The 1,140,781-nt window shown below is 38.8% G+C and overlaps 2 protein-coding genes, 1 long non-coding RNA gene and 1 pseudogene across 11 annotated transcripts; 1 reads left to right on the top strand and 3 right to left on the bottom strand.

The window, feature by feature from the left end:
• Positions 1-1,033: 1,033 nt before the first annotated feature.
• Positions 1,034-47,218, bottom strand: LOC140520763 (uncharacterized). Of its 2 annotated transcripts, XR_011972632.1 has the most exons (4): positions 46,671-47,218; positions 24,176-24,799; positions 8,107-8,369; positions 1,034-4,113 (listed from the first exon to the last, which is right to left on the bottom strand). It is a non-coding gene; the product is annotated as an uncharacterized lncRNA (long non-coding RNA). The 2 variants fall into 2 exon arrangements; XR_011972633.1 differs by lacking the exons at positions 1,034-4,113; positions 8,107-8,369; positions 24,176-24,799 and adding exons at positions 35,211-35,433; positions 44,796-44,911.
• A 78,125-nt stretch (positions 47,219-125,343) lies between these two features.
• On the bottom strand, positions 125,344-126,054 carry LOC140527934 (ATP synthase F(0) complex subunit C2, mitochondrial pseudogene; annotated as a pseudogene).
• A 194,966-nt stretch (positions 126,055-321,020) lies between these two features.
• On the bottom strand, positions 321,021-938,622 carry PSD3 (pleckstrin and Sec7 domain containing 3). Of its 8 annotated transcripts, none has more exons than XM_072634977.1 (16): positions 937,792-938,622; positions 759,783-759,891; positions 708,172-709,315; positions 694,545-694,934; positions 604,832-605,029; positions 604,663-604,743; positions 600,834-600,946; positions 598,624-598,682; positions 581,382-581,471; positions 439,892-439,935; positions 422,155-422,345; positions 390,827-390,897; positions 363,634-363,791; positions 360,822-360,966; positions 345,732-345,875; positions 321,021-321,336 (listed from the first exon to the last, which is right to left on the bottom strand). In XM_072634977.1, exons 1-16 carry the CDS (start codon positions 938,605-938,607, stop codon positions 321,121-321,123), a joined length of 3,969 nt encoding a protein of 1,322 aa, XP_072491078.1. In that variant the 5' UTR covers positions 938,608-938,622; the 3' UTR covers positions 321,021-321,120. The 8 variants fall into 8 exon arrangements, with proteins under 8 accessions (XP_072491078.1, XP_072491079.1, XP_072491080.1 ...); XM_072634978.1 differs by lacking the exon at positions 937,792-938,622 and adding an exon at positions 827,741-828,196; XM_072634979.1 differs by lacking the exon at positions 937,792-938,622 and adding an exon at positions 827,533-828,155.
• Positions 938,623-1,087,797: 149,175 nt separating this feature from the next.
• LOC140520765 (plasma membrane calcium-transporting ATPase 1-like) lies at positions 1,087,798-1,091,506 on the top strand. Its single transcript, XM_072634985.1, has one exon. The coding sequence runs from the start codon at positions 1,087,948-1,087,950 to the stop codon at positions 1,091,236-1,091,238; it is 3,291 nt and encodes a 1,096-aa protein (XP_072491086.1). The 5' UTR covers positions 1,087,798-1,087,947; the 3' UTR covers positions 1,091,239-1,091,506.
• Positions 1,091,507-1,140,781: the final 49,275 nt, after the last annotated feature.

The raw sequence follows: 1,140,781 nt of genomic DNA on the forward strand, positions 1-1,140,781 counted from the left end.
AAACTACTGTTTTTAAGTTGCCAGGAACTACTATTTATTATAAAGGGACTTTAACACTATATTTCTTTTAAATAATAACTTACCTTGATATAATTCTGAATTACTTTCCCTTGTTCAGACATTTTTCAGTCATGTCTGACTCATAGGGACCCCATTTGGAGTATTCTTGTCAAAGGGACTGGAATGGCATGCCATTTCCTTCCCCAGCTCATTTTACAGATGAGGAAACTGAAGCAAACAAGGTGAAGTGACTTGCCCAGGTTCACACAGCTAGTAAGTGTCTAAGGCCAGATTTGAACTCAGGAAGAGGAGTCTTCCTGACTCGAGTCTTGGCACTCTATCCTCTGCAGCTCTAAATCTCACTACTTATATCCTTTCAAAGTCTCATCTAATTTGATTAAATTATCTTATTTTCAAAATGACAGTCAGCTGATAAGTAAGTCATCATCATACCAAATAAACTTTAGGTCTTATTGAGTCAGAATTGAGGAGGTAAGTGAAATGGGTAGGCCTCTGGAATCAGGGGACCTGTGTTCCAATCTTTATTCTTGTGTTTAGGACTTGTGTGACCTCAGGCAATCTACCGTGCCTTCAATTTCCTCACATACTAAAAAGATGAAGTTAGACTTCGTGATCTCTGAGATCTCTTCTAGCTTTACATTCATGGTCTTATGATTCTAACTTCCTGAACCACTAATTAAGCAACATGAATGCTAGTGTAGGTACCCAAAAATGCCATTATAACGCTGTGTAACACCATGGTCTACACAGTTGCCTCATGCCAATACCATCATTTCTTGTTGCAGTTGGGAGAAATGGTATACAGAGAGATAACATTTCTTGACCTTATAACCAAGAAATTAAGATGCAATGAGGAATGATTCCAAGGGAGAAAAATAGAGCTGGGTGAACTCTACTTATTTCATCTCTTTCTTGTCTCTTTCCAACTTCCTTTCCTACCTGAAAGGAACAGAGAGGATTTTTTTCCCCAAGTTAAGACTGACCTTGCACCTTGGCCAGTTCTGTGGTTTAATTTGAGAGATCTAGAAAGTCCCACCATTTACTCCTTCAACAAAGACTTTTTTAACCTATGCCCTAAATTCCACAAATAATCATTCCTTTGAAGAAAGCACTGCTCACTTCCTACAGTTGTTTTAACATGCAAATATCCTAGCAAAATAAATCACTAAACTGAAATATGAATTGGTTTATCTAAGGTTTTTCTCTTAAGTGAAGTAATAGAAAAATGTGGGGTCCCTTCATACACACAATAGGAGAAGAGTAATGAATGAGCTGAAGGAGAAGGGGTGCTGGAAAAGGGAGAAAGCCAAACATGGGAAGGCCACATAACTCAGGGACTAAGGTTCCAAGGGCAAACGTAGTCAATTGCACAATTTGGTTTCTTTTCAAAATTAGAAACACCAATATTGATGGATTTGGGAGAGAACGTGGCAAAGAATTAGAGGAGGGTCCACCACACCTCTGCCCTGGGGAAAGGACCATTGGGAAGGCTCACTGGTCTATAGGGAATAATCACTGATTACTTAATAGAACAAACTGCCCCTCTCTTGACAATGATGAAAAAGTTATGTAAGACTAGGATCAGCCTTATAAAGCGTGGTGTAGTGAGTAGAGAAAGCAGTAGATTTGGAGTCTGGAGTCCTAGCTTCAAATTTGGCCTAAAACACTGAGACAAATGAAAACCCCAAGAGAAAGAGTTTCTGGGTAATTAACACTGAATTTATTAATTAGGCTAGCTGGCAATCAATAAATTGATGGTCAGTGGTTTCTCTCAGTAACCAAAGATGCCAAGGGAGACTCTTAAATTGCTTCTGAAAGGGTACCCCTTTGACAAGTGAAAATCAACTTACTGGTGGACAGTTAATGAGGAGTTGGCCTAAAAGTCTTCAGCTCCACCTGCTGAGAACTGATTTGATCATGAGACTCAGCAGCCCCAACGCAACTGGGCTGAGGAAGCCATTTCTACCTGGACCTTTTCAGCTAGTTTTTGCCTTCATGAGCTGGATTGTCCTACTCTCCAATGGAGGGTATCAAGGACAGGGGGGTTCTTTCCCCAGGTAAAGGCTCACACAGACTGGACTCTGCTCATACTCTAAATAGAAATTATGTCTCCCAGTTGGGTAGGTCCTGCCCAAAGTTAATAAGCATGTGCCTTGGGGGCTCAACCATGCCTTTCAGAGGTTTACTGACTTTTTCAAGAGTTAAGTTTTAACAGAAACAAAAGGAGAAGGGTGGATGACAAATTAGTAATTAGTTATTAATATAATAGTATAATATTGATTTTTCTCAACAGTTATTATTGTGGCTCCAGAGACCTCACTTAACCTTTCTCAGTCTCAGTTTCATCATCTTTACAATGGGAATATTAATTTACCATAGATCTCAGAAGACTGTGAGGAAAACACTTTGTTAATTTTAAAGTCCTTTAGACATGTGAATGATTAATGCAGCAAAGAAACATTTGCAGAGGTATATCTTCTGTGTAATAAACTCCATAAGCCTGACATATCCTATCACTAAGGGGAATTTAATTGTAATAAGTACTTTGCTCAAATTAAGTTCCATCTATAGAGGAATATAGGAAGGAATCAAGCAAGGAAGGAAGGATACCTTGCCCAGGCTGGAAGTTATAGTGGCCACTCATGGAGCGGTGCCAGTATTGATGAGCACAGAGGTCGTACCCTATTCCAGTAAGACAGCTGGGTGGCATGGTAGACAGAGTGCCAGGCCTGGAGTCAGGAAGATTCATTTTCCTGAGTTCAAATCTGACCTCAAACACTTACTAGCTGTGTGACCCTGAGCAAGTCACTCAACCCTGTTTGCCTCAGTTTGCTCATCTGTAAAATGAGCTGGAGAAGGAAATGGCAACCCACTCCAGTATCTCTCTGCCAAGAAAACCCCAAATGGGGCAACAAAGATGATTCACAGAAATGAATGAACAATATGGATTGTTTCACCCCTTTTTAGGCAGGCTGGTAATCCCCCACTCCCAGAGGCTCACCATACTAGTGGAGATACTGGATTGACATTAGCCCTACTTCGACTCACAACTTCTGAACTCAATGATCCTCAAGTACTAACTAGCCCTACTGCACCTCAGAACTCTGGAACTCAAGCAACCTACCTCCCTAGGTAGCAGTAGCAGGGATTATAGGCATTTTGCCACCATGTCTGGCTTAACTAATCATTCTTGATGACTAAGTAATAAGCTCTGCTGTTTCTGCACTACTAAAAGCTTTAATTTAGAAAGATCATCCACTGCATCTTGTCATCTTGACCATTGTCTTGCCATTGGACTTCCATGACTCTGGAGGACAGAGTGAGGCTGATGACTTTGTGCAGCTCTGCCTCACTTAAATCTGATTCACCCACAAGTCAAGATGTCATCCTCATGATGTCATTGGTCCTCTTTGAGAAGGAAGAACCAGCAACAACAATGAAGCACTGCAAGGGTCTCTAACTTTTGTGCCTTAGAACACAGTCCTAGTCACTCTACCCAGCTATTGACCTGAAGATGGATCTGGGATCTGTGTCTGAGAACCAGTCTAGTTATGTTCAGATAAAGTCAGCATCAGTTGGTTTCAGGGTGATAAATTTTTCAACTGTGGCAAATCTTGAAAGCCATACCAGATTAAACTATTAGCTCTTGGAGAACAGGAATTGGTTTTTGCCTTTCTTTTTATTCCCAGGGCTCGGTCCAGTGCCCATCATACAGAAGCCACTTAATAAATGCTTGTTGACTTACCTTGCCTTGCCTCATTCTGACAGTGCTAAGGTCGTTCAAAATCTTTTAGAAATAAGTCCCTTCTATACAGAGATACTATGTGGGAGACAGGGCAAATTGTTATCACTGTTTGAGAGATAAAGAAGTTAGTGCTTAAATCATTTGCTCGAGCACACTAAGACTAAGTATCCAAGCCAGAGTTTTGATTTCAGTTATTTTCTGTCCCCAAGGTCCAATGATTTTTATGTTAGACAACATTGTCCCCTACTAGATCAAGAGGACTCAGTGAAATTAACTGTTCTTTTTTGACTCGTCTTCATGGATGCAGCCCATCTTTTTTATATCCTCAGTGGTGGTAGATCTTCATCCTTGAAACATACAAAATATTTTTGAAAACGGACAAATGTTACTTAGATCAAAGCCTGGTAAGTAAAATTGGTGATAGAGTTCTATAAAACTTTTTTGATAATTAAAAACTGTATTTGAGTGGAAAGCATTGAGGCTGTTTCTCTTGGATTACTCTGAAGGTAATTTTTAAAGAGGAATTAGTGCCAAAATGCTTTAAGCGGAAGGAATAAGCATATCACTTCCCAAAGTGGTGACCTAGAGCACTGTGGTCAAGCTCAAATAGAAATACATCCTTTGGAAAATATTGACTTAGAAAACCACAAATGAACATTTTCAAATACTTGAAAACAGCTATTGTTTCCCAGTCCCACCCAAGTCTCTTATTTCTTAGGCTAAATATGAATTGAATGATCAAATGAATGAATTAATGAACCTAGAGCTATACAAAGAGACAGCAGTTTACTATTCTTCTTCTATTGTGCTTTCCTCAATATTTATTTTAACAATTTCACCTGCATAAACATGGTGGAAAATAGAGGGAGAAGAAGCCCATCATTTTCCCTGGTCCTGTTTGGTCCCATTCCCTAGGTATGACTGAGTACTAAATATAGGGCAAATGACATCATGAAAGCATGAGCCCACAAATGAAGTGAAGCTACTGTAGCTACCTTTGCATCCTCTCTAGATCTTTTCTGCTACCTACTCCCTAAGGCAAAAGAACAAATTGATTTCTCCTTAATCTTTTGTTTTAATCAGTGCTAGAGTATGCTCCAACAGGATCTTCCCTTTTTTGACATGTCCTTCTCAATATTTATGTTTTCAACTGGATCTAACAATTCTCATAGATTATATAGCATCTCTAAATGGTTAATATTAAAGAATGGTGAAGTCACTGCATGTAGTTTTCCCTTTGGAGAACTATAGTTCTGATGAACCTGTGCAAGAGTCCCCAGCATGGTGACATCCCACCCCCACAACTATAAAAGTCACATAGAAGAAGAAAAGTGAAAAGCTAAAAGGAGAAGCTGGAGAAACTGGTTACCACGGCTGCATTTGTGGTCTGGATCAGGAAATCTTCTAGCATGACTGAAGAATAGCACACAGCTGTTGGTGAGCCTTAGTTCTTGCCTTATTTAGCTGAGTAATCAGTACTGGACAAGGAACCAGCATATGGAGTGGTCACTGTTTCTTTAGTCATCTAAGCCTGTGGAAAATCTCATACTCACTACCTATACAGGCACACTCAGTGAGTAACTGAAACTGCTTCCTCTTTCTCTATTGGAAGATAGACATTTTGTTGGATTTTCTTCCTTTTTGTAATAAGAAACTAACAAAGAATGAAATGATTAGACTCTCAACTTTCCAAGTCTGGGGGGTTAAAAGAGACAAGATTTTCTTGGGGTGATAGTTGTTAGGCATGTTGCTATTGCTACTGCAATCTCAGTACTTGTTTTAAGATAATAGACAAGAGCTGAATTGGGTTCAAAAACCTGGTTCTAATCCTAGCCCCACCAGTTATCACCAGTGTCAGTCATGTCAACTGTTGATGTGCATACATCCTTTGTTTTCTAAGAAAATCTGACTTTCGAGTGACTTGAATTTAAGTGAGGCAGAGGTGCACAACGTCATCAGCCTCACTTTCTCTTCCAGTTTTCCAAGTCCAGTGGGAAGACATAAACCTTCTCTGGACATGAGTGTTCTTAGTTGTAACATGAGGGGGTTGGAAAATATGATCTCTAAATTCCCTTTCTGCTCTCCATTTATGATCCTGTAATCCTATGAGCCTATTTTTAAATATAATATGATGCTTAAGTGATTTCTTAACTACTAGATGTAAACAATAGAAAGAAGGTTGCTAAGTGAGTGGGCAACCAAATAAACCAATTCAAGTATATGGTATCTGGAGAATAACAGTGATGGCAGGTGCTGGGTAAAGGAGGGTAAATGATACATTCTTACTATGGTGTTTTTCCACATCCTAGGTATGAGGACCTGTTATATCTGTTTATCATGGAGCGATTGTACAAGGGAGGTACTGTAGCTACCTCTCTAGACCTTTACCGCTGTCCAGTAGTAAAGCAAAAGAACAAATTGATTTTGCCCAGGATTGTGTTTTGTGGTGAGAGTGACCCTCAATATGGCACTTTTTCAAAGTGGGATGTCATGTGCCTTGAATACTTCATGAGATTTTGTGAGAAGCAGTAGGACAAGTACACTTTGAGAAATTAAAAATATCCTACAATTTAAAACAAATTAAAAGCGTTTCAGTTCTTGAGAGTTCTATGTAGGGAAGCCGAGTTGCATTGCTAACATAGATCAATATTTGCTAATGTGCTTTCTGCCAGGATTCCTTCAAACCCTGGGTTTTGTGATTAGAATTCTGCTTGCTCCTTGCTCAGCAAAATAAAGACAGATGAATCAGTGCATTTAAATTGAACCTGACTTTGGGTAAAATAGTTTGGAATGCCTTATGGCTCTGTCCTACTACCCTCCCTGAAATCACTTCTCAACTTCTCTCAAGAGAGCTAGACTGGTAAGCTTTTGACAAAGGCAAATGATTCCTCTTCCTATTTAGGAATAACTCAGACATATGGTATCACGGATAGTGGGACAGCCTTGCAGTCAAGAAGACTTCAGTTCAAATCCCATCTCTGCCATATACTTCCTGCCTGATCTAGGCAAGTGTCAACGTTTCAGAGCCCAGGGAACTCACAAAGATGTTCAGTTAGAGATGAAAATTTTTCCTGGCAGAGGACATTTCCTCCTCAGGAATTACAATAATAATAATACTGTTTATATAGCATATACAATGTGCCAGGCACTGTGCTAAGTGCTTTATGAATATCGTTTCATTTGATCCTCACAAGAACCCTGGGAAGTTGGTGCTATCATTATTCCCATTTTCCATTTGAGGAAACTGAGGCAAACAGAGGTTAACTGACTGGCTCAGGGTCACACAGCTAGTAAGTGTCCTAGATCTTATTTGAATTTAAGAGTTCCTGACTCCAGGTCCTCTGCTGGTTAGAGATGGTACATTTTAACCTACTCATTATGTAGAAGAGGGCACTAAGGCTGTTCCAAAAGGGTCATATGACTGGTTAGGGTCAAAACTGATACTAGAACCCAGGACTCTTGACTCCTAGTCCACCACTCTTCCCATTCTACTTTTCTGACTCCTGAAGAATTCTTAGGACCTTTTGCTCAGAGCCAAACTGGTCTTTTCATCTTTATCTCTGTCCCTGTCTCTCTCTCTCTCTTTTTCTGTGTCTCTTTCTCTGTCTCTTTCTCCATATGAGAGATACATAGATAGATATGTAGATATATTTACCTATATGCATATCTATATGTATGTGTATGTGCTTGTGTATATACATACACACACATACATATATATGTATGTATGTATATGTGTGTGTATATATATATGTATATATATATGCCTATTTTCTATACCTATTTTGCTCTCACCTGAACTCTACAGATCCTTGTTTCTTCTCCTGGCCTGCCACATTGCCACTTTGAGAAACCTCTGCTCAAGTGCCCTCCTGTCTTTACTGATGGCTCCCACCCTAGGGAATTAGCCATATTTCATGTCACTCTCACCTAGACACTCTACACTCATCCTTCTTGCCTGCCATATTGTCCTCCACATGGGTGTCCTTCCCTTTGTCGCCTCCATTTTCTAGCATCCTTATCTGTCATATCTTCCCTCATAAGAACTCAAGCTCCTTGCAGGTAGGAACTGCCTTACCTGCTTGTATTTATATTCCTTGCACAATGCCTGGTATGTAGTAAGCACTTAAAAAATGCTCTATTTATCTCTCCATCCACCCATCTCTCCACTTATCCACTACCATCTACCATTCATCCATCAAACCTCATCTTACCTCCCTTTCGTGGCCAGACTCACTTCTCAATACTTTTCAAACTAATGAACTCACCACTCAGCTTCTCTCTCAGGGTATCAAAAATTTCTTGATGGCTCAATCCAATGGATTTTTCCACATACTCACCCTTTGATATTACCGTAGTATTTAGCACTTTCCACCATTCCACCTTCTTCCTAAACATTTTCTTCTTCTTCATTTTCTATGATATAGTTCTTATTTCTACTTCTCCTGCAGCTTCTCAGTGTCCTTTTCAAGATCATCATCCTTCTCCTAAGCTTAGTAGCCCCCTACTGTCCTGGCTCTGCTCTGGGCCTCTTCTCTCTCCTGTGCAAGTATGTCTCCTTTAGTAAGAGGAAGTTTGTTCTGTTTGGCTCCAGAGGGAAAATCTAGGAAAAATTGGTAGAAATTGCAAAGATGTAAATTTGGACAATGTCAGGAGAAGCTTTCTAATCATTAGAGATGTCCAAAAGTGGAATAGGCTGTCCCTGAGAGGTGTGAGCTCCCTCTCATTGGTGGGTTTCATGCAGAGGTTGATTCCCCACTTGTCAGATATGGCATAGAGTAGATTCATTTTCAGGTATAGGTTGGAAATGATGGCCCCAGAGACCTCTTACAACTGCACAATTTTGTCATTCTGTAACGGGAGCATAGGAGAGAGACTGAAAAATTATCCAATCTGTTCTCATAGGTTCAATTATCATCTCTATGAAGATGACACCCTAAGCTATGTCTCCATCTACAAAATGTTAACTGCCTAATAGACAAGTACATCTCAAGCTCAACATTTCAAAAAGAGAACTGATTATTTTCTCTCCATTCTCCAAACTTCCATATTTGTGGTGGGAGGTTGGTTGGTTGGTTGGCTGTTGCCCTTCATTCATGAAGAAGACCAAATGATATCCCTCTGTTGGAGTCAAGTGTCAGTGTGTACAACTGTAACTGATCAGATCAATATGAGCTTGGAATTCTCTACCACAGGTAGGGCATAATAGTTCATGTGAACATTTGAGGTGGATTCTCTAAATTAGTGCATCCTCTGTTTCCTTTGAGCTGAGAATCTTGATGGAGGTGACTCGAGCTGAGCCTTGAAGGGAGCTAGAGATTCTCAGCAGTGGCATGAAGGAGAGAATGCATTCCAGGCATGAGGAGCAGCTTGTCTAAGGCACAGAGACAGGAAGATGGAATATGCTTTACAGAGAATAGTAAGCACTTGAAGCCTGATGTAATTGGACTACTTTCCATTTCCTATTACTCCCCTTAACACACTAAATACTCCAGCTATTTTTTGAATTCGCTTTATATCACTTGGCAAATCACTTAATATCACTGTGCCTCAGTTTTCTTTTCTTCAAAATTTAGAGGCTTTTCTCAATTACTTTTAAAAAGTCCTTTTAGTTCTAGCTCTATGACCCTATGATCATCCTGGCTGCCTTTCCTCTGGATGCTCTACAGGTTATCATTTAAGGTTTTCAATGTCTTTCCTAAACTTTATGGTACTAAACGCAATATACCAGATGAGGTTTGATTAAGACAGAGTGTAGTCGGTCTATCATCTCTCTTCTTTTGGAGGCTATGTCTCTCCTAAGAAGCCTAAGGTTGCATTAGAGTTGTCTGCTTTTCTAGCCTTGGCAGAAATGTGTTTGTATTAATGTAGAATTAAGGACATTTAGGATTAGGAAGTATGAAGAATGAGTTTCCCCTGTGGCTTATATGGAGAGTTGAACCACACCTACCAAAGGGGAACTGGACAGCTACTATAGTCTCCCTTCCCTTGGAACAGTGCAAAAATTGCAGGTTTACCCAATAACCAAATGCATGATAGTGTGTGATATCGACTCCTCAGAGGGAAGATCATATGGTCATTGTAACCCCCACAATGACAAACTATTATACAACCCTTAGCCCCTGAGCAGTGAATCAGGCAGTAGATCCTGCCAGAAAATGCTAAGCAAGGCAAGGCTTTTCCAAACAAAAGGTTAGGGTGTCTGGGCCAGGAGACGTGGGTGTGTCTTGTTCTTGAGCAATTCTGTTCTTGGCTGCCTTATCCTCAAGATATTGCAAAATGACTGTTCATGAGCTAGAGCTCTTTGTCACCTTTACTTAGAGAGGCAAGCTGTAATGTGATGAAAGGAACATTGGCCCTGGAGTCAGTAAGACCTGGCTTTGAATTTTACCTACGTGACTGACTGTCTATGAGTATAGGCAAGTCACTTAACCTCTAAGTTATAGCTTCCACATCCCTAAAATGGGAACAGTCATCCCTACATTACCTAATTCACTTGGCTGTTGTGAGAAACAAATGTGAAATGTACAAAAAACACTTGGAAAACTTTAAAGCAATTTCTCCTCCTCCTCTTACTCCTCCTCCTCCTTCTCCTCCTCCTCCTCCTTCTTCCTCTTCCTCTTATTTCAGAGGTAGAGTATTCCTGATAAGGGAACTTCCTTGATCAAGTACGTGGATGGGCACATTCTTTGTAACCTGTAGCCTTAATTCTCCAGGTTTCTCTAAAAGGTTAAGTGGTCCACCCAGGGTCACACAGTCTGTCTGTACCAGAGAGGGGACAGTTGTTCATGACCTAGGGAAAGCTCTCTTTCCATCATGCCATTCTGCCTCTCTTTTTATTCACTAAATTAACCATTAGGTCCTTAATAAGGACTATGGAGTTCTCATGGTGCTAGATGTTAGGAGGCAGAGAAAAATGGAAACAATTGTTCTTGCCTTCAAGAAGCTCATAGTAGAGTTAGAAACATAAGGTTCATATATTAAATAACAGCAAATAATGTAGGGTCGCATATTTACTTTGGAAATCAAATAAAATGAAGGAATGTATACACCCACAAACATATACATATACACATACATACATATATGTCTGTACACACACATACCTGTATTTGTTGTTATGTATATATGTGTATGGGGCAGTAGATAGACTGTCAGGCCTGGAGTCAAGAAGACTTCTCTTCCTGAGTTCACATCTGGCCTCAGGACAATTACTAGTTGTGTGACCTTGGACATGACATTTAGCCCTGTTTGCCTCAGTTTCTCATCTACAAAAGGAGTTGGAAAAGGAAATGGCAAACCATTTCAATATCTTTGCCAAGAAAACCTAAATAGGGTCACAAAAAGTAGGACATGACAACAATATATGTATGTATGTGTATATGTGTATGCCGTAGGTATATATAGGTATGTGTGTATAAATACATACCTCTAGATACATATATGTGTGTATATATCATTGTCATTAGACCTTGCAGCCCTTTCTTTTTAATAGCCTCAAGGGAAGCAAATCATTGTCTTTTTAAGGATTAATTTGATTTTTGGAAATAGCCAAAAGTCATTTGGACAAAAGCCTATTGAATTAGATGAGTAACAAAGCTGGGAATCCTACTTTGGACAAAAATGGGTTGTAACAAAGTAACAACTCTGTTTTTGGCATGTGAACTTAAAAACTTGTTCCAAAGTTTATTTCCAAAGAGGTGTTAGCTCTATCAGAGGCCTCAGGACAATTTAGGTCACTGGCCAGCATAATAAAGCAATGGTGTTGATGGGAATAGAACACATTTGAATCTCTGTGTCCTGGTATGTTTGGGTTTTATTTTCTAGAGGAAGAGTTACAGCCTCATTGACATCAACTCCTGGAACAGTCTCCTAAATATTAAGTATATGCTTTTTTTAAAAGATTAGATTGGATTGAATTGAATTTATTAAGCACCTATCCTACGCAAAGAATGGTACCAGGTAAGGGGGAAGAGATAAGGATAATTAAGGCAAGGTCCAAAGTTTTTATTTTATTTTATTACCAAGTGATAAATTATGTGATTGAGACTAAAGGTCCTACAGGAGTTCAGAGCAGACAAGAAGAGCTGGAGAAGCAAGGCTTCATGGAGGAGATGGGGTGGGAAGGACGGCCTACAATTTCAAGGAAACATTAGAGAGATTGAAAAGAATGTTATGCCAGGTACGGGGGACAGCCTGGCATTCAAATAGTTGCTCTCAGTTGACAATGATAAGGATATTTTATATCATGCAAAGGTATGTAGTTCAATTCTATGACCAGGGAGACTATGACCCTATCTCTGGCTTTAGCTTAAGGGTTATTGATCAAGGATACAGGAATTTGTTTTTTTTAATTGATAACTATTTCAATCTAATTAGTTTCCTTTGCAATTTTATGCATTTTGCTTTATGCATTTAGAGGTATTTTTCTGAGAAGGGATCCATCATCTTCAGGAGCCTGCCAAAAGGGTCCATGATACAAAAAATATTAAGAACCCTTAGTCTAGGCACTTTACATTCCTTTCCTTGTGGCATCTCTTGGCCAGGGTCATGGAAATATTATGTGCCTTAGTTATAACACTAACAGTGGAGAAAAAGATGTCCTTTGATTGACTCCATTTGTAACAGTAGAGAAAAGAATGCCCTTTGCTTGCCTCCATTTATAAGTATTCTTCTCCTACAGAGGCAATGTGTTGGCACCAGAGGCAGGAGAAACCCTGAGTTCAAATCCCAGCTCAAATATTTAATGGCTGTGACCATGGACAGGTCATCAACCTCTCTGTTGGTAAAGGCTAACATTATAAGGCTGATGGGAGGATGGTGCTTTATCAACTTCATATCATTATCTGTCCTCATTATCGATGTCTCCCCCTTGTAGTTTTCCATAATTCCATCTCTTTTTCTCCATGGTGGTACTTGGAAAATCAAACTCAGTAGTCTGAGATTGTGTTCAGATGGTAATTAAGGTTCTCAAGATTAAAAGGAGAGAGTGAGTTTCACTGAAGACTCTCATTTATAAATCTATGAACCTAGAATTTATCAAATGAGAACATTAGAATTGATGACCTCTAGGGTCCCTTTCATACCCTACAAGTCCCTCCTAAAAGACATCTAGGGACAGGAAACTCAGTATTTTACCCAACAACCTCTTCCATTTGTAAACAGTTTTAATTATTAAGAATTTTTCGGGGGTGGAGCCAAGATGGCGGAGTAGAAAGACACACATACACATAGCTCCGAACCCACAGCCCATAGAACATCTGTAAAAAAGAACTCCCGGTGAATTCTGGAGCAGCAGAGGCCACAGAACAACAGAGAGGACGAGATTTCTGTTCAAGAGAGCCCTGAAAACCTCTCACAAAAGGTCCGTCGCGCCCTGGACTGGGAGCCAAGCCCAGCTCTGCCTTGCCCGCAGCACCGAGAGGAGCAGATCTGAGCAGGCTTCAGGGACAGAATCTCCAGCAGCCACACGGGTCCCTCCACCCACAGGTGACAGGGGTCAGTAAGAGGGTCTCTTTGGCAGGTCGAGAGGGGAGTGGGGTGCCTCCATAACTCAGGCCCCCTCTGGAGGCAGCAGCAGAGGCAGGAGCAGACCAGGGCTCCCCAAGCAGGCAGGAGCCCCAATCCATTGTTGAAGGTCTCTGCATAAACCCCCTGAGGGAACTGAGCCCGTGAGGCAGCCCTGCCCCCACCTGAGCACCTGAACTTAATCTCACATTGAAAAGCAGCCCTGCCCCCTCCCAAATCCCTGAGGCTGGGAAACAACATTTGAATCTCAGACCCCAAGCACTGGCTGGGAGGATCTGGAGGCCAAGTGGGTGTGAAGAGAATATTCAGAAGTCAAGTCACTGGCTGGGAAAATGCCCAGAAAAGGGAAAAGAAATAAGACTATAGAAGGTTACTTTCTTGGTGAACAGGCATTTCCTCCCTTCCTTTCTGATGAGGAAGAACAATGCTTACCATCAGGGAAACACACAGAAGTCAAGGCTTCTGTATCCCAGCCCACTCAATGGGCTCAGGCCATGGAAGAGCTCAAAAAGGATTTTGAAAATCAAGTTAGAGAGGTAGAGGAAAAGCTGGGAAGAGAAATGAGAGACATGCAGTCAAAGAATGAACAGCAGGTCAGCACCCTGCTAAAGGAGACCCAAAAAAATGCTGAAGAAAATAACACCTTGAAAAATAGGCTAACTCAATTGGCAAAAGAGGTTCAAAAAGCCAATGAGGAGAAGAATGCTTTCAAAAGCAGAATTAGCCAAATGGAAAAGGAGGTTCAAAAGCTCACTGAAGAAAATAGTTCTTTCAAAATTAGAATGGAACAGATGGAGGCTAAGGACTTTATGAGAAACCAAGAAATCACAAAACAAAACCAAAAGAGTGAAAAAATGGAAGATAATGTGAAATATCTCATTGGAAAAACAACTGACCTGGAAAATAGATCTAGGAGAGACAATTTTAAAATTATGGGACTACCTGAAAGCCTTGATCAAAAAAAGAGCCTAGACATCATCTTTCATGAAATTATCAAGGAAAACTGCCCTGAGATTCTAGAACCAGAGGGCAAAATAAATATTGAAAGAATCCACCAACCACCTCCTGAAAGAGATCCAAAAAGAGACACTCCTAGGAACACTGTGGCCAAATTCCAGAGTTCCCTGGTCAAGGAGAAAATATTTCAAGCAGCTAGAAAGAAACAATTCAAGTATTGTGGAAATACAATCAGGATAACACAAGATCTAGCAGCTTCTGCATTAAGGGATCGAAGGGCATGGAATAGGATATTCCAGAAGTCAAAGGAACTAGGACTAAAACCAAGAATCACCTACCCAGCAAAACTGAGTATAATACTTCAGGGGAAAAATGGGTCTTTCAATGAAATAGAGGACTTTCAAGCATTCTTGATGAAAAGACCAAGCTGAAAAGAAAATTTGACTTTCAAACACAGGAATGAAGAGAAGCATGAAAAGGTGAACAGCAAAGAGAAGTCATAAGAGACTTACTAAAGTTGAACTGTTTACATTCCTACATGGAAAGACAATATTTGTAACTCTTGAAACTTTTCAGTATCTGGGTACTGGCTGGGATTACACACACACACATTCACACGCACATGCACACACACATAGAGACAGAGTGCACAGAGGGAACTGAAGAGGATGGGCTCATATCTTAAAAAAATGAAATCAAGCAGTGAGAGAGAAATATATTGGGAGGAGAAAGGGAGAAATGGAATGGGGCAAATCATCTCTCATAAAAGAGGCAAGCAAAAGACTTATCAGTGGAGGGATAAAGAGGGGAGGTGAGAGAAAAACATGAAGCTTACTCTCATCACATTCCACTAAAGGAAGGAACAAAATGCACACTCATTTTGGTATGAAAACCTATCTTACAATACAGGAAACTGGGGGAGAAGGGGATAAGCAGGGTGGGGGGGATGATGGAAGGGAGGGCAATGGGAGGAGGGAGCAATTTGAGGTCAACACTCATGGTGAGGGACAGGATCAAAAGAGAGAATAGAAGTAATGGGGGACAGGATAGGATTGAGGGAAATATAGTTAGTCTTATACAACACGACTGTTATGGAAGTCACTTGCAAAACTACACAGATTTGGCCTATATTGAATTGCCTGCCTTCCAAAGGGAAGGGGTGGGGAGGGAGGGAGGTAAAGAAGTTGGAACTCAAAGTTTTAGGAACAGCTGTCGAGTACTGTTCTTGCCATTAGGAGATAAGAAATACAGGTAAAGGGGTATAGAAAGTTATCTGGCCCTACAGGACAAAAGAGAAGATGGAGACAAGGGCAGAGAGGGATGATAGAAGAGAGAGCAGATTGGTGATAGGGGCAATTAAAATGCTTGATGTTTGGGGGGGGAGGGGACAAAAGAGGAGAAAATTTGGAACCCAAAATTTTGTTAAAATGAATGTTAAAAGTTAAATTAAAAACAATTTTTAAAAAAAGAATTTTTCCTTATCTTGAGCTAAAATTTGCTTCCTTTCTAATTCTACCTCTCTCCTTATTGCATTATTTTTATATTATTTATATATTATACATATTGTATTTTTATATATAGTTGAAGGGAGAATCAATGACTGTATACAGTCTTTCCAAAAAAGTACTTATTTGCTTTTAATATAGAACAATTCATTAGAACTAAATATTTCCATGTGCCCAGATTGTCTCTCAGTTGGCCCATATGCAGGATAACCAGAATGGCCAAGTTTGGAAAATCATGAAGTCCATCAGAATCCTAAGACTTTAAGGAAGAATTTGAACAGCATGATTATTTTATTTAGACAGATCATTAAAAGTCCTAGGACTGAACCATCTGTATTTTACAATGAACTCTGAACTTAAGAATTAGTGGTCTGGCATGATATAAGGTCTACTTGCCCACTCTAGTCACTGGACGTAGTCTCAACTCACCAGTAACTTAGGCTCACTACCCTCTGCCCTCTTACCCAAACCTTTCTCCCTAGCGTCTCTTGTAGTTACAACATTACATTTGGGAAAGCACTTCATACAATTGACATATTTGTCATTATCATAGTTTCAGTGGCCCTTGTATACTGAGGGAGTCTGAGCATACAGAGCCAGTCACTATCAGATAGAAATCAAGATTTTTATATTTCCAGTTGTTGTGAAGACCTAAAATCCTCACTCATTTTTCTTTTGTTTAGTCATTTTTCAGTTGTGCTTGACTCTTTGTGACCCCATTTGGGGTTTTCTTGGCAAAACTACTAGAGTGGTTTGCCATTTCCTTCTCCAGATCATTTTACAGATAAGAAAACTGAGGCAAACAGGTTTAGGTAACTTACACAGGGTCACACAACTAGTAAGTGTCTAAGGCTGGATTTGAACTCAGGAAGATGAGTTTTCCTAACTCTAGGCCTCATACTTTATCCGTTGTACCACCTAGCTGCACCCACTTTAGCTAGCATCAAGTGAGAATAGCATTGCTGATGTATTATTTGACCTCTTAGAGATGAAGACATTAGCCCTTGAGTGTACTACATCAGTTCTGGGTTCCAAATTTGATGAAGAACATTGACAAACTGGGGTGTATTCAGTGGAATAGTAACAAGATGTTAAAAGGATCAGAAACCATGCCATATGGGGAACCTTTGGAAAACATGAGGTGTTTAACCTGGAGAAGATGGAGAAGTGGAATGGGCAGAAGATAGGATCACTGTATTCAAATGTCTGAAGAACTGTCTTGTGGTTACAGAATTTAGCCATCTACTTCACCCCAGAGAGCAGAACTAGGAATGTTGTAAGAAAGACAGGCAGATTTTAGCTTGACACAAGGAAAGTCTTTCTAACTATTAGAGTTTTCCCAAAGTGGGATGGGCTACTTTGAGGCAGAGCATTACTGGAACCAGCTTGACAAAAATCTATTCTTTAATTTTCAGTGAGTATTTACACCCTGGAAATGAACAAACTCTAAAAATCAGGGCTTGATTTATTTTTTTGTTGATTATTTATGCTTATGAATGTGATGGAGAAAATATTAATAATGTTGATTAAACTTAAAAGTGTGTCTTATGTACATTTTTTCAGAGTTGATTGCTACCAGCAAATCCCTACTTGGAAGAGTAGTGATTTATCTTGTTACTGAAGGTTTGTAAGTAGAAGCTAAGGAAATCAATTTTTAGGGATGTTATAGAGGGAATTTCTGTTGAGGTATGAATTGTACTCAGAGTCTTCTTGGGTTTCTTTCAACTCCAATGCTCTAATTCTGGAAGTTTAAAACATTCCTACTAATGACATATCTATATCCTCTGAAGGTAGATTTGATTTTTGGAAACAGCCAAAAGACACTTGGAGCCAATACCCATGAATCAGATTAGTGTTCAATCTGTGGAATACAGTTTTAGGGTAAAAAGTGATAATGATTCTATATTGTGCCCATCTTTGAGAACCTCCTTAGAGAAAATTCATAAAGGTTTTGCGACATGGCAGCTTCTCAATAGTAAGTGTTTCAGCCCCTCAAGGCAACTACTCTAAAAAACAGTAGCAATTTGGAAGTATGAGCCCCGGGATGCTCAGAAATTGCCAACCAGTCTCATGACTTCATAGTGACTCCTGTGGCTTTGTAGTCCTTATAGCACTTAGCACAATGTAATGTGCCTATTAGCCCACCAAAATGTCTTTGTTGACTGGATGAATTTAACTAGATGTAGATACATGATGATTAGCATTTCCTATAGGAGGATAAGGTGAGTTAAGAAGATAAGCAAAGAACAGCCATGAATACTGTCATCTGATCTTATCTATGGTCATAAGATCATAGACGGAGAGCTGAAAGGATTTCAAAGATCATGCAGTACAGATGAGGAAACAGGCCCAGAGAGGTTAAATGACCAACCCAAAGTCATACAGGTAGTAAGTGTTCAAAGATGAGATATGAACTTAGGGTGCTCTGACTCCAGATCCACGTGTTTTGTTTTTTTTTTGAGTCATATGAATCTTTCTCCACCATCATTCAGAGGCATGAGAGGACAAATGTGGGTTCACCAGGATGTTCCCATAATAAGAGAAGTGAAGCAGCAAGAATGAGAAAGAATAGGAGGAAAGGGAGACATACAAAGTGACAGAGAAGATGCTGGCATCTGTTGATGAGATTTGGTATTGACTCTGCCAAGTAGGATGAGACCTATAGAACAATGGCCTCGATGTCAGGGGTAGGCCAGACAGACAGGGGGCATTAAATCAGACAGGGAACTGATGACATCTTAGGAAAACAAGGGATACTTTGACCATAATGACTGATTTAGGTTATTGAGTGGTATTCAGTGAGAAGAGAATTTGGCAGCAGTCCTAGCAAGTAGTAGAGCAAGAGAAAGCAACGGGGGAAGTGTTAATATGGATTGACTATAAAATCCTTATTGATAATACAGCTTTAATGTCATCAGTTATTATTGCTGACATTCCTATAAAGCTTAAACATATCAATAGTAAATATGGTAAGGTTATTTGGAAGTTAGTGATTAAAAACTCACTGTGGAGGGAATATTCCACACCACAGAGTGTTTTCTCATATATTTCGGTGAAGTGATGGACTATTGCTGTAGAACTATATATACATTCTACTATATAGACAATATCTTAATCTTTTTCTTACTTAATTATGTATATTATTCAGTAGATGGAGTATAGGACTTGAAATCAGGAAGACCCAAGTTCAATTTCTGCCTCAGACACTTACTAGCTGTGACTATAAGCAAGTCACCTAATCTCTCTGTGCCTTACTTTCCTTAACTACAAAATGAGGATAATGATAATGTCTACCAAGGACTCATGATGGAAAATGCAATCCATATCCAGAGAAAGAATGGATGGAGTCTGAATGCAGATCAAAGCATACTATTTATACTTTTTCTGTGTATTTTTTCTTTTGTCTGTTTTTTTCTTTTGCAACATGACTAATATGAAAACACATTTCACATGATTGCACATATATAACCTATATCAAATTGCTTACTGTATTGGGGGGGGGGGGGTGATGACAGGGAAAAAATTTGGAACTCAAAATTTTTTTTAAATTAATGTTAAAAATTGTCTTTACATGTTACTGGGAAAGAAAAAATACTATTTTAAAAATAATAGTATCAACTTCATAGGATTATTCTATGGATCAAATGAGTTTATACATATAAAGAGCTTTGTACACTTCTAAGTGTGATATGAATGTCATCATTATCATTATGCTTGTCAAGAGATGATTGTTTATTTGGGAAAAGTGAAAGAGGAGTTGGTGGTCAATGACAGATAGGAAAAAGTGCATCAATAAAACGTTTTGTTGTTTTTATCTTTTGTTTCTGTTTTGCCTTTGTTTGGGGAGCCAGTTGGGGTTAAGTGACTTGCCCAGGGTCACAGAAAGTGCCTGAGGCCAGATTTAGATGCAGATCCTGCTGACTCTATGGTGGTGCTCTCTCCTCAGCACCACCTAGCAGCCTCCAATAAAATACTTTTAAAGTTTTTTTTTTAATTCCCTAAGTGGAGAACTGATAAAACCAGAGGGCAGTTTGCTTCCACTTCAATGTTGGTGACATTTCTGCTGAGGAATGGTGTTATATTCAAGGACCATCTAGCTAAAGCTAAAAAAAAAAGTTAAAACATTTCAAAACCAGTGTGTTCATTCCTATTTGTTAACATTTTAATTACTGGGATAGAAAATGTCCTATTTGCTATCCCAGGCTATTACATACTCCTACTCTTCTGACTTAAAGATACTGTTTAAGGAGATGGCAAAAGTTATTTTTTGAAAGATGTTGAGTAAATAGCACTTCAGCCTTCTTGTTTTTACAAATGTAACTCCAGCTCCTGATTTCAAGTTTCCAAATTTGGTTGTTCTACACAATTAAACAACTTCTCACCTTCATTTTGTATTGAACACTCACAATTATACCTAATCTTTATGAGTAATGATGACCTTATTAAGCCCTTAAGGTCATTCTCATTTTCGATTATCCCTAGCGGCCAATGGGAGCAAGCGAACGACAAAATGGAAGTGAGCAAATTTTGCTTTTGACACATCTCATCTTCAGCATGCTCTCCTCCAACTGGAGCACCCTGCCCATCTCCTCCTCCTTGCTCATTCCCTTTCCTAACTACAAATACAGTCATATAATTCCCCATTACTACCTCCCCAAGAATATTTGCTTTTAAGCAGGAAAAGGAACCCAAAGAAATGACTCCCTAATAATGATTTGAGATGCTATAGGGGAGAGGGGAGCTAGGAGGAGCCTTTCTGTCACCCCTCAAGTCATACCACATGAGTGACTTCCTCTTCCTCCTCCACATATTCAAAAAGCCAGCCAGGTGCTAATAGTGATGCTTGTTGTCTCTATACACTCTTTCCTTCTCATCCTTTCCTTTGACTTCAAAGCAACTGCCTCCATGGATGACTCCCAAATCTCTCTCACCAGTCCTGACCATCATCATTAAATTGACTTAATGTATTTTCTGAGCTCCATACTTATATCATCATCTACAGGGTCAAAACCTGAGGTTTTTATCTCCCCCACTAACTTGACTATTCCTTGTGACTTGGCTCTTTCTGTCGGTGGCATCACCATTCGTCTGATCTTCCATTTTCAAAACTTTCATATTATATTTAATTCTTCCCTCTTCTTCACCTCTTAAATTCAAATAACTGTGGATTGCATCTAGAGAACATATCTCCCACCCACTTTCTTCCTTCCTACTCCCACTATCTTAAACACCATCATTAACACCTTCCTGGATGACAGAAAGAAGAAAAAAGATATGATGATGATGATTTGGAGTTAGAGGTCCTGAGTTCAAATCCTGACTTTCTCCCTTCTGTCTTTGTAACTTTAGTCTAGTTACTTTGACTCTCTGGGCTTTAGCTCTTTATCTATAAAATAAAACGTCCCTTCCGATCTAAATATTTCCTCCTATTGGCAGCTAAGTGGTATAGTGACTAGAGCACTGGTTTCTGGAGCCAAAAATACCTTGAGTTCAAATCTATCCTTAGACACTTATTAACTGTGTGACCCTGGGCAAGTCATTTAATCTATCTCAGCCTCAGTTTCCTAATATGTAAAATTGGAATACTGATAGTAACTACCTCATAGAGGTGGGGTAAGGATCAAAGGAGATAGCATATATAGAGTGCTTTGTAAACCTTAAAGCAGCCTATATAAGTGCTAGGTCTTATTATAGTGTGTACCAAGTAAAATGTTTCTTAATTGCTTTGTGTTAGAATTATCTATTAATATTCTTCAGAAAGTTTAAACACTTTTTAAAAAAATATTTTTTTCCAGATAAACAAAAACTTTGGGGTTTTTTTCCATGCTTTTGATGGCTATAAATAGAATAAAGTTCAAATACTCTTAGCATAGTGGTTCTTAACCCCTTTGTGCGTTACGGAGTCCTTTAGAAGTGTGGTTAAAGCCTATAGACTCCTTCATAGAATCACATTGTTAAATGCCAAAAATAAAATACATGGGATTACAAAGGATATCAATTATACTGAAAAAATAGTTATCAAAATATTTTTTTAAAATCATTCTTCAAGTATCCTTGATATGGTTGATATGCTGTCTCTCTGTCTCTGTCTCTCTCTGTCTCTGTCTCTGTCTCTGTCTCTGTCTCTGTCTCTCTCTGTCTGTCTCTGTCTCTGTCTCTCTCTGTCTCTCTCTGTCTCTCTGTCTCTGTCTCTCTCTCTCTCTCTCTCTCTCTCTCTCTCTCTCTCTCTCTCTCTCTCTCTCTCTCTCTCTCTCCGTGTCTTTCTGTCTCCGTCTCTGTCCCTACACACACATAGTGAGAGAGACAGACAGACAGACAGAGAGTGAGAGATTCTTATAGCTAAAGAATATCACCCTTTTCTGGCAGGCTTTCTGGCATTGATTTCCTTTGACCTATACGTCAGGGCTTCCCAGTTTGGAAGGACCTGTCAGAGATTGCTTTGAAGGCATACCTTTTAGGAACTGATAGTTCCTGAGTACCTGTAGACAAAAAAAATATGAACCTTTCAAGGCAACAGATTTGACAAATTATCAAGTAAAATAAAACATACAATACGTGAAAAATAGGAAAGGAAGCCAGAAACATACACACACACACAGTCAAAATAAATTCCTCCTCTCTGGATTATTACATTGTACATTCACTATAGAAGTATGCTAGAGGACAATGAACATCATGTTGAGCTGTCCTCGTTCCCAACTAGCTAGGTGAACTTGGACAGGTCACTTACCCAGTTTCCTAATCTGAAAGAAGATTCTATAGTTACTTCTAAGCACACTGCACTTCCCCCAACCATAAGGGATCAGAAAGGAGGGTTAGATCCCCAGGGTATTGGGTACCCTGACACTGGGAGTACCAGAGTTGTAGGAGATAAATTCATACCACAGAAAATGCTGCAAAGATCAGAAGACACGTGTACAACTAAAGGCATCATTTTCACCATGGCACACTCCAGGGAAAAAAAAACCCTCCTCCTCATTCATCATCATCTCTCTCTCTGAGCACAGAACCTCCATTTATCCCCACCAGGTCTCACTGTGCTTTCTCTTGGAAGGCAATACAATTCATCTTTGCTGGCTTCAAGCTGTTCCATGTCCCACATTGTAAAACTGAGATTTTGCTTGGAGTTCATGCTGTGTTTTTGAAAACTGCTTAGGTACCCACATGCTCCCCACTCTTCCCCCAAAGTAGAGCCCTATCCTCTAAGCCAAGGTTTTTTCCAAGTTTTTGAAGTCAAAAAACATTGGCCGAAATGTAATTAAGTATTGAATTTGTACTGTTTGCTTTTTGGCATCTCCTTAAGTTCAATTAAATATTTATTAAGCATCTGTTCTGTGCAAAGCAGTGTATTAGGTACTAGGAATTTAAGATCAATTATGACATAGAACCTGCCCTCAAGGAACTTAAATCCTAGGAAATGAGATTTAAGAACTCCAAGGGATCTCATGATGATCACCACAGATCATCTATTTCAACTCTGACATTTTATAAAAGTCCTGAGAAGGGATGGGATGGGAGTTGTCTAAGTTACATACTTAGCGTGGGGAAGGGCTAGAATTGAACCTATGTCTCTTCATTCCCACCTCAGGCTTCTTATTTGTCTATCACATTCTTTTTTGGCTTCCTAATGAATGTAATTCATACCTCAAAGCTGCATCTATGTGTTTCTTTGAATGGACTTCAAACTGGAAGACTTCTAAAAATCATGTTCATTGACTCAAGCTACAATCCATGAATTTCCCTAGGAAATTTCCCTAGCTAAATTTGACTAGTTTCTAGGTCACCACTACAAAAAAGAAAGAAAGAAAGAAAGAAAGAAAGAAAGAAAGAAAGAAAGAAAGAAAGAGAGAGAGAGAGAGAGAGAGAGAGAGAGAGAAAGAAAGAAAGAAAGAAAGAAAGAAAGAAAGAAAGAAAGAAAGAAAGAAAGAAAGAAAGAAAGAAAGAAAGAAAGAAAGGAAGGAAGGAAGGAAGGAAGGAAGGAAGGAAGGAAGGAAGGAAGGAAGGAAGGAAGGAAGGAAGGAAGGAGGGAAGGAGGGAGGAAAGGAAGGAAGGAAGGAAGGAAGGAAGGAAGGAAGGAAGGAAGGAAGGAAGGAAGGAAAGAGAAAGAAAGAAAGAAGGAAAGGAAGGAAGGAAGGAAGGAAAGAGAAAAAAAGAAAGAAGGAAAGAAGGAAAGGAAGAAAGGAAGGAAGGAAGGAAAGAAGGAAAGGAAGAAAGGAAGGAAGGAAGGAAGAAAGGAAGGAAGGAAGGAAGGAAGGAAGGAAGGAAGGAAGGAAGGAAGGAAGGAAGGAAGGAAGGAAGGAAGAAAAGGACACTCAGTTTTCCTTCAAGCCCTCAAGCATAGAACAGGCTTTATATCACTCAACAGAATATGTAGATTCACACATAAGCTTATAAAGTCAAAATGACTCTCCTTCCCTACCTATTTGGCCTCTACTTGTACTATTGATTGACCTGTACAGTCTCTTAATACTGCCCAAGGACTGAAGCTTGTCTTGAAGAGGAAAACATTCAAGTTTTCTTGATATCCAAGTAACACAATAAGCCTGACTTTCTCATCAAACCTGATCAGTCCTTCAGACGTAGAGTACCATCTTGTTTGAGTTCTCTCCACTAAAGGGAGAAGAAGTTATGGTCAAAAAAGGAGCCTGCTTTCTTCTTCTGGATCTGCATACTCCATACAGCTCATGGTATGAAGGGAAAGCCAAATTTGAGTTTCCTTTTGTACACCATGGCTCTGTCTCTGGTTGCTTTTTTGCTTGGTCACTACTTGGTCCATAAACAAGGCACTGTCAAAAAGAATTCCTCTTCTGTGTCCAGAACACTTAGTCCCAGAATCCTTGTACTTATCCTGCATTTTCTCTGGACAAAGCTTTCTTCTACTCATTCCTGTAGCTTCTGGCTTGGCTGAGAATTTCTTGCTTCTCCATGTAAAAAAAAGAGGTGGGAGGGTGGGGTCGAGCCAAGTTATTGGGAAGGTCTTTTCCAGCTTTGAATTCTATCAATTGTTTCTTCTAATTTCCTTTTAGAGACCAGGGAACAATACCTGTCAAAGTAATATATAAAATAAGAATAAATAAGAACCAAGTGAAAGTCTGAGGGACTTTCCTGAAATAGTAATAAATTTATATGGTACCTTGCTGTTCACAGACTCTGGGCATGGAGTCCTTTAATCTTCATAGTAGGCCTTTGAGGTATATAGTGAAGAAAGACTTTGAAACCTAAACACTCAGTGGTTTCACTGGTATGAGGATCCCCTCCCACAGATACCATTACCATAGTAAAGCATGGTTTAAAAAAATCACCAAATGGTGAGCTAACATTTTGTCAATGAGTCTTTCTTGATTTAATTTAAGTAGCCTAGTCCTCAAACAGGCACACAGTTTGTTACTAAATTTGTGTTGAAAACCCTTTGAGCTTGACAGGACCTGGTGGAGCTTGCATTTTTCTGGCATAGACTTTGAGAGGTCTAAGATCATTTCTGCACACAATGTGGTGTTGGAGTAAGACGTTAGTGGAGAGGAAGAGGAGGAAAAGGAAGGAATGTTTACCAGTCCCATTGACAAATGAGGAAATTGAGGGACAGAGAATTGATTTGCCTGTTTTCTGCACTAAGTGACAGAGTTGGTACTCAAACCTACATTTTTTTAACTTAAAATCCAAGATGTTTTCCATCCCATGTTTCCTTCTTTTATGAATAAAGTGCAGAGATGTTATAGATGACTGTTTCAGCTGTGCAGAAGACTTCTTTGCTTTCTTCCTAGCTCTCTCTAGTGCTCTGTATAGGTGAAATTATCTCTACAGCTGACTTCTGAAGATGTGAAGAGTTATATTACTAGTATTCTGGCGTTATTTCTAATATTCTGGCACAAATATCCCTAATATTCTGATTTTTTTTCTTCCTTCTTAAGCATATTCTGATTATGTACAAGAGCATGGTTTTTCTTTTCTTTTCTTTCCCATGGAACACAATCTGATTTCATAATGGAAATTAATAAGAAAAATAGAATCCAAAGTACACTTTAACAGTCTCTATTCTGTTAAGAGATGTTTTTATTAATGGATGGCAGATCCTGACTAAAATCTTAAAAGAAGTAATAGATGTGAAGAGATGGAAGAAATTTTAGTAATTATCTAATTGAACCTTTTAACCTTAGAGATAAAGAAGATTCTCAATCACATGACCAACTTGAAAAGGCATTTCATTTAATCTGCTTCTGCTTTCTATTTTTTCCATTGACTCATTCATTATGAATTTCTTTATTTTTACTTTTTAAATGTTTTTAATGCTTTTTCTACTCCCACTATGACTTCCCAATAAATATCCTTCTACAGATCCTTTTAACAAAGAAAAGTATGCACACAAAACTGAGTAACATGACAACTATGTCTAAAAGCATAAGCAATATTCTATAGCCATAGTTAATAACCTCTCTGAAGAGAGGATAATGTGGTAGTATTGTTTCCACGGAAACAATATTGATCAATATATTTAATTTGAACATTATACATTTTTAAGTACATATTATGTGACAAGGACTACATGGAGCACAAAAGATATAGAAAATATAAACCTGGCCTGAGAGGAGCTAATAGTACATTCTCTTTGGCGAAATGTGACATGGATATGTACAAGAACTGGGGAGTAAGACAAAGTAAGATATAATCATTGTGTCCTATTGTACTGCCTCTAAACACTACTAGACCAAGGAAAAAATCTCCTTGACTGGATCAGTGAATAAAAGACAGATAAGGAAGGCTTGAGAGAGAAGTTAATTTGCAACCTGGTTTTTGAAGAAGGAAGGAAGGAAGGAAGGAAGGAAGGAAGGAAGGGAGAGAAGGAGGATGAATATTCTAGGATATCAGAGCAGGTATGAGCAAACTCAAGAAAAAGATAATGAGAAGCCAAGATGGCAGAGTAGAAAGAAGCATATACTCTAGCTCTCCCCCCACAGACCATAAAATACCTATAAAGAATAACTCTCAACAAATTCTAGAGCAGCAGAAGTCACAGAAAAATGGAGTGGAAGAGACTTCCAGCCCAAGGTAACCTGGAAGGCCAAAGGGAAAAGTCTGTTGTGCCAGAAGCAGAGCAGAGCCCAGCCCAGCCTTGACACACTGTGCAGGGAGGAAAACTGGAGCAGATCCCAGGGGCAGAATCCCCAGCAGCAGCAGAGGTGATTCACAGATCCCTCAACCCACAGGAGCCAAAAGTCAGTGAGAGGGTGTTTTCAGCTGGCCGAGAAGGGAGCAGGGTCCCCTGTCCCCCCCCCCACCCCCCCCATAGCTCCAGCCCCAGGCAACAGTGGCAGAGGCCTCAGCGGGCAGCAGCTGACATCCATTGTTGGAGGCCTCCTTGTAAAGCCCCTGGGGGAATTGAATGGCTGATCTGAACCTCAACCCTGAGAGCTGGCATGGCGGAACTGGAGGTGAGGCTGTTGTAGAGAGGAAATTCTACCATTCACAGATTCTGGGCACAAAAGTTCCTGGTTGCTCCCAGATCAGTGTGCAGGCTTGATTGTGCCATCTTGGAGGCACTGAGTTCTTATAGGTCCCCAGAGTATACCCTACTCTTCACAAAGAACCCAAAAGTCAAGTAACTGGTTGGGAAAGTGCCCAAAAAAGGGAAAAAAATAAGACCATAGAGGGTTATTTTCTTGGTGAACAGGTATCTTCTCCCATCCTTTTGGATGAGGAAGACAATGTTTACCACCAGCGAAAGACATAGGCTTCTGTATCCCAAACATCCAAAATAAACATTCAATGGTGTCAGTCCATGGAAGACCTCAAAAAGGATTTTGAAAATCAAGTAAGAGAGGTGAAGGAAAAGTTGGGAAGAGAAATGAGAGAGATGCAAGAAAATCATGAAAAACAAGCCAACAGCTTGCTAAAGGAGATTCAAGGAAATGCTAAAGAAAATAACACCTTGAAAAATAGGCTAGCTCAATTGGCAAAAGAGGTTCAAAAAGTCAATGAGGAGAAGAATGCTTTCAAAAGCAGAATTAACCTAATGGAAAAGGAGGTTCAAAAGCTCACTGAAGAAAATAGTTCTTTCAAAATCAGAATGGAACAGTTGGAGGCTAATGACTTGATGAGAAACCAAGAAATCACAAAACAAAACCAAAAGAATGAAAAAATGGAAGATAATGTGAAATACTTCATTGGAAAAACAACTGACCTGGAAAATAGATCCAGGAGAGACAATTTAAAAATTATGGGACTACCTGAAAACCATGATCAAAAAAAGAGCCTAGACATCATCTTTCATGAAATTTTCAAGGAAAGCTGCCCTGATATTTGACTTTCAAACACAGGAATGAAGAGAAGCATGAAAAGTAAACAGGAAAGAAATCATAAGGGACTTACTGAAGTTGAACTGTTAACATTCCTACATGGAAAGATAATATTTGTAACTCTTGAAACTTTTCTCAGTATCTGGGTAGTTGGTGGGATTACACACACACACACACACACACACACACACACACACACACACATGCACCCACATACACACTACATATATGTATATATATATATATATATATATATATATATATATATATATAGAGAGAGAGAGAGAGAGAGAGAGAGAGAGAGAGAGAGAGCACAGGGTGAGTTGAATAGGAAGGGATCATATCTAAAAAAATAAAATTAAGGGGTGAGAGAGGAATATATTGGGAGGAGAAAGGAAGAAATGGAATGGGGCAAATTATCTCTCATAAAAGAGTCAAGAAAAAACCTTTTCAATGGAGGGAAAAAGGAGGAGGTGAGAGGGAAAAAGTGAAGCTTACTCTCATCACATTTGGCTCAAGGAAGGAATAACATGGACACTCAATTTGGTATGAAAACCTATCTTACAACACAGGAAAGTAGGGGAGAAGGGCATAAGCAGAGTGGGGGAGGATGATGGAAGGGAGGGCAAATGGGAGGAGGGAGCAATTATAAGTAAACACTTTTGGGGAGAGACAAGGTCAAAAGAGAGAATAGAAGAAGTGAGGGGTAGGATAGGATGGAGGGAAATACAGTTAGTCTTACACATGACTTATGGAAGTCATTTGCAAAACTACACATAAATAGCATATATTATTGCTTACCTTCTCAGTGGGGATGGGTGGGGAGGGAGGAAGAAAAAGAAGTTGGAACTCAAAAGTTTTAGGAACAACTGTTGAGTATTGTTCTTGCATACAACTGGGAAATAAGAAATACAGGTAATGGAGTATAGAAATTTATCTTGCCCTACAGGACAAAAGAAAAGATGGGGATAAGGGAAGGGAGGGATGTTAGAAGGGAGGGCAGATTGATGGAAGGGGTAATCAGAATGCTTGGTGTCTTGAAGGGGGAGGGGAGAGATGGGGAGAAAATTTAGAACTCAAAATTTTGTGGAAATGAAGGTTGAAAACTTAAAATAAATAAATTTTAAAAAAAGATAATCAACAAGTTGCATCAAAGGATGGGCACAAGTAACAGTAAGCACCCTGAAATATATGGGGCAAGGAGCTGCTATCACAGGTTCTTAGATCTGCATTTATAAAAGGAAAAGCAACTTTTGAAGGGTTAACAAAAAACATATATACATATACATATATATATAATATATATCATTCACTTAGTTTGGGAAATCAACAGACAGCACTTTCAAACTGTCTTACATAAGCAATATATATACCACAAATCAACAGACAGGTCCAACTATCTGACCATAGTTGCTAGAGAGGGAAGCACCAATATCTGGGTTTTCAAAGCCAAGGGTCTCCTTAGCAGTTTCCCAGAGTCTCATCTGGCACAAAAATGTCTTCCAAAAACTAAGCCCCCAAATAAAATCTGACCCTCAGAGTATTTATACCTTTTTTAGAGCCAGAGAACATTCCAACCCTTGAGAACCAATGTCTCATCAACAAAGGTCTTCCTACAAATCCTCCCTAATCAAACTCCCCTTATGGGCAGACCCATTAATGGGTGGGAAAAATCTTTAATCACATTAACAATACAAATACATATACTGTTTCTAGTTAAAGAAACTGTTGTTTCTATACTTTACTCCTAGTAAAGACTCTTGGTTGATAAAGGCAAGATTCAATCAGAAGTACTTGATTATACTAAACCAAAAACAGCAAAATATCCTACTTTTCTGGCCCTTACAGCATATCATCTTAGAGTTCCAATAGATTAGATGGTAAAAACTGAGTATTGGTGGATGTTGAGCCCATATTTAGGAAAATTAGGAAAATTAGGAAAATTCACTTTCATAGAGTTCAGAGGAAAGCTATGTAAGATCAAATACTCAAATTCTATAGGGGAAGTTGACTCCCTAGGATGGGATGTTTCCAGGAACAAAATTCTGACCACGCAAACACCAATGATTATGATATGGAAGAATAGGGAGGGATGTCTAAAAAGATCAATGTGTCCACACAGAAAATTAAACAATAGGCTTGTATTTTTAAAAGACATTTATGGGAAATAGAGAAAGGACAGGTGATAAGAATGAATACCAAAGAGTGGAATAGTCTGAAATGATAAATATCAGACTGAGTTGATGTTGATTGTAGAATAGAAAGCTGTATTTTGTAAATTGTAAAACAGAGGCTGTATTTTTTATATTTATTTTTCCCAACTACATGTAAAGACAGTTTTTAATATTCAGTTTTTAGGATTTTGAGTTCATCATTTTCTCCCTCCTTCCCTCCCCTCCCTTTTATAATGGAAATTATATAGGTTTTATATGTACAATCATGTAAAACATATTTGCATATTAGTCATGTTGTAAAAGAAAAAGCAGCCCGAAAGAGAAAAAAATGGGAAAAAGTGAAAAATAGTATGCTTTGATCTCTATTCAGACTCCATCAGATTTTTCTTAGGATGTGGATAGCATTTTTCATGACGGGATTGTCTGAGATCATTGTATTGCTGAGAAGAGCTAAGTCATTCACAGTTAGTCATCATACAATGTTGCAATTATTGTGTATAATGTTCTCCTAGTTTTTGCTCATCTCACTTTGCATTAGTGCATGTAAGTCTTTCCAGGATTTTCTGAAATCAGCCTGCTTGTCATTTCCTATAGCTCAATAGTATTCCATTGCATTTATTTACCACAATTTGCTTAGACATTCCCCAATTGATGGCCATTCTCTTAATTTTCAATTCAATATCACCACAAAAAGAGCCACTATAAATACTTTTTCACAAATAAGTCTTTTCCTTTTTTTTTTTTTATTTCTTTGAAATACAGACCACCAATGGATATACACAGTTTTGAAACCCTTTGGGCATAGTTACAAATTACTTTCCAGAATGATTGGATCAGTTCATAACTCTACCAACAGTGGATCAGTGTCTCAATTTTCCCACATCCCCTCCAACATTTATCATTTTCCTTTTCTATCATATTAGCCAATCTGATAGGTGTGAAGTGCTACCTCAGAGTTATTTTAACGTACATTTCTCTAATCGGTAGCCATTCAGAGTATTTCTATGACTACAAATAGCTTTGATTTCTTTATCTGAAAATTGTTCATGTCCTTTAACCATTTATCAATTGGGGAATGACTTGTATTCTCATAAATTTGACTCAGCTCTATACATATTTGAGAAATGAGACTGTTGCCAGAGATGCTTGCTTTAAAAATTGTTTCCTGGCTTTTTGCTTTCCTTCTAATCTTGGTTGCATTGGTTTTGTTTGTGGAAATAGTTTTTTAATTCAATATAATCAAAATTATCCATTTTACTTCTGATAGTGCTCTCTATCTCTTGCTTAGTCATAAATTGTCCTTTTCTCCATAGATCTGACAGACAAATTATTCTTTGCTTTCTTAATTTGTTTATGATATCACCCTTTACGTCTAAATCATGCATGCATTTTGACCTTATTCTAGAAATTGTAACCTATACCTAGCTTCTGTCATACTGTTTTCTGGTTATCCCAGCACTTCCTGTCAAATAGTGTATTCTTGTCCCAAAAGCTGGAATGTTTGGGTTAATCAAATATTAGTTCACTATGGTAATTCACTGTATATGTTCTGCTGATCCACTGTTCTATTTCCTAGCCAGTACTAGATGGTTTTGATGATTATTGCTTTATAATTTTGAGTGCAAGATCTGGTACAGGTAGGCTATCTTCCTTCACATTTGTTTTTGTTAATTTCTTTGATACTCTTGACATTTGATTTTTCCAGATGAATTTTGTCATTATTTTTTCTAACTCTATAAAATAATTTTTGGTAGTTTGACTCGTATGGCACTGAATAAGTAAATTAGTTTAGGTAGAATTGTCATCTTTATCATATTTTCTCAATCGACCAATGAGCAATTAATATTTTTCCAGTTTTTCCAGTTTTTCCTGTTTTAAAAATGCTTTGTTGGAGATAAAAAACAAAATCAAAGTAAGAATTGAATCACTACTCAAGATGGATGGGGCAAGGATAATGGGCAATGGGAAGAAGTAGAACTATTCAACTCTTACTGTTTTCTATTGTCTGCTGAAAAGAACAATCTTCAAAGTGGGAAATACAAGCAAAAAAAATTGAGAGCATTGAAACCCTTTCCAAAAAAAGATTGACCTGGATTGAAACCCAAGGTTAGTGAGTAGATAGTAAGAGATTATTCAAAAAAGTTCAGATTACCAGAGTTGTATGAAAACTTTCCTCCTAATTTCATCTCCTGAATACAGAAATAATTTATGGATATAATCGCTAAGCACATGATTTCTGAAAAAGCATAGAGGATGGGAGAGGCTCTATAGCCCTGCTGGATGATGAATGACCCAATTTTCAAAAATATTCTTAAAACTATAGGTTTATGAGCTTGACTGGAATTGCTGGCAAAATTAATATAAGGTGGCTTGTGAGTATACAGGGAAATGGGTAACTACCTCTTACAAACCTAAATTCAAAGGAAAAATAAAGTAATTTTGGTTTTGGACAGAATCATTAGACAGATAAATGAGGAAAATACCATTGAAATAGCATACCTGATTTTCAGCAAAGCCTTTGGCAAAATTTCTCACTACATCCTTGTTTGCAATATGAAAAGATATAGTACAAACAGACAGAACTGGTTAAATGCAGCCCTAAACAATGGAGCCACTAGATGCTGCTGTAGATAGCACTTGGCCTAGAGTCAGGAAGACCTGAGTTCAAATCCCAGCTTAGATACTTACTAGATGTGTTACTCTGGGCAAGTCACTTGAACTGTTTGCCTCAGTTTCCTTAATTGTAAAATGGGAAAAGTAATAGAAGTGTTCTGAGTATCAAATGATATATTAGTAAAGATCCTAGCATAGTGCCTGACACATAAGAAGCACTATAGAAATGCATGATTCTGTCCTAGGCTAAAATGAAGGGCCAAATATGATAAGATTAAACTTAATTGGAAAAAAATCAGGAAGTTATATGATGAAAAACAAACTATACAGAAGTTTAAAAAGACCAACTATAGACGTGTAGGCACAGGGAAGCATAGCTGAACAATAGTTCAAGTGAAAAATGATCTGGAGTTTTTAGACACCTGCAAATTTAATAGGAATCAATAGTGTGATATGGCTTCCAAAAAAAACTAATATGGACTTGGGCTTGAATCGATAGCAGCTCCTGGCTTGACTACATTTCAGGACCTGACATGTGATAGGGAAAAGGAGTGGGTCCTGGTAGATGCTCGTCCTCTAACAGGACATTGACAAGCTGTTTCCCTAAACCTTGTTTCCCTAAAGGAGGGAAACAAGACTAAGTGTTTGAAGTTGGAATCATGTCACAAGATTGAAGTTACTATGAAAGTTTAGTTTGGAGAGGAGATTACTTAGGGTAATGTATTCTTGTCTTAAGTGTTTTGAAAAGCTCTGTTTTGGGAAAGTTATTTGACTTGTTCTGTCCAGTCCTACAGGGCAAAACTAGGAGTATTAAATTGATATTCTAGAGAGAAATATTCTGGCTAGGCACAAAGAAAACTCCTAGACTATGAGAATTATCCTACAAAGGAAATGGCTGCCTTCAAAGGCACTGACTCCCTTCACCAGAAATGTCCAAATAAAGGGTAGATGACCAAATGTCAGGCTTGTTGGAAAAGAGATTCTAATTGGACTTGATAATCTCTGAGGTCGATTTCAACTCTAGGTTTCCAATAAATCATGGGGATTCAAGAAAGGATCAGTGTGTCCTCCACAGGTTTCCTATGATATTCCCCCAAAATAAGTGCTTGCAGAACTAAAGTACACCACCCGCACTCCATTACTCATTCCAGACACATCTAACAGGCTGTCTGGCATCACCCTGCACAGTCAGTCTGAAGGATCCTTTTCTTCCATCATGTAGCTAAAGGGCTCAGGCTACAAAAAGGATTAAACTCTTCTCTACTTAAATGTACTAATGAATGAGAGCAAATCGGTTCCCTATTTCAGAATCCATTCCAAACCAAACCTGAGTCAATCCCCAGGTTTCTTGGAAACAAAAATGCAAAATGTTATGTGAAATCTCTTTACAGGAGGTATGCAAATTATCTCCTGTACCTGTATATGGGAAGCAAAGTGATATTTTTAAATGTACCCTCAAAATAACATTCCTGACTAAATCTTGACTAGTCAAAATGAAAAGTCTTAGACTAGTAGGGATAAACAGGGGCAAGGTTGGCATGCTGCCACCTGCCTCTTCTGTGACACCTTTCTTCTTGCTTTTGGGTCCGAGTGTTCAAGACCCAAAAATGAGATGAAATAATGAATGATGAAATTTCAGGAACTGGGACAAATAGAAGATATTTGGGACAAAGGGCCTGCTTGTTCTCAAGTCATATTGCACTACTTCTAATGTCAGGACCAACAGAGGCAAAATGATAAGACTGAACTTTCATTCCTCTGCTTCCCTTTGGGCAGGGCACTTTTCCTTTGAGCACAGATGTTCCCTTCCCACCATGTTCAAGAGCACTGAGCCATAGGATTGGGACCCAGGAAGGACCTTAGAAATTAACAGAGAAGGATATAGATACAAGGTAATGTGTAAAGTGATAAGGATATAAAAACAAAATTAATAGGTCCTACCTTTAAGGAGTATAAGGTGAGAAAGCATGTACCTATATAGGTATATGGAAAATAAATGTATAGGAATTTGTGGCAGGAGGCATTGGTAACTGATGAGTTCAGAAAAGTCCCTAGGAAGGAGGCAGCATTTGAGCCAAGAAAAGCTATAGTAAAGAGACGGGGTGGGTGTGGGATACTAATGTGTTCCCAGGTTGGGAAACTGACTTAAAAAGGATATCATCCAAATACCATCCATGTCAAAAATAACTTTGGGAGACTCGCCTATACATGTGATTCTCTTTGATCAAAACAAGCTTAGTACTAATGCAAAGTCAAATTTATATAAGTGTAATTTTGTTTATATATACATTTTATAATATATATTAAATTAATATAGAAGTATTTTAACTCGTTTTAAGATTTATAAAGGACTTTATTCACACAGTGATGTAGCTAGGATCATCTCCAGTTTACAGGAGAGGAAACAAAGGGTCACAGAGGTTCAGAAACTTGCCCAGAATCACATAGCTAATGCAAATGTTGTAGCAGGGATTTCAGCCTCACTCTCTTGACTCCAATGTAAGTGCTGCTTCCATGTCACAATGGATCCTCCAACCTATTGGGATTCTCTGTACTTGGACCTTGGAAGAGAGTCCCTGGTCTGGGGGAGGATGAATACCCTGTGGGGGAATTACAAGGAATCTGTTAGCTCCAGGTTGTGCTGGACTTAAGACTTTGTATTCATCTTGTATGGTCTGTACGTAATTTTATATGCAGAAACTGTCTCTCCTGAAAGATCATTAGATCCTTGAAGATAAGGACTGTTTCATTTTTCTCTTTATATTCCTGGTGTGTTAGTATAATTCTTGGTAGATAGATGAATGACAGACAGACAGCAAGACAGACAGATAGATAGATAGGTATATGGATATAGACAGAGGTAAAGAATAAATGATAGAGGTAATGAATAGATAGACAGTTGATAGAGGTAAAGAATAGATGATAGAGGTAAACAACAGAGAGATGATAGAGGTAAAGAACAGATAGATAGATAGATGGATGATAGATGGATAGATAGATAAATATAAAGGATAGAAAAATGATTGATAGATGATAATGGTAAAGAATAGATGAATGGATGCTAGATTGGGTAGATAGGTAGATGGACAGACAGACAGACAGATATAGATAGATACATAGATAGATAGATAGATAGATAGATAGATAGATAGATAGATAGATAGATAGATAATTAAGTGCTTATTATGTGCCAAGCACTGTGCTAAACACTAGGGATACAAAAACAAGAAAAATAAAGGCTAGGGGGAGAAGGCATTCCAATAAAGGCTAAGTAGCTGGTGTAGAGGTAGAGCAAAAACAATGATCAGGAAATGAGGTGACACATAGCAAAAGTTCAATGAGTAATTATTGACTGAGTAACTTGTTGCCCCACATGGCATCCATGACTAAACCCAAAGGAAGATCAGTGGTTTCTGATTTGGGAGTCATCTGACTGAGCCCATTCTCCCCAAATTCTAAGGCTTTAGGGGAAATATAACTTTACTAAATTTGGAAGAAGCAGTGTGGCAAAGTGGAAAGAACAGTAGGCTAAAACTACGCTAAGACTATGAGCAAGTCACTTAAAATATAAGTTTTAAAATTAAAGTATTAATCCTTTATACTATCCACCTCCCAGGATTATTGGTAGTCTTTGTAACTTTGCACCAGTTGCCCCCTCTGCCCCACCCCACGTGCTCCCTCCTCATCTTTGTCTTTCAGTATCCTTCAATCACTCATAGTAAGCATCACCTTCTGCATGAGGCCTTTCTTGATTCCATTATGGATTTCTACCCTGCAAAACTGCCTTGTCTCTATTTTGTATGACTATCTTTGTACATATTGTCTCTCCTGATTAGATTATATAACCTCCTTGAGCTCAGGGACTGTTTTGGTCTTGTCTTTGTATTTCTAATGCCTGGAACATTGTAGGAATTTAATAAGTGTTTGTGGATTGATCAACCTTAAGTGAGTTATTGTTGTTAAATTTGTAAGTATATTCACTTGCACAGTATACAATCAAATTGTAAAGCTAGAAGAGTATTTTGAATAATTAACTCTTCAATTAATTCAAAATGAGAAGAGACTAAATGACCTCTAACATCTTTTCCTCTCTACACAAACAAGTAAATGTCCTTTGATGTTCCTATAGAGACACTGTCTCATCACTGGATACTTGGGTCTCTCTCTGGATATAGACAAAGAAAAAAAACACTTAAAAAACTTAAGTTTTAACTTAACTTTAACTTAAAAAGTTAGGCTGCCAAGGTGGAGTCAAACATTAACTTTAAAGCCAATGGAAAATGAGGAGATTGTGAAGAATTGTTTTTGCTGGACAGGACGTTAAGGCTTGGGACATTATATTTTTTTAAAATTAAAAGATCTGAGGAACCTCCCTCTTCTTTCCATCTGCTAATACCAAAAGGTAAACCAAGTCAATCAATACAGCGTTTGAACATCTATATGTTACATTTCTTGGTTAAAAAAACAAAAAATTCACGCTCCAAAGGAGCTTACAATCTGCAGAGATTTCCTTTGATACTCCTGAGGAAAACATCAATTGTGGTCACTTGGATCAGGTTTTCTGGCTATAAGCAAAAAACAAACATTTCAGGTTCAAAAAATTTTTGATATTTAGAAAGAAGAGGTGAAGGCAAGTCTTTGCCTTCCATCCTTCTTTGTCTTTCAGCATCCTTCAAGACTCAAAGTAGGCATCACCTTCTGCGCCTTTATATAGTCACTGTGGAATATCGCCAAGCCTTTATTAAGCATCTACTGTTTGCCTGGCACTGTGTTTAATACTGGGCATACAAAAACAAACAAGATGTCCTCTGTCCTCACATAGCTTACACTCTATTGGGTATACAATATGTACACAAAGCAGTAAATACAAAGTAAACTGAACTCTCACTTGATCCAGAATCCTCAAGCTCGGATTTACATGGTCTGTGTTCAATCCTAGGGGCTTCTACCAAGAAATAGAACTCTCGTACTCTCTGGCTCATTATTGCCCCTATACAAAGTTAACTCTGAAAAATTCTCAGACCATTGGCCTAGGTCTCCACAGAGGTGGGACCTAGATTTATGTCCCCAGGTAAGCTCTCAACGAAACAACGCATGCATAGAATATAGGATGTAGATTTATTCCATCACCTAGAGAATGCCTAAAAAGGAAAAGACTCAGAGGAACTCATAAACAAATACAAAATAAGTACATAAAAAGGACCCACAATAACCCATAAACTATCAATATAATTTTCATTTTTTGCTTTGTACTGCTTTCCACAGGGCACCTAGGTAATGCTGTAGAAAGAGCTCCAGGTCTAAAGTCAGGAAAACTTATCTTCCTGAGTTCAAATCTGGCCTCATTTGTTGTATGACCCTGGGAAAATCACTCAACACTGTTTGCCTCAGTTTCCTCATCTGAAAAATGAGCTGGTGAAGGAAATGGCAAGCCACTCTAGTTCTTTTGCTGAGAAAACTCCAAATGGGTCATGAAGAGTTAGATATGACTGAAAAATAACTGAACCCCATTTTCCACCTGGGTCTTGACGTCTCCCACCATCAGAACCACCATATGGTTTGTACTCTCCTAAAAAGGAAACCCACTTGTACCACCAGAAAGAACAAGACAACAGTATTGGGGTTTTATGTATGTACAACACTAGTGGTATGAATGGACGGTCTGTGCCCTGATGGCTGTGATTCCTAATAGCTCTCTCACCTTACAAATAAGATTTCCATTGAAGGTAATATTTTCCAACATCATTATATTTGTAAAAATTAGGTTAAAGTTAGTCTAAGTAGGGATTTTGCTTTAATGCAAAACTTCTTAGTAAGAGGAGAGGAAAAGAGAGACCCCATGTGAACTCCAAGTACCAGATTATTGCCTGAAAAGAACTTTTAAGTAGCTAAAAATAGCTGGATAATGTCAAATTGCAATCTGAACTTAAATCCTTGTCATGAGGTATCTGGACACATAGTTAAAGATTTTGAAACAAAAACATTGTATGTTGAAAGCACTCAAGATTAGGAAACATAATTTAGCGCCCTGACAGTAAAGAGCTAAATGCCTCTAACTGGCTAATTTCTAGACGAATATACTTGCTCTTCATTTAGAATTATGTCAGAGTCCTATGCTTGATAGAAATTGCTTAAGAAGGAAGAGCTAAATTACATTAAGTTAAATTAATATCAGTTCTAACAAAGGTCGTTAAAGATGCTGAAATCAGAGACAAAACACAAAATCAGTTGGGTTTGTTGGACAAAACATTACAGGCCTCACAAAACAAATGTAAAGTTTGTTCCCTGTCTTCATGGCACTTACAGTCTAGATGAGGAAATAAAATATATAAAGCAATCGCCTACGAAATAAGATAGCACATAACTAAAGAAACAGACAATAAGCACTTTATCAGTTAAGGAGATCACTGTAGGGTCAAGGAAGAAGTGACTCATGTAGCAGGTGGATCTTAAAGGATTGACTGGACTTGGTCAGAAGGAAAAGAGGGCATTTCAAGTGAGGACTGTATGAACAAAGCCATAAAGGCAGGAGAGCACAAAACAAGACATTCCTATCTAGAACTGAGAATTCATGTGGGAGAAGAGTGGGTTATAACCCTGGAAAGGTGGAAGACCATCCTCAAATGCCAGAAGGACAACTTTGGACAATAAGAAATGCCATTTTGAAAATAGAGAAGGGACATGACAACAATATTGCTTTAGGAAATTAACTCAGTCACCAAACGACTGAGTGGAGGAAGAGGAGATTGAAGGAGAACCAGTGGTTGGTGATTGAAATAGTGGAGGCATGTGGTTATAAATGCCCAAGTAGTCAGTTTTACCTTTATTATAATGAACATAGGAGTTGACGTTAACTATGGACCTTCATGCTGCAGGTTATAAGGGGTGTTCAGGAAGAAGAGTACCTCTGGTGTGAGGGCTTGCTGAGACTTTTTCAGGGTTGCCCATCTATCTTTAGTGTCTATGTGATTCACTCATCTCTTACCTGTGGCTCCAAGTAGCTATAGCCACACTCCAGTAAAACCATCTCAGTAGATGGGTTAAACCAGATTAAGGGTAACCAACAAGCCTCAAAACCATCAGTGAGTTAGGGAGACATCTACCCTAAGCATGTGAAGACTTCCCCCGAAGAATGAGTGGATGAGAACAATTTGTTCTAATGACTATGAAGGCAGCTGAAGCAGGAGCTGTAGAATGCTTAGAGCTGGGTCAGCCATCGAAGATACCAAGGTCACCCACTTCATCCTGGGCCATCATCAGTCATCCTGAATTTTCCCCTGGTCCCAGACTCAGATGACTTAGGGAAGAAGAGTGAGGCTGATGACTTTGCACAACTCTGCCTCACTTACATCCAATTCACTCAGAAGTCAAGGCATCATCTATAATGTCATTGATCTACAGGACAAACAAACTTGCTGCAGAGTCAGGTAAATGTAATGCTGTTTGCTTCACCCTCAAATGTGGTGTCATGTCTAGATGTGAGTAGCAATAAATCATGAATTTGTCAGGCAAGGGTCAAGATCAGGATTCTGGGGAGTCCAGCAAAATCCAAACGGTCAAGGAGCTATTGGAAGTCAGAACTGACAGTGTGTTGTGTTTAGGAAGTTAAGCAAGTTTAAAAGGTCAAGACAGAGAATGGTTAAGTGCCCAACAGGCCAGGGAGGTCCATTCAGAATTGCAGTGTAGTAAAAAGACAAAGTGAACTCCATTTGCCTTTTATACTTTCTAAAGACAATACAGATGGTTGGTTCTTGTCCCTTGTTCTCGAAGGGGACCAAAACGACATCACCATGATAAAGTCAAGTTTCAATGTGTCGGACTGTGACTGATCAGATTAATACGAGCTCAGAATGCTCTACTGCAATTTGAGCACAGATAGTCCATGTGAACATTTGGGGTGGATGCTCTAAATTTGTGCATCCTACATTTTCTCTGAGCTGTTTCAATTCTGCTTTGCTCATAGAGCACAGCACCTTTTCTGATATGGGCACCCCATACTGAGTGGTACTGTGCCAGTGTCTCCCATGTCGCACAATCAAATCCAAAGTTCTTGAGAGAGACCTTGAGAGTGTTCTTGTATCACTTCTTCTGACTACCATCTGATTGCCTGCCCCAAACAAGTTCTCCATAAAAGTGTTTTGGGCAAGCATACATTTTGCATTCAAACAAAGTGGCCAGCCCATCAGAGTTGAGCTCTCTGAAGCATAGTTTGAATGCCTGGCAGTTTAGTTCAAGCAAGGACCTCAGTGTCTGGTACCTTATCCTGCCAAGTGATCTTCAGAAGCTTCCTAACACAGTCCAAATGGAAGCGATTCAGTTTCCTGGCATGGCGCTGGTAGACTATCCATGTTTCACAGGCATACAACAATGAAGTCAGCACAACAGCTCTGTAGTCCTTCAGTTTGGTAGTCTGTCTAATACCTCTTCTCTCCCATATTTTTCTTCGGAGCCTCCCAACGATAAGGGTCCAGAACTGAGGTTGGGCTGTATTTTATTCCATAACATGGTACTAAGCTGGGCACTTCTGACAAAGTCTATCTGCTTAACACTAATAATTTCGCAGTGATTCCATACAGCTGTGAATCATAGGACAGACACCATGATCTCTGAAAATAACAACAAAAAAATCACAGGCAGCACAGAAAGAAATGGAATGATATATAGTGAGCCTGGTAGGCTGTAATCTAGACCCAATGAGGAGCTACATGTTTAAAATTTCATAAAAGATGTATGTTTGGAAAAGGATATGGGTCAGGCATGCATCAACAATGAGTTGATATGAAATAAATGAAAGGTCCAAGTGCTTCTTTGGCACCACTGAGATGCTGAAGAATCAGAGTAAGAGGGTCAGCATATTGGATGGGTCCTCTGGGAAGGATTAATGGAGAGATGTGGAGAATAGAACAGAGTAGGGTGTCAAAGGGCCACAATCTACCACGATGAAAAGAATATCCATAGCAGTAGAACTACAGATTCATCCAAATAAATAATTATGATTAGTATTGGGATCATAGATGAGTATCTGCAGCCAGAAGGAGAGTAAAGACTCTGCAGACATGCCTTGCCCTGATAGGTACAATGGCATTGGTGCTAGAAATCTTGGGGTAATCCCACAGGAGATATTCTATAGATTTTTATGGGTATTCTTCTGAGGCAGATAAAAGGCTCAGTGGAAAGAGTGCTGACCTTGGAGTCAGGAAGATCTGAGTTCAAATCCAGCCTCAGATACTTACTAGCTGTGTGAGTCTGGGCAAGTCATTTAATCTCGGTTTGCCTTAATCCAGTAGAGAAAGAAACAACAAACCACCCCAGTAACTTTGTCAAGGAAAACCCCATGGCCAGTACTAGCATGCTATGGTTTACATGGTCCCAAATAGTAAGACGCAATGGAGCAAAAACAAAATGAATATTCTATATAATTCTATATAGGTACAGAATTAAAAAATAATATGTCACTTCAAAGAAACGAAAAGTTTATAAGAGCATTGGGTTAGAATTGGAAAGTAGCTTGGAAATCAGGTCATTTTACAGCAGAAGAAACTGAGGACAGGAGAGGGAAGTAAGAGATTTGCTCTCAGTGACATAAGTAGTCACTTTCTTTTTTATCAGTTCCCAAGAATCGTTCCCAATGTGAATCTTTTCTTCCTTACCTTCCCATTGTGCCTTGCCTGACCCTGGGTCCTCCCTATCTGGAATGTAATCCTTTCTGGCCTTCACTTCAAATCTTCCTTCAAGCAAGGCTTGGGTGCCATCTTCTACGTGCTGGTGCTCCCTGATCCTCCCACACCCTGGTTCATAGTGTCTGCTTTCTCTAGAAATAGATCTTCTTCTATTTGCATATAATTAGGATTTACTTAATTGCGTGCATATAGCATTCTTTCCAAGCTCAGTAAAATGTAAGGTTCTTGAGGTCAGGGACCATTTCTGGTTTTGGGGTCTTTAAATCCTCAATGGCCCAACTCAATGATTTGGATGTATTAGGTACTTGAAAAATGCCTATTGAATGGACATTTCTTGAATTGCATCTGCAAAGTCAATGCTGTTTTTTTCTTTTTTCCACAAGTCTTAGTGAAAAAATCTAGTAGGGAAAGAGGAAATGGAATAAGGATTTATAAAATGCCCATTATGTACCAGGCAAATATTATCTCTTTTGACCCTCACAACAGCCTGGGAGGCAGATGCTGTTATTAACCCCATTTGATACTTGAGGAAACTGAGGCAGAGAGCAGTTAAGTGACTTGCCCAGAGTCACACAGCTAGGCAACGTCTGAAGTCGGATTTGAACTCAGGTCTTCTTGACTCTTGTCCCACCTCTAGCTGCAATCTAGCTGCCCTAGGCTAAAGAGACCTAGCAGAAGAACAATGAGAGGAAGAATAGAGATGATAAGTATGTTCAGGATAATAGGTCTCTAAAAAAATCTCCCTTCCAGACACAGAGGCAAGCAGTACGTTCTTCCTAGGGAGGCAACAGAATATAGAGGATATTGTTTTGCACTTGGAGTCAGAAAGATCCAGGCTCATGTCCTGCAGAAGACACCTACTACTGGCTTCCTTCAAGTCTCCGCTAAAATCTCACCTTCTATTAGAAGCCTTTCCCTGCCCGCCCTCTCCCCACACCATGGTACTGTCTTCCCTCTGTCCTCATGTCTAATTTACCCCTCACATACCAGATTTGCATGTTGTCCCCTGTCCTCCTCCCCACCTTAGACTGTGAACTTCTTGAGGGCTTTCTTTGTACCCCCATATGGTGCCTGACACCGAGTAGGGGCTTACTAAGTCCCGAACCTCTCTGAACTTTTGTTTCCTCTTCTACAAACAGGAAATAACAATAACAGCTGCTCCATTGTTGTGAAGATCAAAGGAAATCACCAATGTAAAGCTCTTTGCAAACATTCAAGTACTATTTAAATGTTAAATATTATTATTATTAATAATAATAAAGTAGATGGGAGATGAAAATGATGAGGATAGTAATCCCCAAATGGATTTAATTTTTTCATGTAGTCTCAGTTAGCATTATTTAGTTTAGCAAGAGCATAAAAATTTAATCCTTCTGTCAAGTCAATAAATTTATTGATAGGATGGTGAAAGTGATCATTTCATTGAACCCTGTCCATATCCATATTTCTGCGTTTCATTCCAGGAGTCATATTTTAGAAAAGATATCAGCAAACTAAAGCCTGACTACAGGAGGGTGACCAGGAGAGACTACTTTGTATCCCACACAGTGTCTAGTGAACTAAGGATCATAGGGTTAGACCGAGAAACAGCATCATATGAGTCTTTTAGTCCAATATCCCCATTTTACAGTTGAGAAAACTGAGGCCCAGAGAGATGAAACATCTTTCTTAAGGTCACATATATAATCAATAGCAAAAGCCAAGATTCATAGGCAGCTAGTGGCTCAGTAGATAGAGCACTGGGGTTAGGAAGACCTGAATTCAAACATAGCCTCGGATACCTCCTAGCTGCGTGGCCCTGGTTAAGTGACTCTGGGCAAGTCACTTAACCACCTGACAAAATAGAACCACTGGATTCTAGAGAAGGAAATGACAAACAACTCTGGCATCTTTGACAAGAAAACCTCAGATGGGTTCATGAAGAGTTGGAAACAGCTGAACAACATAACAAGGTTCAAGCCATTTCTTTTGTCTGCCCTGTGCCATTCAGGAATTAGAGCTCGAAGCGACTGTATTAAGTATTTAATAAATATCTGTTGCCTTCTTACTATGTGTCAGGCATCGTTCTAAGAGTTTTTCATATATTACCTCATTTTCACAACCCTCCTGGCAGTTAGGTGTTATCATTATCCCCAGGAAACTGAGGTAAACAGAAGTGAAGTGGCTTGCCAGGGTCACACAGTCAGCAAGTGTCTGAGCCTAGATTTGAACTTGGGTCTTTCTCACTGCAGGCCCAGTCTTCTACCTACCATGCCACCCAGTTGCCTCCATGTCATACTTACCTAATGAGTGATAACAATTTCAGCTACAGGAGCTTAGCAAAGAGAAAGCTCACCAGGAGCCCATTATGGTGAAGTCAGGAAAAGCTTTGTGGAGGAGGTGGGACTCGTGTTGAGGCCTGAAGAAATGATAGGGCTTAGATGAGTCAGAATGGAGTGGGGAGAGGCAAGGACAAGGAACATTTCAAGGAGGGGGTAAATGAGCAAATCTTTTCCTTGTCTATTTGATTTAGTGAACAGATTAGCCCTGCCAAAGTGGACCAAGATTGCAAAGGTAGGTTGGGAGCTGATTATGTAGAATTTCCATCATTTTGTAGCTGACATAAAATGAAACACAGACTCCAATGGGCTTCAGACTTGGGATTTTTCAGATTTAACATAATTTTGCTGGAGGGAAACGGGGACAGGGTAAAGTCATGGATGATTAAAATCACAACAGATACTTTAGAATCCACATTTATTTGGCTTAGACCACAGGTTCCCTACCCTTGATGGGTCTGATAAGGCTAAAGCCCTTCTTTCTCCCTCTCCCCAAGTGTGGTGCTTGGTGCATGTTTCTTAAATTGCCAGCCTTCAAAATATGTTCCAGCTCTGCAGTCAATTTGGCAGAAGTGAGCTGCCCAACTCAGGGCTTGTCCTTGTTCAGACTTGTAGGGATTGCACATTGTATTTAGAAATTGTATTTCATAACCTAGGTAACTCTAACTTGATATGCTGAGTCCTAACTTGATATGTATTCTTTCGTCATTGTCGTTTTACCATGAAATTCAGAGGAAAGTGGCTAATTATGTATCAGCATTTGGTGGTGCCAGCAGAATCCTAGTGTCTGCTTTCCTGGGGTCAGTGACAGACTTCAGCTGCTTTCAGCTCCCTGAGAGGCTCAACTTAGAAGTAACCTCGTAAAAGAGGCCTTTCCTGAACACGCACCAAATCCTGACCTCTAGACCTACTTCTCTGTGCTCTCTCCCACCCAAATGACTTTTTTGCATACATAAAAGGCAAGTGACTCACAGTCTAATGGGATGGGGGGAGGGAGAGAGAGATTACGTGTAAGTAATTATGTTCAAATGTGGTCTATATGGGACAAATTGGACATTATCACAAAAGGAATACATTAAGGGGGATTACGGAGGCTTCTAACAGAAAGGGATTTTAGCTGAGATTTAAAAGACATTGGTAGCAAGTGTTTGCTAGAAGATTTGAACCCAGGTTTAATATCAGAGAAAAATTTTGGATAATCAAAGCAATTCTATCCATTGTCACACTAGGTGGAACAGTAATAGCACAAGACATGGTCAGGAGTAGAGGCAGTCAGGAAGTGGAATTGAGAAATACTCTAAGTTATTAACTAAATCCAGAAAACAACTAAGTCAGGGAGGGGTAGACCGCAATGTGGTTCTAAGCAGGTAAAAGATATGGGGAGCACAGGATGAAAAGACCTGGACTTAGAATCCTGGGAACTTCCATAGAGCCTCAGGGACTTAAGCTTAGGATAGAAACAAGATATCTGAGTTAAGAGATAGTGGAGAATGAAGGAGGGAAAAGTCAGTCAATTTTTACAGTTTCTTTTTATCAGGTTCTTTGAATCTCATGCACCTTTGGTCTTATCAGAATATAGGCCCTAGAACTATTCTTAGTTAAGTATAGCCTGGGAAAAATCCTTTATGGCCCTTTCAATTAAATGACTGGCATTCTTTCCTCTGTACTCTGCCCCAAGCCCACATACACACACACACACATACACACACACACACAGAGTCTTGCTCTAATATGTTTATTCACTTTAAACATCAAGAACAACCTTGAAAGAAAAAAACTGAAAGGTCATTAGCCTGAGAAGCATATATATATATGAAAGCAGAAAGAAAACCAACTTACTTTTTCTTTGGCAACTTGGAGTCCAAGGTGAAGGCAATAGAGAGAGGGAAGGGAGATTGCAGAAAGGACGCCGGCCTTGGACTTCTAATACTGGGTCCTAGACCTGGTTCTGCTACTCATTAACTACCTATGTGACCTTAGAAGAATCTTGTCCTCTGGTGACTAGTTTTTCAATCTGAACAAGGAGGATGTTGAGTAATGTGATTTCTATGGTTCCTTCCAGCTCTTAAAGTTTATTAATGTGCTCATGGACTATTGACATTAACTCCTTCCTCTTCTCTTCCCGTCCCACCCCTAAGTCACAACAGTTGGGAAAGAATGTGTGTGTATGTGTGTGGGAAGGATGCCCAAAGAATAGGTGGCAGCAGTCACTTTCATGACTCTGGCTATCCCAAGGAGGTGATTCTAGATCCTTACGCCCTAAGCTTTTCTAAAAAGTCACAGTGTAGAGAGGATCACCCACATTTATGGGATCTTGCATATTCTTAAAACAGTGCTGTATTTCTTTGGCAGGCCCATGAAGGAATGAGAAGGATGCATTCTGTTGCCTAGCAACCAATCCTTCCACAGCAGAATGCCTTCTTCCCTCTTTAGAAGGAGGGTAGAATGTTTAATTTTGCAATTGGCAGTTGGATTTGAATTCCCTAAAGGTTGCCATGATGAATTAAGGTCTGTGAAATGCTTTTCCATGTAAATTTCCTACCCAATCTTTTCTTTGGTGGCCCAGAGATCTCACTGAATAATTTTCGCCCAATACTTTCTGTTCAAAAACTCCTCCCCACATATTATTCACTTTTCCCACCCCCATCTGCACTCCACATATGCACATACACAAGGGAAACTACTGTTTATTAAAAACTCCCTATAGTTATCACATCACAAAACCACATCACAGGGGCTAAGGGCATGGTGCCTCCAAAATCTGCATAAAAATTTTTTAGCCTTCCTTTTTGTTCCAGAGAAGAAGTCTGAAATTTTTTTCTTTTATGGGATACTTATAATACATTATTGTAAAATTTGAGTTTATATCTTGTAATACTATGCATATATATTTTATACATTTCTGAGTTTCTAAACTTCTTCTGTGCTATCTGCTAGCCTTTGTGTGTCATCTGTGGCTTTCACAAAACTCCCCCTAAATTCCTGTTCAATTTCTTATGCCAATCCACAATATATCAAAACCACGATGGGTTGAGATGTGGAAGGGATAACTGTATTCCTTGACAGAAAATTGCAACAGGTCCAGGAGGGAAAGACTCTAATAATTTACCAAAGAACAGACTCCTGTCTACTCATTGAAGCAAAGACCACCAGATATGAGAGTTATGATGTGAAGTTGTGAGACCAAGAAAACATTTGGCTGTATTACTTTCACCAGGAAGATCAGGTTCACAAGTAAATTGGGAAGGTCAATTATGATTTCAAGGGATCTGGAGAATTAGCCTTGCTTCCCCAAAATAGAGAATCATAGAATTTTAGAGTTGAAAGGCTACTAAAGGTCATGTAAACCAAACCTCTCATGGATAGCCCTCTACAACATCCCCAACCAGTAGCTATTCAACTTCCTTGGAAGATCTCCCTTGAGGGTAAGCTACCTCCTGAGATAACCACCTGTGGATCGTTTTCATTGTTACATCTAGCCTAAAGAAGCTTTTCCAAAAATTCTGTCCCTTGTTGCTCCCAGTTCTACTTCCTGGACCCAGCTAGAATCAGTTTAATCTCTCTTCCACATCAAAACGCCTCAAATATTTGAAGAGAGCCATGATGTTCCCCTAAGTCTCCAAATTTTCCAATAAGGGGTCAAACCTTCATTCTACAATCTGAGACATTATATAAAATCAAAGTCCCCTAAACATTGGTTTAAAGTCACATACCTATAAACAAAGTCAAGCATTAGATTCTTTCTAACAGGAGAGCTAACTGGGGGGGACGTAGCAACTGGGAAAAACAAAAATTACAGTTACTATTATTATAATTATAGTGGCCCTGGTATGGTAGGGAATGGGGTAAAAAATTCTAGATTGAAAGACTGAGAAAGGTGGGGATGAAGGAAACAATCTTTAGAATAGGCAACAAAATCTATTTCATCTAGAATTAAAACAAGTTGAAAATTCAAGTTGTCTGAACTGGTTTGAGGATTTTGCTTTCACTCCTCAGTAGATAGTTTTTAATGAAAAGGAACAAATGACAGGGAAAGAAGTTGCTGCCAGGGGGTTGTTGGGGAAAAAGTGAGTGAAGGTGTCTGATATGTGTCTGAACATTTGCAGGGCTATAAGATAAATGAGAATGATCCAACACACAAAGCCTCCTACAGTATTCAGGAAAGGTTAAGAATAATAACAAAAATATCTAGCATTTATATAATGCCTACTATTTGCCAGGTATTATGCTAAGTACTTTTGACCCAACCTAGATACTGTTATAATCCCCATTTTACACCGAGGCACAGTTTAAGTGACTTGCCCAAGGTCACACAACTAATAAGTGTCTGAGGTTGAATTTGAACTTAGCTCTTTCTTATCCAAAGCTCAGTGCTCTATCACTGCGCTACCTACCTAAATGAAATGGGCCTAGCACAGGTTGAATGTTAAATGTACTTAACTGAATAATTAACATAATGCTAGCTGTACTTAATTCAATGTACTTAATAGATGATCTGGTTATGGTGTGGATGGAAACTTGGTCAGTCAAATATATCATTGCTGTAGAATAGGAAGGAAAAAACTGGAGTCAAAAGACTGGATTTGAGTCTTGGCTCTGACATGTACTGCCTGTGTGACCATCAGCAGGTCATTGACTGCTCCAAGTCTCCTTTCCCTCCTATGTAAAATGACATTGTTAGTATCTACTTCCCAGGGAGGATCAAATGAGAAAATGTATAGAAATCTCTTCAAGAACTTTAGATGACTTAAACTTCATTTCAAGTTTTAGTTTTAAACTTAATATATTAAGTAATATATAAATGTTATTATTACTATTATATAGGCAAGTTATTGTTATTATACCACCAATCAGAATGGTTCATTGCCCAAACACTGTGAACAAGTGGGAGATTACTGTTATATACACATTTGGGACTATGAGTAGTGGGAAAAGGGCTAGATTTGGAATCAGAGGCCTTGGGTCTAAACCCTGGTTCTGCTAGGTCACCTGTGTGATCTTGGGCAAATCTCTAAATGTCTCTAGGTCATAATTTCCTCCTCTGCCAAATGAAGGTATTGAACTCAATGACCCCTGGTGTCTTGGCTAGTTCTAAATATATTATCCCAGAATGAGGTGGAGGGAGGAAGGGTTGGATTAAATGACATAAACTCCCTTTCAGCTCTAAATTGATGATCTTATATAGATCTAGATAGATCTAGATATAGATCTATATAGATAGATATACATAGATATAGATATACACACGACGAAATAATATCAATTGCTAAGAAGTAAAAATGGCAGTCAGTCATTTCCACAGTTCTTCTCAGTCTCCAGAATTCTTGGATGCAATAGTTTCCTTCACAGAAATATTGTCTTTTTCAAAATAAAGGTTAAAAAACTTTTCCCAAAGCATTTTTTTAAAAATCCATTTTCTTTAAGTAGTAGAGAGTAACTGCCACCTAGTGACCTGTTGCCTAGCAATCTCACTGCTCACTGTCTCTGTGAGGCAACCAACGCTTCCTTCCCTTCCTTGGTATTTTGGTATTTACATTTTTTTTTTCTGAAAAGCCTGCTTCTTAACTTTCTGCCTTTTCCTCCTCAAAGTCTGTCAGTTGAATGAACAGTTTAATTAACCAACATGGCTTTTTAAATGAACAAAGGCAGCTTTTCAGCCCCCAAATGGAGGTTTGGGGGCTGCAAAGTTAGAGCTGGAGGACAAGCAACCAGCTCTACGTGGAAGCTAGAAAGGGTGCAATAATACGTTATTTGCTCCAGTAGTAGAGAGAGAGAGGAGAAAAAAATAAGAACACAAGCCATGGTTTCTGACAGAACTCAGGATCTGATTTGGAAGAGGAAAAGATGCCCAGAAGCAGAAATGAAATCTGGCCACACAGCAGGGCCAGGTCAGCGTCTTTTGGCAGCAAGTAGGGAACACTACGCTATCACCAGCCAGGAGCCCTGGAAGGAAGGAGGAGGGAATGATTGCCAAACGTTTCTACAGGTGATAAGACCAAAGAAAAGCTTAATTGCTACTAATCAGAGTTAAATGCCTTTAGGAGACTTTCACAGACAAGCTCCCCGGTACTGACTTAGCCTATTGGGAAAAATGCAAATCGTCACTGATGGGAAATAAATCACTTCATCAGCAGCCATAAAGGCATTGTGAACAGCTTCCAGCCCACCTGAGTATGCACAGATGCAGAAACAGAAAATGGCTTCTGCGTGGTCCATTATTACCCCAAATTCATCTTGCATTTAAAAAGACAGATGGGCTTTTTATTGTTCACTATCAGGAAGGAGGACCATGTGATGTAGGGAGGATACCAGATTAGAAATCTGGAGCCCTGGAATATTTGAGATAGCAGGGTATTGTCCGGAGAAAAGGAGGGGAAAGTCTAGAAAAAGCTAGAAGAGCCCACGGAAGAAAAAGGCTCCTGTAGGTCCCACATAAGCAGACTTCCCCATTTCCAGCAAATTGCTAGAGCAGTTACCCCCAAGAGTTGGCCACTTGAGGCAAAGAGACCTGATAATCTTAACTCTATCAACTATGGAAGGCGAGAGGAAATTTTCCAGTGACCTACCCAGGTTGCACTGGAATTTGTCATTGCTAAGTATTTGTGGACTTAGATTGGTCTTCCTGCTAAAAGAAAAAGTAAAAGAATGAGAGGGATAATTTTCTTCTCTCTAGCTTATGAGTGAATTAAAAGTTCCTCGAAAAAACGAATTCCTCAATTGATGGGGACTGTTCTGTGCCCCAGAGAAAGATTAAGATGCTGAAAGGATTGAAGACCAAACCAAAAGGGGATCATGGAATAGAACTGATGACATTTAGCCTAGAGAAGAGAATACTTAATAAGAGTGGGACATGATAAATATTGACAAGTTTTTGAAATCTGAAGGGCTATTATTTGGAAATGAAATTGAACTTGTTATGCTTGGTCTGACATCAGAACTAATAATAACACAAGGGGCAAAGATACAGATTTTTAACTTGATATGAATGAAATCCCCCCAAATTATGAGTTGTCCAAAAGTTGAAGAACTGAGTTTACCATCACTATAGTTCTTCAGATAGAGGATGGATGACAATTTGCTGGGGGTTCTATAGGTGAAGGTTGGACTAGATTTAAAAAAACAGCAGTCCATCTTCTGCAAATCTATAGTTTCTCCTTTTTTCTTTAAACTAACTTAGAAAAATTCTAAGCAGGCCTCAAGTGTCAAATACCCTTTGGTGGTGTCTGAGAAACATAGAGACACCTGACAAGATTTAAATGATCACCAAATAATTATGAAGAATAAATTGGCATTGATGAATGTTGTACTGTCTAATCTGTTCAAGTTATTATCATCATGATAAAATAAGATTATTGAATTTTTTTGTAGCTTTTTAAGGTTTTATAAAAGGAAGCATAGCACAGTGAACAGAGGAGTGGCCTTGGAATTAATTTAAATTGGGTCCAAGTCTGTCTCTGACACATACTGGCTATGTAGCTGTAGGCAAGTCATTTCAACTCAGAGTCCTTGTCAGCTCTCTTAAGATTCTAAATTTCAAGATACTTACTGATCTGCATGCCTAGAAGTAGTTTTCCTTATCAAGAGTTCCCTGTCTAGGTGTCCCTTTCCCCTTCCCCCAAAAAGAAAAAGGTTAACAAGATTTATAAACCACCTCCTTATACCACTAGTCCAATAAGATAGTTATTGCAATTACCATTATGCCCATTTTTTTTCCACTGAGGACAACTGAGCCATCAAACTGTGACCCTTTGACCCAGCAAAACCACTTCTGGGCCTGTATCCCAAAAAAGAGAAAGGACCTACATATACAAAAATATTTATAGCAGCTTTTTTTGTGGTGGCAAAGCATTGAAAACTGAGGAAATTGGAAATTATATGAATATAATATAATGTATTACTCCTGTGCTATAAGAAATGACAAGCAGGGTGATTTCAGAAAAACCTGGAAAAACTTACATGGACTGATGCAAAGTGAAGTGAGCAGAACCAGGAGAATATTATACCACTGAGCAATGACCAACATGAATAACTTAGCTATTCTCAGCAATACGATGATCCAAGATAATTCCAAATATCCAAGATAACTCATGATGAAAATCTATATCCACATCCAGAAAAAAAAAAAGAACTGATGGAGTATGAATGCAGATTAAAGCATGCTATTTTCACTTGGTTTGTGTGTGCATTTTTTTTCTTTTGGTCTTTTTCTGCTCTTATAACATGACTAACATAGAAATATGTTTTACATGATTGCACATATATAATCTACATCAAATTGCTTACCATTTTGGGGGAAAGGGAGGAAGGGAAGAGGAAAATTTGGAACTGAAAACTTTTTTAAATGGATGTTAAAAATTGCCTTTACATATAATTGGGGGAAAATGCTTTTTTATAAAAAAGGACAACTATACTCTTACTGCTTTGATCTGAAATTTCTTTTATGTGGGGAACTTTCCATATGGAAACTCTCCTCAACGGATGCAATTCAACAACTAATTTATAATTGATAGTCTCAGAGAGTTGCCTAAGAAGTTAAATGACTTGCCCAGGGCCATAGAGCCAGTACAAATCAAAAATGGAATGTAAATCCAGGTTTTCCTGAATCAAAAGCCAGACCACCCCTCTCCAGTATATTTCCTTAGAAAAACAAATTAAATAGGAGTAAAATCCTCTCTGTTACTCAGAAAAATAATGGAAAAGTTTCTTTTGGAATCAGCTGAGTTGGAAGTGGGGTGTAAAAAGATGGAATTTAACACCTTAATTCGTCTAATTCTGTAGAAAATAATAAAGGAATTTAGAGGGAAGTTGTTCATAAGGAAAACAAAACAACCAGAGAAAGTCTAATTCTTCCTCCTCTGAGGGATGATCTCAAGCAGATGTCGCTTTCAAAACCATGAAAGGGAAAAAAGAACCATGATGTTTCTCATCTTGTGTGAATATTTATTTGGAATGTGAAGAAAGAAAACATAGAACTTCAAAAGGATCTTCATAGATCCATGGGCCATGGGCGGTAGCTTCTAGTGGAAGACTCCTGGAGAACATTGTACTGGGTTGCAATAACTTGGTGAGTCACTAGATGTCAGTAAATGAAGCTGAGAACAGGTGGGTTATTTACCCATCTGAGAAAAGGAAGAAATCTCAATCTGACTCCTTATCCTATTTCCAGTGATGGCTGATTCAAACACCATCATTTTCCTCAAGCTCCCAACTCTACCCCTGCCCTCTTTCCCAAGTTTTAGATTACTGAGAAGACTGAGGCCATGAGAGAGTCCAGATTCTTGCCTCATCTGTACTTCCAAATCTTCTCCCCTTGGGTCTTAGGGAACAAAGGGACTCTCCTTCTAGCCAAGGCTAAATGATTTGTACATTTGTACTTAAATTATTGAACACCTACTATGCACAAATTTCTGTGTTATCATTCATTCCCAGTCTCTCTCTCTTTTTTTCTTCTAGCTCTTTCCTTTCTGCCTGCAAATAGACTCATCTCCTCTATCCTAAACAAGACCTTACCTTGCTCTTGCTACCCTGATTCCTTTCCTGGGCTGTGGGCTGTCATTCCCTAAAATGGTCCTCATTTTTCTCTCTCTCTATCTGCCTTTCTCTGCCTCTAGGCCTAGGAACACCTCTTCCAGTTTGTTGGAGGACAGAGAAATGGGAGGAGGGTTGATCTAAAAAGGTGACCTAGACCTCTTCCTCTCAAGCTCCTTCCAGTAAAAGCTAATTTTCTCTGAATACCCCACATTTCCTTATGACTTCTGCAAACCTGGCTACTCCTTTTCTCACACCCCCCGAAACAGAAGATTAGAAGTAAAAGTTATACTCCTCACTCCCTATTGCTATTTTCAGACCTTCTATTCATCCCCATAATTCAGCAGCTACCTCTCCTCCTTTAAAGCTCCTTCTTTCCCATCCACATCCCTCTTGCTGTCATTCATGAACTTGCAGGCCACCATCTCTCTGCCCCAATATGCTTAGTCCCTGGCTCATAGTCTTTTTTTCCCACCCTATCACCCTTTTGAATCATCTAGATTCTCATGTCCTTATCTTCCTTAATTCTCTTGAACTCAGTCTATGTTCCACCTGGATCACAATCAGGAATGGTTATACCTTAGACACTTCCCACTCCTGCCCAAATGGAGTTGATTTAAGGTGATTATAGCTCTGTATCATCCTATCTCTCCCCTGCCCCTAATGGACAAATTTCCAAAAACGAGAGGTCTGTATTCACTATTCGCTTTCTCATTATCAACTCTTTTCTCAGCCCCCTGTAATCTAGCTCCTGTTGCCACCCATGAAATTGTTTTCTCAAAGGCAGAGAGAAATGAGATGAGGACCCAAGGGCTTATTGATTCCACACATTCCCAGATGTGCAGGGGTTTGTTACCATAGATTGGTGCATCTATAAATATGCCCCAATTCTTAACCAAATACTTTGTTAAATAATACATGGCAGCAGCACTGAGAACAGAAAAGAGGATCTCTATGCAGGAGATACAGCATTAGAAATGACAGGACCTGGTAGCTCCTCTAATCTAACTCTTTTGTGGTTTAGATGAGTAAAACTGAAGCCCACGTAAGTTAAGTGACTTGCCCAGAGTCAACAACGTAGTAAATAGAGAAGAGGAAGGGTTAGAGAATAAGCATTGACACCGTTATTGGTTTAGTCATTTTTCATCATGTCTACTTCTTCCTGACTACTTTGAGGTTTTCATGGCAGAGATCCTGGAATGGTTTGCCATTTCCTTCTCCCGTTCATTTTATAAGTGAGGAAACTAAGGCAAACAGAGGTTAAGTGACTTGCCCAGGGTCACACAGCTAGGAAATATCTGAGGCCACATTTGAACTCAGGTGCTCCTGACTCCAGGCCCAGCACTCTATCACCACCTAGTTACCCAAGCATTTACATAGCACCCACTGTATGCCAAGCACTATGCTAAGCACTTTACAAATATTGTCTCATTTAACCCCTCACAACAACCCTGTGAGGTAGATGCTATTATTATTCCCATTTTACAGTTAAGGAAACTGAGGCAAACAGAAGTTAAGTGCCTTGCATAGAGTCACACAGCTAGTCAGTGTCCAAGGCTGGATTTGAACCTGGCCCTTCCTGATTCTAGGCTCAGACCTTTATCTAATGTGCCACCTACCTGACTAGCAGAATCAAGATTTGAACTCGTCTTCTGGTTCTAATGGTGATATATTTTCCACCACACTACCACGCCAAGTATGAAAAATTACCTCAGATTTTCCAACAGAGAAGCCCTGATGGATGAATGGTAGTTCCATTAATAAAATTAGTAAAATCAGAAGGAGGAACAGATTTGAGAGGTGGTATAAATAAGTGCAATTTTGGATGCCTTAACTCAGAGGTATTAGTGCATAGAGCCTGTTCAAGATTTAGGACCTGGGGCTCAGCGAAAGGAAAGATTGGACGTAAAGATTTCTAAGTCACTCAAGAAATGAAAATGTGGGAGTTTAAGATCACCAAGTGTATAAAAAAGAAGCAAAGAGTTTAGAGCAACGAACTTTAGGGAATGTCCACTTTAAGGCATCTGGAGGATGGAAGAAAGGAGATACTGAAGAGATAACATGAGAGGGAGAGGTAACCAGGAGAATCAGGAGCATGTGGCATCTGGGAGCCAAGTGAAAAGAGATTATCCAAGAGGAGACAAGGATGATCAGCAGTGTCAAATGTTGCAGAAAAATCCAAGAGGGTGTAAAAGCAAGCATCCAACATACGCAGGAGAGCCTGCTACCACAGGTTCTTAGATCTGCCTTTCTGAAAGGTAAGCAACTTGAATCACTCTAATCAAGGACATATATCATTCACTTAGTTCAGGGGAAAAAGTCGGAACACTGAACTAAAGAGAAAATACAGACCAACAGACAGGGCTTCCAACTGTCTGACAGTAAGCAATGCATACATCATAAATCAACAGACAAATAACTCTTTGACTATATACACATAGTTATCAGAGAGAGAGAAGCACCAACATCTGGGTTTTCAAAGCCCAGGGCTCCTTTGTGGTTGCCCAGAACCTCATCTGGCCAAACAAACACTTCCAAAGAGTAAGCCCCAAAGTAAAGCCTCACCTCAGAGTATACGTGTGTTCATCCTTCATTGCTGAAGAGGACCATGCCATTAGAGAAATAATGAAATGACTTGCACTTGACTTTGTTTTGAGTGAGGGAGGGCTGTGCAGGTCACCAGCCTTACTTCTGCTCCAGAGACATCTGAATCCAGTGACCAGATATTCATCAGGATGACTAGAGATGACCCAGGATGAGGCAGTTGGGGTTAAGTGATTTGCTCAAGGTCATACAGCTAATGAGTGTTAAGTATCTGAGGTGAGATTTGAACTCAGGTCCTCCTGACTTCTGCACTGATGCTCTTATCTACTGTACTACCTAGCTGCCCCAAAGCTGCCTTCAGAGTATTTATATATTTTTCAGAACCAGAGGGCATTACAACCCTTGAGAACCAGGACCTCATTAACAAAAAGTATGGGCCTTCCTACAAATCTCTGCTAATCAAACTTCCCTCAATGAACAGGCCCAGTAATGGGTGAGGGAGATCTTTAATCTCATTAGCTTTACATTACAGAGGGCAAGGAATGTGAACAAATCCGTGAGTTTGGTTGTGAGAAGGTCATTGGTGATCTCTGGGAGAGAAGTTACATTAGAGTGGTAACGATCAGTCACATTCCAAAGAGATGTGTGGATAAGGAAATGGAAAACAGTTTATACATTTCAAGAACCTTTCTTTTCTCTAAAGAGGAGATCATAGGATCATAGATTTAGGGCTGGAAGGGACCAGGTCATCAAGCTCAGACCTTCTTGTTCTATAGAGGAGGAAAGTGGGGCACAGAGAGTTCAAGGGATTTATCAAAGGTCAGAGGTAAGTTATAGAGAGAAGACTTGAATTCAGGGCTTCCTGACTCTCAATTCAGGTGGGCTCCCCACTATAATAGGCTACCTCCTATGACGGGTAAAGGAAACGAAAGAAAAGAGTCATGAAAAAGTCTTATGAGGATTGGAAAGACTCAACTTTGTTTATAAGCATACGGGAAGGATCCTATTCAGAGGGAGAGATGAAAATACATGAGAAAGAAGAGATGACTGCATTGTCTTGGAGAAAGTAGTAAGGGATAGGGACAATTACATTTTATACAGTGATTTAAGGATGGGACCACCTACATCAATATATCTTTCCCCCTGCCTCTCAGAGAGCCATCCCTTATAATGAAGAAGAAAAAAAAAAAAGGAAAAAATTGTTCAATAAAACTAACCAATATTTTTTTTTTAATCCAACATTATATGTAGAGAAGTAGGCACCACCTTCTAAAAGGAATATTGACAAAATAAGGAGCCTCCAGAGGAACACAACTAGGATAATTAAGGCCATGGTAACCATGGAGAAATGGTTAAATGTAATGGAGTTATTTAACCTGGAAAAAAATAAGACTTTGTTGGGGGTAGGGAAGAAGCAAACGTGGTCATGATCTTTAAATATCTGAAGGGCTGTTATATGACTAGAAGCCCTCTGCTTTAAAATCATGAATTTCATTTAAACCTACACATTGTTAAAAAGGAGAGAAAAAAGCAGATGGAATTTGTCAGTTGTGTTTGAAGAGAGATCCTGACCCCAACTCACCTACTCTGAATGACGAATAATATGACAGCTTCTCTGGGGTGATGTAAGCTCTAAAAGAAATGCCAAGCTGAATGGCTCCCCACTCCCACAGCATTCAGGGAAAGTAGGAGCTACATATACCCTCAGGGGGATTCTTTTGGTAAGTAAATAGCAACGCCTAATCCTCCCTCCCATGAGCACCAGGTAACAATGATCACAGACAGATGTGGTAGGCCTGGTAGTCACACAGGTCCATCAGTCATCCATTCCCTGCTCTGACCAGCCAGTAAGCTAAGCAGCAAGCTTTTGAGATGAGAATCAGGGATCATAGATTCAGACCTAGGAGAGACCTTAGAAGTCATATAGTTCTAACTCATTTTACATATGAAAAATCAGAAATCTAGAGAAATTAAGGGACTTGCCCAAGGTCACCTAGCAGAGCTATGTGATTGCCAACAGCTGGGATTTCAATGAGTGTCCTCTAGAGGCAACTGGTGGCTCACTGGGTAGAGCACTGAGTCTGGGGTCAGGGAGACCTGAATTAAAAGCCAGTCTCAGTTGCTAGTTGCATTACTTACTAGTTGCATTACTCTGGACAAGTAATTTAACCATTACCTGCCTCAGTTTCCTCAACTGTAATTATAATAGCACCTTATCTCCCAGTATTGTTACAAGAATCCAGTGAGATAATATCTAGAAAGTACTTAGCAGTGCCTGGTACATAGTAGACCCTATATAAATACTTATCTCCTTCCTTTCTTCCTTCCTTCCTTCCTTCTTTCTTTCTTTCCCTCTTTCCTTCCTTTCTTCCTTTTTTCCTTCCTTCCTTCTATCCTTCCTTTCTCCCTTTCTTCTTCCCTCTAATTCCAAGCCCAGTTCTCTTTCCAGTACCACCACTCTGAAAGTGTCTTTCCTTCCACAGGTCACAGTCTTACTCAGTATAAGGAAAACTGCCCAAGGCATTCCCCAATCAAAAATGACAAGGTGGATTCCAGGGCTCCTGGGGGTTCCTGTGGTACCCTTCCCAGCAAGCTCACCTCTCACATAGTACATGAACAAGAGGAATTGTGATATAGTAGAAGGAACTCCTGAACTTAGTCCAGAAAGATCATCTTTATAACAGGCTTTGCAAATCTTCAAGTGCTACATAAAGTTAGCTATTATTATTATTTCACTAAGTACAATTTCTAAAAAGTATGTATATATGTAAATACAGACACAACACACACACATGTATAAAATTTAACAAGGTAATTCAGGTTGTGGCTCTAAGATCAGCTGTGTGGCATAGTGAATAGAGCACTGGGCCTAGAGTCAGGAAGACCTGAGTTCAAATCCAGCCTCAGACACACCCTAGCTGGGCAAGTCATTTAACCTGTTTGCCTCAGTTTCCTCATTTGTAAGTGACCTGGAGTAGGAAATGGCAAACAGCTCCAGAAAACCCCAAATGGGGTCATGGAGAGTTGGACATGATAGAATAACAACAATAAAACTCCTATATTGATTTTACCTTCTGCATTTTTGTTTTATTATGTACATTTAAAAATGTTTCCTTGATGTTTTTCTGCATCTCTACCACTACCTAGTAACCTTTCAGCCTTGCTCCCCAGGTATAGGGTTTTCCTTGAAACAAATATGTGTAGTCTAGTAAAACGAAGCAACCCAGTCACCATGTCTGAGAATGTGGGTCTCGTGCTACATCTCTAGTCTGTTAGCTCTCCGTCAAGACCTATATGCTTCAGGAAGAGGAAATTTAAGGTATAAAGTCCAGTCACCAGGAGACAGGTTCAAATGACTCCCTGAAATTTCACTTGACATCGTTCTTCAGTCTCTTCTGACTCATCTAGGGTAGCTTTCCCAAAACACTAGCGTGGCTCTAGGTCCATGTGAGACAGGTCCTTGTGCTGTGACTTCCTCTGGCCATCCTTGCTCCATCACTCTCGCTTCCTGGGCAGTCTGAGGCCAAAGCCATGTCTCTGGTCCACAAGAAAACAAAGCTCTTTCTTCCTGGGCCCCAGCCTTCTGTCTTTGGCTTAAAATTAAAAATTGCTCTCTTCAGAACTACCAGAATCCCAACTTCTCAGAACCCCTGGACTCTGCCCATGACACTTCCTTGAATCAACCTCTCCTTTCTTCTGAACTTATTGTCAGTCCCCTGCTTATTTCCTCCACTGCCCACTGTTACTCTAACTGTCTTGCTTTCCAAGTTTTCTCTTCTTTTTCCAACTTCTCAGAAACTTTCCAAGCTTAAAGCTACATAGACTAATGCTCCCACTCAGGGAAGCACCTAACCTGGCTATGATCTCTTTGCAGCCAGACATTAGCAAACCTGTTAAGATTTGTAAAGCTTGGTTACAACTCATTAATATCAGGTCCAGTGGAGTTATTCTCCCATTCATATGACTTTTTAAAATTTTTATTTACTTTATTTTTAATTTATGAAATAAAGCAAGTATTTCCACAGCAGTAGAATATTTTAAAAAGGTGATTGCCCATGAAATTGCTATTCCTTTTAAATATATAACAAAGTTATCATGTAAATTTATTTTTTTCCCTTTTATTCTTTCCTTGCCCTGCCCTTGACATGACTACTATTAGATGCAAATCTGTATATGTGTGTGACACAAAGTCATTCTTAAAACAATATTGCTCTTACTGTATACAGCATTTTCTGTGTTCTGCCTATTTTGCTCTTCATTTTTTTTGTGCAAATCTTTCCAGGTTTTCCTAAAATCAACATTATAGGATCATAGCATTTGGAGCTCAGTAAGATCACAGATTTAGAGTGGAAATCTTAGAAATCTGAAATCCTTTGAAATATCAATCCTCATCTAATCCCTCCCTCATTTTACAGATGGAGAAACTGAGGCCCAGAGTAGTTGAGAGACTTGCCAAGATCTCACAGCAAGCTAGGGGCAGAGGCAACATTTGAAAGCATGTTCTCTGACTTCATATCCAACACTTTTTTCCACAGTACTCTGCTGTCTCCTACTGAAGACAGATAGAGAAAAAGTCCTAGATGTAGCCAAGGGTAAAGGAAGTTATTTCCTACACCCTTTTAGAGTCAGGAGGTTAGAATGGAGGTGAAAAAATTGAAATGATTGCACATGTAAAATGTAGTTCAGAGGTATTTTGTACCTTAAAACCATGGCTTTCCAATGGTGTTGGTATAAAAATCATAATAATAACAAACCATCATAACATCACTAGCATCTACACAGCACTTCAAGGTTGCAAAGGACTTTATGAATAGTACTATTATTATCCCCATTTCAAAGATGAGGAGAATGAGCCTTCAGAGATTAAAAGTCCTGCCCAAGGCAGGATTTGAACTCAGGTCTTCCTGATACCACACCCAGTGCTTTATCCACTGTGCCACCCAACTGCCCTGGAATAGTGGAAAGGGAAATGCATTTAGAAACAGAGGATTTAGGGTTCAAATGGGGAAGGAAAGGAGAAAGAAACAAGCATTTATCTAGCATCTACTACATGCCAGACATGCACAGATGGTTGGTGGTTGTCCTTTGTTCTTGAAGAAGACCAAAATGACATCATTACAGAGTGCCAGTCCTGGAGTCAGAAAGACTCATTTTCCTGAGTTCAAATCTGACCTCAGACACTTAGTAGCTGTGTGACCCTGGCCAAGTCACTTTACTCAGTTTGTCTCAGTTTCCTCATTTGGAAAATGAGCTGGAGAAGGAAATGGCAAGTCGCTCCAGTATGTTCACCAAGAAAACTCCAAATGGGGTCACAAAGAGTCAGACATGACTGGAAAACAAGAACAATGATGATTGCCCTGGAGCTGAATGAGAGAATTACACGAAAAGCACTTTGTAAACTGCAAAGCACCAAGAAAGCTGAGCCATTAACGTTGGTGGTTCCATTTGTGATGTGAAATGCCTATGATCTTGTTTTTGACGTGGATGAGGTTCCTCAATGGTGTCTCGTCAAATGTAATCCCATTCTCCCCAGGAATTCCCATGGTTTTTATTTGTTTATTTATGGTTTGTGTTTGTTTATTTGTGCGGTAGAGTAGGTGGTTCAGCATTGGTAACAAAACAAATGACTCTCCAGCTTCTGAGTCAAAGTGAGCCTTTGCATGAGTATCTAAAGCCCTGAATAATCCACCCATATGGGTTAAAAACCAACACTAGACTGGAAATGTGATCTTATTCCATGATACAGAAAATCCTGTTCAGTGATGGGGACTGAGGCCACAAATATCAGGCTGGTATATAGCATATGGGGCCAAAAAATAATCAAGACCTAATTATATGTAGTGTTCCACACCCATAACTCAGAAACCTCTGCACCATGGAAGTTCACTCAGCCCCTGAATCTCACAAGGGAAGTACCATCTGCCTCTGCATCATCTTCCTCTGATTGACTAGTTCCTTCCAGAACTTCCATTTTAAGGAGATCACCCTGGATCATCTTGTCTTAATTCCTCTCCAGGATGCAGAGCTGTTTTCCAGACTTTCTCTTCCACCGGTATGAACCTTCCTATACCATCATCTTTTCATCTTCCTTTTATGCCTTATCAAATGTAAATTCCTTGAGGGCAGGGTGATCTTTTTCTCTGTGTTTATATCATCAGCATTTAGCACAATGCCTGAAATATACTATTAAGTGCTTAATAAGTGTTTGTTGACTTGGCCTTATGGTAATGGGGATGGGTGTATAGGTACTTCTCTTTCCCAAGAGTTCCCATTACTTTAACTCCAAAATTGCCATAGGGGATGGCAGTACCCTTGTCTACCAGGACTATAATAGGGATCAACATCCATGACTTTAACCTAATTTCCTTGTTGGCAAAACACAGAGTTTGTGTTAGATAGCCTCATAGATAAATATCCATCTCTGATTTTATGCCTTTGACTCCTCTGCAAATATAGATATGTTAGGACTAGGCTGAAAGCCACACTTCAACAAAATTTCTGTAGAACTTCACTGGTGCATCCAGGAATGATCCAGTTCCAAAAAATATAAGGACTGACACAAGATTGATTTTGAGATTATGCATTCGTATCAGCCTAATTTCTGTCCTCCAAACTAGGTATTCTATATAGTAATGGTAATAAGAATAAAAATAATAATAGTTAACATTTATATATTGCTTACTATGTGCCAGGCATTGGGTTAAGCAGTTTACATTTATTATCTCATTTGATCCTCATAGCAATCCTGGAAGATAGGTTCTAATATGATCATCACCATTTTACAGATGGGGAAACTGAGGCAAATAGGGTAAGTGACTTGCCCAGGGTCATACAACTAGTAAATGCTGAGGCAGATTTGAATTCAGGTCTTCCTGATTCCAGGCCCAGTTTTTTTTAATCCACTGTACCATCTAGAGGTAACTGTCTTCCATGTCTTTGACCAGGCTGTCCCCTGTGTCTGGAATATTGTTCTGTCTTCTTTCTACTTTTTCAAATTCCTAGCGTCCTTTTAAAATTCAGATCAGATACCTCCTGATCCTTTCATTTATTCCCCCAAACAAAAATTGCTTTGTATTTATAGGATCATAGTTTGAAAGAAAGGATCTTTTTCCCCAAAAATTTATTAATTTGTTTTCAGTTTTCAACCATCACTTCCCTAAATTCCAAATTTTCTCCCCCTCCCTCCCAAGACAACGTACAATCTTATATGGATTCTACACATACATTCCTATTAAATATATCTTCACATTAGTCATGTTGCATAGAAGAATTAAAACAAATAGAAGAAACCATGGGAAAAAAAACAAAACATAACAGGAGAAAATAGTCTGCTTCATTCTGTGTTCTGACTCCACAGTTCTTTCTCTGGATGTGGGTGGCATTTTGCATCATGAGTCCTTTGGAAATGTTTTAGGTCCTTGCATTGCTGTGAAGAGCTAAGTCTATCAAAAACAGTCCTCTCACTGAAAGAAAGGCTCTTTAAAAGCTATAGAATTCAGTCTCCCAACCTTACACCTAAGGGAACAGAAGCCCTGAGGTTTAATTACTTTCCCAGAGTCACAGAGGTGTTATGTGTCTGAAGTGGAATTAGAACACAGATCTTCCAGGCTGCAAGACCAGTTCTCTGTCCACTACAACAGTGGAAGCAAACAAATAGTAATAGATCCCAGCTGGTTGCACATTGAGTCAGAAAACCACAAATCAACATTATCTATGTCATTCTATTTTTATTTATTTTGTGAAACATTTCCCAGTTAGTTTTTAATCTGTTTTTTGTGACCTATGGACTGAGAGTCTGACACCTCTGCACAATACTGTCTCTCATTTATTTACTTTCTATATACTTTTGTATTTATTTATCTCTGTATAGGTTGTATTCCCAGCCACCTACCCAGCCTTCCACGTGAGTCCTTTGAGGGCAGAGTTTATTTCATCTGTGTCTTTGTGTCCCCAGGACCTAGAAGACCGCCTTGTATACTTTGAATTTACTGTGATTTCTTCTCTATAGTCAGGACCTTCTACCAATACAGGTCGGGACATTGCCTGCAATTTATGGTCTTAGTTGTCTGCGGCATTGAGAGGTTAAGGAACCTGTCCAGGGTCACGCAGCCAGAACAGGTCAAAGGCAGGAGTTGAAAACTGGCCTTCCTGACTTCAAAGTCAGCTCTTCATCTGGGATGCCTCTTGTACTGCTTGGCACATAGCGGATGCTTAATAAGTATCCGCTGAATTGATTAGATCGAAGGAGCTAAAGCTGATTAAGGATGGTGGCAGCAATGAAGCCTGGGAATGAAGTCAGGACTTATCTTCCTGGGCTCAGATCTGGCTCCAGACACTTACTGGGCAAGTCACTTAACCCACTTTGCCTCAGTTTCCTCATCTGTAAAAGTGAGCTGGAGAAGATCATGGCAAACAATTCCAGTATCTCTGCCAAGAAAAATCTCAAATGTCATCACAAAGAATTGCACACAATTGAACAATAACAACAAATGATGAAGGAATGTTGAAAAAGTCCCTAAATTCCATTAATGGAAGACATATTATTGAGACTCACCAGTGGAGAATACACACCGAGAAAAGCAAACATTTCCTTCAGAGATTAGACATTCTTGTTGTCTGTTATCCAAGGTACTCTTTTCTTAAATTTGAAGTGCCTGGGGAAATGAATTCTAGAATTATAGAGGAAGCAAATTAGTTGAACACTAAAGAATACTGTGTACAATCCATAGTCAAACCTGGTAGTTTTTATTCTTCTTTAAGCTTTATAGTATTTTTCTAATGATACAATCTCTATCCCTTTGATGGTGCTGGAGAAATACCAGCAAAGTCTTACCATACAAATGTTTTTTAGATTTCAAAATGGTTCCATTGTCTCCAATTTTTATATTTCAAAAGCTTTCCCAAAACAATACAATAATAATTTTGCCATTTTATTTTACATTAGGTATGTTTCTAGTAGATTTTTTTTTCTGACTACTTCCTATAACTGACTAAACTGATGTGGATTTCTTTCAATTTCACAAAAGGGTGATTTTTGATCTTGTCTGTTTTAATGTTTTCCTCATTTTTTCACATCTATCGTTTGTCTGAGCACACAACCTGTTGAAAGTCTAAGGAAGCATCCAATGTGGTGTAAGGAGTAGAAAATGTACTTATGTCTGTTTTATTGATTATGAAATCAAGATTCTACTGCTAAACAGTATAATTGTTCTAGAAAGCAAGTTAGAATTATGCTAATAAAATGGCTAAATTGTAACTACTCTTTAACTTAGAACTCTCACTACCAGGAACATACTCCCAGAAAGTCATTGACAAAAAGAGAGGTCACATATATACCAAAAATGTATAACAGTACTTTTTGTGGTAGCAAAGAACTAAAAACAAAACTAATGGCCAAGAACTAGGGGATGACTAAACAAATTGTGGCATATGATATAATGGCTTATCATTGTGTTGTAAGAAATGATGATTATAAAGAATACAGAGAAGTATGGAAAGATTTAGATGAACTAATGCCAAGTGAAGTTAAGACAGCCAAGAAAACAGCATACACAATGATTATAAAAACATAAATGGAAAGGACAAGAATCACTAAATAAATGAAAATCAATGATAAAAAAACTGAAAGAACATGTTTATCCCTAGAGAAGAGATATGAGAAGAAAATTCCTCCAACTCCTTTGCAGTGATGGGGGCAGATAAATGGAAGAGGACCCATAAACGTGAAACAGCATATATAGTATCAGGTTTTCAGAGTGTACCAAGAAATAAGAGTAGATCATAGTAGAATTTAACCTTCATCCGGGTGAGGACTCTTTTTTTCCCCTTTTATATCAATATGTAGCATGTAGGAGGCACTGAATAAATGTTTACTGAATTAAAATACCACTTTTTGAAGCACTGTGGTTGATCTGACCTCCTTTATAGATGGGAATGTGTATGAGTCTGAAATTTACATCTATCCATCAATCAACACTCATTAAAAGTCCTACTATGTGCCAGAAATTGTGCTAAGTGGTAAGGATTCAAAAAAAAAGATAATCACTGACTCAAGGAGTTTTCAGTCTAATTTACTTGTGAACAAGTAGAACAAGACATCTCAATTTAAATCAATCTGAATCCTTTATTTTCCTCAATCTCCTTTCAATGAGTGTTACAAATCCCAGTTCTAAAGAGTGCCCCAGCCTCAACTCAGCCCAGGGGTAGTGATAAGGTTGCATCTGAGGCCTGCCTAATCTGGAATCTAACATATGTCCACTATGGAGATCAGCTTCTGGGGCCTGTCAATAATACATGAGGTGGTGGTGGTGGTGGTGGTGGCAGTGATTGTGGTGGCGGTGGTAGTGGTGGCGGTGATTATGGTGGCGGTGGTAGTGGTGGCGGTGATTGTGGTGGCGGTGGTAGTGGTGGCGGTGGTAGTGGTGGTGGTGGCACTGGTTGAGTTGATTTCAGTGGTGTCAGACTCTTCATGGCCCTGTTTGGGGTTTTCTTGGCAAAGATATTGAAATGGTTTGGCCTTTGCTTCTCCAGCTCATTTTACAGATGAGAAAACTGTGGAAAACAGAGTTAAGTGACTTGTTCAGTGTCACACAGCTACTAAGTGTCTGAGGCCAGAGGTGAATTCAGGAAGATGAGTCTTCCTGACTCCAGACCGGGCACTCTATTCACTGAGCCACCTAGCTGTCCCAGGCCAAATGTACATTAGTCCATGCAGTGAACCAGGAGTCAAGTTGATTCATAATTGGTCCATCCTCTACAGGGTCAGAGAGGAAGGTATGGCCTTAGATATACTAGAGAATCTAGGCAGGAAGGAAGCTACAGAAGGAAACGATGTCATAGAAGAATTTAGGTTAAATCAGAGTTCAGTCTTACAGAATCAGGTCCACCTGAAGGAGAAAAATAAAGAAAAAGATCAAAGTGTAGGGATTCCTAAGTACAGCAGCCCCTGTTATCTGCAAGAGATGGTCTTAGTCACACTTCTCCATTCCAGATGATGGACCTATAGCTACTTTTATAAATCAAAGTGTACATTATTCTTGGTCAGAGAGCACTTGATTATAGGATCATGGGATTGCTACTTAAAGGGACCTTCAGGATTACCTAGTCTAACTTCTCCATGAAACACTTAAGGAAAATGATGGAATGAGACAGGTCATGGCAGGTCCAAGATTATACTTGTAGTAAGTAGCAGACCTGAACCCAGGTTCTCTCCCTCCAAATCCAACTCTATTTCCACTCTATGATGAATGTTGCCTGTATTCTCCCAGGACTTTTTTGAGTTTCCATCATAATATAAACACATATGAGGAATGTTAGAAAGAAATATAGTGTTTATTCCTTTAGAGCAATGAAAGTTGCCATGAACAGAGCTGTAATGGGATCAGTATAAAGCTTTACCTTCCCATGGGTTTTTCTTCTTCTCACAATCCGCCTCTTATAATAGAGCTGACCTCCCTCACTCTTCTTTTCCATCTTCTTCAACATGGACACTTGGGGATTCCTGCTTATTAAAAATTTCCAACAAGTATTACAGAGCAGCGAAAGACAGCGAAGAAGGCCTTGACTAAATGGTGCCCAAACACAGCTTAGTGACATGAATACAGTCAGTCTCACAACATATGTAAAATTTAGATGTCTTTTATAGAGAAATTCTCTGCTAAGTAGGCATAATTTTTCAACTAAGTTTCTTAAATATTTGAAAAGTAAATCCAGTATTTGACATTGCACTTTATTCAACAAATTCAATTATGTGTATTCAATTCAACAAATTCAAGTGTGTGTGTGTGTGTGTGTGTGTGTGTGTGTGTATCTACTACTATAGCACCCACTTCCCAGGGGATCAAAATGCTCTTAGCACGGTACCTGGCACATAGTAAGCGCTAAGTAAATGCTAGCTATTATTATTTCTATACTAGAAAAAAATAATAAAATTTACTTAGAATAAACAGAGGCTTTGAATCTCAAGAGAAATAACTGGGGGAAGGGGAGTAGGAATGAAGAGATTAATAGTATTTCCAAACTCCTACCTATATTGTGAAGCAGTAATGACCCAAACTATTCAGTACTGGTTTAAAATAGAGAAGCGAATCAGTGGCACCTACAAAATGTTCCAGAATCAGAAATAATTGAATTCAATAGCCTAGTAGCCTCTTTCAGAAGGATTCCATATTTGTAAAAAAAAACAAAAACAAAAACAAAAACCAAACAAACAATGAAAACATTTAGAAATATTGAGAAATGGTTTTGCAAAAAAAATTATAACAATAGTAATTATTGTTTTTTGTCAGCATCTTACCTAATTTATAACAATAAATTCTAAATGGATAAACATCCAAATTATAAAAGGTTACATAAAAATCTGTGGAAAATGGAAGGAGATGCCTTTTACAACTATAGCTAAGAGAGAATTCTTGACCAAATAAGTAATGATGATGGTCATAAAATAGAAAATAGACAACTTTGATGACCTGAAATTGAAATTTTTGCCTAAATAAATCAATACAGCTAGAATAAGGGAAATTATCTGTTGTGAAAAAAATTGCATCAATTATTTCTGATAAAGGTCTGGTATCCAAGATACAGAGAGAATTAATAGAAACAAATAAGACTAACACCTATTCCCCAATATATCAGTAGCCAAAGAGTACAAACACAAAATCCCCAGAATTGCCAACTACTAACAACCAGAGGCAAGATTGCTCCAACTCATTAACAATAAAAGAAAATCAAGCTAAAACAAGTGAGGTTGAACCACACTCCCAGCAAATTGGCAAAATGAGAAAAGATGGAAATAATCAATGTTGGAGGAACTGTGGGGAAACACTAAAGATAGTCAGGTGGTACAATGGACGGAACCCTGGATCTGGAGTAAGCAAGAGGAATTCAAATAGAGACTCAGGAACTATGTGGCCAGAGGTGAGTCATTTAATGTCTTTTTACCTCATTTTCATCATTTGAAAAAGGGAATAGTAGTGCCTACTTTGCCTATAATGACTCTGTGAGGGTAAAATGAGTTAAAATTTGGAAAGTCTCAAAACCTAAAATTTGCAAAACCTTAAAATACTATGTAAATTCTACCTAGCTAGCTAGCTATGTAGGTAGTAGTACAAGTAGTATGATAGACACACTAATACTAATTATAATAATGTTGATAGAGATGTGAATTAATCCAACTATTCTAGAAAACAATTTGGAAGCATACAAGAAAAGTGACTAAAACCATTTCTTCTCATTGACCCAGAGATTCCACTACTGGGTTTATTCTCTGATGAATTCAAAGACACAAATAAAAGTCCCATGCATAACATATTATTCATAAAGTTTATTTGGTGGAAACAAACAACTGAAAACAAATTGGGGGTCCATTATTTAGTGAATGGCTAAACAAATTGTAGCAATGAAATACTATTATATCATAAATGATGAATGTTGGCAGCTAGAGAGCATCATGGTGCACAGAGTGCCAGACCTGAAGTCAGGAAGTTATCTTTTCTTTTCATTGAGAGGTGAGGGATTATAGATATGAAGTGTTACATAGGTTGTCAATTGCAGTCAATGTGGTGGTTGATCTTGCTTAAATCTCTCCCCTTTCTTCCAAAGGAAATGATATCAATATATGTGTGTATTTTTTTTAAAAAAGCAAAAATTAAGGCATATAAAAACTCTTCCACAACCTCAAATTTTTCAGTCAATGTTCCATCTACCTCCTTATTAACTAAAACCTTTCTGTCCAAGATATGACCTCTCCCAACCTTCTCCTTCACTTCCACTTTCCCTGACTTCCCCCATTAAATGGTAATGTCCTCAAGAGTATTCATGGCTTTATTTGTATTTGTATCCCCAGCACTTGGCACAGGTGTTTAATAAATGGTTTTTGACTGACCAGTGCCTCTAAACTGTTGATTACCTCCAATTTATCCTGTATATACCTTGCTTATACATAGTTATTTTCACATTATCTCCCTCATTAGATTGTGACCTCATTGAGAGTATATTCTCACCATTCTGACAGGGCTTTGGCGCATAGCAGGCACTTACTAAATGCTTGTTGACCTGGCAGACCCAAATATTTTGGTATAGCCATAAATCAAACTTAACAGGAGATCAGGAGAGAAAGGATAGCATTCAAGAAGGAATAACCACAAGCATAACAGACTTTCTTATCCTTAAAGAGTGATGATAAAATGGGGGGGAAAAGGCAAAGAACTAGGATTCAAGGAGGTATCCATCAATTGGGGGATTCCTAAAGAATTTATGGCATATGAATGTAATATAACATTATTGCACTGTAAGAAATCATGAAAGAAACTATTTCAGAGAATAGTATGACCTGATGCAGAGTGAAGCAAACAGAACCATATAAATCATTTATATGAAAAGGGAAAGAATAAGCATTTATTTTGCACCTACCACGGGCCAGGCATGATGCTAAACACTTTGCAAACAGTATCTCACTTGATTCCCACAACAATGCTGGGAAGTAGCTCTTGTTATTATCCCCACTTCACAATTTAGGATACCGAGGCAAAAAGAGGTTAAGTGACTTGCCCAATATTACATAGTCAGTAAGTGTGTTTGACAATATTTGAACTGGTCTTCCTGACTCCAGGACCATCCTGCTGTCCCTGGAGAGCTTAGCACAGCACCTGGAATACTACAGGCATTTAACTAATATTTATTGATTACTAATTACTGACTACCGCACCACCTAGATGCCATCTAAGAAAGGACAACAATATTGTAAAGAAAAACAGCTCGGGAAAAACTTAAGAATTCTGATCAAAGCAATAATCACCCATATATCCAGCCAGATGACCTATTATGAAACGTTACCACACACCTCTTAACAGAGAGATAATACATTCAGGGTGCAGAAAGAGACACACATTTATGGATGTGATCATTGTGTGAATTTCTTTGTTTATTGGTTGCCAAAAAAAAAAAAAGAGCCATCAAAATAATTTTTGTATTTCTTTAATTTACAGAAGAGAACTGAAAAAAAATCAGAGAAAAACAAGTTAGAAAGACAATTTTGAAAGTAATGAGTGGAATTTATTATATACTTTAACCAGTACAAAATGTAAATTAATAGTTTCAAATTAAATACTCTTTTGTGTCCTGCTGTGTATATGGAAATAGTCTATTTTTGGCATTTGAGTTCAAAATGCAAAAAGAAATTAACGATGCCCTGTGTCTCTACTTCCTCACTCCCTGCTATTTTCCCAAGGCCTTGGCAATGAGTCTCCTACCCTCAGTCCTCTACTGAAACTGCTCTTTCAAAGGTCACCAGTGACATCCTAGCCACTAAATTCAATGGTCTTTTTTAAGTAATCATCATTTCAGTTTTTGAGTGTTGCCCAACCTCTTCTATTTTATATTTTATCTTTCTTTGACTCGAAAGACATTGCCCTCTCCTGATCCTTTTTAGTTCTCTTTAACTGCTTCTTTCAGGATATAATAGAGGAAAAGACTTAAAAGACAGGTTCACATCCTTTCTTAAACACTCTTCTGACCCTAGTCAAGTCACTTGATAATTCTGATTCTTTCATTTAATCTCTCTGGGTCTCATTTTCATCATCTGTAAAGTGAGGAGGTCAGACTCCACGGCCTCTAATGTCCCTTCCAACTCCACACTTTGAATCCTACGATCTTAATTGCTTTTTTTCACTTTAATGTGGATGTTTCTCAAGGATCTGTCCTTCTCTCTCAACATTCTCTCCTTGGTGATTTCATTCTTAGGATTTATAATCTAACAATATAGTATGGTATTCCAACTCCTCTTAAATATAGTATCTTCCCTGTTATTTATTTCCTATTTATTTTGTATATAACTTGCTTGCCATCTCCCCAGTAGACTATAAGCTCCTCCAGGTGGGAGATTATCATTTAGCCTTCATTATATCTCCAGTGCTTAGCACAATATCTAGCACATAATAAGTACTTAATATATGTTTCTTGATTGAGTGACTGGCATAAATAATTCTTGCACAAGAAAAAAAATATTTCCCTTAAGGTTTGCAAGATGTTTTTCATACATTATTTTATTTAGGATCCTCACAACATCCCTTTAAGGTGGGTACTAGAGGTATTAGCTGTGATTTAAAAGTTAAGCTGTTAAAAGATAGAGAGCTAAAGTGTACCCATAGTCACACAACTATTATATCATTGGCAAGATTCAAATCTGGGCCTCCTGTGAGTGCACTTCTTTTCACGTATCATGCCTCCGATCAATTATCTCTAAGGTTCCTTCTAGTTCTATTGTAAATCTTATCTCATTTTCAGTTCTGATCAGGAATCAGAAAAGACTTCAGGAAGGAGATTGAGTTACACCTTGAAGGAAGAGAAGGATTTTAACAGCCACAGACTGGGGTTTCAGGGAGAGAGAAGTGGAGTCCATTCCAGTTAAAAAGGACAAGTTTAGGGGACAATGTTTGCCTGGAATCTCAGACTAAAAAAGGAATCTTGGAATCACCTAGGTCAATCTGTACCTGGCCAATAATCACCTCAACAACATCCCCAGTCAATGGACATCCAGCCTTTGCTTAAAGACTCTACCTCCCTCTAGTGGAAGGGACCTTACTAACTTCTAAGGCTGCTCATGCCACTTTGGGATATCTCTAATAGTTTGGAATCTTTTTTCTTATATTGAATCTAAATCTGCCATTGCAATTTTCATTCTTTATTCTATTAACCAAACCTAGTTCCTCTTCCATATTACAGCCCTCCAAATACTTGAAGATAGCTATCAAGCTCTCTTCTTGCCTACAAAGTTTAAGACAAAAAGAATGGTGGTTTTGACTTTACTCATTGCATCAAACCAGGCTCTTAATCCCTTTGTTCTTATAGGAAATTTGATCAAGAAGCAATAATGCATATGGAAAAAAGTTATATCAGTTCATAGACAATAAGGCATCAAAGAGGGAATTTCATGCTGGTGTAACAATCCTCTGGGGATTCTTCCCCAGCTAACACTTGAATGTATAGGTTGGGACTCAAAATGCAGCTGCTACTTCAGGTTCTAAGGGTAATCCTTTCTGTCCATATTCTTAACCTAGTGGGTCTATGCTCCTAAAGCCATAGGTCATGAGCTCCCACTGCTATGCTTACTATTAACAGTCAGTAAGTAGACATAATTAGTCTTAGAAAATGCCTTTATTCAGATAGCACATATTTTTCATAAATACACATGGAATTTATGGGTAGGCACAAATCTAAAATAAATGGTAATGAGGCACAGATGTAGGATATAAACATGGCAAAAACAACTCAGAACTCTTGATAGTTCAGGACCTGGAAATCTTTCTCTCTTTTTAGAATCTCCACATAGCTCCCCTTGAATGCAGTGTCTCTTCAGGGTCAGTATCTCACCTGGGCTGTCAGTTTGTTTCTTTCCTTAGTTTAACTTTCAATGATCCAAAGTCCTGCTCATTGAAATTGCTTCCTCCCTTAAGTTACTGTCTCTCTGTCTCCATGACTTACTAGAGTCTTACTATGTCTCTGCCCCTAGCTGGATGCAGTCTCCTATTGGTCCAAGAGCTCCCTTTTAAAGCAACATGACTGATATTACTAGGGGGAAGAGAGAGAAATAATTCCCTTCCCAGGGAACTCTTCCATAGGCAACTTCTGGCTGAAAATGTCTCTAGCTCTTGAACTCTTAACTACTGGACAATTCCTCTGGGCAAGTCACTGCTAGACTCTAAGTCCAGTTGGGAGGAAAGAAGGAGAAGAAAGACATACCCTGCTTTCCACAACAAGCAGCTCACTCTACCACTGCTCACAGCTTTGCTGCTTGCAGTCCTTTGGGTTTAGCTACTTAAAACCCCCAGAGGTATAGTTAATTTGTTTTCTCTGCTAATTACAGTTCTTTTTCTTTTCTTTCTTGGATCAGTCATAGATATAGCCAAAACTCATAAAGAGATCAGGGCATAATCTTGTTTACACATGAAAATCTCATCATAGGTGACTACGTCAAGTGAGGGGGAGGGTGGGGAATGGGAATCACATTCCACTTTTCTTAAATGAGTTGACAGTCAATAATCCAATGATAATAAATAATACTGAAAACTGGTAGGAATCTTAAAATCATCCAGCTCACCTCTCTCATTTTACATTACAGAAAATGAGGCCCAGAGAACTATAGTGGTTTTCCCAAAGTCACACAATGGCAGTTATGAACTTAGAACCAGGTTCTCCTGAGTCCTACTAAAATAACGGAGGGTATTAAAATAATTAAGATGATGATAACAATGAAGTTAACATGAGGACAAAGCTAGTGAATGGAAGCTGTGAGGGTTATAATCTTTTTTTATGGTCTTCCTTATTCAGGGCACATTAAACAAATGTAATAAATTTTTAACCTACAAGGGACCAGATTTGCATTTCCTGTACTTTGGGGGGAATATGTACCATTCAAGAGTGGAAAGGAAAATATAATTTGAAGCTAGAAAAAAAATGGGACTGGATTCAGAAATAGCATTCTCACAGAAACTAAACAATGGGGAAATTTTTAATAATTTTACCAAAAAAAAAAAAAAACAAACCACTTTAAGTCTTGGGAAATTTTCCATGGATCTTAATGAATTTCCATGATACCCTTAGATATGACATGAAAAGTTTAAATATCCCTGCCTGTGTTCTATGAAAATAAATCTTTCACTGCTACCTCTGATATACAGGGTATTCCATTTTTCTGTAAGATCAAGTTCTGTCTAGAACAATTTTCTCCATGAAAAATTAAGTCAGCTCTTCACAGCAATACAGGGACCTAAAACATTTCCAAAGGACTCATGATGCAAAATGTCATGCACATCCAGAAAAAGAACTAAAGAGTCACAACACAGAATGAAACAGACTATTTTCTGTTTTGTTTTATTTTGGTTTGGTTTTTCTCATGGTTTCTCCCATTCATTTTAATTCTTCTGTGCAACATGACTAATGTGAAAATGTATTTAATAAGAATATATGTGTAGAATTCACATAAGATTGCATCCCCTCTTGAGAGGGAATAGAAGGGGAGAAAATTCAAAACTTATGGAAGTGATTGTTGAAAACTGAAAACAAATAAATTAATTTTAAAAAAGAATCATCAGCTTCCATGAAAAAAAAAAAGAAAAAAGAAAGTAGTATAAATAACTACAGTAAATAGTGACATCATATCCTGCTAAATTTCATAGCTCACTGGCTATCAAGGCTACTAGCAAGTCCTCAAACAAACCCAAGTTTCAGAATCCTTGCTGTGGCCATAGTAAAGGCTTTAGGGAAAGAAAAAGAAGTTTTCGACAATGTGAATCACAGTGACCTATAAGAATTAGCTTTCATGCAAGTTTTGATCGCCTCTTTGTCTTTCCTGTTTGACTCCATTACAGATGATGGAGGGATGGGATTTGGGATCAATGTAACTCAGCCAAGAGGCTGAGAGTAGACGTTGTTGAGGTCCAACTCTCATTCCAAGTCACCAGTTCACCAGTGGTTCCACTAGCCCAACATCAATCCTGCAGATCCTCAAAACCAAGTATACATTATTAGATCTCAGCAAGGAAACATGTTCTTCCAGACATGGAAAACAAAATGCACTTACCTTGGACCCTCCTCTTCAGGAAACTCATCATCCTGTGAGATTACATCAGCTTTGGTGCTGATTCCTCACCAGTAGCCTCAGTGCCACCGCCCAGCCCTCAAATTTGAGGACTGGAGGGTGGAACAAAGAACCTTTCCCAAAACTCCATTTAAAGAGGGGTCCAAGACCACACATCTTTTCACTTCCCATCCACTTTCATTCCTTGGGTTGCACTAGACTCTGGAACCCATCTTTTTCTTTCATACCTGTGTCCCTAGTGCTTAGTACAGTGTCTGATACATCTTCGACACTTAACAAATAATCACTGACTGACTTTGTTGTGGTTTCATGATGTGTTGTGGTGGAATCATCTCAAAGAATTCAGAGTCAGACCATCTCTAATCCAAGTATAGTGATTTATTGAGACTGATACCTCTCATGAAGCAGGCTAAGTTCTGAGAGGAACCAGAAACTTCAGAGAAAGAATGATAGATTTTTGTAGGGTAAAGGTATAATTACATAACAGAAATTATAAATATTAAAAAGGCAGGAGAAGTTTGTTAAGGGATTAGGTAATAGGGGAGGGGTCATGGCCACAGAGGAACTGTGCATGCAATTACCCACAACGCATACAGAAAAACCAATTTGGGGAGGTATGTATGTATGATAACGATATTATAATAAGCCTCTTTAAGTCATAATTTCACCTAAAGAACAGTTTTTGCTATTACTGTGTGTAAGCATAACTTAATGTTAAGGTTAGTGGGGGGGGAAGAGTTAAAGATCTTCCCCACCCATCAATAGATCTCAGACACCTTTTGTTACTTTCTAATGAGGCACAGGGTCACAAGGATCATGCCCTCCAGCCCTAAAAAAAAGTATATATACCCTGAGGTGTCTATTTTTTGGAAGAAGGTTTGTGTGCCAGATGAGACTCTGGGCAGCCGTTTTGAGAAGCCCCCTGACTTTGAAAACCCAGATGTTGGTGCTTCTCTCTCTGGCAATGATATATGTATTGTCTATGGTCAGACAGTTGGAAGTCCTGTCTGTTGGTCTTTTGGTTTGTAATTTCTGCTTGTAATTTCTGTTTGTATTTTCTCTGAAGTTCAGGATGTTGACTTTTTCCCCTGAACTAAGTGAATGATGTATGTACTTTCTTAAAGTAGGTTGTTGACCCCTCAAAAGCTGCTTTGCTTTTAGAACAGCAGATCTAAGAACCTGTATATCAGGCCCTCCTGTGTATGCCAGGGTCCTTGCTGATACATTGTGCAGGTGCCTATTTAGGGAAAGTTCCTTCTATTGTTTTGGGGTCCACATCCTGCTTGGGCATCCTGGTGGTGCTACTTTCTGATTGGCTGAATATTATGGTCCTGTCTGAAACTAGATGGATGTACTTGGTGATTGATTACATGGACACACCTGATGTTTCTGTGGGAAATATGAGAAATGGGTCTCAGGGCAGTGGCTAGGTAGAGGCAGTGGCTGGGATCCCATCACATGGACATGCCTGCTGTTTCTGTAAGAAGTATGAGTTTATGGACACACCTGTTGCTCTAGTGAGCAGTGAGACATATATGAAGAAGTTAGGATATTGAGTGTGGGGGGTGGGGTGAGTGGCTAGGTAGGGGTGATGGGCCTGCTGTTCAGAGGGGCCTATAAGGAAGTTAGAATATTGGGACTGGGGGCAGTTTTATTAGCATTCCATCAACTTGACCAATGACAAAATCCCTGACCAGAAGCAGATTCAACACCAAGAATAAAGTGCCAGCTCACTTATCAGTGCAGGAACCAAAATTCTCAACTGGCCATTTTCTATAAGAAAAGAAAAATAAAACATCCCTACAAACAGGGTTCACACTCAATGTAAAGAAACTCTCAATCGTGTTAAGGAAGTCTTACGCACAGTAACAACTAACAAAGGGTGGAGCTCCCTGGCTCCCTTGAGTCTCAAGAGCAGTTTCTGCCTACTGGCTTCTAGTGTCAATGAAAACATCCCCCCAGTTGCAGTAAGGATTGGAAGTGGCAAAAATGTGTGGGGCTTGAGAGGTCTTTCTAAAGCACTTAGGACCTCATGTGTTTCAGCACCATGGTCAGCAATACTATAGGCTCCTTTGCCACAGCATTTAAAAACTAGAGATTATCTCCATGTCTATATGGAGCATCAAAGAACTTTAGTAAAAGATCCCATGTAGTGTGGTTGAACAATTATATTGCAATTTACTCTTATCTCTCCCAACTAGATTGAAGGCCAGAACCATGATGTATTAATCTTTTTATTAACTGAAAATTTCAATCAATCAACTTCTATTAAGCACCCACTAAGTGCTGGGCATATAAAAGGATGTAAAAGACTATTTTTTCCCTCAAACAACTTACAATCTAATGGTGGAGACAACATGAAAATAAATATGTACAGAGCAAGCTATGTGCAGAACAAATAGGAGATAATTAACAGTGAGGAGGCACTAGAATGAAGAAGTATTGGGGAAAGGCTTCTTGTAGAAAATAAGATTTTAGTTGGGACTTAAAGGAAGCCAGGGATGTCAGTAGTCAGAGCAGAGGAGGGAGAATATTCCAGGCATGGGGGGCAGTCAGAGAAAACGTCTGGATCTGAGAGATGGGAGTGTCTTGTTTGTGAAACAACCAAGTCACTTAACATCTCAATGCTCTAGTTCAATGGTATCAAACTTGAAAAGAATTGGAAGCCACTAAACTGTACACATGGATTCCTGTGAGCTGTGTATTGTCTTAGTTTTAAAATATAATATTATCGACCTCTTATTGTAATTTTATTCTGTTAAATATTCCCAGTCACATTTTAATCTGGTTTGGGCTGCACTTGGGAATGTTGTGGGCTGTGTTTGACCCCTTGATGCTGACAACTGTCTAAGACTACATTTGCAGAGAAAATCTTGACCTCCATTGGTAGAGGGAGTTTACTCACCTCAAGATTCTCTATTCCAATGAAATCACTGTTCCTGTCCCTATCACTATGTTATCCTTGCCTTTCCCCAACTAGATTGTAAGCTTTCTGAAGCCAGGGTCCATGTCTTATAAATATTTTTATGAACTTAAAATGCCTTGTGGAGTATCTTTGATGCAGATTTAACACTATCTTTCCCACATCTTGATCAGTACAGGGCACATAGTCAATCTGAATATATTCTTGATGGTAAACTATGCAATAATCTATTTCAAGCTGTCAGAAACCCACTGTGAATAAGAGAGAGAGGGAGAGCTATGCTATCAACTGGTCTTATTTTCAATGTGAGGGCTGAGTCCAATTATCCCAATTCTGTGCAATGGGCATCTCAACCCTGCTTGTGGCAATTCTCATGATTCCTTGAACACCCGACTTCTCCTTCCCTCCCCCCAGTGGGGAGATTGTAAAGATCTTAGAAAATAGATCATTGGTTTTTATGGAAACACCCATGTTAGACACAAACAGGATCTACAAGAAAATGATATCTCTTCCATTCACTATGTGAGCCACATGTTGCTTTAGTTCTATACTCAGGATGTTCATGGTTGGCCTATGATTGAAATTTTAAAATTCAGAAAAAGACAGGAGTCAATAGAAGACAAGAGGACACTTTGCTGAGAGGCTCATACATTTCCCTATCTATGTCCCTCTCAAGGGAAAGGTGAGAATTTTTACAAGATGAATAAAAATACATTTTGCATAGTATGAAAGCTAGTGGCAATTGTGACTCACCTCCAGCCAGAATATGTGAAGGCTTGTCAATCACTAGTTTCCAGAGGATACAAATCTGGTCTCTCCCACAGGCCTGAGAAGCACCAGTACAAATCCTAGAAGAATGACAAAATTGAAATATCCTGACTGCTGAAAGCAATCCCATAAAATCTGTAGCAAAGTCAACCCCCAAGGAAAATTTTGTAGTGGGTGAAGTTTAAGTCCCTATCTTACTAACCCCAGTACCTTCAGGTGTTCTCTGGATGTCCAGAGCTTTCTGCTGAAGTGTTCACCTGGGCCTACTTTCCCTAGGTAATGCGTAATGCCTTTGCTTTTGCCTCCTATTCTAGCAATCCTTTTCCAACTAAAACTGAACTGGTCCTTGCCCTATTCTCTGTTGTTGTTCTCATTGATGTCCATTCATTCTCAGTAGTTTCCAACTCTTTGTGACCCCATTTGGGGTTTGCTTGGCAGAGATACTGGAGTGGCTTCTCATTTCCTTTTCCAGCTCATTTTGCAGTTGGAGTGAAGCAAAGAGAGTTAAACGACTTGCCCAAGGTCACATGGGTAGTAAGTGTGTGAGTCTCGATTTGAACTCAAGAAAATGAGTCTTCCTAACTTCAGGCTTGGTACTCTCTCCATTGCCCTACCCAGCTGCCTGATAAAATATTTGACTGGCTTACAAGTAAACTAGTTCATTGTAAGGTGTTAGTGACTGACCATGGCTGGATTTTTAAAAATTTCCTTTAAGCAGGAACTTTCAATTCTTTGACTTTTCATAGGAATTTTAAACCCCATAGTGAGATATCTCAGATCCTTCCAGATAATTTCATTTCATTAACTAATCTAAAAATCATAATCATAGTAGATCATTTTCATGTAACTTTGTGATCATAAAGGACTTTGTATGTATTATTTATTTTCAGATTTATAATGGCCCTGTGCAGTACAGGGATTATCTACATTTCATCTCCATTATTATCTACATTTTACAGTAGCAAAAATCAGTTCAGACATGATCTACCCACAATCACATAGTTACAGCTGGCTAACCAAAGTTCAAAAGCAAAACTTTTAACCCATAGCTAGTGGTCATTCCAATGTGCCATGTATTCCCCATTAGAACTTATGCTCCTTGTGAATAGGCACCATTTCATTCTTTGTACTTGTATCCCTAGCACCCAATACAATATCTGGCACATAGTTGGTGCCTGATAAATGCTTGATGATTGATTACTTGATACTCTCAACATAAATTAAGTACATGGAAGCTCAGCTTAACAACAATACCTATAGACTAATGTGAATACTTTCATTATTAGAAATGGTTTTGAATATTTTCTAGGGCTGTGGTGAGAGAAGAAAAGATTTCAGTTGAATAAGAAAGTGGAACAGATAGCATGAGGTCCTCCTGACTGCAGGTAAGAATAACAATGGTGGCCTATCTCTGCTCCACCCAAGCATAAGTCACTAGAACTGTCAGTACTAAACGTAAAACTTATAGTTGGAGATTGCCCATTTACTGTCCAACATAAAGATTATAGGATATAAACTGGTTAGAATCAGTAACACCTTATGTCTGTGTAAGGGTGGAGGTAGATTAAATCATTCAATCCCTCAAGCCCACTTAGCCCTGATCAGGTGAGAATACCTCCATTGAGTCAATCAATAAAGCAGAGCCATGAACAAGACTTCATACCTCTATTCATTCATTCAATCAAAGGCTTTGTACTAGGTTTGGAGTCAGTTTAGAAGTCTTTGAAATCCACTGAATGAATTGGAGTGCTGCTGCACAGGTAGACTTTTTAAATTGCTTGAGGGGACATGAGCACGCCCTGTGGATTTTGCATAAAATATAAATCCAATTCAGAACCCAAGGATTCGAACATATCCCAGCAAAAAACAGCCATTCCAGCCAGGCTCCTGAGAAGTAATTCCTTGAAGGAGAGAAAAACCTCAGTCTCACCTTGGGTTTCTGTCTCCCCTCATCTCTGCCTTGACCAGAAAGGAGGACATGGTGAACTTTGGAAAGTCAGAGGACTTTGGATTTCCCATTGGTATCTTAGTTTTAGTTGCATTTCCAGAACATCTGACACAGTTCCCGTAAAAGTAACCAAGAACAAACTAGACACACCTAGAAAAAGACAGACTCAAGACTCAACAGAATACAGAGCCCTGAAGAAAAACTATAACATTTCTAAGGGGAACTTCCTGAGTATCCCATGGAGGCGTGGGGGGTGGGAGAGAGAGGTTTGGGGATGCGGGGGGAGGAGAAGGACTTTCAACAACCAGGCCTTGAGAGGTAAAGTATTTTATCGAAATTACATAGAGTCAAGATTTCCCCCCTGGGTCTTCTGACTCTGAATTCAGTCCACTAAGTTGCACTACCTTAAAAAGCATTTGTCCAAAACAGGAAGATGATAAAGCATGGAGAAGATGTGGGATAGTTGGAACACTAATTCATTATTGGTGGAGCTGTGAGCTAATCCAACCATTCTGGAGAGCAATCTGGAACCATGCCCAAAAGGCTATGAAAATGTGCATACCCTTTGACCCAGCAACACCACTTCTAGGGTTGTATCCCAAAGAGATCATAAAAATGGGAAAAGGACTCATACACAAATATTTATAGCAGCCCTTTTCGTGGTGGCCAAGAACTGGAAATCAAGGGAATTCCATCAATTGGGGAATGACTGAACAAGTTGTGGTATATGAATATAATGGAATGCTATTGTGCTATAAGAAATGACAAACAGTCGGACTTCAGAAAAACCTGGAAATACTTAAATGAACTGATGCTTAGTAAAATGAGCAGAATCAGAAAAACATTATGTGCAGTAACAGTCATAGATGTCAGGACTATTTCTGACAGACTTAGCCCTTCACAGCAATGCAAGGACCTAAAATATTTCCAAAGGATTCTTGATGCAAATGCCTTCCACATCCAGAGAAAGAACTATGGAATTGGAACACAGAATGAAGCAGACTGTTTTCTCTTGTGTTATGTCTTGTTTTGTTTTGTTTTTTTCTCATGGTTTCTCCCATTCATTTTAATATTTCTGTGCAACATAATTAATGTGAAAATGTGTTTAATAAGAATGTATGTGAAAAATCCATAGAAGATTCCATGCCATCTTAGGGAGGAGGGAGGGAGGGAGGGGGAGAAAATTTAAAACATATGGAAGTGATTGTTGAAAACTGAAAATAAATTAATAAAAATAAATTATTTGTCCAACCTCCATCAGATTGGTGTAGTAGAGAGGGGGCTAAATTCAGAATCAGAAAGTCCTGAATTCAAATTCTGCTTCTGATTCCTACTAGTATTTAACCTTTCTAAGTCTCAGATACCTCATCTATTAATATTCATATAGTTCATAACAATAGCTAGCACTTATAGAATGCTTTGCATATCTTAGCTCATTTGATCCTTACAACAACCCTATGAGAGAGGTGCTATAATCCCCATTATTGGATTATTGGTATTCCCATTATAATTCATATCATTATTATATATTATAATATATAATAGTATTATCATGTTATATATATATTATAATTCCCATTATAATTCTCATTATTAGAGGTAAGGAAACAGACACAGAGCTAGTGTGTGAGATGTCAGTTCTTCCTGACACCATGTCCTGTGTCTCTATCCATTGCACCACCTTTTGTTGTTCAGTCCTTTCTGTTATGTCTGATTTTTCACGGCCCCATATGGAGTCTTCTTGGCAAAGATACCAGCATGGTTTTCCTTCTCCAGCTCATTATACAGATGGGGAAACTGAGGCAAATAGGGTTAAATGTTTTGCCCAGGGTCACACAGCTAGTAAGTGTCTGAGGTTGGAATTGAACTCAGGTCTTCCTGACTCCAGGCCCAGAAGTCTATCCCCTATGCCACCTAGATGCCTCTAATAATTATAATGTTAGCTTTACAGGGTGGTTGTGATGTTGAAATGAGATTATGTATGCAAAGTTCTTTGAAAAACTTTAAAGTGCTATACCAAGATCAGTTATTGTGGAGGTGGTGGTGATGATGATGATGATGGAAACAGAGGTCAGAGATGAAGGAAGCAAAGAGACTGAAGTCAGGAATCTGGCTAAGTCAGGTAAACACTAACACAGCAGTTCAGAAAACAATTTCAGATTGGGAAAGAACGTAATTGTTTCCCCACTGACCACCACAACCAAATTACACCAACATTTTTATATGATTGAAAATGTTTAATCCTGAAGAATAACCTTTTTCTTGTTGCAAGGATTGCAGAAATCCATCAGGCAAATAAAAGCCACCCCCAGCCCTCCTACAAGCACACAAAAAGTAGCAGAAGGGTGGGGGGGTCAGCTGATTGTTCCATGCTCTAGGGTGACTCAGTCCAGAACAGCCAGGCAGCCCAGGGGACCTTGCCACGTGCTTAGCTCTACAGACTTAAAAAAAAAAATCGCCTGCTGGTGAGTGCCCCATTTGAGTTCTTAATCAAAAGCAAGAAAATAGAAGTGGAAAATCCCCAGGTCACTCTGCCCATTTACAAGAGACCAATCAGAATTATTTCCTATTTCATCAACAGGCTGCCAGGTTATGTTCTGGAACTTGGCTGCTTTTGCCTTTTTTCTTCCCCAACTAGCCACCCCCACTGTTCTTAGTCACATTTCCTCATGCAAGATTCAAAGTAATTCCTCTTCTCTACTCCAATCAAACCATTGTATTCACCATCCCTAGAACATGCCGTTCCCTTGCCAGACTCTGTTTTCATTGTTGCCCTGCCTGGAATGTCCCGTCTGCTTCTTTCCACTTCTCAAAATTTGGTCCAGTCTTCAAAGATCAACTAAATTCCACCACTTCCCTAAAGACTTTCCAAGGTTCCTGATGCTCAATTCCAACCCCCATACTAGAAACGATCCCTCTCCTCTTTGACTCCCTAATGATAAAAGAATAGTTTCTTACAGAGTTGTGAGAAAAATACTCTGTAATCTTTAAAGCATGATAGTAATAGTCAGCATTTATGTAGAGCTTTGAAAAGTTTGAAAAGTCTGTTATGAATATGATCTAATTTGAGCTGAAGAGTAGCCCTGAGAGGTAGGTGTTGCTACTAACTACATTTTACAGAAGAGAAAAGTAAGATAGATAGAGAGTGAGTAACTTACCTAGGATCACAAAACTAGTCTGATGTCAGACTTGAATTCAGATTCATGGTGCCCACTAACTGCCTCTAGAAATACAAATTATTACTGTTTTATAGCAAAGAGTTCTCTTTCATATTCTGGCTCTGGGGTCTTTTGCTACTTTTTCTAAAATCAATATACAGAATTTGGAGTAGTTAATCTTGCAAATAGCCTAAATCTTGGGGAGTACAACCCTCTTTTCTCACCAAACATGCAAAATACAAGGTCAAAAGAAAAATTAATTGATTAATTTATTATTATTAATAATAATAAATTAAATAAATAATAATAAAGAAATTAATTAATTAAAAGAAATTAAAAGCCAAATAAATAACTAGAGAGAAAAATTATACAATAAAACCATTCTCTCCCAACTCCAGACATATGCAGATAGGTACAACCCCTTATAGGCTCCAGAAATCTAATCTTTCCTTAATTCCTACTACTCCAAATTTTAGTATATTGGAAGAGGGGCCTAGTATCCTCAAAACTCAGCCCAGTGCTCAAAAAAAAAAAAGCTAGAGTTTAATGCACTGTCTAATGACAATCTACAGAAGTCTTTTGAGGCATAGTAGAGATTTGTGAACCTTCTTGGGTTAGGCTGTAGATCTATGAAAGTCTCTAACCTTAGATCTGAATTTGGAGACTTAGCTTCTGGGTTTGGGGACTCCATAGCTGAACTCCATTATCCCATTCATCTCTCTTCTCTGCTAACTGCCACCTCTGCTACACCTGCTTTTTAAGCATCCTAGTTCCCAAAAGCTTCCCCAAGACTCTCAAATGCCAAAAACCTTCATGATGGTGGGCTCACAATTTTTATGCTCTTGGAAAAGTGGGTGTTCCTGAGGGTGGCAATCAATTCTAATTGGTTATCAAATAATGAGAAAATGAATATTATGAGATGTGGGCACATTCTAATGAGGGTCTTGGGGGTAATGACTTGTATCATCCAAGTCTTGATCAAAGAGACAGATCTATCTTTCTATCTATCTATCTATCTATCTATCTATCTATCTATCTATCTATCTATCTAAATATGTGTGTATGTATATGTGTTTCTGTGTGTGTGTGTGTGTGTGTGTGTGTGTGTGTGTGTGTGTGTGTGTGTATCAAAGAGAGAATCCACTTTTACCCCAGACAATGAACAGCAAGATTACCCCTTTGGTTGATTTCTGGATGAGGAAAGTAGAAAAGTGGAAAAACTTTGGTCCTAATAAAATAATAAGTTATTATATACAAGAGAGAAATAATCATTTCTCTCACTAGGATGCAAAGCCAAATGAAGGACAACTCTCCAGCAAGGAAAGAGAAAATTTAGGTTCTAAGGGTGAGTCATGGAGACCTTGTTTACAATGATGGTGACTATTAGAGGGGAGCTCTACCAGTAGCAAGAGACTTCCTTAATTATTATTTCCCTAGTTTTCTCTGCTCTCTGGGTCTTTATAGACAACAATGCTTTGCCATAATCTGTCTTGATTATGGTATATATTATATCATAATCTGCCCCTGCTGTCTTTGGCATGACCTGTTTTTGATGAATTCATGCCTACCCTTTAGAATCACCACTGCCCTTTTTTAGATATATGCCAACCATCTCTTTAATTACCCATTCTACACTGTTCTCAGGAATTAAATTAAGATTCATTGACCTATAACTTGCAGACTATTCTCTTTACTTTCGTAAAAATCAAGAATCCTTCCTTCTCCAATCTTGTGATTCCTCCCTCTCATGTTTTCTATGATCTTTGAAATATCAATGTCATTCTCAGTTCTTTCAGGACCTAAGGCAAGGTAAGACAAGAAACATTTATTAAGCACTTACTAGTACTTTACTATTCCATAGTGCATTCTACTAGTATACTAAAGTGTATTATACTTTACTAATATAATTTATTTTATTAGGACCTGACTCGTAGAGTTATTGTAAGGATCGGATGAGATAATATCTGTAATGAACATGGCATGGTACCTGGAGTACAATAGGAACTTCTACATGCACACACACACACACACACACACACACACACACACACACACACACACACACACCAGGTACTCTACAAGCAGTAAGGATAAAAATATAAGAAAAAAGTCTCTACCATTAAGGGGCTTGCATTTTAATGGAGTCAGATAACACACAAAAAGGAATTGAAAATAAAAGAGGATTGTGGGGTGAGGAGAGGGGGCAAGTACTCTTGAGGGGGCATGGTTTTGAAGTACAGAAAGTCAGAAATACAGCTAGAAGAAATGAAGTTTGGCCAACATGGGCCCTTCCCAACCTAGGAGGAACTCAACATCTGGCATGATGGAGGGATATTCCATTGAGAAAAAGCTAGAGGAGATGGGTGGGATGGATGTTCCAGGGTGAGGAGGCCCCAGGTGCTAAGGAGGTTCCAGATTAACATGGAGGATGTAGTTCTTCTGTCCCAAATGACTTGAATTCATGAAGGATAGTTCAATACTTTCCTACAATTTCTTTACTAATCTTGGGTATCAGTATCTTGTTTGTCCATTTTGTTCTGTCATTTCTAATGCAAATATGTCTTATTCGGAGAAAATCAAAATCATCTAAGAACTGAGCAGCTCTACCTTCTCTTTGTATTTGTCTTCTTCCTATATACCCCAGACAAAGTCCCTATCCCATTTTTTGATTCTTTTTCCTTCCAAAACAACTTTTTTTAAAAAAAATATTCTTTTATTATTCTTAGTTTTCCTCACTAGCCTCTACTTTTTCTGAGCATTAGCATTTGTGACAACACTATTTTTACAGCAATGTGCTATGCTCTTAGGTTCATCTTCTGTTCATTTGTTTTGTTTTGTTTTCAGGTATAGACAGACTTTATTTCACCCCTATACAAATGCAAACAACATAAAAAAACACAAAGTGTATCATTTATTCTCACTAGTTGAATTCCATCTTCACCACATCAATGGTTTTAGCTTTAATCTCCTAGAATAGTTCAGTCTTGAAGTTAGTTTTATTAATTTGTAAGGGAAAAATTCACCTATATGGAATTGTTTCACCTGCTACAGAGTTCGTTCCACTCATGATAGCTAGTGTCAACCATATCATCCCCAATTTCAGAGACTAAATCTTTCATCTTTAAAGAGTTGAAAATGGGTTTAAAAGTTCCCAGGTCTAATATATATTCTTTTTTTATCATTTATTTTTAATTTAATTTAATTATATATTTATTTTAAAAATATGGTTAAAATCTAATCATGAAATATCACTGCTGCCTAGATATCCTCTCTCTCTAAAATAAAAGAAAGCCTTCAGTGGATCCCTACAGTGCTAAGGCAGGTAGCATTGGCTCAATCCAATATTCAATGAAGAGTCTTAACCAATCCATATGAACTTTACATGAGCTTCCATAAATGTAGCACAGAGCCTTGCCCATACTCTATCTCTTAAACCATCTATTATTTTTCTCTGCTTTAGCGTGGGATTTCTTTGATAATCAATTATGTAAATCATATAATCATGTGATAAAGCCATTCTTCGCACCCCATACACAACCCCTTATCATCTTCAAAAGGATTATAATCCAAATCTTTCTTGATCTAGTCTAATCTCCTTCCCACATCCCCATCATATTGATAGAGAGACATAGTCACCTTTAAACTCAAATCCCAGTGGTAAAAAGAAGCAGAAGATTCAATTCCATCTGTCTCATGGCAAAAATTTGTTGAAGTCTCTTGTGTAGGGTCTAAGGTCATTAGGATCCTCTCAGGAGTCTTTGGTTTGGGGACTTCGTGATGGTATTCCTCCATGTTTTCCTCTTCCATCTCTCATTTCAGTTATGACCTACAGCTTCCTTCCCCTTTTCTGCCTACCACTGATTCTTTCAGGCATGCTTTTTAAACTTGATCCCTCCCAAAACACTCTCCATCATGGTCCCTACCTGATGAGGCCACAACTCTATGGTTAGATATGTAGACTCTTAGCAAATGAAGTCTAGGAAACCTCTGCCAATAAACAGGGCCAATTATTATGGGATATGAAGTCTGTAGACTTTTTTCTCCAATGTGTCCACAGTGCTTATAGCATTTTTTATCATCACTCTGAGAAGAAACATGGTGTCTTGGAAAGAGTGCTGGGCCTAAAGTCAGACGGCCCAAGTCTGAATCCTGGTTTTGACTCTTACTAGCTATGAGACCATAGGCAAAACATTTCATCTCTCTGGGCCTCAGTTAAATTATATATTAAATGAAAATAATAGCATTATTTGTGCTATATAGTATAAGGGATGTTTTGGAGAAAAAACTTAAAATGCTTCAGAAATAGAGGTTATTATGGGTGTTGCCATTGGGTCTCAGTTGGTATATACAAGGTGGGGCAGGAGTATACATGTCTCCATTAGAACAAGAGTCAAAACATGAAGGTGATTTAAAAGGCAAAGGCTGGTACCAGACAGGAAAACAAGTCAGACCAGTCAGTGAGTCTGATCAATGGTCAAAGTAGTTCTTTCTGCAGGATTACAACTGCTTTATGCAGATGGGGACTTAATGCTGCTTGGGATGTATTTGCTGCCTTTGAATAAGTTGTGTGTGTGTGTGTGTGTGTGTGTGTGTGTGTGTGTGTGTGTGTGTGTGTGTGTGTGATGCCCCTCATTATTTGTTTGCTATGTGAGAGAAGCCATCCTGGAGTCTTTTCTCCAACTTCCTCCTCACCCCCAGGAATTTTAGGCCACTGTGTCTACTCACAAAATATTACTGACTGGGAGTTTAAAATAATTAAATTTTATTTAGAACTAGTGTGAAAATAGAGAATAACAGCTTTTTTGAAATCATAAGCATATCTATCCCAAAGAGAGCATAAAAATGGGAAAAGGTCCCATGTGTACAAAAATATTTATGGCAACTCTTTTTTGTGGGGGCCAAGAACTGGAAATTGAGGGAATGTCCATCAATTGGGGCGTGGCTGAACAAGTTGTGGTATATGAATGTAATGGAACACTATTGTGCTATGAGAAATGATGAACAGTTGGACTTCAGAAAAACCTGCAAAGACTTATATGAACTGATACCGAGTGAAATGAGCAGAACCAGGAGAATATTATACACAGTAAAAACCACAGTATGTGAGGACTGTTTCTGATAGACTAAGCCCTTCATAACAATGCAAGGACCTAAAATATTCCCAAGGGAACTTGAGACAAAATGCCATCCACATCCAGAGAAAGAACTATAGAACTGGAACACAGAATGATGCAGACTATTTTCTCTTGTGTTATGCTGTGTTTTGGTTTGGTTTTTCTCATGATTCTTCCCATTTGTTTTAATTCTTCACATGACTAATGTGAAAATGTGTTTAATAAGAATTTATGTGTAGAACCCATATAAGATTACATGCTGTCTTGGGGAGGGGAAGGGGGAGAAAATTTAAGACTTATGGAAGTGATTGTTGAAAACAAAGCAAATTAATAAAAGTTTTAAAAATCATAAGCATAATTAGGAGAGTGCTGCTGGACTTTGCCTCTGGGTCTGAAATGTAGAAGTTGCTGACTGTACTTATGTTCTTTATAGCAGTATAGAAGGAGCTGAGTTTAGCATCTTGTTACCAAGTATAAATAATTATAATATGAAATTACCTGAGGTTCTTCCCTAGATGAGCTCCCTAGAAGTGTTTGTTTCTCCCTAGAAGTCACTTGTTTCTTGTCCTATATACATTTCATGTCACTTGCTCCAAAACATATTTTGATATTTTGTGCTACTTTTCCTACTAGATAAGAAGATAGACAGAGAGAGAGAGAAAGAAAGAGAGAGAGAGAGAGAGAGATGGATGGATAGTAGATGGAAGAATAGATGCATGAATGATATACAGGTAGAGAGATAATAAATGGATAGAGAGATAGATTAAACTTATATAAGTCAAGAGATAGAGGTAGATAGATGAAAGATATACTATTATATAGATGGATAGATAGATAGAAGATATAAGTAGATAGATGAAAGAGATAGATACATAGGTAGGTAAATAATAGATTGATGGGTGGATAGATGAATGAATGGATGGATGGATGTCTTGTGTGTTGTGTGTGTGTGTGTGTGTTCGTCTTTCATTTTCAAAGAAGACCATGACATCAGAGAAACGATGACATGACTAGCACTTGACTATTTTGAGGGAGGAAGGGCTGTGCAAGGTCACCAGCCTCACTTTTTTCTCCTGAGCCATCTGAATCCAGTGACCAGATATTCATTAGGATGACTGGAGACAGCCCAGGATGCAATGGGAGACCTTGGCCTTTTGAGGCTAGGTCTTTTCAGGTACTTAGAGAGAGGTAACACGCATTCAGTGGATAGGCCTCTTTAAGAAGTAGTCATGGATAGATAGAGAAGTGAAAGATATGTAAATAGATAAATGAAAGAGAAAGATCATTTAGTAAGCACTTACTACGTACTGAACACTGTGCTAAGCCTTGGAGATACAAATAGAAACAAGAAAGGCAATCTCTGTCCTTAAGAAGCTTACAACACATGACAGGGAGCTCGAGAGGAGAGAAAGAAGTTAAGGTATCCATGGGAGCCATGATGATTGGCAAAGAGGAGGAAAAGAAATGTCGAAAGGTCCATATCTTTTGTTAATGAGGCACTGGTTTTCCAGGGATACGATGCCCTCTGGCTCTAAAAAGTGTATAAAGACTCTGAGGCATGGTTTTATTTTGGGGCTTACTGACTGGAAGAGTTTGGCCTGAGGAGGACACTGGGAAGCTGCTAGTGCTTGCCTCTCTGGTAACTATGGTCAGACACTTGGACCTGTCTGTTGAACTGTGATGTTTGTATTGATTACGGTCAGGCAGAGGAAGCCATGTCTGTTGATCTTTGATTCCTCTGTATTTTCTCTGAAGTTCAGAGAGCTGACTTTTTCCCCTGAACCAACTGAATGATACATGTGCTTGATTAAAGTGATTGTTAACCCCTCCAAAGTTGCCTTTCTTTCAGAGAAGCGGATCAAAGAACCTGTGATAGCAAGCCCCCCTGTGTATGTTGGGGTGCTTACGGATACACTCCGTTTGCTTCAACCAAACTGGCCTGCTTATGTTACCCTTTCCACAGTATCCCATCTCCTGCCACCATGGCTTCCTTTGCACAGTCTATCTGCTCATTCACGAAATGCTTTCCATCTCCACTTCTCTTAATAAATGACTTTTGACTAGACTTTGTTGAAGAGAGAGAGATGGGAGAGCTGGTTCAAAATGTGAATGCATTCACTTGGACCTTCTCTGTAGTCATTGGGAGCTTTATTGACCAAAAGCAGCAGGCCTGAGATTTAGCAAGGAGCTAAACAAAGGCAATGATATAGGAAAAGGACCAGACTTATAAAGGATGATTTTAGGGTTTCCTTGTGGGGGTTGGAGATCTAGGGTAAGTCTTTCAAGATAAAGAAGTCTTGCAAGATAAAGGCACAGATACAACCATGAATGTCACAAGATAAGGAAATCCCATTCCCCAGGATGAGGGGTGGGACAGGAAACTTTATGTTCCCCCCTGGATGAGGGGTGGGGACAGGGAATCTCATGGTCCAGGATAAGAGGAAGTTGTGGTAAGGGGAGACTTGAGGGCACCAAGGTCTTCACAAAGTCAATCAATATTATTTTAACTCTTAGGGTACTGTTTCTATCTACATCAACTTGACCACTAATTCTTGGGACCTCTTGCTCCCTTCGAAGTTCAATTATAGGTCACCTCATTAACAAAGTCTTTCCTGATCTCTCCACTTATTAGTGCCACTTCTACTCACTTCAAAAACTACCTTGTATTTATTTCATATGTAAGCATGTATGCATGAATCACTTAATGATATAAATGTGACTGTCAGGTGTCATGATCATGCATGATCTGAGGAGTGGCCCATCTTTGCAGAGGATCAGAGAAGAGCCCTGTAAGCACTGCCCCAGCATAGCTGGAGGTATAGGGGCAGACAAGATCCAGGATTGCATTCTCTCCTCCAGTCTCCAAGAGGGGTATTGAGTTAGAATTAGAGCTTTCTGCCACCCCTCAAATATATCTAGGTAGGGTTACAATTTCATTCAGGTGATGTCATGACTTGCAAATGAATTGGATTTAAGCGAAGCAGGGCAATAGATTTCGAATGAAACACCTCTTCCAAAATCACTCTTTAGGAAAACGGTGCACCTTACCTTGTGCTCACCAGCTTAGCTCCTTCCCACCAAATGCTGGTTACACAAAAGACCATCACCAGCATTAGTATACCTCTTTATCAAACAAAGCAACAAACAAATCAAAGAGATGATACAGATTAGAACATGTCCCCAAAAGGTATAGGAGTTTAATAAACTCTTTCATTGGGAGCTAAATAAGATCTCAGCTTAACCAGGAAATGGGGAATGATCTCACAAGGAGCAGGGGGCAGGACACTCTTAGCAGTCTTTAGAGTTACAAGCACTGAAAGTGAAGGTTCATGATGGAAGCCAGCTTCCCCATGTCTGCTGCTCCAGGGGATCCCATTAGCCATTCCATCTTACCTCCCTAGATCTTTATCCAGGTCCTTCCTAGATTATGTGGCAAACTAGTTCTCTTATACAGATACTAACAATGTGCTCAGTCACATCCTGTATTTACTTATCTACAAAGTGTGGCATTCCCCACCCAGCTCAAGTAGAATGAAAGCTTTCTGAGGGCATGGACAGGTTACCTTTTGTTTAGGTATGCCTAGTGTCTGGCACATTACTGTTGTGGTGGTAGTCATTTCAGTAGCATTCGACTCTTCGTGACCCTATTTGGGGTTTTCTTGTCAAAGATACCAGAGTGGTTTGCCATTGCCTTTCCTAACTCATTTTACAGATGAGAAAACTGAGGTAAACAGGGTTAAGTGACCTTGCTCAGGGTCACACAGCTAGTAAGTGTCTGAGGCCAGATTTGAACTTGTGAAGATGAGTCTTCCTGACTCCAAGACCAGTGCCCTATCCACTATGCCACCTAGCTGCCCCTGACACGTAGAAAACATTCAATGAATGCTTGCTGATTGATTCATTCATTCATTGAACTCATGATCCAGTGAGAATAAAAATGTGAAAAGACTGCATAAAATAGCATTTTCAACTTGATGCCCCCAACTGAACAGACCTCAAATCTCCACATATTTGTGAGAGGCAGCTTGGAACAATGGAAAATATACCAGACCTAGACTGGGGAGAGATATGTCAAAACCTGCCTCTGGCATTTACTAGTCACGTGACCATAAGGAAGTCATTTAAGTTCTCTAAACCTCAATTTTCTAAGCTGTAAAATGGGAATAGTAATACCTAGCTTGTGTCCCCCAGCTGTGGTGAGAATTAAATGAGATGATGCGTGTAAAAACATTGGTGCTACGTAAATGGTATCTACTATTGTTTGGAGTTGCTATGGCCTACTGGGTAACAAAGCAACATAGAGGACATGAAACCTTTCTGACCACAGCAATTTAAGACAAACAGAGTCAGGGATTTTCCACTGGCTGAGTTGGGCTCTGTTACATAAACATTTAGAGAATTGAATGCAGTTGTGTGTGTGTGGTGTTTTTTAATCCCAGGTCAGGGATTTAACTACAGTTTGAACGGTAGTTTAATCCTGGGATGATCCGCAGTCTCTGGTGATATTTCAGGGGTTCCTCTAATTGCTTTTTTGTGGGTGGTGCACAATAAGCCAATTAATTGTTTCTAAGCGATCTTGCTTTAGAACCATTTGTGGTCAGACACGTCAAGCTAGAAAAAACGTTGCATCCCAGTAAACAGGGCATTATGAGTCCTGGGCTTTTTATAACACCATCACTCTATACACCATGGAGTATTAGATGCTCAGTGGTGGAAGAGGCTTCATGAATAATCTTGTTCTGCCCTTTCCTTTTATAAATAGGAAAAGGGAGACCCAAAGAGAGGCTTTGCCCAATGTCACAGCAAAAGCTGGAAGGAGAAGTCAACTCAGCTCCCCATCTAATAGTTCATTTTACTATAATGCCTCTCTAAGCTCCCCATCACCACCCCACCTCACAATCTGACCCAAACCTTCTTCTCTAAATTTATTTCCCTCTTCTCCACTGGAGGTGTGCTAGAACAGGCTCTGCTGATGGTTAAATTTTCAGTGTGAACAATTATACTTTAGCTTTAAATGAGGGCTGCCTTTATTGATTTGTGGATTGTTTATACTTGAGAAAGTGATGGAGAAAATGTTAATAAAGCATATTAAATCTAAAAGTGGGTCATGGGTACATTTTTTTCCTAGACAGCTGATTGTTAAACATTTATCAGCACAAGCCTAATTCTACTCTGCAAATCCTTTACTCCAACTAAATGTCATTACCTTTGCCTAGATGCCATCTGTGCTCCTAGCCACCAAAATGTTTACTCATTCTTCAAAGTTCAATTTAACAAACATTTATTATCTATTAGAGCTAAGATATTGTGTGAGAAAGTATGTTTTTCAGTTGATTAGTTGTGCCCAACTCTTCATGACCTCATTTGGAATTTACTTGGCAAAGATACTAGAATGGTTTACCATTTCCTTCCCCAACTCATTTTACAGATAAGGAAACTGAGGCAAATGAGATTAAACAACTTACCCAAGGTCACACAGCTAGTATATGTCTGAGGTTAGATTTGAACTCAGGTCTTCCTGACTTGAGGTCTAGAGCTCTATTCCACTGCACCACCTAGCTGACTTAGCGAGGAGTGAAAAGAACACTGAATTTAGAGCCAGGGGACTTGGGGTTAGTGCCCATTTTATAGATGAGGACTCTGAGGTTCTGAGAGGATAAGGTCATTGAGTTATTGGGTTTGAAGATCTGGCTTCAATTCTAAGACCCTTTCCATTATACCACACTGCCTTCCATAGGCAATGGGGAGTCACTTGAAGGTTACAGGAGTTCTTCTCATGTTGTGGCCATATACTCAAGAAGCCATAGAAATACACATTTGGTTTTGAAATACACACTGGGTTTTATGAGCTCTGAGGCCCCTTCTGTGTGAGATCCTGCCATTCTGTTACCAGAGTAGCAGCTAAAGCATTCAGCAATTGCCTTCTCCCTTGGCAAATACTGCCTTGTATTTCAAGTCATCTTTTTATAGGTGCAGCACTTATTCATATTACTTACCATGCTTTAAAGGATGAAACTGTTCAATGGCTGGGCTCAGTACTGACATGAAGATATGATGCCTGGAAAAAGCAAGTATAAATGGACCAGTGGATGAAGTAAAATAGGTGTATTTGTTTTTGGTATTCAGTTATGTTTGACTCTATGACCCCATTTGGGGTTTTCCTGGCAAAGACACTGGAGTTTTGGCCATTTCCATATCCAGTCCATTTTGCAGATGATGAACCTGAGGTAAACAGGGTTAAGTGACTTGCCCAGGGTCACACAGTTAGTAAATGTCTGGGGCCATGTTTGAACCCAAGAAGATGAGTCTTCCTGACTCCAGGCCTAGCACGATCCACTGTATCACCTAACTGCCCCAAAAATAATATATACAAAAGATAAACAACGCAAATTCAAACTACGCTAAAATAAAGCCAAGCCCTAAAAATCCAATGACCAATATTGTACCCTTTCCCTTCCTAAGGGAAAATGAAGGGGGGAAATACATTTCTCTTCTTTCTTGAGAAGATAAAGGATTGTGGGTTTGGAATGATGTAGAATGCTCTCAAACATAGTTGCTGACAGTTGGTTTCGTTTACCTATTTTTCTTTATTCCAAGGGACAATTCACTGTATATTCGTTAGGATGGAAGAGGAGATACAAATTGAAACGGGGGCAATGTAAAACCATAAAGAATTAATAGAAGTTGTGATTCAGCGGTGCTTCCCTAATCCCAAATCCAGGGATCTGGTTTATTCCTTTACTAAGGCAAATGGATTCTTCCCTCAGTTGCCACTCCCTTTCTCCAAATAGCCCACCAAGTCCTTTATCTTTCTGATTTTCTTTTCACAATGCTTAGATCCTATTCCCATTCATCCTTGAAATCAGTCCCCAATCTGCCCTTCTCTCAGGACCCCAGAAGGGCTCCCCTACTCCTCATCTTTATTCTCCTCAACCTCTATATCCAGGAGTAAAAAAGAAGCTCCATCTTATACCAGCAACGTACTATCCTTTTTTTCTCTCTCTCACAAGGCCTGCTCCTTGAAGTGGTAGGGCAGGGGCAGGGATGGAGGGGGGAGGTTGTAGAATTTGGGGATCCAAGTTCCAGTGGGTAAATTTTGAACCTAAGTTCAATAGTCCAATGATGGTAGCCTGAGTTTTAATGGACTAATGAGGGTTTCAAATTCCAACAGACTGATCAAAGGCTAAGTCCTGACAGACCAGTTGAAGAACAGAAAAATAACTTACAAAAGCTACCTCCTATTTTGTATTGTGCCTTCCTACCCCTAACAGACTGGTAAAATCCATGCACCCCTTCTCCAAAGAATGTTTTTAAGTAATTGAAGAAAATTGCCATTTTCATTTGGAAATTAATGGAAAGTAAGTCTCAACAGGCGTTATTTTGCAGGTTTGTCCAAAGGTGTCTGGAATCCTAAAGTGCAGAAGGCTGCATTTTTCTCAGGATATTTTAGCTCACTGATGCACCTTTTCTTTTGCGATGCTTCAGAAGTTTAGATCAGATAAAGGACAGGGAAAGAAGGTGCCACTGAATTCTTCAAGTGTTAAGGAAGAGGGAAGGCAGATGGTCTTTGATGAATTAGCATTACCAGTTTAACAATGGAGAAGTGGTTGGGATATATTAAAGATATCTTATCATAAGAGCTTTGGAAATCTGGGTTAGGAATCCTGGCTCTGATACTTCCTAGCTTGTAACCATAGACAAGTCATTTACAGTTCTGAAACTCAGTTTTTTCATCTGTAAAATGTGTATGTCAATACACTACCTTCCATTATGTGGGTGTTGGGAGTAAAACAGTTTGTACATACCAAATGTCCACACAGACATATCATGGAGCTGCATCATTTCACCAATATAGGGAATTCCCAATGAAGAAAATAACTCCACTAATACAGATCACAAACTTCTTTTCCTCAGAGTACTAAAGTATCACTGAGTCTAATTACTTGCTCAAAGCCACACAACTAGTTGTCTCAAAAATGGGCTTGAATTAATATTCTCCTGACTCCAGGGCCAGCTCTCTACCTTTGACAAAGAGGCTTCATAAAGCAAACCAATCTATATTCCCTTAAAAGTGCACAGAAGCACCCCCTAGCCCCCTTAACCTGAAAAACTTTCTCTTTGTTCTCAGGAATCTTTGGAAGAATATCCATTTTGGAGCAAACTTGTAGCAGTAGAGTTTAAAAAAGAATGGTTGATATGTAGCCAGGCAACAACAAGCATTTATTAAGTGCTTACTGTGTGCACTAAGTGCTAGGTCACAAATAAAAGTGAAAAGACAGTCCCTGCCCTCCAGGAACTTAACATTCCAATGATAGAAAACAACACATTAAAAGGAATTGAAAAAAGAGGATGGGGGAGTAGAAAAAAGGTACCCAGGTAGGACATGGGAAAGAAAGTCTAGCAGGGGTGGGGAACCTGTGGCCCTCTAGTTCCTTGGGTGTGGCATTTTGACTGAGTCCAAGTTTTACAGGACAAATCCTTTTATTAAGGGGATTTGTTCTGTCAAAAGGCCACACCTGAGGACCTAGAGGGCCACATGTGGCCTTGAGGCTGCAGGTTCCCCGCCCCTATCAGGAGAGAAGCCCAGAAAAGATGAAGACGTGATTGACCTGTAAATTTTCCATTAAAATGGCAGTTCTGGGGGAAATCAGTCAGTAAAAAGAAAGGGCCCTAGGAGAGAAGAGTAGGGACCTACCTATCCAACCTTATTTTATTCTTTTCCTCAACACACATTTTATATTAGAGCCAAAATGGGAGCTAGCTGGACTATCTTCCTGTGTCTCTGGCTATCGAAATCCTTTTCAATCTTCTAGCCCTAGCACGGATACTACTTCCTCCATAAGACCTTTCCTGATCTCCCTAATTTAAGGTGATCTGTTCCTCCTCAAATTTTCTTCCAAATGCTTTGTCCATATCTCTCATTTGTCTTTATAACATTCTTACTTGTCCATAAGCATGTTTGTGGGCATGTCCTTCAATTAGCTTACAAACTCCTGAAAAGAAGGAAATGTCCTATTTTTATCTGCAATACATATCACAGTTTCTTACCTCTGGTTGATTTTTAATAAACTTTTTTTGTTATGGAATTGAATTAATTGGCTACTATTCAATGCAATTGCATTTTGATGATTTCTCTTCATCAACTTCTCTCCATACCTTTCTCACTGTGAACTCCTTTCTGATGATAGAAGAGGAAGGAACTGTGTAGTATATGGGGCCCCTGGGTCTATTAAAAAACTCAATGTCTGCTAGAGGAAGAGTACCCTTGAAGGAAGAAAAGGGCACAGAAATGGCAGAACAGAAGGAATAAAATTCCCCAGGTTCACAGGTTTGCCTTGGACAAGCCAGAGGGACAGTTTCCTAAGCTGTAAAATACGGGGATTGTACTACATGACCTTCAAGGTTCCTTTTGGTTCTGGTTCTAGTATTTCATGAAGATCCTCCATCTGTTCCAATGAAATTCAAAATGTGAACAAAATTCACTGGGTATATCATTCCCTGCTATACTGTCCATTTCCTTTTGTTTTTCTTAATATGTGTTATTTTTACATCCCTTTTATTTCCAAATATATCCCTCTCACTTCCCTCCCCAGCGAGTCATTCCCATTAAACAAAGAAATTTCAAAAAGAGAGAGAAAAGGAAATTCATCAAAACTAACACACAAAACAAGATAACAGTGTGTATAAATGTACGTATGTGTATATATATATATACCTATGTATGTGTGTGCATGCGTGCGTGCATGCGTGTGTGTGTGTGAGTGTGCAGGAGAAGGAAATGGCAAACTACTCCAGCATCCATGCCAAAAAACCATTTCTCTTTACTTCCTATAGACCAGTTTTGATCATTATAGCTACACAACACTGAGTTTAATTTACATTGGTTTTTCCATTTATATTGTACTTACTAGGTATATTGTTTTCTCTCTTTTGCTTACTTCATTTTGCTTCAGTTCATATAAGTCTATACTTCTCTGAAGTTCTTATATTCATTTCTTATAGATCAGTATTATTCCACTACATTCACAAACCATGATTTATTTAACTGTTCCCCATTTGATGAGCATCTGTTTCTTTTCTAGCTCTTTTTTTTTCTACAATAAGTAATGCTAAGAAGATTTTATTATACACAGGCCTTTCCGTCAATGACCTTCATGGGATATAGGTATGAAGTCAATGAGTGTGGTACCCTGTCCATTTCTAACAGCTGGATCCCTGGGAAAGATTATAAAGGTACCAGAAAAACCCAGAAAGTCTGTCACCTCTGTATGAACATCTTCCTGTAAATACCACTCTCATCAATTGTCTTTTCCCTGCATCATTCCCCACAAAAGAGCTTGCAGTGAAAGAGAACAAAACCTTCCAAAGTCTATGTGTCTTTTTCTCCCCCACGTCTCTGACTTTGGAGGAAGGGAGTGGGTAGCTCTGTTCCTAAAGAACAAACAAAAATGGAAAACTCAACTTCCCTTCCTTCTTGGAGCTACTAATCTTCCCAAATGAGTACAGTGAGAGTACCACCCCCTGCCACACATCCCTACTTACTACAGTCTTGTGACTATGTATTCATGTAACTATGAAATCCAACAATTAAATTCTATTACACTAGACAGAAACTCTGTACTTTGAGGTTGGTCCTTAGGACATTTCTGTCAAAGAAATAGGGTCCTACTTGATCACTCATTTCAAAAAATTTTGAGGTCCTCTGGGTCATGTGTTTTAATCATTGTGCTGCCCCACTTTGCTTTTAGTATTCTACATTCTAGTAATTGTAGAATTCTAGTGAGTAATCCTAGCTCATGCCCTTTGAATTGTGTGTACATCTCTTTATTCATCCATTTGTCCATTTACAATTAAAAATAGCTCATATTTGCCTGAATTTCATATTTTATATAGTCCATTTTTCACAACTTCATGCGGTAACTTTGCAATCCATCAGCTCTCAGAAAATACTGGGAAATGAAACCTGAAGGCTGTCCTAGTGAAGAATTTTGGTGGAGAAGTCTGGAAGACAAATGCCTGACACAATGCTTGGAACTTCAGAGCCTGTTGAATTGAATTAAATATTATTCACAAAACTTTTCACTCCCATGTGCTCTGCTTTGATGGAGCTGATCTTGTTTCTCTACTAGGGCAACAAATCTCCACTAGATATGTAGTCATCTAAATTTATTAATTAAATTAATAAAGAAGTGTGACATTAGGTAAAATGATATGGGAGGGAGCAGTCTGGTAGCCAGTAGGGTTCAGTTATGATGTATTAATGAGGTGTTTTGCAAAATTATAGCTATTGGGTAAATATGATGTAAGATATACTTATAGAGACATGGCACCCATGGTTATATTGGGACAAAATTATCTGAAAGCATTACACCTAATTGTCCCCGTAAAACATCAGACTATAGATTCAGAGCTTGAACAGAGTTTAGGAGTCATTTAATCCAACCACATAATTTTAGAGATAAGCAAAATGAGGTCTAGAGGGGCAAAGTGAGCTGTGCAAGATGACAAAGATAGTAAGACAGACAATATTTTAACAGAGGCCCCCTGTATCCAAATCCAGAGTTCCTTCTATTGTACCACACTGCCTCAAATTAGCCCCCAAAATTGCAACATTTTAGTAAATAAAATCATTGAATAAATCAACAGAAATAATTACAATAAAAATATATACCTCAAAAGAGAATTATAGAAGATGAACTATCACAGGCTGAAAGTATTGTGATTGCTCACCAAATAAGCATACGCTAACCCATATTGCATATATTTGAAGCTATGTTCATGGCAGATATGTATGTATGTATGTATGTATTGCACTTGGTGTGAGGTAGGCTGCTTGGCTGTATATGATGAATAACCTCATGTTTATATTCATAAAGCATATGGGCACTAATATAAAACTCTGTACAAAAGTGGTAGCCAGAGATGACTATGATAAGAAGAATATTATTTATGATTCAGTATTGCATAGAGGATAGAGAACCAGCCTCAGAGCCAAGAAGATCCAGATCCAACGTCTCATTTCTGATGCCTATAGGCTGTGTGAACCTGGACAAATCATTGAATTAGCTGCTCTAGGCAATTCTTGAAGACTCCAAGAGGCAGAGAAGATGTCCACCTCCACCGGTAGGAGTTTCCTTCCTAGAGAGTTCCCTATAGCAACATCACAGGTCTAGCCTTTTCCCTTAACTATTCTTTAGCAGGCTGAGTTCCTTAAACTATTACAAATATACAGAGGAGTCAGTCCTAGACTTGAATCCAACCACCCTGTGATCAGATCCTGACTTTGAAACTTACTAGTTATGTCACCTTGGATGGTCATTTCAATTCTCTAAGACTCAGTTTCCCCATCATTAAAATGGAAAGTAATACTTGTACTACCTACCTCACAGAGTTAGTGAGAGGAGGGTGCTTCATGAACATGGCAGAGCTATGGAAATAAGAGCTTCATTGTCAAGAATATGCCGTGAATTTCAGTAACAGAAAATGATGATGCAAATACTGTCTCTTCAAAGAATTTCATTATTTTTAATAAAGGAGACATTAAAACATAATTATGATTTAATTGGCATACTTTCCAAATAAGTAAATTTATAAAGTCCCCTGGACAATACCTAGATCAGGGATTCAGAAAATGTAGCTATCATAATTACAGATACGCCACACCCGAGCATAAAATCAGTTTTCTCAGAAGGCATTACAAAATTCCCCCTAAGTTGTTTAAAACAATTTTAATTAACTTTCATTGAAAAATGTGCCATTTGGGGCTTTTAGGAAGGAGGAGAATGGAGTTGTGAAATCCAACAAATAGTGAGTGATAAAGTCCCTGCTTTAAACCTTTTAGCAACTGTGCCCAGCACGACCACAACCCACAAACAAAACACTCTTGGCATTTATGCTCTGTAACTTGTTTTGTGTATTGTTACTGAACGATTGTCAGAATGTCAGAATGTTCCTTTTAAGCCCATGAGTTGAAAAGGTTATTGCATTCCTAAGTGGAATTTTATTTCATCTAGGGGCAAAATTATTTTCTGAGGAAATAAAAAGTTCAATTATGCAATGAAAATCAGTAAAAAGATAGCATTTGATGGATAAAAAAAATCATTTGTGGATATGAGACAAAAGTCTCTCATAAGAGAAAATATTTTCTATTGGTAACAGTTGGGTTAGGAGACTGAAATGGATTACCATGAAGGAAGATCATTGCTAGTCTGTATAGGTACAACTCTTAAGACATGGTTTATAGGGTTTGCTGATTTCCTGGGGCGGCGAGAGTGGGGGGAGGGTTGGGGGTGGAAGGGGCAGAGGGGTAAATACTCATATTGAAATTTATAGATGAAAAGTTAGATTTAAAAAAAATATAAAATTTCAACAAATTTTTATTAAGTGCCTATTCTGAGTAAGCCTTCTTATTGTACTAATGTACTGGGGTTACAAATATGGAAAATAACGTCCACTCTATCTTCAAGGATCTTAGAATAAGTAGGTTGAAGTCTCAGAATAACAAAGTTCAAAGGGGCTTCAGAGACCATATAGTCAATCTCATAACTGACCAAGTATCTCTTCTACAATATTACAAATAAGTGGAAATCCACTGTACAGCCTTCATTTGGAGAAGGGAGGGAGGTGAGAGAGAATGCACTATCTTTAACGGAATTACATTACTTTTGGATACTTTTCATTGTTTCTCCTTACATAAAATCAAAATCTGCTTCTTTAAAAAAAATGTTTGCCCATTCTTTCTAGGTTCTGCCAGCTGGGACTGAATAGAACAGAACCCCCTTCTGAATGACAATCCTTCAAATACCTGAAAACAATAATCATGCTCCTTTCCATCCCTGACTTGTTTTCCCCCCACCCAAATCTTCTGTTCCTTCATCCAACAGTTTTATTATAGTATCTTTAGATTATTCCACATCTCAATCACTTTTGTCTGGTGACTCTAAAGTTTGTCAATTTCCTTCTTATAATGTATCCTCCATAACCAAACAAAATATTCTAGATAGGATCTGATCCAAGGCAAAGTATAGTGGGCCAATCACATTCCTAATCCTGAATGTTATTCCTCTTAAAACACAAACTAAGACAATGTTAGCTTTTTTTATCTGCTATGTAAGTCATATTGAGCTAAAAGTCTATTGAAAACAGTCAGCCTATATCAGTGTCTAAGAACCAACAGTTAAAATTTCAGTATGAGCATTTGCTCCTGGGAAATCAGCAAACTCTACAAACCATGGCTTAAGTTATTATTTTGCTTGTTGTTTGAATGTAACTCAGATTAAACTCAAAAGTATATCATTCATTTTTGGAGAGCCTTTTGTTAAACATTTGCCAGCATACCCCCTTATTGAAACCTCTATATCTTTTTAAAATGAAATACTGTCTAGCTATATCTCCCTCATCTTAAACTTCTAAAGATGATTTTAAAAAATGTTTTAAAATATTCCCCTAATTACATGTAAAACAATTTTTAACATTTGGTTTTTTTTTAGTTTTTAGTTCTAAATTCTATCCCTCCTTCCTTTCTCTCCCCCCTCCCTGAGACAGCAAGCAATCTGATATAGGTTCTACATGTGTAATTATGTAAAACATATTAGTCATTTTGTGCAAGAAGCCTTGGAAGAAAGGAAAGAAGGAAGGAAGGAAGGAAGGAAAGAAGGAAAGAAAGAAGGAAATATTTTGCTTCAGTCCGTAATCAGACATCAGTTAAAAATGACTTTTTAAAACACAAGTATGGCTTTTCCATATATCACTAATAAATTTCCTCCATTAAATTTAGTCAAGTGTTCTAGCCTGTTGAGGTTTTTTTTAATCCTGACTCTGTAACTCATTATGTCAACCAATCCCCCTAGCTTTGTGTCATCTGCCAGTCTTACAGGTGTGAAATCAATGCCTTCATCTAAATCACTGTAAAAACTTTTCTAAAACATACACCCAAGAACAGATACTGAGGGCACTTTCCTCCAAGTTGACATTAACCCATTAGTGACCACTTTTGATGTCTGAAACAAAAATTCAACCAACTGGCATTGTATCTAGCCCAGTCTCTGTTTGGGTCACAAGGAAAATTATGAGAGGCTTTTCCCAATGCTTTGTTGGAATCCAAATAAACAATGAGTTCTGCATTCCTCTGAATTCAGTCTAGTAATACTATGAAACTGAGGTCAGTCCAATATGACCTGTTCTTGACGAAATCACACTGGTGCTTAGTGATAACTACTTCTGTTCCTAGATATACACAAACCAATAATACCTTTCAGAATTTTTCCAGGAATAGGAGTCAAAGTCACTGCCTTATAGTTGGAATTATTCATTTTCCCTTTTTTAAAAAAAAATTTGCCCTTCTGCAGTCTTACAGCGCTTGTCTCAATCTCTATGATCTTTTAAAGATCACTGACAATGATTTAGCAATCTCATTTGGTAGTTCTTTCAGGACATTGGCATGTAATTTATCTAGGTCTAGTCAAATGAACTTGTCAAGGGCAGCAAGATGCTCTTTCACTCTGGTTTTATTTGGGTTTCAACTTCCTATCCATCATTTTGTTTCTAACCTTTCTAAAGATCATTCTTCTTGGGGAGAGAAAACAGAAATAAAAGTTGAGCTGTACTTCCATCTTTCTCTCATTCCATCTCCCCTCACCCAGTGGTCATATCATTTCTTCAATCTTCCTCTTTCCCCCAATATAAAATAAAATAAAAATAAAATACAAAAATAAAATACAAAATAAAAAACCAAACCAAAACTGTTTACTGCTGCCTTTAGTACTTCTCAATAGCCTCGGGTCATTTTTGATTTTAGTGTTCTTGAAATTATTCCACCATGCCACACTTTTGCATTCATACTCTTATACCCACTCTTAGTCATTATTTTTTTGTCATATAACTTTTAAAATTCTAATGATGAGTTTACTGATGAGTTCACTCAACTTGGGCATCAAAATTTAGCCATCATCCTTTTTGCCTTTGTTGGAATTGTTTTTGCTAATATCTTCAGAATTTCCTCCCCTGTAGAATTCTAGGCATAGGTCAACATTCTCTCTATGCTTTCTCTGAAAAGGCAGGAAGGATATTTTCAGAAAAATATCAACCATATATTCAAATAACTATCATATGATGTATTAAAATAAAGGCATTAAGGAGAAAAGATTGAAAGTATGGAAGAGACTCAAGTAGAAAGGGATCACTACTATCTCTGAGATCAAAGAAGACTTCTTGGGAGAGTTTGCACCTCAGTTGTGTACTGAAGGAAAGGGAGGACAGTTAAGAGACAGAAACTTGAGGGAAATCATTGCAGATATGGAGGGAAGAGTGTACAAATAAATGGTGAAAGGAGGAGGCAGGAAAAGTTCAAGGAATAACATATATCCATATGGGAGGGATTGTAGAGTGGGTGAAAGGAAGTAAGTAATAAGGTTGATATAATATAGGAATTAGTATTTGATCCTAGTCAGCAGGGCACGACTAAAGGTTTTTGAGATGAGGAGTTCTGAGATAAAATTGGTACCCCAAGATGACTTGGCAGCCAGGAGTCACAAATCCAGCCTCAGATACTTATGTGTGACCCTGGGCACAGTCACTTAACCTATGTCTACCTCAGTGTCCTCATCTGTGAAACAGGCACAATAAAAACCTACCTTTCAAGTTTGTTGTGAGGATCCACTCAAATAATACGTATAAAGCACTTTGCAATACTTAAAGCATTATATAAACGCTAGTTATCATTATCATCATTATCCTTAATAATAATGACAGCAAAGGATGAAATGGAAAGGAGAGAGTAGAAGAAAGAGGGAGCAGGGATAATGAAGGCCCAAACTAGGGTGATGGCCATGAATATTTACGGTTAGATAAATATTCATTTTACAAAAGATTTTTACCACAGGATTCATAAAGTGAGCTCCATAAATGAATCTAGAATGGTATTTAGCTGAGGAAAAAAATTAATTGCATACTGTACATCTATCTTATCGGAATATGTTTACTATGCAAAGCATTTTACTGACATTAGCCTGGCATCCTGGGGCTTTGCTCTGGTGACCTGAATATGCATTACTCTCTATTGATTTCCTTTCTCTTAAGAATGGAGATCCAGCAGAAATGAACAGTGACTGCTAACTGATACCTGCTAACTCTTTGCTGTTGGGTCCTACAATCAGAGCCATAACTAACAGTTCTGATACTCAGGGGAAAGCTTCATAAAATACACTTCCACATGAACTTTTTAATGAGAAATTCAGCAACAAGGCTTGGGAAGGGAAGAGACCCTGGGATGTTGCAAGGTTCCTGCTGAAAATGATGCCACAGCTTGGTGGAGGAGGGAAGAGAACAGAGCAGGGCAGAGTCAGATGGGGAGTAGATTACAAAACATTCAACCACCAGGGAGAGAAAATACCAAGCAATTTGACAGCTCCTGATTTAATTAATACTTCTTGTTAACAAAGTGCCAATCATCCTTTTTATATTGCTGAAGGATTATGAGCAAAGTCAACATCTTCTAAATTATAGTGCCCTAACACAAAGCCCCATTCATTCCACCTCAGTTATAGCTCTTCTCACACCTAATTCCCCACCACTTCCTTCCTTGAAATTCTTCACAAAGGACATTTCACCTCCTCACTCTGAGAATTTTCACTGACCTTTTCCCATACCTGGAACTCTCTTTTAAATGCCTGGCATGTACATAATGGCTTATTCCCTTCCCTTTCCCCTTTCAGCACCAATTAATAAATGTCTGTTGATTGACTGACTGGCTGGCTACTATAGTTTGTTCAATGGATGTCAAGCATCTATTGAATGAACCACTTGGTCCCAGAGCCAACAGTTGACTTCCTTGAAGACTCCAAGTACGATGATAAGCTGAGAGCATAGGGCCCTTTGGGAACAGGACATAAAAGTGTGTGCCTAGGTAGATAGTTGTTACGGTTATCTATTCCTCACTCTCAGAGAAGACCAATGTCATCAGGAGGATGATGTCCTAGCTTGCAAGTGAATTGGGTTTAAGTGAGGCAGGGCTATGCAAACTCATCAACCTCACTCTCTCCTCCAGAGTCATTGAAGTCTAGTGGCAAGACACAGGTCAAGATGACTGGTGATAGCCCTAGGTGCAGGTGGAAGGTATTGAAAGGGGGGAAGAGTAAATGCCAAAGACAGGCTTTTCCTTCTTCATATCTTTGTTAAGTTCTAGCCTTGATTACATTAATATGAAAACAGAAATCCTGAGCCATTCAAGAGAAGGGAGGCTCTGCAGATCCCCTCCCAAGTAGACTTCTACCCTCCACTTGGAGACTTCTAGTAACCAGGACCTGCTAGATTATGGGATAGCTCCAATTGTTAGAAAGTATTTCTCTACAAGGAGACAAAATCCTCCTCTTCAAATTCTAACCATTCATTTTCCTTAGTTCTGCCCTCTGGATCCATGTAGGAAAATGTCACTACAAATGAAGGGATAAATTAGACCTTTTCTGGGTAAAGAAGTATGTAGAGTGGGATTGCCTTGGAACTGGTGTTGGGATCAACCTTCAGAGGAAGCTATATATACAGTAATGGCACTGTTGTTTTAAGAAGAACTTTGAGCAAAGAAGTCATTTTGCCTACTATAAATACCCAAATTAACCACAAAGGACCTATGAAGGAAGATACCATCTGCATCCAGAGAAAGAATTGAAAAATAGAAGTATGTATGGAATGATTCTACCTATTTTATACAGATATTTGTGTCTAATGGTAGCCACCTCTATGGTGGGGGGGAGGAGAAAAAGAAAAAAAATTTACACGATAACTTTACTATATATTTAAAAGCGATAGTAAGTTGTACATGATAGATTTCTGCAATCATGTGCAATCATCTTTTTATTATACTATATTACAGAAATGCTTGTTTTATTCCATAAATTAAAAATTAAATAAATAAAAATTTAAAAGAGATGAAGAGATAATCACATTATACTCTAAAAAAAAAGGGGAGTATACAGTTTTATCTCTAACTTGCCAATGTCACTGAATAGCCTATATAAAATCTTAATAGTTCTGAACTGCTCTGTCTTCTTGACCTAAACCCAGCTGCTCATACCTGCACTCGTGCTGACCTTTATCCAGTTCCCACTGAAGCCCCCATTTCTTACTTCTACTTCATCTAGAGCCACTACTCTTCTGGGTTCTGGTCCAGTGCCAATCTCAGTTCCATCCCCTGACATTATTCCATTGCCCGTGTTCTTTCTCATCCCCCTCCAAAATAAAAATAATCACGAGTTGAATTAGGGAGGACTTGTGTGCAGCTGAGGAATCCCACAACAAGCTTGTGATGAAAGTCAATGACTTGGAGATCAGAACAGCAACAGAAGCTGGTAAAAGCTGCATTAATATAGCAGAGGGCAGGATGGTGGAAGGCATCATTAAAATGGAACAGCAAACTCAAAAAAAAATTCAACTGGAAAAAGATTGAGAAGCAATGTGTCGAAACAGATGGATTTGTAAAGCAGATCAAGGAAAGAGAACCTCAGAATTATGCAAGATTTAAATAGAAAGGATAGACTAAAATTTAACATGACGTAGCTAGCTTAAGGAAACCTAGAGGTGTAGGACTGATGCCTGGCAAAATTGAATTCAAATCAAAAAGCACCGAGAGATTCTCTAAGGCTTAATGCTTCCAAAAAACTGTAACTGCCTCTGGAGCATCTTGGGCTCCTTCTTACACATACAGCCCCAGATAGCTCCCTCAGGGTCAAGGCATTTTGTGGGTTAATTTGTGGGCTAATGATCATTCAAAACCATAGTTCATAAACTCTCCCCAGTGTGTTTACTTTTATTAAGTAGTCAGAAAGTACAAAGTTCAAAACAAAATATCCCAAATCTAATAAAGGGCTAATAAGAAAAGATGATCTCTAGAGAAGTTCATAAATTCAGAAAAGGAAGAACAGGAACATGTGTGAAGGACAAGCACATAGGGATCACACCTAAGGAAACATGTGGCTGGAATAGATGCATGCTCAGAACTTGCTCCTCTGACCCTCCCAGCTATTGACAACCTCTGCTGCATCCTTCTTCCTTTCTCTGTTACCTTTTGCTAAGCATCACATCTCCATTCTCCTTCGGGCACTGCATTGTCTCTACTACGCATTGGGAGTATCTTGTTATTTCATCTGATCATTGCCTCTTTCTGGGTCTCTGAGAGCTTTGGAATTCATTTAAGTTCTCTTTGCTGTCATCTGCTGGTCATCCATTATTTAGGAGCCTTTGAGTTGCTTGATTCTTTCTGCTAACATCTCCTGGGAGTGCAAATGCTGGTCAGCCTCTCCTTTGTAAGGGAAGGACAGGTTTGCAGTCTGCAAGGCTTCAAGACATTGTCCAGGTGTTATCAGAGTGGCACCCAATGAGGCAGCCAACAAGTTAGTAGTAGCCTTCAAGAACAAGTCTATCCCCACCCCACCCCCTCAACTCTACTGTTCACTTAAAGTTCATGGTCCCAGACAATTATCTGACTTGGAGTTATCACTGGAAAATTCCTTTTAACTCCTTTCACGTCTCTGATTGCCACTGTGCAGCCTCTTAAATTATTTCAGAGACTTCACTCAACAAAACCAGAGGATCAATGTGGGAGTGAAGTGATGAGAATCTCTTTAGCCACCTAGTTGCCAAGACAAGAAACCAAAAAAGCCAGCAAGTATTTATTAAGAGTCTACTATGTGCCAGGCACTGTGCTAAGTGGTGGGGATAAAAAAAAAAGCAAAAAACAGCCCCCATTCTTAAAGAGTTCACATTCTAGTGGGGGGAACAACATGTAAATAACTTTGTACAAACAAGATATATTCCAGATAAACTGGAGATAATCACAGAGGGAAGGTACTAAGATTAACTAGGACTTAATTTGCCATGTAAATCTTGAGATGGGAATAAAAGAGTGATAGATAGATAGATAGATAGATAGATAGATAGATAGATAGATAGATAGATAGATATAGATATACAGCAAGGGTTTATTGATATTGACACAGAAAGCTATGAACTAATTAAAGTAGCAGTCATATTTATTAAAAGGATAAATATTTCCAAATAAAAAATTAATCATTATAATCATAGGAGATTTCAATATCTAACAGAATATAAATAATAAATACATACTTTGATGGGTCTGTGATCTCATTAATGAGGGTATTTCTTCCAATAGTGCTAATCTTGTGTAACTTGTCCACAATATCCTATAATATTCCACAGTGTCTACCTAACAGTCTGAGAGTCTAACAGTGAGGACCATCTAAATGCTTTGACATTGCACAAATATCAGTGGAGCATGTAAGCTATTCATTATAGTTCAGTACCCTTGCTACATGATCAGCTTAGCTTCTTTTCTGATCATGCTTCCCCCGATTATGTCCTTTATACCATTTATCCTGAACAATTCTTTGATTGAAATATGTCTTCTTGTTGACTGAAAGAACCAGAAACACTTCTATGCCTATATATAACATAGCAAGTCAGTTTGGCATCAGACATTCTACCACCAGGATAGACAAGTGATTGTTTAATTCAGTAGGACTGAAGAACTCCGAGAGAGAATTGTTCTTAGGGGAGAGGGAATAAAATTGATTCCCCTTAAACAAATAATGACTTTGTGAAAGGTCAGAAGACCTTGAGTTCCCACTGGTGTTGGTAGTACTGTTCAAAGGATCCAGCAGCAATATTCCCAGAGTGCCACTGACTTTTACAGGCATCTGCAGTAGGAATGTTTAGACACAGTAAGGACAGACTAGACACACCAAGGAAAAGCAGCTTCAGGACTCTACAAATGGAACCAACTCTCAGAGGCCAATAGAGAGTTACACATTAAGAGAAACCATATGAGGACTCTACAAAAGAATTAAAGGACTTCCAGTAACCAGGAACTATATGTTGACCATTTGTGCTCTTGTGCTCTCTGAGTTTTTGCCAACTAGATCTAGGGATCTTATATATTCAAGGGCAGAGTTTGCCTCTAATTGGGGAGGTGGGGTGGAGATTTTCATAACAACTCTACTTGTTATCTTTGCTTTTATGGAAAGCTGATTAACTTTAGATGATAACGAATTTGGAGCATGCTGGTTGGGGCTCATGTATGGCAGTACTAAATACCCCTTTCCCTTAAAGTTGTCTTTAGGACTGTCAAGTATGAAGTAGTCAGCTGTCATCTGGGGATTCAGCCTGCCCATGTAGGCAGAAATTAGGGGAGCAGCTCTAACGGAGAGCACTATGTTTAGCTGGACTGGTCAGCAGAAAGTAGACAAAATTAATTGCTAGAACTGTACACAAGACTTTTCCACTTCGGTACCAACCTTCCAGTTTGCACTCTGCTGATATAGCCTTGGAAAATTCAATTTATCTCTAAGGTCTGATAAGGTTTAGGAGTAGGACTTTAAGATAAAGAGGGAAAACCCAACCAAAGAAATACAGAAATAAGATAAATGATATATACTAGAAAGAAGTTTTGAAGAAAGTAAATTAGATGGATGTGTGGAAAGAAATTAAAGGTAACTTCAGGGAATACTCAATGTTTTTAGACAAATAAGTGGGACATTCATAGAAACTAATCAAATTTTTGACAGAAGTTAAATATTGGAAAGCAGAAATTTTAAATGTTGTATTTACAGATCATTAGGCAATAAAACCAGAAATAAAAAAATGATCGTATGATCAAGAAGCACAGGCCTACATGAAAATAAGAAAAGTGATTTACTGAATAATTCCCTGGTCAAAAAAATTATTGAAACAATAATAAATTGTCTTAAAGAAAATGACAGCAAATACAACAGATCAAAATTTCTGGTATATAGGAAAATCAATACTAAAAGATAAATTTGTAGCCCTAAATGCTTATATTAACAAGAAAAAAATAGAAATTAGCAGTCTGTATTTAAAAAAAATTAGAAAGAAATAATGCAGTTCAATAAAAGAAAGCCCAAGAAAACTATTGAGTTAATCTAGAATGGTAGATAGATTGTTGGACATTGAGCTAATAAAAGGCTTAGTTTAAATCTTGCCTCTAATACTTAGCAGCTATGTGACCCTATGTAAGTTATTGTTTATTTTCTTAATTTTAGTTTATCTGAAAAATGGGGATCTTGAAACTATATTACCTACTTCATGACATTAAATGTCAAATGATTTATAACTGTAAAGCACTGTCAACTATCATTATTCTTAAAAACCTAAGCTAATAAAACATATTAAATTTATCACAATTATTCATATTGTCAAGTAGGATTTATGTCAGATATTGAGATTGGGGGGAAGGGTGTTCAAATTTGTGGACCTGATGGGCTTTATGGGATATACGACTCCAGACTAGAATGTAGATCTGGATAGTTATGCTTTGAAATAAACCAGATATAGGCAGCTCAGTGGCATGGTGGATAAAACATTGGACCTGGAAGACCTAAATGCAAGTCTGGCCTCAGATACTTCCTGCACAACCTTGGGTAAATCATTCCATTTCTGTCTGCCTCAGTTTCCTATTCTGTAAAATAACTATACTAATAGTACCTACCTCCTAGAGTTGTTATGATTTTCAAATAAGATAATCCTTATAAAGTGCTCTGTAATCCTTAAAGGGCTATACAAATGCTGTTGGTTGTTGCTGCTGCAGCTGCTGCTCAGTCATTTCAGCTGTGTTTGATTCTTTATGACCCCTTTTGGGGTTTTCTTGGTAAAGATACTAAGTTGGTTTCAATTTCATTCTCCAGCTCATTTTACAGATAAGGAAACTGAGATCAACAGGGTTAAGTGACTTCTCCAAGGTCACACAGCTGCTAAGTGTCTGAAGCCACATTTGAACTCATAAAGGGAAGCCTTCCTGTGTACTGTATCTACTACACCACCTGGCTGCCACTTCCACCAAAAAATGTTAAGTATTATTAAAGGAAGAATGGGGTAGTACCATACTAAGAAGGCATATTTATGTTAATAAATCCAGAAACTGTTGGAGGGGGAAATAATGTGGAGGGTGTTTGGAGAGAAATCAATAGAGGGAGAAACAGAAGTAGTGCTGTCAACAAATTTAATCTGGAAGATGTTATTAAGTTCTCTGTAGAATTTATACTCTGGAACAGATGTTGATCCATAAGCTTCACTTATCTTCTTTTTTTTCCTCTTAAGCTAATCATGGGCACTGCAAGGTGTAATGACAAAGTGTCATTACTGTCTTTGGGAACACTATGAAACCAACACTGCCAACTCATTTATTTGCTTCTACAAGGAGAACATGTGAATCACTCTTCCATTTAGCTGCATATTCTTTAGTCCTTGGGTTTTATTTTTAGCAAGAAGGTCAATAATGATGAGATTCAGTTTCTCTGTCAGCAAATCAACTCATTGGTCATTCGTCAAAGATCTCACATTTGAAGTACCAACAATTAAACTCATGTTCATCAATCCTCAAGAAACCATGATTTTCAACTCTTTTATACCCTCTTGTCTTCCATGTTACCAGCATAACTGCTGAAATGGAAAGAGGTCATAGGAGATGAAATGCCATTTCACAGCAATGCGGCCAGACCCTCAGCTAGCAAAGAGTAGAGGGAACCATGTACCAAGCTCTGTACTCACTTGGACTGAGCTCAATCTTAGTAGAATTCTCCCCAAATCATATTTCTTTGCCTCTGTCTATTTTTCTATATTTCTCTGCTTATCTAGAACTGCCTCTGGACAATTCCAAATATACCTTGAATAAAACTTATGTCTATATTTCTGAAGATACACACTGATCCTAAATAAGTACCCAGTGAGAGAAAGCATTTTAACCATCATACCCTTTATTTCACCCCACAGAATATTCAGAAATATAAAAAATACTCAAAGTAACCCAAAGAACACAACTGTCTTTCCTCTTTGATAAATTACCTTATACTCCCATCTCTAACCAGAGCCCTCTGTAATCCCACAAACTCATAGTAACACTTCGAGGTTAGTTAGGATTTTTCACAGAAGGGAAACAAATGAAAGGTTGTTAAGGAGGCAGTGAGTCCCCTTTCACCCCATATATGCCCCTATCCTTATTGTACTAGTTTAAGGAATTGAATGCCTCCAAAAGAGAAATACTTGGAGGTTTCTATATAGTTAATTCCCCAACATTCAAATGAATCTCACTTCATAGATACATAAAAATATACGATGTTATGCACTTTCCAGAGGGCTTGAATTACTTTTGGAAGGGAAATGAACCTGAGTTTGTTTGACTCCAGTCAGTCCACAGCATCCCAAACCAATCATATTGTCACCAACAGGTAATACAATCTAAATTCTGAAGTTTCATTGCCATGTAAGCTCTTCAAGTGAGTCAGAGAACTCCTCTGATAAGCCTTCTATACTAACACCAAATTAAAATAACAAATAAACATGAGAATAAGATATTATATATAATAAACAATAACTCCCATCCAACTTATTTAAACAGACTGTTGACTGCGAAAGGTGAACATCGAATAAATAGAAATGGAAAGATTGGATAGCAACATTGAAAAGTTAGTTTAGCTCCATACCTCACAACATAAATCAAAAAAGTTTGATCAATTATATAAACATAAATGGAAATTGAAAATAGATTATTCTATCTTATTTTGACACGTCTAACCAAGGTAAAACAATTGCTACAATCAGAAGGCCAAAAGAGAACACTTAGCCCTAACCAAGCAACACTCAATCTCCTTACCAAGTAGGAAGATATAGCAGCAGAAGGTCACAACGATTTAAAGTATAAGCTCATTTGCAAAATTTTATGGAGACAAATGACAGATTATGAGTAGTATTGTCTCATCAAAAAAAAGTGAAACTCAAGGGAAGAGAAATTCCATAGAAAGTTTAGCCTGAGTCCTAAGTAAGCCAGATGATCCCAAGACCATTTGTAAAGGAAACTGTAAGGAGGTCAAGAAATAAATGCAAAATGGAAAAGATTTGCTAGCATTTTCACAGTGATCTATTTTCATCACTGACAACTTTGGAACAGCTAAATTTAGACTTGAACACCTCCTTTGCTGATCCACAATGTAAGAAAGTAGAAATGGCAGTTAAGACAATTAAATCAGGAAGAGAGACTATACCTGGCAGTGAACATAGAAGAGATCAGTGATGGAGGATGCATAATTTTTAAAATATTGATGGATTGATATGTGGAGAGAGAGAGAGAGAGAGACAGAGACAGAGAGGGAGAGAGGGAAAGAGGGAGAAAGAGAGAGAGAGAGAGAGAGAGAGAGAGAGAGAGAGAGAGAGAGAGAGAGAGAGAGAGAGAGAGAGAATCTCCAAAAAGAAAAGGTAGAGCACATAAAGAATGAGAAAAATGGACAGTTTGATTACCCCCTCCACCCAAAGTGACTGAATAGACAACAACGTGTACCATATTATTGTAGTACCCCTTCTGAGCTCATTTTCCCAACTTGTAATGGACTGAATTTAGATTTCCAGAGGGAAAAAGGTTACTTCTTCCCTCGGGTTTCTAGGGGGTAATCCTGAAGGATTGGGGTTTCTAGTACTGTCACTCATGAGCAACCACCCAGTATGCTGTCCAATATCCATCAACCAGTTGACATAAATTAGATTTTACAAAAGGATGCTTATTGAGAAGTTATTATAAGAACAATTATTTCGAAATAATCCTCCCAAACTCTAGGTGCACACAAGATCTCTAGGAATAATAGGTTCAAAATTAAAATACAAAGGTAGTTAGTTACTTGTGTAGGGAATATATGAGGCTGAGGATATGCCTCAAGATTCCAGACCCTCTGAGTCCTTTTCTCACTTCCAGGAAGCCCTAGCAAGATCACTTCAGGGAACTGCATTCGTGATGGACGAGTCACTCTTTTTCTCAGCGAGGCTGACTCCTTGCTGGGTGCAGGGCTCAGCTGATGGATGAATCCACTGTCAGGCCAGGTCAAACAGATTACTTGTTACTATGCTGGCTCCTTACCAGACTCAGGGGCTATTGCTAACAGCTCTGACAGGCTCTGTTAATGCATTCTCTCCACGTCTCAGTTCTTTCCCAAGCCAACAGCCCTGCATTGGTTACATTTTTCTCCTTTCCCTACCTTGACCTTTTGATGAAACAAATTCAATTCTTTGCTAAGCTCCACTCTTAAATTCCTTTCCCCATTAGAAAGACAAGTCAGGTCTTTCCAAACCCCAACACTAGATTAGTCCCACCATCCGCCTCCTCTTTGTTTCTATTCACATGTTACTGAACAAAGCTGGAGAAAATTACAAAACTGTACCTTTTGAGTCCCCAATAAAGATATTTTATCTAATCTTACCTGGGCCCTCACTGGAGAAGGTCAATACTTTTACACAGGTGTCAGCAAACCATAGCCCAAGGACCAAATCCAGCTCCTTTCTGTTTTCGTATGGCCTGTGAGCTAATGATTTTACATTTTGGGTCCACATAGGCAGCAAGTCAAAACTGACCAGTGAGCCACAATTTGCCAGCCCTTGCTTATACACCTTTCTAATTGATTTGGGAATCACATCTCTTCCACTCTCTATAGCTGTTGTTCCAAATCTTCTCATTTCTCCTCTAGGCTTCCATGGCAATCCCTACCACCACTTTCTGTTGAAGTTCTCATCTTATACTTCACTGAAAAAAAAATGAGATCATTTACCTAGAGGTCCTTCTCCCCTCCTTCTCGTTTCACATCACTCAGATATCCTGTCCTACTCTGTCCCCCTTCATTCTATTCTCGGATGAAGAGGTAGCCCTTCTCTGTGCTAAGTTAAAACTCTCTACAAGCATCCTTAATCTTATTTTATCCTGTCTTTTCTAGCCTATTGTCCCTATTAACATTGCTCCCCTCTAATCTTCCATTTCTCCCTATGTAGTGGCTCTGTGTCTTGTTCAATCATTTTTCAGTCATGTTGAAATCTTTATGACCCAGTGTAAGGCTTTCTTGGCAAAGATACTGGAGTAGTTTGCCATTTTCTTCTCCAGCTCATTTTACAGATGAGGAAACTGAGGCAAAGAGAGTTAAATGACTTGCCCAGGGCCACACAGCTAGTAAATGTCAGGCCACATTTGAATTCATGAAGATGAGTCCTAGGAATCCTTGAGTCCTCACTCTAAGCCCAGCACTCTATTTACTGTACCACCTAGCTGCCCAACTCTATCCCTACCATCTAGAAATATACTCGAACTCCTCCACCATTAAGTGACTTGATCCTATTGTCCCTCTAGTTTTGGTCCCATAACTCTCCTCTTCTCATCTAAACTCTTTGAGAAAGCTGTTCATACTAGGTACCTTCACTTCCAAACTTTCTGCAATCTGACTTCTTACCTCATTGTTTGACTGTAAGTGCCTCTCTTCAAAGTCACCATTGATCTCTTAATTACCAAATCTAATAGCCTTTACTCAAATCTCGACTTTCTTGACTTGTAATTAGAATTTGGCCCTATTGATCATTCTCTCTTCTCTAGATTTTCCCTCCCAAGCTCTCGTTATCCTCTATAACTAACTTTAAAATGTCTCAAATAGGATTTCCCACCAGCATCTCAGACTCAATATAGCCAAAACAGAAGTCATCTTTCTCCCTGAAAATTCTTTTTTCTTCCTTTAGTATCATATCCCATGCTCATATCTTCAGTGTCATCACTTATTCCTCACTCTCACCCCACATGTCTAATCCATTGCCAAATCTTATCATTGCTACTACAACATGGGATTTGCCATGTGCACAAAATACCTCTAATGCTAATTTCCAAGCAGAAGAGGGTGAGAAACCTAACTCTTGGAGAGTAGTGACTATGTGTAATTTACGTAGATATTCTGTCTGGCTCTGATCAACTGACAGTTGCAGCACCAGAACTAGGAGTGACTTCACCTTCCCCATCCCTCACTCTTAGTAACTCTCTGCTAATATTGTATAGTGAGATCAACGATGTAAGGAGAGAAGTCTTAGTGCTTTTCTCCTCCAAGACTGACTTGTGGACTGTGAACACAGACTTCAATTCTTTGTCTCTCTATTCTTTCATTTTATGTGAAGGGATTAATCTGAAGGTCCTAAGCTTGGGAGTACTGCAAGATCAGAAGAGGAAGTTCTAGGAGTCAGCTTTGTGGTAGAGGGTGATAGTTAAAAGAAGATAACTGGAAGAAAGGTTGGAGAAAACTGATTTCATTGGCCAAGAGATCCCAGAACACCTATTGTCCTTCAGCTCTATCTGAAGCTGAAAAAAGGTACTACGTTTATTAAAGGCTCTCTGCTCCTACCTCTGAATCAAGAAAATAAACCAAAGGTACCTTTGTAGCTACTGTTCCATCTTGGTAAAGGGAGCTGGGTTGATATATGAGCTCTTCTTGAGAAGAGAAAGATGAGAAGAAAAGAGAAGAGGAGAGGATTTCCCTAGTAGAAGAGTAGTAGTGAACCTCAACAATCAGGCTGTGAGCAGACTATCACTTTTGTATGGTACAGATGTTCCTGAATGGACCAATAACATTGAAGCCTGTGATACAAAGTTGTGCACATGGGCTTTCCTCCCAAATGTGTTTCCATGCCAGGTGCCTATAAATATGCTCTTCATACTGAGTCCATTGGTGAAAATTGCGACCTACTATTTATATGTGTATTGGGATTTATTTTGCCATTTAGTGTATTTGCTTTCTATCCAATATATGGATCAAATATATGATATAATATCTAATACATATGATAATATAATATCCAACTAATTTATGATAAAGCATATATTATGATAAAATAGTATTTCTTTTGTTTTATCATTAAGTAAATAGTTGCAGTATATGAGATGTTTAGGGTAAACTTGCATCTCTGGTGTGAGGACTTATTGAACCATTTCCAGGGTTGCTTGTCCACCTGATTCAACTCTCCCCTGCGGCTCTAAGAAGCCATAGGGTGAGCAATATCCACACCTCCAGTAAACTGCTTTGGCAGACAGGTTAAACCAGGTTGAGGGTAACTGACAGGCCTTAAACCCATTAGTGAGTTAGGGGGGTGACTGCTCTAAACATATGAAGACTTTCCCCGGCAGAATGGACAGATGAGAACAGTTTGCTCCCTTGATCATGCAGGTGCCTGAAGCAGGCTCTGCGGAGCACACAGATCTTGGTCAGACATCAAAGACACCAGGCTCATCCACTGCATCCAGAGTCATCACAGTCATCTTGACTTTTGTCTTGCCACCAAACTTTGATGACTCAGGAAAAAGAGAGTAAGGCTGATGACTTTATGCAACTCTGCATCACTTAAATCCAATTCACTCATGAGTCAAGACATCATCCTGTGATGTCATTGACCCACTTTGAAAATGAAGAACAAACAACAGTAAGTAAATGGTTATGCATAAGATCCAAAAGTGTCATTGTGGGTGCGTGATTATAGAGATAGAAACATGTTGGATAGGGGTTCAAGACCTGGAGTAGTAAGTAGGGGAAGTGTAGTTCCCTTCAAGAAGATGATAAAGATACTGAGAAAGTTTGAATACCACATGGTAATGGGAACTTGGACTTGCTAGTGAGAGAGTCAGTTGGAGGACTAAGACAAATCTAAAAAGAAGTGGGGATTTTCAAGTGAATTTTCGCATCTAAAAATTAACAGTTGATTCTCAGGAGCAGGTTTAGTTGACTTCAATACCCCCAAAATACTCACAAAAGAAAATAAGGAGAAAAGAAAAGAAAAATGAAATAGATTTTTAAATTCACTGGATTTGGAGTTTGCGTTCTGATCCAGGTTTTAATACATAAAATTGTGTGATTCTGATAGTCACATGACATTGTCTCAGTTTTCTCATCTGTAAAATGTGAATAAGAATACTTGTACTAAAATGGATAGTTTTATGAGTTTTATGAAAAAAGTGTCCAACAAACCTCATAATCTTATTCATATATGTTGTTTTTCATTTTTCCCCTGAAATTTCTTCTTACCTCTTGTGCCTGTCTCTACTTCTTCCCCTTACTGCAACAATTGCATCATCTATCAATATTCATAATCTTCCCTCTTGCATAATTCCCAAATCTACGAAACGACTATCAAATAAGCATCCCCTGTAGATTTGACATATGCCATCAGAAGACTTAATGGTAACTATGTTTTCAGCAGATGTGCAATTTCCTTTGAACAGAAACACACAAAGGAATCATTTTGGTATAATATGTAACATACTTTCACATTAATAGGCATTGTATCCTGAAGTTCTCACACAAAGATTAGGAATAAGTTTGTATTTGGCTTTGTTTTACTGAGTGTGTCATTTAAGAATGTGCACGGATATTTCAAACAGACAATGGTCAACACCCAATATTTAACATGGGCAGGAAGAGGGTATAATAGAGTACCTTTGGAAAGCTGCTTTTAATGACCCCAAGATTTTTCCTGAATCAAAGGTCCATTTTTTAAAACATTATTATTCTTCTGGTGACACTATATAGCTAAAAGACATGGAATAATAGCAGTTTCTGAAGAATTTAGGCTTAGGTCACCCAAAGGGCAATGGAGAGGTTCTTGTGAGCAGGATTCAGCACATAATAAATGAGGAATTGCTTAGATGAAATGATCATTGAATCATAGGACTTTTGATCTAGAACCAGAAAGGACCAAACTGGCTAACTTATCAAGGGCTCCCATTTTATTGAGACTCAGAGAGTTTAAGTGGCTCAGGCAAAGTCATGGAATCAATAAACATCAGAGACGGGATTTGAACCGAGATCCTCTGACTCCAGAATCAGTGTGCCTCACGCTGCATCATGTGGCATAAAAAACATCACTGGAAGGATATATGACTATATAAAAGATGAGCCAGTCACATAACAAAAGTGAGGTATAACTGAAGGACAGGCTGAACATCCACAACTAAGCAATGTCAAAATTTACAGAGGAAATCCCCCAGATTCCCCTCTCCAACATAAGAGTTCGCAAGAGTTGAGCAGAGTATGAAGGCATGGAGGAAGTACCCCACTGATGAAATTGGAGATTCATTGATGAACACAAATGTTACAGGCATAACCCAACTCTGACACTTTCTCATTGGTCAAGGGTCTACTTATTTACTGCAACTCAGCTTTTCCCCTTTCTTGAATTGCAGTGTGTTTGGACTTCTCTTTCCTTCAAACTTATCACATTCTGCCTTCTATTATAGACATGGAAATGTATGTCTTACTTATAGTACCACCATGAGGTGGAAGGGGAATATTTCTCTATTCCTAGAGCCTGGCACTTAATATTGTTTTTTGGTTTGTTTTGCTTTTGTCCAGATCTGGGATTTCAGTGGTATAGAATGAAGAAACTCCTTCTACCAAAAAAGACTGGCAATTATTATCCAATTTATAGTCTTAGAGGTTTGTCAGAGTCACTACAGAGGATAGAGCACTGACCAAGCAGTTGTGAGATTAAATCCTGCCCCTGGTCACATATATAAGGGCTAAATACGAATCTGCTGAACTGAATTGACTTAACCAAAATTCACCCAAATCAAACATTTATCACTGGCTGCATTGTTTTCAGTTCTAAACCTACATGCATGAAAGAGAATCCACTAACAGGGGCAATGACTAATGATGTATGGGTTTAAACCAGAGGTTCTTAACCTAGGGTCTATTAATTTTAAAAATATATATTTTGATAACTATTTCAATATAATTAATTTTCTTTATAATCCCATGTATTTTATTTGATGCATTTAAAAACATCCTGCAAAGAGAAGTATTTAGGCTTTACCAGACTGACTGCCAAAGGGGGCCATGAAACACAGACAAAAAAACAAAATTTTTAATTGATCTTTACACAGTCTTCCTTTCTTCACTATCTTAAAGAAGGAAAATAACAGGAAACACATTAGAACTAGTAATTGCTCATTTAAGTGCTAGAAAATAACAAGCAATGAAGCCATTATCATTGCTCTTAAAAAGGAGTGATTTTCTGTGTATCCAGTGGATGCAGTTTATTTAGCTTTTTTTTTTTTTTTTTTTTTTTTTTTGAGATTGGGTCTTCCTATCTTATCCAAGCTGGAAGCAAAGCTGGAAGCCCACCCACGAGTCCCTATCCTACTGTTGATAAGAATGGGACCTTTGATCCTGAGATATGAGACCTGATCAGTCTCTGACCTAGATTAGTTTGTCTTTTTGTATGCAGCTTAGTGGCTCTTGCAGCCAGGGACTCACTGCATTGATTCCAGACTTGGTATTGACACCCAATCAGCTTTAGCCATGCTGCAGCTCACAACTCCTGAGCTCAAGTGATCCATTAACCTCAGCCTCTTCTAGCTGCAAGAATTCGAGGCCACCATGCCCAGTCGTCTGGACTTTTTAAAAGCTTCTAACAAGCTTCCTTTCTACTATGTCCCTACACTAATTCTATGCCGGAGCATCAAGGTGAGCCTGGCTTTTCCCAGCACCATAGAACATAGGTAGAACATAAACAATGGTCATACTATTAAATTGGAAAGGTTTAATTGATAGGTCCAAAGATGGAATGTCTTCATTGAGTCAGCTTGTCACTAGAAGTTTGGACCCCAGATGATTGTATTTTTTTAGACATAGAAACTCATTTAACTCCGTACTAATGCAAGAAGGGGGTTGCTATTTGTACTGATGAGACTGCATACTATAAATGACCCTTGTTATAGAACTGATTACAATTTCATCAGAGATGATAAACATGTGTTGAATGGCTGGAAGTTAAAGATAGAAACCCATAGATGCTTCTCTGCAACAATTTGCCTAAGTAAACACAACACTGCAGCTTTCCAGGAACTGGCCCTAGGACTAATTGATTCAACAATTCTACAAATTTTCCTTCCATTGAGGAATTTAGCACCTACTAGGAAGTTATGACACATACACGAATAACTATAATAGAAAACAGAACACGAGAGTGACAAAGGTGTCTGGAAAATGCAGTGCCCAATAAAATATTTGGTTTGACAAATGTCACTAAGTTCTATCCAATAAAATGTAAGTTCCTTGAAGACAGGGGCTATTCATTTCATTTTTGTCTGTGTATCCTTTCAGGATATAAGTGCTTGGTCAATCTACTATTGAAGTTAATTGAATTAAATGCCTAAATAATGGAGAGAAACTTCAGAGATATCTGAAAATGTTACATGAGTGACTAGAGAAGTAGCACATGTACTTGAATGTGGATAAATATAAGATATGCCTTTAGTGAAAAATTATTCAAGAAGTATTTGAGGACCATGAGCTTTCAGCTATTTTTCTACCTGGAAAAAAAGCATCTATGTGCTATTGTATGTCAGATGTTCTTAAGTTTTTTGTGTCATGGACCCTGACAGTCTGGTGAAGGCTGAAGACTCCTTCTCAGAATGACATTCTAAAATTTATAAAATAAGATATGTAGAATCCCAAGAGAAATCAATTATAGTTATCAAAATATTTTTTAAAATTCTCAGATCTCAGGGTAAGAAATTTTTTGGTGGATGGTTTCACAAAGACATCAACCCAAAATATTCCCATAGTCAAAAAGGTTATCAAAATGATGGTCATTGTTAGGAAAGGTGTTTGAAATGAAGCAGAAACTATCTTATTCAAGGTCATACTGTGGCCCTTCTGAGACCATACATAGGTTTATACCTGAATAGGTGGAGAAGGTATATAGAGGGGCAACCAAAATAATCATGGTATTGACACCCATTCAGCTTTAGCCATGCTGCGATTCACAACTCCTGAGCTCAAGTGATCCATTAACCTCAGCCTCTCCTAGTTGCAAAGATTCCAGGCCACCATGCCCAGTCATTTGGACTTTTTAAAAGCTTTTAACAAGCTTCCTTTCTACTATATCCTAGGCTACTACCCCAGGCTGCTACTTGGGGGAAGGCATGATTTCAGTCTCTCTGCTGGCTCTGGCATGAAGATCAGGGATGTCATTAGTAATTTCCAGAGCATGGTGATTCAGAGATACTGCTCAGGGCCCTGTGCTTTGGGAGCTGCCAGTGGAAAGCAATGGAGATGACTGTCAGTGGATTTTTTTTTTCAGCTTATTAATGCAGTATTTATTTGTCTTCCCTCTGTCAAACCCTGAGCCTGTGGCTTTCCCCAGGACCACCTGGTAAGATGGAGGGGGAGGTATTCACAGGCTGCAAGAGACATGAAAGGACCAGGACAAGGAGGAACATTCAGAAACGTTGGGGGATAGAAATGGCTCCATCACATGGCGAAAAGGATGAGGAAGGCCACCATCAGGCAAAAGAGCCCCATGGCCTCAGACAAGGCAAAGCTCAGGATAGCGTAGGAAAAGAGCTGCTGCTTCAAGGAGGGGTTCCTGGCATAACCAATGATGAGACTTCCAAATACTGTCCCAATACCAGCTCCAAAGCCAGCCACCCCCACAGTGGCAGCCCCAGCTCCAATAAACTTGGCTGCTGTGTCAATGTCCCTTGAGACGGTGCTACTTCAGAATCCACATCTGGGGACAAGTGAGGTCAAGGGACCTGATGCTGCCAAAATGCTAAGGTTCTCATCTGTCCGAACCTCTGGCCGTTTTAGTACCACTGCAGATAAAGGTCTGCTCAATAGCTGAGAGCTGCTCCTCACAAAGGCAGGGGCAGAGATGAACTTGGTGCAGGCATACATTCTCAAGGGGTGAGGGGCAAAGCTGAAGAGCTGCCAGCAGAGCAGAGGAGACAGAAAGGGGGGCTGGATTTTTTTTAAAAAAGCCTCTATGCTTATATTCACATAATTAGTCCTCAAACACCCCTCTCCCTTCCCCTGCCCCTCACAGCAAAGAGACAGGGTTACCCATGCCCACTTATATATCCAGCCCACAGCGTGCCCTTTCCAGATTTATTTTCCCCTTAAAGGCACATCACGGACCTTCCCACGTTGACAACCAGGGGCACAATCATGAATGTTTATAAAAGGAGATCCAGCACAGATTGTGCTACGTTGCCTTAGAGAGTCCCACAGACTGCTCTGCAGCCCCATGGTTGCCTAGTAGCATCCTTCTGACAGTCAGTCATCCAGTGAAGCATAGAACTCTGCCTTATGCACACACACACACACACACATACACACACACAATCTGCAGGCACACACTGATTAATGCAGGAACAAATGCATTTTAACATTATTTCTTTCAATAAATCAGCCAACAAGTAATGATTTGGTGCCTAATGTGAGCTAAGTGCTAGGGAGTTTTTCTCCCTAGGAGAAAGCAGATAGATGAAGGAAGGAGCAGACAGATGAAGAGCATGCTTCTCGCTCATGAGATTCTCATAGTCTTGGTACTATGATGCCACTTACTGATCCTTCCTCTGCCACTAGGAAACTCTCCTTCTTTGGAGATCACTCAGATCCAGGGAGAGGAATTGATGGTACATAGCATCACAGATTCAGAACTAGAAAGGACCTTGAAGGCCATCTAGTTCAACCATGCTCCCATTTTATAGATGAGGAATGATAAAGGGCCTGTTCACAATCACACAGGTAGTAAGGGGCAGAGCTGAGATTTGAAACGAATCCAGGTCCTCTAACTCCAAAACCAGTATCCTTGAATTATACTTTGTGAGGAATCATTGCAGACTTTTGAACAGGGGAAGGAAATGATGAGAAGAGAATTAAGAAACATTTGTCAAGTGGCAGGGAAGCCTGGAGGCAGATGAGACAGCTAAAGTGTGATGAACAGAAGAAGTGAACAGAAACTAAACAAAATGTTGGCAGGGAGAATAAGAAAAGAGATGAATGCTGGCAAAAAAAAATTGGAAGGAAAATCAATAGGACTCAATTAAGAGACAGTGGAAGGCAATAAATATTTATATAGCTCCTACTATGTGCTAGGCATTGTGCTAAGTGATTTTTATTAATATTATTTCATTTGATCCTTACAACAATCTTGCAAAGTAGGTACTGTTATTATATTCATTTTATAGTCAAGGAACTGAAGTAAGCAGAAGTTAAGTGACTTGCCCAGGGTCACACAGCTAGTAAGTATTTAAGACCAGGTTTTAACTCAAGTCTTCTTGATTCCATATCCATCATCCTTTTCTTCTCTTTTTTAATCTAATTTTTTTAATTTGGGGAATGAAACAAGCATCTCTATAACATAGCGTAATAAAAAAAGATGATCACACATGAAGCTGAAAATCTATTATGTACAATTTGCTATTCCTTTTAAATATGTAATAAAGTTATCATGTACATTTCTTTTTTGTCTTTCCTCCTTCCCCCACCCTAAAAATGGCTACCATTCTTTTCACTGCACTACCGAGGGCATCTAGGTAACTGGACAGGAGATGAAGGTGGAAGTGTGAAAATGATATCAAGGTTTCTAATCTCAGCGACTGGGAGAAAATGGTGGTTCCCTTAACAGAGCAACAAGAACATTGGTTTGGGAAGAAAAAAGTTGACTTTTAGCTTTGATCACATTGAGTTTAAGTTGATAGCAAAGCAGTCAACATCCAAGTAAACAGAAACATGGATTTGGGGAATCGATGAATGTTTATTGAATTGAAAGCATAGGAGTAAAGCTCTAAATTTGGTAACAAATAACATGAAAGTGATAGTTGAAGTAATAAGTAAAGATGAGCTCTTCAAGGAAGAAAAGCTGAGAGTCAAAGACTGTGCTTTGGGGAATGCCCCTGCAGAAGGAGGAGAATTGTACTTGAAAAATATGGCTAGAGAATCTGGGATTTTTTAGAGACATTCTGAAGAGCCTAGTTCTGTATAGCATATGTAAATCAAAAGAGAAAGAAAGAATTTGTCTTCTGGGAAAGTGTTATCATTATCTAGAGTCACCACATAACAAGACAGTTGGATTTAATAATGGCACTTATTTCTACCTGCCCTCTCTGAATCTCTACTAGAGTTCTTGGAGAGCTTTTATCGAGTTTCTGTTCCTCATTCCTTTTCTCTGAGTGCTCCTGTTAAATTATATTCCTTTTTAGAATAATGTTACCAGTTGCCATCATGACTTTGGACAAACAACTTTTCCATGTACCAGAAGAAGCCAAAAAATCTAGAGCTATGATTTGCTTAATGAAGATATATCATCAGTTAGACTTTTTTTTATTCTTGGTTTTAACAGTCCTGAATTTCCAGTGTTAGTTATTTGGGGGTTTCTGTTTTGTTTTGGGGTTTTTTTTACATAGTTAAAATGCTAGGTTTTTTTCTTAGTCAAAATTTGAGTTCTGAGATTAGGGCAGTCTGTAATAGATGAGAAATAACCCGCACAACATGGAAACAAAACTCTCAAGGTCTTTATTTCTCCATTCAGGTGGAAGACCTGGACAATTCTTTAAAGCTGTTGTCTTCTTGTGAGTAATAATATACAAGGATTCATTTTTTAACCTGTCTGACTTTTGCTAAACTGCTCATCTTTCACATTCTATTTCTCTATAAGATGTATAGGAAGCAGATTGACTAGTACATTGACATCATACGTGATCAAACCAAGTCCAAAACAAAAAACTGGAAATCTAATACCAAAACACCATTTATAGTTGTAACCATTATTACTTATACCCATGAAGAAATATGCTCGTTGTCTACTTGAGCGTGCATTCCAATCTCTTTAACAAAAATTGCTAAACTGCATGAAAAATTTCTGATAATTTAGTGTAAATTCATAGCCCATGGTCCATGGTCTGGGTTCACATGGATTAGATCTGATCCAAGGTGCCTGACATTAAAAAGGTCAAGTTCTCTCTTGAGTTTCTTGACCTTATTTGAAATTACTCAAGGAAAATTTGTTAGTAAATACATGGTACAGTTAATACCTAAGTACTCCCCAAATATAAGTAAAAAAGCTTCCTACCTCCCACGGAAAGCATTCAAAGTACATTATGGGTCTTGAGTATGGTGTCATCCTTAATTTATCCCCACTGAAAATGCAAAAGATTCTTAGGAGCTCATGACAAAGTACAGAAAAACAGAATGCTCAGACATCCCATCAGCTCTCCCACCTCCCATGAAGGAAATTGAACTTGGTTTTGCCATCATTGTGTAATGCCTCTCTCCCACAAGGCCATACATGATCCCTTCCAGATTCATGGTATCACAGTGTAGTTGACACTCCCAACAAGAGGTAAAACATTTCTCAGCTGCTGGACCAGGAATCTCCCTCCCATTGAATCGGCACTATCAGAGTAACTCACTAAATTTAGCCTCCAAGTAGAGGAATGCCTAAGAATTATGGAAATTGTTCTCCTTTTTCCCTCTAAGCAGCATGCTGTTTCAGGAAATCCCCTTCTCCCTCTAAAAAGTTTGATTCCAGTTACATTAAAGTTGGGAAATCTTGAAATTTGAGTTAACCACAAGGCAACTTCTAAAGCTCTTGGTCCAAGTGAGTACACATATGCCTTCCTTTGCCATGTGCTTCCACAGGAAACCTCTCAAAGTCCCAGTTAATACCATCTGCTAGGCTGGAAAAGCCCACTCTTAAGATCTCTCCTTTCAGAATATGTGACTACCATTGTCATATGCTTCTATCACAAGTTATCAATTCTTGGGTTAGGGGAGAGAGGTATTCTCTCTCTTTCCTCCATTCCAGAAGAGGTGCAAGAGAAAAGACAAAGAAATCTTTGAAAACCAAGAGACCATCCAACTTACTGCTTTTATAGGCCATGGGAAAAAAACAGCTGATTTTTGATTAGCCAATCATCAGAAGGTACCCTCTCTCTCCAAATCCAATCCCTACAGTGAGCATGTTCGCCTTCCTGGGAGAGCTATCCCTTTAGGTGGCTCCAAATAAAGGATTATGATCCCATTAAATTGAAAGGGGGGGGGGGGGAACCTTCAATCTACTTAATCAGTGACTCCTCTGATCACACACACACACATGTACATACACACACACATACGCACACACCCCTCCTATTAATTAATATTAGGGAATTCAAAAGAGAAGGAAGGGATGAAGAAAAGTCTCTACAAATCAAGGAGGTTGAAGTTTGAGAAAAAGCCATTGGATTTAGCAAGATACTAGACACCTTGGAGGGAGAAGTTTCAAAGTCATATTGCAGTAAGTATGCACTGTCTCACTATCCCAGATCCAGTCCAGCTACATTAGCCTCTCAGAGTAAATGCCAAGGCTACCCCTGAGGGATTGGAGGGATCTTTTCTCCACTGTCACTGGCTCAAGCCCTAATCTGTTGTGCCACTCCCACTGTTCACTACCAGCAACTAGTACTCCAGTTCCATCTAAACACTTAACACTAATGAACTTCTAAAAAGTGACATTTACTTGTATATAGCAATGACAAAAGTATAAATATTCCTCACACATACACCTTAGCATCTCAGAGGGACACTCTTTCCTACACCAAGTGGGTCTCTGGTGAGACTGGTTTCATACTTAGAACAGTTTCTACACAGGTTTGTTCCCACCAAGTTCACATCCAAATGTCGAACAGCTACCGCATGAGTCCTTATCTCAGTTACCACTAGACTGTGTCTTAAAGAAGTCTCCTCAAGGTTACTCCTTGCTCCTCTGGGCTGCCTACAAAATTCAGCATGGCTTTAGGTAGTTCCTGGACTCATGGAGGCTCCCTCTCTTGACCTTTCAAAACTCACAAGGTCACAGTCTCCAGATTAATCTCCTTCACCTGAAACAAAAGAAAAAATGTCAAAGTAAAGACCAAGGTTCCTTCTCATAGGACTCCCTATCAGTCTCAGAAGGGACAAGATCCAAAATATCTTCCCTTATAACATTATTTCTTGCCAGACAGTCAGCAAAGAAGTCAAACCAAGAGCAGAATTTTTCAGAGAAAGTAACCAAAGAGAATCCCTAATTCTGGCTTTGCAACTAATTAAAGAGGTTTCCATTTACCACATGGTTAGCAGAGTGGAACCAGTTACAAAATAGCTATGTGTGCTCCATGGTCCCTGTACAGAATACCTATTATACATTATCACAGTTCTCTCAGAAGCAGGTTCCCTACCCCCTTCCACCTGGGGGATTTGCAACAGCTGAGCATTTTGATACACTCTATGCATGTGTCAGTCTCCATTACAGTATAGCTAGGTCCTGACTAGTGTGAATTATGAATCCTGCAAAGTAGTCACATCATTCGAATTCTTACTGCATATTTCCATTGGGCTGAAACACATGACCATGTTTTACATAATTGTAACTTTGAATAGTGTGAATTTGAGTATGAATGACCACTTCATAAGACTCATGATTCCCACTAATCAGAATCTAGACATAGCCTAGATGAAAGTCAGATTTCAAAGTCATGAAAGAACTGAGTGGAAAAAAAATGAAGGCACAGATTTAAATAATTATAAGAATGAAAAAGAGAGAAATAAGATGACACCCCAAACAGGCAGAAAGATTTTCTAAAGAGAAATCTATGTGTGTCTGAAGGGTAAGGATAAGGATCATTAGAGAGGGCAAAGTCAATGTTTATGGTCCTTCAGGACCATGGAAGACCAGGAAAGGGGAGAACTAAGGGTATAGGCAAGAGAAGGTTGAACTACATTAGGGTTTTTCCTGGAGTGCTCAGATAAAAATGAGCCTCAATTGAAGTTCTCTGTATTGTCATTCTCCTACCTTCAGTTCAAGGGCCTAAATTCTGCTCAGGAACTGGAGCGTAGTGACATGATAAGCATGTGTATTCTAGTATGACTAACATAGCTGTCAGCTTTAACCCAAAAGGCTTGAAGGCCTCATTTGGAGCTAATTGGCATAGACCATTTGCTCATTACACTAACAGCTCTAACAGCTACTATGGAGAAGATTTTCTTGCAAAGTAAACCTCTGTCACTTTTCAGTCCTATATTCAAGTGTAATACTTAAAATGAACAAACATATGCATCTCATTTAGGAAAAGATAAGTATTTCAAATGGAAAAGATCACCCTACACCGTGGCTTTTTTCAAATGGAAATTTAGAAGTGTTTCTCCCCCCATGGCCAGGGAGAAGTTGTGAAGTGGGTGTTAGAAATAATGCTGCTTTAAAATCTTGAAATAATGTTATAATCCCGAATCATCCAATGCCTGGGCAAACTGCCTCATTCACTTAATCTGCATAGCCATATTTTCTTTTATTTTTCTTCTAGATTTCAAAGAATTCCTTTGAAAATTTTCTTAACCAGATCTCAAATTAAGAGAGGTGCAAGGTCCTCATTGAAGGGATTCATCGAAGAGAATTCAATTCTATAGCCTTGCTCAATAATCATTTAGTAAGGATTCCCTATGTCTGGGCACTATATTAAACAGTATTGGGTATACAAACATAAAAGTCCCATGATTTCTCCCTGCACTAACAGAACTTAATGCCTGGTAAAAGACTATGGTATAGTCACATGAAACTCTAATGAAGACCAGAAGCTAATAAGAAATTAATAGAAGGAAACAGATCTAGTAGCGAACAATTTATGAATAAACAAGAGATAGAGAGCAAAGTTAGGTATAAAATGCATAATTCTGAATATATTAAATTAAAAAGTTGTGCAAATAAAGCAAATGACACCAAGATCAGAAGGAAAGCAGAAAAGTTGGGGGAAATTTTTATAGAGAGCTTCTCAGATTAAAGTTTCATATCTCAAATATATAAAGAACTTTGTTAAATTTATAAGAATACAAGTCATTCCGCAATTGATAATGGTCAAAGGATATGAACAATCAGGTTTCCAATGAAGAAATCAAAACAATTTATAGTCACATGAAAAAGTGCTCTAAATTATTATTGATTAGGGAAATAGAAATTAAAACCTTGAGACATTATTTTACACCTACCAGGTTGGCTAAAATGGTTGAAGGGAAAAGTGACAAATGTTAGAGGGGATGTGAAAAAATTGGGACACTAATTCATTGTGAACTGATCCAAGAAGGATTGAGGGAAAGATCACTTCCAGCTTGTAGGTAGAGATAGGGGGCAGATCATGGAAAGCTTCTCAGAAAAGAAAACATTTGAATTTAGTAAGGATGGGTAGGATTTCAAGTGTCTAAGTCACCAAATTACTTGATGAATTTATGTAAGATATTAAAATGAAAGAAATTGACAAGCCTATTAATTCCCCCCAAATCCCGGTTATTCTGATGATTTCAACCAGCTTATGCCTTCTTTCTAATATAGTTCTAGTTGAAGACCTGTGAATTTAAATTAAATCCTTTCACTTTAATTAAGAAGATATCATTATTATGACATGCTTTGAGATCCTCAAATAATATGGAATTCTAACTAAAAACTATTGCAGAAGAGAGTCTACGCAGCTGCTGATCATTGTTTCCTCCTTCCTATTTGGTGGTCTCATACTGTCTATCCTTGGCCATAGACAGCACCTTGACTTTAGGTCTGTCCTTCCTGACCCACAAGTACCTGAAACTTCAGCAATATCTGCTTCAATATCATAGAACCTCAGAGTTCAAGGGGACCACACAGAGTTCACCTAGTTCCAGTAATACCTGAACTCCCTCTGCTCCATAAAGCTCTACACCAGTGGCATCAAACTCAAATAGAAATGGAAAAGGCACTAATTCCTGTGTGTAGATTCTTGCAGCCATATGTTGACTTAATTTTAAGATATTATATTATCTTTTATTATATTTTTACTTATTTTGTTAAATATTTCCCAATAACATTTTAATCTGGTTCTGGCTGCAATGGGGAGTGTGCTAATGGGTAATATATTTGATCCCTCTCCTCTGCAACATATCCATTTTGGTAGTCAGACCCTCAGATACCTTTTAACTACCTCTAATAACTCTGTTACTTCCTAAGGCCAAATATTCCACTTTTGGATAGTTCTAAATGTTAATTTTATGAGCAGCTAGGTGGTACAGTGAATTGTGTGCCAGGACTGGAGTCAGAAAGACTCATCGTCATGAGTTCAAATCCAGTCTTGAACACTTACAAGCTGTGTGACCCTGAGAGAGTCATTTAACCCCATTTGCCTCAGTTTCCTTATCTATAAAATGAGCTGGAGAAGAGAATGGCAAATGACTCCAATACTTTGCAAGAAAACCCCAAATGGGGCCATGAAGCATCAGACACAACTAGAAGCAATCACGTAGCAATTATTCATTTTACCCTATGTCAAATCTAAATCTATTTCTCTATAACTTTCATATATTACTCCTAATTCTATCTTGCAGGGGCCAAGCACAATAATAGTCCATTAGTAACTGGCACGTATTAAGCACTTGCTATGTAACAGGAACTGTATTAGGGAAGGGGAAAAATCAGTTCCTGTTCTCAAGAAGCTCAAATTATAATGAGAGAGACAACATTCAAATAGCGATATAGATACAAGACACATAGCTATACCTATGGATGGGTAGGTGGTGCGGTGCTTAGAATGCTGGGCCTGAAGTCAGGAAGACCTGAGTTCAAATCTGGCCTCAGACACTTACAGACTATGACATTGAAATATTTTCCTAAACATAATTTTTCTTTTCTCCTGTTTGTCCTTTAAATTTCAACAGGCCTGAACTTGTACCAAGATATTAACAAAAATAGTAATAATGAATTGAGAGCTGCCTGGTGAACACTTGGAAGACCTTGTCCCCTCTTCTTTTTCCAACTTTCCTATAACTGTTGAGGGTCCCATCCTCCAAGTCATTCAGGCTTGCAAACTTGATATCACCCTCAACTCCTCATGCCTTTTTGCCATCTGCATCCTACTATATACAATCTATTGTCAAATGTTATCATTTCTACCTCACTTAAATTAACCCTGGTTTGCCTCAGTTTCCTCATCCGTAAAGTGAGTTGCAGAAGGAAATGGCAGACCACTCCAGTCTCTTTGTCAAAAAAATGTCAGATGGGGTCGCAGAGTTGCATACAGTTGAAATAACTGAACAACAACATAGATATAGACGATATGGCTCTATAAATAGCTCTTTGTTTCTATAGAGAGATGAAGATTAAATTGATGGAGATAGAAATCGATGACTATAGATGTGACAATAGATATAGATACACAGGGTAAATGGAAGGCATCTGAGAGGAAACAGGCTGGGAGTGGGAGGGGAGGTAAGGGTTAGGAAAGGCATTTCATAGAAGGTGAGATTTGAGCAGACTTGAAGGCATCCAGCTTGGGAGGTGGAAGGCCAAAGGTGAACAGAGAGGCATGACATTTCAGGATTGACTGACAGCCAGAGCATGTGGAGTCAGGAGATAGAGAGCTGTGATGTACTGCAAAGAAGCCAGTGTAGCTGAATCACAGTATATGTGGAGTAATCGACAAGAGTACTGTGAGGCTCAAGTGAGATGATAGATGTAAAGCACTTTACAAAGCTTATAGCCCTATATAAATGTGGGTTATTTTTGTTGATGCTGCTGTTGCCCTCTGATTACCAGGCCTCCAATCTGCTGATGAGTTCATTTGATGAGCCTGCATTGCTGCTGAGCTCAAACAATGTTTATCACACAATACAAGGGTATGCTGGTAAATGTTTAACAACTGGGCTCTCTAGAAAAAGAATATAGACACACACTCTGAAGTTTAATTTGCATTATTAACATTTTCTCTGTCACTTTCTTAAGTCCAGATAATCAATGAAATAATAAATCAAACCCTGATTTGTAGCTATTGCCAGTTTCTAAGGTGGTAAAGGGTCACATTGAAAATTTAATAATCTGTAATCAAAAACAGGTTAGAGCTGATTCTAGCACACCCCTGAGAGTAAAGTAAAGTAGAAGAAAACTAGAAAGGAAGGAAGGGGCTGGGGTGTAAAAGACTGTAAATGATGTTTGACTCTGATCCTATAAGTTATAGGGAGACCCTGGGGTTGAGTAGGACAGTGATATGGTCATACCTATACTTTAGAAAAATCACTTTGGAGCTGAGTGGAGGATGGTTTGGAGTGAGGAGATACTTGAGGTAGAGAGGACAACCAGAAGGCTACTGTAATAAACCAAGTGAGAAATGATGAAAGCCTGAACTAGAGCTGTGGCTATGAAAGTGGAGAGAATGAGATTTATGTAAGAGATTTTTGTTGTTCCATCATGTCCACCTCTTTGTAAGCCCATTTGGGGTTTTCTTGGCAAAGATTCTGCAGTGGTTTGCCATTTCCTTCTCTAGCTCATTTTACATATGAGGAAACTGAGACAAACTCGGGTTAAGTGAAATAGAAATGACAATATTTGACAACAGATTGCATATAGGGGGATGGGAGTAGCAAGAGGGAGTGAGGAGTCGAGGATGACACCAAGTTTGCAAGCCTGGATGACTTGGAGGATGGTTCTCTCAACAGTTATAGGAAAGTTGGAAGAAGAGGAGGGGTTAAGGTGCAAGATCCTCTAACCATTCATCAGGCAGCTCCTCATTCATTATTACTATGTCTGTTAATACTTTAGCATAAATTCAGGCAAGGTGATATTCAAAAGACAAACAGGAGAAGAGAAAGATTATGTTTAGGAGAAAATTTCAGACAAACAATATAGCAATGTCACAACTGGATATATTATTTGGGGGATGAGTAGTTAATGGTTGGGAACCACCAAAGTTGATATGAGGCTCAAATACGAAACTCCATGTGAAAGTGTTTGCAAGCTGTAGCTTACTGACAGATAAAAAGAATTTTGCTCCTAGCTTATTCTTTGAATGAATGGGGAGGGGTGGGAGAGAAGCATTTATTAAGTATTTGTTCTGTTCAAAGTGCTGTGCTAAGTACCAGGGATATAGATAGAAAAACACAACAATCCCTGCTCTCAAAGAGCCCCCATTCTAACAAAACACAGCACATATTCTTAGGTCCTTCTGAGATCTGTGACCTCATCTGGTCCGTGTGATCACTCCCTGCCTCATGTACTCTATAGCCCTACTAAAGGGTCTTCATAAGTTGCTTTGACTGGGAAAAAAATCATCAACTGCTAGCTGACAACCTGGTGATGGAGCTTAGTAGGCAGGCTCTCAGAAAACAAACACATGGAACATGTTCTGCTCCTTCTTTTGAAGTCCTTAAAGGTTGGTAGGTATAGCCAAAGCTTGTGCGGAAGTGGAATAACCTCTGAAAATCCAGGGTCTTCTTGACTCAGTAAATTTTTAACCCTACAGGACACAATACGTGATGAGACAGATTTTGAAAGGCCCTAAGTTTGTAGTGACTCTGCCTTTGGAAGTGTAGTTATAAAACATATGAATGGCTCTTGATTACGCTCCAGTTAGAAAGAAAAATTCTCTTAATAGTGAACTGGGACATTGGAATCCAAGCCCTGTACCAAGAAAATTCTCTCTCTCTCTCTTCCTCCCTCCCTTTCCCTCTCCCTCTCCTTTACCCTCTCCTTCTGCCTCCTTCCTCCCCCTCATCTCTGTGTCTCTGTCTGTGTGTGTATCTATCTGTCTCTCTATCTCTGTTTCTTTCTCTCTCCTTTCTCTCTCTCCCTTTAACCCCTCTCTCTCCCTCCTCTCTCCCCTCTCTTTCCCTTGTTTGTGGTTCTATTTTAGGAGGCAAGGAAATGCAAGGAGATTAACCATAGCTGCTTATGAGAAGTAAGATTAGATTAATCAGGCCCAGTCTTTACCAGAATGAAAGGACATTAGGAATGGATGCCAGTCACACCCATCTAAAGTTGGGCAGGGGAAGGAGGTTTGGACCACCAGTTCTTTCTATTTTTTCTCTTAGTTTTACAGTCATCTGAGTAAGTGTCCAGGATTTAAAACCAAAAAACCTTCCCTCCCACTTGTACCATTAGCTCTCTTCTCTTACGGTCTCACTTGGAGTCATCAGTTTGAGAAAGGCAACTACAGATATGACTGCCAGTGTCAGCCACACTCATGATGCTGGTCATACTATTGCTACATGTGTAAGCGAACATCCACCTGCTTTCCCTCCTCTCATCTTATTCTCTCCCACTGAGACTTCCTCAAAAACTCTCACAGGGCCCAGAAACTCCCCATGTCCAGTCTTCATGTCTCATTAGCCTCCCTTCCCAAGCTGGGAAGAAATAGAACTCCCAGAGTCTTTAGCAACGTGGGTCCCTTTGCAGGCAGGCAGACAGCCAAAGTCTTATCCAACAGTTGTTATAATCATTACAGGAAGACTTTAGTGGAGGCCTGGCACACAGTAGTCATTGAATAAATGTTGCATTTAGGGAGTTTGCATTTGAAGGGAGTTTAACTTAGTTCAAGCTGTTCTGAGATTGAGAGAAACCATTTTGTCAGGAAATGACATGTCCTAATCTCTTCGCTTCAGTCCTCTTCCCTAGAATTCCATTTCATTTGGTGCTAGGTCCATGAAGCCCTGAAACTGGAGATTAATTAGGAGCCAGTTCTTATGAAAACAGCATCTTAATTAGATAAGCATCTTTGCATCTGATTAAGCCCCCACAAAACAAACTGTTACATTGAGTGTGTCCAAAGAATTATCCCAGGAGCTACGTAGCCAGTGTAGTTTCTGCTTTCTCTATACTCTCAAATACATTTCTCAAAGATTGGTGATGATTCCATAGAGGAAATTAAGGACCCTATGATGCAGGTTACCTGCAAAAACCAGTCCTAGGCATAGGTAGAGTAGGCAAGGGCCTACATGGTCTGATACAAAGGATACCAACACCACCACACCTATTCCCAAATCTGAGAATTCCTGCCTTGAGCTCTGGAAATAATTCTGTCACATCCATCATGACAACGCTTCCCACTTTCTGGTTTAAAGTCCCTATCATTTATGGTATTTTTTAATACCAGCACTAAAGCAAGAAGGATCCTTGTACAAAAATATTTATAGTAGCTCTCTTTGTGGTGGCAAAGAATTGGAAATTGAGGGGATGTCCATCAATTGCGGAATGGCTGAACAAGTTGTGATATTTGAATGGAATGGAATACTATTGTGCTATAAGAAATAATGAGCAGACAGATTTCAGAAAAACCTGGAAAGACTTAAATGAACTGATACTGAGTGAAATGAACAGAACCAGGAGAACACTGTACACAGTAACAGCAACATTGTGACATGATCAACTTTGATAGACTTAGCTCTTCTAAGCAATACAATGATCTAAGACAGTTCTAAAAGACTCATGATGGAAAGTGCATCCAAAGAACTGTGGGGTCTGAAGGCAGATTGAAGCATATTATTTTCTCTCATTTGTTTTTTCCTTTCTTGTAGTTGTTTCCCTTTTGTTCTGATTCTTCTTTCATAACATGACTATTGTGGAAATATGTTTAATATGATTGTACATGTACATGTACATAGCCTACATCAGATTGTTTGCCATCTTGGGGAGGGGGTAGAGGAGAGAGGGAGAAAAAAAGTGGAACTCAAAATCTTTTAAAATTGAATATTGAAAACTATCTTTACATATAATTGGAATAAGTAAAATACTATTAAGTGAGGGGGAGAGGAAGAGAGATTATCTAGTCCACCTTGCTCATTTCCTAGATGGAGAAACTGAGGTTAAGTGATTTGGTCGATGTTATACATCTGGTTAATGGATAAAGCAAGATCAAAAGTGAGGTCTTCTAATTCCCCCACCTGTACACTTTCCACTATAACAGAGTTCCTCCCTGAAACAAGCAAAAACAAAGGGAGGGATATTATCTCCAGAAAGTCTGTGTTAAAATATACCTAAAACCTAGCGTTCTAAAGAGCTAACTTGAAAAAGAAGATCCTGTTATTACATTTTCAGTGTAAGAATTTGAAATCAACATATGCTACAAATCAGGGTTTAATTTATTATTTTGTCTATTGTTTCTGCAACTGGCCTACAACATTCATGAGTGATGATAGAACCAGATTAAAATGTAATTGGGAAATATGTAACAATAGTAATAAAAATGCAATAGAACATAGATAATGTTAACATGTGGATTTCTAGAAGAAAATGACAAGACCATCCCAGATGGGATGACAAAGAAGCAGATAACTCAAGAACAACAGTGTCCATATGCTGCCTACCATATACACAGGGATCCCCGTGTGTACTTCAGTGGTTCATCATTTTTATTTCAGCTTGAATCTAGTCTAGATTTAAGAAAATGGTGGAGAAATTTAAATAAAGTCAATTAAACCTAAATGTGTCGGGTGCATTTTTTTTGAGAGCCATCATTAAACATTTATCAGCATACGCCTCAGAGAAAGGGCAAGGGATTTGGCCCTCTCCCATAATTACAGGATGAATAAATTTTCTTCTTACCTAGAGAACAATTGGTATTTATGCAATTTAAAACATACAAAATACATTCTTCACAACAGTCCTATACTGTAGGTAAGTACCCAGACTGCCATTTACATTTCATAAATAAGAAGCTTAAAATGAAGAAAGATTGACTTGTCCAGGGCCACATAGAGAGTAGTCAGTAGAGCCTATCTAATACCAAGTCCAAGGTTCTTTCCACTGTTTGCCTATGTCTAATCTACTGAAAAACAAGATGAGTAGATGAGACCAGGGTTATATAAGCTGTGGACAATGGAAGGGACAAGGACCAGCAATGTTCTAGAGCTACAGAGGGAGGACTTGGGCAGCTGGGGGTGGCATGCTGAGGCACCACTGGTCCCTAAATAGGAGCTAAAGAAGCACTATAGATAATTCCCTCCCCCCTCCCCCACAGTCATGATCAGACAGCCTTGGTCTAAATCCCCAACATAGGTACATCCAGAGTCAGAAATGCAACCTTTGTGTGCTGTAGGCAAGATTTCAAATCTTCATCTTCTCTGCATTATAAAGATGTGTTCCTTATGTATTATTGTTCAACAGAGGTGACTGTCCACGTGAGTCATGACAATACCAAGCTGGTATTTATGGGTCATGGAATGGAATTTTTCTGCCATCAATAAGATGTGCATTATAAAAAAGTCAAATAACAGACAACTGTCTGCCTTTGACTCCCTGACCCTGATCCATCCAGATATTCTCTTCCTGGAAGCTGAAGAAGCCAAGTAATATTTCTCTTCTTCTAGACTTAGGAGGAGACGGTGCCTCACTGCCCACACTGATGTAATGTGATTTCAAAGACAATTCTCACCCCCACCCAGGTCATTCAATGTTCCCTAAGGAAAATAGGAATGAGATTTCTAAAACTTCCCCATCTTTCCTGTCTCCAATTCAGAGTTGGAGAAAAGAAAATGCATTTGTCACATCCAGGTATATTGCCCTGCTTTAACCTTCCCTGTTTCTAACTTTCTGTCCAGAAACCTTTTTTCTCTGCTGTTCACTAGGTTAGAGAAACCAAAACCATAAAAGCAACTCATATGTTCTTTACTGGTCAGGTTACTTCTCCTCCGAGCTTCAATTGCCTTGTTTATTAAATAGGAGTCATGATATTTGCACCATCAGGCTCACAGGATTATGGCAAGGGCTCTAGAAATGTGGAGCATTATCATTATTATTACTACTGATTATTGGCCCTTATGATGTTTCAGAAAACAAACAATTTAGCCGAGCCTGTGATAATGGTGATCCATCACTCTCTCTTGACTTTTGGCCAACACCATATTTAGTCCCCACATTCATCTCATTACAATGTCACTTTGGGGGCCTTTACAGAGGCTGTCCTGATTAGTTCAATAAAAAAAAAGATCGAAGATGCTGCTTAAAAAAATGCATGGTCAATTGTCTCAACCCCTATCAATATATAAGAATAGATTTAAACTTGATCTTTGTAAGAAAACATCTTTTTAGAAGCTGTGTTGCTTGATACATGCAAACACCTACCATACCAGTGCCACACACAAGCTAGCATGGGCAGACCCAGTTAAAAGCAAATGGCAAGCAGCAGAACTCCAGGTAAATGATTCTGAACTACTCTGGCTTTTCATGTTATCATTACTAACTTACCATTAGGATATGGTTACCTGGGTTACCAAGCTATCAGCAGAGATAGTTACCATCCCCTAGAAGTCCACATGCTTCTTTGCCTTCCTTTCTAATCAATAGTTCTTTAGCATACTTCAGCTCTCCCTGGCAGGCAGGCCTGGTCATTTTACTAGCTGCTGCTGACAGAAATTTTTCTAACACAATTCTTTTACTTAAAAAAACAGTACATTTTTTTTCTTTCTTCAATATTAGAAACTACTTTGAACACATAACAGAATAACTTTGAGACATAATGAAGAAACAATCCCCTCATAAGAATACCTCCCAAAGTATATCAACAAACTTCGACTATCTGGATTTCAATAATCCCAAATGGACCATATTTCTTTTCTATATTCTACTTAAAAGGAGAGGTGAATCACAAAAAAAGTGTTTGTTTCATAGATTTAGGGCAGGAAGAACATTCTAATTGCCCATCTACTGAGGCCAGGTCCCAATACTGTCTCTATCTATATTTTTAAGAAAACAAATGAATAAAAATAGCTAGCATTTATATAAGCATCTACTTTCTTCTCAGGCTGTATGCTAAGCACTTTATGAATACTACCTCATCTGATCCTTACAACAGCTTGGGTAAGTAGGTAGGTGCTATTATCATAAGTAACATACAGATTGGAAAACTAAGGCAACTGGAAGTTAAATAATTTGTCCAAGATCACATAGCTAGTAAATATGATGTTGGATTTGAACTCAGATCTTCCTGACTCTCAGCCCAGTACTATACACTGTACCATCTAGCTACCTGGTATTTTTAATGATAACACTGAAGCCTTGCAAGGTCCTTGATAATTAAGAAAAGAATTTTCTTTGGGTTGTCCCTGAAAAACAAGTGACTGTCGATTAAGCCTAAATTTGTCTGGTGCATTATTTTTGAGAGCCAGGGCAAGGGCAAGGGATTTGACCCACTTCCGTTAATACAAGATGAATAAATTTTCGCTCTTCAGAAGTGAGGATGGGAGTAACTATAGGAGTGGAACATTACATATGCTGTGAGACTTAGTTGATGCATCAATTAATTTTGCTGAATTGCCTTTAATCTCTATTTTTATAAAAATTCTTGGTTATAAAAGGTAGCTCGTTGAGCAGGGAAGGAGGAAAGGAGTCACTGGAAATAAGGATGATACAAACACAGAGATAAGTAAAAATTATTTTTAAAGAGTTATGTTCCACTTATTCTCTTTAGTACAGCAGGAAAATTGACTCAAATATTTTAGAATTCTTGACATCCAAGACTGAAGCAAAAAGAGCTTTCCAACTAACCTTCTTTCTGATGAATCAGAAATTCAATTGACCATTACCTGCACATTCTTAGAACATTGTAATTAATCAAACTTGCAAGATGTCAGTATTACATAAGCAGTTGTAAATTTCTTATCACGGAGGTTGGGTCTTAGAACAGTTTTGGTTAACTGTTAATTCCTGAGATATATAACCTTTTAGATTCTGAAAAAGCTGTGAAGTCCAGTATTGGGACCCCAAGTAGTCTCCAATGTCTTCTTCCTAGAGTCTGATGTTCAATAATGCTTCAACAATTTTTAATTTTATCATATAGGAATTCCCCCTCCAACCTCCATGAACACAGATCACGATGCTTTTATAACTCGGTCAAACTAGCATTTATTAAGTATCTACTACATGCCAGGCATTATACTAAGAGTAGCTGTGGTTAAAAAACCAACAACCCCTTATGGCCAAGTTGAGGATGAGTCTCTTCAAACTTATGAAGGCTGGTTGATGTTCAAACAACAGAAATGTGGTCCATAATTTGGCTTTATTTATATATAGCTCATCACTGGGACAGTTTTCAAAGCCTTTCTGAATTAGTAGAATCCTCCAAAGATTGAGCTTTCTTTATCCTCTCAGCACCCTCAGACTTACTTCAGTTGTTTCTAATACCGGATTGCAAGTGCTATCAGTACTCTGTAAATTTTGATACTGTTGGACAAATTTCTGTTTATTCTACCTTTTCTTTCTGAATTGTATCTAATTTTCTTCTCAAGAGAATGTGAGAGAATTGGAAAGCTCTTGACTTATCAAACAAACCATATCTAAAACTGCAAAAAAGGCAGGGTGGGGTGGGGAGTGCTTACAATGCTGAATAAAGAGCACCTAAGACCCTTATGCATCAAGTACAAAGGGGTCTATACTTCCCTACCTTTTTTTCTCCTGCCCTTCTCTTTACTTCTCATATTTATGCCCTGAAATTTTGATGCTATATTTTTCTTCAATATTTTTGGACCCTTTTTACCATTTGGCCAATTCTGGTTTTTGAGGAATTATTTTCTTCAGTAATTTTTGTGTCTTCTTTATCAAACTGTTACTTCTCAGAATTTTCTTGCATAGTTCTCATTTATTTTCCCAATTTTTCCTCTACCACTTTTGTTCAATTTTTTGAAAAAACTATTTTTTCTTTTAAAAATCTCTTTAGCTCTTCTAGGAATTTGTGTTGGACTTGTGTCCAATGCGAAGTTTTCTTTGAAGCTTCGCTTGTAAATGTTTGCAAGTCATTGTTTTTTCTGAGTTTGTCCTGAGCTTCCCTGACATCTAGCTTTTTATGGTCAGGTTCTTTTTTTCCCCCTTTTTTTCTGTTTGTTCATTTTTCCAGCCTATTTCTTAACTTTGTACTTGATGTTAATGTTGGATTCTACTCAACTCTGGGAGGATGACTGGCCTGAGTTTCTTTCTTTTATGTCCCTCTTTCATGGGTAAATCTGGGTAAGTTTTCAATGTTTCCAATGTGGTGTGATCTGGGGGAAAGTCTCCTTATTGCCCTCCTGGTCTCTGCTCTGCTCCTTACATAGATAGGGTCTCTGTTCCGTTGCTACCTCCAAACTCTCCTCAGAGAGAAATGATTATTCACCCATTTTTTTACAGTCTTCATTTCAAAGTTTAGTCTCTTGAAGGACATTACTGATAATGAGACTGAATTAACTTTCCTCAATCTTGGTCAGACCCCACCCAACCTCACAAGGAATTTAAGATTTGGAACACCATTGTGTTCTACTCAAATTTGAGAGGGGATAAATTTTTTTTTTTATTAGATTGCTCAAAGCTGAGGGTGGTCTGTGTGTACAGATGGTTACTTTGTCCAAAAGTGACATGATATTGCTCTCTCAGCCTCTTATTGGAGTGAGCCTATTTCTCATCGTAATATTCATTCTCTCATCAATTGTTAACCAATCAAAGTGGATTTCCACCCTTGGAAATACCCACTCTTCCAAGAGCATATAAATTGTAAGCCCACCGCCATGAAGGTGTTTGGCATTTAAGAGCACCATTGACTTCTTTTATTAATAAAAATACTAGCATTTTTAATACTAGCATTTTAATAAAACTAATTACCCAGAAACTATGTCTCTTGAACTTTTTAAGTGTCACACCTCTCCACCCTGGAACTGTGGCCTGGAACTAAGTAATGGACAACAGATCTACCAAATGGCACCCAATCTTGCACCTAGTGATAGTATGTGTCCCTGAGATCTCTTTCAGCCAAATTTTCAGTCCCCTTTTCATCTGTGGGTGCTATGTCGCTCCTTGCCACTGCAGTCCCTTTCACTAACCCATGCTACTGCCCCCATAGATATCCCTTCTGCTAGTCTTCTACTGCTGGCCAGCCTCTACCCCAGTGTCCACAGACCTCTCTTCCAAGCTTCCCAAGCTGCCTTGAGCTGAAAAAGTGACTCATTACAACTTTTTCTTCACTTTCGTACTCAAAATTCAGTCTGGCATGTTTTCTGTGGCTGTTATAGAAGAGATCTGGGGGGAACATTGGCAGTTGTGACCTCCCACTACTCTATCTTGACTTTGCCTCAGTTCGATACTTTATAAAAAAAGAAAATCCTTTTATCTGGAGAAAAGGGGCTAATCTAACCTTAAGGAATCTAGGTATGTTAAAGAGGTTTTCTTTCATGTAGGAGGTTAGACTAAACAACCACTGAGACTCCTTCCAATTCTCAAAGTCTGATTCTGTGACCTCCCCCCTTAGGGTAACGCTGAGGCCTATAATTTGGGAACCACCAATGCAGAATATGATAGAATAACCATTAATATATTTTCAAGTAAGTAATCTTCTACCTGAGTACCTATTTGCCCAAATAATAGGATAAATTTTTGTGATTTTCAAAGGATATTTTGGAATATTCTTTTCTCTGTAGTTAAGTGGCTTATTTTACTCTTCTCAAGCATTCTCATTGCAGATTAGGAATGAGAAATTTAGGCCTAGATAATGATGACTTGAGATCTAGCAGTCTAAGGGTTTCTGATCCAAGATGTTAGGGGTCATACACAAATAAGCATAGCCAAACGAGAAGTCAGACAGCCATTTTCAATCAAAGTCAACAAGCCAAGCAGCTGAAGGCAGATTCAGATAGCCTAAAAATGCCTTAGGTAGGTCATTGGTCATTAATCCAATTCAATAAACTGTATGAAGAACATTACTGGGGACTGTGGAAAATACAAAAACTGGAGGATATATGATGCCTCACCTTATGGAGTTCACATATGGGGAAGTGGCACATCCATAGAAATCTAGAGCTGGGAGGGATACTAGAGCGCCAATCCAAGCTCTCCTGTTATAAATAAGGAAACTGGGGCTCATAAAAGTCTTGTGACTTGTCCAAGTTCTAGGAACAAGTAAATGGCAGAGCAGGGACCAGAACCCATGACTCCTCATCCAATCTTCTTTCCATTGTCCTGGTAACAAGGAAGGGCAACCACAGGACACAGACAGGAGCTGAGGCAGAAAGACTTAACAAAGCCTTCAGAAAGAGCAACTGCAAGAGGTTGTTGGTAGCTTGGACCTACCTATTCACCTGCCCTGCCTTGCCAATGCATACCTTCTGGATTTAAAGGGCTCTTACTTGGCTTGAACTATGCATATTTATGTTCTATGTCGTCAACTGGGAAGCCAACCAGGCCTAGAGTCAGGAAGATCTGAGTTCAAATCTGGCCTCAGAGACTTACTAGCTGTGTCACCCTGAGCAAGTCATTTAACACTGCTTACCTCAGTTTCCTCATCTGTAGAATGAGATGGAGAAGGAAGCAGCAAACCACTGCCAGGAAAACCTGGAATGTGGTCACAAAGAGTCAGATATCACTAAAACAACTGAACAGCAAGAATGGGCAGCCAATCAACCTAAAGATAGCCTCAGGCCACCTCCTCCTTAGTGCTACCTCCCTTCAAGGTTGGGCAGTCAACCCAGACCAAAAACAGAAAATGAGAGAGGTGGTTGTTGTTTTCTTCTCCATTACAAAAGCTTAGTTGAATGTAAAATTCTTTGACATTTGGTATGATTAGGTTCAAATTCAACTGGCACCACATTTCAGATAATGGTCTGCTTGGTGGCCCCAATCTTCACAGAAGTAAATTCTGAGGTGTGATTCATAATCAGCGGGGACTTGGATAATGTCCCAAGTGGGCTCATACTCTTTACCCAGCAGTACCACAAACTCACTTTTTCCCCCTCATTTTTGGAAGCAAGGCTCCTTCACTGACACAACTTTTCTCTACGGAACAAAGAGATTCCTGTAATGACTAATTTGTCTTGAAATTATTTAGTCTAGTCTTCTTCCAAATATTGAGGTAGTGAAGGATTGAATATGTATAGATAGGATTCCTCTTCTTTGTACTCAAGGTAAATTTTTCCTTCTCCCCTTTAGGGTTTTTCATATTACCATTATCTTCCAGGGTAAAGAAAAGAAATGTTATGAGCCTAAGCCTATTAAATAGGCAAAACTATTCAACATATTTTGTTATATTTAATACTGGCTAGGCTTTCATCATGAAATTCTATTTTTTTATTCTTTTCTTTTTTTCTTTTAAGATCCTCAGGTCCCTATCCCATCTGCTTCTAAAGAAACAGGCAGGATTCATATGACTGTATTTGGCCAAGTGAAACACCAGTGGAAGAAATAAAATGCTTACATTTTCATTTGCTTTTGCAGAATTAAACTTTGTCCAGCCACCTGTTTCCAGCCCTGTGCTTCCCCATCTGCTCATACTCCAGGATTCTTACATAAAATAACCTAATTGTGAGAGGAAACTTAGTACTTCTGAAAGTGAAGGCTTGGAGAATCTGCACCAGGCTAAGTGAATTATATCTGTCCTCTGGCTAATCTTTGACTGTTGTGTACAGAAGTTCAGTTCTGTTATGTGTAAAATTGAACTAGTTATGATGTTTCATTATTATTATTTTCTTATTTTTGCTGTTTTTGAATCCTCCCACCTGCTAGTGCCCTCCCTCCTTAACTACCTTACTCTTAAAATACCTTGTATTTATTTCTATTCACTCCTTTCATATTTATTCTGTATATACCTATATATGTACCTGCTCTCTTCCTTAATAGCAAGTAAACATCTTGAGAGTAGGGATTATTTCATTCTTTGCATTCCTATCTCCAGTGCCTACCAAGGTGCCTATATAATACATACTTCTTGGGGTCATTTCTCTATTATTAACCATGTATCTCTATCCATCTGTCTGTGTGTCCATCTATCTGTATCTCTACTGTCTTCCCCATTTGATACATGCTTTTTGAAGCCATTTCTCTATTATTAATTACATACCTAAATCTATCTGAATAGATAGATACATGAATAGAAAAATATAGATATGTTTTTGGTATCTCTATCCATCTATGAATATCTATCTATGAATAAATAGACATAAATATATAGTTAACTATATTTATCTATCTATCTATGGATAGATAGGTAGCCATAGATGTGTAGTTAATCTATATTTTAAACCTGAACATGTGATATCTTTGTGTTTGGAACTCCTGGCATGGAAACTCCTTTCACTAATACAGAATAGATACATGGTTGCAACACATATAGTCTTGGAGAAGTGCCTTGAGCACAAATAGATCACTGACTTGCTCATGGTCACATAGCAATTTCACATCTGAGGCAAAATAACAGCCCTATTTCCACCTCATGAAGCTACCTCTAATGAACAATGATATTACTTTATTTCTCTACAGATTTTTACAGGCTTTAGAGGATTTTCATATTCATCTCATTAAGTTCCCACCATAATAACCCTTCATGATGAGCAGAGTATAGAGTTCTAGCAAAATGGTTAGGTGTTCTTACCTATAACAGAAAAAAAACAATTACTTGCCATTTAGGGAATGATAAACTTAGACATGAGAGGCTTTGTGGAGGAGGGGATAGAGAACTGGTCTCAGATCCAAGAAGGTGTGATTTCAAGTCTTGCCTCTTGGCTATGTGAGTCTCAGCAAAGCACGTCATTTCTCAATGATATGGGCAATTCTTGAAGACTAGATATTGCAAAGAAGGTGCCCATGTGCATTGGTAGAGGGAGTTTCCTCCTCCTGGAGTTCTTTATGCCTATGAAATCACAGTTCTAGTCCTTATCCCTTTCCACTTAGATATGCCCATGATCCTGTATCAAAAATAAATCAAGGATATTAATAGCATCTGATTTGTAAAGTTGTGAATATCTAATGAGACAATATTTGTAAAGTGCTTAGCACAGTGACTGGCACATAGGAAGTGCTATATTAATGCTTATTCCCTTCCCTCCCCTTACCACCCACAATGGTCTATTCTGGGATCCTCTTCTCTCTTTATATTCTCTCTCTTAGTCATCCCATTAACTCTCATGGGTGCAATTATCATCTATCTCTATTTAGTTCTTTTTCATATCTATCCAGCCCTAACTTTTTTCTTGTCCTCCAGTATTCCATTACCAACAACCTTTCGGACATCTTCCATGGATGTGCTATAGACATCTCAAACTCAATATATCCAAAATAGTATTCACTATACCACCCCCATAATCTCACCTCCTTTGAATTTTCCTATTACTGCAGAAGATACCACCATCCTTCCAGTCATTCAAACTCACAACCTAGGTATAACCCTTAACTCTTCACCTGAATTCACTATACATATCCCATCTGTTGCCAAATCTTGTTCGTACTTTTGCAGTATGTCTCACATATGTCCCTTTCTCTTCATTCACACAATTACCACACTAATATAAGTGCTCATTACCTAAGACTTGCAGCTTCTAGATTATCACCTTGCCTCAAGTCTCTCCCCATTCCAATCAATCCATCCATCATTCAGCTGTCAAAGTGAGCTTCCTAAAGCATGCCTGCCCATGTCCTCTGCATGCAAATTTTTAAAATTATATTTAAAATTTAACACAGTAATTTTAATGTTACTTTGCTTGTTTTGACTCCTGAATTTCTTTTCTTTCCTGTGTGTTTTTTCTTACTGATTTAGATAATATAGACAGGATAGAGAGATATGCCTGAAGCACAACATGAGTCAGACGTCACCCAGTTTCTAGTCAATAAGTCAATAAACATGAATTAAGTACCCACACTGTGCTACACAGTGTGCTAAATGCTAGGGATACAAAGAAAGTTAAAGGACAGTCCCTGGTCTCAAGGACCTCACAGTCTAAGTAAAGAGACAACATATAAACAACTGCATGCAAACAAGATATATATATATGTATATGTATATGTGTGTCTGTCTATATATGTATGTATATGTATATATGTGTGCCTATAATTATAGACACACACACACATATATAAACATACAGGATAAATTTGAAATAATCAATAGAGCAAAGGTACTAAAATTAAAGGGGACCAGGTGATAATCTTCTAAATCTATCAAATTCGCCTGTATAGTTTTGTGAATGAATTTGAAATTGATACCATTGTTGGCCTTGGCTGCCATGTGTCTTGGCATGAATAGGACTTTTTAGAATGCAGCATCTCAAATCTATTAAGAACCAGTGTTCTTGGGGTCTTCTTTGGTGAGACAAATTAAATACCTAGGGAGTGATCACTAGATAAACACAGAGATTTACTTTATAGAAAACAAGTAAATGGGGATAATGAAGTGCTTTTCTTGTTAAAGAAATTTCTTCACTCAGTACAAAAATTCAAAGTCATGAAAATTATTTCTGTTAAGTTTATCATCAATAGTAACTTTCAAGATATAAGGCATACAAACCTTTCTAAAAAGAGGCTGGAAATGGATTCATAATATCATGAGATTATTTTATTTGAAAGAAAATCTTATTGGCTTTAGGACTGGCTCTCTACCATGTATGTAGCAGAGATCTGGTTTCATACATTGTCCCCTGTTTCTATACTTCTTTGTACAAGGAAATATTCATATCTTGATGTTTGGCAAGTTCATAAACATGAAAAGAAAAATTCAAAAGAATGTATATTGTCATTGTGTATCATTTCAATGCTAACTCAGTGGAGGAAGGAAGAAAATGTTTTTTGTATTCCTGTATAATCAGTTTGATGACTACATCCTTTATCATTTCTTTGAGTGGAAATGAACTCCATGGCAAAATCTATATACTACGGAAGGATTTTCCACACTAATTTGTCCAAGAAATATTTTTATAGCAGTTCTAAATTCACAGCTCCTTAAACAAACCCACCATCCCTTGGGATAGGAAGTAGGAAAGGAGTGTGGCTGCTTTAGTCAGGGGACCTCATTCCAATGTGGAACAGGGGTCTGTGTTTATGAAAGTAGATTGCATGATAGGATAGGATTGTAGAGTCTCTCTCTTTTTGAACTTTTATCTTACATTTCCCTCTAAAGGGATAGATCATTTGGATTGAGGAAACACAAGAAAGAAGGAATCAAGAAGTGGAGCTAAGTTGGATGTTATATCAAGATGCCAGGAGAAGGTGGACAGCTGAATTGGGCAATGTCTTCTCTCCCAAGATTTTCCTTTCTCTCTTGCTACAAACTCCTGGGACTGAATTTCAGAACCATTAATGAGAAAAAAAGGAGAGTGATGACCTAGCTCCACTCTTTAGGTCAGAGATGTCCCAACTCTACTATGTGGGAAGGGGAGGTTTCTATACAGATCATCAACATAGACTATTTCTTATGGAATTTTAATTCATACCTTCTAAACCCCAGGATTCTACAAAACATAGTACAAAAAACTAGAGACTCATGAGAAAGACTTACTTAAAATATGTTATTGAGTAGAGGGATGGAAAATAGATTTTTACTAATTTTTAAAATATAAAGAAATAGGCTGTGCTACAGATATCAAATGTTTCATGCATTTTCAAGATGAGGTCACTGTATTAGTTTGACTTAACTGCTTGATTTTGTCATAAGAGAATTCTCCTTAAGTGGGAGTGATTTTTGAATATTTGAACAGAAAAGCAAAACGTTTCAATAAAATTGAGAGTGACCAAAAAAATTATTTTTCTGGTGAGACAATCAGGGCTAAGTGACTTGTCCAGGGTCACAGAGCTATCAAGTGTCAAGGGTCTGAGGCCAGATTTGAACTCAGGTCCTCCTGGCTCCAGGGCCAGTGTTCTTTCTGCTTTGCTACTTAGCTGCCCCAAACAAAATAAAATTTAATGGAATACTGTTGCCCTATCAGAAACAATGAAAAGAATGGTTTCAGAAAGATATGGAAAGACTGAACTGACAAAGACAGAAATAACATAGAGAGAAGTGAGTAGAACCAGAAGAACAATTTATAGTAAAATTTCAATATTGTATATATGAACAATTTTAAAATCAACTGAATGATCAGCCATAATTCCAAAGGACTGATACAGAAGAACATTGTCCATCTCATGAGAGAGTGATGAATTAAATTCATTTTTAGTCATGAGCAGTGTTTTACTTGATTATAGGAGTTCTGTATTTTCTTTTATGTTTCTTTTTATTTGTCTACCCATCTATTCATCCATCCATTTCTTTCCTTCTTTCTTTCTTCCTTTCGTTTCTTCCTTCCTTTCTTTTTTCAGTTTTTGGGTGCAGATGAGAGGGAGAAAAAAATAAATTCTTGATAATTTTTTAAAATAACAGTATTAAAAAAAACTATCTCTAGTCCTAAAGCCAATAATGAGGATATACCATGATTAAATCTGAATTTGTGCCTTCTGACTGAGTCTGTCATTCCCAGGTTTTCTGTTCATACAGCAAGCACAACGTATTTGTACTCTGACATGGTCTGCTGCCTTCTCTCCACCAATAGTCCTTCAGTAGTGCCAGGCAGGCACTGAAAGAGTACTTGCTGAGAAAATAGCAGTTTCTCCAGAAGATGATACATCTCTATGCCCTCTTTGAATAGCCTCTTAATTATTCAGACTGATTGCAGAGACAGTGTTTTATAATGGAATCAGTTAGAGGACCCATGGCTGAACCCTTGCTCTGCCCCTTCCCTTGGACAAATCACTTGTTGCTTGGCATCAGTTTTTTAATCTATAAAACAAGGAGATCAGACTAGATGACCTTCAAGGCCCTCTCCAGCTCTGAATCTATGATTCTGTGATTCTCTAATCATGAAAGAAAATGTGTTCAGAGCTGGAAGAATGACAGTTATAACAGTTCAGCAGCTGGGGACACAATGTTAGGCTCTCTGTTCACCATTCAGCTGTAAGCACTTCAGGCTTCATTTGGGGCTTCTGCAAAAAGATAAACCAGAGACTCTCAAACTACTCTTATTTTCTCCTGAAACATTTGGAGGGGACAGGGTTATATTTTAGTCTTTGCATCCCCAACATGAAACACAGTTCTTCCTGCACAGTAGGCACCTAATAAATGTTTGCTGAATTTAATTGATATTGACAATAATGAAGAAAACCAGATGAAATCGTCTCAACACATCATCAGAGTTTTTTGACAAATTTAGGCACCAATTCAAGTAGTCAGAGTATTAGAAATAATAATTAAAAAGATGTTAAGAGCGCTCAATTCTCAGATTCAACAAATGCCACCATGAGAATGTCACACCTCAAACTCAGATCAAGTATCTGACATTTCTCATTTGTTGAGGAAAAGCGGTAAAAAGTGCAAGGAAAGGAAAAGCTTAACTAACTCTCAAAGTATTAAGTATTTTCAATGCTGGTTGAAAACTGGGGCATATTTTAGAAGATCAGGAAATGCAGATAACAGGAGGGATCCAAAGCGTGCCTAATAGGGAACCCTGGTATAACATGGTTCATTTCATACATAGTAACAAGGAGTAGATTTGTTTTGCCTTTATCAAAATTTAATTAAATTTAAATTTAATTCAGAGAGATAGCATTTTAAGCCTTTTCTGTTGTATAGCTTTCAGTGGGAAAGTTTCCTGGATCATCTCCTTAGAGCAGCTTTTGACAAGGGACAGAATCTGAGGACATAAACAATAGTAACACTTCAAGGTCATTACATCTTATTTCCTGGCCCTGATAGTTATAAAGAAAAAAAATGTTATCATGGAACTGAGAGGGACAGAGAGCACAAAAAGAAGAAGGAGTCTGAGGGTATCAGATACCACCTTTTTCCCAGTTTGGGGGAAGATTGACCCTGATTCCACATGGTTAATTAAAGAAGACAGTCATTCTGTAGCTGTTTAGAATGCATGCACATCAGAGGGCCAAAGTCAATATGTATGCCCACTAGGCTAAAGAACAAAGTGAAAATGACCAGCCACATATTTTAACTTCTTAGAGAAAATGTGCACAAGTTCATTGCTCCAAGCCCTTTACTTCTATTGCTCTGGAGAGATTTAAATTCCAGCATTAACCCAGCATAAGGCAGCAAATCAATACTGAACACCAGCTTGATTAATTTGCCACCACTGGTCAGAGTTTGGGATTTATACTTTCAAAGCAGTTCATATGCTCTCTTTCCAACTTCCACTTGGGACAAATTGGTGGTTTATGTTCCGAGATCACAGAAGGCAAATTCAAGGGTGAGAGAGGTTAAGTAGATCTTCCAGGGCTTCATAGAGGCTGTGTCTACATGACAGCAAGCAGATATTAAAGGAAGAAATTGAACATGGGCATTGAGATATGCACATTAGTACTTTAACCAGCTCCTCCCCAAGCAGGATTTAATCAAAATATCCACTCTAAAGCCCCTAAAATATATTCAAGGAGGACATCAGGTTGGGTTATATTTGAGAAACACCATAAAGCGTTTTACTAATCCTAAATTGAACACTTGTTGCAAAAGCCTATCAAATGTTAATACTCTTCTGATGGTGCTATATGACTAAAAAGTCATGGAACACAACCATCTCCAAAGAATCAATATGGTAGACAGATAATCGAGTGGACCATGGTGGGGGGTGGCGGTGAGGGAATGCATATTATTTAATTTTTACTTTTGAGTTCCAAGTTTTTTTCATCCCTCTACCCCCTCCCCTACTCACTGAGAAAGCAAGAAATATGATACCCATTATGCATATAAAGTCATACAAAACATTTCCACTTCAGCCACATAGAGGTGAGGGAGAAGGAAGCAAGAGAAATAAATAGGGGGGGGGGGGGAAGGAAACTTCAATTTGCATTCAGAGTCCATCACTTTTCTCTCTGAAGGTAGACAGCATTTTTCATCATGAGTTCTTTGGCATTGTCATGGATCATTGTATAAACGAGTGTCGCTAAGTCATTCATAGTTGATTATTGTTACGGTATCGCTGTTATCGGTTTCCCTTGTTCTCCTAGTTCTACTCGCCTCACTTTGCACCAGTACGTGTAAGTTTTCCCAGGTTTTTCTGAAACCATCTCCATCATTTCTTACAACATAATAATATTCCATCTCAACCATATACCACAACTTGTTCAGCCATTCCCCAATTGATGGGCATCCCTTCAGTTTCTAATTCTTTGCTACCACAGAAAGACCTGCTATGAATATTTTTGTATATATGGGTCTTTTTTCTTTTCCTTAGATCTCTTTGGGGTACAGATCTAGTAGTGGTACTGCTGGGCCAGATGCATATTAGCTAAACCCTTTTACTGAAAGGAGAGCAGAAGTACAGCTAAAGACAGTTTGAAAGATTAATAAATATTCATGAATAGAGTCCCTGTCTCCAAAAGGTAGCTGACTCAGTAGCACAGTGGATAGAGTGCTAGACCTGGAGGCAGGAACATCAGAGTTCAAATATAATCTCAGATAATGACTAACCATTTGACACAGGCAAGTCACTGTATGACCCTAGTCATAAAATCAGAAAATATTTACAAAGTAAACCTCAAAATGCTAGTTATTATCATCTCATTTGATCTTCACAACAATCCTATGAGGTAAGTAAATAGACTGAGAGGTTAAGTGACTTAATTCACCCAGGGTCACATAGCTAGTCAGTATCTAAGGATGGATTTGAATTCAACGTTTCCTTGGTTTATATGTAAAACTCTTACTTACTCTCCCTGCAATATCTATGTAAGGATCATGGATCCAATGATGAATGGAAGCATTTTTTTTTAAATATTTAGTTTATAACACAAGGGGGTAAGGAAATATTCCCAATAAATACGTTAGATAAAAGCTTGAATTGGAGAATTTATAGGAAATTGATGCGAATCTATCAGAACTATAGCCAATCTCCAATACAGGAATGATTGAAGAGCCAACATGAATAATAAATAAAACCTTGGGGAAATTGCTCAACCTCATTAACTATTAAATAAATACAATTAAAGGAACCTTGACATACCACCTCATCTTCATTAAAGTAGCAAAAGTAAAGAAAAATAATAAATCTTAGTGTGGGCAAGCATTTCCATTCATACCCTGTAGAGAGAATTGAAAACTGGTACAATATCTCAGTGACTCTAGATACCTGAACTGAGGGGAAAAGGGAGAGAGTAGGAAAAGGAGAGGACCTAAGAGTCATCGGAGAAGTAGATATTTTTAATAGGAAAGAGTATTTTAAAATATCAGAAAGAAGCCTGAGACTTGGTAAATGTTGATTATTGAATTGAAAGACCAGGTTAGGGGCAGTGAGTGGAAATGGAAAAAGTCATCAATTGTGATTTAGATTAATGCATATTCTAGGTTTTTCCTTGTATGACATAGAGAGTAAAAGCGATAATAGTGAGTTTGGGAGCCCTGATTGTGTGCTTTGAGCAAGAACGAGTTTGAGAAGTAAGCTATGATGTACTTAGGGAGTAGCATGAGAAAAATAATGAAGTAAGAATGGTTCTCATGCATGGTTCTCAAAAAGTAGAAGATATTTTATCCCCTAGCTCCATCTCTCTTTAGTGGAAAATGTAGACTCATTGTCAAAGGATAGGATGTGAATTATTGTGTTTGTCCAATTATGAACCAATTCTTGATGCCTTACTGGCAAAGCCTTGGACTGGTTATTGCAGTTCGTGTCATATGACTTTGGAATACCAGAAACTGATGACGATGATGAAGACAATGATGATCGCAACTAGCATTTAGATAGTGCTTTAAGTTTTGAAAAGCCTTTTACATATATTGTCGTATTTGATTCTCACAGCAAGCCTTGGAGATAGGTGCTATCGTCCCCATTTTACAGATGAGAAAACTGGAGTACTAAGAGGTTACTTGATCAGGCTCACAAGCAGATAAGTACCTAAGGCCACTATTGAACTAAGTTCTTACTGACTCCACATCCTACATCCTTATCTATTATGCCACCCAGTTGACTCTCTAAAGAACAGAGAGGCATATTTGGATATAGTCTACAGTATTTACTCTTAGTATCAGAACAATAAAAGCCAAGAGTAATATGCAATAAAAACATTTACTGAAAGCCTGGTATGCAAACTATAGATATAATATTTAGGAACATTTTTATCCCCAAAGGATTCTGGGAAATGCATCATTTGAATGTATTCTTCTTGGTCACTTCTTCTCCCCTCCATGAGCTAACATAGGCGTCAGAACAATACCACACGGTCCCCATTCTATATTTGACTCATACTAAAATCTATCCATAGACCTCTTCTATTCCAGGTGAAGAACTCATGGGTTAATTGATAGCTGAGCTCAATGTCAGGTTCCATTTGAGATTTCTAGTGGGGTTGGAGGAAGGGAGAGGTGACTTAGGACAAGGGACTTCATGACTCAGTCTCTCTGGAGGGCAGTCAGACAATAAAACTGAGACATAAAATTGACTGAACTCAAATGGCCATACTCTTTGACCCAGAACTCACTCTATTAGTGATATAATTTGAGTATACTACTCCCTCTTCCACTATAGATCATGACTTCTGTTTTATCTTAGCAAATGGTTTTCAAGAGTTATTGCAGCCCTAAAAGGAGTTTCAGTGAATAGAACATCAGGCCTGGAGTTAGGAATACCTGAGTTCAAATCTGACCTCCAACATTTACTAATGGTGTGACTCTGGGCAAGTAGCTTAATCCTACTTACCAGAGTTTTCCCATCTGTAAAACGAGCTGGGGAAGGAAATAGCAAATCACTCCAGTAGCTTCACCAAGAAAACCCCAAATGGGGTCACAAGGATTGGACATGACTGAAAACAACTAAACAACAACAACAAATTCATCCACCTAGAGTCTCTCTAAGCATCTCTGGACATAGCCAGACTGGTCCTCAGGCAATACACACTTAAGTCTCTTACCAGACCTCCGCCCAAAACTTTTCCCATTTAGAAGGATCTGCCAGAAGTTACCCTCCACTGACCACTGACCTTTAAGAACCTTGAACCATCTTCTTGCTGTGATGAGGCATCAGAGGAAAGCTCCATTCTAGTGAAGAATGAGTAATGTGCCTTATAGAAATAATTAAAATGGGAAAAAAGACATTTTTATTGAGATGTTTATATCTATCCTGTATATAATATTGAAAAGCTATGGGCAACAATACCCAGTGTTTGGAGAATGGCTGGGATAAACCAACACTCCAGAGGCTGCATGACCATAATAAAGGACAAGTACGAGTCAACAGAAGTGTGGAAAGCAAAATCCAGAGTGGAACCCCAAATTCCAGGTACTTAATCTTAACTACACAAGTCAGTTTGTATATAGGGCTCTACACATTGCAGCAACTTAAAGGAATGTTTGTGGAATTTAATTAAATATAAAAATACAATCTTGGAATATATAATCATTAGGGTTAAAAGACATTTGTCCGTTTTTGCCAAGTTACCATCGGTGCCTATTTACATGAGACTATTGCTTAACTGTAAACAAGGTATACATGGAACCCATTTGCTTTGTCCCTAATAGGAGTTTGCTAAACCAAATCTGGAGCTTAACTCTTTACCTTCTCATATTCCTCAGATTCATAACTAGGATAAAGCTCTTTTGCCAAAGGACTTTCAAAGTAAAAGTCCTTCAACAATGGGAGCAGATGTCCTTACTTGACCCAAGGAGTAGGGGTTGGGGTAGAGTTTCATTTTCATGCAGTAGCTTCAGTACAACTGGTAGTATCCTTTAGTTGACCTCTCTGTCTATCAGTTTGAAGCTCTGAAGGAATAAAAACTATTTGATTTGTAGTCTCTGTATCCTCACTGCCTATGACAGTGTCAGGTACATAGTAGGTGCCTAATAAATGTTGATTGATATTCTTCTGTGCATAAGGAAGTTAAGCACTTATTAGCAGCTTGCCCAGAACTCTTCCCATCACATTAGTTCTTCAAAAACTCATATCCCAAAACAGGAATTGGGATTTCTAACAAGTATTGTTTAAAAATGGGTTCATGTTATGGGTCATATAGTAGGAATCATAGAACAAATTTAATTTATTAACAATACAATAAAAAATAATGAACTTGAAAAAATAAAATGCGTGTAATGATGAATAAACTGCATCATTAATCGGGGTGCAAGGGGTATACTGGAGCCCGTTCAGAGAGCTGATTGTTAAATTTTCAGCATGAGCATTTATATCCTGGAAATTAGCATCAGGACTTGATTTATTGCTTTGTTAATTATATAGATTTAAAGTGCTGGAGAAAAAGTTAATATTAGAAATCAAACTTTAAAAGTATGTAATACATTGTTTTTTCAAAAAGATAATTATTAAACATTTACCAGCACACCTCTGATATGGCTGTATTTGCATAGGCCACCACTCATGACTGGAATGTGAAGGCCTCCACTGGGATTCTTTCCCCATGAATTTCTTCCCATTAAACCTGCTCCTGGGGCACTTATTCCCTTGGTAATATATCATACTAGGGACTTCATTCTCATTTTCCATTGTATTCTTTATACTATATTCAGTCCAATGTTCTAGTCTGTTAAGATCCAATTGGATCCCTCCCAGCAATGAGGCACCTTTAAATTTAAAGAATATGTTATCTATGCCTTTGTCCAATTCGTTAATAAAACTGTTAAACAACATAGCACTAAATACAAATCCCTAGGGATCTCCCCCTGAAGATCTCATATATAGTTGTCATCAAACCTTTATAAGCATTGCCATCCAACCAGTTATGAAGCCACTGGACAGTATTATCGTCTAAGTCAATAGCGCTCCATCATCTCCACAAGAATGACGTGATATTTTATCAAATACTTTGCCAAAATCTAGATGAACAATATCAACAGCATTCCCTTCAACAACTAGCTTAGCAATCCACTGGAAAATAGAAATTATATTAGTCAGACACAACCTGTTCTCAGTAAAGTCAGGCTAGCTCCTTGAAATCGCTGCTTCCCTTTCTAGATATTTGCCAATCATTCTTTTAACAATCTTTTCTTTCTTTTTTTTTTTGGAGGCAATCAGGGTTAAGTGACTTGCCCAGGGTCACATAGCTAGTAAATATCTCAGGCTGCATTAGAACTTAGAATCTCAAGACTCTAGGGTGGGTGCTCTAACCTCTGTACCACTTAGCTGACCCTTTAATAATCTTTTCCAAAAAAAAATATTTCTCCCAAAATGAAGTCAAACTCAATGCACTATAATATAAAAACCATTCTCTTATTTTCTCCCTCCCCCACCATCTTTGTTTTTTAGACTGGTCATTTGTTTTTCTTAAATATTGTGGTATTGCTGATGTTTTCTATGATTTTTTCAATATGTCTGACAGTGTTTCAGGGATCATATCTTTCAGCTCTTGTTCATCTGAACCAAATGACTTCAATTTATCAAGGGCATCATGTGCTCTCTTATTCTCTCCTATCAACTCCCTGTTAGTCATTGATGTTTGCCGAGTACTGTAGAAAGGTCATTCACTTTCACAGAGAAAGGAGAAATAAAACAGGAATTGAGTGGCCTTCTCTGTGTTGTCAGTTATCATAATACCATCTGCTCCAAATAAAATCCCTTCTCCAATCCCTGTTTTTGAAATAATTCAGCTAAAAAACCCAAACCTCTCTATTGTCCTTAGCTTTCCCTGCCAGCTTCAGTCTATTGGACCATGACACACTCTAATATTATTTTGTTAGCTGACCTTGCCCCTACCTTCTGTGTATTTCTTTTTAAAATCAAAATTGGTTGGTAAGTTCTTTATGTATCCATATCTGTCTTTCTAAAAAAAAAAAACCTGTTTTTACTTCTCATTAGAAGTGTTTCCCTTTGTGTCTTTCGAATTTATTCTTGAATGTCTCATCCATCTCTAGGCTTCTGTTTTCTGAGCTCTGTAAAATGAGTGAGTTAAACTAAATGGTCTCTAAAGACCTTTCCAGATGTGACATTCCATGATCCCATGAGATAGTGCCTAAGAACTTCGGGGAAGAAAAGATAGTATCTTAATAAATAATAATAACAGTGCTGGAGGATAGGTCCCTGTGAGCTGGGGTAGTCAAGAGAAGGTTTCCTGGAAGAAATGATACTTGAGCTGGGCCTTGAAGAATGGTTAGACATTAGATGGAATTATGAAATTCAGATGTCACAAAGCTTAGTTTTTTCCTGTTAACCTCTTTACCTCCCTATCTCTTTTGCTGAATTTATGGGAAGGTATAAGACAGAACGGTCAACAATTCTAGAATATAAATTCCTTGAAGGCAAGGACTGTTTGTATTTTTGTCTTTATATCTCCACTCCCAGAACCATCAATTATAATGTTGTTACACAATAGATGCTTAATAAATGCTTATTAAATTGAATTGAATTGATCATTCCCTCCAACATTGTAAGCCAACTCAGTGATTGGGATGAAGATTATATCCCATCCATGTTCTCTTACCAGTGTCATTTTTGTCTAAATTCCTCACTACACCCTTCATAAAGGATCTACATTGGAGACCCTTCATTAGGTATTTTAACATCCCATGGCAACACAAGAAACACATTTCAAACATTGAAAATTTTAAAGAGATAATTCATTTAATATTATGCAGAAATTGTTATCAAACAGTAAGTGGTTAATTAGCAATAAATTAATGGTGGGAATGCCTCGAAGTAGTGTAGCATTATATAATTTTTCAAAAATACAAGACTATTCATTTGATCAAACATGTGCATCATGCAAACGTGATGTTTCATTATCCTCCTTTTATAGATGAAGTCACTAAGGATAAATAACATGTCAAAATGCATATGGCTAGAAAGTATTGGATACAGGACACTAGAACACAGATTTTCTGGTACAATTGCACATTACATTATGCATGGAACAGGTCTCACTGTGGCAGGAGGCCAGAAGAGTGGACATCGCTGATAGAAATTATTCAGGAAAGCATTCCAGAAGGAGAAAATAGCAGAGAAAGAGAACAGAAATTGGGGGAGCCTGAAGCTGTTTGTGGAGTACCTCACTGGCACTTAATCAATGGGTGTTGGATTGGATCAGATCAAGTTTTATTCTATTCAATTTCATTTTATTCAATTTGTTTCATTGAAGAGAGGAGTGGAATGGAAAATAGAGTAGTTTGTTTGGAGTTCAGTGTTGTAGTGATGGAGTTGTTGGCTTCATTCCCTTGAATACTTCCCATTTTTAGCTTATTCCTGTAAAACCCACTACTAGTAATGTAGTGATAGGGGATAAAGACGGGGTGATTCTCAAAAACATAATCGTTACAGAAGGGGATCTTCATTGAAAGCAGTAATTATCATGTGAAAGAGCCTGAGGATCCAAAATGAGGTCATGAGTTTATGAGGTCAAGAAGTGATGAGCTACATCACCAGTTCACTGCAGCAGAAATCAGATCAGAAGTGGCAGATTTGAGTCCAATCTTATATTCCCTATTAACTACATGAACGTCTGTCTGCATGTCTTTGTCTCTGTCTCCGCCTCTGTCTGTGTGACTCTCTTTTTTTCTCTTCCCACATCCCCCCTCTCAATACGAAGCTTTGACCTAAGCTGCAATCTTATTCATTCCTCCTCAGACAGCCTACTGGCTGCCTTGATCTCAGGGCTCACCACGTTGGTGCCAGACAGTATATATGCACCATACCACAGCTCAGAACACCAAAACTGAAGAGATCTACTAGCCTCAGTCTCCCCTCATAGCAGGGATTACAGTCATGCATCATCACTCCATGCAACTACTTGAATTACAAGTCATTTTACCTTTCTGAACCTCGTCACCTATAAAATGGGAATCATACTACCAATTCTGCTTACATAGAGGGCTCTTGTGAAGATGAAATGAGATAGCATGTGAAAGGAATCTACTGAAAAGCACTATCTAAATTTGAGTTATTATTACTACTGTACTCCAGAGAAAAACTACAAATACTTAAAGCCAAAATGTACTATGGAGGCAACAAGCCAAAAAAAATGATTTGGAAGATTGCTTTATAATTTCCCTTCCATAAACAGTAATAATATTGTCTAAATGAAAACTGTCGCTAGTGTATTCAACAGTGTGTAGGATGAGAAGATGTGTTGTTTACCCTAAGCACTGATAATTAAATTTATACAATTTATCAGATACAAAATACAATCATAAGGAAAATTGCTTTCGTAAAAACCCATGGAGCAAGGGGCCAGGTGCCACTCTTCCTTACTAGTAAGATGCCCCAGGTTTGGGCTACTATGAACTAGGTTCAATATTAAAGGGACTTGACCTCAAAGAAGAAGAAAATGTGTTTTTCTTAAACTTATTGGATTTGTTACATACTCATCTCAGAGCCCCAGTAAAAATATCTTACATAAAATTTACATGCATAACTAGGGCTTGCCTCAAACTTCATCAGGGATTAAGAGAGTCCCTTCTTCTGCTCATCCTTTGTTGCCAAAGAAGACCATGCCATCAGAGAAATGATGACATGACTTGCACTTGACTTTGTTTTGAGTGACGGAGGGCTGTGGTCACCAGCCTCACTTCTCCTCCAGAGCCATCTGAATCTAGTGACCAGATATTCATCAGGATGACTGGAGATGACCCAGAATGCACTGGAAGACCTTGGGCCCTTTAGGTCAAGGTCTATGCAGGTACTTACTTAGGGTGAGATTAAGAGAATCCCTCTAGAAAAATATTCAATGTGTACTCATAGAGGATCAGTTACAGGATAGTTGCTTAATTCTTCCATTGCAAGAGAAATGTTTCTACACAATAAGTGCTCACTGACAAATATTTAAAACAGAAAACAGTAACCCATCACTCCTAGGAGGTTGATACCTCAACCTTTAACACAAAACACTTCGTAGGAATGATGAACAAGTATTTCATCTTCACCTTAAATCTGTATTTGTCAACAATTCAACAAACATTCTTAAGATGTGCCAGATGCTGTGGATACAAAGAAAGGTAAAAACAGTCCTTACCCTCAAAGAGTTCATATTCTAATGGGAGAGATAACATGAAAACAGCTATGTACACAGAAGATATAGATAGGCTGCACACACACATACATATACATATATACATACATAAACATATGCGTCACATATACACATACACACACTAGTCATCCTCCATGATATCCCCAATGCTCAGCATAATGCCTGACACATAAAAGGCACTTAATAAATGTTTGTTGATATGCTTTTTCTCAAAAGTAAAAAACATACATATATACATACTTGTGTGTGTGTGTATGTGTATGTGAGACATGTGGATGGCCAGTGGAAATGCATGGAGTCTAGAGTCAGGAAAAATCAGGAAATCATGGAAACTAGTTCCTACTGGGTGAGCAGTACCAGGACACAGGAGCATCCAATTGTTTGACATCAAGTGGTGACCAAGGCTCAGAATATCCAGCTCAGGATCATTGTTTGATCATCTTTACTCAGGGAAAGGAGCAACTAGGTGTCGCAGTGGATAGAGTGCTGGACCTAGAGTTAGGAAGACTCATCTTCCTGAGGTCAAATCTGACCTCAGATACTTACTGGCTGTGTGACCCTGGGCAGGTCACTTCACCCTATGTGCCTCAGTTCCTCAACTATAAAATGAGTTGGAGAAGGAAAGAGAAACAAAGCAAAAGAGGAAGTTATCATTTTAGGAACCAATCTCCGTGTTCCCCTAGGCCAACAGGTTCACTCACTGCTATATGTAAATAGCTGCCATAGCTACTGGGTGGGAGAGGAAAGAGATGGTCCAAAAATCTATATCCTTGTGATTTAGAGTCCAGCTCTGGTGATCCATGCCTAGTCCTCCAATAGCATTGACTCAGCCTTGATTCCCATCTCACCCACGAGAAGTAGCAGACACTGATCCCATCTAACCAGATAAAAGAAAGATAGTGAGCAGGGCAGAGCTATAGACCAAAAAAGAAGACTATTTGTGTCCCAAGGGAAGAGAAATAGATAGCGCTTATGCCAAAACCAGAGAAGGATAAAACAAAGAAAGAAAACTAGAAACAAATATCATTAATGAAAATTATTGATGTGTAGCTCTCCTCCCTGACTTGCCCTCTGATCTATATAGCTGTAGCTTTAGCCAAGCATATTCACAGAGTACTTTTGCACTGAAGGTAGTAGTTGCCTTTTGAGGGAACCAACCTATGAGTGCAAATTAAAGTTTAGAAAGTAATCCCAGAGGGAATGTTGTAATCTAAGACAAAAATTACTATTATTTGCAGTGAGGAAAAAGAGGAGTAAAAGGAGGTCACCACCTTTTCCTACTATTATTTGATGCAATTCTAGAATTGGAGGTGATAATAATGTCATGAGGAAGAAATTAAAAGCATAAATATAGACAAAGAGGGAATAAAACAGTCCCTACTTTCTGATGACGTGATGGTTTGCTTTGAAAACCCAGACAATGAACAAAGACAATAGGGTCAGCAGAGTAGCAGGATACAGAAAAAAAAAAACACCCCAAGACCCTACAAACCCAATATTTTTATATTTCAGTTAAAAATCAAGAAAGAAATAACATAAAGGAGAGAGGAAAGATCCATTCAAAATTCTACAAAATGTACAAAACATCTGGGAGTCAGTTTATCAAGACACAATCAAGACTTGCATAGATAAAATTCCAAACTTTTTTTTTAAAGAAATAGGATGATAAATAATTGAAGGGATATTCATTACTCGTGGTTAAATTGTTCCAATATAATGATAAAGGATGATACTATCCAAATTAATATACAGATTTGGAGCTATATCAACCAAACTACCAAGGAGGTTTTCTAAAAACTAGACAACATAAAATGCATTTGTGGAAACAAATGGTCTATAATCTCAAGGAAGATAATTAAAGCAAGTGAGGATGATGAGGTGATATCACTTACAGACCATTTACAGACTTACAGATGATGCCATAAGGAGTATTCATCCAACTATTTGATACTAGTGGGAAAAATTAGATAAACAAGCATCAGAAGTAATTGAATCCAATAATCTGAGTTCAATAAACTCTAATGACATAGAGTTCTTGGAGAAGATCCCATATTTAACAAGAACTTCTGGGGAAACTAGAAAACACTTTGAGAGAACATCAGATTTTCAACAGCTTTTATACTATATACCACAGTAAGTTCAAAGTAGATGTGTTACCCGAATATAAAAGCTACAGGGAAAAGTGTTTACCCTTTACTCTTTACCCTTTACTCCTGTACAAGTAGTACAGGAGACTACAAAAGATAAAATAGATCATTTGGATTTCATAACCTTGAATGAACAAAATCAATCCAGTCAGAATAAGGAGAACTTTTTTTGTTTGTTTCAGGAAAAGTTTATATCAACTATCTCTGATAAGGGTTTGATATTCAAGATACAGAGAGAATTAGCATAAATATAAAAGACCAAGAGTCAAGGTAAATGTTCAAAGGACATGAACCAACTGTTGTCAAAGAGGAGTAGTAAACTATTAGGAACAATATGCAAGATTGTGCCTAATTGTTAATAAAAGAGAAAAACCATCCAAAACATCCTTGGTGTTTCACCCTAGACCTAGAAAATTGGAAAATAAGTCAAAAAATGGAAATAATCATTACTGGAGAGTCTATAAGAAGACAAGCACACTGACACATTATCCACCATTAGGATGTAAGCTGCTTGAAAATGGGAACTGTTTCATTCTTGGAATTTTTATCTTTAGTGACTAGCACATTTCTTGAAGCATATTATGCACTGAATGAGTACTTACTGATGGATTGAATCGGTCAAACTTTTCTGGAAAATAATGTGGAATAATTTTTTTTAAAGTATTATCTTCCTTGAGTCCTCACTCTCTTCTCACCACCACTTCGATATTAAGTCGGTTGCAAAGCCCCAATATTTCTCATACATGCCTGTCCTCCTCCTCTGACATCATCAACATTCTGGTAGAAGCTTTAATTACCTCATGACTAGTTTGTTGAAATAGTCTTTCGGTTGGTTCCTCTTCACTCTAGATCAGGGGTAGGGAAACTGCAGCCTCAAGGTCACATGTGTCCTTCTAGGTCCTTGAGTACTGCCTTTTGACTGAATCCAAGATTTACAGAACAAATCCTTCTATTAAGGATATTTGTTCTGTGATGTTTGGATTCAGTCAAAGGACTAAAGACCCAGAGGGCCTTGAGGCTACAGGTTCATACTCCACTCAGTTGCCAAACTGATCTTCCTAAAGCTCAAGTCTGGCAATTTTTCTTCCTTATTTAATAAACTCCAGTAGCTCCCTATTGCTTTCAGAAACAAACATAAAATCCTTTTTGGTTTTCAAAATCCTTCATAATCTTACCCCTTCCTACTTTTCTCATCTTATACCTTGCTCCTCCCATGCACTCTACAATCCAGTGATGCTGTCCCCTTTTCTGTTCCTCAAACAAGATACTCCATTTCTGAATTTCATACATTTTCACTCATTGTCCTCCATTGCCTGGAACTCTCTCCCTCCTCATCACTCCCTACTGGCATTCTGGTTTCCTTCACATCAGAGCTAAAAGCCCATCTTCTACAAGAAATTTTTGAACAAATAAGTCATTTTGGCTATTATGAATACCCAAATTAACTACAAAGGACAAATGAAGACAGATGCTATCTGCGTCCAGAGAAAGAACTGATAAATAGAAATATGGATAGAATTATGCATATGTATATATATACACACAATTGTGTCTAATGGCACCCATCTCTGGGGGAAGGAGAGGAAAGTAAAAAAAGAAAAAATAAGAAATTTACATAATAACCTTATTATATTTTAAAAGTAATAGCAAGTCATACATGCAGTTCCATATGCAACCATAATTTTTAAAAAGTTATACTGTTATGAGAATATTTGCTTTATTCCATAGATTAAAAAATAAAGATATTTTTTTAAAAAATCCTCACCTGATTCCCCTTAATGCTAATGCCTTCACCCTGAGATTATCTCCACTTTATTCTGTATATTTCTTATTATATATAGTTGTTTTCACGTTGACTCTAATTAGAACTCCCTATGAACAGGGACTGTCTTATTTTTTGATTTGTATCTCCATGGTTTAGCACGGTGTTTTGAACAAATTAAGGATTTAATAAGCACTTTAATCATTCATTCATTCATTCAACTGTGAGCAACTTGAGTCCACAGATAGTTTTTACCCTTTTTTTTATCCCCAGTGCTTAGCACAGTGCCTGACACATAAAAGGCACTTTTTTGTGCAAACATTTTTCCATGTTTGTTGATTTGCCTTGCCTTGACTCAAAAGATCCCACTGCTAAGTATGTATGCCAAGGAGGTGAGAGACAAAAAGGTCCTATATACAACAAAATATTAACAGCACATTTTGTGGTAGCAGAGAATTGTAAACAAAGTAGGCACTGATGTATTAGGGAATAACTAGAGAAATTGTTTTACATGAAATTAATGGAATATGACTGCCGTAAAAAATGATGAATATGAAGAATTCAGAGAATTAAAAGAAGCAAAGCTACTGATGCAGAATGAACCAGGAAAGGCCATATACAAATGACTATAAAAATGAAAATGGAAAGTACAACAAAAAATGAAACTGGACACAACATAGTGACCAAATTTAGCCCTAGAAAATATCTGAGAAACTACCTCATCCTCCCTTCCTTGCAGAGATTGCAGAAACTGGTGATTGTAGGTGTACAATGTTACATGTCTAGCATGTTAGGTGCTGCTGGACCCAGGAGCTGTGGCACTGTACTCACTGTCTTTCAACTAAGGGGCACTTTTCTTCTGGACAATATGTAAGCAGTCATACTGGGTTCAGTTCTGGGAGTCTGGTCTCTAATCATAGGATAAGTCTTCCTTCTCTCATTCTCTGAGTCATTATATCCCTCGCCGCAGTGAATCGGGTGAGGGATATAATCGCTTTTTATTTTAGCTGATTTTTAGGGTCTTCCCAAAAAGGGTGCATATAAAGATACAATATAAATCAGTTATGGGACATATATTTCTCTCCTGCACAGGTTTATCCAGGATTTCTACTAATATCACTCAAATGCAGAAATCTTAAGCAAATTCTCAATTAACCATAATTTCTCTCCACAATCTGGTGACTTTCTGCCTTTCCAAGCTCATCTCTTCCCAGTACTCTATACTCTAGCTAAACTTGCCTCTTTATTCCCCAAAGAACTGCCCTGAGCTCTTCTGCTTCATTCGTTTTAGTTGTCCCCTAACCCTGGAATGCCCTCCTTCCCCTCCCCTTCATCCTTGTTATACTCTTACTGTACTCTGTGTACTGAATCCTTACCTATCTTTTAATTAAAACCCAACTCCAATATCATTTCCTCATGAAGTCTCACCTCATCCCTTTGGTGGGATAGACCTCAGCTAGCATTTTGTTTTACAACTTTCTAATTCACGTAGCAAGTACACGTGTTTATTAGGATTGTTCCTGTTGGGATCTTACCTTGCTCCTAGACCAAGAACTCCTTGTGTCCAGAGACTAGGCCTTATCTAACCTTTGTATCCCTGCCAGGTTCCATCCAGCATAGGGCACTGCACACATTGATCACTTAATACGTGTTCATTGAAGGAAATATCAGGTCAAGTCAGCAAATATTCACTAAGTACTTCCTAAGCACCAGGCATTATGCTAAGTGCTGGGAATACAAAGAAAGGCAAAATTATTCCCTGCCCTCAAGGAGCTCATATTCTGATTGGAGAGATAACATACAAATAACTCTGTATATAGAAAATACTTGCAGGGTAAATTGGATTAATGTCAGGTTTTGTTTTTTTTTTTTTTTTAGTGGAAAAGGATCTTTTGTTATATATAAAGTCATTTGCTACATGTAAATATCCAAGACAGGACAATACATTGAACTTTACTGTGAATGAATTTATCAGAGCCTTTCCACCTTGATAATCATCTGGGAACAGATGGTTGATATAGAAATTAGAAGAAGAAATAGTAATCCAGATAGTTGGGCATTTTCTGGTCAAGGTATGGTGTTAGTTGGAGGGTCTCAAAGCAACCTGAGAATACTGGGTGACAGCAAATAAGTACCAGGAGGAGAAAGGGGTGACCTTAAAGAGGAAAGGGCACATCCAAGATGATTGTCACCTGCTGACTTCCTAGGTCTGCCTTGTCCTGACCCTGATTATAAATTCAGCAATGTCATGTTTTTTTCCGGATTCAAAGATCTGACCTCATAACTGAATTTGCCCTTGAAGTCAGCAGCCTACCTTCCAGTAACAGGATCATAGGCCTGACATCAAAGTAAATTTTCAAGCCATATTTGATCTGCTGAAAATGCAAATTTGATTTAAAATGTAACCTGTGCATGTTTTACATTTGAAATCAGCTCTAACACCTAAATAATTAAGAGTAAGCCAGACTGCAAATCTGTAACTGACAGCAATCAGCTTTCCTTCACCTTCTTGCCTACTAGCAGTCATGTGATAATCCAAGAGCATTCACAACAGTGATATATACATATACACAGATATATTCATATACACATACATGTATATATACTCATATGTGTATATTATAATTTTATATATGAGGTTTTTTTTATATTATCAGTGTGTGCATGTGCGTGTGTGTTCGAAATCATCTACACTCTGCTATTCCTTGTCAATAAAATGTCCTCCAGGAGGCAAATTTATGCCTTGCATCCAATTTTTCCCTATGCAGAAAGGTCAGATCTGTCATGTTCCCTCCTGTGGGCTTTGTGAGGGGGCAGCATATGGGAGAAGGAGCTGTTCAGGCCAAAGAGAAGTTGGGAGGGAGTCACACAGTGTCAGGGGATTAGGAAAAGTTTTGAAACACAGTCCCAATCTAACAAGAGAAGAGAATACTCACTAATATAATATATTATAACAACATTATATATATGATATATTTATAGTATATATAATATAATATAATATTCACTAAGCAATAAAAAAAAAAAACACGAAGAGGACAAGAGAAATAGGCAGGGGAAAGTGTTCAGAGTCCAGGAGAAACAGTCCAGACCAGGGGAATTAGACAGAGCACCCAAGAAAACATCACAGAGCAGGCAATGAAGGCCTTGGCAAACTGGTGATCTGTTTCCAGAAAGCATTAGCCTGAGGCATTGCCCATTTACTGAAGCATGGTATGGTGCAAAGAACACTGGACACAGAAACAGGAAGAATCTGGGTTCAAATTCCACCTCTGAAACTGATTAGCTAGAGAACCCTAAAGGGGGAAATCCCTTTAAATCTCTCTGATCCATCATTGGGGAATGGCTAAACAGGCTGTGGTATATGATAGTAATGGAATATTATTGTGTTATAAGAAATAACAAGCAGGATGATTTCAGAAAAACCTGGAAAGACTTACATGAACTGATGCAAAACGAAGAAAGTTGAACAACTCAAAGGACTAACGATGATGCGTACTATCTGCAGAAAAACAGATACTGTTTGAATACAGACTGAAACTTTTCACTTTGTTTTTTTCTTTTATTCAAGTATTCTTTTGCAAAATGACTAATATGGAAATGTTTTACATAATTGCACTTGTATAACCTATATGAGCTTTCTTACCATCTCAGAGAGGGGAAGGGGAGGGAGGGAAGGAGGGACAGAATTCAAACTCTAAATAAAAATCTCTCCGACCCTCGGGTTCTTCTTCATCCGTAAAATGGGGATGATAATACCTGTGGATGATGTACCCGGAGCTCCTGGTAAACCTTCAAGCCTAAACAGATGGCAGCTACTGTCATGATCACTAGGACAGCACCCCTCTCCTTGCACAGCTGAAGAGGCAAGGACCGTGGGCTTGGAAAGGACCCTCCTATTGTCTATAGAACAAGGTTCACATTTTTTGGAGCAGCCAGCTCTGCAAAGTTTCTGAAAATAATGAATTTCATGAAACTTATTAAGATTCTAGATGCATTTATCTTCATAATTTGAAAATGATGCAACCTAGCCGGATGAAAACAACCTTTTAATACCTGATAAATGAATGACCTTTTCTAGGACACTTGGTGGTTCTTTACTTTGCTTTTCATTGTAACTGTTTTCATGTGCCTTGGTCATATTTCACTGTAGCACCCAAAAATTGGTCTTTAAAGCTTAGGTAAAGAACTTTGCAGACCCATAACATACATGCTAGTTACTTAGGATCTTTGGTTGTTGTTCAGTCATGTCTGATTCTTCATGACCCCATTTGGGGTTTTCGTGGCAAAGATACTGAAGTTGTGTGCCACTCATTTTATAAATGAGAAAACTGAGACAAACAGGGTTAAGTGATCTGCCCAGGATACTAATAAGTATCTGAGTCTGGATTTGAACTCAAAAAGATGAATCTTTCTGATGCCAGGCCTGACACTATCCACTGTACTGCAATATACAAAAGATACTGGGGCACCATCAATTAGGTGTGGTAGCTCAAGGAATCTTTTTTTTTATTTTTCATACCCATTAAGGGATATATATATATATATGCCTTCTCAGCTAGATGTTCAGAGCTCTGCAAACCATGGTTTATGCTCCACTTGAGCAAACACTCAAAATGCTATCTTCATTTATCTTTTGGACGGTAGAGTTTAGTAAACAACTTTAGGAACCCAGAAATGAAGAGTTAGGGAGAATAGTATATCATCTGGACAAACTTTCTAACAAAACTTCCCTTCTATTCCACCATTACTTCCCTCTCTCTTACTATCTGACCAGCCCCTCTTTATTTCTGGTAATAAATCTTTTCTAGAACATCCTTTACACTCCTTCTTCTGTGTGATTTTTTTGCTGTTAACATGTTATAACTGGTACACATCCACCATATGCCTTTCCATTGTCCTTTGGGTGACCTTCAAATTTAATTCTTTAGGGTCATGATATTCCATGATTCATGGGAATACAGCTTCATTAGAATACTATTATTGGAAAAGAAAAAGGTGGGGGGCTTAATTTTAAAGAGAAGCAATAGATTATCCTAATAAAAGTTACAGAATAACCTCCTCATCCAAAGGGAAAGGGCAAGACACTAATACAGGGGTTCTTAACCTATTACATGTCACAGATCCTTTTGGTAGTTTAGTGAAACTTATGGACTCTTCAGAATAACATTTTTAATTGCATAAAATAAACTATGTAGAATTACAAAGGAAACCTATCATACTGAAATGAACATGTAAAATTTTCCCATCCAAGTTCAGGGACCCTGAGAAATCTATTCATGTACCTCTTAACCTCAGGTTAAGAACCTTTGCTTTAAGAAATCTCCATCAATAAAGCCAAGAGTATCTGTTCTTGATCTGAAAGGCTTCCTTCAGACATCTCCCCATATTTCTCTCCAAAGTTTTCCCCTCTTCACTGTTCTTTCAATTTTTATGATTAATCAAGGAAAATGCCTTCATTAGATGCTAATCTATCTTCTTTAACACTTAATACCCAATAATCTTGCTTTTTTTAAACTCTTGTTTTTTCTCCCAAAGAAAGTATGTTCCATGGATAGCAATATTAGCCATTCGAGGATGAGGGAGAATGGAGAATAATGATGATGCTAGGAAGAAGGAGGCCATAGTTTAATCCACATAAGGACATACAGAGAATATTTGAAGCCATAAATCCAGAGGATTTCATACCCTTAAAACCCTTAAGGAGCACCACTATTTTTGATTGGTCAAGTTTTTCCTGTTCCTTCAATCACCATTACACTGGCCACCTCTGACTCTGCCTATGCAAATGTCCACAATCCTGCCCTTTCTGGGTATATGGATAGTCCCCACCATCGGACTACAAAAAGCTTGATTGTATTTCAATGAGATGACAAGAAAGTTTCATTTCAAATGATGAGAAGCTTCAAGTCCCGGTGTCTGAAGCCTCAGAGCACTACACCCTCACCACCAAGATGTCCATTAAAAAAACCACTGTCAGCAGGAAGGGCTAATTGCTCTCCACTCAGGTCGTCTGTCACACTGCTGTCTTCTAGACACTAGGTAAATGAAATCTCTGAAATATTAATGAGAAGAAACAGCTCTATTAATAATAGAAGAAAGACACAGTGAGACCACACAAATGCAACGCAGGGAGTGCATGTGCTGCAAACTTAGGCTGCCAAAGAGGTGGCCAGTCACTCCCTGATTACTAGGAGAGAGGAAGAGAGGACAATGAGCTACAAATGAAGGAAAGAGGAAGTCATCCAGCCCAAGATGGATCAGTTTTAAGAAACGTGAATAGTAACAAAATGCATTTATGCAGCATTTTATGATTAATAAAGATCTTTACAAGCAATAGTTTGGTCAATCAGTTCATGAGCATTTATTTTTTGATAAATACTGTGTTAAGCCCTGGGTGTGCAAAGAAAAAAACATGGTCTTTGTTCTCAAAGAGCTCACAGTATGATGGCAAAGACAACATGCAAACAAAGCATACCCAAGATATAAAGAGTAGATGGAAGGTCATCTCAAAAGATGGATGGTACTAGCTGGATGAGAGATTGGGACAGGACTGGAAAAAGCTTCTGGCAGAAGGTGGAATTTGAGCCGAGTCTTAAAGATAGGTAGGGGAGTTTGGAGGTAGAGGAGAGGAGTGACAGAATTCTAGCTATTAGGTTCAACTAGCATAAAGGTAAGGAGTTGGAAAATTTAATGTCATATGTGAAGAGTAATAAGTAGGGTAATTAAACTGGATTATAGAATATATATTGTATAATTTTATATGTCTATATGTGTACATATACACATATATATGTGTGTACATATACATGCACACATATATATGTCAAGTGTAAGAAGACTGGAAAGGTAGGATGGAATCAAGTTATAAATGGCTTATAGTTCCAATGTGAGGATTTCACTTTTGATCCTGGTGATAATGGGAAGCCATTGGATTGTAGTGAACAGAGGGTGACATGCTCAGATGTGTGCTTTAGCAAAATCACTTTGGAACCTAAATGGAAGATACATTAGAGTGGGGAGATTGGAAAGGCCATTGAAATAGTCTAAGCAAGGAGTACCACAGGCCTGTCCTAAGGCAGGGGGTAGGTGAAAAGAGGGAGACAAAAACAAGAGATGTGTTGGTAGAAAGAACAAAATTTCAGAACAAATTGGAAATGAGGGTTGAGTTTAAGTGAGGAGTCAGGATGACAACAAGGTTGCAAGCCTGGATGACTGGAGGAAAGCTTTGTAAGGAAGGTAACATAAATCATATTTCTTCATTTTAGGGATGAAGAAATTGAAGTTGAAAGTTTTTGACCTAGCCTAGGTTACAAAGCTAGAAAATGTCAAAATCGGGATTCAAATTCAAATCTTTTGATTCCAAGACCAGTACATTTCCTACTACACCATATGACCTCCGATAATGAACATTGTCCTGGGTAAAAGAAGAATGGTGAGGCAATGGGGGAGGGAATGATTTGTCAGTGGGGAGAGGAGCTATGGTATGAGGCTGATAAGTATTCTAAAGGTAGAGAAGAGCTAGAAAAGTGGTAGATTTTTTCTGGAGACAAGAATTGGCAGAACCAGCCCAGGCCTACAGATGGCATTCTGCCCCTCTTCCCTTCACTGAAGGTACCTTGAGTACTTGATAACGCAACTGGCTGCCCATTACTATAGGTTGTCATGAGTATGAGGAAGAGAATCCTCCCCTGGAGAGAAGTAAGAATCTAGCCCTTAAACTAAGAAACTAGAAAAGAAGGAAGAAAAATGCAATATTCCTCTGGGAAAGACTCAGAAACTCAAATATTCAAGGGATGCCAGACATGGAAAGGACCTTAGAGATCAATGAGTGTTTTTTTAATAAGATTTTTTATTGATGTCTTTTTTAACATCACCATAATCACCTTCCTTTCCCACAGAGTCATCCCATAAAACAAATGATTTTTAAGACAAAGAAAAAGAAGGTGGAAAAGCAAACATGACTAATCAATATTAGGGCAGCGAGGTGGCGCAATGGATAGAGTTCCAGGCCCGGAGTCAGGAAGACATATTCCTGAGTCCAAATCTTGCTTCAGATATTTACTTACTGTATCACTCTGGGTGAGTCACTTAATCTTGTTTGCCTCAGTTTCCTCATTTTTAAAATGAGCTGAAGAAGGAAATGGCAAGCCACTCTAGTATCTTTGCCAAGAAAACCCCAAATGGAGTCCCAAAGAGTTGGACATGACTGAAATACCTGAACCACCACAACCACCACCAATATATTGAAAAAAAATCTGCAAATATATCCAATGTGCAATACTTGTGGATTTCCCACCTCTGCAAAGGGACAGATCAAGAATATCTTCTCACATATATTCTTCAGAGCCAGGTTGTTCTTAAAAATTTTGTGACATTTATTTTTGCATTTTTTCACGGTAATTCTTTCTATTTACATCATTGTAGTCATCGGGCATATTGTTTTCTTGGATCTGCTTACTTCAGTTTGCATCAGTTCATGTAGATCTTTCCATGCCTCTCTGTACATATCATATTTATCATTCCTTATAGCACAATAACATTCCATTACATTCATGTGCCATAATTTGTTTAGCCATTTCCCAATCAATGGGCATCTATTCTGTTTTCAACTCTTTGCTATCACAATAAATGCTTCTGTAAATATTTGGAGACTTTCTTATCAATGACCTTCTTGAGGTTTAAGATTAATAATAGAATTTGGGGTTCAAAGGGTATGAACATTTTACTCATTTTAATCACATAATTTCAAATTGCTTTCCTAAATGGTTATAGTGATTCACAGCTCCATCAACAATGCAATAGTGTGTCTATCTTCCCACAACCCTCCAACATTGACTCAGCTTAACTTTTCTCACCCTTTGTTCAATGTCAAAAGGATAGAAGAACTAAGAACATTTTCTGGTTTTAACCTGGGCCCAAGGATTTAGAGCTTGAAGGTACCATGGAGGTCATCCAGCTCAACCCCTTCACATTACAGATGAAGAAACTAAAATCTGCAAATCACCAAGGTCACATAGGTAGTGACAAAAAGATTCCAAAATCTTCAAAACCACAATGTACCATTTACTTTTCCCTACCGTTTATACCAGACTGCTAGAAGGTGAAGAAAAGGTAAAGAAATTGCCCACTCACATGTCATATAAATTTCCTCCCATTTCCACAGTTTATACTGCATCTCTAAGAATTGGAACTCATCTCTCTCTTCAGATGTAATATCCCAATCAACTTGAAGTTAGGAGACCTGTGTTCAAGCCCCAGCCCCACCATTTAGTGCAACACTTAACTCTCTTAATATCAGCTCTGAAATGGGCATCATAATACCTACATTACCAACCTCCCATCTTGAATATAAAGAGCTATAGAAAGTAAACTATTACTAATCTATTAATAGCTCTTTAATGAAATCTCAAGTGTTGGAAGTGTTAACATAAGCATTATTGTGAATCTCACCCCAAAATGCAGATAGTGTTTCCCATAGAAACCTCTAATAAGCATTTACGTTGTATCTACTGCATAGATCTCCTAAAATCTCACAGTAAAATTCAGATCTCAGTAGATATTTCTTTGCTAATGTCCTCCCTCCTCCTTCTGTCACCTTTTTATCCTTTCTCAGTAGCCTTCCCTCAAAGGCAAAGAGCCTCTACTTTCAAGCTGAAAATAATCCTCTCCATCCCCAGTCCAGAACCTTTCTCTTGTGTTCCAAAATGATCCTGCTTCTTCTGGCATCCAACAAAACTCTCAAAGATACAACCTGCTCAGACCCCTGATTATAGCTCCCTATCATAGAAAAAAAAAGTTATTTATTCCTTCATGTTAAAGCCAAGATTCTTGACCTTTTTCTGTGCCATGGATCTGGTTTATAGTCTGATGAAGCCTATTTGCCTCTTCTTAGAATAATATTCTTACATGCATAAAGTACATAGAAGTAAAAAGAAACTCAATTATGTTGAAATACAGTTGTCACTTTTTTAATTAATTAAATTAATAAAGTCTTTCTCTATAGTCCAGTCCAACTGGCCTTCTCTCTGCTTCTCACATATGACAATTACTTTCTCATCTCCTTGTCTTAACATTGGTTGACTGGCATTCCAGGACCGTGCTTCTTCACCTCCTCCTATTTTCTGGTTCCACTTAGAATCCTTCTCTAATGCCTCTTCATGGCATGGAGGTGACGTGATGTGAGGTACTCAAAGGCTATGTCAATGTAACACTGGCAAGACCTACTTGCCAAGCACAGGAGCAGTGACAGACTGTGTGCTTGTTGACCAAGGACCAACCTACGTGCAAAGGGCTGATCCACACTGGACTGACTGAAGGGTGATGAATTTTTGGCCACAGCTTCTCTCAACCATCTAAGATAAAGAGGGGTTGTGATCTCTACTGGTGGAAGGACTCCTCACCATAGCAAAATTAGAGATCTTTGAGGTACTAAAGCATCTTTTATTGTTGCTCTGTGAAATTTTCTCCTTACTCCCAGGAAAGAATGATAAGGGGCTTTGAATACATGGCATAAATTAGCTGCCTATGAGGAAATGAAGTCAAGAATATGAAAAATTAGTCATTGCAAACTAGAGCCAGAAACTTGAAAACTCACAGAGATCACTCACAAAGAGAGATATTAAGTGCAGTTAGTTAGTCAGTATGTTGATCCACATGACCATGCTTGCAATTAGTCACCTTTCTTATTATCTAAAACTGAAATGATTTGCTTTTCAAGAAACTGAGTTGCACCCCCTTAATCCCAGATTACTCTATAACTAGTATGTTTTGAGAGCTGACAATTTCATTCCATTTAATAGATAGATGGATAGATAAATGAAGTGTTTATTTGGTGTGCCAGACATTGTGCTAAGAGTAGGAAGGGAGAGATGAAGGAAGGAAGGAATGAAGGAAGGAAGGAAGGAAGGAAGGAAGGAAGGAAGGAAGGAAGGAAGGAAGGAAGGAAGGAAGGAAGGAAGAATTTCTGCCTTCAAGGAGCTTATATTCCAGTGGGGAAGACAACACATAAAAGGAATCTGGAAAGGAGGGGTCTCCATGAGGATCCAAGGTAGAAAAGTCCAGAGAGAGGAGCAGAGCTAGGGAGAAGTGAGCAAAGATGACATGGACGCTTTTTAAAATTGTGATCCTGCACAAGAATTCACCAATTAGAGAGGAATGGCAACAATGGAAGTATCTCCAAGATAAAAAGCTATTGACACATAGGAAGAGAAGTCTAGAGAATCAAGAGCAGAGCTAGGAGAGAAGATACTGGTCAAGTGTCCACTCTGTCATGTCTAGGGCACATCTTAGCCCAGTAGTATATTATGGTATATATTATTACTGTAGTATATATTAAACAAAGTAGTCTCTGTATTTAAAAGGTCTGTAATCTAGCAGGGAAGAACAGCCATTTGGGGGCATTTGAATAACACAAGCTAGAGTTGATAAGGGCAAAGAAAGTCCAAACAAAATATCCCAAAGCATACATAGGACCACTGAGCTAGAGCTGGTCAAGACTTCAGAGACCTTCTAGTCCAGGGATCTTAACCTGGGGCCTATGAACTTGTCTTTATTTTAATAACTATTTCAATATAACCTTTTTTCTTTGTCATCCTATATGCTTTACTTTAAGCACTTAAAACAAGGGGACCACAAACCTCACCAGATGGTCAGAGGGGTCCATGAACTCAAAAAAGCTTAGGAACACCTGGTTCTAGTCCCATTCCTTCACTTTACAAATGAGCAAACTGAGACCCAGGGATGATAATTGACTTGCCCAAAGTCATACAGGCAGGCAATAAGTATTGGTATAGGATTAGAACTCGTGGCCTCTGACTTCAGAGTCAGTGTTCTTTCCACTGTATAAAAATATTGAGGAAGATTCCTTGAAAGTTGAGACTGTCTCACTTTTCTTTGCATTTCCAGTGTTCGACATAGTGCTTGATTAATACTACATGCGTAATAAATGTTTATCGACGGATTGATTGATTGATCTGAGCCAGCCCTTGAAGAAAGGGCAAAGTCAAATCAAAGAAGGGACCAATGAGGTTTTTCCTGAGAGCACTTTCTCTTTGCTTGAGGTCCTACAACCATCCATTCACATGCCTTCTGGTCCTCTGAGACAGTTCTTTCAGGGTCCACATTCCCCCAGCACTACGCAGCCCTGCCTTGCTTCTGATGTGGCAGATTGTCTTCTAGGTACTTCTTTCCTTGCCCCCTACACCACCCAGCCACTGAATTCCCACCAGTGCCCAGAGGAAGAGAATATTTCAATATTTTCAGTAAAGAGGGCATACATTCCAAACATCTGGAACAATCTGTGCAAGTGAAGAAGGGGTGGAGCAGAATGAGGTCTGGGTATGGCTAGAGCAGTAGTTACAGTTTGAGGGGAATATAGAATGTGTGGATGGAGAATATGTGAAATAAGGTTAGGAAGGTCCATTGCAGCCTGACTGGGGAGGTCTTAAATTCCAGCCCAGGGTGTTTGATATTTTTCTGTCTTATTCTCAATGCAATAAAGAGCCCTGCAAAGTTTTTGAACAGGGAGTGAAGTGGTCCAACACATGCTTAAGATGAATTTGACATTTGCAGGAAAGAGGGATTGGAAGAGGAAAAAGTAGGGAGGTCTGAAAGGTAACTATTTTAATAGTTCTGGCCAAAGATGATGAGGTTCTAAACGAGGAGAGTGGAGGAGTGAGTGGAGAGAGGTGCAGAGGTAAGAGTTATTATGGAGGGAAAATGAACTTATACTCCCTGTCAGTACTATTCTTTCTATGCAAGGGATGGAAGTCATTTCTCATACCATAGTTACACATGTATATGTCATATCATTCCTATTAAACTGTAAACCCACTGAGGGCAGGCTTTGTGTTATACCACATCTTTATATCACCTTTGCCAGATGCAAGTAAATGCCTGCTGAAAAAATTACAAAGAAAGAAAAATGTGTTGACCATATCACTTATTACTCCTTTTGGTGCCCTCTCCCTACTCCCACCCCATCCAATACCAGCTGTGTGACCGGGCAAGCCATGTTAAGTCTTTGAGCCTCAGTTTCCTCATCTACAAAATGGGAACAATCTTGTCTTACCCAACCTACAGGGTTGTGATAAGGAGTAGCTTCATAAATCACCAAAAAAATATGAGAGCTATCCTGGCTTGTGAATCAGAACAATAACCAGAAACAAATGCCTTTGAAGTCCTGGCCGCCGGTTTTCTGACAGCAGAGAGTCATGCCTCATTGCTCTGTTCCTTGATTTACTTTCAGTAGCTGATAAAAAAAAAAAAGTGAACCAGACTTGGTCTAGCTAAGGCCAGGAAGGAATGCAGATGAAATGACAGGAAGTGAATATCAGATTGTACAAGACAATGTGGTATTCCATGAACTCCCCTTCTCTGCCGTGATTCTTCTCTGTCTCTTTGTCTCTCTCTTTGTCTGTCTCTCTGTCTCTCTTTCTCTGTCTCTGTCTCTTTCTGTCTCTGTCTCTATCTCTGTCTCTGTCTTTTTCTCTTCCTCTATCTCTGCCTCTCTGTCTCTGTCTGTTTCTGCCTCTCAGTCTCTTTCTCTCTGTCTCTGTCTGTCTCTATCTCTATCTCTGTCTCTACTTGTCTCTGTCTCTCTGTCTCTGTCTGTCTCTGCCTGTTTCTCAGTATCTTTCTCTCTGTCTGTCTCTATCTCTATCTCTGTCTCTGCCTGTCTCTGTCTCTCTGTCTCTGTCTGTGTGTCTCTTTTTCTGTCTGTGTCTCTTTCTCTGTCTCTGTCTCTCTCTCTCTCCCCCTCTCTCCCTCTGTCTCTGTCTCTCTTCCTCTCTTTCCATAGCTCTCTCCTTTGAAAATCACAAACACTTCCTCCATTTCAATTGTCACTTTTATGCAGACAATTCTTAAATCTGCCCCCAAGTTCATCTCTCCTTGATTTGAATCTGTCCTGCTGCATCTCTTTCCCCTCAATATCCCTCCTTCCCATCCCCAGCACCTCATTATCAGCTGACCAGAATTGAATTCATTTCCTCACCTCTCCCTAAAGTAAATCTTGCTCCTCTTCTCAACTTCCCCCTTTCGGTTGCTGGCACCACCATTCTCAAAGTTAGAACAGCTTGAAACCTTCAGGTTGTCTTTGTGGTAGTTCCGTTGATGCTCTCTCTGAAGTATATCCTGAAACCGTTCCTACCTGACCACTTTCACAGCCCATTCCCTAGTCTAGGCCCTCACTGACTGTCACAAATACCATGGTAATTATTTCCTGACAGGTCCCCCTGTGTCTTGCCTCCCCCGGATCCAATATCACAGATCATATTTCTAATACACAAGTCTAATCACATCATTCTCCTCTCAGAAACTTTCAGTTACTCCCCCTTGCCAAGCAAATGGAATAGAAACACCCCAGACTTGGTTTTCAAATTCCTTCAAAATCTGACTTGAAACTGTCTTTCTAGACCTATGTTATTCTATTTCCTTTTCTCCATTCTATGCCCTAATTAAACAGAGTGACCTGATCTTGTTCTTCCCTCTTCTGCCTCTGTGCCTGATGTTAGTGGCTTCCTTCTGTTGCCTAGCTCTCATTTATTCTGGAATATTTTGTCTGGATCATTCCACTGTCTGTCACATCCTTTCTCATGTTGTACTTACCTATGTGTTAATCATATATTCCCCACTAGATAGTAAGCCCTTTGAGGACAGGCTCTGCGTTGGGTGACATTTTTCACAACCCTTTTGTTGAGTACAGGGCACAAAGCAAGTGTTTGATGCCTGTTGAACTGAGTTGAGATAAGAGAGATTTCTCAAAAGATATTCCAAGTGTTCCAAAAGGTCAACTAGAATTTCAGGTAAAGGCATCATCAGCTTCTTACAAATGTGCTGCCTTGGAGAGTTGATCTATCTATCTCACTGAGTCTCTGAGGGACTTCATATGTGTATACATATATACACACATAAACATACATAAATAATGTGTGTTATGTATGTGTGTGTGCATGTGCATGTGTCAAATGAACTGAAGGAGCACTACCATTGCAAGAGGGAATCTGCAGATTGGATTGATACTCATCTCTCTGGTTGCTACAGTGGAAAGCGTGGGGAGTGGGGAATTACAGCACCTGGGGACTCATCCTGCCTGTAAGGAGTCAGTGAGATGGACCTGGAGTCAGGAATTCCTAAATTCAAATCTGGTTCTAGACTCTTCATAGCTGTGAGACACTGGGCAAGTCACTTAACCCTCATGTACCTCATTTTTCTCAACTTTAAAAAGGAGATGGTAGCACCTGCTTCCCAAGCGTGTTAGCATTAACAAAAGATAATATTTGTAAAATCCTTAGCATGTGCCTAACACAGTAGTAGCTTAATAAATCTTTGTTTCCTTCCTTAGTTATTTCCTTATTTAATCTTGGGCAAGCTCCTTCACTTCTCTGGGCCTCCATTTCCTCATCTAAAAAAACAAGGAGGCAAAACAAGTCCCTGAAGTCCCCCCACCAAATTTATCTATCTATATTTCCTTTTCGGAAATCAAAAAAGCCCCTGACAAAGAAATCAGGAGACATAGATTCCAGACCTGGTCTTATTTTTGCCATCTGTAAAATGGAGATGATAGAAATCTGCCTAATCAATATCATAGAATTACAGTGAGAATCAAATGTAAAAATAAGTGTACAAATATCTACAAAAATGCTGAGATTCCCAAATGTACCTAAGGTGACATTGTTGATTGATCCCCTAAGAAGCAGATATTATCTTATTTGGGAACCACCCCTAAATGGCTTCTAGAGACACTGTTTGATAGGACAAGTGGGGAACCTTGAATTTCAACCGTCTATCTTTCCTGCTATTTTTTTTTTATTTTTCAGTCTCATTTGCTAATCTTGAAATGGTCTGATTGCTCTAAATGGAGTGAGATATAGTCATAGGAAGGGCCTTTTTCCATTTGTAGCTGAGAACCTTATAAAGCACTGTAATAGACTCTTAATGAAATATAGCAGAAATGCTAGTGTGTGAGCCTCCCCCAGGCAATATTTGTTTTCTTCTAGAAAACACAAGAAGGCTCACTCCCTTGGAGTACACAGTGGGGCCCTCTGCTCCTTTGGGCTGTGATGGAAGGAGCTTTATATTCAGAGTTCCAGGAGAAGGAAGAACAAAAGACAACTGAGACCCAGACTGAGGTCCTTGCTCTGCCCCTTCCTAATTTTGCCAACTTGGATAAAAGTTCCTTCAACCCCCTGACCTTCAGTTTTCTCTCTCTACAATGAGGGCTTGGGACCATTTTGCAGATGCAGACAGTCACCAGTTGGAGCAGGAAGTAGGAGACAAGCACACACATGTTGCTTGAAGTCATGGCATGCAGTGTGTTTGAGAGTGACAGGAGAATTTGGAGAAGATCCAGGGTCTAGGGGAGAAAGCGAGAGATGAAATGGACATATGCTGGTGAGATGAAGCTGGAAAGGAAGGAAGGGAGATTGAACAAAATCATGGAGAAGGAAAAAGAAAAGAAGATGCGAAAGGATGGGTGGAGGTGGAGGGTTGGGAGCAGGAGGGAATAAAAGGAAGACTCAGAAGCAGGAACAGTATTAAAAGAAGAGAAATTGCGGGAGGAATCTGGAAGTGGGTGGAAGATACTGAAAGAAGGCTTTAAAAAAACATCAACTCGACAGAGGAAATTGCTCCTGTCTAGAAAAAGAGATACTTTTTTTTTTTTTAGGAAGAATAAGAGAATCTGATAAAAAAAGACGTCCAAGTACAAAAATAGAAAGGGAACAAATAAATAGATGCTGAAGGACAGTGAGAAAAATAAACGTTTTGGGGTTGGTTTTTTTTTTAAAGCAGAAAATGAAAAAAGTACTGGATGATAGTGAAACAAGGACCGACCTTAGGACAAGGGACCCAAGTATAACTCCTCTGCCCAATGCTTGTTAAAAACACAGCCTGGAACAGTCATTTCTCTTCCAAGAACCGTGATTGTTTTCTTCATCTTTAATTGGGAATATTAATCCTTGCATTACTGACCTCAGCTATCATAAGGGAAGTATTTATAAGCTATATAGCCCTGTAAATCTGAATTATTATTAACAGCTGAGTTTCAAAAAGAGTGCTTTCTAAGCTTCAAAGCACTTGTAAAGTACAAATAAGAAGAATTATTCTTCTTCTTAACACCTGAGTTCTCATAAGGAAAGTACATATAAGGTAAAGCACTGTATAAGAATGAACAAATATTAATATTTTCTGTTTCATAAGGACAGCGTTTTCTAAACCGTAAAGCACTATACACATATATATGATCATTGTAATTAGTATTAGTGACATTTGAGTTTCATAAGGAAAGCTTTCTTAACTGGTGAAACACTGTACAAATATGAATAATTATTACTATCTGAGTTTCATAAGGAAAGTTTTTTGTAAACAGCAAAGCATAAAACAAATAATAGTTATAATTAATGTCTGAGTTTCTCTTAGTTCCTTTCCAAAATGCAGAAAATATTTGGCCAGCAGCTTTCTTGGAGTGGGAATTTAATTTCTTCCTTTCCTTGAGGCATTAGATTATAATAATTCTACTCGCAACATTTGGCATTAATTGAAAATACACCACATTTTGGTCCTGCCCCTCCCAGATAGTTCTCCTTTGTGAAGAAAATAGAAGTCAAATGTGAGTTGAGAGGGTTCACTTGGGCTACTGTTGTTTTGCTGTTTCAAATACTTATTGGTGGTTTCAGTATCATGGTTATAAGGGGAAAATTTTTTCCATTCACTTACGTGTAGGTCTTCCCTTAAGCAGCAGTCACTAGCATTTATAAAGAGATTTAGACTTGCAGATTTTCACATTTGCTATTTGGATTCATCCTCTCAACAACCCTGGAAAGTATATGCTGTTCAGTGGTTTGCCATTTACTTCTCTGGCTCATTTTACAGATGAGGAAACTGAGGCAAACAGGGTCAAGTGACTTGCCTAGGGTCACAAAGTTAGTAAATGTCTGAGGCCAGATTTGAACTCAGGAAGAGGAGTCTTCCTGACTTCAGTCAGGCCCAGCACTCTATCCACTGCACCACCTCGCTGCCTCGGTATTATTATTATCTCCATTCTACTGATAGGGAACCTGAAGCTGAAGACAGTTGCCTCAGCTAGTAGGTGCTGGAGGTAGGATTTGAAATCTGCCATAGCGGACTCCAGGTCTAAAGAGTTTCCTAGTTTATTGTTTGAATTTGTTTTTTAAATGATTTTTAGGGAATCTAGTTTCTGCAGATCATTTCTAATTTTTTACTGGGAAGGTGAGGTATGGAAAGTCTCTTTATCTCATTAGATACACACAAATAAACACACATATGCATATTATGTACATATACATATATGTATACACACATATATACATTATGTATGTGTATATATCATATATACACATATGTGCATTCATGCACACATACCCATCTTACCTAGGTTAGAAGTGCAGAGACCTCTCACTGGTCCAGTCCCACCATGGATAATCACTGGAGCTCTGACCATTCTGTGTTGATTTCTCTTTCCTTAGGTCGCTGATGGCTCCCTACTCCCAGGAGCTCAACCATATTGGTACCAGACAGTGTGGCAACCAAGTTGACCTAGGGGATCTGCAGCTAAGGACACCTGAATTCAAAGTAATCCACCCACATCAACCTCCCTGGTAACTGTGCCGCCATACCTGGCATCTTCAAATATTTGGAGGTTCTTAAAAAAAAGGTAATTAGGCTTTTTCCCTTGGTCCCAGAGAGATGAACTAGTCATAGCAAAGGACAGAGCCTTCAATAAGGCAAATAGAGACTTGACAAAACCTGCCTCCCAATTAGAGCTATCTATAAATAGAATGAACAGCTTCAAGTCGTAACCAGTTTTCCCCTTCCTGGAGGCTTTTAAGCAAAGGTTAGCTGAGGACTTGTTGAGTGCCCTGTAGATCACATTCTCCATCTGGTACAGGTTGGACTAGATGTTCTTTAAGGTCTATTCCAACCAAGGATATGCTGGTAAATAAAAACATTTGGCTCTCAAAAAATGAATGTTTGATATACTTTTAAGTTTAATCTGCATTATTAAGGATTTCATTATTATCCCTTTCTTATGTCTAAACTATCAACACAATAATAAACCAGATGCTGATTTGTAGCATTTGCTGATTTCCAAGGTGTAAATGCTGAAGCTAAAAATTGAACAGTTGAGTTGGCTGCAGCATAACTCAGCTTGCAACTCTGAAATTTTATATTCCTGAGGTTTTCACATGTCCAAATCAGATCTTATCTTACCCTCCCAACCCATTCCTCTTCTTAACTTCAATGTTTCTATTGAGGAATCTTCTCAGAATCATCCTCAACTCTTTTTTTTCCCACTCACTGGCACCCCAGCCCCCAAATCCAACTTGTGGAATCTACCTACACAATATCTCTTACATATTTCCCCTTTCTCCCAATTCACACAACCACCACTCAAGCTCAGATCCTTACCACCTCTTACCTAGACTATTACCATAGCCTCATAACTGATCTCTCTGTCTCAGTTCTCTCCCTTTCTACTTCATTCTTCATTTCCACAAGGCCTTACATTCTAATAGTCAAAGATAATATATGCAAGGCATCAATATCTACATTAATGTATATTAAACACCATATTAACATTCACCATGTTATTATTACTCCCAGCCCTGCCACAAAGTAAGAAAGTCACTTCACTCTTCTCAGTAAACTTTAATTTCCTCATCTGTCAAATTGAATTATTAACAATTGTCCTACTTCCCACATCCAGTTGTTGTCCACATCTAATGAGATGATAGATGTGAAATCACTTTGAAAAGTATAAAGCAAATATATTCCTGTCGTCTGCTATGGTCAGCCAGTTAACATCATATAAGACCTACACAGTGTCAGATACTGTGATATGTTCTAAGGACACAAAGAAAGACAAAAATGAGTCCTTGACTTCAAGAAGTTTACAGTGTAAGGGGGAAACAACGTTCAAGAAAGTATGGACAAACAAGATACACACAGAACAAACTGGAGAAAATCAACAGAAAAAAAGAGATTGGGAAAGACCTTGCAGAAGGTGGTAACTCAGCTAATGCTTGAAGGAAACCAGGAGGGAGAGATAAGGAGTGAGAGCATTCTAGGCATGGAGGACAGTCAAGTGACAGTGCTTAGAACTGGGAGACATCTGCATTATTGGGCTCAGTTCGGAGGTTTGTATTTTATTTTTCATTCATTTATTTGTTTTCCATGACAGCATGCAGTCTTATATGGGTTCTACACATATATTCTCATTAAACATATTTTCACATTATTCATGTCACTTTGAAGAATTAAAATGAATGGGAGAAACCATGAGAAACCCCCCCTCCCCAAAAAAACAAAACATAACACAAGAGAAAATATTCTGCTTAATTCTGCATTCCAATTCCAGAGTTCTTTTTCTGGATGTGGAAGGTATTTTGCCTCAAGAGTCCATTGGGAATTTTTAGGTCTTTGCATTTCTGTGAAGGGCTAAGTCTACCGGAAAAATTCCTCTCACATTGTGGTGGTTGTTGTGTACAAAGTTCTCCTGGTTCTGCTCCTTTCACTCGGCATCAGTTCATATAGGTCCTTCCAGGCCTCTCTGAAGTCTTCTTGTTCATCATTTCTTATAGCACAATAGTATTCCGTTACATTCATATACTACAACTTGTTCAGCCATTCCTCAATTGAAGGACATCCCCTCAATTTCCAGTTCTTGGCCACCACAAACAGTGCTGCTATAAATATTTTTGTACTTGTGAACCCTTTCCCACTTTTATGATTTCTTTGGGATACAGTCCTAGAAGTGATATTGCTGGGTCAAAGGGTATGCATATTTTTGTAGCTCATTTGGGCATGGTTCCAAATGCTCTCCAGAATGGTTGTATTAGTTCACAGCTCCACCAACAGTGAATTCGTGTTCCAACTCTCCCACATCTTCTCCAACATTTATCATCTTCCTGTTTTGTCATGTTAGCCAATCTGATAGGTGCAATGTGGTACCTCAGACTCGTTTTGATTTGAATATCTCTACTCATTAGTGATTTAGAGCATTTTTTCATATGACTATAGATAGCTTTAATTTCTTCCTCTGAAAACTGCCTGTTCATATCCTTTGACCATTTATCAGTTGGGGAATGACTTATATTCTTGTAAATTTGACTCAGTTCTTGATATATTTTAGAAATAGGCCTTTATTGCAGACGCTAATTGCAAAAATTCTTTTCCAGTTTTCTGCTTCCCTCCTAATCTTGGTTGCATTGGGTTTGTTTATGCAAAAACTTTTCAATTTAATGTAATCAAAATTATCCATTTTGTACTTCATAATGTCCACTATCTCTTGTTTGGTCATAAATTTCTCCATTCTCCATAACTCTAACAAATACACTATTCCTTGCTCCCCTAATTTGCTTATAGTAACCATCTTTATACCTAGATCATGTATCCATTTGGACTTTATTCTTCTGTATGCTGTCAGGTATTGGTCTATGCCCAGTTTCCACCACATTGTTCTTCAGTTTTCCCAGTAGTTTTTGTCAAATAGCTAGTTCTTAACCCAGAAGCTGGAGTCCTTGGGTTTATCAAACAATAGATTGCTGTATTCATTGACTACTGTCTCTTGAGTACTTAGCCTATTTCACTGATCTACCCTTCTATTTCTTAACCAGTACCAAATGGTTTTGATGATTGCTGCTTTATAATACAATTTGAGATCTGGTAGGGCTAGGCCACCTTCTAGCATTTCTTTTCATTAATTCCCTTGATATTCTGGACCTTTTGCTCTTCCAGAAGAATTTTGATATTATTTTTCTAGTTTTAGAAAATATTTTTCTGGTAGTTTGATTGGTAAGGCACTTAATAAGTAAATTAATTTAGTTAGAATTGTCATTTTTATTATATTAGCTCAGCCTACCCATGAGCAGTTGATGTTTCTTTACATACTTCCATGTGACTTCATTCATGCAAAAGTATTTTGCAATTGGGTTCATATATTCCCTGGTTTTGTTTTGGCAGGTAGACTCCCAGATATTTTATAGTGTCTACTGTAGCTTTAAATGGGATTTCTCTTTCTATCTCTTCTGTTGAGCTTTGTTAGTAATATATAGAAAAGCAGATGATTTATGTGGGTTTATTTTGTAAGCTGCAACTTGGCTAAAGTTGTTTATTATTAGAAGTAGCTTTTTTTCTTGATTCTCTAGGATTCTCTGAGTATATCATCATATCATCTGCAAAGAGTGATAACTTAGTTTCTTCTTTACCTATTCTAATTCCTTCAATTTCCTTTTCTTCTCTTACTGTTAAAGTCAACGTTTCTAGTACCATATTGAATAACAGTGATGATAATGGACATCTTTGTTTCACCCCTATCTTACTGGAAATGTATCTAGCTTCTCCCCATTGCATATAATGCTTGTTGATGGTTTTAGGTAGATACTGCTTATTATTTTATGGAAAGCTCCATTTATTCCTACACTTTCCAGTGTTTTTAATAGGAATGGGTGTTGTATTTTGTTGAAAACTTTTTCTACATTTGTGGAGATAATCATATGGCTTCTGTTAGTTTTGTTGTTTATACAATCAATGATGTTGATAGTTTTCTTAATATTGAACAAGCTCTGTATTAGTGGTATAAATCCTAACTGATCATAATGTATTATTCTCATGATAAGTTGCTCTATTCTTTGTACTAAAGTTTTACTTAAAATTTTTGCATGTATATTCATTAGAGAAATTGGTCTATACTTTCCTTTTTCTTCCTGGTTTAGATATCAGAACCATATTTGTATCATAAAAAGAATTTGGTCGAACTCCTTTCCAATTTTCCCAAATAGTCTATATAGTATTGGAATTAACTATACTTAAAGGTTTATAAAATTCACTTGTAAATCCATCTGGCCCTAGACACTTTTTCCTAGGGAGTTCATTGATGGCTTCTTCAATTTCTTTTTCTGAGATGTGGTTATTTAAGTATTCAACTTTCTCTTCTGTTAATCTGGGCAATTTATATTTTTCTTAAATATTCATCCATCTCAGATTGTCAAATTTATGGGCATATAGTTGGGCAAAGCGATTTCTAATTATTGTTATAATTTCCTTCTTGTTGGTGGTGACTTCACTCTTTTCATTTTTGATATTAGTAATTTGGTTTCTTTCTTTCTTTTTTTAAATCAAATTGACCAAAGGTTTATCAATTTTACTGTTTTTTTCATAAAATCAACTCTTAGTTTTATTGATTAGTTGAATAGTTTTCTTAATTTCAATGCTATTAATCTCTCCTTTGGTTTTCAGTATTTCCAGTTTGGTATTTACTTGAGGATTTTCACTTTATTCTTTTTCAACTGCATGCCCAATTCATTGATCTCCTCTTTATTTTATTCATGTAGGCATTAAGTGATATAAAACTTCTCCCAAGAAATGCTTTTGCAGCATCTTGAAAGATTTGGTAGGTTGTCTCATTATTGTCATTTTCTTGAATGAAGTTCTTCATTGTTGTATTTTAACCCACTCATTCTTTAGGATTAGATTAGTTTCCAATTAATTTTTGGTCTATCTTTCCATGGCCTTTTATTATGTATAATTTTTATTGCATTATGATCAGAAAAGGATTCATTCACTATTTCTGCCTTTCTGCACAGGTTTGTGAGATTTTTATGCCCTAGTACACGTTCAGTTTTTGTATATGTGCCATGTACCACTGAGAAAAAGGTATATTCCTTTCTATCCCAATTCAATTTTCTCCAGAGATCTATCCTTTCTACCTTATCCAGAGTTGTATTCAATTTCTTTTTTACTTTTCCTTTTTTTATTTGTTTTCAACATTCATTTCCACAAAATTTTGAGTTTGAAATTTTCTCCCCATCTCTCCTCTCCCCCTACCCCAAAACTCTGCGCATTCTAATTACCCCTATCACCAATCAGCACTCCCTTCAAACATTCCTTCCTTCCCTTATCCCCTCTTCTCTTTTGTCCTGTAGGGCAAGATAAGTTTCTATACCCCATTACCTGTATTTCTTATTTCCCAGTTGTATGCAAAAACAATACTCAACAGTTCATCCTAAAACTTTGAGTTCCAACTTCTTTTCCTTCCTCCCTCCCCGCCCATCCCCATTGGGAAGGCAAGCCATTCAATATAGGCCATATATGTGTAGTTTTGCAAATGATTTCCATAATAGTCATGTTGTGTAAAACTAACTATATTTCCCTCCATCCTATACTGCCCCCTATTTCTTCTATTCTGTCTTCTGACCTTGTCTTTCCCCAAGAGTGCTGACTTCTAATTGCTCCCTCCTCTCATTGCCCTCCCTTCCATCATCTCCTCCACCCAACTTATCCCCTTCTCCCCCACTTTCCTGTATTGTAGGATAGATTTTCATACCAAAATGAGTGTGCATTTTATTCCCTCCTTGAGTCGAATGTGGTGAGAGTAAGCTTCACTTTTTCTCTCTCACCTCACCCTTTTCCCCCTCCATTGGAAAAGCTTTTTCTTGCCTCTTCTATGAGAGATAATTTTCCCCATTCCATTTGTCCCTTTCACCTCCCAATATATTCCTCTCTCACCCCTTAATTTTATTTTTTTAGATATGACCCCTTATTATTTAACTCACCCTGTGCTCTGTGTGTGTGTGTGTGTGTGTGTGTGTGTGTGTGATCCCACTAACTACCCAGATACTGAGAAAAGTTTCAAGAGTAACAAATATTACATTTCCATGTAGGAATATAAACAGTTCAACTTTACTAGGTCCCTTGTGATTTCTCTTTCCTGTTTACATTTTCATGCTTCTCTTGATTCTTGTGTTTGAAAGTCAAATTTTCTTTTCAGATCTGGTCTTTTCATCAGGAATGCTTGAAAGTCCTTGATTTCATTGAATGACCATTTTTTCCCCTGAAGTATTATACTCAGTTTTGTTGGATAGGTGATTCTTAGTTTTAATCCTAGTTCTTTTGACTTTTGGAATATCATATTCCAAGCCCTTTGATCTTAGTGGAGAAGCTGCTATATCTTGTGTTATCCTGATTGTATTTCCACAATACTCAAACTGGTTTTTTTTTTTTGAGCTGCTTGCAATATTTTATCCTTGACCTGGGAACTCTGGAATTTGGCTACAATATTCCTAGGAGTTTCTCTTTTTGGATCTCTTTCAGGAGGTGATTGGTGGATTCTTTCAGTATTTATTTTGCCCTCTGGTTCTAGAATATCAGGGCAGTTTTCCTTGACAATTTCATGAAAAATGATGTCTAGGCTTTTTTTTTGATCATGGCTTTCAGGTAGTCCTATAATTTTTAAATTTTCTCTCCTGGATCTATTTTCAAGGTCATTTGTTTTTCCAATGACTTATTTCACATTATCTTCCATTTTTTCATTTTTCTGGTATTGTTTTGTAATTTCTTGGTTTTTCATAAAGTCATTACCTTCCATCTGTTCCATTCTAATTTTTAAAGAACTGTTTTCTTCAGTGAGCTTTGAACCTCCTTTTCTATTTGGCTAATTCTACTTTCTAAAGCATTCTTCTCCTCATTTGCTTTTTGAACCTCTTTTGCCAATTGAGTTAGCCTCCTTTTAAAGGTGTTATTTTCTTCAACATTTTTTGAGTCTGCTTTAGCAAGCTGTTGACTCACTTTTCATGATTTTCTTGCATCACTCTCATTTCTCTTCCCAATTTTTCCTCCACCTCTCTTACTTGATTTTCAAAATCCTTTTTGATCTCTTCCATGGCCTGGGACCATTGCATATTTATGTTGGAGGTTTTGGATGCAGAAGTCTTGACTTCTATGCCTTCCCCTGGTTGTAAGCATTGTTCTTCCTCATCCAAAAGGATGGGAGAGAATACCTGTTCACCAAGAAAGTAACCTTCTATAGTCTTATTTTTTTCCCTTTTTTGGACATTTTCCCAACTAGTTACTTGACTTTTGATTCCTTTGTCAAGAGTAGGGTATACTCTGGGCACCTGTAAGTTCTCAGTTCCTCCAAGGTGGTACAATCAAGGCAGAAGGACTACTTCTCAGAGGCCTCCAACTCTGCCATGCCCCAGGATTGTGCTCAGGGCTGAGACTCAGATCAGCTGCTCACTTCCCCTAGGGGCTTTATGCTGATGTTTCCAACAATGGAGCAATGAACGCACTGCTGCCTGTCCAGGCCACTGGCACCCCAGCGACAGCTGCCTGCTGCTGCTGTTGCAGCTCCCGCCACCACCACCTGGTGCAGGGGATAGGGAAGGATCCTGATCCCTTGTCACAGAGGTGAAAAAGCCCTCTCACTCACCTTTGAAGTTTCTTTGTCACCTGTGGGTTGAGGGGCCCTGAGATCTGCTGCAGTCCTGCTCCTCCCAGGGCCACACAGTCAAGGCCAGGCTGGGCTCTGCTCTGTGACAGACCTTTCCTGTCAGTTTTCCAGGTCACCCTGGGCTGGAAATCTCCTCTACTCTGTTGTTCTATGACTTCTGCTGCTCTATAATTTGTTGACAGTCTTTCTTTACAGGTATTTTATGGGCTGTGGGAGAAGAGCTAGAGTATGTGTGTCTTTCTACTCTGCCATCTTGGCTCCGCCCCTTCTCTGGGCTTTTCAAGGTCAACAAGGGGAAAGGGAGAGCACATACAGATCACTCCACCATCTTGGCTCCTAAAAGTTCAAGTAGGTGATTTACAGACGTTTAATCTGTGGGTTGATAGTCTCAGGAGTGACTGCTGCTGTTACTGGGCATCCTGCCACTTCTCTCTCACTCATTTCCACTGAACTATCATCCTGGGATGATATGCTTGAGAATCTGCTCTGCTGCTTCTGATTCAGACTGCTTCTTGCTCCACTTTGCTATGGTAGGGTCCACACTGCTACCATCTGTGCCCTCTGCACTCACTGAGCCCCGTGCAACAGATCCTTCCCATTTATCTTCCAGGTTGTCCTGGGCTGGAAATCTGCCACACTCTCCCAGTGGATTCTGTCACTCTAAAATTTGTTCAGATTCTCTTTTTAGAGATATCTGAAGGGGTTTGTCTTAAAACTGAGATGAGTACATGCTTTCACTCCATCATCTTGGCTCCACCCCGCTGGGGTTTGTATTTTAGAAAGGTTATTGACAAACTAGAGTATATACAGTGGATGGTGACCAGTATGGTGAGAGGATTTTAAACCATACCATACCATTGTATGGTGGGTTGGAGTAAGTGGTAAAGTATAAGCTGGAGAAGAGGACTTAGAGGGAACATTGTATTTGTCATCAAGTATTTGAAAGGCTTGCATGTAGGAGATAGATTAATGTTGTCCTGCATGAAGAGAAGAAGATGAAGACAACCAGATAAAAGTAGTAAAGACACAAATTTTGGCTTATTATAAGGGGGGAAATATCTAGCAGTCAAACTTTTCCAAAAGTGAATAGACTATCTCAGGAATAATCCTCATCATTAGACATGTCGAAGCAGAGGCTGAATATCCAGAGACATTGAACAAGGACCAAATATAAGTTGAAGTAGATGGTCTCTGATGCCTCTTCTAATTCAGAGATTTCTGCAATTCTAAAATTTCCATGACCCACTCACTGGACCACTTATTTCAAGTAATTTTAGTGAAACCAAACTCTAGTATAATAGGAATTTGAATAGTCCTTTGGAGTTCTCTGTAACTGGACATGATATGGAGTCTAAAGTGCTTTGAGCTTTCAGGAGACATAATTATTACGTTCTGAAAATTAGGCTCAATTACAGGCATGTCATGAAAACCAGTATGGCATGCTGGAAGCTTTATTAGTGTATGGGAATTTTTACATGTGGGGGAAAACACAGATGCCCAGATTTTTCTCTTAATCCAGTGCCCATAATGCAGAAGGCTGGAATATATCAGCCCAAAATGAATGTGGTGAAAGGGACTCATAACACATTCCATAAATATTTCTTGCATACAATGTTAAATTTGTCTCTGATCCTTCTGAATGTCAGAGGTGACCTTTCATTTTATTCTCCTTTTTCTCTCTGAGTCCCATCTGCCCAGGAAGGCTTTTACTCAGACACCTTGAAAATGGAAATGCAAGACCAATTACTTATCTCCCTTCAGTAAACATAGCTGTCATCCCTGCTGACTCCTCTACACTGAACTTGGACTAGACTCCTTCTCAGGAAACTCTCAGGAGAGTTTCAGTACTCATCAAATTGCCAAGTAATTCTAAACTCTGCTCTCTCCAAATTAAATAGCTTTGCTTCTAAATGGCTATGTTTTATCAGTGTAAAACTCAAGAAACATGAGGCAAAACCCATAACAACAGAACAAGGAGACTGCTGAAAAGCAGCAGAGGATGGAAACAGAGACTATCCAAGGCAAAAATTTGTGGTAGATCAAGTTTGTCCTCAAATCCACCACTCCACTGCCACACTCTTACTTTCTCCACTACTTACATGCCTTTGCTTCAAAAATCAAGTAAAGAATTGTATTGGAAACAAAAATAATTAGAACATATGTGTGTGCTTGTATATTATATGTGTGAATATGTATGTATATGTATAGATGTGTATATGTGTATATGTACATATACACACATATTATACATGTGGTATATATATGCCATGCATAAATATATGGTGTATATAGAGCATATGTGTTATATGTACCACATATTTTATGTGTACATGTATGTATATAATACACATGTTTATACATATGTACCACAACCTACATGCTATATTAAAAGGAAATAATTTTATATCAGCTCTAAAAAAATAGCGTTATATTGGCTTCTGGGTCTGACACCTCCCTTTTCATATTTCCATCCTTCTTTTCTTTTCTTCAATTTCCTGTGCCCTAAGATCTCTTTATATCCTCAGGATAGTTATCCAACAAAAATTAATTCACACTATTGTGTGGGTGAATTCACAAAATCTCAGAGCTTGAAGGAACATTAGAGGTCTTCTAGTCCACCTCATAACCTGAACAAATATTCCCTTTACAACATAGTGGTAAGGTGATCATCTCACCTTTGCTTGAAGGGTGGGGAATGATTACCTCCTAATATAGTTATCCCTTTCACATTGTGGGGATTAAGTGTACAGTGCCTCCACAATCTGGAAAATCCATGTAAAATTTTTGGCCCTTCCTTCATACCAGAAAAGAAGTCTGAATTATTAATGTATTAAAAGATAAAATATTTTGATATTATATAACAATGTACATCTATTTTATGGATCTCTGTGTTTCTAAACTCTTTCTGTGTCATCTGCTGGCTTTTGACAACTTCCACAAAATTCCCCTAGAATGTCCATTTAATTTCTTATGCTGACCCACAATATATCAAAGCTGTGATGGGGAAAGTTGTGATGTGGAAGGGATAACTGAATAGCTTTTAGACATCTCTAATTGTTAGAAGTTTGTTTGTGCATTAAGCCTAAATCTACCTCTTTGGAACTTCTAACAGTGACTATGGTTCTGCCTTTCAGGGCCAAACAGAACAAGCATACACTCTCTTCCACGTGAAATTCCTTCAGATCCTTGTTGATAGCTCTCATGCCTTCCCTAGCAACTCTCCTCTTTGTTCATGACTTGCAGCTGAAAATTATATGTGTTGTCTCTCTCATTAAAATGGAGGATCCTGGAGAGAAGGGTTTATCTTGCTTTCCTATTATATCTCCAGCTCTCAAAAATATCATAATCATTTAATAAACTCATTTTCATTCATTCACTCAATCATCCTAAACATCTATTTCCCCAAATCAGTCCTTTGATGGTATGATCTCAAGGCTCTCTAACATCCTAGTTGTCCTCAGGGTACCTTCCAGCTGATCAATATCCTGCCTAAAATATGGCATCTTATTACCTCTCCAGCCCTGGGCATGATGTTTCTCAATGCAGCCAAAACAGCATTCTTCATTGCCATGTCACACTGTTGCCTCATATTAACTGTATATCCTGTCCAGATCTTTTGCATAGGAACTGTTTTTTAATATTGACTGAATCTGCGCATTTACCGTCATGATAAAGTATCTTCTTGGAATATACTTAACATCTTATCTCTCTCTAAGAGCATAAATTACATGATTAAACACATGAAGTTCTTTCTTCCCCCAAAAAACCCTTTTCTTCTTTACAGACTTCTCCTTTATCAGAGTACTGATCTCTTGCCACACAACAGGAGTGCCAAGCACTTGAAAGTATATACTAGAAAAATTGAGATAAGTATATACAGATACACACATACACTCACAGAGTACTGACTGCTTCTTTGCTGTTTGCCACGTACTAGAAGGGAAACAAAAACACACTAGAGATCATAGTAATATAGATTTAGAGCCTTAAGGAACCTTAGAGGTAATCTAGTCTCAAACTCTTCATTTTGTAGATGAAAAAACTAAAACCTGAAGAAATTAACAACTGTTCAGACCATGTGAGCTCAGCCATGATGAGCCAGCCAGCTACACTCAGATTTACCAAAAACTGCTAGCCATGGAGTGAAAATGTCTCTGAAATAATTTTGCTGACAGGGTGCAAATAAATTCTGAAGAATGAACAGGGGTGGTAGTGCCCCTAGTTTGTTAGTGCCAAAGAAAGACAAAACCTTTCTTAGCAAAATCACTGCTCCTCTTACAAAGCAGAAGTATTTGTTGTTTTATTGAGATGTGCCCAACTCTTCACGACCCTATGGACCATAGCACACCAATGTGGTATGTGGGGTTTTCTTGGCAAAGATACTAGAGCACTTTGAGTGCCTTTCTTCTTCATTAGACTAAGGCAAACAGAGATTAAATGACTTATCTAGGGGCACACAGCTAGTAATGTCTGAAGCCAGATTAGAACTTAGGTCTTCCTGACTCTAGGTCCAGTGCTCTATCCACTGAGCCACCTAGCTGCCTCCATGTTGTTCTTATTCTTCAATCATGTCTGACTCTTTGTGACCCATTTGGGGTTTTCTTGACAAAAATAATAAAGTGGTTTACCATTTCCTTCTCTAGCTCATTTTATAAATGAGGAAACTGAGGCAAACAGGGTTAAGTGACTTGCCCAGGGTCACACAGCTAGTAAATGTCTGAGGCTTGATTTGAAATGAGGTCTTCCTGACTCAAGGCTGAGCCAGCTCTCTATCCACTGCACTAGAATTTTTATACCAACCTTTATCTCTTGCCCTCAGCTACTACCTTTGCTTCCCAAGCCAACTTCAAGAGGCTTAATTGTCCAAGTAGCATTTCAGTAGCACACCCAGACTGATTATGTTGGCTGAAAAGCAAAGGAGGAGAAGAATAATAACATCAATTACCCTTGGCAACATACTTGTTATTGAAATTTAATATATTTGTAATGCAATTTGAATTTGCAAAATCCTTTACATGGGTTTCTATTAATTTTCCCATCCCAATGCCCCTGGTGGCAAGCTATTATTATCTTCTGCTTGAGTGATTGAGTAGCTAACCCAGCCAGGCAGTGAAGGACAGTCCAGAATATAACACTTGGACCTCTGGGCAATTCTTAGTCTGCTGAGCTAAATGACTTTATGAGAAAGAAGTACAGTATCTTGTACATAGTAGAACCAGAAGAAATGTTTTTGCATTTGCAGAAATGCAAACAATTTAATTTTTCAATTGTGGAATATGGGATGAAGAGTTCTAAAGTTGTCATGTTCCCAAATATCTTCCACCTCATAATGTCAGGATGCCAAAAATCCTAGTATTATAGCTCCATAATTTGCAATTTTGAAGATTCCACATCTATAAAAGCTAAAAATTCCAATACCTCAGGGAGATAATATTAATTCCCTACATAAGTCAATTGACTCATAAGATCATAAGATCATGGATTCATATTATATTCTAACCAACAAGGAGGAACATTGTCCTGAGGGTGAGAGTGATGGGAACATTGAGAGAAAGGATTTACTCTGCTTTAGAAGTTTTAATAGAAGAGAGGGAAGCTGAGAATAATCAGACATGTACAATAGATATAAAGAGAGAATCCAAATCACAAAATGTTCATAGGATTATAGACTATCATGTGGAAAAGACATTCATGTGTTCTCCTTGACCTTAGATGGCTGATACAGTAGCAGTGAGTTAAAATTTCAAAGAGGCAAATTTCCATCTGAGTCAAAGAAAATCTTTTAATAATTAGAGCTATTAAAAGTGAAACAGCCTGGCTCAGGTAATAATGGGCTCTTTGTTGGAGGTCTTCAAGCAAAGAATGATTCACAACTTGCTGAAGATGCTCTTCCTCAAATACAGACTGGGCTGGATGGCTTCTGAGGTTGTTCCCAATGTTAAAATTCTCTGATACAGTGCTTCAGCAGTGTAAGGCACTGGATCACATTTGACAGTGTGATGAGAAAAATGAGCAACAATGGTCCTACATAAAGATGGAGAAAATGGGATGATGTACAAACAGATAGAGCCCACCGTCCAGATACTCTTTCAACATGATGTCTTCTGCAGCCAATGATCTTCTGATAAGGTTTTTGAAACCAGGCACTGCATATCTTGAGGTCCAAACATGACATCCTGTTTGGAAATGAATACTGGAAGAGCTCACAATCAACACCTTCCAAGTACATGTTATCCTTTTTGCTCTACAGAGAATGACTCAGCTGGGAGAAGATAATTCTTGGATCATCACTGGTAGTGAGAAATCACTAGGCAACAACAGAGCTGTTATGTTATTTTGGAGGAGTTTCAACATAAATTCAGTAGCTGGTTAATGGAAGAAGAAGCTCTCAACGAAAAGTTCTTTTGCAGTTGGGACTGGCTTACTCATGATGTCCAGGTGAGAATATAATAGCCTAGGGATGGTGGGAGCAGAAATAGCTGCCCGCTCAAAGCTATAGGCACATTCAGCTGTTTACAGCTTAAAGCATCAGATTGTAACTATGATATTATAGTATTCAAGGTGAGGAAGAAGAAAAAAGGATCCTAGGTGTGGATAGAGGGAATGGACCATAGGAAAGCTGGAATGATTCATGAGTTGATTCAAGATGGGATATCATTTAAGAAGAGTGGCTATGTGCAAGATATGGGAGCTTGGAGCCCCAGTAGTGGCAAGGGAGACAAAAGGAAGTGTGTGTGTTTGTGTGTGTGTGTGTGTGTGTGTGTGTGTGTGTGTGTGTGTGTGTATGAGAGAGAGAGAGAGAGAGAGAGAGAGAGAGAGAGAGAGAGAGAGAGAGCTGAAGTTTGTACCCCTAGAAAATAATAACTGACGTGTAGTAGCGTGTGAGTAAGTGTACGTGACAGGGTCTCTGCCCTATTTTATATCCTGGTGCACCCTACCCCATTACAGTGATAGTAATACTGGTACACATGATGAGAAAACCTAGTTAACTTCTGTATTGTATCCAATGAGCAATTTTCTGAGCTCCTGGTAGTCTCCGCACAGGGAAACAAAGGTCCCAAGAGAGCACAAGTGGATCTAGAATTGAGTCAAATCTCATGGAGGATTAAATTAATTAAAATCAACCAACAAGTATTTATTAAGTGCCTACTATGTGTCAGTAGTGCACATTGATTCCACAAAAACAAAAATGAAAGAGTCCTTGCCTGCAAAGACCTTATTTTCAAACTAAGAGTGCTACATATACACAAAATAGAAACTCATACATACAAAGTAAACACCAAACAATATTGAGAGAAGGGAGTTAATACTGAAGGGGATGCAAGGAATGATAATAATAACAGCTAACACTTGTATAGTTCAGATTGGCAAATAAATACATACACACATATATATTTATGTACATGCATGTAACTTTATTAGTGATAGAAACAGGCCATCAGAATTGGCAACCAAATGATAGTTGCTAACTTGAGAATGCTGTTTCCACTTGGTGGTTGGAAATCAGATTACAAAGGGTTGATAAATAAGAGAGGTAAAGTCAGAGATTACAAGACAGTTTTTTCTCAGTTTTTTGACCCTAAAAGGGAAGAGAGCTGTACAATAGCTTGAAGGGATGCGAGGGTTAAGTGAAGGATTTTTAAGATGAGAGACTGAAGAATGTTTGCTGACAACAGAGGAGTAAATAGAAAATAAATAACAGTAAGTAGAGTGAATAATAAAGAGAGCCAAGAGAAAACAAAGTAAGGGATGCTCGAGGACACCATCGGCTGGAGAATACAAAAGGGGACAAAGATAAGGGCCACCTCCTCATCTGTGATTAGAGTAAAGGAGGAAAATGGGGAATGATGGCAAGGTATTTTGAGATGTAGAGTAGGAAAAAAGAGAGAGCTCATGAATGTCCTCTCTTTCTTATTAAGTTATGAGGCAAGACTCTCTGTAGAGAAAGGAATATATAGAAAGTTCAAGAACAGAGAGTTTGGAACATCTGTGGGGATGTAACAGAGACAATTAGAGAAAAGAGTGCCCTGATTGCCTTGTGGCAGTGAGGACCCACTTAAGATTAGCTAACTGAGCTAAGGAGGAAAGCAAGAAATATCCAGCCAGCTAGATTAATATTTATTTCAGTATTCTAATTCCTATGCTACAGATTACCTCCTCATCTTGTGTAATTCTTATTCCTGTTTCTCCATAAATTTTAGAGTAACTCTACTCAATATGTTGAATGTTTTCTTATTGCTCTTTTAACAGCTAATGGCTATTAAGATACTCCTCAAGACTGTTATCTGTTTACTTTCATTCCTGACACATGAGTTAACCACTCCTTTCTGTGAGCATAGAATAATGCACTTTACATTCCTCAGTCCTATGTAGTCCTCTTCCAACACCACAGTAACAATAGTGGGAAAAACAGTAGAGGCTACTAAGTAGAAACTAAGAATCACAAGTTTTAGGCAATTAACAAATATTGATTTAACTAGCAACATTCTCAGTTTGTTACCTCTGCCAAGTAGCCAACAAGTTGGCTACCACTAGATGAATAAGGCACCCTAAAAGCAGGACAGGTAAAGCATATTGTCAAATGTAAAGTAGCAGATAGGCGCCGTGATGCAGTTAGAAGAATGAGATTTGAAGCAGGGAATGGATTGTAACATCTTGGTTCTGTTATAAATCATGACGTCAGTATGTCATGTCACCTTTCTGGTCTCATTTTCTTCATCTGTCAGGTAAGAAGATTGAACTAGACAATTTCAAGATTCTTTCTGGTTCTAAATTCTATAATACTAAGCCTTGGTTCTAACACTCCCTAGCCATCCCATTCTCTATACTGTCTCTGTTTTTTATTTTTCTCATCTACAAAAAAGCATTGAGAATACTTTAGCTTAGAAACAGCAGAGCATAATAGATAGAGAAACCTGTCTTTGACATGTACTAGTTGTGGAAGGAAGGAATAAAACAGCATTAAGTGTTTACTATGTGCCCAGCACTGTGCTAATTTCTAAGGAAACAAATATTAAAAGCAAAGACAATCCCTGCCCTTAAGGAACTTGCAGGTAGTCAAGAAACAGAGGAAGAGTGACTGGAGCGCTTTGTTCCAGAAATTTTTAAAGATAGTAAATGGGACCATCGGGGAGTCGATGGACATACCTTAGCAGGAACAATGATGGAGATGATTGGATCATGGAACCACAGTGGGGGTGGGGGTTTATGCTCTAAAGGCAGCAATGTAGTTGATAAGGCTATATAGAACAGGGCCAGAGAGTAGGAAGCAAAGTGAAGCAGGGCTGAGACTTGCTTGAAATCACGGTGTAGGAGAGGAAGTCACCAATCGATATCTTAAGATCCCAGAGCAGAAGTTCCCAGGATGTAAGGGTAGAAACCTTGGGGGCAAGGGGGCTGTCTGGTAAAGCTATGGAGGATGTGGCTAAGGAGTAGGGAACGAAGTGAAACATGGGTGGGTTTGTCCTAAAATAGTGGTCTTAGAAAGGCAGTCACTTCTAAGTTGCAGAAGAGCTATTGGCCTGCTTTGGTACAGGGAATTTGCTCATCAGTACATTTAGTTTTATCTGCCTGTCCAGGCAATTATGAAGAAATGCTTAGTAAACCTTAAAAAGTTATAGAAATGGGAATTTTATTATCATCATCAACCTCTTCTAGATCTTTTGTGGTCAGTTTGAAAAGCGTCTGTTGACATTCTTTGACTTGCTATTTTGTTCATATTAGATATAACGTGATTCCAAGACCAATCAAAAGTAGTGTACAATGGTTGAAGATTCTTTTTTTCTAGAATGCAGAGAGAATAATTGAAGGTGAAAGTAGGGGGCTACCAGTTCTTATAAGCAGGGCACATGGCAAGGGTTGGGGGTGATGAACATATATCAACTCTTATGGCAGGTATTCTTATAAGTAGTAAGGGAGGGAAGGAGAGAATATAATGGTGGCAACCATCCTGTATGCTACTGAAATTTGATACCTTTTGGAGGGCACATATAGCACTTGAATTCCAGCAATATAAAAACAACTGATCTTACATTGTAGAGAGCTTCTCATTTTTAATAATTATTCTTGCTATCAGATAGGGCTTTTCTTCCCTATTTTGGCCATACCCTAGATAAAATTGTCCCAACTTCTTACAGTGACCTTCTTAACAAGGGTTATTAAGGTATACGTTTACGGGGTCAGGGTCTCTGACTCCTTAAAATGGCATATTCTGCTAGTGCCTCTTCTCCTATGGGACCTTGTTTTCTAGAGTTTCTCCATAGTTCCAAATAAAGATTATCTTTAAAAAATGACTTGAGGAAGTATTTTTATAATGTTTGTCCCATGCTGCAAAATTGCTAGATATGTGTCAGACTCCTGTGAAGGATATTTAAGCAGCTATTCCTGCTGGCTCTTTCACAAACCAGTGCATACACCTTTATTGTTAATTACCAGTGTCAATTGTTTCTTGGCAAATGCAATAAGAGCTGTTTCGCATTCATTAACAAGACCCTGGATTCTCTTAATCATCCAAGTCTGGCAGAACAAGCCTGTGAGTCACCTAGTCCAGAATTCGTAACCACCAAAGTTCTGAATTTTTAAAAAAAGACAGCCATGAATATGGAAATATAACTGCATTCATTTTTAGAGGGGACACATGTACACATCCTGACACATCACAGTTCTATCTTCTTTATCTTTTACATGTAGATTTCCCAACCACCTCCACATTCTCCCCCATCTTCAATTGTCTCAGGGGTGTCTTGAAAATCTCCAAATAGTATGAATATTCCTTCACTTAATTGAAAAAGATTGTAAAAAGCCAATAAATATAGTTAAAGGCATAACGAAAGTCATACAGTCCAACTACTTGAATTCTCAAAAACTTGACAAAGAGATTAGGAAATTGAGATCTAGCCAATTACCTATGAATGTATAAAAACAAAATACTTTAACAATCGATCACACTATTAAAACAAAGGCCATCAAGATTTCCAGCTTTTGGAAGGAACTGAAAAGTGTTATAAACTGCAAAGAAAACAGAGACCATCTTGGAATATTCCAAGCTAATCCCTATTTAATGGTAAAAACCATGTACATCCAAAATTTAAACTGATGTGGAAATTTGGTTAATTAAAAGTATACCAATGCCAACATTTACCATCTGTACATCCCCTACTGAATAACTCTAGTGGTTTCCTACTGCCTCTAAGATCAAATAAAACTTTTTGCTTATTGAAGTTCTTCACAACCCAGCCCAGCTAGTTTTCCAGTCCTGTTGAGTATTGCTACCTCCATTCTCTCTTATAAACTTAGCTAAACTAGCTTTCTCTTAGTTCCTCATTCATGATATTCCATTTCTCATCTCCATGCCTTTGTATTCATATTCCCTATGCCTGAGATGAAGTTCTTTCTTATCTGTCTTATCTATCTATCTTATATCTCTTTCTTAATATACAGTTTAGGTACCATCTTCTTCATGAGGTCTTTCCTGACTCTTCTCCCTTCTCTTCTCCCTCCACCCAAGCTACAAGAGTCCTACCTACCAAAGTACCTTGCATTTAACTATTGTGTGTGTATAATATATATGTGTGTATATACTATATATGTATTGAATAGCTTTATATTTATGAAGTATATATTTTATAAGTACTTATCTCCTCCATTAGAATGAAAACTCAATGAAATTAGAGATTATTTCTTTTTTTAATTGTATCCCCAGTGTCTACCACAGTACTTGACATATAATAGGTCCTTAATAAATACTTCTTGACATGTGGATTGTACAAGTCACTTATCCTTTCGTATCATGATGCCTTTCTGTAAAATGAAAGGGAAAAACCTCTTGAGTTCAGTGACAAACTTCACAATGTGCCAGTACTCTGTCTCCCCAAAGGACATCGCCTACTCTGCCTGTTTACTAGGCCACACTTGGTGGGAGCCAGAAAGTATGGGAAGTGTTTGTAAGCAGGTATGGGTAAACAGAATTCCCTGCAGCCCTATGGGAAAATAACACCTTTCTTTATAAATGGGGAAAAATAACAGCTGCTTAAATAACCATGTAACAAACCACTAGAGCTGACTAGCCTAGGATTATTCCCAGAGACTTCAGAGCATGGATAGTCCCAATGGGCTATATGTAGATAATAATACTGCTAACTGTAATAACTACTTGATAGCATTGGTGCGAGTATCCAAGGAGACAACATATATAAAGGATTTTGCCATCTTAAAATATAAAAGTCATTTATTGTCACTAAAAGGGATGAAAAAGGGATTTTAGATAGTGGAAGTCAGAAGAAAATGGAACCTGAGGAGCAACAGGGCTGAAATGGATGGGAATGAGAGATCAGAGTCTGGTTATCAGGGCCATTTGTTCACACTCTTTCTCCACTTGCTAAATCTTGTAGATTTATGTTGATTAACTTCAGGTCAGTGCTTCTCAAACTTTTTGGTCTCCAGACTCCTTTACCCTTGTAAAAATTATCAAGGACAGCCCTGAAGAACTGTTGTCTTTATGGATTATAGTCATTTATGTTTACTGTATTGTGAATTGACATGTCTTAGTATTATAAAAATAGCTTTGACCTCCTAGACCCTCTGAAGGAATGTCAGCTCCCCAGATGACACTTTGAGAATTATTGCTGTAGGCTATAGATTTAGACCTTTATGCAATATTTAATCAACTCTTTTAGTCGGCTCATACCTTTTATTTATTTAATTTACATAACCAAGTTGTCAGTTTTACCTTTTATGATTTCTTACATACTGTAACTAGACCCAAACCTGGAACTCCTACTAGTAAATCAAGGGCTTTCTTCCCTCTAAACCATAACATGTGCAAAAAGGAATTATGGACTTCTCTACAGTCTATAGTACTGTCAATCACCCTTTTATCCTGGATACTCTCTTATCTCTAGGTTTTATGACACTGTTTTCTCTTGGTTCTCCAATTTTTCTGTCCGCTCCTTCTTAGACTCCTTGGCTAGATCTTCATCAGTGTCATACTTAGCAATCACAGATATACACAAAGCACTTGTTCTTTGTCCTCTTCTATCTTCCTTTTACATCAGTTGTGTCAAACTCAAATAGAAACGAGGCCACTGAACTACACATAAGGATTTCTGTGGGCTACATATTGACTTAGAAAACCACATATTAACATTGTATATACCCTATTTTATTTTAATTTTGTTAAATATGTCCCAATTTAATTTTAATCTGGTTCAGGCCACACTGGAAAGCGTAGCCCGGACTTTTGCTCTATGTCTGTGGTGATAGCATTAGCTATCTCCACTATATAGAATTTCCCAAGTCTATCTATACATATATTCATACATATATGTATTATGTGTATATATGTGTCTGTGTGTTTGTACATATATCCCGAATATCTCTTCTTAATAAATCTCAGGCTTTATAAATATAAGCTAATTCATCTGAAAAATCTGGGGCTCTAAATGGACTGCAAACTCAATAAGTCAGTAGCAGGAAAGAGCAGTCAAAGAAGCTAAGTCTATTTTAAAAGTACATCAGCAACCAATCTAGAGTCCAGGGCTGGAGAAATGATAGCCCTGTTTTCCTCTTCCCTGACTTGGAGTAATGCATTAAGCATCACATTTTAAAGCAGACCTTGATAAGTTAGCAGGTATCCAAAGGAGAGTAACCAGAATGGTGATAAACTTTGAATTCATATGACATGAAGAGCAGTTGAAGGAATTGGGGATGCATCATATCTCTCCTTTCCACCTCAAATCTTCTCTTCTCTATAGTGGAAAGGAAAGATATGATATCTGTCTTAAAGTATGTGAAAGACATTGATGAATTCTCCTTGGCCCTAGAGAGTTAAAGGAGTAGCAATGGTTTGAAATTTCAAAGAGACAAATTTAAATTTGAATCAAAGAAAAATTTACAAATAACTTTAGAGCTAATAAAAATGACATGGCCTGCCTCAGGTAGCAATGAGTTCTTTGTTGGAAGTCCTCAAGCAAAGAGTGGTTCACAACTTGTTGAAGATGCCATCGATGGGATTCTTCCTCAGATACAGAGTAGGCTGGATGGTTTCCAAGGTCCTTCCAATGTTAGGATTCTCTAATGTGGTGCATCAGCAGCATAAGCCTCTGGGTTGCATTCAGTAGTGTGATACGAAGGATGAGCAAAAATGGCTCTGTGTAAAGAATGAGAACATGGGATGACATATACAAATGGAGCCTACCAGCCAGAAACTCTTTCAACATGAAGTCTTCAGCAGGCAATGGTTTTCTGATCAGGTTTTCAAAACCATACATTGTGTATCCTGAGACCCAAAAGTAACATCATGTTTGGAAATGAATACTGGAAGAACACAAAGTCAACACCATCAAAGTCCGTTTTATCCTGTTTGTTCAGCTGGTAGAAGATAATTCTTGGATCATCACTGGTAGTGACAGACCTCTAAGGAATAGATTCTAAAAGGTTGCCTCATATTGTCTCTAAAATAATTGGAGATTAGTTGAAAAAATCAAGATACAAGATACATGAATGTGATAGAATATTGTTGTGCCAAAAGAAATAATGAAAGGAATGATTTCAGAGAATCCTGAGTAGTATGGACTGATGAAAAGTGAAATGGGCAGAACCAGGAGAACACTTTATACAAGGACAAAGACATTGTAAAGAAAAACAACTTTGAAAGATTTAAAAATCTGACAAATGCAATGATCACCCTTGAATCAAGATGATCTATGATGAAGCATATCACCCACTTCCTGGCAGGGTGACAGACACATGGTGCAGAAAGAAATACACATATTTGGTCATAGCAACTGTATGGACTTATTTTTTCTGGCCATTCCTATTTCCTGCAGGTTGTTTCTTTGCTTTTATCTATCAATTTTTAATGCAGGAGAGGATATGAAAGGAAGTAAGCAATTATGTTTTTAAAAAGAGGGTCATCGAAATATTTTTTGAATGTTCGGAAGAAAACAAAGTTCAGAAATAAATATAGACAAGAACAATTTTGAAAATAATATACAGACTTTATTGGATAGTTTTTAGTTAGGACAAAATGGAGATTCATAGTTTCATACAGAATCTTCTTTTTGTGTTCTGTATGTATGAAAATGTTGTTTTGGGGGGTGTTTAAGTCCAGCATAAAACAAAAACAAAATAATGATACTAAGCAGATCTTAATCTAAATGATTTCCTACCTTTCCAGACTTATTATACATTACTATTCTCCAACCAAACTGACCTTCTTATCAGTGATCACACAGGACCCTCCATTTCTCCTCTCCATATCTTTGCATTGTCTTCTGTACATTGACTATTTTCCCTCCTCACTTTCACCTCTTAGAATACCCAGTTTTCTTCAGGGCTTCTCTTATAACTACTTCCTGCCAGAGACCCTTCCTGTTTCTCCCAATTATTAGTACCATATTTTCCCAAATTACTGGGTGACATTTGTATTTATCATGCATGTGTTTTGTTTATATTTTTTCTATGAAAACATTACCTCCTAGATAGACTGTAAACTCCTTGAGGGCAAGGACTTTTTCATTTTTTGTGCCTATCCCAGTGCCTGGCATATAATAAATAATTGCTTAACAAGTTCATTTTTGATTGAATTATTCTGATTTTTAAAAAGAGCAGCAAATTTTAAAAAATAGCAGCAAATTTCAAAAAACTCAAATTTTGAGTTAAACATTCACTTGATTTTCATTCAAATATAATAAGAGAGAATTATACTAGCCAGAATTAATTTTTAAATGTAATTTTGCTTTGCTTTTCTAGTGACCATAGAGTAAAAGGACCTTAGCATGACATGTCATTGAACCTTTTTTTGAATTCTCCATTTGGTATGATAGCCAAAGTAAGTCTTACATGAAAGTACCATTATCCATTTAACCTAATAATACCTCATAGACTATCATTCTGACAACCACTGTTATGTTTTTACTTTAGACCAATTGGATCATCAACAAGGAATACATTTTTATTATAATATCTTGTTATGAGATTTCTAGATGAAATTTGCATAATTTCCTAAATTTAAAATAAAAAATATTATTACTTAGAATGCAGATTTCAAGGGGCAGAGCTAAGATTTCAGAGAAAAGGCAGCAACTCACATGAGGTCTCCTCAAAACCCCTCCAAATATCTTAAAATAATGTCACAAAACAATTCCCGGAGCAGCAGAACCCACAAAAGGATACAGTGAAATAATTTTCCAGCCAAAGACAACTTAGAAGTTCATCAGGAAAGGTCTGTGGCACTGACTGTAGCACAGTCTAGCACAGGCTATACCAGCTCAGATCCAATCCCAGCAAACCAGGAGCAGGAGTCACTGAATCTGCAATGGCAGCAGCTACTTCCAGAATTCTCAGCCCATAGAGGGGTAGAGGGTCAAACAACTTATCAGAATGAAATTACAGGGGTTTATTTGCTATCACTGAGGCAGGACTCTGTTACTTTCTCCATATTCAGAGCTGGGTCATAGTCTTGGGTGTCAGTCCCAGGAGGAGGAGGAGCACTAGCACAACAGAGCTTGCACCACAATGAACCAGGAACCCAGATCAGAGGTCCAGGAGAGAAAAGAGTGTTTGTAGTGACTCACAGACTAGAGGACAGGTCAGAAGAATAATAAACACACCTCTTCTTAGATCATACCACCTTGGAAGAACAAAAACTTACAGGCCCCTAGAAGTATCTCTGACAATAGCTGTATAAAACCACTAAAGTTTGAGACAGTGCACCATCCACCTTGGAAGCAGAGCCCTACTTTAAAAAAGAGTTAAAAGTCAAGTAATAAGCTGGGGAAATGAGCAAACAACAGAAAAAAAATTGTGACCATAGAAAGTTACTATGGTGACAAGGAAGACGAAAACACTCACTCAGAAAACAAAATAACAAAGTCAAAGCTCCTACATCCAAAGCCTTCAAGAAAAATATGAATTATCTCAGACCACAGAACAGCTCAGAAAAGATTTTGAAAATCAAGGAAGAGAGGTAGAAGAAAAATTGGGAAGAGAAACAAAAGTGATACAAGAAAATCATGAAAAAAGAGTGTTGCAGCAAGCACCCTTGCATACCCAGGAGGCCCGATGCACACGTTCTTGGATCTGCTCTTCTAAAAGGAGAGCAACTTTTGAGTGGTCAACAATCTTCTTTATTCATATATACCATGGAGAAAATAAAAACAGAGAAATAAAGACCAACAGACAGGGCTTCTAACAATCTAACCATAAGCAATATATACATCACAGATCAGCAGACAGATCCAACTGTCTTACCATTGCATACACACATAGTAACCAGAGAGAGAGGCACAAACATTTGGTTTTCAAAGCTGGAGAGAAGAGCCAAGAGGGGAGAAGTAGAAAGACAGACCTAATCTAGCTCTACCCCCAAAGCCCATAAAATACCTGTAAAAATGACTCTAAACAAATTCTAGAGCAGCAGAAGTCACAAAACAACAGAGTGAAAGAGATTTCCAGCTCAAGACAACCTGGAAGGCCAATAGGAAAGGTCTATTGCACCGGGTTCAGAGCAGAGCACAGCCCAGCCTTCGCTGCACAGTGCAGCAGGAACAGGACCTGAGTAGGCTTCAGGGCACAGAATCCTGGGCAGCAGCTGTGGTTCTCAGATTTCTCAACCCACAAACACCAAAGACAGTTTCAAAGGCCAGTGAGAAACTTGCTCACCTGAGTGAGATGGGAACACAGTGTGGTCTGCGGGGGGTGGCAGCTGTTGCTGAGGCAGCAGTGTCCATTTTAGGAGTTTTCAGTCTAAAACCCTTGGGGGAATCAAGCAGCTGATCTAGATCTCAGCCCTGAGTTGCAGTTCTGGGGTGAGGAGGGGACTGGTGTGGTGGAGCTAATGGCAGTTATGAGGAAAGAACCCTACTCACAGATCATGGGCAGAAAAGCTTGTGGTTGCTCCCAGACCAGAGCACAGGGCAGGAGAGGAGTAATCTCCTCTCCCTTGATTGTGACACCTTGGAGGAGCTGAGAACTTACAGATCCCTAGAGTATACCCTCCATGTGACAAAGGACTCAAAACTCAAGTACCAGACTGGGAAAATGCCCAAAAAAGGGGAAAAAAATAAAACTACAGAAGATAGCTTTCTTGGTGAACAGGTATTTTCCTCCATCCTTTTGGATGAGAAGGAACAAAGGATACCATCAGAGGAAGACACAAAAGTCAAGACTTCTACATTAAAAACCTCCAAAATAAATATGCAATGGTCTCAAGACATGAAAGAGCTCAAAAAAGATTTTGAAAGTCAAATAAGAGAAGTGGAGGAAAAATGGGAAGAGAAATGAGAGCAATGCAAGAAAATCATGAAAAGCAAGCTTGCTAAAGGGAACCCAAAAAATGCTAAAGAAAATAACACCTTTAAAAATAGAGTAACCAAAATGGCAAAAGAGGTCCAAAAAACCAATGAGGAAAGAATGCTTTAAAAAGCAGAATTAACCAAATGGAAAAGAAGGTTGAAAAGCTCACTGAAGAAAATAGTTCTTTAAAAGTTAGAATGGAGCAGAAGGAAGCTAATGACTTTATGGGAAACCAAAAAATTACAAAACAAAACCAAAACAATGAAAAAATAGAAGACAATGTGAAATATCTCATTGGAAAAACAACTGACCTGGAAAATAGATTCAGGAGAGACAATTTAAAAATTATGGGGCTTCCTGAAAGCCATGATGAAAAAAAGAGATTAGACATCATCTTTCATGAAATTATCAAGGGGAAGGTGAGAGGGAAAAAGTGAAACTTACTCTGCCTATACTGAATTGCTTACCTTCTCATTGGCGATGGGTGGGGAGGGAGGAAGAGAGAGAAGTTGGAACTCAAAGTTTTAAGAACAAATATTGAGAATTGTTTTTGCATGCAACTGGAAAATAAGAAATGCAAGGTAATTGGGGTATAGAAATCTATCTTGCCCTACAAGAAAAGAGAGAAGTAAGGGAAAGGAGGGGTGTGATACAAAGGAGGGCAGACTGGGGGAAGAGGTCATAAGAATACATAGTATCTTAGGGTGGGGGGAGGGGAGAGATGGAGAGAAAATTTGCAACACAAAATCTTGTGGAAATGAATGTTGAAAACTAAAAATAAATTAACCAATTTTAAAAAAACGGGAGGGAAAGGGGACAGGAGGGGCCAAGGATACTCAGAGTCACCTGGCACAAGAACCTTCTTTCAAGCCCCAAAAAGCAAAACCTCACTTCAGAATATATATCCATTTTTCAGAGTCAGAAGGCATGACTCTCAGGAGCCAGTACCTCATTAATTAACAAAAGGTGTGGATGTTCCTACAAAACAAGACTCCTCTAATCAAGGTCTCCTTAATGGGCTCCAGTTGAGGATGATTAATGGGCAGGAAAGATCTTTACCTCTAATTAACATTACAAAGAGTCAACAGATTGGTGAAGGAGATCCAAAAAAATACTGAAGAAAATAATACCTTAAAAAGCAGAAGAAGCTACAAAAGCTCATTGAGGAAAAGTTCCTTAAAAATGTGAATAGAGCAAATAGAAACTGATGACTTTATGAGAAATTAATAAACAGCAAGATAAAAACAAAAGAATGAAAAAATAGAAGACATTGTAAACTATCTCATTGGAAAAACTACTTACCTGGAAAACATATCCAGGAAAGATAATTTAAAAGTTATTGGACTACCTGGAAGCCACAATAAAAAGCAGCCTAGACATCATCTTTCAAAAAATTATCAAGGAATACTGCCCTGATTTTCTAAACCAGAGGGTAAAACAGAAATTGAAAGAATCCAGTGATCACTTCCTGAAGGAGATCCCAAAATGAAAACTGCCAGGAAAATTATAGCCACATTGCCAAATTCCAGAACTCCCAAGTCAAGGAGAAAATATTGCAAACAGCCAGAAAGAAATAATTCAAGAATTGTGGAGGCACAGTCAGAATAATCCAAGATTCAGCAGCTTCTACATTAAAGAATCAGAGGACTGGGAGTATGACGTTCTGGAGGACAAAGGAGTTAGGATTACAACCAAGAGTCACCTCCCCAGCAAAACTGAGTATAATTCTTCAGGGAAACAATTGACATTCAATGAGATAAGGGACTTTCAAGCATTCTGGATGAAAAGATCAGAACTGAACAGAAAATTTTACTTTTAAATACAAGACTCAAGAGATGTATAAAAAAAGAAAACAGGAGATCATAAGGGACTTAAGGTTAAGCCCTTTACAAATACTTGTACCTCATAAGAACTTTTTTATTATTAGGGCAGTTAGAAGGAGTAATGTACATGGAGGTTACAGGTATGAATTGAATATGAAGGAATGATATCTAAAAAAAATAAAATTAAGGCATGAGAAAGAGGATTGTACTGGCAAAAAGGGGAAAGGAGAGGCAGAATGGGATAAATTATCTCACATAAAAAAGGAAAGAAAAAGTTTTTACAGTGGAGAATATGGGAGAGGTGAGGGAAAGTGAGTGACCTTTAATCTCACCAGAATTGTCTCTAAGAGGGAATAACATACACACTCAATTAGGTACAGAAATCTACCTTAACCTACAGGAAAGCAGGAAGAGAAGGGGATAAGAGAAGGGGAGGTAATATGAACATATTATATTATATATGAATATATAATAAAAGGGAGGGCAGATTGGTGGAGGGGGTAATTAGAAGCAAAACATTTTTGATAAGGGACAGGGTGAAAGGAAAGAGCGAATAGAATAAATGTGGGGAAAAGAATAGAGGGAAATACAGTTAGCAATAGTAACTGTTAAAAACCAGTTTTAAAGAAAGTTTCTCTGATAAAGGCTTTATTTCTCAAATATATACAGACCTGAGTCAAATTTATAAAAATAAGAGTCATTTCTCATTTGATATATGATCAAAAGATCTGAACAGTTTTCAGATGAAGTAATCAAAGCTAGCTTTAGTCATATGAAAAAAATATTCTAACTCAGTATTGATTGGAGAAATGCAAATTAAAACAACTCTGAGGCATTACCTCATAACTATTAGATTGACTAATAGGACAGAAAAGGAAAATGGCAAATATTGGAGGGGATGTGGGAAAAATGAGACATTAATGCCCTGTTGGTGGAGTTATGAACTGATTCAACCTTTCTGTAAAGCAATTTGGAACTAGGCCAAAAGGGCAATAAAACTATGCATAGCCTTTGACCTAGTAGTGCCACTACTAAGTCTATATCCCAAAAGAGATAAAAAAGAAAAGGACCTATATGTACAGAAATATTTATGATAGTTCTTTTCTGGGGGCAGAAAATTTTGTGTGTGTTCATCCTTCCTTGCCAAAGAAGACCATGCCATCAGAGAAATAATGACATGATTTTGTCTTGAGTGAGGGAGGGCTGTGCAGGTCACCATCCTCACTTCTTCTCCAGAGCCATCTGAATCCACTGACCAGATATTCATCAGGATGGCTGGAGATGACCCAGGATGAGGCAATTGGAGTTAAGTGACTTGCCCAAGGTCACACAGCTAGTGAGTGTTAAGTATCTAAGGTGAGATTTGAACTCGGGTCCTCCTGACTCCTGAACTGGTACTCTATCCACTGCACCGTCTAGCTGCCCCAAGGGGGCAGAGAATTAGAAATTGAGGGGATGAACATCGATTGGGGAATGGCTGTGATTATGATGGAATGCTATTGTGCTATAAGAAATGATAAACAGGATGCTCTTAGAAAAACCTGGAAAGGTTTACATGAGCTGATGCAAAGTGAAATGTACTGTGTACAAAGTAACAGCCATATTGTAAGATGATCAGTTGTGAATGACTTGAGTATTCTCAGCAATACAACGATCCACAACTGATGATGAAAAATGCTGTGTATCACCAGAGAAAGAACTGACGGTATCTAACTACAGTTAGAAGCACTTTCTTTATTTTTCTTGAGGGTATTTTTTTCTGTTTTTTTTCACAACATGACTAATATGGAAATATTTTGCATCACTGCACATGTATAACATATATTGAATTCCTTGCCTTCTCAATGGCGGGAGGGAGGGAGGGAAAGAATTTGGAACTCAAAGTTTTATAAATGAATGTTGAAAATTGTTTCTACATTTAACTGGGGAAAAATAAAATACTAAATAGAATGCAGACCTCAGACGCTCATTAATGTGAGCTATAATCAGAATAAAATGTGAAAAGAGCAACTGAAAATAGAAACCATCCTAAATGGCATCTCATCACGTTGTTGTACAAATGCATGTACAAAAACATCACACTATACTATGTGATAGCACACAGCTGAAGGAGGGTACAAATGTAAGATATCCTCTGATGAAATTCCCTCTCCCATTTTACACATGAACTCTTCTCCCAGGCAATTCTAGGCAAACTTGAAAAATAGGCAAAATTTACCATTTAAAAAAATTCATTGAAAAATTAATGAATAATTACTAAGTGTAAGACATATGCTAAGGTTCAGAGACTTAAACAAAATAAGTCTGCTCTCAAGAAACTTATGTTGTGGTTCCTCCCCTCCTGAGATACTTCGGAATTCCAAACTGTCTTCTCTCTGTACCTGAAATAATAAATTATTTTAAATAGGACACTATAGTTCATTTTGAACCCTATCAAATAGATGGGAATAATTTCAAAATCCTATATAATTGTCCCTTCCACATCATGGGGAGTTAAGGATGCAGTGCTCTTGCAATCTGGAAAATACATGTAAGATTTTTTAACTTCCCCATCGCACCAGAGAAGAAGTCTAATTTTGTTTCTTTTTCTTTTATGGGGTTTTTATAGCACCTTATTATAAAATTTGGATTAAGTATTTGATCTTATGTTCTGTCATCTGCTGGCCTTCATGTGTCATCTATGGCTTCCATAAAACTCTCCCAAAAATCCTCACTTAATTTCTTATGCCAACTCACAACATATTGAAATCATGATGGGGGAAGTAACAATGTGGAAGGTATATCGAGACTCAAAGAAATTATATAATTTGCCCAAGGTCATAGCTCTAGCAAGTTGCAGAAGTCAGTCTCAGACCTTGGATATTTTGGCCCCCAAGTCCTGCGTAGACTATGTGGCTTCACTCAACTTTTATTCCTTCCTAGAATGACTTGACAACAGGCCCCAGAGGACATAATGGAGGCAGTTTACCTATTCTATATATCTTAGAAGGTGGCCCAATCTGTCACTGCTCAGTTCTTGAAGTCAGTAAAGTTGCTATAAATTACAAATCAGAACTAGAAAGAAATATGCATATAACTATGTGGAAAGAGCCTGGTTCAGCTTGTTGAAGTTAAAGGATACAGTTATTTCTCTACCTTTAAAGACCTCTCCTTATGGAACAGTGGAAGGAACCTGAGCTAAGAATGAGGACCAAAAAGAGAGAGTACTAGAGCTGAGCCAGAGAAGGGAGTTGACAGAGGGAGTCCACAATGACAGCAGGCTTGGATCTCTGAGACATGAATCTCGTCTATACCCAATGATCCTCTACGGAATTCAGCTTTGGAAATGGCAGCCATGGAAAGGCAAAGGCAAAACCTCTTAGCCACACAAAGGAGGCCACAGCTGGAGAAAGTGGTAAAGCATCTTTGCTTCCTAGTCCTATGCTTCTAGAGAAAATAGGAAAGATTCCATTTAACTTCAGAAACCTAGATTTTTAGAGAGAAAAGGGGTAACAGCACCAACCATAACAACATCTGCATAGTACTTTAAAGTTTGCAAAATACTTTACAAATATTATTTTATCCTGACAACACCCCTGTAAAGTAGATACTATTATTATCCCTTTTACAGATGAGGAAACTGAGGCTGAGAGAGATGAAATGACTTGTCTAGAGTTACACAGATAGTAAGTTATCTGAGGCTTCCTGACTTCAGTTCCAGAGTAGTATCTTGCATTCATGGAATGTCTTAAAAGAGCAGAGCTTGAATGGTCCAAAGATCATCATATCATGATTTTATTTTTTTCTAAGGTATTATATGAACCCACAAAACAAAGAAAATTATAAAATGGCTCTCAGACCTGTGGGGTCCTGCTCTGCTTCTACAGAAATGATCACTAAGTAAAGGAAAGAGAGATACAAGGTGCCATTTATAAACCATTTATAAACTTTAATTTGTCTGTTGGTACTATAAATGAGAGGTCCTTGCTCATTTACTAATGAATGAACAAATTACCAGGAGAAGATGATTATGGAGATTATGATTATATCGACTTGATATATGAATAAAACCAGTGAAAAGAAAGAAATCTTCCAAATTCAATCAAAATATGCTCTGATACTTGGTGATTTCAATGCAAAAGTGGAAAGAAGGTAAGGATGAGAAGAAATATTTGGGAAAGGATGGAACAGGAAGAAAGAATAAGAAAGTTCTAGGACTTTGAGAATACACAGAAACCTCGTATTTTATTTTCCGAACACTTTCTTTAAGAAAAGAATTGGTGGATGTGGTTCATGATAAACATCAAAAAAATGAAATAGATTAAATTTTAACAAATAAACTTCTTATTAATGTGAAGATTATCCCTCAATCAGCTATTTATGGACAGTTCATCAACATATCAGAAATGCAATCAAAATTAGAAAGCAAGAGGAAAGGACAACCAAAAAAAGATTTATCATTCAACTAAAACAACTCCATTCTGAACTATTTAAATAGGCAATTGACAACCAAATGTGGGAACTGGACAACAGAAATGAAATCAACAATAAATTATAATAAATCTATTGACAGTTTAATCAAAGAAAATTAACTGTCTAACAAAGAACAAAAGAGCCCAGAAAGAGGCTTAAGGAATATTTGGTTTACTTGTCAAATGGAGATAGATGATTACCAAAAGCTTCACAAGGCTAGAATATACAGCGCTTTGTTAAATCTTACCAAAAATTATGATGGAAGATTATGAGCAGTATCATTTCTTAACATGTATCGCACCAATGGAAGATAAAGCCAGTTTTTTTAAAAAGGGTGGATAATACATTTAACTAAGTAACATCATCCCAAAGGCATAATAATGGAAGGCAGATAATAAAAAGAAGACAATGGAAAAGATGTGTAAATATTATAAGATGCAGTTTTTCTCTATCAAGCAAAAAGGAACTACCATATTTGGACCCTAATGTCAGAGCTTTTAATGTTTTCATAGGAAAGGTAGAAATGGAAATAAAAAGAACAATGGTAGGAAATGCAGTTTGTATTCTATGTCCATAAAAGAGATCCATCCTAGAGGTATCACAATTGTGAGAAGATTCATACACAAGGTATCTGAAGCATGGGAAGATACCACAGAAATGGGTGGGGGTTCAGATCTTATTAATACCAAGAAAAGGCAACTGAGAAAATATCAGTAACTGCCAAACCATATACTCATGCTCCTGCCTATACAAATTTTTTATGAGTCATCTATACAAAGACAGAGGTCATCTTCAACGAAGATACTAGTAAAGAATAATTAGGCTTTTGCAACTGATACCACGTCTTTACCATTTCATAATTAACTGAAAATAAATACACATTGACTGACTGAAAAATGGAGAGAATATAAGATCCATGGTGTTTTATTGTTTGTTAATTATTAAAAAAGCATTTGTCTGGTTGAACACATTGCAGGGTCTTTTTCAACAAGGCATCCATCTTTCATTCATCAAAATCACTGAAGATTCCTCGAAAGATACAACAACAGAAGTAACCTTGATATGGCAACATAAGTGTGATGATATAAACTGGTACAATGGATCCAAATAAGTTATAAAAATTTAGTACCTGTTAAATACCTAGCAAAACATGACCTGGTTGCTAGAGTTATATCAGGGGCCTGTTTGCTCTTTTTAATGGAATGACAGATAACAAATCACCATGCTATGAATCGAGACTTCAAAATATCCCGAAGAACTTAACCAATAAACAGTAGTGGAACTAGACTATTACCATAGACCAAAATGTTACGCACATTCTTCTGGCCATAACATTAATCCGTAAAAACTTCAGAACAACATTTTTAATACATGTTGGCACATCAAATATTCAGAATATCCAAACTATATGGAAACAAAAGCTTTCCAAATGTATAGATCTGGCTGAGAAGATAAAAATCTTCTGGAGACAAGATGAGGTACATAGCATTCCTATTATCCTGTCTGCTAATCACATTGTACCATGATTCTTTCATTGAGCCTTCACAAGACGCACTTGTATTCTAATGCTTTTATTCAACTATAAAAATCAGTCATTTTATCTATATTGTTAATAGTCCATAAAACTATACAAATCAGTTATTTTATCTATATGCTTAATAGTGTGCAGAACATTAACAATGAAAGAATAATAGTGCAATGTTAATTTGTTCTAGGATGTTTCTACATTTTATCAAATGGAATGAGAATGAGATGATGATAAAAACAGGACATCTTATCTAGCATAATTAATAACATAGGAACTGGAAATTTCAAAGTAATTAACCCACTAATGGTTATATAAATTGTGATCATAATAAAATTATTTATCATAAAATTAACCAGAAACTTTCTTTGTTTAAATTACCATTGCCTTTACCTTAATTTCCCTGAATTAAATAATGTGATTTATCAAACAACCATTGTACAACAACTCTTCCATGAGCTCTTCAAAACTAATTAGCTTCTTGATCACAGATCTGAAAAATGTCAGAAGTCCTTTTTCCCTTCTTTTCTGGGGCATCAACAGTGGTATTGAGGTTCCATCTGAGGGGATGAAAATCCAGTTTGTTCTAGGTATGAGGAGAGGCAAGGAGCTAAAGTTAAAAAAGAAAGTTAGAAAGTTAGAAAGGAACTGAAATCTCAGGAGCTATACTCATTTTTGGTATGTGTGTGAGTCATATTTTAGCAGGGTTTTTCACACTATGCCATGCTGTCATGAATCTGGCCCAAGACTGTCAGAGCATTAAGTAAATGACCCTTTCCTTGTTAAATATAGGCCTAGAAGATGGTCTTAGCTGAGTGAGTCATTCTGAGCATCAAGTATAGTCAATCTAATGGAACATGAAGTTATACTCACTTCACTCTCTCAAGAACTGGTGAGTTTAGTCCCCTCCTTGCACTAAAATGGCAGCATCACTGAGTTCCTAAAGTCATTAGCTGTCTTTAGGTCATTTAGTCATTAGGTCTTGCTGTGTAAAGAGTCAAAGTGACTTACTCATTACAGTATGAAAGGCACTAGGGGCCACACAGGCATCAGAAAGTGCACCCAAGCCAGCAGAAGTCAACCAGTTTTCAGTGCTCTTTCATGAATGCCTGCTTCTACTTTAAAACCACTTAGGCTCATAGGCTTATAGACTGCCAGAGCTATAAGCAGCCCTAGAGACCTTCTAGTCCAACCCCCCCATTCTACATCTCTGTATCTGAGCCAGTGGGAAGAAATGACTTCTCCAGGGTCACTCAGGCAATAGTAAAACAAGATATAGAGTTCAAATCTCATGACTTTCAGTTCAGTTGGTGATCTTTCCCATAGTATCACAAATACTATGAAAATACCACTAGTGACCCCCTCCCTCTCCCCTCTACCCAAATCCTGCATTATATCATTATTCCTTAACATAAGCATACAATGACTTCATAAAAGTCTCTCATTGTCAAAGGACTTTCATTGGTCCAGAAAAGTAAATGTTCTTTACTCCCAACATTGTTTGCCATCAAAACTTAACTTGCCCTGTACCACATTTCCTTATTGCTGTGTTCTCTATAGTGGTGTCATTGGGTGCTAAAGAGAAAAATCATAGGATGAAAATGTACCATGTGATTTTAGCTGGAAACTATGATGGCAATTCTCTAATCTCAACTCTTCAATTTACAGATGAGACTGCTGAAGCTCAGAGGGGAGAAGTCATTTTTCTAAGACCACATAGGTTGTAGAACTAGGAGTCATGCCAAGACTTCTGACCTCCACTACACAAAGGGTTGTTAATCCAAGATCCATGAACTTAAAAAAAATTATAACTATATTTCAATATAATTTATTTTTTATGTAATTCTATTTATTTTTTATGCATTGAAAACTTTATTCTGAGCAAGGTTCCATAGCTTTCATTAGACTTTAAAAGAACTTCACAACACAAAAAAAAAAGTTATAAACTCCTATGTTATATCAATAAATCCCAGATAATATAATGCCTCAATCTAGTTAATAGATATAAATCTTTAAGAAGGTCCTTTGTGAGTATTATTAATAATTATCAATAATAATAATGATTAATTTCAGGCAAGATGTAGAAGATATCTTTGGTCAGGAATCTTTCAGATGACAGGACATAGGTTGTCTCCACTGTCTACCACTAACCAGCTATGGGACCTTGAAAAAGGAAATTGACCTCTCTGCCTCAATTTCCTTCTCTGTTAAATGAAAAGATTGGACTAGATAATCTCTGAGCTCTCTCCAAGCTCTAAAATTCTCAGACACTATAATTCTGGATTTATGGGTCTGCTCAAACCTGACTATTAGCCCAGTGAGGGGGAAATGAAAATGAAAATGAAAGCCAGGAACAGAGAGAGAGAGAGAGAGGAGGCTATGACTTTAGCTTCTCATTTGGCTTCATAAATAAGTATTGGGTCTCAGTTAAGCCAGGGTTTTTTGCCTGCCTCAAAGAGAGGTAATAAGGAGGAGGTAGACAAGTAGTGGTAATGGCCAAAGAATTGCTGTCCTAATAATCAATCTACCCCTAAGCCATATAGGTCCAGGAAAAATTGTTAAGAAACTGACACTTCTTTGGCACCCAATGGGTCACATGTCCTTCCTCCTTAGCCTCCCACACTCACCCTCCTGTAGGTACTTTCTTGTGCTAACTGAATAACATAAAAGAAACCAAGTGCCATTTGAATATTACAGACTTGGTAGGTCTTATCACCCTTGCCAAAATTTCCACATTTTCCAAAAAGTCAGCACAACTCGTTAGGGTACAGGGCCCTGGTATATAGTGGGTAGGGTGATGGACTTGAAATCAGAAATAAAAACCTTGGGTCACAACCTGCCTCAGATACTCATTAGCTGTGTGACCCTAGAAAGTCATTTAAGTCTGTCTCAGCCTCAGTTACTCAAGTGAAAAATGAGATTAGGCTCCAATCAATGCCTTAAAGGTCCCTTCCCACTCTATTTGATCACATGGATTTTATTTTCATTTTAAAAGGGTGAACATTTACTGAATACTCAATCATAAAGGATATTATTTTAATTCTCCCAGCTAAGGAGATAAACACTTGTTTTTAACAACTGAACTTTGCTTTCCAACTTTTTTTTAACTAAACTTTGCTTCCAAAAAAAACAGAAGTGAATTTGAATAGGAAGAACATTGTCCTGAACTCAGTGACAAAGTCATTCCTCACTAAAAATGATCACTGATTTATCTTCAGCACATTCTTTGTAGCTCAAGGAGAAGGAAATGATCAGTGGTAATAAGACATTATAGTACTTGGGTTGCATATTTCAAGTGAACTCAGGCTTTCAATATCATGTATTACCTAATTCATTGTTTATTGGATAATACAAAAATCCATCTTTTAAAACTAAGAGAAGATCTCATGCCAACCATCACCTTTTCTGAGATATTAGGGTGTGCTGGGCATGCCTAGCAAACCCTGTTTTAACCCAGAACTGTTTGAGTTGAACACACTTAAAAATAAAATTCTACTAGTACACCTTTTTTCAGTGAGGAAGAAAAGGGAATGTGCCTAAAAAGAGTGATGTGAATGTACAGAGAACTCATTAATAATTTTTTGAAAAACATACACAGAGGAAGAAACTAAGAATGAATACAAAAGAGCAGGATACACCTATGAGAATAATGTCAAGAAAAATGATTTTAAGTTGTTGAAAGCTACGTTTGGAGCAAAAGAACTATGAAAAAAAAATAGGTAGAACTATTGCCTCAAGTGAATGTCATGATAACAATGAGAAAGTGGAATTACTCAAAGACCAAATGGATGAAGAGCATCTATTGCCAAGATAACAACATGTATATGGTTGGACAAACAAGAGCACATATGCATCAGTATGTAGTATCTAGGACAGACGGTGCAAATGGACAAGTAGCACCCACGTTTGAGTAATAGGACAAAGTGGGCTGAATTGCTTTGGGGAAATTGAAAACTCTTTTTATTACCTTCCAAGTTTCCTGGCAAGACATGAAATACCATTGTCTCTGAAGAAATGCAAATGAATTGCAATGCACGAGATACACTGTGGATATGAGCAGTGTATAACATATCCCCAGTGAAGAATGCTAAAGAACAGGAATAAAAATTGCCATCAAGGAATTACATGAAAGAAAGAAAAGATGGCAAGAATGATAGATGACAGATTGACAGGCAGCATGTTCCTCTGATATCTTTGTGAGATTAAAAGAGAGTGAAAAAGACCTTTAGTATGCTAGGCAGACTAGACTCACTGTGATGAATTTATGGGAGGACATGATTCAGGATGGACAGCTATGGATGGATGGCAATCTGAATTGTTGGCAGGAACTTCCAAATGAAATCACAAATCCCTTTGAATATCTGAGTTTTCTTCCAAAGAAAATGATTTTGTGACTTTAACGACTGAAACAAAAATAGCCGGAAAGAGAAGCCCAAGTGATGAGATAACCAGATGCATCTAACTGCCATCAATGTATTTGAATCACTAGACCCAGACAAACTACATCATATAATACTAAAAGAATTGTCATATATGATTGCTCAGCCACTTTCAATAATCTCTAAAAGATCCTGGGGAGTAACTGATATGCTGGAGAACTGGAAAATGGGAAATGTTGAATAGTTCAAATAAAAAGTTGAGTGTGGAATCTGCAAATTACTGACTTCTAGTAAAATTCTAGAGTACATTATTAAGGAGACAGAAGCACTGAAAAGGGGAGCCCAAGATCACTTAAGTAGTACGGCTTTATAAAGAATGGGTCATGTCAGACTAACTACACTTCTTTTTTGATGGGGTTAATAAAATTACAGGCACGATGTACACATGGTATAAGATTGGAGCAAAACATTTGACAAAGCCTTTCATGCTTTGCTTGAGAGATAGAGATAAGAGAGATAAGAGCTAGATGCTAGTATACTTAAGATTTAGAACTGATTGAATAGTTGATCCCAAATAAAAAAAAAGGACATTATCAGGGAACAACAGCTAGTAGTCAGTCTAACTCAGCTGGAACGTAAAATGCATGAAAGTGAGGCAGGTAGCAACTATATACATATATACATACGTGTGTGTGTGTGTTTCCCTTATAATGTTCATAACCCAAAATTAACTTGGAGAAAGATCTCTAGTACAGTATTCCCAGAATCTCTTCTTGGACAAATATTTTTGTCAATGATTTGGCTCAAACCAAAGACGCTATACTTTTCAAGTTTACAGATGACATAAATTATGAAAAGATAGCTAACAGATTAAGTGACAGAATCGAGATCCAGAAAGATCTTAGTGGACTAGAGTGATAGGCAAAATTGAATAAGATTAAATGAGGAAAAATGCAAAGTATACACTCAGGTTTCAAAAATTAACCTTACAAGTGGATGTAAATTCTTGTGAGAAAAGTATTTGGGTATTTCAGTGAGTTGCAAGTTAAAACTATATAAGTAAACAAGATAGTTTTATGGCAACCCAAAAAGGCTAATGTGATCCTATGTTGCACTGAAGAAATCACAGTCTAGAAGAGGAAGATTACATTCCTCCTATGCACCACCCTGATAAAGCTACATCTAAATTGCTGATTTTTGTACTATGCATTGTAGAAAAAGACAGTCAAAACTGTAGTGTCTAAAACAGAGTGACCATTATGTTTCAAGGAATGAAAAGAATTCTATAGGATATTCAGTTATAGGAATGGAGATATGCAGAAGAGAGGATTTAGAGGGCACATGATATCCCCCCTCAAATATGTGAAGAATTGTCATAAGGAAAAGGGATGCAACTTATTTTCTTAGTTCCAGAAGATAGAACTAGGATCAGTGGCTGATCATTGCATTGAAGTAGATTCAGGCTTGATTTTGGGATTGAAAGAGGTGATAACATGTACATAAAGACATTATATGAAGTCTGCAAGAAGAAACTGAACAATCACTTACCAGGTACATTACAGAGAGGACTTTTGTTCAGATACAGGTTGGACAAATCATTTCCATCTTCTATGGTTCTATGATATACGTAAAGAGTTCTAAAATAACCAGTTCTTCTCTATTTCTTCTTGGAAAATAAAAAGTAGATTAAAAAATAAGATAGTACATCAGTAAAGCAGACTAGATAAGCAAGACGTGCCTGCAGGAAATTACAAAGTTCCTTTAATGACATCAAGCTTACCAGGAAAGCAAAAGGCCCATCTTTTTAATATCAACATTCTACTAGTATTAGTGTAAGACAGCAAGTCATGAAAAATGACTGTCTCTGAAGAATTAGCAATGAAAATCTCACAGAGGGCAGTGGAGAGGCCCATGGTGAGTGCAAGTGGGTTGCAATATGGGTGTGTTCACCTTTCATTGCCGAAGAAGACCATGACATCAGAGAAATAATGACATGACTTGCACTTGACTTTGTTTTGAGTGAGGGAGGGCTGTGCAGGTCACCAGCCTCACTTATCCTCCAGAGTCATCTGAACCTAGTTACCAGATATTCATCAGGATGACTGGAGATGACCCAGGATGAGGCAATTGAGGTTAAGTGACTTGCCCAAGGTCACATAGCTAGCGAGTGTCAAGTGTCTGAGGTGAGATTTGAACTCAGGTCCTCTTGACTCTTGCACTGGTGCTCTATCCACTGCACCACCTAGCTGCCCTCGAGATGCAATATAAAATGATGATAAATGCCAAAGAAGAACCAGAGTAAAAGACATCATCAAGGAATTGTATAATAGGAAGAGAAGATGAGCTGCTCACATAGAGAAAATTAGAGATAAAGGTTAACAAGCACCATGCTTCATTTGTATCACAGGAGAAAAAAGAAAATCCTCCAGCATGTTTGGTGAACACCTTTTGGCCAATTTATGATAGGACATGGCCAAGAGTCCTTATAGGTTGGGGAAGTATGGATTGGTGGTGATCTGCATCATTGAGGGGGACGTTCAGATCTATGAGATCACAGATTCATTTGAGCAGGTCAGAGTACACAGGATAAATAAAACAAAAGGGGACAGATCAGTAACATATTGGTGGAGGAAGGGAGGTCAGCAAAAACTTCCTGCAGAAAGTGATACTTCAACTGAGTTTTGAAGGAAATAAGGGATTCTAAGAGGCAGCTGTAAGGAGATACACATTCCTAATACAGGGACAACCAGAAACGTTGTTCCCTTATCATTAGTGGTCAAAACATATGAAAAAATAATTTTCAAAAGTGAAAAACAGATGCAGATTAGAAATTACCATATGAAAAAATACCTCAAATCGGTAGTAATAAGAGAAATGCAGATTCATCAAACTGACAGATGATAAAAAAAAACAAGAAAAGTCACTATTATTGTGGTTGTAGGAAAACAGGTACACTAACTCTGTACAGATTAGACCTGTAATTTGCTCCAATGATTTCAGGAAACAGTTTGAAAATATGAAAGAGAAGTTATTAAACTCTTCATAGTCTTTGACCCAGTGATCTCAATTGTCTTACACCCTAAAGAGATCTGTGGAAAAAAGAAAAGTTCTATCTATATATTCCAAAATATTCTGAATAGCACTTTTTGTTACAGCTAAAATACGTAAACAAAATCTATGTCCCATTGATTGGGGAATACCTAGACAAATTGTAGTAAATGAATGTAATGAAGTTGTATTGAAACATGAGAGAGAAATATGGATAATTCAGAGAAACATGGTAAGATTTTCATGGACTGATACACGAAAAAGAAACCAGACCAGAAGACCAATGACTGGAAATGTAAAAGAATAAAAAATGAATGACAACAGATTTTAAAGATAATACAAATATTGGCTCCAGGTTATTAATTCTGGAAAAATTAATTTCTGTTAAGTAGTAATAGACCCAGGGTCAGAATGTATATCAGTCATGCTGTTTTGCTTAACTGTTTTGCTTTGATGGTGGGAGAGAGGAAGTGAGGAAGACCATCACAGTGGGGCTCTGTGAGATGATTGGTGTGTAAAAAAATGCATGCAGAAAGAAACTTGTATTAAAAAAAAAATAGGAGGTGAATTTCACTTGCTACAGGAAGGGGTTAGTTCTAAATGTCACAGATACCAAGGGATGCAATGGAATTGCCATGTTTTGAATCTGTTAAGAATAGCAGGATAGGATGACTTAGTGAATCTTTTAGTTAATAAAAGAAAGATGAACTAGATGACCCTTTAGGTTCCCTTCCTTCCCTAAAATGCTGAAATTCTATTTTCATTTTATCTTATTTATATAATGTTCAAGGTATATTTTCATGTCTAAAACAAAGATGCTAGACTTTCGCCTCAAAAAAACAGTTTTCAGCATATGGCATTTCTAGAGACCAAACCATTAAAAACAGCATTTTAAATTCTCAGTGGTAATAAAATTTTATTATAATTAACTTTCACTACAACAAACACTGATAGCACGATTGTAGGGCAAACATATCCTTTCTCTACAAAGGTAAAAATACTCTGATTAAACTCTTGCTGATATATGTTATTGCTACTATCCACAGCAGAGGAAAATTCAAAATCTGGTTCCTGGTTAGCTCATTTATTGTGAAGAGTGATCATTTATGTCTTGATTGCAAGTGGACCCTTCGTAAAGAAAAAATAATCCTAATAATCCAGAGATGGTATCGTGCAATTCCTCTGGGTCTCAGTTTCCTCATTTGTACAATTAGGATATTGAACTAGATGGCCTATAGAATTTACTCCAACACTAAATCTATGATCTTATAAAAATATATGAAATGCTTGTGGAAACTCACAGCTTATAATGGTTACCAGCATTCATAAATGACCATAAAAAAGGCAGTTCTCTTGTTTACTTCAAGAAAACAAACCATTAGACTTTATAATAGAAGTACCAACAGCACCTAAATTGATGAATTTGCTTGTTATTGCCCTCTTCCAGCTTGGGAATGTTTCTCTAACATTCAGGCTCTGGCCATGGCAAATAAAATTCTAAGCAGTCATAGATTTCTACAGAGGCTAGAAAAGCTCCATTAATCAGTATGCTCAAGGAGCAAGAGGAGTATGCAAGTCACATAAATGTAAACTCTAACCTACTATCAATCGTTCTTGCAGCCTGAAGATTTTTTTCTAAGAAAAGTCAATACCCAACTTTTCCTTCACTAGAACTCTTTTGGAAGGCTGGGGGGAAAGGCATATGAAAGTCATTTCCCAGACTCATTCCAGCTCAGTTCTCTGTTTTTCTCAGCTGAGTGGTGGCCATCCAGGCCTTGGGCTTTTTTTTTTTCTTTTTGTTTTGGTTTGGTGGTGGTTTTTTGTTGTTGTTGTTACTGATTCAAGTCCCATCTCCCATCAGTCTTCTAAGCAGACACATGAATACTATGTTGGCATCAAACAGGGAAAATCATTTTCGTACAATGTATACTATTTGACATCCTATCTTATGGAAAACCAGTATCAGCTCATTCAAACATGAGACTGTTGATCTTATTCAATAGATGTTAACCATCTTTAATAGTTCAAAAGAGAAATTTAACCATTGTGGGTGTTTTCTAATCCTTCAATGCCTAAGTTGTGACTGACAAAAAAAAATTTACCACTTGGTAACATTCAGTGATAAGCCTCTCTGAATTTAGTTATCAAGTAATAAACACACATACTCCATCTTGGACCTGTAGTCAAAGCCTTTGCAACTTGGAAAACCTGCCAGAGTTGGTACCCTACGGGCACAGTCATCAGGAAGCCAGGATGACAATCACACAGCAATGAGGCATTGAAGAAGGACTTTAGTGGGGGTCAGTCAGACACATGAAAATGATTCACTCATCTGTGAACCAATACAATTGCATGAGCATTTATTAAACATCTATTATGTGCAAAATACAGTTCTATGATTCAGGCATGAATGTGTACATACATACACACACAATTAAAAACAGCCACTCTCTTCAACAAATTTATATTCCTCTGTAACAATATAGTGTATAAATAGGTACGTATTTACATGATAGTTTCATGAGAGAGCATTAACCAAGAAAGGTTTCCCATATAGAAGGGAATAGAAGGCAAGTCTTGATAGAGGTCAGCAATTCTAAGAGGTAGAGAAGAGGAGTGAATGCATCTAGGCAAGGAGGTCAGTGTGCAAAGAAACAAAGGTGGAAGATAGGGTGCTGAGTTTAGGGAATATCAGCAGGCCAGTTAGGTTGTAACCTAGAGTATATGAAGTAGAATGATATGCATTAAGCCTGCAGAGGTAGATTGTTAAGGGTTTTAAATGTCATGCTAAAGAGTTCCTATTTTATCACTGAGATGCTAATGTACTTGTTAAAACAAAATTCCAGATTGTTTGAAATACAGAAAATAGTTATCATTTAGAATGTAAAAGTTTTTTTCTCTCTAAGTCCTAGCATATTAAACCAGTTTCTAGTTTGGATATCTTTCTTTCTTATGGTATATGCTCTTGGATATATGAAATCCATATATAAAAATTTATTACTCCATTTCAAGAGCCTTTGTTACCAACAGACTTTTCAGTATCCTCTGAATGAATCCTTCAATTTCCTGACTTTGCTCATCACATGGTCCTTCTTATAATGAAGAGGGAGCATAGCTGGATGGAACCACAGAAGTTACCTAGTCCAAACCCCTCATTTTACAGATGAGGAAGTTGAGGTCTAGGTAGGCTAAGAGATTTGATGCCTCAATGCCTATCTAAATCCAATCTATCTTCAAGACTTTTCTCTATTCCCACCTTCTCCATCTGTCCATCTGTGTTTGTCCTTTATTTTTGAAGAAGACTATGACATCAGAGAAATGATGACATGACTTGCAATTGACTTTGTTTTGAGTGAGGGAGGGCTGTGCAAGGTCACCAACCTCACTTTCTCCTCCTGAGCCATCTGGGTCCAGTGACCAGAGATTCATTGGGATGACTGGAGATGGCCCAGGATGCAGTGGGAGACCTTGGCCTTTTTAGGCTGACCTTTTCAGGTACTCACTTAGAGGGAGGTAGAACCTTTTAAGTGAATAGGCCTCGTTAAGAAGTAGTCAGGGAATGGGGCTTTTAATGAACAAAAAAAAAATAACTAAATGAACAGAAACTGCTACTAGTGATAATCACTCTAAGCCAGCCATTAAGTGAAGCTTGGGCAGGGACCTATTGTTGTCCAGCCCATGGACTTCAGAGTACACTGGGTTTAAGGTGTTGGCAACGAGAAGGAAGGAAGGAAGGAAGGAAGGAAGGAAGGAAGGAAGGAAGGAAGGAAGGAAGGAAGGAAGGAAGGAAGGAAGGAAGGAAGGAAGGACATCTAGCCAGTAAACCCCAAAGCCCCAAAGAAAGGAGAGAGGGAGACAGAAAGAAGAGGATGAGCTGGGCTAGCTGGGTACCCATTTAAGCAGCTCAGTCTGCTCACAGGTTGTGTTCATCCTTTGTTTTTGAAGAGGACCATGACATCAGAAAAATGATAACATGACTTTCACTTGACTTTGAGTAAAGGAATGCTGTGCAAGGTCCCCAATCTCACTTTCTCCTCCTGAGCTTGGGTCCAGTGACCAGATAGTCATCAGAATGACTGGAGATGGCCCGGGATGTGAATGACCATTGTATGATCAGTCAGAAGGGCCCAAGGAATAAACTTGACTAGTCCTTCAGAGGCTTTTAATTCCAAGCATTTCATATCACTTGAAAGAAAACTGAGGCCTAGAGAGGTGGATAGACAAGTGTAAGATCACTACCAAGCTCCTAGGATGAAAAATATCCAGGCATTCAATGACTTTAGAGTCAGACCCCCCCCCCCCCCATGTGACTGTAGGAGGAAAATGAGGACAAGGGAGCTTCAGGGGCCTGTATATGATCTCCCACAGGTTCCAAAGCATATAGTGAACAGGGCATTAAGAGCACTTTCACTAGAGGTCCCTCTATGGACTCAGCCTGAAACTGAGGCCTAGAGAGTCAAATGAACATTGTATGTGCACCCACAAGTAACCAATGACAAAAACTGACAAGTCTTTCAGAGATCTTAGAGTCTAACCCCTTTATGTTATTCCAAAGGAAACTGAGTCCTAGAAAGCTGGATAACCCAGTGTAAGATCACTAATAAGATCCAAGGATTAAAAATGTCAAGGATTTCAAGAGCTTTTGAGACAGACCCTGTAGTGAGTGTAGGAGAAACAGAGGCCTAGAGAGCTTCAGGGACCTGTATGTGATCAAGTACAATTTCCTAGACCTACAGATAAGAAAGCCTTAAGACCATTTAGACTACAAACCTCTCCCAGGTTTCTCCCTGAAACTGAGGCCTAGGGACCCAACTGACCATTGTTTGATCAAACAGAAGGATCCAAGGAATAAAGCAGACTAGTCCTTTAGAGGTCTTAGTTTCCAAGTACTTCAAGTGACTCTAAAGGAAACTGAGGCTTGGAGAGCTGCATAGACAAGTGTAAGATCACTAACAAACTTTTCCACAAAGCCTTTCTTGACCACCCTGAGCCATGATGAGTTTTCTTTCTGAGCTCCAACAACAATTTCTGTCCATACTGCTCATTTGACACTTGGCATAAACAATCTTATTATCTTTTCATATGTTTTTTGTTCCCTGTCTTCCCAAAAAGGAATAAAATATCAAAGATCATCTCTACATCTCTCAGGGCCTGAAACTGGTCCTAACACAAAGTAGGTTATTCAATAATTTTGTAGTGATTTATGACCCAGGGAAGAGAACACTAGATTTGAAGTCATAGAATTTGGTTTTGTATCCTATCTCCACTACTGATCATTTGTGTAAACCTGGGGAAAATCACTGCTTTTTGTAAGCTTCTATTTCCTCATCTATAAAATATGAAGGTTGGAAATAGACTATCCCTAAGGTCTCATCCAGTTCCAAACCCAGTCACAATCTGTGTGGCTTTGGATAAGTCATTTCATTTCACTGGGCTGTAATTTCTTCATCTATAAAATGAGGGGATTGTCCTGGATGACTTCTAAGGTCTCTTCTAACTTTAAATCTGTGATTCTATGGTTTTAATTGTTGACAAGTGTAGCACTCTCATCAGAGGATAAAAAAAAGAGGCAAAGAAAAAAACATCCTAATTATCCTCCATACACGAAGGACCCAAGTATACTTCGTGTCACTTCTCTGATTTGTCATCCTTACTCAGATGATATGGAGATTTCAGTTTCTGATACCATCACTTTCAGGGTGTAATCACCAGAGCTCCTTATAAGCACATAGGGTCACAAGGCTCAAAACTTAAACAGGTTAATTTAGGAGGGTAGGAAAACCAGTAAGGCTCATTCAAAACTCATAGAAAATAACAATATCCATCACTGATGAACCCTCACCCCAAGTGCCTTGACATTCAACCATACATCTTGGCTAAGTGTTTTCATAGCTCAGATGCACCTGAATATTAGAGTGCTCAAGTTTGCCAAGCCCTATTTTGTACTACATTTACATTACTCCAGGTCTTATATATAAGGAATGTCCCAGAAGGCCAGAGGGACCCTCTTTCATTGTATTTCACAAACAAAACTCTGTGCCTGTTGGTTCATGGTAACTTGCCGTAGTTTGCTTTCTTTCTCCCCCAGCATTCTGGCTCTCTGCTTCCTACCTATATTACCATGTTCCATCGGTTTAAGGGACTGGAACAAGAGAATCCCACTGGATCACCAATTATCTGTCAATCTGCCTGCATTCCCCATGCTCAACTGGATTAGGTTTATTCAAACTACCCAGGTCTGCTTCTTAAAACATCTCAGAGAGGGAAGATGAAAGAGCCCTGGGCTGCCTTCATCCCTAGCCCCCTCTCTACCCAGTATGAGAGAGAGATTTGCAAGCCCTAATATATAACAATTAAATAACCAAACAATAAGCACCAAAGAAGAGTACCAAAAAGAAGATGAGGTTATAAATGAAAAGAAAATGCATGAAAAGTTTAGTTATAGAACTGACACTGAGGCAACTGAAAGTCAATTACAAAACTGTGTTTTCAGCAGAGGGCTGAAGAGGCCACAAGTTAGAGAATACAAAATAGATAAGACCTGGCAAAAAAGGACCTAACAGAATTGATTGTTATCCTAATATATTTTGCTATGCAATGGTAGTCACGTGTACCCCGCCCCCCCAGACACCTTTGACCTTCTCTGGGAGTCAGAAACTGTTTCTCCTCAAATTCTAAACAATGAATGAGAAGTCCATGACCTCAGGTCCCCACTGCTCCCAACCTCCAGATTTTCATTGGTCCTTTCATTGAATAGATATCTGTACTTGCAAACTGCCTAAGGAGAAAAAATGAGTCAATTCAATCTGACAACATAGCCAGCTGTTTGGAGGGATGAAGGAATGGGGAATAGTTCAGGAAAGGAGGTAGAACTTTAAAGGCAGTCCAATAGTTAACAACCAATTACTCTTATACCTTCCAAAAAATTCAACCTTTCATTCCCCCTCCATCTTGAATCACATGAGTGGAAATGAGTTGAGATCCAGAAAGGGCTTCACTGCTCAATTCCTGCTCTTTTCCTATTAGCATCTTTCATTGCAAAGGCTGGGGAATGAATTTTTCCAGAACCCCTTTGATTGATAGGTTCTGATGTGATTAACCTCAGAAGTAACTTAACAACCAAACTCTTAAATCTCAAAACTGACTTCTTTGGCCCTTAAAATGCCATTGAGGATGTGCTAAGCTCCACTCCAAGCACACTGCTGGAATTCCTATGTCCCATGAGGTCCTGGAAAAAGCAAACTCCTAAGGTGCCAGGAGAAAATGGCAGTTGCATTTGAGCTCATCCCCAGAGAGAACTATTCACTAGCCTTAAGCAGTCCCTATGCTAAAAACAAAGCTGGTTTCCTCAAGAGAGGTTCTGCCCTTGTGTAGGAGTAGCAGCTGTTTGGTGGCAACACTAAATATGGTGAACCCAAAATAAAAATAAGCAGAGTACAATGGGTTCATTTAAGCAACAAACACTAACGAAGCAGGCCAAAAACATGGATACTGCACAGCAAAACAGAATAATAACAAAATAATAATAAATTAGAGAATGGAATTGAACTATAAATAATGTTTATAAATAGTCCCATTCCAACCTGTGTCAGATATGGTCCCTTTTCAGGAGTTTATAATCAATGACAAACAAAAATAAGAGAAAGACACAAAAGAAGGATCAAATTAGCCCCACAGCTGATCCCAGCAAAAATATCTCTTTTTACAGTCCTGAAATTCCCAGTGTGAGTACTCCTTAAGGTCTTATATTTAACTAAGTTAAGGCATTATTGCTTGGCAAAGGTAGCAAATTAACTAGCTAACATAAACAGGGAATGCCAGTATTTTCCTAGTAATGCTTTATAGCTACACATCATGGAGATCCATGACCTTGGGAAAATTAAAATGACAAATAACATAGAGGGCAATGGGAAAATACTATTACATATATGCATTGCTGTATGCACATGTATGTACATACTTTGATGAATCTTAGGAAACTAGGGGACTTGGTGTTTGGAGCATTGGATCTGGAGTCAGGAAGACCTAAATTCAAATCCAGTCACAGACACTTCCTAGCTATGTGACACAGGGGAAGTCATTTAACCTTCCTCAACCTCACTCTCTTCATCTGTAAAATGGAGATAATAAGAGCCCCTCTAAATGAGACAAAATATGTAAAATGTTTTGCAAACCTTAACGTATTGTATAAATGCCATATTTTTAATATCATTTAATGTAATTTCTCCCAGTTATGCAGATTATACCCCATCCATCCACACTTTCCCATCCTGTGAAACTCTTACTCGGGTTTTCTTTTCTACCTGTTTAGCACAAGGAATTTACCTAAGGTATAGAAAGCCTTCCTTGTGCTTTGTGTGCACAGAGAAGCACATAGGTTGTAGATTGATTACCTTTTGATCATGCAACATGACCAGATGATCTTTGCTGCCCATACATTTATCTGATGATGTATTTCTTCCTCCTGATTTTCAAAAAAGGGAAAGAGAACAGAGTCTGCAAGCTAGATACCAGTGAGCCTAACTTCTATTTCTGGGGAAATTCTAAACCAGATCATCAAAGAGCTGGTTGGTTCCATTTAGAAATGGAAACAATGATTACAAAAAACCAGCAAGAAATCTTTATCAAGAATGGGTCAGATCAGATTAACTTCACTTCTTCTAGTAAATGAGTAGAATGCTGCACATATCGTTTACCTACCTTTAGCAAAATTATTAATAAAGTTGCTCAAACTAATCTTGTGTAGAAGATGGAGAGATGTGGATTAAAAAGAACTGGTTGAAAGGTCAGACTCTAAAAGTCATTACTAATGGTTCCCTGAGTGTACCAAGAAGATTACAATAGAGGACCTCAGGGATCTGTACTTGGCTCCATATTGTTTAGAGTTTTTTTTAATGAGCCAGATAAAGACCAGCATGGTGGCATGCTTCTCATACATTTGCAGCTGCCGTACTGGATGACAGAGTCCAGGAACAGGAGGTTATGGTCCTTCTCTACTCTACTCAGACAGCTAGATGGTTTAGTGGATAGAGCACTGGGCCTGGAATCAGGAAGACCTGAATTCAAATCTAGCCTCAAATACTTCTTAGATATGTGTCCCTGGGCAAGTCACTTAACCTCTCTTTGCGTCAGTTTCCTCTTCTATAAAACTGAGATAAAAATAGCACCTACCTCCCATTGTTGTTGTGAGGATTAAATTAGACAATATTCATGAAACTCTTAGCACTTAGCACACATAGGCACTAGCACCTAGGCCCATAGTCTATAAATATAAATGGTAGCTATTATTATTACCAAGTTCAGTTCTGGATAGGATGCTAAGGTAGCACTCAATAAGAATTACTTAAAGGATGATATTCAGAAACTTTTATAGATCTTTAATACTCAGTTACAGATTACCCACTTTAGTTAAACCCTCAAAACTCTAGGAAGGAGGCAATAGTTTGCTGCTAAATGGCTCTGATCTTTGCCTCTCTCCACCGGTGAAAATAGCACTTAAGAAGCCCTTCCACTAGAGAGGGCTGTAGATTAGTTCATTTTATTTTGTAAAAGGTATATAGTAAGCATTTAATAGGTGCTTTTTCATTCATTCACACTAAGGTTCTAACCTCCCTCCTTTTTTTTTTTTTTTGGTCCCACCTATTCTCAGAAAGAGGGAGAAAATAGGATAGCTATAGATCTTGAAGGAATTATAAATTTGGGATATGAGCATTGAGAAGTGGAAAAGTTTCTCATTTGATGTTGGTGCCTTCATTTTGTTAAGTATCCCCAATTTATACTGTTCACACCTTGTTTGTACATAGCTGTTTGCATATGGTCTTCCCCCATTGGATTGTGAGCTCCTGGAGACCAGGGACCGTCTTTTGCCTTTCTTTCTATCTTCAGAATTTACCATAGTATTTGATACATAGTAGGTGCTTAATAAATGCTTGTTGACTGACTGACTGACCCAAGGTAATGTGAGAGGTGGAAAGACATGAAAACATAAAGGAAGGAATAGGCCTTCTATGTTGGATAGAAGAAGAAAGCTAAGATTGGAACTCTGGGTTCTGTGAATTAAGTCACTAATAAAACAAGGTGAATACTCCTTTATTTCAACAGTACTTAAGGCATGGTATGTGTGACATGGGAGGAGAGATTACGTTGATATGAAAAGCAAAATTAATATCACTCTTCGTATACCAGCACATTAAGCTAAACTAAATATTTGGTAAAGGACAAACAATAGTTAAAACCATCTTACATCTGCTAGTGGCAGGATTAACCACTGGTTAACCATTCCAATTCTTGGCAGTTTCTCTCTGGCAGTTTCTCTCAGAAATTTGCCTCTTCCTCAAACCCTCCCCTAAGGTTACCACTTTCTTCAGTCAAGTGAGAAATACATCTGATAAAATGGATTCATACTGAGTTGTTAGGGACTTGCAGTGTTTCCTCCCTGAGTGGAATATGTAGGATTCCTTTCACCTAGGAATTACAAGGGGTAGAGGGTCTTGACTAGCAAGACCCTCTTCTCAGAAGCAATGAATGAGGCAGGAGGCAGGATGTAAGGCAACTCCATTTATTCAACTGAGGGTCAAGGTATTTAAAGGCTGTAACCACAATCACATGCAGGCTGAGCTCATCCCATTACTTCACCATCTCATGACATTACTTCACCATCCCATGAATTACCCACGTACTTGCACCTAAAACAAGTAACAAAGCTTATCTTGCTTCTGAAGCTAGTTCCTGAGTTCCCAGACCCATTTGCAACTTTTCTGCAAAGAACGTCAGTATCCGCAGGAACATCAGGTTCCAGGGTCATAGAGAGCTTTTGCCAGGGTTTGAGTAAGCACAAGTCCCATGGGAACAGGCTTTGCCTCAGCTATGGCCTTGATCACGGGACTCACACTCCCCTTAGCCCTCTACAGGAATACACATTTTTAAAAAATTCTTGAACTGGGGACTATTTAAGGAAAAGGAACAAAGTGCTAATGGCAAGCTTCTATACTAGTTACAAGGGGAGACATTTAGGGGTGTCCACCTGTAAGTCACTCAAATCCCCAGTCCACTTATACGTCACGTCAGCTCTAAAGGATAGAAACTCAGCCTGAATGCCAAACCTTGACCTCTGAGAGACGAGAATAATCTCTTTGGCCTGTTTGCTTCCACTCAGCTTTACCCTGTGAATGTCAGAATCTGGCTCATAGCTCTCAGAGCCCCCAATTCCCTAAAAGCTTTAAAGATAATAAAAGCATTCACCATGTCATGTATTTATGAAAAGGACTAAAGAGGAGAGAACGACTCATATCTGAGTCTTTTTTAGCAGAACAATAGTTAAGACCTTTTCCTTCTGGTAAGTTTCATTTTCCTTTCCCTTAAAGTTCAGCAACAGTCTCAAAAAACTTGAAAACCATAGTACTTAATGAAGTTCTAACAACATGAGTCAAATAAAGTGTATTAGTGAAAGGATAGTGTCTACGTCTTGCTGTCCAGCCTCTGGCCTGCTCAGTCCCTCACTCCAGTGTCCTGTACACCTGGTATCACTTCTCTATCCCTGTTTTTCAACAAAGTTCTATAGTTCCCTTATTCCTGCATCAACGCTTAGTACTTCTCAGCATTCTCCCAGCAGCAGGATAACATTCTCTGTCTTTATTGTCTCTGTTCTCCTTGTACCTAGAATCTCAATCTTCCTCTAAGATCCTACTGTGTATGTGATCCTGATTTTCTTCTGTCCTACACAGAAGAAGGATTGGAACCTGCTATATTCCCTCCTACATCCCACCCACCGCTTAGAGAATTTTCATTCCTTGTTGCAAAAGCACAGTCTACAGGGATACTTGGAGAACATCTACAAAATTACAGAGCAAAATTACATGGAAAGTATCTTTTCAGGGAGGAACTATGGTATAGTGGATAAAGGGTTAGATCTGCAGGTAGGCAGACTTGGGTTTTCTAGACACAAGCAAGTCATTTAATACTTGTGACTCAGTTTCCTCATATGTAAAATAGGAATAATAATGCCTATGAAACCTATATACACGATTTGTTATGAGGTTCAAAAGAAATCATGAAAGTCAGTGGTCTCAAACTCAAACAGCAATGGGGTCACCAAACCATACGCAAGGATTCCTGCAGACAGCACACTGACTTAGAAAACCACATATCAATATTAGCTATGTTCTATTGCACTTTTTTCATTTTGTTAAATATTTCCCAAGTATATTTTCACCTGGTTTCAGGGCAATAAGGTCAGCAAACCACATGTTTGATACATCTGATCTAGATAAAGAACTTCGAAAACCTTAAAGCACTATATGTCTGCTATTAGTATTTATTAGATACATGGTTGCCAAACAAACATAAATTGTACAAAATCAAAAAATAGAGTTATACATGTTGACCTTTAACAGACTTATATTTAATAAACGCTAGAAAAGAGAGAACATTCCCAATAAGAAATAGAACAGAAAAAGGAAGATTTTTGTGAAAGTATGAATCTCCATTATATAGTTTTTTTAAAGAATTATAAAAAGTTCAATGTATTACTTAAAAAGCTGCCCTATTCGTCTTTGTTTCCTTCTGAATTTCCTTCCATTTTCTTTTACAGAGTTAAAAATGACATTTTTTCTGTGACACTATTGCTAGTTCCCTTTCACTCCCTGAAAGAATGAAAATAATATTCTTTTAGCAAATTAGCAGTCAAGTAAAACAAGTCCACACAAATGGCATACCCAAAAATTTATATCTCATTCTATACCTTGATTCTATCATTCTTCTGTCAGAAGGTGGTTCATTTGTTTGACAGCATCAGAGATCTTATTTCATGTTTACTCTACCCCATTAATGACTTTAGTTGGGTTTTAGTCATTCAACCAAATCCAAATTCACCAAACTATTCCATGACAACAGGATAATATCCTCCTCAGACACCTACCAGTTTTGTAATTCTGAGCAAGTCACTTAACCCAGCCTGTCCCAATTTCCTCACCTCCAAAATGGGGATTAATGACATAATAATAATAATAATACCCCAGAGGTATAAGAGTAATCAGTGGTATGAGGGGTAAATGAGATAATGCTACACTTGAAAACCAATTAGCAAATTGGAAATTGAGGGGATGCCCATCCATTGGGGAATGGTTGAACAAACTGTGGTAGAGTAATGTAATGGAATACTATTGTGTTTTAAGAAATGAAGAACAGGCAGATTTCAGAAAAAACCTGTAAAGATTTACATGAATTGATACAAAGTGAAGTGAGCAGAACCCGAACATTGTACTTAATAGCAGCAACATTGTGTAATGATCTACTATGAATGACTTAGTTATTCTTAGTAATACAATGATTCAAGATAACTCCAAAGAACTCATCATGGAAAATGCTATCCACATCCAGGGAAAGAACTAATGGAGTCTGAATGCAGAAGGAAATATACTATTTTCACTTTTTTTGTTCTTTTTTTCCCCTTTTGGTCTGTTTCTCCTTTCACAACATGACTAATATGGGGAAATGTTTTACATGATTGCATATATATAAACTATATTGAACTGTTTACCATTTTAGGGAAGGGGAAAACAATTTGACACTCAAAATTTTTAAAAAATGAATGTTAAAAATTGTCTTTATATGTAATTGGAAAAAATAAAATGTTGTTAAAAAGAAAAATATTTAGTATAGTGCCTGGTACATAATAGGTGCACTATAAATGCTTATTACCTCTTCATTCTTCTCCCCTCCAAGGAACAATGGAAAGATTCATGATGAGAATAAATTGGCTGAAATAATGGCCAGTGTGTAAGAAATCATACATAGGATATCATCCAGGAAATGTATAATTGTTAGTTATACAGTCGTTATGGATTTTGTGTATTGAGTCATGCATCAATAGTGAGGTCAACATGCAATCTTGCAAGATGCACTGGGACTCAAGACATGTTTAAAAGAACAAGGAAGACATGCAGTACATTGAGTAGAGCCTCCACTGAGAGAATAAAGAAAAGAATCAGGCAGGATGTGAAGGTTTGGGTGAATTGTGTTCTGTACTGATGGAAATAATATGCATACGAATGAAATAATAGAATGGCTAGTGTATTTGAAGTGTTAATATTTCTCTCTTTAATTATAGTAGACCTCTTCTTTCCTTTGTCTTACCAAATAATAATGTATCCAATGATTCTCTAGATTGCTGTCCTAGAGAAAACTTTTTCACCTGATGCAAACTAGTAAGGCTTTGGAGCCCTTCATCTGGTCTCTCAGGTACTCAGACAATAGTTTTGAAGACCTTTGTCCACTTACCAAAGCTGAGGACAAACAAAGACAGCAAGAGTACCAGTCCTCAAACTGTGCCAATCATTTTATTTTCTTTCTTGTCCAAAACTGTGATTTCACTGGACTAGGGAACTGAATTCCTAAAGTAGAAATTCCTCTACTAGTACAAATGAGCAACTTTTAGTCTAAGAAAGTTGCCATAAGTATTAAGAGGTTTAGTAAGTACCCAGACCATAGTCGTCTAGCTAGTATGTGTCACAGGCAGGCCTTGGACTCAAGTCTTTCCCACTCCAAAGTTAAGCTTGTAGCCACTATGCCACATGGCCTTTTGTTATCAACCAAGTTTCTTTAATAATAATAACAGTTCATGTTTCTAAAACTTTTCAATTCAGTAAGTCAATTCAATAAAATTATTACTTGCCTACTATGTACCAGGCACTGTGTTAAGCACTATTGAAACTAATAGGAAAAGAAGTTCCTAAATAAAAGGAAAATAAGTTCCTCAAGGAACTTACAATCTAATGGGGGAAGATGGCATACAAAAGGAAACTGGAAAGACAGTAAAGATATCAGAAGTATCCAGTACAAGGGCATCTTGTTCTGTGGAGTTCAAACCAAGAGCCATAATGGAGAGTCTACATGTTGCCCTCAACAAAGGAAAGCTTTGGGAGGAGTACTCTATCTTCCAGCCCTACAATACAAGGGATGAAAAAGATGAGAGAGTTGAGAAGGTGCCAGATTTCTAAGGCTGAGTTAAACATCATGGTGATGAGATTTCAAGTGATCAGCTTTTCCAGGGAGAGATGCAACTGAACAAATTGAGGTTTGGAAAGCACCAAGGGCTAGGTGGTATGAATATCATCCCTATTTTGCAAGTAGGGTTAATCATGTCTTCCACACAGGAGGGCTTCAAAATTCTTGAAGACAGATGAGGAACCTGAGGTTTTGAGTGATTAAATAATTTGTTTCATTTAGATTTCCTGACTCCAAGTGAAAATACCATGCTCCATACCTTATTCAGAACATGTGGAATCTACATAATGTTTGCTTGCCAAGAGATTGATATGTTCTATCTAACCCTAATTCCATGTTTTCTATAAACATTCTTCATGATAAACTAACTGGCAACTTCCTCATGCAACATTTTAAATTCGATTGGATCACATCGGTGTAGACTGGCTATTATCCAAAAACAGAACAGATGATTTTAAGCAAAGTTATATAGTAAGCAAAGGTCATATTTAGTAAGATAGTTTCCAGTTCTTTGCTTTCTCTCCTCCAACCTCCCACTTCCAGTGTTGGGCCTTCCTCAGCTTTCAATAGGGGAGCACAATAAAACTCCTGGATCTCTCACTTTTCCCATCAAAACCCAGTCTCAAATCAGAGTCAGACTGCCAAAATAAGAGTTAGAGGGATACCTAAAAGGTTGTATAACCCAGCCCAGTGCCCAGACAAGAATTCTGTACAGTACGTGATCTTCAGCAAAGGGGAATCCCCAAAGTCTGGAGCTAGTCCATTGCACTTTTCAGTGGCTCTCAGTAAGTTTTTCTGTATGTCAATCCTATATTTGTCTCTGAAACTTCTACCCATTGCTCTGAGGTCAACCAAAATAAGACTATTTCTTCTTCAATATGTCAGCCCTTCCAACACCGGAGGACAGCCATCACACTCTCCCTATGTCCTCTTTTGTCTTAAGTAAACACTTCCAGTTTCTTCGATTGATGTTCATGCATCAAGACCTCTTCACCAGTCTGAGTAATATCTGGACATTCTCCGATTTATCAATTCCTTTCTAAAATAAGGCACCCAAAATTGAGGTGGTCTAAAAGGAGCAAAGAACGACAGGATTATTGACCTTTCATTGGCACTATTTCTAATCCTTCTTAACAAATGTGATGACTAATAACAATTAGATTTCTATAAATAAATGAGGTCATGTTAGGGAGAGGAAGGTGAAAGGTATACATTTAGTAATGGTCCAATGACTTTAGTTTAAAGGATGTAGCTCTGAGAATGAAGCTTAAGATTTCAGCTAGCTAGAACCAAAACATTGTATACGGTAACAGTAACATTGTATGATAATCAACAATGATTGATTTAGCTCTTCTCAGCAATACAATGATTCAAGACAATTCCAAAAGACTCTTGATGGAAAATGCCATCAACATCCAGAGAAAGAACCATGGAGTCTGAATACAGATCAAAGCAGACTATTTTCACTTTTTTTCACAGTTCTTCCTTCACAACATGACTAATGTGGAAATGTTTTACATGACTGCACATGTATAACTTATATCAGGCCATCTTGGAGACAGGAAGAAAATTTTAGAACTCAAAATCTTTCAAAAAATGAATGTAGAAAAATTGTCTTTAGATATAATTGGAAAAAATAAAATACTATTAAATTTTTAAAAGACTAAAACAAATTTCAGCTAGCTATCAGGGAAGTATTCTTTTAGGTTTTCATGCCCTCCTTGCTACTCTGAATAAATTCCTATTTTGCCTATGTATAAGACCTGCACTGTTAGGGTTTAGGAAAGGTTTTATGGATAAATACTAAAGAGGTCCCTCTTCTTATTTTTTTGTAGACGCCTAAGTTTTGGGTTTGGTGATGGGATTTCCTACATACAAATAAACAAACGATGTTTCCAAATTAATGTTATTTGTGATATCTTTGTGTAAAAACCTTTTACCACCCTTCCCTGATTCTACAGAGTTTAATTCAATTAGACAAAAATGTTTATTAAGTACCTACTATGGGCAAAACATTGATCCAGGCTTGGGTTACAAAACTAGGAAGGACAGAGACTTCATTCTCAAGTTTACAATCTAGTTGTGGAAAGGACAAGTTCTTAGGAAGAGTAAGATTGGGGTATAGAGATCTAAGCAAAGTAGTATAAGAAAATTGGAGAAGAAAAGATCATTTTGCTAATGGGAATTAGTTGGGGAGGACAGAATGAGAGAAAGTCTAATGAGACACAGAGAAGGTAACATTTAAGTAGGTCTTGAAGGTAGGCAGAAACCAATACAGAGGGATGTTACTCAGCAGAATATGAAACAGATGGAGTCTGGGCAAGTGTCCAGTTGTTTTGATTAATGTGAACCAAGAAGTCTGAATAATTCATTGGCATTGTTATCAGTCAAACTAATCCATCAATTGTCACTTCACTTTGTGCTGTATAGACATAATTCTCTCTTGCTCTAGAGAAACTTATCCTTTGTTAGGATCTTCAAATGAGATTATTTATGCAAAGTGCTTTGCAAAGTTTATATGCTATAGACATATCAGTTATTCATTATTATTATTATTGTTGGTGGTGGTGGTGGCACCACCATTACTACCACTACTACTACTACTACTGCCGCTGCTGCTGCTCCTGCTACTACTCCTACTACTACTGCCATATATCTGTCTCCTCCTTGATTCCAGATCATTTTCAAAATTTCAGAGCACCTTCCTTGGTTGATCAATTTGGATTAAATTGAATAGACCAAAACACTGAACTGGTCTAATGCACCAACAATTCATCTCCATCACTTTTTTTTCAAACTGTAGGTCAGCTCCATATCTGTCTGATGGGGAGGTAAAGAGGGAATTGCTCTGTTTCGGCCCGCCAGTCAGCCACTGGCTTGGCCATCTGTTTGTCTGGCATATTAATCCCTGGAACTCTCCTACTCTGTGTTTTTCCAAACTCTTCCCATCCTTTGTGACTCAGTTCAAGTCCCACCTCCTCCAGTTCAGTATCATTTGTTTCCCATAGTTTAGCATTAATTATATACTTTCTCACATTCACAGAATTTCATTACTTATATCCTCGTATATGACAATCTTATCTCCTCTAACTAAATCCTATGATCCTCTGGGACTTAGATATGTCATAGTCCTCTTGCATTGCCCATACATCATGGTATACATCATGAGGCCTATCATGTGTATTCAATAAATGTTTATGATTGATTATATTTATCCCTGTCCTTCTGATACAATGCATCATCACTGTAGGAAATATATTTACTTTATATATGTTTTCTATAAACTTACATGTATATTTTGTTTCTGCCAATGGAATATATGATCCTTGACAGCAGGGACTGTTTCTTTTCTTCTTTTCATTCCCAGTGCCTGATGGATTACTTGGCAGTCTTAATAAATGCTTGTTGATTAATTAGTTGATTGATTGATATATCCTTTGACTTGTTCTTCAAGTTCCTCTTCTATTCCTAACATCACACACACACACACACACACACACACACACACACACACACACACACACCTTACTCATAGGGATCTAATTGGTTGTCAGTCATTATAACTTGTAGAAATTGATTTTCCCCAAGTTTATTAACTGTGCTCTCATTTTGTCTCTAGTGCTACAGGACCAATTGGGAAACGGGGCAATCTGAACTTACACTTTTTAGTATCCTTTTTTAATCTCCTGAAATAACTTTTCCAAGGCTAGAATTGCTACAATCCCAATTGCATGTAACAAATTTTTATTAAGACAAATACAAAAATAAAATAGAATCCCCTGACCTCAAGAAGCTTACATTCCACAATGAATATAGGGTGTATCTCTAGACCAAGTTGACCTCTTCTGACGCTGGCAAAAGATTTGATGATGTGACATCAGTTAAATAGCTTTGCCTCCTTCATGCCTAATTTCCATATCCTGGTACTATTTCTGTTTAGAGCTGCTTTCAGAGAAACTCTGCATTTGACAGACTCCTTCAATAAGGGAAAATATTTTTATCAGTGTGACTCATTTTTTGAGATTAATTTTGATCATGTAAGACCTTTTCTTTCTCATTTTTGAATCAAAACCAGAGAAGGTGACAGAGCTCCTTAGCAGATTTTAATAAAATATCACTTGCCCATACCTCCTCATCAGAATCCCTTCAGCAGCCAAAGTTCCAGTTCCTAATGCTCTCTGACATTTTCATTACAGAGAAGAATCATTCTAGAACTTCAAAAATTAACAGTCAAATGGGGAACAAGGTCAATGAAGTGTTGACTCTGAATCAAACCCAGGCCTTTCTAAGGCTCAGATAAATGACAGTGAAATCAAGAGGGTGGGATGCAAATGGATGACAAAACCTGAATCTTGGCATACCCATTAAAAAAACAGCCCCATGCTACATCAGAATGTCTCTGGTTCACTTGGCACTTAACAGCTTCCCATTGTGTTTTGTTCCATTCCTTCCTCATTCTTTGTGGGTAACCTAAAATCTAAAAACTTACATACTAAAATTTCCTTAGTATCCCCTCACAATCTTCCCAACTTAGTACTCATAAAATATAAATTATGGTTTCCCAGAGCGGGGCTACCATCTCCAAATTCAAGGGTAGCAGGTGGATCTATACTCCTAAAATTATAACTCCCAAGCTCCCATCAGTAAACTAACCTTTAATAGTCATCCATCTGATGCTATTAGCTCAAAGCAAAAGCATTTGCTTAAATGGCAATAACCACAAAACATTCTTCCAATTCCCTAGGGTGCACTCTCTCAGAAATAGATAAGGTGTCAGTAGGAACAGTAGGCATAAACTCACAGTGACTGAGGCACATACAGAAAGCACAAGAGTCAAGGCAACTCATGACTGTCATTGTAAGGCCATAATATACTTTTCCATCCTATAGTGTCCTCATGCTGCCCCCTCCCCTGATTGAAATATCTTTGCTGGACAAGTTCTTCAGCTGGAAGCCCTGGGTCAGTCCCTCTCTAAATCTTGACTCTTGACTGCCAGGATTAGTTCTCTCTTAAATCTATAGTTGGATCTCTTCTCTGTTTCCAGAGGTTATATTCTTGAGGTTACTTGAAACTATTTCCCTCTTTTAATCTTCATGTTTGACTCTGTTTCCAGCTGGATTCAATGTCTGCTATCAGTCCAAGTAGTTCTAATGCAAGGTAACATGGCTGATTAGGGATGAGGGCTGAGGAAGAAAAAGAAGGATTCTCCTCCTCAAACTTGTAATACTCTTACATAGGGGTACCAGGGTCACAGTCCACAAAGCTACTCCAAAAATCTTTCTCTCCACTTTAGGGTTTTAAAGGTCATCAAAGCAAATCTTTACTTATCCAATGGCAGGTAAGCTTCTTTTACAATTCTGAAAAACTTCTTTACATTTCATAAATTGGAAATAAGACAAAGATATGTCTTTGCACTTCCCATCAATACTTCATCAACATTGTTATCTTCTTGGTTTCTATAATGATACCAACTGATCTGGGATGGGGGAAAGCCAACTCTCTCCTACTCCATTACCATGCTAAAAAAAATCAACAAGGAAAAGCAGACAGATCTATCATGTCAGGAGAGCACAGAATAACAGGGAATAATTTGATGCAGCATTAATATCTGCAAAATACATAAAACTACTTAAATAATTAACTAATCTTAGTATCAAAAATTAATATCATAGTGCTAAAAGGCCCAAAGGAGAGCTTCCAAAACCTTGGACAGCTCCTGACAGAGGTTTTATGGAAGGATATGAACAAAATTAAATTTGATGAGTAAGCAAAAAGTGGTTTGCTATTTGCTCCAATCCAATTAATAATCACTTATTAAATGACAATTATGTACAAAGCACTACACTAGGTTCAGGGGACACAAAACAAAGACAAGAGGTGGGGAACCATGCCCTCAAGGGGCCTACATTTCTACTTAGGGAGTTTTAGTGAATAAACAGATACAAGCACATACAGAATCATATGAAGAGGAGAAAGGGAGGGTGCTAATGACTAGGGGGATCAGGAAACAGTTCTCAGCACATGTACCAGTGATTGGTCATTTGAATGAATTGAAGATTATGGATCGAGTTCAGTGTCCTAGTAGAGACTAAAGTTCAAAAGGGTCAAACTGTCAGTTAACTATCATTTATTACGCACCTACTATGTACCAAACTCCATGCTTAGTGCTGAGAACAGAAAGAAAAGCAAAAGACAGTCCCTGATTTCAAGGAGCTAACAGTGTAATGGAGGAGACCATGTGAAAATAACTATGTACAAATAAGCTACATTCAGAATGAACTGGGAGTAGTCTCAGGCCAAAGCACTAAGATCAATAAGTCCTGAGAAAGATTTCTTGGGGATAGCGGGACTTTGGCTGAGACTTGAAGGGAGCCAAGGAAGCTAGGAGGCAAAGGTATGGAGGAAGTGAGCTCCAGGTATGGGGGATGACCCAGTGCAAAGGCAAGGAGGCAGAAGACAATATGGAGCGCTCAAGCTGTATCAAGGAAGCCATTGTGATTGGATCTCAGAATACATGGAGGGTAGTAAGATCTAAGAAGTCTGAAAAGGTAGAACCCTAACCCTAAATGCAACTCTGCAACATCTTCTTTCCCTTGCAGAACATGGATAATGCAAAGCACGGGCAGCTGGAAATGGTGGGGTTAATATCTAACTCCAATACTTTTCCACTCTGTGACTTATAGGAATTGCCTCAGTTTCTTCATGGGGACAGTTTCTACAAATGAGGATAACACCTATACTATCTACCTGAAGAAAATTTCTTCACAAATCATAAAATCCTGTATACTCATGGGATCTCATTATCACAAAAAAACTTAATTTTTTAAAAAATTTCAATTTTTTTTTACATCTTGGATTCATTTTCTAAGAAAAGATGATATACATCACACTCTATCAGCCAAACTGAAGTGGGTAGGTGATGTCTGTGTGTGGTATCTATTTAGTCATTTCTATAATTATTTTTTCTTTTCTCTTTTTTGTACCATAAAAGACAAAAAGAGGGAGCTATTGGAGAAAAATGGGGTTGGAACGAATGGATTATTAAATGTGAAGTTTATTCAAAGTAGAGACCAAGCCTGCTATACTCCTCCTACCCCCTTCAATCTCTAGTATGAGATAGTAAAAATGCTATTGAACATAGAGTATTTAGGAATAACCTCTTTTCTTTCTAGTACCTGTATATTTGCAGCAGGCAGTCAATTGCTTCTGATCCATACTTTCTCCTTCTTCCTATATTCCTTCAGATAATAGAAATCTTCCCAGGTTTTTCTGAAACTGTCTCTGTCATTTCTTTTGTTTGTTTTTCTTTTTAAATTTTATTTAGTATTTAATTTTTCCTGAATCATATGTAAACATAATTTTTAACATTTATTTTAAAACTTTGAGTTTCAAATTCTCTCTTCTTCCCTCCCTAAACACCTCATTGAGAAGACAATTAATTCTATATAGGTTATACATGTGTAGTCATGCAAAACATTTCCATATCAATCATCTTGTAAAAGAAAACATTCAAGAAAAAAAGCTTAAAGAAAGTATGTTTCAATCTGTATTTGGACACACCATCAGTTCTTTCTCTGGGAATGGTTAGCATTTTCCTTCTAAGTTCTTCAGAGTTGTCTTGGATCATTTTATTGCTGAGAATAGCTAAATCATTCACAGCGATCAGCTTACAATACTGCTGCTACTTTGTACAGTATATTTCACTTTGCATCAACTCATGTAAGTCTTTCCAGGTTTTTGTGAGAGCATCCTGCTTATCATTTCTTATAGCACACTAGTATTCCATGACAATCACACAGCATAGTTCCTTCAGTCACTCTCCAGTTGATGGGCATCCTACCAATTTCTAACTGCCTGACACAAAAAAAGTGCAATTATAAATATTTTGTACATATAGGTCCTTTTCCCTTTTGTTTTTTATCTCTTTTTGGACACAGACCTGGTAGTGCCACTGCTAAGTCAAAGGACATACAGTTTTTTAGCCCCATGGGCATAGTTTCAAATTGCCCTACAGAATGGTTGAATCAGTTCACATATGCACCAACAGTGCATTAATGTCTAATTTTTCCAAATCCCCTTCAACATTTGTCATTCTCCTTTTCTATCCTATTAGTCAATCTAATAAGCATGAGGTAGTACCTCAGAAGTGTTTTAATGTGCATTCCCCCAATCAAGAGCAATTTAGAGCACCTTCTCATGTGACTATAGATAAAGCTGATTACTTCATCTGAGCACTCATATCTCTTGATCATTTATCAATTGGGCAATGGCTCCAATTTTTATAGGCTTTTCTCAGAACTTGCTTCAATTTTTTTCACAATTATGATTGCTAAATGAATTTCCCTCCATCCTATCCCCCCATGTTTATTCTATTCTCTCTCTCCTTTTACCCTGTCCCTCTTCAACTGTTTTGCTTTCTGTCTCCTCCCCAAATCTGCCCTCCCTTCTATCATCCCCCAGCTCTTCTCTTATCCCCTTCCCCTCCTACTTTCCTGTGGAGTAAGATAGATTTCTATACCCAGCTGAGTATGTATGTTATTACCTCTTTGAGCCAATTCTAATGAGAGTAAGGTTTACTCACTCCCTCTCAGCTCCCCCCTCTTCCTCTCCACTGTAAAAGTTTTTTTTTTTTTTGGTCTCTGTTATATGAGATAATTTATTCCAGTCTACCCCTCCCTTTCCCTTTCTCCCAGTGCATTTCTCTTTCTCACCCCTTAATTTTATTTTTTTTAGATGTTATCCCTTCATATTCAACCCATACCTGTACCCTTTGTCTATAGATACTCCTAACTGCCATAATAATAAGAAAGTTCTTATATGTTACAAATATCATCTTCCTATGTAGGAATGTTAACCGTTAAACATTATTAAGTCCCTTGTGATTTCTCTTTCCTGGTTATCTTTTTATGCTTCTCTTGAGTCTTGTATTTGAAAATAAAATTTTCTATTCAGCTCTGGCCTTTTAATTAAGTATTCTTGAAAGTCCTCTATTTTGTTGAATATCCATTTTCCCCTGAAGGATTGTACTCAGTTTTGTTGGGGAGGTGAGTCTTGCTTGTAATTCTAACTCCTTTGCCCTTGGGAATATCATATTCCAAGCCATTCAATACTTTAATGTAGAAGCTGCTAAATCTTGTTTTAACCTGACTGTGGCTCTACTTAAATTGCTTCTTTCTGGCTGCTTGCAATACCCTCCCCTTGACCTGGGAGCTCTGAAAGTTGGCTATAATATTCCAGACAGTTTTCATTTTGGCATCTCTTTCAGGAAGTGATTAGTGGATTCTCTCAATTTCCATTTTACCCTCTGATTCTAGAAAATCAGAGCAATACTCCTTGATAATTTCTTGAAAGATGATGTCTAGGCTCTTCTTTTGATCATGGCTTTCAGGTGGTCTAAGAATTATTAAATTGTCTTTCCTGGATCTGTTTTTCAAGTCATTCATTTTTCCAATAACATATTTCACATTGTCTTGTTTTTCTTTTCATCCTTTTGATTTAGTTTTATTGTTTCTTGATTTTTCATGAAGTCATTACCTTCCATTTACTCACTTTTAATTTTTAAGGAATTATTTTCTTCAGTGAGTTTTTGTATCTTTTTTCCCATTTGGCCATTTCTGCCTTTTAAGGAGTTTTTTTCTTCAGTGAATTTTTGTGCCTCTTTTGTCCATTTGGCCAGTTCTGCTTTTCAAGGCATTCTCCTCACTGGTTTTTTGTACCATTTTTACTATTTGGCCTAGTCTGTTTTTTAAGGTATTATTTTCTTCACTTGTGTGTCTCCTTTATCAAGCTGTTGACTCTTTGTTCATGATTTTTTTTTGCATCATTCTCATTTCTCTTCCCAATTTTTTCTGCCTCTCTTGCTTGATTTTCAAAATCCTTTCTGAGTCCTTCATAACCTGAGACTAATTTACGTTTTTCTAGGAGGTTTGGGAATAGGAGCTTTGACTTTGTTTTCTTCTTCTGAGTGTGTGTTTTTATCTTCCTTGTCACCATAGTAACTTTCTATAGTCAATATATTTATGTTGTTTGCTCATTTTCCTAGTCTATTTCTTGACTTTTAACTCTTTGTTAAAATAGGGCTCTACTTCCAAGGCACATCATCTCAAACTTTAGGGGTTTTATGCAACTGTTGTCAGAGACACTTCTAGGAGTCTGTGAGTTTTCAGTTCTTACAATGTGGTACAATTCAAGGAGAGCTACATTTACTACTCTCCTGACCTGTGCTCTGGTATGTGAGTCACCACAAGTACTCTTTTCTGCTCTGGAACTGTGAAGAGGGTCCCTGCTCCATTGTGGCTGCAAGCTTTGATGTTCTAGTGCTCCTCCTAACCCTGGGACTGCCACTCACAACTATGATCCAGATCTGAATATTGACAAAGCAACAGAGTCCTGCCTCAGTGCTAGCAAAGAGACCCCTGTGATCTCCTTCTGATTATTTGTTCAACCCCTTCATCATTTGTGGACTGAGAGCCCTGGAAGCAATTGCTGTTGGTGCTGATTCAGTGACTCCCAAGGCTTGCTCCTGGTTTGCTGGAGCTGGGGTGTGCTGGTGGGACCTGTGCTAAACTGAGCTCCACTCTCACCCAGTTGTCTTTGGCTGGAATATTATTTCACCTCTTCCTTTCATGGATTATTCCACTTCAGGAATTTTTTATGACATTATTTAAAGATTTTCAGAGAGATTTTGGGGAGAGCTCAGGTGAGTTGTTGTCTTTTCTCCACCATCTTGGTTGTACCTCATCTTCCTTCATCTTTTCTTACAGCATATCACCATCGTATACTAGAATTTGTTCAGCCATTCCTCAAGTGATGGGCATCCTCTCACTGTCCCATTCTTTGCCACCATAAAAAGATCTATACATAAATGTCTTTGTACATATAGAAGCTTTGAGGCCTTATTTTTCTAAATTTCTTCCACATATAATCTTTGACTTGATTTGCACAGGACCTCTGCAAGATAATCAGAATTTCTCCCTTTTATTATTTTTGTTATTCAATCATTTTTAGTCATGTTCAACTCTTTGTGACCCCATTTGGGGTTTTCTTGGCAAAAATAATAGAGTAGTTTGCCTTTTCCTTCTCCAACTCATTTTACAGATGATGAAACTAAGGCAAGCAGACTTAAGTGACTTGCCAACAGTTATACAGCTAGCAAGCATCTTTGAAGCCAGATTTGAACTCACAAAGATGAGTCTTCCTGATTCCAAGCCCAGCACTCTCTCCATTGCACTACTCAGCTGCCTCCACTTTTATTATAATACAACATATTTCTGAAAATTCTGTCATATAGCATATCCTTGTAAAGGAGTTTTCTATTTGAACTGGCTCAGTATCATCAGTGGAGGACATCACATGAGCAGACAAGGGTACTGAAAGGAAGAGCTTGGGATGGATTGAGCACCAGATTTGGAATCAAGAAAAACTGAGTTCAAATCCCACCATAGCAATGCAACCAAGATTAGGAGGGAAGCAGAAAACTGGGGGAAAAAATTTTGCAACTAGTGTCTGTGATAAAGGCCTCATTTCTAAAATATGTAGAGAACTGAGTCAAATGTACAAGAATACAAGTCATTCCCCAATTGATAAATGGTCAAAGGACATGAACAGGCAGTTTTCAGTGGAAGAAATTAAAGCTATCTATAGTCATGTGAAAAAATGCTCTAAATAACTATTGATTAGAGAAATGAAAATCAAAACAACTCTTAGGTACCACATCACACCTGTCAGATTAGCTAACATGACAAAACATAAAAATTACAAATGCTGGAACAGAAGTGGGAAAATTGGAACACTAATGCTTTGTTGGTGGAGTTGTGAACTGATTCAACCATTTTGGAGAGCATTTTGGAACTATGCCCAAAGGGCTATAAAAATGTGCATGACCTTGGACCCTTCAATACCACTTTTAAGGCTGTATCTCAAAGAGATCGTAAAAAATTGGAAAAGAACCCACATGTACAAAAATATTTGTAGCAGTTCTTTTTGTGGTGGCCAAGAACTAGAAATTGAGGGGATACCCATCAGTTGGGGAATGGCTGAACAAGTTGTGGTATATGAATGTAATGGAATCTATTGTGCTATGAGAAATGATGAGCAGACAGACTTCAAAAAAGCCTGGTTAGACATATATGAACTGATGCTGAGTGAAAGGAGCAGAACCAGGAGAGGTTACTCTTACTTCTGTAACTATACACAGTTACCGTCACATTATGCACTAAATAACTTTGATAGGTTTGGCTCTTCTCAGCAATGCAAGGTTCTAAGAGAACTCTAAGTCTCATTAAGGAAAATGCTATCCAGAGAAAGAATTATGGTGCCTGAATGCAGATGGAAGCAGACTATTTGCTCTCCCTTTTGTTTTGTTTTCTTTCTTCTTTCTCATGGTTCATTCCATTGGTTATAATTCTTTCTTTGCAACATGACTAATGTGAAAATGTGTTTACTGTGAATGTATATGTAGAGCTATATCAGATTGCATGCCGTCTTGGGGAGGGAGGAGGAGGAGAAGGAGGAGGAGAAAATTTGGAACTCAAAGCTTGTGGAACTGAAAGTTGCAAAATAAAAATAATAAATTTTTTAAAAAAATATCACTTTAGGCAAGACATAACTGTGACCCTGGGCAAGTTTCTTCATGTATAAAAATGAAAGGGTTGAACTTTATTAACTCTAAGATGCTTTTAAATCTATGATTCTTATTGGGCCTCAAGTTCCTTATCTACAATATGGGCATGATAATTCTTATAGTATCAGTATAGTAAGTTTGTTACAGTACTCAAAAATATAAAACTTATGTTCAAATCACTTTGGGAATGCTGTGTAGGTGCACACTATTGTTAGAAGTGAAATATAGGCATTAATTTGACAGCTTTAAATGCACAGTTAACAAAACGCACACAGCCTGTGCCCCGATTTGGCAGACAGGAAAGTCAAGGTACTGAGAAACCAACTGAAGTGCCTCTCAGGAGATATAGAGTCAAGAACTATTAGTTAAAATTCTAAAATCACAAAGTTGGAAAGGATCTCTGAGGGCATTCAGACTAATCCATACTTGACCAGGAATACTTTCCATATCCCCTCTGCTAAACGGGCATTTGACTTTTGCTTGAATACCTTCAGTGAAGAGAAACACTGCATGTCAAGAGAACCCATTCTACCCTTGGCTAACTCTAATTGTTAGGAAGCTTTCCCCAACATTCTGGAAAAAGCCCCATCTTTACAATTTGTACTTATTATTCCCACTTTTCCCTTCTGGGGCCAAATGGACAAGTCTAATTTCTTCCATGTGACATCCTTTCAAATCCTTGAAGACAGCTCTTATACCCCCATCTTCCCTTCTCCTCATAAATGCCTTCCTACTATACCAAAATGTTGTCAGACTTCTCTTGTCTCATCACAACAGACTCAGAAGGTGAGGAACTGGTTAGGCAACTCTCAGCAAGGTGTGATAGAAACAATTGGATGCTGCAATAACAAGAGGATTTTGTTTCCTAATGGACAGCAGGAACAGTTTCTTTTCTCACCTGAAAGACAGCCCCCTTCTGTGTCCTCTGTCAATTTTATAAACAAACTCAGTGGCAGTTTCTTCCAGGCATTGCAGTAAGATGTGTGGCCTCCTGAGGTTATCACCCAAACAGTATATTTGGATTTCAAATCAAGGGATCTGTAAAAACCAATTTGTCAGCCTAACAAATTCAATTCTGACTCACAAAGCCCTGCAAGGAGATTGGCATGGTTTTTTTTTTCCTCTTAAGTTCTTATTTTAAAATGTTTCATCTCTAGTCCTAAAGGAAAGGCCCTTTCCTCCCCCTCAGCAGAGAGGTTTTTAATCTTTCTGCAGGTTCACATTCGTCATTCATTATACAAGGTTTTTCATCATCTTTTCCCTTTTGGAAGTGGGTGTCTTTATCTTAGATTTAAACAATAACCGTATGTCTCCAGTGCATGACTGCTTCAGGAAATTCATTTAATGTTTCAAAACAAGTTACCAAGGCATGTGGACTTACACAATTTCCATTTTAATAGTATCATCTGTACCCAGTGTTTGGATTTAGACAGACATATACTGATGCTTGGAAGATTCAGCATTTCAGACACTGTGGGAGAGGAAAGGTTAGCTGTTTGGCCAGCAGCACTACGCATTTCCGAAAAAAAATGTGGCTTCCAGTATTGGCAATCTTGGCATTTTTCTGGAATTTAACCATCAAAGAAATCATCTGAAGACAAACCCCCTCACCTTAGATTACACAACCAAAGATAATTCAACATATGTATGCATGTATGTAGTATATACTTTTTAAAAAATACAATTTTATGTGTGTATACAGTATATATAGAAATATATAGGAATACTATAAATGTATATATGCATTTACGTGTGTATTTCAATAAACAAGGGATTATTAAGCATCCACTATGTATCCTGCGCTGAGGATATAAGTACAATGATTGAAATACAGCTCATAGAGCTCTATTGTGGGGATGGCAAGAACATCTAGGTGTATGTGAAGGGAACACTCTATACACCAAGAGAGCCATTCTACTCTGGGATAGCTCTAACTGTTAGGAAGTTTTCCCTAATATCTAGTATATTCTAGGAAGTATATCACTCATATACAGCATGTCCCAAAAGTCGTAGTGCAATTTCAGGCCATTAAAGCTAAAATGCTGCACTAAATCTTTCATAACACCTCTGTAGAGTATACTGAAAGAGAATAACTCCAAGTAGTTAAAAATTAAGATAGCTTGGAAGGGAGAACATGTGCAATTGGGAGCATCAGAGAAGGTTTCATGTAGAAGGCTGTCTTAAAAGGATAGAGGGATTCTATAAAGAGTGAAGAGGAGAGAATACATTCTAGGATGGAGGACAGGAAGTACAAAGGCATAAAGGAGATAGAGTGTTGTATATCTCTCTGGCATGCAGTAGGCTTTTAATGAATGCTGATTGAATTAAATGAAACTGACCTGAAATATTCCCTTTTATTTTCACTGTAAGGCTGGTATTCCAAGTATTATTATCTCCATTTTACAGAGGATGAAGGTGAGGTTCAGGAAATTTAAGTGACTTCCCCACAGTCACCTAGCTAGTAAGTATCCATGGTAGTATTGAGAGTCAGGTCTCTCCTGCTTCCAGTCCCAGGGCCTGATTTCATGGTACTATGCTGCCCTCCAATCAGAAGAGTCTAGGTCCACACAGGTAGAAATAGCACAATGATTTTGTACTTGTGAAATTATGAAAGATTTCTCCTCTGTTGCCAGCCTTGCCCTTGGTAGCCATTTGTAAACATTTGCTCAATTCAACTCTCTGTATTACAATGCCAATAAACTTGCTGCTGGTGCCAACTCATTGGCCAAAGTCATTCCTTAGCCAAAGTGAGATGTGATGCAAGTGAAGGTTGAAAATGATGTCTCATGCAATGAGCTGATATGATGGTGGGGTCCTGAGTTCCCTGTGACTCTCTGTGGCACTTTCCTATCTCTCTGGCCCTAACCTTGCTCAATGCCAGGGATAGAGTTTGTGGTATAGACTAGCCAAGAATCCTTCATGGTTCTGGCCAAAGAATCCCAATGCCCAGAGCTGCAGTACCTGAATCAACCAGGTGTTTGTCAGTGGTATAGACCCAGAAGACAGAGTACAGCTGTGGAAAAGAAGTAGTTAATAATTTAGCCAAAACAGAGTTTGAATGGACCAGAGAGAAGGGATGACATAGCTATGGGTTGGAAAACAGATAAGAAAGAGAAGAATACAAGAGTAGAGGCAAAAATAAGAACCATTGGCTCAGTTGGTGGATTAGCATGACAGCAACCAAGGCAGATCAAGGGAAAAAGTCAGAGAACTTACAAGAAGTTTATAAAAATGTGTTGTCAGTGAAGATCATTTTCAGGCTTTTAAATTGGGCTTGTCCAGCTTCCCTGAACTCCTAGATTGGCCAGTATTTTCTACAAAACAAGTTTGATAATCTCTTCACTCTCCCAAAGAGAGATGGAATTGGGTTGGAGCCAAGGATGGACCTATTTCTGCTCAAGATACCTAGGGAATGTGTCTTATGTTTATTCTAGAGGAAGTGAATTCTGAAGTGTCCCTTATTTTGTCTCTCTGCAATTACAGAAGTAAACAAGATAGAAGACAGAGCTCTGCAAACAGCCAGAGAATCATCTAATAATGAGGCAAGTTTGCTCTGAATCATCTTCATATCAAATGTTTAATATTCTACCCTGGGTACTTTTCCCTTAAGATAGAGGTTCTTAATCTAGGGTCAGCTGATCTCCAACAGTATCCCTGAGTAAATTTCAAGGGAGTTGGGAATTTGGATAGGAAAAAAATTACATCTTTATTTTCACTAATCTCTAAAATTTATGATTTAAAAAAACGTTATTCTGTGCCCAAATGCTAAAGTGGTCTATAACCTGAAAAAGGTTAGTAACTCCTGTCCTCAAAAGATGAGGGTGTGCCTGCTCCAGGGACCTCAAGCTCCAAAGTCACCATCAACAAACATGGAGGGTCACCCTAGAAGCTCTGGTCCAGGTGAAATATCAGCTGGGGAAGCAGTGGCAGAAATCATGTCTTTGTGCCACCCACAAATTGGCTTTGGGAGTTAGTGACATTCGTGTGGACTGGCCTTGTTAAAGCTGATGGATACACAAGGCAATTTTTCCTCAGAGGAGGAATCAAGCTGGCCAGAGGGAAACAATGTGCTAGAAACACCTGGATCTCCACAATATTTTTAAACTTACTTGAAACTTCAGCATATAAAAATAGCTAAGAGATTCCAAGTAGGAAAATAACCATTAAAAGAAAACTTTGGAAGAGTCATAGGAATCAATATATATGCCTTTCAAGTGACCCCAAAGTGCAGTTAGGTTGAGCAAAAGCACAGGTATCTCTTTTGGGGAAGTAGGTTGGTATAAATAATAAAGCATTGGACATTTATGAAGACAGATGAGAGTAATTACCATGGGAACCAACTTTAATTAAAAACAAAAATGTAAAAAATATACATATATAAATGCTCTACTCCTTTTTCTAAATCAGGACTAATGAGATCCCAGAAGCTGAAAGCTACTAATAAAAATACCTGATAATATTCTAGAAATCACTATTCTGTACCGCCCAAGGGAAATTGCAATATTTCAACAACTGATTTGTAAAATCCCAATTCAATTCTACTTTATCTCAGACGTAATGATAAATCCCTCATGATGAAAAACTCATCAATAAATAATTACTTAACAGACCTAAATGGCTTTCAGTAATTTACTAAAACAAAAATTGATACTGGTTCCAAAATGATGATGAAAATGCCATAGGAAATCTTTTGGGGGAGGATGTTAAAGGGCATGTTAAGGAGTTGTCAGCACAGTAGTATACTGAGAATTCTGAATAAATAGGACATTGGGAACCTAGGAGAAAGAGTCAAAGCTGTTACTAACTTACCTGAGGAACTTTGCAAACTTTAAAACAGTATATAAGTACTACTTATAATTATTGTGAGCAGTGATAACAATAATATAGCAGTCAGCTGTGAGGCTGGTTCATCGTGAACGCTAGCCAAGATAGGAGGGTGGGGAGAGCTGCTGAAGGATGACTTCAGTTTAACCAATAAGATAGTGCCATTTGGACAATGCCTCTCCCCTATACTAAGTTAATTATCGTAGGAAAGTTATAGATAAGCAGTACATTTGTCTACTTTCTGGGAGGCGATATGATATAGTGGAAAGAACATCTGACTCCAAGTCAGGAGATCTGTGTTCTAGTTCCAGTCCTGCCACTGACTACCTGTGCAACCTTGGGCAACTGACCTCTCAAATCTCAGTTTTTTCTTCCCTTACTCTGTTTACCACCCTATTGGCAAATCTTAGCCCAGGTCTTGGATGATACCCAAACTCTCTTCTAGCTCTAATAATTCATGGATCAATGACCATTTTTAAAAGAATTTACTTGACTAATCAGATCAGTTCAAATAGTTAAACCAATTTGTGAATGTTTAGATGCAGATAATAAGAATTATATGTCATTGAGTGAGCAAACCCTGGAAGGTTGTTCATGGGCCAAGTAAGGAACCAACAAATCTTGAGAAATAATCAAAGATGCTTGAGATCTACATACCCCAAAACTGAAAAGGTTAATGAGGAAATCAAGGCTAGAGACAAAATATCTCCTTCATGTTCATGAAGAAACACAAGGCATTAGCATCAACATATGTTCTTAGCAAGTTAACTGCTGTTGTAAAATGCAGCAAAAAACATCAAATTAAAATATTATATTCCTGATTTCACCTGGATTATAACTAATTATTCAATATTTTGAAACAATGAAGCCTTCATCCAGCTGGGCAAACCCACCTAGTATTTAAATTTCTCTTGCACATGCTAGCAAGCCTCTGTAAGGCATTCAAATATGCATTTTGAAGAGACACAGACACACAGAATTTCCTAATTTAAATAGATCTCGGTGACTATTTAGTCCACTCACACTTGAAAAATAATTCCCTCTACAACATATTCAAGTGGTTGGTTATCAGGTCTTTGCCTGAAGACCTCCAATGAGAGGAATCTTACTACCTCCAGAGGAAATCCACTTCATTTTTTGATAATTTGTATTATTAGAAAGTTTTCCTTGTATCAATTCTAAATTTTTTTCTTGGCAATTCTCACCCAGTGATCTCAATTCTACTTTCTGAAGCCAAACAGTACACGTCTTAATTGTATCATCCTGAACTTCTGGCTGTCATTGGCTAAGAGAGGACCACTGGACCAGAGGAGTTAAAATAGACTTTTTCTAAAGAAAAAAAAAGTATTCTGCTTTCTGAATCTGTAGCAACTACCTCACAAACCCTTAAAGTGAATCCTGCAGAGTTCTTTCTTGCTAAGATCTCAGTCAGTTACAGTGGTACACACAGAACGTCCTGGAGCATCAGACATGTCCCCTCCCCATACCCAGAGCTATCCCTCCACACTCCACTGGCTTGCTCTCATTCTCCTTCTTAGACTTGGCAATCATAAAGGCTAGTCTAAGTATGCCAGGGCAGAGGTTATGGCTTTTTCCTGCTTTTATCTCCCACTTCTAGGCAGCTCCAGACTTTCAAGGTCTTTGCCAACTTCAAAAGTTGGATTCAATCATGGATTCACCCTCTGATGGAACAACCAGTGGGAAATAATCACATAGTAAATGAGCTTTGCAGGAAGGTTTTTGCCAAGTATAAGCAAGAATTTGTGCCAGAGTGGTTTCTTCTCTAAGGGCAAGTGGGTGGGGTGGAAAAAAGTGAAGAAACTTCTGGGGCAAACTGAATTGTGGTTCTTTTTTAATTCATTTGCAAGCCTCTGTCAGAGAATGCCATATACTATGTCATCTTGCTGAGAATGAGCTTTCCAAATAAGGGGGGTAGGGATGTCAAGACTGAAATGCATGGATGCTATTTATGGCTTTTAATTATCTAATGCTACTTACCTCTGCAATCTTATTAGATAAACAAGAGAAACCATTTTTCCCATTTTGTTTCAGTCAATGGGGTATATATAGTATTGAGAAGAAGCCCAGAAGTTTTGAAATCTTGTCAAGAGAAAAATATTTTTGGATTAATTAGGAATTCTTTTGTGGGCATTGCTACATAATAAAATCACAAGCTAATCTTCCCTTTTAGAGGTGAAAGTAAGACATGAGAAGTACAGAAAATCTTTATGGATGAGCATCTTCTGAATTCAATTATTGTAAACACTGACTAAGTTATTAAAGAGTGGTAGCTTGGCATAGACTACTGGACTTGGAGTTAGGAAGATTTGTATTTGAATCTTATGACATCTATTAGCTGTGTAATAATGGATATAACTTATCTGAGCCTCAGGTACCTCATGCATAAAAACTGGAATACTAATAGCAACCAATACACAGGGTTGTTGTAAAACTCCATGGAGATCATGTATACAAAGTGCTTTGCACACTTATAAGTGTGCAATACAAATGTGAATTCTAGACTTGGAATTTAAATCTCATCTTTGATGCTCACTAGCAGTGGGCTAAATAATTTCAGTTCCCACAGCCTTGATTTCTTTAGCCATAAAATGGGAATAACTATATACTGTATACCACCTACTATCTATACTACACCTACCTCACAGGATTTTATGAGTATTATTAAAATAGCAAACAAAGGTAATACTAGGAACACAACGCACTATTTTGCACATAATTGTGCTATTTTGCACTATTGTAATATTATATTTTTTGTACTATAATGTATATAACTGTACTATTTTGTAGCACTAGCCATCTGTACACATATTGTCTTTGCAAACAGACTGCAACCTTTAAGACCATATTTTCTACATTTTTTATCCCTCAAAGTACATTGTGAATAGTAAGCATTCAAAATATGCATTTTAATGAATTGATTAGAAGTTATGTGGACAATAACTGAAGATTCTACTCAGATGCATGCTAAACTATAAGCAATTTTTTTCCAGCATACAGTCATATGTTTACCACTCCCCTAGTGTACACCACCCCACTACATTCTTTCTTGTCCTCTGCAGCGAATTCCATCTAGGTAGCTCCCTCTAAAACACTACAGGCACTACACTTTTCTCTTCAATCTCTTACCTAACCTTTTACATGCCAAACTATCCCCACACACAATTTCCAACTAGAACTTTCTTCTTATGATTTCCTAAGGGATGAGTCAATTTCCTGAGAGAGTGCTTGTTTTTATGAAATTCAGTAAGCTAAGAGTCTCAGAAAGACATCAGAGGATATTATTAACAATTTAAGAATCAGTGGTGATTCCTAGAGGCCCCTTTCATTCCCTGGAGGATATCTCAGCAATCCTCTATAACATTCAGATCACATGGATATCTGATTGAGGAACCAAAAGAATTTTCACAGACAAGGCCAGCAATTTGGAGGAAAAGCCCAGTAGGACTTATTTGATAGCTATTTTTATTGGACATTCTTGGAAACCCTCTGTACCCCTAAAAGAATCTCATGGTTCTTCTCAAGAGTATAGATATTTCACTCTCTGAGTTTTTCCTTACCTGGATTCCAAATTCCCTTAGCCCAAAGGAAACGCTCTTTTTCCAGACTGTGACCTGCCAAACTCATGGATTCCTAGTAGGTTTCAAAGCATGCTGTGAGCTACCCACCAACAAAGACTATTTTCATTCATCCTACCCCATAGGCTGACATTGGTCTTTGGTGAAATGAGAATTTTTATTCAAACCAAGATGTCATCCATCAATCATTTGATCAATAAGTACTCATTAAGAGTTTACTATATCCCAAGCACTGGATTCATCAACAAAAATGAAAGTCTCTTCCCTCAAGGAACTCACATTCTACCAAGGAAATACTTCTAAATGCAATTCACATGCAAATTAAATACAAAGTTAAGACAAGGTAATAAGGGGAGAGGAGACATTAACATTAACATTAATAAAGTTTTCATGAATCAGGTAGAGATTGAATGACAATGCCAGTCATGTTTCAGTTACAGCATGGTATGGTGAAATATGCCCTGGATTTAGGGTCAGGTGACCTGACTTTGAATCCTGGCTTTGACACTTAAAAGAAACTGTATTCTTTCCCAGAGTGCCCAGAAAGGATTTCCTGGTTGATTGTGCTAATCATTATGCCTTGATTAACTGACTTTATAACATGGACACTAACTGTAGCAATAAGTTCAGGAGTAGATTGGCATAATTTTACATAAAAGTTGCTTGAATGGTTTTTTTTTTGTTTTTTTTTTTAAGCTGTCTATTTCTTCTGAGTTTTCACATGAATGTGTTTGTTGGTAAGGGAAATTTCATATTCTATATTTTGTAGTCCTTACATATGCTTATCTATGTATGACCTTGAACAAATCACATCTCTCTAAGCCTCAGTTTTCTTATCTGTAAAAACAGGTACTTACCTCAGCACAAAGGTTCTTTTAAGATCTAAATATTGTTAACTTCTTCAAGGAGAATCAACTCCTCTTTTTTTGTTTTTGTCCAAATCTATGATTTCATTGATGGATAGAACTTCAGGTATGGAAACATTCTCATTTAGGGCAATTCTTTGGTAACCTATATGAAGTACAGCGTGAGAAAATTTCCTGGCTCACTGGAATATTAAGTAATTTGTCTAGGGTTAGACAGTTAGGATGTTGTCAGAGATAAAATTTGAACCCAGTTCTTCCTGAGTCCAAAGTCAGCCCTCTATACACTAGTCACTGCTATCTATCTAATGTTTTCATAACTCTCTTTAAAATTACATAAATGAATCTTTAAAAAGAAAGAAAAGAAGAAGAAAATCATATTGTCAATATCAAAAATGAAAAGGGTGAATTCACCACAAATGAAGAGGAAATTAAGAAAATAATTAGGAGCTATTTTGCCCAACCATATGCCAATAATCTTACAATCTAAGTGAAATGGACAAATATTTACAAAAATATAAATAGCCTAGATTAACAGAGGAGGAAGTAAAATAATTAAATAACTCCATTTTAGAAAAAGAAATTGCACAAGGCTTTAATGAATTCCCTAAGGAAAAAATCTCCAGGGCCAGAATGATTTGCAAGTAAATTGTACCAAAAATTTAAAGAACAATTAATTCCAATGCCATATAAACTATTTGGAAAAATAGACAAGGAAGGAGTTCTACCACATTCCTTTTATGACACAAATATGGTACTAATACCAAAACAAAGAAGCACCAAAACAAAAGAAGAAAATTATAGACCTATTTCCCAGGTGAATATTGATGCAAAAATATTAAGTAAAATATTAGCAAAGTTATTACAGCAATTTATCATGAGGGCAATACAATATGATCAGGTGGAATTTATACCAGAAATACAGGGTTGGTTCAATATTGGGAAAACTATTAGCATAATTGACCATAACAGTAAGAAAACTAATCATATGATTATCACAATCATATGATCATCTCATATCATATCATATGGTTATCTCAACAGATGCAGAAAAAACTTTCAGCAAAATAAGCACCCCTTCCTTTTAAAAAAACTAGGAAGCATAGGAATAAATGGAGCTTTCCTTAAAATGATAAGCACTATCCATCTAAAACCATCAGCAAGCATTATCTATAAATGTGATAAACTAGAAATCCTCCCAATAGGATCAGGGGTATAACAAGGATGCCAATTATCACCACTATTATTCAATATTGTACTAGAAATATTAGCTTTAGCAATAAGAAAATAAAAGGTAATTGAAGGAATTAAACTACGCAATGAGAAACAAAACTATTATTCTTTGGAGATGATATAATGGTATACTTAGAGACTTCTAGAGAATCAACCAAATAACTACTTGAAATAGTTAACAACTTTAGCAATCACAGGATATAAAACAGACCACATAAATCATCAGCATTTCCATATATTACCAACAAAGCTCAGGAAGTAGAGATAAAAAGAGAAATTCCTTTTAAAATAATGGGATGATATAAAATATTTGGGAATTTACTTGCCAAGACAAACCCAGGAATAATATGAACACAATTACAAAACACTTTTTATACAAATAAAGTCACATCTTAACAACTGGAAAAATGCCAATTGTTCATGAGCAGAACAAGCTAATGTAATAAAAACTATTTATTACATTATAGACAATACTATCTAAATTAATTTAATTATTCAGTGCCACAAAGTACCCAAAATATTATTTTATAGAGCTAGAAAAAATAACAAAATAAAATTCATTTGGAATAACAAAAAAATAATATCAAGGGAATTAATGGGAAAAAATACAAAGGAAGGTGCCCTAGCTATACTGGATCTAAAACTATATTATAATGCAACAATTAGCCAGTTGGTACTGGCTAAGAAATAAAGTGACAGACCAGTGGAAGAGGTTAGGTACCCAAGACACAGTAGGAAATGGCTACAATAATGTACTACTTAATAAACCTCAAAGACTTCAGCTTTTGGGATAACAACTCACTATTTGACAAAAACTGCTGGGAAAACTTGGAAATAGTATGGCAGAAACTAGGCATAGACCAACATCATACGCTATCTATCAAGGTAAAGTCAAAATGGATTTATGATTTAGACGTAAAGGGTGAGATACCATAAGCAAATTAGGAGAGCAAGGAATAGTCTATCCGTCAGATCTATGGAGAAGGGAAATTTTATAATCAAATGAGAGACAGGAAGCATTATGAAATGCAGAATGGATAATTTTGAATTCATTAAATTAAAAAGCTTTTGCACAAACAAAACCAATGCAAACTGAGATTAGAAGAAAAGCAGAAAGCTGGGAAACAATTTTTACAGCAAGTGTTTCAGATCAAGGCCTCATTTCTCAAATATATAGAAAATTGAGTCAAATTTATAAAAATATAAGGCATTCCTCATTTGATAAGTGATCAAAGGATACAAACAGGCAGTTTTCAGATGAAGGTATTAAAGCTATCTATAATCCTATGGAAAAAATCACTATTGATTAGAGAAATGCAAATTAAAACAACTCTGAGGTACCACCTCACACCTATCAGATTGACTAATATGACAAAAAAGGAAAATGATAAAGTTGGAGAAAATGTGGGAAAATTTGGACACTGGTGCATTATTGGTGGAGTTTTGTACTGATCCAACCATTCTGGAAAGCAATTTGGAACTCGGACCAAAGAGCAACCAAACTGTGCATACTTTTTAATCTTCAATACCACTAGTAGGTCTGTGTCCCAAAGAGATCATTAAAAAGGGAAAGGGCCTACATGTACAGAAATATCTAAATCAGCTTTTTGTGGTGGTAAAAAATTGGAATTCGATGGAATGCTCATCAACTGGGGAATGGCTGTAATATATGAATGTGATGGAATGCTACTGTTCTATAACAAATGATGAGGGGGCAGGTTTCAGAAAAGCTTGGGAAGACGTACATGAACTGATGATGCTGAATAAAGTGAGCAGAACCAGGAGAGCATTGTACACAGTAACAACAAAATTGCGTGATGATCCACTATAACCGACTTAGTTCTTCATAGCAATACAGTGATCCAAGACAATTTCAAAAGATTTCTGATGGAAAATGCTAACCACAACCAGAAAAAGAACTATGGAGTCTAAATGCAGATCAAAGCACATTATTTTCACTTTTTTGTTGTTCTTTGTGGTGTTTCCTTTTTGTTCCATTTCTTCTTTCACAGCATGACTAATGTGGAAATACGTTTACATGATTGCATATGCATAACCTATATCAGATTGGTTGTTTTCTTGGGTAGGGGGAAAGGGAAGAAGAAAAAATGTGAAATTCAAAATCTTACAAAAAATGATTGTTGAAAACTATCTTTACCTGTAATTGAAAAAATAAAATGTTATTTACAAAAAAAAAATTACAGGAATGAAAGAAATCATGCTCCCTTCTGCAAGCAGAGGGATAAAGACACAAGAACACTGCTCAAATTCAGCCAAGTACACTGAATCTCCTCCACCTCTGCATTGGTAGCTTTTGACTTCTTTTCTGACTTTTTGGACATCATGCCTCAGCTGCTGTCTGACCCTGGAGCATCTTTGCCCCATGCCAAATTCCTTCTCCCACTGGTGAATGCCTCCCAGAGTCTCCATTTTGGGGTGAGACCCAGGCTAGTCAATCTCCATCCACCTCCTAGCTCTGTGTCTCAGTTTCTGGACTTTGATCTCATGCTCTTGCATGGGGACCTTCCTTCCCTCTTCCCAGCTTTTTAACTCTCTCTTGTGAATTGCTTTCTCTCATTAGAAGGCTTCAGAAGAGGGAATATCTTTTTGCTCATGTATATTTGCTCTTCCACTGATTAGCACAGTGCCTAGAACATAGTAAGAGTCTAACAAATACTTGTTGCCACCTGGAGGAAGGGATTTGGAACTAACTTTTTTTTTTAAATGAATGTTAAAATAAATGAAGTATTTCTAAAAATATGTAAACAAATGTCTGCTGCCTTCAATACTATTCCCCGTCTCTAAGCATCAGCTCTACACCATAACCTTTCAGCTTTTTTCCTCTTGCTTCTCCAAAGTGTGGCCCATTACCTCAAAGACTCCTAAAGGTTTTATTAACTTTAATGACAAGGCATTATTTCTACCTTTTCTTCCTCCCCTCCTCCTTTAAAAGCTGATTATTTTGTAGGCCCAGCCAAAAGGAAGAAGCTCTTTTCTTGACTTCATGACACAGTGATTCTAAACCAATTTCTCTCCCTGTATAATGTCACAGTGTCCTGAGAGTGACCACAGCTGAGTCTTGATAGCGTTCATTAGAAGGAATTCGGACAGTTTCTTTCACACACTGGCATAATAAGAAATCTGAGTGAGGCACTCAAAGTGCCAGAATTGAAATAGTTCTCTTCTGGGAACCTGAAACCTGACTGCATTCCAACTGAATTATCTTCTCAATTTAATAATTTACATAACAGTAGGAGTCTAGGAGTTCTCAGAACTGTGTCCCAAGGTTTCTCCCCCCCATTTCTACCACCAGGCACAAGGATGCCGTGAAGAGAGGGAAGGGGGTTGATTTCAAGTACCAGAAACACTGATAGAAAAGAAAATTTGTTTATACTGTTTTTTGATGCATCTGGGATCACATTTATACAGGAACCTCTGCCGTCTCCACCAGGGCAGATCATAGTCCATCCATACTTTTTCATCTCCTGTGACTTTTATCCATGACCTCCCACAGATCCTCCACTGCATCTACCCAGGAAAGCCCCAGGATTTGCCTGGATACCAGGGGAATTTATATGACAAGGAACCAAATGAGGGACATGCTGATAAATGTTTAACAATAAACTTTTGGGGCAGCGGGGGGGAGGGGAGGTGCTTAACATACTTTTAAGTTTAATTTGCATTGTTAACATTTTCTCCATCAATTTCTTACATCTAAATAACCAACAAAATAATACATCAAGCCCAGATTTGTGAGGTTACTGATTTTGGAGGTGTAAATACTCACACTGAAAATTTAACAACTAGCTCTTTTAAGTTGACTCCAGCATGCATCTGAAACATAAGCAACATCCTTAAAATCAGATCTCTTTGAAATGAAAAAAAAAAATAAAGATTATATATATATTTGTGGGAAAAGAGTTTTGATCAAAAGTCACAGCAAGGTTTTAAATAAGCCAGATCTGAGGGAAAAGAATATGACATGCAGAGTATACATGCAAAAGGGAAAGACCCAAAACCCTTCAGAGATTTGGATTGACTTTCTCTGCATATGAAAAGACCAGGAATTTGATTAGGCAAGTATAAAGTTGATGTAAGGTAAATGGTGCGTGGGAGGAAGAGTTAAAGATCTTTCCCAATCATTAATAGGTCTCATGTAAAGCCCATTAAAGGAAGTTTGATAAGGGGAGATTTGTTTTGTAGGAAGGCCCATATCTTTTGTTTCTAATGAGGCACTGGGTCAGCAGAGTCATAAATCATCATGTAGAAATCTTTTCATTTTTAAGTTCATGTGCAGGTTTGGGGTATTTCTGTTTTGAGTGCATTTTTTAAATGATCTTGTTCTGAAAAGTATGTATCTACTCTGAGATCAGATTGTACTTTGGGGGCTTGGAAGAAGGTTCATGTGCCACATGAGACTCTGGGTAGCTGTTAAGGAGCTCCTCCCTCTTTGAAAATCCAGATGTTAGTGCTTTTCTCTCTAGTTACTATGTATGTAATGGTCAGACAGCTGGATTTGCCTGTTGATCTGTGATGTATGAATTGCTTATGATCAGATAGTTAGAAGCCCTGCCTGTTAGTCTTTATTTTCCTGTTTGTATTTTCCCTGTTGGTGAATGTAATTAAAGTAGATTGTTGACCCCTCAAAAGTTGCTTTTCTTTCAGAAAACAATATCTGAGAACCTGTGCAGCAGCAGGCCCTGCTATATATGCCAGGGGGCTTGCTGCTACAGCAGGTAGAAGAGAAAATGGCCTTGCCTTCTGAGCTTAGTTTGTGGCTGTGTCTTTTCTTCTTCATATACTCATCCTAGTGGGAGAATAGAAATGGATTGTGGTTTGAAAACTGGAGAACCCTAAACTCCAAAAATGTTTGATAGGTTTCAAGTTTAGCTTTCAGAGACAGAAAGTTGGGAAGTATATATGCTCATAGAGAGGCCTACAGCAGAGGAAACTAAACTTGGGCTTAGGTTGGGAGGTGGATAGTGGGGTAGAGACCAAGACTGAGAGCATTAGCTATGTGAGAGAACCTTGTTATTTATTTTAAAAGTGCCTGGGACTAAAAGTCTCTTGACCAGGGAGGTGAGATGCTCCAGCAGCCTAGATCCTGAGAGATAAGATGGGAGAATTTGAACCAAGGCTTTTTGTTTGTCCTAGGGTAGAATTTCTGTCTTTTCTAAAAGAGCTGGGTGAAAAAAATGGAAACACTCACTCTTCCCTGAGAAAGAGATAGGCAAGGATTTCAGCTAAACCAGAAGCTGTAAACAATGGAGAATACAAAATCTCCCAGAGATAACAAATCCAACCGCCATCTTGTACATGTAAAATTTATTTTCTTTAATTCAACAGTGAGACTTTACACTTATCTTCAGTACATTTCACATTATTCAATCTGGTTCACTATTGTAGTCAACTGAGATCTTTTTAGATCTTTACTATGTCATCCCACTCTCCCTCATTTCCTTCCAATTTGCAGAATTAACAAGTCATTGTCAGTGATCACCTGTCTCATTCAAGTCATTGATGAAAAATGCTAGATATCTTTGATCAATATTCCATTGAGACCCCCCTCCAAGTTGAACCAATGAAAACTATTCTTTGGGTTGGGTCATCAAACAAGTTCTGAGCTATACCATAATGAAGCTTTTATCTCTTCCTTAAGTCTATGAGGAGAGTGAGTATGTATGTGCATATGTGTGCATGTGAACAGACATCATCATCATCATCATCATCATCATCATCGTAGCTAACATTTATGGACATTTACTATGTGCCGGGCACTGAGCGAAGCACTTTATAATTCCCCATGACGACCCTGGGAGGTAGGTGCCATTATTATCTCCATTTTACAGATGAGGCAAACAGAGGTTAATGACTTTAGCAGGGTAATATAACTAGTGTTTAAGGCTAGATTTGTACTCAGATCTTGCTGACCCCAGGCCCAGCGCTCTGTACATTTTGTACATATACACTTATATGTGCCCCATGAGTATTCAGCTAACTACAGTTTCTTAAGAACTAAGAGTCTAAAAACATGTATAGCTGATAATATCAGGAGAAGAAAATGAAATCTCTTAGATTGTGTCTATATAAAGATAATTGAATCAATTGCTTTTACTAAGTTCATCAGTTCATTCAAAGTAGCTAATCTTTTCCTGAAGTGGACATAAAAATATTCATGGGTTCATTCCCTCAATGAGAGATATAAAAAGACCTTCACATTGAAGGAATTTGAATTTCTGCTAGATATGGAATCCAGTGAGAGGCTATTTGAAAATTTGTATAGAGCAGCAAAATTGGAGTCAAAAAGATGTGGGTTCATGAGGTAAAGTGAATTAAGCAGAACCAATGAGAACACTGTACATGGTAACAGCAATACTGCATAGCGATCAACTGTGAATGACTTAGCTCTTCTCAGCAATACCACGATCCAAGACAATGCCAAAGGATTCATGATGAAAAATGCTATCCATCTCCAGCGAAAGAACTGACTTTGTCTATATGTAAATTGAAACCTACTATTTTTAACTTTCTTTCTTGTTTGAGTCTTCATGTACAAAATGATTAATATGAAAATGTTTTACATAATTGCACAGGTATAACCTACATCAAATTGCTTACCATCTCAGGGCATGGGGAAGGGGGGGAGAGAGAAGTGTAGAATTTGGAACTCAAAACTTTTTTAAAAAATGTTTAAAATTATTCTAACATACAATTGGGGGAAAATAAAATATTCTTTAAAAATACATAAATAAAAGAAAACCACAGAACGAAAAAAGGTTTCTTTAAGAAGATATGAGTTCAGATCTCACCTGTGAAAGTTAAATAGTGTCAAAGTAGCCATGGGGCCATGGACAAGTCATTTGTTCTCTCTCAATCACAGACAGTGATCTAAAATTATAATCTAGCTAGGGTTTGATGTATGTCAATGGAGGAAGTTCTGACATCAGAAGATCACAGACTAAAAAATCACAAGTCCTTGGTATTCTGATATGCCCAGAGTAAGAACATGACCATTTCTGTCTTTTACAAATTGTAATAGATTATTATCACAAATATTACAAATCATAGTAAAAGGTAGGAATGCTGAATACATAATCCAAGGCAAGTTATTAAGAAAAAGGCAACGTGGTTTCTGAAAAGTAATTTTGTATTTCTAGAGATTTGTAAAGGCATAAATTTGTTTGTGGGAAAGGAAGAACCAGTGAGCATAACACGCATGAACTTCCAAAGAGTCCATGACAAGATTCCACTAAAAACTGTAGACATTCTAAGCATCCTAGGATTTGTTGGATGCTATTTCTTAGATTGGAAACTGGCTTCAGTACAAAAGACAAAGGTAAGGACAAACAGGCATTTCTCTGATTAGAGAAATGGGAACTGTAGGAGCTCTAAGGGGATCAGTCCTGGGAATCATCTCAGTGAACATTTCAGTAAAGGATGTGGAGGAGGGAGTACACAGTGAAATTTCCAGGTTTGTGGATGACACTAAGCTCTCCATGTAGTGAAACGCCAGGCTAACAGGGATAAAATATGGGAGGCTCTCACCAAGCTCTGTGAGTGGGATGAAAAGTGGCAGATGAACTTCAGTGTGGGCTAGGGTGAGGCTGAAAAGAAGCCAAACCGTACTATAAAATCATGGAATATTTGAAGCTTGAAGGGACTTTGTGAGGTGGGGAACATTTTAGTCTAGCAACTTCCTTTTACATAGGAAAAAATTGAAGCCCAGGAAAGGCAAGTAACTTACCCAGGCTCATACAGAGAATTAGTGACAGAAGCAGGAGGACTCAAATCCAGTTCTTCTCATTGCTAGGCCTTTTGGCCATTTCCACCAGGCAATGCTGAGCAAGTAGTAAAAATTCAGGATCTCCTCTGTCCCCTTGAAGACCTGAGTCTTCAAGCTCTGCATACTGTCATACTTAACAGGGAGGCATATGGACAGGAATTTTCTGTTTCTACAATAATTACAGCCCAAAGCATCTTGATCTCTTTTTTAGCAAGGGGAATCTGTAAACCATTAAAATTTCCAAGTGGAAGCTAAGACATTCCCAAAGCAACACACCCCAGCTTGTCTGATCAATCAATCAATTAATAAACACTTATTAAGCACCTACTATGTGCTAGGCACCATGCTAAATACTACAGATACAAAAAGAGGCAAAACACATCCCTGACCTCAAGGAATTTATAATCTAACAGGAGAGACAACATGTGTATACATATGTGTATGTATGTGCGTGGCAGGAAGAGAGAGAGAGAGCTAGATACAGATTACATGTGAAATAATTAAGAGAAGGAAAACAGGGAATTAAGAGAGGTTGTGGAAGGTTTCTTGTAGGAGGTGAGATTTTAATTGGGACTTAAAGGAAACCAAGAAAGTTAATAAACAGAGCAGAGGAGGGATAGCATTCCAGGTATGAGGGATAGCCAGAAAACTTGCACAGAGCTGAGTTAAGGAGTGTCTTGTTCATGGAATAGACAGGAGACCAGTGTCACTATATTGAAGAGGATGATTCAAGGAGTAAGCATGAAAAGACAGGAAAAGTAGAAGTGTCAAGGTTATAAAGAGCTTTGAATGCCAAATGGAGCATTGTGTATTTTCTCCTGGAGGTAATAGGGAGCCACTGCAGTTTACTGAGTAGTGATCAGACCTGAGCTTTAGGAAAATCACTTTAGACTTCTAGAAGCTGGATCAGAGTGGGGAGAGCCTTGAAGCAGGCAGAACCACCTGTAGCTATTGTAGTATTGCATGGTGTGAAGAAAGAGGTCCTACACTGATAAAGTATTGATTTTAAAGGAACTCTTTCCCTAAATGTCAATGCCAGAGTATGATCAAATTACAATCAAAATTCATTTTCTTCTTAACCTTGGAAAAATTGGCCTCAATCAAAAATGACAAATAGACTCATAGATTCATGGCATGTTAGAATGGAAAGAGATGTCAGAAATGTGTCTATCCCACTCTCTTCCTTTTCAGGTAAATAAACTGAGGTCCAAATAAGGGAAGGGAATTGTCCAAGGTCACATAATAATAGACTTGAGGTTAGAACCTAAATCTCTTAACTCTCAGTAAACTTACCTATTCAGCTTCACTAAACTTGCAGTAAACTTACTTAGGTAGCTAGGTGGTACAGGAAATAGAGCAGTGGGTTCAGAGTCAGACAGCCTGAGTTCAGAACCAGCCTCGGACACTTAGTAGCTATATGATCCTGGGCAAGTCACTTAACCATAATCTTCCTCAGTTTCCTCATCCATAAAATGGGGACAATAATAGCACCTACCTCCCAAACTTGTTGTGAGGATCAAATGAGATAATAATTGTAAAGCCCTTAGCACAATGCCTAGTATGTAGAAAGTGTCGTATAGATGTTAGCTATTATATTGCACAGAACAAGGGAAATGATCCCCCTGCCAAGCCTGGTCAGATCATATCTGAAGCACTGTATTCAGGTTGGAGGCCACGTTTTATAAAGATCAAGGATAAGCTGGAGCACTTTTAAAGGAGGAGAGCTAGGGAGGGGAAGGGATAGAAGAATATGATATATGAGAATCAAATGGAGTGAGTTAGTCAGCCAAAGAGAAGATTTAGGGTGGGACATGATAGCTGTTGTCAAAGCTGTTAATATAATTGTTACAGTAATGACAAAAAATTGTTCATACTGATTGTAATATGGATGGTCCCTACCTCTTAATCATCATGACCATGTCAAAATACCAATAATGCCCCTATATTCCTATTCTTAAGATATTTACTCTTCCTTAGGTTGAGCTAAACCTAAGGTCCCCACCCCCATCCTCACCCAGGGAGTTTGCCTTGTGGAGAAACCTGGCTTAAGCTGAATCTAGGCCTTTGATGTCCTTATCCCTTCTATTGGGATTCATAGCATGAAAGACAAAACAGACAGAATGAAGTGACTTTCCTTGCCTGGATTTCCAAGGATCACTGGGGTCTCATCACCAGGCTTTGCGACCTCATACTATCTTCTCCCCCTCTTCTCCTAAAACTATAAAACTTTTTCATGGTTCTCTTTGGTTGAGAAAGTCCACTGGACATCCCCCAGGGTGACAGGTCTGCTACCTGGTATATCTCAATTAAAAATGCTTAGTTCCTTAACTCATGGCTTTGATTTCAGGACTTGACACTGTCTTCAAATACTTGAATTAATGACATGACAAAGAGGGATTAGACTTATTTCATGTGACCCTAGAAGTCAGGAATAAGAAAATGAAGAGAAATAAATTTTACCTCCATATGAAGAAAAGATTTCTAATAATTAGAACTAAGCCAGAGTATAATGTGCTTGTATAGAGAGCACCATCATACCATGGTCGCTATGATCATTGACCCTTCCTCTGAGGAATGTCTAGGAGAAATGGTCAGTGGAAAAGCTGTGAATGGGAGGGAGGAGCTCCCTGTCAGTGGCTAACAATCACTTGTCAGGAATACTGTAGACTGGCTTAGGTGGCTGGCCTTTGAGGTCCCTTCCAATTCTGAAATTCTATGGCCTGCGATTTCAATCTGGGCAATTACACAGATAAGGAAACTAAGAGGCAAAAAGACCACAGAGCGCACTAATAATCCAAGTTTCATTGCTCTTTACAGTACGCCATCCCAGAACTCTGTATCAAACCCAGCAGAGGTTCTCAGTACAGGTTTGGAGAGCTTTTAAATGTCAAAAATATTCAGAACCCAAGTTCATAGCTAGTCAAGAAATAGTATATTTGACTTAACAAAAGGTATTTCTTATACCCTTTTCAACGGTAATACCTTGTACTCAGATAACAAGGAAGAAGCTGGTGGTGGGTGTAGACAAACTGCAACACATAGCTTTGGTATAGGTTTCTCCAAAAGTGGATGAGGGGAGTGAATCTCCAGATTCAAAGTAAGGGAACAAATAATGGGCATGGGACAGTCTTTAGTACACACACACACACACACACACACACACACACACACACACACACACACAGAATGAGTCATAAAGGACTTGCAAAAGTGCATAAACTAATAAACACATATTGTCAGCTACTCAGAGAATTTGTCAGTCAACCCCTTCCCCTTGAGGAAGCTCTCAGGCAACATTCTGGTGAGTTCTCACAGTCTTCTATAGACTCAAAGTACTACCCTTTGGTTTGGGCTCCCCAAAGACAGTAAACATAGTTGAAGGGGCAGCCGCACAAGAAATTCCTTTGCACTGTACTAGGAACTCACTGGCTTTACTCACCGAGTAAAATGATGACCAGTGTTATCCTGAAAGTTTGGGTAAAGTAGAGGCAACAGGCTAAATGCACACATTTTTATTATTCTTATTTCCCTTAAAGTAACAGTATGTGGATTCCACAGAACCAGAATCAAATCTGGTTAACTCCATACTTAAATACATTTTACCAGGAGAAAGGAACTCTCTTAGTTGAATGAATTGTAAATTTAGTGAGACAAGACAATTAACAAAGTAGCGTCAGTTGGAATTTATGATTCCAGGCTGTGTGAATAGCATACGTCTCTGTGACACAAGATAAAGAGAAAATCCCACCACTCTGGAGGCAGGCATCCTGTCATAAACAGGTCCTTGAAACTGCTGACACAGGAAAGGGTATATTTAACAGAGTTGGATATCTGTGTTTTCTTTACCACTAACATGGCATAACATAGTATATGTCCACAAAATATTGATATGGAAAACATCCCATTATTTAAAAAAAAAGTGTATTAGGTTAAAGGTTTCTTAAGGAATGTTAAGTCAGCCTTATCTGGCTTTTGTTGACATAGGAAGAGGCATTCTTTTCAGATAGAACAAAGAGACTATTAGCTCCAGCCTTTTCTTAATTCAAGCTCTGGCTCTTATTAAAGTCCAAAATTTATATTAAATGATTATCACCAGAAACTGGGCAAACATTTCTATTTCTCTGTTTCTCTGTCTCTCTGTCTCTCTCTGTCTCTCTCTCTCTCTCTCTCTCTCTCTCTCTCTGTCTCTCCCTCTCCCTCTCTCTCTCTCTCCCTCCCTCTCTCTCTCTCTCCCTCTCTCTCTCCATCCCTCCCTCCCTCCCTCCTTGTCTCTCCCCACCCCACTTCACCCTAAATCAGAGAATTCCCTTTTCTCTCTAGCACAGGGGTTTTTAACCTGCAATCAGGTACAGACCTAAGGACTTATGATTTTTAAAAGTATACAAAAAAAATTCATAGAATCACAAAGTAAAGCAATGATATTAAAATTCAGTTGTCAAAATATTAAAAAAAACAAGTGCACAGATCCTAGGTTTAAAAAAACACCTGCTTTGTAAAGACTTAAACCTCAACTTGAGCTGAAGTACTCTCCATCTGTTTGGTGAGTGAGCACACATCACCTTGGCGTTCCCCTAGCTTCTTCCACATCTTAGACTGGGAAATTCCACCGGCAGAGCTTCAGTTTCTGCCTTGTGCTTGGAGAATAAAGTAGAAAGGCAGAAGGTTTTCATGAGCTTGAGGTCCAAGAACTTCCCTTTCACATGACAGGCAAGTCCATGGAGCTGCTCAGTATGTGCTTCAGTCAGAAGTTACCATTAACTGTTCCTGGATATAACTAAGAGGAGAAAAGAACCTTACCCATTTTGTTACACTCCAGAAGAAAAGAGGTAAAGAAGGAGAAGGGAGAGACAGAGAAAATGACAGAGATACACACAGAGATAACCAGAGACAGGAAAAAAGAAAGACAAAGGAGAGAGAGGAGAAGAGAGAGGAGAGGAGAGGAGAGGAGAGGAGAGGAGAGGAGAGGAGAGGAGAGGAGAGGAGAGGGGAGGGGAGGGGAGGGGAGGGGAGGGGAGGAGAGGAGGGAAGGGAAGGGAAGGGAAGGGAAGGGAAGGGAAGGGAAGGGAAGGGAAGGGAAGGGAAGGGAAGGGAAGGGAAGGGAAGGGAAGGGAAGGGAAGGGAAGGGAAGGGAAGGGAAGGGAAGGGAAGGGAAGGGAAGGGAAGGGAAGGGAAGGGAAGGGAAGAGAAGGGAAGAGAAGGGAAGAGAAGGGAAGAGGAGTAGGAGGGGTGTGAGGAGAAGGGAGGTAAAATATGTAACCTAGTACTCACTTTCAGTGACCATGAGGATTAGATGTTTCCTTTGATGAGTCTCTCCTCTTGAACCTTAATCAGCCAATCATGATGGAGGTAGCCCTAGACTCTGACACCTAATCAGGGTATATACCTACATTTCTCAGGCAGTTGACCCTCACATGCCTCTGAACAAAACCCTACACCCTATAATCTCACAGAAGCTCAGAATTGTAAAATCTTTGGAGTTGGGAAGGACATCAGTGGCCATGGAGTCCAACAAACCAGAGAACTGCTGCTATAACATACCCAACAAGTGGCTATCCACCTCTGCTTGAAGACCTCCAAGGAGGGGGAATCCGCCATCCCTCAAGTCTGCCCATTCCTCTTCTGGAAAGCTCCAATAAATAGGAAGCATTTTTCCTGATATCAAGCCTAAATTGGCCTTTTTATGGCTCCTGGTTCTGTTCTCTGGGACCAAACAGAATAAATCTAATTCCTCCTCCATACAATAGCCTTTCATATACTTGAAGACAGTGATCATGTTCCCTATAAATATTCTTTTCTTTCTCTAGGCTTAACATGCCTATTTCATTTACCTAATCTGCATAGCTTATAAACTTAAGACCTTTCACCAACCTGGTTGCCTTACAGTTTATCAATGTTCTCCTTAAATCCCTGTCCCCTAATCTGAACAAAGTCCTCCAGAGGAGATAAGGTAGGGGAAGAACAGGGAGGGACCATCACCTCCTTGTTTCTGGAAGATATGCTTCCCCTAAATGAGCCCAAGTTTACATTATCTTCTCTGGCAGTCGCATAACTAAAATGAACATCTAAACACAATGACACTGAACACAGTGTTCCAGATGGAGTCTGATGAGGAGAGACTCAAGTGGGACCATTCCTGTACTGAGAAGAAAGCTTCTATGGAACCCAAGATCACACTGCTGACTTTTCCTGAGCCAATCCTCCTCCTGGGTCCTTTTGCAGAACAGCTGATGTCTACACATTCCTTCCCCATGTGATATTTGTGGGGCTGATTTTGTATACCCAAGGGCAAGACTGTACATTTAAAATTCATCCAAATGTTCAGAGATTCCTGATGACTCCCTTAAGTATAACATTGTGGAGAGGAATCTAGGTTCAGTGGAAGGGACTGTAAATAAGTCAATCTTTGCTCTGCCATTGACCAGCTGTTTGACTCTGATCCCATCACACAGCTTTTCTGTGCCTCAGTTTCTTCACCTATAAAATGAAGGAATTGGACCTTGAAAGTACAATCATGGTAACTGCTCACTACTGTGCATGGTGACATGTGCCTGGCAGCAGGAGGCTGAGGTTGACAGATCTCTTGAGTTCTGAGCTACGAATGCTAAGCTGATTGAGTGACTGGAATATCTGGAATCAATATGATGAACCCTCAGGAGAAGGGCAGATGGAACTGCCAGCTTGCCAAAGGAGGGGCAAACCAATCCAGGTCAGAAACAGAATGAATCAAAGATCCTATGCCAACCAGATAAGATCAGATATGTGACTGATCATTGTACTTCCAGCCTGGGTAAGATAGGGAGGTATAGTCTTTTAAAAAAGTAAAAAAATGTTTTCTTCATAGCAACCTTATGAAGGATGGGGCATATTATCTACATTTTACAGATTGACAAACTGAGAATAAGGGAAAATAACCCAAGAACATAGTCAATTAGTGGTCAAATCCAAACCAGAATCAAGGTATTCCAATACTTTATAAGCACTAAATGAAGGCTTGTAGAAAGAGGCAACATGGGGCAGTGAAAAGTCCATTGGCTTGGGGGTTGGACAACTTAGGTTCAAATCCAACTACTCTCATTTAGTACCTGTGTGATCCTGGAGAAATCGTTCCATTTCTCTGCACCTCAGGTTCTTCTCTGCAAACTGGAGTTGGACAAGAAGATCTCTATAGCCTCTTTCAGCTCTAAATCTATGCCCCTATGAATTGAAGTCACATCCTATAATGTTACCATGAAATCATTCTCTTCCAAAGAAAAGAAGTACTCCAATCACATTTATTCAATCCTGGGGGCTCCTGTTTATTTCAAGGGCAGACAGAATATGTGTCATGGATAACAATGTGCCATCCCCAGGCACAAGATAAAACCTCTAATTGACATACACTATCAGGAAATATGCCAGCTGCTCCAAGGAGAGAGAGATTGGGGGTCTTCGGGAGTGGGCAGAAGGCTCAGCTGAATGCATTTAGGCAGGGCAAAGAGATGTTCAAGAAGATGAATGCATCAGAAATGATTCTGCTTCGGTGAGATTAGGTCATGGACGAAACAGGGATTCAAATGAAATAAAGCTACTGCAGCCACAGACAATTCAATAACTCATTAAGTTTGCAAACATAACGACCCAGAAGCACAGAATATGAAAAAAAAAAACTTCAAATCATCCTCAGAAAATGAATCACAGACAAACTGACATTCACTGTGAGGAGCAACCAGTAGGAATGTGGATTGTCTGCCCAGAGAGTCATTTAAAAATAACGGTGCCATTTAAACAGTTCCTTTCTTTAACAGAGCTTCAGGGGTAGCATTAAATTTATCCTTACGCATTCTCATCCAGGATAGTTTTATTATCTTCTTTGTATGAGTGAAGCAGCTGAGATTCAAAGACTATTAAATAGTACTTATCTGAGGCTGAAGAATCAGACAGATATGGGGAAAGATGCAGAAAAACAGCTTTCTACTTCTCTATTTATTGCTATTATCAGCCCAAGAAGGAGTGATCGTGGGCATTGCACAATTCTACAAACATCTCTTAATTACAATAAATCCCATTTCTTACAAAATGCTTTTCTCACAACAATCCTGCAAGGTACATCATGTAAATAATATTATACCCATTTGACAGATAAAGAAACTGAAGTTCAGAGACATAGAATGACTTACCCAGGTAAGAGGGTAGAGTTTGAACTGAAGTCTAGATTTCCTGACTTCAAGTTTAATACTATCCACTAAACCATGTGATTTTTCCCATTCACCAATCCCAAAGACCCCATCCCAAGCATTAGATTCAGTGCTAGAGTTTTCAGTGATATACACAGTACAGGTCCTACTCTCTGGGAGCTTACCAATCCACTACAGAGTCGAATCTGAGTTTAAATGAGCAACTTTAAGATTAGATTTGAGTGACTACATTTATATCATTTCTACAGCAGTTCCAAACCACCTGTCTTTTTGGTGGGAGAAGTCAAAAACATTCCATATTTAGCTAGGTTCCTGGCCTTGGACAGAAAAAACAAATGGTAGATTGGTTGGGTTTTTCCTTTTCAATTGCTTGGTTGGTACTACTACGTAGATAAAATATAGACCCACAATGTCCCTAATCAACAAGCATTTATTAAGCAACTGTTATATGTCGTGCATGTGCTAGGCACTCAGGACAAAAAGACAAAAGTTAAACATCATCATTAAGAAACTTACTTACTATCGATCATATCTATATCTATACCTGCCTGTGTATCACATATACATATAAACATGCACACACACATATCCATATGAAACATATAAAACGAATATAGGGTAATTTTGGAGCATGGCACTAGCAGCTGGAGGAATCAAGAAGGATTTGCGTAAAAAGATAGACAGTTAAAATTTGAAAGAAATAAAATTAGGAAATGGAAAGAAGGAGGGGACAGCCTGGGCAAAGGTGCAGAGATGGGAGATGAGAGATGGAATGTTGTACATGAGAAATAGTAAGAAGGCCAGTTTAGCTGAATTGTAGAGTACATGAAGGGAAGTGATTAAATTAGGCTAGAAAAGTAGAAAAGATAAATTAGATCTAGATTGCAAAGAGCTTTAAATGACAAACAAAAGTCTTATTTGATCCTGGAGGTAATAGAGAGTCATGGCAGTTTATTGAGTAGTGATGACAGGAGAATTGTCAAGAAATCTTGAGAAGTGTATGTAGATTCTTCTGAACCTGAAGTCACAAAATCATTACCTACCACTCATGAATGATGTTAATTATACTCAGATTCCAGATATAATAGATATATGGAAGGGATATGTGTGTGTACATATACATATATATGTATACACATATGTATGTATGTATATATGTATGTATAAAAGATACAGAGGGATCACTTCCAGAAGGGAGGATTTCCCACAGAACACAAGTACACACATAGATCAGAGACACCTCAGGGACCACAGCTGCTTTGTTTTGCGGCATTAAGAAGTCAATGGAACTTCCATCCCTCTCCCTGAATTGTACCCTGCTGGGTCCATAGAATTACAAGAGCCTCACATACACCAGCAATGACCTTAAATAAACATGTTGCACCCAGTCCTAGCCTGGTTAGAACTACCCATGCCCTCTTCTGATGTGATAGTCACACCTGCTCCCTTTCTATTGGCAATGTTCAGCTGAATTGCTCTGACTGCTGTGCTAACATACTGCTGATTTCTATTCATGCGTTGTTTTGAAATGTATCCTCAAATAGTTCCTTAAGGCCCTCCGTTCTCTGACTCCAATCTACCTTTCCAGCCTCATTTCATGATACTCCTTTACAAAGCCCAACTTTTTAATCAAACAACACTATGAGCAATTCCTTGATCTCATCCTGCCCTCTTCCATCTCTAAACACTGGCACCTCCATACCCTGTGGCATGAATCATATTCCCTCCTCTTCAACACCTGTGGAAAACTTTCTCTTCCTTCAAGGTCCATAACACCTCCCCTGCTCAAACTTCTGTCTCTCTCCTAAAAAGTTCCTAGTGAACCTTTCCTGAAACTTCTTTTATTCCTTTATCAAGTTCTCCTTTGTTACGCTATTTGTATATATGGTGTACTTCCTCCCCCCACTCCCATTAAAATGTGAGCTCCTAGAGGGCAGGGATCATGCCATTTGTCATCCTTATGCAGTTAGTACCTTCTACATATATAAACATTTGTTGATTTAAATGATTCAAATGGTAGAAAATAATCTGAGATGAACCCCGGAGATGTGCTGCAGTGTCCATTTCCAGCCCAGCCACTGTGCTCAGCACTCAAGCATCCCAAGGGGAAGACCTGAGCTGTTCAGTCAAGGTCAATGTCAACTCATTGAGTCACAGGTCATTTTGCATTCACAGTATTGCACAGGGGACTTGTACAATGTAGAACAAAAAGTAACAGTTTAATTACTCTTGACAGAAGGATACAACCCCTTTTTTTCCAATGAGGTTAATATATTTAGTGTCTATTGCCCCCTAAACTGTGAAGTGGATAATCTTTGACTTTCAATTGTGTGTTAAGATATAGGCAGTGGAAAGAACAGAAAATTAGAACTCAGGAGACCTGGGTTTAAGGGAAGGTTCTGCCTCTTAATTAGTCATGCGACCTTGACTGAATCACTTCCCATTTCTGGCAGCTTTCTTATTTTTAAAACAAGAGGACTAGTCTCTAAAGGCCTTTCCAGATCTGAAATTTTATCATTAGGTGATTAAATGACTGTTCTAACACAATCACCCAGAAATTCCATTAATTCTAGGAATGTCAATTCTGTATTGTCAGGGTCCCATATAATATAGACATAACCCAAGGGAAAAGAGTGACTCAGAGAATGTTGTCCATGCTGTGACATAGATTCTTTAAGACAAGTCCCTTTGAAGACCCTGCCCAAGACCTTGGATACCTTGGCTGTGTTGCCTGACGCATAAGACCTCTTTCCACTGGTGAAACCCTCACAGCACAGGAGAAATGAACAGACACAAAGGAAAAAACCATTCAAGGGTTACCTTACCCGGCTCCCCGATACTACACTGTTGCCAGTTACAATGAAACTGTCAACCGGACCAGAATGAGCCTTTAACCTGTGTATGGCCAGAGTCTAACAGAGCAGGCTAGAGACAAGACAGTCAGGAATCAAACAGAAGTTTAATTTCAAAGTGAGGAAAACAGCCTATAAGAGAGGCCAAATGTATCAGAGCCCTACCCATATTTGAGGGGACCCACATTAGTGTAGGCAGATCTCAATACTTATACCTATGGCTACAGAGTGAGCTGTAGCCTTGACAATGAGGGGTAACAGCAACAGTGTGGCAAGTTTGATTCATAGCAGGGCTTCATGACCAGAAACAACTCTGGCTGAGTTCATGTGGCTGTGGCTGAGATCATCCAGAAGGTGATGAAAAGGATTGTTGTTATGCCAAGCTCAGGGCACAGACTGCTTACTAGGGCCTTACCTCTGGAAAACAGGATGTCTCCTAACACTCTAAGGTTCTGCACAGCAAGTGTGGTGAAGGCTTGAGTCCAATACCACCAATGGAAACCATTCAATTCATTGGAATTCTATAACCATTTACTAAACGCCTGTTATACCTGAGGTGCTGTGCAAGGTAGCAGGGAAAGAAAATAAAAATGAAATTGTCCCTGTCCTCAAGGAGCATTCTCCAGGGATGACATGATATAGAAACAGATAAGCCAACACAAAGTAAGAGAGAAAGAGACAGAGAGACATAGTAACTAAGGAGATCAGGAGGCATCACCTGCTGTGCTTTGAAGGAAGCTAGACGTTATAAGGGGCAGCTAGATGGATAGAGCACTAGGCCTGGAGTCAGGGAGACTCTTCTTCCTGAATTCAAATCTGGCCTCAGGCATGTACTAGCTGTGTGACCCTGGGCAAGTCACTTAACTCTGTTTGCCTTAGTTTCTGCAAATGATTCTAGTATCTCTGCCAAGAAAACCCCAAATGGGAACATACCTGAAATGGGAACGCAACTGAAAAACAATAAGCAACAATAAAGGCATTATAAGAGGCCAAGGGGAAGAACTCATTTCTCATGTTGTTGGCTGTAATTAGACCCAGCTGGATAGGCTGTTGTACTCCTTGAGGCTCTTGGTTGTAGCTGCTGCTTTCCTATCCCTACAGTTCAGCTACACTAGCTTCTTAGCTATACCTTCCTATCCATGACTACTATTAAAATGAATTTATCTTTTTTCAACATGTTGAGATCCACAACTTGCTACAAGAGAAAGATCACTACCACTGGAGCCAAAAGACCTGGGTTCAGACCCTACTTCTGACATTTCCCATGTGGGTGACCTTGGGCAACTTACTTAACCTCCACGGACTTCATATTCCTCATCCATAAAATGAAAAACTTGGCTTAGATAGCCTCTGGAGTCCCTGTTTCTGTGGTCAGCCTTTTGTGACAGGGTTGTTATGAGTTTCTGCCATTCTATTCTCATTTAAGAACTGTTGGAATAATCAAAGCTTCCTTTATAGCCTGCAATCATTTGTGAGGGACATCACACCTGTCAACATGGCCAGACAAAATCCTGACACCATGTACAAGACAAGCATCCTTGCTTTGTCTTCTTGCCATCTGAACAAGGCATTTTCTACAAGGGTCTCTTGGGAGTCTCTGTGCCATGTTCTATGTTTGGGAAAGGGAAACAACTCAGTCAGTGTGTGCTCATGCAGACAGCAGACCACAAGGAGATGATACTCACCTTCACCCCACAGGTGGATTCCCCTTGCTGAATGGCTATCAGGGGCTGACTGCTTTGCACAGTCTCATATAGACATGATCAGTAGCTGCCACTCACCTGGGGAAAATGATCTAAAAAATTCCATCCATCTGATCAAACCAACTAGACCTAACAGGGGAACACAGAAAACCCTCCACAAAGAGAGGGAAAATCCTGCCATCTCTAAAACACCACGATCACTTGTGCCTATCACAACAGAACCGTTGCCCTTTCTCTTTCATGTTAAATTCATTCAAATTGATTCTACTATCAGAGAATGATAAATATTGTCATCAGTAGCAGTTCCCCAGTACGTAACCCGAAAGGAGCATCCAATCCTTGAGGAGAAAATTCCCCATTGGGACCCACATGCCTATTCAGCTCCACACACACAAACTGACTCCTCTCTGTTGCAAGAATACCCACCCTTGCTAACAGTAATCCCTTTGAGGTCAGGTGTCATGCTATAATGAAGCCTTATGTCTCTTCTGGCAGTTCTTTTCATACTTTGCACATAGTAGATGCCTAACAAGTGGTTATACAATGGATGGATGACATTTCTGCCTCCTCACAAAGAAAAATTTGAGTTCCCAGCAATAACATTACTATGTTTGTATCCCAAAGAGGTCAAAGAAAGAAGGAAATGATTCCACATGGGTGAAAATATTTATAGCAGTTCTTTTTGAAAACTACAGGAGTGAATATCAATGGAAGAATGGCTGGATATATTATGGAATATAAATATAATAGAATACTTTTGTGTTATGAGAAATTTAAAGAGAAATTTTCAGAGAAATTTGGGAAGAATTGTATGAATTGATGTAAAATAAAGTGAGCAAGGGCAGCTAGGTGGTGCAGTGGATAGTGCACTGGGCCTGGAGTCAGGAAGACCTGAGTTCAAATCTAGCCTCAGACACTTACTAGCAAGTCACTTAACCCTGTTTCCTTCAGTTCCCTCATCTGTACAATGACCTGGAGAAGGAAATGGCAAAGCACTATAATGTCTTTGCCAAGAAAACCCCACAGTAGGGTCATGGAGAGTCAGACATGACTGAAACAACTAAACAAATAAAAAGGGAGAAAAAACCAAGAGAATAATTTATACAAAAACAATACCATTGCAAAGACAGCTGTGAAAGACTTAAGAACCTTCAACAATGCTGTGACCAATTACAGTGCCAGAGGACTCTTGATGAAATATGCTACCCACCTCCTAATAAAGAGGTGGTGGGCTCAGGGTATAGAGTGAGACCCAAATTCCCACAGTGTGGGAATTTGTTTTACTTGACTATGTATATTTGTTTTAAAAGAGGGAGGGGAGTCATCAGAGGGAGGGGAGTCATCAGAAGGAGAGACAACAGATGCTTGTTAACTTTTTTAAGTTAAAAAAAAATTATGTATTACAAAATGTTTACAAAGAAAGAATTGGGTGGATATCTATAGGAGGGGCATCTAGAGTTTTGGAAACAGAATAAACTAAGCCGAGGAAAGTCCTTGATGTCACAGACTAAATATTTTCCTTTTGTTGTGGGATCCCATGCCCCTGTCACAGGACCTGGCACAGAGTGGGTGATTAATAGCCTTGGGGCTTGGGAAGTTTCCAAGGGTATTAAAATTAATTACAATTAAAAGCAGTGGCTTTCAATTGAACATATATGATTACCATTATTATAGAGACTGGTCAAAACTCCTTGGAAACAAGAGATAAAAAGAAAAGCTAGATCCCAGCCCCACCCTATGAGCCTCCAAGGCTTCCTGCTAGGGAGGACCTCAGCACCGTGCGCAGCTGGCATTCTACTCTGGGCAACAACAAACTGGGGAAAGGAAATGAAAAAAAGAAAAAAAGATGCTGAGATGCTTTTCCTTTGAAAGGTTCCCAGGCACAAAGCCCAGAAGATGAAAAAGCTTAATTTACACCTGAGTTTTCCTTCTTTCTTCAGTGAGTCTAATATATTTGTGACCAGCTACACTGTCTTACTGTTCATCTGCCCTCACTGGGGTGGGAATGGGGTATACAGCCGGTGGGCAGGGAGGGTGTTTTCTCAAAGGTATGGAAATCAATACTCAGAAAATGTGTGAATGTATGGGAGGGGGACAGAGAGGGGGAAGAAGAGGGGGGAAAGGGGAAGAAGAGAGGGAGAGGGAGAGAGGGGGGCGATAGGGAGGGAGAGAGAAGAGAAGGAGGGAGGGAGAAAGAAGGAGGAGGAGAAGAGGGAGGAGGAAGGGATGGAAAGAAGGGGAGGGGATGGAAGAGGAGAGAAAGAGAGAGAAGGAGAGAGAAGAGAAAGAAGGGAGGGGGGAAGAAAAAAGAAGGAAGGGAGGGAAAGAGGTAGAGGAGGGGAGAGAAAGGAGAGGGGGAAGAAAGAGAGGAGGGGGAAACTGAGCCCCATTCTGACATTCGAACAGCACTTCTCTTCTTATTGATGTAAATTAACATTTCTTTCTCCTTTTACAGCACTGACACTGAAGTCAAATCAATGATTTTAATCAATTTAGGACAGAGGTCATGTTCTGTGAGGTCCCAGACTATTTCCTTTATCTTACTGCCTGGTAACACTAACCCAGAACTAGAGACTCGATTCGGGGTCTTCCAGGGCCCCAAGCCAGGCATCCTGTCCACTAGCACATTCTGGCTCTGAACTGACACTTGCACAAAGCTCGAAAGTTTGCAAAGTACTAATTCCCCTCCGTTATCTCAGGTGAGCCTCCTGATGATGCCAGAAGGCAGACAGTGCCATTACCATTCCCTTTGCTAACAAGGAAACTAAAACCTGAGGGTCACAGTGACTGTGCCTTCCCCGTGGTCACATCATTTTTGAAATGTCAGACAGCATTTGAACCCAGATCTTTTTTATTCCAAAGTCCAACATTCAATCTGCTACACCGCACCACATCTCACTGGATAAATACTTGTCCTTGTCCAGGGGCATAGCTAGAAAATGAGAGAGGCTACATTCGAATACAAGCCACCTGACTCCAGATCCAGGGCTGTTTACTCTTTAGTTTCCCATGTGCCATGAATAGCAAGAGTCAGGAAGCCTTGCCGCTTGGCAAGAAGGCAATCCAATATAGAACTTTTTTTTTTAACCAATAGGATTACCCCTTAGGAATGTTTTGGCTCCAATGTCATAACAAGCATCTTATTTCAACAAACAAGAGAAACTGAGGTCCAGAGAAGGGATGTAATTCACAGCAATCAGAGCAGCCAAGAAGGCAGCCATCAGGGCCAACACCGCAAGTCCCAACAGAGGTTATATGATATGAAGTGTTTCGAATCTTGAGAATTAGGATTGGTAGCATAGGGAAAAGGGAAATAGTTTCTTGTGAAAATATCCAGGAAATAGAAAATTTGGCACATCTCAGCTCTACCAAATTTAGAGGAGCCAACATCTTACTTGGGGTAGAGTTGGGGAAAGCAGAGCCATTGGAGGATAAAATTTGCCCTGAGAGGACAAAACAGAATCTACTCCTGTGTTTCATGAGTATCTCTCCTGAACAGCTGAGACAGATATTTTGCAAAAATGAAATACTGGCAAGAGAACTGCATTGGGAATGGGAGGGAAGATTTGTGTTTAAATTCTGATTCTATTACATACAATCTATGTGATCTTGGTCAAGTTGCATCCCTTCTCTGGATCTCAATTTTCTCTTCTGCATTTTGAAGGGATTGGACTAACTGATTTTCAAAGGTCTTTCTGGTTTTAAATTCTAACATGGTCTGACAACTGAGCATGGGGTGGAGCAGAAAGGTTCCAGGGAGATGAGATCAACAGGAATTTTCCAAGGGAGGGCTATGAAACAGAAGATGATCAGCTGGGATGCCATCAGGGAGCAGTGAAATGGGAAATCGAAATGAAGGAAATGCAGCTCTTAGCTTTGACTTTCAAAATCCATCTCTCAGGAGTTCCTGCCTACTCTTTCTCCCTGGGATGCCCACTCCAGAAGCCTAAGCATTCATTCCTGAACTACTGAAAATGTGCATATTCACACATACTGAAATGTGTTCATTGGATACTTTTGTCATCAGTAGCAGACAGACATTTGCGAAAATCCATTTTAAATTGATTTAAACCTTGGATAGTGCTAAAAGATGAAGTCATATAATACCCTACTGGGGTGTTTCATCACCCCCACACCCTGCCAATCAATGAGAGCAGAAGTCCTCTGGTCTTGACCAAATGGATACTAATGACCATTTAATTCCATTCAACCAACAATTATTAATCACCTATTTGTGCAAGATTCTGTGCTAAGCACCTGGCATACAAAGACACAACCTTTGCCCTCAAGACAAGTTAACAAGCATTTATTAAGCTCCTACTATATACATGCTAGGGGTACAAAGAGAGGCAAAAACTACTCCTTGCTCTCAAGGAGCTCAGAGTCTCACAGGAGAGATAATATGTAAATAGCTATGGACAAACAAGCTACAGACAGAATCATTTGGAGACAATCAACAAAGGAAAGGCATTAAAGTTAAGGAGGAGCAGGAAAAGGATTCTTTTAGAAGGTGAGACTTTAGGTGAGATGTGAATTAAACTAGGAAGGAGAGACAAGGAGGGAGAGAATTTCAGGCATAAGGAATAGCCAGTAAAAATGTGTAGCGTCTAGAGGTGAAGTGTCTCAGGCAAGGAACACTAAGGATGCCAGTGTCACTGAATCATGGAGAGGGGAGTAACTTGTAAGAAGACTGGAAATAGGAAGAAGTCAAGTTATGAAGGACATTACAGACCAAATAGAGAATTTAATATTTGACCTAGCAGGTAACAAGGAGTCATTAAAGTTTGTTGAATATGGGGGTCACATGTTCAGATCTGTGCTTTAGAAAAATCAATTAGACAATTGAATGGAGAATGGAATGGAGTAGGGATAGTCTTGAGGCAAGGAAAGCAACCAGAAGGTCATTTCAATAGTCCAGACACAAAATGATGAGGATATATGCCAAGATGGTGGCAGGGTCAGAGGGGAGAAGAAGGCATATACAACAGATGCTATAAAAACAGGAGGCACAATAGATAGAGCTCTGATCCAAGTTCAAATCCTGCCTCAGACATTTTCTAGTTGTGTGACCCTAAGCCACAACTTCTCTGTACCTCAGTTTCTTTATCTGCAAAATGAGTTTAATAACAACACTTACCTCCCAGGGTTGTTATGAAGATCAAAACAGATAATATTTGAAAGTGCTTTGCAAACCTTGAAACGACATATAAATGTAGCTATTATTATTATTATTAAGAATAAATAGAACTTGGTAGCTAATTGGATATGGGGTGGGAGGGTGATGGAGAATGACCCAGTGAAGGAGAGCCCACTAACTCTGGAGGCAAAACCCATTCCATACTTGGAGAGCTCTAATTGTTAAGAATCCATCAGCTAAGTGGCACAATGGATAGAGAATGCCAGGCCTGGAGTCAGGAAGACATCTTCCTGAGTTCAAATCTGTCCTCAGTCACTTACTAGCTGTATGACCCTGAGCAAGTCACTTAACCCTGTTTGCCTCAGTTTCCTTGTTTGTAAAATGAGCTGGAGAAGAAAATAGCAAAGCACTCCAGGTTCTCTGCCAAGAAAACACCAAATGGGGTCATGAAGGGTCCTTTGTGAATGAAAGGACTAGATAACAACAATAATTGTAAGGAAATGGTGCCTTCTCTCAAGCCTAAATTTGATTCTGTAACTTTTCTGTGTAACTCTGCTACCAATTATATCTCTCAGGGTCAGCAGGGCCAGTATACAGGAAAGATCACTGGCTCTAGAGTCAGAGGACTTCATTTTAAGTCCCACCCCTAACCGTTAATTACCTTTGTGACTTCCCTGCCTTAGTTTCCTCACTTATAAAATAAGAGGACCGAATAATATCTAAGGTCTCTTTCAGCTACAGACCTATCATCCTGACCTTGATCCCTTTTCTAAGTGTCTTTGTTTAGGGGTACACAGCTAGTTCGTGTCTAAGGAAAGCTGTTAACCCAGCTCTTTCTGATTTCAAGTCTAACACTCAATAATGTTGGTTGGTTGGTTGTTGTCCTTCATCCTCGAAGAGGACCAAAATGACATCACCACAAGAAAGTGAAATTTTAGCGTGTCCAACTGTGGCTGATCAGACCAATATGAGCTCGGGATGCTCTACCACAGGTTGGGCACAGATAGTCCGTGTGAATGTTTGGGGTGATTACTCCAAATCTGTGCATCCTGCGTTTCCTTTGTGCTGTCTCAATTCTGCTTTGTTCATAGAGCACAGCACCCTTTCTGATGTGGGCACACCATGCTGAGTGGTCCTGTGCCAGTGTCTCCCATGTTGCACAGTCAAATCCAAAGTTCTTGAGAGAGACCTTGAGAGTGTCCTTGTATCGCTTCTTCTGACCACCATGTGATCGCTTGCCCCATGGGAGTTCTCCATAATGTATGCAGTTTCTCAAGTGCTAAGTTAATTTCTATGGGACCAGATCCCCACCCCAATCCCCATTATATCAAAAACAACAACAACAACAAATAAGTTGGGTGCATTTCTTTATTAAGACCTCAGTATGATTTCCATGGTTGGTTTAAATGCTTTGCCATCCTATTTCTCCAGACATGCTTTTGCTGTTCTGAATGCTATTATTTTGCATGACCTGCATTCTTGGTTTTCACTTTTCTATCTCAAACTGCTCATTTGTAATGGTTTTAAAATACTTATAGGCAATAATAAAGATGTATTAATTTAGCTATTCCATAGACTACTCCTCATTTCCAAATATGCTAAATCCAGTCATAGTTTTTTTTAAAAATTATATTGATATCTTTGGTTGCCATATCAATTACATTTCCAAATATATCCCTCCCTGGTGTTTTTTCCCTAGAAAGCTAAGAATAAAGAAAAGGGAGGGAAATTTCAGCAAAATTAACCAACTAATCAGCTAAATCCAATATTATAGACATAGTGCTATACCCATATCTCCTTCTTCCTGCCCCCAGTCCCAGTAAAGAAGGGAAAAGGTTCAAAGCTAGAAGATCATCTCATCCCTTTCCCCTCACCCATCTCTGCTTCCTCCAAATCTTTCCTTCTTTCCCTCCCCCATTTTATAGTTAAGGAAACCATCAATATTATCCACAAATGTTCAATAATTCTTGCCATTTTTAACTTCCTAGAAAGTGGACCTACCAAGCCAAGTTCATCTGAGCTGTAGGAAACCAGATGATAGATGGATGTCTGAACTGCAGACCAAATTCTGACTCTTAGTTCTCAACCCCAAACTTCATAAGAAGCTTCTAAGTTATCTTTATAACTCATTTTTCAAAGGGTAATGAAATATACTTCAGAAGAAAGAGAGAGAGATCTGGAAAGCAGTGAGGCTGAAGGAGGGTGATACATATCACCTTGAGTAGTGTCCTGTCCAGTAACTAGGGGAAAGGCTGGCTGGATAATTCTGGTAGGCAAATCAACTATGCTGCTATGTGGAGACCCTTTTGGTATCACAGGGAAGTTGCTTATATTTTCAAAGGTTTCACAATTGAAGAAAACCTACCTTTAATAAGGAGGTCAGTTCATTCGTCCTCTGTGTCAAATAGCTTTTGAACTGAACATCATGGAGCCCGAGCAGGGCAGAGAATGAGGCTGGTCAAGCAGAAAGGCTTTAAGCAACTGGACTACTTACATAGTACATCCAAGGAGCCAGACCACTGGCTGATATTCCACAGATTTCTTAAGCCACCCTTTACATTTTCTCCTTCACGCTACAATCTTAAGCATCAGAAAGGCTGCTGTTATGGCTTACACCCATAAAATTAGTTCCTTTTAGATGGTCACTCAATTTTTATTTCCATTTTTCACAAGGTCAGGCCTTCGCTAGTGAACTAAGGTAACTTAGGACCAAATCTCTTTTGTGTGAATTTCTAGACTAAGGGGAATAGGGTATTAGACAGTTGTGGAATCTGGGGATTCGTTCTCAATGTAGATCATGCACAAGAAGACCTTATAAATAGTGAGATTTAAGGATCTCCACCCAAAGTCTCCCAGCTCCAAATCTCTCTCATCAACATATCGCAGCTGAAATCCTATCATTAAAATTCACTGTCTAGGGTTAAAACAAGTAGATTTATAGTTCTCTATTTAAATGTAAAACATTAAGCAGTTATCAGCCAAAAAACAACTTAGTTAATGGAATAGAATGGAACAGATAAGGAGGTGTTTTGATGGGAAAGAAGGAAGAGAGATAGGTCTAAGACCTTTTTTAGCTTTTGTGGGAAATGACTCCACACGCACTGGGCAAACTCTGGACAAATATACTATAGTCTCTGCTGAGACAGCAAACACGTCATAAGGAGAGACTCTACAAGGCAAACTTTGCCCCCTCCTTAATTTTATAGCCAGCCCTGAACCATGTAATTATGTCAGTTCTCTTTATTTTTTTCCTATTTATTCAACTAAGGATGAAGTGGAAGTCAGGGAAAATTACCAGGAGACCAAGAAGTTCGACTGAGATGGAAGAATTTGGGTACAAGGCAAGGGAAAGGGAAGGAGAAAAGAAATAGGGGATTAGTATTAAGTAGCTACAAGGTCTAGAACAAAGGTAGAGAAGTGGAAAGTCAGGTAACATTTCTGAAAAGTGCCAGAAAGTCACAAGTGGTCTTAGGTGGAGAGTATAATACATCAGAACTAGAAAATCATTCCTTTCCTTATCTACTTTCTTTTGTCTGCTCCATGGTTACGTCTTTGGAAAGATTCCTAGCTGGCTGGTTGTCTTATCTCTTCTTTCCCATCCTCTCTCCCTCCCTCCTCATCTCCCTTTCTCTTTCTTCCTCTCTCCCTCCCATCCTCCCACCACTTCTAGGGAATCTCCAATAGTCATCTATCTTCAGTTCTGTCTCCTCTTAGTCCCATCACTATGGCAACATTGCCTTTTCTCTGTTATCTGGTTAAAGGAAGCCGCAGAGTTTAGGGGAGTGAGCTCTGTGCTGAGTCTAGGTCCCTCTCTACCAACTAGGACTCTGTGGCTTTAGGGAAACCACTTGAATGAGAAGCTATGTGGTACGTGCAAAGAGATCTGGGTTTGGAAACACCGTTTAAATTCTGATTACTAGAGCTTACTTACTACCTGTATGACCTTGTCTATATCAAATCCCCTCTGAAGGAATTAGATTCCATGGCTATAAAATCATGAAAGCAGACTAGATAAAGCCTCTGATCCTTCTCAGACGTATGTCCTAGATGTTTCTGAACTTAATTTTCCTAACCTGGAAAAGAGGGTTCAGAATTTCCAATCCCCTGTTAACCTCAAGTTCCCCCCTCAATCTACCTCTGCTACAAGGAAAAGCAAAGGCATCTTTAATGAGCCACCTCATGCTAAGAAAAGTGTCAAGTGATTCCATGGAACTGTTGTTGGGGTGTTCCCTCCAAAACCTTTTGGGAAAATGCTACCAGCACAGAAGCACTGAGTTTGACATTTGAAATTGTAGGGCTCGGAGTCTGGGAGGGCAAGCTCCTGTAACTGCCTACCCGAAAAACATGAATTGCTGAGTTTCATCTCACATTCTTTGGGTTGTCTTCTCAATTAATGTTCTTTTTAAATTTAATAAGCCACTGTATCCTTAGTACCCATTCAACACAGAGAGTGTCCCCCAGTGCTTTGAAACGTCCTTATTTAGCTACAATTGTCACCCCAAAAGGCTCCAAGAGCATTAGCATCCCTTAATTGCTTGCTGAGGGGGCCAGTTTCTTGGCCATTAGAGTGACTCCATTGTAGCAGGGGTGTCATGGCCTCAACAGGGGGAAAAGAAATGCATGAGCCAAGGACTTGGCTGAGGAACAAAGAGAAAGATGTAGGCCTGAAAAGTGTCTGGAAGAAATTGTGCTGTTGTATTATTACTAATAATAATATATCTTTCTATAGGAATAGCTAATGATGGCTAGCATTCATTATAATATTTTAAGGTTTTCAAAGGATTTTCCATATGTTACCTCATTTGAAAAAAGGGTAAGTAAATCCTTCGTGTGTGGGAGGCAACACTGAAAAACTGCTCGGTGTTAATCATTGCCTCAGTTGTGTTCATGTTTAAAATACGTACAGAATCACGGGACCTGCAGTTTGGGGCTGTAAGGGATCTTGGAGGTCATCAGAAGCTGGCACTAGGCAAAGTACCGGCTTTCAGAAAGAGCACTGCCTCAGGTATTTCCTAGCTGTGTGACCCTGAGCAAGTCCCTTTAACCTCTCTGTGCCTCAGTTTCCTCAGCTATAAAATGGGAATAGTAATAGCACCTACTTCCTCAGGATGTAGGGAGGCTTACAAGGGACTTTTGTAAAACACTTTTAAAACCTTTTAGCACCATGGAAATGCGAATCATCATTATTATGTCCACCTCCCTCTTATTTTGCCTGGCCAAGGTGATATAAATAGTGAATGGTTGAACCAGAATGAGAAGAGTCTTGTGACGGGTTGTGGTACTTTCTCTCCTGTAGCCCAGCAAGGGGCTTTTTTCTCTTATTGTGGGCAGCTCCTATGTTACTGGTAGGTTGCATGCACCTACTAAGCATCTGGTTCCAGGTGTTTGAAGGCTCTGCTTTTGCCCTGTTCTATTCACCATTTGTTGATGGGGAGCACTAGGGCTGACCCTGGTCAAAACGGTGACATAGCGGACAATGATCTTTGGCCCTTCAAATAAAATGAAGTAATATTTGCAAAGCACTCATCACAGTGCTTGGCACATAGCAGGTGTTTCATAAGTGCTTGTTCCCCTCCTCTTTCTCCCTCTACTTCCAGGCACAGTTCCCTCAGTAGAGCTAGTACAGGCGCAGTGGATAGGGCTCTGGACTTGGCATCAGAACAACTCCAGTTTGCATCTCTCTGACATTTCTTAACTTTGCTCAGTCTCAGTTCCTTCATCTGTAAAATGGGAATAATATCCCTATCTCTAGGCGTTGTTCTGAGGATAAAATGAGGTAATATTTATAAAATGCTTTGCAAACCTTAAAGTGATACATTATTGTCGCAAGTATCCATAAACCTGAACCTCAGAGGTCATCTAATACAACTTTTGATTCATTTATCTAATAAACATTGATTAAGTACCTACTGTGTTCCAGGCACTGTGCTAAGTGCAAGAAGTACAAAAAGAGGAAAAAGACATCCCTGCCCTCAAGGAGCTCACAGTCTAATAGGGACACAACCTCTACCTGAAAATGAATCCCTCCTACAACATACACCAACAAATCACCCAGATTCTTCATGAGGCTGGACCAAGGTGGGATATACTTTCTCCTGGGGTGGAACCATTACATTTTTGGATAGTTCTGAATATTAGAAAATTTGCCTTTGCATCCAGCTCAGAATGAGCCAGAGTACAGGCCTTAGGAGCTTTCTCCTAATTTCTGAGCCAAAGCTGTTCCTTTCACCCTGAGTTGTAAAAGTCTGATAGCTTCAAGTATGACCCTGTGTCCTAGAGAAATTTGTTTTGTTCAGCTGGAAAAAAATAAAGCTTTGCTTATGGGGTGAAACTCTGATAGTGGAATGTTAGGCGTGAATCATTGGAAGCTTAAGGACTTGGAAACTTCCAGTGCCCAAGATTACAACATTTAAAAAGCATTCACTCCACCTGTGTTAATCATCCTTCAGAAATGCTCATTGAGGACTACACAAGTCCTCCTCACTCTCTGCTCATCCCACTTTAATTAATGAGTGATTATTTTATGGAGGTGGTAGCTACCATATTGGAATATTCACCCCCCCATCTGTCCTGTATTGGTAAGGACATTCTCCTCACAAATAGCATTCCCTATATAAGCTGGTAGATGAATCTTTTCTGTGGTCAACCTTCTGACCATGATAAGCTTGTCCAAACTTAGCTAGGTTTGTCCTCGGACAACAGACACTGTCTGTCACCTGGTCCACATTCAAAGACTACTGGCTTGGCAGGACTGGCAAGTGAGAGCTTGAGGTCTGCTGGTATAGACTGTGGAAAGCCAAGGTCATTTCCCTGTCTGACATTGAGCAAGGATTGACAAAGGAGGGTGAGTGAAATATAGGATCTTAAAAGTCACCAACAAAGCACTGTGTAATTGCTGGTGGTTCTTACAAACTCCAGCTGATCGCTCTGTTTAAAGATAAAAATCATCTTATTAGACCCACAGAACTTAGATCCAGGATCCTTTGACCTTGGCCCAAGCCGGCAGGGCTATAGTTAGATGGAGGACCTCAATTACCTTTAAGACATTTTTGTAAGAGTTCAGACAAGATCTTATAGTAGAGGGCAGTAGGAATTCCATTAGACTCGAGTCAAAAGATCGATTTTCAGAACTTGACTGCTCTTTTTGCTTCCTGTATAGCTGTAGATAAATCACTTAACATCTGAGTCTTGATTTTTCATGGAAATGGGGCTGCTAAGTGCCATAGTACTTATACGGTGCTGAGCTGAAGTCAGGAAGACTCATCATTCTGAGTTCAAATCTGGCTTCAGAAACTTATTAACTATGTGACCCTGGGCAAGTCACTTCACCTTGTTGGCCTCAGTTTCCTAATCTGTAAAGTGAGCTGGAGAAGTAAATAGGACACCTCTTCAATATCTTTGCCCCGCCTCAAAAAAAACCCAAGTGGGTTCATGAAGAGTTGGACATGATTGAAAAATGACAACAGAACAGAAATAATAGTACAATCTCCACATAACTCACAAGCTTACCCTGAGGAATGCATGTACTTTGCACACCTCACAATGCCACAGAACAGAAGCTATTACAATTATTCCCCTACTAAGCCTCACAGAGAACACTGTGCACTTGACCTGATACAAAGGTTTCCAGGCTAAATCATATTGAAATGTTCCCTAGGGCTTAGTCCAAATTGGGAAAGTGAAGGAGGTTAAAGGTATTACTGTTTGGCTCCCTTTAGGAAGACATTTATGAACTAGTAGGGGGGGAAACAAAACCCATGCCAGCGAAAAACCTAAAAGCCAATATGTTTCTACAAACTCCCCAGCTATGATACAAGCCCCAGTGAAACACACAGTTTAATTATATGAGATCTTTAATAAGTTTGGATAAAGTTGACTGACAATCTGGGTCCAGCAATTTAAGCTATCTCTTGTAAGATGCTACGATGCTAGTGATGCCAGCGATAGCAGAGGTGAAGCAGCAAAATTGAGATGATTCTAGTGACAGCAGGGTCAGCACAGAGATAACTCCCCAGGCCAGCTGGGAAAAGTCATGGCCCAGTCAGTCTAAGGCTGATGGTCAGGGTTGTAAAGAGTTAAGCAGAAAGGCAGACAATGATAGGGTCAGTAGGGTCAGTTGCCAGGAAACCAGGGAGCTGAGCTGAGCTGAAATGGAAAGAGCCCTCACTAGGAACAAGGGAAACTGGGGCTAGAAATCATCAGGCCTAGAGACCAAGATAGTGGCCCTAAAGGCTATATCATAAGCCCTCTGATTGGGGGTTAGATAGAACACTAGCAGCAGCCAGCTGAGGTCTGGGACTTGGCTATTCCAAGGCAGATTTCAAGTCATTCTTTATCTTTTCTAATAACATTTATTTGAACTCCACGCTCTCCAGACATGCCTAGTCTGAACTCTACGTTGTAGGCCAAATGTGCCCAGTTCTTTCACAGACTCAAGGTACATTCTCATATAACTTGCTCTCTGCTCCCCAATTTGGACCAGTGATCTGGGGAACTTCTTCATGTGATTTTACCTAGAAACCTGGTTTCCTTCCTCTGAACATTCTCCACTTTATCAATATCCTTAAACCAACAAAATATTCCTGATGAAATGTGATGAGAGAAGACTAGAGTGAAATTATCATCTCTTTTTTCCCAGAAGTTCTATTTCTCATCATAGCCTGAGAACACAGTCAGTATTTTTTTGGGAGGGGGCCGTGGAACATCAAGCTGCAGACTCATATGGACTCAACTCACAAAACAAACAAACAAAAAACCAACTCTTCAGAAGAGCTGTCTAACCTTGACTTCTTCTTGCACTTGCTAAGTGGTTTTTTTTTTGTGCCCAGATGTAGGTCCTTACATTTATTTTTACTGAATGACATCTTATTAGAGTCATCCAATATCCTTTTGGATCCTGGCTCTGTCCTCTGGTGTGTTAGCTATCCCTTCAAGTTTTGTGTTACCTGCAAATTTTATGATAATAATAGCTAACATTTAAATAACGCATAGGGCTTACTATGTGCTGGCACTGTGCTAAGCATTTTACATTTATTATCTCACTGGATCCTCACAATAGCCCTGGGAAGTAGGTGCTATTAATAACTCCATTTTACAGTTGTGGAAACTGAGGCAAAGAGGAGTTAAGTGACTTGCCCAGGATTACACAGTTAAGTGTCTAAGGCTGGATTTGAACTCTAGTCTTTCCGACTCCAGGTCTGTTACTGTATTCACTATGCCATTTAGTTACTCCTGATGAGTATCTATGCTTTTGTCCAAATCATCACTGATTAAAATATTATATAGAAGAGGGCCAGGAATAGAACCCCAGGGATACTCCACTGGAGACATCATTGAGTCTATGCATCTGACTAGTTATGAATCGATTCTCATTTAATCTGTATCTCTTCTTCTTTACTGTAATAAAAAGATAAAACATATTTTTTCCAAAATCTTTGATAAAATGTAGATAATCTATAAGCACAGAATTCTCTTTCCTTGTCAAAAAAAAAAAAAAAAGGATGTGAAATTAGCCTGGTATGACGTCTCTTCTGGATGAAGTCATGCTGCTTCCACCATCTTTTTAATGATCAAGTCTAGAATTTTCCCAGGTCTACTAGACTATCATGAGCAGACTTTTTTCTTCCCCATCCCTTCCAATTTTATTCCCTGAAAATTGGCAGCTGGTTGATACAGAGCCTTGAGTCAAGAAGACCTGAATTCAAAATCCAGCCTTGGATCCTTACTAGCTGTGTGACCCTGGGCAAGTCATTTAACCTTTATTTGTCTCAGTTTCCTCATTTGTAAAATGGGGATAATATCAGAATCTTTTTTCCAGGGTGATTGGGAGGACCAGATGAGATAATCATCGTGAAACACTTGGCACAACGTCTGGCTCATTGTAGACTCTATATAAATGTTACTTGTTACTATTTTCCAGTCTTGTGCTACCTATCCCATTTTCCATGATGTAATAGTAAGCACCTTAACATACATGGGGCAGCGACTGCGATCACAGATTCTTAGATCTGCATTCATAAAAGGAAAGACAACTTTTGAGGGGTTAGCAATCACTTTAATCAAGCACACGTGTCAGTCATTTAGTCAAGCACATATATCATTCACCTAGTTCAGGGGAGTCAGCACCCTGAACAGACATGGCTTCCCCTATCTGACCATAATTCAACAGACAGACAGCTGTCTGACTATAATTACCAGAGAGGGAAGCACAACATCTGGGTCCTCAAAGCCAGGGGACTCCTTAGTGGCTTCCCAGAGTCCTCCTCCAGCACTCAAACCTTCTTACCAAAACTAAGCCCCGAAGTAAAACCTCACCCTTAGAGTCTTTATATGCTTTTTAGAGCCAGAGGGCATCACATCCCTAGAGAACCAATGCCTCATTTACAAGAGGTGTGGACCTTCTTACAAATCTTCCTAGGCCCAACAATGAGTGGGAGAGATCCTCCTCAGTCACATTCAGACAGAGGCATTGCTTTTTGGTTATACTAAAACAATAACAGCTAAAGATCCTATTTTACTTGCCATTACACATGATCTTTCAAATATCTTTAGAGGTGGCAAGCCCACCTGCCTTTTCTTTCTGCACTCAAGGATGAAGTTCATTTATTGCAGGTACCTTAAATTTGTCAAGGTCAGCAAGAGTCTCTCCCTATGTCTTTATTTATCTTGGGTATCAACTCCCTGTTATTCATTCCTCTTCTGTCTTTTCCAGTACAAAGGTCCTTCTCTTGGGAAGGGAAAACAGAAGCAGAGTAGGAATTGAGTGGCTTTGCCTTCTCTCTTGTCGCTTGGTATTGTCCCATTTCCCCCCAAAGAAAGGTCCTATTCCTTCTTTGATTCTCCCCTTTCTCCAAATATATCCCCCCAAAATAACTTTCTATCCTTAGCTTCCTTTGTAATCCTCAGCTTATTTTAAGATCTAGCATTCCTAATTGTTTTTTTAATAGGACCATGTCATATTTTTACATTCATCCTCTATTGTGTGACCTTATATTCATATTTGACAAATTTCTTTCTTAAACTTGAGATGGTTGGTGAGCATCCTGTATTTCTACATCAGTCTTCTCAGTCAAATGCTTTTTTTCACTCTCAATGGAATTGTTTCCTATGTGACTTCAAATTTTCATTTTTTATCACATACACCCCCTCCCTATTCCATCCCTCCTGGGCTAAATTCCTCTGTAGAATTTTTAGCTCATAGGATATTACGTATCATTTCTCTGAAACTTTCAAGAGCTGATTTCCTAAAATCTAAGGTGCTTGAATTTCTTCTCTGTCATAAACTCTAAGGTAAAGTCCTCTGTTGGGGTTGGAAGCTCAATTCCATGTGGACAGTCTCGGGCGGGTAAAGGTGGGAACTTCTAAATCTTAGAGCTCTCACGAGACCCCCCCAGGAAACGGCTGGGAATCGAGGTGAACCGAGCTATCTCGTGTATTTCCGCCTCTTCCCATGAGAAACGTGATGGGAGCGAGATCTCCCTGCCCTCGAGATTGTCCCGGATCTGGGCACACTATTGTTATCTAACAGCACGGTATTTAGATGCAAACTATGCGACTGGAGAGTTAAGTAGGATCAGGGAAGCCTGAAAGCTCTCTTAGCACGTGAGGAGCCAAAGAGGACACAAGGCTCCGCTTTTCCTCTTCTCCTTCTCTCCCCTCCCCCTCTCTCCCCGCTTGTACTTCTACTTCCAATCTCTTATTGTAAGATCTTTGCCTCCTTGGGAGATCCCTCTCTCTCTCCCTCCTAAGGAAGAATCCCCTGCACTTGTAACCGAGACCCTGAAATAAAGCTCAACCCTTGTTCGACTCTGGAACGTCCTTTCTCTCATATGCGCACCCGGCGTGGCCAGCCGAAGACCTCGGGAGGTGAGGTAAGAAAGACTCGGGTAGCCCACAGGCCTCTAGGTCTGGCAGTCCTCCCTGCTCCCCAAAGTTTTCCTTCATTTTTACCCCAGCAACTAATTCCTCCCTGCTAGTGAGGATTCCATCTAGCTTAGAATTCCCCCTTGGTAGATCTATTAGAGGATGAAATTAACGCTAAAGAAAATCAAGAAGTTATACATGCATATTTGTGTCTTACAGTAGCCATTTCTAAGGCAGTGGGGGTGGCATGGGGAGTGAAGAGAAAAAGGAAAAAAATTACATGATAACTATATTATATGTTTAAAAGAAATAAGTTGTACCTAGTAGATTTGCAGTTTCATGTGCAATCTTTTTTTCTATTCTGTTATGGAAATGCTTGTTTTGTTTGAGTTCAGAATAAATTAATACAAATTTTAAAAAGAAACTTTTAACTGCTCTGTTTTTAGCGCAAATCAAGAGCTCTAACAGATGTCTGACCCCCTTCCTACTATACCAAGTCTGTGTGCCAGGCTGTGATGTGTTTTCCAAATTCATCCATTTCTTTTTTCTCTGTTCAGATGGTCCAATTCAAAATCACTTTGATCTTTCCTCCAGTGACCTTCACCCAAATACTCTGTCATTAGGCTTCCCTGCTCCTGTTTCTGCATTTCATCACATGATTATGCCTTCTTAATATGTAGTACTACTTTCCCCACTCCCACTTTGATCTGTTTTGTTTCTTTTGAATAAAACTTGCCCATTCCAAGCCAAGATCCAGTCACAGGTTTTGTTCCACCAAGGTTCAGTGAAATCTACGATGGTCAGAGTTGTCTCTTAGCATCGGGGCCTCTAATTTATTGTTTGTTGCTCAGGACGCTTTTGGACAGGCCTTTTGAGGCCCTATTTTTTACTTGTAACTAGAACCTTCGTTACATTTTGTCTTTTGTGAACTTCTGTGCATTTTTCTCCTTTGATGCTACCCTCTGTGGTGTGCATACACAGGCAGTTTTCTCCTGGTTCTCTTCCTTCCTTCCTTCCTTCCTTCCTTCCTTCCTTCCTTCCTTCCTTCCTTCCTTCCTTCCTTCCTTCCTTCCTTCCTTCCTCCCCTCCCTTCCCTCCTCCAGGCTTTTCAGTTTAAAGATCTTTTGATTAGATATGCAAGACATCTGGCAAATACAGTCTTAATAGCTTTTAGGTGTACTCCATCTCTTTCCAAGAATCTGTCATCTCTATGTTTTGAAGGCATGACCTCCAATCCAAATCTCCTTCTTAGACACCACCTTCATAGTCGGCTAGTCATTTCCCAAGTTAATTTTTTGTTTCAGTGTCTCTAGTCTTCATCAGTAAAGAAAACCCAAACTGTGTCTCTATGGTCCATTGTTTCTTCCCCAAGACTTGATAATTGTTGGCAATATATCTTAGGCTCATTCTGGCAGTGTCATTTGTGTCCATGTGAATTATCAGCAATGGGTGGTTGTCATCTATTTTATAAGTTTTAGGAGGTTGTCTGTTAATATTTTGAATAAATGCCCTAGAAAGACAGCATAGTTCTCCATTACTGTGATCAGACTGACAAAGAGCTACCTCAATACCCCTGAACAGCAAGTCATCAACTCCTCCCCTTCCTTCTATCCATTTGCTCTGACACTTCCTGGATAGGCTCTTTTCTGCATGCTCTCTCTTTTTCTCTTTTCTCTCTCTCTCTCTCTCTCTCTCTCTCTCTCTCTCTCTCTCTCTCTCTCTCTCTCTCTCTCTTTATCTCACTCTCTCTGTCTCTCTCACTCTCTCTGCCTCTCTCTCTGTCTCTCTCTCCCCTTCTCTCTTTATTTCTGTCTCTCTCCCCTTCTTTCTCTCTGTCTGTCTCACACACACACACACACACACACACACACACACACACACACACACACACACACACATCATTTTCACCTTCCCAGTATCCTGCTCCCTCCTTCTGAAGCATCAACTGTCCTTTTCCTTTCCTGTCTTCTCTGTGGAACATCTTGAAAAAGGTCAGATTCCTTCCTCCAATTTACATTCCCCTCCCTCCCTTTATTTTCCCTCCCATTGAAGACTCCTTTTTCTTTTCTTGACAAATTCCTTATTCATCTTAACAACTTGGGATGTGAAGCAGCATTGTTAAAGCCCTCTTCCCCTTCTTGCCTTCCTAAGGAATGTCAGTAGCCCTTATTTGGAACATGTAACAATCACATAGTTGGCCCTAAATAAATATTTACTGACTGGCTGCAGAAACACAAACAGGGCTCGTTCATTGCAAATCATTGTATTAATTTCCCCACTCTCTGTAAAGGTTGACATTTTTTGGCCTTTTTTTTGAACCATTTATTCTTAGGACTAAGGTGTATGGCTCAACCCAAAGCACTTAGTTTAAACATTTACAGTCAATTATCTCTTAATAATTTAAGGATCCCATTAAACTTCCTTTCTTTGATCTCAATTCCATAAGCCAGATGCATCTTTCCTTCAATTTTATGCCCGTGTCCAATTTGTTCTGTCAATATTCCCCACCCTCCAATCTGGTAAACCAATGAATTTTACTCTCTGATTCTTGCCTACTTTTTTCTACCTTGTATTGTCTAGCCAATTACCATGCCGCTAGGCGTGGAGGTTGTGCAGTGGATAGTGAGCTGGATCTAGTAGCAGGGTTTGAATACTGCCTCCTACATACTTACTTAAGCATACGTACTTAAGCAAATCACTTAACTTCTGTTTGCCTCAGTTTCCTCCTCTGTAGAATGGAGATGATAATGGCACCTTTTTCATAGGGTTATTGGGATGGAATGAGATAGAACATTTAAAGCACTTTGCAAACTTTAAAGTCCTACATAAATGCAAATTATTATTATTTTTCCTTCCTGAGTTTCCCTTTTCAGATTCTACACTTTAATCCTTTTATACTCTGCTTATTTTGCCTTGATTTTATTCTGCTGTTGACCAGGCAATATGATATGAACCCAATACCCATGCCTGGAGATTGCTTTTCTGGGAATTCTTTATAATCAAGGGACCTGTGACAACAGCTATTTTAGGGTTAAGATGATCTACTCCAGAAAAATCAAAGGGAATGAAAGACATTAATACATCTGAATATATCTCTATGTTTCCTCCAGGTTCCTGGAGCCTTTCCTGGAGAAATTCTTTGGTTCAATTGAACTAAACTAAGAATCCGGGAAGACAGATGTGACTGACCAAACACAGGGTTTGACTCAGAGAGAGGTTTTCAGATAGGATCACCATTTTGTGCCTGATCTGCAACCGGCTTTCACTAGGTTGGCAGGATTCTCATGGCCAAAGGGAGGAATCAGCTTGAAGTACTGCCCAACTACAACTAAAGGTAAAATACTCAGAATCCAAACACAGGAATCCATTCACATATTGTGGCGTAGAAGCCACACTTGTAAGGTTTTTTGTTTGTTTTTTTAAACACTTGATCCAGAAAATGGCTTCACATTCCAATTCACTTGGGAGCCAATGATAACAGCCAGAAGAAGCTTGAAAGGATTTCTAGGATCTTTGAAGTACTGGACAAGCAATTAGATTTTCCCCTCTTCTACTTGAAAGCTGGAATATTGAAACAGAAAATGTATGTATATGTATGTAAAGTGAAGAGATGACTGTGTAGATGGTACTGGAGAAGAGAGGATGTGGTTTTCTGGACAATGATTTATAAATTACCAATAATTAAAGATTGGTGTCTAAGAATGGATTATACTTCATGAGAACTAGAAAGGCACATTTGATTGGACACTAATAAGTTTACCAGGCTTTTTAAAGCTGAGAAAAGATGGGGAAAGAAAACTACAAAAGTCTAACTTCAAAATCAGGTAACACAGAGGATATCAGTTTGTCACAGAAAGCAGGAGAATGGAAGATGTGCCTAGAAATTCACAGGAGGAAATACTGGAAAGTTCTAGGGAGCTATATTTTGGTCCAGGATAATAAAAAACTTGCTCTAATTGGAGTTGCTCCAAAACAGAATGGACTTTCTCCTGAGGTATATATTGGAGGCAATGAGTTCCCCAGGTTGCTGTAGTTGGTTCTTTCTTTTCAAAGAGATCCAGTGACATCACAAGGATGGCATCTTGACTTGTGAGTGAATTAGATAAAAGTCATCAGCAAAGTCATCAGCTTCGCTCTCTCCCCCAGAGTCATCAAAATCCAGTGGCAAGACAAAGGTCAAGATGACCAGTGATGGCCCAGGATACCAGCTGCCCTCGTAGAAGCTGGCCAGCCACTTATTAGCATATATTGTAAAGGAGATGCCTACCTCAGATTGGAGTTGGAGTAGGTGATTTCCAATGTACTTCCATCTTTGAGATTTTTTTGGTTTATAAATTAGTAATTAATCTTTTCTTACCCTATACCTAAGTGGCTGCAGCCCTCCCTGGCCTTCTGCTGAAGTTTCCACTATGGGGCTAATGAATAGCATGGGTTAGTGGGACAGTGGCAGATACAAAAGGGAACAGCTTATTGTTAGACAGGCCCCTTTCCACTACTATTTGCCTACTACGTAGTTTATATTCAAAATGATTGGGGCACTGAATGGGATCCAATAACAACTCTTTAGAACAATTTAGAGACCTGCTTAGATTCATACAAGGTTTTATTTCAATAATCAAGAAACCATGATTTTGTCACTGAGTGTTCCCATTCTACCAATACTGATTCAGACTCCTCTACAGATCAGTCTTTAATGATTGCTTTCCCACTCCTAACCTAACCACTCCCACCCCTTCTAGGAATCCTAGAAATGAGTCTCAATGAATCTGTCCAGGCTGGTCTTCAGATGACCTTTGAGAATCCAGGTGTACCATCCATACCATGATGAGGTATCAGAAGACAACTTTAATGGAAGAAGCATTAAGTCAAGCCAGCAAATTTCTGGGAGAGCCAAATCTAGTGCTGAGGTAGCCAGGTGTCACAGTGCTGGACCTAGAGTCAAGGAGACCCAGATATAAATCTTGCTTCAGATGCTTCCTAGCTGTGTGATCCTGGGCAAATCTCAGCTTTTCTCAATTTCGAAGACCTAGACCCCTTTGCTCCCATACAATTATACCCCAAAAGAGTTTAAAAGTTATTTCAGTTTCAATAGTATTGTCTCAATTTCCTCAAATGTAAAATGGAGATAATAACAGTACCTACCTCACAGGGTTGTTGTAAGAATCAAATGATGAATTAATTGCAAACCTTAAGATGTTCTATAAATCCTAATTATAACTATTATTAAAAGCAATGGAAGAAATTAAATTAAAAAAATATAATAAGAGGGTATCCTGGTCAAGGGGGACAAAAGTAGGAACGAATGGTGCCCCAGAGGGTGCAGAGGTCAGCATGAGCAGAGAAGAGGAGAGACCATAGGCTCTTTCCTGATATTTTAGATCTGCATCCTCCTGTCTTGCAAACACTGCTGCTGTCCAAGTTTCCCACTGATCCCAGGACAGGGAACAATGTCCCCCCTCTCACAAGGAGGGTCAAGAAATCCAGGTCGCAACAAATCTCTAAAACAGCCCAGCTGATGATGGGGGGAAACTGAATCCCCATTCATGTGAAATGAATTGCTCTCCAGGTGCTACTTTACCTATTGTAAAATCAGGGGCAGACTTTTAAAATATGGGTCAGTGCGTCAGGTTCAAAAAGTGCCTCCCTCTTTGATTTTCCAGCCATTTCTGTTCCTGTGATCTTCAACATTTGCTACCCTTTTGAGATCCCATCTGAGACCATGAAGAAAGAATAGTGGAAAGAGTCCCAGATTCAGAATCGTAGAATATCTGGTCATTGCTGCCTATTTAACCTATTGTCTGCCCTGAGGCAAGTTGTTTCACCTCTGACCTTAGTTTTTCCATCTGTGAAATGGAGAAAAATGACTTTTCATGTGCATTTATTCTATTTAGCTGCTAAGATGCTAAGAGTTTCCAGAGATCCTTCCTTCCTCTTTTTCTTTCTTTGTCACATGTCATATTTATGTGGTATATAGCTAAATATAACATACTATTCACCTATATATTTAGCATATGTTGTTGCTCAATGATTTCAGTTATGTGACTCTTTGTGACCCCATTTGGGGTTTTCTTGGCAGAGATGCTGAAAGGGTTTGCTATTTCCTTCTCTAGCTCATTTGACAGATGAAGAAACTGAGGCAAACAAGTGACTTGCCCAGGGTCACACAGCTAGTGTCTGAGGCCAGATTTAAATTCAAAGATGAATCTTCCTGATTCTAAGCTTTAGTGCTCTATCCACTGTGCTACCTAGCTGCCCCATATTTAGCATATCTTTACCTATACATCAAGATGGGCAGCTAGGTGCCACAGTGGATAGAGCGCTGGGCCTGGAGTCATGAAAAATGACTGAACAACATTAATATATGTATATATTGTATAATATAGCAAATATGAATTATCTAAGATATATCTTTTGTATCTATATACCCACATTTCAATAAGCATATGCATATATATGTATATAGGTGTGTGTGTTTAGAGGCATATAACCTTTCTACGGAGGGAGCAGTGTACCTTTTATCCCCCTCTCGTTAGAACAAAGGCTCCCTTTGGGAGGGATTATTTTATCCTTTGCATTTAGGTTCCCAGTGTCTAGCACACAGTAGGTGCCTAATAAATACTTGTTGATTGACTTGCTCTGGCTTCTCCATTTCCTCTGAGCGGCTTTTCCCCCATGGATAGAACAGATTTTTCTCATAATGGTTACCCTTAACATCTATCATAGGCCTCTTCATCCTCCAGCCTGAGTTCCATTTCTTCTCTTAGTGGTGCAGGGACAGAATCCTGGGCCTGGAGTCCAGAATACTTGAGTTCAAATATAGCCTGGTACCCTCACTAGCTGTGTGACCCTGGGCCAGACCCCTCTGTCTCCATTTCCTCAACTGCAAAATGCAGATAATAAAAGCACCTACCTCAATGAATTGAAGATCAGATGAGATCATGCTTGTGAAGCATATATAAATATAAATGCTTAATCCCTTCTCCTCTTCCCCCTCCATTTACTCTTCTAATATACTGGATGGAAGCCTAGTAAAAATTCTATCATATGAACAGCAGAATGAATATTACTCCTGCGGTAGTATTATAATAACAACTGCCTTAAGAGTATCTGCCTATCACAGAAAAGAAGGGGGAAACACTAGATATTTCATAGAATCTAAGGACTGGACTAGCCTTCAGAGGACATCTGTTTGATCTGTAACTGATAAGGATCCCTTTTTACTATATCCCTTCCAAGTGACAGTCCCATTTCTGCTTGCAGATGTCCAAAGGGGAGTGGGGGTGGGAAGAGAACCTAAAACTTTCCAAAGCAGTCCATTCCCTCCTATTTTGGTAAGCTCTAATTATTAAAAAGTTCTTTAAGTTTCAACTCCCCCACCCCCCCATTCTTTCTGGTTCATTCTTCCAGAACGAAGCAACCCAAATATAACACCTCATCTGCATGAGTGTCCTTCAAATTCTTGTGTACTATTAATCAAATGTGAAGTGGGCTGCACCTCAAGGGTTGGTTGCTTCTCTCTTCCTGGAGGTCCTCAAGCAAAAGCTCCGGATGGCCATTTGTTGGGTATAATGTAGAGAACACTTTTATTTATTGACTGGGTCCCTTCCAACTCTGAGATTCTGTGATTCTATTTCACTTCTACATTTTTTCTTTCCCAAACCAACCATCTTCAGCTCCTTTAACCTATCTTCGTATAACAAATATTCCAGTCCTCTTAACATGTTATTACCCTCTCCATTCCAGAGCTGAGAAATAAAGAAATGTCTCTGAATCTCATGTGAAGTGAAATTCTTATGGGATGGCTCCTAAGACAGAAACAGGCAGAGAAACAGGGCACGTCCGATGACTTTGAGTTAGTTGATTTCTCTCTGAGGCAAACCGTCTCTTCTTTGAGGGTTTCTCAGGGGCTCCCCTCTTCCCCTTCCCTCTCCCATACCATACCCTCAGAGAAGAGGTTGGTTCCTCTAGATGTAAATACATAATCCTTTATATAGAGATGCCAACAAATAATGTTAAAACACAAACCTTCACAGAAACCAACAGAAAGAAATTTGTGTTTAGCTCACCAAGCTCTTCATCAGCCTGGCTGAATTTTCTAGGTGACCAGACTATTTACTTGGAAAGCTGAAAAGAATGATACTTTTAAAACAATCAACCCACCCCCACCCTCCACCCACCTCATCCCAGAAAAGTGACATGACAGGAAACTTCAGAGGTTGAAATACATTGGATTTATTTCTTTCTAAAGTTTGTACATATACATATATCATATACATATTTTAAATCCTTCACTAGTTTGCATGATTTCTATTACATAAAAAACATTTGAATGCAATAAACTTTGTCGTCGTGAAGCGACAAATTATCCGCAACCTATAAAAACACAGAGGAACAGTTCTAATCATAAACATTTACACAATAGAGAAATGTACTCCATATATCACAGATTCTATACATGTCAGGTAACTCACTGTCTACATACTTTTACTTTAACAACAATGAGCGAGGGCAATATTTATATACAGCTATCTTAATGAAAAATAAAGCAATTGTAAAATGTAAACTTAATTTTCAAAATATTCTTTAAACACTTTCACCATATCCGCACTAATCCTTGTTTGAGTCAAAATAGGACCATCATATGAATGCCTTAATTTACTAGGAAATGCCCTTTCCTGTATCAGATGGGTGGTGGTGGCAGGCAGGACATGGTGTGGCATCCCTAGCTTGGTTGAGTTAGAGAATGCTTCTGGAGTAGACCACTGCTTTGCTGCTAATTCCACTCACCATTTGCTGGGGACATATGGCACTGGGGGCTGAGATGAAATTGAAATATTGGGTGGAGAAAATTTTGAAGATAGAAGATTAGCCACTTCTCTCAGCTTGAGAAAAAGATTATTTCTAAAACTTTGTCTTTTCCCACCAGTTCCCTGGAAAAACATGTTGCATTGTTCTGCCAGCCACTTCTGAGTCACAATGAGTGTAGCCCAATCAACAACATGGAAAAATTATTTTTTTCAAGTTTCATTAAAAGAGAATTCTGCCTAAAACCACAGCATAAATTGTATGCTGTTGGTAGAGGTTCTCAGCTTGCATCATTGCTGGAACTCTCAATTACTGTTCTAGAAAGAAGTTTCTAAAACATTAGGCAGGAAAGGGATGCTGGTTGAACATGGAGGGTGCCATCCTCACTCTGAACCTCTTTTTGGACTGGGCAACACTGATGAGCAAGAGTGTTTTAAAGGCCTCTTGCCCTACCTACAGAAACGAAATAGAAATTGAGTCTTTTTCTATTTCTTTTCCACCATGCACAAAGGCACCAAGAGCTTCTGTCCCCAGTGCCAGAGTTAAATATGCTCTGATATTTCATGTGCATTAAATGTGACTTTGAGATCAATGTCAGGATTGACCGGATTCCATTGACCTTGGTCAGTCACACTGGGGAGTGCCTCTCACTCTCGCCAGCTGGTGTCCAGCTGAATTCCCAAGGCAGAACATTCAGCTATGGAAACCCATATGTGCTGCTCAGTGAAGGAGATAAGGGGCAGCGACCTCCAATGTTGTGGCCTGGCAGACTCTAAAAAGCTCTGAAACTCCAGGGGCATTACAGGGCTAAAGAAGAGAACATCTCAAGTTAGGTGGTGCCTCAAAGTCTTACTTCTCTGGAAGGAAAATATCACCCGTGAACATTCAGGAGCTGGTGGGAAATTAAAAAGGAAAAGTCACACTTCAAAATTCTCTCCACAAAGTAACATTTCCAGAAATAAAGGCTGGGTGTTTATTTATAGAGTGATTATTGAGAATTTATATTCTATCCTGCAAAGGAAAGTGTACCTTCATCAATGTCCTTCCCCAGCTTCCATTCTCATCTTCATCACTGACTGAAAAAAAGTGCATTTTTTTCCCTATGAATGCCCAACTACTTTTCACTTTGATCATTACTTTCACAGCTCTGAGATGAAAGAGGATGTGGATAAACTAAACTTATCTTTTCTGGAGCAGACCCTTCTCTCCCTTAGCCTGCACATTCACTCTTCGCCCCAAGAGGTGCTTGGTCACAACAGCACTTCCTTCCTAGGAAAGAGGTTTTCCAGAGTTGCTCTTGACTGCTGGGAGTTACTGGGGAGCTTCATTCATGCATTATCCAAATCTCTAACTCAGTGGTACCATATGAAAGGATCTGTTTTTGTGCACACGTGTAATTATTGATCAGTTAAAAAGTGCAAGTCAAAATATAAGAGCTGGGTAAATACTTCTGTATTTCAGTTCTTGGACCCTTGTTCACTATGTCTTTTCAACACTGTGAATCTTTCAGCCTTATGATGTTGGGTTTACATAATTCAGACCATTCACAGTGTGTGTATATGCATGTTTATGTGTGTACATGTGTGTGTACATGTGTGTGTGTCTGCTGAAGGTCCCAAGTAGGTGTACACCTTTATTTTCTACACTCTTTAAGTATGTGGGAAACTGGTACCTCACCTCTCTAAGGCAAGGAACTTAGAATTATCAACTATAATATATAAGCCAAATGGGAAATGCTTCAATTCTCCCATGCTTCAGTTTGGTCAATTTCTTTAGATTAAAAAATTCCAATTATCCTAACAGAAATTTTAAAATCAACACAGAAAATTGATATTTATACATAGGCCCAATGGTTACTTGGCTTTTAAAAATTAAAAAACAGAACAAAAACTTCATGGCTTTCCCAAAAGTCCTGTCATTTTACATGCTTAAGGCATAAAGAGAAACATTTCCACTAACTACTCCGTTTATGTCATTTGTGAACCGAATGGATATTTATGTAAATCTCTGTAATTTCAAAAATGAAACATACCCGTGCAGAACTACAGTTCTGCTAGCTGGTCACAGAGCCAATCTACCTAAATTTTAAAATGAATGAAGCAACATAATAAGTTGCAAAAAAAAAAAAAGTTTGAGACTACAGAGTGAACACAAACAACCAAAACAGCTGACATACTGCCTCTGTTCAGAGCTGTGAAATTATTCTGCCCTTCTAGACCCCAACTTTTCAGAAACAGAAGCAAAGAACTTTGGGCAGTGTGTTTGCAAACAAGCCTGACACTGCATTCGAACCATATGCACATGCACGCACACATACACACTCTCAGTCACTGCTTTAAAAACATCCAACATGCTAGTTAATAGGTCTGAGTCTCTGGTTATATATTTCTACACTATAAGACAGGCGGTAAGCTCAAACAACTAAGGCAGTGGCTCATCTTTGGGGAGAGGCAGAAAAACAGTGATACTGAAGTACAAAAATATTACCTATTTAACAGAGTCCATAGCCTGTTCTAAAATGCCTTTGCCTGCAACAAAATTTTCATGGAGAAGTTCTAATTTATAAGAGTTTTGAATCTAAGAACACAGCACCCTGCCTTGGGAAGGTCCCAATCATGTAGGTGCCATGTCTGTGAAACTTTACATTTCAGAGGGTATGGAGTAGCACTAGGCTTACCCACTATGAAATATACAAGAATATGTAAATGACATCATGTCAGCCTCTCTAGTGTTCCTGAAAATCTCTGTTCTCCTGGACTAATTACTGCAATAAAGAAGGTGTGCTTTAAATAATCACACATTGTAATAAGTCCTATCAAAACTAACTACTTAATCGGATGTCTATTTATTTTTTTCATTTGTCTGTAAATACTCAAGACTAGACTAGACAGGCTGCCTCCTGTTTTTCTTTTCCTTTATTCCCCTGTACTTTTCAAATCATTATGAGCTCTCCTCTTACAGTATATATATATATATATGTATACATATATACAAGCATATATGTATACATATATACAAGTATATATGTGTACATATACATATATAAAAAACTAGTTTCATGAAACTATCGCACTGTAGCTAGTCATTTTGCCCCAGAGATTTTGAAATTCAGACTAAATTGCGACATAAGATTTTTTCAATTAAAAACCCTTTAATCAAAATATCATTTGAATTCTAGATTAATAAAACAATGCTACTATACACTCTTATGGCTGAACTATATAACCAATCCTATGAGGCTTTTTTTTAAATCACACTGGTTATTGAGAAAATAAAATTTAAAATCTTTCTGATGTTTACATGTACCATATATTGATATGCAAACCACACGGTGATGCATATGCATAAGTATATTCATATATACATATATATACACACACACACAAACACATATACACATATACTTAGAGATGGCAGATAGCTTTTTCTGTGGCATGATACATTATCTGTACGAATCCTTATGTTACTGCAGACACACTTAAATTACCATGAATGAACCAGGGAGACTTAAGGAACCCTATCATAAGTATAGTTACACATATTATAATACTATCTTATTGTTGCATTCAAGTCTACAGTCTGTCATGCAGGTTCAAGTATTTACTGAAATTCTTTCCATGAGGACCAATTCCCAGCATGCAATGGGCCAGACTGCTATCCTAAGATGATCATTCAAATAGGTCATGGATACTGTAGGTACAGGAGGCCCTAAAAATTCATTAGTCCACTGCTCCACTGAAGGTGTAGCCAGAGAGAGAGGGAAAGAAGGAGAGAGAAAAAGAAAGAAAGAGAGAGAGAAAGAGAAAGAAAGAAAAGAAAGAGGGTATCTGGGAACTGAGAAGGAGTCAGAAAGCTACCCTTTGTTGACTTTTCCTCATTTTTATACATCAGCTCTTAGGCCTCCCAGAGTCCCTTCTGGTAATGTGCTGGTGTCTGACCTTTAAAAAACAAGAGGAAAGAGAATCATAAACTCTCAGGCAGGTAAGCGATCTGGCCCTACTTAAGGGAAGCAGGCAACTTTGGAGCAAGGTTTATGAGCAAGGGGGCTCATTTAGCCATAGAGCTGACTTGGGGTGATTTTCTGCTCAAGTGACTTAGAATCTCATGCAGAGAAAGAAGGAACTATTTAAATCTAATATAGCACCACTAGATACAAACTTTATTTTTGATTACTGTAAGGAATCTCTCATGCTCTCCACATAGTGTGGATTTTAGAGGCTGAGAAATATTCCTGGCATTTGATGACTAAATTGACTCAGTACCCAAGTTAAAAGAAAAAGTGGCATGTACTTTGCCAGAGTCCCAGGCAATTGGCCTAAGGCAGGCCCACAGCAGTTTCAAAGTGGAAACAAAGCTACGGTTCTTTGGACCCTATTCTTGGACATCCAGTGGAATGAGGATTTCAGTGGTGAATTTAAAAAAGAGGAAAAAAAGATTGCTAAAGGAATTAAAAAAAAAAAAACAAGCAAATTGAAACCATAGACTTGGTAATTAAGGTATTTTTTCTTTCAGGGTGCATCCTTGAACCTGCCAACTAAACCAAAAAAGAAAAGTCAGAGGTGGTAGAGCTGGTTGCTTACAGGTGAATGTTGTGTGAATTGTTAATTGGTACCACCCACTTGGTGTCTCTGCTTCCAGAGCAAAGCCTGAGCATCATAATGGGGCATAATGTCTTCTGAGCAGTAATGAGGGGCCCCTTTCTTTTAAAAAAAATTTTTTTTGTTTTGTTTTTTGGGGGGGCCCTTTCTCACTGAGCTTCTACTTCTACCTAGCACCTCTTTCTACCCCCTGAACAAGGAGCCATATTGCACTGACATTGGTCCAGCCAAGTGAAGTCCCAGTTGAGGGGATCAGCCTTTGCTCTGTACACTCAAAAGAGGCCACATTCTCCATTTACATTTTTTCCCCTCAGGTCATTCCTGAGTAGTCCTTAGCCTCCTGGATTGTCCAAGATTAGAAAGCCCAGGGGCTGTGAAAATTAGAAAGAACTCCGAGGACAGTGGTACTGACCACCAAGTGGGTCAATCAGTTTTATCTATCCTGTATAGTACCAGAAACCCCTGACTACCCAATGACTGACCTTCACCACTTTCAGAGCCTGAGAAGCCCAGTGCTCCTTTAGAGATGGCACTAGCTTATCTGATAAGTACTAATGGCAAAAGAAAATATGAAAATATATCCTGCATTATTTTGTCACTCCAGGTACACCCAACTTGTTGGCATTAAGATACAAGAAAATGGACAGAAATACTGAGTGACTAGCTAAATCAGAAACTTCTATGGTGAGGTTTTTTTCTTAAACACAAAATCCCAAGCAAATCTGTGAGCTGGGATCAAAACACCCCAATTCCCCATAAAACATTCCTATACTATAGAACTCTGCATGTTAGGTGATAACCCCAACTCTGAAGAAACATGTATTTTTATATGTGAAACATTCATAATATTGGTCAAATTCAGCAACAAGACTATTAAAACAGTAACAAACTAGTGTCAAGACTTTCCTCTAATTTAAACCACAATGGACTGGTTTTAAGTCAAGGGTATCTTGACTTAAAAAGAGGTCTCTTACAGGTCAGAGGAACTGGGGCCCATCTGGAAGCCTTCAGCTCATGGAAGGTGAGGTAGGGGGTTGAGAAGCCATGGGGAAGGGTTTGTGAAGTACCTCATTGAAAAAGCAAAAAGAGTTCTTCTGTACCTTGAAGTAAGCTGCAGGAAAAAAGGAAGTCTGACTAGAAACTTGCTTCATTTTCCCTGACCAGATGCCAAAGGAAAGAGACGTCCATGAGTGAGAATCGCTGCCTTAGCTCCTCAGAGTTTCTGAGCTAGTCTCAATGTAACTCTGTGAAGGTTGCTTCCTACAGAATCAGATGTGACTTGTATTAACCAGGGGCTGGAAGGGGAAGGAGGAAAGGAGCTCCTAGTCCAACAACTAATGATGGACTAGCATTGTACAGGGGTGAGTGGGTCACAACAGCATTTTTCTGTATTCATTATTTTAAAAATAAACCTATATAAACATAGTACACAGCAGCTTAAAATATAAAAGTATCCATCTAATCCAGATGAATAACTCATCAGCATAACCAGAAGTAAAAAAAAAGGCTTTCATGAAGAAGGCAATGGGAATAATGCCTTATTCATGCTGAGGCTAGCCAAATATTTCTAGGATTAGTCTAAAGACCAGTAATACTGCAGGCAAGGTACCATTTAATGGGTATCATACATTGTAAGCAAAATGCACATAAACACACAATATACAAAGACACACAATGAATGCATACATACATACATGGAAGCAACAAGCAGAGTAATTTATGAGTTCAGTTACTCAGACCAACATGTAGCACTGTCCAGGTACCGCTAGGATAAAGACGTAGGCAGACAATAGGCTGGAAATTCAAATGGAAAGGGTGTTTGTCCAGGGGGGTGGGGACAGGGAGGATCTTCCTATCTCATGGGGGCCTATAGATTCTGAGAGCAGTTACAAAAAGCAAAATACTCTAGGCCACACCACTATAAAATCCAACCTTGATTTTGCTCAGTTTCTGGAGCTTTCGAAAAAAAATGTGGTTCATTTAACGGGATGATCAGTTACAGGGCTTTGTCAAAAGCCTGACCTGTTATCATGAGAGAAGCTAAAATCTCAGAAAGATGACATTCTCCTCCCATCCTGTCCCCCTAGGCACCAAATGAACATTCAGTTTGTTTTCATATATGACAGAAGTTACATTTTAATAAACAGCCCACTATGATTAAAGATTTGTAAAGTCCTACCTGTCAATTCCGTCTTCAAAAGAGATTGTTTTCTTTTTTTAAATCTAATTCTTTCTCATTTCTTAAAGTGATGCCACCCTTGCATAGCATTTAATTCTTTGGTCAAAGTACACATGATTCAAGGTGACTAATTTCATAGTGATTTCATTTGCTTTGCCTATACTGCTCAAGTAGGGAAGGGGAAAGATTCCTTCTTGATGGTGGTCAGTCTCCCTCTTGTTCCTTCTTTCTACAAGTCTCCCTTTCTTGTGCCTATCTTACCCTGAATGCCAAAGGGAATGCCACATGAAAACTCAGGAGGTCAAAAGATGTCTCACTCCCTGCATGAGAAGACCTCAACAAGTGCCCTAGAAGGGGAAAATTTCCTTTGCAGTCTCCCCAAGTAGAGGGCAAGGGATGTTGGGCTATAGCAGTAGTGAACTAAGTGGTCTGGTCATCTATTTCCTATCAAAGGAACCAAAGTCATGAACTGAGCAAAGAGTGATTGCCCATAGGCAACCACCAGATTTCCAGCAGCTATTGACCGATATTTCACTATATATATATATATATTTTTTTTCCAGGTTATTAAAACCAGGGTACCATTCTAGACCCCTTGAGAGCTATCTATTTTGTAAAGTTGTTTTCCTTGTTTTGTTCATTTCTCTGTGTAAACCTAAGAAAACGAAGAGTAATTTGCAACAATACTTTGTTGGACATGAAGGCATGGAAGACCTCCTTCCTGTCTCCATGTTCACACAGCCAAGAAATAACCAAATATCTACACATCCTAAGAAAGAACCCAATCCCAGTATGAAAGGCTATGACCAGACGGTGCAGAATCCCAAGTTCCTTCTCAGGTACAGCAGGAGTCACATTTCACTCCCCTGGTGATGAAAACTCAAACTATGAACATAGCTCCTCAACGGCTGATATGCCTGCTTTTCTTAGGCAAACAAAATTAACTTGGAATGAATCTTTACTTAATTTTCACTAGGCAAAATGACTTCACTCTGCTTTCCTCCATTTCTCAATGGAACTGGTGTTTCAAGTAAGCTAACATGAGTTGTCTTGGGCTAACAATCCCTACAGTCTTCTCATTCTATTGCCTTGCTACTGGCAAGGTTCAGAACTTGATTAAGTGCTAAAATGCGCTCAAGGCTGCATCACGTCAGGAAATCTTCATTCCCAGTGTCAGAGCCCTTCCCCTAACTTCGACCAGTGGTCAGTTCCATTTCTGTGACTGTGCAAGGTTTCATTTACAAAGACTTCTACTAACTCCAGACTTAGATGAACTCCAGCTAAGCTACAAGGTTCATCCAGTTGTCTTTTACAATGGATTATTTTTTTTTTCTTAAAGTGTAACAGTTGACTTGAGGAATACATAAAACAAGAGAGCAGTGTGCAAACAGGAGAAAACCCAAGGGGAAGGATAGCATCATTCACTGGAAAACAGCGTTTCCCTTCCCCTTGCAAAACAAGGTGCATCAGTTAGTTGTCCAATGGCAAATTCTCAAAGCAAAGGAAGTAGGGAGCAAAAGCCACCCTTGGCAATATGTACAGAAAACAACAACAACAAAAATAGCCTATAGAAAAAGGGTTACTAATGCACCATTGAGTCACAGAATCATTTGTTGGTATTGTTTTTATGAACCACAGATTATCAGAAAGATCTTGAAAAACAATATTTTGCTGCATGACCAATGCTTCCTGTCCTCCAATGGATTCTAAGTAACCTTCTGCTTAATGCTGGGTGTTTCTGGTCTGTAGTCTTTCCTTTCTGAGACATTGCGCTTGACCTTGGCACTGACTGGAGAGGCCTCCTGGTTCAAGGATGGACTCGAGTGGGATTTCTTCAGTCCCATCCCATCACTGTCGCTGCCGCCCAGTAGCTTCCTGCCTCCTTCTTTCAGAAGGTTGACATACATTTCATAGCGAGATTTCTGAGGGTAGGAATAAAAAGATGGAAAATCCACAGGAGAATACCATTAGTATATTACACATAAATATATATATATAGTTATAATCAATACTACTTTAATGACATCAAGTCTGACTGGCCAAAGAAGGCTTGATTCCATCAAATTCGCAGCAACCGCCTAAATGTAGTTGGTACCAGAAAGGTCATAGCTACATGACTGCACAACTAGATACATAGCTATTACTTTCCCGGTAGTGACGAAATAGGCTTCAACTTTCTCATTAGCAAAACATGAAAGCTGAACTCAGTGATCTCTGAAGGTCTTTGGTTTCTTTCAATTCTTAAAGTTCTTTGATGCTGTTTCATTTATCCATACATTCAACAGGCAATTAATATGCGATTATTTTATTTGTGAAAGCACCTTTCATTGTAAGGAAACTCATCATTACACCAAATGCTCATTAAATATAAGGTTACAAGAACAGTACCACGTAAGTAAGTTTCTCTCCTTATGGGGAAATTCTCATTACAAATTTATATATTATATCATATTATGTTATATTACGTATCATATCATTATAAATATATATAAATATACAAAATAATATAATAAATAGAGAATCCTGAACTTCATGCCTAATTAACTTTCCGGCTTTAGTCAAAGCAAGTCAACAAGCATTTATTAAGCTCCTACTAGGTGCCAGGCTCCATGCTAAGAGGTGGGAATAAAAAGAAAGATAAAAACAGTCCCTGATCTCAAGGAGTTCTAACGGGAGAGACAACATGCAAACAACTATGAACAAGCAAGATGTAGACAGGTTAAAGTGGAGATCATCTCAAGGCAAAGGTAGTAGCTTGAAGAGAACTAGGAAAGGCATCTTATAAAAGACAAGATATTAACTGAGACTTGAAGGAAACCAGCAAAGCCAGGAGGTGGAGATGAGGAGACAGAAAGTTATAGACATGGGGGACAGCCAGTGAAAATCCATGGAGTTGGGAGATAGGAGTGTCTTCGGTGAAGAACAGTAAAGAGGCCGGTGTCATTGAATCCTAGAATATGTGGAGGGGAATAAGTTTAAGAAAACTGGAAAGGGAGGGAAAGGCCAGGCTGCCAAGAGCTTGAAAAGCCAAACAGAATTTTAGATTTGATCTGGGAAGTAATAGGGAGCCAGTGAAGCTTATTCAATAGAGAGGAAGAGATCATGCCTGTGTTTTTGGAAAATCTTTTAAGAGCTGAGTGGAGAATGGACTGGAGTTGGGAGAGGACTGAGGCAGGGAACCCAATTTGCAGGCTATTAGAATAGTCTAAGCATGAGAAGATAAAGAACCGCTTCAGGGTCGTGGCAATGTTGGAGAAGAGAAGGAGGTATATGTAAGAGATGTTGTAAAGTTAGAAACTACAGGGCTTGGCAAAGATTGGATATGAGGTATGAAACAGTGAGAAACTGAAGACAGGAGGCTGTAAGTCTCGTTTGTGTAACCCATAGAATGGGGGTGCAATTTAGGAAGAAGGGGTAAGATTCGGGAGAAAAATGAATGAGTTAAGTTTTGGACATGTGAAAGTCAGGAGAGAGGTTAGGGTTGGATAAATAGATCAGATAATCATCTGATTAGAGATAAGAACTGAATCATAGAGATAAGAACTGAATCCATGGGAGCCAATGAGATCACTGAGGGAACAGTAGAGAAGGAAAAGAGAAGAAGGCCTGGGACAAAGACCTAGGGGATGAAGAAAAGTGTAATTGCCATTAGATCTGGCAATTAAGAGATCACTGGTAATGATGATGGTAACTAACAATTTATACAGCACTTACTAGGTGGCAGATACTGTGCTAAGTACTTTACAATTATATCTTATTTGATTATCACAACAACTCTGGGAGGTAGGTGTTATTATCCCTATTTTACAGATGAAGAAACTGAGGTAAAGAGGGATTAAGTGACTTGCTCAGGCTCACACAGTTAGTAAGTTGTCTGAGGTCACATTTGAACTCAGGTGTTCCTGACTCCAGGCCCGGTAGTCTATTCATTGAGCCACCTAGTTGCAATTTAAGAGTAGGGAAGATCTATATCTGGAGTACTCTACCATAAACCCATTGTATCAAACTGAACAGGTACAAGAGCAAAAAACATTCCATGAGCAGAACTTAAGAGATATTCATATGAGGAAAACTGTGGGTGATGGAAGAGGGAAAATCCCTGGGTTCACAAAATATTGGAAAACCACTAGTTCTATGCATCAGGATGGTGGAGGTTTAATTAATATCTTAAATCATAACTCACTAAAAGTTTGCAATTCTTATCTCTTCAGATTTCTTCTACCCCTGCCTCCTCCACATGAGAATACAGCTTTAATTTTTCTAATAGGAATCAAAGGGAAAATAGGATTTGCTTTACCAAAATTCCCTTCACAGACTACTTTGCTGGAACATAACCTGTAAGAAATGGCATACTTATATTTTGCTTGTTTCTGTCTCCAGAAAGGGGACTAAGTTATCTTAATGTCTGAGCAGTAGCTTATGGATGGCGAGAGGACGTGAGCACAAAGCATGTTATGCCAGAGAGGCACTGACAGTCATACCATGAGGCAGCTCCAACCAAAACTTTTGGAGATGATTTAAAAAAAAAACAGAAGAAAAAGGGATAGGGTTCATTCTCACTAGAAGACTCTGGAGAAACTGGTGAGAGCAGGAAAGAGGACCAAAAAAACTCATCTCTAAAATACATGAAGGAAAAACAAACAAAAACCCTTTCCCACCTGACTCTACACCTTCAGTTCAGGTTTCAGAGGCAAATACTGTGTCAATCAATACACAGAAGGCACAAAACACTCAGGGCTGAGGAAAGACTCGAGCTACCAGATTAAAAGAAAAAAGGGGGAAAAGGAGCACCAGGAACAAGAAGGGGATAGGTCTTCACAAAACATACCAACAAAGAAAAGCTACTTGGCTTTGTGGTATTCATCCACAAGCTTTAAATGGAGGCGCTGTATATGCTCTGTAGGTTATAAAGAAGGCTTGTGATAAACACAGGCAGTCAGACCCTCCCATGTGTCATGAGACTAAGACTCACATTGCCTCTTCCACACATTCAAGCTGGGGAAAAGAGCAATCCCTTTTTTAATGTTGGTAGAGCCAGGAACATGGATACAGCATTCAGGCCATGTTTTCCTGGGGGCTGCAGACTTGTTTAAATCTATAAGGCTCACATACAATGATTTCTTTGATTCCAGGAGAGCTGCTAGAAAATTGACCCTGTAATGAAGCACTTCAACAAAGAAACTGGGAAGGAGCAGAGAAGAGTTGAATTTTCCTCCATTTTGTTTTCCATTTGCCTCATCTGAGGATTAGTAGATTTCTGACCTCTCATGAGAGGTTTCCAGTGGAACCTTTTTCCCTCATCAGATCAGTGGCAGAGTTTAAGCACTAAACTCTAGTTATCTTCAATTTATTGTACATATCTGATTTACACATAAAACATTTCAATGCTGTCTTCCTTCTGCGAGCTCCTTGAGGGTAGGGGCTGTCATTTAGCTTTTTGTTTCCCAAGAGAAAAAGAACCTGGTACATAGTACATGTTTAATAAATGTTTGACTGACTGACTGAAATGGTAGGTAAGTAAAGCAAGAAAGTAGTGTATTTGTAAAATATCTTTAAAGAATTGATGTGCCCCACCTTGCATGTTTTAGCAGATCTGTCAACACTCTCTAATGTCCTAGAGACAACCTGAGAGTTGGGGTAATATTCAACATTCAATGGCAAGGGTGAAAAAAGCACAGAAAGTTTAAGTGATTTCCCAAGATCCACTGCTAGGAAGTGTGAAGTAAAATATCAAATAAATGCCCAGAGGGCTATGACTGCACCTTCCATTTGTGGCCAGAGCTTTTATGATTTAATAATAAAATTAGTGAACAGTGAAGAATAGGAGCTTTATGTCTTTTAAAAAAAATGCTTTCCCACTCATTATTCCATTTGCCCTTCAAAATAACTCTGGAAAGTAGGTAGAGCAGTCACTAGAAGTGTAGATAGTAGACTAGATAATCCTGAAGCACTGAGAAGATAATTTAGAATGGAGGTGAAGGACATTTATTAAATGTCTACAATATTCCAGGCACCGTGTTAAAGGCCTTACAACTATTATCTTATTTGATTTTCACAACAGCCCTAGGAGGCAGGTGCTATTATCATCTCCATTTTACAGTTTTGGGGAATTGAGGCAGATAGTAAATGTTTGAGGTCTTTCCAACTCCAAGTCCAGGGCTCTATTCATTGTGTCTCCAGAAACAGAAGAGTTGTGGGCACAAGTCAAGCTTTATTGGGGAATCTCTTATTCATTACTGACATATGATGACCCATCTTATGTTTGAAGATGCCCAGTGATATCATTACATTCTATGGCTCCAAGTCACACGTAGTGGGTGCAGTTGGGATCATCTCTTCTATTGTTTTTATTGATGTCAGCCAGAAACACATGCAGGGTCTAGGGGGCAGTGGAGAGCACTAAACTTGGAATCACAGTATCTGAATTAATATCCAAGTCAGTTAATTTCTCTGGGTCTCAGTTTCTTTATTTAAAAACAATGAGGTGGCTCTAGGTCTATGATCCTAAAATCAGGTTTATTTTGGAACACTCATTGTTTTATGTTAAATACAGAGATATACTACATTTTCAGTATAATTAATACATGTATATGTCTCTCTGTGTGTAAAAACATTTGGGAATCTAATACTCCTTTTGCTATGTGCTGGATTCCTCAGGGTATTCCAATTCTACCATCAGACATTTCTTCCTCATTCACCTGATTCTAATACTTTCTAAAAGTTATTAAGTTTTACCCCCTTTCAAAAAAAGATCCTTTTAGTTAAAAAAAGGGAAATAACTGAAGAGTATGAAGCCTCAAAGTGTATTGATAGGGCCAGCACAGATTCACCAAGTGACCAGAATTAGGGTGACCCTTTGAATCTTGAACGAGAGACGTTTCCCACAAATAAAAGGTGGGATTATTTTATCTAATAGGGAGTATGCTTCTGGGGCCTGCTATCCTAACAGCTGATAGAGGCCAAAAAGATAAAGGTCTAAGGATTCGATCTTACTTCTCTTATAATAAATCAACCAAGCACACTCTCTTAAAAGGATGGGGGAGGATTGTCAAGACTTTATATCAAGATGTTGCTTCTTTGAGAAATCAAAGACATATCACAGGAGAGAATCTGTAATAGGAAATGTAACTAGTCTCTGGAGCAGTATAAGCAGCACAGCCGTCAATTATTAGGCACATGAGGAATGTACACAATGTTTGATCTCTTGGCCACCTTCTCAAAGGGTCAGCTAACTAACCAAGGTCATAGATGGGACACACACAGGTATTCCGACCACTGCAACCATGCTTCTCGGTTAACATGTTAGATGGCTGCTTCCTTCCTTCTCTCTCTCATCACCTGTTTATTGAAAACAGCACCATGAAGGAATATGTCATACATTAGCTAGCACGCATGGTCTCATCCTTAAATACAAAGGCCGAATGCTGCTTCAGCATGGATAGGAACACCAGCACACTCATTCCCCAAAGCAGACCCCCTCCTATTCTCCTCTCATGCTGACTAGCTGCACTGCCTTCCTTCCTCTGTAAACACTTAGATATATTCATGAACAATAGTAGATCATTGTCTTGACCCTTCTTAGGTATGATGGCGACCAGCTACAAGATGGCCATATTCTCCCAGTAGAATGTTCACTGAGGACGGGGATTATTGTGCTTTTGTATTTGTATGCCAATCACCTACAACAGTGTGTCAGAATTGCTTGTTGACTGATACATGTGGCAGACTATACATAAATCACTGTGACACACCTTCTTTGGTAACGTCCTTCATCTACTTTTCCACTCTCCATATAGAGGACAAGATTATTCTATAAAAAGTTCTTGAGGATCCATTCAGATCTTAAAACAAAATATATTTCTTGAACATATGGGGGCATTTTTGTTATTGTTTTGGACTTGTGATTTTATTGGCATAAAGACTTTCCAGTGAAGAAACTCTCTTTCCCATTGCAGGTCGGCAAATATTCTGCATAAGAATTTTAGGGAGTTGTTTGGGGGTATGGAGAGATTCAATGAATTGGAGAAGGTGGGAGATTCAAAACCTGGTCTCCCTAACTCTGAGCTAATAATCTGTTCACTGTTCCACCCTGACCCCCAAGCACTTCATGTGTAGTAGGAAAACAAAATGAGAGTTTTTACTTTTAACTAAACTTAAAAATAATGTAAGCATTTGGGATTTTTTCCAAGTGAGTTCTTATGATGTCTCATCTTAGTTTCTTTTTGATACAAAGAATCGTTTTCAAATGTGCCCTTTTAGCAAAAAAGATAGGTTTCAAGATAATAGAAGTGGTTAGGTATCTTGGATGGCATTGTTGTCAGTTGCTCATACATCTTTATAAGGTGCAATTGGAAAATTAAAGTCCCAACTGCAATGTGATTACAGCAGGTTGATATCCCCCTTTAGATAACTCCTCGCATTCTGTGCCTAGAGCTTAAACTCCATAAGCTGGAAACCATTATTTTTGTGAATTTCAAAACAGCATGAAGTCTTCATTTGGCACTCAACAAATAATAAACAGCACAATGATAAGATATAGTTATGCCGCTTTTGTCTGAGAATAATATTCAAAGACAGATGGCTGACAGGCTTAGAAAAAAAATACATATAGACATTAATTAATTAACAGAATGGTATACTCAAGACAAAACACCAAATAAGAACAAGAACAGAGATGGAGAGAATACTGCTTTCTCTCCAACATCTGTTAATAAAGTAATTAAGGTCTGCTTCTTGAGTGACACAGAAAAACTTCTCATTTCTATGGGGCATTTAATGCTTAGAATGTTGAATTTGACATTAGGAAGATCTGGGTCTGAATAATGGTTCCAATAAATTTACTAAGTGGATCAAGGGCAAATTCCTTGGCTTCTCCGAGATTCTGTTTCCTCATTTAAAAAATGAGGATAATCCTACCTACAGAACCTATCCCACTGCATTTTTTGGAGGCCTAAATATGATAGTCTGTAAATCTTCAAGCACTCTAGAAAGAGGAATGATTATTGTCGGGGTTGTTATTCATACACTAGTTAAAAGAAATGACAACTTCACTCATTTCTTTGTGGTCAGAGAATTCTAGAATGTGAAGGGACCCTAAAAAGTCATTCCTTTCATATGGGGGCTCAATCCACCCATAACAGAGAACCGAGTCCTCCCAGAATTCAGAAATAAGCATACAAGAAAGATAGATATACTTAGACGGATGTGGTTTAGTCAAATAAAGCCAAGAGCCACGATGTTGTCCATGCTATAAATAGTCATTTGCTGTTCATCCCTCCCAGGTACAAATTGTTTTGTTAATAAGGTTCTAGGAGAGGCATAAGGGTTAGATCTACATGATATTTCCTTTTCTTTCTTACTGGACTCTCTGTTCTTCAGCATTTCCTAGTCTTTGTAAAAGCAAATATAAGGAGACCAAATTGGTATCTTTAATTCTTTTCCTTAGGCACTCTCTAACACTGGGAATAGGAATTTTGGCAGTGTACTTACCCTAAAAAAATTCCATCCAAAGAAAAATCTTGGAGGTCTTGACATCTTGTTGAAATATAACTTTATACTTATTCCTTTCACCTGTTTACCATCCATACATTGATTTATTTGATTAGAATATTCTCTATCTAACCAGCAAGGTGTAGGCTTTAAATTCCCTCCCAAGGTGACTTACATATTTCCCTGATACTTTCACACTGCACTACAGGTATCCCAAAGGCAACCAATGACAAAAGTGACTAATGATTCAATTGTTTCAAGGTTTTTCCTTCCACTGACACAGACTTCTTTCTTGAGATTAAGAGTACCCTTTCCAAACTTGTGCTAAGTCTATTTGGCAAAACAAATTCTGGATAAATATTTTATAAACCAATGGGGAAAGGCAGTTATCTCCTCAAATATGCAGCACAAACATCCACTTTACACCACGGGGGAATCAAGCCTAAAATGCACTGTCAAGTAGGATTAGCAGGTGGCAGGCTGTGTTACATCTCATTTGAGCCTTCATTTTAGACAACATTAGATCAGATGGTTACAAGGGTTAGACAGCAAAGAAGAAAAATGATGAGGAAATGTCTGTTGCTATTTTTTGAAAACAAGTTTAATGACATTCACAAATAAATATGAGTGCATCTGATGGAACAAATGCCTTCTCCAAAATCTTACACCTTTTTAAAATCTCATGTGAGGTAAAGCAATCTTTGGACCTTTGTTACAGGAAGAAGAAAGCAGCGCGCCAAGTGACAATGAAACTCCTCTGGCAATTCTGACTTCTTATTTCTTACTTCTCCCATTTGCCTTCAGTCCCTACTTTAATATAAATCACACGTAGAATAAATATCTACAATTTTCCCCCTTATTATTTTCCTCCCTTTCAAAACAAGAATGTTAAAACGCCATCTGGCAACAAAATGAGGACAAAGCTAGTGGTTCCTAGTTACACACTCTGATGAACTGCTTACGTATTTCTGGGGCTTTGTATAGAGAAGAAAAAGGAAGGCAGACTTTTAAAACCCTTGGCTCTCCAAGTTACAATGGCAGATCATCTTTACTTGGCGTTTCAGGGGATGATGTGGAAATTATAGTTGGGTAGAACTTATCCTTGCCCCACCCAATTTGAGAAAAACATTAAGATTTCCCAAAGGTAAAGCTGTCTACAACTCAAATCTCTAAGTTTTTTTATTTCCTTTCCCACTCACAATATAACAATAGCTCACTGAATAAACTGTACATTTAATTTTGAGTTTATGTTTGGGGCTATCTAGCAAGTCTTGAGGAAAAAGTCCTCTTCTCCCCTCCCAGTCTCAGTAGAGTTGTATCAGCAGCATTTTTAACACTAGGTTGTGGCCGGTGTCCTTACCTATATGGCTGCCTGAATAGTCAGAGTGTTTTATTCCCACTTCCCTTATCAAATCTGGATGAAGATTACCATGGGAGGAGAAAAAGAAATTAAAGAAGTAGAAGCAGGTGGCTCCCTACACTTAGAGAGGTAGGGAAGAATAGGAGAGACAAGATGATGTGATTATCCTGCTGGTAGAAGCTTAACTTCTACTGCAGCAAAGAAGATGATTCTAGGCTATTAACAGAGAGTAGACAATGAATGGTAAGGGAGCGTGTTTAAAGAGAGGCCAAACTATGTGGTCAACTATAATATGAAATCGATCTAAGGTTATACTAAATTTAAAAAGAAATCCAAGACAACTGGCCCCAGAGTCAGGAGGACCTGAGTTCAAATTTAGCCTCAAACACTTACTACTTTGTGTGATCCTGGGCAAGCCACTTAACTCCAAATGCTTCCACCAAAAAAAAAAAAAAATTCATGAGCCCAGATTAATAAGTTAAGGAAGACCATCACATCAGAAAAAAAAAAAAAAAAGGAAAGAAAGAAAAGGAAGCTTGGTAAGATAGCAGGGTCATGACAATCTAGGGAGGAGAGAATATTGTGGCAACCGTGCTAAACACCACAGAGAAATCAAGAAACATAAAACTGAGAAAAGACCACCAGACATGGCCATTAATAGATCAGTGGTAATCAGAGAAAGCTGTTTCAGTTGTGTGATGAGGATGGGAGCTTCTCTCATAAACATGTTACTAATGCCTTTCCCTCATAGCTATTTTTGTTTACTCATGATATAAGTGTGGATTATCATTACAAGAAGAAATGTAAGTGTGATTTAAGAAGATAAAACTGGGAAGAGCATCTAGAACTAAACAAATATGGACAGAAGATTTGGGGACTGGAGGTGAAAGTTTTTAATAGATATTTAGATTTTCAAGACATCCTGAAGAGGCAAAGATTCCCAAAAAATTCTACTTATTTCCCAAACAAGTAATCTAGAATAAAATCTTTATAAGAAGTTTATACATCTCAATAATCTCTTTCATGAAAATATGGGAAGAGAATAGGCAGATAGTTTTGCAGATAATTTTCATAGAAGACCAAATCTTAGGCATCCAGTTTTCTGAGAGGTATTATTTGCTGATTAAAAAATGATTTGACTCTAGTTGTACAATGTGCACCCTTACATCGTTTCTTTCAATGAGGGGTTAGTTGTCATTGTGGATGTTAAGATCATTCAAAGTTCCTTGATAGGTGCAACCACTGTTTTGTTCAACAACTTTTTAACTATCAAGACTAAGAAACTCACAAAAGGTGTTTCCCACTGTTGTGAAGGACATTCTGAGCAAATTCCATATGAAAAAGAATTTCCTACGGGTAGTGAGGTAGACAGGACTATTGGATTGCCAGTTTGGAGCCAGAAGTTGCTTCTGAGGCCATCTAGTTCAGCATTTTCATTTATCAGATAAGGAAACTGAGGCAGATAAAGTGACGGACTTGCCCAAGGTCACAGGCGTAGTGTCAGGGATGAGAGTTTAACCCAGATCCTGTAACTCTAGAGCAAGGATTCTTAACTTTAGGGTCCCCGAACTTTTAAAAAATAGTCTTTTGACTGCATTTTAACATAATTGGTTTCCTTTGTAATCCTATGCACTTTATTTTATGCATTTCAAAATATTCTGAGAAACAGTCTATAGGCTTCAGATTTCACACTCAGACACACACACACATACAAGCTAAGACGCTCTGGTCAATGCTCTTTCCATGGCACACTCCTACCTCCTCCATTTATTTTTCTAAATGTTGTTAGCAAATAACATCATGCTGATTGCATCAGGTCTGAGAACACCAGAGTCTCCAGAAAGAGATCTATAGTCAGTCAAAAAGAATCACCCTCAAAATCCACACAGGACAAAAACAAGTGCATGAAGAATGAATCCTATCCAAACTATGACAGGTGCCACTGCATGGACAGCTTATTAATTAATACCTATATATTGAACAGGCACTGCTGATGGCCTTAGAACTGAATAGATGAAGAATAAAATGACAGGATACAACAGAATCTGAGTTCCTTGAGGGGACAAATTATTTGAGTTTTGTCTTTATGTACCCAAGTTTTAGTTCAGTGCCTTGTTGTTTTTTAGTCATTTTTCAGTCGTGTCTGACTCTTCGTGCCTCCATTTGGGGTTTTCTTAGCAAAGATACTGGAGCGGCTTGTCATTTCCTTCTCTAGCTACTTTTACAGATGAGGGAACTGAGGCAAAGAGGGCTGAGTGACTTGCCCAGGGTCACACAGCTAGTAAGTGTCTGAGGTCAAATTTGAATTCAAGAAGATTCAAGAGCCTCCCCGACTCCAGGCCCAGCACTCTATCTACTTCACCACCTAGCTGCCCCATATACTTAAATTAATGCTTGCTGAACTGACTTGAATTATGTAGTCTGCATTTTATTTTATAAACCATGTTGTATTTTCAGTGATTGCCCAACACAAAAGCCCATATCTGTACCTCCAATCTGTTCTTGGCAGACTTCTAAAGGACTGTGAATCATGAAATGTCATGATCTTTGAAGAATAAGAATCATAGTTTACCCAAAGCACAAGTATCCTAAAAGACATAACTTATTATATGTATGAGCAGAAGAGAAAATGGGTTGGTCATATAAAATTTTATTGGTATCTGGGAGATATTAAAAGACCTCAGTAAGCCTCTTGTGTATTTGGTAGATCTTCTACATAACATCTGTGGAAGGGTATGGAACATTATCACACAGAATGAGAGGTTATTGATGGTTGATGATCTGTATGGATGAAGAGAAATCCCACACTGAGAGGTCAAGGATCCCCCAAAGCAAGAAGCTCAAATTAGTCAATGAAAAACCATGGATCCAGCACTAAGGCTAAGGCTGAGTTCTGATTCCCAGATTCACCATCTTAATGGTCACGTATGGGATGGAATTTCAGTGGTTCATTACCATTAAAGATTTCACCTCTCCACACCCACCCACTCCCAACAATACCTTTCCTATTAGCCTTTTATGGTTCCTAAAATGCCAGTACTGGAGATATAATCCTTTAGATCCTGAAAGATTTTTGGTCTTCGGGAATAATTACGAAAGGGAGACTATCCTAAAGTTGATAGCTTCTCAGTGAAGAGCAAAGCTAAATGGGTATTGGTTGATAAGCTTTCTGAGAGTGAGTCCCTACAGAAACAGGACAGAGAACAGTTTCTGAAGAATAGAAAAACACACTGGGAGGGGAGAGAATGGTATGAACAAGGTAGTCAGAAGGGCACCAGACACACCTCACTTCTATTTCAAAAAGTTGCCCAAAGTCAGCTTTGACCATGGAGACACCCACTGAAATAACCTCAGGCGTCTGTTAGAAGTTCAAGATTTGAGTCATAATGATGAGCAATAGGTAAATACCGTATCAAGGGTTGTAGGCACAAAGCTAATGGCAAAATCAATTTCTAGCCTTAAAATGAATTCTGCTCTTAGAGCAGTTAGAGCAAAGAACCATTGTAGCATTTATATTCTTTCCTTTTTGCAGATACATTTTCATTTTGAAAGCATGTTCCAATGTAAAATCACTGAATAATTTTGGAAAGGATACATATTACTAGGTAGAATTTCAGTGCCTGAGTCGACAAAAATATCTCTATTTCTCATGTCAGATATTATAGTAAATCACTTGCCAAAATCCATGTCCCTGACATACAATTTGGCTTTGAAAATAGGCAAAAGGGAGCTAATATGCCTAAGAAGGTAGATGAGGCACTCCAGAGAGAAAACTGATACACTGTGCTGTATCTGGTTGTATGATATAAAGTTCTACCCTTAAATTAAAAAAAATACAAATAATAGGATGGGAGAGAGAAAACCTGACAATACCATTATGTAAAATAAGGGTTTTAGTAGATTTCAAGCTCAACAGGGAAAGAATTGATCATTCAAAAAGCTAATGTGACCTTCAAACGTATTAGCAAAAAGAGGGAAGTGTTAAACCTATACTCTCTAGCCAGGGATCTTAGTCTATGCATAGATTTCAGAGAGTCAGTGAATTTGAATGAGAAAAACAAGTGCATCTTTATTTTCACTAACCTCTAAATGAAATTTAGCATTCTTCACATGTGTTAAAAATGTCATTCTGAGAAGGATCCCCCCAACTGGCAAAGATCTATGCCACAAAAAAAATTAAGAACCCCTGCTTTTGTTATTCTGAGTGCCACATGAAGAACTAGAAAGCTTCCTGAGAAGAGCAAATAGGATGGTGAGGCATTGAGGACTATGCATTATACGGATCATTTAAAGGAACGAGGGACGTTTAGTCTCAAGGAGAAAAGACCAGGGACATGTAATAACTGTCTCCAAGTATTCAAAGGGCTGATGTGGGAGAAATATTAGACTTCTTGCCCCAGAGGGAGAACAGAGGCAGACATGATTAAGAACAGATTTCAAATGGATGAGGAAAAGCTTGCTAACCATCAGTTATCCAAAAGTGGAATGAACTGCCTTGGATATCTTTAAGCCTACCCTATTATGGTCATCTGTTAGGAACACTGTAGTTGAAATTCCTGCTAAAGGCATGGATGGAACTGGGTTATTTCTGAGGTCATTCCCAACTCCTGAAATTCTATGAATTAGTGAGGGTAATGATGCAGCTTCTGCAGTAACCTTGACCAAAAAAAAATCTCACATAGCAAGTCAGGAGCTAATTTTCTTTTCATATTAGAAAGATGTAACTTGCATCCATTTCATCTTTCTTTGATTTCAAAGCACTAGGTGTCAGAAGGGGAAAGTGAAACCTAGGAAAATAAAGGGACTTGTCTGAGTTTCCACAGCAAATTAAGAGACAGAACTGGGATTTGAACTCAGGGTTCCCGACTCCCAGTTACAATTTCTCGCTTCCTTAATTCATTTACATTTTCACAGGGGCGTTCCAGAGAGACAGTGCCTTAACACAAAGTAGGCACCCAAAAGCAAAGGGTTTACAGGTTATGGCAAGCTGACTTTCTTTAAGCAGGAAATAACTTTGGTGTCCCTCCAGTCACAGTACAAAGGTGGCTGCCTACTCTATACACAGAGCCAGCCTTGCTTATTTTATTCATCAGAACTGGTACAAGAAATGTTGTTGCTAGGTTCCCTTTCCCTTCAGATGCATATGTATTTATCTTCAGGTTCCAATTCAGTTTCTTAAGTCCTTTTTTCTTTATGTGATACAAAATGCAATGCAAAAAAATCATATCTATTTTCAACTGGAGTTAAATTCTAAAAGCACTAGTGGCCTAAGGCCTCCTTCGCTTTTTCCAGGATTATAGCATTTAGCATCTCCTTGTAGACCTAAACACATAATTACCTTTGTAATGGGATCTGCAAAAGGAGAGGGCATTGGGCTCCTGGCTAGGACATGTGACTTTTTCTGGGATGCCTATTACTAACCTTTTAACGGAGTAAATATTTCCCCCTGCTCTTATATTCCTATTAGGAAACACACAAGGAATGAGTATCTTTACCTCTAAACTTATGAGAAATGAAGGTAACTTATACAAGCTAATAATAGTGAAGGTCTGTAAACCTCATGGGATTTGGTATGGTACTGAGATTACCTTCATACAGCTCCATTCAAAGGTGTGATCATTTATGACCATTACCTAAATGGAAATCTCTTTGCATTATGTCACATTTGCATACACGTTGTATGCTTTCATTAGAATGTAAGTTCCCTGATTGCAAAGAATATTTTTTTTTCGGTTGTATCTCCAGTGCCTTGAACATAAGTAGGTGCTTTTAGAATGTTTGCTGAAGTGAATATGGTAGTATGAAATGAGAAATTCAGCTATTCCATGATGATGGTACAGGAAGGACCACAAAAAAACAGAGAATTTGCTATAAGCAAACAAACAAAAATGTATAGACTATTCAACCACCTGGTATTTGTGAATTGGCTATTTTTTTGTATTTAGGATAATTGACGGTATTTATGTTGTTAGTTAACAGATTCCACTCCAAACTATAGGACAGCAGGTGCACTCCAGCTGTACAAACAAAATATTTCAAATGACGGGCACATCTTCCTCACAGCAAAAAATCCCCAGAGAAGCCACGCTGTCTCTAGCTTTCTCTTCAACATTCTTCTCAGACCTGCCCACACAAAGAAGAGAAAGCATCCATCCATGTCAGAGTAAGAAACACTGCCACCTGACTGCAACCATCTCACTATGCACAGGAAAGCACAGAGAGAGCTCTCTTAGACACAACCTAGTAAAACCCTTCCATCCTGAGGCCATCCAATCCCTGCTCTTTCCAGCTCAGCACTACTGGGCTGCTACACCTTCTTTTCTATTCATTTCCACAGTACGCAAAAGGTCAATTGTTTAAGTCACTTTTGGACAACTTAAAAGACATGTGGCGCTATTGCCATAAAAGAGATTAGGTGATTCCCTTTCTAATCAGGATTTTCTGGACTTAAACCACTCCATTCTCCCCAAATCACAAATATAACCTACTCTGTGACCTCACCAAAGGTACTGCTGACAGTAAAGGTGCCAGGTGTATCTCTGTGGGTCTTTCTCTGCAAAGCAGTTATTTCTTTGACATTACTGGTTTCAATTATATTCATTATATAATATATGTGTATATATTTACATATATATAAAATGATATTCAATATATATCAATTATATCCATTCAGTCAGTAGCTTCTATATGCTTTTCACCTATCCCCAAATCTTTGCCATATTTTTAAATGGTTACAACAGTGTCTGTAACCAATGGTTCTATGACACTTTTTAAAGGCTTTCTTATATTTTTTATGTGGCAATCAATATCTGTTTTATAGAATAATAAGATTTTAGAGTTCAGGGGAGCTCTAGCAATCATCTAATCTAACCTCTTCCATTTTACAGACTAAAAAAAATAGAGATGGAGAAAAGAACAGTGATATAGTGCAAGGTCATAGAACTAAGCCTGTGGCTGAGCCAGAATTAGACTCCAGGTCCCCCACTTCTCAGTCTAAAATCCTTTCCATTATAACACCCTACCTCAAAGGCAGGTAGGTAGCACAGTGGACAGAGTACCAAGTCTGGAATCAAGAAGGCTCATCTTCCTGATTCAAATCTGGCCTCAGACCTTCCTTGCAGTGTGACCCTGGGCAAATCACTTAACCCTGCTTTGCCTCAGTTACTTTACCTGTAAAATGAGCTAGAGAAGGAAATGGAAAACTACTCCAGTATCTTTGCCAAGAAAACCCCAAAATGGGATCATGAAAAGTCGGACATGAAAACTGGACAGAAAAATGACTGAACAATATCCTATCTCTGTCAAATGAGAGTAATTTGAATTGTCTTCTATGACAATGAGAATGCTCATCATTTATTATTATCACGATTTATTGAGCTTGAGAATGACCACATGCTCAATCCATATATTCCATCACGCCAGCAGAATGTTACTTTCACAGGCTTTGTATTTGTATCTCAAATACCTAGTGGAGCACCTAGAACACAGGAGGCACTTAGTCAGAACTTGTTGACTGATTGTACTATCGTTTTACAAGCTCAACATGACAGGTATTCATTTTAGAAATTAATTCAAGCAAAATTATGAACATAAAAATCAATATAGGATAGAAACAAATACAAAATGATTGGGCAGCACTAACAACTCGGGGAGCCAGAAGTACTCTTGAAGGAGGCAGCTTTTGAACTAAGTTCTGAAGGAAGGTATGGGTTCCAAGAAGCAGAGAGCAGGAAAGAGGGCATTCTAGGCATGGACTTTTAAGATGCAATGTCATATATAAGGAACGGTAAGTAGACCAATTTGACTGAAGCAGGTGAAAGGAAGTAGCATGTAATCAGCCTGGCAAAGTAGGCGAGGGCCAGATTTTCAAGGGCTTTAAATGCCAGATGTAGAAGCCAGTCTTTTCCTAAAGGCAGTGTGGAATCATAGGAGATTCTTGAGCACAAGAGTGACAGTATCAAATATAACTTGGGAGCCGTATGAAGGACAGGAAAGACTAGAAGTAGGGGGACTCAGTAGGAAACCACTGCAACAGTTAGACAAGAGGTGAAGAGGAATACAACTAGGATGGTTGTAGCATGAAGACAGAAGGGAGAACAGAAGGGAGAGATGACAACACATGACTGGTTATGGGGGATGGACCCGAGTGAAGGATGATTCTGAGACTGAGAATCTGGATGGCTGAGATGAAATCTGTAAAGGTTAATAACTTATCTAAAAAGAAATGAGAATCAGAAAACTTAGGTTTGTAGAGTATATCTGATATGACCTAAGGGATCTTATTATGCAAGTAATTATTTGTTACCCTAGCTCTGTTTCCTCTGTAGGTTAAGCAGCAATGTCCCCTTCTGTTTTCAATCCTACAATGCTATTATGTTGGTGGGTACTGGTTCAGTACCCATTTATTAACCAAAAAAGGGTTTGGCTACCACTAAATTTTATTTTCTTACATCAGATACATCTAGGGTAGGCAGCCATGTCAATTTCCTAAGGCAAAACTAATAATTAACTACTCTCTGACAGACCAGAAAGCTCTCTGTGCTAAATTTGTCAAACAGCCCATTTAGAGTAAGGTACGCTGCTCTGCATGAAACAGTTTCATTTTTTTAAACACTAGGACAAAAAAGACATTTTCTTTGCCACCTCTGCTGATAGTCAGAATTCACAGCCAGTCCCAGAATGTATACAGAGAGTTGTGAATTTATCTGAAGATTTTACCTTTGAATCTCTCCCAGGGTCTCACACAACACCTTGCACATTTTTGTAATCATACATTATGCAGTTGTGTAATACATTTGTTGAAAGAATAAATGGATGACAGTGACCGACTAGATGAATGAGTGAACAAAACCAGTATTTCATGATGCTGAATCCTGGCCCTGCCCCCTATTAAATGTGTGTGACCCCAGGCAAGTCACAGATTATGTATAAAAAATTCTTTGTAACCATAAAGTATTCTAGAGATGAGAGTTATTATATGATTACTGAAATTTTAAGAACTTACATCACTAGCAGTTTTAAGGCAGGATGACCACTGAGGTTATTATTAACAATTCATTATTCTACTAAAATGATAACTCTTCCTCCTTACCTGGGGTTAAAAAGATTACAAGCATTTCTGGAAAAAAACATGAATCTCTACATTTATTCACTCACTTGTTTGTGGGATGGAAAACCAGTAGAACCCTTGCACAGAGAAATCAGCAGTATGTGTAAAATTTACAAAAGATGGTCCCTTCCTTTGATTCATTAATTCTGCTTTGGGAACACATCTTGAAAATGTCATCAAAAACAGACAAAAAAGAGCTATTGATCCAAAGATTTCCATAGCAGCATTTTGTATAATTACAACCTCCTTTTCCCCTTAAAAAAATATGGGCAGCAACGAACATGTCCAACATTTGGCCTCAACAAAAAAGGAACAGACAAAAAATGGAAGTATTTTAAATTTAGTATCTAACAGAATGCAATTTAAGGCTTCCTAAGTATGAGGATGACCAAAAAAAAAAAAAAAAAAAGAATCTGGCAAGAATCTTTATTAACTGATGCACAATTAAAAAAGGTAGAGCCAGAACAGCAGCGCCTAAACTAATTATGAGCATATTAAAGGAAGAGTGGATGCAAATGGATAGATAAAAATGTCTGTTATGGGCTCAGAATGAGTAACTAAAAAACTGCTATGAAACTTGATGGGCTGAAATTAAAGTTCAAATGCTTACTAAATAAATATAGTTATTTTCATAGATAACAGTTTCTAATAAAGCACTTAAATGAAAAAAGGAAAGTGTTTTTAAAAGGATTTTTTTCCCTTTTTGAAAAAATTTATCATTTTTGTCAAACAGTGATTTCTTGTCCCAAACATCTTGGATCTTTTGGTTTGTCAAACGCTAGATTACTATGATCCTTTACTGCTGTGTATGATGTACCTAATCTATGCCTTATCCACCAATCTATTTCTTGGCCAGTACCAGATTGTTTTGATGATTACTTCTTCATAATAATGTTTGACTTCTGATAACGAGAGGTCACCTTCCTTCACATTTTTTTTTTCATTGATTATCCTGATATTCTAGGCCTTTTTGTCCTTCTGGAGGAATTTTGTTGTTATTTTCCTAGCTCTGCAAAATAATTGTCTGGTAGTCTGGTTAAAGGTAGCATTATTAACACCTTTTTTATGGATCTGAAATAAAGAATTATGGAATTTCAGACAGGAAGATTCAGGGCAATTTCTGCCTGTGATTCACCAGTAACTCTAGCTTGGGCAATGCACTCCTCTCTTTTGCTCTATGTGTAAAATAAACAGTGGGCCTTGATACACAAAAAGCCTTTCCAAGCTCTTAGTCTTGTTCTTTCTGTGTGCTATGGACAGGAGACAAAAGACCATCCTATCCTGCAGCCATTAAGCATTAGAGAGCGCCTCTGGATTTACAGTCTGTTCTCCTATCACTGTAGCCTCGGCTGTCTATATAAAGTAGCCTATGAGCTCTTTTAATTAGGGCTGCCCTTGAAACAGAAATAAGCATCTTCTTTTACAAGCCACCTGTTTCTCTTGAAACACACAAGAACTGTATTCTAAAATCTGATCGATCCTGGTATGGAAATTGTCAGGAGCACGGCAGCCTACTTACCATAGAGCAGCTTAGGAAAGGATGCTTGTAAAACACAGTACTTCATTTTTCTTAGAGGGTCCCCCTAGCTCAAATTAAAACAGCTAATGGGTGAGTCAGGTGGAGGTGACTCAGTCTAGCAACCCAAGTGGCACCAGAGGAGAACTTCAGTGAAATTATCTATTAGAGAAACAGCTCACATTTATATAGCATACTGTACTTCACAGTTCCAAAGAGCTTCATATGCATTCATTCATCTCATCTCCCTGGCAGCCCACTGACGTAGTTACTGTTAAGTACACATGGAGGAGAAGAGATTTCTGATTTTGCGTGGCCCCAGAGGGCAGAGCAATGGGGTAAGACCGGGAAAGGTGCAGAAAGGCAGGTTTAATAACAACAAGGATGCAGATAGCTCACATTTGCATACTGCCCGAAGTATGCGTGATATTTATAGGTTATCTCATTTTGGTTTGTGATAAGGAAAATTAAAAATGGAATAGGGCTATCTATAATGGGAAATAGCAGTATACCCTCATTCTGTTTAATCAATAGGATCTGCCTTGGAGCTATTTAATCAGATCTAATCTTGCCAAAGAATAAAACTAGTAGCTAACGACAAGAGGCTGGAAGGATTTTTCAGTTTTACAAGGGAGAAAGCTCTACTGACTGACTGAATGCGGCCAGGTCCCAATTAGTGCAAATAAATAACAAATCCCCTGATGTGGCTGAATTGGCATTAATGGAAGGTATAACTATGTAGAATAGGGTAAGTGGTTCCAGCCCAATGGAAATACTCAGTCTAGATTCAAATAATGTGGTCACTTCAGGGCATTCATTGTTCATACTAAAAGGAACCCAGCTATGGATGGTCTATGGTTTTATTGCTATTACGGGAGAGTTTGGACTTGACCTTAGATCTCTGACCCTCAAGTTCAATGCTTTTTCTATTATACCATATTGCTTCCTCAATGCAATCTCAGTACAAGTTAGTAGTAAAATTCACATTACAGACATACCTATCCTTAGCTATCTGGAAACATATTATCTGGGAAAAGTGGAGCATACTTCTGCAAATCCTTTGCAGAACATGAGGTAAGAAAGTATGGGAGAACAGAAAAGATACTGTTTGGAATCAAAGGAGCCTGCTTGGAATATTGACTCAACTCCCACTGTCTTTGTAGTCTTGGGGAGATCAGTTCCATTTTCTGGGTCTTAATTTCCTCATCCACAAGTAAGGGAGCTGGACTCCTTGGTCCCTTTGGTTCTAAGATCCCCTTTATCTTAAGATAGTTTAGTTTGTAATTATATTAGCATCACAAATCTATTACAGTACCTTGAAGAGTTTGATTGCAATTAACAGAGGATATTCAAATATAACAGTAAAAATTCTAAAGACTCAAGAGATGAAAATTTTAAGAAGGCTTTGGAAAAAGTGACAAAGACTTAAGCCAAGTCCACTTCTGAAAGCTAAAATACTGCTTCCTTTTGGATTTCCATTCCTGAGAATCAGTGCTAACAGCTGTTCTTTGGTCTGTCTCACAGTCATTTTTTTGGCAACCTGGGGAAAAGCTCTGACCCCTCTGAATAAAAAGTTGAAGGTGAATGTCTTAGTGCTGGGAAGTGGTGTAAAAGTTAATTAACATGTGTGAAATCAAATGGGGCTATGTGGCTGAAAGCCCCTTTAGAAGTGTGAAGAACTGTGATTGCTTTCAGATAACTCCCCTTCCCCGAGGGCAAGCAAGATGACCACTAAACACTGTGGATTTTTTCTTCTTTCACAAACCCCAGACTTCCCCAAAAGGAAGTATGGATGAATGGTCAAGGTCACTGTGTCATGACAAGGGCTGTCTTCCTCAGATATCTGGAGAATAAGAACAGATCTTCTTTAGCTGCCTGCAAGACCTTTCTTAATAAACAATTATCTGCAGACAGAATGGATGTGCTTGTTGACAAACAAAGCTATTCTAAGGCTTTAATGCATTAGTCCCTCTATCCCATATGACCAGTGAATGACTTTTCAAACCGGAAAGGAAAGCCTTAAGGTTTGAAGAGTGTCTATAGAAATCATTATCAATGAGGTAATGGATTGACCACATTGGTAATGGTAATGCATCTATCACAACATCAACGTGGAGAAAAATGATATGTGTGTATGTATGTGTATGTATCTCCTAGTTCTTTTTCAACCACAGGTCCCATATAATTCCACCTGTGTACACACACACACACACACAGGTTCCAGAGTGCTGTAATCTATTTACTACTCTGTAGATGATAGAATCAAACCTTTATTAATGTTGGGGAATGTGGAAATAGAGTAACTAAATCAGAACAGCCAAAGGACATAGGTTCTAGAAGATGGAAGGCAAGGGTAGGTTGAATGTAAGAGTATGGAACCAAAGGCTACTCCCCAATGGCTGCAGTAAAGGAGAGAAACACACAAAGAGTTCCAAAAAGAACTGCGGATTATAAACAACCATATATAGAATAGTTCAAGTCAATTTGCAAAAGAAATGCAAATTAAAACAATTCAAGATTCTGCCTCACATCCAGCAAACTGGCAAATATGGAAAAATCAGGAAGAGTCAATGTTGGAAGAGTTGGGGGAATATAATTACATTACGCAGCGGTGGAAAATCTTCGGCCTCAAGACACATGTGGCCTTCTAGGTCCTTGGGTGCAGGCTTTTGACTGAGTTCCGGTTTTAAGGAACAAATCCTTTTACTGAGGAGATTTGTTGTGTGAAGTTTGGATTCCATCAGAGGGCCACACATGAGGTCCCAGAGGGTGAAATGTGGCCTCAAGGCCAGAGGTTCCCCACCCCAGCACTAATGCATGGTTGGAGGAGCTATGAATTTGTATTTTCATTCTAGAAAGCAATAAAGGAATAAAAGTATCCATAGCCTTTGACCTACAGATTTTACTACTAGGTATATTCCCTAAGCAAGAAAATGCTTAAAAACATCCCAAAATATTTATAATAGCAGTTTTCTAATATAAACCAACAACTGGAAACAAAATAGATGACTACAGATTGGGAAAGGCTACAGATGTTGTGGTATATGAATGCAGTGGAATGTGATGAAAATGATAAATACAGAAAAAGATAGGAAACCTCATAAGAGACTGATGTGAAATGAAGGTGAGGAGTTGTGGGGTGGGGTGGAATTCCAATAGACAGAGTTGTTACTAACCTAATAGATTAGGAGAATGTCATAGGTAAAGAGTTTACTAAATTTGTAGCACATCATTTGATAAAGTATCTTATTCTATTCTTATGGAATATAGAAGGGAAGACAAACTCAAAATTTGTTGAACGCATGGACTCATATTAGTGTTCAATGTTTAATGTCAATAAGGCAGGAGGTCTCCAGTGGAGTATCCCAGGGATTGGTGCTTGGCCCTCTGCCATTTCTACAGTGTTATCAATGACTCAGATAAAGGTATAAATGACATGATTACCCAATCTACAGTTGACATAAAGATGGTGGGGACAGTTAACACATTGGATAAGGGAATCAGCATCCAGAAAGTATTGACAGTCTAGAACAGAGATGTCAAAAATGTGGCCTGCACTACTCCTGAGTGTGGCTTGAACCAGAATAAAATGTAACATTTCAGAAAAACAAAATTTAAAACACAGACATTATTAATATGTGGTTTTCTAAGTCAATATGTGGTTCACAGGGATCCTTATACATGTGGTTTAGTGGCTCCCATTTCTATAAGAATTTGACATCACTGGTTAAGAGTACCAGACTAAATCTAACAAGATGACATTTAATAGGAATAAATGTAAAGCTTATTAAGTAGCAGTGTGTGCAGAAGATAAAGAGAGCTGACCTTGCACTCAGGACCTGGGTTTAAGTTCCAATACTAACACATGTTGGCTATGTGACCCTGGGTAAGTGACAGCCTCCTTAAGAATACATGTTGGGAAATAATTTTCTAACTGGTACTGGTAGAGAAAGTGTCCTCACCTAGAGGCCCCTATGATGATGAAATTATGGATCTGGACCAACCCTGCCCCCCAAATTAAACTCTTGTCACTTGGGTTCTGAAAATCCAGACAGAGGAGGCAATGGCGTCTAAGCAGGTTTCTGTTCTTTGAGCTTGAAGAGACTTTAGAGGTCATGTAGTCTGACCCTCACCTTTTAAAGAATGAGAAAATGGGCTCAGGGAAGTCTGACCAAGATAATATGTGTAGTGAACAAGAGAGAGAAGACTTCTAGCCAGGCCTTCTGATTCTAAAGTTATTGTTCTTTCCAATGTACCACAATTGTTTCTCTCTGTAGGTGACTCCAGAGACCTTCCCACACTGGACTTCTGCAGTTCTAAGCCCCAGGAATCTTGTATTCACCTCCAACATCTCCTATGATTGATCTTCCAAGGGAACAGATCTGAGAGCTCTCCACCCCATCAATCAGGTAATAGTTTGTAGGTAGTCTTCAGGTAAGGCATGCTTTCTGATAACTGGTCCATGCATTGAATCTAAAAATAACTACTCTAGGATGTCAAAAGATTGAGCCATAGGGAACTGACCAATTACTTTCTGGGAAAACTAGAGTAAGAATGGGTATTTCTGACTTCCATTAAGGCTACCTACTTTCTTCTTTCTTGAAGATATAGGTTCCATAACACACATTTTGTGTACATACAGGCACACATATGCTTATGAATATATAACACAAACAATGAGCATATAGTTCCCTAAACCTCTAATTGAGAAAGTGGGATGGAAAAGAGGGAGAAGGAGAGAAAGAAGAAGAGGGAGAAAGAGAACTAGGAAGAGGAGAGAGAGAGGAATAGGAGGAGGAAGGACAGTGTGGCCTCTTGGGTAGGTGTGATGTTCCACCCATACCTCAAATTCCAGGTAGTGATCTTTCAGTTTATATTCATCAATCTCCTTAGCTTTGACTTTCTTGTCAGGTGGATAAGAGCGATGCTCAGCCAACTCTGTGGAAATCTGCTTGAGCTTGCTTTCATGTGACTTTAGCTGTTCATCCTGCAGAAAAAATATTTAGCATTTTAGTGTTCAGAGAAAAAAAAAAAGAATCCAATAAAGGAAGACACAAGAGACTAAAATTGTACCTGATGGATTCTCTTTTGCTCAAATTGGCCACTGAAAAATGACTTCAGCTCATTCCGCAATCCAATATGCTTTTACTTCCTACCCTTCCCCATCGGGCCATGCTTGGCAGGCCACTTTCCTCAAGTGGGCACCAAGCCACCTTTCTCTAAGCAGGCAGTTTTTGCTTTACAAGTCAGGGTAAGACCCATCTTGTAATCATCTCATCAGCATTTGTTGCTCTCTGGCCCTGATCAGCTTTCTTAAGAATTTTACTTTACAGATGAACAAGATGATCAGTTAATTACCTTACCTGAGGCCAGAGGGTCAGCTCCTAATCCTAAACCCACAAAAAATCATGTTCCCATTTTTATCATATTTTCATTTTATTTCTTTATGTCAATATCTTATGTGCTTCCAGGATTATATTGTTTTCTGGTACTACTACTACTGACAAAAGGGCATGGGGAAGAAGATAGATTTATTAAGAAATCACAATACAGCTTTCACAAATTAAAAAAAGATTCAAAAGCAAACACAAGAAAGACAAGGACTTGTTATATGTATGCACTTCAGTAAATCCCTCAATAAAACATATGATTTAATTTTACTTAGAGGTGGCTGATATGGTGGATAGGATTGGGCTTATAGTTAAGAAGTCTTGGATTCAAATCCTGTCTGTCACACTTATTAGCTGCATGATCCTGAGCAAATCATTTAATTTCTATGTGTCTCAAGAAATTCAATAGGCCTTATCTAATAAGTCCTAGATGGGACTATATAGGTGGAAGGAGTTTCCATACTGGGAGTTCCTCAGGTTAACAAAGCACAGATTCTTTGTATATCTGTATGCAATTTTATTTAAAATCATAGAATGATAGATATGGAAGTAAGTATGGAAAATAAGATAAAAAGAAGTAAAAAGGACCCGACAAAAGTAACATGTTTAGCAAGTGGCAAAGTCTATATATTTGAACCCCAGACTTTCTAAATGTCAGTGTTGTACTCTGAAAATGTTGAGACAAACAGTCTTGGATGCTACTTCTACAAAGAATTACAAAATCTTAAGAACTAGGAGGAGGGTGGCCTGGGTAGTGCAGTGGATAGGGTGCCAGGTCGAAAGTCAGAAAGATCCAAGTTGAAATCCAGACTCAAGTACTAGCTGTGTGACCTTGGACACATCACTAACCTTTCTTTGCCTCAGTTTTCTCACCTGTAAAAATGGAGACAGTGATAGTGCCTACCTCCCAAGGTTTGTCAAGTGCTTGGCACGGTATCTGGCACACAGTGCTTGCTACATAGAAGTTAGCTAGTACTACTATTATCATTATTACAGAAGAACTCCAGAGGTCAAAGACTCCAACCCATATCTAAACAAGAATCCCTTCTACAACATTCCTGTCTGGCAGTCATCCAGCCTCTGTCTCCAATGACAAGGACATCACTGGTTCCAGAGGGAAGTCATTCCACTCCTGGATAGCCCCAAGACTTTTCAAGATTGTCCCTTTTATCAAAGTGAACTCTTTCCCTCTGCAATTTCTCAATGTATTTAGTTCTGTCCTATAGATACAAATAATTTTCTCAACCTTCTTGGGACAGGCAATGTAGAACAATTATGTACAGGCAAGATATGAGTATAAATATATAATATGAGAGGAATAAAGAGAGATACAAAGCAGGGTGGGGAGGGAGGAAAAGAGAGAGAGAGAGAGAGAGAGAGAGAGAGAGAGAAGGAAGAGGAGAAGGAGGAGGAGGAGGAGGGGAGGGAGAGAAATAGAAACAGGAATAAGTATAAACATTAGGTGATCTCAGAAAGAAGGTACTAGTAAGTGTGAGAAGGGACCCAAAAAGGCCTGTTCTAGGAAGTGAGATCTGAGATGAAGGAGGCCAGGGAAAGCTGGGAGCAGATATAAGGAAAGGGAGTATTACAAGCATGTAGGGCAGTTAAGGAAAATGTCCGGAGTAGGGAGATAGAGGTGTATGCGAGAGAGAACAAGGTAGGCAGGTACTGATAAACAGTAAAGTATATGGAACAAAGTGGAGTAATTTCCAAAAACAAAACTGTAGGAAATCAGCCAAGGTGAGAAGGACTTTAGGTATCGGAGGCCACTGGTGATCACTGAGCCATAGGGGACACAGTCAGATCTACAATTTAGAAAAGTGACTTTGGCAGCTGAGTGGATAATGGACTGTGGAGACATGGGGCATGCAGACCAAACAGTAAGTACTTACAGAGGTTCAGGGGTGAGGTGATGAGGGTCTGCCCCCAAGAAGGCTGCTATTTGACCACAGAAAAGAAGATAAACATAAGAGATGGTGTAAAGGCCAGTACGCTGTGGCTGATTATTTTAACAGAGAAAGAGCAGAAGGGCAAAGTGTGTAACATTTTATGGCAAAGCAAGATGGCTCCATGAGGCCTGGTGTTTCCAGGAGGCTCTTCCTCTGGTCTTCTGTGTCACGTGGAGAAGGCCCACAAGGAGGTTGACTTTTCAGGCACAGAGAACACCAAGGAGTGGGTAAGATGATTTCATTTTAGATCAGCTACATTTCTGCTGCCTTTGGGGATACAATTCTCATTTTTATTTATGTGGAGAATGCATATCCCTTGTGGAGGAATATTGTAGAGGGATACTTGCCAGATTGTAGTGGTTAGACTACATGATCCCTAGAGTAGGGATTCTTAACCTGGAGTCTGTGATCTTAAAAATATTTTTTTTATAATAACATTGTATTGTAATTGGTTTGCTTTAGAATTCCATGTATATTATTTTATGCATTTAAAAACATTATTCTGAGAAGACAAAGACTCCAAAGGAGTGACACAAAAATGGCTGGGAATCCCAGAATTCCAGAGTTCCTTCCATCTCTAAGGTTAAATTACTTTGGCAGTTAGAGATTGTAGGAATCCTTTTAAAGCGTATGGCTATTGGAAGGTGTAAGCCATGGAATGAAAGGCAGAGGAAAATGAAAAGGGGTAGGAGTGGAGAAGAGGTAGAGGAGAGAAAGGTTGGCAAAGGTCTTCAGAAGGGTCTTCAATGAAGAATTTTAATTTACAGAGATTAAGAGATAATAAAGGAAGAGGGAAGTAAAAGGTTCAGATAGAAAGAAGAGAGGGAAAAGAAAGAGATGAGTCTAGAGGCGAAGGGAAGATTTCACCAACAGAGATCAGGGATCGCTCACAACACCTATACCAGACCAAGCAGACCTTTTGAAAATCTCTAATAAAAAAAGCATAGTGAAAAATGCCACCACATTCACAGTCAGTGGGAGTGGGTAGTGTACAGAAGAGTTCCCCTGGAAGTCAGTCTCATCTCTTCCTGATTTAAAACATGATGTGGCACACAGTGAATCAGCAGGTTAGCAGAACCTACAGATGTTATAAACAAAAATAAGGATGTAGGAGGAATGGGGGGGAGGGAGGGAGGAAGGAGAAGGGAGAGGAGCGAACAGAGAACAGACAGACAAAGCCAGGGGAGGGAGGAAGGGGGAGAGAGAGAGAAAAGGGGGAGTGGAGGGGAGAGACAGAGACAGAAAAATAAAGAGGGAAAGAGAGAGAGAAAAGAGAGAGAGAAGACAGAGCTAACAATCAATTCATAGAAAAAGAAAATAGAGGACAAAGTGTTACCAAAACAAGATGAAAACATCATTTTCCATGAAATTTGGTTTTTTTGGGGGGGGGAGGGGAGGCTTTGGGGGAAGGGGCAAGCCGTGTTTGGGAGAAAACAAATGGGTTGGAATCCTTTTAAAAAGTTGTAATTGGTAGATACTCAAGGTAGGGGGATGGAAACATATAATCATACTACATTCAGTTCCACCTCCATCCATCCATCCTACATTCAATGCAACCATTTCCATGAAGTATTTCCTGATCTTCCCCTCATCAGAAGTAATCTCTAACTCCTTGGAGTTCTCTAATAATATTTTATTAGTATTTCTCCTATATATTTTTGTTCTCTTTTGTATTAGAGTATTTTGGGTACCTGTCCTCCTTACTAAGTTCAGGGACATTATACTTTTTAATCACCTGATGCACCTAATATAGCTTAGCTCTCTAACTCTCAGTTTCCTTATATGGGAATTGGAAAATAGTAAAAGTCCCTTTCTACTGTACAGGTTAATGATCTGAAGAGTGAAGTGTTTGAAACAGTGAGTCCCCATGACTAAAACAAAAGATGTCCCAGAGTTAAGATTACTTGAGCTCGGTCTCATCTCTGACACACAAAGACTTATACGATTGGGCCAAGACACTCAATCTCTCACTGCTCTGGGGAACTCTTAAGATTGAGTCAAGGAGAAGGTACCAATTTGCACCTTTGTAAAGGGACTTTCCTGCAAGGAAATCATAGGTCCAGTTCCACCTCATGAGAGAGCAACTTTGTCTCCAAGGTTATTTTGCTCAACACAGAACCATAATGAGATGTCTGCTAAACCAGGGGTGTCAAACTCACAGTTCCAAACCAATTTTGGGAATTGGGAAATATTTAAGAAAATAAATGTACAACATAACCTAGATAATGGCAATTCATGGTTTTTTTGACTCAATATGCAGCCCACAGGGATCCATTTCTATCTGAGTTTGACACCTATGTGTTAAACAATGATTTTGGTCAACTTGGCACCCCCAAAAGGCAGACAAACTGAAGAACTCTAAAAAAAAGCAAGATTTAAATGCTGGGAATGGAAAGACTGATTTTCCTTCTTAGACTGTGAGCATATTCTGGTTTGCATTAGAGTCACAGGGCCTAGCACTTTTCTGAACACAACTGGAGTTTAGTGTTTGCTGCACTGAATTAAATCGCACAGTTATTGCAGATTGTTGCTGTCTGGTTATGTTTAACTCTTTGCGATCCCTTCTGAGATTATGCTGAAATGGTTTGCCATTTCCTTCTCCAGATAATTTTATAGATGAGGAAACTGAGGCAAAGAGGGTAAAGTGACTTGCCCAGGGTCCTACAGCTAGTAAGCGTCTGAGACTAGATTTGAACTCAGGGCTTCCTGACTCCAGGTCCAGAGCTCTATCTACTGACTTACCTAGCTGTCTCCAATTATTGTAAAGTTATAGATCAGTATTATTCCTTGCTAAACTGTAAACTCTACGGGGAAGGAACCATACCATACTATGTCAATACAACACTGACATGGTATTCTCTACATGTGGTTATAAAAATTTAATAGGTAACCAATAACATTGTTAATAATAACATTCATGACTGAATGAATGACTCTTTTAGGAGGTAACTGGATAGTGCAGCAGGGGATGAAGACAGAATAAAAAAGCATCTGAGGCCATCTTATTAAGCACAGATCTGGAGTCAGAAGTGATCTCAGAGGAGATACATATGAGGAAAGTGAGGCCTGGGGCAGTTAAAGTGATTTGCTAAAAGTCACACAGGCTGTAAGCATCAAAGGTGTAATTTGAACCCGGCTGCCCTGACTCCAGATCTACTGTTCATTCCCCCAGACCCTAATATCATCCTGATAGCTGTAAAGTAACTTAACCTGTATCAAAGGATTACTGATAAAGTTACCTGCAAAGATGACTTATTTCTTACTGCATCAAAACCTCGACTTGACTTTTCAGGCCTTTCTACAAATGGATCTAGATGACCAGCCCTACTATTATTTCTTACTACTCCCCAACACCCACCCTCTGTTCTAATCCATCCAGTTCTTGACTCAAATTCCTCCCCTGTCCACCTACTATAACTGACCACTCTGGCTCTCAGTTATCTCCCTCTCCTGTGAAATACTGTAGCATTTAGAGTCTTGACAACAGGATTTTATTATATTCATCCTGACTGTACTACATGCCTTCAGTTCACATCCTGCTTACCTATTCCCGAATCTTCTCTTTTCTTTTATGACACAGCTCAAGCACTATTTTCTGCATGATTTTTTTCCTGATTCTCCTCAATTTCTAAGGCCTTCTCTCCTAGGCTACCTTGTATTTAACTGCTTTGTATGTATTTATACTTACTTTCTGTTTTATGTTGTGTATATTTACCCATGTACTTGTTGCCTGCCCTGTAAGCTCCTAGTAAATAGGGATTGTTTCACTCTTTCTACCTAATACCTCAAGGTCACACAGGTTGTAAGCATCAAAGGCAGGATTTGAACCCAGGTCGTCTGATTCCAGAACTCTGTAGTATGACCTCCTTCCCAAACTATCTTGTATTTAACTATTTTGTATGTACTTATATTTACTTGAGTATCTTAACCCATGTCACTAGCACAGTGCCTGGAACACAGGAGGCACTTAAAAATTTACTGCCTGAGTGATGGACTAGTCAGATGGGGTCATATTGACTTTCCTAATCTTGAGGATAGTGATCTGGACTTTAATTTCTTCTGCATATCTTCCCCTCTCTGCTACTGCTTAGTATAGTACTAGGCAAAGAACAGGTGTCCAATAAATACTCCTTAAAGGAACAGAAGAAGGGCAGCTAGGTGACACAGTGGATAGAATGCCAGACCTGGAGTCAGGAAGACCAGAGTTCAAATCCAGCTTCAGACACTGACTTAGCTATGTGAACCTCGGCAAGTCACTTAGCCCTGTTTGCCTCAGTTTCCTCATCTGTAAAATGAGCTGAAGAAGGAATTGGGAAACCACTCCCATATCTTTGCCAAGAAAACCCAAATGGGGTCATGAAGAGTCACACATGATTAAAATAAATGAACAACAAAATAACGTGAAGAAGGGAGGAAAGGCACAGTCAATTTATAATTCCTGCCCCTTTGTGCTACTTTAAAGCCAAATACTGAAGGTCATGAAAAATTATGCAACAGCACAAAAGCACCTTGAGGACAGGGATAAACACACACACACACACACACACACACACACACACGTACTTCTATCCTTAGAACAGTGCCCTGCACACAGGTACTTAATGTGTGATGAATAATAATAATTTTAAAAGTATAATAATAATTTAAAAAACAAACTCTGGAGTCCTACTGGAATAAGACACTACAACAGATCCATCCAGAACCTATTTTTCAAGGGAATATGTGGGAGTCTTATTGCTACAAGTACCACTAGAATAGTCTTGGTACACAGTAAGAATTTAATAAATGCTTGCTTGATCATTTCCTTTGTAGTACAATACTGCAGTATACTGCTCAAGGACAAGGCTCCTGCAAAGCTCCACTTATCATACCAAAAAGAAATAGTTAAGAGACTTCCCCCATCTCATCCCCACTCCCCATTATTTCCCTCTGAAAATAGAGTGTAAAGGAAAATTCTATCTTAAACTATTTATGAGACAGCAACATTCTCTCCACAAGGCAGTCTTGCTCTATTGAGTGCTAATGAGATCACTTCTCCATGCACAACTATACCATAAATTCAGGCACTACCATATAGTATGAGTGATCCATTTGTTGGGCTCTCGTCCCTGGAGGAGCAGTTAAAAAAAATCCATTACAGAGGGCTTCTTATGGAGACCAAATTCAGTTGTAGAAACTCAAATAACAGTAAATCTATAAAGCTCTAAGTTCAGAAAGTACTTTCCCTCTCATTAACCCTAAGAATAGGTAGTATAAATGTAGTATAAATGCTATCCCCATTTTATAAATGAAGAAACTTAGGATCCAAAAAGCTAAGGGTCTTTTTTAAGGTCATACAGCTAGGAAGTGTCAGAACCAGGATTCCATCTCAGGTATTCTCATTTATAAGACTAGTGCTCTTGCTGTCATCCTACACAAATGTCTAATGCCTGAATACTGCAGTAGAAAACATTGCTAATACTCCAAAAGGAATTTTCTTCCTCCTAAAAGATGAAAAATCTGCTTTGGCAACATTTTCATGGAGAAATAACTAAACAGGGTGAATCCTCCTACACGGTAGAGTTGTTCAGGAAGAAATATTACATTCTGAACTGAGTTGCACTGATGATCATCATAGTTAATAATTAAGGCTAATATGTTTTGGATAAAGGACAAAAATAAATTAAAGCCAGAAAATGACAGAGCAGATGAATACTTGTTTTGAGAAGTATACTTTTAAAAAACTGAACATTTAATTTTTCCTTAATTATAATTTGATTTTCTTTTCAGCAGAGCAATTAATGATTCTGTGCTTTCATACCATAAATTATAATCAAGAGCACACTCAGTGTATTTGGCATTTAGGGAAGCCTGAGTCAGGTGTGGGAGTGTCAAATTCAGATAGCTGAACTGGGTTGGGAGGTCAGACTGAACGGGAAAGGGATAAAGGCTGATGTAATCATTAGCACACCTGGAAGATTTGTTAAGGGAAGCACTGAGTGAGTCTGTATGGTAACTTCCAGACTACCCACAAATCAGTGATATATCAGCAGCGGGCTCTTTCCCCTTCCCCATCCATCTCTTGGTAATTATCATTTGTCACTGTAGTTGTATATAAATCTTTAAGATAAACATCTAAGGAATCATCTCTTTTCAGTAGAAGTGTAGGATAAGATACTAAGATGGAGGTCATCTTGGTTTGATTCTACTTTCTGGGAATAAGACTGAAGAATCTGCTTTTCTAGAGGAATCAAAGAAAGTGACAAAATTCTCTAAGGTGTAATGCATTAGACTTGGTGCTGTGTTCTCATAATCCCCCTTTTACAAAACCATTCTTTTGAGAGATTACTTACAGAAGTTATGCCTGAGTAGTATTTGTTCCTTCTGCCCAGTAACAGTAAGAAGGGGCCTTAATTGTATCAGGAGGGAAGACATTATAAAAGAAGATATATAAGATCTCCATAAGATGATAACATATATTATCAAATGAAAGAAAGCAGCCTTTCCTCATAGGTAAAAACAGGTAAACAGCAGCAGTTTCAGTTTCTTTCTTTCCTCCTTCATCTTTCTCAAAAAGTAGTAATTAGCAAGGTGTGATTTCTACTACCAGGAAGGCTGATACTGACAGAAATCAGGAGCTCCAAATTCTGGACTTAAGTAGGAGTACATTGGGTGTATCCACAGACACTATCACTAATATGGTGAGCCCTGGAGCAGGTCAGACAGGTAGAGTGAAGAGGGCTTTGTGGAGGGTGACAAGATTGCTGAAGCAACCCAGGTCAGAGACAGAGCAGTTCAAAGCCCCTATGGGTTGGTAGTAGGATTGAGTCCATGAGTAACCACAACACTTCTAGCCTGGATGAGACAGGGAGAGCGGGTATTTTAAAAAAAAAAAAAAAAAAGGAAAGAAAGAAAACAAAATAATAGCTACTTAACCTAGTCAGATAAAATTGCTTCTCCCACTTTGCTTTTCCTGCGTTTTCCTTAAGTTAAATACAGAGTTTCCCAAAAGTATTAATGAAATTTTAAGTTTTGGGGGTTATCCTGTATATAGAATAGTTTTAGGCTTTTATAAAATTATTCCCTATCATAAGAAGAAAAATTCACTTGCTGACAAGAGAAGGAAAAAAACCCACCTCATGACATAAAATGAAATGCAACAAACATCAATAAAATCAATTTATCAATCCAGGTTGGAAAAATTCATTTAGTTCACAATTTCACTTAAAATTCCCATAAAGGAGAAAGGTAAATTAGAGGGGCAAATCCAACAAGAAGATGGCAGGACAGCAGAGACAGACTACACGAAGTAGATTATTTGTGAACTTCTCTTACATTCTTATAAAAATCATCACCCTGGAAAGAATCAGTCATCTCTACTCCATTTGTGCCTGGTAAAATTTTATTCATCCCAGAAAGAGAATTAAAAAAAAAGCTCTACAAAAATTGATCCTATACTCTCTCTGCACAATTTGACATGGCTTGTTCCAGAAGGAAGGAAACCCTTCTTAATATCTAACTTAAAATCCTCCTGCTACAATTCATGACCTCTCTTTTGTTTTTTACTCTACAGAGGTAAGAGAAAAGAGAGGTTAGCCAATTTGAGAAAAGCTAAGAAGGAACAGGGTGGTGAAGAACATTTCCACACCATAACTGTTGTTGTTCTGTCATCTATGACTCTTTGTGACCTCATTGGGGGTTTACTGGACAACGATACCAGAGTGGTTTTCCATTTTCTCCTCCAGTTCATTTTACAGAGGAGAAAACTAAGGGGAACAGGGTCAAGTGACTTGGTCAAGGGTCTGAGGCCAGATTTCAACTCAGAAGGATGAGCTTTTCCTGACTCTAGGATTGCCACTCTATCTACTATATCACCTAGCTGCCCTTTGTATCAGAGAAGACTATTTAAACCAATCTAGCCTGGTTATAAAATGCAGGGGAACACGAGTGACAAGTGAGCCATGCAGTCTGTGAATAGCAAGTAACACGGACAACTGTTGGATTTCTTTTAAACAAAGAATTCAGAATCACTGTGAATCTAAAGAAAAGTCATAATCTGTGCCAGGCTTTGCAAACAGTAATTACTCACAACCCCAACATGGCTGCGACTTTGGGTTTTTTTTTCAAGGCACATATTGCATAAAAGGGTTTTATCTTTTTTGGCAGAAGGAGGTCATACAAACTCACACATATGTCATTAAGTTCTCCTAGTCCTCTCTTCTGCATGTGGAATAAATACAGTTCCTTCATATTCTATTATGGTGCCAAGGAAAAGAATTAAGATCAGTTTTGGAAACCAACTAATGGATGATGAAGAGATGAAGGTTTGGCGTGTAGGAGGCAATAGAAATGCCATCTGTGAGAAGGAAAGAGATAAGGGCAAAAGAAAAGAAGAACAAGAAGTAATCGCAGAAGAGTTTAAGAATATATCATGGAATCTCAGAGATGGAAAGACGTTATTAGACCAACCCATGGCTGAACAAGAGTCCTCTCTAAAACAACAATCTGAATCAATTAACATTTTAATGACAAGGGGTCATTCAATCTTATTTTGGAGACCTCCAGTAAGGGAGTACCCAACACCTTATTGAAGCAGTCTATTCTGTTTTTCAACAGCTCTAATTACTTGGATGGATAGCTAAGTGGTGCTGTGGATAGTAGAGTGCCAGGTCTGGAGTCAGGAAGACTCATCTTTGTTAGTTCAAATCTGGCCTCAGACACTATCTATGTGATCCTGGGCAAGTCACCTAAGCTTGTTTGTCTCAGTTTCTTCATCTGTAAAATGAGCTAGAGAATCACTTTACCAAGAAAATCTTACCTCTACCAAGAAAATTTATCTTTACCAAGAAAATCCCAAGTGGGGTCATGAAGAGTCACACATTACTAACAATGACTCAATAACAAACAACATTTGTATTTGTGAGGTTGATTATTAAGACTTCAATTTACTGGATTTGGCTCAAAAGCACTCTGAATCTTGATTCTAGAAAGTTTTCTTTTACACCATAAAATAATGTTCATTTAGACTCCTAGCAAGTAGCAACTTCAATTAACCACATTTGGAGATGAATACTGATATTTATAAAGATGACCTATGATGCCAATATTATCTTTTGAATTATTAACACTATAAAAATATTAAATTGTACAGCTTCTTTCAATTGGATACTTATATTCTAATTAGGTAAAAGTTATAATCCAGGTGAAGTATAATCATTTTCACTCTGAAGACTGAATTAACCAGAATTCTCCATTCCCCAACCATTCTGGATAACTTGTGCTTTGCTGCTTATAAAGAAAAGCAAAATATGAGGAAGAACAATGATGGCTGAGGATATAAATACACACAGAAAAATAAAAGTTACTCCACAAAGAGGTGAGCAACATGTTCGTCTGGAGTCAATAGTAGTCCTTCCCAGTCCTTTTGCCAGTCAAAGTTTACTCTATGTTATTCGCTACTGACCAACCAATGCCTTTACCAAGTATCCTATAACCATTTTTACTTACTCTTAACTGATGGATAGCCTGAATACAGTTCAGGTAAGAAACCAATCATTTTTATCCTTTTTAATAGCATGGAAGTGTATGTGTGTGTGTGTGTGTGTGTGTGTGTGTGTGTGTGTGTGTGTGTGTGTGTGTATGTGTGTGTGTGTGCATGTGTACGTGTGACAGAGATAGAGACAGATAGAGAGAGAGAGAGAGAGAGAGAGAGAATATGAAGATTGTAGCATCTTCTATTCATGAGACCTTACATGAAATTTATAAAATGAAGACACTGAAATAGAAGAGACAGCAAAAAATGAGCCCCATGATCAAAATCTTTTCAAGTCCCCAGTGAGACAAAAAACATATCTGCAAGATAGCTGTCCTGAAAGGCCACAGAGCAGCTCGGGTATGAGCACATAGTATTGCCCCACTAACAGAACAGAATGCTTTAAGCAACTGAGCTAAGATGCAGACAGACAGACACACAGACACACACACACAATAGATAAAATTCATTCCCTTACACGGGGTATTCTGATTCACTGGGAAATAAAGAATTCCTATAAAGGGACTACCAATAAAAATACATGTTATCCCTAAGACCCTGCTAAATATAATAATCTTTCTTTAATGACTGGAAAACATGTTTCAGTACCTTCTATTATCACAAGGTTATCATTATAGTCCTTAGCTTAATTATCCTCCTATTTCCCCACAGTGCCTAAGCCACATTACTTTGCGCATAGTAGGCACTCAGGATTTCAGAATTGCAGATATCAAAGGCAATTAAATGCAGTAGAAATACCCTGTTCAACAGTTCCAATAAGCAGTCTAACAAATGCTCACCCAGACTCTTTCTGAAGGAGTCTCACTACCCTACTCTAATGAGCAGATAGATACCCCATAGCTTTTACACCATTCTAGCCTCCTTTGGAATAAATTCTCTTTGTTAGGAATTTTTCCTTCAAATGAACTGACGTATTTCTGTGCAATTTCCACACACTGTTCCTACTTCTTTGGTCTGGGACAAATGAGAAAATGTCAAATCCCTCTTCTCTATGACGGGGCTTCAGCTGCATATGACCCTCGAATTCATATACCCCTCATGTTGTTCAATTGTTCAGCTGTGTTCTATTTCTCAGGACCCCACGGACCATACTGTCTATGAGGTTTTCTTGCTAAAGATACTGGGTGATTTGCCATTTCCTTCTCCAGTGGATTAAGAGAAATGAAGGTTAATTGACTTGCCTAGGGTCACACAGTTAGTAAGTGTCAAGAGGCCTGATTTGAACTCTTAGGCCTTATCTTCTCCAGATAAATACTCCCAGGTTCTTCAGTTGATCATGGTAAAGTAATGAGCATAAGGCTGGGTGTGTAGCTAGGTCCTGATGAATGTGAATAATGAACCTCCTGACATGGTCCCATATATCTGAATCGCACTATTTGAAGTTCTAATGATATAAAATATAGCAAGTGGTTTCAACCCAATGGAAATATTAAATGCTAATTCAAATAATGTGATCCATTCAGGGGATTAATTATTCCTATTAATTGGTACCTACCCCTGCATCTGGAGCCTGAGACCTGAGCCTCAAATTTCAGTTTTGTTTATTTTCTATCTGGGTGACCCTGGCACATGATGTTCTCCCTTTTTCAGTTGGTTCATCTGTAAATTAAGGGGATTATACTATGTGGCTTCTACAGTCTCTTGTCAGCTCTAATCTGTGATTCTTTGTTGGAGGGGGTTGGGTAAGCTATCTTCTGTAGTCCTTTCCAATGATAAATCTATGACCCTATGATCAACACACTGGTCAACTTCCTCTTGATAGTCTCCACTGTATTTAATATTCTTCCAAGTCCCCCCCCCCCCCAATTACTAATACCTTCCTTCCCAAACTACCTTGTATTTAAATACTTTGTATGTATATGTGTTTATTTAATTTTAGAGGTCTTTCTTTACATCTCTGATGCCTTAGCACAGTGCCTGGCACACAGTAGGTGCTTAATAAATACTTGGTAACCTGACTATATTTATGCTACATATTTACTTCATATTTACTTACTTTTCATATTTACATATTTACTACAGATTTCATATTTCTCCCTCATTAGAATTGCAAGCTCCTTCTAAATAGGGATTGGTTCTTTTTTTTTTGGACCTGTATCCTGATTGCTAACAGAGTACCCGGCATACAGAAGATGCTTAATAAATATTTGTTGACTGAACGATAATGAACTGATATTATCAGTACAACTGTTATCATGTAGGACTATTGAAAATATTTTTATGTAAAAAAGGGGCCTTTCTATTCAATTAGGTTTGAAACCACTGTTGTGTATAGAAGATAACACCACATGGCATCTATCTGCCTTATTAATACAGTAATTCTTTTGTCTATTTCTCTTTCCAAAAGCACATTATCTAGTTTTATTATTGCTATTTTGAAAAGCATATTGCTAATGTTAATGTTAATATTATCTCCTAAAATCCTAATTAGATTCTTTTCCATTGTGGAGGTGACCTTGGATTACCAACTGCTAGGACAATGGAACACAAGCTCTGATTCTACCTACCAAGATGGTAACAGACACAGTGATGTACTTCTGCCCAATGGCCAGCCTAGTTCAGTGAAATGACATTCATTATCAGAACACAGAACACATTATCAGAAGAACATTATCAAGGCCACTCATGAAACCTTCTCATTAAGTTCTGTCATTTGTAGGAGGACAGAGAGTACCCACATCAAAGAAATGAAATACAGCTAGGTTCCATTTAAGGTAAAAAACAAATTCTGTAAAGTAATCATATTATTTGAATTTGCTCTGTATATTTCCACTGGGCTGGAAACAATACCACAGTTTACATTATTACATCTTCTAATAGTACAAATTTGAATACATGAGGTAACTTCTTAGGATTCGTTACTCATTAATCAAGACCTAGTTGTGCTAAATGATGACTAACTTGGCACTTCCTTCCAAGACATACGAGACATTTATTTTTTAGTTTGGTTGTAGAAAAGGAGATAAATCCTGACTACTCAGGGAACTTGAATTTTTCAGTCATGAAGAAATCTAAAAGACAACTCTTCCCTCCTCCAAGAAATGTTATTCACGTTTATCTACCTGTGACAATTTTGTTGTTGTAGCTGGAAGAAGTGGACGGCTGAACTTCTTCTGGGAGCCAATAGCTGCTGGAAACGGGGGTGCTGAAAACACAGCTGCCACACAATTAATTGTGTTTATCCATGCTTCCATTTCCTCTGGGCTCCTGTGAAAGATGGAAGAAATTTTAAACTGTTTTAAAAACTGATGTTCATCAATTCCTGCCTTCATTCTCATTGGTGACTAAGCATGTGGCTTAAAACAAAAAGGGTTTTCACACTGGTCTTGCTCTCCAGGATACCATTATTGGCCCACAAATATCTTTCGACCTTGTCTAGCTTATTTCACTTTAGTAAAATGCTGTAGAGAGAAATTCCTTCCTTCGTCCTTCTACTCTTTTACTGTCCCAAATCTTTTGGTTATACCTCCTTCTGTAAAACGGGATCTTTGCCTAGCACTGTGAGGTTTTTTAAAACATTTTGATAACTGTATTTAAATGTAATTGGTTTATTTTGTAATCCTACATATTTTATTTTTTAAAAACATTACTCTGAGGGGGGATCCCCAGACTTCACTGCCAGAGAGTGCCAAGATGAAAAAAAATTTATATATGAATAAATCACTCTATTCCAGGGCATTCAAACTGCATTTCTCAGATTTTAAAAATCCTCTGGAAAGCAATGATCTTACATTACCCTCCTCTCAAAGTTGGCAATCTTCAGTCTTTGCTAAGTCAAATTCCATAAGCCCCAAGACAATCCTGCTGTGGCACTCATGATCGGACACTGTTTTAGTTGACAAATTTTTGATTGACTTCATTCCTTTTAAAAACCTCACTTCCCTTTTTGGAAATCCAAAAATCATTACTTCTCAAAAAACAAGAATATTCACATAGTGCTCTAAACTCCCTCATGTGTAGAGCCAACCACTGCTACATATATATGGAAGTCCTCCAGGCTGACTTTGGCTCCTCCTTTAATTAGGAATCTATTCTATTTCCCTACCTAAACTTTTTCTCTTCCTTCTTCTACTGTGACTCTTTTAGTGTCAAGCTTTATCTAATGCCCTCTTATCCATCCTCATCCTTTTTGACTTCTGCAATAAGTGCCAATCTTGGTACACTTTCTTGCTAGATATTCTCCTCTCTGAACTTCTGTGACACTGATCTTTTCTGTTTCTCCTCCAGTCTACTGGACCATTCTTTCTGTTTCCTTTGCTGGATCATCATCTGTATCATGGCCATTAACTGTGAATATACCCTAGACTCTGTCCCAGGCCCTCATCTGCTCCCACATGCAGAAGTCTTATAGGTCTACATATTTAGATGTCATCTTTTTCCTGAGTTCTAAGTCCACAAACAGCTGCCAATATATTAAGTATCTTGAACTGGCTGTCCCATAGATATCTCAACACTGAAGAGCTCAAAGACACCCTAAACCCCACATGTTCAAAAAACTCTTTATCTTTCTCCCCAAACCAACTACTCCTCTGAATTTCCCTATTTCTGTTAAGACAATCATTATCTTTCTATTCACCCCCACTCATAATCTGTCATTCCTCAACTCCTCACTCTCATCCCCCATTTTTAATCCGTTGCCAAATTTGGTCATTTCTATCTCTACAGCATTTCTTATATCATCCCTCTCCTCTCCACTCACACAGCAACTACCATACTTTAGGTTCCCATCACCTCTTGTCTATTCTCATGGTTCTTTCTACCTTAAGCCTTTTCTCACTTCAACCCATCTACTACAGAGCCAATAAAATGATTTTCCTAAACCTCAGTTCTAACTATGTCACATCTGCTTCATTCAGTAAACTCCAGTACTTCCCATTAGTTCTAGGATCAGACATAAACTCTCCTATTGGTATTTAAATCTCTTAAGACTTGGTCCCTTTCTACCTTTCACATGTTCTTACACTTTGTTCTATGCACTCACCAAACGAGCCATTTTGGCTGATTCACTATTTCATACTCATGATGCTGCATCATCTCCCATATCTCTGTCATTCCACTGCTGAGTCCCATACTTGGATACCCTCTCCACTTGCCTCCACCTCTTGCAAGTGATTTTCTTCCATGATTGTTCCTAGTTAGATGCCTCCCACTTCAGCACATTCTTTCCCTAGTTTTCCTTCAAGACTCAGTTTAATTACTGTCTTCTATAGGAAGCTTTTCCTGATCCCTCCAGATGCCACTCCAGAGTTCCTCCCAAAACTACTCTGCACTCATGTTGTATATATTCTCTATGTATTTATACATATGTCTCCTTATACACCTATAATGTCTCTTCCACTGGAAGGGTAGAGATTGACTTCTCTCTTTCTATCCCCATCATTTAATACAACATCTGGCAAATATTTAGTACTTAAGAAATGCTTGTTTTCTGATGGATTTCACTTTGCCAACTCTTTCTCTAGGCTCTCTTCTTTAATCACCTAAGTCTTATAAAACCTATTTTTCCACTTCCCCAAGTCAGAAAAGTATGACTGTCTATCAGAAGAGACATAACTACAGTTTTTGGACTCAGCCTTCCCTAGATAAAATATGAGTTCAGACAGCATAAATCTGCATATTGTAGCAGAAGAAACATGGGACTGAGTATCAAGATTCCACTCAGCTCTTCTACGGACCTTGGGCAAGATTCCTTCTCTCTCTATAAAGTGGGGGCTAGCAAAAATTTCCTTAGAATCCTCAAAGAATGGCTGTGAAGGTCATGAGACAAATGCATGTAAGAACACTTTGAGAAATATTAATTATGATTAATAATGATGATTAATAATGATTAATGCTGCCCCCCCACCAGCCTCTCTGTCTAACCCCCATACGTACTGGGCTTGAAATAGCAAGACCCTCCAGTCAGCTGTTTTGAGTTTCAGCACATTTGGTTTCTTCTCGTAGTCTGTGGCCTTTGATGCCAGTGCATGATGCACGCTCACTGCATTCTTCAAGTCATCTTCAGACAAAGCCTTTTCCGGTTTGTACTCATCCTGTATTAAAAACACAAAACAAAGCCCATAAGGTCATTAGCGAATGCAGCTTCATATTCTTCCTTTAAACAGAGAAAAACAAAAGTGAACCCCAATCACAGATGTTTGCTATTGAAGAAAATGGCCACCTCTCATTACATTTGCTGCTTAATAACCTTGGCCCTTAACTCTCTCTTTAGCCCAAAACAATTTATACTTTGAAAATTATATTCCTCTCCACTAAACTCAGAGCATTTTAACTATAAATAAAGAAGTGATGAATACAATGTAAGTTTGGTTTTTTTTTAAACCAGCAATCTACCAGGTTAATGATCACTGAATAGGGCATACATAGCTTTTTAAGTGTGTCAGAAATCAGAAACTGCCATGGTGAGAGACTCAGACTTTCATAAGAATCACAAGATTTTAAAGTTGCAATCATCTATTCTCCCTAAAGAAAAACACAAAATGGCCCTTGTCCGCTTTTGCAGTTGATGTGAACTAGGTGACAGATAAGGGGAAAGAAGGCACTAAGGGTCATACAGCCTGTCTATACACATTTATTTGGTTGTCAGGTACTCTAAAATATGAGATTATTATCTATTCAATACGCCAGTGAATTGTCATATTATTGAAGGAGCAGAATCATGTCTCTCTATGAATGAAACCAAAAATTAAGAGGAGACTAAAGCCAAAGCTAGACTCAAATGTTCTCCTTGGAGAGATAAGTAAAGAAGCTAGGAATGCTGGATTTGACTGGCATCCAAAGGCAATTAGAAACATCACTTTCTGTTCATGGACAGTTGGTCACCTAATACGAAAGTGATCATGATAAACACCGGCAAAAAACCCCACAAAAAAAACCCCAAACTCATCATGAAGGCATCCGCAGCTTATGGACCAACATCTTTTGCAGAGCATTAGAAGATTTGTAAATTCTCGAAGACACCAGTTTAGAACCTTCATTTAAATTAACACATACTTTAATACTCAATGACTTCAGTGCAATAGTGGACACAGGAAAGAAGAGTGAGAAATATATTGGAAAATATGCTTCAGGAGTAAAAAATCAAGGAAGACCAAAAGCTAGTAGGTTATCTACCTATCCATCTGCCTGTCTGTCTGTCTATCCAGCCATCTCTCTCTATGTATCTATTTATGTGGATATTTTATGTGTAAATATAGTATATATGTATGTATACATTCATGCATTGTGTACTTAATCTATTTGAGTTTAAAACTGCACTAATAATTTTAGAACATCCTGTATACAAGCATCATGATTATGTATCATGGATCTTCAAGAAGAAGGCTGAGAGTCACTGGCCATGACAAGCACCACCTAATATTATCGCTATTAATGATTATAATCAGCTCCTGGAGGGTAGGCACTGTCTTTTGGCTCTTTTGATATCCTTAGTATGTACTTAGCACAGCACAGGGAACATAACATGCACTTAAATGTTTATTCACTAACATCATAAAAATGAAATTAATTCTATTTTAATTGACACCAAATGACTGTAACAGTTATTTCCAAATCAGCTATATGTAGTCATACCACTGTCTTCTTAAAGCAAAGATCAAAATAAATATAATTCTTTTTAAAAAATTCTTTTGTTTTCACAAAACATCAATTTCCAAACATATGCCTTTTACCATCCAGAACACCATCTCTTATGACAAAGACTATAACAGGAAAAAAAAAACAGCTAATTTAGGAAACTAACACATGAATCAAGTTTGACATTAAATGTAATGTTTCATACCCATATGCTTCCATCTCTCCAAAAATGGGAAGAAGGTACATTCTCAAAATCAATTGCAAATTAAAATGAAAACTCATAGGTATGGCACAAAATTGAGGGATCTTCAACCCTGCCTAAATGAAAAAGGTCACTGACGGGGTTAAAAAAAAAAAAAAGGAAAATGGATGAAGCAACAGACATCAAACACAAATTATCACCATTCCCTAAGGTAGATTACCCAACCCAAAGCAATCACCACAATGAGAAGACCTGATGAGCTTAGAAACTGTCTCAGCCAGCAAACACCAACCTGTCAAGCAAAGAGAAAAGGCAGCCAAAGGCAAACCTGGTTTAAAATATAAACTCATTTGTAAAATCTTAAAGAGGGGAGTGGTAGAACCCTGGGGAAAAATGTATTGCAGTAAAGGGAAGACATTTACAGAAAGCTTAGTGAGAGACCCAACTGAGCCATATCATCCCAAGATTCATGTAAGGGTAGCTGAAAAGAAGAGAAGAGATGGGAAATGGAAAAGGTCTGCCTCGATTTCTCTAAAAAGCTATTTTCTCCATCAATGACAGTGGAACTACCAACATTTGGCATTTAACAAGTAAATTAAATTAGACAATATTGTTACTTATTTTACACATAAGAAATTAACATTTTTTCCCAATAATTTAGGTTTGGGGGACAGTTAGGTGGCACAGTGAATAAAGAACCAGTCCTGGAGTGAGGAGGACCTGAATTCAAATCCAACTTCAGACACTTGACACTTCACTAGCTATGTGACCCTAAGCAAGTCACTTAACCCTAATTGCCTCTCCATAAAAGAGGCAATTAATTGTTTAGGTTCATCGTTATTTCTGAAAACAGCAGAGAGAGAGAGAGAGAGAGAAAGAGAGAGAGAGAGAGAGAGAGAGAGAGAGAGAGAGAGAGAGAGAGAGAGAGAGAGAGAGAGAGAGAGAGAGAGAGAGAGACTTCTGTGTATCTTGGTAGGTAGATTTCCAAATATTTTATGTTCTTCCTTAGTCATTCTAGATGGAATTTCTCTATTTCTTCTTCCTGTGTTTTATTGGAATGATATAGAAATGTGTATGACAGGAAAGGATTTATTTTATGTCCTGAAAGTATATTGAAATTATTATTTTAATTAATCTTTTAGTTCTCTTTAGGGTTTGCTAAGTATACTATCACATCATCTGCAAAACTGCTAATTCTGCTTCTTTCCCTACTCGTGTGCCCTCAATTTCTTTTTCTTGCCTTGTTATTACAATTAGCATTTCTAGTTCTACATCAAATAAAAATGGTGTCAATGGACATTTTTATTTTACCTCTGATTTTACTGGAAAGGATTCTAGTTTATCTCCAGTATGCATAATGTTAATGGCTTGAAATATGTGATATTTATCACTCTAATAAAAGTCCATTCATTCCTCTGTTTTCTAGTTATTGTTTTTTAACAGAAATGCATGCACTGATGCAAAATGAAATGAGTAGAACCAGGAGAATATTGTACATAGTAACAGCAATATTGTATGATCATCAATAGGGTGATGACCTACCTGTTCTCAGCAATATAATAATACAAAATGATTCAAAAGAACTTAGGATGAAAAATTGTTATCCACCTCCAGAGAAAGAACTGATGATGTATGAATGCAGGATGAAGCATACTATTTTTTAAAATTTATTATTTTTGGTTTTTTGCTCCTTTCTTTTGAAAACACGGCTAGTATGGAAATGCTTTGCATGACTACACATTGATAATCTATATTAACTAGCCTGCCTTCTCAAGGAGGGAAGTGGGGAAGGAAGCAGGGGCAGAATTTGGAACTCAAAATTTTAAAAAATGAATATTAAAAAATTTTTGTTTATATGTAATTAGAAAAAATAAAATGAAAATGAAATGAAAAAAATTATTGAGGATTCCAAAGAGCTTTTGTTTATGTGGGTTATATCTAGCTATATTTTCTGCATTTGAAATGAGAACATTTTAGTATTATTATGAAAAGTTTTGACCTCATGAACTCCCTATAAAAGTCACTGGATCACACTTTGAGAAAAGCTAGATTAGGCTGCTGATCTGATGGCACAGCAAAGATTTTACACCATGATTTTCATTACTAATTCTTATAAATTAATAACCAAATTAGCAGACCAAAAACATAATTCCACTGGAAATATAAATATTTAATAGTGCTAAGCCTAAAGTCACAAGGAATGGTAATTTTCTAGGTAACTAAAGACAGAGAGGAAAACAATTCTATGGAAAAAGTACTACTGAAAATGGTTAAAGATGGCTATTTATCAGTTCCTTTTATAAACGAGGCAGGGAACTCACTGTTTTGCCCACTCTAGATTGCTAGGATTTTCATCCGGGAAGCCCAATCTTTATTGTAATCAGTATCTGTAGTAGCCTTGAACAATGTGTTTAAAAAAATCAAATTAGAGCTCTGTGTGTGCATGTGCATGTGTGAGTGTGAGTGTGAGTGTGAGTGTGAGTGTGTGTGTGTGTGTGTGTGTGTATTGGGAGGAGAGGGATTCTGATAGCTTTTGTCTAATTTAAACTCTATTTATCACAGATTGTGAGGATGAGGAGCATGGTAGGAGAAGAGAGAAAGAAAATAAAAGAAAAAAAGGAAAAAAGGTTGGGAAAAATAGAAAGGAAAGTGGAGGGCATAAAATCCTGGGCTGCTTTGCTGTCTCTTGCCTGTGTGAGATATCCACAAAGGAATAGGAAGGATAATGCCACATCACTATCCACCTTAAGAATGTTGAAGGTATTATTAAGCTAGCAACCGTGTCCAGGTAGTGGACGGGTGCCCAGACTGTGTCCAATAAGTAACACGGTCAGAATCTGCTATCAGTTATTTTCTGGCAATAAAAGTCTGAGGTGGCTGGTACCTGGTTTGTTATGACTTCTCTAAAATCTAACAATGTAAGTGACGTTGATTAAAAGGGTGGAACAAGATGGGCAGTTTCTGATAAGCGCCATTCTTTCTGACATTTTACTCATCTCTATATACAGCAGAAAGTGACAAAAGAGGTTTCTTATGCAATTCTATCAAAGGGCTATTCAAAAATTAGGAATTCTCTTGGGATTTCATTTTGTAGAGAGTTTTTGCTGTAGGTGAGGGAAGACATTGACAGAAGAACTGAATTCAGGATGAATGCTGCTTTTCCCTTAGAATTACACTTTTACCCTTTGACTAATATTCATGAGACAGCCTTTCCCCTTGCAACTAAACAAAATATACTTTTGTTTCTTATTTGAATAGATAATTACATCTCTATCATATCTGTTCTTGGTTTCTGACATTCTTTTCTCTCTCCCCCCTCCCTTTTTTTGCTATTTTGCAGCCAAAATATTAGGAAATTTTCAATTTTCCTCTGTCCATGTTTTCTTTCCCTTCTACAGAAGGGAAAAGTCAGGAGACCTGGATGCAAAGCCTATGTCTGATACTATGTGACCTTAGACCAAGTCCCCTAAACTCTTTGAGTACCTGTTTCCTTATTGGTAAAATAACGCTATCAGTATGGGCAATATTCATCTCAAAATGTTGTGAAGAAAGCAAAGCACTGAGTAAACCTTAAAGCAGTATAGAATTGCCTTTTTTTTTTTTTAAAAATAAGATGGGATCTTTGATCTTATTGGTATATAAACTCCCATTCATCAAAAGTAACGACTCTTGCTAAAACTAAGTCACTTGCTCAGGGTCACAAGACCAATAGGTATTAAGAGGCAGATGGGAGTGTGCTGGAAACAGGTTCAATCTATTTGCAAGAGCTGATTATTAAACTGACAGCTTTTATATTTTGGAAATCAGCAAATGCTACAAATAAGGGCTTGAGTCATTTGTTGTACTGACTGTCTAGACTTAAGTAAATGATAAAGAAATCATTAACGATGGGGATTAAATTTAAAAATGTGTCTTTCCAGAGAGCTAGGTGTTAAGCATTTACTAGCGCACCCCTGGTGGTAGTTTGCTATTTAATGTATTCTATTGTTTTATTTATCTATTTTTATTTGATGATGTCTAAAGTAATTTTTTTTAAAAGCTTCATTAAATATCACAAAGGAGGCTCTGTAATATGTCTCAAGGATTATTAGTACTTTGAGTATTTGGTGGACCTAACCACAGATTTAAAAAAAAAAAAACCTTCTCCTTGGACCTTATGACAGTAGTGGATTTCTCTGTAATTCTCCCAGCAGGACATTTTTCTGGATGTCAGTAAGTCAGCAGATTGTTAAATAATGTTACTTCTATAATCACGTCTGTCATAAAATCTCGTAAAATTTTATCAAGGAAAGAGGCACTTTGAAGAAAGATTTCTAGGCTATATTTTGCTCTGATGAATCAGATAAAACAAACAATAAAGGAAGAAGAGTCTTTTATGTTCTCTAGATTTCTCAGTCAGCTATGTGACTGAATTACTTTATTTGTAGTAAATAAATATATCACAAGGAATTCCATTCAATGAATGTACTTCAGCAAGATATCTGTCATTATTTCCCTGGCAGTATTATTTACTGACAACTACACTACAGTGATCTAGTTCGCGACAGAGTACCTAGCACCTTAACAACCGCCACTAATTATTTTTAATATTCTGAATTATTTTAATGGAATTCTATGAATCTACCTTATCTATATTTTTACAGATATGACTACTTATCATTACATGGGAGTATGAGGAATGAATATGCACTTACAGACATATTTATGCAAACATCAATATCCTGTATTATTTTAGTGGAATTACATGAACGTGCTACGTTTATATTCCCACAGATATGTTTATTTATTATTTATGGGGTGTGATGAATGTGTATCCATATCCATATTTATATAAATAATGCAATAAATGATCTTATTAGTTAATTACAAATACTTATATTATTTAGGGCTGACATAATTCATCACCAATAATTTAAAATTTCATCTTTTCATGATATTAAAGCATTCCATCAATTCCACAAAGTGATACTTGGTTCCATAAGGCTTCTCTCCAACACAGCAAAGACTGAGCAAGAGCCTACCATCTCTGGGAAAGAAAACTTTAAGTACCGACTTAGCAAAAAGGATTATATCACTCTGAGGGTCCGTTTAGTTAAATTCAGAGAATTCAGCAGAAGCTTGGGGGGTGGGGGGGTTGGGGCCAGCATCTCAAGAAGAGCATTCTTCCCGAGGATGGGGTTGGATTCTGTGCTGGTACACTCTATGAATACCCAAATTAAGGAAACCAATGTTGCTTTTAAATTATTCACCCCTTCCCATATCTATTAAATGTTATGTAAAATGTGATGCAACATTAGTATCACCATAACATTAGTATATTTCTTTCTTCAGAAGAGTTAACTAGTAATTACACCTGCTCAATAAGGTTCATAACATTAAGCGTTTGTAGCAAATTTACTTAAGATAACAGGCAATGAGTGGATAGTGTGCTGGGCCTGGAATTAGGAAGACCTGAGTTCAAGATCTGGCCTCAGAGACTTAGTAGCTGTGTGATCCTGAGTAAGTCACTTAATCTCTCTGCCTCAGTTTCCTCAACTGTAAAATGGAAATAATAATATTATCCATCTTCCGGGGTTGTGGTGAGGATTAATTGAGATTATAATTGTAAAGTACTTTGCACAGTGCCAAGAACTACACAAATGTTTGCTGCTGCTGCTGCTGCTGCTAGCTGTATGACCCTGGGTAAATTACTTAATTTCTGTTTGTCTCATTTTCTCATCTCTAAGATGGAGATAATAGTAGCAACCCTTCCTCCTAGGGTTGTTTTAAGGATTAAATGAGATAAGTATTCGTAACTTTGCAACTAAAATTTTGAAACTTAGAATTCTATAAATGCCTTGTTATTATCATTATTAAAAATTCAAACAATATTATTTGTATAGAGCTTTTGAATTTTTAAAGCACTTTCACATGCTTAATCTCACAACCTCATTAAGTTATTATTGTTGATAGTATAACAATATTAACAAATTTAACTGTGGTTAATGATATAATGCATCATTAATGAGCTAATAACTCATCATTCCGCAAGATAAAATTAGTTTTGAAACACATGTTCTCAGATCATTTCCAGCCCCAGTCATGGGTCCTCATTTTGCCTCTTAGAGATTATGATTTCCATAAAGATCTCTCCTCTCCCCTTTTCAGTTTCTTCTGCGTGTTGTTTTACCCCATTAGATGATGAGTTCCTTGACAGCAGGGGCTATCGCTCTTGAGAACAGTGCCTGGCACACCATAGGAATCTAATAAATGTTTACTGACTCTTGTACTCTGATAATAACATAACATTCTCACTTTTATATGAAGGTTTAAGTACTATCCACAAAATATTTTCCTCACAAATGACTTATAAGATAGAAAAGTACTTTAACCATAAAAAACCCTGTGAAATATACAGTAAAGTATTATTATCCCCATTTTATTGATGGAGGGGTCAAATGATTTGTCCAGGGTCATACAATGAAGGAATATCAGATCTAGGCTGAAATCAAGGTCATCCCTAATTCCAAGTCTGAAGTCCTTTCCACCACCATCCAATTGCTTACGTCAAGGTAGTTACCATAACTATTTTACAGATTAGAAAAATGAGGCCTTGGAGAAGCTATAACTTATTAAGATCTAACTAGTGAAAGAGCCTAAAGCAGAAACCAGATTTCTTGATTCTTCTCTCATCCTTCTCTCCTCCCTCTTCCCCCAATATCCTGTTGGCTCTCAGTGCCCTCATTTAAAACTGTGTCTGATGCAGAGTCTCCTTAGGCTGGTCTAGAAACTCAAACCGTGGCAACTCCTCCCTAGATTCCCTTGTTCTTATTTCATCTCAATCCATAAATGTTGACTAAGACTGGAAGTACTAAGCCTAAATACTAAGGATACTTGGCACTAAGCACTCTTTAGGCTATGTTCTTGTCCAGGCTTTGCCCAAGAAGGTATTTGGAATGGGCAAGGGCTTTCAAAAATGGGTATTACTTGCCATCTCCCCTGGCAACCTATTCTGTTTTGGGATAATCCTAATGGCTAACAAACTTCTCTTAACTACTGATAGCCACCTTCCATTCACTGGTCCCAAGTAGACATAATCCCTCTTTGACAAGATTTTATATGTTTAAAGATAGTTACTGTGTCCTCCAGCTAAAACTTCCCTTCTTTAGGATAAACATACTAATTTTCTTCAATCATTTCACCTCCCATTCAGAAATCTTTAATGATTCTCTCTTGCCTATAGGACAGCCTCACATTTTAAGTATGCTACCATTTACCTTTCCAGTCTTATTTTGTTATTACTTTCCTTCTGACATTCTCCATTTCAGCTGAATTTATCTACAAGCTTTTCCTTATACATTTGATTCCAACTTTCACCTTTGGTTCCTTACATGTTCTCCTTCGCATATATTGCTCTCCTTTATCTCTGCCTCAAATAATTACTAACTTCCTTCAAAATAGCTACGAGGTTAGACAAAATGAGTTAGAACAATGAATGGATTTAGAGTCAGAAAAATTTGACCTTAAATCTTGTCTCAGGCAGTCATTAACTAGGTGGCCCTGGGCAAGTCATTTTATTCTTCTCAGCCTCAGCTTTCTCAACTATAAAACAGGGACGATAATGGCACCTCCCTTATAGGGTTATTGAGGAGATCAGTTGGAGTATACGTTAAGCACTTTGCAAAACTTCAAAAATATATAATTGTTAGCTATTATTACTATATTCAAAACCTGCCTTAGGCGCCAATTTCTACATGAGGTCTTTCTTCACCCCATCACTAGTACACTCTCCTTTTTGCAATTATACATATATTATAACATATATTATATATATAATATATAACATATATTATATTAAAACATATATTATGTTTTTACTTACTTGAGAGTTCAAGAGCATCCTTACCTTCACATTCTAATCCATACTATGTGTTCAGAGTACAAAGTATGCACTTCGTCATAAACCGTGGTTGAACTGAACTGTGAAAACGAAACTCAGTCTCTTATGTTATGATTCAGAATCCCTTCAACCTTCTCACCCAGCTAAGTGATGCAGTGGATAAAGCACTGTGCCTGGGGTTGGGAAGACCTGGGTCTAAATCTGGTCTTAGACACTTACTACCTGTAGGACCCTGGGCAAGTCACTGAAACTCTCTGCCTCAATTTCCTCATCCATTGAATGGGGGTTAATAATAGCACCTACCTCCCAGCGTTGTTATGAGACTCAAAAGAGATGATATTTGTAAAGAACTTAGCACAGTCCCTGGCACATAATAAGCACTGAGTGAATGTTGGCTGCTTTTCTTATTATTAATTATTCTCATCTATCCTCTTCTGACTATACTCATACTTGGTCAATTTCTTCCTAAACTGTTACAGTCAAAACTAAACATGGTACCAAAGACATGGTCTGAAGAGGCAAGATTCCATGGGGTTATAACCTCCCTTGCTCTAGACATTAAGCTTCTATTAATCATCCTGAGATTGAATGAGCTGTTTTGGTGGCCACACCACAATGCTGACTCATACCAATCTAGCCAGCCCAGTCACTCTAACCTCCATAATTCATCACAACACTGCAAGAAACTTCTATAAGCTTTTTTCTCCTTGCAACATTGAACCAGAGCTTCCTGAAGACAGAAATAACTGCTCTTTTCCAAAGCAGCTTTCTAAACTCCCAAGTCCTATTGCCAGGTGCCAACTGAACTACATCAGAAGAAAAATACCATAGGTTCACACATTACTACACCGGGGGGGGGGGGGGGGGGGGCGGGTGTAGAGATTTTTTCAGAAAGTTCATGAAACTATAAACAAGCAAATATACCTTAAGCAAACTGAATAAAGATTTTGTGTGTATGTATATTTTTGGTATTGTGATTAATAAAAGATAATTTCACTTAAAAGTATTGTTGAAGTCTAATTACTGTTGTCATTATATATTTACTCAACTAACATACTGATGATACAACTACTATTCCGTCTTTAATATTTTTTGATCTTACAAAAAAATATTAAATGTCTTGAAGGGAATCTGAAGTGAAGTTCAGTTAGAGCTTAATTCCAGATTTGGAATTATATGGGTTTGGTGCCTGTCAATCCTTTTCTATCCCAGCAAATGGAAGGTGATTCATGTGACACAGGTAAAATAAAAAGTCTTAGTCCTTTGCCTTTTTCCTACAAATCAATGTCTATAATGATGGGAGCAAAGACAAAACAAATATTGAAGCTGACAGCTGACTATAAAGCTATGTCTTCACAATAGGGAATTCATCCTCATACCTTTAACTTCTGTTGTAGAATTTATCAAATAGTGTTGATGTGACAGGAACACATCTTAGTTCCTTAGAGGAACTAAGGATAAATTACAATAACAAAACAATTTCAAATTTAAGAATATATATCACACAAACTGATTATGAAATGGAAAGTATGAGAAATTAATCAAATTACTTTTCATAAGAAAAAAAACTGCTCCCTGACATCAAATTTCTCTTCTTTCCCATTAATAGAGGGCAAAACAAACAAAAAACTATCATATTCCTAATGCTTATTAGCACATTACAGAGTACATGGCAGGTATATGATAAACGTTCTGTGAATTCAAAACAATACCTTTACTCAAGTATAAAATACCCTTCTAATAAGCACCACAAATGGGATTTGGCCAAGTCATTAATTTTAAGTTTGTGTAAAATGAGAAATGAGTTTTTCTTATTTCATGGAAGTTTATGACCTCAAGGCATAAGTTATATAATATATCACAGCATTCTGACAGGGCACAAATCATTGCATTACTGTACAATTAGATGGCAGAGCACCATCTGTGTGATCCTAGCTGGGAAAGTTACCTCCATTTTCTCATCTGTAAAATAAGGGACAACACTGCTCAAATAATTTCTAAAGCTCTATTTACTTCTAAGACTCTATCAGCTTTAAATCTAATAACATATACTCTTAGGTAAATGGGAAATTACCAAATTCCAAGTAAAATTTATCTAAACCTATTTTTTAAACAAGACCTCTCCTTTATGGCTATAATATTGGAAAAGTAAACAGCTGTACCTCAGTGAAAAAATTAAAAAATGAAAATGTTTGAAATGTTCTTGGATTGTACTAAGCAAGATAAGAGTTGAAGGAGGCAAAATTCTGATAGATGCTATACACATATTAATAAAGATATCATAAAACCATCTATGATCTGAGCTAATTAGTGAAGTAAAGTATCAATGCACATAAAAAAGCCACACTTTTAAACTTTGTGATATACTTCATTTTTGTTATTTTTTTAATGCGAATTGCACAGAATAGGAGTAGTTTTTGAGTTTCAGATAGTTTTATGGTTTGGATTGCAATTAAAATCACCTCTCACCTGAACTATCACTATTGCCTATTACTGGCCTCCCTGCTTCAGGTCTTCTCTCTCTCTCTCCAATCTACCCTGGACAGACTGGCCAAAGTGTTTTTCCTAAAGTACAGTTTTCCCCATCAGTAGGATCAAATACCAACTCTTCTCTTTGATCTTTTAAGGCATTCACAACCTGGCTCCAAATCACTTACCTAGTTGTACAATGCATTACTCCCTTTCAATTAATAAGTTTATGAAGCATATAGATTGTTGCTAACTTTATTTTTTACCATGATTCTACTTCAACTCTATAACTAGGCAACATGAAGAGAAATACATTTCCCCTTATCAGAAGCATGGAAAAGCAAGTCAATGACGGCAATATTGAAACATCCTCAATCAAAAACAAAACAATCAAAACATAAAATTCTGGACCAGGAAGGGACTGAAAATTATTGGTCTAACTCTCACATTTTGCTCATAAAGAAACTGAGGTCTAAATATTAAACTGTATTGAGTCATCGTACAAAGGTGAGAGAAGTTCAAACAGAGCAAGAAAACTGAAACAACACAGGCCATCAAGAGCAAATTTACATACTAAGGCTCTGCAGTTAGTAGGACTATGAAAGAAATTCTCATCTGAGTTTTAGCTGAGGGATTTTCCACTTTAACTTTCCTCATCCACTGGACAAGCCATTTAAAACTGTCAGGTTCCATATTTGCAAAACACAGTCAAGGCAATCTCATGCACAGGCATAAAACTGAGTCTGGATATGGTTTCAATGGGGCCAAAGGTATTTGTTTAATAATTCTTTTAAATCAGTTATACTTAGTCAACTTTTCAAGTATTTATGTCTTATCACCCTAAGCAGATTATAAATCCTTGAAGGTAAGCTAGGGACCATATCTTATTTGTTGTTTAATCATTTTCATTCATGGTTGACTCTTCATGACCCATTTTGGGTCTGACATGAATAACATATAGTATGTATATGTAGTATAAATATAATATATAGTATGTAACATATAGTATAAAGAAAGTCAATGCCAACATTAGTGAACCAAGAAATAAACTATATTGGGAGGGTGGCTGAACTAGATTAAACTCTAAGGACCCTGCCAACTGAAAGACTACGAGTCTATGATTCAGTAAAGAAAGAGGGAAAGAAGTTATAGGTAGTAGAAATTTTTCAAAGATCTCTTAGTCAAAAAATCCCAACCATCCCTCTCTTCCTACTCTTACTGTAATTTTTTCTAATTAATCAATGGCATAATGTATGCAAGAGCTTTGTAAATCTCAAAACACCATAGAAGTGTCAAATAATTAACAATATTTAGATTTTAGAAATGCGGTGTAATGAAAAGGGCCCTGGATTTGAAGTCTGCTGAAACCTATGCTCAAATTCCACCTCTGAAAACTTAATAACCAAGTGACCCTGAGAAAGTCACTTCCTCTCTCTCAGTCTCCATTTTCTCAGATATAAGAACACCTCTAACAGTGCCTACCTCATAGTGATGGTAAAGCTTGAATGAGAGAATGTACATAAAACATTTTTGTAAAATTTGAAGTGCTATAATAAATGTAGCTTGCAATATTGTTATTTCTTACAAATGAGAAGTTATTTTCAATATTCTTCCCACAATACAAAGAGGCATCAAGGGACCAGAGTGACAACCAGAAAAATTCAGGCTTCCATCCCAGTTTTTCCAATGACTTTTAAACAAGAGACCAAAACTCTTATGTCACAGCTTCTCCAAATGGGGGGTGGGGGGAGGGAAGAGTTTCTGCCAGAAATGAGCAGAGGACTAATTAGTTGCTGTCTGTCAGGCATTCCAAATGGGAATTGTGCTTCATCAACAGAAGCTTCCTGAACACAGCCTGGAGGAGGATGTAACAGTAGGAGTCTTCAGATCCCATCGAGTCAGGATGATTACTTGGGCATGTGGCCTTGAGGCTGGGCTGGCCCTTTTCCATCTGGAAGTTAGGCTTTGGCACGTTTTCTTCCTGGAGAACACACTTGGATTCCAAATCTAAGGGAACGGTTAAGTCCATTTGGGAACACAGTAATTACCTTGGTCCTGTGGAGGGGCTGTGACTACTCATCTTCCATCTCTTTCTCTTTTACTTAGCTTGGTCTTTCACTTACCTGACAATTTTGATTCAAATAATTCATTGTAATGTTATATATGTGGTAGACTTTCATATCAAAATTTTTGATCAAATGAAACATTTATTGACTTCACTACATGAAAAGTCCTCTACCAGATATGATGGGGGAATAAAATCCAAAGAAATATAATATGGGGGGGGGGGGCAACCAAGTATTGCAGCGGATAGAGCACCAGAACTGGAGTCAGGAAGACCTGAGTTCAAATCAGATACTTTCTAGCTGTATGACCTTGGGCAAATCACATAACCAAATCTATCCCAGTTTCCTCATCTGTAAAATGAGCTAGAGAAGGAAATGGTAAACCACTCCAATATATTTATCAAGAAAACTCCAAAATGGGTCCTGAAGAGTCAGACTAAACAACAAAGAAGATATGGTCCCTATCTTACCTTCAAGAAGTTATAATCTAATTGGGGTGATAAGACATAAATATTCGAAAAGTTAATTAAGTATAACTGATTTAAAAAAGCTATTAAAGAGAACAATGTGTACTATTGGGCCACATCCCTAAAATGAGATCATTCTGAAAGTAAAACATTGGCACACTGAAAAAAAAATTATATAATATTGTTGTAAAAAAAAAATCCACTATAAGGTAATTTTTTTAACCTCCACATTTCAACTCAAATAGAGATTTTTATCTTTACTTCTTTCTTCATACCACTATCACAGAGCTATAGCTGGGACTTCAGAAGTAATGTAGCCCAACCCCCTCGTTTTACAAATAAGGAAACTGAGGCCCATGGCAGACTTTTCCAAGGACACACAGGTATAAAACATCAGAAGTGACATGAATTTTGCTGTTATTCTCTTCTTAATCTTTCCATAATGTGTAATACTAATACTATTACCTCTGATAATAACAGTAACTGATAATAATGTTTTCCTTGAAACACACAAGACACAAGGCAGTTTAAATATTATTCATCCCATTTTAACAGATGAAGAAGCTGAAACAGACAAGGGATGAACTGCCCATAGTCATCATATAGCTTGGTGATATAAAGCTGACAAAGAAATGGGGACATTAAACCATACATAAGGATCCTTGTGGGCTACACATTGACATAGAAAACTGTATATTAACATTATCTATATTCTATTGCATTTTTATTTTTAAAATAAATATTTTTATTAGATATTAATTTAAATATAAATTGTCCAAATAACTTTCAAGTTATTAAATTAAATCTAAATTATTAAATTTAAAAATCCAAATTATTAAATATTTTCCAATTTCATTTTAACTGAGTTCCAGTGCAGCAGATGGCACAGGCCATGTGCTAGACACCTCTGATATAGCTAGTAAGTGTCAAGGATGGAATATTTTACTACAACTTAATACTTTTAAAATGAAGAATATTTTTAAACTATAAGATCAAAGGATCACAGATTTAGAACAGAAATGCATTTTAAGAGATCATCACATGAGGGCCCAAAGACATTAAGTCATTTGGTCAAGATCACACAGGAAAAGCAAGGAGCAGGATCAGAGCTCAGATCCGGTGACTTCTAAATCCAGTCGTCTTTCTACGGCTCTATGCGGATGACAGGTTCCACAAAGATTCTCTATCACACATTAAAATCCAGTAGATCTACTATCAACAACTTATTTTTTCAGCTCAGTCTGGGAAGAAGGAATTCTCCTAACAGTAAGGAATCAGGATAGTAATTATAGATTACGTTTGGACTTTACAGAAGCCAGATTTGGGGAGCAAAGTGTGGTCCATAACATTGACCAATATAGGAAGTAAGAAATGTTATAAGGCAGTACACTGATAAACGAATTTAATAAAGAAAAATTGCTACTGGAATTCAGAGGGGAAGGGAACATAGTAAGCTGAGGCTGTTCAGGGGAAGGCTTCCCAGATAAGGTGGGCTATTCTCTCTAGCATCCTTTATTACATAAAGTGTCAGTGGTCCCACAACACCAGGAATTGATGCTGATCATCTTGTTGAAGTCTCTTTAGGGAATCTATGAATTAGTCTCTAAATCCTTCACGGTTATTGTTCATTCTGCCTAAAAGGCAGAACTAGAGAGGAAGTGCCAATGAATTCATTTTCTAATGCACTACCCAGCATATTCAAGGCCTCCTAATTCCTCCCTGAGTCACCATGGCAAAGAACAAACTATCTTTTACTCAGAGAATCAGGGCAATCTATAGGGCCTCTTTGATGTCTGTGAAAGAGGAAAAGAGGGAGGGCTTTATCAGAGGAAATAAAAATCTCCTTTACATGTGCATAGTATATAGTAGGAAGCACTATATCAAATACTTAGCAAAACTAGGTATTGCAGGAATCATTTTACTCAGCACTTACTCAGCAAACTTACCTTCTTGGCTTTTGAAAACTGCTATCATTTGGCTATGTTGTTGTTCAATCATTTTAGTCATATATGACTCTTTGTGACCCCATTTGCGATTTTCTTGGCAAAGCTACTGGAGCAGTTTGCTGTTTTCTTTTCCAGATCATTTGACAGATGGGGAAACTAAGGCAAACAGGGTTAAGTGGCTTAGCCAGGGTCACATAAGCTAGTAAGTATCTGAGGCCACATCAGAACTCAAGAAGAATAGTCTTCATGACTCCAGGCCCAGAACTCTATCCACTGGGCCACCTAGTTGCCCATACCCCTCTTTTGCATATACCTGCTATACCCCTCCTCTTTATATATGCCCTCCGCTAGGTGGTGCAGTGGATAGAGTACCAGTGCAGGAGTCAGGAGAGCCTGTGAAATCTCACCTCACACTTGACACTTACTAGCTGTGTGACCTTGGGCAAGTCACTTAACCCCAATTGCCTCATCCTGGGTCATCTCCAGTCATCCTGATGAATATCTGGTCACTGGATTCAGATGGCTCTGGAGGAGAAGTGAGGCTGATGACCAGCACAGCACTCCCTCACTCAAATCAAAGTGAAGTGCAAATCATGTCATTACTTCTCTGACGGCATAGTCTTCTTTGGCAACAAAGGATGAACACACACACAAAATATATGCCCTTTACCTTAGATTTGCCATTGCTTAGATTCTGGTACTTAGTACAGTGGCTGGCACTAGTAGGCACTTAATGTTTATTAAAGGACATTAATGGTGCCTCAACTTGAGAGATTCAATTCAACTTAATTCAGTTCAACCAATATCAAATACCTTCTATGTTCATGATAGATACTGAGGGATAGAAGGTTGGGGAGAGGTCCTGGTATAGTAGGGGCAAGATCCCAAAGTCACATTATCATGAGGATATTTATAGAGGTATATGGGTTATGGAACACTCATTCTTATACTACTCATTTTTATTTTTCAGACTTCTGGTTAAAAAAAAAAAAAGACTGTCCTGAATTTGTCTAGCCATCTAGAGCCTCCAGACAAGGCATCTTCGAATCTACTTAACCCCAGGTCTGAGATACACCATGATCAATAAGGCATGCAGCCACCACCCCAAGCTCCTGGTTCATCACTGTCTCACTGCTCAGCTTCTTACATGGATCAAGCTCACTCAAGGCATGCGTCATCCAACGGCTAGGCTTGAAACTTGGCACAATTTAGCTTTAAGTCACTACCATGAATAAAACTAGAATTTGCAGAAACATCATAAGACGGACTCTGAATTTAAAAAAAAAAAAGGATTTAAGTAAAGATGGAGATTGATGAAGACAAATACAGAGCCCAAGATAGGAAGAGCTCCTGATGCTTTACATCTGTTGGAGGACTCTTCTCCAAGCACCTTCATAACTTAGGGTGACTCATTATTTGCTGAAAAATGGCCATGAGAGCCATATCCAAAAGTAACCAGATAATGGATCATTACCAGGACTGAGAAGAAGGCAATCATTTTTATTTTTAATTCATTGTACTCAAGAAATTCTTTTCAAACTGTGAACTACAGCAGATCAGAATAATGGTGAATGACCACAGCACACTGTGGAATCTTAAATTCATCATTCTCCAGGATGAACAATTTACAAAATGTCAATAAAGCAAACAGTTACCACCAGGGCATCGTTATTAAAGTTCCAGCTGCCTCTGGTGCCCAGGAAGGTGCCAGGATGAAAGACAAGTCTTCTCACCCAGCTAGGGGATCCACCCATCTTGCCACAATGTCCACCCTGCCGAGTCTGATTATTACTGATGCCTGGGTCCTGGAATCATTCTGACACAAGGCACATGTTTTCATCGTCTCATCTGCCAGGGCAGTAGGACGGTGGAATGGGGAAGGAAAATGAACACATTTCAACTTGCTCCATACTAAAATGGTACCCTGATGATCAAGGCCTTCACATCTTTATCTTCTACGTCTCCATCGCTTAGGGTAGAGTTCAGTTTTCCTGAGACCTCCCTTTTGTTTTCCCTGAAGATCTATCACTTAATTACGCATTAGGAGACGAGCTATTCAAAGTTCCCAGCTTTTAGGCACCGATTCTTCCACTGTCCTCTAGTTGTTAGTGTTCTTTTCTCCCCATAGTGTCTCATGATTCTGCTTTTAATTTAAAATTTTTAATGAATAAAAATCTATTTTGCTTCCTTTCTGCTATGCCCCCCAACCCCTCACTGGAAAAAAAGAAAAGAACGACAAATCCTTTGTAACAAATATACACAGCCAAGTGAAACAAATTTCCAAATTGGTCATGCTCAAAAACATATGCCTTATTTTACTCCCTGACTGTATCCATCACCCTTCTGTTCTCTGGGATAATTTTTGCCTTTCTCTGTGTCTACCATTCTTAGATCAGTGCCTAGTCCATGGAAGAGCTTAAAAGTGCATGTGGTTCAACTGACTGATTGGTTGTTCTTACTTATCTGTATGTATATTGTGTCCCCCAGTAGAACAGTTCTCTGAGGGATGGGACTGGTCTTCATTTTTCTTTGTATCCTCATAGTATAGGCTTAATAACACTCAGCTGAATTCAACATGTAAACAAAGTCACAGGATCATAACTTTTATAGCTTTATAGCTGGAAGGAACCTCATAAGTCTATCCATTTCAAATTTATAGTCAAGGAAATTGAGATTAAAGACTAAAAAAGAGTTTAAATGATTTATCCAAGGCTATATAAGTAGATATGTAGGAGAACTAGGATTCAAATTGAGCTCAGATGCAATATTTTTCCCTTTAGTTTGGTCCTCTTTAGTTTGACACAGAAATCCAACAGTAGTGAGTTGGAATACTCACTTAAGCCAAAGAGAAGACTGAAAAACAGCTACTGAGCTCACTGCAGTTTACTTTTTCCCCTAAACCCATGCTTTGAAAAAAAAATTTTTTGATAGACTAGACTGAGTAAAGAGTCCAAAGTGCGACCACTTCATGTGAAATTGCTTTCATTTATCTTTTGCCACTGCACTTGTTCTAAATGATGAGGGTACAACGAAAGACAAAAAGCCCCTTCCCCCTAAGGGAGCTTACAATCTCAGGTCTAAGTTTTTTATTCTGCTCTGTTATAAATCCTGTGAAGGTAAATACCATGTCTTAGTTATCTTTGCATCTTTCCCTGCACTAAATACAAATTGCTACACACAGTAGATGCTCAGCCAATAGCTGCTAAATGAAAGAATGAGTTTGTCATCTCCCTGTTAAGAGCATATCTGCTTTAGACTCTAGCAAGGTAATTCTAAAGGCTTAAAGACAGATCACTACAAGTTGGAGACAAGTTGTCAGACATATCTCTGTGTTATTCCCTCTGTGTGACTGATACATATATCAGAGGCATACTGGTGGCACAGTGGATAGACAGCTAGCTTCAGGGACAGGAAAACCTGAGGTCCAATCCTGCCTCAGTCATTCATTAGCTGTGTGATCCTGGGCAAGTCACTTAAGCTCTCTCAGGCTCAGTACCTTCAAGGGCAAAAATGGGCAGAATACCTTCCAGGGTTGTTGTAATGATGCAATGTAAGATAATATAAGTAAACTACTTTGCAAACCTCAGAGTGCTATATAAATGCCAGTCATTAATTTGCTTTTACTCTTATGTAGCTTTTTAAGTGTTTCTCATTCAATGTGTTTGGTTTCTTCAAATAGGCTTTTAAATTCATTTAAAGATAGGGCTCAAGTCTTCCATTCTTATATGCCCTCAGTAGTACCTAGGGCATCATTTTGCCAATGGTAGGTACTCACTAAGTGTTGGATTGCGGTTTCTCTATAAAGACCTGAGTGCAGGTCCCTTGATAAGACAGAGAGGAATGTGACAAAGTTATAAGGAGTGGCAGAAAGGGAAATGAGGTAAATATCCCTGACTAGAATAAGGAAGATATTTGTGTGTCTGAAGAGCAAAGGAAGGGAGAGAGAAGGTCAGAGGCTGTCTAGGGGAACGCAGAGATAGAAGGTGTGCAGATTACCTCAGAAAGAAATCAATATCAGGGCAGAAAAGAGATTCAGCAGAATGGTGATGCTCTGGGAATATAATAGTTATCTGTAGAATGTCAAAAAGAAAGAGCACAGAAGCAAAAGACCAAGAAGAAACAGTCTATTTGGTCCCCCCTCCCAAAAATACAATTAATAGTAGGAACTACAAAGAAACTTAGGGAAGACATGTGAAAAAGAAATGATGAAATGTTCTTTCTCCTAGGGAGTGAGGGGCAGGAGGAAGCAATGCCATAAAGGAGGTTGAATATTAAATGTAGGTATTTGGTAAGAGAAAATGTTCCAGAAATACCAGAAATGAAGATTTCTCTAAGACCTAAGTCAGAATGAAACATAACTTAGAACATATTGTAGTCTAACATTCAATAACTTCTTTGGTCCTGAGTAATAAGATTGGGAAGGGAGGGTCTACTGAGCATCCTCTGTCTGTCAAAAAAGGCACTAGACGTACCCCCAATAATTATCTATTTGGGCATAAAGACTTATCCAAAACAGAGAGAGCGATATTGGAGTCTCCCATCACTCTTCTTGTAGATCAGCTGCTTCCTTTATGAATTTAGATACTAAGGTGTTTGGAGGGTATAAGTTTATTACTGACATACTGTCTATGGTTCCTTTCAGTATAACAGTTTCCTTATTTATCCCTTTTTATTTTTGGATATTTTTGCCTTGTCCATAAACCCTAAACTACAGTTGACAGTCCTTTCTCCTTCTTAGAGATCAATAAGCTTCCTGCTATCCACAACAAGAAAAGAACAGCGGAGTTTTAGGAGAGAATGCATGTGGTCTTCTCTCAATTTAACCTCTGAGCTCTTGGCAATTGAAAGGAAGAATACTGAAAATTCATGTAGCATTTTAAAGCCTACAAAGTACTTGATATCTAGTTATTTCATTTGATAGCAAAAGTATCCTCTGAAAAAGTTATTCCCATCCTCATTGTACTGATTAAGAAACTGAGGCTCAGAGGTTAAATAATTTGTCAGTGATCACACAGATGGTAACTATAAAGACATGCAATTCAAACCCACTTCTCTTGTGACTTCATGTTCAGTATATCTTCTCTATCACTAACAATAAGCAAAAAAATATATAAACAACCACAGCAAAGAAATCACCAGTTAATGAGGCAACACAAAGGCGGTGTCTAGGCTGGCAAACTCTTCTATCATAGATACAGAGCTGGGAAGGATCCTAAAGCTTATTTAAGCCAAGTCCTTCTCTTCACAAAAGCAAAAAGTCAGTCTCAGAGCACCAGGGCCTAAGAGTTTATTTAGTTAACAGAGTCATTAGAGAGGCTTTACAAAGAGCAAAAATACCTGTTTAAAGTTATAATTACCTTCCTTTGGGCTGAGATTCCTCTAACAACCACAATAATAATTCAGTAATATAACATGATAATATAACAACATTTATTACCGTTGAAGCCTCAATTGCTTAAAACTGTAGACTTTTGGGACACCACTTTAAGATTTACAGAACACTTTACGTACATCATCTCGTCTGATTACATATTATCTCACATTGAGTAGTCTATGGTATTTTTTAATGGTCTATTATAGAGAATAGATCCTAGGAACATAGATTTATAGCTGGAAGGGAACCCCGAGCCAATCTGGTCTAGCCCTTCACTTCATGCTTGAGGAAAAAGAAGTTCACGGAGACCTGTGTTCTCCATCTGGCTCACATTTAAGCCTGAGACCACCCAGGTAGTAAGCATCACAGGCAGGATTCAAACTCGGACACACAAAAAATAAAGCTGAGAGATGTTAAGTGACTTGACTAAGGTCTCGTGGCCAATGAAGGCTCTGAGGCAGGACTCAAACTCAGGTTTTTCTGATGCTAACCTGTTTGCTTTACAAGGATTGTTACAAAGAACAGGGGTTGGGAGGTTAAGGAAAGGAAGGAAGGAAGGAAGGAAGGAAGGAAGGAAGGAAGGAAGGAAGGAAGGAAGGAAGGAAGGAAGGAAGGAGGGAAGGAAGGAAAGAATGAAGGAAGGAAGGAAGGAAGGAAGGAAGGAAGGAAGGAAGAAAAGAAGGAAGGAGGGAAGGAGGGAAGGAGGGAGGGAGAGAAAAGGGGGGAGGGAGAGGAAGAGAGGAGGGAAGAGAGAGGAAGGGGGGAAAGAGAGAGAATGGAAAAGAGGGAAGGGGGAAAGAATGATGAATTGGAAAGAACTGGCCTTAAGAGACCAGAGATACCTGGATTTGAATTCCATCACTTACTATGTATATGAGTCTAAGAAAATTACTTAAAAGTTTGTGAATCCCAGCTTCCTCATCTACAAAACGGGCAACACTCTGAGCTAAGGACCAAAGGGTTGCAGTAAATTTCAAATTAGCTAAATAGATGTAAAACCCTCTGTGTATACATAAACGATGCTATAAAACGGTGCTGCTGTCATCGGACCTTGTATGATCCATCCCCTTCTCTGAGCCCTCTGCTTCCTTACTTAGGGGATCAGATGAGAAAATCACAAGGAAGGTCCCCTGCAGTTTTAAAGCTTGGATTCCATGACCGGAACAAAAGGAAAACAAGTAAACTGGGCTCGAGTTTTCTAGTGGGAAGTTACAGATTCCCAGACCATGTCAAATCACTTGCTGCAGAAACTAAGCTTTAAACTGACAACTGGGGTTGTATAGCTGCTCTAGGTTCACCTGGGGGTTCTAGAGACTGACTAAGTTGAGATTCATCCCTTAAGCCCAAACATGGATCTGTCATTTGTCACCCAACCTTTGCTTGCTTTCTAGAGAAAATCCCTTTCCTCTCCCTCAAGGGTGATACTGATGATCAGAAGTCAACATGGTTTCATGATTTGTAGATGTTCTTTTTTCCACCCCCACCTCTCATAAGAGGATACTTTGCTACCATTTTGGCATTTTAATGTATTCAAAAAGGTTTGGGTGAAGGAGTCCTGGGTTCTGCCCCCATCATGGAGGAGGATCATGTTTAGTAAGTCACCAACCACTTCAAGCCTCATCTGCAAAATGGGGGTGAGAGGCAGCTTGGCATGGTGGAAAGAGAATCAACTTGCAGTAAAGCTAACGTCTTGAGGCCATAGGAAACTATTTAAGACTATAACGTGTAACAGAGGCTGATCTGCTTTGGTGGTACCTAACTCACAGGATTGCTTTAAGAATCAAATAGACAATGTATGAAGAATGCTTGATATAGCCCTAAAGCACTCTATATTAACTATTATTATTAACTACCTGGGTGACCTTGGGCAAACTGCTTTACCTCTCTGGAACCTCATGTTCCCTCATCTGCCAAATGAAACGGTTGGAATGGTGATTTCTAAGGACCCCTTCATGATCCTATAAAATTAAATCCTTGCTATTAATTACCATGCAGTCTCATTCTCCACTCTCTAACACCAATATTGTAATGTCATAATATTAACTTCTACACAGTGAGAAGGGAGGTGCACCTTGTAATCAATATCCACCTGATGTACTCACTCCATAAAGAAGTATTTATTAAATATTTTACTATGTGTCAGGCATTGTGCTAAAAGCTGTAAAGAAAAAGGGGAAAAAATAAAAACTCTCTGCCCTCATACATATGTTCGCACACATGCAGACACATACATGTGCTTGAGCATGTATGTATGTATATACACCAAGTAGATGGAATGTAAAATGAAAGGGAAAGTCATTAGTAATTCAGAGACTGAGAAATAATAGCTGGTTAGCATTTTTGTAGTGCTTTAACGTCTGCCAAGCTCTTCACAAACACTATCTCATTTGAACCTCACAACCCTAAGAGGTAGGCGTCATTATTATCCCAGTTTTACACTATGAGGAAACTGAGACTGAGAGGTAAAGTGATTTGCCCAAAGTCCTGAGGCCAGTAAGCATCTAAGGTATGATTTTATTTCATGTCTTCCTGATCAAATGAGGTGGTGTTTTTAAAACATCTAGCATAGTGTGTGGAACATGTTGTTGTGGAGTCATTTCAGTCGTGCCCAACTCTGTGACTCTGTTTGGGTTTTCATGGCAAAGGTGCTGGAGAGGTTTGCGATTTCCTTCTCCACTTCATTTTACAAATGAGGAAACTGAGGCAATCAGGGTGAAGTGACTTGCCCAGGGTCACACAGCTAGTATCTGAGGCTAGATTTGAACTCAGGGTTTCCTGACTCCAGGCTTGGTGCTCTATCCACTGTGCCACCTAGAAGCCTGTATGGAACACAGTAGGTTCTTAACAAATGCATCTTCCTTCCTTCAAGTCCAACACCCTACATAGGATTTCAGCTTAGTCTCTGAAACTGAGGGGCAGAGGTGAGGGAAGAGGGTTATCTGATCCAAATGGATGCTGACGTTTCATCCATCCATCCATCCATCCATCCATCCATCCATCCATCCATCCATCCATCCTTCCTTTTTTTCTGTCCAACACTCCATTTAGGATTTCAGATTAGTCTTTGAAATTGAGGGACAAAAGTGAGGGAAGAGGGCTCTAATCCAAATGAATGTTGACAAGTCATCCATCCTTCCTTTCTTCTTTCCTACATTCCTTCCTTCCTTCTAGTCCAACATTCTATGTAAGATTTGAGCTTAGTCTTTGAAACTAAGGGACAGAGGTGAGGGTAAGAAGGCTCTCTGATCCAAATGGATGCTGATGATATTTCACAACTAACATACTTTCTTCCACTACTAAAATATTAGGAACTTATTTCTACATTTTGTATTTTTATATTTTATATTTATATTTTATATTTCTTATTTTGTATCTAGTAGGGTGAAACTATGAACATTAAATAAATGCAGAGAAGGGGAAAGGAGAATGGGAAAAGTAGGTTCTCCAGAACTAGTCCTTCTGGGCAATGATATGAATGGTCTTCACAAAAACAACTAATGTACAGATAGAGTCAAACTTTCCTTTCAATGTCAAGGCTCTGCCCTGAGTGATTGAGTAAGTGTGGAAATCCTATGTCCTGCCATTCCATGAACTGGTGTTTTGCTTTGTTTTTTAAACTAATTTACCAAGATTTGCTTTTATCATCTTTTAGAACTGTTGTTTGGGATGAATTTCAGCTAAAAAGGTGGGGTTTTTTTTTTCCCTAAAGAAAGTGGGATTTCTGCTAGGAAAATAGCTGGAATCTGCAGAAGAAGACAAACCAAATTGAAAGGGATCAGTGTTGGCCCAATACATGTATATACACACCAGCAGAAGAGCTGGGGGTGATGGGGGAAGGAGTCAATATAGCTGACTTGTTAAAACAGGGATCACAAATAGCAGGAAATGCCATCTGATCTAATGTTTCATATGTTACTTTGCAGCAAAAATTGTCTCTCTCCCAGAGAAACAGAAGTCTAGAAAAGCAGTGATGAGAAAACATTTGAAGCATATTAGGGAGTGTATGTTTTATAAAATAAAGATGAACATGAATGAAATCTTGAAATTTTTTTTTTACCCTGGGCTGTGAATTCTTCTAGAAAATCTGTGTCCTTATGTCATAATCAAAGAGAAAGCTAAAAATGTGGTTCCCAAGAGGACATATGGTAAATCTTAAGTTCTCTATTGCCTCTCAAGGGGCCTCTGTGTGGCTGTCCCTAGCGCAGTGGTGTCTTTAGAAAAATATTCCTGAGTTCTGAAGGGTAATACATATTCTGATTCCCATGGCAGGACCCCTTCCCTGTCTACAAATTGCCAAAACTCCTAAGCAGGATCAGAAACACACATTTAGTGTTTTACAACAAGGAAGGTAGCTTTGACAAAAGTGTGACAAATTCTTCTTGCTCTGAGTGATTAAGACCCAAATTGCAAAGCTAAGCTAAAACTCTATTTAACTGAAATCTCATAACCTAAGTTTAAGCTCTATCTGACTTAAGTGACATAGGATCATAGATCTTAGAAGTCAATGGGGCCTGATACACCATTAAACCCAATTCCCTTGTTTTAAAGATGGGGAAACTGATACACAGGGAGGTCAAGATCTTGGCTAGGGTCACAAAACTAGAAGGTGTCTAAGGTAGTATTTGAACTCAAGTCTTTCTAACTCTATGTCCATTTCCCCATCCAATATGCCATGAGAGCTCTAATCAGACAAGACTTAAAAACATGTTAGTCTTTTGCTATAAAACATCTATAACGGAAATGTTGAATACACATATAAAACACCATTAAAACTATTAAGAACAAGGTTTATTCTACCCCACAAAAGAAGGATAAGCTGGAATTCTCTTGCAATTCAATTTCCTGATCAATCATATTATTTTCTAATTTGAAACTAAATATATACAAAGACAACTTTTCATTAAAATAAACTAGGAAACTGTATCCAAATAAAATTTTTAAAAAAGTAACAGGTCATCAGTGTAGAATGTGAAAGGAGAAATGAGACTTGTTTTTTACTCTTAAGGTGGTCAGAGATGACTTGTGTACAATGGGCCTTTTTTCTCTGCCCCTACTTTAATTACTGTTTCATGGAAATTTCTATTTTTACCTTTTGTAAGTAAAGCACTGTTCCCTTCAGTACAGCATAAAAGGTCTTCCACCCTCGCTTTCCTCTTGGAGCTAAAAAGAAAACAAAATAAATGGGAAAAATCTTACTTGAAGTCAGTTGGCATTTTAGAAAGACAATTAACATCGTTAGCATTTCTCTGTTCAATGTGGTGATTATGATTCAAAGTGCACCATTTGCTGCTGGAGACAAAATAAACCCCCCACATGGTGGATGAGAAACTGACTTAAAGAATCTTTATTTTTTCAGAGACATTATTCCAGGGCACAGCAAAAGCTGTCAGGGAAAGAGACTTGGCATAGTCATCCAAGACAGAACTTTGCGCATTGCTAGGAGGTGACCGGAAAAAAACAGAAACAAAAAAAAATAACCAAAGAAAGGAGTTAAACTTATCTCCTAGGCCGGCAGGTCCCAGCTTTTTGGCAGTACTGGGACCCTTTGCTATGGTCCTATCATCTTTTCCTAAATGCTTACGGCTTAGAATAAACTCAGTTCAGAGCTGTAGTTTTATAGCTATAAGGGATTCTAGATGTAGTCCAACCTCTTCTTTTGTTTTACTTTTTTAAAAAAAAGTTTCATGGATAGAAACAATGTTTATGGATGCCTGGTGTTTTTGACTTGTAGACCTTTCTCTCCCACTGAATCTTCTCTTGTGATAAAAAAACAAACAAATGATCGCTGTTTGGGTCTCTCATCAATCTAATGAGGAGCGAGGTGTTTTGCCATCTAGAATACTTCAACAAATGAAAAAGCAGAAGCCTGGCAGAAAAATCTTTTAAAAATGTGTTTTGTTGTTTTTTTCTTAATAGCTGACCAAAAATAATATTTTCAGATCAACTTTATTATCAATCCATTATTAATACTATTATAATCTAATAGTTCTATTAATAATAATGCCAATAATAATAATTACTTTATTCAGACTCATGACTTGATAGGGATAGGGCCTCAACCCATGAATTCAGTGATTAAAGGGAACTCCAAGGTGAAGAAATTCCTTCTACTGATACAAGTTGGCTCCTTCTCTGCCACTTGGATTTAATCAACAAACATTTATTAAGTGCCTACTATATGCTAGGAACTGTGGTAACTCTGGAATCTTAGACAGCTGCCCAGTTTCCCTGCTTAGCTTCCCTTTCTTCAAGTCTCAGCTAAAATTCTACATTCTTTTAGAATCTCTCCCTTAGTCTCCATGCTCCAATTTATCCCAGATGGAGTTGGTAAAGAGGTGTTTTCATGTGGTCTCCTCCATCGGACTGTAAGCACCCTGAGAGCAGGGACTGATCTGGTTTAAATTTTGTTTTTCTTTGTGACTCCAGTGCTTAGCACAGAGCTGGCCTTAAGGGTTGCTAGCTGACTAAGAGTTATCGGGAGGTTAAGTGGTAAGCCCAGGGGCACACTGTCATTATATGTCAGAGGGGTGATATTCTCAGTGTAGAAACTCTTTCTAACTGAGGCAGATCTCTACTTTATAGTCTTAGAGAGTTTTCTTAGGGAAATCAGAGGTTTAGTGAAATGTCCTTGGTACCACAGCCAATATGGCATGGGATTCTAGGGTTAGAGGAGACCTCAGAGTCCATGGACTCCAACCCACCATTCATGTTCTAGATGAGAAAAACTGAGGCCCCAAAAAGGTTAAGGGACTCATAAAAGGTATCACAGGTAGAATGTGGCAGGGCCAGTATTTCAATCTAGGTTCTCTGATACCCCTTAGAGGCAAGAATTTGAACTTAGGTCTTACAGACAAGACTAACCCTCTCTCTACCAGCCTATGTTATGCATCTGTTACCATGATATTATAAGCAACAGCATTACAAAAGCATTTACAAACAAAACAGCAATTTTCTTTTCTTTTTGGAGGTAACAGGTTAAGTGACTCGCTCAGGGTCATATAGGCTAGTAAGTATTGGAGGCTGGATTTGAACTCAGAGCCTCCTGACTCTAGGGCTGGTGCTATATTCACTGAGTGACCTAGCTGGGCCAATAAAACAACTTTCAAAACAAAGTTCTCAAGTACTTATTAAAAACAAGCAATCACATCTTCCTCATAAATGAATATCAATAAGAATTTGGAACAAAAGTCAGATATAATAGTTCCCTCTGCAAGACATTTCACAACTTTAATGTTCCCTTTTACTTATTTATACTAGAGGGGGTAGGGGAAATTTCAATTGATCATATTTCCATTTAAGAAACTCAAGGGTTTTTTTCTGAAATTCATTCTTCTTTGTTTATTTGTAATTTTGCAGAACTGTGGAAACTAACTTTTAAAATCTGGCAGCTTAAAACTGGGCATCATGATCATAAGAAAACAACACAAATCAGAGATGATAGTAATAATAGCTAAAAGGGCACTTTAGAGTTTACAAATTGCTGCATTCACAACAAGCCTGAGACAAAGCTGATTTTAAAAGTATCAGCTCCCTTTGAAAAATGAGGGAAAATGAAATCCAGATGAGTCACGTGATTTGCACAGTCACACAACTAGGAAAGACAAAGCAGCTCTCCAAACCCAAGTGTTCTAACTCCAAACTCACTACACATCAACTACACTCCTACTGCGTCCCAAGCTGTTGCCACATGTGCCTTGCTTCTGTACTTGGGACATGTACAAGACTTAAGTTTGTGGATGTTTGTCTAAAAGTTTGAAACTCAAGTCTTAGTTTTTAGCCCTGCACTTTAGCTATTCAAGTTCCCTTATTTGATTCATTTTTAATCAATGGCTAATGCTACAAAAAATATTTATAGTAAAACAAAACCCCCATAAAATGAAGAATAGGGGCTCAGGGTTTGAATCTTGTCTCTGATTCTTAGTACTTCCTTTATGACCTCAGGCAATTCAATTAATCTCTCCAGGTCTCAGTTCATCATCAGTAAAATGAGGGGCTTAAGGTAGATGGCTTCTGAAATCTCTTCTAGTTCTAAATATGTGCCCCTGTACTAACAAAAATATTACAAGATAAGCTGGTGGCACCTCTAGCACTAGCATATTTAATGATTACGAAAAATAAGGACCATAAATTAAATTAAAATTTAATAAATTAAAAATAAAATAAAACTTTTTAAAAAGAAAGAACCAAAGTTTTGAGTTCAAATGATATATTAGGACCTAATCCCTGCAAGATTTATTAATGTAGGTGGCAGAAGTAGTAAACCTTAGGCTTATAATAAATTATTTTTAAAAAGCTAGAGATCTAACAAAAGTATTGAATTTAGAAAAGCCTTTAGTGACCACATATCCCTTACTCAACATTAGAGAATTCATGATGAAGAAAAGTCACGAAAATTAAATGTATGTGGGAAAAAATTTGGGCAATGGTGACTTTGTACAAGCTATTTCCTCATTTGTAAAATGAGAAGGTTTAACCTTAGAATCCCTTCCAGTTCTAAATCAATAATTCAGTTATCAAGGGGAATAATCCTCAAGCATCTGGAAAAAAGGAAAATGAAGGATCAGTCTATTTAAATCCAGTTGGTCAATTTAACTAGGAGAGACAAAAAAGCAGAACTCAATCTCTTACTCTAAATTCTAAAATTCATTCTACAGACAGATCTTGTGAATGTCAATTTTAAAAAATGCTATAAGCATTCAGACTGGGAAGAAACCAAAGAACTATAGAGAAGGTTTCATTTGCTGTTCAGTTGTTACTGTACATATCGGGCTAACTTATAAAAAGAAAAATGATATAAAGTCCTTTAACGATCATAGCTTTATAGGTGGAAAGGACCTCAGAGGCTATGTACCCCAACCCTCTGAATTTTGTAGATGAGAAAACTGAATGAGTTAACAGACATATAAAAAAAATTTTGTAAACTTTAAATGTTGTAAAATGTTAGCTATTATTATGAGTTAATTTAATATATTTATAGAACAAACTCTTCGTCAGCTGAATTCATATACCATTCATAACATATGACAAGGTAGATGGGTTTGTGTGTGTGTGCGTGTGCGTCTGTGACTGTGTATGTCTGTGTATATGTGTATGTGTATGTGTGTGTGTGTGTGTGTGTGTGTGTGTGTGTGTGTGTGTGTGATGGTACAAAGAAATAGAAACTATGAAACTGACTCCCATACCACTCATGTCATTTTTAATTCCTCCACAGCTACATCAAAGATCTATGGGAAAGGAGCAAAGGTTCTCTTTGCTATGAATATCTGCCAAGTATAATGTAGTTTAAAAAAATGCAGGATTAAAACGGTCAGTTCTTCCACTTCTATATTTATGTGCCAAACACTGACTTTTTTTCAGAAGTTCTAGATGTATTAAAACTTCAGCTTAGAAACAAAAGGATAATTTCTTCCTTAGTTTATAGACGTTATTGGAGATTATTCAATGTAACAGCACATATTGTAATAAAAAATCTATAATTTATTAAAACTAAATATATTTTGGAATTTTATCAGAATTTATTACTTATTAATGATAGTAGTTCTTTTATAACATGTATAGTGCTTCCATTTTCAAAATACTTTAACATTATCTCTTTTAATATATTGGGATTATAGGGTTTATTTAGGGTTGGAAAGGAAAGGACATTAAAGGCCATTTAGTTCAATGTCCCCTCATTCCATTCTACAAATGAGGTACTTCATGCTCAGGGAAGTCAACTGACTCGCCTAAGGTAACAAAGGAAGTTGGCAGAATCGGAATCTGATTCTAAATTCTCTGACTCTAAATGCAATCTTGTTTCCACTTCATCACATAAGTTCTCACAACTAACTCAAGTAGAATATAAACTCCCTGAGGACAGGGAGCTTTGCTAGTTTTGTCTTTGTATCCTCTATGCCTAGGACAGTGTCATGCATAAAACAGGAATTAAAGAAACTCTTACTAAAATGTTGAAATAGTAAAGTAAGTAGAACCAAGAGAATTATTTCATAGAAAAGGAAACTCAAATAGAGATTTTAAGTAATTTTCTCACATCCAAATGGCAAATTATTGACAGAGACTAGACAAGGACCCAGGTCTTTGGACTTTTATCCTTGTCTTCTTTTGTATAAATTGGCTGAGTAGTTATCACTTATTCTTATGTTTATATCAAATGTGAAGCTATATTTAACATGGACTTTGCTGTGACCAAAAAGAAAGCTTTTAAAAAATCATCCTAGCCAAAACACAATTGTCAGGTCTCCTCTCATTGGGTACTCAAGCATTCTGGGCTTAGAGAATCATGCGTATGTCCATCTTCTTTATAGCACACAGATGCTCATTTCAGTACCACGCTGAGCTATCCACCTGTCGAAAAGGAATCAAAACATTTGCTCTGTGGGCCTTTGGAGGAAGTAAAAACCATCCCTTTTTGTTGGCACACAATCTTGGTACCTGCTGCTAAAGCATATATGTACCCAGCAGAAGGTAATAGGCAGAAGGAGAGAAATACATTGTTAAATGTGTCTGAATAAATCTCTACTTGACTATGACTGTGCTCTTGCAACAAAAGTCAAATTAGAACAACTTCAAAGTGAAGGTAACAATATAAAATGCAATCATTTTGCAGTGAAAAATATTCCTTGCATTATGACAAAGTGGAAACGGAGGCAGCATGATAGAAAGAAAGGAGTATTGCAAGGAGATAGGAAACCTGGAATCTGGTGCCATAGTCACCTCTTGTTAAACATGTGATCTCTGGCAAATCAGTGGACCTGCCTGAGATACCTGATAAATAACCTTGAGGTCTGTTCTTGAGTAAGACATATCATTTTATGTGTCGGGATTCTCTGGCCTCCAGCACAAGCATTCCCAAGAGAAGAGGAAAGGTATTGTCATCATGGATACAGCTATCACTAACCTTGTATAGAAGCATTGTCACTACCAGATTCATCCATATTACCTATGTCTAAGACCTCAGGCAGTTTATAGCATAGTCCGGCACAGCATATTTCTTTAGGTGAACCACAGAGGGGAATACAGAGACATGAGAGAGCTGATCAGGAATAACAGATCTCCAGAACTACAAATGTTATAACATGGAAAGGTCTAACAGGATCTCCCCACTCCCTTCTGCTGGGATTGTCAGCTCGGTAATGGACCACAGCAAAGTAACAGCCAAGAGGCCCAATTCACTGATGCATGGTTAAGTGTGCTGGAGAAAGGCTGATACTTTCACCAGAGTTACTGGCTGAGCAGATGGTACTTCTCCCCTCTAACAGTTCAATTATAATGCCTTCCATATTACAATTTCAACCTTCCACTTTTCCAACTACAGCTTTCCTTGGTTTGAACTCTAAGGAACATGATGCTCCCACAATGGGTACCCTCCTGGTCCATCCCTACTCTCCTCACAGATTCCATCTGTGTGTTATCTTCTCCCATCTGACTGTAAGCATCTTCAGGACAGGGTCTGTTCTTCTTCTGCGTCTTTGTATCTTCAGTGCTGGCCTACAACTTAATAAATGTTTATGGAACTGAATTGAATTGAATTATTCTTTGAGTTTTTTCCAAGTCTGAACTCAAAACTGAAGTTTCCTCTGTTTTAAGCATTTCAGCTTTCCAAAAATGTCAGTAAGATCCAAATATGACAGATACAAATTGATTCAAGGATTTTTCCAACAGGAAATTTAATCTTTAAAATCATAGTCTCCACCTCAAGTCAACAGATATTAGATCGCTACTATGGGATCAATTCTGTGCAGACACTTGCCTATGAGCAGAACAGAAGACATGGCCCCTATTCTCAAGGTTTATAGTTAAGTGTACAAGACAGTTTTTGCGAAGAGGCAGAAAACACAAGACAGCATATGATAAGGTATAAGTAAGACTGTGTGTGAGACACAGATGATTCCAGAATGGAATCCAGAGAAAGGAGAGATGGTGTTGGGTAAAAAATGTCAGAAAGAAAGGGCTTCATATATGCTAACTAGACTTTTTAATCACCTCTTTAGTTTTTAAAATTGTACCAATAAAGATTATTCATCACATCTATCTATATTTTCATACAACTAGCTGAAACCAGAAACACAAACTCTTATCAATTCAATGAAGATCTTTCTGTTCTGACTCTCCTTCCTACAAGACCTCCCTAAGTCCTTGGTCACAGACTGGTAAGTGTTTTCCAAAGTGAAGTGTTCACTCTTATGGCCACAATAAGGCAAGTCTACGTTCACCTACACTCAAGAAAATTTCAATAACAAGATCATATCATATTAAAAGGATCCCAAGGTATGGGCCATGAGGTTAGCGCAGCAGTGTGGTTCTAAGTGAACTAACAAATAACACACATTTCCTTTCATAACCTTAAAGGAAGCCAGTAGGCAGAGAAGAGGTGGGAGAGCATTCTGGGCACCAGGAGCAGACAGAGAGTCTGAAGCCAAGAGATAAAGAGTCTCATTCATGGAACAGCCAAGAGGCCAATATCATTGGATTGAAGAATATATGTCCGGTGTGACTGGAAAGGTAGGGGGATCTAAGTTATAAAGGACTTGCTTTTTACATTCAATAAATATTTGCTACTTAACTGCTTTTAGGTCACTGTGCTAAGCATTCAATGTGAAGCATGGGAGGCTGTTCAAAATAAAAAAAAAAAATCCCTTCCCTCCCTATCTTACAGGGTTATTGCGGGAATCAAAGGAAATAATATTGGGAAACAGCATGGCAGAGTGAATTCAGTGCTGGACTTGCTCTGGGTTCAAATCCCACCTGGTACTTATTAGCTGTGTGGTCATTGACAAGTCCCACAAATTTTCCAGGCCTCACACCCAGGATCCAGTGAAAAGAAATGTGGATATCTAGCTTCAACCTCTAATCATCTATTACCTGGACTATTGCTTATTCACCTGGACTATTATCTGGATGTCTAGCATCAAGCTCTAATCATCTATTACTAGACTATTAACTAAACTCTGTGTCTCAAGTCTCTCTTCTCAACAATCCATCCTTCACAGAGCTGTCAAAGTGATTTCTTAAAGCGCAACTCTGACATCCCTTACTCAATAAACTTAAGTAGCTCCCTATTACCTTGCAGATCAGATAGAATTTCCTTTACTTAACCCATAAAGTTCTTCACAACCTGGTCCCAAACTATGCTTCTAGACTTACTGCACTTTACGGTACACCCTCTCTTCTTTCTGTGATCTAGCCAAATTGACTTTGTTTTGGTTTCACATTCATGACACTCCAACCACTGTCTCTATTTCTAGTGGAGCAGGTAGGTGGTGCAGTGGATAGAGCACCAGTGCAGGAGTCAGGAGGACCTGAGTACAAATCTCACCTCAGACACTTGACACTCACTAGCTGTGTGACCTTGGGCAAGTCACTTAACCCCAACTGCCTCATCCTGGGTCATCTCCAGTCATCCTGATGAATATCTGGTCACTGGATTCAGATGGCTCTGGAGAAGAAGTGAGGCTGGTGACCTGCACAGCCCTCCCTCACTCAAAACAAAGTCAAGTGCAAGTCATGTCATTCTCTGATGATATGGTCTTCTTCAGCAATGAAGGACAAACACACTATTTCCAGTGGCTGCCCTCCACGCTTGGATTCACTCCCTCTTTACTTCTCTTTCTTCAACCTCTTGGTTTCCTTTAGGATTCAGCTCACTGTGGAATAAGGTGGGCCAGGGTAGACTTCATGACAAATTTAAACAATACTGAAATGATAATAATAACTGATGTTTATAAAATGTGTTAATATCTGAAAAGCACTCGACAGACATTATCTCACTTGAACCTAACAATAACTCTGTGAGATAAGTACTACTTGAATTATCCCTATGTTAAAGATGAAGAAATTGTCTCAGAAAAGTGATTAACCCACAGTCACCTAATAGGACAGCAAGATGGTGCAGTGGAGTGCTGGGTCTCATCTTTCCGAGTTTAAATCTGGCCTTAGATACCCTGGGGCAAGTCACTTAACCCTGTTTGCCTTAGTTTCTTCATATGTAAAATGAGCTGGAGAAGGAAATGGCAAACCACTCCAGAATCTTTGCCAAGAAAACCCCAAACAGGGTCACAAAGAATAAAACATGGTTGAAATGAGTAAACACCACCTAACTAATGAGAACTAAGGGTGGTGAGATAAACTCGGGTTTTTTTGAGCCCTCAAGTCCAGCCTTCTTTCTTATATGACCCTACTTCTTATCAAGAGACTTGACAGTTTTCAGGAAATCAGAAAGGAGGCAGGATAACCTTTCACCCTATGTGACGGATGGGAGTAGCATCCAGAATCAATGGAGTTATTTTAGGGTATAATAAACTGGTTAAGGATGAGAGTTCATGAGGGAAAATGGGGCATGAAAACTGGACCAACACTCTACAAGGCCTCCACACCAAGAGTTCAGGAATTTTTGGGGGGGCAATGAGGGGCTGACATAGGTTTTGACATAACTAAGGTGACTTTTTAGGATACTTCATCAGTGTGCAGGGCAAGATGGGAAAGAGAGTCAGAAGCAAATCAGGGGCCTATCACAATATTCTATGGCGTTGTTGAGAATGGGCTAACGACAATTAGATGAGGAAAGGAAGCCAAGAGAGGTTGTTCATTTGAGGCAAGGGCGGAGCAAAGGATGTATAAAATAATAATAATTGCTAATATTTACATAATGCTTTAGAGTTTGCAAAATGCTGCACAAAGGTTATCTCATTTTATAATAGAGAATAACTGAGATTATAAAGATACTGATATTCCTTTGGATGACAGATGTGGATAGTAATGGTGGGGAGATAATTGGAGTGAGACCAATAGGGAAGAATCATGACATGTCAATTCAAAATTAGCATTTATTAAGTTCCTACTACACAGAAGAGGACTAAGCATCCTCTCACGGGGATACAGAACAACTCTATTGTCTCTGTATTTTCATGGAGCACAGCTGCTGATTGGCTTCATCTGACTACAGATGGCTGGGCCGTACAACATTTGCTGGATGAACAAGGGGGAGCTCAGAAAGCAACAAACCTTGTCCTTGGACCAATTGCCTCCATGAATGCTAGAGCATAAGGCTGAAATTCATTAGGTACAAATTAGAATTGGGTTAAAAAACTTTATAATTAAAATTTAGGTAAGGACTAGTTAGAAAGTAAAAAGATCTGAGAATGTTAGTGGATCATATATATATTATGAGTCAGAACTGTGATGTGGTAAACAGAAAGCTAACGTGACTTTGGACTCCATTTAGAGATTCAGGACCTCCAGAAATAAGGGGGTGAATGTCTCAATGTTCTCTACATAGACCAGATCACTTCTGGAGTATTTTACTAAGTTCCAGGTGTCACAGTTTAGGGAGGACATTGGTAAGCTAAAGGAAATCCATTATAGGGCAACCAGGGCAGTAAAGGGCCTTGAGATCATGTTATATGAGGCTTGAGGTTTCTCAATGTGTCTATTGATTCTTCTGAGATCTGTCTTCAAGTGTGAACAAAGATTGTCTTGTGGAAGAGGGATTAGATTTGTTCTTTTTTGGCCCCAGGGGGGCAGAACTCCAGGTGCAAGGAATCTTTTAATTAGAGTCTTCCAAAAATGCAATGTTATCTTGGAAAGTAGCTGGTATCTTCCTATTGGTGAAGAAAAAGAAGAATGGCTATTTGTTGGGTCTGGTAGATTAAGTACTTCTTTCAGGTGTGATTTCGTCTAAGTGGCCTCTGAGACCCACTGCAACTCTGAAATGCTGTATTTTTTTACTGACTTCTACTGTGGTCACCACCCACCTTGCTTCTCTGAAATGTCTTTGAGGAGCTTATAACTATTGGTTTGTAAGAAGGAACTGTAAAACCTGCTTCTAAGTGGCAAGCTGAACATTTTGATCCTGAAAACTAAATCACTTGCTCATATCTATCTACCTATGCAATGCTTCGGTGACGACTTGACTACAAGGGCGGTATTCTCATCCCATGGGGATGGGTCAGAAATCAGAACTGAGACACTTCTGAAGATACACAAGTAAATACTTAATGGTTAATGTCTACATAATTCATAGCTTACAAATGAAAAACCAAAGCCTTTCAGATCTAAACAAATGTAAATGCAACTTGTCTTAGCATCTGCTTAAATGAGAACTTGGCAGCTTCAGAAAAGTTGCAATCTCTAGCTCTCTTGGCAACTAGGGTTTTACATTCAATTTCTTTTATCATCCTATATCCACCCGAGTCCTTAGAGCTCACTTGAAGAAATCCATTTAGCAATTTACTAAGTCAGGACAATGAATACTTTCTTGGGTTTAACAACAACTTGACTTCATTACAGAATTGATGAAGTTCAGAATTTGAAATGGGGGAATAGATTTTCTTTACCCTGCTCCTTTTCTCTCTAAAGGGATTGATAATAAATACTTAAGTATATGGTGATAAGCTAGAAAGGATCAATGGACCCATTCCAGCAGAGAAAGTCCCACTTATTTTTAATCTCTCCAAAAGTACTAAACTTCAGGCAAGATTCAGAGCCAAACTCTTCATTTTCAATTTCTTTGTACCCATACTTACAATAGATTTTGTTTAAAAAAAGCAACACTTTCTTTAGCTTTCTAATTTCACTCAAATGGATCACTATTTTCCAACTCAATGATTTCCTTTCATCTTTTGAATACCCCTCATTCTCTGAGGCAGTAGAGTATAGTGGAAACTTGGTTTAAGTTTGGACTCTTCCATTTACTTCTATGACTTTAGATAAATTATTTCCCTTCTTTGGGTCTTAGTTTGCTCATGTAACAGAAGGAATTTGGAGGTAAAGTCTCTGAGGTCCCTTCTATCTCCAACATTCTGTTATTCTGTCCTCTACCCTAACTACTGTATCTGATGTTTTTCACACGAGGTTAGGGTTCATATGGAATAACATGGCAAGTGCATCGTTCCTTCATACTCTTATGATGCAGATGACATTCCTTCTGTGCTCCCAAAATATCTTTAAACTAATGTAAAATGATAAAATTGCCTATTTTTTCCCCAAATAGTAGAGAAATTCAGCAAAGCTACATTCACTGGGGAATGGTTAATGAGAAGGAAATACTTCTTTCAGTCATAGCCTGAAGGCTAACCATTTGGACCTGTCAGGCCTAGAAGGGAAGGAACTTGGAAATGGGACCCTTCCATACAAAACAATTTGCCTTCAATTTCTTAACATAAATGAAGAAAGACAATCCCAAGGATAATGAAATTCCAAGTAGAGTAGAACATTCCAAAGTAAATCCCACACTCTGCTTGAAAATGGAAACAAAGATGTCATCAGCATCAACTTTCCTATGCTGGTATAATTGGGTCATGTCTACACTGAGCTTAAAAATGTATGAGTTCTCTTGCACCATGAAGCTGCCAGACCCAGTTGCTTTGTTTCACTGTTGACAGTAGCTAAAAATTTAGTACAATTACAAGTTATTCTAACAGTATAGTAAAGCACAAGTTAACTGGAGTGAGAGGTCTTTTAGTTTTACATTATACAGACAGTTACAGACAAATTCAAACAGAGAATCTTTCTATTCTACATCTAGAGCAAGAAGAGATTAGATAAATTCATGACTACTAAACTCATAGACTACCAGGGGAATTTAAGTATTTTCTCGTGTAGCCCTAATGTTGAGAATGAGATCATGGTAGACAAGTATCAAATTTTCCCTGCCCAATCTTCGTGGCTCCCACCATCAAAGAGAGTCAACCTGGTTGGACAAGCCACTGGTCTGACAAAATCAATACGGCACTGCCTGAATTCTTCTGTCGGCATCAGATGAAACAACAGTCAAAGCTGTGGATACTACAAAGCTTTAAAGGGAGACAGTATTTATGTGAAACAGTTCTTCATCTGAAGAGGCACAGAATGAGGGAGTAGATGATCTTTCCTATTTTGTATTTTGTAATCCACAAGAGGCAATGTGGCACACTGGATGGAGAGTTGATCTCAAAGCCAGGAAGAATAAGGCTCAAAAGTCTCACCTCTCACACATACTGGCTGTGTGACCCTCAATGTGTCACCTGACCCAGCCAATTCTCTAAGAATATAAGTTGAAAATAAGGTGCCCACCCATACTGGCAGAGAAAATTCCCAGGAGATGCCTACACTTCCAGTTTAAAAAAAAAAAATCAACAGTCACTTATTATTACCTTGCATTTTAAGTGCCTTTTTTTTTTAAAATCAAACTATGCTAAAAATGATAAAATATTTAATCTTTACAATACTTCCTGGAAAGATATGGACAAGTCAAGTATTATGATCTCTATTTTATGAAAGGGAAACAAATCAGCCTTTCCTGGCCCAAGTGCCAAATGATGACCGTGGCTGTCTCAGGTCATTCTTTCCAGAGAAACGCACTGCGTGCATTTAGAAAACTGGGAAAGATGAGAAACAGCAAAGGAAAGAGACATAATACTCATAGTGGAATAAGCTAGGTCAAAGGTATGCATAATTTAGTAACTTTGGGGGTATAGTTCCAAATTGCTTTCCACCAGGTCTACTCTAGACCAACTCACAGCTCCATTAGTTGTGCGCCAGCGTACCTGTTTCCCTGCATCCTCTCCAACCCTTTTCCTTTCTTGTTATCATTTTCTGATGGGTGAGAGGCAGAACCTTAGAATGGCCTTAATTTGCATTTTTCTATCGGTGATTTGGAGCATTTTTTCATATGGTTAACGATAGCCTAGTTTTTTTAACAGCAAAAATTTTTTAAGGGTGGGGGGAAGACCTGTGCAAATTTATAAGCAGCAGTCAGTAGAAAAAAAAAGTGAATCAAAGAGGGTAAAATCATTGGGAAAATGGGCCTGACCTTGAATAGAAATGCCCAAGACTTTAAACAAACATCAAATAAAATCATTAAATTTATAGTTACTGAACCTATCATGGTAATTAATAAATAGATTGAGATTACTAAAGTTACATGGTAACTAAGTCTAGTCTGAGTTAAACTACTCAGTCTGGTATATACTAATATTTATATTAATAAATCAGATATGATGGAAAAAAGATGGATGTTTAAAGAAATAGTTTTTGAGTTAAACTTCTACTCAGCTTAATATATACTAACATTTATGTTAATAAGTCAGATATGCAGGAAAAAGATAGATGTTTAATATTAAGGTATGTGAAATATATAAATGTCAAAGCAAAGAAGAAAATAAGCATAGCAGAAAAGAAGACCTTATTATAGTCTGTTTTCTAATACAGCAAAGGGCAAACTCTGGAAGATTTTGACAAAACATAAAAGAGAAGAAAGGCCCAGTGACAGACTGTTATGTCACCTGAGGACCAGCCTACGTAAGGATGGAAAGGTTCCTCACTCAGAAGGTTAGCTAGGGGCTGGTGAATTTTTCAACTATAGAAATAAAAATGACAGGAACAATAATTATAGAGCTGTGTAGATTTGTTTACAGAACTTGATTTATGAGAGTGATTTAGGATATCAATGCTATCAGACCTTCCAGAAAAGGTTGTCCTGAAGGCATTTGAAATTTTCAAGGAAGATTCTCTTTCATAATTATTAATAATTGCAATATATCACTTGTAGGTTCCTAGAAAGATAAAGGTTGTGGCCAGAACTGTACAGCAGAATCAAGCAACAAGTATTTAAGTACTTTCCTATGTTCTAAGAACTAAGCTAAGCACTGGGAGATACAAGTATATAAAGCCCCTCGTTAGAAATATAGACCTCAAAATATTCCAGAGAATTCAACAAATAAACATTACTAGAACTAAAACATTATCACCAATGAAACGGTTGCTTCCAATTGCCTGGATGTCATGTTGATCCATAAAAATTGAACAATTCTAACAGATATCACTATTATCAAACACTCACAATTTCTAAACTATGAGGAGTGAAGTTTTCATATCTGAGAGACCTGGTTAAAAAAAAAAATCAAAACCACACAGGAATGGAATGAAGTACAAATCATCTGCATCATCCTGTCTGTCCCAATAATGCTTTTAGTAAACCTACAAAAAGAGAAACTTACATCATAGCATTTTTATTCAATTGCCCTTCCCACTCCCCATTAAAAAGTCACTTTATTCACCTGAGTAACAATAGCCTGCACAGGACAAACCATAAAAGAATATCAGGATAGTGACAAGCACCAGGAACCTTTGTCTGAACTCCATATAAATGAGATGAGGCAAATGAGGTAGCTGTATAACAATGGTAACACTTGACATCTATCTCTTTGGTCCAGACCTATGACTTCACTGGTACAGAGAATTCCTGGTAGGAGAACTCCTTCTATGACGTGGATGCATAACCCCATAGGGTGATTTATAATCTAAGGGAGCTGCCTGGGGGACGCGAGAGGCCAAATGATTTGCCCATAGTCATTTTATATCAGAAGTGGGCACTGCCCCCAGGACTTCCTAACTCCAATACTAGGACTAGGTTAACTACCACAGAGGGCCACATCTGACCTACAGTGTTTTTATACTGCTTAAGATCTAAGAAAGAATTTTTTTTTTACATTTTTTTCAATATAATAAAATTAAAGGGCCAGATTTGGCACTTAGGATGGACCCTTCGCAAAGCAGCTTACCACACAGCCTTTCAGTTCACACTTATGTATCATTTGAAAGCTAGCAAAGCAGTTTACAAATGACACTATACAGAATGACGGCATGTATGTAGTACTTTTAAGATTTGCAAAGTGAGGGTTTTTTTTGGAAATATCTTAACATTTTACCCATAAAACCCTGGGATTTAGATGCTGTTATCACCCTCATTTTACACAGATGACAAAACTGAAGCAAACAAATCCTCTGCCCAGGATCCACTAGTAAAAAATGTCTGAGGCTAGATTTGAACTCAGGTTTTCCTGATTCCACTCTACCCACTATATCACCTAAGTGTGCTACATCATTATGTTAATAATTAATAATTACACATGATATGCTTTATCATAATCAATAATATTGTTCATTTTGATTAATATATATTAATTATATATCTCATCACCTAAAACTATATGTTCATATTAATATTTTATTATTAATAGTGACATGCTACATTTATTATTGTTGTTATTCAAGACTAATACTCAGATAAAGCAGATTGCCCAGGGTCACACAGCTAGCAAGTATCAAATATAAGAGTTGAACACTTTTTCTGGACTCAAGTGCAGGACTTCCAGACAATTAATTATATTTAGCACCAATGTTCTCTATTAAAGTGAGAAGGGATTGTAATTTGCCTCTGTAGAAAAAATACACATCTTCTCAAAATCAAGCATCCTTGAAAGATCACAGAGAAGAAGACATTAGACCAAGGAAGGAGATGACACAGAACATTAACTATCAAAATTAGGCTCCAGATGCACAAAGAAAAACTACTAGAAAAAAGAATAGGAACTTCATGTACCACAACCAGCTTAGACCAAATAATGGTTCCACAGATGATACCAACTCTTCCATTTTTGCTGGTCTCATGGCTTGTATACAGATGTTTATAGGGTGACAGCAATTGTAGTGGGATGTCTAATACAATATGGAGGAGTCAGAAAATCTGTATTTTAGTCCCAGCTCAGTGGACAAATCTGTCCTTCACTGTCCCTCACCTGTAAAGGCTAGATGAGCTCTAAGGCTCAGATACAAAATACTATTTATTCGGTGATTATGAAGCTGATTAGGATTTTTCTCTACCTTTCATCTAAAAATAGCTTTTCTATAAACTAACACAATGTGATGGTTGGCAGCCACCCACTCAGAAGTGGGCCCCTTTTCTTCTTCTTCTATAAAGCAAGAGGAAGTAGATAAAGGAGAAAAATCTACAAGATCCAAATTGTTCAAATAAATCCCACATTTTCCTAAATCTTCAGCAATTAGCTAGGTAAGTGGGGTCCTGGACCCTAGAATAGGATTGTTTTCATTTTACCTCAATTTTCTGGATTCATTTATTCATAATACATTTAGTGATCATTTTCATTACATGGAACACTGTCTTAGAAACTGGAATATGAGTTTAATGGTCCTTGTCCTGGTACAGCTCACAAGCTAGTAGGAGAAAAAGACAGATAACTATAATAATTACATGATAAATACATGTTAGAATCAAAGTAAGTGAGAGGTGAGATATTTTTACCAAATATGGAGATCAAGGAAGGCTTCAAAAAAGAGGGAGAATGTAACCTGGATTTGAAAGAATGGCTAGGAATTCAACAGGAGATAAGGGGAAGGGAGGACATTCCAATCAAAGGAAATAGAATGGTAGAAGACTACTAGGAGACAAGGTAGTTTGCACTCTGCTTGGGGTCTCACTGAAGATTTCTGAGCAGAGAAATAACATGCCCAGATCCATGCAGGACAAAGAGTATTCCAACAGATGCACGAAATCTGGACTGGAGGAAGGACACAATGGAGGTGAGATGACCTTGGAATGGTAAGGAGTTATTCTTGGGAATATCCGAGGATACCACACCTTGCCATGTGAAAAAGCAGTTAAATAGTAAAAGCCTCATTACGGTTCAAAGAGCAGTAACTTCTGGTTCAAATAGTAATAATGTACTTTTTGCATCTTATTTTTTCAAACTTTTCATTTTTCATTTCAAAATATGAGTGACTGCAAAATTAGATAAGCAGACTTTGGAGTTTTTGTCACCATCACAAAACATTGAATTAACACAATTCCTTCAATTTTCTAATCTTTGGTGATTAACAAAAGAAGAAAAAAATCAGTCAAAAGCATAATTATATTTTATAAGTAGTCTACAGCCTGAATTTTTGTTAAGGAGCAATTCGAACAAACCATTGTCCCTATAAAGCTCTAAGAAGTTTTATAATGCCAAAGAGTTATAAACAATGTGAAAAGAACATCTAATTCCTTAGTTGCTTCCCTCCTCCCCACTTAAGTTGGGACAGTTATCTTTTTATTCATGAAGCATGCTATATACTTTTGTATACTTAATAAAGAAAGAGGGAAGGAAACAAACCTTTATCAAGCACCTACTGTGTGCCAGGTTATTGTGCTAAGCACTTTACAAACATTATCACATCTGACCTTCACAATAACCCTGAGTGGGAGATGTTACATTATCTCCATCTTACAGCTGAGGAAACTGAGGCAGACGGCAGTTAAATGACTTGCCTGGTCATACATCTAGCATGTGTCTGAGGCTGATTTAAACTCAGGTCCTCCTGACTTTAGGCACAGTGCTCTACCTACTGCACCATCTAGCCACCGTCAAGACTAAAAACTTGGCAACATAACCACAGTTAATTAAAAGTACTTAATACTGTTTGTGACATAGTGGGAAAACCTTATATATGACCCTGTGAAAATCCTTTGCTTTTGAGAGGCAGTGAATGCAGTGTCATAAAAACTCTGAACTTGAAAGAAATAGAGACTTGGATTCACATCCTGCCACTGCCACTTAGGACCTACGCGACCATGGGCAAGGCAGCGTATTTCTGAATCTTAATGTCCTTCTCTGTAAAATGAGGATAATACCTAGAGTGCCAACCTGCCTCACAGCGTGGCTGTGGGGACCTAATGTGATTAATATATGTAAACCAGTATACAAATGTCCATTATTACCACTGTGATTACTATTGTTAACAATAAACGTTATCTGGCACTGTAAAAAATGATTCAAGTGAACATGCCGGTATGTAAGTGCTTTTCAGTGCTTATCCTCTGTATTTCTTGGAATAATTTCTTAATGAGGTCATGAGCAGGGTAGACATAGAAATCTGAATTCCATTCTTGATTCTCCCAAATTATCAATGAGGTTGCCAACCATAAACATAATTTCATGTTAGTTTCATGTTAGGAGTTTGGGTGATTTCTTCTGGATTTCATAAAATAAATGACTAGTCTTACAAGAGATAAAACTTTTTTCATAATTATATATAAACTCAGGGAAAGTTACAGTGATAACTTGTGTGAAATACTTTTGAGTATTATTCTGCTTTTCTTTAAATGGGTTGGTTGTTTCTGGGAGGGAGGATGATAAATCATAACTCATAACAAGAGTTATAAGAATCCAAAATTGAAAGGGAAGTCAAGTCAACCAGTATTTATCAAGCACCTACTATGATCCAGGCACCTCCTAAGCAATGAAGATGCAAAACAGTCCCTGCTCTCAGGGAGCTCAACGTCCAATGGAAAAACAAGAAACAAGAACATGCAAACAGCTATATACAGAAAGGCCATATACAAGATAAATTTGGGATAGTCTCTGAGGGAAGCAACTAAGATTAAGCACTGGAAAAGACTTCTTGCAAAAGAAAGATTAAAGGAAAGTTTTACAAACATATTACAAATCAGTTCAGCTATATAACCAGGAAAACTTGATGTAGGAAAAATAAAAAAGTGATATACTGTACTCTGAGCCTGAAGGGCAGAAATTACATAGGAGACTTCAGCTTCACATGTGACATGGGCTGCTGAGGGAAGTAATTTCCATAGCAATTTAAGATTTATAAAACGCTTAACATATATCAGCTCAATTAGTCTCACAATAACCTCCTGAGATGGGTTCTCCATCTCTAGCATCATCTGAATATGAAAGGGAGGCTGGGGGACGCATTAAGGGATTTGCAAGGGTCACCTGCTAGCTGATAATTGTGATAAACAAAGCTACACTCTTCCTGATTCCAAGGCCGGGACTCCACTCATTATTTACATGCTGGTCACTGAAAAACGTCTTCAAGGAAAAATTGGATGCCAATGTAACAGGAATATAAAGGGCATCACTACTTCAGGCAGGGATTGAACTCTGACATCTTAATATATGAATATGACTTTACAATATGCTGCAAAATTAGGTGAACCCTAAACTGGATGAACATCCAAACTTTCTTTTCTTTTGTTTCTTTCTTAGGTCCAGACATTTTAATGTATCAGCTTGGTCTCTAGTGGAAAATTTGAAGTATCTCTGCTGGACCCTGTGCTGGTTTCATTAATGATGGATAGGGGCAGAGATGGCCGGCTTATCAAATTAAAGATGCACAAAATGAGGAAGGATGGCTAACGCACCAGATAATGGAGTCAGAATCCAAAAAGATTTGGACAGACTAGAAAATCAGACTTAATCAAATAAGAGTAAATTTAATAAGGACAGATGTCAAATGTTATACTTGGATTAAAAAAAAAGTCAAAGTGTCAAGTAAAAGCTGAAGGAGATACAGATACCCTATCTAAAAAAAAGTCAAGTTTTTTTTTTATTGGACTGAAAGGTCCTAGGCTCAATGGAAAGTAGACATGGAAGGGACTCAGAGATTATCTAAAAGAAACTGAGGCTATGGGATGGTAAGTGAGAAATTCCCCAAGTGGAAAGGGCTATCTTAAGAAGGTGTGGGATGCCTTCACTTGAGGTCTTCAAGCCAAAGTTCATTGGTCACTTGCCAGGTATGTTGGAAAGGGATTTTTTTAGGTGTGCTTTGGACTAGAAGTCCTCTAGGACTCCTCCTAACTGAGACTGCATCTATTCCTCCTTTCTGCCTTTCAGGTTCCCCTGTCAACAAAATGTGAATAATGATAATTATACTTTCTACTTCATGGAACTGCTGTAGTTAATGAGTGCTTTTGTAAACTGCAAAGACGCATTTAGAGGTTTGTTAATGTAATTTTATAAAAGTGAGGCTTTCATCCATTGGGTTCTATGACAGCAATATAAAAATAAAATGTTTAACTGTTAATTGGATATCAAGGGAAACCACAAGGGACAATGACCTTACAGGAAAAAATTATATTTTTAAAAATCATAGAGAGAAAGATGACATGAATCTCTTCTCAGGACTTATATAAAAGCTTAAATTTGCTGAGCACAGGTTTTTAGGTAATGAGCAAACAAGAACCTATGTTTAAGGGTACCTGTCAAAAAAGACCATTGCTTTGGAATAGATTAATTCCCTTAGGCAGTTTCACTATACTGAAGATAAATATGGCTTTCAAAGTAATCACACAAGGCATGAAAAACTGAATTTTAAAACTCAGAATACCTTGCAGATGTGTAGAAACCTGAAGGTAAGTTCTCTTAACTACCATGCATCATCACTGTCCTAAGACTCAAGCCTGTACAGGGACAAACTCCTATACCTAACTGCAAACAACAGAACATCAACGGATGTCAAAGCTTGACCTTGGATCAACATTTCAAATCATATCACTTGCCCTGACATTCAGCTACTTTCCTATAAATGGGGAAATTAAGTGGGGAAAGAAAAGCTAGAATTCTAGTTTAAAAATAACTGCTATGGTTTTACCTTTTTTTTTTTTTTTTGGTTAAAGTGAATTTTCTAGCTGGGGGAGACAACTGTCTTGTGATAAAACCCCATTCCACTTTTATCCTCTCTTAATTATAGTGTCAGTGTTCCCAATGTTATACAATAGCCAAGAATTGTGTTGGCATTCCCATTATACGGTCTATTTTAAGCCATCTGTGACTCATTACATCAGCAGTCTTAAATATGACATGGAGGTCTAAATTTTCAAAACCTCTGACAGTGGAGTGTGTAAAAACTAAGAAATTAGTTAACCACCAAAACCGGCCAGACACCATCAACTGTTCCTCTGTATGTCAAACTTGGTGAAGAGAAGCAAGGGTAATTGGCTACTTCAAGGTCAGTGAAGCTATATATACACACATACATACATACACAGACACACATACCACTACTTAGTTATAAAGTTATATAGTAATATAATGAGCTTAAATATTTTCTCAACTTTAAAAACCAAATTGATTTCAAAACATTTACTGATTATAAAATTGCATAAAACCAAACAAGCTTCATAAACTTATAAAAAATCATTTTCCTATTCCAAATTATAATTTAGGATAATACTTATTTAAATACTAATTTCAAGTGGTAATTTAATACAAGAAAAATCTACAAATTGATTTTTAGTCAGGGTGTCCACTATGTACGAGCCAGTCATTGTGCTACAAAGAAAAGTAAAAGGCAGTTCCTGCCCTAAAGCAGTACATAGACCAATGGCAGAGACAAAATGCAAACAATTATGTCCAAACACTGAGTAGCTAGTGCAGTGAATAAGAGCACTGGTCTGGAGTCAGGAAGACTCATCTTCCTGAGCTCAAATCTGGCTTTAGACACTTACTAGCTAGGTGACCCTGGGCCAGTCACTGAACCCTGTTTGCCTCAGTTTCCTCCTTTGCCAAATGAGCTGGAGAAGGAAATGGCAAACTGCTCCAGTATCTTTGCCAAGAAACCCCAAATGGGGCCATGAATAGTTGGGACATGACTGAACAACAACAAATGTACAAATATTCTATAATAGAAGAAAAACAAGAAAGAACCAACAGAGCTTAGCACTACAATTGAGAGGGATTGGGGAAGTTAGATGGCACAGTGGATAGAACACTGGCCCTGGAGTCAGGAAGCCTAGAGTTCAAATCTAGTCTAATATATTTAATAGCTATGTGAAGCAGGGCAAGTCACTAAACCTCAATTGCCTTTAAAAAGGGGGGGAGGGGAATTGGGAAAGGTTTCTTAGAGAAGGGGATTTCAGCTGGGCTCTGAAGGAAGCCAGGGAAGTCATGAGGAGGGAGAACATTCCAGGTATGGAAGCCAAGAGTTGGGAATTAAAAATGTCTTGTTCAAGGAGCAGAAAGGAGGCCAATGCCAATGGATCAAAGAGTGATGACAGGAAGGTAGTACAAGATACAAGAAGGCTGGCAAAGCAAAAAGGGGACAGGTTACATGGGGTTCTGAACACTAAATAGAGGATTTGATATTTGATCCTGGAGGTCAAAGTAAGCCACTGGCATTTACTGAGTTGGAGTGGAGGTTGGGGAATGAAGACATGGTTGGAGTGTAGCTTTAGGAAAATCACTTGGGCAGCTGAATGGAGAATGAACTGAACTGGGGAGAAACTTAAGGCAAGCAGACCCACCAGCAGGCTACTGCAATAGTTTACTGAGGGCCTGAACCAGAGTGGTATCAAGAGGAGAGAAAGGGTTCATTGAAAGATGTAGCAAATGTGAAATCAATAAGCCTTGGCAACAAAGACTGGATACAAAGGATGGGACATGGTGAAGATTTGAGGATGATATCTAGGGTATGAGCCTGGGTGACTACAAAAACAGTGTACCCATGACAGAAATAGGGAAGTTAGGAAGAGGGGAGGGTTTAGGGGCAAAGATAATGAGTCCAGTCTTAGAAACAATGAGTTTAAGATGCCTATTGGGGCATCAAGTATAAGATGTCTAATAGGAAACTGGAGATGTAAGATGTGGGTCAACAGGAGAGATTAGAGTTGGATAAGTATATCTGAGAGTCCCCAATGTAGAGGTGATAACTGAATCATGGGAGCTCATAAAAGCACTAGGTGAAAAAGCAGAGAAGGAGAAGAGGGCCCAGGACAGAGCCCTATGGAACAGTCATATCCGATGAGGATACAGCAAAAGAGACTGAGAAGGAGCAGCTATAGATAACAGGAGAACCAGAAGAGGAGTACTGTGAAAATCTAAGAAAAACAGGTAAAGAGGTTGACTGAGACTGACAAAGGATTCAGAGACTAAGAAGGATGAGGATTGAGAAAAGGCCACTGGGTAGGACATTTTCATGATCATTAACTATGGAAAGGAAAGTTTTAATTGAATGATGAAGCCAGAAGCCAAACTATAGAAAATTAAGAAGAAGGGAAGAGAGGAAGTAGAGGGTCATCTCAATGAGTTTAGCCACAAAAGGGCAGGCGATATATGGGATTATATGAGATACGTAGTTAGCAAGAATGGATGGATTGAGGATTTTTTGAGGATGGGGGTGAAATGGGCATTTCTGTAGGCAGCAGAGAAGCTGTCTATAAATAGGGAGAAATGGAAAATATGTGAGATAGAAGGGATAAGTGGGGGAAGGCAATCTGCTGGAGGTGACAGGATGGAATGGAATGGGATAGCTATTGTTATTATTCTTTTTAAAAAAACTTTCACATTGGTTTTGAAAAAAAAAAAACTATCACCATTTTGAGTCAAAAGGAATGCCTCAAAGTCCCAACAACTTGGGCATTTAAGTTTCTCACTGATGGCAAGGGTAATGATGTCATCACCCAGGATCTTGGTAGGTTTGCTTTGAGGTTTTTTTTTAACTACCTTCCCCCAACTGAGGTACAACTCTACGCTTGAAGATTTCCTCCACTGTTGCAAAGTCTTTAATTTAATGTTAAATGATCTAATCATCAATCACACAATCAACCAAAAAGTACTTATTAAGCACCTACTATGTGCAAGGCATTGTACTAGGTGCTAGGGATACAACTGTAAAGAATGGGACAATCCCTATGCATCATGGGCCTACTTGTCAGAAACAGGAATTTAATCCAGGTTTTTCTAAATTCAAAGTCCCCTGTCTCTTCACTGATCTATACTGTTTCTCAATAAGTGTAAAGGGTGTTGATTAGAGGAACTTCTGACTAATGATCAACCATGATTCCAGAGAGCCAACAATGATGAAGAATGCCGCTTACCTCCTAACAGAGTTGATGAACTAATATACAGAATGATATGTACATTTTTAAACATGGTTAAAAAGGGAATTTGTTTTGAAGGCACTCTCTCATCTTAGAGAATAAGGAAAAAAATTAATGACCAATAATTGCAAAAAATAAAACTTAATTCAAAAAAAAAAAGGAATCCCTTCTTAAGGAATGTTACTGTCTTTCTTTTGTATTTGTATCGCCAGTACATAGCAAACACAAAATAAGCACTTAATAAAAGCCTTTTCAATTCAAAAAACCAAGCTAAACAAGCATATAACAAGGTGAAAAAAGCAATAAAGTGGGAATTAGGATGCCTAGGTTCCAATTCCCACTCCATTACTTCTCAAGTGACTTTGGACAAGTCACTGTTCCTCTCTGAGGCTCAGTCTTTTCAAATTCAAAATGAAAGCGTTGGATCAGATGATTTCTAAGATCTGGCTCAATTAAGAGACACCAAAGTCCCAATAATTTTCAGATTACTTCACCATCTTTTCTGATTATACCTAAACACAGATGCTTCCAGGAATGGATCTTTACAATGAAATGAAATTTTACCTAAATAAAATTTTGATTGAATTAGTTTTTCCCAGGCCATTAATTAGTCTCCACAGAATAAATCTGTCAGGTTTGCAGCTTTCTTAACTCTTTAAAGGCAACAGATATCATGCTACTTATTTGGTTATATGTGTGATAGATAGACAAATATGCCTCTTTGCAGATTTATTGAAATCTAAAGTTTTGAGAACCATTTACAGGCACTCAAAATTAGGACTATTAGCTCCAATTTGAGCTAAGCAGATTAAAGAAACTCCTTTCAGAGTAGAAACTAGTTGTACTGTTTTTCTTTTCCTTTCAGAGTAATCAAGGCAAAGTTCTTAAAATCTGAATGCCTCATTACAAGAACCTTATAACGATTTTATGGTTTTGCTGGCAACGCTTATCCAAAGTCAGAGGTAATCTTACATTTGCATTGCTGATAGCACTTTTCCAAAGTGTGCTGACAATTCATCGGATTTTGAACAAATTTAAGTCATTTTGTAAATCTATTCAGACCCCACCTGGCCCGTAAGAGACGGGAGGCCAGTAAAAATTGTGTATAATCTATTTACATCAGAGCTGCTTCCTTAATGACACGCCCCTTCTCACAGACTTAGAATGTATGTTTTCCTCAAAATAAAACTGAAAACAAGTAAAAGTAAGTTGCCTGAGGATCCAAGTTGTTCTGTTTATCTATTTCTAGCTCCTGGTCTAAAAAAAGTAGGTGCTTAATATATTTTGTTCAACTGAATATTTTTTCTTAAAGTGGACATTAACATAGAAACTTCCATCCATCAGACAACATACCATATTAAACTTCACACAAAGTTTACTTTAAAAATAAAATCTCAACTTAAGAGTTTCATACTAAAATGGTTAAACTGGCATGGTCTTTTTAAGAGCTGGAGAAAAAAGCAGATGAATTAGTAGATAAGGAAGCTGATCAGCAGACAGATTTTCAGTTTATTCTTCTGCCCTGTTGCTGCAGGAATATAAAACAGGTATCCCTGGCAACAGCAACAGCTAGGTCAGAAAGACACTTGCCAAGCAACTAACCATAAAGCACGTTTCATAAAGGCTTATGGGTGCTAGCTGTTAATCTAGATGATTTTGCATGAGGAAGAGCATGTAGCTGGGCTACTATAGCATCCTTTTCCCCCCTTCGGATTTTAATATTCTGCCTAATATTTGACACTGCCATTAATTTTTTCCTGTAGGTTTCAAATTTCTATTTTGTTCTCAACATACTGTCTTACAACCAGGAAGAAAAGCTTTTTGAGAGGAAGAATCTTCTCTCATAGAGTGTACTTCCCTATTAATATATTGTTTGGTACTCAATAAGCATTTATTAAGTAAGAGGAATAAAGAGGTAGTGTTTCATCAGCATGGTAAACTGATGTCGAAACTCACCCTGACACTACATATCTAGATCATTTTTGGTTTAGTAATAAGTCCCAAGGCATTTTTTGAATAGAGGGTGACTTGCCCAGGACCATAAAGCTAGTCGGTTGATCAGTTAACCAGCATTTATCATGTGGCTACCATTCCAGGCAGGCACTGTACTAAGAGCTAAGGGTACAAAGAAAGGCAAAAAACAGTCCCTGCTCTCAAGGAGCTTATAGTCTAAAGAGGTGGGGGATAGGGGAGAGAAACAACATGCCAACATCTATGTACAAACAAGATATGCGAAGGTGAAAGTAGGGAGTAGTAATAGAGGGAAGGCACTAAGATGAAAGACAGATGGGAAAGGCTAAAGGTGAATCTGAACTCAGACTTGAAGGAAGCCAGGGAATCTAGGAGGCAGAAGAGGGAGGGTATGGGGAACAGTTACTACATGTCAGACCTCGGATCTGAACCCTGGCCCAAATTCTACCCCCATTATAACCTATATCTAATAAATGATACTGAGAATTAACACAAGATGGTTATATAATACAGTTTGCCAAATAAAGGATCTGTAATTTAATTATTACTAAAGTGTTATTATTTTAAAAAGACTGTGTGACTTCTTTAAGTTCATATAAGAAAATTTTCAGCCTCATCTAGTTATGATTAGAGATCACCTGTAGGAATATGGCTCCAATAAGAGACTGACTCCAGTCAGGTGGTCTAGTGGATAGAATAGCAGGCCTGGAGTCAGGAAGACTCATCTTCATGAGTTCAAATCTGGTCTCAGGCATTTACTAGCCGTGTGACCCTGGGCAAGTCATTTAATCTTTCTTGTCTGTCTCAGTTTCCTCCTCTGTAAAATGAGCTGGAAAAAAAATGGCAAACTACTCCAGTATCTTTGCAAAGAAAACCCCAAGTGAAATCACAAGGAATCTGACGGGACTGAAAATGACTAAACAACAAAACAACAGACTACATATCTATTTTCTTAGGACTCATCTGAGAACCAACCATATTCAAAGATACCCATTAAATAGGTGGGATGTATTTATCCTATACAAGGCTGACTTTGTCTGTGTTTGTTGGCATGTTGTCTCCCCCAGGACACTGCAAGCTTGTTGAGGACCAAGGCCTGTCTTACGCCTCTTTTTAAATTCCCAGTACTTAAAATAGTCCATAGGAAGTGCTTAATAAATATTGATTGTCTGGAGACAGGATAATTGATTTTCATGGCCACAGAAACTGAGTGGTAGAGGAGGAAAGAGAAGTCATCACCTCTTATAGTAGCCAACTGTACTATACTGGCCTCTAAGTGGTGCAGTGGAGAAAGCATTGGCTTTACGATCTGAGTATGAATCCTCCCTCAAATACTTACTAGTTGTGTGAATCTGGGCAATACGCTTACCTCCTCAGTTTCCTCATCTGTACAATGATGATTATAATAGCACTTAATTCATAGAGCTGTTGATGATCAAGAGAAATAACAGACAAAGTGCTTTGCAAATTTTAAAGTGCTATCTAAAATGCTAGCTATCATTATTATATAGAGCTTGCTTTGCTTTTGAAATATATGATCAATGTAACATGTGACTTTCTAAGCTACCCTACATGTCTGTAATTCCTCCTGTTTTTGAAGGGAACCTTTCCTGAGCCTCCTTCTGTGCCTCATTTACACTAAGGAAAAGAAAAACCATAGTAACAAATAGCAAACAAAGTCCAGCACTGGCCATGCCAAAAAAACATCTCATTCTGCACCCCAAGTCCACCACCTTTCTGAGGACGTTTTTCCTGACATGACTGCTCCTAGTTCTGTTCTCTGAGGCCAAGCAGAGTAAACCTAATCCCTTTTACGTAACAGCCCTTCAAATACCTGAAGACAGCTATCATGAGTTCCCTGAGTTTTCTGCTTTGGCAGGCTAATCCTTCAAGTCTCAATCTACCCTCATATGACCTCAAGTGAAAGCTCTTCACATTCCATTCTGATTTTTATCCTTGTCCAAATTCTTCACACAGGATTGAGGAAATGTATAAATCACAGAATATTACAGGTAGTCACTAAGAGCCTTGAATTGTCTCCTGCCATATCTACACACATGCCAATTATCTTCAATCAGAGATCATACACAGTTCTAAGCATACCAGGATTTGAGGAAGACTTTTATTTTTTAAAAAGTAGGACATGTTAAGTTTCCTGAGGTGCTTTACACAAAGAGGGCATATAATAGTAAATAGAAGACAGGCTGTAGGAACCAGAAAGCCCTCAGTTCAGATCCTGCTTCTGACACAAACAAGCTGTGTCCCCATTGGTAACCTACTTCATCTCTCAATGCTACCACCATCTCTCAAAGACTGTTACAGACAACTTGCTCAAGTGCATCTGTGAATGAAATGTCCACATACTGATGACGTCTCAGGTCTAAACCAAAAAAAGAAAGTGCTTTAAAGTTTTCAAATCATTATCACACTTGAACTCATTATAATTATGCTAACTGGTGTGTTCATTCTTTTTTCAGTTGTGTCCGACTTCATAACCTCATTTGGGGTTTTATTGGCATAGATACTGGAATTCTTCGCCATTTCCTTCTCCAATTCATTTCACAGACTAGGGAAACCAAGGCAAACAGGGTTAAGTGACTTGCCCAGGGTCATACAGCTAATTGAGGCTAGATTGGAACTCAGGAAGATGATCCTTCCTGATTCCCAGTCTTGTGTTCTATCCACTGAACCACCTAATGTACTACAATTCAGTCCCCACCCAATAAACCTGTTACATACAGAAATTTTGGCCAAGTATATACTTTCCATCTTACAAGATCAACATATTTCTTAATGACATTTTGAGGACATGTGTCTTTAAGGTCATTCAGCAGAATTCCACAGAGGCTTTAGTCACAGGATAATAAAATCACAGACACAGAGTTGGAAAGGACCTCAAAGATCATATGGAAACTGAGAAACAAGAGAGTCTAAGTGACCTGCCCAAGATCACACATGCATTAAACAGGACAGCCAGAATTTGAACCCAGGTCAGGGGATTTCAGATTCAATATTCTTTTCACTACACTATGTTGCTCCTCATATTGTTTCCCTTTTTATTTATTTATATTTTTTGAGAGACCAGGTTTCTCTATCTCACCTAGGCTGGAAGTATAGTGGCCTGTCATGAGCTAGAATCCTAAAGCTAACAGGCACAGAAGCTTTAACCTACACAAATTTTCCAGCTTGGGCTGGTTCACCCCTACTTAGGTAACCCTCTGCTTCTGAAGGCTCCCCACATTGGTGTCAGATTTAGTCCTAATGCAGCTTTGAATTCCACAACTCAGTGAATCCACCAGTCTTAGCCTCCTTAGTAGCAAAGGTATGTACGGGCTGCTGCCCCCCATTTCAAAGCAGTTGACTTAGGTAAGTCATAAAGTTGGGGTGGCTGTTATTTTTAACTTGACACAATCCACAAAATACATCTGCATTCCTGATTTAACTTTTCTAAACATTATCGAAATGTCAAATTTAATCGGCCTGGTAAATACTGCTACTCTATGAGAGATCTGACCTGTTCCTTTCATTATGATTTGCCTCAGGGTGTTAAAATTTTTAAGCTGAGCAAATCTTTAAAAAAAAAAAAAAAAAGGAAAGAAAATGCTTTTAGAATTCATGGTTCCTAATTTTTTTTACACCACAGCTATAACCTGACAACTAATTCCTCCGAGTTCATAACAAATATTAAAGGAGAAACAAAATTAAAGATAGCAAATCTTAAGACAGCCCAAGTGGTCCCTTAGAGACAAGTTAATCAGGGTGGTATGAGAAAATAATCTCTCCATAGAGCTTTGACCTGAATATTCATTTACTAATCACATCTTTCTGCAGTACCTGTCAACAGAATAACATCTGGCCATGTTTACACATGTGTAAAAAACAGAACAGCTTTTCACCAAACAAATCAGTAACACTGAACCCAGAGAACGTAAATAAATCCCCACTGCCTAATTGCAGAAGTGTTGAGGAGATCATTACAGTCAGGTTTCCCAAGAAATAATAAAATTCCTGGCTTCCTTGGAGGTTCAGCTCAGAAGCCACTGAGCACTGGACAACAGTTAGAGTTTGTGCTACATAACAATTACTGCACCAAGAAATTAATATGAATAACTGGTGATCAATGACAAATCCATGGAGTCTGAAATTTCATAAACTAAAAATGCAATTGTCTTTCTCCCACCATTTTAAAACTGAAAAACTTGGTGTAGTGCAAAGAACCCAAGACCAGAGATCAACAGGCTTGGGCTCTAGGGACAGATCTATCATTAAATAGGTGTCAAGCCTCATTTTCCTTATCTGCAAAGCTCGTAACAGTCTATGATGCTAAAATTCTTGTAAGGACAAAGGGGGAAGAATACAGGGAGAAATGATATATGATGGGACTTCTGAGGAATCTCTAAACTACTGGTCTCTTATTTTTTAATCTAAAATATTTCTCAACAAGGCAAAGAAAACCTGGAAGTGATTCATTTACTTGCAACTTTTATATACTGTATCTTCTGGTTTTATACTGTGTCTATCATTATGAACACGAGTGATATAAAAAATAAAATAAATATTTGTTAATAAATTTTTAAAAAATAATTTATAAATAATATGTTTACGTAAATAATAAAATGAATAAAATTATTTTTTTTAAAACATTCCGTGATGACATTTGAAGAAGAGCAGGTACTCTAACAGAAAATACACTTTTAGATACCTTCAAAAGCATGTTTTCCACTTGAGAATAAAAGAAAATCACTTACCCTTATTTGATTAAACTGAAATAAATTCAACTTAATAAGCCTTTATTAAGTGTCTATCATGTGAAAAGAACTGTACTAAGTCCTGAGGGGGATACAAAGACATATAAATAGTTCATGCCCTTACAATATAGAGTTTACAATCTAATAGGCTATATATGACTTCTATTGCCTCAAATGGAATAAAGGGTAAAGGGCTAATTCATTTCAAATCCTGCATATGAAAATTGATATATGGATTATGTGAGAATGAAAATAAACAAAATTGCTTACTCTTCTTTCCATCCATATCTGCATGGATTTTTCGAGCCAGAAATCCAGTTTTATAAACAGCAGCATTCGGGTCATGAGGAATGTCCAAGAAAGGATTAGTGGTACTGCCAATGCGACTGATGGTCTTTGGATGGGTTCCATTGGCCTTCTCATCAGTTCCTTCTGAAGATTTTTTTTTCTCTTCATCATCTCTATTTTAAAAAAAAGTGGGGAGGGGAGCCACAAAGATTTGGTTAAAAGCATATAACTTTAGAAAATTATGACATTTAGCATGTAATTCTTTTTCTAATTGTTTTGAGGTCAAGAAGAAAGAACTTGACTTAGCCCCAGATGACAGAACCAGGACCAATGGATAGAAGTTATAAGAAGGCAGATTTTAAATAAATTCTTTAAAATTTAGAACTTCCTCCAACAACAGAATACAGAATCAGTTTTAGGAGATACACCAAGAATAGTAGCATCCACATCACCATTCTAAAGGCCAATTGGACCCTGGAAGAGATATAAAACTGGGGATATGACAGAGCCAACACTTCAATCGACTGCTGAAACTGCAAGGGCAATTCTTTTACCAACCACATGACACTCCTCTCATCTACTAGTTTTTAGATTCTGTGAAAAAGATGTGATATGTGAGGTCTGAAGGTAAAGATCATTATTGATTGGAGGGAGATACAGAAAGACTTCATAGAGGTGAGGGCACTGGAAATGATGAGGAGGATATAGGATATAGATCTAGGGCTGAACTCTAGTGACCTATGAGGACAATCAGTCTAATACCCCTCACCCCTCATTTTATAGATGAGGAAACGGAGGTCCAAGGGAATTAAGTGACGTGTCCAAGATCACTCCCTTAGTAAAGCATCACAAGTAGAATTAGAGCACAGGCGTTGTGACTCCAATGCCAGAGCCCTTTCTACTCTACCAATATTCAACAGGATAAAATGGGAATGAAGAGATCACTAAGACATCCTTTCCATCCTTCAGAAGGGAGTAGTCAAGGAAGGAAATGAAAAGTGACTTGTGGAGTGCTAACCCCAAACTTTATTTTAACATACTATGTGATCTTTTCATTGGCAAAGATTCCTATAAGTATTACCTCAAATAGTCTTGGGGTAGACAGAAAATGTTGTTGGCCATGGGAGAACTATGACAGTTTGGACATTGCTCTTTCCAGAAGAAAAATGTTTAGAGAAGAGAATAATATTAAATTAAATCAAATGGCTTCTAGAAGATTTATGCCTGAAAAATAGAATATAATATTAACATGATTTTTCCTAACATTTCTAACTCTAATCTCTCATGGGTATTTTATCTTTGCAACTAGAATGTATGCTTCTTATGGGAAGATATCTGAGTGAAACCTGCACTGAATGAAAAGAAACTGTAAGAGGACTGGTGGGATTTTATTTGCTATCTATATAAGGGGTCAAAAGTGCAATATAAGAACACTGGGCCATTCTACAGTTCTTACTTAGGATCATTTACTTTTAAAACAGGATTTTTCCTATGGATTACTAGTAAATTCAACCATGGACTCCTAAGATTCCTTACAACCTTAGATTTTATCATTCTAACGAAATTCCCAATTAGTCTTCAAGGTTGTCCAACCCTGAACCTGTCTTTGACATATTTTCCCCTTCAACCAAATGTTTAAAGCAATTTCAACTTAGCTAAGAGATAAGTGTACTTATTGGATTCAATAAGTCTTATCCAGTTAATAAAGGCTTGAAAAACAACCTAAAAGAGTCTTTAGAACTCCAATCAAAGTGATAATAGACCATGCTTCTAGGTGGGTAGTATGATTCCAAGTTGAAGCTTGCTACCCACCTCCTGACAGAGAAGTGATGGCCTCAAAGTGCAAAATCAGACATCTATTTTTGGTAAAGACAACTGAGGAAATTTGCTTTGCAATATGTAAATATGTTAGGAAGATTTTCTCTTTCTCGTTCAGTTGATGGTTTAGGGAAGTAGGAAGGAGAGGAAAAGATATGATAGTTAACTGAAAAAATAATAATGCTATCAAATTAAAAAACAAAATGGGTAAAATGTCTTAGGCAAGGTAATGTAGCAGGCTTAGCAGGTTGGGGAGATTTGGAAAATGTAAAACCAGAAAATGAGTTGTGACTTTTCTTACATGTTACGGCTATTTTAAGTTCCTGAATAGTCAATCTAATTCCATCTTTTCTAAGAGCTTGATTATAGTTTTTTTGGCATGCAATAAGAACAACTATAAGATAACAATTATATATCTGACAGAAAAATACTAGCTCTCTTACTAAAAGGATAATGGTAATCAGAGGAAAAAAAATCTTGCAAGAGGGAGATGGTGATTTGATATTCTTAGTACCTGGTCCCTGGTTGTTGTCCTTACTCTTTGCAGAGGACCAAAATGATATCACCATCATAAAGTGAAATTTTAGTGTGTCTAACAGTGGCTAATCAGACCTATACGAGCCTGGAATGCTCTACCACAGGTGGGGCACAGATAGTCCCTGTGAATATTTGAGGTGAAATTTTTTAGTGTGAGCATGTTCCATGTGCCAATGGTGAGTGGAATCATGCAGATGTTTTTGTACATTTTTTTGTGTTTCGACCATATAGTGGGATTCCCTGCCTGCCGCGGTAGTCAGGCCAGGTTTGGGCAAGCAAGCAATGTTTAGGGCACCTTTTCTAGTCTCCTTCCTCACACCAGGACATGAGCAGTGCGATCCTTAAAAGGCTCCTCAGATATTCAGGGGGCTGCCAAGTCCCACTGCTGCTTCCAGTAAGGAACGACCCTATGGCCTGGGCCTCCTATGTGCAGGGTTGCGACTACTGCTCCCAGTGTACCCACACCTACTGCTTCATCATTTGTCTGTCACCACAGGGCTTTGAGGCATAATACTAAAATGATATGGGTGATGCCTTTTGATTTGTGCGTAAACTGGATTTAAGTGAGGCAGAGTTGTACAAAGTCGTTAGCTTCACTGTCTCCTCCAGAGTTATCATAGTCCAGTGGCAGGACACAGTCAAGATGGCTGGTGATGGCTCAGGATGCAGTGGATGATCCAAGGGTCTCTGGTGTCTAACCAAGCTCTAAGCATTCCATATTGCCTGCTTCATCTGCCTTCATAGCCATTGGAACAAATTGTTCTCATCTACCCATTCCACCAGAGGAAGTCTTCACATGCTTGGGATAGACACTCCACTAATTTACCAATGGGTTTGAGAACCCTTGGTTACCCTCAACCTGGTTTGGCCCATCTGCCGAAATGGTTTACCAGGATGTGGCCACTGTGCATGCTGCAGCTTCTTGGAGCCACAGGTGAGAGTTAGGTGGAACAGGTGGACACCAAAGAGCCCCAAAAAGGGCTTGGCAGCCATCACACCAAAGGTACTGGTCCTCCCTGAACATACCCTACACCCCTGCTCTTAGTACTTAAATTACGGAAAATGATTCTGGTAATCAAATAGAGAAACTAGACACACATTTCCAAATGCACATATTTAAAATGAATGAAAGGTGAATAGTCTAATCTTTTACACAGGACCAGTCCATTCATTCTGACTTGTGTCATTTCATTATGAATCTGTACTAACAATATAAAGTAATGGAAAATCCATATCAGTTAAAATGGGACTAATTAAGTGAGCTTAATAATAAGCGTTTGTAAATGTAATGTGTTTTCAGATTTTCAATATTTTCTCCAATGGATTATCTTGTTTTATATTCAAAATTAATAAGCAGGCTAATATGCTTCTACAGGACATCAATAAAATCTGGAGTAAATGAGCATCGTTTCCCAAATTCAAGTTACAAAAACAGATTAACAACAGTGATAAAAGCTTACTTAGACATGGCGTTTGTTTCCATAAACATTCTTATTGTTAAATAACCCCATACAGGACTCAGAACAAGAAGATATCTGATTTGGGGGTTGTTGAAGTTTTGTTTTTCATTCTTTACCTAAGATTTCATTATCAGTGTGAGAATTCTTGGGGATATCCATGTTGTGGAAACTTCCTTTACTGAAACAGATCAGCAACCCATTGAGAGAACTGCTAAGAACCCTGAGAGATTAAGGGAATGTCCTAATTTCACACAGCAAGTCTGTGGTCATGATAGGTCTGGAACCCTGGTCTTCCTGAGTCCAAGGTTAACCCCAAAGTCACCAGAGAGAGAGTTAGGGTAGATATTATCCCTATTTTACAGACAAAAACTGAAGCTCAAAGAAAGTCAATAACTAATGCTAGATCATATGAAGTAGCAGAGCAGGGCTAAGAATTGTGAATTTTATTAAAATGACATTTTAAAATACCCACAAAGTCCTCCTCCAGGTCCTCCTCATAATACGATGTTGTCCTTCAGTACCTGGAGGTTGTAATACTACAACATAAGCCCTAGCAGGTTCTGCCATCCTGGAAAGGCTAGAATGCCTCTGGGAAATTTAGGTGTCAACATCTAGCAAGCGATAATGTTGGTGATGTGGGCTTGGAATTCAGACAGTCAAATGCTGACACTCATTCACATATTTTCTAGGTTAGCAGAACCTGCCTACGCTTATACTTCCCAATACAACCTTCAAGAACTCAGGGTCTCCTCCATACTACCGAGGCATTAGATTGGGACTATGGCATTTCAGTAAATAGTTAGAGGAAGGATAAAAATTTCTTGTCTCAGGAATTATAAATCTATCATGGTCATCCAATAAGGGAGCCATTTTAGTTCTACCAAAATTGACCTCACACAGAATAACAGCACAGATATTTTTACTTCATCTGCCGCCTTTCTCTTTTGAACTAAAAAGTCTGAGTTGGTTTTTTTCCTTTGAGCCTTAGTACAGCCAAGTGTGGTGATCAGCAACTTTAGTTAATCAGACCAAATCCCCTAGACTCCTAACTTTATTAGAAAACATCACTAGTACTTGACAGGGGCCTCTGAAAGCAGTAACTCTTACTTCTCCACCCGGGGCAAATAGATCAATAAAAGTTAAAAGAATATAAAATGAAGATATCGAGTTACAGATTACACAAACAAAATTCATTGCTACTTTGGAGAATCTATTACTCTAATGACTTGCTCTGAGATCCTCTGACAGATCATTCACTGAAGATGACACTATAAATGATCGTCTGAAAACGACAATAGGGAGGATGCTCTGGAGTTCTTTGCCCTGATTTGGAGAAAAAATAACGAACACAGAAATAGACCATTCAACAGTTAAGAAAACTCCTGGGAGCTTATCTTCTCTTGAGACACTGGATTATAAGATGGGCTACAAAATCAATTAAAAAAAATTTTTTTTGCAAATTTCTCAAGTACCACATCTGTGTAAGGTATATAGTTCTCTGGGCAGATTAACCTATCTATTCTTAACACTGAACTCCATTTTTAAAATGATAAAAGCTATAGAGATAACCTTTACACTTTGCTATGTCTTTTAATATGACCTTTGAACCTTAACCTTATGTGCTGTTTACATCAGGGGATTTTTACTTCTGGAACCTTGAAAAATGGTTGAGAATTTATAATATGAACACAATGGAACCTCACTATCACACTCAACCATGCATGCAGATAGAAAATCAATTGTCTTCAGAAAGGTGTCAAAACTGGTTGTTTGAAAAACAACACATTTTAAGGAAACGTGAAAATATCAGAATATACAAGTCTCATTCTAGAACCCTATTCACTCTCATAGATTGTGCAGGCATTGACCTCAAGGAGTATTATAGTCTATTTTGTTACCTTGAAAATCAAAACTCCAAATGTACAAATACTATAACCCAATAATCTGGGGACAGGAGGTGGGGAAAAGATAATAGTTGTCATATTCAAATTATTTATTTTTCCAGAATTTATAAGTGAAACATTACCTGATCTACACTTCTGCAAATTAAGCAAATAAATGCTATATTAAACTGCTACAGAATGAATACAATGCACCAAGGTATATACTCTCTTTTCTTATGCCGCCCCTGATTATGACAGTTTTGTTTCTTTTTGGAGGGAGAGGGGACATTGGGGAGGTGTCTGTATGAGTGACTATATGATATTGCCTAGGATAAGAAAAAGGGCTATTAGCTGGCTAGGTTTTCTTCCCAGCTGTGCCTGTAGTTAGCTGGATGGCCTTAGGCAAATCACTTCTTAACTAACCTCTCTGGCTCTTCAGTTTTCTCATCGGTAAGAGGAAGGGACTAGACTAGATGAACTTCAAGGCCCCTTTCAGATCTAAGTACCTTCCAGCTGGGCACTAACGAGAGTCAGGATGCCTGGTGGTTCGACATTCTGAAAGTCTAAGGAAACTCTTAGGTAAAAAAGTAATTAACTCTGAGGCTGATAACACACCCAGAAGAGTTTATAAATCATGGTCTCACAGAGTTGTAGAATTTTAAACAGAGAGATTATAGACCTCTGCTAGAAATGACTTCAACTCTTATTTTTTTTGCCAAAAAAAGCTTATATTAGTTGCTATTTTTCCCTGAGAAGACAGGAATTTAGCCTTCAGATGTACTTAGAAAAACAATTGCACCTAGAAAATTAAGGGTGACTTGTGAGCCTGCATGATATTTTATCCCAAACCAACAAAACATTCTTCCCTTCAGGATGGGAATGCACCCTCAACATCATTGTAACTGAGGTTGTCCATCAATCTTAAATTTGAGTTTTAATCTCCAGAGTGCAGGAGTATAGGCAAGCTAAAAGTGTCATAGCTTTTCAGGGGTATCTGTGGGCCACTACATTAGCCAATGAGATTTCCATATACAGAACATATCATCTAGGTCTCCTCCATACAGCTAGGAGGTAGACACAAAAAGGTAAGTGGCAAAAGTTAGAAGTACTTTGGAGGCCGTGCTATTTGAATTACTTGAAAGGTTTCAGGTAATGGTATCACTATGCTTGAGAGGATAGAAGATGCATCTAGATAATATCTACTTCCTTTTCTTCTGAGGACTCTGGCTTCCTTACCTTTTCTCCACCCAAGTTTTCAGAAGGACAAGGAGTTGAGGTCTATCAACACTAACTTCAAGATAACAAAATACTGACTATAGCCCTCCTTGAGGTCAAGGCCTGCAAAATCTATGAGAGTGAATAGAGCTCTAGATTGAGACTTGCATATTCTGATATCCTCATGTTTCCTTGGAATGTGTTGTTTTGGACACCTTTCTGAAACACACTGGGTAGCAAAAGGCCACACTTATGACCCCTCTATAAAAAGGAGTTGGGTGGATGGCCTCAGCACAACATTAAATGTCATGTGGGAGGGTTACTTTTCAATGTGAATCAGACTTGGCATGCTACCTTCAATCATGACCTATTAGTATACTCTGACAAAGAAATAACGAGATAAAGGCAGGTAATTTTGGGGAAAACCGATTTTAAAAAAAAGCTTTTGGGTAAACTGGTATTTCTTCCACCCTGAAACCTTTAAATTCCATTTCCCTTTATGAAGGAATAATTGCTGTTGTGGTGGTTCATCCATTTTTGAAGGGAATCAATGATAATCATGGGGATAATCTAATGGCCACACATGGACAACTGTGTTTTGGGGACTGTTAAAAAGTAAGTATGTCCACAACCTTTGGAGGGCAGCTTTTCTGTTATTCTTTTGATGTCTCTGAAAACTGTCATATGTGAAAGGGAAGAGAAGAAAGCAACTTTGTTTTTTAATTTTTGTTTTTTGTCTAAGCAGCTTAGAAATGGAAAGACTTGTCTACTGAAAGTAATAATCATACCCTTTCTAAAACTAAAAAAAAAAATTAAGAAGAAGAATGCAAAACTCAAACCTTGGGGGTTAATTAAAACATTACAAAGAAAGCCAGAAAAGAAAAACAGATCTTTATTTGTTGGGTTAGTAATGCACTGGTAATCAGCCAGCCTGAATAAATGTTCCTGAAAACTCTATGGGGAAGCTTTTCAAAGTATGTCAGCAATCAACAATTCAAGCTGCTCATCTATTGGGACACAGCTTCTTTACTACTGATCCACCTAACTCACTTTTTTTCTTACTACTCTTCCTGTAAGTAAATATACATATATATTTATATGTGAACACACACACATTCCAACACACACACACACACATACACACGCACACACACACACATATGGCCTTTGTGCATACATAAATACAACTCACATACTGGCTAGTGAAAGCCATGAGAGCACTTTTATATAAACAGGTGTACGTGTGTACACATACACATACTATAAGTGTAATCCTATAATATGTGTATGTACATATACACATCCATATGTATATGTATGTATAGCCACATCTGTATATGAAAGCACTATCCTGGCTATCGATAGCCAACATATGCATGTGTACATGTGTAGGGCTGTACATATATGGATATGTGTATATGTATATGTATATGTACATGTATACAAGCATATATGTATACACACAAGTATAAACACACATATGTACATGCACATACATACAATGTTTTTTAAAAGCAATGACAAGTGCTTTTCTATACCGAAAATATGCATATATATACATGTGTATATGAAAACTGTTGAATATAAGTATATACACACTTAGTCTAGAATTAAATATTTTATTGTTAGAAAATATTTTTGCCTTCCTCGTATCATTCTGTAAATAGTTCTCTGAAACTGACTCAAAAAAATTATCTAAATGATCAGTTTGTGATTTAAAAAAAGTCCCTCAAATCCCTTATTCCATAAAACTTTTCATCTCAGTGATTTTAAAGTTCCTTCAATTCCACTGAGGCCATTAACACTGTAGAGTTTTCCATCTGCTCAGCAAACTGACTGCTTCTCTTATTCTGAAGTAAAAAAGATATAAAGATGATTAAGGCTATAGGATCGACAGACTAAATCGTACTCTATTGTTCTCTTTTTGGCATCATGCCCACGAATATTTCAGTTGAAAGAAGGTCACTGCCATTCTCTTCTTCTTTTTTTTATTAATTTTATTTATTTTCAGTGTTCTACACTCACTACCCTATAACTTAGATTTTTTCCCCTCCCTCCCTCCTCCCTTCCCCCTCCCTCCCTGAGATGGCATACATATAGGTATATGTATGTATGTATATGTATAAAATATGTATATTTTATGTAGGTTCTACACAGACATTCCTATTGAATACATTTTCACTACAGTCATGCTGTGTAGAAGAATTAAAATGAATGGGAGAAATAATATAACAAACCAAAATGTAATACAGAAGAAAATGATCTGCTACATTCATTCTCTTCTAAATGCTGATGTAATTCCCAACATAAATAAGGAACGAAGCGATACTCTTCACTGAAGCACAAACTCCTTGTCAGGTCTTTAAAAATGAAACATCTCCTTGACACAATAAACAAAGATTAATCTTTTCTGTTTCTTTAACTCCTGACATGGGAATGTTTAGAGGATTATCATAAGGAGCTGGTGCTGATGGACCAAAAAGATCCTGAAGAGCAGAATGTGATTCCTACTCCCAACAGAAAGCCAACAGGGACCCCTCTATGCCCCTCTTATTTTTATCTTCTAAAGCATAGATTAAACTTCTTTTTCAACTAACACAACTGACTTATTTCAGCCTTTCAGATAAAAAATCCTGAGTTAGGAAGGCAATATGGAACACTGGAAAGAGGATATGGGTTCACAGCCTTCTTTTAATGCTTACTGCCCAGATGACTTTGGCAAATTACTGAACCTCCCTGAGCATGAGTTTTCTCATTTGCAAATGAGGGAGTTCAACTAGATAACAACTAGTATTCTTTCTAATTCTAGATATATGATCATGTGACCAAAAGCCGATTATGGAAAGATAAGCCCAAGAGCCCAAAAAATATTAATGACGTCCAGACTCCAGGCCCTGCTTTATCAGCCTCTGCAAGCTTCACTCCAGGGAACAATCCTCTTGGAGATTCATCCTGAGAAGTACTCCTACACATGTCACTGATGGCTTTAGCAGCTGCTGAAATCCCAGAAAACAAGATTCTCACCACCAAGTCTTTGGCACTATCAAATGGGTCAATATTAGAAAACAGAAAGTTTTATCAATCAAAATACACCAAATACGATGTATTACAGACTGTTTGGGGGAATGCATCATAAGGACCACAACTAAGTATTTCCACCTTACTTGGAGCTCAAACATTCTATATGTGCAGTCTCTCCCATTAGACTATAAAGTTCTTAAAAGTCAAGACTGTCTTGTTTTCCTGTGCACACTCCTATCTCCTAGCATAGTACTTTTTACATAGTAAGTTCTTAATAAATACTTTATTTCTTTACTCAATCACGACCTTCTTTCCTTCTCTATCTCATCTAGGATATAAGAGGACAATTCTAGAGTCAATTTCAGAGCCAACTCTAATATATTTACATCATTTTCTTCCTTTTTTTACTCTATTTGTGGCACAATCTTCCTGATATTTTTATGGAGATAGTAAGCAGCACAATCCATTTTCTAATATTCTAGGATTTAAAGATAGAATTAAACATAGGATTTAAAGATGAAATCAGGGATGTTAGAGATTATTTAGTTCAACCATTTACTTTATGGATGAAGAAATGAAGGCTATGACATATTAATGATTTGCCCATGGTCACACAGGGAGCAAGTGGCAAAGGAGTTGAACCCAAATCTTCCACCTGTTCACTGCCTTTTTTCTATCTGCCTCTCACTTAAATCCAATTGACATTCCAGGCATGACATCACCCTTGTGATGTCATTGGTCATGTCCACAAGGACATGAAGCTGCTTCCTCTAGAGCTATCATCATACAAATTACTTCATACTCTTAAGCATCCTTTAATGTCTCCTCAAATACTGTGTTCTCCAAACTGATGGTGTTTCTTTTCACTGGGGACCCCAAAGTGCAACTTTGGGAAGGTTCCAGATATATTCTGAATGATGAATGAAAGCAAAAATCGAGAGGATTCACTTTCAGCCACTAACACTAGTGAAAGCCTTTCTATATAGTGTGTTAATGGAGTATATAAAACTACAGGAAAATTTCTGACTGTTCTTTATAGTAAAATATGCCCTATGTAAATATTTTTGTTTGTTTAAATGTAATCTTCTCATCATTAAACAAAAACTATAATAGTAAAGGGGGAAAAGTTCATAGTAATATATAATACTACCATTATAGGGGAAAATAATCATTTTCATTCCAATTGATTTAGTTCTGAAAATAATTCTCATAAATATTTAGAATATGTAGATTTAACTTTAAAGAAATCTCTCTGCATCTCAATTTTTTCACCTGCAAAAATGGGGTCATTGCTTCACCACTGACCCTACCCTCTTTCAGAACAGAATTTTAAAGCTTAAGGAAATAATCATTTCCACCTTTTTATGGGAAGGGTCATTACATTTGAGTAAGCAATTTACTACTAGACAGAGGGCTTGCTTTAACTCAAATATACCACTAAGAAATACTTAGTCTGAAAATGTTGGAAATACAGAATCATTATGAGATTAATATCCTAAAAATGAGAAAATTAAATTATGCAAGAAATCATCTTTTGAAAACTTAAATAACTGAAGTCAGTTATGGAAAATGGAAGGAACCTATCCTGAGGCAAAATTTGAGCAGCAGCAAGGAGGCACCATGGGTAGAGTACTGGGAGAAGAGCCAGGAAGAAATAGTTCAAGTTTTAGCCCAGACACTTACTAGATGTGTGACCCTGGGCAAGTCATTTAACCTCTGTTTATCTCAGTTTCCTCATCTGTAAAATGGGAATAATGACAGAACCAACTTCCCAGAGTTGTTGTAAGGATCAAATGAGATAATTATAAAGTACTTAGCACAGTGCCCGGCACAGAGTAACACCTACATAAATGAGCATTAAAGATTAGACCTCATTTCAAATAGCATGGTCCATATCAATAAGGAGTAATTAATTATTCAGAAAACTAGAACTACTAAAATGATGAAGCTTTGTGAATAAAGGCCCTAAGAAAAATATGCTTTAGGAAAAGTTACGACATAGTTCATTTAATTTATTGTCTAACCAAAACAGTTACAAACAAAAGAACTTTGGGAATCGATTGCTTCAATTCCTAAACTCTAAACTAGATAAGCTAGTGGGGGCAGAGGGGAATGGAGGAGAATCATCATTATTTATCCCACAAAATGCAAGTTCCTTAAGGACAGAGAGTGGACAGAGAATGTTTTGTTTCTACCATTATATCCCCAGAAACTAGCGTACTACCTGGCACACAGTAGATGTTAAATAAATATTCACTGACTGAGCCCATAAGAGGTCCTTCTTGATTTCCCTCTCTCCAGTGCCTAAAGTGCCTTGGATTTAGTTTGTATAAATTTCATATAGACACATATTATTATTACTATTATTATTATTAATACCTAACATTTATATGGTGCTTACTATGTGCCAGGTACTATGCTAGGTGCTTTATAATTATGATCTCACTTTATCCTTTAGGAGGTAGGTGCTATTATTATCCCATTTTGCAGATGGGAGAACTAAGGCAGACAAAGACTAAGTGATCTTCCCAGAGTTATACAGCTATTAAGTGTCTGAGGTCAAATTTGAACTCGGGCCTTCTTGACTCCTGGCCTGCCATTCTATGGTACCTTATATGTGTACACGCATGTTGTCATCCCCTACAGAACAATAAGTTCATTGGGGGCAGGGCCAGATTCATTTTTGTTGGTATTGTTATGTATCTCTAGTGCCTGCCACATTTATAGGACAGTGATAGGGCAGGATGTGTACCTATGATTTCACTGGCACTGGATCTTCTAGATAAGGTAATTAGGTGAACACCTTCCCTGCAACTCTTATCACTGCCTAGAGTGATGAGAAGTTAAGTAATGTACCTAAGATTTCACCACCATATTTATATCACTGACCAGAACTTGAACTAACGTCTTTCTGACTTCAAGTCCAGTTCTCCATCTGTTGTACCTGCTTCTCAGGGCACACACTAGGCACTTAAATATTTGATTGGTCCCAGGACTGTTCCCTTTTACCATTATCACCACCATGGCCTTTGGTAAACTCTTTTATAATTTTCACTGAGAAGGAAGGTGTTTGAGGGGGATAGTGAATGATCTTTGGTTCTCCTATCAGTAAAACTCTAATAGGCTAAACTGTTTTCCTTAAAGGACACTAGTAATACATTCATTCAAAGGAAGGAATGATAGAGAAGTCAGAGATCATATAGGTAGCCTTATCTAAGGTGCTCATTGGGTCAAGGAAAACAAGATGCCTATTGGGGAAAAGTCATAAACGGGAATTAGCCAAACAACATTAAAGTATGACTTGATGCTCACAAATGGGAAATGAGCCAAACAATATTAAAGTATGACTTCATGTTTGGGCTCAGTTATAGGGTATTAAAAATGTCACAGAGAAACAACATTAGAACAATTATTATGTGGTACGCCTGTGGTGCCACCCTTCGCAAAGAACTGTTAGATGCCTTGGGGCTATTGAAAACACATTATCCAATAGCCTAAGTCTCTTCTGCAATATCATCCCACTCAATATCCAAGAACAATTTGATATGTGAAGGCTGATATAAAACAATTCAATTTTAGAAGCAGAGATAAGAAAGGTTCCAAACAGTTCTTGTTGCAAAATGAATTATAGGGCAATATGTAAGAGTAGAGTTCATCCTTTCAGTGTAGGGTTGAGAAAAGATTTATTCAGACAAATCAATGAGAACAATTTGCTTCTTGATAGGAACATTGGCAAGGCCAGCTCTAAGACTAAAGAAGAAATAAGTAGCTACCTTGAATAAGGAGTATCAACATTGATAGAGCAGGGACTTCCAGCTCTTGGACAAAGACAACCTCCCTTCCCCTCTCCCGGCCCACCCAGGTCCCTTTTGATTAACAGAGTGTAGTATGGGCAAAGAATACGAGAATTGGTCTGAGTTCTTATCACAGACCTGCAAGTAACTGGAGATGTAATCCTGGGTAAGGTCATTAACCTTTCCCAGTCTCAATCTCTTTATCTGTAAAGTGAGGGGATTGTTAATAGACGATCTATAATTACCTTGTATTTGTCTTCCAAAGAGAATGTAGGCTCCTAAAAGGCAGGAACTATTTTATATTTGTTCTGTTTTTTAACTCCCTGGCATAGAATTGGCACTTAATAAATGTGTGCTGATTTATTGATCAATTGACTGACAAAGATACCTTCTACTTTTAAAAAGTCTGTCTTGATTTATAATTTATGATGCCACCCTTTTCTGCATCCAGTGCTATATATCATATTTTTTGAATATTAAAGTAAGTTAAAATTCATTCTATTCTGATGGCTTTTGGGGAGATTTCATGTTGTCCCCTGAGTTAAATGGAAGCACTTTGGCTGACTTGTGGAATGGTGACATGCATAAAGGTGCATAACAAGTGAGAAAGATGAGAGAGGGTCAGCATCTCCTACCAGGGTTTGAGAAGGAGGCCTTAGATCCGTACTTCAATTCAGTGGCCTAAAGGAACTGCCACACATGAAGGCAGTAGAGGAAGTGTTAGAATTCAAGGATTTAAATCTTAGTTCCTATACTGACATATTGTGATGTGAGCAAATTTATTCTCTGTACCATTCTTAATTGAGGAGACTAAGATAAAAATCAGATTTCACTGAGAATCTAAAATGGCAGCTGAGATGTTTAGAAGGCGATTATTTCCAGTGTTTAGCACATAGTGGCACATAGTAGGCACTTAATAAATGTTTCATGACTATCTGATTTTTATGGAATATCATTAGAAGTATGATTTTTCAAAGTTCTCATATAAACATTATATTCACACTTTAATAGGAAAGTCAATACTTTACACTACAGAAAATCCATCATACTACCAAAAATAATAATTTTGTTATCTAACTTACTGAAGAGATCATACAGGGCCTATCTTTGTTAATTCTTAAATTGTACTCAGCAATCCATGAAGACCATCTAGCCAATTTGCCTCTCCATTTGTCCTGCTTGCCCCCATCTGGAAGAGTACTCACTCACCCAATCAGACCTTTAAAAGTGCAGTTCCTCCAGTCCCAGGGCAGGGTTAGGATATTTAACTTTGGAACTCTTGCACTGGAGTCAGTATAGAGTTGAGCTTCACTGACTACAGGGTGTCAATGCAAAGAAGACTGGCTCTGTAGCTAAAAGTTCTAGGTTCAAATCCCACATCAGATACTACTTGTTATCCATGGCAATTAACTTTTCTTTCTGATCCTTGGTTTTCTCTTCTGTAAAATAGAGAACCGGGATGAGAAGATCTTTGAGGTTCCCTGCAGCTCTACATTGATGATTGGAATGGCCATAGACTAAATTAAGCTTTATACTCTAGCCATCCATCTTGTCATTTGCACAGCCACCATGTGGGAATATCTCTTCTCTCTCTGCCCTTGGCTTTTCAACTCTTGCTCTAGACACAGTCATTAAATCAGCACTACTATTGCTTCTGGAAAAGGCATATCAAGTAACTGCCTCAATTTACCAGATCAACTCTACATCTTTTTGACTCTGGATACAAAAATTTGCTTTTCTAGTCACCAGTCCCCCATATCATTTTGTTGCTGTGTTGTTTTTCAGTCATGTCTGACTCTTTGTGACTCCATTTGGGGTTTTCTTGGCAAAGATCCTGGAGTGGTTTGCCATTTCCTTCTTAATTTACAGACAAGGAAACGGAGACAACCAGGGTTAAGTGACTTGCTCAGGGTCAGGGTCACACAGCTAATAAGTATCTAAGGCCACATTAGAACATAGGAAGAGCAATCTTCCTCAATCCAGAACTGGCACTCTATCCACTATGCCATCTGGCTGCCCCCTATATCCGTCATCTCTTTCTTATTATAACTTCCTTGAAGGAAGGGATGAGCAATGCTTTTTCATTTATTAAAGATATTTGAACACAGAGTCACTGTTAATTCCAGTGAACCCTGTATAAGTCACTGGTTTGTAGATCATCTAATACTATACCATGAGCAAGGGACAATAATGAGTGTGTGCTTAGTCCTCTCACTGACTTTGGGACTATATAGAAAAATTCAGACTTACTCTATAACTCTTAGCAACTTTTCTCAAAAGCCTCTCTGGGTGCTTTACAGCATCATAGTGTTATAGAGCATTTGCAGCGGCCTCTGCCATTCTGATGAAGGATGCAGATTAACTGCCTAATGCACCATGATTCCCAAAATGCCAGTAAAACCTACACCATTGACATATTTACTCAGAGTACCACAAATATGCATATGCATTAAATAACTCAAGAACTTTTAAAGGACTCCCATCAACAAGAAATTTCTTTGAAATTATAGGTGGTCTAGGAATATCAGCTTATCTATAGACATAAATGTTACAGAGAGACACATACCCAAATATATATATGTCAAAAGGGAAAGCTGATATTCCTTGTTTAAAAGATCTCATAAATTGAAATGTGTTTTAAAAAACAGAGATTCATTGAATTTTAATATCTGGAGGGAATCTTGGAGACCATCATTTCTCTTATGCTACAGATTAGAAGACAGAGTTGATTCATGTCTTCAACCCAAGGGCTGTGAACATATTAGCTTGTCTAAAGCAAATATTTTTTGATGATGCTAGATAAATTTGTATGTGACTAAACAGATTTATATTAAGTAGTAAAGATAAGTAGAAATGGAAGTTATGCTGTGTCAATGCAGAGAACCAAGCTTGTGTATAACAGTGAAAATTTACCCGTCCAAAAAGTGGAATATTCTTATATAAATCTTAGACTCCATTCTTATAAGAATTCCAGTCAAGAGGACCTTTCTGTGAAACAGCAAGTGGTCCTTATGTATTAGTGTGTCTATATAGGCACCACTATGTATATTGCTTATTTTCATTACATTTCATTACATTAAAATGGCAGAAAATTTTTTAAAGTAACGATCAAAACATTTTCATTGGGAACTATTATCCATATTGCTTCCAACATATTTACTTTCATAATGATGCTAAATCTCAGTTTCCTCATTTGTAAAATGAGGTGGGTGGACTAGATGGCTTCACCGGGCCATTATAGCTCTAGAGCTTGGACCCATATGTTGCTGGAGCACCTCTTTTTGAATGAAGGGTAGACAGCTTCTCTCAAAAAACCCCACTTAAGGAGGGTGTCCAAGCGAACCATCTCCTCATTTCATTTCCCTCTACACTCCTCTGGACCTCTCCATCAAGCCCCAGCACCAGGTACCCAACCCCCTTTTAGCTTCCTTTTGTGGACTGTGTTACAATGTGAATTCCTTGAGAGCAAGGATCATCTTTCTTTTTTGCACTTACAATCCTCGCTCTTAGCACATAGTAGGCACTTAATAGACATTTATTGATTAACTATGTTCCTATGATGTTTTGTTTTATTTTCATTTGGGCCTGTGTTTTCATCAAGGGTTAGGAACTCCCAGTATTCAGACTCAACTTGCCCCTGGTCAAACAGCTTCAACAGGTCAAAAGCAGGGCCCGAAGCCACATCTTCTCAGCCTTAAGGTTGGTCCTCTGTTCACTAAAGCAAGCTACCATCTCCATGCTTTATTTTGTTCACAGTAAGACTGACGCTGATATTCAAATGAATATTCAAAGACTCTACCAAGAACATGCTTGATGGTTGAATGAACATCACTCAGTATTAAGAGATCTCCAAAGAAGATCATTCTCCCTTTCAGGAAAAATTCTACCCTGACAAGACGTATTTACCATTTATTGGGAGCTCTTCTAACACACAGAGTTAACACTGAAAAAACACTTCATTTATTTAAAGCAGACCACATAATATACTTACACTGCCCATTCGAGTTTCTCATTCTTGATTGAATTGTAGAGAGCCTGAAAAGAGGGGAAAAAAAAGATTATTCTTCTGATTTTATTGCCTTTAAAAGAATTCAGTAAACAAGCCTAACAAGGCAGAAATGAGATCGCAAGCAACCTCCTACAGAGACCAGACACTCATCAGAGGACAGGCCCAATTCATCAAGAGCCTCCTGCCACCTCTTATCAAGAGCCTTTTTATGAGGTCAACAGCAACTCTGTGAGTGGGGAAGGGGCTACAAAGGGGGAATATAATATGCACAGAAGAATATAAAACTTAGGAAAAAAAACTTTCCATAGGGTAAAAAAACCAACTTTTTGTTAAACATGATGCATAATACCACTTCCCCCACTAACAACAGAAGGATCTGAATTGATTAAAAGTAGGGTGTATATCCTTATTTTCTGCCTGAATGAAAAGGTACCTTGCTGATAATTCTTAAATGGTATCTGTATATTTTAACTATGCAATCAACTCATAAATTAAAACTCGAAGGGAACTCATATGTCATCAGGTACAAACCTTTCATTTTCTCCTCAGCAGAGAAGAACAAGTTAAACTAAGAGGTTAAATAATTTGCCCAAAGTCTCACAGGTAGTATCTAAAAGAGGCCATAATTTTGAACTATGACTCTGAATCCAGTATACCTTCCACTTCACTATGTCCACTTTCAAAGATAAGCATCAAAATTCTATACATAAACTAAAGAGATAAAGTTAGGTGGAAAGAAAGAACCAAGATAAAGAATGAAAATCAGTAGTAAAGTCTCCTTTTTACGGGTGAAATCTCTGAAAAGTTCACAATCACCAATAATCTTTAATAACTTGACTTCACACTGAATACAGTTTCATTTGAAATTAGACATAAGGCCAAAGTGGTAGGAAGAGTCCATAGGGTCACGTTCATAGGAATGACCAGTGCTTGGTGAAACAAAGTAGCTCAGAATAAAATATGATAATATTCCATAATGCCACCATCTTGGACCTATTTCCAAGGCTAGGCCTATTAATCTTCTTAGCATAGAAAGTAGTAACGTTTTAGAATTTTAAAAATTCAAAGTAGAAAAATCTGTGCAAAAGGGGAGTTGTGGGGGAAGAATGATCAGGAAGATCTCATGATTTATATCCTACCTTCCCACAAAAGATGTGTCCCTCTCGATGTCTTATGGATTTGAAATTAAAGTTTTAAAATCATAAAAATATACCATGAGTATCCTTGGTCCATCAACCTATAGTGGTGTACACACATTGTGTGTACCATTGAATGCAATGGAATCAGTTTAACAGAAACTTGCCACTTTGCGTTGGTAACTATAGCTGATGATCAATTCAATTTATGAACATTTATTATGCACCTACAAGGTATAAAGGTATAAGGGATAAGAAAAATAAAAACCAGACTATGACATGCTTATGACTGGTCATTATAATAATTTACGTAGTTATTAAATTAATCTTGCTAATATACAAGCCTGTTTATTAGGTCACCTCCTAGCTCAAACTTTTATAGGCTCCCTATTAGTTTTAGGATAAAATAAAGATCTTAGCCATGCAATTAAGGTCTAGCTCCAACATACTCATCTAGCTTCACTTTACCCCAATGCTTTTCATATGATCTGTTTCAGACAAAATACACTGCTAGCAGCTCCCAGATCTTGACACTTTGTTCTCCTGAGAGTGACTGGGGATGCAGTCAATCCAATGGGTAAAAGAATCATGTATTTATGTGGCACATCCCACTAGTTAGTGACTGACAGAATTGAATATTTTCAGGACATTCTGAAAAAGGCAAAGAAATGGAATGTTTATGAAAGGTACCAGTGGATAGCTATCTTTAATGGGATTCAATTATTTGACCCATAGGTCATCACAGACTCAGAAACTACAAATTTTAAAAAAATAGGTCATTAACTCTGCCACCTAGCTGCTACAAACTTGATCCTACAACTTGGTTGTTAGACTCAAACAAGGGACCCTAGAATTATCCAGTCCAACTTATGAGTTTGGGGGGCAGCTGTTGGAGAGGTAGGTAAAGTTGGGGGGTGGTGGGTGTAGAAGATAAGGTTAACAGGAATAAGGTAAAAAGAGATCGAGTAAAAATAAGATGGAGGGAAATTCACAAATAGTAATTATAACTTTGAATGTGAATGGGATGTTTATATCAACTCTCTCTATTGTACCAAAGAACTGGAAACTGCAGGGATCCCCAATAATTGGGGAATGACTGAACAAGTTGTGATATATGGTGGTGATGGAATATTACTGTGCTATAAGAAATGATGAGCTTAATGATCTTAGAAGGGCATGGAAAGACTTGTACAAAACGATGAAGAATGAAGTCAGCAGAACCAAGAGAAGATTATATATAATAACAGCAATATTGTTTTAAGAATAACTTTGAGCAACAGTGATTTTGACTTATAAATTCACAACTTATATATACACATATAACCATATATGTGTATGCACAGATAGACACACATATACACAGCCCTATTTGAGTTTAATTGAAGTCATCTCAAGGTGGGTGGGAGGAAAAAAAAGAAATTTATATGGTAACTTTGTTGTATATTTGGGGAGAATAGAAAGCTATACATGGTAGACTTGCAGTTTCATGTGCAATCATCTTTTTTTTTTTAATTGAACTGTGTTCTGGAAATGTTTGTTTTGTTCCATGAATTGAAAATAAACTAAATTTTAAACTTTAAAAAAATAACTTCGGGAATATTATATCCCTGTTTATATCATGTTATGTAGTATCTCCTTTATCACAATATGAAAAGCCTAAAATGGTTACAGTTACTGCCTGCCCTTGTAACACTAGCATCATAAAAGGCTGGAAGGTCCTATAATTCCTATTAGTGATCTGTCTCATTTAGCAAATGTTTTTCTTTTTTTGAAAGATGATGCTTCGATAAATGCATTACAAGCAAGCTAATAATAAAACAGGAATATAACTAATTTTAATAGTTCCCTAGATTTCCCCTTGAAAGCTGGAGGCATCATTCAGGGAAATGTTATATAGTAATGACTCAAAAAAAAGAAAAAAAGAAAAAAGAAAAGCACCTATCATGTATAAAGAAGCCTTTAAGGTTTGCAAAGGGTTTTACAAATATCTCACTTAATCCTCACATCTCTGGGAGGTAAGTACTATTATTATCGTTCTCATTTTACAATCTCAAGCAAAGAGAGGCTGAGAGATTTGCCAGGATCACACAGCTAGTGCATGTCTGAGGTATGATTTGTACACTCATGCCTTACTGATGCCATGTCCAGCTCGATTCACTGCAAAACCTAGGGAAAGGGGATCTAGTCAGTTGGAAAGGGCATTAATTGGAGGCATAAAATAGAAGTGAGGCAGACAAGAAAAAGGAAGGCTAGTAATGCATAAATGAGAGCAAACAGCTGAATGCCACAAAGTCACTCAGAAACTTAGTAAATATTTACTAAGCATCTGTTAAGTTCAAGGCATTGTCCTGAGTAGTTACTTTCCATAAAACATTTCCAGTCTAAGAGGATGCATGTATACAGAAGAAGGACACAAGGTAGAGATAATCTGATGGAGTGCTCTAAAAAATGTGAGGAGGGTACAATCACTTTCAATTTGGATGAATCAGTATTTGAAGAAGATCTTAAAGTACAAGAGAATTTTAAAAGGCAAGGATGTGGACAGAGTATATTTCAGCCATGGGATATGGCTAACACATACAAATGATAACTCTTTGCCTGAAATCTAGATTATATGAAGAGAGGGGTGGCACAACAACCCTGGAGCTTCAAAGACGTAGCTTCAAGTCCAGCTCTGACACATACAGGTCATGTAACAGTCACGTGACAGAACCTCCCAATATTCTAGCCAACTCTAAGACCCCTGAGTTGTAGATAAAGTCTCAGTCAGCATCGGTAGAGAGGATTTCCTTATCTGAGGGTTCCCTTTAGCAATAAAATCATAGCAATAAAAGCATCTATCCCCATTCAATGAGAGAGAATACCAAGAAATTTATTCCATTAAATTTAAACTCCTCGAGAACAAAGACTGTTTTTGTTTTTCTTTGTATCCCTAATACTTAATTTAATTTATACAGTACCTGGTACATAATAAACAATACATGCTTGTTGAATGGATGAAATAAGGTGGTAAGACAATGTTCAGCCTTAAACGTGACATAAAGAGGTTTATACTTTGTCCATAAGGAAGTAAAAAATAACTGACAATTTTAAAGCAAGAATGTAACAGGGTCAGAACAGTACATTCGAAAGATGAATTTGGCCAATATGCTATGGGTAGATAAGAGAAGGGAAAAAGCCTGGAGAGAAGGTGGCTAGTTACAAGGCTATTAACAATAATCCAGGTGAGAGGGGATGAGAGCCTCAACTGGAATGATTGCAGGCTTAGTGGAAAAGAAGAGGCAATAAAACAGGATGCTATGAGAGGGAGGAAATAGGATGTGACAACCGACCACATTAGGGAGTGAGGGAAGAAGCAAATCTAGCTGTAAGATTTCAAGCACGGACACTGGAAACAATACGTAGTAATGTCAGTAGTGAGATTCTCCCTTCTCACCCAGGAGCCATCACTTACCAAAAAAAGGTTTTTTAAAAATAAGCAAAACAAATAACACATAGAAAAATAGGAAGTTATATGGGACCTTCCACACCACTGACTGTCCTGCTACCTCCTCCATTGACAAAGCATCAAGAGGAGATTTTTTTTCCACATTCCAGCTACATTTTGTGGCCAAGCTTGTTCTTTATAAACTTGGAGTTTTCATTTTCAATTGTTCTGCAATTGTTCTTCCATTTGCATGATTGTAGTCATTGTGTATATTGTTTCCCTGGCTCTGCTTCCTTCATTCTATACCAGTTTACATCTTTCCAATGCTCCTCTGTATTCATCATTTCTTACAGCACAGTCATAGTTCATTGTATTCATGAGTGCTTACCATTCTTCAGTCAACAGTCATCTACTTTGTTTGCAGTTCTCATATAATACAAAAAGTGCTGCTATAAATGTTCAGGTGAGTATAGACACTTTCTTTTGGTCAATGACCTGCCAGAGGACATACTACTAGCAGTGGAATCTGAGCCATTTCGTTTTCATGACTCCAACGTCTTTTCCAGAATAACTGTACCAAGTCAGAGTCACCAATAATGCATTAGCATGCCTGCCTTTCAACAACCCCTCCAACACAGACTGCCCCTATCTTTTGTCATCTTTTCCAATTTATTGAGTGTGAGGTAAAACCTCAGGGTTGTTTTGATTTCTATTTCTTTCATTTTTAATTATGTAGAAGATTCTTTGATGTGGCTATTAATATAGTATATAGCTCTTTTGAGAACTGTTCAAATATACATATATGTGTATATTCTACAGCATACATAGCATATATACAAGTTATCCCAAAAGACTTAGTGCAATTTAAAAGCTATTTTTAAAATAAAAAAGCTTAAAACTTCACTAAGACTCTTAGAAAATATTCTGTGTGTATACACACACACATATGTATATATACATGTGTGTATATATACACATGTATGTGTGGTTGCATGTATATACGTGTGTGTATATGCATACATGCATGTATGTTTATGTATTGTTCAGCATTTAATATATACATTAAATATTTAAGATATTACATATATGCTAAGCATTTGAGATATATGTATAAATGTGTATTTAGGCATTTTCTCCCCCAACAGATTGCTTCCTTGATAGTAGAGGAGTTAATTTTGTTTGTGCAAGACCTTCTCTATTTCGTGTAACCAAAATTATCTATCTTATCTTTGGTAATTGCATCTATCCTCTGTTTGGTTAAAAATTCATTCCCTATCCATAACTGTGAAATGATATGCGACATGCTTTCTATTCTAATTTTGTTATGGTATGATCTTTAATATTCTGGTCATGTATCCATCTTGAATTTATTGTGGAAAACGATATGAGTAAGCTGCTATGCAAAATGCTTTTAATAACCCCAAGCTTCTCTTTTAAACAAAGGTTTGACTGGGAAGATACAATAGGCAACAGATATATAAAAACAAAGGAGTCTGAGGAGGGAGAGAGAATTAACAAAAAGCATGAGAAAAAGAAGAAGGAAGAGAGTGGAGGGGGAGCCAGAGAACACAGTGGAAGGGGTTAGAGAGGACAGGGATCAAGAGGGGATAAGGATAAGGTGGATCGTTATAATGGAAGAATTAGCAGAGGAAAAAGGTTTTTTTACCCAGGGAAGGAGTGGGCTCTGAGTGACAGGTATTAGAAGATTAGGAGGTTGGAATGTTAACTCTAAGTTAGGAGGGGGAGCAAGCAGACAGAAGTGTGGAGAATATCTTCATTCCAAGGTTCTAATTACAATTCTGTTACGTGACGGTGCTTTCACAGGTCCCAGGTGGTACACCGCCTGAGCCCCAGCTATGCCACATCATCTCTGAGGTAAACTTGCTCCTGTTTGATTTACTGTCTTCAGGGATGTGGTAAATGCTACTGTATCTATGGCAGAGGTAGCCAGATCCTTGGCAGTTTTCCCCCTGAGACAATAGTGAGGGTCCAGAGTTCTGCCTGCACTACCTCTTTCCCTTCCCCTTAAGTCTGCATCAAAGGAAACAGAAGTTTATGGATAGCTTAGAGAATTAAGGTCTACATTGTATCTAGACATTATCCAACTTCAAGGCCTAAAGAGGCTAGCTGGGCAACTAGGTGGCGTAATGGATAGAACTAGAGTCTGGAGTCTGGAGTCACCAAGACCTGAGTTCAAATGTGACCTCAGACACTTACTACTGGGTGACTATGGCATAGGCAAGTCATTTACTCTGTCTTTGCCTCCATTTCCTCATCTGCAAAATGGGAATAATAGTGGCACCTACTTTAAAGGGTTGTTGTGAAGATCCAATAAGATAATAACTGTAAAATGCTTAGCACATAGTAGGCACTATATAAAAGTTAGCTATTATTACTAACCACTAGATAACCACAGTATCTTCTGCCTTTGCTGTGGTTGCTTGGTGCTTGTTAGACAGAAAGGAGATTCAACTTCCTAAAGTTGGAAAGGCAATATATTTCTTTTTTTTTTAATTATTATTTTTTAATGTTTAACAATCACTGCCATACAATTGAGATTTTATCCCCCCCACACCTACCCCCCACTACCCCCCTCCCTCCCCACAACTGCATACAATTCTGTATAGGTTCTACATATACTTTCCTATTGAGTATATTTTCACTATAGTCATGCTATGTAGTCAGACTAAAATAAATGAAAGAAATCATATAACAAATCAAAACATGATACACAAACACATACACATACACAAACATGATCTGCTACATTTTGTGAATGATTTCCATATTTCTTTCTCTGAGTGTGGAAGGCATTTTGCCTTGAGAACCAGCTTTGGGATTTTTTTTTTTTTATAAGAAGTTGTTGCGTTATTACAAAATTCCAAGTCTACCAGAAAAAACTCTCACACACTGTGGTCGTTGCTGTGCACAAAGTTCTCCTGGTTCTGCTCCTTTCACTCAGTATCAGGTCATATAAGTCCTTCCAGGCCTCTCTGAAGTCTTCTTGTTCATCATTTCTTATGGCACAATAGTACTCCATTACATTCATATACCATAATTTATTCAGCCATTCTCCAATTGATGGACATCCCCTTGACTTCCAGTTTTTGGCAACTACACAGAGTGCTGCTATAAATATTTTTGTACATGTGGGACCCTTTCCCATTTTTATAATCTCTTGGGGATATAGTCCTAGTAGCGATATTGCTGGGTCAAAGGGTATGCACATTTTTGTAGCCCTTTGGGCATAGTTCCAAATTGCTCTCCAGAATGGTTGGATGCGCTCGCAGCTCCACCAACAATGAATTAGTGTTCCAACTCTCCCACATCCTCTCCAGCATTTATCATTTTCTTGTTCTGTCATGTTTGCCAATCTTATAGGTGCGATGTGGTACCTCAGAGTTGTTTTGATTTGCATCTCTCTAATCAATAGTGATTTAGAGCATTTTTTCATATGATTATAGATATCTTTAATTTCTTCCTCTGAAAATTGCCTGTTCATATCCTTTGACCATTTATCAATTGGGGAATGACTTGTATGATTATACATATGAGTCAGGGAAAGGCAATATATTTCAACGCTGGTAAATTTGATTCTGAAGATACTAAGTGTATTAAGATGCTTTGTCTTAAATTTATGGGATAGCTAGCTACTGGACCTTGTGATTTCAGTGGTGTAGGCAACTCCTAGGTCATGGAACTTCCTCTCCCAATACAGTACGCTACACTCTTAGCAGCTAAAGGTCTTAAAAGAGTGGCCTAGAGCACTGAGAGGTCAAATAACTTGCCCAGGGTCACACAGCCCTCATGTTTCAGAGGTGGAACTCAAACTCAAGTCTTCCTGGTGCCAAAGTTAGTTATCTAACCTCTACACCATTCTACCTATCATGCTTCTTTTAAAAAGGTATTTTAAAGTAGATCCATGCATACAAAGATGTTTCTAGCTTAAAGAATTAAACACATCTATGGTATTTGAAGGTCAAGGATATTACTACATTTGAAATGTTGTTCTATTATATGCCTCGTTACCAGATCCAAGCAAACATATTATATTAGGGAAATGTTTTGTAACTATCTTAACGAAAAGTGAGCTTTAGGAATAATTCAAGTCTTGTTTATTAATTGAAGAGCAAACTATCAGGACATTAGGAATTGGGTAAGAATCTAACTTGGATATCATTTAGTAGGAAGCTTCTGAAAATAAATGTGAAAATGGAAATGAGTGCAGTTAAATTTACATTTATAGACCAGAGGATATACCCATTATATTTTAAATTAGCTCAGAGTAAAATTGGTAATACTAAAGATTCACCTGTTCTCTATCTCTTGTTTATATATAAATGATCTGCCTATCCAGAAGTCTGATAAAAAATAAATATTCACTTGCACCACACATAAAGGATAGAAGTATACTCTGCAAACCTATAAGGAACAATAATAAAAATGTGTGAATTTCATAGTTTCTAGAGTCTATCTCCACCAGTGACATATTATCCCAACCTAACCCTACAAGCAAAGAGGACAGCTATAGAATTTGTCATTTAAATGGCATCTAACAAAACAAGGAAGGAATACTTTGGTAACAATGCTCTCTTAGATCTAGTAATGCTTTTCACTATCATGAATGAATTAATTAGCCTATAATGTCTAATAAACGGTCATGCTAAAGCCAATCAACTGTCTCATCTAGTTGCTTTTGAGACCCTTCTTTAAATGGACAGCTTAGGGGAGAGGTACAATTTACAGCCACGGAAAAAATCTGAGAGAAACAGGACCATACAAGTACCATGCAATGTTGACTGAATGAATCCAGGGAGGATGTGAGGGGCTCCCCTAGGACTAAAGTGCAGAAATTTTGTGCTGTTGCAGAAATAACAAAATGAAAATGAAGTTGGAAGATCTAGTCCATAACTTATTAAATGTCTGACCCTGGGCAAGTCATTCAGTAATCTCTAGACCTCAGTTTCCTCATCTGCAAAATGAAAATGTTGGACTATTACATGATTCCTAAGGCTAAATTGAATGATACAGACAATTAAAACACAGAATAATATTTAAACAGGGCTTTATTGAACCAGTGGGATTTGAGCTGGCTTTGAAGGATAAGTAAACCACGAAAAAGGAGAGAGGAGAGATAAAGCAGCATATACAACGATAGGAAGAAGAAAAGCAAAAGAGTATAAAATGAGGGGCAAACTGGAGAATTATATAGAATATATATCTCTTTTTTACTTCTTTTTTGGTTTGTTTTTGCTTACACAGAAAGAAATGCTAGACATAGAAGAATCACAGAATTACCTTCATTCTCTGGACTTCTTCCCTTTCTCTTCCCCTCTCCCTTCTACTTCACTGCCTTAGGGAAACCTCCACCCACTGAACCCCATTCCCCATTGGTGATTGCTGAGATGAACCACTTCTTAAGGACAGGGGTTGGGGTGAAGTAATACTTCACTTCATTTCTGACTCCCTTTTCCAAACTGATCTTTCTCCTTTTCACAAACTATCTTGCACCTCCTGGCCCCTCCTTTTCCCAATTCCTTTCTAGGTCCGTTCTATGAGTTGTCTTCTTTTATTAGTGTATAAACTTCTTGAGGTCAGGGGCTATCTTGCTTATTAATAACTTCAGGACTTAGCACATCTTAGCATATAATAACTGCTTCAACGTTCTATCCCCCCACATACACACACACATAAATACACACACACATACACACACACCTGCTAGTGCCTTCTCTTCCGAGGTTACCTTGTCTTTGGTTTGTATATGTCTTATACAAACCCACACCTGCACATACAGTGCCCCAGCTCCCCATGACTGAGAGGAAGGGCTAGTTTGCTTTCTTCTTTATATCCCCAACACTCAGCACAGTGCTTGGTACTTAGTACAGTGCTTAATAAATGCTTGTTGACTGATTCCATTAGCCAAGGATATCTTCAGGTATGGTTTGCTGGTCTATCACATTTTTTCAACGAGTCTTATTTTCTCTTTCTCCTAACTAAAGATGATGCCACTTAAACTAGAAACAAGACAACATTTAAGGACCTTCCTCAGTGACACTTTCCTGACACTGAATAGGACATTATGTGTTGGTGAAATTGGAAGTACCTCATTTGAGGGCATGGCAGTGCAAAATGAATTGCCTCAACTACCAAGTACTGGGTAGTCTAGACTAATTTACATTTCCAACCTCTTTCATCTCACTTTTGATTGCTTCACATCTAGATAATAAGATGCAATTTCAGTCAAGAGAGAGAACAGCGATTGTGTCTAGGACATCTAATGTCTCATTTCTATCCACCATCATGCTACAATGTCTCCTCAATTTTCTACCCCTCAGGAAGCATATTTTCTACAAAATATGTACATGGATTTCAGTTTGAGTGATCATTAAAACTCAATGTATTTCCTGTCTCTCTGCTTCCTTCATCCTTCTGGAGGTAGGAGAAAAGCTCGGCACAGCCTCCACTCTGGCTTCTCAAAATTAGAAAAAAGGAAAAACCAACTTCCTAGCCTAAAAAAAAAACACTAAGACACAACCAGCTTCTGATGAAAGGACACAGTTATTTGAGGATTAAACTCCTAATATTTTATCAACATACTGGTTGTATTATTGTTATTGTAACAATATTATTATTATTACATCATATAATGACATTATTATATGATCTTGGTCAAGTCATTTAAATTCCTACTGTTAATGCAACTCTGAAGTTACAGAGTAGGTGTCAACCTGCATCAATAGAGGTGGTTTCCTCACCCAAGATTTTCCTGCACCAAGGACAGTCACTAACTTTACAATTCCCTATTCAATCAGCATTATGTTAAGAGTCTAAAAAGGGAAAAGACAAGTTCCCTCAAGGGACTAAAGAAGTAAAGTATATTTTTTATATTAATTTCTAGGTGATTGCAAAAAATCTCATTTTAAAGTAAAGATCATCTGGTTTGGAGTTTGAAGACATATTCAAATTTCAATCTGCTAGTTTCTGTGTGATTTTGGGCATCAATTCTCTGGATCTCAGGTTTTTTTTATCCAAAAAATAATGGGCCTGGGCTACATGACCTCTAACAGCTCTTCCAGTTTTTAAATCTATGGTCCTTTGATCCTACAATTTGGCAAATGAGGGATCTGCAGTAGATAAGGAAACTTCCAGCTCTCTATCCTACGCTCCTAGGAATTCTATGCAAGTATTTGCAACCACGGTCTAGGGGGATGCCAGTAAATGTTTAATCACAGGCTATCTGGGGAAAAAAAACGTACACACAAAACATTTTTAAGAAAAATGTGCATCATTAAGATTTTCTCCATCGCTTACTTAAGTCTAGACAATCAGCAAAACCATCAATCAAGCTCTGATTTACAGCATTTGCCAATTTCTGAGGTATAAATTAAGGCTAGGTAAGAAATGAGGCAAAAAAAAAATGGCCTTTTTTTACCTAATCAGGAAAAAAAAATTAATCTGTAAGAGGTTACCCTCAGGGTTTCAGGCTAAAACAGAAACAATTGTTATTTACATTCACTCTGAGCCATCAGATCCCAAATAAAGATCAAGTGAGGCTTGGAGTAGGAGCTGTTGTTGGTCAATCAGAAAAAGCCAGAGTGATTCATGTTTAAGGCATGGTCAAGAAATCATAAATGAAATTACATGGGGCAAAACAGTTAATTGTCCCAGTTTAATGATAGAATAAATAAGTAGGGAAGAGAAAATAATAAATCTAGTTTGTAATCCCAAGATATCTTTTGAGGTTTCAGTGATCAAAATTTATTTTCCTTTGGGACAGAGTACCCACAGGGTATGATTCCCTATGAGGAGGGAAGAGAGGAAGGAAGGGACAGTATTGGCCCACTGAACCTGGCCAGTTGGGTCCCCAGTGGGGCGGTCACTACTACCCACAGATTGCTCAGACAGTAAATTTAACAATCCAGCAAGGTAAGGAGCTGGCTTCAGCCCACTTCTGCTGAAAGCAGACTTCTGGATAACTTTCCTTTTGGATTTATTTTATGTCCAAAGCACAGGAACTCAAATCAAAGCAACTCAATCTGTATTTCACTAACTTCCTCACATTTAAAAAATATACAAGGCTATGGTCAGAGATGTCAATACTTCCTGAATCTGAATTTCATTTGGTGTAGGTGCTCCTTCTAATGACCCAGAACCCCTTAAATGTCTTTTAAGAATTCCCATAGGGATCCACACTTGAAACTTTTCTAGCCTGATAGAAGCTGTCTGAGCTTATTATGGTTGTCTAGAATCCAATCACCTCCAAGCCAGCTGAGACATTGGAGTGGGACTCCAGGGGATACAAGGCTAGACAGGACACTTTACTTCAACAAACTACCTGTTTATTGGATTAGAATACCAATGCTTAGACCACACTAGTTTAGAATGCCAGGCTAGAGTCACAAATTTAATTCATTCAATCTGTCAATTAACATTTATCGAGTAAAGAATAGGTGCCAGGCACTGTGCTAAGCACTGGGGATGCAAAAAGAGGAAAAAGACAGCTTCTGCCCTCCAGGATCTCACAATCTAATGGAAAAGACATCAAGCAAACACATATGGGCAAATTTGCTCTTATATAAAGGATAAACAGGAAAATAATTAAAAGGCAGGGACCCAAATTAAAAGGATACAGGAAAACCTTTCTGTAGAAGATGGGATTTTAGTTGGGACTTGAAGAAAGTTAGGGAAGTCAGCAGGTGAAGATGAGGAAGGAGAAGATTTCAGCTATGGGAAAAAGCTAGAGAAAAGGTCTGGAATTGAGGGGAGGGGATATTCCTCTCATGCTACGTGCAACAAGAAGGATGCCAGTATCATTGGATAGAAGAATGGAGAATAGAGTACAAGATTGAAAAGCTTTAGGAAAGGGCTAAGGACTTTGAATTCCAAATAGACAATTTTATATTTGATCTTGGAGGCAACAGGGAACCGTTAAAGTTTATTGAGGGGGAGGGCATGTGTGACATGATTGGAACTGTGCTTGAGGAAAATCACTTTAGTGGATGGAAAATGGTTTGAAGTGGGGAGAGACAGTCATGTCCTTAATCAGAAAGAGGATCTGTAAGAATTAGAAAAAACAATACTAATCCATCCTCTACACAGGAAAACCAACCTTATGAATACCATTTGTGCAATGCAGAGTTCTACCAAGTGGAGAGGATCTTTCCCTCTTTTTTAGAGTATCCCAGCACTACGCCAAGATGTAAGGGGAATGCTTTTCAGAGAAAATACCAGAGAGGAAAAAGAAGAGATCCTTTGCTGACCTCAGATTCAGGAGGCTGATTTTACTTCTCCCCTGCTGCCTAAACTCTCACACTGTGGCTGGCGTACATTCCCCTTGCTAAAACTTCTAGGACTCTGCTAATTTTCTAAAAGAAATAATTTGGAGTGAATCTCATGAGACATATTTATGCAAGACTGAATGTATTTTTTTTCTGTTTTTATATGAATCCTGCTAAACCAGTGGAGTAACTCTATTTCTCCATTATTTTTTTTTACATAAACACAGAGGCTGCAGAGTAATGGGATTATAAAAAGGCAAATAAGTCCATTTCCCTACAGATTTAGCACATAATTTGGGGGTCATGTGAAACAGAAATTTTAAAGATATAAATACAAAAAATAAAAAATAACCCAGAACCTTTCAATCTGATTTGAAGATGAAATGAGTGATTTCTTCATTTGCAAAATTGGGGTCTTAATCAAAAAAGATGAAGCACTTAGTATGTGCCAAGCCCTCGCTAAGGGCTGAGGATACAAGAAAGGTAAAAAAGTCCTTGCCTTCAAGGAGCTGCAATTACACATAAATACAAGATACAAGACACATACAGAACAGATGATAGGAAATCTCAGAATGGAATGTCTATCGGAAGAGGGAGGGTGGAGGGTCTGGAGATACCAGGAACGGAATCTTGAATAAAGTAGGTTTGGAGCCCAGACTTCAAGGAAGAAACTAAAAGGTAGGGATGAGTGGGGCAAAGGATTCCAGGCTTGGGGGATAGACAGGGAAAAGATATTTTCCCAAATAGTTCCTGAGTTTCTTTAGAGCCTGGACTGTCTTTCTTTTTATTTCTAGCATGTAGCACAGTGCCAGGCACACATTAGTTGCTTAATAAATGTTCATTGATTGACAGGCAATGGAATGGGGTAACTTGTGAAAAGAAAAGCAAGCTAGTCAGCTGGCATAACTGGATTATAGAAAAGTGTAAGGAGACTGGAAAGGGTAGGAAGGGACCAGGTTATGAATATCTTTAAGTACCAAGCTAAGGACTTTAGAGTTGACCTTGGAGGTAATAAGGATCTCCATGCTTTTACTGAGTAGGGAGGAGGAGGGTAAGATTGGCAGACCTATTCTTAAGGAAAATCACTCTGGCTGCTAAGTGGAGAATGAATTGAAATGGGGAGAAGCCACTTCTGAGCAGTGACAAGAGGCCTGAACAAGAGTGGTGACCAAATGAATGGAAGGAAGGGGACATACATAAAAAATTTTGTGAAAGGACAAGACTGGCAAAAGATTGGATATGTAGGGAGAGTTAAGAGTCTAGTATTACTGAGTTTACAGATCAGACTTATTGGAAGAATGGTAGTATACAAAGAAGCTCTGAATAAGTGAGGTTTGGGGAGAAATTTGCATATAATATTTATCTTTCAGGGATATTAAGAGACTCAACTGACATAACACAAAGAGGGTAGGATACGCCTGAAAACACAATAACAATAAATGTTGCTTATTTCTCCAACAGAATATAAATTCCTTAAAGGTAGTATATTGCATATAGTAGGCATTTGATGTTTACTGCCTTAGATTGGATTTTTTAAATTTATTTATATTTATTTAAATTTAAAAGAATTTATGCTTTCTCTTTTCACACTGCAAACTACGAACTGAACTAAATCTATGTACTTTGGTACCATTTAATTTTCTAATCTAAGCAAAGAAAGCTTTAAAAGAAGCATTTATTTTAAAACTACTCAGTGAATATTACATAAATAAATGCAATTGGGGAGGTATTGTTAGATTATCAGCTTTGATTTATCCAATTACCACACAACTGCCAAAGTGGTATTGCCAAAGCACAGGTCTCATGTTACTCACTTCCTCAAAAGGCCTCAGTAGCTCTCTATTGTCTTGATAAAATATAAATTCTTATGTCTGGCACTTTAAACCTGTCATAATCTGCCTCCAACTATTTTCCAGAACAATGGTATATTTTGCATTCTAGCAAAATTGTTCTGTTTGCTATGTGCCATACATATCTCCCTATCTCTGTTGTCTGCGATTTTATACAGGTTCTCCACCATTGCTGTAATGTTCTTCCTCTTAACATCTTCCTTCTGAAATTCTTGGTTTCATTTAAAGCTCAGCTAAAGGGCCATCTACTATAAGAAGTCTTCCTTTTTTTAAAAAAATTGTTGTTGTTGTTTTTCATTTTGACCAGTTCCTAATCCAACTAGATGTGAGCTGCCCCTCCCACTCTACCTCCCAGAAAATTATCTGAAAAGATTTATATTTATCTGTATACCAGCTGCTTCCTCCCTTAAGAGCAGGAACTGTTCCATTTCTTCTTTGTACCTCGAGAACTTAGTACATTGACTGGCACTTAGTAGGTGCCAATGAATTTTTTTAAAACTTAATTGAAATGTTCATTTAATGTACTGATCCAAATTTGACAGTCTTCACTTGGGTACACTTAACAAGCCCTTATTGTTTTATGGCTATGCAACTGGTCACAAAATAACCAGATTTGAGAAAAATTTTACAATTCCTTTTCCTTTAGTTGTCTGTTTTTCATTTAGTTTGATTAATCAGTCCAGGGGAATATTTTTCAAGCAAACATTAATAGTGATATCTCCCATGCCAATTGTTTTAATATACTAAATAACACCAATTCAAATTGTTTCCAAATAAAGAGACATTCACTGAAGCTTGATATGCGTCTGTTAGCAAAACACTTTAACTTGAATTAACAATTTTTTATTGTAAACATATCCTAAAAAATCAGGGTAAACACGCACCAAAATATAATCCAATTTAATATGGATTTATTCAGCAAGAATACTAGGTATTACTATGGGAACTACAAAGAAGCGTCAGCATGCATGACATGGTTCCTGCTCCCAAGGTGCTTACAAACCTTTTCATTTTAAGCCATTTAAAGTTCTTAGGTGATGTATTTTTCAGTTTTTCATAAATTTTTTTTGGGGGGGAGGGGGAAAGACAGGTAACACCAACAAGGACTTATTCAATTCTTAGTAGTAGACTGAGGCACCTCTCATGATTTTTTCCTCTAGCTACTGAATTGTTCTAAACTTAAAACGAAAATTTCTCTCAAAATGGAAGAAAAGTTTTAAAATATAAAAATAAATGGGCAAATCACAAACTCTTTAAAAGCCAGGAATCTATGTTTTATACATATGTACATGTCTCTGTGGTTTGCACATAGCTGAGGCTTCAAAAATATGCTTATGTGACATAATTTTCTTCTTCCTTCCCATTCTTTTAAAAACACATGAATATATTAAATCTACCTTTTCTTCTCCCAGTCCCACCTTTGTAAATATTCTAACCCTACTGCTGACATTGGGCAGAATCAAGAGACTGGCTACTACACCATCCTCAACAAGGGCCATCCAGTTTCCACTTAAAGGAAACTTGCTACCTCTCAAAGCAGCTTTTCCCATTTTTGAGTTTATTTACCTAGTTGGGCAGTTTTCCTCATGTGGGTCTGATCTTCGGTAGTATATGGATCACAACTTGCCCATGTCTTCTCACCCTCTGCACCTCTGGTTCCATGCCCTCCCATAAATCCTCCACAAAGGTTACTAGCTAAGCTTGTTAGCTGTTGACTCCTTGCTCTTGCACCATAACTAGCCCACCTCCTTGGCTGGTTGATGATATCCCCTCATGTCCCATTTCCTATATATAGCAATCTATTCACTCCTACCACTTTCTGCATTGCTCTTTAGGTGAGCCACAAATTAAATGTTTTAGACGGTCATATTCAAGGACTCGTAGCCATATTGCTTAAACAGAAGAATAAGTTAAAATGATGGATCTTTGTTGCAAAGAAATTAGAAGTCCTTAAAATAACCGCAGTCCCTTTATGGCATGCCAACTTACTTCTCTTCCTATTCCATTCTAGACCAAAGTAATTGTCCACGCACAGCATCAGTACAAGATATATGTACCCTACTGCATCTATGCAACTTGTACAGAGGAATTCTCTCTGTGCTTAGTTTTTTCCTATGAATACAGACTGAATTTCTGGGTGATCAGTCATTTAGAAGGATTTACAGTGGTATAGAAACTGATGCAATCAGTAAAATGTCAACCACAAACATATGCATCTGGAAGACCTCCTCCTAAATCTATATTGAGAATCTCTCTTCCACTTGGACCTTGAGCTAAATTTCTTCAGTGATGGCAATAAACACAATCGGTGAGAGCATTTCCTTGTTTTACGACCTGAAATGAATTAACAAAAGATCATCAAACAAGACTATCTCTGTTATATCTTTAAAGGAATTTTGTATGATTACCATGTACTCATAGGTTACACTTTGTTAGAGAAGAACCTCTAACACTGCAGCACTTTGCTATATTGAATCAAATGTCTTTTAAAGTCAAAGAAAAAGGAGTACAGGAACTTGCATCCTCTGAACCTTTTGATCAATTGTGTAACCATGAAGATGGGGTCAACTGCAGAATTTCCTCCCCTGAAAGTATACTTGTTTCTTTCTCCTACCTTCATCAAGAATTCACTAGATATATGTTTTTATTATTTTCATAGACTCTACAGTAATGAGAAAGTAGTAGGTGGTATAGTAGATAGAAGACTGGACTTGGGAGTCAAAAAGACCTGAGTTTGAACATGTGACCTTGGCCAACTCACTTAAACTTTCATTTCCTCATCTGTAAAAGGGGGATGAAAATAGCAGCACATATCTTACAAGTTAGAGCTGATCAAATGAGATAACACATGTAAAGGGTTTTAAAACCTTAAATCATAACATAAATGAGCAATTTTAAAATTTTTATTATTTGTCCTTTTAATGAGTTTTACCCAATGATTTTTATTATTCATGTTATTTTTTATTATTCATATCTTTTAAAAAAAATAGTAACAACAATAATAACATAAGATCACTTTTCTAGAGATGAAAGGGACCTCAACACAAAGGTCATGATATTTTTCCAACCACTAGCATCTTTCCCTCTTTTAGACATCTCGAGATTCAATCCTTCAGAACTCTCAAAAGTATGTCACCTCTAGTATGGTCCTTCTCTGTGTATACTTGGTGTTTAGCTTTTCTTCATCTCTGTCTTCTATCACACACCAAAGTATTTCATGCTTCCTCATGAAGCTCATTAGGGACAATGGTGTTGCATCCAAATATAGTGACCTCATTGTCATATAGAGAAAACAGCTAATTAAAGAAGGCTTGACAGACATTTCCCATTTCTAAACTATTGTCATCCTTACATTTTCAATCTTAAATGTCTTTAAATGTCATTATTCAATAAGATTGCTCACCCAACTATCTTTTTATTCTATTATGTTATGGAAATGTTTGTTTTATTTCATAAATTAAATATAAAGTAAAAATTTTCATAAAGAAATAGGCACATGTGGGATATGGTGGGGAGGAAGGTTATATTTTGTAGATGAGACAAAGACTTCTGTTTTGGACAGGATGAATTTGAGTTGTGTTCAGGATATTTAAATGGAAATTTCCACTAGGCAATTAGTGATATGAGAATAAAACTCAGGAAAAAGCTGATCATTCATATTGATCTGGGAATCGTCTGCATAGAGGTTATAATTGAACTCGGGAGCTGATGAAATCATGAAGTGAGAAAGAATAAAGAATGACCCAAAACAGAACATTTAGGTGTTCTCATGCACAGCTGGTGTGTGACATGGATGATGATCCATCTCGTTGGTGGCGGTGGTCCTTCCTTCTCAAAGAGGACCAATGACATCATAAGGGTGATATCATGACTTTAGAATGAATTGGATGAGCGGGGCAGAGACGTACCAAAGTCATCAGTCTCACTCTCTACTCCAGCGGCAAGAGATGGTCCAGGGTGATTCCTCTAAGGACTAGTCAGTAAACAAGCATTTTTCAGCACCTGTTGTGTTCGAGGAATTGTGCTAAGCACTAGAGATATGAAGAAAGGTCCAAAAAATCCCTGCCCTCAAGAAGCTCATAGTCTAAAGGAGCTTGAAAAGTAGTGGCCAAATAGGTAGGAAAAGAATGAAGAAAGAACAGGGTTACAAAGACCCACAGAGAGAGTATATAGGAGAAGAGTGTGGTCAACAGTGGCAACAAAGCAGAGGTCACAAGGGTTGAGGCCTGAGAAAAGGCAATGAGATTTGGCAACGGGGATTCTTAAGCTAGAGTTCATAAGCTGATTTTAAAAACTATTTCAATATAAGTGATTTCCTTTGTATTCCAAGGCTTTTATTTTAAGAAGTTTTTTTTTATTACTAAGCAGGGGGTCTGTATGGCTAAGGGAAAAGGCTCTCTCTCCCTCTCTCTTTCTCCCCGCCCCCCATATCCTATGTTAAGAATCTTTTGACTAAGAGATGATTAGTAACTCTGAGACAGTAGTATTACTTGAGTTAGTAGAAGTCAGTTGTGTTCAGGAGAATTCATCTGAGATTTCAAGGGATCTTATTACCTCAATCCACTGAATTACTATCAAGTGCTCAGAAGCCTCCCCCACGAGTCCCCTTCTTTTGTCCTGTTTCCCATATATGCTTTCTACCTACCTTCATTTTCACTGAGGCAGAGGAATCATCCTGTATGTTGTTTAAGTAGAACTTCCATTTTTTGACCCCTTCCATTGTATTCATATATTAATATATAGATAGAATAAAAAGATGACTGCACATGAAACTCCAAGTCTATTATATACAACTTGCTATTCCCTTCAAATATATAATAAACTTATGTAAATTTCTTTTTTTCTTTTTCCCATTTTTTGTCCCTCTCCCTAGCCATCAATATCTTTCCAGTCCCCCAGACTTCCACAATCATTCTAGTTCAGGCCCTCATCGCCTTTTGCTTTGGACTGTTCAAAAAGTCTTCTAATTAATCTCCCTGCCTAATGTTTATCTGCCTGTCTGTCTCTCTCATAAGCCATTCTCTACACAGCTGTCAAAGTGTTACATTCCTAACCCAAAGCTTTGACTACACTCAAAAGGCTCCTTGGGTGTTCCCTACTGCCTGTAGGATAAAACCCAGGCTCCTCAGTTTGGCATTCAAAGCCCTTCATCATCTGACTCTAAGTTGTCATTGGAAGCTCATGACCCATTTCATCCCTTCATGAACTCTACAAACTGGGCAAACTGGCCTGTCTGCTGTTATTCATGCATGTCGCTCCATCTTCTTAATTCATGCTGAAATGCATTCCCTCCCTCCTCAGCTCTGTCTCTTACAACCTCTAGCTTCCTTCAAAGCTTTGCTCTCATCATCTTCCTCATTCCTCTTTTCTCTTAATTGTTGGTGCTACCCTCCACTCCAAGAAATGACCTTGTATCTATATTAGGTAAGTTTTAAATTTATTTTTATGTTGCTTCATCCAAAAGAACATGAGGTCTTTGAGGCCTGAAACGGTTTTGCTTCTGGCATAGTCCCTTACAGAGAAGAGGAATTTAATAAATGTTGGATGTTTGACTGACTGATGAAACCAAGCACTTATTAAGTGATCATTGCTCTCTATTTAAGTGCTTACTAATGAGCCCTTTAATAACATGTTTTGCAAAGGAGGAAAAGTGAAAGTCAGTGCCATAAATAGTAGTAAAAAAATACCTTATTTCTCTTTAATATGTGTGTATATACACATTATATACATGCTATACACACGTATATAAAAATATGAGACATTTGACCTTTTCAAATAACTTCTGTTATTCAAAGATAACAAATGTTGACTCGGCAGGCATGGACAAGCTCTTTCACTATTCTGATAATAAATGGAACTTACTGAGGGCAACTCTCTGTCCATTTACCAACTCCTCATTTCACTTGGTTTTCAGATCCCTATTAGCCAATTTTGCTTTTTAGTCTGGTTCATACCTGGAGACCTGGAGCTGTCTGAGTTTGATTACAGAGCATTCTAGACAACACAAATAATATTGACACAACACTTCAAAGTCCCATGATTCCATTTCACCCTGTATAAAGCTGGGAAATAAAACAAAAACTTAAAACAGTCTTGGGATTTTCCACCAAGATAAGTGCAGTTTTCTGTTTTGTCTGATATTTTCGCCCTCTCATCCCCAGTCCTATCCCCTTTAGAGCTGTCAGTTCACTCCTTCCTAAATCAATTTTCTTAAATGGATCTTCTTAAACTTTTAAAATTCTAAATCAATTTTCTTAAAACTGTCTTATAAATTTACTTCTTTGTCTACAAGTTTTAATTCCCCAATAGAAGAATACAATGTCCTTGAGGGCGGAGGCAGTTTAATTTTTGTCTCTGTACCTAGCTCCTAGCATAGTTCATTATACACAGTAGGCATTTAATAAATAACCACTAAATTGAATTGAAATTCACACAAACATAACCACATACAATGGTTTCCCTTATTTTATCTATGGTTCTTGGTCTCCTTTGCTAAAGGCAGTAACAGCATTGAGTAGCATACCTTCGTAATAGTATTAACCTTCTCCAGTAGATTTATATTTAGGGGCAACCTAAACTAAAATTTTAAAAAAGAAATATGTACCTAGATCTAACAGGCAGTACTCTGCTATGGAGGAAACCCTCAAGGGTCAGACAGATATATGAACTTACATCCCTGTCCAAATAGGTTCATATGCAAACCAAATTTCCATATACTGAGTAATCTAATATAACAATTCTGAGAGCTGGGAAACATAGATGCTGTTAATTTCTACTCCATTTTATTCCATATCCCATTTAAGCTTCTCTTTCCATCAAATCTCGGTAAACAAAAGTCAACTCAATGTATCTGGTATTATCTCCTAATTCAGAATATTTTTTTTCTGTACTAATTATCATTTCTATTTTCTCTCTTCCAATTAGCTTCCCTAAAGGAGATATGGATTTACCAAATAAGAAGATAATTCTCTTATTCATTATAAAAGCATCCAAAATAATCCAGGAAAAATTTCAGTATTGGATTTTGTAGAGTGTACGTGCATATGTGTATGTGTGTCTGTGTATGTGTGTGTGTCTGTGTATGTGTGTATGTAACTAGATTAGAATTCATCACTATTTCACAGCCTCCTACAGCTGTTGAGAGTCAGTGTTCACATCATGTACCCTGTGGGCCATATAAAATAATGTCTCATAACTCAAGGAAATAATGGAGGTATACTTTCAAGCATTCCAGTAAATGACAGGCAGTATCTTTTAAAATGCCTGAGAAAAGGGACTGAATTCTATTTGATGATTATACGCATTTAGGTGGATACAAACAGTTGAAAAAAAACGTTCTTTATCATAAATGAATAATAAAAGAGTCTCACTGTGGTCTCTGACATTTAGACAGAATGCCAGGCAATGGTGCCCTGTCATTTTACTGAATTAGAGCAAAGAAGGGAAAACAAATTGATTATTTTAAATGGATTCCATCTAGAATGTTACAGGTGGCCAAAACCTGGCACTGTATCACAACTGCTTCAATACAAATAACAACATTACCCTACATTCTTATTGCAGCTTTACAGTTATGAAGCCACCAATATCATTTGATCCTCATAATGTTAAGGTAGGTAGTTCTGGTATTACTTTCATTCCATTCTCATGGCATCCCTATGCTAAAAATCTCTCCTCTTCTCACTCTCTTCTAAACCCTGTATAATCTCATCATTTGATTGACATTACTCTCTCTAAAGTTACCAATGATCTCTTAATTGCCAAATCTAATGGCCTTTTCCTCAGTCCTCATCCTTCTTGACCTTTTGGCAGCATCTGGCACATTATCTTCTTTTCCTGGACATATATATTCTCATTCTCTCTTTCTCTCTCTCTCTCTCTCTCTCTCTCTCTCTCTCTCTCTCTCTCTCTCTCTCTCTCTCTCTCTCTCCATATATATATATACACATATATATGTACACACACACACAATCTCGCCCTCCCTACTTCCCTCCATCTTTCTTTCCCTCCCATCCCCCTCTGCCTCTGTCCCTCTTTGTGTACGTGCGTCTCTCTCTCTCCCTGACTCCCTCTGTGTGTGTGTCTGTCTCCCCTATGCTTCTCTCTCTTTTTCTCCCTCACTCCCTCCTCCTAACTCTTTCTCTCTCTCTCACCTATCCTCAATTCAGCTATCAAACAGATCTTCCTAAAGCACACCTGATCATGTTATCCCCTGTTCCCTGTAAATTCCAGTGGCTTTCCTGGTACCTCTAGGATCAAATATAAATGCCCACATCTTGCTTTTAAAGGCCTTCACAACCTGTCCCCTTCAAACTTCCTAGTCTTCTTACACTTTTTACTCCCCGCCCCTATATTTTACAATCCAACAATCTCCATCTTGCCATTCTCCATACAAGACACTCTGTCTCCCTTTCCTGGCTATCCATCCCCCCATGTCTGGAACATTATTCCTCATTTCTACCTCCTGGCTTCCTTCAAGACTCAATTCAAATACCACCTTCTCTAAGAGGCCTTTTCTGAATCCTATCCCCTTTACCCCACTGCCAATGCCTTCCCTCTGAGAATATTTTCAATTTAGCAATATGTCATGCATGCACATTGTGGTTTCACCAGTGGAATGTAACCTTGTTGAGAGCTGAGATCATTTTCACTTTTCTTTGACTCCCCAGAGTTCAGGATAGTTCGTGGCACAGTAATAAAGACTTTGCTGACTGAGTAAGTAAATGAACCTGAACTGGTTCCCAGACCTGAAGGCAGAGAGTTATGCCCTATGGTGAAAGTGGCATTTGAACTAGACCTTGAAGGATAGGCTATATCATGAAAAGTAGAGATAGAATTCCTCACTTTTAAAATGGCATGAACAAAGTTTTGCAGGTAGAATATCTTTAGACATGTTCCATTTTTTAACTGATTTTGTTCTATGTTGGGATCAGGAAACCTAGTTAGAATAAAACTCAAAGTACACAAAAAAACAAGTATGACAAAAGACTGTTACCAATTGGTTGGAGCAGGGTTAAGGAGGGCCTTGAATGCAAGGATTAGGTGTTTGAATGGGACCATGTAGTGAATAGTATGACAATAAAAATTTTTTAGCAAAGGGAAGCAATAGTAAATTTGTTGATAAGGAAGTCACTGGCAGACATCACTGTTCAAAGAACAGTTTCACTTTGTGATGAAAGCCAAAGCCAGATTGTCAGGGGTTGTAGGCTGAGTGGGTGGTCCTAAACTGTGACATTAAGTATAGACTACTATTTCTAGTGATTTGGAAGGAAAAGGAAGGAGGATAGGAAAGGAACTATAAGGTTGAGGGAAAGCTGTTTTAGGGTAAAGGAGACCTGTTAAATTTGTAGGCAGATGGTAGAGTCAGTGGAGATGAAAAAATGAAAAAAAAAAATTTTGAGGGAGGAGATTATCAATGGAGAAAGGTCCTATGAGGAAGGGGAAAGGGATAAAACCAAATGTCATCAATGGGTCAAGGAAATCTACACATCTAGAGGAAGATGTATTTTTCCCTCCTTTATATAAACAGTTAAGGTTCCCATTTCTTGGACTTCTTGCTAGAAAGGATGAGAAATAAAAAGTAACTAGGTAACTCTTCATTCTCCATGTCCATTAGTAGCTCTGCTTGCTTTCAATTCCAAGGAACACCTTGACTTCCCCCTTAGGATGAGCCGGATCACCTGAACTTTCATCACTATTGATGAAAGCTAATTGACTCAGCTTTTGATACCCAACATCCTCTCAACTTCCTCTGACTGGAGGGGTGATAACTGGAGCAGTGAACTCTTTCCAAAACCTTTTTTTATAGAGGGCTCTGAATATTCAGAACTTTCCAGGTAATGCTCCTTTCTCCATCAGTAGCTCTGCTTGGTTTTGACTCCATTGAACATCAAGCCCCCAAGCCAGGTAGCCCTGGGTAACTCTACACCTCAACCCCACACTCCTTTCACTTTCTTTTATAGATAGTCTTCCCCATTAGATTGGAAGCCCATAAGGGGAAGGTACTCATTTATATCCCTAGCACAGTACAGTGCCTAACAAATAGTAGGCACTTAATAAATGTTTATTGAATTGAACTGAATAATCAAGAGTTTTGATGAGATCTGAGTAGTGACTTGAGACAACTAAAGAGGATGGGGAAAGATCTGATTATATTTAAACAAGAGCCACAATTTATGCACATGATTCTATAAGGAGCTGGGGCAAAAGACTGGGGTTCCATAGATCAAGATCATCCAAAATGAACTGAATGTGTATTAAAACCAACAACAGGCCTGCATATGATTTTTATAATAGCCTTGGTGACCAATGAAATGATGAAGCCGTTTTCTAGAGATGAAGCTAGATTTTACAAGTACACTACTATTCCAAGACCAGCTTTAATAGGGCTTCACTTTCTAGTAAACTGGAAGTATTTAACAACCTGAGAATTTAATGAGATAAGAGAAAATGAGATGATGTAACTTACTACTTTCAGAAAGACTATATCCAACAGTTAGATGAAAAGTTCCCAAGAAATCTAATTGGAAACAACAACAAAAACAAACATAAAAACAACCTGCCTGAAATGAGAAAGATCTTGAGAATACATTCAAAGTCCCAGCTCTGAGGCCTTGGGCAAATTACATTCCCTTTTCAATAGTCAGTTTCTCCTTCTTTCACAACAGGAAGAAGTTAGAGTAGATAATTTCTAAGATCCTTTCCAGTTTTACCATTCCATGAAATCTATAAGATGGACTAATGAGTACAAACCACAAATTATTATCAGATCATGGAAAATAGATATACAGGTCTTAAGAGAGAAAGATAAGTGTAAAGGATTTAAGACTAAATATGTTAAACTTTAACTGCTGATCTAAAATCAAAGATACAATAATTACCAGGTAATAAATGATTGAGGATTTGTCCATGTTGTCCAGTGGCTCATCCTGTCCACATCAGTATGGACAACTAAATAAAACAATTTTCAAAAGTTTAATAATGAAGTCAATCTTCAGTACACTCATCCCCATTGTGTTTAACCCAGTTAAACATCAATCCCACACTACCTTCTTAATCAAAGATGAGTGGAAGGAGCTGAGTGGAAGGATCCTGGAAAGTACTTGTGGTGGTCTTTCTTGCCCAAGAACCAACACAGTCCACGGTCTCCCTGGTTATTTATACCTCTATAGAAGTTCCAGAATGTTAACCTCAAGTTACATCACTAAGCTCTGATCTTTTTCAATTGTCTAAGAAATTCTGTTATTTTTTCCCCTGCACTGCTTTGACTCTCTTGTCCTTGTCCTTTTTGGTTTTTTAATTTGTCTGCCCCCACCCTCGGGCTCTAATGAGAGTGGTATTATAAATGATGTGTTAAAAAAATGATAACGTGGTTCCAGATCATCTTTCTTCAGTTCAAGAACTGGATCTACATTTTTAAATAGTTGTTTGAGAATACAGGGATTTCTTTAAGCATTTTAAAGCATTTTACTCCAAGTTGTGAAACTAAAGGCCCATGATTATTTTAAAGACAAAGGGCTCAAAAGCAAACATATTAACTAGCCCACTGCTCAATTTTAGGAGAATAATAGACATTTGGGAGTGTGAGTGGAATAGGTGATGATGAAAGTGAAGCTCTGATTTTAACTAAGTTCAAAGGCCAACAGATGTCCCATGTAAGGCACACAGGTTCTTCAAGTTTCTCCCCTACTGAATGGCTACAGGGATGCAGAAGAAATGCCTCTTTACCAAAGTTCCTATTCAGTCTAAAGAAGTCCAAGCACCAAATCAAGAAAAATCATACATTACTTGACCATTTGCAGTTTCAATATACATACACACAAATGAAACTAGCCAAACTTAAGGGTTCTGGCAGGGCTAATTGTCTAAGCAAGTGAAGTAAGTTTGCTACCCATGGTGATAAGGTCAGAATGTTCCTTACTTGCGTAACACTTATTGAGAAGAAATACAAGAAGCCATAATACTATGGCACAATGTGCAAGAACCTAGAGACATAAAAATGAAATAACACTCTGTCCTCAAAGAGCTTGAAGTCTGGGAATGGAGTAAAAGATGGAAAATAAGACACGTTCATAAATAAACAAAAGAGGAGTGATGAAGAGTTCCTATGAAAGTCGTATGAAAAAATTGAAGGAGCATGAGAACACTTTTAAGAAGGGGGATCAGAGATGACAACTAAGTAGACACAAATGAGCTAGGCTTTGCAGGAAGAGAAGGATTTCAACAAGAGGAAATGTGGAAGAATTGTACAGCTCTAGGAACTGAGGGAAGCAGGAACAAGTCATGGAGGTAGAGGAAGGCAGGAACTGCCAATAGCCCAGTTTGGCTAGAATAGGAAAGGCAAGAAAGTCTGCTATGCAAAAATGCGGCTGAAAAACTAAATAGGGACCAGAGTACGAAGGGACTTGACTGCCAGGGTAAGGACACAGTGTTATTATTGTTACTGTTACTTTATGTGGCAGGCAATGGTGAACCAACAAAAGGTTTTTGTTTGTTTTAATGTGGAAGATTATTTTAACAGCTGTGTAAATAAATAAGGTTATACAATCAAATACGTTGTAATGGAGGAACATGAAGCTTGGAATCTTGTGGATTCAGTTCAAATCCTAACTCACCTAAAACCTCATCTTGAACAAGTTACTTCCATTCTCTCATGCTTCAGTTTCCACATCTGTAAAATGAAGGGTATGGGTTCTTAAGGTCCCTTTCAGCTCTAAATCTAGGATGTCCCATAATATTGCATCCTACCCAATGAATCCAATGCATTTTAACTATCTCTAGACTAAGGGAGTCAGTCTTGCTATCTGGATGCATACTGGCCATTTTTCTGATAACAATCATTGACTATAATAGACTATAATCTGGTCCAACTTCTTCATTTTACAATAGAAAACTAATCTGTTTTTCCCAGCTAATGAGGGTTTCCACCAATAAGAGAAGCTTGTTTACTAAGCACAGAATGGACTGGTTCTGGCTTGCTTTCAAGTTAAAAATAAACAAAAAGGGAAATCACAGAATATTTTTAACTGTGGTTATGAAATCAGTCTCTAAATATTACAAATCTGAACATTTGAAAAGCTAGTTAGAGAAGAGATAGTTTCACGCATGTAGAAGGTACACAGCCATTCATTACCCATCCTTTCCCCCAGTTCTAGTCTTCCTTGTAAAACATGGGAGGCGAGGAAGCCCTCCTCAAGAGTTACCAGAACCTGAAAACCACCAGGACTGCCTGCTTCAACAGGGCTTTGTAATGACTTCCTCTGGCTTGCCTCTGTGTATGGATTTGACTCCCAGTAGGAGAAGTGATTAACATTCATCTAACAATAACAGGGGAAATACAGCTGGCAAAACCTACAAAGACTAGAGAGAAAAGAGTGAGAAGGGACTTTCCTAAGCGCCCTACATCATTCCAGCTCCTTTTTTCCAAAGTAAAATTAGGTACTCCTATGGCCTGGTCTTGTAGTAACTGCCTTTGGGTTTCTGTTCTAACAAGCTTACATTTCATTTAACCTCTTTCCATTAATGTATGTTTGCTGAAAAACATGCCTCAAAAAAGATAAAACTTAACTTCTTTGCCCTCTGCCCCCAGATCTTTAACCTTTACCATAAAGAACCTTTATTGTTCTAAAAGTTATATTCTTAGAAATTCAAATCTCAGATTCACAGAACATAGAAATACTGAGTCCAAATATTTTTAGAGTTAAGGAACAGAGACCCAGAAGGAGTAAGTGCTGGGCCCCAGATGAGAATAATTAGTGGCATCATTAAGCCTAGAACTGAGCTTTCTTGAGCCTAGATCTCATTTGCTTTCTACCATGTTTGCTGTTCAGAGGTACAGTTGTGTCCAACTCTTTGTGACCCCACAGTCCACTGCACTTTGGAGAAGCAGTATGCCACAGTTGGAATATAGAACCTGGATTCAAATCCTTTCTCTCCCTAGTTTCTGTGACCTTGGGTAAGTCATTTAACCTACTTTATTAAGCCTAGTGTGCTATCTCATCTATAAACTGGGAATAATAATCTTTGAGATACTGGTCAGGACTGATGTGAGGCTCAGGTAAGGGTCATCTGTAAAGTACTTTACAAACTTTAAAGTGATATATAGTCAGTGATTTTGTTTTGTTTTTGTTTTACAAAGATCCTGCTATGTACAAAGTATTGTAGAAGGTCAAAACAACATGATGAAAAAGACATGGTCCCCTGCCCTCAATGAGTTTATAAAATAATAGAAATGCATGCCTCCAGCCCAGGCAATGATCTCTATCAAGGCTGAAAAGTTTATCACTCATCTGTCCTTGTAAAATGCTTTTCCCTGGCTCTCCCTCATGCTTGGGTCTCTGTGTCTCTCTGTCTCTCTCTCTTTCTCTCTCTCCATCCTTGTCTCTTGGTTTCCCTGTTTTCATTCACATCTCAGCTCAAGTCCCACCTTCTGCCAGAATCCTTTCCCAGACCTGCAGACTCCTAAGGCTTTCTCTCTGAGATTATCTCCCAGTTATCCTACAGCTTATTTGTACATAGGTGCTTGGCAGCTGTTTTCCCTTCCCTCCCCTATTCCCATTAGACTGTAAGTGCCTCTAAGGTAAGAATGGTTTTTTTGATATTTTCATTTTTAAAATTTTTATTTACTTATTTTTTAACCTTTCTTTGCATGCTTAGCACAGTGACTGGCTGTAGCAGGTGCCTCATAAACGTTAGTTGACTCCACTTTTCTAGGAATGAAGTTGATTTCTTGTGCTTCTCATCTGCCATGGCATTAAGCTGCTCCCCTGACCTAGTTCCACAAAACAAATGAAACAGACCAATACGAAAGGCAGCTGCGATAACATAAAGAGCGCTGAGGAGGAGAAGGAGGCTCTAGGTCCAGGTAGAGCATTAATTTGATCTGTGACCATAGGAATACCATTTTTCCTGTGAATCTCTCAGAAAATGAGGGCGCGGATTAGGAAATATATGAAGGCCTTTTACATCCTAAAATTACATTTCGTAATGGAACGATGGCTTTCATAATAGCACTTTGTGCTTGCACAACCCCGAATTCTAGAATTTTACTCTTTAAGGAATTGCTTCCAATGTTTAATTAAAGTCAACGGAAGAAAGCTGTGCACACACCTGATGGTCTGCACTGCCACCTCACGGCCAACATGATCAATTGTTCCAGCAACAGAGAACTGCCAACCTAAAAGTCAGATTGAATAAATTCTCTTGAATTGACTGCTTTTCTTTCCCATCAATATTAGCATCCTCCCAAAATACTTAAATATGTGGACTCTGTCAATTTTGTGCATTGGAATTATAGATAACAAGTTTCAAAGGAAAACCAAGGAGAAAGGATGACTTCTATTTTTTTTAAGAAAGGGATTCTGAAATGACTAAAGGTAAATTTCATGTGGAAGACTAAGTATCAAGTAAATCGAGGTGAAGTTTTTGAATTTTAATAAGCTAACTCATATTAAATCAGAAGGCCTCTGATAATATGAAATTTCAAATTTCCTGTTGTTTAAAAGTTATCAGATCAAGCCAGGCTCTTCAAGTATTTCATTTAAAATGCAAAGAAAAACAATGTTAAGTTTTTGCAATGTCTTCAAAAGAAGAAAATTGTTAAGCAAACCAAATGTCAATTTTATTTTGTTGTTTTAGCTGAAATTTATAAAAATTCTGAATTTACACAGCAATTTTTTTAAAAGCTAGGAAATGAGGACTAGTGAGCTAGTCACTGGGGGGAAAAAAACAGAATATTTTCAGGCTAAGAAAATTTGACTACAAAAATTCCAAAGATGGAAGTTTTACATTTACCAAGTGCACTAAGCTTCTTCTAAACATACACCCAGGCAAAGGGGATAATACTATTATTTTTATTCTATGTGCAGTCAGACTAAGAACTGGAGAGATGAAATTAAATAGCCAGGAACACATAATGAATTAATGATAACCCCTTAGGAAAACCTAAGGACTCTCTCTGATCATTGTAAAGCATTTCTAAGCTTGAAGAATACAGGGTTAGACAAAATCATATGTGTAATTTACAAGATTAACAAGACCAAATTTCTGGGTGCTAATAAATATCAGTAAAGTGTCAAAAGATACTGGAAAAGAAGGCTAAACTTTGAATTAGCAGACCTGAGTTCAAATCTAAGCGCTTGTCACTGCTGCCCTTTGTGACCTTGGGTAGGTCACTTAAACTCTCTGGGCCTCAGTTTCTTTATAAAATAAGAGTCTTAGACTAAAAGTATCTAAGGTTCCTCCTAGATCTAAATTTGGGATTCTGTGAATTGGAATCATAAACATTTGCATGTGTTAGTATACATAAATGTGCATAAGACTGTGTATGGTTGTCTAATTTTTAGAGTAATACAGTTCTTCTTTAAATTTTAGAATAAACTTAGCTAAAGCAAGATTTTGGCTAATCTTTGATTTTTCTATATGAAGGTATTACTTTTTTTTCAGGTTCTATGTAATCTTATATTTGGAGAATGAATTACAGTACAAAAAGCATATGGCTTAGGAATTGTGTTTGAAACAGGCGCTCATGATTCCATATGCCTTAAAAAAAGGTATGTAATTCACATCACGTATAACATGGTATCAGCTTAAGGAATCATCCTCTAACCTTGTTCAAAGATTGGCAATATAATTGGAAAACCAAGAATTTGGACTTCTGTTTTACAGACCCATGCCACTCTAAGGCACATTGTACTTTACAACCAACCAAAGTCTGTGGGGGGGGGGGGGGGGGGGGAAGCAGATTAATTCAGTTATTCCATGTGAGCATCTCTGCAGGAACAGAACACAGGGCACACCCTGGGCAAATTCCAAACCCAAGTGAAATCACTGCCTATGCAATTAAGGATTCCAGAAGAGGGAAAATGAAGGCACTGCCAACATAAAAGAAAAAAACAAATCCCCAACGATCTCAGCATTAACTAGATCTTAAGAACTGTCTGTTTACTGCTACCACCCTTCCTTCCTCCCTCTTTGCCTCCCACCTCCTCCCCCTCCCCCAGTTTAATATGTCACCAGGGTGCATCACAGTGGGAGAGGGTAGTCATGACACCCCAGGAAGTCTCCTAATACAGTTTCAAGAGAAAGACTCATATAGCCATGCCATGATAACATACATGAACATGAAGATGTATGTTATTCACGAAAATGAGCCAATGAGGCTTGGGGCCACATGTGAACACTAATCTTGGCCACAGCAGTTTAGGTGCCATTGTCTAAAGGTGAGGAAGAAAACAGAAAGGAGGGGATTCATAAGTAGCCAACGATATATTCTTATATATTCACATATATACACACATATACAGAGAAACCTTCCTTGGCACTTATTTCTTTTATAACTAAACTCATACCATGTCTAAATGTCATTGAAGGGATTGGGCAGGGGTTGGAGGAGGAGAAAACTCTTGGAAGGACTGCAGTCTAATGAAAGACAGAGAGTGAGTGAGTGTGTGTGTGTGTGTGTGTGTGTGTGTGTGTGTGTGTGTGTCCTGGTATGTGCATGGGGCTTGTGAATTAAGACACATAAGACACAGTATGAAATATTTAAGCTGCCTGGGTACACCTCACCTTGATGGGGACTCTAATACCCCTATCAAGTCACTTCAACTCAGCAGGCTACATTCCATTGTGATCGCTACGTCTCTAGCTTTGTAGTTCTATGAGAACATAAGTCTTATCATTCCATTTTTAAAACCTGTGGAGTGGGAGTGTTTCTGAGCACCCGGTTCACACAGATGGTGGTGGGATGCGTCTCGAGAATATGTTGCACAGAGTAAATGCCCATTTCTCTGTGTAATCACACTCTTCATATGAACAACAGGAATTATTATTATATTTGTGGCACAGACAATCTGAGGGTAGTTGCAATAAACACGTGCTAAGTGACAATTAAGCATGTTCATATGCATTATAGGAAAAATGCTGATAAAATGCTCTAAGTAAAAAAAATGTTCAGGCTGGTAATTCCATACATTCACACACACACACACACACACTATCTAGTAGAGCCGCAATCCACTATTTCAGATGGCATTCACACATGAAAATAATAAAACCAGAAATAAATGAAAGATGAAGGCACACAATGCCTCCATTCTGCTCTAAATAATCTGAAAATACATTACACTTACAAATCATATCAACGCAGCCCTTCCTGAGATAAAACCTTGAATTGAAACGTCAACTAACAATCGTTCCTAATCATCTTCTGGCTGGGGATTGTTGCATCAATATCCCCAGCAAATAAGCTCCCTACAGAACTGAACGTAGTAACCACCCCTTTATCTTCCCCAGCCTGTGGCTCACTCCCGACTTCAGAGGATTATCCCAAGTAATTTTACATACCCTGCTAATTTCCACCCCACCCCCCAGCCTTTCATTCCATGTGAACAAATAGCAAAAAGGTTTTCTTTCTTAAAAACAAAAAAATCTATTCCTCTGACTGCAGATAAGAAGGTTTAGGATGGCATTTTTTTTTTTTTACCTTAGTTTCCTTAGCAGAAAACTCAGAGGAGTTGGAAATTTTCATAGACTTGGACCGGTGGGACTGCCTCCGGATGGAGTCCTCTCTGGAGTATTTCACTGAACCTGAGGTTCTCACCCGCACCTTGCTGGCACTCTGAACACTGTTAACTCCAATCATTTCCAAGGTCAAGTGGGGAGGGGGCTTAGAGGACTGAAATTAAAAGGCACTTCCCAAACGTCTGTAGGGATAGAAAGCTGGAGGAAATCTGTACCGAGTGTGCCTGTGTAGCCCCAGAACGTGGCAATCAGCGTTTGCTTAAGATGCACCAGGCTGCCTCCCCTAGCATCTTCAACTAGCCTGTTTGCAGTGAGTCTGATTGTTCCAGGCATGGCTCACGTCACTGGCTGCAAGGGGGGAAAAAAAGCGGTCCCACCCCTGATACTCTTCCTTCTTTTCCACACACAAACAGACGCAGAACATCAGATCCCACACTGGAATGAATGGCATTCGGCCAGAGCAATTCATGTACGTCTCAAATAGTGACACTAATACTCTGGTGGGCTCGTTCATTTCAGTGAGCAATTAAAGATACCACAAATAAAAGAATGTTGAGTAATCTGTTGGGCACCATGTGGGGGCTGAAACTGCAACATGAAATGAGTGGGTGGGGGCAACAACCCCGAGGCTACAAAATGCTCAGACATGGGTCTCTTAAGAAGAGCCTGGTCACAAGGGCTTCCCCTTAAACCTCTATTTATCATTTTTTCCTGATGCTTACCAGATTCTGCTCAGTGACTGTTCAATTTGTCTTAGTGTTCTGGAGAATAAATGGGGTTGAGCTTTAAGGATGCTTCTTGTGACTTCAGCGAACTAGACATTTAAATATATCACTAAACATTTAAGTAGGAACAGTGCTGGCTTGCATAGTAAATCTACAATAAAGATGCTACCCTAGCACTCTTGACCAGACCAAAATGAAATAAAAGAATATTGGCAGGTTGGCGTACATGAACTTTAAATATGTTTAAGGATTGATTGAGGAGGATTATAAGAGTTTGAGCTGGAAGGAACCTTTAGAAATTACAGAAAAGACAACCACATGCCAAGGTCAGGCAGATAGTGAAGAAGAGGAACGGGATCCCAACACAGCTCCTCTAAGACCTTTCTTTCCACTTGCATACAAAGGTGACACAGGAGCCTAATAATACACAGACTCTGTGTTCACAAAGAGAGTAATGCAAACATATGAATGAATGTAGAACTTTTCTGTGTTCTGATTTCCAGCCTGTGGTGCCTATATGACCAGCGAGTGTTGGTGAGGACACATGCCTTTATAGAGTGCAATGATCCCTCATTTATTCAGGATCCACAGAAATGAATTTTCTATTAACATAAGTAGTTGTTATTGTTGCTTGTTTTGGTAAATATTTTTGAGTGAATATCTCTTTTAAATTAATACATCCTTTCATTTATTCAAGAAGCATTCTTAGGCACCTTTTATGTGCAACGTACTGTAAATATATTACATGTATTCCTCTCCTGACAAACAGACTTTACCAAAACTAATTTAACCTTTTCTGAATAATCAGGTTCACTCCATTCAATAATTCTGCTTCTGTAATTATTAACATCAGTTATACTTGTGTGAAATATGTCAATTCCTGATGATTGTGAATATATGAGGTATGACTGTACTATGTATTATCTTCATGCATCCTAACCAGTGTTTATTAAGCTTTAAAGTAATCAATTGATCAAGGCTGGTAATTATAATTTAGAAAGGATGTCCTTGGCATGTTTATTCTCTTTCAAAAGGTTTGAAAATTTATGTGCTGTTTAGATAAAAGCAGCAAACCCTTTGGAGCCTAAAAGATATAGGGTTGTCTGATGCCACACTCAAGGCCATCTCTGCCTCTTGCATCCTTGGATTTACATTATATGCTTCTGTTCTCTCCTCCCTCAGTACTACTTTGTATTTCTTGCTGGTATCTATATGCCTATTTTTAATGGGTCTCTCTCTTCTTGTATCTTACTGACCAATCTACTTTGCTCTAGGTAGCCAGATGACTGACTGAATGAATCAATATGAATGAATGAAGCACTTGTTATGAACAATGCACTGTGCTAAGAAGTGGAGATAAACACAGAAAAGACAATTCTTTCTCTCAAGGAGCTTACATCTAATAAGGGGGACAATACATATAGGTTAGGGTGCAGTGGCATAGCAGATATTAATGCCTCTTCTTTAATGCTCTTTCCACTGATAAAATGATTTTCCTTCCTGGCATTGAACCATTTGTCAGTGCAAAGGACTTTGGTGGCAAGAACTTTCTTTCTGAGGTCTTCAAAAGATGTGGTAGCAGCATCTGTAGGAGCAGTTACCAGGCTCCATCTCCACAGGGACTGCTTCCTGGGATGATGGCTGCAGACACTGGGCTGGTAGTATTGCTATTCAAAAGGTTATTGCATTAATGGGCCTTGGATATCTCCATTAGGTTCTGGATGGAGATAGTAGACAATATGGTGGTGGGGGTAAAGGAGACAGTGATGGTGGTGATGGTGATTTTATTTGCTTGGCACACACTGCACCCATTTATTCCTTAGGGTGCTTTGCTGCTTTAATTAGCTTGGCTCAGTGCCCTATATTGAGCAGTTGGTTGGCATTTGGCAGGGATGACTTTCCCCTTCTCCAAAGCAGTTGTTTCTCCAGATGATGATTGTGAAGGCTGGGCTGGGAGGAGGACCACTGAAGGTGCCGTTACACACCTGGGTCTATCTGAATACTGGCAGTTGTTCAGCAGTTGCTACTGGTGATAAACCAGATAATCAAGCTGGCTAAAATGTTATCTAAAGAAAAAACAACTTTCTCCTTCTCCACCCTGCCTAGAAAGCTCTGAAGGTGAGGGCTTGAGTTGTCTTACATGGATTTAGTGTAAGAATTCTGTATCATTCATTAATTTAACCATTTGCTTTTGCTGAAAGGGGCTCCTGGATGTTTTCTAAAGAGTTGAGGTTGCCCCAGAAGTGATCTCTGTACAAATGAGGTGATTTAGTGTTTTGTTTCCAGTGTTACTGCACCCAAAAGATAAAGTTTATTTTCAAGGCCTATTTATAATTCCCCCTAGACCAACAGCTCTTGTTGTCTATGATCTTGGATGGGGAAAAAATTACATCTTGACTTAAATATGATTGATTTCTTTTTTAATCCTATGTATTTTAAGCATTGTTCGGAGGAGACTCGACTAATATTACCTGCTTCTGAGACATTTGTGAAATGTTTCCTACATGTAAAATATATATATGTGGAAACCCCAAATGACAAAATACCAGTTTCTAGATAACAATCCCCAAACACTACTATGTGTAAAAGATACAAGTCTCTGGGTTCCTCCCAAAAAAGTGATTATACAGAATGTCAGTTCGACAGAAATAAACCTTGTGGAAACTAGCCAGTTACCACAATGAGCTTTGGGTAAATGTCTCCCTTTTTTGGTCTGGACCTGTGATTTTACTTTAGGGAACTCCCGAGAAGGAAACTCCCTACACCAATGAAGGTCACCACCTGCTGCCTGGCAATTTATAGCCTTACAGAGTTTCCAAGTCTTTGAGAGGTTAAGTGGTTTTCCCAGGGTGACTCAGCCAGTATGTATCAGAGGGAACACAGATTGCCTGTTAAACCATTCCTAGCGATTTTAATTTGTTTGTTTCTTCAATAGAACGATGAGAGAGACAGAGAGACAGGGAGATAAAGAGACAGATATGTCCCATAAAATAGCAAATATGTCCCATAATGTATAAAGAATTTTTTTTTAACATGGGGCTATAAATTCAAAGAGAGGTGAAAAGATTTGGTGGGGGGGGGGGGGGGAAATTAGGAGATTGGATTAAAAGATCTCTAAATTTCTTTCCAGTTCTAAATACTATGATTCTGTATTATAAGACAATGTTCAATCTGTGTCTAAGGCTTTTTTGACATCATAACTGTATACTATGACTTTTCATGGTTCTGTCATTCTCCACGAGTATACTGAGTCTTCTTGGAGGCAGACTTAATAAATTCCCCTTCTACCTTTGTCCTGTAGTCCTTTCTCAAATTAAATTTACTCTGGTTAGAACGAAGAACATCCCTGTGTGTATTCTCCAGAGGTTCGTTCACTCAGCTCAGAGTACTGGGGCTCTTACTCTCTACCCAGCCTCCCCCCTCTTCTTGTTCATTTGAATTTGACCCATTCAACAAACTCAGCTCAAGTCCTCCCTTTCCAGGCATCATCCTAGTTCTAAAACGATCTCTACTCATCACTGATCATCTAGTCATCATGAGTACGTTACTAATCCCAGAAGATTGGAACAATTATGTTTCTCTTTCATTATTCCAGTTCATATGATTCTGCTGTCCCCAACAAGCCAGTAATTTCTTTTTATACAGGAATACCTTGTTTCATTGCACTTCACTTTACCACTCTTCACAGATACGGCATTTTTTAAACAGGTTGTTGTTTGTTCTTCATTCTCAACGAGAATGACATCAGGAAGGTGATGCCTTGACTTGCAAGTGAATTGGATTTAAGTGAGGCATGACTGTACAAAGTCAGCAGCCTCATCTCTCCTCCAGAGTCATTCAGAGTCCAGGGGCAAGACATAGGTCAGGATGATCGCTTTTCTTTTTTTGAATAAACTGAAGGTGTGTAGCAACCCAATGTTGAACAAGTCTGTCGGTGTCATTTTTCTAACAATATGTGCTCACATCATGTTTCTGCATCACATTTTGGTAATTCTTGCAGTAGTTCAAATCTTTTCATTAGTAATATATCTGTTATGGTGATCTGTAATCTATGATGCTACTATTGTAATCGTTTTGCAGCACCAGAAACCTCACTCATAAAAAACAGTGAATTTAATCGATAAATGTTGTACATGTTCTGAATGCTCCACTGACCAACCATTTTCCTCACCTCTCTCCCTGTCCTCAGACCTCCCTATTCCCTGAGACACAACAATACTGAAGATAACATACACTTAGCTGATAAAGCAGTGGCAGAGTTTGAAAGGACTGACTCCAGTTCTGAAAGAAACTCTACTGTGGATTAAATGCCATCAAGCAACATCACATGCTACAGAGAAATCATTCACGAAAGGAAGAGTCATTTGGTGAGGCAAATTTCTTTGTTGTCTTATTTTAAGAAATTGCCACAGCCCCCTCAACCTTCAGCAACTACCGCCCTGATCCGTCAGCAGCCATCAGCATTGAGGTAAGACCCTCTACCAGCAAAAAAACAAACAAACCAAACTACAACTCGCTGAAGGCTAAGATGATGGTTAACATTTTTTAGCAATAAAGTATTTTTTAATTAAGGTATCCAAGACAATTCTGAAGGACTTATGATGAAAGGTGCTGTCCAACTCCAGAGAAAGAACTGGTGGAGCCTGAATGTAGATCAAAGATAGGTTTTCTTTACTTTTCTTGAGGTTTTGTCTGTTTTCTTTCACAGCATGACTAACATGGAAATGAGTTTTGCATGACTACACATGTAAAATCTATGTCAAATTGCCTGCCTTCTCAATGAGAGTGGGAAGAAAGGGAGGGAGGGAAAGAATGTGGAACTCAAAAGTTGAAAGAAGAATGTTAAAATTGTTTTTACATGAAATTGGGGGAGGGGGGAATTAAAAAAAACAATGCTATTAAAACACTTAATAGACTACTGTATGGTATGAAAATAACTTTTATATGCACATATGGGAAATCAAAAATTTTATATGACTCACTTTATTGTGATATTCACTTTACTGCAATGATCTGGAACCAAACCCACAATATCTCTGAGGCATACCTGAACCTCCCCCTACTGCCAATAACATATTATCAGGTACTTCAAAAGCTGGAAAAAAAGATCGGATGGAATAACATAAAGGACATTTGTTCCTCTGCTCTGGGAAGATGTCTTAATTTGGGGTCCAAGAAGTTTTTTTTTTAATATTTTGTTAACTATTCAATAAGATTACTTTCTTTCATAATCTATACTTCATTTTTTGCATTTAAAAACATTATTCTAAGAAAGGGTCTATAGACCAACAAAAGGAAGTCATGACATAAAAAATGCTAAGAACCCCTGACCTAGGACGTGATCAATCTTAGGGCTCACCAGCCTCTGGAAGGAAGCCGCCAATCTACACTCATAATAAAGGGGATGGTCAATGAAAGAAGAGGGTAAACAGCTGTTTAAAAGCATGAACTAGCACTTCTCCAGAGCACAGGCAGAAACCACAGCCAATAGAAACTGCAGAAAGAATTGAAGGAGATGGAGGGTAGAATGCAAGGAGCTTGCACTTCATTATCCAAAAGGACAACATGATTTTCTCTTTGAGGATAACTCTTATTACATAACCCCCAGACAGACTTCTGCAAGCACACAAAAGACAATCTGGAAAGCTATTGTCACCTTGTCAATCCCAAACTCCCTGCAGTCAGGGCTCCTGGAGGCCCCAGAATGGTGCCGGAAACTGTCATTTTACCCCTAGTGTGGTGGGTGCGTTAAGGATGTCAACAGATTAAAAGACTTGTCAGGGTTCTAAGGCTTCTTTCCTCATTGGTAAAATAAGGGGGTCGGACTACTTCAGCAGCTCTCCAAGTGTAGAGTAGTAGAGGCAGATCCTTTCAGGGGGTCTGCAAGGTCAAAACCATTTTCATAATAATGCTAAGATATTGTTTGTGTATTAAAACATTCCCTGTTCCAACTATATATCTGGATGAGGTGGGATTTTCTTCTGTTCCAAACAAAACAACATACCAAAACAGAATAAATGCAGAAGCAGATGAGAATCTAGCTGTCTTTTAAAAGAGCTTTGCAGAAACATACTTTTAAAAAATGAAATTCTCATTTTTTTGCTTGGAAAAATATAATTGTTTTTTGTAAAATGTTACTCATATTAACATTCATTTTATACATTTATTAACAGTTTATTATTATTAACATTTACTATTATTGATGAATTAATGATTTTTTAAAAAATATGATCACTTTTTACTTCCAATTGTAGTAAATGTCAATAGATATAACCTACAAAAGCTTTGGGGTCCTCAATAATTTTTGAGAGTATGAAGGGGTCTTGGGACTGTTAAGGGATCTCCTGAACTTGACTTCTTGAGTTGCCATATTTTCCAGAAACACTTGACCCAGAGCATGAAGGACGTCCTGAATGTATCCAGTATAAAGTATTCCCCCTACTCCCACCCCAGTTGATATAACGTGTTGTTTATACCCTGGATGGACTCCCTGTGTGTCCCTGGGAAGTCAAGACAGGCACCAGTCAGTCTGTGCTAGGCTGAGAAACTTGCTTGCACAGCTGGGACCAGGTAGATATTTAGACCATCTGACCTTCATAGTCTAGCACAGGGCTGGGGAAGCTGTGGCCTTGAAGCCTTTTACTAAGGAGATTTGTTCTGTGAAGTTTGGATTCGGTCAAAGGGCCTACATGAGGACCTAGATGGCTACCTAGAGGGCCTCAAGGTCACAGGTTCCCCATCCCTGGGCTAGCAGTTTCCAAGGGAAAAGAATGCCCTTTTGCCATCACCTTGCTCTTTCCCTTCAGAGGAGGGATTTTGTCCTTCTCCTACACTTACTGTACCTTGTCCCATCCCATGCCACATCCCTTTAGGTGAATATTTCTGGTATCTCGTCCTTCCTTTGTCCTGTTGTCATAAATATGGGAACTTCTGTGTGGATTGTGAACTTTTGGGGTTCCATGTGCATGTTAATTTCTCTTGTAATAAACCCAGTTTTCACATAAGCTTCATGAAGTTGTGACTGTCTGTTGACAAGATCAAAAGGTCTCAGAATAGTTGGACAAGATGATTTCTTACAGATGAACCCAGCCACTGGTCAGAAAATAAGTCTTGTCCAAGAGAGTTGCCTGAGGCAGGCAGAAGTTCAATGGCTTACTCAAGATCATCTAGCACGCAAAAGTAGAAGAGGCAGATTTAAACCCAAGTCTTATGAATCCCATGCTCAGCACAATATCCATCATATCACACTGCCACTCGAGACCCTTCTTGCACTAAAACTGCAAGATTCTGTGATTAATATCTATACTTTTCAAAGACTGACACTGCCACCATCACAACTGGGCAAATGGTTTCATTTCTATGCAAGCCAGTTTAACTTTGGATCATAAGGTGAAAGGCTGAACTTGCCACCAACACCTGTCCATCAAACTAGCTAAATACTTCTTAATACAGCTACCTTGGAATGGGGTTACTCAAAGCAATTTAAAACCACTAGAAGGAAAAAGAGGGTGGGGAGAGAGCCAGCCAATCAGGAAGGGGCTTCAGAAAGACAATCTCAAAAAGTATTTGAAAAGCTGACACATGGAAAGTAGATTTATATTTGTTCTATTTGGTCTCCAAGGGCAGAAATGGGGGCAAATGGGCAGAATTTGAAGAAGGATAAATTTAGGCTTAAGATACAATAAAAACTTCCTAGTAAATAGGGCTGTAGAAAATGGTCTGCCTGAGAGAATGTGTGAGCTCCTCATAACTAGAGATGCATGAAACTGGATAACCATAGATCAGGGGCACTGGCTCCTGATTTAGGCATGAGATGGATCAGATGTCTGATAAAGGTCAAGGATTGTTCCTAGGATCCTTGCGCAAACTGTTCTCTTGCAACCATCCCCACAAGTTGTTTTTGCTACAATACACTTCTTGATGGATGATAAAACAATGATTTGGTCCAGGGAAGAAAGGAAAGATACGAACAAGAATTTATCATCTGAAGCCTATCACTGTGACAGGGAATTCTTGGGCACCTGAAGCATGTCACTGTGGCATGGGGATTCTGGGTTCTGGAAAACTACAGCAGCACAGCAGAGCGTCTGCGAGGTCTTCCAAGCAAGAAGGGAAAGTTTTGAGTTTGAGTACAACAACAAGTAATAACTAGTATTTACGTGGTGCTTTAAAGTTTGCAAAGTACTTTAAATATATTATCTCATCTTATCTTCAGAACATTCCTGAGAAGTAAGCGCTATTATTCCCATTTTACAGATGAGGAAACTGAGGTCAAAAAAGGATTGAGACTTCCTATAGGACGCACAGCTAGTAAGAGTCTAAGATGATTCAAACTCAGATTTCCTGACTCAAAAGTTAGCACCCCGTCAACCAAGTTACCCCAGAGAACCAGTAGACTACAGAAATAAAACAATCTCTGGAATCAGAGGACTTTGGCTCAAATTCTGGTTCTAGTACTTCTATCTGGGTGACTTTGGACAGGTAATGATCTTCCCCATGCCTCAATTTCAACGAAATGCTCAGATCAGATGGCCTCTGAGGTACCCTAATAGCACTTTGATCTATGGTCTTATGATCCTAGCTAAGTTGGATAAGGCATCTTCAAAACAAAGTCAGCCACCATTTGATGAGTAAATTTATTAAAGCAACTCATGACGAGTGATGAAGGCACAGAGAGATTGTGTCAGTGGAGGGAGTATGCACACCAATGAAATCACAGATCCTTTGAAATCCTGAAGAAAGAGGGACACAAGTCCAACTCTGAATAGCTTTGGAGATAGTTCATACTATATTTATACCTGGAGTCCATCTTTAATGGAGAAACACAGCCCTTTGGGAACCAACATTTAGGTCTTATATAGCATGTGAGAACAGGTTACCTCATTCTAACAGGCCTAAAGGATGCCTATGGCATCACATGCCTTCAGTTCCATCTGTTCCTCATACACACAAAGCAACAGAAGGGGGAAAGTATCTTTAAATAGATTTTTCTTACATTTAAAATTAAATAGCATTCTCGAAAAAGAAATCTGTGAGTTTGAAATTCATTTTAGAACAATTTCTAAAACCTGAAAAGAGCATCCCTTTTCCCTTCCCCCTACACCCATATGAACCTTTGGTCATTTAAGGAATTTTAGAAAAGGTCCACATGTTGGATTTGCTGTTTGGAAGCTTGAGAAAATAGGAAAAGAGGAAGTGGCTGTATCCATGGGTTTACTGTAAACATTTCAGCACAACTTAGATCTTCAGATCTTATCTCATAACTTACTCAAGCTTGAAAATAAGAAAGCAGCACAAATTTCGGTCAAGCAGCAAGCTAATAAACAGTCACAATTAAATGAATTTGCTGGAACTTTTAAAAGTCACAGAAGATAAATTGCTTTGTGGAGAAACAGGAAAACCTATGGATATGACTAAGATAACCTTTCAATTTTATTGAGACATCCCTCTCAATTCTCTACTTTTCTCATGGATCCATAGAAATGCACACTCCCATCCTAAAACCATGAAAGATTATATACAGGCAAACCAAGTGGTCTTACACAGGCCTGATCTACTTCACCGACCCCTTGATCTCCTGTGTATATCTGAAATCCATATCATTGAAGAAAACAACTTCATAAGCTAAAGTCTCTGGTTTAAAAGCACTACCCCTCAAAATGCAAATCTGGCATCTGGTAGGGGGTGAGTAAGTGGAGAGTAACTACGAGAAGTCATTTTCAGCCTTGAGTACATTATTATTAATTAATTATGCTTGTTTCAGTTAGAATGGGGCAAAGGATGGGAGAATTTTTTGACGGACAAAAATAAAGTAGACAAGGAAAATGGGTAGCCTGAAGACCTTGAATGAGAGGCAATAAATATACTCCCTCCCAGAGCCGCCCGTTCTACTTTAGGACACCCTACTCATTCAGAAGCTTTTTCCTGATGTTCAGCCTAAATTTGTTTTTTTTGCATCTTCTGTTTATAAAACAAGAGGGGACTCTCTCTCCAAGAGAGTCCTGGATGCCTAGTGGGAACAAGGGGAAAGAGAGAGAAAAGAATAGCAAAGGGAAGAGAAAAATTGGAAGGGGGATTAGAGGAGAGCTAAAAGAAATTTTTTTTTATTTCCCCAAATCTGTCCCTCTTCTCACAATCTCAATAGAGTCTGGGCTCAAAACAAGAAACTCCTTCTTTTGAGGGGAAAACTGCTCAAGTGCAGTTGGTGATTCCTGATTGACAGAAACTAACATTATGCAAGTGTTTTAGAATCATTACAGCACCATATAAATGTCAGTGATCATGATGGTCACTGCTCCAAATGGAATCACGACAGACATTATGTCCTAAAACACCACTGCATGCTGCCCCTAGTCATGACCTTGGAGGAAGATTAGCCTCCACTCCTTTCCTAGCTCTCCTCCCTGCAGAGCTCTTTCATTGGGGAAGATTTAAAAAAAAAACATGACTATAATCCACTCTTCAAGCTTCAGAAAACAGAATTAGGCTTACTGTTTTAAAACTTGGGGAAACATTATGAAATGTTCCATATTCCCTGACACTCTTTCTAATATAGCTACTCTCTTAGCTTTCTCCCCAAGTGGCTGAACAAAAGGAAAGTATTATTGTGTATCTGAAATCATAATCCACATATGTCAAGAAGGTAGAAAGAATGAGGCATCTGGAGGGTACTGAGGCAGAAAAATACACAGACCACAACTTGCAACAGGTGCAGAAGATTCTTCTTGGGATACTTTCGATGAGATAATTCTATGAACTGATATCCCTGCTTTTGAACTGATAACTTGGGGGGAGCAGGGAATGTTTCCAGCTCATCAACTACCTGCCTGAAGACCTGAGGTCAGTCACCTCCACTGGTTCCCAATGTTGGGGAGCCAAGGATCTTCTTTACCCCTTCCTACCAATGAGCAACTAGAAGAAAGACAAGTGGTACCTGCTTCCATGGTGCAGAACCATGCACTTTTCATTTCCCCAACCAATAATCACTGCTCAATTGCCAGTTTCCCACCAGATCCAGGACACTCTCTACCAAGTGAGTCCCCAGATCCCTATTTCTTCTGTAGATATTCCAGAACCCAACTATATTCAACCCCTGAATCCAGTATCCTCTTAGTAAAGAACTGACCATCTGCTTGGCTCTTACTCCCCATGATCCTCTGGGCATTGCCACCTGCCTTGTCACCTTTCCTTCACTGAAGTACTACTGAGATTTTTCATCTGCCATAAATTGAACATAAACATGAACCTTTCTTTGTGTGTTGTCTGCCTAATTAGAATGTGAGCTCCATGCAAGCAGGGCCTGACCTGATTTTCTATTTCTATCTTTAGAACCTAACACAGGGCTTGGCACATAGTGAAGTGCTTAATAAAAACTTTTTTCTCTTTATTCTACCATGGTATTTAAGAGAAGCAGAAAATGGGAAGGAAAGCAATTAAAGAGCAAAGATGGGATCAAAATATTAGTTCCTCTGATTTCAAAAAAGTTGTTTTCTTCATGATGATTTAAAAGACAAATGCCTACCTCTAGCATTCCGGGGCCTTCCTCATGTATTTGCCTCCCGGAGAGTAAATATCCACATCTCATTTCATTCTTGTCACAACCAGAAAAACACAAAATAGAGTTTTGGCTCTGTGCTAGAACTATGAAGGATCTACCAAGGCTAACATCCTAGTGCTCTCAGGTGAGCAGAAACAGCAGGCACAGGTACAGGAACTAAGACAGGTAACCTTTTAAAAGCTGACTAAATGAACTCACATCCCCTGAATTGACAGCACGCAATCCTGCGGCTTTCCATTACTCAAAAACACTACATATCATATCACTTATGTTACACCAATGTGTGAATACCATCTCCTTTAGCTCTTCAGGGTCCAAAGGACAGACCACTCACTAAGAAGACCACCCACTAATGAAGAGTGAAATGAGCAGAGCCCAGAGAATGCTGTATACAGTAACAGTAAAGTTTTAAGAACAATTTTGAGTTGTCATTTTGTCTATTATAAATACTCAAATGAACTACAAAGGACATATTAAGGAAGTAGCTATTAGAAGCCAGAGAAAGAAGCATGTGTAGAAAGAAGCATGTTTTATATCTACATCCATATTTGTGTCTAATAACAGTCAATGGAGGAGGAGGGAAGGGGGGAAAGGGAAAAGAGAACTTTACATGATAATTATTATATATTTAAAAGGAATAACAAGTGTACATAATAGATTTGCAGTTTCATGTGCAATCATCTTTTTTATTATACTATTATTATTTTTATTATTATGCTATTATAAAAATCCTTGTTTTATTCCAAAAAATTAAATAAAATTTTTTTAAAACAATCCTAGAGCACTGCCTTGTACAGAACAAAGGAGCTCATTTCCACAAAGAGCAGACTGGTAGATTTCAGGAGAACTCTATGGGTTCAAGTCATTCATTCTACAGGAAATTCAAGCAAACATTTCAATCTAAAACACTCAATCTAGATGCACCACCAAATGTTTGGCTGTTCCCATCTTTTTACTCCCATTCCTCCCCCAATTGACACAGTCTTCCTAGAATCCCCAGAACTCTGCTTTGGTCTAGGCATGTTTCATGCCCTACTCTGTGAGAGATTAAACAGACTCAAAGAATTATATTTATGCACAGTTATATCTGATATTCCCAAAGAGGGAGGGGAAGGGATTTATCCTCATGAAGAAATATTTGACAGAAAGGATATTAGAAGTCCAAAGTCCTGGGTTCAAAATCCTGACTCTGCTGCTATGTATTATGTAGAGGAACACGGACAAGTCATTTTCCCTCTACAATTCTCAGTTTTCCCCTTTTAAAGGGAATTGCACTAGATAATCTCTAAAGTATCTTCCAGCTTTGGATTTCTGCTTCTTCTTACTTTTTCTCTTAGAAAACCAACACACAATTATTAATTACCCAGAGAAACAGCCAGAGGATAATGGATAAGACAGACTAGAGGCAGAAAGACTGCTAAGTCACATCTCACACATCTTGACTATGTGACCTGGAACAAAATTACTTTGCTTCTCAGTTACCCTGACGACTCTCTGAAACATTAATTATGTTGGCGAGCAGGTGCCAATTTTCACTGGTATAAGACATTTCTTCATGAGGAGTGCCCTATACCAATGAAAACTGAGTCCAGATAAAAAGAAAAACACCATGAAATAAAAAGAAGTCAAACAGATATTTGAATCCCTTGTCTCTTCCCTACTTTGAATCTTGTAAATTACAACTCCTAAAATACTTAACGTTTAAGCAATTTGAAAAAGGGTTAAGTTTTCTCTATGAGCCTTCTGGAAGAAAAGTAACACAGAGTTCCAATGAACATTAGGGTGCTTATTTCCAAGAATACCTCATTCAAAACAAAATTATCCAAACTCAAGGGGACAAAATGATTTTCGGGCAGAAATTATCATCTAAGGTACAGTGATTCTATGTTTGTGGACAACCTGGAGGCAATAAAGACAAGATGGATTGTGTAAATTTACAGCATTAAAAAATATAAAAGCTGGGAAGTGGGTAGGGGGAGAATATATGTTTTCAATTCTCTGCTACTGGGGAGGCCGAAGCAGTAGAACTAACTCCTGAGCTTGAAAAGTCTGAGTTGCAGTAGATTGAGCTTATGAGGTGTCCGTACTAAGTAGTCCAGCATCAGCATGGCCAGTCTCATGGTGTGTCCACATTGCCTTGTTGTTGTTAAGTCATTTCAGTTGTGTTTGACTCTCTGTGACTCTATTCATTTTACAGATTAAAAAGCTGAGGCAAACAGGGTTAGGTGACTTGCCCAGAGTCACACAGCTAGGAAGTGTCTGAGGCCAGATTTGAACTCAGGTCTTTCTAACTCCAAGCCCAGAACTTTATCTACTGTACCACCTAGCTGCCCCTCCATGTCACCTAAGGAGGGGCAAATCAACCCATGAAACAGGGAAGTTCAAAATCTTGAGCCAAATGTGCGTAGCCACTACACTTTCAGTCTGGGTGTGTTAGGGAGCCCTTGTCTTTAAAAGGAAAAAAATAAAACCCTTAGCTAAATCCCCAAATTAAAGTTTCTTTACTGATATTTTCTATTGTTTGTATCATCCTAATTATCCTCCCCTCACCCTCACAGAGAGACATTCTATATAACAAACAGTGTTTTTTTAGAAAGAAAAAGAATCAGCACAACTGATCAATTTATTAAAAAAATTCTGAGAATGTGCAATATGTAGCACCTGAGGACCTCCCAACTCCACAAAAGGATGGATTGGAGGGTATTCTATCATATCTCTTCATCCCAGGCCTGCTGGATCTGAATAATCTTGTTAATTTACTTTTCATTTTTTTGGCATGTTGCTCTTTTTTCTATTTTATCTTGTTGTAGTTTCTACGTGGAAAATATAGATTGCCCCACAAATCTGTGTCTTCCCCACACAGGTACTATGCTCAGTTTCTCTTAAGTATTCTAAATTTTAATGTATATACTGTTGAAAGAACACCCCAAATAAAAGGTTTTGGGGAAAAAGGAGTAAATTAATACAGAAGAATATATTTAAGCATCAAATGAGAAGGGAAAGTGACATAAAGATACCAGGGCTGATCCATGCATTTCCAAAATCTACTCAAGATAAAAACAATGCCAAGAAGACTCCCAATCTCTGAGCAGGTTAGCAAGCAGCAAAAGACTGATCAGAAATTTTTTTTTTCCTGAAAGCTAATATTACATAGTTCCTGAGATCACAACTTGAGTTAACTAGGGGAAGGCTGACAATCTAAATTAAATCTGAATGTCTCAAGAGGAGGCTACGTATACAATAGTCACTGATACCTGACAACCCTGACTGTGCCTTCCAGACACATCAAAGTCTAAAGACAAGGTATAAAAGTAAACAGTATCCTTCAGGCACATGAGGAGAGTTGACTCACAATGAATTCTGTTCTGAGGAGGTCATCCTGTCCAGCATCTGAAATTCATCCTTTGGGGCTTCATTGGCTTCTTGCTTTATCCTCTTCTTTGCAAACTTCAGACAGTTTTGCAAATAAGATTGACATTTTCAGGACATTGTCAATCTGGAGGCCTATTGCTTTGGGGGCCTCTGTGATAAAACTTTACCATCTATCCTAGCAGAAGGAAAGTTGCTATATAAATCCAAAGTAACATAATGAGAATTAATCATGTGGAGACATGGCTGTACAAATATGAGACATTGGCTAATCAAGTCGGGCCAATGTTCTTCTGGGGGCTAAATCACATTGGCAAGTCTTTTCAGGGTTGGGGACTCAAAGTGAAGGTGGAGAAGGCAAAGCAGCATGGGAGAAAGGGAAAGTTAAAAAAATATAGCATGTTCAATAAAGGACATCCAGAAAGCACAAATGGGAACTAGAACCAAGGAATACAGACATCGAGGAAACAGGCAGTACCTGTAGCAAGAATCGTAGAAGAATCCAGAGAACAAAAACTCATCAAGCCATGCATGAGTCCAGACTCAAGTTCTGAGGATGCTGGTAGCAGCTCTACTTGCAAGCTTAGCGTCTCCTCATCTGCAGCCTTTCTCATGAACAAAGTCAGCCCCAACCCATTTTGTTCATTCATTTCAATTGTATTCGACTCTTCATGGGATTTTCTTCGCAAAGATACTGCAGTGGTTTGCCATTTCCTTCTCTAGCTCATTTTACAGATGAGCAAACTGAAGCAAAAAGGGTTAAGTGAATTGCCTAGGGTCACACAGCTAGTAAGTGTCCAGGGCTAGTTTTGAACTCAGGAAGATGAATGTTCCTGGCCTAGCACTCTATCCATTGTGCTACCTAGCTGTTCCTCAGCACCTCCCAAAGTCTTACACCTGAAGTGATTGGATTTTGGTTGAGGAGGAAAGGGCAGATCTATTTAATGATTTCAATGAAGTCTCAAAAGCAACCAGATGGTATTATTAAAGTTTGAGGGGATTTCAAAATGAATAACCCAGGCCCTCGGCCTACATTTATTGAAAAGGTCTGCAGAACTATAGGCAGTCTTAGATTTTCCATAATATACAAACTGAGAAACACCTGTATAACCTATTTTAATTTATAAAATTGGATTTGTTCCTCATAAGTTGGGTAGAAATGAAAACATTTATATACACTAAGAAAACAAGTTTATTTGCCAAAGATTAAATTTGTAGGGTTTCTTTAAAGCAGGAGTTTCTTAAGTCTGTGGTCTACAACATTTTTTTCTTAACATTTTGATTAACTGTTTCAATATTACTGGTTTTGTTTGTAATTCCATATTTTTTATTTTATGCATTTAAAAACACTATTCTGAGAAAGGGCTGATAGATTTCACCAGACAGCCAAAGCTGTCCATGACAAAAAAACAAGTTAAGAACCTTTGTTTTAAACTGAGGAATCCTACTGTGATATGAATCCTAATTTACCTGTTTGACAAATTGAGATTCTCACAATAAAAAAAAACTTATTAATGTAAAGTTCATAGGATCAGAGACATAGAAATTGTGGAATCTGACTGCTTCATGTTATGGACTCATGAAAAGTGACTTGCCCAAGGTCAGACAGCTAGTAAGTAAGAGGGTTGGAATTTGAACCCAGGTTCTCTGACATCAATTATAGTGACTTTCCATAGTACTGTGCTGTCTCAGACAAGTGGAATGTTCCAAAGAACCCAGAGGTTAGTGAACAGATTTCTTTACAGCTGAAACTGACATCAAAGACCATACATTTTGCTTGTAACTGAACCCACCAGACCCTAACCCAATGACAGCACGGTAATCTGGGGATATTTACTGAAGGCACAAACTATATTATAGCACAATACCATAATTTATATTTATAATCACGATCCTACCTCTAACTAAACTCCTACAATGATGCTTCATTATGGCCCAGAGGTCACCCTGGGTTCTAAAAAACATTCCATTGGATGAGAAGCTCTGACAGATCCTACCTAGATGGAAAGGCTCCCAAAGTACAAGCGTGGCAGTAAGGTCATTTTCTAAGGACCAACTTAGCTGAATATATAGAGGTTCACCACCAGGAACTGGGCCACCATAGGATTAATTTCTTTGGTTTTACCTCATGAAGACTGTCTACTGAGGGATGCAAGGGTTTAGCTACACATTAATGAAAAGACTACCCACAACAATCTCATAAAGTACTGCAGACAGTCTATGAAGGACGAAAGGATTTAACTATGCTTTAGTGAAAAGAGTAAGAAATCACAAATCTTACAAAATACTGAAGTCTGAAATATAATAATAACCCTGAGTCCTGGGAAAAAGGCTAACGTTGCAAATATTCCATCTTAAAAGGACGCTGAAGTGTTTCATAAATTTTATTATGTTTGTTTTATAAAGTAGTTAATTTTTTTGAGGTACTGGGGTAAAGGTCTGTAACATTAATCAAAGAGTTAAGATCTTCCTCACCCATTAAGGAAAGCTTGATTAGGGGAGGCAAATACCTTCTGTTAATTTCTAGTGCACTGGTTCTCAAGGGTTGTGATGCCCTCTGGCTCTGAAAAGTGTATATACACTCTGAGGTGAGGTTTTACTTTGGGGCTTACTCACTGGAAGTGTTTGTTTGTTCAGACAAAACTCTGGGCAGCCAGGAAGGAGCCCCTTGGCTTTGAAAAGAATGTTAGTGCTTCTTTCTCTGGTAACTATGTAGGTATGGTCAGACAGCTAGATCTGTCTGTTGATCTGTGAGGTATGTATTGCTTACTGTCGGACAGCTGGAAGCCCTATCTGTGGTTGGTCTTTACTTCTCTGTATTTTCTCTGAAGTTCAGGGTGCTGACTTTTTTCCCTTGAACTAAATGAATAATATATGTGCTTGATTCAAGTAGATTGTTGATCCCTCAAAAGCTGCTTTCCTTTTAGAAAAGCAGATCTAAAAACCTGCACAGCAGGCCCTCCTGTTTGTTTTGGGGTCCTTGCTGATACAAAGTTGAACTATATGGTGAAGTCACACAGAATATCTCCTTCCCAATGACTCACAATAAATGAGATATTATCGTACCCTATTTCCTTAAAGTGAGGCATATCCTCCCATTCCAGAACAGAAGAAATGGCTATGTTTTCATATCATAACTATTTCCTGAATCATGATGAACCAAGTAGTTTGAGAAGAGCAATTTATATTCAAAGTTCAGATGATCAGACCTCTGTTTTTCTTCCTTTTTCCATGGCTAAGTTTCTTCTTGAAATATTATCAGGAAGGAGAGGCACTGAACCTCAAATAAAAATCTTATTAAATTCCTTCGCCAATTAATGGTTTGACAGGGGTTGTTTAAAACAAATGGCTAAAGAGAAGCTGGAGAAGTATATACATACATGTATACACACACACATAACACGCATCTATTTCTACAGACGTGTGTGGGTGTGTGTTTTCCCTACCATCACCATGAAAAATGGAGTGAGCAGTGCTACTGGGGGAATTAAAAATTTTTTTTAAAGGTACTGGATCTCTCAAAGTACAAACCAAGACTCCTGGATGATCTATTCAACAAAAAGGAATGAGATGGAACAAAGCTTATTTAAATTTTTCCATTCCTTTAACTGTAGAAAGGTGAGGTCATTCACAGAACAACAAAGACAGCATTTCTCTGCTATTAGAAGTGGGCTGGGGAACACTGTTTTCCACAGAAATAAGTTGACTGAGACCTTTTTTTAAAAAGGACAAGGCTCTAGAAAAGGAACAAAGTATACCTTTCTCCTTATTTCTTAAACTCTTCACAATGTCATCGATTCTAGTTGCAGCTCTGTGGCCCTGAGGTCAAATTTCTCTATCTCTAAAAAACAAGAGGACTGTACTGAATTTCTGTGATCTATCCCACCTCATTGTGACATTCTATAATTCTCTGGGGAAGAGGAGGTTTATAATCTTTTAGTAGTAAATGAAAGTCATGAAAAAACAACATTGACTCTTGGAGTTATTTCATTTTCCTAAGGAAAGATATTACCAAGGTTTGCTCTTGCATATGTTAGGCTAATAATAACCTTCAGGACTGCATGTCCCTGTGGCTGTTGTGGGGTGGGAGTGGGGACTGCCTTTTTCTCAAATGCATTGATTTTCAAATGAAATAAAAACTTCTTGACATTATCATAAGAGCTTCAGGTTTGGCAGATTTCATATCAGTTATTATATGAGATCTCAAAATAACAATGCTCTGGGGCTTGATAACTCCCAAAAAATATTTTGAATCTTTCCTTGAAAATAAAACAATACTGCAATGCTAAAATATTAATGCACAATAAGATGACTCAAATTTCCATGCATCTAAAAGTTACTATAGTCCCAAATCTCCACAGAAGTCTTCCAAAGTATTAGGCTATAGGCACACAGAGTGGGAAGGACCTTAAAGAATATTAAATCTAATCCTCTCATTTTACAGATAAAGAAACTGAGTCTCAGAAAGGTTCAATAATTTGCCCAAGGTCCCTCTCACTGATAATGTTAAAGAATTAAATTAACTCACTCTCTTCTTTGGGGGGGTTTAAAAAGTTATACAACAACAGTCCTTCATTCATTCCTCTAAACTTTTCAATGCCTTCATTTGTTTCCCTCTCTTTTCTCCAGTCTCTAAGCATGAGGTTATATTGTCTTCTTCAGGGCCAAGCTCTCTGACTGTATACTTGATGCTATCCATGGAATCTGTGCTTTTACTCCATCAATCCTCTCCCTTCCTCTCTCTTGCCTCTTTTCCTTCTCTTCTGCCCAATGAATATGCTCAGATCTCCCAGTCTTTAAAAGAAAAAGTGTCCCTCCTACCCTTTAAAACCATGATTTTTCCTCTTTCTTCTCGTTTAATGCCAAATTCTAGAAAGAGTAATCTATACTCCACTATACTTTCCACTAACTTATCACTTGTTCCCCTCCAAATCCCAGTGCAAACTGGCTTCTGTCTACCCCACTTTACTGAAACTGACTTCTCTTGGGTTATTAATAATCTATCACCAAATTTAATGATCTTTTCTGTCTTCACCATCAATGATGTCCATTCAATAAGCATTTGTTAAGTACTTATTTAGGATGAGTCAGGAGCTAGGGATATAAGGAAAGGCAAAGACATAGTCCCTACCCTCAAGGAATTACCATTCTAATAAGGGGAAAGATAACTGCGCAAACTACGAAGTACATACAAGACATAAACAGTGTAAAAGGGAGGTAATTTCTGGGGAAAGGTCCTAGCTGGTGGGAGGGAGGGAAAGCATAAAATGGAATTGGACTGCAGAATGAAGCAGATTATTTTCTCTTGTGTTATGTTTTGTTTGGGTTTTTCTCATGGTTTCTCCCATTCATTTCAGTTCTTCTATGCAACATGACTAATGTGAAAATGTGATTAATAAGAATGTATGTGCAGAACCCATATAAGATTGCCTGCTGTCTCAGGGAGGAAGGGGGAGAAATCTAAGACTTATGGAAGTGATTGTAGAAAATTGAAAACAAATTAATTTAAAAAAAAAAAAGATGGCATTTGAGCTGAGTCAGGAAGGAAGCCAATAGATGAAATATTTGATACTTCACACCTTTTCTATCATTTCTATGACTTCTTTCTCATGGTACTCCTACCTTTCTGTCTGTTTCTTTTATCTCCTTTGCTCCTCATTCTTCTCCTGACCCTTCCAGGTGAGTTTCCTTCCATTTTTTCATACCTCATTCCATAGGATCTCCCTTGGGGATTTCATCCATTCCACTGGTTTCAACTATCAGCTCTAAACAGATGACATTCAAATGGCATTTCACCTCCCAACTTCTCCCCAAAGCTCTGGTTCTGTATTTCTGATGGCTTACTCAAGACCACTACCTCAGGTTTCCGGCCAAGTCCTCAAACTTCAAAACTGAATTCATCATCTTCTCCTCTCCCAGCACATTCAAGCCTCTTTTTCCCTTCATAAATACACTTTTATATTTATTCTGAACCTTCTGAATCATGAAGGCTCATAACCTGAGTCACCTTCAATTCTCTCTTCCTCCCAACCTAGTCTACAAGTAGCAAGCAGCATTATGTACTAGAAAGGGTGACATATTTGAGGTGAGAGGATAAGTTCCAATCCTGCCTCTTCATTCCGTATGACACTGGTCAAGAAATTCAACCTCTCTAGATACCAGTTTCCTCCTATGAGAAAAGAAGGCATTTGAAGCTGATGAACTTTGCGATCTTTTTCAGGCTGTAAATTCTAAGATGCTAAATATCTCCAACTATCTATTCTTTTCTTCAGTACACCTCTTCATTTCCTCTCCAAACGCAGCTATCCTAGTTCAGGCCCTTTTGTCTGCACTACTGAAAATGTTTTCCTAGTTCTAAGACCAGTAGTTCTCAAACTTTTCATTCTTAAGACCCTTTACACTCTTAAAATTATTAAGAACCCCAAAGAGATTTTATATTTATGTGGATTATATCTATCAATATTTACCAAATTAAAAAGTAAAACCAATAAAATTTTTAAATATGCCCTTATCAATTCACTTAAAATAATAAAACTATTATTTGTTAACATAACATATTTAAAAATTAGTAAGAAGTAACATTATTTTACATATTGTCACAAATTTCTTAAATGTTTAGCCTCATAGAAGACAGCTCCTGCATTCAATCTTGTGATACACTGCTTTGGTTGAAGTACGTGAAGAAAACCTAGGCTAACAGAGATTAGTTGGAAAAGGAAAGAGTATTTTAATGTGTTAACATCTCAATATTTTTATGTAAATAGTTTTGATCTCAGAGATTCCTTGAAAGGGTGCTGCGGATTCTCAGGGCTCTGAGGACCACAACTGGGAGAAATGCTAACCAAGTTCAATCTCCTTCTACCAATAGTAAAGAGACTTCACAGCTATCATCCTCTATGCTTTCTTTTGCCTTGTCTTTGTCTTTCTTTTTGTCCTTGCCCCTAGTGTAATCTTCCTAATGCAATATACTCAGAATATCATTCCAACTACTCAAAAACCCTCAGAAATACCTCCATTGTTACCCAAATGCATCATAAACTCACTATCCTGGCATTCATGATCCTCTATAATTAGAATCTAATTATACTTCCAGCTTAATCTCGTCTTATTCCCCTTCCTATGCTCTATGTTCTGGACAAAGTGAATTACTGTTTAATTTCTCATTTTCTTCCTATCTTTTAAATTTAACGGGGAGAGTGAAAGACAATATATTCCAAAATTTTCATAGTAGCACTTTTGAGGTAACAAAAAACTAAAAAAAGAGAGGAATTTCTTGGGGAATGGCTGAACAAATTACAGGCATGTTATTGGACAGGGTACTGACTAAGCAAACAGTAACTGAAGTAGCAAGATGCCCTAAGAGAAATACAAAAGGTGGCATTTCAGGGAAGAGGAGGAAAGTGAGAGAGAAAAAGGGGTATAACCATGCTAACAACCTCCTCCTCATGAACCTTGGTGGAAATAACCTCAAGATCCTGGGTCAAAGGCACAGACCACTGGCCCTTTTTCCAGCTTGACTCTTAGCCATCATTAACAGGAGCAACCACTGTGGAGAAAGCACCTCCCAACCCTGTAACCACCAATATCAAGTACTTAACCAACTACCACCAACAAGTAGATAAGCCCAAGAGCCTAGCAGGGGAGTAGGAAAACCCCCAAGACCACCAGTCCTGCTTCCAGATTGGCCCAAGTTGCCATCATCCATGGAATCAACTTCTTCTGCCAAGTGCAGAACTGTCTTATCAAAAACCAAAGCTACTGAAGACTCTTAAAATAAAGGTCTTATCACCAAAGTCACTGGTGTGATCAAATATCAGAAACCAACAGTTTTTAATGGAAATGACATTAGAGAAGATGCATTATACCATTGGCTTTGCTTATATACCCAAGGGTCATTGGATCTATTAAAAATGTGAACTCCTTGAAAGCAGAGACAGGCTTCCATCTATACCTCCAGCACTTAGCACAGTGTTTTGAACATAATAAGTATTTAATAAATTATTTTTCATTTGTTCATTTATAGACTATTCCACTGTAGTCGGCAATGAAACAGAATACTGGGCCTGGAGTCAAGAAGATCAGAGTTCAAATCCTGCCTCAGATACTTATAGGGTATAAGATTCCAGGCAAGTCGTTAAATCTGTTTGCCTCAGTTTCCTCAACTGTAAAATGGGGATAATAATACCACTAACCTCACAGGGATGTTCTGAGGATCAAGAGAGATAATATCTGTTAAAAATGCTTAATACAGGCTCCAGCACATGGTAGGCACTATATCCATGCTTATTTCTTCTTTCATTCCCTTCCTTACTGTTAAAAAAGAATAGGAAAAATTAAAGTAATCCAGCACACTCTCTTCCTCCTGTTGAAATCTGAGTCCAAGTCATTATCTATCCATACTGTTTCAGATATAAGTACTACGAGACAAGCTCTATAAGCTATCCAAATGTATGTCAAAAACAGGAGAATAAATATTTTTCATCCACTTGGTCTTTCCTATGTAGATGGGCTTGCCAAATTTCTCTGAGTGATTACAGACCTCTGTAAGAAGACTCCGGCACTGTTCTTGGGCTTGATGCAATCAGCATAATGTCATCTGCAAACAGGACCTAATCCTCCACAGGGAAGCTCTCTATATGAAGAACTTGCTTACTCTTTTTAACTTTGCCAATATCACGGACTCCCCTTAGGCACAAGTGGTTTCTTTGTGTGTACCCACGATGCCAAGTTTTCTAGTCCTAAAGCACCACCAATGGGTTGGTTCTAAAGAAATAAGCTGGTTTAACCTCTCTTCACATGTACATTAATTTTTAAATTTTCATTAATATGTAACGTACTTCCACTGTAAACATTGAGAGATTGCCCCCACTTCATCAGAGGTCTTTGCTACCAAAGTATAACTAATAATACAGGGACCTCTGGAACATTATACATCTATAGTAGCACCCCACCTAGTTTTTTAAATTAACAGAAATCTATTGAAACTGAAAAAAATTTCCCAACAAAAAGAAAAACATATTTCTCTTATTCTTTATAATATGCAGTAAAACAAAACAAATTCCGAAATGGTTGTATATTATATATGTGAGTGTATATGTGTAATATTCTTCAACCATATTCATCATCTCTCTGTAAGGGATGGCATGTTTCATCACTGGATTCTCTAGCATCACGAATGGGCATGCTGATTATATTTCTTACAGACTTACAAAACTGTTTGTTTTTGGAGTATTGCCATTGTATAAATTGTTCATTATGTATTTTTATGTGAAAAGCTTCATTGATATTTCTCATACTACTAGGTTATCTTGTGAAGCACAGACCTGTATTATTTTTGAACATTAGTGAGACAAATTTAGATCTTCTATACATCTTCTTATTTTAAGAAAGCATAACTGGCCACTTGGGGGAAAGAATTATTTTTTTTCAGTCTGTAAATTTAGCATTTTTCCCAACATCATCGAGGCATTAGGCAACCAGATCACCCATGTTTATGATCAGAGAGTGACCTGTCTGGTTCCATTTAACTTATTAGTCTGGCTATAGAGTCAAAGCAGAATCTTCAGATCTCAAATTCCTGTCTCTGACTCACAATTCTCAGCCTGACTCCACTTAAAAGTTCCTAATGATCAGAAAATAGCAAGCACTAATTCCATCACCTCTTCAGTTTTTGATTAAAAAACAAGTTCAACTATATGACCAAAAATTTAAAAAAGGTATAATTTAAACTACTCTGTATACTGCAAAAGAGGGGGAATAGTGACATAAAGGAGCCTCAAATCAGGTATAGCATAAAAACAATGTGGTTTGATAGCTCATATCTTACTCTGTGGACTAGGCATCGAACAGAGCAAGGGAAATAAGTGTATCTTCAGAGATGGATGGGGGCATGAGAATATTAAGGAGCAAACAGAACACCTTTGCTGGTCTTTCTTTCCTCCCCCAAGGGAGAAGCAAAAGGGCTTGTTTTTTGCTTGAGAATCCTAAAATAGAAATGTATCTACAAGAGTAGCTTTTTCAGGTGAAAATTGAAATATGATATTCTGTTCAAATAACATTTTCATCTGTCTCTCAGTTCCCAAGTTCTTGCAATGTGGCTTCCAACTTCATCACTCTCAAAGTTACCAATGATCCAAATGACAAATTCAAAGGGTGTTTTCAAATCTTCATCCTTTTTGTTCTCCTTGTGGTATGACATTTACTCTACCCAGTACTAGTATCTCTCCCACCCTGAAATTACTTAGTATTTACTTGGTCTAGATTTTGTATTCAGATATATATATAATGTTTTCTCTTGATGGAATATAAATAGCTCCTTACATGAAAAAAAAAAAGAAATTTTTCCCCCTGCTTTTTGTCTTTTTTCCCCAGTGCATGGCTCATAGTATAGGTACTTAATACATTATCACTAACATCAAGGAACTAAAAATCTCTTGCCAAGTGAAGGTATTAGCCAAAATTTCTTCCCTCCCACGACTTAGCAAACATAGAAGTATAATAACACTCCCACAACTTAGGAAGGGCTTTATTTCAGTGGTTGAAGCTGCATGTGTACTCTTCTAGATAATTACAAATTTTATGTCATATAAATACAAACTATTCCTATAAATAAATCACGTAAGATTCCTAAATAAGTATAAAAGTTGGAAAGGCCTATAGTCCAATCCCCTCATTTTATGGAGGAAACGAACTCAAAGTAAACAATTCACCCAAGATGACAATGGTAGGAGGTCCTGGAGCCAGCTTCTGAACCTAGTCCAGCAATCTTCCCTTCTCCTGTATAAAGCTTCCTCTCATTCTGTATTGTGATACACAAATTTAACTACCATCTATACTGGTCTAAAACAATGATAGAAAATTTCCACAGTGTCATCTGCAGGGCAAGATTTGCAATCTGCCTCAACATTTCATCCCACTCAATACCACTTAGGCCAAGATAGCCAATGGAAGAGCACATGATGAGGACTGAAACTTTCAGTAAATGGCTTTGCCACTGTGCCATCTTGACAAGCCAATGAATCTTTCTGGGCTTTAGTTTTCTCATCTATAAATGAATGCAGAAAATTAAATGATCCTTCCTTAAGATCCCCTCCCGTTCAGAAATGGTAAGACTCTTCATTGAAAAGGGCCTCAAAATTTACTACATCCAGAATTCTCAATCAGAATGTATGTATGCATGTTTACATAATTCAGTAGGATTAAGATAATCTGCTCTCCCCACATATACTGTTACCAAATTCTTTGTTCATAGAACAAGGAGGCAATATGGTACAGGGGAAAGGGCAGAATTTGGAGTCAGAGGACCAGGGTTTGAATCCCAATTTAATACCCTGTAGGACTTTGGAAGCAAGGCCCTCAATCTCAGTTTTCTTCATTCGTAAAATAAAGTCACTGGAATAAATAATGGTCTGAGTTTCTCCTAGCTCTAAAAACCCAAAACCCTGCGTAAGAATCTTAAAACTACAATGAAATTTAAAAATCATGCATCTAAGTTCCTCATTTCTACACAAGTAAACAGGCCTAGAGATTTGATGTCAATTTTCTAAGTATACACTTCTAAATTATGGCAGACCATAATGACACTGTCCCCTTAAAGGCGAAGGAGTAAGAGATCAGAAATAAATGACACCTTTGGCCAACACAATCTTATCTTTTTGCAATCTGAAAAATTCCAAGCAGTTTAAGTGTAACTGAAAATATCCTTAAAACAGTAAATCTTTTAACTACCAAAATAATAATAAAAACTTACATATATGGAGTATTTTAAATTTCACTAAGTTCATCCCAGTATCATGGTATAATGGGTAAAAGTACTCTTAATACTTTCTAACAAATGGTAAAAGTAAGGCACTGAAAATGGAAGAAATTTGACCATAGCTGCATGGCTACCAGAAAAGAAGTGACTACTTACAGGCCAATACCTATCCCACTCTCCCACAATGGCATGACAACATGAAAAAGGACTGTAGATCACAACGTGAGAAAGAACTATATATCATAGACTCCCCCCCTCATTTTATAAATAAATAAACTGAGGCAGAGTAAGGTTAAGTAACCTCATCACATAGTTATTAAGAGTTTAAGGCAGGATTTGAAATCCAATAATCTTTATTTTCAGCTTCCAATAAAGTATCAGACAAATGTTACCTTAGTATCCATACTCTGAGTAAATACACCTTCACTTAATGATAAGCACTGATAATGACATCACCATCTTTGGAGCTACGTCACCCAAGAGCTAGACATCATATAATTTTTGCAACGAACATCATGACCGAAACCGTGATGGTGCATTTCTCCCTATTTCAAAATGGTTTTATTAATTTAATCACACATTTGGATAGAACTTGAAAGGTGTTTCAAGTCCAAGAGTTTATGGTATTTGGCCTTCTGTGGAACGAATATTAATATTTGGAACACAGGCCCCAGGATGATTCATCAGAAAGCAAAAGAAGTTCAAAAACTTAGTCTCACCGAAAAAAAACACACATACACAACTAAGTTTCTGAAATGACATCATGCCTCCATTTTTAAAGTAGGATACAGGGGCTGCTTTTCTGCTCAACCATTTACCAAAACCATTCTACCAATAGGCTACTGATCACCTGACATGTAAAACAGACTTAAGGGAATAAATTTGAAGGAGAATGTGTACATGCATGAATGTGTTTGTGTGTATATGCATGACAGTGTAAGCAATTAACAACTTAGTAAATTGTATCTATATCAACAGGTACATTCCCAACCTGCTGAATTAACTGATGGCTAGTTTTCTGATAGGAATATTAGTACAATAAACTCATATTTAGAGAAAAAATATTGGCTACAAGGATGAGCAGAAGTATATAACTGGTCACTATGATAAGGACAGAATAATCCATTTTTGCGTGTACTAACAACCCTAGAAGACATATTAAACTTCAGTTACATATTAATTTTATGCTAAATCAATAATACATTGAGAAGACAACTGAAGTACCATCTCCTAACCTACTGACCACCCTGTGTTATTAGTCATAGTAGCCTAACAGTTATAATTTAATAGACACACAGAGAAGGCTCATGCCACAGGACAATATTAGAAGTCCAACAGTGTTATAGCTTAGGTTTCTGTGTCACATGAAGCTGGTGGCAAGAAAAGGATTCCAGACTGTCCAAGAGGTCTAAGAATTAGGAGTCTGCTAGACTGGCTAGTCAGAAATGGCCTGGGAATTATTGTGGATTTCATCAGACAAGAGGTTGGTATCCAGTCAGATGAGTGAAGACACGGAGGACCAGAAAGTTACTTTAGGACAGGCAGGCAAGGACTAGACTTACAATCAGATGTCAAGAGGAACACTGATGAATAGGTCAGCTTTGATCATAGGAAAGAAGCTATTTATTGTCTCTTTACTCTGTTTTGAGAGAAAATTAAAAAAGAATCTCTCCCTACACTCATGCCTGATTTCACAGGAAGAACACTGTTTTCCAAGGATTTAAAAGGTAATTTTCCTTTTTATCCCCTATCCTCCCATTGCCCCAAAGTGAAATACTTATGTTGAATTACTAATACAGTTTTAATCTAGTACCTTGTAAATTATGATGTGAAACTGACAGTACAGTTATGAATAAATACAGTTTAGCCATAAATCTTTAAAACCATATAATGATTGCCTCAAGTCCAGTCAAGTTACAATGCCTTGTGACTCAATTAATATACAAATAAATAAAGTGCTAAAATAAAAATCCCCAAATTTCTGCGTACTTGTCTAATCACTCCTACTCTACATGGGTAATAAGACCCTTGAGAACAAGGCTTATGCCTTATGTTTATTTTGACTTTCCCCAGCACTTGTATAGGTCACTGAAAAACTTCCTAAATAATTATTAGTGAATGTGACTTAGTTCCATAGACAATGAATGGATGTGAATGAATAAATGCATGAATGAATGAAGTATTTATTAAATGCTTGTTACGTGCCAAGCATTGGGACTATACAGAGCACTAGAGAGACAAAAAATCAAATCCAATCAGGATAATCCCAGCTCTTAAGGAGCACCCAATTTAATAGAAAGAAACAATATATAAAAACAGGGTAGTCTTATGGGTATAGCCATAGGACACAGCAAGGTCTGGAAGTTTCTTAAGTTATATAAATAAGCCAAATTACAGTGCCAGGGACAGCAGGGATTAGAGGCAGGACGAGTTTAACAGCCAACGGGATGTTAGAGCACAGTGATAGGACAGATGGTAAGATCTAGTGATCCTCCATGTAACTGGAAGGAACTGAGTACTTGACCTCCACATATCATCCAAGCACTGTGAGAAGTCGCACAGTCCAGCTGAAGGCATTCAGAATCAGTAAATCTTAATTTCCTTTTGAGGTAGGCAAAGGTCATCAAGCCTCTAGTACCTCTAGTAATGAATCCCCTTTGACAATGTTCATTTTGGGTTCAAATTCATTTTATTTATTAATTCAATGACTTAATTCAACAAATATTGACTACCTACTAATAGGTAGGGCACTAAGATCATAATTTAACACTCATATCAGGTATATATGCATGTGTGCAGGAATCAATGTTATAAAGTCTTATTTAATAGTCCAATATTATCATCATAAAATAGGGAATAATGTGTATTGACTCTTGTGAACTCCGAAGGATTACATATTACTGTAGCTAATACTAATACTTTATTTGACCCTCTGTTTGTGGGAAAAGGCAGAAATCTCAAGAGAATTACAAGCCTGCATGATGTAGCTACCAGAGCGCCAGCCTTAGCCTTAGCCTTGGGAACACGTTGGTTCCAATTCTTCCTAAGTTAATTACTAATTTATGACCTGGGGTATGTCACTTTGACTGTCTGAACCTTAGTTTCTTCATCCATAAAATGAAAATTTAATTTAACGGCAGTACCTATTTCACTGGGTTTTTATAAACTTTAGATGAGATAATGCATATAATATGCTCTGTAAACATTTAAGGACTACTTAAATCAATCAACCATAAAGGTACATGTTAGACATCTACTATGTGTACCAGGTACCACACTAGGCACTATAGATACAAAAACAAAGATACAACAATCTTTATTTCTAAGAACTTGTAACTAATAGGAAGAACAAGTAATTATAAGTAACAAGTAATCATAATAACATAAAAATAAAATTAAATAATAAAAACAAGTAATAATAATAAGTACACAAAATAAATGTAACATGAATAAATAAAACTAAATAGGGAGGGCACTAGTAGCTGGGTTCATCACAAAAAACTTTATACAGAAGCTAGTCTCAAGTTGGATTTTGAAGGAAGAGGGCAACTCTATAAGATGAAGGTGGGAGAGAGGGCATTTCAGGAACTCAAATGATCAGATCAGCATTGAAGGTAAAGTATTTTTGGTAGCAGGACACAAGATGGTGGAGGGTGGGGAGAAGCTGGAGGCTGTGAGACCAATCGGGAGGCTGTTCCCATAACCTAAGTGAGAAATAATGAGGGCCTGAACTAGCAGGGGACAAATGTGACAGATGCTATAGAGACAGAAATGACAAGACTTGGAAAATGACCAGAAATGTGTGATGAAGATGAATGAGAAATACAAGATAATGTCAAGGTTGTGAATCTTGGAAAATGAAAGGATTGTGATGTCTTTAAAAGAAATAAGGAAAGTAGGAAGAAGAGTGGGGTATTGGGAGGGTAGAGGCTGGGAGGGTGGTAAATTCAGTCCTAAACATGTTTGATATATCTCTAGGATATCCATTTTGATATACTCAATAGGCAATTGGTGATCTGGAACTAAAGTGGCTGTGTAGTTTATTGTTTGGTTGTTTCGCTCATGTATGACTCCTAATGATCCCATTTGGGGTTTTCTTAGCAAAGTTACTGGAGTGGTTTGCCATTTCCTTCTACAGATCCTTTTACAGATGAGGAAACTGAAGCAAATGGGGATAAGTGGCTTGCCCAGGGTCACATAGCTACTAAGTATAGATATGAACTCACAAAGTTGAGTCTTCCTGACTCTAGGTCTGGCACTCCATTCACTGTGGCACCTTACTGGATAGGTAAATATGTGAACAAAATCTCATGCAAGCTGATGAAGTTGCTGAGAGAGTGCAGAGGGAGAACAAAAGAGGGTCTAGAATAGTAAGGAACACCCAGAACCAGAGAGCATGATACAGATACCCTCATATGGATAATCCAGAAAAGGAGGTAGAGAACAACCAGTTATATAGGTACAAGGAGAGCTAGGAGAGACTAGTACAACAAAAACCCAGAGAGGAGAGTATCCAGCTGGTCAACCATGTCAAATGAAGCAGATAGGTGATGAAGGTTGAAAGCTAAGAAAGAGCCATCACATCTGACAATAGAGAGATTGTTAGTAACTTCGAAGGGAGTAATTTCAGTTGAGTGATGAGTTTAGGAAACAATGCCATCGACAAAGGAATGAGTGAGAGTAGAGGAAGTGAAGGCAGCCAAGTAGAACATTTTTTTCAATATCTGGGTGAGAAAGGGAAGGTATAAATAGGAAGATACCTTAAGGGGATGATGGTAGGTTCTACTGAATGATGGGGAAGGCTCAGGCATGTTTGAAGGGGAAAAGGAAGGAACCAGTGGATAGGGAGAAGGTGAAGATCTGAGAGAGAGGGAAGAAAGGAAAGATGAGGGGAGTGGCTGAGAGAAGGGAAGGAGGGGGGAAGAGGAGAAGGAAAAAGATGTCTGAGGTTTCAATCTTCTGGAGGTTAACAGGATCTGGGGCACACAGAGGAGAAGGATTACCTCTATGTCAGAACTTGGGGGAGGGGAAGTTATCGTGGGAGTTGATGCCAAGGAGTTTTGAGACTATTAAAATGTGAGAAGACAGAGCTCAAATAAAATAGTCTCTTTTTTCCCCCCGGTATACTAAGATGCAAAGCTCTCAGCTGAGAGAGAGTGAAGAGGAAGGGGTAGTGAGAGAAGGGAAGGTCTGAGAGAGGGAATCAATTAGGGAGGTATAAGGCTGCCCCAGTGAGGGCACAGTTCAAGTTGGATAGCATGAATTTATAATGTACCCAGAAAAGCAAAGTTTTGTGTCTTCCTCCTGATGAGGAAGAGAGGAGGAGGCAGATGGTGGAAACAGTTCAGGGATGAACTCTGGCAAGAGATGCGTGGCTATGAAATAAGGGAATGAAGAATTTGAGAAGATCTAACTACAAGGTTAAGAATTAAAAGGAAGGAATGTAAAGTGAAAACAGGAGTAATGAAGTGACCCAAGGAAGTACTGAGGTTCTGTTAAGGGCAAGGTGGTATGAGGTGCAAGCAAAGGTAGGAGGACGATGAGACTACGATCAGATTTCTTGTGGATAATGGTGACATCCAATTTTGTGGTTGAGGTGGAGGGACAGAGTAGGTCAATGGTATCTATAGAGGCTGAGGAATTGCAAAGTTAGGGAATCTGAGAAGGAATCAAAGTCAATAGTTACTATTGTAGTTTTTATTATATATAAAATCAGAATAACCACAGTGTCCTTCATAGAGTGGGTGCTTCATAAGTGTTTTTGGTATTGTTACAGTGTTCTGTGACTATTAAGTCTAAACATTTGCCATCAAGAGTAACCAAAAAATAAAAGAACAAACATGGAAACCCTTAAAATGCTAAATATTAATTCAGGCTAAATATTAATATCATTTGATAATGATTATTTTCACACACATGAAAATACTGAAGTCCTAAGTATTAGAATAGGTCTTCCAACATATTAGTAATACTGATACAATGCACAACAGAAGTGTCACATAAATGTATACAATCACATTAATTTATCTATTAAGATAGTCTACATGCTTTGCTGTTCAGTCATTTTTCAGCTGTATCCAACTCTTTGTGACCTTTTTTTTTTCGACAAAGATATTAGAGAGTGGTTTGACATTTCCTTCTCCAGCTCATTTTACAAATGAGGAAACTGAGACAGGGATAAAGGATTTGCCCAGGGTCATACAGCTATTAAATGGGAGATCAGATTTAAACTCAGGAAGGTGAGTCTTCCTGACTCCAGGCTCAGAGCTCTATCCACTGCACTACCTGAATGCCCATGCTACATGCTACAAAGTGAATTATTAAAGGCTATTTTGTCATGTGTATGATTGTGTGTACTTACTCTTAGAATTCTGCACATTATATGTTACTACAGCTATTGCTCAAATGTATCTGGGCATAAAGATGTGGATAATATTAAAAAACCCCATCTGCAACATTCATTAGCAAATGGGCCAACTGATTGAATAGTCCCTTTCAATTCAAATGAGGCAATTTGATTTATGACTCAGTCCCCTTATTTCCACATAATTACCAAAAACTATACAATTTTAAACTTTTCTAATATAGAGGAAACCATGTCAAAATATTAAACTGATGGGCAAAATACTGAATTATAATTCTTGCTAATGAAAATCACCAGCATGGACATCTGTATGATGGTCAGGTTAAACCAAGTAAATCTGTGCTCAATTCACAGTGGAAAGAACTTACTATGTTCATTCACCAATGCAGACTACAACTCTATCTGATTTATTATCTTAATCCATTGCCTAAAGGACAGAGGGATTAAGTAATTCACCCAGGGTCACACACAATTGGATAGTACCAGGAGGAAATTTCAACTCTAACCTCAAATTCATTGTGGCAAGCTGCATGCTTCATTACAGAAGAGAATTGTTTTGTGATATGTCTATTCTAAAAAAGTATTCCAAGATCTATAAAACAGTAAAGGTGAAATATTTCATTATTCAGAAGACCCCTAGTTTTATAGTTGCAAATACTTCTTTCACCAATGTAAATCATAGTTCCTCCATGTTTCACGATTGGTTGGGGCTAAACATTTTATCTTCTAGATATCAGTCTTCTAATGATGAGCATTGGAAAATAACTCAGTCTTCAGATAGTTGACAATATGTTTATTAATCACTAGGTCTACAATGGAAACCTTAACAGGTTGGTTGGACCTGTCAAAAACTGTGGTCCACTGGAGACCATGTTATGGTGAGGTATCAGGGAGGATGTTACTACTGGTGGTTATTTTAAATACACTAGCTTGATCTGATAATCTGGTAGACAACTGATTTCAGGTTTGCATTTCCCCCTATTTCTTTCCCCTAGAGATGTCAGGCACCAGAAGTGAGAGATTTCCAAATGGGCCTTCTGGCAACTCCCCAGAAGAAAAATGCCATCCATTTTTACAAAGCAGGAAACTTACAGCACTTTCTCAGCTTTTAGTGATCTGAGTAATAATTCACCAAAAAAATCCCACTTCCTGGTGTGAAACACTGCACCCACAGGATCATTTCTGGTTTAGAAGGAATTTAGCTTTTTCTATGGGTGCTTCAATATTCAAAAGAACTTAAAAAAAAAAGAACCTCAAACTACTATTTTTTTTTTAACAATTTAGTCCCCAAATTATCATGTATCTCTTGAAGTTTGCTAAATGATATTTCAAGTTATTTCAAAACTTGTACAATGGGAAGAAGTTTGGAAACTTCCAAAGGATGCTGAGATCAGGGTATCTGCTGCTGCCAAACTGATATATAATTCAACAATCACTGTGTACTGCAGCAAGAAATATAAGCAAGAGATAAATCACACTAGGAGATAGCAATATGTGATTAAGTGACTATCCACACTAGGCACTGTGGGTAGGGGGAGAAAGAAAAACAAAAATCAGTCTCTATCCTGAAGGAGCTTATAGTCTACTGGCAACAAGAACTGACATTTGGGACATAAAGATTTGCCAAGAGTGTTATCTGACTGGTTCCTCATTACAGCACTGTGAGGTGTAAGGACCATAGTTGTTTTTATCCTTAGTTTACAGAACAGAAACTGATGATGAAAGAAATTAAATAAATATGCCTTGTCCCAAAGTCATACAGCCACTAAGCATCTGAGATGAGATTCAAAACCCCATCTTCCTAACTCCAGGTCCAAGGTTCTGAAATAAATGGTTTGAGAAAAAAGACTGAAGCCAACAGAGAGCCAGGACATGCACCAGATTGGGTCCTAGTTCAGAAATTTTTTAAAACAAAATCACAGTGAGTTACTTTTCTAGTCTCAGTAGCATAGGGAAACAGGCAGAGATCTTTAGGTCTGGGGGACTGCAGTTGTGAGAGGTCCCTGATTCAAGCCAGAGGAGCCCGTCACCATGCAGGAAGCAGGAACAAATGTCATTGGGCAGCTGACTGGCATCAGAGCTAAAGTGAAGATCCACCATGGAGAGGTCTTGTGTTGGACAGAGGTAAGGACCAAGGTAAGGGACAGTTGTGGGACTGAACCCATATATACTAGGCAAGAATCAGGGACAGAAGTGAGCAGCAGATGTTTAGTTCTAACCACAGGAATAGGGCAAGGTCTCACATGTAGCCCTAAGAGCGGTCTGAAGCCTGTAGTTGAATAATCAGTGCAATGAGCTCAAAACCAGATGGAGCCTATGGTTCTGTAGGTGTAGACCTGTAAAGCCTGTGAGCGAGCTAATGGTGGCCAGTCCAGCAGCAGTCAACTGAAGCACCAACAAGAAACAAGCCCACACCTGGGATATTTATACCTAGAACCAGATAACAGGAAAAGAATAAGCATTAATTAAGTACCTACTATGTGCCAAGTACTATGCTAAACACTTTATAAATATTTCGTTTAATAAGAAAATTGCAAAAGTCAGAACATAAAGACATTGATCAGTCTTCACCCTCAATCAGACAACTTTGGGTGCACCAAAAGCTTCCCTCCCAACCTGAGCTACCTGTGAAATCCTTGAAGAATACAGTACTCAATATTCCATGAAAGAAGCAATGAGACCCAAAAGAATATAAAACAGATCTAAGCAATGTCTGGATATTTCCTCCAGAAGTTCACACAACCTGGTCCTAATACAAATATGAAATACAGAAAGTAAGGCTGAATATCAGATTGTATGACACCTTGGAGTGGGGGGAGAAGGAGGGGAAGAAAATTGGAAACTGAAAATCTTATGAAAGTGAATGCTGAAAACTAAAAATAAATATTTTTTTTTAAAAAGGAAAGTAAGGCTGGAAGAATGATTAAATAAAAAATGAATCCGACCTAAAGAGCTATTATGGTGATAGAGATGCCCAAGATACAAATCTAGAAGAGAATGACTCCAAAACATATACAATTAAAGCATCAAAGAAAAATACACCTTAGACGCGTATGCAACTAGAATTCCTAGGAAAAAACGAAGCAAGTGTTAGAGTTTAAAAGGGATTTTATAAATAAGAGTATGAGATGAAAGAAATGAGTCATGGAGACCTAAGACTTGGAAAGAGATGAGCTTAAGAGGTACAAAACCTGACCCCAACAAGAGACTCTTTGAGAAGTAGAATAGATCAAACAGAAGTCAATAAATAACTCCATGAGGCAATAAGAAATATCAAAACAAAGTGAAAAGACTGGAAAACAGAAGAAAATGGAAGGCATTTCATACAAAAAATAACTGATCTAGCAAACAGATCAAGAAGAGTCACTTTAATGAAAGCCACTATCAAAATTGTTTGGAAAGAAATCTACTCAGGCATATAAGAATAAAGTACCCAGGTAAAAATACAAAGAATTCATCAAACAATTCACAAAAGACATTTCAAAATGAAAACTCCCAGGAACATCTGAGCCCAAATCCAGAGCTTTGGGGTCAAATAAAAAAATACTGTAAACAGTCTGAAAAAAATATAATTCAAGGTCTGAGAAGTCACAGGGTCAGGATCACTCCACCACTATAAAGGAGCTGAGAGCTTAAAAGTCAGCAAGTATTCTACCAAAAGGCGAAAGATTTAGGCTTACAACCAAGAACAACTTATTTAGCAAAACTTAAGCATAACCCTGGGAGTTTGGGGGTGGGGGAAAGGGGCCTTCTAAGCACTCCTGATCAAAAGACCAGAAGTGAGTAGAAACTTTGAAATATAAACATATAAATCAAAAGAAACACAAAATGGTAAATATGAGTAAGCAATCAGAAGATATTAAAAAACAATGAAGGATTTCCACTGTAATAGAGGGACACGATGAAAACATTCCCACAAAATCATAATATCATCAGGGGTAATAGAAGGACATAAATAAGACAGAGTGTTTAAGAGTATATTTATGTTTCAATGATCTCAAAAGACGAAAGGTAAAGACAGGGAAAAGGAATAAACTAAGGGAAAGGGGATTGGGGATAAGAAAGGATAGGAGAAATTATCTCACATAAATGGGGCACAAAAGTAGAAGGATCAGGTGATGTTTAACTTTTACCTGAACTGGTTATAGGAGAGAATATATATATACACACAACATCTGGATACAGAAACACATTTCCCTCAAAAGGAAAATGGAAAGGGAAGGACGGAGAGGGGATGAAAAGAAGGATAGGATCAGGAAGACATTAGTTATCAGAAAAGCAACGCTAACCATGAAGGCTGGATCATGAAGGATTTCAAAGGTGAGAAAAGTTAAGAACCTGTGACACAGTTCTAGATGAGAGACAGAGAAGAGTGCTAAGGGAGAAAAAGCAGACTCCACAGCAAAAAGAGAGCTGAGCACAGTCCTTGTTTATCACCATCTTCTTTGTAAAAATGGGAAAGGAAGGAAACCATCCATTTCTTGTTCTTGCGGGGAGAAAATAATCAAATCATTATTGCCAATGCCACTGCAAAGGGCAAAGTATTGTACTATTGCTTCACTGTGACTACCACGACCATAGCTTTTCTCTGTCCAACAATCCAACCATATGGTTTGCATTCATTTAACAAAATGTGGGCTCCTTGAGAGCAGGTTATTGTGTATACTGGTATACCTAGAATATTGTCTGGCATATATTAATTGTTTAACGAATGTTTCTCTCCTCTCTTTCTTTCTCTCTCTCTCTCTCCCCTCCACCCCACCCCCACATGCCTTACCTCCCCTCACTGGTATATACTATTGATTGTTGACCATTAATATCATCATACCCACAAGCACAGGACAATGATGAATGAAAGATAGTGATTTCCTTATTTTAAGTTAGCCCTGGACGAGGAATGTAAGTCAGCACTTTTTCCAAAACACAGTCTTAGAGAGTTATCTAAAGCAGAGTCATGTCAAACATGGCACCTGCAGGCCATACTCACTGATCTGAACCAGATTCAAATGTAATTGAGAGATATTTAGTAAAATTTAAAAGATACACTAAAACATGTGCAATGTTCATCTGTGGTAAGGATTCAAATGTAATTGGAAGATATCTAAGAAAAAATTTTAAATACACTAAAACATGTACAATGTTCATCTGTGGTAAGTTAATATACAGCCCACAGGGCTCTTTATGTACATTTTAAAAGTCCCTATATTTATGTGAGTTTGACATCACTCGTCTAGAAATACTTAAGGATTGTGATTTGCCTGTGTTATGAAGCCAGTATGGGTCAGGGCAGGGAGCTAAATCAGGTTTTCCTGGTTCCAAGGTCAGCTCTTTATCCACTATGCCATATTAATGCCTTTCTATCTTAGGTACTATATATCAAGCATAATCTCTGGCCTTCAGTAGCTTATGTGTCCCTATGTGCCTGACAAACTATAGGATGATAAAGTATTTTGTAGTGTCCCATTTAAAAAGTAGGATAACCCTCTGAAGTAGGAGGCTAATTTCTGTATGATTATTCCCAAAAATGCCTTCTCAGGAAAAAATAACAAAATCTGAAGTAAAATCAGGGACTTAAAGTGGAGATGGAATTCCAGAGCGACCACTTGAAGAGTCTGTGCTTTGAGTTCTTTTTTCATCACTTTGGATGCAACAGAAAAGGAAACGGGGAGAGAGCTGGCATCCCTGGCACTATGCTCTAGAAAACTGAGCTAACAAGCAAGCACTCATTACTGGGCGAGGGACACACAGAGATTCATAAACGATGTAAGCTCAAGAAGTTGAGCACGTGACACAGCAGTCCCCAAAGCTAACATGCTCGTAGCATGCATGGCAATAAGAACAAAGGAGAGTTGGACCACATCTGATGTAGTTCATTCAATTCTGGGAGCCTAAGCAGGAACACATCCAGAGGAGGGTAACCAGAGCTAAGTGGGGACTCAAAACCATGTCATAGGAAAACAGATAAGAATCCAGAGCTAGTTAGCCCAGAAGATACAATTAAGAAGCATGATGGTTACCTTCAAACATTTACAGGAATTCCCTCAGAAAGGGAATGGGATTAGTTTTTCTAACATCACCAGGACTAATGGGTAGAAATTACAGGAAGGTAAATATAAGGCAAAATTGTCTAAGACAGTCATCCAAAAGTGGAATGAAATGGCACAGGAGATACTGAGTTTCTTGATCACTGCAATGTTCAGATAGAAGCTAGATGACCATTTTTCAGGGATACTGTAGAAGATTTCTTGCTTCGGATAGGGATTAGACTAGATGGTCTTTGAGGTCCCTTCCAACTCTAAGGTTCTGGGTTCTATGATCCATTTGAGATATTTCAAAGTATAAAAAACTGTCTTGCAGTTAAATATTTGCTTACTTATCTGGGGCTTGTAAATAAATCTCTTTCCCCAGGTTCTTACTGATCTTAAGGCTATTTTGTCTCTGGAAAAAACAAGTATCTCTTTTTGATGAAAGAGTAAGTTTCAGAACAGAGCTTCTGAGACCAAGATCAATAAAAATGCCATTTTGTTTGTTGTTTGCATCCTCCTGGGAAATGCCCCCAAAGAGTAAGGATTAAGTGGAGAAACAGAATTCATTGATAGCAAGAACCTGAAGCTGCTTAAAAACAGTCAATGCATAGATTTTTAACCTAGAATTGCCAGAAGTCACAAAGGGTGGGAAACACCCAGTTCCTTCTAGATATTTTAATTCAATTAAGTACATAACATACATATTACTGTACACTGGAAAGTCAGTGGTGGGTAGACATTTGAAAAAAGGTAGAGATATAAATGAACTATAACTCCTGTCACAAAACAAATAGCGGTGTTTTTTCATACAGAATTTGACTTATCTTCTATGCTTAAAAATTCTGCAACATCAACCAGTTTGGTGTTGCAACTGAGGGAGGCATTGATTTCTGAAAGAAACAGTTAATTCATCAAAACAGAGAAAGGAGCTTCCTGGCAGAGAAAAGAAACAAAACATGCCAAAAAGATGAAAAGGCAAAAAACCCAGACCAAGACATAATAGGCCACAATGTGAGTCTTTAACTGAAACCAGACTAATCTTTCTCATCCCCAGAAGGGCTAAGACTTTGAGGCTGAATTACTTTGGTAACTGCAATGTGGAAGAGAACCGGCAAACTTCCTATAGTACTATGTCTTTGTTAATATTGTGGAATAAAGGACACTTGCCTTGTTTTGGACTTAATTAAATCACTCTATGTCAATTTCTTATTATGCGAATTAAGGACCAGTTTCAGAATAGCTTCTGAGTAATTTCTGTTATCATAAGTGGAAGAAAGCAAGATCCTCAGCTCTTTTTATTATGTAGTCTTATATTTCCATGCCCATGTGCACTGAACACTGGTTCTAACCTCTTCAACTAACCTGAAGTACTAGGGCTAGGCAGGTAAAAGTCTGGATCTCTAGTCTTTTCCATTCCCTCTGCTTCCTGAATTCCTATCCAATGTTCTATCCGTTGTTTCTGGAAATGGAATGACAATCCACTCCCTTATGGATCTACCCACTGTTCCTGTAACTGTGCAGATCAAAATCCCCTTTCCTAGTCATCATTCTCATTCATGTGTGCATGTATATGTATGTGTGTATATAATGTGTGTATGTGTAATTTTTTTCTTCCTATATCAGAATGGAACTTCCCTATGAACAGGGACTGTCATTTTTGCACTTACATAGGCCAAAGTCTATGTGTTTGATACACAGTAGAAGCTTAAATAGAAGTTTTTTCCCCAAATACATTCTTACCTCAGTCTGGCTTCAATCTTTCCAATTCATTTTGATCAAAATATGTTGCTGCCCCATTCAAGAACCCACAATCTTTCCATGGCAGAGTAGATAGAAAACTAGGTCTACAATCAGGAAGACCCGAGTCCAGCCCTTCACTTAATAATTTTCTGACCCTGGGAAAGTCATAACCAATTTGGGTCTGAATTCCCTCATCTATAAAATGAGGAGGTTACATATAAATCATCAGCAATTCTACATACAATCTACAATTCTACAAAATCCAGCAAGAAAAAATAGAAAGAGAAATTCCATTTAAAATACCTGTGGACAATACCTGGGAGTCTACTTGCCAAGAGAAACCCAGGAATTATATGAACACAATTATAAAACACTTCTCACACAAAGACAGATCAAACAATTGGAGAAATACTAATTGTTCATGGGTAGCTCAAGACAATACAATAAAAATGACAATCTACCTAAGTTAATTTACTTATTCAGTACCATTCCAATCAAACTACCAAAGAATTATTTTACAGAGCTAGAAAAAATAACAACAAAATTCATCTAGAAAAACAAACTGTCAAGAGTATCATGAGAATCAATGAAAAAAAAAATGTGAATGAGGGTGGCCTAGATTATAAACTATATTACAAAGCAGTAATCATAAAAACAATCCAGAGGTGACTAAGAAATAAAGTGGTGGATCAATGGAATAGGTTAGGGGCACAATAAACATTAATCAATAATCAAAATAGTGTTTGATAATCCCAAAGTTCTAGCTTTTGGGGCAAGAACTTAACATTTGACAAAAATTGCTGGGAAAATTAAAAAGCACTTTGACAGAGACCAACTTCTCACATTGTATACTAAGATAATGTCAAAAGAAATAAATGATTTAGACAAAAAAAAGTGGTATCATAAGTAAATTAGGAGAAAATGGAAAAATGTTCCTGTCAGATCTATGAATGAGGAAGAGTTTATGACCAAACAATAGGTAAGAGGGGATTACAGGAAGTGAAACAGATAGTTTTAATTATGCAAAATGAATAAGTTTTTGCACAAACAAAACTTTGTTGCTGTTCAGTTGTTTTTTCAGTCATGTCCAACAATTCAACCCCCCATTTGGGGTTTTCTTGGCAGAGATACTGTACTGGTTTGACATTTCCTTCTTCAGTTCATTTTACAGATGAGGAAAGTGAAGCAAACAGGATTAAGTGACTTGCCCAGGGTGACACAGCTAACAGGTAACTGGGGGTGGATTTGAACTCAGGTCTTCCTGACTCTAGGCCCAGCACTCTATCCACTCTCACCTAGCTACCACACATAAAACTAATACAGAAAAAATTAGAAGAATAATTGGAAACTGGTGGGGAAAAAAATTTGCAGCAAATTACTCTGATAATAGGGAATTGAGCCAAATTTATAAAAATAAGTAAATAAGTCAAAATAAGTCAATCACCAATTGATAAATTATCAAAGAACATGAACAGGCAGTGTTAAGAAGAATCAGAACTATCAATAGTCACATGAAAATATGCTCTGAATCATGTATAGAAATGCAAATTAAAACAACTCTGGGATACCAGCCCCCAGCATCAGATGGGCTAACATGACAGAAAATGGCAAATGCTAGAAGAGATGTGGAAAGATAAGAGACACTAATGAGCTATTGATGAACTTGTGAACTAGATTCCAGATTCTGGAGAGAAATCTAGAACTACACCCAAAAGGCTATAAAACTGTGCATACTCTTTGATTCAGTAGTACTACAACTATGTCTGTATCCCAAAGAGATTAACAAAAAAGGGAACAGGACCTATTTGTACAAAAATACTTAAAACAGCTCTTTTTGTGGTGGTAAATATTTAGAAGTCGAGGGGATGTCTATCAATGGGAAAATGTCTAAACAAGTGGTGGTATATATGATTGTGATGGAATACTCTTGTGCTGTAAGAACACAAGCAGGATAGTTTCAGAAAAACCTGGAATACTTGTAGAAACTGATGCAAAGTGAAATGAACAGAAACAGATCGCTGTATACAGTAACAGCAATGCCATAAAGATGATCAGCTGTGAAAGACTTACCTACTCTGATCAAGTCAATCATCCAAGACAATTCCAAAGAACTCATGATGAAAAATAATATCCACCTCCAGAGGGGGAAGAAAAAACCTGATGAACTCTGACTATGGATAGAAGCATACCTTTTTTAACTTTTTTTCATTCGTTTGCTTATTTTCTTTTGCAACATGGCTAATCCTGAAATGTTTTGCATGACCTCACATATATGAAATCGAAGTGCTCATCTTCTCAAGGAGTGGAGAGGAGTGGGACAGAGAGAATTTGGAACTCAAAATTTCTACAAATGACTGTTAAAAAATTTTTAAATGCAATTGGGAAATATTTAATGAAATAAAAACAATTTTCAAAAAATAAATGAGGGAATTAGACTTTAATGCCCTTTAAGGTCCCTTTAAGCTCTAAATCTATGATCTCATAAATGATTTCCATCTCTACCACCATTCTCCTTTCTTCTCTGCCTATATTCAGGCTGTTTCTTTTTCCCTACTCTCTGTCTCTTCAAACCATGTCCATCCTTCCAAGACCCAGCTCCAACATGAGGCCTTCAGTCATTATTCTGGTGTTCATAGGTTTTCCTCCCCCTTATCTGACCTCCTTTAGAATTTAGGTTGTTAAACTGCATGTTATGAAAGAGAGAATGTGTTGCCTTGTGTTTTATAGGGGAAGGGACAAGCATTTATTAAACCCCTACCATGTGCCAGGTATTGTTAAGCATTTACAAATACTATCTCTTACTGATCCATGCCTTGCTTCCCCTCACTACTCTTTGAGAGTTAAGATCCTATAATAGGCTTTATTTGTCCTCACAAATTACCAGCCACTCAGCATATGATGCTCAAGACATTCTGAATCACCTTTTTGAAAATTCAGCAGCTTTGAAGCAAGGTCACAAAACCTGCTGACCCAAACAATGAAGATATTAGGGGTTTTACCCTAGATTATTGGTTACAAGTTAAGTAAATGTAGTTAGTACCTTCCAGTTTTTAATTCATCCAAACAATTCAACTTTTTGTAATAACAAAGAAATGGAAACAAAGTAGATGCTCACCAACTGAGTAAAAATTAAACATATTGGAATCTCTTAAGAAACTATGAATAATGAAAACCCCAGAAAAAGATAGGAAAATAGGTGAAATGATCCGAAATGAAATGAGCAGAACCTGAAAAACAGTAGTCAGTGAAATCACTACAATGAATGCTGAGAAATTTGAGTGAGGAATTTTTTGGTCCTAAAGAAAGAAGACATATTAGAAGACACCTCAATATCCCCTTCTGTGCGGAAATGGAAGACTAGGGACATGAATCACTGCATAAAATGTCAGGTTTAAATAAACCTGACTTTACTTAATTTACTTACTTGCTCATTCATTCATTCATTCATTTAGGTGTGATTGTTAATTATGTTAAATGATCTTTTTTCTGGATTGCTGAGGGTGAGGGGGGAGTAGGTGGTAAAAAATGCTTCCAAGGTCATGCTAAAATATTCAAATGGATTTGTAATCTTGGCAATTCAAGAATTCCTCTAAGGATTGCAACTCATCCATGCCCACCCATCCTGTGTAACTCTCATCCACACATCCTCTCAAAAGTCCAATCACAAAGGATCTACCACCTGTTGGAAGCCTTCCTTACTTTCTCCTGAGGTTTCAAGAGTATCACTGGAGCACTGCCATCGGAAATACTCCCTTGCTCTCATCATAGGTCTCTCACATATTCTTTGATGGGGTCTTTTACTCTTGTTCTTCAGAGTCTCTCATTAGTAATTATGAAGCCGTCTGCTCACACCTACCATATGCATTTCCCCTGCTCTCTGGGCATACTCATCCTTACTTCTGAGGCAGTAGTGTTCCAGATCTTGTCACCATACAATAGTGTAATATCTGGATTTAAGCAATAGTTTGGGGCTATTAGGGGAATGTTTTATTCTTGTCTTTCTATCTTCAGGGGGAAAAAAAACATTGTAAACTTCTCCCTGAATCAACTGCTGAAATGAAATCTTGAACAACAATGCGTTAGGAAAAGAAATTCTAAAACTAGGGTCCATGACCTATTTTCTTTTAATTTTAGTAATTATATTAGGTTCCTCTGCAAACTTAATAATTTTGTTTTAAAACCATCATTCTGAGAAGGGGTCCATAGACTTCACTATACTGCCAAAGGGCTCAGTATCACATACACAAAAAAAATACTACTATAGCTTTAGGGTAACACCACCAGATTTTACTTTACCATAACATTACCCACAAGTTGTAAAGCCAAAACACAGAGCTGAAGTAATCATTAAGCATAAGCGTCATTAACCCTAGGACATAATTTATCACAATGAAACATTCTGCACAAAATGCTACTAAAGATGGACAAGTTCTTTCTGTTGCTTTCTAGATACCAACTATTGCTTGCTTTTATTGCTATGTAAGATTTTCTGGACTTCTGAATGACACTTATTCCAAATATCTGGAAAAGGTTGTTCTCTTCCTTTAGGCTCATAGTTACAAGATTATTAAGATGTCACTACTTTCTAAAAACATTCTTAGGTCTAGAAACCTTCTGACTTAGCTCCCGGTGAAACGTATATCTTAATTAGAGGGAGAAATCACTTAAAAATACACCCCCAAGTCTTCATTCCATCCCATTCCCCCCCAAAAACACAGGGATCATATTTCTGGCTAGGGTTTTATGCCCCTCAGCAAGGATGTTTACCCATCCAATTTGCAAGGCTGAGATTTTAGTCTCTACTTTTTTGCAGCAAGCTCAGGAGAAAGGAACTCTGTCTTCTGTGGGAAAGGAAAGTAATCACATCTCTGTTTTTGCCACAAAAACACTGCCTAATTAATTATCCCCCTAAACACATTGCAGCTTTGCCCTGATGAGAGCCAAGATGAATGGAATGCAGAGCAGCTGGCCAAATCCGTAAGTGAAAGCCTCAACATTAAAAAAGGTGTTCCATGAAGCATATAACTTTTTATGAATGGAAAGAAGTGAGGTCTCTGGGGTTCTGGTCCAAGAAGAAGTTTAGGTCCAGGAGGAAAAGGATTTCTGTATTTCTATCCCCAGAAGCTAGCATAGTTAATGGTAAGCAATAGTAGGTGCTTAAAAAAGAGTTCACTTAATTGAAGATTCATGAGCTTCTTCAGAGAGTAAAACAGTCTATGAACAAAAATGAAATTCTAGCCCTAGGCAATGGAAAATCAATTTGTGTTGTGTTTTTTTTTTCCCTCAAGTAGAAGTTACCAAATATCAGCGTGATTTTTGCTCATTGGTTAAAGATTCTTTTCTAATTTAGGGTGCTGTTTCTTGCAATAATTTAAAAAAAATAAAAATACATATGCTGGTTTTAAAAAATAACCAAAGTAATGCTTTCTTTTACTCTTTATTCTGTAATATTTATTGAATGAATAACAAATTTTAAACCAGTTCCTACAACTTAGATTTAAATGTATGAGAGTTAAGACTTAGAAATAAACTCAGATGTCACTGAGTTTACCCCTTATTTTATAGATATGGAAAATGACATCCAAAACGAGAATCAGCCTTGTCCAATTTCACATAGTTAAGTAGGTGGCAGAGTGGGAATTCAAGTCCATGGACTCCAATTTCAAATTTGGACTCTTTCCACTTTACTGTCTTGCCTCTCTATTTCCCACCGATGGTCTATTCTCCTTTAGGCACAGGAAAGGAAAGGAACCCATTGTTCATAAAAGATGTCACTAGTTACCTACTATACATGTTGCCAGTCCACTGAGAAAGGAGCTCAGGTTCCTCTGTTCTGTAAGATTTGGCTAGGGACACTTTAAATGCCACGTAGTCATGATGAACATTGAACACACTCAGTTCTACCTAAACTCAACAGTTTATCCCTACTACTCCATGTCAACTTGAACTTCACCAAAAGGAATTTCTGAGGCATATCAAGTGTTTCAGTCCATCAAAAGTCTTAACTGAATATTTAGAGCATAGACTTCAGGCTCAGAAGAAGCAAATTAGCACCTTTTTATATTTCCCAGTACTAATTCTCTTTTATAAAAGCAGTTTTATTACCACCTGCCTATCATTCTTCCTGGTCTCTGGAGTCACACACTTAGAATTATTTTTTGGTTAGTGAGTATCTTTCAAATCTTCTTGTGAAAGGGGAAAAAGATACAGACAGGCAAACAACACAAAGTCCCTAACATATAGGGCTCAGTATGTCCTAACACTATAATAATACATATGACACTAGGGTGTTTTTATTTTTTAATTTAGGCCTTCAGCAGCAAAGCAAGCCTTAAACTGAGGCCAACAATTTGCCGTTTGATTCCACTAGGAACATATTCTTACTTAAATCACTGTGCTTTCTCCACAGGTGAATCAGACAACTAAGGCAGCTAGGTTTTGTAGTGGCTAAAGTGTTGGACATGGAGTCAGGAAGGCCAGAGCTCAAATTTGGACTCAGGCACTTTCTGTGTTGACCTGGGCAAGTCACCTGAATTTTTTGCCTCTATTTCCTCATCTGAAAAATGGGGATAATTATAACAACTATCTTCCATGGTTGTTGTGAGGATAAAGTAATATAATATTTCTAAAGCATTGTGCAAAGTTTAAAGTTCTATACAAACACTAGCAGTTGTTGTATTATGGGAGGGGTAGAGGAATTCTCTCCAGAAAGCTCCAGTTAAAGGAGATGTATTGTAAAAAAAAATAATAATAATAAGTTTTTACATAAATAAATACAATAGAAGTTAAGATTAAAAGGAAAACAATTAAACGAGGTGGAAGGTAGGGTTTTTAAGTTCTTTTGATAAAGGTCTCATTTTCAAGGTGGATACAGAACTGATTCAAATTTAAAGGAATACAAACCCCCCTCAAATGATTAAAATTATTTAAGGCTATGAATAGGCAGTTCTTAATAGAGTAAAACTAGGCTCTCTATAGTCATTTTTAACATGTTCCAAATCACTAACAATTAGACAAGTGCAAATGAAAGCAGATCTAAGATTCCACTTTAGGGCAGCTGGGTAGTGCAGTAGATAGAGCCTTAGGTCTGGAGTCAGGAAGACTTGAGTTGAAATCTAGCCTCAGACACTTACTAGTTGTTTGACCTTGTACAAGTCCCTTAACCCTGTTTGCCTCAGTTTCCTCATCTGTAAAGTGAGCTAGAGAAGGAAATGGAAAACCATTCCAATATGTTTGCTAAGAAAACCCCAAATGGGGTCACGAAGAGTCAGGCACAACTGAAAAACAACTAAACAACTAAGATTCTAATGTATACCTCTCAGAATGTCAAGGATGGCAAAAAAGTAAAATGACAAAGGAGGGAAGGGTGGTGGTGGAAAAGACACATTGATGAACTGCTGATGGATTTATGAAAAGGTAGAACAGGGGTACACTGGCAAAAACTTAACAATCAGCTGTCTGGAAAATAAACATACAAACAGGACAAATAAGTTTAATAAGCATTAACATTTTCTCCATCACTTGCTTATGTTTAAACAATGAAGAAAACAATGAACTGAGCCCTGATTGAGGATGTTTCCCATTTCTGGGTATAAACATTCACACTAAAAATTTAAAGATCAGTTCCCTGAACCGGCATGAGCTACAGCTTTGCACATCTCTGGATACAACCATTCTGGAAAGCAATTTGAAATTATACATAAAAAGTTATACCACTGCTAGGCTTCTACCCAAAAGACATCAAAAAAAAAAAAAAAAAGAGGAAAAAGTCCCAACATACAATATTTATGGTGGCAAAAAAGCTGGAAACTAAGTGGAAGTCCTTTAATTTGGAAAGGCTGAACAAACTGTGGTATATGAATGTGATGGAGTACTATTGTGCTCCTCAAGAACAACAGTTTTCCATCACTTCGGGACTCTAAGATCACTAAAAAATTGAATTCAAATTCTAGCGCCCATGCTGTTAAGTCAATAGACAAGACACTAAAATTAGAAGGGAAGATGATGCCAAGACACCTAAAAGATTGCAAAAATCTCTAAACAAATATTGCACGATGACAAAAAAAAAAAAAAAAACAAACCCAAAACACTAAGCCAACACATGATAGAACACTGAGCTCAATGAAATCTGTGTGAGCAGGGAACCACAACAGGATTTCCACAATGACCCAAAAGAGAAATCAAAATCCTGAAAAAAGAAAGTGGAAAAAAATGGATTACAAAACAAAAATGATTAACAGACTAGAAAAAACTTTAGATTCTCCAAAGAAGCAAAAGAGAGAACAGACTGGGAATACAAATCTACCGATGCAAAGGGCAATCTGTAAAGAAAAGAAGCAAAAAGCCATAATGTTTAAAAACAAGAATACATCACGTCTACGCAAGCAAAAAGATACTGATGCTCAGTGACAGAACGCAAAGAAATAATTTAATGATCACAGTCCCCTCAAACAAATATGGCATGCCAGAAAACTTGATTCCATAATGATAACAATAAAAGACTACCCTGAACTTTTGAATGAGAAAAAACTACATACCAATCAAAAGAAAACACAGATTATCTCCAAAGGGAAAAAAATAAAACAAAACAACACCCGGTACTTCAAACTCCAAAAGACAAGGAGATTAAATTCAACAATTCCAGGAATAAACAAAAAATCCTGCAAGGGAGTAAGAAAAGAACTTTCACATATAAAAGGAAGAAAATTCAAATAACAAAAGGGCTCTTCTGTACCCACTTGAAACCACAAAAGGGAATGGAATACTACACAGTTCACTAAAAAGCAGAGAAATTCAAGATATGATCCAAAATGACATATCCTGCAAACCTAAGCTTAAATAATACTAAGAAAAGATGCATTTTTTAAAAAAGTGAAATCTAATGCATTCTTAGGGTAAGGATTTGAAACAGAGGTGAGCAAATCATAACTTGCAAACAACCCCCAAAACAGAAACATAGTCTCATAGTCTTCAATGTTCTTCTCTCAGTTATGTAAATCTAAAAAAAAAAGAAAGAAAGAAAACCAAAAGGAAAAACAGAATTGAATTTCTTGAGAAATCTGAGCTAAAGATTTATAACATCTACTGAAAGGGACCACTAAAGAATATAGAGACACAGACATCAAATGGAAGCTTTATTTTTTAAAAATGATGCTGTAACAGGACATGAAGAATTACGGATAAATAAAAGACAGGAAAAAATTAATAGCCTTTATATATCATAACAACAAAAACAGTAATCAGTTCATGGAGCACAAACAAAAACACAGTTATAAACGGGAACATAATGATAAAATCTTAAATAAAAAGTGAGTCAAAGATCATAGTAACACTAATTATGTGGAAAAACAATGACAATGATAAGAAAATGTACAAAAATTTCTGATTTATGGTTAAAGCAGTCATCAGGAAAACAATATATCCCTCAAAATATACATTAGAAAAACAGAAAAGTAAAAGATTAATGAATTGGATGCACATTCTTTAAAAATCAGAGAACCAGAGATTTAGAAAAATTAGAAACTGTTCAAAACAAAGGCAAAATAAGCATAAAAGAGAAAATATTGAAAATTACAGGAAAGGGCAGATTAAAAACCAAAGAGAGTATAAAAAACATAAGCAAAACTAAAGATTAGTACTTTTAAAAGACCAACAAAACTGGTAAACTTTTCACCAATCTGATTAAAAAAGAAAAGGACAGAAAATCAAATTAGCAAAATAATAAGTCAAAGAAAAATCACTATAAAAGAAGAATTAAAATATTACAACTACTCTGAATAGTTATGCCAACAAAATTGACAATACAAAAGAAATAGAGAATGACATCAAAAAATGTAAAATACCAAAAAGAATAGATCATTTAGAGATCTTAAATGATAATGTCAGAAGCTGAAGCAAAACTAGCTGCTATAAAACACAAAACAAAAACCAAAATTCAGAGAGGAGGGGAAAAAACAAATTCCTGATCCTGATAAATTTATCAGAGAAACTGTCAAACTTTTACAGAATAATTAATGCCAATGCTACACAAATTAATCTCAAAAACTGAGAAATCACTCCACCAAATTCCTTTTGTGAATGAAACAAATGTATTCCAAATATTGAAAATTACTGATCTAAAAATTTTAAACATAATTCTGTCAAACAGACTGTATATGGTCTTAGAGCTTCAATTGAACATCACTAATTACTGACTGGGACATTTCAAATTAGATTCACTGGACACATCAAGTTCAGCATGTCTACAGCTGAGCTCTCCAAACTTCCTTTATATTGATAAGGCACAACCCTCCTTCCAATATCTCAGGTTAGAATCTTAGCATTGTTCTGGACTTCTCAATTTCCTGTGCCTCATATATCCCATGAGTTGCCAACTCTTATCATTTATCCTTTACATATGCATTACATCTTGCATGTGACCTCATTCCACTTTACATTACGTCATGCATTTGCCACCTTCTCTCCACTCACATAGCTACCATGTTGGGGTTTAGACCCCAGTGACTTCTGACTTAGGTTATTACGACAGCCTCCTAACTGTCCTTCATTCTATTACCATTCTAGCCTTTCCTACAGATTGATAAAGCAATTCTCTTTAAGCAGAGATCTCACCTTGTTCCTTCTCTGATCAATTAACTCCAGTTGCTTTCTTTTGCCTCTAGGATAAAATAAAATTTCTCTTTTTCACTGTAAAAGCCACTCATAACTTGGTCCCAACCTATCTTTTCTGTTTCATTTTGAATATTTATTTTCTCTCCTATACTTTGCAAAATTGTCTTTGCCTTGTTCCTTACGTACAATACTCCATCTCCTGTCTCGTCTCTGTGTCTTTGTACTTGACATCCCTCACATTTGGAATATACTTCTTTCTCACCTCCATCCCCTAAGAGTACATCTCTTCCCTTGAAGATGCAGCTCAGGCAACATCTTCTGCATGAAATCTTTCCTGATACCTCAACTGCTGTCTTCCCTCTCAAACTATCTTATATGTATGTATGACATGTATGTATTTTTGTATATATGCATATACATACATATATCTCTGTGTATACATGTATATACATATGTGCATATGCATAAAATTAAAAGTTACAATATAAACCCACAAATATCAACATTTCAATATAAGAACAACAAAAATCCATGAGACTGTAACAGAATGGAAATCCTATTCAAAATAACTACAAAATGCACAGATATTTGAGACAATCTACCAAAGCACATTCAATTCTTGTATAGATTCAATTATAAAACATTCCTGAAAGAAACAAATAAAAGCAGATAGCTAGGGAAATATTCAGAACTCATGACTGGGTCATGCCAATATAACAAAAATGATAATACTAGCTAATTTTAATGCTATAACTATCAGAATACCAAAAAGATACTTTACAAAACTAGATAAAATAATAATAAAATTATTTGAAGGAATAAAAGATCTAAAATATCAAGGGAAATAATGAAAAAGGTAGGAATGAACAAGGAACAGTATTTGTAGAACTCAAAACTAAATTACAAAGCAGAAATCATCAAAATATGTGGAATTTATTAAAAACAAAAAAACAAATGAATGAAACAAAAAATAGACGATCAGAAATAATGGCACTAAATAACCCAGGGTTTGACAAAAACAAAAACACAAATTACTTAGGAAAGAAATCCTTAAGTGATTAAAAAAACTGGAAAGTAGTGTGGCAGAAATCAGTCTCAGACCAATATCTTGTAACATATTCCATAACACATTTAAAAAAGATATGTACTTTGCATATTAAAGATCATACCATTAAAAAATCAGAAGAGAGATCATATACCTTTCACAGCTATGGATAGGAGAGGAATTCTTAATCAAACAAAAGACAGAGGCCATTACAAAATGTAAGGTCATTCTGATTACATGAAATTGAAAAAAACTGAAAAGCTTTTCCTCAACAAAATTAATGCAACTAGGATTAAAAAGGCAAGTAGTCCATTAGGGAAAAAAGTTTCTATCAAATTTCTCAGATAATAATATATCCAAGATACATTAAACCAAGAGAAATACAAAAGACCAAAAGCCATTCCCCAAAAGATAAGAATAAACAATTCTCAAAATAAGAATTGCAAAGTATCAACAACCTTTTCAAAGAATGCCCTAAGTTGCTAATAATAAAAGAAAGTAAATCAAAACAACCCTGAGGTTTTACCTCACACCCAGCAAAGATGACAGAAGACAGAATAGTCAATGTTGGATGGGTTGTGAAGAAACAGACATAGTAATGAATTGTTAGTGGAGCTCTGAATTAGTACAGCCACTCTAGAAAGAATTTGGAATTATGCAAATTAGGTAGCTAAGACGTCCACACCCTCTGACCTGGGATTCCATGGCTAGACATATATGCCAAGGAGGTCACTGACAAAAAGAAAGGGCTCCATATATACCAAAATATTTATATAGTAGCACTTTTTGTGGTAGCAAAGATCTAGAAACTAAATAGATGCCCATCGATTGGGGAATGGCTAAACAAATTGTGGTACAGGAATATAATGGCATGTTATGGTGTTATAAGAAATGACAATTATGAATTAAGAGGACGTGGAAACACTTACAATAACTGGTGCCATGTAAAGCAAGCAGATGTAAATGACAACAACCATCAAAAAACAATGGAAAATGAATGTTACAAAATTTCAAAAAACAAGATTGGCCCCCAAAAAGAGATATGGAAAGATAATTTCCCCACTTGTCTGTCACAATGGTGAGGTCCATGGGTGTGGAACAAATGCCAATTTGGTTTTAAGTTTTATTTTTTATGAATTATTGATCCATTTTGCTGAATGTTTTTCTTTTCTCTCCCCCCACCCCCTTAAAATCGGTTATAAACGATGGCTCTCTGGGAACAGAGGCAGAAGGATAATAAGGGGAAATCTAGGAGATGAAAACACAAAAGATCAATAAAATTTATTTTCAAAAGACTATCCCTATCTCCATTTGTTACAGCCTCTTGGGCCTCTCTTTTAACACATGGTTCTTGACATCATAAAATAAATTCTTATATGCCACAGACAGCAAAGATTTCTGGCATCAGAAATATGCAATTTTAAGTAAATTGATTGCAAAGTGTTCTTAGCCGTCTTTCCTCACAGGTTGCGTGTCAGGTGGTGTTTACTTCATCCACCTCTAGATTGTTTCCTCTTCAAGCCTCATCTGTAAAATGAAGGTGCCGGACTAGGCGATCTCCAAGGTCTCTTCCACTTCTAAAATTCTATGTCTTTACTATAAAGATACTTATGTAGCGGGGGTGATTCCATAGAGCGCATGTCCATCCCCAGAGAGCCAGAGCATATGCTCCATGGAATCACCCCCACCACATTCAGTTTCCTGACCTAGATCAAAGAGACCTATTTCACCTGTGATTAGCTGAATTTCTACTTCTAAGAGTGGAGCCCCAAGCTCCCCAAGTCCCAAACTCTGAGCCCTTCTGCATCCTTAGTTGCTCTGAGACCAGCATCAGGAGTGAGGGCTTGAGTCTTGGCGGAGTTGTTGTGGTCGAAGAAGGACGATGTCACAGAAAAAGAATAGGATGGGGTTCTAGCCCAGACTCTTGCCACCACCAGCTTCCTAATTTACGAAATAAAAAAAAAAAAAAAAAAGATCTCTAAGGTGGCTTCCAGCTTGGAAATTCCATGCTTATTTTAAAAAAAGGTCACCTCTCCCCCGCCAGCTACCACCCTCTGAACATGTAAGACACATCTGAACAAGGCAGAAAAAACATTTCTTAAACAAAGTTAGGCAGTAGATTTTTCACAGTCTGCTATTCTTGGCAGGAATGATTTATTCTCAGAAATCAATGATTTACTCTAAGAAATGGCGTTTCTCCTAAAAACAGCAACAAACAACAACACACAGATGATACTGTACTGTCACAGTTGGAACTCTTTGATCCAAGGCTCCTTTTTAATGTCCAGCAGGATTACTATCTCCTCCTGTCCAGTGTACTTCTGAATTGTCTTCCTTGCAGGTCACATGGTATAAGGTCACATAAGTACAGAATTAATATTAGCCTAATTCAGAAAAGATTTATAAAAGTATAGCTGGTGCCCCACCAATCCCCGAGATAGGGCAGAGTTAATTTTAAATTATTCTCAGTGTTTGACTCATGACCTTGGGCCTTTGGTCTCAATTCCTTACCTGTAAAATGAGAGGAATGAAGGGGAAGAAGGGAAGGAAAGGTAATCAATTACCCCCCCCCCAAAACAGAAAAAACCCAGAAAGTATTCATGATAGAATCACAGACAAACAGGATAGCTTTGAAAGTTACATGTTAAATGTATTATAATATTTTTTAAAGAAAAGCAAATTCTAGTTGATGGAGATTCAGTTTATGCACAGTACTTTCCTTCTGTTCTTCTACAATATACATGGAAATGCTCTTTCTTTACTTTCTTTTGGGGAGAGGGTGTATGTATTCCATTCAGAATTAAAAAAAAAATAACCTACTTATCTGATTCTTCTGTTAGGAAAACAAATACAGTAAAATTAATTGAGGAGGTTGGACAAGATAAGATGATCTCAGAGATCTCTTCCAGCTTGAGATTCGTGATTTTATATCCATCAATTATTTCAAAATTAGGCTCGAGTCACATTCTAGAGGAAATCTCCTCCCTCCTCAATCTATCCTGTATTCATTTTTTAGATTCATATGCTTATATTTATATACATATATACATGTCTCCCCTATTTTCACGTACCAAGCGATTAACACAGAGCCTGACACATAACAGGTGTTAAGCACATCCACACTATGTGCCAAGCACTGTGCTAATTACTTTACAAACATTATTTCATTCGATCCTCACAACAAGCCTGCAAGGGAGGTGCTATTACTATTCTCATTTTACAAATGGGGAAAGTAAGGCAGACAAAGTAAAAGATTTGACCACGGTCATACAGCTAGTACCTACCTAAGGCTGGATTTGACCTCTGGTCTTCCCACCTTCCAGACCCAGCACTCTATTACCATGACACTTAGCAAGGGGTAAGAGCTGCTGAAAGGAAGTTTTCACAGTGTGATAGAAGGGAAAATTCCCTAATAACAGACTTGTCTAACAATGCAAAGGTCTACACGAGAGGATCCTCACCCCACCCAAACACCTACACCCACAGGGACATCCCTGAGGGTCTTGAAACTGGTTACACCTTGTTAAATAACTTGCAAAGGAGATTCCCGTTCAAGCACAGGCTGTGCTAAATGACCTCTGAAGTCCTGGGAAGCTCTGAGAAGGGATCAAAACAACCCTGAGGAAAAGGGCAAGAGTCAGGACTGGAGAAAACTCCCATAGCACTAAGAACCTCTGGCAAAGTAAAAACATGGTCCTAGAATGCATAATACACAACTTAAGAGGGAGGCTATGTGCAAAAAGTCCTGGGTCCAGTGGGTATCGGAATCACAGAAGCATTCAGGATTGGCTAGAAGAGACTATGGGCCAGAAACTCCTTACCTAGTGTCCTCGGAGAAATAGCATAGTTTAGTTCTAGGGCCCGGGAAAAGATTGTAGTTTGCCCAGGAGGTGACTGACCCTCAAGGCCTCCTCTGGTCTGAACTCACTTCATTCTCCCAGGATTACTTAGTCTTGATCTCAACAAAAAGAAAAGACCAGTCTGCAGGGATATTCCATATACAAGATCTTCTGAACCATAGCCATAAGAGATGGCTTAGGGGTAGCGTTGGCTTTTTGGGATAGACCTGGTTCAGAATAAGTCTATCCTATTACAAAATCACTCATAATTCAGTAAGCAATAGTTATTGGGAGGGAAAGAAGTGAGATGGTATAAGGTTAAGACATGAAGGAACCTACTGATTTATCTCTTGCCCTTCTCTGCACACTCTCTATTTTATCAACATCTTAGATGAAATCTGGCTCTTAAAGTAAGAAGCCATCCAAAAGTGATCCAACCAGGGTAGAGTATAGCTTCTGGCCCTGTTAAGGAGACTGTAATCTAGAAAGGGAGATAAAAGACTAAAGAATAACTCTAATAGTTCTTTAAAAGAGTCCAGATTTCATCAGGGTGAGGAATGTCCTCCTCCAACAAAGACTATAACTCAAAGACTGCACTGGTCTGAAGACAGGAGATCATCTTCATGTTCTGCTATAATTTAAAAAAAAAGGCAGGTAAGCATCTTTGAACTCAACTACTTGTGGTCTCGTACAAAAAAGACACATGGTCCATCACTACCTCACCCCCCTCTGAAGCCTCTACGACTTGGTATGAGTTTGTGTTCTGTTGCTACAGTTTTCAAGAATTTAGGCCCACTTCCCTCCATGCTAAAAAGGCACTTTACTTTGGGGTAGAATTTCAAGGCAAGTCCTATATGCTATATAGGAAGGATGCAGCTTTTAAAGCCTTTAAGTGGCTTTGAAAATAGGAAGAAAAATAGGATAGTTACTGGGAAGACAGTGTATGTAGTACTGTATAAAGAGTGCTGGATTTAAAATCAGAAGACCTGGGTTCAAATCTAGGATGTGCTACTTACCACTTGTATGGCCTTTGGCAAATCATTTAAAGGTGCGGCACTGGGAAAAGAGCAACAGCTATGGAGTCAAAGGACCTAGGTTCAAATCCCACCTACAATACTTACTACCTCTGTGACTTTGGGCAAGTGAATTAACCTTCTTGGAGGTCCTGTCAGGTGTAAAATGAAGGAACTATTATCCCTAGGTGGCATCTGAGATCTTTTCCAAGTTCTACATCAGCAAAGCCATGATCCTCTCCGAACCTTAGTTTCCTCAGCTGCAAAATGAGGCTGTTGGACTAGATGATTTCTAAAGTTCCTTCCATCTCTAAAACTGATGATCTTACAATCCTAAGAGAGGAAGAATCTGCTGAACTTTTGTTACAAACAGGAGAAATAACGACTTGTTGGAAAGCACAGGGATGCAGCATAAAGAGCAGGGAAAGAAAAAGATCAAGAAAAGAAAGAGAAAAAAGGAGAAGGGAAAGAGGAAGGAAGAGAGAGAAAGAGAGAAAGAAAAAGGGGGTGAGAGAGAGAGAGAGAGAGAACAGCTCAGCAGAAAAAAAAACCTAAAACAGAAAACTAAAAAAAAAAAAAAAAACAACACAAAGATGACCATCAAAGTAAACTAGGAAAGCTCAGTCAGTTTGATCACAGAATTCAAGACTCCACTTGGATTTCAAAGAATGTCTGCAAAACTGCCAGACTGCTGATAAAGAGAACTTAGGAGAGTAAAGGATTGAAGAAGGTAAAAAAATAACAGTCTTCTCAAGATCTGAAAAACATGGTCAACAAGAGAAGAGCTGAAGACAAGTTTTGAAAACTGGACGTTCCGCAACTGCAAAACGTTGCGAACTACCTCATCGGCAGTCTGCTTTGGGAGCAATTAGCTTTATTCTGGGCAAGATCAAAAACTAAAATAAAACCAACAAGAAAAGGCTTCATAGGACACATTGGAGGAAGGATATGGGTCATTGGCAGGTGAGACATTGCAGACTTGGGCACCCAAACTGCCCCAACAGAATGCCAGGCTGGGTAACATGCATAGAGTCCCCTTTATCCAGCTCTGACTGCACCATTTCTCATGAAGATATAACCCAAAGCTGTGTGGTTTATATACTCTACCAAACCTCAGGTAGGGCTCATGGCATGTTTTCCTTTGCCTCCAAGGTCGGATCAAAGAAGCAAATTATTCTGAAGAAAGGATACAAAGAAGTTCCTAACATTCAGTTGATGCTGTGCAGGTATATCTTAGACCTGTTATAGACCAGGATGCCAGAATTACAGACTTAAGCCACCTGCATTTGTGACCATGGGGCTAGATGTTTGATTTTAACCAAAATGGTTCTCTAGGAACATTCAGATACACACATGCAGTCAGACTCCATTATATGTGGCAATAGGTTTTAGAGGACTTCACGTATATATTGGGTATGACATTGCTTGCCTTCTCAGTGGGTGAGGAAAGGACTGGAATGAGGGAGAAAATGTGGAACTCAAATTTTTTTTTTTTAAAGCAGGTTAAAAATAAATGAGCAAAAACTAAAAGAAAGGGCTTCTAATATCCAGAAACTGGGGAGAGGGGGAGGACAGGGGGAAAGAGAAGGGTCAGTGGGATAACTTGACCACAAAATATTTTGCTATATCATAGGTTTTTAGAAAGGTTAAACCTAATGAAGTGGAAAGAGTTCTGAATTTGAAGTAAAAAAAAAGGGGGGAGGGGAGTTTAAATTTAATTAAATAAATTTAATTTAATTTAAAATAATCACTCACTATTGCAAAGTGCTGTTGGAAACCTACGGATATAATAAAATGAAAAAGTCTTTGCCTTCAAGAAGCTTATTGATGTATATACAATATGTCGATAGAGAAGTCAATATCCAAGGCAATTTGAGAACATCCTAGAACCCAGAGTGTCAATTTAAAGAAAGAAAAGAATTCTGAAAGATGTATGTGAGTACATTTTCAGACTATCAGTTTCACAGTCAATCTGGCCCCTGTAGCCATCATCCAAGTAAGCAAATCCCGTGGGGAAGGGGCCTGCTGTCTCCACCACCAGCACTGGTACCAAATGTCAGCCAACTATCACCAAGAGGGCAGGCAACTGAAGCATTCAGAAACCCTTGAGTGTGAGAGAGGAGACCACATGTGCCAGAAGGTTCAAAACACTGCTGCCATCTATATTCTCAATCCCCAGAGAAAACATCCAAGACCCAGAGTCCTAAAAACCCAGGAATTTCTGTGTTGCCAAGACCACCTGTCTTATTTCTATTACGGCTGTCATGGCCATCATTGTGGGAAGCAACCTTTGTGAAAAAGGGGCTTACCTTCCCTGCCATCAACAACATCAACTGCCAAGCAATGTCATCAGCTGTCAGGTAAACTCAAAACCTCAGAAAGATTACAGAGTCTACACTACCAATGCAGCTACCAGGCCATGATGCAGGGAAGCAAATCCTAGATTAAACTTCTCAACTGCACAGGTCTCAGCTCCTTAGCACTACAGCTACTAAGCCCCAGAGAAGAAAGTCCTTGACTCAACTTCAAAAACAGATCTGATTTCATTAAGAAAATAATATTAAAGAAAATATACTGTAATCTGTTTTCCCTATTGCACTCCAGAAATCTCAAGGCCTTTCCATCTGCCTTGTAGCTGAAACCTCCTTTATGTACTGCCTCCCATTATTAGAATGTGAGCTCTTTGAGGACAGGGACTGTTTGCATTTCTCTTTGAATCCCCAACACTTAACCCAGTACTTTGCACAGGGTAAGTGCCTAATCATAAATTTTTTTCATTCATTCATTCATTCATTCATTCATTCATTCATTCATTCATTCATAAAGCAGGGATAATAATTCTCAAGCTACTTACCTTACAGGGTTGGTTATGAAGAAAATAAAAGAATATATGTATGCGAAGGCACTATGTAAGCACAAAATACTACAATAATAGCTATTGTTATTATTCTAACAATAACCCAAATCAAAGCATGCCTGTTACACTCAACAGTGATATTAAGCACATTTATGTCACTGAAATACAGGAAAAAAAAATTATTATGTGGGTGTCCTCCTTGTCCACCAACCCAGTATTTTAAGAGGACTGTATTATATAACTCACATGCAAGTGTTTCCTATTTTGTTGGCTGCACAGGCACCACATGGCATCTGAGGGACACATGCAAATGTTGGAATCAGGCTGTCAGTAAGGCACTAGGAGGTCTCATAAGAGGGGGGGAGGCAGCCCCTCTTTCAGCTTTACTGCCAGGAAAATGGGAGGTTTATTTTTAACTGGCTGTCTTTGGAAGTTTCAATTATATACCTTAAATGCTGACCTGGACCTAAGTGAGAACAGAAGGAGTCTGGTACTATGCAAAGAACACCAGATTTGCAGTAAAGAGACATCTATTTCCAAGTTTCATGTCTGATGTTCATTAGCTAGGTGACCCTTAAGAAGTCAACTAATCCATAAGTAAGCAACCCTGTGGGCACACATTTTTAGAAAACCATATGTTAACATCATCTGTGTTTTATGGTATTTTTCATCTATTTTGTTAAATATTTTCCAATTATATTGGAGTCTGGTGAGGGTCCCACTCAGGATGGTCCTCCCGGTTTGACACACATGGCCTAGAGCACTAAGAGGGTTAGCTGCCTTGCACACTGTCATGAAACTAGCATGTGCCAGAAGAAGGATTTAAACCGAGGTATCCGTGATTTTAATGCTAGCCCTCTGTCTACCACACTGCGCTTCCTTCCAACAACTCATTTGTTTTTATAAACATGGGGTGCTGCTATTATTTTTATTATTATTACATCCTGGGCTTATTTATTATGGTTTTAATGCACATTTTGTGACACTCCTAATAGACGCACTGCTTATTAGGCCAAACTGGCAGGATTCAGCTACAATTCAATTTCTTTTTTAAGACAATAGCTATAATGATACGAGTTAGTTCGGATGAGTGCAGATAATTCTGAAATATTTATCAAGTATCTCTATGCAAGGTACCATATAAGGCAGTAGATATACAGAGATAAAAACAAAACATTCCCTGCCCTCAAGGAGCTTATAATCTATTATAATTCTGTCATTCCATTATTATGTTTCATTCTGTTCTGAAATAACCAGAAAAGTTTAGCAATTTAAAAAATTCCAAGGCTAAATACATGTCCTCAAAGATAGTTTAAACCTAAACTAAATGGGATCACAGGTGTTCACTGCATTGTGTTTAAAAGAATGTGACTGGTGAAACAGTGATAAAAATTTGAAAGTGAAATAAGATTAAATGTTGCCAAAGAAATATAAACTGTGGGATTATCAGCACAATTAAAACCAGAACCCAGTTTTTGGTATTAATTATCCTCTGCATGACTACCACTAAGATATTTTGCAGATGGTTTACAGTCTTAGTAAGCAAAAGTAAAGACATTCTGCTAAATGCCTTTAAAATGCAAATTTGAATTCAAAGCATCTCAGTTTTCACCAAAACAAAATAAGCTATAAAAAAAGGCTAAAAAGGCATCAATCTGTTGAAGGTAACATGTTAGAGGTTATGAATTTCCCTCTCCCAGCATCTTTTTATTTATTATACACAAGATGCTTAGAGACTCGTTTTTATTCTTATAAAAAGGAAGAAGGCAGAAATATTAGTGCTAAGGGGGTGGGGGGTTATAAAGCAGAGAGCCTTCTCACCCGTGGCTTGGCAAATAGCACAAGCAATACAGAATAAGGGACAAGCACCACAGATGGTGGATGCCCTCTTGATCCCAAAGCATCGTCTCTCTGGAGACACTCACGCCCCCTGAACGGGAGCCAATCAGCTGCAGCTGTACTCCAGCATGCTCACCACTCCTCTGTCTCTCCCCCACAGGATTCCCACCACCCAGCTCCCACTTGTGACTGCAGACAAGCTTACAAGATCAGAAGCCCTGCAATGTTGTACACAAACTACCTCAACGGTTTCCTAAGGGAATATTTCTGTTACAGAAGGCTCCCAGGGACCTAAGGGTAACAACATTCAAAGCAAAGGCATCATTAAATTAAATCTATTTCTAAATGTACTATAAATCTCCATTTCTGTGCCAGCAGAGGATGAGATGTGTCAGGCTTGATCAATCACTTGTTCATCTTTTCTATACCCGTGGACTCTAGCTCTCTGTTGTCCTCTGGCATAGATGAATTCTTAACTTGACTAGAACTATTTTCTTTGGTCTGGGCATCTTGTGCCACTTACATAAACTGCTCCACACCTGCCCTTGGCTTTCAGGTTTCTTCTTATAGCCACTCTTGGTAGTACCCAACCCAAGCTTTAGATAGATAGATACGAGAGAGAGAGAGAGAGAGAAGAAGGAGGAGAAGAAGAAGAAGAGTGTGTGTGAGTGTGTTAGGTCATCTGGTGAATCTAAGACCCCTTCTCAGAAAAATGTTAATAAATGTGTTAAAAGTAAAATGCAATTATCAAAATGTTTTTTTTTAAAAAAGAACCTTGTCCTAAATGAATAACTCTTATACAGTCCCTTGTATATAGTAGGCACTCAATAAAAAATGTTTATTTAATTACATTGAGCACTTGCACTGGTAGCAGATGCTCCATAGAATCTGGTCCAATACACAGCACCATAAATATCGTCTAACTTGGGAGGGTTTTTTGTTGTTGTTGTCCATAATATATGGTCTTAAATGGGAAAGAGGTATCTAATAAACCATCGCAGTTACACACATTTTGAGAGCCATTCAGATTAAGTAGGCCACAGAAAGTAAGGCCATGTCATTTGAATTGTGATGATTAATAAATGAACACAAAACACAAGCTGGCTTGTTGTTATAATTCTTAAACCAGTGCAGACATAGAGGTGGTGGGTTTTTTTTTTAAGCAGTACGAATTATATTTCCATTCCTCCTTTCTCCCAGCTGCATCATAGAACTTAAATGTCTAGCAGATCAGTGGGTGGAAGATCAAAGAACATTTTTAAAAATTTAACTTTACTACCCACATAGATGTGGGAGTAATATGTCAGTGGGACTAAAATGTACATGACAGAGTATTAGAGATTCCCTAACTCACAAGGATCAGGTTCTTCTAGCTTTTAAAGTAGCAATACTCTCTCTACCGCTGCTTTTCACACTTTCCGTGGCTTCTAAACTGCCATATACAATAAAGGAGTTAAGTCTCAATTTATAAATGTATTTGTTTTCGCATGTTCTGTTTCCAACACTGCCAGAAACCAAGACCTCAGGCCTGTCTTACATAGATGGGCTCGTGGCAAGCTTCATCTTCGGCTGGAGGAGAGAGGATCCACATGAAAGTAGAAAGAAAATGTTAACACAGCCAAATGATTAAAAAGAGTGAGTCCAGTTCTTCCTCCCTACCTCTTCCAGAGGAGAACAGGTGTGCATAAATGAGACCTACAGGGTGGCTATTCACATGCCACTCCTTTAGTCGTTCTGCAGCTCAGGAAATGAAGACAAAAAGGGCTGGGGCAGGGGAACCAAAGCTTACCAGTGCCATATTTCATGGTTACATGCTTCACCCACCTCAATCCACCCACACACATCCAAGTCGGGTATAATCCATACACGCTCCACCTTCCTTCCTGCTACTCTCCATTTGAGTCAGCCCAGTCTTCCTCATATATCCCCCAAAATGTGACAGTGTATTCACTTCACCATCCATGCCTCTGAACTTGTTAGTTGGATAGAGTACGGCCTTCCCCTTCTGCTCCATCTTCCTACATCATCGAGACACTCACTCAAGGCCCAACTAAAGTCTCACCTTCTCCACAAGGCTCTCCTCAGTTATTACAGCTAACAGAACACCTACAGCTAACCAAACACACCCATCACACTTGTTTATCACTAACACAACTTTACTTTTTGGTGGGGACAACTTACTATTTCATTTGTTCAGTGAGCTCAGTCCTCCCCACGTCCAAAATCCCTCTCTTAACACAGATCAACAACTGTGCTGCAACTTAGATTCAGTGAGCTGCTCAGTGCTCCCAATCAGGCACACAATGAGCACTTAATGATGTACTCCCCTGTATTCTCTGCTATTTCATGTATCTTAGTCTCAACAGTAATAAATGAGAAGTACATAGAGTACTTTAAATGATCATATTTGAACCCCACAGCAATCCTGTAAGATACTGGGGCTGATTAACGTCTTTTTACAAAAGAGTGATGTCTTATCCCTAAATACATGCGGTAAGCTTTTGAGAGCAGGAAAAGAGTGTGTGTATACACATATACACATGTATACACATATGTATATATACAAACATAGATACACATATGTACATACACACACATACATGTGTGTATAATATGCACAAACATACATACATATATACATACACACACATATATATACATATATTAGAATGTCAAGAGGAGTCGATATCATCTTGTATATAGAGTGGTAGCCACAATGCTGCTGAACTCAGCTGCTGTCACACAGTCAGCTTCTTGTGCCTTTCAGAATCACTGAGAAATTTATATCTTTTGAATGTCAGCAAACTTAGATCTGAGTTCACATATATAGAGATATATCAGTTTACATATGTCACTATATATCTATATATACTTACATATCTCTACATTCATGCATATGTATAGATACATATATACATACAGCTATATATTGATTTATACATGTATGTATACAGCATATATAGCTGTGTATATAATCTATATATGCGTGTATATGTAATCTATGTGTACATATAGGTATGTATATATATATGAAATGTATCATGTATATAAAATTATGGGTTGTGTCCCCACATCTTGCCCGGGTATACAGGAAATGCAGAGCCTGCCCAGGGGCCCAATTTTACTACTGATTTACAGGGGAGTTTTTGAGTTACTTCATTTCACATCTGCAGCAGTTTTCCCCTCCTTAGTCAACCTGGTTCCTTAACCCTCCCCCTAGTCTTACACTTACTCCTTTTAGGGGCTTACCATATCAATGCCAAACTTACATGTGGAGATCCAACTTTGTCCACAAAATCATAGAACTTCCGATCTTAAGAGATCTGCCAGCCTCCGCCTACCCTATAGCTAGGAGTATGGGCATCTTCATTCATGCCCAATCTGAATTTGTTTTTAGTTAAAGTTAGTTAAAGGCTTTTTTTGTCCACAGGGTCACAGAGCTAGAGCTGGAGGAGACCTCAGAGACTATCTAATCCAACACCTGATTTTATGGATGAGGACACTGGAGCTCCAGAACACTTGGTGAGCTGGCCAAGGTCACAAAAATAGTAACCATGAGAAGGGGAATGTGAAATAATCCTGTTCCAGTCCATGTCTTTATGTTGTAGTAGCGGTGGTGGTAATAATGGTAGTAGTTGTTGCAGCGGTGAGGGTAGTGGCAGTAGCAGTAGCAGTGTAGTAGTAGAAGTAGTAAGTAATAGTAGTAGTAGAGGTGATGACAGAAGTCGTAGTAGCTAACATTTATATAGCCCTTCCTATGTTCCAGGCACTGTACTAGGTGCTTTACAAATATCATCTCACTTGATTCTCACAACAGTCCTGATAGGTAAGTGTTATTATTATCCCCAATTTAAGATGAGGAAAGTGAGACAAACAGATGTTAAATCCCTACTATATGCTAAGCAATTTGCTAGGTAAGTGTGGGTGAGGCAGAAGTAAAAAAGAAGGGTCCTGCCCATAAAGATTTCTCTTATTTCTATCTCCTCAACAAAAGTATCAGTTCCTCAAGAGCAAGCAGCCTAATCCTCTAGATCGCTTACCCCCTGCCCCCCACAGTGCCTAGCCTGGTAATGAGCTTATAACAGGTACTCAAAAGCACTCACTCAGCTGATGACCTATTATTTCCTACCAGTCTCTACCTTCTGAAAAGATGAAACCTTTAATTATACACATAGTAAAGAACAGTGATTCTTTTCAAATACTTTTCAACTTAAACATCTGTAAGCTGGACACAACAAAACAAGGTTAATTTAAGGTATTTTTAAAAAGGAAAACAAAACCACACAGGAGTTATTGACTCTTGTTCCTGGAGAAGAGCTAAACCCCTCATGCACAATTTCTGGAAAAAAAAAAAAATCACTACTGAGCTGAATTTTGTGCATGTGTTCCCCGAGGCAGAGTTTAATTTAATTTTAGAGACAGCAGCTGTATTTGTGCACAAAGAAGCTTTCCCATGGAAGCCTATTATTGCCACAGGTGAAAGGTTCACTTCCATATCATCAGAGTTAAAAAAAAACAAAACACTCAAATTCCCATGTTAATGAATATTCACGGTGCTATGCTAGGGATCTGCATAGAGAAAATTACATAGACACCGTCTGCCCTTCGTGAGCTAATACTTTAAAACAGGGAAGAAATACAAAGCAGCCATGAGCTGGACATCCTCTAAGAGCAGGATAAAAATAGCATACTGTTTTTTACATCACATTGTAAGAGGCTATATCCATGGCAAATGTGCAAGAATTTGACTTCTCCTGATAATCTAACTTGTATGACAGTTGTAAATGTACATATCATATTAGTTCCTCCTAAATCTGGCCAGATGTTAAAGTTCCTTGGGGGACCCATGGGGAGGGGGCACATTGTTGAGGGTGGGGGTCTCCCCAACAGGGCACAGAGTCATTTTCATCTCACCACAAAGCCAAACACCCTCCATATAGTTGGAGCTTAAAGTATTATTTGCTGAAATTCATTTCCTGAAATGAACAAATGGGGATGGAAATCTGTGTGTTGGAGCTATGGAAGGCAGTGATTTACTGGTCCAGAACAAGATTGCAGGACCCAGAGGGACTAAGCAAGATGTGCACATGAGGACAGTAAGAAAGAAGAGCATAGATCTGACCCAGAAAAGCAGTCAGGAAGGTGTCAGGAATTAGTTATTTCTCAGGTACTTTGGGGCTCATGAGCATGATCATGATGAGAAGTACTGATCTATCTATCCATGGTGTCCCAAAAACTGTGGTGCAGCTTTGAAAGATTTGAAAGCGGCACACAGACTCCCCTGTCTAGGACTTTTTTAAAGATTTTTAAAGATTTACAGTCATGACTTGACTTGATTCCCGTGATTCTCTGTGAGGCAATGCTACAAGAATTATCATTCCTGTTTTACAGGTGAAGAAGCTGAGCCTAAAAGAGGTTAGGGGACTTATTCTCAGTCACACAGCCAGTTTGGTACAGTATTCAGAGATCTGAACCCAGGTCTCTATGAACTTGTAAGTTCCTGAAAGGCAAGGCCCATGGTACCACTGCATGCATGATGCCTACAGTAGCTGGCAACAAGGATAAGATTGATTAAAAGAAAGCCAGTGAGACAAAATTACTTTAAAAAAAAAAAAAAGCTGTTATGAAACTAATAAATACTGTTAAAACTGCCCCTGTCACCATTCAACAAATATTCATGGGACCATTCACATCACTCCCCCCATCCCCTCAACAGGGCTTAGCAGGTCATGAAAAGAAGGTTATAATGGTTTTGAAGGGCTGCAGTCCACTGGAGGTGCCAGTGATTTTTCTGGGTAACTATGCTGGCAAAGAAGGGCTAATAAAGGAAATAAAAGGAAAGGCAGACGTCAGACCAATTTAATCTAAGATTCCCATACCCAAAAGCCTCAGCCCAAAAAGTCCCCAAAAATCACAGCCAGTGAGTCTTATTTTAAAAGCCAATCAGAGAATCATAAGGATGGGCCCTTAGAGGTTGTTTTGTCCAAACTCTTCATGCTACATGTTGGGAAACTGAGGCACAGAGAGCTGAAGTGACTTCCTCAAGACCAGCCTGAGCCACACTCAAGTCTCCAGACTCCAAGCTCAGCTCAGTGCTCTCTTCTGCAATAGAAGTCTTTTTTTTTCTTTGAGAGACATAGGTAGACAGACAGGCAGACAGACAGACAGACAGACAGACAGAGATAGATAGATGGATGATAGATAGATAGCCAGATATAGATGACAAAAGTAAAGGATAGATAGATAGTTGGTAGAGGTAAAGAACAGATAGATGATAGAGGTAAACAAGAGACAGATAGAAAGGCAGACAGATATAGATAGATAGATAGACAGAGACAGACAGATAGATGAATAATGATAGTGGTAAAGAATAGAGAGGTGACAGAAATATAGAAGTAAAGGATAGATAATCTCAAAATAATATAAAAGACAAGGAAAACAAAGCAAATAAAAGGTAGGAATATGGGATTTCTCAACTGGATAATCTAGTTAGTCAGAAAAGCCTCTCCTACGTAGCAAATTATTAATGGCAGCAGTCCTTATAGTACTGAAAGCAACAAAACAGGTGCCCACTGATCAGGGCAGGGTCAAACACAACAGTGGTACAGGAATATAATTCCTGAAGTTACAAGATATTACTACCCCGTAAGAAATAATGAATATCAAGAATACAGAGAAGTGAGGGAAGACATAGAAACTGACAAAAAAGTGAAGTAAGCAGAACCAGAAAAATTACATACAAAATAACAATGTGGGGGAAGGGGCCTGGGGAGGTAAAAAACTGAACACTGTAATTAAAATAACCAAGTATGACCATAAGAAAGAGATGAGGAAAATGTTCCTTACTCTCTACCTAGCAAAGGTAGGGGGCTATGGGTTTGGAATACTGCACATTTGTCAGACTCACTCAATGCGCTCATTAGTTTTCCTGAAGTGCTTTTTCCTTCTCCTTCTTATTCTCTGTGATGAGGGCAGCTCTTTAAGGAAGAGAGGAGAGAAGGATACATTTGGAAAAGAAGGTGATATGAAAACAAAATATATCAATAAAAATGTTCAGAAAAATGATTTCAATGTTGTTAGGAAAGACATTAATGAAGAACTCATGTACCAAGAAGCTACAGAGACAACTTAAAAAAAAAACAAGCAAAAGAGAAAACCCAACTGGTGGCACCAGTCACAATGACGCAAAAACACCAATATGTAGCCAGGCAATGCAGCACAAGCCATGTACTGCCCACATCCACCCCCACTGAGAAGGCTGTTCAGAAGTAAGGAAAAACAGCTTGAGATAGCAACAGAAGAATCCACACCAACCCCCTCTATTCCTTCATGTTCTAATGATTAAAAGCAAGCCGACACTGTACACAAAGGGGGGGGGGGGGGGTGGCAGCTGGGCCTCTTACCTGTGACTACACTGTGTCTATTCCCTCTACCTGTGAAAAATAAGAAAGAGCTTCCACCCACCTTTCCCTTCCATCTCTCCCTGCCTGCCCAAACCTGATATCACGTAAGTGCCAAATTATGCTTTAAAACCAAGGCATGAATCACTGGACTCCATTCCCTCCTTGCATTTTGTTGGAGATAAGCCTACTTCAACATCCATGAGCCAGAGGGAGAGTGCCAAGTAATAAGACACAGTCAGAGACACCGAGTCACTGAACTTTTAGATGATGACAGCTGAAAATTTAAAGACACAGAAATGCTTTTGTTCTTCTTTTTTTGTTTTGACAAATTAATCTAGATGGTTTAAAGAACCACTGTCTAATGTCCCATCTTTTCATTTTAAGTCTCTGGTTATCCCCCTATTTCAATACTAGTTGCTATGGAACTGATTACAACCATTAAAACACTAGCCATGTAAAACAGCAGATAGAATTTTCTATAAATTGTTATCCTTTAAATGTAAGATTAAAATAATCCTCCCCAGTCCTGGTCCAGAACAGCTGGTAGACATCTTCTATTCTTAAGACTTCAGCAACTGTCTCTATAGTAAAAACTCCTAAAACTACATGTCAGTACTACTGCCTCACCTTCAACTTCTTACTGGTCATTTCCTTCTGGATATTTCAACATCCCTTCAAATTCAAATTGTTGAAAACAGCTCGTCATGTTTTCTCCCAAACCAGTTCTCTCCCATCTTCCTGATTTGCCATGTTTCATGATTTAATACCCATACTTAGAACCAAACACCTCTTCACCCAAAGTCAGCTCTCCCCACCAGCTCTAGTGACATTCTTCTGATGACCCACACTCAAAATACAAGTCTGACTCCTCTCTTTTTCCTTAGTAACTTATATTTATTTGATCACAGTTATCTTTTAGTTAAAAGAAAACTCAGCAGTCATCAAGTCCAACCCAGCACTAAAGAATCACTTCTACAATATCTCTGACAGGTGGGCCTTTAGCTTTTATTCAAAGACTTCCCAAGAAAGCCCATTTTACTTCTGGATAGCTCTAATTGTTAAAGAGGGCACCTATGTGGAGCAGTGGATAGAGTTCTGGAGCTAGGAAGACTCCTGAGTTCAAATCTGACCTCAGACACACATATTAGCTGTGACCACAGCCAAGTCACTTAACCCCGTTCATCTCAGTTCCTCATCTGTAAAATAAGCTGGGGAAGGAAATAGCAAACTGCTCCAATAACTTTGCCACGAAAATCCCAAATGAGGTCACAAAGAGTCGGGCATGACTGAAAGCCAACTGAACAACTGTCAGTGGGTCTTTCCTTACTTCAAGCCTAAATCTGCAACTTCTACTCATGGCTCCTAGTTCTGCCTGCTGGGGCTGATAAGAAAATATTGCACTTCAGATATCTGAGGACAGCTATCAATCCTTTCAACCCAAGCTTCTTCTTTTCCAGTATGAACATCAGCATAGTTTCTTTCCACTGATTCTCATCTTGCATGATCATGATCCTGGCTGCCCTCCTCCAGAAGGTCTCTAGCTTGTCTATCAATTTTCTTCCTAAATATGACACTCAGATTTGGTGGGTAGAGCAATCAAATCCTGTCAGTTCTTCCTTGGATAGCTTTGATATGCCCCTTTCTTTCTGATCACAGGGTAACCTCTTTAATGTAGACTTTCATTGCTTTCCTCCTAGAGCTCCTGCCTTCAATCTTCCTTACAGGCCAAAGTGCTACTAATATTTCTTGAACATCAGTTTCATCATGGGACTCCATAGTTTCTACCCAATATAAATTCCTCTGCTTGGCTCAAAGCCTTCCATCATCTAACTCCAGCCTACCTTAGATCAAAAAAAAATTATTTTATCTGAGTAGTCACTATCTCTCCACCAAGGCAAATCACTCTTTATGCCTCTGTAGAAATCTTCATAAATTTCTCTGGCATCTCATCCCACGCCATATATCCCCAGGACCTAATACAGTATCTTAAGTAGACATTTATTATGTATGTACAATATTGAATTCAACCACCTGGTGGCCAATCTTTGACTGAAAAGCCTCTCAGATTTTAGCTAGGTTGGTAATCTTTGGTACAATGTTTAGTATGGTCAATCACTCAGAGCTCAAGGGTTTAAATGGACAATCCCCTTTACTAAAAACAAGTTCTAATATCCCCAATAAAAGCAGCCCCCTTAGTAGGTGTAAAAGAAGCCCAGAGGATAAAAACAAGTAAAAAAAACTCCAGCAAGAAAGTTTAAAAAGCTATTGGTAAAGAGGTTCTCTGAGGTCTCAGGAGCTCCCAGACTAAAACCCCAAAACAGCTTTTATATTTATACTCCTCTTGCCCAAAGTGCCTACATCTGGGTCTCAGATCAATCCATCTAAGGGCAAAGTTAATTTCAAATGTCCCAAGTCTACACCACAATTTTCTTACTTCCAGCAATCCCAGTTGCTATTGTAGGTGGTAGAGGAGGGGAGAGTTAAATCACATCTCCCCAGTTCTACCAGTACCCCTGTCCCAACAATGGTAGGTTATAGGATAAACAGATTTAGAGTTGGGTGACTTCAGATTAGTCCAGCCTATCATTTTACAGCTGAAGAAACTAAGGCACAGAACTATATTAATTGCCCAGCATTACATGGTAGCCAGATGTCAGAATTATGAGTGGAAGCCATGGCCCTAGAATTCAAATCCAGGGCACTTTCAATGACACTAGTCCTCAGATAACACAGAATCTGTTACAGGACACAGACTTCAAATCTTCGCACTTTGATAGGTTCTGTCAGAGCCTGTATCTCATAAAATATAGTTTATGTATTAAAGTTTCCTTCACCTTAATTATCTAAAACCTTATTCTATACTCTAGCCTTGCATTCTCCCTTCTCTTTGGACAATCAGGTCTACATTCTGCCCACTCATATTGTGGGCCCCTTTATCTTGCAGGATGTGTATTCCTCACCTGGAACATCCTCTCCTCTTCACCATCCCCTAACCTATCTAAATTTTGCCCAGCTTTTGAAGGTCTGACCAGTATCACCTTCTATTAGGAAATCCTTCTCCAGTTTTCCCTCCCTTTTGAAATTCTATGACACTTAGAATCTGCACCACCAACAGGGCACTCAAAAGCTACCTTGCATTTTTCTCTAATTATTTCATATGTATTTAGTCCTATCTGTCCAGATAGGGCAAGAACTTTACAGAATTCTGTGAAGTTTGGATTCAAAAGGGTGCACTTGAGGACCTAAAGGGCTACATGTGGCCGTAAGGCCATAGGTTCCCCAGCCGTGACCTAGAAGAAAGAATATTGGTCATGCATAGAAAGTTCTTTAAAAGGTCTTGTTGACTGGTGGATTCTTTGCTAAGATTCTCATTGCCACTCTTTTAAAGAGGTGTGAAATTTAGTGAGTAAACAAAGAGGAGATGTACTTCAATTTAATACATAAGTTCAGCACTCAAGAGCACAGAGCACAGTGCCAGGCACATAAGCAGGCATTTAAATTCACTGATTAATTTCTTGAGCTAGAAAGGACCTCAGAAGCCATCTTGCACTTCCTCTGAAAACTCCTCCATATTTACATTTGTTTGAAGGACAAACTACACCACTACCACCACCTCCATTGGACTAATGAGGCGACTGAGGCTCAGAGCAATTAAATGTCTTGACCCAAGTTGCAGAGGTAGGTTCAAACCCAAGGACCTCTGATTCTAGAGACAATGCGTTCCATTAAGTGGTTATTTATTCTTACTACCTAACACTTCACCCACAAGTATTTTTATGCCCCTTCAGTGTGTCATTCACTGTAAAAGGAACTGGGAATACAAAGATAAAAATGTAATATTCTCTGATCTCAAGAAACACACATTCTGCTGGGGGGAAATAGTCTATCCATATGCAAGTCCACAAGATGAATGTAGGGAAGGAGGTCACTAACAAGAAAGGCTTCATGGAGAAGGCAATGCTTAAGCCTGAGCTTCCATGAGGCAGCAGTGAAGGGCAGGACATTACAAGCATAGGGGACAGCCAGGACCCCACCTACGAGAAAATGCAAGAAGGTCTATTTGGCCAGATCACAGGTTACAAGAAGGAGAGCAATCTATGACAAGGTTGGAAAGGTAGGTTGAGGCCAGGTTATGAAAGGCTTTATAATCCAAAAAGAAGAATTTATATTTTATCCTAGATGTTGCATGGAACCACTAAAGTTTGGTTGGAGACAGGGAGGACTTTGCACTGAGAGAAAATCACTTTGGCCATCTGTACAGAGTGGGGAGAGAAGAGACATGGAAACCATTTCAGCAGGTCACTGCAGCAGCCGGAGAAGAAGGTATGACATTACACTATGTGTATAGTGTTTGTAAATTTAAAAATTCTTCAAGCAGCGTTTTGTTCTGCTTTTCAATGTTCATTTACTCCCTCTCTCCCTCTTTTTTTCCATTTCTCTTCCCCTTCCCTTACTCATCCCTCCTTCTTCTACCAATCCTCCACTTTCTCTTAGCATACCAAGATATTTGAACTGTCCCTCCTCTGATGGATGATTCTTATAAGGTTGTTTAACTTTTCAGCTGAGACATCTCCTTCGCTGGTTTTTTAGAGCTGATTCGGACTTCCTGCTTCCTCCTTCTCCTATTAGGTAAGCTGATTCCTTTCATGCATTACAGTTACCATCAGGTAAATATTCTGTATTCCTGGAGGTGAGTTTCCCTGGGTCTGTGTCTGGTTCTACATTTATATATACACTCAAGCAGGCTAGGAAAGGAAAGATTACTAAAACGTGGCTCCATGCGGCCTTTTTCCTCCCTACCAAATGACTTCAAATGTCACTTTGTTATGATTGCTTTAGATAAAGCAGGGGTAACTAGTTTTTAAACCACGGGGGAAAAACTCCTGAAATTGTGACAATACACGCAGGAATCCCAGAAGAATAGCTATAGACATAGTACAAAGTACCCAAGACTTCACAGGACTCTGCTTTCAAAAGGATGCCAGGGATTTAACTCGGACAAGTTTGAGTAATACTATATTAATAAAAATACATCTTTACCACCCCACATGACTTCAAACACTTACCTCCTAATGTCAGTCAGTACTGACCTTGGGCCATAAATAAAATGAGGGCACCATAGGAAAAAAATACAAATAGCATTCTACACATTGTGAGATGATCGTGGTGGTGATAACTTAGCATTTAGATATTTTTAAGGACCATAAAGCACTTTACATTCAACATTTCATCTGAACTTTAGACCAACCCAGCAAGATACATATATTATTATTCCCATTTTACTGATGAAAAAACTAAGTTTTTCAGTGAGATCATTAATTTATAGACGTCTCCTAGTCTAGCACTCTACACGCTACACTGCACTGCTTGTCAAACACACATACACACACACAATGTCATTAACCTACTGCTACACAGGACAAAGGTAATATTACACCTTCTTCCTGAAGCACTAACTAAGGCCATTGCTCTTGTAGTGGAAGTTACAATGAATTAAACCATGTTTTCCTCCAGTACAAACAACTCATATTACTTATCATGCTCGTTTATTTCCTCTTTCATTAAAACAGCAAGAGATGTATTCCACAGGGTTAGAAAAGAACCATAAGATTTCAAAATCTCCACCCCTTTTCTAAAATAAGGGAATCATCTGGAAGCCCTGACAGTTCTTGACTTTCTGAAATAGTAAATACACTAATGAGAGCGTTACTTTGTCTAATTATAAGGATTATGCCAGGTTTTTCCCTAAATACACTATTTTTCATTTGAGAGGTTCTTATTGTGGAATGAAACTCTGGAACAATACTGTCCTAAGAATTACAAACATTCCATAACCATCCAGCAAATGCAAGGAATAAGAGTCCAGAAATAATCTCCACTCTGGAGGTCTATTTCCTGATGACAATTTTTCTCCCTTTTTAGACACTCACAAATTCGGTTTAGCTCATTTAATATTTGTTAAGTGCCTATGGAATATAAGCATAGTACTATGCTGGAAAATGGAGGAGAAATAAAGCATATCAATAGAAATCTATTAAAAGGAGATGGTGGAATGTTTTTGAGGTAGAATCAGTAAGACATGGGCATGGGACATATAGAACAGAAAAAAGTCAAAGACAACTCCCAAATCCCATACATGAAACAATGAATGTATGCTATCCCCATTGAGAGAAATCATGAAGTCAAGAGGAAGGGCAGATTTTGGGATGAACAGATGATGTGTTTCAGTTTAGGAAATGTTATTATATCCAGCGTCCTAGGGTCAAGTCCTACAGGCAGTTGGAGAATCCCATTTGGGGTTTTCTTGGCAAAAATACTTAAGTGGTTTGCCATTTCCTTCTCCAGCTCATTTTACAGAAGATGAACGGAGACAAACAGCATTAAGTGACTTGCCCAGCTAGTGTCTCAAGCTAGATTTGAACTCAAGATGAGTCTTTTTGACCACAGGATTAGTGCTCTGTGCACTATGGCACCACCTAGCTTGTTTGTATTCATCTCCCCAGAAATTAGTACTGTGTCTGGCACATGATAAGTGCTTAATAAATGTTTGTTGATTGACTGAAGCTTTTCTTGATCTTAGCCCAATCAATGGCTCACTCGCCCTATTAAAATGCTGTATTTCTTTGTATTTATTTACTTTAGTATATGCTGGATCTCCCCAGTGGAATATAAGCTACTTGAGAATAAAGTCTCTTTAATTCTTGTCTTTGTATCTCCAGCCCAGCCTAGTGACTTGCATATTGTATTCAAGAGATATCTCTTGAATTGGACTGAATTCCATAGAGGAGAAGAATAGAAAATATAAAGCCCTGCAAGACTTAGCACAGTGTTTGGCACACAGTAGATGCTTTATAAATGTTTAACAACTGACTGGGCTAGGAAGCAAGGTGAAGAACTATAAGTGACCCGTGTCTGGAAAAAGGGAAAGAATAAGTGCTGTTAAATGAAAAGGTATTTTTTTCATTTTTCTTGACCACTATTTGTTACCCCCATTCCAAGATACACACGTATACATACTGTCACCCTAGAGTGTCTTTGCTCCCAAGAAAATGATTTTGAAAAGATATCGAAGGATTGTTTAGCATTTGTTCTTTCAGTGATATCTCAAAACACTCATCCACACTTTGCAACCAGAATTCCACCTAGCATTGGCAAATGAGCTACTGAACCACACAGTAAACAAAAAGAAGTGTGGGTAACATGGAACAAGTGATCGTAAGCATTGCTGATTTCTACTAGACTGATTGGGAAGGACACAGCAACTCTCCGAACACTGCCTTCTTTCTCTATCTGAAACTATGGCATGGGATCAAAGATGACCCTGGTAATTCATTTTAATCAACTGTTTATTCTGGAGGGGCTGAGAGAAGGTCAAAGCCAGTTAGAACAACAATACTAGAAAAGATGATTCCTTGAAGTTTGTTTTTTTTAAACTGATAGCAAAATGAGAAAACTACTACCTTGTGTCCTTACAAGGAAATTACTGGTAGATACACACACTATTTGTCAGAGCAAATAGTCATTCTACTCAGGAAATTAAAAGCCTTACTCTGAAAAATGGTTCTAGGTTCACCAGAAAATTCAAAAAATAAAATCTAATAACCACCCTTGAAATTTTCTTGTAAAACAATGACAAACTGGCAGAAGGGCTTTTACAGCATCTTCCCTCTGCATTTTCTACTCTCTCTCTCTCTCTCTCTCTCTCTCTCTCTCTCTCTCTGTCTCTCCCTTTCTCCCCACTCCTCTGTCTGTCTGTCTGAATGTCTGTCTGTCTGTCTCTCTCTCCCTCCATCTGTCTGTCTCTCTGCCTCTCCCCTTCCTCCTCCTCCTCCCTCTCTGACATGCGTGCACTCCAGCATTCTGCTTTACTCTTGGAATCACCTTGCTGATTGGACTCACGGCTCGTAAGTGAGCCCTATTTGATGACACTGAGCTTATATCATACACAAATATGAAGAGTCAATGAATGGCACCGTTGGTGAAGTGGTCAGAATGTTGAATTTAGAGTCAGTGGAGACCTAAGTTCAAATCCTACTTCTGAAGACTTACTTGCACTATGACCTTGGGTATATATCACTTTGTCTGTGGCAGAGAAATGAGAATAGGAATACTCCATACAAGATGGGGCACATAACACTTTTTTGCAAACTTTAAGACACTGTAAGTGTGAGGAATGATCATCATCCTCATCACTATTATTACAGACATTCCTACAGTGTGATCTGGTAGCAGGAAAGAAGATCCCCCACAGAGTGCCAAAAGGCTTGTTTACATAAGACAAAAGTGATAAATTCTCTTACAATTCCTGAGAAATCGGTGCTTCTCTATAAAATCTAGAGACCATTCCTCACACAGTCTAGTTTACTGATCATTGTCAGTCCTACAAGTCCACTATGTTTGGCCATACTTTATGCCCTCTCCTCCTCTGGAACTCGTCATCTCTGGAAATTTTTACACTTGGAAATTTCTATGCTAAAAATCTTCCAGTTACCTAATCTATTAACTGTCTCTGTATCTGATACCTATGGGGCAAAAAAACCAATCAGATGAGCGAAAGCAGGATGCTACCCCCTCCACAAAATACCTTAGCCGTTCTCATCTGAGAATTGCCCTGACCTCCACGCCCCCTGAATCCCAGCAATAGCTGGATGTATCCACGTGCCAAGCCCTGGGAGTGGTTTCACATAAGACCAGAAAGAGTGTCTTTTCCCACTATGGCCCAGGGCTCCCTTGCTGGTAACCCTAGTGGTACCTGTTCCCTAATCTGCTCTAGAGGAGTCAGAACCAGCCCAAGGGTGGCGGGTCAGGAGGCTCTCCTACTGTGATTCCCCTGTTGTCCTTACCTCAATGTAGGAAACACCAATATCTGAAAGATAAAAAATTGCTAGATGAATAAGGCAAATTGCTACAAAAATGCCTGGCAAGCTGATCAATTAGCAGATTGGATGATGATATAAAGCAAAGAAATGGAACAATGTGAACAAAAAGTTACCCAAGGAGGAGACAGGAAAAAAACATCCAGAAGTATTCAGATAATACAAACACCATAATACTGAGAAGGAAATTAATTAAGGGAAATCAAAAATGGCTAGGGCCAGGTATTTCTTCTCCAGATGAGAGTTCTTTCTAATCTGCCCCAAGCCACTGTTCTTGAATTTGCAGCCTAGACTCAAGGGGTTGCAAAAGTTGCAATAGGTTGGATGTGGCAAAGTTGGCATCTCCTCTTCTTTGAATAATCCAGCAAAAATATTCTCATGAACCACAAAAGTCCAAAACAACCTATAGAACTAACCCTAGTCTCTTCTTGGCCTAAGGATATTGGAGGCTATGGGATAAGCTCAAGAAGGACACTTAGGATGTAAAAGGGTCTTGAGAGGTTCTCAGAGCATTGGACTAAAACTAACATGAGAAAATTCAATGGGGACAAATGTGAAGGCTTGCACATGAATACAAAAATTAACTCCACAAGTATAAAGAGGGGAGTTGTGGATAGCCAACAGCTAGTTTAAGAAGGATCTAGGGCTTTTAGTAGAACTATAAACACTGAGTTAACAGTGTGATGTGGTCATTACAAAAACTAACATGGTCCTAGGAGGGCCACAGCTTCCAAGAATAAGGAGGTGGTAATCCCATTTTGCTCTGTCCTTGTCAGAAGTCATCTGGAGTCTTGTGTTTGTGGTTTAAGAAGGACATTAATTAATATCCAGAGAAGAGCAAATAGGATCCAGAAGGGCCTTGAGTTTATGATTTACGATGAAGGAACTGGGAACGTTGGCATTCAGAGAAAAGAAGCATTGGGGGAGGGTGGGAGGAAGAAGAAAATGATCATGCTAGCTGTGTTCAAGAATGCTGAAGTCTGTTGTGTGGAAGGATTCAACTTTTCTGTCTGGCCTCAAAGGGAAGAACCAGGAACAATGGGTAAGAAGTACAAAGAGGTCAATCTGGACCCAATGCCAGGAAAAATTTCTTGTCTAAAAGGTGAGTGGCTTGCATTGAGAGGTAGTAGATTTCCCATCCTGGGAGGTCTGGGTAGGCAAGCAGAAGTTGGATGACTGTTCTTTGGATATGTTACAGTAGAGACTCCTTTGTATGTGCTTAATCTAGAGGGTCATTGAAATCCTTTCCAATTCTCAAATTCTGTGACTCTAGAAAGCTTTAGTTAGTCCTGGGCACAGAATGGATAGCTTGAAATCATCAAGAAAAGGACACTTCTGTAACTTTTGGATAATTCCATCATCTGGGATCATGACTAGTAGAGATAGGGAGATGTTTCTGATATAACTAGACAAAGGAAAACATCTATTTAGCACCTCCCACAGTGCTTTGCATACAATGCATATTCAATAGTTCTTTACTGCTGAACAGACACTAATTAGTCATAACTGAAATCACATCACAGCATTCAAAGCTGAAAGAAGACTTGGAGATCTAAAATACTAAAGAAAGCTAAAATACTAAATACTAAAAACAGAAAAGGAGAATCTGAAATCAATGAATGTACAATCTAAGTAAATGGTACATAGCTCTGGAACCTGAGACCACGAACACAGCTGGCTTATCTTGCCTCCCTGTGATGCTATGGGGACTAACAAATTACTTCCACAATGAAGACATATTCTTTACCATGGGAGAAAGTAATCTCTGACCTCAGAGTTAGATTTCTGCCTCAAAGAGTAGATATGAGGTGATGAGGGGTCACCTCTTACACAAAGTGTATGGAAGTTACTATACAATCAAGAACAACCCTCAATAAATTGAGAAATGGGGAAAAGCTATCTGTATTTGTTTCAGAGAGAGCTCTCCATTCAGTGAACTCTCCTACCATCTAGGTTTTTTTTTTTTTCTCTCTCTACCCAGCACCAGCTTTTTCTCAGCTATTACTATCAGCACATTAGGTGTTAACTGAAGAGGCTTAAAGAATTAAGGTGTTTTTTTTTTCCAGGGGTACTGTATTGTGTTTGGAAGGGGTAGGGGAGAGAGAGATTAAATTCATTTCTCAAGTGTGGGTTAGATTAGGTGGCCATCAAAGTCCCTTCAAACTATGAAATTCTGTTCTGTGATTCTGAATTTCAGACATTTTAGCCTAGTGCAACCACCTTGATATTAATTCTAACCACATCATGTTGATGACCAACTATTCTTAAATCTAGCCTTATCTACAGGAGAAACAAGGGAAAGAAGAAGGCCTCGGTACTAAGAAAGACGGATGAATTCAAAGCCTTGCCAATTGGGGTAAAAATTAAGAATCTCTGTTATTGTTGTTTCTCAGCTGAATTGTTCCCATCACTGAAAGTGGCATCCATGAACTTAGAATTAGGAAACCTGGATTAGAGTCCCAACTCTCAGTATGTGGCTATGGCATAGTCCTTTAAACTTAGAGCCTCAGTTTCTTCATCTGTAAAATGGGGATAATGATATTTAAAACTACCTACCTCACGAAGTTACGGCTGAGGAAGAACCCTGAATAGTGCTTTAGAAATGTCAGTCAGTCAACGGGTTTACTTTCATCTTTCTTCCCTTTACTTACTAAGCACCTATTTATTTATTATGCCTACTATGTGCCAGGCACCGTATCTGTGAGTTGTGATCATTATATAGGCCTCTGTCAGAGTTAAATGCATATACTTTTGTCAACCTGAGTACTTGGAAAGCCTACCAAAAATTAAAAATCAACAGTAAAACACGGAGATAACAATTTCTCATGTTGAGCTTTCTAACATGACAAATCTCTATTTCTGAGTTTGAAATGAAAGGCTCAGAAGGAAAAACACCAACATTAAATAGCATTCCTATACATACCAGTGATCATATGAAATGAAAATTGTTTAAAAGGAAGAAGACCTCTAGTGGAAAAAGGAAAAGAGGGAAAACAGACCTCTCTAATCAAAGGTGGCTTTTTTATCCCCCCTTTTCCTGAAGCTGGAATAGCACTGACAGGCTCAGAGCCACAGAAAATGGATTGTTTGGATAACACAAGGTACACAGGTTAGGGAAGACCTTTTCTGTGGGCAAATAAAATATGAACAACTATACAGGCACATATGGTCAGAATACCCTCTAAAAACAGATTCATAATGAACTGGCAGTCTCCAGGATGAAGTCCCCACACTATCAACTCCTACGCCATTTCCTGTACAGTAAAATGACCTTAGAAAAGAGTGTCTGTTCACATGATGCCCAGCATCTCAAGCAAAGAGGGGCAGTAGCTGACTTAAAAGAATGTAAAAGAATGTGTGTGTGTGTGTGTGTGTGTGTGTATTTTTCCTTTTAAATTGCCTTTCCTTTCTTTTACCCTATAATGTGGTTTCTGTAGTATAACAACAAGCAGAGTCATTACTCAGAGTCCACAAGTAAGATACATACTTAGGTTCCTGGAAATAAGAAGGAAAAAAAAATGTGAAGGAAAATTAACAGTAACATTCATTAAAAGAATGGAAACTAATGCAAAATTCCAAACTGTTGAAATTACTTGAGATCCACAATGCTTCCTGTATGTTTCCACAAATTACTTTAAAAAAAAATCCATGACTTCATTAGTGTATTCTCTCCACTGATGTACCATTATAACTCCTTTGTAACTAAGGAAATGGCTGACATGAGTTCACTTGGTTGCTAACCTTCTGGAGGTAAGCTTTCCTATACTTAGTCTGCCTGGTCCTCAGAAACAAAGTCACCCAGCCTGTTAAGTGACTCATACTTGAAGTTTTTCAGGTGTACTGGACTTTCTAAATAGAGCTTACATATATGTTTATGGGTGTATGTCTGTATGTGTGTATAATGTCTGTATGTGTATAGAGTACATACATACACGTGCACACACGTGCATATATACCTCTCTCTCTCAACTGGCATAACCTTTGCAAAAAACCAGGGTCATTTCTATGTCCTTGGCATTGAAGGAGTTTAGTGGAGGACATATTGGTAACCCTGTCTTATAACCTGTTCTCAAAATATATAAGATGATGGTTTTCTGTCATTAAATAAATACTAAGTAAAATCTCTCTAGCCATGATAACATAATTTAAAAATTCTCTAATTTAGACAGATTAAGAGGGAAATGTGGTAGAATCCTTTTAACATGGTTATGTTTTAGGACAATGTGGCTTGGCCCATGCTATATTCAATCTATTCAATTATAATCTCTCCATAGGAATCTATCATGTATCACCTTATTTTGCATTAGCTAAAAAAGAATGACAGAGTAAATTTTGTTATATGTAAAACTCATCAAAGATGAGAATAAAGGCAAAACTGTCATATTACACACACACACACACACACACACACACACACGATAAAATGATAACTCTATAAGATGATATCCCATACTGACTGAGAATGACTCCCAGATGATGACCAAAGATAAAAGCTAAGAGGTAGAGATTGAAGGAATGTTAAAGATTATCTAATCTAAACACTTCATTTCACAGGTGGGGAAAATGAGGCCCAGAAAGTCTGAGTGACCTGACCAAAGTCATAGAGGTCATAGGGAAGCAGAGTTGAGACCTAAACTCAAGCATACCAGTATTTCCAAATTCAGTGACTTTTTTTACTCAAAGAAAACATTACCATTCTACCAGCTGACTATCCCTCTAAGGGTCACACATTTTTTCTTATAGGGCTTTTTTAACATTTCTAAATGTTAGCTAAAACATTAGCTAAAAAGGCAGATAAAGTCAAACCACACTCAGCAACAGGAAAACCCCCACACAGTAAAAGAGGGAAAAAAGCGTTCTATAAAAAGTATTAAGTCATTCATCTAAAATTATGCCTCCTTAATACATTTATAACACAGAATCTACAAACTGATGATTTTCCTTTTAAGGAAGATGAGCACTAACACGTCATGGACGTTCCCTAAATCACTTACTGTGCAGTTTAACAAGTAAGGGCATATTTTACCGGTTAACTTCAAAATTACATGGAAAGCTAAAAAATCACTCTGGAAAATATAAATAGGCAATCAAGATAGAATCAAATAGTTAACTTTAGAGATGAGCATCCCAAAGGAAAAAAAAGAGAAAAGACTGAAAATACTAAACAACTATTTGCAGCAACAAGGACAATAAAGATGTATTTGATTCATCCATAATATAATGACTTCAGGGAATAAATAAATACTCAGAAGAGAAGACTGGTTATTATAAAAATAAAAAATGGGTGTAAGTACATTTAATTATCAGTTGTAGAATTCAGGAGCTGAAAGATCATGAGTATTTAAAGAAACAAATATCTGGGAAAAGCTGGAAAAGAACAAATGTGTATTATTAACAAACTCTAAAATGAACTCTAATAGGGCCTAGAAATTGGTTTGAAAACAAAATGAAGGACTCTTTCCATTGAAGGCTACTTAAAACTATCATTTATGATATGAAATAATTCTTCTAATGAGGGTGAAAAGATTATCAGATTAAGAATCATAAAAAAGTGTTTGGATCCCTCTAAATTTCACAAAGTTCTGAGATTTTTTGGTGGAAGGACTCCTTTACAAAGAGTCCCAAAGAGCTTTTGCTTATGTGAACTATATCTATTGATATTTATTTACCATATTAAAAATAAGACTGACAAATTTTTAAAATTTTAATTCATTTTGAGATAATAAACCCATTATATGTTAACATATTTAATGAAAAATAACCATCATTATTCAAAAAATATTTTAAATTAGTGAGAAGAATGGCATTGCTTTTACAAATTTTTCCAAATCTCTTTAATGTCTCATTTAATAGAAGACAGCTGGATGTGTCACATTTGCTTCTGCATTCAATCTGCTGTGATGATGTTCTGAAATATATGAAGAAAATCCAGCCTTGCATAGATATGTTGTAAGAAAAGGGAGGAGTATCTTAATAGGTAAATAATATTTTAGTATTATTATGAAAATAGTCCTCATCTCATGGATCTCCTAAAAGGGTCTAAGGGACCCCTCAGAGTCTGAGGACTATATTTTGAGAACTGCTGAGCTAATCCAAGGAAGCAAAGAAGCTTACCACATGCCTTTTCTAAGGATGCCTGTCTTGACAATGGCTAAAAGTTGGTTTGTCACATTTAATTTTTTCCCCTTTTTTAATCTAAGTAATTTTGCTGGTGTAAAAAGATGAATTGATTTATTTAATTATATGTTATATTAGCATATAATATAATTATATATTTATATAAATATCATTATATATTATATTACTATAACAAATTAATATAATATATGTAACACATAAGTATACTTAAAATTCTTATCAGTGGCTGGGCTGTACTGAGGTAATGGCAGTGTCTTAAAAATAAAAAAGGACAGTAAGTGGAAGGCAGCATGGAGTGGTACAAGGTGAAAATAAAATCAAACCACAACCAAGACAGCCAGGCTCTAGTCTAAGAATTACCAATTATTAGTTACTTGACCTTAGCCATCCAATATCTCTATGTCTCAGTTTCCTCCTTTATACAAAAAGGGAGAATTAGATGATCCCTATAAGCACCCTGAGCCCTCCCTCACAGCTCAAGAAATTCAATGATTCACAACTAAGCAAAGAATGTCCCAAAAATACAATTTTGCTCTTTTGCACATTCATTTCCTTCCCCAAAGTATAAGAGCAGAAGTCAAGTGGGGCAGTGGAAAGCACCAAAAAAGATAAGGAGAAATAATGACATTAGAAAAACGTTCTCCACACCCTGGACTCTCTAGTTGCCCATTCCTCTCTTAACATTTACCCTTCCACCCAAGTTTACTCTGGTCAAAAGGATGAAAAGAGCTGGCCATCCAGGGGGTTACGCTCACAAGTGGACCAGTCACATACAGGACAACAGAGATCAATTTTCACACACTTTTTGTGAGTGGAGGGAACCCATAATATTCACTTTACAACATGCAATTTATCTATCCTTTGAACTACCTTTGTCCTTCCTTCAGATCAATGTCGACCTTTTGGGGGACTCAGAACAGAGTAAGATTACACATTCTACGGTTATGGGCATTTCTTTTGAGATCTCTTCCATAATTATGAACCTATTTGCAGTCCTTCTCAAGGTGGAGAACTGAGTTCATCTACCAAGCACTAAAAATTACATCATATAAAGATATAAAAGACAGCTGGATGTCACATTTGCTTCTGCATTCAATCTGTTGATCCGTTGTGATGCTGTTCTGAAATATGTGAAGAAAATCTAGCCTTACATAGATATGTAGTTAGAAAAGGGGGGAGTATTTTAAGAGGCAAATAATATTTTAATAGGAAAATAAAAAGAAAAGAAAAAAGGAACATGGCAAGAGGCTTTGGAGGTAACAAACTGGGAAAGGAGAAGAAAAAAAGAGCACAAATTTCTAGCTATCAGATTGAAACCCAGATTATGGATCACAATCTCACCTTTGCAAAATACTTGGCTTTTCATGTCACTTTCTTTGCAGAGGTCTTTCCTTTTTTAGTTTTCCTTCTATCTGTGGCTTCTCTTTTCCCAGCCTGTAAAGCCCCAAGGCCTCTTCAAAATTTAATATGCCCAAATCCAATCCTCTGCTGAGATTATCTCTCCGTGGAACATTTTGCTCTGGGACATCATCCACTTGAGGCTCTACTGGGATCATCAATGTGATGCTAACAGCTTCAACGTATCATATCTAATTCTGTCACAAAGTAAAATGCTCTGTAGGCACAGGGGAAACAGAGTGATCACCAAAACAAAAGGAAAACTTATGTAGCCCTCGAGGCAAAAGGACAGTTTTACTGAATCAAGGAGACAGGGTCAACTCCTATGAAAATTAAAACAACACTTTTGAATGTGACTGTGGTGAAAGAAATGTAAACATATTACCCAGTCAAATGAGATAAACTAGGTGGTGCAGGGGATACAGTGTCAGACCTATAGTAAGGAAGATTCCTCTTCCTGAGTTCAAATCTGGCCTCAGATACTTTCTAGCTGTGTGACCCTCAGAAAGTCATTTAACCCTGTCTGCCTCCGTTTCTTCATCTGTAAAATGAGCTGGACAAGGAAACGTCAAACCACTCCAGCATCTCTGCCAAGAAAACCCCAAAGGGCGTCACACAGTCAGACACGACTGAAAAAGTACTCAACAACATTTTTCTCTTAAAGCTACTCTACTTTCTGCCTAGAAAATCTGTGCTGATTCAAACCAAAAAGAAACACTTGGGTTTGTGGCACCATGACCACATACCATTCCTCTGCTCAAAAATCTTCTACTAGCTACTAAATAGTGATCAGTTTCCTTTACGTAACATTCAATCTGATTTCACTTTACCTTTTCCAGGTATTTCACATTATTCTACTACAAGGTCCAGTTCAATCAGACTATCCTAAGTGCCCTGAATATACTATAAACTCTCTGTTCAAGCTGTTTCCTCTATCTGAAATGTCATCCTTACTACTTTCTGCCTATTAAATCCCTACCCATCCTTCAAAGGCTAACTCAAAGACCACCTTCTCTCCGTGAAGCCTTCCTTAACCTTTGTCCTCAGATCTTGTTTTACATCTCTCTGATACATTTATAACTGTCCCGCATTTGTCACTATTCTGACTTTGGCATTGTACAAAGAATGTAAGAATAAGCACCAAGTCTTATCTAACCTTTATACCTCCCTATGGAGGCTCTATGGGGAAAGAAGATACTTAATAGATGTTTGATGAATTGGGGGAAGAAAAACCCTGATGTGACCCTAACTTTTAAAACAGAGGAGTGATTGCTATTAATCTCTGTTAAAGTAGTTTTTTTTATTATTATTGCGAATCTGAATTTAGAAAAACACTTCACTGAGAAGGGTACGTGAGCAAACAGTCACTAACTGAAGGAGATCAAGGAGCAGGGCAAGCAACTGGACCAGAAAACGAGTCGAACTGTCATTGATCCGCAGGTCTACGTGTTATCTCAGTTCTGCCAATGAGCAGGGCATGGAAAAGTATAGGAAAGAGGAACTTGGCAGGGAAGCCAACAGGGTCTTAGGGCTCAGGGAACTCTAGAGAAGGAAGAATGGGGTTGACAAAAAAAAATCAGTAGTAAGAACTACTGCCCTGAGCCATCAAACAGTGGAAAATAAATCTAGGTCACTATAGGTCCATGGAATCAATAACATCATAGGTCCAATTAATCACTATATATACCGCTTCCATTGCATCATGTTGGCCAGGAATACTCTTCTTAAATCTCATATCCTTAGCTTCTTTTTGAGGTGTTATCATCTACCCCCCCCCGCCACCATTCATTCTTTGGTAATGCCAATGTTACTTCTATCAAAGAGTCACAGACATAATAAGAGCTAGCTAGAATTTATATGGCCCCTACTATGCGCCAGACACTGTGCTAAAGCACTTTACAAATCTACTCTCATTTGAACCTCAAAGTCATCTTGGGAGATAGGTATAGTTATTATATAATAGCCCCCATTTTATAGTTGAGGAAACTGAGGCAAATAGAGATTAAGTGACTTGCTCAGGATCACACAGCTAGTAAGTATCGAAGGCCAAATTTGAATTCAGGTCATCCTTATTACAGGCCCAGTGCAATTTTGAATCACCTGAGATCAAGATGCTCCATGATTCAAATCTGAGTTTTTGCAGCAAAGAACATCTTAGGGATAACTGAAAACTCAACACAATTTTCTAAATGTGAGCGAGTTCAATCTCTTCTAGTCAATTCTAGGCCCAGCTCTTTGCCCATCTGCAAAGCCTACCCAAGATATATATCCTGACAGACTAACTCAGAGGTTACATGTTATAATTTGGGGAATTAGCTTTTTCCTGAGGCACTTTTGGCATTTTATCTCTTAATATAAACATACAGGTTATCATCTAATAAGGTTCCATAAAGCGAAATCACAGGACGATTATATCTTGGAGCTGAAAGGGACCACTGAGATAACCTGGTCCTGCACTGAAAGCTTGCCATCACAAAGGTAGCAGCAAGACACACATTAGTAATTCAGGTTCTTACTAAAGTTCTTAGTCCTAATGCTAATTTATGCTGCCTTTTTTGGAGATTTTTTTTGTCATCCTTTGGACTTTCTTTCCAGAATAAATAATATCAAGAGCTCATATTTTGTACTTAATAGTTTCCTTATAAGAAACCTATAAGATAGATAGGGATAGGTGGCTCAATGGATAGAATCCTATTCTAAAGTTAGGAAGACACTTCGTGAATTCAAATCCAATGTCAGACACTCACTAGCTTTGTGACCCTGGGCAAGTCACTTAACCCTGTTTGCCTCAGTTTCCTCATCTGTAAAATGAGCTAGAGAAGGAAACTGTAAACTACTTTAGTATCTCTGCCAAGAAAACCCCAAATGGGGTCATAAAGAGTCAGACATGACTGAAATGACTGAACAGTGGAAGGCCGATTATGTAAGTAATACTCCCATTTTACAGTAATGAAACAGAGGTTTGGAGAGGTTTAACTTGCTGAAGGCCACACAACTAGTTAGTACTTGAGCAGGGGACTCAAATTCAGTTTTAACTCATACTACAGCATGTTTTCAACAACACCATACTTCCTCTCACAATCATGAAGACAGTTATTAAATCATCCCTTTGCCTTCTCCTTTTGAGGAAAAACCCTCAATCCCTTTGACTTTCATTCAAAGACATAGTTCTCAACAGATTAATTATTTTTTTTTAACCTATCTGGTTTCTAGTAGCAGAGCTGTAGGCCATAAAGAGGAGATAGGGAGTATTGGGGGTGGGGAGGAGGAGAGAAACAGAATTATTTGCATGAAGAGAAACCATATCTTTAGAAACACGCAATCAACCAAGTCTAGCTGAGACATGGTGCTTGAGTCTGGAGATACTGCTCAATAATTTGTGCTGAGAAGTCTGTTTCCAGTTTTCCTAAGGAACATGTCCATGGATATCTGCGATCCTACATGATAAGTGTGAAGAACAGGAGCAAACCTATTTGTTCTAGGGAAATTCTGTGGAATCAACATGGCTACTTGAGTGAACAATAAATAAATGAGTGACAGGAAGCATAATGTCCAGAACATGATAGACCCTTAACAAATGCCAGCTGACTGACTCTTATTACATACTATGGATAATTAATGGTGTATGCCACAAAATGTCTATCTCCTGGAGGTCAATCTACTGGAAGATGTAGCAAGAAAAATACGGAATGTGTGAACCTAGTCTCCTTGCAATAGGTAGCACCTTCAGTCTGTTTTCATTTTTAAACAGCTCTCCTTACCAAGGAGACATGGAAAGAGAGCTAAGGGATTTTGGTCCATGGGCAAAGGGGAGCCATGTGGGAGATTAATGAGGAGGTGAAATAAGAGAAAATAACCAAAAGACGGCATCAAACAGACTTGAATGAAGACAAATACAGGAGGGAATGTGAAGAGTTAAAATAGAAACTGCCATTTGGGGTCCATCAAAGGAGATAAAAGAGGTTCTAACAGCAAATCTGGCCAAGATGGGGGTGAGGGAGGTGGAACTGAAAGATTGAGTGAGAGATCTGTGTACAACTGCAGAAAGACTGAATTACAGCCACGAGCCTGAGAAGGAATCATTCCCTCAGAATGCTGAGAACTACTCAGCAGAAAGCAAATAAATTATGCTGGACAAAAAAGCCAAGCGCAAGTAGGAATAAAACATGGCTGGATTATTTCCTCTTCTTGATTGTTTCTTCTCTTTTTACAATCACCTGCTTTCCTAAGGTTCAGAATCTTAGATGATGTAAGAAGAAAGGACGAGGGGAACGAGGTAAGAAGATCAGAGGAAAAGTAGAAAGGAAAGGGGGAGAGCCAAGAAAGGCTGAAGGGTAAGTGGGACAGTCAATCTGAGCAAAAAGATTATGCCCTTAAAAAAAAGTAAAAGAATAAAATTAAAACCACCCCCATAAGGACAAAGTCATCTCTTCTCACTCTGTCCTTCATCTTTTTATCCCCAGTTTTCTCAATCTTTGCTTTCTCCCCTGTCCCTAGCAAGGAATACAAGCAAACAGCACTCATTTCATTATTTGACCTGTGTGTCCTCCCATGGAAAGCTGGTAAAAATATCTGTGGGTTGTTAAGCTCTTTGTACTCATTGAAAATGCTGGCTGGAAGTATGCTCTGACATTTCTGTAGACAACTGTGCCTTTGAAAATACAAAGAAACACAATATATAACAAGTTCCTCACCATAGCTTATAAACGGAATCCAGCAAAAAATGAAGACAAATTGTGAAGTAGCAGCAGTGATAAGAAACGGGGGGTGGGGAAGGATGAAAAAATTCTTTCTCTCCATTTTACTACAAAAAAAAAATCAGTTTATTTGTCTTCGCTTTTTTGAACTGATGAAGCTGTAAAGCAGTATTCCTTTTGCATCATCAGTGCAGGCCGGAGTTAGTGTGACCTTTTTGGGCTCTGCTACCACCCTAAAGCACTCTCTACCACTCAACCCAGGGAAGGTTGTTAAGGAAGAAAAAAATTAGAGAGGAATGTCATGGCTTTTTGATTTAAAGTAAAAAAAAAAAAAAACTATTTTCATCAGCACATCTAAAGTTCAGGGGAAAAATTATAGAAATAGGTTTTTTAAATTGCACTACAGGGTCATATCAGTTATGGGGAAAACTGTCCAGAAGTTATACCACAAACCTTTCCTCATTTAATATTAAAGCAATTTTCCTCAATGTGAAACCAACATAAACTTTCTGCACTCTTCTCAAGAAATGTCAAGTTTTACATATCTGTTCTTGATTATAATAATGATTACATTATTATAAAGAGAAGAAATCAAGAGAGCATCTAGCCCTGCTTCAGATAAATTCAAATCTAATCAATGGGTAGGTTTTAAAACACATACTGAACGCATTCAGTTGTGATAAATGAAGATAAACAAGGAGTTACGTTTCAGCATAAGGTACAATCAATAGGAAGTAAATGTCCCTCACTATAATAAATTGACTAAAACCACAGACCTAAAGAACCATGTATTCCAAATGCCTTCCCAACACAAGAATCTCTTCTATGAAGTCTCTGACAAATGCTGGTCCAGCTCCTGCTTGAAAAGGAAAAGAGCCAGGCTCATAACGCACTTTTCTTCATTTCCACTCCTGGACACCTTTCCATGGCATCACACTGCAATGACACTTTTCAGAATTGTGACAATCACCTTTAGAGGAGTTGTCTTATTGGACGGGCACTGTAGATGGATAATCATCTTGGCCCAAAACTAAGATGAAAGAAGACTACATTTCCCAAGTGGTAAATTTTACATGGGAAGTTGTACAGTGCTTTCATGACCAGAAACTGACTGCAAGCACTGTGATTTTAGAAAAAGTAAAATTACAAATAATCTAAAGGGTGATGGAAAGCTATAAAGTGGGGATAAGCAGGTCACCGCATGTTGTGAGCAGAAATGACTCGTAAGCAATTAGACATTCAAAAAACATTATCATCCAGGCAAGACATGACTCAAAAAGGAGGTAGGTCCATCATGAAGAAGGAAAGACAACTGATGAGAAGACAACTGACAACCAGCCTGAGTAACAGTACACTAGGATCTCTGTAATATTAAAGAACAAAAAGACAAGGTGGTCAGTACACTGTTATGGGAGATCAGGGAATATAATCACATAAGATAAGAAGATGTGAAAAAGGATGAAATCTGGATAGGCACTTCCAAAATACCAAGGAACAGAGCCCTAAATAAGAATTCTTGATCCTCTGGCACATACCACAAATCATGTCAAAGGCAAAAAGCCCAAAGTGCATTCTTGGACCATGGAAAATGGGGGTCAGGACATGGGACACTGCCCAATGGAAGGGAGGGATGAGGAGAGAGATGCACTGTATTTCCTTCTCACACTGTACTAGTTGTTTCCAGTACACCAACTAATAATTTCTTATTTAACTAATTATTTTTGCTAACTAAGTGCTAAGTTCTGTTGTTTCCACAATGCTCAAGACCTCCAAATCCTATCAACACCCTGGAGAAAATCCCTGGTCACACTGACCTGATTATAGATATGCCAAGAAATGTGTTTATATAAAAGCTGTTTTATTCTGAATAAAAAGTTATCCTCAATGGTTCACATTATGGATGGTCATGCTCCAAGGAAATGAATGAAGAAAAAGGTCCAATTTTTGAAGATCTTTGCTCTTTGTTTCCATACAAATTATCATCTCAACTGGCAAAACTCTCTCTAGTTTATCAGCCAAAATTTTTAAACTGCTCTCCAATTTGAAATCTATGTAAATGATGAGGGCCAGTGGCTAACTTCCGTACAAAAATGATGGGTATACTTAAATGTCAAGTTCTGAGAGAGCCTCAAGTGGCTGTTTTTAAATTTTTTTAATTTGTTATTTTGACACCTCAAATCTGTGCCAGCTGATTACATAATACTAAACTCCCTGAGTCAGCAAACTATAATCGTTATCCTCTAAACATACTATATTAATAATTGTCAGGCATTTGTATACAAATCACTGAAATCTCCAAACATTTGGCCCACTGACACAGAAGAGTACAATATCCGTCCTGCCAATATTACAGAGGAAAATGAAAAACGGGAATAATTTTGTTCTATTAGGAGAGCCAGTGAATCAAGGGAAGGAGAGCAACTAAAATGGGCCATCCCGCAAATGCTCCTTCTTGGATGAAATACATCAATTTGCTTCCCCTATAACTATAAAGAATTTGGTAAATCTAGAGACACTGGAGGGAGGGGGATGGAACGGAAAGAACAATAACGTTGATGGCAGATGCAGCTAAGTAGTAAAAGGAAAAACAATTCATCACAAGCATTTCTAAATTCTATGGAAGTATTTGAATATGAAATACTGTGTAGCTTCTGCATGATAAGATTAAAAATAGAATCTTTCTGGGAATTGTTAATATTCCATTACAGTACCCTAAAGTATTACTACCACCCCCATTCAAATACAACTCTACATAGGAAGAAGAGGGGGGAGGAGAAATCTGTTTGTATGCTTTAAGCAGCATCTGTTCTGCTGAAAAAGTTCTAAGATAACTTTTTGATACAGATACATCTTTAAATATAATGAGCATCTTTTTTTTTTAAAATGGCTAACATGGAAATATGCTTTTTATGACCTCACATGTATAACTAACATAATATTGCTTGCCTCCTCAATAAGTGGGAGAGGGGTGGGAGGGAGAGAATTTGAAACTCAATGCTTTTTAAAATGAATGCTAAAAATTTTTTTAAATTAAATTATAATTGAGAAAAAATAAAAATAAATATAATAAGCATGGTTGGTACAGCTTCAGATTCATCACCATCATTTTATATTTGAGGTCTGACTGAGGACCAAACACACACAGTACACACACAGTACATCCTTCAAAGGAAGGACATTCAGATGCCAAAATCCAACACGACCTTTTAATCATACATTTCAGAATCAATTTTCTGACAAAAAAAAGAAAAGAAAAAAGCTTAGTTCCAATTTTAACCCAGAATATTCAAAGTTACTGGAGGAGAGCTATTAACTATCATCAAAGATTTGCTAACCTACTGACTAAACTAGAAAAACACATCAAAAATCATCCATACCATGGATACCATTGTTAACTGGATTTCAATGACCCCCCTCATCAGGAATCGTTCACCTATTCTAGGCAACAGTGAAGGCTCTTTATATAGCTACGTTTAAATACCACCCATCAGTTCCTATTTTGAACTAAGCACTTAGAATAAAACTCAGATCAAATATTTCTGAGAATTTATTTCAGCCTTTACATTAGAAAGATGTTCCTTTTTTTCCTTTCCAAGAGGATTATTCCTTCCTCATGTGACTGTCCTCTGACACCAAACTGTGGGAACAGACAGAGCCTAATGTTTCCTTAGCCTGAAACTTGAACATCCTCTCATGTTCATATGAGCTTACATTCTTAAGGATGTACTCTTCTCTGTGACCTACTAAAGAATTTAAAATCTGCTTAGAGAATTACTTTCGGTATATGACCAAATGATGTCAAGGCTCCTCCAGCACTTTTATAGGACTGTAAGGCTGAAAGGACCCTTAGAGACTATAGATGAACAAAATGAGCACCAGAAGTGTCCTGAATTTCCAAGCTCATACCAGAAACACTTGAATTCATTTCATGAAACAAGAGCACAGGATGAACCATTTGTCAATAAAAGCTAATATGAACAAGATCTACAAGGGGAGATCATAGTATCATAGATCTATGCAGAGCTGTCCATGGATTTGCTTTTAAAGTGTTTAAATAATTACATTTCAATATAATTGGTTACCTTTGTAATTCTATGTCTTTTATTTTATGCATTAAAAAACTATTCTGAAAGGGGGCTCATAGGTTTCAGGCTATTCAAGCTTTATCAGCTGTGTGAATGAATGTTAATAGGACCTGACATTCTAACAACACCATGAAAGAACAGGAAATAATGTGGCCTAGTATATGGAATGCTAGACTTGGAATCAGGAAGACAGTTTTAAATTCCCCTTGTAAAACTTACTAGCTATATAACTGTAAGTCACCCAACTTCAATGAACCTCCATTTTCCTTATCTGAAAAATGGGCAGACCACAAACTTGCAACATCTGTCCCATAGAGTTTGTGTAAGGTTCAAAACAGATACTCAATCCATGCCAAATGCTTTTTCGAATCATAAAATGCTAGAAAAATGTCAGTCATTATTATTATTCTAGAGACAGACTAGGTGTCTGCCATTTTATAGAATGATATATGTCACTTTCATCTTCTTTTCCATTATTGTATCTACTCCACCCCTCCAAAACAACCTCAGAAGCAATCTAACCCCATCCCCTAATTTTACAGGTGAGGGGGACTGTTCATCACACCTATGGTAAGCAACAGAGGCAGCATTTGAAATCAGGTGCCTTGACTCTAAATCTGCTTCCCCATTACATGACAAATCAATAAATCAATGCCATACGCTGAAGCCCTTTCAGCTTCACCAAAACATTTCAGCTTCCAACAAATGGAGTACACTGTATACCTGAATGTGCCACAACAGCTTAGTGTTTCTAAGGACAAAACGATTTATTTTTTTCTTTTTTATTAAACTGACTTTCCCTTTGTTGTTACATAATGAAAAGCTGAAGGGATTTAATACTGTAACTTCAATATCTTGCAACCTCAGAGCAATTCAATAGCCACAGCATTTTGTATTATTTCCTTCCAAAGATGTAAAGGCTGGTAAGAATCATGCAGTTAAGAAAACTCAAGTTAAAGAGGAAAACAGAGGAGTAAAAAAACCCTTAAAGTCAATTCACAGGGAATATTTCTATTAAAAGTTCAAAAGGGTCTGTTACTGCATAGATGTATCACATTGCCAGTATGACAAAGAAGTGATAACCAGAATTTGGGAATATTTTTAATGGAGGGAAGATAATACAAAATCTGAATTCTGGATTTTATTGGAAGTCAGAGAATTTGGTTGGTTTCTACTCCTGACTCCATACAGTAACCCTCTGGTCCTCAGCTTTCCTGTCTCCAAAACTAGATTACATTAGACAAATTCTATGACCCCTTCTAATCCTCACATTCTCTGCCCTACAGTGAGGAAATGGAGTAGAATCAAGGCCTCATTACTTCTGATATACATGAAAAGAGACTTTCAGGGGACAATCTAGGGATGCTTTTTAATCTAGGTATTCTTCTGTTGACGTCATACAACATACATATATATGTGTGACTTTTTAAAAAATCACCTAGATATTACCATATAAAGCAGTTGACTTTGCTTTTTATTTATAAACCAAGAAACTCATAACATTCAACAAGTTAAGACACAAAACATTCCAAATGGAAAGACTTAGAAACTTGTTACAAAACTGTCAAAAAAAGAACAGGATCTCTCTCTTCCTTGGCCAAAAAGCAACACCATCTCCGTAAAGACGTCCCAGAGCCACCCAAATGCTAATTCTGCCCCTCACTACTTTGTATTAATTTTTCTCTTTCCATTTATCTGCACATAGTTCTTCTATCTGCTAGAATGAATCTCCTCTGATAGTTTGTTTCACTGCAGTGCCTAACATAATGCACACAGTAGGCATTTAATAAACACTTATAGATTGACTAATTGATTAAAATGCTGACGCTAACCACCAGCTAATTTTTCTTCCACGTAAAGATAACCCCAAGCTCTTTACTTACTCTTACACAGCCACTAATTAGCCTATACTTGTTAAATACCCCAATCAGCACTTTTCCACTATTCACAGTACTAATATCATCAAATAGCTCCTAAGTTCTCCCAGCATTTTTCTGGCCATTCACTTCCAAACTTGTGTGCCTGTTCTGAGCCTCCTCCTACTAATCCAGCTTTAAAATCATCATCTGCTCTTAGCTTCCTTTACTAGAGTTTGACTTCCCATGTTTCCCTCCTTTCCTCTTTTATTCCTTGGTCACATATTTTAGCCCTGTATTCCCACTGCTCTCTGGGTGACAATCACTTCCAATATTCAAGGACTGCTTATGTTTGAAGTCTTCCAGTCCTATAATACCACTGGTGGAATTTTTTGTGTTTTTGTTTTTCAGTCATTTTTCAGTTGTGTCTGACTCTCCATGGCCCCATTTGGGGTTTTCTTGGCAAAGATACAGGAATGGCATGCCATTTCCTTCTCTAGCTCATCTGACAGATGAGGAAACTGAGGCAAACAGGGTTAAGTGACTTGCTCAAGGTCACATAACTAGCATCTCAAGTCATATTTGAATGTAAGAAGATGAGTCTTCCTGATTCCAGGCCTGGCACATTATCCACTGTGCCACTTACTGCTGGAATACCAACATGGAGAAAATGGAGTTTTGTTTTGAAGGTGAGTTTAGGGCCATAAACAGAGTTTTGCAAATTCCATAAAGGAATCTAGTCCTCTTTCCTCGTTTTTAAGTCATGGCCCAACTCACTGTCCATTTGTACTGCCTGTCCCAATCTCTACTGAACTGTCTATCTATCTCATCTATACACATAAGCTGTACAAGAGACATTCTGAATCCATTTGGTTTTTTATATGAAGATGGCCAAACCAAACTCTTCATTCATTTAATCCCCAAGCATTTATAAGCAATTGCAATGGTTCAGGTACGTTGTTACGTACCTGACGTACGCAAAGTTCCTGTTATCAAGGAGTTCATAGTCTAACAAAGGAGACAACATGCAAACAGTTATGTGTGAACTGGATACATGTAAATATAAACATAAAAACAGAGTAAATTGGAGATTTCAGAGAAAATGACAGGGGAGGAAAAGCAAAGGAGGCCAATGTCACTAGATCACAGAGTATGTAGATGGAAGACAATGGGGGGAGGTAAGGTGTAAAATGACTGGAAAGCTAAGAAGGAGCCAGGTTGTGGAGGATTTTAATGGATCCCAGAGTAAATAAGGAGTCTCTGGAATTGAGTGAATGGGGGTTGGAGGCAACATGGCTCACAAGTGGGACTTCAATAAGCGGCACAACATTATCTGCAAAGAAGAACATGTGGAAGACCCTCAACCTGAACCTCCTCCTTTACAATGGTGAATGCTTTTGCATACATACATCTCTCCAATTTTATGACTCACCTGAGGGTTTTGATCAGCCAGTCACTGAATAAGAGTTAGTTCTGATAGCATATCTTTCAAGGAACCTGGGATGCCTTTGATGTAGAAATGGGACAGCTTTTAAGGTGGCATTATGTTCTGTCAAATTAAATGATGTTTGTTTCCCCTATAATCAACAAATAACAACAGGGGTACCTTATATTCTCTCTGTCTTTCAATCAATTGTGTCATTGTAAAGATCCACCTTATAGAATATTACTTGAGAAAGCCTCCCTGTTCTCTACTAATACCCTCCTCAAGGAAGCCCTTGATGCACATATAGACAGATCTCACAAACATTTTACATATATGGAAAAGTAAGCATATAGGCAGGCCTTGAACCTTCTTCTTGGTTGCCTTTTTCAATCTATGCCTTTGGCATCTTTTCATTCATTGATTACTTTCTTGTGAATAAATCTCTCAATGGGAACCATTCTTTCATTTGGTTCTGTTTTCTTTCTTTCTTCTGATTTCATTTATAGTAAGAATATCAAGACTGGTATGCCTCATCTCTTCCTGTATGATGACCACTCAGTTACTGGATAAGGATCTAAGAGCCAAGATAAAGTTTACAGATGGCCAAAAAACTGTGTGATTCCTTACATGCAAATATTTGCAATTCTGTCTCCCTTCCAGTGCCATCACCCATGGCAGCACAGAAATCCAAGGGAGCAGAACAAAATCAAGGGCCATTTTGTATTTTACTTTGGGTTACCATGAGTTAGCCTCCAGATGGTAAGCCTATCCTTACTTAGCTAGACTGGTCTTTGGAAAGCAAGGATGTTAAAGACAAGGTTCAGACCCAAAGAGTACATCACTCTATTAACAACCTTACTGAGCTTTTACTTTTGGGCCCTCCTTTCCCTTCTCATTTTTACACTTACTCCCCCCCTTAGATTCATCATTCTTCATCTATATATTTTGTATGGCTAAAAATTTTCTAACAAATGCGAGGAGATATTATTACCTAGAGGCAAAACTTGACTGGAACTCTCTCTTTACTCCAACCTAACCCATGCCAGGAGCTATAACCAAGAAACTTCCATAGGCAGAAAGGGGATGGTATGGACAGGATGGCCTAGTATGATGATTTTAAGCATATAGAATTTAATGGCCCTCCCCATTAGCTCCTTCTTTCCCCCCCCAAAAAAGCTTGCCTCAAAATGTTTAGAGGCTGATTAATTTTTGGTTGATTTACCCTTAAACACAAAAGTCATAGATAAAACAGTTTGATGGTAGGAAATTTGTAAGGCACAATTTTATATTTCATAATTATCTCCCCTGCTTGTCAGACAGTAAACATTCATCTTGATTTAAAATATTTTGGTTTTCTTTACTGACCTTCTGCGCTTCTAATATTTGTTTTAATTTATTCCTCGCTTCATCTCTCTTTCCTCTCAATTTCTACTTCACTTTAATAAATTACTTTTACCGGAGGAGATCAAATGATAAACTCCCTTTTAATACAGCACATCATGGTTTTAGTCAGCTTAAGAATGTTAAGGAATGAATATACCTAGCCCATGCATTACTGGAGAATGATTTCAAAATAACACACATGACCTTTTGGAAAAGCAAAACTCAACATCTGAGTCATGGATTAATGCAGAAATAAATACCAAACCAAGCTTCCAATAGGATTGTTTATGCTCATTTTAATGGCTTCAAACCCATGCATCTACCTGGGATAGGTATGTTGATTCACCACCTTTGAGGGAAAAATCCACTGTAGACTCCAAACCTAAAAGAGCTTTCAGGTTTCTTTTCAGGGGCTTCACCGGTGACTTCAAAGTAACCAGTATACATCAAAGGCACTAAAACAAACACAACAACAAAGCTTCTACCAAGGAACAACTTTCTAAAGAACATTCTAAAGGTAGACTGGCTAATAGATAACCTCAGACAGCTCCTCAAACCAAAGGGCCAAGGCAACCTTCTTAGCTTCCCATCCCATTCCCATTCCAGTGACACTGCTTTAGCCACCAGAGACTATTCCCCTCTCCTGCAGCCTTTGCACTAATTTACCATGGCAGATTTTTAGATTTTAAGGTCCTTGTCTCTTGTTCAACACTATGCAAATTGTTTACAATTTGCTCTGAAGTTCTCAAGTTGGTCCACGGACATATTTTTGGATTTCTTCAATAAGATTTCAGGAAGTAAGGGACTGCACATAATCTGTTTTTTCTGGTAATACATCACAGAACCCCATATAGTTATCTGCACATGGTGGGTGCTCAGCAAACACCAGCAACCACTACCAGAAAACAGAGACAAAATAAGCATTTCACCCTTTAAATGTGAAGTTTTCCTCCAGGCTTCATCGCAGAAGAAAATTAATACACAGCTGGTAGCTGACCTTCAACCTCATACCTTCCTATCTCAATTTTCATTTATTCCTTGCCTTCTTCATTTCCTCTTATTTTTGTCACAGGTTTGGAGGACCTTTCGTATAAGTTTATAATGAAACAATCCTCTCTTTTCCCAACCCCACAGTTAAGTAACCAGTGTCCATCATCCCACTATGCCACTGCTTCTCTCCTGACAAGTAGGCAGCAAGAAAAATAGGGACCACAATTGAATTGGGCAAACCTGTATTAAGTATCTGCTATGTACAAGGGCCCTGAACTGGGGCCAGGTACAGAGGCAAAACTTAAGCAGTCCCTAACCTTAAGAAGCTTATATTCTACTGGGAGTGGGGGGGAGAAGAGGAGAGTTTAAAATAGACAAACATAAAAGGGAGTGATTTGAAGATGGAATTATTAGCATCTGAAGGAATCAAGGGAGGGATTTCTCAGAAGGAGATGGCTTCTGAACCCAGCTTTGAAAGAAAAGGAGGATTCTGACAGGCAGGGGAGAAGTAGGTCCCAGGCCTGGGGGATGATTTATGTAACTATAAAGAAGTGGGAGAGGGAATGTTAAGTTCAGGGAACAGCTAGCAGTCAAAATTGGCATGAATTTAATATGAAAATATGGCTGGAAAGGTAGGACAATGCGAGGCTGTGAAAGGCCTTCCTGCCAAGATAAAGAGTTTGTATTTTTTCCTGCAGCAATTAGAGAGCCATTAAAGATTTTGGAAAAACAAATATGACTGAAAGCACTATTGCCATTTTCCTGATGTAATTAACCAAAAAGGACAGGGGACTAAATGGGAGATTATGAAGAAGAAAAATAACCAAATTAATATAATAAATTAATTTTTAAAATGAAGACATGAGAGGAGATGCTGTTAGGAGATAAGTCACAAAAAGTATTCTGAAGAAGAGGTAGAGATGAAAAGTGAATACCTTGTATTCCAATTTTTGGGAAAATAAGAAAATTTTAGAGACTCACGGCTGACATTTTTTTCACTTTGTTTCTTATACGCAGAAATACCCCGAGTGCTCCCCTCCCATATCTCTCTTCTACTGAACCAGCAACCATTTTACCCAACTTAAATGCCACCTCCCTTTCAAAGCTTTCCCTTCATCAGTATAACAGCCTTTCTCCTCATATTGCCCTAATTGCTTTGTTTTGTAACTCTCTAGTGAATTTATCATGCCATCTTGTATAATGTAATCACACTGGATTGTAAGCTCCAAAAGCAGTATGTAAGAGAGTCTGTATTATATAAACTATCATCCCACTGCCTAGCACAGTATCCTGAAAGCTTTATAAAAATTTGCTGATTGACTGATCTGTTGACATGGTGATCAGGGCCTCAGTCCAATCCTGGTTTTACACCATGCTCCTGAAGAATCTTTGGAAACGTCCACATTCAGGACTGTGGCAAGCTTTACGGCCTAGGATTAGAAAGGACTGTGGGCACCTGGCCTGCCAGACTGACTTACATGAGGAGCCACTCTTGATATGTTATATTTAAGTTTGGGGGAGAGAGGAGAAAGATAGCACTGGGGGGTGTCGAGGTGAGTGGAGCAGTGCTGTGCGTGATACAAAGAACCAACTGACTGAAGAAGCGTTACATAAATTGTTAAAAGGAAGTATATAAAATACAGTCTTTTAAAACAGTGATTTTTTCTAATGACTCAATTTATCTTCTGTCCCTTTGGAGCTAACCTAAGCTTATTTGAAAGCATACAATTCTCTGGATATTTGTACTTTAAGCCTTTGAAGTGAGTTCTTCACTACCGAAAGAAAATCCCTAATGTACCTTTAAGTACTGCAAGATTTAAAACCACTGAATGATTTACAAAGAGAAAAATGTGGCCTTTGAATTAAGATTAATAAATTACTGCTCCTATACATCAACATGTATAAGTTAAACTAGTGAAGTGCAATTTACAGCTCAATCATAAGGAAAGCTAACGAACAGTTGTACATTTTATGAGGAAAAAATACCCCCCTTCTTTCCTCACCCAAATGACTGGCTTTGAGGGGAAAAACTTGTTTGCAGTTCCTCTGTATCTCCCCACTATATCTAGCCTACCATACTATGCCCTGCAGAAGAGCGAACCCTCAATACAAATTCCTGACTCCCTAGCTACCCATAGCAACAGCCAAATTCAAATCTTACTTTAAATATAACAAGGGAACTTAAAAGTAATAAGGACAACACATACAATAAAAACCTGGCTTCGGGACAGGAAACAGGCCAATTTCAAAGCCCTTCAATCTCAACTAGCCCCATTGGGAAAAGGAAAGGGGGAATGTTAGATATTCATTCTTATGGCTAAATACTCACAGGAACAGAATCATTTTCATAGGAGTTTTTTGGCCTCTTATACATGAACACAATGAAAGTGCTACACAGCCACTATGGGACATTTCTCCCACTCCCACCCCTCACTCCACAAACTGAATGCTATCTCCAGGGACAATGCTTGCAGAAGGGCCTATAAAGAATACAGTTTCTCCTACTGGCCCCACACTATTGGATAAGCAGGGGGGTTGCTGACCCCCTAGGGTTATTAGAAGAATTTCTGATAGCTATCTAAAGGAGATTTCTCCATTCCTTGAGAGATAAATAATTAGGGAGAAACTGAGGAGGTGTTTAGGGGGTTCAACACCAATTAAGGCTGGGGTGGGGATGGGGAGAGAGAACATTAGTAGTCACTATATCTGAACCTAAATTGGTGCCTGGGCCTCTCTTCAGAGTATAAGGGGACAATGGAACTGCACCCCAAGGGAAGTTTCAGGAGTCAGAAGGCTGACCTGAGTAGCAAAAAGGGGGAAAACAGACTCAGAGAGAGGGAATCCCTAATTTGTCAGCACCACATCAAAAGAGCTGTAATGCAACAAGGATGGCATCCATCCTGCCAAATGGGAGAACTCTGGAGGTCTCCCCTTCTGTGGTGATAAAGACTGTGTGTCCAAGCACCTTGAGAGAATTGCTTTGGCAGAGGGCTTTGGCCTGGGCTGAGACCACTGACTGGTGCCAACTGCTAGGCGTCAAGGAGAACTGAAGGAGAAGCCAGACCTGCTCAAGGAGAGGAAGCCCTCTGCCAGGGCTGTGAGGTTCTCAGTCTTTATATACATCTCTGGGAAAGGGTGGTTCACTGCAAAGTGCTCTGTTTTCCAAAGGTTCTTTAGTGGGTCAAAAAGTCTATCTTTATTTAACCCACTATCTCTACTCAGCCTCAGGCCATGTTTCATATCCAATCAGTCATCCACCAGGAAAGCAGCTTACAGACTGCAGAGGCACCTTGCCATCTACCCTGCACAGGTAACCACCTTCATCACCCCAACAGCCCCTTGCACTCCTTGCTCTGTGAACAGTAATCAGACCAATACTCCCACTGTGCCTAGGAAAGGGTGTGAAGATCCACTGCCCCAAGGCTCCATTTAATCCCTGTGCTGCTCCAAACCAAAAAAGCCCTTGGTCCCTACTCCCCTGCATGTGCTGGGAGTATTAGAAAGTAAGCTTGTTGCAGGGTCTATTCCAGCTTTGTATTTGCACTTGTTCTTCCATCAGTATTTCAATAAATCTGTCCTTTAACTCTGCAAACACTCTGCTTGCAAGTGGAGCTGGCATCAGCATAATGAGTGGTGGCAGATAGTGAAAAGAGAAGAGAAAAAAATTAAATGAATTCAAACTGTTACTTACATTTTTCATTCCAGTTCTACTTCATCTAATTTTTTTAAAATATAAGTATTTCAAAACTTACAGGACAGAATCTAAAATGTACATGGAATGTTTGTATATATTTATCTGTGTGATCAGATGTGTGTTTAACTATATACATGCACACATATATACATCTATACAATTTACATACATGTAAATATACACATGTGTATATACACCCATATCAAATCACACAGGTGGATTGTGTACATGCCTTTTATATATATGTAGCATATGCATGTGTATATACATCTAATCACACAGATGGATGTGTGCATATAGACATTTTACATAGGTGCAAAATGCATGCAGCATGTAAGTGTGAGTGTGTATATACACACACTTTTTTAAAATCAAATTGTATTTTATCTCAGCAGGAAATCCAGAAACTAACAGGAAAAAGATAAAGAAAACCAAGGAGACTAGCTATACAAAAATAATAGTATAATGAAAAAAATGGCTCTAATGAAACTCTGTTCATGTTGCAGCATGCAGGAAAATCTCAATTCCTATCAAAATGGAACACTATCACCTTCAGGAGAGGGAAAAAAGTCAATATTCTTCCACTTGACAATTTCCATTCTAAACCCCATGGTCGTTTCTGGAATACCAATGAGTAACCAACCTCTCCACAGTAAATATGGCACAGTATAATATACTGTCGTTTAAGAGGAGTTAGTTTTTTCCCCCAAGGTTTGTAAATATATTTCCAATTACAGAACTGCAAAAAAAATAAATCATCAGGCAAATTTTGGAAGAAAAGTTGTGTGAAAACCTCTGGCCTAAGTCTGGGCTGCATTTTCTCACCTGACCACTGCATCGAAGACTCTGAGATTCCCAATTACATAACTACAGTAAAGTAAACCACCTCAACTCAGCAACCTATATAAGCTACATGGTGAAAATTATCTTGTCAATTTTCATTTCAGATATTACTGGATAAAAGCCTGGCAAATACTCCCTTTTCAAAGAAACCATTATTTTCCAGGCTAACACCATCAGACTGCAAAAAAAAAACCAAAACCTGTTAACTTGTGTCCTCTCACATGAGATCAGTGAATTGTGCTGAACAGTTACTGCCACAGTGGGGCACCTTTCATCTCTCATAAAGCTGCCTCACGGAAAACAAAGTCAGACTACTCAAAGTCAACAGAGGCAATAGTGATGCTGGTCTTTAAAAGAAAAAAAAAGTAAATGGCATCTCTGCTTGCTTACTGAAAAGATGTTTTTACTCTTTTCATTTTGCCTAGTATCACCATTTTTAAATGAGCTACTAAATTCAACAAAGTTTGGCACTAGTCTATATTATAACCTAACTCATATTGTCTTTCTCCCACCTTTAATTCTTATTACTTTTTCCTAAAATTGAAGGTGCTCTAGTCTGAATTCACTTATAATTTAAGAACAATTGTCTAGGGTACTGTAGATAAGACATCTGTCCTTCAGTGAGTACATTTCCATACTGCAGCCTCACCTAGTGAGCCAAATTTACTCTTCACATGGCAAAAACCTATTCCCAATCATTGATTCCATAAGAAATCTAGGTGAGTGTTAAGTCAGAAAACTAGGTTCAAATGAGAGATAATACTAGTGAGCATTATATAGCACTTTAACTTTGCAGAGTGCTTTATATTCATCATCTCATCTGATCCTCGCAACAACCTTGGGAGGTAGGTGCAATTATCCCCATTTTAAAAATGAGGAAACTGAGGCAGATAGAAGTTAAGTAACTTGCCCAGGGTCACACAGCTAGTAGATGTCCGTGGCAGAATCTGAACTCAGGTCTTCTTGACTCTAAGCCCAGATTTACTGTATACCATAACAACACCCTATACGACTCTTCCCTGCCCACTCCACCCCCAGATTCACATTTCTTCTAGCTAACAATCTTGCACTTGATTAAAAGCACACCATTTCATTTACCTTACTGAAAAAATGTATCATGAATCTCAATCTCAACTCTGTTGTCTTTATGATAACTATCTGATGGCGGAGAGGAATGAGGCCAAAAATAAAGCCAGACTGCAAATACTGCAGGCATTCTGTAATTATTCAGATTTAATTTAATCGATTTGCTGAGACAACTCAAGGACATGTGACTAGAGCTTGAATAAAGCCAGAACTGTATCCATTATAATCTGCAAATGCATTTTGTTTCCATAGTGAATATACCTTTGTAACCTTTCCCAAGCTTTGTGAAGCAGTCTGATTGCAAACAGCCCAAAAGTTCAATGCCATTCGTGAACTGTTTGAGCTGCCAAATCTATCACATCTACTTTAACAAATCATTATTGCAATGGTTTCCAGGACATCTTGTTTGTTACATAGGTTTATTTTGTAGAAATGAACAACGGTCCACACATATTTTGGAGGAAAAGAGGCCTGAGGAAATGCCAGGTTTTTATTCACTCTTAACATAGCTTATAAAAATTCAAATCAGAAGGCAAGGAACTAAGGAATCCTTAAGGCTGCCAATCTCAAATTCAAAAATTGATCAGTGGATTCAAATGTAAACCTACTTTTTTAGAAAAACCAATATTTCACTGCTTGCTTACCTTTAGCAGGTCCCTGGGAAAATCACTGCCTTCATTCACACCCTGGAGATTCGTAATAAACTCCTGACAGGTCATCTTCTTTCCAATATTCTGGAATATGGGCAGAAAAAAAAATCCCAGTGATTTAACAAATGACTTACTTACTTAGTCTCCATCCCACACCTCCCATGTCATATTTTGTTCAGATACAACTAAACAAAGCATAGTTCGATCTGATTTCTAATGGCAATACATACAAACTCTGGCAAAACAAAAAAAATGAAATAAAAAAATAAGTTAGAAGATACATTTTACTATTAAAATGTAAATTATTTTTAAATAAGAGCAAAATTATGTCAGGGGAAAAACGCTTCTTATTTCACCTGGTGAAATCATCTATGTCACATTTAGCAAAGGAATATATATTCCAGTATTAATAGAGATAAAAATGATACCTCTAAGTTGACTTCTGAAGGCTGCCATTGCACACATTTATGATTTCATTTACTTAAATTCTTCTCCAGTGCCTCTTCGTGACATGGAAATGACCCTGGATCCTCTAAGGCCATCCTAGTAAAGAGCATGCTCTGACAGGTCTAACCTAGCAGGAGAAACTTCCAAGAGTAGACTCTTGTGTCTAATGGTCCCAGGACCAGCCTAGCTAAGTTTAAAGGTGGGCTCCCCACAAGAAAGGGCCAATGTAATTCATGAAAGCAAGAAGGAGTGGTAATAGAAACCAAATCTTGGATTGGGGGGTGGGGCAGTGATGGGGTTCTGTTTCTCCCTTAATGACCGTGGTATGACTTCATAAGCAAGTGGTATTCAGCGTGTGGAAACCTAAAGAAATATCATCAAATCATCTTGCACATAAATACCCTCCTATCCCAAAGGTGCCATGTTCTATGAGTAGTCTTATTTTGTCAAAATGAGAATGTCCTTTTCAATGTCAAAGCAGACTTCTTACAGGAAGAATTCTATATTAAATTACTATCTGAATACTTGAGCAACACAAACATTTACCTACTAAGCCAAAGCACTATATGGTTCTGCAACGAGAAGACCATTCCACCTGGAGGCAGGAAAGTTAGCTTCTGCTCCTGCCACTCCTCAACCACCAACTCTATCTCCACAGGCAGGTACTAAACTGGAGCAGCCTGCGCTACAAAACAGAAATCATACTCTTTTCCTGCCTGAAGACAAGGAACTAGACCAGACTCTTTTCTGAGCTCCCTTCCAAGATCTAGAATGCTACACTTTATAACTCACATTCAATTTCTAGCGTCTTAGGCATCAGTATATGCTTAAAGTGCAAGATGACATATGGTCAAAACTAGAACATTTTAGATACACGTTGATTCTGACACTGGGGTAAATTTCACTACAAATTCTGACTAGAGGAAAAATTCTGAGGGGCTATTAACTTTTTTTTTTAAATTCTTCACTTTACACAAAGAGACCTGTTTTAAACAGATGTACTTTGCATGCCTACAAAACAATGATTCTCTTTAATCACAAATTATGAGGAATACATCTGTTGTTTATCGCCTACTCTATGCGTACTAATACTGTACTAGACGCTTGAGGACATACGAAGTTTCCTTAACACATGATCCTTTGATCTCACAGAGCATCTGGGCAGCATAGAAGTCAGATTTCAGGAACTGGAGCTAAGAAGATATGAATTCAAATTCTGTCTCTGTACTAGCTGCGTGACCCTGAGCAAATCAGCTCTCTCAGTCTTCTCATCTGTAAAACGGGAATGTTATTATTGATGACAATGATTGATGAAGATGGTAATGATGATAACACTCTCACAGGGTTGTTGTGAAAAATCAAACAAGGTAACCTGTACCTCACTTTGCAATTTTTAAGGCACAATATAAATGCTAACTTTTAGAAGAGAGAGCTCCAGAAGAATAGGGGCACTGATAGGTGTGAGTGGGCTCCAATCACCCCCTAAGTCCAGGGCTCTTTGCAGTGAAGAGGCAGTGTATTGTAGTGGAAAACACAGTGAACTTGGAGTTCGGACAATCTAAGTTCAAAACCTGCCTAAAAGACTTTTTATTCTAAGCAATTTTGAGCAATTCACTTAATTTCTCTCTGCCTCAATTTCCTCATCTGTAAAGTGAGGAAAACAGCTGCATTTACCTCACAAGACTACTGTGAGACTCAAATGAGAGTATATGTAAAGTACTTTACAAACCTTAATTTGCTATATCGATGTGAGTTGTTACTGTTACTGTTACTGGGGGGGGGTGGATTCTCACATTAAATGTTTGCATAAATAAGTCAATGGATTTCACTGCCTTTTAATAATTTTTAGAGGCTGGCCAGGAATAAATGAGGAGGTAAAAAGCAAATTTAACCTACTTTGTTCCTTGTTGGCACATCTGCTTAAATACACACAACTTTAAAGTACAATAAAATATGGTCGGTTTCCCACTCTCTTTCCCACAATCAGGTTTGATTAAAGATACTTCAAACCAAACACTATTCTTGAAATGAAGCCAATCCCACCTTTGGTTTGCCACCACAGAAGACACACCTTATTTCTGGGAAATATTCAATTTTATCAATATATTGATATTATCACAATTCTGTTCTTTTTTTTCTAACTTTATTAGAATTTATTTTCTTGGTTATGACCCAATGGTGTCTTCCACTTCAGGGAACTCCAAAAGTGAGGAAATATCCAGATTTGCAAATGCTCTACAATTTGCAGTCTCAAAGTCTGTTGTCTGGGGCTTTAAGTGATTTTCCCAGGGTCACAAAGCCTAGAGGTGTCAAGAGCTGGACCTAAAACTACCAGGTCTTTAACTCTGGACAGATCGCAATCTATTACATCTTAGGTTCATAACTCAGAAAAACGGAAAGTGCTTCTTCCAAACAAATGTTTGTTGGTTTGGCACACTCAGGAGGGACTTTCACACTACTATCTCATACTCTGAAACCATTCCAATTCAGTCAATGAAGGATGGAAATTTGAAAAGGCCTACTAATGAATCAAGAGGCCACAGAAATGTTCCCTGGAAATCAATGCTGCATTTCCAATCAAATCTGAAATGCTAATGAATCTATGGATCATTGCCTCTGAAATCAGAAAAAAAAGGCTTCAAAAAACCTAAAAAAGATAATTAACACAAAAAGTGGAAAATCAATGCAAAAATATACACTTAGAATTCAGTTTGAAAAGCATAAAATCTAGTCATGCCCAAGATTCATCAATCTGGATACCATCCTTAACATGTCAAGATACTGGCCCAACAAACATAAAAATACTAGGACGTAGTTAATATTCCCAAACACATTTAAGATGGTTTTCCAAGTTTCATTTTTCAGATGTACTTTGTTTCATCAGTGAAACACAGTGAGTGCTGTGTGTCTGTGTTGTATGTATATACACAAACACAGGCATACATACATCTTTTTTCTTTAATTTGACTCTTTTGGAAATAGTGAGAATATTGGTTTTTGAAGCCTATTCTGACACTTACTATCTTATATGACTTTGACCTAATTTTACTAAGGTGCCTTAGTGCCTCAGTTTCTCTCATCTGTAAAATGCAAATAATAAAAACTACCATACCATGCACCTTGTCATGTGTTTTCCTTAATTTAATTCTTTGGAGATTATCATCTGAGGAACACTGATGTTATGTTAAAGATAAAAGTTTCAGGGAGCAGCCTGGTATCACTGAGAGAGAACTATACTGTACTAATTTGGAGACAGGGATTATGATGACTGCAAGGAACAATTTGGATCCCTTCAATACAGTAGCGCCAATGGCAGCTCCAGGGATTGAGGAGGAGCCCAACCAGGTCCCTTCCATCACTGACAAGTGATGTATCTGGGAAGAGGACAGCAGTGCAGTCATCTGGTTCTGGCTTCATGAAGGTGAAACAAAGCATTGCCCTAACTGTGGAACCCATTACCAGCTGGTACCCCACCAGCTGAGCCACTGAGCCCATGGATTGGTTCACTTGAAATGTGTTGTAATGCTTTCTTCCTTCCAACAAAAGACTAGCTATTTCCCTGACTCTCCCATTAAAAAAAAAAAAAATCTGGTCTACTTTATTCCTTCAATTAATTTCTGAGCACAACTCATTGCCTATATTATTAATAATACTAATAGTAACAGCATTCACATAGTTTTACACCTTGCAAAGCACTTGGAGTACATTAACTCACTTGATTCTCACAAGAAGTAGTTGTTAATATCATCCTCATTTTATAAATGAGAAAACAAAGGTGGACAGAAGCTAATTGGATTTGCCTGAGATCACAGAGCTAGTGTCTAAAGCAGGATTTGAACTCAGGTCTTCTTAACTCTTAAGTCCAGTTGTTTATCCTCTATTTCATCTAGTATTAATGTTCTACAATTCAGTGAGACATCTACCTAGCTACATTTTATAGTCTGGACAATAAGGCTTTCTTCACCCATTTGGTTTTTCTTTTGGTATTATTGTATTTGTGTGATCTCTTTGGAGTGGTCATGGATTTCCCTGAGCAGACAACAATACGCGGGGACCTGATGCACTTGGCATACCATCATCTAGTAAAAGGAATAACTGGGGGATTCACCAATCCCATTTTCATTTGACAGAGTTCAACGTAGTGGGTAGAGTATTTGACCTGAATCCTCAGAGAGATGATTGTTCAGATTATACTTCTGACACTTACAAATCCTGGGAACAGGATCAAGTCCATTATTTAATATATATTACTTGTGTGTGTGCTCATTCTTCACTGCCGAAGACGACCATGCCATCAGAGAAATGATGACATGACTTGCGCTTAACTTTGCTTTGAGTGAGGGAGGGCTGTGCAACGTATTACTTAACCCACAGGTGGAACTAGTGGATAGACAGCTGAGCCTGGAGTCAGGACAACTCATCTTCGTGAGTTCAAATCTGACCTCAGACATTTACTAACTAACTTGGGCAAGTCAATTAACCCTATTTATCTGTTTCCTCCTTTATAAAATGAGCTGGAGAAGGAAACAGCAAACTACTCCAGTATTTTTGCCAAGAAAACCCCAAATGGGATCATGAAGAGTTGGACATGACTGAAATGACTGAACAACGAACAACTAAACCCCTATGAACCTCCGCTTCCTTACCTGTAAAATAAAAGTAAGACCTATAATAGCTACCTCACAGGGCTAGCATGGGGCTAAAATGAGAATGTATGTAAGACACTCTACATAATTCAAAACAGTATATGAAAGTGATGGTGATTGTGATTAGGACTCTGAGCAGGACATTTTCTATGACAGTGCCAAGAGGACCTGAGTTCAAATCCCAATCTATTATTTACTATCTGTGTGACCCTGGGCAAGTGAGCCTCAATTTCTTCATCTGTAAAATGACTCAATGGCCCTTTAAGGTCCCTTTAAGTTCTAAAAAAATCTATGATCCTATGATAGGATTCAGTTTACTCCCATTATCAACAATGATTTATGTATAAAAAATGGCATAAAAGGTATCATCCTGGAAAAGTGTAATCATAAAAGAAGGTGGGTCAATTCCTACATCACCATCAAAGACCAGTCTGCACAGTCCGAGTGCTGCTGGGGTAACCACAGACTGTCAAAAGACCTGGAATGTGGCCTCCAGCACAACTAGATCTTTCACAGAGAATAACCAGGAGGATATGGGGAAAACTCTAACAGGATTGACTGCTGTCTGTATTACTGGAGGGACCATTCAAAATAAGGAGATCAAACTTTTACAGATATGCTCAAGTAATACCTCACTTGCCTACCTTTCCTAGCATCTCTCCCTTTTCGTCTCTACCTCCTAGCATGTCTGGCTTTTGTCAAATCTCAGCTGTGGTCTGACTTCCTGAATGAAGCCTTTTCCAATCCTCTTTAATCTTAAGGCCTTTCCTCAGGAATTTTTCTCAATTTGTCCTGTATCTATCTTGTCCGTACATAGCTGTTTACATGTTGTCTCCCCCATGAGACTGGGAGATCCTTGAGAACTGGGATCATCTTTTTACCTTTCTTTGTATCTTCAATTCTTAATAAAAAGCCTGGCACAAAACAGGCACTTATTGACTCTCTGTGTGAGAAAGGGACTTCATCAATTGTAAACAGTGGCATAAAATGGGCACTGCTGTTACCATTTTCATATCTTAATGTGAATACTAAATACCCATAACTTTTACAGTATATAAAGAAAGCATAAGAAGTAACATAACATGGATAGAGAGATGACCTCACTCAGGAAGACCAAATCCTCTAACTCCCAGTGTCCCAGGCATCTCTCTAAAGTGGTTAAGTTTCAGAGCAGAGCTGTAATAATATGGGAAGCTACCTCAATGGGAGCACCCAAGTTAGAAGGAGAGAGAGACCATACTGTAGAAATGAGAGGTGCTGTAATGAGGAATCAAGGAGGTGAAAAGTTAGGCATCAACTGGAATACCAGAGTACCAAAATGGTCACTTTGGGGATGCATGACATCTGCAGTAACACAGATGCTGCAAATCATGACTCTGCCTTGGCACTTCCAGATGTTCCCTTGGAAAGTCTAAAGAACCGATTTCCAGAAACATTATTTTCAACCTCAGAAATACAATCTGGGTCCTCTCTCCAAATCTGGTGAATAGTGGGGAAAAAAGAATGAGCGCCATTTAGCAACCACATGTGTCACACTGGCTCCCCATCACCTCCAGGATTAAATAAATATAAAGTCCTCTATTTGGTCTTCAAAGCCCTTCATAACCTAGCTCCCTGACCTTACCTTTCCAGTCTTCTCACACCTCCCTCCCCGCTCCACACTATATATCCTTTGATCCAATGACACTGGCCTCCTTGCTGTTTCTTGGGAAAAAAAAACAGACTCCATCTCTTGACTCTGAGCATTTTTACCAGCTGTCTCTCCTGAAAATAATGCTCTTCCTCCTCATCTCTATCTCACTGGCTTCCTTTAAGTCTCAGCTAAATTCCCAACTTTTATAAGAAATTTTTCCCACACCATCTTAATTCTTGTGCAATTCCTTCTGCTCATTATTTTCCACATATTTTATACCCAGCTAGGTTGTACACATTCGTTTGCATGTTGTCTCCCTCATCAGACTATGAGTTCCTCTAGGGCAGGGACCATCTTTTCCCTCTTCTCGTAGGTCCAGCATTTAGGATAGTACCTGGCACATAGGAGTCACTTAACAAATGCTTAATGACCAATTTCTAACCTTAGCAATGCCCCAAAATATGATCAGACTAGGAAAGAAAAAGTCATCCTGGAAGAAATTATTCTAAAAATTTCTTTTTCCCCCCTCTGTCTATCTGAATTTCTGGTTATAGCAGATGATTAATTCATTGTTCCTGACAATGAAAATGTGTATGTGGATACGTGTGTGGAGGAAGAGGAAGAAAACCAGTTGGCTTACTTTAATAGAACTCTCTTGAACCTGCTACCAATAATTGCTAGCTTTAAATAATTAATCTCTCAGACTGATGATGAAGAAGGCTACCAGCCACCCCCCAACAGAGAGATGATGGATGAAATATGCAAAAGAATGCAAACATTTGGAAGCAAGGTCAATATGAGAATACTTGACTATGCCCATTTGTAACAAAGGTTTGGTTTTTATTTTTCTTGTTTTCCTCTCAGCTAAAGAAAGGAAGCAATCAGGAGGGGAAAAATATTTAATAATTTTTCATTATTTAACTTAAAATAGAGAAAAAAGATAATTTATCTTTCTTACAGTTCCAAAAGATAGCTAATCTATCTCTCTCCTTTGCAACAGAGAAGAGTTAAGCAAAGAAAAAGGAGGGAATAATTATTAATTCATTGCCTTTAAATTTGGCACTATTAACACAAAATCACAGATTGAGAGCTAGGAGGAACCTGGGAGGCAATCTCACTTACCCACAGTTGTGTGAGGGTGGGATCTGAGGGGTATTCAGAACCCTTCCCTTCCCCGTCCCCCAAATATCCCTCTACCCAGGCGCAAGTGTCTGAAATTCCAGGGTTAATGGTTAATCCTTTTTCCTACTATTTCCTTCTTTTAAAATGCAGTTATTCCTGGAAAGATAACTCATGACAATAATTCACACCATAGGGCTAATTACTGTTACAGCTATGCTTTCCCTTCAGCTGAAGGATAAATGGTCTAAAAACACTGAGTGCGTGGTTTTGAGTAGGGCTACACAGGGAAGACGCTAAAATGTATGAAAAGGGTATATACTGAAAAGGAGGAGAGAAACTGCAAAGACACACTGAGATAAATTCATTTCAAACAATTATCCTGTGTACACTAAACACTGGTTTCTCACTCTGCAGTATCTTTTCTTCAGAAGAGATGATCAAGGACCTTACTGAGGATATGCATGGGGTAGGGTTGGGGTTTCCAGATATGGAACAAGAATGATAGACAACTGATACCTTTTAACTTTAAGAGAGGAAAAGAACAGAAGAAATTCTCAAAAACATTGCAAAATACTCTAGGAATCCTTTATGGGAAACCATAGACAAGAGTCCCACAGGAGTAGAAGACAGGGCTACCTATTTAATACTGATAATAATAAAGAACAATAACAACCAACATTTATATAGCGACTTAAGGTTTGCAGAGAACTTGAGAACTATTATCTGATTTTATTCCCACTCTGGGAGGTAAGTAATATTATTATCTCTACTTTTCAAATGAGGAAACTGAGTCAGAGATCCAATGACTTCCCCAGGGTGACACATCTAGTAAGTGTCTGAGACCATATCTGAACTCAGCTCTTCCTGACTCCAGGTCCAACTGAACAGAACTATTCAATGGACCACCTAGCTGTCTCTAGAATTTGTACTGGTAGAGGATGGCTAAGGAATTCATGGATCCTTCAAAGTTCTTATTATTACCCACCCACCCCCATCCTAGGCCTCTGCCTTCATCAGATCTCGGGATAAATATCAATGGATTAAGATAAAGAAGGGTTACAAAATGTCATTGCTATCATCCCACAATTAACCTGGCTAGAACCCACTACTAATAATGGATAACCTAATCCATTCTCATTCAGTTGTGAAAACATCCTTTCTAGAACCCAAAGGGCTCCCATCATCTCCAGGGAAAACCTGGTTACATTAATGCATACTAAAAATACAAGCATATCCCATCCCTGACCACTCCACCTTTCCTCTAAGGCATCACCATACATGTTAAAAAACCAACCCATCTAAGGGAAATTCTTTCAATGAGAGATCATTGCTAAAATCAGGTTTACAGGAAGAAAGAGCAAGCCTTCCCTTTTTTCTTCTTCTCTCTGTCTACAATGATGCTGGGCTATCCTCAGTGGCACAGCTCCTTTAAGCGGAGGGCTAGCTGGCAACTGAATCTTTGGAATGTTTTCAAACTGATCAGGATGAAAGTCTAATTGTGAAGGATGAACACCCTTTTTTGCAGAAGTGCTCTTTCCTAAATCCCAATTAATTATGTACCAGTCAGATTGCTGGAGGGGAACGGGGAGAGGGAAAAGCAGAGTCATGGTGAAAACTCTAACTGCTTCTACTTGTAAAGAAGCCAGAATGTGGGAAAGGGACTGAATGTAGCTCCCATTTGCAAAGGAAAGGGCCAGCCAGTCAGTCCGTGAATCATGGTGCCAAGTACTATGCTGAGGAAGCCGCAAAGTTCTCCACCATTTTAAGTAGACTCCCCAAGTAGTGGTGAACTTCTGGGTCACATACAGGAGGGGCAGCAGGGACAGGCTAAGATGGGCAACCCAGAGAGAACGCCAACACTGATGAGATCGCAGATCCTTTTAAATAAATCTCAATGCTAGTAGTCTAAAAACAAAAAAAAACAACAAAGTTATGAATTCATACCTGCTTAATCCTGCTTCTTTTCATACTCTTCCTACTATATCCTTAGGTTTCCTCCTTCTACTGGGCATTAAAATATGCTAATCTTGTTCTGAAACCTCATGATATCTAGAGAGGCAGGAGACCTGGGTTCAGTTTCTGTCTCTGACATAATTAGCTATGAGACTCTGAGCAAGTCACTTACTTGATCATTAAATTAAATTTAATCATTAAAACATAAGAACTTGAAAAGGGCAGCAATTGCCTTTGACCTTTCTCTGTATTATCCCTCAGCAATCAGCACAGTACCTAGTACACGTATTATCTCTATTTGCCCTAAACAATTCCAATAGGTTATAGGGTAGGCCATTTGAACTGCTAGAAGTTCCACACCTTGAATTCCCCATATCATTGAACTCATAATTGTGCCACCAAAATTCTTATGTATGTCTTATAGGTCACTTGGGAAATAATCCTAGCCCAGGGGTGGGGAACCTGTCACCTCAAGACCACATGTGGTAAGGCCTCAGGTTCCCCACTCCCATACCTAGCCATAACCTATCCACTCCAGGATTCAAACTCAGGTCTTCTGACTCAGAATTCGAGTGAACTGTCCTAATAATGGCTGCCTAAGTTCAAAAGGGAAATAACCAAGGAGCATCTAGGGTTTTAGCTATTGTTACAGGTCAAATCATCTTACTGACATCATTGATCACAAAATATCAATATAATGAAAAGTCACCAAACAGCTTTGTGGCCTACTTATTTTAAGTAATACACAACAGAATAAAATTTCCAGTACAGAAAAATAATTTTAATAGTCTCTGGAGTCTGTTGTAATGGGAGAATAACTTAGGTATGTAAAGATTTTACTTGACAGTCTTTATCTTTCTTTTTTGAGAGGTATGGGCATAAAGTAATTTTTCCCTACTTTAAAGGCAAAACCTATATGAGTAACTATCAAATCTGTACACAGATTATAGAATCACAGAATTGTAAAGCTGAATGAGACCTGGGAAATCATTTCTTCCAACTTCATTTTACACATGAGAAAATAAAGATCAGTAAAGGTCTAATGCTTTGCATAAGATCACAGATCTGATTACTGGCAGAGCTAGCGCAGGAGTCATCCTTGGGTCACTTGCCACCCAATCTCATATTCTTATACTATATAAGATTTGTCTCTACACATTAGAGTTCAGATTCTTATAAAAAGGCTGCCTTCTGGATATTACAAAGCCTTACTACCTTCTAGTAACAATAATATCAATGCCCACTTACACAGAGCTCTCTAAACTTTAAAAAATGCTTTATCACCACCACCTTGTGAGGAAGTTAATTCAAGTATTATTACCATTTTATAAATAAGGAAACTGAGGTTTTAGGAGGTTAAATAACTTGTCTGTGGTCACCTAAACAATATGTCAGGAAAGAATTTGAATCCAGTTCTCCTGATGTGGCTTTCCAGTATACCACGTTACCTCTCAATGACATAAGGCATCGATTTCTCTCCGAGTTCTCATCCATGGTGGACTTCTTTAGATCATCTGTAATGCTTTTGTTTGCATAATGAATTCTTTTCTCAAGGCCATCAAAAAAAGTAACTATTGGTTTATTTCCCCCCAAAATTAAAACTTTTGGCAAATCTTCTCATGTATTACATTGACTAACCCTGTGACTTATTAGCTCCAAATACCCCTGGAAAGTTTTCATTTGTCTGTTTCAGTAAAAATTCTATGCCAAATGAGTCCTCACTTCTAGGCCAAAGCTTTTCCTCAGTACAGGCATACCTTGTCTAATATCTTTAATCAATTACACATACATACATGGATAAAAAAATATTACAGGAAGCATCTCATTATCAGGAAATAACCAGGGGATATGGGGTGGCAGAGCAGATTTCCCTGGGTAAATAGCACTGCCCTGAGTGATTGGTACCAGGCAAGATAAATCCATGCCAGTCACTGGCAGAGGAAGAACCCTCATGTCTTCCCTCCACTGAAGAAGGACAAAATCTGGGCCAGGTAGGAGTGGTACCAGAGACAGAAGCAGAAAACTAATTTGTCTAAGTAGACATTCAGGCTGGGAGGTCAATGCTGGATCAAGAAGCAAGCTAAAAAGGCATGCAAGGAAGACAAGTACCTCATGCAGCCTGCCTCCCATCAGTCTTGGGAGGAGCGTTTCTTTTCTATCACAACGCTGACATGACAGCACAGTCATGAGTTAGAAGCACGATGCCTTCTTGACTCCTAAGCCTAAGGTCCAGATAAGTGCTAAGACCAGGCTAAACAGAACGGAATTCCTCAGGGTGAAGACTGAAAGAGAGCATCGGGCAGGCCCTGGCATAAGGCTCAGCAGAACCAAGCAAAATTGCACCAACCTGGATAGGGATTCATGAAAAAGGATTGGCCAATTTTATGAAAACCAAATCAGTACGAAAAAGAAAAAAAATGTATACCATTAAGGTAGAGACAAACAACAAGTCTATTTATTATATTATTAAAATTACATTAGCTGAAGCAACAGTTACAGGGGTCATGCCTGTATCAAAATGGATGTGGAAATTCTTAGCAACTCATTAACTTCTGAATAGCACCATATTCCAAATTAGACAGTAATTAATAAATAGAAGGCCTATAAGCCACTAGGAAGGGGAAGACAGAAGCATCTTTTGACATAGATCATCTCTACCAAGGAGCTAAACCTACCAACCAGAGACTGGAAAGCTATATATTGGAGTTTATGAAGGAGGAGAGATGAAAGGGAGAGAGAAATAATCGTAATACTGCATGACCATTAAGATAGGATGACATGCCATCTACCCACCTAAGTACTCCAGCGCCGAGCACTCAACAAATGAGAAAAAGATTAGTGCATTTTCCTACCTTTAGCATTTATGTGACATCAATCTTGACTTCCCAAGTTCTTTTATATGTATTTCAGCACCTTTTTAGTAAATGTTTCCTTCCAGCAGCATGGTTAAGTGGGAAAGGTACTCAATGGAAGTCAAGAGACCTGGGATCTACTCATAGCTCTATCTCAAACTCATTGTGTGACATTTGAAAAGACCCTTAAATCTGAGTAGATATAGTCAAACCTAATTAATTTAGCCTCCCTTAATATAAAATGTATAGTAATTTAGACAGGGGATAGGTTCAAATTTACCTGAGCACTAACACTGAAAAAATAAAAATAAAGGCTACTGAAAGAAAAATGCCTACCACCATCTTGCCAAAATTCTTAAGGGAATATCTTTTGTCTCAGATCAGGTATGTTTCAATAAATTATTTTTAGGCACAAACATTTGCAGCATTGATGCAAATGACAACTCAAGCTCAGCAAGTCCTGAAGGACCTCTAAAATGCTTTGATAGCAAAATTAAAATTATATCCACAATTTATAATTATATGATTACATTTCATCAAAAATATGATATAAACGAGACTAAATCCAAAGAAGAAATAATAGCCACACCTACCCATAGGAAGATTCAAGTTTCTTCCAATGTCAGAGGTATCACTTTTTAAATCACTAATCTAAGTAAACTTATTTAAATTACCTTCATCATACAGTTGTAAAACTGAAGCAGGGAGATGAAGCTATTCGTGGTCACACACAAAAAACAGAAAGAGCTTAGAAGAGAGCCCAAGTCTCCATTTTTTTCATTAATGTAAGGAGTTTCCCCAACCCATGATGGCTTCTAAAAGTGCAATGGAACCCTTTGTACTAAGGCTGGGGACCTTTTGGCTTGCTACCTAGACAGGTTGTGGCCAACTTTTATTCTAAGTACCCATAATACTCTATGGGAGATGATTTTACTTCAAAATGCATATATATTCAAATGCATGCATGATCACATCCCAGGGCATGAAAACTCTTGATTAGTCTTGTTACTGGAGGGTTCAAATGTATCAATACAAAATCCATACACAGTTTATAAAGGCCAGTAGACCTAATGGTCTCATAAAATCATTCCTGACAGGAACAGAAATCCATATAAAATCTCTGCAAATAGCAGGCAAGTGAAAGTATTCTTCCCAGGCCACCTTCATAGCAACCTTTTAAGAAAATTCTGTGTCAGCACCTTTTGGAAAGGCCACTCTTTTTAGAACGCTTCTATGATATTATAGTGAGGAAGGTAAGGACAATGGTTTAGTAATTTAATGTCTGAGAGGGTCATGGCAATGCATCCAAGAGGTAAGGAAGAGGAAAAATGTGCAATGAAAAGAGGGGCAGGCAGAAACAATTCACTCATTGTCATCCTTCTGACTTGACTTCACAAGGTGGTCATGCTCATTAAGTCGGAGCAGGTCACTCTAACTCGAAATCAGGCAATCATAATCAATGCAGGAGAAACTACATCCAGAATGAAAGACAAAAAACTTACCACCTAGAAGGAAAATTCATAAAAATCAAAAGAGATGGATCCAGAGAAGAGGAGTAAGAAAAATATATTTCAATATGGTTAGTTGTTACAGCATCTATGGTATACTCTAAACTCTAAGAAACATGCATAGTATTAACTGTTCTAACAAAATTTCACAACAAAGAATCCTTTAAGTATTACTTTAAGTATCCCATTTTCTTTTAAATTGCTAAAGGAAAGGGGGGAGGGAAGGGGAGTAAGGGAGGAATTAGGGAAAAATAGAATATTTTTTGAAAAATTGCTAAGTCTATGATAAGATAAAATAATTCATAAGGTGATCTCAGAGACTACAATTTATATTAATTAATAAATTCAATTAACTAATTAATTAGCTGACTTAAACCTTTCTCTCCTAAACCAGTAACTTTGGGCATTTGTTTCTATCTACGATAATAGATAGTCATGGAAAAGCTCCAATTTGCTTCAGCAATCCCTTCCAAACCATTTTAACTTAGCTGCACAAAAACAGTAACACAGTCCATGCGCCCAGAAAACCTAGAAATCAGAAAAAATAATCTCTCTAAAATAATCAAAAGTGGACTAAAAAAAAAAGTTAGGTCTTAGCCAATCTAGGGTTCTGATCATGGTTTCTTGGGGCAGATTCTGAGAAGGTTATCATGTTCTCAATATTACAACTCTCAAAAGGTTAGAAATGTAACCCACCAATATTCCTACTTGTCCTTAATAGCATATCATAGATCTATTGTCCATCCATGACTCCTTTCTAAAAATTTATATTGCCAGTCTCATCCACCCCAGAGTAAAAAATATTCCCAACATTTAGGACCTGCTTTATAGCAGAGGGCTCCCTCTAGTGATGCATCATCGCTCCCTCCCCCATATCCCCATGATTCATTTCCCCAGACGTGAGGGGAGGGAAAGGGGGCTGTTTTTTGAGGGAGGGGTTCATCGTAGCACATAGGTCGTGTTTGTCTGTCTTCTTATCATCTTAATAATTTGTGTGATCCTTCTCTGAATCCTACAGCTCTCTGCGAGGCCTTAAGAGGCAGCACCACATTTTTACACAATCAAAGAATATTAATTTGTCTTGTGTGCCTAGCATTTGGCAGGCCTTTTGTGTCATGGCAGTACATGAAAACTATTGAGTTAAATTAACTAACCAGCACTATACTAATTCTGATTATTTTGAACTACAGGTCAAATTCCAAATTCCAGCATACTAAACAGTAAGGGAAGAAAACAATTCTTTAGTTACCAGAATTGCCTCTACTACATTAAATATTGCCCCAAATAAATATGTATGTAGAAATATGTAAAAATCATTTTGCACATATATACATATGTGTGTATACATACTTTGCATACTTAATAATATATAGCGTGCATGTGAACTGCACTAAGACTTCAGAGATACTGTATGAGCGTGTATACATATATATGTGTAAATGTATCTATGTTTGTGTGCGGGGAGGTGACATGCACATATACTGGGTGTGCCAAAAGTCTTAGTGCGGTTTAAATCTGTGCTTTATGTATACATGCATGCATATATATCTGTATATACACACACATAGGTATAGGGATATCCCATTCCTATATGTATGTTGACATATATGTGTATATATATATATATGGCATGTGTGCATATATCCTGTCTCTCTATATATATTCATATATATGTATGTTTATAATGTATATATACTGTATGTATAATGTGTGTGTGTGTATATATATATATATATACTGTGCATATACTGTGTGCATATGTATCATTCATCTTGTGTACACACACATATATAGTCTCCCCTTTCACATATTATATAATTTATTAAAATCAGTTTAAAAACTCCATTTTTCTACTTTATAAGGCTGCTTTAATTCTAAATTCAATGTATCCCTCATCTAACAAGAGCAATCTGAAATTTTACCAATGTAAGCCAGTTTAGGTAAGTCAGTAAAAAAGGCAAACCAAGATGAAATTCATAGGTCTTCTCATCCAAGCTGATACAAATCATTCATTTGAAAGTAAAGATTTAATAATGATACAGTTAACCTTCTCAGATTTGACTGTCAATTTTCATCCTATTAGTAAGAAATAGCTAAAGGAAAAAGTGCTCAGGTTTTGCCATCTAGTGGAGAATGGTGATAGGGAATGAATTTTATATTAAAATTTTCTGCTTGGTTGGGTAAAGTTTTGAGGGGTTTTGGGGATGGAGGGAGGCAGCATGGAGTAGTGGATAGAAAACTGATCTTAGGACCAAGAAGAACTTAGTTCAAATCCCAGTTCTAACACATACTCCTTTCCTGCCCAAGGACAGGTCACTTCAAGTGCCCCAGGGCAATTCTAAAGACTAGGAAAGATACATAATACTGGTCACTATTAGCAGAGTGAGGGAGTACTTCAGGAGCCCTCTCTCCCTCCTTCTCCTCCTCCCCCCACACCCCCAAATAATGAAATCACAGTCATGGACAAAAACATAATAAAAATTAATAATAACAAAAACAACTACATTATTACCCCGCCTTCCAGTTCTGGTACATAAAGCAAAATGTCACAAGCTTATTTCTAGGGTTCTGCATTCATTGAGCTAACGGGCATGAAATAATGATTTCAGTGTCTCTCACTCCTAAATATAAGCTCTACCCTAAAGGGAAAACTATATTGATATAAACCAAAAATAACTATGCAAAATGGCAATATTAAAAGATTATACTTATAATTAAAGTTATGTTGACTTTCCCTCGATTCAAATAAAAGCATTAAATGTTTCATTGTCACCGTTCTTTTCTTCGCTGCTGTTTTCTAATCCTTTCTGAGAACATATTACATGGCACACTCAGATTTATACAAGCTAGACATATCAATATCATGCTTTTCCTTTTATAGCAAAGTAGCAGCAAATGTAAACACATCTTTTCTTATGGCATGTATGTAGATACTAAACACACACACACACACACACACACACACACACACACAAATAGGCGACATATACTGCCAGACTTACTTGATCCCACATGTAAGCTAACAAAACAATATGTTCTCTAATAGAAAGCTAAATCTCACAGCCCTGTACTTACGTGGCCATGTAGATCAGTGTTGAGGAGCATGATAGCACAGGTCAGGCAATGTACTCCATCTGAACAAAGAGACAGAAACACAAATGACTGACCCAGACAGACTAAGGTCACTCTTGCCTCATTCACCAGTATGAAAAGTACTGCATGACAGCTTCCTAGGGCAAGCTATTGAGCAAGGAACAGTCTGCTCCTTTGATCTTCTTAGATGGAACCCCTCAAACACCCTCACATTTAAGACATACCAAAGACTGCAATGAATCTAAGCCCATTTCTTTCACTGGACTCTTTTCCCCCTATTCCATTGATATTTTTCCATTTTATTGACATAGGGAACAAAATTTGAACAATAGTAAATGTTATTAAAGAATTTTAATTCTTTCCCTTTTATTGACATAAGGAACAAAATTTAAACGACAGTAAATGTTATTAAAGAAAGTCAAGACTTTAATGCCTCTCATTTTTCCACTAAACCAGATGCCTGGTTAAAGTGACAGACATGAAAAGCTTTCCCTTAATCAGGACTGAAAGAATACATCCAGTTTTCAAACCTGTGGGTTATCTTCTAAAATGTACCAAATCTGAAGGAAAAATAAACAAAAAATTAAATTTGGAAATTAAAACTATAAATTTCCTTTATTTCCATTATGCTATTTCTATGGAAATTTGATTACTGCCTCTTTTTTTCCTAGGGGACAGGAAGATGGAGGAGGCAGATTTCATTGATAGAGAGAATTTCCTCCAATGAGGTGAATCAGCACCTCCTCTGAAACTAACAGTTGTAAGACAGTTTTCTGGAGGAGGTGAGAGGGTAATTGATGTGTCCAGAGTCACACGGTCACTATGCATCAGAGGCAGGATAAACTCATGCTCCCTGACTCCCAGGCCAGCTTTCTATCAACCATGCCATGATACTTCTTTTGTTTCTTCCTAGGAAAAAAATGAAAGGAAGCAGACAAAGCTCTTCACTCCCATAGAGGGAGTGTAATACTCTCCTCCTTCTGCCAATCACTCAGCTAAGTTCAGGATACAAGTCTAGTACGAAGGAAAGTAAATCATCTCTTTAATTCAGATTATGTGGTGGAAAGGCCAGTCTGAATCAAATAATACAGAAAAGAAAAGTGATCAAAAATTTACTCTCAGCAATCCTGGGGCTACAGAGACTTGGGTGAAAATAGATTGCTAAAAACCCAACAATTTCATTTTACTGAATGTTTTCTACTTCTTTCTCTATCAAGTTCTTTAAGAATGCCATTAACAAAAGAACAGCAACAGTATCCTTTCCTTTTCCATTTCTCATTCTACAGTGGGGTGATGCAGACAAGTAAGCCCAAAGATAGACAAAAAAAGGGAGAAAAAAAAGATGTCAGAAAAAAATTGAAAAATCATCCTGCAAAGTAAATAGCTCCAGTCTTTGTTTTTTGTTAATATTAAACTATACTTATTCTAGTTAACAGGTAATTACTAGTCTTCTATACTGATTAAAAAGAAAAAAAACTATTTGACATATATAGCACACTTTAATTGGTCCAGAAACTGTTCATTGTAAACAAAATTCCCTAAACTCAAGTCAGGGGGATACTGACTTTACTTCTTAAAAACTATGCTTTCTGGTGGGAACTGAACTAAGATATTAGAAAAGAGTCGTTTTCATAGGATGGGTCAACATGCCACTGTGAGGCATCTGAAATCTAGTAACTGGAAGTAATGACCATCGACAGCCTCCCAGATTACTTTCCACCTATTCTAGATCTCTCTTGTAATTTTGTAAATGCTTCCACCCCATTAGAATGTAGGAAAGGGAAGAGCTTACCCAACTCTGCTTAACAAACACTTGCTGACTGACAGTCCTATTTAGACATCTTCAAAAGCTAAGTCTACGCTACTGCAAAGGAAGGTAATTCTTCATTCTTCACTGGGTTTCACTTCTCCCTGAAACTCCATTTTAAGTAAAGTACCCAAGCCAACCGTGTTCACACCTCATTTCTTGCCATCTCTCCTTTCAAAATCTCTTGGGTTTTCATCCTCTCTTTATGGGAAGTCTTCCCCTGCCAAAAATTGAGCTCCTGGACATCAGGAACTATCTCTTTCTTTTCGCTTAAATTTGTATTCCCACATTGGGCACAGTGCCTGGTATCCAGTAACTGCTTCATAAATGCACACTAATTCAACTTTAAAGTTCAGAAATGTACAGACATGCTGAGCAAAATTACCTGATGACAAAATGGTGTCTGGATTACAATGAAAGTATCTGTTGGAAAAGTGGACTAAAACTCTCTCTCGTTCTTGGGTTTCTCCCATAAGGGAAAATGCCTTAAAGAAACACCTAAAGGAAGTTTTGAGAAAAGAAAAAATTAAAATAACGTATCTTTCTCATTAGGTTTTGCAATTAATATTGTTTTGACATAAAGACAAGGGACTAATCATAGCTACTTAAAAGGAAAGTAACAATAAGAAAAACAGCATGTAAATAGTTCTTTAAGGTTTGCAAAGGGCAAACACCTGACATATTACATTTTACTTATTACTTCATATGATCCTCACAACAGCCCTGTAAGTGTTATCATTATCCCCATTTTATAGAGAAGAAAACTGAGGCTAAACGAGATTAAATGAATTGTTGTTATTTGTTGATGTTTGGTCATTTCAGTCATGTCTGACTCTTCGTGACCCATTTGGAGTTTTCTTGGCAAAGATACTGGAACAGTTAGCCATTTCCTTCTCTAGCTCATTTTACAGATAAGGAAACTGAGGCAAACGGGGTGAACTGACTTGCCCAATGTCACACAGTTAATAAGTGTCTGAGATCACATCTGAACTCGGTTCTTTCTGACTCCAAGCCCAGAACTCCATCTAGCTGCCCCCAAAATTGTACTGACTAGGAACTGAACCCAAGTCTTCTTTGTGGGAGGCAAAAATTGTACCACTTAAACCACCAATGCCATCACATAGCTAGTAAGTAGCTAAGGAAGGATTTGAATTCATGTCTTCCTGATTACAATTCCAGCGCTCTATCCACTTGGTGCCATAACTAGCAACTTACTCAGTGTAAGTTGTGTGAGCATATCCTGAAATTTGGGCAGCTAGGTTGTGTAGTAGATAGAGCACTGAGCTTGGAATCAGGAAGATTTATTCTCGTGAGTTCAAATCTGGCCTGTCACTTACTAGCCGTGTCACCCTGGGCAAGTCATTTAACCCGGCTTGCCTCAGTTTCCCCATCTGTAAAATGATCTGAAGAATGAAATGGCAAACCACTCCAGCATCTTTGCCAAGAAAACCCCCAAAGAGGGTCACAAAGAGTCAGACATGCCTGAACAACAACAATAATCCTGAAAATTAGAAAGCAACAGTCTAATTGTTTTAAACCCACAAAAGGGGATAAGAACAGAAAAATCCCATTGAAAATGCTCCATTTACTACTACAATAACTGGGAGGTGGGGGGGGGGGCAAGAATTAACATGTACTAGAAAGATTGAATAACAATAAGTAAAATAAATTCTGGGACAACAAACATGGTGGTGGAATCATTTAAAAAATCTAGATGTCCCTATTTGTCATTCATCGATTACTGTCATAAATTCTGCTGTCTTTTCCTTCCCTTAAAAAAAAGTATCAAACTGAGAAAAATTCTTTTCCCCTAATTCTTTTTTTTCCACTTATTATCACTACACCTAAGTCATCATTAAAACTGTCCAACCTGAGGACAAGCTTCTAGAGCCCTTCACAACCTGGTCTCAACCCATCTTTCTAGCCTTACTATATATGCACTACTCATCTTCCCACTATCTAAACCTCTCTGTTCCTTACACATGTTCTTCCTTTCTTCTAAATGACCACACACTTGACATCCCCCATATCTAGAATGAATTTCCTCCAAGGGAATTCAAGGTACAGCTCAAGTCTGGCCAACTACACTAGGCCTTTCATGATCACCTAAACAGCTAATGTCCTCCCTCCCAAACTTCCTTGTACTTACCCATTCTGTATTTATTCTTTTTATATCTATTTTGAATCTACTTATGTATGTCTATGATGTCTCTCCCTTAAAATGTAAGCTACTTAAAGTCTAATTTATTCAGAAGTAGGGATTATATATAGAATAGACATCATCCTGATTGAATATTGTATCTGTATCCCCAGCACCTACCACAGTGTCTGAGCAGAAAGTTATTAGGGATTGACTGTAAACATTTGTTTCTTTGTTTTTAATTGAATATAATTTCTTGGAAGCAAACTTCTTTGAATAGTTCCTAAAGAACGATTAATTCACAAAGTCAAACCCATCCCCGTCCCACTGGCAATGACTTCTCAATACAATAGGGCAGCAAAGGGGCTGTCTGCTTCATGTATTACACACAGATGCGGATGTGACCCAGAAAGTAAGAGAGTGAGAGTGAGTGAGTGAGTGAGTGAGTGAGTGAGTGAGTGAGAGAGAGAGAGAGAGAGTGAGTGAGAGAGAGAATGAGTGTGAGTGTGAGTGTGTGTGTGTGTGTGTGTATGTGTGCCTTTTAAATTGGAAACTTGCTATTTCACAGAATCTTATGGTTAACACTTTTGTAAATGTTCACCTCCTTCTTCCTTCTAAAATCAGTCATTATTATGTAAATCATGATTTTTGCCTGAAGGGGTCTTAGAAAACTTTAATTTCCCCAAGTCACTACCAAAATAAAAAGGCCCACCATCCTCTGAAGAGACAGTTTCCTTTAAAACATCTATATATCCCTGGAACTCTCCTGCATCATCACTAGATGGCAGTTATGCCTCGATTGTGTTTACATTAAGTGGAAATTGAAGAACTCAGTCTGGGAAAAGTGCCTGTGTATACGTGTATTACATATATCTGTGTGTGTATATGTATATATATTTCTGTGTATGTGTATGTGTGTATATGCATACCAACATAAATACATAACATATAAACAAATAACGATAAATAAAAAAACAAACGCATACTTAAAGGCTGGAAAAAATGATGGTGGGACCATTTCTAAAATCTAGATGTCCTTGTCATTTCTGTCATTTATCTACTACTGTCAGAAATTTGTTATCCTTTCTTTACCTAAAAAAGGGGGGGGGGGGGCGTTATGCAGAGAGTTCTTTTCTCCCAACTGTTTTCTATGCATTATCACTACACCTAAATCATCATAAAATTCTACAACCTGCGGATGGACCCCTGCATATCCGTATACACATACACATGTGCGTGTGTTTTTACAACTGTCTTTAGAAGCCATAAAAATGTGAAAGCAATCTAGTCTTAACACATTTTCTAAGCTAAGTTCTTCTGCTCAAGAGTTGTTTTATTAACACGTACACACAGAAAATATCTGCAGTATTACACTTAGAGAAAGGGGTCCACAAAACAAACTTCTAGGGATCCCAAATCTCACCTTTTTCTTTTGCTACCTAGTGTAACTCTTAAATTGGGATACAGACTAAGTCTTACATACAGAAGATTAGATCCATGATACCACACATCACCTCTCATTTTCTATGACTTCATTTCTATAGTACAACTCTCAGGTTGTTCAGTCATTTTTTCAGCTGTGTCTGACTTTTTGTGATCCTTTTCATGGGATTTTCTTGGCAAAGATACTAGAGTAGTTTGCCATTTCCTTCTCCAGCTCATTTTACAGATAAGGAAACTGAGGCAAACAGGGTGAAGTGACTTGCCCAGGGCCACACACCAAGTAAGTGGCTGAGGCCGGATTTGAACTCATGAAGATGAATCTTCCTTTTTCCAAGCACTGTTTCCTCTAGCCACTGTGCCTTCTAGCTGCCCTTGTTCTCCGACTGGCTACTTCTCTTTTGGGGGCCTTTTGGGGGAGTAAAGTGAGAAGAGTGAACAGGATGACCTTTAAGGCCTCCTTTCTAGATCCAAATGTCTAATCCTATGATCCTGCAAAGCAATGAGATTGTGCTTTTAACGAATAAGACCAAAAACAAGCTAGAACACATTAGTCTCCCAAGGTAATTACTTCTTCGGGAGTCAAGTGTTGACAATCACAACCAAAGTGATATTCAGTCATTAAACCGCATACCTGAGAGACTGATCCAGCGTCATTCCTGTAAAGTCAAAAAACTTAAGGTATTCTTCAGCCACCAGTTTGCTGAATTCATTGCTATAAGAAAATGGAAAAATAACCTTGGTTACTAAAATCAACCTATACATCTACTGGTGCTTAAGCCAAAGGGTTTAGGAATACGTACTTCTTCCCCAAATGCTTGGCCACATCTGAACGCTTGAAATGATCGAGGTGGTAAAGACGCCTGGCCAGCCGTCGGGCCGCCTCCAAGTTACTGTTTGTGCCATTGCTAAGATTGTCAGAGGATTCTTTTTCCAGAAATTCAGTACTCCCCATTTCACAATGGAGCTCCAGACTGGACTTTTTCAGACCAGCATCGTTGCTAGAGAAGAAGAAAATACACACACACATATATATATATATATTAAAACCTCATTTTTTTTTACACCAAAATATTTGTTGCAGCACTTTTTTTTTCATGGTAACAAATAAATGGAAATAAGTCCATTAATTGGGTAATGGCTTAAAAAACTTGTGCGACATGAATGTGATAGAATATTACTATGCTATAAAAAAAGATGAACTGACAAACACAGAGAAGTAGGAAGACATGTATATGATCCAATGCAAAGTAAAACAGGCAAAGCCCAGATAACAATATATACAATGACTAGACAATGAAAATGGAAAGCATAAAGCCATTTCCACTCTCTCCTGCAGAGGACTGTGAGTGCGGTACATTATAGACATTTTTATGTTTTTTTCAACGTACTTATCAGGTTTGCTGCATTTCTCCTTTTTTTCCTTTAAAAATAATCTTTGTTTTATGAAGTGGCTCTCTGGGCATGGGTAAAGGAAGAATACTAGGGAAAGTTTTGGTGATGTAAGAAAAAAGGCATCAACAAAAAAAAATTTTTTTTAAAGAAATTCTCAATATTCCCCGTCTATAATAAAAATAAAATAACTAGTGAGACTTAATGAATCAGAAAACATGGGAACAGGTAATTTTTAAAGGGAAAAGTAAGCCTATGTTTCTCTATTTATTAAAAAATAAAAATTAAAAAAATCTATAAACAACAAAGGCTCCAGCGACTGTCTTTTTGTACCACTTCATGCAACTTAGTCAAATGATCCCAACTGACAAAGCTATGGGATACTAAACTTTAAAACTTAGTCAATGACACATTCCATTAAACATAATCATTGGTTAGTAGGTACAACAGTTAGGGTGTGCAGTCAGTAGAAAGCCAGCACAGGAATCAGGAAGGCTCATCTTCCTGAGTTCAAATCTGGCCTCGGACACTTACTAGCTATATGACCCTGGAGAACTCACTTAACCCTCTTTGCCTCAGTTTCCTCATCTGTAAAATTAGATGGAGAAGGAAATGGCAAACTACTCTAGCATCTCTGCCAAGAAAACCCCAAAATGGTCATGAAGAGTCAGACACTAATAAAAGGGACTGAACGGCAAAGAACAACGCAAGTACCTCTGGGACCCAGGCAAGTAACAGAATTTACAGAACCTCTCTGGTCTTCTATTTCCTCATCTATATAAGAAGAGGACTGGGCTGGAAGACTTTTGACATCTCCTCTAGTTTTAAATCCTATGAACTCTTCAAATCTACAATAAGCCACAGTTCTTCCAAAACAGTTTTCTCATAAAAAAGGCAAATCCAATCAAATATACCACTGTATAAAAATTAGGCACAATACAGATTCTAATTCTTACATCTTATTCATTTTAAAATAAATTTAAATTAAATTTTTAAGTCAAAGAAAAGAGAGAATAAAGCCATAAGGTCCATAACAGAAAAATACACCAAAGATGCTCATTCAGATTCCAGGATCATACAGTTAGAAATGGAAGGAAGTGAGCATCACAGGTGGATGGCTAGAAGAGACCACTGGGCCTGTCCAGTACCACCTCTTCATTTTAGAGATGAAGAAACAGAGGGTCCCAAAGAGACTAAGGAACCTTGACAAAGTTGTACAGTTGCTTAAGAAATATACAAGATTTGAGGCCAAGCTGGCAGGCAGACTCTAAAGTCAGGGCTTGCTCCCTTGTATCACCACATCCACTTTAACGTGGCTTTGGTAGGCAAGCCAAAATCAGCAACTTTCTCTCTAACGTCGTAAGCAAGACACCATAAAGATGACCTACAAATGCTACGTATGCTTATGCAGGAGCAGTAGTAACAATATAAACTGTTCAGCCTGAAAACAGACGAGATTATTATTTTTTGTTAAAAATTTATACAATTAGAGGGTGCAGGAATTCCTAGAATTACATTCCTGTGCCCTCCCTTATATTTTCAGCAGTGCACGGAAGTCCCTATCACTCAGATAAACAGTTTCTCATCTCTCCCAAACAGAAGCATCAGTGCATGCCATCTAGGTACTGACTGACTCAAATTGTTCACATTTGTGGGAATGAGAGTAGGGAGCTAGGGTTGGGGGTCTCCACCTGTGATGTCACTGGTGGGAGGAGCTCCCCACATCAAAACTTCCAAACTTTCATCAATATAGATCAACAATTCATTTTTTCTTGTAATTTTTCAAATTATTATGTGTATTTCCCTCTTCCCTCTCCCCATCAAATGAACGATTTTTTTAAGAAGCGAAATAAAACTCTCACAACAAAAGACAAAGTACAGCAAGAACACATTCCTGCGTTTACTGTGTCCAGATACGTATGCCTCATTTTGTATTTTAAGTACAGCAGCTCTCTGGCAGAAGAGTGGTAGGACATACATAGGTTGCCTGAGACGGTAAGTGACTTGGCCCCTCACAGAACAAGGTCATTTCTCTCTCTGCAAGGCACTCAGACTCCCAATGTTCCCATAAGCCTAATTAAATATCCTTAAGTACAGCTTACACACAATTTTGCTACCTCTTAAATACATCTACTCTCATCAAAAGCACTAAAACCAATTTCTTTATCCTGCACTTAATTCTCTCACATGTCAAAACTCTCATAACTCTTTCCAATCCAAACTCACCAAACCTACTTCACCCAATTCTCTTCATAATCTCCAGCATTACATCAGCCTCCGTTCAGTCTCTAGGTCTTCTAGAAGAAAACTTCATTAAAAGGAAAAACAAAAAAGGGAGAGGTATAGTCTCCCTTCTGGGATTCCATCTCCTTTAATTTCAGGGTCCGATGTGTAATTCAGAAGGGTCCCTGAGGGACTATGGTGGCTGTTCTGCCATCCTTAACTATTAAGCTTCTGGAAACACCAACTCACCAGCACCAATGCCAAAAAAAAAACATTCCAATGTCTAATATGTACTCCAGCCATACTTCTGTGAAGTCGACCTTTTGAAGGTATTTTCCCCACGTACTCCAAGTGTCTGCTGAACTCCACTGGCCTCCAGGTATTTAGTTCCCTGTGAGGTCACATTACTATGACCTCACATTCTCTGTGGATTGTTTATTGTTGGATTTATCATGTTTTCACGCCCACAATTAAAACAAAAGCTAGAACACAGGGGCCCCTGTACAACAGTAGACCCACAGACAATAGGAACCAGACCAGGCAAACACTGGAGAAGTCAGGCTGAATGATCCCTATCACCAAGAATACACTCCCTCCTCCTATTTCCTCCAATACTCAGAACATTGTCTAGTTTAAAGAGCTAGATGCCTTTCATTCTTTACTTTATGATTTAGACTTTTTTTTTCTTTTTTCTCTTTACTTTTCATTCCTCCCAATATTTTTTTTTCAGTCATGTAATGCTCAACCCCTGTCACTGGAACCGTGAAGGAGAATAAAAAATAAATAAAAAAGCTTCAGAAGATGAGAATCTTTCTTTCTTATGCAAAGTAAACCATCACTGGAAAAAACAATGTATGGCTTCCACTCCCCCTCCACTCACCTTTATTGGGACCTTCTGAAATCACAAACTTAGAATAAACCTGGTTTTACTGAAATACTTTTTTGAACCTACATAGCTCCAACCATGTAAAGAATGACCATAATAAACAGTGTCTCCACAAAAACTGAACACTATATCAGAGAAAAAGGATGAGCTGAACAGATGCCTTCATCTGATCCAAGGACCTCTGCAGTAGTTACTTATAATTTTTCTGAAATATTTTATTTACTCATTCAACAACCATTTTTTTTTTAAAAGATATACTGGGTGAAAATGGGAGAGCCAATGATCTTTAAAGACACAATTCCTGTCTTCAGGGAGAACACAATCTAGCCTACGAACATAACTCATAAGAGCATGGACCAATTATGTAATAAGCATGGACGACATACTATCCCCAATACAGAATACTATGATTATAAATACTAAGATTATAAAGAATATATAAATTCCCATGCAAAGGTAACTTGAAGACCAGGTTCTGGAGGAGAAGGGGTCATAGAAGAGGAAGAATTTAAACTGGACCCAGAATTTCAACATGATGGTAAGAAAACAGGGCAAAGACAAAGAAATACAGACGGGAGACGGATATGCGGGCCAGTTAAGATTTTAAAGTACACTAAAAGGAACAGCGTGAGATAAACCAGGAAAGGTAGCCAGTTACATTACGGAGGGTCTTGAATGACAGGTTAAAAAGTTTATACTTTATTTGTTAGGCAATAAAGAATCCTAGTTAAATTGCCCTTCAGTTCAATTTGGTTCAACAATCATTCACGAAATGCCAACAAAGAGTCCCTGGACTAGCTCTCGTAATGGCCTGTTTTCACTACTAATCAAGTTACCAATATTTTTCCCATTGTAGTCTAATCTAAACTCTTGTTTCTACTTGACCCATTGCTTCTTTTCAATGGTTACTGTAATACAGACCAAAAGCCTTCTTTAGTTAATTTCTTAGGATACCAAGCCTGGATTTACTATATCAATACCTCTGGCCCCAAGGGCCTCACTTACCATGCCAAAAAAATCTAATTTAAATCTTATCCTTAGATCACATTCTCTTCTATTTATAATTTCAATTTCTATTTTTTGGTTTTTTTTTTCCCATGTGTTTCTCAACAAATTCTTTCCAGCTCTAGAGGACTGGAATGGCACAAGTTTTCTGGTTATTACAACAAAAAGGGGAGAGAAAATGGAGCATTATTCATCTTTCATACTTGCTTTGAACCATAAATCTTCATTCTACTGATCTTTCAGTAAACCTGGGCTAATCCAAGAATCAAACTGCTGAGCCAAAGTATTTATTTCCTGGCTGATTCTGCCTGTGATACTTTTATGTTCTATGCTAGCCACATAAAGGAGGTAAACATGGGAGCCCCTGAGCCCATCACCACCAGGAAATGATTACTTCAATTCTTCAAATATTCATGATTTCTTTAGTGCAAATTCTCCCTTCACCAATGCAAATTATTACTCCCTCCTAACTCAGGAAGCAGTCTTCATAATTTGCAATGACAGAAACAAATTCATCAGAAGGTGATCAATCTTCTCCAAAAATTGCTAGTTTCGTTGATAGAATCGAGCGCTGAGTTCGTGTAGTTCATAGGTTCTCCCATACAGTAGCACCTGCCTATCTTGATAGGGTTCTTTGCTGACAGTCTTAGAGAACCTCCGTAGTACTAGAAGCCCTCAGAAGAGACTTTCAGTGGTGGCTCTCTTCTCATTGCTGCCTCTCATAATTCTTTTTCTTCCTTCAAGATTCATCTCCAGTACCTCCAGAAACTTTTCCTCCAAATTTCTGTTCAATTAATCTATCAATAAACATTCATTTAGGGCCTACTATGTGCCAGGCACTAAGGATACAAAAAGAGGCAGTCCCCAACTCCAAGGAGTTTAACTGGGGAGATAACATGCAAATAATATGTACAAACAAGTCAGAGGATAAATAGAAATAATTAATAGAAGGAAGACACTAAAATTAAGATGTGCCAGGAATGGCTTCCTGTAAAAGATGGGATTTTAGTTGGAACTTAAAGGAGGCCAGGGACGTCAGCAGGCAGAGTTGAGGAGGCAACGTTCCAGAAAGAGAAAATGTCCTGAGCCTGAGAGACAGAATGTTATCAGACTGAAGAGTACATGATGGGGAAAAAGGTTTCAAAAGACTGGAAAGGTAAGAGGAAGCTAGGTTATGAAGGGTTTTGAATACCAAACAGAGGATTTTTTATTTGATCCTGTAGGCAATAGGACCCACTGGAGTTTATTGAGTGAGATAGGGGTGGAGGTTAGAGATGGCCATTGGATTTGGCAACTAAGCAACCACTGGTAACTCTGGAGAGAAAAGTTTCAGTTGGACTGATAAGGTTGGAAGTATAATTTTGAAAGCTTAAGAAGAAAGTGAGATAAAGTGAAGGTACCTGTTGTAGATAGTCTTTTCAAAGAATCTCGCTTCAAAGGGCAACAGATTTTTTTTTTTAAGGATGAGGGAGACATAGTCATGTTTGTAGGAAGTAAGGAATGAACCAGCAGGCAGAAAAGGCTGAAAATAAGTAAGAGTGGGAATGACAGGAAGAATCAGGGTGGAATTGGATCTTGTTGATCAGGTAGAAAGGTTAATATTGGTAAGGAGGAAAGCCATCTCAATATATGAGACAGAATAAGGGAGAAATGGTGGCAGAAGGGGAAGAGAGCTCACCACAAATTTTTTTCTGAAAAATATAAAGCTAAGTTCTCATTTGAGAGAGAGGGCCACGAGAATTCTGAGGAGGAATGAAAAGGTTTAGAAGATCTTCTGTCCAGAGTGAGACACTGAGTTGATAAGGGAGATGAAGAAGAAATGCCTAGCAGCAGAGAGGGTCCAACTGAGGTTGTAGAACATAAATGTGTAGTAGATCCAGTCACGATGCTTACATAATTTTTTCTAACTTTGTTCTATATATGCCAGCATACATGCTGGCACAAAGGCAGTGAATGGCAGGAGTGATACAAACTTAAAGCCTCACACAGCATAATTGGCAAAAATGATAAAGGGGCTAGGTATTCATGAGAGGAGGACAGTGTAGAGTTAAACTGATTGGCCAAGGAGTCAAGACAGGGAAAAGGAAAGAGTGACTAGTGCAGAGAGATAACCTGAAAAAGAACTAAGGGGCCAAGGAACTGGAGGTCACAATGTGCAGATAAAGAACAGGGTGTTGTAAAGGAAGGGAGAAGTAAGATGAGGGAATTTCAGAATTCTTGAATGTAAAGGTGGTGCATCTGTGGTTGACGGCAAGATCCAGGACACAACCATCTTTGTGTGTGGCTGAGGTGGGGTAGAGGAGCAAATCATGAGAAGTAAGTTGAGGAACTGAGTAGTTAAGATTTTTGAGGGAGAGTCAATATGTAGGTTGAAATTCCTTAGTATGACAGCAGGAGTTGAGGAGGAGAAAAATATTGTGGGTCACGTATGGAACTCACTGAGGAAAGAAGGGACAGGACATCTGACAGCTACCAGGATTTTCATTAGGTAGCAAATGTGAATAGCGTGAACCTCAAAGAAAGAGAGGCTACAGAGTGATGGAGGTAAGAGGAAAAGTTGGAATTTTTGCAACAGAGAACAAGGAATATTAGAACTTTTTCTTCATCAACCAGTGAACCAAGAGGAATGAGTGGCAGTACAGTACTGGAGAGAGTAGGCAGGAAGGTGTGTCATCTAGGGGGTAGTAGTAGCTAATAAACAAACTAAGTGGGAGAGGAAAAGGTTTGGAAGAAAGGGAAATTTGTTACCTATGGAACAGGTCCATAGGGGACATTGAATGGGCTACATTGTGGTTGATTGAAACTCTGAGGTAGAAAGGTTAAAGGGGGTAGGAATGTTAAGGGGGATAGGAATAAGGAACTGGCTGGTAGGGGTGGGGAATGGATTTTGGATGATGACCTATGGTTATTCAGAATCAATGGAATGTGAAGGGTCTCAGGTTTGAGAATGTTCATCCTTGAGTGGAAAGGAGGTTGGAGACTGGACTCAGGGAAGCAAAGAATAAGTACATAGTCAGATAAGAGGCCCAATCCACTACTCATCTTTTCTCCAAAGACTAGAGATTGGCAGGAAAGGGCACAGCCACAGATCAAAGTCAAATATGCACAAGAGGAGAAAGATGTCCCCTTCCCCAGCAACTTTCTTCTTCCTTTTCCCTTACAAGACAAATGCAGCAGGAAATGGAAGGTCTAAAGTCAAAGTGAAGGTTGTTCCTCATTGCATCTCAGCTGGGATATCGGTAGGGCAGCAGACTGTAGAAGCTGCTCTGAGCTGGCACAGATGGAAATTGTTGCTCTGGGGCAGATCTAAATCCCTCCATGCCTTCCCTCAGGAGACACAGCATGCCTGCAACATTTTTGTTCCTTTCTAATTTTACTTTTGCTCAAGAAAATGGCTACAAAGCCCAAGGAACTTTTGGACCTTGCTATAGGTAGGTAGGTAATTCTTAAACCTATTAGGCATAGTTAAAAACAGTTCTGAACATCATTATCGCTGAGACTTTAAAAAGGCAGTGATATAAGCCACCTTCAATATATCAGACTTCCCTGAAACAAGACAGAACACGGTCTGTTCCATAGTCTGACACACGCTAATCAGAACTGTCCTCCGTCCTCTTCCCTCAAGAAAGAGACAGACAGAAACTGACAAGCAGATGAATGTATTCATAAAGTGCCACCACAGGGTGGCGGCAAAGTCACTATCAATTTGGATATACATCTAGTTTTGGCTTTTTTTTTAACTGACAAAAGGATGGGTACATTTCAAAAAATGCAACCATAGCGCCAAAGCTCTACTAATTTGGATGTGCATCTGGTTTGGGCTTGTTTTTGTGCTCTGTGCATTTATAAAAATGCAAGGATTTGCATTCCTAGTACCTGTGCAACTGAAAAAGTTTAGTCTTGAGTATAAACACACACAAGTTCCATCTGTGGGCCTCAGTCCTGACAAAGCTAATCATTTCTCAGGTCTCTGAATGCTGCTGTTTGTCCTTTGACCTCAGAGAGGACCACCACATCAACAGGGAGATACCACGACTTGCGAATGAATTAGATTTAAGTGAGGCAGGGCTGTGCAAGGTCACCAGCCTCACTTTCTCCTCCAGAGTCATCTGGGTCCAGTGGCCATATATAAATCAGGATGACTGGAGATGGCCCCCACAAGTCATTCAATGAAGAACTTACTGACCAATACTTTTAGCTATAACAGGCAGGCATCGTTCCTGGCATAACCAAAGTTTTGATGCTGATTAAAATGTTTTATTATTATATTATGTTAACATCATCATTACCGCATTATTTATCATTATATTGTATTAATCTTTCTATCTGAACATTACTACCTATTATTACCACAAAAGGCCTGAGGAGATGTTCCATGCTGAAATAATTTCATATTTAGCAAACAGTCCTTAAACAACATTCAGAATCTTTCTACACTTTCGTGTGGAGCATAAAAGGATAATGAGCTTTTATCAAAACTTAAATTAACACCTGACAATGGCTGGGCTATTAAAGTATCTCAGAATTATGTATCCATGCTCAAATCTGTTTATTATTAGTTTGCTAAAATATCAATGAATGGTAGGCAACGTGATAAATCTCCAAGCATGGCCAATCTGTCTCTTCTCTTTCTCTAATTCCCTAATCAAATATGATCATATTGATACTCATTTTCTGCACTATGATCATACAGAAAAAATCTTAGACTTTAGAGTAATCATAAAAGCCAACTTCCTTATTGTACAGATTAAGAAACTGAATCCTAGAGAGATAAGGTATCTTGCCTAAAGTGACAAAGATAAAGAACAGAAAAAAAAAAAAAATTAAACCTAGGCCCTCTGACAAGTCAACAGAGAAGAAATTACTCTCAACTCCCATAAAATTTATTGTTCATACTCATACTGCTTTATAACAGTAATTTTATTTTGGCATATATTTCACTTTGCTTTAGAGAGATTATAAACTCCTTGAAAAAAGAGTCTATGTCTTCAATATCTTTATATCCTCCATAGCCAATATAATACCTTTTAATAAAAATTTGATCAACTGCTCAATTATTTATGCATTGACTCCTAGTTAACATGAAATTTTTTTACACTATTACTCCCTATCCAGGTGGCATATTGGATAGAGTGCCAGGTCTGGAAGACCTAAATTCAGATCTGCCCTCAGACACTCACTTAGCAGCTGTGTGATCTTGGGCAAACCTCTGTAATTTTCTCATCTATAAAATGGGGATGTTAATATCACTTACCTCTGAGGTTGGAAGGATAACATGGGATAATATCTGTAAAGTTACTGGCACCATGCCTAGCATGTTGTAGGTACCATGTAAATGTTTATTATTTTATTTTCATTTATTGAGTTTACTAGCATTTATTTTATTATATAAATGTTTATTGTCAATTATTACTTAATATTATTAACCTAAGTTCTTATCCACTGCATCAGCAACTACTTTTTTGGACATTTTCAACTAACATCCTACAGGCAGCAGCTGTTCAAAACTCATTATCATGATCCCTCATGGGACCCCTTCTCTAAATTTTCCTATTTCTGCTGGGGGCTCTACTATCCTACCAGTCACTCAGGTTTGCGGCTTCCTATTTGATTTTTCTCTCTCCCATTTTGTGTATCTACAATTTTCTCGCATGTTATTTTCCCCAGCAGTAGACTGTGAGCTCCTGGAGAGGAAGGACTTGTTTTCTGCCTTTCTCTGTATCCCCAATACTTAGCAAACAGTAAACATTTAATAAATGCTTGATGACTGTTGATCTTCTGATTTCTCAGTCCTTCCCGATAAATTAGTACTGGAGAGCTGACTATGGCACACAGAGGTTGAGAAGAATCACACTGCCAGCAAGTGCTCCTGACTCTATACCCAACACTCTATCCACTTTACCTACCAAACTATTCCCTCTTCCTCCATCTCTCCCCACACACTTGTTCTTGAGGTTGTGTTCATCGGTTGTTGCCAAAGAAGACCATGCCATCAGAGAAATGAGGACATGACTTGCGCTTGACTTGGTTTTGAGTGAGGGAGGGCTGTGCAGGTCACCAGCCTCACTTCTCCGGAGCCATCTGAATCCAGGGCTACGCACTTACACAAACAAAAAACCACATGTCTAGCTTCACATTTATTATAACAAATTACAACAGAACAGTTTGGAAGTTCCCTTGCCAAATTACTAAGGGATTCTCCAATTTTCCATGTTTATTATGTTCTAAATTCTTGAACTGTCAGTAAATATTAAAAAATAGCAAATACATTAGCTATAATCCTATGAACTTACTCAGGTTCATGCTCTTAGCTCTGTTTTAGACTAAATGTCAAACGTTTGTTTAAACAGGGGTCCACTGTGTTTATTATCACTATTAATATTATTTTAACCTCAACAAGAGAAAGTGCTTGAACTTTACAAGTACATTCAATTAGGGTGCACTTCCTCAAAGGAGCTAACTTCGCAGTCAACATTCTCATAAAATGGCAGTTCTTCAAAAGGTTAGGTTTAATTAGTCATAAAAGATTATCCTGATCATTAAACAAAGAAATTAAGTGGCACTTAAGCCAGAACAACAAATTGGATCCTAATGAATGAGTTGGAGGTTGCTCCTGTGGAGTTCCTGGACCTTAGTCAATTAAGTCTTTAGACACTTCAGAATGGTAATCAGAGTGTGTAGGGGTAATACTGTACAAGGTATGTGTGATTTTAAGTTGCAAAATAGATCCACTTGAGCCCTTTGGGAAATTCTTTCACCAGAGCCAGAGTGAAACTAAGATGTTAGTTAGGCAAGCTTCATGCACAACCTGGGCTGTATTTACATGGAGAGTGGGGAGGAGCAGTTTCTGATGACTTGAATATTATGGGTAATAACAACTGACAACAGCAATAATTAGCATTGATATAGTGCCTTAAGGTTTGCCAAGTATTTTTCATGTGTTATTTGATTTAAGCAAACATGCCTCATAGAAGCATTCTGCAGTGCACACAGTACGTTCTCATAATCATCCTATGAGGGCTAGGTCTGGTAAAGGTGTTATTATCCCATTTTAAAGAAATAAAAGTTGAAGAGGTCTAAGTCTTCCTCTGTAAACTAAGAAAGGTGAGGAACCTGGGGTCACACAAGCGTCCCCACCCCTGATGATCTCTAAAGTCTTTTTACTCTGGAATTCTAGGATCCTATAACTTGTCTACAAGTTGGACCTTGGACCTAGGGGGAGGGAGGAAAGAGCAAGCATTTATTAAGTTCCTACTATGGGCCAGGCTCTGTGCTAAGTGCTTTACAAATATTATCTCAGAATGTCACAACAACTATAGGAAATAGGTATGATTATCTTTATTTTACACATGAGGAAACTGAGGCAGACAGCAGTTCAATGACTTATCCAAGGTCACACAGCTAGTATCAGGTCAAATCTGAACTCAGGTCTTCCTGACTCCAAGTTCAGCACTCTCTATTCACTGTACCCCCTCGCTACCTCAAAAACCATTATTCAAACATAGGTTTTCTGACCTCTGTGCACCCTACTGCCTCCAGTATTGTTTTTTAATAGGTTTTCTGAAATAAGGTCTACCTACCGTGGACTAGCCTGCTACACAATATACACAAAACTGCTAAGTGAACTACAATACATCTTTTTCACATAAACTCAGTTCTAGCTCCTTTATCCACAAAGATGCATCTTTAATCAAATAAGAACACAGAGTCCAAGAATGGCGCTCGCAAAATGCTTCAGGGGCAGTTACCCTGCCTGGTACCTGGCTGGCCCTCCCTTTTTTGGTGCTTTTTTCTATGTATGATAATGGTTTGGTCAGAGACGAGGCACCCTAATGCCCCTAAAACCAGGAAGCCCTGGGCTCAAGGAGCCCAGGCAGATGGAGGGGAAGGGGGGCTGGGGAGAGAAGGGGCAAATCACAATCTCTCAATGGCAATCCTCCAAGATATGAAATGTCAGAGAAAGCAGTGAGAATCCCTCTCTCCACATGGTTCCCCTGCCCAATCTGGGCAAAGAACTTCGCTGATTTCAAGAAATACAGACTGTTTCTTGTAGGCTTTTTCTTACTGGAATAGGAGGCCTGACACTACACCAGGAAATTTTGATTCCTAAATCTTTCCCACAACATCTCTTTTCAGAGAGTTTCATCATCACCACCGCACGGCATGCTACAATACTGTATAAAATGTTACAATATTGATATCCTTCCAGACAAAAAGGAAAAAAATACAAGGGGCCAACCTGCATTCTTTCCTTCATAAATAAAAAGCTGAAACATCTACATAACATTACTATTAGTGTGATACCCTGGGAAAAACAGAGAACTTAACCAGCACTTTGCCTTTAAAAAGTGTCCTGTTTATACAAGACAAGAAATCCCACCCCTTCCTGTTTTCTTGAATTCAAAACAACTAATCTCAAAAAAAAAAAAAAAATCCTTTTGTAGAAACTACAAACAGTAATAAATAAATAAACCCCCAGCCTCAATGTCCATTTAAAGGGGCAAAGACCCTTCAAAAGGCAAAGACCTTAATTACTTTGCCTCACCCACTTATTCTGATATATGGAATTACTCTGAGTGCACTGAGGTATAGGAAAGAAAGGATGTGTATATACAGGAAGCAAAGTAGAAATTACAGTAGAAATTTCCATGAGGTGCCTTCAAAGAAAAATTTAGAGGAAAAAAATGAGAAAAAATTTTTTTCTTAAATATGAAAGTTGCCTTGACTTAGTTTGCTTAGTAATTCAAGGAAATCAACCAAAAAAAAAAAAAAAAGACAAGAAAGAAGACAAGTAAAAATTCTACTGAACATGAAGAAACAAAGGATGCTTTTTCTAAGGCTTCCCTCTAGACAGCCTCATTCATAGAAAAGATATCTTTTTTTTTTTTAGTAAAAAGTGGTAAATTTTAAAAAATAATGCATCCAGGGCATTACTGTAGTTACACAGATGCTATACTCTTTAAAGGAAGTGAGGTGCAGTGGATAGAGTGAGGGGTCTGTAGTCAGGAAGACTCCTCTTTCTGGGTTCAAATCTGGCCTCAGACACTTCCTAACTTTGTGACCCTGGGCAAGTCACTCAACCCTGTTTACTTCAGTTTTCTCATCTGTAAAATGAACTGGAGAAGGAAATGGTAAACCATTCCAGGATCTTTCCAAAAAAACCCAAAAAATCCTACATGGGGTCATGAAGAGTTGGACACAACTGAACAGTGACAATACTCTTTTAACTAGAAACCCAACATATTAGTAGCCTTTATATGCTCCTCTCCAACTTCTCCATTATTGTTCAGCATCACAGATTCTAATTTTTAGATACATTACATTATAGAAACTACATTTTAAAGCCATACATGGACAGATACCAGGCAGCTTATCTGAAAGCAGTAATCTACTGCTATAGCTCCCATTTAGATCAAGCAATGGCTTGATCTAAATTAATTAAAAAAAAAAAAAACACCACCTTAAAACTACAATCCTCCACCTTCCTCCAAAAACAAAAAAAGGAGAACCTTAATTTCACCTGAATTATTATCTAATAGTAGGTCTACTTTTAATGCAGTTGTATTTTAAACTATTTAATTCAAAGAAGCAGAAGTACTAATTAACCCCCATTCCCATCCCAAGAAAGATTTGTTTCTCCCTGGAATCCAATGTATTTATTATTTTTCAGCACGAAATTTATTACTCTAACAATATTTTGCTTAGGCTAATAGTGTTGAGGCATCACTAAACAGCTGGATAGCAAAAGGAAATGATGTTACATTAGGAAAAATAGATTTTAGTGAAAAGACTAGTCAAGTGTCCACAAATATAGAGAGCATATCCACATAGACTATCCATATAATCTATAATTAACCATACAGAACATCCATGCGGAATCTCTTTGGGCCACGGCAAAGAGAAATGCACTTGTGCCTTCACTGAACTCTCAAGTAAGGAAACTCCTTGTATCCATACACATGAGAAACTTTTCTGCAACTTAAAGTCTTAAAAAAACTGCCTGTCATTTTTGTTGCTCAGTCAATTTTTCAGTCATGTCTGACTCTTTTGTGACCCCATTTGAGGTTTTCTTGGCAAAGATACTGGAGTGCCATGTCCTTCTCCAACTCATTTTACAGATGAGGGAACTAAGGCAAACTAGGTTTAGTGACTTGCCCAGGGTCACACAGCTAGTAAGGGTCTAAGGCCAGATTTGAACTCAGGAAGATATCTTTCTGATTCCAGGAGTGGCAGTCTATCTACTAAGCAACCTTCATAGCATCAAAATTCCTACATAAGGATTCTTGTAGACTACAAATTGACTTAGAAAACCACGTCATCATTATCTACATTCTACTGTATTTTTATTTATTTTGCTAAATACTTCCTAATTACATTTTAATTTTTTTCCCCAACCCCCAACTGTAACAGCCTTTGTTTGATACCTCTGGCCTAGAGCATGGAGAGTTTAAGTGACTGTAAGTCAGAGGTGGGACTTGAACCCAGGATGTGCAGGTTAATTTTTAATATATTCTAAATATTATAAATTGTATCATTTTATCTAAAATATTTTTATTGCTTACATGTTATAAATTATTTTATGGTTTATTCTGTTATAAATTACATTTTATATGTTTTTGTTCATATATCTACATATATTATAAACCATAGTATTTTATGTGAATATATATTCTAGACATTAAGTTATGCTATTTTATATATTTTATTGCATATACTTATATATCCATATATTACATATGGCTTATATAAATAGTATATAGTCTAGATATTAAGTTATATTATTTTATATTTCCATATATTATAAATTATTTAAAATATATTCGAGATATAAATATATTTTTATCTTATGAATTATATTATTTCATATAAATATTATATATTCTAGATAGTATAAAAAAGGGTTTTCTTTTCTACCAGACCTATGACAGAATAGGGAGTTCCACATGAGGAACTCCCTCTACCAATAAGGGACCAGGCCAGGACTCATGCCCAGATTTTCCTAACTTGGAAGGCAGTTCTATATCCACTACACCACACTGCTGCTCACCTTTTAAAGTATTGCAAAGTAAAAACTTTAAAATTATAAATATTTCCTAGTGCTCAACAAAGAGCCAACAATTTCCAAAATTACAGGAAACCTTTTCCCCAACCCTGAACAGAGCTCAGACACAACATACCTTCCTAAAGGGCATCTATCCCTGTCAAAAATACTTTTGAAACAGGTGCACATGGGCTACAGGCAATTATATTTGTGAAAATGCTGCCTTCACCAATAAAAGGTTTCCGAAATAGCAACTCCCAAACACAAGCATAAAGTAAAGCCTATTCACCCAGATTTCTGGTCAATTATATTTATAAGACAGAAAAAGCTGCCAGCATAAAGTCTACTCTCTGCATGTTCTAGATCTGAAAACTATTGGCACCCTTTTTAACTCTTGACCTTAATTCAGCAGAATCTTTCCCTGATTAACAGTTACACTGCCCAAAGTTCCAATAATCCGAAACCACAGAATCTAATAAGAAAGATAATTACGACAACAGCCTCACCTATCCAAAGAAAAATCCATCCTGGGACAGAAAAAAGTCCAAATACTAAATTTTCTGGCTCTGCAATCTGATACCAAAGCCACATAGAGTGAAAAGGGTCCAATGAGCAACCACTCTTTTAGCCAATGAAATTTGTTTGCTAACACAAACCCACCAACATACCTTAAGCAAAAAAAAAAAAAAAAATACCCTACAGGCAAATACAGAATTTTGCCTTTTATGAAGCTGGATGAATTCCTAGTTCTTTAGTTCTGGGTGCCAAAGCCAGCAGACAGAGATTAGTTCATTTATTTTATTTGTATCCCTAATACCTTACACTACACTTGGAACATACTGAAGTGCTTAATAATTCCTTGGGGATTCCATTTGATACTGGGTCTGAGACACCAGTCAGCAGGCTACAACTACCTTTGAATACTCCCCAAATGAAGTCCCCTTGGTCTTTTAACATTATCTTTAAAAAGCACAAATGTGAAACAGAGACATGGGAAATATACCAAGCGTTTAATATCAATATTTAGGAAGTAAAATTCTAATTAAAAAATAAAATGTAAAACAAATATTCTCTTCATTAAGGAAAAACAAGAAAGCTTCTTTTCTTTCAGATCCCATTAAGCTTCCACAAGTATTCATTTACCATTATCAGCTATTACCAAGATGTCTATCTCCCTGGGTAATGACAGTAATCATTTTCTTCCTGTCTATTCATAAGTTATGATTTAAAGGGAGTTTCAGACATTTTGAGTTTATGTCACCTTGTAATACCAAGTGATTTTTCAATAGCCTTCTTAAAAGTTCAGTGTGATACAGGTGTTTTTTTAAAATGATTTACTGTGCTATGAGAAGTGATGAGCTCAATGATTTTAGAAAAACATGGAAAGACTTGCATGAAATACTGATGGGCAAGTTGAGCTGACCATGAGAATGCTGTATGGTTTTAAGAGCCACTGTGAACTACTAAGTCATTCTGACTATTATAATTACCCAAATTAACTATAAAGGCCCTATGAAGGAAGATACGAACTTTATCCAAAGAAAAAACTGATAACTAGAAATACGTATAGTATGGTTTTACATATATATATATAGAAAGAGAGAGAGAGAGAGACAGAGATTGGTGTCTAATGGTTGCCTTCTCTAGGGCAGAGAAAAGGGAAGGAAAAATAGAAAGTTTACCTGATCCTTTTATTACGTATTTAAAAGGAAAGGAAAGATGTACATAAACATTTGCAGTTTTATGTGCAATTCTTTTTTCTATTCTATTTTGTTATAGAAATGCTTGTTTTATTTATTAATTTCATAATTAAAAAATTATAAGGATTTCAAATGAATTCATTTTGCGGGCAGTGGAGGGATACGGAAATACAACTGGGTGCTGTCATAAGAAGTTTGGGAAACACTATGTTTGCCACAGAAACCAAAGACATTGAAGTTCTGCGAATTATTATTTACAATATGTTAATAGCTGCCTTTAAGATTGGGCTCGCTGGTTTCAAAGGAATCCCAAAGGCTTTCATAAACTAAAGATAAGATAAACATCCTGAATGTGAAGACTAATTTGTCTGCCACTGAATTGATGTTCCAGGAGCCCAAAGAATACTTTAACATAGCGAGAAGCAGCTGGATAAAGTGAAAAGGAGACATAATTTCAAATGATAACCAATAAAAAGGCAATATTTTATGCACAAAGGGCAGTAGATAGGGGACCAGAGGACATGGGCTTGGATTCAGCCTCACCATTTCAGTCAGGAGTTTGGCAAAGGACTTAACCTACCTCTCCTTATTTTGCTTTAATACCCTATGAACGATTTTAAAGGGTGCATAGACAAGAAAAGAAATTCTGTGAATTTGTTTTCTTAATATGTTAATAACTGATTTGGATATGATCAGTTTTCTTTGTCATTGTATATATTCCATTTTATACATTTAAATTCATTTAATGCATTATTCCAAGAAGGGGTCCACAGACTTCACCACAGAGCCAAAGGGGTTCATGACCCAAAAAATGCTAAGAACTCTCTGAATTGGATTTCTTCTATCTCTAAATCTTAGTAGATATTTTATCTGTTATTTACATTGCTGCCCATCTCACTGATGGAAAAAGTTTCCCAACCTAGAGTTCCTTACTGTAATAAAATCGCAAGTGAGGAATCTCTGCACACATACTTCCAAATTGTATATTTTAATGTATTTTGGCTTTATAAAACAGCAAGGATGAGCTTCCAGAGTATCAACTGTGGGGTGGAGGGCCCCACAAAAGAGTTACCTGAGTGATAAATAATCAAGAGCAAGTATGGATACGAATCCAGATGATAACCAGTCAAAAAAGACTTGACCAATTATAGAGGGGAACAAGGTAAAGGTTATCAACCTAGTATTTGATGGTTTGGTTGGTAAGGGCGCCGTTCCTGATTCATAGCATTCACAGAATCATAGATTTAGAACTGAAAAAAGCTTCAAAGGACATCAAATTCAAATCATTTTACAAATAAGGACACAGAACAATCAAGTGACAGGGTCACACACATAGCGTCTGAAGCTGGATTTGAACCAGGAATTGCTGACTTCTAACAATCGAATCTCCTACCATAGCCAGTATTTATTTTGTTTTTGTAAACTTACTAATGAATATGTTTGTCACTAGGGGTAAAGAAGAAAGAATGGGGGTCACAAGAGGATTAAGAGGCAAAAGGGAGCGTGGGGGACGGGGGGCATGTTTTCCACTCTGAAATTCTAATATTTAGGGATGTCAGATAATAGAACTGGAGATAATAGAGAGAGATTCTCTTTTAGATGATGCCAAGACAAAGTGATGGTGGGCAGAGAGCAGTGATAAAAGTGAAGTAAGAAATGTGAGAATATCCAAAGAGAAATAATAAAATTTTAATATTTGGCCTTAGATGCCTTCTCACGCTGTTGCATAAATAAGTGTGTTGGTGGAATTAGAGACCATCTCCTCCAACTCCTTCATTTTATATGGAACCCTGGAGGGTCTCCAGAGGAGGGACTGGCTGAAGACTGACGTTCTCATGCCTCCCCTCTCCCCCAAGGCACGGCTTTTATGTCCACCAATAAGAAGGGAGTCTTGTGCCAATGGCCTTGGGACAGGGGTTACATTCCAGTAATGGAACTGAGACTCCAAAATATTAAGTTGCAGAGCTTCTTCTGATAACAAATTCAGTGTTCCTTCTACTTCATTCCCATGTCACACACTGCTCCAAAGCCCATAGTATGGACCAGAACCAGGAAAGCAAGCAGTGAGATGAATGGTAACAGTGCATGGGACCTGAGGCAGAAGGAAAGAAATAATCTGAAAGAGACTGGACGCCTTCTTATCATTCCTGTCCAGGAAGGAGGGGGCTGGGGATAAGAAGAAATGTGACAGACCATCCCTGAATTAATGTTCCAAGGCATGAAGAGCTACACTATATAGGCCTAAGTGGTTCCCACTTTTAAACACAATATATCACTGGAATGAATGCCTTAGAGAGGAATGTAAGGTGAAATCCTGGCTACAACTATGTTATTTTCTTTGTCTGGCTAAACATCACTGGAAGATTTCAAAGGAGGAGATAAAGGTAGCAAGGACTCCAGGGCAGGAACAAACATTTTTTGCATTCGTCATGACTGAAATGCTAGAGAAGACAGGTCCCCTAAACCCACCTGACACCCACCTTTGCACTGGGAAAGGTTTAGCGTTCTTCAGTAGTTTCAGTTGTATCTGACCATCCGTTACATCAATAAAAGGCAAGGGGGATGGGAGAGAGAACCTTTGCCCAAAATATAATACTCACTTATACTTTTTAAAAAATGAAGGCATAGAAGAAATTTCAATATAAAAAAAAATTTATCTGCTAGCACTACTGGCCCCGGGGCAATTCTAGAAGTACTCCCAGTAAATGCAGAACTAAAGCAAGGACGCCTCCTTTTCCTACTACTATTCACCATAGTTTTAGAAATGCCAGCAATAGCAGTGAGACAAAAGAAAGAAATTAAAGGTACAAATTAAGCCAAGAGGGAAGAAAGCTACACATGCTAATGACACAATGGTTTACTTGGATAATTCTTGGGAGAGATAATTAACAGCTTCAGGAAAGTTGTAATCTACAAAATCAACCCACATATTTCAACAAATTGTAACACACCAATACAATGGAGTAGTATTATGCTCTAAGAAATGATAACTGAATGTGATGAATACAGAGGCACAAAAAGACGTACAAACTCATTTTCATTGTTGTTCACTCATTTCAGTTGTTTCCAACTTATTCCCATTTGGGGATTTCTTGGCAAAGATACAGAAGTGGTTTGTCATTTCCTTCTCCAGCTCATTTGACAGATGAGGAAACTAAGGCAAACAGGGTGAAGTGACTTGCCCAGGGTCACACAGCTAGTATCTGAGGCCAGATTTCAACTCAGGAAGATGAGTCTGTATGTTATTATGAGAACATAATTATAATCTTCCATGACTGTTAAGAATGTCAAATAATTTTATAATATACAATAACACTGGCAAATTATAAAGCTCAGTATAGATATAAGATTAATATTAATGATGACTACAATTATGATATATTTCAGTGAAACCCCAAAGCAAATGAAATTTAGATCAAAGTAAGCAATAAATATAGACTGCAAGGGGGGAAAAAAGACTTCCAACTTCAGGATTTATAAAAATATGAATTTTTTTCTTATAATTTTCTTGGAAACTAGCAAGGTACATTTCAATCCCAGGATATCCCTAAAGATCAAAATAAATGGTCATGTTATTTGTGGACAAGAGGTTTGGTCCCTTTTGTGATAAAAATAGTGGATTGCAATCCTGAGAACTCCTTGTGACTTCTAAATCCAGACCTAAAGTGAATCACATTATTTTCAGCCTTCATTTATTCTCATCACCTTAAACTATTCTTTTAGAGCAACACTTTTAAGGAGAGCACAGCAGACATTACATCTTATGGGGAGGTAAACATAGGCCTTCAGCTGAGTGAAATAGGAATATTTAACTTAAATCTTCCGTACATATTAGGTGTACTTTGGGGAGCCACACGGTGGATATACAATGCCAGGTCTGGAGTCAGGAAGACCTGAGTTCAAATCTAGCCTCAGACACTTCCTAGCTGTGTGAACCTGGGCAAGTCACTTAGCTCTGTTTGCCTTAGTTTCCTCATCTGTAAAATGGACTGGAGATGGAATGGCAAACCACTCTAGTATCTTTGCCAAGAAAACCCCATATGGGGTCATGAAGAGTCAGACAAAACTGAAACCACTGAACAACAAGGTGTATTTTGTACCTGCAGAAGTAACTTAGGAGGCATCTTGTGGAGGGTGCTGTGGTATGGATCAAACAATGAACCCTAAGAATCCAGCAGGAAGAGGATGGGGTGTTATCAGCACCAAGACAACAGCTTTGATTTTGCCATACTCCTGATGCTCCAGAATGTGCTGCTAAGAGTAGGAGGGAGTATGTAGCTATGTGGCACATTAACTAGAGTACTGGACTTGGAGTCAAGGAGACTTGAGTTCAAATCCTGATCTCTCATATACTTAATAGCTATGTGACCTTGGGTAAGTAACCTGACATATCCCACTTTTAAAATATTAACTTTTTATTCATTTTTTCTGTTTCTTTGATCACCAGATTTATCCCAAATAGCTTTCCCCTCCCCTTCCCAAAGCACTGAAGCTACTTTTAACCCGTTTCTTCATCTGTAAAATGGGGACAATAATATCACATGTTCCAAAGGGTTGTTGTGAGCATCAAATGAGCTAAGATACATAAAAATGTTTTGTAAGCAATACTAACGCAATGCCCCACGACTAAATGACAGCAATCTACAAATTAACAAACATGAAGTAAGTACCTGGTAAGTCATACAATGGGGGCAAGGCAGCAGAGATTCAAAGACATACATAAAACAGTCCCTGCCTTCAAGAAGCTTACTATCTATCAGGAGAGAAAATATGCATATATAAGTAAATACATAAGAAATATGATATATTGGGGGGCATTAAAAACTGGGTGCACTGGGAAAGGTCTTATGTAAAAAGTGATGCAGAGTGTAACCCCTGCCATGCCTTTGTATAGAGGCAGCTAGGTGACGGGGGATTAAGGTGCAGGGTTTGAGTTCAAATCCAGCCTCAGACACTTTAACTGTCATTCTAGACAAGTCACTTGAGCCATCTGCATCAGTTTCCCCATCTGGATAATGAACATAGTACAGCACCTACTTCCCAGAGTTGTTATGAAGATAAAATGAGATAATATTTTTAAAGCACTTTGCAAACCCTAAAACATATAATAAATGTTTGCTGTTGATGTTGTGGTATCTTCGAGGCCTGATACAGGAGTTGTATATTCTATAAGCTTAATAAATACCTGTTCAAATGACATTCCCTCAAAAAATGAGGGTGGGGTAAAGAATACAGAATTTCATTCAAGTCCATTCAAGTCTTTGAGACCCTATTTAGGGTTTTCTAGGCAAAGATAACTGGAGGGGTTTGTCATTTCCTTGTCCAACTCATTTTTTACAGATTCGAGGAAACTGAGGCAAATAGGGTTAAGTGACTTGCCCAGGATCATACAGCAATTAAGAATCTGAGGTCAGATTTTAACTCAGATCTTCCTCACACCAGGGCCTGTGCTATATCCACTGAACCACCTAGCTACCGTTAGAGGGAATTACCTAAGGCTAACAAGCGTGCCAAACTGTAACCAGGATTCTCTTGATGCTTGAGAAGGCAGCATGGGATCTGAAGTCACAAGACCTGCCTACTACTTACCACCTATATGACCTTGGGGAAGTTATAGCAGTCCTCAGTTTCTTCACCTATAAAATGAGGTTTCTTTTCAGCTCATTATTTTGTTTCTAATGTAAACTGTTCTATGCTACATGTCATTTTATAAAAGGCACAATGGACTAAAGACTAGCTTTGGAGCCAAGAACACACGAGTCCAGTCCTGCCTTGGGACATACTGGAATTATCACCATAAACAAAGCCACTTGGCTTCTGAGGCCCCTCGGGCAAAAAAACCTGCCAGTGCGCATCAATGGAAGGATTTTCCATACCAGGAATTCTCTACATTACATTCCCTACATTCTCTACATTCTTTATATTGCATAAATCAGCAGTCTACACCTAAAAAAAAAGGTACCACTTTATAGACACTTAAAAGCGATATCTTGAGGTCCATTAAAAAAAAGTTTGCAATGTCACTTCATGAATTCTAGTAAAAATTCAAAGAAACAGTTTTAGAAATAAGTCTTAATGTCTGTATACCCAAAATTCTAGGACTTTTCATGAGAAAATAAATTTTTATCAACCGGTCATGAGATTACATTTTTTTTACATTAAATTAAATCCTATAGATTAAAAGATGTAGTTTAAAACAAAGCTGTGTCCAGGTATGTCTTAAATTTGTGGAATAATGATGTTCTTTTCTTACTGGCCTCCTTTCAAGCTTTAGCCCTCTTATATCCACCCCAGCTATATATTTTAAACAAATGTGTTAAACATACACTTTGTTTAATCCTTCTAACGGTATCTCTGAGATGTGTGGCAAGTCTGACCAGCTCCATTTCATAAATAATGAACCTGAAGAGGCTAAGATCAGGAGTCAAAAACCAACCAAACAGTCCTACTTGGAACTAGCCCATTAAGTAGCACAAAAGTACTCTTGAAGTCTAGGGAATACTGACTTCACTCCAAAACAGAACTTTACAGAGATTTTTCATTCAAACTATAGTTAAGCATCAGCCAGTCAGACTACCTGTTTCATTCTTAAATCCCAGTCTTTAGGACATGAGTAGAGAAAAATAAAAATGAATTTTAGGTATACTGTCTGAAAGAGAACCTAGAATAACTCAATTCTGCCCCCTCCTAACAAAATAAAACTTTAACAGAGTATATATACTATAGACTGCTGCTATGTTAAAGCAACCATTTAAAAGATGGAGTGACAGATTAGAGAAGGGGAATAAGATGGGAAAGGAGAGGAGAAAAGTAAAAGGGAAAGAGGGAGAGAAGAAAGGGAGAAGAAAAGAGGAACGAGAAAACAGGGAAAGAGAAGAGAAAAGGGGAAGGAAAAGAGAGAGAGGGAAGGTAGGGAGAAAAAAGAAAGACAAAAAAGAGACAAAAAGAGAAAGAAAAGACAGGGAAAGAAGGAAGGGAGAAAAGAGGGAAAGAAGACAAGGAAAGAAAGAAGGGAAAGAGGGAGAAAAGACAGAGAATGAGAGGGAGAGAAAAGAGGACAAGAAGACAGAGAGATAGAGGAAGAGGAAAGAGGGAAAAAGAAGGAAGGAGGAGAGGGGGGAGAAAGGAAAAGAGGGAGAAAATGCAAACAATGCCTATTTACCACCACTCCTGGAGGTCACCTTAGGTTTAGAGGCAACTATCCCTGTGGACGATTTGAGGGCTGCCTCCAGCTGAACAGCGATAGCTCCCCTTCCACAGCCCAACCTGCTGCAACTCCATGGCAAAGTAAATTCCATTCATGTCACCAACGGATGACGTTTTTACACCATGTCACAGCACTGTCACATGGAAGTCAGGTCCCAGTGGCCAAAATGTACAAAGGGAGTCGTTCTCATCGCTTAGCAACTGACAAAGTTTGATAAGAACACGTGTACAGTGAGGATTGTGACGGTGCTTGGCGTTTTTCTTTAAGAGCTAATAGTTTCCTTAGTAGTTGCATTCTAATTGTGCCTAATATTTTTAAAGCATTTTCAGACACATTTCTCATTTTATCCTCTCTGCAATCTTGTGAGGTAGGCAGGGCAGGTGTTACTAGCCCCATTTTACAGATGAGAACACAGAGAAGCAAAGGGGTTAAGCAACTTGTTCAAAGCCACAATGCTAGTTACTGACAGACCCAAGACAAAAATACAAGCCCACCACCACCCCCGGCCCCCAGCTCCAAGACAAGGACTATTTTCCTTACCCCTTTATACATATGAAGGACCAAAGAATTATCAGAACTGGCAGGGTCCATTGAGATCAGCTAGTCCAACCAAAAGCTTTATTTTAGAGATGAGGAAAATGAGAGAGAAATGATTTGACCAAGATCAAACTGCAATATAACTGACCTTAATTTTGACATCCTTTTTTACGCCTCTAGCTATAATAAAGATAGACCCTGGATCCTTTAATAAAAATTTTCAAAATATGTGAGGAGTTTCTATTTCCTTAAAAAAAAAAAAAAAAGGATAAAGCTTAAAATTCCTGAAATCATTCTAAAATTAAAGTTTTTTTTTCTGTTTTTCTTATTGTTCTTTAAGTGTTTTAATAAGAAGAAAAGTTCTCTATCCCTGAGTGAGGCACAGGATCTCAGGCTCCTAGTCAGGCAAGGGCTGTCTAAACCTAAGCCCCTGGTAGCAATAACCACAATAAAGAAACCTCTTATTCCCTCTAAGCACTCTGTGCAGCCATACCTTACTGAAGTGAAGGCAAATTCAGGCAGATGATATATATACATATGCATCCAAACAATACTTCTTCTTAAGGGCCATGTGGAATCAAAGAAATCAAGAACATCAGAGCTCGAAGGGCACTAAGCACATAAATGACCAGGAAGACAAGGGACTGGGGGGCAGCCAAGTGGCGCCATAGTACACAGAGCGCCAAGACTGGACTCAAGAAAATTCATCTTCCTGAGTTCAAATCCGGCCTCAGACACTTACTAGCTGTGTGACCCTGGGCAAGTCACTTAACCTTGTTGGCCTCAGTTTTCTCATTTGTAAAACTGAGATGGAGCAGGAAATAAAAGACCACTCTAGTATCTTTGCCGAGAAAAACCCCAAATGGGATCACAAAGGGTCAGACACAGCTCAGCAATAACAACAGAAGGGACTTAAGGGATGATGTAGTTTAATTCCTTCATTTAGTACAAGAAGAAAGAAGAAGCAACCTGGCCAAGGGCAAAAATCTAGTAGATGGCAGAGCTAAGCCTTGAACTTCTGACTCCATATTCAATGCTCTCTCCCCTATAAAATTCTGTGTTTTTACTTGAACCACAGTTAGTTTCTCCAGAGTGTGATAAGATTCCAAGGTACTTTCCTCACAATAACCTTGGGAGATATATTATTGCAGCTATTACTAAATATCCCCATTTTAGAAATAAGGAAACTGAGGCACATTGCCAGAGATCAGAAAGTCAGTAAATGACAGAACCCAAGTCTCCTCATGCCAAATCCAGGATGTTTCCACCCCACCTTTGCTGCAAACCTGACCCCTCATTGTACTCTCCAGAGAACACATTCAAAAACAGCATTCACTCCGAGGAATTCTTAGCCTTAAGCTTTTGACTATCTCTGATTCTGCAGATATCGTGCTAGAGGGCTCAGGCTCTGAATCTAACTTAAACACACAACGGTTAGCAAAGCTTAATAATATCTATATTTCAAATGCTTTTCGATTAACTTAGAAATAATCAATAAACCAAAAATGCCTATTGAGAATCCATGTTGTACTGATCAATAAGGATAACACAAAACAGTTTGTGAAGCAGTCCCTAATTTCAAAAAGCTTATAATGTTGTTGGGAAAAAGAGAAAAAGATCACTAACAATGCAGTCATAAAGGACAAGTATCAAATGAATAATGTGGAAAGTAGGTTGTTAATTTTCATAAGGGGTAGCTAGGTGGCACAGTGGATAAAGTGCCAGGCCTGGAATCAAGAAGACCTGAGTTCAAAACCAGACCCAAATACTTACTAGCTGTGTGACTCTGGGCAAATCACTTATCACTCTTTGCATCAGCTTCCTTATCTATAAAATGAGGTCGAGAAGGAATGACAAACCACTCCCATGTCTTTGCCAAGAAAACCCCTAATGGGGTCACAAAAGAGTTGGACACAACTGAACAACAGCACTATTGTAAAATAGCAGAAAACATAAAATATATTTGGAAAGGCAAAAGACACAGGCTTATAATCAATAATAAATTTATACAGCAAAGCTGAGTAAACTCCTATAGGGAGCAAACTGGACCTTGAATGAAATAAAGGATATCCAAGAATTCCTGATGAAAAGACCAGGACCAAGTACAAATTCTGAAATACAAATATGGGAGTCAAGAAAAACACAAAGACAAAAAGTACAAGGGAGTCATTTTACATTCTAATGGAAGGCTAAGATAACGGTCCCTTTAGAACTCTAACGTCTGCAGGGGTCATAAAGGGACTCAGATAACAGATCATCTGGTTTATTGGATAGAGTGCTGAAGTTGGAGCCAGGACGATCTGGGTTTGAATACCATCTCAGACATTTCCCATTAGTGTGAGCCTGGGTGAGTCACTGAAACTCTCCTGGCCCCACTTCCTTACCTATAAAAGTGGAGATTGGGCTAGATAGTCATTAAGTTTATTCTAGCTCTAAATCTACAATCCCATGACAAGAATTACACCAGAGAAGCCCTGGATCATTTGTGGTATAGATCTATGGAGAGAATACTCACACTAGTTGAAATCGTGGTTCCAAAGTAGGAAAGAAACAAAGAATAAAGTCATGGAGAAAGGGAAAGCATTTCACTTCTTCCACAAACCATGTTAAGCTTCTTTCACAAAATGACAAGTGAAAATGTACTTGTACTATACTAACCAAGGCGGCTAGGTGGCACAGTGGATACACCGTGTGACCCTGGGTAGGTCACCTAACTGCTAGTTGCCTCATTTTCCTCAACTATAAAATGAGGATAATATCACCTACCTCCCAGGGTTGTTGTAAGGAATAGGTAAGATGATATTTGTGAAGCACATAATTTTATAAAAAAAAAAAAAAAAGCTACTTTCTGATAGTCAATACAAAAAGTGCATCCTTTTTTCCTAAGCAACAGTTAGGGAGTCAAAAACAAGAGTCATGCGCTGTACAGAGCAAAATATTAAAAGAGTACACCGAAGAGTTGACCCAGGGCCACCGGACTCTTAATGATATTTGCCGCGCCACAACCCAATTATTAGTAGTATGGCTATATCATGACATTTCTTGACATTTCTAATTAACCCTCTCGGACCAGATGCAGGTCAGATCTACTGTGGTAAATTCTGCTTTTAGTCTTTTTTTCCCCAAGAGCACCAACGGAGGACAATAGGAGTTCATCTGTAATCTAAGGTTATTGTGTAGCTTTTTTTTTTTTTTAACCAAAAGTGTGAATTATCATCTTCTACCATCTGCAGTTGAGAGACAAGAATCTCATGGTCATTAAACTACATTCTGCACATTAAAGCACTGGAAGTCTTTGAAGATTTTTATTTGTTTGATTTTTATGTCTAAAGATAACTTAGCTGAAACCTGTTATTTCACACAGGCTTGACAGAGGATAAAGTCACAGAAGCTGCTATGACCAGTACTACCCATGACCCTGGTAGTTTGTGGTCACCTTTTGCATACATAAGTAGAGCCTCTGCAGGCAGGGGAAGGGCCTCCTGCAATTAGTATGTGTCTTTCAAGTTTCTTAGTCACAGCACAATCTTTAACTTAAATCCAAACATCTCTGATAACCAAATTAGATACCCAAAGTAGGAACTCATGTATTAGTATAATATGAATCAGCATAAGCTATATACAAAGGAAGAAGTGAAGTAGAAGCATTCTTCAAAATATCAACATGGAAAGAATATAACAAGGAGTTAGGAATCTCAGGATCTAGCCCTGTTGCTAAGAGGCTATGTGACCTTGAGCAAGACAATTATTTCATGCTTCATTTCATGCATAAAGCAAAGAACTTGAATGAAATGATCACTAAGGTCTCTGCCTTAGTGTTAGCTAAGGTTAATTCTTTTGTGTTCTAGGAGAGGAAGTCCATTAGAACTAATGGAAAGAAAGAAGGGGAAGGGGAAGGAAAGGGCAGGGGAAAGGGAAGGGGAAGAAGAAAGGGGAAGGAAATTGGAAGGGAAGGAAGGAAGGAATACAGAAAGAAAGAGATGGCCCAGTGATTACTTGAAGGGTCTATTTGTCCGTTCTCTGGTAAAAAGTTTCATTCGTCATGCCATCTTCTTAAAATTTCACACGTCAGTCTTCAGAAAGCCAGTGATCCAAGGAGCTTTCTTCTTGGCAGTTTTCTCAAGAGCAAAATAATAATAACAAAACATATATACATAAAAGTAATACTATCTAGCAGAACTCTGATAATGCAATGACCAATGACATATATTACATGGAATGTTTATTTAATGGTTAAAATATAAGGAGAATAGTCATTGAATCAATAAACATTTATTTTGAGTCTACTGTACTCTAGGCACTGCATTAAGCACTAGGGACACATAAAGAGGCAAAAGACTGTCCCTACTCTACCTCTCACAAGGAATCGAAATCTAATGGAGAAGAAAGTTAGCAAACAAATAAGCTACGTAACAGACAAATGGGAAATAATGAAAAGAAGGAAGGCAGTAGAATTAAGAGGGGTTGGGAAAAGCTTCCTATAGAAGATGGGATTTTAATTCTGGATTTCCTTCTCTCCTGTTTAATTGTGTATTTGATATTTGTGAGAAAATCTAGATGACACAATGGATAAAGAGCCTGACCTGAAGGATGGAAGACTTCCTCCTCTTCCTGAGTTCAAATCTGACCTCAGACATTTACTAGCTGTGTGACCTTGGGCAAGTCACTTCACCTTGTTTGCCTCAATTTCCTCATCTGCAAAATGAGCTGGAGAAGGAAATCGCAAATTACCCCAGTATCTTTGCCAAAACCCCAAATGGGGTCATGAAGAATCAGTTGTCACTGAAAACGACTGAACAACAACTGCCTGATATTTATTAATAATGCTCATTTAATTGCAACCGACTGGATATGGGGGTGGAAGGAGAATGAAGAGTCAGTTATACTTAATCCCAACAGGCTAGTTTATGGAGGGGCAGATTAAATTACAGAATCCTGATGAAAAGAACAACTGCACAAAACAACTGTCATTTTCATCCATCCACACGTCTCAACTAAGTCTTAATTCCCTCCTGCCATCTTTTTTAGGACAGCAGTTCCACAGAACCAGACCATTGGTGCTGACACAAGCGATCATCTCCCCTTTCTTCTCCACAGACAAATGGCAGGCACAAGCAATCCAGATGTAGATTTTTTAGAAGAGGTTCTTTTAACGCTTTTGGCTCTACACCAAAGAGTCTTTATCATGGGTGGGACACCATCGTTTTCATAAACTATGGTGAATGCTGTAATGGCTGATGGAGGCAGGTGATATGCTAGTGCAGATTATTTTAGAAGGAAAGAATAAAAGTTAAATTAGAGCCTCACATGCTCTTCTTGTTCTAGGGCTCCTTGGATGTAGCTCAATAGTGAAGATTCTCAAGAGATTCAATGGAATTATATCCCCTAAACTGCACATGTCCTTTGACCCAACATAGCCCAAAGGATGTTAAAGGATGACATTACAACTTCTCTACCTCCAAAGAGATCAAAGAAAATGGAAATGGGTCCCACATGGACAAAACCATGGGGAAGGTGGTGTCAAAGAACTGGAAGCTAAGGGGGTGCCCATCAACTGAGAAAGGGCAGACCAACATAATGTTTATGAATGTAATGGAATACTACTGTTCTGTAAGAAACGATGAAGCAGCTATTTTCAGAGAAACCTGGGAAGACTTACACAATCTGAGCAACAAGAAAGAGGGCAGAACCAGAACAATTCACATAGGAACAATAACACTCTAAACAAATTTCAAAGATTTAAGAACTCAGAATGCAATGACCAATCATGATTCCTTAGAGTACAGTTTATAAAATGTTTTTTTGGATCTGGCCAATGAAGGAACTAGTTTTGCTTGTCTATGCCTATTTTTAACAAGAGTTTTCTTTTCCAGTGGGAAAGAAGAAAGTAGGAGAGAAAGAAAAGAGATGTTTGTTTATTAAAAGAAATAAATTTTTTAAAATTCCCAAGAATTCCACATTCTACTCTTAAAAGAAAAAAATCAGGCCTTCCCTTCAGCTCTGCCAAGAACAGGAATTCTTGGCAAAACTGCAAAACAGATGAAGTATGTCTTTGTTACTGCTTTTACCTTCTTTCTAATGTCGCTGCACAATTTCATCTCATCTGTCAATGTGACCAAGGCCCTGGACTGTAATGTTCCAACCAAATTATCACCTTCACTCTCCTAACTAAATCTGCCCTGTGCCTCATTTCATCTTTGTCCTAATCTCTAATCTCAAGGCATTAGCTACCTAAAGTGATAAATTAATCTATGCAGGCAGGTGTATCAGTGTATCTAATGTGTTAATGGGAGATAGCATGTGTGCTTTTAAGAGTAGCCTTAAGAGACAGGGTTTTGATCTTACAAAGAAAGAGGGGGGAAAAAGAAACCTCTCCTAATGGTAAAGATGTTCATTCAATTCACTAAGTATTCACTCCGTGCATGGCACTGTGCTAACTCCTGGGAATACAGACACAGAGACAATACGGTTCTCCCTTCAAGGTACCTACGTTGTTCTGGGGGAAAAGAATACATACATGTAAGTAAATTTGTATTTATACAAATGCACACAGATATTTGTATTTATACAAACACACAGCTGTTCCCAAACCTTATCCTTCTTGAGCTCTCTGTAACTTCTGGCCCTGTCCATCACACTGTTGTCCTGGATGCTCACTCCTCTCTAAGTTTTCATGACCCCTCTCTCTCTACCGTTCCTTCTCCTATCTGTCTGACTGTTCCTTCTCAGTCTTCTTTGTTATATCTTTATACAGGTGGTGCTGACTAATTGCAGTTGTCCCCTGTGGGTCTGTTCTGCACCCTTTTCTATCTCTATACAATCTCATCTGGTGAGCTCATTGGCTACCTTTGCTTCAATTATCACTTCTGCACAGATGATTCTCAGGTCTATTTACCAGCCCTAACCTCTCTCCTGACCTCTGGCCTTGAACTGCTGCATGTCTCAAGGATATTTCAAACTCAAACAGACCATTATCTTCCCCTCTCCCCTCCAAAAAAATGTTGCTTGCTCCTGAACTTTTCCATTATATTGAGGGTACCACCACATAGGCAGGCACTCAGGTTCGAGATCTAGACCCTATCTTTGTCTCCTCACTCACATTCATCCCACATATTCAATAGGTTACCAAGTCTTACTGTTTTCCTTCTTAATGATATCTCTCATATATGTCCCCTTCTTTCTACTTATACCATCATCAGCCTGGTTTAGGCCCCCATCACCTCAGGTCCAGACTACTGAGAGAAGAGCCTTATGGTGGGTCTCCCAGAACCAAGTCTCTCCCTACTGCAATCCATCCTCCACCCTTCCAGTCAGTTCCAGTGTGGTTCCCTATCACCTCCATGATCACATGTAAAATCCTCTGGGAGGTCTGGCTTTTAAAGCCCTTCAGAACCTGGCTCCTATCTACCTTTCCAGTCTGCTTAGACTTTGTTCCCCTCTATGTATTTCTATGATCCAGCCTTCGTGCTATTACACTCAACACTCTATCTTCCAACTCCATACCTTATCACTGATAGGGAGACTCATCTTCCTTAATTCAAATACAGCCTCAGACACTTACTAGGTGTGTGACCCTGGGTCAGACTCAATCCTTTTTGCCTCCATTTTCACATCTGTAAAATGAGCTAGAGAAGGAAATGCAAATCACTCCAGGATCTTTACCAAAAAAACCCCAAATGGGGTCACAGAGAGTCAAACACAAATGAAAAGGACTGAACAACAACTCCTCCATGCTTGGAACATACCAGCTTCTCACCTCCACCTCCTCCCAAGAATCAGCACAAATCCCATCTTTCCAAGGGCCTTCCCTAACTGCCAGTGCCTTCCCCATGAGATTACCTTCTCTCTACTCTGTATGTATCTCATATATGTATAAAGGTGTATGAATGTTGTCTCCATTACTAGAATACGAACTCTTTAAAGCAGAGTCTGAATTTTTTACTTTCTTTGCTATCTTTGTAGCAGTGACTGACACACAATAAATGTTATTAAATGTCTGTTGACTGAATGACTAATGACACATGAATTGACCAATATTATGCTACTTTGACACCACATTTTTATATAACACTTAAGTGTTTCTGTTCAAACAGAGGCTATATTAATCATGTAAAATGAACTCTGCTAGACCTACGTAGGGCCTAAAAGAACACAATACATATAAAAAGCAAAGAGACCAAGATACTGCTGTGGAGTATTTGGAGGAGATCAGCATGTTACCATCCTGGAAAGGTAGCATGGCTCCACATTGGGAAGAGCTTTAAACACCACACAAAGGAGTATATATTTGCTAGAAAAGTTAATAGGGTGCCCCTGGAGTTGATTGAGTAGGGAAGTAATACAATCAGACCTGAGTTTTAGGAAAATCACTTTAGAAACCATGTGTTGAATATTTTAAATATATATATATGTATATGTGTGTATACATACATATACATACACACATACATATATACTGGAATGGGAAGAGACTTGAGGCAGGGGAATGAGTTAGAAAGCTATTACAATAGTCTAACCAAAAGATGGTGAGGGCCTGAAATAGCGTGTTGCCTGCACAAGTAGAGAAAAGTTATAAAGATAGAAATAAAACCAAGGCTTGGGTTTTAATTTCCTATAAAACTATTGCTCCATAAGAAAAACACAAAGAAAATCCTGAAATATGAGTAACGGATTGAAGATCACACTGCCTGCAACCACTCTTAACAAGAACTTAAACATCAGGCTACAGATTTCCTCAAAAGGAAACAGGCCGGCACACCCTTCCTGGTTTCTTCTACCCTCCTTGAACAACTTTCTTACTAGTAAGCTTAAATATAATTTTCAATAAATGTTTGTAACCACTTTTGTTTAAATAAAAGTTCAATCTGAAATTTATAAAAATAAATTTCAATTAAAGAAATTTAATTTTCAACAGCTCACAATGAATATCCCCGAGTACTCCTTTGGAGATGTTTTACTTTTCCCAAAGAGGCTCTCTTTAGAGAAAAACTAATAATAAGTAGAGGAGGCAGTGAGGTGCCTCAGTGCATAGAGCAGAGGTCAGGAAGCTCTGAGTTCAAATCCGACCTCAGACTCTTATAAACTCTGTAACCCTGGGCAAGTCACTTAACCCTGTTTGCCTCAGTTTCCTCATCTGTAAAATGAGCTGAAGAAAGAAAGAGCAAACCACTCCAGTATCTTTCACAAGAAAACTTCATGGACAGCATGGTCCATGGAGTCGACCAGGACTAAACAATAAGTAGTCCTTGATGTACACAGAAGTTGTCAAATTAAATCTATTCTAATGATTATATTTATGTTAAAAATGATTATTCCTTGGAAAGACATCCTAAATAGCCTACAATGTATATAAAGATCTTTTGGAAATGACGGTGACCCAAACCAAAGTCTATATGCAAAATATATTTCTAATCCTAACCCTCTACTTCTTAAATTCCCTTAGATTCTCTGCAAAGCTCAACCCACACCTCCTCTACTCTAGGACTGTGCAAGACTTCCAATATCTTTCCTTCTCAGGATTCTCTCCATCGACTATAAATCTTGTATCTCTCTGGATGTTTACATAACACTTCTCCCTTTAGAATGTAAGATTCTGGAAGGCAGGGGCTACTTTGGTCTTTCATTGCATCCCCAATGCTAATGACAGTGCTTAGCACGGAGGAAGTACATGATCAAATTGGAGCCTTGAACAACTAAGATGGAGAGACAGCAAGACTTAGTGAAAAGAAGGCTAATTTGTAGTCAGGAATCCAGGCTTCAACGGCCACCACTAACAGTGCTGTGTGACCAATGTCACTTTCCTGCCAGTTTCCAAAAGACAGTTGAATCAAATCTATATCCACCACCATAACCAAGGAGGCACAGACCAATGAAATCACAGTTCCATTTTTTATACACACATAGACAGACACACATATATACAATATGCAACACACACACACAACCTAATGTAGATTCTATTGCCCAAAAAATTTGCCTAAGAAACTACCATAAGTTTAAATAGTGAAAAAGTCAGAACTAACTTCAGAGGAAGTAGGGAGATGAAGAACTCTCTGATAAAGAGAATTTATTTTGAAAGCACTACCTCTGGTCCCCACTCCATCCACATCCACAGTTGCTTGTACAGAAGACATGAGACACCATATGAACAATGACATCCACATGAACAAGGATAAAGCAGGCCAAAGCTGAAATGTAAAAGCATCAAGCTATGAAAACCTGAGACAGTGTCTTTAGCGATTTGGAATGTGGAGTTTTTCTTTTTTAAAATTAAAGTTTCATTTTTTTTCAATTAATGCAAACCTATTTTCTCTCCCTCCCAGACAAAAATCATTCCAGAATTATTAATTCCTTATGAAACAGATGGAAAGGACCACTTACTCCCCACCCACACATCTTTCCAATTCAAAATCCCTGACACAAACTTTTACCAAAATTCTCTAAAAAGAAAATGTCCCATTAATATGGTACTTTCCTTAAGAACAAAGAACCACCAAAACAAAGGGTGGATAAGGGCAGAAATTTTGAATCAAAGTTTTGTTTTTAAAAGGATCCATTTTTAATACTTGAGTTTATATCAATTCACTTCTGACACACCCCATTTCATAAGGATCTCTCTCAAAAACACATGAGGCTTTTTAAAAAATCCTTCCGATTCTTTCAAGCTGACCCCTTCATTCACTACAGAACAGTAATGAGAAGGAATGCCAGATTCTGCCTAGAATACACTTGCAAATGCGAAGAGAGACTACAATCAATTACGTAGGGAAAAACCACTTTTTCAAACACTGGAAATGTTTTCCAAATCTCTTATAAGTTCTAAAACAACACATCACATTCCACAAATCTCTCTCAACCCCCCCACCCTTCACACGCACACACAGCAAATATGAATATAAGAATTTCCTAAAGGTACCATACCCATCTCTGCACGCTGCACAAGAGAAGCCTTTTTCAACTGTGAAACACATTATGCAAACTCCTATCTCCACTGCCACCCACATACTCAGTGGCAACAGACAGATGTGGCAGCCTCTTAGTAATGATCTGTGGTTATCTCACCGACATCAGTCTCAGAGACAGCCCAATCCAGTGCCATCATTCCATTAAAAAAAAATTCTCCACCTTCCTTTCTTCTCTTTAGATATTAAGTGTATTGATTACATGAGCTGTTATATATAAAACTGCAAAATACTAGCTTACAAATAACAACCAAAAATCACTTCACAAGTTTTTAAAATTCTGCTGCAGACTTCCTCAACACCAAGGCCACAAATAAAGTTAACTCTCAATTCTGCAGATGCTTGACTGCAAGGTGGCTAGCTCAAAATGAACTTAGTAATAAGTGCTACCATTTACCTCTGCAAAGAATCAGATCATATGCATCAGTACAGTTTTTTTAAATCAAATTTAGGAGAAATTTGATTCCCACAGACTAGTCCTATTCAAGTCCAGCCTAGAATGTAGAGAAAACTCCCCAACAAATTAAATACCTTAGCATGACTTAGGCTGATTATAGAGATGTACCCAAGTAACTAGGAAGAGAGACATGAGATAAAAACGGTTCCTAAGTGAATGGAACAATACTGGTACAGAACTGACCTCCCAGGGATGGTATGAGGGTGAGGTTAGAATATCCCTGATGGCTTTGTGCTGGCCGGAATTGATGTTACTCTGGATTTAACATTTGCCTCTGGATAGATTCTTTCCACTACCCTCTAGGTCAAACAGATTTTTAAAAGAAAAAGTCTAGTCCTGAAAATTGCTTCATCTCAGCAGGGCATGGTATAATAAGAAGGCTGCTATGTCTGGAGCCCTCAGACCTGGGATCAAATCCCCAGTTCTGCCACTTAATACCTATGTGACTTCGGACGAAATCACTTGACCTCTGTGGGCCTTACTTTTCTCAACTTTAAAACGAGAGAAGGCAGATTAGATGACCACTAAGATCTCCAAAGTTTCGTAGGTCTGAGAGGCATTGTGGTATATAATAAAAAGACCACTGGACTTGGAGTCCAAAGACCTAGGTTAAAGTCCAAGTTCTGCCACAAACTAGTCAGATGGCCATAAAGCATAACATCTCTGTATAATGTAAGCCACTTGAGGAAAGGGGAAGTTTCATTTTTGGTTTTGCATCCCCAAAATCTACCGCAGCACCTCACATAGAGAAGGCACTTAATGTCTGAGGTGAGTTAAGGGCAAATTGGGACGCACCCCAGTCTCTCAACTCTAAAATGGGCTTTATGCCTAGACTTCCGCATCAAAAGATCACTGTGGTAAAAAATGTCAAGGAGTGAAGAACTACAGACTATGGAGTTGGAAGATGCTTCTGAAGATCATTTGGTCCAGTCTCCTGCCTTCAAACAGATTAGGTATTATGAACTCCATTGTAGAGATGAAGCAACTAAAGCACCAGAGACCAATATTAACTCTTGTTCTATGACCATTTGCTTCTCAGTGACTCAATTTCTTCCTCAGTAAAATGAGGGACTTGGAACATGAGATCTCTAAAGTATCCTTCAATTCAGATGTTCCATGGGACAGAATTATGCTAACAGACTATTACCATCTAAAGAAGGTGCCCAAAGAAAGTTAGCCAGATGGTCTGCGGAGATTTGGGTAAAAAGAACACATTATAGGCCCAACAGTTGTAAAGAACAAACAATATGCTCTGTCAACAGAAGGGGACAGATAACCTTGGGGCTCCATGGGAAAGACTCAAAGGCATGAGCATTGAAGGATCCACAGATGTAATGTGGCTTAGCAGAATTCTCTGCATGCCAAGGCTAATATTATGGGAAGTGGTATGATGGGTGTGTGTATACATGTATGAGAGGGAGAAGCTTGTGGGTGGATTTCATAGTAACAGCTCACAGGGATGTTTCTGAAAGTTGGAGGCAGAGGGAGAAAGGGGAAGCTGAGGGGACTTTGGCAAAATCCCTCCAAATTGCTCAGAAGAGAAAATGATTCTTCCCCCACATGCAGAAACTAAGAGAGGGAAGTCAAGAGGTTTAGTCAGAGTGGCAAGATGGGCAGGATCGTCTGGACTGCAAAATAACAGCTAGGATCAGTTAGTCATACACAAGTTACTCACTAATCATTTAGTTAAAATCAGTCATTCAACATCTAATAGCACTTCATGGTTTGCAAAGCTCTTTACAAGTTATCTCATGATCCTAATGAAAACCCTAGAAGGCAGGGGCTATTATTAATCCGATTTTGCAGATGTGAAAACTGAGGCTGAGAGAGATTAAGTTACTTGCCTAAGGTTTTATCACTAGGAAATTTCTGATCCAAGATTCAAACTCAGGTCTTCCTGACTCCAGCTCCAGCACCCTATCCACTGAGCCACCTAGTTGACTGTGTGTCAGGAATTGTGCTAAGGTCTGGGGAAACAAAGAGATCTGCCCCCACCCAAAAAAAAGGAAAGAAAGAAAAAAAAGAAAGCCTCTGCCTTCAAGAAGTACATATTCTAATGAAGAGACAATATATAAATATCCATATGTAAGATACATATGTGTACATATACACCAGAAATACATACACATATATGGGTAAATATACATATATGTTATGTGTACATATATACATGTGTATGTATACATATACACATACATGTAAGTATATAGAAAATGAAAGTTAACCTGAAAGGCGAAAGAACTCATAACTGGGAGGAACAGCAAAGTCCTTCCACAGAAGATACAACTTGGAGTTGAATGTTGAAGGAAACCAGGAAAACAGCTTTCTTAGAAATCAAAGGGATGGGATCTAAATCGGGTCTTTAAGTAAGTCAGGGAGACTAAGAGGTGGAGTAAAGGAACAACATTCTAGGATTGGGGGCATCCATTCAAAGGGAAGTGAGACACAGCACTGGAGTAGGCTGACTTGGCTGGATTATAGAGCGAAGGGAGAGGAGTAAGGCATCAGAGACTGGGAAAGTAGGAAAGGGCCAGGTTATAAAAAATATTTGCAGCAAATTCTTGAGAAACAAAGGCCCTTAAGGCCTCATTTTTGTCTTGGTATGCCCAACACCTGGCACAATGTCTCACAAGGAGAAGGTACTTAATAAATGTCCCAGTTAGTTGAGGGGAAATTCAAACCAAGGCTTCTCCTCACTCCAAGGCCATGGTGTGCTTCTCAACACATTACAATGTCTGCACTTATTTATTTTGTGACTAAGTTCTGAAGGTTCTATTAACACTCATTCTTAGAAAGGAGCTCATTCACTCCTTCAGTCAAACATTTGCCCATAAAATTCAATTCAAATGAATTCAACTAGCACTTTTTATAAATCTACTATGTGTGTGCCAGGCACTGTGCTAAGAGATGGTAATTCAAAGAAAAAATAAAAAGGAAGGAGTTTGTAATCTCAAAGAGTATAAACATTCTTCTGGAATTAAATAATTTCAGGAGGTATCGATTGAAGGCTGTCTGGGGCAGTATAAGGACAGAGAGGCCCACTGCACTCCTGCTCCCCAGTCCACCATGCTAAAACATCTAAATCCAATCCTGAATACTCTTGGGCAGAGTCCCATAAATGCTGTCTTTATAAGGCAGGATCCAGTTGCAGTCTTGTGCCCCGTTATCAGCATTCCATAGTCTTCCTTCTCTGTCATGACTGTTCTCAGAGAAGAACAGATTGAAGTGGGGGTGGGGGGAGGCATATTCATGGAAGCCTGTTTTTCTTCACTGGGCAAGTCCCACAGAGGGGTCAAGAATACCCACACGCAAAAAAATGGGGCCCCCCCACCCTCTTCTTCCTCTGGATCTACAGTCAGAACTTTTCATGCTCCTCTTTCACCTGCGTACTATAGGGTGGGATTCAATTCTCTGTGTCAAGTCAGCAAAGAAATGGAGAAATAGGAAAAATAAAGAAAAGAAATATGTGGACTTTTGATCTTTCCCTGATTTAGCTCTTAGAAACATGAGGAACAAGGGGCAGTCTATGAAGAAGCACACGGAAAATGGCAAAGTGCTTTACAAATAAAGAAACTCTAAAGATTATGTGTTATCTCAGCTCACCATTCCCTTAACTTGGGATGACCATTTCCCTGTCCTCAACCTGGGAAACTCAAGCCTGGCCTCCAACATATACTTTCTTACATGATAAATTACATTTTGGGAGTTCTAAGAATGGTGCTATCACGGTGGAATGAAAAGGGAGCTGGACTCGGTAGCAGAGGGCCTAGGGTTCAAATATCAGCTCGGTCATAATCCATGCAACACTGGGAAAAATAACATCACAGAAGACCTCAGTTTCTTCATCTATAAAAAAATGTAGGTGACCTGTAAGGAACCTCTAAGCTGTCTGCTAACTCTAAATTTATGACCCAAAGGTTATCTGGAGTACGTGTGCGTGCGTGCATGTGTGTGCATGTGTGTGCATGTGTGTATGTATGTGCGTGCGTGTGCATGTGTGTGTGCGTGTGTGGGTGTGGGTGTTTTCTGGCCTATGCTAAAAGTAGCCTGAGGGTAGAAAGGATGTGCCTAGAGCACAAAACTTTGTCTATAGTAACCCAACAATTAACACGCTGACAGAAACTAAGTTTAAATGGTGTCCAACGCAGTAGTTTGAAGTTAGAAACTTTGAAAAAATCAAATGTGGGATGACTTCTTTAGTTTTCTACAGGTCACCAGAACTTGCTGGCAATTTTGTAGCTTCTAGTTATAATAATCCACATTTCTATAACATTTTAAGTTTTATAAAAGCACAACAATTCTGTAAACACAGTAACACAGTAATGCAAACAAGATTATTATGTAAATTGAGGGTTCGGTACCTTAGAGGTACATTAGTCCAACATCTTACAGAAGAGGAAACCAAGGCCCATATAAATTAAACATCTTGTCCAAGGTTGGAGCAAAAAGCCAAACTGGGATTTTATCCCATTTCTTCTGACTTCAAATACAGCATTCTTTCCACCACCCTGCACTGCAGGATTTGCCATGGGAAGAAACCAGAGGGATTGTGGGTACCCAGCTCTATTATTTTACAAATGAGAAAAATTAAGACCCGAAAAAGGAAAATTGACTTGCTCTTAGGTACGCAAGCGGTATCAGAGCCAGGATTTCCAATCCACATCCTCTGATTCCAAGTCCAAAATATCACAGCTGCCTCTTCAGCACAGATTTCGTTCAAGTCTTTCCAAAGAAAAGCCAACACCAAAGTTCTATTGACAGATATCTCTGGAAAAAGTCCTCAAACTATCTCATTCTCCATAAAACAGTTAATATAGGAAGTTAAGAAGCTCCCATTGCAAATCCCTGAAAATCCTAAGGATAATGCAGTGCTCTCAAATACTTCTTGAGTAAAATGAAATTTTTTCTACTTTTCTCTTTTAAAAAAAAAAAAAAGAAACCTCAATTTTCCAAAGTAGAGGCACCTGTTTATTGTCAATACTCAAGAGTGTTGATAGTGACTATTAAGGGACCGGACACCTGTTGCTATTGTGGTAAAGAAGGATCTAAATTAAAGAATTCACTTCAGCTAAATACAAGAAAGATCCTACAGTGCATGTTATCCTACACTCCGAATCCAAACTGGGCTGGGACTGAGTCACTTTTTAAGGAAAAGACACAAATCAAAAACAGCACCGGCTGTATTTACTTTAAATTTTATCTACTTGCCAACACAAAAAAAGGAAAAGGGGGGAGGGGAGGAAGACAAGTGGATTGATTGCAGCAATAGAAAAGGCCAAGAAGAATTTGTTCCTAGGAAAGTTAGACCCCCAAATAGAATTTACTATGGAAACTGTTCTTTATCAAGACTCCATACTGCTTGAGAAGCTTTGAAACAAGAGAAAAAAGCCTAATCCAATTCCAGAGAGATATAGTCCACCCAGAGGTCTGCACAGAAAAATGGCAGCGTCCAAAGCTCGGGCATGTGAAACAACTGTTCCATACAAAGCTGTTCACAATGAACAATTGCTGATGATTGGGTGGGAAAGCGCCATGACACCAGATCCTTCTAGTCTCCTACAGAGATGACCCAGAGAAGGTCCTAGCCAGTCACAAAACAGCCCTTCATTCGGGGAAGTTCTGAAGGCTTTTCCTGGGGAGGTGGTGTTGGCAGAGTAAAAAGTTGTTCTAAATATGTAAATAATGGGGGGGGAGAAAAAAACAAAAACAGCAGAAATAAGATACCTGGTATCTTACAAAGCTTCTTCAAAAGGAGGAAAATGTGGTTCTGTTTTTGTTTTGTCATTGTGATTCACAATTGGATTCCTCAGAGACGCACAAAACATTTCACAGATATTGTCTTGAAAAGTCTGCAAAGTTCTCCCCAGAGTCTTCAGCAAGTAATACGGTGATAACGGTGAAAATCAAAGGAGCAATGGGGAATCTAGGGAGTGTTACCACGCCCAAAAGGTGTGGGGGAAGGGGAACACTCTGGAAGCTACAATGTTATCAGAGGAGCAGTATCCCCACGGTATCTGTTCCTGCTAGAATGGTAATAACGGTACAACGTGATTCCCAATTACTACACCCAGGGCTACAGGAGTCTGAACTGGCAGCAACTCCTTAACCAGCAATGCCCTGGCACTGCAGCACCAGCTAAGTGCAAAAATTGGTTCCTCCACCATTCACCCTACTTCTAAGGTAATCTTTTTGATGCATATCTGTTCTTCCAAGGTAATCTTTTTGACACATCTGTTCCTATCATTCCTCGGCCCAAAAATGTGCAGTGGCTCCCAAACGCCTTACAGATAAAATACAGACATCTAAGCACAATTGGGCTCTAATATTCCTTTGTTGTCTAGTCATTTCAGTCATGTCCAGCTCTTTGTGACCCCATTTGAGATTTTGTTGGCAAAGATACTAGAGTGGCTTGCCATTTCCTTCTCCAGTTCATTTCACAGATGAGAAAACTGAGGCAAGTAGGGTTAAGTGATGTGCCCAGGGTCACACAACTAGGAGTGTCTAAAACAGAATTTGAATCTCCATCCTCCTGACTCCAGGGTCAGAGTTCTGTTCACTTTGCCACCTATCTATACTTCTTTCAAGATGCTCCCCCTTCACTCTATATGCCTACCAAAACAGCCTACAAGTTGTTCCTTGAAGGACATATCCCCTCTACAACAGCTTCAATTAGAGGTCATCGACCCTCTGCTTTCAAAAACCTTCAAATAGGGAGGAGGGGACCCCCTGATGCAATTCATCCCATTTTGGGATAGCTTTATTAGGAAGTTCTCCCTCCCTGCAAAATCAACTTTGATGAACCTTAGCATAGCATTTCCCCTAAAATCAGCAATAACACAGAGAACGCTGGATGAAGGTGGGGGCCACCTGATCAGACCTATCCATGCTCAGAGACAAGATTTGGAGACCGCCATCCCTGGGAGTAAACTGTCTGGGAAGTCATATCTGCTCTGCCTTGAATGTCTATAACAAAGCTGCAGGCACTCACTTAGCATCCACTGGATCAATCACCAAACATTTCTTTAAGTGTCTACTATGTGCTAAGTGCTGGAAATACAAAAAAGAAAAATCAATCAGTTCCTACCCTCAATAAGTTGGTTCTCTAACAAGTCTTCAGCCCCAGCACCTAGTTCCTTCTGGCTTCTCTATTTCTAGCTCAATGAAGATGCAGCCTGTATCCCCACACCACTCAGGGCCCAGTGCCAAAGACTTCCTTGCCCCAGAATCTACTGCCCTACTTGGAAGCTTGATCTACTCTGCTCTGTCTAAGAACAAGGCTTCAGTCTTCCATTTCTCATCAGGCAGGGGCCTTCATTAACCCAGTTATCAGGAATACTCCTGCCCCAGCACCCTTCTCCATCACTACTGACCCCAGGATAGGTACCCTAGATAGGTAGAACGTATTTAGGGCACCAAGAAAGGTACCCTAAACCCAACTCTGCCCAGGAATAGGATTTTGAGGCTGCTGTGCTCCAGAACTATATGGAGGTTGCATTTGCTCAACAATTCTGCTGCCTTTCCTTACCACTGAGCACTGAGGGGCTGGATTTGGAAGCCTCCTCTCTCCCCAAAATTACCACCACATGTGCAGTCCCTCCCTACTCTCTCTGGGGGGAAAAAAGCATTGATAGCCTCAGTCCTCTATAACTACAGACATCAAAAACACCAGACTTCTCACTGCCAGAAGAGTGACTTCTCACTGGCTAAATGTTCTTGTTGCCAGGGCTTTGTCCAGGACTAGAGTCTCACACACTGGGTCTGATCAGGAGACAAGGCTGTTCCAAGGAATGGGCATTATCCTTTGACATCTTGAGTAACTGGTACTGAATGTGGGTACGGTCAAGTGTCCTGAGTTTCTGATAACCAAATATTTACTGACCTAGAAGTATGATCTAATCTCTCTTCCTCCAGGCAGAAACAAAATGACTCTACCTTCTGTGAGTCAATCACAATTTCCAAAACACTGATCAGAAAAGCCAGAGGCCATTAATAATAGCATACATGCATCGCAATGCTTGCAACAAACTTAGTACAACATGTATGAGCACAGCTGGAATTATCCCTGAAGATGAGGATGATGACACACCAAACACTGTTCAGGACAATATAATATGTTGCAAACCAAAGACGGGAGGTGGGGAAATTGTTTCTGTTGATCCTGATGATCTATAAATTGGACCCCATTTGAGTTCAGCTTAGGAACTAATTTTCTAAGAGCCCAAGAAATACAAACACCAGCATTAAAACTATATCTGCATGTCTTTCATATCTGAATAATGCTTGATTCAGAAAATACACTACCTACCTACCATTCACAAATGGACTCAGTCAGTCTGCAACCAAGAGCCTGAGTGTTAATCTCTGTGACTTTAGTCATCCAACTGATTTTAAATTTGCCCTTGAGGATAGGAGTTTCATTTAAATGGTACTCACCATCCTAAGACAAACTCTTCATATCCCCTCCTTCCCTAATCACTGTGATTCAAAGGCCATCGACAAAAATCTACTTCCCATTCTTATTCCTATCCAAAAGCCCCTTATCCCATCCACTGAACATAATACTGTTCTATTATTTTTGGGGGGACTCCTGTTTCATTCTTTTAAAACTTCCCTTCATATTAGACCTTTTCCTCACTTTTTACAGTTTTTTTCACTGATGGAACGTATCTTTCTCCAGATGTCAGTACATTTCCTCCTATGCTGTCTACCACCAGACATATTAGGCAAAAAAATAGTGTGCCTATTCCTTGCTGTCTATTGATCAAAAACTTCCTATATACACAGAGAGCTATCAAGCTCCTTGGTGAATTTGTCTAGTGAACCCAAGGTCACTCTATCTCCTTTTTCAAGAAGTTCATTAACTGACTCACTGAGTCTTCCTCTTGACCCCAACTTCAGCACTCATACTTGGAGACTTCAATGTTTAGGTTGATATCCACTCAAACATGCTGATCTCAGCCATTACTTCAGTAATCCAAACAAGGAAATAGTCCTACTCCAACCTATTCACTGAATAGGTGTTGCCTCACTCAAAGTGAAAACCTGAAAAGACCTTATCTTAAAAGGGCCAGGGTCTCCCACTGCATCCTGAACCATCTCCAGTTGTCCTGATCAATATCTGGCCACTGGATCCAGATGGCTCTGGAAGAGAAAGTGAGGCTGGTGACTGCTCAGCTCTCCCTCACTCAAATCAAAGGTAACTGCAACTTACTTCGTCATCTTCCTGATGTCACGGTCCTCTTCAGTCACAAAGGACAACACAACTGACAGCTCTTCACCCTCCATGATTTTGAACTTTGGAATTCCAGAGGATAAGAAAGACAGAGGGAAGGAGGGGCTATGAGCACTCTTGAAAGATGGCATGGTCAAGTGATGCTTTATTTTTTTTTTAAAGGCTAATGTAACCTCAGCAAACTTAACAGCAGCTGAGAAAGAGCCAATTCATTCACTTCTCAATCCTTTGTCTTCTGAATTCTAATCTCACCACTCAACTGAAACTGTTCTCTCCAAGTTTACCAAATGATCTCTTAAACAGTAGATTCAAATGGCCTTTTCCTCTGACATCTTTTTTGGCCAATCTGCAACTTTTGATACTACTGATTGTCCCTTCTCCAGAACACTTACCCCTTTCCTGACTTCCATGACACTATTGCCACCTCATTCCCCTCCTACCTGCATGAGCACACCTTCTTGGTCTGGATCATCACTAACCTCATAACCACAGGTATTCCCCAAGGTTCTGTCCTGGGTCCCCTCTCTTAGTGGTCTCATAAGTACTGTAAGTTTCACTGACATCTCTACACTGATAACCAAATTTATAAATTCAACCATCATTTCTCTCCACTCCTATATTACCAAATATCTCCTGGATACCTCCACTTGGAAAGTAACATCTTAGTCTCAAAATGTATGAAACAGAATTCATTATCTCTCCTACCCTCCACCCCCAACCAGTCCCTCTTCCTTTCCTTTCTCTCCTAATGGCACCATCATCCTTTCATTCACTCAGATAAATAATCTAGAGAATCATCTCTGGCTCTTTCATTTACCATCAGCTGTTCTATTTGGTTTCAACTCCGGGAACATCATGCCTTTCCCCAAGGTACCTTGAGGTGGCTCCTCCCTTTTTCAACTTCCTTTTGTGGACTGTTCTCCCCCATATCTTTGAGGGCATGAACTGTCTTTTTCTTTATTCCCAGGGCTAAGCATAGCCTCTGGCCCTAAAATAGGTGCTTAATAAATAATAAATAAGTTTATTGACTATTGTTTTTCCTCTCCATCAATCCCCAGAAGCAGTTTCCAAATCTGGTCAATCCTAACACCATAGCAGAATCTATCCCCTTCTCTCCTCAGAGAAGCCCAACTACTCTATTTCAGAATCACATTTTCTCCGCTAAAATATCACAATAACCTCTGAAATGGTTTCCCTGCCTCCCATCTCTTTCACTTTGCACAGCCCTCCCTCACACAAATCCAATTCACCTGCATGTCATGGCATCACCTCCCACATACAAACAGCAATTGTGAGTAGAGAAGAAATTGCCCACCAGGGACCAAACTTCCAGCTGGGCCACATTTCTTTCTTCCCCTTTTTTTTCTTCCTTCCTTCCTTCCTCCCTCCTTCTTTCCTTCCTTCCTTCCCTCTTCACATAAGGTTTCACGCCCTTACCTGCCAGGGCTCTGCCCAAAGAAAATGTAAATTTTAAGCTCTGAAACTTCTTTTTTTTTTGGTTTGTTTTGGTTTTTTTCTCTTAAAGACCAGCCTAAACCCCCATATCATACCAGTCCCAGACCAATCCCTACTTGGTCACTGTTTGGGCCCTGACTGGCTCAGATTGAATGTAAATACAATTGTTTCTGTTTTGACCAAAAACCCTGAGGGTCTTTCCCTCCCAGATTTTTTTTTTAGAAGCCATTCTTTGCCTCATTTCTTCATTAAGCCTTAATCACTGAATGTAAGGCCTCAATCAAGCAGAGACCTAGTAAAGACCTTAGCTTGAAAAGGCCACAGTCTTCCACCACATCTTAGGCTATCTCCAGCTGTCCAGATCCACATCTGGTCGCAGGACCTAGATGGTTTCGGAGCAGAAAGTGAGGCTGGTGACTTTGCACAGACCTCCCTTACTTAAATCCAATTCACTTATATGTCATGGCATCACTTTCCTTATTGATGTCAAGGTCCTCTTCGAGAACAGAAGACAAAACAGTAACACAGCTTCCAAAACAATCTTCCTAGACCATATTATTCTGCTGCTCAAAAAATTCCAGTGGCTCATTCCTCACCCCGACATTTAAAGTTCTTCACCATCTGGTTACCTTTCCATTCTTATTTGACATTCATTAACTTTACTCACACTACATTCCAGCCAAACTGGAACCCAAACTCACTCTATTTCTTGCACGAGTTCTTTTGCACAAGCTGTCCCCCATCCCTGAGATACCCTCCCTCCTCATCTCTTCATCTTAGATTCTCTAGCATCTCTATGAAGTCTTTCCTGAAAGCCAGAAATTCTGATATCCAAGACAAGCACCACAGTGCAAAAACATAGGACAAGTTTAGATGGGGAAAGGGAAAAAACCAAGGACCCCTAGATACAAGGACTCCTTTGAGGAGAGAAACCAGGACATAGCTTTATTGGGACAGGCAGAAACCATAGGTGAATGGCCCCCAAGGATCTAAACTTTAGGGCAGAGTGAAGCCACCCCCACCTCTACCACCTCTACCACTCCCAATAGGATCAGAAAAGAAATTCACTCACCATCTGGTATTTCAACTAATAGTTCTTGCCAGACAGGTGCTAATAAGCCCAGTAGTTGGTAAGTGCTATCAGAGTCCTCTAAATTTCAACAACCTAAAGGCAAATGTGACTCTCTTCCCCCTCCCCCCTTATTCAATTAGAGCTCCAAATTTTCTTCCTAGTTGTTAATATTCCCCACCAAATTACCTTATATAGACTTAGTTTTTCGTATGTTATAATGTTCAGTAAAAACTGTATTCCTTGAGAACAGTATCTGTTTTCTTTTTTGCCTTGGTATCCCTGTTTAGTACAGCACCTTTCACATAACAGGTGCTTAATAAACTTTTCAAATGAATTAAAGTGAATTAGCTTTCTGAATCACCAAGTCAGTATTGTCAACCCATATTGGCCTTGTGGTTCATTTATCCCTCCAGATTTTTTTCCTGTAATATGCGTCCTCTCTCCTCTACCCTATTGACAAAGTTGTTTTTTGTAACCCAAAAGTAGAACTTGAACATTTCTCCCTACTCAAATTTTATACTATTCCACTCAATCCATTGTGCTAACCATTTTGTGGATCTAGACCCTGCCACCCAATGTTTTTAGCTGACTTTCCAAGCTGCATGTCATCTCCACAAATCTGTCAAACATGACACCATCTATGACTTCATCCAAGACACTATAAAAATGTTAACTATCAATCAATAAACACTTATTAAATATCTTTTATGTGCCAGGACTGCGCTAAGCACTAAGCATATCAAAGGCAAAAAAACCAAAAGTTCCTACCCTTAGTAAGTCTACAATCTAATGAGAAAGACAGAGTGCATGCATGCGTATGTGTGTGCATGTGCTTGTGCATGTGCATGTGTCTCCATTCCAGGAACATTATAGTAGAGGTCTCCTCCCATGACACATCAACCCATGAATAACTACTTTTTTCAACTGGTCAATCAATTCCAAATTTGCCTAAACTGTACTCTCATCTAGCCCCCATCTTTCAGATTTGTCCACAAAGAATGAGAGATTTTTGGCAAAGGTCTTTATAAATTTAATACCTTATATCTATAGGGATTTTCCTGATAATGGCAGATTGAGTTTTAATCTTGTTTTGTTTGGACTTGTGGTTTCATCAGTGAGAGAAGTTACAGTTGAAGAATCTCCCTCCACCATGATGATCTGCTCTACAGATCAGGCAGTCTTAGGGAGTTGTTTGAGGAACTGAGAAACTGGGGGTGTTATGGTGAGGATTCCTTTTTGTGTATAGGTCAGCTTTTGAGGTCCCTTCCAAATCTCAGATTCTGTGACTTTGTAGAGAGCTTCCAAACCTCCATGGCTGGCTGATTCTCCATCTTCCATGCAACACTGCCCTTGGATGAAGTGTTTTAGTGATCTCTTTAGGTCTATATCTCTGCATCTTTCTGTTTTTCTCTTTCCCTCTATTTGCCTCCAGCTCAGCCGCCCACAATTTATACAACCAATGACACATGAACAGATTCACCAGTGAACAACATAGGACAGTAGATGGGAAATTATACTTTTGATACAGCTCCATTTAAGAATTTGCTGAGGAAGAATGGCAAATTTAAAGAATACAGTAAAAATAATTAGCACTGATAAGTGGATCCCTAACAAATTTCCTATGTATAACATGAGAAGTTTTATTAATCTCTTAAATTTGCTTATTAACTTAGCCATGTCTCACTTTCAATTAGGAGGCATTTCTCTCAACCTTCTTCCATTCTGATTATTGTATTTATACATGTTAATATAAGATATCCTATTTCTTATATTACATAGAATATATATTATTGATATTTAATATTATTATAATGTGGCATATATTATATACTAGAATAACTATTTGAGGTTCTCCTTTTCTGTTTTCCTATGAAATGAATTTTTTTTGGTGCCTTGCTGCTCTATTTGGGTGTGGCCAAGCATGCCTGTAATTCCAGCTACCAAGCAGGCTGAGGCTGTTACCACTCTTGAGCTTAGGAGTTCTGAACTACAGGAGGCTAGGCCTATCCAATGTCCAAACTAATTTCCACAATGATATGGTAAGCCCCCAAGTGCAAATGACCACCAGGTTGCCCAGTCAGAAACGGAGCAGCTCAAAACTCGCTGGCCAGTCGGAGTAGGATCAGAGTCCTAAGTCGCCCCTTCACTTCCTGCCTGAGCAAGACATGGAGATCCAATCTTGGATCTCCTAACCCCCAAACGGCCCACCTAGGAGGATTCTTATGTACAAAAATATTTATAGCAGCCATTTTTGTGATGACAAAGAACTTCAAGAGTTAAGGGATGCCCATCAACTGAGAAATGACCAAACAAATCATCTATATGAATGTAATGGAACATTACCGGACTATAAGGAAATGGTTCATCTGATGCAATGTAAAGGGAGTAGAACAAGGAGAACAAACGATTTAAATAATGAAAACAAACTCTGTAAAGACAACTCAGAAACTTTGAAGAACTCTGGTCACACAAAGACCCACCACAATTCCAAAGGAGCTGTGACGAAACATGCTACCCACCTCCTGACTGAGAGCTAATGAACTCAAGGTGCCAACTGAATCGTGTATATTTTGGACACACATGGCCAACGAAGTCATTTGTTTTGCTTGACTATATTTATTTGTTACAATAGGTCTTGTTCTGTGGTGTTTTCCATGGGGGAGGAAGGAAGAGAAAGGAAACAAGTATTTATTAAGCTCTTACTGTACATCAGGTACTGTGCTAAGCAGTTTACAAGAACCCCAGAAGTATTATAAAAAGTGTTATAATTATGTCCTTTTTATAGTTGATGAGACAGGCAAACAGAGGCTAAGTGACTTGCCCGGAGTCACACAGTTAATAAGTGTCTGAGGATGGATATGAACTCAAGTCTTCCTGACACTCCAAGCCCACTGTGTCACCTAGCTGGAAGGAAGAAAAAACAGAATTTTGATTAATTGAAAGAAATTAAGTTAAAACAAAAAAAATGACTAAGCATCTGCCCCATAGCATTTCCACAGTAATCCTGCCATAATCTCATATATTTAACAGAAAACAAGATACTGAAATGGGAAAGTAGGAAAAATTTCTGCCTTCAAAGAGTTGCCAAGTCACCTATAAACAAGCCTCTAACAAAAACAGACTGGTTTGAAATTCAGCTCTGTTCCTTAGCCTCTGCTGGAAGTACTACAGAGTCAAAAGTATAAAAAGCAGACAGAAAGAAAAAGGCAAAATTTAGAGCAGGGGTGGGGACTCGGCGGCCTTGAAGCCACATGTGGCCACCTAGATCCTCAAGTGGGGTCCTGTGACTGAATCCAAACTTCACAGGACAAATCCCCTTAATGATAGGATTTGTTCTATAAAACTTGTATTCATTCAAAGGGCTGCCCCCAAGAACTAGAAGGCCACATGTGGCCTCGAGGCCACAGGTTCTCCACCCCTGATTTAGAGTCTTGGAAAAATCCAAATGAGATGTTTCTAAATAACAGAACTGGCCAACAGCAGAAGAAGCCCATCTGTCCTTTCTGCTTCTTGCTTTCATTTTGGATATTGTGGCTTACATTTCTGTTTTCATTTTGAGAGCAGGGACCTTAATGAGAGGTTAGAAAAGCAATGGTCAGTCATTTCAGGTCCCAAAGAAGCTATCTTACTCTACATCCACAACTGAGCTAGGCTTCCAGGAAGAGATGGCTTGGACTTTTAAAATAAACCAATGCTTCTTGAGTAGCGGGATCATTCCATTCTGTGAATTTTGGATATCCAGTACCCACATGGCATCCGAGACACAGCAGGCAATTAATAAAAGTCTCCTAATCAACTGATCCGTTCTTTAAAACTGTTCTATTTACAGGTGTAAAAGCTTTCATAGAAGAGTGAAAGAGGCCAAGATGAAGACAGTTCCAGTACTGCACAAAAGGAAACCCAGAACACCCCATCCCATCATCTGATTTAGAACATATATATGTATAGGTAAGCATGTGCATATTGACTATCCTGAAACCAGGTTGAAAGTGCAAAGTATTTCCTGTTTGTCTTTATATTCCTATTACCTAGTACACAATATGAGATCAGTAAATGAGTCAGTCTACTGACTGGTAGATCTGTTGCATCTGTCTGTCCATCCATATAATCTGTCAGTATTCTGTTTTCTGACTGTCACAATATTTTTAAATGACAATAAATAGTGACACAGGGGTCAGATCTACTATCAAATATATCAAGACCTCCAAGGAGCCTGTTGTATAATAAATTTCCCCATGATCCTTCATGGATCAGGGATGACTTAGGGCCATTTCCCATCCTGCATCAGAATGGTCTATATCTAATTCTACAGGGTTTGACCAGAATCATGCTGGTCTCAGGCATGGAATATGACAAACAATTACACCACCAAGTTCAACTCCTTATGAACTTGAAGGATTTATAAGATAAAACCCAGAGTACAATGTGGCAGAGTAAGAGACAAAGAGTGACCACAGGGAAAGAAAATGTGGGGGTGGTTTACACAAAGCCAAGGAAGAAAAAATGGCTGATAAAAGACGTAGAAAGGTGTGGTGATGAAGAAGAAAATGAATCAGGAGCACTGGATCAAGGCAGAAGGTGAAGAGATAGAAGTTAGCATATAGAAGGAGATAAAAGTATTCATGAAAGGGCAGTAAAACAGAATAGACAAAAAAGCTAGCCTCAGAAAGCTAAAGACCTTGGTTAAATCCCTATGTCCAGCACACATTGGTCAGGTGGCCCTGTGCAAGTTGCTTAACCTTCAAGTGCCCAGCCCAACTCCCTAAAAGGCCTTAAAGTTGCAGCACAGGTGCTCACTCATGAGCAGAAGAAATTCCTCACCTACAGCTCCTATGGAGATAAAATCACAAGCTCAAAATCAAAAGGAAAAAAATGAACGTTCATATAATTCATGGAAGATGAACTATAGAGAATTAAGCTCACAAACTACAAATTTCCAAACTAAAAGCATTTCTGAAAAATCTTCAACACTCTTTAAAAAAAATAAATTGAAGGTCCAGGTCTGGTTAGTTTGTATCAAGAGGGGTAAAGCACCCATCTTAAATCAGACTGGTGTTTCCAGTGTGTTTTTGTAGAACTAAGTGCAACACAAGGTATGTGGCTTTGTTTTGGCTTTTTTCTAACCCAGTCCTAAATTAGCCCATTTCAGTAGGGTGAAACAAGTTGAGGAAAACATCCCCAGGTTTGGCCTAAAGCCTTGCTTCACCAGATGTGGATTTCTGCCCTGAACAGATAAAGGCCAGAGAACCCTACGGCTATGAGACCTCCCAAGAAGATCTAGGGTGCAGGAGGAAGAAGTGCTGCTGACTCAGCCAATGGCAACTCTCCCTTCCTGAGTCAGCACCAGAGAGCCTGGCAGGCAGTTGAAAGCCGTGTGTAGTTCTGTTTATGTTTTAAACACTGTAATAAGGTTGTGGCTCCTATGTAATTGCTGGCTACTTTCTCACATGCTGGGATGTTCCTGGAAATAACATATTTTAGTTCAATCAATCATAATTTCCTAGCAAAATATTTTACATGAGTAAAAGGTATATTTTTTGGTCCCATAAAAAAAGGAGGAGGGAGGGAGGGGGGAGTCTAACTTTCAAAAGACTAGTTTGCTTGGTTTATATTCTGTGCTAAGTAAAGACTTCTAAATTACCATGCCTACTAACTGAAATGACCACTGCCACGGATAAAGTTCTAGATTTAGAGTCAGGAAGATCTAGGTGAGAATGCCACCTGACACTCACTAGCTGTGCGACCCTCTACCAGTCACTTAACCTTAGGGTCCTCATCTGCAAAATGAAGATAATACCCATAGAGCTCACCTCTCAAAGTTTGGGGCTGGTTTCTTATCTGTTTATTTGTTTACACTAAACTCCTGACTTCTTTGCTACTAGGACTGGATCTCCTCTATCAATGCAAATTGGCAGAAGCTCTGTAAATTATAATCTAATGAAAATCAAGAGACAATTTACATAAAAGCAACTTTAAAACCTTAAAACACTTGGTAAATTAATAATAATAATATTCTTCCTGTTCTTTCTTCATTAAATGGGGAACCATGTAGAGGACAGCAACAAAATAGTTAAAAATTCGCAGATCTTATTCACATCAGACACACAAGAATCATTCCTCTTTTGGCTTTGAATAAGTTTTATCATTCACATTACTATTCAGAGATTATTTATTATTTGAATTACCTGCTAGGAGACAGAACAGATAGAGCTTAGGATTTACAAGTCAGACAGACGTGAGTTAGAATCTGACCTTAGACACTTTATAGCTGTATGACCCTGAACAAGTCACTCAGTCTCTCTAGGTACCTCAATTCGTCATCGGTAAAATGGGGAAAACACTTTACAGGGTGGTTGTGAAGGTCAACGTGCTATATAAATTATCATTACTATCATTGCTACTACTAATATTTTCATATATAACTTCCAGGAGACTACCTTATTCAAACCACAGAGAGCGCTCAAAGATTTCCAGTTAGAATCTATATTTAGTGTTCACAAACATCAAAAGTTATAAAACAAAAAGAGGATGTCATGTGCTGGACCGCACACTCCAGCTCATTCCCTGGCTAATATTCATCACCTTCTACACCTGCCAACCCAGGGGAACAAGCATATTGTGGTAGATCTGAGCCTAGACCCTTGAGAACATGGGAGTATTGATCCACTTGTTAGAAATCCATGGAAAGTAAATAAATGGTAACTAAAAACTGATACTGGGAGTGAACCAACAAAGGACAAACAACTCCCAGTTAAGAGTTTCTACTTCTAACATGTCACTAAGGGCCTGTCTGTAATATAGACAGACCACTTGTCTGGCAAAGAATCAAGAAAAAAAAAGAAATTTCTACCAATCCTCTAGAGAGCTATAATGCACATTATGAATGCCTTTCATGTGGGGCTGCGGCCGCTGGAATTCTGAGGGCGACCTGTTGTGATCAGGAGAAGGCTGTAGTCCAAGGTCAACTTCACACTGACAAAAGTTCAGCACTCCGCTAAGGCTCCAGGAGGGCTGTCAACCTCCTCTGCCCTCACCCTGCAGGTTAATCAGCGGGCAAAAGACCAAAATCAGTAACTGGGAACAGAAAGACCATGATAAGATACAGTTAATTTTTTTCTTTTAATAGCCATGTGCTGAAGGACTACATTAGCTTCCTCGGATTTCCTAGAGTGCCTAAATCTTGTTAGTATTCTTTTATTTTTAATTTTTTTCCTATTAACAAAATCCAATTTTATCTTCCTCCTCCTTCCAATTAAAAGAGGAAAAAATTGAATAGAAAATATACATAGTAAAGCAAAAGAAATTCCCACACCGGTCAGGAGGTAGGTAGCGCGTCTCATTATTGGTCCTTAGGAACTGTGACTGGTCACTGCATTGTCTGGAGTTCTCAGATCTTTCAAAGTTGCTTGTCTTTACGATGCTATTGGTACTATATAAATTGTTCTGGTTCTGCTCGCTTCACTCTGTATCAATTCATACACATCTTCATTTTCTCTAAAACCACTGTCACTTCTTAAAACACAAATTCCTGGCATTTCAAGTATGCTCAAAATGGACTTTTTCCTTGATTTTCCAATAGGAATGATATTTATACATGATCAATTTAAATATGGTCCTTAATCAAAATAGACCAAGCTTAGAAAAGCATAAACTCTCCAAAGCAGCTTGGCAATATAGACTGTTCTTGCCCTGGAGGGAATCAAAGACCAAAAATCCAAGGACTAATCAATTCCTGTGCTGCTTTGGATCATCAATTGAGGTCTTGGAAGGGTACTTAAAGATCACGTAACCTAACCCCTTCATTTTACAGATGAGAAAAGTGAGATTTAGGTAGGTTCAATCACTTACCCAAGCTATTACTGATACCTTATTGGCTCAGTCTACACACACACACACACACACACACACACACACACACACACACACACACACACACACACACACACACACACACACACACACACACACACACCGCCAAGCCTTCACCTTCAGTAAGAAGAATAATGTCTCAAACAGCAGTGCTGATTCTTGTGACTGAATTGACAAGACACCTTTCTTTTGTTAGTTGACATAGTTTAACTTCTTTGGATAAGAAATGACCTATATTTTAAAATGGGACAGCTTCCCACCACCACTACCAAGAGTTATCAGATTTGGCAGAGAGCTCCAATGCAGAAGGTAAGACTTTGCCTTCAACTCTCTGAGAACATGAGGATCTGCCTATACAGATTCTAGCAAAAGGAAAGGTAATCACATGTAATTTGACTATACCAGAAATAAGAGAAAGGCCATAAGAAAGATGCAAACAGGCACCTGACTCCCTTTCCCTTCTTTCTCAAACCCTCCCATCCTTTTTTGCTGGTAACTGGAAAAGTAGTTCAATAAAAATCTTCCTTTCTCTCTCTTTTCTTACAGTAATAATAGTAATAGCTAATATTTATTTATATAGCACTTTGAGGGGTACAAAGTACTGGAAGGGAAGTGCTATTATTATCCCCATTTTACGATGAGGAAAACTGAAGCAGTGGTTAAGTAACTTGTCCAGGGTCACACAGCTAATAACTATCTGGGGCCATATTTGAACTCAGGTCTTCTTGACTCCAGGTCTATCATTCTATCCACTGAGCCAACCAGTAACTCTTACATAAGGACAGAGGTCACATCACCCCTCTAGCTGAATGTATGCTAAGAGATTTGTGACTTTCGGCTAGCTTCCAAAAGACAGCTAGGAGAAGTACCAACTGGCACTCTGATTCTATTTCCAGCAGAAAATCTCAATGTAAGGATCCTCAGGATTATGGTTAAAAACTAATCTTCTTACTTTAGAGAAGTAATTTTTCATAAACATATATATGTCCTCATCAAACATTCATTCCCTGTTGATCACAGAATGAGAAAAGTGGGGAAGGATTATTGTTAAAAACTAATCTTACATTTTAGAGAAGTCATTTTTGATAAACATACATACGTCCTCATCAAACATTCATTCCCTGTTGCTCACAGACAGGGAAATGAGACAGTCCTGTCTTTTTTACTGAGTGAGGTTCACCTAACACAGCACTGTATCAGCCACTTGCAAAAAGATACTGGAAATTGATGGCTAAAAGCACAGTCTTTTCCCTGACAGTCTGGCAAAGAATGTAGGAATGGTATTGGTGGCCATGTACTTATGAAAAACTGAATTGTACAGGACGTTCCACAAGACTTCAAATGTGATATAAGTCTCCGTGCACCAGAGCCTTATTCAAACCAGTGACCTAGAAAAAGAAGGCTGAAGACCTTATCTTCAACCCTGTCCTTATACAAGCAAATCTCAAAACACTCCATGTGCCCTGTCTCCTCAAAGTAGCTTGGGTTCTTGCTGACTTTACTTCACCAAATACCTAATCAAAGATATTTTTCTTGAGCCTCTTAGGCTCCCACTTTATTCCTACTGCAGCAAGTAGTCACTCAAAAAAGAATGAGGCCAACAAGACAGAAATAATAAAACAAAGAGATGAAAGCAAGAGGTTAACAAAAGATCAGCTGAATCAACAGAAACCAGGGACTAACAAGTTTGAGAACACCCAGGAGGCAGAAGACAAAAGCCAGACCAGAGCTCATATAGGTACCTCTTTCTCTAAACATACCTTGGGCACAACCAGAGCTGGATGGACTTCCCAAAGGCAGCAAGAAATATTCCACAAATGCCAGATCACTAGACAGAGGAGAATAATGCTACTTCCCTTCCACGCCAATCTAATCCAATTCTCTAAAGCCCAAGAAATACAAGCTATCAGACAAAAATCAAAAAGCCTTCTATGGTTTGTCCAACTCTATGCATATTCAACTGAATATTGATGAAGAAATCAAGCTCAAATTGCCTGAACCATCCATCACTTCAAGAGAACTGAACAATGACTGCAACTCCAGCAAAATTAATCCATCAATCAGGAAGCATTTATTAAAGCCCTCTGACCATGTCAATCTCCTACTCAATGAACTTCAATGGTTCTCTATTATCCTATTACCCCTTAGAGTCAAATATAAGCTCCTCTTGTATAATATAAACCCTAGACAATGTGGCCCCAACCAACAGTAGGTGCAAATTACATAAGACAAGCAATGATACTTGATAGGGTTTCATTTTGGGATGGTTAACAATTATGCTCATTTGTTTCTACTGACCTTAGGTTAATTTAGAGTATATGACCTTGGCACCACAAAATTGGATTAAAAGAGTTTCTCCACTTTTAGTTCGGTCAACTGAGTGCTGGATTTTGCACTATGCATATATATTACACTACTCTATTTTGTTGTGTTGGGTTTTTTTTTTTTTTACATCTGTGGTTTTTAGTAATGGGTACTCCCAAGAAAAATGCAAAAATTGTTCCCCTTAAGGAACACAGTTCAATGACTGCTGGAGATATCACAGTGCCTGTTATTATTAGCAAGGGGAAGTCAAGCATTTCAAAGTTCATTCATGCAAACAATGAAAATGCAGAAGTGCGTAAGTCACCACAAAATCACAAAGCCTTCTACGGTTGTGCTACAGAACAAAAAGCGACATCCACAAGTGACAAACTATTGCCTTAAACAGCTCAATTAACCCCTAGAAAATGAGAAAAGACCTGCAAGGGGATTCAGCAACTTGCAGGACTGTCAAGTAGCCCATTATAGTGTGGTCTAAGTTTCCTGAAGATGGAAGAACAGTGAGAAAAGGCCAGAAAAAAGAACTGCCATTAACTAACGTACTGAAGAAAACCATTTGTCATAGGCAATACAGTACCAAGACTGGAGTACTAAAAATTGGGGGATGGAGGAATTGGAGCCTAAAAGTTGTTCTAGGCAAGACAATACTAAGACTGGAGCACTAAAAATTGGGAAAAAGTCATTGCTGATGAAAATTACTTTTTTATTCCATGTTATACCAAAATCATTCTCAGAAGATATCTTGGTAAGCCTGAGATCTAGGCATCTTCACCAAATGGTAAAACATTCAGGCAAAAACAAAACAAAAAACCTCTGTGCGTGTAGGGCAGGAGGGGGGAAGGGGGGGGGGTTGGTTTTAGTTTTTTACTTTAAGTGAACCTGAAAATCTTTTCCCCTTTAAGAAAATATGAAATCTAATAAATATATTAGGAAGCAAAATTATTCCAGAATTGCAAAAATTTCTAAATGGAGACAGAATAGTTCAAAACAGACTTGCACCATGACACACATCATGAAATGTTAAGAAATTTATCCAAGAGATGCACATAAGCATCCTTCAGTGGCTTGGGAACTCACCTGATTTAAATGTCATTAAAAATGCATGGCTGTTCATGGAATGCCAGCTTAATGGACAATGTGTTATGTGGCTTTATGATGAATAATGTTTCAAAAGCTTTTTAATTCAAAGAGTGACCAAACAAGTAATTGCAAGAAAAGGCAGGTATTTTGTGTTTCTTAATTTTTTAAGATGTAAAAAGTTGCAAGGTTTTTTTGTAAAAATAAATAAATTTTATTTTACTTTTTCCTTATTAATAAGAATACTATGAACCTTTCCATCTTATATATTACTCCCCCTTTCTGCACTCCATAGTCCAGCTAACCTGACTTTCTTGTCATTTCTCACACATTCTCCATCTCCTGTCTCCATGCCTTTGGATCTCCCCATGCTGGGAATGAGCTCCTAGGTCAGCGCTGTCTCCCAGAATCTCTAGGTTCCTTCAAAATTACTGAAGCAACATCTTCTACATAAAGTCTTCCTTGACCACCCCCCACCTACTTCTCCCCCAATCCTCCCCTTTTATTTTGCAAATATTTTAGACTTATTTATGTACATGTTTTCTCCGTGATAGAATGTAAGCTACTTGAGCAAGGTCTGACTTTCATTTCTGTCATTATTTCCCCAGTGAAAGCATATGGCACTTAATAAAGGCTTGTTAAGTATGCAGTAATCTGACTTTTGGGGAACACTTTTTAGGAATACTCTAGCAAAGATGTTAGGATTAAACAAGCATGAGGAGACCAATTCTACATTTTATGTTTTTTTCTTGGTCTTCATGGAAACAGTTGTGCAATCTATTAACAGTGAACTCCTCTCTCTCTCTCTCTCTCTCTCTCTCTCTCTCTCTCTCTCTCTTTCTTCCTTCCCTCTCTCCCTCCCTCCCTCTCTTTCCCTTCCTCTCTCTTACTCTCCCCTTTCTGCCTTCTTCTCTCTCTCTGTCTTTCTCTCCCATCTGTCTCTCCCTCCCTCCCTTTCCTCTCTCCATCACTGTTCCTTCCTCACTCTCTCTCTCTCCTCTCTCTCCTCTCTCTCTCTCCTCTCTCTCTGTCTCTCTCCCCTCTGTCTGTCTGTCTCTCTCTCTCCCTCTCTCCCCTCCCTCCATCAGTTTCCCTTCCTCTCTCTCACTCTCTTCTGTCTGCCTCCTTCTCTCTCTCCCGTCTCTCTCTCCCTCCCTCCTTTTCCTCCCTCCATCACTTTCCCTTTCTCATTCTCACTCTCCTCCCTCTAACTCCTTCTCTCTCTCTCTCTCTCTGTCTCTCTGTCTCTCTCTCTCTCCTTCCCCTCCCTCCAGCACTTTCCCTTCCTCTCTCTCACTCTCTCCTCTTTCTACCTTTTTCTCTCTCTCTCTCTCTCTGTCTCTCTCCCTCCCTCTATCACTTTCCCTTCCTCTCTCTCCTCTTTCTACCTCCTTCTCTCTCTCTCCTTCCCTTTCCTCCCTCCATCACTTTCCCTTCCTTACTCTCACTCTCTCCTCTCTCTACCTCCTCTCTCCCTCTCTTCTACCTCTTTCCCCCCTCCTCCTCCCTTCCTCTTTTCCTCTTTTCTCTCTCCCTCAGATTCCCTATATGTAAGTTAATACTACTTACATCCACTACCTCACAGGTTATTGGAGGGAAGTGCCTCACAAACTTTAAAGACTCCATAATAGCAAGGAGCTTCTGCCATTATTACCCTCAGTCTGCAGAGCCACCAACTGTGACAAGGCCCTTCGATGAGCAGCCACAGCTGGGGATTAAATAACAAGTTTCATCTTTCAGTCATATCTGCACACATGGATTATCTCACAGACAGCATGTGCTATCTTTAGTCATGAAGAGACATGAGATATAGACATGTTTTATACTTGACTGAAAACAACATATGGATGGTTCTTTCCAGGTCTGGGCAACACATTTTAGGGCGGACACTGGCAAGCTGGAGACAAGCACCCAGAAGGGTGAGGAGACCTAAAATCTTGAGCTTTGAGAATAGTTTGAAGGAAATAGGAACTGGAAAAGGCAAGGCTCTGGGCATGGAGAGGACACAGGGACAGAGAATATTAGCAGTTTCTTGAAGGCTGGTCATACAGACTAGGTATTTCTTTGTAACTCCAAAGGGCAGAAACAGGACCAAGGGGCAGAAGCTACAAGGAAGAAGGCTTCTGGTTCACTAGAAGAAGGAATTTCCAACAGTTAGAGCAATACAAAAGAAAGCTGCCTGGAGAGTTAGAACATCACTCAGCCTTTAAATCACAGACTGAAGGATTACTTCTGGAGGATTCCAGCACCAGTACCCTCCAGGTGAGGTGTTTAAGGGTACAAGGACAAAAACAAACAGCCTAGATCTTCAAAGAGCTTACGTTCCATGGGAAACAAGGGGAAAGAGGACAAAATGTACACAGAAAAGTAAGTATCAGAAATAAAAATGATGCACATGTGCACGTGCACACACACATATATGCATACACACAAAACTAATGCGATTTCTAGGGAAATTACAACTGGGGAACAACAACTAGGAGAATCATCCAAGGCTTCTAATAAGATACAGGCAGCATTTGGGCCGAGCTAAGGTTTTCAAATACAGAGAACAAATACTGCATTGGTTATATGCAGGACAGCTGTGCATTCAGAGAGATGGGAGGTGCAATGTTTCATGAAGGGAGGAACAGGTGAGCCAGTTTGGGTGAAGAAGAGAGTGTATGAGGAAGGAAAATATATAATCAGTCTGGAAATGTAGACAGGAGGCTAGGCTGTGAAAAGTTTTAAATGTCATACAATGGCTTTTTTGTTTTATCCCCGAAGCTTTAGGGAGCCACTGAAACTTCTTGAGCCAGGGAGTGGTACTGTCAGAACTGTGCATTAAGAAGTTCCATTTGGCAGCTGTCTGGAGAAGGGAGTACAAATGGGAGACAGAGGATGCAGGGAAAACAATTAGAAGGATATTGCAATAGCCCAGGCAAAAGGAGATGAGGGCCTGAATGAGAGCATCTGATGTGAGGATAAAGAGAACCGGGATGGAAGAATGTCTGGAGGACAGAACTGATAAGACTTTTCGACTTGACCTGATGTGGGGCAATTTTTAGTGAAAAACTGAAGATGACCGTCCAGCTGGAGGAGGAAAGAACCCTTGAAAGAAACAGGGAATTTAGGAAGCAATGTAGGCTTGGGGAGAAGTTCTGTTCCCTATAGTTTTGAAGGGAATCCTCTTCAGGTATCAAGTTGTGCTAGGGTTCCTTGTGTACAATTCTACATCCCTCTGAGTATCGTGCTTTGTCAATCCTGACACAACCTTATCAGTTAGGGTACAAACTTTGAGTGCTCTTAAAGCAGTAAGATTAAAAGATTTTCAATATTCTGCTCACATTCTCTGGGGTATATCAAGAAAATGGACAAAAGCTAACTTTTTACTCACAAGGACACTGATCCTACTGTCTGTCATTCTCCTCTAGCAAGCTGAGCTAACTGACCACAAGTTCTAAAATTAGACTAATGCTGGCTACTGGTCAAAGACCCAAAGAACAATAAGGAAATTCTGAAGGTGTGTTTCAGATATCTGGTGATTCAGAAAAGATGTTAGCCTTGATTATTACGCTAGATAATTCATATAAAGCACTTTGCAAACCTTAAAGTACTCTATAAATGCCAGTTATCATTATTATTATAAATACCCATCTGGAAAGGATAACCTTCTTCCCCGGTGTGAAATTCAAATATACTTTAGAAATGCAAACATTTTATTTATCCATCATGTTTAATCAAGGCAAAAGTTTACTCTTAAGTGCTTATTCTTGATAACAAAACTAAAAAGGTTTTTTTTTAAGTTCTAAAATTATATCAACTTTACAGAAAAAAGAGCCCTAATGGACATTAAGGTGCAACTACTTGTATTTCATTAAATTCTCTCCCGATCTTTAACTCTTACACATCTCACAAAGCTGTCAAAAGTGTGTGCAAAGCTTTGTTTCCTAACTTTTAAAAATCTGATGTTTTACGTACATCTTCCAATGTACCCAATATATAGTCATATTTATTGGTAAGATAGTATAACATTCTGTTAATAACCAGAAAAGTGGACCCTTACGCACAATTCATAACTGCTCCTGAGAGGTAATACTGAAGTCCAATTAAAAGAAAAACCATCTTTCTTCTTCCTCTGGGAAGCAAAGCACTTGAGTTCACAGTAACTTTCAGAGTCTGAACCGTAATGAGACCTCTGACTTTAAGCTGCTTCAAGAACAGATCACCAAAGAATCCACCTTCTTCCATTCAACCACCCTCCAAGTCTTAGACCTCCCATACAACTGTCGCACCTTTTGAACCTGAAACTCATTGAGAGGCTGTCCCAAAGATCAAAGGAAACTCCCAATGCCCCCTTTGCTGGACATCAAGCCCCCTCATACTTTCCTCCTTTTTTTACATTACTGACTGCTCTTTGAAGTACTGCTCTTAAGTCTTTTAAAGTAGCTTCAAAAAGATTAGACTGCTATGAGCGATCTGCCTGCCTGTACTTCCCGTAGCCAGTCATGCAAAGTTAGAGCAGCCAGGAACTGAGCGGCGTCCAGAAACCCAGGGACTGCCTGACGCAGCCCGGATCGATGCAGCCCATAGAGTGACAGGGTGGATTCGCAATTACCAGCTTCCCCAAAAGATGCAAACTTTTTTAGAAGCTAAAACTGCTCAGCTAAGCCCAAAAGAATCCTTCCTTTCACCAGTCCTTTTCTCCACCAACTCAAAACAAAAATAAACCCTCAAACCCCCTTCACCCTAGAGCAAAGTTTCCTAAAACACAGTCATCCTTTATTCTCTTTCCTCTAGCCTCTAAGATGAAATCTTGGGTTTCTTAAGTTCCTCCCCAGGACTTTTCTCAGTTGTTTTTGCAACTCAGAGGGGGACAAAAAGATAATAAAAGGCAACCACCCACAGAATTCACTGATACACCCAAGTGCAGTTACCTCCGTCACCAGACAGTGGGTCCCCAACTCTGCCACAGATGGGAGAAGCATTCTCCCATAGCGTTTGCTCGGCCAACTTTATCTTCGGTTAGGGCTCTTTCTCCGGGCGATTTCTATAGCTGTGGCTGCTGCGGCTGTGGCTGCTGCAAGAATAGATACTGCCCGCTGACTCCCTTTTGACATTTTCCCAGAATGCCACTGTACCCCTCAGGGGCCTAGGGATAAGAATTTGAAAGAAGTGGAAGGAGGACCCACCCCTACGCCCATCCCCACCCCCCACCCTACTTTCCAACCTCCTTTTTTGAACAACTTCTCCAGAAGAGACCTGGTTCAAATGTCTAAATGGTGGTGAAGTCACACATGACCTCACAAGCATTCAGATTAACCATTTGGAGCCTGGCCCAGACACTAAGGGGGTGGGGCGAGGGGGAAAGAATGGGGAATAGGGATAGAAGGACTGTTTTAGGTTGGTTGGGTCCTGGCTGTTGGGGGGAGGGAAGGGAGAGAAGAAAAAGGGTGGGTGGGTGAAATACTTCCTGGGGAGAAATTAAATATCAGCTTCATCTTTTCTCCTTTTGCATTACTAATTTGGAAAAGTAAATTAATTTCAATTTCTCATTTTGAAGTGGGCTCCTCACGCTGAAAATAAATGACTGAAAAAATAGACCTGATGCACTTTATTGCAATCCTAGTAGGATCAGCTGCGCCAATTCTATGCCTCTATTTGCCTTTGATCTTTAATTTGCAAATGTTAATTTGTTCAGATAAGTCTGAAGCAGACACACACACACACACACACACACACACACACACACACACACACACACACACACACACACACACACATCTCAGAATGAAGCTACTAGTCACAGGAGTTCTGAAAGGTCTGAAACTCCCCAGTGCCAAGCAGACCTAACTAATGGATAACAGAGGCAGCTTCCAGAGCCCTAAGAGGAATTGTCTTCCCCTTTCCTTTCCCCTTCTCTAGGTGTCTGGGCCACAATTTTGTTGGAAACTAGAATTTAAAGTAACAAGGGAGTAAGGCGTCTAAAAAAATAAAGTAGAAACAAAAATCACACAAATTCAAAGTGAATTTCCACTAGTCCCTGAAAGTTAGAGAACATTTCACATAAAGAACTTGGGATTTATTCCATACAGAGACCTTTCCCTCCCCGCTAAGCCTTAAAAGTAAATTATTCTGGTCGCTACATAAAGGCTTATCTATCAGCGTACAGCAAGGCACCTGTTCATAATCCGGAAGGCTTAGCGAGAGCTGCTGTGGCAAACAGCTATGAACCCCACTACAATCCCAGCAGCTGCTCCAAACCCACCTGTTCTGAAGAATGAACTTGAGTGACCGTTGTACAACTATTAATTCTCCACCAGCTCTCATCTCCCTCTTGCTAAAGTGGACAGAACACCAGACTTAGAAGGATCTGGGTTCAAGCTCTGCTTCTGACCACAATGGCTGTGTTATGGGATCATGGAAAAGACCCCAGGACAGTTCTCTGAACTTTTAAATTATAGATCATCAGTGTATTGGTGTAAAGACCATATTTATTTTGACAGATGAGACCGGATCCAGAAAAGTAAAAGATACACATATACAAATGCATATACATAGTCACACAAGTGGTGGGATTCAAATCCAAATTGTTACAAATCCTCATTTGTTTCCACTGTACCCCACTGGGGTGGTTAGTGCAGGATCAGCAGGGAAGGTGGCCCAGGATGGTTTCTCAGGCCAAGGTCCCACAATAATTAACTCAATTCTACTGTTAAATTCTCTTAGGTTGCTTCCTCTTAACATTCTTTCCATCTTCTCGTACTTACTGGAGCAAAGTTTTAAGTTTGTTTGTTTGTTTTTTTCCTGAAACTCGCACATATCTTGATACCTTCTCTAAGTTACCTTCTCCAACACCCCCCAACACACAGGACCAGAAGAGGAAGTTAGCACAATATCCCCTCAACGGCCACCACTTCTATCTCACCACATCAATTAATCACAAATGGAAGGCACCTGTGGACACAAGGACAAAAAACAATCCTGCACTCAAGGAGGGAGACTTAAATTCTTCTCCTAATAGGGAAACAACAGGTACATACGTCCCCCTTTTTATTGGGGAGCAAAAAATTGACATAAATATAAAATATATGCACAGTAGGGGAGTTTTTGTGGGAAGGCACTAGCTTCTGGGGATGAGGGAATCTGGAAATGTTTCCTGTAGGAGGTAGTGATCTAGCTTGGTTTTGAAGGACAGGAGGAATTCTAAGGGCCAGAAATAAGGAGGGAGTGCATTCCGGACATAGGGGACAGACAGCCTGTGCAAGGGAGAAACGAGATAAAGTTTCTTGTGCGGAGATTAACAAGTGGGTCAGTTTGAATGGACTGCAGTGTATGTGAAGGGGACTAATGTGTAATAAATCTGGAAAGGTAGCCTGGCGCCACTTTTAAAGGGCTAATCCCTCACTATCTGGTTCCTGTCCAGATCCCTGTTTTCTTTATGGACCTTCAAGTCACTCTCTCACAACATGTTCAGTACTTAATTCAATCTTCTTTTCCACCCTAACCTCTTTCTCCTTCAGACTTTACCCTGGACTCAGGTTCCTCAGTCTCCCCCAATTCTCATGACCTGTATTGTATCTCCAAACTACTTCAACTACGAATAAATGTGGTCACTCTTAGGACATCACTCCTGAACCCCCAACTAAATTCACACCAATATCCAGAATTCTTAGCCAGGGTACTGAGTAAATGCATTATTTACGTCATTAGAAAAACAGTCACTAAAACCTTTTGCTTTCAAGGGAACCCAGGCTCATGTGCCTTTTGCAAAGAATACTGGACAATCCTAAAGGCAGCCCAATCCCAATCCTTCCTATCAGAAGATGCTATTAAAGTAGAGGTCAAGGATAAAAGTCAAGCAAAATGATCACCCAACATCACAGTATACAGAGAGGGAAAAGCTTCAAGGGATAAAGGTGAATGTGGAGGGAACTGGGGGTTGGTAAACCCTTAAGGAAAGATTGTTAATAGGAGTAGCCAGAAGAAAGCTGTAGCAGGGAAGCTAAGACTGGAGGACACTAGGAAGCCAAATACATCCAGGAGAAAAGTATGGAAGCACCTTAGAATTAGAAAAGGTTTTGAGTCCAACTAATACCTAAGTCATAAATGCCAGATACAGCATCTCCAACAAATGGTCAATCCACTTGCCAGTGACCCAGCAGGCTAGTACATCTGAATGCTCCCCATTCTAGAGTCAGGCAGCTGTTACTGGTTTCCATATCTAAGGCACTATATCTACAGCTGGTATTCAAAACCTATGGCAACTGCGCTAAAGCTGCCATGGAAAGGATTAGTAGGGACACAGATGGGGCAATACCATAAAACAGATGTAGGATGGTCTTTTGGAGTCCTCTCACACCTAGTAGTGCCCTTGTCCTCCTTCTCTGCTCAAATCCTCTAAGAATTTAGTCTTTCTTATAGGTGCAGCCCTGGAGTTGGAGTCAGGAAGACCCGAGCCTCAACTACTTAGCTGTGTGACCCTGAAGTAGGTCACCTAACTTCTCTCTGCCTCAGTTTCCTCATGTGTAAAATGAGGATAACCTACCTCTCAGAATTGTGATGAGGTGATCAAATAAGGTAATGAGCTTTGTAAAACTTAAAGCTCTCCATAAATACTATTATTATTGTTATTATGATTAATAATTGTTATATTCAGTTGCAACTCTTCTAATTAGAGGCTGCTAAGGTGTTAAGTGATAAAGACTTAAAAATTATAAGCCCTTAATAGGGAGGGATACTTGTATTTCAAACTTGAAGACACATTCCCTCCCACCCCCACTATGACTAATGGCTTCTTGATTGGTGTTCCTTAATGGACCTTACCTCTCTCCTTAACCCTTTCCAATCTGACTTCTTTTCTCCATTCAAAATAAACCCACATCTACTTTTTTTATTTTTTTTCTTTTATTTCTCTGACCCTCTTGATACCTTCTTCTCAATACCCTTCTTCCAACTAGTCGTAGATAGAACCTTCAGCTAGATAATCCTATAGGATGTCCTTGAGGGAATTTCAAAACCCTCAGCACACACTATGTACAACTTTATCCTTTGCTGTTTCTCTCTGATGCATTATATATACATGCATATATGTAGAGAGTATATGTATACATACATAGAGACAGAGAAAGAGAATATGGATGTATATGTGCATGTGTGCCTAGCATATGTATGTATATGTGTATATAGGTCTGTACTGTGTATACATGTACACATATACATCATGTATTTACATTTTGCATATGTGTATAGTGTGAATACATGAACACATATCATATGTATAGTTTATCTACATAACTGTGTATATACTGTGTTGTACATGTGTGTGCATGGCATGTACTACACATACATGTGTCTGTTGTATATATGGTGGGCATATATACTATTGTGTGCATTGTATGTATGCACATGTATGATGTATTTATTACATGCATACCACATATAAGTATGTACACATATATGGGTATAAATATACACTTTTTATATATACCATGACTCAGAATAATTCACTCCCAACTCTTTAGGGATAGAATACAAACTTACCTATTAATGAACTGAGTCCAGTTCAAGCTTACATCATGGCGTTCTAACACGAAGGCATCTACCTCATCCTAAAAGTCTCATCACCCACCTACTCAAATTACTTTTCCTCCATCACAGTTGGCAATGCCATTAGGTCATCAACAACCCAGACTAGAACTCTCTACATTCAATCTGTTATTAAATTCTACTTCTGGGATCCTTCACATTTCCCAGATCCATAGAACCAAAGCTTTGGCCAACATCCAGGGCCTATTCATCTCACCTCTATTACTGAAGCCTCCTCATCAAACCCTCTCCCCCAACCCCTGCCATCCCTCCAAACCCCCCATGAACATGCTCACACAAGCCAAGACAGAAAACAAGAAGGGGAAGATACAGCAAGGAGGGAGAACAGAAAGCATTAAGGGGAAAAGTAGCTGATGGAAATTCCTGGGCCATAGGTGATCTTTTCAAGGAAGGTTTTTATACACTAGACTAGGCTCAGGAGGAGCAGACTGCAGAGGGTGCTGAAGCCAGCAGGTATAGGCTCTCAAGAGCCAAGTGCTAAATGTTCATTGTGGGGAAATCCCCAAATGCTACATTTACTACCCTTTCACTAGATAGGTGTGAGCAAAGAGTTAACTGACTATAAGGGTTATGAAATAGGAAGTCAGTGTTTATCTGGCAATGGTCAGAGTACAGCTGAGAATAAAATACTATCATTAGGGCAGAGAGTGATATGGTGAGAAAAGCAGAGAACTTAAATGCTAGCCCTGTGTGAGGCAGCAAGGTGGACACACAGTGCTAGACTTGGCAGTCAGAAAATCTCATGATATTTTCATGGTGAGAAAATCTCACTATTTTTTCAAATTCTGCCTATATGACTTTGAGCAAGCTGCCCTGAACCGCAGTTTTTTCCTCAGCTGATAAGGGGGGATAATAAGAGCACATACCTCACAATAGTTATTAACAGAATCAAATGAGAAAATATGTAAAGTGCTTTACAAATTTTAAATGTTAGCTATTATTATCCTGAGCAAGTCATATACCTCCCTGTTCCTCAGCTTCCTCAACTGAGAAATGAGGATCTATAAAGTTCCCAGGAGCTCTAAATTCTGTGCCTGTAGAAGTGACCTGTATACAGCAAGTACTCAAGAGATATTTTAATTGAATGCTCATTAGCAATTCTGAAAAAAAAAAAAGCCAAATAAATTCCCCCTCACACCTAGACAAAGTATTTATCTTATGTGCTGAGCATGATGACTATAAGATTTTCTATATTTTATTGAATTGTTACACATAACCCATGGAGCAGGAATCAGAACGCAAGAGTTTAAAACTACAGATGGGCCCGCTTTAGGAAGCATTTAGCAGGGAATGATGGATTTGGTGCCAAAGCTCCTACTTGGCTAACTAGGTGATGATGGGCAGGAAACACAAGGTAGTAACCTATCTGGGCCTCAGTTCCTTCAGAGCTGGCTAACTTGAATGGTATCTAAGATTCCTTCTAGTTCTAACACTGTGTTTCTTTTCCAAGTTCAGATAAGGTCGTACACCTTTAGAAATCTCATTCCCTAAAATAAGGCAGCTAGCTGGTGAGTAGACAAAAATGCTGGGTCTGAGTCAGGAAGACCTGAGTTCAAATCTGGCCTCAGACACTTACGAGTTGTGAGACCCTAGGAAAGTCACTTAACCCTGTTTGCCTCAGTTTCTTCATCTGTAAAATAAGCTGTAGAAGGAAATGGCAAACCATCCCAATATCTTTGCCAAGAAAACCTCAAAGGAAGTCACAGAGTCAGACACAACTGAACAACAAAATACATTTACCACTTTCAGAAAACTACTTCTGATTGTCTCTGAACAACAGTTCTCTCCTTCTGCTACAGATTTGGTGATGTGATGTCAGCTGATAGGAAAGCCTGGTTTCCTTAAAAATATACATAAATATATAGAAACCCAAACATTTGAGTATTTCTAGGATCTGAGCTCTCCTTGATGTGGCATACCAGCTACCGACACCGACTGCAGACCTTCTGCGTCTTAGAAAATCATTTTCATAAATAGCTATGACTAAAGCAAAACACCACTTTTTTTTTTTAATCACCTGCCAGTCATCCTTCTGGTGGGGAGTCTTTCTGAACTCAATTAGGTTGGACTTTGATTAACAGTCACTGGCAGGTACTCAACACCTTTCCAAGCTTGATAGGATCTCCCGGAGCTAATATACTCCACTGATTTAAGTCTCCAAGAATTCAGGGTCACCTCCCAGCATGATTAGGAAGGATAGAACTTTTATGGGAAATATACACTCAGGACAATACCAATCAAAATAAAGGTGTTAATGGCATCGCTGCATGTACTCAACTTAAACAGGAAAATCAGCCACCATATATTTTTTTAACTAAACTATGATTCTCCTGCAACAAGCTATACATGAAGCAAGTGCATCAATGAGTCACCTGGAGAGTTTCCCACAGGGCAATCCTCTTAGGCCATTTTAAGACTCACCAAAGGAAACTCCAATTCACTGTTAACTGCACCAGAGAGAAAGAGCAGTTACGTCCAGGCTTTTTCAGAGTCACAAAACCCACACATCTTAAGAAGTTTTTCAACCGGATAGAACCCTGGGCAAACACGGGATTAATTTTCTAAAGTTACCATTCACTGTGGAAATGGTAGCCACTAAGCAAAACTCGGTACCAGCTATCAAGAGAACAGGAGCAAATGTCAGTGGTCTCAAAAGAAATCCAGGTTCCCTGAAATAAAGTTCAATGTTTTAGAGTGATGCCAAGGGTGGACTACCCATCTGCAAAAAAACTCCTCTGGCTGAAGGGACTTTGGACTAAAAGGAAATAGCAAATCTCATTTCTCTAGCACAGATTCCTAAAGTGGGCCATGCTGGCCCCTGGGGAGCGATAGAACCATAAGGGGAGGGGGAGGTTAGCCTGGGGATCACCTGGGGGGTGTTAATAAAAATAAGGAGGTGGTGGAAGCATGTAAAAAAGAGAAGAAAATTTTGAAAAACATTTGTGCATGTTTCATCTGTTATGGAACAGAGTTAAAGTTGTAGTGATTACACTATTTCCAAAAATAGACACAGAAAATGGAAGTTATAACCAATCAGCGGTCAAGTCCTTGGACAGGTCTTAACAAGCAAGTGTTGGCAGGTAGCCTTCTCTGCATCACCGAGAGGTTCAGCATGCATCTGCAGGGCTATGTGAGCATAATGACTGTTTACAATGCAATCCTATACAGTTACATGACATAGCATCATCAAAATTTCAATGCAGGAAAAAAACACAAATTTACAATAAATTACTGGAAGATGTGTCATTTAAAAAAATTTTTTTAATTATGCAAATTGCAAAAAGAAACTGTTAAAGGGTTAAAGATTTCCAGGGGGGCACCAAGTAATTTTTTTTAAGGCAGCAATGGGTCAAAAAAGTTTGGGAACCTCTGCTCTAGCAATTTGTAGTCCACAAAATGCTTTCACCAAACAACTCTGTGAGCTAGATACTACAAGTAATATTATGCCCATTTTACAGAGGAGGAAACTAAGACTCAGAAAGCTGAGGTCATATATCTGATAACTGTCAGCACTGTGATTTAAAAAGCTCAGTGCCCTTTCTGAAACATCATTAAAAAAAAAAAGCATATAAGTTGTGCATTGTAGATCATAAATGTTGGGGTTCAGTTTTTTTTTTTAAGGATGAAGTCTTTGCCTACTACTCCATATACTCTCTCTTCCTTCATCCACTTTCCAAGCTTCAATTATCAAATCAGTTTCAAAAGGCTGAATAACAAATCTACATCTGCAGTCCTGACATCTCCACTGAGTTCCAGGTCTACATTTCCACCTGACAACTGGGTGCCAGCCATCCCCGCTGTCTCCACAAACTCAACACATCCCAACTGAATTCAAAAGTAGCTTCCACAAGAGTAACCCCCACACCAACATCCCCACTTCTGACAATGGCTCATGTGCCCACTGGAATCAAAAGCACTTTCTTTTCTCTCTCTTTCCCCAGGTACAGGCAATCTGCCTTAAAATCCAAGCAATTCTTCCTTTTATGTCTTCTCACAGATCTGTTCTTTTTCCCTTTTTCTTTTTAATCTCACCACTCATTACTTCATATCAAGACTACTCTTAATCTTAATGAACATTTCTATGCAAGAGTGTCACGATGAAAGCTATATTTTTAGGGAGAAAGGTATTCTTCCTCCTCCTTTGATATAATATGGTTCCAAGGTGATCCTATCAATGGAACATAAGCTCCAGCATTTTGAAATAGCTTTTGATAAACAAAAGTATGTATAGAATTATTTTACATATACATACACACACATATTTGTGCCTAATGGTAGCCATCTCTAGGGTAGATAGAAGGGAAGAGAAAAAAAGAAAGTTACATGATAATTTTGTTATATGTTTAAAAGAAATAGCAAGTTGTACACAACAGATTTGTGGTTTCATGTACAATCATCTTTTTTTCTATTTCACTATGTTATGGAAATGCTTGTTTTATTTAATTTCAGAATAAAATAAAAATTTACAATTAATGAAATAGCGCCAAGGACAGGATAGTTACAGATGTATATGTATGTATGTGTACACTCTCTCTCTCTCTCTCTCTCTCTCTCTCTCTCTCTCTCGACCTCCAGTTTCTTCATCTGTAAAATGATAGGGTTAAGCTATCAGTGCTTCTTAAACTGTGGGTCAGGACCCCATATGGGGTTTAAGAAACCCAAGGCTAGATAACTTCAACATATCTTCCCAACAATCCTCCGAACACTAGTTTCCTTCCAGCACTTAATTTATGATCCTATGACACAAATGAAGGAAGCATTTATTAAGCACTTATTATCTGCAAAGTGCTACATGCTAAGTGCTAGAGACACAAATAGAATAGTCCTCTCAAAGAGATCTCATTACAATCAAGGGAAACAACACATATGAAAGAACACAAGCAGCAAGTCAGATGGAGAAGTGCTCTAATCTTTTGGAGATAGAAACATACACATACACGTGCACATATGTATATATACGCACACATGCATGCGTGCGATACACACACATGTGTATGTACCTGTGCATGCATGTATACACGCGTACACACACCCTATGTGAAGAACTCCTAGTTTAAGATGACTTGACCAAACCAATATGTACACGTTGTTATTGATGATGATGGTGATAATGACGATGAGTCATTTCAGTTGTGTCCAAGTCTTTGTGATCCCAAATGGGGTTTTCTTAGCAAAGATCCTGGAGTGGTTTGCCATTTCCTTCACCAATGCATTAAGCCAAATAGTTAAGTGACTTACACAGCTGGTGAGTATCTGTGACTGGATTTAAACTCAGGTCTTCCAGACTACAAGCTCAGTACTCTCTCCACTATCTAGATGCCTCCTATTTTATATATATGGATACATACATACACACACATATCACAAGGCATATGTGTCTAGAATATTATATACCCACATATATACACACACGATGGGACATCCCTATTTTTATATTAACAGATAACTATGGAGAGATATCTAGATTGATTTATAGCCAACTGGCCTTGGAGACAGTATGACCTGGGTTCAGGTACCAGCTCTGACATATACTGGCTGATGGCTATGACTCAAGTCATTCAACCTGTGTTACAGTCAACTCACTAAGATGCTGCAGAATCGCCCATCTACACTGGTATGATGACATCACAAGTCCAAACAAGTGGGAAGAGCACTGAATCTGCAATCACAAGACCCTTAGTTCAGATTCTGACTCTGGCACTATCTTTCTAACTTCACACAAGACATCATTAATCACCATGCATTTATTAAGCTCCCACTACAGTAAGCACTGGGGATACAAAGAAATACTCAAAACAGCCCTCTCCCTCAAGGATCTCTGTGCCTCAGTGTCCTCGCAGGTATGACTTCTCAAATTCCTTATGGTTCTGGATCTGTAATCAGAGATGAGGAGAGGAGAGAGGAGAGGAGGAAGAGAAATGAAGGATGAGGAAGAAAAAGAGAGGGAGAAGAAGAAGAGGGTACAGAGGAGGGAGGGAGAGACAGCCAGGGACAGGGAGAAAGAGAGACAGAGACAATGACCTAAGTTCTAAGAGGCCTATGATCCTTTCAACCAGAGAGGCTTTCAGGGACCATCTTCCAAGTGATCCAGGGTGGAGAGCACCTTGATGAAGTCACTCACTAATCCTTAAGGTAGCAGGCAAGGTGGACTAGAGGCTTGAACAAGGAAGACCAGGTCAGACTCTGGTGTAGAAACCTGAAGCAAGCAAAAAGATTTCCATGACGGAAATCTGAGGAAATTCTAAGTGTCCCACCCATGTTCACAGAAGGAAATAGCCTGATGAAAATGTACCGCAGAGATTCTAAGAGAGAGTGACGACCACTGAATTAGAAGGAAGGTAGGAATATTCAGCAATAAATATGATTCTGACACACTAGGCACAAAAACTACCTGCTCTACTTCCTGATTCCAAGGAAAATTTGAGTCTGTATAGTCTAACAACACTTAACAGTATGGATGTGAACGATTTCATGGGAAGAAAATGAAATCATTTTTTAAAACTATCCACAGCGAATGCGTTCCATTTTTATCACAATCTGGAACCAGTGAAACTTTTTACCACTTATTCTTTCAAGCTTGTCATTTATAGAATTCCTATTAGGGAGACAACGTCAGAAAGAGCATAGAAACAGGACAGTCTGAGCCCGAGCCTAATGGACAGAAAGGGTGTATTCTAAGCGCCAGCACTCTGTTTAGGAAGGTTTAAAAAAAAAAAAAAAAAGGCCAAAGGAAGTAAACCACAAATGATCAAATTCAGAGTAGACTGAGGACTTCAGCACTTTCTCCTAAGAGTATCAGTTGCACCAGATAAAATGCCAGACTCTCCATACTCTTTATACTATCAGAAAGGAAAGTCAAAGGCTCCAAGATGCAGTAATCTACCAAGCTAAAAAGAGGTGTACACACGTACACACACACACACACACACACACACACGCACACACACGCACAGAGTTTCATACTTTCCTTACAGAAAACCAAGAACAGAAGCTAGCCTCTCACTACATGCACAGCCCCTCTTCTCCTAGTATTTATAACGCACACCTTAATACCAAGCACTAGCAATTTTGTCAGTAGTCACAATGAAAAACATTTGTGCTCTGTGGGTCAAAACTTACTGAATACAGCCACGGTCATCAGCTGACAAGTCGGCCGGAGGGAAGCAACCAGACAGAAAGGAACCCATGGGAATATAGAACACTCTAAGTCTCTAATTATCCTCTCTAATTTTGAAGCCATGTGACCGGCCTGGACATCGCACCACTGACCCCCTGTGAGCCAGAGAGCCTCGTGGCTGTACCACAACGGGAGATGCTACCCTTAGGCTCATTCATTAAAATATTGTATTACATTATCACAGTGCATTACTTCCTGGCTGATCATCTGCACTTTGGTCAACATTAACTCTTCCGATCAGTCAAAGCACCTGGGACAATTTAACCATTCATTTCCAGAATCAATTTGAGATTTCAAAAGAAATTGTCTCCCCTGCTCCAGAAAATTTTTTTATCCATATTTTCTCCTGTAAGTACTTAGTCCCTCACTGATATCTCACACATAGGTGCTTCATTTTAAAAGCTGCCTTAGGTCACTTGGGACCTTAAAAAATTTTAAATCTTTTTGTTGCAGGACAGGAAGGGGTGGAAGAGAGAGAGAATACAGGAAAATTGTCACTGGCAACAAAAGATAAGTAAATCATAGGTTTGGCATACACTCCATTAGAAGGAAACAGATTTTCTGAAGATCTACAGTGAACTCATTACTTTTCCCAGTCCCTAAATTTATAGAAGCACGTACAGTATCACCTTATAGTCTCAGAATCTTACAGGTGGAAGAAATCTACTTAGTAGCAAATGTGCGACTAGAACCCAGGCCTTTGGGATCACAAACTTTCAATATATCATGGTTGAGCATAAGAAATTAAATGGGAATTTGGGGAGAGTTTTGTAGAAGTCACAGATAACATATGGAGGCCAGGAGATGACCAGAAAAAGTTTAGAAACTCAAGAACTACAAAAAATATAAGTATAGTACTGTATAATATCAACCTAAATTTTACAGTAAGGTTCTATAAACACCCCGTAAAAGAATAAGAAAAAATTCAGACTTTTCTTTGGTACAAAGGGAGGGCCAAAATATTTTACTGGATTCATCCCTAAGTCTTGTGAGGTGGAAGGGATAACTGTACTTATACTCACCTGACCAGTCAACTTAGACTGAGATGCAAAAAGGTTGGCAAATGAAAGTCAACCAGTACTTATTAAACATCTCCTCTGACCCAAGCGCTGTACTAAGGGCTAGAAATACAAAGAAAGGTAGAAAACAAATAGTGCTTGATCTCAGATTTCTAAATGAAAAACACTAAACCTAAATGAAGAAATTTCTCTACTCCAGAAGACATCTTGGCCTAGTAGGAAAAAACATGGTCTTTGCATTTTAGACTTGGGTTTACCATTTATTAGCTGTGGGACTTTGGGCTAACCTCAAACCAAAGCCAGACTTTGTATGGTGAAGAGGTTGGCCCAAATGACCTTAAAGGTCCTTTGTAGCTAGAGATTCCACGATCCCTTTAATAATAATAACCCCTGACAGTTGCATAGAGCCCTTGGGATGAATCTCTGCCAGATGAGCTAATATGATGGACAGTAAGGAATCGGTAATTGGTGGAGTACTACAATGCATCTCCACATTCCTGACCTTGGCGGTGGTTGGACATCTTTTCTCTCTTGTTTTAGGATCTTTTATCAGCTGAAGAATAACCTGTCCAATTGCAAGAAGAAAAAAAAGCAGCAAGTTTCCTCTCCTCACCATCTCTCATGGTCCACTCCAAAGCACCCCAAGGATTTACCATTTATGCAACAAACAGCATAAATGAATGAGAGAAAAGGCATTCTTCTCCTACGCTCCCTTCCCCAACATGGCACAGTGACACATCACTGAACTGTTTGCATCTCCCTTCTCCTGAGTTTGGCAAGCCATCACTGCTGCAGACAAGAGGACCACCATATTGTTCCTGATTTTCCCACTGTTTTTTCAGATGGTTGCCATTTAGCTGAGGCCAGGAATTCTTAGCTGTTTTTTTTTTTTTTTGGTCAATCTGGTGAAACCTATGAACCTTTTGTCAGAATAATATTTTTAAATGCATAAAAACATAAGATTGCAAAGGAAACCAAGTATATTGTGATAGTAATTTAAAAAAAAAAAAAAACAAGTTCCTGGGAACCTCTGTTTTAGGATGACTTTATCAAACTAAAACCAGGAGAAAAATACAAAAATAGCCTCTCGATACTTTAAATGATGACTAACAAAATTGGCATTATTTTTTACTCCTCTTGTCTTTCTCAAAAAAAACCCAAAAAACCAAGCCAGTCTTCATCATAAGAAGAGAGTGACTGATTAAAAAAAAAAAAAACAACTTGAACTGCACATATATCCATCAGTATACATAATTATAGGATCACTGATTGAGAGGTATAAAGGCCCTTGCCTAGAAACCCCCCTGCCCAATAGTCCAACTCCTTCATTTTACAAATGAGGAACTGAGGCCCAGAGAGATTCAATGACTTCTTCCAGGGTCACAGAGAAAGTAAAAAGCAGTCCGGAATACCAATTTGCCTTATCTTCCAATACTTCCCTATAAGTAGGCTATGCTACAGTTAAACTGGACTACTTGGCAGTCTTTAATCTTCTGCTTTCCTACTTCTGCACCTTTGCTCATACCATCCCCTCCCCCCCATCCCAATATGCCCTCTCTTTCCATCTTTACCTACATCCATCCTACATCCATCAAACCTGGTTCAAATGCTACTTCTAACAGGCCTCAATACTAAAAGTCATCTTGCCATCTGCTGAACTCACATGAAACACCACTTACCCTTCCTTGTAACGACATTTACAGCATACTTCCCAATATCATGGTTACCTGTGACCATGCCTTTTCTCTCTTACTAAATTCCAGGCCCCTTGAGGGTAAAAAATCATGCTTTTTTAAGTTTTTATATGCATCCTACCTCATGCCAAGTATATCGGATTCTCAAATATGTTCTGAATTAATATTAAATTAATTAATTTTAATTATGTTTAATTAAAGTTCATTAAAACACTCATTTAAAATGTGAATGATCACTCTGAATCTTAACATTTGCAAATCAGTTTAGTTCTCATGAGGAAGATGCTTCTAAAATCACAGGATTATAGATTTAGAGCCAGAAGGATCCTTAGAGACACTGCAGCTCAAAAAAGTTTAGTGACTTGCCCAAAATTTGAACCCAGGGCCTCTAACTCCAAACCTCGTAGTCTTTTCACATTATCTAACTGCCTTCTCAATCAGAGGGGGCAGAACTGCAAAGAGATCTTCCCTTTTATTTAATTTATAGGAAATTGTTACTCCTGGTTAGAATTGTGAATTTTTTTCCCACAAATCAATCTTTCCAGGACTGTATTATTTCTTGGACCCCAATTCCCAAGAAAGGTTTAAGCCATTCTTCCATCATTTTTCAAGTCCCCCTAGATTACCTCTCGACTGCCTCTGACGCTCATCCTGACAGCATAGTTGGGTCTGCATTCCACTTATGAAGTTATCCAATTTTTAAGAAAGTAAAATGAGATAATTTAAGAAGGTGAGTATAATTTTCCAACTTCATTGACACAGACTTCCCTTTTCTACCTCCTTCAAAAGCATATCACATCACTCTGAGGGTTACAGATTGTACCCTGAATATCTCACAAGAGTCAACAACAGGGTGGAGTGGTTTGAAAGTTGGTTTAAAAGCCAGGAAGAAGTGGGTTCAGGTCCTGCCTCACACACATGCTGGCTGGGTGACTTGGAACAAGGGAGGGGAACCTGTGGCCTCAAGGCCACATGTGGCTCTAAGTCCTCAAGTGTGGCCCTTTGACTGAATCCAAACTTCTTTATGAAGGAAGGGCCACATATGGCCTCAAGACCACAGGTTCCCCATGCTGGCCTGTACAAATCACTTGATTTCTCCATGTCCTAGTCACTTTTGAAATATGAAAATGGTGATAACATGTCTTGGTAAAGTTTCTTCACCAGGATGACCTATAATGAAACGGTAGGACTTTTCCCCTAACTTTACCCTAGTATCTCACAAAGCCCTCTACACAAAAACTTTAACTGACCTACTCAATCAGCCTAACAAGCAATTATCCAGAAAAGCAAGACATCCTCAATCTGGGAACCAAGAGTGAGAGGAAATGGGTTCTCTTCCAGGATCTGCCACCAAATTATGATGTCATCTGTTTGTTCATTCACTTAACCTCTGTGCCTCAGTGACTTGCCTGTAAAATGGGTATTATAAAGCAAGGAGATGAAGCCTATACAGCATTAATGGTAAAGGTACTATGTCACTCTCTGTAACTGCTAAACCATTAGTATTCCTGTTTTTAAATCAGCCAGACTAAAAAATTCAAGAATTTTTTTGGTCTAGTTCATGCTTCTTTGGATACTAGAAATAATTGCTTTATACATGTCTGCTAAATTGAACAATTAATCTTTTATAAATTATGATACTTCTATAAAAATATATTTTCTCTTTCATAGGATGATATATTTAGACATATAAGGACCTAATCAATGGTCTAAGATCCACCCAACCTCCCTCCTCCCTTTACTTTGCAGTTGAGGAAACTAAGGCCCAGAGAAGGAAAGGAACATGTCCCAGACCACATGGGAAGTATCAGGATTTGCTGATGGGGAGGGATTGCTAAACTGGGAGAGATAGCTAAAATGTTACATGATAAGAATCATTACTAGAATGTTAGAAATACAAATGTAAACCCTTAAGTTTGGGTTTAAAAAAATAGCTTCCTCAGTACAGAATGGGGGAAGTTTTGACAAGATATCAATTCGTCTGAAAATGATACAAGAATTCTGACGGATGGCAAAAGCCCAATTCAAGAGTAATATTGCATGAAAAAAAGGTACTTGTACTCCTAAAATGCATTAAGGAGTCCCTGTGTCCAGAACTATAGTCCTGCTGTCCTGTTCTGAGCCCTGATCGCATTCTACCTGGAATACTGTGCACAGTTCTGGGGACCACACCTTAGAAAGGATGCTGATCAGAAGAGAGTGTCCACTGGAAAACAGCCAGGATTGTGACCTACATAAGTGGAATCATATCACATAAGAATAGGCTGAAGGAACTGGGAATGTCTCTGTAGAAGAAGAAAAAACTTAGGTAAAGGAGGTCAGAAGAAGCAGTCTTAGGCATGTTGTAGAGCAGGGGAGTTTCTTGCTCAGGACCACAGATTAAACTAGATCAGAGGTTTCAAACAGGCATGTGGCCCACAACACTCCCAAAGGCAGCCTGAACCAGATTAAAATGTAATTGGAAAATATTTAACAAAAGATAAATTTAGAAGGAAACATAAATAACCCTACATTTTAAAACGAAGACAGTAATGGAGTCAGCAGTGATCTCCGTGAATGGATGTGTGACCCCTATTGTATTAGGAGTTTGACACCATTGGTGGTTGGAGGTGATGCTGGAGGCTCCTCCCAGTTCTGAGATTCTACAGAGTGCCAGAATGAAGATTTGAACACTTCCAATCTGGGGCTCTTTGCACTAGTACCGGGATACTGCTTCTGGTAAAAATCTAACAAGCATCACACGACGGATCCCAGGAGCAGAGAATGAGCACCATTTATCTAGGTCCAATTCCAACTTTATTATAAATAATAAAAAAAATCAAGGAACCAGGTGGTATTGGCAGAACCAGGAGCTAAACCCAGGTCCTCCACCTTTAAATCTAGCCCTGCTTAGCTGACATCACACTGTCTTCCTCCCAAAGGCAAAGGGGCATGGCTCATTTCCCTTCCAAGTAGACTACACAAGGACTTTTCTCCCCATTTTACGGATGAGGAAACTAGGTACAGAACAGTGAAACTAACTTGCCCTAGATCTAGCACCTCCTTGAGAGTAGGGAATGTCTTATATCTTTCTTTGTATCCCCAGCACTTAGCATAGTATTTGATAAATAGCGGATAGCTAGGTGGTACAGCGGATAGAGTGCCAGGCATGATGCTAGGCAAGTCATTTAACCCTGTTTGCCTCAGTTTCCTCATCTATAAAATGAGCTAGAGAAGGAAATGGCAAACCACTCCAATATCCTTGCCAAGAAAATCCCAAACGGGGTCATGAAGTGTCAGACACAACCCAAACGATGGTAAACAGGAGGCGCTTAAATAAATGTTTCTTGACTGACTGACTGGTTGTTAGGGTCAGAATTTGAACTCAAGTCATCTGACTCCACAACCAGTGATCCTTCTGCTACAGTTATCCCTTCCACACTGAGACTTTACCCATTGAGATTTCAATATATCTTGGTTCAGAACAAGAAATTAAATGGGAATTTGGAGGGAGTTTTGAGGAAGCTACAAACAACACACCCAAAGATCAGTAGATCATACAGAACCTATGACCAAATACTTAACCCAAATTTTATAATAAGGTACTGTGAACACTCCACAAAAGAAAAAGAAGAAATTCAGACTTCTTTGGTATGATGGGAGGGACAAAAAATTTTTACAGATTTTCCAGATCATGGGGAGCCATACCCCAAGATATAAAGGGATAACTGTACAATACATTATCCTCTCCAAGATAAAGGCCCTATTCTGCCTCTCCTGTTGACCCTCCTTAGAATCCTGTAAGGTCAATGGATTCTGGACAACAAATGGGGAAGACAGGTGGATGGATAGAAACAGGAATACAGGCATTTTAATTTTCTAAGAGTTCTCAAGTTTGTTTCAGACAGTCTCAATATCAGAAAATTTGTTAAAGATGCCAACTGTGAGTATGTCTATTCTGATTTGTGATATCTGGGTCCCAAGCATCCTAGCCCAGGGAGGGGGTCCTCAGTGTCACTGTCTCATTCCCCTTTCCTGGCTCCACATGTCTACTTCCTAAGCCTTGCATAAGAATGCTTTAATGCAGGCAAAATAAAAGGCCTGCTCATTGATTTCTTTAAAAATTCATGGAAACATCTATATTAATGATTTGGTAAACTTTTTTCTTTAAAAACATACATACATCAACTCTAAATTTAAACTACTGAAAGCTGGACTTTTAAAACCAGACAGATCCACAGACTAGAACCTGTGAAAATATCAGATAAAAGGTAAAAAATTAAAACAAATGTATTAAAAGATAATATAGCACTAGACTGAAAGTCAAGAGTTTGGGGAGGTCTTTGAATGAGCTTTCTGTTTTTGGCTGCATTAACAGACTGATTGATCAGGGAAATGCTGCAGACAAAAAGGTGTAATTGGATTTCATGAAGGCATTTGACAAAGTCTCTGAGAATAGCTTTGTGAAGAAGAAGAAGGGATATAGGATAGACGATAGTAAATTTTGGTGGGTTCAGAACAATAAGACGCAAAAGACTTGATTAATGGATCATTGTCAACCTAAATGGAGACTCCAGAGGAACGTGAAAAGACCATGCTCCAGATTCTATTATATTATAGCAGTAACAGATATGGATGAAGATATAGGTGGCACTCTTATCCAATGGAGGTAGGGAGAGGATAACACAGAATGCGATGGACCAGGTTTAATAAAATAAAATTTACCATAAATTCCCATTCTTAGTTTTTAAAAAAAAAAATCAATTGTACGAGTACAAAATGGGAGTAACTGAACTGGATGGAAGACCACATAATAAAAACTTAGTAATGTGAGGTGACAAATAAAAAAGCTAATTTAATCTAAGACCATATCTATTAATGTAGTTTTATTAACATAGAAGCATAACATCAGAATGAGAAAGGCACACACTCTGTCCCAATCAGACCACAGCTAGAGTACCATGTTCAGTTCTTGGGTGACATATTGTGGGAAAGACCCTGACAAGCCAGAGCACATGCAGAGGGACATGATCAATACATCCAAATATCTAAAAGCCTGTCATACTGAAGTCAGATTAAACTTGCTTTGTTTGTCCCCAAAGGAAAGAATCAACAGAAGTCATAAAGAGATAAAAGGAAATCTTCCGGTCCCCAAAGTGGAATGAATTTCCTCAAGAGGAACTATGTATGTTCCTTGAAACTGAAATGCAGAGGTTGGATGATCACTTGTTGAGAAGATTTCAGGTAAGGGGCTGGATTAAATGATGCATGGATTCAAAATTCTATGGTTCTGCGACTTGGATTCTACTCCTGGCTCGTCTAAGTAACCATGCAACATTGGGCATGTCACTTCAATATAAGCCTTCCCTTTCTCATCTGTAAAATGAGACAAACAAGGCAATATGATGAAAAGTGCTCTGGCACTAAAGTCAGAAGAAGCATGTTCTAATCCCTTCCCTGATGGGTACTGTATGTGGGACACTAGATAACCCACCTCCCTGAGTCTCAATGTCCTCATCTATAAAATAAGGGGATTGACATTAGTCTCTAAGATATTTTCCAACTCTAGGTCTCTGATTTCTTTCATTCTATGAGAGGGCTGGAATTAGATGATCTCTAAAGTCTCTTATCACCTACATCAATAGCACCACACATATATATGTATGTATATGCATATATATGTATGTGTGTATATATATGTGTACATATATATATATATATCAGTGACATTAGGAAATCTGAGTAAAGGGTGTGTATGTATCTGTGAGAAGGAGAGGAGAGAGAGAGGGAAAGAGAAGAGAGAGAGAAAGAGAGAGAGATTGAGATTCCAGTCTTTAAATATTTTGGCAGCTTTAAACTGTACCCTTGTTTCAGTTGTCATGCTTCCAGGTATTCAAAGGACTTTATATACTTTAGGAAATTAATTATCAAATCTCTTGGAGAGAAAAATTGCCACCACTTCCAAATATTAAAAAAAAACAAACCTTAGACTGCTCTATAAGTAGTTAAGCTACCCACTGCTAAAAGAATTCAAGGAGAGGCTGAATGACCATCTGTCAGGGGTGTTGTTGAAAGGATCCCTATATTGGATGAACAGTTGCACACGATGACCTTTAAGATCCCTTTCAAGTCTGAGATTCTATGGAACATTCTTCAATGGACTGACAGAAGCATGTGTAGACAAGCACTGTTGCTCCTGGTTTTCTGACCTAACTAGGAGACTGCTTCACTGCCCAACACTCTACTGCTGACCACTCCTTTTTGTCATGACTTTGTAGCAATACGTTTTACCTATGCCATTCGATGCTGGAGGGCTCTACCTCAATTACTCTTCAGTCTTTAATTAAACACACCTCTATTCATCCCAGAAAACCAAGTTACCCCACACACTGGAGGGACCAACATGCAAATCATGCTTATGAATATTTATCAGGTACTCTATAGCTGACCAACAAAAAGATGTACTAAAAGAGAAGGGTCAAACCTGTAGCGCATGGGCCACATTTGGCCCACAACACTCCCAAGTGCAGCCCAAATCAGATTAAAATGTAATTGGTAAATATTTAATAAAATAAATAAAAATACAAGAAAACTTGGTTAATTTAAAACTAAGGCAATACGTAGCCCATAAAGATCCTTATCAACGATTCTGTAGCTCCCTTTTCTATTTGAGTTTGACAACACCACACTAAAAGAAATATGGTAGGGAAGGGAATGAAATAAGCCTTTATTAAGTGCCTACTGAGTACCACGCACTATGTTAAGCACTTTTCAAAAAAATAAGTATCTCATTTGATACAACTCTGCAAGGTAGGTGCCACTATTATCTTGATTTTACAGCTGAGGAAACTGAGGCAAATAAGAGGTCAAGTGACTTGCTGAGGGTCACAAAGTATCTGAGGCTGAATTTGAATTGAGGTCTTCCTGACTCCACATCCAGTATTATATCCACTGAGCCACCTATCAGTCTTTTTCCATTCCAATATCCTCTCCTTTTTCACTTTCCAACTAAATGACATGGGTCCCAACTTCTAAAAGACTACTGTATTCTCCCATGTTGACTGGAAAAGAGATTTGGTGAAAATAATTAAGCTTTTTGAGAGCAAGTCTGTGGTCATAACTGGAGACTGACAAATGGGTTCCATGGAGAATGGTACATGGCAGGTCAAATTAACTACTTAACATCCAACTCCATTTCCTTTACCAAAACATACACTAAAAATTCCATTGTTTGTTAATTCTATATCAAGAACTATATTTTTGTGGCTTAGGGAATTGGGGAGAGAGGGAGAGAGGAAGAGAGGAAGAGAGAGAGAGAGAGAGAGAGAGAGAGAGAGAGAGAGAGAGAGGCAGCCACTGAAAGAAGATAGAGAGAAGAGAGATCTGGACTTGTGAATAAATTGCTTTAGTGAAATCCTAAAACAGAAATACTCTTCACAAAGCTGACTGTAACTCTTCTGTAACATAGCCTAAAGAAGTAGCTTACCCATGCTCACATGGAGACTATTTTAAGTCAAGTCAACTAGCATTTCCTAAGCATTAACTACATGCCATGCATGATGCTAAGTGCTGGAGGTACAAAGAAAGGTAAAAATAATCCTTCCCTCAGGGAGTCCATATTCCACTGTGTCAAAATTCAGGACTTGAACACAGGTCTTCCTGACGCTATGCCTAGCCTTCTGTTGTTTCCCATAAAACCTTTCTTTTTTTTCTATAAAACATATGCTTATCACTGTACACATTGCATAAGTTTGTAAAATGCAGTTTCCTTTTGTTAACATCCATTTTTTAAAATTTTCAGTTACAAATTCTCTCCCTCCCCCACCCACTGAGAAAACAAGTGAGATGATACCCATTTTACATGAATTCATGCAAAACTATTTCCACATTAGCCATGTTACAAAAAAAAGTAAAGAAAGCATTTTTTTCATCATGAGTCCCTTTAGAATTATCTTGGATTATTGTATTGATCAGAGTAGTTAAGTCTTTCACAGCTGACTATCTCTAAAATATTGTCTTTACTATGTTTTTCTGGTTCAGTTCATTCAAGTCTTCCCAGATGTTTCTGAAATGATCCCCCTCATCCTTTCTTATGGCACGATAGTAGTCCATCACAGTCACGTATCACAACTTGTTTAGTCATTCCCCAACTGGCGGACATCCCCTCAATTTCCAATTCTTTGCCACCACTAAAAGATATTTTTGTACATATATAACCTTTTCCTCTTTCCTTGATCTCTTTAGAATACAGACTGAAGGGCACTATGGCTAGGTCAAGGTATGCACTATAATGCTTTTCAAACATCATTTATAATCCTACAAATAATATAGTCATGCAAGGTTGTCCCTATGGCATGAGACTGATAAAGAAGGCCACAATGAAAGTCTTAGGATGCAGAGCTGATCTGTAGAAGGTCTTGGCTTTCTTCAAACCATTTTAAAATGTTTTCCCCTCTCTACTCAGCTTCTCTTAGTTCATTGCCTACAATTAAGAACTTTGAATCAATTTAAAAATAACTGATGATCATTAGTGTCATCCCCCCTCTGCCTCTTGTAAAAATGGTAAAGAATACCTAAAGCATACAGAGACAAATCTCAGGAGGAAGACAGAGAAGGGGAAAACGTTTACTCCTAAATAATTGATGGTTGGCCATGCAGTCCTTGTGCAATTTGGCAGGACTTGTGAACAATTTTCCTTGACTTAAGACTTACTCCAATGTTTCATCATAAAGAAATGGGTTCTCAAAGACCATGCCAAGGGCACTCAAGACCTGGCAGTCCCCACCATGCCGAAAAGCCTTCCAATACTGCCCAGGAACAGATTCTATTTCTGTTTCTGTCTTCCAAGAACCAACCTAGCCAAATCAGAGGCTCATCCCCAGGAGCCTGGCCACCAGGAGACTTTTTTTTTTTTTTGCTGCAGTCTACACTGGTGAACCTACACAGACAAAATCACTGGTCTTCTACAGTGTGAACTATTTTTTGCAGCTCATCCTGAACTGAATCCTGTATTCAGTGTCTGGAAGACCTCAGTTCAAATCACAAGTATTGACACAAACGAGAAATTAAGTAACTGGCCAATGGCCACACACCTGATGTCACAGGCAAGATTATAATTTTAGAGCTACGAAGAAGGATCTTACAAGTCTAGAATCACAATATCTAAAGGCCAGAAGGAGACTCAACTTCCTCCTAATCCAGGGTTCCCTTACTCTCATTTTAGGGCTAAGGAAACTGGCTTCCGAAGAAGTTCAATGTTTTTCTAAGTTCCTTCACCAGAATTCAAACACAGGTCCTCTGATTCCAAATTCAGTGTCCTTTCCACCGTCACATGCTGTCTCTATTATGTAACTTGCAATGTATCTCCTAGATAGATCCCAAAAATTCTCCTCAACTTACCTGATTTTGTAAAACATGTTCCTGTGGCTGTTCAGTTGTTTCAGTCATGTCTGACTCTTCACAATCCCATTTAGGGCTTTCTCAGCAAAAAACTGGGAGTGGTTTCCCATTTCCTTCTCCAGCTCATTTTACAGATGAGGAAACAGGCAAACTGACTTACTCAAGGGTCACACAGCTAGTAAGTATCTGAGGTCAGATGGGTAATTCAAAATGTATCATTTAACATTTTTATCTTGCCTAGAACCAGGTCATCAAGCTACTCTACAATCATTTCCAAACTCTTGCCCCCTCCATGACTCTTGCCCCATGGCCATTTTCTTCATCCCCCTATCCCGCAGGAACTCTGACTCTGTTTGTAGAAACCTGGACATTGATAGGTAAGCTTCCACCTCATCTTTCCCACAACCAGTCCACCATGCCACCTTCCAGACACTCCAAACAATGTCCACATGTGAGCCCCATGACCTTCCTAGTTCTGTTTTATATATTGTCTTCTCTCATTAGAACATCAGCCCCTTGAGGGTAGGAACAGTCTTGCTTGTTTGCATTTCTATCCCCAGTACTTAGCAACAGTGACTGGTACAAAGTAAGCACCTATTAAATGCACTTTAATTCATTCAAAGGGTAGCTAGGTGGCACAGTGTATAGAGCACTAGGCCTGGCATCAGGAAGACCTTTCTTCCTGAGTTCAAGTTCAGCCTCAGACACTTAGCTGTGTGACCCTGGGCAAGTCACTTAACCCTGTTTGCCTCAGTTTCTTCATCTGTAAAATAAATGGCAAACTATTCTAGTATCACTACCAAGAAAACCTTAAAACAAGTAACCAACAAACAATTCATTCCAAGCCTCATATCTAAAGCTACATCTATTCTACTGCATAATCATCATAAATAAATATTTGCTGAGTGTCTACTCCACAAGCAGCAGCCTAGTACAATTCGCCCACCTATCATCCTCTACAAAGTTGGCCATGCTACATAACTACTCCTCCCACACCCCCTTCTGCCAAGAGCCCTTTTCCTGATAAGAACCTAGATTTTCTTTCCTTGTTTGTATTATCAGAGACTGGTGCAATATACTTTGACTTCCCATCTCCTAAATTCCCAGTGAGAAAATGGCATAGAGACAAAACACTGTTATATATATATCTATATCTATATCGATATCTATATCGATATAGATATAGATATATAAACACATATGAGACAAAGAGAAAAGTATTACCTTCCCCAGAAAGCCATGTCGGGGGTGCCCTTTCTGTAGATGGCGTCATCAACCTCATTCATTCCATTGGTGATCTCTCCAGGATAGCCCATGATTATCCCACCATCAGCAGAGACACTGAGGACATCTTGCTGTGGCCCTGAAGTCCTCTCTAAGAACTGACTGCCCTCTTTGATGCGTTGCTGGATCATAGGTGTGAGAGGCATTTCAAAACTGAAATAAGTATCAGGTTCTGAATATAAAGTCTCCAGCGACTCCGCACTATAGTATAAAGAAGTATTATCCAAAATGGTTTCAAATTGAGAGCTGTATACATCAGTTGAATCCTCTGTATACCCAGGCCCCAGAACATCGTCGTCTTCTCTGGTTGATTCCTCTTGCTCGATGAACCTGGGGGAGAAAAAAAACAAAACCATGAGTTAACATTTTCAGTAACTCATTTTGGAAAAAAAAGTAATAGATGAAATCCCTAGACATGTTTAATGATATGCTGTCTAGGAAAAGGAAAAAAATCATAAAATACTTTAAAAATTTAAATGCTTATAAAATAACTTTTTAAAAAAAATCTTAAGTGAGATACCTTGTAGGTATCTTTAACTCAACATATCCAAAACAGAACTCATCATCCTTCCCACTTCTAAATTTCCCTATTACAGTCAAAGGCATCACCATTCTCCCAGTCACCAAGGCTCACAAATTTTATGTCATTCTTGATTCCTCACTCTCATTCAGCCCATATGGCCAATCCCTGTAAACAATGGCCATTTCTACCTTCACAGCATCTCTGGTATACATGCCCTTGTCTCTCCACTCACCCAGCAATCACTACAGCCCCTCCTCACCTCTAGCCTGGAATATTTTGTTAACCTTCTAATTCCAATACATCCTCCACTAAGCTGCCAAGGTAATTTTCTAAAACAGAGAATGATCACGTCATCCTCCTGAGTAATGAGTTCTAGTGACTCCCCATTACCTCCAGGATCAGACACACACACACACACACACACACACACACACACACACAGATAAATCTCCATATATTCCTATTTATATGTACAAATATATATACACATACATACACACATATATGTACATATCTTTGTTTAGCATTTAAACCTCTTCATGGAGAAATACAGAGACAGAGAGACAAAGACAGAGAGAGGTAGATATCCATATCTACACCATCCATATATCTACAACTATATCTATAGTAGATGAAAGGTGATATAGATACAGAAATTTCTTGTATCTACTTACTATTTGATACCTTCATTAGACTGTATATTCTTTGAGAGCTGGGCCTGTTTTCACCTAATTTTGTGTCTCCGGCACGGAGCACAATAGCTGGTATATAGGAAACACTTATTAAATGTCAACTAACTGAAAAAAAAATCATTAACATCCATTCACAAGGATATCACAAGGATAACCCTGCAGGACCCCAGCTAGCTTCTGAAATGACGTGTGAATGTTCTCACGCAAAGCTCAGCCCACACCTTGCTTTACTGTGCTTTGAAGATACCACATTTTTACAAACTGAAGGTTTATGGCAACCTTGCATCAGTATATCGGCACCATTTTTCCAACAACATGTACTCACATTGTGTCTCTATGTCACATCTTGGTAATTCTCACAAAATTTAAAACTTTTTCATTATTATTATGTGTTATGGTGATCTGTGACCAGTGATCTTTGACGTTATTATTGGGGGCCCACAAACAATACCCTTAAGACTTTGAACTTGATAAAAGTTGCATGTGTTCTGACTGCTCCACTGACCATTCTACAACTCTCTCTCTCTGCTCATGCCTCCCTATTCCCTTAGACACAACAATATTGAAATTAGGCCAATTAATAACCCAATAATGATCTCAAAGTGTTCAAAGGAAAGGAAGAGTCAATTGATGGGTCAAACTTCATTGTCATATTATTTTAAGAAATTGCCACAGTCACCTCAACCTTCAGCAACCACTGCCCTGATCAGTCAGCAGCCATCAGCACCGAGGCAAGAGCTTCCACCAGCAAAAAAGATAATGGCTCGCAGAAGGCTCGAGATGAAGGTTAGCATTGTTAACAATGAAAAATTCTTAGTTATATACGTTGCTTTTTAGACATAATACTACTGCAAACTTAATAGACTACAGTATAGTGCAAACATAACTACCATATGCACCAGGAAACCAAAAAATTCACAGGATTCACTTTATTATGATATTCATTCTATGCCAGTGCCCTAGAACAGAACTCACAATATCCCCAAGGCATGCCTGTATATCTAAGATACTAGATAGAACATTCTTTTAAAAAATGTCATTCTACTTAAAATTTCTCATTAAGATCCATCAGCATGACAAGACATATGCTGGAGCTGGTTCCAGTGGCTTCAGGAGAACAAACTGTTGGTGTGAGTACCTCAACAATAGTAAATGTACAAATCAGGGGTTAGTTTAGGGGAGAGGAACCTGCAGCTTTGAGGCCACACGTAAGCCCTCTCGGTCCTGGCGTGAGGCCTTTTGACTGAGTCCAAGTTTTACAGAATAAATCTTTTTATTAAGGGGATTTGTTCTGGGAGGTTCGGATTCAGTCAAAGGGCTGCACTTGAGGGCCTATAGAAGCTACAGGTGGCCAAAGTGCTGCACTTGAGGTCCTACAGCAGCTATAGGTGGCCTTGAGGCTATAGGTTCCCCACCCTTGGTTTAGTTCACCGCTTTGTTGATTCTCTAGGCTTAAGAAAGTGATGGACGGAATGTAAATTAGGCAGATTAAAAACAGAACTGTATCCTGCGCATGCCAAGACAGTTGTTAAATATCAGAACATTCCAGTCCATAACCATTAAAAAAAATGAATAAATAAAAGAGAATAGAAATAAACGAAGCTTTAATATATTCTTTCATCTAATTTAGACACTGAAAATTCAGTTCAATTTAACCAACATTTATTAAGCACCTACTATGGTCACGGTTTTGTATTAAGACACAGGATAAAAAGCAGAAACAAATGGTGCATTCTTAACTGAGTTGAAGTGGAGCCACCTGGTGTCAGAAAAGTAGCATTACATAAAACTAGGGTTTAGGTTGAATTAGGAAAAACAAATCAGCTTCCCTTTGTGGTGATTTCTAGAGTACTAATTTGTCTTTCTCATTGGAGCAACTGGGAGAAATTAAGGGCCCACCCTATGGGATACATACACATGGTTAAGGGCATACAGAGTGACTGAGAGAGACTCAAGGAAACAAAGGGAAAAGCCCACAAGGAAAGAGCATTGAGTGAGATGGTGATTGACACACACACATATACATGTACGTATATACATACACACCCATACACACATATATATGCATACACACACACATATATACATACACATATATACATACATGTATACATATACACATACACATGTGTGCATACATATACACATACATACACACACACACACATATATATATATATATATATACACATACAGATATATATTGGCCATTCTAAACCAGGAAGATTGCTTCAAAAAAATTTTAAGCATTTCTTAAGCACTTATGTGCCAAGCACTGTGCTGTGTGCTAGGGATACAATTTCAAAAGCAAAGACCAGTCCCTGCCCACAAGGAACTTACCTTCTAATAGGGAAGTTGTGGCCAGGGAAGGTTCACTTTGGATTTGAAATCAAGGGGAATGGGGCCAAAGGGGAATGGGTTGGTACACTCCTACCAGGAACAATGGTGGAGTTGATGTGATCATAGTCCCAGAACTGGGGAAGCTATGTAGTTCTCAGTAAGTGGTTGTCAAGGCCATCCAAAATGATGACCAGGTCACAAAGCAAGGAGTGTTGGACCACAGGCAAGGGTTTACAGCTCAGCAATCACCAAAGGCTACAAAATAGGGCTTGATTTATTGTTTTGTTGACTATTCAGACAAGAACATGATGGTTAATAATGTTAATAAAACTTAAAACTGTGTCCTGAGCACATTATTTTTTCCCTAGATGTTGCACTGTAAGCATTTCCAAGCACACCTCTGACTGCAGGGCTCTACAGAGAGTAACTTTGAACGTCCTAAGAAATCAGGGACTCCTTAGATCCACGCTATGGAGTCATAACAGGGGCTAGAAGAAGGAGGAAAAAGAAAGAAGCGTCACCTGCTCCACATCACTTTTAGTAGCAGGAAACAGTCTAGGAGCAATGTAGCAGGCAGGGCTGGGGAAGGGCTTCTTCCCGAGGAACCCACAGACTTGGGGCTGTGACTATTTCCATACATTTCTGAAACTGATGGTTGCTCATTCTATGACTTCTATTTTGTTTCTCTCCTTTTAATCACATGTGCCCCTGACTACTGTGTACTTGTGAATAGAACTTTGGTCTCCATGTACTACAATGAGTACCATGTAGGTGTCTGCCCAGGTTTCCAGGGCAATGGTTAAAAGCCATGAGAGTAAGAAAACCTCCTTCAATCCATACACTTGAGTCCTTATGTCACGAGTTGGTTTCACATTAAACAAGGTGACCAAAATCTGCCAATTTTTAATCCAACCCAAGGAAGCTCCATTTTATAGCACAGAGATCAAAGATGCCAGAGAAACAGAGGGTTCTAATTATCTTTGTTGCAAAAGTAGAAACCATCTGCAACAAATGCAACTGTATTGTGCCATTCATTCACTCACTGCATTCATTCAATCATCTACTAACCATGATGCCAGGAACAGAACATCTTCCACTTTCTAGTCCCACACCACTAACAAGTGCTGTGACCCTAACCATTGAACTTGCAGTGGGCAAAGATCAATCCAGTACTTACAGCAGCCACATGTGTATCCTTCCAGGTGGCTAACCTGGTAACTAGCTGGTACTCTAACTTCAACGTGAGCTTAAATCCCAGAACCATCACTTTCTACCTAGGAAACTTTGGATACTGTCCCTTTCTGAACCCCAGCATCCTCATCTGTAAACTGAGTGGGCTGCATTGGATGACCTCTACAAGTCCCTCTGGATAACCTCTATAAGTCCCTTCCAGTTGTAGATCTACAAGACTTTGGATGCCTTAAGTGCTTTGTTTTAGTTCAGTTGTTTCAATTGTGTCTGTGACCCCATTTGGGGTTTTCTTGGAAAAGATACTGAAATGGTTCACCATTTCCTTCTCCATCTCATTTTACAGATGATGAAACTAAGGCAAACAGTGTGAAGAGACTTGCCCAGGGTCACATAGTTAGTAAATGTCTTGAGGCTGGATTTGAGTTCATGAAGATGAGTCATCTTCCTGTTTCCAAGCCCAATGCTCTTATCTCCTGCACCACCTGGTATCCCCAATAGTTAGCATCATAGCTCATCCTAACCTGAACTAGGCTCTACCATTCCAATATTCTCACACTTTACTCTTCTCCATGCACCCTATAATCCAGCTAACCTTAAAACCAATGATAGCAAGCCCTCAAATAACAGAACAGAAGCCACTTCCAAGCAAAATTTATCACTTTAAAGAGAGCCACATTCCTATCATAGGCCTCTGAATCATGAGAAGAGAGAAGAGGAGGAGAGGAGAAAAGAGAATCTGAGACCTAACAGCTTGCCATCCACATCACATGTATGCTTCCTCTAAAACTATATATTTTCCACAAATCTGAATTATATAAAACCTACAAACCAATTATGACGACATTAATTCTTCAATGTATAAATAAATGAGCTATTAAGGAGGAAATTTTCTTTCTTTCAAAGAGATCTCAGTATATGGGTACAACCTACATCGGAATATTATGATCTATTCATAGACTTACAGAACTTGAGAGCAGAAACCCTACCCGTACACAAAATGAATTCCAGTAATACATAACCAACAAGTAATTATTCTCTCTCTCTCTCTCTCTCTCTCTCTCTCTCTCTCTCTCTCTCTCTCTCTCAGCAGATCAGTCCACTTTTCCAAAGCTCTAATACTTAGAAAGTTTCCCCCCCCCTTTTTTTTCTGATAACAAGCTTAAATTAGCCTTTTTGAGGCTTCTACTCATTTTTCCTGGTTCTGTCCTCTTGGCCAAATAGAGGAAGACCAGTCTTTCCTCCACATGATAGCCCCCTAATACTTAAAGACAACTATGTCTTCCCCTTTCCAGGCTAAACATACCCAGCTCCTTCAAATAATCTTCGTATGGAATGGACTCAAGGCCCTTCAACATTCTGGTTGTTGTTCTCCAGACACTCTCCAGTCTGTTAACATCCACCTTATACTGAAGTAAAGAGAACTTAACACAACACTTCAGGGGAGTCTGATGAAGGTGGAGTGCAGGGGGACTATGCTGCAAAACATGTGGGGTTTGAGAGCAGGAACTATTTATCTGTTTGTAGTCCTAGAACTTAGCCCAGTGCTTTACACATAGCATTTATTTATTTATATGGTTATTCATTCATTCATTCCTAGAAATGACGGCCCTCTTAATAAAGCCCAAGATCTATTAGCTTGATTCGTCTGCCACATTATGCCAATTCATATTAAGATTACAATCACTAAAACACCCAGATCTTTTTCAGTCCAATGGCTTGTCTAACCAGTTTTTCTCCCTCTTATACTTGTGAAGTTGATGTTTTAGTAAAACAAGCTTTTATATTTATCAGTATTGAATGTCATCTTATTAGATTCAGCCCAGTAATCTAGTCTGTCAAGATCCTTTCGGATCATGAGTCTGTTTTCCAATGTATTTCTCCGTGCCAGAGTTGTCAGCTGCAAATGTGACGGGCATGTTATCTATGCCTTTATACAAGTCACTGATCTTTTGGTCATTTTTCAGTCATGTCCTAACTCTTCATGACCTCATTTGGGGTTTTCTTGGCAAAGATCCTGGGATGGTTTGTCATTTCCTTCTCCAGACCATTAACAATTACCCATTGAGTCTGGCAATCTGACTTCTTATAAATCCATCTAGTTATTTTAGTGTCTAATCCAGAGGTTCTCAAAGTATGGTCTGGGGAATCCTGGGGGTCCCTGAGAGTCTTTCAGAGGCTCTCTGGGCTACAAACTATTTTTACAATATAAAGTTCTGGTCTAATCTGTATCTCTCCATCTTCTATCAAAAGCTTTGCCAAAATCTAGGTAAACTACGTCCACAACATTCTCCTCTTCTATAAATGTAGTTATCCTATCAAAAAAGGAAATGATGTTAGTCATAACGAAGCCATGCTAGCTCTCTGTAATCATTTCTTCTTTCTTGTAGTTATTGCTGTTGTTTTTAAAGACTATCTCTCCATCTTAATCAAGCTCAAAGTAAAGAGTCTGCTCATGGCCTCAATCCACTACTAGTTAGCACGGGAAATTCAACATGCTTTGTGTTTCTGACCTAGGCTGGTTTACCCTTCCTGAGAAGACCTCCACCAAAGTACCCCTCTGATGCCTCTTCAAGGCATGGAGTGATTCCAGGCACTCACAGGCTGCACCAGCCAAGCTCAAATTCTGGCAGGCCCTCCCATGCCAATAAAAGCTGCAAATGCATACCCAGTTTGTTTGTTGTCCAAAGACCAAGCTAAGTTTGGAGAGGCACATCAACAAATTGGCCTTGGGGTAACTAAGTTTTTGGTCACAGTAGCTTCATCTGAGGATGGTGAATTTCTTGAGCTTGAGAATTCTTAGCTACAAAGGGTTTTGCAAACCATGTATCTATACCAAGTCTGACATCAATATGGGGGCCCTCAGGAGCACCAGACTACCATGCTGTCTTAAGAGTGGGTGATCCAGCACACAGTATGTCAAATCTGTGCTGATTAGTAATTTGACTGGAACTTCCTGCCTGGATGAGATACGGAGACCCAGTGGAAAGGAAGGGGAGAAAGAGAGGGAGGAAAGGGGGAAAAGAAGGAAAGGGATACTCCAAAGCTGCATAATATGATCTATCTAGACCCAACATGAGGACTGGGAAAATCTGGGTTCAAGATTAGCCTATTATATGTACTAACTGTGTGACCCTGGATAAGTCACTTGACCTCTTAGTGGCTCTGGCAACTCTCTATAGCTATAAGTCATAGACTTAGTACCAATTTTCCTTAGCAGAGAGAGTCCTTCTCTGAGAAATCCCTACAACAATAAGATCACATAACCAGACCCCCCCAAAACATACTCTAATTCATATTGCTAGGAAAGAAAACATTATAAGATTTCAAATGATAGCTCTAAATACCTTTGAGTCATAAGCAGCACTCCATCAGACTGCTAGCAAAGAAACATTTGGGAGATGGTCTGACTGTTCTAACCACCATATGGTGGTAAAATGACTTGTCAAGAACCACCAAAGAAGTTTATTTGGTATGAAAACACCTCTTAAGGCTTTTCATAGGATCCAAAATTGAGAATTGGAAGGGACCTTGGAGGTCATTAAGTCTAACCTGGAACTGATGCTCAGAGAAATTTAAGTAACTTATACAGAGTCACATAGAGACCAAGGGTCTATGGCAAGATTGAACTCAAGTCTTCCTGACTTTAGATCCAGGACTCCATCTACACACCACGTTGCTTCATAAATATTTATGAATATATTATTAATAAATTATAAATAACAAGAGCTCATTTCCAAGGAGAAAATTTCATAAAGATAGGTGATTTCCATTTGAGAAACAATCTAGTATAGTCGGGGTGGGGAGGAGAACGAGAAGACTTGGAATCAAAAGGCCTGGGTTCAATTCCGATCTTTCCAATTGCCAAGCTCTAGAATGGCCTTGGGCAAGTCACTTAACCAGTGCTTTACCCTCAGCTTCCTCACCTGTAAAGTAAAAGAAATGATACTATCCTGCCTACTTCAGAGCATGGTAAAGACATGCTTTCAAAACTGCAAGGTATTACGTAAGTGCTATGATAACTACTTCCCATGGTCCTTTTGAAAAGCTGAATCTATTCTAGTAGCTTACCTTTTAAGGGGAACCACATGTTGTGCTGTCATATTCTCAATATAAGAACATGAAGTCTAAAAGTAAAATGGCAGACCTCAGAAAACTAGGTGTAACTTAGTCTAAGTGATACCTTTACAGAAATTTGTTCTACTGCACTCCTGAGAAGAGGACATCCTCTGCTTAAAGACCTCCAGTGACTGGAGAAACCACAAAACAGCCCACCCCACTAGGGAACAACGATAATTATTTAACAAGCTGAAATTCACCACTGCAGATTTTACCCATCTCTCCGAGCTCTTCTCACTTTGACTAAAAAGAACAAGACTAGTCCTTTTTCCATGAGATAATTGTTCAAATCCATGAAGTCAGCTCTCATTCCCACTTCCAAGATAACCCCTTAGTCTAATTCTATCCTTTAAACTAAAGGTCCCCAATTCCTTCAACTGATCCACATATGGTATGATCTCCTGTCTGCTCACCATCTTGGCTGACCTCCCCTGCACCTGTTGTAGTCTATAAATGTCCTTCCTACAATGTGGCACTCAGGACTGAGTATAGCACTCCAGATATAGTCTGACCAGGTCAAAGTACAGCTGAAATGCCAGCCTCTCTTTTGCTAGACACTGAGGCTCTCAAGAATGTAGCAGAAGATCACATTCACTTTGGGGGCTGCCACACCCCTCTCTTGGTGACACATGATACACTTGCTGCACCCTAAAATAACCAGGGCATTTCCACACAACCTGTTGTCCTCCATCTTTGTCCTTGTGTGGTTGGCTTGATGGTGGCATTTTTCAAATCTGGTTTTTTTTTAACCCAAGTATAGAATTTACAGTTATCCCAATTCAATTTAGTTTATTATTTCATTTTATCTCATCATTCAACTATTATTTAGTGTTCACCATATTCCAGGCACTGTGTGAGGCACTGAGGATATAAGTGTAAAGAATAGAAAAGAATTCTCAAAGAGTTTACACTCTAATAGGAAAGATAAAAGGTATGTAAATACACATACAAATATATGTAAGTACAAAATAAATATAAAGAGAATAAATCCAAATAAATACCAAATAGTTAAATACAAGAGATTTAAGGAAAGAGGGCACTAACAGTGGAGGCAGGGGGAAACAGGGAAAGGAAGAGAAAATAAGCATTTATTAAGCACAGAGCCAGGCCCTATTACTCATTTTAAAATATTATCCCCTTTTATCTTCACAACAATCCTGTGAGGTAGTGCTATTGTTATCCCCATTTTATAGTTGAAGAAACCAAGTCAGACAGCGGTTAAGTGACCTGTCTAGGGTTATACAGCTAGTAAGTGTCAGGGGCCTGATTTGGACTCAGGTCTTCCTGACTCCAGGCCAAGTGTGCTAACCACTGTACCATCAAGCTGCCCAAGATTCATGTAGAAAGTGTGTGAGCAGTGTCTTGAAGGAGGAAAGGGATGCTATGAAGTGAAGGTGGAGAGGGAATACGTTCTAGGAATAGGGGATGGCCAACATAAAGATGCAGAGACATGAGCGCAGGGTATGAGATGTAGCAAAACGGCCAGTTTGTATGGATGGCAGAGTGCAGAAGGGAGAGTGAGTCACGGAGAGACTGGAAAATAGGCTGGCGCCCAGCTGTGACGGACTCTGAAAGCTAAATGCAGTCTATTTTTTTCCCCAGAGACAACAGGGACCAAGGAGCTTATCAGGTAGACAAAGGCATGACATGGTTAGATCTGTGCTTGAGGAAAATCACTTTTTGCAGCTGTGTGGAAGATAGACTTAAGTCAGGAGATATTTGGAGCAAGGAGGTCGACAATGAAGCAGCAGAAATAATCTAGTCAAGACTTGATGAGGACCTAATCTAAAGAGGTGGACCCTGACTCTGTCACTCAATGAGCTGGCTGGGTTATAAGCACCTCAAGGATAGGAACTTTCCCTCCTGTCTTTGCAACCCCAGTGCTTAGCACACAATAGGTGCTTAATAAGTCCTTATTAATTGATGTCAGCTGTTTCATTCCAGCCCTGGGTGATCTTACATCATGATAAGAATGCCATCTATACCTTTATCCAAGGCACTGATAATTAATGTTGAAAAGACTTCTTTAGAAAACACCCTTGTCATTGACATCAGTACAATAATGGCAGCTCAGAATCTTCTTAAATGTAGTATCATTTATTCTAGCCCATGCATCTGTATCACCAAAGGTCTTAAAGCAAAGCCTGGCTACCATTTTCCTGTAATGTGGTAGAAAGGATTCTTGTTTGGGGACTAGGAGTGAAGTCAAGATTACCGCTGAGGTCCCTTTCAAATATGAGATTCTATGATTCTACACATTAAAAAAAAGGGCATCATTTGTGGGAATTACTTCCTTTGTCAATACTGTGAAGACTCCACACTATATCTGACTTCTGACTTTTGATTTTCCCTACTCAGAATTTAGTATCATTTATTAAGCACCTACTATGTGCAGCTAGGTGGCACAGTGGACAGAATACTGGGTCTAGAGTTAGGAAGACCTTGAATTAAAATCTGTCCTTAGACACTTACTAGCTATGTGACCCTGGGCAAATCACTTAACCTTGTTTGTCTCAGTTTCTCAACTGTAAAATTATCTGGAGAAGGAAAAGACAAACCACTCCAGTATCTTTGCAAGAAAATCCCAAATGGGGTCACAAAGAGTTGGGACACAATTGAAAGGACTAAACAACAAGAATATGTGTGATGTGCCTTATCATCTTAAGCAGCAGGGATATAAAGGACAAAATAACGGAAATGGAAAATAACAGGGAAAAAGGGAGAGAAGGACAAGGATGGGGGGAGAGGGAAAAGACGACTGAAGACTGGACTTTGGGGTACACTCACAGTTAATAAGGATATGAATTATAGGGATATAGGATAAAGAATTACCAAATGAGACTTGGAGCAGCCAGTAAAGAAAGAAGAAAACCAAGAAAACATAAAGTCACACACACCAAAAGAAAGCATCCAGAAAGAAAAGGTAGTCAATGGTGTCAGATGCTGTAGAAAAGTCAACAAGTATTAGAAATTAAAAAAAGTCATTCACTTTAGCAATTGAAAGATGGTTGCTTGGAGAGAGCAGTTTTAGCTGAGTGCTAAGATCAGAAGCTAGATTGCTAAGAGCCAAGATATGAAGGAAAGGAAGTAGAAGCAAAGAACGTAGCTGATTTTTTTTTAGGAATTTGCTGCAGTGAGGGGCCAAGTTTAGACCAAAAAAACAAATATGTAGTGGACCCAGATGGATCAGTTGCATGACTTCCTCTAGCTCGATTTAGCAGCATGTGAGTAGGAGGAAAGGCAAATGGTAAAAGAAATCCAGAGTTGGGGTTTGATGAGGCAAGAGTGGCAGGACAGGGGACAGAGCTAGGGCATGCCCATCCTGTGTGTGCATGAGGTAGAACAGAAGAGTAAGCATGGATTGAGTAGATGGAGTAATTGGGAGGTATGAGCTTTGGAAAAAGTATCAACAGTTGTTGGAACCCCTTAAGATAAGGACAGGAGCACAGGAGGAGAGAATACAGGGAGCCAAGCTCCCTCCATGAGAGAACAGGAAGAATGACCTGGAGGCTGGTAGAAAAATAGCCAGTATGATCTGGTATAAGAACAAAAGCTACCAAGTATCTTCATTAGCCAGTTTTCAAATATTCTAAGTCACTCAGGATACCAACTTCATATTTTTTTTTATGTCATCACTAATGCAATGTGAGAAAACAACTTTTAGCTACTAATGATTTTTTGCAAAAAATATGATGTTTTTTATCAAGCCAACAGTACCAAAATCATTTGTATTATTAAGGTAATGAGCATTATTATATTACTTTTCTTTCCTAATGTGTGGCAGAGGAAACATGTCAAACACAAAAATAAAATGTTAGAAACGGTTCTCCCATCATTCCATACTTACACAGGAGACCTTACTTCAATCAGATGGACCCTCACTATAGCCCTCACTATAGCCCAGTGGTCTCTAACAAGGGATTTTTATTCTAGATGAGATCAATGAAACATGACTGCACAAACCTGCCACTAGAGGAGGCCAAATTTGCTGAATCACTTGAATTTAGGAGTTTTAAGATGCCACAGGGCTAAAGCTGACAGGGTACCTGCCCTAAGTATGGCAATAACATGGTAAGCCCCTGGGAGCAAAGGACCATCAGGCAGCCTAAGGAGAGGTGAATTCCCATCAGAAAAAGAAACAGGTTAAAGTTTCTGTATCAATCATCATTGAAACTGGTTGCTGCACTTAAAGTGGGATGGAGAAATGGAAGGAAGAAGGGAAGAAGGGAGAAATGGAGGGAAGGAAGGAGAGAAAGGAAAGGAGTGAAGGAAGAAAGACAGAAAGAGAAAAAAAGAAATAGAAAAGAGAAAGCAAAACAAGAAAGAAAAAATTAAAAGATGGAGGAGGGAAGGAAGGAAGGAAGGAAGGAAGGAAGGAAGGAAGGAAGGAAGGAAGGAGAGAAAGAAAAAGGGAAAGGAAAAAAGGAAGGAATAGATAAGACAAAGGAAAGAAGAGGATAGAGAAACAGAAGCAAAGATCTCATAAGGAGGTTCTTTTCAATATTGTGGAAACCAAACTTCTATGGGCAGAGAACCCTAAAGGGAGTATGCATTAGAATGAAATCTACTCCACAAGTATACCAGGGTTCCATAATATAGTAAATTGACTTTGTAACCCTAAGACAAAACAAACACAGAACTGCCTGTTCCATGATGAACACCCTTATTCATATGTTCTAGGACAAGATTTAAGATGTGACCTCACCTTTCCACTTCCCCCTCTGGCACAGACTTCTTCTCAGGATGTTGTTCATTTTCCTTCAAAAATACTTCATCCTCTCCACCTTCTACAAGCAATCCTGGAGAAAATGTCCCTGATCTAGTTCCAAGCCTTTCTGAAGAATCTTTCCAAGGTTCATCCCAAACACCCTCCGTCAACCTGACTGAATGAGAGAAAGCCACAGACGGAACGGGATGGCTTGATACTCTGGAAAACTCCTTGCTTTTGGAAAAGGCTGTCCTTTCCACAGATGCCTCCATATCTGCTGAGGAACGTCTCATTTCTTCCTCCTCTCCCCCTGTCCAAAGAATCTCTACCCCTTGAAATCCTACGTGTTTGATCCTGCCAGAGCGGCCTGTGGAGCTCCCCTGCTCTACAGGCGACCTGTAGACCGTACCTCGATCACATCCTGGATGCTTCCTTCCCAAATCGGACCATTTTTCCCCTGTAAAGTTAATGGTGCCCTCTACTTTATGGGCCACTGCTGGTTTCTCCACAGAGGTCTTTTGGCAGATCATCTCCTGCCCTCTGGCAGTCTCTTTTTTTCCATTCTTCGTGATTTGGGACAACACTGGCTGGGTTTCTCCAGTTAATAAGGCAGTCAAATCCTTTTCAATACTCAAATAAAAATTTTCCTCAGTTATTAGTTCAGCTGGAAGAGGTATTTCTGGTGGTTTTTCTTGGACAGAGGTAGCTGGTCTGTTGGCTCCTCGTGCTTCCCGGCGGGTGGCACTCAACCCTTTTTCCATTCGCCGGGATGATGAAACAGAAATCACATCTCCTTCTAGTACCTTTGGTGCCTGCAGTCCCCCTGAAGCCACGCTAGATTCTGCAGTGTTCGGCGCTGGAGCCAGGGAGCCAATGGGCTTTGGCAAACTTGGTTCTTTAAGGTGCCTACGTGAGGATGCTCCCCCCTCATGACTCAGTCCCCCTGCAGTCGAGCTGTCGAGACCAAACTGGGGGCCAACCAAGAGCTGGCCCTGCTCCCTCCCATGTGCACAGCACTGCTGACTCTCTGCATCAAATTCAAGTGAAGCTCTGAGGACTTCTCCCCTTTCTTCCATAGTCCCATATTCTGTAAATTCATTGGTGACATTGGGTGGGAGTAAAGTGCTTCCTCCATGATCACCTACAGAGAGAACAGAGCAGTCTCATTACATATTTTGAAAAAAAAGAAATCAGGTTCTACAATTATTTATCAACCCTCCCACTCAACATATACATAGTTGGCACACTACAAATTCCTAATTTGCTTATTTCAATATTCTGTACCCTCTATTTACCCTGAGATGAGTTCAACCCCAAAAAGGTTTTTAGTTATAATCACTCAATAAAAATGATAATTAATATTTAGAAATTATTTTATAGCTTATGAGTTACTCAGTTCATAATAATCCTTCAAGGTAGATAGGCCAAACATTATCATGCCCATTTTACAGATGAGGAAACTGAAGTTTACTGCTTTAGTGTAATTCAAGTCCTATTCAAACCTTACTTTTGACAGTGCCCCTTCAGATGAAGAAGCCTGTTCCTCAGGATGCTCCATAATCTTTAATGAGATTAATGACATTTATAGTCCCTCCCATCTAGATCTATTATCTTATATAAAAACCTATCAAATACTCAGCCCACAGAATAGTGGATTAGGATTAACTAAATTGTTCATTATCAAATACTTCACAGAAGAGTCTAGTTCAACTCAATCAATAACTTTTATACAGCATCCAGTGTGACCAGAGTCCCAAAAGAAAGGAGGAAATCTATTTAAACAAAATATTGTCTCTGTCACAAACCTCCAACTGAATGTAAAGAGAAAAAAACAACTTTTCAAAAATTCTATGAGAAGATAAATAAATCCAACAAAAATCTAGGGGCACTGAAGGGTCCATTTCTACACATTTCTAGAGTGCAAACTGTACAAGATTCCCTGGTAGCTTTGAAACAGGACTACTAAAGGGGTCTCTTAGTATTACATGTTAAGGGCACTTGACTTTTGATGAGGAAGAGGACTACATTTACTTTACAAATGCTTTCAAAAAGTACGATACAGTTGAGAGTTCTAGCAAAGCAACCAGTTATTAGCAGGTGTCATCCCTCTCTCTCTCCAAAAATGTGAAATGAATGGATGGTGACTGAGGATACCTCTTCCTGTCCACCTGGGTAGACTCTGGTTGATTAGAGGAAGTTAAGAAACAAGGTCAATTGGTCTTGGCCTATTCCACTGCTAGAGGATACACTTCTAACCTGAATATCACAAATATGTTATCAGGCACCAGGAGAATTCTGGAAAGGAGGGAGGCAAGGGGGGACTGAGAGAGACAGAGAGAGAGAGAAGAGTGAATAAATGAATGCATAAATGAGTAAATAAAGCGTCTATGAATCACTTCAACTTCATGTGGAAAAGCAACTTAAGAGTGTAACAGCACCCTAGAAATGGTGAATAATCAATTAGCCTCCTTTTCCAAGGAAGAGTGTTCTACCTTGGGGATATATCTGAAAAGATTATTAAATGACCAGCAGCACCTTTCCATACTTTAGCCATCTCAAGTTTGCCTTCTGGCTAGAAGGTTCCGTTATGGTGTGGCAGAAGTAGCTGCCGTTTGTAATGAGGACTTGTCCTCTTCCATCTGCCTGAAGTCTTTGCCTCCCTGGTGGCGACAGTTTGACAGCATTTGTTCTATCTAGCTACTATATTCACAGAGTGAGGATAGCATGTGAACATGGAGTGGTTAAGAAATACTGAAATAAGGAATAAGAAGGAAAGCAAATAACAAATCTCTCAGGGACCTTATCCAGGAAGCTTAAAAAAAAAATCATAAAACAATTAAGAAAATGAGTGTGAGTATTCCTGGAGAAATGGCTGATGGGTAAAACAAAGTCTACAAGTCACTACCTCCCCGGCCCCTTATCAAACTCTGCTTCTGAGGCAGCAAAGTGACACAGTGGACAGAGCACTAGACCTAGAGTTAGGAAGACCTGAACCTAAATCCAGCCTCAGACATTTATGAGCTGTGTGACCGAAGGTAGATCACTTAGCTTCTGTCTGCCTCAGTTTCCTCCTCTGTCAAAATGGGGTTAATAATAGCACACACCTTACCAGGATCTGATGAGATAATATACATGATGCACTGTGCAAACTTTATAAATAAATAAAATATTTGTATTTATATGTTTATGTAAATATAAATGCTATATAATAAATATTAGTTGTTCTTTTCATAATCATTACAATTATTATCATTCATGATCAATTCCTAAGATTTTTCAAAATTTTAAGAATAGAAGCGAGTTCCCAATGCAAAATACTGCTACAGAATGTTTGTGTGACAATAAACACAGCCTGAGGAACAAAGATAGCTAATACCTTTTATCACAGTTTTATATGTGCTAGATTCCCACTTCATTCAAAAAGTTTCAGCAGATTTGCCAATGGTTATAACAAAATTGGGTGAGCAGATAGAGCACTGGGCTTGGGATCAGGAAGGCTCATCTTCCTAAGTTCCAGTTTAACCTCAGACACTTACTCTCTGTGTGCCTCAGTTTCTTTATCTGTAAAATGACAAACCACTCCAGTATCTTTGCCAAGAAATCCCCAAATGAGGTCACAAAGAGTAGGACACAAATGAAAAACAGCATCCACCTAAACAAAAGCACTTTGGGAAAGTCTTCAGTAATTTTTTTTTAATGTGAGGGATAGCTAGGTGGCACAGTGGAGCCATCAGCCCCAAAGTTAGGAGGATCTGAGCTCCAATCAGGCCTCAGACACTAGCTGTGTGATCCTGGGAAAGTCCCTTAACCCCAACTGCCTAAAAAGAATGTAAAGCAGCCCTGAGATCCCTTTTCTCTCCACTCTCTTCCTTCTCCTCTCAATAAGAAAAAGAAGAATTGTACAGCTTTAGTGAGGCTAACTGGGTTTAAAGAGTATGCATCCTACGGAGAATCCAGGAAACAATCACTCAATCATAGGCATTTAAGGCACTAAGTTACAAAATGGAATAAAATATGTACAAGTTATATGTACAAATTATAATTATAAACTAGTATGGAGAGCATACCAATGCGGACTTATGAAATAAAGTAGCAACAGGCACTCATATTTATAGAAAGCTATAAAGGTTACAAAATACTTAAATCACAACTCTAGGAATTAGGTGGAGTAAGTATTATTTAAAATTCCTATTCTGCAGATGAGAAAGCCAAGGCTCAAAGAGGTGACATGACTTGTTCAGGACCACACAGCCAGTTGTCAGGTCTTCTCTGCCCTATCCTTCTTCTCAAGGATTCAAATCCACATTCTTCCTGACTCATGCTCTTTATACCACATCTTGCTGTCTATTTTATATACATATGATTTCTAACGAGAGAGGGCAGCAATACAGTTTCTGGGTTCTCCATACACAAAAATTTGTATAGGGAGGACCCTCACATGATAGCATAACTCCTAGAATTAGTTAAGAAGATTGACAGGAAAAAATGGAGGTAAGGAAAGAAAAAAATTGCTTTCAAGAGATCCTATCCTATCCATTACTCCAAATTCCCAAAATTAGGAGAAACAGTTGTGTAGTTTTTAACCTGGGTACATATTTGAGGAATAATCTTCAGAATCTAAAAAATGTTCCCTACCCCCCATTCTTTTCCCTCCCTGATCTTCCTACGCTTATACTACCTTCAAAAGATGTGATGAATAGTGTGTGGTTTGCAGCAACTCAGGAGGGAAGAGGAGGCAGCTTTTCATACACTAGCTTTGAAAAGGAAGGCAGTTAACAACAATGGAAATCTCTCTTCCTGGTGTGGCAGGCTGAAAATGTTCATTTGATATCAGGTCACATTTTTAACAAATTTTATCTCCTTCTAGCTCTCAGGCAACTTTATTATCCAAAGCTGTTCAAAGGTGTAATTATTTTTCTTCCAAAAATTCAACAAAAAAAGACTGGGGGTAGAGGAGACCAGCATTTCAAAAGGCTTTTTTTTTTTTAAATATCTCACCTTTCTGGGCCATAAAATACAACAAAATATGGTGTTTATTCTCTAGGGGGAAATGCCACCTCTGATTTTACCACAACATGGCTATCTCTTCTCTAAATTAAGGTATATAACCCCAAAGATGCTTACATGAATATATTTTGCCTTTGCCCAGGTAGCCTAATGATCTGTTTTGTAAAATTTGAATAATGTCACTATACAGACAGGTGGATGGTGAACGGTGGTTGATAGGGATCACACCAGGGATTCTTCTCTTGTGGGCACTTGAGTTTGATTCAGCTTCACTCTTTGGCTGTTCTATGCCATTTTTCTAAGGTCTCAAGGGAGTGGCAGCAGTGGGTAACCAGTTGTCACCACCAAACTGTGAAGGCTACTGCTCTAAGTCATTTATGTACCATAAAGTCTTCTCTGCTTTCCAACTCAAAAGAAGCATGAGGAAAGAATGTCTGCTGCCACCAATACCTCCCAAGGTCAGTAGTGGTGGAAATAAAGTAAGTCAACATCAAAGAGGAAGCCAAAATGACAGACATACATCCACTGCTGATCCCTGGGTCAAGCACAAAATATGCCACTGATGATTTTTTAAAAATGATTTATCTCCCTCATACTTAGTGTTTATAAGATATGGAGAAGAGAATCATACATGACAACAACATATGGAAATGGTGGGATCTACACAGTTGGCAGGAAGACCCCCATTGAGGAGCTCACAGATCAACTGGCACAACAAAAATCACAGGCTAGATAATCTTTGCAGTTCGTCAGCTCTAAATTCTGTGCTCCTGTGTTCTTTCAAATTTTTGTCTTTGTCTAGCACACAGTAGGCTCCTAAAATATTCTTCCTGAATGAATGAATAACACATTTTTCAACAAGGATTTGTTTACTGAGAAAGGTAAATGTGTGTTCATCCTTCATTGCCAAAGAAGACCATGCCATCGGAGAAATGAAGACATGACTTGCACTTGACTTTGTTTTGAGTGAGGCAGGGCTGTGCAGGTCACCAGCCTCCCTTCTCCTTCAGAGTCACTTGAATCTAGTGACCAGATATTCATCAGGATGACTGGAGATGATCCAGGATGAGGCAACTGGGGTTAAGTGACTTGCCCAAGGTCACACAGCCAGTGAGTGTCAATTGTCTGAGGTGAGATTTGAACTTAGGTCCTCCTGACTCCTGCACTGGTGCTCTATCCACTGTACCCCCTAGCTGCCCTATGTTTGTTGATTAATGGTTGATGAAACACAACACTCTTCTCAGTAGAGGGGGCAGACTACAAAGGTGGAATGAGAGAAATCCTTCACACTGTCAAAGATGGTAAATTTACCTATTTTGTTTAGCTCTAAGTCTTTGTTACTAAGGAGAGATGAGAGAAGGGGAGCTAGGGTATTCCAAAGGTAAATAAATTTGACGTATATGAAGTATTAACCGAACTATCTCAACCCTCATCCAAAAGCAATTCATGGAACCATAGAATGTCACAGCTAGTTTGTCACACAAACAAAGCCAACTACTTCATTCCGTAGAGAAGGAAACAGAGGTCCAGAGAAGTTGACTAATGTTTGCAGTTCTGACTTTCTATTTTCTCTAAACCCAGAGTAGTTTACATTGTCCTCTAATCGTTCCCTTGCTACCCAGGCTAATATGCTCTTAGCAACGGAGTTCTGTTCCTCTTCTGACCTATTACTTGCCCTTAGTTATGACAATGGAAGAAGCATCCTAAAAAAAAAAAAAAACCACTTCAAATGACAGGGGATAAGAAGCCATGTGCCACGGAGCATCTCAGGAAGCCCTGAGGTTTCTGTTCACTGTTCCTCCGCCTCCTGATGACTTTAAAGAAGAGAGAGAGAGAAGTCAAATATGACTCCAAGATTTCGCCTCTTAGTACCTGGGGAAAAAGCAGAGGTCCCACTACCAGAAAACGGGAAATCAGGGGGCAAAGGGGGAAGGGGAAGAGGCCTAGAGAAAAAACAGAAGTTGAATTTTAGGTGTGTGGAGTCAGAGACACTAGAAAGCTATATACATACACAAATGGAGAACGCCTGTAGCTGTTTGTCCTTCATTCTGGAAGAGGACCATGATATTAGGGAGGTGATGCCATGACGTGCAAGTGAACGGTATTTAAGTGAGGTAGGGATGGACAAAGTTACCAGTCTCACTTTCTCCTCAGGAGCCATCTGAGTCCAGTGGTGAGATACAGATCAGGACAACTGGAGATGGCCCTGGCACACTTAGAAATGTGGGACTATTGTTCAACAGAGGGTGCATGGCTAGAGATGAACATTTGGAAGTCATGCACAAAGATGTAACCAGTAAAGTCATGACAGTGAATATGCTCACCCAAAGAAGAACATGTAAAAAGAGAAGAAGGGGATATAAGGAGACTGAAAAGGCAAGAAGAAGAAAAAGGAGGCAGAGTAGGAATTATTAGAAATGTAAGAGTAACGTAGTACCATAGAAATCAAAGGAAAGAAAATAATAAATGATGAATAAACAGGATATTTTTTCTATTCAGTCTCCTTTAAAAAGAAAAAAAAAAGGCCTGTTCAAGACAAGACAACAAAATAACAAATGTCACCATAGGATGACTTTAGTAGCGAATCTGGAAAATAAGATACACTGTTGCCTGGGAGAACAGGACGGGTTCTTCAAAGCCAAGAAATCCTTAGCTCTCAGGGCTGAATAGAGTATAGGTTAGTGACTGTGTTCTCATCAGACCCTAGATGAGGTCCATCCACCCCCAAATTATTTTATATGCATAATTTTCATATGGTAATAATAATAATTAGTATTTAGATAACACTTTAAAGTCTGCAAAGACTTTAAGTTAACACACTGGATCTTCACAACAACCCTGAGAGGTACATTCTATTACTATTCCTATTTTACGGAATAAGGCTTGTCCAAGGTCACCCATTTAGTGTCTTAGGCAGGATTTAAACTCTGGTCTTCCTGACTCCAAGTCTTATACTCTATCTATCTACTGTACTACCTAGTTGACGATATATCTTCAGAGTTCACAGTTAATTTACTTGCACATTCCAATGAGCAGCTCAAGCAAACACACATCTAGTATTTTTATCAAGTGCCAATATTCAAGCTTCCAACAGGGCCAAGGTCTGTCCTGCACATAAAATGAATGGCTCTTGTCCACAATCATAGGCCAAACCATCCCAAGATGAGCCCTGCCATGTATCTTTTCCAAACTCTAAAAAGCAAGTTCCCTCAAACAATTCATTCACTTGCCACGCCCTCCGCCCCCATACCAAGTAATACCAGGAGTGCCTAGAAGTATTTCTTGTTGTTCATCAACTTCAAGGTAATCACATCCCTCTGGCAAAGTTAAAACATGCCTTCTGAGCTAGACACACCCACTTCCCAGGCAGTAAAGGGATCTGTCACAACCATTCCGGACTGAGTGTGTCCTCCAATTCAATACTTACCCTGGGCTCCTCTCCAAGAGGGCTCAGAGAATTGCCTCCACTGTGTGTAACACTGTCCCCTTTATTCTACAACACGCCACTGATCTCTCTCACAATGAACGGCTTACAGTTGTATAATAAGTCCTCAATGAGCTACAACAATTATAAATGTAAGTTTCACCATTACTGAAGATTAAATGTTAACACTGAGTTTTAAAAGAAACAGACTCATAGAGGCAAAACATAAATAAAAAATCAGGTTAAGCCTTTAAGAAACAAAACTGGGAAGGTAAAGTTTTCGATAATAATGGTGCCACTGTTTTTCGAGTTAGGGAAATTCCCTACCATTATTCACTGTGATAAATTTGATACATATGAGCTAATAAATAAACATATACATTCACCTTGATGACACACATTGGGAAGTACAGTAAAAGTATATAATTTATTCTATACCTACTTAATTCACCAGGACACACTGAAATCATAGCACTCTTATCCACTGAAAAATTTCTTCTGAATTTCACTTGAAATAATCCATAAATACAAGTGCTTTCCTAATATGATCTTCATGGGATCATTCACCAAATGTATCTCATAGGGCAGGAAATAACTGAGATTGCTCCTTTGGTGTCAGAGATTTCCAAAATTAAATTCTTAAATTTCTGAATGGCAGTGAAACATAGAATTGGCAGACATGGTTCCCTCCTAACAACAGAGATATTAGCTCAGTGCTAATGAGAATTCAGCGTCCACAGTCAAGACAGAACAACCGTCCTCTTGGGATAAAATTTCATAACCAGTAGGAAATGAGATAGAAGAAGTTCATTTTTAAAAGCAAATATGAAGGGCAGGCCAGGCACAGCTAATATTTCAAATGCTTTTCAACCAAGATGAGTAACGGGAAACGTCACTGTAAATAAAGATGATAAATGTTACAGTGTTCAAAGGTCCAAAACTTCCCCTTCAGCTCCATGATTCTTTCTATTGTTTGCTGGTCTGAATCTGTGATTTCTAGGGTACTGGGAACTTCCACTGTGGAAACTTCCTCTACAAAGATCTGCAGCTCATACACACTTAGAGAGATGCTGGAGATACTGAGAGGTTAACATTTGCATAAGTGGTCACAAAATTAATTTATGTCAGAGGTGGGCTTTGAAAACATGCGTTCCTGGTAATAGCACAGACTTTCTGGAGCACTCATGCCAAGCCCAGCCAAATACCTGTAAAAAATGATCGAAACAAATTCTGGAGCTGCAGAACCCACAGAAAGATGGAGTGAAGCAAATCTCCAGCTCAAGACAGCCTGGAAAGTCACTAGGAAGTGTCTATTGCACTGCTGGGAGCAGAGTGCAGTCCAATATAGGTCACAAGTGTACACAGGGGAACTGAGCAGGCCTTGGGGAGACTGAATCTCTCACACCTGTGGTGGTTTCCAGACTTCATGACCTCAAAACACTGAAGACAAATTGGAAGGTCAGTGGAAAAAGCCCATGGGACCAGTGCAGGAGAGTGGAGTGGTTCAGCCCCAGCCCCAGGGCAGCAGAACCTGTGGCAGCCACAGCAGCAGCAGGGGCAACTGCAATCACTGTTTCTGGAGCTCTAGGCCCACAGATTGCGGAGGGATTGAGCAGCTGACAGTACACCCCCCACCCCCACTGGAAGCTGAGAACTACTTTGACAAAGACCTCAAAAAATCAAGTAAATGGCTGGGGAGATTAGCAAAAACCAGAAAAAGAATCCGACTATAGAATCTTACTCTGGTGACAAGGAAGACCAAAGCATGCAAACAGAAGGAAACAAAGTCAAAGCTCCTCCATCCAAAACCTCCAAGAAAAATATGAATTGGCCTCAGGTCATGGAAGAGCTGAAAAGGGATTTTGAAAATAAAGTAAGAGAACTAAAGCAAAATTTGGGAAGAGAAATGAAAGTAATGCAAGAAAATCATGAAAAATGGGTTAACTGCTTGATAAAGGAGACCCCCCCCCCCAAAAAAAACCCCAAAGAAAATAACACTTTAAAAAATAGACTAACCCAAATAGCAAAAGCTATCCAAAAAGCCTGGAGAAGAAGGCTTTAAAAAGCAGAATTAGCCAAATGGAAAAGGAGGCTCAAAAGGTCACTGAAGAAAATAGTTCTTTAAAAATTAGAATGGAGCAGGTGGAGGCTAACGACTTTATGACAAATCAAGAAATTATAAAGCAAAACCAAAGGAATGAAAAAATAGCAGACAATGTGAAATATCTCGTTGGAAAAACAACTGATCTGGAAAATAGATCCAGGAGAGACAATTTAAAAATTATGTGACTACCCATGATCAAAAAAAGAGCCTTGACATCATCTTTCATGAAATTATCAAGGAAAATTGCCCTGATGTTCTAGAATCAGAGGATAAAATAAACATTGAAAGAATCCACTGATCCTGAAAGAGATCCGAAAAGAAAAACTCCTAGGAATATTGTAGCCAAATTAAAGACTTCCCAGGTCAAGGAGAATACTGCAAACAGCCAGAAAGAAACAATTTGAAATTGTAGAAATACAATCAGGATAATACAAGATCTAGCAGCTTCTACATTAAGGGATCAAAGGACTTGGAATATGATATTCCAGAAGTCAAAGGAGCCAGAATTAAAACCAAGAATCACCTACTCAACAAAACTGAGTATAAAACTTCAGGGGAAAAAATGGTCATTCAATGAAATAGAGGACTTTAAAGCATTTTTGATGAAAAAATCAGAGCTAAATAGAAAATCTGATTTTCAAACACAAGAATCAAGAGAAGCATGAAAAGGTAAACAGGAAAGAGAAATCATAAAGGACTTACTAAAGTTGAACTGTTTACATTCCTATATGTAAAGATCACATTTGTAACTTTTGAGACTTTTCTCAGTATTTGGGTAGTTGGAGGGTCTATATACATATACATATAGACAGAGGGCACAGGGTGAATTGAATAAAGATGGATGATATCTAAAAAAATAAAATTAAGGGGTGAGCGAGGAATATATTGGGAGGAAAAAGGGAGAAGTGGAATGCAACAAATAATCTCTCATAAAAGAGGCAAGAGAAAGCTTTTTCAATGGAGGGGGAAAGACAGGAGGTGAGAGGGAAAAAGTGAAGCTTACTCTCATCACATTTGGCTTAAGGAGGGAATAACATGCACATTCAATTTGGTATGAAAATCTATCTTATACTACAGGAAAGCAGGGGAGAAAGGGATAAGTGGGGTGCGGGGGGGATGATAGCAGGGAGGACAAATGGGAGGAGGGAATAAATAGGGGTAAACACTTTTGGGAAGGAACAAGGTCAAAAGAGAGAATAGAATAAATGGGCGGCAGGATAGGATGGAGGGAAATATAGTCTTTCCCAACATGACTTTTATGGAAGTCTTTTGCATAACTACACATGTATAGCCTATATTGAATTGCTTGCCTTCTCAGTGGGGATGGGTGGGGAGGGAGGAAGGGAGAGAAGATGGAACTCAAAGTTTTAAAAACAAATGTTAAAAATTGTTTTTACATGCAACTGGGAAATAAGAAATACAGGTAATGGGATATAGAAATCTATCTTGCCCTACAAGCAAATAGAGGAGATAGGGATAAGGGAAGGGAGGGATATGATAGAAGGGAGGGCAGATTGGGGGAAGGAATAATCAGAATGCATGGTGTCTTGGGATGGAGGGAGGGGAGAGATGGGGAGAAAATTTGGAACTCAAAATCTTATGGAAATGAATGCTGAAAACTAAAAATGAGTAAATAAATTTAAAAAAACAACAGATCTTCTGACTCCAAGGCCAACTCTCTATCCACTAATTCATGCTGTTCCTTAAAAACTCACTGATACAAGGGCCTCGGATTCACTAGTTGGATGGAGAATTCCTACAAGGTGATTCTGCAGGACAATCTGGTCAATCTCTTATTAAGTAATAGAGTAACATATCCAGAATGATAAAGTTAACAGAAAACAAGAATGAGTAATGAGAATATAATACATGAATAATTCCAGCTCTGCACACACCTTTTATTCTGGAACATCCTCCTCATCCTAATAAAACCATTTCACTTTAGAAAGGGTGATAGAAGGGAAAGGCTGTACTGGGTATCAACATCCTCCTCATCCTAATAAAACCATTGCACTTTAGAAAGGGTGATAGAAGGGAAAGGTTGTACTGGGTATCCAAAAATGCCTTTAAACTACATTTTCAATGAAAAGATCTTACATCCAGCAAAACGCAGAAATAAATCAAGCAGCTCTCAGCTACAAGCTTTTAACTTGTATACATGAATGCAGGCATTAATTAGAAAAGCCTCCAAGGAAGTGATTAATAATTTGGGCTACACATACAGAATGAGAATTACAGAATCAAAAAATCTGAGAGTTGGAAAGGATCTCAACCACCATCTAGATCTAACCAAACACTAAAGAAATCCCCATCATACTATAACTAATAAATGGTCATCCAGCCTGTTCTTGGAGAACTTCAAGGAGAGGGAAGGCACCATCTTTCAAGGCAGGCCATCCCACTTTTGGATAGTTCTGGCTTTAGGAAGTTGTTTTAATTATAGTGAGTCCAAACTGGCCCCTTTGCTTTTTGTATCCATTGTCCTCTGGGGCCAAACAGAGCCGTGTCATCCCTTCTCCATATGACAATCTTACAAATACTTGAAACAGCTATCACGTTCCCCTTTTCTTCTGTAAGCCAAACATCCCCAGTTCCTTCAACCAACATTCACATACCACCGTCTCAATGCCCTTCAACATCTTTTATGACCTCTTCAGGGCAGTTAGGTGGTCTAGTGGATAGAGCACCTGGCCTAGAGTCAGGAAGACCTGAATTCAAATTGGGCCTCAGATACTTATTTGCTGTGTGACCCTAGACAAGTCACTTAACCCTGTTTGCCAGCTGAAGAAGGATATGGTAAACCATTCCAGCATCTCTGCCAAGAAAACCCTGAAAGGGATCTTTAAGAGTTAGACACAACTGAAACGGCAACAAAACTGACCTGCTCTGGACACTCTCCAATTTATCGATGTCTTTCTTAAGTAAGGGTGCCTAGTTGGAACACAGCACTCAAGATGGGGTGTGATGAAGGCAGAGTACAATGGACCTATCACCTCTCTGATCCCAGAAGGTATGCCTTTCTTACTGGAGACCAAGACTGTCTCAGCCCAGTGTCCCGTCTTCTCTCTTTTGGGACCCTTAGACAGTGGCATCCAGTGTGTCAGTTATCCCTTGCAAATTCACATCTGAAAAGTTGAGTCTATCATCTATATCTTTACCTAAATAATAGATTAAAATATTAAATAGCATAGAACCAAGCACAGATCCCGAGATAATCCACTGGAGACATATGACCATACTGATATTAACCTATTAACAATTACTCTTTGAGTCTGGCCATCTAAACAATTATAAACCCATCTGACTGCATTATTGTTTAATCTCTTTTCTCTCTACCTTCTCCATAAGAATATGAGATAGTTCATCATCAAAAGCTTTGCTAAAATATAAGTAAACTTTATCTACAACATTCCTTTTATCTACTAAGTTTAGTAATCCTTTCAAAAAAGGAAATGAGGTTAGTCTGGCATGACTATGATGAAGCCATGCTGGCTTTTTGTAATTACTTTTTCCCCCTTTCTTGATGCTCTCTAATCACCTCTTTAATGATCCATGCTAGAATTTTCCCAGAAATCAGAGTCAAGCTCACTGTCCTATAGATTAGATTTTCTCTTTTCTTTTTTTTTAAACCAGCATACTATTTGCTCTGTGGTATTCTTACTTATGTTTTCCATATCTTTCAAATATTAGACAGTGACTCAGCAATCATATTAGCCAGTTGCCTCAGTGACCAAAAACAGGCCATTTGGGCCAGACAGCTTGAATTCAGCAAGAATAGGCAAGTGCTCTCTTGCTGCCTCCTTATTTCTCTTAAATATCAAGTCTCTGTTACTCATATCCTGGGCTATCTGACATGCTCATCATTCAGGGCCATTTCTCATCCTGTTCCAAACCCTGGGGAGATGACCCAAGCATACAATTCCCATCAATTCCAGAAGATATCCAGAGTTCAAAGCATCTCCCCAGCACATGGAAAGCAAGATAAGTGAGATAAGACACAGGTCAATGGTTTGAAATTAATGCCTTCAGAATACTACAGAGCACACACAATTTTCAGAGAGGATTGATAAATACAAAATTTTGAACACTAGGGTTTACTTTTTCTTAAGGGGGGAAAACACTTTTTTTCCCCAAACAGATCTTTTTTTCCCATTCGTCCCCTATCCCTGTCCACTTTCCCTGCTGTCAGATTTATTTTTTCCCTTTTCACATCCATAACTACTCTCTTATTTCTTTTGGCCCTTTTCTCATCTTCCCAAATCATAGTTCATGGACATGGAGTTGAAAGAGATTCTAGAGATCATTTACTCTAACACTTTACAAATAAGGAAACTGAGATCCAGGAGAGTTATATGACTTGCTCAAGGTCACAAGGGTAGTAAATCCTCCCTTTCCTGTAGCATATTCCGTTCCTTTTCATTCACTTCCTTCAATCCACTTTATGTCCCCTTTTCTACCAATTTTATGGGATGAGAAAGTCTATTTTTGCTTTTCTTAAAGGAAAAGACTTTAATAAAAGATCATAATACTTCATTAGCCTTATTCAGAAAATGAAGAAAGGGTTAATCCTTTCAGAGCTAAAGTGTGCATGGAACATCCAAGATTAATAGGCTTACAAGATCACAGATTTAAACCTGGAAGGAGCCTCCAAGGCATCCAGTCTGACCTTCTAGTTTTAGAGATAGGGAAATGGACGTCTGAAAAGTTGAAGTAACTTGCTTGGGGTCATATAAAAGCTACATGGCAGATCTGAGATTCAGAATCCAGTACTCTTTTCAATTCACCCTGCTACCTACGGAGTCTTAAATTTTGTGAAGTATTTCCATTAATTTTTAAGGCAATATTGGCACTAAAGTTTCAAAATGCTTGTCAAGTCTTCAAAACAACAATAAGCTGCTATGGTAGTTAAAGTTTCTTGCTGGCAGTGCTAATCAACCACATCTGTGGGCTTCCCTACACTGCTGTCAAGCCAGATGTTGGCTGTCATAATCAAGTGATTTTTTTCCTAAGTCTCAGCTGATTGACAGACAGCCATGTTCAGATTTCCTGTCATTTGCAGACCCATTCTATCTGTTAAGTCTCCTGAATGCTTTTACCAAAGATTGAAGCCCAGTTTTCAGGGAGTAAAAGATGAATTCCACACAGTTATTAACTATCAAACAATAAGCAGCTACTTTGTTGTTGAGTCATGTCCAATTCTTTGTGACCCCTTGTGGGGTTTTCTTGGCAAAGAATGAATGGTTTGCCATTTTTTTCTCCAGCTCATTTCATAGATGAGGAAATTGAGGCAAACAAGATTAAGTGACTTGCCCAGGATCACACAGACAGCAAGTGTCTGAGGCCAGATTTGAACTCAGGAAGATGAGTCTTTCTGACTCCAGGTCCAGCACTCTCTTCACTATGCCACCTACGTGTCCCCAATAAGCAGCATACACCTATCACAATCAATACCTGCTACCGGCCCATCAAAAATATATATATATATCTGTCAAGATGAATAAAGCAAGGAATCAAAACACCTGTGAACAAACATGGATTTAAAAACTTCCTTTTCAGAGTCTGCCTCTGCCTCAACTGCCATCCTTGCAAATAACATATTCTTGATGACACTGGACATAAGTAATCTTTGCCCCTTAAAATCCCGTTAAGGTAGACTTCAAACATCACCTGGGAGACTAGAAAGGAAAACAGTTTAGCTCTTTAAGAGAGACTCCTCCCCTATTCCCATCCACCATCACAGCATTATATGGTGCTAAAGCTACCAGGACAGCCTGCCCCCCCATTTAATATAATGCATCATGGGGGGGGGCAGAGAAAGGGGGTGAAAGAATGATATGTTCCAAGACAGAAAGGAAAGGAAATAAGATCTCAGGTAAGACAAATGTTTCTATTTAAGGTTTTGGAAAATCAAATGTCATCTGCTAAAATACGCATTCCATACCTAGTCAAGACACTGGGCAAAGGCATGCTGAGTGAGGGCAGATGGCACCTTTCTGATGACTAGGGAGTTAAAGAAACCTTTGCTTGGACGTCCCTGACATAAATGCAGTATGTTCCTCCACATGTCAATATTCAGCACATTCCAACCTTCTCCCATAAGGGATGGGCAGGAGTTAAGACTAGTACGCAAAAGCAAGTCAATAATACAGACGGATTATTTTCACAGCAGCATTTACACAAGAGATAATTTTTTTTGCCTGCATAGACCTACAAATAGAGGTTACTCACAGAGATTACCGTAGCTCCAGCAGTTACCCATTGATCAAAGAAAATGCCCAGTTCATCAGTTTAACGCTTGAGAAAAGTTAGCTAGAAAAGAGACACGCTAATTCAATTATCTGCGTTCTAGTCAACTGGAAGCAAATTAGTTTCAAATTTCCTGGCAGCCCCTTTTGCCCTGCATTGCACACGGTGATGTAAATGGAAGCATTTTGAGCGTTAGGAAACCGAGCAGAGAGAGGAGATGCCGTCTCAGTCACTCTGACAAAGGCTAAGCAGTCTGCTCCCTCTCTCTCTCTTTCTCTCTCTCTCTCTGTCTGTCTCTCTACCTTGGTAGCTTACCGAAAACAGCCACCGTAGGGCTTTTCTATATTTGAGAAAACTACTTCCAGGGAGATAATTGAGATGCCGGGAGTTAGCTTTAATGTAACCGTTTCAGCAGTACATAAGCAGGAGAGCCGAGCATCAGCTCCGAGAGGATTGTACCATCCGTTGTGACATCAGAGGTAGGGATGTCATTTTAGTATTATGCAGCATTTTCTTTGATGCAGGACCAAGACACGTGAAGGGCGACGTACAGCTCTCTTAAGAGGTTTTCATTCTCTGGTGACTTTAGTGGAAAATGCAAGTGAAAATTAAAATATTATGCAACCCAAAGATGATAAAAATCCTGCTTTTCAAATTTATATCCTACTATCGAATGACACTGTCATCTAAAGACTTTTTTGTTGCTTACTAATAATTATGTTTCTAATTCTGTTTTATGAAACTGATACTTAATGTATAATTAGTTATATGGCTTGGAAATGCTGAGATTAGAAAAATAGCCATTTTTATCCATTTGTCAATATTTGGAATAAACATTTAACATCAGTAATGGTACTTTACTTTTGTACAACGTCTTTGGACATGGACAGTAACAATAATACTAATGTCTTACATCTGAAATAATGTTTTTTAATAGTTGACAGGGCCCTTTCACATACATTATCATGTTTAATCCTCCTAACAACTCTGTGAAGCCAGAGAAATAAGTATTATGGTCCCCTTTTTAAAGGTAAGGATCCTAAAAGGTTCAAAGTTGTTCAAAGGACTTAACCAAAGTCACAAGGTTAATAATGAAAACCCAAAATCACAGCTTGGATCTTCTAAGTCCAAAGACAATGGTTCTTTTACCAAACCACACTGCTTGAGGCTTGTTTTTTTATTGTTTGGTTTTGTTGGGAGACCTACCCTTCTGTCCATCTGTCATGCTAGAAACTCCAGAATTCTCTTAGATTCTTGTCACTCCAACATCACCTATGTCCAGCTATATCTTCTTCCTGAAACACTTTTCACCTGATTTTTTTTTTAACCAAAACATTCAATGTCTCTCAATTGTCTCCAGGAACAAGTCCAAAAGTCTTCCCTGAGCCAATTAGAGACTTTTCACCATCTGGCCTCAACTCCATATATATTTATACTCAGCACACTTTATAGAGGGGGATACTGACACTCCAGAATCTGAAGTAATTTGTCACAAAAGACAGGCAGTGGCAGCAAACACAGTATGGTCTTTGCAAAAAATAGCAATCCACAGAGACACCAGCCTATCCTTATTCCTCACTATGGAACTGAGGTGCTCCTGAGTTTCCAATGGTAATGCTAAGTCAACACAAACTTCGGCAGGTCTTACGGCTGCAGGAAAACCTTAAATAGCGGTCCAGCAATAAATCACGAGCAGAGGTTCATCATCAGACTGGCTTCCAAGGTGACTAATTTCTTTTCTGAACTCTGATGGTAGAAGTGGGAATGAACAGAAAGAGATATGCCTTTATCAGCCTCAGTCTCCCTAAGACAGAGCTGCAATCTGTGTAGGTGGTTGTGAGGAAAACAAATTAATGAAATCACAAACCTGCTGAACTATATATTCTAGCATGGAATATAAAGACCATGAATAAACACTAGGTTCCCTTTTTATTAAAGGGAATATTAGAAAGCATCTCTCTGCAAACTGAAGGTATTCTAGACATCCCAACCTGCCTTGGAGGCCATCAGAGCTGCTAGAAACAGCCACAGCCATCCGTGAATTTGGAGTGGTCAATAAAAGAGAGGAGAAATTAATCAGGAGCCACTCAGAGAAAGAGCATGTGATATAGTTAAATGAATAAGGGGCAATTTCCACCGTCCCTCACTTCCTCAAACCAGAAATGTTCTTACTTTTACAGACTTGAAGCTTCAAAATTAACATATGTAAAACTTAGAACACAAACAAAATAAACACAAGGTCAATGGAGGGGAGGGAAATGGGGAGTTTTCTGTAGAAATTGTTGCCTGAACAAAGTTTTGAAGGAAACAAGAGATTCTAAAAAGTAAAAACAAGATGAGAGCACTTGGGTGGAGTGAGGATGTGTATTACGTCTACTGTAGACATAGAAGCTGGTGTAAAGGCCAAACAAGATGAGGGAGTTGTACACAGTCTGGTTTTGGGTAGAACATAATGGGTGTAAAGGGGAATACAGATAAATAATGCCGAAAATGCCTACTGGAGCCAGACTGTGAATGCCCACAGGGTCAGATGAAGGAGTTCATACATTATCCTATGGCTGATGAGGAGCCCATAAAGTTTTATTTAGAGCAAGGAAATTCTGCAAGGACCCAAAGCATCCTTTCTAATCCATAAGAGCAATGGACCAAGGAACATGGAGACATAGCGTTGGGTGGTTTTGATTCGGCCACTGGTTTTACATATCCAAAAAACTGCATACATCCAAGGACTGATTTTTAACCAGAACCCAGATACTGTATCAGAATCCATTATCTTTTCTCTAAAAACCTCCCTTCTTCCTGACTTCTTTATTACTGTTCAAGGTATTAACACTCCTAGTCACCCACACTCTCAAAGGTGTTCTCCATTGACTCCTCATGATAAGAGCCATTGCAATAGCCAGCTGGCTGGTCTCCCACACTCCAATCCATCCTCCACTTAGCTGTCCAATTGATCTTCCCACAGATCTGACCGCACCCCCCCACCCCTATTTAATAAACTACAGTGATTCCCTCTTACCTCCTGGTTCAAATAAAAATCTCTTATTTCGCTTTTAAAGCCCTTTAAAACCTGGCCCCTTTCTCCTTTTTCAGGCTTCTTCATCTTACTCTCCTCCACATAACTTTGCAACACTGGTTGAGTGTCCCTGGGCAATGCACTTCACCTCTGTCCAGTGACATTGATCCCTTTGTTATTCTAGGTTTACAATACTTCATCTTCCTATTTAGAGCATTTTTACCATCTGTCCCCCCATGCCTAGAATATTCCTCCTCCTCATCCCTGTTTCCTGCCTTCTCTAGCTTTCTCCAAGTGTCAGCCCAGTCTTCCTTAACCTCAGGAGCTTCCCTCTGGAACTACCTCTAATGTATAACTAATTGTCTGTATCTTGTTTGGGCATGGTTGTCTGCATGCTATCTCCCTTGTTAGACAGCAAATTCCTCTGGGGTAAGGGCTGTCTTTTGCCTTTCTTTGTACCTCCAGCGCTTAACATAATGCCAGGGTACAACAGAGGTGCTTTATAAATGCTAGCAGGTCGGCTTTATTTAGTTTATTACTCTTTCTGCTCCCTGAAAACAATTTTGTGTGTTCTCAGTTATCTACTGAATAAAACAGAAATTCTGTAACCTCTCATTCATGGTCTTCCACAACCTGGCATATCCAAACTGAAACCTCACAGATCCCCTCTAAACAACTGTTTATTCTCCCAACCTATCAATTCAATTCACAGCCTCACAACTCAAAGTTTAGAACCGTGAAGTAACCTTTGGCTCTTCTCCCTCGCTCACTATCCCACATCCAATCCATTGAGTCTACCATTACAATGGTTTTTGTACCTGCCCCTTCCCTCTCCGTTACCACTTTACCGCTCTGGGACAGACCCTCAATATTTTCTTGCATGGACCCTCTTCAGCTCATGTCTTTATCCCTCCTTGCTGATAAACTTGATAAACAAAACATGGGAAGTATCAATTATTCCGTCTCTTGCAGTGATGCTTCCTCCCTGGTCTCTGATTTCAGTCTCTCCTCTTGCTAATATGCCATTCAAAATAATCCTAATGTGTAGGTCTGCTCAAATCATTCCCACACCCAAAAAAGTTCAGTGGTTCCCTATTTATAAGATAAAATATAAACTCCTTGGCCTGCCATTCAAGGCCCTACTTAATCCTGTTCAAACTTACATTTCCAGTCTTATTTCACATTCCCTTCACACGGACTATGCTTTGGCCAAATGAGACTAATCACCATTCCCCAATATTGCCCTTTGCCTTCCTCTTGTTTATACATGTTTTCTTCTAAATATACTAACTTCTATGCCTACAGTGGCTTCCCTCTCTTCCCTCCCCTTCCAACTCTGTTAAAATCCTTTCTTTCCCTTATAGGATGGATTCCTGTTCAGGCACACAGTAGACTAAATGGCCTCTGAGATCCCCTGAAACACTGAGATTCTGATCTATCACCAGCTCTGAGGATGCCTCTTCCATGAAGCCCTCAATGTTTCCCTCAGCTAGAAGTCACTGATCTTTTCTCTACTCTCACATACAGTCCCTCTCCTACACAATACAAATTATGTAGTTTTGTGTATTTGTCTTATCCTCTACTAGATCTGTAAGCTACCTTGAGGGCTGGGACCCTATTTTTTCTATGCTGACCTGGTACAATGCTTTGTGCAGAGCAGCCAATTAATAACAGTTTGTTGAAATGAATTTCACCTTTTTATGTCACAATAGGAACCCAATCTGAGTCAATGTTTTCGGTTTTTGTTATTGAATTTACCTACAATGACCTTTCAAAGTATCCCCCACTGTAGATAAACCTGATAAATAAAATTCACCATTAAAATGATGGAAAATGTCAATTATCTTATGCTTCACAGTGACGAACTCTGTGAGTGAACTCAAACATCCCCAGGCCACAAAGGAAATACTGGGAAGTCCGTAACTTGCTTAGCAATGCCATTCAGAAGCACTTTTAAAAAGTAATATGATATATGAATAACCTTTACCAAATTGCTTGCCTTCTCAATTGAGAGGGAGGGGTAAAGGAGAGAATTTGGAATTTAAAACTGTAAAAAAACAAAGGTTAACATTTTTTTATAAGTAATTAAAAAATAAAATATTTTTTAAAATTTGTCGTGATAAAAGATGGTAGTATCCTTTTAGGGAAGAGGCAGGCATACCTGTTAATACCAACCAGTGTCTTCAGCAGAAAAAAAAATCCCTTATATTCATGAATCTTCCTGTTCATTCTCCTACTGTAAGGAATAACCATTTGTTTTTCTAGAAACATAACTGAGGTATATGTCAATGGGGAATTAGAATTTGACTTCCAAACCCTGCTACTTATACAACTTTACAGGGATGTACCACTTCTTAAATAAAAACAGTATCTGTCCAGGGGACTCTCAATAAATAGTCTATAGCATTTGTATTCTAGAATATTCTGCATGTTTGTACCAGGTTTAAAGACAAATGTACGTTCAACGTGTTTCCTAGCAACACAAATTCTGAAGCAGTAATGTATCCCACAGATTGTAATGTCATTAGCACTTTGTCCATTGGCTACTGAAATGACTGTTACTTGCAGGTGACAGTATTTAATTTTATTTGCGGTCTCTCAAAATTCTCCAACAATATAATAAACAATCATGCGTGCTCATCCACCTTATGATCCAGTTTACAGTGCAGTTTATGAAAGGTACATTTTCTCAAAGGCCAAGAGCTGTTCTTAATTTTTAGCAGCCTTCATTGGTAGAGGTTTTGAATAGCCTTGATCTTTCAACATTAGGGAGCTTGAAAGGTTTCTTATCAATATGGAGGAAGGGGTTAAGGGGATATTAAAATGGCTGTTAAGGATGCCCCTTTCATAAAAAAAAAATATCTATTCAATGAGCACATGCATGAAAAGCCCATTCCTACATTCGCTATGTTTGTTAATAAACAAACTGTTAAAATATTAAATAAGGAGTAACTTGAATAATACTGAATAACAATATCAGCATTTTCTTTTAAGCTTTCGTAGATTACAGCACTTGGGGCTTATAAAAATCTTGTTTTATATATATACTAAACTTCATCGACTTTATTATAAAAACATAAACAAGACTGTAATACGTAAACAAACAGTGAAGTGAATTACATAAGACCTTAAGATGTGGCACATCAAGAACTGTGATACACTGGAATGTTCCTGGAGCCCCTATAGGAGTAAGGAGGATGCCACAGAATAGCCCTCCTCTTATTCTTCATAGGAATTATTTATACTGTATAGTTTTAATGCTTGAATGTGCTATTTAAAATAATGTAATTAAGGAACATTGGGAAGAGTTTTTCCTCTTCCCTGAGAACACCCAAGTGATGAGTCACGAAAGGGAAGCAGGCTGAGCGGGTAACCTAAGCCAAAAAAAGTCTTTATTCGTGGTTATTGCAGCCATCTCTGCTCTGCAAATGAACTAAGAACCGAATAGAAACAGGAATTTTACAGATAGCCCCCTACCACGGTAGGCTTTGAACGGGTATGACAAGGAATCTGGTTTGGGCTCTGAAGATAATCAATGAGAAGCAGACCCCCATCCCCTAAGGAGGCAAGGGAGAGCCTAACTTGTTGTAGTAGATGAAGATGCCTAGCTTCCCAGAACGGTAGTCAGCTTTAAAAACAGGCTTCAAAACGTATTTCACATAAACCAGACATAGAGAAACGGGTCAGGGTGGGTGAAGGTATAAGTTCTAGGAACCCAGAGACATAGAACTTTCCAAGAAGAGAAAAGGAAGCAGCAGCCAGAAGATACAATGCCCAAGGTGACCAGTCTTTGGGAATCAGATAGGACAACACCTTACTCTTTAAAAGGAAGGTATTCCTAGCTCACCTCTGCCTCTTATAACTTGGTCTCCTTCAAGACTTCACTTAAGCACTCACTACCTTATATACAAGTCCTTTCCTTATTCTTTCCCGCAATCACCTTGGAGGCATATTTTATATCGGTTGCATACACACACACGTAAGGTAGATGACATTGTGACATTGGCTGTTTCACTTTGGGCTCTACATCTCCAGGTGTTGGCACATAGAAAATTCTCAATAAACACATGACCAGGACTAGGAACAGATAAAAAATACAATGCAGACTGAGACTAGAGGAGATGCTAGTGCATACCAGCAAAGCAAGCTAAGAAACAGGTTCTAAAAAAATTTTTTAAAGCACACATAGCTGACAGGTATTTATACAAAGGAAACAGCATAGTACAGCAGACACAACATTGGTCCTATAGTTTAAAAGACTTAGGTTCACATCCCACCTCAATTACTATTTTCTATGACCAACTCTAGGTAAGTCATAAACCTCTTTTAATCTGTTTTCTCATCTCTCAAATGGGGATAAGGCACCTACTTCACAGGGTTACTGTGAGGACTAAGTGAAATCATATAACGGGCTATGCAAACCTTAAAGCAATCTATTGATGTTAACTATCATTATTTTGGGGGCAGCTAAGTGATATACTGGAGACAGAGTGCTGGGCCTGGAGTCAGGAAGACTTATCTTCCTGAGTTCAAAACTAGCTGTGTAACCCTGGGCAAGTCACGTAAGCCTCAGTATCCTCATTTATAAAATGAGGTGGAGAAGGAAATGGCAAACCACTCTAGTATCTTTGCCAAGAAAACCCCAAACTGGAGTTATGAACAGTCAAACACAACTGAACAATAATAATCGTTATTTTTATAGGTTTTTTTCTAAAACAAGACAGTGCACAATCTATGTCAATCAGAGTGACCAACTGGAACTCTTAAGGAGGCAGATCAAGATAATGCAAGAATGGAATGAAAGACTATAGGAAGACAATCACAGGGACTACTGATGTTAATCCTAGAAAAGATAAGACTTGGGGCTGAGTGACAAGGGATGGGAGAGATAGAGTCCTCTTAAAACCTCTGAATGGCTGCTATTTACAAGTCTTGTTTTCCTTGGGCCCACCTAGAGGGTAGAACTCTGAGCAAGGGTTGAAAGTTATAGAGAGGGAGATCTCTGCTTCATATATAAGAAAATGCTATTAGAGGTGAGGTGTAGGCTCTCTACCACTAGAGCTGTTCAACCAGAGGCATTGGTGTACCAGAGGCAAAGGTGAGAGTAAAGGATCTCTAAATGCACTTCAGTTGTAAAGAAAAGTAATTCAATGATCTTGTCCACTCTCCTGGCTTTCACAGAGAAACAAAGCGAATGAATTTGGATCGTTTCTAAGCAGGGGAGTGAGGGACGTACTGTCTTTCCAGTGAATGTTCACAAAGTAAATAAAGTCTAAACTTCATGCTGAAGTGGATAGAGGAAACAATACTGGCACCATGAAGGGACAACAAATTCAAAAGAGAACTAAAAGTTTGAGAAAGAAATGTTTCAAATTCCTTGATATAAAGGATGACTTTCTAGGGGGAGGGAAGTAAAGGAATATAAGAGGAAAGTTAAGTGGTATGAATGAATATAATCTCCCCTGTTACAGGCACTAGTCTCAAAACTAAGCAACACAATTGTCATTCATGCCCTACAGCTAGCGTTTAAGGATTACAAAGTGCTTTACAAATATCTAATTTTAATCTCCCCCAAAGCCTAGGAGGTAAGTGCTATTGTTATCCCAATTTTACAAATGGGTAAACTGAGGCAGATATTGCTAAGTAATAAAACTAACAAGTGTCAGAGGTTGTATCTGAACTCAGATCTTGCTTCCAGTTCCAGCCCTCTAGCCACTATACCACATAGCTGCCCCCATGAAAACAGGAGTCTAAAGTGTAGTAGGCTGAACTTTGTATAAATAAATGTTCAACTGACTCATGGAAAATGCTAACTATACCCAACATCAAACCATACTACTTTCACTTGTTTTTTGTTTTTTCTTTCTTGTGGTTTTTCCCTTTTATTCTGATTCTTCTTTCACAACATGACTTGTGGAAATATGTTTAACATGATCGTACATACATAACCTGTATCAGACTGTTTGCTGTCTTGGAAAGGGGGGAGGGAAGGGAAAGAGGGCGAAAAATTTACAACTCAAAATCTTACAAAAATAATGCTGAAAACTAGGTTTACATGTAATTGGGAAAAAAACCACTAAATGTTAAAAAAAAAAGTTCATCTGAAAGGAACATTCTAAGTCTTTCTTTCATAACATTTTCACAAGTAAGAATAAATAACACAGGATTTCTTGAGTCATTACTATGTCCCTGTGCCATGGCCTGGCATACAGGGAAAAAATTTTCTGGTCTGCTTAGAAAAATTGTACTTCAAAATCTCTGGTAACATTAAGATGACTGATTTTAAGGTTAGAGTTTAGGGTTGGGTTTATTTCAAGGGCTCACCGTGAAAAGGGGTGAGAAGGGGCAAGAGAAGGTAGCGAAAGCACATCAAACAGCTCCAAAACTAATCTGATTCAAGTGAACATTATTGGACAGTTCCACAATTACAATTTTAAACATTTACAGCCTCTTTTCCACTAGAGGGCAGTATTGCATAACTGGAAACAGAATGTAGTTCTCCATGTAAGGGGAAAGGATGCTACTTTTCCAAATATCTCTTAGCTGAAAGGACTGTAAAAGAAGGCTGGAATAAATGCATCTCTAAGATTTCTTCCAACTCCAAAATTCCATGACTCAACTGCTTCCCTTGATCTGAATAGTATACTTCTATTTAATTCGGCCACTGCCCTTTTTTTTGGCAGTGAAGTCACACAATTGGCCCATACTGAGTTTTGCAGTCAGCTAAGGCTTCTGATCTCTCCCATCCTGTACTTCTGTGTGTTTCTCTGTCAAAGTTCAAGACCCTTCGATCTATCTCCATGAACATTTCGCCTTGTTAGATCTAACCTATCTAGATCTCCCAGATGTTTTCTGAAAAGAGTATAAATCTGGATTCTGTCACTCAACAAATTACCTATCTCTCCCAGCCCCTGCTATCTACAATCCAATAAGCACACCTTCTCCGGTTCTTCCAAGTTTCCGGTAGATAAAAATTTAAAATAAAAGAGAGCCTGGAGGTAGATCACTAGAGATTTCTGGCTGGGGCTGATATGGATCTCTTATGAACTGCCAGTTAGGTTTTGTTTCCCCGCTCCCTGCCCCCCGCCCTCCCAGTACCCCAGCTGCAATCCTTGTAGACTAGATAGCCTGAGCACATTTCAGGCGGCTAGGTATTCTCCAACTACATGATCTGAGGAGGTTCGATTCACTCTGAAAAAAGCTCATTCTATCTTTTCCAAGTTTGAGAATCTTTCCCCTTGACAGTGAAGGTAGAAATAAATACAAGTTGAGTGGTCCCACTTGATGTCTGTCATTTGTTAACATTTTACCATCTGCCTCAACGGGGAGCATACTCCCTCCCTATAGAAAGGAAGGAAGGCAGGCAGGCAGGCAGGAAGGAAGGAAGGAAGGAAGGAAGGAAGGAAGGAAGGAAGGAAGGAAGGAAGGAAGGAAGGAAGGAAGGAAGGAAGGAAGGAAGGAAGGATGGGGAAAGGAAGGGGAAGGGGAAGAGCCCCAATCTACAGCAATAAGAGCATGCAGCTCCAGTATTCTTTGCCAGACAATGCCGGCTTCCCCATGGGTTGTGCTCCAAACACTGGTTTTCTTTTCAGGCAAACAGTACTTAAGAAATGCTAAAGCAGCTATGGTTATGTTGCAGTTTAGGGGTGCTGGGAACCCCTAAATTCAAGAGCAAAAGACACAGGTCCTGCCTTGAAAGAATTCAATTCAAGCCTTCTTTCAGTCAGAGACAAGTTTTATTAAAATATCAGTTTAGGTGGGTGTGATTCCTAGTGAGTATGTGTTATTGGCCAGATTTTAAGAATCTGAGCTTTTATGATGCCATTACAAACTGGGACAGATTCTTAAGGAATCTGAGTGATGTAATGGGGGAAAGATGAACACATATACAGTGGTCAAGGAGTGGGTCTAGATGGAACCAAGGAATGGTGGTCTAGGGCAGGGCCAGGTGCAAACAATGAGGGCCACAAAGAAAGGGTAGTTAAAAAGATTATTTGCCAATGCCTCAAGTGAACCAGGGATCTGAGTTCTGGGGCTGTATTCCTGGAATTCTTGGGAAAGTTCAAATTGGGAGGGGTCCAAAGCCCATACCCCAGCAGTTGTACTGCTTAGCACATAGTAAGCACTTAATAAATGCTTTGGTGACTGGGGATAGGGGTGAACATTTCTGAACTTACATGAATTACCTATGAAAGTCAATTCTTAAATGTTCCAGGGCACCCAGACCATAGCCCTCTTAATGCAGCAGATGCATTCTTGAAAAGTTATCCACAAACTGTCTTGAAATAAAATTCTCTTTTCCCACTGGGGTCATTTTAATTTTGGAGATGATTCATCTTCTTTTCTGATTGATCTTTTAGTCCTTAAGAGGTTCACAGAAAATTAGCACTAGAAAATATTGGGGAACCCAACCCCCTTCATTTTACTGATGAAGAAACCAAGGGTGAGGTTTAGCTTCAAGTTTCTCGGAATTGAAAATAAATCAAATACTGAAAAAAGGCATTAAAGAAAACTCCTATTTCAGGAAGCCCTCCAGTGAATCTCTTTGTAAGGAAAAAGTTCCTTTTATGAGGCAAATAAAAGGACAAATTCTTTTATAAAACTAGAACTTGGGCCAAGATTTAATAAGATGAAATTTAAAAGGGCTAAATGGAAAGTCCTACACTTGTGTTTAAGGAAAAATCACCAGCATAAATTGAACAAAAATTCAAGTAAAAAGATCTGGGGGTTTTGAACAGTTATGCTCTCAACAAGAGTCAGGGATATAAAGAAAATTAGAGTGAGGAGAAGGGAGGGAGGGGAAGAGAAAGGGAAGGAGGAAGGAAAGAAAGAGGGAAGAAAGGAAGGGTGGAGGGAGGAAGGGTGGAGGGTGAAAGATATCTTAAGATATTAGAAGGGCTGTTGCACAGAAGCCCAATCAGACTAGCTTGATTCCAGGACAACACTAGGAGCAACACTTTGAAGTCAAAGAACCTAGATTCAAACCCAGCCTCTGTCATGTATTAGCTGAGTAACCTTGAGCAAGTCATTTAGCTTCCCTAGGTCTCAGTTTCCTCATCTGTAAAATGGGGGAATGGGATCAGATCACTTCTAGGGTCCCTTCCAGCCCTAAGTCTATGATCATGTCATCCTAAGACACTATAAGAAGCAGATTTAGGCTTGAGACAAGGAAAACTTCTTAATAATTTATAATATACAAAGTGAAACTGAAGACCTCAGGAAAGTTTCCTCCTCCCTAGAAGTGGGCAGATGTCATCTGGATGATCACTTGTTAGGAATGATGTTCAGGCCTAGATTGAACTAGAGGGCTTGAGGTGACTTTGAAGTCTGGGATTCTGGAATGAATGACTAGTAACAGCCCTTCAACTGATGAATGCAAGACACAGTGCAGAAGTCCCACATAGGAAAGACCTCAAAACCCTACCCTCCTTCCCTCATCCTTTGTAGAGGTAAAGGACAATGGGTATGGTACACTGCACACACTGTCAGACTTAGCTGATGTGTTGGTTAATATGCTAAATTATTTTTCTTATTCTTTATTATAGAAGATGGATACCAGAATAGAAGAGGCAGGGAGAACATTTATAGAAATGATGGTGATGTAAAACAAAAACCACCCTTTCTTTAAAAAAAGACTTTAAGAAGGGAAGGGAAAAGACTAACAAAAAGTCACACAGTTTATCCAACACCAATCATAGCAAGCTTTTCAGTGTATGTTTAAGTCATGCCTCTTTCTTTCAATACCCATTGGACACCTTAGTGTAGAGAAGGCCAAGGAGCATCCCTGAGATAATGAGAGTTAATGGACAGATACTAGGTCAAGCACAAAGTGACAGTCATTTAAGCTGGACCAAAGACACCAACAGAAAGGAGAGCTTTCAGTGCCTCCAGGGTCTTCTGCACCAGTCCAAGCCAGGACATTAAATGCAACAGAACCTCCAGCATGTTTTGTGATCTTGCTAAATAATCTAAAATATCAAGTCAATGGAACAGCAGCATGGAGAAGGTAAGCAAGGTTACTTTTAAAATCAAATCTATAAAACTAATTTTCTGCCTTCCAGATAGCAGGAAGGTTAGGAGAAATAGCACTTGCTGCAGAAAAAGCCATAAAATTACCAATATGAGTGTGTATACACGGGGACCGATGGGGGGGTGCAGAAAATTACTGTATAAAGGCCCACAAATCTGTAAAATTAGTAGAGCTGTCATATGCCTGGTTTGCTGTGCCATGCCCTTCTGAAATCGTGCCCTCACCATGCCTTAGATGTGGGAGTTGTCTCAGACAGCTTATTATCAGACCCACGACATCCATGTTTGCCCAGACAAACAGCATCATCCCAGGAGACTCCCCAAAGGTACAACCTGAGCCCAGACTTTAGGGAGAGATTTCAACACAAACATAGGTAGGCAAAACTTCCTGGGGGAGGGGGATGCACATATACACACACCCTTACTCTCCTATATCACACACACACACACACACACACACACACACACACACACACATACACACACACACACACACACACACACACACACACACACACACACACACACACACACACACACACACACACACACACACACACACCATCCTAACAGAACCAGAGAAAAGCAAACCTGAAGCTCCAGGAGAATGCTCCAACTTGAGTTGGACGTGTGTGTGTGTGTGTGTGTGTGTGTGTGTGTGTGTGTGTGTGTGTGTCAGGGACAAACGAGAAGGAGATTTACCAACACTAGCAAACTACCATGAGAGCCTGCTTGCTCTGTTGTGCTGAAATGAAGCTACTTCCAACATACAAGACAAAACACCACACAACCTCTAGAGCTAAGAGTTACAGTCACTCCCTCCTCAGAGCCACCGTTCTTTGGCTCACTTCCTACTGTGTTAACAGAGACCACTGGAAACAAGCACCTACTATGTACCAGGCATTGGGCTATGGGCTAGAGATACAACAAAAGGCCAAAAGACAAAAAAGAAAACTCATCCCCGCTCTCAGAGAGCTCACAATCTACCATCCCCTCAACTTACCGTCTTAGCCCTTTCTCAGCAAAATTCCCCTTGGTCTTCTTTTGGTCATTTCTCAACCCTTCAAAATCTGGCTTCCAACTTCATTCTTCAACTGAAACTGAAACTGCTCTCTCAACAGCTCCCTGTGCTCTCTGAACGTCCAAACCTGGGGTCTTTTCTCAGTCTTCACTTTGCTTGATCTATTAGATGTATCTGACGTTGCTTACCACCCTCTTTCCTCCAGGATGCATCTTCTTGGGGTTTTCATGACACTATTCTGTCCTGATTATCCAAATCTGTCTAAACACTCCTCAATCGCCTCTGCTAGCTTATCTTACACTAAAATATGCCTCCCTCACTGTGTGTGCTCCTCAAGGCTCTGGTCTTGGCCTTCTTCTCTTCTCCTTCCATCATTTCTCTTTTTTAACTATTTAACTCTTGGCACATAACTACCAAATCTACTATCTGCCCCTGGTCCTACATTACTAATTGCCTACTGGATGTCATGAAGGCACCTCAAACTGGAGAGGTTCAAAGCAGAACTTATCTTTCTTCTTTCTTTTTTTATTTATTCTATCTTATTATACAAAAATGTTTTTAATAACACAGTGATTCAAAAATACATAAGGTGTCACCTTTAAATTTTGTGAACTTCACACATTCTTGTTTTTAATAAATATTCCCCATTCATTCCTAATAACAATCGTATCAGTAGCAATGAGGTAGCAGTCTTATCCCATTAAGGAAGTGCACTGAAATCTTTTTTTTTAAGCAGCAAGATGATGCAATATATTTTCACCATTCCTCTTTGGTAGTTTGGTGCATTGCCTGAGTTTCAATACCAATAATTTATATTGAAATAAATGTGGTATATCATAATATAAATATCCTTTGGAGTTTTTTCTTTCTTTTTTTTTTTAAATTAATCTGTCCCTCCCATTAATTTCCAGTTGATAAATTTTTTTTAAAAGAAGGGAAAAGCCTGTAAAATAAATTCCCATGGTGGCCAAATTCAAAAATATATATTTCTTTCTCCATTTTAAGTTCATCAATTCTCTGTTTCATTTTAACTCTTTTAGATATAACTTATCATGATGTTGATCAGAGATCTAACACCTATCAAAGTTGTTTTTTTCTATGTTATTATTGTATAAACTGTCCTAATTTTATTCACTTCCTTCTGTATCAATTCATAGAAGGTTTTCCAGTTGCCTCTGAAATCATCCATTTCATCATTTCTTATACCACAATCTGTTTTGCCATTACCCAACAGGAAGATGCCCCTTTTGTTGCCAACTTTTTATTCCCACCAACAGACAAATTCTGTTGCTATAAATATTTTTGTATATAGAAATTCTTTTCTTCTTTGATTGCTTTGGAATAATATAGTTTTGGAATCAAAAAGTATGTGCATTTTAAAAAACTTTGGGAGCAGAAGAACTCATCTTTTTCTCCAAACTCACCCTCTCCAAAACTTCTCTGTTTCTATTGAAGGCACAACCTTTCTTCCAGTATCCCAGATTTATAAGCTTGATGTTACCCTGAGTTCCTCATTCTCCTTCACCCTACATATAATAATAACTAACATTTATATAGCACTTACTATGTGCCAGGCACCATGCTAAGGGCTTTACAATTATTATCTCATTTGCTCCTCACAACAACCCTAGGAGGTAGGTGTCCTCCCATTACTCCCATTTTACAGATGAGGAAACTGAGGCAAACAGGGTTAAATGACTTGCCCAGGACCATACAACTAGAAAGGGTCTGAGGCCAAATTTGAACTCAGGACTTCCTGACTCTAGGACTGATGCTCTCTCTACTCCCTGCACCACCTAGCTGCCACATCTAATCAGATGCCAATATTTATTGTTTTTACTTTTACCTCTCTCGCACCCACCCCCTTCACTCTACTGATGCAACCACTGCCTTATCTCAGGTCCTCATCAACCCTCTTCTAGATTACTGCAGACAGTTTCCTAAATGGTCTCCCTGCCTTCAATCTCTCCCCATTCCAGTCCACCCTATACATCCCTGCCAGATTGTATTTTCTTAAATAAAAATCTGCCCATGTCACTCATTCACTCAATCAATTCCAATGATTCCCTGTTACTTCTAAGATCAAATATAAACTCTTCTTCTTAACTTTTTTGGCCCCAACCTATCTATCCATCCATGTTCATGCTCTAAATAAAGCCAAACTGGCTTCATCTATTAATTATACTACATCTCCCATCTCTGTGCCTTTGGTTAGGCTGTCGCACATGCCTGGAATGCATTCCATCCTCATCTCTGTCTCACAGAATCCCTCTCTTCCACCAAGACCCAGCTCAAGTACCACTTTCATTAGGAAGCCTTTCCTGATGTCTATAACCATGAATGCCTTCCCTCCCCAACTACCTTAATTACTCTGTATTTATCCTCTTTGTATTCTATTTATTTATTTATGTACTCACTGTCTCCCTCCTTTAGATTATAAGCTCCTTGGGAGGAGGACTCATTTCTTTCATTGTTTTTGTATAACATCTAGCACAGTTGTCTGGCATATAATAAATGTTTGCTGACTGACAACAGGGTCACTCAAAATAATCAAGCTCAAAAATACCTCCCTGACATATTCCATCAATGAGGACTCAGTCGCTTTAACATTCATAAACTTGGGAATTAACTTTAATAAAAGACATATCTGGTTGAGATCATTTTAGTCCCCATCAGGGACTAAAACTGGGACAAGAAGCCAGGGAAAATTCCGGACTGAGAAGTCAGGCCTAGATAAAAGGAAATTGGGAAACAGACGAACAAGAGAAAGGAATTGGTTTTCTTTTTCCTTCTTTTAGTAATCCAGTCCTCACATTCCTCCCATCCCCACTCAGCTCAACCATTTATTCACAAGTACCTATTAATAAACCAGGCACTCCTAGACCCAGGGGAGGAAGGGGAAAAAACCAAAGGAAAAATCTTGCCCTCAAGGTGCTGATATTCTGTTAGGGAAGACACGCACTCATATAAGTGTAAGTAAAATATATACAAGATAAATAAATATCTAATACTCAAATGAATCTGTGATCTCATGGATTGGGAGAACCCTCTCCCAATGCAAACTGGAACCCATTCTGCCTTACTTGTCCAAGTTTCACTGTGGGGTGGAACAAGTTGGATGTAGGGAGGGAAAGGAGGGTACCCAACATGTTGGAGGTCTTCCCCTCCTTCCTCCAACATCCTAAGAGAACCAGTGGAGTACACGGGCCTTCTACATACATGATTACATCCCCCACTTCTGACCCCTGACCAAATCATTTTTTCTCATATCAATTAATTCCTCAGTGATATCCTCTACTACCATCTTCATAATTCTTAACTGGTGACATACCATGCATCTTATGCTGACACAGGCACACACCATTACACCATCCCTCCATGTGGTACTCATTTTTAGCTTTTAGTGAGAGAGAGGTTCTATGTCTTGTTACCATTCAGCAACACCTATAAAATGTTAGTTGAAAAACTGGGCCTTTGCTTTCATGGGAAGTTTGGAGGACAAGATAAATACATCTTATCGGGTGAGGAAGTCACTAACAACTGAGGTCATCATCATGTAGGAAGGGGCACTTAAGCTGAGCTTTACAAGGAAATCAAATGTCAGTTCCACTTTTCCAGCAAAAGCTTTAAATTGCGTTTTTTTCAATAAGAACTTTCCTGAAATTTTCAGGATACAGAAAAGGCAAATAGTAGTTCACCTTTCCTTTCCTATTCTTTAGTTTTCTAGTTTGAATTTTATTTCAATTATACTTTCCATTTTTAGTCTTATTTGTATTTTTCTCATCTCCTCATCATGAGTTTCAACCAAGATAATCTTAGCTAACGGAATTTTAGCAATAAAGTAAATGAAGTCTCTGGGTGAAAGACCTCATAGGATCAGATCTAGAGTTAGAGGGACCTCAGAGGTCAACTAGCCCAACCAAATTATTATACAGGAAAGGAAGAAAGAGCCTGAGAGGCAGCTTATCCAAGGTCAGAAAACTAGTTTGCTTTAAACCCAGTTAGAGCGCACGACTACAAATCCAGCAATGTTTCCACTGTAATGTGCTTGTTTGACATTACTCCCATCTTAGGCCATTTGGTATATTTTCAGTGGCATTCTTCCCATCCCAAGCTCCAGGCCCAAAGTTCTTATTCAAGCTGGGTGCCCTTCCATGTACAATACCATTCACTCTCAATTTAAAGAATTCAGCCACAAAAAAAGGAGTGGCAAGTCTCGAAACTCAGGGCACAAAAGCTCATCACCTGGGTCATCCACCTCTCTTCATCTGGGGTGCCAGCTCTAACCACAGTCTCCAAAAGACAAATACCCATTCATGATATTCCAGTTTATCAGCCTTCCAGATAGAAAGGAACTCAAGTCCATAGACTTGATAATGAGACCTGGCAAAGCTACCTTACTCCACACTAAGCTTAATCAAATAGCCTAACTGCATGAAAGACTTAATATACACTAGTTAAAATGGAGCAAACCAAGTATGGAAAAACTGCTCTTATGGATGCCTGACTGCAGTGGCAGCTCAAAGAAGGAAACAGGGGTGAATCTTTTTCAAAAAGGGGGAGAAAACCAATCCAGAAGCTATGCAATTAATCTGGCTTTACTAATACTCAGCTTTTACTGAGGCTTTCCTCCAAAGACTTTCCATAATTTCAGCAGAAAATTCTCTTCCCTTGCCTTTTTTAAAGAAAAGATAACAATGCTAGTAAATCAGCAGCAAGTTCAACCAGGAAACAAGATTAAGGTAAAGAAGGCAACCTTGCACTGAAGGCTCAAATCCAATAAGATAATAAAATCATAGGCACACAATTCTCTTCCCCAGAGAAGATTTCTTGAAGGGGAAACGGGGCTTGCCATGATGTTTTCATCATTATTATTTTTTTTTATTTAACTTTTAACATTTATTTTCACAACATTTTGGGTTACAAATTTTCTCCCCTTTTGTTCCCCCCCCCCCCCGACCCCAGCATTCTAATTGCCCCTGTGATCAATCTGCTCTCTCTTCTATCATCCCTCTCTGCCCTTGTCTCTGTCTCTTCTTTTGTCCTGTAGGGCCAGATAGCTTTCTTTACCCCTTAACCTGTACTTGTTATTTCCTAGTGGTAAGAACATTACAGTTGATCCTAACACTTTGAGTTCCAACTTCTTTAGCTCCCTCCCTCCCCACCCCTTCCCTTTGGAAGGCAAGCAATTCAATATAGGCCAAATCTGTGTAGTTTTGCAAATGATTTCCATAATAGTTGTGTTGTGTAGGACTACCTATATTTCCCTCCATCCTATCCTGTCCCCCATTACTTCTATTCTCTTATGATCCTTTCCCTCCCCATGAGTGTCGACCTCGGATTGCATTCTCCTCCCCATGCCCTCCCCTCTATCCTCCCCCCCACTCTGCTTGTGCCCTTGTCCCCCATTCTCCTGTATTGTGAGATAGGTTTTCCTATCAAAATGAGTGTGCATTATATTCTTTCCTTTAGTGGAATGTGATGGGATAGACCTCATGTTTGCCTCTCGCCTCCCCTCTTTATCCCTCCACTAATGAGTCTTTTGCTTGCCTCTTTTATGAGAGATAATTTGCCCCATTCAATATCTCCCTTTCTCCTCCCAATATTTCTCTCTCACTGCTTGATTTCATTTTTTTTTTAAGATATGATCCCATCCTCTTCAATTCACTCTGTGCACTCTGTCTCTATGTGTGTGTACGTGTGTGCATGTGTGTGTGTGTGTGTGTACTCCCACCCAGTACCCAGATACTGAAATGTTTCAAGAGTTACAAATATTGTCTTTCCATGTAGGAATGTAAACAGTTCAACTTTAGTAAGTCCCTTATGACTACTCTTTGCTGTTCACCTTTTCATGCTTCTCTTCATTCTTGTGTTTGAAAGTCAAATTTTCTTTTCAGCTCTGGTCTTTTCATCAAGAAAATTTGAAAATCCTCTATTTCGTTGAAAGACCATTTTTTCTCCTTAAGTATTATACTCAGTTTTGCTGGGTAGGTGATTCTTGGTTTTAGTCCTAGTTCTTTTGACTTCTGGAATATCCTATTCCATGCCCTTCGATCCCTTAATGTAGAAGCTGCTAGATCTTGTGTTATCCTGATTGTATTTCCACAATACTTGAATTATTTCTTTCTAGCTGCTTGCAATATTTTCTCCTTCACCTGGGAATTCTGGAATTTGGCCACAATGTTCCTAGGAGTTTCTCTTTTTGGATCTCTTTCATGCGGTGTTCTGCGGATTCCTTGAATATTTATTTTGCCCTCTGGTTCTAGAATCTCAGGGCAGTTTTCCTTGATAATTCCATGGAAGATGATGTCTAGGCTCTTCTTTTGATCATGGTTTTCAGGTAGTCCCAAAATTTTTAAATTGTCTCTCCTGAATCTATTTTCCAGGTCAGTTGTTTTTCCAATGAGATATTTCACATTATCTTCCATTTTTCCAATCTTCTCGCTATGTTCTGTGATATCTTGCTTTCTCACAAAGTCCTTAGCCTCCATCTGTGCCATTCTAGTTTTGAAAGAACTATTTTCTTCAGTGAGCTTTTGAATCTCCTTTTCCATTTGGCTAATTCTGCTTTTGAAAGCATTCTTCTCCTCATTGGCTTTTTGAACCTCTTTTGCCAATTGAGTTAGGCTAGTTTTCAAGGTGTTAATTTCTTCAACATTTTTTTGGTTCTCCTTTAGCAGGGAGCTGATCTGCTTTTCATGCTTTTCTTTCATCTCTCTCATTTCTCTTCCCAGTTTTTCTTCCACCTCTCTAACTTGATTTTCAAAATTCTTTTTGAGCTCTTCCATGGCCTGAGCCCATTGGGTGGGCTGGGACACAGAAGCCTTGATTTCTGTGTCTTTGCCTGATGGTAAGCATTGTTCTTCCTCATCAGAAAGGAAGGGAGGAAATGTCTGTTCTCCAAGAAAGTAGCCTTCAATAGTCTTATTTCTTTTCCCTTTTCTGGGCATTTTCCCCAGCCAGTGACTTGACCTCTGAATATTCTCCTCACACCCACCTCGCCTCCTGGTCCTCCCAGCCAGCATTTGGGGACTGAGATTCAAATGCTGCTTCCCGCCTTAGGGCTTTTGGCAGGGGCAGGGCTGCTATTCAGTGTGAGAATTAAGTTCAGGTGGTCAGGACGGGGCAGGGCCACCTCTCAGGCTCAGTTCCCTCAGGGGGTTTATGCACAGACCTTCCACAATGGATCCAGGCTCCCGCCCACTTGGGGAGCCCCTGTCTGCAGCCACCTCTCAGCTTCTACCTCCCGGGGGGGCCCGAATCATGGGGGCACCCCAGTCCCCTCTCGACCCGCCAAAGAGACTCTCACCGACCCCGTCACCTGTGGGCGAAGGGATTTGTGTGGCTGCTGGAGATCCCGTCCCTGAAGCCTGCTCGGGTCTGTTTCTCTTGGTGCTGTGGCCGCAGCAGGTCTGGGCTGGGCTGGGCTCCGCGTCTGCAGCGCGACGGACCTTTTGCAAGAGGTTTGCAGGTCCCTCTGTGGGTGGAGGGACCCGCGTGGCCGCTGGAGATCCCGTCCCCGAAGCCCGCTCGGATCTTTTCCTCTCGGTGCCGCGGCCACTGCAGGGCTGCCCTCTGCTCCCAGTCCCGGCGCCCAGTCCACAGCACAAAGGACCCCCCGCAAGAGGTTTGCAGGTCCCTCTGGAACAGAAATCTCCCTCACTCCAATATTCCGTGGCCTCTGGGTGCAGAATTCACCATGAGTTGCTCCCCTGTAGCCGATCTGTGGGTTGTGGGTTCGGAGCTATGTGTATGTGCGTCTTTCTACTCCGCCATCTTGGCTCCGCCCTGTTTTCATCATTATTACTATAAATCTTACAGGTGGTGCAATGAGAATAGTACTAGCCCTGAGTTCAAAGAGTTCAAGAGGACCTGAGTTCAAATCCAGCCTCAGACCCTTACTAGTAGAGTGACCCTGGACAAGTCACTTAGCCTCTACTTGCCTCAGTTTCCTCATCTGTAAAATGGGGATCATCAAAGCACTTGCCTCCCAGGGTTGTTGTGAGGATCAAACGAGATAATATTCAAAAAGTGCTTAACACAATGCCTGGCACATATTAAGCATCACATAAATGTTGGCGATTAAGTTGTTTCTGTTTAAATGAAGAAGAGACATTTGGAGAAGGTGAAGATTCCATACAGTTGTTCCTCCCCATAATCAGTTTCTTACAACTCTGGCATATGGGAATTGTTCTATTTCATCCCACACAAAAGAGGACCAGATGCTAACATGGTCCAGGTTTCAAAGCAGCAAAGCCAACCTAAAGTGAATTAGAACATTCGAATTATCTGGATCTGGGACTGGCCTGCTCCCCTTGGGATGCCAAAGGAAATCCCAGTGTCCCAGAGCAGATAGAGTCAGCATATTAAAAGTAAATGGAGTCCAAAGAACTGAGAAGGCAAGAAGCAGCTACTGCCACATGGCCCCCTCAGAAGTGACTTACAGGAAAGAGAATAGAGGGGAAGACAGGGAGGCCTCAGCTAGAGCAAAACAAAGGCCCACTTTGCTCTTTTTAAAAGTTTTTTTTTAAATTAAAAGAAATCTACTTCCTCCCCCTCCCACTCTTACCCCACTGAAAAGAAAAAAAAGAAAAGAAGAACAAACCCCCTTGTAACAAACGTTAACAGTCAACCACAACAAATTCCCTCACTATCCACGTTAAAAAAATATACATCCCACTCTTCACCCAGAATCCATCACCCCTCTGTCAGGAAGTAAATAGCATACTTCATTATCGGTCCTTTATAATCATGGACAGTCAGACTGCTGGTCGTACTTCTGACAGCTTTCAAAGCTGACTTGACAGAGTTGTTGTTATGGGATAAATCATTCTCTGCTTTCTACTCCTTCAATCCATAGGGTTGTCTCATTCAGCTGATGGAGACTTGGATGCTACTCTCCCAATAACAACCTTTGCAGCCATTGCTACTTGTACCTCCTTCATATCTGTCTATTGACTATGCTAAAAGTTCCCAGTGACGTTAAGGGACCCTGGAGCCCAGGATCCAACATGGAAACTGCTTTCTAGACTCCTTATGGATCTGCCTTGACATTTTCTCTAATCAACAATTTATCTATCTTACGGCACTAGAATAGAAATAAGAGATTTGCTTTTGGCCAAATCAAAAATTAATAGCAGAGTGGGGAATGAGAACCAAGGATGCCCCACTTTAAGAAAACCTACAGCCATAAATTAGGGCTGATTAGATTAGAAGATTAGAAAAGCATTTTTCACTTTACAGAAAGGAATGCCTCAGGGTTCCTTAAAGTAGTGAATTCCCTGAGTGAAAGGGAAATATTGAAGAAAGTGGAGAAAAGGAAGGAGAACCTGTGAATTTACATACACATTTTCTCTTTTTATTGACTATAGTTACTTTTCTTTTCAACATTCACTTCCATATGATTTTGAGTTTTAAATTTTCTCCCCCTTCTTCTCCTCCCCCCCAACATGGTGTGCAATCTGACACAGGCTCTACTTATATATTCATATTAAACATATCTTCACATTAGTCATGATGTAAAGAAGAAGTATAATTAATGGGAGGAACCACGATAAAGAAGAAACAAAATAAATAAATAAGGAGAGCAAATAGTATGCTTCCATCTGCATTCAGACTCCAAAGTTCTTTCTCTGGACGTGGACAGTATTTTCCTTTGTAAGTCTTTTGAAGTTGACTTAGATCCTTGCATTGATGAGAAGAGCTAAATCTATCAAAGTTAGTCATCGCACAATGTGGTTGTTACTGTGTACAATGTTCTCCTGATTCTGCTCACTTCACTCAGCATCAGTTCATATAAGTTTTTCCAGGTTTTTCTGAAGTCTGTTTGCTCATCATGTCTTATAGCACAATAGTATTCCATTATATTCATATACCACAACTTGTTAAGTCATTCCCCAATTGATGAACATCCCCTCAATTTCCAAATCTTTGCCACCACAAAAAGAGCTATAGATATTTTTGTATATGTGCATCCTTTTCCTGTTTTTATGATCTTTTTGGGATACAGACCTAGAAGTGATATTGCTGGATCAAAGGGTATGCACAGTTTTATAGCCCTTTGGTCACAGTTCTAAATTGTTCTCCAGAATGGCTGGATCAGTTCACAGCTCCACCAACAATGCATTAGGCTTCCAATTTTACCACATGTTCTCCAACATTTATCATTTTCCTGATTTGTCACGTTAGCTAATCTGACAGGTGTTACAGAGATATTTTCAAGAACATACTTAATGTTTAGATATAACGGATAAACTAGTTAGCCTGGCATCAAGAAGACCCAATATCAAATTCTACCCTTGATACTCATAAACTATTTGAGCTATATAACAAGGGCAAATTACTTAACCTCTATAGGTCTCAGGAAACTACATAGGATACATCTACTAAGTTAGAGCTGGGTTGTGCTCCTATATAGGGACTTCTTTGCTAATGAAATCTCCAATCTTTCTAGAACCGAATGTGAGGTATTAGCAATATGGTACAGTAGAAGGATCTATGAAGTTAAATTAGAGGCCTGTTGTCAAGTTCTGACTTCTACCACTTAATGGTTCTAGTTAAACTAGGATAAGCCACTTAACCACTCCATTCTTTACCTTCCTCATCTATTAAATGGAGATAAATACCTGCCCCATTTATTTCATAAGGGTATAATGAGGATCAACCCATAAAGTAGACAAAGATTCAGAATACAGTATGCTATTATGGAAACAAATTCATCACAAACTTGATGACAAAAGCAAGATATGAGACTTCTGGTCTAGAATTCTGGTAAAACTGTAGAGAAAGCTCAGAGAAATCTGTGGCCTCATGTCAGGAGATCAGAAGCACCACCTTCTGATGATGAAATAATTGCATACTTCAGAGTGGGTCACCCCAAAACACCCAGCTCAAATTATTGGGATGGTGCCAATCATCAAATAGTACAGAGACAGGTGCCAGCTGAGGGCAGATAGCCTGGGGGGATTTTTACTAATACAGAAATCAAAGATCAGGTTTTGTTTCTGAATGTTGAACACAGACCAAAGAATACTGATAGCAGCAGGGTAGATGAAGGGTTTTGGGTTTTTTTTTTTTTTATTTTTGTTGTTGGTTTGTTTCTTTTTCCCTGGAGGGTAAGAAAACTTCTTAGCAGAGTACTGCGTCAGCCTTGAATTCTGACATTTACTTTTGTAGAAACACAGCCAGTCAGCTGAGTTAGAAAGTTCCAGGAGGTCATATGCATGCCAACTCTATCCCAATGAAAAGGAGATAAGCAAAAAGCAAGATGCCCCAAGGCCTTTTTTTCAAAGAAAACAAGCACCAGGACCACTGAATCCAGTCTTACGGTCTACACACATGCATCTCCATCTCTATATCTAAAGCATATCCTAGCAGCTAATACTCATAATGATAACCATTGGAAAAATGGCAAATTACATTTCATTACCATTACCATTGCTAGCATACCTACAAAACGCATCATTAAAACCTGCCTAGACTTTCACAGTAGCCTGCCAATAGGTCTTTCTGCCTCTGCTATCTTCCCAACTTCCAGTCTATCACCACAGTAAACTTTATACCTATGCTGTGCCTCTGCTCAAAAATCTTCATTGGCTACCACTGACCATTAACTAAAATTCAAACTTCTTTGCCTGACATTCAGGGCCTCCCGCAAGCTGGCACTATCCTACTTTTCCTTCCTTATGTCATATACTTCCATATAACTCTATGTTCCAACTAAAATTGGCTCTTCTGTGTTCCCCAAATAAGCCCTTATGTCTCACCTTCATGTCCTTTCTTTACATTGTCCTTAGGGATATCTTCTTCTAAGACCATTAGATTTCTATCAATCCTTTAGCAAGGATTCTTAATCTGGGGTCTGTGCACTTTTTTAAAAATATACTGTAAAAAGTATATTTCAATATAATCGATTTCCTTTGCGATCCTAGGTATTTTATGCACTTAAAAACATTATTCTGAAAAAGGGTCTGTAATCTTCAATAGATTGCCAAAGGAGTCTATGATACAAAAAGCCAGGAACCTCTATCTATAAAAGCTCATTCAAAATGCCTCCATAAACCCTTTTCTCATCACTACTAGCCAGTAATGACCTTGCCCTTAGGATCTCATATACTCCATTTGTTTTGCATCCCCTGAATGCATTTATCAGAAAAAAATCCATAAAAAAAATAACCCAGTTAAAATACCTCATCAGGAAAAGGATAAGAGAAAGGGAAGGAAATCCTCAGGGGCAGCCAGAATAGAAGGGGAGTTTCTGGCAGACAGGCTGAAAGGCCTTTCCTATGTGAGGGAACCATGCAAGTCAGAGATTGCCTGTGCTTAAGATTCTTATCTAGCTTGGAGTCTGATTGCAGACAGATTTAGGCTCAGGTGAAAGTAGTTTCTCTAACATAAGGCATCTCGGAAACCAGACTAACCATTTAGACCCAACAAAACCTCCCAATCTGAGCTCATAAGCAAGAGATGATTTATGATGGAATCATGGACCAGTCCAGCAAAATCAAGTCAAATCCTAGAGAAGCCTGAAGCGAGCTTGGGATTTCCAACTCAGGTGAGAAGGTCAGTGACAGACAGAGACGCCCAGGGTCTTGCGATGCCTCTGAAATGAAGAAGATTAAACCTTGTACAGCAAGTGACACCTCACTTTATTTGAAGTTCATTGATCTAGCAAGCTGAATTACCTACAGCATAGCCAAGAATCCACAAGTGGGGAGAAGAGGGGAACCTCAGAATAGCCCGAATGATTATTACCACATTCATTCATTTAAATTCATACAACTTTACTCATTAAGAGCCTCAGGCCCTTGCTCCTAACTAGGTCTTATTTCAGACATGAGTCTAACAAGATCCGGCACTTGTTTTCCCAAAGCACAGCATGTTGGAAATAGCAATTCAGAGGGAGATAGGTACATCCCACTAAAACCAGGCATACTGACAGCCAACAGCTCAACAATGAAGGAAAAGACAGAAAAACCAAAAGAGGAGACACCTAAAAGCTTAGTAGACTGGGGCCATTTAATATCAGAGAACATGGCTGCTGAGGGCATATACTATACTGGCATCCAGTCTACTAATAGAGGTTCTTTAGGAATGAGAATGACTTCAAGGGAGACATTCCTTGGAATTTCATACCACAGGACTTGTTTTTTCTAAAGTGAATCTCCAACCTCCTCATTCTATAACCTCCCTCTGAGGGCACTAAATTTCCTCTCACTTTCTCAAACACCTCTATCTGCCCCCCAGAGTAAATAATATCATTATGGGAGGCAATGTGCTGTAGCACAAAGAATTCTGGATTCTGAGCTAGAGACAGGCACTGGGCTTGTGGTTTCTTGGCACAGGCAACATTCTCACATGAGGAAACTCATTCTATCAAAGTCTATTATCTACAACCTACTGTCTTAAAGCATTGTCTAGAACCCTGGGGAGTCAAGTGACTTGTCCAGGATCACACAACCCTATGTATGTCAGATCCCAGACTTTAGCCCAGGCCTTTCTGATTCTCTGACTAGCTCTCTACGTATTTGTCTCTAGACTGAATCAGTTGAGTGGCACAGTGGATACAACACTGGACCTGAAGTCAAGAAGACCTAAGTTCAAATATCATTTCAGACACCTACTAGGAGCTGTGAGACCATGGGCAAGTCTTTTAACCTCTGTTTGCCTCAGTTTCCTCATCTATAAAATACGGATAATAATTGCACCTACCTCCCAATGTTGTTGTGAGTGCTTTGCAAACTTTAAAGTGTTATCTAAATGCCAGTGATGGGGATGATGATGTCAAAGAACCTGATTTCATTTCCTGGCACTGCTACTTACCACCTGCAAGCGGGAAGTCAATTCTCTTCCCTGGGTCCTCTGTTCCCAAACAAAAGGATTGGATTACATCAACATTTCTTAACCTAGGGCTCTGTGACCTTTTTAAAAAAAAAAATTTGTAATTGTTTCAACATAATTGGTTTCCTTTATAATCTTATATGTTTTTTAAGGATTTAAAAATATCATTCTGAGAAAGGAGTCTATAGGCTTTAAAAAACTGACTGCCAGAGGGATCCATGACACAACAAAGGGTTAAGAATCACATGTGCGTTCAAAATTGTTAACTGACAGATAATGATCTTGAAGAGTCTCTTCTTGCTGATACCTGCTTTAAATAGACCTGAGAATCATACTCCAGAAACCTGTAAACTGTAACTGGGGGGAGGGGACACCAGGGGAAGGAGTTATGGCATAAAAGATGACATGAGACTGGGTGCAGGTAGATATATTTACTTTTATGTGACTTCTCAAGTGCTTTTGTACCTGTATCCCACCCTGTTTGTGATACCTTCAAGATACTCTTTGGAACAGGAGACCTATTATCTAAGTCACTGACAGAGGCTCATCCAATCTCCACTAGTGTTCCAACATTTGGTATGAACTACCTTCGTGACCTTGAGCCAATTATTTAGGATCATAGATGCTGGAAGGGAGCTGGAAAACCATGGCCCATAAAGATGAAATGATTCAATCCAAGGTCACAAAAGTAGGAAGTGCAATGAAAAGTGAACCCAAGTTCCTCCAACTCCAGATCCCCTGCTGTTTCCACCATACCAGGAAGGAATCATAAGTTGCTACATCTGCAAAATAAAAGGACTGGATGGCAAATATGAAAAATAAAGTGAAAGGCTTATTAAATGAACTGCTGTAGAATGGGAAAAGCAAAAGACTGTATATGTACTATGTAAAGGACAGAAACAAAAATCTCAGTAAGTGTAGTGAAAAATGTTCAAAAGGAGACACAGAAACAAACAGGATGCTTTGGCTATGACCTTATTAAACTGAATATGAACATTTTGAAAAATAACCTATAAATAACAGAAGTCTAGATATTCAGGGACAACCTCATTTTTTCTTTGTTCATTTGTGTATTTCAGTGTTTCCTAGTGGGCTTAGTAAGTAAGGATCTTACAGAACTCTATCAAGTCTCCTCAACATCCCCAAATAGGCCCAGAGAAGCATCGGGAATTACCTCCTGGGGCTACATCTCCAAGAACCCAATACTCAGAAGAATCTCAGTGTCCTGACTCAAAGGCCAGTTTCTTTCTTTACAGCAACTGTAATTCTAATTCTGTATAACTATATTATGGATGGTCTGGTCTGTGCATGAGGAAGTGGGGAAGGGGAGTGAGGAAACCCAAGGATAACCAGCTTCAGCTTGCAATACTAAGCAAACTTTGCTAGATTTTCACTAGCTGGCAGGGTTTGAGCAGAGAAGCCTTGATCAGACAATAATAATTGAGGTGTGGTTTTGGCCCACCTCTAAGTAATGCTTCCAAAAGTCCATGCTGTCTGAACAAGGAGCTATTACTAAACTACTTCTAGTTGTATGTTGCTACACAGCACAACTTGAAACTATCACAATAGAACTGGTTGAATGAACTGGGGGTGCTTAACCTGGAGAAGAAAAGGCATGGGGGTAGAGGGAGCAGGATGGCAACCGTATTCAACTCTTCCTAGAGCCTAGGAGTAGAAGAGAGAGTAGACTTACCCTGTGCTGTTCCAGAAAGCAAAAATAAAACCACCAAGGAAGAGTTACTAGGAACCAACTATCCACTCAATACAAGGAAGCACTTCTCAAGTTAAATCAACAAGCATTTGTTAAGTGTCCATCATGTGCTAAGGCACTATGCTAAGTTCTGGGGATACAAAGAAAGGCAAAAGACAATCCCCACACTCAAAAAGGTCACAATCTAGTGTAGCAGACAACATACAAATGACTCTATACAAGATAAATAGGAAATAGTCAAAAGTGGGAGGGCCAGAAAGATAAAAGAGGCCCAGAAAAGGCTTCTTGGGAAAGGTTGGACTTTAGTTGAGTGAAATATAAAGGAGTCCAAGAAGGTCAAAAGGCACTGAAGACAGACAGTGATAATATTGGGAGTAAAGAAATGGAAGCAATGTAGAGAGAACAGGAAAGAGGCCAGTATCACCTAAAAGAACAGTCCAGAAATAAAACAGGCTCCCTCAGCGGCTAGTGAGTCACATAGTCACTGGAAACCATTTTTCAGCAGGGAATAGTAGATGACTGACCACCTGTGGGGAATTCAACAAAGAACTCATGGTCCCATGGTACTAACAGGACTTTCTAGGGATCCTTTCCAATCCCTGAATTCTCTGCTTCAAGGAAAAACTCCTGGCCTATTTCTTAGCTCTGGGTCCAAGGAAAGTCAAATAATGTGATGCCACTGGGCTACCAAGAGGTTCTGCCTTCTAAGCCCTTGTTTTGAATCTTTATTGAAGACATTGTCAATATGCACACCAACATGCCTCTAGTCATAAGCATGCCTTGTCATGCTGGATATTTATTTACTCATGCACTTTAAAGCACTGAGGAAAGAGGGTGGGAGCTAAAGGAACAAGGCAGCTCTTAACGCAGAACCTGAAAATGCTCTGGTGACAGAGACTAGCAGGTATTTACCCACAGTCTTTAAAACATTTTTTTTGTTTGTTTGTTTGTTTTGTTTTTAAAGACAGATGTAGGAAGAGGCGTGTCAATCAATCAGGTTCAAGTAGCAACACAGTCCCTCCTCTCCTCCACCACCCTTCCCTGTCTTCATTTCTGGCAACTTCTTACTAACAGATGGGTATGCTATAAAGCAACTCTGAGAGCTTTTATAAGTGGGCAAGTATATGTACTCACAAATCTGTGAAAATAAGGAAAGGGTGGTTTCCAGGAGATGATCCAAATTTGCATCTGCCCCCCCTCCAGGCAGCAATGGCCTGCTACAGTCCTTGTTCCAGTTTTCCAATCATAAAATACCTAGTTTTTAAACTCTTGCTCCTCCAACCAGTGGAAAGGATCCTGACCTTGGAGGCACAAGAAAAACTCTACCTCCTGACTCACTCCTCCAATCTACCCTCTACAAGATAGAATATGGTCCAATGAAAAGGACCCTGACCTTGGAAGCACAAGACCCATCCATGTTCAAGACCCTTTTGATGATATCACGAGGCAAGTCATGTCACCTCAAAACCTCCATCTGTTTATCTCTAAAATGGGAGTTTTAATACTTTGCATGTAGCTAGTAATAAAAATAGTTAATGTTTGCCTAGTACCTTAAAGTTTGCAAAGTACAAATTTTTAAAACTGAAAAGAGTAGACTCTATATAGTACAATAAGATTTACAAAGTATTTTACATATATTGTATCACTTGATGCTCACTATGACCTGGCAATGCAAATACAAGAGACAAGTATATGACTTATATGTCATATAGACAAGTTTCTAATCCATGTCACATAGCATATATGTCATAGAGACAAAATGTCAAAGGCAGGATGTGAAAACAAGCCACTACAGACTCTAAGCCTAGAGTATTTTATATTACATCACAATCTCATTTTCTGCTCAGATTATCCCATCTAATCCTTAAAATAACTCTGTGAGGAAGGTACTACAGATATTACCCGTCTTTTAAAGATAAGAAAACTGCTTGTCATCATCACACAGCCAGTAAGTACTGGAGTGAAAGCTCCAACCAAAGTGATCGATCTCTACTCTGGAGTCAAAGAACATTATAGCTAGAAAGGGCCTTAATGATGACTTGGTCCAGCTCCCTCATCTTATTTTGTGACCCAGACTCAAAGAGCTGGTGAGAGAATGAGAGGCTAGAAGCCAGGTCTCCTAATTTTCTACCTGATGCTCTTTTCATTAAAAAACATCTTAAATTCACAAACACCTTCTCTGCCCAGACTCACACAAGTCCATCATATACTGCCTTGCACTAAAGTTTGGGCTTTTCTAACCACTTATTTGATCATAAGCTGGAGTACAGGACCAGCCTATTATAGTTCTATACAGCCTTAAAAACTGTCTTGTATACTGTAGGCGCTCAATAAATATTATTTTTTTCAGTAAATATATCAAAGAATACCTAGAAAGAGGAATATATCATCCTAGAAACAAAAACATCATTGACACAAACCAGATAACTACAACCTAAAAAGTTAGAATCTATTTTGATAAGAAATATTATATAAGATCTAAAGAAGGGAAAACTTCTTGTTCAGTCAGTTTTCAGTCATGTCCAACTCTTCATGACCCCATATGAGATTTTCTTGGCAGACACTGGAGTAATTTGCTATTTCCTTCTCCAACTCTTTTTACAGATAAGTAAACTGAGGCAAACAAGGTAAAGCGACTTGTCCAGGGTCACACAGCTGGTAAGTATCTGATTTGAACTCAGGAAAACGAGTCTTCCTGACCTCAGATCTAGAATTCTATCCACTGTGCCACTTAGCTTCCCATAAGAGGAAACTACTAGAAGTCTATTAGTTCCAGTGCCAGGAAGGAGTCTGGAATTTTCTATTAACAAGAGAAGAACATAAACTTTTGATATTTTCTCTGAGAAGGTGAAAATTTCACTAACTTCAGTGAAAGTGAAAGAAAGTATATATATTGAGAAATCATTATTTGTCAATGGAGCAAAAAACATGAGGGTAGAGGGAAGAGCTTTGAAAATGCTGGATCAGAAATGAAGAGCTAGAAGAGGCATCAGAGATTATCTGGGCCAAGCCCCATATTGTACAGCTGAGAACACTGAGATTCAGCATTGGGTAAATGGATCACCCAAAGTCACAGAAGTATCAAGTAGCAAAACTGGGACTGACTGAATTTAACCATCTGACTTATGTCTGACTTAAGGAAAAGAAATGTCTTTGTATATAGAGTCACTATAAAAAATATGAGTTTTAAGGGAGCTTACTGATAATACCTATATAGCCCTTTAAAATTTTCACAGCTCTTTTTCTATATTATCCCACTTGAACCTCACAATAATACTGTTAGCTGTTATTCCCATCCTGCAGAATCATCAAACCCCGAAACAGTTAAAAGTTAGCAGGAATTTTATTTACTCTGTGTTATTTTTAAAGGGTTCATTATGAAGTGTGTTCTCTCTGAATTGGGATATTGAGGTTAAAACTGGAAGAATCCTGAGTAAATTGTTCTCATATTCCACTGAAGCAACGAGACATTACCCCTATTTAATATTCAATATAAATTTAATCTTTAATATAAACTTAATATTTGATATCATGGAAGCCTAAAGAGAACTGAGATTCATAACCTGCCTCCCCCCACCCTTTCCAGTCTTTTTACACCCCTATATACTGTGGGGCACTGGCTTCCTGCTATACTCCATATCTTGATTCTGGGCTTTTTCACTCAGTCTCCCCCATGCCTGGAAAGCTCTCCTTCCTCATTTCTATCTCTTGGCTTCCCTGGTTTCCTTCAAGTTCCAGCTAAAATTCTATCACCAACAGGAAGCCTTGCACTCATTCGAGCGCCTTCCCTCTGCAAATCATCTTCAATTTATCCAGTATATAGCTTGTTTGGATGTTTCTTCCCCCATTAGACTATGAGCTCCTTGAGGGTAGGAAATGTCCTTTGACTTTCTTTGTATCTCCAGTGCTCAGCAGACTACCAGGCACATATTAAGCACAGTATGTATTTAATAAACATTTACTGGCCATCTGAAGAGATGGCTCCATGGTTCGGTTCAAACTACAAACAAGGGTTTGACTTGATATAAGGGGGGACAAAAACCTTCCTAAAAATTAGAGCTATTCAAAAGTGGAATGTTGCCACCTTGGTTGAGACCCTTATCATCTCTCACTGTAACTGGTCATCCTTGCTTCAAATCTCCCTTCCCATTGGGCTGCCAAAGTGACTTTTCTAAAAAGCTGAACTGATACTACTCCCTGAGCTCTAGTGGTGCCCTGTCACCTCCATAAGCTAATATAAAATGCTCTCTTTGGCATTAAAGCTCTTCATAACCCCTCCTACCAGTCCAGTCTCCTTATACTTCCTCCCCTCCATGCTACATCATACCACTAGCTGTTCTTCAAACAGGCTGCTCATCTCCTGACTGCATATCTCTGCACTGGCTGTCTCCCATCGTTCCTCCATGTCTCAGCTCAAGAGTCCTTATTCACTCCTCTATGATCTTAGTGCCTTCCCCCTGACATTGCCTTCCTTCTACTCTGTTTATTTTGTATATACTTAGTCATATGCTATCTCCCTCACTAGAAGGTGAGCTCCTGGAGGGCAGGGGTCTTCCTTTGCAAACATAGTGGCCTGCACGTAGTAGGTACTTAACAAATGAGTCCTGAAGGACTGGAACGGGTTGCTTCAGAAAGAGTGGTGCGTCTTACTTTTAAGGTCTTGTTTTAAGGAAAAGCTAGATGACCCCATTGTTGGATATGTCATAGAAGGAATTTCTGTTTAGACAGGTTAGAATTACAGTGCTATAACAAATAAGAGGGCAGCTAGGTAGCACAGTGGATGGAGTGTCAGTCCTGGAGTCTGGAGAACCCAAGTTTATATCTGGCCTCTGACACTTACTAGCTGTGTGGCACAGCTGGGCAAGTCGCTTAACCCTCTTTGCCTCAGTTTCCTATTTGTAAAATGAGCTAGAGAAGGAAAATACCAAGAAAACCACAAATGGGGGTCACAAAGAATTGGACATGACTAACAGAATAAACAACAAGCAAAGGACACCATAAAAAAACTTGTTTTTAAATAATACCTACACACAAGCATAAATGAGTGAATGAACCAATGAATAAGGGTCATACTGGATGACCTCTGAAGTCCCTTCTCCCTTTGAAATTTTGTGATTCTGTGAAGACAGTGATACACAACAAGAATGAGGGGAACTTGCCAAAGATCCTAGTTTTGGCATCAAGGTGGGCAAAAAGAAAAAGAATACTTACTGGTTTCTGGGGCTTTCTCTTCTGATCTGCCAAATAAAAATTCATATTTGGCCTTGGCAACACTTTTGGAATGAGCTGATCCGTTGTTAACCCAAACAAATGTTTCTGCCTGCAAAATGAGAAGAAAAAAGAAATAAAGCTTCTGTAGTTTAAAAATGCATCCTTCTCCACAGTTATTATATGTGTACTATATGTCTAAGGAAACCATTCCACAGAAGGACATTTGTAAGGTATGGATGATGTTGCTAAGTATATTAATGATAACGTGAAACTGGGCACTAAAACAGGCATCTCTGATGTCCTATACACACAGCTGAGCCAAGAGTGAGAATTCTCTCCTTTAATCCTTTGGATAATTCATCCTCCACACAGCTCTCTAAAGCGCAGATCTCTCAATAAGCTCCAATGACTCTCTACTGCTTCAAGGATCAAATATAGACTCTTCTTTGGCATGTAAAAACCATTGTGATGTAACCTTTTCCAATTTATTTTCATCTTCCTTCCATATATTTCACGTAAGGTTCAACCCAACGAGTCTTTTTACTGTTTTTGATATATTTTTTACCTGTGTACATTTACTCAGGCTACCTCCTGGAACGTGCTTCCTCTTTACTCTTGCTAATTAAAATTCTTAACTTCCATCAAGGCTCCACTCAAATACCATCTCCCACAGGAAACCTTTCATGATTCCTGTATACCTCTCCTCAAACCTGATGACAAGTTCTCCCCTTAAAATACTCTATATCTATTCTTTACATAAATATATATATGTATGTATGTATGTATAAACAGCTAGATTACAAGCTCCTAGAATATATTTCTTTATCTTTCTATCCCTACTGCCTAGCATTGTAGGCTCCTAAAAAATTTTTGACAATTGCTACTGTGATTCCTTAAGTCACAGTCAGTCAACAAGCACTTATTAAGAGCCTACTATGTGTAGGCACTGTGCTCAGTGCTAGTGATACAAAGAAAGGTAAAAGATAGGGAGTTTACAGTTTATTGGGGGAATCAAATACAAATAACTACATACAAACAGGTTGCTGTCATTTGTCCTTCTTTCTCAAAGAGTACCATGACATCAGGAAGAGGATGCCATGACTTAAAAGTGAACTGGACTTAAGTGAGGGAGGCTTGTGCAAAGTCACCAGCCTTACTTTCTTCTCTGGGGCCATATGGATCCAGCAGCAAGATATAAATCAGGACAACTGGAGATGGCCCCCACAAACAAGTTAAATACAGGATAAATTGGGGATAATATCAGAGGAAAGCACTAAGATTAAGGAGGAGTGGGAAAGGCTTCTTTAATCTTTGCTGAATGTCAGAAGATGAGAGAGGTATATTGGTAGACTGAATGAGCCGGTGATTTTCAAAATGAGAAGGGATTCAAGAAAGCAGTGACCGAGATATTCTCAAGTTGATGGCTTGTAAATAGTTAAAAGGGAACATGGTCATCATTACAAACCAGTGCAAGTTTAATAAATATAAATCATGTAATTGATTAAACTCATTTCCTTTTTTTTTCATAGAGTTACTAGACTAGTGAATCAGGAAATGATGTATACAGAACACATCTGTATTTCAGAAAGGCACATGGCAAAGTTGACCATAATATTCATAAGGATAAGACACAGTGGATGTGATTTCAGCACAGAAAGGTGATTTCAGAGTTGGTTCAATAACCCATTGAAAGAATGTTGACAAATTACTTGCTGTCACCCTAAAAGGTCTCCAGTGGAGGTAGATAGGGGTCTTTCTTAAGCCCCATCCTATTAGCCTTTTTCTTTTTAAACCAGTAACTTAGATGAAGATATAACAGGCAGCCATCAAATATGCTGATAACATAAAGCTAATCTGGAGGTGAAAAAAAATGAAGATTCAAAACACCTGGACATGGGGATCTTATTCCTAGCCTTTTATTGTCATGGAGTCCTTTGTCAGACTGGTGAAATCTATGTAACCCTCCTCATGATATTTATAAATAGCATAAATTTAAAATGCATTAAAAATCGAATTATGCTGAAATATAGCTATCAATTTTTTTAAAGTTCATCGATTCCAGGCTGTTGTTGTTTAGTTGTTTATCCGCCATATCTGACCCTTCATGACCACATTTGGGGGTTTTCATGGCAGAGATACTGGAGTGGTTTGCCATTTCCTTCCCCAGCTCATTTTACAAATGAGAAAACTGAGGCAAATATGGTTAAGTGACTTGGCATGGGTCACTAGTGCCTGAGGTCAGATTTTAACTCAAGAAGACAAGTCTTCCTGACTTCAGGCCCAGCAGTCTATCCACTTAACCAACCTGGACCTCTGAATTAGATGGGACTAGAAACATGGAGCACATCTAATAAGAATAAATTTAAGAGGAGTAATCAAAGAGCCCTGCACTGAGATTTTAAAAGAATAAATTACACAAATATACAATGGAAAGATATACCTAGATAGCAATTCATGTGAAAAAAAATTGTGAATATTAATTGAATGCAAGATCAATATAAGCCAGCAAGATGACATCGTGCCCCCTCCACCCAAAAAAAAATAAAGGTAATGCAATATCAGGCTGAATTACTAATAGTTCAGATTTACATAGTCCTTTTAAGTTTTACTAAGTGCTTATTTTACAATAACCGGCTAAGGTAGGTAGGGCAGGTATAATTATTCTCATTTGACATAAGAGGAAACTGAGACTTAGCCTTGTGATATGGTGCAAATCCTGACTTCACCACTCAATACCTACACAAACCTTGGGAACTCACTTAGTCTAAGTGGACCTCAGTTCCCTCATATGTAGAATGAGGGGGCTGACACAGCCCCTAAGTCTATGACCCTATTTTTACTACTTTAAAAGTAAATCCTTTGTGGAACTACTTTGTCAACAAGATTGAGCAACCTATGACCAACTGAGTAAGGCAGACTTATATCCACAGAATGCTTTAGATGACTCATGGTGTGGTTTACATTCTAAGGAGTCATACCAAAGATAACTAACCAATATTAACCAACTTACACATGCCATCCACTGATTAGGGGAGTATGATTTTCAAAGGACATTTAAAAAGAAAGTAATGCAAAAAGAAGCCAAGAATCCTATGGAGCCTATGGTTTGGTCTGCAATCACCAGAGACCTGTACACTAGCCTGTAATCTTGACCTATGGGTCACAAGCCAAAGTACCTTTCCGTATCAATTAAAAGTAACTTTATCCATATTAGCCATTCTGGGAGCTCCTACCCCTACTAGTCTCCCATCTTCTTTCATGCCAAGACATAGAGAATTTTAGCCTTTGTATATCAATCCTTCATCATTTGGAGAGAATGAGGAAAGGGGAGAGATTGTTTGTAATATTAGCTGGATAGAAGACCAACTTATTCCCCAGCAGAATGTAAGCCCCTTGAGGACAGGGATAATTCATCATTTCTATTTTTTATTTAAAAAAAAATGTTTTTCACAGTGCCTTGTACATTCTGTAAATGCTTGTTGAATTAAATTGTTCAGATTTATTTCTTCTACGTTGCTACCTGAAATATTTCTCCTTCTTTCTGGCTCACTGGTGAATTTGGCTTAATTCATTAATTCCACAATTAAAAATTTTAAGCAACTGTTGTTAATTGCTGGGAAACAAAAGAGAAAAGGAGAGAGAAGGAAGGAGAGAAGAGAACTGGGGAAAGAGAAGAAGGGGAAGGGGGGAAGAGGGGAGGAGGAGAATAGGAGAGAAGGAAGGGCCCTCCTTAGTCTAACAGAGGATAAAACAAGAGTACAGACAATTTTAACACAAGCTATAATATATGTACTTAGGGCAGATCAAACAGTAGACAGAGTAGAACAATTCAAGAGTCCAAGTAATCAAGGATAACCCAGGGGCTGGGTGGCTGAAGCAGGAGCGTCTGAGCTGGGCACTGAAGGACAGTCTGGGTAGCACAGCGTAGGGGAAAGAGTACAGGGTGTGAAGTCAAGAAATAATGACCTCTGTGGCTTCCAGGGGTGTGACTGTGGGCAAGTCACTTAAAACTCTTGGAGCCTTATTTTTTCCTCTATAGAAAGATGATAGGAAGGAAAGAAGGAAGGAAGGAAGGAAGGAAGGAAGGAAGGAAGGAAGGAAGGAAGGAAGGAAGGAAGGAAGGAAGGAAGGAAGGAAGGGAGGGAGGGAGGGAGGGAGGGAGGGAGGGAAAGGGAGCAAAGGAAACAAGTGAGCATTTATTAAGCACTTACTGTATACCAGGCCCTGTGCTAAGCACTTTACAAATACTACCTCATTTGCTCTTCACAATAACCCTCTGGGATGAGTGTTGTTATTATCATCCCCATTTTATAGTTAAGGAAACTGAAGCAGATGAAGGTTAAGCCACTTGTCCAAGATAAATAGAAACACAACAGAACACAACGTTAAGATATTATGCAGCATCAGGGATCCTAATATCTGGTTTAGCAGCCCCATTTCTATTTGAGTTTTTCATCACTGGTATAAATGGAAGGCAATCTCAAAGGGAAAGTACACTCAATTCACCCAAGGATGAGAAATGAGCTAGAGACATGGGATTTATTTTAGATTTGTTAAATCTACAATAACTGAAACATCTAAATCATGAGATGTCATTCGGCATTGCTTGAAACAGGACTTGCCAAAGATACAGATCTAGATAGATAGACAGACAGACAGATAGATGGATAGATATAGATTGGAGAGAGAGAGAGAAAGGACAGAAAGAAGACAGACAGAGAGAGAGAGAGAGGAGAAAGATCTAGGTAGATGTCAAGACTGATGGATGGATGGATATAAATTGGGGGGAAGGGGGAGGGAGGAGAGAGAGAGACAGAGATAAAATGAAGGATTGGACTAACATGACCTCCAAGGTCCCTTCAAGCTCTCAAGATAAGATCATATGAAGTTCATTGTTAGCAAAATAAATTCTGTCTCTCGAAGGCCAAGGAACCTTAACTTGTCCCTATAAGGAAACCCATCCTACTCACCTTGGTGCTAGGTTAACAACACAACGTAGAAAAAAATTTTTATCATAGAGAGCTGCCCTTGGAGCCTGGGAAAAGGACAGATGTATCCAATCCAGAAATCTAAAAGCATCATTTAGGGAAAGCTTGGAGCTAAAAGCCCCCTTTTCAAGGGGGCTGGGGGATGGTAGGATTGGGGGAGGTAGAGCATGGAGAACACAAAAGAATGAAAAGTAATCTAAGGCCCTGTAACTTAGCCTGAGCCGGACACTCTAAAGTGCTTTGGGTCACGGAGAGCCCATAAAAATTAAGCTGAAGGCTACAGGAGTCCTACTTCACAAGTCGCACTGGAACAATATTTGATCCCAGTCCTCGAATTTCCATCTTGATCAAGTTCAATCCCATCTGCTTTTTGTTCCCAGGCTCACCAGGCAGACTGGCAGCTGCCAGTCTCAGCTCACAACCCCCCAAAAAGAGCCAGGGTGTCCACAACCAGGGAACAGGTGAAGTGGTTAGCACACAGTAGGTACTTAATACTGGCTTGCTGCATTGTTGATCTCCCTCTATGGTTTATAAAGCTCATGATCTCAGCTGATTTTCACAAATAGACAGATAATACAGGTACTGTTATTCCTGTTTAACAGGTTAAGAAACTGAGGCACAGAGGGATTTTTTTTTTTAACTAAAGGGAGTAATACATCTCTAAAATTCAGAGACACTGTGACTTTGAAGGCCTAGTATCCAGTTCTCCTGGAATCTCCTGATTCAAAGTCCAGAGTTCTTTCAGGGAGTCAGATAATCCACCAATGCCTCACTTCTCTGTCAAGTACAAGATCCTGGAGACAACTTGTCCAGGTCTATAATTTAATTGGGGTGGAGATCTCCTGGTGCATCAAACTCCTCTACCCGTAGAGGAGCACCTTCTTTCTAACTTAAGAGAATTGAATGGGACCCTGAGAGGTTGGGTAATTTGCCTGCGATTACACAGAGAGTGCCAATCAAAGGCAAGACTTGAAACCAGGTCCTCTTCATTCCAAGGCCAGCCCTGGGTAGACCTAAAGATTTGTAAAACATGGTCCCTTTATTCATGAGTCTTTCAAGGGAAGAGTAGAATGTGAAACTAGAGAGAATGCTCAGGTGCTCTACTGATGAGCTGACCTTTGAGCCTGGGACATAAAATAACAAATATATCCAATTCAGAAAGTTAAAAGCATAATTGAGGTAAATTATGAAGCTAAAAGTGCACTCTTTCAAATGAGTTTTAATTTCCTAGCCCCTTATCCCCTCAAAAAATAAATAAACAAAAATAAATGCTCCAATGTGGTATGGAAAATTAACATTAGACTTGGAGTCCAAGGGCCAGGGTTTGGATGCCGACTCTGCCACTTACTTATCTGTATAAGAGATCAAGTCACCTAATGTCTCTGGCCCTTAGTTCCCTTACCTTTAAAATATTGGGGGGTGCAGGGGAGGGGGAGTTGGAATTTGGAACCCAAAACTTAAAAAAAAACCCAAATGTTAAAAAATTGTTTTAGCATGTAATTGGGGAAAATAAAGTATTAAATAAGGAGATTGAACAGGATGACCTTTAAGGTCCTTTTTAAAGTCTCTGATCCTATGATACTGTAGAAGCATGAGATAATTAAATACCTACAAAGTTCAAGAAACTAATACTAGGTTGCCAGGGATACAGTGACAAAAGGGAGAGGGCAACCAACCAACAGCTTATATTCCTCCTCCGGTGGATGAGAAATTTCCGTTCATGGTGGTGGGAACTCTGAGTGTGATGAGACTGACATTAAATCCTCCTAATCTCATATAATTGACGGTGACCAATCTGTCTTTGTGAAAAATCTTAACCATAGAAAAAAAATGTTTTGAGAAATGCTTCCATTGTGCTCCAGCACAAAAGAAATACTTCATGAAATAACCACACGACCAAACATGTTTAATTTCCCTATGATCCGTGCAATATACTTTTCTTTGTTCCTACTGAACAAAACTTTTTACTCAGCCTAGTAATTAAGAAACTTTCACCGAAAGTTAAGCATTATCTGATACTTCAATCTACCTGAGAAGAGGAGGTCCAATCCTAACATGTTCAGCAAGTCAGTCCATTTATGCAGGCCTCAGTTTCCTAATTTGTCAAATGATAGGGTTGGGTTGGAGGACCACAGAACCACAGGGCTGGAGTAATGAAAACAATTCATTTCTCCTTAAAACTAGACGGAGTAGAATTTAAGAATCCCTCAAAGGACTTACGCTGCAGCAACCAACATACGTCTAATGCACATGCTGGAGATAGTAGGATGAAATACTTTTACTTCAAAGTAAAATTGTAGTATATTTTTGTAATATTTGTATTACAAAGTTGTAGGATTAATTATAGTAAGTTTTAGTAAAATATTTAAAATGATTTGTAAAAATTCTTCAATCACATGACACAAAGGGTACTCCCGGTTCTTTTGTAAGGAAAGGTAGGTAGAGAAAGTGACATATTCTCATTTTGCAATGTGCAGTTAAGTGTCTTGCTGTGGGTATTAAAGACTGGAATCAAGATTTGATACAAGGTTCAATACTCTCTCTACTAGACCTTAACACTTCAGAGATCATATTCCTCCCACATTCTGAACAGGAATCCCTTCTGTAACAGGACCAACAAGTCATTCAGCCCCACCTTGAAAAGGTCCAGTGGGACAGGACCCAGTACTTTCTGAAGCAACTCAGACATCTGGGAAGGGCTCAGGCTGAGAGAAAGAACTGCCGTGGACAGCATTCTCTAACATATAGGTTCTTGAACATCTTGAACATAGGGATAAATTCCAATGGGTCTTCAAACTTGGATAGGGGAAAAATTACATAATTTAATATAACTGGTTTCCTTTGTAATCCTATGCATTTTTTCTGCATTTAAATTAAATTTAAATTTTTACACAGCTATTGTGTGTTGTGAGGTCCATGATATATGAAATCCTGATCTAAAGGGATCCCCCATTTTAAATCCTATGATACTGTGATTCTATGCATCTCTCTTCTCTTTTAGTATCAAATGTGCATAAGGGCCTGTCTACATGTATTAACAGGAAAGGAAAAGAATGTCTCTGTTAGTGGGGGGAAGGGGAGGAGTAAATTACCATCTCTCTCAACCAGTCCCTGCTCCCTTGACAGGTTAATTGGCTCCACACTTGAAAAGCCAATCACAGGGCACAGAGGCCTCTGGGGTGAAGGGAGTACTAGAAGCCCTAAACTCTCTGGAAACAGAACCAGGGAAGGGTGATCTCAGGGGTCCCATCTTTAGCAAGTTGAAAGTTAAAAGTAGCCTCAAAACCAAAGGAGAAATCACAAAGCTGACTCCCAGGGTTGTGGAGATGGCAGCAAGGAACAAGCCTTAGCTCCCCACCCAGTAATTACCCAGCCAACCCCACTGACAGTCTGTTTTTAATTGTGTGAGTACCAGGGACAAGAACTGAATTCACAGACCTTTTAAAAGCCCCTAGAGGCCCAGTCTCATTTTCCCACCAGCTGCTACCAGTTCACCTCTGCCCATTTCCTGAAAATGGGCTCTCCAGGGACACTAAGGTGGGGGTAAAGGGGGAAGGAGTGAGAGATGGGTTAAGAGGGGTATAGGCAATATTACAGTTTAAGTACTTTAGAGAAATGCAAAAACAAAGTGATAGGTGAGGTCTGAAGGTTGGAAACAATCTGCAAGGATCAGGGAAGCCTTCCTAAAGGAGGTGGCCATGTCATTTGGGCTTTAAAAGGATTGGTAGGAAATACACACGCACACGCACACATGCACACACACATACGCATGACATTCCAGACATATGGAAGAACCTGAGTCAGATTCTGACAGAGTTACCCAAAACTGACTTGGAAAAGCACGTTGGGTTCTCAGACCAGCCAATGCAATAATAGGAAAAAGTTCATAAGGCACTGGATAGTCAAACTGTCCTCCTCACATAATTCACACTGCATCCATTAACCAACTGGATTTCTGGTTGAGGCCAAAAGTTCCACCCCTTATAGAAGAGCTACATTCACTCTGGGCAGGGTGACGAAAATAAAATACATTTGAGCTCATTCTCCCCACCTTTAAATAGCATGAGTTCTATTGTGTGTTGTGTAGGGAGGATGGGAAAAATCAGGAGAAAACAGGAGTGTTCAACATTCATACAAACTAAATATGATAATAGAAGGGGATTGATTGTTCACACATCTGCACTTTCAGAGAATACACAGATAAAACTGCTATTTGTATCTGACTTGGCATATAAAACTTGGATAGAAAAAGATCTTTTTTGTCAAAAATCAGTCCCCAAGTATATAGTCCACAGACCATGTATGACATGTCTTTCTCATGACTGTTACAAAAGTCTGATCTTTGTACCTGAGAACCCTGAGATAGAAGTAGGAGTTCTGGGCAAGAGCTGTGGCTTCAGTTTTTACTCTTTTTGCTTTACTTATTTTTTTCCTACTATCTTCTTCTCCCCTTCCCCATCCCCACTTACAAACCTTGGGAGTTTCTGTTGATTTACAGAACTCAAACTTTCAGTCTAACACACACAGTTAAGATCCAGTTTCACAAAAATTAGAAAGGAGTGTGTCTGAGTGTGTGTGTGTGTGTGCTCACAATATTATTACATCTTTGAGTATGAACCCTCACTAGAGTAAACATCCCAAGTACGGGACATTTAAACCTTTCCATCCTCTTCCACAGCACTTGTAAATTTCAATTAGATGGTATATAAGAACAACGAAAAATCACAAATGAGTATTTTTCAGGGGAGAACATGACAAAGGTGGAGAGATCCTGACAACTTGTAAGGAAATTCAAAGAGAGAGAGAGAGATCACTAAGCTGAGGGGATCATGAAAGGCTTCATGGCCTTAGGTGTACCTTAAGCCATCAGGAAAAGTGATGAGTTCAGAATGGAAGGGAGAAAATATTTTTAACAGATGTGAAAGGACTGAGTTCCACCTCTGGAATGCAAAATGAGACTGAGAAACCACTAGGGCAAGACTAAGACCAAACGGAATCAGAGAGCTAAAATGGATGCGCACAATAATTTTGTTTAAACTCCTCATTTTACAGATGAGGAAACTGAGTCTTCCCAAGTTCACACAGAGAATAAAGCAAAGAGCTGGAATCTGAATCCAGATTTTTATGACTCCAAATGCCTTGCTTGTTCATTTTGCCCAACAAACAAAATGGAATCACCACGGATGTTAGAGCAAGACAGTGATGTGTTCTTTCAGGCCAGATCATCAGGAAGGTGATTTTGGAAGTTATGGCCAAAGAAGAGATGGAAGGCAGGGAATTCAGTTAGGAGACTCTTACAATTGTCTAGAGCAGAGGTAAGGAGAGCTTGAAACAGTGATGAGAAATGGGAGAGGAGAGGTAAAATCCATAGGATTTGGCAAATGACTGGATCTGGGAAATCGGAGTTTCAAGCCACCATCAGAAAGAGGAAAACAAGCAAGAAGGGGAAACACTGGCTTGGGAGTGGTGGGGAATGATGAGTTCAGATTTGGACACACTGAACTTGAGGTACCAACAGAACATCCAGGTGGAGAGATATGAAAAGGAGAGCAGGGCTAGAGGCTAGATGGAGATCTATAGGGCAGTTAGGGGGTACAGGGGACAGAATGCAGGGTCTGGAATCAAGAAAACCTGAGTTCAAATCCAGCTTCGGACACTTACTAGCTGTGTGACCCTGGGCAAGTCACAACCTCTGTCTGCCTCAGTTTCCTCATCCATAAAATGGAAATAATAGCACCTACCTCCCAGGGTTGCCAAGAGAATAAAATGACATAATATATTAGAGTAAGCATTTTGCAAACCTTAAAGCACTGTATAAGTGCTAGCTATTATTACACAGATTCAGTAGACAGAAGACAAACAGACAGAAACTTTTAGATATTATCAGCCTAAAGACAATGATTTAAACCATGGAAAGAAGTGAAATCTCCAAGAGACTGAGTTTAGAAAAAAGCAGAGTGACAGGACAAAGAATTGCGCACACTTAGGAGAAGAGAAAAAGCAAGCTGAACTACTGAAAGAGACTGGTAAGAGAACCAGGAATAAGCAGCGACACGAACCTAGGTGGGACGGGAGATCAAGAAAGGGTCGTTAATAATATCAGTGAGCCCTACAGAAAGTTCAAGGTCAGGCACTGACAAAAAGAACATGGGATCTCCTAGGCGGCATTCAGTCCTTCTTGTAAGACAGTTCCTCAGGGCCCTAAAACTAGCAAGCATCTAGAATTTCACCCATGATTTTACCTGCCCAATAAATAATACATTTCACTGATGCACCAATGTATTAATAAACTGTTTTCCTCTTTAGAGGAATTCCATGTATGTGGCTATTGGCACTGCAATATGCTTATTTCAGAGGCTTCACCTAAAAACTACAATTTTACTAAGTTTACTCAAAACTCCCAATTCAAACTTCTGGCAAAAACCAATACTAACAGTTATTCTCTTGATGAAGCCATATTATTCTTCATCAACATCCTAACTGAAAAAGTGATAGCACTCCGTGGGTGTTTCATACTCCATTAACTGCTGATAAAGTCATTCATCAAGATGGTCTGACAAGAGAGTACTGTGTACTCACAGAGATATTAATTAACCAATTTTCCACTGATAAGACACCCTCAACAGCGCAGCTTAATGAAATGGCTCATGTACAACAGTCTGCCGACCACTAAAAGATGAGCTGGCCAGCACTGACGAGTATTAACCTTATTTCTAGAGCTTTGGGAATTCTGCAACAGGAATCCTCTCTTCTAATTGATGGGAGAGGAGAGAGCCAGAGTCAGAGTGCATCTGTTTGAAATCTTTCAGATTTTCTTTTTGTAAGCTATCCATTGTCTAAACCAGCACTCGAAGTGCTGATTGGGGTCATGAGTGAAAAAAAGTTTAAGAAGTCTTGGACCCTAAGCTATGGTATTTTTTACCTATGATTTTAAATAAAAATTTGGCAGAGATGCCATTTACTTAAAACTGGACATTTCCAGACCTTTCATATTGTCTTATACACTAAAAAGATTTTAAAATATTACTACTAATAAAGTTATTTTTAAATCACACATTAATGTTTCATTAGAACATGAGCACCTGGTGGCCAAGGGAGGAGGGTAACCCAGGTCTCAAAGTACATGCCAAAGGAAAGGCACAAATCCTAATGGGCCCTACACTGAGCTGAAAAGATCTGGAATGTGGGCCTGGCAATAAGCTATGAGGTCTGAAGACCACACAAGTTAAACTTAAGGAGGCCCATCACCAAAGTGTTTACCATCGGACGATAATTCTTCAAGGACCACACGAACTCAGTAAAATAAGTCCTTGGTAAGATTAAATAATTCATCTGCACACAGATGAAATCATGAATCTTTTAAAAATATATATTTTATTTGTTTCACTAAATATATCCCAATTACATTTTTTAAAAAATTTAACATTTATTTTTTTAAATTTTGGGTTTCAAATTCTCTCTCTCTTGCCTCCCCAACCCCTTGAGAAGGCAAGCAATTTATCAATTATACATTGAAAGTCAGGCAAAACGTATTTCCATATTAGCCACATTACAAAAGAAAATATATTAAAAAAAACAAGAAAAGCAAAGTGAAAAAATGCTCCAATCTGTATTCATGAGTTTTTGAATTAAAGAAGTATCACTGAATATATTTGTAAAGAGTTCAAAACTGTATTCTTTAGTAAACCAGGATGAGTACACTATTCTCTGAAATTAACATGCTTACCTGTGTTAAAGGTAACTGTTTTAGGATATCCAGAGGCTCATCTGGACAGATAGATCATAAGAGATATCAAATGGTAACCCCAAGTGTTTATTTCTAGAATTGGCTTGTTCTAATTCAGCTTAGAAAAACTCTAGCAGTAAAGAACCCATAGAGTATAGGACAAGAAAACCAAGTCCTCTGTGGAGTCTTATTGCTTATCCAGTAATTCAAAAGATTCCTGTGATATTCCCACACCTGAAAATGATCACAAGCCCTCCACTTCTTGGTAGATGTTCTCTGATGAATTGCTGGAACAATCATCAGCTGGTAGCCAACTCTACACTTGGAAATTATCTTTGTGTCTTCCTCCCTCTCTTCCTATATCCTATCAATAGACAATTCTTCTAGATTTGTCCCTCCAAAAGCAGCTCCTGATTCTAACTGCCCCCAGGCTTCCCTCCTCATCTCTTGCCTCCTGGCTTTCCTGACTTCCTTTAAATTTCACCTAAGTCCAATGTTCTGCAAGAATCCTTTCCCAATCCTCCAGAATCTTAATGACTTTCCTCTCAGACTTCCCCCAATTTATGCTGTAGATATCTTGTTTGTACCTAGTTGTTTGGCACATAATAGGCTCGTGATTAAAATTAGTTAATTGATGGATTGTTTCCATGTGGTCTCCCCTCTTAGACTGTAAGCTCTGTGAGAGACTATCTTCTTGCCTTTCTGTACCCTCAGTTCCCACAAGTATGTTAAGGGGTCCTTGAACTTGTCTTTTTGAGTTGTTGTATTTTCCAGAAACACTGGACCCAGAGCATACAGGAAACCCCAAATGTGTCAAGGATGAAGCCCCCGCCCCCCACCCTGGATGACAAAATTTGTTTTTATTCCAAAGTGGACTCCCTGTGTGTGTGTCCTTGGGACACACTGGGAAATTTGCTTGCACATCTGGGACCCTGTAGATATGCAGACCCTCCTATCTTCATAGTCTAGCAGTTTCCAAGAGAAAAGAATGAGGCTTTTGCCACCCCCTTGCCCCCCCTTCTGGAGAGATTCTGTCCTTTTCTCACCTCTACTGTGCCTTTCCCCCTCCCCTTCCCATGCCATGCCCCTTCCTGGTATCTCCTCCTTCCTTCCTCTTGCTGTCATAAATACACAAAACTTCTGTATGAATTGTGAACTCTTTGGATTCCACATGCAAATCCATTTCTCCTGTAATAAACCTGGTTTTCACCTAAGTGATTGCCAGTTGACAGGTACCACCATAATGCAGTTTCAGAGCACCTCATACCTGCACTGTTTCAATGATCAACTTAACCTTCCTTCCTCCAATCTGCATCCCTCCAAATCCACCTTATGGTTTCCATGTTAATCTTCACTTGACACAAGTCCTCTCTTGTTCAAGAATGTTCAGGGCCAGGTAAGACCTGCTGCATCTCTCACTCTGCCCACAATAGAGCTCACATTTATAAAGCTCACTGAGTCACATCAGGCTCCATCACAACAGGACTTTACAGAGGAGTGTTGAAAGTAGCTTTGATAGTCAGAGGAGAAGAAAATGGAGAGAAATTAATAGCTTACTCTCTTTTCAAGTTACAACCAATGCCAAAACAGGAAAATTGAAGTAAAACTAAATTTCAGGGTTTTAATGTGTATAATTTACAATGGATGATAAAGCTGCTAATTGCTACTTTTATCAATGACTGTTCTTTCATGTAGGCTTGTTTATAAGTGAAAACAACACAGCCGGTCATAAAATTTCCATGTACTCTGCCTAATTAACAGGAGTCAACAAGAGATGGCCCTTACTGTTTTGTGTTTCCTGTGACTAAATCTTATTTTACTAAGTTCTATAAGAGCTAGAGTTCCAGGTTTCTTGGTGTCCACTTCATTTAGTAACATGTACAGGAAAGGACTAAGATAGTATGGCATAATGGATAGAGTCCAGCCTTGATATCAGGACGATCTGGGTCCAGGTCCCATCTAATATACACTGCTAGAGGATCATGGACAAGTACCTAACCTCTTATTGCTCCACGACAATAACTCAAATAGCAATATGGGAACATTAAACCAGATTTAAGGATTTCTACAGACTATATATTAACTGTTTTAAAAATGTAATATTACCTATGTTTTGTTGCATTTTTATTTATTTTGTTAAATATTTCCCAATTAAATTTTAACCTGATTCAGGCTGCACTTGGTAGTGTTATGCGCCACTTTGTATTTGACACTTCTGCTCTAAGACATTCTCTAAAACACTCATTTGCAGAGAATGTACCAACATACCTGGATATAGCTAGGAATGACCTATACCAAATAAACCTAAGGCCCAATCCATACTCCTGTCTTTCTCCCTGCACTAGGGAAAGGCACTCCTAACACAGGAACTCTCTCCAACAACACAGGTGGCAATCCCCCCAAGGTATAACAGATAAATCCTAGGGAGCTGCCTGGGACACACTTAGATTAAGGGATTCTCCAGAAACACAAATCTAGTGTCAGAGATGATGGAATCTGAATCCAGGTCTTCCAGACTCCAAACCCAGCATCCTCCCTTATAATCCAAGCTGTCTCTATTACCATGACACATGCACTCTGAAAATGTTACACAATGAAAAAACAACACAGTGATCAGCAATCATGCACATGATGATATAAAAGCATGAGCTCTTTGATGTCTTTTGGAATTGATATGCAGAGTTGTTGAACAAAGTAGTCTGGATTGGTCTCTTTTAAGAAATGACTTTTAAGATTTTTAACCAGGAATTGGAAGAAAGTCTTTTGAGGACTGCTCTGGCCTAACTCAGAGAGGTTTCTACCCAGATCAAACCCATGATGCTCATAAAACCAATCCACTCTATAGGGATATTTATTATCAAGGATTCCCCTTGCTGTGATGAGAAACACAAATTCCTCCTTATTTAGTAGTATTTTTCTTATCACTCAATAAAATATCTTCACTGCCACATTGTGGCTCTCATTGTCATGGTATTCCCCAAGATCCCCAAACTTGGCAACAATAAGTGATCAAGGAAAAGAAAGGCATGTGAGCTTCAGGAGTATTACCTGAAAAACAGAAGCTTACAAAGAGAATATGAATAAGTAAAGCTCAAGAGATCTCAATCACAGTGGAGAGGTCTGGACAGAACTCAGTAACAGGTAGAACAAACTCTGTTTCATTCCATTAAGCTTCATATTTGCAAGTCAGCAGAGATATGGACAACTAACAGATAATATAAGGACATCTTCTGAATTTTCTCCAGTTACTTTGCCAAAAAGAGAGCATTCTACAAAAAGAGATTTGGGCCAGTCAGGTGAACCTGAATCAATCTCTGATCTCTGGGTGTCTTCCAACAGTCTCTCCCTACCTACATTGTTAAATGAAAACAGTGAAGTTTCTAAGGTTCTCCTGACACCTCCTATCAGAATGTCCCTGCCTCCCACATGCACTATAAAATCACCAAATTGATGCTAGACTGGAAGATAGGACTATATTTAATGTGTAACTTGCATGGTCACAGGACTAAGGTTTGAGGAGTATGGGAAGGTAGCCTTGGTCTTAGAAGGTTTAAAAGGATCTGTCCATTTGAATAGATTCCTTCTGGACCCTCAAGCACAGGACTCTATGCATTTTTTAAAGGTGGCATTATTAGAAAAGGTTACATGGAACTCAAGACTTGACATACAGGAAATTCCTGTGGGACCCCCACAGGAATTCTTTATAGGAGAAATACAGATGTAAAAACATAGTAGGAAAAATTGTTATGTGCAGGGAACAGGGAGAAGAATGACTTGCCTGGAATAGAAAGGTATGAAGGGTATGTACTAGGAAGGTGAACCTTTCTAAAGATGATATGCAAGATGATGGAGTAATGAGGGAGGGAAGAAGGAAGGGAAGTCCCCTCCAGCCTCCACCCCTTACTAGAAGTCCAAGGAAGAAAAGCAATCATCAAGTTGCTTCCATCTCTTTTACAGACCACCAAGGGGTAACGTTCCTCCTGAACCATTAGTCATCTTCAATATATCTTGCCAGACATGGAGACCAAGCAGGCATTAAAAACCAAGCAAATATCCTTCAGTATTAGGCCAGAATCCTTGTCTAGTTCCTTGGGAATGCCCATTTCTGACAAAGATCTGCACTCTCATTTCATCAAGTGGATTCAGGGAACTGAGCTGTTCAAAGATCCATTGATTAACCTCTTCCTATAAGGGAATTGCAAACTTGAATGAGTCTTTTTTGCCCATGGATAGGTTCTAGGATATCTTAGGTCTCTGCAGAGTTTAGCACCTGGCTTTAAAGGGGAGAAAAAAAAGAAGGGAAAAGAGGTAAGATTTGACCGAAAGGTTAAAAAAGAAAAACAACTAATTTCAATGACAGCAGGAAAAAAATTGTTGAGATGCTTCAATAAGGGTAAAAGGAACCCTGGAATATATTGCTGTGGCAATGGGAGCAAGGTACTCCTCTTGAGACATGGAATATGATGAGGTTTTTTTGGAATGAAACTTATGTTCTATTTGACTACAATATCTGATTCTGGCTTTCAGTTTGCAAAAATTTTATATTTCCTTTTTAGTTCTAGAACACAAACAAGGAGTACCCAGAAAAAGATATTGGGTTTCTTTTGTACCTTTCAATTGTGACTATTAAACTAAATATATATCAAGGGTCTCAATGAGAGTATGCATTTCCACCTTTAGAGAGCTTTGTTTGCTTTAAAGCCAAAAGACAAATGGCTTTATCTAGATAAATAGTAAAAGAAATGAAGCTTGGGGAAGAGAAAAAAAAAAAACTGTGGTGGGGAGCTATGAGCTAACTAAAGTGTCTAATTTTGTGTGGTACATATTGGGGCACAGAGTTAAAATTGGAAATTACAAACAATCCCAGGCCAATTTTGCCAAAAGCTGACAGTTAAAAGAGTCCTGCAACTCAGAAAAATCAATGGTCTATAAGAAGAGAGGCTGGTGGCCATATGTGGGATCATAAACTCAAGAAGAGTCTCAATTAGAAGGAAAGAGGCCACCCTGATAGCAGGAAGCTAGGAAGTGAAAGGCCTTCCAACAAGATCAGTAAATGGCCCCAGTTAAGTCCTAGGCCCTACCAAAAAAGAAAACAAATAACTCCTAACCCCAAGCTCTACTCATTTCGCCTCTGGTGTCAGAAAAAATTTTTTAATGTAAATTAATTGGAGTTATTAAAAGGATGACGCAGTTTCATAGTTTTGGGCAAAATAAGGCATTAGGGCTAGATGATTTCTAAGTCCTTTCCAGCTGTACTGAGAATTTCTGCTCCAAATATAATGGAGTAGTAGAACGAACAGGATTGGTATTCATGTTTCAGCCTATAAATAGTGACAAATAACCTAGCAGTGGTATCCCAAGGCCCAAATGTAGTTGCCTAAAATTCTATTAATTCCATCTTCACTTAAAGTCAAATAACTGTACAACCCTAATCAGTGACTCACAGACAGCAACCACTTCACTGAAAAAGGCAAGGAGTAAGCAACCTCAATCACATTCCACCCTGAGCAGCAGGAAGGAAATGGGGATGAGGGCAAACTAAGGGTCTGCTGGACACCTTAGAGTGGTCCCCAAAGTCAGAAAGAGGGAAGGGAATATAGATACCACTCCATTACTATTTCTACTGCATGAATTTTCCAGAAGCCCTTCTGCTAGGGATGTGGCAGCTGATGCCAACCCAGTGATAAGGCAAGCCATTCCCCTCATCTGGAGCCATACCTGGTCCCCGTCACTGTGTAAAAACTCAGGACCACTGACTCATATGGGGGCCTAAGTTCTTCCTCCAGCTCCCTAACATCAATTTCTCCATCTGTCCATCAACATGGTATCCCCTTTAACCAAGGGTGGACCATCATTCACTACTCACTCCTATCAATGACCCAGAGGACATAGTTCTGGGCCTTTAATAACAAGTATGACAGACCTCCATGCTTTTCAGTCTGTAAAGTTCAACCTACTTCAGGAGAAGATGCCAGAGGAATCTTGCCAGAGGATGCCAGAAGAATTCTTGAGGAATGAGGCATCCATGAAAGCCCTAGGGTGATTCTGATGATGAATTTATGAAAAAGGACCAAACAAAGCATTCCTGACTAATTAGCAACAGTCACAGTCTGGCCTTAGAGGCCAAAAGAAGAGCACTGTGGATAGTCCCAGAGCCCTTGAAACAGCCTCAGTAGGAGAAGACAATGACTAAGCTAGAACCTCCCTGTGAATACATTTTGAATAGACCTTCAGAAGATGCCAGCAAAGTGGATTCTGCCAACCTAGGTGTTATGATATGACTTTGGCGGCTAATTCCATGCTGTCTGCTTCAAGGTCAAGGGTGTCTAAACTATTTCCCAGTCTCCTTCTCTACTAGGATGAGGAACTGGCTGCTGGAATCCCGAAGATAAGGAAAGGGGCCATTCTTGCCCAGCTCCTCAGCACTACTGAATAAAGGATAGGTACTGATCTGGAGCCTCCTTCCCTCTGCTGCCCTCACCTGATCCTTGCCTTCACCCTGATGTCTGCTTCAAATAGGAAGAGACTGTACAGATGCTCAAGGAAAAGGGGAAAGGAAGGGAATTAGCAATTATGCAAGGCACTATGTTAAGCACTTTACGAATACTATTACATTCGATCCTCCCAAAAATCTCAGCAGGTCTATGCTATTATTATCCCCCTTTTACAGTTGATAAAACTGAGGGAGACAGAGGTTAAGTGACTTGCCCAGGGTCACACACATATCTAAGGATAGATGTGGATGTTCTGAACTCCAGGCCCAGCATTCTGTCTATTATACCATCTAACTGACCTGTCTTCCCTTCCCCTCACTGCCAGAAAAGGATAATGAGAGATTAACTGCTTGGATCTCCAGGGCCAGGACCCCAGGTGATCTCACCCTAAGAGGCAAAAGATGTGGTCCTGGATCCATAGTGATAGATGTGTTTCAGGAGGGGTTGCTAATTCAGCCTAGTAACCCTAGTTACTGGCCCCAGGCAGACTCTGGACACTGTGGTCTGTGCCCTTCTGGACCCTTCTAGTCAGTACACAGAGAAAGGTCTCCATAAGTCCCCTCCCTTCCCAGCTTAGTTAGATCTCCATGGACAAAATTCTTACCTCCCCAGAAGGAAAACGGGGGCTTTCTAGAAGCTCCCCCTGTGCCCACGGCAAAGAATGCCCAATGCAAAGGCAGGGATACCCTGAAACAGGAAGCTGAGACCGCATCGTGACTTTGGGTCAAAATGAATGATGATGGGGTCTTTCTCATTTTGGTGACAGGAGTCCCCCATCATCTTAACATAGTCAAGTGGCTACAGTATATTATTAACATGAGGACCAGACTCACCTGTGGAATGGGACCTAGAATGGGATCTCTAGAAGAACAAATGCCAGTCCCAGGACTGCTGCCATGCTACTGGATTTCCAGCCATGACACATGCCCATATGCGGAACAGGACACTCAAGGAAAAATAAGTATCAGTGAATTCTTTATTCTGATTTCATGCAAATGAACCAACAAAACAAAATCTTCCTCTCGTTAAAAAAGGGGGGGAGAAGAACAGGATAAGGTATATAAAGCTAACCCTATGGGAGAATTAACCTCTTCTGGTCATTATTCCTGCTATTTGAGGAGCTCCAACATGTGAATCATGACACCTATTTCTGGCATCTCAGGCCAAATAAGGGTAGATAACTGAGAAGCAAAGATATAAAAATAGAATTTACCTACCTATGTTTTTTCCTCCAAAACAAAGGGTGAACATTGTCTATGTGTGTGTATACAAACAAAAGTACATATAACATAATGTAATATATACTCATATTATTAAAATATTATTTATTACAGTATAATTATATATTGCAGATTATATAATTTATTGTTAATATTACTGATAATAATAGCTAACATTTAAATAGCACCTAGTATGTGCCGGGCACTGTGCTAATAAGTGATTTACAAATATTATCTTATTTGATCCGTACAACACTCCTAGAAGGTAGAGGCTATTATTATCCCCATTTTAAAGATGAGGAAACTGGGGCAGATAGCATTTAAATAACCTATTCATGGTCACAGCTAGTAAGTGTCTGAGGCTGGATTTAAACTCCAGGCTTCCAGACTCCAGGTCCAGTACTTTCTATCCACTGTGCCACCTTGCTGCCCCATCATTAGGCTTTACTATAGCTCATAAGCACCGTAATAATCAAAACAGGAGGCAAGAGTGTTTCAAAAGAAAAAGCCCTGGATCTGTATTTAGATGCCTTGGCTTCAAATTCCAGCTTTGCTATTTATTTATGTGGGACTCCCTTGGACAAGTTGCAACATCTCTCTAGCCCTGTTTCTGTGTGTGGAAAAGAGTAGACCAGACAGCCTCTAAGGTCCCTTCTCACCCTCCATTCAATGTGGAGGGTTAAGTGAAATACAGATTAGGTACAAATTAATTATTCCTGTTATTTAACTATCATATAAGCCTGTTTATCTGAACAATCACTTTATTGCATAGCTTTGTCTAAAAAGGCCTTTAATTCTCAAGCAGCTACTGCTGGAACTTAAAAGAAAATGTGCTCATTACCTTCTTAATGTCTACTAACAGTACCCTCCATTATTCCTGTGAACACTACCGGCCCCTCACTTTTCTCTGCCAAGGTTTTCCTTGGATCTCAGAGCTCCTGGCAAGTCTCTGAGCTTTCCTTTTCCAAAATCAGAGACAAATAAGATCCAAATCTGACCCAAATTCTTAGCTTGCTAATGTCACCTCAATCAACCAACCAATTCGTGGTCCCTGCACTTTAAACTTGATCTTACTAAGCAAGAGAAAGAGAGAGAGAGAGAGAGAGAGAGAGAGAGAGAGAGAGAGAGAGAGAGAGAGAGAGAGAGAGAGAGAGATACTTTTTCTTCTGAGCATTTTAAAAGCAAAAATTAAAAAATAACAGGTTTAAAAGAAATTCATATATTTCTTTACAGGACTATATAAATCAAGATACAACATGAATTATAATTAGTTGGTGTTACTTTGAGGTAAGAATTCCTGCTTTTATGACTGCAAATCTGGCCTTTCACATATTTAAAGTTTAATACCAAAACATTTAAAAAGACTTAAGTGCAATGCCATGGGTTTGAAGGGCCCTGGGAGCAGTTTCAGCTCAGCAACAGTAAACTACTACCTATGTGACCATAGACAAATGATTCAATTCAAAAGCATTTATTAAGCATCTACTCTGTGCTAGCACACTGAAGTTACAAAGAAGGGGAAAAAAGGGGATATATGGGAAGCAGTCCCTGTCCTCAATGACCTTACATTAAGAAGACCCTTTTAACCTCTCGCCTGTAAAATGAAGAGACTGAAACAGTCTATCTCTAAGATTACATTAAGCTCTAAATCCCATGATGCAATGAATAACTTCTTACTGAAGTTCTTTCTGTTCATCAAGAATTCTTTCACTTTTTAAAAAAAAATCTGTTTTTTAAAATATGCTTATGTGATCACTGCTTAGAATATGCTTACAATAAAGCATTATGACTTAGTGAGATAAAAGATAAAAAAAAATACATCTTTTCATCTTCCATTCTCCCCAGCCATGACATCCAGAATACCAACATTATTTTAAACCTTGCCATTTTTTATTACAGTATCCTCATTCACTGGCCATTTAGAAATAATATCTTCCTGAAAAACACTGACATCTGACTTTTAAGCTGAGGAAGAAAAGTTTATTGATGGAGTTCACAAAAAGGCTGTTGGCTGCCTAAAGATATACAGCCCACATCCTGCCACCAAAGCCCCTGGGAAGCTTCCCAAACTAAAAATCAATGGGGAGCCGGGGACTTCTACATAAATAAGGAGAGCAGGATATGACCCCCAGCCACTAATTCAGCTTATTCAATGCTTCAGAATAGGACACAAAGCCTCATTGGGAAAAGCTACTCATACCTTCTTCCTTCATTGCCAGTATTTCAGTCAAAGCTGGCAGGTTATAGATTCTCTAGCTAGAACCCTCTCCCTGTTACCGGTGGAAGACATAGAGGTAGGCAAGATCATTCCAAACAAATAAAGCAAGAAGAATGAACTAAATTCTAGGGTCCTATCAGAAGTCAAACCTTCCCATTTGACTTGAAGTGGTCTATGGAAAACAGATCTGATCAAGATTTTGTTGTTTCAGTAATTTCAGTTGTGTCTGACTCTTCACAAGTCTATTTCGGGTTTTCTTGGCAAGGATACTGGAGTAGACTTCCATTTCCTTCTCCAGCTCTTTTGATAGATGAGGAAATTGAGGCAAATAGGGTTAAGTGACTGAGCCAGTAAGTGGCTGAGGCTGGATTTGAACTCTGTCTTCCTGACTCCAGGCCCTGTGCTCTATTCACTGCGCCACCTTTGTATCCAAGATATTGTCAATACCATTACTGATGCCCTGAGACTGATGCCAAGTCTGAACATGAAGACCACTCTTCCTCTAGTCACATAGCTGATCACACCTATTAGGAGTACAACACCCATTCTAAAACTGTTCCTGCACTTTGCCTTTAAAGTAAAACTTAAAGCATTATGGGAGCAAAACAAACACCCTAGAGAGTCCAAGTCCGGGTGGCATTACACTTGGTACATCAGCAAGCACTCCAATGAGCTTAAAGTACACTGTTAAATGATATCATTAATCCTGATGAAACCTGGTGAGGAAGGCTGGCCACAACTATTATAATCCTCACTTAACAGATGAGGAAGCAAAGAACTAAATATATTTTCTCAAGGCTACAACCAATATTTGGTAAGGGTTTTGAAAAGAAAGCTGACTATGATTTCCATTATATAACTTGAATTTGTTGAGCAATTATGAAAAGTACTGTTCTCTATGGAATACCAAAGGATTTCCAAATTAGGAATCAGTGTACTGAAAATGCTACACTTTCCAAATGCATGGACCAACTATTTTTGACAGGGTTTATAAATCCTAGACTATATTCAAAGAAAAAATGTCTAAAGAAAAACAACTCTCAGTGTAAGGATGGGGGGGAGATTATCCCCAACTCTATTATATCTATCACATGAGGCTCAAGTTATTCTACTTCCTCAATGAAGTCAACGTATTCACTAGCTGTGAACCAAACCTTTCTCAATTTCAGAGACTATCTAATCAAAGGATAAAGATGTGAGTATGAAGCTAGACAGGAATCATCTTGTGATTGGTTAAAAGAACCACTCACCTCTGAGTCTATGTATACAACAGGTTGGACAAACCAGATTGCTCAAGTAGAGGAACTCCAGTCAAGGCCCTGGGAGGTAATTTCCCAGCATGGTAGTTCCTATTGAGTGGCTGGTTCACAAGGATGATCCAAGGGTTTCATGCTAAAAATTCTTTAATGATATCTTAAGCAGTAAATAATCGCCCAATTATGTTACAAATATATTTTCCCCCTGGAACAATAAGCATATGCCTATTGAAAGTATTATAGGTTTGTTATAGTATAGATTTATATAGGTTTTTATTATTATTTGTAATATTAATTTGGAGCTTTGGGGGAGCAAAAGTTATAATTATTATAAGTGCTTAATGAATAAATCTAAAAGAATATTATAAGCTGTATATTAAGTTATGGGGGAGGTAGAGAGGGGAGAGGAGAGAGTTTCAACAAAAGGCACATTTTGGGGTAAGAGGTCTGTGGAACAAACTCCTAAAGAACCATTCTTAGAAGGAGGACAAAATTTCTCTCTCCTCCTCCCCTCCTCAGGAGATCCTGGGGTCCCCTCAGAGGTTCCACAGTTGACCAGAGTCCTTGGCAGTGTCCACTAGAGCCAACAAGACAACTAGACAGAAAAGTCTTTTTTTTTTCTTTTTAACCAATGGTTTTATCATTCACTTGTGTTTATTGTTTTAACTGGTACAGAATATAAACTTCATTCTGTGTGATTCTTATCCATTTCCTTCCATGGAATCCATACAACATCTACCAGTGTGCTTCAGGTCCACTTTCAGGAGTTTCAGAGTTTTCATTAATACCAGTGACCCAGTGGATACAAAACTAGCCTTGGAGTCTGGAAGGCCAGGATTCAAGTCTTTCCTTTTGCATATAATATGTGACTCTGGGAAAGTCACTTAGCCTTGTGATGTATCAGACAACTTTCTTTTTCTTTTTTTTTTTTAATTTATTTATTTAACTTTTCAACATTCATTTCCACAAAATTTTGAGTTCCAAATTTTCTCCCCATTTGTCCCCTCCCCCCACCCCAAAACACCGAGCATTCTAATTGCCCCTATCACCAATCTGCCCTCTCTTCTAACATCCCTCCCTTCCCTTAGCCCCATCTTCTCTTTTGTCCTGAAGGGCAAGATAACTTTCTATACCCCATTATCTGTATTTCTATTTCCTAGTGGCAAGAACAGCACTTTACAGTTGTTCCTAAAACTTTGAGTTTCAACTTCTCCCCATTCCTCCCTCCCCACCCATTTCCTTTGGGAAGGCAAGCATTTCAATATAGGCCGTATCTGTGTAGTTTTGCAAATGACTTCCGTAACTGTCATGTTGTGTAAGACTAACTATAATTCCCTCCATCCTATCCTGCCCCCCATTTCTTCTATTCTCTCTTTTGATCCTGTTCCTCCCCAAGAGTGTTGACTTCTAATTGCTCCCTCATCCCACTGCCTTCCCTTCCATCATCCCCCCCATCCTGCTTATCCCTTTCTCCCCCACTTTCCTGTATTGTAAGATAGGTTTTCATACCAAAATGAGGGTGCATTTTATTGCTTCCTTTAGTCGAATGTGATGAGAGTGAGCTTCATGTTTTTTCTCTCACCTCCCCTCTTTTTCCCTCCACTGAAAAGTCTTTTATTTGCCTCTTTTATGAGAGATAACCTGCCCCATTCCATTTCTCCCTTTCTCCTCCCAATATATTTCTCTCTCACCACTTGATTTCATTTTTTAAAGATATGATCCCATCCTATTCAATTCACCTTGTGCTCTCTGCCTCTGTGTGTGTGTGTGTGTGTGTGTGTGTGTGTGTAATCCCACCAACTACCCAGATACTGAAAAAAGTTTCAAGAGTTACAAATATTGTCTTTCCATGTAGGAATGTAAACAGTTCAACTTTAGTGAGTCCCTTATGATTTCTCTTTGCTGTTTACCCTTTCATGCTTCTCTTGATTCTTGTGTTTGAAGGTGAAATTTTCTTTTCAGCTCTGGTCTTTTCATCAAGAATGCTTGAAAGTCCTCTATTTCATTGAAAGACCAATTTTTCCCCTGAAGTGTTATACTCAGTTTTGCTGGGTAGGTGATTCTTGGTTTTATTCCTAGTTCCTTTGACTTCTAGAATGTCATATGCCAAGCCCTTTGATCCCTTAATGTAGAAGCTGCTAGATCTTGTGTTATCCTGATTATACTTCCACAAAACTTGAATTGTTTCTTTCTAGCTTCCTGCAATATTTTCTCCTTGACCAGGGAACTCTGGAATTTGGCCACAATGTTCCTAGGAGTTTCTCTTTTTGGATCTCTTTCAGGAGGTGATTGGTGGATTCTTTCAATATTTATTTTGCCCTCTGGTTCTAGAATATCAGGGCAGTTTTCCTTGATCATTTCATGAAAGATGATGTCTAGGCTCTCTTTTTTGATCATGGCTTTCAGGTAGTCCCATAATTTTTTTTTTAAATTTTTATTTATTTATTTAACTTTTAACATTCATTTTCACAAAATTTTAGATTCCAACTTTTCTCCCCTTTTGTCCCCTCCCCCCGCCCCAAAACACCGAGGATTCTAATTGCCCCTATCACCAATCTGCTCCCTCTTCTATCATCCCTCTCTGCCCTTGTCTCCATCTTCTCTTTTGTCCTGCAGGGCCAAATAACTTTCTATATCCCTTTACCTGTATTTCTTATTTCCTAGTGGCAAGAACAGTACTCGACAGTTGTTCCTAAAACTTTGACTTCCAACTTCTTTTCCTCCCTCCCTCCCCACCCCTTCCCTTTGGAAGGCAAGCAATTCAGTATAGGCCAAATCTGTGTAGTTTTGCAAATGACTTCCATAATAGTCGTGTTGTATAAGACTAACTATATTTCCCTCAATCCTATCCTGCCCCCCATTTCTTCTACTCTCTCTTTTGATCCTGTCCCTCCCCATGAGTGTCGACTTCAAATTGCTCCCTCCTCCCCATGCCCTCCCTTCCATCATCCCCCCCCCCCCCCTGCTTATCCCCTTATCCCCCACTTTCCTGTATTGTAAGATAGATTTTCATACCAAAATGAGTGTGCATTTTATTCCTTCCTTTAGTGGAATGTGATGAGAGTAAACTTCATGTTTTTCTCTCACTTCCCCTCTTTTTCCCTCCACTAATAAGTCTTTTGCTTGCCTCTTTTATGAGAGATAATTTGCCCCATTCCATTTCTCCCTTTCTCCTCCCAATATATTTCTCTCACTGCTTGATTTCATTTTTTAAAGATATCATCCCATCCTCTTCAATTCACTCTGTGCACTCTGTCTCTATGTGTGTGTGCGTGTGCGTGTGCATGTGTGTGTGTGTAATCCCACCCAGTACCCAGATACTGAATAGTTTCAAGAGTTACAAATATTGTCTTTCCATGTAGGAATGTAAACAGTTCAACTTTTATAAGTCCCTTATGACTTCTCTTTACTGTTTACCTTTTCATGCTTCTCTTCATTCTTGTGTTTGAAAGTCAAATTTTCTTTTCAGCTCTGGTCTTTTCATCAAGAATGCTTGAAAGTCCTCTATTTCATTGAAAGACCAATTTTTCCCCTGAAGTATTACACTCAGTTTTGCTGGGTAGGTGATTCTTGGTTTTAATCCTAGTTCCTTTGACTTCTGGAATATCCTATTCCATGCCCTTCGATCCCTTAATGTAGAAGCTGCTGGATCTTGTGTTATCCTGATTGTATTTCCACAATACTTGAATTGTTTCTTTCTAGCTGCTTGCAATATTTTGTCCTTGACCAGGGAACTCTGGAATTTGGCCACAATGTTCCTAGGAGTTTCTCTTTTTGGATCTCTTTCAGGCGGTGTTCTGGATTCCTTGAATACTTATTTTGTCCTCTGGTTCTAGAATCTCAGGGCAGTTTTCCTTGATAATTTCATGAAAGATGATGTCTAGGCTCTTTTTTTGATCATGGCTTTCAGGTAGTCCCATAATTTTTATACTGTCTCTCCTGGATGTATTTTCCAGGTCAGTTGTTTTTCCAATGAGATATTTCACATTATCTTCCATTTTTTCATTCTTTTGGTTTTGTTTTGTGATTTCTTGGTTTCTCATAAAGTCATTAGCCTCCATCTGTTCCATTCTCATTTTAAAAGAACTATTTTCTTCAGCGAGCTTTTGAACCTCCTTTTCCATTTGGCTAATTCTGCTTTTGAAAGCATTCTTCTCCTCATTGGCTTTTTGAACCTCTTTTGCCAATTGAGTTAGCCTATTTTTCAAGGTGTTATTTTCTTCAGCATTTTTTTGGGTCTCCTTTAGCAGAGTGTTTACTTGTTTTTCACGCTTTGCTTGCATGTCTCTTATTTCTCTTCCCAGTTTTTCCTCCACCTCTCTAACTTGATTTTCAAAATCCTTTTTGAGCTCTTCCATGGCCTGAGCCCATTGAATATTTATTTTGGATGTTTGGAATACAGAAGCCTTGACTTTTATGTCTTTCCCTAATAGTAAGCATTGTTCTTGCTCATCAGAAAGGATGGGAGGAGTTATCTGTTCACCAAGAAAGTAACCTTCTATGGTCTTATTTTTTTTCCCTTTTTTGGGCATTTTCCCAACCAGTTTCTTGACTTTTGGGTCCTTTGTCAAGAGTATGGTATACTCCGGGGACCTGTAAGATATCAGTTCCTCCAAGGTGCCACAATCAAGCGTATACTGGTCTGGGCACAGGGAAGGATTTTTGTGCTCAGAATCTTGGCAGAGTTTCCTCTCCACAGGCACCTGACCTCCAGTTCCACCAATCTAGCACTGGGGGGGTGGGATTGAGTCAAGTTGTGGGGGCAGGGCCACCATTCAGTGCAAGACAAAGACCAGCTCCCTCAGTGCCCCCAGAGGTTTTTATGATCCAGCAATGGTCTCGGGCTGCTGTAGGGGATGCCTTGAGATCTGCTGTCGCCTGCCCAATCTGGCATCTGCGGGCCGCTGCCTGAGGCAGGAGCTGTGGGAAGGCCCTTCTCCCTTCCCTGCCAGCTGAAAAAACCCCTGTCACTGACCTTTGGAGCCTGTGGGTTGAGTCATCTGCGACCTGCTGTGACTGGGGATTCCAAGACTGCAGATTCCGCCCCTGAGGGCTGTTCACTAGCCGTGCACATGCGGCCAAGGCTGGGCTGGACTGGGCTCCATGCTCCAATTCGCATCTGGTGCAACTGACGTTTCCCGTGGGCCTTTCAGGTCACCCTGGGCTGGAAATCTCCTCCACTCTGTTGTTCTCCACTTCTGCTGCTCCAAAATTTGTTGAGAGTCCCTCTCTACAGGTATTTTATGGGCTGTGTGGGGAGACCCTGTGTATGTGTGTCTTTCTACTCTGCCATCTTGGCTCCCCAGAAAAGTCTTGAAGTCACAGAGGACCAATTTTGAGATGTGACCAGATGGAGACCTTGTGATCACTGTTAGAACTGTAGTGATTGTAGAGTAACAAATGAGTGATCTGGTCCACCAGAATTTAAGAACAAAATCAAAGTCCACAAATTCAAAACCCTTTCATTTGTACGCTTGATTCCTTCTCCTCAGGACCTTGATCTTTTACCATTTTCTCTTTAAACTCTCCTCCCCAATCTGTCTTCTTTTCCTCTATCCACCAGGCCAAGGAATTCTTTCCCTCTGCCTACAAAAATGGTCAGGTCTCTCCAACTCTAAAACAAAAACTTTCCTTTGACCTTACCCCCCTCTCAAGGGGTTGTCCTGAATGTCTTCTCTCCTTCATTACTAAATTTCCACAAAGAATATGCTGTTCTCCCTGACTCCACTTTCTTGCCACCTACCCACTTTTCAAATTCCATAAATCTGAATTCCTATCCCAATTGCCATCACTGAAACTGTTCTCTCCACAATCATATGGAGCTAACTTCTTAGTGACCAAATCCAATGGTCTTTTTATTTAGGTCACATCCTCTCTAAAGTTTCTGAATCATCTGGACACTGTTGATCACCTCCTTTAAATGAACTCTCCCATGATCCTCTCTGAAATACCCCCTTCTTCAAATTCTCCTTCTACCTTAGAGTCCAAGCACTGGATCTTGGTGTCCTTTCCCTGGTTCTTCCTTCTCTTCCCCCAAGTATAAGTACAAGTATCCTCAGGTTTCTTCTATTTTCTGTCTACACACATTCTTAACTCATCATCTCATTGACTATGAAGGCTTCAATGACCACCTCTATTCAGATGTTTACAAATCTATATAGTCAGCCCCAGTCTCTCAATTGAACTATACTCTCCATTCTCTAATTATCTGCTAAACATCTCTACCTGGGTATCCCTCCAGCACCTCAAATTAAACATGTTCAAAACTGAGCACATCATTTTCTATCCAAAACTTGCCCTTGTTCTCAAAATTTTCTTATTTTTGTTTGTGGAAAACACAAACCACCCTGGCCCCTACCACTTAAGGCCAGGTATATTTGCCCTACACCCAGGGTTATCTTAAGGGAACTGGGAAGTGTCTAGCTCTCTTCAAATGGCTCCTCCTCCACTGATATGTTTCTCTCAGCTGTAAAGGGTGCACAAACCCATGCTATTTTTATTTGTAACATTCAGTCTCTGAGTATAAAAGTCACAAAAGGAAAAAAACAATACAAATATGTGTATGGTGGGGGGTCCTGTCTGTCTAGATATACCTAGATATACCTCAAGTAATGCAGAAATGAGTGGATGATCAATCCATTAGCTGGGCAGACAGAAAGTACTGTAGGATGGTAGAAGTTAGCTCCATGGAACTGTTCCACTACCTATTTTAATATCCTAGGAAGACATTTTTGGTACATACCCAAGATGTTCTGAAGGTCATAGAGTTTTTAAATAAATGTAACTGAAGAAGTGAGCAGAACCAGGAGAATGCTGTACAAAGTGACAGCAACACTCTGCGATGACCAACTTTGATAGATTTAGCTCTTCTCAGCAATGCAAGGATGTAAGACAATTTTGAAAGACTCACAATGGAAAATGCTGTCCACATCCAGAGAAAGAACCATGAAGTCTGAATGCAGATACAAGCATACTATTTTCTTTTTTGTTGTTGTTTTCTTTCTCACGATTTTTCTCTTTTGTTCTGATTATTCTTTCACAACATGACTAAAGTAGAAATATGTTTAATATGATCATACATGTATAGACTATTTCAGATTGCTTACTGTCTCAGGGAAGAGGAAGGAGAGGGAGAAAACAATTTGGAACTCAAAATCTCATAAAAATGAATGTTGAAAACTATCTATACATGTAATTAGAAAAAACAAAATACTATTAAGTGGAAAAAAATAAATGTAACTGAAACTTGGATTAGTTAAGAAGACTCATTTAAAACCACTAACCCCTCAAGTTAGTCTCACATCATTTGATTCAGATTTCAATGAGTGACCTCCACAGCTGGAAGCATCTGGTTTAAACCTCTTCAGCATAGTTAGGGGTTATCCTAAAATTCAAGGTACAACAATATGCCAGTGTTATAGCATAGGATCTTCTCAGCATTAAGGTGGTTGTGTTCACAGTTACAAGAACACCCCTACCTTTCTATCAGCCTTTCATCCAAACCATCCCACATCTGGACATGTCAGCTGCATCCAGCCTCACAGATGAATCTCTAGAGTCATACTTCATGACCAGCTGGACTTTACTTACCAGACTTGGTTCCAGATGACTCAGGTTTTCTGTTTGTTTTTTTGTTTGTTTTTTAAATGAAACTCACCAGCAGATTTCACAGATTTGGCACCACTGAGAATATAAAGGCTGGAAAGGCCTTTGGTGACCAGGCTTAAACAAGACCTAAACAGATCTGATAAATGGTACCCAGTTTTTCCTGGAAGATCTCTTGGTCCAGATCATCCTAACATTAAGCCTGTCTTATAATGCACATCCACAGTTCCTTCTTTCTGGGATTAAGAAGAAAAGAGCAATTCCTCTTCTACAACACAGCCCTAGAAATACTAGAAATTCGCTAAGACATCTTCTTCAATTCTTCTCCAGGTGGAAGACTCCTAGTGCTTTCAACCAACCCTCAAATGGCATAACCGTAAGCCTTTAGCATAGTGCTTCTCACACAGTAAGCACTTAATGAATGCTTTTTCATTCATTCACCATTCCCGTAGCCCTTATCTGCACACTCTCTATCTTATCAAGGTCTTCCCTAAAATGTGACCTGCAGAACTAAATGCAATCTTTAAATATTATCAGACCACAATACAACACAATAGGTAGCCCTGGGCCTTGGGCCTCTCTTCAGGCAGTTTAGGGTGCCATTAATTTTTTTGGCTATACTATCATATTCCTATTAAGTTTGAGTGTTATTCAAACTTAATTAGTAATTATACTCAAAATTAAGTCTAAACGTCCAAATCCTTTTCATATGAAATCCTGTCTTGTAAACCTCCTTGCACTTTTAAAGTACCAAAACTAAGGTAAATGTATAGCCTTTCAAGGAGGCAATTTTGATTGGGATAAGATTTCCTTGACTGTCATACGAACTCATATTTTTGCATTTTTTAAAAATTGGTCTTAACTATACCACCCTCAGTATTAAAGGACTGAATGCATCACCAAAAATAATGGTGAAGGAGATTTTAGTGACTCTTTAACTATCACAGTGAGAAAGACATCTTAATTTGATTTGAAAAACCAAACTAACATGGGAAAAAAAGAAACAGCAAAAACACAGCTATTACCTTGTCTTTATATAGCATGTAAATCCACAGCAGATTGTGGATTTGCAGTAATAGTGTGAAAACACTAAAAATTCCCCCCAAAAAATTCAGTCATAAAATGCAAAGCATGCATATTTTTAAGCCTTGTGAAGAAAAGAATTTTACACCAACAGCCTTCATTGACAATTTCTAAAAAGGAGTTTCCATGTCTGCAAGAAACAACTGGTTTGCTGATTTTATGTCATTCACTTGAACTTTACTAATGATGAAATTTTTTAGATGGTTCATGTCCACATCTGCAAAATGTCCTTGTCATTTGAATATTTTAGATTTTCATAGATTTGAATATTTTGATTTCAAAACTATAATATGCACTTTCACATTTCTTTTGCCTTGACCGTGACAACCTACAGATCTGAATCTCTGTAACCTTGGTTATGCCTAAAAAATCACAGAGGAAGAACAGAAGGAGGAGGAAGAGGAGAAATAGGAGGAGGCAAAAGAGGGCAGAGGAGATGGCATCAGGAAGACTTGGGCCTCAACTAATTCACTAAGACTTCTCTACTAAGTCAGACTGCACACACCAAAGAAATCACAAATCTTTGACATATGGTGTATTATGGAGAAAATGCTGGTCTACAACCATATATGACATGTGGCCTCCATGTACACAAGTCAAAACTGTTTTATCATGACAAAAATACTAATTTTCTTTTTTTTAATTTATTTTTAGATTACGACATTCATTTCCACAAAATTTTGAGTTCCAATTTTTCTCCCCATCTTTCCCCTCCCCCTACCCTATAACACCGTGCATTCTGATTATTCCTTCCCTCAATGTGCCCTCCCTTCTATCACACCCCACCCTTCCCTTATCCCCATTCTTCTCTCTTTTCTTGTAGGGCAAGATAGATTTCTATACCCCATTACCTGTATTTCTTATTTCCCAGTTATATGCAATAACAATTCTCAACATTCATTTCTAATACTTTGAATTACAACTCTTCTCCCTTCCTCCCTCCCCACCCATCCCCACTGAGAAGGCAAGCAATTCAATACAGGCTATACATGTGTCATTTTGCAAAAGTCTTCCATAATAGTCATGTTATGTAAGACTAACTACATTTCCCTCCGTCCTACCCTGTCCCCCCTTTATTGTATTCTTTCATTTGACCCTGTCCCTTCTCAAAAGTGTTTACTTCTAGTTACTCCCTTCTTCCATTTGCCATCGCTTCTATCATCCCCCTCAATCCACTTGTCCCCTTCTCCCCCACTTTCCTATAGCGTAAGATAGATTTTCATATCAAATTTAGTGAGCATGTTATTCCCTCCTTAAGCCATATGTGAAGAGAGTAAACTTCACTTTTCCCCTCTCATCTCCTCCCTTTTCTCTTCCATTGAAAAAGATTTTCCTTAACTCTTTTATGAGTGACAATTTGCCTCATTCCATTTCTCCCTTTCTCCTCCCAATATATTCCTCTCTCACCACTTAATTTTATTTTTTTAAACATATCATCCCTTCTGATTCAACTCCACCTGTGTTCTCTGTCCGTGTGTGTGTGTGTGTGTGTGTGTGTGTGTGTGTGTGTGTGTGTAATCCCTCCACCTATCCAAATAATGAGAAAAGTCTCAAGAGTTACAAATATTATCTTTCCATGCAGGAATGTAAACAGTTCAGTTTTAGAAAGTCCTTTATGATTTCTCTTTATTGTTTACCTTTTCATGCTTCTCTTGATTCTTGTGTTTGAAAGTCAAATTTTCTCTTCAGTTCTGGTCTTTTCATTATGAATGCTTGAAAGTCCTCTATTTCATTGAAAGACCATTTTTTTCCTTGAAGTATTATACTCATTTTTGCTGGGTAGGTGATTCTTGGTTTAAATCCCAGTTACTTTGACTTCTGGAGCATCCTATTCTAAGACCTTTAATCCCTTAACGTAGAAGCTGCCAGATTCTGTGTTATCCTGATTGTATTTCCACAATACTTGAACTGTTTCTTTCTAGTTGCTTGCAATATTTTCTCCTTGAACTGGGAACTCTGAAATTTGGCCACAATATTCCTAGGAGTTTCTCTTTTTGAGTGTCTTTCAGGAGGTGATCAGTGGATTTTTCAATATTTATTTTGTCCTCTGCTTCTAGAATATCAGCACAGTTTTCCTTGATAATTTCATGAAAGATAATATCTAGGCTCTTTTTTTGATCATGGATTTCAGGTACTCCCATAATTTTTAAATTATCTCTTGGATCTATTTTCCAGGTCAGTTGTTTTTCTAATGAGATATTTCACATTATCTTCTATTTTTTCATTCTTTTGGTTTTATTTTGTAATTTCTTGGTTTCTCATAAAGTCCTTAACCTCCCTCAGCTCCACTCTCATTTTTAAAGAACTATTTTCTTCAGTGAGCTTTTGAACCTCCTTTTCCATTTGGCTAATTCTACTTTTTAAAGCCTTCTTCTCCTCATTGGCTTTTTGGACCTATTTGCAACTGAGTTAGCCTATTTTTAAAGGTGTCATTTTCTTCAGCATTTTCCTTGGGTCTCCTTTAGCAAGCTGTTGACTCGCTTTTCAAGCTCTTCCATGGCCTGAGATCACTGCATATTTATTTTGCAGGTACTGGATGCAGAAGCCTTGACTTCCTCTGACAGTATGCATTGTTCTTCCTCATCTGAAAGGATGGAAGGAAATACCTGTTCACCAAGAAAGTAACCTTCTATGGTCTTACTTTTTTCCCTTTTTGGGGGCATTTTCCCAGCCAGTTAATTGACTTCTGAATCCTTCGTCAAGAGAGGGTCCTAGTGCTCCTCCTCACCCCAGGACCATGCTCAGGGGTAAGATTCAGATCAGCTGCTCAATTCCCCCAGGGACTTTAGGCCAAATGCTTCACAGATGGATACTGCAGCTACTGCTGCCACAGCCTGGGACCGGTGCTGGTGGGAACCCTGCTCCCATCTCGCCCAGCTGGGAAAGCCCTCTTACTGACCTTTGGAGCTTTCTTTGGCGCTTGTGGTTTGAGGAATCTGAGGCCCTCCCTGCTGGGAATTTTGCCCTGGAAGCCTGTTCCAGTCTTGTTCCTCCCAGTGCTGGGCTGGGTTCTGCTCCATTCAGCTTCCCATGGGGCAGACCTTTCCTGTTGGCCTTCCAGGTTATCTTTGGCTGGAAATCTCTTTCATCTGTCATTCTGTGTCTGCTGCTCTAGAATTTGTTGAGAGTCATTTTTTACAGGTATTTTATGAGCTGTGGGGGAAGAGCTAGAGTATGTGTTTCTTTCTACTCTGTCATCTTCCCTAATTTTCTTATTATAAAGATTTTGGGAAAATATTCAAGTTCTTGATTACAAAAACTACATAGAAAATAGTATTTGCTCTCTTATAAAGAATTTTTACTTGGAAGTTGGGGGAGAGAATATAGGTCAGTTAAAAATAAAAGTAATCTTTGCATCTTCCAATCAAGACATGGCTAAATTAACTCCCTTCAGTCATCTTATGTTTGTAATTAGTCTTACAGTGGAGTTGTGTAAAATATTACAGTTACCAATTAGCATGTAATACTTGTGCCAACCAATCAGACTGATTTATACTTGTATGATAGTTTCCATTTTCAAAACTTTGAAAAGGTTCTGGAAAACTCCATGTCTGCCCACATTTCCTATTACAGCATCAGCTTTAAAAAGACAAAGAAGCACTCCCTTCTACAAAAGTCCTTAGCTAAAGAATGGAGATAATAATTCATGACTTCCACATAAATAACAATAATGTAAGAGTGCATGTTTCTCAACTAAGACACACAAAAACTTTAGCTGTGCTCAAGCATTAAATACCACTTCCTCAAAATAGTTTAAAAAGTTATAGCTATTAACAATAATAAAAATAATAGAGCTTTAAAATTTGCAAAGCCATTTACATGTGTCTTGCCTGACCCTCATGACATCATGGTGAATTAGATGCCATCAACATCCCCATTTTACTTGTGCAGAAACCAAAGCTTTGAGAAATTATAAGAATTGATGAAGAATATCTTTTTAAGTCTTTTAACACAGGATCATAGATTTAGAGATGGAAGGGACCTTGTTGGCTATCTAGTCCAACTCCTCTCATGTCACATATCAGGAAATGGAAGCCCAAAATAATCAGGTTTCTGATTTCAAATTCAATAACCTTTTTCACAATGCCATTCATTTCTTTAGCTGTTCATCTGTTATCATTTACACACACACACACACACACACACACACACACACACACAAACACACTCTCTCTCTCTCTGTCTCTCTCTGTTTCTCTTTCTCTCTCTCTCTCTCTCTCCCCATGGCTAACCCACCTCCTTTCTGATCATGCATTTTCTTGATCGTAGATTTCAAATGGCATAAAAGTCCTGCCATAATTTTTTTCTTTTGTTTTGCTTTAATATCATTAGTCACTGGCCTGAATGAGAAGAACAAGAACAAAGTTAAAATCACTTTGCTTGAGACGTGAAGGTAGAATATACGTACTGAATATGTACCATGGAAAACTGCTTAGGAAGAACTCAGTTTAATTTAAACATCTGTTGAATACCTCCTATGCACAAGAAACTGGGGTCTCAGAAGATGCAAATTGTCCTTTGACAAATTATCAACAACGTGCACCTCTCCTTTAAAGGCAGAATTACAACTATCTAAAGTTCCATCTAGGATTGGAGATGGGACTGGAGTTGGATTGTGCTGGAACCAGCTCTCACCCGCTTTCAAAGGCATAGCAAATTTTTCAATGGGAGAATATTTACCTCTCAGAAGTCAGCAATTTTTACAAATTGGGCTTGATTTACTGTTCAGTTGACTGTCTATACTTAAGAAAGTGTTAATAAAGTGGATTATACTTAGAAATATGAGTGCACATTTCCTCTTCTCTCTTCCCCTTAAACATTACCCATCTTATTCGATTTATAATGCTTCAGATAAGGAGCAGTTCAGTAGAAGGCTCAGGGAATGGAGTCATTACCAGACTAGAGGCCTAGTGACTGTATGATAATTAATTACAATAGTAATAATTATAAAGCACATTTATACATCACTTTAAGGTTAGCAAAGTGCTTGACAACCACTGTCTCATTTCAGCCTCACCACTTCCCCAGAGTAAACTACAGTAGGAAAGTGTTCTCCATTAGCTCTGCCTCCATATTTACGTTTCTCTCCCACACTTAGTTCTTACACCAGGACACCCAGGTAGTTTTATTTTTATTCTCCCACTTCTAAGCCACAGACAAGTTGCCACTTTCATATTCCTTCTTTGTCTCTTCTCCAATCACCCTCTCCCACTGGTAGTAAAGTAGTCCCATCTGTTGGGGAGATTTGAAGAGGTACGGATTAACATCTTAGATCTTTCCTTACCCACATCTCAAGTTTGACAAAAAGGCACCAAGGAAGAGTGAAAAAAGGTGTCCAAACTACTAAGCTATAAGTCTCAAGTAAATTACCTAAGACAGAACAGTAACCAGGGTCATGAGGGAAGGGGGCAACAGTGACTTCAGATGTCTTTGGCCCTTATCTAATTTTTTTCGAAACATTCCTAAACTGTCTTACTGCCAATCTCACAAACCTTTGGCTTCAACCTTCCATTTTAGACATTCTAATTAAAAACAGAATGCCTTGGTCCTAACTCAAATTCTTTAAAGCTTTCTATTTACAGTTAAAATCACTTATATTCCAATGGACCAGATGTTTATCTTATGTGGCACATTCTTATTGAATGGGAGGAAGCTGGCCATTTGGATTAACAAAGCCAATAAAGTCTCTCATTCCCAAGTGGAGGTAACTTTTTTTCCAAGCATTCTCTACCAAACTTTGATTCCAACTAACTTATTTCTGTTATTTTTACCTGCATTTATTTCAGATTTTTATAAATGCACACCTCCTTCTATATTTCCAAGACCTCTGTAATCATTACCATGGACATCGGCTCAAACAATGCAGGATAGGACTCGTACGTGTCTTGGGAAATGGTTGCAAGAGCTTCTGTGAGCAGAAAGGCCCGTCACTTTATGGCCCACCTTCTAGTGATGAGCCCCTCTAAACTTAGTTAGGTGGGTCCTCAGACAGCAAACTAATTAGAATCCATCCCCTGACTTACATGAAGAGCCTTTCTAGCCCAATGGGGTCTTCCAGAGCTTGTGCTCTTCTGAGATAACTCTTGAGAACTCAGGCACCTCCATCTCATAAGATGTATTTGAGGAGAATGTTAATCAGCTTTATATTTGTTATTTAATGGTTATTACTTATCATGGGGGAAAATGCTCTCCTAACAGAATGAATTTGATAACTTGATAATTTTCTTTTTTAAATTATTTTTATTATTGACATTAATTTCTCCCAGTATTCTACTCACTCCCCCTTCCTAGGGAGCCATCACATAACAATACGTTTAAAGAAAAGAAGATGAAGGGGAAAAAAATCAGCAAAACCTATCAGTACATAAACTTGGTACTTTTCAAAGTACTTTCACTTGGGGTATCTCATTGGATCTTAGCAACAATACTACAACATCGCTGATTGTAGCTTTGGAGCTGAAAGGCATCTCAGAGATTCAGTCCTCTCTTTTTTACAAATGAAGGAACTGAGGCTCATAGAATTTAAGTAATTTGCCCAAGATCATACACATTGTAAGTGGCCGAGCTGGGATGTCATTGTTAATTCCTCGGTCATTTGTGAGATGAGTTCACTGGCACAAAGAGATATATTAGTCACAGAGCCACCCCAGGACTAGAACCCAAGTTACTATTTCTCCCAATTTAAGAGGCTAGTCATCTAAAGTTTTATGGGAGGACTTATCTGTATATACTGACAACACTTTGACCCAGGCCAGAACTCTCTCTCCTGGCTCTGTCCCAAAATACAACATTTTTCAGAGGTTGTCAGAATACTAATTTTCTTTTTTTTAATCTTTAAGAACTTTTTTAAAATATTAATTTATTTGTTTTCAGTTTTCTACAATCCCATAAGTTTTAAATTTTCTCCCCCTTTCTCTCCCCTCCCTCCCCAAGATGGCGTGCAATCTTATATGGGTTCTACACATACATTCTTATTAAACACATTTTCACATTAGTCATGTTGCATAGAAGAATTAAAATGAATGGGAGAAGAAATATTAATTTTCAATATATAAATATATGCCAAGCTACTGCTATGCGTCCAGGACTGCATCTGCTGCTATGGAGCAACAGTGGTAGGAAAAGGAAGGGAAGAGTGAGGATAAACATAAAGTGAAATTAGGAGAGAGAAAAAAAGACTTCCTTGGAAGAAGAAAAATGTTGCCTGAGAACATGTTGGACGGAATCTGGCTAGATAGAGGCAACCAGAACTGAGAGATTTATATGCAAGATATCTGTCTCCAAAGCACTTTCTAGTATAGAAAATGTTTTGACATTCCTTTCCCCAATAGAAGTTTCTTGAAGGCAGAGACATTTATTTGCCTTGTTTCCCTAAGTTCCTAGACCCCAGGCTGGCACACATTAGGTACTTAATACATGTTTCTTGACTGACTTAACAGCTTCCTCCCAACAATTAAGGTTTGGTGGAAAGGATACTGGATTGTAAATTAAAAGATCTGAGTTCTAATCCTGATGTTTCCACTTAACTAGATTTATAACCTTGGAAACTTAACCTTTCTGGACCATCAGTTCCCTCAACCATAAAATGAGAAGTTGGACCTACATGAGCTCTAATATCTCACATAACAATAACAGAAGCATAAAGCACAGGGGATTCAAAGAAAGGTAAAAGTTCCTGTCCTCAAGAAGCTCACAATGCAAACAACCTCATATATATATATACAAGATATAGAAATCGGTGATCTGCGAGGATCTGCGGTGTCGGTGATCTGCGAGGATAACTAGCACTGTCCTATAGTCCTATAACCTCTAAAGTAAGAGATCATAGGTTTCAGAGCTACAAGTGTTATCAGAAGTCATCAAATCTAATCCTCCCATTTTACAGATGAGGAAACTGAGGCATAAATTTAATGACTTACCCAGAGTAATATAATACAGCTAGTGAGGTCTGAAGGGGCATTTGAACCCAGGTCTTCTGCAGACCTCAGGTCCATTCCAGTTTTAATAATCCAAAATTATTCTAACCCTTTGAGGTAGTCCTTTGAGATTGTGCAAGGACAATCCTAAATTCAGGGAGGCTAATCACTAGGTCAGAAGTAGTTATGAATTTTTCAGACTCCAAGAAAGGATGCTAAGTTATAGAAAGGTTTCAATCAACATTCACAGAAGAAGTGCCCACACCAACAAAATTAAAGATCTATGTATTAGATATAATTTTTAAAGGCTTGCAGCATTTGTTGGTGTGATTTTACTATGCTGGATGTAAGTCACCTCCAGAGGAGCTTTTCAGCAATAACATAATGAAGGTCATCTGGGAAATATATACAAGTATACAATATACTTGTATATTGTATATACAATATACCTGTATAGCTTTGCTATATTTACAAAAACAAAATTATTCTATAAAATGGGGCAAACCAACATGAAATTTATCTGATTTTCCTACAAGTTTGCCTCAGAATTACAAAAGCAATGCCTTACTTTTATTGCTTTTATTGTTTATTTTTTCTCAATTACATGGTAGTAAAATTTTTTTGACATTTAAAAAATTTTTTACTTCCAAATTCTTTCTCTCCCTTCCTTCCCCTCTCCTTGAAAAAGCAAGCAATTTGATATGGATTATACATGTGCAGACATGCAAAACATTTCCATATTAACCATGCTGCTGAAGAAAAGAGACCCAAAAAAACAAGAATAATAAAGTAAAAAAAGGTATGCTTCAATTTGCATTCAGATTCATCACTTCTTTCTCTGGAGGTGGACAGCATTTTTCATCATTATGTTCTTCAGATCACTGTTCTGCAGAGAACAGCTAAGTCATAATCAGCAGCTAAGTTGATCATCAATGTTACAATGTTACTATTATTGTGCACAGTGTTCTCCTGGTTTTGCTGATTTCACTTTGTATCAGTTTATATACATCTTCCCAGGTTTTACGGAAAGTACCCCACTCATCATTTCTTACAGCACAACAGTATTCTATCACAGTCATATACCACAACTCGTTCAGCCATTCCCCCGTTGATGAGTTTCTCCTTAATTTCCAATTCTTTGCCATCACATAACAAGTTGCTATAAACATTTTATATACATATGTTATATATGACATATATATGTATATATGTCCTTTTCCTTTTATGTCTTTGAGTTACAGACCTAGTAGTGGCATTGCTGGGGTGACAACAAGAAAGAAGGAAAAATCATTTTGAAAGACCTGATATTGTTTAATACGATGACAAATCACAACTCGAAAGTACTTATGAATACAAAATCTACTTACCTCCTTAAAGACGGGTATGAGATGGAGAATTAAATATATATTTCCAAACATGGTCAATGTGTGGCTTTTTTTTGGTTTTAATATATTTATTTGACACGGACAATTTTTTGTTTCTAAAATTCAGAGACATCTTTAAGTGGTAACATTGGGGTGAATGACATTGATGTTTGTCAAGTACAGAAATGCAAAGCAAAAAATTAAGCAAAATTAAATTAAGTAGCCTGTTAAATCTTACTGGCTAGTCTGAAAAGGAAACCTTCTAGTCCAGGGAACACAACAATAGAATTGGAGGATAAGGCATTGAAGGGATATCAGAAGCCACCTAGTCCAATTCATACCAAGGATTTGGAAGTCCAGTGCTAAAAAGTTTGAAAGGGGAATCCTGCTTCTATAAAGCAGAGTCACCAAGCTCACACAGGTGAGTCCCAAACTAGAGAATCTTGATTGAAAAAAAAAAAGACAGAACCTTGTTCTATCATCTATCTTAAATGAACAAGGGAAGACGACAGCCCTTCTAGGCCACTACCCTTGGGTTTTTCACGGCACTTACAGAAGAGTTAAACTAATTAGACTAATCAGCCAATTCAGTTCCACATGGTTATAACCTAATTACTCAGCTCAAAATTCTCAACCCTTATCAAGCCCCATTTTCCATCACCTTATTAGAACCATTTTTCTTCATGAGCATAATTGAAAATACTGCATGTGGAGACAAATACTCATTTGGGAAGGGGGTCACGGAATGTAAACTATCCCAATATTTGTATCTCTCAGCAGGCTTTTCTTTAGAAACAGAACTAAGAGTCATCCCAACAGGCCTTCAGAAGTGACAAGGCAGAAAAAATGGAGCAAGGAGAGAGAATTGGGGCTTTCTCCTCAAAATAATTTATATATTTTTATCTCAGTAAAAGGTATATTCCTTGAGGGTAGTCACGTTTTCTTTTTTTTCCTTTGCATAGTGCCTTAGCATACAGTAGGTGCTCACTAAACACTCATTCAATGGTATTGTTGACTTGGCTTGTAACTTTGAAAGAACTTTTTTTCTCCCTACATGTGTAAAATAACAGATTTACTGTTCTTGTGAACTGTACACAACTACCAAAGGGATTCCAACCAAATATGACAAAAATGAGCTATTATTTAATATCATCTTTCCCCTTGCTCCTCCTCATCATCACTTTTCCCCAAATTTCTGATTCTCCTGGAGAGAACTCCCTCCTGAGGATGCAGAATGGGCTAGGGAAAACAGAAGCCCGAAATGCAAGAGCAGATTCTTGTAAAGCTTTTCTTCACGAAGTCGCTCTCCATAGTGTCATGATGAAAGAAGATGGGGAGAAAAAGGAAACATAAATGCAAGAAAGGAGGACAAAAAGGGCAGAGGTATTCAGAAAAGAGGCACTGACCTCTCTCAAAGAAGCCAGATATACAACTGAAAAAGTCTAGCTCTTCTGAAGGACTGACTGAAAAGCAAGGGGAAAGAAGACAATAGGATTTAATAAGCTATACTAAGAATCAGAAAAGGTTCCATTGAAAAGCAATAGTCAGAAAGTGAGATATCAGGAAGACCTGGGTTCCAATCCTGCCTCAGACTCTAGCTGTGAGACTACGGGTAAATCACTCCATCACTCTTAGACTCAGTGTTCTCATTTGGAAAATGGGGATAATGATAACAGCTATCTCATAGACTTGTTGTGAGGACCAAATGAGGTCATACAAGTAAAATGCCTTGAAAATCCTGAAGTATTATATGTTAGCTACTATGATTATTATCATTGTTATTCATCCTTCATTCTCAAATAGGACCAATGACATCAAGAGAGTGATGTCTTGACTTGTAGGTAAGTATTACCTCTTTCATTGATATATCTCAAGGGCAAAGTTTTCAGGTCTCATATTAACGGTGCTTCACTATGGTAGAACATAGCAACATCTTTCTAAACATTATAATTTTTTTTAATACTTAGAGGATTAGTTATTTTTGTCACTTTTATGGAAAGCACGCCTGCAGTCCTAAAAAGAATTAAACAGCCGCCTGGAAGTGTGGATAAACCAATCTGTAGGCATTCATTGAGTACTAAGTCCTCCTCTACTGTCTCTATGATGGAGAAGATTATTGCACACACAAACACACACCCATGTCCATGCTTAAGGAGTTGCCAAGCAAGTATTACAGATTTAGAAGTAGAAGAGGCCTAAGAGAGCATCTAGTCCATCCTATTTGCCTCATTCACACATTACACACACACATACATACACCCACACACACATACCCACCTCCACCACAACCACCTCTACCACTACTGCCCATGAAGTCATCAACCTGGAATGATTTAGGCTCATAGAATCACAAATCTAAAATCAGAAGAAACCTCAGAGGGTATCTAGCCCAGCTGTCTTTAAAGAAGAGGAAACTGAGGCAGTTTGAGGTCTGAAATAGTTACAATACTAAGTCCACATAATAAATATCAGGTAGGACTCAAGCCAAGTTCTGATTTTAAAACCAGGATTCTCTTTTACTGCACTCTATTTTGGGGGAAAGAACACTCAATACATAGGAAATATTAGCAAATGAACTGCCCTGAGTGACATGGGTAATAGAAGAGTTTCTCCCTGCCTTGGTCTAGTCACATTCTCAGGGCAGGTCTAGAGGGGCACACAGGGCTTCCAGTATTTGCCAAGCCATGACTCTACTAACACAGCAACCATCTAATTTTAAAACACCTATAATGACACAGAAACATATCAGACAAAGAGCATGTATGGTAAAGGCAGTAAGGGGTGTATCCTTCAATGACCATTAGTAAACTTTCCTTTCAGGAAAGCACACAAGTTACAAACTTCCTTATGCAGTTCAGAATCTCTCATTTAGTAGGCATTTTTCCTAGCTAAAAACTAAAATGAAAATAAAACCACAAATTGGCAGAAACTCACCCTAAATTTGGCACAAAAACTAATGTTCTTATAGCTAGGGTCTTATTGGCTAAAACAAAACAATAATCCATTTAAAGATGTGTCACAGACATATAATCTTTTTCTAACCTGGGGACACAGTTAAATTGTGTGATGGAGATTATGTTTGCAAAGTGAGTTGAATATTTTGGAATGAACTAGTTTTTGTGGAGAATGAAGCCCTGATCCAAAACTATAACCATGTATTTTTTTTTACAAAGTGGCCTTAGGGGTATGATCCATGAGGACAATAAGATAGCCTGGGAGAAGATTGAAAACCCAGAGAATCCTGAGAATAAATCATGTCTTTCATCTCCTCTATGCACCCAACCCTCTACCACTAAGAATAATAATAATAGAAATAATAAATAATAATAAATAATAGAAAGAACCCCAGAATTCAGGCCTCGTGCTGACATTTAACTAGGTCTATAACCTTAGGCAAATCACTTTACTAAGTAGAAAGACAACTGAGAGGTAATGAAACTGAGTAAACAGGAAATATATGTTACTTTGGAAAATCACTGAAATTTTAGTCTGAATGCAGCTAATATAATTTAATTCCTAATGTCAATGAAAGACCATCTACTGAGGAAGGGAGCATGGTCTCTTCCACACGGGCTTTCACTCTGTGCTTTAAGAGATGGTTTATGTAAGTTTCTGTCACTGAAAAATTTTCATTATTTAATAGCCAAGCTTACGATAAGCAGCTTTGCACTCAGGCTGTTCCTCCAACCAGGTTTCCTGAGGTCCATACTTTGACCTTCCTAGCTTTGGTAACAGACTTACCCTAACTTGGATCCCACTGGCATTACCTTCTAGAATCCAAGGTCACTACCATGGCACAATGATGCCAAGGTTATGCACAATGGTTATAAAACAGCTGTGAATAGAAATAGAATCAAATAGGCCAGGTCCCTAATTAGAACAGAGTTTGTTTCATTTTGTCATCTCTGAAAAAGGCCCTAGGGTGCCCAAAATAACGTTTGGTACTAGTGACTACATCTGTTTTCCTCTACCAATGTGTGAGTGGGACTTACAAATCCAACAAATTAGTGTGTTATTTATTCACATAGTAAGAGGGTTCTTTGTTTTACAAGAGGATTTAGCGAGGTTGCTTTAAATTAGTCCCCAGTATAATTTGTTCTAGTTAAGTATGCATATTTGTTACAAGGATTTTTCTTTTCTTTTTCAATGTGGGGGAAGAATGACATTGATCACTATGAGGGGAAAAAATAGATTTCTGTTCATTTTTGAAATTAAATTTTATATTTAAAAAGTTATCCCTACTATATTTAAGTGAGGATATATATAATATATAGGTAATGTATAGGTAATAGAGACACTGGGGAGAGTGATGAGAAAGAAAACCAAAAAAAATCTCAGGAGTCATATCACTGTCAAATAAAGATCAAGGCAGAGCAGATTTGAAATTTTGATACGTCAATTTTTATGACAGGACCATTTTAAAACTTAATATTTTTGCCCATATTTATTAAGAAAAAAGTAAGAGAGAAATCATTATATTAGTATTTATACTGTGTGTGTGTTCGTTTTAAATGAAGAGGCTGTTGGGAAGTAATTAGGTAAAAACAAAATATAGAAATAAAAATAATAAAATGAAAAAGTTTTATGGTGGCTACATAATACAACTTTTTGCTATACACTATGAAAATATTTTTTACTAATGAATGATTCACAACAAATATTGTGCACCTAAAGTTCAACTTCAAGGGATTCCAACTTTTTAAAAAAAAAAATAAGGAGCACTCACTCATGTTTGTAAAGAACTAAGATTCAGGAGAGGGCAGAGCCAAGATGGCAGAGTAGAAAGATGTACATATTCTAGTTCTTCCCCCACAGCCCATAAAATACCTGTAAAAAAAAGACTCTCAACAAATTCTAGAGCAGGAGAAGCCACAGAACAACAGAGTGGAGGAGATTTCCAGGTCAGGGTGACCTGGAAGGCCAATGAAAAAGGTCTGTAGCACCAGATATAGAGCACAGCACAGTCCCGCCTTGGCTGCCATGCCAGGAGGAGCAGGGCCACAGGCCTGGGGATGGCAGAATCCCCGGCAGTAGCAGCAGTACAGGTTCCCAGAACCTCGCCCCCCTCTTCTCCGCCCCCCCCCGCCCCGGTAACCCACAAACGCCAGAGGCAGCTTCAAAGGTCAGTGAGAGGATTTTTTTCACCCCAGTGACAAGGAAGCAGGGTCCTGCTCTAGCCCTATCCCCAGGTGGTGTGGTGGCAGTGGCTGCAGCAGCAGCAGGAGCAGCAGGCAACAGCTGCTGAGGTGGTGTGTCCATGGCAGTCATTGTGGGAATTGTGGGAAACCCCTGGGGGAATTGAACAACTGATCTGAACCTCAGCCCTGAGTGGTGGCCCTGCCCCTACCTAAAGCCCCTGGGGGAATTAAGCAGCTGATCCAAATCTCAGTTGCAAGTCAGGCCAGGAAGTAAACTCCTGTCCCTGGATTGTGCCACCTTGGAGAAACTGAGAAATTACAGTTCCCAAAGTATATTCTACTCTTGACAAAGGGGTCGAGTAACTGGTTGGGAAAATGCCCAAAAAAGGGGAAAAAAAATAAGACTATAAAAGGTTATTTTCTTGGTGAACAGGTATTCTCTCCCATACTTTCAGATGAGGAAGAACAATGTTTACCATTACAGAAAAGCATAAAAGTCAAGGCTTCTGCATCCATAACCTACAAAATAAATATGTAATGGTCCCAGGAGATGGAGACCTCAAAAAGGACTTTGAAAATCAAGTAAAAGAGGTGGAGGAAAAATTGGGAAGAGAAATGAGAATGATGCAAGAAAATCATGAAAAGTGAGTCAACACCTTGCTAAAGGAGACCCAAAAAAATGCTGAAGAAAATAACACCTTGAAAAATAGGCTAACTCAGTTGGAAAAAGAGGTCCAAAAAGCCAGTGAGGAGAAGAAGGTTTTAAAAAGCAGAATTAGCCAAATGGAAAAGGAGGTACAAAAGTTCACTGAAGAAAACAGTTCTTAAGAAATTATAATGGGAGGGAGGAGCCAAGATGGCAGAGTAAAAAGATACACATATGCTAGCTCCGAACCCACAACCCATAAAATACCTGTAAAGAAGAACTCCCAACAAATTCTGGAGCAGCAGAAGCCACAGAAAAACGGAGTGGAGGAGATTTCTCTTCCAGAGAGACCTGAAAAACTGACCCGAAAGGTCCATCGCGCACCGGATCAAAGCAGAGCCCAGCCCTGCCTTGGCCGCGCGGCACTGAGAGGAGCAGATCCGAGCAGGCTTCAGGGATGGAATCTCCAGCAGCCGCGCAGGTCCCTCCACCCACAGATACCAAAGGTCGCTGAGAGGGTCTTTCCAGCTTGCCAAGAGGGGAGTGGGGTATCCCCATAACTCAGGCCCCCTTGGGAGGCAGCAGCAGAGGCAGCAGCGCAGAAGGGCTCCCAAAGCAGGCAGGAGCTCAGATCCATTGTTGAAGATCTCCACAAGAACCCCCTGAGGGAACTGAGTCCCTTGAGGCGGCCCTGCCCCCACGTGAGCACCTAAACTTAATCTCACACTGAATAGTAGCCCCGCACCCGCCGAAAGCCCTGAGGCTGGGAAGCAGCATTTGAATCTCAGACCCCAACCACTAGCTGGGCGGATCTGGAGGCAAGGTGGGTGTGGAAAGGAAACTCAGAAGTCAAATCACTGGCAGGGAAAATGCCCAGAACAGGGAAAAAAAAATAAGACCACAGAAGGTTACTTTCTTGGGGAACAGATATCTCCTCCCATCCTTTCTGATGAGGAAGAACAATGCTTACCATCAGGGAAAGACATAGAATTCAAGGCTTCTGTATCCCAAACATCCAAAATAAATATTCAATGGGCTCAGGCCATGGAAGAGCTCAAAAAGGATTTTGAAAATCAAGTTAGAGAGGTGGAGGAAAAACTGGGAAGAGAAATGAGAGAGATGCAAGAAAAGCATGAAAAGCAGGTCAACACCCTGCTAAAGGAGACCCAAAAAAATGCGGAAGAAAATAACACCTTGAAAAATAGGCTAACTCAATTGGCAAAAGAGGTTCAAAAAGCCAATGAGGAGAAGAATGCTTTCAAAAGCAGAATTAGCCAAATGGAAAAGGAGGTTCAAAAGCTCGCTGAAGAAAATAGTTCTTTTAAAATGAGAATGGAACAGATGGAGGCTAATGACTTTATGAGAAACCAAGAAATCACAAAACAAAACCAAAAGAATGAAAAAATGGAAGATAATGTGAAATATCTCATTGGAAAAACAACTGGCCTGGAAAATAGATCCAGGAGAGACAATTTAAAAATTATGGGACTACCTGAAAGCCATGATCAAAAAAAAGAGCCTAGACATCATCTTTCATGAAATTATTAAGGAAAACTGCTCTGAGATTCTAGAACCAGAGGACAAAATAAGTATTCATGGAATCCACGGAACACTGACTGAAAGAGATCCAAAAAGAGAAACTCCTAGGAACATTGTGGCCAAATTCCAGAGTTCCCTGGTCAAGGACAAAATATTGCAAGCAGCTAGAAAGAAACAATTCAAGTATTGTGGAAATACAATCAGGATAACACAAGATCTAGCAGCTTCTACATTAAGGGATCAAAGGGCTTGGAATAGGATATTCCAGAAGTCAAAGGAACTAGAATTAAAACCAAGAATCACCTACCCAGCAAAACTGAGTATAACACTTCAGGGGAAACAATGGTCATTCAAGGAAATAGAGGACTTTCAAGCAGTCTTGATGAAAAGACCAGAGCTGAAAAGAAAAGCTGACTTTCAAACACAAGAATCAAGACAAGCATGAAAAGGTAAACAGAAAACAGAAATCATAAGGGACTTTCTAAAGTTGAACTGTTTACATACTTGGGTAGTTGGAGGGATTATACACACACATACGTACAGAGAGAGAGAGCATAAGGTAAGTTGAATAAGAAAGGATGACATCTAAAAAAATAAAATTAAGGGGTGAGAGGGGAATATATTGGGAGGAGAAAGGGAGAAATGGAATGGGGCAAATTATCTCTCACAAAAGAAGCAAGAAAAAGCTTTTTCAATGGAGGGAAAAAGTGAAGCTTACTCTCATCACATTTGGGTCAAGGAAAGAATAACATGCACATTCAATCTGGTATGAAAATCTATCTTACACTACAGGAAAGTAGGGGAGAAGGGGACAAGGGGGGTGAAGAGATGATAGAAGGGAGGGCAAATGGGAGGAAGGAGTAATTAGAACTAAACACTCTTGGGAGGGACAAGGTCAAAAAAGAGAATAGAAGAAATAGGGGGCGAGATAGGATGGAAGGAAATGTAGTTAGTCTTACACAACATGACTATTATGGAAATCATTTGCAAAACTACACATATATAGCCTATATTGAATTGCTTGTTTTCTCTGTGGGGAGGGAGGAAGGAAGAGAAGTTGGAACTCAAAGTTTTAGGAACGAATGCTGAGAATTGTTTTTGACAACTGGGAAATAAGAAATACAGGTAATGGGGTATAGAAATTTATCTTGCCCTACAGGACAAGAGACAAGATAGGGATAAGGGAAGGGAGGGGTATTAGTAGGGAGGCCACATTGGTAGAAGGGGCAATCAGAATCCAAGGCATTTTGGGGTGGGGAGAGGGGAGAGATGGGGAGAAAATCTGGAACTCAAAATGTTGTGGAAATGAATGTTAACATTAAATAAATAAATAAAATAAAATAACTAAGGGTCTCTCCCTAATGGAGAGTACACTTACTTGGTCACACAAATGCAACACTTTTTATGCTGATCCCAATTCGAATTTCCCCCCTTGCTCTCCATTGGCTAGATGCAGCTTCCTGAACCTCCCACTACATGCTCTCCTCCCTGATAGGTTCCCCTTCAAACAGCTCCTTAAGCATGTATACAAACTTCTGACCTTTTACCTGATCAGAAGTCTGGTTCTTCTAGGTCACAACTCTGATTAGAACTAGTCACCTCTGACTTACATTCTATTATTACTCAAAGCTAGAAAGAGTTTTAATCCCATGGAAACAGAATTCCTCCTTTTGTTTCCCACAAATATGTGTATGTGTGTAAATACATGGAATAGCCTCCCTGAAAGTAGCAAGGTCTAGAGGCAATTTAATGCCTTCACTGAATGTTAACAAGCAATCATATTTTGACCCTCATTTGTTGTCCTTTTTAACAGCATATTTTCAGTTTAGTATCTAAAAAACTACATCTTGATTATAAAACTTGGCTTTCTCTAAATATCTATCAGATAGCTTGTTGCTCCAGAGAAGAAGAGGAAGTCAAAAAAACTAGCATTTCTATAATGCTTTAAGGTTTGCAAAGAGTTTTACACATATTGTTTTATTTGATTCACACAATAACTCCAGGAGGTAGGTGCTATTATCATTCTTACTTCACAGAGAAAGGAACTGAGCCTGAGAAGTAAAGTCACTTGTCTAAGGTCACACTACTAATAGGTGTCTGGGGTAGAATTTGAACTTGGGTCTTCTTGATTCCAAGTCCAGAGTTCTTTCTACTTGCAAAAGAATAAACAAAACCTGCATTTTTTACTATCACAACTCTTAAGTTCAACCTTGTATCTCTTTTTAAAAAAAAGGTGAAAATGACAAATGAGGAAATGAAAAGAATCCATAGAGGTATTCAACTCACAGTGACACCATCACCAACTTGAGAGCAGAAACTAGGTTTTTGTTTTTTCAATGAGCTTTGCACTTGGGTGCTTGCACAAGCAATCTCTGGTAGAAAGGCAGCATCCATTTAAGTAAGTACTCAGGAGAGCCCCGCTCAATTCTCTCATCTCTACTCCTGACTGGACATTTCTACACCTCCTCATCCAAGAGATGCCTCTGCCCTTGGGAGTCCTTCGGGGTCCACTTGGAATCTCCTACCCAGGCAATCCACTGTTCCTTCCTCTGTCAGCCCCACTCTTTACTCTCCATTCTTTTTACACCTTGACCCCATTTGAGTACCTTTCCTCCCTCTATCGTCTTTACGCCCCAGGATTTTCAACTCACTTTTACAGGCTGTCTTCCCCTTTTAGAATGCAAAATTCTGGAAAATAGAGACTGACTTTTTTTTTTTGCTTTCATTTGTACTGCTGGTACTTAGCAGAGTACCTGGCAAAGGATAAACACTTAACAAGCATCAATGTTAAAGAAATGATCTATCTACAAATACTTATGAAATTAAAATTAAAAGATCTGTCTGTCTATATCAGACCTGTGACTTCAATGATATAGAGAACTCTGAGAGGAGGAAACTTCCTCTACCCATTGCAGGCTGGCCCCTTCTCTGAAACCTGTAATCTTAGAAAGTTGCTTAGAACACTGAAAGGTTAACTCTCCCAGGATCACATAGCCAATATTTGGCTAGGGCAGCACATGGATCCTGGTATTCCTGACTCTAAGGCCAGTTCTTGATATCCTATCAGCAGTATCACTGTTTCAGATACATTCAGGAACATGGCTAGAACATGAGCATGAAGAATTCTTTCAGCAAAAATTTTTAAGATAATACTTTCCTATCAAGAACCAAACCCTTTTTTGTACAGCCTGCTTTGAGATACACACACACACACACACACACACACACACGCACGCACGCACGCGCACACACACACTTAAAGTGAAAGCAAAGGGAAGCCTTCTCCAATAGTTAAGTAGTAAAAAATATATAGACACATATATATATATATATATATACAAATTACTCCTGAAACAAAAATTTTTAATAACCACCTGAATGGTTAAGGGATGACTACTTTAAAACTTCTGGTATTACCTCTAGGAATCACATAATTTAGTGGAGGTAAAGGTTGGAACTACGTATAAATACATATATACACATACACACATATAGATATATATCTTTAAAATTCAGAAGGTTAACTATAAGGCATATTGGATATATTTGTGTATTACTACAAAGGTTCTGATAACAGTATATAAATACTTCTTAGCAAATTAGTAATCCCTGAATTACTAAAAAGATCTCCCTCTCCCACCTCTCATTACTGTACCTTTAAGACTTAACCTTAAGACTTAGACCTCTTGTATGAGCTGTTTGATGAAATAAGCTACAGTTGCCTCCTAATCTTTAGAATAAAAAAAGTGACGGAAGTCAGCTCTCAGGTTTGGTCCCATGAAAATTTTGCTGTTTTTAAAAAAATTTTCAGGGAATTCCTCATAAAGAAAGGAGAAAATCAGGGAATAAGAGGCAATGTAAGAACTGAGTAGTAGAGAGGAAGGAGCAGAGATGGTGGAATCAGGCTAAGATGTAAACTTTGAATTTCTGATTCTAGGACAGTGACCCCACCTGCTTCACCCAGGGCTGTGCCCTTGCATTTGCCAGTAGAAAAACTGTTAAGCATTTAGATCTTGGGATCCACCGAGGAGAAGTAGGCAAATATGTAGAATCAGGGTCTACATTCTGTTATAAATCTGGGCTGGAGAAGGTTAGTTGCCCCCAGAAAATATCCAGGGTTGGCACCAAGAAAGTCATTGTGTTAGGCTGATTCTGAAGCCTGAAGTATCTTCTATTATAACTAGTCTTTGATGGTCTGAGAGTGTTAGAAAAGGAGGGAAATAGAGAGTATGGGGAGGAGGAAAGGATCTAGGTCAGACAGTAACTATATCCAGTCATATTTATTTTGGAGGGTTTTAGGAAAAAGCAGGTTTATGATGGAAACTGACATTCATAAGAATTATAATTAGGTTCAACTACTTAACATATTACCTATATATATGTATATATATATATAATCCAGTTCACTATTATAAACACTAATCTTTCTAGACTGGAATTTTGCTAATATGGTGACATACATATGTATATAACATTACATTTAAAACTGAAGAGCTTTAATATAAGACCTTAAAGAGGTTGGATTTTACTACCCTTCAGAGACCCTCAAACAGAGAAGAGCAATGTGAGTGATGGGGGAGAAAGAAGAGGCTAGAGGAGGTTAAGTCAGGAGATCTAAGAATAGTTACAAGATTAAGATCTGGGAGAAACTTTAGAGATTATCTAGTTTTAGTTATCAAATTTTACATACAGAGAAACTGAGGCCCACCAACCTTAGGTGACTTTTCTAAGATCACATATATAGTAAGTAGTAGAGAGAAGATTCAAATACAGGTCATAATTGAAGGACATCATAGATTTAGAGGACAGATTTAAAAGGAATCTTAAAAATCTTTAAAAAATCCAAGTCTTAGCTTTTTGGGTGGCCCTTGGACAAGTCACTCTGAAGACCTTTCCACCACCTGTTTTAATATTCCAGAATGCTGGAGAAAAGGAAGAGTTCTTTCAGTGGTCATTGGGAATTAATCCTCACTGAACTTCAAAAGCCAAATGGATGGAAATCTTCCAACAAAGTAAGAAGATGCTCTAAAATGGGGCTGTCACTCAGGACCTTCCTCTGGCATTCACTACTTAACTCTGGACTGTCCCCATCCCCACTCCTCACTCTTTCTAAAAGAGAAAGAGGAGGCACATCTCTCTTCAGAAGAATGTGTCAAGACAAGATGGGACAATTAGCACATGTAACTGGGTTTTGATTTCTTCAGATCCAAAATATAGTATGACCCAAAGTACAAGTCAAGGACTAGTAATAAAACATGAAACTTGGGTGTTGACTGTCTGCAGTGAACCTCTAGAAACCAGAGAGACTAAAGAACTAATTTGCCAGAATACACCTTTAGTCCTTTCACAACATACACTGCAAGTGAATTTTGCTTTAGAAAGTCAATGCATCTCTGAAAGCTTCCATGTAAATAATTTTTTTTTGCTTTGTTTTGTTTAACTTTGGGCAGCTGGCTGGTGCAGTGGATAGAGTGGTGGGAAAGGAGTCAAGAAGACTCATCTTCCTGAGTTCAAATCTGGCTTCAAACACTAGCTGTGTGATCCTAGGCAAGTCACTTAAGCCTGCTTGCTTCAGTTTCCTCACCTGTAAAAATGAGCTGGAGAAGGAAATGGCAAACCACTCCAGTATCTTAGCCAAGAAAACCCCAAATGGGGTCACAAAGAATTGGACACAACTAAAAAAAAAAAAAAAAGAGTAAGACTGAAAAGGTAAGAAGGAAACAGGTTATGAAAAACTTTACATGACATAGGGGCTTTATTAAACTTGATCACAGAGGAAATGGGGAGCCAATAACAGCATTTAAATGGGGGCAGGGTGCAATATGGTCAGAACTATGTTTCTGAAAAATCACTTTGGCAACTGAGCAGCGGATGGATTGGAATGGGAGAGACTCGAGGTGGAGAAATCAGCCATAGGCAGTCAAGAGCTGATAAAAGCCTAATTATGATGGTGGCTTTGAGAGTGAAGAGAAAGGGATAGATCCAAGAGATGGGATCAACTCTTATAGTGAGTCTTTTTTGGAAACAAATAATTACACTTTAATTATCTCTGCCTCCAGTAAAGTCCTACTGTAATGTCTCATCATGGTATGAAGGTGAGGCTAGATTAGAGAAGGCTATGCACAAGCTCTAACAGGTCCTACCAAGCTAGAAAGGCTTCTAATTCAACTCCAGTGTGGGACTGCATGCTTGCCATCCAAGACCAGAGCTCTAATCTCTCTAATTCTAGAGGGGCTTGTCATCAGGTGGTGGAAAACTTAATGAATTCTTCAACTAGAGGTAGCTAGGTGGTGTAGCAGATAGAGAGCTGGGCCTGGAATCAGGTATACCCAAGTTCAAATCCAGCCTCAGACACTTACTAGCTATGTAACCCTGGGCAAGTCATTTAACCTTTGACTGTCTCAGTTTCCTGAGCTTTAAAATGAAGATATTAATAGCACCTACCATAGAGATTTATTGTGAAAGTCAAATGAGATATCTGTAAAGCATTTAGCACAGTATGCCTTTCACATAGTAGGCATTTAATAAATGTTTTTTTCCTCCCTTCCTAAAACAAATCTCAAAGAGGGTAATGCAACCATTAGCCCTATTTTATAGATGAATAAACTGAGGCTCAGAGAAGTTAAATGTCTTGTCAAGGAATAAACATTTATCAAGTATCTACTGTGTGCTGGGCATTGTGCTAAGCCAGAAGACACTGTGCTAAAGATTCTGATCTGCAAAGGCATAAAGACCACCCACACTGATAAAATCACACATACCAGAAGTACTAAAGTAGTTTTCCTTTAATTTGTTTGTTTCATTAGTCTAAGTTTTAACGTACTATGGAAAAAGACTATGACATACAGGGAACCCTAAATCAGGGTTCAAATCCCAACTCTCCCACTTTACAACAGAGATACCTCAGCAAAGTCCCCTGAAGTTGAGACTCTTTTTGTAAAATAGAGACACTCCTACTTGCGCTGTCACCTCACAGGACTGCTATAAATGTGAGTTGTCATGAATATTATGATTATTATTCAATCAGATTTGTTTTGCATTTCTGAGAAGTTATACAAAAAGCTCTTTTACGGAAAAGGGTTGAGAATAAGAGGATTATTTTCCCACAAACTTGCATAATCATTTCAGAAACATTTTATCTTCATTTCTTATTTAACCAGTAGTGGCTTTTAAAACAATTAAGTTTCTCTTAGCCTGCTAATCTTCAAAGGGTTTTTCCTTTGGTTCCAGTTTTTGTATTATCTCTTTGCTTGTCAAAATATGGAGGTTTGCAGAATATAATTCACAGAACCTCAGAAATGACAGGGACCTCAGAGATCACCTGATTCAATCATGAACAAGAATCCTCTCTACAACACACTAGACGACTGATCGATCAATAAGCATTTATTAAGCACCATGTTCCAGGCACTGGGGAAAGCACTGAGTATACAAAAAGAAACAAAAGGCAGTCCCTGCCCAGGACAAATGGTGATCCAACCCCTAGAGTGAAGACCTTCATAGAGGGGCAGTCTCCACTGGGGAAGTCATTTCATTTGGGCTTAGCTCTAACTGCTACAGAGTTTTTCCTGACATCAAGTCTGAATAGGTCTCTGCATCTTCTTACCCATTTCTCCCAATGTAGTTCTGCCCTCTGGGACTAACCAAAACAATACTATTCAATGACTCATGTCCAGTCTGTTCTAGATCCCTTCTTCTTCCAATTAAACTGTTCCTTTTACAGTTTCACATATGGCCTGACCTAGAAGGAGCTTATACCATCCTGGGTTAACTTTCCCAAGTTACCTTCTGGAGGGGTCAGAAATTTCTCCAAGAAGTTCCTTTTATTCTTCAACTTTTCTAAGTTTCTATATGTCTTCATTAATTTAATAGTACATTTTGTGGTGCTAATGGGAAAAAAAACCTACTTAGTTTGTACATTTCACTTTTGTGGCCTCTGACATACATTTGTCTTTCACATGTTTGGAGGACATGGACACAGTCTCCCATCCAAGGATATTTTCCAAGGTCAGACAAAAAGAGAAAGTAGAAAATGTCAAAGATCTAAAACAGGGGTAGGGAACCTGTACCCTCAAGGTCATATGTGGCCCTCTAGGTCCTCAAGAGCATCCTTCTGACTGAATCCAAGCTTCACAGAACAAATCTCCTTAATAAAAGGATTTGTTCTGTGTAACTTGGACTCAAAAACTTGGCATCAAAATGCCAAACGCAACGACTAAGAAGGCCACATGTAGCCTCAAGGCCACAGGTTCCCCACCCCTGATCTAAAACACAGCATACACTTTTTATTTGTAAAATGATTCTACCAAAAGGAGCTGGTAGGAGGCCTACGGAAGAAGTTAGAAAGTTATTGTTATCAAATGTTAGGCCCTAGGCTTTCAGTCAGCCACCTAAAGAGTTAAAAGTAGAAAGAAACATGATAGCATCACAAAGACATTTATAATAACACTTTATGGCTTACAACGCCCTTAACATACATTACTATTTCAATGGATCCTCACTGTAGCCTTGAGACATAAGAAATACAACTCAGCCCCATTTTATAGATGAAGAAACCGAGATTCAGAGAAGTTCACAATCACAAGGCTAGTAAATGCTAAGTCATCATGCAAACCCAGGTCTTCTGGCCCCAGGTACAAAATGCTCTGATTTGACTGAGGCAAAGAACAAACCTATTCCCCAAGAACCTGACTCCTCATCTTTCCTCTTTCCATTGAACTTTCAGCCCTTTCCCACTTTATAGTGCAACTTCTCATACTTGGCATCCCAGCTACAGTGGGGGTTTATTTCACCTGCTAGATTGCTCTTGAAGACTGACACCCCATTCACACAGCTTCATCTCCTTCAGACCTGAACATGGTAAGCTACTTTCTAAATGTCTGTTGAATTGAATAAGCTGTGACAGTGAAAGTCCACAGACTTCAAAGGGAAACTCAGTTTATTATAGGAGAGCACCCACATCATTGAAACTAACTTAAAAATAATAAAAAATTTAAAATAAAAAAATTTAAAATTTAAAAAAATTTAAATTTAAAAAATAAAAAATAATAAAAATGGTACATATGAAGCCCTAGAAAACTTACAAATGGACAGTCTGTCTCTTCATGTATCTAATGTAGGGCTGTGGTGAGCTATTCCAGAAACCTGGAGTAAGTGTCTAATTCCTGGATGACCTAATGGTTCCTGAAGCATGAACTGCTTCTTAAACAAATAAAATCCATTGTGGCAATCACCTCTCTACCTGGCCAGCATTCTTATTTGACCTTGCCTTCACAGTCTCCCTGACCTTGGAATCTAAAACAAGTCCAGTTGTAAGGGTAATGAGACATCAGCTATCCCCCAGTTCTCCCAAGGCAGTGTGGAAAGAGGAAGAGATGATAATAACAATAAGTATTTATACAGCCCCTACTATGTGCCAGGTACTACACTAAGTCCTTTGCAAATATCTCTTTTAATCTTCACAATAACCTTGGGAAGTAGGTGCTGTTGTTTTCCTCATTTTACAGAAGGGGAAACTGAGGCAAACGAAGTGTAAATGACTTGCTCAGGGCCATGCTAGAAAGTGTCAGAGACTGGATTTTAACTCAGATTTTGAGGGCTCCAAGTCCAGTGCTCTGTGTACTATGGAGCCACCACTAGGTGGGCACTAAACCTAGCATCACAAGAGCCTAGTTGGAATCTTGGCTCTGCCATTGACTTCTCCGTGACCTTGGACAAAACACTACACTTCTCACTGCTTCAGTTTCTTCATTGGTAAAACGAAGGAGTTAGACCAGACGACTTCTAAGGTACCTTCTAGCTTAGATCGCTTCTAGTTTCTTTACTAGGCTTTTATGGAGATCAGGGTGATTATGGGAAAACTATCAAATGTATTTACAATGAGCAGATAAGGTTTTATGTAATTTCTGATGTTACAGATACAGGCAAGGTTAAGAAAATTTAAATGGAGAAAACTTGGAGGAGGAAAAAGAGGAGGAGAGTTGAAAACAATATGAATGGAGTATGTGCAGATTTGAGATTAATTTCAGGCGCTTCCTGGTTTTTGAAAAACTCTCATAAACCTGGTAAAAACTTTTACTGTGGAGCCAACCCAACCAGAGGGAGAAAAAAAAAGAAAAAAAAAGATTAAGTTGCCCTGGATCCAGCACTGAGGCTGCGGTAAAACAAAGCAACTAGACAGGATGGATTAGATCTCTATAATTCTCTCTAGTGAGGAAAATATCTGATGTCTCTTACCTGGGAGACAACATACCCCCTTCCTACTATATTAAACTAATTAGGTTATGGAGTTCCTTTGTTCTTTGAAAAGTTCACCACTTCTAGACTCAGTTCCTAAAATCACAGATTTGGGGTATCTGAAAAAAAAAAAAGCCGGAGAAAATGTCCGGAGCCAAGAGTTGGAGTGAATTATTTGTAGAATAGACAGGTAGGAGGCCAGTATCATTGGATCAAAGAGTATGTATCAGGAAGTAAGGTGTAAAAGGATTAGAAAGTGTGAGCAGACTAGGAAGGAAGGACTTTGAACGTCAAACAGAGCATTTTGTATTTGCTCCTGAAGGCAATAGGGACCCTTGGAATTTATTGAGTAGGACTTGTGTTTTTGGAAAATCACTTTAGTGGCTGAATGGAAGATGGATTGCAGTGGGGAGAGACTTGAGACAGGCACACCCACAAGCAGGTTATCGCAGTGATCGCTGCATGGGGTTTTTAAGATCCTTTGCTAGAATAGTAACAATGTCGGAGCTCAAGAAGGGGGCCATTCAAGAGATGTTGCAAAGGTGAAATTGACAGACCTTGGCAACAGCTAGGAGATAGTGAGGAATCCAGGATGACTCCTAGGTTGTGAGTCTGAGGGACTAGGAGAATGGTGATGATGCCCTCTACAATAACAGGGAAGGTAGAAGGATTTAGGGGGAAAGATAATGAGTTTAGTTTTGGATATGTTTAGTTTAAGATGTCTACTAGACATTCAACTTGATTTATCTGAAAGGCAGTTGGAGATTTGAGACTGGTGTTCAGGAGAAGTTAGGGCAGGATAGGTTGACCTAAGAACTGTCAGGATAGAGATAATTACATCCATGAGAGTGGATGAGATCATCAAATAAGAGAGAAGGACCCCAGAACCTAGGACAGAATCCTGTGGGACACGTACAGTTAGAAGGTGTCATATAGTTGAGGATCCAGCCAAAGAGATTGAGGAGTGCTCAGATAGGGGGCAGGAGAACCAGGAGGCAGTGGTGTTCCAAAAACCTAGAGAGAAAGGAGTATCAACGTGGAAAGAATGATCAATCGTGTCAAAGGCATGAGAATGAAGATGGAGAAAAGGTCACTGGATTTGGTAATTAGATCACAGGCAACTCTGGAGAAAGTAGCATTCTGTGGAATGTTGGAAACCAGACTGTAAGGGGTTAAGAAGAATGTGGGAAGAGAGAAAGTGGATCTGAGAGGATTTTTTCAAGGAGTTTAGCTATAAAGGGCAGAAGAGATATAGGACACTAGTTAGTGGGGATGGAAGGATCAAGTTAAGGGTTTTTTCAGGATGGGAGAGATAGGAGCATGTTTCTAAGTAATGGGAAAGCAGCCAGAAGATTGAGAGAGACTGAAAATAGGTGACAAAGCGAGCATGACAAGGGGAGCAATGTACTAAGATAGGATTTAATGGGGTGATTCAGGCAGGCCCAAGTTAGCCTTAGTAAGGAGTAAGGAAACCTTCTCACATGAGACGGGGGTGAAGGAGGAGGTAGTGGCAGACTGAATCTGAGTGATATGAGAAAAGAAAGAGGGGAGAAGCTCCAAATGTCTTCAATTTTTTCTGTAAAATACGAATTTTCTCAGCTAAGATGGTAGGAGAAAAGGAGCCTTGGGAGGTTGAGGAAGGAAGAAAAGTTTTGGAAGGACCACTGTGTGTGCACAGTGAGATAAAGTTGATAAGGGAGGTGTAGAAGGACTGCCTTCCAGCAGGGAGGGCCCAGTTGAGGTTGTATAACACAAATTTTATAGAGGATCCAGTCCAAACAGTTCCTTTTTCCTTCCCCTCCATCATTAAAAAGTCATTCTTAATTTTGGTTCAATGGGGGCAGGGGTGAGAGGGGATTCAGTATCTCCTTTCTACCACAACCCCATTAGAATTGGTTTGAAAACAAAAAAATATTTAAGATCCAATATTCCTATGAAGAAAACAGAAATTTTTCAGACTGAAGAGCTTGACAAAACAGCCCTGCTCCTAACATTCATACACAGCTTTGTGCACTGGGTCAGTGGTTTCCAATCTATGAACTGAGAACCTCTTGACCTTCCCCCAAGTTTTTGCATAGGGTCTTCAAACCCATATGTGCACCAAGCCTCGCCATTTTGATCTCGAGGCTTTCTTTTAGAGACCAAACAAATGTCCCACTTTTATATTACTATTCCCAAATGTATATTGAAGCTATTGTAAGATACAGAACATAAGTTCATTTAAAAGCATTCCTGAGTTCATAGCTTTTGCTCATTCAGACATTCTCAATGAATGAATGCTAATAGTACAACTACAGTCGTGTGTGGAGGAACAATGAGGTTTGGGTCTTTCTTTAAAACCATTAAAAACGTTGAGAATCATAGTTTTGGGGCATTGGGGGATGGGATAGGGAGATAGTCAACTCAAACAAAGAAGAAACCACCTGCGTTCACGTTCACACACACACACACACAATCCCTACCAATACCCAAACAATGACTCCCTAGCAGGCTTCTGCCACCATTCCAAGTCCCCTTTTTACTGGATAATGAAACCACAACCAAAATCCAGTTAATCTAAGAGTTCTGGCTATGATGCTGATTCAATAGCCATGCACACTCAGCATCCCTCAGTATCCCATGATGCTGAACATTCAGAAAGGGTCACTGTGCTTTTGAGGAAACAAGGGTTTTAAGTGTTTAAATACAAGGAAAAAAAATATAATTGTTACTCTGCCGGGAAATAAAATAGTTCCACTGGACCTTAACTAATAGTCTCCCCCAGGGAACTAAGCAGAGGAAGCCACAGCTGCTTCTATGCAAAGATCTCAGTCTTGCTTCTCCAATGGAGTCAACTGGCAAGAGAAAGGAGCAGGCTACTTCATCTTTATAATTCCCTTAGCCAAGGGCTGAAAACAAAAAGCAAGGAGAAACAGGGAGCAGGTGCTGATGGAGTACATATTAAAGCCCTCAGTTACCATCCACAACCCTCCTACTTATTGTCCTAGAATCGCTTTTCAACAATCCTGGCTGGCATACCCCAGCATCAACTGCTAGGGGGAGGTAAAGGAAGAAGAAAATGAAGGAAAAATCTTCCCTGGAGACTCTGGAATGATGTAGTGAGATAAACTGTATTAGTCATTTAAGTGTGATGTTTTATGTTAAAAATCACAGGATTACCCCAAGTATTTGAAGACTCCTCCCCTCCCCAGAAGGATGGGCAGATGAGAACAATTTGTTCCAATAGCCATGAAGGTGGCTGAAGCAGGCACTGTGGGGCACTTAAAGCTTGGTCAGACAATCAAAGATGCTAAGGTCATCCACTGCATCCTAAGTGGTCCTGACTTTTGCCCTGCCACTGGACTTCAATGACTCTGGAAGAGAGAGTGAGGCTGACAATTTTGTGCAGCTCTGCCTCACTTAAGTCTGTTTCACCCACAAGTCAAGACATCACCTTCCTGAGGTCACTAGTCCTCTTTGAAAACAAACAACAAAAAGTTCACAAGTCAAGCTCTGAAAGGGACCTCAGAGGGTTCCTAGTCCAATTCCCTCATTGTACAGAAGAAGAAACTGAGATTACAGAGGAGATATTACCTGTCCAAGCCCATACAGGTAGTAAGCATCAAAGATAATACCTAACTAAATCTAGGGCCTCTGATTCCAAACTTGGTATTCTTTCCCCACTGTACTATGTTGCTTATGGAGAAACATAACCAGGAATATTTTCACCCATGGCAAAAACAGCATGGTAGTAGCACAGGAAAAAGCAATGGGTAAATTCATTCTGGAAAGGAGGATGATCCAGCATTGAACATGGTAGGAATTGGGGTGGGAGGGTGAGGAGAGAAAGTGTGAAGGCTTAGGCTGGCAGGCAGCAGGGAACAACAAAGGGTAACAAAGGGAAGCATGGGGATCTCAGTTACCTTAAAGGAAGCACGCCTCTCTGACATCAAGATACAGAGCCCTGCCAAAGTTTCATCACTGCATGGTCCTTAGCACTAAGTGATCATGACAAAGTATGACCTTTGCAAACCTCAGTTTCCCCAGATATATAAGGGTAACACTACTGTCGTCATTGTTCATCCTTCCTTCTGACCAAGGTCATCATGAGGGTGATGTCTTGACTTGTAAGTGAATTGGATTTAAGTGAGGCCAAGCTGTGCAAAGTCATCAGCCTCACTCTCTCCCCCAGAGTCGTCCCAGTTCAGGGGCAAGACATAAGTCAAGACAATTTTGTAACACTATCTGTAGAAACAAGGTTGTTGTGAAGCAACTTCAGTAGTTGAAGAGTCTGGTTTTCTCGGAGTAAGTACTTCATACTCCATCAGTTCATACCACAACCCTGCACATATTTCTGTGACCAAAAAATTCAAAACTCTACACCCAACTTAGTGATGAGATTCCAGTTTAGAGAGCACAAAATGGCCATCACTAAGTCTATCACTAAGCCTGAACTCAAAATTGCTAATTTGGTAGAACTTTCAATATTGGCTTAGCCTTTGAGAAACCAAAGTCACTTCCAACTCATGATAACATACCAATACAGTGAACCTTAAAGCATTAAAGAAATATAAATTATTATGACTATGAATGACACATGGCTGTGAAGGGAAAGAGATGCCATGATCTAGTTATCAAGTGCCTTTTAGGTACCACATTGTGCTTAGAAGATAATTACAAGGTTTCTTGGTCCTTTGGGCCAAACTACATCCCTTGCCCATATTACATATACACAAAGAGGGAATACAAATAATTCCTTGTGTTTGAATAATATATTTGTGTTCAGATTCCAGGTTCAAACATGAAGGACTAGAAGCCAAATCTCAGTTCCAGGAACAGATGATCAACTTGCTGGTTATTGTGCCCCAAAAGCATTCAAAGATCAAGGTTGTCCAAAATTCATTTCTAGCCAATAGAGTACTTGGAACCTAACTGAAATCTGGCCCCTGTGCAAGAACACACACACACACACACACACACACACACACACACACACACACACACCCATGAATGTAAATGGAAGTATTTCAAATGACAAAGTGCCAACATGGAAGTTTCATCATGTAGAGAGTCTAGCAGTCACTGACCTTCCAAAGCTCCAATATATTTTTTAAAGATCTTTCCTCCGGGAAAACCACAACCCTGATCATTGATTTAATGAAACACCAGGATTCTGCTTCACAAAATAAACTTTTATATTTAGCTCAGGTCCCTAACTCCAAAGATATATCTCAATTAACAAGAACAAATAAGCTATATTCACCTCACTGACTCCTGGGCAAAGAAATGGGAGTTTCAAACTGGAGTGGGACATAAGCAGAAACCTCTAGGTACCAGATGAAGACTAATTCTCACTGGCCCCTGCTAAGACAGGCAGTGAATACTCATTTGTGTCCTTCTATTGGAGACCTATGAAAGGGACCTCAGCTGTTCTACTCCTAAATATATCACAAGTTCCAAAAACCAGGGCTCTCCAGAGAGAAAACACCCTGTGTCTCCAGGTCCCTAAAGTATAAATGCTCAAATTCCCTTCCCACTCTCTAACAACTAGGTTCCAGTTTGCTGAACTTCTGTTTATGGTGCAAAACCTGTCGTCTTAGGCTGGCATCCAAGGTTGGGGTAAGAAATATTATTTTTATTTTAATAAAAATTGCATGCTTATAGAATTTTCTTTTGTCTTGCAATTTTACCTTCTTAAAGAGAATTCACGTTTAAAGTAATAACAATGATGTGATCATAATATCTTTTTATATTACTTTTATTCTATTATACTAATGATTCTCAAAAGGTGGCCCATGGACCCCTGGGAGTCCCCATCAGGAGGTCCATGATGTTAAAACTTTTCATTAAAACTAAGATGTTTTAATGTCTAATATTGTACGTATATATTGATAGAGATAACCTACACAAACAAAAGCTCTTCATCGGGGAAAAGAAGAAGATCCTCAATAATTTTTAAACATGTAAAGTGTCTTGAGACCAAAAAAATTGAGAACTACTGCACTACAAATTAAGGTGGGCCAGCCAGTGCCACACCAATCAGGGTTATTCAAAGTATCATATGATTTTACCTCAAATAAAGTCATTTCACCCACCTCAGATTCACAGTATCTTAGTTACTATAGTATAAAGAAATTCCCTCAAACCCTGCTGCATTATCACTTAGATATTCACCCCCTTAATAATACACCAGTGTTGCTATGAAACTATCTGCTTCCTCTCCCCTAACACTGACATTAGGGTGGGCCTGTACTTAGTTGATTTCTTGAAAGAGACTGGAGAACAAGAGAAAGTAAATCTGGAGAACAAGAATCTCAGTGCTAAAAAGCTTACATCTGTCTGTAATCTTAAGATTACAGACATATGCACCTAGTGCTCTCTTGCAGACTACAGCTATAGCTTATGTTTTACCTGAAGTCTCTCAGCCCTGAGAAGGGTTAAAGACTAAAGTACTGACTTGGTACAAAGACAACTGTAGAGGTGTTTGTTTAGCTGGTATCATAGTGCCCTCTCTGCTCTCTCCTCCCCCTTCTCCAAGGCAAATGCCCCAGTAAATTTCAGTCTGACCTTCCATTCCCAAAAGCCTGAACCAGATCTAACTGAATATCTCTGAATGGTCTAAGAACAAATAGTCTAAGGACAAATCTAGAGCATCTCCTGATGTAGAATACCCACAGTTAGTCAATAGGGAAGTGTGGAAGGTAAGACCCAGTCCATTTTAGGACCTGTATAAGCACCTCAACCTTGCCCTTGCCTTACCCCAAAATCTCAAGATTTCTTAGGATAAGAAATTAAGCCAGACCTCCCCAAGGGTTCTTTAAAACAGACCCCAAGGTGGAAGGCATCTGATATGATGATCATTGTATCCGTTCTAAAACTAAATAAGTCTCAACTACGTCTGAATCAGTGGCTCTTACTACTTACCTCTTAATCTCTCCAGTCCCAAAAGAAAAAGCCTTTTATAAATGCTACATGTTATTAACCTGAAATAAATTTCAAACAAACTAGTCTTGAGGCCAAAACAATCTCATACCCATTTTAATATTCATACTTTTTCTTTGCCAAGTCACTTCTTAAGCAGCTCGGTAAATGTATCCATTACCACACCTGTAGGTTTAGTTACTAAATAATGAATGACAAATCACTACAGAATTTCAGTGGGGAAAAAAAATTATTTCTAAACGAATTAATGCCCTGCACACCCAACTTCTCCTACTGTTCTGTGATACTATTGAGCTGTGAAATCAGGATACACATCCAGTGGTCTGGTTTAGAAGGTGAGCTTCATTGGATTCGAGGTAAAGGGGGTTAGCCATAAATATCTGAGAAGATTGATGTAACAGTGAATTCTGCAAAAAGCAATAGATATTTTTATTTCTGGCTCCATTTCTTTTATACTTCTGAATGCCTGAGACTTTCCAGTCTTAAAAGAATTTCCAATTTATCTTTCCTTATATTTTTCTTTAATTGTTCCCCTTAACTCTAGGGAAGGCAAACTGTGCCAAGGTATTAATCATTCTCTGTCCACTCAAGACTATTGTTTTGGAAGCACTGCTTTTGCCCTCCAAAAACCAACCTGCACTGATCCTTTTCTTATAATCATCCTGACTGAAGTGCTGAATACCACCCTGGCTGACTGCAGTTTGTAGCCTTTAAAAATTAAAATGGAAAGGCCCAGGATAACTTTGACTACTTGTTTGTTTAACATTACCTGACATCTCTGAGATTAAGAGAAACTGAACATCGCTGTATGGGGCCCCCAACAAGACTCCAAACTTTTGCTCTTTAAAGTATGAGTTCTTTAAAAACCAATCCCAAGGGTTTGGTTTGCCAGTAGTAATAGCTGAGGGCAGAGTAAAAACTAAGCATTCACTTTTATAACAGAACTTTAGGGGAAAAAAGTAATATAATATAGAGTAATACTGTTTACTTATTTTAAAGCAACTATTTTCATGCAGAAGCAATATACTTAAAAGCAAAGGAAACTAAGTGGATTCCTTATTTCATTTACAATCCTTATTATCTCCTCTATTTTGCATATGAAAATACTTAACTTCAGAATTCAATTACAAAAGACAACGTACAGTAACTTGTTTTTAAAAGTTATCCAAAATACTCCAACCAAGTAGCGTTTCCAGAACTATTCACTCAAGTTTGTTTCCCCCTTCTGACAGGGAAACCTGATAGTCTCTAAATACAAAGAGGGCTGGAAGAGCCAAATCAGTCCTGTCATCCCTTTTCAATCCTATTCGCGCTCATTAGAGAACGAGGAAGGATGGGTACCTGGCGTTCCCCTTCGGGTGGTGGAGCAGAGAGGGAAAAACTAAAATAAGTGAATTTACCATCATGAAGTTGAGCCCAGCTCTGCTCGCCCCACACAGGCAGGCACAAAGAAAGCCGCACACTTAACAGCGCCCGCGAGGTAGAAGCTGAGATACAAAGTGTCCCAGTGATCAAAGGGGAGGAAAGGGAGGCAGGGAAAAGAAAGGCATTCCTGCGAATCCTGAATGTCCCCCTTCAAGAACCACCGCTCGGTGCTGAAAGCCTTACCCCACCACTTCTTTCTTCCATCTTCCATCTCCTGCGGATGGCTTGGCAGCTGGGAGCCAGGAAGCTCGGGCTCGGCGCTGCCGCCTTTCGTTTTCCAGGAGCGGAGGGGAGGACCGCTTCAGAGCAGACCCCTCGCCCGCTCTCCCATCTGGGGGCTCTTTCTTTGTTAGTCACCACTGACAGCCAGGAGGAGGGAGGGCAGGGCAAGGCAAAACGCCCTCCTACACTCTCGTCCACACATGCATGTGCACCCACACTCGCGCTCACAAACCCTCTGGGGAGAAATGCCCCACCACTACTTGGAGCAGCCCAGCAGCCCGCTCCCGCCGCCCCAGCGGCCCCAGACCAGCACAGCTGCCCACGGCAACGTCAAAACTAGTGCAGCGGGAGGCATGACACCTCGCAGCCCCGGACTGAAGCCGGGAGGCTGGCGGACCCCGGGGAAGGGGCGGAGCCAAGGGGAGGGGGGAGAGGGGAGGAGGGGAGGGCTGGGGAGCTGGCCCGGGGAGGAGCTGGGGCTGCCGAGGGGGGCGCCTGGGGAGCTAGGTCTGGCCGCGGGGCGGTGGGTCGGCCCCGGACGGCCCGCAGCTCGGACGGACCGGGCTGCCCAGCTTGTGGCCCGGGGACCTACGCGCTTCCAAGGCGGCTGCTGTCCCGGGGGGCCGCTCCAGCTGCTCCCGCGCCCCGACTCCTCTCCCCTGCTCCCGGCACGCTCTTGGTAGCTCCCGAGGGCAGCGAGCCGGGCAGGGCTTCCTCGTCCTTACCTTTGTCCCACCCGGTGTGGGCGGCGGGGGCGGGGGAGAAGGCAGAGGGGAGGGACTGGGGAGCGAGCCCCTCGGCGGCTAAAGGCTGGGCTCACCTCCCCGCGCCCTGGGGCTCTCCTGCAGCCTCGGCGACCTGGGTACTACGTGCCTGGTTCACTGCCCAGAAAAGAAGCGGGCTACTGCGGCCCCGGAGTCCAGGCAGGAAAGCCGCCTGTTGCTATTTCTCCACAAGGAAAATTAAAAGCCTCTTCGGAGGGTCTTTCAGCCGGATTTTCCCCTCCGATGTTTTGGAGAGGGCAGGTGGTGGGCATGGACGTGACGCTGTCCTCTCCCAACTTTGTGAAAGTCCCAAAGGACGGGCCTTTGCCGACCAGGAGGCTGGCTTGGACTCTCGCTCTTTGTTTGCAAACTAGGGGCCCGGGGAGGTGGAACCCGAGCCTCCAGAACCTCGGGGTAGTGGGGCGAGGCAGTGCGCCAGGGGGGCACTCCCGGGCTTGGAACAGCCTCGGGCTGCGCGCGCGGGTCGGGTCCACGCGCTCTCTCGAAGTCCGCCAGGCGTGGGGCGAGGCCCCGTCCACGCGGGATGAGCAGAAGGTCCTGTGCACGTACCCACGCACGCACCCACCCACCGGGATGGGAAGCTTTCCAGCTGCGTCAAGGACTGTGTGGCCACAGTTCTATGGCGGGCCATGGGCCCCGGTGTGCTAGAGGACGGGTTTCAGATTTGTTTGGGTTGGGGGAGGGACGCGAAAGGGAGGCGAGGTGCCGGTGTTTTCTTTGGCCCTTTGTTGCTGTGGGTGGACCGCCCTCCCCCTTCGCTCCACATCTCCTGGCTTTTCTCCCTGCCCACGGCAGATTGGCACTGAGCTTCAGTCCCAGGTAGCTAGTTGTCCAGCTACTCTATGTCAGCTAAGGATTTCCAGGCATGAAACTGCGTTATGGAAGACCAGACTAGTATCTCTATGTTCGCTTAAACATAACATAAAAATACATATATACGAACATAATATATAAGAACCATTTTTTTTAATTGGGAGAGTATTTTTTTTTTTGCTGCTGGGCCCAGCCGTCAGTGGTTGGGAAGGTATGCTCCATTAGCCAAGGAAGGAAAGCTCTACAAATACGAAAGAGTTTAATTCTTGCCCAAACTAAACACTGTTAGGTGGAAATCCAGGTGACTAACTTCATCTAGTTACATGTCTGTGTCTCTGCCTATAGACAACATGGCCTGGTACATAAAATGTTAATCTGACGGTCAGTCAAGATCTGAGGATAAGATGCTACACAATATTATCCCGAATTCAAATCCCAGCTTCCTACATTTAGCTTGGAGGCAGGTTAGTTTGATGGATAGAATGCTGTCCTTAAAGTGGAAGACCTGGGCATACATCCCCCTTCAGACCCCTACTAGTTCTGTGTCCACTGCAAGTCACTCAAATCTCCCCAAGCCTCAGTTTCCCCATCTGTACAAAGCTGATAATAGCTACCTAATAGGGCTGTTTGCCAATTAGATAATGTATGTAAGTCAGCAAGCATTTATTATCTACTGTATGTCAGGCACAGTACTGAACACTGGAGAGAGAGAAAAGCAAAAAGCTGTCCCTGCCTTCAAGGAGCTCACAATTTAATGGAGAATCTAATGTAAATCTAGACAGCTTTACATAACTGTATGCTATATAAACTACTTTATTAATACTGTGGCTCTAGGGTTCTGGGGGGAAAAAAACCCAAAATTTTATTTGAAATAAGGGACTAAGATTTTTATGGAATGACTAATTCGTATACCAGTAGCTTAGCCATGAGAATGAATAGGAATATCTTCTAAACCAGGTGTTTTTAACATCTTTTGCATTATGACAGATTGGTGAAGCCCATGAACCCTTACTTTCTTAGAATAATGCTTTAAGCATGTAAAAAACACAGAATACAAAGGAAACCAATTATATTTAAGTACAGTAATTGAATTTTTTTTTAAAGTTTAAGAACCCCTGTTCCAAACTGAGTATATAGCTGGTAGAGAGCTGGGGTCTGCCAAGGGATGCAGAGGCATCCCAGAAGTTCCCTAACTCCACTCCAGTATTTGTTCAGTGTTAATGAGGCCCAGATCAAAGGTTCAGTCCCAGGCTCAGTCAAACTGTCAAATCTCTGACAGAATAATCTTAGTGCCTTTCCTCTGAGATTGTCTCCAAGTTATCTTCTGTGTGTGTGTGTGTGTGTGTGTGTGTGTGTGTGTGTGTTGTTTGTATGTAGTTGTTTGCCTGTTCTCTCCCCCATTAGACTGTGAACTCCTTGAAAATGGAGATTTTTTTTCCTTTCTACCTTTCTCTGTATAATGAGCCTTTGGCACAGTGTGCATGGCACATAGTAGGCATTTAATAAATGCTTATTGGCATGGCAGCCAGAACTAGGCTAATTGAATGCAGATGGATCAATATGAACTCCGATACTGGAAAGCACAGTTCAAAGCTCTTAATCTTTCAGAAAAGTCAGTAGTCCTACATTTGGGGCACACTAGATACTTGTAAGCTTTTTCAGATTTCAGTGTTTCTCAGTCCTTTCTCTTCTTGTTTCTACAGAAATTTGTTATGAACCCAACAGGAGGAGGTCTATACTGTTTCTCCAATGAACCACTGCCCTCCTAAAAAAGTTTTTATGCTTAGTAGCTTAGTATGCTTAGCAGCCTGATAAATTAGGAGGGAGATGAAATACCAAAGGGAGAGCAATCCCAGGGCAAAAGTTGGCTTCACTTGTGGTGTATTAATAGCATATAAAGGGAAAAAAAGTTTTAAGTAACCCTTTTTTTTTTTTTTGCTTAATATGAAAAACAATGCCTCAGTAGCAACACCTAGACAGATTTCTACCCTTTTATACTTTAGAAAACACAATGATTGTGCCTCAAAATAGTTAATCACTTGAACTCATAGAACCTTCAGACTATGCTACCACAAACCAGTGGAGAAAGGACTTTACTGTTAGATGAGAAACAGTTCCTAGGGCTACTCATTTAATTAAGATTTTCTTATTCTCTACTTCATGGAGAGGCAGTGATTAGAGAGAACTGGTCTCAGAGTCAGGACACATGATAGTGTATCCCTGGAAAAGTGTGTCCCTATGTGACATATGATAGTGTGTCCCTATGTGACCCTGGAAAAATCACTTAACCCATCACTGTTCCAGGCAACTTTCTGAGACACAGTTTCTTAACCTGTTTTTGTCATGGACCTCTCTGGCAGTCTGCTGAAGCCGATGAATCTTCTCAGAATTTTTAAATGCCTATAATATGAGAGGATTACAAGGGAAATAAATTTTATCGAAATAAAGATGTATTTTTTCCATACAGGGTCACAGACCCCTTAGAATTTATTCACAGACTACTCTAAGACTAACTCACAGAAAAGTTTGCCAACCTGCATTAGCAGAGGGAGTTTTCCTCACCTGAAAGTTCCTATATCAATGAAATCACATACCTAGTCCCTATCACTATCCTGAATTTCATTTTAAAGGTTAAAGAAGCAGGAATGTTCTGCAAATGGCTTCTAATGACAAGGGTTCCCCTAGGTCAGAAGATAAGGAATGCCAAGACCTTGTCACCAGCATCTATAGTCTTCCCCAGTTATATTAGGGAAGGGGGGTGAAAAGGAATTATAGTTGGTACATAGATGTTGGGGGCAGCAATGATAGTGGGCTAGAAAAGGGAGACAAAAACTTTAATGTGTAACATTATATATACAGTGATACTTTTATTCAGGTGACTTGGGTGAATTAGTGAAATGACTGGATATTAAAATTATTAGTGCAATTCTTTTACTTTCAAGTACATAAAGCAGGTGACACTAATGGCTAATGTAATGTTTCCAAATGGAATTCCTTCAGGGGCCTACTTAAATGAATATTTGACATACATTTGCTTCTCCCACCTCCTTGCCTTTTCACTGACTATATACTCCATGTCTGGAATATTATTCCTCCTCATCTCCACATTTTGTTTTCTCTCAAGACTCAGTTCAAATCTCCTCTAGGAGAAAAGGTGGTCATTCTCTTCCCAACAGTTCCTCACTGAGATCACCTTCCATATATAGAATATTTTTCTTGCATATATAGTTATTTGCAAACTGTCTTCCTTATTAGAATGTAAGGCTTTGGAGGGCAGGGACTCCTTTTGGAACACAGTAAGTACTTGATCATGAAATTTTTTTTGACAATTGAGTAGTTGACATTTGTAATTAGCAAGATCATCTGCCCATAAATTATTAATGTACCAAAGAACATAGCTTTTCAGTGTTTGAAGGGACCTCAGAGACCATGTAACCCCATCTAGATAAAAGGAAAGAATTCTCTACTACTACTACTTCTTCAACAAGTAGACAAGCAGCATTGACTTAAAGATCTACGATTGTTGGCAACTCCTGACATCCCAAGGCAGCCTCTTCTTTTGGACAGCTCTAATTGCTAGAAAGTTTTTTCTTATATTGAGATAAAATCTACTTTCCTGTAACTTCCACCTCTTGCTCCTAGTTCTTCTCTTTCTGGCCAACTAAAACAAAGCTAATCCCTCTTCCATATGACAAACCTCAAACTACCTGAAGACAGATATCCTGTCGCTTCTCCTCTCCAAGTTAAACACCCCCAGTTCCTTGAACTATACTCCTGAGGCATCTTTCTTTGGATGTAGTCCAGCCTGTCCTTCCTATATTGTGGCACCCAAGACAAAACACAATACTCCAGATGTTGTCTGACCAGGACAGAGTAAATGGGATTATCACCTCTTGTGACCTAGACACCTTACCTCTCTTATTACTCTGTGTGTGTGGTTTTTTTTTTCCCCCACCATATCACATTGTTGACTTATTAAGCTTGTAGTCCATTAAAACCTCCAAGTGTTTGTGCCATTCATTCCTCTACCTTGTACCTATATGATATTTTTTAAAATCTAAATGTAGAGCATTTCATTAATCTATATAATATTTCATCTTATTAGTTTCAACCCATCATTCTAGATCCCAGTTCTTTTATCTATAATCTTAGCTATCCCTTTCACCTTTACACCACAAGCAGATATGATAAGTATGTCATCTGGTGTTCCATCCAAGCGAACCCAGCTCCCAGCTTTCCACAGTAATAGTTTGTTTTGTTTTGGAGGGAGAAGGTTTATTTTTATACTCCTTGTGAATAACTCCCTTTACCGATACGGATTGGTACCTTCTAGGCAATTTATAGATTTAGCAGTGAATTACTTGAGACAATGAGAGATGAAGGAATTTGCCCTAGATCTTGAAATCCATTTAGAAAAGGAACTTGAACTCTTGCTGACTGAGGCCAACCCTCTATCCACCAGCCACCATCCTCCTCCTGTCCTTTCCATACATAATTACTGATACCTTAAGGCTGTGTTCCCAGCTCCCTTTTATTCCCACTAATTCTGATACTTTTTGGTTGTTTGAATGAAGATGAGAACAGTAACAGACCCTGCCCCTCTGCCATCTATTCTCTGCTACTACCAGAGTATCCCCCTATAAGTGATGAATTGAGGCATCAGCTTCAAGAGAGCAGGACCCTCTTGATTTGATGTTGCAGACTCTGAAAAGGAAAATGGACCCTCTGTTCACTTAATGGGCATCAGACTGACCCACTAGCATAGTCTTCAGATGTGCATAGGCACTGAGTCATCTCCACGGAGATGGAACTGAGATGGTTCAGAGAACTAAGCATGAGTCCTACTTAGTTTGGAAGTAATAGACAGGAATTCTGGGATTTGAATCAAGAACTTAACTCCCATAGCTCTTTTGACTGAGAAAAAGCCATAGGATATGTAAGAAATCCAAACTATCTATAGATATATGAAAAAATGTTCTAAATCACTTATAGTTAGAGAAATGCAAATTAAAGCAACTTAGAAGTACACACACAAACATATATGTGTACAAATATATATGCATGCATGTACACACACACACACACACACACACACACACACACACACACTGGCCTTTTCTGGGTCTTTTCCTTCTTGATCTCTCTTCACCATTCTACCCTGTTCTCTGCCTTAAATTCCAATCCTACAGTAGCTTCCCCAGATGGGAAATAATACAGCTCTCAGAGTCTTCAGCAACTTAATGTCATTAGACAGACATCCTTAGCCTTGCTTGAATGATGGTCTCCCTATTGATAAGTTTCTATACTGTTGAGCTAAAGCTTCTACCAAAGATTCGTGGCCTATATTATAGTAGATTAGTAAATTCACTATTGAGCTAAGAATTCTCCTATAAGCTGTATTTTCTAAATTCTTCTTTCTGGACCAAAATTGTATAGTTATTTTGTTGGGTTCGGTTATGCTGACATGATGAGGCCAAGACCAAACTATACCAGGAGATCTGGTACCCCTATAGTTTTAGGGATGAAACAGACTCAACAACTGATGGGAGCATGGGAATTGTCCCTTCCCCTCAGTTGTCAGCCATCCACTTAACGTGGTATTTTAAAATAGTTATAAATATTAACTGCTCGCAAGTATGCCAAGACAATGTAATAAAAGTAACAATACTACCTAAATTAATTTACTTATTTAATGAGACACAAATTAAATGACCAAAGGATTCCTTTATAGAACTAGAACAAATAATAATGAAATTCATCTGGAAGAACAAAAGGCCAAGAATCTCAAGGGAAGTAATGGGGAAAAAAAATAGAAAGCAGTATCAGATCTCAAAGTTGGTACTAGTTTTAAAAAAGGGAAAGGGGTCACTCAGTGGAACAGATTAGGTATTAATTATAGAATTATATAAATAATATAATAATAATAAATTCTATATAAATTATAGAAGTAAATGAACCTAGTACCATCATAGGGAAGGGATAAGGAAAGGAATAATACTAAATGTCAGGCACGGAGATTAAATGCTTTACAAATATTATCTTTTTTGATCCTCACAACAACCCTGCAAGGTAGGTGTTATTATTATTCCTATTTTACAGTTGAGGAAATTGAGGCAAACAAAGGTAAGTGACTTGCCCAGGATCATATAACTAATAAGTGTCTGAGTCCAGATTAGGACTCAGGTCCTCCTGACTCCCAGTCCAACATTGTATACTCTGTGCCATCAGCTAACATAATATCTGATAAACCCAAAGGCCCCAGCTACCAGTTTAAGGACTCACTATTTGCAAAATTGCTAGGAAGACTAGACAGCAGTGTGGCAGAAATTAGGCTTAAACCAATACCTCACGACATATACTAACATAAATTCCAAATGTATCCAGATGGATACATGACCTAAATATAAAAGGTCATATCATAAATAAATCAAATGAATAAGGAAGAAATTACCTTTCATATCTAAGGAGACAGAAAGAATTCATAAGCAAACAAGGGAGAGAAAATATCATAGAAGATAAAATGAGACAATTTTTTATGTGAAATTTTAAAGTTTTGCACAAATATATGAAAATATACCTAGGATTAGAAGGAAAACAGTTAATTGGAGGGAGAGGGGAACTGCAGGAAGTTCATTTCCAAGATCTATAAGGAACTGAATCAAATTTATGAGAGTCATTCTCCAACTGATAAATGATTAAAGGATATGAACAGTGTCTTCTCAGTGAAAGAAATCCAAGCTACCTATAAGAAAAAATATCTCCAAATTACTAGTAATTAGAGAAATGCAATTAAGGCAACTCTGAGATTCAATGTCATACCTACTGGTGGATCAATAAACATTTATTTAGTGCATACTACCAGCGACTGTGCTAAGTGCTTGGGATACAAAAAGAGGCAAAAGATAGTCTCTGCCCTGAGGAAGGCAACAGGCAGCAAATATGTACAAGCAAGGTATATAGGGGATAAGCAGGGAATAATTAAGAGAGGGAGGACACTAGAGTTAAAAGGGCTTAGGAAAGACTTCCTGTAGAAGGTAGGATTTTAGCTGGGATCTGTTGAAAGCCAGTAGCCAGAGATGAGGAGGGACAGGCAGAGGCAACACCCAGAGCCAAGAAATGGAGTATCTTGTTCATGAAACAGCAAGGATCATATCCATTGGACAAAGTTGACCAAAAAAAGGGAAAATGACATAAGTTTGAGGGGTTGAAAATAAACAGGCCCATTGATCATACTATTGCTAGAGTTGTGAATTGCCACAGCTACTCCAGAAAGCCATTTGGAACCATGCCCAGAAAATTATTAAATTGTACATACCCTTTGACCCATAGATACCACTTAGGCTTATATCTCAAAGAGATCAAAGAAAGATGAAAAGGTCCAATATGTACATAGGTATGTTTATAGGAGCTCCTTTTATAGTGCAAAGAAGTGGCAATTAAGGTACCACCTATCACTTGGGGAACAGGTAAACAAATTATGATATGTTAATGTAATAGAATACTATTGTAATGTAAGAAATCATGAAAGAGATGGTTTCAATGAAACCTGGGAAAGACTTGCATGAACTGACAACGATGATGAAAAATCAGGAGTATAATTTAAACTTTAACCACAGAATTACAGACTTAAGAACTCTGATCAATGCAGTGATCAACTATGATTCTGAAGGACTTATAAGGAATAATGCTCTCCTGATAGAGATGTGACAGATTAAATATACAGAACAAACCATGGTCAATGAGGGAATTTGTTTTGGTTGACTGTGGATATTGGTTATGTGTCTGTTTTTTAGTGAGAGAACAGGAGGTGGGAAGGAGAAAAAATAAAATGACAGTTAAAAAAATAACTGAAAACATATTATTGTTTTTAAAATCTTCAAAAGAACAGGGCCAAGATTACTGCAAGAAAGAATGACAAATTCAATGTCACTTGGGTTCAAATCCTGGCTTTGCAACTTGTTATTGTTCCAACCTTAAGACAATTCATTTCACCTCTAAAAGAATCAATTTCCTTATCTGTGAAAGTGTGTGTGAGTGGAGCAGGGGGATGGGGTGGGAGGAAGGGGGAAGATTACATTAGGCTATGTCTAAAGACCATTTGGTAGTCTAAAATTTGTAATCTTATGATCTTAATTAACTACAAGATGAAATGGTCACTTTCTAGGTCCCACTTAAACAATGAATTCTTTGCTTATTGGTCAGAGTAGCAGTTCACCTTGTTACTTTCTCCACCTTTTAATGGTCAATATTATATTCAAAGCAAAACAAGTGTTGATGAGCTCTGATTTTAGCAAATATTCATATAGTTGATATTTCCCATCCCCACCTTTTCCTGCCTCTCTGCCAGGTTTGTGATCAGTTTCAGGAAATCATCACCTAATTCCTCCTTCTGTCTAAGGAGTCTGTTCTACACTTGCAGTACAATGTACCTTCTTTTGCTTTCTCTAATGTAGCTCACGCAAGTGCTTTCCATTAATGTTGCCCTTCTAGTTTGCTTAGTTTCCCAATGGTCCTACATGATCTTGATACACAATGCTAGTCAATCACTCATTTTAACTAATGTGTACCTTTTGAAGGCTCTGTCTTTGTCATGTTTTATCCAGGAGTTAGTTTCTCCCCACAACCCTCAAATCTAAGTGATACCCATGAAACTGAATGTACCTGATTGAATTAAATCTTTAAATGAAACTTATTTTTTAATTAGTTAAATAAATAGTTCTTTCCAGTTTTGCTTATTCTACTCCCATTCAGAGCAAACCCTTTCTTCATCTAATTTGCAACAATTAGAGTAAAATATTTATACTCTAATTGTTGCAAATTAGATGCAAAAATACTCTACCTTATCAAAAAAGTCCTTTCCAACATGAATCCACTGGTTCACAGGAAGTGAGGAAGGAATGACAAAATTCATTGGGGGGAATTTTCATCCAGGAATTTGTCTATATGCCAGAGGATTATAAGAGCTGGGTAGTTTTAGGAAAAATAATGGAGTCAAGTTATAAAGTAAAAAATAAGGGCTAATATACTCTGATTTTTGAGGACTATGAAAAGGTGATAAAGGAGAAGAAAATGTCATTCCCTTTTTACTTTTAAGTATTCCATATATCAAAAGAGATTGTATGTGCAAAGCACTTTACTCCTGCCCCTCCCAACCTTAGAGAAATTAATCCATTCAGTTTTGAGACTCACCCTGGAGATATAGCAGCCTAGATTGGAAGATGAATAATTTAATCCTCCCCACCCCAACTCCTTTGTTTTTCCTCTTTTGTTCTGGGAACAAAACTCAATTACTATCATGGTCACTGAAATTGGCATGACATGTGACAATCTATAATCTTCATTTTGGCTTCATTTATAATTCCAGTGATTACCTAGACTAAAGCTCCAAAATACACATGTACTCATCCCAGTCCCGACAGATAGATGAATAGATAGGTAGGTAGGTAGGTAGGTAGGTAGATAGATAGATAGATAGATAGATAGATAGATAGATAGATAGATAGATAGATAGATAGATAGATAGATGATAGAATTAAGAGAACTCAACTTCAGTGGGGGGCAATGTTCCTAGAAAAGGGTGTGAAAGTAAAAAACATGACTGTTGATACCGTGAATCTATGGGAAGGAGGGGGTAGGTTCTTGCAACCACCAAAAACTATAATATTTTGCTAGAGATTGCTGAAAATACACTTTTCTGCATTCAACTCTTTATAACAAAACATTGATTCTGACAATATATACTTTTCCTGACAAAGTAACCATGAAATAACCCATCAAATGCAGTATACCAAAAAATTAAATTGGTAACACGCAAAACATATTCTCACTAGTATTTCCCTAGACTTCTTTGACCTTTTGTGCAAACATTTCAATTTTTAAAAAATCAATTGATTTCAAACTATATTCACTTTTCATAACACATGAAATCTACCATACCATAAATATTGTACAGCAAATAAAATTCTTAAACTAAAACATCTTTTAACCTGAATTCCATTATGTCAGAGAGCAGTGGGAGGGCTACCTTGGCCACCCTTTGACAACCAAGTGAGAGGTTGCTGGAACTTTAGTCAATGATGTCAAGGTTTTAACATCACCTCTGACAATTCAATACTCTGTCTCTACTGTACGTAGCCATGTGACTGTCAACATGACAGTGAAAATGAGTTTACTAATAAAATCACACAAATGCTTGAAATCACAAGTTAAATGGGCAAATGTTGAATATCAACTGTATAATGTAATATGTGATATGACATATAATAATAAATGTCATATTCTTTTGGGAACATGGATTGTCTCCTTTTTCATTTGTATCCCAAATAGCACAATGCCTGGCTAGCATAGTGCCTGGCACAGACTAAGGGTTTAATAAATGCTTGTATAATGATTGATTAAAGTGCCATGTACATAATGAGTATGTCCTGGACCTCTCTCCCAAAGCCAGGCTTGCTACATTTCCTTATAGTTCCAGGAGGTAACCCTGAAGGGTTGGATGGTATTTTCTCTTTCTCTTTTGCCATTGGCTTAAGTCCTTACTTGAGTTCCCTTCCCCCCACCACCAATGTGGTAGAGTCAGTGGCTAGCATACCAATACCATTTAAACCCCCAACATAAGAGGCTTTTACAAAGGGATTTTTATACCTAAAAGATAACAGCTAAACAGGAAAAACATTTTGCTTAATACCCCACCATGGCATTCTCTATCCCATACCATTATGGTTTCTGGGGAAGTAAGCTCAAAACTTAGCCAAGTTCCTTCATAGCAATGATTCCCACTAAGTTCACATCTAAAGTCCACGCTGTTGCCAGATGAGTCCATCCCCTGGACCAGAATCCTGAAGGTGACCTTTTTACACAGCTTAGCAGAGTAGCTATCATATTTTTTTTCTGTTGTTTCAGTAATGTTTGATTCCTTGTGACTCCATTTGGGATTTTCTTGGCAAAGATACTGTAGTGGTTTGCCATTTCCTTCTCCAGCTCATTTTATAGATGAGGAAACTCAGATAAACAGTTAAGTGACTTGCCCAGGCTCACATAGCTAGTAAGTGTCTGAGGCCAGATTTGAACTGAGGAAGATGAGTTTTCCTGACTCCAGGTGTGGCACTCTATCCCCTGAAGCACCCAACTGTTCTTATATGTTTATTGATTGACTAACTCTCAAAGGCCTACACTTGCTTCTTGGGACATTAATGTTTTGCTGGCTATGAAACTCAGGCTGGATTCCAATGCCTGGATTTCTGTGGCTCTCTCTTCCAACCCTTTGAGACTCCAAAGATCAGGGACTTCAGGTGAATGTCAGTTATTATTATTGTTGTTATAATGTGATTATATACCTTGGCTCTGAGGTGGGCATAACGAGCCTTCCAGGGGAAGCCTATCCTGTTAGACTCTGTCCCTTCTCAAATTTTCATTTATCTATAATTATTCATTTACATGCTTTATCCCCTCAGTAGAATAAGTTCCTTGAAGGCAAAAATTGTCTTTTGGTTTTGGATTTGGTTTTCTCTTTTTTACCCCCAGTCCCAGGACACATTAGACATAATATATTTTTGTTGGCTTAGATCAAGATGGTTTCCCACAGATGCATATCATTAGTGGACTAGAGTCAGATTTTGGATAAGGCCAGAGAATGACCTAAAGCATCTGGCCTTGGACCCTGGCCTAGTCTTTCCCTAGTCCTCTAAATCAGTACTTTCCAAACTTTTAAAGTTATGTGCTCTTGTTAGTAATTTATTTATTTTTCCCTTGGTGAGTATGTGGGGCTAAGGAGGGTTGAGGAGAAGAACAGGAAATTTCAGTGGTAACTGAACAGTTACTCATGTGGGTGCCGTGGTAGTGTTAAAGTATAACTACCTTGTGATGTCAGACTTTTCATTTATAAACGAGAAGGTTGGGAGTTATTAAAGTTGGATGGAGTAGGGATGTGCTGATCTGCAATGGGTAATGATTAAGTAAGAAGATTGTGTTGGAGATAAACCCCATGATTGACTATTAAGGGGAGGGTGGGATTAAAATCATCTTCTCATTTTATGATTGGATCATCCAACTGCCTTGGGGTCATACCACATCTCCCTTAGGGTCATGCCTTAGGCCATCTCCACAGGACCCTGGTCCTAACTTTGGAGTAAGTTAGATAGACTTATTCTGATCGTTAAAAACTACTGTGATTTTACATGACATTTTAATGATCTAAACCTTTAGCTTATTAATTTTCAGTATCCTTTCACTGAAAAATAGTTATTTTAATTTTATCTGAATGTGTCTGAAAGATTACGTTCTGCATTGTACACATTAACAGCCACAGTGTGTGATGACTATCTTTGGTAGACAGCTCTTCTCAGCAATGCAAGGTCCTAAAACAATTACAAAAGACTCACGATGGGAAATGCCATCCACATCCAGAGAAAGAAATATGGAATTTGAATGCAGATCGAAGCATACTATTTGTTCTTTTTTTATTTTGTTTTTTCTTTCTCATGGTTCCTCCCATTTGGTCTAATTCTTCTATACAACATGACTACTGTGGGGAGGGGAGAAGGGGAGGAAGATAATGTTTTGTCTGTAATAGAATATTTCCAATTTACTATCATGTAAATCTCTTTTTCTTTCTCAAATGTTTAAATATCAGTTTCTGTGTTTTGCTCTTTCCCTGCAGGCTACAACCATCCCTCTCTTTTGGTAAATATCATTCTATTCTTTTGGAAAGAGAATGGGGGACAAGGTGTCACATATCTGTATTCCTATGATTTCTCACTTTGTCACAAGTTTTTATGTGTGCCTGCATTAGCAATATTACCAATTTTTGTTCATTAACTGCTCAGCAAAAGCTATTAACTTCCAACAAAAACTCAGAAAAAGTCTAATTAATATACATTTCTCCAGGCTAATAGTTATTAATACATGTGGTATTCACATAATTATTTTTAAAGAAAACAACTACTAAATGCAGCTTCAAAAAATTGTTAAGAAACAATCCAATAAAACTCAATCCTATCTGTATGACCTGTCATAGGGTTTTAAGTGAGAAGTGATCTTAAATATAATTTACTCCAACAAATATTAAATTGTAAAACAAGCCCAAACAGGTGAAGTGATTTGGCCAAGGACACATAGGTTGGATCACAGGATAATAGACAAAGGTGGAGGGTATTTTAGAGCCCATTTAGTCCAGTCCCCTCAGTCTATAAATGAGGAAACTCAGGTCCACAAAAGTTAAGTGAGTGGACCAAAGTCATACAGGTAGTAAGTGGCAGAGTTAGGATTTGAATCCAGGTCATCTGATTCCAAATCCAAGATTTTTTCTACTACTCTATAGCCATCCCTAGCACCCAGCTCAGAGTTTTGACCATGGTAAAGATTTAACAACCGGTGAATGAATGAACAAATAAAATGCTTATCAATACTCATTCAGTTGCAGATAAGCTTTGACAAGATCAAGTTTTGCAAAGACTTCTCCCCAGCAAGAACTATAAAGAATTCGCTGATGCTAGTAATAAATGCTAAAGTTAATTAAAAGGGATATTTTAGCTATGTTGGGGGCAAGAGGAATATCAAAGAAGTGGATAAGACCATGATAATGGAGGATGGAAAGAAGGAAAAACTAATAAAATTTTTATTTAGCTTTTGTCTTCCTTTACTAAGGAAAAATGATCTTTGGACTAGAAACGTCAGAATACAAAGGGCTATCAGGGAGCTAAAACTCAAGATACGTAAGCAGAAAATAAGAGAGCACTACCTGCCTGCCCTGGTAAGTTCAAATCAAAAGGATTAGTTACACTACATGCCAGTGTAGTGAAAGAACTCACAGACATAACTACTGATCTTTGGAAGGTCATAGAGAATGGAAGAGAAAATCAGAGATACAAATACTGCACCATTTTTTTTCCCTAAGGAGAGAGAGTAGAATTTGTAAATTACAATACATGGAACATTAATTCAAATCTTGGCAAAATACTAGAATGTGTTTGTTGGGAGATTCAAATTTTCCACTTGGCAAAATACAGGAAGAAAGAAATCAGACTTTGCAGCCTATAGATATACATAATAAAGACAAGAATGTGGGCTAGGTGGGTGGAGAACAATGACCTTGCCTTCTTCACTGATCTCTTATTCTGGTTCAAATTAATTTACATACTAAGCCTGCGAGGATCTTGGAAGTATCTAAGAGTAACTATGTAAAGCAAGACTTGCAGAAGACTTGTATCTCCAGCCAAACAAAACAAAAAAGGGAAAAACCCATATAAAGCTCAGGGGCATTCTGCCAGACTTGTGTTCACTGGGTGTAGTGGGAATAACTAAAAAATTATAGCCTGCCTTTATCAGGAAAAAGTTTTTATCAATATGTCCTACCTGACTGAAACTGAGGATGGTTTGTAGAGTTGAAGAGATGATCCCAGAAGCAGCATATTACCCAGCATATAGCAACGTTCACAAGAGACTAAGGGCTGAACAGAGCAACTCAGCCAAGCCAACGTAAGGTCAGCAGAGCAATGTACCCACAGAGACCATCTACACAGTGATCACCCTGGGACCTACAGGGAGTGGGCTCCCAGAGAGAACAGAGAGATGCCATCACTAGAAGCCATCAGTAGTTCTGCAGCATCACAAGTGTGAGTTGCCTTTTCACATGTACCCTCTCCCCACACACTCATATTCCCTGCATATAGGCCCCTCATGAATGATTCCTATGTGTGCTCACTCTCCCTATACACGATACCTCTGTCCTGGGTCCTACTCTTCTGATTACTGAGTCCCTAACTAGAACTGCCATTTCACAAGAGGTCCTAGATATGCTTATTTCAATCCTATCTAAACTGATTCTTCAAATTTCTCCATCTCTGATCAGCCAACCTGGCAATTGTGCAAATACTTTCTCCTATCCCACTCATCCCTGTCTATTCCCACTTTGCAGTTTCTCTTAATGCATTAGCCTTCTCCTATTTGAATATTACCTCCTTGAGCATAGAAAACTGTCTGGTTTACTTGCAGCACTTAGCAAATTGTCTGGAATATAGTAAGTAAGCACTTAATAAATGCTATTATCTATCTGTCTATCTATCTATCTATCATCTATCTATCTATCATCTATCTATCTACCTATCTATCCATCCATTCATCTATCCAGCTAGCTCTCTTTTTGTGGAAGACTACCATAGGTTTATGGGGGAAAGAACGTTCTAGTGGAAACCTTCTTACTATGCTATTTCATTTCATAACTTTGTTTTGAACTTTTCCTCTAGTTGACTGAAGAAAAAAATAAATCTATCAGTAGGGGTTTGTAAGCTATAATTTGAGTGGATATGTATCCACAGGGTACCTTTGCAGCAGGGATAGCTATCCTAGGAGCTCCATGTGTGATGGAAGAGGTTGTTCCAGGTGTGACATGTTATTAAAGGAATGTTTAATGTTTAAAAGGGAGAGCAGTCAGCAGTGAGATCCAACATGAAGTCATCAAGAATAGTACACAGTAGCGCTGTCAAAAAGGGGAAATGAGGTTAGTTTGGCATGACCAGCAATGAAGCCATGGTGGCTCTTAATTCTGACTTCTTCCCACAAGAAGTGCATGAGAGACTGTCAAATGCTTTGCTGAAATCTCAATGAATTGCATCTATTGCATTCTTCCAATTTACCAGTTTAGTAACTGTCAAAAATGGAAATAGGTTAGCTTAGACTGACCCATTCTTGGTAAAGCCATGCGGGTTCTTTGCAATCACTGTTTCCTTTTCCAGATTTTAGCAACATTTGGTCAGATATCTTATGGAATGAAAAAGCATTTATTAAATGCTTTCTATCTGCCTCACTTAATTCCAATTCATGCACACAAGACATCACCCTGTGATGTCATTGGCCCTCTTCAAAAACTAAGGATAAACAACTATGTGTTATGCACTATTCCAACCACTGGAAAAACAAAAAACCAAAACCTAGAGAGTCCTTGTTCTCAAAGAGCTCACGTTCTAGTTGGAGGATACAACCCACATAGGACATGGAAAGTATACTATCTTTATGGACAGGATGGAGGAGATATAGACTTTATAATACCGCATATCTTTCAACAGTAGACTTGGAACTGCCTGAATGACCAGACCCCAAAGTAGTCATTAGTAGATCCTTATCTATTTGGAGGGAGATTTAAAGTGGAGTTCTATAGGAATTTGGCCTCATGGTGTTTAATATTTTTATTGGTAACATGAATGAGAATGTAGATGTCCTGTATATCAGATTTTCAGATAACACAAATCCAGGAGGGATGATTAGCACATTGGATGATAGTCATAGGATCAAAAAAGATAATAACAAGTATAACATGAAAATAACACTTTTAGGTTCATAAAGTACTTTACCAATATTGTCTTATATCTATCCTCACAATAACCTTGGAAAGTAAATGCTATTATTGTCTCCATTTAACAGAAAAAGAAACTAAAAATGTAAGTGACATTGCGTCCTCAGTATCACGCAACCAGTAACTGTCTCAAGACTGGATTTAACTTAGATCATCCTCACTCCAGGTCCTGCACTCTGTTGACTGTGAGCACAAGATACTGATCAAATCTAAGATAAAATTTAAGAGAGACATATGTAAAGTCCTACTTCATTTTAAAACTCAGTTTCGTAGGTACAAAACAAGGGAGTATCTAGGTACCATATTATCTGAAAAAGATCTGAGGGCTGTGATGGACTGAAAATTCATAAATATGAGTCAACCGTGTACAATGAATCAGAAACACTAATTTTCTCCCAGGTGGCATGGAGAGATGCATTAAGTCTCAAATATATAGAGTGGAAGTTCCTCTGTTCCTCTACTTAACCCTGTTCAAACCACATCTGAAGTATTATGTGAGGTTCTGGACACCACATTTTAGGAAGAACATTGATAAGTGAGCAGGTGCCCAGAGCTGGATGAACAGGATGACGAAAGGTCCAATGACAATGTCATGTGAGAATTAGTAGAAGGAACTTAGGTCATATAGCCTAGAAAATCAAAGTCTTATTAGGATGGAAACATAATCCAGCTCAAATCAAGCTGATAGTTAAATTTTTAGTGTGAGCAATTTATACCTCAGATATCAGCAAATGCTACAAATTAGGACTTGAATAATGTTTTGTTGATTGTCTAGTCTTAAGAAAGTGATGGAGAAAATGTTCATAATGCAAAGTAAACTTAAAAGGTTATCATGCTTACTTTTCCCCTCCAAGAGCCAGTTGTTAAATATTTGCATCACACCCCTTAATTATCTTCAAGCATTTAAAGAACTGTCATGTGGAAGAAAGATTAGATTTTTTTCAGGTTAGTCACAGAGGACAGAGCTGGGGTGGAAGAGGAAGAGGAAGACTTAGGCTAGATTTGGAAGTAGCAAATTTATAGGCACTAGATTATGGCACTTTTGAAAGTTTTATAACAGTGCATTTTTAGTCTCCATAAAGTGTCAGTTTACAATTAAATACAACTTGTGCAGCCTACAGAGTCATATAACAGGATAAGAATGTCACCTTGATTGATGAGATACTCAGAATCTTCTTCAATCATCCTTCCCCCAGTGCCTTCCCACCTTTGGACAAAAGGCACACTTTTAGCTTTTAAGTAAATTGGTTTGAGGGTTGGCTTTAGACAAAATGACCCTGGCCCCCTTTTAATTGGTTTCCATTTCTGGGATATGTGTTAACAACTTCCTGTGGTCAAGATGTTTTTTACTCTATCAATGTCTTGTACACTAATTCTTTGTAAAGCAAATCAGTTTCCTCAGAAGGTACTTTTGCTACCTCTGAATGATAAAACTTCTTTGAACCTGCTGGTTCCTAGCACAACCAGGTACCATTGAAGTCTTGAAGAAATGTACAATGTAGCATTGGATATAATGAGAAAACATTGTAGGAAGTAGTTTGACCAGTTATTGATATGCTACAATCAGAGCCAACTTGGAATCTTGCACTCTTGGACACTTGTTCAAAGTGTTTCGAATATCACAATATTCCAAAGAATCTTGCCATTGACCGTCTGATTAAGATAGGAGCCTGGGATTTCTGTCATATACGTAATTATCGTCTGATGCTTGGTGAGGTGATTCTTCCTATGCCGTCTGGTAAATTTGAAATGGCATCGTCTCTCATCCCTTCTTTAAAAATCTATAAGTTAAGTGTCAGTGTAATCAGAAGCAGAATTGGCACATCTGAACTGATGTGCATTATGAAGTATATATTTTACATGTTCCACTGACCCTGTTGTCAAGACTGTACATGACAGACAGCATTTATATAAGAAGCTTATCCTTTAACTTATATGAAATGTTCTCTTCAAAGCATTTATTGAATAATTGAGCCCTCTCTCTAATTTTTAATGTCATATCATTTAATATCATTTTTAAAATCAATAGATTCATTGCTAACACTATTCATAGTAACAAATGTTATGTAGAGAACTTTAAAAATTCCAAAGAAATTTAGATATATTTGATCCTTTCATCAACCCTGTGAGGTAGACTGTTACTGTCCCTACTTTTTTAGGAGAAAACTAAAACTGAGAGAGACATGATTTGTCCAGGCTCACAGCAAGTTAGTTTATCACAACAAAATTTGAACTCAACTCTTGCTGACTCCGAGTCCAGCGTTGTATCCACTATGCCTCTGTACATATTTTGCTGTATCTCTGGAATCTCTACTGTGTTTCATTGATCCTTTATTTTTCCATTTCTTTTGTTGTTGTTGTCATTAATAGAGACTTACGTTTTAAAGTCTGGAAAAGAAAGCCCCCCTATATCAGCTTTTATTTTTAAAGCACTTGGGATATAAATTTTGTCATTTTATTAAGTTTTAGAAAGCAAACCACTGAGAGTTTGATTGGCATGTATTAAATCAATGAATTAATTTGGGCATATTGACATTTTTACTATATTTAACTGCTCTCTCCACTTGTATATAAAATTCCTCGAGTTGTTTATGTCTTCCTTTATTTTTGTCAGTAATACTATATACTTTTGGCTTATAATTTTGTCCCAAAAATCTCTTTACGAGCTTAAAACTATTGCACTAAGACTTTTAGGACACCTTGTATATAACCCCCTATATATCCATATAAAAATATATGCATTATATGAATACATGTGCTTGTAGTTACTAGACATGTGTACATATGCCTCCTCTCTTCAATCCAGTGACACTGGACTCTTTGCTGTTCCATGAACAAGATACTCTGTTTCTCACTTCTAGTCATTTTCTCTGGGAGTACCCCATGCCTGGAATGATCTCCCTTCTCTACTTAGACTACTGACCTCCCTGGATTCCTTTAAGTCCCAACTAAAATTCCACCTCCTACAGAAAGTCTTTCCCAACCCCTCTTAATTCTAGTGCCTTCTCTCACAGGTATTTCCTGTTTATCTTGTATATAGATTGTACAGATTTGTTTACTTGCTCTCACCACCATTAGAATGTGAGGTCCTTGAGGGCAGGCACAGAATTTGGCCTCTTTTGGAATCCTCAGGTCTTGGCACAATACCTGGTACACAGTAGGCATTTAATAAATATTGATTAATTAAGTGATCACTGCTATCTTATGAGCTTGAAGGAAGAGGTAGAGATTAGTAACCAAAATGGGAGGCAGTTATTACTGAAAATCTCAAAATCTTAGGAGAGTTTGTTTCCTGCCATTTTTAAGCATTGACTCAAGCTTATGTGACATTATTTTGGGTTGGATTTTCACTCATCTCTGAATTATTTCTCCTGCTCTCCATGCTTATGATGACTTTCCTCTTTCATCTCACCACAGAGCAGCTACATGGAAAGTTGGCACCGTCTTATATCTGGTCAATACTGTAGTGTGTAGTGAACACAGAGAAGAGCAATAGTTGATTTGGCCTAGAGGAACCATCCCAGGGAGTGTGAACCCACAGCTCTGATGGAAATTCCAAGAGACAAAGTGACTCAGTGGCTGGGTTTTTTGGGGAGGAGGAACCTCTAGATTGCTTTCAGTCATGTGATAGCCCAGTGCTAAAAGGACTTTTTTATTTGTTATCAAACAGAAATCTTTGAATGGTCCTCTCCCTGCTCATGCATCCATCCACGCATGACAGCAATAGCAGAGCAGGGTGCTGCATCAGTTAAAAGGATAGAAAGATGGAAATTAATTCCCTCTCCCCCTTCTTTGATCTTCCACATGGCGTCATGTAATTCTGAGCTTTCCAGCAAGGACTGGGGTATGGGATAACCCTTCCTTATCCCAGCATCATGCTGATTACTCTCACTTGGTAGTTAGAGTCAGGGACTCCACCAGGTGAGATTGTTTGTGTCTGGGTCCCTGGCTATAATCTCTGCTCTGTGTTTACTCTCCTGAATAGGTTGCTGAGCATCACCCTTAAGGTGGACATGTCCAGGTTTGGAAGCAATTTTGTGAGTCTGAGATATCCAGAGATAGCCTGTGTTCATTGAATGAAGCTAACATGCATCAAAGGAAAATTTCTTCATAAGAAAAGATCATAACTGACAAGAGAAGGAGACCAAGCCCCTGTCCTGGCTTGCTGGAAGATATGGATTTTTAGGAGGATAGTCTAATGCTGAGGTGAAATAAAGAATGCCTAATCATTAGTCCTGGAAACTTATTAATATTTTGATGAAGTCTGCGTCAGCTCCGCAGGAAGATTTTAATAGTAGTTCTAACTTAAGTTCAGTCATTTCAGTTGTGCCTGACTCTTCATGACCCCATCTGGAGTTTTCTTGGCAAAGATACCAGAGTTGTTTGCCACCTCCTTCTCCAGCTTATTTTATAGGTGAAGAAATCAAGGCAAACTAGGTTAAGTGACTTGCCCAGGGTCACACAGTTATTGTCTGAGGCCGAATATGAACTCAGGTCTTCCTGACTCCAGACCTGGTACTCTATCAAATGAGCCAGAGAGCTGCCCTAAGGTACAGAATTCTTTTTTTAAAGGCTATTCTGTAATTGTGCAATGTGAGCCTTATGTTAACATTTCTTTTGTGTGTAGGAAATAAATATCTTTCCCATATGTGATTTACCTTGTACATTGAATATCTTTCTAATCCCTCTTTGGGTAGAGCTTGACATGAGCTTCCTGGAAAGATGGGTGAGATTCATACTGTGAAGGACTTTAAATGCCAGACTATATAGATTGTATTTTATCCTAGAGGCAATAGGGAGATACTGAGGATTTTTAAATGGGGAGGAGGGCAGGGAACAGAGTTAGTTATGTGTAGTAGGATTATCAATTTGACAAACTCAAATACCTTTTTCCCTGGGAAAAAAAGCTGGGGGTTTCCCACAAAGTGGTTTTAAGAACAGGAAGTTCAAGATGGCCTATTAGGGGGCTGCCAAATAAAATATTTCTTTGCTGAAATAAGCATTTTATTTATGTTTTACAGCTTAGTTACAATCTTATGAAAAACTGGGGCTTTTGTGGGTCTAAAGCAGAGCCCCAAAGCCCAGTTCAGACTTTGGCTTCATCTGTACATGTAAATGCCAGAATTCATAATAAGCAGGTAGTAAAGACCTTGCCACTTTGGTTTGGTTTTTTCCTATACCTTTTCTTTTACCTATTCATCTATAGTAGAGAATGGAAGAGACTGAGAGTTTGAAAGATTCTGAACTCTGGAACTTTCTGGTAATTATAGGGAATCTTAACATTACCAGGTATATAGTTTAGCCACCAGAGATAAAAATCTGAGAAGTGTATAGAGTATTCATCATAAAACAGGATAAGGTCACTGAAGATATCATTTTTTCCAGAAGAAGAGTCCAAAGAAAGGACTAAACCTAAAGGAGGTAGTTACCTGGACCAACCCTGACCTTTTTTCTACAGAGCTTGGCACCTGGGCTGAGAATCTCCTGGTAGCTAGATAAAAAGTCTCAGTAGGCAAGACTAAGACAGAACAAGAGAGGAAAGACCCAAACAAGAGCAATTTCACCCAGAGGAGGTCCATTTTTAGCAGAAACTAGAATTACAAATAAGCCTAGGGCCATGATGGGGCTAGCTTTCCATGAATATCTCTCATTTCACTCTTTCTCTCAACTGCCTCCCTAGAGTGTCTTTTCTCCATGCCTCTCCAAAGAAAATTTGGAAACAACTCAATAAATCCCTCACACAAGCACGCAACATCACACTCAGCATTCTCTCCAACTACCCAAAGTCATATCTGCCTACATATACTGCATTTAACACAAGGAGGACCTTCCTCCTCCACACCCCTACCTTTCTCCAGAGGGAAAAAGGTTATGCAAAATAAACACAGGGTAATTTTCAACGGAAGAAATTAATGACCAGGAGGATCAGTAAAGACATCAGGCAAGGGGTGGTGATTGATTTGAGCTTTGAAGGAAATGAGATTCCAGGAGGCTGAGATGAAGACAGCGTTCATTTCAGAAGTGTGGGATTGTTTATACAAAGGCACAGAGATGGGAGATAGGATGTATATGGAGAGCAATAAGAAAGCCTGTTAGAATGGGCTATCAAGGGGCTGAAAAGGTGGGTTGGAGTCAGGTTGAAGGGCTTTAAATGTCAAACAGAAGACTTTGTATTTGTGCCTAGAAATAATAGGGGATCACTGAAGTTTACTGACTTGGGGAATAACATGGTCAGAACTTTGCTTTAGCAACTGGGTGGAGGATGGATTGCAGAGGAGACAGGCATGAGACAAGAAAACCAATTAGGAGGTTTTTAAAATAGTCGAGATCAAAGTCAATGAAGACCTGAACCAAGCTGGTGGCCATGTAAGTAGAGAAAAGAGGACTGGATGTGAATGATGTTGTAAAGACAGAATTGACAAAACATGGCAGCTGAAGGGATATGTGAGTTAGGGGAGAATGAAGAGCCAAGTATGATTCTGGGATTGTGAACATGGATATCTACAAAATATTAATGTCTTGGACGGAAGCAGAGAAGTTTGGAAGAGGGGAGAATTTGGGGGAAAAATAAAGAGCTCTGTTTTAGATAGAGAGGTCTACAACACATTAAAACACAGTGTATTTATAGCAATTATTTCTTTGTGTCTTTACAATTTCATCCTTAAGGGCTTGTATCTGTTTCCCCAATTCCTCTTCATTTTCTTATTTCTGTCCAGGTTCCACATCCAAGGGGGTATATTGCCCAAACAGCATCACATCCAAATCCTGGCTCAAACACTAGCTGTGTGACCCTGGACAAGTCACTTAACTCCAATTGCCTCTTTAGGTTATCATTCATATATTTTAAGATGTGGTCCAGAAATTCAAATCTTCAAATGAATCATCTTCTTAACCGGTTGTTCACTTCCCAAGTCTGCCTTTCTCTTCTCAAGTCCCTAAATTGCCAGTATGATGAAGCCATCAACTATACCCCTAAGGTCTTCATTTCTTGTAACCTTTAGCAATTCTGTCTAAATTGCTTCTGACAGTACCATTTGTGCCCACATGAATCATCAGTATTGAATAGGAATCTTGTCATTTTACAAGTCCTAGGAGGTTTTCTGTCAGGTTTTGGATACAACATATGTTCTAGGAAGACATCAGGCATCTCTGTTTTTCTTAACAGATTGACAAATAGTTGCCTTAGTACCTCTCTTCAGGCAGTCACCAACAGACTCCTCATCTCTACTTCCTTTGAGTCTTATAGACCTAAAGGACTTAAAAGGACCTGTGGACCCATATCATCTTCTGTGGAAAACAAATACCTGCTCAGAGACACAGCTTCCCCTATTTGGGAAGAGCCTATTACTTGGCTCTTTAATAGTTTAAGTGTTTAATGGTATTCTTCCCTTTTTTTTCCTTCATGTTACATCCCATGCAACCCTTTCCTTCTCAACCTCCTGAACTTATTCAGGATCCTCTTCTTTCCTTCTTTTCTTCTGCCTTCTTGTTTTTTTCTTTCTTTCTTATTCATTCACTCTGCTAAACTGGAGGAGAAAGGGACAGTTCTTGGGTGTCTTTAGTTTTACTTATGGAAAGGAATACCAGGCTGAAGTTTGAGTCCAGATAAATGTCACTTGGCCAGGGCAAAAGTCAGAGCATCAAACTCTCCATTCATATTACCACAAAATCTTCTTGCTTTCCATACTTGCTGAAAGTGAGATCATCAGTCCTTTGTCTTTCTTGCTAGTAGCTCCCCTAGAGAACTGCTGTATCAAACTTCTTGTGGAAGTCTTCAGCCCTGGAAATTCTACTTGTCTTCTCCACCTCATTCACGTTCGGATGGAGGTGCCTAACTTCCTTTCCTTTGTCAAATTAACCCCTTACTTTGTCTTACAAACTTGTCTCGCATACATTGTCTTAACAATTTTCCTTCTCCTCAAGTCCTCCTTCTCTGTATTTCCCTTCCTCCTCAGTTTCTTCTTCAGCTCTCTCCTCGTATTGTTTTCTTTCTCTGTCTCCTCAGGTCCTTCTGCTCAAGTCATCTACTTTCTCCTCTAATCCTTCCCCTCTTACAATCTGAGTCTTCCTTCAGCTCTATTATTTTTCTCCTTTAACTTTTGTTGTTTTTCAGTCATGTCTTACTCTTCATAATCCTACTAGGGGTTTTTGTGACAAAGATACTGGAGTGGCTTGTCATTTCCTTCTTCAGCTCATTTTACAGATGAAAAAACTGAGGCAAACAGAGTTAAGGGACTTGCCCAAGGTCACATAGCTAGGAAGTATTTGAGACCAGATTTGAACTCTGACAAAGGAGGTTTCCTGACTCCAAGCCTGACACTTTATCCACTGAGCCACACAGCTGCCATATCCTTTAGTTCTAGCCCTCCTTCAACTTTTCAAATTCTCTCAAATAGCCCCTCCTCAAGTTCATCATTAGAGCTCTAGGGTTTTTTTTGTGGATTTTAAATTCTTAAGTCCTCTGAATATCCTTTACAATTCCTTCTGCTTCTTGAATTCCCTTCTTGTTTCTTCTCCCATAAACTTTATCCCATCAAAGTCAGAAGTGGTTACCTTGTCAAAGAAAATATCAAACATGTGTAAGGGCTGGGGTTAATTGAATCAATCAATCATCCCTGCCTACTTAAAGTAACAAAAGAATGCTCTAGCCCTGACACCTTTACCAGGTGAGAACACCTCTATTAAATCAATCAATCAATCAATCAAAGGCATTAAATTAATATATGCCCTGTCATGCCCCTTGGGTCTTCTGCAAAACTGCAAGCCACTTCATAACCCAGTATTTCCATATCTGGCAGCTTAGAAAGGAGAATGGTTCTAGTCAATCCCCTGAAAAGGGGGTGGGGTGACTAAGAGTAAACTTCCTTCTTTTTCCTCTTCTCTAGACCAGTGAAGGACTTTTTGAATTTTGGAGGATTGTAGGATTTGGGTTTCCTATCAGCCTCCCAGCAGTGTCCTTAGAATAGCAGTGACTGGTAATAGTGTTTGCACCAGGACAAACTAAATACGCTATGGAAAAGCAGCTTCAAGATTCTATGAGGAGTCTAAAAGAAAACTAGACCATAACTATAGAGGGAACCAATTAGGGACTCTTTACTAATGGACTTTTGGGGAGCTATAAGTTACACCCTTTGCCCAGCAAGTCTGAGTCAAATTCTAAATCTACTTCTCCTGGGTCTCTGTGTAGTAAGAGGAGGAGGAGTAGTAGTAGTAGTAGTAGTAGTAGTAGTAGTAGTAGTAGTAATAGTAGTGTAGAAGTATAGTAGCAGTAGTAGCAGCAGCAGCAGCAGTAGCAGTAGTAATAGTAGCAGTGGCATAGAACATTCACCTAGCATTTTAAGGTTTGTAAAGTATTTTGCAGATATCTCATTTTATCCTCATAACAACACTGGGAGGTATATGTTATTATCTCCATTTTGCAAATGAGAAGATTGAGACAGACAGAGGATAAGTGATTTGCCCAGTATCACCCAGGAAGTATCTGAGGCTGTATTTGAACTCAGGTCTTTCTTGTTTCCAGGCCTAGGGCTCTACTTACTGGACCACCCAGCTGTGTACTCATGGAAGACTATGTCACAGACTTGGGGAAAGGGCTGTTTGTATCAACTGTTCTTACTATACCACATTAATCAATATTACTTTATGAAAGCTAAGTAAGTCTATCAATTGATAATCAATGGGGGAAGCGCACCAGTAGGGGCTCTTACAATATATAAAGATACCTCCCAATCCTTCGTGGTCCCCTAGAACCTTAAGGAAAGAAGTAGCAGCTATGCTGTGAGGACACAGCTTGCCAGTACAAGTGGCCAGTGCAATGGGAAAGTAACTTTAGAGACTGTGCTACAAATATGTACATACAGGAATCAGGAAACATTATGATTAAGGGCTGGGATGGAGTATTAGTACTAATAGAGAGCACTTATTTGATTTCTGAGTCAATATAAATATAATTTGCCTGTATGACTGTTAAAAATATTCTCAAAGTGAGGTGAACATTAAGAACTATTTGTCATTCAATGAAATGATACATTAATTTTTCATGTCAGAGATTTTTAAAAACACATAAGAGAGATCTATCTGTTTTTATTACATTCAATTAAGTAAACATTTATTACACACTCCTTATGTGCTAAGCACTGTGCAAGGTGCTAGAGATACTAAGATGAAAAACAACATAGTACCTGCCTCTAGGAATTTGCACTTTAATCAGTGGGGAGTCCAAATGTATGCAAATAAATATGATATGTGAAAGAATGTGAAAAGATCCAAGGCGAGACCCAGACAAGGTGCTTCCAGAAAATCTACCAGGGGGTAGGCAAGAGAGCAAGAATCACTTATGATGGGGGAGGGCAGGGGCAAGGAAGGCTACAGGAAAGTGGTAGAAACTGAGGTGGGCATAAAAGAAAAGGATTTCAACAAGCAGGGATCTAAAGGGACCATGTCTCAGATATGAGGGATGATCTACATAAATGCATAATGTATGAAGGCAGGAGAGGGCAGTGGGAGATAATGAGACATCCTGTCTTAGGACAGCAGGAAGTCGGGGTCAGCCCATCACATAATTTAGCTGGAACCCAGAGTGAGTGTGAAGATGAGCAGTTGAAATAAGGATAGAAAGGTAGGTTGGTACCACATTATAGAAGGCCTAAAATGACAAAATAAAGAGACTGTAATTTATCTTAATTATAATAGGGAGCTGCTGCATGTCTCTAAGCTGTGGAATCACATGGTCACAGTTCTGCATTTGGAATAACAGTTGACGTTATATAGCACTCCAAGGTTTGCAAAGCCCTATATATATTATATCTCACTTGGACCCTACAACGACCTTGTAAAATGGGTACAAGAGTATACTTAGTCCTATTTTAAGGAGTAGGAAATTGAGTTTCAGAAATGGTAGACAGATTGCCCACAGTCACAGAGGTGGGATTTGAACCCAGGTTTCCCCTGACTGCAAGTCCAGAGCTCTTGTTGCCTCTCTAGGAAGAGGGATTTATCTGCTGTGTGAAGGGTGGTGAGAACAGTGCATTGTAAGCAATAAAGGACTACATAAATCTGAGTGATTTTCATGATGGTAATAATGAAGGATGAATTGGAGAAGGGAAAATCTAAAGGTAAAGGAACCAGTTAAGAGGTTGTTACAGTAGTGCAGGTCAAAGGAGATGGGACCCAAGCTAGGGTGGTAGCATTGGTAGTGAAGTGGGACAAGAAGGATCAATGGGAAAGTTACTGTGGCATTAGGATCTAAGGGACTTGGCAACTGACTGGATGTAAGAAAGGAGGAGGAGAAAATGGTCAAAGGTGACTTGTTTCCTCCAGAGCCCTGCTTCAGTACCACCTAACCTGACCAGAGCCCTACCCTGACCCCTCCAGTTCTTAGGACACTCTCATCTCTTGAAATTACTTTATACACTTTGTATTTGCTTATTTATGTATGTACTCGATGCTCCCAGTGAAATATAAAGTCCCTGAGAGCAGAGACCCTTTTGCTTTTGTTTTTGTATCATGAATCAATGTCAGTCAATCAGCATTTATTAAGCTCTTACTATGTGCAGTGGAGATATTAAGAAAGTCCTCTGGGAGCTCACAATCTACTGGGGTTGGGGAGGGAGAAGAGAACAAGCAAACCACTTGTACAAACAATGTGTACAAGATAAACTGGAGATATTCAGCAGAGGAAAGCTCTAGCTTTAAGGAGGATGAGGAAAGGCCTCTTGCAGAAGGTGGGACTTCAGCGGAGACACGAGGGAAATCAAGGAAGTCAGGAGGGAGAGATGAGGAGAGAGGGAATTCCAAGCAAAGGGGACATGTCACTAGTGAAAATCCCAGGAATCAGGAAGTGGAGGAACAGCAGGGAAGCCAGTTTCATTGTATTACAGAGTACATGGTAGGTCAGGGTATGGAGAAGGAGGAGTATAAGGTGTTAGAAGACTGGAAAGGTAGATAAAGAGTTAGGTTATAGAGGGCTTTAAAAGTCAAACAGAAGATTTTGTATTTGATACTAGAGGCAATAGGGATCTATTGGAGTTGATTAACGGAGGACCTGCAACCTAGAGGTCACATGTGGCCCTTTAGGTCCTTAAGTGCAGCCCTTTGAGTCCAAATTTCAGAGAACAAATCTCCTTATTAAAATAATTTGTTCTGTAAAACATGGATTCAGTCAAAGGCCAAACTTGAGGACCTGTAACCTCTAGGCTACAAGTTCTCCACCCTGGAGTAGAGACATAGCACAGTCCTATCTGTACTTTAGGAAAATCACTGACAACTGAGTAGAGGAAGGACTGAAGTGGGGAGAGACTTGTGGCAGGAAGACCCACCAGGCTATTGCTACAGTTCAGATGTGAGGGGCTGAGGGTCTACACCCAAGTGATGACAGTGTCAAAGGAAGAAAGAGGGTGTATTAGAAAGAAGTTAACAAAGGTAAAAACAACAGAATTTGACAACTGATTGGATATGGGAGAGGGCTAAGAACATTATACTTAATAACATACTTAATACTTAGTACTTAATAATGTTTGTTGAAGTGGATTGACTTGTAGGTTTTCAAACTGGGTGATGAGGAAACTGGCACTTAATAAATCACTTTAAATTAACTTTGAGAATTTGAGCCTAAGTAATGGAGAGAAGGGCAGCTAGGTGGGTCAGTGGATAGAGTGCTAGGTCTTCACCTTCCTGAGTTCAAATTCTGCCTCAGACACTTTATGAGCTGTGTGACCCTGGACAAGTCACTTAACCCTGTTTGCCTCAGTTTTCTCATCTGTAAAATGAGCTGGAGAAAGAAATGCTAAACCACTCCAGCATCTCTGCCAAGAAAAGCCCAAACGGGTTTTCACAAAGAGTTGGACACAACTGAAACAACTGAACTAAAGCAACAGCAATAAGGAGAAAGTCGACAGTATCAAAAGAAATAGAGAAATTGGCAAAGGAGTATGGTTTTTTTGGAGGAGATGAAGAATTAATGTCAAATTTAAACTATCCGTGGACTAGAGGTCTGGGTAAAGATATCCTGCAGGCATTTGGAAATGTAGGAATGGCAATCATGGGAGAGATTGAGGCTAGATATATACATATTTGCGTCATCTGCATTGAGGTGATAATTGAAGCTACAGCACTGAATGAAATCACAAGGGAGAAAACATAGAGACAGGCAAGAAATATTTGAGAAAAGACAATTATTCAGAAGCATTTAAAAAACCATAATGTCTTATGATCTGAATTCCTATAATAAGTGCCAAGTTAAAAAAATGCATCTTGCTACTCTTTTGTATATACAGTATTTGCTTTGTCCTCTTATTCTCTTTTTCTAGCTCCTCATTTCCCATGGGGAAAAAAAGTACCCACACTAGATACACAGGTTTACAGTGCCTAAGCTGCTTGAGAGGATGTAATGCTGCTTTCTGTAAATGATGGATTCTAGAAGGATTACCTTTCAAATGGTGGATCTCTTTCCTCTTTCTTCTACTACTCTCTCCTTGTGCAAAGTTCAATTTGCATCCTCTCTAAAGGGCAGTGTTTCTCTTGCAACAGTACAGTTCTATGCCAAGGAAACAGGGCCATGAGGAGGTATGACTATCTAGCCATTGGTTTCCTCTTCTGTGTTGTTCTCTCTTTTATCTATTGCCTTCTTCCCTTCTGCCTTTCTCCTTTCATCTCCGCCTTTGGTTTCAGTCCTATGCTTTATTTTTCTGTTTCACTTTTCCCTTGGCTCTCTTTTCACTTTACTCTCAGAAGGTTCTTCATCAGTTCCTTATTATACTGACCTTATTACCATAGTGATGGCAGGCACCATGGAGAGTTTCAGTCTCTTAAATGGTCAGGATGAGCCTGAAGCAGCGATCCCACACAAAACAAGCCTCTAATTGCCATGGATGTTGGAAACTGCCATGAAGACACTTAGCAACTGTGGCCAAAGCTGGCTCTCACTCTAGGATTGTGTGCATATTTGGGTGGGCTTCTTTGGTCTGTTTCTGTAAATAAAAACCAATGGGGGGGACAGGGGAAGGTAAGAGACAACTCCTCACCATTTAGAAAATAAATGAATTAAATGCATGAATAGTAAATGCTCACCATGAGCTTAATCTGAAGGTGAAAAGCAATCCTGAAAACAAATATGAAATTCTGGATTTCAAGAAAAAGGAATAAGCAATAAAGGACATGCATTTTGGAATATGGATAGTCACAGAATTAGAAAATTAACTGAAAAACTTCATTAGAAGGAAAAGGAACAAAAAAGCCCAGGAGGGAAGTCTGACGTTGACTGGAAAGAACCAAGACAAACAAATGTTTGTTCCAGTCCAGAGCTGTTCTAGCCTAAATTTCCAAGTAAAATTTCATCATATGCAATAGTGTTTTGCATATAATATTTACCCACAACATGGGGCCCCTAAGGGGATGGCCTGAGAGCCGGGCTTCCGTGTAGAACATGCTCAAAGGCTAAAACATGAGTACAGGAATACACAAAGAGTAATCATTTCAGACAAAGCTTTCAATTACAGCCCCCAGCTCCAATAAAGAAAAACGAAACAAAAAGCCCAATTATTCTTTTTTTTTTTTTTGCAGATAGCAATCATATGGATACTTCTGAAAGCTTTCTGGTGACCAAAGCATCGAGTAATTATGATTCTAAGCACACTATAGTCCTATATTGTATTAACATAATGCTCACACAAAATTGCGTTTCAGGAAGCAGAGATGAATTTAGATGATTTAACCATTTCTGTGTATCTGTGTTTGCTACCATGGCAACCAATTAACACCATATTTAATTAATTAATTAGTTGTCGGTAAAACACGATAAAAATAAATGATACCATGAATAGACCTAGAGTACTTGATACTAACATTATTATCACAAACCGGCAAGGAGTTCGCAATAACCCGATTTACTGAAACAGTCCTGTTCTTGATAGCCTCGTCAGGAAGACTTCTTTTTTTTTTTTAACACTTCTATTGTTATCTTTTTATGGGGAAAGGAGGAAGACTAGCTCTCTCCCTCTCACCCAGGCTCGAAGTACAGCAGTTCCTCACAAGTGAGCCTCACTACTGGTTGGCAGGGAATCTTTGGCCTGCTTGGTTTCTAGTCTGGTATAGTTTGCTCTTTCCAGGCAGCCTGGTACCTTCTACCTCCCTCAACGTTGTACCATGTTGGTGCCAGACTTAATATTTACACCTGATGGTTTTATCCCTGTTATTGTTCAATCATTTCAATCCTGTCTGACTCTTCATGACCCCATTTGGGGTTTTCATGGCAAAGATACTAGACTGGTTTGGCATTTCTTTTTCTAACTCATTTTACAGATGAGAACATTGAGGCAAACAGGGTTGAGTGCTATGCTCAAGGTCACACAGCTAGTAGATGTCTGAGGCTAGATTTGAACTCAGGTCTTCCTGACTCTAGGACTGATGTTCTATCCACTGTGCCATAACTGCCCCTGTTTTATCTCTACTGTAACTCAGAAGTCTTGAGTGCAGATGATCTACCAACCTCAGCCTTCCCAGGAGCAGGGATTACGAGTGTGTACCACCACACCTGGCCTTTCTATTACTTTTACAAATTCTCTAATACATTGTATTCCTCTCATTGTCCAAACTTGGTGGCAACCAGAGTCTACTGATAGTAAGACAGCTGTTTGGAGGAAGAATTGTGCTACCTTGGAGACCTGGCTTACCTAAATGCCAATGGTGAGCTTCTTTTTAACCTGGTAGGCCTTTGTGAACTGATAGGATGCCAGAGTCCTGAATGCAGCAACTGTCATGCACAATATGAGTGCAAATTCAAACTTCCCTCCACCACTGTCATCACTACTTCTTTGCAAATTCTGAGAACCACTCTCTTCTGATATGTCCATCCCTGCTGAGCTAAGTGAAATCTGTGGGATGGCAGACACTTGGGCCATTTAACTCATAGAACTCATCAAGAATTCAGCTGGTTCCTTAAATTCTGGAATAGATGGTGAGCTCAACCTCATATGGCTATTTATTTTTGTAGAGGGAATTAAAACTTTACATATAGGAAAAGATGGATTCTAAAGTCCCTTCCAGCTCTGGAATTAAGTGACTAAAGCAAAAGTGATTTTTATGATTCCCTGCTCTTTCTATAACTCCAAATCCCACTGAGATTAGCCAGAAGTCAATTGTGAAGGAAGCAAGAATATTTATTTGGTGCTCTTCCACCCCATTCTAGCACATCCTGACTTCCATTTTCCACTTTAGCTTTGATGATCCTTAGGTTGCCTAGCATGCCATCCCCACCATTATTCTTCCTGTATTTAAAGAGGGGACTCAGTACAATTTTTCTCTATTTACAACCAACTCCATTGCTTTTTGGACCTCTCCATCTTGCCCTTATGTGGAGTACCTTCTCAACATCTTTCCCCTCATCCATGTTTTTCAGCTTCCTTCCCTTCCCTCCCCTCCCCTTCTTACTCTCTCTCTCTTCTTCCCCTCTGCCCCATCTTTCTGTCTTCTCTCTCTCATCTCCCCCTTCCCCCCCCATTGTAAGCTCAAGATCAGAGACTGTCTAGAGACATCTCCATCCCAAATGTTCAAAGGGATCATTTCCAACCTATGGCAGAGCCTTTCAGCTCACATTGGACTAATCAGTCATAGTCAAACTCACTGTACCTTGATCCCAACATCATGATATGATTGGTCCTCTTTGAGTACAAAGGATGAACAACATTTGTGTCTCTAGCACTTAACACATTAAGTGCCTGACACATATTAGGCACTTAATAAATGTTTTATTGACTAACTGATTGTATAATGCCTCAAGCTCCGTGCCTTTCCTGGGCTCTTTTCATTCTATCAGAGCTTCCTTGTCTTGACAGGAGTTAATATTTACCTAAGCTTTAAGGTTTGCGAAGCACTTCACATGCATTATCTCATTTAGTTCTTCAACAATCCAGTACCAAGGCTGGTACTATTCTTGTTTCCATTTTACAGATGAGAAAACTGAGAAGTTCACTGACTTGCCCAGGGTCACAAAACTAACAAATCCAGATGTTCCTGACTCTAAATCTAGTGTTGTATCTTCTAGACCAGGAGTTTTTAATCTTTTTGGTGTCATAAGATCACTTCTCAAAATTATGTTTTTAAATGTATAAAAATTTAAAAAAAGAGGAAAAAGAAACTAATTATACTGAAATATAGTTAGCAAAACATAAAAACTTTCAAGTTCATGGAAACTTGGATTCTTTAAATGGATACCTTGGGGGTCCATGGACCTTAGGATAAGAAACCCTGCTCTTGACCATGGTGCTATCCCATGCCTTTCCTTGGTAGTCATCTCTCTGATGTACTGTTTCATATTCAGGTCCTAATGTCTGGTATGGATGAATAAGCATTTGTTAAGGACTTTCTATGTCCACTGACCACTAAGGATACTGATAATGACTTGACATGGTAACTCTTTGCAGTTACATATATACATTTTAACAAGGACCGTTAAGTGCCTTAACTCAAACCTAAACTCATATTCAAATTCTAACACAGTGCCTTCCAATGCTGAATTAAATGCTTTTTGAATTGAACTTTTTGAATGTTTTCCTTTGGTTTTTATTTTATTTTTAATTTGGAGAATAAAACAAGTATTTCCATGACATAGTGCAATAAAAAAGATGGTTGTACATGAAACTGCAAATCTACTATGCGCAACTTGTTAGTCCTTTCAATTTACACGTTTTTGGTGGGTTTTTTTTTTAAAGGAGCATCTAACTAGGAATTTCAAGGACTATGGCAACCCAATGAGAGAGATCTTTCTGGCCAGGGTCATGGGGAATGACTAAATCAAAACACCACGTACCAGCCTTAAACGAGCCTTGAAGAATCAGAGGGAGACAGATAGGGAACAGTCATGCAAGGATAGCTGAACCCCCAAAGAAAGTTGATGTGACAATAACATTTCATAACAATCTTTTAATGTATCATAACTGACCCCCTGCTTGAATATTGTGAAACCCTGCTGTCCTTGCCCTGGTTAGGCAACTTTCGCTCATCCTAAAACTCCTTTCCTTCCTCCCCACTTCGGCCTTCCAGCCTCCCTTTTCTGAGCCATGGGCTGGCTCCATCTCTCTGCCTTGAGCTGTTTGTGCCCCATATCCCTCAAGCTTCCCACCCAGGTTGGATCACCTAAGCTCAGCCTCTACTCACCCTGAGGTTTCCCTATGCCTAGGGCTGTTCTAACTTAACTCTTTTCTGCCTTAGTTTGAGAGTCCACATTCAACCTCTAACTTTGAAGCTTCCTGCCTCAGATTCTTCCTGACCCAAATCCTATTCCCATTCTCTAGGGCAACCCCAGACATCACCTGCCATCATCCCATTCTCCTCCTGAACTCTTCCTGAAGAATATAGCTGCTATATAATATTGTTTCAGTGGTACTAACTACTCCCTGCAATATAATTCTATCTAAAAATCTTATTTTCATGGGATCAGTTAACATTACTCAGGTTATGCCTGTATAGACACCAGACCTCTCCAGCTTAGCCTTCAGATAATCCTGTCAACCACCATCCCATGAGACCTTGACCTTGGTAAGATGATATGTAGCAAGACAGGAAGCCCAGTCCCATGATACCACACATAAGTAGAAACTTCTGGTTGCCTCTGACTAAGGTATCTCAACCCTCTTTATCATTCATCCTAAAACCTAAACATACAACTTGATGAACTTCCATATAGAATATCTGGTTCCTTGCCTATTTGTTCAACTTAAGAATTGGCCTCAAAATATTATACGGGTAATGGATGATTGCTAAAGGAGGTTAGCCACCTATGGAGCAAGAGAGAGAGATAATAGATGATAGTCCCAAGTGCTGTGCTGATCCCTACAGATTAAAAGAAATCCTCTTATGGAGAATTTGTGAGAGAATACAGAAAAGAATCACAAGGAATGAAAAGATAGAGATGACTTGTGATCTTCACTATGGGAGGGAGTACTCATATCGCTGAGTTGAAATACTAAAGTAGTAAAGTGACATTTATCTAGAAATTTAAGTTTAGCAAAGAGCTTAACATGTACGATCTCAGAAACTTGTAGAGTACTGTAGGGATTTTAATCTCCATTTTTCAGATTTGAAAACTGAGGTCAAAGGTTAAAAGACATGACTATGGTCACAGAGGTAGTAAGTATCTGACTTACTAAAAGTTGACTGACTCAACTAAAAGTTGAACCCAGATCTTTTAGACTCCAAGTTTACTACTTTATCCCCTGTAGTCCATGACTTGAGCAAGCATCTCAAACTTTCCTGTTACAAAGAACCATACCAATGAGTTATTGGCCTTCCAATTCAGGTTCTAAAGAAACTTTAGCAAGAGAGAGAACACTGTCCCAGTTACAGTGAGAATATTTGCAACCACTAACCTCCCACCTCATTAAAAAAAAACTTAGCTGGTACCCTACCTATCAATGTTGACCAAAGATTATGGAAGGAAAAAGGCATTTGGAATGATAATAATGATAAAGATGATACTAACTAGAATTTATACAGTAATTTAAGGCTTGTAAAGTGTTTTACATGTATTATCTCATGATTATGCTTTTCTATCTTTATGTTCTTTATAATACTGTATCCTTGGGTTCTTTTTAATTTCCTATCTTTGCTGAAAAGACTGTGCTTAACTCTCTACCCATCACCTACTCTTTTCTTTTTTTAAGGCGGGAATCCTTAATCTGGAATGCATGAATATTTCTGATTGTTAAGTTTTGTTTTGTTTAACTGTATTTCAACATAATTGGTTTCCTTTGTAACTCAATATATTTTATTTTATCCATTTAAAAACATTATTCTGATAAGTGTTCCACAGGTTTCATCAAACTGCCAGAGACACTGCCTTGGCAAAACAAAGATTAAGAACCCCTGCTTTAATGGGATGTCACTTGTGTCCAGTGCTTGTTAGGGTGCTGCATCCCTTGGTTAAGTTGAAGCGGTTGGCAAATGTTCTAACTTCTTTGGCATGAATCACTGATGAGCACCAGGACAGTTCATTGTAATATGAGAGCTGGACAAACAAACCCATTAGAATATGTAAGTCCAAGTAGCTTTTAAATGCTGAGGATAAGAGCAAAGATATAGATCTCAATTAGTTTCAAACAACTTCTTGTCCATTCTTATTCCATTTGTCATCGGCAAGATTTGTCTTGTACTTTAAGATACAACACAGGATCACGACCTGGAAGAAAACTTAGAGATGGCCTTGTCCAACTTCCTTTCCTTATAGCTGAGGGGATGGAGGCCCAAGGCTAAAGTGACTTGCTCAAGATTACATAGGTAATAAGTAGCCTAGCCAAAAGTTGAACCCATTTCCTTGGGCTCCAAATCCACTACCCCACTCCCCATCACCTTTTTTTTTTTTTTTTTTTTTTGGAAACTGGATTTTCCCACTCCTTATCTTGCCCAGGCTGGAAGTGCAGTATCTAATCATGGGCCATCTCATTGCTGGTAGGTGGAGAAGCTTTAGTTGGGCTTCACTTATGCTATGGGTTGGTCTACCTCTTTTTAGGCAACCTATTGCCTATAATGATGCCAGATTTAAGATGGCCATCCAATGGAATTCCAATGATATCTTGGAACCAGCCAAACCTACTTGAAAGAGCTAATTGTTAAACTTCAAATATAATATTTATACCTCAGCTATCAGTAAATTAGGGCTTGATTTATTGTTTTGTTGATTATCTAGACTTAGGAACATGATGGAGAAAATGTCATCTATGACCATCTATCTTTAATGCAGATTAAACTTGAAAAGTGTGCTATGTGTAGTTTTTTTGTTTCTGAAGAGTCCATTGTTAAACATTTACCAGCACACTGCTGGCCTTTTTCTACTACAACTCAGAGCTCCAGAGCTCAAGTGATCCACCAGTTGGGGCTGTCCTAGTATCAGAGACTATAGGAATGTCCTACCAAATCTAGCCTGGTGCTCTTTCCACTACATTTTTCTCCAGCCCTCCTCCACAAATACTGGATTTCTATTAATTAAACACTCTAACAGGTCTGTGATATCATCCATTTAGATGTTCCCTCCAATGATGCAGCTCACAAGCCATTCATGCTTACCCACCCACTGTAGTTCTTGTCCATGTTCTTGCATTAGTTCACCACAAGGGGCAGCATACTAGAGGATAACCCAAATTTCTCCTTCCATCATACTCATACCAACCGAGCATCCCAGCTCTCCACCTGCCATCCCACTTCCTCAAATCAGGATTAAATGAGATAATATTTGTAAAGTGCTTAGAAGAGTGCTTGGCATATAGTAGGCACTTAATAAATGCCTGTTCTTTTCCCTCACCCTGTGATCAGCTCACCTCTTCTTATCACACATTTCCCTGAACACATCTTTTGCCCTGATTATTATCATTCTCAGAATTATTGTTATCCTCTTTTCTTTGGGGAAGACAAAAACGATTAGAAGAAAAGGGAGAATGAAAAGGAGAGGGAAAAGAGAAGGGCACAGACCAAAAAACAGAGCTCTAAGATGATCTTTTGAATTAGTGACTTGCATATTTTAATAAAAATAAAGGACAAATAAACTCAATTTCTATGTTCAGAAGGATGTGTAAAAACTCTTGCAGAGGTCCTTTAAGAAAGGTTTCTCCTTTGAGTTAAATTGTTTTACTTTATGTATGTGTGTTTATATGGAGACAAAACAAAACTGATGAGAAACAGCTGAATGAACATGTGGTTTTAAAAACATTATGCAATAAAAGTGAGGGGAAAGATAGAGTCCCATATGGCCTTTAACAGATGGGATGGTGTCCCTATAGGGTTCCTTTGAAAGTATCTTAACTTCCAAAGTAATTTAGCAGGTGACCCCACTCTTAACAGACTTTTTCTGCAAAAGGCTTCTCCCTCTATGTATTCATCAAAATGGCACAGGGAGGGGGATACGTGATAGCTACCATATGATAGTAACTGCCTGGCATTCTCTCAGAGCAAGATCTCCAGTTCCTCTGGCACCTGTCTGTTATAAAAATGTCAGTTGTTATAAATATGGGTCAAAAATATGAAATGTGAACAACCAGCCACATGCAAGAACAGAATGTCAGAGACTGAAACAACATTTGAACCTTCAAAAATTGTTTTTTCAAATTTCATGATTTAAGATTACTCCACTGAAAGGTAGAGGGTGTATAAAAGGAGAGGAGTGGGCTTTTATTCTGAAAACCTAGGGAGAAAGCTCATGCTATTTTTGTGCTCCTTTCTAATGACAACCTATTCTGGGACAAAGTTAGACCTTGTCAAAGTGCTTTTTCCCCCATGTGCCAATGAACTGCTTAATGAATGGATTCATGAAGACTTCAAAGGAATACCATAAATCCACATAATGTTCTTGGCCTCAGCATTCTTATTTCATCTCATTTACAATCCTTGGGTTTACTGCCAAAAGTGGAGCTCCTTTTTTTAATCGAATTAAGTGCTCATGAGAGAACCACACTTCCTAGCTAGAAAGCACACATTTAGAGTAGGAGTGATTGCTTCCATCTCCTTATAAATACAGAGACTTTAGAAAAGTGAACATACTCATCCTTGAACCCTATCAGGGAGAGAATAAATACAGATAGTGGCGTTTAATATATGAAAAGATGTGGTGCCTCCACTGATGCCGCCCACACACCCTGCTTCCTCTTCACAAATTATTTGGTCCCTATTCAGAAACCGTTTCACAACTAAAGAACTGTGTAAACCACAGATAGAATAGAAAGAAATGGAAGGCAAAATGTTTAACCTATCGGAGTCTCAGCTTTCCCATCTTTAAAATGAGGAGGTTGGATTAGATGACCTTTGGAGTCCCTTTTCAACTCTAATCTCTGAACCTATGACTGAAATGAGCAGTCAAGAATCCGTACAAATCGGTAACCAGGAGTTCCATTCAATGTTCAGTACCCAGGACACCCCTTTCACAAAGTACTTTGGAGCCTATGGAGTCCAATATTTGATAACACCTGCTGGGATGCAAATTGTGTGTGTGTTTGTGTGTGTGTGCGTGCATGTGTTCACATGTGCACAAGTCTGAGTGACAGAACTGTTATCCACCAAATACAACAGAAGTATATCAAGCAATGTTCAGAATCAAGACAGAGTCAGGCCAGTTTTATATACAGAGGGATACCAAGACAGGCATGCTGTTGCTGTAGCTCCTTCATCTGTTAGTGCTTTTGGGTAGCCTGATTTTGATACTTTCCACACAAACTACAAATCTCTCCTACATCCAGGATTCTCTTTGGATCTCAGCCTGGTAAAGAAACTGAGGCCAAGTTTTTTTATTTTATTATTTTTAAGGTCTGCCTGTTTTGTTCACAGATGCAAGGGGTAACCTGGCTATATATTTCACCATCAGTTTTCGCTCATCCATATGGCCATTAGTCACACCATGGCTTATTAGAATCAGGGTCTCCTGACCTCTGACACACCCTGGGGAAGAGAAGACTCAGGTCAAGGTGTCAGCAAGCATTTATTAAGCACCTATTTTGTGCCAGACACTGTGGATGCAAAGAAAGGCCAGAACTGCCCCTACTCTCCTCTCAAGGAACTCACAGTCTAATGGAGGAGACAGCATGTGTACACCTAAGTACAAATAAGATTTATACAGAATAGACTGGAGACAATCTCAGAGGGAAAGCACCAGTGCTAAAGCAAATGGCCTTTTCTGAACTTATTGACACAAGATTCATGGTGACAATTTAACTCAATTATGTGTATGAGGTACTATGCTAGATGATAAGAATACAGAGGCCCAAAGAAAAAGAGTCCCCATTCTTAAGGACCTTACTTTCTATTTGGGGACACAGCATGAATGTACAGTAATATACAAAGGACAGACAAAGTAATTTCAGGAGAAGGCGCTAATAATTGGGGGCAGAACCAGAAAAGGTTTTGGGAATGAGGTATCACTTGAGCTGAACACTTAAGGAATCTAAGGATTCTAAGAGGTTAAGAGAGAGTGAATTCTACAAATGCAATGCCTATGGAAAGGAAATGAGCAGGAGAAAAGGGAATACTATGTTTGGAAAAGAGCTAGTAGAAGAGTTTAGTCGAAATATGGTTTATGAAGGGTAGTAATGTGAAATAAATCTGTCAAGATAGGGTAGATCCAGAACATAGGGTCACAGATTTAGATCCAGGAGGTACCTCAGAGGCTACTGTGAGTCCAATGACATCAAGTCCAACTCCCATATGGAATGCCAGGTCTATGAATTTTATCTTAGAAGCAATAGGGAGCCACTGAGGATTCTAGAGTAGTGAAGTGACATGAACAGACATGCACTCCAGGAAGATTATTTTGGCATCATTGAAGAGAATGGATTGGAGAGGGGGAACAAGAAGCAGGAAGACCAATTAGAAATCTAATGAATTAGTGTAGATGGGAACTTACAGGAGTCTGAATTAGGGTGATGACTGACTCCAAACTTCACAGAACAAATCCCCTTAATAGAAGGATGTGTTCTGTAAAACTTGGACTCAGTTAAAAGGCCACACCCAAGGACCTAGAAGGCCACATGTGGCCTTGACTGAGTCTAGTCTATGGTTCTGGTTGTGTGCCTATGACAGCAGTTAGCATAAAAATCATACAATTTAGAGCTGGAGAAGACCTTAGAGATCATCAAATACAACCCCTTTGTTTGACAGATGAGGAAATGGAAGTCTAGACAGATCAAGTGACTTGTCCAAAGTCTTGCATCTTGGAAACAGAAATGTCAGGATTTAAAACCAGGTTTTCTGACCTCAGATTCCATGCATTTTCCACTATATGACACTGTATCACATGTAGAAAAAGATATGTTTATTAAGATCATATATTTCTATGCATCAACCAGGTTCTCAGCATCTTAAGAAGAAATCTCAGCAGTGACTAGTTACACCCAACTGACCCCACCCTTCCCCCACTACTCCTACTCAATTCTAATTCTTGAGTTGTATATACTTAATATTTCTTCAAGAAGCTGAGAACCTGGTAAAAACTAAGCAATCCAAGTGAGAAAAATGAAAGAGAAGATTAACAAAGGGTTTGGTGTTCCATAGATGTAGCCAAGAGTCTCCTAGAGAGCATTATGGGAGTTTATAAGGGAGTCAGAACTGATATGAGGCAACCTGCTGGCACATAGCCCTGCATACTTGCCCAGCAAAGTTAGCATCTCTCAGCAGCCGCTTAGAGTTCTTCAAAATAGCAGTTTTCAGAAGTTGCTTTCTATAAGTGGCCCCAGAGAGGCTGACAAAAGTGATAAGACTTCTTAATATAACAAAAGACCCCTTTTTCAGAATAGGAAAAAAATCCCCTTCAATGCAATAAACTCCTATTAAACAGCTACCATTTGTATGTGCTACAATATGCTTAGTCACTGGGGATTGTAAAGTGAAATAATCCATGCCAAAATACATTTACTAAGTGTCTACCAGAGAAAGCAAGGTGGCTCAGTGGATAGAGTATCATACCTGGAGTAAAGAAGATCTTAATTCAAATCCAGCCTCAGATATTTGCCAGCTGTATGACCCTGGAAAAGGCATATAATATCTATCTACTTCAATTTCTTCAACTGTAAAAAAGGATTGATAATGCAACCTATGTCCCAGGGTTGTGAGGTTCAAATGAGATGATGTTTGCCAATTTTATTGTGCAATTCATAATTGTACATAATACTATGTACAAGGCGCAAATATAAAAATGCAGTAGTTCCTACCTTCAAAGTGCTTGCACTCTAAGTAAATACAAATTGTGCACAAAGTAAATGGAAAATGATTTCAGGGGGTTGAGCATTAATAACTGGAAGGCTCAGGAAAGGTCTCATGGAGTAGGTAGTAAACTGAACTAAGCCTTGAAAGGAGTTATGTATTCTAAGAGTTGGAGGTGAACAGGGATAGGCTTTGAGGGATAAGGGATAGTCTGTCCCTCAATGCCTGGAACTGTTGGGAGATAGAATGCAATATATAATGAATGGCAAGTAGATCAGATTGAGACAGCAAAGTGGCGCAGTGGTGCAGTGCCAGGCGTGACATCAGAAAGATTCATCACTCAGATACTTCCTAGCTGTGTGACCCTGGGTAAGTCACTTAACCCTATTTGCCTCAGTTTCCTCATCTGTAAAATGAGCTGGAGAGGGAAATGGCAAACCACACCAGTATTTTTGCCAAGAAAACCCCAAATGGGGTCACAAAGAGTCAGGTGTGACTGAAAATGATTGAATAACAACAAAAGACTAGTTTGAGTGGAATGTAGAGTGCCAAGAAAAGTACAGTCCATTAAGAAGTAGAAAAGTCATTTTACACAAATAACTATGATAAAAGGCAGAAAGTGGTAAGTACAAAGGAGAGGTACAGGCTGTGAGTAATTTGCTTCGCTACCACTTGCAGCTAAAGAAAAGGAAAGCAATCTTAGAAAGAGAAAGGAAAAAAAAAATATCCATTCATCCCAAGGTCAGACTTCCTATGAACTCAAGCCTTGGGAACAAAGCCATAGACACAGAAGTGAGCCAAATAACTTCTGAATTGCCCAAACAATTTTCACAGATGCAGTGTGATGTCCTGAGTCCCTCAGTTACTTATAGTCCATTGACTCTTCATTAACACACACTGGTTTGTCTGTTTCTAAGTCTGTGTATTCTGAGAGTTCTACCAGAAATAATTAAGATACATAAAGTTTTAGCACTTCAATTATATACAAAATTTGCTTTTGTGAACTAGCTCCAAAGGGGTCACACAAGGGGGTTAGCAAATATGATTTATGTCATTAAGGAAAAACTGGACTCCCACAAAGGGTGATAGTTTGCTGCAAAGATACATCACAGGAAGAAAAAATTAAGCAAACCAATGAAGAGAGGAGAGGGTTTTTTCCCCTCTTGCTAATCCAGAAAAGGGTCACTAATAGGCAAGTAGAAACCTCAACAAAAGAAAATGGATCTACCTGTATTGGCATGATTTCCTGTGTTTATCCTTCCTTATAGATGTCATCCTAATTTCAGGAACCAATTCTGTTCTTTTACAGGCTTGCCTTTTACCTAATCATTATTTTTTGCACATCCTTTCAAAATTGGAAATTTTCATTTCTTCCATCAATCCTGAATATACAGACAAGGCAGAGATTCACACCTTCTAATTATGTGCCTCCATGTAGTCTTTCTACCCTATTCTGAGCTAACCTGACACAGACCACACACACCATTCTGCCCATCACGTATGTCCCTGACATCTCAGATTTCCTTGTCACTTTCGCTCAGTACCACAGGGAGAGAAATAGAGAATATAGAATTCTATTATCTTGGTCATTTTAATTTATGTGTCACTTTGCCTCGTCTTCCTTCTGGCAATCTCAGTTATCAAGTATTTATTAAAGCCCCTATCATGTGTCGGCCCTGTGTTGGGTTGCTGGGAATACGAAGACAAAAATAAAACTTCCTTGCTTTCAAGAAGCTTGCCCTCTATATTCTATTTCAGGAGAAACAATATATACATATGTAAGCAGGTATATATGCATATATATGAAACAACATGTACATATGTAAGTGTATATACACACATATATGAAACAACATGTACATATGTAAGTGTATATACACACATATATGAAACAACATGTACATATGTAAGTGTATATACACACATATATGAAACAACATGTACATATGTAAGTGTATATACACACATATATGAAACAACATGTACATATGTAAGTGTATATACACACATATATGAAACAGCATGTACATATGTAAGTATAGATATATGTAAAGAAACAATAAACACATATATGTATACATCCTATATAAAGAAGAACCAACATACGTAGTATGTGTATATGTAGAAAGAAGAAATAACATACACATATGCAAGTACATATATATGCAACGTGTAGGCACACATGCACATATTTATACAATCTACATATGCACATATATATATACATATATATACACCTACATATGTTTATAATCTATACAAATATAAGGTAATTTCAGGGCAATTTTATTTTCATTGAGGTAGAGGTTGAAAGACACATCATATATATAACCTGATGGACAGCTTTACCTAAATGTCTCCTGGGTATACAGCATTCAACGTGTCTAAGATGGCTCTTGTTACATTTTCCTGAAACCCATCCCTTTCCCCAACTTTTCTATTTCTATAGATTCTCCTTCCAGTCATTCAGATTCTGAGCCTTGGAGTCCCTCAACTCCAAAAGCCAATGGATGTCCAGTCTTGTTTTGATCCTGCATCCTCAAGGCCTCCTTTCTGGTCACTTGACCTCTGGCCCCCATCACCTCTGACCCCCACTATTACAGCAAATGCCTTACTGGTTATCCTGACTCTTGTTTGTCCTCTCTCCCACCCAACTTCCACATAATTGTCACCTTAATATTACCACAGATCTGACATTGCTGCTACCCTACTCCAAATCTTTAATAATTCCTATTGCCCCTAAAATAAAATAAAGATTTATCTGCCTGACATTTAAAGCCCTCCACAGTCTGGCTTTCCAGTCTTGTTTCAAATGATTTCTTTTTCACTGTCTCCATTCCAGTCAAACTGTGCCCGCAGCTGTGTGCCCTCTGTGCCCCATAAGAAATGATGCACCATGTCTAAAATACAGTGGCACATCACCTCTGCCTCATACAATCATTAGGGTCCTTCAGAACGCTGCTTAGCTGACAGCTTCTGTCATGCGACCTTCCCTGATTGGTCTCATTATTATTAGCACCCTCTCCTTGAAATCTTTTTTTTTTTTTTTTTTTTTTTTTTTTACCACTTTATAGTAGTTGGATAGGTGGGGCAGTGGACAGTGTGTTGGACTTGTTGGAGTCAAGAAGACCAATATTCAAATCCTGCCTCAGATGCTTAATAACTGCAACTCAGGGCAAGTCAATTAACCGCTCTCAGCCTCAGTTTCTCCATATGTGAGAGGAGGATAATAACAACACCTTACAGGATTGTTGTATCAAATAAGATCACATATGAAAAATATTTTGCAGACCTTAAAGTGTTTGCTGTCATTGTCTTCATCATCATCATCATCATCATCATCATCATCATCATCATCATCATCATGTGTACCTATTTTATCCATTCTGCCCTTCTTACCTAGAAAAATATAAACCTCCTGAGGGCAGGAACTACTTCATTTTTATCTTCATATCACAGAACTTGATATGATGCCCTTGGCTCTATAAGTTAATCTCTTTCCATTAATATCCTCTCATTACACAGACTAGTGGGACTTTGGGCTGGAGAGCAAAAGAGAAAAGTGACATGACAGTAGTGGGGCTGGGGCTCTTGGTGAAGGACAGAGGAAGCGATGGTAGGCAATGGCAGGATTCTCCTCACCAAGACCAGCGACTGGGTCTAAACTTTTTGCTTCTCAAGTGACAAGCTAGCTTCATCCAGATTTAGAGGTCCCTATTAACAAGACAACTGAGATTACGAAAAACACTACTCAGGAGAGCTTTTATCATCTCCTAAGACTTAGGATATGTCCTCAATGATCCTAAATAAAAGGATTTGTTCTGTGAAGTTTGGATTCAGTCAAAGGGCCACACTTGAGGACCTAGAAGGCCACAGATTCCCCACCTCAGTCCTAAGTGTCCTGAGTCTGTCCCCTGTGCTATAAATCCCAGGTCCAGAATTCTTTAAGAGTCTTCATCTGATGACCAGATCTGGTAGACATGTGAGATGAACATGGAGTTTTGGACTGAGCTCTTTGCCCACTTGAAAAATGACTGAACTATGCATTTGTAGGTTTGTAGCAACTTCTGTGCTTCCTGAAGACTTTTAGGGTGTAGCAATGTAATGGGTATGAAGCCCCTCGGAAGAAGTTTTGTTATAATATTGTTTTCTTGTTATTACATACTGTTTACTTTCTTAATGGTTCTATACCAAGAGTAAAAACTCTGTATGCAGTGATGTATGCTTGTCTGTTTCTGTGAAGAGTCAATGCAATAATGCTTAGATTGCATGACTAAAGCTTATTAAAATATGACCAGCTAAGGAAGAGTTGAGATTTCTTACTGATGGGGGTTCAGGGATATACTGATCACATAAATCCACAAATACATATAATTCTAGGTAATTAATTGGTATTAGTCCAAACAAAGGGGCAGAGTTGGTGATAGAAGATCACTGACTCTCTAGGAAGCACAGAGAGCCTATACTTTCCCAGTACTTCTACCCAATGTAGTGGCTGCAAACATCAGACAGGATAAGTAAGGGACTTCTCAGACCACATTCTTTTTTGTTGAACAGGATCAGGTTGGTGGCTACCAATGTCACCTAGCAGTTAAACTAGCACCATGCCTTGCACTTAGTAAGTACTTAATAAATTTTAATTGATTTTTTTGGAATATATGTCATATTTAATTTGAGAACGGTGTGTTCCTATATCAGTTAACTCTAATGCAATATCAGCCAACATTCTTGATATAGTATGAAGAAATGTTCCTACTTCTTCAAATAGGTTTTCTCTTTTCCCATATCCTTTTCTCTCAGTCTCTCTTTTTTTTCAACTCCACTATTTGGCATTTCTGGCTGGATTATGTCATAAGAATGCTGGATCTTCGTGGCTCAGAGGTCTCCTAGACTTAGAGGATCTTCTTCAAGTATTTGTCCTGGTCTTAATTTTGTCCTGTTCTTGGTGGAGGATTACCAATAATCCGGCTGAATTGTTTCTGGGTCTGAGTTAGTAATTAGCTATATCTAAGGGGAGTGAACTAGCAAGTTAGCTTTGCATAGGGCTCTAAACTCAAGGGTATTAGAGGACCAAGGGATAAATAGGTAATTTTATCCATCTCAATGCTGCCAATTTGACATTGGCCTTGGAAAACTCTGGGAAATCTATCAAGGACATTACTAAATTACAAACACCAGGCACATCACGCATTTCTTTCATACTTTCAATTGGTTATTCAGTTTAAACATCTGTTAGGTTTGTTGAGGGTATTTTATTCTCCCTTTCCAAAGGCTGCTTTGGGCTTGTGGTTCCTTTATCCTTAGTTGCTCTGCCTACCAAATTCCTTCCTTGAAACATCATTTTGAGTGTTTACGGTGTAATAAAAATGAAGCATTTTTGTAATAGTGATCTAATAAAAATGAATCTCTGTAACCATTATGTGGCTAGAGAGACAGCCTTGGAGTTGGGAAGGCCTGGGTTCAAATCTTGTCTCTGATACATAGTAATCTCATGACTGAGAGGTTAGCCTCTTAGTGATCTGTCCCCCCGCCCCCCAACAATTTCCTAAGTTACTGACAGGTTATCACACACACACAAGAGGAATGGACTAGGAGGCAAAAGACCTAAGTTCTAGTCCAGCATCCATCACTAACCAGCCATGTGACCTTAAGCACATTATGCAACCTCTCTGAGATTCAGTTCCCCACTTTATTATTAGTGACAACAATAGATACAACCTGTCTTATAGGAGTATCAAACAAGATCGTCCAAGACTTTGCAAATGAGTAAGGGTTAGAATCACAGAAACAGAATTGGAGGAGACTTCCCAGAAACCATGCAGGACAAGTCCTACCTGAAACACGACTCTTTCTATATTTCTGACCAGTGGTCATCCAGCCTCCACCTGAAGAGTGATCGGGAACTTCACTCCAACTTTTGATAATTCTAATTGTAAGGATTTTTTTTCTTTCTTTAAATTGAGCTAAAATTTGCCTCTCTCTCACTTCCATTAATTGCTCCTAATTCTTCCCTCTGGGGTCAGGAAGAATGAATCTAATTCCTCTTCTTCATCAGTCAAACAAAAAAATTCTATGTCAAGTACTTTGCAAACTTAAAAGCAGTTATAAAGTGCCAGTTACTATTTTTATTTCACATAAACATACAAATGTAAGGGCTTGCTGTTACCAGGATAGGCAGTGTGGTATGGTGCATGGACTGGCAGACTTGGAGTCAAGAAGACCTGTATTCAAATCTCAAACCAACTTACAAGCTGTGTAATCACAAGAAAGTCACAACATCTCTGAGCCTCAGTTTCTCCATCTGTAAAGTGAGGATAATATCTTTAGTGACTCTCTCATAGGGTCATTGTAAGGGCTTACAAATTTGATCCCATTGATGAATGAATGAAGAAGTATTTACTAAGTGTTTTTGTAAGGAGCACAAACCCAGGCAGTTTCTACCATGACAGAAAGGCCTTGAGCACAGTCCATTGTTTTTGAGCAATAGGCTGAGCCTGCTTCTCAAGGATCAGCCCAAGTACAGACAAGCTTATCTCTTGATGATGAATTCTTTGGCCACGGCAAGCCATGAAGTAAAGAAAAGTACAGAAATCCTGTACAACTCTGTTCTGGTCTTATAAATAAGGATGGCATAGCATTGCAAAAGGGGGCAGAGAGGCTAAGAATCACATGGCTTTTCAGCCACTATAAACATTAACTTAGTTGTTGGTATTCTAAATATGAGCTCCTTGTGCTAGGACCAGTGAGAGGGGAGATTACTAATGGGACTGAATTATGTCAATCTTCATACTCTTGCTATAATATAAAGGAAAGCAGAAGGCAAAAGGAAGGTCTAGCTAAATGGAAGGATGGCCCATGGATGCTCCTTGGAGAGGACGCTAAAGAACCTGGTGAAGTTATTTTATGTATCCAATGGCCGCAAGATACATAAATTTCATGGGACATTTGGTCATCATCATGATGACAATGATAAAAACTAACATTGACACAGCCATTTAACATTTGCAAGGTGCTTTACATATGTTATTTCCTTTGGTCCTCACCCTGAGAGGTGAGTTTTTTATTATTATTATTGAATTACATGAATTTAATAATTTACTATTAACTATTCAATAATATTAAGATTTTATAAATTAAATTATTCCCATTTTACAAATAAAGAAACTGATGCTGAGAGAAGTTATTTATTTGCCCAGGGTTACACAGCTAGTAAGTGTCTAAGTCAGGATTTACACTCATAGAGCCATGTTCATGAAAAGTAAACTTGACAAGACCACCATGAAAATAACTGTGGTGGAATACACCAACATCTATTGAATAAAATGAAAAGATCACATAGTGTGCAAAGAGACAGACTCTCCAAAAGGATAATACATGTAAAGTGCTTTATAAAGGTTAAAGTGCTACCTAAATTCCAATTATTATGATAACTTCTACCATTTCTGCTATTTGCAGAGTTACATTTTTCCAGAAGGCAATGGTTCCTTCATCTTTTTAAAGGCTGGGCATAGCACTAACTTTTTGAGCACAACTTAAAACTTCCCAACTCTTAAGCAGGCAGAGAAGCCAGTGAGCTCAGTGCCACTGGAGATGATCTAAGTGAGGCTTCAGATGCTAATCCCTTCTGTCAAAGCTGACAAAATTTTGTCAAAACTGACAAAAGAATTTCTGAGTGACATTCCTGAAAAGCCTCCAGTTCTGATTCAGACAGATTGCTACTCATGCTCTGCTAGTGGAGCATTTAGCTGATTTCCACGCCATTTCTAATGGGCAAGGAGGTATTTGGCTGAGTGGTAAGTGGTACAAATTGATTGGGTGAGTCTCCAACAAGTAATTTTTTTGCCTTAATCAAGGTGTTCACCCTTCTCTACTTCCCATGGTGCCTGCCAAACTGGGGTCAACATTTTATGGTTGGCAGCACTGGGACTAACAGCTGCCAGCAGTTTCATTTGTCAGTGTAACCTGCTGAAAACCCCCTTCCCTCTCTGAGGCCCAGTGCCAGGAAGCCTTTCATTCCTATAGATGTGGGGACATTAATCTCGGCAGGAAGTAAGGACTGTGTGAGATGCTTGAATAGATGAGGCACTTATGAGCCTCACCCAAGATGGAGGACTCATTGGGTGCTTATTTGCCAGTATCAGAGTGTTTATTCTCAAGTGTTTATTAAATACTTGCTTCAGGCATTGTGCTATGCACTACTGATACAATGGCAAAAATGAAATAGCCCCTGTCCTCAAAAAGCTCACCTTCTGTTGGGGAAGACAATATGTACATATATATGGGGGCAGCTAGGTGGTACAGTGGATAGAGTGACAGCCTTAGAGTCGGGAGGACCTGAGTTCAAGTCTGACCTCAGATACTTAGCTGTGTGACTCTGGGCAAGTCAGTTAATCCTATTTTCCTCAGTTTCCTTATTTGTAAAATGAGCTGGAGAAGGAAATGGCAAATCACTCCAGTATCTTTGCCAAGAAAACCCCAAATGGGGTCACAGTCAAACACAGCTGAAATGACTGAACCACAAATATATACATATATAAATCTAATAATAGGACACATATACAAAGACCAACAGCTTGCTCAGTTGAAGTCTCCATATGGAGTACACTAAGGAGCTGATTGTGGGAGAATCATGATGATACATAAGAGAAGTAGCTTGGAAAGGATGGAGCATGACACATGGGCATTTTGTAATTGATTCCTATTGGCCTACCATGTGAAAGACAGAAATCTTTTTCTCATTGGTTGTGTAGCTGGAACTCTCTCAGAGCCTTTTTAAAAGGCTCTAGCCATCACTCTCCTGAACTCTTACTAGTGGGAGGATGGTAATTCCATTAGTCACAGTGACCAGTGAAAGAACTGTACTGGAAAAGGGAAGGAATATGGGGTCTTACCCTCTACCCTCTACCAGGACTATATTCCTCCCTCAAAAAAATGAGACCTCAACAGCGCAGCGCGGTCAGCGCAGCAGGGTGGAAGGGACCTGAGAAGCCCGAGAGTGGCGGGCAAAACCAGCGGAGCAGGAGACAAGCCAAACCGAGCCAGTGAGAGCCGCTGAGCACCAGATATCAGCGCAGCAGCCCTTGAAACCTTCAGCCTGAAGACTAAACTTCGGTAAGTCACCTACTTGAACTTCTGGGAGCCAGGATGGCAGAGTGATCAGTAAATGCTCTCTCCTCCCCCCTGATGACCGTGAAAGAACCATAAAATATTTCCCCAGAAAAATCCTGGATCAGCGGGAACAGCAGAAGGGGGCAAATAGTCTCATAACACCAGAGGCTAGGAAAAGAGCAAAGGGGGATTCTTCCTACTGTGGTGGAGGAGATCTGGAAGGACAGAGGACCCAGGGCAGAGAAAATTCGCACTGAGACCCAGGCAAGCCTCAGCGCCGGGAAAGGAGCCCCAGGACGGGTGGGAACACGCATTAGCATCTAGGCGTGCCCCAGCCCTCCAGAGGAAAAGGGAAGACAATAGGGAAGCTGGGATCACCATCCCCTGACCTTGCCTTTGCCTCAGGTCAGCTGAGGAGATCGCCTGTGACCAGACCACCCCTCCCACACACCTAACAAGCTAACTCCAGGGTTGATCTGGGAAACAAAAAACAAAAACCTGCTTTTAGCTTCTACACACATCAGCTCAACACAAAGTTCTGTACCTTCTGACTGAAAGAACCAGAAACTACAACACTCAGCCAACATCATGAATCGGAAAAAGCAGACGAAAAGTGAAAAAACCATAGAATCTTTCTATGGGGATAAGGACCAAAACACAAACACCAAAGAGGTCAGAGCTGAGACTGTACTTCCATCTGAAATTTCAGAAGGGACTATGAATTTCTCACAAGCACAACCAGATTACCTGGAACAGCTGAAGAAGGAAATAGAAAAAAAACTGGCCAATGATTTTAAAATTATAAAAAAAGAATTCACTGATGAGAACATCACTCTGAAAAGGAAAATTGAACTAATGGAAAAGGAAGTTCAAAAATTAACTGGAGAAAATAATTCCCTAAAAGGAAGAGTTAATCAAACGGAAAAGGAAACCCAAAACCTAATTGGGAAAATTGATCAAATGGAAAAGGAAACACAAAACCTAACTGGGAAAATTGGTCGAATGGAAAAAGAAGTACAAAAATTAAATGGAGAAAATAGCTCCTTAAAGGGAAAAATTGGTCAGATGGAAAAGGAGATGCAAAAGTTAACTGAAGAAAACAATACGATGAAGATTAGAATTGGGCAAGTAGAAACTAATGACTCAATGAGGCAACAAGAATCAGTCAAACAAAATCTAAAGAATGAAAAGATAGAAGAAAATGTAAAATATTTAATTGGAAAAACAACTGACCTGGAAAATAGATCCAGGAGAGAAAATTTAAGAATTATTGGCCTGCCAGAAACCCATGATGAAGAAAAGAGTCTGGACAATATCTTCCAGGAAATCATCAAGGAAAACTGCCCAGAAGTACTAGACTCAGAGGGCAAAATAGTCATCGAAAGAATCCACCGTTCCCCTCCCAAAAGGGATCCCAAACTCAAAACCCCAAGAAATATTGTTGCCAAATTCCAGAGCTATCAAGTGAAGGAGAAAATACTACAAGCAGCCAGAAAGAAACAATTCAAATATCAAGGACATACAGTCAGGATCACACAGGACCTTGCAGCTTCTACATTAAAAGATCGAAAGAATTGGAACCCAATATTCCGTAAGGCAAAGGAGTTGGGACTTCAACCAAGGATCAACTACCCAGCAAAGTTCAGCATAACATTTCAGGCAAGGAGAAAGTCATTCAACGAAATAAGGGATTTCCAGAGCTTCCTGACCAAAACACCAGAACTCAATAGACAATTTGATCTTCAAATGCAGGTCTCCAGAGAATCATAAAAAGATAAACAGGGGGGAAAAAACAAAAACAAAAACTTGCTACTCAATTAGGGCAAACTGTTTACCTCCCTATAAGGGAAGATGATACCTGTTAATCTTGAGAACTGTGCAGCTATTATGATAAAAGGGATATATGTAGAGGGAACAGGTATAAAGTAAATGATGTCATGTCAAAAATATGATTTAAGTATGAGAAGGGATTGTAATAGGAGGTATGAAAAGGAGGAAGCAGAAAATGGCAAATTGCATCACAGGAAGAAGTACGAAACTATAGTAGAGGGAAGGAGGGGAGGGAGATGAGCATTGTTTGAGAGGTACTCTCATCTGATTTGTTTAAAGGAGGGAACAATAATCGTAAGTAGATAATCCTAACTAGCTCTATAGGTAGTAGGAGGAGAAGGGGGAAGAAAGGGGAGGGTGGCTAAAAGGGAGGGAAGAAGCAATAAGAGTAAAGGGGAGTAAAAGGGAGGGGGGCTAAAAGAAGGAGGGGAAGGCTGCAGGAAGAGGGGGAGAAAAGTGAATACTATTGAGGAGGGGTAGGGAGACGGGAGAGCTAAAAGCACAAATGGTGGGAAAGAGGATGGAGGGAAATACACAGATTGTAATCATAACTGTGAATGTGAATGGAATGAACTCTCCCATAAAACGGAGACGGATAGCAGAATGGATTAAAAGCCATAATCCAACAATATGCTGCTTACAAGAAACACATTTGAAACAGGGGGATACACATAGGATAAAGGTCAAATGATGGAGCAGAATATATTGTGCTTCAGCTCATTTAAGAAAGGCAGGAGTAGCAATCCTAATCTCAGACAAAGCAAAAGCAGAAATAGATCCAATCAAAAGGGATAAGGATGGAAACTATATCCTGCTAAAAGGCACCATAGACAATGAAGCAATATCATTACTAAACATGTATGATCCAAGTGGTATAGCATCCACATTCTTAGAGGAGAGGTTGGGGGAGTTGAAGGAAGAAATTGATAACAAAACTATACTAGTGGGGGACCTCAACCTCCCCCTCTCTGAACTCGATAAATCTAACCTCAAAATAAACAAGAAAGAGGTTAAAGAGGTAAATAAAACTCTGGATAAGGTAGATATGATAGATCTTTGGAGAAAATTAAATGGGAATAGAAAGGAATGTACTTTTTTCTCAGCGGTACATGGAACATTTACAAAAATTGACCATGCACTAGGACATAAAAATCTCACAATCCAGTGCAGAAAGGTAGAGATAATCAATGCATCCTTTTCAGATCATAATGCATTAAAAATTACATGTAATAAAAGGCCATGGAAAGATAAACCAAAAATCAATTGGAAACTAAATAATCTAATTCTAAAGAAGGGTTGGGTTAAAGAAGAAATCATAGAAACAATCAACAATTTCATTCAAGAGAATGACAATAGTGAGACAACATACCAAATCTTATGGGATACCGCAAAAGCAGTTATTAGGGGAAGTTTTATATCTTTGAATGCTTACATAAATAAAATAGAGAAAGAGGAGATCAATGACTTAGGCTTGCAGTTGAAAAAGCTAGAAAAAGAACAAATTGAAAATCCTCAAGTAAATACCAAATTAGAAATACTGAAAACCAAAGGAGAGATTAATAAAATTGAAATTAAGAAAACTATTGAATTAATAAATAAAACCAATAGTTGGTTTTATGAAAAAACTAATAAAATTGATAAACCTTTGGTCAATCTGATTAAAAAAAAGAAAGAAGAAAATCAAATTACTAATATTAAAAATGAAAGGGGTGAACTCACCTCCAATGAGGAGGAAATTAAAACAATAATTAGAAACTACTTTGCCCAACTTTATGCCCACAAATTCGATAATCTAAATGAGATGGATGAATATTTTAAAAAATACAAATTGCCCAGATTAACAGAAGAGGAAGTTGAATACTTAAACAACCCCATCTCAGAAAAAGAAATTGAACAAGCCATCAATGAACTCCCTAGAAAAAAATCTCCAGGGCCAGATGGATTCACAAGTGAATTCTATCAAACATTTAAAGAACAGTTAATTCCAATACTATATAGACTATTTTTGAAAACTGGGGAAGAAGGAGTCCTCCCAAATCCTTTCTATGATACAAATATGGTTTTGATACCCAAACCAGGAAGAGACAAAACAGAGAAAGAAAATTATAGACCAATTTCCCTAATGAATATAGATGCAAAAATTTTAAATAAGATTTTAGCAAAACGAATACAGCATCTTATCACGAGATTAATACATTGTGATCAGGTAGGATTCATACCAGGATTACAGGGATGGTTCAATATTAGGAAAACTATTAGCATTATCGATCACATCAACAACAAAGCTAACAAAAACCACATGATTATCTCAATAGATGCAGAAAAAGCTTTTGACAAAATACAACACCCATTCCTACTAAAAACACTGGAGAACATAGGAATAAAGGGAACTTTCCATAAAATAATAAGCAGTATCTATCTAAAACCTTCAGCAAGCATTATATGCAATGGGGATAAGCTAGATGTATTCCCAATAAGATCAGGGGTGAAACAAGGATGTCCATTATCACCACTATTATTCAATATGGTACTAGAAATGTTAGCTGTAGCAATTAGACAAGATAAAGATATTCAAGGAATAAGAACAGCCAAAGAAGAAACTAAGTTATCATTCTTTGCAGATGATATGATGATTTACCTAGAGAATCCCAGAGATTCAAGTAAAAAATTACTTGAAATAATAAACAACTTTGGCAAAGTTGCAGGTTACAAAATAAACCCACACAAATCTTCTGCATTCCTATATATTAGCAACAAAGTCCAACAGCAAGAGATAGAAAGAGAAATCCCATTTAAAGCTAGGGTAGACAGTATAAAATACTTAGGAGTTTACTTGCCAAAACAAACCCAGGGATTATATGAACACAATTACAAGACACTTTTTGCACAAATAAAGTCAGATTTAAGTAAGTGGAAAAACATTAGTTACTCATGGGTAGGCCGTGCTAATATAATAAAAATGACAATTCTACCCAAATTAATATACTTATTTAGTGCCATACCAATTAAACTATCAGACAATTACTTTCTAGAGCTGGATAAAATAATATCAAAATTCACTTGGAAAAACAAAAGGTCCAGAATATCAAAGGGACTAATGAAAAGAAATGCTTGGGAAGGTGGCCTAGCGCTACCAGACCTCAAACTGTACTATAAAGCAGCAATTATCAAAACCACTTGGTATTGGCTAAGAAACAGAGAGGTAGACAAGTGGAATAGACTTGGCACTCAAGATGCAGTAGGCAAGGAATATAGCAACCTTCTGTTTGATAAACCCAAGGACCCCAGCTTCTGGGATAAGAACTCATTGTTTGACAAAAATTGCTGGGAAAACTGGATAACAGTGTGGCAGAAATTAGGCATAGACCCATACCTGACACCGTACACAAGAATAAAGTCCAAATGGGTACATGATTTAGGTATAAAGATTGATACCATGAATAAACTGGAGAAGCAAGGAATAGTGTATTTATCAGATCTATGGAGAAGGGAAGAATTTTTTACTAAAGGAGAGATAGAAAGCATTATGAAATGCAAAATGGATAACTTTGATTACATTAAACTGAGAAGTTTTTGCACAACCAAACCCAATGCAACCAAAATCCGGAGGGATGTAGTAAATTGGGAAAATATTTTTACAGCTAAGCTCGGGGATAAAGGCCTCATTTCTAGAATATATAGAGAACTGATCCAAATGTATAATCATACAAGGCATTCCCCAATTGATAAATGGTCAAAGGATATGAACAGGCAATTTTCAGAGGAAGAAATTAAAGATATCTATAATCATATGAAAAAATGCTCTAAATCACTATTGATTAGAGAGATGCAAATCAAAACAACTCTGAGGTACCACATCACACCTATAAGATTGGCAAACATGACAGAACAAGAAAATGATAAATGCTGGAGAGGATGTGGGAGAGTTGGAACACTAATTCATTGTTGGTGGAGCTGCGGGCGCATCCAACCATTCTGGAGAGCAATTTGGAACTATGCCCAAAGGGCTACAAAAATGTGCATACCCTTTGACCCAGCAATATCGCTACTAGGACTATATCCCCAAGAGATCATAAAAATGGGAAAGGGTCCCACATGTACAAAAATATTTATAGCAGCACTCTATGTAGTTGCCAAAAACTGGAAGTCAAGGGGATGTCCATCAATTGGGGAATGGCTGAATAAATTATGGTATATGAATGTAATGGAGTACTATTGTGCCATAAGAAATGATGAACAAGAAGACTTCAGAGAGGCCTGGAAGGACTTATATGACCTGATGCTGAGTGAAAGGAGCAGAACCAGGAGAACTTTGTGCACAGCAACGACCACAGTGTGTGAGAGTTTTTTCTGGTAGACTTGGAATTTTGTAATAACGCAAGAACTTCTTATAAAAAAAAAAAATCCCAATGGTGGTTCTCAAGGCAAAATGCCTTCCACACTCAGAGAAAGAAATATGGAAGTCATTCGCAAAATGTAGCAGATCATGTTTGTGTATGTGTATGTGTTTGTGTATCATGTTTTGATTTGTTATATGATTTCTTCCATTTATTTTAGTCTGACTACATAGCATGACTATAGTGAAAATATACTCAATAGGAAAGTATATGTAGAACCTATACAGAATTGTATGCAGTCGTGAGGAGGGAGGAGGGTATTGGGGGGTAGGAGGGGGGGGGATAAAATCTCAATTGTATGGCAGTGATTGTTAAACATTAAAAAATAAAAAAAAAAATTAGATATACATTCTTTCTTTCCCACCCCACACCCTAAATGGTGCTCCTGGAACTCTTTTGGGATTTAAACCCTTCCTATGTCCATCAGTAATATGTTTCTTTACATCTTAGCTGCCAATGTTGGATGTATTTATAAAATCTTAAAGCACTATATTAACATCTAATATCTTGCATACTGTAGACAATAAATATGTTTGATTGTCAAAAAAAAAAAAATGGGACCTCCTTGGTCTTTTGGTTATTTTTTTCCATTCTCAGTAAAGGGAGTGAAGTTTCCATCCCATGAAGTGTCAAAGCCAGGAATCTGGGAGTTGGCTTCTGGGTGATGCAGCCAACGTAGGATTGATGCTCTGAGGCTCGATGAGCAAGGCTCAAGAAGAGAACCTTTGGGAGTTGCCTTTGGGATCCCAGCCTAGTGGAAAGACTCATCAGGCAATAATACCACCTTTGGATGTGAACTTGGTGATCCCAATGCTATGTAGGAACTGAGCTAAGCTGTGAGAATGATTCCTTCCTCTCCACATTACTGCATTGGTATAGGGGAGATTATGTCCTTGAGGTATTAGGGGAAATGTGTATAAGTTTGTTCTTGCTGTTCTTGCTTTATCTTTGAGGTAGCTATCCCTTTATAAAAGTTAATCTGATGTTAAATGGTTAAATGGAATGTACTGTTCACTGCTCCCCCTAAATGGGGGAAACTGCAAATAGGAGCTTGAGCTATTGGTAGAGAGATACTCCAGTGCCTCCCATAACCCACTCCCCCAGGGTACCTAAAAACCTAGAGGGGAAGATGTAACAGGACTAGTCTTGAGAGAACAGATCAGAGCATACTTATTATATAAGTGTATATGTATGTATTATATAAGCATGTGACATATTTATATAATACATACATACACAAGTTATATACACATACACACTGGTATATATGCACATATACATGTATATACACACATGTATATGTACATATATCTACTGAATAAATACAAAATTTATCCTATGTAAGTTTTTTGGGGGAAAGGACTAGCAGGGGTGGGGAACTAAAGGCTTAAGGAATTAAAGGTGTTGTCTGAGCTGAGCTTTGAAGGACACTAGGGGTAATAAGAGGTAGATGGGAGGAGGGAATTCATTTCAAGCTCAGGAGAGCTTTCAAAACCACAGCGACAGAAGACAGCATATAGAATATGTGGAACTTCCAAAAAGCCCAGTTTGACTGGACTATAGAGTGCAGGGAGAAGCGCAATACAAATTGTTGTGAAGTTGTGAAGTGTTTTTGTCTTTGATCCTAGAGGTAGTAAGGAGTCACGGATTTTTTTGATCAGGGCAGTGGTCAAGCCTGTGCTTTAGGAAAATCACACTGGCAGCTATATGGAAGAGGGATTCATGTAAGAATTTGATGTCTCAGTCAGTCATCTATCCTGGAGCTTCCTGGGCTGAGCTCAAGGGTGTCAGTTTGGTGACACAGTGGATAGAGCACTAGACCTGAAGTCAGGAATTCAAACCTGGTGGCAGACACTTATGGACTGTGTGAACCCAGCAATAACTTAACCTCTATCTGCCTCAGTTTTCTCAGCTATAATATGGGGATACTAATAACAAGCACCTTGCAGGGTTGTTATGGGATGCAAATGAGAAAATATTTGTAAAAAGCATTTATCACAGTACCTGGCACAAATAGATCCTGAGAGAAGGGAATCAATGCTTAGTCTCTTTCCTTTGCCTTCCCCATCCCCATGGTTTCAACAAGTACTTTCTTGCTTTCTTGCCATAGTACCCCTGGCCAAAGATTAATGTCAAAGCTGTCGTCTATTTAAATACAATCCCATCTTTCGGGGGTGACCCTTAACAAAACTGCATAGTTGGTGAAAGTTGCCAGAAGATAGCAGTATTTTGAACGCCAAGGAAAGAGGGAGCATTTGGGAGGGGTAGCCAAGAGTGTCTTGATCAAAGAGCTCAAGATGGATGAGGATTGAAAAAAAAGAACATCACATTTGGCAATTAAGAGATGGTTGGTAATGTTAGACAAAGTGGTTTCCATTGATCAGTGAAGTCAGAATTCAGATTCCAAAGGTTTGAGAAGACAGCAAGTAGAGAAAGTGATTGTAGATGCATTGTTTTTCTGTGGTTGTTTTGGGTTTGTTCATTTGTTTAAAATAGGAGTTTGTGAAAAGGAGAAGAGATATAACATGAAAGCTTAAGAGGATGCTAGATACAAGTCAAGGCTGTTTTTTTTAAAGAATGGGAGAAAATTGGGTATATTTGTGGGCATCAGGGAATGAGCCAGTAAGTACATAGGAAGAGTGAAAATTTAGAGAGAGAGTTGGGGGGTGGTGATTGGAAGGACAAGCTACTGGTATAGATAGAAAAGGATCAGATGAAGGGCACAAGTAGAAAGGAGACTGGGGAATGATATAAAAAGGTTCTGAAGAGTTTCCCCTCGATGAGGTATTGGAGAGGAAAGTGACTAATTCAGGGTCCTACAGCTAGTATTAGAGCTAGGATTCAAATCCAGTTCTTTCCTTACTGTACAAGTTGCCTTTCAAACGAAGTGTTATCATTTTGTCCTATTCTTCGCCCCCCCGCCCCCATTGGAAAGGTATTAATTACTTTATCTTATTTATTCAAAAATGTTTGTATCTCAGCGGAGGATCACAGGAAATGGGACACTTTAAGCCAAAGGAATAAAGCTCTAAGTTAGGAATTTTAGTGCCTCTGTGGGAAAGATATTTGAGAATCCCAATCCCCCTTAATTACTAGTCCCTTCTTTCTGTTGATTATCTCCAATTTATCCTGTATGTATCTTGTTTGTAGGTATTGATTACATGTTGTCTCCCTCTTTTGACTATAAGCTCCTTGAGAACAGGGACTGCCTTTTGACTTTTGTATTTTTAGACCCCCAATGCCTAGCCAGGGCTTTACACATAGTAGGCATTTGTATTGCTAGGCCATGGCCCCTTTAATGAGGCAAAGAAAATAAAGAAATCAGGCTTGAAGGGAAACAGAAACAGTTACTACTGATAATCACTCTTAAACCAGGAGGGTCCAGAAAACAGCCCTTACGCTTAGCAATTTAGGCCCCATGGTGTCTGAGCTTCACAGTGCCGTAAGGTTCAGGGAAGGGAAGGAAAGGGGGGGGAGGGGAGGGAAACTAGCCAGTAAAACCTAAGTCAACTGGGCATTCATTACCTCACCTTAAGTGAGTACCTGCATAGAGTGCATCCTGGGTCTTCTCCAGTCATCCTGAGGGATATCTGTGGATTCAGATGACTCTGGAGGAGAAGTGAGGCTGGTGACCTTGCACAGCCCTCCCTCACTCAAAACAAAGTCAAGTGCAAGTCATGTCATCATTTCTCTGATGGCATGGTCTTCTTCAACAAGGAAGGACAAACACAACAACAACTAATATTGCTAGTTAAATGACTGAGAGTAGTAGAGCCTTGCCTAACTCTTCAAATCATATTGCATGGGCCACTGTCCATTTTTTTCTACTTTTAAGACCACCCTTGAAGAGGGGCTAACATGTCAACCCTACACCTTTTCAGAATAAGAACTCCTTGATAGCAAGGTTCAGGTGGTTTATAAGTTCTATTTAATTTGATTCAATAAGTATTTATTAAATTTGTACAATTTAAGAAAAAGTTAGTCTTCATCAAATAGGGAAAATGCCAGACACATTGTTAGGTACAGTGCATACAGAGGGGCAAAAATTACCTTGTCCTCAAAGAGCTTATATTCTACAAATTCTATTATATTTTAACATAATTATGAGCATTATATCATTGATATGAATCAATCAATTAATATTACACTAATTATCCTATTCTGTTCAGACCTTTCAGGCAGCTAGGTGACTCAATGGATAGAGAGCACTGGCTTAAATTAAAATCCAGCCTCATATTAGCTGTGTGACCCTGGGCAGATCACTTAACCCTGTTTGCCTTAGTTTCCTCCTCTGTCACATGAGCTGGAGAAGGAAATAGCAAACCGCTCCAGCACCTTTGCCAAGAAAACCTTCAATGAGGCCATGGAGAAGGAAAGGCAAACCATTCCAGTATCTTTGCCAAGAAAAGTCCAAATGGGGTCATGGAGAGTCGGACATGACTGAAAAACGACATAACAGCAACAATATTCAGACCCTAGCACACTTGTGGTTTCAGTGAGTTACAACAGCGTTAGAGGCATATTCTGTGGCCAAATTGGCTTACCATGCTAAGATATGGACTGGCAAGATCGGACTGCTATTGCTAGCTTACTCCAGCTTTGTCCTTGTGAGATAAAAAACAAAGTTGTACATGAATTTATTACACATCCCGACTCAGGCAGAAGCTATAGATACTGAATGCCTTGTCCCCATTCATGACTGGTCCAAGGCTAGCAACCATGAGTCATAAATGCATTCACCTTGCATTCAAGGTCACCCATTTCATCTAAAGACTTCAAAAAGCTTTGACAGCCACCATCTAATTCATTCTCCGGATGTCCTTTGCCAGGAACAGCTGGCAGAGCAAGGCCTGGGAGCAGCTGCCTGCAGTCCTAGACGGAAATAATGAGCTAACCACAAAGGGAGCGGTGGACAGTAGGGGCAGGTGAGGAGAACAACCAGACAGCTTTGGCTCCCTGCTGTCCTCCTGGCAACAGTGCATACGCAAACCTAATCACCTAGGTAAATAATCTGGGAGGCCCAGGCAGCCACAGGGCTGCCTTTGTAATAAGACTACTTTTTACTAGGTATGCAACTCCATTCGAAAAAATATATATAGCCACACCTTTCTAGAGAGAGTTCCTTATTCCAAGGAACAGAAAGAAGGACTGGTAGCCTCAGTCTTAATCAACCTATGATTAAAAAACAAAATTACATAGCTCAAAAAAAGATATGTAGATAAAACCGAGATACTCAGGAATTATACTGGATGTGCTTTAGGCAGTAGGGTTGCCAAGTTTCTCCCTTGAACAAGGTTGAAGGAGCGATTATGGAAAGAGAAGAGGGAGGAAGGTGACCCTAAAGCAGGGGTGTGCTGGAGCCAATAAGAACCATCTAGTGAGAACCAATTGTTAAATTGTCAGTAAGAGCATTTATACCTTAGGAATCTACAAAACATACAAATCAAGTTTTGATTCATTGTGTTGTTGATTATCCACACTTACAGAAGTTAGGGAGAAAATGTTAATGAGGCAGATTAAATTTAAAAGTGCATCAAGGGTAACTTTTTTTTTTTTTTTTTACCTCAGAGAGTCAGTTGTTAAACATTTACTAGCACATGATAGTCCCCAAACCTCAACAAAGTCAATAGAAAGTTAGCTTTGCCAAAGAGGTGTTGGAGGTATCTTTGCAATACTTTACCTAGGAATCAAAAAGCAGCCTCTTCCTTCATCAAATAGGGCAAAAAATGTTGATAGGAAAGCCACAGTTATTCTGTATAAAAAGAACCCTAGGGACTTCTCCTGTTGAGATTTGTGGTTGTTTGGTTGTTTCAGCTGTGTCTGGCTCTCCATGACACCATTTGGAGTTTTCTTGACAAAGATACTGAAGTGGCCATTTCTTCTCCAGCTCATTTTACAGATGAGGAAACTGAGGTAAACAGGATTGAGTAACTTGCCCAGGGTCACACAGCTAGGAAGTATCTGAGGTCACATTTGAACTCAGGTCTTTGTGATCCTAGGTCCCTGTGCTCTATCCACTGAACCATCTAGAGTGGTCAAGGCTAAGGAAATGGCACTTTGGGGCATAAAGCAGAGTATAGGTAAGGAGTCAGCCTTATGGTGCTTAGGATAATGTGATTATATTGAGCTTGAGTGTGAATACATGAAATCAGTTTTTGGTGTGCCAGTCCATGGACAATTTGTTGATTTGTGGGTGTATCTGGATGAAGATCTTGGGTGGTTTGGGTTCACATCTAAATTTGTTGCCTTATTAACACAAATTTAGGGAGTGTGCACATAGTCAGGATTAAGGCAGCATGCAGAGGAAGAGGGCTCCAGTCTGTTCATCTAGGTGACAAGATTGGGTTAAATGATGGACACCAAGTAAAATGAAAGGACCAAAGGGAAGCTGATCACCCTTCTACATGAAGTCTCTGCTGAGGGTTCATTGAGGGCAAAAATCTGCAGTGCTAAAAGTAGTCTGGTCACAGAACAACTACCGGGCTTCTATTTCTGATCCTCAGTTTTCTCAAGTCTCCCAAGACCATATGGAAGAGGTTAAGTTGAGAAGAGAGGCATTTCTCCAGTTGCAGCAACTCAACCCTGGGCTACCGCTAATTCCAGAGATGGACATTACCAACCTGCTGATGGACTGAGAGAGATGCAAATTTGTCACATTTCTCCTCTAACAGCTCTCTTTAGGTGCTACTGAAATTCCATGACTTTGGCCTCCCTACTTCATATTCCACAAACAAGATGCTCCATTTCTTGGTTCAGGCATTTTTTGCAGTGCCTGAAATGTTCTCCCTCTTCATCTCCAATTTCTGGTTTCCTTCAAATTCCAGCTAAAACTTCCCCAATGTTCTCTTAATTCTAGTACCTTCTCTGTTAATTATTTCCTATTTATCTTGCATATAGCTTATTTGTACATATTTGCTTGTTTGTTTGCCCCATTACACTGTGAGCTCTTTGAGGTCAGAGACAATCTTTTGCCTCTTTTTGTATCCCCAGAGGTTAGCACATTGCCCAGCACATAATAGATTCTCAATAAAGTTTATTGACTGACCATGACACAGATCAAATTACATGAAGGATGTAGAATGCATATAAAGATAATATAGGTAAACCTTAAAGTACCATATCAATGTCAGTTATCGTCATTATAATGTCTTCCTATACTAAACCAACTACTGGGTTGCTTAATGTTTTTATCAATGACTTAGATAAAAGTATATGTGGTATGCTCAGATCTGTAGGTGATACAAAACTAGGCAGGACAGCTGACATATTGGATGACAGAATCAGGATCCAAAAGAGATCTTGGCCAGCTAGAGTATTGGGTTGATTCCCTTAGGATGAAATTCAGCAGAGACAACTGTAAAATTTTACTCTTGGATTAAAAAAAAATAACTTCACAGATATAAGCAAGGGAAGGCATGGCTAGATAGCAGTTGTTCTGAAAAAGATTCAGGGATTTTACTGAACAGCAAGTTCCGTACAAGTCTATGTTGTGATGTGGCAGACAAAAAGCTGACGATATCATAAGCTGCACTAAATTGGGCATAGCTTCCATGAATAGGGAGATGGTAATCTCATTGTAGCCTGCCTTTACCAGACCTCATCTGAAATTTTGTGGTGAGCTCCAGGTGCCATAATTTAAGAAAGATGTTGGTAAGCTAGAGGGTGTCTAGAAGGGAGACTTTAAAAGTGGCTAAAGTAACTAACTATGGTTAACCTAGAAAATCCAATGGTGACATGATAGTTGTCTTCAAGTATTTGAAGATCTCACATGTTTTGCCCCAGAGGGCAGAATCAAGAGTGATGGATTGCAAAAAAGAAATTGCAGAGAGGAACCTGTCAGGAAGAAACTTCTTAACAAGTTTTGTTGTTCAGTCATTCAGTCATATCCAGCTCTGAATGACCCCATGGACCGTAGCACTCCAGGACCTTCTATCCTCCATTATCTCCTGAAGTCTTTCCAAGTTCATGTTCATTGTTTCCATGACACTATCTCATCCTCTGCTGTCCACTTCTCCTTTTGCCTTGAATCTTTCCCAACCTCAGAGTCTTTACCAAGGAGTCCTGTCTTCTCATTACGTGACCAAAGCTTCAGCTTCAGTATTTGCCTTTCCAGTGAATAATCTAAATTAATTTCTTTACATATTGACTGATTTGATATCCTTGCTATCCAAGGAACTCTCAAAAGTAATATCTAGCTGTTGTGTTTGTCCTTCGTTTCTGAAGAGGACTATGTCATCAGGGAAATGATGACATGACTTACATTTGACTTTGATTTGAATGTGGGATGGTGGTGCAAGGTCACCAGCCTCATTTTCTCCCCCTGAGCCATCTGAATCCAGTGACCAGATACTCATCAGGATGACTGGAGATGGTCCAGCATGCAATGGGAGACCCTTGCCCTACTCATTTAAAAGGAGGTAATGCCCATTCAGGGAACAGGTCTCACCTCTTTAAGAAGTGAGTTAAGGGTTGGCCCCTTTAATTAAAAAGAAAAGGAAACAAAAAAAAATCAAGCTGGGAGGGGGAGACCCTCAGGCTTGCTGTTCTAAAGAGAAACAGTTACCATTGACATTCACTCTAAATTCACTCTAAATTCACTCAAAGCCAGGAGGGCCCAAAATACAGCCATTAAGTGGAACTTGGCCAGGGACTCATTGTGGTCGAATATATGAGCTTCAGAATGAACTGGGGGGAAAAGAAGAAAAAAGGAAGGGAGGGAGGGAGGGAGGAAGGAAGGAAGGAGTCTAGGCAGTAAACTCCAAATTAACTGGACATTTACCTCTCTTTGGAGAGGAGAAGGAGATGGAGACGGAGAGGTGAGTTACTCAACTAGCTGGGTCCCCATTCAGGCAGCTTGATCTACTCACAGGTTGTGTTTATCCTTCATTTTCGGAGAGGACCATGATGTCAGGGAAATGATGACATGACTTGCAGTTGACTTTGATTTGAGTGAGGGAGGGCTGTACAAGGTCACCAGTCTCACTTTTTCCTCCTCTCATCTTCAGCACCACAATTCAAAAGCATCTATTATACAGTACTCAGCTTTCCTTATAGCCCAATTCTTACAGTCATACATTGCTACTGGAAAAGCTATAGACTATATGGGCCTTTGTTGGTAAGGTGACATCTCTGCTTTTTAGTATGCTGTCCGGTTTTGCCATAGCTTTCCTTCTAAGGAGCAAGCAACTTTTAACTTCAGGGCTGCAATCCCCATATGCAGTGATCCTTGAGTCCAAGAATATAAAATCTGACACAGCTTCCATTTTTTCTCCCTCTGTTTGCCAGGAAGTGATGGGAGCTGTTGCCATGATCTTAGTTTTTTTTAATGTTAAGCTTTAAGCCAGCTTTTACACTCTCCCCTTTCACCCTAACAATTAGAGCTATGAAAAAGTAGAGTAGATTGACTCTGAAGGTGCTAGGATCTCCCTCCACGGGGGTCTTCAAGCACAGGCCGTACTACCACATTTCAGGTATGTTATCATGGCAATTCCTTTCATGTATGTGTTTGACTTGACAGCCATTGAGGTCCCTTCAGACTCTCAGATTTTGCGTTTCTGTGACTCCTTCATTTTCACTGTTTCTTTGAACAGTGAGAAATACTAAGGGAAATCTTTGACTGGGACATTACCAGAAAGACTAAGGGATTATCTATTTCTATTAAATTTGTGCTCCAATTAAAATGACTTGAAACCATTCCCCCGCCCCCCCCAAAAAAATAGATTAAGGAAAGTTCATCCCCAAGAAAGGAGTTCTGAAGACTTGAGTAACATTCAGTGAATTAACATATGCAAAGCAGTTTGAAAACCTTAAAGCACTATATGATGCTAGCTATAATTATCATTATTATTCATGGCAGAACTATTATCAGTCATCGCTGGATCCTCAGACTCGAGCACTTTGGAAGTTGGTCATACTATTTAGAAATAAGGACACATCGCATATGAAGACCCTGCATTACCAGCAAGAAGACAGTTCTTTAATAACTGGGCTCTATTACTGAAGAGCTCTGGCTCATACATAACTAATGGCACGTTTCTGCCATGTGACCTTTTCAACCTTCAATACTCAGAATGTTCTAGTGAAGGGATTTAGATATGTATCCAATTTTAAAACCGAGAGAAAGGGCGAAAGATCAGGAAAGGTTAAAGACAAGGTAGCACACTGGGGGTGGCAGGCAGGAGGGGAGAGACAGGTGGAGTTACGCAAGGGTGGTCTGGTCAGATGAACCCTCATGACTCAGCTTCTCCACACCTCTGTTTATGACCTGTGACCACACAGATTTAATCTGCTACACAGTTCCTTCCCCTGGATTCATATTACATTAAACCTGGCTGGCAAGCTGTTCCCAAAACAAAGGCAGAGGATAGAACTCATTACATTTTTAGATCTCGGCTTTACTCTGGTGCAAAAGGTAAGAGTACATATTGTTTTTTTTGACATCTGCTGCATTAATAAGAGCAGGCAATTCAAGTAAGCACAACCTAGAGGAAGAATTTGTGACCAAACAAGGGATGTTCAGGATCACAGAAGATAAAATGGAGAACTTTGATTCTTTAAGAAGGTTTTACACAAACAAAATCAATGCATCTAAAAAATTAAAAGGGAAACACAATGGTGGGGGGAACTTATACAGCAAGTTTTTCTGATAAAGGTCTCATTTTGAAAATATATAAAGAGCTGATTTAAAATTGTAAGAATAACAATTTGCAAGAGCTATTCCCCAATTGATAAATGGTCAAATAATATGAACAGACAGATTTCTAAGGCAGAAGTCCAAGATATTACTAGCCATCTTTTTTTTGAAGTTCTACATAATTGATAATTAGAGAAATGCAAATTAAAGTCAGAATCTCCTAAGGTTCTAACTTACATCCCTCAGATTGGCAAATTTGACTGAAAATGACAAATGCTGGAGGGGCTGTGGGAAAACAAACACATTGTTGGTGGAATTATGAATTGGTCTAGCCATTCTAGAAAGAAATTTGTAACTATACCTCCAAATTTTCTAAACTTGATACTATGAGTCTATACTCCCAAAGAATTCAAAGAAAGAAGAAAAGGACCCACATGTACAAAAATATTTTTGCAATTCTTTTTTCAGTGGCAAAGAATTGGAAACAATGGATTCATCAGTTGGGGAGTGGTGAATGTAAAGGGCTGTTATTTTGCTATAAGAAAATATTAAAGGGATGGTTTCAGAGAAACTTGTTATAACTCACACGAACTGATACAAAGTGAAGTGAGCAGAACCAGGGGAATAACAGATTTACTAATAACATTGTAAAGACAAACAACTCTGATCAATACAGTGATCCACCAGATTCCAGAGGATCCAAGGTAAAATATGTTAGGTGAATCACAGAATAAATGGACACATACATTTTTGGACATGGGCGGTGTGAGAATTTGTTTTCCTTAACTATGCATGTTTGTTGCAAGAGTTTTTTAAAAAAGTTTTTCTTTTTCAGTGAGGGAGAAGGAAGAGAAAATATATTTTTGTTAATTAAAATCAAATATGCACACACACATATTTATATATATGTGTATATAAGCATATGTTTTCTAAAAGCATGTCCTACTATATCATAATTCTCTTTTCCTAAATCTCAGTTTTGGTAGGGTCTGAACTTTTTCCTTATTGATGTTAATTAACTATGGGATTCCTTTATGTCACTGGTCTGCTTTTGATTTCTGAGGGTTTTCCCTGGATGATTTCTGTTCCTTTAATTCTCTTCAAATACAGGCAGTCAAAGGGCATCATTTCCTCATATGACCTAAGTATTAAAGGTATACAGAGAGATCCTGAGAGGATCTTGGTTAAGTTTGGCTTATCCAGCTTTATAATTATGGTACACAGAGCTGTAATTAGGTCAGGGCAACAGAGCCTTTGCCTCAGGGCCCCCAAATTTAGAAGGTACAAGAATTTAACATATTCATCCTTCAATCAATAATGAAATCAATAAGCATTTTAAGTTGTTGAGTTGCTTTAGTCATGTCAGACTCTTTATGACCCTGTTTAGGTTTTCTTGGCAAAGATCCTGGAGTGGTTTGCCATTTTCTTCTCCACCTCATTTTACAGATGAAGAAACTGAGGCAAACAGGATGAAATGACTTGACCAAGATCACACAGCTAGTAAATGTCTGAGGCCAAATTTGAACTTAAATCCTTGAACTCAAGGTGCTCTATCCAGTGTGCCACCTTGCTGCCCAAGCATTTAATTTAAGCATCTGCTTGCAGCTTAAGATACAAAGACAAAATGGGACAATTTCTGCCCTTAAGGAGTTTACATGTTAACAAGTGAAATCCAGTTTACTTAAATATATAAAAATACATATATACACAATGAAATACCAGGTAGTTTGGTGGGGGGAGGCGTTAGCAGCTGGGAATATTAGGAAAGGCCTCTTGTAGAAGATGGTGGTTAAATTGAGTTTTTAAGGGAACTAAAGAATTAAAGAAGTTAGGGGTCAACAAATGAAATGAACAAGCATTTATTAAGTACCTACTATAAGACTACATTCCAGGCATGGAGGACAACCCAGACAAAGACAGGAAATGGAGTGTTGCATGTGAAGGGCAGCAAGGACAATTTATAAACATTAGAATATATGAAAGGGAGTGCTTTATAATAAGACTAGGAAGGTAGAATTTTGTGAGGGCCTTTGGGTAGAATAAAAACACTTGAACTTTATATCTAAGTAACTCCCACAAAAAAAATTTGCTAAAAGAGGAAGCTTCCAGATTACATGCATTGCTAATTATACCCATCTATGAGCTATTTTGGTATCTAATTCTCCCTCCTGCTCACCTGATGTTGTCTTAATTCCTCTTTGGATTATTTTCACATCATGAATTACAAAGTTGATTTGAGGGCACTGATTTTTCACTGCTTGACTTCAGGGCCTAAATTGTTAGTTAGGGCTCTGATGGTATAATCTTCCATATCGTAATTGATTGAGAGCAGTTAGAAGTTAGGGAAATCTGGAGCAAATCTAAGAAATACCTTGAGGTCTGCCCTTGAATGAGAGGAGGGCAGTGGAAATCTGAATAATTCCAAGTAATAAGAAATCTTTTGCTCAGATGAAGCAAATGGGAAAATTCTTACGAGTACATCAGCTCACATAGCAAAATCTCCATGTTAACCTGAGCTCAAGCTACACAGGAGTCTGAGAAGCAAGGTCATATTATAATTTTATGTTTGTTTTAATAAATTTTTACAAAAGGAATTGATGTTTTCAGCCCTCACTTTGATAGATGTAGAAGGTGAGACATTCTATAATGGAAGTTACAAGAAAGCACAGACATGCACTGCCACCAAGGGGATTTTGAACTGGAAGATGTTGTCTTATTAAAGAACCAATGGTTCTGATGAAATAATGCACAGAAGTGAAACAGCATTCTGAACCTTAAAGAAAGGATTAATAAACAAAAATTTTCATACAGTCAGTCAACAAACCTTTATTAAGTACTTACTGTGTGCCAGACTGGGAATATGAAGAAGAAAGTAAGAAAACCCCACCACTGTCCTGTCTTCTGGGGCTCACATTCTTTGGAGAGAGACAATACGCAAATAGCCAGATAAATACAAAATACATACAGAATAAATGGAAAATAGTCTCAGAGGGGAAGGCATTAGCAACCAGGGGGACCAGGAAAGAGGTCTTGTAGAAAGTAGGATTTGAGTCCAGTCTTGAAGCCAGAGAAGTCAGAAAATGGAGGGAAGGAAGGGGAACATTCTAAGGATTCTGGACAGCGAGTGAAAATAGATAGAGTTGGGAAAAAGTGTCATATGTGCAGAAGAGGAAGTCAGAAGGAGTAGCTGGATCACATAATGTGTGGCATGGGGAAAGAGCAGACCTGAGATGAAATCCTAGCTCAGACCCTAATGTCTATGTGGATTTGGGTGAATCATTTAATATCTCTCTGCTTCCGTTTCTTCATCTGTAAAAAGAAGGAATTGGTTCAAATGACCTCTAAGTTCCTTTCCAACTCTATATTCATTTTTTTGAGGTGTCAACAATTACTTTCATCAAGCACATATATCATTCACTTAGTTCAGGGGAAAAAGTCAGTACTCTGAATTTCACAGAAAATACAAAGAAACAAAGATCAACCAACAGACAGGGCCTCCAACTGTCTGACCATAAGCATTACATACAACACAGATCAACAGACAGATCCAACTGTCTGAACATACATACATAGTTACCAGAAAGAGAAGCACCAACATGTAGGTTTTCAAAGCCGGGGGGCTCCTTAGTGGCTGCCCAGAGTCTTCTTTGGCCAAATAAACATTTCCAATAAGTAAGCCATCCCAACTGTATGTTCATGATCCTGTAACAGTAAGTCTCTGTACTGATGATAATAAGATTTGTTGTTTGTTCTTCATTTTTGAAGAGGACTGATGACATCATGGAGTGATGTGTTGACTCATGCATTAATGGGATTTAAGTGAGGCAGAGTTGTACAGTTGTCAGCCTCACTATCTCTTCCAGAGTCATCAGAGTCCAGTGGCAAGACAACTGGTGATGACCCAAGATGCAGTGAATGACCTTGGTATCTTCGATGTCCGACCAAGCTCTAAGTGCTCCACAGCTCCTGCTTCAGCCACCATCATTGCCTTTGGAACAAATTGTTCTCATCCACCCATTCCATCTGAGGGAAGTCTTCTCATGGTTGGGATAGACATCCCGCTAACTCACTGACAGCTCTGAGGCCTGTTGGTTACCCTCCACCTGATTTAGCCCTTCTTCTGAGATGGTTAACTGAGGTGTAGCCACTGTATGTGCTATAGCTTCTTGGAGTCATAGGTGAAAGCTAGGTGACAGGTGGATACCAAAGATGGATAAGTAAGCCTAAAGGTATAAGAATTATCAGAGATACTTTATTTCTCCCTTTTACATCAAGCTTCTGATATGGTATCCACCTCCTATAGATGGATACCTTTCTCTTGACAGCTGGCATAGGGATAAAATAAGATGTTGGTTGGTAAGTATAGGACATAAAGTATATGAGGTTTAGAAGGAGTGAAGGCTGTTATCTTTCACTAACCATGTAAAGGTTAGGGATGATATTGAAGGGATAAGAAATTATCAGGTAAGATAGAAAGGGAGCTGCAACTGGAGGATGTGATGGGACTTCTTCTAGGGAAGACAGGAAGCAGTCACATGTAATAGGCGAATTTACTCAGCTCCTAATTTTGGGCTTAAAATTCTAACAACACATGTATAGTACTTGTATGTGTATTACCATTCATTCATGAACCTTCACTGAATGTAAATTATAGGCTATTCATTTATCAGGAACAATTTGAGAGTTTGAGGGGTTAATTTTTCATTTGAAAAAAATCAAAAGATGGGACCATGGATGGGGAACCTGCATCCTTAAGGTCACATGTGGCCTTCTACATCCTTAAGTGTAGACTTTTGGTTGAATCCCCAACAGCCACAAGGATCTAGAAGGCCACGTATGGCCTTAAGGTCATAGGTTCCCCACCCATGGAATATACCAATGGGTCCTAAGATTTTTGAATAGAGTTTGAGAATTATTTCAGTTAGACAAACTAAGATGTCCAGTCAAAAGCAGCAGTGGTTTATCTTGCCCCAAAGTTCTATTGCCAAGGTTCTGAAAGCAAAAAATGGCCTGGGAAAATGGCAGAATTACTATTCTGACTGTTTTCTATAAGAATTTCCTTATATCTATAATATCACTGATAGTTACTTGTTACAAAGAAGAAAGAAAATGAGCATTTATTAATCACCTAAAATGTGCTAGGCACTGTACAAATACACTTCATTTCATTTTCAAAACAATTCTTTGAGGTAGGCACTATCATTATCATCCCCATTTTACAATTGAGGAAACTGAGGCAGGCAGACGTTAAGTGATTCACTAAGCTAATAAGGCTGAATTTGAACTGAGATCTTCCTGAGATCAGGCTTAGTGCTCTCTCTATTGAACCACCCAGCTTCCAGGCAGTTATGATAGAGCAGTTCGTAATCTGACCATGCCTTTTCACCCAGTGCTCTTTTTCCTGTGTCTTTCCATAATCCACCATAAAATATCTACTCAATGTCCATGTATTTTAATATTCTGCGGATGTGAGTGCATCAGTTTAATGTGAAATTGATACAAAATATTGGAGATGATAGGGAGGGTAGTAAGAAGTTAGTTCTCATGTTTCCAGGTCTCATTAGGAAAATCCAATTAAGGAGATGTAAACTGTACTACATGGAGAACCTAAAATCTGTCAGTGCTCATTGTACTCTGCTGCACTTCTTTGTTTTTCTAAATCACATAGGCTGTTGTAGAAGGGGGAGGCTTTAATGTCTTCAGCCTGGTAGAATTGAGTTATTTTTCAATTTTCACTTACATGTTCATCAGACCAAATGAGAAATTATCTCTTTATCGGAAGATGAAAACTCAAACTGGAAATGACAGAACATCATTAAAAAGGTTCAAGCCCTCAGCAGGAAAGAAGAGATTCAGAGAACACCTTGGTGTTCTATGAGTTAGAGTCTCCAAGGGTGAATGTTTTACATTCCAGCTTAAAAACTTGCAGTGTTGAGTTTAATTCTTGATGCCTTACTTTAATAATAATAGTGAGCATTAAATAGGGCTTTAAGGTTTGTAAAGTGCTTTACTAATGGGATCTTGGTGGTTTAATGGATAGAGTCCTCAGGCCTGGAATCAGGCAGACCTGGACTCAAATTACGCTTCAGAGTCATGGGACTCTAGACACTTAATCTCTGCCTCAGTTTTCTCATCTATAAAATGAGGATGATTATAGCACCTACCTCCCAGGGTTGTTATGAGGAATAGAAGAGATAATAATTGTACAGCGCTTAGGTTAGTGCCTGGCACATAGTAAGCTTTATATGAATTATCATCATCATTATTACTATTAAAATCTCATTTGATCCTCACAACAACCCTGGGAAGTAGGTGCTGTTACAGTTATCCCTTCTACATCATGACTTTCCCCATTGTGGTTTCGATATATCTTGGGTTGGCAAAAAAAGAATTAAATGGGAATTTGGGGGGAGTTTTGCGGAAGCTGCAAGGGCCAGCAGATGACAAGGAAAAAAATTAGCAATTCATAAGTGTTTAAAATATATGTATAGTATTATATAATATCAATATATTTTTATCTTTTAACACCATAATAATTCAGACTTTTTTCTCAGGTATGAAGGGAGGGACAAAATGTTTTACATGGATTTTCAAGATCATGGGTGCCCCTAGCCTCCGTAATGTAGGAGGGACAACTGTATTATCCCCATTTTACAGATGAAGAAACTGAAACTGGTTAAGTGAATTATCCAGGGTCACACAGATTGAAAGGATCCGATGCCAGATTTGAACTTAGTTCTCCTTGACTCTAAATCCAATACTCTACTCACTGAGCCACCTACCTGCTTTAAGAGGGCTAATGATAAGCAGCAAAAATCTTCAAATGGCAATTATATAAGTGGTTGAGGGAGCTGGAGATTTAGACCAGGGGAATGGTAGACCTAGAAGAGATGTGCCTGTGTTCTTCACGTATGTGAAAGTCTGTGGGATAGAAGAGAAGATTTTCCTGTATAAGAAGGAGAAACTGGACTAATGGATGGGGAGATGGAGGATAGATTTTGACCCACGATGCAGGAGAATTTTCTAACAATTAGAGCTGTTTTCAAGGGGAAAGACTGTCCCTCTTGTCAATAGCACTCTCTGTGGCTGGAAGGATTCAGGTAGAGGCTGGATAATCTTCTGCCAGAGATACTACAGACTAACAGAGTTGGAAAGAAACTCAGTGTCATTCTAGTGCAAATCAAACCTGAACAAGAATCCTTTCTATTACATATCCTCAACTACCTTCTGCTTAAATACCTCTATTGATGAGGGACTCACCATCATCCAATACAACCTATTCCACTCTGGGACCATTCTAATTGCTAAGAAAAATTACCCTTACATTGAGCTAAAATCCACTGCTCCTAGTTCTGTTCTCTGAGTTCAAGCAATCAATGATTCAGTCAATCTGTAAGCATTTATTGGGTGCTAACTATGTGCCAGGAACTCTCCTAAGTGCTGGGATTACAAAGAAAGATCTAAAAGCCTCTGCCCACAAGAAGGCTACATGTCAAATAGAGCAGGAAGATTCAACAAGCAAATCTAATCTCTTTTCCATATGATAGGCCTTCAAATACTTGAAGATATTTCTTTTAAAAAAATCTCATTGAATCTACACAACAACCCTGAAAAGAAGGTGCTACAAAGACACTGAGACTGATTTGTCCAGGACCACATAACTAGTCAGTGTCTGAGGCAGAATTTGAATTCAGGTCTACCCATGTTCAAGCCCAGCACTCTATTTATTGTGCTACATCACTGCCCTGTTCTAATGGCAGAGACAACAGGCATATAAATCATCACATATAAGATACATACACATATAAGATGGAAGGAGTCCTTGAAAAAGGAAGCCACTGGGAGTCAGAGGAAGCTGTTCATAAGAGGGTTGAGTTTCGGGGGAAGGATAACGAACTTGGTTTTGAAAATGTTGAGTTTGAAATATGTCTGGGACATCCAGATAAAAAATTCTAATACGCAGCTAGTGAGGGGGAGCTAGAGCCCAGGAGAGATATTAGGCTGGTTATGTAGACTGCCTTGAAACAGGTAGGTGGTACAGTGGATAAAGCACAAGGCCTAGAGTCAGGAAGATCTGAATTCAAATCCAGCTTCAGACACTTGCTAGCTGTGTGACCCTGAGCAAGTCACTTCACCCTGTTTGTCTTGGTTTCCTAATCTATTTAATGAGTGGAAGAAGGAAATGGCAAGTCGCTTGAGTATCTTTGCCAAGAAAACCCCAAATGGAGTCACAGAGAGTAGGACACAACTGAAAAACGACTGAACTGAAAACATATTGAAATTTCCAAGAAAAATAAGAGAAAAAGAAAAGAGAGCCTAGGATGGGGTTATGGAGGATACCCATAGTTAGTGGACTTGAGATGGATGAAGATCCAGTAAAAAAAGACATACAAGGAGTAGTCAGATAGAAGAAGAACCAAGAATAAGCAGTCACAGGAACCCATAAAATAGACACTATCTCTTGTGAGAAAGTAGCCAGTAGCGTCATATGTTGAAGAGAAGTCAAACAAACAAGTCTGATCTCTTCCTTATGGGAGGCCTTCAAATAGTTGAAGACATCCATCATGTTTCCTCCCTCCACTTTCCCCCTGCCCCCTTCCTTCTCTCACCCAAGCTCGACATCCCCAGTTGCTTGAATCAGTCTTTACATGGCACGTTTTCCAGACCTCTCAGCATCCAGAGATCCCTCCCTCCTTCAGCTTGTCTATGTCCTTCCTAACATGTGACGCCAAGGTCTGCATGAAATATCCCAGATGGTCTGGCCAGTGTAGAGTACAGAAGAACAATCACTTCCCTTGTTTTGGACACCATATCTCTCACTTGAGTCCCTAACAGGAAAGGAGAGTGAATGAAATGTCCTCTAGAGTTTCCCCCAACTTTAAGATTTTATGCTCATAATGATAACATTGAATCATCCAAAAAAGATTTAATATACACTGCAATAAGGCAGGAAAATGTGCAGTATATTTTAGAAATAGCTCAGATAATGGTGGTTAAAATAAACTGCTAAAAGAAAGTAGTTGTAATAATAATAATATTTACATAGTGCTCTAAGATTTGCAAAGTTCTTCCCTTCCTTTATTTAATTTGATCCCCATGACAACCCCAGAAGGTCGGTACTATTATTATTCCCATTTTACAGATGAGGAAACTAAGCCAAATTACCATTCTTCTTGACCATCTGATATTAACCAAAGTCAGAGAGAGTGACTTGCCTAAGGCCACAAAGCTAGTAAATAAATGTCTGGGCCAAGATTTGAACTCAAGTATTCCTGATTTCAGGTCCAGTCCCTTCTTTAATCCACTGTGTCACTTAACTTCTTGAAAGACTAGGAAAGAGACTATGAGATAAAAGAGGAGACAACATAGGAAGAATCAAATTATCCTCACTTTAGAGCCAGAAAGGAAAGGCCAGCCAGTCCAGCCTCCTCTTCCTGTAGATGAGGAAACCAAGATCCACACAACAAATTAGCCAGGATTCATGCCACTTAAGGAAGAAATTGAGAAGATGTAACAAATATACTTGGGAAATTCCTCCTAATAAAGTGAGTAATTTGTATAATTTCTAAAGCAAGGGCCAAATATACAAAGCTAAGGTGGGGGAATGACCACAGCTGTTTGAAATTCCTAATTCCTTATCCAGGGGTGATACTAACGTGACTTAGATTTTCTCTCATCAAACTGCCATCTCCCTTGACCATCTGATATTAGCCAGTCAGAAAATGCCCCCCTCTCTCGGCACCTTTCTTCTCTCCCTTCTCTAAAATTCGATTCAACGTCAAGGGGTCCATCCTGGCTCCCTGGAGTCAACATCTGGCTTTATGGCAGGAAAGTTAATCTGTGGCTCCTGCCACCAAGGGTTACTTCTGGCTAGCTCTGTATATAGTGCCTGTGTCAACTCAACCATGACTGGTTCTGAGCAACAGGAGCAGAAAGAACTTTATCTTGGTGGGGGATGGGGGGGGCGCTAACCTAATTCTAGCTTGATTTAAATGCTTTAGAACCAAAGGGCAGCCCTATCTAATATCAGGCAATAACAATTACAGCCAACATTTATATAGTTTCTTTAAGTCTTACAAAGGTGCTATATGTATATATATATATATAGGCACACACACACATACACATAAATATACACACATATGTGTGTGTGTGTGTGTGTGTGTATATACATATATATATATATATATATATATATATACACATACTTACATAAAATTACATTTGATCATCACAAAAACCCTGTGAGGTAAGGGTTATTATCATCCTCAAACTACAGATGAGGAAACTGAGTCTGAGAAAGGTTAGCTGACTTGTCCAGGGTCAAACAATTTTAAATATCTGAGATAGGATTTGAACATGAGTCTTCCAGACTCCAAGTCCAATGCTCGGAGTCTCTGAAATAATAAAAAAAAGAAACAAAGGAAGACTTCCAATGTGTTGAGTATTGCTTTATGGAAGATGTGACATGTATAAGAATTAAATTAGATGAGAAATCACGGAGGGGCTGTGAATGGCACTGTTGGAGGAAGGACCCATACAGACGAGGCCACAGATAATAGGATTTAGAACTGGAGGAGACCGTAAGAGCTCCTCCAGTCCAACCTCTTTTATTTTACAGAGACCCAGGGAAGTGACTTGCCCAGGGTCACACAACCAGTCAGAATCAGAGGTGTGATTGGAAGCCTGGTATTCCTAGCTCTAAAACCAGGCTACCAACCCCTATCCCACATTGCCTCTTTGATTATTAAACTTTCTCTCTATAGATAAAGGCAGTGTGATAAGTAATTGGAGTACTAGGCTTAGAAACAGGAAGAACCAAATTCAAATCCTGCCTCTTTTACCAAACAGCTGTGAGATTCTAGGCAAGTAAGTTACTTAACCTCAGAGGAATTAGTTCCGCTGATAAAATCACTGGACCCAAACAAACAAACAAGCAGACACACAAATAAAAAACAAACACTATGGGGGGGTCTGGTCAACATATTCAACATGAAAATCAAAATTACTACTCCTGTTTCTCAATAAATACTCAGTGTCTTCTTGTATGATTGCCTCCATGAAAAAGTTATTCAAGAGGGGAAAAAAGTGAAAGATGATACATGGACGTAACCAGACGTCTGAGACCATGTGGCTTCAGCATGGCAAGGAGCTGAGAAGGCAGGCACTCTCTCTCTCTCTGTCTCTCTCTCTCCCCCCCCCCCCCCCCCCCAGTTATCTGGGCATCTTGCTGGCAAGGTCACAACAGCCTCCTTGTCATATTCTCCTGGCTTCTACCTAACTCTGACTGGGCCTTTCTTCATCCCCTTTCAATCAGGCACAAAACACACTGGGCCACATTCATAAACCAGGGTCCCTTCTGAGCCCTGGCACACAGTACACACCAACCCTAGTGCCAGCTTCCACCAGGGCTCATGGGCTTTCCTCTTTGCCGTTTCTCCCCCTCTCATTTTCTGTAGAGCTGTAGACATTTTAAGAAGAAACAAACAGTCTTGATTGAATATTCCTTTTACCAAAACCCCCTCGGCCCCAAAATTATTCTATTGTTCGTGATTCCCATTCTTGACTATTTCAGGAAATAACCCAGGGCATGGTTTATATTCATGAAATCAGTTATTTGCAACAAGCTAAATCTCACAGCCAACCAAGAGCAAAGCTTCTCTATTCCTCACATATTATTCCAGACACATTAAGTTTGCAAATACCTGAGTCAGCAGTGGAAAAGGCAAGGTACTTTATCTGAATTGTTTCCTGATGGTACTGAATGCAGAATAGAACAGCAATGACCAAGACATATTTTCATTATTTCTGTGCCTGCATAGGCTATCCATTCAGACTAGAATGCCCCACCCCTCACCTCCTTTCTACCAATCCACATCCTACCCAACCTTCAAAGCCTAGCTCAAGTTCTCCCCTTCCTCTTTCTCTTCCTTTCTCTCTCCTCCCTCTTTCTCTCTTCCTTCCCCTTCCTTCCCCCCTTCTCCTCTTTCCTCCCTTTTCATTCCTCTTCCTCCCTCTTGTCTCCTTTCTCCTCCTCCCACCACCTCCCTTTCCTCCCCTTCCCTGATTCGCTCAGTCCCATCTATCTCCACACAATGATTTTTCCGTGCTGCAACAACAATGAACTTGGGATCAGGTCACTTGGATTCATCCAAGCCTTGACTCTGATATTTTACTAGCTGTGCAACCTTGGTTAACTCACAGTCTCTCTGAGCCTTAGCTTTACTCCTCAATAAATGGGGACAGTAACACCTATGCTACTTCCTTTACAGAGGAATTGTGAAAAAGGAGCATTGTAGCATTGTAGCCTTTTAAGTACTATAAAAATGTTTTATTATTGATATACTTTATACCAAATCAATGAATGCTTACCTATTGTGAAACTTCTCTCTGATTAGCATTCTGTCTTAAATAAATAACACTCGGTACATGGGTGGAAATAAAGAAGATGCTCAAAAAATATTTGTTCACTGATGGATTCAACATTTCTGTGTCCTTAGAATCTGATGTCAATTGAGTTCTGGACTTTGTGTTGGGAGACCTGGATTTGGATCTCATTTCAGATACTTACTAGCTGTGTAATTATGGACAAGGGAAGGGCAACCCTTTAGAACCTCAATTTCTTCTTTATGTATAAAATGGGGATAATAATAGTTGATTAACCTACCTCACAGGGTTGTTCAGATGATCCAAGAGATAACCTATGGAGAGTACTTAGAAGTAGAATTCAATAAATGTCAGCTGTGATAAAAATGTGTATTTTGAGCCAGGTTTAAGCTAGTTATGACCAATGCTCCAGGCTCAAGGGTTAAAATGCATGGAGCTCTTGTGGATAATAAAAAGTAATAAAAATAACTTTCCTGAGAAGAGATGAAAAGAAGCAATTAAAAAAGATACCAACTAGTTAAAACAACTATTATTCTCTTTTTTTCTACAAAGTCCTGACGACAACCAGTCAGTCAAGTTGGTATTCCCAGGAGTATGACAGGAGTTCAGGTGAAATGTCTGACATCAGCTCCCTTTAGACTAAGCCCTTTATCCTTCAGGTGGCAAGGGAACCCCAACAGCATCTTGAAGCCTTAAAGGACCAGCTGACATGGTCAGTATATGGGAGCCTGAGTGGGGAATCAAAAGAATAGGGGAAAGAGAATGAGGAAGGGGGGCCAAAGGGAAAGGAGGAAAAATCTAGTCCTGGAGGTGGGACCCCATCTGGACAGACTTCTGGAGAGATGGCTCATGGTTCTCCCTTGCCCTACTCCTAGGAAGAACAAAACAGTAGCTTTTACCACAATGGATTTTGAATGGTGAGAATCAATCCATCAATGGTTACATTCAAATAACATCTTTCTTCCATGTATATTTTAATCACTGTGGCCCAGAAATAGCTCTGGGTTCCTGAAAGCTATGTCAGCAGAGCAAAAGCTCTAGGGGATGATTCTAAAGTGAAAAAGCTACAAGTGCTGACTTTGACCCAGGTATGACAATCCTGTGAAATAGGGACCCGCTCCTTGCACCCACAGAGATGAATTAATTTGTCCACAATCAACACAGGTAGTAAATGTCAGGTGTGAAATTTGAAGCCACTCTTTTCCAACTCCAAGGCCATCTTTCTCACCTTTATCACACTGACTCTTCAAAGAATGAAGATTTTTAGCTTTAGCGACTCTTAAGCTGTTATGACAAGGAAGGATTGCCATCTTTGCCAGGGTGTGTATACAAACATGAAACTGCAGTGCTCCTAAACTAGCGTAGAAAACAAATACATATAATGCATATGTCCTTGTGGAGATGTTGTTTGTCCTTCATTCTCAAAGAAGACTACGATATCGAGGAGGTGATGCCATGACATGCAAATGAACTGAATTGGAGTGAGAGAGGGCTGCACAAAGTCTCCAGCCTCACTTTCTCCTCCAGAACCATCTGGGTCCATAAGAGAGATAAAGATCAAGATGACTAGACATAGCCCTGGATGCAGTGAATTCATTTACAGATAATCATGCCCATCATCAGAACTGCCCACAAACAGAAAAGCATTAAAAGTCATCCAAAATTGAACTTCCAATCCTTATCAATAATAGTAATTACTAATATAGTACCTTAAGTTAAGTGGCACAGGGATTAGAGCACTAGAACTGGAGTCAGGAAGACTCATCTTCAAATCTGTCCTCAGACAGCAGATGCGTGACCCTGGCCAGGTCATTTAACCCTCAGTTTCCTCATCTGTAAAATGAACTGGAGAAGGAAGTGGCAAACCACTACAATATCTTGGAGAAGAAAACCCCAAATGGGGTTTTTCAGTCAGACATGACTGAAAAATGACAGAGCAACACTGAATAAAACACCCCCCTATCATTAAAGGCTCTCTTAAATTGGTTTGAACCTTTCTCTTTCCAGGTTCATCTCATTGCCCTTTGTCTTTGGATGCTCCACATCCCAGCAGTGCGGTCATCCTCTCTTTTCCTGACTATTCTTTTCATCCCATGGAACTAAAATGGCTAAAAGTAATTCCTCCCTCTAAGTGAGCGTTTAGCCTTCTCTGACCTCTTCTGTATACCTATTACTTTCTAACTCATATTACAGTCATTTTAGTACATATCATAGGCAAACTCCTTGAGAGAAGAGTCTTTTGTTTTGTTTTGTTTTGTATCCCAGATGCTGAGTAGCCCACATGCAAATTCCTGAAGGTTCTGAGATTTTGTTATAGTAAGGAGCATATGGTGTGAAAATTTTCTTCACCAAGGTTGGATTCAGGTTAGTCAATGGCAGGGGTTAGCAAACTACAGGGTCTGGAGGACAAAAGCCAGCCTGTTGGCCTATATTTGTACTGCCTGAAAGCTAAAAATGGTTTTTGCGTTAGTTCACCCTGGCTTAGTAGAGGAATCTTTGGGAGTTGTCCTAAGCAAACAAAGATTAAATGACTTTCTGGGTGTCACCAAAAAACCCCTGCACATAGTAGGTATTTAACAAATGTTTGTTAAACTGAATTGTATTTAATTCAGTTGTATTTAATTGAGTTAAAATTGCAAACTATTTCAAAAGTATTTCATTAACCCAGAAAATATGATTTGTATCAATGACTTTCCTAAGAAGGTACTTATGAGACATTCAAGCTAGAATACTTGGCTTTGACTAAACAAACATCGAGAGAACAGAAAAACTAGTTAATATTTGGGAGAAGAATTATTCAGATGGGCTCTCTGAAGTCAGGGCCAAAAGTTCTAGTAATTTTAATGGCCCCCAAAATGAAAATGTATGTCTATATTTGGGCAAGGAAAATGACCTAGTTTCCACAATGCCATTCATTTTTAACACCCTAATTACATGAAGTCCCATGGAATGGACATCTTGGTTGTTCATTGTTCCTCATTAATTAGAGCTTAATCAGTCTTTTTGTAGTGATGATGGCTATGAAATACCTTCAAAGAAATGAAGGTAAGAGAACCCAAAGGATAACATAGTGCAGTGCAGTAGAAGGGAACAGGCTAAGAAACATTTCAATTGCATTTCATTCAATTTAACTCAAAAAACATTTATTAGGCATCGGCTGCATCAAGCAGTCGGCTAGGTCCAAGTATACAAAGATAAACTCAGTTGAAGGAATTGCTCTCAAAAAGCTTATACTCTCTGGCAATAATCAAGATGTAAATAAATAAATAAATGAACACAAATTCTATGCAAAGTTAGTACAAAGTAATTTTGAGGGGGAGGACACTGGCAACTGGGCCAAGTATAGGATAGGCCTCATGTGGAAGGAGGTACTTGAGCTGACCCTTGAAGGGACACTAGAGACAGTGATAAGTACAGAATCAAAGGAGAGAATAGAAAAAATGGGGGGCAGGATAGGACAGAGGGAAATATAGTTAGCCTTTGACAACATGACTGTTATGGAAGTCTTTTGCATGATTACACATGTATAACCTATATCAAATTGCTTGCATTCTCAATGAGGGTGAGTGGGGAGGAAGGAAGCGAGAGAATTTGGAACTTAAATTTTTAAAATGAATGTTAAAAATTATTTTCATGTGCAACTGGGAAATAAGATATACAGGAAATGGGGTACAGAAATCTATCTTGTCCTATAAGAAAATAGAAGGGGAAGGGAATAAGAGAAGGGGTAGGGGTAATCAGAATGCATACCATCTTGGGGTGGGGGAGGGAAGAGATGGGGAGAAAATTTGGAACTCAAAATTTTGTGAAAGTGAATGTTGAAAACTAAAAATAAATAAATTACTTATTAAAAAAAAAGAATATGACCTTGACTTACCCTGGGTGTGACTGACTTTAATTAATAAGCTAATAAATCCTGTTAGACTGTGAGTCCCTTGAGGGTAGGGACCATGTTTTTGCCTTTTGCTATTTATCCAATGCTTAGCACATTGCTAGTCACATAGTAGGTGCTTAATAAATGTTGGTTATTGATTGACTTGAACTCCTAATTCAGAATACTTTTAACTGCAGTACTTTGGAGCTTCTTTGGTTTGGTTGTTGTCTTTGTTGAAGAGGAATAAAATGACATCACTATGATAAGTGAAATTTCAGTGTGTCCAACTATGGCTGATCAGACCAATACAAGCTCGGAATGTTCTACCACAGGTTGGGCACAGATAGTCTGTGTGAATATTTGGGGTGAATATCCCAAATTTGCACATCCTGCATTTACTTTGGCTGCCTCACTTCTGCTTTGCTCAAAGCACCCTTTCTGATGTGGGCATGCCATGCTGAGCGCTCCTATGCCAGCATCTCCCATGTTGCACAGTCAAATCCAAAGTTCCTGAGAGAGACCTTGAGAGTGTCCCTGTATGGTTTCTTCTTTACTAAGCTTCTTTACTAAGACATAAATAGACTGTATTCTACATTGGTGGAAAGAATTTTCCACCAGTTAAATAGATGGTGACCTCTAAGGCAGTAAAGTGGAGTGATGGGCCTGGAGTCCAGAAGACTGGATTTCATTTTTCCTTTTAAATTGAATTACTTTATTTTTGGAGACATTCAGGGTTAAGTGACTTGCCCAGGGTCACACAGTAAGTGTCTCAGGCCAAATTTGAACTCAAGTCCTCCTGACACCAGGGAAGACCTGATTTCAAATTTATTTTTAGACACATAGTAGCTATGTGACCCTGAACAAGTCACTTAACTTCTGTCTGACTCAGTTTCCTCATCTGCAAAATGGATATAATAACAGCACTTACCTCTTGGGGTACTGTAAAGATTAAATGAGATATCTGTACAGTACCAGGGCCTGGTACATAGAAGGTGCTATATAAATGCCTATTCTTTTCCCTCCCCTTTTTAAATGGGAGTTCTCCAGGAAATTATAGATCTTTCTCATATTTGTATATAATAACAAATGTTTGCATACCACTTTATATTTATCGAGAAGTTTTCATATCCATTGCCTCATTTTACGAAGTGACAGACTATTAGAGCTGAAAGTTGTCTAGTCCAACTCCATTTTATAGAAGAGGAAAATAAGAAGGAAACCAAACAGTACCTGTTTCATCCACTTTAGGTAAAACAAGTACTAAAAATTCTTCAGAATTAGTCCATAGTAAGGACACCAAAGAAGCCCCTAGAGTCAGACATGGTGGCATATATACCAGTGGTCTCTGCTATGGGGGAGGCTGAGATAGAGAAATTGCTTGAATTTGGAATATCTGAGCTGCTGTAGGGCTAAAAGCAATGGGATATCTACTCAAAAACCTGAACTAATATGGTGACCCCCCTGGGAGAAGAGGACTATCAGGCACCTAGGGAAGGATGAACTGACCCAGGTTAGAAGTGGAACAGGTCAAGGGTCCAAACCAATCAGGAGAGGAATTGGACCCATGAGTAGCTCCTGCACTTCCAACCTGGGTGAGATAGAGCCACCAGTCATCACTGTCATCATCATTGTCACTGATGATATATTGTCATTGTAGTTGTGGTCGTCATCATCATCATATTCATCAGGGAATCAGAGCACTTTGTTCAGGGACTCAAAATGCCTAGGTCATCTATGAGACATCTCCCAAGCAAGCATGTGCTTTTCCAAGGGAAGGGTAGTTCTAGAAGACAGAACAGTAATCTCATGGGCTGGAGTCTGAGCTAGACCCACCTCTGGTCAGCAGCAAGTGATAGAACTCAAGGAAGGGGATTCAGGAGCCAGGTGCCTTCTGATAAAAATGAGTGCTTTGCAAATCTTAAAACACTATCATGCATGCATGCACACGTGCGTACACACATAAAGACATGCACAAAGACATACATACACATGTAAACGCACATGTGTACACATGCACATGTATGCACACATGTCTGTGTATGTGTATATATACACATATGTATATGCATATCAGTATATGTGTGCATATATATGTGTGTACATATATATGCCACCTATTATTATTATACATTAACTAAAAGTAGACCACAGTCACAGTAGGTGAAGATAACACAAATAATCCCCACAGAGTGTCATGGCACTCTCTTCAGGATGACTCATTGCCCTACATCTTGGCCTACCACGTGTCCACTATGCTTAATTGATGGCGACCTTCTGAAATTACAAGCTGGGGGCCTCCAGTTGTTCCGGGAGTGTGTCTATTTCCTTATTTAGTCAGCTGGCTATAAATATCTCCCTCTCCACGAAGTTGTCAAAATAGGTAAATTAATGATGCTAGTGAAGGGAAATAGACATTTTGGGGTTTTTCTTGGTGAAGATAAGGGGGAAAAGAAATCTTGGTTCTCTTTAGCTTCAAATTCTACATCCTGTTCCCTAATTGTGATGACTTTCAGAAACCATCAATGGGGTTCTGACACCGTTGTCAAAGCCCTGAGGAGGGTCTGCTATCTGAGTGGGAAAATGAAGAAAAGAATGGATATAAAAATAGATATTAAGTTCCAAAGCTTTTAAACTTAAAAAAACCTGAAATACTAAATGGATTTTGTAGCTGTCTAGTCCCATGGTGGTATGGGATAGAGCTGGATGAGGCGGGTATGGTCTGACTCACACACTGCCATTATTTAAGAATAAAAAAAAGAACAATAACCCAATGATGTGAGTTCTGTCAGAGATATTAGGTGAGATGAACTCAACTGCCAGCCCTCTTCCACCGTTCTTTTATAGTGTTCTCTGACCTTCTGTCTGTTGTAAAATCCTGATCTGCCCTCTGTTTCATGAGTCCTGCCTAATCCGGAGGGTCCATTTACCTTGGTGACCTTAAAAAAATTATTAGTTTTAGGGACAGCTAGGTGGTACAGTAGAGATAGAGCACCAGCCCTGGAGTCAGGAGGACATGAGTTCAAATGTGACCTCAGACACTTAGTTGCTATGTGACCTTAGGCAAATCACTTAATCCTGGTTGCCTCAAAGAAAAAACCTTTTTTTTTAAGTTAGTAAACATTTTTTTCCTTCCCTGCCATCTCCAGACCTTCCCCTCTCAATCTCCCCCCCCCCGAAAAAAAGAAAAAAGAAACAAATTTCCACCATAGTTAGCCAAGTCCAAAATGTGTCTCATTCTGCACAATTAGTCCTGGTGAATTCTTTTGCTTGGCCCAACAGAACATTTGGGTTTGACTAAGGCTTAGACCAGACCCTTTTCCTTCATTCCCGGGTAAAATCTTGACCTTGAGGGTGGTTAATTGCTCTTAATCATGATCAGCATCTACAGTAGCACTGATCTGGAAGAGGCCCTTACTTTTTCTCCATATTTGGTGACAGCGAAAAAGAGAATTAAAATCTCAGGTCAGTAGCATAAAGTAGAGGACTTTAGAAAGGGGAGATCTTCGAAAGAAGATATTTGCTCTGGTACTTCTGGCGACTCAAAGCACTAAAAATAGGAACTGTGCACAAGAGAAGATGAGGGCTTTGAGCTACATGCTTAATTGGTGGATGCCTGCTCTGAATTGTTAATGTGTCTTTGTGGTTATACGTTGTCATATATACTGGTTAACATTTCATGGCACTCTGAGAAGTTCCGTTTGAGTAGATTCGGGGTAGAAAAGTAGGCAGTCCCTATGGGATATGTTCAGCTCACTCTACTCTCGTACTTGGAGAAGGAAAGGCAAACCACTCCAGTATCTTTGCCAAGAAAACCCCAAAAGCAGACACAAAGTGATGGACATAACTGAATAACAATGACAAAAACAACTCCTATTCTATTCCTTGGCCTTAATTTCCTTGTAGATAACTGTGATAGAAAGAGACCATAAATCCAAATAAATTTGTAAGCTTCCAACAACTCCTAGATAACCTTTGTGGGATGACCCCGTTTAAGTTATAAATAAATCAGCAGATAAGGAGGTTAACACAAAGTGAGTACCTTTTAAATGTCTGCCACACTATTGAGTTCACTCCAGTATACTCAAAGAGCAGTCATAGGGTACCCTGATTATTTACTTCCAGTAGTTTGCATGCAAATATCAGGAAATCTTTACAACAGGCCTGTAGAAGATCATTCATTTTCATTTGTAGCTTCAAAGAATTGCACAAGGGAGCTATTGGGTTTAACATGAACTCTAAATCTTGCCCAGGTTGTGGGATCTACCACATTCAGCTATAAAAGCTGAAGGAGTTCCCGCAAGATGCTTAGCTGGTGATAATAAAAATAACTGGCATTTATACAGTACCTTAAAGTTTTTAAAGCTCTTTACGAATATTATCTCATTTAATCCATACAACAATCCTGTTCAGTAAACATCACAGTTATTATGAGCCTTATCTTACAGATAAGTACATTTGAGTTTCAGAGAGCCTCAGTGACTTATCCAGGGTCATAGGAACCTTAATTTGGGGCTGGATGGCACCTTAAAAGTTACCTAATCTAACCCCTTCATTTCACAGATGAGAAAACCAAGGTTTAGAGTGGTTAGGTAACTGCCTGAGGCCACACCGGGTGGTAAGCATCAGCTTCAATCTGAACCTTGGTGTCCTGATGCTAAAGATAGTGACCCTCATAAGCTAACCCTCTCCTACCTTTCCAGGCTTCTTCCACCTTACTCCCCAACATGTATTCTTCAATCCAGTGACACTGGAGTCCTGACTATTCCATGAACAAGACACTCCCTCTCTTGGTTCTGGACATTTTCCCTGGCACTCTCCCATGACTGGAATTCTCTCCTTCCTCTGCTCTGACTACTGACCTCCCTGGCTTCTTTTAAGTCCCAACTAAAATCCCACGTTCTATAGGAAGCCTTCTCTAACCTCTTTTAATTCCAGCGTTTCCTCTTTTACTTATTTCCTACTTCTCCTATATTGTATATTTTTGTTTGCATGTTGTCTTTCCATTAGATTATAAGCTCCCTGAGGGCAGGGACTGTGTTTTGCCGCTTTATATATCCTTAGTGCTCAGCACATTGCCCAGAACATGGCAAGCACTTAATAAATGTTTATTAAATCAAATGAATGAATCTTTCCTTCTTGCTGCACTATAGCTAGGATAAGACACAGAATTTGAACCCAGATCTTGTAAAGTGGCCAGTCAACAGATACGTATCCAGTGTTTATTATGTGCCGGGCTCACAACAACACTGGGGGAGCAAGTCAGGTGTTATGATTATCCTCATTTACATACGGGAAAACTGAAGCAGAGAAAGGTTAATGACCTGTCCAGGGTCACACAACTAGTAAATACCTGAGACTGGATTTGAACTCAGGTTTTGATGATTCCATATTTAGCCCTCTATCCATTGTGCTGCCCAGCTCCCATCATATCATATCATATCATATCATGTCATGTCATGTCATATCATATCATGTCATATATCACATCATATCATGTATCATACATCATATCATCATATCTCATTTCACATAATATCATATCCTATATTACATTATATTATGTTATATCACATCATATATTATGTTATATTAATTATATTACAATATATGTCAGGACTCCATTAGCTCACAAGCTTTCTCCTTTTCTTAATTCAAATGACCCCTAAAATCTAACTCCTACAAGGAACTGGTCCTGCTATGCACCACCTGTTCAAACTTGGATAAATTATTTAATGTCTCTGGGCCTTAGCTGCTTTGTATAATCAAAGGGATGCTTCGGAGGAGGAAAGGCTTCAGCAAAGAGAAAAGAACTAGCCATAGTGTACTAAAAAAGGAAGAAAAGAAATAAAAGAGGTTCATTGAAGCATTTTTTTAAAGCACAGAGGAAACAATTTGCCTTTGGAAGTAACATTAAATTTTACATACATGTACATGTGAAAAGCAAGCTGTACGTAATAGAATTTCAAGAGTCCATATATATTCTTCCTTTTCTGTTCTATATTATATATATATATAAATGTTCTCTTTTTTTGGTGTTCATCATCAAAAAATAAATAATAAAAATTTAAAATGAGAAGAACAAACAAAAATGTTAAAATTCCCTTTACTTTCTAAATCTTAGAATGCTTCTCTGACTGCCAGAAGAGAAATGGTCACTTCTCCCCCAATCCGACCACGTCTCTTTACTCATCACTTTTTTTCTGATCTTAAAATCAGCCTTATGGTATAGTGGACAGAGGTCTGGCCCTGGAAACAGGTAGACCTCCCTTCAAATACTGCCTCTAACAAGTACTTAATAGTTGTGTGACCATAGAGGCACACCTCTCTGAGTCTCAGTTTCCTTAGACTGAAAATGGGGAAAATCGTACCTATAATATGTAACTTAGAGACCATTGTGAAACTCCAATGATATAAGGTATGTTAGATGTTTTGTGAACTTCAAAGGGCTGTCAGTTAATATTATTAATTAATATGTCTTGGAATTATGAAGTACATTGAGTTACACAAAGCACTTTACTCTTCAATGCTAAGGGAAGGAAGTAGTGAAAATATAATAAAAAAGTGAAGTGACTTGCCCAAGGTCACAGAGCTAATTAAGTGTCAGAGAGCCTTTGTGACTCCAGATTCAACTCTCATTCTACCATAACACACCACCTCTAATAGATTTGCTTGCATAATAATAATTTTATTTGTTCATTAAGTTTTTTATTTTACTAATTTTTGCTCATTTGTTTAATATTTTCCTAGTATGTCTTCCCATCTTTGACTTTGCCTGTTGTAGAGTTCAACCTTATCAATTTGGAAAAACATCAGAAGATTTGTAGAAACTGATGAAAAATGAAATGAGAAGAAATATAAGAAGGCTGTAATAGAATGTTGAATCGTTTCAGTTGCGTCTGACCCCATTTGGGGTTTTCTTGGCAAAGACACTGGAGTATTTTGCCATTTCCTTCTGCAGATCATTTTACAAATGAGGAAACTAAGGCAAACAGGGTTTAATAACTTGCTTAGGGTCACACATCTAATAAGTATCTGAGGTCAAATTTAAACTCTGGTCCTTCTAACTCCAGGGCTTGTGCTCTATCCACTGCACTGCCTAGCTTCCTGTGGTAGAATATATACAATAATATAACCAGGAAGGCCACCAAAAAGGAAGCCAAATTCTGAGTGATAGTAATTACCAGTCTTAGTCCTAGAGGATCAATGACGAAAAATACCTTTCTTGTCTTGGTTGAGAAGTGGGGGATTGGGATAGCATATCATATATATGATCAGACTAGATCACTATATCAGTTGGTTTTGCTCAACAGTTTTAAGAGACAGATCATTTCTGAAGGCAGGGAGGGTATGGCCTCAAGTGACTGTGACAGACAAACAAAAAGTAGCAATAAAATTTATTTTAATATATTTCAACTTCACAAAGGCAGGAGTTGGCATATCTTTAAAAATTTGTTTTGTACCATAGCAGTAGGAGGTCATAGAGTTAAATAAATCCATTTAACAATGAGATAGAGTAACCTGCAACTCATCAAAGCTGTGATCCTTGTATCCAGTTTTCATAAATAATTACTGATTGAATTTACACAATGCCTTTCCTTCAAAGAGCTCAGGGCACTGGACAAAGAGACTTGAAAGCATAGACAAAACCAAATAGCAATCATGATTAGTTTTCATAATAGAAAAAGAAAAAAAAGAGGAAGAAAAGGAAAGAGTTTACTTACTGAAAGGTTGGCAATGAGAAAAGAGAGAAAAATGTCTATCTAAAATAACATGAGAAGAGTAAAATTGAGCTTAAATAAGCTGATTAAATAACTTATTTTCTCATTCAAAGGTCAAGAACACCACTGCTATTATATTAGCATATGAACTGATTCTGTATTAGAGGTAGGCATCTGGGGGCACTGATCAGAAAGATTATCTAAAAAGTGGATCTAAAAAACAAGGTAACCAGTCTCAGTCAAAGAGTAATATTACAGTAATCCTTTGGCTTCTGTTGCTTTCCAATCCTTAACAAAAACAATTAGACCCAAGTCTCCTGAGAAAGAACTCATTTTTTGAATAACAACACCATGTGAAATTCATGAACTACAAAACAATTCAGTATTCCATTCTGTGTGGCTTGACCCCTGGTTGGGGATAATGACATTTTACAAATCACTACTCTCTGCAGCTAAACAGTCAGGTCAGTAATGAGTTCTGAGTGGGGAGATGAGCTTCCCTGTATTTAGTGATTGAGGAATGTGAAAAGGGTGTTAAGGAGAAAGTGACAAAATTCACAACAAAAACTCAAAATCCTAAAAGAAGGTACAGACTAGCTAGATCAAATGAATCAGTCAGACAATGAGTATTTATTGAGTACCTACTACATACATGGTCGAGGGAGGATATGTGTGTATGTATGTGTGTGTTTGACACATAACATTCTATATTATGCTATATACACTCTATACATATGTGTACATCATGTACATATATCATCATATAAGACATATGTCATTGTCTCTATAAAGTAATGGGATTTTGGAAAAGGGTTCGGGAGATTGTTGGCTGTTTGGGAAAATTAACATCATAGAGTCATCATAGAGCTGGAAGGCATCGCAGAGATCATCTTCAGGTATGGGGAATCTACAGCCACACATGGCCCTCTATGTCCTCAAGTGTGGCCATTTGACTGAATCCAAACTTCACAGAACAAATCCCCTTAATAAACGGATTTGTTCTGTAAAACTCAACCAAAAGGCTATACCTGAGGACCTAGAAAGTCACATGTGTCCTCAAGGCCACAAGTTCCCCACTGCTGCACTGTTCAATTCCTTAATTTTATACATAGGAAAACTGAGGGAAATTGACTTGATCAGAGTCACACAGGGAATAAAGAACAGAAACAGAATTGGAACCCAGGAGTGTGACTAACTCTATTAGGGAGCAGGAAATAGGTATGTGAATTACACTTCTATGTCTGAATCACTGGATAACATTAGAGAAGCACCTTAAATACACTGGGATTCAATTTCTCCATCTGTAAAATGGTATGGGAGTAGAAAATAATAATGTCTTATTTATCCAGATTCACTTATAAATGAATGAAAAAGCATTTGTGAAGTGCATATGTAATAATGGGAGTTAAAAGATCTTCCCTACCCATTAATAGACCTCAGGTGGAGCCCATTAAGGGAAGCTTGATTAGGGGAGGCTTGTTTTGTAGGAAGGCTCATACCTTTTGTTAATTTCTAATGAGGCACTGGGTCAGGAGGGTCATGATGCCCTCCAGCTCTGAAAATACATATATATATACTCTGAGGGGAGGTTTTGCTTTGGGGCTTACTCTTCAGAAGAAAGTTCATATGTTAGATGAGACTCTGGGTAGCCATTCAGGTTCTTTCTCCCACCCCCAAGTTTTAAAAACTCAGATGCTGGTGCTTCTCTCTCTGGTTACTATGTATGTGTGTAATGGTCAGACAGCTGGATCTGTCTGTCGATCTGTGATGTATGTATTGCTTATGGTCAAACAGAAACCTTCTCTGTTGGTCTTTATTTCTTTGCTTGTATTTTCTCTCTTGGTATATGTGATTAAAGAAGATTGTTGACCCTTCAGAAGTTACTTTTCTTTTAGAAAAGTAGATCTAAGAACCTATGCTAACAGGCCATCCTGGATGTGTCAGGGTGCTTGCTGCTACAGTATATTATTGACTAAGCACTGGGGAAACATAGTTATGATAGGCACTGTTGCCAGAGAGTTCATCTTCTGATAGGGAGAAACACTTATCCAGTCAACCTCAATGATCCAGAATATGGCTGAGACCCAGGCAGGAAGCAAAAAAAAAAAGACCTCTTAACAGTCAAAAGAGATGTCACAGATTTCATGTACTTTCCTGATAGGAGAACCCTTCTGGCCCTGTAGCCTCTACAGAGCCTTTTATTCTGACTCTGGATGTAAGTCTAACAAGGTTAGTGATCCATTTTCCCCAGCTCACATCAGATCAGAAGCAGCAAATTAGAGGTGATTTATATCTGATGGTGGTGAAAGAGGTGAAGGGCTAGAGAGGGAATGTACTAGAGGCAGGTCCATTAACGGTAGAGAGAAAGAAAAGCTGACAGTCTGATAGTGAGGGCAGACAACTGGGGGTGAGGGGGGAGTGATAAGAAGCAGACATGAAGGGAAGCAGAACAGACAATGTTATTGAAGAAAAATATGAACAAACAAGACGAAGAGCTGGTCATGTAGGGAAAATGAGGGATAACAGATAGACAAGCCATGTGCTCTAATGGTCTATTCCTGTAGATGAGGAGAAGAGGAAGCAAGAAAGGCCCCCTAAGTGGTCAGGTGGAACTCTTATGGCAAATTTATGGGAAAACATAAATAAGAGCTACACAGAATGCTCAGTCATGAATGGGTTGGGTTCTCTGATGTGGAAGGGAATACTCTATATCTATGAGATCTTGGAAATATAGGAATATTATTATTATTATAGAAATACTTTTGGTCAAAAATTGTCAAAAATGGAAGTACAAAAGTTCATATAAAGAGGTAAGCTTCAGCTAGACAAATAACTCATTTCTGTGGAGCAGTCTATTGCCCTCAAATTCCCAAAGAGCCCTGAGAATAGCAGTCCCCCTTTCTCCCCCGCCCCCACCAACCCAGCTACTCAGCAGACATCATCTAGGGGAGCAGCCTTTGTGCTAACTGACCTGAAAATTGCCTCTGCAGATGCTGGAGCTTCTCAGCAACCACAGCTGGTGAAGATTCGAAAAAGAAAACTCTTGACACCAAAGTCCTTAGCATTGTCAAATGGTTCAACATTAGAAATCAGGATGATTTTTATTCATGGAAACAAAATTAAAGATGCATTATATTATCTCCTTTGCCATTGAACCCTAAGGACCACTGGGCTTTTCCACGTGACTGGTAGCTCAAACCTCCCATATGTGTCTACCCCTAACAGAATTTTTAGTTACTTGAACTTTACTTTTCTATTTCAATCTCCAGTACTTAGCAAGGTGTTTTGGGTTGAGCTTAATAAATGCTTTTTCATTCCTTCCTTCCTTCATTCCTTACAGTAGCTGTGACTTCACCTCTCAGACATAATAGACAAATTCTATGGAGATAGCATGGGTTCTAGAGATGTGACAAAAAATCATTGCATGAACAATACTCCAGTGACTTCTCAGTAAGTGCTCTGCTTGTTGGATTTAGCAACTAAGGGGTTAATGTCAAATCCCACACCAATACTAAGTCCTGAAAAATGAGAGTTGCATTCCAAATAAGTTGACTAAATATAATCACAGGAAATATGCACAACGAGGAGGGCAGCCAAAAAAAGTCAGGAGCTGCTGATTACTTTATAAACTGATTTTAAAAATGCCGAGTTGCAACTGCCAAACAATGCTAACTATATGCAAGTCCTATCCCTTCTTTTTCTCCACCTTTGAAATAGTTCTGCTGAGGCTGATTTTTAAGGACAGTAAACTCAATAGCACCCAGAAGTGGTTCAAGTCAATGGCGCCTATTTTAGCTTTACCTGTTCTTAAATAGTGAAATTTAGCCCTCTACAGGTATGTAACATTGCAAACTATAAAAAGCCCCAGAAGGTGCAAGGGAAGCTGAAAAGAAATAAGAGGCAGGCAATATAACCAAATATCTGCCTAAGAACCTATGTCTCAGCAAATTCTATATCTTTGTTTATTTTAACACTCACTAAGAAAAAAAGTTCTGAGAAATGAAATTTCATCCATCTATAGCTAAATTCTTCTCTAAACTTCCTCAGATGATGATCTGATTATCAGCTGCCATTTAATTATAAGGAGCATTAACAAGTAGCTTGAATTAAAAATCGCTTTCTTGATCTTGAGAATATTATAACATCACTTTCAGAAAAAAACAAAAAATCAGACAGCTTCTTCATCCAGATCGTTTGCCACCCTTTGATTTCTTTAACCAGTCCATCTGACATCTTTCAAAAATGCTGGTGGAAACTGTATAGCTGTCAGTTTGCCCTTCATACAATGGATTATAAAAGCATCTTGTTCGGAGAGACAGGTAAGAAACCAAATTGAGAAGAGTGGTGGAAACAGCTTGATTTTTCTACTCCAAGCTAAATTTCAAGGGGTTGAAGAAACCTCAGTACAAATGAATTGTTGATTGGAGTGAAAATAATATGTATTTTTGCATGTACACAAACAAGATGCAAATTCTTTCCCTCATAGCATTAAGAGGTAAAGATCTAACTGATTGACTAATACTCCCCTTCTTTGTAAATCTTAGACTTTCTGAATTGAAAACTTGGATAAATATTACCAGAAGTTGTTGGTTGTCATTAGTGCTGTTGCTTCAGCTTCCTCTTCCTCCTTCTCTGGAAGTACAGTGACTACTTTTGGGTTTGATTCCATTGCTGATCAGTAGAAAAGCTTTAACCTACTTTTTAACCTTTTCTGACCTGGGCTATCTTGACCCTCCTCAGGCATCTCAGTGGCCCTTCACTTCTGAGTTCACATACTGGTACAAGACTCAGCATAGATATCTGATAGGCCTTACTGCTGCTCAGAACTCCCAAGCTCAAGTGATCCACCAGCTTTAGCCTTTCCAGCAACAAACACTACAGGCATGTGCCATCATGCCCAGCCAGAATTTGTTCTTAAAGATTTAAAAATTCTTACCCAGACCTTGACAGCATGGGAATTATAGGAGGTTTTTTTTTGTCTATGCCTCACTTTTCAAAAAGAGAAAATCCCTGACTTCCTATTCTGGAAAATGGGTTATGTTTAATTTTAAATAATTCCTTTAAAGGTAGTAATATTAATATCCTGTTAGAAAATTAGGTTTCTTAAAGCCCGGTGGCATTTGGATGCATGTTTGTAACTATAGGTATAAATGGATTGGGACAAACTGATAGAATCAAGAAATGTTAGCTCTGGATGGATCCCTGAAAGTTTTATTTTACAACTGAGCAAACTGAGATCTGGAGAGGGGAAATGACTTGCTCAAGTCACAGAGGGATTTATTGTCAGGGCCAGAACAAGAATGCAGGTCTCCTCACTTCCAGTCTAATGTCCTTATTTATGTTTATAATACCACTCTCTCATGTTTCACCTTTTACAATAAAAGCCAATCGTCATTCTAAGGAGGAGACTTAACAATTGTTTGGTGGTAGAACATCTTTTTGATGGAAAGATATGAAGCATGATGGGAGGAACAGAAGGAGAATATTACAATCTTGAGAGAAGTGACAGGATGGAGCCATGTGGAGATCACTATACTGTCTTTCGTTGTTTTTGAGTCATTTTTCAAATGACTCTTTGTGAGCCCATTTTGGGGTTTTCTTGGCAAAGATTACACAAGTGGTTTGCTATTTCTTTCCCCATCTCATTTTACAGATAAGGAGGGGACAGGTAGGTGGTGCAGTGGATAGAGCACCAGTGCAGGAGTCAGGAGGACCTGAGTTCAAATCTCACCTCAGACACTTGACACTCACTAGCTGTGTGACCTTGGGCAAGTCACTTAATCCCAATTGCCTCATCTGGGTCATCTCCAGTCATCCTGATGAATATCTGGTCACTGGATTCAGATAGCTCTGGAGGAGAAGTGAGGCTGGTGACCTGCACAGCCCTCCCTCACTCAAAACAAAGTCAAGTGCAAGTACAAGTACAAGTTATTTCTCTGATGGCATGGTCTTCTTTGGCAATGGAGGACAAACACACACACAGATAAGGAAACTGAGGCAAGCAGGGTTAAGTGACTTGCTCAGGGTCACATAGCTAGGAAGAGTCTGAGGTCAGATTTGAACTCAGGAAGATGAGTTTTCCTGACTCCCAGTCCAGTGCTCTATCCACTGTGCCACTTAGTTACTTAGTTTTTATTTATTCAAGCAGTAAATCAAGACATCTATGTCAAGATTAAGAGGGCAAAAATGCTAAAAAATACTTTCTAGAGCCAATTAAGACTGTTTTCTCAATGTATTGCAAAAGATTCCTCATGGCACTTTTATTTAAATGTCTACTCATTTTACAGTTACTCTGTGAATTTGTGGATATTTTCTTTGGCTCCTGTTTCTTTTTAAAAATTCAAATGCATAAGAGGTTTGATATTAAGGCACCCTTTTATACATTAAACAAAGTTGATCTAAACAAGAGAACAAGGAAAGCCAAACAATCTCTTAGATAATAAAGTGCTTACCTAGATGAGACAAATTACCTCTTCTATGGGACCAAGTAGACTGGAGGGTCAACAATCAGTTCCCGGAATGGTTTCATTCAACTAGAAATCAGATCAGTGAAGGAATGTGCATCTGTGCAGTTCTCTTCCTATGGTCCAATATAACACTGGTTCTACAGCCCTGGAGTCCCAAGGGATATATGAAATTCTTTACAGAAAGTTTGATACTAGGGGATCCTAAATGGCATCACCATTATAGAGGCAACACTGACTTTAAAAGCCTTGGAAAGGTGACTCAGTATGACCATGAGACCAGCTGATGATTCCCGTCTTCCTTGAAGGTAATTTCAATCAAATGTCACTGTAATAATCTAATTAGTTTTTAAAACACTTCACCTTTATTAAGCTATCAATCAAACATTTATCCTCCTCCTACACTATGTGCCAAGCACTATACTAAGATTTTCAAGGTGGAAAGGACCTTAGGCTCATAGATGTAATAGAACATTTGATCTAGAAGGACCATAGTCTTCCTAGCTGAGCCAAGAACTCTGACCCACCTTGCTACCTCTGACCTACCTGCTACCTACCTACTTTATTTATGGTGAGAAAAATGAGGTTCAGAGGAATGAAGAGACACACCCAACAGGGCCAGGGCTAACTGAGTCTCAGGTCATTGCTCTGGCCACTACAAATATCTTTCTTCTAAGGAGCTAGACATACTTTTAATATCTCACATGCCAGGCATTGCCTACACTTTTATCCTATTCTTGATTCCTCATCATAGTGTAGAAGTGACCCTAACTTCTCAAGGGTTCTGCCAATGAAATATAAGCATTGGCAGGTCCTGCCAGGCTGCAAAGGCTAGGGTATGGGTGTAGTGACAAACCACACATCTTTTATCTGAGACCAGTCTAGCTAAGTTTGGAGAGACTCCAAACTTGGTCTTGGAGTGGCAAAATTTTTAGCAAAGATATTCACACCGACCATCTGCACAGATCACTGAAGTGACTTTATTTTTAAGAACATCACATGAAGCGGGGGTGGAGCCAAAATGGCAGACTAGAAGGACACATTTACGCAGGGTCCTCCCCACAGCCCATAAAATACCTATAGAGAGGGACTCTCAACAAATTTTGGAGCAGCAGAAGTGGAGAACAACAGAGTGGAGGAGATTTCCAGCCCACGGTGACCTGAAAGGCCCACAGAAACGTCAATTGCACTGGACACGGAGCCCAGCGTGGAGCCCAGCCCAGCCTTGGCCTAGTGGCGTGGGGCAACGAGACTCTGGGAGGAGGACACCTCGGGGGCGGAATCTCCAGTCGCAGTAGCGGGGCCTCAGATCCCTTGACCCACAAGCACTGAAGGTCAGTGACTAATGGGGTTTTATCAGCAGGCCAGGAAGGGAGAAGGGCTTTCCCATAGCTCCAGCAGCAGGCAGCAGCCACAGAGCCTGATAAGCAGCCCCTACGGAAGCTTCCTTGTTGGAGCATAAAAACCTCTGGGGGTGTTGAAGAGCTGAGTCTTGCCTCGCCCTGGGTGGAGGCCCTGGCCTAGCTGGTCTTTGTCTCACACTGAATGGCGGCCTGCCCATACAGCTTATCTGAAAATCAGCCCCCAGTGCTGACTTGGAGGCCAAGTGGCTGTGGAGAGGTATCTGCTAAGATTCTGGGCATAAAAATCCCTCTCTACGTCCAGACCAGTACATGCTTGATTGGGCCACCTTGGAGGAACTGAGATCTCACAGATTCCCAGAGTATACCCTACTCTTGACAAAGGACTCAAAAGTCAAGTAACTGGTTGGGAAAATGCCCAAAAAAGGGGAAAAAAATAAGACTATAGAAGGTTACTTTCTTGGTGAACAGATACCTCCTCCCATCCTTTCAGATGAGGAAGAACAATGCTTACCATCAGGGAAAGACATAAAAGTCAAGGCTTCTGTATCCCAGCATCCAAAATAAATATTCAATGGGCTCAGGCCATGGAAGAGCTCAAAAAGGATTTTGAAAATCAAGTTAGAGAGGTGGAGGAAAAACTGGGAAGAGAAATGAGAGAGATGCAAGAAAAGCATGAAAAGCAGGTCAACACCTTGCTAAAGGAGACCCAAAAAAATACTGAAGAAAATAACACCTTGAAAAATAGGCTAACTCAATTGGCAAAAGAGGGTCAAAAACCAATGAGGAGAAGAATGCTTTCAAAAGCAGAATTAGCCAGATGGAAAAGGAGGCCCAAAAGCTCACTGAAGAAAAGAGTTCTTTCAAAATGAGAATGGAACAGATGGAAGCTAATGACTTTATGAGAAACCAAGAAATCACAAAACAAAACCAAAAGAATGAAAAAATGGAAGATAATGTGAAATATCTCATTGGAAAAACAACTGACCTAGAAAATAGATCCAGGAGAGATAATTTAAAAATTATGGGATTACTTGAAAGCCATGATCAAAAAAAGAGCCTAGACATCATCTTTCGTGAAATTATCAAGGAAAACTGCCCTGATATTCTAGAACCAGAGGACAAAATAAGTATTCAAGGAATCCACGGAACACTGCCTGAAAGAGATCCAAAAAGAGAAACTCCTAGGAACATTGTGGCCAAATTCCAGAGTTCCCAGGTCAAGGAGAAAATATTGCAAGCAGCTAGAAAGAAACAATTCAAGTATTGTGGAAATACAATCAGGATAACACAAGATCCAGCAGCTTCTACATTAAGGGGTCAAAGGGCATGGAATAGGATATTCCAGAAGTCAAAGGAACTAGGACTAAAACCAAGAATCACCTACCCAGCAAAACTGAGTATAATACTTCAGGGGAAAAAATGGTCTTTCAATGAAATAGAGGACTTTCAAGCATTCTTGATGAAAAGACCAGAGCTGAAAAGAAACTTTGACTTTCAAACACAAGAATGAAGAGAAGCATGAAAAGGTAAACAGCAAAGAGAAGTCATAAGGGACTTACTAAAGTTGAACTGTTTACATTCCTACATGGAAAGACAATATTTGTAACTCTTGAAACTTTTCAGTATCTGGGTAGTTGGTGGGATTACACACACACACACACACACACACACACACACACACACAGAGCACAGAGTGAATTGAATAGGATGGGATCATATCTTAAAAAAAATGAAATTAAGGGGTGAGAGAAATATATTGGGAGGAGAAAGGGAGAAATGGAATGGGGCAAATTCTCTCTCATAAAAGAGGCAAGCAAAAGACTTTTCAGTGGAGGGAAAAAGAGGGGAGGTGAGAGAAAAACATGAAGCTTACTCTCATCACATTTGACTAAAGGAAGGAATAAAATGCACCTTCATTTTGGTATGAAAACCTATCTTACAATACAGGAAAGTGGGGGTGAAGGGGATAAGCAGGGTGGGGGGGATGATGGAAGGGAGGGCAGTGGGAGGAGGAAGCAATTTGAAGTCAACTCTTGGGGAGAAACAGGATCAAAAGAGAGAATAGAAGAAATGGGGGGTAGGATAGGATTGAGGGAAATATAGTTAGTCTTACACAACACGACTATTATGGAAGTCATTTGCAAAACTACACAGATATGGCCTATATTGAATTGCTTGCCTTCCAAAGGGAAGGGGTGGGGAGGGAGGGAGGTAAAGAAGTTGGAACTCAAAGTTTTAGGAACAACTGTCGAGTACTGTTCTTACTACTAGGAAATAAGAAATACAGGTAATGGGGTATAGAAAGTTATCTGGCCTTTCAAAAGAGAAGATGGGGACAAGGGAAGGGAGGGATGTTAGAAAAGAGGGCAGATCTGTGATAGGGGCAATTAGAATGCTTGGCGTTTTGGGGTGGGGGGAGGGGAGAAATGGGGAGAAAATCTGGAACCCAAAATTTTGTGAAAATGAATGTTAAAAGTTAAATAAATAAATTAAAAAAAAAATAATATCACATGAAGGCCAATACCACTGAAACTTCCCTGGGGTTACCTGGTGAGCCAGAAATGATTTCTGTACTAGAATTCAAGTTCTCTAGCCTACTGCACTACTGGCAGACCAAAAGTGTTGTCCTTTGTTTCTCCTGAATTCTTCTTAATTCTGTTTACCTTCACTTCCCATTGTCCTTTGTCACCCCCTGGAAATTGGAATAAACATTGCAGAGGTAGATAGTCATGTAATATTAGCAGAAACTTGGCTGAGACGGGGTGAATACAACATACCAAAAACAGAAAACCTCAAATTTTGAGGGGAAAAATATTGGCCTGTGGGAGCTAGGGTGCACTTGAGGTTGCTGAGTTATTTTTTTAAGATGACTTGGGGAGGGAGAGTTTGGAAAACATGAAATATAAGTAATGCCACACTGTTGGTTTAGAAACAAAGATGTATTATACATAACTTCGTTTATTCACAAAAACTTCATGCATGGTATATTTAGACATATGAAAGCCCAGATGATTCAGGAAAAATGATGCCTTTTTTTTTTCTTCCAAATTTATAGGGAAAACCCAGAAATGTCTTTGGAAAAATTTCTGACATTTGAAAAATGAATTTCTTTGGCTTTTCAGGTTTTCACATTTCCGGCTCAGAACCAAAGCCAAAGTACAGTAATTCCTTTTTCTTTTTCATAGAGTCAGCAGGACATGGGAGCCATAATATGGAAGGTCAGCTGGATCCAAAGCATGGATTTTCACCATTATCAGCAACAGTAGCAATGACATAACCTCTTATATGTATATGTAGAGAGCTTTACAGTTTACAAAGAACTTTAGTGGGTATTTTATCACTACAACAACAGGTCTTCTTTCTATTCTCCAGACAGTATGGTTTCCTACCTCCATACGTTTGCTCACAAAGTTACCTCTGTTTAGTGTGCCCTTTCCCATCTAATCTTACCTGATTCTCATACATCCTTTATGGCCCAGCTCAAGTGCCACATCCTCCAAGAAATCTCTGACATATTCATTGGAAAGTGATTTCTCCTTCCTATGATCTAACAGAGCACATTCTAACGTGTACTGTCATTACTGGTGTCTTATCTACTCAAGTAGATGGCAAACTCCATGAGATCAGGTCCATCTCTTAGTAATCCTATATCATTTACCATTTTAAGAGTTGAGTATTTGTTTAATTGATTTTAGTTGAAATAATGCCATGGGGTAAACAGGGTAATTTTTAACCATATTTTTTACAGATGTGAAAAGTGAGGCTCAAAAAAGTTAAATAATTTACTCAAGGTCACATGGCTAGTAAGTGGCCAGAGCTGAGACTAGCCCACAGGTCTTCTGACTCCTAGTTTCATGCTCTTTTTATATTTAGACTAATCTGAGCTGACTAAACTGGGCAGCTAGGTGGCACAATGAATAGAGTACCTGCTCTGGAGTCAGGATGTTTCCTCTTCCTGAGTTCGAATCCAGCCTTAGACACTTATTAACTGTGTGTCCCTGGGCAAGTCACAACCCTTTCTCCTTCAGATTCCTCATTTATAAAATGAGCTGGAGAAGAAAATGGCAAACTGCCCCAAAATCTTTGTCAAGAAAGTCCCAAAAGGGGTCACAGAGTAGGACACAAGTGAAAAGTAACCTCTTGAAAGTTATAATGCAAGTTACTGTGTTGGAGTTCTATGGTTTTCTGGATTGGGGTACCTCCACAATGCAAGTTGGGTAAACCTAGGCAATGCTAGGTTACTAAGCAGAATTTCTGCTACTTTCCCCCAGCCCTTCTCCAACCATCAGCCAGGAAATACACCCAGAAGTGTACATACTATGTCCCCAAGTCGTGGGGAAATACCTGTGTTTTGCAGAAAGTACCAGCCCAGAACCCTGCCACAAAATAACTGAAGGGAATGAGGACTCCATTAACTGCATTCACCCTTTGGACCGCTCAAAGGGAAGTAGATCACTGGTTCTTACTTTCCTACCCATACTTTTCTTACAAAGAGGCAGAAAATCAACCATTTTGGATAATGGCACCCATAGGGAGGGAGAGCTTTGGTGTGTGAGATTTATAAACTTTTCTGCTTAGAAAATTGCCATGGGGGAAGTGAGTCCCACAGTACTTTAAGGGTCAGGAACAGGGGTTTTCTGTCCTATAATAATGCTCTTGCTCATGGTTATTCGTGACTCTACAAATACCATTCATCATGAATTCTAGAGAGCAAGGCCCTTGGAGATTCCTGCTGTGGTAATCATGTTCTTCACCACTCATGCATTACACACATAACCAGAAGTCTCTAAGCACCAACTTTTCTATGATTTTGCTATGAGTCATGTAGCTAAACTCCAAAACAATGAGATAAGAAGAGCGTGTCATGCTCCTAAACTAATCTCCCCAGTCTGAAGGGCAGGGTAATGAACTGTGGTTCACTGTATCCCCTAGTTCCTGTCTCAATGAGTTGCTTCCCCAACTTGCTCCTAACACTGAGTGCCTTACAAAATACATACCAAAGGTTGGATAGATGAAAAGCCCTTTTCTGGAAATTTGGCTAAGCCCTCCAACACTCCAAATGATTGTGGACTTGGGGGACAGTGGGAGTAGGTGACAGAAAGGTGGGAGACACAAAGCCTAGGAAACAAAAAAAAAATGCTAGAAGTAACCTTAGGGATCATCTAGCCTAACCTCTTCAGTGTTCAGAGAAGGAAACTGAGGCCCGGGGAGTGGAAGTAAAATTTGAAAAGGTCATACAGCCAAATCAGCGGCAGGGCTGAGACTAGAACCAAGGTCTCCCAACTCCTAATCGAGTATTCTTTCTATGAATTAGGAGAAATAACAAAGCTTTTAGATGTGTGAGAACAGAAATGATTACCTAGTGCCACTACTAGAGACAGTCACAATACTCATCATCTCTAGTCCAGGGGTTTTAATTTGGGGCCCATGAACTCCCAAGGAGTTGATGGATAGATTTCAGGGTGTCCTATAAACTTGGATGGGAAAAAAATTACATCTTTGTTTTCACCAACCTTTAACTGAAATTTAGCATTTTTTCAATTATTCTGTGAAGGGGTCATCCATCCATAGACTTCACCTGACTGCCAAAAGAGTCCATGACACACATACTAAGGTTAATAATCCATATCCCACTGTAATCCCTCTTTCTTTCCCATAACCCCACAGAATAAGTAAGGGACTTGCAAAGAGACCAGGTCAAAAGTGGAATGACTGGCCTTCTCATTGTCTCCTCTTGTTCTGGCCGGTAAGTGTGATGCCTAGTGTCTCCAATGCACACACACACGCACACACACACAACCATATACACACTCCTCCACACTAGCCCTACCCCCTCTAACTCCCTTTAATAGATTGTCTTCCCTCATTAAGTTATAAGATCTTTCAAGGCATAGACTATCTTGTTTGCTTATACATTGCACATATATATATATATGAATATATATATATATTGCATATACATATATATTCAGCATTTAGTAATGTGCTTTATACATGGTTGTTCAGTCGTATTTTTTAGTCATGTCTGACTCTTTGTGATCCTATTTTGAGTTTTCTTGACAAAGATACTAAAGTCTTTTCCTTCTGCTCATTTTACAGACGAGGAAACTGAGGCAAACAGGGTGAAATGACTTGTTCAGGGTCACACAGCTAGTAAGTGCCTAAGGTTGGATTTGAACTCAGGAAGCTGAGTTTTCCTGACTCCACCCAGCACTTTATCCATTGTGTCCTTGCAGAAATGATATAGATCTTCATTTGACAGATGAGGAAACTGAGGCAAAAAGGATTAAGTGACTTGTCCAGGGTCACGCAGCTAGTCTGAGGTCAGATTTGAACTCAGAAAGATGAGTCTTTGCTCTATCCACTGTGTCACCTAGCTGTCCCTTGTACATAGCACATATAGTAAATTATCTATCTATCTGTCTGTCTGTCTGTCCATCTGTCTGTCCATCCATCCGTCCATCTGTCTCTCTGCCTGTCTGTTTGTCTGTCTGTCTGTCTATCCTCTGACTCTGAGTTTCATCTCTTCTCTTTCTATAATACATGACCATTGAACCAATGCCTTATGTATGCATAGAAAACCCAGAGTTCTCCAATCTAGGTCAGAGGTGGGACAGCTATTTAAGAAGTTCATCCCAAATAAAAACCTGGCTGAAGGAGGTGCTTAATTAGGTAGGATCTAAATACCTAGCCAAATTTAGGAAGAAAAAGAGGAAAAGAGAAAAAATGGTAGTTCTGAGGATTTTTTGTTGTTGTTGTTTTGGAGAGGTGGGAGAAAAGGAGGCTAGAAAGGAAAGTAAGGGATTCCCAGGCACTAGAATAGTTTCCAAGTATACAAATTACCACTGGGCCTGCCCTTGCCCCTCCTCATCAATTCTTCTCAGTCACAGTGAGGATACCATTTTTTCCCAAATCCCATTAGGAAATGAGAGACCCAGCAACTCAGATGGAATGTGAGTTATTTCTCAAAGGGGAAACTCTAAAATGTTTCTTTTTTTCCCCCCTCAAGTCTGTCTTTACAATCAGGATTGGGGCTCCCATCCATCCAATCAGGTAAATACAAGTAATCTAATTTCCCAAAAAAGAAACAATTAAGAGGAGAAAGTAGAAGATAAATCAGCAGTGAAGTCTGAACTGGGCAAAACTGCTGACCAAGCCAAGCCTACTTCCTGCTCCTAGCAGAGAACAGCTTGCCCTTTCTCCCATAATTTCCCCAAGGGATCCCGTGACATCAGTTTCCCATATACTTCAGTAACAACCTCAAATACCCCCACGCTCCCAACCCTCCCCCCACATATACATATACACAAAGAGAATGATGATATCCCCATAGCATTAGAAATTATCATCTTTCTTTTGCTTCATCCAATTCGGGATTGATCTGGTCTTTACCTGAGTTATATAGTCTCAGAGTTAGAGGACTTTGGAATATAGGCGTAGGCATGGTAGGAATTGAAGATGATGGGTAGGAGCTATGGACAAAGAGATGCTTAAAATGAGTTAGGCAGGGGGCAAGAATATAGATTCTTAAAGTAAGAAGGGATTTTGGTCCACTCCTCCATCACTTTGCAGGTAAGGAGTATCTATGACCTAGAAAAGATAAGCTATAAAGTGTGATATCCAAATGAATTATTATTAAAATAGTTATTCAAAGGCATACAGCTAGTCAACCAGCCAGTCAATAAAAAATAAAGTGCTTATTCAAGGAATAGTGCCAAGTGCTGTGGCTACAAAGAAAGACAAAAGACAGACCCAGCCCTTAAGAAGCTCACATTGTAATGGGGGAAGGCAACATACAAACAACTGTACAAATAAGCCATATAAGATGATAGTTAGCAAAGAGAAGGCACTGGAATGAAGAGGGTTTGGGAAAGATTTCCTGTAGAAGGTGGGGTTTTAGCTAGGACTTGAAGGAAACCAGGAGGCAGAGATGAGGAGGGAGAGCATTCCAGCCACAGGGGGAACATCCAGAGAAAATGTCTGGAGTCAGGAGATGAAGGTTGTTTAGTCAGGAACAGCCAGGAAGCCAGAGACACTGGATTGTGGAGTAATTTGTGGGGTGAGAGAAGTGTAAAATGTTAGAAACTAGCTAGTGTAAAGGACAGAAATTACCACACTTAGGAAGCCAGAACCTCAGTAGTGACAGGATTATGAGATGTACCCCGAAGGGGATCCAGTTTCTGGAACCTCCTTACATCTCCATGGAGCCTCCTCCGATGGGTTCCTACCTCCAGGCTGAGTCACGAGAGAAGACTGGAAGGTGCTCCAGGTAGAGAGCTGACCCATATTAACACACAGATACAGATGTGATTGTAACTAAGGAGAAAGTTATGATAGAGGGGAAGAGGTGCTTGGCACATCTGGCCTGTGAATAAAGCACTCTACTTGGAGTAATGAAGACCTGAGTTCAAACCCTACTTTAAACTTAGTAGCTGTGCGATTTTGCATATTGCCTTACACTCTCTGAACCTCTATTTCCACATCTGTATAATAAGTGTGCTGGACTTTGTGGTCTCTAAGATTCATGATCCTACAATTCGTCCTTCCCCAGCTCTAGTCTCTGGGACCTCTCTTCAGCAGGTTCTGGAGGACTGGGCCACATAGGCTTTTTAGGAGTTCTTACCTTAAGCCGTGGGGCAGCGGGTGGTGCCAGGTAAGTCCTGCTGGTCCGCACCTGGGGGCAGTATCTATATTGCTCCGCTCTTATGGCCGACACAGGGGTCCTGGCTCCTCTTTTGTTCCTTGGCTCCATCAAACAGCAGCCTCGACTTCTAGCTGAAATCTCCTGAAGCTGTCCTGGATGTGTGAGGGACATTCCAGCAACATCCACACTCCATTGCACTGCCTTCGAAGTCCTGCTACAAGCAACTGGCAGAGCTGCCTGTAGTACCGAGGGCCCCAAAACAGCCCTGGGCTGGTGATCCATGCTCCACAGGGCTTGGGGAGCAGAAGTGATAGAACAGTTTGTGAAAGAACCTCTGGTCCCATTGCTCATCCCGAGAGTTGGACTAGGAAAGCGACCCGGCCATGCCTGTGGCTGCCCAGATTCCTGAGAAGGCAGAGCCTGGTGTTGCAAGAAATGAGACACACAGCCCTTCCCTAGGACTGGATCTTTGTCTTTTTCCTCCTCTTCCTCCTTCAGCAAAAAGCAGCTGAATGCAGCTGCCTGTTCTGTCCCATAGTCCTTTTCTGGCAGCAGCCACGAGGGAGTCTCTGCCACCCCTCCTTTCAGCCAGAGGTCTTGGCTTGCTGAGGGCTCTGTCCTGGGATTTAGGGAACCGTGTTCCTTCACGGCTACCCTCTGGGCAGCTGCTGAGGCTGTGGTTGTGGCTGGGGCTGTGAATGCTGGAGACGGGGCGGGAGTTCGGGCAGGGGAGGGCTGCAGCTGGATGAAGAGGAAGGAAGTTTTCATCTGCTGCTGCTGAGGTTGCTTAGCCATTTCCTCCAAGGGGGTAGGGCTGGTCCTTGCTGGGGACCAGGATCAGAGCACAGTGACCAAGGATGCAAACATCTGGGGAAAACGAAGCCGGGAACTTTCTGGGTTCAGCTGGGCCACTCCACTGTCACCCTGAAAGAAACAGCCAGGGGGGTTAGCTTTCATCAGAAAATCATAGGGATAGATTTGGGAGCCTGAGACTTCGCCCACTGTAGTCACTTCACAGAAAAGTAGGAAAAAAGTCAATTACCACAAAGTACAAAATTCGGGAGGCATGCTTGAAATGAAGAAGGAAGTATGGTGTGGTGTAATGACAAGAGTTCAGGGTGTGGAATTGAAGGATCTGGGTTTCAATCCTAGCTCTGACACTGGCGTAAATCCTTCCTCCTCTCCTGGCCTCAGTTTCCTTATCAGAAAAAAGTGGGAAAAAGAAGTCTCTTCCAGCTTTCAGTCTATGGTTATCAGGTAGTGGTCTCTCTTTCTCTAGGAGGAATTTAGGCAAAGCAAAACTTGTCTACCTGTGATGAATTTTTAATAAAACAGATGATGATGATGATGATGATGATGATGATGATGATGAGGGTGATGATGATGATGATGATTTATGTGGCACTTTAAGGTTTGCAAAATATTTTTAAAATATTATTTCATTTTGTCCTCACAACCACCCTGGCAGATGGGTCCTATTATTATTAATTCCCATTTTACAGATGAGGGAACTGAAGCAGAGGTTAAGTGATTTGTCCATATCACACATCTGGCAAGTCTAAGGCTGGATTTGAACTCATGTTGCTAACTCCAAGTCTAGCACTCCATTCCCTATGCCATCTAGACACTAAGCTTGTTATCATTTTACCATAACACCATAATAGAAACTATCACACATGCAATTGGTTTTTGGCTCCCTAAGATACTGTTATTTATTGGCTGACACATTTTCTTTTAAAAGAGTTCTCTTAGATCTGTCTTCTTTATATGTAATTACCCTGCCCACTTTCAAGTTCTCTGTGGAAGAAGAAGAATTAAATATATAGCTCTAGCCAACTAAATCCAGTGAGATTCCAGTCAACATCCATTTCTAAGGTAGGTGTAGGGCCAGATTATTAGGCTATAATACATGATATCACCCAAAATAAGCATGTAACACAAGGGGGAGAATCACATCTACTTGAATGGACTTGTAAAATAAAAACCTCTCCTCCAAAATAACCATCATCATACCAGTTTCACCCCATCCCCCATAAATGGATCATCTCTCTCCAGCCAAGTTACATCAGGTTTCTCAGAAAACAAAAGAGAAGGAAAAACTCAGAATAAAGGGGAAAAGACTCACACTTGGCAGATGTTACAAAGAAATTGCCTATAAATTCAATTGAATAATTAGAACACAGAATCCTTACTAGTTGTATTTCTCTGGTTGGAAAATAGCCTGTACCTAAACAGTGCCAAAGAGACTCTTATGCAGAAAAGTGGACTCCAGGAAAAAAATTTTTTTTTAAATGAAAAAGGTCTTCTGCATCGTTCATCTGAAAGGAGTCTGTCAGGGAAAGAGGAAAAAAAGCCCCAGCAAATAAAGCCTGAGACAAAGTGAGCCCGTAGCACAGGGAGTCTGACACCCTTGTTGCTAAGCACTGATGTCAAAGCCCTGTGCGGTCCCTTCCTCATTGGCCTCCTTGTCATTACTGCACATTCTCTGTAATCCTGGATTAATCAAAGGGAAAGGACGCTGACAGGCCACATACTTTGTTTCAAAGGGAACACTGGTTCCAAGGGTGAGTCTTTGGAAATTGTTGCACTGGGTGTTTGGGATCCTGTACCAGGATTTGTTTTTGAAATTTTCTCCTCCAACTCCTCTACCCAAAGTCATCAAGGGCTCTGCCAACATGTTGACCATGGGGGGAATGGTCCAGCCCATTTCTCTGAAACATAACCATCTCTGGTCTAGATGGAGGTGTGTCAACACACAGTTCTGAGAAACCAAGTCTGGGTATATTTCCATTATGATGCATAAAGCATCATTAAGATATGGTCTTCGCAACAAAATTATTTCAATATCCTAGATGATAGCTCATAATGTTTTATTTGATGCACTCTATGACTACGAGATACAAATATTGTCCTTTTTCCTCCCCTTGATCTATTAAATTGCTTTTTGTTGTCGTTAAATTTCTACCCAGATTTTAAAGCCCAACTCAAATGCTACCTTTTCCATGACGCTTTCCTTCTCATCCCCTCCACCCATGTTGACTAATTTTTCATTACAATCCCTACTCCTCAAAAACCTACACACACACACACACACACACACACACACACACACACACACACACACACACATTTATTCTGAGCCTCTTTGATGTACTGAAGCATTACTCTTATTAATTATGAGCATGCTTGTGTCATACTTTTATTATGTGGTTGTTTGTTCAGTTGTTTCAGTCATGTCTGACTCTTCATGACCCCATTTGGGGTTTTCTTGGCAAGAGCTGGCATGGCTTATTAGTTCCTTCTCTAGCTCATATTATAGATGAGGAAACTTGGCAAATACGGTTATGTGATTTGCCCGGGTCACACAGCTAGGAAGTATCTGAGGTCAGACTTGAACTCAGGAAGATGAGATTTCCTGACTCTAGGCTTGGCACTCTATCCACTGCGCCACCTAGCTGCTCAACCCCTTATACTGTAAGCCTTATGAGAACACTACATGTTCTGACTAAACTGCTTCCACCTCAACTCCCACCTCCCAAAACAATGTGCAGGTAAAAAAAGTCTAGGATTTGGAGAAAGAAGATCTGAATATATATGCCTGCTCTCCTGCTTAGTAGCCATATGACTCTGGACAAGTCACTCAATCTATCTAGGTCTTAGTTTCTTATCTATAAAATAAGGGACACTTTCAAAGGTCACTTTCAGTTCTAAATCCTTGGATCTAAGGCTCTGAATATAAGAGACACTGAAGAGATATAAGATCTGTTTGGGCACAGATTCCATGTTCTCTTTATAGCTACATCCCTCAGAAGACTATGAGATTATAAAGTGATGAGGCTATAAGTGAGGAGAGCTTGGAAATGGACTAGGAGAGACTTGCAAAGGATGAGACAAAGAGCTGAAGGCTTAATCAAGGTGAGACAGGAGGGAAAATGGTGGTTATGTTCTTAATTCTGGTTTCCATGACATAGGGTCTTGGTGATTGTTTGATATCCCATAGCAAGAAAACTACTTTTAAGATGGTTGGGGTGGGGGTGGGGGGTGAGAGGGGCAGGGTGGGAAGAGGGAACAATATCTTAGGGATTACCTGGTTCCTTCGTCAGGAGGCCAGAAATACGAAGCCGGCACCCTGTTCTTAGACCTACAATGAGCTTTCCCAGCATCTTTCCCTAAGTAATTGATACATCCCTATCCTGCGTAGAGAAGGCAAAGTGGTTTCTTGGGAGCCAAGGCTGGCTCTTCCTGAGAAGCTTGTGTGAAAAGTAGAAGCCATTTGGAAATGAATCTCATATTTAGAACTGGAAGGAAGCTAAGATATTTAGTCTGAACCCTTATTTTACAGGTAAAGAAAATGAAGTCCAGTGCCCAAATTCTCAACGACAGAATTGGGATTTTATCTGAGGTCCTATCACTCCAGATTCAATACTCTCAAGCGTAGCTGAGACAGCTAGATGACTTAATGGATAGAGCATTGGTCCTGGAGTCAAGAAGACCTGAATTCAAATCAGGACTCAGAAATTTATTAGTTGTATGACCCTGGACAAGTCACTTAACCTTAACTATAAAATGGGGGTTGCTGTGAGGATCAAATGAGATGACACTTGTAAAAAAGCGCTAAGTGCAATGCCTGGCACATAGTAGGCGCTATATAAGTATTTATTCCTCTTCTTTCCCTTCCCCTTTTTTAATTACACATTCTGCAGAGTGCCTCTATTTTGTGATCTGATATCCTGTTATATAGCTTTGCTAGGCTGTTTCACTAATTGCTAAAGTAGCATTAATGTTAGCTACAAATTTGAAAAGAGGAAATACTCCAGCTGAGGTGTTCCTGGATGCAAAATAAATGTTTGTTAAACTGAATTGTACAAGAGCTTTTTCAGGTCCTTTCCACTAATTATTATACTCTATAACAAAATGTTTTTTGAACAGTATTAGAAATATTATAGACCCCTTCCCCCCCCCCCGGCCCGGAATGTTCTGCTTCCTCACCTCTCAGCTCAGCTCCCACCTTCTGACCTTTCCTGTTTTCTCCACCCTGCCCCTCCCCCGCAGTGCCTTCTTCCTAAGATGACTTCCTATTTCTCTTTTATGTACATATTTGTTCTCGTGTTGTCTCCTCCATTAGACTGTGAGCTCCTTGAGGTCAGGGATCATGTTTTTAAGTGCTCAGTGTGGTTGCTGTGGTTATTCCTCCTTCAAAGAGGGCCAATGGCATCCTAGGGTGATATCTTGACTTGCAAATGAATTGGATTTAAATGAGGCAGAGCTGTGCAAAGTCATCAGCCTCACTCTCCCTTCCACAGTCATCCAAGTCCACTGACAAGACAGGAGCCAAGAGAACCAGTGATGGCCCACGATGCAATGGATGACCTTAGTGTCTTCTATGACTGACCAAGCTCTAAGTGCTCCATAGCTCCTGCATCAGCTGCCTCCATGGTTTTTGGAACAAACTGTCCCTATTTGTCCATTCTTCAGGGGGAAGCCTTCCCATTCTTGGGATAGACATCCCCCTAAATCATCCAGGTTTGATACCCCTTAGTTACTCTCAGCCTGGTTTAGCCCATCTGCCAATACAGTTTACTGGGGTGTGGTTGCTGCACATGCTAGGGCTAGATGAGAGTTGGGTGCATCAGGTGGATACCAAAGGTGGATGAGAAACCCTGATAAAGGTTCACCAGCCCTCACACCAGAGGTGCTAGTTTAGAGTTCAATTAATGCTTGTTGATACTTGACTGATTTGTTGCTTGGTGGATTTTAGGAAAAGTGGACAAGGATACTGCTATTTATACTTCTTGGGGCCTGCCATAAAGTAGGGTTATACTGCAACTCCCACATCCTTTTCTGCATCAGACATCCCAAGAAATAACACAGAGAAAACAACACAAGAAAAGTTCAATGCTCTAAGAGGAGAAAAGGCATTTATGGTTTGTACGGGATAACTTCCCTCCTTCTCCTTCAGTAATTTAAAAGACCTGTAGTTTCACCTACATAAGACTAACACAGGACACAGATGACTTAGTAAGTCATTTTAATGGGTTGTGCTTCCTCTCCCCCCCAAAATCTCCTGGTAACCAACTTTCTGGTGATTCAATGATTCAGTTCAATAAAATTGGGTTTTACTGTATACAAGACAGTGTACTGAACCTCTGCATGTAACTAGTTTATGTCTGAGATAACAGATTCATAGCCCATCACCAGTCAGGTACTTGAATTCTTTTCACTTTGGTAGATCTGCCAAAGACTTTACTTCATTGGCATAACTTTCAAGAAACCAGGGTCACCAGGATAGGCACAAGAAAGATGAGAACAGTTTACAGGAAGACCTACTTCCTCTACAGGTTTCAAAACCTACTTTTCTTTCTCATTCTTCCTTTCTCTTCCTTTCTCTCTCTCTCTCTCTCTCCTATCCTTCCTTCCTTCCTTCCTTCCTTCCTTCCTTCCTTCCTTCCTTCCTTCCTCCCTCCCTCCCTCCCTCCCTTCCTTCCTTCCTTCCTTCCTTCCTTCCTTCCTTCCTTCCTTCCTTCCTTCCTTCCTTCCTTTCCTTCCTTCCTCCATAAAGGATGGGCATCAGATCTGTTTCATCCTGTTAGGTTCAGAAACTGAAAGTTGGGAGAGGGAAAAGGGAAGACAAATTCTAGCCCTGTATTTGTTGGGATAAAGTTCTGCTACAATGAAACAATTTGGGAGGATTGCTTGGAATATAGGGCAAAGGGAATTATTACCTTTATGGGCAGTCCCAATGAAGGACCTCTGAGATATGTTGTCACATTTCCCAGCTAGTGATAAAGAACCTCAATTCTAAGAAATGGATAGAGTAGCAATCTTGGGACTCCTAGCCTCTGGGTTTTCTCATGGGGTAAGTCAGCCAATCAGTCAATCTGTAAACAAGCATTTATTAAACCCTTATTGTGTGCCACACACTGTACTGAGCACCAGGGAACATGGTTCCTACCTCAAGAAATTCACATTCTAGTGGGAGTAGATAACATACAAAAAAATTATATGTCTTAAGATACATATAGTGTAAGTCTCCGAGAGAAAGGGTGAGCAGTCATTGATTGTACTGTATATCTGAAGTTGAAGGAGCCTTTAAAGGACATTGAACTCAACCCCACCCCACCCTCCAGTTTAAAGACAAGGAAAGCGAGGCCCAAGGGCAGGGTTCCAGAGAGGTATAAGTGCCAGGCAGAGATCCATGCTGGGACAGGACTATTCTAAGTTCACTGGATGTTTCCCCTCCCTGGCACAGATATCCCAGAAGGAGGGGGAGCTTTGAAAATGCCAGTTCTAAGTTTTCAACCTTTTTCTTCTATTGAATTCTCCTTGACAGCTGTACCACATAAAAGAGATGAGATCCCTGTGGCTTTTTTGGATGCAACAGCAACGATTCGAAGATCCAGGACAGTGTCCTTCCTCATCTTTGATTGCTTCCCAGCTCCAAAGTCCAGTCTCTGGGTCACTCCTTTTGATTAGGGAGACCTCTCTCCCTCCTGCTGACAGTTATCACCCAAGTCCCAGGCAGATCCCAAATGGAGAATGGGTCAAGACCTAGTTTGCATCCCAGCTGAGTAGCAACAACTCTCCCAAAAGAACAGTGCCACCTAGTGTGGGGCTTGTGCCCTGGAGCAGGACAAAACCTACAGGAGGGGAGAGGGCTAGGAGTCCTCTGAAGATAACCAGAATTCCTGAAAAATCTTCCACCCAGAACTCCAAGGCCAACCTGAGCATGTGCTCTCTTCTAGTGTCCGACATCCCTCAGCATGGCACAGAATTGAACCAGAACTAGCACAGCCTTCTCAGCAGTGCATTTTAACTGACTTTTTTAAAGCTTAATTTTGTTTTTTGATTAAGAAAAACCCAACATTGCTCTTTCTCAGCCCCTTTCCATTGAAAAAGAAAGAAAAAAACAAAAACCCTTGTAGCAATATGCCTAGTCAAGTAAAACAAATTCCAGCATTTGCCACATTCAAAATTTGCATCTCATCCTGCACCCTGAGTTCATCACTCTCTTGTCAGGAAGCGAGTAACCAGTTAGGTCAAGAATTCTCTGAAATTATGGTTGGTTATTGTGTTGACCAGAATAGTTAAATATTTCAGCGTTTTAATTATACCTTTCCAGAGAGAATTTCCCATGCTGCTGCCTGATGACAGGAATTTTAAACCAGCTAGGAATGAAAGATTTGGTCATTTACCCAAGTATGTCCAGTGGAACTTTGGCATTCCATGCCATGTGAGTCTGGGTAACTATGGGAAAAGTTCTGTGATGAGGAAAGGTATAGAATTGTCTCTCTTCCCACAACACACACGCACACACACATACATACACACACACACACACACACACACACGACCTCCTCCACCAGATTAAGAGAAAGAATCTCTGAGGCGTCTTCTCTTAGAACCAAGAGGAGCAAGATAGTCTAGTGGGCACCTGTCATATATCTAGGGAGGGGACATATGGCACAATGCAGAGAAGTCTCTCAGTAGAGGCTGCTCCAAAGCGCAAAAAGCTAAAGCATCAGCAGTGGACATTGATACAGGGTTTTATAGCTTGCCTAGCAGGGTGCCTTGCACTTAGTAGGTGTTCAATAAGTCTCCATTGAACTGAATTAAAGAAACCAAGATTTGTAAAGGTGAAAATGACTTTCCCTATTTCTCATCAACTAAGAAACAGCAAGGCTGTTTTCCTCATCTTCTCTGCTTCTCAATTTTTCCAAAGAGGCTCCCCTCTGACCACTTCCTGCCTTTTCCTCAAAAAACAGGCTTGGCTAACTTTTCAAAGGGAGATGACACTGTCTCAAACATTCCTTCTGCTTGTCCCTATTATTCCAGTCATACCAGCTGGAAAATCTTGAAAAACATTCTAATTAGAAACAAACGCTCATCCATAGCCATCATGGTGGGTTTTTTTTTTATTTGTTTCACTTTTTAATTTTTTTATCATTTACTCCATACTCTCATCTTCCATCAAGCTATTTTTATGTCTCTAAGTTGATGTGCTCTGGCTGCTTGCTGATTCCTATCCTCAGTACCGGATCATAAAACTGCATTGGCAGTAAAAAGAGAGGAAAATGTTTGGGGAAGGAAAAAAGAAAGTCCAGTCTCCAAGGATTTCTCCTCTTTCATTTTGTGCTATCATCGGGTGGGGTTGGGGGCTGGTCCTCTTATTCATCACCATTAAAACAATTTATTTGGGTGGCGGAGCCAAGATGGTGGAGTAGAAAGACGCACATACCCTAGCTCTTCCCCCACAGCCCATAAAATACCTGTAAAAAATGTCTCTCAGCAAATTCTAGAGCAGCAGAAGCCACAGAACGACAGGGTGAAAGGGATTTCCAGCCAAAGGTAATCTGGCAGGCTGACAGGAAAGGTCTATAGCACGGGACCTGGAGTGAAGCTCAGCCTTGGCTGCACAGCACCCACACCAGGAGGAACAGGACCAGAACAGGCCTCTGGGGCAGAATCCCCAGTAGCAGTGGAGGGTCTCAGATCCCTCAACCCACAAGCACTAAAGAAAGCTTCAAAGCTCAGTGTCAGGGCTTTCCCAACTGGGAAAGGGGGGGAACAGGGTCCCCCCCTAGCACCAGCCCTAGGCTGTGGTGGTGGTAGCGGTGGCAGCAGCCACAGTGTCCATTGTGAAGCACTCAGCCTAAAGCCCCTGGAAGAATCAAGCAGTTGATCTGAATCTCAGTCCTGAGCACTGTCCTGGGGTGAGGAGGAGCACTGGGACCCTCCCCTTAATAAAGTATTCAGAACTGGCTGGGAAAATGCCCACAAAAAGGAAAAAAAAATAAGACCATAGAAGATTATTTTCTTAGTGAACAGGTATTTCCTTCCATCCTTTCAGATGAGGAAGAACAATGCATACCGTCAGAGGAAGTCAAGGCTTCTGCACCCAGTACCTCCAAAATAATATGCAATGATCTCATGCCATGGAAGAGCTTGAAAAGTGAGTCAACAGCTTGCTAAAGGAGACCCAAAAGTGCTGAAGAAAATAACACCTTTAAAAATAGACTAACTCAATTGGAAAAAGAGGTCCAAAAAGCCAATGAGGAGAAGAATGCTTTAAAAAGCAGAATTAGCCAAATGGAAAAGGAGGTTCAAAAGCTCACTGAAGAAAATAGTTCTTTAAAAAATAAGAGTGGAGCAGATGAAAGCTAATGACTTTATGAGAAGCCAAGAAAGTACAAAACAAAACCAAAAGAATGAAAAAATATCTCATTGGAAAAACAACTGACTTGGAAAACAGATCAGGAGAGACACTTTAAAAATTATGGGACTACCTGAAATCTATGATCAAAAAAAGAGCCTAGACATCATCTTTCATGAAATTATCAAGGAAAACTGTGCTGATATTCTAGAAGCAGAGGACAAAATAAATATTGAAAGAATTCACTGATCACCTCCTGAAAGAGATCTGAAAAGAGAAACTCCTAGGAATATTGTGGTCAAATTTCAGAGTTCCCAGGTCAAGGAGAAAATATAGCAAGCAGCTAGAAAGAAAAAAATTGAATATTGTGGAAATACAATCAGGATAACACAGGATCTGGCAGCTTCTACATTAAAGGATTGAAGGTCTTGGAATAGGATATTCCAGAAGTCAAAGGAACCGGGATTAAAACCAAGAATCACTTATCCAGCAAAACTGACTATAATACTTCAGGGGGAAAAAATGGCCATTCAGTGATATAGAGGACTTTCAAGCATTGTTGATGAAAAGACCAGAACTGAAGAGAACTTGTGTCTTTAAACACAAGAATTAAGAGAATCATGAAAAGGTAAACAGGAAAGAGAAATCATAAAGGACTTTCTAAAGTTGAACTGTTTACATTCCTACATGGAAAGATAATATTTGTAACGCTTGAGAAATTTCTCAGTATTTGGGTAGGTGGAAGGATTACACACACACACACACACACACACACACACACACACACACACACACACACACACACACACATAGACAGAGAGTATAGGTTGAGATGAGTCAGAAGGGATAATATCTATAAAAATAAAATTAAGGGGTGAGAGAGGAATATATTGAGAGGAGAAAGGGAGAAATGGAATGGGGCAAATTATCACTCATAAAAGAGATTAAAAAAATTTTCAATGGAGGAGAAAAGGAAGGCAGTGAGAGGAGAAAAAGTGAAGTTCACTCTGTTCACATATGGCTTAAGGAGGGAATAATGCGCTCACTCAATTTGGTATGAAAATCTATCTTACACTATAGGAAAGTAGGGGAGAAGGGGACAAGTGGAGTGAGGGGGATGACAGAAGGGAGGGCAAATGAGAGAAGGGAGTAATTAGAAGTAAACACTTTGGGGAAGCAACAAAGTCAAATGAGAGAATAGAATAAATGGGGGACAGGGAAGGACAGAGGGAAATATAGTTAGTCATATACAACATGACTATTATGGAAGTCTTTTGCAAAATGACACATATATAGCCTGTATTGAATTGTTTGCCTTCTCATTGGGGATGGGTAGGGAGGAAGGAAGGGAGAGAAGTTGGAATTCAAAGTATTAGAAACGAATGTTGAGAATTGTTATTGTATATAACTGGGAAATAAGAAATACAGGTAATGGGGTATAGAAATCTATCTTGCCCTACAAGAAAAGAGAGAAGATGGGGATAAGGGAAGGGTGTGGTATGATGGAAGGGAGGGCACATTGAAAGAAGGAGTAATCAGAATGCAAGGCATTATGGGGTGGGGGGAGGAGAGAGATGGGGAGAAAAATTGGAACTTAAAATTTTGTGGAAACGAATATAGAAATCTAAAAATAAATAAATAAACATTTTAAAAACCACTTTATTCTATCAAAGTGAGAGGATTTTACAATCTTCACCACCATGCAAATTGTTACAGGCTCTAACTCCACCTTCTCCTATAAACTCCTAATCAGTCTTTAGGACCAACCCCAGCAGAGTAAAGCAGAAAAAAGACCATGAAGTGGGGCTACTGGGTCTCATGGGACACCACATCATCACCTGCCATAAGTAATCTCAAGGAAGGTCCTTGAATAGTCTAATCACCTGCAATAAACCACTCTCTACCCATTGGTACTGAGCAAGGACATGTTCCTCAATTGTTACCATCCTCCTACCCCCTCATATTCACCCAATCCCGGTGATTCTGACCTTCAGTTATCATTGCGGCAATTCCATTTCCCCACCCCTCACTGCCTATTCCCTCATTCCTACCTTCCTCAATAACTCTCGCCCTCCCCCCACTCCCCCAAAATAATCCCAGATTCTGCTAGACCATATAGTGGATAGAGCCCTGGGCCTGGAGTCAGGAAAACCTGAGTTCAAATCCACCCTCAGATACTTAGTACCTTTATGATCCTGGAAAAGTTATAAATTCCATTTGTCTCACTTTGCTTATCTGCAAAATGGGGATAATAACAGAATCTCTCTCCTAGGGCTGTTGTGAGAATTCAATAAGATAATAGTTATAAAGTGTTCAGTATAGTGCCTGGAACACAGTAAGCTCTATATAAACATTAGCCATTATTATCATCACCTGCTCATTCCACTGTACTCTCTGGAATGCCTGCTCCATAGTAAAGAGATTTGCTTTGCTTTTACCTTAAACCTTTTATTTCCTTGCTCCTTCCACCTTCTTCACTAAGAATTTGTTTTCTTCCTATTGACATTCATTGTATCCCTGCACTCTTTCCAATATCGGACCACTTTTTATACAGCCAACTTAATGGTCACGGGAGGAAAGTTAGAATCTTCCTCATTCCCCATGACTCTCTTCCTCTACCACTATGTCTTCAGACTCTCTTCCTCTACCACTATGAGTCAGTGACCTCTCTTCTTTTGAGGTTTATTTAATACAAACCACCCAATCAAGATTCTGGTAGCTATAGTAAACTGACCCCAAGGACACTTTCTTTCCTTCCTCAATGAATTCAGTGCCTGTCCCACAGTTGTTGTTTTTTTTTTTCCCTCAGCTTCAACTACTCCTCCCCTTAGCTGATTATGGCATATTTCTTCTCTGAGACCATTACAATAACCACCTAATTGTTCTCCTTGACTCATCTTTCCCCTTTCTCATTCATTTTTCACATATCTGATCACTTCCTTACCAAAAGATGTTTGATGTCTTCCTATTATGTATGGGGTATTCAGAAGACTAGCACCTCTGATGTTAAGGCTTTCAGAGACCTTTCCAGGGCTGCTCACCCACCTTTGGTGTCCACCTGTCGCCCAACTCTCACCTGTGGTTCCAAGGAGATGTAGCATGCACAGCGGCCACACTCTGGTAAAATCGTCTTGGCATAAGATAAACCAGATTGAAGGTAACTGATAGGCCTCCAACTGGCTGGTGAATTAGGGGGATGTCTATCCCAAGCATTTGAAGACTTCCTCTGGAGGAATGGGTAGATGAGAACAATTTACTCCAACCACCATGAAAACAGCTGACACAAGTTCTGTGGAGTGCTTAGGGCTTAGTCAGACATTGAAGGCACCAAGGATGTCATCCACAGCATGCCAGACTATCACCAGTTGCTTTGACTTTTATCTTTTCACTGGACATTGATGACTGTGGTGGAGAGAGTGGGGCTGATGACTTTGCACAGCTCTGCCTCACTAAAATTCAATTCACTTGCAAGTCAAGACATCACGCCATGATGTTATTGGTCCTCTCTGAAAATGAAGAATGAACAACAACATTATCTCTACAGTAAAATACAAACTCCTCAGTCTAATAATGAAAGCCTGAATCTATCTGGTCCTGCCCTGCCTTTCCTGCTTTATTTCATGTTGTTCTCTTTTATAAGCAAAAAACTTGCTAGCTATCCGTTTTCTATGACATTCCATTTCTATCCACCATGTCTTTGTACAGGTAGCCCCCCATATTTGTAATGCACCCCTTCTTCAACTCTACCTCTTAGAATGGCTGGTTTTCTTTAAAGCAAAGTTCAGGAAGCCTTTCTTTACTATCTTCTGGTATTGGCACCCTCTACTTTTTAAAGATGATTTATATTAACTTGCAGATACTTTGTAATTACTTACCTATATATACATTGTATCACTTCTACCCTCAGGAGAATGTAAACTCCCCTAGGGAAAGATCTATTTAATTTTTGTCTATGTCTAGCATCCAACATAGTGCCTTGTATATAACAGATGCTTAAAAATACATCTTTTAAAAATAATTTTGAATGAAATTAAATGGTTATTAATGAATAAGCAAACGGCTATTGTGAGGACAGTTGCAATAAACCCTAGTTCAGGAGAAAGAAGTTTCTGAAAACTTTACAAGTAATTTCTTCTTTTTTCACTCCCTCACCCCTATACTTCAACACCATCCCAAGTATTTTCTCATTATAGTTCTTCTCACATACTTAGTGCATTGGGCTCACTTCTCACCTCAGTTGTATACCTGCACAATGGCTAAAAAGGACCATTTTCCAAATGTCCCTGAGGGCTTAACTCATTGGAACTCTGCAGAATATGATTAATACAACAGTATAATTGGAAAAGCTATACTGTGAGTTGAACACAAGTAGAAAAGTTTGTTTTTTTCAAATTCTTACCATTACCATTCATTCACTTGAGTGTGAATTTGTTTATTCCACTTCTTAAGTTTGAATATTTTTCATCTTAGAGGTTAAATATGTTCAAGGAATTCTAGAGTTCCCCAGTGCCTGGTACAGGGAGCCTCAGGCAAAAGAAGAAGTGCTGGGGACAGAAAATCCGATCATAATTTCAAAACACCAAAGAAAGCGCTAAAGTGGGACTTCAGTCTATCCATCAATCAATGAACATTTATTAAACGGGGCCTAGACACTGCAATGACAGAGAATGTAACAACACCTAGCTCTGCTACTTAGTAGCCATGCAACTGCAACATGCCACCAAATTTTGCTGTTCCTTGGTTTTCCCATCTGCAAAGTGGGAAAACACTGCACTACCCACTTTCAAAGAAAGGGCTTTTTAAACCCGAAATACTGTTGTTCAGTTGTATCTGACTCTTCAATGACCCCTTTGAGGTTTTCTTGGCAAAGATACTGCAGTCGTTCACCATTTCCTTCTCCAGCTCATTTTACAGATGAGGAAACTGAGGCAAACAGGGTGAAGTGATTTGCCAAGGGTCACACAGTAAGTATCTCAGGTCAGATTTGAACTTCTCTTCTGATTCCTGGTCTGGAGCTCTATCCACTGTGCCACCCAGCTTCCCTTCCTGAAAGTACTATGTACATGTGACCAACTGTAAGCAGTTATTATTATCTCTCACCAGAGCCTTCCTGACATGGAGGTGACCCTGGGTGTTTGGAGACTGTCAGGCCCTCTCAATGTGGAAGAGCATTCCAGCATGGACCTTGGGATAGATTATGTACCTATTGTCTAAGGACCAGCCTAATTTAGGGTAAAAACACTAATCACAAGAGGGCTAGACACTAGGAGATGAATTCTTTTTTTTAACTACATCAATTTATAAAGATTGTCTACTAAGACAAGGAAAGATAATTATCTTCATTCATGGAATGCCAGTGAAATCATGCATGCAAAGAGTTTATAAAGTACTTCACATGTTATCTCAAAGACCTTTACAACAACTCAGTAAAGTAGGTGGAATAGATATTATTTCCCTATTTGCAGAGAAGGAAACTGAGGCCTGGAGAGTCATAGTCACAAATGGTGAATCAGACTTTGAAATCCATGATTCATGAAGCCATGAGCTTTGAACCACATTCTCCAATTTCAAATCTAGCATTCTTTCCACAGCATTTCATTATAGCATGAATGTCCCTTGCACAGTGCTAAGTGGTCTAACGATCATTTTCCTGACAATCTTTGTGAACTTCAGTTTCCTCATTTATAGACTGGGAGATTTAATATTCATCACCTATGCTTTCTGCTTTGTTAAGGAATTTGAACCTTGAAAGGTGGTTTAATCACTTCATTCTATAACTAAAGAAGCTGAGACTCAAAGAGGCTTTTCCTCAAGGTCACATGGAGTTTTCCCAAAGGAATTATTGTAAGGATCAAATGAGATGATGTAGGTGTCTACAGATGTCTTCTCCCTTAACCCCCATTCCCCGCCTGAAAGCCTCTAGAAACTATTAATATTGCACCCTTTCCCACCCTTTTAAGCAGCTGAGAACTTTCTCCCTCTCTGCTCTTTTGCAATCTTCTCTCCCTTGAAAGTTCTTCTTCTCAAACAATAAAGGTTTTGTCATCTGTGATTGGACTCTGTCTCAATTAGGGTGCCTTTTGGGGTCTGAGGTCTTCTTTTAACTGACTGAAAGATGAAAGGAATATAAGGTCTCACTGTGCTTATCATTTATTGACCATAAAAAAACACTTTGATTTGATAGGTTAAAAAAACAACAACCCTGTAAAACTTCTCTTCCATCAAAGTTATCTCCATCCACCAAAATTACACAAAGTTCCTTGAAAAATATGGGCAGCTAGGTGACGCAATGGATAGAATGCCAGGACTCATCTTCCTGAGTTTAAATCTGGCCTCAAACACTTACTAGCTATGTGACCCTGGGCAGGTCACTTCACCCTGTTTGCCTCAGTTTTTCCATCTGTAAAATGAGCTGGAGAATGAAATGATAAACTACTCTAGTATCTCTGCCAAGCAAACCCCAAATGGGGTTATGAAGACTCAGAAACAATGGAACAACAAGAAATCTGAAGCTCTGCTTATGAATATCAGGTGAGGCATAAAACAAAAGAAAGCAAGGGAGATCTACAGCACATTGGGTAGACCCAATATGAAGTCAGGGAAAGACACCAACAAGAGGCAGATATGATGGGCAGGCAGGGATGGCTTGCATCAATGGAGAAAACCTCCAAGTCAATGGGATCACCAATCCATTTGAGGTTTTAAGTAAAGTATCTTATCACAACAGCTGAAAAGTTGATGTAAAGTCTAGACACCGATATCAATAGGACCCAAGATGCTATCAGAAAAAATGGTCATGGTGCAGTGAAGAGAACACTAGATTTGGGTGTATCCCTGTGTTCAAACCATAGCTCTGCTATTTGCTGTCTGGTTGACTTTGGTTAAGTCATTTTATTTTTCTGGTCTCAGTTTCCCAACTGTACCACGATGGTTTTTAAAGTAGGTCCCATTGTTCCAGCTCTACAGCTATGCTCTTATGATCTAAACTTAATTGCTAAAGACACATAATTTATTTTATATGTAGTTTGTAACGTCTTGTACGTATATTGGGTCATTTGAGCCTCACAACATGGAAAGGATATATGTAACCTCTTACACTTGGGTCCCAAAAAAATCAGCTCCGGAAATACAAGATGAGGGAAGTAGAGTTAGACACTGTGGGCATCATTATCTCCATTTTACAGATGTAGAAACTGAGAAGTTAAGTGACTCAGCCATAGTCACACAGTTAGTAAGTGTCAGAGGTAGGAATTGACAGCAGGTACACATTGTTGAAGTATGCTCACAGTGCCAGACCAGACCACACTTCTCTGGTTTACAGGATTTGCCACAATGCCTGTCGCACAGTAGGTTCTAACAAATGTACACTGATTGACTGATACCATTGAACCTGTAGGAAGACACCAAATCACAAAGAGCAGAGTGAAGTACAATTATTCTTTTTTTTTTTTTTGCTAATGCTTTCTTTAACCTGAGAAGACAGTAAATCTGGTTCACATAGTTTCCACCCCTTTATCATTTATATTTGTTGTTTAATCATTTTCAGTTGTATCTGACTCTTTGTGACCCCATTTGGGGTTTTCTTGACAGAGAAACTGGAGTGGTTTCACCATTTCATTCTTCAGCTCATTTACAGATGAGGAAACTGAGAACACAGGGTGAAGTGACCTATCCTGGGTCACATAGCTAATAAGTGTCTGAGGCCAGATTTGAACTCAGGTCCTTCTGACTCCAGGCCTGGCACCCTATCTACTGTGCCCCCTCGCTGACTTTGTCATTTATATAAGACATAAATCAGACAGGTGGTCATTTGTGGTCATAGTACATGAATAAGCTTTTATTGAGTGCTTAGCATTTACAAAGCACTGTGCTAAGAGCCAGGGATATAAATGGAACAGCGAGACAGACCCTGTTCACATTCTCACAAAGGAAGACGACACATTTGAACAGGGGGAGATGACACAAACAGGATGAAAATCTTCACTTTGCATTCCACTTTGGGACACATTTTCGAGTTGGGAGGGAGTTTGGAGATCATTTCGCCTAATTCCCTTATTTTATAGCAGAGAAAACTGAGACTTAGGAAGGTGAAGCCACTTGTCCAAGGTCACCCCACTAGTAAAGGGCCAAGCTGAGATGGAGCCCAGGTCTTCGATTCTAAGCCCAGAGCTCTCACCACGAGCCCACACTGCCTTGTAGAAAACAGCAGCAGTAGTGTCAAACAAAGTCTTTGTTTTTCTTTCAAATACCACTTGAAACAAAAACATGGGGAGGAGGAACAGAAAATTACTTAAAAAGCACTACTGTTTCAAAACAGAATGCCTTTCATTGGGCCCATGCAGCTGTTTAAATATGGAAAAGTATTGGTTATTCTCCTTAGAACATAGAATGTCAGATCTGAATAGAGCCTTAGAGACCTTCTAATCTAATTGCCTCGTTTTACAGAGATGGAAACAGAGGACCAGAAAGGGGAAGGGATATAGCCAAGGTCACACAGCTTGTTGATGGCAGTGGCAGAACTGAGGGGCATTGAATCCATGTCATGTGAGGACTGGTTGAAAGAAATGGATATTTCTAGCTTAGACAAAAGGAAGCTGAGGAGTGGGGGTGGAAGGGAAGGTGGGAATGATAGCTTTTTTTATTCAAGTCTTGAACAGCTGTCATGGGAAGAGGGGATTCCTCTTGTTTTTCTGGCCCCAAAGGGCAGAACCAAGAGCCATGGATAGAAGTCATAGTGGCTGGTTTAGACCTGGTGTCAGAAAAAGAGATGGTTCAGTGGAGAGAGCACTGTGCCCGGAGTCAGGAAAATCCAAGTTCAAATTTGATTTTAGATACTTACTGGTTGTGTGAACCCGGGCAAGTCACTTAATCTCTTTTTACCTCAGTTTCCTCAACTGTAAAATGGGGATAATAATAGCACTCATCTTGCAGGGTTGTTATGAAGATCAAATGAGATAATATTTGTAACACTCAGCACAGTGCCTGGCACATAGTAGGTCCTAAATAAATGCTTGTTTCTTTTCCTTTCCTTTCCTTTCCTTTCCTTTCCTTTCCTTTCCTTTCCTTTCCTTTCCTTTCCTCCCTCTCTCCTTTCCTTTCTTCTTTCCTTCTTAACTATTAAAGCTATACCAAAGTAAACTTAAAAGGTGGCAAGTTTCCCAGTCTTAGAAGCTAAGAAGAGCTTTAAGAGGCTAAGACATTTTTGGACAACCACTTGTCAAATATGTTCTAGTGTGATTTCCTTTTGGGTAGGGGATGGACAGGATGACTGCTGAAGTCCCTTCCAAGTCTCAGATTCTGTGTTTAGAACACAGGTCTCTTGATTCCCAGATTTGTGCTGTTGCATTTGTTGTCTACAACTGTACCTTGCTCTTTCATATTAGCATGATTTGCCCCTGGATTTAGGGTTGACCTAACAAGTAAGGAGATGAGCCAGATCCCTTTGTAGTAGGATTTGAGGGGCACCAGAAAGACTTCCTAGCCTCACACTCTTACACTCTGATGCCATAGTACTTGAAATATCACCATTAGATATTCATTCTTTTGGATTTCAAAGTGTGGGGAAGTAAATTTTTAAAATTTACTTTTAAAATTCAAATTTCTGGGAAGTCTCTAATGCCTTGGTATGAATAGGTTAACCAGAAGCTTTCCTTCTACAATACCACTTAAAACCTTCTTACATACCCCTCGTCTTTCTCCTTTCACCCCCACTTCTTTCTTTTTCTTCCCCATTTTGAACTTAGGACATAAGGAAGATCAAAGGCAAGTTTCACCAAATTCATAATTTGCGGAGGGTAACCTCCCTAGCATCAAACACATTAAGTATATTAAAAGAAAGTCATGAATACAAGGTTACTTGGTAATGATGATTAATATTTGTGAATGGTTTAAAAATTGTGTGATTCTTGTCCACCTCCAATCCTTTCCCTCTCTGGTCACCCCAGCTTCATAACTGTAGAAGCAGATGGGAAACCAAGGGACTAAGGGGCATCTGGTATTTTTGTCTGACATGGGTTCCCATGGTGAAAGACTTCTTTACCTACGTAGCCTGCTTGCTGGTCATGAGCCCTTATATACTCAGTAAGTCTGGAGCTCAGGACAGATGCAATTTATCATTGAGGCCTTTCCCAAAGACTTTTAACTTGGCAGCTCTTGCCAGAGCTTGTATGCAGCTAGTTAAGCACCCATGAATCAAGCTCAGAAGTATTACATCCCAGGATATTCAAAGAATTGGCAGATGGGATTGATAAGCCTCTGTTAGTGTTCTTTGAAGAATATGAGAGATCACCTAGGACCGATATGTAGCAGACAGAGTGCTAGTTTTGGAATCAGAGGACCTAGATTAGATGCTGGCTCACTAATTACTACCTGTTTGGCCAGAGGAAAGCTACTTCACCTTTTCCAGATCAAGCTTTCTCATCTATAAAATGAGATGATTGAATATGATGGCATTTCAGATCCCTTCCTATGATCCTGTGGTCAGTTGTCCCAATTTTCAAGAAAAGGGACGAGAGTAGGATCAGTGAGGATGATGAAGGACCCTGCCATTCCTTAATCACATCTAATTCTATTCCAATTCACTGATTTACCCTGTTTTAGAAGGTTAACCCAGATGTACCCAATACCCAAATGAGATAAAATGATGAGAGTCTAAAATAACCTGAGTGTCTAGGCCAGAAGGTACTTCTCACATGATCAGCAATTCTTATCTTCCTCCAACTGACCCCTCAAGATGATTTCACCCAAGACACAGACTCCCCTTTTATGGTTAAGTCATGAATATATCCTGCTCTCTGGAGATTCAAGAGTACCCTTTTCTCTTTGATCTTTCATGCTTAAGCATTTTCCCTTATGTGAGGAAAAGTATACCTAAAATGAAACCCAATTACTTTTTTAGTACTGTAGACTGGGGTTTGTTTTTTCTGGGAATTGTCCTCCAAGATACCCGAAATGGACTGGAATTGGAATAATAGAGGAATGGTAAGTAAACTAGGAAAATAATCAGTGATTATAAAGCCAGCATGGTTTCATCACATGCTGGGTATGGCAGGCTCAGTTGAATGATGAGAATGGAAACCAGACTACCAAAGGTTTAGAAGAGTGGGAAGTATTTTCAATGAATTAGTGGAGAAGAGGAAAGAAAGCTAGCAGGCGCAATAGATATCAGAGGGTTTTGGGGATGGGTGGGTGGGTGTAGGGATATCTGGGTATGTTTATAAGCTCTAGGGAAGGAAATAGTAGATAGAAAGGGATGGAAAATTGTGGAGATAATGGTAACAGCAATCTGTTGAAGAAGATGGGAGGGAATGCGATTAAGGGTACATGGAGATAAGATAGTCTTGGTAAGAAGTGTTCTTTCAGTGAGGCCATGTTTCTTCTCCTGCATCCACTTAGACCATATTGCAAAGATCACATCATATGTGCAAAACACACAGCAAATCCACCACTTTTTCCTTTTATATGGCCATAAATCATTTAATAACATTTTTATGTCCTTACTTATTGACATTAAAGTGAAAAAGCTTTTCTTTTTTAATGGGTAGCTGCTTTGTTCCCTACTCCTTGTAACATTCCTTTAAGATAAATTATTCTACATTTCATACTTATAAATACCTGGGGGCTAACATAGCTATTTTTATCTTACAAATTAAAGTAAAACATATTTGACTGGTTTCCACCAAAAAAAAAATTCATTCATTTTACAGTGACTCCAGGCTTCCAGCAAATAATGGAACACCACCTTTACCTCCACCCAGTTGGGAAGTGGTGTTCCATGAGGTTAAAAAATAATAGTCAAAGATACACCTATGGCACTTTAAATGGGTGACTTTAAAGCACAGTAAATGGTTGTTTTCTCCCCATTATTATTTTCCATTCAAATAAGGCCCAGGAACCAAATAGGGCCTTCTGCAATGGCTCCACACTCTTTCTTTAAAATATACAGTTTTAGGAACAATGCCACAATAAGGTATTTAAAAGCCCTTGTTAGTGGCAGGCCTATTGGAGTGAATCTGACTAAATACCTTCCTGCTCAGAGAGCAACTTGTTCGTGCTAGTCTAGTGAGAAGGCTGTTGTTGCCCAGTGCTTTGGGACCTCACTTTTTGTTTCTCTTAATTAGAAAAAAAAATCTCTGGCCATCTTTGATTCTTTAAACTGCACAGTGCATATTCTAATTGCTTGAAATGGTTCTACTTCCTCCTCTCCTTCCCCTTCCTTCCTTACCCCTCTACCCTCCTCCCCACCCCACTTTATTTAAGCTCTGATAACTTGAATTGACTCTGCCTTAGGACTTCAGATTTGGCAGACAGATTATCCTGAACAAGACTACCTATCTGCCAAGATCAAAGAGACTTGATTTGGAAGGAGTAGCTACTCAGATTTAAAAATAGCTGACCATATGGCATACTTTCTTTCCCCCAGTTTCAGGAGAAAGACACATCCAAGAGTGATTAGCTCCAGAGCTACAAGTTGGAGACATTTCACAATCACTGGGTATGTATGTACTGACTTTCATATTTTAAGGATTGATGCTACCTCCACGAGAGTCAATTACAACCCTTGCATACCTTATAGATGGTTTCATGTGTTGCTATGGCCAAAATAAAGTAAATAAATAAATGAAGGAATGAATAAACAAAAGAAGGAATGAAGAAGTAATTAAATAAATAGGTCAACAAACAGGCAAGCAATGAATGAATGAATGAGTGATTAAACAAATGGTTGATTTGTTGTTGTTCTTAGTGCTGGAAGAGGACCAAAATGACATTACTATGTCGGGGTCAAGGTACAGTGTGTCTCACTGAGCTTGGAAGGCTCTACCACAGGTTGGGCACAAATAGTTTATATGAATATTTGGAGTGGAGATGTCTCTAAATTTGCACATCTCACTTATTTTGGAGCTACTGCAGTCCTAGTTTGCTCTTAGAGCACAGTGTTTCTTTGATGTGGTCACAGCATGATAGGTGGTTCTGTGCCAGTATTTCCCATATCTCATAATTAATTTCAAAGTTCTCCAGGTAGACCATGAGAGTGTCCTTGTATCACTTCTTCTGACTTTCATGTGAGCTCTCGCCTTGTGTGAGTTCTCTGTAAAATAGTATTTTAAGCAAATGGCATTAAAACAATGTGGTTGGTCCATTAGAGTTGCATTCTCTGCAGCAGAGTTTGAATATCTGGCAGTTCAGTTGGATAAATGACCTTAGTATCTGGTACTTTATTTTGCCAGGTGATCTCTGGAATCTTTTTAAGACAATTCAAATGGAAGTGATTCAGTGTCCTGGAATGGCACTGGTATGCTGTCTAGGTTTCACAGGCATACAACAATGAGATCAGCACGAGGCTCTGCAGAACTTCAGTTTGGTAGGCAGTCTAATACCTTTTCTCTCCCATACTTTCCTTCAGGACCTCTCAAACACTGAGCTAACTCTGGCAACGTATGCTTCAACTTCATCATCTAGGTGCACATCTCTGGAAATTATACTGCCAAGGTAAGGGAACTTCTTCACAGTATTCAAAATCTCTCCATTTGCTGGGACTGATGGTTCCATGTATGGAGGGTATGGCACTGGCTATTGGAGAACCTCTGTTTTCTTGGTGTTATCAGGCCAAAATGAGTACAAGCAGCAAAGAATTGATCCATACTCTGTTATATCTCAAGCTCAGAGGTGAACAAAAAGTCACACACCAACTCTCCTTCCCCTTTAATCTTGGCTTATAACCTTTTCGTGTTAAATAATTTACGGCCAATGTAGCAGCGGACCTTGATGCCATTTTTGTCCTCATTGAAGGTGTCTGACAACATGGCTGAAAACATCATGCTAAAAAGCATGGGGGCAAGCACACAGCCCTGTTTCACTCCATTGGTAACTGGGAAAGCACAAGAGCATCATCTATTACCCAGGACCCATACATGCATGCCATCATGGAACAGCTCCCAGTGTATCTACACTTGCTCCTTCATCACTTGCCTGTTGCCACAGGACTCTGAGGTAGGTAAAAATGGTAAAATGGTATGGGTCAAGTCTTTTGACTTATCCACAAATTGGATTTAAGTGAGGCAGAGCTGCACAAAGGCATTAGTCTCACTCTCTCTTCCAAAGTCATTGAAGTCCAGTAGAAAGACAAAAGTAAAGATGACTGGTGATGGCCTGGGATACAATGGATGACCATGGCATCTTCAATGTCTAACCAAGCTCTAAGTGCTCCACAGTGCTTGCTTTAGCCATCTTCAAAGCCATTATGGGGACATCTTCACATACTTGGGGTAGACACCCCTCTAACTCACCAAAGGATTTGAGACTCCTCAGTTACCCTCAACCTGGTTTAATCTGTCTGCCAAGATAGTTTACTGGAGTGTAGTCACCATGCTGTGTGTGTGTTTGTCCTTCGTTGCTGAAGAAGACCATGCCATCAGGGAAATAATGACATGACTTGCACTTGACTTTGTTTTAAGTGAGAGAGGGCTGTGTAGGTCACCAGCCTCACTTCCCCTCCAGAGCCATCTGAATCCAGTGACCAGATATTCATCAGGATGACTGGAGATGACCCAGGATGAGACAATTGGGGTTAAGTGACTTGCCCAAGGTCAAGTGTCTGAGGTGAGATTTAACTCAGGTCCTCCTGACTCCTGCACTGGTTCTCTATCCATCACATGATCTAGCTGCCCCATTTATCATGTTATAATTTCTTGGAGCAGCTAGATAAATCAGATGGATACCAAAGGTGGATGAGGACCTCACACCAAAGGTACTAGTCTTCCACGAACACCCTACACTTCAATTAAACAAATAAATGAATAAGTAAATAGATAAAGAAAAAAGGAAATAAACCAACCAATTAATGAATATATAGATAGATAAGAGAATGAATGAATGAATACCACCTGACAGTCTTCTGCTGTGGGTCTTTAGTATAGTTCTTTATTGTTCCTGAACTCAAGATAATGCTTGCCAGACCTTGAATTCTATGGTCATTGCCTCTGAGAACCCAAGTTACCTCTATATCACCAGGAAACATCAGAAACAATATAAACAGATCTTGCCAACTTAGAATATTTACTCAAAGGCCATATGTATTTCTGCATGGCTGTCCAAAAGGCATAAAAACTATTAGTTTGTCCAAATAACATTTCTTGTTGTTGTTTTTAAAAATAAGAATAATTGGAAGGAAGGCTGAACAAACTGAGGTATATGAATGCAATGGAGCAATATTGACTGGTAAGAGAGGAATAGGAGGAAAATTTGTATGAACTTATGTAGAACAAAAGAAGGCAGAACAAAAGAATAATATGCATGGAGCCTCCTAGAATCCTGAGCCCTGGATACAGTCTGAGAAATAACTCAGTGGAAAGATCTCAGTCTCTGGCAAGGACATTCTTTTGTTATCCCAAAGTGAGCAAATCTGTCACCTCTGAGCCATGTCCCTGGATGTGGCCAGGATTTAGAGACAGATGAGCTATTTTCCTAGATGTAGTCAACATTTGAACCCAAATTCTTAATATCATTTAAAACCCGTGTAATCTAAGGGCAAGTCACTTAATCTCTCCGGGCCTCAGTTTCCCAACTATAAAATGAGGGGTTGAAATAGATCAACAAGGAATATTTCTACAAGCATTTATTAATTCCCCAGTATGTGCTAGGTTTGGTGAATTGGAAATTTTTTAAATGCCTGCTCTCAAGGGGTTTTCATGTTATAAAACATTCACATTAAAATGCAAGGAGAAGAAATAAAAAATAAATACACAGTCATTGGGGGAGGGGAGATTCTAAGGACTGGCTTCTAGGAGGCGGTGCCATTTGAGCTAAAGCTTGACAAAAGCCAGAGATTTCAAGAGGCAGAGATAAGGAACATTCTCCTAGCAGGATGCTGAAGTGTCCAATCAGAATAGCCAGCAGAGATCATAGCCAAAGGGCTCCATTGTTCTCTCCACTTGGAGCAAAAACAGCTCTCCATGACCCTTTGATCAATGCCAGCAAACCTCCCTTCTCTTCCTTCACCAACGTTCGTTGTTGTCCAGTCCTATCTCAGCATCTTTTCCTAGTCCAAGCTCGGCAAAACCTCCTTCCCAAAGAGTGACAGACACTTCTAAAGGCTCTTTTGACAGAAGCAGTACTTGCAACATTTACCAGTCAACTTAACTCTTTTTTTTAATGGAAACATTTTTTTTTTGTGCCCCTTTCTTCACTACACTGCTCCAAGTGAAAAGGCAGGATCTTAAAGGGACAGCATCTTATATGAACACTGTGACCATAAGTAGGTCTGAACCCCTGGCTTCCTCATTTGTAAATGGAGATAATACAGGTAGTATCACCAACGAAGGCAGCTGGTGGCACAGTCGTTATAGCACTGGCTTTGGAGTCCAGAAGATCTGAGTTTAAATCTGGATTCAGATACTTACTAGACCCTTATTGTGTATGACCCTGGTCAAATCACTTAACCTTATTTTCCTCAATTGTAAACTGAGGATTATAATAGAACCTACCTTTCAGGGTTGTGGTGAGGATCAAATGAGATAACATTTATAAAGTGCTTAGCATAGTGTTTGGCACATACGAATGCTAGCTATTATTGTTGTTACTGTGTGACCCTTGGCAAGTCAGTTAACTTCCCCACTAAATAAATTAAAAAATCCCCTCTGTTTGTCTCAGTTTCCCCAACTATAAAATGGGAATAATAATAGCATTTATCTCACAATGTTGTTGAGATAATATTTGTAAAAGACTTAGTGCCTGGCACATAATAGGGACTTTATAAATGCTTATTCCCTTTCTCTCTCTCTAGAATTTACCTCTATTCTAATACCACACAAATCACACAAGAGTATCAAGGCCAAACTGAAAATAATCTTAACTACATAAAATTCTGTGACAGTTTATATAGCCTGCACCTTGCTTCCATGAAAATGTTGCAGAAGGCAACATTTCCTTTGGGGCTGTCATATTTCAACAACACTCTTCCCATTGAGGACATATTCATCTTCTTCTTTTTTTGTGTGCTCATTCTCACTACATTATTCTGCTCAAGACCTTCCAGTGTCTCCCTATTACGTACTCAGTAAACTGAAAATATTTAGGTTAGCCTTCAAGGCTATCTACAACTAGCTGGCCCTCTACTTGAGTGTATCTCAGTTTTATTTCATATTACTCCTTCCCATGAACTCTTTGTCCTATCCAAACTAGACCGTTTGCTCTTCCCTGTAGTTGCCCCATGCTTCTGCCCTCCACGTTTTTTGCTTGCTCTTTTGCCTATGGCTCAAATGTACTTGCCCTTTGCTTATTGATATTTTTCAGTTGTTTAGTTGTTATTCAGTCATGACTGTCTCTTCATGACTGGTTTGCCATTTTTTTCTCTCCTTTATTTGACAGATGAGGAAACTGAGGCAAAGAGGATTAAATGACTTGCCCAGGGTCACACAACTAGTAGTCTGAGAATAGATTTGAACTCATGAACATGAGTCTTCCTGACTCCAGATCCAGCTGACCTGACTTACTCTTTAAAACACGTCAAATACTGTCATTTCCTGATCCCTTTACCTAGTTGGTAATGATTTCCTTGCAATCAATCAATCCATCAATCCAAATGTGCTAGGCTTTGGGGATTAAAAAAAAGGCAAAACTTGTCCCAGACCTCAAGGAACTTACATTTTGATAAGAAAGATAACTTTATACAAATAAGTACAGACAAAGAAGACGGAAGGAGTATTTTGACTCCCTCACTACAACCAGTAAGTTAAGGTATAAAAGAAAGTATATACAGTGCTGGAAAAGATTGTCAGGGAAACAGTGCCATTAGGAGGAAACTAAATCTCATTGAGTGCCAGGAAATGGATGAAAGAAAGTACACTAATTTTGGAGTACGCATTTTACAGGGCAAATCTTGAGTGGGAAATTGTTGGTTCAATTGGACACAAATGAGGGATTAGGTAGCTATGAGGAGGTAGGTCTGTTCTGTACTGGGAGGGAATTTAGTTTCACTAGAATGAAAAGATTAAAAGGAGAGAGTATGCTAATTTTTGAAGAATAAATTTACATATGTGGATGGGCAGAAGTTCATCAAGGAAGGGAGAAAGTTAGTTAGATGGCTTAAAGTTATGTGATTCTGTGAGACCGTATATAGAAAGGATGTATCTAAAACCAAAAGCTAGCATTATTTATAGTGAGGAAACTCTAGAACTGTTGCAGCAAATACAGGCGTAAAGCAAAGATACTCTCTTTCCCTATGGCTATTTAACAAAACTTAGAAATATTATGGGGAACTCTCATAGGGCAAGTCTTTGATCACATGGTGGTCAGAAGAAAAGATACAAGGGCACTCTTGAGGTCTCTGTGAAGATCTTTGGAATTAATTGTGTAACATGGAAGACACTGGCACAGGCCCGCTCAGCATGGCATGCCCTCATTGGGAAAGGTGCTGTGCTCTATGAACAAAGCAGAATTAAAGCAGCTCAAAAGAAACACGAGATGTGCAGACTTAGAGAATCTACCCCCACTGTTCACACAGACTATTTGTGCCTGACCTGTGGTAGAGTGTTCTGAGCTTGTATTGGTCTGGTCAGTCACAGTCAGACACACTGAAACTTGACTCTAGCACAGTGAGGTCATTTTGGTCCTCTTAGAGAAGGAAGGACAACAACGAACCAAGAAATGTTAGTAATAGCAGCAAGAAAGAGGAAGGTATTAAAGGAATAAACACAGACAAATAGGAAAGAAAGCTATCTCCATTTGTGACAAATTATGGTTCATTTAGAAATCCATAGACAATCAGCAAAGGAACTAGTTGAGGTAATTAATATCTGCAGTAAAAAAGCAAGATTGAAGAGAAACCCACAAAAATCAAAGAAATTGTATAGGCGTAACAATATCCAAGAGTAAATAATAGAAAGTGAAGTCCTATCCCCAAACTACAAAATAGCACACAAAAAATTTGGGAGTAAATCTACTCAGGCATATGTAAGATTTTACAGAATTTTGAGAAGTGGAAGGGACTTCATCAATCAACTAGTCCAACCTTTACATAAAAAGGATTCTGGGTACTGCATACCTGACAAATGGTCATCCAGCCTCTGCTTAAAGACTTCCAAATTTTTTAGTTGGTTGGAATAGAAGCTCCTTGAGGGTAGGGGTTCTCTTGTTTTTGTATTCATAGTATTTATCTCAGTGCTTGCACATAGTAGGTATTTAACACATGCTTTTCTTTTTTTTTACTCTCTTCTTTCTCCTTGGTAAAGAAAACAGATGCATAATGAGAATTGAGCAGTTTTACCATCTTTCTCTTGCCAATTATCATCATCTCATCTATCCTTGGTGAGAAGGGTGCCGTTGGTTCTTTGGATTCTTTTCCCCCACAGCACTGCTAAAAAACTCCCAACAAAACATAATCCTTCTTGCTGTCCTTAGCTTTCCTGCCAGTTGCAGCTCATTCCATGCTTCAGCACTCCTGACACTAGCCTTGCTTTCCGACACATCTTCTGTTACCTGATCTTGTGACCATCTGCTGCTGCATGACTGTTTTAAACATAAGTTGTTTGGTGAGTTCTTCGAACATCCATGTCAGGCTCTTCAGATGACTCTAGTTTTTCTCTTCATCAGAATTGTTTCCCTTTATATCTTCAGAATTCATTCTTGAGAATTTCTCCTCTCTCCTGGGATGACTTGCCCTACAGAATTTTAATCCATGAGATTCTACCTATTATTCGTCTGAACTTTAATGCTTTTGTGATTTTGTTGGTGTGGGAGCTAACTCTAATGGATGCAGATCCCAGACTCTCTACAAGTTAGTCTTCTAAGAGTTGCCATAGCTAAAAAAATTAATTAAAATATAGTCAAAATGATAAGCTTGTGTGAACTTACTTAGCTTGTCTTTAGATAATAAACATGCATTGAGTATTTATTAAATGCCTACATGCCAGGCACTGGAGTTACACATATAATGAATGAAACAATCCCTACTCAGGAGTTTTTATTTTAAAGAGGGACATTATCTATTATAAATGTCATACTCAAAGCTTTTTATGCTTGGTGCCTTGTTGTTCAGTCATATGGGGTTTTCTTGGAAAAGATACTGGAATAGTTTGCCTTTTCCTTTTCCAATGGATTAAGGCAAATTAAGTGACTTATCCAGGGTCACACAGCTAGTGAGTCTCTAAGGCCAGATTTTTGAACACAGGCCTTCCTGATTCCAGGCTCAGCATTCTATCTACTGAGCTATCCAGCTGCCCCCTTTAGGCTTGGTGAGATCTGCCAAAGTCTATGCTCTGCCAGGATGCAGCAAGTATCCAAGATTCACTTCTGACACATTTTTTTATATTTGTCTAAAATAGACATTGCCCTTTCTACCTCCCTTTTACCTCATTTTTTAACTAATTTCTTGTAATAGTTATCTTACTTGAATCTCATAGGAATTATAACTTGCTACATTCACATATTTCCCAAAAGGACATTACAATATCCTTCTTAGCAGTAGACTGATAGGTGGTTGGGGGCAGGGTATAGAGTAGGAAAAAACCTAGACAATTCATATTTTTCTGAACTTAATATTTATGAGAATTGTAGACTGTAGACTGTAACCTGTCAGGTCCATGCTTTAATTCCTTCTTTCAATTTATTCTGTCTTCTTAGAATACTTTCCAGCTATGAATGAACCTGATGCTAGAAGAATCAGAGTTATCAATAAAGAGAATGATATGTCTCATATCTATCTATCTATCTATCTATCTATCTATCTATACACACATATGTATTTATGATTGATCCTAGTTATCCAGGGACTTTACCACCAGGTCAAGTAATCTGAACTGACATAAGACAACAGGAATATTCAGTATATTCTTTTTCTATTAATAGGTTTTATTGAAACCTTTTGTAAAATAAGATAATTTCTGTTAATACCACCTTCCCCATTCTCCTCCTCAGGGAAGAAAATCAGTTAAGCAGAAATACCTGATATCAGAACATGTCTGATCCAACAGTTTCTTGAAGAAATGTAGGACATGATAAAAATGGCACATTAGGAAAACAAATCTAACAATGATGTGTAAGATGGATTGGAAGAGAAGAGGGTGCTAGGACTTAGGATGAGACATAGTCATTGCAGCCTGGAAGAGATCTACTATTCTCTTGCCAGCAGTGGCTCCAAAGGGTCCATCACAGAATTTCATGGTTATGTCTCCCTAATGTCAGCCCTCAAGGTGAGAGATGGTCTCGCTTCTTTTGGTAGCTTAGAAGGGAATTTAGAGGCAAGCTAGTCCAACACCATTGTTTTGGAGATTAATAAACTGAAGTTCAAAGAAATTAAAAGACTTGTGACATTGTCATTCACACATTACTCAAAACTCTAAAAATAGTCATATTTATATCATGCATCACTTCTGGTAATGAGTTTTAAAAGTCAGTACATCTTACGGAAAATAATTCTGCATCTAGGTGGTGCAGTGGATAGAGGGCCAGGCCCATAATTAGGAAAACTCATCTTTCTGAGTTCAAATCTGGCCTTAGACACTTACTAGTTGTGTTACCCTGGGTCAGTCACTTAATTCTGCCTGCCTCAGTTTCCCTCATCTGTCAAATGAGTTGGAGAAGAAAATGGCAAACCACTCCAGTATCTTTATCATGAAAACCCCAAATGAGGTTGAATCTCATAGGAATTATAACTTGCTGTATTCACATATTTCCCAAATGAGGTTATTACAATGTTCTTTCTAGCAACAGATTAATTGGTGGTTGGAGGCAGGGTTTAGAGTAGAAAAAAACCTAGACAATTCATGTTATCTGACCCAGGAAGAGTCAGAAATGATTGACAATTATTCATGACTGAATAATAAAAACAGGTGAAATAAAGAATAAAGACTGGATTTACAATTTCATTGGTATAAAGAAATTCTGCAAGAGGAAATTCTGCAAGAGGAAACTCTCTCTACAGATTCAGTTCAGTCAATCTTATTACAGAGTTGTGTAGCAAATGAAGATGTTAAATAACTTATGAGTGATCACAGTTAACATATGTCAGAGGTAAGAACTGAACCCAGGACTTCTTGGCCTCAAGGCTGACCTACTAAACTATGTTTAAATAGTTAAAATGGAAGTTCAAAAAAATATCTATTTCCATAAATCTCCTATGTTAACTCTTGTTCAGGGATAGATATACTATAGAAAGTTTGGAGCTCTTAAAAGGATTTAGGTTTGAGATAATAAGGACTTGACTAGAGCAATAGCATTGAGGGAGAAGGTTTGTGAGAAACTGCAAAGAAACAAACAATTGAACTTGATGACTGATTCAATATAGGAATCAAAGAAAGAGTCAAAGAAGGCTTCAAGACCTTCAGTCTGAGGGTCTCAGATGATAGAGAGACAAATAGAGTATTTAATAGGGACCCATCATGTGCCAGGCACTGGACTGAGCACTTGGGGGAGGGGGAGAGGGAAGGGAGAAAGGGAAGGGAAGACCAAGCACTGTTTTACAAATGAAGCAAGCAAGATAGTCCCTGACCTCAAGAAGCTTGTTTTCTAGGAAAGATGGTCCGTACAGGAGGGCTGGTAAGGGGAGGTGCATGGTTTAGAGATGGCTTGGAAATGATATAGACTCCTGGTTCTGGACAAGATAAAGTGAAAGAAAGCTCCCCTATCAGAGGACCAGTGTGCCAGGGGTCAAGTCCAGGAGTCCAAGTGGGTTGAGGGTGTAGAGCTGAGGTTGAAGGCCTGAATGGAAGCTCCATAGTATAAACATGGCTTGGAAGTACCCCAGAGGTGGGTTCCAACAAGATAAGGTGAAGGTTATATATCAGAGCCCATAATTTTATGTGAAGAATGCAAGGTTCCAAGGTGGAGGGGGGTGGTTTGGGGGTGATAGACTTAGTAGAAGTACTATGTAATGGAGATGGATTGGAAGCAACATTGTGAAGACCTGATTCTAATCTTCTCAGGGGTACAATCCAAAATTCTGGTAGGGCAAAATGGGGGTGATGACGGAAGTGGAAGTAACATGGTATGGAGATTGCTGGGAAGTGAATGATGGTGTTAGTTTCACAAATGGGAAACCAGCATCGAGAGGAAAGGATGAGTTATTTTATATCCAGACTGATACACAGCACCTCTGTGTTTCAATATTTACTTCAGTTTTCTGTGAATATGTGACTTCATCAGTTTGCATAATCCCTCCACTAAATTGGTGATGAACCTCTCTTGACTTTGACAGATGAGTCTTTGGAATGCTTAAAGACTTTTGCTGATAAGCCCAGTTCTCAAAGCCTTACCCCTTACCTTTCTTTAGTAGGTATGATCAACAAAGCATAAGGTTATCATCACAACCCAATGAGGTACCAGAGTGGGATTTGGATGCTAATACTTAGCATTATTTATTATACTTAATATGTTATGGTAATAACATCAGAGACAACATGGCACAGTGGAAGCAACACTGGGCTTAGAGTCAGGAGGTCGTACGTTCAAATTCTGGTTCTGAGGCCCACTGGTAATGTGATTCTGGTGTGGAAGTCACTTGATCTCTATGTATCTCAGACAACTTTGTAGTACTCACCTACTTAGTAATAAGGTCACAATATGTGTATTCTAAATATATATATGTATACATACTACATATGTATATACATACACATACACACATATTAGTGGAAGAAGTTTGCTACTCTTTTGAAAACAACAATTATAACAGATTTTTTGCATTTTTGTCTTATGATACTGAGATGGATAGAGTGCTTAACCTGGAGTTGGGATGATCTGAGTGCAAATCTTGTTTCGGAAAAGTCACTTAACCTTTTACAGAACTTAGAATCTAGTACAGTGGAAAGAGAGATTGATTTGGAGTCAGAGGACCTGGGTTCCATTCTTCACTTGATCATTTATGACTGCTGTCGAGTTGGGTAAGTCACTGCCCTTTTGCAGGACCTCAGTTTCTCCATTTGTAAAAATGAGCAGGAAGGATTTAAATGACCTCCAAGTTACCTTCCAGCTCTATATCTGTGATCTTAAGAGTAAGGGAAAGGGGAAAACAGCACATATAGAAATAAGTATATTACAAAATAATAAAGAATGTCTTAATACTAAGTGACTTAATTTTAAGTGACCAGGTCCTATCCAACCTCTGGCTGTCTCAAGTTCCTCATCTGTAAAATGGGGACAGTAATAACTTACCAGGGTTTCTATGAGGATGAAGAGAGGTAATAAAGGTTTTGCAAACCTTAAGGTGCTATACAAATGGTAGCTACCATCATCATCATCATCATAACATTTAATACGTTTAAGTTGGAGTCATTACCTTTCTAATAATTATTCTCAAGTGTGTAGAGCATAGTCAGCTCTACCGGCCAGTAGTAATTATCTTCACATGTAAAGAAAAACATGTTCATTTACCATTCTTCCCATTACTTCAGACTTTAGAGCTTGCTTTAGCACTTGGCCTTATGAAGTTCAACCTCCTTAGTCTGATATTCAGGACCTTCCCTCAATCAAATCTTTCTGATCTTTTCTCTTACTACTGCCTTGCATGTGTTTTATACTTCTTCCAAGCTGGCTAACACATCATTGCCATTTGTATTCCACACTTTCCCACTTTAGTGCCTTTGTCACACTGTTTTCCTCTGCTAAGAATGCACCCTCCTCCCCATGTCTATCAATTCTTTAAATCCTGACCATGAGGTCTTCTTGGATCTTCCCCTAGTCGATGACACTTCTCATCAAAGATTCTACACAGAACTTTGCTCACGTATCTCTTAAGCACTTATTCTATTGTTTTGTGTTACTTGTATATGGATTGTATTCCCCTTTCCCCTACTCTTAGGATCACAGATGTAGAGCTGGAAGATATCTTGGAGGTCACTTAGTCCTTCCTTTTCATTTTTACAGATAAAGAAACTGAGGGCTTGCGACTTACCCAAATCCACAGTAGTCATAAGTGGCAGAGACAGGGACTGGACCAAGGCTCTCTGACTCCAAATCAATCTCTCTTTCCACTGTACTAGACTCTAAGTTCTATAAAACTGAAGATACTGGGTACTCTCCAGGCCCTAGCATGAGAATGTGTGCAGTGATGCTTAAAAATGTTTGTGGAAGCAGAATTTGGTCTGCCAAGTCCTACAACATTCAGAAAACATGCTCCGAGCCCTCATTTGAATGCTGAGTATCCTAGAATCATGACAAAATTGCCTTCCTGAACAGGTACAACACATGTTTTATGTATTATTGCTGAGTGAAAACCCCATTCCACTCTTAAAGCAAACTATTAAATATTGGCACAGGGCCCTTAGTAGTGTTTTGGCTTATGCAAAACTTTCATTTTCCACAACCCAGCTCTAATGAGCTCAGAATAAGGCAGATTTATTTAAATCTAATGTAAACTAAATATTTTAATGCACCTTCCTGTATTTGAATGAAATGCTAATATTTAAGTTCAGTTGATTCTTACAACATGAACAGATAGTAAAGGATGGATCAGTATTGTCCAGATATGCTTGCTTTCCTCAGAAAACAAAGGCTCCTCAATAGAAAATAAGGTCAGGAATTACTGAATCACAAATTTGTATAAATTCATAGTTATGTACACAAGTAATTTCCATTAGATGTGCTTTCTATTTGGAGAGTTTTCATCAAATTATTTGTAGAATTTCTCTGGGGTAGCTAGGTGGCTCAGTGCATAGAGTGTAGGGTGAGAGTTGGCATGACTCATCTTCCTGAGTTCTCAGTTACTTAACTAGCTGTGTGATGCTGGGCAAGTCATTTGACCCTGTTTGCCTCAGTTCCTCATCTATAAAATGAGCTGGAGAAGAAAATGGAAAAGCACCCCAATATCTCTGCCAATAAAAGCCCAAGTGAAGTTATGAAGAGTTGGACACAACTAAACAATAAGAATTTCTCTACCTTCTCCTCTGCAATGAATATCAGTGTGTAAGCTGCAGCAAATTTCTTGGTGGGCTTTTGCAAATACTTTTCAGGAATACTACATTGAGATATCCAAATGTCCCATGAAATTTCTTGCTGCCTTGAGAAGTATGACAAAACCAATTCAACCAACCCCTTTATTTGCTTCGCTAAGGAAAACCTGTGAACTAACCTTCCATTTGACTCTAGCTTCCTTGAGTTATAGTGAGAACATCAAGATTGACATGATTCAGTTCCTCCAAGAATTTGTTAATTCAGTCATTAGATAAGAACCTCACATTTGTAAAGGGGTTAACAAATATTATCTCATTTCATCCTCACAAGAACCCTACAAAGTAGGTACTATTATCATCTCCATTTTTGTAGATGAGGAAACTGAGGCAGACAGAGGTTAAGTGACTTGCCTAGAATAACATAGCTAGTGAAAAAAGTGAGACCAGATGTGAACTCAGGTCTTCTTGACTCCACGTTCAATTCTCTATACACTGGCTCAAGTACCATCTCTCTCACTAATTAACTATGTGATCTTGAGCAAATAATTTAATCTTTCTAGGCTACAGTTTACATATCTGTTAAAAATTGTTGTGGTGGGGGGCATATTTAATTAGCTTTAACTGGATCTATGATTTTACCTTTCTCTTGTTAAGCTCACTTCTGCCAAACTTCTAGAGGCTATGTGACATAATTTATGCTGGAATTTTGGAAAGATTACTGAGTTTGAAGTCAGGAAGATAGGGTTCCCATCTTTTGACAGCCAGGATCATATAGCTAGCAAGCAGGCCATTTAATCTCTCTGATCCCCAGGTTCCTCATCTCGCTAGGCTGGAGGCATAGGCTCCCCTTCCTTTTCTCAATAAGAACAGAGTAGTTAGCAACCTGTACCACTTCCTGACCGGCACCCAACCACTGCCATTTGCCCATATTCATTGCTAGCGAAGCTTGACTCCTAATTAGAGGAACTAAAACCCCCGTTTTTGCATTCATCAGTTCATTATCTCCACTTCTATATCCCAAGGAAAGTTGTTCACTGTAGTATTAATTATGACTCCAAAGTCTGAGGGAGAAGTTAACAAAGAGATAGCTAATATACAAACATGAATTTAAATATGGAACAGGACTGTGATTCTCACATAGAAAGGGGATGATGGTCATAAAAGGATCATAGTATACATTATAGAATAATTAGAACAGAATTCAGTAACTTATTACTACTAGTACAGTCAGCTGGAAGGCTAATAGTCAAGCTTTATTGAGACAAGAACAATTTGGATTTCAATGTTTTCCCCCAAAGCTGCTAATCAGCCATTTTACCTCTATACTGACACTTTTCTTGTCTCAAGGAAATCCTATTGCTGAAACCTCAATTACGCTAATAGATACTGCCCTTAATAGACACTGTCTCTTAGACCCTTTCAATGCATACAAGATCACCTACTAATGTGTGCATGTGTGTTTGTCCTTTGTTGTTGAAGAAGACCATGCCATCAGAAAAATAATGACATGACATGCACTTGACTTTGTTTTGAGTGAAGGAGGGCTGTGCAGGTCACCAGCCTCACTTCTCCAGAGTCATCTGAATCCAGTGACCAGATATTCATCAGGATGACTGGAGATGAGCCAGGATGAAGCAATTGGGGTTAAGTGACCTGCCCAAGGTCACACAGCTAGTGAGTGTCAAGTGAATGAGGTGAGATTTGAACTTAGGCCCTCTTGACTCCTGCACTGGTGCTTTATCCACTACACCACTTAGCTGCCCAATAACCTACTAATGAAAGACATACAGAAGGAGAGGGACAAAATCAGCTAAGTCTTCCTCCCTGTAGAAGCCTAGCTACTGCAGTCACTACTCCATGGACGATAAGCCTTCCTATTCTACCTCTTTCTGGTCACCTGGAGCACTGCTTCTTCTACCAGGTGTGGCACCTCACATCATCTGTTCTTCTGGCTCAGCAGCCAATTAGGAGATTTTCATCAGAGGAGTCATCCAAGGCCAGAAGGTGGTCCTTAGAACTTGCATGTGATTATACTGAAACAAGCAGAGAATGAATATCTTTGCATCTGCATGGAATGGTGGTTGGGAATGCTGGGAGTGGGTTGGAGAAGGACACCAATCTCACAAATCGACACAAGATAATGTATGTAATGTGCTTGGCCAACCTTAAAAAGCGGGATTTAAATGCCAGCTATCATTAACAACTGTTTTTTTGAATGTTTGTTATATATCACCAGAATAAATCCTTCTCGACACCCTTACTGATCCTCATTCCAATTTTTCCCCATTACCAAGGAACAGCAACCATTCTCCTCCACAGAGTGTGTGTAGGAACCCAAAAACTGTCACAATCATCCCTTCTGCTGACAACTTTACCATGTCAACCCTGGAAATTGACTCCCAGCCAAAAGGATGATTTCGTTTCTCTTTTTCTACATCTGTTATGCCTCTGAAGAAAAAGCTACTAGCTATTCAAGTCCAAAAATAAAATTTTCAGAATTCTCATTTGCTCTTTTACTCCCAGGAAATTTGAGATGGGGAAAGGCCAGGATAGAGATGAACATAATTTAACAATTTCAGTTCACTGGAAAAATCTTAAAATTTTTAATTAGCATTTGATTTTCCAGTGCCCTTAAGACTGATTAGGAAAAAACAGGATAATTTTGGCAAAGTTAAGTTATAAGATTCTATCATTATAGCCCAGGATGTTTTGGGGATAATATTCAATTCAGCATGAGCAGTATCAAATGCCTTAGGTAACTGGATAAAGCTTTACTTCAGTTATGCAGACATTCACTCTCCAGTGTCCCTTTCCCCCACTGATGCCATTTCCCTCCCACTCTTAATAGAAAATGGCTAAATCATAGGATCTTAGATGTAGATCTAAAAGAGATCTTCAGGTCACTGAGGCTATGCCCTTCATTTTATAGATGAGAAAACTGAGGCTCAGAGATCTGAGCTCAAATCTCCCTAACTTCAAGCCCAAGTAACTATAAATCAAGATCTTTGAGCCCAGTTCTCTGATCTGAGGATTTGAGGGAAAGGTCTGGGGAGACCTCTAGAGGGATGCTCAGGTTATTGGGTGGTGAGAAAAATAAGTCTCAATCTCCCCCCTTATAAGGCAGTATCCACCTCACTTGTGGATCAGGCTATGTCCTCCAAAGCATTCTTTTGGAAAACAGGGAGAGTTCCTAATGTAGGATAATGTGATTTCCATTCAGTCCTCTTAAAAGAACCGCAGAGAATTGCCTGAGGTGTTAGTTACTGGGCTGGAGGCCTGGGTAAAGAAGAGCCAATCAGTTGGAGAAGACATGGGGAAGCCTTTTCCTCGGACAAAAAGGGAATAAATGTCTCCCAGGGATCTAGGGAAAATTAAGCCCACAATTCAAAATGTAATCTAGTTCCTACTTTTGACTGCCTCATCAAGGCATGGACTAGAGAGGTCAAACGCACAACCCTCAGCTGGCACCAACACTCTCTGGTGTTCAATGAAAATATATTGGGAAATATTTAATAAAAGTACAATGAAATGTAGGAAACATTACATTTTAAAACTAAGTCAACATGCAACCTGAGAGGATCCTTATGAATGGATTTCTATTTGGATTTAAAACTGCTGATGGAGAGATGCCCCACAATCAAATAAACAAGCATTTGTTAAGAGACTGCTATGGGCCAGGTACTATGCTAGGGATACAAAGACAAAAATGAAACAATCTCTTTCCGCAAGGACCTTATATTCTATTAGTATATACATATACATACGTGTGTGTATATAAATACATACACTCAATAGATACTATATATATATATACATACACACAATGTATACATGTAAAAGTATTTATAAAGTAATCATAACATAATGGGTAGGACAATTGGGTGCTAGAACCAAGAAGATAGGGAGAAATCAGGAAAGGCATCTTATAGAAGGTGATTATTGAGCTGAGCCTTGAAAGAAATGAAGGATGGTAAAAGGTGGGGCCAATGAAAAAGTGCATTTGGATGGGAGCAGGGAGGATGTCAGAAGAAAGTGAAGGAGTATCTTATGTGAAGAACAGCAAAAATCCAGCTTGGTTTGGTTGTAGAGCATGTCTGAGTGCAACGTAGAACAAGGCTGGAAAGGTAATTTGGGCATTAAGGTTGTGAAAGGTTTCAAGTTCAAACAATGGAGTCTGTGTCCTGGAGGTAAGAGGGAACCATTGGAGTTTGAATAGTGGGATGACATGGTCAGAGCTGAGCTTTCTGGAAGGCTATGCTAGTGGGTCACAAATTCTGGCAGGACTTAGAAAGTACTTAGCTCACTTCAGAGAGACCCATCAACAGGTTAGCTGTTTGTGAATGATGAATTTTTCATCTAAAACACTACTCAAAGGCTATACACTAAAGTCATGGAGATTCACAATCTACATTTTTTTGGGGGAACTCATATTGACAGAATCTCAGATGGCATGGTGGAGAAAGCAAAGTGAGCCAATTCCCAATGAGTTGTTCTTTTGATTCAATCACTTAACCCATGCATTTCTAGGCAAGTTAATTTTCCTTTCCATGATTTGGTCTACTCATTTGTATGATGCTGACCTAACTCATGAAGGCAATGTGAAGCATGATCTAATGCCTGTAATGTAGTTTGCAAATATACAGTGCAAAGGCAATTTCTAGTGCACTCTAATATTCTATTTTGCATTACAGTTATCCCCATCTGTCTATTGTTTGGTTATTTTTCAGTCCTTGCCTGACTGTGACCCCATTTGGAGTTTTCTTGGCAAAAATGTTGGAATGACTTGTCATTTCCTTCTCCAGTTCATTTTACAGATAAGGAAACTGAGGCAAACAGTTAAATGACTTGCCAAGGGTCACACATGTAGTAAGTGTCTGAGGCCAGATTTGAACTCATGAAGATGAGTCTTCCTGACTCCAAGGACAGCACTCTATCCACTGCATCACCTAGCTGCCCCCATTCTCTTATACCAGATGGTAAGTTCTCCAACCATGCCTTAGTTAAAGATGGAATTATTCATGGAACTTGTACAGTGTTGTGCCCCCAACACATGCTTGATGAATTTTGTTACATTGAATCCTTTTGCTAAGATTATAAATTTGAAAAAATTGGACAGTGTTCTAGTATATCTTTCTTTTTTTCAATTGGTATAGGGAGCTTCCTTGGAGTAACTTCCACTACCAGTTCAGATCAGCATCTACACAGTGGCTTATAGTGTTAGACAGTTACCTGGGAGAGCTGAGAAGTGAAGGAACCTGCCCCCAGATCAAACAGCCTATGTGAATCAAAGTCAGGGCTTGACTCCAAGGCCAACTCTCTTAAAGCTTTACTATGCCTGGCTGTCTCTCTCCCTTGACTTAAAAAGCTCATGTTCCCCAAGTCCTTGATGGAAACTATAGGATTGTTTCTTTTTTATTTAAGAGCCCCTGGGTTTTAGCACTGAGATAGGCAATTCAGAGTTTAAATACATTTAATTTATAGCATAATATATAAATTTCAAATAAATCAGACAGTTTCTTTAGCAACATTTATAATCGCATGGCTTTAGTGAAAGCTTTTAAGATTTCTTTCAAGGCAATGTTTCCTTAGTAACCAGTCAAATAACACCCCAGATGGATGGTGCATTTTTATTAACTACTTACCTACCATGTCTTGATACTAATTTTTATCATGCATGGCAGAATGTTGGTAAAAACCCATCAAAATACTAAGTGATTTCTATGTATTTTTGCATTTCATTTGACAATTTTTCCCCTATACATAGGTTTATTCATGTCCCTCTCCACATATGTTCAATAGCATCTCTCACATCTGTGTCCTACTCATAAGGCCACCACCTAAAGCCACAATTTATCGCCTCTTGTCTGAACTATTGTAATAGCCTCCTAACTAAGCATTTTGCTTCTGGTTCTTCCCCCTCACTAATCCATCCTCCATGAAGGTTCCAAACTCATGGTCTTAAAACACAAATCTGATTGTCACTCAAAGATCTCCGATGGTTCCTTATTCCCTCTAGGATAAAATAGCTTTAGCCTGGTACTTAAGGCTCTCCACAAAGTAGATCCCAATGACCTTCCTGATCTTATCTCATATTACTTCCCTTTATCCAATAATCCAATCTAATAAACATTTATTAAACACCTTCTATATGCCAAGTTCTTTACTAAACTCTGGGAACACAATTAATAAAACGAAAGAGGGTCCCTGCCCTCAATGAGCTTACAGTGGAGAAACAGATCATAAAAGGAGGCAGGACAGGAGAAGGGAGAAGTGGAACACCATGGTGGGGATGCCTAACTTAGGGCATCTTGTTCCATGGAGTTGAAACCAGGCAGGGCAGCAGATGCAAAGTGGAAGGATCTGAGAGTCCAGTTCCTGCCCTCTATAAAGGAAGACAATGGGAGGAGTTACCAAACTCAGCCCTTCAGGAAGGGAGGCTGAGGGAAGCAGGGGCAACTATCCCCATGGTGGTGATTTTAAAAGTGATGAGCTCATCATGGGAGGGACGTCTTGTTCTGTGGAATTGAAACCAGGGAGGGCAGCAGATGCAAAGTCAACACTTGAGACACTCTCTATGCCTTAATCATTCTGTCTCCTGGTTAACAGGCGATCACACGTGTCTTTCAGGTACTTCCTACTCACTTTTACCTTTTGCTTAACAGTCCTGGCATGCAGTAATTGCTTAATAAATGCTTGTTACGAAATAATATAAATTGTTCAAAGTTTAGTTTTGTGATTTCATCAGTGTGAAGATCTCCCACTAGGGAAATTTTCTTGACTGGTGACGATCAGCAGTTGGAGTTTACAGAGTTATCTGGGAGCACTTAGGGGAGAAGTGCCCTCCCCACAGTCAGACACCTAGCACGTGCCAGAGGAAAGACTTGAACACAAGTCTTCTTGACTATATGGTCTGCATGTGACTGTGAAGTACAATGCATGTAAGATTTTATTCTGCTTGCCTTTTCCTCTTTTTGAGCTGCTTTGTGGAGAAACCTCCAGTTGTTTCTCCCTCTCTCCCCTTTCTCTTGATAATGTCTCCATTAAATGGAGGGGTTCCAGAAAGCACCGTCCAATGTGTCTTTCCAAGGATTACATCTGGTAGGATTACATAGAGTCTCTGACTGAGTGTGTGTGTGTGTGTGTGTGTGTGTGTGTGTGTAAGTAGACTGAAGAAGTTGGAAGCTGTGTGATGAGCATGTCATTGGCATGAGAAGCATCCTATTTTCTCTCACTCCACCACTGAAGCCCAATTTTTATCGTTTCAGTCTTCTTTTGGAAATGAATTCAAACCAAGGCTGTTCTAATTGGGAGATTTCTCGTGGTGTTTGTGATGGGTCCAAGAAAAAGTACTTTCTAAAGTACTTTATTCAGAGATTTCTTTAGCTACCCTGGGTTTACCTGACCCCATGTGCCTTTTCTCCTGTTTTAAATTGGTTAGCTTATTTCACCAGACGAGTGAAAATCTAGCATCGGGCTAAGGGCATGTGCTGGCATACCCCAGGGCGATTCTTTTTTCAGCAGATTTTTAGCCTGCCTCTAAAACCATTCTGTTCACTGACCTTGACAGTTTAATTTCCTCAAGCTTACATCTGTGACATCTAGCATAAAAAAGCCCGGTGTCCTGGGAACTCAGACTTGGCTAGCCCCCACAGTTCTCTATTTGTTCTTCTCTAACTAGAAGTGTGGGCATTTTTCCTTCTGGCCATGACTTTATTTTCTGGATCACAGAAATTGTATTCCCTGGAGAACTTAGAAGCATCTTTGATACGGAGTTGCTTTTCTACATCAACAGGTTAAGAGGATTGCGTGTGTAACTTGCAGTGACTAGGGCCTGACCTTGTCCTGCCTCCCTATGACTTTGGACAAGCACATACAAGAGAATGGGGAAGGACCCAGGAGGTGTTGTCATCGATTATCTCATCCTTTACTGGTCTGTGCCAAAGACCTTGGACGACTTGCTGTTGCAAATCTTTCCCAGGAAGACACATCACACTGGAGAATGAAGAAATACACAGGGAAAGCTACCCAGGAGCAAGAGCTGTACTACAAAAAGGTCTCCCTTCCTGACCATCCCTGCCCTTCTCTGACATCAACAACAACAATAATAATAGATAACATTTATATAGCACTTACTATGCGCCAGGCACTAAACTAAGCTTTACAATGATCTCAGTCAATCCCCACAACTATCCCATGAGGTAGGTGCTTTTGTTAACCCCATTTTACAGATGAGGGAACTGAGGCAGACAAAGATTAAGTGACTTGCTTAAGGTCACACAGCTAGCTAGTAAGTGTTGGAGGCTAGATATGAACTCAGGTTTTCCTGACTCTAGGCTCAGTGCTCCTTCCACTACCTGTATCAACAAACTTTGCAACCGCTATATAATGGGCCAATTTTTGAGTACTATCTCATAGGTTCTGGTTCTTCTCACTTTTATCTGCCTTTTAATAAAATCATGGGCAGCTACGTGGCATATACAGAATACCAGTCTGGGAATCAGGAAGACTCATCTTCTGAGTTCAAATCTACCCTCAGGCACTTCCTGGCTGTGTGACCCTGGGCAAGTCACTTCACCCTGTTTGCCTCAGTTTCCTCATCTATAAAATGAGTTGGAGAAGGAAATGGCAAACCACTACAGTATCTTTGCCAAGAAAACCCCAAAGGGGTCATGAAGAGTCAGACACAACTGAAACAACTGCACAACAAATAGCATCCACAGGCCTTCTGGTCTGCAGACCCATACCTGATCTTTGGATGAGGCCAATTGATGATCACTCTTGGCAGCCAATCTCAGAGCAGAAGGGAGGTTGGTGCTCTTTTGAGTTATTTGCACCAGATTTCTTCTTCAGTTTTGTGGGACAACTGCCTTGACTTCCTGATCAAGCCATCCTAGAGGTTAAAGGGCATTGTATAGGGCAAACATCTCTGAATTTTGATTCACAAAGTCCAAATTTAAGTTCAGATAATGATAGGAACTATTATGGAGGCTCAGCTAGTCTTTGCTTAAAAAGGACTGAAACAGACCTTGAGATTTAATTGACTCAGAGGATCAAGGCTTAAGCTACTGATGTCATTTCCTGAGAATCTTAGTACAAAAGTCAACCCATGAGGAGGAAGGAGTTATTCTCCCTCAGGCTTGACCACATAGCCAACACAGAAGAAAGGAAGCTGTGCTCAGATGAATCAGTGTTGTATCCTTCTCACTGAATATCTTTTCTGCACCATACTAAATAAACTTCCTTTTGTTAACTGTTACAGCTACCTGTAAGTTTTGTTAACTGTAAATGGGTTTATGGGGGCAGCAGGGTGCCCAGCCTGGAGTCAGGAAGACTCATCTTCCTGAGTTCAAATGTGACCTTAGATACTTCCTAGCTATATGAATCTGGGCAAATCACTTCACTGTTTGCCTCAGTTTCCTCATCTGCAAAATGAGCTGAAGAAGGAAATGGCAAACCAAAATACACCATGGTATTTTTGTAAAGAAAACCACAAATGAGGTCACAAAGAATTGGACATGACTGAAAATGCCTGACCAACAATAAAAAAAATGACCTATGAGTGTTTCATTTCATTCCAATTGGAAATCTAAAGGACCAGACTGTTTTAAATTATGTTCAGCCTACCTGACACTTACTAGCTGTATGACCTTTGGCAATATGCCTGGTTTCCTGGACCTTAGTTTCTTAATCTATAAAATGAGGAGGCTACACTATATTTCTACCATCTCTTCTACCTCTATAATCTATGATTCCTCTCCTTAGGTAGATTATTTTCTTCCAACTGTTCCAACCAAGTACATTAGTCTTTGTCCTATTCGTGGTTGAGGTATTGTTCAGTAACTCTTTACAAGGCTTGTGGTCCCTCGGATGATGGGCGTCCCTCCTAGGAACCTGCCTCTCTGTCTCTTTTGGGGGGTAGGAGTGGGAACAGGTATGGAATTGTACATTTGTAGGGCTTTTTCTGGAGAACCATCAAGCAGTATGGAAGAAAAGTCACAAAAATAATCATAGCCTTTGGACCAATAATTCCATTGTTGAGAATATAGCCTGACAGTGTAATAATAATAAGAAAGAGCTCTCTCTCTTTAATGACTTTCATAACAGCACTATACATAATTGCAAAAATAATGGGAAGTAACCTAAGTGTCTGACAATAGTTGAGCCATTAAATAAATTGTGGTACATTAATGTAATGGGATGCTATAAAGCGATTAAGGTGGAATATTACAAGAAATACAAAGAAATCTGAAAAGACCTTCATGAAATAATAGAAAGTGGGAAAAAAAGGCCCAAAATCAGAGCTGGGAGAATGATTAATTAGCTATGACTGAGCTAAGTCGAGCAGGCAACCCATACCATTTGGAGGTTGGCTCTATAGGCCAGTTCCTCAATGGTACCGAGACTAAGACTAAAGAGGGGGCTTATTAGCGTGTCCATCATAACACCAGTTCCCTGAACAAAACACTATAAAAATGGAGACAGCAGTAATGACAAAAGCAATAAGAATAGTTAGCTTATGTTGGTCTAAAAATGGCAAAGTGCTTTGAACATGTTATTTCACTTAATCCCCACAACAACACTGAGAGGTGCCACAGTTATCCCCATTTTACAGTGAAGAAACTAAGGCTGAGAGAGGCTAAGTAACTGTCCCCTGGATCGTAAGACTAGCCAATGTCTGAAGAGGGATTGGACCTCAACTATGTAACCGAATCCACCTTGTCCCCCACCACTGAAAGGCTAGGTGTGCTAGATTTTACGATCTCCCCATGGGTTCTCCAGTACCCACAAGAGGATTGGAGCGTGTCTAGGCTCTCTAGCTCCAGTCTCCCCCTGATGATATAGACTCAAATAGAGGGGGGAGTGTCTCCTGTACCCGAGTTCCTTTACTCACTAGCGGGGAGGAAATCAGCACTTTGTAAAGTGATTATATTATTTAATTTGATATATTATCTCATTTGATATAAAGTAGGTGCTATTACTATCCCCATTTTACAGATGAGGAAACTGAGGCCAATAGAGATTTAAATGCCAAAAGGTTAAGTCCAGCGTCACAAATTTAGTAAACATCTGAGGCCAGATTGGAACTCTGGTCTTCCTGGCTCCAGGTCCAGTTCTCTATCCACCCTGCCATCTAGCTACCTAAAAGTCAGACCGGAAAAGTTGAATGATAAATAATTATATAATAATGTGTTACATTTCATTTATTTATTTTTGTATTTCTATATTTACAAATAATTTGTCATTTACATTTTATGTAACATATATAATAAATTATGTAGTAGTTAATAAATAAACAAACAATAAAAACTTACTCCCCCAGCATGTGGGAGGCCTAATCCTCCTCCTCCCTCGCACCTCTCTGGGAAGGGGACAGGGATCAGATTTATAGCTTAGCTCAATTCCCATACAACACAGTCTTGATTCCAAATCTGAAACGCCCCCAGGGCTGGAGGCCCAGGCACCCTAGCTTCTTGAAGCTTCCATGCTGGGATGGCTGGCTGCACAACCCCACGTGCCGTCTTGGCTGAAGGGTGCTGCAGCTCAAACTGTCAAATCAACCTCCGGCCACCAAAACTGAGAAAGAGAAGAGAACAGCAGCCAGTACTCCCAGGTTCACTTCTGGGAGGTGGGATAAAAGAGAGGGAATGGGAAGGACTTCATCTCTACTTCGTAACCTTCTTCACTTAAATAAACTGGAATCTTCACCCTCTGGATAAAGTAGATCAATTGCAGAAAAAAGAGCCTCAAAAAAGCGTAGTGGGGAGGGGTGCAAATTTTACAAGCAGACAATCAGATTAATTAGAATCATTTATATTTGACATCCAGGGTTATCTGATCTTGTTACCCTCTCAAAAGTTTCCACTCTGCCTCCAATTCCTTTAGGAGCATCAGACACTATTGGGAAGTAACGATAGTTTTGCAGGTAGAAGTTTTCCACCCTTGGGTTCAACAGTTACACATATGAATTTGCCAGAGACTGACATTTACTCCAGTTATAACAAAAGGCTTGGGAGGATATTTAAGTAAGGACTAGGCCAAATAGGTTACCTCCCTCCAAAAAGTGATTGCACTGAAATTCTCTTCCCCAAACCAAACTGAAGATATTTCAGATTTGATTTCAGTAATTAATAACAATATCCAATTACTAAGTTGTTTAGTACGTAGCTGAAACCTTAAACAGACCTTAAACACACATTTTATTATCCCAGCCATAGTCTATGAGATAATAATTCACGTGTCTATGCAGGCAGGCAAATGACAAGCCCAAGTACTCTCATCTGCATGGCAGGGAATACAGAGGTTCCATGTTAGGAGAATGGGTCATGCTCAGAGAAGCCTAATACACACATACATATGTATATCTGTATATATATATCTACATACAAATATACATACCATACATATTATGTATACACATATATTAATATAATAGAAATAGTATACAAACATTATCTATGATATATTATAAAATATAATATAATACATAATATATATATTCACAAATTCCTGCTATGTCTGTGTCACTGGAACATATCCTGATGGGCATTCTAGAAAGATTGATTTCATTAAAACTGATTGGACATATGTGTGTGTGTGTATATATATGTATATAAAACACACACATATATATGTATGTCCTATATATATATATTGCAAACATGTGCACATGCGCACACACATACACACACATAGTCTCCTGTCATATCCATCTTGAAAACTGTTAACTAGTCTAGGACTAAGTTTGAAAAAAGGTGCCTTTAGAGACTATTCATGATTCAGTCCTAGAATCACGAGAGCCTCTTGGCTGTCTGTCCCTTTGCTTCTTTGAAGGACATTCAAGGCTCCATGTCTCTGGGAACTTTCCCTTGTTTTTTTCTGTAAGACATCTCTCCAAACTCTCTTCTAATGATTGCTTTTCCAACAAGCTTCAACAGGCAGTAAAGGAGTAGCTCCTGAGCCATCCTGACTCCATATCACTGTGCCTCAGTCTAAGCATTCTGAAAACGCATCTTAGTTGATTTGCTAGAGTATTGAGCGCCAAAGAATCAGGGAGGCAGACTCAATAGGACGACTGTGAGAAGGCAGAAAAGACAGCGCGAGGCTTTCTAGTTGTGGGTGCGCTGCACAAAGGTCACATACCTCTCTGAATCAGATGGATTTTCTTAAGTCTATTGTCCAGTGGAGGAGAAAGAGACTCTTTGGAGTGAGGAAGATGAGAAGAAAAACCCAGCCTGTCTAAGGCAGAAAAAGGAATAACCCCATGTAAAGGAGAAAAATAGAGATAATTAATAAAAAGATGAGAGATGGTAGGAGAGTGAAAGCAGATAAAAAGAAAAGTGAAAGATGGATGGATGAAGTAAGTGTCACAGTCAAAGTGTACATATAAGAGATGAAAAATCAAATAGTTTATCAAAAATCATAAACCTGACTTGAATGTGGTAGGTGCTCCATAAATGTTTACTGAATTGACTTGCCAGCAGACAGGTACTCTTGTCACCTGAGTTAGAAATACTGACTATGAAAAAGGGAAAAAATCAAAAGCCTTTTTTTCAGGAGCTTGTAGAATTCCTACTTATACTACTTAACAAGACTAAATTCAATGAGCATTTGTTGAATGTGACAGACAATGATCTGGAGGCTGGGGATGCAAAAACAAAAATGAGAACAGTCCTTTTCCTTTAAGGACTTTGCCTTCTACTGGGGGGGATGTGAGGTGAATAAGGCTAAAAGAAGTTTAGCTAGACAGTCGAATAGACAGACGGTAGAATAGAGAGCAGGATGACATGATTTATAGCTTTAACATGGACACCCTTCTTGATCTCTTCTTTTCACTATTTCCCCCAGAGAATATTCCTTCTGATTCAATGTTTGGATGGCTAGTGGTAACATCTGAGGGGCCACCAAGGTCAAACTTCACATGAATGGATGAAAAATATTTCAGCGCCGATGATGCACTGTGCCAGACACTGGGGATATAGATGCAAAAATGAAGACAGAGCATGTGCTCAAGGAGCTTATTGGGAGAGACAACACATGGGGAATGTGGTCAGGGAAGACAGTTATAGTCCTAGATGTCAAAGGGGTGGAACATCTGTCAGAGGATAGGATTGTGGGGATGACTTTAATTCTCAGAGAAAAAAAGATGCAAAGGGGGTTGGGCAAAGAGGGATGAAAAACAAATGAGGACATGCCATCCTCCAGAGCACAGAACCAATGACCCAGTTTCTTCTAGGAACAACCTCTGGTGGTTCAGTTTGGACAGCAGAGAAACAGAACATTCCTGTAAGCCAGTCATTGTGAAACACAAAAGCTAGCGCTCTGAGCTTGGCTAATGGTTACATAAAAGGAAACTTTTGATGGAATCTCTCTTAGTGATTTTCCGTAAATCTGCTTGAGAAAACATACGTTTCCTTTGGAGCAAATTGAACTTTTCCTTTGCCATAGTTCAATTCAGTTGGGCAAATCTGTTCTAATAAAGAGAGGATTTACAGTCATAGGTTTGAAAAGAAATTCCATTCTTCCTACAATAAAGGAAGCTTCAGCTAATTATTCATACCTTTTTCTCCCTATCAAACAAAATAGCCCAGGCTCTTTTGACAGCTATACAACAGAAGTGTGAGGAGGCTTTGGGGAATCCCACTATTCTCCACGAGAGTGGGTTTTATGGGGGCGGAGCCAAGATGGCGGAGTAGAAAGACGCACATACACATAGCTCTGAACCCACAACCCACAGAACGGCTAGAGGGGACCAACCCAGGGCGAATTCTGCACCCAGAGGCCACGGAATATTGGAGCGAGGGAGATTTCTGTTCCGGAGAGACCTGCAAACCTCTCACGGGGGGTCCTTCGAGCTGTGGACTGGGAGCCCGGACTGGGAGCTGAGTGCAGCCCTGCAGCGGCCGCAACACCGTGAGGAAAAGATCCGAGCGGGCTACAGAGAGGGGATATCCTGCGGCCACGCGGGTCCCTCCACCCACAGAGGGACCTGCAAACCTCTCACAAAAGGTCCTTCGCGCTGCAGACGCGGAGCCCAGCCCAGACCTGCGGTGGCTGCGGCTCCGAGAAGTACAGATCCGAGCAGGCTTCAGAGACGGGATCTCCAGTGGTGGCACAAGCCCCCCCACCCACAGGTGACGAGGGACAGTGAGAGAGTCTCTTTGGCGGGTCGAGAGGGCAGTGGGGTGCCCCCATGGCTCGGGCCCCCCCGGGAGAAAGAAGCTGAGAGGCGGCAGCAGACAGGGGCTCCCCAAGTGGGCGGGAGCCTGGATCCATTGTGGAAGGTCTGTGCATAAACCCCCTGAGGGAACTATGCCTGAGAGGCAGCCCTGCCCCGACCTGACCATCTGAACTTAATTCTCACACTGAATAGCAGCCCTGCCCCTGCCAAAAGCCCTAAGGTGGGAAGCAGCATTTGAATCTCAGTCCCCAAACGCTGGCTGGGAGGACCAGGAGGCGAGGTGGGTGTGAGGAGAATATTCAGAGGTCAAGCCACTGGCTGGGGAGAATGCCCAGAAAAGGGAAAAGAAATAAAACTATTGAAGGGTACTTTCTCAGAGAAAAGATACGTCCTCCCTTCCTTTCTGACGAGGAAGAACAATGCTTACCATCAGGCAAAGACACAGAAATCAAGGATTCTGTGTCCCAGCCCACCCAATGGGCTCAGGCCATGGAAGAGCTCAAAAAGAATTTTGAAAATCAAGTTAGAGAGGTGGAGGAAAAACTGGGAAGAGAAATGAGAGGGATGAAAGAGAAGCATGAAAAGCAGATCAGCTCCCTGCTAAAGGAGAACCAAAAAAATGTTGAAGAAATTAATACCTTGAAAACTAGCCTAACTCAATTGGCAAAAGAGGTTCAAAAGGCCAATGAGGAGAAGAATGCTTTCAAAAGCAGAATTAGCCAGATGGAAAAGGAGATTCAAAAGCTCACTGAAGAAAATAGATCTTTCAAAACTGGAATGGTACAGATGGATGCTAAGGACTTTATGAGAAAGACAGATATCACAGAACATAGCGTGAAGATTCGAAAAATGGAAGATAATGTGAAATATCTTATTGGAGAGTGGGTTTTATGTTTGCCCTCTTTCCAGCCTTTACATGACATCAGCTCCAAGTGCCAAGCCTTATATGTCAGATATCTTTAACATCTGGGATGATGGATCTTACTGTATTTCATTACTAGATTCAAGAGGGTATCTACATAATAAAACCTGTGCTAACTACACAAGTGAAATAAAACTAGTAAAAACAACAGAATCACAGAACTGCAGAGTTGGAAGGGGCCTCATTGGCAATCTAGTCCAACTCATTCTTGAAAAAGATCTCTCTCTGATACATGCAATGAATCAGCTAGTCCACAAGTACTTATTAAGCACTTTCTATGTGCCAGACACAGTGAAGATGTAAAGAAAGGCAAAACCAGACCCTGTTTTTGAGAAGATTGCATTATTTTTTAAAAATTCATTTTCAATTTTTTTTCAGATCTGAATTTTCTCCTTCCCATTTTGCCTCTCCAAACCATTGAGAAATTAAGAAAAACAAACAAAATTATACATTGCCAATGTGTATAGTTAAGCAAGACAAACTCTTATATTAGTCATGTCAAAAGAAAGAAAAGGAAAGAAGATATGTTTTAGTCTGCATCCTGAGTTGATCAGCTTCCTATGTGGAGGGCAGTGTGTTCTACTATGCATTCTTGGCTTTGTAGTTGTTGGATCAGAGGAAGGAACACGATCTGAAGGAGAGGACAACATGCAAACAACTATGTATGTAGAAATATTTACAAATAAAGGCACTAGCATTAAGGGAGGTTGAGAATAGGTTCTTGCAGAAAGTAGGATTTTGGCTGTGACTTAATGGAAGTCAGAAGACAGAGGTGAGACAGTGGAGAAACAGAACATTCCTGTAAGCCTAACAGGCGTGGGAGGCAGCTGGAGACAATGTAGACAGTAGAGAGATTGAGTGCCATGTTGGAGGAAAAACCGGGTCAGTGGAACAGAGTACATGGAAGGGAGGAAGGTCTAAGAAGAGTGGAAAGATAGGAATGGCTTTAGAGCCAAACAGTGGATTTGATATTTGATCCTAGGTAAAAGGGAACCACTGACAACTTCCCACAACTCTACCTCACTTAAATCTAATTTATTGTGAGTTGAGTCATCACCCCATGATATCATGTTGGCCCTCTCTGAGCATGAAGGACAAGCGACAGCAATAATAGGGAACCACTGTAGTATACCAAATAGAGGTGAGAGTGGTATAACATGGTCACACTTGTGTTTTAGGAAGATCATTTTGGTAGAAAATCGGAGGATGCACTGGAGTGGGGAGAAATTTGAAGCAGGGAGATCAACCAGCAAGCTACTGACATATTTCAAGCATGAGGGGATGAGGTCCTGTATCAGAGTGTCAGCGTCAGGGGAGAGATGGTCCAAAGATAGAATCACCAGGATTTAGTGACAGATTGGATATGGGAAATGAGAGTGAGGAGTTGAGGATGACACCTAAATTGGGAAGGTAAGTGACTAGGAAGATGATGGTGCATTCAAAATTAGTAGGGACATTTAGAAGAAGGGGAAAGATAATGAGTTCCATTTTGGATACACTGAGTTTAAGATATCTATAAGACATCTAGTTAACTCAACAGGCAGTTGGAGATGCAAAATAAAATCAGGAGAGATTAGTTTTGGAGAAACATATCTGAGAATCATTTGCATAAAGGTGGTCATTTAATCTGGGGGAATTGACTAATGGCCAAGGATAGTATACAGAGAACAGCCAAGGTTAGCAGGCATGCCCTCGATGAGAACCTGCAAAGGAGACTGAGGAGAGATCTGGTGAGAGTCAGATAGGTAGGAGAAAAACCAGGAGAGACTATAGTTATAAAAACCTAAAGAGAAGAGAATATCAAGGAGATGAGGCTGATGGTAGTGCTCAAAGCTAGAGAACAAGAAGGATGAGCCTTGAGAAAAGATAATTAGATTTGGCAATCAAGAGATCATAAGTAACTTTGAAGAGTATGATTAAATCAGAAGCCTGAAGAGAGAAAATTAAAAGTGAGAGGAAAGAAAGTAAACCAAGGATTGTAGATGGCTTTCTCAAGAAGTTTAGCTACAAAGGGGAGGAGAGATATAAATTGATAATGAGTAGGGATGGGCAGACTGAGTGAGGCAGGAGAGGCATGGGTGTGTTTTCAGGCATTAGGGAACAGCCAAGAGATATAGCGAGAGATAAGATTAGTGAGAGAGAAGGCTATATGCTGGAAAAGATGAGAAGGAATGGAATCCTTATATATTTAGAGGGATCTGCCTTGCAAGAAGGGCCATCTCTCCATGTGAGATAAATGAAAGAATAGATAGTAGGGGAAGGCATGTGAGTGATATGAGATGAGGAAGAAGGGAGAAGAGGGTACCTTGGTGAACAGTCTCAGTATATCAGTGAAATGTGAACCAAGTTTCTCAGCTGAGAAAGGAGAGGGAAGGGGAAGCTATGGGAAGTTTGAAAAGGGTGGAAAAGGTTTCAAAAATCTGTGGTGAATGGGATTACCTTGTTGCAGTGAGGGTGCAGTTGAGATTAGGTAACATAAATTTGTACTGGACCAGTCAGCATGGTTTCATGATTTTCTCCAGCTTCATTCAGTACCAATATCAAAAGCTGAGGATAGTGAGTGATATAAAGTTGGGACGTGACAGAGACTCATCAGAGACAAGATAAGGGTGCAAGGCACTCAAGAATTGACAATATAAAGTTGTGTTGGTTTACCATGGGATCAAGGTGGGGAAGGGATGAGAGTATATAACCTGTGCAAGGGAATTAACTGAGGGGTGGAGGGATTGGTAGTCTTGGAGAAGACAAAGAACAAAGTAAGGAATTGTAAGGCATAGGGAAAGATGAGAATGACAAAAGATTATGATCAGAGAGAGGAATTTCAGAGTTCATAAACAGGGAAGTGGAACACTTCTGACAGATGACATGATCAAGAGTTTGACCATCTCTGTGTGTAGTTAAGGTGGAATGGAGGAATAAATCATGGGAAATGAATAAATTGAGAAATGGGAAATTAGCGTGTTTATGGGAAAGTCTCCATCAATGTTGATATATCAATGTATGTATATATGCATGCATGTATGTATATGTATGTATGTATCTATTCATCCATCCATCCATCCATCCATCCATCCATCCATCCATCCATCCATCCATCCCTGCATCTCTCTCTCTCTCTCTCTCTCTCTTGAAGTTCCCTAATATGAAGGTAGGAGATGGGAAGAAGAGAAAAATCTATGAGTCAGGCATTGAACTCACTGAGGAATCATGGATATTAGCAGACAATAGTTGCTAGAACTTTAATTGGGTCATAGGTATAGATTGAGTGAACTTCAAAGAGGTTACTGAGTAATGGTAGTAGAGGTTCTGGAAGTGGAAATAGTGAGTAAAAAGTCTTCCAACTCCCTCACCTCTACCCTTTAGTCTGAGAATGAGTCAAAGTGAAGCCAATGCTAAAATGTGTGGTCAGGGATGCTGTGGTATCAGGAGGGAGCCAGATTTCAGTGAATATAAGAAGATAGAAGGATTGAAAAAGAGAAAACATTAAAGGTAAAAAAAAGCTCCCTTATTTTTAAAAATATTTTATTTTTTCCAATTACATGTAAAAAATTTTAACGTTTGTTTTTTTTAGAATTTTGAGTTTCAAATTTTCCCTCTCCCTCCCTTGAATAAGCAAGCAATATGATAAAAATTATACATATTCTGTCATGCAAAACATATTTCCATATTAGTCATGCAAAAGAAAACATAGACCAAAACAAAAACAAACCCAAGAAAAATAAAGTTTTAAAAAGTATGCTTTGATTTGCATTCAGACTCCAGCAGTTCTTTCTCTGGAGCCTTTTTCTTTTTAATCATGAGTCTTTCAGAATTGTCTTAGATCATCGTATTGTTGAGAAAAGCTAAGACGTCCACAGTTGATCATCATTACAACATTGCTGTTACTATGTACAATGTTCTCCTGGTTCAGATCACTTCACTTTGTATCACTTCATGTAAGTCTTTCCAAGTTTTTCTGAAAGCATCCTGAACATTATTTCTTATAACACAATAGTATTCCATCACAATTATATACCACAACTTTGTTCAGCCTTTCTCCAATTGATGGACATCACCTCAATTTCCAATTCCTTGCCACCACAAAAGGAGTTGCTATAAATATTTTTGTAAGTATAAGTCCTTTTTGTTTTTTTATTTTTAAAATCTCTTTGGGATACAGACCTACTAGTGGTATTGCTGGATCAAAGGGTTTGCACAGTTTAATAGCCTTTTGGACATAGTTCCAAATTGTTCTCCAGGGCTGGAGATTCCACCAACAATGCATCAGGATCCCTATTTTCCCATATTCCCTCCCAACGTTTGTCATTTTCCTTTTCTGTCATATTGGTCAATCTGATAGGTGTGAAGTAGCATCTCAGAGTTGTTTTAATTTGCATTTCTCTAATCAATAGCTATTTATAGCATTTTTACGTGATTATAGATAGCTTTGATAACTTCATCTGAAAACTATCTGTTCATATCCTTTAACTATTTATCAATTGGGGAATGATTTGTATTCTTATAAATTTGTCTCAATACTCTATATATTTGAGAAATGAGGCCTTTATCAGAGAAACTTGATGTAAATTCCTTTTTGCCCCACCTCCTCCCAGTTTTCTGCTTTCTTTCTAATCTTGTCTGCACTGGTTTTGTTTGTGCAAAATCTTTTTTAATTTAATATAAGCAAAATTACCCATTTATATTTCATAACGCTATCTTTTATTTGGTCATAGATTCTTCCCTTACCCATAGATCTGACAGGTAAACTATTCCATGCTCCCCTAATTTGCTTAAGTTATTACCCTTTATGTGTAATCCAAGTACCCACTTTAATTTTATCTCAGTGTGATATGTTGGTCTATACCTAGTTTCTGTGAAATTGCTTTCCAATTTTCCCAGCAGTTTTTGTCAAAAAGTGAGTTCTTGTCCAAAAATCTTGGATCTTTGAGTTTATCAGACACTAGGATAACATAGTATCAGACACTAGGATAACATAGTCATTTACCTAATCTATCCCACTGATCCACCACTCTATTTCTTAGCTTGTGTGAGACCATTTTGATGATTACCATTTTGTAATATAATCTGAGATCTGGTATGGTTAAGCCACTTTCCTTCACATTTTTTCATTGATTTCCTTGCTATTCTTGACCTTTTGTTCTTCCAGATTAATTTTATTATTTTTTAACAAGTTCCATTAACCATGGAGCAGGTATTCCAGCGAGCACAATGGAAGTAGGAGTGATGAGGAGTTGGGTTAGAGCTGCATAAGAATAAGTGATCCAACAATAGGGGAGAAAAGGGAACGTTCACAGTGCGGAGGTTCTCCAAGAATAGGGAGAGTATAAGTGGTTGCTCAGGCTTCACTTGAAAAGTCTCAGTGAGGATGAATTCACAATCTCTTGAAGCATTTACATTTTTGGGTAGCTTTAATTGTAAGGAAGTTTTCCCTTTCATAAAATATAAATTTGTTTCTGTACAGCTTGTACTCATTACACCTAGTTCTGTTCTCTTGAGCCAAACAAATCAAGTATAACCTATACCCTCTTGACAAATCTCCCTGCTCCGAAGCTGCAACTGAGAACAGAAGCACTTTTCTATACAATTCAAGTACCATATGTACTTTCCAATTCACTTTTTTTTTTTTTTACTAAGTCTGAGTCTTTCTCTGAGGTTGGCAGGTTTGGAGTTATGCAATTGCTAAATTAATGAAAAGTTATCTATCTGTTATCTATATCACAGATATATGGGACAGGCTGACAGGACTCTAATTAGCAATTAACTAGCTTGCTAATCTAAGGTTTATAGTTCCATGTCCCAAATGAGGTGGAACATCTTTCAAGTGCCTCATATGGATCTCCAAATACTCTAAGCATTCATTAAATGTTTGAAAATAACTAAATCCTAAATTATAGGAGACCATATCTATTTGCAAAGATGAGAAAAGTGGAAAATAACAATAGTTGGGGGTAGAGGGAAAGGAGGATACATACACTATTGAATTATTGGTGATACTGTGAATTGGTTTAGCCATTCTAGAAAATAATTCATAAATATACCCCTAGAGCCACTCAGCTATATATCCTTTGACTCAATAAAACCACTTTTAGACATGTACCCCAAGGAGGTTAAGGATAGAGAGAAAGAGCCTATATGTATAGAACTATTTATGGCAGCATTTTTGTTGCAATCAAGAATAAGGAACAAAATAAGCATCTAATAAAGGCTGAATGGCCAAACAAACTGTGAAAGATGAATGTGCTGAAATTTGACTAGACCATTGAAAATGATGCAGAGAACAGATTCGGAGAACTGGGAAAAAACTGGAATGAAATGATGCAAAGTCAAATAAATAGAACCAAAAGAATAATTTTTAAATGATCAAAATAATAATGAGATAAAAGAAATTTGAGAGATCTTAGCATCGCACTTACATTCTTAGATGTAGCTAATGTGTTGATGGGTTTTGCTTGACCATATTTATTTATTAACAAAGGAGGACAAGTTAATGAGTAGTGATGGAATTTTTAAAAAACTGGCATTTACCTAGTATTTTAAGACTTGTAAAGCACTTCACAACCACCTCACATCAACCCTGTGGGGTAGGTGCTATTATTGCTATTTTAAAGATGAGGAAACTGAGTCACAGAGATGAAGTGACTTGCCCAGAATCACATAGTGTTGGAGGCTGAATTTGAACTAATTTTCCTGACTTCTAGACCTAGTATTCTAACCACTTTACCACCTACCTACCTAATACTGTAATTTTGTTACTAACTCATTAAATACCTATATGCACACACACTTATCCACATACATATCCAGACATGTATATACATAATGTATATGGACATACATGCACACATACATGTGTGTATATATATTTATGTATGTGTATATATACACATACACTATATGTAGCAGCTAGATGGTACAGTGGATATAGCACTGGGAGGAAATCAGAAAGACTCCTCTTCCTGAGTTCAAATCTGGTCTCAGATACTTACAGCTGTGTGACCCTGGGTGAGTCATTTACCCTGTTTGTCTCCGTTTCTTCATCTGTAAAATGAGCTAGAGATGGAAATGGCAAACTACTTGAGTATCCTTGTAAAAAAAAACCCCAAGTGAGGTCAGGAAAAGTCTGACGTAGCTGAAAAACAATTGGACAACAGCAACCATCTTCCAGGCAGCGACAAAATGATTTCCCCCTCCTAAGAACTGCTTGTACATTTATCTTGGTATCTACACCTCACTTGTGCCTCTTCTGACCTTACCATATTCTATAGACAAGCAATGCAGTCTAATGAAAGGAGCATTGGACTTGCTGGAAGAGATCTGAGTTTGAATCTCACCTATGACATTTAGCTTTATAATGATGGGCAAGTCAATTGACTCCTCTGAGTTCAGTTCTCTCATCTATAAAAGAGTGATGATAAGACTTGACATACCTACCCTAAAGGGTAATTGTGAAAATCAGCTGAGATAATGAACGGAAAGTGATTTGCAGACCTTAAAGGGCTATATAAATGTCATCTGTTATTTGACTTTATAGTTAATTTGGTACCTGCTTTAACTTTTGTATTAGATTGTAAGGTCTTTAAAGTCCAATCGCTGCCCTATTGGCTTTTGTATCCTTGTTTCGCAAAAAGCAGATAAAAATGTTTACTTCATAAATGAGTCTGTGTTAGCTGTAGTGAAAGACAGGCAACACTAAGAACCAAGATGTTCAAGCCATGATTATGAAGACTAACTAGGTCTCTGTGGTCCAGGAAGTCAAGAGACTTTTTAATAAAGGAAGCAAGACCAGGAATGATATTGACAATCAGAAATAAGATATCAACCTGATCCTGGAAAACAGCCGCTTGCTTGATGGTTTCTTTCACTTCCTGCTGAGCATGGGTGGCTCTGGTGGATCAGCTGTCGGCAGGAAGTAGACGATTCATCTGGAGAAGGGGAGTTCTGTGTCTGATGGGAGCTGAAGAGATAGAGTTCAGGGCTGTTCTTACAGCTAAGCATTAGGGACATTGGGGACCTTGCTCCAGCTGTCATCCACATTGTTCCAGTCTAGTTCAATTCTCTTATTTTATAGCTGAGGAAATTTGAGGTCCAAGGAGAATAGGTAACTTGCTCCAGACACCTCTGGGAGTAACTGAACCTAGGTCCTCAGATTCAGTGTTCTTTGTATTACATTACACTCTGATGAGAAAACGGAAAATTCCCTATGAAAGTAAAATTCATAACAATACATTTTATATAGTATTTTAAGATTTACAAAGTACTTTACACATTTAATCTCATTTTATCCTCTCAGCATTTCCAGGAGGTAAATAGTATTATTATTCTTCCCACTTTACAGATGAGACAACTGAGGCAAATAGAAGTTAAATGACTCACCTAGGGTCCCACAGCCAGTAAATATCTAAACATGGATTTGAACCCAGGTCTTCCATGACTTCAGGTCCAATGCCTTATCCGCTGTGCCACCAAATTGCTTATATGAAGAATGAAAAGTGAGGCTTCATATCTTGTCTATAGTACCAGACACTCAGAACTTTCTTCACAATAAAATGTGGAGAAAGGATTCTAAACCTCACAGTGATATATTATTAATGAAAAAAACAGTGCTATATGAATACAAATAATTATTTAAGATGGGCATTCCTTCAGGAAAAACATGATCCTGAAGTCCCAAAGCTACAGGATACATTCCAGAACACTGAAAATACTACTATTTCTTGGAATAATGATGAGCAAATAAGTATAAGTCACATCTGCTTGGGTTATAATGGCTTTTTGATACAAGAAAGCCTTACAAATATAGAATTAGTGCCTGATATTACTTGCCCATCTATTTTGTAAGTCATAAACTTTAGTTTTAGAGATGAGAACTTGTATTTTGAGTAATTTTTCAAAATATGTATAATCAAAATATAAAATAGATGCCCTTCAGTAAGCTCTTTTAAGGAATAACATTACAAAATTCAAATTCTCTAATTTCCTTTCTGATTTATTTTCTTCCTAGTTCTCTGGGTTCACAGAAGTCAGAAGTCACAATTGTCAACTCCTATTTATTCATATTACTTGAGAGATTTTTCTTTTCTCTTCAGTGAAACAGTTGCTGTCTAGAACCCTGAAATAAGTTCTGGTATCAGACATAATTCGTTCTTAAATGGGTTAGTAGACTCTTGAGTGGAAGTTCTCTTTGTCAATACTTATGGAAACCCACAGATGCCTAGTAAGAGAGGTGATCCATCACACTTAGTACTCCATCTGTGCGCTTAAAAATATTTGTAGGCTGACTGACTTTGTAGGAAAATGTACATTTTAGGAAATGTTATGTCACATGTTTCCAAATGCTAATATCAATTACAACCTCCAAATGAAGTCTTATGTCCTTCATTAATACCCACTTCTTCCATTTTATCCATTCTCATACCCAATACCTTTTGGCCTCTGCCATAGTTCTTTCTCAATGCTTGGAATTTACCCAAGGTTCTCAAAGGCAATCAGTGAGATAAAAGCTCTAAAAAGCTGGAAATGTTTCCAGAACAGCCTGGACAGATTATGTTTTCTGCTCAGGGAAGCAGCTTAGCCAAGTTTAGAGAATCTTATCTCTATGATAATAACTTCTCTGGTCATGGTGACTCCTGCGGCACTATGATCCCAGAAAAATAAAAACTCTAACCCAAGAGATTCATGGTGTGTAGAAATGTTTATAGCCTGTTTCCAACAATAATGTGCATGTTAGAGGAGGTAGAAAAGATATCAAGGATGGGCTGGTCATATAGGTAGATAGACTGAGAGATTTTAGACGGACAATCTGAGTCCTCTACATCTTGACCTCTATGAAATATTAAAAGAATGAAAGAAAGGCCTGAAATGTGTTGGGTGTCTCCTCTAAGGAGATTTTATGGAAGAATACGAACAATAATTGTATAAAATTGTAGAATGTAGATGGGTTGTGATTTGGGGTGGTGAAGTATGTCCATAATGAGATTTCAGACCTGCCAAAGTATTAAATTATACAACATCTTACAGTTTGCAAAGTACTTTCCTCATAGCAACTCTGTAAGGCATGTGGTACCAGTATTATGGCCACCCTTTTGCTTATAAGGAATCTAAGGCTTAAAGAATTCCTGTAGCTAGCAACAGTTATTCAGCTAACAACATTCTGTGGAGCTAAGACTCAGACCCTGGTCATCCGACTCCAAGTCCATAGCTTGTTAATGACTTTAAGCTGCCTCAAGCATTTTTCCTATTTTCTTTTCACAGTCCAGAAAGGATAGTTAGTAAGCTAGCCATATGGTTAAAGTAAAAGATAACAGATGGATAGCCTGAGCATTGAACTAGTTGGTACCCACAGAATATAAAAAGGACCAAATTCTTTCATAGAAATTCAATTCTATAATTTTGAAATTTTCTTTTTTTATTGTGAACTTAATCATCAACAAACACAAACATTTTAAGCTATATATAACAAGGAAGAGGATTATATGAGAAACAATTTATGTATAGTCTTTTGCTATAAATATATATGCATGTAGATATGTGTATGTATAAAAATACACACATGTGTGTATATATGTATACATATAATTTGTTGTTGTTCAATCATTTTCAGACATGTCTGACTCTTTGTGACCACATTTGGGTTTTTGTGGCAAAGATACTGAAGTGGTTTGCCATTTCCTTCTCCAGTTCATTTTACAGAAGAGGAAACTGAAGCAAAGAGGGTAAGGTGACTTGCCCAGGGTCACACATACAGGTAGTAAGTGTCCGAAGCCAGATTTGAACTAAGGAAGATGAGTCTTTCTGACTCTAGTCCCAGAATTCTATCCACTGTACCACCTAGCTGACTTGGAAGAAGGCTAGGGTAATCTTACTGAAGGAGAAAATTTTGAGAAAGGTCTTGAAACCTAAATAGAATTTCAATGAAGGGAAGTCATCCCAATGGTTATGATTATGGTTAAAGGCATAGAGTCAAGAAGCATTGGATGTGTGCAAGGACTTGTGAGAAGTCCAATTTGTCTGGACCTGGAGCATAGAGATTAACAACGAGAACAGTATGACCTGATGCTGAAAGACTGGTTGGATCCAGACTGTGGAAAACCTTGAAGGTCTAGCTAAGGAGCTTGGACATAAGCATTTAGGTAATGGTAAGCCCTTAAAAGTTTGTGAGCATACACGTTTATTAAAAAGATTAACAAATATTAATCAATGATCTTGCACATTAAAAACCTAATATGGTAGGAGTGTGAAAGGGACTGAAGTTTAAAAATACAGTAAAGTGGCAATAGGAATCTAACTTAAAATGATGGGATTGGGAATGGGAAAGAGGGGGACAGATAAGAGATAACACACAATAGAATTACCAAGAGTTAGTAATTGATTAGAAATAGAGACTGAGACAAGGAGGAGTAAAAGATGATTATAAGCCAGAATAAATAGGAGATTGACATTGCCATCAAAAGAAACAGAGATGGGGAGGTAGGTGGTGGAGTGGATAGATCATCGACCCTGGAATCAGGAGGACCTGATGTTCAAATCTGGCCTCAGGTACTTACCAATTGTGTGACTCTAGGCAAGTCACTTAACCCTGATAGCCTCCAAATGAAACAAAAATTTAGAAAAGAAAGTAGATTTCAGAATAAAAATGATGAGTTCAGTTTTTGGATCATGTTATACTAGATGTGCTATAGAAATGTCTAAATTCTGATGTTCCCTATGCTGTTGGAAAAGAATTATCTAAAACTTCGGAGATCATTCAGGGTTGAAAATGCAGATTTGTGGATTATCTAGATAAAGATAATAATAACTGAAGTCATAAGAATGAATGAGATCATGGAATAAGAGGGTAGAGAGAAAAAAAGAGTTGAGGACAAAGCCCTAGGAAACAGATTCATAGGGCAAGAATGGGAAAACAAACTATAAAAGAAAATAGAAAGATTAGTCAAGTGAACATCAGGAGAATGAAGAGATTAGAGGGTTACAGAAACTAAGAGGAGAGTATCTAGACTGACGAATAGTCAACAATGCTGCATATTGATTACGGGAGGGATTAAGGAAAAGAAAATGCCATTGGATTGGGTGATTAGTGACCAATTTCTGTAGAGTAATAGAGACCAAAGCCAAATTAGAGGAAGCGGAAGGCTGAGTAGTTGGTTTGAAAGCAGAGGAAGGTTTTCTTCTAACCTTGATGTCATCAGGCCCTAGTTGTACCCTTGATGATCTATACCTCAGACTCACTAGCTGCTTCCTGGTCCTCCTGGCTTCTGGACCCTTGACTCATTTCTGACCTTTAACAATTAGGGCAACTTCATCAGGATCTGAATCTGACTACACTTCTTGTGGTTTTGACCTCCCACCTGTCTATTAGGAGCTTACTGTTACTGCCATTCTCAATGGTACTGAATGATGATGGTACAAGTGAAAGCCAAAAGCATCACTTAGTCACAGGTAACTTCGCTAATGGCGTTATGGAGTCACCCAAAGATGTTCATGAAGCTCCATGAAAGGGGTATTGTGCATATGATAATAAATCACTTTGGTAGCACTGTGGATGATAGACTGAATGAAGTAGGGAGAGATGAGGCAGATCAATTAGGAGACTATTACAATGATCTAGGTGAGAGGTGATAAAGATTTGAACTAAGATGGCAGCTCTAGAGGGAAAGGGTCAGATGAGAGAGATGTTGTAGAAGTAGAAATAGCAAGGTCCTAAATGAGGGCCATCCCTGATCCCCCACCCATGGGCTACTCCACAGTGTACTGTAGTTGTGACACCATCCCCAAAGATTGAAGACTGTGACTGTGGAACTCACTCAAGCTGCCTAAGATGTGGCTGAAAATGGCTCCACTTTATTCTACTCAGAACACTGCATTTTGCATGACTACCATTCATCTCCACAGGAGCTGTCAAGCATGTTCAATCAGCCTAAGTAAGTACATTTCACCCTTACACATTAAACATGAACTCAAGACAATTTGCAGAGTTGAAAAGCAGAATGGGGGTAACTGGAATAAATATAAATAAGTGCTTGAACTAAAGTTTTGATCAATCTTCTACAAGTTTACTATTCACCTTTTTATATTTCTCTATTCTGTCTCAATAGCATGGGAAGGGATTTTATGCATGATGAATTTCCCTGCACTTAGAACCTCTATATCAACAAATTACAGAGCACATCACTATGAAACTACTAGTTTTCTCCTAAGAATGAATTGATTACATTTTTCTGAAGCTCCTTTCTCTATCCATCCTCCACTGTTTTAATCCACATTAAGGCTATTATCACTTATCCCGGGGTGACTAATTTTCCTAAGTGGAACCTTAGATAGAAGCTATAACACATATTTTTTACCTTCTGAAGGAAATGGAAAAAAAATGAATCATTCAAAATTTTGGTGCCATGGAGACTAAACATTTATATGATTAACTGAATTTCACTTTTCATCTAGATTCTTTTGAGATACACACTGGCATAGCTTTTTACGCAACTAAATGAAACCAATTTAAAAAGTAATGGAGATATTATTTATAGTAGCTCTTTTTGTGGTAGCTAAGAATTGGAAATAGAAGGGATGTCTATCACTTGGGGAATGGCTAAACAAGTTGTGGTATATGATTGTGATGGAATATTATTGTGCTATAAGAAATGACAAAGAGGATGATTTCAGAAAAACTTGGAAAGACTTACATGGATAGATCCTGAGTGAAGCAAGGAGAACCAAGAGAACACAATAACAGCAATATTGTTCAATGAAAAGTTGTGAATGACTTAGCGATTCTCAGTAGTATAATGATTCAAGACAATCCCAAAGGATTAACCAGGCATACTATCCACTTTTAGAGAAAGAACTGATATTGTTTCAATACAGACTGAAGCATGCTAGTTTTTACTTTCTTTCATTCTTTTTCTTTTATTCAAGTCTTCTTGTATATAATGACTTATATAGAAAAGTTTTACAACCCATATCTGATTGCTTACCATGCCAGGGAGGGGAGAAGAGAGGGAGGGAAGGAGGGATAGAATTTAGAACTCAAAATTTAAAAAAATGTTAAAAATTCTTTTAGCATGCAATTGGGGGAAAAATAAAATATATTAAAAAAAGTAATGCAGGTGTGTGTCTATTGTCTGTGGCAGGAAATCACTCAGGCAAAATTCAAAAACTATTTTTATTGCTGTGCTAAGTAGGTCAAAAGGTAAGCAGAAAAGTCCATGTTCTTCCTCCATAGCAGAAAAGAGTGTCAACTCTATAACTTTGAAAGGACAAGGAAGTAAACAAAGCCCAGGCACAGTCTGATGTATTTCTTGGACTGCAGAAAAATTGAGGAAAGATACATAGATGCATTAAATTTATGGCCTAAGATTCTAAAAGAGGAATGGCTCAGTAGGGATAGGTAGCTCTCAATAACCAAGTCTTGATAACATACCTGGAATTGTAATGAAAATGCAGAAGGCAGGAGGTGAGGTGGAAGGGGGGGGGGGGGGTTCTAAAGAGGTTTACACGACTGCATAAGGAACTCTCCGTTGAGCTCATATTTTAAAAAGCCATGGTCAGAGGCTGGAAGTGTGTATAAGTACCTGAGAATATATACAAAAGAATGTACTATTTAGGAACACTGAAGTTCAGAAAAAAACTGAAGTTTATCCCCAAGATGGTAAGGACAACAAAAAGGTATCTATGTTTATATCTATGTATCTATGTATCTATCTATCTATATTTGGTTGATAACAAAAGGAGATCCAAAGAACGGCTAGGCTAAGTTTACCAATCCACAACCTAGGTTAGAAAGAACATTAATAATGGGTAACATAAAAGCAGTCTGGTTCATATTTTATTGGTTAATTGTTTTTATTTTTTTCTACCAAGGATAAAAATGGTCTTCAGATTGGGTAGAATAAAAAAAGGTTAAGAAGGAATTAAATGCATGAAAAGTGAGAAGATAGTAGGAGTATCTATCTGCTATAAATAAGTCAATGTCATCAGGCTTACAAACTGAAAGAAATTCTGATGGTCATTCCTAAGCCACTGCTAGTAAACTTTAAGAAATTGCAGAGAATAAAAGTGTCATGGGGCTAAAGATGATTAAATGTTGTTCCAGTTTTTGAAAAGGAAAAGATAGATCCTTTAAATTATTGGCATTTATTCTTGGATTATGAAAGGGATGGTTTCTGAGAAGTTAGAAAGGGAAGCAGCTATCACCACAAGCTGACATGATTTTATTGATAACAAAACATGCTAGACTCACATTTGCTTATTTGTCAAGATCACTAGACTCAAGGATGGAGAATTACCATGGACAGAGGATTTCATCAAGGCATTTAACAATATTTTCATCATGACTTTGTGGACCAGATGAATAGAAGTAGACTAAACAATAGGATGTTTCTTGGGATTTGAAACCGATTGAATGACAAGACCGAAAGACTATTGATTGATAGACTATAGTCAGGCTTGAGAGATATATAGTAATATGATATCCATGGTAAAAAAAAAGTTTTCTTGATGAGGTAATTTACTTTGGATAAACTATGTTCTAGGCTACTGAAAGATGTGGCAAATATGACTGCTGAGCCACTGTCAAGTGATTTTTGAAACTCTGTAATTTGGAAAATGCAGAATGAAGTGAGCAGAACTAGGAGAAAAAATTATAAGAATAGCATTGTAAAAATGAACAGCTTTGAAAGACTTAAGAATTCTGATGAATGCAAGGATCAGAGGACCAAGGATAAAAAAAAGTTACCTACAGTGATGGACTAACATGCAAAATAAGAATTTTTTGGACACAGTCAACATGATGGTTTTTTGTTTGACTGTATGTATTTGTTACAAGAGTTTTCTTTTTTTTCAAGGCAGGGGAAGATGAAGAGAAGAAAAAATAAATACTCATAAATTGAAAAAGAAGTATAATTTTAATGAGAAAGGCTATGGGAATGGGAGAGATCTCATACGCATAGAGTCTATAAACTCTATGCCAGTGAGATTAAGTAAAGTTAGAATGGCTTCATTAAGAATAGGTCATGCCAGACTAATCCTATTTCATTTTTTTCAGAATTGCTAGTCTAGCAGATCAATGGAGTGATGTAGACGTAGTTTACCTAGATTTTAACAAGTATTTGACAGAGTCTCAGGTGCTATTCATGGGGTAAGTTGGAGAGATTTCAGCTAGATAATAGTGCAACTAGTTGAAGTCAGAACCGATGGCATGGGGAGACCCAAAAAATAGTCATTCATGAGTAATACCCTGTTACAATAATTGGCTCATTTTAAGCCTAGAGATAACATAATGGCCCATAATGTCAGTATGGTTCCTTTTTCTATGGCTTTAGGGAAGCTATTCAAACAAAAAGTTAGGAGTGCAATCATAATCCTTCTAAAGTCCCTAGTCAGAAATATTCCTAACATTTAGGCAGAGGTTGGGCTCTCTACCTTAATTTGTATTTGTAGTTATCTCTATTTAACCCCTGGCCTCTTTGTATTTAAAGCAAGTTTCAGATAACTAGAAAAATTTGGGTAAAGAAGTAGGAGAATATGTTATAGTATCTGCTAATAGAAAGGTACCAGGAACTAGAGTTTATTGAATGGAGAAATGATGTAGTCACATATATTTTAGGAAAATCAATTTTATGGCTAAGTGGAAGACCAGCTAGATAGGGGGAGATTTGAGGCTGGGAGACCAATACACTAGAGGCTCCCTGTTATGCCCAATATATAACATCCACTGACTTTTAAAGTCCTTCATAACTTGGATCCTTACTAACTTTCTTATTCTTTACTCATTCCTTATTTTTTACTCCCCTCTATGTAGACTATGATCCAGTGATACCGGAATCCTTGTTCCTCAAAAATGGCACTCTGTCTTCTGACTGAATTTTCATTGGCAGTTCTCCAAGGTTGGCATACTCTCCCTCCTCATCTCCATCTCCTAGTTTCTCTGGCTTCCTTCAAGTTCCAGTTATAATTCCATTTTCCATAAGATTTTTCTCCCGATCCTCTTTGCGCCAGTGTCTTCCTTTTGTGACTATCTCTAATTTGTCCTGTATATATCTTGTAGGTATATAGACGTTTGCAGTTTTTCTCCCTCATTACACTGTGAGAGTTCATTGAGATCAGGGACTGTCATTCTCCCTTTATTTGAATCTCTAGCAGTTAGCATAGTACCCAACACATAGAATGCACTCAGTAAATGCTTATTTACTTGATTTGAATGTCTTTAGATAGATGTAATACCAAATGTCTGGATTGGGATTGGACTAAATTTCCTGTGAGATCTCTTCCAACTCTGAGAGTCTATGTCTATTTCTTAGTGTGTAGTGTTGGGGCAAAAAGCCAAGAACTCCAAAGGGTTATGTGCACTTCAGCTTGTGTTGTATAGTACTAGACTCTCCCCCTAAAGAAAAAAATGGGCCAATGTAAAGTCACCCAGCTTCAGTCATCTGGGATGGATGCCTGAGGCAAGTTGAACTCCATCTTCCCAGGGTCATATAACTAGCCTCAGAAACCAGATGTGAACCCAGGGTTTCATGACCCGTCCAATTCTCTATCAACTGTGCCGTGCTACCAAAATAAATGTTATTTGTATTGCTATCCTTTCCTCCAGTCCTCTCAGGGACAAGCTTCATCAAGCTCAAACAATATATGACCCATAAGCTCTCAGTGCTTCCCTTTTATTGTTAGATCAATGATTCTATAAATTACTGGGAAAGCTAGTATCTTAGAGGAGAGTGCTCCAATTCCCTGGAAATGATGCTGAAGAATAGATAATGCAATATATAAAAACATCGAAATGGAAACTGCTTTGGGGCACTCTGATCCTCATTTACGGAAACTTCTTAACAGCTTTTAAAGCATATCTCTGGCAGTTAGCCAACTTATAACGATATTTTTGTCCTCTAGTTAGTATTGGGATACATTCGCTGCTTATTTGCCTCTTGGAACATTTACAAGATGGATTTTCTGTTTACTAAGGGGTCTTTCTGCTGTTTACAACTTTTGATCTGTAAATGACAATATAAGGGGAAAAAAAGAAATCCCAAGAGCGGCACCATAGACACATTTCACCCAACTCACACAGAATCCCAGAATTCTAAAAATCTCCCTAGCCAAGCTATTCAGCCCTCACTTAGAAGACTGCTAACTGCTGGAAAAGTTAAGCAAGCACCAGATGTTGACCCTGCACAAGGTTAGCCTGAAAAAGCTTGAATTTGGTACAGGTTCAATCATTACTTTCAATAGTCATTCTGGGGGCCAAAGAGGAGGCTGCAAAAGTGATGTCATAGTGTTGTATTACATCCACTGGTGTTCCAGGATGACTCACACCTGGAGCAGTGAAAGAGTCCATTGTTAGTGTTCTCCTGGGTGCAGGAGAAGCTGACTCACTGCTTAGGCCTACGAGTGTACACACCATCCGGTCAACTGAGATTAGCAGAGAAAGACAAGAGAAAGATTAGCTGAGAAAGCAGAGAAAGAATGCAACTGGGGAGAAAGCAAAGGGTGAGGAAGAGTGAAACTGGCTTGTCTGGGGTAGTGATGGGTGAACAGATAGATTTGGTGGGGACAGGGAGAATCTATAAAATGAAGGGGTTGGACTGGATAACTTCCAACTGCAGATCTATGATTGTATGTGATTTCATCCCTGTAGGAAATGCTGGAAACTCCTGCCCCCAAAGCCAATCAGCCATCAATTTGTAATTTCTAGCTATAGAAAGTTGTCGGTAGCCCTGAGAGATAGAATGACTTGTCTGGGGTCACACAGCCAGTATTTGTCATAAGCAAGGTTTAACCCAAGTTTTCTTCCTTATTCCAAGGCCAATTCTCTGTCAACTATATTATTTGGGGAAGATATACAGAAGGTTATTCCAAGGGTCCTGGGAACGGCTCTTTTTCAAAGTCTGTGCTTTAGTCTCATCCTTTCTTCTTCTATTCACAACAAATTAGCTTAGCAGAAGTGAATTTGGCTACTGACAAACCATCCCAAACCTCTCCCACTTTCACTGACTGTGCTTTAAAAATGATTAAGAAGAAATAATTCTTGTCTTTACAACAAATCAGGTCCACTCAGAAACTTAGAACATTACATAACTTATGGGAAAAGACATCCACAAGAAGGTATTCCAATAGTACCTTAATTTATATTCATTCATTTTTCTTACAACCATTCTTTATGATGCAATATAATACTACATGAATGTGATTATCCCCATATGTCTTTGTCTAAAGAAATGATAAAAATGCTAAATGCACCAAACCATCTATGGATCCCTGGGAAAATCCATGGGATATCCCCTTCCAAGTTGACATCTAACTATTAATGGCTGTTCCTTGGCCTTGGCCTATTCAGCCAGTTCCAAATCCCTCTAAGGGCATTATTGTGCAGCCCACTCTGTATTATCCTCCCAAATAATATGCTAAAATATAGATAAATTCTGTCTACAACATTCCTTTACCACTGTAACAAGGTTGGGCTGCCATGACCTGCTCTTGGTGAAGTCATTCTGTCTCTTTAATATCACCATTTCTTTTTCAAAATGTGCACTAACTATCTTTTCAAGAGCATGCTTTTTAACAGGAATTTAAGTCAAACTCTCTGGCCTATCACTTATACTTTACTCTCTTCCATTAAAAAAAAACATCGAGGCAGTTTTCCCATCTTCAGACCTACAGCAGGTTTCTAATTCTCTGACATTGTGGACGATGGCTCAGCAATCACTTTTGTTAGCTCCTTCTTTATCCTAGTATGTCCTTCGTTGTGGCCTAGTGATTGAAGTGTCCTCTTACCAAATTCTTTGGCTCCATGGTAGCAATTTTTTCTTTTTTCTTTTCCAGTCCAAAGATCATCCATCTTGCTATGGAGATCCGAAATAAGCAGCAAAATAACAGTGACCAACCTGTCCTCTCCATTCTTTGCTCTTTTCCAAAAAAGTTTTGTGTAAGAGTGTTTTTCATTTTTGCTTTCCTTGGCTATCCTTATGAATCTAAGCTAATTTTGAACTTTAGCACACTTAGCAAGACACTTAAAAGATGGTCCCATTCATTTGCATTTTCCCACTACCTTCCTGCCCTTCATTAATTTATCAATTTGTAATTAAAAAGTACAATTTACCTCTTGAGGAAAATGAATTGCAGAAGGGAGAGTGACTTGCCCAAGATCAAACAGGTAATAAGTAGAAAGGTTGAATTTTGAACACAGGTCCTCTGCTCCTGCGGCGCTGTGAATAGAGCACTAGGCCCAGAGTCAGGAAGATCTGATTTCCACTCTGGTCTTAGACACTTATTAACTGTGTGGCCCTGGGCAAGTTACTTAATCTTTGACTCAGTTTCCTCAACAGTAAAATAAAGATAATAATAATGTAAGTGCTTATTCCCTTCCCCTGAACTGACTGGTCTCCCCACCACCCCTCAGTTACACCAAGCCACTTTTCTTACCTTCATCTTCTTTTACATATCTTTAAACCTAAGGTGAAGTCTCTGGATCTCCATTTTACTCCCTTTGGATGGCGTATGCTGAAGCTAGTTTGTACCACTTCACAAAAGCTGGCTGTTAAATTTTCAATGTGAGTATCTACATCTCAGAAATTGGCAAAGACTACACAAATCAGGGCTTGATTTATTGTTTTATTGATTCTCAACTTAAAGAAAGTCATAGAGAAGATATTAGTGTCTTCAAATTAAACTTAAAAGTGTATAAATATATATATATTTTTTTCTTGGAGAGTCAGTTATTAAACATTTACCAGCACATTCTTGCCTTCAGAGAACTTCCCCCTTTCTTCCTCATTAGGAGAGAATTATTTCTCTTTGTAATTTCAGAATTTCCACTCTTGCAAACATGCTGCCCCCTTTCTTGACTGACTTCCCCTATAGAAATTTAGGCCATGGTATCCTACTCATCCTCTCTGAACTTTTTGAAATCTGTTTTCCTCAGTACTCTCCTCCTCAAGGTTCCCACCTTTTCCATCCATGAAACATCCTTGTTAGGAGAAATCAGATCTAATATACGAGCTTGTCTTGTTGGTTGTTTCCCCTTAAGGTAAGTCAAGAAATTGTTATTTGCTTTGGTTGGAACAGAAGAAAAGTGCCATGAGAAAGCTGGATAATGTAAGTCCCCTGTTGCTACTGAATCATGTTTCTATGTCAGTCTTGTGACCTATTGCCCCAAACTACTCATGTATTTCTTCCTTCTGTTGAGGCTATCTGGGGCATATTCTGATGACAGTTGCATTTCTTTGCTCATGGATTTCTACTTAAATGCTTTCCACCATACTTCTCCCCTCAGACGACGATGAGTATCTTAATACTACACTTGCTCTCTTATCTCCCCTCCCCGACCCCTTTACGCCTTTATTCATTTCTTTTGAATAGGGCATTCCTTTCTAGCATCAATCCCCAGTCATGGTTCTCATCCTCACAAATCTCAACGAGACACATGGGGCCATGTTGCTCCATTAACAACTTTAATTCACCCTGCTTATTACCCATATTATCCATAATTAAACCCATAGATGTTGGTTACTTGCTCCTTTCTTGGATCTTGTGTCCTGTGAACTTTCTCCATATTTTAAATGCTGTTCTTCAAGCATAGTAGCTGCACTATGGTACTGAACTTTGTGACAATTCTATATACATTTGTATGTGTGTAGATATACATATGTAATATATGTATGTGGTAGGTATATATACTTATACACATATGCATGGTATATTTATGTATATATGCATGATGTACATGTGTACATATATACATATACACTTATACACAGATATAGGCATACATTTTATGTGTAAATGTGTATATATGTGTATAAACAACACGTATACATATACACATATAGTTATTCCCTGTCTAAGCACAGGACTCCAAGTTAGGCATTGCCAGGCCTGGAGGCCTGAGGGCTACCCTAGTCTTACCTTACCTATCACAGGTCTTCGGCTGGCCAAACTTGATAAACGTATGAGAGAAGAGACTTTCCGGAGTCGAACAAGGGTTAGGCTTTATTCAGGGTCCTGGTTACATGTGCAGGGGGAATTCTTCCTTAGGAGGGAGAGATCTCCCAAGGAGGCAAAGATCTTACAGTAAGAGATTGGAAGCAGAAGTGTAAGTGGGGAGAGAGGGGGAGGGGAGAGCGAAGAGAGGAAAGAGGAAAGAGGGGCCTTCCGTCCTGTCAGGGCCCCTCCCGAACTAAGAGCGCCTTCAGGCTTTCCTGACCCTAATTAAGCTCTCCGGCCGCGTAGTTTGCACCTGAATACCGTGCCTGTTAGATAACAATAGGTGTGCCCAGATCCGGGTCAGTCTCGAGGGCGGGGATGCTCCTCCCATCACGTTTCTCACGGGAAGAGGCGGAAATACACGAGATAGCTCGGCCTCACTCCTCGATTCCCTGCTGTTTTCTGGGGGGCCTCATGAGAACTCTAAGATTTAGAAGTTCCCACCTTTACCCGCCCGAGACTGTCCACATGGAATTGAGCTTCCACCCCCAACAAGGCATTAGGCTTTTCTTTTTATAAAATTAAATGTTTTATACATCAAAAACATTGCACATCAATGCAACCATCTACATACGTATGCTTAGCAATTATTAATAATTAAAGTAATTGAGTCCTCAGCAAGATTCTTTGTTCATTCTCATTCGCTTTCCCTCTTTGGGCTGTAATTAATGTGTACGCCATTTTTCTGGTTCTGCTTTTGTTGCTTTGCATTGTCTTATAAAGCTCTTGTTTTTGTTTTATAATTTTCATGATTGTTGGTCTTAATTCCTTTATAATATGGGATTAAATTGATGTAATATACTTTAACTATTCCCTTATTATTAGTGGCTTTCTACCATACTAGTTTCTGAGATTCCAAAAGTTATGTTACTTTTAAAAAATAAAAACCAAATGCAAAATGAAGGTCTCCGTTACTGATCAGGGTCCCGATGGCCCTCTTTTTCTACCAACCACAAACACCACCATATTTTCCTCTGAGTGGCATGTCCACTGAATATGATGCAAAACATGCCTGCCAAAAAGACTGTTTTATGAAGAACTCACACAGGGTATGCATTCATATGATGGTCAGAAGAAGTGATACAAGGACACTCTCAAGGTCTCTCTTAAGAACTTTGGAATTGATTGTGTGACATGGGAGACGCCAGCCTAGGACTGCCCAGCATGGCATGTCCACATCAGGGAAGGGGCATTGCTCTACAAGCAAAGGAGAACTGATGTAGCCTAAAAGAAATGCAAGATGCACAAAATTAGAGATTCCACTCCAAATGTTCACACGGGCTATTTGTGCCCAGCCTGTGGTAGAGCATTCCGAGCTCATTTTGATCTGATCAGCCACAGATACACTGAAACTTGACTCTAGCATAGTGAGGTCATTTTGTTCCTCTTGGAGAACAAAGGTTAACAACCGAGGTATATATAAACTGAGGAAGTGAGCCACACAATCACAAGATCTTATTTAATTGATTACATATTAAACATAAGAGACAGCAACATACAGTGGACATGGAGAGGATTCAAAGCCACGAAGACCCAGATTCTAATCCTGCCTCCTGCCTTTGCCACATACTCACTGCAGAGCCCTACCAAACCCATTATCTTTTAAGTGCTCTGGGTAACTCTCTAAGATGTTAGGTTGCAGAGATAGGACTGACCTCCAAGAGGAGGAAATTTCTTTATCGTTAGATTCCTTAAACCAACGAAGTCACAAGTATAGTCCCTATCTCCTCTATGACATACAATATCCCTGATAATATACAAAAGTCTATACTTTCGAGATTCCTGCATTATTTTTACCACAACAAATTAGAAGGCAAAGGATCACCATCATTCATGGTTTGATTTGTAAAAATCTAATTTATGTGCAATTTTTCAAGAAGATAGCTATTGCAGCCTATTGCAATACTGACTGCCTAAGGCAAGGAATACCTGTCTCTTGCTAATAATGTTGTTTAGCTAAATCGTTTTGCAAAAGGGTCCAATTTAGAATGCAAGTATAGTTTGGGTCAGTGGTGTCCTAGATGAGGAGCAAGAAGCAAAAATGAGAATAGAGGAAAGCATTACAGCTCTTCAAGTCACCTCCAGCCATTGCCTGACTCCTGAGCTCCTTCCCCCTGCCTGTTCCCCATGCAGGTACTGCTGGAGAGGTAGACTTCTCTGCTTTTCCTCAGGCAGGTAGGCAGACAGGTAATCATTCCCAATCTGGCCCATCCCCACAGGAACTGTTGTCCTCCTTTCTCCTCCCCCACCACTTTTACTATCCATAATTTGACATCCCCTTCTCTCCTCCTTTGCTTAGGCAAAAATACTTTCCCACTTTCAATAAACGTGTGTCCAGTCATATCTGATTCTCTGCGACCCCATTTAGGGTCTTCTTAGCAAAGATACTAGAGTAGTTTACAATTTCTTTCTCCATCTGGTTTTACAGATGAGGAAACTGAGGCAAACAAGGTTAAGTGACTTGCCCAGGGTCACACAGCTAGAAAGTGTCTGAGGCTGGATTTGAATGTAGCAAAAAGAATCTTCCTGATTTCGGGCTTTCTATCCACTGTGCCGCCTAGCTATGCTTTCAATAATTAAACATTTTTAATGCCATTTCATTTATCTTTATCCCATCCCCTAATTTTTTTTTTTTCATTTGGGTGTCAAAACACATAGAGAAAGTATTTATTATGAGTATGCTACATGCCAGGTACCGTGCTAAGTGCTCAGTATACAAAGAAACAAGGAAGATAATCCCTATGCTCAAGGAGTTCACTTTACAACAGTAGAAGACAACATGGAAAGGGGAGCTGAAAAATTGGGCAGGGAAATCCTGAGAGGAAGGAGTGAAGCAAGCATCACGGAGGATAGCCGTAAAATGGCAGTCTGGCTAGGGACTCATCAGTTGGGAGAGTGGGTCTCAGGAAGGTTTCTCTGAAATGGAAGGAAGGCACTTCTGAGAAGGTTGGAGTCAATAGACTCCAATAGTAGAGTATATGAAATTGAAGATAAACATATGTATTTTAAACGTTTTTATTGATACTGATACACTAAAGAGTTTACAAATGACTGGTTTAAGTACTAGGGGAACCTGGATTATTAGAAATGGGCAAAAGCAAGAACTGGACATGTTGAACGCATTTCTAAAGAAAGCATCTTCATGTTTTGCACTAATTCTTCCGACAAGATAAGATGTTCATCAAAGGGATGAAAGCCACCTCACCTGGGATGGACAGAAGACTTTGATCAGAATATGAGTTTCTGGAGCTGACCTGCTAATTGGGAGTGATTGACTATGTAGCGATGGAACAGGAACAGAGAGCTGAGGCGTTGTGCTCCTAACATTCTGTGTCCATGAACCCATTTTGGATAACCCTAGCAGAATCCATCATGGCATTTCATCTGCATTGTTTCCCCCCATACTATTTCAAAACACTCCATATAATAAAGCTTATATTTCTAGCCAGTATGGTCTATGCCATTTGTCTGAGGACAGCTTTGGAAGACTTTAAACAACAAAGCAACATTCAGTTTAGTCACATCTGTTTTCTCCTCCCACTAACCAGCATCCTCTTTGTAGATCAAGAAAGTGTTTACAGCTGAGGAGAGACAAAGAAGATGAAAATGACCCACCCAAAGTGACCCCAGTCAGTTCATGGACAGAGCCAGGATTCAGAAGAAACGTTTCACTTCTCCTATCTCTTTAATCATATTTTGTAAACTTTAAAATAATCAGTTCAGAAGTGAGTGTTGAGAATAGGAACAGTTCAATGAAAAAAGACTCTGAATATGAAATAAAGAATAGAAAAAAGGGCACTGTTAGAAGCAGCCGGGCATAGTGAATAAACTAATCATGCTGCAGTGAGGAAGAAATCCTCCCTTCAATGCTTACTAGCTGTGTGGCCCTAAACAAATCTCTTAATGTCTCCTAGCATCCTAAAACATGAAGATAAAAATAGCACCTGCCTCATAGGGTGGAGAGGTCAATGAGAACATTTTGCCAGCCTTGTAGCACTATACAAATAGAAACCATTTTGCATATTATTGGACAATGGTCAAACATTATCAAGTTTCTACTAGGAGAAAATAGCCTTCTTAGTATATATAGAAGACTCAAAGATAATTAAAATAGGTTATCTGCCTTCAAAGACCTTCTAATCTAGTTGGGGAAGCTCTGAAATTATGAAGTGTCAGAGTCTCCAAAGTGATATCTTCATTCTGAATGTTTATTAATAATAAACCTTATTTCATTTTCCACAGTTTATAACATTTTTAGGCAGATAGTATAAGCATCATATTTATTTTACAATAATAATAGCTAGAATTTTTATACAGCTCTTTAAGGTTTGCAAAACACTTTATGTCATCTCATTTGATCTTTGCAATGACTCTGGGAGGTCAGTGCTATTATTATCATGCCTATTTTGCAAATAAGGAAACTGAGTCAAAGAGTGGTTAACTGACTCTCCCAGATCACCTGATTCAAATTTGGGTTTTGCTGATATGAAGTCCTTTGCTCTACCTACTGTGCCACCTAACTATGAGATGAGAAAACTTGAAATCAAAGAAGTTGACTTGCACAGGGTCACCTTCTTAAATGGTAGAAATTCAAACATAGCACTCTGATTCTGAGTCCACTGGTCTTTCTAATATACTATCTGGCCTTACTTATTTTCTAAAACCTCACACTGCTTGCATGCTACAGCTTAGAACTACTGAGCTAAAGAGACCCACCATCCTTATCCCTCCTCTATCTCCCCACTCCCTTGCTCCCACTCCCATAGACTCAGTCAGTAACTGAGCTTACAGGTATATATCACTTTCCTACCTGGCTCATTCTCAAAATGTTCCTAGTTTGGTAGGATCTGCCAGGGTTTGTCCCCTGTTGACCTAAACTTCATCACCTCTTGGCCATAACTGAGAACCAAGAAGACTTTCATGGAAGACTAGCAGAATAGAAATCATATAGATATTTGGATGACTATCATGAAGAAGAGTTAAATTTATTCTGTGTGTGTGTCCAAATTCAGGACCTCTGAAAGTTAGGAGACAAGTTTTGGTTCAGAGTAAGAAAGCACTGGGCAGCTAGGTGGCACAATGGATAAAATGCTGGATGGACTCAGGAAGATTCATCTTGCTGAGTTCAAATCCAACCTCAGACATTTACAAGCTGTGTGACCCTGGGCAAGTCAATTCATTCTGTTTGCCTTGGTTTCCTCATCTGTAAAATGAGCTGAAGAAGGAAATGTCAAACCACTCCAGTATCTTTGCCACAAAAGCCCCAAATGGGGCTATAAAGAGTCAGAAAAGACTGAACAACAACAAAGAAAGCATTTCCAAACAATCTGAACCATCTGAGAACAAGATGATGAATTATATCATCACAAGTAGTTCAGAGCTAGAAGGAGCCTTGGAAGCTATCTGGTTCAGGTCTGCCATTTCACACATTAGTAAACTGAGGCCTAGCAGGTAGGCCAAGCTCACCCAAGTAGTTAAGGGATTTAGCATTCAAGCATAAGTTTTCAATTTCAAATCCTCAGCTCTTACTGGGAGACCATGGTGTTTAAGTAGAAGCTTGTTGAGGATATTATAGAAGGTATGACTCCAGCAAGAGAGGTGGATAGCCTAAATTACACATATCCTTTCAGCTCTAAGAGTCTAAGAAACTGCTGACAAATTCTCATTTGTTTCTAATCTGCTTTTGTAATCTAGTGGAAGACCAGCTGCCCTTTCATAGTTCATTCCTGCTCACAATTTGCTTGTTGAAAATTTGCCTGGAGTTAAACACAGACTCTGCATAACAAAAACCATTCTTGAGTCTTCGAAATGAAAATGCTTTCAAGAGATTTTAGTTTGACAAAGCTCAAATTCTTTCTTGAGAATATATTATTGTGCCAATATGCATTTCTAAGGTTGTGCACACGAGAACTGAAAAGTTCCAGAAGGGATGGTCAACTATTTTCTCTGGGACCTTTGAAACCAAGCTCTTGATTTTAAGCACATAGCAATTTCAAGTACCAAGGTGGGTAGCCATGGACTGTGCCTCTCATTCTCCCTCCCCCTCAAAGATTTATCTCTTTGAAGACTCAAGTCAGAAGTTTTTCTTTACACAACTGTAAACAAACCAACACGATGGTTTAAGCAGACATACATTTTATACCAGGATGATCTGATAGCCCTATCTGAAATTCTTCAAGGGGTGGGGAACCTGCAACCACAAGGCCACATGATGCCCTCTAGGTCCTCAAGCACAGCCTTTTGAATGAGGCCAAGTTTTACAGAACAAATCCTTTCATTAGGAGGATTAGACCAAGGGAGAGAACCATAAGGTTCTCGGAATTCCCTGACTTCAGAGTTACAGCAACTGAAAGGAACAGAGGCAAACCCATTGATGAGTTTGGGGGATGTCTATCCCAAGCATGTGAAGACTTTCCCTGGCAGAATGGATGAATGAGAACAATTTGTTCCAGTGGCCGTGAAGGAAGCTAAAGCAGATGCTGTGGAGCATTTAGAGCTAGATCAGAAACCAAAGATGCCAAGGTCATCCACTGCAAGTCAGAGCCATTACTAGTCATCTTGACTTTTGTCTTGCCAGTAGACTTTGGTGACTCAGAAAGTGAGACAAAGGCTGATGACTTTGTGCAATTGTGCTTCACAGATTCTCACTAGCTATGAGGCCCTGAGAAGTCATTAAAAAAAAAAAAAAGCTCTGCCTCAGTTTCCTCATCTGTAAAATGGGAATAATAATAGCCCCTACCTCCCAGAGGACAAAATGAGATCATATTCAGAAGGTGATTTGCAAATATTAAAGCTTTATATAAATGTTAGCTATTATCTTTATAATCACCCAGATAAAACCAGACTCCCCAGACCTATTCTGTTCTCCCACAGCAAAGTAAAACCCAGCCCAGATAACTGAGCTGAAGCTCCTTTTATCTGCAGATTGGGAAAATGACCGAGTTGTTTGTTGGAGCTATTGGCAAGAGCTGCTCCCTTCCTTCTCCTGCAGCTCAACTGAGTGTGATAATAATCAGTTATTTATATTGCATTACATTATTATGGAATAATAATGAATAATAACAGATATTCATTGTAACAACAATAAGTTGACTCTCTGAAGATGATGATAATTTTTCTTCAGTGGGCCAGCTTCTCTGCCCCACAAGTGCCTTTAACCCCATCATTGTACAATCTCCAACTCCTCTCAGGTGTCTTCTTTCTGTTCTTCTGCTGATTCTACTTTCATTAAAAATGTATCATCCTTCACCTTTATCCCACAGCCGGGTGCTTTGTGATGTCTATTTTGACTGCTTCCCAGGACAACAGCAAAGGCTGGTTAATGAGATCCAGCAGGTCCATACCTAAGCTGATAGCCAGCGTTCAGTGATTTTTCATTTGCGTCCCATTCCTTGTGACTCCATTTGGGGTTTTCTTGGCAGAGATACTGGAGGGGTTTGTCATTTCTTTCTCCAGCTCATGTTACAGATGAGGAAATGAGGCAAACAGGGTGAAGTGACTTGCCCAGGGTCACATAGATAGTAGTGTCTCAGGCTGGATTTGGTCTCTCTGACTTCAGGCCCAGTGCTCTATATACCAGACCACCTAAATGACCCCAACCTGGTAATAGTGAAAAGCTGAAACCACAAAGTTTGGTGTAGAAGGTCCATCATTATATACACATGAGGGAGAGAGACTAAACCCAAGAAAATGAGCCATTATAGAAAACCAGGTGCTTGGGCTTGTGCCCAGAATTTGTTGTTTTTTCTTGGGACGAATGTTTTTACTTTTCAGGGTAAATTCCATTTACTAAAATGATGTCTGGGGGCATTTTTCATATACCTCTGATATGGCTAAATTCTCAGCAAAGAAATGAAGCCAGAAAAATTAACAAGCTTCTTTTGTCTACATGTTGCAAATATGCTTTGAAAATGTGGAAATCTTTCAGAATATTTCTACTAGAACCTCACAATCCTCAAACTACACCCTGTTGTAAAAATATTTATATTAAGAGGAACCTGAATATACCTATTCTATCTTAAGAGTAAACGGAGCTAGCTGGAATTCCATTTAAAGTCCCCAAACCAAAATGGTGATAGGCATACGGGGTTTTTTTGATTAGGTAGGAATGTGTGTCCTAACCAAATCCCACATTTGAGGGTAGTTAGTTAAAAAGAAGATATCCTTCTAAAGAGAACTGATGTAAAAGCTAATGTCAGTAGACAGTTTTTCACTGAACTTTCCAATTTACATTTTTTTAAACATAAATTTTTTCTTTCAGATCCACATTTCTCTCCTATTTCCCTGTCTCCCCTCTGCCCCACCATTTGAAAAAGCAAAGAAAACAAAAACAAAACTCCCATTACAAACATTTATAAAGTGAAACAAATTCCTGCCACTCATTGGTATCTTGCAATGGAAGCCCTTTTGCATTCCAAGGGGCATGTGTGTGTTTTCATGTGTACTTTTGCATCACATTCCATGTAAGTGAATTCTAGACATCCTTTCAATAAAGGTTTATTGATAAATTATCTTTGTGATATCACAGCTGCATGACTGACCACTGTGTGCCCTTTTCTGCCATACTTACCTTCATGGAAAAAAACTTAAAAGATTGGAATAGTCACATCCCTTCTTCTCTCAATCATGTTTATGACAAGAATTCCAATGAAACTCAAACATATTCCTGGGAAAGCCTAAGAAGAGTGGCTATTCAATATGCAAATAATCTGGGATTTCATCAGTGTGGTAATATCCGTCTGCCAACACAAATCACAACATTTCTATGACTTAGTAGAAAAGTTGAGTGACTTGTACAAGCGCACAAAATTTCTAAAGGCCAAAGAAAGGATTTGAACACAAGTCCAGCACTCTAAACATCATATGCTACCCTGTTTTCCATCTGTTCAATGTAATGGTAAATACTGAAATGGCTGTCATGCAGTGTAGAAAAGTAAAAGCATTCTCACCATTGATAGTGAGCTAAAAAACACTGAAGGTATTCAAATAATAAGCTCATTACCTACTAAATAAAATAGACACCCCTTTTGCTGAAATTCAAGGCACTCAACAATATCTCTCCAACTCATCTTTCAAGCCTTAGTACAATCAATCCCCTAAACTCATTCCTTATCCTCCTGACAAACTGTGTCTCACCCTTCCTTGATCCCAAACATTTGCTCCTAATGTCCTCAGAGCTAAGGATGGAGACTACTTTGTCCCTGCCCCTATTTCTAACTGAATAAATTCTGTCCATTCTTCAAAGTCTAGGTTGGCAGAGTGGAGAGAATTCTAGACTTGAAATCAGGAAGAATGAATTCCGATCCTGACTCTGAAACTTACCAGCTGTCTAACGTTGGGCAAATCTCTCAGCTTCATCATTCAAATGAAAAGATGGAAATTAGTGGTCTCCAAGTTCCTTTCCAGTTCTCAATCTATGATCCTCCATTAAGTTTTTCTTGATTAAAAGTCCTTTCTCTCTCCTTGGATCCAGTTAATGATAATCATAATGATAACTAACATTAACACAGCACTCACAGATGTGATCCTCACAACAGCCGTATAAGGTAGATGCTAGTTTTATCCCCATTTTTGTAGAGAAGCAAACTGAGGCTCAGAACAGTTAGGTAACTTGCCCAGGGTCACCTAGCTAGTTAGGTGTCTGAGGCTGGAATCAAACTTAGGTCTTCCTAACTCCAAGTCTCAGCATTTTGTGCACTGTACCACCTACCTATCAATTAAATTGATCAAATTCAATGCTGCATGAGACACTGGGTATTTCACAGCACTTTGTACTTCTAGTATGTATTTGTCAATTTTGTTTTGTATTATGCAGCCTCCCAGAAGTCTTAGTGCTGCTGTAAAATATTAAAGCTTAAAACTGTTCTTAGACTTTTGGGAAATCTTGTTTACAAATGTACACCTATTTTATCTTCCTCCCAGTAGATTACAAGCTCCTTGTGGGCAAGAACTGTGTCTGATTCCCTCTACATAGACGCAGTGCCCAACACAGATCTTTGTACTTTGGAGGTATTTAACAACCGATGAAGCATAGCGTAATTCTTGTTGGGAACATATGTGGAAGAAAGTATTAGCAAAAACAAAGTAGAGTTATCTGTCCTAAGGTTTTCAAGGCAGCATTCTCCATAAATGTTCCCCCCCCCAATATTTTTTTAACACATAGAACAAAAATTGGAAGCAATCTGAATGCCCCAAAACAGGAGAATGGTTAAATAAATTTGATTACATTCATGTAACAGAATGATATAATGCAAATAAGAACAATGAGCATGAGGAATATAAAGAAACCTGGAAAGATCTTTGTGAAATAATGCAAAGTGAGGAGAGGAATGGAAGATCTAATATAACGACTTAAAGTCGTCTTTGCCTTTTCTCTCCCCCTCTTCTTTCCTGCCTGAGCAATTACCAAATCCCCTTGATTCCGCCTACCCAAGGTTTCTCCCATCTGGCCCCTTCCCTCTATGCTCACTGCAGCACATCTGGGCTGTGGTACTGGCACAGCTATTTCCCTTTGTTATTCTTATTCCGACATTTCAATTGTGTCTGATTTTTTGTGACCCCATTGGGGGTTTTCTTGGCAGAGATACTGGAGTGGTTTGCCATTTCCTTCTCCAGCTCATTTTACAGATGAGGAAACTGAGGCAAAAAGTGTGAAGTGACTTGCCCAAGGTCACACAACTAGGAAGCATCTGAGGCCAAATTTGAACTCAGGAAGAGGAACCTTCCTAACTTCAGGTTCAACATTCTATTCACTGTACCACTTAGTCATCCCTTGGCAGTGGGCAAATAATTAAATTGTACCTTGCACCAAACACACGCTATTAATATTTGTTGAGTGAAAAAAATGCACTTTACAGAGGCTCAGGGAGTTCAAGTAACTAGCTAGTGGTAGAGATGATACTAGACAATCAGGTAGGCTATTTCTACTACGTCATCCTGGACTTACTAAGCTCTTATGTCTCTTAATCCAAAGCCGAAAATGGCCATCAGGAGTCATGTAAGAAAAGTGACTCAATGATCCATAATCTAAATGCATACCTCCAGGAAGTCAAAGGCAGAAAGGCCCCATGTGCTATAGCAGCACTTCTTTATGATAGGAAAAGGAAATAAGACTAATAACTGGAAACAAAGTGGGAACATCTCAGAATATTACTGAACAAATTGTGGTATATGAATGTAATGCATCGCTATTGTTTCATAAGAAATAACGCACATGAGAAATTCAAAGATACATGGGGGGCCTGGTACAAAGAGTCAAGAGAGAGAGAAACCAAAAGAACAATATACACAATGACTAAAATCAGGTAAAATATAAAGAAAAAAGAGCATGAAAAGGAAGGGAACTCTAAGGAACTGTAACGAGCCATCTTGGCACTAAAGAATAGATAATGGAACATAGGGTCATAGGAACACCGATTTAGAGATGGAAGAGATCTTTGAGATTATCTTCAAACACCTTTGCTTTCCAGTTCAGAAAACTGATGGCCTTGGACATTAAGTAATTTACACAGAGTAATAAATGGCCCAACCAGGTTTTTCTTTTACCAGTTGGATCAGAGAGCTAGAGGTATAAAGGACCTCCAAGGCCATTTAGTCCAATGACACCATTTTATGGATGAGGAAATCAAGGGATAAGAAAGGTGACTTGCTCAAGGTCACACAGGTAATAAGTGTCAGAGGTGGGAGGTGTACCTGGGAAGGTGAACTCTGACTCCAAATCCAGCACTCTTTCTGTGGGAGTGGGGCGGGGTTTGGAAGGAGGGGATGGTATACCAAGTGTTGCACTAGGGCATCAGATTTAGTTGGCATATTAATTTATTTTACTTACCTGTTTTCTTTGTTACAAGGGAGGTTCGATGCAGTGGATCTGGAGTAAATCCAGACATTAAAACAAAAGACAATTTTAAAAATTGCAGGTTTGGAGAGATATGCTAAGTATTGTAAATGGTCCAGTCTTCCTTTCTCTCATAATCTTTGAAGAATGAAGTTTTCCTTGTTTTGAAGGAACTGAGCTCCTTGTGTGATAATTTTTAGTTCCCTAGAAGCAAATGTTATAAATAAGACTGCCACAAGATTTCCATTGTACTCTGTTTTCACTCCATTTAACTCCCTTTTGAGAAAGCAACAGGATTTAATGGACAAAACAAATTAGTCTTAAAGGTATGGACTTGACTCCATCTTCTGCTATGGGCTTCCTGTGTGAGCTGAACTAAGTCCCTCAACTTTTTTGAGACCTACTCTTCCAATCTGTAAATTCCGTAAGTGGGATGTAGTGAATAGATTGCTGAACTTGGGGTGTTTTCCCTCCGGCACTTACCAGACATAAAATTACTTCACCTCTCTCTACCTCAATTTCTTACCTTCCAGGGTTTTTAGGAAGCTCAAATGAAATTTTATACACATATGCTAAGATAATATAATATAAAGGACTTTGCAAACTTTAAAATATTATATAAAGATCAGCTATTATAAAAATAAGGACTGGAACTATGTGTAAAGAATAGGTGAGAAAATTCCCTCAGACAGTATAGGTTGGCACCTTCTCTGTAACTTATACTCAGAGAATTGCCTAGAGCACCAAGATGGCAAATTCCCAGAATTCCACATAGGCAGTATGTGTCAGAGAACTTGAACTCAGGTCTTCTTGGCTCCCAGGCTGACTGGCTGCCTACTAATGATAACAGCTAGTACTCCCATGGTGCTTTAAGATTTGCAAAGTGATTTTACATCTATCACCTCATTGAACCTTCACCTACCTATAAGGTAGGTGCTAGTATTATCATCTCCATTATACAGATGAGGAAATTGAGGCTGAGAGGTTGAGTGACTTATTCCTCTTTCACAGAGGACAGGACCTTCTATCTTACTCTCCACTTTCCATTTGCAGTTCTGCTCAATTTGAACTACATTGGTGTCTATGGAGTATTCAAGAAGGACTAGCATCTCTGGTGTAAGGGCTCACCAAGACTTTTTCAGGGATGCTCATTCACCTTGGGTGTCTACCTGATAACTCTCACCTGTGGCTCCCACAAGCTGTAGAATTCACAGCAGCCATACCCTGGTAAAACTATCTCAGAAGGCAGGCTAAAGATAGGTTAAAGGTAACCACAAGTCTTTAAACTTGTCAGTGAGTTAGGTAGACCTCAAGCATGTTAAGACAGACATCCCCTGCAAAATAGGCGAAGGAGAACAATTTGTTCCAATGGCCATAAGGCAGCTGAAACAGGTTCTGTAGAATGCTCAGAGCTTGGTTAGACATTGAAGATGCCAAGGTCATCCACAACAGCCTTGACTATCCCCAGTTGTCCTGACTTTTGTCCTGCCATTGAATTTTTATGACTCTGGAAGAGAGAGTGAGGCTGATGACTTTGTGTAACTGCCTCACTTAAACCCAATCCACATATGAGGCAAGACATCAGTCTGAGTTGTCCCTGGTCTTCTTTAAAAACAAAGGACAAACAACAACGTGGAACAAGACACCCCTGGGTTTGGCTCCTACTTCATATTCCTTTTCTGTGTTGTATTTCCCCATTGAATTGTAAACTTCTTGAGGGAAGAGACTTTTTTTTCCTCATTTATATCACCAGCTTAGCACAGGGCCTGCCATATAGTAAGTACTTAAGAAATGTTTACTGTATTCTATTGCCCGGGGTGATACTAACTGTAAATGTCCGAAGTAGAATTTGAACTCATTTCTTCCTGATTCCAAGTCCAGGGTTCTTCCCTAAGTGCCTCCCAGCAGCCTTATTAGATGATACTCTATATTTTTCTATCCACTATACCAAGCTATTGTGATAGGATACTTTGCATTTTCCCAATGTATCTACAGTTCTTTGCATTATCACCTTCAAAGATTCTCAGCTACTTAGATTTTCCTGCTTTGCCTTTACCTAATCTTTCTTTACTTCACTGCCCTTTTTTGTTGCTTCTTGCGTCATTCTTTTCTAATAAAACCACCATGAAGAGTCTGAAAGGATGGAAAGCCAGCAAGAAGAAATGGACCTAATGATCATTTCGTACCCAATCATCCTTTCAGTTTCCTATTCCTGCCTTGGATCTTCTTCTTCACTGTCCCAAAGCAAGTTTTTAAACCATGGTAGTAGTTCTCAGTTCAAAGTTCCTTTAAATTTTCTATAATTTGTAGGATTCCCTATAAAACCCCTCAGATAATATACATCCAACGTACTTCTTTCCCAGACAAAAACTCACTCTCAAGACAATTGAATTATCCCTCTAATATACTTGCCCTTGAAGAAAAGAGGAAGAGATAGAAGAGAGATTTTGCAAGGCAAAAGTATTAAAAGGGGGATCACATGGCTGTAGTAGAAAGCCTACTGGGTTTAGAGTCAGAAGACCAGGATTCAGTTCTCAGCTCTGTCACTTTTTAACCTGTGTGACCTTGCACAAATAATGTCACCTCTCTGGGTTTCTGTTTCCTCATCCGTAAAAGGAAGACATTGGTCAGAATAACCTCATAGGTCTTTTTGTCTGGCTCTGCATCTGAGATCCTAGAAATCACATGGTGGAAGTATTCTAACCCTGGTCTCAGAAGAGTTCTTGGCCTAATCCTCAATATCCAGAGGACCACAAAGGCCGTCTGAGTGCTTGGTTGTTTCATGTCATCAGCTTATTCTAAACACACCATTGACATGAACACTAGGAATTGGCTGAATGGATGTTGCAACTGGTACCTGGGAAAGACCTTAGCTTAAAAAGACCAACATCTCCCATTGCAACTGGGGCCATCTCCAGTTGTCCTGATCTATATCTGGCCACTGAACCCAGATGACTCCAGAGGAGAAAGTGAGGCTGGTGACCTTGTGTGGCCTTCCCTCACTTAAATCCAATTCACTTGCAAGTCATGATATCATCTTCCCAATGTCATGGTCCTCTTTGAGAACAAAGGATAAACACTAAGGGGCTGCCACCCATATTCCCTGTATAGTCAAGTCAATAAAAGATGTGGGGTAGGTGGCAGGAGGGAAGAAAACCTACTTAATTAGCAGTAATAATATTGTGAATATGCTTCTGTGCTCACATTGTTGCTAGTTCCAAGTACAGTTACTGTCAGGAGGTGGCTTTGGTTCTTCTGCCCTCTCAGTCTCAGAACGCCTGTATGTTTTCATTTCACTTGATTGAAAACAGCTGGAAAACCAGAAATATTAAGTAACCTAGCCGATGATGCAGAAGGAAAGTATTTTAGCAGTGACATAACCACCACTTGCCACTCTGGTTTCCTTCTGAAGGAGAAAGCTGTGCTTCTGATTCACTCACAAAATCACGCATCCAAAACGCTACTTCCTTACAATGTTCATCTCAGGGCATTTGGTTAGGTTTGCTCTTGACATGCTACTGATGTCATAGGGCTAAACAATGAACTAGTAACATCCATATTTTGTTTACAAGTGTTTTAAGTCATTCATACCAGGTCACTAATCATCAAAAGAACAAAACAGATAGCAGCTTAAGGGAGGATGAGGTGGTAGTGCCAAGGAAGCAGATAGGTAGGAGGGTCAAGTACTGACCAATGCTGTCATAATCAGAAAGGAAAGGGGGGGGGTGTGAGGAGGAGAAAAAGAGAACAAACATTTATGAAGCTCCTTCTATGTGAGAGGAGCTATGCTAAGCACTTCATAGATATCATTTCACTTGATCCTCACAACACTTTGAGGTAGGTTTTACTATTATCTCCATTTTACAACTTAGCATTAAATGATTTGCTCAAGCTTACATAGTAATAAGTGTCTGAGATTGGTTTTTAACTTCTTGACTCTAGGTCTTGGGCTCTCTCTCCCCTGTACCACTTAGCAGTTGAGTTGTGAGAAGAGAAGGAAAGCAGCCTCTGTCAATGGCTCTAATGAGTTTATAAGTTCTTTTTGCATTCACGAGCTTCCCTTAAGGCAGTAAATGAAAGCTGGGGGGACCCAGAGCCTCTGGGTCTTTATACTATGGCTGTAGATCTAGGTGTGTTGAAAGGAAAAAGCACAGAAGTCATCTCCTCAGAGCACAGCTCTGGGGTGTCTGGTTACTTGGGTTGTTTCCCTTGTGTGTCTGTGTTTATGTTCCTCTAGGGTATATGCTTCCCTGAAAATGGCCTCTATTGGGCTCAGCTCTGAGTTGCCTGAAGCACATAGCATATCACAAAGTTGGCTGATGGCAATGTGCCAAAAGACAAATGACAGTGATTTCCTTGCCAATAAATTTTAAAACACATCTCAGTTTTTATTAGTATTTTTTGGTTTTACATTACCTTTATTTCTGAATAAATCCCTCTCATTCCTCTATTCAGCAAGCTACCTCTTGTAAGAGTAAAAAATAAAGAAAAAAAATGTAGCTCAGCAAAACTAACCAATACATCTTCTAAGTCTGCAGTATACACAATGCTCCATACTCACAGTCACCCACCTCTGCAAAACAAGGTTGAAACTATATTATCTCATGCATTCTTTGGATGCATCTTTGGTCATTATATACTATTCCATTTAGGATGATTTGTTAATTTGTTTTTTCCATCTTAAAATCAAGTCTTTGTGTATGTTGTTTTTCTGGTTTTCCTTTCTTTATTCTGTATCATTTCACAATCTTCTTCTGATACGTCTCTATATTTTTCATATTTATAATTTCATGTAGTATAATAATATTCCATTATATTCTATATCATAGTTTGTTTAGTTTTTCCACAATCAATAGATCTACTTTGTTTCTAGGTCTTTTATACCACAAAAAAGTAAAACTTCGAATATGATGTGTGATATGTGTGTGAATATGATGTGATGAGACATTTCTTTTTATCTTTGACAGCCATGAACTAGATGTCCAGCAGTGGGACCTCCAAGTCAAAAGGCGTAGATATTTTAGTTACTTTTTAAACATAATTCCGAATTGTTTCCAAAATGGTTGGGTTGATTCATAGATGTACTAATAATGCACAGCACTTCAATATTGGCAATTCCATCTTTTGTCATCTTTGGCAAGTTTCTGAGAGTAAGACAAAGCCTCAGAGTTGTTTTTGATTTGCATTTCTATTTTTATTTGTTTATTTTTTAGTTAGATTTATCTAGGTTCAAGAGGGGTAAATTGATATTCCTCCACTATTGTAGTTTTACTGTCTACATTTCCCTGCAATTCACTTAACTTCTGTAAGAATTTAGATGTTATTCCACTGAGTGCACATATGTTTAGTACCCATATTAATTTGTTGTCTATGGTACCTTTTAACAAAGTGAAATTTCCCGGTTAATCTCTTTTAATTAGGCTTGTTTTTGTTGTTGTTTTGTCTGAAATCATGATTTCTGCACTGACATTTTTTAAATTTTATCTGAAGCACTATAGATTAACCTCCAGCCTCTCATTTTAACTCTGTGGACATCTTTCTGTTTCAAGTGTGTTTCTTGTAAAATAGCTTATTGTAGAATTCTGATTTATTATCCGTTCTACTATCTTCTTCCATTTTTATGGGTGAGTTCATACCATTCACATTCATAGTTGTGTATTTCCTTCCATTTTATTCTCTCATACTTTTCCTTCTCTTTGTTTCTCATCCCTTCTTTATGAATTTATTTTGTTTTGGATAATTTTTCTCTTATTCCTTTGTATTTTTCTCTTTCCTTTAATCTCTTTCCCACCCATTTCCCCATTGAATGAAATGTATTTCTGTACCCATTTGTATGTATTCTTCCCTGCTCTGATCAGTTCAGATAAGAGTGAGGCTCAAATCAAACCTCCCCACTCCTTGCTCCTTGTTTGTATAGATTGCATAGATTTGTACTTACATACCCCAGTTATGTGAGGTAATTTCCTCATAATTTCTCTCTCTTTTTTTCCAGTGTATTTCTCTTCCCTTTGCATTCTTCCTTTAATTACATTAAAGTGTAACATTACCACTTTCAGGCCCAAGTTATTAATTCTCTTTCCATATTTTCTTCCAGATCTTTTATTTCTCTACCATTTTTTCCTCTAGCATTCTCATTTGGTTTTTGAAATCCTCATTCATTTTTTAATTTTTTAATTTATCTCTTCAAGTTGTGTTTGTCTTTGAGGATTTGCTTGTATAGATTTTAGAGTAATTTTCTTCTTCTTGATTTGTGTCTTGAGCATCCCTACCGCCACAATAGATTTTTATGGTGGGAGCAAAGGCTCACCCTTCCAGACTATTTCCTGACCCTGGATGTTATATTAGGGCCAGGCTTTGTATACTAAGTGAGAGTGGGAAGCTAAAAGTATGCCTTCTTGGGTCCTTCTGCTGCTTTCTTGGGGGTTTGAGTGTTGTGTTATTCCAGGATCTCAAAGACAGATCAGACTGGGGACCTGCAAGCTTTCAGTGCTCCCAAAGTTGTGTGTTCCAGGACAAAGCCTAATCACTGCCTTCCTGGTCTGAGCTACAAGTTCCTAACCTGGTTTGGAGTCTGAGCAACATCACCATGAGGTTGTCCCTAGTTGGAACAGACTGTTGCTGTACCAGGAACTTCCAGTCATCTGGAAGGGTCTGCAGGTTCAGAGTGAGAGAAATTCATGCTCCCTTTTGTTTTCAGGTTTCTGCTCCGGTTATTACACTACAGACTTCAGATCAGGCTGGAGGCTAAAATTTAGTACTAGTTCTGTTCCTGTGGACATAGTCATACAGATACTATTTGCTTCTTGAACTAGTTTCTTGCTTAGCACTCAGGCTAAGACCCTCTACCACTCCTCATCCCAGAATGAGCCTTACCCTAGAATACTATCTCATATGTCCAGGTCTCATCCTAAGTGCACCCTGCATCTGTGACCTGCAACTAGATAGCAAGAAGTAAAGCCACTAGTTAGCAGCTTTCTTGTAGCCTACACAAAATAAGGGCTTTCCCCACCTGAGACCTCTTACTGCCCTGGTGCTCCCTGTCCTACTGCATAACCCAGGTCCTCTTTCAGTCCCTGGGACTGCAATACTCAATAAATGTACTCCTAGCCAGACCCATTCCCAATAACCACAGATTTCTCTATCTTTCTCCCTCAGCAAATCTGGGCTGGAAAAATGATTTGCGGTTTTTTTTCTTGGATTTCTCAAACAGAACTTGGTCTAGTCTACTAGATCTTCATGGACAAAATTAAACTATACTCCTTTCTGCTACTCTGTCATCTTGATTTCCATTTCTTTATTATATTACTAATGATTTAGAGTGACCTTTCATATGGATTTTAATAGTTTGCATTTCTTCTTTTGAGAACGATTTGCTCAAATCCCTGACCACTTATCCAATGAAGAATGTCTCGTCTTAAATATCCACTTTAGTTCCTTATATATTTTGGATATCATTACCTTATCAAAGATATTTGATGCAAGATTTCTTCCCAAATGAAAGTTTCCCTTTTCATTATAGTTACATTGACTTTGTTTGTGCAAAAGCCTTTCAATAGCACAATAAATGCTATCTATTTTACTTTTTTTGGTCAGCACTATTCCTTCTTTTGTCCAGTTTTTCACTAGCCAAAACTGTGAAAAGTACCTTTTCTAGTATTTTAGGATATGGTTTTTGGTATCCAGGTTGTGTATCTATTTTGAGCTTTTTGTGGTATGAGACATTGGCCTAGTTATAATTTCTGCCAAAATGCTTCCTACTTTCCTGGAAACTCTTGTTATATAAAAAGTTCTTCTCCTAAGTAATCTATATTCTCAGTTGTCAAATACTGAATTATTGAGTTCAGTCACTTTTGGTTCTTCCTCTCTTATCTCTTCCATTTATATAATTTTCTACTTTTTAACCAGTACCAAATAGTTTTGATAATTGTTGCTTTATAACATAATTTGAGGTCTAGAAGCACTATTCCCCTCTCTTCATTCTTACTCGTTTTTTTGTGATTTCTTTTGAGATTCCAGACTTTTTGTTCCGCTATGTGAATTTTGTTTTTATTTATAATTCTTTTTGAAGATCTCTTTGTTCTGTCAAACATGCCTGCATCAGAAGTTGTGGGACCTTGAGATTCAGGTCCAAAGAAAAGGGAAATGATGTGTCACTGACTTCCTGGTCCTGCCTCCCGAGGTCAATGGGGTAGAGAGTGTGGCTTCAGGAACTCAGCTAGGGGCTTAGGATGAAGCCTAAAGCAACTTTCGCTACATATGTGTAAGACTCCCATACCCATTACATCCCTGGCAAGAGGCTATAGTCCAATTCTGCTAAAACACCTAACTCTACAAATTGACCTTACAGAAGCTCAATTAATAATCCATCTATCCATTCATCACTCCGTTTAAAAACTGAAGTAATGATATCTTCTACTTTTTCCATCCTCCTAGAGTGATCCCAGAGATGAATGAAATGAATGAAACAAATGAAAACTGAGTATCTCTATGATCAAAAACTTTTCAGAAATGGCACACAAGTTATTAACTATTCACTCTCTTGCAAGTAGTAGGAAGTAGGGGGTAGGGAATTTGGCAGTAATCTGTAGGCTGAGGAGCCTCAGTCACCCAATACTGGAGCAAACTGAGTCCTAGATAGTGGGGCAAGTTCTCATTAGCTTTCTTTTCTCCCTGTTCTCTTTCTCCAAACACACTCCCTTCCAAATGCAGCACCTGTATATGCCTCTTACCACTTGTCAGAAATGTTGTAGAAAGGATTCATGCTTTAGGCAATGGATCAAGGCCCCTTCCAGAACTGAGAGTCCAAGATTCTATAGCTATGTTTATCTGCATTCCACCTACCACAAAACTTTAAAAATGCAAATACTTCTAGAAAAGGGAAACTTTTAATTATCAAATCATGACTAGGTTACTTTCCAGCCAGAAGATGGAAGGAGCGCAGAATAAGCATCTGAAGGGTGAGGAATGGGGCACCAAAAGGTGGCAAAAGGGGCTGATAGGGTTTGGGAGGTTCATAGAAAAGGGGCTTTACCTCTCATCATCTAAGACTACAAGTTAAAGATGAAATGGCTCATCTGCCTCATGGATGGTGAAAGGAGTTTTCACACTAAGAATTCTTTAAACCAATACGAAATTCTAATCATGTAAGTCAAGATATAGGTTTGGACCCTTCCCCTTCCCTACCTATTGAACTTTAGTTTACAAAGTACCTTCATAGAGGTTACCTCACAAAGGAGAGGAAGTATTACCCACACTTTATGGATAAGAAAACTGAGGCTTAGCATGGTAAAGTGAGTTTTCCAAGGTCTCCTAGTTAGAAAGTGGCAGAACTGGGACTTGAAAGTCAGATTTCCTGATTTTAAAACTAGTGCACTTTCTACCATACCCTAATTTTCTATGGGCCAAAAGATGTTCTGAATCTGTCATTGAGAATGATCTGCCCGTTTTTTTCTTATGAATGACCTAATTACCTTTTCAGTGTACTTGGAACTGAACAGCATTTAATGGAGCCAACATGGCATAAGATATCCAAAGGACCTAGATCTATTCTTGGAGGTGCTATTAATTTACATGGTGACCTTGGGTGAATCTCACAAGCTTTCTGTTGTTCTGACTGTGTCTTACACTTTCTCCATGCCATGCAGATAATTATGTTTGTCACTGACTTGGTTAAATAGCCAGTATTTATATAATATTTTAAGGTTTGCAAAATGCCTTACAAATATTATCTCATTTCATCCTCACAGTGATTTTTGGGAAGTAGGTGCTATTATCATCCCCATTTTACAGATGAGGAAACTGAGACTGAGAAAGGTTAAATGATCTGCCTAGGGTCACACATCTAATAAGTGTCTTATACCAGACTTGAATCCAAGTCTTTCTGAGTCTAGGTTCAATACTCTATTTATTGTTACCTAATTGGTTACTAGAAATAAGGAGGACTCATTACATTAATACGAAGTTTGATTTAAAATACCATTAGGAGGCAAGGGTTGTTTTGTTGTTCAGTTGTTTCAGTCACTTCCAACTCTCTATTACCTCACTGGGAGTTTTCTTGGCAAAGATACTGGAGTGGTTGACCATTTCCTTCTCCAGCTCATTATACAGATGAGGAAACTGAGGTAAATAGGGTTAAGTGACATGCTTGGGATGACACAGCTAGTAAGTGTCTGAAAGAGGATTTGAACTTAGAAAGATGAGTCTTCCTGATCCCACACCTAGCCCTCTGTGTACTATGGTGCCACCTAGCTGCCCCATGAGTTGTTTAGGAATGTGTGATGTAGGAGAAGGTTTAACTATGTGTCCTGTTTTTTTAAAAAAATTATTTTAATAATACCATTTAGCATAATCATAAAAATTATTATATTATTTTTAATTTTCTGTTATTAATTTGTTGTTATTCATCTAAACCTCAGCTGTAAATCTTATCTTACTTGTTGTTCAGTCATTTCAGTCATATCACTTCATAAACCCATTTACTGTTTTCTTGGCAAAGATACTGAAGTTGTTTGCCGTTTCCTTTTCCAGTTCATTTTACAGATGAAGAAACTGAGGCAAACAGGGTTAAATGACTTGTTTGGGGTTGCACAGCTTATATGTGTTGGAGGCCAGATTTGAATTCAGGAGGAGGAGTCTTCCTGACTTTAGGTCCAGCACTGTATCCACTGTGCCATCTAAATGCCCTTATTATTAATTGGTATGCTATTATTTCAAAAACATAATTCTGAAGCTGTGAAGATCACCTGTACTCTGTGTAAACATCACTTATTCATTCTTTTGTTCGATAATAATAATAAAAAAAGAACTAAGTACTTATTATGTGCAGGGAATGGTGTTTTTTGTTGTTGGAAACATCTCAATACTCCTTGTTTCCATGATTTGTGCTTTCCTGCCATGCCATAACCCCTCCACACCATCGTAGACAATCTTTATGAATTACTATGGCTTGAAAAAAAAGTCGTTACTGGACAGCCAGCTGTTGTGATTAACTTTTTCAGACCTAGCTTGATGAGTCCTTGGATAACAGAGTGTGAGGCATTGGGGACAGCACTTTACTGGAGGCTGGAGGAGAAGAAGAGGTGAAATAAGGCATAATCCTTGTCCTCAAGAAGTATGTAATCTAATTGGAGGGCTCTATAATTAGATCTATAGTTATATGGCTTCCATTAATTATTTAAGTAGGAGGGTTTCCTCCAAAGATAATTAATGCTTTTTCATACTGTTCTTCAATAAATAAGTCAGGAGACAAGGGGGAAGGAAAGGGAAATAATTCAAATGAGCAATTAGCTATCATGCTTACATTACTCACTATTAAACTGGAAACCCCATGAGTAGATATCCACCCTAGCACCTGTATTGATAACGCATTTTTTGTTTTAGTATAATCAAGTGCCTCTGATTGAATAATGTGATTAAAGAAGATCTTCCCCACCTATTAATGGGCCTGGGAAAGTTTGTAGGAAGGCTCACACCTTTTGTTAATAAGGCAGTGGTTCTCTAGGGTTATTATGCCCTCTGGCTCTAAAAAATATATAAATATTCTGAAGTGAGGTTTTACTTTGGGGCTTACTCTTTGGAAATGTTTGTTTGGCCAGATGAGACTCTGGGCAGCCACTAAGGAGCTCCCTCTGGCTTTGAAAATCCAGATGTTGGTACTTCCCTCTCTGGTAACCATGTATGTATGTAATGGTCAGACAGTTGGATCTATCTGTTGATCTATGACGTATATATTGCTTATGCCAGACAATTGGAAGCATGTCTGTTGATTTTAATTTCTCTGTATTTTCTCTGAAGTTCAGGGTACTGATTTCTTCCCCTGAACTAAGTGAATGATACATGTGCTTGATTAAAGTAGATTGTTGACCCCTCAAAAGTTGCCTTTCCTTTTAGAAAAGCAGATCTAAGAACCTGTAATAGCAGGTCCTCCCTGTGTATGTTGGAGTCCTTGCTTACTTTTACAGCACCCCAGGCTGAGGAGTAGTAAATCACTTCTCAGGAACTCATGGTCGGATAATCCAGGGAATGATACGTATCTGGTACTTTCTTGCTTTAGGGGCAGGGTTCATAAGCCTTTTCGTGTCATAGTCCCCCTTGGCAGACTAGGGAAGCTTACAGACCCCTTCTCAAGATAATGTTTTTAAATACCTAAGACAAAACGTACATGATTACAAAGAAAACCAATTATACTGAAACACAGTAATCAGACTATCTTGAAAACATATTTATGATGGAGTAGGTGCTTCTTCATTAACACATTAAATAGTAAGACAATGCACTTTAAATACAGGCAAGTTACAAACCTTAAAGTATGATAGCAATGCTAGGTATTGTTATTTTTATTATTATTAATATGAAACAATCTGTTCAGCTTGATATTTAAAAACTCTTCAAAATCTGCCACTAACCTATCTTGTGGGTCTTATTGCACATTATTCCCCTTCATGCACTCTGTGCTCCTGCCAGCCTGGGCACTTGCTATTTTCTGAATGCATTATTTTTAGCATCATCACCACCACCACCACCACCACCACCACCATCATCATCTTCTTTATCATCATCATCTTCATCATCATCACCATCATTATCATCATAGCTAATGTATATATGGCACTGTAATTTGATCCTTACAACAACCCTGTGAAATAGGTGTATTATTATCCCCATTTTACATAGAAGGTAACTGGGCTAAGAGAGGTTAGGGTCACACAGTTGGTAAGTGTCTGTCTCGTGCCTCCATACTTTTGCACATATTGACTCTCCCCTCACATAATCCTTTCTCACTTCTGCCTCTCAGAATCCCCACCTTTCCTCAAGCCTCAGGTCATATCTTCATTTTCCTATGGGAAGTTTTTCCTGAATTCCCCTAATGTTAGTGATACCTCTCTACCTCCATCCCAATTGATCACATATGTATTTGTCTTTTATGTGTTTTTACTTTCTTTTCTTCCTCCCCCCCCCCCAAAAAAATAACCTCCTTGAAGGCAAGAACTATATTTGGTTTTGTCTTTCTAGCCCCAGAACCTAGTATAGTGCCTTGCATATAATAGTTACTCAAGAAATGCTTGCTGGGCTGGACTGGACCAGACTGGATTAGAAGAATTTAAGAGATTGTAGTAATAATCACTATGTGTAAATACGACAGAAGGTGGGGGCAGGGAAATTGCTTAGCATGTTGCAAACCAGTATAAATTAAGCCAAATAGATGAGCTGAAGCATAGAATAATTAGAGCCAAGTGCTGAGAAACTCAATTAAACCATGGAACTTTCCCAAGGGTAATGATGGAAACACCATTACTCAGAACTGGGAAAACATTATTATTGCTGAATGTGTTATAAAGAACTATTCAGCACTGGCTCCATGGGACCAAATGAAAGTCCACTTGCATGTTCATTTTCCCTCTGTCTCTAAATGCCGTGATCCTGTGCCATCTGTAATCTTTGCCTGTCCATTTACCACAATTATAAGTATCAAATTTTTCTCATTGTCCTAATTGGAATACTGAAGAACAAAACCCAGTGCTTGAATAACTCAGCTGGACAGATCCAGATTACAAAAATCACATGCAGCAGTTAAATTTCTCATTTAAAAAAATGCTACCTTAGTTGAGAATGTCAGTTTAAAGCAATGGACAATGGACCATCACTAAATACAGATGTACCAGAATCCACCAAGTCTCAGGTACATGTTTTATGGCTATGGAGATCATATTTTCACGCTCTTATAAATATGAGTGTCCTATGCCTGGGTCCCTATGTCCCTGCCCATGAGTCATTCAGGAGGAGATTGAGAACTAGGGTCTGAGACTCTGGGGTGTTTTTTATTCTTTTCTGAGCTCTTTTCTTCTTCCAGAGAAGGTGACCCTACCAGAGGAAAAATGGAAGACCTGGTGAGCAACCTTTGTGAGTCCTTTACTTGCAAGAGGACTGACTAGGTAGAACCTTTGCTAAGGTCTAAACTGTGCTTGTCTAAGATTAAGCAGTTCTCAGATACCTTTGGACTCACCTAAAGGCTCAACTGAATGTCATTAGAGATTGTTAAATACATCTCATGGATTTGATTCCTTACCAGTGCTCAGGCAACAAAGTGCTCAGAGCACAGTCAGTCAAGAGAAACTAATTAAATATATATTATATATAGTTTAGTGTATATGTAAATTATATATACACGATACTATTTATACCTATAGTATATACCATACACACCTATGTGCCATGCACTGTGCTAAGCTCTGGTAATAAAATGAGAGACAAAATATCGTCTATTCTCAGGGAGCTCACAGTCTAATGGGAAAGACAATATGCAAACAACTATGTAGGAACAATATATAAACAGGAGATAAATAACTGAGGGTAGGCACCGAAGTAGAAGAAAAGCTTTCTGTAGATGGTGGGGACTTGAAGAAAGTCATTAGAAACAGAGAGGAGGGAAAGAATTCCAGGCATGAGAACCAACCAGAGAAGATGTCCTGAGTTGCAAGTTGGAGTGTCTTGTACAAAAAAGCCTCCTCTTCAGCATTAAAGATTTCTGGCTCCCATGGTCAAACAAGCTCCCCAAACCCCAACATTCCACTTAGTTGTGTTTGTAAAGCCCAACAGCAAGGGACAATTATGAAGTGCTACTCCACACCCCTGGATTGCCGGTGGAAATCTGCCTCGGTGGACCATCGACCTGAACCTCACCTTTGAACAACATTTTGAACATTATATCTCAAGAGTTGGTAACAATAATCCTTTCCCCTTGGCTGCTGCAGGTGTTATCACTTAACAGGAGACAATCTAGTCACTTTGTTTTCCATTTTGGGTTTTTTTCCACTTGTAATTTTTTTCTCTCTTCCTCACCAGGAACTAAGGTCGAGAAGACAACAATGGACTCTTTTCTTTGCCCTTCCTTATTTGACCCGCAGAACTGGCAAGAAATAGTCAAATCATATCTAAATATCACTTGAATCAGTGGAGACAAGGGCATTTGACCTCCCTTCTAGGAGTATTGGGATAGACTGGCTTGATCACGGGACCCTCTGCGTTGTTTTATTTATTTCTTCACCTTGGCCAATATTGCAGGCTGTAAAAGAGGATTAACAAGGGTCAGTAAGCCGCAAGTGTTAAGCAAAGCAGCAAAGGGAAGAGTCTGGCATGATTTCTATTGGCGTGTTTGAAAGATCTCGAGTGTTTGGTGGAGAGAGCAATACCGTATGCCTAAAACTGCTCCCCAGGTCTGGCTTCAAGATGTTAGTCAGTGAATAGCCAGAATTGTATCAAATGAACATGAAATCCAAGACAACAGGGCAGAATCCTTGGCCCTTAACAGTACAAGGACAAAGACAGGCTACTATTCTTCAAGCCATAAGTTGATATGCTTATGTGTGTTTATGTGTATGTGTGTATATACTATATCTATATATGCATATATGTATAACCTAAAAAGAGGAAGCTGGGTGGCTCATTGGATAGAGTGCTAGGCCTGGAATCAGGAAGACCTGAGTTCAAATGTGACCTCAAACACTTACTAACTATGTGACCCTGGGCAAATCACCTAACCTCTGTTTGCCTTAATCCACTAGAGAAGATAGTGGAAAACCACTCCAGTATCTTTGCCAAGAAAATCCCAAGCAAAGTATGGTTTGTGGAGTCACAAAGAGATATACTTGACTGAACAACACAACCTAAAAATCATTATGCAAATGTAAGGCACAATTAAATTTTTATTATATGCCTAATAGCAATCCATGAAAAGTAATAAAACAAACATGCAAAATACGAAATAGTTGTACATAAAACCCTAACCATATTAGAATGTAAATTAAGCCAAACCAAACAAATTAACAAACAAATCAAAAAATGCATTTCTTCTTTATCCCTTTTAGATTCAATCTGAAATTTGTTTTCCTTGGCTTTCTTTTCTTTTTTAATAGTTGGAGTCATAGGGTCAAGATCACAGATTTAAAGCTGAAAGGAACTTTAAACATTGTCCAACTTCCTCATTTTACAGATGAGGAAATTGAGGCTGAGAGAGGTTAAATCACACAGAAAATGAGGGTCATGATTCGCAGGATGTGTGAGGTTCTTGATTTTCATAATTTTAAAGTTGCTTAGTAAGTACTTGTTAATTGATTAATGTGTATAAGTATTTCCATATTCGTATTTGTTGGGTGGGCTGGAGTTTTGGGGGCCCACAATTGTGATTTTGTTGGTATTATAGGTAACATTTATGTTAATGTAGTGCATTAAAAAAACGTTATCTCATTTGATGCTGGGAGGCAGGTGCTGTTATTTCTCTTTTAAGAATAAGGAAAATGAGACATACAGAAGTTAATTGACTTGTTCAAGGATGCATGACTAGTAAGTGACTGAAGCTAGATTTGGACTCAGGTCCTCTTGACTTTATGTTCATTGCTCTATCTACTGAGTCACTTAGCTGAACTCATGGGGTAGAAATTCCCTCTACTGAAGAAGATCAACACCTAGTCCTGAGTTTAGAGTCTTAGAGAGTTACCTAGAGGCATGAAGAGATTAAGTGATGATGCTCAGACACTGTGGCTAAAGACAAGACTTGAATTTAGATATAGATTCCAAAGCTGCCACACCATTTATTATTCTGAACTGCTTCTTATTTCTTATGACAAAAAGTGGAAAAAATGTAGAATATGTTCATGGGATAGTGATCTATTCAATCTGACTAAAGGGTAGAGTGGGTAAAGAAATATGAATTAAGGTTAGAAGTGTAGGCTAGAATCATACTGTGGAGGATAATGAATGCCAAGCTAAGATATCTGGACTTTAATCTGCAGGCAATGGGGAGTCATTGAAGGTGTTTAAAGAGAGAACATGACAAGACTTGTACGTATAGGGAAGTTAATCTGGCATAAGTTTGTATGACTGATGGGTAGAACTTTTAGGAGTTTATTGCAACAGTCTAGATGATGGGTCACAAGGATCAATTTAGGGTAGAAGCAATGCAAATAGCAAGGAGGCCACTGAGATGAAAGGTAGTGCAGAAAGGTCCTTTCATCTCTAAATGTATGATCTCATGATGATGAACATGATAACAATGATGATCATAACGATGAAGATGAAGAAGATGATAGTGGCGATGGTGATGAAGATGATGATGATGATGGTGGTGATCACATGCTGAATGATTTTTGTTCAGGCTCCTTTCAGAGGGTAATAGAACCTGAAAGGCCCAGTAGTATAATAGATAGAAGCCCAGTCTTAGAGTCAGAAAGGCCAAGATTCAAATCCTCTCTCTGATTCATACTGATTCTGTGAGCATGGAAAAGTCATTTACCCTCTTGGTGCTCTCAAACAATTCTCTAAAACTACAATTTGTAAAACAGTTGTTAGTCTAATTGGCAGAAGGAGTTTCCACACTGGGAGTTCCTTATTCTAGAGAATTTACAGGTCTGGACCAAAGGAGAGAAAATGGAAAACTTTACAATTCGGTGCCTTCCTGAATAATTGTGCCTTCAAAATTCACTGCTTACTTAGGCAAGATATTGAGCCAAGAAAAGATTGTGAATTATTTGTATATGAATGTGTTTAGTTTGGAAAAGTTTGTGTGGTTCTGAAATGAATGTTTATGGAAAATTGAGAATTTTCTGACTATATTACTTGTTCTATTCTATCCCCTCCTATTAAAAGAAATGTACGTGTTTCTAGTAACCAAAGTTTATGAATAATTAGTAAATTAGGAAGTTTCTCCTAGCTTGATTCTTCTTTACTCAACAATCTGGCTTATTCATTATTTCTAATTCTTAGCAAATCAATATAGTGGTCCAAAACAAACAGACACATGCTATAGTGAAACCTACAGCAGCCACAGTAGCCATAGAAACTGAAAAGGAATCACAACTGTTCACTTTTCCTTGTGCTACTGATGTACTAACAGCCCTTACCAAAATCATAGTTATCCATTAATCAAACCAATAGGTAGAAAGTGTGCCATCTGAGGCAGTTTCTGAGCTCTTTAGGCTCCTTGCTATGATGACCATTCTGCATAGGCTAAATTCCTTACATGTGTGGTGATAGCATTGGTATCTTTATATTTGTCTATTTCCCATTTTTTCAGAGCTTTAAATAGATCTGATTTAAGCAAAACTGCTCTAATCACATGGGATGTCTCCTAGTTTTTATCTTTTCTTCCAAGGCAGCCTCTGACTGCATAAAGACTGGTAATTCTCAAATGTCCAACACCAATAACCAATACTATCTTTAGAGCAATGAATGGGATAAGATATGGAATGGGGAGGAGGGAGGGCTTTTCTGACACCAACATATAACATGGATACCACTTCCTAAAGAGGGTGCTGCATTCTCCCTGCTCTGAAAGGGGCACTTCAGGGTCTCCAGAACTCTGGAGAAGGGGGAATAAACTTCTGGAGGTGGGTCTTCTCTGGGAAAGAGTATCCCCCAGGCAGTTTAAAGAGAGAGGCAGTCCAGGAACTACCTCATGATTTGGAAGTAGTGCCAAGTGTGCCTTTGGTCAGTGGGGAGGGTACCTATCCAGGGCTACTGTGTAGCAGGTTCCACTTCCATGAACAAATAAGAATATTTAAAACACTTAGCAGCCTTGAAGAGCTTTATAAATTCTGACTGTTATTATGAACAGAGAGGGGACACCGAAAGAAGTAATTTCAGGGAAAAGTCAAAAAAATAGCATTTTAATGAAATTCTCAAGTATGAGACCTGGGGGTGGTAAAGAGGAAGATATCATAGTGCTTCAGACATTGGACTCTTCAAAAAAGGAGGGATCATGAATGGCACCTGGTAGGTAACAGCCACTAGGATCTTGATAAGGTAACATACAAAAAAGATGGAGTGAACTTGGCAGAAGATGGCATTGAGTAATGGCACAGAGAAACATCAAAGAGTTTGCCCACTCCTCCTCTTTGCCCTCCTCTTCCTGGACTATTATCTTAGTGAGAATAAAAAATGGTTTCAGTAAGATGGTTTTTAATAAAAGATGGGATCAATAAACATTTACTGAACACCTACTATGTGCCAGACTCTGTGACGGATGATAGTATCTTCTAACACAGGTCGAGGAAGCAAATTTTGGGGGGGAAGTTTGTTAATAATAGAATAGAATGATGAAAGGGACAGTTTCAGAGTAAAGTGGAAATACTTTTGTGAACTAATTCAGCATGAAGAGAACCAGGAGATTAATTTAGACAGTACCAGAAACATTATGGCAGAACAAGTTGTGGTATTTGATTGTGATGGAATACTACATTTCTATAAGAAATGATGAGCTTGATGATTTTAGAAAAACATGGACAGACTTGTAGTGATAATGTGCAAAATGAGCAGAGCCAAGAGAACATTGTATATAATAACAACAATATTGTTTTCCAAATAACTTTGAGCAAATAAGTCATGTTGACTATTATAAATACCCAAATTTACAACAAGGGATCTATGAAGGAAGACACTATCTGAATACAGAGAAGGAACTGATAAACAGAAGTATATATATAGAATAATTTTACACACATACACACATATTCATATCTAATGGTAGCCATCTCTAGGGATGGTGGGGGGGAGGGAAGAAAAAAGGGAAAAAAAGAAATTTACATGATAACTTTCTTATATATTTAAAAAGAATTGAAAATTATACATAATAGATTTGCAGCATTATGCACAATCTTTTTACAAATTATATTATGCTATGGAAATACTTATATTATTCCATAAATTAAAAATAAAATAAAATAAATTTTAAAAAGAAAAATAACTTTTAAAGACTTTAGAATTCGGATCCATGAAATGACATACAATCATTCCACAAGACTGAAGATCAAATATGCTTCCTTCCTCCCGAGAGAGAATCAGCCATTATCTGTATTAGAGCGGAAAGGAGCAGTGACACAATAATATGGACCACTATCTAACTGGGAGAAAATCTTTATGTGATTCATATTTGGAATTGATTTTTTGTGCAGAAGATTTAACATCATAATTGTTTAAATATGAGTTCACTGAGAAAATTGACTGTTTCACTTACTACCCCAAGTACCCAGAAAGGTTCCTGGCACATGCTAAATGTTTAGTAAACCAACTGGATTTCTTTAAGACTCATGTTGAATTTCATATGCATTCTCTGAACACACACTGATTCAAGTTGGGGAAGTGAGCTGGGAGTCTGCTGGAAAATGATAGGACAGCATCCTGACATTAAAAAAAAACAAAAATGTTGAGGCTAATTCACAAAGGGTATAATTGAAAGCAGACCACATGCTGTGTAACTCAAGCTAATAACATCAGTTTTCATGTGGGCATAAGTTACAAAATAAAAATTAGGGTTCTCTGCATTATGAAAATGGCTTAATAAAAGAGTCATATAATAATTATTTCTCATGGTAGCTACTCACTTAAATACTGGGTCATTCAATATAAGCAAAATTATCCCTCCCATGTTGGTGTTGTTTGCAGATTTGGTAGGCATGCTATCTAAGCCTTTATTCAAGTCATTGATTAATGTGTTTAACAGCACAGGACCAAGTATGGAGTCCTGAAATATTCCACTGGAGACCTCTCACCACATTAACAATGAACTATCAGCAGCTACTCTTGGACTCTGGCCATTCATCTAGTTCTGAATCCACCTAATTATATGGACAGCTAAGTGGAGACATGGATAGAGTACTGGGCCTGGCATCAGGAAGTTTATCTTCTTGAGTTCAAATCCAGGCTCAGACACCAACTAGAAGCATGACCCTGGACAAGTCACTTAACCCTGTTTGCCTCAGTTTCTTCATCAGTAAAATGAGCTGGAGAAGAAAACAGCAAATCATGCCAGTACTTCTGCGAAGAAAACCCCAAATAGGATCATGAAGAGTCAGATGCAATTAAAAACAATTGAATGACAAAAATTATGTTACCATCTATCCATATCTCTCTAGGGCCACATAGAACAACACAGGTGAGGGCAGGAGGGGAGATCTCACATCAATACAGCTGAGCTACCATAAAGTTCTTGTAGCTTTCTCTGCTATCAACAACTCCACTTGTTTCTCTAATCAGAGAAATCTTTATATGGGTTGAGGCCAGTCTGACCAGGGTACACCGGCATTAAAGAAAGGAAAGAGTTGGCTTAAATGTCTGTTCAAATTGCCTGGGCTTGTCTCCAATGCATAACCTTACAGTAGGGCTCCTTTCTCCCTCTTGAGTTACACTCATTTTGAACTCACCAGCTACTCCACCCATCCTCCTTACTCTGGGTCACATTGAAGGCACAGTCCCAGATGAGCTCCTCCACCCATGTATGTTGCTGACATAACCTTAGTTAATACAATGGAGATGGGCAACTCTAGGATGTTTTTAACCACAGACCTCATCATTACTCACTTTGCCGATTTCTGTGCACATTATCTGTGGATTCTGAAATAGCATGAAACTCTACTCTGGACTGACACAGAGGAACCACTCTACCCAGCCTCAACTTGTCTTTGTTAATGCTGTTTAGTCATTTCAATTGTGTCTGACTTATTTGGGGTTTTTTTTTTGACAGATACTGAAGTGATTTTGCCATGTCCTTCTCCAGCTCATTTTACAGGTGAGGAAACTGAGGTAAACAGCTAAATGACTTGCCAAGAGTCACACAGCTAGTGTCTGAGGTTGGATTTGAACTCAGGTCTTTCTGATTGTAGGACCAATGATCTATCCATGTGTCACCTAGCTGTCTGTCTCTTCAGTACTTGCTTACTTCCAAGTAGGGCTTTGTTTGATCAACGTGCAACATTGATCATTTTCTGTCTTCTCTTCAGTGTTCCAATGACAGTAACAGTTTAATTCTACTTAATTTATCTGTTTGCTATGTGGTGCATCCCCAGAGAACCTCCTACATACAGTGAAAAGCAGTGTGGTTCAAGGGACAGAACACTGGAGTTGGAGTCTGAATGCTGGAATAGAATTTTGACTCAGATGCTTACTATCTGCATGAACCTGGCAAAATCACTTCACCGGGACCTCAGTTTCTTCAACTGTAAAATGAAGGAATTGGACTCAATGCCCCTTTCACATTGAATTGATGAATCTGTGATCCTCAGTTCCCAAGCCCCAAGCAGCACACTCTCTTTCCAGATGGCACCCACATTGGTTCCATAGTGACACATTCAACTGCATTCAATTCAAAAAACACTGATACGACTGTAGAGAGGGAAGTATGCTAGACATGGAGGACATAAAGATGAAAAACTCTCTGTCTCTGTCCTCAAGAAGTTCCAATCTAAAATAAAAATAAGAAATGTGCACAAATGAAGATCATATAAGACACAGTATAACAAAGGTAAAAGTAAAAGCCAAAGTGCTCAAATAAAATGAAAGGAGGGAGAGATCCATTGAAGCTGCAACTGATAGACTTAGACACAAAACTAGCTTCACCATCAAGAGCACCTTTGCTACCTGTGGATCTCATCTATCATTCTTTTCAGTACCAGTGGCAAACTTTATTTGGGGAAAATAGAAACTGCTTAAATGGACCTTTAAATCATCCAGTGTATAACAAGGTAACATGGACTAATACTAACAACACGCATTTTTACAGTGTTTTAAAGCTTGCAAAGTTAAATTTTTTTTTTCATTTTGGTATCATAACAACCCTGTAAAGAAAGTACTCTGAAGGATTATTATATTCATTTTACAGATGAGGAAAATTAGGGTCAGAAAGGTTAAATGAATGACTTGACCAGAGTCAAGTAGCTAATAAGCTTCAGAGGTAAGTGTATTTGAAGATCTTCACAGACTCCAAGGTCGCCATTCTATCCATTGTACCCCTTGGGCCACAACTATATATGTATATCCTTGCACTGCATGTTGACTTATTAACATCATCTATATTTTACTGTATTTAAAAATTGTATTTATTGTATTTTTAAAAATATTTTCCACACACTACGTGTCTGATATTCTTTACTGTTGTTGCTCAGTTGTTTCAGCTGTGTCTGACTCTTTGTGACCCAAGTTAGGATTTTCTTGGCAAAGATATTGGAGTGGTTTGCCATTTCCTTCTCCAGCTCATTTGGCAGATGAGGAAATTGAGGCAAACAGGGTTAAGTGACTTGCCCAGGGTCACACAGCTAGTAAGTGTCTGAGGCTAGATTTGAACTCAGGAAGAGACTTGGCCATCTATCTGCTATGTCACCTAGCTGCCCTGTGCTCTGGTATGCTAAATTAACTGCTAAGGAGCTGTTTCAGATAGGAGACCAAGAGTGGCTAAAGTTTCACCCTATATAGTCTTACCAAAAGTTATCAGACTGGCACCTCTTTCCATCCTTCACATGAATATTCTCCTGTAGCCTTCTGACTCTAGCTATCTACCATCCCCAGGATCCACCTTGAATTGCAAAAGGCAATGCTCCACAAGACCTATTTTTCTCCTAGTCTTCATTGACTGTTCTCCCCAGTTCCTCCCACAGTGTCAAAGGAATGTTTGGCAATTCACATTCCAGTCAACCTAGATTCTCACCAATGTTGAGGATCTCCATAGCTAGTTTACAGGGAAGGATATAAATTAGAGGGCAGAACCTAGGATCCAGTTTTCAAACTCTATATCCCAAAACTCATCAAAGAATTCTATCAAATCTTTCTCCTAAGACCTAGTTCTATGGCACTGGGCAGTGACCCAGGAAAGGATGAACACGTGTATATGCATGCCCACAAAAGGCAACGAAGGGGTCTGATCAGTTCCAATGAGCAGCTCAGCCCATCAGTGTCCAATGCTCTGAAATTTGGCTCTGACCATGCTGTCTTTACCTCAACTCTCTAAACTACATCTACTCCACTTAACTCACTCACCCAAATGAGAAGACCTCCTTGTAACTTACATCAAGCATGTTATATTTACCCTGTGTATGGAGTGTTCAGGGAGGATTAGCTCCTCTGGTGTGAGGGCTTGCTGAGCCATTCGAGGGCTGCTCATTCATCTTTGGTGTCCACCTTCACCCAACTCTCACCTGTGGCTCCGAGAAGCTATAGCATGCATAGAGGCCACATCCCATAAACTGTCTTGGCAGACAGGCTAAACTAGGTTGAGGGTAACCAACAGGCCTCATACCTGTTGGTGGGTTTAGGGGATGTCTACCCCAAGCATGTGAAGACTTCCTCCAGCAGAATGGGCAGATGAGAATGATTTCTTTCAACAACCATGAAAGCAGCTTTGAAGCAGGCACTGTGGAGTGCTTAGAGCTTGGTCAAACATCGAAGACACCAAGGTCATCCACTGCATCACCAGTCCTTTCGACTTTTGTTCTGCCACTCAGGAAGAGAGAGTGAGCCTGACAACTTGGCTCAAATCTACCTCACTTAAATCCAACTCACACTTAAGTCAAGACATCACCCATGACATCACTGGTCCTCTTCAAAAACAAAGAATGAACAACAACTGCATACTTACCCTGTTTCTAGATCGTATGTTTTTCCTTGATGCTACCACCCTAGACTACAGCTCCCAGGTATCCCTTCAAAAGATTATCTTTGTCCCATTGGTCAAGACATAACTGGTGTTGTTCAATCCACCCTCCTCATTGTACGTCTAAAACTTCATTTTTCCCATTACCCTTTAAAGTGGGTTGCTGCCACAAAGAAAATTAGTAGGATAGCGACAACAGCGAGAACTTTCTAACTGAAGGGATTTCAGAGGAAGCTGGTAGAGAGGGAAGAGTTTTGAATAAAAACCGTGAATACCCAACAGTGAGGAAAATGAAGTAAACTCTCTAACAAGATCCATCTTATTACTTGTTTCAGGACTGAGTTTTTGAAACTTGAACTTCCCCTTTTGTTGACCATGTCTCTCACACATTGTGGTGTACTTGGTACTGATTCTGTTTCTACTTTTGTCACCACTTAATACCCCCAACCTTTTTGACTCCATGACCCATATTCCTGGTTCTTGATCTTAAGTGTTCTCACTCTATAATTCTACCTCCTATCTCCAAAGGAACTTCCCAGTTCATTCTCAAAAGTAAGGAACCAACTTTATTCAACACCACAGAACCTATGGCAAGCCTTAATATTGGGGCTGGGAACCACAGTACATGTTTTAGATCTGGATAGTTAGGGGGAAAAATATACACATACATATACATGTTTGAATGTGGGTGTATGTATATATAATTTGACTATAACACATGATTTAAAATCTAGGCTGGGCTTTGTTTGATGATTTTTGAATGTGCTTATTTAAAAGTCTACAAATGACACTTAGGGGAAATCTTCTTCCATTGCTTCTGTTTGCCCTGGTTAGCCCCGGTGGCAAAAACCCTTGCCAAATTAAAAGGTTTATCACAGGCTTTGGAAGACTCCAAATCTAAAAAGGTTATGAGCCAATACAACATATGATTTTGAGCCTATGGATCAATCACCTTCTGGTTTTCATTTTATCCCCCCCAAAAAACCAAAACACTAAATTCTCATTCCAAAAGATTCTCTGTCCCAAATGTCCTCATTGCAAACAATTTGCCGTTTTCTTTTCCAATGAAATCCTAGGCTTGGTCCCTACCCTTATATACATATACTCAATAAACTCCAGCGGTCTCATAGTACATATAAATTCTCCTATTTGGCAATTAAAGCTTTTCAAAACCTAACCCAGGGCTGCCAGGTGGCTCAGTGGGTAGAGTACTGGACCTGGAGTCTGGAAGACCTGAATTCAGATCCTGCCTCCGGATACTTATAAGTTGTATAACCATAGGTAAATAACTTAACCTTATTCAGCCTCAGTTTCTTCATCTGTAAAATGAGTAATAATAATACCGACCTCCCAGAGTTGCTGTGAGGATAAAATGAGATACCAATGGAAAGCATCTTACAGACTTTCAAGTACCATGTAAATGCTGGCTACTATAATTATTCTGCATTTGAACCCTCTATAATACAGCCATAGTGGTCTACCTGCTGCTTCTAACAAAAGACATTTTGTATCCCATCTTCGTATCTCTGAACTGGCTGCCCTGCCATGACTGGAACGTTCTCACTACTTACCTCCACTTGTAATCTCTGGCTTTCTTCAAGACTTAACTGAAGCACTGTCTTCTATCTGATGCCTGTTCTGACCTTCCCTTGTCTTCCCCTCCAAGGTTATATGTCACATCTGCTCTGTATGTGTTTTGTATATTCCTAAAGATATGCATATTATCTCTTCCATTAGAATGTAAACTCTTGGAAATCAAGAATTATATTATGTTAGTCTTTGTATTCCAAGCACTTGACATACAGTAGAAGCTGGATAAATGCTGCTTCTTGTTATTTGAGTAGTGTTTCAGATGTGTCTGACTCTTCATGACCCCAGCTGGGGTTTTCTTGGCAAAGATACTGGAGTGGTTTGCTGTTTCAATGTGCCTGCACATTATATGCAATATATAATAACTGTGAGGCAGCTATTAATATTATCATTATCCTGATTTTACACATGAGGCATATTACATGTATATTAACATATAAAATGAGAAAACTGAGGCAAGGCTCACACAGGTAGTAAGTGTCTGAGGCCACATTTGAATTCAGATCTTCCTGATTCCAGGCCTGACGTTTTATCTACTGTACCACCCAGCTGATAAATGTCACATATATATAAACACAAATATGCACATAAACATGCATACAATTGTCAAATGTACACACGCTTGGAAATTAAATTAAATTTTATCTTTACTCCAACAAAAGCAAATCTAAAAGGGGAAAGACTGTTGGATTGTAAAGACTTGGCTCCTTTGATCAAAATAGGCCACAAGACATTATTTATTATTAATACAGAGGAAAGTTTAGTAGGACATCGCATCAGAACATCATTGAATAATTTAAAGAACTCTGCTGTAAAACTAAGGTTGTACTCTGATGCCTCATCATGGGATAGAAGGGACCAGGCAGTAACTCTGATAGGAAACTTCTATAATCTCTACCAAACCAATCTTTATATTTGGAAAGGCCTCCAGTAGAGGTTTAACTACAGACGGTAGGTCTGTCATCCAAAGTCTAAGGATTTACGAAATTCCTGCCATGTGCCAGAGTGCCCTAGGTGAAAGTCAGAACTAGAGGGCTGACCATGAGGGGATGAAGCATTTCATGCATAGTAACTCATGAAAACCATCTTCTAAGGCTTGAGGGAGGTGGAGAGAGCTGGTCTACACTTATTATCAGACTGACTTTGGGAAAATCAATCATTCACTCTCATCTTTTGATTCCTCATCAGCAAACTGAAGGGGTTGGGTTAAATGGTCTCTAAATTTCCTTTCTACACTAGACCCAAGAGCCTGTGGTCCTCTGACTGGTCTGTGTAAGGGGTGGGAGCACCTCACGGACATCTGGTATCTTTGGAAGGAGAAAAACCACTTAGACTTGGCACAGAGCCAGATTTGGGGGAAGGTAAAATTCCATCGTTGATGATTATTCCTGGTAGTATCTGGTAGAGTATTGTGGATTGTGAGAGCCTGCTAAAAACAACCTCTGATTTCCTCCTTCTCAGGTATGGGGATATATTGTGCCAGCGCACTGAAATGTTAAATTTCATTATCTTTGCTTATTTTGAGGAAAAATTTCCTTTTTTATTTAAGCGATTGTCATTTGTGTCTTATAGGAAAAGAAGAGAATTTTTTTATGTCATGGGAATCTTAGAGGGATATGATTATTCTAGAGGATGATGAGATAATGAATTTACAAAACATCTAAAAGTTCACAGAATTATTTATATGCATTTTTCGCTTGATTATCACAAATAACTATATGGTAGCTACTATTATTATCATTGTTCCAATCTTACATATAAGGAGACTGAGGCTGAAATATCTGAAGTGACCTTCCCAAGGTAACACAATTATTAAGCCTGGAAGCAAGATTGGACCTCAAGTCTTCCCAAATTCAAGTGAAGCACTTTACACCCTGAGTCACCTAGTGTGTAGTTTACCACGCTTGATTTTGGAAAAAGCAGATTTCAAGGGATTCAGAACAAGGAGAGGCCTTAAAAGAGAGTTAAACTTTATTTTCATAAAACAGCCTCAATATTGAGAGAAATGGGAGTAAGACAATAAAATACTAACCAAAAAGGGCTGTATTATCCAGTAGGCATAACAGGTACTATGCTTAGAACATTTGGAGGAAAAAAAGAAAGAAAGGAGAATGAGACAGAAACAAAGACAGACAGACAGATAGACACAGAGGTAGAATCAGAACAAGAGACCTAGCTGAATTACCTAATGCAAAAGCAGCTGTAGAGTTTTCCCATGGGGGGGGGAGGGGATCCAAAAATAATCATTCACAAAAAAGCTTAATTGTCTAATTTATGATAACTTTAATTCCTAGGCAGTGAGCTCAGAAGTTAGTAAGAAGTTTCTGTGGGTATCTTTTTAAAAATTTTTTTGGCCATCTTTAAACAGCCCTTTCTTGATGGCCCCATAAGTGAACAGCCTATAGAGGCAGACAGACACCCAGTGCAGTGGATCCTTCAGCAGCATCAGGAAGAACTGAGTTCAGTCTGGCCTTAGATACCTCTAGCTGTGAAATGTGGAACAAGTTATTTAACCACCATCTGCCTCTCTCCTCATCTGTAAAATGGTGATAATAATAGCACCTATCTCCCAGGACAGCTAGGTGAGCATCAAGGAACATCTAGATGACAAAGTGGAGAGACAGCCAGTCCTAGAGTCAGGAGGACCTGAGTTCAAATCCAGATTCAGACACTGACTAGCTGTGTGACCCAGGCAAGTCACTTAACCCTGTTTGCCTCTGTTTCTTCATCTGTAAAATGAGTTGGAGAAGGAAAAGGCAAATCCCTCCAAGTATCTCTGCCAAGAAAACCCCAGATGGGGTCATAGAGAGTTGGACACAAGTGAATTGACTGAACAACCTTCCAGGGTTGTTGTGAGGATCAGATGAGCTAATATTTATAAAGCACTGCCTAGATGTAAGCTATTGTTATTAGCGACCTTACTTCCAGGGTTAACAATAGGAATCACAATAGCACAGTCTAGATTCTCCTAAGCTATTAGACCCAGTTCACCTCTGAGGACTGTATATTGGAAGTGTCCCGGCTCCATTAGCATGTTTACTCTGGAGAGTAGACAAAGATGCAGGCACATCCAAAAGCAGGTGATTACCTAGAATTTTCTAAGTAACCCAAATCTCTAGGAAGAGTTTAGCATGATTCGTTAATGAATCTCTTCAGAATCTTGGAGACAGGACATCCCAGAGACAGTCTGGATCCCCCAGGGACCATCCTTGAGAGCCACATTTAGGGGAAAATCCAGACCTGCCCCCAGCCAAACCCAGCAGAATGTATACTCTTGGAAAGTAGGCCCACTTAATTGTGGTCTTTTTTGTTCTTGCAGCTTGGCATGAGGCTTTACACACAATAGGCACTTGATGATCGCTGGTTAAACTGAATTGTTGTTCTCAAAGAGGACCAATGATGTCAGGAGGGTGTGGTCTTGACTTGCAAGTCAACTGAATTTAAGTGAGGAAGGGCTGTGCAAAGTCATCAGTCTCATTCTGTCCTCTAGAGTCATTGGAGACTATTGGCAAAACATAGGTCAGGACTATTGGTGAAGGTGCATGGTTCATTTTAAGCTAAGGTCTTTCTTTCCCAAGTCTATTTGTCTGAGGCAACATCCATCCAGTAGCTAAAGACTAGGTAAGAATTGAGGTAAAGGATAGTCTACTGTCCCTTCATCAAAGAATCAATCTGGGAGGGGAAGACCCTCAGAATTTCTAGCCAGAACAGAATGGCTATTTGTACTCACTCTGTCATCAAAAAATTAAACTATACACTAGTGAGGCTTGGGCTGGGCCCTATTATTAGCCAATCATTGTTGAACTGAACAGAATTAATTGAAGCCCTGGGGGTTGTGATCTCACTGCTTGAAACCCACCTGGTTTATTGCAACCAGTAAAGTCATCTTCTGCATCCAACCATGGGCAGCCTCCATCAATAACCCCTCTTTACAGCAATGATAAATAGGTTCTTAGCTTTGTTCCCACTCATCTCTTTCTCAGCCCTCTGTACTTCTCTCAAGGGAAAGAAGGGTCAAGTCAGAAAGAAATCAAGTCAGAAAGCAGATGCAATCTTTTACTTATCATTGGAAGTACTTAGGTTCTGATGGGGAGTATCAAAATCCCATTGATGTTCTGTAGAAAGCAGAGGATTAAATAGCCAGTGAACCCCACTGGATGTATCATCAAAGAGATCAAGCAGTGTAACTAGGAATCTAGGGAGGAATCTGGCAGCAGTGGGAATCATATACTCAGGCTGGGTCAAATAAATCCAGATACAAAGAGATGCTGAGGAAGCTGAAGTTGGAGATGACAGACAGATGATGGGGAAAACCAGGGGGTGTTGAGGGCCAGGATGGAGTGGGGTTGGGAAGTTCAAGATCTTCCGGAAAACTGTTCTTTGAGACTGTGCTCGTTATCATCCGGAATGGCTCTCCATGCCCTTCCCTCACCCCCATGTTGCTGTCTCTGTGAGATAAACAAGAGAACTACAGAATACAAGGGATATGTAAGATAGATGCCCTCCAGGCTAACAGTCTTTAAGACAATAAGACTGGCCAAATCACTAGGATAGGAGATGAGTAGAATGTCTCATAGACTTGCAGTTTCTGTCTATAAGTATCCTGACCCTCTGATCAATACACGGAGTTGCCGTATCTTTTCCCACCTGCTCGTGTGTCTTTTTCCCCCACTGTCACCGAGCCACGTGGGGATGCAGGCTGTCAGCCACAAGGGGGGAAGAGCCAAGAGTTAAAATCCTTGAGGGAGGTAGGATGAGCACTTTGGCTACATTGAAAAAATTGTCACATGGAAGTACTGGCTTCTTCTAACTAAGAATGCATCTCATAGTGGGTGCTGGCTGGTTTTTTTTATTTTAAATAGATGGTAACAGAGAGCTGACAGAGCCAGGTGTACACAAAGATAGTGACAATTTTTTTTTCAGATCAAGATAAAAGTATCTTTCAAAGGAGAGTCTTTAAAAGATTCTCTCTTTCCACTGATGAAAAATTTTAATTCATTAGAATTTTCTGACTGGCTGGAACTTTCATAGAAGGCAAGAAGATAAGCTTGAGACAGAAACAACAATTTCTCCGGTCATGCCCGAGGGAAAATTGCTATGTGTTTTCAGAAGGCGCATCTTGAAATGGTGCATTTTGATGTTTCAAAGGAAAGTTGATAGGGATCTTTCATTCAAAGTAAAATGGTGGGTCCCTTCAGGCCTGGGTTATCAGTTGCAATTCATTTAAAACTGAAACATAATCACATGTAAGGCATCCCTGACTTTTCATGGCTCCCAAAATACAAAAGAGGGCAGTAGAGGGCTACCACAAAGGGTATAATTATGCCCTCTTAGATTTTCCATTTTTCTTGGTTTCTGCTGATGCAGGGGAAAAAGAAAAATAATGCCAAACCAAATGGAAAGTTTAAAAACAAAATCAAGACCTCTCAGTTTTATATATGTAAAGCTGCCTTCTGTGGCTGCTTCTGACAAACCTGGGGAAACAACGTTGTCTCAGTAATTGGGGATGGCCAAGAGTTGGAAAAATCACTGGCTTCCATGTTCCTCTGTCCTAAGTGAACGTCAATGAGAAGAAGTAACCAGCAATGCCTACTGAGGAAACATTACCGAAAGGCTCTAACAAACTTTTTTATCATCTTCCTGGAAAAATGAAACACTTGTTCATGCTCAAGTTAACAATGGAGACACCAACCCAAAAAGTGTCAAAAGATGCCATGATCAACAGCAGGATGTAAGGTCCTAGGAGGCAAAGATTTTTTTTTTTTCCATTTTTTTCTTTGTATTTTTGGTGCCTAGCACAGTGCCATCTACATAATGCTGGGTGGATTAAATTGAATATATACTTGCTTTTAACCTTCAGTTTCAGGTTTACTAGGCTAGTTTTACAGACTTCAATGGTTTTCTCCTTCCACTATTCTTGTAGTTCAGGTAGCTCTTTCCTATTGAACTCTGAAATATTGAGATCTGGTTGCATAAGCCAACTATCTAAAGCTTTTCCCCCACTATGGATAATTGAGAAAGCATAGGAAGAAAGCAAAGCCTATTTAAAATGAAATCTTTATTAAAATAACTAAAAATATCTTGCCAAGGAATGACTAAACTTTGCCCCCCTCTCTCCCACCCAATTTAAGTCTACGTAGAGACAATCCCATCAATGTCCTACTCAGATGCCCATTTGTAACATGGAGGTGTCCCCAGATTTCTGAATGCTAGTAGAAGCCCTGGCCCGTCTTGACAAGCCTGAAGAGCTTTGGGTATGGGCCAGGAGAAAGGCTGTGTGTCTATTTTCAGAGATCAAGCCTGGCTAAGTTTGAAGAGGTTTGTTACCACTTTGCTCCTACGGTTATGAATTTTTCAACCACAGCAACGCTTGAAGACTTTCTCCTAAGTGAGCTATAAGCTGCCCTAGCAGAGCAAGCGCTCCCTAATAACTAAATCACAACTCTTTGAAGTACTGAAGTACAATATTTCATATCAAAGTGTAACAGAGAGAAAGATTTTTAAACATTCAAACATCTAGGCATAGTCTAGTATACCATCTACTAAACTTCTCCTACTTTCAAGTATTCCTCAATTCTGCTTTTCCTTACTTTTCTTTAAAAAAAAGAGTTAGAAAAAGAGTTAAAGCCAGGCCAGTTGGGCTGGCTCAGATGATATGATAACTATGTAACATAGCTTCTTATGTCCTAAGCAGTTTCCAAAATCATATCATTTCATCCTCACAACAATCCTAGGAGACAGGCGCTATTTATTATTATCATCATTTTACAGATGAGGAAACTAAGTCAAGCAGAAGTGAAGTGACTTGCCCAGGGGCTCACAGCTGGTAAGTGTCTAAAGCTGGATTGTAAACTCAGGTCTTCTGGACTCCAAGCCTAGGGCTCCAGCTACTGCACAGCCCTGCTTTAGAGCTCTGGGTAGCTTGGCCTGGCCACAAAGCTTTTTGCTTCCGCCTTAAGAAGGCTTTTAGTACCTGTTTAATCTAATTACTGGGATGTAATTAAGCGGTGTTACCTATTGGTCTCAGAAATCTAAAGCCCCTAGAGTATTCTTGCCAAGAAAAATCTGTCCCCTTCCATCTGCCCCTCCACATTCTCTTTTGCTCCTCCTTCCTTCTCCATGACAGTTTTACTCTACGTTGCTTCTTTGAGGACTTGTAACTTCTGAACATTTTGAAATTGTCTTATTGCTGGGAATTTCTAAAATGGACCAAACTTTTTCGGCTGCCCTTCTGAATACTTAAAAAACGCAGCTGGACAAAACAAAATAGTTTTGGGACAAAGTTTATACAATGACTTCCTCAAAATGTCCATTTAGGGAATAATTCTCTACACTTGAGCATTTTAGGAGATTCATAGAGATTTTGATGATATTGTGTGGGCATCTCACGGCAAAACTGCAGTGTGGTGACTGCTTTGATTTGCAGCCTGTCTACACCTTCTTTGAGTCTTGTCTATGCTGTCCCATAAATCCTCCACAAAGGATTTACCTCCATGTGGTGGCAGCCTTCCTCTTGGGATTTGCATATTCCAAGGAAGGAGTATGTACTGGGTGCTGTGCTAAGCACTCTACAAATATAATCTCGTTTCATCCTCACAACAAGGTAACTGCTATTATTACCCTCATTCTACACTTGAGGAAGGTGAGGCAGACAAAGGGTGATGGACTTGGCCAGAAACACACAACTGATAAAAGGCCAGATTTGAGCTCAAACCTTCCTGACCTTAGGCCCAGCACTCTAACCACTATGCAAATCTGCTGCCTAGGTGTCATATGTACCAGTGCAACATTTGGATTGCCCCTTTGTTATCTCCTCACTCTTTTTATATGACCTATTGTTTCTGATTGTACTTTTGTAGGTAGTTAGGTGACCCAGTGGGTAGAATGCTAAGCCTAGATCCCTGAGTTCAAATCAGGCTCTAGACACATACTAGCTGTGTGACCCTGGACAAATCATGTAACTCTGGATTTCTCATCTGGAAAATGGACTGGAGAAGCAAATGCTAGACTTCTCCAGTAATTTTGCCAAGAAAACCCCACATGGGGTCACGAAGAGTCAAACACAACTGAAAAGACTCAGCAACTACCACTAGTACAGTGCAATGTGTGTTGGATTTGGAGTCTAGAAAACCTGAGTCCAAATTCCATCTCTTCTAGTTACTACTTGTGCGATTCTGGACAAATTACTTAGTCTCTCTAGGCTAATGCATTTGCTTATCTGTGAAGTAAGGGACTAAGGCTAATTGATCTCTAAGGTCCTTTCCATGGTTTCCTTTAAGTCCCAGTTAAAGTCCTACCTTCTATAGAAAGCCTCCCCTAACCCTTCTAATCCCAGTGCTTTTTCTCTTTTAATTATTTACTATTTATCCTGGATATAGTCTATACACACACACACACACACACACACACACACACACATTGCCTTAAACTCCTTGAAGATAGGGACTGTGTTTTGCCTTTTTTTGTATTTCCAGTGCTTAGCACTGTGACTAGCACACTTAATAATTGTTTACTGATATGTTCCAGCCAGTGGTATGCTGGTAAATGTTTAACAACTGGCTCTCTAGGGGAGAAAATACATGCAGGACACACTTTTAAATTTAATCTACATTATTAATATTTTCTCCATCACTTTCCTAAATCTAGGCAATAAAAAAAACAACATTTTTTTTAGTGTTTGCTGATTTCTGAGATTTAAATGTTCCCTCTGAAAATTTAACAATGAGCTCTCCTGAGCCTATTAGAGCTGGCTTCATGACATCTCTGCTTCCAGCTGCTCTCCATTTATGATAGAGATCTTCTCCTCTGAATTAGTAGAGGGGTTTTTGCATTAGGGAAATTGAATACTGATGAAAACCATAAGTTTTGACTTATCTCCCCAAAAAGAAAAGACCCCCCACTACAAGAGATGATTCTTTACTGAGCAAGTGTTCCTAGCCTAGAGAGTTATTTGTGAAAAATAGAATGAGCCAGGCAGTTTGGAGGCCTCACTTATTTATAGAAAATAAAGGTACAAGTTTCTAGTTTCTGGATCAAACAGCTTATGATTTATGGTACTGGGCCCCACACACCTAAATGAGAAGCCCTTTAGTGGATATGAGTAGACCATAGAGTATTACCAATGATGTATAAAAGTAGCATAAGCATTACCATGGGTGTAATGCAGAGAAATAAGTATAGGATATAAAATCAGAGGCTCTGGATTCAAGTCCTGGCTCTGCCACTCACTACCTGTTTGACCTGGGCAAGAGCTTTCAGTTTTCTCTGCCTCACCTTCTTCATTTGTGAAATGAATGAACTGGATAACTAAATAACCACTAAGGTCCTTTCAGCTCTAAACCTCTGATCTTATATTTAGCAATTTTTTTTTTTTATTGTTTGTTGTTCAGTCATTACAATGGTGATCCCCAATTTGGGGTTTTCTTGGCAAAGACTCTGGAGTAGTTTGCTATTTCCTTCTCCAGCTCATTTTACAGATGAGGAGACTGAGGTAAACAGGGTTGAAGTGGTTTGCCCAGAGTCACACAGCTAGTAAGTGTCTGAGGCAGAATTTGAACTCAGGAAGATGACCCATATTGACATCTGTGCACTATGGTGCCAGCTAGCCATTCCCACTGTACTATCCTGCCTCTCAATTGTTGTCCTGCAGAATTTTGAAGCACTGAGGTATTAAATGACTTGCCCAAGCTCACGTAACCAGTATATGTCAGTCTATCTCCTGGGTTTAGCACAGGGTCTGGTAAATAGTAGCTGCTTAATAAATGCTTGTTGTAGGATGTTTTTCATTATTTCATCTAGTATGATAAATTTATTTAATCTTCCACTATCAATAGAGGAAAAGACGGGTGAGGGTATTCACTTTGCAAAGAGAGGAAATAAGCTTGTCACTTGTCTAGAGTTATTTTGAAATTACTAGAGAACCGAGAGCAGAATACTAAATTCACCATTTCTTGTCATAAGCTCTGAGTACCAATTCACATATTTTTTTCTTAAAAAGATTATTTTCTTTAAAAATAAATTCTTTGCAAGTAAAATTCCTAGTCATGTCCTATGTTCATGGTGGCCTAAAAATGAGGTTAACCAGAGGTTTATGATTCAAACTTCAGAATTATTGGTATATGCAAAATACCACAAAGAGCAAAGCCGAACATAATGTAGGCTCTCATGTGCCTGTAGGCTTTCCCTCATTCCCCTGACCTAGCTCAGAAAGTGCAGGCTGTTGGCTCCTGCTGACATTTCTAGCTACCATAGACTTCAGTGCTGAAGGCACATTATCTTGGAACTCTGCTGAAGTGGGACCGCCATCAAAGTGCATGAGTCATTCTCCTCCTCTGGTCTCTGAGGGACAGCGTGTTCTTTCGCTAGGCAATGCACTGTTTTTCAGTCCTGCAGACTTTTACACCTTTATATTCAAACTGAGCTATATAGTTTGTGCAATTGTCCAGGGTAGGGAGCAGGGTAGCGAAAGAAAGTTCTTTCACAAAGGGAGAGAGTGTGATTTGGTATAGTAATTTGGGTTTGGGGGGTTGGCTTATTATTTTTTAGAAGCAAACCACAAGATTTTCCAAGAATGTCATAGAACCAATCGAATTATAACCAAAAAAATTATAACTACCGCTTCTCCTTAGAGATGGCAAATACAGCATAGCAGGGGGGTAGAGAACCTCTTTCCTATATCAGATAGCTGCCCCATACAGGACCACAGAGTAAAATATCTTTATCAACTGAGGAGCTCATGGAAGTAAAAAGTAACAATGTATTTTGAAAAGAGAAATATAAAATAAACCACTTAAAAACTAAAAACCAAAATATTTTTTAGTATAATGATTAATAGGAGAAGTGACGTGGTGCAATAGATAGAGCACCAGACTTGGAGTTAGGAAAACTGAGTTCAAACCTGGCTTCGGACAGACAGTCTGGTAAAAACTAGATACAGACCAATATCTTACACCATATACGAAGAAAAACTCAGAATGGGTACATGATTTAGTAATAAAAAGTGATATCATAAACAAATTATAAAAGCAAAGAAGAAATTGCCTGTCAGATTTATGGATAGGGGAAAAGTTCTGAGCAAGAGACTGAGAGGTTCATAGTAAGTAAAATGGACAGTTTTGATTGCATAGAAGTAGAAAAGTTTCACACATGTACAAACAATGCAACTAAAATGAGAAGAGAAGCAAGTAAATGGGACAAATGTTTGCAGCAAGTTTGATAAAAGTCCCATTTCTAAGCTATACATGGAACCGATTCAAATTTATATAGAGAGTTAGTTATTCCACAACCGATAAATAGTTAAAGATATAAACAGGCAGTTTTCAGAGAAAGAAATCCAATCTATCCATAGCCTTACAGATAAAAAACTATTGTAAATTATTAATAATTAAATGCAAATTAAAACTGCTCTGTGGTTTTGCATCATACCCTTAAGATTAGCTAGGATGACAAAAAAAAAGGAAAATGACAAATGTCAGAGTGGCTGTAGAAAAACAGATATATTGATGCACTGTTGGTAGAACTGTGAGTCATTCTGGGAAACAATTTGAACCTATGCCCTAAAGCTTATTAATAGTGCATCTCTTTTGACCCATTTATACCACTACTAGCTCTATACTATGAAGATATAATTTTTACATAGCTACGTACACAAAAAAGTTTTATAATAGCTCTTTTCGATGGCAAAGAATGGCAGAAGGAGAGGTTGATGCTATCAATTGGTAAGTGACTGAATAAGTTAAGGCATATGAATGTAATACAATAGTACTATACCGTAAGAAATGACGACAGGGATAGTTTCAGAGAAATAAGGGAAGATTTCTATGAACTGATGCAAAGTGAAGTGAGCAGAATTAGGAGAAAAATTTATACAATAACAAATACACACACATCTTTCTATATACATGTGATAGTAAACAATGTAGGAATTTGTTTTGCTTGACTGCACATGTTTATAACAGGGGACCTTGTTTTTCTTGTTTTCTCAGTGGTGGTGGGAAGGGTAGGTAATAGAAGAAAAAGAATGTAGGCTAGAAAACAAAATAAAAGTGAATTTTGAAAGGGCAGAATAAAAGAAGCAACTCCTGGGCTATTCCTTTTTAGACATGACAGCCCTTCAAATATTTGAAGATAGAAGACATGGTCTCCTTTATCTTCTATAGACATATCTTGGAATCATTGGATTTAAAGGTGAAAGGGACTTAGGATATCATGTGTTTCAAACCCCCTCATTTGACAAATGGGGAAACTTGAGGCAAGTGAAGTTCAATGATTTGCTCAAACTCACACATCTAGTAAGTAGTAGAGACAGAATTCAAACCTAAAGTTTGTGTTTCCAAATTCAGCTGCCTCATAACATCTCCACTTCCTTCATCTAGTTTTCCTACAGCATCATTCCATGGCCTTTCATGATTCTAGTCACTCTCCTGCAGATGTACCACCACCTCAACTGTGGGAAGCCGAACAAAATACAACACTCTAGATGTAAGTTGACCAGAAGAGAGTAGAGGTGACCATTGCTTCATTCTCAGTGGACACTACTAATGTAGCCTAAGATGTTTTTGCTTGATAGATTGGACTGTTGATTCCTTGCACTTGTCCACTAAAATACTCAAGTTCTTTTTATTGTATGAACTATCTAATCATATCTCTTCCATCATGTACTTGTGGTTTATTTCCTTTAATCTAAGTATCAAAATGTTTATTTATTTCTACAGAAATCTATCTTACTTGATTTAGCTCATATTCCTGTTGAAATCTTTGTGAGTCTTACATTTGTCAACTCTAATTATACCAGCCTGATTTCAGCCACAAATATGGTGAACATTCCATCTACATATTCATTTACATCAGTAGAATAGGAGTAAGGGCAGAGTCTTTAGACAGTTTGCCACTGGAAACCTTCTCTCCAGGTTGATAAGGACCCATTAGTTACAATCACTTGATTTCATTCATTCAACAAACTCCAAATATACTTTATTGTCTTCTAGCTTACTTTTCTCCATCTTGTCCATATGAACTAGTAAGAGTCTCAAATGACTTGCGAAATCTAGATATGTTTATAGAATTTCCTTTGCCTACCAGTCAAATTATTGTGTCCAAAAATGAATGGGGGCAAGTCTAGCATGAGTTCTTAATGAACACCTGTTGGTTCATAGTGATCACTACTTCTTTTCTAAATTATTAAAAATATTCTTTCTTGGAGACTTATCTCCATCCTAGGACTCCTTCCCCCAAATCCCCACTCCCTGATCCCAACGACTGCCAAAAATAATTCTATTTTAGAGGCAGTAAAAGACTTATGAAGCAAGTCTTTTAAAATTGTACTTAGTTTGGTAAATAAAAGACATTAGAGTTATTTATATTGTTATTCAGAGGGTGGTGACCAGCAGTTTACTATGTGTGCTGAAAAAAATTAAAGGAAAATACTACAGAAGGTGAAATCAAAGAAAGCAGAGGTCACTAAACACTGGAGTTAGGTATTAAGTAATATTGTGGTCTCTCCTTTCTTGAAGCTCTTTAAAAGATGAAGTACCTGATGGGAATAGTTACTAGCAAAATAAAGCAGAGTTGGGGGGCAGGCAGCAAGGTAAAGGGGAGGAAAAGAAGGACAATCTAAGGGAGGACTTTATATTATCTCTTAGAAATTGGGTATTGGTTAAATAAAGTGTTGCACATGAATGTAATGGAATATTATTGCACTACAGGAAAGGACAAAGACATGGTTTCAGAGATTCATGGGTGGTACCAACTGACTCAGAGTGCAGCGAACAGAACTAGGAAAATAATATATAAAAGGACAGCAACACTGTGAAAAAAACCTTGAAAGACTTAACTTTGAAAAACCATGTTTCCAGAGGAAGAACATTAGCTGCCTCCTAACATGATAGATGCAAGGTGCATGTTTGGACATGGCTGCCAAGTGAATTCATTTTGCTTCACTATTTTTGTTTGTTAGATGGAGTTTGTCTGTCTGTCTTCCTTCTCTCCCTCCTTCCTTCTCTCCCTCCTTCTCCTCCCTCCATTATTTCTTCCTTCCTTCCTTCCTTTTTCTTTCTTCTTTCTTTTTCTTTCTTTCTTTCCTTCTTTCTTTCCTTATTCTTTCCTTCCTTCTTAAGTTCCTTCTTTCTTTACCTTGGTTTTTTAAAAGGAGGAGAGTCAGGAAGAGGCAGGCAGGACTGCTAGAAATACTCCAAAATACCAAATACTAAAAGCAACACCCAAAAAAGAGGGCCATTGAAACATTTTTCTGATGCATAGAAGAGGAAAGTTCAGAAGGAAGAACAGATGGAGAAAATTTTGAAAATAATGTGTAGTGGGGAGCTAGGTGGCACAGTGGATAGACTGGAGTCAGGAGGACCTGAGCTCAAAACTAGCCTCAGACATAACATTTATTAGCTGTGTGACCCCAGGCAAGTCACTTAACCTCAATTGCCTTGACCTACAACCCGCTCCCTCTCCCCCAAAAGTAATGTGTAGAGTTTAACTAGGTGGTACAGTAGATAAAGCATTGGATCTGCAATCAGATTAAGTTAAAATCTCGCATCAGATACTACCTATGTGACCTTGGGTAAGTCTCTTAACTCCTGCTTTTTTCCAGTTTCTTCAACTATAAAATGGGGATAATAATAGCACCTACTTCCTAGAAATGTTGTGATATTTGTAAAGCACTTTATGAACCTCAAAATGACAAATAAAAGTTATCTATTAATATTATTACATTTTTTGGGATAAAACGAGTGGCATGAAATGGAAATTTATAGTGTCATAGAGAATTCTTTTTTTTTGCCTTCTGTTGTGTGTATGGAAATGTTCTTTTGGTGGTATTTAAGTTCAGAATTTTAAAAAAGAAAAGCTACTTTTTTTAGGACTTAGATGATGTTATCCAAAGCAGCCAGGAGATGGATTATACATTATTTGAATGAGCTTTCTAATCCTTTCATCTTTAATCAAGACAGAAAGGTCCCAAAACAAAGTACTTTGTCTTTGAAGGAAGTAATAATTTTGAATATCGTGGTGTGGAAATAGTATGCAGGCCAAACTCCAGTCGTTTCCTACTACCTCTATGATCAAGAGAAACTTCTCTGTTTGACTTTTATAAATTGTCATAACTGGACCCTTCCTATCTTTCCAGTCTTCTTACCTTTTATTACACCCCCTCTACACATGCTACATACAATCCAGCTGCAACAGCTGTCCCCCTATACCTGGCATACTCTCCCTCCTTATTTTCCTTAATTTCCCTGTCTTCCTTCAAATATTCATTAAAATTTCAGCTTCTTCAGGAGGCCCTTCCTAGTGCTTCCAGTTACTAGTGCCTTCTCCTCAGAGATTATCTCCCATCTATTCTGTATGTATCTTTTAAAAAGTATTATTTCTAAAGTTTTCAGTTCAAGAGAGAGAGAGAGAGAGAGAGAGAGAGAGAGAGAGAGAGAGATGGAGAGAGAAGGAAAGAAAGAAAGAAAAGGAAGAAAGGAGGGATGAAAGGAAAGAGAAAAATAGTATGCTTCAGTCTGTATTCAAACAACATCAGATTTTTCTCTGGAGGCTCATCATGAGTCCTTTGGGATTGACTTGGGTTGCTGAATTGCTGAGAAGAGCTAAGTCATTGACAATTCTTCATCATGCAATATTGCTGTTACTGTGCATAATGTTCTGGTTTTGTTTAGTTGACTATGCATCAGTTCAGGTTTTTCTGACATCATCCTGCTTGTCATTTCTTTTTTTTTTATTTTTTTATTTTTTATTTTTTTTTTATTTAGCTTTTAACATTTATTTTCACAAAATTTTGGGTTACAAATTTTCTCCCCTTTTATCCCCTCCCCCCTGAAACCCAAGCATTCTAATTGCCCCTGTGACCAATCTACTCTCTCTTCTATCCTCCCTCTCTGCCCTTGTCTCCGTATTCTCTTTTGTCCTGTAGGGCCAGATAGCTTTCTTGACCCCTTAACCTGTATTTCTTATTTCCCAGTGGTAAGAACATTACATTTGATCCTAACACTTTGAGTTCCAACTTCTTTAGCTCCCTCCCTCCCCACCCCTTCCCCTTGGAAGACAAGCAATTCAATATAGGCCAAATCTGTGTAGTTTTGCAAATGATTTCCATACTAGTTGTGTTGTATAGGACTAACTATATTTCCCTCCATCCTATCCTGTCCCCCATTACTTCTATTCTCTTATGATCCTTTCCCTCCCCATGAGTGTCGACCTCGGATTGCATTCTCCTCCCCATGCCCTCCCCTCCATCCTCCCCCCCACCCTGCTTGTGCCCCTGTCCCCCACTCTCCTGTATTATGAGATAGGTTTTCCTATCAAAATGAGTGTGCATTTTATTCTTTCCTTTAGTGGAATGTGATGGGATAGACCTCATGTTTTTCTCTTGCCTCCCCTCTTTATCCCTCCACTAATAAGTCTTTTGCTTGCCTCTTTTATGAGAGATAATTTGCCCCATTCAACTTCTCCCTTTCTCCTCCCAATATTTCTCTCTCACTGCTTGATTTCATTTTTTTTTAAGATATGATCCCATCCTCTTAAATTCACTCTGTGCACTCTGTCTCTATGTATGTGTGCGTGTGTGCATGTGTGTGTGTGTGTACTCCCACCCAGTACCCAGATACTGAAATGTTTCAAGAGTTACAAATATTGTCTTTCCATGTAGGAACAGTTCAACTTTAGTAAGTCCCTTATGACTTCTCTTTGCTGTTCACCTTTTCATGGTTCTCTTCATTCTTGTGTTAGAAAGTCAAATTTTCTTTCCAGCTCTGGTCTTTTCATCAAGAAAATTTGAAAATCCTCTATTTCATTGAAAGACCATTTTTTCTCCTGAAGTATTATACTCAGTTTTGCTGGGTAGGTGATTCTTGGTTTTAGTCCTAGTTCCTTTGACTTCTGGAATATCCTATTCCATTCCCTTCGATCCCTTAATGTAGAGGGTGCTAGATCTTGTGTTATCCTGATTGTATTTCCACAATACTTGAATTGTTTCTTTCTAGCTGCTTACAATATTTTCTCTTTCACCTGGGAATTCTGGAATTTGGCCACAATGTTCCTAGGAGTTTCTCTTTTTGGATCTCTTTCATGCGGTGTTCTGTGGATTCCTTGAATATTTATTTTGCCCTCTGGTTCTAGAATCTCAGGGCAGTTTTCCTTGATAATTTCATGGAAGATGATGTCTAGGCTCTTCTTTTGATCATGGTTTTCAGGTAGTCCCAGAATTTTACATTTTCTCTCCTGATTCTATTTTCCAGGTCAGTTGTTTTTCCAATGAGATAATTTCACATTATCTTCCATTTTTCGAATCTTCACGCTATGTTCTGTGATATCTGTCTTTCTCATAAAGTCCTTAGCCTCCATCTGTACCATTCCAGTTTTGAAAGATCTATTTTCTTCAGTGAGCTTTTGAATCTCCTTTTCCATTTGGCTAATTCTGCTTTTGAAAGCATTCTTCTCCTCATTGGCCTTTTGAACCTCTTTTGCCAATTGAGTTAGGCTAGTTTTCAAGGTGTTAATTTCTTCAACATTTTTTTGGTTCTCCTTTAGCAGGGAGCTGATCTGCTTTTCATGCTTCTCTTTCATCCCTCTCATTTCTCTTCCCAGTTTTTCCTCCACCTCTCTAACTTGATTTTCAAAATTCTTTTTGAGCTCTTCCATGGCCTGAGCCCACTGGGTGGGCTGGGACACAGAATCCTTGATTTCTGTGTCTTTGCCTGATGGTAAGCATTGTTCTTCCTCATCAGAAAGGAAGGGAGGAAGTGTCTTTTCTCCGAGAAAGTACCCTTCAATAGTTTTATTTCTTTTCCCTTTTCTTGGCATTCTCCCCAGCCAGTGGCTTGACCTCTGAATATTCTCCTCACACCCACCTCGCCTCCTGCTCCTCCCAGCCAGCATTTGGGGACTGAGATTCAAATGCTGCTTCCCGCCTTAGGGCTTTTGGCGGGGGCAGGGCTGCTATTCAGTGTGAGAATTAAGTTCAGATGGTCAGGTCGGGGCAGGGCTGCCTCTCAGGCTCAGTTCCCTCAGGGGGTTTATGCACAGACCTTCCACAATGGATCCAGGCTCCCGCCCGCTTGGGGAGCCCCTGTCTGCAGCCGCCTCTCAGCTTCTATCTCCCGGGGGGGCCCGAGCCATGGGGGCACCCCACTCCCCTCTCGACCCGCCAAAGAGACTCTCTCACCGACCGTCCTCACCTGTGGGTGGAGGGGCTTGTGCCACCACTGGAGATCCTGTCTCTGAAGCCTGCTCGGATCTGTACCTCTCGGAGCCGAGGCCGCTGCAGGTCTGGGCTGGGCTCCGCGTCTGCTGCGCGACGGACCTTTTGCGAGAGGTTTGCAGTTCCCTCTGTGGGTGGAGGGACCTGCGTGGCCGCAGGAGATCCCGTCCCCGTAGCCCACTCGGATCTTTTCCTCACAGTGTCGCGGCCGCTGCAGGGCTGCACTCAGCTCCCAGTCCCGGCGCCCAGTCCGCAGCACGAAGGCCCCCCCGCGAGAGGTTTGCAGGTCTCTCCGGAACAGAAATCTCCCTCGCTCCAATATTCCGTGGCCTCTGGGTGCAGAATTCGCCCTGGGTTGGTCCCCTCTAGCCATTCTGTGGGTTGTGGGTTCGGAGCTATGTGTATGTGCGTCTTTCTACTCCGCCATCTTGGCTCCGCCCCCCTGCTTGTCATTTCTTATAGCACAATATTTCTGTATGTATTTTACAAGTTTCTAGTTCTGACACGTCTCCCCCTTTGAAATGTGAGCTTATTGAGGGCAAAAACTATTTTTTGCTTTTACTTGTACTTCCAGCACTTAGCACAGGGCCAACACAGAATAAACATCTAACAAATGACTTTTAATTGATTCATGTCTACCAACCTGATAAACTGAGACCTATATGACCCAGTATTTCAAAGGTTATTAATTTTTCTACTGAAGGCCAAGATTAATGTCTCATGCTATATCTGATAGGAACACTAGTCTTAGAGTCAGAACACCTGGGTTCAAGTCCTGACTCCAACATTTAGTAGCCTTCAGTCTGCTAGGTCACTTAATCCCTCTGATCCTCATTTTCTTTATCAATAAAATGGGACTAAAATGATTATACTACCCACTTAACAAGGCAATTAATTGTAGGGAAAATGCTTTATAAATCTAAAATAATATAGACACTGAAAATACTAGGGGAAGTACAATGACATGATGATACAGAAAAGAAAGTTCACATATGGTGTGACCACAAATAGAATCACACAAGACCTAGAAGCATTTACACTAAAAGACTGCAGGTCTTGGAACACCATATATTGAAGAGAAAAAGAATTGGGGTTGTGGCCAAAAATATCATACCCAGCAAAGTTAGGCTTAATTCTGAACAATAACAACAAAAGAGTATTCAATGAGTTGTCAGATTTTCAGGATTCTATTGCAAAAAGAGTCAAACATACTAGAAAATTTGACATATAAGACCCAAGAGAAATATAAAGTAAACATCAAAGACTAAATACAAAGGACTCCATTAGGACAGACTACTTTTTATATGAGGAAATACAGACTTTATATCTAAGATTGTAATTAGTAACTGGATAGTTTGAAAGAAAGACTGGAGTAGAACTGAGTATGATGTGATTCTAAAAAAGTAATACTTTCTAGGAAAAGGTAAAAAGAGTAAATATACAAATGAGGTGCAAGAGGAAGAATTTATATAGAGAAATTAAATGGGGAGATGAGAGCTGGTAATTCTACTCTCATTGGGAATTGGCTAAAGAGGGAAGAATACATATAAAATTCAGAAAGTAAGAAGGCAAAGGGTATAGGGAGGGGGAAAAGAGCAAGGGAGGAAATTTTAGAGGGAACTCTACTCATATCAGATCTGAGTTACAGAGAGAACAATATATATACTTTGAAGGGAATAAAAATCTTCTAAATTTATAAAGAACTAAGAGGGTTAGGGAATAGGATAAGGGAGGTATAGAAAGGTGTCTAGATTAACAGGAATGGGATAAAGAGGGAATAACATATATTTGGAAGGCTATAAAACTCTTCTAAATTCTGACAGAAACAAGAGAGTAAGGGGAAAGAATGGGGGGAAAGGATAAGAGAGAGATCTTTGTGGGGGAGATAAGTTAAGTCATAGGAGAGCAACGAAGTGGTTAGAAATAAAGTAGGGAAGTCAAGAGGGATAGGAAATAGGAGATACACACAAACATAAAATAAAGATCAGGAATAGAATTTATTAGGAAAAAACAGGGGTAGCCATTAAGATCTCAGGCAAAGTTAAAGCTAAAATAGATTTAATCAAAAGGGAATACTAATCAAAATAGGAATACTACACTATACTCCAGCCATAGTAATAAGTATTGTTTTAGACTATTTAAAATAACTAGACAGTGTAAGATTGGAATATTGCGGTGATGTAGTTGGTGAACTTAGAAAAATATGAAAAGACTTGGACTGATTGAGGAAAATGCCATCCACCCCCAGGGAAACAGAGGATAGATAAATATAGTATGGTCTTACATAGATGGATATGAATGTATATATCTATATATGACTGTGATTATAGATATCTAAGCATAAGAATGTATATGTAAGTGTATGTATGTATGTATAATTTTGTTTGTATAGGTCTACATGTGTATGTGTGTTTATATATATGTGTGTGTGTATAATATATGTTTATATAACCACACTTAATTGTAGCCTTCTTGGGGGTAGGGGGAGGAAGGGGGAAAAAAGAACAAAGTAAAAAGTGAATAGCAGAAAACAAAAGAAAACTTACAAGAAAGCAGAGAAAAGATGGACAGCTCCGAACACAATGTGCAGTATTTATTATATAGACTTTGTTGAAATGGGCATTTGTTGTTATGTATTTTTAATCCTCTCATTCTTCTGTGCACATGGCAATGTTTTCTTTCTTTTCTTATTTTGTTTTTGTTTTAGCATTTAAGTTTAGAATGTTTCTTTTTCTTTTCATATTGTGTATTTAAGTTTAAGATAAATAAATTTTAAAAAAAACCAATTAGTGCTGTCCAAAATATGTGATGGCTTCCTTGTAGGTAAAGAGCTCTTCCATCACTGAAGGTATACTAGTGAAAACTGGTTTATTATATGTCACAGATACCAGACATTAATGCACATGGTAGGGAGTTGATGACCACTAAAGTCCCTTCCAACTCTAAGATTCTGAGATTCTGTTACATTTAGTAAATTGGCATATGAAATCTATATTTAACTGCAGGCAATATGCAAATTGCAAGCATAAGGAGAACAAAAGGTCAGATGTTCATACATTCAATTATAAAACTGAGAAGTAAATAAGAATCTGCTAATAGTTTTCAGATTGTGAAGGGTTGGGAGAGAACTCCAACACCATCTATGACAGCCCTGTACCTAATGCATGAATCCACTCTATACCACCCCTTACCAGTGATCATCCAGCTTTTGATTAGACACAGAAAAAGGCATTGCATTTGGTATTAGAAAACCTGGATGAGAACCCTGGCCCTGTCACTTATTACTTGTATAATCCTGAATAAGTCACTTCCGCTCTACGAACCTCAGTAAAATGGGAGGCTTGGCCCTAAATCTTTAAAGTTTTTTCTTGCTATAAATCCTGAAATCTTTTCTTCTCTAGATGAAGAATCATCTAGACATGGCATCAGGTATCCTCATTATCCTTGTCACCCTTCTTAGTCTGTCTTCCAGCTTATCTATGTCCCCCCTAAAATGTCAGTCCCACTACCATGGGGATTACCGCAGGAATACACCTCCCTTCTTCTGGACATTATGTCCCTGTTAGTCCAACCTAAGACTTCTTAGCTCCTTGAGCACCACATCCCACTGTTGAATCCTATTCAGTTTGCATTTTACTTTGGTCTCCTCCTCCCAATCAACTCCTTGGAGTTTACCTGGAAGTCTTAGATTCTGGTTGTTAGAGTCTAAAAAACAGATCTGTGACAAACAATCACATTACTTGAGTCCTGAACAGATCTCCTATTATGTAGACGATCCGCAGGGCATCACTAAATTTCCTCACCCGTTCCAACCACTTTTCCTATCAAAATTACCCCACCATGCTTTTTATTCTTTGATGGACATTTGTGCTCTATTTATCTAATTTAGATTGTGGCCTCACAGGACAAGGGTTAGAAGTTATTCTGTATTTCATATATGTCCCATGCTTCTTTGCACATAAGTATTTTTGATAACTGCAATAAGAAAAATAGTGGAAGGAACACTGGACTTCAGATTCAGAGATGCTGCTCCAGATCCCGTCTCAGATACTTACTAGCTGTGTGATTACAGATCAATCATTTAAACTGTCAGAGTCTTGATTTCGGCATCTTTAAAATAATAGTCAGCATTACGTAGCAATTTAAGGTTTCAAAGTATTTTACAAATATAGCCACATGTTATCCTCACAGCAACCCTGGAAGGTAGTGCTATAATTATTCTCAATTTATGGATGGGGAAACTGAGGCACACTGAGTCTAAGTGACTTGCCCAAGGTAACACAGTTAAGTGTATGAGGTCACATTTGAACTCAGGCCTTCCTAACTCAGGTCCAGCCCCTCTATCCAAAGTACCACCTAGTTTAGTGAGGAATACAAAATTTGAAAACAATGTTTACTTCGCAAGGATAATGTGAGAAAGGCATTTTGTGAACCTTACAATGCTGTACGCATATGAGATTTTTTCTCAGTACAGACATGTTTCTCTTTCCAATTATTTTTATAACTATGTTCTCCAATAAAAAACTGATAGTTTCTCATTAACACCAACTGCCGTGCAAATCCATCAATTATCTGGTTTTGGTTTTTGTTACCAAGTTATGTGTTATTAAGAGCAGTAATTTTACAGTCAGGCATCATCGAACCGACAGATTTTTTCCAGATTGGATAAGATAAAAACAAGTAAAATAATTTATATTAGATTAGATAACAAAAATAAAAACTCATTTTTAGAATGTCTCAGATGATCATAACCTGAGCATTTCATTTTGTATGTGCAGCACATGTAAGATTAAGTAACCAGTTCAATTTAATAACTAAATGCAGGTCTCCTGACTGATGCCCATGTGAACACTCTTCCCACCATAGCTGCCCCAAATTATCTTTTCATGTGGGACTAAGAGGAAAGAACACTGGATCAGAAGACCTACTTTGAACTCCTCACTTGCCACTTGCTACTTTAAATGACCTTAAGCAAAAACCAATTTATGTCTTAGAACTTCAATCTCCCCGCACATAAATAGAAACGGTGGGAGAGTCAGATCCAACTTTAAAATACTAGGACTCATGAGTAAGCAGAATGGAGGCACAAGATGTCTTCTACTTCCATATTTTGGGAAGTTCATATATGATTTTTTAAAAAATGATTTTCTACATAACCTATAGATTATTCTACATAGTTATTTGCCAGCAAATCAATATCCTCATTATGTTTTCATCTCCTTTCCACTCCCCTATGCCTTGGACTGGGATCTATTTTCCAGTGACCAATCTTTATTCAAAAGATGTACACTAAAAACCTACACACCTAAAGAGATATATTTTCAAGAAATCTATCCAAACACTGCTGTGGTTTAATATTCAAAAAATGAGCCTCCATGTAAGCTTACATATTTTAAAAGAAAAGAATCACTTGAAATTTGATTTTATGAGAAGATAGCTTTCTAATTATTGGCATTTTTCTGCCTTCCCAGGCCCCTCTCTGAATAAAATTCTCCAAATCAGACTCCCAACTGTAGAGGTGACTCCTTACAGAGTGTCCTATTATGATGGGTTTTTTCCTGATAGAAATTATTTTTTTTAAAGACTCACTGATACACTATCTTCAAAGTCATCATTGCTAACATTTTGCTACAGAATAAAGAAAAGTCCTAAGCAGTGACTTACCACGATTGTCAGCTTCCTGTAGCCTTGGAAAAGTATCTTTTTAGTTTGCTGTGCTGTCAGACACTTCCAGTATGAAATGCATCCCCCTTTAAAGCTGCCTGGTGTTAGAGATTTTGTTTATTCCAGTGGATTTCACCAACAGAGCAAAAACTCAGTGAGAGGCATCTCTTCCTTTGGTAGGTCTTTCTCACCCCTCTTCATTTGTCTCCACTTAAAAGCCATGGAGAAGGAAATGAAAGCAAAAACTTGGCTCCCTTGTCAGTAGGGGAAAATAGAGGTGTGGAGTACACATGCCACTAAGCCTGTTAGAAATCTGTCATCTGCAGGATTTTCATGGAGGGCTCCAGGAAATAGGAATGGTTAGCCCCCTCAGCTGCTTGTAAACACTTGAGAAGAGAGTAAGTTTCACAATTGCTAGGGTGATGTAAATGCAGCAAGGGACGCTTCTGATGGCTGGGAGTTGGGAGTGGGGGCTGGGGGAAAGGATAGAGTAATAGGACCCTTCCTTCAGACAGCTAATCCAAAGCACATACCAGGAAGTGCACTGGTTGGCTAAAGTTAGAGAAACAGTGGCCTCTTATGGAGCCCCAATCATATACAGTGTGGTGATCTGTTGTGGTTTGCTTTGACAGTAACATGAGTTGAAAACAGGGGATAAGGTGGAGCGCCAAGGAAAGTCATCATATATATACACATTTCTTGCTTTGATTATAAAGAAGGTCAAAATGTTTTACTCTGTAACCATCCTAAGCCTTCCTTCTTTGCAATGTTTATCTTCCTTCTTCTCTAGGCATTTTAAGGACATAAGCCTACTCCACTGGGAGACAGGGTTACTGTGGACAAGGGAACTCTGGACAATTACAAGTTTACTGTAGCTTCCCAAGTGTTGCTAATTTCCTTTGGGTTCTTTACAATGCCAACTAAATGTTAAAGAATGACTAGAAGGTGAGTTTTTTAAATTATAATTTTGTGATGAGATTTGTCACTTTTCTTAAGAAAAAAATATATTGGAGTCTGCTATTTGATTTAGGATGAGCGATTCAGACTTCTATTAATCTAATGGCTCATTGATCTTTTTCTGTACTTTGATGAAGCTGGTTTAGACTGTTTTTGTGACTTAGAGAGCTTTATTAGGGGAGTTAAGCCCCTTGAAGTCAGCAGGGACTTAAGTGTATGTTGGAATTGATTGAATTGGGGATATAACCAAGACTCGTCCTATAAGAAATCACTGTAATTAAGCAGTAACGAATATTCTTTATCTTTTCTTGTTATGATGATTATTTGTTTTTTCATTTGGGGACTCATAGAACTTTGTGCTTGCAAAAGAATTCTTCATGGCTTATAGGAAAACATGGAAGGAAGCAAGGTTTAGTAGTGGAGAGAAAACTGTTCTGGGAGTCAGGAAGACCTGGTTTTAAGTCACACTGGTTGACCAGGGAAAGTCACTTAATCTCTCAGTGCGCCTGGACAATCCTTGAGGATTACAAATTGCCTAAAAGCAACTGATCTACCTCAGTAGAAAGCATCCCTTTGCCAGGGAAATCACAGGTCCAGACAGGAAAAACAACAACAAAATGAAGCTAAGAGGGGCTATAGTGTCACTGATAATTACAGGCAAGTGACGTAAATTGGAAGGGATAGAAAAAAATGTTTGAAGTTGATTACATGAGCTTTGTGTACATGCTATATTTGGTAGACACAACTGAAGGCAAAATAAAAAGGAAAGATCCCTATTTGCAAATCACCTTTAACAGATAACTAATGTAGGTTTTACTTTGGGCAATGACAATCGAACAATTTTTATTAAGATATATGTGACATAAGAATAATTGTTATATAAGATGTGGCAATAAGTAAGAATCAAAAATTGGTCTACAATATCAGGCTGCTAATTATGAAAGGCAAAACTATGCAAATATCTAATTTTTGTGTTAAATAAGAACAATATACTACAATGCACCAGTATTCTTATCTTATGAAAATTATTAGAGATTTAAATCAGGAACCTCCTTAAGCAAACAAGAGCATTAAATCCCCAGATACATTATGCCATTCATAAATAATTATTTTTTTAAAACCTGTGAATGATTTACAATGCATGGCATCAATCATAACCAAATTGGTGAAGTCAATGATAAGGATTATTATCTATGAGGCTTACAGGCAATAATGAAGATTACACATAAATTTGCCTCCTGCAAAAATACTTTCCAATTCCGGGGGACACCAATATTATGACTGCAAAGATCTCCCCATCATCGAACCAGCATCTTCTGAAATATCTGATACAATAAAGTATTGTTTGGAGCTGTGGTAAAACTCTACTCTTATCTTCTTCCAGAGCACTTTTTGTCTTTATCTGAGTCCTAATCAGCAACCATAGACCAGACCCGGATGCTGGGAGTAGGGAGAAGAAGGGAGACACTCTGTCTTCCTCTCAACTTAAGACACCTCTCTGCACTCTGCTATTACAAAGCCCTATCTTCTCTCATTTTCACTCCGTTCCTTTGAAGGTTATCCCTCCCTTTCCAACATATTTCACTGTCTTTTATTTCAATGACCTGTTATAAGCTAGAAAGAAAAGGCTGATTAGTCATTACCTATTCTTAATTATTTTTCTTTTAATTCGAACTGATTGTAAGAGTAGAATTACTGTCTCTAAAGATTTTATACAATAATAATATCATCTCCTTTGTGTTTTCCTGCTAAATGCCCTTAGAGGTTGAAAGCAGTGATTATAGATAGCTGCGCTGGTCAATTTCCTATAACTTCACCATACCATACAAAATACCCCACCCCCTGACCAGTTGTAATACTGATGTTGCCTTCCTATATTTAGAACATAAGCTCCTTGAGGACAAGGACTGTCTTGATTTTTATATTTGTATCACCCATGCCTTATGACAATAATGTACACAGTAAGTGCCTAATAAATACTTCTTCCTTTTTTCTTTCTTCCCTCCTTCTTTCCCTCTCTTTCTTCCTTTCTTCATGGCTAAGAGGTTCCAGGAACACCAGGGTGGATGGCAATGCCAGATTTGGAGTCTCCACCTAAAAATTCGATTCGATTCCATAAATATGCATTGCGTCCATCCTATGTAATGATAATGGTGTTAGATAGTAGAGGACATAGAGAAAGAAGACATGGCCTCTATATTCTAGAGGCTTACAATTTAATAAGAACATAAATGAGTCAATCAACAAGCATTTCTTAAGTTTCTACAGGCTAGGGACTACACTAAATGCTGGGAGAATATAAATACAAAATTAAAATGGTCCTCGTACTCAGGAACTTGCACTATATGGAGATAGTACCTGTTTGCAGATAAGTAAATATAGACTAGAAAAAAGATCATAGAAATCAGGAAAGGCATCTTGATATCAGTGGCAGTTGAGCTGAGCCTTGGAGGACATGGAAGACAGAGAGCCTGTGCAAAGATACAGAGGCATTAGATGGAAGACACATACAAAATAAAACATGACATGAAGCTCCTTGAGAATCCAAGGGAAGCAACAATCATGTCAAATTGATATTTATTCTGGAAAATAATCAGGGCCCCAATTGAGAAATGGTCAAGGGATATGAACATAAAGTTTTCAGAAGAAATCAAAGTTATCAATAGTTATCTGAAAAAAATGTTCTAAATAACTAATAGAGAAATGCAAATTAAAACAACTTGGATGCACCACCTCACACCCATGAGATTGACTAAAAACACAAAAAAGAAAATGACAAATACTAGAGGTGAGGGGAATATGGAAAAAATGAGTACAGTAATACACTGCTGGTGGAACTTAACCAGTCCAACTATTCTGTGGAGCAACTTGGAGTTATGATCCCAAAACTATAAAACAGTGCATACTTTTGACTCAGAAATACCACTATCGGGTCTATATCCAGGAGCTACATTTTCAAAAATATTTATAACACCTCCTATTATGTTGGCAAAGAATTGGAAACTGAGGGAATGTCCATCAGTTGGTGAATGGCTAAACAAGTTATGGCATATAATTATGATGGGATACTACTGTGCTATAAGAAATAACGAAGAGGATGGTTTCATAAAAATCTAGGAAGACTTACATGAACTGATGCAAAGTGATGTGAGCAGAGTCAGGAGAATAATTTACACAATAACAACAATATTATATAGAAATTCAGCTGTGAAAAACTTAGTCAATACAGTGATCCAAGACAATTCCAAAGCAGTCATGATGAAAAATGCTATCCACCTCCACATAAAAAAACTGAAAGGCTCAGAGTGCAGACTAAATTACATTTTTTCCTCTTTCTTTTCCTTCCTTTTCCCTTTCTTTTCTTTCTTTTTTTGGAACATGGCTAATGAAGAAATATATTTTGCATGACTCCATATGTGTAATGACTGTTATATTTCTTGCCTTCTCAATGGGAGGGAAAGGGGGGTCAAGGGAGGGAGAGAATTTGAAACTGAAAGTAAGTTTTTTTTAAAAACAAAATAATTTAGAATTATGCTAGAAATACCATTTAATTATTTAATCCCCTTGAATTAGTTACCCTAGGAAGAAGGCTAAATTGGCCAAGACACAGGGATAGATCTTGCATATACCATGCTATTTCATTCACCCTCAGGGTCTAGGTGTAACTACAGTGCATAGAAAATCTATCTCCAGACTCATTATTGAGCTTCTACTAGGAACAACTTTAACAATTTTTTTTCAATTAACAAAATTTTATTTCCTCTTCCTCTCCCCTCTCCCCCATGGGGGGGGTGGGAGGGGGAGGAGGAAAGAAAAACAAAATGTATAGTGAAGTGAAACAAATTCCTGCATTGACTGTGTCCAAAAATGTATGTCATATTCTGCATCTTGAATTCATTGCCTCTCTGTTAGGAAGTGTGTAACATGTTCCACCATCATTAATTCTTAAATACAAAAATATTTACTAAAGAAGAAAGCAAAATCAGAAATAATCAAAGCATTACCCTTTACCTATAGGTCTACATCACACTCTCCCACTAAAACACATCATGTCTGGGGTTGGAATGGGCTCAAAATTAAAGAAACCTAGCAGTAAGCTGCATGAGTAGGAAAAGTCATGTCTGGGACAACTTATGACTCCAGACTGCTGGATGCCTTTGGTCTGCACATGTCGCTCCTGGATGGGACCATTCATCTTCTTACCCTCTTTGTTCTCTTGCTGGACAAAACCACATCTTTCTTACTCCTAGGCCACTGAAAGAGAGACCAACTTTTTCAGCAAATATCAGCCTTAAACCTAGGATATCCAGAGTTTTCCAGGTGTGTTCTCTCCTCCAAACACTGAAACAACATGATACTCATTCAATGAAAAAAGCAATTCCCTTTAAGTTTGAAATCTTTAATGCTATTCAGATCTATTCTCTTTATTTCCCCCCCTCCCCTTCTCCCTTATCTCCTCCATTGAATAAGATTTTTCTTATCTCTTTTATGAGTTATAGCCTACCCCGTTCCATTTCTCCCTTTCTCTTCCTGGAATTTTCCTACTCCACTCCTTAATTTTTTATTTTATTTTATTTTATTTTTTTTGTGTGGATATCATCTCTTCTGATATAGCACACCCTGTACTCTCTATCTATGTGTGTCTCTGTGTGTGTGTGTATGTACAATCTCTCCATTTACCCAAATACTGAGAAAAGATTCAAGAGTTAAAAATATTTTCTTTCCATGTAGTAATGTAAACAGTTCAGCTTTAGAGAGTCTTTTATGATCTTTCTTTCCTGTTTTCCTTTACATTCTTCTTTTGATTCTTGTCTTGGGAAGTCAAATTTTTCTATACAGATCTGGTCTTTTCCTCAACATGAATGATTGAAATTCATATATATCATTGAATGATCATTTTTTCCCTGAAGTATTATACTCAGATTTGCTGGGTAGGTAATTCTTGGTTTCAATCTCAGTTCCTTTGACTTCTGAAATATCTCATTCCAAGCCCTTCGATCCCTTAATGTTGAAGCTTCCAGATCCTGTGGTATCCTGACTGTATTTCCACAGTACTCAAATTGTTCTTTCTAGCTGCTTGCAGTATTTTCTCCTTGATCTGGAAACTCTGAAATTTGGCCACAATATTCCTAGGAGTTTCTCTGTTCAGGTCTTTTTCAGGAGGTGATTAGTGAATTCTTTCAATATTTATTTTGCCCTCTGATTCTAGAACATCAGGGCAGTCTTCCTTGATAATTTCATGGAAGATAATGTCGGCTCTTTTTTTTTATCATGGATTTCAGGTAATCTTATAATTTTTAAATTATTTCTCTGGGATCTATTTTCCAGGTCAACTGTTTTTCCAATGAGTTGTTTCTCATTATCTTCTATTTTTTGAAATTTTTGGTTTTGTTTACTAACTGCTTGGTTTAACTCAAAGTCATTTGTTTCCCTGAACTCAATTCTCTCTTTCAACGAATTATTTTGTTCAGTGTGCTTTTGAACCTTCTCCTCCATTTGGCTAATTCTGCTTTTTAAAACCTCCTTCTCCTCATTGGCTTTTTGGACCTCTTTTTCCAATTGAGTTAGCCTCTTTTTAAAGCTGTTATTTTCCTCAGCATTTTTTTGGTTCTCCTTTAGTAAGCTGCTAACTTGTTTTTTAAGGTCTTCTATTGCCTGAGCCCAGTTTAAATTCCCTTTGGAGGCAGAGGCCTTGACTTCCTCTGACAGTATGCCTTGTTCTTCCTCATCAGAAAGGATGAGGGGAGATATCTATTCCCCAAGAAAGTAACCTTCTATGGTCTTATTTTTTTTCCCTTTTGGGGGAATTTTTCCAGCCAGTTACTTGACTTCTGAGTTTCCTCTCCACAACCACCTCACCTCCAGTTCTGCCAAGCCAGCACTTGGGGGCTAAGATTCAAATGAGCTGCTCCCAAGCCTCAGGGGCTTTAGGTAGGGGCAGGGCTACTATTCAGTGTGAGATTAAGATCAGCTGCTCAGGTAGGGGCAGGGCCTCCACATAGGGTTCAGTTCCCTCAGGGGCTTTCTGATGAAACCTTCAACAATGGATGCGGGCTACTGCCTGCTTTGGGAGCCCCATCTGCTGCTGCCTCTACTGCTGCCACCTGAGGAGGCCTGAGTTATGGGGACACCCTGCTTCCCTCTTGGCCAGCTGAAAAGACCCTCTTATTGACCTTTGGCGCCTGTGGGTTGAGGGATCTGTGGTGCTGCTGAAGATTCTGTCCCTGAAGCCTGCTGGGATCTGCTCCTTTTGGTGCCATGTGACCAAGGCAGGGATGGGCTCTGCTCTGCATCCAGTGCACAACAGACCTTTCCCGTCAGTCTTTCAGGTCTTTCTGGGACAGAAATCTCCTCCACTCCATTGTTCTGTGGCTTCTGCTGCTCTAAAATTTGTTGAGAGTTCTTCTTTACAGGTATTTTATGGGCTGTGGGGTAAGAGCTAAGCGTGTGTGTATCTTTTTACTCTGCCATCTTGGCTCCTCCCCCCCAGGTCTATTCTCTATAGCAGAGATTCCCAAACTTACTTGGCCTACCACCACCTTTTAAAAAAGTTACTCAGAAGCCCCTGGAAATCTACTTTCTTTAACCCTTTAAAGGTTTTTAAAAAAAATTTGTATCGTTTTAAAAATATATAATTTTTTAAAAAAAATTATGCATCTTAAATTGAATAATTTATTGCAAATTTATGAGGTTTTTCCTGCACTGAAATTTTGATGATACAATGTTGTGTCATGTAACCATATAATATCATATTGTAAACAAACAATTACACACACATATTTCTGCCAATGCATGCTGGACTTCCTGACAATGTGCAACATATTCACCTGCCAACAGTTGCTTGTTAAGACCTGTTGGCAGATGACTACTTATTGGTTATAAGTTACATTCTGTATGTTTATTTGGAAAATAATGTAATCACTATGACTTTAACTCAGCTACACAACAGATGAAATATGTACAAACAGTTTTTAAACATTTTCTTCTCTTCTTTCTTTATGCTCCTCCTGGCGTCTTATTTTTGATCAACGCCCCCTCAATCTCATCTAAGATTAATATATGCCCCCATCATTCCAGTGCCCCTAGGGAGTGGCATAAACCACTTTGGAAACTTATGCATAGGCTTTTCTTAAGGTTTAGAGGGCTATAGAGAGAGTAATATAGGCAAGCCTCTGAGAAGTTTCCACACCCTCAAGCTGTGGATAGCACTACAGACCAAGATAACTTTCCCTAAACAGTTCTTCAAGCAGTATAGAATTCTGTTTTATCCAATCAGCTCCCAACAATGCAATAAGATCAGCTCCCTATGTCAACTAGAGAACCTGTCTGACTCTCATCAGGTGGTCTCAGATTCTATCAGTTTTTTCCCTTCTAATGATTTCTGTGTTCTGACTTCTGATATATTAGCATCTTTAAACATTTTATCTTGTAGCTCCTCAAGCTGACTTTTTATATATCTTCTCAACCACAAAAGAGGTGTAGTAACCTATCTCCAAACTGGATTGAAAAAACCCACATCCCTATTTCTCTCAGATATAATACAAAATAGTCCATATAAAGTAGTCCCATGGTCTCAAAATAATTCCTTAATTTGAAACTTCCCAGCAACAAACTTCCAGTACCTAAAAGCAGTCCTATGTAAGGGGGCTACTGGGAAACAATACATTAAATTATCTTTACAATCCACCGGTACTCTGCTTTCACTCCAGGCATATTAGAATTTTATTTTTTTCCTCAAACACTTTTAACTAAGTGACTGTTTTTCTCTCAGATTCTTTCAGAATTAAGTTTCTTCTCAAGCTACTCCTCTCTGGGTTTTCTATGAAATATTCTTTCCCAACCTTCTCAGTAAATGAATGTTTACATTAGAAATGATCAGAATCTTACATCTTTATCCCATTGAACATTTGAAATCCCTTATGCTATGCAATGGTTTGTGGAACCTTTAGTTATCTTAGGATATATTGAGGGAAGTAGCATGAGATGAAGCTAGAAAGGTAGTAGCATATTGTGGGATGGGACATGAATGAAGACATTGACTTTTATTCAGTAGGTCAGTGGTCTCCAAAGTGGGTGCTGGCATCACTTGGGGGACTGTTGTGTCATCCCAGGAGAGATGAAGCCTAACCTCAGTGGGTGTGTGATCAACCACTCAGAAGGTGGAAGATAGGTTGAAGCCCACACTTTTGGTGATAAGTACTCCATAGCTAGATAGAGAATTTGCCTCCAACACAACTACATCTACCTTTATCCCCTAACACTTTTCCCTTTCTTCCATATATATACAGACTCCAAACTCCTTCCTTCTGAGTCAGGTATTGGCCCTTTAGGGGTAATTAAAACCTAAACTAACCTTTCTTCAGGTTACTCAGCAGGTGCCATTAAGAAAATTCTATTCTCTCCTCTTGACCCCTAGATAATTTAAGATTGTCCTTTGGAGGGTGCTTAAGGACCATGACTGGTAAGTTAAATCTTCACCTCCCCCTACCACATTTCATTTCAATGAGTCATATAGGATACACAAGTATACATATGATCTGGATAGAAGATATTACATTATCTTTCTCCCAAAACCCATCTGTCTTCCAAACTCCCCTATTACTGTAAAGGGTACATCTATTCTTCCAGTACCAAGGTTTTCACAATTCTGATGTCATCTTGAACTTCTCATTTTTCTTCACCCTGTAGCCACATATGGGCATCTAAGTGGCATAGTGAATACAGTCTGGGTCTGGAGTTAGGAAGATTCATCTTCATGGGTTCAAATCTAGCCCCAGTCACTTTAGTAGCTGTGTTATGCCAGGCAAGTCGATTAACCCTGTTTGCCTCAGCTCTTCATCTGAAAAAGGAGCTGGAGAAGAAAATAGCAAACCCTGCCAGTATCTTTGCCAAGAAAACACCAAATGGGATCACAAAGTTGGACATGACTGAAATACAGCATATTTACATATTCAATCAGTTACCAAATCCTATCAGTCCTACTCTCACATTTCTCACATCTGTCCTCTTCTTCCTATTCATACAGCTGCCACCCTAGTTGAATGAATGAATGAAGCTTTTATTAAGTCCTTACTATATACCAAGCACTGTGATAAACATGGGAAATACAAATAGAAAAGATAATTGCCTCTCAAAAGGAGCAACATATATGGAAGGTTTCAGTTGCAAGTCAGATGGAAAGGTCTTATGATCCTTAGGGCGCAGTAGAAAAACTGATGGTAATGGCTCTTCTTGAATGTCATTTCCATTAATAAAGTATGATCAGTTTCTGAGGTTGAACCATTTAACAACAAGCAAGCACTTTCTGGGGAAACACTTTCCCTAGGTCTTTAGTAGTAGTACCTGCAGGAGAAGGTGCCAGGCTGCATCTCCACATAGGTTGCTTCCCAGGATGATGGTTGAGAGCAATGACCTGGAATCATTACTGTTTGTAAGGCTCTTAGTTTCAATGTCCTGGGCTATTTCCATTGACATCTGAGGGAATATTGTGATCAAGGTGGTGGTGGTTTGACTTACCTAGCCCATACCGCCTCCTGTCTTTCTTCCTCTACCACCACCCTCCTCATGCTCCTTGGGATGCCTTGCTGCTTCATCTGAGCTGGCTTCACTCCCCAAGTAAGGTCTTGGTTGACAGTTAGTGGGGATGGCTGACCCCTTCTCTGCAAGATTGACTTTCCCAAATGATGGCTTTAAGAGCTGCAAGACTGGAAGTTTGAGGGGTGCTGCTACATCTGAGGCTCCTGTGCCTATCCTGGTCAGCTGTTGTTGCTGGTGATAATGAGGAAGGTAGGCTCCCTTTCCACACAGATTTCTCCCCCCAGTAATAGCTGTGAAGGCTGGGTTGAAGCAGTCTGATGGCTTGTGAGGCCCTCATCACCTCTTGCCTGGACAATTGCCTTTTAATTGGTCTACTTGCCTCCAGTCTCTCTCCCACTCCAGTCTATCCTCCATATGACGTACCAGCATGATTTTCCTAAAACACCCTCTGATCCTGTTACTCCCCTATTAATTAGCCTTCATTGGAGAGGGAGAAATAGGTTCTCTGAGAGAGAAGGGGCTGATGGATAGAGCAAGAGAGGCATGGCATTAAGGAGTCAGCTTGTTGCCTTAGGAAGAATACTATATTAACATCAGAAGACTTAGAGTTCTAGCCCTGCCTCTATTATTAATTTGCCAAGCAACCTTGGGCAAACCTTTAAACCACTCTGGACCTCAGTTTCCTCATATTATTGCCAACTGTGGTGGTCCTCAAAATTGTTATCATGCACCTTATATGTAAAGTTTTTGTGATCATGTACCCCCAATATTTACATTTTAATTACTTATAAATTATTCACATATGTTGCTATACTAAAAGGCACTATCATTACATTTTCAAATATACACCAGAAGAGAATTTCAAAATGGTAAGATAAAGATGAAATATATTAGATCCTAGTGTCAATGAAGAGTCACTGCAGGTCAGTCTTGTGCTTTAGGAAAATAAATTAATTTTTGTTGGTGGAGGGAGGGTTGAGGAGGAGGTGTTAAGGTTTGCTTTTTTTTTTTTTTTGGTTTTGTTTTGTTGCACTAGCAAAGGGCTCTCCTCATTTAAAAAAAACCCCAGAAGAAGGAGCAGATAGGCATCATTAGCAGGGGGTAAGCAGAAGAGGAGCTTTAATGGGGCAGCAGAAGGCCCTGGGTCTGATCTGGAAGGTAAGGGTAAGCTAGTAAAGGGGGAAAAATGAGGAGCAATGCTGGGGGCTGATAATCTAAGGCCTGGTGGATGGTGAGCACTTTAGGTGGGGAGAGAGGAGGAGGAAGAGGAGGAGGAGGAGGAGGAGGAGAAGTAGGCTCCAGTGAGGGAGTGGCTCCCACCTGGGGGACTAAGCTCATGCTGTTCACATGATATTACAATAAATTATCAGGAAAATTGCCCTGAAGTTTTAGAATAGAAAGGCAAAGCAGAAATAGAAAAAATCTCCCAATAGCCATCTGAAAGAGATCCCAAGAGTAAAACTTACAGAAATATCATAGCCAAGTTTCAAAGTTCCCAAATTAAGGAGAACACAATGGAAGCAACAAGAAAAAAAATTTAAATATCAGTGGAGCTACAATAAGGATTACACAAGACCTAGCAGCTACTATATTGAATGACTGTAGGTCTTGGAATACAATATTTTGTAAAGCAAAAGAGTTCAGGTTATGATCGAGGGTAACTTATCCAGCAAAGTTCAGTAAAATCCTGAATGAAACATAAAGAAACATTTAAAGAGCTGAAACACTTTCAGGTATTTGTGACAGAGCCAGCAGAACTTCAGGAAAATTCAGCATACAGCAACCAGGAGAAATGTAAGGTGAACATTACAGATCAATCATCATAAGAGACTCAAGGTTAAATTGTTACTTTCTAATATGTGAAAATATTATCAGTACTCTTATGACTGTCATCATTATTTGGGTTGTGGGGATTCTAAATGGGGTGATTCTAAAATAATAATAAAATAAATACGTAAATAATAATACACAATAAAATATTTCATTTTTTAAATTTATTATTTATTTATTTAAAAAGTAACATATTTTAAATAATAAAAATAATAAAACTGTGTAGGGAGGGGTAAAAAGGAGTAATTGTTTCTTACAAATGAGGCATAAAGGGAAAAATTGATACAAAAGGTGCTAGTAGTGGGGAGGGTGGGTAGTGTTGGAACTTTATTCTCATCAGGAATGAGTTAAAGAGGGAACAACATATACACCTAAAAGGATATAAAAGCCTTCTAAATTCAGAAAGAAATAAGAGGGCAAGGGGATAAAACAAGGGAGAGGATAAGGGAAAGCCTCTTGGAGAGGTGGAAAGATTAAGAAGTAAGAGGCCAAGGTAGCAGGTAGAAGTAAAGCAGAGTAGTGAGGAGGGTTAGGAATAGGGTGAGAATATTATTGAGGAAAAATAGGAAGGGGAAAAACACACAAGTAAATGTGATGAATTTACCCATAAAATGGAAACTGATAGCAGATTAAAGATTTGAATTCAACAATATGCTGCTTTCAAGAAATGCTATAAAAACATAACAATAAAATAAAGGGCTGGAGTAGAATCTATTATGTTAAAAAAGAGCAGCAGTCATGATCTCAGACAAAGTTAAAGCTAAAATAGATTTAATCAAAAGAGAAAAATAGGGAAACTGTACTATGTATCAGAAATATTATTCAATATTGTTTTAAACCATTTAAAAGAACTAGGCAGCATAAAATACCTGAGAGCATACCTGCAACAACAGACGCAAGAACTATATGAACATAAACATAAAACACTTTTTGTACAAATAAAATGACATCTAAATAATTGAAGTAATATTTTTCCTTCATACATAGGTAAAGCAATATAAAATTTTTAAATGAATATTTTACCTAACTAATCTATTTCAATGCCATCTCAATAAAATTGCTAAAAAATTATCTTAATGAGTTAGAAAAAATAATAAATTTCATTTGGAAGAACAAAAGTTCAGGAACTTCAAAGAAACCAGGGGGGGAAAGATGTAAAGGAAGCAGATTCAGCAGGATCAGACCTTAAACTATGAGATCGTTGTTGAAGTGTAATGGGCAATTTTTTTCATTTTAAATTAACATTTCCTTGTATAAATAGAACAGCCAAAAACTGAAGGAATTCAGAAACTTGGGGAGAAAATTTTTCATAGACAATTTCTCAGATGGGATGTGATTGGGTTGGAATATTACTGTGATAGGAAATGATGAGCTGGTTGATTTAGAAAAACATGGAAAGACTTGGACTTAGGAAGGAAGATGCTCTCCACCTTCAGAGAACCAGATGATAGAAGGAAACAAACATGGTACAGTCTTACATGTATGTATGAGTGTATATATGTGTGTTTATAGATATCTATGTATATAAATGTGTATGTATGTATATATGTATATATGTGTGTCTGTGTTTAATTGTAGCCTTCTTTAGGCAGGAAGGGGAGGGCGAAAGGAGGGGGAAAAATAAAGTAAAAAGTACATAGTAGAGAAAAAAGAAAACCAAGAAGGAAGCAAAGCTGGGCAACTTTGAAAACAACGTGTAGTATGTATTACATCGGTTTTCTTGAAATGGAAATTTATTAGTTTATATTGAATCCTCTCATGTTCTGCTGTATACATGGCAATGCTTTTCTTTTCTTTTCTCTTTTAAGTTTAAAAGGGAAAAAAGAGAAGCTCGTGCTGGGAGCCTCGAGGCTGGGTAGGACTGGGCAGGGTCCAGAGGTTCAGGGTGGCCGTTGCGCCTGGAGTTCTAGATGTCTGCCCGACAGGCGAGGGCGAGAGGATGTAGCTTACACAAGGACAAGCATCCAAGCGAAGCTGGAGGGAAAGGGTTTAGCAAAGCCCAGGGTGGTCAATGAGGCCCTTCTCGCGTCATCTGCGGACCCCGGACTCTCCCTCAAGGTTCTCCCCTATTGGAGAGCCGCTGCAGCAGGAGACCTTAAAGGACTTGGAGCAGTTGATGAAACAACGGGGTTTAGAAGCATTGGAGTGGCTGGAAGTGCACTTCGGAGGCGTTTCGGGGCTGTGCCAGCTGCTGCAGACGGACCCCGAGCTTGGGCTTCCCTTGGACCCCAAGGAACTGAGCCGCAGGCGGGAGCAATTTGGCACCAATGAGGTGCCAAAGACCCGGAGCAGATATTTCTTGGAACTGGTGTGGGACGCTCTGCAGGACACTACGCTCATCTTCCTGGAGTTGGCGGCTGTTGCGTTGCTGGCCCTGGCCTTCTACGAACTCAAGGTCAGCGGAGACACCAAAGGCTGCTTTGTCACCCGGGGCTCTGAGAAGGAGGAGGAAGATAAGGTGGTGCGCTGGCCAGAAGGAGCAGTCCTGCTGATGTCAGTGGCTTTGGTGGTGCTGGTCACAGCCTTAAACGACTGGAACAAGGATAAGCAGTTCAAGAATCTGGAAGATCAAGTGGTCCTAAGTCAAAAAGGAAAGGTAATGAGGAGTGGCCAGATCCTGGAGGTACCTGTCAAGGACATCGTGGTGGGTGATGTAGTCCCAGTGTCCTATGGGGACATGCTGCCCGCAGATGGTGTGCTACTTCAGGCACAGAACTTAAAAATGAACGAGAGTTCCTTGACTGGAGAGTTGAACCTGGTGAAGAAGTCCCTGGACCTTGACCCACTTCTTCTGTCCGGGACCTATGTGATGGAGGGCTGGGGAAAAATCCTGGTGACTGCTGTAGGACCCAACTCACAAACTGGGATCATCCTGACTTGGCTTGCTGCCAGTGCCCAGCAAGGAAGACTGGAAGAACAGAGGAAAGTCCTAGAGTGGGCAAATCAAGGCAAGAGCATGATAAAACCAAGACATTCCTACTCCAAAGCAAAGCCAGTGCTACAGAAGAAACTGACAAAATTAGCAGTCCTGATTGGGAAGTGTGGTATGCTCATCGCCACCATCACAGTAGTTATTCTTGTGACCTACTTTGTAATTAATACTTTTGTGATTGAGGGGCAAAAATGGACTTATGGTTGTACTTCAGTTTATATCAAATACTTTATTAAATTTTTCATTATTGGAATAACAATCTTAGTGGTGACTGTACCTGACGGTCTTCCGCTTGCACTTACACAGTCTTTGGCTTACTCAGTAAAGAAAATGATGAAAGACAAAAACCTAGTAAGGCATTTGGATGCTTGTGAGACAATCGCAAATGCCACAACCATTTGCTTAGACAAAACTGGAACACTAACCATGAACAGAATGACTGTAGTCCAGGCTTATATTGGTGAGACCCATTACCAAAAACTTCCCAAAACCAATTCTATCCCAGATGTTATCCTGGAGTACCTTTTAAAAGGTATTGCTGTTAATTGTTCTTATACTTCCAATGTCATTCTTTCCAAGGATGGTAAGAAGTTAGTACAACAAATTGGCAATAAGACTGAATGTGCCTTACTGGGATTTCTCCTGCATTTGGAATTGGATTATGAAACAGAAAGAAACAAAATACCACAGCAGAGTTTGTATAAAGTGTATAGCTTCAACTCAGATAGAAAATCCATGAGTACTGTATTAAAATTGTCTAGCGGGGATTTCCTGATGTTCACTAAAGGTCCTTCTGAAATAGTCTTAGCTAAGTGTTACAAAATTCTGAATAAAATGGGAGAGCCTGTGGAATTGACAGACACCAAAAAAAAAGAAATTGTTCAAAATATCATTGAGCCAATGACTTCTGAAGGACTTCAAACCATCTGTCTGGCCTTCAGAGAGTTCTCAGATCTGGAAAAAGAACCAGACTGGGACAGAGAAGAGGATATCATTACACAACTTACTTGCATTGCTCTTGTAGGCATTGAAGATCCTGTTAGACCTGAGATTTCAAGTGCCATTAGGAAATGCCAGAGAGCTGGAATCACTGTCCGGATGATTACTGGGGATAATCTCAATACTGCTCGGGCTATAGCATTCAAATGTGGCATTTTGGACCCCCATCATAATTGCTTTTGTCTAGAAAGCGGAGTATTCAACAGGCTAATATGTGACAAACGTGGGAAGGTCGAACAGAAGCTTTTAGATAGGATTTGGCCCAGACTTCGTGTGCTTGCAAGTTCTTCCCCCACTGACAAATACATGCTTATAAAAGGTATAATTGACAGTGATATTTTGGGAGAAAGGCAGATTGTAGCTGTAACAGGTGATGGTACTAATGATGGCCCAGCATTAAAAGTAGCAGATGTTGGGTTTGCCCTGGGTATCACTGGAACGGATATTGCTAGAGAAGCTTCAGACATCATTCTAATGGATGACAACTTCACAAGCATTATGAAAGCGATTATGTGGGGGAGGAACACTTACGACAACATCTCTAAGTTCCTCCAGTTTCATCTGACTGTCAGTGTAGTGGCAACAGTGGTGACTTTTATAGGGGCATGTGTGACACAGGATTCACCACTTAAAGCAGTACAGATGCTATGGATTAACCTCATAATGGATGCGTTTGCTTCCCTCGCCTTAGCTGCTGAAAAACCAACTGAGGCACTCTTGCTGAGAAAACCTTATGGAAGGAAACAGCATCTTTTGTCTAGTTCCATGGTAAAGTATATTTTGGGCCATGCAGCGTACCAGCTTACAGTCACTTTTGTTCTTATGTTTGTTGGTGAAGAGCTGTTTGATTTCGAGAGTGGAAGAAAAGCTCTTCTCCATGCTCCTCCTTCCACTCACTACACAATGGTATTCAACACTTTCGTTATGATGCAGCTTTTCAATGAAATTAATGCTCGAAAGATTCATGGAGAGAGAAATGTCTTTGAAGGAATCCTCAGCAATAATATTTTTTGCACCATTGTAGGGGGAACGTTTGCCTTACAGTTCCTCATTGTGCAGTTTGGCGGAAATGTTTTCAGCTGCACCAATCTTAGTCCAGACTTGTGGCTATGGTGCATTTTCCTAGGAGCAGGGATATTAGTGTGGGGTCAGTTTATAACCACAATTCCCAGCAAGTATGTGGAACCCCTTATAAGACTGATAGGTGGGAGAGTAGAAGAAAAGATTGATACTGTCTGCCCTGTTGAATCAATGACTGAGGACCTATTGTGGGTTCAGAACCCAAGCAGAATCCAGAATCAAAAAAGACTAATAAAATCATATCATTCTTACTTTCACAGGAGTGGGTCCCAAATTATCCAGTCACTATGAGAGCCAATGGCATGAAAGGGATTCTTTTTTCCAAATATTGTCATTTATTTTCATTAGCCTTCTCTAAGCAAAACTGCACATTCACTCCTTCATCCTTTCCCAGATATAAGGTTTTACAGTGAATGTGAAGCCCAGATTATCTGCATTGACAGAAACGAGCAAACGAAACATCTTAAGGGATGTTCTTTGGGAATGGACAATGTGAACATGATCAGAAACATGAGTTGGATGGAGAGCTAATAAAAGAAATATCTAATGGAACAACTGAGATGCATTATTTATAATATTTTTATTTTTATGCATTTTTCCTTTTTTAAACAGTCACATGGGTAAAAAATAAATGTGTGTATTAATATTTGCTATTAATCACAAGATTGGGTTGCATGTGTTGCAAAGGATAAAAATCTGTTGAGAAGGTATGGATTCTAACTATCCCTGTTCTGCTATAAATAACAGAAATTCAGTCAGCAAACCTCACCCTTTAAATATTGTTACATTTGGAGGAGTAGGGAGTTTCCCTGGAAGCTGTATTGACTTCTTTCTTGTTATTGTATAAAAATAATAAATGCTATTACAAAAACACAGGCAACGGGTCCTTTGTAAAAATACAAGCAGTTGTGATCTAAAGTTACTGCCTTTTCATTAATTTTTCATTAACTGGTCCACTAGGTTATATTTGCCTCTTAAAGTCAACTCACAGAAAGTGACAGTAATAATTATAGTCCATTCAAACAACTTCTGCAGTCTCTGTGAAGTGGCCCAAATAACAAATGGAGCTGAGTTATTGCAGTATATCTGAAATATAATAAAGTCTCTATCACCAAAGAGATTTGGAAAGGTAAAGGAAGGAGAAAGGAATAAGCATTTGTTAAATGCCTACTATGTACCAGACACTGTGCTAAGCACTCTACAACTATTATTTCATTTGGTCCTCACAACAACTCTTGGAGGTAAATACTACTATTATCCTTATTTTACAGATGGAGCAAACAGAGGTTAAGTGACTTGTTTAGGGTCACACATCCAGTAATTGTCTGAGGCTGAATTTTAACTCAGGTCTTCCTGACTCCAGACTTTGACCTTTGTCTATGTGATACAAGGAAATGCTTCAACCTTCTGCTTTATTTTGGCTTTGGATCCTTTTATACAAATCAAGATATTTTAAAATATGTTTAAAAATGTTATGTTCTTTTCCTTCCTGAATGTATCATTGATAGCCTATAGCATGGTCAAGGTACTTAGTTCCAGAAATTACACTCCAAGTTCTGCACCTGTAAGTAGTTTGAGGATGGGGTGCAGAGAGGACTGAAGCTTGTATCTATCCCTTTCCACATTCCTCTGTATTGATTTTTTTCTTACAGAAGTTGAAATTGGTGCTTAAAAGACTCTACATTAAAAAAGATATTTAAAGTTTGTTGGAAAATTAAGAATTGGATCCAGGAGTCATTGTTTCATAATGAAACCTGAACCCTCCTCCTTCAATCAGCCAGTCAATCAATAAGTGTCCTTTAGACATATTAGATTGTAAGCTCCTTGAGAGCAGGGACTATCTTTTCCCTTTATTTGTATCTCCAATGTCTAGCACAGTGCCTGGCACATGGTAGGTGCTCAATAAAGATTTACTGGGTGGGACAGCCAGGTGGCAATGGATAGAATGCTGGCCCTGGAGTGCCGAGGACGTGAGTCCACCTCTGGTCACATACACTTATTAGATGTGTGACCCTTTTTAAGTCACTTTACCCTGACTGTCCCTGGAGAAAAGAAATGTTTAGTGACTGACTATGTGTGCAGAAGCTCTAGGCTAGATGCCTGAAGGGGCTAAGAGAAGATGATGCCTAATGAACTCAGTGAGCTTTAGTGAAAATTGAACTTGGCAGAGCATTGACTAAAAATGTTTTTACATATTAAATCATGGTAAGAATACATTTGATTCGCGGTCTATAGTAGTTCTAACCCATGGGAACTAGCAGGCCAACTATACTTATCCAGGAATTCCCAGTTCCCTTATCTTTGACTGATAGCATCATGTATGCGCTAGAGTAAGTACTGTTGGAAACTGAAGTCAAACTTGAGCGTTGTTGGGGGTGGGGGGGGGCATTGCAGGGAGAGTGGGGAAGATTTGGGGAAAATGTAAGGAAAAGCCTGGAATGCTATAAATGAGCTTTGCAATATCCTCAGAAGTGTTATGTATTCCTCTCAAGAAGATGACTTTATCCTATGCGCAATATGACATGGAATGAGTCACCAGACAAGGGTAGAGATCTGGTGATGTTTGATCTTATAAAACCTTGGGTGACTTTGAGCAAGTCACTAACCTCCTTTGGCCTTATTTTTCTCATCTCTAAAATGAGAGTTTGATGAGATAGCCTCCAACTTCCTTTCCAGCTCTTGGCGTATGATCCTATCCAACCTAGGAGGGGAGGAGAATTTTATTCTTACAGAAAAATGCAAAACATTTCTTTTGGGAATTATGTATTCTAGGAACATTTGAAAAGTATGCAGCATTTCTATAACTCCATATACAACAAAAATAACTAGAGCACATTTCTAATTTCTAGCCAGTATTATATGTCTTTTGAAAAATATAGTGTTATGACACTAACCCTCTGCTATTCTTTTTTTCTTCCACCTTCAGTTAATAGTATTTTATTTTTTCCCATTACATGTAAAGATAGTTTTCAACATTCACTTTTATAAGATTTCGAGTTCCAATTTTTTTCTCCCTTCACTCTCCCTCCCCAAGATGGCAAGCAATCTGATATAGGCTATACATGTACTAACATATTTTAAACATGTCATGTTATAAAGGAAGAATCAGAATAAAAGGGGAAAACCATGAAAAAAAAAAGAGAAAATAGTCTCCTTCCATCTATATTTAGACTCCATAGTTCTTTCTGTGAATGTGAATAGTATTTTCTATCATGAGTCTTTTCTAATTATCTTAGATCATTGCATTGCTAAGAAGAGCTAAGTTGATCTAAGCTGATCATCATACAATGTTGCTATTACCATGTACAATGTTCCCCTGGTTCTGCTCACTTCACTCAGCATCAGATCAAATCTTGCCAGGTTTTCCTGATGTTCACCTGTTCACCATTTCTTTTAGCACAATAGTTTTCCATTACATCATATACCACAGTTTGTTCACTCATTCCCCAGTTGATGGGCATCCCTTCAAATTCCAATTCTTTGCCTCTACAAAAAAAACAAAAACAAAAACTACTATAAGTATTTTTGTACATTGTGGGTCCTTTTCCCTTGAAAAAATATTTTTTAGGGAAAATCAGGAAATATAATAAGTCTCCTTATCGTCAACACTTCAGGAGAATTGTTAAATATTGATCAGGTTCATATGTGATGCAATGTGTTTGAAATTTGTGCTTTTTCAAGTTAAATCAAAGAGTTGTGAATTTGCTTTTGGTTTCTTTTTAACATGTTTACTGCTCTTGTGTACTCTTCTTGTGAAGAGTAAGAACCAACTGACTTGACATGAACCAACTGACTTATCTAATAAATTCCTAGGAACCTTCATATGTCATCGGGGCTGGTCACATTTTGAAAAAAATATTAACGGTAACATGGTGTCTGATTTTCCTTTTTGTCTCCAAGATATTGCGGACAATATTAACCTAAAAGAAGGATGAAGAAAGAACTAAGTTCTTTTCTTTCTCATCCTTTCCACTACTCTCCTGAAATTTTCCCAGCCTTTGGACAAAAAGAATTACTTTCCAGCTGCTAGCAGACTCAGTGGGCAGAGCAGGTCTTAGGGCACTGAGAATCAACGTGATTGTCACAGGTTCACTGCTTCGTACCTCACCCTGACACCTCTGTATGGTATGGTGAAAACAGCATTCACCTTGGAGTCAGAAAGTTCAAATTCCAAATTCCAGCTCAGATCTTTATGAATTGTGTGTCTGTAAACAAGTCACTTTCCCTCTCTCAGACTCACTTCCCTCTCCTATAAACTGATGATCTTAACACACAATCTGTCTCGCCAGACAGTTGTGAAAAAAGTGCTTTCTAAACCTCAGATTACAACATAAATGTGAATTATTCGAGCAGGAGTCTGCCAGCTGGTAGCTCGACATTGATTCAAGAAGTCGAATGCTAGAAGAGAAAGAAGTGCTCCAGCTGATGTAGTAGTAGCAGCAGCAGCAGCAGCAATAGTAGTAGTAGTAGTAGTAGTAGTAGTAGTAGTAGTAGTAGTAGTAGTAGTAGTAGTAGTAGTAGCAGCAGCAGCAGCAAGCAGTACTAACAATAATCACAGAAATTCACTGCAAATCAGTCAATAATCACTCCTCCATGTTATCAAGGCACATTAGGTAGGACTGCCTCCTTCCCTCTTTAACAATGTCACTGGCACCATTTTGTAGTTCGTATTCCTTTCTGTAAGGCTTTAGTGCTTTCTTAAATGTTTCTTCTAACTTAATTTCACCTGTATAGAAATTTCAGGAGCACAATAGTGCCACATGGCCCATGGGCAGAATCATGTTGGTAGTCCCTGCAGAGAAATTTAGCTCACCTCCTAAATGCTTGGTAAAATCATTGTCTGTCTGGGTAGAATAGCTTGAAGAATGAAGCCCAGTTGCCAGGCCATGTACCTGCTGGTTCATCTTCACCTTTTCCCCAACTCTGGCCTATCTAGGGTCTCTATGGCTACAGCTGTGTAGCATTGTTGGTTGGCATACCCCTCATGTATGATAATCCATAAATTATCACAAGTCTCTTCCCAGAATTAATCTGGCTCACAACCTACTACCAGAATAATCTTTCTCAACAAAATTTTACTCTACCCTGAAGGAGCTTACAATCTAATGGGTGAAGGCAGTTCACAAAAAGGAGGCTGAAAAGAGGGTGGGGGAGAAAAGTACCCAGCATGGAGGAGTGATGGAGAAGGAGCCCAGCTGGGTGGGAAAGGAAGAGATGGCAAGCTTGGTCCCCTTCTTAAAGTGAGGCTTAGGGAGGAGTTTTTCAATCTGCCCTCCATTCAAAACAGTCTCACGACAGAGGGTACTGATGAGGCTTAAGAACCAAGTCTCTTGCAGGATGATGAGGGTCATGCATAGGGTTCTTGGGGCAGTGATGAAGAAGTCCAAAGAGCTCCAGCCAGGTGGGAAATGAGATAAAGGGATCAAGCAGATTCTTTCAGGCCATTGAAAGAAGGTTTGTTCTTCATCCAGGGGCCTTGGGGGTCACCTTACGAAAAACTGTTTTTCCTGCCCTTCAGACTTAGTTCCCCATTTATCCTTCTGGGAGCAATAATAGTATGTCATATTTGTATAGTGATCTATAGTTTATAAAGAACTTCCTTAGAATTATTTCATTTAATCCTTCCCATAACTCTCACAATATTACGCAGACAATATTATCCCCCTTGTACAGATGAGAAAACAAGTGAAGGGAAATGAATTGACTTGTGGAGATCATCTCGCATTGTAATGGGAGCATTAGCATTTGAACCCAGCTTTCAGGATCACATAATATAGGATTATTGATTAGGACCTGGAAGGGATCTAAGAGGTTTTCTGGTCCAATTCTCTCATTTTACAAACAAGGAAACTGAGACCCAGGAAGGTCATACAGATAGTAAGTAACAGAGCTGGAATTTGAACCCAGACTTCAGGATATTTTTACTTCATATAGTATGCTTCCAATGATTTGAGAGGGACTCAAGTCATTAGGGATCTCTGCCGATCCAGACTCATTGGAAGTAGAATGCATGCACCAGGTAGGGGGACAGAGTTATCTCAGGGTTATCTTCCGTGTATCACTAGTAAAGGAGGACAGCAGGAGTTCAGAGACTGTCAACCAAACTGTGTCCTCAGAAAAGCACAACAATATGCTGAGCCTTATCTGGGATTCTAGGCCAGGAAATATTTTTGGAAATAATTCTATGAAATATCTTCATGTGCCTTCCTAGACCTTACTTCATTAAACTTTCAGCTAAAACCAGCCCAGGTGTATGAAAAGAGAGAGAATAACACAAATGCAGTTAGATTATTAAGGTTATATTAGAACACCTCATCTGCAGGCTCATTATTTCTACCCAGGAGACTAGTGTCTCTTGTCACATACCACCTGGAAACATGGCGCTATTCATTAGCATTAGTTTGTAGCTACCACTAAAGCCCCCTCCCCTGATGCCTCATCGTTCTGAGGAGTTGAACCTGAGTCTTGACAAAAATCACAGAATCTTCCAGGAGTCCTCAAAGATCATCTCCTCCAGCCCACCCTGGCATAGAGGTCACCTCTACACCCCCTCCAATGAGCACTAATCCGGCCACTTCCTGAAATCCTCTAGTTAGGGGGAATCCTATTGTTTCCCAAGGCATTTTATTCCATTTTAGGGCATTAGTAGAATCTGCTCGATCCCTTTATCTCATTTCCCACCTGGCTGGAGCACTTTGGACTTCTTCATCACTCCCCCAAGAACCCTATCCATGACCCTCCTCATCCTGCAAGAGCCTTGGTTCTTAAGCCTCATCAGTACCCTCTGTCCTGAGACTGTTCTGAATGGAGGGCAGATTGAAAAGCTCCTTCCTAATTGTCAGGTAATTAAGGGGAAATAAAGAAGGAAAAATCCTTTCAATCCCCACCCACAGCTTCTAGTTCTGCCTTTTGGAGCCAAGCAGAACAATTTTCCCACCGGCCTTTTTAAATTTAATTTATTTTGAACTTAAGAAATAAAACAAGCATTTTCATAATGTAGTAGAATAGAAAAAAATGATGATTGTACATGAAACTGCAGATCTATCATGTACAATTTGCTATTCCTTTTAAACATATAATAAATTTGTTATGGAACTTTCTTTTGTTTTTCCTTTTTTTTTGTCTTCCTTCCTTTCCTTCTACATAATAGGCCTTTAGATATTTGGAGACACCTATCATGTTCCCCCTAAGTCTTCCCTTCTCCAGGCTAAACAATTCCTGGACGTTCAGATGATCCCTACAAGGCGTGTCCTCTAGGCCTATGTCTATCCTCAGAATTGGATGAGTTTTCATTGTAGAAAAGACGCTAGGCTTGCTCTGCTTTGCCCCAGAAAGCAGAACTCTGAGGAATGGGTGGTATTTTCAGAGGGGAAGTTAGAGCACTGGACTTGGAGTCACAAAGACCTGAGTTCAAATCCTACCTCAGACATTTACTAGTTATGTCTCTCTGGGTAAAGTGCTTTAACCTCCAAGAGCCTTGATTTCCTCATCTTTAAGATGGGGGTAAAAATCTCACCTACCTTCCAGAGCTGTTATGAGGGTCAAATAAAATAATATTTGTAAAACAGTTTTGAAGTGCTTTATGTATTTGTAGTACTGGTGTTTATGTAGCACCTAGAGTGCTATATAACATTATCAATTATATTATAATTATACAAATGTTTAAATGTAGTAGAATTTAAATATTTAATTATATATTAAAATTTTCTAAATATATTATTATTGTTATTATCATCATCATTACTATTACCCTAGTGGCCCTCCTTTAAACATAATGCAGGATTTCAATGACCTTTCTAAAATGTGGCACCCTTGGAAAAATGAATACAACACTCCAGATATGATCTGACCAGGGTATAGTACAGGAAGACTGTCATCTTCCTTGTTCTGTATATACTATGTACATCTTCATGCAGAATAAAATCATATCATCTTTTTTCTTTTTATCACATCTATTGATTCACACTGAATCTCAGTCCAATAAATCCCAGATTTTTTTTTAGACTAACTTGTGTCGACCCACACTCCCCATTTTGTACTGTAAAGTTGATTTTTTGAATCTTATATGAGACTTTACATTTCCTCCTGTTACATTTCCAACTTTTAGATCTGATCCATTGTTCTATCTTACCAAGATCTTTCTGGATTTTGACATCCACTGTTAGCTCGTTTTCCTCCCTTATTTTATCTGGAAATTTGATGAGTATGCTATCTATGCCTTAATCCAAGGTACTGAGATTTCAATAGACATAACTGTAAAAAGCATATACATGGGTTAAAAAAAAATCAGCTATTCAAATACAGGCAAGAAGTACTTAGAGAAAAAAAAATTGTCAAATATCCATGGGGAGAAGGGGTGGGAAAGGGAAGAGGATATTGCATGTCTATCTATATATACATATTCATACTTCTATTTGCTGTCTCACCCACTAGACTACAAGCTCCTTGAGGGCAGGGCAACAATTCTTGCCTTTCTTTGCTTCCTCAGTAGTTAACACAATTCCAGGATATAACACAAATGCTTGCTGACTGACTGACTAATAGAACTGCTAAGCAACATAAGGCCAAATGCAAATTGCAAGAGGCATTTCATTGGAGACCTCTCTCCAAACAGCTGTTGGCTCCATGAATGACTGCTCTTTGGGCCCATTCATTCAACTACATCTAGAGCCATCCAACTGCATTAGCTGTATTTTTAGCCCATATTTCCCCCAATTCTAAACAATGGTAACATTCAAGATTTTGTCAAATGTTTTTGCTGAAATCCAAGCACAATATGTTTATAGCATTTCATTGATCTAAATGAAATTTAGCTTAGTCTGGCATGACCTTGAAGAAGTCATGCTGGTTCTCAGTGATCACTGCTTCCCATTTTAAATCCTTACAAGCCATCCTTTTAAAAATATATTATGGAATTTTACCAGGAATCAAAGTGAAGTTAACCAGCTTAATATTTTCAAATCCTCTTCTCTTCTCAAAACTCCAAGATGACCCACCTAAGATGAAAAGACTTTGGATATGGGCTCAAAAACAGATCAGACAGTGAATTTTCTCACCCCCAACTGTATATAAATTAATTCAACAAACATTTACTAAGCATTTACTATGTATGAGGCACTATGTAAGCTGCCCTGTATCTTTTTATAGGCTCTAGGGATACAAAAATAAAACCAAAATAATCCCTGTCCCAAAGAGCAATTTTGTTCTATCAGTAGAATGAAATATGTATGCAAATAAATATAGACAAGGAAAGCTGGAGAGAGACAGAGAGACAGAGACAGAGACAGAGATAGAGAAAGAGACAGAGAGAGAAAGAGAGAGACAGAGAGAAAGAGAGAGAGAGAGAGAGAGAGCACGCACCAATTCTTGGAGAAAGGAGAGAAAGATGAGAAAAGTGGAATAAGGAAAAATTTCAGAAAAAGTAATAACTAAGCTGGGCAGGGAAGATGGAGACAAGGAAAAAGTTTATTCCAGACCTAAGTAGCAGCTAGTAGTATGGGAACCTGGGAGACAGGAAAATGGAGTCTCCAGTCTGGGAAATGAAATAACTATTGGGTCAATTTGTTTAGAATGTAGAATTCATAAAAGGAGTAGTATAAAATAAGACTGGACAAAAAGTTGGGAGGCAAACCATAGACTTTAAGCATCAGGCTAAGAAATTTGTATTTTATCCTGTAACCAGTAAATACAGAGCCATCAGAGGTTTTTGAGCAGGACAATGAAATGATCACACCTGTGTTTTAGGAAGATTATTTATGAACACACTTTCCTGAGGCATAGATATAGCCATTATATAAAATAATTCTCAGTTTATCCATTTGTACTGTTGACTTCTGTTTGTCCAAAGGACCACAGTACTTGAACATTCACACCTTGAATTTGCCTATTTACCTTTAAATGACTGATTGCTGTGAAAGCTTGTTAACTTTGAAATTTCAATATTCATAAATGTGAAAGTACGTACTTGGGTCCAAAAACCCCAAAACATCAGTCATTCAAGGGCAGATAAAAGACCTAAAAAAACCAAACCAGTTATCAAGTGCCCAGGGGTAGGGAGAATGAAGGTCCTCTTCTCCAAAAGTCAAGATTAATCAAAATGACCCAGTAAATCTGTGAACTGTGATCCCCAGATGAGCCCAGATAAATCTATAAATTCTGTCCAAAAGAACGGATGACATGTGTTTGTTTTCCTATTGTGTTTCAGGATTTTAGAAGTGATCATGGTGGCTGGTCTGGCTTCCTCCTACATACACTATATGGAAGACACAGGGTCTCTTAGGATCCTATAGTGCCACCTACAGGAAGGAATATTTCAGTTCACATGACTGATGAGTTCTAAATAGTGAACAAGTATGCATGAATCAACAGCAACCTTATGTTTGTGATGATTAATTATTTTCCATACTAACTGAGGTACATTTTTTCACTAAAGGGATTTTTTAGGTCATTTGATGGATAGAGATGATACAATAGTATATTTGGAATTAAGACGGTTCTGAAAAGTCCTAGATTTGTTACCAAGATTTATAAACCAGACTCACAAAAATGCCTAAGTATACTCACATTTCATGCCTCTCCCTGTTAGAGTCAAATAGATAGGACCTGCTGTAAAACAGGACCATCAGCTTCTTCTCTCCAAACATGAGATGAAAACGGACTCCTAAAGAGAGACTTGTCTGAAATGATTAGAGGATAGGATACTCTGTAGATTACCTTTCCTCTTAAGGCACTAGACTTCCAAGCTTTTCTCCAATTTATCCTATCTACAACTATTTTTACCTAGCTGCTTTATTTTATTTTGAATTTATAGAATAACACAAGCATTTCCATAACAATGCAATACAAAGGATGTTTGTACATGAAACTGCGAATCTGCTATGTAAACTTGCCATTCCTTTCAAATATACAACAAAATCATCATGTAAATTTATTTTTTCTGCCCCACCCTTGTCCTAGAGATGGCTATCATTAGATACAAAGAGGTGTGTGTGTGTATTTATATGTATATATAAATATATATGAATATATATTTATAAATGTATGTGTGTGTATATGTAAATATATACATATAAATACACACATGTGCATACATACATACACATGTAAATATATACGCATATGCATTTGTCTGTAAAAATTCTATATATTTCTATTTATCAGTTCTTTCTCTGGAAGCAGATGGCATCTTTCTTCATATGTCCTTTGTAGTTAATTTGGGTGTTTATAACAGTAAAAAATAACTTATGTGCTCAAAGTTGTTCTTAAAACAATATTAGTTGTTTCCAGGTTGCCCCCCTCCACTGCCCCCCCACTCACCCACATCATAAGCTCCATTGAGAACAGTTTTTTGTCTTTCTTGTATCCCTAGCACTTGGCACAGTGCCCAGAACATAGTAGGAGCTTAATATATGCTTGAGAGACTTCTATTCCCATCAGTCCTCTCTAAAATAACCACTGTACAATTTATAGAATAGAAGATCATTTTTCTCACTAAAAGCAGATATTAGTGGTATAGTTCTGGAAAATTGGTGAGGAAGAAAGTGAAAAAATGCTAAAAGTTTACCTTTATAGGGCATTTTCAAATTTACCAAAGCACCATATATGTGTGTATGTATGTGTGTATTCCATTACTGCCCCCAATTTGCAAGTGAGGAAACTGAGTCAGTTTTACTGACTTTCCCAGGGCTCATGCAAATAGCTAGCATGTGTGTGAGACAAAATTATAGTGCTCATGCTTAGTGGCAAGAAGTGGTTTTAAATCTGGCTCCAGACACTCACTAGCTGTGTGACCTTAGGCAAGTTACTTACCCTCCGTTTGTCTCAGTTTCCTCATATGTAAAATGGGGATAATAATAGTACTTACCTCCCAGGGTTATTATAAGGATCAAATGAGATAATGATTATAAACCACTTAGCCCAGTGCCTGGCACATGTATAAATGTTAACTATAACAATGGTGATGATAATTAGCAAGGTGAATAACATGTCCCCAAGTGAGTTTACGAGGTCATCACTTTGCCTCATCTGGTAAGTGAGTGTAACACAGCATCATGGAATTTAAGACCTAGAAGGGAATTCAGAGGTTTGAAATGATGTGAACCTCAACAAGGTTCCCTTCTATAATATCTCTAATAAATGGTCATCCAACCTCTGCTTGAAAATATCTAATGGGGAGGAAACCACTGTCTCCCAAGGCTACTTCTGTTATAACTCTGATTGTTAGGACGTTTTGCACAGGTCAGTACAAAATCTGACTTCCCCCAACTTTCTTTTTAACATTTTATTTTTAATTTCTGGAGTAAAACAAGCATTTCTATAACACAGTACAGTAAAGAGGATGGTTCTACACAAAACTGCAAATCTACTATGCACAACTTGATACTCCTTTCAAATATACAACAAAATGATCACATAATTTTTTTCTTCCCTCTCTCCACCCCCCCCCCCCATAGCTACCATTGGACACAAATAGACATATATGTTTAAATTATTCTATACATGCTTCTATTTATTAGCTTTCTCTGGATGCAGATGGCATCTTTCTTCATATGTTCTTTAGGGTTAATTTGGGTATTTATAATAGAATAACTAATTTGCTCAAAGTCGCTCCTAAAACAATGTTCCTTTTACTGTATGCAATGTTCCACTTTCAAACTTCAAACACCGGTATAGGATTGTTCTTTAGGGTCAATAGAACAAGTCTAGAATCCTCTTCTATGAGACAGCCTTTCAAATATATGTAGGTGGCTATGTCTGCCCTAAGTCTTCCTTTCTCTCAGCTAAAATCCTTGTTCCTTCAATGATAGTAATGAAAACGAAAATAACATTTATATAGCACTTTTAAGGCTTGGAAAGTGCTTTTTACGTATTATCTCATTTGATCCTCACAACAGCCATGTCAGGAAGTGTAATTAGTACCCTGTTGTACATATGAGAAACCTGAGGTTGATAGAGATTAAGTGACTTGCCCGAGTCACACAGCCAGTAAGTGTCTGAGGTAGGATTTGAACTCATGCCACCTAGTTGCCTTCAGCAGATCTTTATATGGCATATTTTTCTAGTGCCTTTCCTCTATTCGTTATTTCTTATTTACACTGTTTCTAGTTTGCTTTGTATGTATTTGTTTGCATCTTGTCTTCCTCTTAGACTATAAGGTCCCTGAGGGCAAGGACTATCTTTTGCCTCTTATTGTATCTCCCCCTTTTGGTACAGTGCCTGGAATATCAAAGGTGCTTAATAAATGTTTATTGATTGATTGATTCTCCAAGGTCTCTCACCTGTTTACTTTCTTATTTTTGCACTATCCGGAATGAATTTCCCAAGATGTGATGCTCCACGCTTGACATAGTACTGTAAATGCCGTACAAACAGTACTCTCCAAGGGAGGACATAGTGGAATTATTACCCACCTCCTTTTGGGTGTCAGTCTTTCCTTAATCCAGCCTGGGATAGCAGAAGTTTTTCTTGCTGCCGTGGCACACTGTTGACTTATTTTGAGTTTGTATTCCACTAAAAAATAAAAATCTTTTTTTTTTTTTCCCACAGAGAACTATTGCCTAGTCAGACTTCAGTCATTCAGTATTTGGGAAGGTTTTTTTTTTTTTAAAACATATAATGTAGAATTTTATATTTGACCTATTAAATTTAATCTTATTTATTTATGCCTTTAGGCCTGGCTTATTAGGATCCATTTAGAGCAAGACTCTCATTTGACATGCTAAATATCCTTCCAAACTTTGTTATATAAAGTTTGATAAGGCTGACTAAACCTTTTATCCAAGCCACTGATTAAATTGAATCCCAACAGGGCCAAGGGCAAGATGATTGAAGCCTCTGCCCAGGGACTTCCCTCTCTCGTTCCTTCCCTCGTTAACAACTACCCTTTGGGTCTCTTCCAAACCTAACTACATTACTGGGCTATTGTCTAGTCCATATTTCTCTAACTCACCCACAAGGAAATATATAACAAAAGAGACTTTGATAAATGCTTCGCTTCCTCCAGCTTGAGTTCAATTTCTTTATAAAATGGTGTGCTAGATAGAGAGCTAGGAAGACCTACCTCTGGCACATGCTAGCTACATGACCACAGGCAAATCACTTCAGCTTTAAGTGTCCTAGGCAACTGTCTAAGACTCCAAGTAGTAAACCATTTTCCCATGTGTTTACACTAATGAAATCCTAGGACCATATGCCCTCTGCCTATCTTCACAGAAAAGAATGAAGAACCCGAGATGATGTTCTCAATTATTAATTATAACAGATGTATATAGTGAGTATACACACTGAGGAAGTCCATGACACAAAGAAAGAACCTATACATACTAAATACTGATAGCAGCACTTTATGTAGTAGAAAAGAACTAGGAACAAAATAGATTCTCATTGAATGACTAAAGAATCTGTGGCATATGAATATAATGGAGCATTACTATGCTGTATGAAATGATGACTATGATGAATACAAGGAAACATGGGAAGATTTATATGAACTGATACAGAATGAAATAAGTACAAACAGGAAGACAATATTTACAATGACTCCAGTTATGTAAGTGGAAAAAACACCCAAACAACAAAAACTAGATGCTGCAAAATTATAATGAACAATTTTGGCGAGAGGAGAGAGAGAGAGAGAGAGAGAGAGAGAGAGAGAGAGAGAGAGAGATGTGAGAAACTGCTTTCTCCTTTTTCTTTGCAGAGGTGGGGAACTATGGCTGTGGAAGGCTGCATACCATGTTAGTCTTTCTCAATATACTGGTTAATTTTACTATATTCTTTTCTTCCCTTTTTAAAAAATTCCTTGTTCCTAGGAATGGCTATTTCTATGAGTTAGTGGGGAAGGATGTGTTGAGAAAAGGGAATGATATCAAAAAGAGATCAATAAAAATTTATTTTAAAAATTAAGAATGTATAGCAGCTATTCTTAATAACTGGAGCAGGTCTGTGAGTAGAAGTCAGGACTCACCTTCTAGAATGTGACGTGATCAGACCTGCAAATTAGTAAGATTAACTTGACATCTGAGTGAAGGAGGACTGGAATGGGGAGAGATTTGAGTCAGGGAATCCCATCAGCAGACTGTTGCAATTGTCTAGGCTTGAGATGTGATGTGGTTCTGCACCAGAGTGGTGGCAGTGTCAGAGGGAAGGGATATATATGAGAAATAATATGAATGTAAAATTGACGGCAACAGATCGGATATGGCAGGCAAGAGAGAGTGAGAGAGGAACTAGAAAGATGGGTGATGTTGACAGTAATAGAGAAACTAGGAAGAGGGGAAGGTCTGAGGGAAAAGATAATGAGTTAGGTTTTGATCATATTGAGTTGAAAATGATATGGAACATCCAGTATGAGCTGCCTAATAGACAGTGAGGGATGGAGGTTATTGCTTGGAATGACTTGGGAAGGAGAGCTGCATAAATCTGAGGAGGCGGGGTTTTATTTTGTTTTGCTAAATTCTAAACATGAACATGCCTTGCTAAGGTGAGATAGTTTCAAACTGAATGAGAGAATGGAAAAGCTGGGCTTTTGTCACTGCTCTACCTCAGCCCTATCCTATCCCTGTAATCTCTTTGTAAGGTACCTAATAACCACTTTGCCTTAAAATAAAAATGGTTCTTACGTGCTTCAATACTGTAAGGATCTAAGATTTTTCAGTGAGTCTATTCCCTCCACTGATGGAGATTACAATCTCTCTGCAACTTACTGGATAGTTTCAAGAGTTGGCCTTTGGCCAATCTGGTGATGACCTTCTCCATACTTCAGGAGGCTGGTCACCCAACAACAGAAACCTGCAATCTGTCATGTGTTCATTCCTGGTGGCTATTACCCTCCCAGAGCTTACTCTCTGCTGGAGTCATGTTTAAGAACATAGAGTTACAACTGCATCATGATGTGGATCAATATAGTAGAGTGGCATAAGGGCTGATCTTGGAGACAGGAGAACCCCAGACTCAAATCCCATTGTTGATACTTAGTTTGAACCCTGAGCAAATCACTTAACCTCTTGGAAATTGTCTCCTCATCTGTAAAACAGAGAAAATAATAACTCATTCAGAGGACTATCAGCATTATGGCTGGTACCTTTAATTTAATTGATGATGTTGAAAGCTCCCAGTGAAAAATGTTCTCTACCAATGCAGCTCCGTATTTTCTTGGAAGTTTATAGTCTTAGAGAATTGGCTAGAATACTGTGATGAAATGGTAGGCCCAGAGTCACATAGTCAGTGTGTCTCAGAAGTAGGACATGGATATAGGTCTTCTTGCCTTCTAGGATGACTCTCCATCCACTCTGTCACAGTGTCTCTACTGAGAAGCCATAGAGAGAAGATTTAAGGAGAGAGAAACATGCTTCAAACTTCACTGATAAAATGGAGGCCATTTGCCATGAATTCCCGTTTCTCTCCTAACCTACAACCTAAGAAGCTTTGGCCACATTCCCCTCTCCTCTATTCTCCTCCTTTGCTCTGATCTTCGAGGGGTCTTTCCCCTCATTATCATTAGCTCCTCTACTTGTAAGCTTCATCTCACTCCTTTCTTACCTTCTGGGAGCTAGATATCACAGTGAGCCTGGAATCAGGAAGACCAGAGTTCAAATATGATCTCAGACACTTACTAGCTGTGTGAACCTGGACAGGTACTTAAGCTCTTTGCCTCCATTTCCTCAACTGTAAAATAGGGACAATAATTGCATCTACCTTGCAGTGTTTGTCGTGAGGATCAAATAAAATAATAATTTGTAAAGCATTTGGCAATATTCCTGATACGTAGCAGGTGTCGTATAAAAGCTTATTTCTTTGACTCATCAATCATCCCCTCTATATCTAATTTTCAACCACTTCCTGTCTATTAGCTCCCATGGGCCACAAGTAGTGGAGATGGTTATGCCAAAGTATAATGTTGATAGAGGAATGGAGCTCATGTGTGGTTTAGATATGGGAGATGGAAGTTGATGTTGAACTGAACTGAGCGTGGGGAACAAATGGGGTGAGTGGGCAGGACAAGATGCCTCCCCCAAGCTAGAAAGCTTAGTGCCAAAGGTGAGGAGGGGACGTTGCAGAACCTGAGAACTGGTGAACTGAGGCTGATGTTGGGAGAAACAGATGAGACCTGGCCAAAAAGTCTGGAGAAACCAAAAGGATGGAAGGATGGGAGTGGGGGAAGGGATGTGAAGTAGGGCTAAGCTGAAGTCAGCCCCTTTGTAATGCACTGCTCAAGGCTTTCAGAGAGTACAGTCTTTCCCAGCTTTGGGAGTTCTGTCACTGGACCAGGGCTGAGCTAGATTAGAACATTATTTACCTCCCAGCCTCCCAGGAATACTCTGATAGTCATGTGAAGTTGCATAGACAACTCTCCTGGGGCAAAGAATGGGCATAATCTCTCCAAGGTTATCAGTACTTGAAAGAACAGACGTCTCCTTATAGGGAGGTCGGGGGAGTGGTTTAGTGGAAAGCAGACTAGACCTGGATTTGAATCCTATTATACTACTTAGGTGTGAACCTGAGCAAGTTACTAAATCTCCTGAAGTCAGTTTACTCCTCTGAAAAATGGTGATTAAAAAATTTGCATTAGCTACTTAATAAGGTGGCTGTTAAAAAAAATTAAGTGCTATATAAATATGAGTCATTATTTTATACATAGTATTGTGCTAGGCACTGGGGAGAGGGAGAATGTAGAAGTATAAGAGATGGTCCCTGTCTTCAATTTTATAATCTCATAGGAGTAGCTAGGTGGGGCAGTAGGCAGAGCCCTGGGAGTTCCCCTACTATGGAGTTCACCATGCTTTCCCACATCAAGGCATTCCTGGAGTTGATAAAATCATAAAACCTTTGGGTAATTGCACATAGAGGGATTGGGAAATTTAGTGTTTGGTAATATTTAAGAAGGGCAGCTCAGTAGCAAAGTGGACAGAGCACTGGGTCTGGAGTCAGGAAGACCTGGGTTCAAATTCAGCCTGAGACACTTACTAGCTATGTGATTCTGGGCAAGTCACTTAACCTGTTTGCCTCAGTTCCTCATCTGTAAAATCGGGGCACCCTGGAGAAGGAAATGGTAAACCACTAAAGTTTCTTTGCCAAGAAAAGCCCATGAATAAATCATGAAAAATCAGATAAGACTGAACAAGAGCAATAAAAAATATTTAATAAAGAAGAGATCAATAGATGGGGAGGAGAGGGACAGAGAGACAGAATTCGTTAAGTCCTACCACAAGAGAGCTCTTGACCTTCAGGAATTAATCTGTTTACATTCTAATCAGGGCACAGGGGGGAGAGGGGGGAATCAAAACAGGAGGGGACAGGAGAGCCAGAAAGGAGTGGGACAATGTAACAGTCCAACCAGGGTTGGGCACTGGTGGTAGGTAAGAGAGGTAGAGGCATAGACCAAGTTCAGGGCAAGATAAGGTGAATGGTCACCTTCCAGAAAGTAAGGCAGTTTGGGACATATAGTCCATGAGTCCTGTGGAGAGGAGGTGGCTGAAGTAGAGCTGGCCTGGTTTGGAGCTGGCCAGAGTGACTAGGCAGAGAAATAAAAGAGGAGAAGAAAAGGGAGAAGGGATGGAAGCAGTATAGGAGGAGACAGAATGAAAGATGACCTTGGGCAGGAGGGACTGAAGCAGAAATACACTAACCCTGGCAACGGTGATGTAAAGGAAATTGAGTTCTCCTTTAGTGCCCCCCATTCCTATTGCCCTATTTAAGGTTCCTGGAAAAGTTGCTCAGATCCCAGTGCAAACTCATCTTGCTCATTTTGACGTATCTGAGAAACCCCAACACAGTCTCTCAGCCTGCAGTGCCTGGCTCTGGGCTGATGCCACTCGTTTGAAAGGGAGCAGGGCCCTCTAAGTCAGCTGACTCAGTCCTCAATTTCTCAGGCTCGCTTGCCAGCTTCTGAGTCTTTTCAATCTTCACCCTAGGCTGGCATTCAGCCTCTATTACTGGGCTGTTAAATGTAGTTCCAGTTCTGTTCAGACGCTGAAATCCCCAACAGGCATTAAATGTGTTTTGGCCTGGGGGAGTGGTGGTTATTTTTACATGATAAATTCTGGTCTTTACTAGGGACTATGGCCTTGATTAATGTACAGATGGGACTGAGAATATTTCATTCTGTTATCAAATTAAGGGGCAAGGGAATGGGATCAAGCATTTATTAATCACCTACTAGGTGGTAGGCATTGTGCTAAGCACTTTGCAGATATTATGGAACTGTCTCTTCCATTCCAGCAGTTTGAATAGTGATAGCTGACATTCATATAATATTTTAAGGTTTGCAAAGTGCTTTACAAATAATTTCTCATTTTATCTTCCCTGTAATTCTTGGAAGTAGATACTATTTTTGCTGTTGTTGTTTTCAGTTGTAACCAACTCTTTCTGACCCCGTTTGGGGTTTTCTTGGATAAGATGCTGGAGTGGTTTGCCATTTCCTTCTCTGGCTCATTGAACAGATGAGGAAACTGAGGCAAATAGGGTTAAGTGACTTCTCCTGGGTCACATAGCTGGAGATGGACTCAGGAAGATGAGTCTTCCTGACTCCCGGCCCACCTAGCTGCCCAGGTGCTATTATCACCCTCGTTTTACAGAGGTGGAAACTAAGGCTCACAGACATTAAATGACATGCCTAGAGTCACACAGCTAGTAAATGCCTGAGGCTGGATTTGAGTTCAGGTCTTCCTGACTCCAGGTCCAGTGCTCTCTTCATTGCACCACCTAGCTACCTTAGACAGCTTGCTTGGAGGCAAGCGGACTATTTAAGGGAACTACTTATTAGTGTAATAGCTGATAATTGACAGTTATCTAGTCCCTTAAATTTTACAAAGTACTTTGCAAACATTACCTCATTTGGTTGTTGCTGCTACCACAATCTAGGCTAAAGAGTGAGGTCTAGAATGAGGGTGGTGGCAGCAGGAATGCATAGAAGGAGACAGATACCAAAAAAAAAAAAAGATAAACATGATGTAAAAGTCCTCTCCATGGGACTGGAATGTGAGAGCTGAGGAAGATGATGCTGGGGCATCCAGCCTGGAACCACTCGCAGAAACAGGGAAGTCAGGGGAAAGGATAAATTCGAGGAGAAGGAAGATGAGTTAGTTTTAGAAACATTACACTTGATCGACCAGTGAATCATCTAGATACCGGTGCCACGCCGGCAGTTGGAGATAGTGTTTAGTGCTCAGGGAAAAGGCTAGGACTAGAGATAAAAATGATAATTAGAGCAATGGAGAATGGAAGAGATTGCCAAGGGATGAAGAGAGAAGAAAACCAAAGACAGAGTCCTGGGGGAAGCCTACATTTAGGTTGTGGAAAGAGGAAGAGGAATCAATGAAGGAGACCAAAGAGGAACAATCATATTTAAGTTTAAGCATGGCAGGATGGTGTGGTGTACAGAGTACTGGACTTAGAGTCCAGAATACCTGGGTTCAAGTCCTACCTCAGACACTTGCTGCTTAATCTTTCTCAGCCTCAGTTTCCCTGTCTGAAAAATGAGGATAATAATTACTTTAAAGATTTGTCATGATGATCAAATGAGAAAATAAAGGTAAAGTGCTTTGAAAACCTTACGGGGCTATATAAATGTGAGCTATTTGGGGAACCAGGAGAATGTAGCATCACGGAAGCCAAGGAAAATTGTCTGCAGTATTGTCAAGATATAGAAAGGCCAAGAAGGAGTGAAATCATTTGAGTGGCAGAGCACCCATCAGCTCATCAAAGAAGGCAGGATAGCTAATTCATGGAAATTAGAAGGAAACAATAGTGCTGAGAAGGACACCAGCTTTTCTCCCATTTGGAGGCAGTTGCTTGGTTGTTGTTCATTCATTCTTTGTTTTCAAAGAGGACCAATGACACCACGGGGTAATGTCTTGACTCAAGAGTGAATTGGATTTAAGTGAGAAAGAATTGCCCAAAGTCATCAGCCTCACTCTAACTTCCTTAGTCATCAAAGATCAGTGGGAAGGCAAAAGTTGGGATGACTGCTGATGGCCCAAGATGTAGTAGATGTCCTTGGCATCTTTGATGTCTAACCAGCTTGGAGTATATAAGAGGACGGAGAAGTAGAGCCTTTACAGCTACCATTTGAAATCAGCCAATGTGATAATGTTCATATAGACTTGTAGTGATAGAAGTGGAGGAGAGGATTCACTGTCACAGAATTTGAAAGTCAGAAAGGACCTCAGCAACCATATAGTGTAGTCCATATTCCAAAGGACTCCCCATTATACCAGCCAACAAATCTTCTCCCACCTTCTTGAAGCCTTCAAAGGAGGAAGCCTCTCAAAGTCACCCATGACACTTTCCAACAGCTCTAATTATTAAAAAGTTTGTCTTTCTTGATATTAAGCCTAAATTTGTCTCTCTGAAGTTTCTCTCATTGCTCCTGGCTCTTCCCTTTTGGTGCCAAAAAACTCAAGTCTAATCCATCCTCAATCTGACAGCCCTTCTAATATTTGACAATGGCGATCATGTTCCTTTAGCCTCTTCTCCAGGATAAAAGTGCCCAGTTCCTTCAATTGCTCCATAAGACCTCATCTCAGCAGGAGAACACAGCTGCATAGTTTAGGTATTCTTGTCTGACTTTCTCAATCTTTATCGATGTGTTGTCCCATGGTTGTGTGTAGTCCATATGGCAAATTTGTGTGCTTGACTGAGTTGCCTAGCTTCTCTAAGGCCTCAATACACAGATCACCAGAGAGATTTCATGTTGATCTACCTGGGTCACAAAGTCAGTAAAGTTTATTTCCTCAGTTGTGACTTCATAGGCCTGTGTGGGCTACCCGAGTCTTCTTACCTCACCTCCGAGGTCTTCGGTTGGCCAAAACCGGATGCTCATATGAGAGAAAGGACGTTCCAGAGTCGAACAAGGGTTGAGCTTTATTTCAGGGTCTAGGTTACAAGTGAAGGGGGTCTTCCTTAGGAGGAAGAGGGGGAGATTTCCTAAGGAGGCTAAGATCTTAAGGGATTGGAAGTAGAAGTACAAGCAGGGAGAGAGGGGGAGGGGAGAGAGGAAAGAAGAAAAGCGGAGCCTACTGTCCTCTTGGCTCCTCACATGCTAAGAGAGCTTTCAGGCTTCCTCAATCCTACTTAACCTTCAGCCGCATAGTTTGCATCTGAATACCGTGCTGTTAGGTAACTAGGTGTGCCCAGATCCAGGACAATCTCGAAGGCGGGAAGATCTCTCTCCCATCACGTTTCTCACGGGAAGAGGCGGAATCACTCGAGATAGCTCGGTTCACCTCGATCCCCTGCCGTTTCCTGGGGGGGTCTCGTGAGAGCTCTAAGATTTAGAAGCTCCCACCTTTAACCGCCCGAGACTGTCCACACGGAATTGAGCTTCCAATCCCAACAACCAGAGAGATTTCATGTTGATCTACCTGGGTCACAAAGTCAGTAAAGTTTATTTCCTCAGTTGTGACTTCAGAGCCTTTCCAGTGTCCCTAGATTGTAGGGGTTCTGATTGGTTAAGTGATTTGTCCAGGGTCACATAGCCATTGCATGTCAAAGGGCCCATCTTAAAACCTAGATCTTCCTGACCCTGAACCCAGCTCTGTCATCTACATCACACTGACAAAATTATAATAAATTGCCTCCTTGTACACTGTTCTGCTTCATAGGCCAGTTACTTCAAATATTATTCTTCAAGGTTTTCAATCAGTTATGTAACTTTCCATCATCTCTCTTTAATCTTTGACTTAGATTTTTCACTCCAGCCAAACAAATCTGCTTGCTGCCCAAGAAACATGACATGTTCAGTCTTGCTTTTTAGCTTTCATGCATGTCATCCCCCCCCTAAATGAAATGCATGTGACTCTTAAGTAAACCATATTCCTCTTCTTTGAAATCCTGCTCACTCTTCCAAGCAATCCTTCATGACTGACCCTAAACAATTTTGATCATATCACCTCCTAAAAGATAGCCTCAAAGAAATAGCTCTGTGAGTACATGGGTTTTCTCCCAGAATATTAGAGCTATATTTGGGTATTTCCTTCAGTGATACAGATCTGAATGTATCCATGCCTGCCCATCCTGTCTGATTCTTGTCCATATCCTCCCATAATTTAATATCAGGGAGTTCCACCCAAAATCAAAGTGCTTGAGGCTTGCTCCTGATATGACAAGGACACCAGTAGTATCACATAATACCACTTAGAATAGGTATTTTTAAAGTCTGTCTTCTCTATCTTCTCTAGACTCTCCCTTATCCTCCCAGCTCTATGTATCAACAGAGTGTCCCAAAAGCTTTAATAACTTAAAACTGAACTAAAACATTTATCTTACAACACCTCTCCCACTGTGCTCTCTGGAATGTGTGCTCTGTAGTTTGCAAATATACTTTCATCTTAAAACTTCCTCTTTCTCATTTGTCTCATCTTCTGGCACTTGGTGAGACCTGGCTTCCTTCTGGTGACAAGCATCACTGGGTACCCGTTCCAATACTACTTGCACTTATATACTCCAACTCACTCATCATGAAGAGTTGGAACACTCCTTGCTTCCCGTTCTTACTTCCAGACTCTCCCTCTATCACCCCTGTTCACAACCTCTCCTCCTTTGAACTTTGTATTATTCACATTTATCACTCAATCCAGATGCTGGGGACTATAACTTACTGACCACTGAGACTTCTTCCTTCTTTCCTCCATGAGTCTAGTGCCTAGCTCACAGTCTTTTTCTTCACTCTAACCCTATTTATATTAGGGCATTTCAACATATATGTTGCTATTCCCTCAAATACCCAAATTTCACAGTTCTCCAATCTAATGAATTTCTCTCACATACTCCTCCAACCTATCTCAGCTCTACATAGAGATAGTCAAAACCCTGATCTTGCCAGCACCCACAAGTGTTCATGCTCATGAGCTCTAACTTTTCTTTATGAGAGTATAACTTTTTATCATTCCATTTTTTTTCAGTGATTCATGACCTCTTTCCCTACTAGTCATCTTTATTGTGTCATCCAGTCTCTCCATCCCTTAGTTCTTTCCCTGGGGCATCACTGACTTGAGAGAAATGATTATTTCTCTCTTGTATTAATAACTTATTATTGAATCAGGACCAAGGTTTCCCCTTTTTCTACTTTCTCATCCAGAAATCAACCAGTGTGGGAAATTTTAGGGAAAGACTTACCCAGACTAAGATCTAATCAGACAATAAAAAGAAATTCTAAATTTGGGCTGATGGAAGGATTCTTGTTTATTGTGTTTATTCAGTCGGGTTTGGGAAAATGTGGATTCTCCCTTTTGTGAGACAGGTGATATGAAAATTGATAAGTCTCTTAGATCAAGACTTGGGTGATCCAAGTCATTTATCCCCAAGAACTTCATTGAAATATAACCCAATCTCTCATGATAATATTCATTCTCTGATTAATTGTTAACCAGTCAGAGTTGATTGCCAGCCTCAAGACATCTATTCTTCCAAGGCCATATAAACTGTGGGTCCATGAGAGATCTTTGGCATTGAGAGGGCCACTGACCTCTTTTATTAATAAACATGCTAGCCTTATTAATAAAAATGTTAAATTACTTGGAAAATATGTCTCTCAAACTTTTTAAATGTCACAGGCTGAATTCTCTTCCTTTCTTTATTTACCCATTGATAAATCAGTTGAACCCTACACTCTTCTCTCAACTTGCATCTCTTGTATCAATTATGCCTTGAAAAGTCCCAACCTTGGATTGTTCCCTCCATGGCTACATTCCTATTTATACACTTTTGGATACAGCTGAAGAAAGTCACAAAACCCTACTGATTGAGTCCACTACAAATTCATGTTACATAAGCTCAACTGAGCCCTGACTGCAGCAAGGGAATCCTTCTATACCTTCCTAATTGAGTCACTAACCCACTTACCAAATTAGCCTTTACAAACTTTTTCATCCCTCCTCAAACTTATCTTAGCACTATTTCCCTCTACCTTCTTAGCAAAGGACCTTGCCTAAGCACTGAAAAACAAGTCATTCAATGAAACCTCTCTCTTCTTCCTTTTTCATTTCATATAACTCAGACTTACTGCCTCTTCCTTTACCCCTATGCAGTTAGGTGGCAAAATGCTTAGAGTTTTGGAGTCCAGAGGAACTGAGTTCAAGTACAGACTTAGACATTTACTAGCTCTGTGATCCTGGGAAAGTCACTTTACCTTGATTTGTCTCAGCTTCCTCATCTAGAAAACAGGGATAATAATAACACCTACCTCCGAAGGTCATTCTGAGGATCAAATGAGATAATTGTAAAGTGTTTAGCATAGTCCCTGGTACATAGTAAATACTTAATAAATAATTGTTCCTTTCTCCTTATATCATTCCTCCCCCATCTCTTATGAAGAAGTAGCCCTTCACCTTGCCAAGGCAAGCACATTTGTATGCATCCTTGATCTTATTCCATCCTATCTTTCCTAAAAAATAGCTCCCTCTGTCTCCCTGGGGTCTCTCTAATCTTCAAACTGCTTCCCTGCTTCTGACAACTACATCTGTATTTTATCCATCCTTTAAAAATCCTATTTGATTTTACAATCCTTACTAGCTATTGGCCCATATTTCTCTTTAATTTATCAGTTAAATTCCTTGAGAGCTATCTACACTCCCTGTCTCTACTTCATCTCTCATTCTTTTCTAAACCTTCTTCAGCCTGGCTTCCAACCTCATTGAACTGAAACTGCTGTCTCCAAAGTCACCAATTATCTCTTAATTGCCGATGCTAAAGGGTTTTCATTTGTCTATAAACTCTCGTGCTTCTTGAACTCTCTGCACTTAGCATCACCCTCTTCTGGACACTCTCTCTCCAGATTTTTGTGACATTCCTCTTTCCTGCTTTTTCTCCTATCTGATTGCTCCTTCTCAGTCTCCTTCCTGTATCTCCATCCATTCCATTCGTGCCCATGGGTAGTCCCCTCAGATCTCTTCTTATCATCCACTATGCTATCTCACTCAGTGAATCTCATCAACTTCTCATCAGTTCATCATTAGCTCATCAGTTCAATAATCATCTACATGTTGATGATTCTCAGGTTTATTTGTCCAGCCCTAACATCTCACCTGAGTTCTAATAATGTGTCACTATCTGCATTTTGGACATTTGAAGTAGACATCCTTTAGATATCTTAAACTCAAAAGAGAATTTATTAATTTTCTCCATAATCCCTCCTCTCTTCCAAATGTCACTAATCCTGTTGAAAGCAACACCATCCTTCAATTAAGCAGGTTCATATCCTTGGTGTTATCTTTGATTATTTTCTTGTGCTCATTCCACATATTCAATCTGTTGTCAAATCTTGTCATTTCTGCCTTCATAATGTCTCTTGGATATGTTCCCCTCTTTCCACTCCCACAGCCACCACTGAAAACTCTCATTATCTCTCACCTAGACAACTGGCAAAATTTTAAAAACTTGTCTGACATGATTATCTGTCTTAAAGCCTTTCTATGTTTTGCTCCCTGATTTTTAGGCTATATTGCTTAATATATTTTCCCATGGTATCACCAATGATTGACACTAAAGGTGGCAGAGAACATTTAGGTGAAAATCAATAGATAGAGAAATAGAAGCAATATTGTCATGGGAGCATATTATATACCACTGGGTCAAATTTACTAGGATACATTTTGATAAGGAGAAATATAAAATGCTAAGTCTGAGATTTAAAAGATTAATGTCTCAAGTGTAAGATGTGAGGGAGGCATGGTCAAACAATATGTTACTGTCAAACAGATCTGAAGAATTTTGTAGATTGTATGCTACATGTGAGTCAAAGGTGCCACATAGTAAATAATAATGTGATCATAAGTTGTATTAAGAGAGGCATAGTAGACAGAATAAGAATTAGAAGATGGTCCCGCTATCCTCTGCTCTGGTCAGATCATATCTAGAAAACTACATTTAGTTCTGGGGCTTACATTTTAGGAGGGTGGCCATGATTGTGAGGATCCTTGAGAACGTGACAAAGGTCAATCAAATGACCTGGGGAGAAGAAAAAAGTTAGGGAGCACATGATATCTATAAAGGTCTGAAGTACAGTCATGTGGATCAGGTATTAGACTTGTTTTATTTGATCCAAGAGGGAGTTGTAGTTATGGAGGGGCAAATATAGGCTCAGTGTAACAATAATGCTAACAACAGATCCTTCTTAATGAAGGCTATTTAAAAGTGAAAAGCGCTACCTTGGAAAATAATGAGTTGCTCCTCACTAGGAGTCTTAAAGCAGAGGTTGAATGATCACATGTTGGGAATATTTAAAAGTGGATTCCTATAAAGGCATGAGTTATATAAGATGGCCTCTGAAGTCCATTCCAACTCTGATATTGGATGATTCATCAACATTTCATTTTAATTGTATAACAGAAACAATAAGAGGAATCCTTAGGGGTAGAGGAATAATATTCTGAACTTCTCCTTTGTTTTTTAAATTATAATTTAGTTTCTGATTATTAATTCTAGCCTTTTTATTTAAGTGACCATTGCAACTAGGTTGCTACCTAGCCTACCCAGAGCTGGCCATTCACTTTCTCACTAGTCTATGGACTGCACCATGAGCCTCTCAACAATTTCATGAAAGTGTACTCCTCTCAAACCCAAGTACTAACAGAGCTTTCAGAGCTCATTTTTAGTACATAACCTCACCTGTTTCTCTGCCCTATTATGCATTGCTAACAGAAATCAGCTCATTTTATTCACCCTAACCTGAATTTGCTGAACACTACTATATGCCTGGAACTTATTGGAGGGATAAAAAAGAAACACATAGCAGTTCCTAATACCAGAGAGCTTAAAAGCTACTTAATAAGACAGATTTACAAGTACAAAGCAATTAGAAGACAATAAAAGAAGACAGAATAGAATTGACCAAATATGTGTCCTAGTGCTGTCCAGAACAAAGATGGGAAGGTATTTATTTCATTTTGTCTATTTTTCTAGGAATAGTCTGTAGTTTAGAAGTTATATTTTTTGCCTTGTTGTTGTTCTGTCATATCTGATTCTTCATGATCCCATTGACCTTAGTACACCAATACTGTTCATGGGGTTTTCCTGGCAAAGATACTGGAGTGATTTGCCATTTCCTTCTCCAGTGGATTAAAGCAAGCAGAAGTTAAATAATTTGCCCAGGGCCGAACAGCTAGTTAAGTATCTGAGGCCAGATTTGAACTCAGGTCTTTCTAGCTCCAGACTCTGAGCTCCATCTACTGAGCCATCTTAGCTGCCTCTATATTTGTTGCCTATTACCAAACAACTCATTATATGTGAGTTTTACCCATTTTTTTAAACCATCCAACAAACATATAATTTACCAGTTTTACCACTCAATAACTATATGATTTAATGAAGGCAGGATATTAAACAAAGAGTTCCAACTAGCTTACTTCATAGCCTGTGTCAAGTGTTTATGATTCGTAAGCCTAATTTGCAAGTTATGTTCAATAACAACTTGAATAGCGCCTTCTTTCCAAGGAGATCAAAGAGGTCGGAGTCTCTTAAAGGAAAAGTCCCTTATCTGATGTCAGCCTAAAACCAGTTGGGCTGCTTCACCTCTGTGCAAACTCATTGTCTTGGAAGGCACTTGTTCCAACTAACTGCTCATATCATTGCTAATTCAGGGGAGCTTTTGCTCTTTTCTGGTGGGAGAGGGAAGCATTCCTCCTAGAAAAGTCTAGTTTTCTTCAAAGATTGTGGTCTGATTTATAGAAAGGCAAGAGATATGGGGAAAATGCCAAGCAGAGTTTTTTGTCTGATAGAAGAATAGTGGAAAGAGAGTGTGGGATGATGGCCAGCAGGTTCACTTTGGAGTTGGGGAAACCTAGGTGCAAGTCTTGCCTGTAACAAATATTGGAGGGGTAACCATGGACAAGTCACAACCTCTCGGAGTCCTAGGCCAGCTGCTAATCTGTCTCTGTGCAGAGCTTCACCATAGTGATGAAATCACAGGTACCTCCAAAAAAAAAAAATAGGAGGGAGAGAGAAAGAAAATAGAAAGAGAAGGAAGGGAATAAGAAGTAAGGGAGGAATAAAGGAGGGAAGGAAGGAAGAAAGGAAGGAAGCCAGGAGGGAAGGAAGGAAGAAAGGAAGCCAGGAGGGAAGAAAGGAAGAAAGGAGGGAAAGAAGGAAAGAAAGTAGGGAAGGAAGGAAAGAAGGAAGAAAAGAGGAAAAGAAGGAAGGAAGGAGGAAAGGAAGGAGGGAAGAAAGGAAGGAAGGAGAAAGGAGCAAAAGAAGAGAGAGAATGAGGAGGGAAGAAGAAAGGAAGGAAGGGAGGGAGAAAGAAAGGAAAAGAAAATGAGTATTTTAACTGATTTTTCATGGATGTAATACATACACATAAAAGTCTAGAACTATGATCTCTGCATAACACTTAGAATCATATTCAGGTATATGATATAGATAAGAAAATAATAAATATTTGGGGAAGGAATAAAAGGAATTTTTATGTCACTATATCTAATCTGTATCTTAATTCTATATGAATATGTATATATATCATAAAGTTTATTCTCCATCAGTTTCCAAGATAAACCTTTAGAGAAGAAGTAATAAAGTGATTTGTTGACTTGACATGACATCATCGAGCAAGTTTCTCTGTTCCAAAAGTGCTCAGAAGAGCCAGGGAAAGCAGTAATGTGTTTTGATTTCAGGGGAGAAGAAAGTAGTCAGGATGGTGGAGGGTGGAATTCATCTCAGTCCTCTCTCCCCTCCTTAGTGACCAGGCATCCTGGGAAATGATATGGACTGGTTTGTGGAGGTGACTTACTCTTCCCACCTGACCTCCCTCCGCATGTGATTATCTGGTAAGTACCTAATGAAGTCTGCTGAACATTCAGTGAGTCAGGGCAGAGTTGGGGAAAAGATCCTGGTCTCTTGATTCCAAGATCTAATATTCCAATCTTGTGCTTGACTTTTGAAGTCCTTCACAGCCTGGCCTCCTCCTACCTTCCCAGTCTGCTTCCACCTCACTCCCCTCAAGCGACCCTGGCCTCCTTGCAGTTCCTCAAATAGGAAACCCCAACTGCCCACTCTGAACTTTTCCCCTGCCTATCTCCCATGCCTGGAACTCTCTCCCCAACCTTATCTCTGCCTCCTGGCTTCCCTGGCTTCCTGCAAGTCTCAGCTCAAAACTTCCCACAAGAAGCTTTTCCCAATTCTCCTTAATCTTAGTTCTTTCACTAAGAAGCTATTGCCAGTTTATGATTAGATGGATAGATAGATAGGTAGATAACAAGATGTGTGTGTATGCACACACATATGTGTATAGGCATGATCAAGGTAGCTTGTTTATACATAGTTGTCTGCATGTTATCTTCCCCATTAGACTGAGCTCCTTGACAAAAGGGACTGTCTTTTACCCTTCTTTATATCCCGGTCACTTAACATAATGCTGGAACGTGGTAGGTACTTAGTAAATGCTTTCTGATCAATTGACTGATTTCCAGTTGAGGTCTTTGCCCATTAAAGCCCACTCCTTCCCTAAACCTTCCACACAAAAACATTATAACACAAAGTCCTTGAAACCTAACAAAACAAACCAGCTATCCCATCCATTTGGGGGCTAGGATCTTGCCACACATCCAAAAATTTAATCTTTAGAAGTACTAGTATCTTGTTTGGTTCTTTGGAATAAGGAGAGACCTGAAGGCAAGACCAAATCTTGCCTCCTATACTTAATTAGTTACATGACCACCACCAGCAAGTCACTTAATTTCTCTTTATCTCAGATTTCTCATCTGCAAAATGAGCATAATACTACTATTTACATTATAAACTTCTTGTGATCAAATGAGATCATGAATTTAAAGTATTTTTCAAATCTTAAATTCCCAAAGTCTCCATACAGTTTTAAACTATTAAAGTTTATCACACGATTGTTATTTAGTCGTTTTCAGTTGTGTCTGACTCTTCATGACCCCATATAGGGTTTTCTTGGCACAAATACTGGATTGGTTTGCTATTTCCCTCTCCAGCTCATTTTACAGATGAGGAAAATGAGGTGCCCAGGGTCTCACAGCTACAAAGTATCTGAGGCCAGATTTGAACTTGGGTCTTCCTAAATCCAGGCCTAGTACTCTATCCACTGCACAACCTCGCTGTCCAATATAATAATTAAGAGATCATTACTATTATTAATGATTTCAACAGTGTGGGAACTACCTCCACAAATGAAATTAACAATCTCTCCATCCCTCCCTCCATAGAGATTCTTATTCTTATTATCATTCATTTAGTACTTCAAAGGTTTAAAGGTGTGTGTGTGTGTGTGTGTGTGTGTGTGTGTGTGTGTGTGTGTTTGTACTCTCATTTGATCCTCACAACCCTGTGAATTACTATCTGCATTTTATAGATAAGGAAACTGAGAGCAAAAGATTAAGTGGCTTGCCATGTGTCACGTAGCTAATAAGCATCTGAGACCACATTTGAACTCAGATCTTCCTGACTACGTCTGGCTGTCTGCCTCTATTCTAATCCAAGTTTTCTTATAAATCCTTCATAGAGGATTTACAAGGGTATTCCCAGGGCTAAGTTATATAGGAAGGATCCACTGTTCTGTTACTAACGTGTAAGTCATTATCAGTGATAAGCCAATGTTAAATTAAGCCTATTAAGATGGTCTTTACGAGACAAAAAAAAAATTTTAAAAATTGAATAGACACACCCCTGTTCCCTCTGACACAACCAGAATTTCTAGCCCTGTTTCATTCCATACCCAAACCATTAGGTGTCAGCTCACTCAGGGTGCTGACTTGCAAGAGGAAGTACAAACCTCAGTGAAATGAATGGTCACGACAGCCCTGATGGCTTCACATCTAAGGGCGAGGCAGCTCTCTGAGCCCCTCTTTACACAGAGCAGATGACTCCTGTTGACCAATCCAACGTCTTTACCAGCCTGTCCCCTGAAGGGAGTGGCCTTAGGTGTTGTGGTGACAAGCAGTAATTTATAAAGCCTGGAGCTGGGAAAGAGGATCACTGCTCATTGGAGGATCCTGGGGTATGGTGGGAAAAAGCATCGGGATGGGGGGATGGGCATCAGAGGACCTGGGAAAGAGAGGATCTGGGTAGAGACAGAGAAAATGTAAATAGTTTGAGCAGTGGCAAACGGAATCTGAAGGTAGTGGACAGAGCTTTGGGTCCAAAGTCAGAAAGACCTGAATTCAAAGTTAGACTTAGATACTTACTATGACCCTGGGGAAATCAGAATCTTTGTCTGCCTCAGTTACCTCAACTCTAAAATGGGAATAATAAAAGCATCCACCTCCCAGGCTTGTGAGGCTCAAATGACATCATAATTGTGAAGTGCTTAGCATGGTACCTAGCACATACTTAATAAATTCTTATTCCCTTCCCCCTTCCAGATTTATTTTTAGTTGTTAAAACTATTTGTAGAATACCTAGTGGAACTGGGAAGTCCATTGTTGAGATGCCTTTGATTCACTTAGGATTCATATTTAATGACCAATACCTTCTATCATTTGACCTGGAAGAGTCCTTAGGAATCATCAGACCTGACACCTTCATTGTGAAATAATGAACCTAAGGCCCAATGAGGGGAAGCAACTTAGCCAAGGTCATATAGCAATTTAGCAGCATCCCTGGGAGTATATTGTTGGTCTCCTGACTTCTACTTCAGTGATCTTCCCACAAAGAGAGAAGGCTTGGCTTCCAACTTTTATCTCCCTTTCAGCTACAGGTTGGCTTCATGCAAAGGTGTGGAAAGAGCGTGGTCAGATATTCCAAGGTGTGCTGACACACCCTGGGACAAGCATTCCCAGTAACCCTTCCTCTATGCTATGCAAGTCTCCGAATTCATGAAGGAAAAGTGTTTGAGCAACAGAAAAAGGTTTCTAAAAGTAGTTGAGCAAAAATAAATCAAAGTTTTCTTCAGCTGAAGCTACCAAGTAAACAACTATCTAAAACTTCGGATTTAGAGAAGGGTTTAGTACATTGCTCTTGAAGACAACTAATTTTGAGTTCCAAATTCTCTGCCTCCCTCCCACTCCTTCCCCACTCATTGAGAAGGCAATATGATATCAATTATACAGGTGAAGTTGTTTCTTTCCTTTAATGGATAGTCTTCCCTTTCTTCCCTGATGCTAGAGGCGCAATGATATAAAACTGTTTTTGAATACTCTTAGGAATAGACTTTGGCAGACTTTCACTTATAAACTATGACTCAAAGCTATAATCAAAGGTCATTCTCTATCTTCTAGCCCATAAGAGGTTATCCTGATACCAACCACCACCTCATTACCTTCTGGTGAAGTACTTTCAATTTACCAAAGGTCACAGCATTTCTGCTTCAAAGGTAATAATTTCTTCTGCCATCTTGTAATGACATCACCAGGGAGGTTAAGAGACTAGAAAGGGAAGAGGAATATCATGCCCATTCCTTTCTCACAAAAAAGAATTTCACAGAACAGGGAGTAGGGACCCATGCATTGCTCCAAGTCTAGGGTTTTATTTTTCATTAAACAATACCAATTAGATTGAATGAGAAGAATTTTTTTTTTAATTTGTACAGTCAAACTTGGTTACAATGAACACATTGTCATGCTAACCTCATTGTTTTGTCTTGATAAAGTCTCACTGCCTCATCTCTGAGAAACAAATCCCAATGGCATATATCAAAAACTAGGTGCATAGACTAAACACCCTCTGAGAAAGGTAAATAGAAATTAATGATAAACAGGATGATATAAAGTTGTAGGAAATTGTCTGGTATGGTGCTCCAAAATCTAGGGGGGGAGTCAAATATGCTAGTCTTCTCTTCCAAACATTAAGACCTGGCTGGCACATGACAAAGAAATTTAGGAGAAATAATCAACTGTGAAGAACTACAGGTAGTGTTGAAGAAAGACAAGTAATACTAAAGAAAGAAATTAGAAAAAAGGCAGAGAGGAAAATGCAAATAAAAAATGAATTCCCATGGCATATTATTTGTCACGCAAAATTAGAAATTCTTAACATTAAAATGGGAGGAAAAGACAAAGCTAAAAAATAGCCTTGAGATGGAAGGTGACAATTTACTCACGAAAGAGGAAACTACTCATTTAGTTCAGATTTTGTTGACATAGATCCATTTCCTCAAAATAAAATGGAGGACAACTTCCTCATTCATGAGAGGAATCCTCACTAATAGAGATGTAAACAGATGAACCATAAATTACAGATGAGTTCTACCTGGAAAAGACCTTAGAACTATTTAGTTCAATCCTCCCATTTTACAAATGAGGAAACTGAGGCTCAGCCAGGTAAGGTGATTTGTTCAACATCACATAGATAGCAGGGGCAGAGTCATGGATTGAACTCAGATCCTCCGGTTCATTATGATTTCCACTGTGCCACAATACCTGAGTTAATTATGGGGATGCAAAAATATAAGTAACTGGATGGGGCAGCTAAGTGGTGCAATGGATACTATGGATGCAATGGATAGTCCTGAAGTGTTGGGCCTGGAATCAGGAAGACTTGAATTAAAATCTAGCCTCAGACACTTACTAGTGGGGTGACCTTGGACAAGTAACATAATCCTGTTTACCTCAATTTCCCCATCTGTAAAATGAACCGGAAAATGAAGACAAACCACTCTGGTATGTTTGTCAAGAAAACCACAGATAGAATCACATGGCTGGAGTGACTGAACAACAACAAGGAAGGTAAGAGATTTAGAGCTGATGTTCAGATGCCTTCAAATATAGCAATGGCCCCAAATCTTATGGGATTATGTTTCCAACCCAACACAGCCCAGAGGTCACCCAAGGTCAATGTATCTATCCTGAAGAACTTTACACTAGAACAACCTCAGAAATGTGATGGGAAAGAAAGAGAAGACAAAAAATTGGCAAAATAGGAAGAGAGACCATAAGTCTAATAGTAATGTGCGAGGCTTTGTGGTTTAGTGGAAAAGTAGTAGTTTTGGAGTTAGAGGATCAGAATTCCAATCCACCTTTGTCATCAACTACTTGTATTATCTTGGGCAAGTTATTTAACTTCAATAGTCTTCAATTTCATCATCTACAAAATAAGGACATTGCAGAAGGTGACCTCCAAAGTCCTCTCCAGTTCTAAATAGATAATCATTTTGTAGTTCTTGGCTTCACCTTATATTTCAGCCCAAAGCTAATAATCTGAAATGGGATTCAATCACACTTATGTGATTGAATAGGTACCATGCATTCAAGGTATGATTAATAAATATTCATTGAATTAAATGTTATGAAAATAAATATAAGCAATCTAGGTATGGGCTTTAGAGACCTATTAAAGGGAAGAAGAATACGAAAAATAGAATCATATACTTCAATCAATCAACAAGCGTTCATTAGGTACCTACTATATCCCAGGCACTATGGTATTTCTTGTTCAGTCATTTCTCAGTCATGTTCGACTCTTCATGACCCCATTTGAGATTTTCTTGGCCAAGATATTGGAGTGATTTGCCATTTCTTTCTCCAGCTCACTTTACAGATGAGGAAACTGAGGCAAACAGAGTAAAGTGACTTGCTCAGAGTCACTCAGCTAGTAAGTGTCAGAAGCCAGATCTGAACTCAAGAAGATGAGTCTTCCCAACTCCAGGCCTGGCACTCTGTCCACTGTGCTACCTGGCTGCTCACTATTGTATGTGTTGAAATATAAATCCATGAATGAAGTAATCTAAATTCACAAGAAGTTTATATTCTAAGGGAACCACCAACAAGGATATAATCAGCACATGTTGATATAGATATATAGTATTATAGTAATATATAGTATTTTATATTAAATAATACATTATATATTTATATATCCTATATAACGTACAGTATTTATTCTATAGATAAAAAGAGAATAAATGTAAGATAATTTAGGAGGGAGGGCACAAAGATTTGAGATCAGGAAAGACTTTACTTGAGCTACATCTTGGAGAAAGAGAGGAATTTTATGATGTGGAAGTGAAGAGAATGTGCATTCCAAGCACAGGGTAAGATCAGTGCAAAAGCATGGACATGAAACTTGAGTGCCATGTTTGAAAAATAGACAGAAGGGCTTTTCAGCTAGCTCACAGAGAATGAGAGGGGGAGTTGTCTGGAGTGACGCTAGAAAAATAGGTTGACACCAGGATGTGATGGGTTAAAAAGCTGATCAAAGGAGCTTATATCTGATTCTAGAGGAACTAGGAAGCCACCAGAGTTTGTTGAGTAGTGTAGTGACATGTTCTTTTTCTGCACTTAAGGAAAATCACTGTGTCAGTAACTGGAATGGAGAAAGACGAGTCAGGAAGATCGACTAGGCTGTTGTAAGAAGTGATGAGGGCCTGAACTCAGATGGTAGCTGTGTGACTAGAAAGAGTTGGGTGTGAAAGATGCCATGGTGGTAGAAAAGGCAGGAAGTGGTAAATGAATGGATAGGCAGGGTGAAAGAGAATAAGGAGTAAAGTTATGAAACTAGGAGTCTACAAGAATGGAGGAGTCTGACGGAAATAGGGAAGCATGATGGAAGGGGAAAGTATTCAGTGAGCAAAAAATATTCTTTCTCTTATCATCCTATTGAGTTTAAAATGTTTCTAGGACAGCCAGTTTAAAAGGTCCAATAGATGGGTGGTGAATAGGCAACATGATTTTGTGGTCAAATCATAAATAGAATTATTCAGGAGCCCCCTAATCCATTCCTTTCTTTTCCTTAGAGCAAAGTGGAGACTTCACTGCAGAATGATGAGAACTAGAAGTCCTCAGAAGGTAGATATTTCATTCTCAGGGTTAGGCTTAACTCCACAAAGTATATTGGGTAAATTTCTAGACTCTTTCCACTAGCATCTTAATTTCTTAGTTACAAGGTTGTTTTCCACTCCCATCACTGCCCTTCCCTACTCAAAAGGAATAAAGGAAAGGAGAGGGAAGGAAAGAGGGCAAAGGAAAGAAAGAAAATAAATGCATATTGATTGAAAATTTAAAAAAATTTTAAGTACTCCCCACCCTTTAGTATAGTCTTCTGAAAAGTCAGAAAAATGTCTATTTACTCTGTGGATTAATATAGCCTTACCATGACGGACGTTTAGTAAGACCATATAGTATAAAAGGAACAGTGTTGCTAACTAGAAGGCCATAATTCTGGATTTAGTCTTTCCATTAACTTAATATAGGACCTTAGGCAAATGGCTTGACCTCATTGTATCTCAATTTTCTCATCAGCCATGTAAAAATAACATTACTTATTTCAGGATTTATTATGAGAATGAAATGAAATAATAGATATGAAAGTGTCATACGAAGCTATCTGTTATTTTCCAATACTGGTATGTTGCTGTGACCAGGTACAGGGGTGGGGAACCTGTGGCCTTGAGGCCACATATGGACCTCTAGGACTGAATCCAGTATTGAGGTACTGTGGAAAGAACCTCAGCCTTAAAGTTAAGAAGTCCTGGGTTTAAGTCTTGCTTCTGACAATGTCCAGTTGTGTTACCATGGGCGTGTTTATTTAACTTCTCAGTGGCCCAGGTAACTTTCAAAGACCATAAATTCTAGATAAATTGCTTCTGGTCATTGGTCAAAGAATTTTCCACATCAAAAATTCCCTATACAGATGTAATCACAGATCTAGACCACACCTTTATCTTCTTCGTTTCAAACAGAGATGGGAAAGTGAAGGAAATAAACACTTATTAGGCACCTACTATGTACCAAATACCATGCTAAGCATTTCATAAATATTATCTCATTTGAGCTTCACAAGAACCCTAGGAGGTAGGTGCTATTATTATCCCCATTTTACAGTTGAGGAAACTAAGGCAGAAAGAGGTTAAATAACTTGCCTAGGGTCACATAGCTAGTATCTGAGGTTGGATTTGAACTCACATCTTCCTGGTTTCAGACCCAGCACTCTAACCACCATTATTGCTGTTTGTCCTTTGCTCTCAAAGAGTACCATAATGTCAGGGAGATGATGCCATGACATGCAAGTGAATTGGATGTAAGTGAGGAAGGGCTGTGCAAGGTTACCAGCCTTCCTTTCTCTTCTGGAGCCATCTAGGTCCAGTGGCCAGATAGAGATCAAGATGACTACCACCTAGCTGGCTCAAATAGTGTTAGATTATAAATTTAGAGGTGGAAGGGATCTTAGAGGTTATCTAGTTTAATAATATCACTTTACAGATGAGGAAAATGAGGGCCAGGAAACTCAAGTGATTTGCTTTAGGTCCCAAAGCCAGTAAGTTACAGAGCTGAGTTTCAATCCTCCAGACTCTCCTGAGTCTAACATTTCAGTATCATTCCTAAATAGAACTCAGTACTTCCATTTTTTAAAGCACTAACATATGTTTCTTTTATCTGGAATTTAATTAGAAACCCAGTCATCAGCACAGGACAGCTGCTGAATGTGTAGTATAAAAGACAATAGTATTCTCATTTTTAAAGTCTCCATTCAACAGGAATTCCACTTCTTGCACTAAGGACTTTCAAATACATTTCCTGATGCCAAAGGTATTCATTCTTTCTCTCTTTTATGAAGAATTCACTGTCAAGTGAGCAGCATATATTTGATATATGTAACTTTCAGTGTTGAAAATCAGATAAATCTACTAAAATGAAATAAAAAGCTAGTTAAACAAAAAAAATCAAACTGTTCATTGTTTTTTTAATCAACTTTACTGTACTAGGATTTTACTCTGTATTCTTATTTCCACTTTTCATTTTCTCTTAGTTTCTCCCTCACCCTCTTTTTATCTTTCCTTCTACAGTCAGGATTTTCACTAAATAAATACCCAGCATGAGTTAGCAGGGAGTTATTAAGTTAATACCTGCTTCTCGTACTTGAAAGGGTACCCAGTATCTTTGAATTCTCCAGGGAGGTTTCAATCCAAACATCCAGGATGTATACTTTAAGAACTTAGTAATGACCCCTCAGAACCTCCACAATGAACACTGTGAGTATATAATAAATAACTTGGTCTCTGACAAATTCAGTCCTGGGGACTGGCCTGCCCACTCACCTAGAAAGCTGTTGATTTGTGTTTCTCCACTTGTATCTCTCTTACGGCATCTGTCATAAGCTGCCTTGTCTTCTGCATTTGTCAGAATCCCCAAATTAGATTGTAAGCTCCAGCAGACACCAACTGTGTGCTCATTTTTATATTTTCTTTCAGCTATTCGGCATAAGCAAGAGCCTCTGAGGCACTGGTATAAAATTCAGATAGATACAGGGAGGGCTGGTAGGGGTGACGAGGCACTAATCCACACAAAAAGATGCCTGTAACTGCATATTGGCTTAGTTTTAAATGTAACATTATCTATGTTTTATTATATTTTTATTTATTTGTTTAAATATCTCCCAATTACATTTTAATCTGGCTCGGAAATAACTCAAGAGGGTTGCACCCACATTTGACTCCTCTGATCTAGAGGCCTTTGTCCTCTAGGGAATCCCTCATGGATGTGTACTCTCAGCCATGCCTCCTCAGTGACAATTGCCTACACCTTTAGGGAACTAATATCTTCATGTTTAAACTTAGCTTGTATCAAAACAGAGGATTATCAAAGTTATCATAAGATTATTTTAAGGAATCTTCTGTAATTTAGACATTTCCCATTTTGTTGGAGAATAACCTTAAAGGAAATTTTAATTCTCCAAATCAAATACTTATTTTTTGATGGTCAACAAACTATAGGCACAATGAGATCTCATATTATTTGTACTTTCCTGTAAACTATGGGAATATATATATGTATATATGTATGCATATGTGTGTATGTGACGATAAACACATCTGCTGTGGAATATTATTTGCAAAAACCTGCATACTCCCTACTTGTACCCTCATCAAGGATGCCATCAATGTATAAGTGGGTTTTCCTCCTAAGAGTTTTGTAGATATAGGAAAGTAAGATAAAAATACAGGTGGGTAATTTTTAATATTATTGTGGTCACCTTTAGGAAGTAACAATAAGGTCTTATTTCTTTTCGAGTCTTTGGTATAATTCTCTCTTTCAGATACTTTGAGAGCCGATTTCTTCATATCCTAGAAACTAAATTTCCTCCAGTGTGGGCCTCCCCTTTTTATACTTGGTTTATTTAGTCCAGCTGCTTTTTGTTTTTGTGTGTGCCATTTCCACTTTCTCATACATATGTCAAAATCTCACATGATTCATTGACAGATGTGACAACAATTCAGACCATCAATATCAAGAGGCATAAAACAGTGAGTTTAATGTTCACTAAACATGTTCAGTATTGTCATGGAAGTTGCTCTTTCCAAACATGAGAGGGATGTCCCACAGATGGTGAAGTCCTCCATATGCACTCATTTGGGGATGACATTATGTTGATTGCAACAAAGTCCAGAATATCACAATGAGATTCATAAACACACAAAAAAACCCAAGTGGATGAAAAATGCCTATTGCCTGGACTGTGATACACAGTTGGATAGATAACTCATACAACTTATCCATAAATATCTAGATCCTGGGTAACACCAAAGCAAACTTAGAATTGAAGAAGGCTTGTATTGCCTTGGAATAATTAGACAGTGCTTTTAATGATTACACACTTTTCCCTGGAACAAAGGACTATCTTTTTTTTTTTAACATCAGTATTATTCTGGTGATAACTTTGGTGTAAATCAGAGAATACCAAAATCTCCAAAGAATTCAAATTTCAGGGTACCCAAAGAGAAATAGAGAGGTACATGGTGAGTATAGGCAATCTAAAAAATTACCAAAGATGAATGGCACAGGAGAAACTGCCTAAGAATATCATTAGACAGCAAAGAATTGGAAACAAAGTAAGATACCTGCTGACTGGGAAAGTCTAAACAAACTGCGGGACATGAATGTAATGGAATATTGTTGTGCTATAAGAAATTAAGAATATGATGAATACAGAGAAGCTTGGAAAGATTTACATGAACTAAGCAGAGACAAGAAAACAAAATACACAATGACCACAACCACGTAAATGAAAAAGAACAACCACACACACATGCACACGCTAAAAACAAAAAGCAAACCAACAAACTAATATGAATGTTGCAAAATTCCAAAGAAGCATGACTCTAAAGAAGACTTGAGAAGACAATTCCACCTCACCCCATGAAAGAAGTGGGAAGTCCACAAGAATGGTACACTGCACATAGTTTTAGACTTATTTTTCATGTTGGCAAGTTTTTCTGATTTCTCTCTTTTTTTAATCTTTAAAAATATTATTATATGGGATGGTCTCTGAGAGGAAGAGAAGGAAACACATTGAGGGGATTATTGGTCATTTAAAAACAGTAACAAAAACTTATTTAAAAAAAGAATATCATCAGAGAGTTATATGATTGGAAAATGAGGTGATCCAGTCATGTTACAAGAGCAAAGGATAGCCAGTGGATGATCTTTTTGTTCCAATGGTATCTGTGCAGCATCAAGAGATTTGGAGTAAGGCTGTAGTATGATTTGTGGAGTCTCTGTGGCAGATTTTTCAGAAGATAAAAGTTGTATGTGATGAGAAGTATGAAAGGGTTAACATTTCCTATACTAGAGGAAGTAATAATAACTGACATTAGGACTTTAAAATTTGCATAGCACTTTGTATACATTATCTCATTTGTACTTCACAATGCACCATCACTCTAAGACACCCCTACAGGTATTATGTGGGAGCAGCTGAATGGTGCAATAGATAGACCATGAGCCAGCAGGCAGTAAGACCTGAGTTCCAACATAAGGCACTTACTAGCTGTATAATCCTGGGCAAGTCACTTAATCCTGTTTGCTTCAGTTTCCTCATTTGTAAAATGAGCTGGAGAACGAAATGGCATCCCACTCCAATATCTTTGCCAAGAAAACCCCAAAAGGCATCACAAAGAATCATTCATGACTGGAAAAATGACTCTACAAACGTAGGTATTATTATTCAACTTGTACTGTTGTAGAAACTCAGATTGAGTGGTTAGATAACTGACTTATAGTCATATAGCTGGTAAATATGGGACAGGATTTCAACCCAGGTCTTCCTGACTCCAACCGCAACTCTCTCACTACTGCGGAACATTGCCTTTACATCACCATTGATAAGATAGAAGATGCACTAAAGTATGGCAGTCCCCATTACTCACCGTGGGAGACTGACCATCCCCATAGCCTGGAGTTGGTAGGTCTGCTAGACCACAATTAGTGACCACTGTTCTAGAGTGGCCTGCCTCCTATCTGAACAAAGAAACAAAGAAGTAGAAAGAGAACAGGATACTATTGGCAACAGACAAAATAGACTTTGAGAGAAGAGTTCTACCCCAAGACTCTTTGAGAAAATATACAAAGGATCATCAAAATAATTGAGACAGTTATTAAAAAATGCTATCCAAAGTTTTCTTTTTTTAATTAAAATTAAGAGGAAAAAAGTATCATGGTGTCATAAAAATGGTAATTCAGTGACTGTTGAGCTTGTGTTGTCACACATTTACTAATTTATTTAGCTCTTGTTTAGACTGAAGTAGGTTTGTTTTGGAGATTTATGTCCTTGGAACTGAAAATGTTAAGCGTAAAGAAGACCGAGGAGGAAACAGAGCTGTATCTGGGAACTGCTGTATCTGAGACAAGCACCACCAATTGTAGGCCACGGAGGGGGCCCAGAAGGCACCCTTGGTGGGTGGATGGGTTACACGAAGGAGCTGACAGAGTCTCTGGGACATCCAGAGGCCACTGCTGGGAAGGCTACAACCCAACCTCACCCCAGGAAGCAGGACATCTGGTTGCTTTCTATTTTAAATAACTATTCTTGAGAATTTGGCATCCAAGCCATCTAATTCAAGGAGGAGGTGGGAGTAAAGTAGGAGTAGTCTCCCTTATAGCAAAGAGACAGATGCATTTGGAGAAATGGATAAAAGAAGAGGGGGGAATGGGAATGAGCATTTATAGAGAACTTTTTATGTGCCAGGTACTATGCTAAGTACATTTTATAAATATTTCTTACCACAACCATGTGAGGTCGGTGCTGTTGTTACCTCCCCATTTTACGGTTGAGAAAAGTAAGGCAAATAGAGAAGTCAAATGACTTGTCCAGGGTCACACAGATAGGAAGTATCAGAGGCTGGATTTGAACTCAGGTCTTCTTGATTCCAGGCCCAGTACTCTATGCACCGCACCAATTAGCTGCCTAAGATTGGAAAGCACATGGTAGATGTTTAATAATTTTCCCCATACCTTCAATGAATCATGCTAGAGGTAGAAGTCTCATTAGGGATCATCAGCCACTTCATTTTAGAGTGGGCCCTTGCAAACTAAGGCCCCACTGAAGGGAATTAAATTTCCCAAGGTCAAGGTACATTCATCTCTCACTCAAAGTGAAACTGAGCTGAAGAAGAGTTGAATGTGGCAAATACACACATATATATTATATATGTATATAGAGAGACACATAATATACATGTGTATATACACATATGCACACATATATAGATACATGTATATACATACACACATGTACATATATACACATATGTATGTACATACACATATGTACATACATATGTCTATCTATCTGACTTACAAGCTGTTAGAACTACATATGTCTATCTATCTGACTTACAAGCTGTTAGAACTACAGAGGGGCAGGTGAGTGGCACAGTGGTTAGAATGTTCAGTCTGGAGTCTGGAAGACTCACCTTCCTGAGTTCAAGTCCGGCCTCAGACACTTACTAGGCTGTGACCCTGGGCTAGTCACTTAACCCTGTTGGCCTCAGTTTCCTCAAATGTAAAATGAGCTGAAGAAGGAAATGGCAAGTCACTCTAGTGTCTTTGCCAACAAAACCCCAAATGGGGTTCCAAAGAATCAGATACGACTGAACAATAAAGCTAAAGAAGACCTCAGATACCGCCTCATCCAACCCTCCCATCTTACAGAGGAGGAAATAGACTTAAAGCTACCATCAGAGTAAGGACAAGAACGAGCATCTTCTCACGCCAAGCATCTTCAGCTAGATCATTAAAATACTGCTTCTCTTGAGAGTGGGGTGGGGAGTGGTCCCTAAGCTACAGCTGTCTCTTACAGAATTATGGTCCCCTGTCTCCTCCTACAGGACAACAGTTGGATAGGGAAGGAGCATTCCCTCAGTATTTCCAGATGCTTCCCAGACCCAATCTTAGCCCACTCCCTAGGCTTCATGTGGAAGCAAAATTTGAGATGGGGAGAAGGGAGGATAAAACTTTGAGGGAAAGAAAATCCCATGATGGAGTAGGAAAAGAAATCCCCATGTAGGGATGGACTTCCACCAAGGACCACCAGGCAAGGACTTCCACTGAGACTAAAGGAAGGAAAAGAAGAAAAACAATTGTTAAGCGCCTACTATGCTTTAGAAATTTTTATCTCATCTAATTATTATTAGATTATTATTATTATACTGGGGGAATTATTATACTATTTTCGTTATTATTCTCCTCATTTTAGAGTTGAGGAAATTAAAACAGATGGAATGTAGTTGTCTTGTCCAGAGTCACACAGCCAGTAAGTAACTGAGGTCACATCTGAACTCTGATCTCTGACTCCAGAGCCAACACTGTGCCACCTAGCTGCCTCATGTCTCTTTCCAGCCTCATTCTGCCTTTGTTATTGTTGTTCATTTGTTTCAGTTGTGTCCAGCTGTTCATAACCTCGTAAGAGGTTTTCTTGGCAAAGACATTGGAATGGTTTACCATTTCCTTCTCCTGCTCCTTTTACAGATGAGGAAACTGAGGCAAACAGGGTTAAGTGACTTGCCCAGGTTCACTCAGTAAGTATCTGAGGCTGAATTTGAACTCGATACTTCCTGACTTTAGGCTTGATGCTGTATTCACTCTGCCACTAAGCTGGCCACACAACCCCTGTTCTCTAAGTGAGAGGGTATAGGCTACATCCTAAGTCATGCCGGTCCTTGGCCTGCCATTCTCCTCTCCCTTTTCCTGGAGGAGAACATGCCATGAAGCAGTCCCTAATCTATTGGCTAAAGGGACTGACTAGCTAGACCAGCCCTCCCTCCTTACTTCTAGGGCTGCCCAAAGCTCATGTCCACCTAGTTAGCTGTGGTCTCCATCTTTTCTCTGTCTTCTCTTAGAGGAACCCCACAAGATGCAGCCAAAATTTGACCATCCCCACTCCTATTCTCACCAACCTGTCACCCTGCTAGGCCTCATCACTAGACTCCCCAGAAGTTCCTTCCTTAGAGGACCACAAGTACTTTCAGTGACCTTTTCAACTTCCCACCCTGGGGTAAATTTCCTATCCCTCCAGACTGAAATTCCAGTAGTCCTAGACTCGTTATGATTGGGAGTAGATAAGACTTAAGAACATGATTGCTATTGTCAAGTATTTAATGGACTGTCATAGGGAAGTGCCATTACACTTGTTTTACTAGACCCCAGAAACAAGAACTGGGAGAAATCAGAGGAACATACAACCCTCCCTCAGTCATCTGCGTTCCTTTTCACTAGAGTCATCCCTTGATTCACTTCCTAAAGAGTCCTATTCACTGAACGGGTGTTGCCTCGCTCAAAGTATGAAACTGCAACAACCTTAGCTTAAAGAGCCCACGGTCTCGCATTGCATCCTGGGCCACCTCTATTTGTCCTGATGAATATCTGGCCACTGGACCCAGATGGCTCTGGAGGAGAAAGTGAAACTGGTGACCTTGCACAGCCTTCCCTCACTCAAATCAAAGTCAACGGCAAGTCATGTCATCATCTTGATGTCATGGTCCTTTTTGAGAAGGAAGGACAGACAAACCACAACCACACACACAACACAAGCCTTTTCACTAGCCATTCCCAGGTGCCTGGAATGCACCTCCTCCACAGCTCAACCTCCTGGAATTCATTGCCTTTAAGATGGTGCCCAAGCCTCATCTTCTATATAGAGACTTCCCTGATCTCTTCAACTACTAGTGCCTGGCCTCCCAAATTACTTTATATTTAAAATCTTCGTGTTTTTCTTCATTTATTCCCTTTAGATTTTTGTATACTCATATATAAGTCTCTCCAGACTTTGGCCATGGATATGCATCCACCAATTTGCTGCTTTCCTCATTAAAGAGCAGACTCGTTATAAGGAGGCATTATTTCACTCTTTTTATCCCCAGTATTTATCACAGTGCCAGACACATAAGCGATTAATAGGTGTTTAATAAAGAATTATTGATTAACTGATTTGAGCTTGATGCAAGGGAAAACTTCCTAACAATCCAAGCCATATAGAAGTGGGATGGGTTGCTCTGAGAGGGAGTCAGTTTCTCCTCATTAGCAATCTTTCCACTGAGGCTGGATGATGAAATGAAATATTTTTGTATTCCAAATTTGCATTGGCTCAGTTGCTAGTTAGTATTTGTGCCAATCTTAATCATATGTGTAACTGAATTCAATGTGAATGTAATTTTTGATTACATGAAAGAGCCTTACAATAGTAGGTTCAAAATCCAAGCTCTAATTATCAATCAGTAAACATGTATTAAATGCCTACTATATGACAGGCATTGGGCTAGGTACTAGGGATTCCAAAGCAAATAGGAAATAATCCCTGTCCTCAAGGACCTTAAATTTTATTAGGGGAGGCAAGAAGTCTATAAATAAGAAAATATAAAATATATTCAAAACAAATAAAAGGTGGAGAAAGGGAATAAGCATTTATGTGGCGCCTATCATATACCAGGTACTGTGCTGTGTTTATAAATATTATTTACTTCTCACAAAAACCCAGGCAGGCAGGTGCTATTACGTATCCTCATTTTATAGTTGAGAAAACTGAGGCAAGTAGAGTTTAGGTCACACAGCTAGTAAGACTGAGGCTGGATTTGAAGGCTTCCTGACTTCTGGTCCGTCCACACGGCCACTAGTTGTCCCCAATACAAGCTAACACAAAAAATTATGGAAAGAAGGGTACTAGGACCGTGAGGAATCTGGAAAGTCTTCATGAGTCTTAAAAGAAACAAAGGCTTATAAGAGATAGGGGGTGGAGGAATGGGGGTAGGGAAGCAGAGATATCTTGGGCCAAGGCGCTGAAAGAGGAGGGTATCTTGAGATGAGAAGGAGCAAGAAGGAAAATCTAGCAGAAGTTTTGAATGTAGGAAAGGAAGAGAGTGATGGTTAATAAGGCTGGAAAATAGGTTGTTTATTTTATGCAAAATTGAATGAAATGATTCACTGGTCTTTTCAAGATGCCTTAAAAGCTTTCAGTATAGAAAGATAAAGGTTAAGGTGGTTTTTCCATGGTGTTCATAAATACAAATACATGGAATTTGAATTGTCTTCTTTTGGATATTGGAGGTACAGTCAACAAATATTTATTAAATATCTACTGTTTGACACGATGGGGCAGCTAGGTGGCACAGTGGAGAGGTTGGGCCTGGAGTCAGGATGACCTGAGTTCAAATCCAGTCTCAGATACTTACTAGCTGCATGACGCTAGGCAAGTCACTTAACTATTTGTCTCAGTTTCCTTATCTGTAAAATAAGCTGGAGAAGGAAATGGCAAACCACTCCAATATCTTTGCCCAGAAAAACCAAAAAGGGGTCACAAAGAGTCAGAACAACAATAACAATCTCCAGACACCATGCTAAGCACTGGGTAAAGAAGACCACCAAGCAATGGAAGCCCAACTATGACTCTCCTTTCTCCTTTTCTGATCCCCAAAGGCTAAGTGCCTAGAAACTCTCTACTATAGAGCTTAATACACCATTTCAGATTTTTCTCCCATTTTCCTATTTCCCCATCAAGAGTGGGGAGATTTTTTTCAATCTAGGGCCATTGAGTGGAGGCTTATATTGGTTAGGGTGGAGGGTACACAGAAACAATTGAAGGTCACACAAAAGACAACCTTATTTAGTTTTATTTTTTCTCAGAGCAATACAAGAGCTTCAAAATCACTTATTTTTAAAAATTGCAAAAAGAGGTTCATGGATTACTTCTACCCACTCAAAAGTGGATTACCTTTGTTAGATAGGATCACTTCTCAACTGGCAGATTCAATTAGAACTAGATATGAGCAAGACCTAGACATCCTCTTAAAGACAATAGATGATGTCTCAATTAGGTGCAAAGAAAATCTGTGCTGAGTCGGTGAAGGACTTGGCCATGCCAAGGAGCTTGTATAAATGCAGGAGAGAGTTCAGCTCTTCAAACGTCATAAGTCTGAGAGAGTAGAGGGAGTTGAAACATCAAGAACTGAGCTGGAAAGAATCGACAGCAAAGGGGCAACATGCAAAAGAAGAAAGAAAGTTGGCAGAGAAGAGAGAGATAGAGGAGGGCCTTTGGCCCTTTAGGATCTCAGAGTGCAAAACTTGGACTGATGCCATCAGTTTTACCTTCCTTCTCAAAGATCCAAAGTTCTAAAAAGAGGTCAGTTCTTTCCCCAACTTCCCCTTCTGGTATTTGTCTATTAATAGACACTGTCAAATGTTAAAAACATTTTTGCTTACATGTAACTGAGGGAAAAAATTAAATGTAAATTTAAAGAGGACACTGTAATATAACTCCTTTTCTTCTTTACATAAATGTTTCGAATAACATGAATTTCATCTCAACCACAAAGAGGTCAGGGGTTAGCTAGAGATAAACCTAATTATAAATTAAGGCAGAGAGCCAATCCTCTGCTGGGGATTTGGAGTCATTATACTCCTAACTTTTTGTTTTAATTCCCTAAAGCAACAGAGGAAGGAACCATATGAACCTAAGGACAACTGTATTACCCCTAGCCTTAAAATAAGCTACTTATTGTAGCAAGGTATTACACACATATAAAACTTTAAAAAAAAGCCAACAACCACACAGCCAATGCCATAGTTATGTCTAGTTAAGAAAGCATTGCAGGGAATAGGGGAAATGAAACAGAAAGGAGAGATGAGAGATGATAAGGTGGTGGGAAGAGAGAAAAGAGGCAAGAAAGGGGGGAAGGAGAGAGACGAAGGGGGAGAGAGAGATACGGGAAGAAAGGGAAGGCAGGAAGAGAAAAAGAGAAGGACTTAAAAAGTTCTGAAGTAAATTGCTTACAATTCAGTTTGACAGTTGGGTTTTAGTGGTTTTTCATTGGACAGCTTTGTAGTATGCAAAGTTGTATAAGACAATCCTTGCAATCAAGACGTCTAAAAAGTATTTTTTCAATCTAGGGCCATTGAGTGGCCCTAAACACACACAAATACCTTCAGTTCAAGGCAGCATGTGAAAAGTAAATCAGTTTGGCTGGATTTTAGACTCCATTAAGGAGAGTGATGAATGAAGAGCAGGTTTGAGTAAAGCTGTGAAGTACTTTAAAAGCCAAACAGGAATTTGTAGCTATCCTAGAACCACAGGAACCACTGGAGTTTAGTGAGCTGGGGAATAACGAAGTAGGTGCTTACATACATGAGGATCACAGGTCTAGAGCTGGACCTCAGGAACAATATAGTTGAACTTCCTCATTTAACAGATGAGGAAACCAAGGCCTAGAGAAGGTAGGAGATTTGTTCAAGGTCATACAGGTCATGCGGCATTTGAATCCAGGCCCTCTGGATTTACAGGCAGTGTTATTATCTTAAGTTAAGGTTTGAGGGATTGGACTGCATAGTGATAATATTATGCATTCCCATCATTGGATGAGTACTATTCAGACAACAGACATTGATGCTTTCAGTAAGAATTGATCTAGATCCCTCTGCTGTCCCTTTCCATTCTGAGATCCTAGAATTTTGATTCTATAATGTGTTGTTCATTAGTTGAACAAAATATAAGGAAATGAAATGAAATATTTTCCCAAATGTTTTCATTTTTCTTCACATTCCATCCTTTCTGGGTTTTTTATTTTTTTCTCCTCTAAATTCTAAGCCTGTCTTTTAATGTCATACCTTTATGGCTTTTGATAATGGAGAACTGTAAATTAAAGGGCAGACTAAAAGCAAATAGTCAACATTTAGGACACAGAGTAGAA

The sequence above is a fragment of the Notamacropus eugenii genome, chromosome 1 (genome assembly GCF_028372415.1).
Source record: "Notamacropus eugenii isolate mMacEug1 chromosome 1, mMacEug1.pri_v2, whole genome shotgun sequence".
Taxonomy (NCBI): Eukaryota; Metazoa; Chordata; class Mammalia; order Diprotodontia; family Macropodidae; genus Notamacropus; species Notamacropus eugenii.

What these genes read in the sequence shown, in the direction of transcription:
- PSD3 (XM_072634977.1), bottom strand. Translation starts at nt 938,607, where the DNA reads ATGGCTAAGCAACCTCAGCAGCAGCAGATGAAAACTTCCTTCCTCTTC. An exon ending in CCAGAGGGGGAAGTGGAAAG is followed by an intron (nt 694,935 to 708,171) that starts GTGAGGTCACAT and finishes TTTCTCCCCCAG; the next exon opens with GTTCATCGAGCAAGAGGAAT. An exon ending in GAGAAACTCGAATGGGCAGT is followed by an intron (nt 422,346 to 439,891) that starts GTAAGTATATTA and finishes TTTTTAAAATAG; the next exon opens with AGATGATGAAGAGAAAAAAA.
- LOC140520765 (XM_072634985.1), top strand. Translation starts at nt 1,087,948, where the DNA reads ATGAGGCCCTTCTCGCGTCATCTGCGGACCCCGGACTCTCCCTCAAGG.